This window comes from Lissotriton helveticus, chromosome 10, assembly GCF_964261635.1.
Source record: "Lissotriton helveticus chromosome 10, aLisHel1.1, whole genome shotgun sequence".
Classification (NCBI taxonomy): domain Eukaryota; kingdom Metazoa; phylum Chordata; class Amphibia; order Caudata; family Salamandridae; genus Lissotriton; species Lissotriton helveticus.
The window spans coordinates 198,770,017-199,630,016 of record NC_136071.1 but is presented as its reverse complement, the minus strand read 5'-3'; the positions used below and the strand labels follow the sequence as shown (position 1 = coordinate 199,630,016).

Sequence of the window (860,000 nt, the reverse complement as noted above, 5' to 3'; positions counted from 1 at the left end):
ATCACCTTGGGGATTCCTTCCTTCACACATATGGCATTAAGGAACGCCAGCACTGCGTCCGTGTCAACTGTTTCCTTCACTTCCACCTCTGGCCATTTGGAGTACCTATCTACCATCACAATGGCGTATTTCTGCACTCCTTCTATGTTGAGAATGGGACCTATGATATCTATGGATACCATCTCTCATGGACCGCTGGGCATTGGAAACTTCCCCAACGGGGGCCTTATCAAAGTCTGAGATTTGTCCGCTCTGGAGCATGATTCACAATTTCTTACGTACTTCTCCACTTGGGCATCAATTGCAGGCCACCAGTATGTCTGTTTCGCCAATGCCTTGGTCTTTGTAATCCCTTGATGCCCCTCATGTAGGATTGTTAACAGGTGTTCCACCAGTCCTTGAGGAGGAATGACTTTGTCCCCTCTCAACAGGAAGACGGGATTCTCTCCAATCGACAGTTCGTCTCTCACTTCCCAATACTTCCTCATCTGGCTGTCCAGGTGTCTCTTATCCGGCCATCCGTGCTTCACATACCCTTTGATTGCCTCAATGGTCTCATCTTGGCTGTACGCCTCCGTCCATTCCTGCTCACTGATGACTTGTTCTAAGTCTTGCATGGTCGCCACCATGTACCCTTCCCATCCGGGGGGTTCCTGTTCGTTCACTCCTTCCTTGGCTGCGGCTCTACTTAAGAAGTCCGCAACCCGGTTCCTGGGACCGGGGATGTACCTCCACCTCGTACACCTAATCCAAAAGTCATAGTGTCATCTTTGCTATCCGCGGTGTCGCGCTGGCATGTCCACTGGAGGTGAGTACTTTTATCAAGGGTTTATGGTCAGTGCGCACCAGAAATTTGGCTCCCCATAGGAACTGCCTGAAACGTTCCATTGCCCATACCACAGCTAGCATCTCTTTTTCGATTATGCTAAACTTCTCTTCATTTGGCACCAACGACCTGGATGCGAAGCATACCGTCGAGACCTCTCCGTTGTTAGCCTTCTGCATTAGCACTGCCCCCAGGCCCCTGTCACTGGCGTCAGTAGTTAGTATGGATGCAGCTGCTTGGTCAAAACCCTTCAGCGGTATAGCTTCACTCATTTCCTGTTTTAACGTTTCAAACTCCTCTTGTTCTTCCTTGCCCCATTTGAACCCGTTTCGTTCCTTAAGTAGTTGTCGGAGATGGTGGGTTTTTATTGCAAAGTGGGGTATGAACTTGCTATAAAACTCTGCCATCCCCAAGAATGACCTGACTTCTTCTTTCCAGGACGGGGCTGGTGCATCTCTGATAGCTGCCATGTTGGCTCTCTTTGGCTCTATACCTTTCTCACTGATTTCGTGTCCAAGGTATGTCACTGACGACACGCCAAACTTGCACTTCTCCCACTCTGCGGTGAGTCCATTAATTTTAAGTATTTCCAGCACTGTATGTAACTTGTCGTTGTAATCTGACTTGGATCTTCCCATAATGAGGATGTCGTCCTGGAAATATTGGACGCCTTCCACTTTTTGGAACATCTTGTGCATCAGTTTTTGGAAGACCGCGGCAGCTGATGCCAGCCCAAACGGCATCCTTACGAATTTGTAACACCCGAACCGTGTGATGAAGGATGTGAGGTGGCTGCTTGTGGGGTGCAATGCTATCTGGTGGTAAGCCGATGACAGGTCCACCGTGGAAAACCACTTTATCCCTTTTGTCTTCGTGAGCATCTCGTTGATGCGTGGCAGCGGGAACTTGTCAATCAGTATGTTTTTGTTCAACTCTCTGAGGTCCACGCACAGCCTCACCTTCCCGTTGGGCTTTTGCGCCACCACCAAGGGCGATAGACATTCAGCACTTTCAATGGCCTTTATGATGCCACTCTTTTCAAGTCTGTCCAATTCTTCTTGCACTGCTTCACGGCATCGGAACGGAACGTTCCTGGCTTCATGGCTCACGGGTTTGGCTCCTTCCTTCAAGTGTATCAGGTGCGTGAATTTGGTCAGTTTACCTATTTTCCCACTAAACACTTCTGGGTATGCTCTCCTCCATGCTTCCCCTTCGCAGCCCTGTTCAGTATCCGTTAGCATGACTTTTCCACTCCTCCCGGATTGAGCTTAATGCCCAAGGCTCCTTGGTCTTTCCACTCTAGGACGGAGGGCCCCTTTTCCGACACATACAACTTGCATTCTGCCTTGAGTCCTCTGAACTCGAACGTTAACGGACAATACCCCACCATCGGTATTCTTTGTCCCGTGTAGGTGACTGGTCTCAAATCCATTGCACGTAGCTCTTCTCTAAGTGCTTCTTGGAACTTCTCTTCCCATACCTTTCGCTGCACGATCGTGATGGGAGACCCTGAGTCCGCCACTATGTCGATTGTCACTCCTCCGATGTTTAGTTTTAGCACCGGTTTGCATGAACCCTTGCAGTCTACGTCCTACACTTGGTCCGCTATGTAGAGAACCTCTTCAAGGTATTCTTCTCCTCCTTGCGCCTCTTCTTCGTCCGCGCTGCCCTGGTCGATGTACTTGACTGCTGCTCCTCTGGGTTTTCTCCTGCAGACTTTTTCATAATGGCCGAAGATGCCACAGTACGCGCATTTTGCCCTGAAAGCTGGACACACTTTGTCATTGCCCACGTGTGACATGCTGCCGCACCTGTAACAACTTGTTCTCCTCTCTCCGCTTGGCTTCTGTGGTGCCCCCACATTCTGCTGGGGTCTTTTCGAGTACTGGCTTCTGGGCGGTCCCGATTGTTTGGTTTTATCCCCCTTGCTGTTCACCATCACTCTGCATATCGTCTGTTTGCTCACAGTGTCTTTTCTGGCTGCCTCTGCGCATCTTTTGGATAATTCCACCTTCTTCACTAGAGCCCATACCTCCTTGAGGGGCGCGTCACCATTGACCCACAATTTTTCTTGTACTGCTGAGTTTGACGTGTGCATGATGATTTGATCTCTCACCAGATCATCGTGTAGAGCCCCGAATTTGCAGGTTAAGGCTAATTTTTGTAGTGCTGCGACGTATTCATCGATAGTCTCGTCGCTCTCTTGCTTTCTCTGGAAGAAGTTGCAATGATCTATGGCCACACACACGGCTGGCCTGTAATGCGCATGCAGGTCCTCTATCGCGTGTTGGAAAACATCTGTGTCCGTCGCTGGCCTTGTGACCTTTACTATGTTGTCATACACTCGTATGCCTTCTGGCCCTAAATTGTGAAGGAGTATTTTTTTCTTTCTTGGACTGGTGTATGCCGCCTCACCCTCTTTTTCTAGTGCCGACAAATAATTTAGGAAGTACCTCTTCCAGTCTTCCCATGGCATCGTGGGTTCTCCTCTCTTAGGCAGGAATGGCACCATGCTGGTGAGTGAGGTGGACGGAGTAGCCTTCCTTCCGTTGTCCCGTGGCTGAGCTCGGACTTGCCCGCTGACACTGGGCGGGCTACCTGGTGCTTGCCGTTCGTCTCCTCCTTCCTCCAGGGTCTGGTTGCTGTCGTCGCTGTCCGATGCCTCTCGGGCGTCCAGGATTGCTTCCCTCCTTTCCTTCCTGGCCGGGTTGTCCACTCTCCCACAGACCCGTCTGCCCGTTGGGCACTCTCAGCTTTCTCAGGAGTTGCAGGTGGCCACTGCACGTGTGTCCCCTCGTGACTCCAAGCGTGACGTGTTGCCCTGTGCTGGGTACCTTGCTAGTGTGCTCTTGCCTGCGTGCAGCGCGTGTCCGCCTGCTTCAGCTCGTTGCTGGGCTCCTTCTCCTGTTTGTGCAGTTGAGCCCTGCTCTATGGGTGATTTCCTCTGCGCAGTGCCTGCTCCAGCTTGGCTGTCATGGCTCAGTGCTTGCCCTGGTGTTTGTGCACTGCTCACCCTCTGCGGCGCTCCGAGTTCGTTTGGCTCTCCTTGCTTGCCCTTTTGTTTCGGTTTTCACAGTTTTATTAATGTTCGTATTTTATTATTATTATTTAATTTTTTTCCGCGGGTCTACTGTTGTTCATCCCGCCTCGTCGCCATTGTGGAAGTTGCCCCTTAGCTCTTGAAATAAGGACACGGAGGCTATGTGTAGGAGTAAGTTGCTTTATTCTCGGAGCGCCGGGGAAAAGCGCGCTTTCTACATTGCGCTCGGCCGCTATCTAAAATGGCCGCCCTTCCGGTTCCGGTCTGCCCCTGGCGCGGAACACTAGACCGTCACCACACTCTCCTAAGAAAGGTCTGAAAACAGGAGTAGCAAATGGTGCATTTTAAAGGAAATTTGTAAAAGCAGGTGGTTTATACAGCAATTGTGAACGTATAGCCCTGAAATATTTAAACACAATAAAACATGACCCATATCTTAGAGCATTAAATATGTTCAACATATAGTGTAGTGGGCAAAACAACCAGGATTTAATTTATACTGCTCTTCCACTCTAGTCTGCCTGTATGCAGACAAAACAGTATGCACAACTATGCAAAATCCTTCTTTCACCCATGACATCCATTTAGCCTATCTGTGCCTGGACGGGAAGAAACCCCCTGTAGGCCTTTCACTAGGGTGACCAACCGTCCGTAAAATTCACAGACCGTCCGTAATTTGGTCCGTTGTCCGTGAGGATCCCCTTTACAGACGCCATTTGTCTGTAATTTTGGGCCTTGCAGGAAGCAGAGCTGTTCCCCTGCGAGAGGCCTCAGCCCCCTGATGGGGACGCCTCGTACTCCTACTCGGAGCACAAGAGCAGCCCCACCCTGCCCATTGTCATTCTGTCTGGGTTAGATGGAAGAAATGTACAAAATAAATATACAAAAACGCCCATGCTGCTATGTGCCAGTTCACGAAAAGAAGCTGGCGAGAGAAGTTAAAAAGAAGAGGTTATCTTACACAGTATCATCATTTCAGAGCTGAAGCATTTTTAATATTATATACAACAAAGCCAAAGTTGCTGCTTTTTTATTTATTTTAGGCAACTAACATCCATTGACTAAACCAATAGTCATGGCTTGTTGTAGGTTTAATGTTACTGGATGCAATGATAGAAACAGCAAAATACCAGTTGGGCGGCACATTATGCTCAGCCCATATTTTTAGACTAAGTGTTTCAAACCACGCCCATAATTACATTAGACACGCCCCTTGGAGAAACCCCCAGTTTTTCCATCCCACTTAAAGCCCTGGAAACAATGCCATGTCACAGTCACTCCACGTCCTGGCACTGGGCATAACGCATAACTTATGACTTCCAAGTTTTCAGTTTGCCTATGTGCATGGGCATAGAGAACACTCCTAACACCTTGCTTTAGGAACTACAACGAGGGTGAAGTTCTTAATAGGCATAGTCTGCAACTCAGTAGACAAAGGCTCAGCTCATAATTAATGTGAAAAGGTGGGTTAGTGAATAAGTGAAGGAATGGGTAAATGGCTGGATGGATTAGTGATAGGATGAATGGATGAATGGATGAGTGAAAGGGTAAATGGATGGTAATGAGCGAAAGGATGGATGGATGCATGAGTGGAAGGATGGATGAGGGTAAATAGATGGATAGATGGGTGGATGGATCAGTGAAAGGATGGGTGGATGACTGAAAGGGTGGATGATGTGCGAGTGAATGGGTGGATGGATGAGAGAAAAGATGAATGGATGGATGAATTGATAAGTGAAAGGGTGAATGAATGGATGGATGGATGGATGAGTGAAAGGGTGGGTTTAAGGATGGACGAGTAAGAGAAAGGGAGGATGGATGGAGGGATGGATGAGTGAAAGCCTGGATGAATGATTGGCAGAATAGATGGGCGAATGGGTGCATGGATGAGTGAAAAGAAGAATGTAAATATGGATGAGTGAAAGAATGCATACATGAGTGAAAGGGATGTTGGAGAGCTGGAAGAAAGGATGGATGGATGAGTGGAAGGATGAATGGGTGGATGGATGAGTAAGTGAAAGGATGGCTGGATGGGTGAAAGACTACATGGTTGGATGGATGGATTGGTGGAAGAGTGGTTAGATGAGTGAGTTAAAGGGAGGGTAGATGGACAAAATGATGGCTAGATGAGTGAAAGGGTGGAGAGATGAGTGAAAGGGTGGATGGATGAGAGAAAGGATGGATGGATGAGTGAAAGGATGGATGAGTGAAAGGGTCAATGGATGGATTCATGAGTGGATGAGTAAATATATGAGTGGGTAGATGGGTGAAGGTTGGATGGAGGGATGGGTGGCTAAGTGAAAGGGGAATGGAGAAAGAAAGGGAGGATGAATGGATGGATGAGTGAAAGAATGGATGAATGATTGGCAGAATGAATGGGCGAATGGGTGCCTGGATGAACGAAAAGAAGAATGTTAAGGTGGATGAGTGAAATAATGCATACATGAGTGAAAGGGAGGGTGGAGAGCTGGAAGAAAGGATGGATGGATAAGTGAAAAGTTGAATGGGTGGACAGATGAGTGACTGGGTGGATGGATGAGTAAGCGAAAGGATGGCTGAAAGGGTAAATGATTGGATTGATGAGTGAAAGGATGGATGGGTGGGTGGAAGAGTGGATGGATGAGTAAAAGCATGGCTTGGGTGAAAGGGTAAATGGTTGGATGGATGAGTGAATGGATGGATGTGTGGCACAGTGGATGGATGAGTGAAAGGATGGATTGGGTGAAAGGATGGCTGATGGATGGATAAGTGAAAGGGTGGATGGAGGGGTGGATGTGTAAAATGGTGGATGGAAGGATAGATGATGGATAGGTTTGTAATTGGTTGAAAAGATTTGGATATGGATGGGCACACAGATGGAAGGACCAAATGAATGGTGAAAGACTGAATGATGGATGGAAGAATTAATAGATGTCAGAATGTAAATGTGAAATGGTGGATATCAGGAGTTTGATGGAAGGATGAATGGCTAGATCCTTAGATAAGAGAGCTCTTCTGGGGAGGGTTGTGATGACTTACTTTGCTTTCTTGGTGCCATAAGAGCTTTAGTTCAAAGTGGGAGGTATTTACATTTTCTAACTACTCCCTTGCCTATGTGTTACTATTCTGTATATGCTGTGTGCTTATGTGTAGGATCTATACATCATGTACATGACATTTCGAGTGACACCCAACTGCTACAAATGACACCCAACTGCTACTTGAATGTTACACTAGTAATTGTAAATGTTTGCATGTTTTGTTTTAGGTGTAAGGTTTTAGGGAGAGCCTCATAGTGCCATGAGCTGTGCTTGCGGTGTATATTGTGTTTGTAGCAACAGGCAAGGTGTCAGAAATAATCTATGTAATAGTGTATCGGCAGTGCCTTCTTTAAGAAAGCTGCAGGGAAAAGCACATTTGTGACTTCCGTCAGCTAGTACAACTCTCTGCGAAGCCCCCATAAGCAAAGTCAGAGTCCATATTTTAAGTTCTACTTGCTGAAACACCCATAATGTGTTCCCTATAGTGGGTTCATCACAGCAATCCTCCCTTTAGTTCACCTATGTGTGCCACTTTACATCTCACAATGGCACTCAGATATGAGATGCTAGTAACAAAATCTATCTGAGTAGATCTTCCCGACCACTTCTCTCACCAAACATGCCTGCTCAGGACCATGAGTTGTAAACAAAATATCAGACATGACAACCCAGTGCAGTAACCATATAAATAGATTATTATCATATGAAATACCACAAAAAGACCAGAACAGTTGCTCAAAGCTGCGCGCATACCAAAAAAACTTGAAATGTACAATTGTCTCAACCTAATATAAACTTATTTTGACTTGTACTTAGCTGGTTGTCTATTTAGTTACTTTTATACTATCGCATAACTTCTTCTGATGTCTCTGTAAAACTTACAGTTTGTCCCAAAGTTTTGTCCTGAATTTTGACCTTCTGTCCTGAATTTTTACACTTACCATCCTGAATTTGCACCCATGCCAGTTAGTCACCCTACCTTTCACAGCTAATACATCTTGTTAGGATCTCGCCCAGCCTCTCACTGACACTTTTCACAACACAAAAAGTATTATCTGACCATGTTACGGTTGGGGTCATTCCCCACGAAGGACCTAACCCCAAAATGGAAACAAGCATGGTTAACAAAAGAATGCCGGCTGTGTGGACAAGGAGAAGAGAGCCTCTTACATCTCCTATGCATCTGCCCCACACTTCTAGAAATTCGGAAAAGGGTCCTCCGCAAGTTGCTGATAAAAAAACAGCTACGGACATGCAGAGCTGCAGTCATACAATGTCTTGGAGGCCATTCCATTGAACTATCTTGTAAAGCCATTATGCTGTGGAAAACGGCAGCCAAAGAATTAGACAACAAACAAAATGAACGGGAGCGGTTCAGTTAAGACTGCTTGGACCATTCTTCTTCTCCTGCACCAACATTATTTCTTGTCTCCTTGTTTACAGTACCGCCTCTCACTGTTCAAAATGTAATTTTAATATGAAAGTTTACTTTACGTATAATCCATGGATGATTTTCTTGGTCATGACAGTAGTGTGTTTTCATCTTTTAGCACCTATTTAACCCTTATCTATTTGTCTACTTATGTATTTTTTTTTTTAACATGTTTGTTTTATTGAACTTTTTCCACTCTTTTATGATTTTTAACGAGATCAAATAAAAGTATTTCTGAACTTATGGTCACCATTTTAGTTGTGATGCAGCAACAAATGATGGACGGAATGCTGAATGAATCATTCACCCCCAGTCAAGAGATCTGGGTTATGATGGACGGAATGCTGAATGAATCAAACATTCACCCCCAGTCAAGCGATCTGGGTTAAATCCATCCTTCTTTTGCTCACTACGCCACCCCAGTTCAGACATGGTCATATGCAAATCAGTCTTGACCTTGTTCCTTGTGGGAACAGTCCAGCCCGAATTGCCAAGCCGGGTCCTGGTGACAACCCTATCAACAACATCACAACATATAATCCAAACTTTGATATCCTCTTCTTAACTTTCAACTTGCCCGCCACCTCCCCCCTGCACCTCTCAACCTGAGGCTCAATGTAAGAAATCTTTCCTTGTCATTCTGAAAAACTCTCCAAAACTGCAACCAGAAAATACCCAAAAGTTGTTTTTCTGTCCCCCCCCCAACTAAACTAGAAAACAAATCTCAACAATGTGAACAGGGCTCTTCTCATTTACAGCAAGTACAGTTCCAGCACCACAACAGAGAGATGAACACCATCATCCCTTAACAACTGTTTCTCTTCAAACTTTATATCCAGATGTTGCACTCTAAAAACACTTTCCTCCTTACAGAACGTACACATCTCCCTTTTAACTTCTCCCTTTGCCTGTCAATTGCCCCTGGCTTCTTGGTATCTCTCCACTCTCGCCCGGACAACAATTCTATCCATAACACTGACATTCTGGACTAGGCTCTCCTAATCTCCAAAAAGTCTGCCTTCATAACCTTTACTAGGGCCAGCCTCTCATGTTCACTGTTACACCTCACAACCTTAGGGTGGTCCTCCCCCAACTTTTTGCCTACCTCCCTCGATTTTCTGTAGTCGTTTCTTCTGGCTTTAGGACTCTGCACACTTTACCACTGTTAATCTGTGCTAAAGTGCTTGTGCTCTGTCCCCTAACTGTGGTATTTTTAATGTAAAGTGCACTATTGTACCTCTGGCCTATAAATTAAATTCTACTAGTGGGTCTGCAGCACTGATTGTGCCACCCATATAAGATACCCCTTACCCTGTCTCAGGCTGCCATTGCAAGGCCTGTGTGTGCTGTTTGCTGCCACTTTGACTTAGCATTTAAAACTACATTCCAAGCCTTAAACTCCCTTTTTGTTTTTACATAAGTCACCCCTAGGGAAGGCCCTTGGTAACCCGAAGGGCAGAGTGCTATGTAAGTAAAAAGTAGGACATGTACTTTTATGTTTGACCTGTCCTAGTAGTGACAAACCGGTACATTCGTTTTCACTGCTGTGAGGCCTACTTCTCTAATAGGCTAGAGTTGGGAATGCCTTAAAATACCTTTAAGCTGTAATTCCTGATCAGAAAGGAGTACCTTTTTCATGTTACATATCTTTGGAATGGTTATGATAAATCTGCTGTACTGGTAAAGTCGGAAGTAACATTCCTATTTTAGAAATGCCACTTTTAGAAAGTGGACATTTCTCTGCTCTTACTGCTCTGTGTGCCTTACAGCCTGTCTCTAATACACGTCTTGGCTAAGTGACAGTTCCCTTTGTTCATTCCTTCTAGACAGTCACAGACACAAGAAGGACGGGGTGTCATTAAGCACCTGATTGCATTCATCTGCATTCCAAGGGGTCTTCCTGGGTAGATGGGAGGAAGGGGCTCACCCTGACACTTCAAAGTGTAGTGGCCTGACCCCACAGAAAGGACTGATAACCCCACACTGGTAGTCTGGAGCGAGGGCTGGGTTGAAAGAGATACTCGTGCACTTCAAAACCACTCTTTGAAGTTTCTCTAACATCACAGGCATATTTGGGTATGGGTAAGTATTGGGTCCCTGACCCCGTTAACTCACACACACACTTCTGGTTCTTGAACTGAACCTCTGTCTGTGGATTGCAGTGCTGCTCAACTGACTGAACTGGACTGATTTTCTGGAAGGACTGTTTTCCTGCTGGTTGCCCGGCTGCCTGCTGCTCCCTAACTCTGCTGGAAGGAGAGCTGGACTCTGCCTTCCCTCCAAAGTGATCTCGAAGCGCTTGTTAGCTTGCCTCTTATTTCCGAAGTCTCAGGGACACAAAGGACTTCCTGCAGTTCTGCTGGTGCTGCTGGACTCTGCCTTCTGTGAGTCCTATCCTTGCCTGAGGTGCCCCCTCCAAGTTTTTGCCCTCAGAAGTGGGTTTTGCAGCAGAATTTCTGCCACATCCGATGTCAAGAAAACCAAAGCCTCGCCACACAGTTGACAGTTCTCGGAACCAACGCCGAACGATGCAAAGCCTCACCACACAGCCTCTCAGAACCAACGCTGGACAGCGCAAATCCAAGGTACTGTGTTCAATTGGTCCAAGTGGGTCCCTGTAGCTGGCCTGCGCTCCATTGCGGTCGGCCTGAACTTTGGATTTGCATGGGTCCCTCGCGACCTGAAGTAACCTGATTCTAAGAGCTTCACGCATTTATTTCTACCAAATTAAATATCTCAATTTCTCCTTGATGGGTTTTGATCGTTTTGGTCTTGTTTTACTCACATGAATATTCCCTATTTATCTAAACTGTTGTGGAGTCTTTTTGTTATGTATTTACTGTGTTGTGGTATGGGTTATTGCACAAATACTTTATTAATTGCCTTCTAAGAAGCCTGCCTGCTCTGTGCCCAGCTACCACAGGGTGAGCACAGGATAGTTTGGGATTGTGCTTTCACTTGCCCTGACTAGGATTGTGGTCCCTACTTGGACATGGTGCACACCTCTGCCAACTAGAGACTCAATTTCTAACATTCACCAAATCATTCTCTCCCAGGTGAATTAAAAGTGCATCTAGACAATTTGAACCTTGCGATATCAAGTCCAATTTTGGCAGCAGCTCATGTCAATGCATTCCACCTTTCCCAAACCACTATCTGTACCATGAGGTGGCCAAACCCCAATGCTTTCCAAATTTGAAACTTTCCGCCTGGCGCGCCACCCACTTTACAAATGAGTGTTCAGACCACAAAGGGTTCTCTTCTGGGCCCCGCAACAAAACCTGTAATAAACAAACAAAAACAAAAAAATCCGCAAACTGCACCAACACCCACCTGAGCCTAATATGGTTCTTGTAACAATCAGACTTTTATGTCCCTGCCCTTCATATTTTTTTTAAACTCTTTTTATTTTGCAGATGATAAAGGCATATAAATACCAACACCATAACTTCAGTCGCATAAAACAAAACCATCATTTACAGAATCCAATCTTCCCTAAGTTGCCCTGTTGGGGTTAGCAGATAGTATTTGTATTCTATAAAGACTGTCTTTGCCTCAGACCCCACAAATAAGGGTGACATGTTACGTTCTCTACCACTGTGAGTTTCTGCATGAGGCCGTGTTCTCATCTCCGACTGGGAGCGGTGTGGGCCATGTGCAGTATTCCAGAAATCAAGTCCATAGTATTGTCTCCATGGCTCCCAAACCCTGTGGAATTCTCTGGGGCACCCCCTGCTCAGGTATGTAGTACGTTTGGCTGCCATGTAGAGATCCATCCCCCTGGTCCACTCCTGTACTGTAGGATTTATTTCCACCCTGTGTCGCCTGGCCACGTCACGCTTTGCCACTGCCAGACCCAGGGAGGCAAGGAGCAATTGTGTCCTGATAACATCTACCTCACTCGGGATCCCCAGGAGAATAAATCAGGGGGTATGCTGCAGCGACACCCCCAGCATCTCTCCAAGTACTCCAACTGTGGGTTCCCAATATGCTTGTACGATGGGGCATGTCCATATCGTATGATAAAAATCACATTTGATGTCTCTACAAGTGAGGCAATTTGGTGTCTCTGACCTGCCCATCTTGTTGAGCTTCTCCCTGTTGTAATACACTCTATGTAGAATTTTGTATTGTACAAGGCGTAGCCTTACCTCGATGGCTATCTCTCTAGGATGTATTAGGGCCACCTTTCAATCTATGTCTTCCAAAGGCTTTATGTCCTTCTCCTCCCTTTTCCTCAACCCCTTTGAAATTGTCTGGTTTGTTGTTGTTTATGGGTCTGTACGTGAGGGAGACTGCCTTCTCCACAAGTGCTTCTGGTAGTAGTCGCCCCTCTGATGGAGCATATTTGGGTAGGTCCGTGTATGATATGTCCTCCGTCTGCCATGCACGGCACAGCTGTGCATACTTGATTAACTGGGATCTGTGCAGTCCGTATTCCTGGCTAATTTTGGGCAGGTTTTGAGTGTCCCTCTCTCTAGGACATCCCCTATTGTGGAGATACCCAGGAGATCCCACGTCCCAAATCCCTTTAATTTACGCAGCTATTTGAACCGTCCCCCTTCCTAGAGTGGCATAGGTATTGTGGCCTGGTTTGTCCACCCAATATCTTTAGTTGCTCTATCCTATGCCTCTATGGTGACTCTTGTTGCCAGCAGTATTTGAGAAGTGACCTTCACGCCATAGCGATAGAATAGATGTGTGTGTGGCGACATCAATTCTCTTTCTAGTCGGTATGTAGGGTGGTCCCGTGGCCAATGTACCCATTCATTAATGAGAATGAGATGGGTGGCCCAATAATAGGCCTCTATATCTGGTAGCGCAATCCCACCGTTGTAGACGTTACGCTGTAACGTCTTGAGCACTATTTTGGGGTGCCCTCCCTGGCATAAGAGGGATTTGAGGTTGCTCTCCAACCACCGACTGAGGGAGTGGGTGGTACGTGTTTTGGAGTATGTAGAGCAGTTGTGGAAGGGTAATCATTTTAAAAATAGCTGCTCTTTCGAGCAAAGGTAAAGGGAAGTCTTTCCATCTCTCTGTATCTTGTTTGAAGTTCTGTAGGACCTTTCACAGGTTACAGTGTCTGCATCTCTCTCTGTGTGGGGTAATGAAAATTCCCAGATACTGAAAGCCTTCCTGTACCCCTCTAAGTTCGCCGGGCAGGCAACCAATCCAAGGTTCCGCCTGGGCTGTAAAGCATGGACATATTCCAGTTTATCCTGTATCCTGAGAGTCGTCCATACTCCTCTATAGTGTCGAACAGGACCGGGAGAGTGATGTCGGATTAGTGATATATAGAAGAACGTCAGCAGCATAGAGGGAAATCTTTTCTACCTCTCATGCTTTTCATATGTGTGCACCGCTATCTAACACATTGTCCCCCAGGAAACCTGCAGTTGTCTTTGAACCCAACAGTTTTGCAACCCTGAATGCCCCAAAAAACAGCTAAACCATACTAACTGAAAATAGCACACTCTCTGTAGCTTTACTTCACACTATTGGCAGTACATCAATAAATCTTCTTAATAACTGCAATGCCAGAGGCCTACTCACTTTATCTCCCCCACCGCATTCATATCTCAGTCTTCTGAAATCCTACTGTTTATTTTCCCTGCCAATGGCTCATAACCCCAGTACATCTTCCAAAAAATGCCAATCCTGCTAACTTACCCAAATGGTCACTGCTGACATACCTTTCTCAATTAACAGCTTTATAAAATTTACCACATCTGCCCTCTGTTTTTCAAAACCATTCTCAAGATATCTTCTTCTAGGACCTGATGCCAGAAACTCCAACCATGCCTGACTATACACCCGTGTTTGGGAGTCTGACAATGACCATTTCAATCAATGCCCTCACATGTCCCATCCAACGCTCCATAACTACTCCGGCATCTGTGGTTTCCTCTCATCCACTCCTGGCACGTTTCCATTGAATCTCTTCCCCTGAGAACGAGACAGGGCATCTGTAATGTAATTGTCAACTCCCGTGATGTGCTTCGCCTTGAAAACCACATTACACTGATAACTTTCCAAAACAACAACCATCAAATGCTGTAAATCCTCCACTGCCTATTATCAGTTTTGACTACTGACATATTACCAACGTTAAACACAAATTGTTGACAAAGTACTTTCCCCGTAACAAAATAGCAGACACCAGTGGGAAAAATTCCAAAAAAGGTATGCTGCGACCACCACACCGCCACTCTTCTGGCCAAGTCTTGGTACACCACCTCTGTGCCAAAAAAGCCTAAAGCCTGATCCAGCTGTTACATCTCAGAAAATTTGATTAGGCCACTCTGCTTCCTCCCCATTTCAAATAGAGGCACCCCATTGAAATCCTTCAGAAATGCCTGCCAAATTCTCAGGTCAGCCTTCCTGCCCGCTGTCTACCAGACTCTGTGATGGGTAAGCGTGGCCCCAGACAGTGCCAGCCCCTAATTCCCACTGAAAGTACGACCTGCCCTCACTGAACTACAAATAAAATGTAAATGCCTCAGGAGAGCTTGTATAACCCTCCCTTGCACTTTTTCTTTGGGAAGCATCAATTGCAAAAAGGTTCAGCAATCTGCTCTGTTTCTCAAATGGCAACCACACTTCCATTCTCACTGAATCCAGCTTTCCTCCAAGAAAATCCAGAACTTCACTCAGTCAGTTTGTCTTCTCAGGAGCCAAAGATACACCTACGTTCTGTATTAAGTCCTGAAACCTTTACAACACCTCCAAACACTCTGATGAAGGGGGTGCAACAATGACAAAATCACTTAAGTAGTGTGTCATGCACTCTGTACCAGTTAAAAATAGAAACAAACTCTGCAAAAAGCGACTGAAGCCTAAACAATGCACAAGAAATAGAACAACCTATAGGCAATGCCCTGTCACAAAGAAATAACCTCCAAACTGTGCACCTCAAAGTTAAAAATCCAGGAGGATTTCGTCATCTTTTTGACGGTTCCTCCCCTCGTTCCTTTCCCCACTTTCAAGCCCAATTCCGTTGTCCTGCGTCGTTTGCAAAGAAATACTGCATTCTCATGGACACTGTTCTTGAACGTTATTACTCTCTACCCTCGGATGACATACCCACCTCTCCTTCCTCCCTACTTACCATTCTCTCTACTATCCCTAAAGCCTCCCTTACTTATCGATATTTTTCAGCTCCCGACCCTGATCGCCCTAAATCAAAATTGGAACTTTCTTGGGAAAAAGACTTCAATTGCTCTTGGTCGATCTCTCTTTGGGACAAATTGTGGACTAAAACCTTGAAGACCTCTCGCACGGCCTCTCTTACTCAATCTATATTTTTCTTCTATCACAGACTCTATCTCTCTCCTCTTTCTCTTTCTCGTTTTCTCTCTTCCTCCTCGTCCAACTGTTGGACCTGTGATGCTCCCGAAGCTGATCTCTATCATCTTTTCTTTCTTTGTCCTTCTGTCCGTTGTTTCTGGGCTCAAGTCTGGTCCCGCATTTCTCGTATCTTTCATCTTTCTATCTCTTTCTCTACCTCTCTAATCTTTCTAGGTAGCCTTTCAGAGGTTTTAGACCTCCCCCCACATTCATCTGGTCTCTTTGACCTTTTTTTGGCACTTGCTCTCCAACATATAGCCTCCAATTGGAAATCCCTGAACAAACTTTCTGTAATCTCTTGGTGGAATCTAATATGTCAGTCTCATAGACTTGATGTGGCCTTTGCTTCATCCTGCAAACCCCCCCGAAATGTTGAACTTTACTGGTTATCTCTCACTTTATACTTAGATCATTCTGCCAAAATAACATATACACCATTGACATCTGACAATTTTAAACCTCCTTGAACGTTGTTACTTCTGTCTGGAAGCTTATACTTCAGTCTTTCACTAATGTAAATGATCCCTTTCCTTTGTTTTTCTCTTTATTTTATATCTTACTGACATCTTGAATTCGTGCATTTTTAATTATTGGTGCATTTACTGTTTCTAGTGGCCATTCCTTATTTGCTTCTTTTATATTGTAACCTTAACTGTATTATACATTTTATACTCTTTCCCTTCCCATCCCTTCCTTTCCCTCCCTAAAAAATTCTAAAATGCTTTGTTCCTTCATGGTGCCATCAGCTGACTTGATTTATTCGTATATGTTTGCCATTACTGTTTGCCTTTGCTGTTGTCACCTTATTGTATGCTAATTCTTTATTTCAATAAAGCTTTCAAACAGAAAAAAAAAATCCTGGAGGATAAACAAGCAAACAGCTGACTTTATATCGACTTAGCCGTCAAAGCCTGAATCCACCCTGCTCAACTCTTGTGGAAAAAAGAGATTACCAGACTGAAACTCTGGCCAAGACAAGCATTGATTTAACTGAAATTCTCCCAACTGTTTTTTGGGGTCCACCCCAATTGGTGACATTTTTAGTGTTCCCAAAGACTAATAGTCAAAAGGACCTTCCATTCTACCACCTTGTACCTCGTTCATCAACTTAGCCCATACCAAATCCTCATCACCCTTAATGGAGGGCAAATTCTCAGTGCATCTTCGACCTTGAGGTCCCTCATAACCCAACCTGAAACTAAGCTAAAACAGTTTCACCTGTTTCCTCACATACGGAAATCCAGTGATGCAGCCTACCCAATTTAACTGGTGTAAGAGCCTTTTCTAAAGGGGCCTGGGAACCTACTACCTGCCTCGGTCATTTTGCCCTTGCCAAGATCCCCATTGAACTCCATGACCCAAGGCAGCCTATGATTGCAGACCACACTGTATAACTGTGAGCTTACAGCTGCAATTTGAACATTCATGCCTGATACAGCAAAACCTACTGTTGCAGACACCCTTGTCATATGCCCAACAGGTTCTCGTTGCTTTACCCTGACTTCTTCCCACATTACCCACCCCTCCATGGGTTGGACATCCCTGAAAGGGCATATAAACGTATGGCAACCCATTAACTGTGTAGGTAGTTGGCCCTTGCCTAGCTGGCACCATTGTTTGCAACAACAATTTATTTTCCAATTGAACACAAACTCCTTCTGCCTCCTCTGTTAAATTAGCCTGGAACTCCTCATAATACCATTCCCAGGCCCACCTCCCAAATGTCAACTGGGCCATCCTCACCTCATTAATGTACTAAAAAAAACACATGTTGCGCTCTGGAAATTTTTCACAGTACATGCTGGCATAAATCAGGAAACCATCAGTCCAATTTTACGTGGTAACAGGAACCCTCAGGTTTTGGAAAGCTCATGTTCTTCTTTGGGAACCTCCTTCATCCTCACTTCGCTCTGTAAAAGTTTGAATACTTGATACAGCGTTGTATGGTCCCACTTCCTTACTATTGGCCCTCCAATGGATCAGTTAGGGCCGACAAAGAGGTGCTGGAAGTTAGTCTTTGCATTCAATCAAATTTCAGTTAACAATGCAACTCATTTGGCTACACAATGAGTACCAGGAATCGGTAGACAAGTTCAAAAGGTTTATTACAAATTAATAATCAAGTTCTAATAAACAACTCGTAAAACCATGTTGTAAATATACAGAATACAACTGGCATTCCCAGACGCCTGAAGAAATTGAGGCAAACTAGTATTAAACAAACAAGCAAGTCTGTAACAGCAATACAGAATAGTAGCATTAAGATCTGATGCTCAGAAATTTGTCTTGGACTCTTTCCTATACATTAGTAATCTAGAATTTCAAAGTTCAGAGGATGGTTGGCTAACAAAGACTCCCAGATCAGGGAAATTCCATGAAAGAAGTCAGGACAAGACAAAAAGAAATCAAGTAGGGAAGCGTTAGCATCTCAGAAGCTTGGTCGAGTCTTCTATGGGTCAGGAATATGTGTTAGCCTAAGCCATACTTAGGAAAGAATCTATTTAAGGGGAAGGACTGAGGTCTAAAATCTCTGAAAGTCAAATCAGTTAGTTGTGAATCACGAAAGGTGTCTGCACGGAATGCGCAAGAGAGATCTGCATAAAGTCTGTAGAAAGGGGGGTTCAGCAAGCCAGTCAGGCAAGAGTCAGGAAGGACTTGCAAAAGGGCTCAGGAAAAGGTCTGAAGCCAGAAAGGTATCTCTGAAAAAGTCCAGTGGGAACAGTATATTATAATGTTTCAAGTCCACTTAGGCAACACCCCCTTCATCACACCATCAGGGGTCCATTGCCCTTGTCGAATCACCAAGTTGCAAACTGCAATATTGCTGGATAATGCCACACTGGATATGGGAACAACATTTGTTTCTCAGACACACGTAGATTGTAACATTTGCTAAAGCAAGTCCATTCAGTTAACGCTCTGTTTCTCCATGTACCTTTGTGAAGACCTTTTTCTCAGGTCTTTTACCATATCTCTAGTACAGTAATGTATCTGTTCTACAGTAACAAAGCATGTGAATACCTGCAAGAAATGTCGTGTCAGCAGAAAATGGAAAACAGTAGTTTATGAAATGCAGCATGGTGAAATACAGGCCTAAGCTGTTAAGTCAAGTTAAACATTAATCAATGGTGCACATTTAATATGTATGCGCACATTTAAACATAAATTAATATACATTCTACTACATTACATTAAGTAATACTACATATAGCATGCAATAACCCTTTAGACTTGATCACGTGTTAGTATGACTGAGAACTACATTTAAATGCATATACGTTTAACATTAGTTCACACATTACATACACCTTATAGTTTCACTTTAGATCACACTGTACATACATGAGGATAGTTTTAGTCACATTTTCAAGTCACTAAATGTTATTCACACATTATAGCACACGTTTAGAAAAATTGAATTTCCTCTTTAGAGAAAGTACATTATCTATTAAACGAGGATGGTTTTATTATTCATCAAACTTCATTGAAACATCTGAATTAGCATGGTTAAACACAAACGTATGAGTAGATTCCCTACTTCTACAATAAAGGCACTCTTTAATAGCAAAGTTGAATAAAACAATTCCATTTATCATTAAACCCAGTAAGAAACACGTGCTAAGTGTGTGTTCATGTCACGTATCTGTTGACATTTTCTGCCGTAATTTGTGATGTGTAAAGAGTGGGCAACCTTGCGCTGCACCACACTTCAATATACTCCCCATCACCATCAAATGCCTCCCAGCAGGTTTTATAATGCCCGTGTAAATCAGATTTTTGTGCTTAATCTCTTTACTCTACTTTGACTTACCTATTCCCATCTATATATCCTTTATTGTATCCCCGCCCGTGTCTTTTTTTCTTGGGAGGCTTCCCTTAACAAACAACATCGGGGCTAGTCCCCTGGTTCTGCACATATTTTTCTTTAACCAATCTTAACCCCTAACACAGACACAGAACCACGAACCTGGGTTGTTGCGGGGGAGCTGAGGACCAGCGCTCCCTCTCCATGCTAATCCCGCTGCTCTCTCCGGCCTGCCTGCGCTCCTGACGTTTCCCCCGATAGTCGCCTGGACATCTCGGCTCAGAGGAACGGGGACTACATCCCCCAGCGGCCCCATCGCCACAGGAAGTCGCGCACGCCCTGTCCCGCCCCCGGAGGTGCTCTTAGGAGAGCGAGAGCCCCGGGGGAGCGGGGGACACAGAACCACAAACCTGGGTTGTTGCGGGGGGAGCTGAGGACCAGCGCTCCCTCTCCATGCTAATCCCGCTGCTCTCTCCAGCCTGCCTGCACTCCTGACGTTTCCCCCGATAGCCGCCTGGACATCTCGGCTCGGAGGAACGGGGACTACATCCCCCAGCGGCCCCATCGCCACAGGAAGTCGCGCACGCCCTGTCCCGCCTCCGGAGGTGCTCTTAGGACAGCGAAAGCCCCCGCGTCGCGGGACGCGCGCGGGCGTCGCCGGGCTGAGCCCGGGCAGAGGGCGGGCCGTCTGTGGCCGTCCGGGGCAGGAGGAGGCAGGCCAGGGCAACCCCCGTCATCTCGCCACTCATCATCATGGGTAAGCGAAAAATCATTACTAACACTGAGGACGGGGGTAAAAAAGCTAAAGTAGCGAGACACTCAGAAACAATTATCTCATATCTGACCTCCGCGGTTGGGGCATTGTCAAAAGAAATAGCCACCGCGCAACAGGAACTGGGCCTGTTATCTACTCCATCAAGCGCTGAGCCTAACACTCCACAACCTACTTCCGAGCCTGGCATCCCCTTAGAGCCTGAAGTGATAGTGCTAAAGCCGCCTAACGCCCCCAGTCATACGGAGGTCTGTCCGTCCACACCTTTGCCTCCCAGCCAACCACAGGGACGAAAACCTCAAACCAAACCAGCCATCAAACAGAGAAAAAAGATAATGGGGGACAATGTCACTAAGCAAGTGGACATGGACATTGTTAGTGACTGTTTGGAAGCCCTTTTTGTTGACCGAATTGAACCTCTGTTGGTAGGCATCGCAAAAGACATCGTGGATACTATGAATACGTGCCTTGCTGGCCTGTTAAAAAAATGTGCCCTGATAGATGATATAGCGAAAAAACTTGATTCTGCGCGGGGCCCTAAACATGTGGTTATGTCAGAAGCAGAAACCCCCACATTGATTCCTGCGAAACCCTTGTTACCTACAGTACTACCTAAGGGCCAGATGGCCAACACTAGTAGAGTAGGGGCCCGTGGTAATTCACAAAGTCATCTGACCAGTAGGCAGCAACCGCCAGGGAGCAATGACACCCACCACGAGGACAACACCAAAAGGAGTCTAAATTCTATTTAGACCTTCCCCCAGTAGCCGCGCCTTTTGTTGCTGCTTTCATAGGGGTACCCCCACAAGCACATGGCGAGATTGAATCTACAGCAGCACTATTACATAAGGCAAGCCAATGGTGCACTGATACTAGTAGTGGAGGAACGGTAATTTCCTCCAGAATAATTATGGCTAGAAGGGTTGGATGGATTGGTCACCGCCCTAAATCTGTGAAGGACGATTGCGTTGTAGTCAATTTTGATATCGCTCATCTGGCTGACAGACTGTTTTGGGACGGTTCAGAAATCCAATATTGCGGGATTATGAGAGCAGTCCCTTTGTTTTTTTTTTACCCACCCCCTTTTAGAAGTCCTTCTGTTAAAATTCAATGTAATAAGCCAATGCAACAGGCCTTAACTAGTAATGAATGGAGGACAATACCTAACAGAATCTCACAAGGTGGAACCATCCTTAGTAGGGCTGGCCCTGATATAGAGCTGCATAACAGCTTTGCTCCACTTGTTAATTTGGTGGATAATGATTGACAATCAGCTCCTCCGTTGCCCTCCTTATCTACAATTTTGCAGGAGGGGGACAAAACTTTATGCAAATTTATTAGCTGGAATGTTGTAGGTATGAGAGCCAAAAGGGCAGATCCTTTATGGGTCAATTTTATCTCTACATTTGACGTGATAGCCATCCAAGAAACCTGGGATATCCCAGCTAATTCTTGGCTGGACGGCTTTGCGAGCTTCTTTGTTCCAGCAACACCTAGTATCGCAGGGAGAGCCAAGGGGGATCTAATTTTCTTCTTTTCTCTACAACTTGCTGGGTCATTTAAGCAATTAGATTCAGGCTCCCCATATCTTTTAATTGTGGCATGGATAGTTTCACCGGTTTGTACCCTCTTATTAATTAATTTTTATAATTCCTGGGAGAGGGCTGTGGACACTGATCACATCGCATCCCTAGAGAAATTTTAATATAATTTCAGTCTAAATAAGCACACTACCTTTGAACTCATTCTGTTGGGCGATTTTAACATTCATTTATGTAACTCATCCTGTTATACAGGAGAGTATGAGGGTTCTTCTGGTGCGATTATCCCATTTTTGAACACACAAAATTAGGAGAAGCGCTTGAAGCACTGTTAGCTAGTTTTAATATTTATGAACCTCTTTACACAGGAGGGGGGTAAGAGTTCCCACTTATAAGGGCACGGCACAAGGGTCTGTAATTGATTACATTTTTACCTCACCAGGGCTAAATTCCAAGGTGAAGAACTATAGGGTTATCGCCTCATCTTATAGTGATCCTAACCCTTTGCTATTGGTGATGTGCTGGGGAGATCGCCAGGGTAAGTGCGCAGGCTGCTCCCAGGAGCTGGCGGCATTAGTGCCTACCGACCAGGGTAGGCGGCTTAAGTGGGGCAAGGTGGTCCCAGACGATTTTATGGCAATTTTATTGCCTAAAATTGAGGGCCACATAGCGACCTGCTTAAACCAAGAGGCCCCCAATCATGCAATCATAAAGGCCTTCGAATCTATATGCACACAAATATCGAGGGACCTGACAGCAAACCCTACCCAGAGAATGCCCAGGACATTTAAGTGGTTTGATGCCAACTGCTCACGAATCCACAGATGTCTGAAGCGAACGTAAAAAGCCATCCCGAGGGACAAGGTCCTTATTGCCAACCTCAGTAGGGAACATAAATGTATTTTAAAGGGGAGAAAAGACGCCATCAAAAGCGAAGCTTGGGACAAACTTCTGACTATAGACGTCTTGCGAGATAGCAAGAAATTTTGGGAGATTATAAATCAGCCGTTTTTTGCTGGGGTAGAAAACGCAGCCACTGACTGCGTCATTCCCGATGAGAAGTGGGTTCTCCACTTCAAAGATGTCTATGGTGACAAGAATAGCTCAGCCCCTTGTGGTTTAATGGCAGCCCGGGTGTCCCCACCGGTAGACTTTACGGAGGAGGAGGTGCTGAAGGCCATTCTGGAGACCTCGAAAAATAAGGCGCCGGGTCCCGATGGTGTACCCGCGGACCTATATAGACACTCCCCGACAATTTGGTCGCAGGTGTTAACTAAAGTCTTCCAGGTTGCAAATGACAACGTATTCCCCGATACCTGGGTGACCTCTATCATAGTGCCAATTTTTAAAAAGGGACAACGTGAGAATCCAGGGTGCTACAGACCCATTTCCCTCCTTGACTCTGCCATTAAAATCTTAGGTAGAGTCTTACTGTCCAAACTGAGGGTAAATCTGGAGATCCGTGGGGGGCTTTCGAATATACAATACGGATTCAGAGAGAAATGAGGTACCCTGGACCAATGTTCCAACTTGCACCTGCTAATTTCCAAATATACGGTGGCCGGGGAGGGGTCTCTTTATTTGGCTTTCATGGACCTCTCCTCGGCTTTCGATTTGGTAAATAGGTCCAAACTGTGGTCCACCCTCCTAGAGATGGGGATAGACGCTGGTAACATTTATGGCTTCCTTGCACCAGGAGTTATTCGCTAAAGTACGGGTCACAAAGGAAGGGAGGTGTACGGACAGATTTAGATCAGAGAAAGGGGTGCGCCAAGGGTGCATCCAGGCCCCCCTCCTTTTCACCATCTATATAAACGGGTTGGGAAAACATCTAGAGGAGGGGGTGGCAGATGTTCCGCGTGTAGGAAGAGCCCATATCCCGGCCCTCCTATACGTGGACGATGCTGTCCTGATTGCGCGCACCGGTAATGGCCTACAGGCCTTATTGGACCGTTTTGGCTCCTTCATGGAGAACCTTGACTTAAGAGTCAACGCTAAAAAATCACACTCTATGATAGTAGGGCAACAGAGAAATAAGTTTAGATCTAAAATCTTCACCTGTAAGGGCTAGGTGGTATCAAGGGTCCCAGTATTTCCTTATCTGGGGGTCCTTTTTGACGAGAGGGGGTCTTGGGTCCCCCAGATAAAGGCAAAGAGTCTATCTTTGGCCCGTTCGACATCTTCCCTGTTGGGTTTCTCAAAAAGGTTGGGGGCCAGGCCGATGGAAGCTCTTTTAAAGGTATACAACAGCAAGTGTATTCCCATTGCAACTTATGGGGCTGCCTTGTGGGGCTATGCCACTCATGAGACAATACAAAGGGTAGAAAATGGGCTTATTAGACAATTTTTATCAGTCCCTAAATCCACTCCCACCTTTTCTATCCACGAGGAAGTGGATTTGCCTTACATTACAGACAAGCTGAAACTGGCACCCCTTTTGTTTTGGGCAAAGACATGGCTCAACTTAGAACTAACTCTGAACCATGCTATTCTGGCGGACGTTATTTCCTTGGATCACGCTATGAAAATACTTTGGCTGAATTACCTAAAAGATAGCTTTACATTCCTAGGTAGACCAGAACTTTTTTTATCCCCATCTAACATCAGGAGAGAAGATGTAAAATGGATTAAGCATCATTTCTTAGAGAGAGTACGATTAAACAGAGAGGAGAAGGAAATATGAAACCATCAGTAAGAGCATATTCAATGCTAATTACTACCCCCTCCCTGGAACCGTACCTAAAACTCGTCACGACACCTCTCCATAGATTTTTATTAATCAAATTCAGGCTTAATTTGATCCATTATTCTTTAGGGTGCTACCATTCGTGGGCCAAACCAGAAGACGCCCCCCCCCCTGTGAGTGCGATAAGTTTTCTAACCAAGATTCCATGCATTTTATGATGTTCTGCTGGTTCTATACTGCCGCGAGGGAAAAATATTTCATACCAGTATTGAGGGAGGCTGGCTTTATTCAAGTCAGACCCGCATTAATTTACCTCCAGATGCTGGGCAATACTTACGTTACCTTTAGCGTTGCCAGTTTCCTAGCAGAAGCATTTAGAATCGGGAACAAACGAGTACCACTGAACATCTTACTCTAAACATGGCATTGTTTTAATTGATCCTTAATTCTGTATTTTTATATATGATGCATAACAGCCTAATCAAGACCTAGCACTGATTTTGTACATAAATGAATTGTTGATTTAAATTCTGTATGTATTGTTATGTGCCTTTTATGATTTTTTTAAAATCGAATAAAGTGTACTTTGACTGACTGACCCTTATCTTCCACCAGGTCATCAGAACCAACTCCAATTGAATGCACCAAAACTTTTTCAGCACTTTTTCGTGCCAAGGATCTTGTGTTCTTAACTGGGTTTAAGGTCGGTGCCAACACAAAAGTTTGCCACCCTGATCCCAGTCGAGATTCTGCCACCACACTCCAGTCGCCTTGTCCAAGCACTTCTTCGTGCAAAACCTCTGTTCTTATTAGTTGGCTGGCGCCTGTGACACACATCACTAGGAGCACCCCACCAATTCTTCTCTCTGTTGCCCAAATCACATAGCTCAAGCGGCTCCAACTCTTCTTCATCATAGTCCAGCCTCTCGTCCTCCAAATTTGTGCTCTAAGTCTCGCACATACCACCACTCAAACTCTGAATCTCATCATCCCCCACACCGTTATCCCAAATAAGTCTGCATATGAGTCCTTCTTAGTAGAAGAGTCTGCAAACAATCTTTTTCTCTCTGCTGCACCCTGTTCTAACTTTGTCCCAGCACCGGCTGCATGGCCACATGTTCTGACTGTGGTACCCGAGGCCCACATGACTATCTCAGCTGATGCACGGAACTGTGTCTCCTCTCTTCTGCCATGGATTGCACCAGTCCCTCCCGGCCAGCTACCAGCTTCTGTCCATTTATATTTAAACTCCCCCCAACGCCTTCTGCATCCACACCCAATATCCTTCTTGTTGATCCTGTGCATCATGCACTGCCTTGCTCCCAGGTAACCCCTGTTCCTTCTGGCACTGTTGTCCCTATCGCAGAAGGAGCACCCATATTATGTATGCCCCTCCTGCTGCTCCTATCATTACCACTACTCGAAAAGGAAATACCTTGCCTGATAGCCATAGAACTTTCCTGCCAGGCATCCACTTATATTTTTTGTTTTCTTTATTGATATATTGAGCAACAGCATAATTGACTACAATGAGTACAGTCATTTATTAAAGCAAAGCAGCTGAAAAGAGATATGTACATTCGTAAAAGGCGTTTTAATTTGTACACTGTACATAGATCGCATACAATTGAATTGAATTGAATTGAGCTTTTATATAGCGCAACTGTCACCCTACGGGTATCCTGGCGCTCAGACTTAGAACAATCAGCCTACACGCAACCAAACAGCCGTAGGGGCAGTGTTAAAGGTCAGTCCTAGGGAAGAGCCAGGTTTTCAGGCTCTTTCTGAATTCCGTCAGCGAGTTGGCCTGTCTAATGTTCTGTGGCAGCCCATTCCATAGTTGGGCGGCCACCACGCTAAAGGCCCTCCCCCCCATCCTGGAGCGCCTAAATCTAGTAGTCGCCAACAGGCCTGTACTAGAAGATCGTAGCTGCCTTTTTGGATTATACCACGTAAATTTCTCTCGTAACGGGATAGGACCCAAGTTGTGCGCAGCTCTAAATGCAATGCAAAGTGATTTGAAATGCACCCTTTCCCTGATGGGCAACCAGTGAAGTTCTCTCAGGGCCAGCACTAATGAGGACCTACGTTGTTTATTCAGCACCATCTTTGCCGCCATGGACTGGACCCTCTGCAACCCCTGAAAGATGTATTACGGCGCTCCCAGATACAGGGAGTTGCAGTAGTCCAGCCTACTCAGCACTATGTTCCTCACTACCAAGGCGCGCGTATCTTTAGGGAGTAGTGGAAGGATCTGGCGTAGCATACGCATCAAGGATAGGCATACCCCCACAGTCTTGTTAGCCTGTGATTCCATTTGAAGTTTGCTGTCCACCCAAACTCCCAAGTTTCGCACTGTTTTAGCTGGGGTAAGAGGTTCCTCTTCAGGTGTAAGCCTGAACTCCAGGGGTAACTGTTGGGACAGTCTGGCCGTGGGGCAATAAACCACCTCTGTCTTCCCACCATTAAATTGTAGGGAATTACTCCTGAGCCATCCAGCCGTCTGCCGCATACACTCCTGGAAGAGGTCCATCGGCACTGCATGTCTCTCCTCAAGGGAGAACACCAGTTGAGTGTCGTCGGCATAATTGACCAAGTCAATGCCGAAGGATTTAATTATAGGGAACAGAGGCTGAAGGTAGATGTTAAACAGGACAGGGCTGACCGCAGAGCCCTGCGGTACCCCATATTGCACTGAAGACTTACTAGAGGTGAAAGGTGCCAACTTCACCATCTGCTGTCTTCCTGATAGGTAGGATCTCAGCCATTTTAAAGCCTGACCTGACACCCCTATACTCTCCAGCCTTTCCATCAGTATTACATGGCTCACCGTATCGAATGCGGCCGACATATCGAGTAACACCAAAATGGTGTCACTCCCACTGTCGGCTCGCATCCGCAGATTGTCCAGTACGGTCGCCAAGGCGGTCTCTGTGCCATGACCTGGACGGAATCCAAATTGGTCCTTGTCCAGCAGGTGGTTGTCCTCCAGATAACAAGAGAGGCTTTTGCTGACTATTTTCTCCAGGATTTTAATTGGATAAGGCAAGAGAGAAATAGGTCTAAAATTTGCTGGTGTGTTGGGGTCTAATGATGTTTTTTTTTAGCAGAGGTGTTACTACTGCTAACTTCCATGCCTCTGGAACAACTCCCACTTCCAGAGATTGACTGCAAATCTGTTGTAACCAGGGGAACGTTCCATGGCATACAGTTTTCCAGATTTTATGCGGAAGATCAAGTGGGGAGCCAGAGGACACACTGTTAGCCAAGATTTCAAAAGAGTCAGCAGTAAAAGCGGGAAATATGTCCAGGGAAATATTTGCCCGGACCACTTCAACTGGTCCCCGAGCGGAATTATCCAAATCATTCCTTTTTTAGAGTCAAGGTCTCCGACAATTTTCGCAATTTTATCTTTAAAGTGAGCAGCAATCTCCTCGCAAAGTTCTTGCGAGGCGGCTACCTTCTTACTTGTGCCTATTGGGCATGAGAGTTCCTTGACAATTTGGAACAGAGCTTTTGTACTGTTGGAGGCTTGTAGAATGGAATTCGCATAGGAGTTTGATTTAGACAGGGCAATAGCCTTTTTATAGGTGGCTAATACCAGCTTCAAAGCTATTTTATCTGATACAGAATAGGTCTTCCTCCATTTCCTCTCCGCTTTCTTACAGGTTGAGCGTAATAATCTTAATTCCTCGCTATACCAGGGGGCTGAGGTTTTCTTCCTATTTTTTAAATTCTTTAAAGGAATTATGGGGTCTAAACAATTAGTTATGTGGCTGCAAAAAGCTTCATAATTCTCCTCTACCGTAATGGAAGGGGCGAAATAATTTGCATTAGTGAAAGGCTGTAAATTGTCCCTATCCAGTCTGGCCCACTCTCTACCCCTTCTGTATGTAATAGAGCAGATATTATCGCTCCTAGGGCTGGGAAACTTGATCCTAATGTGGATCAGATGATGATCACTCCAGGTTTGTGGCAATACCTCTGTCACCTCTGTCTCTGTCTCCAGAGCAAACAAAAGATCCAGCATATGCCCCCCTAGATGAGTGGGTTGCTGAACCAGTTGGTGTAGGTTAAGGTTCCGACAGGAGCTTACCAGATCTCGTAGATGGCTGCCCAGACTGCCATTATCCCACAGATTAAAATAGCCCATTATAACCATTCTAGAATGGGTTAGACTCAGATTGGTAATTATATCTAAGAGTGCAGGGAAGTGTGTGTCCTGTCCCGGGGGTCTGTAACAGATCATTCCAGAGAGCAGCCTACCTTTGGCCTCTTGCACGGAAAAACCCAGGATTTCTATTCCTTTAACTTCATCTATCTCTGGCGGCGCAAAGTTCCAATCCTCTTTAAAAATAACCCCTACCCCTCCTCCCCTCCCCACAAGCCTAGGTTTATGAAAGACTTTATATCCCTCTATATTCCTCTTTATATCCCTCTATATCCCTTTATATTCTGCAATATGTATGTGATCAGACCATTACAACAACAAGAATAACTGCATGTTATACAACATATCACTAAACAATCTAGGAATAGTTCATAATGTGTGGGAATATTCATGTGGCTACTGGTAGCATCTGTGTGGTGTGTCGGAGGGGGCAAGAAGGAGGGGAGGCGGGCGATACCTCTGGGTCATTCCAGGGGTGGCTCCTCCACTAGGGTGGAGGAGCGTCGCCCCACTGCTTTCTCACAGTTTTTTAAATTTATTTAATGCGATTTTATATAGCGCGAACTTTACCCGAAGGTGTCAGAGCGCTTTACATAAGAACCAGTTGCAAAACATAAGGACTTAAGATTACATGCGTTACATAAATGATACACACAGAAAAAAATTGCAAATGTACAAGATGTAAAGTCACACAAAGAAGAGACTGGTGATTATAGTTATGTCTATATACATAGGGAAGGGATATGAATGGATATACTCTAAGAGTCACAAAGGAATGGTAGAGAGTACAATGGCCTACTGCATATACTAGTGATTAGAGTTATCTCTATATACATAGGGAAGGGATACAAATGGATATACTCTAAGAGTCACATAGGAATGGTAGAGAGTACAAAGGTCTACTGCATATACTAGTGATTAGAGTTATCTCTATACACATAGGGAAGGGATATGAATGGATATACTCTAAGAGTCACATACGAATGGTAGATACTACAAAGGTCTACTGCATATACTAGTGATTAGAGTTATCTCTATATACATAGGGAAGGGATACGAATGGATATACTCTAAGAGTCACATAGGAATAGTAGAGTACAAAGGTCTACTGCATATACTAGTGATTAGAGTTATCTCTATATACAGAAAAGAAGAGTTCCATTATGTGGGGTCGGAGGGGTATGCAGTCACAGCACAAAGGGAGGGACAGAGAAGGGCAGGAAAGTGAGACAAACGAGAGAGGGAAGCAGATAGTAATGAGTAAGACAGTGAGGAGTGTGTCAGAGGCAACAGGAGAGACAATAGAAAGGTCGAAAGGACAGAGGGGGAGGTCAGAGATTGCTAAAATGGCGGAGGAGAAAGGTAGAAGAAGAAGCGAGTCATAAAAAGAAAATGGTGGGGAGCGCAAAGGTCCAAGTCCGAAAGTCCAGGAAGAGGGCTGACATAGCCAGCAAGTCCAGGGGGAGAAAGGCAGTCCGCAGCAAAGTCGCAGCCTCATCGTTCATGAGGAGCTGGGGCAGAGGATTCCAATCCGGAGACCAGGGGGTCAGGGAAGAACGACCACAGGTGCCAAGGCAGAACGGGAGGCAGCAAAGTCTAAAACAAAGTTTGAAGGGAAGAAGGGGCCTCTCACCAGAGCCCAGTTAAACACGATGTGGGTGGTGGCGTTGTGCGTGCGGGGTGAAGGCCGTGTTGACGCTGTTGGTGCGGTTGCACTGCCGCGCGTTGGCCGTGTGGCGCTGGCACGGCTCCCGGTGCAGCCGGTGAGTTGTGTGTGGGTTCATCTGCCCTGGTAGTTGTGTGGGAATCGGCGGCGGGCCGGCAGGGGGGCAAGCAGGCAGCAGACATGTGGCAGCAATATGTGGGAGCTATGGACGCAGAAGGCACAGGCAGTGCGAGAAGCAGAAACATAAAATGGTAATACCTTCCTGTTTTTACCATTTTATGTTCAGTTGCAGGCAGGCAGTTGGGCAGGGTTGCTCTGCGAGCAGGGGAGGAGTGTTCTGCCCACTCCTGAGGGCGCAATGACTGTTTGGTCAGCCCTCTGGGGCCGCCCAAAGCAGTCATGCGCACTCTGCCCTTTCTCCATGCAGGCTGCAATGCAACCTGCATCGAGAACATAACCTCCCTGTAAGCCCCTGGCTGGGCGGCGTCCCCACCAATCACAATGCTGCCATTGCAGCTTAGGGGAGGGGAGGGAGGCTGCCTGCTTCCTGTTCCTACCGAAAGCAAGAGACAGTAGCAGGAGCCGAGAAAATGCAAGACCCGGCCGGCATGAAGGTACTTTTTTTATTGTTACATTAAAACACCTCCCTGCACGACTCCCGCCCCCCCACCCACGAGTCATGCCAGCTGTGACTGGTTTATTCATTAGTGTATTCTGTCGCTGTATGTAGGGAGGTTTTTACGTGGTGAATCGGGGGGGGGGTGAGAGGGCCAGATATCTTTTCCAGTTTAGGGGGGTGAGGTGGGATGGGATAGGGCAGACTGTCCCTGCAGTGTGTAGCACTTCCTGTTCAGCCATAATGCCTGCACGCAGATTGGAGAGCCACAATCCGATGAGGGGGGGGATACTACAGATTTCCAGCAAATTCTATTCTTCATTTAGCAACACTAGTGCCAGGTGAAGGAATTTGTTGGTGGCTTTACATGCAGACGAGCAGGAGGTTATACCTAGGAGATAATGAAGGCCATTGGTGTAAAATGGAGTTTCTAGGCCATCAAAGAGTACTTCAGTTATCTTATCCCAATAGGTAATCGACTGGGATATGTCCATACCATGTTGATAAAATTGGCCACAGTGCCTAGGCAGCGAGGGCAGGAGTCCGAAGGCTCCTGTTACATACGCACCAATCTTTGAGGAGTGAGGTAGGTATCGTGAATATAGTTAAACTGAGTATATTTGAGTCTGGCATTCATGGAGATTCACTTCGAACCTTTAGACAATGTGCTCATTGCTTGTCTGCGAGTGTAGTGGATAAAAAACGTGTTAAACAAACATCAAGCATCAATATAGTCCTAGAATAAAAAAGGGCTCTTCTTCTAAATTCAGGACGCACTGCTCCACCTAGCTACCAGGAACTACCCGTCCTCCTTAGTACTAGTCCCAAGAACAATACCTCCTGGCACACCTTTACACCCTCAGTGAAAATTACATCTACAGCACTCTTCTTGCGATCAAACCTTCCAACCACTTCAATGACCCTCTACCTCTTCCCATATTCAAAGAAATTAAAGCTGACATCCTTCCCATTTGGTCAAAGATTGTTAACGCTTCACTACTACAAGGCATGATACCGTACTGCCTAAAAGCAGCGCAAGTATCCCCATTCTCAAAAAACCAAACACAAACAGTTCTGATCTGAATAACTTCCGTCCTATTTCCATCATCCCGACACTGGCGAAACGTTTAGAAAAGTGTGTGCAATCTCAACTCTCTGTTCACATTGAGAAATTACAATTGCCGGATCAACGTCAATCAGGATTTCGGAGAGGCCACAGCACAGAATCGGCACCCACTCACATATTGCATGACATTTTAAAGTTGCTAGACCAAAATGAATCTTGCCTCCTCATTCTCCTTGACCTATCTTCTGCCTTCGACACTGTTAACCAGAGCAAATTACTTTCCACGCTAGAACACTGGATGGGTCTATCAGGTGTGGTTTTGCAATGGTTCTCTTTCTTTCTCCACAACAGATCTCAAAGAGTCAAAGTGAATCAATCCCTATCTCAGCCGCCTACAGTCTTGATGGGGGTTCCACAAGGGTCCCACCTTTCTCCCATACTCTTCAATCTATTAATGGAACCTTTAGCTAATGCCCGGAACTCGGCAAACATTCTCCTTCACATGTACGCAGATGACACCTAATTTTATTTGAAAGTCTCCTCCCTGGAAGACTTCATTTCACTCAACTCCATCTTGATGAACAACCAAAACTGGCTCACTGAAAACAACCTCATGCTCAACACCTCCAAAACAGAATTCCTCCTCATTGCTCCCCCTAACCATGCCCCCTAGATTGAACTCTGGATGCATCATCTTTCAGCCTTCAACTGCTTCCCTCACATTATCGAGTCTGCTAAATCTCTAGGAATCCCCCTAGACAGGCACCTGAACATGCAGAAACATATCAGCAATGCAACCAAGGGTGCTAAACACCACATGAGGCTACTAAGGAATCTGAAACCATTTCTCCCACAGGAAGACTTCAAATGGGCTGTTCAAGCTTTAGTATTGCCAAGGCTTGACTACGGCAGTTCCACTCTTTGCGGTCTCCCTAAACAAAGCTTGTTTCCACTTACGGCTTCTATTAATGCTGCTGCCAGATTGATTACTGGTACGAAAAGAAATGATCACATATCCCCAGCCTTAAAATCTCTAAACTTGTTACCTTATGAAGCTAGAATACAACTAAAGATCGCTTGCTTGACTCACAAAGCATTGCATTTCAAGACCCCCATCTACCTGGCTCACAAACTTGAATTATCAGGGGGTGGCCGTCCGTCTCGAAATGCAAATTCACTGCTCCTGAAAACTCAAATGTTACACAAAAACAAACGAGTAACAGAGCATTCTCCGGCATGGCCGGAAGATTTGGAAGTCCCTTCCACCGGAAGTTCGTCGAATCCCATCCACCTCTTCCTTTAAAAAAAGAAGTGAAACAAATCCTAATGTTGAAATTCCTGCCATAAAGTCCTGGTTCAGCTGCCTCAATACTGCTCTCTTCTCTGATGCTATGACTGTCCAGTCCACAGTTACACTTCTGGGTTTAACAGTGTGAACAGGCCACTACACAACTTTGTATGTTGTTTATGGAATTTCTCTTCCCATTACCTGATCGCTATCTTTTACATTTGTGTAATCCGGTGTTTAATAGTTGGCAGGATATAATCCTACTGATACTGTGCACATTGCCTATTCTTCTCTATTATTGGATCTGTCCGGTCTTGTTTTTAAATGCTCTGAATCATGTTGTTGTCATGCTCTCGTCTTGAACCAATTGGTAACGTTCGTCTTGAACCTATTTGTAACGTTTTTGCTTCTCACACTTTGTTATCCTACCTACCTCACCTGTGAAGCGCTCTGATACCCTCCTGGGTCTTGTTTGCGCTATACAAAACTTCATAAATAAATAAAATACATAGTGCCTTGTCCCAGTAGGCGCGGAGAGTAGCAAGGGACGTTCCTCTTTCCACGCATAGGGAATTGTATAATAGTGTGACAGCGTGGCAGCCAACCCTGTGAGTAAGCACTAACTGGAAGAATTTGGATGTGTCTAGTTCATCATGCATTCTATGCCAAACCGTATGTAACTGACAAGTTAGAGAGGCATTGAGGAGGAAAGAACCCGGCGGCACACCATAGTCATTCACCAGATTCTCGAATGTGCAGAGGATTCTGTCAGTAAAGAGGTCTCCCCATGTTGTGAGACCCAAATTTATCCATGAGGTGGCTTCTAGTCTGGAACCCAAGTCTGTACAGCCCAGCATCACCTAGAGATAGTTCAGGGGCATATGCGGGGTGAGGGCGCTTCTTAAGCAGGTAGGTGTTCCAGCACGAGCAGGCTGTGTGCATACTTACCTTCAGTAACGCCTTATCTGGTAGAGACTCTGGCTGCAGATTCCTTACCTTTGAATTTCCCAGGCGTCAGGCTGGATACGGAATCTTTTGCTGAGCAATACCTTTTGCGTGCGACGTCGGATGGCTCCATTTGGCTCTGCGTGACATAGACGGTGTCGGTAGCATCGGTTATGGCGTTGCAGTGCCTATCTAGGCGCCACCAAGGCACGCGGATGTCAGTACTTTTTGTATTTTCCACGCCAGAAGTACTGAGCCATGAAGTAACTGACATAGTCGTGTGGAAAAACTAGGGCCATGAAAAGGGGTAAAACCCTAGATCTACTATATCTGTCCGTAAGGCGGGGAGGCATGGGTGGGGCTGTAAGGAATCTGCAGCTAGATAGAGTCTCTACCAGATAATGCGTTACCAAAGGTAAGTAACTTGTTCATCTGATAGCGACTTTTAGCTGCAGATTCCTTACCTTTGAATCAGGTACCCGACCCAAACCATCCCGGCGGAGGGTTACGGACTCATGATCTAGACTAAGAAGTCTTGCAGGACTGAACGGGCAAAGTGCCCATCCCTGCGCACTTGACCATCAAGGCAATAATGTTTTACGAACGTGTGCAATGATGCCTACGTTGCCGCCTGACAGATGTCTTGGACTGGGACAGCCCGAGCCAAGGCCGTAGTCACAGCCTTTCCCCTGGTAGAGTGGGCCCCTAATCCCTCAGGGGGCTTCTTCTTCGCCAAGGTGTAACAGATTTTAATGCAGAGAACGACCCAGCGAGAGATGGTCCTTTTTTGCACTGCCCTTTCTCTCTTCGCTCCCACATACCCCAAAAAGAGTTGGTCATCCAGCCAGAACTCCTTTGTGCGGTCAAGGTAGAATGACAATGCTCTTTTTGGGTCCTGTCATGTGGAGACGCTCCTCTTCCTTAGCGGGATGTGGAGGAGCGAAGAAGGTGTGCAAAGTGATGGACTGACCCAAATGGAATGGGGTCACAACCTTTGGCAAAAAAGATGCCCTTGTACGAAGTACCACCTTGTCCTGAAAGGACATAGATAAGGAGGCAAGCTGGATAATGCCTGCATATCACTCACCCTCCGGGCTGATGTAATCGCCACCAAGAAGGCTGTTTTGATGGTCAACAGCCGGAGAGGGCAATTATGCAAAGGCTCAAAGGGAACACACATCAGGTAAGTGAGGACCAAATTAAGGTCCCACTGTGGCATAATAAAGGGTGTGGGTGGGAACAAGTGAGCCAGTCCTTTTAGAAATCTATTTACAATAGGAGAATTGAAGAGAGAGGGCTGGTCTGCCAGCTGCAAAAAAGCAGCTAGATCAGAAAGGTAACTCTTGAGAGTTCCCAAGGCAGAGCCCTGCTGGGCAAGGGTTAGAGTGAAGAAAAGGACAGTAGAAAGAGGGTCAATAGACCTTTCTGTACTGTATAAACACATTTCTGCCAACTGCAGGCGTATACCATCTTAGTGGAGGGCTGCCTGGCCGCCAGAATAACATTACAGACTTCGGGAGGAAGGTCAAAAGCTATCAACTGTTGCTGCACAATCTCCACGCATGGAGGCGCAGAGTTGACAGGTTTAGTTGGAGAACCCTCCCCTGCTGCTGCAACAGAAGATCCTCCCGAAGGGACAGCCTGATCGGAGGATTGACACTCATGCTGAGAAGCTCTGAATACCAGACTCTCCTTGCCCAGTCCGGTGCCACAAGAATGACTTGGGCCCGTTCGCTCCTGATCTTCTTCAGAATTCTGGGCATGTGTGGTATGGGAGAAAGGCGTACAACAGGCCTGAGCTCCACTCGCAACGAAACGTGTCACCTTGGAAACTCCAGCGTGCAGTACTGCTGACATTGCACGTTCTCTTCGGAGGTGAACAAATCTAACCAAGGTTCTCCCCACTGCTGAAAGAGACCTTGCGCCACCTCCGGCTGGAGACGCCATTCGGGATCCTGAAGGCATCGATGGCTAAGATCATCCGCCCTGGCATTCAGAGAACCTGCCAGGTGTTGAACCACCAGGGATATGCCCTGCTGTTCCAGCCATGTCCAGAGACGCAGGGCCTCTCGACAAAGGGTCCACAATGCCACTTGTTGCAGTACCAAATGGCGTTGGTGTTGTCCATGAACACATGCTGCAGCTTCCCCTTAACAGAGGGAAGAAAAGCTTTCAATGCCAACTGAATTGCTCAGAGCTCCAACAAGTGTATGTGGAGTCTGTCTCCGCCGGAGACCAATGACCCCTGATCTCCACCTCTCCCATGTGGCCGCCCCATCCCAGAATTGATGCATAATTCATGACTGTGAAATCTGGTTGGGGAAGGGAGCGAGGTCTGCCGTTGACCCAATCGCGGTTCGCTAACCACCACTGCAGATCTTTCGCAGTTCCTTCCGAGATCTGAACCACATTGGAAAAATTTCCGGGATGCTGTGCCCATTGTAACTTCAAGTCTCACTGCAGAGCCCGCATACGCCACCTGGCGTGTCTTACCAACAGAATGCAGGAGGTCATGAGACCCAATAGCCTCAGAGTCAACCTCACCGAAATCCAGGATAGAGGCGGAAATATCCGAAACATAACCTGAATATCTTGGACTCGCTGCCCGGGAGGATAAGCCCGAAACTGCAGTGTGTCCAGAACAGCTCCGATGAAAGGGAGCATCTGAGAAGGAGTCTTTGGCATGTTTATAGATAACCCCAGCGAATGCAGGAGGTTAACTGTAGTCTGAAGGTGGGAGACGACTGCCTGGGGCGAAGACGTCTTCCACAGCCAGTCGTCGAGGTAGGGGAAGACTGACACCCCTAACCTGCGCAGGTGAGCTGCAACCACCACCATCACCTTGAAGAACACCAGAGGGGAACTGGTAAGAGCGAAGGGGAGCACTTTAGTATTAAATCTTTTTATTGAAAAATAAACTCTTTCACAAAGCAAAAAACTCGCATTATACAAAGCATATACTATATTGCCAAAGTCGACAGCAAAACCAACAGGACACAGCCTAGACAGCTCCCGATATGCTCGGTTTGATTGCGGAATCCGGCCCATCATCCCAAGAGCAAAAACTAGAAACAAATCCACCCCCAATCCCCCCCCCCCGTCCCCAACCACCCCCTAGCCTACCCACCCTCCACCCCTGTTCCGGATCCAAAATCCCACACCAGCCATACTGCCATTCATACCAGTCTAACTTAGGCATCTGTCTGTGATAAGCGAAGTAACCGCAAGTATCTGGGGCAAGTCACCTCCCTGAATTCAGTGGCCAGCAGAGTCAAGAAGGGCTGCCACAACTCCGCATACTTAGCCCCTTCCCCCGCCCTAACCAAGGACAGTTTTTCCATGCCCAAGACTGACCAAAGCCGACGCAGCCAGCCTTGAAGAGGAGGGACATGTGAGGTGCGCCACAAAGTCAGTATATCCTGGATGGCGGAGCCCAGTGCTATCGCCATTAGGCGACCCCTACGTGCTCTCAGAGGAAAGGTGATAGCTTAAGGAAGCCTCAAAAGGACATATGCCGGGAATCTCGGACTTTCTGTGTCAAAGTGTGCGTCTATCTCATCAAGTATAGCCTTCCAATAACCCTGAATATGTGTACAATCTCACAGGAGATGTGTCAACGTGCCCCTCTCCCCGCAGCCCCGCCAGCAGGATGCGTCCTTAGTATGATCCATCTCATGCAGCCGTTCAGGCGTGTAGTACCAGTATGTCACCAGCTTAGTGAACGTGTCCGTCAACCCCATATGATATGCAGAGTGCCGCGCACGGTAGCAGATGTCTCCCCATTCCTTATTGCTCAGGTCCCGCCATAGCTCCCTCTCCCACCGGGACCTTCCCGCATTATGAACGTGAGAATACCGCTCTATTAACATACGGTAGAGGTCCGAAATGAGGCGTTTGTCCGCTGTCCGAGTAAGGAGCCAATATTCGTACCGACTACGTTTCCGGTCTGCCCCCTCTCGGACCTGGGGACGGAGTGCCCAATGACGCACCTGTAGGTAGCGAAGCCGCTCCGATTCCCGCAAACCAAAATCCCTCAGCAACCGCTCGAAGGGCATCACCCCCTCTCCAGAGTAGAGGTGAAATAAAACTCTGCAACCCGCAGGACGCCAATGTGCAAAGGCCCGTATATCTCTACCCGGCCCGAAGTCCGGGTTCTCCAACAGGGGCGTGAGTGGAGAGGGGAAAGTCGTGAAGTCGTGTCGGACACTAGTCTGATCCCACACCTCAAGCGGGACTCTCGTGATGTAAGATGCGTACAAATTTGGAGGTCGGTGTTATCTGCGGAGGAAGGGGACTTCCTGTAGCGGACGGCCCGCCACCGCCTGATCCTGGAAAAGCCAGTGCCGTTCCGATTCCCACTTGCTCCATTCCACTAGGGTCCGGAGTTGAGTCGCCTGGTAGTAAAGCAGCAGATCCGGCAGCCCCAGTCCACCCTTCTCAGGAGGGAGCATCACCAGCCGCAGCTTCATCCTGGGCCGTTTCCCATTCCAGACAAACTGCGCTAGTCCCGACTGCGTGTGACGGATCCAGCCCTCGGGGGCGGAGTGGGCTGGCACGGAAGGCATACAGGATCTGGGAAAGAACCGCCATCTTCACCGCCGCCCCAGCCAGGAAAGTGGGAGATGTCGCCATTGCCCCAATTCTGTACGTATGGTTTGTCAGAGGTTGGCGTAGTTGATACGCTCTGTGTCGTGTAAGGTCGGCGCCAACTGTATCCCCAGATAGGGGACCGCCCTGGCCTCCCAGCAGAATGGAAAGCGCCCTTCCAAGGAGGCACAAGTCTGCACCTCCAGGGAAAGATCAAGAGCCAGCGATTTTGCCATATTAACCTTAAAGCCTGAAACCTTCGCGAGTGCATCAAGGATCTCAACGCAAGCAGGCAGGGAATCCTCCGGGAGGCCAAGGAAAGGAGGACTTCGTCAGTATATAGGCTGATTGTATGGACGTACGCCCCGAATTTGATCCCCCTTACTCTCGGGTCTGTCCGCAGAGCCTGCGCTAGTGGGTCCATATACAGCGCGAAGAGCAGGGGGGAAAGAGGGCACCCCTGTCGGGTCCCGCGCTCGATGGGAAAGCTAGGCGATGAGCAGCCATTAACGCGCACCGTCGCCGTGGGGAAGGTGTAACAATTCAAGACCCATGTGTGATATTTGACTCCCAAACCCGCTTTTATCAACACCTGTTCCAGATACAGCCAGTGAACGCGGTCAAACTTCTCGGCGTCTATCGCCAACATCATGTACTCTCCTTGCGACCTCGTGGCCAATTCGACCAGATGGAGCGCCCTTTTTGTGTTGTCGGCCGTCTGCCGCTCCGGAATAAAACCTGCCTTATCGGGGTCGACCAATCCCTGCATGAGCGGCGCCAGACGCGCCGCCAGGATGCTGGTGTAAAGGTCCACATTCAGGAGGGATATGGGCCGGTAGGCTCCACATTGCGCGCAGTCCTTCCCCGGCTTAGGGAAGACCGATACAGTGGCGTCCATCAGATCCCTCGGAATGGCTCCGGGGTCAGAAAATGAGTTAAAAAGAGCGGTCAACAACGGGGATAACTGAGAGCAAATAGTTTTGTAAAAGATGGCGGTGAAACCGTCTGGCCCCGGCGCCTTAGCCAATTTGAGGCGCGAGATCGCCGCTATTACCTCTTCAGGGTGGATCGCACCATCTAGCAACTCCGACTGGGCCGCCGACAGGGCTGGGAGAGTCACAGACCCCAAAAAGGCCTCACTATCCGCGGGGTCGAGTCGGGCCCCAGCATATAAGGAAGTGTAAAAGTCGCTAAAAGCTTTGGCTATCTCCCCGTCCTTGGTCACTCTACGCCCCTCCGTAGTGAGAATATCCTGCACCGTGTGCCGCTGTTGCAGTTCTCGGAGCGCTTGCCCTAACAGGCGCCCGCACCTATCTCCCCCCGTATAGTACATGTGTCGCACCCTCAGGGCCGCATATTCAGCCCGGTCTTGATCTAAGGTCGCCAGCTGTTGGCACGCCAGGCGCAGCTGTCTCCAGACCCGAGGCGCCCCAGTCCACTGATGTATCTGTTCCAATTCTCGGTCTTGGGACGTCAGCTCCTCCCTCTTGCGCGCCCATTCAGCATTTTCCGCCGCCGAAAGAGCTATAAACTCACCCCCAATACTGCCTTGAGGGCCGCCCAGTATGTCGCCGGAGAGGTGTCTGCAGGCTGATTGTGTGCTAGGTAATCCGTTCTGGCCGCTTTGATCCTGTCCACCACATCCTTCCTATGAAGTAGAGTATCGCGCAGCCTCCAACAGCGCGCCGGGCGTGTAATGGGTGGGAAGGAAAACACTACAGTAAGCGGCGCGTGATCTGAGAGTCACATGGCCCCTATTTCTACCTGCGACGCCAGCGCCCTAAGTGAAGCAGAGACCAATAGATAGTCTAGTCGCGCATAGGTCTTGTGGGCGCTAGACTAATATGTGTAGTCCCTGACTCCTGGATTAAAGCTCCGCCAAAGGTCTACCATCCCCAGCTCTTCCAGTGTACGGCACCCTCCCTCCGAGAGAGTGCCTGCTTGCTTGGTGCGCTGCCCCGACCTATCAATAAGGTTATCAAAGACCAAATTGAAGTCGCCCCCGTTAAGATGTGTCTATCAGGTGATGTGGCTGCCTCGCTGAGCTCTTGGTGAAAAAACTTCTCCTGCCCCTCATTTGGCGCGTAAACTGAGATTACTGTGAAGGTGTCTGCCCCTAGTGATAACCTGTAAGAGAGCAGGCGCCCCTTCATTTCGACGCCCTTGTGTAGGACTCTACCCTTAAAGTGCTGGGCCACTAGTATTGCAACCCCTGCTGTCTTCGTGGGGGCAGAAGAAAAAAATTGTGTTGGAAAATGGCGGGATTTCAGCCTGTGCCAATCTTTGGACAATAAGTGCGTCTCCTGGAGAAGACAAATGTCCGCTTTCGAGTTCTCCAGGAGCGACAGAACCGCCCTGCGCTTCCCGGGATTATTAAGGCCACGCACATTCAATGTGAGGAGGCGTAATTCAGTCAGCGGCATGGGCAACCCTCCATCCCCCTCTCTCTGCCACCTCGGTCACCGCCACACCCGCAGGCCGCCCAATTCCTTGTAACTGGCTGGGCCGCCAATGCCAACCCCCCAGATGACCACTGCCAGCCCCCTAGGGCTCTACACACAGACTTCCCCTCAACCACACTCGGATCCGGAACCTCCCTTCCCCCCATCAACACTACCCCTGAGAACATGCTGAACAAAAATAGAAACAGCCCCCCCATCAAAACCCCAAAGTCAATGTCCATTATCCGAGGATGAGTGGTAAAGTGTCACCTCAGGGTAGATCGTCCGCACACCAATCGTGACCTCCCTGCCCCCCGCCGACAGTGGGAGCCATCATCGCAGAAACTGCCCAGCAAGGATAAGACTCAGTCCGACCTTCAGCTGGGATGGGCCACCTCTGGACTGGAGGACACCGCCTCCACTGCTGCACGTTGACCCTCTCTGATTGCTGCCACTGGAGGTTTACGGAACGGGCGTCGCCTGTGTTGTTGCTGCCACCGGGGTTTCCCGTCGTCGCGTTACTGCATGGGATCCGCCGCATCCTACGTCTCCTCGGGTGGGTCGATACCCAGCAAACGGCATGCCTCCGCCAGCGATCACAATTGAAACAGCTTATCGTCCTTCTTAAATATCAGTCGGAAGGGATGACCCCAGCTGTAGGGGATTTTCTGTTGCTGAAGGAAGGTCGTGACCAGCTTGAACAGCCACCGTTTCTGTAGTGTGATAGCCGACAGGTCTTGATACAAGACGGGGGATTGACCCTTGTAGGACAGGGAATGCATTTGGCGAGCCTTTTGTAGGATCTCCTCCTTGGTGCGAAAGTACTGCACACACACAAGGATGTCAGGCGGGGGAGCCGTGAGAGAGCGCGGCAGGCCTACTCTATGAAATCGGTCTATTCGTATCTCTGTTTCCGGAGAGCGTCCTAGGATGTGGTTGAAGAGACTGTTAGTGAAGCCCAAGAGATCTTTAGTGTCGTCGGCCATAGTCACCCCACGGACACAAACATTATGGCGCCGGGAGCGATTTTCCAGGTCTTCCATACGGGCCTGCAGGTTCCACATGCTGATCATGAAGGCGAATGACCTCCTGGCGCAGCCCCTCTATCTCCAAGTCTCTGGAGTCGCTCTTAGTTTCCAAGTCCGCAACCCTCTCCCCAATGCCATCCATGTCTCTGCGGACCTCCTTGATCTCGTCCGCAAACTCCTATTCAGGGCGTGGATATCTTCACGTAAGGCCGAGAAGAGCGACTCCAGGAAGGCCTTAGTGATCACGTCTTTGCCCTCCGCTACCTCCGTCGCTGGTTGTGAGGCCTTAGTCGCCATGTCCTTAGTCTGCTGTCCCGCCTGGGCCAACGCGAAAAGATCCTTGACCGTCTTCTACTTCCTCCCTCTGCCCGCGGACATTGTCGAGTTCCTGACTGGGGCAGGTGTGTGCCAAAGATCCCCTGTCGCGTCACGTCCACCGCTCCCTAAATCTGCGATCCCCTTCGCAGGCCGTACTCGGACCCCGCCTTAGATGCTCAGCAGGTGTCCAGCTCGGTCCCCCTCCGACTCCCCCAACACCCTTCTTCGCTGCCCCCCTGGGGGTACACCCACCACTCCGTGCTACCTCTTAGTGCCGCCACTGCTAGCCAGGACGAGGACCCCACCGCTCCAGGCGGCCAGAAGGACACCGCCGCCGCTCCGCGCCGGCCTCCTCACCTTCCTGCTGGGCTGCCGCTGACGACCACCACACAAAGTCTAGGGGGGATGTCCACTGCGTTGCCCAGGCGTTGGGGGTCAAGCCTCGGGGTCCGACCGGAGGGCCAACCCGCAGCCGCCCAGGGATCAAGCCAGTCGTCAGGGCGGATCACCAATGTCTCTGCCGGGGCCCAGCCGGACCCTTCTCCACCACCACCAGGCCTGCTTCTCTGTGCGTCTGAGGGAGTGTGCCAACGTGACCACTCAAGGCCAATACAAGGTGGGGGCCTCCGCCCTGGGCTCCGCGCTGCAACCAGGCCAACCGCCACGCCCCATCAGACCACCGCTGCTCCTCTGACCTCCGATCGCCGCTAAGGTGTGCCCCACTCCTCCGCTCTGCGGATGTCTTCAGCCCCTAGGACGGGGCCGCTCACTGCCCCGGCACGCCCGTCCCTGTGATCTCCTCTCAAGATGGCGGGTGGCCACAGCGCCCCAAACTCAGCCCGGGCCGGCGGGAGCCGCCGCTTCCTGCACCCCGCGGCACTCTCTGGCGAGCCCGTAGCGCGTCCGCTGCTCCGCTCTCACCTTCAGCCCCCGAGACGAGGGGGCCTTGCCGCCTTTGCTCTCCCGGCACAGCGGCAGCCGCACAAAATGGCGGGCGGGCACCGCATCCCCCTCTCCAGCTGGACCGGCAGGGCCCGCCGCTGTCCGCTCCTCTCCGCAGGCACCGGCGTCCCCGCACCGCCTTCACTGTCCAAAGCGCCTCTCGGCGCCAGCCAACTCCGGGTCGCCCTCCGTCCAGGCTCTCTTCTCCGGGCCCGAAACACGGCTCAGGCGGCCCCCTGCTCCGGCCGCGTCTGTCACCACAGGCGTCCCGCTGCTCTCCTGCAAATCCGACCGGCGCAGCGACCGTACACCGGCTCCCTGAAGGGCTACTCACAAGATCCAACCCTCCACTGGTGCTAATTCGGGTTAGGCCCAGGCTAATTATCGCTGCCGGCGGGAGCTCCAGTAAAGTGGGTCTGATCACGCTGCCATGTTGGCCACGCCCCCAAGGGGGAGCACTTTAAACTAAAAAGTGCTTCCGGCTAACTTGAACCGCAGGTAACGTCTGTGGCCAGGCAGGATGGGGATATGAAAATACGCATCCTACAGGTCCAATGCCACCATCCAGTCTCCCTGGTCTAGGGCAGACAAGACCTGAGCCAAAGTGAGCATTGTGAATTTCTCCTTTTTAAGGAAGAGATTGCCGGTCCGAAGATCCAAAGTGGGCCGAAGGCCCCTTGTTTTCTTCAGAATCAGAAAGTAGCTGGAATAACAGCCACTGCCTATTTCTGAAGCTCGGACCCTTTCTAAAGCTCCTTTGGCCAAAAGAGCTGTAACTTCCTCTTGGAGCAACTTCAAATGATCCTCCGCTAGCCGTTCTTGACTTAGCGGAAGAGGAGGAGGAAAAAGAAAGGAAAGGAAGAGAATAGCCCTCCTGGACAACCTGCAAGACCCACTTGTCTGTTGCTATAAATCTCTAGTGGGGGAGATGATGACGAATTCTCCCACCCACTGGAATTCTGTGGTCCAACAGAAACAGCCTAGGAGTGCTTGGAGGCTGCGGCTGCTGGGGGCTGTGTGGTAGACGACCTCTGGCCTTCATTCCGAGGACGGATTGTACAGCACCCATGTCCACACACGGCTTGGGTAGTCAGAGCAGGATGGTGGCTAGCATAGGGCTGACGCAGCTGGAAACCCCTTCCGTTGCCATGAAAGGGGCGAAAGGGAGACGGGCCACGAGGGGTGGAGGAGAGGCCCAAGGATCTGGCAGTAGCTTGAGAGTCCTCGAAACTTTTCCCCAAAAAGACGGGTTCAATCAAAGGGCATGTCCATCAAATTGGCTTGGACATCCCCTGAGAAGCCAGTTGTACGAAGCCAGGCATGGCGTCTCAAGACCACCCAAGTTGATATCAGTCTGCCTAGGGAATCGGTCGTATCTAATTCACACCGTATGGCGAATTTCACTGCATCTCTCCTGTCCTTGACAGCTTGTGAAAGCACAGGCCGGGCCTCCTCCGGGACAGTATTTATATGTATTTATATTTTATAAAATGTTTTTAACAATTTATAAGTTATTAAAATAATTAGTTATGAATATTATTAAGTATATATATATATATAGATTTCGTTAAGCTCAACTTTTAATAAAATTTCGTGCCTTGATTTATATTGGATTCGTGTGGTTTTCCTTGGTCGTCTTTTCACTGAGCTTTGGGAAGCTGCAGCTGCTGCATATATATATATATATATATATATATATATATATATATATATATATATATATATATATTCAACAGGAATTACGCACCGCCGTCAGCAGCGCAAATAACCGGCCACACCAGCATGTTCCAGGTTCTTTATTTCCAGGCAAGAGATTAATTACAAGCAGGATAGCATAACGCGTTTCGAGGTCAGTTACCTCTTAATCATATGCAATGGTTTCTGGGGTGGGTTCGTTAGTCTTTTCAAACGTGGCTGTGACACTGAAGAGGGACAACAGTCCATTAATTAAAAGAGGCAGTCTTTTTAAATGTTATTTTCAAGTGTTGGTCGAATTCAAGGAAAAAGTCCCGTTTTCATTCTTTTATAGTGCTTTAATGCAAACAGTCACTCAAAATGTTATTTGGTTTACCTTGATTCTTTTAACTCCCAATGTGCTCTTTCATTCGGACTACCTGGTCCACAATGCCTCTTTCTGCACACGCAGTGTAATCATTTCTTCAGTGTCGATTTGGGTAAACAATCCACAGTGTACTCACAGCCAGTTGCTAAACGCTTTGATTCGTTTTTCATCCTTTTCCCCGATGGCCGGAGCAACACTGGAACAGATTACTACCACTCCGTCATTCCAGTTTAACTTGTTTGCCTTCGTGGAGATAATTGCCCGTGCATGCTGTGCTTAAGGAAATCCTTTCGGCAAACTCTAGCTGTCGCAGAAATTATTTCCATGGTGAGGCGGGCCTCTCAACGTGGCCACTCCACTCAGCCTTTTCCATCATTAGTGTTTCAGCCGGCGGGCGCTTTTTTAATTTGTTTCACACAAAACCAAGAATCTGACAAGAAAAGCGCCACAACCTTGCGAGTCGGGGTCGGTCTCGGGATGTGTCAGACAGCCCAGAACATTCAACAGGAATTACGCACCGCCGTCAGCAGCGCAAATAACCGGCCACACCAGCATGTTCCAGGTTCTTTATTTCCAGGCAAGAGATATATATATAATATTTTATATGTATATGTTTCATTAATTTTAACATTATATGTATTAGTTATGATTTTTAACAATGATATTGTAGACATTGATATATTTTTTTTCTTGATATTTTTGTAGCATGATGTAGATAGGATGTTGATATTCTTGCCTTCTAAAATTTTGGTCACAATATTTATGTACCTCGATATTGTGGTACTCGATATTTTGTCAGTGATTCGTTGGCTGAGGAACTTTGGGTCGCCCTGACCTGGGCGAAGGCGGCGTGCAATCGTCCTATTCACAGTGCCGAAGGACGTTCGTAAGTGCCTCATTAAAGGGCAAAAGGCGTTCAGCAGTGGAAGCGCCAGGCTGAAGCACTTTGGTCTGGAGATTAGTCCTGACCTGCACTGAGGGCAGCTCCAGTCCTACGACCTCAGCTGCCCTCTTAACCACCATGGCATAGGACCCCCCCTCCTCTGTAGCCACTGTAGGCGGAGAGAGCATGCCAGTGTTAGTGGAAGTATCCAGACCACTGGCTTCCCTAAGTTCCCCATACTAGTCCATTGTCTCCTCAGAAACATCCTGGTTCTCAAGAGGGTCTACAGACTCCTCCCATTCCTCTCCTGAGCCCAGCACGTCCACCAAGTGCTCAGGCGACAACAAAGAACTCCTGGGTTCTCTAAATGTCGGAATTGGCGTAGCTCGACACCGTTCCGGCTCCGTGTCTTCAGGGATGAGGATAGGGTTTGCGCCACCGATGCGCAACGCCGATGTCGATGGCACTGACTTCGGATTCGACGCTGGGGAAGGTTGCATTGACACAACCGGCGGCGATCGGATCCCCGAGGCCCCACCGGCGCCATGGCCAGAGCCGTCAGTGTTGAACCCAATGGGGCCCCATCCGACCTCGTGGGGCCCGAGGGCTCACCAACGGGGTCGTTCCGCTCAAATATGTAGCACATGGCCTAAAACTCTTTAATTTGAGCAGGAGTCGCACTGGCTCCTGTAAAGGGTGGGTGGCGCGAAGTCGACTCAGGCTCCGCAGAACCATGTCCTTACCTCTCTCAATGACGGACGCCAGTTGAGGTGAAGTCGAAGTCCGCTAGGCCTTCTTCTTCTTCTTGTGCCTCTTCCCGAGTGTCCAGAAGACCTCGAATGGGAGGAAGAGTACTTAGGGCTCCATGAGTGATCCCGCAACCTCCTCTTCTTCGAACGGGATCGTGATCTCCTCGAAGTCTCACTTGACGGTGTCGACTGCCAGGCCACAAGCAACTTCATCGTTCGCTCCCTCAAGGGCTTCGGGGCTATCACCCGACAGTCCCGCATGGTTTGAAACCTGTCTTTCTCGAAGTTGTCCCTCTCACACGAAGTTGAATCCAAAAGCCTGCCAAAAAGCAGCAGAGTGGTAGCTCTTCCCGGCGCGGCGCTTAACTGGCGCGGAAAGGAAAGAACTGACGTCCATGCGCTGGGGTAGAGCCTATACGGCTCCATACAGGGGAGCTGATGTACTCCTATGAAGCTGTGTGCAAGATCATATTAGCCTGTTGTGTCTTGCAAAAAATAGTTTTAAGTCATGGCTTACGCATACCTCTGGACCCTCAGCGGGGTCTGACTCTGGGCAACCAGGCCATTGCACAGAACAGAGGGCAGGGTATGCAAGTCCGTGATCAGCTGGTTGGCACTTCTTTCACCTGTCAAACCTGTTGTGTTACGGACAAAATGTGGTTTGCAGTCTATTGTCAATGATGAAAGCTGGATATTTATGACTCAGTCCACAAATTCCATCCTGAGACTACGTTGCAAGCCACACTCAATATATGTAAACCACAGCTGTTGACAGGGGTCAAAAGATTGGCCATGAAATATGTAATGGCAGATGTAGCAATTAGTGTTGTCAATCCATTGCCTCAGAGGACGAAATGTCTAAGCATGTGTGAGACCTCCCATGACCTTATGACTATGAGTGCCTGATTCACAAAGGGACCTAACTATTGCATTGTGGAATATTTGCCCCCAACTGAAATGACTCCCCCCCTCAACTGAGGGCCCCCCACCGTGAGTGATGATGAGCTTTGTGAATCAGGCCCTATATGTCTGGGTTACCCAGTACTGCTTCCCCCCGAATTTGTCGTAACACTACAGTCAACCTTTGAGCTGAGTGCAAAATATGGACTACATGTACCATAATGCAATGGAGCAAACTTTTCTGGAATGTGATGTTGTGTCTGGCCACACCCTTTTCCCTGGCCAAACATAATTTAATGGTCTGTTCTACCTTTTGTCTCATGTTTCCAATATTCCTTTTATGTGTAAAATCTGTTATTGCTCATTTTCAGAATTTCCGCTCCTCATGCAGCACCTCTGTTCACACTCGGGCCGGAGATTTCGGAAACGACCCTTAACCCAATCTATTCATAAAGGAAATGACATACAGGAAGTGGTAGGCAGGAAATACATCATAGGAAGTTGCTGGCAGCCATTTTCTGTTCATTCTGAGTCATCCTCTGTCACAGATCAGATCCTCTGCCATTCTGCTGCTCTGTATAACCCAACTTCCCCCAACATGGCTGAGGGAATGGAGAAGAAAGCACCCCTTTCACTGGTGCTAGAAAAGTACCCTCAGCTGTATGTGGGGCCCAAGGATCAGCTGAGCAATGCAGCACTGACCAGACTCTGGTCTACCATTGCGGAGCGCTGCAGCTGCAGTGCAGTGTGCGTCTATGGCCCGCAGGGCATGCATCACTGGGAGGACCTAAAACGCTAGGCCAGGATTAAGGCCCAGGAAATCTTGGGCCAGTCCTCCCAGCACTATATGCAGCGGCCCGCCCCTCGCCACTGTACAGGAGGATCCTGAGGGCAGCCCGGTCGACCCTCCATACTCAGCTGGAGGAGCACGAGCAGCAGAGAGATGGTAAGTAAATTAACTGCAATATGTGTCTGAAAGTATGATGTGAGGGATGACAAAGTTGTACCATCAGGTGTCCCTTGCCTCCATTTACCTAATGAACAAGTTACTTACCTTTGGTAACGTTTTTTCTGGTAGATACAGTATCTGCCTGTGGATTCCTCACCTTGTGAATATCCCCCTTGGGTCAGCAACGTTCTGAATTTTTCTTTGTAGCACGCCGGCGTGGGCGACGTCACAGGAACGCGGCAACGCGCGCGACTCTGTCTGACGTCACCGACCCCTTATTAGGCCTACGTCGGCGTGATGACATCAGTTCTGCCCTTTTTTCCGTGCCTTCGAGGCACCCGGACGGACCAATGACAGGAAATATACATATATACAATGTACACAGTACATACAAACCATAATAGCACACATAGTGCGTAGCAAAGGTATCAAAAACCCAAGAAATACACAAATAAATATACAAATAAGACCAGGTATAGCAGAGTGGACAACGGGGAGGCGGGCGGGTCAGTGAGGAATCCACAGGCAGATACTGTATCTACCACAAAAAGCGTTACCGAAGGTAAGTAACTTGTTCTTCTGATAGATACATCTGCCTTGTGGATTCCTCACCTTGTGAATAGAGTCCCACAGCAGTCCCCACTCCCGGAGGAGGGTGTCCACTCTACTACACAAGGAAATCTTGGAGGACAGAACGCGCAAAGTGGCCGTCCCTCCTCACCTCGGTATCCAAGCAGTAGTGCTTCGCAAAAGTGTGGAGGGAGGCCCAAGTCGCGGCTCTGCAAATGTCCTCAACAGGTACACCTCTAGACAATGCAGAAGTAGCAGACCTTGCTCTGGTAGAATGAGCTCTTATACCCTCAGGAGGGTCCTTACCCGCCAGAGAGTAGCAAATCTTGATGCACAGGATTATCCACCTGGAAAGTGTGCGCTTGTGCACCGATCTGCCCTTCCGACAGCCAGCAAAACCAACAAACAGCTGGTCGTCAATCCGGAAGTCTTTAGTTCTATCCAGATAAAAGGACACCGCCCTCTTAGGGTCCAAACGGTGCAGTCTCTCTTCCTCCTTAGAAGGGTGAGGGGGAGGATAGAAGGTAGGAAGGGTAATGGATTGTCCTAGATGGAAGGGAGTTACCACCTTAGGCAGAAAAGCAGCCCTGGTCCTAAGAACCATTCGTTCAGCATGAATGGTCAGGAATGGGGGTTTAGAACTAAGAGCTTGAAGCTCACTCACCCTCCTTGCCGAGGTGATCGCTACTAAGAAGACCGTCTTAAAAGACAAAAACCTCATGGGACACTTGTGTAAGGGTTCGAAGGGAGAACTCATCAAGAAAGTTAAGACAAGATTTAAGTCCCATTGAGGCACTATAAATGGAGAAGGAGGGAACTTATTCGTGAGGCCCTTCAGAAACCTCAAAACCACTGGAGATTTAAAAAGAGACGGCTGATCCGGCAAGCAGAGAAATGCCGATAACGCCGAAAGGTAACCTTTGACTGTCGCAACAGCAAAACCTTGCTGTGCCAAAGAGAGAGCAAACTGCAAAATATCAGACAGATGAGCCCTCAAGGGGTCAACAGCCTTCTCCCTACACCAAACAACAAATTTAGACCATCTATACGAATAGATGGACTTGGTGGAGTCACGCCTGGCCGAAAGAATGACATCCACCACATCGTGAGGGAGAGAAAAAGAGTTCAGGTTGCCCCGTTCAATCTCCAGGCATGAAGGTGTAATGTCTGGAGGTGGGGGTGTAGAACCTGCCCCTCCATCTGAGAGAGGAGGTCTGCCCTGAGAGGGAGACGGAGCGGCGGGTGAGAGGAGAGGTGGAGAAGGTCTGTGTACCACACCCTTCTTGGCCAATCCGGGGCGACCAATATGACTTGGGCCCGGTCCTGGCGAATCTTCCTCAAAACCCGAGGAATTAAGGGTATGGGGGGAAACGCGTAAAGGAGTTGATTTCCCCAACTCAACTGAAACGCGTCCCACAAAGCTCCTTGCATCGGATACTGGAGACTGCAGAATGACAGGCAGTGAGCATTCTCGCGAGTGGCAAACAGGTCCACCCGAGGAGTCCCCCACATCTGAAAGATGTCGTGAACAACCTCCGGGTGAAGCCTCCACTCGTGATCAGCAGAGAACTGCCGACTGAGAACGTCTGCATGAACGTTCAGAACTCCGGCCAGATGATTTGCCATCAGACAAATCTGATGGTCCTGAACCCAGGACCAGAGACGCAGAGCCTCTCTGCAGAGACACTGCGACCCCACTCCTCCCTGCTTGTTGATGTACCACATCGCGGTCGTGTTGTCCGTCAGGACCTGGACCGAACGACCGCGAAGGGAAGGGAGGAAGGCCTTGAGCACCAAACGTATCGCCCGTAACTCTAGAAGGTTGATATGAAGCAACCTTTCCTCTGGAGACCAAAGACCTTTGACCTCCAGATCCCCCAGATGAGCACCCCACCCTAGAGTGGATGCATCCGTTATCACTGTGGCCACCGATGGAGGCAACTGGAAAGGCTTTCCCTGAGAAATATCTCTTTCCACACTCCACCAGGACAAATCCACCGCAGTCTCTCTGGAGATCCTCACTGACTCCCTGAGATCCCCGTTGTGCTGATACCACTGCCTGCGGAGACACCACTGGAGTGCCCTCATGTGCCAGCGTGCATGGTTGACGAACAGAATGCAAGAAGCCATCGTACCTAGCAGACGAAGGACCTTCAGGACTGGAACAACCGCTCCATTGAAACATAAAGGAATAATTTCCTGTATGTCGTGAATCCTTTGAGGTGGAGGGAATGCACGACATACAGTAGTGTCCAGTACCGCACCTATGAACAGGTTGCGCTGGGAGGGCACCAGGTGAGACTTGGGTACATTTATCGAAAAACCCAACCTGTGTAACAACTGAGTTGTCTCTTGCAAATGAAGGAGCACCTTCTCTGGCGACTCTGCTTTGATGAGCCAGTCGTCCAGATACGGAAATACAGGAATCCCCGATCTTCTGAGATGTGCTTGCCACCACTGCCATCACCTTGGTGAAAACTCGAGGCGCAGTAGTAAGTCCAAACGGAAGGACCGCAAACTGGTAGTGTTGCGAACCCACCGTAAAACGGAGATACTTCCTGTGCGACTTCAGGATAGGGATGTGAAAATAAGCATCCTGCAAGTCGATCGACACCATCCAGTCTTCTTCCAACAGCGCTTGAAGAACCTGTGCAAGAGTGAGCATCTTGAACTTTTCTTGTTTCAGATACAAGTTCAAGATCCTGAGATCCAGGATTGGCCGAAGCCTGCCATCCTTCTTGGGGATCAGAAAATACCGGGAGTAGCATCCCTGACCCCTCTCCTGCTCCGGAACCACCTCTATCGCACCCTTTCTGAAAAGTGCCAGGACTTCTTCCTGCAAGAGAAGCAGGTGGTCCTCCGAACAATAACCTTGGCAAGGAGGGTAATTGGGAGGAAATTCCCGAAAGGGAAGGGCATACCCATTTTCTACGAGATTGAGAACCCAAAGATCTGATGTAACCGATTCCCAATCCCGTAGAAAATGAGTAAGCCGAACCCCTACCGGACCTGCATGATCCGGAATGGCGGATCTAGGGCTGCTTTGCTGCTGCAGGTGGAGGGGTGAGTATTAGAGGAGGAAGTAGAGGAGGAAGAGGCTTGACGTCCACGTCCACGACGCTTCTGTCTACCTCTATAAGACTTGTACAGAGGGTTCTGTTGCTGCTGTTGCTGCTGGCCTTGCCTGAAAGGACGAAAGGAAGATCTGCCAAAACCGCTGAACTTTCTGGAATCTGTACCTCTCGACTGTAAACCCAAAGATCTAGCCGTCGCCCGGCTATCTTTGAATCTCTCCAGAGCTGTATCTGCTTTCTTTCCAAAGAGACCAACCCCGTCAAAAGGTAAATCCAAAAGAGTAGCCTGTACATCAGTGGAAAACTCTGAGGATTTTAACCAAGCAGCTCTTCTGGTAGGTACCGAAGAACCCATTATCCTAGCCACGGAGTCAGCAGTGTCCATGCCACTTTGAATAACTTGGCGGGCCGCAGCTTGAGTATCCAAAACAACTTCATTAAAGTATTTTCTGTCCTCTTCTGGAAGTTTAGCAGATAATTGTTTGACTGAGTCCATTAAGGCATGCACATATCTGCCAAGCAAACAAGTAGCATTTGTAGATTTTAAGGCCATGCTACCAGAGGAGAAGACTTTCTTAGTAGCGGCCTGATCCAACTTCTTGGAGTCTTTATCTCCAGGAACTTGAGGAAAGGAGCCAGCTGATCTATTCGCACAAGCAGCCTGAACTACCAGACTCTCTGGCGAAGGGTGAGATGATAAGAACTCAGGATCCCCAGGAGCCACCCTATAACGTCTCGCCACCGATCTTGACACTGCAGGTGCAGACAAAGGCTTTTTCCAAACCTCCAGAATTGGTTCTGTCAGAGCTTCAGTAAAAGGTAGAGTAGGCTCAATGATAGAAGAAGGTGAATGTAAGACTTCTGTGAGGATATTAGGTTTAAACTCAACCGTTGGTAAAGTTAAATTTAATAAATCAGCAGCTTTTCTAATAACCATATGGTATGGAACGACATCCTTGGAGGGTGCATCTGAAACCACAGGTAATCCCCATTCCGGAGAAAGTTCAAGACTGCTAGCAGAATGAAGATCCTCAAAATAATCATCATGCTCCTGAAGTTCCCCTTCCTCCATTTCAGATTCCGCAAACTCTTTTTCCTCAAGTAGACGCTGGGCTCTACGTCTCGACCACTCCACACGGATCGACGTCGACGGATTCGGTAACGACTCCGATTGAGTCGGAGCCGGCGTCGACCGAGGAGCCGGAGCAACCGGAGTCAGAGAAATAGGAACCGGCGTTGAGCCTCGATCTGAATTCCGAGGACGCTCCGGAGTCGGCGAAGCCGTGCGCGGAGTCGAAGACCTCGGCGGCGCTGAACCGATCCAAGGAGGATATGGAGTCGGCATGAAGGGTAGAAAAGGCGCCGGTGCATAAGCTTGGGGGACACCCAAGTTGAAAGACAAAGGACCCATAGGACCCGCAGGTGCTCCAGTGGGGTACATTGCTCTTGCATACACTCCATACATAGCATTTAGGAAATGCGATGGATCTTGACCAGGACCAGGAAAAGAAGGGTAAGAACCCATAGGATTCGTAGGAGGCTGAAGTGGATTCGGCTCCTCTTGGTCCTTTAGGTTTTCCGGTTCATCCTCCGGAATCGGAGATTGAGGGACCTCCACGACGTCCTCATGCTCCGAAGACTGAGCCGAAGCCGGATTCGGATCCAGCTCTGGCTCCGGTGTACACTCTCGAGATCTTACCGGAGTGGTAGCATCAGCAGGAGATGGAGACACAAAGTCCTTGTGATGCTTTCGAGAAGATTTCTTCTTAGAGTCCGAAGATCCCGAATGATGGTGAGAACTATGCTTCTTCCTCTTATGTCTTTTCTTCGAGGAACCCGAAGCATGTCCAGAAGCCGATTTCGATACCGACTCCGATCTGGCCCTCGACCTCGATGACTTCGATCGCGACCTCGATCGTGACTTCGATTTCGACTTCGGTCTCGATCTAGAGTGTCTCGATCTTGATCTCGAAGATCTATCGGCTTCTTTACCTTTTATCTTGGCTAATAAAAGTTTAGCTTCTCTTTCACGCAAAGCCTTCGGATTCATTTTCGAACAGGATCGACAGCCCTTGACGTCGTGATCCGATCCCAAACACCATAAACAATCCTCGTGTGGATCAGTAATTGACATCATCCTGGCACACGAGCCACACTGTTTGAATCCCGTTTTCTTCGACGACATCTTCGACGAAGAACAGAAACAGTAACAACAAAAAGAAACAAAGTCTCTATCTGTAACTACAGAAGATCCCTGAAACTGTTAGCGTCGACGACGTGGAAAAAAGGGAACTGATGTCATCACGCTGACGTAGGCCTAATAAGGGGTCGGTGACGTCAGACGGAGTCGCGCGCGGTGCCGTGTTCCTGTGACGTCGCCCACGCCGGCGTGCTACAAAGAAAAATTCCGAACGTTGCTGACGCATGGGGGATATTCACAAGGTGAGGAATCCACAAGGCAGATGTATCTATCAGAAGTGCCGTTTTATAGAATTTCCATGTTTATTAGCTGTGAAATTCCCATTACATTATTTCTATACCAAAAAAATTTTAAAAGTAAAAAGTGATTAATTGTTCAATATATTCCTATGATTGATTTATGCTTGGTGTGTTTTTTATGTTTTCTCTCATTTCGATTGATCAAGTGCTGGGGTAATTTATTCTTTCCCTCCCCATGAAGTCACAACACCCATTTAGGACTGGGAGATCACACATTTGTTATGTTCAATCTAGGTGTGTGATGTCTGTTCCCATTATATATGTACGACATTATGGTAGAACTTAGTTGTCAATTGATGATGTTTTGTACAGCACAAATCCTAACCTCATATATTATCCTGTCACTTATATATGAGAAGAGGAGGCAAACTGACTTCAACATTTGACTGGGATCACATATTGTGGTAAAGTGTAGTAGCTTGGATGGTTGCTGCCTACACTGGATGTGCGTTGTGCAGTTCAGCTACCGGATATATATATATTTCACTTCCTCTACATCCACCGTAGCAGCCCATACACCCTTCCCAAAACAACACAACCTAACTGGCATCAGTGCGACCCTCATGAAATGAAATGAAAATTGTATTTGTTTAGCACATTCTACCCTAAGGCCTCGTAGCGCTTGTGGATTGCTTGAGGATGGCAGAGTGATTAGGGGACATTGCAGAAGAGGTGGGTCTTGAGGAGCCTGCGAAAAGTCAGAATTTTAGGTTCGCTGTGCAGAGTGGGGGGGGGGAGGGAATTCCATAGATTTGATGCATTCAGAGAGAAGGAGCGGCCACCCCACTTGGCCCGTCGGACTTTCCTGGTGGTAGCAAGAAAGGCTGAGCTAGACCGGAGGTTTCTTGAGGGTTGGTAGGGTGTAATAAGGGACCGTGTGATGGCTGGACCGGTTTTCCACATGGCTCTGTGGACCAGACACAAGGATTTAAACTGAATTGTGGCCCGGATGGGGAGCCAGTGCAGCTTCCTCAGGGCGGGTTTGGCCGATTGTCTCCGGGGGGATTTGGAGCAGAAGGCGGGCTGCGCTATTCTGTGACAAATGGAGTTTTTGAAGGGTGGAATGTGGGGCACCCAGGTACAGTGCGTTCCCATAATCAAGGCGTGACAAAATTAGGGCCTGTACCATGATCCTTCTGGCATTGAAGGGAAGCAGGGGCAGAACTTTCCTGAGCATCCTAAGCAGGCCATAGCAGGTTGCTGCTAGCATGGTGGCCTGGTGGCAGAAACCCAGAGAGCTGTCTAGCCATATGCCAAGGCTCTTAATCTGCTGTTTTGGAATGGGCATTGGGTCCAGACAGGTCGGCCATAGCTGTGATGATAGGGGGGATGGTAGTTTTCCCAAAAACATGAGCTCGGTCTTATCGCTATTAGCTTTAAATGGGAAAGTTTCATCCAGTCGGCTACGGCCTCTAGGCAGCTGCCGAGGGAGCATGATGAGCCCTCAGGGTGGTTCAGGGATACCACCAATTGGGTGTCGTCAGCGTAAGTTATTATTTGTATTCCAAACGGTAAAACTACTTCTGCTAATGGTGCCATATAAGTATTAAAGAGTGTGGGGCTCAAGGAGGAGCCTTGGGGAACCCCACAGCCGAGCGGCCAGCAGTCAGAGACGGCATTACCTTCGAACACCTGAAAGACCCGGTCTTTAAGGAATGATTGTAGCCAGGAGAGAGCTGAGTGGGTGACTCCTAGACTTTTTAGCCGACTCAGCAGGATCTTGTGGTCCACAGTGTCGAAAGCGGCACTGAGGTCCAACATGATGATAGCTGCTGAGCCACTCTGGTCCATAAGTCTGCGAGCCTCTTTGGTTACGGCCAGGAGGGCCATCTCTGTCCCTAGTCGGGGCCGGAAACCTGTTTGAGATATGTGGAGTAAGGTATTAAGTTCTAGGTAATTGAACTAGAACAGAGTTTATGTGTTTCTCGGTTATCTTACTAAGCCAGGGGAGGAGGGATATGGGTCGGTAGTTTGATAGGTTGGTGGGATCCAGGCTAGGTTTTTTCAGCAGGGCCTTTACCTGGGCTCGCTTCAATGCCAGGGGGACCGTGTCAGCAGAAATGGAGGCATTTATAGTGGTCAGGATGACAGGGCTTATGATACTGGCGACTAAAGGAAGGAATCGGGGAGGAGCAGGGTCAAGTGGAGAACCCGAGGTTACTCTGGGTATGATTGCTTTCAAGGAGTCCTCATCTAATAAAGGGAACTCTGCGAGGGAACAGCGGGGAGAGGGGGGAGAGCTCCTATTGTCGGTCTCACCTGAGCCGTCTTGGGATGAAGAGAAGGAGTGGACAATGAGTACAATTTTTTGGTGAAAAAATTCTGCAAGACTGTTGCACCTAGGAAGTGCGTCTTCCTGATTGGGGATTTTTTGGGGTATGGTGATCAGAGATTTGGCTATCCGGAAAATCTCTTTGGGGGAGTTTGTTGCTGGGCAAATCTTTCCCTCATAGAATGAGGCTTGTGCGGTTTTTATTTTTACCTTATATTGCCTTATTGCCTCTCGGTAGCTAGATTTACTTTCTTCTGTAATATTCAATCTCCAGCTCCTTTCAAGCTCCCTACAGTTGTGTTTGAACTCTTTTAGTTTTGTGGAAAACCACGGTGCAGGCCTGCGGTTCGATCTCTTATAGGTAGATCTTATGCGGGCTAGCGTGTCTAAGGAGCTTTGAATCCAGATGTTGAAGTTGGTGTTAGCTCTCTCTGGGTCTAGGCTGGGGGAAGGTAGGGTGTTCTCTAAGAGGTTGGACCACTGGTTAGCGTAGAGGTTAGACCATTTCCTGTCGTGTGTCTTAGAGTTGTTCAAGGGGGAAGTGCTGAATGGGATAGCCCAGGTGAGTGGGATTAGTGCGTGGTCGGTCCATGGGAGGGGGACAGGAGTATCACTCTGGAGGAGCCGTGAGTTACTAAACACAGCGTCCAGAAGATGACCTTTTATGTGAGTAGGAGCGGAGCCTTGCAGGGTGATTTGAAGGGCTGATAGATTGGATACAAGTTGATTGGCCATTTTATCATTATGAATATTAAGATCACCTAGAATGGTGCAGTTGGATGGGGAGAGGGCTAAATTGGCGGCCATAGTGAGGAGGGCGTTCAAAAATTGGCCCGGAGGTCCTGGAGGGCGATAGAGCAGTAGGTCAGAGAACGTGTTAGTGGGCGAGAATTTTAAAGAAAAATTCATATTTTCGCAGTCAGGGAGGTCCTATGTGGAGAATCGGCATTGGAACTGGTCCTTCTAGATTATCGCTAACCCTCCCCCTCTACCTGTTTTGCGATCCGCTCTTAGGATTAGGTAGCCTGGGGGTAGAGTTTGAGTTACAACTGGGTCTGACTCGGCCTGAAGCCAGGTTTCAGTAAGAAATAAAGCATCCGGGCTGAGGTCTTGTAATAACAGTTGGAGTTCAGTTGAATGTTTGGCCATCGAACGGCAATTCAATAGATAACATTTTAGGGGAGGGTCATGGGACTGGGCGGCAACATTTCCTGCGTGGAGCTTGAAATGGCATTGGGAGCAGCCGTTCGAACCGGTTGCGGTGTCTATTGAGTGCATGCATTTTAGGTCCATGGGGCCTGCCAGGCTCCGAAGAGTCAGAGCACTGTAGGTAAGGACATCTCTCGGCAAACTGCTAGGGGTTGTGGCCCCTGGGCCCGGTCGGGCACGGACGGGCGCAGACGGCCTTGCCTTTGGCGCGCCGGCTGCACGCGTCCGCTGCGCAACTTGCAAGGCATCTGTTTTCAAGTGTGTGGGCTGCCAGCTGCGAGTATCTGATTGGTGCTTGGGTCCGGAAGTTGTGATTCACTTCCGGAGCCCGAAATCTGGTCCCGCGTCCCTCCACTCAAACCAAATGATTGGCGGTGGACCGGGGATCAGGGACAGGTAAGAGCAGTGCAAATAGCAAATAGTGCAACAACAATGTTAAAAGATCGAGTTTTAAGTTAGAAGATTTTTTTAAAAGTCAGAGCAAGCCCTACTTCGGCGCTCCTCTTAGGCAATTGATAAGCAGTACCTTCCTCAAGCGCGTCCACTGCGCGACTTGCAAGGCATCTGTTTTCAAGTGTGTGGGCTGCCAGCTGCGAGTATCTGATGGGTGCTTGGTTCCGGAAGTTGTGATTCACTTCCAGGGCCCGAAATCTGGTCCGCGTCCCTCCACTCAAACCAAATGATTGCCGGTGGACCGGGGGTCAGGGACAGGTAAGAGCAGTGCAAATAGCAAATAGTGCAACAACAATGTTAAAAGATCAAGTTTTAAGTTAAAAGATTTTTTTTTAAAGTCAGAGCGAGCCCTACTTCGGCGCTCCTCTTAGGCAATTGATAAGCAGTACCTTCCTCATCCACATCAATTTCCATACATTTTGTGCCCTGCGATTTTGCTTGAGAGTTTTCATATCATTGACTTACAATCCAGTTGTGGCTACTCCACTTCATATGACACAATATAGTCTATAATGTACATACTGCACTCACTTGCCATACATGTAGGGTCATCCTTTCACTTGCCACCATGGTATGATATTGAATGCTGTAAAATGCCATACGTGGGAATATTGAGATGAGAGAAAACAGAGATGTTGAACACATACAACATACTGCAGACATTAAATCTACATTTTATGAGCATGAACATTCAGGTACGTCATTCTTGGGTTTACTTGCCAGGGTCCCACATCTGCCCAGTGTGTGGTTTCTGACCAGATGTCACAGCCAACCAAGTAGGAGATGTCACTGTGGGGACTGAAATCCTGGACGAGACATTTGGGCCTACAAAGATATGTGTTTTTGCTAATTAACATTCCATTTGCCACATGTGATGCACTCAATTTCATAGTTCAGTTCACAGTTCTGGCACTGTTGATGGAATACATGTAATATAGCCATGTGTTGCCTGCTAACAATGTAGGCTTTTGGACCCTCTCCTGACCACTTTTCCTTACCAGTTTGTGATGGTGGTATGGATTGCTGTGGATGATGTCTTTTCCTCCCAGCAGATGCAGGGACCTCTGCTACAGTGGATGACTGTACTCTAGTAAAATGTGTCAATAGAGGAGAACAGAGAAAAGTCAGCAAACCAAAAATGTACATGTGCAACTAGCCAGAAATTTCCTCACTGCATCTCCATGCTAATAGTATGATAAGTGCTGCCGCAGCTGTTGCGCGTAGGAGCAGTGGTGACTGTGTGGCAGTATGGCGGGGTGGGAGGGGTCAATTCGACAGACGATGGAATAGGGAAAATAAATCTATTAAAAAAATAAAACAACTTACCTTGCGCTCGGCGAATCGGTGAGCGCAAGGTAAGTGGTTTTGATTATTTTTGTATTTTATTTTCCGTATTCCGTTGTCTGTCAATTCACCCCCTGCCCCCCCCCACCACTCTTACTTGCCCCGGCTTCAGCTGGCTAAGTGAAAGGAGCACTTTGTCTATTGCTATTTACCAGTGTTAGGTATATACGCTAGCATTGCTGGGCACCTGTTTTTGATGGTAGAAATGGGATTTGCCATTTTTATCACAAAGGATTCTGGGACTTGTAGTGCAACGTACAGAAGGAGACACATGAGGCTCTGACTCACTATACTTTTTACACATACTTGGGACAACTTCCATAGTCACAATTGTGGTGCAACACAGACAGACATTTCATATCTATGTTCTAGTCATCACATTTACCTGGTACCACATTGCGGACATCACTCACAGGCAGCCCATGGAGCATGTGGGGTGTGTGGTGTGGAGGACATCCTCCTCTAGTGGGATGAGATGAAGGCGGACTCTGGGTTGTACACCAGGGAGAACTCTGGCCACCACAATCCTGGCGTACTTCTTCACCCGCCTCTTCTTATCCTGCCACTTCTTCTTTATGTCATTGACAGTGGGGACATCCTCCCCTAATGATGTGACTGCAGTGGTAAATGCTGCCATAGGGCTGCCTTCTGTGTGCTACTGGTGCTGTGAGGGGGGAAACCATGGATCCCTTTGTGGTGTCTCACAATAAACTCCAAGATCATGGTGGTCTCCATATAAGTTTTCTTCCTCCTCTGGTGTAGCATTTTTGGAAGTAAGGCACAGAGCAGGCAAGCAGGAACTTTATGTGGCCAAACCTGAGCCTTGTTTATGTACTGCTTGTATATGGTTTGTAGTGCTTGTCATCTACGGAGGTTTCCTACGTCTCTTCACCCTTATGCACCTGGCTTCCCTGGTGTGGGTAAGCCAGGTTCCTGGGGCATCCACGGGTGGGGTGGCTCTCCTACATTCCGTTTTGTAAGGGGATTCTTCGGGGTCCTCTGGGAATGATCCTTCTGCAAAAATGCAACTGTGACTTCTCCATTGACTTCCATTGGTCACGCAGCTGTGTTCCCTCTCTGTAGCAGCCTCTGTGGGGTTCCTGGGTACTTACCATGGGTGGTTCCTTGTGCCCCCGACTCCTCAGGGTCTTTTGGTCCAAGTCCTATCCTCTTTTGCAGTTCGCATTCCACTTTCTTAGTATATGGTTTGGTCTCCCCCTGGCAACCACTATATTTTGTGCCACTTACCTTATTGCATTTGGAGTATTGTTGTGTATTGTGTTGATATCTCCGGGTAGGAGATATACCAATGTGTTAGTGAGTGTTGTGTAATAAATAGAAGTATTTTTATATAAACACTGTGGGCCCGATTCACAGAATGAACTTAAGACTCAATCCTAAACTTACTACTATTTTGGTATTCACAGAATGCACTTACTACTTTTGGCATTCACAGAATGAACTTACTACTTTTGGTATTCACAGAAGTTAGGATTTTGTCTTAAGTTTGTCTTAAGACAAACTTAAGACAGACTTAAGACAGACTTAAGACAAAATCCTAACTTCTGTGAATACCAAAAGTAGTAAGTTCATTCTGTGAATGCCAAAAGTAGTAAGTGCATTCTGTGAATACCAAAATAGTAGTACGTTTAGGATTGAGTCTTAAGTTCATTCTGTGAATCGGGCCCATTGTGATTATTTTAAATTTAACTCACACACTAAGTTCAAACTGGTAAAACAAGCTGCTTAACATGCCTTCAAGATAAGCCTGAAGGCTGCTCTCCACAACTACCACTTTGAGAGCTTTCAAAGACCTTTAAACTCACCATGACGGGTGCCTGGATCACTGCAAGGCGCATCACTCAAATAAGTGTGCACCATATACTAAGCCAGCCTCCTACAATCCCTTAATAAATTCCCCTTTCATTTTTCCATCTCTCTTTTCCCCATCAGACAGTGTCCCATTCATTCTCTCTCTCGCTCTATCACTTTCATGTTATGTTACAATGTTTTTCTAAACGACAATGTCCCATTATGGTTTATGGCTGTTTGGAATTTATAAACAGGATGTTGATTTGGCACTTCATGGAGAGAGAGTGTACTCTTATGGGGTATTATGTATCCCAACTCAGCCTTAATTTGCGCCAGTGCATTTTGGCTCCCTAGTTTAATTGGGCACCTTTGCTACAAGAGCACTTTTGTGTATCACATATTTAGTATTTTCCGGTCCCACTCTTGTAGAAAGTTGTGTGTTGTCTTGTTTACCATGTGTTCCTTGTGCTCCTGGCTTTAGTGTTCTAGTTGTGGGACATCATTGTACTATCCATGGGAGGGGATGGATCCTGTGACATACTGGCTACTTGTGTGAGTATATGGGTTGGCTTTTTGTTGGGGTGTGTTGTGCAGGTCAGTATCTTCACATTCTTGATAGTACTCTTATTGATGTTGCATAGGGTTAGGCTGTGTATCTTCTATCCCTTCCTGCCTCAAACCATTTGATTATCCCCCTTACTCCCATTTCTTTCCTCTCTTACCACTCCTCGTTTTCTTTCATTTTATTCCTCCCTGATTCCACCACTTTGCTCTTCGAAATGCCCTCTATGACGCATTTCGATCCATCTCTTTTGCTCACTCTCTAATCAAGGCAGACGGAGCCCTGTTGTGTAATGCTGATAAATCACGTGGTTCATTTTACCAAAAGATGAGATCTTCCAAGGAAACTCAAAGGGGTTCCAATTGGCACATCTAGCAATAGCTAGTTAAACAGTTATGATGTTTCTAGGTGGTGGAAGCAAGTTGGTATATTACCACTCAAAGAGGTGAGATGAGTGAGTTACACACAGGCAACCATATATGTTTTGGGTATGCAGGTTAAGACACATAGTATTGGAATGTCACGTTCCGTCCAATTAAAAAATTATAATAGACCCTCTATGCAAATTTTGATTGGAAAATCTGGCTGCTAATTTTTTTCAAAATTCGAAATCTGAAGAGAGAAAAAGATGTTTGTATTATTTTATGAAAATTGTAATGGAACAAACAAGGAATAATTCAGTAAAAAAAAAAGGTCAAGTTGTATAAGACAAGAATGACAGAGGAACTGGGTAGTTTGAAGAAATATAGACAATGTGATATTAAAACATCAAGCATTTAATTACACCAGAAAAAAACAATGATTAGAAAAATATCTTTATTGCCAGCAATTTGAATAGCATCTTTTATTCCAAACATATGTCAAATACTGATGTGTCAAATTCCAAATACAGGACTAAAAAAATACAATGTTTGCTAAAACTACGTCTGCTTCTTTTGAAGAAGCTGCAGTTTGGCAAACAATTTAGTGTGTGCAATCAGTGTCTTGTTTTAAAGTAAGCTCAATACAATTTCACACCTTTCAATATTTTGTCCTCTGCTGGACAGCCAGAAAACAAAAGATTGCATGCAATGTACAAATTCTATATTACAAATTTATTACTAATTAATTACTAAGGACTCCAAAGTTTTAAATTCTTCTTCTGTACAAGTCTTCAGTGCTATAAATATGAGGCTGCCACTACCGCTTGAAATTCATTAGAAGTGGACTGAGTATGCTATAAGTTAGGAAAAAGAATACTTTTCAAAGTTGAAGAAATGAGCAGGTAAGTAACAATACAGTGCAAGAGGCTGACAGAGGAAATTAAATATGTGGCCAAAGAATTAAATACCAGATATGAAGTGGAGAAAGAAGAAAATAGGGCTTATTTCGTAAGAACAAAGTTGGCAAGAACACAGAGTGGAAGGATTGAGACAGAAGGAAGTGAAAACACAATAAGTTATTAAAATGAACGCACCATTTCTCAGTCCGTCATTGTGGAAAGAATTTACTGCTTGTTCGGATACTCAAGAAAAAAACCTGACAACAGTAACTGTGGGGTGTTTGTTAAAATAAATTGAAAAATCACATTGCAAGACACACAAATGCTTTTGGTATAAACTCAGCTTATTTCAGAATTTCCTTTTTTTGAAAAGGATGGAAACAAGGGTTGTAAGTTCATTCTTGCTTAACTTAATGTACGCCGACTCAATGGTCTTAGGATTGACACAATTCTTCTGTATAAAGGAACATGTTGAACATTGTAAGCACTGCATCCAAACGTCTGCTACATATCCAGGATCATTTCATCGAGCAACCAGATTCGCTTGATCTGTTGAAAAAGCCCACATTTTAAGGTAGTTTGTAAATAGGTAACACATTTCAGAAAAACAGTAAAGAATGTAAGAATCTTGGAAAATTAAATTGCCTGTGCATTGTCCCTTCTTTGGGGAATCTTACTGAGATATAGCTGACAAGCACAACCTGTACATGAAGTTTATATATATAAATTAAACACCCTTGTCTCTGAACACAAGGGTGATTCCCTTATATAATTTACTGCATAGCAAACCAATCCTCCAATCAGTCATCACTCAAGAAACAAGTCACCCCAGTCCAGTTCAATAGCTTACCCACTTTCCTAATCAGCCAGCAATCCTCTTTCAAACCTAGTTCATTCCAGGCTGAGTCAGAAATCCAACATATCACTTCCAAGTGCAGCAACCTTGCATAGATCTCACATTCATGTAACTCTGAGCAGCAACAACAACAACAACAACAACAACAACATCTCACACATACATACATAGCTACATCACAAGAACAATTAGGCAGCTTCCTGAGACATCAGGAACACATATAGCAACCCTATTTAGACAGCCTGTAATAGCACTATTATAATCATCTTAACTCAAAGGAATATCTTCTAGGCAGCCACTCACTTGATGCATACAAATATAAAATCTATACACATTTGAAGCATCTCATACCACCAATGGCAAACCGAGACCTGGTACTAGCACTACACCTAAGTCTTTGCACCAGTCAACCGCTTCAATTAAGTAACATCAGGTATATGCTAAAAGTGATATTCAGAATAAAAAATAACTCCTGAAAGCAAAACATATGTCCAACATATCTAATTAAAACTGCAGCCCATTACTATCACCTCACATTTACACTATTAAGAAACACTTAAAACAGACATCATGCCATAATGGAAAAAAGCATCGAAGACCAACCTGTGGTCTGAGGATCCCTGGGGGCCCACAAGACCTACTCAGGGGGTCCATGACTGTTTTTTTTTTTACAAAATTAAATAAAAGTAAAATTAATACATTAAAATTAATAAAGTGTATACAAATGAAGAAGCAACATTAAAAATTAGATTTTTTTATATTTGATTGTGAATTAAAACAAATATCTCCATATTTGAGCATTTATAAGGTGCATACTAGTTTTTGTATTTTTGTGTACTGTTTTGAGGTTCAAATCATAGAAACTGCGTAGGCTGGGGGTCCCTGGCTTCCACTAATGACTCAGTGGGGCTACTCAAATTATAGTAATGATTCATTGGGGGTCAATAGAAGTTTAAAGGTTAAGGATCGCTGCCCTTGACCAACTAGACTGTAGAAAATTCTGACCTGTTTCAAATTCCCTACATAATTGATTTAGGCCCCTACCGAGCACTGAACCTGCCATGTTCACAATGTTGGAAGGTCTCTGTGAAGTCAGAGAGATGGGTTGAGCTTCAGCATTAGTTCTCCTCAATTGATCAGAGGTGCTCAATACTAAAGATTGCCCCCCCCCCCCCCACCCCTACTAAAAAGCCCTATGAGATATATCCAGACATACTACACCAGGCCTAAATTGAGTCTGGGGTTTCCTCTTTGGCACTGATGAACAAGTTTCTTACCTTCATTAATACCTTATCTGGTAGAGATTCTAGCTAGTCACAGATTCCTTACTTTAGAATTATCCCCAGGCGTCAGACTGGATGCTAAATTTTTTTGGTGAGCAGTACCCCTGCGTAATGGTAAAAGGCGTTGTTCGGCTCCGCAGGGCATGGCTGGCGTCGTCCGCGCCAGAAGTGTCATAAGCGGTGCTTATATAGGCGACACCCAGTGTGCTGACATTGGTTCCTTTTAGAGACTTTCCATGCCAGGAGTGCAGAGCCATGAAGAACACTGACCACTGGTGTGGAAAACTAGGGCTCTGAAAGAGGGAACAATCCTATCTCTAGAAACCTGTTCGCAGAGCGGGTAGGATGGGTGGGTCGGTAAGGAATCTGCGCTAGATAGAGTCTATACCTGATGAACAAGTTACTTACCTTCGGTAACGCTTTTTCTGGTAGATACAGTATCTGCCTGTGGATTCCTAACCTTGTAAATATCCCCCTTGCGTCAGCAACGTTCGGAATTTTTCTTTGTAGCACGCCGGCGTGGGCGACGTCACAGGAACGCGGCACCGCGCGCGACTCCGTCTGACGTCACCGACCCCTTATTAGGCCTATGTCGGCGTGATGACATCAGTTCCGCCCTTTTTTCCGTGCCTTCGAGGCATCCGGACGGACCAATGACAGGAAATATACATATATACAATGTACACAGTACATACAAACCATAATAGCACACATAGTGCGTAGCAAAGGTATAAAAAAAAACCAATAAATATACAAATAAATATACAAATAAGGCCAGGTATAGCAGAGTGGACAACGGGGAGGCGGGCGGGTCAGTGAGGAATCCACAGGCAGATACTGTATCTACCAGAAAAAGCGTTACCGAAGGTAAGTAACTTGTTCTTCTGATAGATACATCTGACTTGTGGATTCCTCACCTTGTGAATAGAGTCCCACAGCAGTCCCCACTCCCGGAGGAGGGTGTCCACTCTGCTACACCAGGAAATCTTGGAGGACAGAACGCGTGAAGTGGCCGTCCCTCCTCACCTCGGTATCCAAGCAGTAGTGCTTCGCAAAAGTGTGGAGGGAGGCCCAAGTCGCGGCTCTGCAAATGTCCTCAACAGGTACACCTCTAGACAATGCAGAAGTAGCAGACCTTGCTCTGGTAGAATGAGCTCTTATACCCTCAGGAGGGTCCTTACCCGCCAGAGAGTAGCAAATCTTGATGCACAGGATTATCCACCTGGAAAGTGTGCGCTTGTGCACCGATCTGCTCTTCCGACAGCCAGCAAAACCAACAAACAGCTGGTCGTCAATCTGGAAGTCTTTAGTTCTATCCAGATAAAAGGACACCGCCCTCTTAGGGTCCAAACGGTGCAGTCTCTCTTCCTCCTTAGAAGGGTGAGGGGGAGGATAAAAGGTAGGAAGGGTAATGGATTGTCCTAGATGGAAGGGAGTTACCACCTTAGGCAGAAAAGCAGCCCTGGTCCTAAGAACCATTCGTTCAGCATGAATGGTCAGGAATGGGGGTTTAGAACTAAGAGCTTGAAGCTCACTCACCCTCCTTGCCGAGGTGATCGCTACTAAGAAGACCGTCTTAGGAGCCAAGCTCGCGTCCGAGATGGCCGCGTTTTAGCTCGGCTCCGTTCGCCTGCCTGTTTTTATCATCTATCCTGCCGTTATCCTGCCCCGGGAAGCCCTTTTTGCTGTGCTGTAGTGCTGAGACGCCTTGCAGGCACTCACCTTTTGCTCCGGTGGTCCTGGGTGCCGTGGATCCTGTGCGGCGCTCCCGCTCGCTTCGGGGCCTCCGGGGCGGGCTGGCCTGGACCTTCTCGGCGGCGCCCGGACGGGACGGAGCACGATGATCGGCCCTTGATGGCGCAGTGGACGTGATCCTGGAGGCCGTTGTGCGTGTAGGCCGGCTGTGCTTGCTGGCCGGCTCCGGTGGGCCGGGGGCCTTGGGTGAAGGCGCTGCCTTCCATTGACGGGGCTACTCGTACATCTGGCTTGCTCCCCCTTTGTTCTCCGGTCCGGCCATTTTGATTTCCTCCGCCCGGACTCGGAGAACGGGACCGGCGGCACTGGTGGAACCGGCGATTCCCCATCTTCTGGTGGCCCCCCTTCCTGCCCCGGGGTGCCCTGCCGCCGGTCGGCTGGTCTTCATTTGCCTCGCTGCTGCCCCGACGGAGGTTGACGGCCGCCGCGGCCTCGCCGGGCTTCCAAGATGGCGGCCGACCCTGAGTGTCTCAGCCGGGCCTGGACGAGCGCTGGAGGCCCGCCGCATGGCCCGGGTGCCGGATACTGTAAAGGTTTTCCTACACTTAAGGATATCCTGGACGCCCTGCACTCCTGGCGAGCTTCTGTGGCTGCACCCGTCTTCACCCTGGAGGTGGATCCTCTCTTCGGGCCGTTCGGGCCCCCAAAACCGGGTGTGGCTTCACCGTTGCAGGGTGCGGCTGGAACTATCCTAGGAAATATGGCCCCGGCGACAGCCGCGTCTGTGGGTGTGCGGAGTTCCGTTGCCCTTCATCGTCCTGTGCTGTCTCCTTTGCCGCTGGTCCGGGGGCCGAATTCCGTCTGGCCTGGACTCGATGACTCTTCCTGCCTCTTTTCGCCTCGACTGACCGGCCATGGCTCCTGTGCCAACCCAGCTGGGTCGGCCTCTCTTGAACTGTCCCTGAAACTGTGCCTGCATTGTGTGCGATGTTCCATGACTTTCCTGGATCTTCCGTGTTTTATTCCACGTGTCTTATCTGGACTGCCGTCTGATCTCCCTGTTCTATGCCTTCAGTTCTTCGCGGTCTGGTTCTTAGTGGATCGGACGGCTACAACTTTGGACAAACAAGGACAGGGCTGATACAAATTTGCCTCTGTGTGCGGTAGTCTTGTACTGGTTTGGATGAGCGGCATGTAACGGTATGATTATGTGTGACTTTATGGTGCTCCTGGAGTGTATCCTGATAATTTTTGACTTCCCGAGGGCTCTGCCCTTCTTCTCAGGCGGGTGGGCGGGTGCAGATAATACTGTCCCTTGGCCCTCTCCCATGTGTGTCTTCTTCCCTTTTTCCCTTCCCCTCCCTTCCCCCGTTTTTGTCTTCTGTTTCCGTCTTGTCTTTGCTCTCTATATTTCGGGTTCTAATTAGGGCGACAGGCACGCTGCTGGGGGGTAGGCCATAGCCTTCTGCAGGGGTGCAGGGTGGGCTTGAGGGGTGGGTGGGGGGGTCTGTCACTTTGGGGGGTCTTTTTCCCCCCCCTTTTTTCTCCCCTTTTTTGTTCTATGGCTGTTGAGTATTCGCTTTTTCGGGACTCTGTCTCGTCATGTGTCCCCCTGGGGTGTTTCTGATGCATTGACCTTCCGGTCGTATTGTGATTATGGCTCGCTCTGTGTTTTGTCATCGACCTTTAATGGGTGCCGTGTACCGGTTTCTGTTTTCCTGCTTTGTCGCCGGGGGGCGCGTGGTTGGGTAGGAGTCCCTTCCTTTTTCCTTTTTCTTCCTTCCCCTCCCTCTTCATGGGGGATTTCTTTCCTTTCGTTGGGGTACGTATCGTATTGCTTTCTACGATGTTTTTTTTTTACCTATGTTTGTTAAGTCGGGTTGTTGCTGTGGTGGGTGGGCGCTGGACGGCGAACGCCATTGCCTCTCCTTGTGGTACTCCAATTGTGCTTGTATTTATCGATATGTTTATTTCGTGTTGGCTTTATCCTGTATTTTTATGATCGCCGGATCGCGGCTCACCACGGCCCCTCCCTTGGTGTTTGACTCAATGCCCGTCATGATCCTGTACTCCCCGTTCCCGTAAAAGAAAATCAACCTTCCAATAACCTGTCCCTGCTGATTGCTTTATGGCTTTTGGTGTATCTCCTGTGTTCTTGCTGTCATATCCTGTGGACAAATTTGTATTGCTAATTATGCTTTTGCTATGTGGTGGCCAGCCCGTTGGGTTGTAGGCCCGTATTTGTGAGCACTCTTTGTACAATAAAGGTTTAAAAAAAAAAAAAAAAAAGAAGACCGTCTTAAAAGACAAAAGCCTCATGGGACACTTGTGTAAGGGTTCGAAGGGAGAACCCATCAAGAATGTTAAGACAAGATTCAAGTCCCATTGAGGCACGATAAATGGAGAAGGAGGGAACTTATTCGTGAGGCCCTTCAGAAACCTCAAAACCACTGGAGATTTAAAAAGAGACGGCTGATCCGGCAAGCAGAGAAATGCCGATAACGCCGAAAGGTAACCTTCGACTGTGGCAACAGCAAATCCTTGCTGTGCCAAAGAGAGAGCAAACTGCAAAATATCAGACAGATGAGCCCTCAAGGGGTCAACAGCCTTCTCCCTACACCAAACAACACATTTAGACCATCTATACGAATAGATGGACTTGGTGGAGTCACGCCTGGCCGAAAGAATGACATCCACCACATCGTGAGGGAGAGAAAAAGAGTTCAGGTTGCCCCGTTCAATCTCCAGGCATGAAGGTGTAATGTCTGGAGGTGGGGGTGTAGAACCTGCCCCTCCATCTGAGAGAGGAGGTCTGCCCTGAGAGGGAGACGGAGCGGCGGGTGAGAGGAGAGGTGGAGAAGGTCCGTGTACCACACCCTTCTTGGCCAATCCGGGGCGACCAATATGACTTGGGCCCGGTCCTGGCGAATCTTCCTCAGAACCCGAGGAATTAAGGGTATGGGGGGAACCGCGTAAAGGAGTTGATTTCCCCAACTCAACTGAAACGCGTCCCCCAAAGCTCCTTGCATCGGATACTGGAGACTGCAGAATGACAGGCATTGAGCGTTCTCGCGAGTGGCGAACAGGTCCACCCGAGGAGTCCCCCACATCTGAAAGATGTCGTGAACAACCTCCGGGTGAAGCCTCCACTCGTGATCGGCAGAGAACTGCCGACTGAGAACGTCTGCACGAACGTTCAGAACTCCGGCCAGATGATTTGCCATCAGACAAATCTGATGGTCCTGAACCCAGGACCAGAGACGCAGAGCCTCTCTGCAGAGACACTGCGACCCCACTCCTCCCTGCTTGTTGATGTACCACATCGCGGTCGTGTTGTCCGTCAGGACCTGGACCAAATGACCGCGAAGGGAAGGGAGGAAGGCCTTGAGCGCCAAACGTATCGCCCGTAACTCTAGAAGGTTGATATGAAGCAACCTTTCCTCTGGAGACCAAAGACCTTTGACCTCCAGATCCCCCAGATGAGCACCCCACCCTAGAGTGGATGCATCCGTTATCACTGTGGCCACCGATGGAGGCAACTGGAAAGGCTTTCCCTGAGAAAGATTTCTTTCCACACTCCACCAAGACAGATCCGCCGCTGTCTCTCTGGAGATCCTCACTGACTCCCTGAGATCTCCGTTGTGCTGATACCACTGCCTGCGGAGACACCACTGGAGTGCCCTCATGTGCCAGCGTGTATGGTTGACCAACAGAATGCAAGAAGCCATCAGACCTAGCAGACGAAGGACCTTCAGGACTGGAACAACCGCTCCATTGAAAAATAAAGGAATCATTTCCTGTATGTCGGGAATCCTTAGAGGTGGAGGGAATGCACGACATACAGTAGTGTCCAGTACCGCACCTATGAACAGGTTGCGCTGGGAGGGCACCAAGTGAGACTTGGGTACATTTATCGAAAAACCCAACCTGTGTAACAACTGAGTTGTCTCTTGCAAATGAAGGAGCACCTTCTCTGGCGACTCTGCTTTGATGAGCCAGTCGTCCAGATACGGAAATACAGGAATCCCCGATCTTCTGAGATGTGCTGCCACCACTGCTTGGTGAAAACTCGAGGCGCAGTAGTAAGTCCAAACGGAAGGACCGCAAACTGATAGTGTTGCGAACCCACCGTAAAACGGAGATACTTCCTGTGCGACTTCAGGATAGGGATGTGAAAATAAGCATCCTGCAAGTCGATCGACACCATTCAGTCTTCTTCCAACAGCGCTCGAAGAACCTGCGCAAGAGTGAGCATCTTGAACTTTTCTTGTTTCAGATACAAGTTCAAGATCCTGAGATCCAGGATTGGCCGAAGCCTGCCATCCTTCTTGGGGATCAGAAAATACCGGGAGTAGCATCCCTGACCCCTCTCCTGCTCCGGAACCACCTCTATCGCACCCTTTCTGAACAGTGCCAGGACTTCTTCCTGCAGGAGAAGCAGGTGGTCCTCCGAACAATAACCTTGGCAAGGAGGGTAATTGGGAGGAAATTCCCGACAGGGAAGGGCATACCCATTTTCTACGAGATTGAGAACCCAAAGATCTGATGTAACCGATTCCCAATCCCGTAGAAAATGAGTAAGCCGACCCCTTACCGGACCTGCATGATCCGGAATGGCGGATCTAGGGCTGCTTTGCTGCTGCAGGTGGGGGGTGGGTATTAGAGGAAGAAGTTGAGGAGGAAGAGGTTTGACGTCCACGTCCCTTCTGTCTACCTCTATAAGACTTGTACAGAGGGTTCTGTTGCTGCTGTTGCTGCTGGCCTTGCCTGAAAGGACGAAAGGAAGATCTGCCAAAACCTCTGAACTTTCTGGAAGCTGTACCTCTCGACTGTAAACCCAAAGATCTAGCCGTCGCCCGGCTATCTTTGAATCTCTCCAGAGCTGTATCTGCTTTCTTTCCAAAGAGACCAACCCCGTCAAAAGGTAAATCCAAAGGAGTAGCCTGTACATCAGTGGAAAACTCTGAGTATTTTAACCAAGCAGCTCTTCTGGTAGCTACCGAAGAACCCATTATCCTAGCCACGGAGTCAGCAGTGTCCATGCCACTTTGAATAACTTGGCGGGCCGCAGCCTGAGTATCCAAAACAACTTCATTAAAGTTTTTTCTGTCCTCTTCTGGAAGTTTAGCAGATAATTGTTTGACTGAGTCCATTAAGGCATGCACATATCTGCCAAGCAAACAAGTAGCATTTGTAGATTTTAAGGCCATGCTACCAGAGGAGAAGACTTTCTTAGCGGCCTGATCCAACTTCTTGGAGTCTTTATCTCCAGGAACTTGAGGAAAGGAGCCAGCTGATCTATTCGCACAAGCAGCCTGAACTACCAGACTCTCTGGCGAAGGGTGAGATGATAAGAACTCAGGATCCCCAGGAGCCACTCTATAACGTCTCGCCACCGATCTAGACACTGCAGGTGCAGACAAAGGCTTTTTCCAAACCTCCGGAATTGGTTCTGTCAGAGCTTCAGTAAAAGGTAGAGTAGGTTCAATGATAGAAGAAGGTGAATGTAAGACTTCTGTGAGGATATTAGGTTTAAACTCAACTGTTGGTAAAGTTAAATTTAACAAATCAGCAGCTTTTCTAATAACCATATGGTATTGAACGACATCCTTGGAGGGAGCATCTGAAACCACAGGTAATCCCCATTCTGGAGAAAGTTCAAGACTGCTAGCAGAATGAAGATCCTCAAAATAATCATCATGCTCCTGAAGTTCACCTTCCTCCATTTCAGATTCCACAAACTCTTTTTCCTCAAGTAGACGCTGGGCTCTACGTCTCGACCACTCCATACGGATCGACGTCGACGGATTCGGTAACGACTCCGATGGAGTCGGAGCCGGCGTCGACCGAGGAGCCGGAGCAACCGGAGTCAGAGAAACAGGAACCGGTGTCGAGCCTCGATCCGAATTCCGAGGTCGCTCCGGAGTCGGCGAAGCCGTGCGCGGAGTCGAAGACCTCGGCGGCGCTGAACCGATCCAAGGAGGATATGGAGTCGGCATGAAGGGTAGAAAAGGCGCCGGTGCATAAGCTTGGGGGACACCCAAGTTGAAAGACAAAGGACCCATAGGACCCGCAGGTGCTCCAGTGGGGTACATTGCTCTTGCATACAGTCCATACATAGCATTTAGGAAATGCGATGGATCTTGACCAGGACCAGGAAAAGAAGGGTAAGAAAGAACCCATAGGATTTGTAGGAGGCTGAAGTGGATTCGGCTCCTCTTGGTCCTTTAGGTTTTCCGGTTCATCCTCCGGAATCGGAGATTGAGGGACCTCCACGACGTCCTCATGCTCCGAAGACTGACCCGAAGCCGGATTCGGATCCAGCTCCGGCTCCGGTGTACGCTCTCGAGATCTTACCGGAGTGGTAGCATCAGCAGGAGATGGAGACACAAAGTCCTTGTGATGCTTTCGAGAAGATTTCTTCTTAGAGTCCGAAGATCCCGAATTAAGGTTGAGAACTATGCTGCTTCCTCTTATGTCTTTTCTTCGAGGAACCCGAAGCATGTCCAGAAGCCGATTTCGATACCGACTCCGATCTGGCCCTCGACCTCGATCGCGACCTCGATCGCGACCTCGATCGTGACTTCGATTTCGACTTCGGTCTCGATCTGGAGTGTCTCGATCTTGATCTCGAAGATCTATCGGCTTCTTTACCTTTTATCTTGGCTAATAAAAGCTTAGCTTCTCTTTCACGCAGAGCCTTCGGATTCATTTTCGAACAGGATCGACAGCCCTTGACGTCGTGATCTGATCCCAAACACCATGAACAATCCTCGTGTGGATCAGTAATTGACATCATCCTGGCACACGAGCCACACTGCTTGAAACCCGTTTTCTTCAACGACATCTTCGACGAAGAACAGAAACAGTAACAACAAAAAGAAACAAAGTCTCTATCTGTAACTACAGAGGATCCCATAAACCGTTAGCGTCGACGACGCGGAAAAAAGGGAACTGATGTCATCACGCCGACGTAGGCCTAATAAGGGGTCGGTGACGTCAGACGGAGTCGCGCGCGGTGCCGCGTTCCTGTGACGTCGCCCACGCCGGAGTGCTACAAAGAAAAATTCCGAACGTTGCTGATGCAAGGGGGATATTCACAAGGTGAGGAATCCACAAGGCAGATGTATCTATCAGAAAAGGCATTAACGAAGGTAAGTAACTTGTTCATCTGATAGCAACTTCTAGCCATAGATTCCTTACCTTAGAATAGATACCCAAGCAATACTTCTCAGAGGTGGGTCTACGAAGCAATTTCACACCAAAAAATCCTGACGGACCAGAAGAACAAGTTACTTACCTTCGGTAACGCTTTTTCTGGTAGATACAATATCTGCCTGTGGATTCCTCACCTTGTGAATATCCCCCTGCGTCAGCAACATTCGGAAATTCTTTTTGTAGCCTCGCGCCGACGTGGACTCGGACGTCATAGAGACACGACATCGCTCGCGACTCCGCTGACGTCACCGACGCCTATAACAGGCCCACGCCGGCGTTATGACATCAGTTCCGCCCTTTTTTCCGTGCCATCGAGGCATACGGACGGACCAATGACAGTAGATATATACAAAGTATACACAGTACACAATAGTCAAGGCAAAACACACAGTGTGAAGCAAATGCAGGAAAGCAATTGAAACATTTCACTGACAACAAAATATATATACATTACATTACAGTAACTCTGGTATAGAAGAGTGGACAACGGGGAGGCGGGTGGGTCAGTGAGGAATCCACAGGCAGATATTGTATCTACCAGAAAAAGCGTTACCGAAGGTAAGTAACTTGTTCTTCTGATAGATACATCTGCCGTGTGGATTCCTCACCTTGTGAATAGAGTCCCACAGCAGTCCCCACTCCCGGAGGAGGGTGTCCACTCTTCTAAACAAGAAAATCCTGGAGGACAGAACGCGCGAAGCGGCCGTCCCTCCTCACCTCGGAATCCAAGCAATAATGCTTTGCGAAAGTGTGGAGGGAAGACCAAGTCGCGGCCCTGCAAATATCCTCTACAGGAACACCTCTAGCCAATGCTGAAGTAGAAGATTTAGCTCTTGTAGAGTGAGCCCTTATACCCTCTGGTGGTTCCTTACCGACCAAAGAGTAGCAGATCTTAATGCAGAGGACGATCCATCTCGACAAGGTTCTTTTATGGACCGCTCTTCCTTTCTTGCAGCCAGCAAACCCAATGAAGAGCTGGTCATCCAAACGAAAGTCTTTAGATCTGTCCAAGTAAAAAGACACCGCCCTTTTGGGGTCCAGACGGTGCAGTCTCTCTTCCTCCTTAGAAGGGTGAGGGGGAGGATAGAAGGTAGGTAGGGTAATGGACTGACCAAGGTGGAAGGGAGTCACCACCTTAGGCAGAAAAGCAGCCCTGGTCATAAGAACCATTCGATCAGCATGAATGGTCAAGAAAGGGGGCTTGAGACTAAGAGCTTGAAGCTCACTTACCCTCCTTGCCGAGGTTATTGCAACGAGGAAGACCGTTTTAAGAGTAAGAAACCTCATGGGACATTTGTGAAGAGGCTCAAAGGGAGCACCCATCAGAAAGGTCAAAACAAGATTTAAGTCCCACTGAGGCACAATAAAAGGAGTAGGAGGGAACTTATTTGTGAGGCCCTTCAAAAATCTTAAAACCACAGGAGACTTAAAAAGAGATGGCTGATCAGGCAAGCAGAGAAAAGCCGACAGCGCAGAAAGATAGCCATTAACTGTGGCAACCGCAAGCCCCTGTTGCGCCAGAGAAAGGGCAAACTGGAGAACATCTGACAAATGGGCTCTCAAAGGGTCAATAGACTTTTCCCCACACCACGTGACAAATTCTGACCATCTATAAGAATAGATGGACTTAATGGAGTCACGCCTGGCTGACAAGATGACATTCACAACGTCAGGCGGGAGGGAAAAGGAATTCAGGTTGCCCCGTTCAATCTCCAGGCATGAAGGTGTAATGTCTGGAGGTGGGGGTGTAGAACCTGCCCCTCCATCTGAGAGAGGAGGTCTGCCCTGAGAGGGAGACGGAGCGGCGGGTGAGAGATGAGGTGGAGAAGATCTGTATACCACACCCTTCTTGGCCAGTCCGGGGCGACCAATATGACTTGGGCCCGGTCTTGGCGAATCTTCCTCAGAACCCGAGGAATCAAAGGTATGGGAGGAAACGCGTAAAGGAGTTGATTTCCCCAACTCAACTGAAACGCGTCCCCCAAGGCTCCTTGCATCGGAAACTGGAGACTGCAGAATGACAGGCAGTGAGCATTCTCGCGAGGAGCGAACAGGTCCACCCGAGGAGTCCCCCACATCCGAAAGATGTCGTGAACCACCTCCGGGTGAAGCCTCCACTCGTGGTCGGCAGAGAACTGCCGACTGAGACTGTCTGCACGAACATTCAGAACCCCGGCCAGATGATTTGCCATCAGACAAATCTGATGGTCCTGAACCCAGGACCAGAGACGCAGAGCCTCTCTGCAGAGACACTGCGACCCCACTCCTCCCTGTTTTGTTGATGTACCACATCGCGGTCGTGTTGTCCGTCAGGACCTGGATCGAACAACCGCGAAGGGAAGGGAGGAAGGCCTTAAACGCCAAACGTATCGCCCGCAATTCTAGAAGGTTGATGTGAAGCAACCTTTCCTCTGGAGACCAAAGACCCTTGACCTCCAGATCCCCCAGATGAGCACCCCACCCTAGAGTGGATGCATCCGTTATCACTGTGGCCACCGGGGGAGGCAACTGAAAAGGCTTCCCTTGAGACAGGTTGCCTTCTACGCCCCACCAAGACAGATCCTCCGCAGCTTCTCTGGAGATCCTCACTGACTCCCTGAGATCTCCGTTGTGCTGATACCACTGCCTGCGGAGGCACCACTGGAGTGCCCTCATGTGCCAGCCTGCATGGTTGACCAACAGAATGCAAGAAGCCATCAGACCGAGCAGGCGAAGGACCTTCAGGACTGGAACGACCGCTCCATTGAAAAATAAAGGAATCATCTCCTGTATGTCGCGAATCCTTTGAGGGGGAGGGAATGCACGACATACAGTTGTGTCCAGTACAGCACCTATGAACAGGTTGCGCTGGGAGTGCACCAGGTGAGACTTGGGTACGTTTATCGAAAAACCCAACCTGTACAACAACTGGGTTGTCTCCTGCAGATGATGGAGCACTCTCTCTGACGACTCTGCTTTGATCAGCCAGTCATCCAAATAAGGAAATACAGGAATCCCTGATCTTCTGAGATGCGCCGCCACCACTGCCATCACCTTGGTGAAGACTCGAGGCGCAGTAGTAAGACCAAACGGAAGGACCGCAAACTGATAGTGCTGCGATCCCACCGTAAAATGGAGATACTTCTTGTGTGACTTCAGGATTGGGATATGAAAATACGCATCCTGTAAGTCGAGCGACACCATCCAGTCTTCTTCCAGCAGAGCCTGAAGAACCTGAGCAAGGGTGAGCATCTTGAATTTCTCCTGCTTCAGATAAAAATTCAAGATCCTGAGATCCAGGATTGGACGAAGCCTGCCATCCTTCTTGGGTATCAGGAAATACCGGGAGTAGCATCCCTGACCCCTTTCCTGCTCCGGGACCACCTCTATCGCACCTTTTCTCAATAGAGTTTGAACTTCCTCCTGAAGGAGTAACAGATGTTCCTCTGAGCAATATCCCTGACAAGGAGGGTAATTTGGAGGGAATTCCCGAAAGGGAAGGGCATACCCATTTTCTACGAGATTGAGAACCCAAAGATCTGATGTAACCGATTCCCAATCCCGTAGAAAGTGGGTAAGCCGATCCCCCACCGGACCTACATGATCCTGAATGGCGGATCTAGGGCTGCTTTTCCGTGGCTGGGGGGTTGGAGAAGGTGGAGGAGGAAGAGGCCTGACGTCCTCAAGGACGTGCTCTCTGCTTTCCCCTGTATGACCTATACAAGGTATTTTGCTGCTGCTGCTGTTGTTGTTGCTGCTGACCTTGCCTATATGAACGAAAGGAAGAGCGACCAAACCCTCTGAATTTTCTGGTTGTAGAACCTCTGACCTGAAGGCCAAGAGATCTAGCAGTTGCTCTGCTATCCTTGAATCTCTCTAAGGCCGTGTCTGCTTTCTTTCCAAAGAGTCCTTCACCATCGAAAGGCAAATCCAATAAAGCAGACTGCACATCAGCCGAAAAATCAGATGATTTCAACCCAGCCTAACGCCTTGTGGCAACCGCCGTGCCCATGATTCTTGCCACAGAATCAGCAGTATCGAGGCCGCTTTGGACGACCTGACGGGCTGCCGCTTGAGAGTCAGATAAAACTTCCTCAAAGTCTTTTCTGCTATCCTCTGGAACCTTAGGAATCAATGAACGCATAGAGTCCATAAGTGCATGTACATATCTACCCATAAGGCAAGTGGCATTAGATGATTTTAATGCCATACTAGCAGAAGAAAAAGTCTTTTTGGCGACTTGATCCTGTTTCCTGGCCTCTTTGTCGCTAGGCACCTGCGGAAAAGCACCAACCGACTTCTTAGAACATGCGGCCTGAATCACCAAACTCTCAGGAGAAGGGTGAGATGACAAGAAGGCAGGATCTTCAGGAGCCACTCTATATCTCCTAGCCACACTTTTCGAAACTGCAGGAGCAGAAAAAGGCTTCTTCCATACTTCCATAATGGGTTCCGTTAATGCATCATTAAATGGTAATAAAGGTTCCACCGCTGAGTTCGGAGAATGAAGAACCTCAGTCAGTAAATTCGACTTAAATTCGACAGTAGGTAAAGTTAAACCTAAAGGTCCTGCTGCCTTTTTCATAACAACATGATCTGAAAGAGACACGTTAGTATTAGATTCCGTACCTTAGAATATCCCCAGGCGTCAGACTGGATCCGGAAATTTTTGCGTAGCAGTACCCTTGCGTGTCGGTAGGCGTCGTCTGCGGCTCCGCGTCCGTCGTCGGCGTCGTGGGCGCCGTGATGACGTCGTCGGAGTACTTAGACGCCGCCTCCGCGTGCTGACGTCAGTTCTTCTTTTTTCCGCGCCAGCAAGCGCAGATCTGGAAAAAGCAGTAACCCTAATCACTTTTTGACAAACTTTTTTGATCCTTTTTGATCCTATTTCGAGTCTCTCGACTCCGATACTGTGCCTTTAGGGATGCCCGGCTTCAAACCTTGTGACGATTGCGACCGGCTGATGTCGGTCACGGATCCTCACCGCGTCTGTTTGTCGTGTCTGGGCGTCGACCACGACGACAAGGCCTGCTCCGACTGCCGGGCCCTCTCTTCGAAAGCCAGGCGGGAGCGGTCCCGTAGGAGCCTCGAACGCCGGCGGGGGGCTGCGCCGGGAGAGGTCCCGATCCCATGGGAGGTCGATGGACAGGTCGCGGGCTCGGAGCCATCACAGCTCCGAGAGTAGGCCGCACTCCTCCGGGTCGAAGTCGTCGTCAGGTAAGAGGCACAAGAAGTCCAAGCGGCGTCATCGCTCCTCGGACTCCCCCCGACGCTCGCGCGATGCGGCCGGGGGTTCGGGTGACACCGCCCACGCGGCTCCGTCGGAGTCGCGGGCGCCGCGTGCAGCTCCACACCTTCCGGTCCCTGGGCTGAACGCGACGCAGGAGGAGGTCGAGCGCTTCCTCATGGCCATGAGGAAACTCTCTCCTCCGACGGGCTCCGCGGCGCCTTCGGGCCCAGCGGACCCGTCTGGGGGCCCTAGCGGGTCGGCGGCTCGGGCCCCGATGCCGTCGGGTGCTTTGGCCCCGACGCCGCCGACGCCTTCGGGCCCGGCGCCGCAGGTCCCCGTTATCCCGACACCGCCGGTGCCTTCGGGCCCGGCGCCGAGGGGTCCAGTTGTTCCGACGCCGCCGGCGCCTTCGGGCCCGGCGCCGCAGGATGCTGCTGGTCCTCCTTCGGGATCTGGTTCGTCGCCGGTGGATCTGACGACCTCCCCGGCATCGAACCCTCAGGTGGCGCCTCCGGCGCCGGCCTCGGGCGGCGCCGGCCCCGGTTCCACCTTCGTTCCTGTTCCGGCGTCGGGACAGCCCCGATGAGCGCCGCTCCAGACGCCGGTTGGAGAGTTCTCTCTCTACGAGCAGGCCCCATTGGTTGAGAACCCTGAATTTCAGGAGATGGGTGATGAAGAGGACTGGGAGGGGTCTGAGGACCCTCTGACCAGGGAGTGTCAGTCTCATGAGGACTGGACAGGAGACCTTGGGGAGGCCAGTGGCCTGGACACCTCTCCAGACACTGGTTTTGTCTTCCCTCCTTCCGTGGCATCGGAGGAGGGGGCAACTTATAGTGTGTGTGAGAAGTTGGCCTGATATGCAGTGCTCACTATTCTAGTGATCACTATGTATCAGTCCAAACAACCCTTATTGATGATTGGTTGTAAGTCAACCTTATAGACCAGCTATCCTAGTAGCATGGATACGAGCAGTCTAAGGCTAAGACTCTAGAGGGCGTGTTAAGCCAGCTGTTTTACCATCACATTACCCCTTGAACACCAAGTGAAAGGACACCACACAAGTTGTTATGAAAAATAAAGTATATTTATTTATAACAAGATGTAGGAGAGTAGGGTCTGCAATCCTATGATCACCCAGATTTTTGCTTTTTGCTGCACTGGTTTACGACTTTCCCTGGCTGTGGGCCTGCTAATCAGACCCACAGCCTAGCTGTTCTCTCTATCCAAATTGTACTCAGGTACTGAATTGGCACTGGGCCCTCTCCAAGTCCCTGTACCCAGGGCTGAGGTGCACCCAGAAGTCTCCCAGGGGCTGAAGCATGTATTATGCCACCCCTGGATTGACTAACTAAAACTGACACAACTGGCTGCACGACAGCTGGGGCAAGGTGGTGTACTCACCCTTTGCTTTAGATATAGTATGCCTATATCTAACCCTAAAATGGACACACAGATCTCCTATCAGTCACTCCTATGGCAGGCCTTAACAATCCTGAAGGCAGAGTGCGTGGAATCGTGTGAGATGGTGCTCTGGCATGAGCTGAGCCTGTCTGCGGCTTTCGGGATCTATCCCTTAGCCGTTTCCATGATATCGCATACCATATACTCTTAAGTGCATTATAATCCTCGCGGTTATGTGCCAACTCTGGTATCGCTTTATCAAAACATGTCGAGTAAGGTGTCATACGAATTGGAATACTAACCCCTCGCCAATTCTGGCGACGGGGTTAGCATTCCACCCTTCTAGAGGGACACGACATGCCTGTAACCTATAACCCGGTTAAAAGTCAGACAGAGCCTTAGCATCCACAAAATGGATGCTGCCACCGAGACACAAGTCTGCCCTCCTGCTGCTGGGAGTCCTCCCAGAGCAGGAGATAAGGACAAAGGGTTTCCTGCCAGGGGCGGTGCCAGCACCGTCCCAGACAGGGTTTTGTGTATTGTAGGTAGGCAGGGCTTTAGAGGAAGGTGACTGCACGTGGCACCCCGGTGCTCACTGTGCATAGGCTGGCTGGAACCAGTTCCAGGGTCACTCCAGACCCTGTGCTGGGGAAAAGCCCGCCAAGGAAGTGGGTGTAACCACCCCCCTCCTGGTCCCACCCATAGGGCAGGACCTAGTCGCGTGCCAGCCCCTTTTTCCCAGATAAAGGTAGAGACTGGCCCCCTTCCAAATCAGATCATCTTTGGAATCAAGACACGACTTTCTGCGAAAGGACTTCAAGATTTCCTTCTTCAAGATTCTCCCTTGTGACTAAGGAGTAGTCACCCTGCATCCGCAGGCACCATCTAAGAACACTGCGGTCTGCTGCACGTCCTTCCTCCGGAATCCGACTGCCCAGCTCGACGAGACCCGGCTTCCCTGGCACCTCTGACCTCTACCCACCTCTACAGCCCAGCTGAGAACCGTGGGTGCGACGAGACCTCGAGGGACCGGCCATCGCCAAGACTGCACGACTTCTGCACAGCAAGCCCACCGAGTAATTTCCTGGTGAGTGCTTTGGGGTCCGAGAAGCCCCCACCCTGAGCAGCTCCAGCACCGAAGAGCAGCCCCCCAGCATCTCCACGATCGGCGTGGGGCCCTTCTGCTTTTGCTTTGCTCACCGCGTTGTTTGGCTACTAGCCCGCTGGCTTGTGGCCTTCTGAACGACGCCCGACGACAACACTGCTGCTGGTCTGGTTGCTCCAGACTGGCCCTTGCTCCCTTCCAGAAGAGGAGCACCCTGGACCCTCCTGGTCCACTCAAGACGCCATTTTGAGTCCACCGCGTGGGCTTGAATTAGCCAAGGCTTGTTGCCCAATCCTGGGTAACTTCGACGCCAACGACTTCATCCTTCGTGGGACAGCTCGCACCTCCATCCTGGTCGCCGACAACGCCTCCTGGTCCGAGAGACTGCAGAGCCCAGCAGTGCCCACTCACCTGACTGCGGTGACTTCGCCCGGTGCCATCCTGGTGCCCACTTAATCACTGGCTAGTGATTCAAGAACTTGGTCCCCTCTGCTTTCAGGTTTCTTCTTCCTTGATCCAGGCTTGGATCCATCGAACTTTCCTTCACTGGTCGCCTGCCAGCAACTTCTTCCTTCCAGGCTCCCGGTCCGGCAACGAGACCCCCGACGTCTTTTCAGACCTATGCAGCTGCAGCCCCTGGGCTAGGTAACTTCGGCACCCCGGTGTCCCAGCATAGCCTCACTATCCAAGGGTCAGGATCCACTGTCATTTTCTTCCTACCAGGTCGGGTTCGCCCGTGAACACTAACTTTGTGAATTCTAGCTTCCATAGACTTTGTCCCGCATCCCGCGTGAGAGTGCACACTCTGCACCCGAGTCCCCTAGGCCTCCTAGTAGTAATCTAACGATTCCCTAGTCCAGTCCTAGCGATTCCAAAGCCTATTAGAACTGTTACTTACCTGCTAGTAATTCGCATTCCACTTTTAGTGTATATGGTTTTTCGTGCCCCTCGGGCATTTGTGTAACGTGCTAACTTAAAAGTATTTTCGTAAGAGTTTTGTTGTGTGCTTAGCACCCTGTCCTCATAAAGAGTACAGGGTTGTTGTGATTCTAATAAATACACTGTTTATTTTCATAACACTTGTGTGGTGTCCTTTCACTGGGTGTTCAAGGGGTAATGTGATGGTAAAACAGCTGGCTTAACACGCCCTCTAGAGTCTTAGCCTTAGATTGCTCGTATCCATGCTACTAGGATAGCTGGTCTATAAGGTTGACTTACAACCAATCATCAATAAGGGTTGTTTGGACTGATATATAGTGATCACTAGAATAGTGAACACTGCACATCAGGCCAACTTCTCACATTGGTGAGCAGCGGTTGGGATTTGAGCTTGCTGTTGTTTTACCACACATGCCCTAAGAATATCTTGTGAAAGATCACATAAGTACTAAAGGTACATATAACTTAGCTTAGAATACTCTGAGTTCTACTGAACCAGCTGTTGTAGCTCCTAGGGCCTAGCACACCCTAAACTACAACTCTAGCAAGGGATCAGTAGGCAAACATATAGTGTAGGTAAGTGCACCACTTACACCTCACTAGAAAAGCATGTCGACTCAGGGGGACTCTACTGAGACTCCCCTGGTCAGTGTTGACCCTCCACAGGTCACTTCAAGATATGCAGCTCTCAATTTTCAGGAGATGAGGCAACTCTGTGTCTCCAGGAAACTGAAGCAGGGGTCTAACCCCACCCTTCCCTTTCTGATAGGTCTCTTAGAGACATATGATGCCAGAAAGCTCTCTCAGTTACATGAGAGCATGCCAGCCTTAGAGGGAACCTCTGGGGATCCAGACCTCCCCAACACTGATTCAGCAGTTGAGGAGGAGGATGAGGAGGTACTCTCTGAGGATGAGGTAGACAAGGGTCTTGAGGTAGTCAGAAGGCTAACTAGGACCAACTTAGACTTACTTGGGCTAGGATCTGGGGGCCCCCCAGTACTAACCCGAAGTGGGCCTAACCTTGGAGTTAGGAGAGATAGATCTCTTTCTAGGGACTCCAATAGATCTCTGCACTCTAATGCCTCTTCTCAGGGGAGAAGGAATCCTCCACAGAGGAGATTTACTTCCCCTCAGAGAAGGGAGCATGAGGCTAGGATGAGACAAGCTGAACTGAGGATTGAAAGGGAAGAAATTGCCCTGGCCAAAGAGAAGCTTGCCCTGGCAAGAGAGCAGCAGATGAGTGGGCTAGCTCCCACTGGTGGCAGCAATCTCCCAAGAGATAGAGAGAAGGGTTTAGATACTAAACACCTGACTAAAATAGTGCCCCCCTTTAAGCAAGGGGATGACATCCAGAAATGGATGGCTGCTCTGGAGAGGGCCTGCACTGTGCAGAACATTCCCCAGAGTCAGTGGGCAGCTATACTGTGGCTCTCCTTTGATGGTAAAGGTAGAGATAAGCTCCTCACTACAAGGGTGGAGGATGCTAACAATTACCAGGTCCTGAAGAATACACTGGTTGATGGGTTTGGTTTAACCACTGAGCAGTACAGGTTGCTGTTCAGAGACACCCAGAAAACTCAGTCTCAGGACTGGTCTGATTTTGTGGATTGTGCCACTAAGGCTTTGGAGGGCTGGTTGCTGGGTAGCAAGGTTACAGATTACACAGGATTGTATAATCTAATGATGAGAGAACAAATTTTAAACAATTGTCAGAACCAGTTGCTGCACCAGCACCTTGTTGATTCAGATCTGACCTCTCCCCAAGAATTGGGAAAGAAGGCAGACAAATGGGTCAGGACAAGGATCAAGCAGAACCAGAACCAGAATCAGGGTGGTCAGAAGAAAGCAGACCAGAAGGGTAATGTTAAGAATGAGCAAAATGACCAGAAGTCTTCACCAGGTCCCCAACAAACCAAAGAGGGTGGGGGTCAGGCTTCCCAGAAGAAGAAGACTCAAGAAGGCCAGTCAAAAAGGTGGTGCCAGTACTGCAAAAGTAAATCTCACTGGTTTAGTGAGTGCACCAAAAGAGGAGGACAAACTCCTGCCACTACAGCTCCTAAAGCAACTGCACCCCCTAGTACAGTCAGTAGTGGTAGTGTCACTCCCAAGGCATTAGTTGGGTTAACCTTGGGTACTGAGGGGTCTGACAACTTAGTTGGCACACTCACTCAGGCTGTCCTTGTCTGTACAGGGGATATGGATATGTCCCCTGAAATAAGTCCCAATACTTTGGGCAAATACAGGCAGACACCTTTGATTAATGGCAAAATGGCTCAGGCCTATAGGGACACTTGTGCCAGTGTCACCATGGTGACACCTAACTTTGTGGACCCTGGACAGATCATGCCAGGTACTGATTTCCTGGTGACCAATGCCAGCAATGTCACTACTAGTCATAGTGTGGCAATTGTAGCTTTCTCCTGGGGTGGAGTGAAGGGACAAAAGAAAGTTGTAGTCAGTTCAGACCTCCCAGTTGATTGTTTGTTGGGCAATGATTTGGAGTCATCACAATGGTCAGAAGTGGAGCAGAGGACTCACATGGAGATGTTAGGCTTGCCAGCACATGTGCTTGCTGTGACTAGGTCACAGGCCAGAAAATGCCCCACTGAACAGGTGCTGGATCCTGAAATTATGGACCAGACACCTCCCAAGAAGAAGAGCAGTAAGGGTAAGGCTTTGCCTTCCCCCTTGCCCCAGGTTGAGGATCAAGTCTCTGAGGAGGCTGATCTAGAAGAGCTGAGGGAAACTGAGCCTAAAGAGCTTGAACTTGATCAAGTTGAGTTTCTGGGCTCAGGGGGACCCTCCAGAGCAGACCTGGGGAAAGAACAGTTGAGCTGCCCTTCCCTTGAACCCCTCAGACAGCAGGCTGCTGCTGAGGCTGCAGGGAATGCCACAGGTGCCCACAGGGTATACTGGGAAGATGGACTCCTGTACTCTGAGTCAAGAGACCCCAAGCCTGGTGCAACCAGGAGGCTGGTCATCCCCTTGTCTCTGAGAGGTTTCCTTCTCACCTTGGCCCATGAGATTCCCCTTGCAGGTCATTTAGGTCAGACAAAGACTTGGGACAGGCTTGTCTCACACTTTCACTGGCCACATATGAATGAGAATACCAAGGAGCTTTGTCGCTCATGTGTCACTTGCCAAGCCAGTGGTAAGTCAGGTGGCACAACAAAGGCCCCCCTCATACCACTACCTGTGGTGGGGGTTCCCTTTGAAAGAGTGGGGATTGACATTGTTGGTCCAATGGAACCCCAGACAGCATCAGGACACAAGTTTATACTGGTGGTGGTGGACCATGCCACCAGGTATCCTGAGGCTATTCCCCTTAGGACCACTACAGCCCCTGTAGTGGCAAGAGCCCTAGTTGGAGTGTTCTCCAGAGTGGGTTTCCCTAAGGAGGTCGTTTCTGACAGAGGTACAAACTTCATGTCAGGATATCTGACTGCCATGTGGAAAGAGTGTGGTGTGAACTACAAGTTCACCACACCCTATCATCCACAATGCAATGGGCTTGTTGAGAGATTCAACAGGACCCTGAAAGGGATGATTCATGGACTACCTGAACCTCTTAGGAGAAGATGGGATGTTCTGATCCCCTGCCTCTTGTTTGCTTACAGAGAGGTCCCACAGAAGGGGGTTGGCTACAGCCCTTTTGAGCTTCTGTATGGGCATCCTGTAAGGGGACCCCTGTGTTTGGTGAAGGAAGGATGGGAGAGACCTCTCAAAAAGCCTGCAACCAACATAGTGGACTATGTACTTGGTCTCCGCTCCAGGATGGCTGAGTACATGGAAAAGGCATCTAAAAACCTTGAGGCCAGCCAGGAACTTCAAAAAGCTTGGCATGACCAAAAGGCTGTACTGACTGTGTACCAGCCAGGACAGAAGGTGTGGGTGCTGGAGCCAGTGGCCCCAGCAGCTCTGAAAGACAAATGGTCTGGGCCCCACACCATCATTGAGCAAAAGGGAGAGGTTACCTACTTGGTGGACCTTGGAACTCCCAGGAGCCCTCTCAGAGTGCTCCATGTTAACAGGCTCAAAGCATATGTTGACAGGAAGGACATGAGCTTGCTCATGGCCACAGATGAGGGACAGGAGGAAGAGAGTGACCCTCTCCCAGACCTGCTCACTCAGAATCCTGATGATGGGTCAGTTGATGGTGTTGTCTTTTGTGGCAGCCTCACTGAACATCAGCAACAGGATTGCAGGCAAGTTCTGCAATCCTTTCGACATATGTTCTCTCTGACACCCAGCCAAACTGATTGGTGTACCCATGATGTTGACACTGGAGACAGTCTGCCTGTCAAGAGTAAAATCTACAGACAGCCTGATCATGTTAGAGACTGCATAAAAACTGAAGTGCAGAAAATGTTGGAACTGGGAGTCATTGAGCCCTCAGATAGCCCTTGGGCTAGCCCAGTAGTTCTAGTGCCAAAGCCTCACACCCAGGGTGGTAAGAGAGAGATGAGGTTTTGCGTAGACTACAGAGGCCTCAATGCAGTCACTAAGACTGATGCCCACCCAATACCAAGAGCAGATGAGCTTATAGATAGATTGGCTTCTGCCAACTTCTTAAGCACATTTGATTTGACAGCTGGGTATTGGCAAATCAGGTTAGCTGAGGAAGCCAAACCTAAGACAGCATTTTCTACCCCTGGAGGGCATTATCAATTTGTGGTAATGCCCTTTGGACTGAAAAATGCACCTGCCACCTTCCAAAGGTTGGTGAATCAAGTCCTCACTGGGCTGGATGACTTCTGTGCAGCTTATCTTGACGATATTGCTGTCTTTAGCTCCACCTGGGAGGATCACCTGGTCCACCTGAGGAAAGTGTTAGAGGCCCTGCAAAAGGCAGGCCTCACTATCAAGGCCACCAAGTGCCAGATAGGGCAGTCACAGGTTGTATACCTGGGCCACCTTGTAGGTGGAGGCCAGGTTCAGCCACTGGAGAGTAAGATACAGGCCATCAAGGACTGGACTCCTCCAATCACCCAGACTCAGGTTCGAGCTTTCTTGGGCCTGACTGGGTACTATAGGAAGTTTGTCAGAAATTATGGGTCCATAGTGACCCCCCTTAATGACCTGACAAGCAAAAAGATGCCAAAGAAAGTTCAGTGGACAGCAAGCTGTCAGAAAGCATTCAATGACCTAAAGCAGGCCATGTGCACAGCACCTATCCTCAAGAGTCCAGATTACTCCAAGCCATTCATTGTCCAAACAGATGCTTCTGAGTTGGGTGTGGGAGCTGTTCTGTCTCAACTGAATTTTGATGGTAATGATCAGCCTATTGCTTTCATTAGTAGGAGGTTGACACCCAGAGAGAAAAATTGGTCAGCTATTGAGAGGGAGGCCTTTGCTGTGGTCTGGGCCCTGAAGAAGCTGAGGGCCTACTTGTTTGGCACTCACTTCACCATTCAGACAGACCATAAGCCCCTCTTGTGGCTAAATCAGATGAAGGGTGAAAACCCCAAACTGCTTAGGTGGTCCATTTCCCTACAGGGGATGGATTTTACAGTGGAGCATAGACCTGGGACTGATCACAGCAATGCTGATGGGCTCTCCAGGTATTTCCACTTAGAGCAAGAAGACTCACCTGGTCAAGGTTAGCTTATTGTCCCAAAGTTTGGGGGGGGGTCATGTAGGAGAGTAGGGTCTGCAATCCTATGATCACCCAGATTTTTGCTTTTTGCTGCACTGGTTTACGACTTTCCCTGGCTGTGGGCCTGCTAATCAGACCCACAGCCTAGCTGTTCTCTCTATCCAAATTGTACTCAGGTACTGAATTGGCACTGGGCCCTCTCCAAGTCCCTGTACCCAGGGCTGAGGTGCACCCAGAAGTCTCCCAGGGGCTGAAGCATGTATTATGCCACCCCTGGATTGACTAACTAAAACTGACACAACTGGCTGCACGACAGCTGGGGCAAGGTGGTGTACTCACCCTTTGCTTTAGATATAGTATGCCTATATCTAACCCTAAAATGGACACACAGATCTCCTATCAGTCACTCCTATGGCAGGCCTTAACAATCCTGAAGGCAGAGTGCGTGGAATCGTGTGAGATGGTGCTCTGGCATGAGCTGAGCCTGTCTGCGGCTTTCGGGATCTATCCCTTAGCCGTTTCCATGATATCGCATACCATATACTCTTAAGTGCATTATAATCCTCGCGGTTATGTGCCAACTCTGGTATCGCTTTATCAAAACATGTCGAGTAAGGTGTCATACGAATTGGAATACTAACCCCTCGCCAATTCTGGCGACGGGGTTAGCATTCCACCCTTCTAGAGGGACACGACATGCCTGTAACCTATAACCCGGTTAAAAGTCAGACAGAGCCTTAGCATCCACAAAATGGATGCTGCCACCGAGACACAAGTCTGCCCTCCTGCTGCTGGGAGTCCTCCCAGAGCAGGAGATAAGGACAAAGGGTTTCCTGCCAGGGGCGGTGCCAGCACCGTCCCAGACAGGGTTTTGTGTATTGTAGGTAGGCAGGGCTTTAGAGGAAGGTGACTGCACGTGGCACCCCGGTGCTCACTGTGCATAGGCTGGCTGGAACCAGTTCCAGGGTCACTCCAGACCCTGTGCTGGGGAAAAGCCCGCCAAGGAAGTGGGTGTAACCACCCCCCTCCTGGTCCCACCCATAGGGCAGGACCTAGTCGCGTGCCAGCCCCTTTTTCCCAGATAAAGGTAGAGACTGGCCCCCTTCCAAATCAGATCATCTTTGGAATCAAGACACGACTTTCTGCGAAAGGACTTCAAGATTTCCTTCTTCAAGATTCTCCCTTGTGACTAAGGAGTAGTCACCCTGCATCCGCAGGCACCATCTAAGAACACTGCGGTCTGCTGCACGTCCTTCCTCCGGAATCCGACTGCCCAGCTCGACGAGACCCGGCTTCCCTGGCACCTCTGACCTCTACCCACCTCTACAGCCCAGCTGAGAACCGTGGGTGCGACGAGACCTCGAGGGACCGGCCATCGCCAAGACTGCACGACTTCTGCACAGCAAGCCCACCGAGTAATTTCCTGGTGAGTGCTTTGGGGTCCGAGAAGCCCCCACCCTGAGCAGCTCCAGCACCGAAGAGCAGCCCCCCAGCATCTCCACGATCGGCGTGGGGCCCTTCTGCTTTTGCTTTGCTCACCGCGTTGTTTGGCTACTAGCCCGCTGGCTTGTGGCCTTCTGAACGACGCCCGACGACAACACTGCTGCTGGTCTGGTTGCTCCAGACTGGCCCTTGCTCCCTTCCAGAAGAGGAGCACCCTGGACCCTCCTGGTCCACTCAAGACGCCATTTTGAGTCCACCGCGTGGGCTTGAATTAGCCAAGGCTTGTTGCCCAATCCTGGGTAACTTCGACGCCAACGACTTCATCCTTCGTGGGACAGCTCGCACCTCCATCCTGGTCGCCGACAACGCCTCCTGGTCCGAGAGACTGCAGAGCCCAGCAGTGCCCACTCACCTGACTGCGGTGACTTCGCCCGGTGCCATCCTGGTGCCCACTTAATCACTGGCTAGTGATTCAAGAACTTGGTCCCCTCTGCTTTCAGGTTTCTTCTTCCTTGATCCAGGCTTGGATCCATCGAACTTTCCTTCACTGGTCGCCTGCCAGCAACTTCTTCCTTCCAGGCTCCCGGTCCGGCAACGAGACCCCCGACGTCTTTTCAGACCTATGCAGCTGCAGCCCCTGGGCTAGGTAACTTCGGCACCCCGGTGTCCCAGCATAGCCTCACTATCCAAGGGTCAGGATCCACTGTCATTTTCTTCCTACCAGGTCGGGTTCGCCCGTGAACACTAACTTTGTGAATTCTAGCTTCCATAGACTTTGTCCCGCATCCCGCGTGAGAGTGCACACTCTGCACCCGAGTCCCCTAGGCCTCCTAGTAGTAATCTAACGATTCCCTAGTCCAGTCCTAGCGATTCCAAAGCCTATTAGAACTGTTACTTACCTGCTAGTAATTCGCATTCCACTTTTAGTGTATATGGTTTTTCGTGCCCCTCGGGCATTTGTGTAACGTGCTAACTTAAAAGTATTTTCGTAAGAGTTTTGTTGTGTGCTTAGCACCCTGTCCTCATAAAGAGTACAGGGTTGTTGTGATTCTAATAAATACACTGTTTATTTTCATAACACTTGTGTGGTGTCCTTTCACTGGGTGTTCAAGGGGTAATGTGATGGTAAAACAGCTGGCTTAACACGCCCTCTAGAGTCTTAGCCTTAGATTGCTCGTATCCATGCTACTAGGATAGCTGGTCTATAAGGTTGACTTACAACCAATCATCAATAAGGGTTGTTTGGACTGATATATAGTGATCACTAGAATAGTGAACACTGCACATCAGGCCAACTTCTCACACAAGACTACCCTGGCTCTTTATGAGACAGGGAGCTAAGCACACAACAAAACTCTTAAGAAAATACTTAAAGTCGCACAATTTACACAAATGCCCGAGGGGCACGAAAAACCATATACACAAGAAGTGGAATGCGAAATTACTAGCAGGTAAGTACTACTTTTCTAGACTGTAGAAACGCTAGGCCTACAATGCTGAACCCTTAGATTAGAAGCAGGGGACCTAGGGACGCCGTGTGCAGAGTGGGAACTCTCACGCGTAATGCGGGAACAAGTCTATGGATACTAGCAATCACAAAGTTACTGTTCTCGGGCGAATCCGACTAGGTGGGTCGAAAACAAGAGTGGATCCGAACACTTAGGGTGTTGGACTATGCTGGAGTACCGGAGTACTCAGTTTACCTAGCCCAGGGGCTGCGGCTGCATAGGGTTCAAGTTGCGTCGGAAACCCTCGTTGAAGAACCAGGAGCCTGAAGAAAGAAGTTGCTGGCAGGCGGCCAGTGAAGAAGTTTGTGGTGATCCAAGCCTGGATCAGGGAAGAAGAAGACCTGTAAGCAGAGGGGACCAAGTTCTGAATCACTAGCCAGTGATTTAGGTGGGCACCAGGATGGCACCGGACGAAGTCACCTCCACCAGGTGAGTGGGCGCTGCTGGGCTCTGCAGTCTCTCGGACCAGGAGGCGTTGTCGGCGACCAGGATGGAGGTGCGAGCTGTCCCACGAAGATACTTGCTGTCGACGTCGCTGGACCCAGGATTGGGGCAACAAGTCTTGGCAAATGCAAGTCCACGCGGTGGACTTAAAATGGCGTCTGGAGTGGACCAGGAGGGTCCAGGGTGCTCCTCTGTTGGAGGGGAGCAAGGGCTAGTCTGGAGCAACCAGACCAGCGGTGTTTGTCGTCGAAGTTCGTCGTCAGAGGGCCACTAGCCAACGGCCAAGCGACCTGGACAATGCGGTGAGCAGCAAAGAGCAGAAGGGCCCCACACAGATCTCGTGGATGCAGGGGAGCTGAACTTCGGTGCTGGAGCTGCTCAGGGTCGGGGCTTCTCTTACCCCAAAGCACTCAGTCGAGGGTCACTCGGTGGTCGCGCTGGACAAGCGTCGTGCAGTCTTCAAAGATGGCCGGTCCCTCGAGGTCTCGTCACACCCACGGATCACAGCTGGGCTGATGATGCAGGTTGAGGTCAGAGGTGCCAGGGAAGCCGGTTCTCGTCGTGCTGGGCAGTCTTGATCCGGAGGAGAGACTTACAGCAGACCGCGATGCTTGGGTGGTGCCTGCTGCTGCAGGGTGACTACTCCTTAGTCACAAGGGAGAAATCTTGAGAAGAGTCTTGAGTTCCTTTCGTGGAAAGTTGGTTCAGGATTCAAAGATGATCTGATTTGGAAGGGGTCCAGTTCCTACCTTTATCCTGCAAAAAGGGGCTGGCACGCGACTAAGTCCTGCCCTATGGGTGGGACTAGGAGGCGGGTGGTTACACCCCTCTCCTTTGGCGGGCTTTCCCCAGATCAGGGGCTGGAGTGTCCCTGGAACTGGTTCAAGCCGGCCTATGCACAGTGAGCACCGGGGTGCCACTTGCAGTCACCTTCCTCTAAAGCCCTTCCTACCTAGGATACACAAAATCCTGTCTGGGACGGTGCTGGCACCGCCCCTGGCAGGAAACCCTTTGTCCTTGCCTCCTGCGCTGGGAGGACTCCCAGCAGCAGGGGGGCAGACTTGTGTCTCGGTGGCAGCATCCATCTTGTGGAGCTGAGGCTATGTCTGACTTTAACCGGGGTTACAGGTTACATACATGTCGTGTCCCTCTAGAAGGGTGGAATGCTAACCCCGTCGCCAGAATTGGCGAGGGGTTAGTATTCCAATTCGTATGACACCTTACTCGACATGTTTTGATAAAGCGATACCAGAGTTGGCATATAACCGCGAGGATTATAATGCACTTAAGAGTATATGGTATGCGTTATCATGGAACAGCTATTAGGACTTGGTTCCGCAAGCTGCAAACGGGCTCAGCTCATACCAGAGCACCATTTCACCCTATGCCATGCACTCTGCCTTCAGGATTGTTAAGGCCTGCCATAGGAGTGACTGATAGGAATATAGGTGTCCATTTTAGGTTTAGATATAGGAATACTATATCTAAAGCAAAGGGTATTTACACCACCTTGCCCCAGCTGTCAAGCAGCCAGTTGTGTCTGATTTAGTTAGTCAGCCCAGGGGTGGCATAATACATGCTGCAGCCCCTGGGAGACCTCTGGGTGCACCTCAGCCCTGGGTACAGGGACTTGGAGAGGGCCCAGTGCCAATTCAGTACCTGGGTACAATTTGGAGTAGAGAGAACAGCTAGGCTGTGGGTCTGATTAGCAGGCCCACAGCCAGGGAAAGTCGTAAACCAGTGAAGCAAAAAGCAAAAATCTGGGTGATCATAGGATTGCAGACCCTACTCTCCTACATGACCCCCCCCCAAACTTTGGGACAATAAGCTAACCTTGACCAGGTGAGTCTTCTTGCTCTAAGTGGAAATACCTGGGAGCCCATCAGCATTGCCATGATCAGTACCAGGTCTATGCTCCACTGTAAAATCCATCCCCTGTAGGGAAATGGACCACCTAAGTAGTTTGGGGTTTTCACCCTTCATCTGATTTAGCCATAAGAGGGGCTTGTGGTCGGTCTGAATCTTAAAGTGAGTGCCAAACAAGTATGACCTCAACTTTTTCAGGGCCCACACCACAGCAAAGGCCTCCCTCTCAATAGCTGACCAATTTTTCTCTCTGGGGGTCAGCCTTCTGCTAATAAAAGCAATGGGCTGGTCGTTACCATCAAAATTCAGCTGAGATAGAACAGCTCCCACACCCAACTCAGAAGCATCTGTTTGGACAATGAAGGTCTTGGAGTAATCTGGACTCTTTAGGATAGGTGCTGTGAACATGGCCTGCTTTAGGTCATTGAATGCTTTCTGACAGCTTGCTGTCCACTGAACTTTCTTTGGCATCTTTTTGCTTGTCAGGTCATTAAGTGGAGTCACAATGGACCCATAATTCTTGACAAATTTCCTATAGTACCCAGTCAGGCCCAAGAAAGCTCGAACCTGAGTCTGGGTGGTTGGAGGAGCCCAGTCCTTGATGGCCTGTATCTTGCTCTCCAAGGGTTGAACCTGGCCTCCACCTACAAGGTGGCCCAGGTATACAACCTGTGTCTGCCCTATCTGGCACTTAGTGGCCTTGATAGTGAGACCTGCCTTTTGCAGTGCCTCTAACACTTTCCTCAGGTGGACCAGGTGATCCTCCCAGGTGGAACTAAAGACAGCTATATCATCAAGATATGCTGCACAGAAGTCATCCAACCCAGGGAGAACTTGATTCACCAGCCTTTGGAAGGTGGCAGGTGCATTTTTCAAACCAAAGGGCATTACCACAAACTGATAATGCCCACCAGGGGTAGAAAATGCTGTCTTGGGCTTGGCCTCCTCAGCTAACCTGATTTGCCAATACCCAGCTGTCAGGTCAAATGTACTTAAGTAGTTGGCAGAAGCCAATCTATCTATAAGTTCATCTGCTCTTGGTATTGGGTGGGCATCAGTCTTAGTGACTGCATTGAGTCCTCTGTAGTCTACGCAAAACCTCATCTCTTTCTTACCACCCTGGGTGTGAGGCTTTGGCACTAGAACTACTGGGCTAGCCCAAGGGCTATCTGAGGGCTCAATGACTCCCAGCTCCAACATTTTCTGCACTTCTGTCTTGATGCAGTCTCTGACATGATCAGGCTGTCTGTAGATTTTACTCTTGACAGGCAGACTGTCTCCAGTGTCAACTTCATGGGTACACCAATCAGTTTGACTGGGTGTCAGAGAGAACATATGTCTAAAGGATTGCAGAACTTGTCTACAATCCTGTTGCTGATGTTCAGAGAGGCTGCCACAAAAGACAACACCATCTACTGATCCATCATCAGGATTCTGAGTGAGCAGGTCTGGGAGAGGGTCACTCTCTTCCTCCTGTCCCTCATCTGTGGCCATGAGCAAGCTCATGTCCTTCCTGTCGACATATGCCTTGAGCCTGTTCACATGGAGCACCCTGAGGGGGCTCCTGGGAGTTCCAAGGTCCACCAGGTAGGTGACCTTTCCCTTTTGCTCAATGATGATGTGGGGCCCAGACCACTTGTCTTTGAGTGCTGCTGGCGCCCCTGGCTCCAGCACCCACACCTTCTGTCCAGGCTGGTACACAGTCAGGACAGCCTTCTGGTCATGCCAAGCTTTTTGGAGTTCTTGGCTGGCCTCAAGGTTTTTAGATGCCTTCTCCATGTATTCAGCCATCCTGGAGCGGAGACCAAGTACATAGTCCACTATGTTGGTAGCAGGCTTTTTGAGAGGTCTCTCCCATCCTGCCTTCACCAAACACAGGGGTCCTCTTACAGGATGCCCATACAGAAGTTCAAAAGGGCTGTAGCCAACCCCCTTCTGTGGGACCTCTCTGTAAGCAAACAAGAGGCAGGGTATCAGGACATCCCATCTACGCCTGAGCTTTTCAGGTAGTCCATGAATCATCCCTTTGAGGGTCCTGTTGAATCTCTCAACAAGCCCATTGCACTGTGGATGATAGGGTGTAGTGAACTTGTAGTTGACACCACATTCCTTCCACATTGCAGTCAGATATCCTGACATGAAGTTTGCACCTCTGTCAGAAACAACCTCCTTAGGGAAGCCCACTCTGGAGAACACTCCAACTAGGGCCCTAGCCACTACAGGTGCTGTAGTGGTCCTAAGTGGAATAGCTTCAGGATACCTGGTGGCATGGTCCACCACCACCAGTATAAACGTGTGCCCTGATGCTGTCTGGGGTTCCATTGGACCAACAATGTCAATCCCCACTCTTTCAAAGGGAACCCCCACCACAGGTAGTGGTATGAGGGGGGCCTTTGTTGTGCCACCTGACTTACCACTGGCTTGGCAAGTGACACAGGAGCGACAAAACTCCTTGGTATTCTCATTCATGTGAGGCCAGTGAAAGTGTGAGACAAGTCTGTCCCAAGTCTTTGTCTGACCTAAGTGACCTGCAAGGGGAATCTCATGGGCCAAGGTGAGAAGGAAACCTCTCAGAGACAAGAGGATGACCAGCCTCCTGGTTGCACCAGGCTTGGGGTCTCTTGACTCAGAATACAGGAGTCCATCTTCCCAGTATACCCTGTGGGCACCTGTGGCATTCCCTGCAGCCTCAGCAGCAGCCTGCTGTCTGAGGGGTTCAAGGGAAGGGCAGTCTAACTGTGCCTTCCCCAGGTCTTCTCTGGAGGGTCCCCCTGAGCCCAGAAACTCAACTTGATCAAGTTCAAGCTCTTTAGGCTCAGTTTCCCTCAGCTCTCTCAGATCAGCCTCCTCAGAGACTTGATCCTCAACCTGGGGCAAGGGGGAAGGCAATGCCTTAACCCTACTGCTCTTCTTCTTGGAAGGTGTCTGGTCCATTGTTCAAGGATCCAGCACCTGTTCAGTGGGGCATCTTCTGGCCTGTGACCTAGTCACAGCAAGCACATGTGCTGGCAAGCCTAACATTTCCATGTGAGTCCTCTGCTCCACTTCTGACCATAGTGATGACTACTGCAAATCATTGCCCAACAAACAATCCACTGGGAGGTCTGAACTAACCACAACTTTCTTTTGGCCACTTACCCCTCCCCAGGAGAAAGCAACAATCGCCATACTATGACTGGTAGTGACGTTGCTGGCATTGGTCACCAGGAAATCTGTACCTGGCATGATCTGTCCAGGGTCCACAAAGTTAGGTGTCACCATTGTGACACTGGCACAAGTGTCCCTATAGGCCTGAGCCATTTTGCCATTTATCAAAGGTGTCTGCCTGTATTTGCCCAAAGTATTGGGACTTACATCAGGGGACATATCCATATCCCCTGTACAGACAAGGACAGCCTGAGTGAGTGTGCCAACTAAGTTGTCAGACCCCTCAGTTCCCAAGGTTAACCCAGCTAATGCCTTGGGAGGTGAACTACCACTACTGACTGTACTAGGGGGTGCAGTTGCCTTAGGGGCTGTAGTGGTAGGAGTTTGCCCTCCTCTTTTGGTGCACTCACTAAACCAGTGAGACTTACTTTTACAGTACTGGCACCACCTTTTTGACTGGCCTTCTTGAGTCTTCTTTTTCTGCTGTGAAGCCTGACCCCCACCCTCTTTGGTTTGTTGGGGACCTGTTGAAGACTTCTGGTCATTTTGTTCACTCTTGGTATTACCCTTCTGGTCTGCTTTCTTCTGACCACCCTGGTTCTGGTTCTGGTTCTGCTTGATCCTTGTTCTGACCCATTTGTCTGCCTTCTTTCCCAATTCTTGGGGAGAGGTCAGATCTGAATCAACAAGGTGCTGGTGCAACAACTGGTTCTGACAGTTATTTAAAATCTGTTCTCTCATCATAAGATTATACAATCCTGTGTAATCAGTAACCTTGCTACCCAGCAACCAGCCCTCCAAAGCCTTAGTGGCACAATCCACAAAGTCAGACCAGTCCTGAGACTGAGTTTTCTGGGTGTCTCTGAACAGCAACCTGTACTGCTCAGTGGTTAAACCAAACCCATCAACCAGTGTATTTTTCAGGACCTGGTAATTTTTAGCATCCTCCACTCTTGTAGTGAGGAGCTTATCTCTACCTTTGCCATCAAAGGAGAGCCACAGTATAGCTGCCCACTGACTCTGGGGAATGCACTGCACAGTGCAGGCCCTCTCCAAAGCAGCCATCCATTTCTGGATGTCATCCCCTTGTTTAAAGGGGGGCACTATCTTTGTCAGGTGTTTAGTATCTAAACCCTTTTTTTTTCTCTTGGGAGATTGCTGCCACCAGTGGGAACTATCCCACTCATCTGCTGCTCTCTAGCAAAGGCAAGCTTTTCTTTGGCCAGGGCAAGTTCTTCCCTTTCAATCCTCAGAGTAGCCTGTATCATTCTGGCTTCATGCTCTCTTCTCTGAGGGGAAGTCAATCTCCTCTGGGGAGAGTTCCTTCTCCTCTGAGAAGAGGCATTAGAGTGCAGAGATCTATTGGAGTCCCTAGAAGGAGATCTATTTCTCCTAACTCCAAGGTTAGGCCTAATTAGGGTCAGTACTGGGGGTCCCCCAGATCCTTGCCCAAGTAGGTCTAAGTTGGCCCTAGTGAGTCTGCTGACTAACTCAGGACCCTTGTCTGCCTCATCCCCAGAGAGTTCCTCAAGATCCTCCTCCTCAACTGCATTTTCAGTGTCAAGGAGGTCTGGATCACCAAGGTGTCCCTCTAAGGCTGGCATATTCCCATCTCCCTGAGATGCTTTCCTAGCATCATAAGTCTCTAAGAGACCTAACAGAAAGGGAGTGGTGGGGTTAGACCCCTGTTTCAATTTCCTGGAGGTACACAAGTGTCTCAACTCCTGGAAATTGAGAGCTGCATATCTTGAGATGACCTGTGGAGGGTCAATAACCACAAGGGGGGTCTCAGTAGACTCTCCATGGGTAGACATGCTTTTCTAGTGAGGTGTAAGTGGTGCACTTACCTACACTATATGTTTACCTACTGATCCCTTGCTAGAGTTGTAGTTTAGGGTGTGCTAGGCCCTAGGAGCTACAACAGCTGGTTCAGTAGAACTCAGAGTATTCTAAGCTAAGTTATATGTACCTTAGTACTTATGTGATCTTTCAAATGATATTCTTAGGATATGTGTGGTAAAACAACAGCAAGCTCAAGTCCCAACCGCTGCTCACCAATGTGAGAAGTTGGCCTGATATGCAGTGCTCACTATTCTAGTGATCACTATGTATCAGTCCAAACAACCCTTATTGATGATTGGTTGTAAGTCAACCTTATAGACCAGCTATCCTAGTAGCATGGATACGAGCAGTCTAAGGCTAAGACTCTAGAGGGCGTGTTAAGCCAGCTGTTTTACCATCACATTACCCCTTGAACACCAAGTGAAAGGACACCACACAAGTTGTTATGAAAAATAAAGTATATTTATTTATAACAAGACTACCCTGGCTCTTTATGAGACAGGGAGCTAAGCACACAACAAAACTCTTAAGAAAATACTTAAAGTCGCACAATTTACACAAATGCCCGAGGGGCACGAAAAACCATATACACAAGAAGTGGAATGCGAAATTACTAGCAGGTAAGTACTACTTTTCTAGACTGTAGAAACGCTAGGCCTACAATGCTGAACCCTTAGATTAGAAGCAGGGGACCTAGGGACGCCGTGTGCAGAGTGGGAACTCTCACGCGTAATGCGGGAACAAGTCTATGGATACTAGCAATCACAAAGTTACTGTTCTCGGGCGAACCCGACTAGGTGGGTCGAAAACAAGAGTGGATCCGAACACTTAGTGTGTTGGACTATGCTGGAGCACCGGAGTACTCAGTTTACCTAGCCCAGGGGCTGCGGCTGCATAGGGTTCAAGTTGCGTCGGAAACCCTTGTTGAAGAACCAGGAGCCTGAAGAAAGAAGTTGCTGGCAGGCGGCCAGTGAAGAAGTTCGTGGTGATCCAAGCCTGGATCAGGGAAGAAGAAGACCTGTAAGCAGAGGGGACCAAGTTCTGAATCACTAGCCAGTGATTTAGGTGGGCACCAGGATGGCACCGGACGAAGTCACCTCCACCAGGTGAGTGGGCGCTGCTGGGCTCTGCAGTCTCTCGGACCAGGAGGCGTTGTCGGCGACCAGGATGGAGGTGCGAGCTGTCCCACGAAGATACTTGCTGTCGACGTCGCTGGACCCAGGATTGGGGCAACAAGTCTTGGCAAATGCAAGCCCACGCGGTGGACTTAAAATGGCGTCTGGAGTGGACCAGGAGGGTCCAGGGTGCTCCTCTGTTGGAGGGGAGCAAGGGCTAGTCTGGAGCAACCAGACCAGCGGTGTTTGTCGTCGAAGTTCGTCGTCAGAGGGCCACTAGCCAACGGGCAAGCGACCTGGACAACGCGGTGAGCAGCAAAGAGCAGAAGGGCCCCACGCAGATCTCGTGGATGCAGGGGAGCTGAACTTCGGTGCTGGAGCTGCTCAGGGTCGGGGCTTCTCTTACCCCAGAGCACTCAGTCGAGGGTCACTCGGTGGTCGTGCTGGACAAGCGTCGTGCAGTCTTCAAAGATGGCCGGTCCCTCGAGGTCTCGTCACACCCACGGATCACAGCTGGGCTGATGATGCAGGTTGAGGTCAGAGGTGCCAGGGAAGCTGGTTCTCGTCGTGCTGGGCAGTCTTGATCCGGAGGAGAGACTTACAGCAGACCGCGATGCTTGGGTGGTGCCTGCTGCTGCAGGGTGACTACTCCTTAGTCACAAGGGAGAAATCTTGAGAAGAGTCTTGAGTTCCTTTCGTGGAAAGTTGGTTCAGGATTCAAAGATGATCTGATTTGGAAGGGGGCCAGTTCCTACCTTTATCCTGCAAAAAGGGGCTGGCACGCGACTAAGTCCTGCCCTATGGGTGGGACTAGGAGGGGGGTGGTTACACCCCTCTCCTTTGGCGGGCTTTCCCCAGATCAGGGGCTGGAGTGTCCCTGGAACTGGTTCAAGCCGGCCCATGCACAGTGAGCACCGGGGTGCCACTTGCAGTCACCTTCCTCTAAAGCCCTGCCTACCTAGGATACACAAAATCCTGTCTGGGACGGTGCTGGCACCGCCCCTGGCAGGAAACCCTTTGTCCTTGCCTCCTGCGCTGGGAGGACTCCCAGCAGCAGGGGGGCAGACTTGTGTCTCGGTGGCAGCATCCATCTTGTGGAGCTGAGGCTATGTCTGACTTTAACCGGGGTTACAGGTTACATACATGTCGTGTCCCTCTAGAAGGGTGGAATGCTAACCCCGTCGCCAGAATTGGCGAGGGGTTAGTATTCCAATTCGTATGACACCTTACTCGACATGTTTTGATAAAGCGATACCAGAGTTGGCATATAACCGCGAGGATTATAATGCACTTAAGAGTATATGGTATGCGTTATCATGGAACAGCTATTAGGACTTGGTTCCGCAAGCTGCAAACGGGCTCAGCTCATGCCAGAGCACCATTTCACCCTATCCCATGCACTCTGCCTTCAGGATTGTTAAGGCCTGCCATAGGAGTGACTGATAGGAATATAGGTGTCCATTTTAGGTTTAGATATAGGAATACTATATCTAAAGCAAAGGGTGTTTACACCACCTTGCCCCAGCTGTCAAGCAGCCAGTTGTGTCTGATTTAGTTAGTCAGCCCAGGGGTGGCATAATACATGCTGCTGCCCCTGGGAGACCTCTGGGTGCACCTCAGCCCTGGGTACAGGGACTTGGAGAGGGCCCAGTGCCAATTCAGTACCTGGGTACAATTTGGAGTAGAGAGAACAGCTAGGCTGTGGGTCTGATTAGCAGGCCCACAGCCAGGGAAAGTCGTAAACCAGTGAAGCAAAAAGCAAAAATCTGGGTGATCATAGGATTGCAGACCCTACTCTCCTACAGTGTGGTGCTGATGAGGGCTGCCAAGGCCTTGGGCCTTGAGCTCCCCATCGCGGCCGTGAGGACTAACCTCCTCACTGAGGTCCTTACACCGCAGTCAAGCCCGGCCGAGCCTCTGCTGCCTTTTAATGAGGCCTTGACCGACGTTCTGCTGGGCACTTGGTCCAAGCCCGCTACGGGTTCGCCCGTAGATAGGAACGTGGCCAGACGCCACCGCCCAGCCCCGGGCGACCCATGTTTCCTGTCCTCCCACCCTACCCCCGAGAGCCTGGTCATCCAGGCCTCCAATTCCCAGACCGCATTCCCGTCCGCTCCCCCGGACCGGGAATCCAAGAGGTATGACCAGTATGGGAAGAAGATCTTCTCATCAATTAGCCTCGGCCTGCGGTCTTCTAACACCGCCTGCCTCTTGGGACGTTACACCCACTCTGTGTGGGATAAGGTCGCGGAAGTGCTGCCAGAGTGTCCGTTGGAGGTACAGGCCAAACTCGGCCAAGCCCTTGTGGAGGGCCGGGATGCAGCCAAATATTCCATCCGGTGTGGGCTGGATACCACTGACTCGCTGGGTAGAGCGATGGCAACGACGGTGGCGGTCAGACGCCACGCCTGGCTGAGGTCCGCCAACTTCTCGGCAGATGTCCAGAGCACGCTTATGGACATGCCGTTCGATGGCCGTCGCCTCTTTGGCGACAAGGCAGACCATGCGCTTGAGCGTTTTAAGGACTCCAGGGCTACGGCCAAGTCCTTAGGCCTCTCGGGCCAGCGCCAGCAATCGGCTGCCTATCACTCCTTTCGTGGCCACGGAAGGGGTGCGCCCACACGTGCCGCCAGCCACGCACCGCAGGGCAATACCCAGCGCGGTGGCGGCCGTGGGAACCGCCGTCCAGGTGGTCGGGGGCAGCGGCGAGGTCAGTCCACACCTTCCCCCGCAGCATCCGCCTCTAAACCCTCCTAGTCCGTGCTTTCAGGCCCATGTGACGCCAGTGGGTGGCAGGGTTCGCCATCACCACCTCCACTGGCGCACTGTCACGTCGGACAGGTGGGTGCTGCAAATCGTCCGAAGGGGCTACTCCCTCCCCTTCGAGGCGACTCCTCCAGCCATGCCACCGCAGAACCACCGTGTATCGGGGGATCACTTGCGACTTCTGCAGGAGGAAGTTACGGCCCTCTTGGGCAAAGGGGCCATCAAGCGCGTTCCTGGGCCAGAAGTAGGGTGTGGTTGCTACTCCCACTACTTTCTGGTACCCAAGAAGGGCAAAGGGGGCCTACGCCCTATCTTGGACCTACGGAACGTCAACGGCTTCCTCCGGAAGGAGAAGTTCAAGATGCTGACACTGGCTCAGGTCCTGGCTGCCCTGGACCCAGGAGACTGGATGGTAGCGTTGGACTTGCAGGACGCTTACTTTCATATCCCCGTCCTGCCTGCCCACCGGCGCTACCTGCGGTTCATGGTGGGCCACGAGCACTTTCAGTTTACCGTGCTCCCCTTCGGCCTTACCAGCGCCCCACGGGTGTTCACGAAGGTGATGGCGGTGGTCGCAGCTCATCTGCGCAGGTTAGGGGTTTCAGTCTTCCCCTACCTCGACGACTGGTTGTTGAAGGCGGGCTCGCCCCAGACAGTCGTCAGCCACCTCCAGACGACGGCAGACCTCCTGCACCAGCTGGGGTTCTCCATCAATGTGCCGAAGTCACACCTGTGTCCCTCTCAGAAGCTCCTCTTCATCGGAGCGGTTCTGGACTCGGCGCGGTTTCGGGTTTATCCGCCCGAACAGCGGGTCCGGGATATTCAGGCTCTGATTCCCATCTTTCAGCCGTTATCCCGGGTTTCGGTCAGGTTGACGCTGCGGCTTCTGGGGCTGATGGCCTCCTGCATCCTGCTGGTGCATCACGCCATGTGGCGGATGCGGGCTCTGCAGTGGGACCTGAAGTTTCAGTGGGCCCAGCATCAGGGCAACCTCTCCGACCACGTCCTGATCTCGGAGGGCACTGCGAGACAGCTGCAGTGGTGGCTTACGGACCGCGATTGGGTCAGCGGCAGATCCCTCTCCCTTCCCCAACCGGAGCACATAGTTGTGACGGACGCGTCCCTCCAGGGCTGGGGAGGCCACATGGGAGAGGCGGAGATCAGAGGCCTCTGGTCTCCGGCGGTGGCCCGGCTCCACATCAACCTGTTGGTGCTACGGGCGATTCGTCTAGCACTGAAGGCATTCCTCCCCTCTGTCCGGGGGAGTGTAGTGCAGGTGTTCACGGACAACACCACCGCCATGTGGTACTGCAACAAACAAGGCAGGGTGGGGTCGTGGATCCTTTGTCAAGAGGCTCTTCGCCTTTGGCAATGGCTGGAACGCCAGGGCGTGACCCTGGTGGCTCAACACCTGGCAGGTTCTCTGAACGCCAAGGCGGACGAGCTCAGCCGTCGGTGCATGATGGATCACGAATGGCGTCTGAACTCGGACGTGGCGCAAGACCTCTTTCAGCGATGGGGAGAGCCTTGGTTAGATCTATTCGCCACCGAAGAGAACGCGCAATGTCATCAGTTCTGCGCGTTGGAATTTCCAAGGCGGCACTCGCTCGGAGACGCTTTTCGTCGCGAGTGGAGTTGCGGTCTGTTGTACGCCTTTCCGCCTATACCACTTCTGCCCAGAGTGCTGAAGAAGATCAAGCGCGACCGGGCCCAAGTCATCCTTGTGGCTCCGGACTGGGCGAGAAGGTACTGGTATCCAGAGCTACTCAGTATGTCAGTCGATCCCCCGGTTCGTCTGCCTCTTCAGGAGGACCTTCTGTCGCAGCAGCAGGGGACGGTCCTCCACCCGAACCTGTCCAGTCTCCACCTCCATGCTTGGAGATTGAGCGGCGACAGTTGAGGCCATTTGACTTGCCTCCTGAAGTCTGTAACATCATTCTGGCAGCCAGGCGTCCCTCCACAAAGTCGGTATACGCCTGCAGGTGGAACAGATTTGTGGCTTGGTGCACAGCAAAGGCTGTGGATCCACTTTCTGCCCCTCTTTCTGAGGTTCTTCTCTTCCTTCTTTCTCTTGCCCAGCAGGGCTCTGCTCTGGGCACTATCAAGGGCTACCTTTCTGCCCTTTCAGCCTTTCTCAGGCTACCTGATCAGCCTTCTCTGTTCAAGTCCCCTATTGTTTTTTTTTTTTTTTTTGAAAACCTTTATTTGCATCAACAGGATAGACAAGCGTGGGCCCACAACCAATCCGGCCGGCCACAATTAAAATGAGCAAAAGTCAAAATAAGCAACAGAAGGCCAGCTGGCAGGCAGGCAAACATATTTAAAACAATGTTAAGGAAAGGACAAGCGACATTAACGGCCCAATATCAGGATCAATGAGGTCCATTTTATAATAGGGGACAAGGCTCATGGCAGATTCATAAAATACGGAAAAAACAATAAACAAAAATACACCCTCGCCAAAAATGGGAAGAGGAGGGGGAAGGGAGGGGGGACGTGAAGACACGAGTCAGCCGTAGCACAAAACAAACGCAAAATATAGTAGATAAGCATACAAGTACTACCAGCATCTCACGCCCCCCACCCAATAACACGCTAACGAAGGCAAGGGGAGCAGATAAACTGCACGATCGAAACCTACTCGCCATACGAGCCTGGGGAAAAAAGGGGGGGGGGAGGGAAGGGGAGGGAGGAGGGTAAGGGGAAAAATAGGGGGGAAACAGAGGGGAGGAAACCAATAAGGGCAAGAACAGGGAAAGGGGAAGAAGGAGGAACAGAGAAAAAGAAATATAAAAGGAGAAACACAATCGTGCAAGATGGGCGCCACCCCGGGCCAGGCATCCCGCGGCTAATAATACAGAAGAAAGTAGAGAGCTGGCGAGAAGAAGGGTATGGCAGTCGCGACGGAGCATCGAAACAGATAAAAGTGGCATAGCGACAGACCCCAACCCACTCATGCCAGAGAAGCGAGGACAGAAGCGGCACCGTTATAAAGGGATAGAAAAGGGCCATAGAACCGAAAAAAAATATCTAAAAGACCCCGCCCACCCGTCCCACCCCGCACCCCTGCAGAAGGCTACGGCCTACCCTCCAAACAGCGTGCCTGTCGCCCTAATCCGAAACCCGAAATATAGTAAAGAAAGAAAGTAGAATAAGGAGACAAAAAAAAGGGAGGAAAGGGAATATGAAACAAAAATAAGATGTGAGGGAGGAGCCAGAGGATATGAACAAACACACTCGGCTACGACCCTCCCCCGACCAGCAAATGAATAATTATCAAATCAATGCTACACCTTCACATACAGCAAAAACCCGCAGGGGGGGGGGGCAGGGGGGGAAATTTTAACGTTTCACAATGTCAAGAGTACAAGCATCAGTGCAACAGACAGGTAAACCAGCAGTCTATCAGTGTCTTGCAACTTACCCCCAGCCCTTCCTAATCACGAAACCAACCCAATTAAGGATAACATGAAGCGGACCACCCAGCACAGAATAATCGTAATGTTGACCAGGGTTACGGCAATGATGTAGAGTAGGGAGAGCCACCATACTAATGGAATACAAAAAGTCAATGAAGCAAGTCAATTGTAGCAGCAGCGACAGGGCAAGCAAAAGCAAGCCGGAGTCCAGTTTCGCAGTTCGACAATGCAATGGTACCCCACCAGGACAAAAGCTCGAATCCATCGAAGCGGGAGCAAACAGCGGTCCACCGTAGTTCCAAATTGTCCGGGAAGGAGCAGATCTCCGCGTCGTGTGCAAGTCCTCGAAGTCCGGGCGGTGAGAAAGCGGAGGTTCAAAAGCCACCGGCCCATCAAGCGGCCGAAGAACAGAGACAGCAACTCCTGACGCAGCCGAAGGGGGCAAAGCAATGGAGGCATCAGGACGACAGGGGTGCATGAAAGAGCGACGACCCAAAATGGCGGCGGGCCGCATGCGGTCGGGAGAAGCACCGGGGGCCAAAACAGCGTACAAGGACATCAAGGCGTCCAGGACATCTCGGAGCGTGGGCGCTTGAGCACACGCCCAGGCCTCCGCGCAATCCGGCCAGCAAGGTTCGTCGGTGCAGAGCGGATCACCCTCCACGTTGTTGGTAGCCATTTTGTGAGTTTCGCCGCCCCGCACTCCACCGTGGGCCCCCAAACAGTTCCCAAATGTAGGACTTTACAGACTTCCGGAGCTCAATGGGGGGGGCCCCCTCCGAACAGTGGCGGGCCCCACAAGCGAGAGCCAGGCGCGGGGTCCAGGGCTGCCGGACAGAACAAAGGCGAAGGGACCCCTTCACACAGTCAGCCCCCGACACATCTCGTCCCCCTCCAGCCGCACGGTCCACAAATCGGGGCCGGTTCAGGATCGCCGGGGCATACACACAACGGCTCCCACCAGTGGCCCACTCTCGCGTCCGGGGCTGGCAATCTCAGCACCGCCGGTCGGGTCCCACAGGCGAGGTCCCGGTCTCGAGCGCCCGGAGGCCCCAATCCCACCGAGGGCACAGCTGCGGACCCACAGCACGCAGGAGCCTCCGGACCAGACGGTGAGTAAGAGTGGGTCGTTAAATTCCAAAATCTGTAGTGAAGTATCATCGCAGTACAGGATATATTGCAGGATATTCGAGGGTGGCCGGAGGGCCGATGGAGCCGAGCTAAAAGGCGGCCATTACGCTCTCGAGCTAGGCTCCTCCCCCAAGTCCCCTATTGTTAACAGATTTCTTAAGGGCATCGCTCACACGTTTCCTCCTGTTCCGTTTGTGATGCCTCAGTGGGACTTGAACCTGGTTCTTACATTTCTGATGTGCGCTCCCTTTGAGCCACTTCACAACTGTCCTCTTCGCCTTCTGACTTTGAAGCCTGCTTTCCTGGTTGCCATCACCTCTGCCAGGAGAGTGAGTGAGCTCCAGGCTCTTTCTTGTACTCCACCTTTCCTTTCTGTCCATCCGGACAAAGTGGTGCTTCGTACCAAACCTTCTTTCCTGCCCAAGGTTGTCACGGCCTTTCACATCGGGCAGTCCATCACCTTGCCTACCTTCTTCCCGCCACCGCATCCCTCTAAAGAGGAAGAGCGGCTCCACCGTCTGGACCCAAAACGTGCGCTCTCTTTCTATTTGGATCGCACACGCCAGTTCCGGGTGGATGACCAACTCTTTGTTGGTTACGTGGGCACTAAGAAGGGGAAAGCGGTGCACAAGAGGACCATCTCCCGGTGGATCATCCTGTGTATCCAGGCATGCTACTCCTTGGCTAGGAAGGAGCCCCCGGTTGGACTGCGGGCTCATTCTACCCGAGCGACGGCGACCACCACTGCCCTGGGCAGGGGTGTGCCTTTGCAAGACATCTGTCAGGCAGCTACGTGGGCATCGCTGCACACGTTTGCGAGACACTACTGCCTGGACAGTCAAGTCCGGAGGGATGGCTTCTTTGGCCGTTCCGTCCTCCAGGACTTTCTGGTGTGATTATTGGTTCGCAGACCCACCACCGGGGTTGGTATTGCTGGGGTATCTATTCTAAGGTACGGAATCTAATACTAACGTGTCTCTTTCAGATGCACAAGTTACTACTTGTGTAACGATATATCTGTAAGAGACATTAGTTAGTATTAGATTCCTTACCGACCCACCCATCCTCCCCGTTCTGCGAACCAATATCTAGGGTTAGGGTTGTCCCCTTCAGGGCCCTAGTTTCAATGGCACCAGTGTTGGTTTTTAACATGGCTCTGCGTTTCTGGCGCGGAAAAGCTGTGTCTAAGAACTGACGTCAGCACGCGGAGGCGGCGTCTAAGTACTCCGACGACGTCAGACGACGCCTACCGACGCGCAAGGGTACTGCTACGCAAAAATTTCCGGATCCAGTCTGACGCCTGGGGATATTCTAAGGTACGGAATCTAATACTAACTAATGTCTCTTACAGATATATCGTTACACAAGTAGTAACTTGTGCATATGGGCTGAACATCTCCGAAGGTAAAGCCCATTCTGGAGAAAATTCAAGACCACTCGCCTCCGCCAGGTCCTCGAAATAATTCCCCTCCAGCTCACCTTCTTCCAAGTCTGAATGAGACTCACAAAATCTCTGTTCATCTAGGAGACGCTGAGCCTCTCTCCTAGACCTCAGCTTAACTCGAAGTGCAGCCGGATCCAATGTCGAATCCGACGGTGCCGGAGCCGACGTCGGAATCGAATCCGATGGCTTGGAAGGATGTTCCATAGACTTGCTTGGAGCCGGCGACGCCGGAGCCGGAGTCGTCGACTTCGGTCGAGCCGACGTCGATATCGGCGTCGACCTCGGTGGAGCCTGGTACTGCCACAGCGGGGTCGGGGCTGGCATATACGGCATGAAAGGTGCCGGAGCATATGAGTGAGGTACACCCAAATTAAAAGCCATTGGACCCATGGGACCCGAAGGTGCTCTAGAGGGGTGCCATGATCTTGAGAAAACACCATACATAGCGTTTAGAAACGCAGAAGGGTCCTGACCTGGAGCTGGAAATGGTGGATGCTCAGGGTGACCTCGAGGTAGATTTGAATCTGTTTCATTAACAGGATTCGAAGTCTCCTCCTCAACAGGTACTCCATCGGCGTCCTCCGGAGTCGAAGATGGAGCCGGAGACGGAGCCGGAGTCGGATCCGGAACCGGAGTCGGAGAATGGACTAGCGACTCCGAAGGTGAGGCCTCACCTTCCTGATCCGACACTTGTGGAGGAATTACCTTCATCCTCTTGGGAGATTTCGATCTTGAGCCAGATTTATCATCCGAATGATGTCGGGACTCATGTCTCCTCTTCTTATGTTTTTTACGAGAGCTGGAAGCGTGATCAGATGAAGACTTCGAGACCGACGCCTCACGAGATCTCGACCTGGATCTCGACTTCGATCTCTTCGAGTGTTTTGAAGATCTTCTAACTTTACTCGCCTTCAGCTTAGCCACAAGAAGTTTTGACTCTCTTTCTCGTAGAGCCTTCGGATTCATCTTCTGACACGACGAACACCCATCCACGTCGTGGTCAGAGCTCAGACACCAAATGCAGTCTTGGTGTGAGTCCGTAACGGACATCATCTTCCCACATTCTCTACAAGGCTTAAAACCTGTTTTCTTTGTTGACATGACAATCGAGTAAAAAGGTCAGAGAATGGAGAATCTAAGAAATATAGTAACAAAGTACCAGAAGCTACAGAGTATCCCGAAACCGTTAGCGTCGACGACGCGGAAAAAAGGGAACTGATGTCATCACGCCGGCGTGGGCCTGTTATAGGCGTCGGTGACGTCAGCGGAGTCACGAGCGATGTCGTGTCTCTATGACGTCCGAGTCCACGTCGGCGCGAGGCTACAAAAAGAATTTCCGAATGTTGCTGACGCAGGGGGATATTCACAAGGTGAGGAATCCACACGGCAGATGTATCTATCAGAAGGGCAAAGTACCCATCCCTACAGAATTGACTGTCCAGGCAGTAGTGCTTGGTAAACATGTGCAGAGATGGCCATGTTGCTGCCTGGGAGATGTCCAGGTCCGGAACTCCAAGTGCTAATGCAGTGGTCGCAGCCTTGGCTCTGGGGGAATGAGCAAGCAAACCCTCAGGGAGTTACTTCTTGGCCAGTGCGAAGCAGATTTTGATATAGTGCACGGTCCCTGGAGAGATAGCTTGTTTCAGTAACGCCTTCCCTTTATGATCTCCGACATACCCCATGAAGAGTTGTTCACCCACCTGGAACTCTTTTGTGGAGTCAAGGTAAAAAAAAGGCTCTTTTTGGGTCCAGCCAGTGGAGTCGCTACTCTTCTTTAAAGGGATGAGGCGGAGCCAAAAGGTAGGCAGGGTGATGGACTGGCCTACATGAAAGGGAGTGACCTTGTTTGGAAAGATGTTGAGGCACGAAGGATTAGCCAGATGTCATTGCCACTAGAAAGGCCAACTTGATAGTTAGAAGCCTGAGACGATAGTTATGTAGTGGCTCGAAAGAAGCGCACATCAGGAAAGTCAAAACTAAATTTAGGTCACCCTTAGGCATGGTGAAGGTGGTAACAAGTGTCGGAGGCCTTTTAGAAACCTATTTACAATAAAGGACTTGAAAAGGGATGGCTAAACAGGCAACCACAGAAATGCAGAGATGGCAGAAAGATAGCCTTTTAAGGTGTCCAAAGGAGAGCCCTGCTGGGCAAGAGAGAGAATAAATAGAAGGACCTGAGAAAGTGGGGCAGAAAGGGGTTCAACCTGTTTTTCTGCAAACCATGCCACAAATTTGTAAATGGCAGGCACATACCGTCTTGGTGGAGGGATGCCTGGCAGCCAAGATGACATTACAGACTTCGGGCGGAAGGTCGAAAGCTGCCAACAGTCGCCACACAATTTCCACGCATGAAGGTGAAGCCTTGACAGGTTCAGGTGGAGAACCCTCCCCTGCTGCTGAGACAGAAGATCATCCCAAAGGGGCATCCTAACGGTCATGCTCGATGACTCAGAATATCAGATTCTCCAAGCCCAGTCTAGAGCCACAAGGATGCGTTGGGTCCGGTTAGTCATGATCTTCTTGAGAAATCTGGGCAGGAGTGGTAAGGACAGAAAGGCAGGCAGGAGGCCTGACCTCCACTCAAGATGAAAAGCATCTCCTAGCGAGAGCAGTCTTAGAAACTCCAGCGTGCATAACTGCTGACATTGTGAATTTCTCAGGAGTTATGACATCTCATGTCATAACTCCTGAAATCTCATCAAGGCTCTCCACTCTGCTGAAAGAGACCTTGCACCACATCCAGATGAAGACACCATTCTTGATCCACTAGTCATTTCCGGCTGAGTTTGTCCACCCTGATGTTCAGAGAGTCCGCCAGGTGTTGAACCACCAGTGATATGCCTTGACATTCCAGGCATGCCAAGAGGTGCAGGGCCTCCTGACAAAATGTCCATGATCCCACCCTGCTCTGCTTGTTGCTGTACAACATGGCAGTGTTCTAGCCTTCCCTCTATGAATGGTAGAAAGACTTTCAATGGCAGACGGATCACTTGGAGCTCCAACAGGTTGATGTGGAGTCCGGATTCTACTGGAGACCAGAGGCCTTTGATCTTCAACTCTCCCAGATGGCAACCCCATCTCAGGAGGGACACATCAATCACTTTGCCATACCTAGATGGGGAAGGGAGAGAGGTCTGCCACTGACCCAATCGAGGTTCGTTAACCACCACTCCAGATCTTTTGCAGTGCCCTCCGAGATCTGAACCATGTTGGAGAGATTTTCCTGATGCTGGGCCAATTGGAACTTCAGGTCCTACTGCAGAGACGGCATATGCCAGTAGGTATGTGTCACAAGCAGGATGCAGGAGGCCATGACGCCCACCAGCCTCAGAGTCAGTCTCACCGAAACCCAGGTTAGAGGCTGAAACTTCAGTATCATGGCCTGGACTTGCCATTCAGGAGGATAAGCCCGAAACGGCAATGTGTCCAGAACATCTCTGATGAAAGGGAGAGTCTGAGAAGGTGTCAGGTGTGACTTCCGCACAATTATAGTGAACCCAGTAAGTGCAGGAGGTCTGCTGTAGTCTGGAGGTGGGAGGCGACTGCCTTGGATGAGCCTGCCTTCAACAGCCAGTCATTGAGATAGGGTAAGACTGTCGCCCCTGATCTCTGCAGATGACCTGCAACCATCACTTTGGTGAGCATCCAACAGGCACTAGTAAGGCCAAAGAGCACAGTGAACTAAAAGTGCGCGTTATCCACTGTGAACCACAGGTAACGTCTTTGGGCAGGCAGAACACAAGTGATGGAACAATGCTGCCGTAAATAAGCAATGCAAGTCTAAGAGAAGGAATCTTTAGGGTAGCAGCTAGTAAGATAGGAATTCCATGCATGGGTTGTGAAACATTCATCTTTCCATATTCTTGTTGGGAGAGACAGCTCTGGAGGCATGACATGCAGAGGATTAGGAAGTAGTTGTAGCTGGTAAATGAAGGGCATCAGTTCTAGAACTTCCAAAACCTTACATCAAATACCACGGCAAGACATACACATACGTACATGTGTCATCTGCCAAGATATTGCATGAGGAAGTAAAAAAAGACCGGTCCAATGATTGACTCATTCCTAATTGGGCCGATTCAAAAGGGAGCATGCTTGAAACTAGGCTTGAAAATGCTTCAGGAGGTGAAGTCCTTGACTATTTTCAGTTGTGATACTTCTCTCTTCTTCCTCACATTTTCGCTTAACCACCTATTTTGCTCTCTTGGATTAGAGAGTGGTTTGTGGGTGGTTATATGAGGATTTAGGGTACTAGATAAGGGATATAAAAGGTCTGGCTATACCTAGTGGCTAGATGAATCAGTGTTGATTTAAAGAGTAGACTGATATCTTACGATGTATCACATTAAACAATCAAAAGATTGAAACATAAAATTCCACAACTGACTGAAAGTGTCAAACATGAAACAGGCCCCTTGGCAGCTTTGCATTTAGATGGGAAAATAAAAATCAACAAACATTTCCTCTTTAAGATATTGACAATTTAATATGTTATTGTTTTACTGCTTTACATCTTTTTTGTGTTCCATATTCTGAAAAGTGTCTCATAAGGAGCAATTTCCATCATTTACATTGACTCTTCTCTTTTCAAATGTTTTCATAGCCAGTGTTTACTCTGAAGGCATAAAGGATCACATGAAAATAAACTGTTGTAATGGGAAGCGTCTAGGATAAGTCTTGTACCAGTAACTAATCATTTTCCAGAATTCACCGGTTTCTGTGAAGAATGGATTTCTTTCCAACAGTGCACCATTTAAAACATCATATGCATGGTAAAAGAGATAAACTCCATCCTGAAGCATGACACTCACATATCTTTCTTATTCAGCCAATCGTAAAGTCAGACATTTCACAGAGTGTTCCCAATTCCCTTATTCATATTATGACTCCAAAAGGATTAGGACTGATTTTAAAAGAGCTGACCATCCTCTTGGTCAGGTGAATAACAAATACTGACAAGTCTAGAATGGAGAAAAGTTAAAAAGCCAGGAACGCAAAGGAGAGACGATGTGCTGCGCATTCTCCCATTTGCTCACCTTTTTATTTCTCATAAAGCCACAGTTTCTGGTCCTGACTCTGTGGAAAAAAAGAGGGCCAAATATAGGAGCAATTGAAAATTAAAAGTAAGATGGTTCATCTACACATGACTTTTATTATAAGGAATAATAATCCAGTGTATAAGGATAGTGGATTCATTTGTATACATGTATTGCACATACATGCATTACTGATTGCAGGTAGATGATATTCTTTAAGGTTGAATGCTTTGTTTTGTTTATTTGATAAAATCAATCACATTTATTGAATTGAAAAAATAAATTTTGTACAAAACCTCATTTTGAGATTTTGTACCTGGACTAAAGAGTGCACCTGTGCAAGTCTTAATGAAGATGGCTTAAAGTTTCAAATATTAACTGTATAATTCTGATGTTCAAAATCACCTTCTTACCTCACAGATCACTTGCTTCAAATGAATCATCTTTTTGGTCCAATTCCATCTGTTTGTCTAGCAGTAGCAATCTATAGCAACAAAAAAAAAATTTCAATGAAAGTATGTATCACTACCAGATATGTTCGATGTATTAGTTACTCGTGTATGTAATGATATTTTCAAGATTCAGGAGAACTACTTAATTATAAAACAAATTACAAATGCCTAAATTCATTGAAGCCCTGCAGTCTCTTGTTCCCGATTCTAATACCGATTCACTTTGGATGAAGTCCACATTTATATGAATATCACATAAGAACTTCAACTAAAATATGTACATAATTCAAAAATGAAGTGAATGACCTGAATCTCACACTACATTTAGGTCATTTCAGTTGTTGACATTTGTGTTTGTTTTGAGAGAAGCATGTGGATATATAAAAGATCCAATGCTGGAGAAAATTGCAACATGCTGTTAACAAATGCGGAAATCTGCATACTTTGCAGATTTCTCATGCCCATATTTTCTTATTTATGAGCTCTGCAAGCCGAACTATGCACATCCTGCATTTCTAACTCAGTGAAAAAAATACAGTTTAAATTGGATCTGTGCATAAGGAAGTTACGCTAAGAAAAAGCTTTGTGAATTGGTTGCTAAGAGTTTATTGGAAATAGTAAATGTGTAAAAATAAGCCTTACAAGTTTATTGAGAATACTGATGTAGAAATGGAAACAAAAGTTACTTAACTGTAACTACAGAAGTTACTTAACTGTAACTACAGCTCTTCAGTCTTGGTATCTTTCAAAGATTCACATGCTTAATTTTCAAGAGTACATGTTCAGGACATAGGGAATCCTTTGAGATCTGCTCTTTTCTTAACAGACAAGGATTTTTCTTTTATATTTTCTTATATTCTTGGGATTCATTCAACCTCAACCAGATAAGGTGGGCAGGCTATGATCCTTTTTAGGTCTCGCGCCTAGTGTTGCAGTGCGCAGCACTGCTCACGCAGCGAGAGACTTCTTGTAGGGGGTTTCAAAAGGAACCTAGGAATCACACAAGCGCTTTTTCTTTTGTCCTACGCTATTGGCCTTTGCGTGCGTCTTTTTAACAAAGACAGCACGCAATTGGCCAAAGGCGGGCGCATTGCTCCGCCCATGGCCTATTGGTGTCGGTTACCCGCAGGCTCAACATATGTTTGCAATTATCATGCACAGAGGCGTGCGCGATAATAGGAAACAGATGTCTCGGAGTGGCGCGCGCTCGTGCACCACTCACGGGCTTGCGTCCATTTCTTTTTTTTGGATAGGTCTCTGGTCTCCTGTTCAGTGTAAGCAAGTGTGTTGACTGTCTGATAGCCTTTTGCATACTTAGAGCTGCAGTGTGTTCTCATCCCAACAGAAACCTCAAAATTGGTTAGATAAGAACAAAGCAGTGTTCCAAGCACAATTAGGGTCCTCCAACCGTTCTTTACTTTCTGGTTGATTTTTGGAAAGACGGACAACACATCTTTAAACATTAATGCCGTAAGCTATTTTCCTATGTAGATTGTGCTGGCATTTTGTAGTATACTGGCTTCCGTGTCATTGAGTGAAAAGCCAGGTCTTGTGAATGTAATCTTTGTTCAGAAGAGATTGTAATGTGTGCAAGGTTCAAGGCTTCACAAGCAGCTTGTTATCATACCGGGTGGGTGTTGGCTGTTAAAGGTTTGGAAACCGTTGCTTTGTAGCAGTGAGATCTTCTGAAGGTTTCTGTAAATAGTGCATGCGTACGTAGTTTTCAGTGGTTTTGCTAACGACCCTAACTGGGGCATACGTGTCTGTGTTGTTTCCGCTTCTTCCATGGAAGCGCAAGAGAGTGTAAAGATTCCCATAATTTTTTTAGGTGTCTATGAAGTTCCTTTTTGGTTTTCCTTCTTGGCACTTGTAGGAGAGTAGGGTCTGCAATCCTATGATCACCCAGATTTTTGCTTTTTGCTGCACTGGTTTACGACTTTCCCTGGCTGTGGGCCTGCTAATCAGACCCACAGCCTAGCTGTTCTCTCTATCCAAATTGTACTCAGGTACTGAATTGGCACTGGGCCCTCTCTAAGTCCCTGTACCCAGGGCTGAGGTGCACCCAGAAGTCTCCCAGGGGCTGAAGCATGTATTGTGCCACCCCTGGACTGACTAACTAAACTGACACAACTGGCTGCACAACAGCTGGGGCAAGGTGGTGTACTCACCCTATGCTTTAGATATAGTATACCTATATCTAACCCTAAAATGGACACACAGATCTCCTATCAGTCACTCCTATGGCAGGCCTTAACAATCCTGAAGGCAGAGTGCTTGGAATCGTGTGAGATAGTGCTCTGGCATGAGCTGAGCCTGTCTGCGGCTTTCGGGATCCATCCCTTAGCCGTTTCCATGATATCGCATACCATATACTCTTAAGTGCATTATAATCCTCGCGGTTATATGCCAACTCTGGTATCGCTTTATCAAAACATGTCGAGTAAGGTGTCATACGAATTGGAATACTAACCCCTCGCCAATTCTGGCGACGGGGTTAGCATTCCACCCTTCTAGAGGGACACGACATGGATGTAACCTGTAACCCCGGTTAAAGTCAGACAGAGCCTTAGCATCCACAAAATGGATGCTGCCACCGAGACACAAGTCTGCCCTCCTGCTGCTGGGAGTCCTCCCAGAGCAGGAGGCAAGGACAAAAGGTTTCCTGCCAGGGGCGGTGCCAGCACCGTCCCAGACAGGGTTTTGTGTATTCTAGGTAGGCAGGGCTACAGAGGAAGGTGACTGCAAGTGGCACCCCGGTGCTCACTGTGCATAGGCCGGCCTGAACCAGTTCCAGGGACACTCCAGACCCTGACCTGGGGAAAAGCCCGCCAAGGAAGGGGGTGTAACCGCCCCCCTCCTGGTCCCACCCATAGGGCAGGACTTAGTCGCGTGCCAGCCCCCTTTTCCCAGATAAAGGTAGGAGCAGGCCCCCTTCCAAATTAGATCATCTTTGGAATCAAGACACGACTTTCTACGAAAGGACATCAAGATTTCTTCTTCAAGATTCTCCCTTGTGACTAAGGAGTAGTCACCCTGCATCCGCAGGCACCATCTTAAGAACACTGCGGTCTGCTGCAAGTCCTTCCTCCGGAATCCGACTGCCCAGCTCGACGAGAACCGGCTTCCCTGGCACCTCTGACCTCTACCCACCTCTACAGCAAAGCTGAGAACCGTGGGTGCGACGAGACCTCGAGGGACCGGCGATCTTCAAGACTGCACGACTTCTTTCCAGCACGACCGCCGAGGGATCCTCTGGTGAGTGCTTTGGGGTCCGAGAAGCCCCGACCCTGAGCAGCTCCAGCACCGAAGTTCAGCCTCCCAGCATCTCCACGATCTGCGCGGGGCCCTTCTGCTTTCGGCTGCTCACCGCGTTGTTTGGCTACTAGCCCGTTGGCTTGTAGCCTTCTTAACGACGCCCGACGACATCACTGCTGCCGGTCTGGTTGCTCCAGACTGGCCCTTGCTCCCTTCCAAAAGAGGAGCACCCCGGACCCTCCTGGTCCACTCCAGACGCCATTTTAGGTCCACCGCGTGGGCTTGAATTTGCCAAGACTTGTTGCCCCAATCCTGGGTCCAGCGACGTCGACAGCATCATCCATCGTGGGACAGCTCGTACCTCCATCCTGGTCGCCGACAACGCCTCCTGGTCCGTGAGACTGCAGAGCACAGCGTCACCCACTCACCTAGTCGAGGTGACTACCATCCGGTGCCCTCCTGGTGCCACCTGACTACTGGCTAGTAGTCACGAACTTGGTCCCCTCTGCTTTCAGGTGTCATCCATCTTCGATCCAGGCTTGGATCACTCGAACAATCTTCACTGGTCGCCTGCCAGCAACTCCTTTCCATCAGGCTCCTGGTTCGTCAACGAAGAATCCCGACGTCTTTTCAGACCTATGCAGCTGCAGCCCCTGGGCTAGGTAATTTCGGCATTTCGGTGCCCCAGCATAGCCTCACTATCCAAGGGTCCAGATCCACTTTCGTTTTTGACCTACCTAGTCGGGTTCGCCCGAGAACACTAACTTTGTGAATACTAGCTTCCATAGGCTTTTTCCCGCCTTACGCGTGAGAGTTCCCACTCTGCACGTGGTGTCCCTAGGCCTCCTGCTCCTAACCTGAGTGTTCAGTATAGTAGGCCTAGCGTTCCTAAAGCCTCCGAGAATCGTTACTTACCTGCTAGTAATTCGCATTCCACTTTTGTAGTATATGGTTTTTCGTGCCCCTCGGGCATTTGTGTAAATTGTGCGACTTGAAGTATTTTTATAAGAGTTTTGTTGTGTGCTTAGCTCCCTGTCTCATAAAGAGCCAGGGTAGTCTTGTTATAAATAAATACACTGTTTATTTTCATAACAACTTGTGTGGTGTCCTTTCACTGGGTGTTCAAGGGGTAATGTGATGGTAAAACAGCTGGCTTAACACGCCCTCTAGAGTCTTAGCCTTAGACTGCTCGTATCCATTCTACTAGGATAGCTGGTCTATAAGGTTGACTTACAACCAATCATCAATAAGGGTTGTTTGGACTGATATATAGTGATCACTAGAATAGTGAGCACTGCACATCAGGCCAACTTCTCACATTGGTGAGCAGCGGTTGGGATTTGAGCTTGCTGTTGTTTTACCACACATATCCTAAGAATATCTTGTGAAAGATCTCATAAGTACTAAAGGTACATATAACTTAGCTTAGAATACTCTGAGTTCTACTGAAGCAGCTGTTGTAGCTCCTAGGGCCTAGCACACCCTAAACTACAACTCTAGCAAGGGATCAGTAGGTAAACATATAGTGTAGGTAAGTGCACCACTTACACCTCACTAGAAAAGCATGTCTACCCATGGAGAGTCTTCAGAGACTCCCCTTGTGGTTATTGACCCTCCACAGGTCAACTCAAGATATGCAGCTCTCAATTTCCAGGAGTTGAGACACTTGTGTACCTCCAGGAAATTGAAACAGGGGTCTAACCCCACCACTCCCTTTCTGTTGGGTCTCTTAGAGACTTATGATGCTAGGAAAGCATCTCAGGGAGATGGGAATATGCCAGCCTTAGAAGGGCACCTTGGGGATCCAGACCTCCACAACACTGTAAATTCAGCTGAGGAGGAGGACCCTGAGGAGCTCTCTGGGGATGAGGTAGACAAAGGTCTTGAGGTAGTCAGAAGGCTAACTAGGGCCAACATAGACTTGCTTGGGCTAGGATCTGGGGGACCCCCAGTACTGACCCTAAGTAGGCCTAACCTTGGAGTTAGGAGAGATAGATCTCTTTCTAGGGACTCCAATAGATCTCTGCACTCTAATGCCTCTTCCCAGAGGAGAAGGAACTCTCCCCAGAGGAGATTGACTTCCCCTCAGAGAAGGGAGCATGAAGCTAGGATGAGGCAGGCTACTCTGAGGATTGAAAGGGAAGAACTTGCCCTGGCCAAAGAGAAGCTTGCCTTTGCAAGAGAGCAGCAGATGAGTGGGTTAGCTCCCACTGGTGGCAGCAATCTCCCAAGAGATAGAGAGAAGGGTTTAGACACTAAACACCTGACAAAAATAGTGTCCCCCTTTAAGCAAGGGGATGACATCCAGAAATGGATGGCTGCTTTGGAGAGGGCCTGCACTGTGCAGGGCATTCCCCAAAGTCAGTGGGCAGCTATACTGTGGCTCTCCTTTGATGGTAAAGGTAGAGACAAGCTCCTCACTACAAGAGTGGAGGATGCTAATGATTACCAGGTCCTGAAAAATACACTGGTTGATGGGTTTGGTGTAACCACTGAGCAGTACAGGTTGCTGTTCAGAGACACCCAGAAAACTCAGTCTCAGGACTGGTCTGACTTTGTGGATAGTGCCACTAAGGCTTTGGAGGGCTGGTTGCTGGGTAGCAAAGTTACTGATTACACAGGATTGTATAATCTGATGATGAGAGAACAAATTTTAAATAATTGTCAGAACCAGTTGTTGCACCAGCACCTTGTTGATTCATATCTGACCTCTCCCCAAGAATTGGGAAAGAAGGCAGACAAATGGGTCAGAACAAGGATCAAGCAGAACCAGAACCAGAACCAGGGTGGTCAGAAGAAAGCAGACCAGAAGGGTAATGCTAAGAGTGAACAAAATGACCAGAAGTCTTCACCAGGTCCCCAACAAACCAAAGAGGGTGGGGGTCAGGCTTCCCAGAAGAAGAAGACTCAAGAAGGCCAGTCAAAAAGGTGGTGCCAGTACTGTAAAAGTAAGTCTCACTGGTTTAGTGAGTGCACCAAAAGAGGAGGGCAAACCTCTACCACTACAGCCCCTAAGGCAACTGCACCCCCTAGTACAGTCAGTAGTGGTAGTGCACCTCCCAAGGGATTAGTTGGGTTAACCTTGGGAACTGAGGAGTCTGACAACTTAGTTGGCACACTCACTCAGGCTGTCCTTGTCTGTACAGGGGATATGGATATGTCCCCTGATGTAATTCCCAATACTTTGGGCAAATACAGGCAGACACCTTTAATAAATGGCAAAATGGCTCAGGCCTATAGGGACACTTGTGCCAGTGTCACCATGGTGACACCTAACTTTGTGGACCCTGGACAGATCATGCCAGGTACAGATTTCCTGGTGACCAATGCCAGCAACGTCACTACCAGTCATAGTATGGCGATTGTTGCTTTCTCCTGGGGAGGGGTAAGTGGTCAAAAGAAAGTTGTAGTCAGTTCAGACCTCCCAGTTGATTGTTTGTTGGGCAATGATTTGGAGTCATCACTATGGTCAGAAGTGGAGCAGAGGACTCACATGGAAATGTTAGGCTTGCCAGCACATGTGCTTGCTGTGACTAGGTCACAGGCCAGAAGATGCCCCACTGAACAGGTGCTGGATCCTGGAAGAAAGGACCAGACACCTTCCAAGAAGAAGAGCAGTAAGGGTAAGGCTTTGCCTTCCCCCTTGCCCCAGGTTGAGGATCAAGTCTCTGAGGAGGCTGATCTGAGAGAGCTGAGGGAAACTGAGCCTAAAGAGCTTGAACTTGATCAAGTTGAGTTTCTGGGCTCAGGGGGACCCTCCAGAGAAGACCTGGGGAAGGCACAGTTAGACTGCCCTTCCCTTGAACCCCTCAGACAGCAGGCTGCTGCTGAGGCTGCAGGGAATGCCACAGGTGCCCACAGGGTATACTGGGAAGATGGACTCCTGTACTCTGAGTCAAGAGACCCCAAGCCTGGTGCAACCAGGAGGCTGGTCATCCCCTTGTCTCTGAGAGGTTTCCTTCTCACCTTGGCCCATGAGATTCCCCTTGCAGGTCATTTAGGTCAGACAAAGACGTGGGACAGGCTTGTCTCACACTTTCACTGGCCCCACATGAATGAGAATACCAAGGAGTTTTGTCGCTCCTGTGTCACTTGCCAAGCCAGTGGTAAGTCAGGTGGCACCACAAAGGCCCCCCTCATACCACTACCTGTGGTGGGGGTTCCCTTTGAAAGAGTGGGGATTGACATTGTTGGTCCAATGGAACCCCAGACAGCATCAGGGCACAAGTTTATACTGGTGGTGGTGGACCATGCCACCAGGTATCCTGAAGCTATTCCACTTAGGACCACTACAGCACCTGTAGTGGCAAGGGCCCTAGTTGGAGTGTTCTCCAGAGTGGGCTTCCCTAAGGAGGTTGTTTCTGACAGAGGTACAAACTTCATGTCAGGATATCTGACTGCAATGTGGAAGGAGTGTGGTGTGAACTACAAGTTCACCACACCCTACCACCCACAGTGCAATGGGCTTGTTGAGAGATTCAACAGGACCCTCAAAGGGATGATTCATGGACTACCTGAAACTCTTAGGAGAAAATGGGATGTCCTGATCCCCTGCCTCTTGTTTGCTTACAGAGAGGTCCCACAGAAGGGGGTTGGCTACAGCCCCTTTGAGCTTCTGTATGGGCATCCTGTAAGAGGACCCCTGTGTTTGGTGAAGGAAGGATGGGAGAGACCTCTCAAAAAGCCTGCAACCAACATAGTGGACTATGTACTTGGTCTCCGCTCCAGGATGGCTGAATACATGGAGAAGGCATCCAAAAACCTAGAGGCCAGCCAAGAACTCCAAAAAGCTTGGCATGACCAGAAGGCTGTCCTGACTGTATACCAGCCTGGGCAGAAGGTGTGGGTACTGGAGCCAGTCGCACCAGCAGCCCTCAAAAACAAATGGTCTGGGCCCCACACCATCATTGAGCAAAAGGGAGAGGTCACCTACCTGGTGGACCTTGGAACTCCCAGGAGCCCTCTCAGAGTGCTCCATGTAAACAGGCTCAAGGCATATGTTGACAGGAAGGACATGAGCTTGCTCATGGCCACAGATGAGGGACAGGAGGAAGAGAGTGACCCTCTCCCAGACCTGCTCACTCAGAATCCTGATGATGGATCAGTAGATGGTGTTGTCTTTTGTGGCAGCCTCTCTGAACATCAGCAACAGGATTGCAGGCAAGTTCTGCAATCCTTCAGACATATGTTCTCTCTGACACCCAGCCAAACTGATTGGTGTACCCATGAGGTTGACACTGGAGACAGTCTGCCTGTCAAGAGTAAAATCTACAGACAGCCTGATCATGTCAGAGACTGCATCAAAACAGAAGTGCAGAAAATGTTGGAGTTGGGAGTCATTGAGCCCTCAGATAGCCCTTGGGCTAGCCCAGTAGTTCTAGTGCCAAAGCCTCACAACCAGGGTGGTAAGAGAGAGATGAGGTTTTGCGTAGACTACAGAGGCCTCAATGCAGTCACTAAGACTGATGCCCACCCAATACCAAGGGCAGATGAACTTATAGATAGATTGGCTTCTGCCAACTACTTAAGCACATTTGACCTGACAGCTGGGTATTGGCAAATCAGGTTAGCTGAGGAAGCCAGGCCCAAGACAGCATTTTCTACCCCTGGTGGTCATTATCAGTTTGTGGTAATGCCCTTTGGGTCGAAGAATGCCCCTGCCACCTTCCAAAGGTTGGTGAATCAAGTCCTCACTGGGCTGGATGACTTCTGTGCAGCATATCTTGACGATATTGCTGTCTTTAGCTCCACCTGGGAGGATCACCTGGTCCACCTGAGGAAAGTGTTAGAGGCCCTGCAAAAGGCAGGCCTCACTATCAAGGCCACTAAGTGCCAGATAGGGCAGACACAGGTTGTATACCTGGGCCACCTTGTAGGTGGAGGCCAGGTTCAGCCACTGGAGAGTAAGATACAGGCCATCAAGGACTGGACTCCTCCAATCACCCAGACTCAGGTTCGAGCTTTCTTGGGCCTGACTGGGTACTATAGGAAGTTTGTCAGAAATTATGGGTCCATAGTGACCCCTCTTAATGACCTGACAAGCAAGAAGATGCCAAAGAAAGTTCAGTGGACAGCAAGCTGTCAGAAAGCATTCAATGACGTAAAGCAGGCCATGTGCACAGCACCTATCCTTAAGAGTCGAGATTACTCCAAGCCATTCATTGTCCAAACAGATGCTTCTGAGTTGGGTGTGGGAGCTGTTCTGTCTCAGCTGAATTTTGATGGTAATGACCAGCCTATTGCTTTCATTAGCAGGAGGCTGACCCCCAGAGAGAAAAATTGGTCAGCTATTGAGAGGGAGGCCTTTGCTGTGGTTTGGGCCCTGAAGAAGCTGAGGGCCTACTTGTTTGGTACTCACTTCACCATTCAGACCGACCACAAGCCCCTCTTGTGGCTAAATCAGATGAAGGGTGAAAACCCCAAACTGCTTAGGTGGTCCATTTCCCTACAGGGGATGGATTTTACAGTGGAGCATAGACCTGGTACTGATCACAGCAATGCTGATGGGCTCTCCAGGTATTTCCACTTAGAGCAAGAAGACTCACCTGGTCAAGGTTAGTTTATTGTCCCACAGTTTGGGGGGGGGTCATGTAGGAGAGTAGGGTCTGCAATCCTATGATCACCCAGATTTTTGCTTTTTGCTGCACTGGTTTACGACTTTCCCTGGCTGTGGGCCTGCTAATCAGACCCACAGCCTAGCTGTTCTCTCTATCCAAATTGTACTCAGGTACTGAATTGGCACTGGGCCCTCTCTAAGTCCCTGTACCCAGGGCTGAGGTGCACCCAGAAGTCTCCCAGGGGCTGAAGCATGTATTGTGCCACCCCTGGACTGACTAACTAAACTGACACAACTGGCTGCACGACAGCTGGGGCAAGGTGGTGTACTCACCCTTTGCTTTAGATATAGTATACCTATATCTAACCCTAAAATGGACACACAGATCTCCTATCAGTCACTCCTATGGCAGGCCTTAACAATCCTGAAGGCAGAGTGCTTGGAATCGTGTGAGATAGTGCTCTGGCATGAGCTGAGCCTGTCTGCGGCTTTCGGGATCCATCCCTTAGCCGTTTCCATGATATCGCATACCATATACTCTTAAGTGCATTATAATCCTCGCGGTTATATGCCAACTCTGGTGTCGCTTTATCAAAACATGTCGAGTAAGGTGTCATACGAATTGGAATACTAACCCCTCGCCAATTCTGGCGACGGGGTTAGCATTCCACCCTTCTAGAGGGACACGACATGGATGTAACCTGTAACCCCGGTTAAAGTCAGACAGAGCCTTAGCATCCACAAAATGGATGCTGCCACCGAGACACAAGTCTGCCCTCCTGCTGCTGGGAGTCCTCCCAGAGCAGGAGGCAAGGACAAAGGGTTTCCTGCCAGGGGCGGTGCCAGCACCGTCCCAGACAGGGTTTTGTGTATTCTAGGTAGGCAGGGCTACAGAGGAAGGTGACTGCAAGTGGCACCCCGGTGCTCACTGTGCATAGGCCGGCCTGAACCAGTTCCAGGGACACTCCAGACCCTGAGCTGGGGAAAAGCCCGCCAAGGAAGGGGGTGTAACCACCCCCCTCCTGGTCCCACCCATAGGGCAGGACTTAGTCGCGTGCCAGCTCCCTTTTCCCAGATAAAGGTAGGAGCAGGCCCCCTTCCAAATTAGATCATCTTTGGAATCAAGACACGACTTTCTACGAAAGGACATCAAGATTTCTTCTTCAAGATTCTCCCTTGTGACTAAGGAGTAGTCACCCTGCATCCGCAGGCACCATCTTAAGAACACTGCGGTCTGCTGCAAGTCCTTCCTCCGGAATCCGACTGCCCAGCTCGACGAGAACCGGCTTCCCTGGCACCTCTGACCTCTACCCACCTCTACAGCAAAGCTGAGAACCGTGGGTGCGACGAGACCTCGAGGGACCGGCCATCTTCAAGACTGCACGACTTCTTTCCAGCACGACCGCCGAGGGATCCTCTGGTGAGTGCTTTGGGGTCCGAGAAGCCCCGACCCTGAGCAGCTCCAGCACCGAAGTTCAGCCTCCCAGCATCTCCACGATCTGCGTGGGGCCCTTCTGCTTTCGGCTGCTCACCGCGTTGTTTGGCTACTAGCCCGTTGGCTTGTAGCCTTCTTAACGACGCCCGACGACATCACTGCTGCCGGTCTGGTTGCTCCAGACTGGCCCTTGCTCCCTTCCAAAAGAGGAGCACCCCGGACCCTCCTGGTCCACTCCAGACGCCATTTTAGGTCCACCGCGTGGGCTTGAATTTGCCAAGACTTGTTGCCCCAATCCTGGGTCCAGCGACGTCGACAGCATCATCCATCGTGGGACAGCTCGTACCTCCATCCTGGTCGCCGACAACGCCTCCTGGTCCGTGAGACTGCAGAGCACAGCGTCACCCACTCACCTAGTCGAGGTGACTACCATCCGGTGCCCTCCTGGTGCCACCTGACTACTGGCTAGTAGTCACGAACTTGGTCCCCTCTGCTTTCAGGTGTCATCCATCTTCGATCCAGGCTTGGATCACTCGAACAATCTTCACTGGTCGCCTGCCAGCAACTCCTTTCCATCAGGCTCCTGGTTCGTCAACGAAGAATCCAGACGTCTTTTCAGACCTATGCAGCTGCAGCCCCTGGGCTAGGTAACTTCGGCATTTCGGTGCCCCAGCATAGCCTCACTATCCAAGGGTTCAGATCCACTTTCGTTTTTGACCTACCTAGTCGGGTTCGCCCGAGAACACTAACTTTGTGAATACTAGCTTCCATAGGCTTTTTCCCGCCTTACGCGTGAGAGTTCCCACTCTGCACGTGGTGTCCCTAGGCCTCCTGCTCCTAACCTGAGTGTTCAGTATAGTAGGCCTAGCGTTCCTAAAGCCTCTGAGAATCGTTACTTACCTGCTAGTAATTCGCATTCCACTTTTGTAGTATATGGTTTTTCGTGCCCCTCGGGCATTTGTGTAAATTGTGCGACTTGAAGTATTTTTATAAGAGTTTTGTTGTGTGCTTAGCTCCCTGTCTCATAAAGAGCCAGGGTAGTCTTGTTATAAATAAATACACTGTTTATTTTCATAACAACTTGTGTGGTGTCCTTTCACTGGGTGTTCAAGGGGTAATGTGATGGTAAAACAGCTGGCTTAACACGCCCTCTAGAGTCTTAGCCTTAGACTGCTCGTATCCATGCTACTAGGATAGCTGGTCTATAAGGTTGACTTACAACCAATCATCAATAAGGGTTGTTTGGACTGATATATAGTGATCACTAGAATAGTGAGCACTGCACATCAGGCCAACTTCTCACAGCACTGCTTGTCTAGCTCAGTCTTCAAGGGTTTTCCCATGAGTGCTCTCCGACGTGCTACCTCTGTCCACCTGAGATGCCTTCCTTTAAGCGCATTTTAAAGGCGGGGGGTCGTGTAATAACCATTTAGTCCTTGTGCGCACCACTTGTTCCTTTAATTGTCACAGAACTGTTTGTACGACTTGAAATAGTTTCACTCTCGATTTGCTTTTTATTTACGTATTTCGAAACAACATTTGCTCGTAGGTTGCCTCGCATAATGTGGCTTTTTGTAAGAATGTATTTTTATCTTTCTACAGAACTATCAATTGAGGAATTTGAGCGTGTGAAAGAGTGTAATTAACTTTGCCAACTTCTGATTCCCGTTGTGCCTCTTTTCTTATTTTTAGAAAACAAATTTCTCACTGTGGATTGCAAGCACTTGTATCAATTGAATATTCCAGTTTTTGCTGCAGGAGGGCTTATTAGCTGAAAATGCTCTTCGCAACTGGTTGTAGACATATGTATTTGACTGACGTTGATTATGTTGTTGTAGGCTGGTTGCCACTTGTGAGACAGCCTCTTTTCCATTTCTCCAGTTCTCTTTTCCATGACGTTGTCACAAGGCTCAGGGGACAACAATATCTTTATGAAGGACAGTAACATTCAGATGAACAAGTTACTTACCTTCGGTAACGCTTTTTCTGGTAGATACAATATCTGCCTGTGGATTCCTCACCTTGTGAATATCCCCCCCTGCGTCAGCAACATTCGGAAATTATTTTCGTAGCTTCGCGCCGACGTGGACTCGGACGTCATAGAGGCATGGCATCGCTCGCGACTCCGCTGACGTAACCGACACCTATAATAGGCCCACGCCGGCGTGATGACATCAGTTCCGCCCTTTTTTCCGTGCCTTCGAGGCACACGGACGGACCAATGACAGTAGACATATACACAGTATAGGCAGTACAAATATCAAGGTAACACACACAGTGTGAGGCAAATGCAAAAAAACATTTGACAATAAAATAAATACATAATAGAAACACTTGCATAGAAGAGTGGACAACGGGGAGGCGGGTGGGTCAGTGAGGAATCCACAGGCAGATATTGTATCTACCAGAAGAACAAGTTACTTACCTTCGGTAACGCTTTTTCTGGTAGATACTATATCTGCCTGTGGATTCCTCACCTTGTGAATATCCCCTTGCGTCAGCAACATTCGGAAATTCTTTTGTAGCCTCGCGCCGACGTGGACTCGGACGTCATAGAGGCATGGCATCGCTCGCGACTCCGCTGACGTCACCGACGCCTATAATAGGCCCACGTCGGCGTGATGACATCAGTTCCGCCCTTTTTTACGTGCCATCGAGGCACACGGACGGACCAATGACAGTAGATATATACATAGTATACACAGTACACAATAGTCAAGGCAAAACACACAGTGTAAAGCAAATGCAGGAAAGCAGTTGAAACATCTCCTTGACAATAAAATACATATATTACAGAAACTCAGGTATAGAAGAGTGGACAACGGGGAGGCGGGTGGGTCAGTGAGGAATCCACAGGCAGATATAGTATCTACCAGAAAAAGCGTTACCGAAGGTAAGTAACTTGTTCTTCTGATAGATACATCTGCCGTGTGGATTCCTCACCTTGTGAATAGAGTCCCACAGCAGTCCCCACTCCCGGAGGAGGGTGTCCACTCTTTTAAACCAGGAAATCCTGAAGGACAGAGCGTGCAAAGTGACCATCCCTCCTCACCTCGGAATCCAAGCAGTAATGCTTCGCGAAAGTGTGGAGGGAAGACCAAGTTGCCGCTCTACAAATATCCTCTACAGGCACACCTCTAGCCAATGCAGAGGTCGAAGACTTAGCCCTTGTAGAATGAGCCCTTATACCCTCTGGTGGTTCCTTACCGGCCAAAGAGTAGCAGATCTTTATGCAGAAGACGATCCATCTTGACAAGGTTCTTTTATGGACAGCTCTTCCTTTCTTGCAGCCAGCAAACCCAATGAAGAGCTGGTCTTCCACACGAAAGTCCTTGGATCTATCCAAGTAAAAGGACACCGCCCTCTTAGGGTCCAGACGGTGCAGTCTCTCTTCCTCCTTAGAAGGGTGAGGGGGAGGATAGAAGGTAGGTAAGGTAATGGACTGCCCCAGATGGAAGGGAGTTACCACCTTAGGCAGAAAAGCAGCCCTGGTCCTGAGAACCATTCGATCAGCATTATTGGTCAAGAAAGGGGGCTTATGACTAAGAGCTTGAAGCTCACTTACCCTCCTTGCCGAGGTTATTGCAACGAGGAAGACTGTTTTAAAGGTTAAAAGCCTCATGGGACATTTGTGAAGAGGCTCAAAAGGAGCACCCATCAAGTAGGTCAATACAAGATTTAAGTCCCACTGAGGCACAATAAAAGGAGAAGGAGGGAACTTATTTATGAGGCCCTTCAAAAATCTTAACACCACAGGAGACTTAAAAAGAGATGGCTGGTCAGGCAAGCAGAGAAAAGCTGACAGCGCAGAAAGATAACCCTTCACTGTGGCAACAGCAAGCCCCTGTTGCGCCAGAGAAAGGGCAAACTGGAGAACATCAGACAAATGGGCTCTCACAGGGTCAATAGACTTTTCCCCACACCACGTGACAAATTTCGACCATCTATAAGAATAAATGGACTTAGTGGAGTCACGCCTGGCTAACAAGATGACATCCACAACGTCAGGTGGAAGGGAAAAGGAATTCAGGTTGCCCCGTTCAATCTCCAGGCATGAAGGTGCAATGTCTGGAGGTGGGGGGTGTAGAACCTGCCCCTCCATCTGAGAGAGGAGATCTGCCCTGTGAGGGAGACGGAGCGGCGGGTGAGAGGAGAAGTGGAGAAGGTCTGAGTACCACCCCCTTCTTGGCCAATCCGGGGCGACCAATATGACTTGGGCCCGGTCTTGGCGAATTTTCCTCAGAACCCGAGGAATCAAAGGTATGGGAGGAAACGCGTAAAGGAGTTGCGAGCTCCAACTCAACTGAAACGCGTCCCAAAGGCTCCTTGCATCGGATACTGGAGACTGCAGAATAACGGGCAGTGAGCATTCGCTTGAGTGGCAAAAAGGTCCACCTGAGGAGTCCCCCACGTCCGAAAAACATGACGAACTACCTCCGGATGAAGCCTCCACTCGTGGTCGGCAGAGAACTGCCGACTGAGACTGTCTGCACGAACGTTCTGAACTCCGGCCAGATGATTTGCCATCAGACAAATCTGATGGTCCTGAACCCAGGACCAGAGACGCAGAGCATCTCTGCAGAGACACTGCGACCCCACTCCTCCCTGCTTGTTGATGTACCACATCGCGGTCGTGTTGTCCGTCAGGACTTGTACTGACACACCGCGAAGGGAAGGGAGGAAGGCCTTGAGTGCCAAACGTATCGCCCGCAATTCCAGAAGGTTGATGTGAAGCAACCTTTCCTCTGGAGACCAAAGACCCTTGACCTCCAGATCCCCCAGATGAGCACCCCACCCGAGAGTGGATGCATCCATTATTACCGTGGCCACCGATGGAGGAAGTTGAAAAGGCTTTCCTTGCGACAGATTGCCTTCCACGCTCCACCAAGACAGATCCGCTGCAGTTTCTCTGGAGATCCTCACTGACTCCCTGAGATCTCCGTTGTGCTGATACCACTGCCTGCGGAGGCACCACTGGAGAGCCCTCATGTGCCAGCGTGCATGGTTGACCAACAAAATGCAAGAAGCCATCAGACCGAGCAGGCGAAGAACCTTCAGGACTGGAACGACCGCTTCATTGAAGAACAAAGGAATCATTTCCTGAATGTCGCGAATCCTTTGAGGTGGAGGGAATGCACGACAAACAGTAGTGTCCAGCACTGCACCTATGAACAGGTTGCGCTGGGAGGGCACCAGGTGAGACTTGGGTACATTTATCGAAAAACCCAACTTGTGCAACAACTGAGTTGTCTCTTGCAGATGATGGAGCACCTTCTCTCGCGACTCCGCTTTGATCAGCCAGTCATCCAGATACGGGAATACAGGTATCCCCGACCAACTGAGATGTGCTGCCACCACTGCCATCACCTTGGTGAAGACTCGAGGCGCAGTAGTAAGACCAAACGGAAGAACCGCAAACTGGTAGTGTTGCGACCCAGCCGTAAAACGGAGATACTTTCTGTGTGACTTCAAGATGGGAATATGGAAATACGCATCCTGCAAGTCGATCGACACCATCCAGTCTTCTTCTAGCAGCGCTTGAAGAACCTGTGCAAGAGTGAGCATCTTGAACTTTTCCTGTTTCAGGTAAAGGTTCAAGATCCTGAGATCCAGAATTGGCCGAAGCCTGCCATCTTTTTTGGGGATCAGGAAATACCGGGAGTAGCACCCCTGACCCCTTTCCTGCTCTGGAACCACCTCTATCGCACCTTTTCGAAACAGTGCCAGGACTTCCTCCTGCAGGAGAAGCAGGTGGTCCTCCGAACAATAACCTTGGCAAGGAGGATAGTTTGGGGGAAATTCCCGAAAGGGAAGAGCATACCCATTCCCCACGAGATTGAGAACCCAAAGATCCGATGTAATCAATTCCCAATCTCGTAGGAAATGGGTAAGCCGACCCCCCACTGGACCCACATGAACCGGAATGGCGGATATAGGGCTGCTTTGCTGCGGTGGCTGGGGGCTGGGATGGGGAAGAGGAGGAAGAGGAGGAAGCGTGACGGCCCGAGCTTGGGCCTTTGCTTGCCTCTATAAGCTCTGTATAATGTGTTTTGCTGCTGCTGTGGCTGCTGCTGGGTTGACTTATAGGTTCGAAAAGAAGATCTGCCAAATCCTCTTGAACGTCTTCCAAAAGTGCCCCTGGTCTGAAGGCCCAACGACTTTGCTGTCGCTCTGCTGTCTTTAAAGCGTTCCAAAGCAGCGTCTGCTTTTTTTCCAAACAATCCAGACCCGTCAAATGGAAGATCCATTAATGCCGCCTGGACATCTGTGGAAAACTCACTTGACTTCAGCCATGCAGCTCTTCTTGGGGAAACATCCTTTACAACGCAACTTTTACCACGCAGTGCCTTTATGATGCAACTTTTTTAACGCAAACCATTACAACGCATTGCGCTGGGGGGTGCTCTAGGATAGGGAATAGGTTTAATGTACTATCCAACACCTTCCCTACTATCCACGGGGACTGGAGTTGGAATAGTAAATTAAACAATTCACTATCCAGCGCCCCAAAGCACTATGCGTTGTAAAGGCATGCGTTGTAAAAACCGCGCTGTAAAGGCATGCGATGTAAAAGCATGCGTTGTAATGTCATACATCCCTCTTCTTGTCGCTACGGAAGAACCCATGACCATCGCCACAGAGTCCGCCGTGTCCAACCCACTTTGAATAACCTGCCTTGCTGCGGCTTGAGTATCAGAGATTACCTCTTGGAAGTCTTTTCTATCCTCCTCAGGTATCTTGGGCACCAACTGTTTCACAGTGTCCATAAGTGCGTGGATATAACGCCCCGTCAAGCAGGTTGCGTTTGTGGACTTCAAAGCCATACTGGCAGAGGAGAAAACCTTTTTAGCAGCCTGATCCTGCTTTCTCGACTCCTTTTCTGCTGGGACCTGCGGAAATGCACCCGTAGATCTTTTGGAACAGGCAGCCTGCACCACCAAACTCTCCGGCAGAGGATGAGAGGTTAAAAATACTGGGTCTTCAGGAGCTGCCCTATACCTCCTAGCTACAGCCCTAGATACAGCTGGAGCTAATAGAGGATTTTTCCAAATCTCTAAAATTGGATCTTTTAAGGCATCATTAAAAGGTAGCAACGGTTCAGTCACTGATGAAGGAGAGTGAAGGACCTCTGTGAGCAGATTAGATTTAAATTCTGCAGTTGGTAGAGCAATGTTCAATAAACTTGCAGCCTTCTTTATCACCACATGATAAGGTGCCACATCCTTTGAGGGTTCATTAGAAACTGAAACAAGGTCCCAGTCAGGTGACAGTTCTAGGCCACTAGCTACAGACAGGTCCTCAAAAGGGTCCTCAGATTCATGTAGTTCGCCCTCCTCCAGATTTTCCTCTCGATATCTTTCTTCCTCCATCAATCTCTGGGCTTCACGCCTAGATCTTTGCTTCACATTCGAAGCCGTCGGATCCGCAATCGACTCTGACGGAGCCGGAGCCGGCGTCGAACTCGCCGTCGCCGTCGGATCCGCAATCGACTCCGACGGAGCCAGAGCCGGCGTCGAACTCGATGTCGGACGAGGGAGAGATCCACGACGTCGCTCAGGGTTCGGCATCAAAGTTGATGGAACTGGCGTCGAAGGAATCGGAGTCATCGATCTGGGCGTCGATGGCTTCGGAGTCGAAGGCCTCGCCGGAGTCGGATAATGCCAATGCGGCGTTGGAGCCGGCGTAAAGGGCGTAGGTGCATAGGATTGACGTCCGAGTCCACGTCGGCGCAAAGCTACGAAAAGAATTTCCGAATGTTGCTGACGCAGGGGGGGATATTCACAAGGTGAGGAATCCACACGGCAGATGTATCTACCAGAATGCCTGAGATGGGTTCGTTTGATGGATATTCAGGTTTAAATAGAGAGTTTAGATGAAAGTGTCTGTGTTCTGTTGTAGAGTTAACATGCACTGAGAACCATCTCTGCGAGCATCCCTTGCTACTCTGCATCTGTTTGTTCTCTAAAGTGGGCTCTGATACACCAACAGACCATAAAGGATGTCCTTGTGTTTTTTTCTGATTGTGGTGCAGCAAACCATTGAAAGGCCTTGCACTTTTCAAGATAGTTCCTATTCTTTCTTTCCTAATGTCAGATGATTAGTTTTAATACCTGCATTGCTCGTTTAATGTCTGCTGACGTCTTGCACTTAAAGCCATATTTTTTTTGCAACTGTTCTAATTTGAAAAAATCAAATACAAACCATACAGTGCAACAGTCATAGGTTCGCAAAAGTAAGTCCTCAGGACAACTCCATTGCAGTGCATGCCTTTGTCTTCAGAACGAGTTCCCACTATTTACTTTGGTCCCTCTCCACTTACCCTGATGCTCCATGGCGGTACGCCAGCTGGTGGCCTTGGTGATGCTCTGGATGTTCTTCTTAAACTGTCTCTCTCCTCCCCCTGATGCTCTTCCAACGACGTGCCAGGTGCCGGATTTGCAATGCAATAGGTCTCGCATTTGCAAGAGTTTAAGCTATTGGCATTGTAAACGATAATGCCTTTTATTTATGGTTTAAAAACCAACACGTAAATAAAAGGCATTGTCATTTACAATGCCAACAGCTCAAACTCTCGCAAATGCGAGACCTATTGCATTGCAAAGGCTTTTTTGTGTCTGTGAGGGCTATCCCTTGTTATACTTTTTCATGACAAGACTTTCTAGTTATCGTAGCTGATATTTCAAGCTCTCTTTATTTAAGGGATGTGCCCAGTGTGGGGTCTTGACATGTGTTACAGAAAACACAACAAAAAAATGTATCTAATCCCATCACAAATTTAGGCATGTCCCAAAAGACGGTTCCATCTGTGGACATTCAATTCTAAAACTCAAAACACCCAAGAGGGTTGCCATCTAAGGGCCTTAAATGTTGATTCCCCAACATGGGTTTCAGTTACAGGAGTGACTTCACATACACCTTCAAAGGCGAAGATGCACATATTGGAACTGGCTTGTTTTAAACAACCTGGAAACAGGTTCTGGTGAAGAGTTGCAGATGACTCCTATTAAAGGCCCTCAGTGCTTGCTCTGAAGGGACAAACGTCTAGCTGTGGTGGCGCAGAGATTGAGATACTCAGGGCAAAACAATCTTCCCAGGCAAAACTGTCTTCCACCTCAAGGTAGAAGACAAATTTGCTATCATCGTCGATCCCAACATTGAGGGACAAGGGTAAACAACCTTTGTGAAAATGGCTTGCAAAGACTACTCCGACTACAAACTGTCTTTCGATGAACATTATGTTAATGACAAAAGTGATGCCTAGGATGAAAACCATCCGGTCGAAGACGAAATTTACCATTTTGATGAAGACTAGACAATAGATGACAAAATCTCCCACATCAAGGAAGACCACACTGTCAACAGTGCAGTAGGTCCATCGACAAATTCAACACTCTTGACAGCTAAGTCTATCCTGTCGACAACAGCTCCATCAATAAAGAAGCCCTGTTCATTGACAATAACTTCATCAATGAAGCAGGTCCTATTGAAAACAGTACCATCGACAAAGAAGAATGTTTCTTTTCCGCTGAAGATCACTTAATCAATGGTAGGGTTCTTGGCAACAGTAGCTACTATTTTAACTCTGTCCCTTTCTATAGAAACCTATTTTGTAAATTGTGCCTTTGTTTTCCTTGTCTTATTGACAAGAATTATGCCAGAGTCACCTAACCAGCTGTTAGACGACTCCTCTTCATGCATTAGTGAAGGGGAACAAGCAAGTAATGGAGATGAGCAGATTTACACCAACGATTCCGATAGTTACTCTGATACAGCTTCCCAAGCGGAAGGTCTGCATGAATTAGACAAAGACCTGGATTATCAAGAAGGCTTGGGTTATGATAGAACCCAACCTTAAATAAAATCTCCACTTCACCCTCAGACATCTATAGTTTAGGTGACAAGAAAATGTGGAAAACATGTCTATGAAGAGAGGAGCAGAGATCAAGAAACACCCTGTTTCCTGAAGATGTATAGTAGAAAATCAAGCATGCTGAAGAATGGAAAAACTTTCAATCTTTTCAGAAAGTGCAAAACCTTACGGTGCAAGATCCTCCTCTGTTGGAGATTCTGAAGTGACATTACCATTTATCATACTATCCCTATGGTGGAGGTATAATATCTGTTGTCAGATTCTTATCTGTAAAGTTTACCAATGGAGGATACAGCAATTTCTAGACCAATCAGACAATTCTCCTTTTGCTGCAACCTAAAAATCATGCCCCAAGTATGTAGATGTAAGTCAACTTGCAAAGGAAGTGGTCTCCTATATGCAAGCTGAAAGTAAATACAAATATCAAGGGTTCCTATTGATATTGATATTTTCTTTTTAAACAGTATGGGGTCATAATGATATTTTTACTAGGCCTGATGCAGACATTTGCCATCTCAAGTCTGGTTGTCCACCTAAAAAGCACTTACAGCTGACGTCCAATCTTAATTGAAGCCTGGAAATTACATGCACTTTCTTGTGAATGTATTAAACAATTTATATAAAATTTAAGCTGCAAACAAAAGGTTTAAAAATGGGATTTGTGTTTGAGCTTCCCTAATGATCATATAAGTCAGTATCACCCAATGGAGTTTTTGGCGATATCAAAGCAAAGGCAATAGTATAGGATTTTTTGCCACATACTAAACAATGCAGTAAAACAGTAATATTGCACAAATAGTGATATAAAGAAAATAGTAACACAACAAAACCTTGTTAATGCTGGATAGTCCTGCAAGCCAAATTAAAAGTTAACCAAGTGTAGCTGGCATGATTACTTGGGTAATTTTAAAAGTAGTGGATCTGCTAAGAATTGTGCCATACTATCAGAATATGTCCGACTTTTCTTCTTGCTTCCTACTTTGAAAGGCAAAATGTCAACACATCTATAAAAATCATTAAAGAAGAAAGATGAAGATTCTAGAAATGTACACACCGAAAGGACTGTGCTTGTGTTAAGTCGCGTCGTGCCTTGCCAATTTCATTTGCAAGTTTCTTCAAATCATCGCCTTCAAACAAAGGAAGAACGGGATCCTTTAGAAAAAAAAACAGATCAAAGAATAATATTTTTATTGCAGTTTGATATCAATAAAATCAGAATGTAAAGATTTTCAGAGGATCAGTCACACATCTACACATAAAGCACATTATTTGCTATAACTGTGTGTTCATTGAGATACACGGGAGAGCAGAAAAAAGCAGTTTTTTCAGGATGATCCCCTGCCTGAAAAAGCTGTTCCATCCTGGTTGTTTAAATCTGCCCCACAATGCAAGCTATGAACTACTATGAACCATTACTATGAACTAGCTGTTCAAAGGACTACTTTAAATTATGTAATGGGTAAGATGGGAATCTTATCTGCAGTTCCTTCAGGTAAAAATTCCTTAGAATTGTGTTTCAATAAGCAAGCTGACCCTTCTTAGCACCAAAATGACCTTTCTCGATTCCTTTTTTTAACAGTAAATTATCTCCATGTCGGTTTAGCTTGCTTGCCTTGTTGATCTAAGTCCGCTATCAATATTTATCAGTGATATTCATCGCATTGAATTTTGGATTACAGATGTTTAGCTATCATCAAAGGCAAACACTATATTTCCCTGTACATTGTCAGCAGCTTCCTGGTCAATTTACTTGGTGCACAGCTATTCATGTCTCAGCTAACTTGGCCTTACTCACCATGGCTTTCACCTTCAGAATTCAAAAGTACAATCCCGGACACTCAAACCATTGTCCGTGCCCAAGGATTATCCCTATGGTCCCACTCCCATTGCTCAGCAAGTGCTGTTACTACACTCACTTGGCCACTAGTGGCCACCAATAATAGGCAGAACTCAGTCCATATCCCTTTTCCTCAGAGACAGTTTGTGGTCTCCCTCCTCCCCCACAGGTTAGAAAGTATTGTTCTGTTTTCCCAAGTATGCCTCTGCGTCCTGTGCATATCTTGTATGCTAATTTGGAGTATTGAGTCAATTTAGTTTCCCACTTGTGTTAATGTTTCTTCAACACCATTCTGTACCCTTCTGAACTTATATTAACCAGCAAACAACGTATAACCTCCTCTATCAGAGTTCTCCATAATGTGCCATATACTTAGAACAACAGCCTTAAGGATGTTCCTCATTTCCAGTATAATTCACAAGAATGGAAACCCCTGTCCTACTGGCACTGGTACATATCACGTGGCCAGTGTCTACCATGTTAATTACATCTTTCATTTGGCAAGTTACATCAGTGCCATCTCTATAATTTCCCACTTGATAAGTTCTTGACAATTTCAGTCACTATCTCACCAGCTCACAAGAGAACTGTCCAAAGGCATCACACCCACAATTCTCCTAGAAGGCTTGCTCTCCATCACCATTACCAAGGCCTTCCCACTTTCATCAACAGCTCAATATTTCCCACATCCATATTTTCCCTCAACAATACCACCCAAATACTGGTGGGGACTCTCGCAGTAAGAGCACAAAAAGCACATAAGCACATTCGCGCAAACTCTCAGCCAGACCTTCTACTGTGTAGCCATGGCTGAATGTCAGAATATCGAAGTCACTGATATATCGGCCAATAACAAAACTGACTGTAGAATATCGACTACCAATATATTGTTAAAGTAAGTGTACTTGGGGAAGTGTAGATTTATTATTGCTGCTCCTTATCTATGTACCTTGCTAATATATATTTATCATCAAGATAAGTAAATGTGGATTTAAGAATAGTAAATCTACAAGTATGTTGACAAAACAGTGATAGTTGATATGTAATAGTGCTACAAGTTGATATGAAAAACACAGTTATATGGTATAATACCATTCCCATGCATGTGTCCAAAGAACAGAGGGACAGGAAACCTGCAAGTTGCATCCTAAATATTGATGTTAACTTCAGAGTTTACTTTAACATGACTGTTTGGTCACAGCATAGCCATAGTGCCACCTGCGCTCTTATGCAGCAAGAAGCAAGTTACTTACCTGTAACTTTAGTTCTCCAGTATTGGAAACTTTCATAGATTTCCATGCTTGAATCATTCCCCGTCATCGAGATGGGAGTCCCCGGTATAAATAAAAATAGTAGTACAATTCACTACAAATGAGAAACTAGACCTAGGCCCATCCTAGTTCTGTAACATATCAACCTCTCTTTGTAAAAGAGACCAAATAAAATCAACAACCAATCAGATTAGCCTGTAGAACCTTCCTGAGAGAACCTCAGATTTTTGTAGCCGTAGTGCCACAGTATAACCATAAAATGCAGAAGGTCTAGCTTTCCCAGGGGAGGAGGGTGGGTGGGTCGCATGTTAATCTAAGAAAGTTTCCAATACTGGAGAACGAAAGTTACAGGTAAGTAACTTGTTTTCTTACTCCAGAATTGGAACTTTCATAGATTCCCATGCTTGAATCAGAGTAGCTAGCAGTCATAAGCACATTTATTTGTGTATAACAAATTCAGCTTAAACCATCAATGCATTAATAAGAGGAAATCAAACAAAGAAATATCCAGTAAATATCAGTTTAGACTTTACCGATTCCTTTGTTTTTAAAGAAGTAATCTCAAAATCAGAGTAAATAACATATATCTGTATGCATTCCGAAATAGGTACTCATATTAAAATCCAAAAAAGAATGTGCGAAGAAAGCATAAGGAAAAAGGAAGGAGGGATGAAAAGGAAAGCTCACAGCTATTGAAATAGGTTCCTCAGGACTGCTTGACCCACTGCAGCATCTTTGCGCATCAAAGAATCCAAGCAGTAATGTCTTGGGACGCTATGAGTGCTCTTCCAGGTTGCTACCCTGCCGATGTCCCGGATAGGCACTCCCGCAAAGAGGGCCGTAGAAGAAGAGATCGCTCTCGTGGAGTGAGCACGGACCTTACCTACAAGGGGCTTCCCCGCTGCTTGATGACAATATTTGATAGCGCTTGAAATACAATGTGCAATCCCCTGCTTGGAATGGGAAATTCCTTGCGAGGAGCACTATAAGCCACAAAGAGCTGAGGTTATTTTCTGAAATCCTTAGTTCTTTGAAGATAGAACTTCAGACAACGTTGAATATCCAACGAGTGAAGAGTCGTAGGCTGAGGGAAAAAAGACTTAAGTATAACTGGTTTATTTAAGTGAAAGTCCAAAGGTACCTTTGGGATGAATTTGGGGTTGGTACGTAGTATAACTGTTTCATTCTTGAATTGAAGAAAGGGCTCTTGAATAATGAATGCCTGTAACTCGCTGACCCTTCTAGCTGAAGTCAAAGCTAGAAGAAGAGCCACCTTCCAAGAGAGGAATTCCAAGCCTGATTTATGTATAGGTTCGAATGGATGCTGCATGAGCTAGGTCAAGACCAGATTTAGGTGCCATAGTGGTGGAGGAGGCTTCACTGGAGGGAAAGCTTGAAACAGGCCTTTCATAAACTGCTTTACAATCCTTGCCGACCAGAGCGAAGGCCCTGAGGATTTTCTCCTGAATCGAGAAATGGCTGCGAGATTAACTTTAATAGATGAATGAGCCAGACCTGCTTTCGCCAAAGAAAGAATGTACGGAAGGATTTTCTGAGCTGAGGAAGAGAATGGATGAACTCCCGAGATATGGCACCAGTGGCAAAACCTCTTCCACTTCAGCTTGTAAGTTTTGTTTGTACTTGGAGCACGAGCTTGTGAGAGGATGTCCCTACATTCCGCAGAGAGCCATACATCGAAAAATTCTCTGTGCTGAGGAGCCATGCCGATAATTGCAGGGATCGGGGATCCAGCTGCAACACTTGACCCTGGGACATTGTCAACAGAGATGGGATTGGCTCCAAAGGCACTGGATGCTCCCTGGATAGAAGAAGCTCTGTGAACCAGTACTGGCGAGGCCAAGACAGCGCTATTAGAATCATCTTGCATGGTTCCGTCTTCAACTTCTTGAGAAGTCTTAGGATCAGCGGAATGGGGGGAAAAGCGTAAACAAAGGCGCCTGACCATGCCATCGAAAAAGCATTCCCCCAGGATCCCCGACGGGGATGCCAGCTTGCGTAGAACCTGCATTTCTTGTTCGCCGGAGTAGCAAAAAGATATCGATGGCTGGTTTTCCCCATATACGAAAAAGTTCTACTAGAGTCTGTTGATCCAACTCCCATTCATGGCTGACTGATTTCAGCCTGCTTAGTGAGTCTGCTGTCTTGTTTTTTGTCACTGGGAGATGCTCCACCTTCAGTGCGACTCCATGCAAGATCGCCCATTCCCAAACGGCTTGAGCCTCCCTTGATAGCAGACGAGATCTTGTGCCACCCTGCTTGTTGATGTAATGCATGGCCATAGTATTGTCTGTCCTTATTAAGACCAATGAATTTCTTATCCTTGGGAGGAAAGCCTACAAGGCCAGGTGAATCGCCCTGAGTTCCAGCAAACTGATGGGTAAAAGACGTTGGTCATCCAACCACCGTCCACTTATCTGGAGGTCCTGTAGGACTGCTCCCCAGCCCTCCAGTGATGCATCTGTCGTGATAATTTGAGAAGCTGGGGGGACCATGAAGGAGAGACCTTGGGAAATGTTTTCCTTGGGAGTCCACCATGAGGCAGCTTCTCTCATCGGTGCCGTCACTGTGATCACATCTTCGAAAGATCCGTCCACCTGCCGCCACTGTAAGTCCGATATTGAAAACAGTGGTCCTTGACCTATTCCTTCAAATACACAGAAATCAATCAGTACATAGTCGTTATTCAGAAAACATTTCAGAGCATGTCCAGCAGATCAGCTCTAGCTAACAAATGCACCAGTCAAAGGAAAGGATTGCAACAGCACCAATGGAAAAACCAGAAACAATTTTAATTCATTGTATCTAGATTGAATGCGATAAATCACAGTTTATAAAATTGCTTGAAAAATGTAGGTTGCCCCAAGAAGGCGTGCACAAAGAGAAAGGAGGGTGAATTGGGACAGTGTCATGTGATTGGGAATAAGAAAGGTTCAAGACAGTAGTGACATAAGAATATTTACAATAGTGCTATACAAAAGAACGGTTGAACACTTCACCGTACTCACAAACCTGGCCACAAGAATTAATTATGTACACATTTTTCAAAATATTCTCAAAGAAACACACAGTGTTAATTTCCTATTTGCACATTGTATGGCGAAAATATGATCCAGGTTAGAAAATAACAAGGGCGTCGACGTTTCGACTCGTCTTAGGGCCTGTGGGTTAGTTAGACCTGGGCCATGCGAGTCTTCATCAGGACTAAACACGGGACAACCAAGGGTTATTGATGAGGGGGAGGAACAGCAGACAGAGCCAGGCAGCCGCTATTGGCGCCTAGAGGACTCCTTCCCCTGACGTCCTGCTCTTCCTTGGTTGGTGGATCTTGAGTAAGAAGAGGACTGACCCTGCCGCTGGTTATATTGCGGACTGTAGGACTGCGAGGCAGGCTTATACGAGGAGTACCGGTATTGCTGGTATCCTCCTCTGTATGAGGGAAGACGTCTACCGCTTGCACCCCTAAAGGGGACTTTGCAGTATTGCAGCATCCCTAACGAACATGCAGTGTCTGTGTATTTTTTAATGTCCTGCAGCGCATCGTCAATATGTTTACCGAAGAGCGCCTCACCATCAAAGGGAAGATCTAAAATCTTGCATTGCACCTCCGGTCTGAACGAGGTGGCACGGAGCTATCCATGGTGTCGTAGGACTGCCGCTCCATCCAGGGATCGGAACACAGTTGTTGCAATATCCATTGCACAGTCGATTACCTCCGATGAGGCTCTCTCTCCTTCTTGGAGAATCTTCTGAGCTTCGGCCCGCTGTCTGCAGGCAGTTGATCTAAATAGGGGGAGAGGTCACACCACATCTGGCGGTTGTAGCGCCCTAACATGGCTAAGGCATTAGCTGCTTTGACAAGCAGACTGGACATCGATGAGAACCTCTTGCCAGCATTGTACAAGCATCTGCCTTCTTTATCTGGAGGCGTTGTTAAAGGTGCCACTGGATTTCTGGATTTCCTCTAGGCTGCCTGGGAAATAACTGAGTCCGGCTTTGGTTGGCTCACCAGGCAAGCCAGTCTGTCCTCCGGGGCCTTGTATTTCTTTTCCAAACGAGGAAGCACCGGGACTACCATAGCCGGGGTCTTCATCACCCTGAGCCCCTCTTCCCAAATGTGACCAACAATAGGTATTGTCCTCACTGATCCTCTAAAAGGCTCTTTAAACTCATACAGGAAACACTCCGACTGTACCGATGGCATAGACAAATCGAACCTTTTAGCAGCCGTTTCCAACAAAATATGGAAACCTCCAATGTCCCCAGGTGGAGAATCGACTGGTACCGGAAAAGGGGAAGCAGGAGTAGGGATAATGTAGTCATCCCATTCTCTATCTGGATGGTCAGCCTGACCCTGGTCCTCATCCGAGGTGTCATCCTAGACCGGAGGAACTGAAGGCGGTGGATCCACTATTAATTGCAGTGGAGGTGGTGGTAGCCGAGGCGTGGAAGGGCCCGCTAGTGGAAGAGCGGGAGCTGAAACAAGCTACTGAACCAGAGATGGTGTTGGAAACCTCTTCTTATAGTCAGAAAGCATGAACTGTAGGTCCGAGATCAAGGAGGATGGCATACAGATAATTTCTTCCTGATAACATCTATGATAGTCTTGAGGAAGATCATACTCCTGCTGGTCATCATAACCGTCCTCATAATCCAAGTCCTGGCACTTAACGTGTAGCTCAGAAGGGCTATGAGCATAGCCATACTGCCCTTCATCATCCGAATCTTCCTCCTCTAGAAGGTTGGTAGGCAGAAGAGGAATTGTATCCGTTGTCGTCGAGGTCGTCGACGAGGTTGTCGACAATGTAGATGCCGTCATTGACGGCCCCGTCGACGATACTATAGTCATGACCGTCGAAGCCGGCGTCGGCGGAATCACAGCCGTCGACATCCTCGCCGTATTCGAAGTCGTCAACGATACTGTGGACACCATTTTTGCCATGACTGATGCTGCCCCATCAGACTTCACCACCGTTGCCGATGAAGATAAGGAGACTCTCGTCGATGATCCCGTTGTTGCAGTTAAAGAAGAATGAGATTTTACCTTCTCGCTACGTGTCGACGAAGACGATGATGATTTCTTTGTCAACGCTGTCGTTGGCAGCGCCGTCGCCGGTGGGAATTTTCTTCACATGTTTTTCCTCAGATGGACAGAAGAGGGCTATTTGAAGTCCTTTTTTCTGTGAGGAGGAGAAGATGGAGGAACAGAGCTCAATTTCCTCACTGCAGTTTACTCAGTAGGAAGTCCTTTTTCTCTCCTTTCCACCTCGGTGAGGAGATTTGTCTGTACTTTGTCTGTCAGACCCCAGAGAGGTCTTTTTAGAGACTTTCCAAGGACGGTTTTCAGAAGAAGAAGGGTCTGATCTCACCCCTTTTAGAGATCTTCTAGAAGATGCAGCTGATGACCCATCCCTGTCATCGCTGGAAACAGGCTCCTTCTTGGATTTCAACTTCTGGAGCCAGGTCAGGAGACAACCCTCACGGTCCCTCAGGGTCTTTGTTGAAAAAGGACAGCATATCTTGCAATCCTTGGCCTTATTATCTGGATACAAGAAACAGATGCAGTCCTTGTGAGGGTCATCTACATAAAGCCTCTTTTTAGAGCAGGTGACACAAGCTCTAAAAAGGCCTTTTTTCTCCTTCTCTGACATGTTAATTAAAGATGAAGAACCAAGATGAAGAAAAGCTCTTGAAAAAACTCTAGAAATTGAAGTGATAGGAAAAAACTAAGCAGAGCTCAGTGGAAACCCCCTAGCACAATGTGTGGTAGAAAATCTAAGGGTCTGAGGTTCTCTCAGGAAGGTTTTGCAGGGTGAGGCTAATCTGATTGGTTGTTGATTTTATTTGGTCTCTTTTACAAAAAGAGGTGGCTTTGTTACAAAACTAGGATGGGCCTAGGCCTAGTTTCTGATTTGTAGTGATTTGTACTACTATTTTTATGTATACTGGGGACTCCCATCCTGATGACGGGGAATTGATTCAAGCATGGGACTCTATGAAAGTTCCAATACTGGGTAATGGCAATGACAATGCACAAGTTTCTATTAAGATGGGGTCTGGTTCTGCGAGTTGTGTACATACATTTGCATTGTTTACTAGTTTCCTAAAATAATTTAAATGTGTTCTGTGCTCTCAATAAACGCTGGTATAGGTTCCTACATAGGTTCCCCATATTCTTATTACATTATTTTGTGGGTAGTCCTATTCTGGCTGGGTCAGTTTATGATATGGTTTCTTCATATGTGTGAATCTAACTGTAGTTGTGAGCAGAAGGTGATAGTTTGTTTTGGTTGCTGGCTGGAAGTCTACACTGTCCATGGTGGGCGTTGTCTCCAATAGGCTTAGCCTCCTGTTTGCAATAGCAAAAAGTATAAACAGCAATTTATACTCTCTTGTAATCCTAAATTGCAGAGGAATTTGAGAATTGTATTCACATGTTGAGCCTGGTGGATTGCCCACAACCTTGGCATACAATGACATTAGTTTTCCCTTGAGAGCCTGGTGGATGGCCCGCACCCCTGGCATGCAATTACATAACTTTACCCTTGAGAGCCTGGTGGATGGCCCACAACCCTGGCTTGCAATGACATCAGTTTCCCCTTGAGAGCCTGGTGGATGGCCCACAACCTTGGCATGCAATGATGTCAGTTTTCCCTTGAAAGCCTGGTGGATGGCCCACACCCCTGGCATGCAATGACATCGGTTTTCCCTTGAGAGCCTGGTGGATGGCCCACACCCCTGGCATGCAATGACATCACTTTCCCTTTGAGAGCCTGGTGAATGGCCCACAACCCTGGCATGCAATGACATCAGTTTCCACCTGAGAGCCTGGTGGATGGCCCACAACCCTGGCATGCAATGACATCACTTTCCCCTTGAGAGACTGGTGGATGGCCCACACCCCTGGCATGCAATGATATTAGTTTTCCCTTCAGAGAGCCTGGTGGACAGCCCACAATCCTGACATGCAATGACATCAGTTTCCCCTTGAGAGCCCACATCCCTGGCATGCAATGACATCAGTTTCCCCTTGAACGCCTGGCAGATGGCCCACAACCTTGGCTCGCAATGATGGTCAGTTTTCCCTTGAAAGCCTGGTGGATGGCCCACACCCCTGGCATGCAATTACATCAGTTTTACCATGAGGGCCTGGTGGATAGCCCGCACCCCTGGCATGCAATTACATCAGTTTCCCTTTGATAGCATGGTGGATGGCCCACACCCCAGGCATGCAATGAAATCAGTTTCCCCTTGAAAGCCTGGTGGATGGCCCACACCCCTGGCATGCAATGACAACAGTTTTCCCTTGAGAGCCTGGTGGATGGCCCACACCCCTGGCATGCAATAAGAAAACAAGTTACTTGCCTGTAACTTCAGTTATCCAGTATTGGTATCTTTCATAGATTCACATGCCTGAATCATTCCCCGTCGCCGAGGTGGGAGTCCCACGGTATATAAAAAAGCAGTACCAAAGGTAAATTATAGTAGTAGGCCTAAGAGAAAGGCCTGAGGCCTAAACTGTAGTAGCCTATCTACCTCATTATGCCAAAAGGACCAAAGATTTTGTCCCAACCAATCAGCTTACAGCACCCTCTAGAACCCTCTCTGCAGAGCCAGTTCTCCTCAGATTTTCGTTAGCACAAGTGGGAAATGAGTATTCCAAAATTAGAGAACTGACTCTCCGGGGAGGAGGGTGGGTGCATGTGAATCGATGAAAGATACCAATACTGGATAACTGAAGTTACAGGTAAGTAACTTGTTTTCTTATCCAGTATTGGGGTATCTTTCATAGCTTCACATGCCTGAATGAGAGAAGCAAGCTGTATAACCATATACTGTTGTTTGCGGATGGTGGGAGACACTGGTTCATATACTCCTAAATAGCATCCTCAGTGTTTGAAAAAAATCTTTCTCTCTTTTTTTTTAAAAAGGAGTAGTCTTGAAGAAAGTAAAGCTATATCCAAGTATTATATATATATATATATATATATATATATATATATATATATATATATATATACACACAATTATTTAAAATCTTGCAGACATACAAGTCTGTACAATTGCATGAATATTAGAGAATGGAATAATACATAAAAGGGGCAAAAGCACTCGAATCTGATCTTAATGAAAGAGATGGCGTAGAACAGCCTGTCCAACTGCTGCATCTTCTTGATGCGAAGATTGAAGACAGTAATGCTTAGTAAACGTGTGGACATTTTTTCATGTGGCAGCACAACATATATTTTCCGGAGATACTCCAGCAAACAAAGCTGTCGACGTTGGTACTGTTCTTGTCGAATGAGCTTGGACTTCCCTCTGCAAAGGTTTGTTAGCCTTGCCATAGCAGAAATGAGTAGTAGATGCTAGCCATCTGGCTATTGTTGCCTTTGCTACAGCATTTCTGAGAGTTGCTTGACTATAAGCCATGAACAGCTGGTTAGATCGTCTGGTATCCTTAGTTTTCTGTAGGTAGAATTTTAAACAGCGTTTAACATCCAGAGAGTGTAATGCTCTTTCAGTTGGAGTGGATGGATCTGGAAAGAATGTTTTTAATCTTACCAGTTTGTTCAAGTGAAATTGTGTTGGTACCCTCGGAATGAACCTGGGGTTTGTTCAAAGGGTTACGTACACCCAGGCAAAATGTAAAAAGGGTTCCTTTATTGTGAAAGCTTGGATCTCCTAACCCTTTTTTCTGAGGTAAGAGCCAGTAAATGGGCAACCTTCAAAGTGAGGAATATGAGATCAGTTTATTGTATCGGCTCAAATGGACGTTTCATTAACTGCGCTAGCACTGTGTTGAGTTCCCACTCTGGAGAGGGTGCTCGCACTGGAGGGAAGGCTCGGAAAAGTCCTTTCATAAATTGTTTGACAAGTGAAGAGCAGAGAAAATGAAATTTTGAGCATTTCCTGAATTTGGAAAGAGCAACAAGATGTATTTTGATCGATGAAAAAGTAAGCCCAGACTTGGCTAGAGAAAGCAGATGATCGAGAACTTTTTCTGCAGGAGCTTGAATTTAGTGAATAGTATTCGCCTCAAACCAAACAGAATAGACCCAAGCTTGAAAACTGGGTTAGCCTGTTCCTTTTCCAGCTTCCACTTGTGACAGTCCGACTGAGATGTGCTCAGCGTGCCCGCCAGGGTATTGTGGAGACCCCCGATGTGTTTGGCTCTCAGGGCATCTTGTGGAATGTGACCCCTTCCCACAATTCCTGATCCTCTTGCGAGAGTGTAGCTGATTTTGTTCTTGCTTGTTTGTTGATATAATAGATGCTGATGGTGTTGTCGGTCCGGACTAGCACAGAGGAACCCGCAATCCTCGGGAGGAATGCTTGGAAAGACAGAAAAAAGGTGCTGAGCTCCAGCTTGTTGGTCTGCTGTTGTTTTTGTCTTTGAGACCATCTTCCTTGAATCTGCAAAACCTGCAGATGACCTCCCCATCCTTCCATGGAGGCATCAGTCGTTAAAACGAAATCTGGAATGGTCTGTAGGAACGTGAGACCCTTTGTTAGATTCTCTGTCTGCGATCACTAATGCAGAGAATTTATCATGCGCAGCGTGACCTTGATGGTATCGTCCAAGGAACCCATGGCTTGTTGCCATTGAAGTTGCAGTTCCTCCTGAAGAGGTCTCATTTTGAGCCGTGCCAAGGGTATGAGATGTATCGCTGAAGAGCATATCCACAGGAACGAAGCAAACATTCGGACTGAGACTGACCTTTTTGAAATTAACCTTGCCAATTTTTCAAGACGTAGCTGGCGGCTGTGTGACCAGAGTGCGTTGCACTGGACCGTGTCTCACCTTGCTCCGAGAAAAACATGACTTGGAGAGAACGTAACTGTGATTTACTGTCATTGAGAACCAGTCCCAGAGAAGACAAGAGATGGGTACATTCTGCTGTGGCAATCTTGGCTTCGTATTCTGAAGGACCTTTGAGTAGCCAATCGTCTAGATAAGGGAATACTTGTATTGCTCAAATCTCAATGCTGCTGCCACTGGTGCCAAGCACTTCGTGAAGGTTCTTGGTGCAGATTTGAGCCCAAACAGGAACACTTTGAACTTATAATGGGCGCCAGCCACTTGAAAGCGAAGATATTTACACTTTTTGAGGTGGATAGGTATGTGGAAATACGCATCATCCATATCCAGAGAAGCCATAAAACCTCCTTCGTTTAAACAACTCAAAATCTTGTGAAGACGAGGGGGAGGGGGAACTCTGGGTGGAGTAGGAGATGGCTGTCTGATGAATTCCATGGTGTTGCCATTGGTTACTAGGTCTAGAACCCATTGGTCTGATGTAATTTCCTGCACTTGTGAACAAAAGCTGAAATCTTCGGACCCACGGGTAAGGAATGTAAAATGGTTGGCGCCCTGCGGAGATCACTGCTTCCGGTTAGTGTCTCGGCCTTGATACTGCGATCTCTTTCGACCACCCTGACGGGAGATACTAGTCGTAGACTATTGACGGTATGATGTCTGGCTCTGAGGCTGTACTGGGATTGATACTGCTTATTCTGTTGGTTTTGGTATCCTCCTCTTGATTTAAAACCACGTCCTTTGGCTCCTCTGAAAGATCCGCGCCCGTATTGAAGGGTGCCTAATGATCGTACAGTATCCGTGTCCGTTTTATATAGCTCAGCGGGCTTCATCAATATGTTTACCAAACTAAAAACTCTCCATCATAGGCCATGCCTAGAATCTTGGTTTGCCTCTTAGGTCTGAAAGTAGTGGCTTTAAGCCATCCCTGATGTCTAAGCACTGTAGCTCCTGCTAGCTGACGGAAGTTAGTGTTCACTGTGGAAGGCGCAATCTATAGCTTCCGACGCGGCACGTTCCTTCCTGCCTTCGGGACTCAGGATGAGGTCAATGAAACTCGCCATGTTTGACCACATTTGACGGTCATAACAGCAGATTATGGCTAGAAGATTGGCAGCTCTGTTAGAGGCCGCTGCCAACGTAGAGAATGTATTTATTTATTTAGTTTGTTTTTTGCCTATAAGGTCCAGGCGACGTTCTTCCTTGTTAGGCGGTGTGGTGATAGGTGTTGCAGGATTTTAAGATTGTTGTTGGGCGGCCTGTGAAATTACTGAATCTGGCTGAAGGGTGGCCTATCAGATAGGATGGGCTGTTAGCAGGTGCCCAGTATTTCTTTTCTATGCGCGGAAGCACTGCTGGAATAGACATTGTCTATTATAGGTACCACTCTCGTGATCTTCCTGGATTCTTCCTTGAAATCATGAAGGAAATATTCTGTCTGTTCGACTGTAACTGGCAGTTGAAATCTAGCTGCTGCCCACTTCATTAAATTATGTACAGGATGCTGCCATAGATGAGGCCATCGTAGACGATCTCATCGTGGACTTTGCTGTCGTAGACATGGTTATGTAGGCGAGGTTATTGCAGACGGGAACGTCATCATAGATAACCGTCATGAACAGCCATCATAGATGAGGTTGCCGTAGATGACAGTCATAGACAATGCCATCATAGATGAGGCAATCATAGGTGAGGCCATCCGTAGATGAGGGAATCATAGATGATGCAGTCCTATGATGGCCATCCGTGGATCAGGCCATTTGTGGATAAGGCCATTCATGGATGAGGCCATTCTTGGATGAGGCCATTTTTGGATGAAGCCATTCTTGGATGAGGCCATTCTTGGATGAGGCCATTGGTAGACGAGGTCATACATAGATGATGAGGCTGTCATAGACGACAGTCATAGACAATACCATCATAGATGAGACAATCATAGGTGATGCCATCCGAAGTTGAGGCAATCATAGATGAGGGAATCGTAAAATGGCCATCAGTGGATGAGGCCATTCATAGATGGGGCCATATGTAGTTGAGGCCATTCGTACATGAGGCCATACATAGATGAGGCCATTGTCATAGACGACCGTTATAGATGACCATAATAGATGAGGTTGTCGAGCTGAGGCTGTCCTAGGCAATGCCATTGTAAAAGAGACTATCATAGACGAGACCGTCATCGACGACCGCTGTAGATGAGGCCGTCGTCAACGACCGTCGTAGATGGGGCCTTCGTCGACGACCGTCGCAGATGAGGCCGTCATCGGCGACCGTCGCAGATGAGGCCATCGACGACGACCGTCGTAGATGAGGCCGTCGTCGACGACCGTCGTGGATGAGGCCGTCGTCGACGACCGTCGTAGATGAGGCTGTCGTCGATGCCCGTCGTAGATGAGGCCGTTGTCGATTGGTGAGGCAGTAATAGTAGACATGGAGTTTATAGACTCCTAATGTCAGGTTAAGAGGATTTGTTTGATGAGTTGTAAGATCAGCCTCTGAGGAAGTTTTTTCCATTTGCCTCTTTCTGTGAGAAATGCCTTATAAAGACTCGAGGTGAGTCTTTATGGCTTTATGCGCGCCCTCTGGAGGCTCCTGGCGCGACTTTTCCCTTTGACCTCTCCTATGAGGTGAAGGAATCCTCGTTGTCCTCATCAGAATTGGCAGATAAAAGTCTCTGTAGTCCCAATAATAGCCTCATCTCTCAGAAGGTGAGAGTTATTGAGTAAAAGGTTAGACATATTTTGTAGTCTATTACCTTATTTTCTGCCAATCTGCCATAATACTGCCTTAATAGGGTCAGAGAAATTAAGTAGGATCCAGGTTGATCCAAAAAGAAGTAAAAGCTGAAGAAACTGAGCAGAGCTCAGGGAGACTCCCTTCACACACGACGTGCGGTGAAAATCTGAGGAGAACTGGCTCTGCCGAGAGGGTTCTAGAGGGTGCTGTAAGCTGATTGGTTGGGACAAAATCTTTGGTCTTTTTGGCATAATGAGGTAGATAGGCTACTACAGTTTAGGCCTCAGGCCTGTCTCTTAGGCCTACTACTATAATTTACCTTTGGTACTGCTTTTTTATATACCGTGGGACTCCCGCCTCGGCGACGGGGAATGATTCAGGCATGTGAATCTATGAAAGATACCCCAATACTGGATAACATCAGTTTCCCCTTGAGAGCCGGGTGGATGGCCTACACCCCTGGCATGCAATGAAATCAGTTTCCCCTTGAGAGCCTGGTGGATGGCCCATACCCCTGCCATGCAAGGGCATCAGTTTCGTCTTGAGACCCTGGTGGATGACCCACACCCCTGGCATGCAATGACATCAGCTTCATCTTCAGAGCCTGGTTGATGGCCAACACCCCAGACATGCAATGACATCAGTTTTCCCTTGAGAGCCTGGTGGATGGCCCACACCCTTGGTATTCAATGACATCACTTTCCATCGAGAGCTGGTGGATGGCCCACACCCCTGGTATTCAATTACATTACTTTCCATCGAGAGCCTGGTGGATGGCCCACACCCCTGGCATGCAATGGCATCAACTTCCCCTTGAGAGCCTGGTGGATGGCCCACACCCTAGCATTCAATGACATCAGTTTTCCCTTGAGAGCCTGGTGGATGGCCCATAAGCCTGGCATTCAATGACATCAGTTTCCCCTCAAGAGGCTGGTGGATGGCCCACAACCCTGGCATTCAACGACATCAGTTTCCCCTTGAGATGACTGCCCACCCTATTTGTATATCCCTGTCTGCCTTACTCAGAACTCACTGCCTTCAATTCAACAATCTGGCGGTTGCAGTTAAGGCAGAACAGTTTGCTCAACAAGCGGCAATTGGTTTTGGCCTTGCTTTGCAATGTTTTGTTTATTGTTCATGTTTCTGAAAAACAAAAAAGATGATGACAAGGAAGAGGCTCAATGTCTGATTTTCCTGCCCAGGACTTAGTGATGGACACCCTTCCCTGAACAAAGGAAGTGACTGGCACAATGGTCTTGCAGCCATGTGGCACATGTGCCACCAGGTCAAGAGTTCTCATTGGTGGAGCCAGTTAAGGCTTAGCCAATGGAAGCCACTGTGGTTCCCCCACCCCTAAATATGGCGGGGAACAGTAACTTTGATGAAGAGGGTATAATACCAATTTATTGCAGTTAACAAGCTCTGGACACAATAACTGTCTCCACATGTCTTGCTTAGCAATTATAACTTTGCATTTTGGAATCCTGTCCTTGCTATATTAGAACACAACTGTTTTGTCCACTTTTTTGGTAGAACTTGCAAGATCCAGGAACACTATGCTTCCTAACCAATTGTCTAAATATCATTCTAGTCTATATGTTATCCAGCCTGCTACACATGATTGCAGGTAAATCATCAGTTTGTTCTTCGGTTAACCCGAAGATCAGTACTTTCAGAGTTCACTTCTTTTCTCTTTTTGTGAATCATTGCTGATGCCTAGGAAATTAACAATTATTGCATCAACGTGTGTTTTCTGGGTCCTCAAGTTAGGCCAGTTTATAAAGGAAACTGCCTTTTCCAAGCTTATAAGCAAAAACAAAGAATCTACTGATCTTTCTTAAGAGAAATCTCACCTTTGTGATGAGTGCTGCACCCAAATACAGACTTAACAGTATTGAACACATATAACCATGGAGCCGATTCACAAAAGCATTTATGAGTACTCTAAGTAGTACTACAGGACTCAGGAGTCCTTTTGTATGAACTCTTATGCGTGTCTTTGTGAATCAGCCCGAAACGTCCAAAGCAAAGATCGCATCTTCTTCAATTTGTACTAATTGTATATGACTATTCCCATTTTATTCCCATGCTAGATGTTTTGGGGCTAGTCCATAAAGGCATATAGGTGTACATAAAACAACAAGCACAGGATTACTACTTCCAGGGCCCCAAAAGGCCTTTGTGAGATGGCCCCCATGTCTCTGATGTCAGAAGATCTTTGCACTGGCTCCCAGCGGGCCAGCAGGTTTGCTATGGCCATTGAATACAAATACAATTCTTCTAGGTCCCTTGGCTTATCAATTCCAAAAACTGGTCTCATTGTCCCTCAAAGTTCTTGAGATGGTCAGCTCAAGCGCTACTTACTGTTTTGAGCTCTATCTTATATATACACTAAGATGTGCGTAGCATAGTACACTAATACATTTATAAACTCACTTCAAATAGACAAGGACAAAAATTTCATTCATTGTAACATCTGTAATCTGCTTTAAAAAGTAAGAAACACATACATACATCTTCATCTCTAAACCCCTCTGACAGCATTCTATGTACCACCAAGTGGCCATCAATATCGCCATGACAACAATGATAACGTCCTCCGGTCTGAGAGGCCAGCTTCTTCAGAAAGTCATTGGCTGTTCTATTCGTGAAAACAAAACACATAAACAAAGATTAGGAAAGTTAACATGCAACAGACATACAATCACTTTGATATCAACTTACACAAGAATCTGCATGAACTACGCACAGCATACACATTCCATACCTGATGCACAAAAACATAGTGGTGAGAGATCTTCATTCAGAACTCTAATTCTCCCTTCCTTCTCCTACCAGGTACTGATCCTAGGTGCCATATTTGTGACCAAAGTCAACGATTTTTAATGGACTATCTGTTGGTAGAAATTATTGGTGCTCCAATCCAACAGGTGCAAAATAGATTGTTCTACTGAAAATTGACACCAACAATATTGTTGTCAAAGACTTATAAGAACGGAAAATCGAGTGACAATATATCAAAAGGTAAGCGCATATAGCAAAGTATAAATTTACTATTTCTAACTCCATATCTAAGTACCTTGAAGATATAGGTACACTTATGTGGAGTTAGATATAGAAAATCTAGATTTAGTTACCTGTTGATATTCTGTCCTCCATATTGAGTCCCACTGATATTGTGGTTTCGATATTCAGGTGGCACACCATGCAAAATATATCACAGGGGCTGGATGACAAATATATCAGATTACATAAGGAGCAGGAACCCTAAGAAAACTTGGGGACTATTCAAACACCTTCCAGTGCAGCAGTATTTATGAAGTCTGATCACATGAATCAGCCTGACTTCTAGTCAAGTTAATCAAACAGACCATTCATTTTAGGTTACTGACTTTAAGCACCAAACTTTGTCAAGGGAGGCATAAAAATGAATCATTATTTTTGGGCAAATCATAGTGACATATTTTAAGAAATATTTCTTTATTGATTTGAATTAATCAACTATAACAATAAGACACAAACGCATCATCAGTTGTGTTAATTAATTGTACGTACAGCCTCTGCACGTCTCCCATGAATGAAAAATTAAAAACAAAAAAGGGAGATATATCCCTCTTCACATTCTGTCACAGCGAAGTCAAAAAATAATTGTCATTGCATTATAAAAGTCTAAGAGCATCACATAAATTAATGTGGCAATTGAATTGCATTTGATATATTTATGTGTCAAAAAGTCAATAGCTAACGCACATTTACAGTCTTCTGAGGGAGTGCGCTTAGGACTCGGGCCTCATTTATGAGTTTTTGCCATAGGGCAGCGCTGCAGGGCTTCCTGCTGCGATGCCCTACGGCAAAAGAAAAGGGCAAGACTGCGCTGCATCTATCAGATACGGCGCATTCTGTCCTTTTCCCCTGCGCTGGCACACAATTCAGGCACCTATGTACCATGGAGCAATGGTGCCTCTGTTGAAGGGATGTTTATTTTTGTGCAAGAAGGGAGTACAAATAGGACACACAGGAAAAGGAAAAACAAAGAGAAATAAAGATATTTCTCCATGTTGTGCCTCCTTTATGTCTCCCCTGTGGAGGGTATGTTTTTGACGCTTCCTCAGAGTTAAGATTTCTTGTAAATCTGGGGCAGTGTCAAAAAGCCATGGATGTTGCTGAGAAAGCCTGCAGCAATACCAATTGCATGCCCCTTTAATGCAGAAAACTGCGTTAAAGGGAACGATATTTAGAAGGCAGCATTATGCCCAAAAAAGTGGCTAAGTGCTGCCTCGTACATATGGAGCATGCTCCTGCACCACCAGAGCGTTACAAAAAGTGACGCACCGGCGGTGCAAGCGGATATAAGTCCCTCAATCCACTGACTCCGCCCTAGCTTCATTTGATAGATCATGCGGATGCAAATAATTCCGCAGCGGTTACCATATTGACGTATTAACAGTTACTTTCCCTTTTTAGAGGTAACAATTACGAAGCAAGAATGAGGGATAGCCCAGAGTTCAGTAATTCCAGGCTGCGGTATTAGCCAGTTACATTCAAATGGGGAACAACAATGGGAATTTGTGTGTGCGCATTGTGTTCCCCTGGTTGTGGGTCGCTACTCCCAGGAACATACAGGTCTTTTTGTCTGAAAAAATGTGTGGAGGATTTTTTTTTTTAATGGTTTATGGTGTTTCCGGAAATCTTGTGATCCCAAAACTCATAATGATATATTTATAATGGAATTTCTCTAAACAAAGCACAATTTTAAACGAAGTGGACTCCTACCTGTTTGCACCATTAAAAGAAACGGTGTGAACTGTCACGCCTTTTTCCTTCATGAGTTTCCCAGCTTCCATTAGAACATGGCTGCAGCATGTCTGAGGATTCGCATCAGTCAGAAGATACAGCCCCTGCACATCTCGGAACTGCAAAGCTCTCTGAAATTAGAAAAAGGTGGGAATTATGGCACAAGTCATATTTTATATCCCGCCTTTCCGCTTGAAGGCCCTCTTTTTCCGCTAGCCTATATCTGAGGAAACTGAGCCAGAACGAGTGCGAGTTGTGACGTAGTGTATGCTGCGTACGTATGTGCTTTTATGGATGGCGACTTTGTCTAGCATTGGAAGGTTAACAACTTTGAGGGACAAGAATTGCTAACAGCACTACCTTCTGCTGAACGACCTTGTGTGTTAGGGCCGTCAGCAACATATTTTTGCAGACCTGCCAACTCACAGGTGTGTCACACAATATAGGCTCCCTCCCTTCACACGGTCACCTGGTGGGGAGCCGATATCACAGGATGACATGAAAAGGAGCTGGGAACCACTGCACTGGTGAGAGGTAGTGGTAATGAATGTGCTGGTAATGGTGGGAAAGTGATTGTAATGCTTTTCCACAAACACATCAAAATATGTTGGTAGTGCTTCCACTGATGTGATGATGGTGGTAAGAGCGTTACCATTACATCCACCATTTTCAGCACTATTCGTCATACCCCCACCATCAGCACCACTGACAACTTTACCACCATCACCACAACCACCACCCTTACTAATACCACATTACCATGACAATGATTATCACCACTACCAACATTACCATCTCAAGTACAACCACTGCCACCTTCATTGTCACCAACATTATTACCAAAAATCATTGCCATAACCACCATTACAAACACTACTATTATCATATCAACATTACCATCTCTATCATTACCAATGCCAACAACAAAAACTCCATTCTCACCACCATTACCATTACAATTTCCACCATTACCACCATCACATTACCAACAATATTACACCATTACATTGCCAACACTATAATCCACAATTAGCAACACTGCCATTGCCATCATCACCACTTGCATCATTCCCATTACCGCCAACTCTATCCTCTCCACCATTACCACTATCACCATTACCAACTCAGCCATCACCATTACCCAATCAACACCATTTCCAACATTGCCATTACCATCACCATTACGTCCACCATGATTACCACCAATCCCATTGCCACCACCACTAGCATTACCACCGCTACAGTGTCGCTATCACAATTATCCTCACTGTTAGACCTGTCAGCATTTAGGGTGGTCTTCCCCCAAACATTTTGCTTTCCCCTTCCTGTTTTACTGATTTCATTGTTGTTGGCCGTAGGACTCTGTGTGCTTCACTACTGTTAACCATTCCTAAAGTGCTTGTGCTCACTTTTTAAAGCATGGTAATACTGGCTTACACATGATTGGCATATTTGCCTTACTTATCAGTCCCTAGAAAAGTGGTATACCGTATACCCATGGTTTCTAAACGAAATGCTACTAGTGGGCCTGCGATGGAACGCTCTGGAAATGTTGTGTGGAGCCTATATGGATGCCATTTCCATGCTCTGAGGTCAGTTGTTTTCGAGAATATCTGCACCCCCAGGCACAGAGCCTCATAAACAAATTGGTGTGCCCAGTCTGCAGGTTCTTAGACTTGGGATTTTATTAATGGATGGAGACCACTCACAAAACGGGTAGGTAGGGGGAGTCCATGAGGAATCTGCAGCTAGATAAATTCTCTATCAGAAAGACCGTTACCAAAGGTGGATAACTTGTTCTTCTGATACTCTTCTAGCTACAGATTTTTCACCTTTTGAACAGACACCAAAGGAGTTCCTATTAGGGGGAGGGTCAGTGAATGGACACAAACAAGAAAGTCCATCAGAACGGAGCAGGCAAAATGCCCTCCTTGACAAACCTGACGGAACAGACTATACTGCTTCAAGAACACATGTAGTAGGGACACCCCCTTAACTACCTGGTCGATATCTAGGATAGGGACTTGTGTGCTAACACAATGGTAGCAGCTTTGGCCCTGGTAGAATGAGCGCACAGTCCAACCGGAGGCTGCTTTTTAACCAGTGTTTAGCAGAGATTAACGTAGAACACAATCCAGCAGGATTTGGTTCTCTTCTGCACAGCCTCGCCCTTTTTTGCTGCAGTGAACCCCACAAAGTGCTGATTGTACACCCTGTGTACCTTGGTACACTGTAGAAGCTCAGTGCTCTCTTAGGGTCTAAGAGACGGAGCCTAACCTCCTCCTTGCACGGTGATGTTTTCATCAACGCGTAATGGTGTCACAGCCTTAGGCAAGAAAGATGCCCATGTCCCTAAAACCAGTTTATTGAGGAAGAGAGTGGTATATGATGGGCTAATGCAGAGCGCTTGAAGTGCAGTCACATGTCACGCTGATGTCATAGCGACAAGGAACGCAATCTTAAGGGTGAGGAGCCGTAAGGAACAGCTGTGATCATGCTCGAATGGGGTGCACATCAGGCACCCTATTATAGATAGGGCACACTTTTCCTTCTTGCGCTACGATGCACCTTTAAGCAGGTGCGACAGGTCCAAACAGGAAAAGTGCACCCTATCACATAGAATGCACTGCCCACAGGGCTGCCACGAACACGCGCTGCCCTGGGGGTAACACATGCAAGAGAAATATGGAGCAGCTGTTTAAAAGCTGTTCCGTGTTTCTGTGTGCAGGCGGCAATCCGCCTGCACTTTAAAGAGGGATTTGAGATCCCCTTGCAGGTGGGTGCAGTGAGTGACTGCAGCCGCCTGCATGGAGATGTCTGGGGGCACACAGAACCCCCTTTCTCTCCTCCAGAGGGATATATGACGTTACCACGCGGTCTTTTACCACGCAGACCATTACCACGCATTTTTTACAACGCAGGATCCTTTACCACGCAGACCATTACAACGCTGGTATTTACAACGCAGGTACTATTACAACGCATACCATTACAACGTAATTATAGGTAAGTAAATAATATGGTCAAATAATTTAATTATTAATAATATTTTTTTAATTAATAAATTATTATTTTAATATTTAATATTTTAATTATTTATATTAATATTTATTTATTACTTTTTAAATATATATGTTAAAAATACCCCTGTACCCCAAAACCCAAACCCAGCCCTAAAACCTAAAAATACCCCTGAACCCCAAAACCCAAACCCAGCCCTGAACCCTAAAAATACCCCTGTACCCCAAAAACAGAAAACTGACCCTGAACCCTAAAAATACCCCTGCACCCCAAAAACTGAAAACTGACCCTGAACCCTAAAAATACCCCTGTACCCCAAAAACTGAAAACTGACCCTGAACCCTAAAAATACCCCTGTACCCCAAAAACTGAAAACTGACCCTGAACCCTAAAAATACCCCTGCACCCAAAAACTGAAAACTGACCCTGAACCCTAAAAATACCCCTTTACCCAAAAACTGAAAACTGACCCTGAACCCTAAAAATACCCATTTACCCAAAACCCAAACCTAAAATATTTTAAATAAAATTATATACTTACCAATACTTACGTTGTAATGGTATGCGTTGTAAAAGTACCTGCGTTGTAAATACCAGCGTTGTAATGGTATGCGTGGTAAAGGGTCCTGCGTTGTAAAAGTTGCGTGGTAAAGGTAGGTCGTGGTAAAAGTTGCGTGGTAAAGGTTGTATACCCCTCCAGAGGGCTGCCATCAGGGAGTGCACTGACAGCGCGACACCTTTTAGGTAGCACGCTGTCAGTGCGCCTCCCGACAGCTTCTTTGCCTCTGCACTGTGTCTATAATATGGCGCCAGTGCAGAGGCAAAGGGATTCCCTCATTTGCATGGCCTCTTGAGAAAGTGATGGCGCTATATGTGCGCCAGCGCTTTCAGTATTACAGAAGAGGACGCACAAGTGTCTGCAGCCCCTTTTGAAATACCAATGTGCCACGGGGGCGCGCAAAGCATGCACAAATGCTTGTTGCACCCCTGGTGCACGTTCTGTAATACAGCCCCAGGAAGTGAGGACCAGCTGTAGCAGGAGAATCCAAGGGTCAGTTGGCTATGCGCAGCACAGCGACACAACAGCTGAAGAAGCCTGCTGCGAGTTGGTAGCCCAGATTTCCGAAATGCTGCTCGTCACTGCAGTACAGCCCATTGGGTCAAGACCCGATGCACAAAAGTTGCCCATAAGTCTCCAAGTGAGTCGTCGGAATGAAACTAGGTCACCCAGAAGGCAAGTTACTGCCAAAAGGAGTGAACTGCTGAAACTGCCTTATGGGGTGACTGGACTTCTGCCAAGCTCAAGAAGACTTCAATGGGACGTTTACCCCTGTGGCTAAGATCGCCTCTCCAAGCTCGTGGACCAGGGAGTAGCCTTCGGAAGACACCTGTCAGCCTCACAGCATCTTCAGGATCCTTGAGCATCTTCAGCATCCTGTATCCCTTGCATCAGGACCACTCCATGGAAGTCAATGGTAAGGAGCCACTAACTCTAGAACTTAACTGAAAACTGCTCTTCTGGATGAGGTAACTGTTTCTGTGGACCTTGCTGGTCCCCCTGTCTACCTCCTTTCTAAAGACAGTCGTCTAATGTAACTCTAAGTAACTGCATTGACACTTACCAACATTTTTCTTGAAAAAGTTTCTTTTATCAAAGTTGAGTGTCATATCCGTTGATTTTGCCAAAGCTTGTTCATAGTTAAGTTAAAAGTGCTGATTTACTATACCTTGTCAATTCTATATCTCCGGAATCCTCCAGTGGATCTTTTTCGTTTTGGTGTAAAAACTGTATACAAATCTAAACTATCATTATACATTGGTGTCAAGTATTTCACAATGAGGTCACACAAGCACACCTTTAGAACTGTGAGCCCTTGGGTGGTCTTCCCCCAAATTATTTGCCTTCACACGCTTATTTTTCTGAATTTGATTTTGCTGGCCTTAGGACCCTGTGCCCTTCACCACTACTAACCATTGTTAAAGTGCGTGTGCTCACTCCCCGAAACAGGATAAATTGGATTACACCTGTTTGTCATATTTACTTTACTTGTAAGTCCCTGTTAAAGTGGTATACCATATACCCAGGACCTGTAAATTAAATACTACTACTGGGTCTGCAGCACTTATAGGGCCACCCACATAAGTAGCCTCTTAAAATAAGCCCCAGGTTTGCCATTGCAGCCTGAATGCAGTTTTAAGCTGCCAATTCGATTTGACAAAATAATCCCCTTGCCAAGCATTAAACTCCTCTTTTATCACATATGTCACCCCTAAGGTGGGTCTTAGGCAACCCATAGGCATGTACTTTTAAGTTTCACATGTCCTTGAAGTGAACAACTCACAATTTAGTTTTTCACTACTGTGAAGCCTACCTCTCTCATAGGATAGCATTGTGTTGCCTTATTTCATTTAATACGTGCTAATGTTTGATTGGGAGAAGGTAGAGAATTCATGTTTGGTGTCTGAGACATTGTGATTTAAATTTCTCTTTAATGGTAAAGTTAGATTCTAAGTTACAATTTTGAAAATGCCACTTTGAGAAATTTTGCATTTTCCTGCCCTATTTAGTGCCTGCAGCCTGTTCCTGGGTCACATGACTGGGTGTAGTTGGCAGTTGGACTTTGTAAATTCCTCTCAGAGAGCCACACAATAGAGGGAGTAGGTGTGCCTGGATGGCCCATCACTGGTATGATGGGCGAGGGGCAGAGCTGCACACAGACTTAGAATTCAATAGGCAGTGCCCAGCCATCATACAAAAAACTTCGCAGTACTCCATTGTGCCTGCAGCCAGGCCAACACCAGGGCACGGTAGGCAGGAAATTCCATGCACTTCGAAGAGAATCTCTAGAAACTTCACCTACTTACTTCAAAGAAGGCAACAGGTATAAAAATAGGACCCTCAGTCCCACTCTTCAGTTCACTTTCTGGAGCTGCAAAAGGACTCTCAGAGGACTGCCTGCTGCTGTGGCCAATTGTGTACTTCAGAAGACTACTTACTTTGCTGCACCTAGAAGGACTGCTATGCTGCTTGAAGTCTGCTTTGAACCCCCAGAGGCCTACCATGCTAATTTAGCCCTGTGCCACTACTTGAACCTAGGACTACCAGAGTACCTCCAAAGGGTAATTGGCTGGCATCCTGATCAGATCCTCAGGGACAGAAAAGGCTCCAATCATTTGAACTCGCAAATGGACCCAGCTGAGTGAGCCCTAACCTTCCAATCGGTGCCTCTACAGCCCTGGACCCTTGGAAGTGGTGTTGAAGGTGCACAAATAGCCAAAATCCAAACCTTGGGACTTAAACATTTTTTGGCTAAAATGTTCTCTGAGAACCGAGAAGGGACCAGAACCTACCTGCTCGTTGATCTGCCCAGGGGACATCACCTGTGAACCTGCAGTTTCTACTACATTCTTCTCCACAGCAAAAAATTCTGTTCGGCAGTCCTTCATGGAACCCAAATAGAGTACGGCCTGCAGCTTCGTCCCGGTATAGATTTTTTGACTTCCAAAAGAGAGGCTCAGTCCAAACGTAGAAATCTTCACCACAACTTAATCCAGTGGACCCCCAACAACAACGTCTCCTCTTTGGACACCGCCTGCAGCCTTGCCCCTCTGAACATCACCTTCTCAGACATTTTTCCACAAATTTCTTCTAAGTCTAAAGGTAGGTGCCGACGGGGCCCCATTCCTTTTTTGTATCCGACCAGTGATCCCTTGCGGCCGGGCAAAGTTTCCGACTTGGACCAGGTCTCGTGTGACTATATGCCATGATTAGTGCTTTGATCTTTTAGGTGCTATTTTTTACATTAAACTTTCAAAATTCATACCTCCGCTTCTACTGATTGGATATTTGTTGTTTTGGTGTAAAATAATGTATTGAAATGCACTCAATGTTTCTAAATTGGTGTGAGATGTTTCTTGTGTTGTGTTTTCACTTTATTACTGATTGTGTGCTGCATAAATATTTTACACATTGCCTCCAAGGTAAGCCTGGCTCGTTTTTTGCCAAGGTCCCAGAGGGTTAAGAACAGGTTAATTTAGTGACTTTTGTGGTTCACCCTTACAGGAATTGTGGCTGTTGCTTCAGCAGGGTTAACCCATCCAGCCAACTGATGGAGCAAGGTTTCACACGTACAGAAACTTGCTCGGATTCAGTCCTCTTGAAAAAACATATAATTCATTAACCAACATATTTCGAGATTACTAAAAACTACATTACACGTCATTTCTAGTATCTAGGGGATGCTTTCATATGTGCTTTTACTAACAATAATCTGAGTGTCCAAATACGGCAGCCGAAAAACACGGGAACCCTTCTGCGCATGCGTCTGCTACACCTACGTAGTGTGACGTATCTCTGCTTTTGGTCGGAACCCTTTGCAGCTGCGCACTAGCGCCAAAGATGGCCGCTTCATGCCTCACATACTAATGCACATGCTCCTGCTCGAACTAAAACTTGTGTGTTCTGCTTAACTATTAATGCTATAGTTAAACATAAAGTTATGGGGTTAGAGTAGAATTAAGTGGTACACAGTGCATTCATTTATGTTTATATTTTAATGTGTCTCTCTTTGACTACATTGATAGCTTGTTTTTGGGCCTGAAGGGGATTGCAAACTCCATTTTGAAATCATTTGGGCATGCGCAGATGACATCGAAACCCTCACAGCTTTGACATTGAATTGATGCCAGTTCCCATCTTATTCGTGACGTTCGTGGGAAACTTACCTAGTCACCCGGAGCAAGAGGAAGAAATATGAACTGTATTTAATACATTGTATATGATTTGAAACAAATATTGCTGGGTGGAATAAAAGCATGGGAAAGTAAACTATGGGCGGGAACATTGATCAACTATATTGAATAGAAATGATCTCATACTGGTGATGTGTGATGACCTCTCCTTGTCTTTATGACCAATCAAATGAAGGGAACACATAGAATCTGCAACATTAAGGGGGTGGTACACACACTGAAATGGTATAACTAAGGTAGGCTTAGTCAGTTAGATTGTCCGACTTGTCACAGACCTGTCACTGACCCAACATATGCTGAAGGAGAATCGAGAGCAGAGTGCCGGTCGAGCACTTTGACAGAAGAATCGGGAGTTTGCTGAGGGAGAAGGGGGTCCGAGAGTAGCTGTAGAGAGGGGTGTAACGCTGGCCTTGCACTTAGAGGAGGCTACCTGTCCTGTTCTGCACCTGTCCTGTCCTGTTAGCACCTGATTAGTCGGGAGCTTTTCTCTTGTCCCAGCCCGTGGCCAGCCAGGATTGGTCCTCGCACCATTTTAGGTAAATATAATCGGTGTGGTATGTCCTTGTGCCGTTTTCCCTTTTCACCCTTCCCAGTTACCAATGTCTAAAAGCATTTTCTTAAAGTCCTGCAAGACTTATGCTTTAATAGTTATTTTCTTACTTGCAAAATCTTTAGTCTCACTATTGTGGCCTCTGACTCCCAAAATATTGCATAGCTGAAGTATTTAAAACTTTTTTTGAGTCTGTGGTTATTTTATTAAAGTAAATGTTATATTATTACCTATTATTCTAACTCCCTTTATCCTTAGATTTAGGACTTAGCGCATAGGTGACAAGGATTTGGTAAGTCATGGTGTACAGGTATAAGTCCTAAGGTGAATAAAACTCTGATAGCCAGGAAGCTAAATTGGATTACTGGTTCAAAGTGTGAATGTTTATGGGCCCAGGTGAGTATGATTAACTGAACTGGTAATCCCGCGCCATCACAACCAACAACCTTATTTCTTACACACCATATAATACACTCCATTTACTCACAATAACTTTAATGGTAGTTTTGCTAATGGCGGTAAAGTGCTGGTGATGTAATCTGGTAAGGTTAGTAGTAATAGTGTTGGTGATAATGGTGGGAACAGTGATAGTGGCCTTGATGGTGGTAATTGTGATGTGTTAATATTTGAGGTTGTAACTGTGGTGGTGGTAATGATAATAGTGTAAGTCTTAGCGGTGGTGATGATGTTAGTGGCATAAGTGTTGGTGGTAGAGAAAAACCTGAATCCTTTGGACTCGCTGCAGCTAAATTGTGATGTTCAATCAATAAGCACTAACCATGCCACCTAATACCTATTCACTCATCCATCATATAAACATAAAACGGGATTATACCATGTAATTCCCACAGCTTATAAAAAGTATTTTATAAGCACAGTACATAATACATAATATTGTAGAATTAACAATGATCTAAAAAATGAAATAGACCATCACATATTTAAATACAATTCCTTAAAAAACACAATAGAACAAACTTAAATAGAGTACATAGCACAGACAGACTCAATTTGTCATTAGTTTGCTACACATCTGTTTTCCACCAATACTTTAGGCATGAATCCTGGTATCAGCTACTCATTGACCCACGCCTTTTTGTACAGATTGTGTATTATGAAGAGCATCTACGATTTCATTTTTTAGATCATTGTTAATTCTACAATATTATGTATTATGTACTGTGCTTTTAAAATACAGGGTCTGTGTTACCCCCCTCTTTTTAATACTATCTTTACCTAAAAAGAAAAAAATCTTTTTTAATAAATCGATTCATATTTGTGGTACCTCTATGGTTTATGACTCTCTGTGGGAATTACATGGTATAATCCCCATTTATGTGTACATGATGGATGAGTGAAAAGGTATTAGGTGGCATGGTTAGTGCTTATTGATTGAACATCACAATTTAGCTGCATTGAGTCCAAATGATTCTGGTTTTTCTCTACTGTATAGTGCCCTATTCCTTTGGCTTAAAAGGGGCTCCTCTTTCTTTATATTAATAAGTAGTGGTGGTGATAATGGCAGCAGTTGTGATGTTAGTGCTGCTAACAGTGGTGGTTATAAACAAAAGTGGTAGTAATGATGGCAGTAATTGAACTAGTTGTATTGGTAGTTATAATGGTGCTGGTAGTAACGGTGGTGGTACTGATGGTGATGGAGGTAGTGGCAGTTTTGATGGTGTTTATCATGGAGGAGGCAATAGTGATAATTATATTGATAATGGTAGTGATTGGGTAATGGTGGTACTTGAGTTGGTAATTGTGGTATTGGTAAGGGGGCTAATAATAGTGATGGAATGGTGGTAGAAATAATGATAACACATTGTATAAAGCGTGTAGCTACATCAATGAGGAGTCCCCGCGCTAGGTACAGGTATCCACAAATCCAAATGTAGTAATTAAGCATCCCTAGCTCCCATCCTTATAAAAAAAAGTTTTGAGTTGTTTCCAAAAATAACACTCCTACTGGGTTTGGTGAATCGTCGGAGGCATAGAGTTCCATAGTTTAGGAGTGAGGTTGCCAAAGGAACTCCCACGTGCTCTTGTCTTATAATGTTAGGAACATCTGCCAGTCTTTCTACAGTCTATCGTAGATTTCTAGCAGGGATGTATGGTCTGATCAGGGATTGGAGGTACAGAGGTCCTTTTTTTTGTAAATGCTTTGTGACAATAGCCCAAGGCTTTAAAAGAGGACCTATGCCTAACGGGCAGCCAGTGCAGCTTCTTAAGTGCATCCCCCATCGACGCACACCAAGGAAGGTTCAAAAGAAGACAGGCAGAAGCGTTCTGCACTCTTTGGAGTCTCTTGATTCGACCCTGTGTGATCCCAAAGTACAGCATGTTACAGTAATCAAGTCTTGACACAATCAGAGCCTGGACTACTGTTTTTCTAGCTAACTCTGGCTGGAGGCAGAGAATCGTTTTAAACATCTTAAAAATTCCAAAGCATTTCCCCGCCACTGCAGTGATTTGCTGTCAAAAGACAGCTTACTATCCAGCCAGTTGGCCAAGTTCTTAACCTTAGCTTTAGGTTCAGGTAGCGGACTCTGCTCCACAGGCCACCAAGCTGTAAACCAGATGTTGGATTGCATGCCCAGAGTCAGCACCTCAGTCTTTCCAGCACAGAGCTTAAGGCAGTTCCAGTACATCCACCTTGCAACTTCTGGAAGGCAGAGGAACAAGGAGGAGGCCATGCTGGAAGAGTTTTGTGACAGTATGATGATAAGCTGTATGTCATCCGCATATGAGATGATGGTTGAACCCATAGTGATCTATGACCTGCGCAAGCGGTTGCATGTACACATTAAACAAGGTAGGGCTCAAAGATAAGCCCTGCAGCACTCCTTGGTTCACTTTAAACACTTTCGACTGGTACAGCTTTTGTGCTATCTGAAAAGTGTGCCTCTGCAAAAAGGAGGCAACCCAGTTAAATGCTTATTTGCCCACTCCACAGTTCCAGCATCTCTCCAGCAAGGTGTTATGGGACACAGTATTGAACACGGCACAAAGATCTAATAATAGCAATCCTGCCAAATTCACCTGTGTCCAAAATCTAACGGATCAACTCTGTCACCAGTAACAAGGCAGACTCAGTGCTCTGTGATGGGTGAAAGCCTGATTGCGTCATGTGTAGTAACTTGTGACTTTCTATGAAGGCAGAGAGCTGTCTGTTGACAAACATGTCTGTGAAATTAGAGAAAAACGGTATTAGTGAAATTGGACAGAAATTCTCCGGCTTAGCGGGATTCGGCAGTTTTTTTAATAGTGGGATCACCACAGCATGCTTCCAGTTCCCACAAACCTAGAGATCCATTAATCAATTCTCCTACTACCGATAGAATTACTTGTGCCCCTCTTTACAGAATGGATAGAGAGGCCAGGTCCAGCAGTGACCCTGATTTCACCGCAGGACAGCGCAGGGGTAGCTCCTCAAGCTCAATAGGCCTGAAATTCAATAGCTTAGAACTATCCTCACGGCCGTTGAACCAGGAGCTCAAGCACAGGTCATCTCTAACTTTCTAGGTTATGAGAAATGGAGTTGGTGGAATCAGGAATAATCGTAATGATGGTGAAGGCAATAGCCGAGTTGGTAATAGCGGTGGTGATAATGTAATGGTGGTAGTAATGCTATTGACAGAAATAGTGACTGCAATGATAGTAGTTGTTGTAACAGTGGTGGTACTGCTGGTGATAATGGTGGTGGTGGTGGTAATGATAGTAATAGAGTTGAGGAAGGAGTTCGTGAGAATGGTAATGGTGGGACTGGTAATGGTTGTTGTCTCAAAGATGGTGGTGATAATGGTGGTGACAATAGTGGTGGAAATGGTAGTAATGGAGACAGTTATGTTGGTAGTGGAGGTAATCATGGTGTTGGTAATGTGTTATTAGTAAGAGGGGTGGTGGTAATGGTGATAGTGGTAATGATGATGGTGGTGGTGGTAATATTACTGGTGGTAGTAACAGTGGTGGTAATGTTGAGGATAGTTGTGGTGAGAATGGTGTTGGTGGTAATGGTATTGATGGTTCCGGTAATGGAGAAAAGGGTAATGGTGGGGTTTATAATGGTGGTCGTGGCAATGACAGCAGTGATGATGGTAGTGGTAATGTAATTAGGGTGGTGGTGGTATTGGCAATGGCAGGTATTGGCAAGGTTGTAATGGTGGTGGTGCTGGTAATGGGGATGCTGGTAAGGCTCTTGCAGAAACACATCACAAAATGGTGTGGGTGGTGGTAGTGTTGGCAGTAGTGTAGTGGTGATAGCGGTACTAGGTGTGGTGGTGATGGTGGTAGCAGTGGTGATACAGATAGGTGCAGTAGTGTGATAGTAGTAGCAGTAGCTTCAGTGGAAATGTTGCTGGTGGTAATAGTGTTGGGCTTGGCCTTTCTGGCAGGTTCACCCCTGAACTTTTTGCCTTTTAATGTTACACAATTATAGTGATTTCTGGTCTTGGCGCACTTTGACACTGTGTCCCAGTGTAAAGTGCGTGTACTCCCTGAGTGCGTGTGTGAGATTGGCCTGCCCTCCCATTGGAATGCATGGGGGATGTGTGTGTCCATGGTGGTTCCTGATGTGTGGAGAAGTGCAGGGTCGAGTTTGGTATGTGCGGACTCGTGTGATTAAATGCTGCACAATGATGTGAGTGGATTTATTTTGTTTAGTGTGGAAGTGCCACTTCTGGAAGTTGGCGTGTCTGTGCGGTGAATGTGAATTGACTGTCTGGCTTGTGGTTGGCAGGAGCTGGCTGGTGTGCCTGGCTCCAGGAGTCAGGATGGGTCTGCCCCGGTGGTGAATGGAGAGATCTGCATGTTGATGGGAGGGAGGAGTGCACCTGGGACCTGAATGGGGCTGGGCCTTCCCTCCACAGTGCTGGCTCCGCCCCCTGTGGTGTGTCTGATGTCCCTGACCCATCCTGCGAATGGAGAGAGGGACTGAGCAATGCGAAGTGCTCAAGAACCAGCTGTGTCTGGTTCGCCCCTTGCCTGCACCTTTGACATCAAAGGAAATGTGTGTATAAAGAGAGGCTGTGACCTCATGTGAAAACAAGTTACTTACCTGTAACTTTGGTTCCCCAGTATTGGTAACTTTACAAAATACAAAAGCATGGGAATCTATGAAAGTTCCAATACTGGGGCAAACAATTTTCTTGTTTCCTGACTTGAATCTACCAGGGGCGTGCTGCTGCTGGGGCCCAGGGGAAGGCTTGTCTCCCTGGGCCCTGCTCAGCCCCTGGATTGCTGGAGGACTTCTTTCTGGACACCCTCCTGCCCTCTCACCTATGAGGACTTTGTTGCTGGAACCCTTTTTGGCTTTGGCTCTTCCCAGCACCTCTGGCAGCCTGGAAGCTCTGTATTTTATTTTTAAAATGCTAGCCTGAGAGCGCTTTATTTCAGCTTGGCAGCGCTGAGCTGCCCCTGGCCCTGGGGAAATCCCCGGCGTGGGGATCCCCCCAAAATGGCCCCACTGCGGGTGCCCACCCCGATTATCTAATTATTATTATGAGTGCCCACCCCGTTTTGATGTGCTCTAAAGCGGGTGCCCACCCCGCTGTTTATTTTTTTGATCGAGGGAGCCTACCCTTCACTGTGCCCGAGGATCACCGCCGCAGCCGCGGGCACACAGGAAGTTAGGCACCATAGTGCCTGACGCTGGGTGGGACTTCCGGTTTTGAAGGGAAGTCCCGCCCGCCGCCGCGCTCTGATTGGGGGAGGCTGGAGGAGGAATGAGCCCGGAGCTGCGTGGGCTCCATTACTCAAGTCCCGGTCCCGAGACGGGGGACCGGGTGAAGACTGGCGTATTGTGAGGGCGGGGCTCTCGCGAGGAGAGAGAGCCCCGCCAAGCGCCAGCGCCGCAGCCGATTTCCCTGCGGGCGGGGCGCAAGGCACATTGCCGGTGCCTGCCCCGCCGCGTCTTCCCGGAGGAGCCTTTCCCCCGCCGAGAGCCGGTAAGTGGAGACCGCTGGGGTGGGGGGAAGGCCACATGTGCACCCCAGGCACCTGAGTGGTGCCCTTCTTCCGAGCGGCCCCAGATGGCAGTGAGCCGCTCCACCGATGGCTCTCTTATCGTTCAGGGGCCCCGTGGGGGTCCTGAGGTCCCGGGGGGCCCCTGTTCCCCAGAGCCATGGCGCTCCAACGATGGGGGCATTTTTATTCAAGGAGCTAGATGGCTCCCCCGCCCCACAAGAAGTTGTTGAAAAGCCTGTGGGGGCCAGAGAAGCCTGTGCTGAGCCCCGTGGCTCCAACCTTTTGCGCAGTCTTTTTGTTTGAGGCGCCAGAGTGCTCCAGAGGGCACATGTGTGTTGAGAGCCTAGAGGGCTCCACCATTTGCGCAATATATATTTTCAGAGCCCCATGTGGCTCCAACGTTTTGGCTCATTGTTCTGAAGGGCTAGTGAGAGCCCCTGTCGCAGTTTTGAGTCTACAGCTGCCCAGCAAGTAGTGGGCAGCTGCACCGTTTAGGTTTTTCTTTCTAGGGACATGTGTTTGGACTCAGGAGTGAGTCGCACTCCTTCGCCACTACCTTGGCCTTCCACAGCTGTGCAGCACTTAGTGCCAGCTGCAGCGTTCAGGCCCTGTTCTTGTCCACAGCTGCCCAGCAAGTAGTGGGCAGCTGCAACGTTTAGGTTTTGGCGCAGTGGCGCAACCTGGACCTTAATGTGATTTATGTGCTAATGCTTTGGGTGTTAGGAAATGTACTGTGTGTAGTACGTTTTGCACACCCTGTGTCTTGATACCTCTAGATATGATGTATGCATAGGAGGTTGTTTTACCTGTTTAGGTATGTTAGGGAGATTGTACTTCCCTGTGTGATTTACGCCCCTAGTGTAAGGTTTTACTTAGGTGGTGAGGGTCTAATGTAGTTAGACTGATGGGATATGTGTATGATGGATTTCATGGCACAGACTGTTGCAAGTGCAGTGATTATCAGTGTTTACTGACTGTACGTTCTATGACCTATTTTTACTTGTATGTTTTAGTTCACCTTTACCAAGTTCACTTTGCGATGATCCTGACAGTGGTCCATGTGGCCCTGTCAGGTGTACATAATCCCTTGTAAATATTGCCCGTGCCAGTTGGCACAATGTACACCCTGTGATTCTGATTCTGATGTGTTTTGATAATACATAGGCTACTTTTGATATAACCTTGTGTGGATTCCTTTTGTGGGGGACCTTGGATGTTGTTGCTGGTGGGTGCGTACGCAAATGCTTTACACATTGCCTCCGGGATAAGCCTGTCTGCTCGTGCCAAGCTACCAAGGGGGGTGAGCAGAGATTATCTTTGGCGTGTAACTCCCTTGCCCTGACTAGAGTGGTGGTTTCTGCCTGGCTTTGGTGCAAGCCTCAGCCAACCAGAAATCCCATTTCTAACATTGGTTGTCAGCGGTGGGGATTTGGACTTGTGTTTGCGCAGTACCACAGCGACAACTGGCTCCACTACAAAACTCTGCATTTTAGATAGTCACATGAAAAGGGATTATTGTTTCTAGTTTGTTCTAAATGTCATTTCTTTGGAAATGTATTTCTTGTGCACTGTGAGTTAGGTGTCACCAGCGCGGGAGAGTAGATTATCCCCTAAGTGCAGTGTGAGTTTTCTGGATTCACCAGGAAGGGTGGGATCCAGTGGTGGCAGCATAATTGTGTCCAGTGCATGTGTTCCCCTTCCCTTTCCCAGAGTATGGTACCTGGTTCTCAGTAAGAGGGGTGCAGGTTGAGATTCAGGGGCAGTAGATACTGTCTCACCGGTCTGGGGGGAGTGTGTGTGGATGAATGGTGTGTTGCACTGGACAAGTGAGTGTGAGTTCTCTGAGATAGGGAGCTTGCTGAATACTTTGGTGTGTACTCCTGTTTTAGCTCAGTCACCTAGGTTCCCTGTGTTAAACTTTTCTCAAGAACGTCCGGCAAAATGGAACCTGCTTTTGATTTCTATGTTCTGTTTAGATACAGTATGTTAGAGTTGGTAAGGTTCTGTGAAGAGAGAGACATAGAGGTGGGAGAGGTTCAGAGTAGCCCAGCTAGGTCACGCTGTAGGGGCTCACGTCCTATCTCAGAGGAGAAGGAGTGGATGGGACTGCGTGTCTCCAGGTGCCCGAAACCCAGTCTCAGGGCCTGGATTGTTTCTTCAGGGAACATCAAGTCGGGGGCCTAGGCTGTACTAGGCCATTTGAGGAGGATCTCCCAGTGTCTAGAGGATGTGGAGTGTCTGTAAGTAGAGCTCCAGCAGTTCTGGTGTCTGGCAGTACCGCTCCAGTTGGGAGGGTGCAGAAGTCCAGATGGAGGGGTGCGAGGGGGATAGGCTCCCCAGTGGAAGAACCAGTGGGTCAGGGGCCAGCCAGAAGGGCTGTGTCGCCGGGGAGTGACCATGGTGATGCCACTTCTGTCCTGGGTAACAGGCAGACTTGTGACACGACACATTAGTTATGTGTCACCCTCAGGAAGTCCTGGTGTGCAAGGCATCTGACCAAAGGGGTACGTCCCTAGGTTGGGGAGCCATGTTCAGGTGTTTGCCTGTACTGGACGTAAGGGCAACTCAGTGGTAATAGAAGTAGTAGTTGTATTGCTGTTGCTAGTGATGTTGCTGGTGGAGATAGTGGTGAGGATGGTGGTAGCAGGGGTTAGAATGGAGTTTGTGTCAATGGTAATGGTGAAGATGGTAATGATGGTGGGATAATGGTGGGGGTAATGTACTTATGGTGATGGTGGTAATGGCCGTAATGGTGGCGGTGCTGGTAATGCTGTTGGTGCTGATTATGGTAATGCTCTCACACAAGCACATCAAAAAATTGTGACAATGATGGTAGTTTTGGCGGTAATGTAGTGGTGATGGTGGTAATAGTTGTGGTGAAGATGGTGGTAGTAGTGGTGATACAGGTAGAAGCAGTAGTGGTGATAGTAGTGGTACTTTCAGTGGTAATGTTAATAGTTGTGGTGATATTGGTAGTGGCAGTGATGGTTGTGATACCGATGAGACTATTATAGCAGTGGTGTTGGTTGCAGTTGTGGTATTGGTGGTCATGTTGATAGTGGTGCTAATAATAGGGTAATGGTGGTTGTATTGGTGGTGGTAATGTTGGTGGCAATGGTGGTACTGGTGTGCATAGTGGTGGCAATAGCAATGGTAGTGGTGATGATGGTGGCAGTGGAGGTTGTGATTGTGGAGCTAATAATGTCAATAGTGCTGGGGTTGGGAATGAAGTTGCTGGTAGCAGGAACAGAGTTGGTGATAATGGTAATAATGGTAGAGATAGAGATGCTAGTAATTGTGATAATAGTAACAGTGGTCTTGAAAGTGGTAATGGTAATGATGGTAATGGTGGTTGTAATGGTTTGGGTGTGAACAGTAAGGATTGGTAATGGTGGTGCTGGAAATGGTGAGGGTGCTTATGGTAATGCTGTTACACAAACACATGAGAGGATGGTGGTAGTGCTTGCCATAACGGAGGTGGTGATGGTGGTAGCAGTGGTAATAGAGGGGGACAGCAGTATGGGTGATATTTGTGGTATAAGTAGTGCTGTTGGGGGTGATGTTGGTGGTGGTAGAAGTGTTAGTGGTGAGGATAGTGGTAGTAGGGGTGTTGCCGATAGAGGCAGAATTGGTGATGTTGGCGATGACCTGATGATTTCAGTAACCAAGGATACTTTTAATGTAAAAACTAACCTGCAAAGCCTCAAGAACACTGGCATGTCCATGGGCTTTGACCTTTGATACCCACTGAACGGCATCATGGCAGGCTTCATCTGTAGCTTCCACTAGACAGTCTTGCCAAGCATCTGCATATTCTGCAAAGCTCATCAGGTTAAACCTGTGAAAAACATATGCACATTATTGCAAATAAACTCAGGAGCTGATGTTTACATCTTAATTTGGAAGTTAAATGTCCAAGAGTGCAACACTATCAGTAGTCAGCATTTATTCCATTCACTTTATGTGACGCAAAATATTTTGGGTTAATAATAACTTTTTCTACCCACAGATTTTCCTAACAACATTTTGTCAGTTTCTAAGCTTTGCAACCATACTCGATTTACCTATTCCATGAAGATGGAGCAGAAGATTGATCTGGTCTGGATTCTTGGATGGCTCTGATCAGACTACAGATGCATTGCAGAGCCATGTTAGACATAGGGCACACTGCCCTGCTTGCGCTATGGCAAACCTTTACCTTGGTGCAATAAGAGCAGACCAGGCAAAAAGGAGGTAAACTATAGGCACAGACCAGACAAGAAATTAGGTAAACCTTTACTACCCTGTTGCTGCTAAACCTGTTTTGTTGGCATTAGGACTGTATGCACTTTACCCCTGATAACCAGTGGTTGAGTGCTTATGTTCTCTGCATTAAACATGGTAAACTTGGTATACATGTAACTGGCACATTTAATTTACTTACATGTCATTAGTAAATGGTACTACAAGTACACAGGGCCTATAACCCAAATTCTATAATTGGGCTGCAGCACAAATTGTACTACCCACTAAAGTAGCAATGTAAAACATTTCTCAGGCCTGCTGCAGCCTCTAGTGCAGTTTTTTTTTCTCATAAACTGAATTTTATTATTTTGAGCAAATAACCACAGTGTTACACAGCAAAACACTTTGATGTAATATTGATCTTGGAGTTGTACAGTATAAATATTGCTGGGTAAATACATTTTAAAACATCCCACAATATGTTAACCACTTCCCCCATATCTTTTCACGTTTCCTGGGGAGGCCCCAGGATATGTAGACAGCTTTTTCCTGCATAGCGCACCAGTCCATGCCCTCTTGCAAGGAGCTAGTGGGAGGGGGGGAGGTGGGGGGGGGGGGGAAGCAACCCTCCAGAATCTGGCATGTCTCTTTTGGCTAGTGCAGACCCGATCCCCACCAGGGTTTTGTACCCAACTGTGTTGCTGATCCAGTCTAGTACTCCCAACAGTGCGATTACAGGGGGTCAATCTATCTGCCTTCCAATCTCTCTGGATAGTGTGGTGAAGATTGTTTGCCAGTAATGGGCAATCTAGGGGCACTCCCATACTAGGTGACAGAAATGAGCTTGCAGCTCTGAGCAGATGCAAAACATCGGCGAGGCCAGCACACCAGCATGCCAGAGCCACACTGGTAGAAAGTTTAGTTGATAGAATCTGAGTATAGGGCATGCAGGCGTATCTGGAGTCTAAAGGGCCTACCCATTGTTCTCATCGGGACCTTAAGGGTGTGAACAAGTTTCAGGAGTTAAGTGTGAGATATTTGTAAATCTGAGAAATCCCCTTTCCTTCAATGGGCCCCTTTCCTTTATTTGGGCTGTAGTGGAGTTTTAAAGTGCCATTTTGACCTGGCAAAATATAGGGAAGGGTGCATGGAATTTAAAACATACGACATGTGTACTTAAGTTTTACATTGTCCTGAGTGTGAACAGCTCCTAAAGTATTTTTTCACTGTAGCACAGCTATCTCTCCCATGGACTAACATTTGGTTACCTTATTACACTTAATAAGTGACAACTTCAGTTTGGGAGCAGATAGAGAAACACTTTTTTCCAATCATTTGAATTGTAATTTAAAATCAATTTTAATGGTAAAGTTGGATTTTAAATTACTATTCTGAAAATGCCACTTTTAGAAAGTTGACATTATACTGCCTAAACAAAAATGGCCTTTCTGCCAGTTGTCAGAGTCACATGACTGATAATGACTCTCCTGTGGTATGATGTGTATTCCTTCCAGACAGGGAACCAAAGGGCCCTGCGTTTACGGAAGAGCATTCTTCACCTGAGCAGGATGGCCTCTGGGTTGTACTCAGCCCTTTCTGAGCTTCAAAGGGTAGCCTGAGGGCTGTGCCCCCTTTTCTGACTGCTGATGGAGTCTGCTCTATCTCTGGAAAATGCAGTTGACGCCTGGTCCTAGCTGCCCTTTGTTACCATAAACAGTTTGAAGCCAAACTAAGGGGAAGGGGCGGAACTGACCAGAACCAGCTTGGGAGTATTGCCCCAACACAAGGGCTAGCCCTGGGCATGAAAATGGCATCCTCAGAACAACTCATCAGAACACTCCTGGACCTGTTGAAGATTCTGATGAACTGCTCACTATCTGAAGAAGGAAGACAAGACCTGCTTGCCTTGAACCTAGGAAACCAGAGGTGACGTCATGGGTTTGCTGGCCAACCTCCTATTTGAGCCACAGGGACATAACAAGGCATCTCCTGCGTCCCGGCTGACCAGACCCAACTGGACCTGACCTTCTGTTCTCTGCGGAGTAAGTCCTTACCCTCCAAGTACTGTCATCAAGGTTCTGGACCCTTGGCTGGAGTCAGAGTGTCCGCCTCCCTGTTCAACTGAAGGTTTCACCAGATTCGATGCAACTCAGCGCAGACTGTCGCAGAGCCTTGAATTGCAGCACCTAGCAGCTCTAGCCTGGCGGCTTCACCAGTTCTGGAGCAGGGCGGCGCAGACCAACACAGCATCAACATCACCAGATCCGATACACTGCGGTGCAGGATGATGCAATGAACTTGTGCTGCAGTATCTTGACGATCTCGCCGCAGCACAACGCAGAGTCTTGCATTGTAGCACTGTGCAGCCCAGGCAGCGGGCCATAGTTGGTCCAGTATCTAGCCTACGCTCCATCTTAATTGGTCTGAACTTGTGACTTTGTCCCGGCCTGACGTGATCAGATATTCGCATTTGGCTTTATTTTTACCATAAACTTTAAAAAAAATTCAAAACTCTGATTCTACTTATTTAATGTTTGTCATTTTGGTGTCACTTTATGTATTAAAATTACTCTATTTTTCTAAATTGATTTGGGATTTTTATTGTTTTTACTTTATTGCTGCTTGAGCGCTGCATAAATACTTTACACTTTGCCGCTAAGTTAAGCCTGAATGCTTTTCTGCCAAGCTACCAGAGGGTTAAGCACAGGTTTTTTTGTGACAGTTGTGGTTTATCGTGACACAGATTGTGTTTATTATTTGAATGGGCTCTAGCCCCTCTAAATAAATAACCCAGATTCTTGCAAGTACCGCCTGTGTCTACTTTGTTTAATCTATTAAAGAGAATCTGATGATCTGTATTGCAGAACGATGCAGAGAAGTCTAAAAGGGTCAGTGATGCAATGTCCTTAGTCTAAAGTCGATCTGAGTTCCTCCAACACCAATAGAAAAGTAGATTATGTGCCTTGATTTGGGTAAATTCAAACTGGAAGTCATCAAGGTTTTAATTTTTTCTAAATATTGAGAAATATGCTTACTAACCACTTTTGCGATAGCCTTGCCCCATATTTTTCCCTACAAGGCTTATTACTGTGCACATTTTCCAGGCAGTGGCCACTGAACCTATGAACATTGGTGATGGAATGAAGAATTTCCAAAAATGAATTGGACATGGATCTGAGGGTGAGCATGGTTTTAATACAGGTAGACAAATTCAACGATGGGTTTATCTGGTATAATGACGGAGGTTCAATAAGTGAGTATCTCTAATGAGATATTGCATTCTAGAGGAGGTTAAAAAGTAGATTGAGCTATAGAGATGTCAGCATGACCTGTTGGAATTTTAGATTTTTGCCGCTTTTGCACATGACACTGCATATAGCTGTTTTTGTAAGTTAGGCTTCGTGAAGGTCTACACATGGGAAAAGGTTTGTTTTCGACATATCTAGACTTACATCGTGCCCCTAGTCTGCACAGTGAGTGCTGAAGCCGTCAACGTTATCATAACATGGTAGCTGTTGTTCGACATGACCGAGTAACGCTTTTTGGACACAAAAATTTGGCAACTGTGAGCCAACTGAGATTCTGGCGCCCTTATTATTGCACAGTTGCCATGATTTCACATACTTGGAAGATTTTCCGTTTCCAGGGATGCAGAGAGCTTTCGCTGATCCTGATGTGATTTACTCATACTGAGCGGAAAGGTAATGGGGTCCCCCAAACAAGCCTAAGGAACAAGTTACTTACCTTCGGTAACGCTTTTTCTGGTAGATACAATATCTGCCTGTGGATTCCTCACCTTGTGAATATCCCCTTGCATCAGCAACATTCGGAAATTCTTTTCGTAGCTTCGCGCCGACGTGGACTTGGACGTCATAGAGGCACGGCATCGCTCGCGACTCCGCTGACGTCACCGACGCCTATAATAGGCCCACGCCGGCGTGATGACATCAGTTCCGCCCTTTTTTCTGTGCCTCCGAAGCACACGGATGGACCAATGACAGTAGACATATACACAGTATACGCAGTACAGATATCAAGGTAACACACACAGTGTGAAGCAAATGCAATAAAACATTTGAAATAAACAACTCTTTGACAATAAAATAAATACATTATAGAAACTCTGGCATAAAAGAGTGGACAACGGGGAGGCGGGTGGGTCAGTGAGGAATCCACAGGCAGATATTGTATCTACCAGAAAAAGCGTTACCGAAGGTAAGTAACTTGTTCTTCTGATAGATACATCTGCCGTGTGGATTCCTCACCTTGAGAATAGAGTCCCACAGCAATCCCCACTCCCGGAGGAGGGTGTCCACTCTTCTAGACCAGGAAATCCTTGAGAACAGAGCGTGCAAAGTGACCGTCCTTCCTCACCCCGGAATCCAAGCAGTAATGCTTCGCGAAAGTGTGGAGGGAAGACCAAGTTGCCGCCCTACAAATATCCTCTACAGCAGGGGTGTCAAACTCAAATTCATCGGGGGCCGCATCAGCAGTTTGGTCACCCTCAAAGGGCCGGTTGTATCTGTGGACTATGTGTCCACTCTTTATTATCATAAATTATTGTCACTGCATTCAATTATTACTGTTTTTTGTAATAATAACTAGCTCTTAAAGCAGAAACATAGTCAGAATAATGGCAAGTAGATATTCAAATGTACAATTATTGTACAATTTATTGAAAAATGATTTTTGGTAACAGACAGTAATTTTTTTTTTAAACATACAAATATTGCCAAACACTGTTTATTACACATATGGCAAACACAAGGCATTAACTTTTTTTTAACTTTTCTGACTAGATGGCTGACATCGTTTTCCTGAGGTCAGTCCATCGATGTCTGGCGTTAGGTCTTGTGCTGTAGCAATCCGCAAAACAGCATGGAGGTTATCATCAGTGATGCGTGATCTGAGCTTGGTCTTGTTCAGATTCATGATTGAAAACATCTGTTCACATAGATAGGTGCTCCCAAACATGGACAGAACACGTGCAGCTTGAAGTCGGAGCTGTGGCATCAAAGCAGGGGGGAGGAGACGGTAAAAGTCGTCGACTGTCGCATCCTGGAACTTCGCTTTCAGGCTGCTGTTGCACTGAAGTTCAATTAATTCCATTTGAAGGTGATGTGGTGCACTGTCAACATCGATGTTGAAGGGATTGGCAAAGCTGGTAAAGGTTAAGTGTTGTTGTTTAAAGTCAGAAAAGCGTCGATTGAATTCATCAATCAGCCGATTCACTTTGGTACCCAATCGAGCACATGAAAAAGTACCTGGGAATGAGGTTGAGATGCTCTGGCAGACAGGAAAGTGGGCAAGACTGTCTTTTTCAAGCTGTGACTTCCATAGGCGCAGTTTCTCCTGGAAAGCTGTTATTGCCTCATACATTGAGGTTATGACTTGTTTGCGGCCCTGCAGCCTCAGATTCAGATGGGCGAGATGCTCTGTTATGTCACACAACATGGCAAAATCGCACAGCCAGTTTGGATCTGACAGTTCTGACAAGGGCTTTCCTTTACTTTGCATAAAAAGAGTAATTTCTTCCAAAAGCTCAAAAAATCTCTTGAGAACGGTGCTCCTACTCAGCCACCTTACTTCTGTATGGTATGGCACATCTGTATGTTCCATGCCCACCTCCTTCAAAAATTGTTGGAACTGACGATGATTCAGACCCCGTGCACGCAGAAAATTCACTGTTTTCGTGACTGTGGACATTATGTTATCCAGTTGCAGAACCTTGCCACACAGAGCTTCTTGGTGGATAATGCAGTGATAAGTTATCAGCGGCGTGTGGCAATTACTGTTTTTCATTTTCTCTTTTAACAGTCCAACCAAGCCATTTCTCTCTCCACACATTGCTGGAGCGCCATCAGTAGTAAGTCCCACCAACTTTTCCAAAGGTAATTTCATTTTATTTACGGATTCCTCCACTGCGTTGAAGATGTCCCTCCCAGTTGTTGTCCCATACATGGCGACCACATCCAAGAGCTCCTCACCGACAGACAAGTCTTCCTTCACACCTCTTACAAAAATAGCTAGATGAGCTGTATTAGTATTGTCAGTGCTTTCATCAACAGCTAATGAAAATGCCAGATAACTGCATGCCTCTTCAGCCAACTTTGTTTTAAGATTACAGGCTAGGTCCCTGACTCGGTCTGTGATGGTGTTTCTTGACAAGCTGACATTGTTAAAAGCCTGTCTCTGCTCAGGGCACACCTGTTCACATACCTTCAGCATACACTGCTTCACAAATGCACCTTCTGAAAAGCACTTTGAAGCTCGCGCAATTTCTTCAGCCACAAGATAGCTGGCTTTCACTGCTGCATCATTTTTTGCTGTCATTTTTGCAAAAATATTCCGTTGAGAATGCAGGCTACCTTTTAATTCTTGGGCCTTTTGTTGCTTTTCCTGGTGGCTAAGGTTAGCAAATTTGGCTCCATGTTTGGTCTCAAAGTGCCGGCGTAAATTGTATTCCTTCATCACTGCCACTGCCTCATAGCAAATAAGACATACCGGCTTGTCTCCATTAATCACAAACATGTATTCACTTTCCCATCTCTCCTGAAATTGCCTTCCCTCTGCATCAACTTTTCTTTTCTTGGACATTTTTCGGTTATTTGATTGTAGTTTATGGTCCCTATACCACTGTAAAGTGACACGGGAGTGGTCAGTATATCCAAAGTCTACCGCTCGACTTTTAAGCAGAATAATAAGCAGAACCCCCCTCCCCCCCACATACATCATATGACTGTGTACTTACAGTACAGGAGAGAAGGGTTCAGGCAGCCGTTGGATCTGTCACAGATCACCGGATGGCATGCGCTCAACAAGTGCAGGTTTCCTGAATGCACATGGAAAGTGGAGGCTTCCTGTGTAGAACGGCCGGCGCCAAGTGGAGGCTTCCTGTGTAGAACGGCCGGCGCTGCTAGAGGGCAGACGTTCTCTGGCTTGTAGGCTGCCGCGCATGCGCTGAAGAGGCGGCTTTCTTGTGTCAATAACGCTAGAGGGCAGACGTTCTCTGGCTTGTAGGCTGCCGCGCATGCGCTGAAGAGGCAGCTTTCTTGTCTCAATAAAAAAAAGCGAGAATAAAAGCGAGAATAAAAGGTGAAGGCTGGCGGCCGGCGGCGGCTACACGGGCCACAGGACGAGGTCTGGCGGGCCGGATTCGGCCCGCGGGCCTTGTGTTTGACACCACTGCTCTACAGGAACACCTCTAGCCAATGCAGAGGTTGACGACTTAGCTCTAGTAGAATGAGCCCTTAAACCCTCTGGAGGTTCCTTACCGGCCAAAGAGTAGCAGATCTTTATACAGAGGACGATCCATCTTGATAAAGTTCTTTTATGGACCGCTCTTCCTCTCTTGCAGCCAGCAAAGCCAATGAAGAGCTGGTCATCCAACCGACAGTCTTTAGTTCTGTCCAAGTAAAAAGACACCGCCCTCTTGGGGTCCAGACGGTGTAATCTCTTCTCCTCCTTGGAAGGGTGTGGGGGAGGATAAAAGGTAGGAAGGGTAACAGATTGACCAAGGTGGAAAGGAGTTATCACCTTAGGCAGAAAAGCAGCCCTGGTCCTAAGAACCATTCGATCAGCATGAATGGACAAGAAAGGGGGCTTGGAACTAAGAGCTTGAAGCTCACTTACCCTCCTTGCCGAGGTTATCGCAACGAGGAAAACTGTCTTAAGAGTCAAAAGCCTCATAGGACATTTGTGAAGAGGCTCAAAGGGAGCACCCATCAGAAAGGTCAAAACAAGATTTAAGTCCCACTGAGGCACAATAAAAGGAGTAGGAGGGAACTTATTCGTGAGGCCCTTCAAAAACCTTAAAACCACAGGAGATTTAAAAAGAGAAGGCTGGTCAGGCAAGCAGAGAAATGCCGACAGCGCTGAAAGATAGCCCTTCACTGTGGCAACAGCAAGCCCCTGTTGCGTTAGAGAAAGGGCAAACTGGAGAACATCAGACAAATGGGCTCTCAAAGGGTCTATAGACTTCTCCCCACACCAAGTGACAAATTTAGACCACCTATAGGAATAGATGGACTTAGTGGAGTCACGCCTGGCTGACAACATGACATCCACCACGTCAGGCGGGAGAGAAAAAGAACTCAGGTTGCCCCGTTCAATCTCCAGGCATGAAGGTGTAAGGTCTGAAGGTGGGGGTGTAGAACCTGCCCCTCCATCTGGGAGAGGAGATCTGCCCTGTGAGGGAGACAGAGCGGCGGGTGAGAGGAGAGGTGGAGAAGGTCTGAGTACCACACCCTTCTTGGCCAATCCGGGGCAATCAATATAACTTGGGCCCGGTCTTGGCGAATTTTCCTCAGAACCCGAGGAATCAAAGGTATGGGAGGAAACGCGTAAAGGAGTTGCGAGCTCCAACTCAACTGAAACGCGTCCCCTAAGGCTCCTTGCATCGGAAACTGGAGACTGCAGAATAACAGGCAGTGAGCATTCTCTTGAGTGGCAAAAAGGTCCACCTGAGGAGTTCCCCACGTCCGAAAGACGTAACGAACTACCTCCGGATGAACCCTCCACTCGTGGTCGGCAGAGAACTGCCGACTGAGACTGTCTGCACGAACGTTCTGAACTCCGGCCAGATGATTTGCCATCAGACAAATCTGGTGGTCCTGAACCTAGGACCAGAGACGCAGAGCCTCTCTGCAGAGACACTGCGACCTCACTCCCCCCTGCTTGTTGATGTACCACATCGCGGTCGTGTTGTCCGTCAGGACCTGAACCGACTGATCGTGAAGGTAAGGGAGGAAGGCCTTGAGCGCCAGACATATCGCCCGCAACTCTAGAAGGTTGATATGAAGCAACCTTTCCTCTGGAGACCAAAGACCCTTGACCTCCAGGTCCCCCAGATGAGCACCCCACCCTAGAGTGGATGCATCCGTTATTACCGTGGCCACCGATGGAGGAAGTTGAAAAGGCTTTCCTTGCGACAGATTGCCTTCCACACTCCACCAAGACAGATCCGCCGCAGCTTCTCTGGAGATCCTCACTGACTCCCTGAGATCTCCGTTGTGCTGATACCACTGCCTGCGGAGGCACCACTTGAGTGCCCTCATGTGCCAGCGTGCATGGTTGACCAACAGAATGCAAGAAGCCATCAGACCGAGCAGGCGAAGGACCTTCAGGACTGGAACAACCGCTCCATTGAAGAATAAAGGAATCATTTCCTGTATGTCGCGAATCCTTTGAGGAGGGAATGCACGACATACAGTAGTGTCCAGTATCGCACCTATGAACAGGTTGCGCTGGGAGGGCACCAGGTGAGACTTGGGTACATTTATCGAAAAACCCAACCTGTGCAACAAATGAGTTGTCTCTTGCAGAATATGGAGCACCTTCTCTGGCGACTCCGCGTTGATCAGCCAGTCGTCCAGATATGGGAATATAGGAATCCCCAACCTCCTGAGATGTGCTGCCACTACTGCCATCACCTTGGTGAAGACTCGAGGCACAGTAGTAAGACCAAACGGAAGGACCGCAAACTGGTAGTGTTGCGACCCAACTGTAAAACGGAGATACTTTCTGTGCGACTTCAAGATGGGAATATGAAAATACGCATCCTGCAAGTCGATCGACACCATCCAGTCCTCTTCCAGCAGCGCTTGAAGAACCTGTGCAAGAGTGAGCATCTTGAACTTTTCCTGTTTCAGGTAAAGGTTCAAGATCCTGAGATCCAGGATTGGCCGTAACCTGCCATCCTTCTTGGGGATCAGGAAATACCGGGAGTAGCACCCCTGACCCCTTTCCTGCTCTGGAACCACCTCTATCGCACCTTTTCTGAACAGTGCCAGGACTTCTTCCTGCAGGAGAAGCAGGTGGTCCTCCGAACAATAATGCTGGCAAGGAGGGTAATTTGGGGGAAACTCCCGAAAGGGAAGAGCATACCCATTCCCTATGAGATTGAGAACCCAAAGATCCGATGTTATCAATTCCCAATCTCGTAGGGAATGGGTAAGCCGGCCCCCCACTGGGCCCACATGATCCGGAATGGTGGATCTAGGGCTGCTTTGCTGCGTTGGCAAGGGGGCTGGGAAGGGGAAGAGGAGGAAGAGGAAGAGATTTGACGGCCTCGAGAACGGCCTCTTTGCTTGCCCCTATAAGACCTGTACAGCGTGTTTTGCTGCTGCTGTGGCTGCTGCTGCGTAGATTTGTAGGATCGAAAGGAAGATCTGCTAAATCCTCTAGTACGCCTTCCAAAAGTGCCCCTGGTCTGAAGGCCCAATGACTTGGCTGTCGCTCAGCTGTCCTTAAAGCGTTCTAAAGCAGCGTCTGCTTTCTTGCCAAACAAGCCAGATCCATCGAAGGGGAGATCCAACAACGTAGATTGGACATCTGAAGAAAACTCACTAGACTTCAGCCATGCAGCTCTCCTCGTAGCTACAGAAGAGCCCATGATCCTTGCCACAGAGTCCGCCGTGTCTAACCCACTCTGAATCACCTGCCTTGCTGCAGCCTGAGTATCAGAGATAACTTCTTGGAAGTCTTTTCTATCCTCCTTAGGTAATTTGGGTACCAACTGTTTCACAGTGTCCATAAGGGCGTGAATATAACGACCCATCAGGCAGGTTGCATTTGTGGACTTCAGTGCCATACTAGCAGAGGAGAAAATCTTTTTAGCAGCCTGATCCTGCTTTCTCGACTCCTTTTCAGCTGGAACTTGAGGAAAAGCTCCTGTTGATCATTTGGAACAGGCAGCCTGTACCACCAAACTCTCAGGTAGAGGGTGAGTGGATAAACATTCTGGGTCAACCGGAGCAGTCCTGTACCTTCTGGCAACAGCTCTAGACACAGCTGGAGTTGATAAGGGTTTCTTCCAAACCTCTAAAATAGGATCTCTAAGGGCATCATTAAAGGGCAGCAATGGTTCAGTCACCGATGAGGGAGAGTGAAGAATCTCTGTGAGTAGATTTGATTTGAACTCAGCAGTAGGTAAAGCAATGTTCAACAAATTTGCTGCTTTTTTAATTACAACGTGGTAAGGAGCCACATCTTTGGAGGGTTCGTCTGTTACTGAAACCAAATCCCACTCAGGGGACAGTTCAAGACCACTGGCCACCGAAAGATCCTCATAAGGGTCTTCAGGATCCTGTAGCTCACCCTCCTCCAAATACTCCTCACGATAGCTCTCTTCCTCCATCAGCCTCTGGGCTTCACGCCTCGACCTGTGCTTCACTTTCGAAGCCGTCGGATCCACTGTCGACTCCGCCGAAGCCAGAGCCGGCGCCGAGCCCGACGCCGGACGAGGAAGACTTCCACGACGTCGTTCGGGATTCGGCATCAGAGATGATGGAACCGGCGTCGAAGGATTCAGTGTCGTCGACTTCGGTGTCGATGGCTTCAGAGTCGAAGGCCTCGCCGGTGTCGGAAGATGCCAATGCGGCACCGGAGCCAGCATAAAGGGCATAAAGGGCGCAGGGGCATAGGCTTGGGGGACACCCAGACCAAATGCCATCGGACCCGTGGGACCAACAGGAATCCCAGAGGGGTACATAGCCCTGGAGTAGATACCATACATCGCATTTAGAAAATGCGTCGGATCCTGACCTGGAGTCGGGAAGGCTGGATACGAACCCCCAGGTGGATCTTGAGGGCACGGAGTCGATACGACGTCGACCTCCTCTTCAGGCTGGTGCACCGGAGTCGACAGACCTTCGGGCAATGGAGCCTCTCCCTCTCCAACTATCTCCTCCTCACCTTCATCCTCCCGATCCGGAGAATGGGATGGATCTGGAGATGGATTCGCTGTCTGCTTCTGCGAACCAGGCGAATTCGCATGCGACACCGCACCTCCGGCGTCATGTTCTTCCGAAGCCGAAGACACCACTTCTTTCTCTACCAGCTTCACCTGCGACTTTGGCTTAGAACCCGAGTCTTTCTTTGAACGATGTCGGGATTCATGAGATCTTTTCCTATGCTTCTTTTTTTGAAGATCTCGAAGCATGGGCCGAGGACGAATCCGAACGCGACCTCGAGTGAGATCTTGACCTCGAGCGTCGAGTCCGCGATCTCGATTTCTTCTTCTCCTTACTTCTCTTAAGCTTTGCAACAATAAGCTTAGCTTCTCTCTCCCGGAGGGCCTTAGGAGTCATCTTCTTACAGGATCGACAGTCTTCGACGTCGTGGTCGGAGCTAAGACACCATAAATAGCATTCATGCGGATCCGTAATGGACATGGTCTTGCCGCATTCTCCACAGGCCTTAAAACCCGTCTTCTTCGAAGACATGTTGAAAGAGGAGATAAAGGAATACTAACAATACAAAGTAACAAAGTTACAGTTAAAGCTACGGACGATCCCTAGAAAACCGTTAGCGTCGACGACGCGGAAAAAAGGGAACTGATGTCATCACGCCGGCGTGGGCCTATTATAGGCGTCGGTGACGTCAGCGGAGTCGCGAGCGATGCCGTGCCTCTATGACATCCAAGTCCACGTCGGCGCGAAGCTACGAAAAGAATTTCCGAATGTTGCTGACGCAAGGGGATATTCACAAGGTGAGGAATCCACACGGCAGATGTATCTATCAGAAAGACCTCTTTTAGTTTATAATACATAGTTCCTATATAGGGAGGGTAATAAAACTAGGCGCTATAGGACCTGTTTTCACCATCATTGTAATATGATTTCTCCTTTTGTATTTTATGGAATGGTAACAATGCTGACCATATTATTTCTAATCATATGTCTGCTTATGTTGGCTAAGATACTGCACATGAGATCACGTCGTTAAAATAAATATTTTAACCTTACCCCTGTCTCTAATTTACTCCTGTTGTGGACTGGTATGAGAGTATAACAAAAGATTGTTCTCACTTCCCACCATTCCTGAGATGGTCCTAAGTCGCATGTTCTAGGTTGTCTAATCATTGGTTTCTTTGCTATAGGACGAAGAGCTAATGTGACACTGATGCTAGCTGCTTGGGGGGTTTCTAGGTACTGAGGTGAGTTTCTGGTACACCACAGCTCAAAGATGTCCTAGGTCTCTGTGCACAGTTCTGTGTATGAGAAGGATCCTTGCAACAATCTAGTATATATGAAATAGGTTGTGATGGGCAATCGGGTTAAATAAAACAATTCAAAGCTTCAAATAACTTTTTGGGTGCATTCCTCGCATCAATTGAGCCATAAGAAAGTCAGATTAGAGCTCTATAATTATACTTCTGTAATTTTTTATCTGTCCTTGTAAGTTAAGAGCTCTGCCTTGTGGTACTGTCTACGCCAATGCATTTACACCAGCTTGGTTTTTAATTTCTCAGTGCTGAGTTACTCTGTAAGCCAGCTATTTTTTAAAGATTTGATGTTCACATTTTAAAATGTGTCTGTGGTGCGACAGGATGGAATGTATCCATAATCAATTTAATGAATGTGTCTGCATTGGGACTGAAATCATCAATTGAAATCAAAGTTAAAAGATTTTCCAGACCTAAATCAAATTTTGAATATTAAGCTTATTACATCTATTTTAGGTAGCATTTTGTGAGTGAACAATAGACAGTTTTCTATGTTGGGTATTTTTTTATCTCAAACTGAATTAAATGATGGTACATTCACCCCATTAGAATACATCAGGTATTTTAATGAATCTTAACATAAATTAAATCAATTGCTTGGTTAGCAAAATGAGTGGGGCAGTTAGCCACTTGTCTTGCTCCCAGTGATTCCACAGAGCTTAAAAAATCCAAAACTGTATTGGAATGGGGTCTAAAATATCCTAGTAAATAAATGTCTTTATATTTTAGAGACACTTGAACAGTAGTCTCCATGATAAAATCAGTATTTGCTTTTGTGGCGATAAAACACTAAAGATAGAATGGAATATGACGAGGAAATTTGAATTTTCCAAATCAAAGTGTAATTACAGTCTGTGTCCCAGGAATCATTGTGAGTCACATGTACAATAGCTCTGCAAGCACTATGTCACATCCTCTGCCAGTGCCTCTATTGTGGTTTGTGATCTTAAATTCTAAAGGTAAAGCATTTGCTTAATTCGGGGAAGAAGATTTGGTCAACTATGTTACTGTGAGGACAAGAACACCCTAAACCTTATTAGATAGTAGGTCCTTCCATTGGTGTTTTACAATTGACATGCAAATAAATAATGTGCCAGAGAGGAAGACATTATTCAGAGATTATATCACATGTTTTTGAATTAGTGCTGTTAGCAAACTGATTCCCGATTTTTAGAGGGAGAGAATTATTTGTATCAAATTTAATCTGAAGAGCCTCTAATCTTGGTAAGAAATTTCTCGAGGGCTTGGGAAAATGACAGTTGAGTGAAATAATATAATTTAGAGATAGCAATGTGTTTGTATCATGCACTGTGATCTGAATTTGAGCAGCATCCTTAGGTGAACGCGGGACCTTGATGCAGACGGGCTTGTCTATGATGCATCCACTGTGAGCGCCTGCTGCACGGACATCCTAATAAAGCCCCTAAATTTCTAATAAAGGTTGGCATATGTACTCTGCTACTGAACTACCACATTAACACTACAGTGGGAGAGAGAGGGGAAGAAGCCCTTTTTGGTGGAAAGAGCTATCACAGAACGCACGAGTCACTTCTTACACCCCTCAAAGAGGAAAAGGTGCCTGTAATGTTTAAAAGAAATCTGTTCAGCTAACTTAGTCAGATTAAAGCTATGTCCTATTTTCCTATTTCTGTGCTGACACGCTAAGGGAACCTCTAAATACCTAACTGAGGTTAGGTACAAAATCTCTTCTAGGAACCTAGGATATCAACCCTACAACAGGGAAGAGCAGGAGTAGGAACGTTCTTTGGTGGAGAGCGGATTCCACTGATCAGTGAACCCAATTTGGTAGAACGAAAACCACCACAGAAGAGATTTACTGTACTCGGGAAGGAACAATGACTAACATCACAAAGGAGTAGCCATCATCCTGAGCAAGGGGACAGAAAATGCCTAATTGAGTGGAAACCAATCAGTAGTAGACTCATGACAGCCACGTTAAAAGGTAGGCACATCAATACCACCAATATTCAGTGCTATGCGCTAATAAATTACGCTGAGGAAACAGACAAGGACATGTACTACCAAGAGATGCAAGCTAAACTTGAAGGTGTGCCAAACCACAACTTGAAGATTGCGATGGGGTACTGGAATGCTAAAGTGGGAAACGATAACACCAACCACTACAGAGCTATGGGAAAGGAAGGTAGTGGAACAATGAATGACAACGCAGAAAGACTGTTGACATTTTCTGGTCATAGAAGGGACTCTCTCCCCAATTCGTGACATTCACAAACTTGGTGCTCATCCAGTGGCGGACAGAAGCCAGATTAACCACCTGATGATATCTAGAGAACCTTACTGCAAGATATCAGTGAGGAGGGGAACACACACCAGCAGTGATCACCATCTAGTGACACCCTTTTGTGAAGTTGAAGCAAAAAGAAAAACAGAACTGAAAACATCAGGATGACAACACTTTATGGAAGGAAATAACAGGAACTTAAGACCAACAAGGCATTAGTCTTACCAATCAACAACAGCTTTCAACTCCTGACACAGAAGATTAGTCTGAACCAACTGCCAAAGTGGTCAATACAAAATGGGAACTGGTCTCTTAAATATGTGAGAATGGCAGTGAAAAATATCTGAGGGCCGAGTCAAAGAAAAGAAAGAATGGATAAGACAAGACACATAGCAAGCTATTGAAGACAGGAGGGCAGCAAAAAAGAAATGTATGGGGCCAAATATGAGAGGCTGCGGGAGAAGTACAAGCACCAATACACAGACACAAATAGAGCAGTCTGAAGAATGATGAGAACAGACAATCAGTTATAAAGGAATAACCTTTTTGGCTAAGCATAGGAGGCAGCTAATAGAATAGAACAGGGGAAGGCCTTCAACATCAGGAGGATAGTCCATAATAAATCTTCTGCAACATATAACACTCCTTTCATGGACAAGCAAGGCACACTACTCACAACAGAGAAAAAGCAGGAAGCATGCTGGGCTGAGCACTTTAAACAAGTCTTGAACATACTAGTACCAAAAAAGCGAAGCCGATATTCAAGAAGTGGAAATAGAATTCGTTGTGAACACCTACCATCACAGAAAGAAGAAATTGTCACTGCCATTCTATCTCTCAAAATCGGAAAACCTCTTGGCCAAGACAACCTGAATACAGAAATGTTCAAGGCAGACTCTGAAACATCATCCAAGGTCCTCTAACCACTGTTTACTTCGATGTGGGAGGTACCTAATGACTGGAACCAAGGCTTCATCATCACGATTCCATTGAAGAACAAGTTACTTACCTTCGGTAACGCTTTTTCTGGTGGATACAGTACCTGCCTGTGGATTCCTCACCTTGTGAATATCCCCCTGTGTCAGCAATGTTCTAAAAATTCTTTGCAGCTCGCCGGCGTGGACGACGTCACAGGAACGCACGACATCGCGCTTGGCTCCGCTGACGTCACCGACTCCATAATAGGCCTACGCCGGCGTGATGACATCAGTTCCGCCCTTTTTTCCGTGCCTTCGAGGCACCCGGACGGACCAATGACAGTAGAAATATACATAGTATACACAGTACAAACTAGTCAAGGTAACACACATAGTGTGAATATAACATAGTAAACATGTCCAAGAACACATTCCTTTAACGGATAACATGAATACATTAAAATAACATTACCAAAAATTCAGGTATAGAAGAGTGGACAATGGGGAGGCGGGTGGGCATGTGAGGAATCCACAGGCAGATACTGTATCCACCAGAAAAAGCGTTACCGAAGGTAAGTAACTTGTTCTTCTGATGGATGCATCTGCCAGTGGATTCCTCACCTTGTGAATAGATTCCCACAGCAGTCCCCACTCCCGGAGGAGGGTGTCCACTCCTCTTTAACAGAAAGTCCAGAAGGACAGAACGCGCAAAATGGCCATTCCTCCTCACCTCGGTATCCAAGCAGTAATGCTTCGCGATAGTGTGGAGGGAGGCCCAAGTTGCCGATCTACAAATGTCCTCAACAGGTACACCCCTTGACAAAGCAGATGTTGAAGACTTGGCTCTAGTAGAGTGGGCTCTTATACCCTCTGGAGGTTTCTTACCAGCCAGGGCGAAGCAGATCTCGATGCATAGTTTTTTACATCTTGAAAGTGTGCGCTTGTCCACAGCTCTTCCTTTTCTGCAACCAGCAAATCGAACAAACAGCTGGTAATCCACTCGATAGTCCTTTGTCCTATCAAGATAAAAACTCACTGCCCTCTTAGGGTCCAGACGGTGAAGCCGCTCCTCCTCCTTGGAAGGGTGAGTGGGAGGATAGAAGGTAGGAAGGGTAATAAGACTGTCCTAGATGGAAGAGAGTTACCACCTTAGGCAGAAAAGCAGCCCTGGTCCTAAGAACCATTCGTTCAGCATGAATGGTCAAGAATGGGGGCTTTGAACTAAGAGCTTGAACCTCACTTACCCTCCTTGCTGAGGTAATTGCAACTAGGAAAACCGTCTTAAAAGTCAACAACCTCAAGGGACAATTATGTAAAGGTACGAAAGGGGAACCCATTAGAAAAGTAAGCACCAGATTCAAGTCCCATTGAGGCACAATAAAAGGAGTAGTAGGAAATTTATTTGTAAGGCCCTTCAGAAATCTTAAAACAATAGGAGATTTAAATAAGGACAGCTGATCCGGCAGGCAGAGAAAAGCCGACAAAGCTGAAAGATAACCTTTAACCGTAGCCACAGCAAACCCTTGCTGCGCTAAAGAAAGAGCAAATAGAAGTATATCTGACAAACGAGCTCTCAAAGGGTCAATGGACTTCTCCCCACACCAAGTCACTAATTTAGACCATCTGTATGAATAGATTGCCTTGGTAGAGTCACGCCTGGCCAATAGAATGACATCCACCACATCATGTGGGAGAGAAAAGGAATTCAGGTTGCCCCGTTCAATCTCCAGGCATGAAGGTGTAAGGTCTGGAGGTGGGGGTGTAGAACCTGCCCCTCCATCTGAGAGAGGAGATCTGCCCTGAGAGGGAGATGGAGCGGCGGGCACGAGGAGAGGTGGAGAAGATCTGTGTTCCACACCCTTCTTGGCCAATCCGGGGCGATCAATATTACTTGAGCCCAGGCTTGGCGAATCTTCCTCAGAACCCGAGGAATCAAGGAGTTCCGAGTCCCAACTCAACTGAAACGCGTCCCCCAAGGCTCCCTGCATCGGAAACTGGAGGCTGCAGAATGATGGGCAGTGAGCATTCTCGTGAGTGGCGAACAGGTCCACCTGAGGAGTCCCCCACGTCCGAAAGACGTGACAAACTACCTCTGGATGAAGCCTCCACTCGTGGTCGGCTGAGAACTGCTGACTGAGACTGTCTGCACGCATGTTCAGAACTCCGTCCAGATGATTTGCCATCAGACAAATTTGATGATCCTGAACCCAGGACCAGAGACGCAGAGCCTCTCTGCAGATACACTGCGACCCCACTCCTCCCTGCTTGTTGATATACCACATAGCAGTGGTGTTGTCCGTCAGGACTTGAACCGACTGCCCGCGAAGGGAAGGGAGGAAGGCCTTGAGTGCCAGGCGTATTGCCCGCAATTCTAGAATGTTGATGTGAAGCAACCTTTCCTCTGGAGACCAAAGATCCTTGATCTCCAGATCCCCCAGATGAGCACCCCACCCTAGAGTGGATGCATCTGTTATCACCATGGCAACCGATGGAGGTAGATGGAAAGGCTTACCTTGAGACAGATTGCCTTCCACACCCCACCAAGATACATCCGCCGCAGCTTCTCTGGAGATCCTCACAGACTCCCTGAGATCTCCGTTGTGCTGATACCACTGCCTGCGGAGACACCACTGGAGTGCCCTCATGTGCCAGCGTGCATGGTTGACCAACAGAATGAGGGAAGCAATCAGACCGAGCAGACGAAGGACCTTCAGGACTGGAACGACCACTCCATTGTGAAATAAATGAATCATTCCCTGTATGTCGAGAATCATTTGAGGAGGAGGGAATGCTCGACATACAGTTGTGTCCAGTACTGTACCTATGAACAGGTTGCGCTGGGAGGGCACCAGGTGAGATTTGGGTACATTTATTGAAAAACCCAACCTGTACAACAACTGAGTTGTGACTTGCAGATGATGGAGCACAGTCTCTGGAGATTCTGCTTTGATCAACCAATCGTCCAGATACAGGAATACAGGTATCCCCGACCTTCTGAGATGTGCTGCCACCACAGCCATCACCTTGGGGAAAACTCGAGGTGCAGTAGTAAGACCAAACGGAAGGACCGCAAACTGGTAATGTTGCGATCCCACCGTGAAACGGAGATACTTCCTGTGCGACTTCAGGATGGGAATGTGGAAATACGCATCCTGCAAGTCGATCGACACCATCCAGTCCTCCTCCAGCAGCGCCTGAAGAACCTGAGCAAGGGTGAGTATCTTGAACTTTTCCTGTTTCAGGTAAAGGTTCAAGATCCTGAGGACCAAGATTGGACGAAGTCTGCCATCCTTCTTGGGAATCAGGAAATACCGGGAGTAGCATCCCTGACCCCTTTCCTGCTCCGGAACCACCTCTATTGCACCCTTTCTCAACAATGCCAGGACTTCCTCCTGCAGAAGTTGCAGGTGATCCTCCGAGCAAAAACCTTGGCAAGGAGGGTAATCCGGAGGAAATTCCCGAAAGGGAAGAGCATACCCATTCTCTACGAGACTGAGAACCCAAAGATCTGATGTAACAGATTCCCAAACCCGTAGAAAATGGGTAAGCCGACCCCCCACAGGACCCACCTGATCCGGAATGGCGGATCTAGGGCTGCTTTGCTGATGATGGAGGGGGTTGGGAAGCGGAGGAGGTAGAGGAGGAGGCTTGACGTCCTCGAGGACGAGCTCTTTGTCTGCCCCTGTAGGATTTATATAGTGGATTTTTCTGTTGCTGCTGCTGTTGAACTTGACGGTAGTGTGGTATATAAATAAATAATACCGGATCTAGGTTTGACTAGGCATAGCAATAACAGATAGCTCAATAAATAAGAGTCAAGATTCGAGGTAGTAGGAGTTTGCAGGTTTATTACAGCATAAAGGACAGGAACAGGACAACCTGCATAGGAATAGGATGGCAGGGCCCGGCAGCTGCCGGGGCTGGATCTGGGATGAGCGCGCTAGCATTTAATAACAATACACAAGCATATATAGTAAAACAGTTGCATTACAGTACATATGATAGGCGGAGCAGTGGGTGGAGCAAAGGGTGTGACGCGTAGCAGTCGCGAAAGATAAGGGTGAAAGTGGGTGTAACAGGGCGTATACATAGACATGTGATGCAAACGTAACAGAATATGTCATGAATGGGGCGGAAACATGGAGGGGGCTACCTAAGGAGCCGGGACCTCTAACCTGATGGTGCGCGCAAACTGGCAATGACGTGTTACTAGGAGAAGCTGGGGGCTACGAACTCTGTGCTAGGAGCAGAGACTGAAGTCTGGAGAGTCAGGGCGACATGTACCTAAACAGTATCTAGTATCTGATGTTTAGAGAACATGTTGATATAAACTAGAAGTCAGGAGGGGAAAGGCTAACTTGATTCTAAGACTGGTGCATGCATTATTCTACATGTAGTGCGTGATGAAGAATATTAAATGATCATTAATACAGTATTTCTCTTACATGGAGACGTAGAGGCTAGACAATGATGGAAACTATTGATGCGGTTCAGTAGCTTAGGAATGCAGAGAAGGAGGGCTGGACTGATAACTAGAATCATAACATACTCTTGGCAGACTCAGAGGCAAAGCCAGGCTGAACCGGGCACTGTGAGGCAGGAAGTAAGTGAAGGGTCAGGAACACAGGTGGGGGCTGTATCGCTCCTCAGCGAGGGCTCAGGAGACAGGAGCTGAATCTGGTGTCCGGGCCCTTTTGAGGCCTAGGAACGGGGACTTTACAATGAAATAAAGTGCACACTGAGAAACGTGGCAACGTAGCTTTAAATAGGCCTGATATTCGTAGTATTCACGAAAACTGGAAATAGGCATACTAGAGAGAGACACAACTATAATTGCATCATTAATCGAACATGGGGAATACAAATGCATATTAATCATGCACAGATAACATATGATGGAGGACGCGTAGGGACACAGAACATGGCAAAATTTACTTTTCCACATTCCCTCCTTGTCACTACGTTTCCATCAGGAAACATCAATATTCATGATACCATCTATCATTTCATACAGTATCATTTGCTCGTCTCGAATTTTCTTGGAACGGGATTTAGAACGGGGCTTGAGACTAGGAATACAAGAGGTAGCACAAATGCCGCAAATCGCAGGGCCACATTGTATACAGAGGCAGCAACTGAATATGATCGCTACTGCAATACCTAGAAAGGACAAGACTTTCCATCCCCAAGCGGAAATTATATTCCAGAACCAACCGGACCATGTCCAGGTGCCTGGGTCTTGGTGTAACAGATGGGCAATTTTATGGAGTCTGGTTATAGCTGAATAAACAGACGGCGCGTTCTTTGGAATGAAAATGCAGCAACTAGATCCGATGACTCTACATGCCCCGCCCCTATCGGCCAGTATGACGTCAAGGACGAGACGATTTTGCAAAACGACAAATCTCATAGCAGATTGCTCTTCGGTTAAGTTACCTAGAGCAGAGGCAGTCTCATTTACTACAGCTTCAAGGGTTCTGGTTAACCTACGGATTAGCTTACTGTTCTGAACAGGTCCTATAAAGAAGAAGAAACCTTTATTAAAATCTGTATACTGTTCTAGAGCAGTTTCAGTATAATCAACAATGGGGGACTCGATCTCCCTTCTATGTCTAATGTGTACTAGATGTGTGTTTCTGTGATAATCAGATGGGGCTAGGAAAACTGGTGGCAGTAGGAAGGCAATGTAACAGGTTCCCTCCCAATCGAGGGGCAGACGAACATATGCGGTTTGACCACAAATAAAATAAGAATGACGTGAAGCTTTGAAAATAGATTTCCCACTGTCACTATACTTGACAATAGTAGTACAATCGCTATGTCCTACATGTACGGAACCATTACTTTGGACACATAATTCGCCTTTGACTGGTAATATTGAAATAGCAGGTAAGTCTGGAGTAGTATCGGACTGAACATTCAGGACCATAAAATTCGAAGAATAATTACCTAAGTTGTAAACTTCGTTTTCTAGATCTAACCCTGTTCTGTGGGGAAGACCTTGCTTGTCTGGGAAACATGTACTGTTAAGAAAAGACATATCTGTTGAGGATGACGTTAACCTGGACCATGCTCCACACGAACCATTATGTGAAAATGGATAAGGAAAGAGTGGCAGAACTCCCTTCGGTGTCTGGAAAGGGGGGAGTCGACCACACACCCAACAATTAGTGGCATTGCTGGTCTGGTGTGAATAATGTAACATGCGGATAAAAGAATTGTTACGCATAGCGAGGCGGTAAGAGAGTTCATGAGGAGGCAGATCACTAAACGTGTGCTCTACTGTAACATTAGAAGACTTATTTACATGAGAAACTGGAAAATACAGATAAAATGCATAACTGGTGCAGGAAATCATAATGCTGAGAAATAAAACGAAACTTAGAAAAACGATACATCGGATTGAGTTTTGACTAACTCTCTCACTATGGGGGTCTATTTTATACATGTCAGAAACCGGTCTAACCGTTTCACCTAGGGGAGGACTTAGACAATCAAACTGGCTGACTTATTTTACTAGACCTTAGCTTTTTCTTATACTCCTGCTGCGGAGTTGTCTCTAACAGGGGGGGTGCAATATCATTGTCTTTTGCGGGACAGTCCTTAAGAATAGTACTTTGGCAGTCCTTTAAATGATCTGAAATGTTCTTCGAAACGGGCTTCAGTCCATACATTTTTTTGATGTGTGAAAGATGCACCCAGCCTTTCCGTCCCTCCAACTTCACGGCTGTACGGGTGGCCAGGAGGACCTGTCGGGGCTCCTTCCAGCGAGGCTCCAGCGGACTTGAACGATCAAAATTTCGCACTAGGACCATGGATCCGGGAACGATTTCATGCGGTGCCACCTCGGTATTGTCTGGAAATGCGGCGGCAACCTGTGAACGACAAGAGTTGAGGGCAGACATCAAGGAAGCTAGGTAATCTGTCAGCATATTACTTGAAACATCGGTAATACTTCGGGGTCTAGGAGTACCCCACATGTTAGGGGGGCGGCCGAAAACGACCTCATACGGGGACAGACCTGATCTGGAATGTGCGACCATGCGCATATAGAACAGGGCAACTGGCAGAGCTATTAGCCAGTCCACACCTTTCTCTTGACAAACTTTGGCGATGCGAATTTTCAGAGTCTGATTATGTCTCTCTACGAGACCGGCTGCTTCAGGATGGCGTACACAATGGAACTTCCACTGGTACCCTAACAACAAGGAAACGTGTTTCATCAACTCAGATGAGAATGGCTGGCCGTTATCAGAATATACGACTCTAGGGAGTCCATAACGGGGGAAGAACTCACGAACCAACTGCTTGGCAGTAGTCGTGGCTGTGTAATCTGGGACTGGATATGCTTCTGTCCACCTGGACAAAGCGCATACAACTACAAGGACATACTTGAAACCTCGACATCGCTCCATCTGAATGTAATCCATCTGGAGGACTTCAAAAGGGTGGTCAGGAGGCTGGAATCCACCTTGTTCCACCGGGACACTTTTACCTGGATTAAACTGACAACATATCATACAGGTACGGACTTTCTGCTTGGCTGCAGCTCGTAAGTGTTTGTTGAACCAAATGTTCTGGATACTGTCTAACATAGCTTTTTCCCCTAAATGTGCTGGACTATGTGCGGTATTGATAATGACTTGAACCATAGAGTCGGGGAGAAACCATGTGGCTTTACCCTTCGTTACCCATCCCTGATCTGTCTGGACCCCTCCTTGTTCGGACCATTTCTTGATTTCTTCAGGAGTAGCATGTAACTGTATATCTATGACATCTTGAGTAGGGTCCTTAACTGTCATACAGGTAGTCGGATCTGGAGTAAGTGTCTGTGTTGGCTTAACTGAAATGTCTGGAGCCTGTGCTGTAAGCTTGGCTGTGCGATCTGCTAGATCATTACCTTGGGAAATAGTGTCAGTAACTTTTGTATGTGCTTTGCATTTCATGATAGCAATGGATGTCGGTAAATGTATTGCATCTAACAGAGCTTGAATAAGGAGACCATGCTGAATCTTGGTTCCATGAGAAGTCATGAAACCTCTCTCCTGCCAGAGCACTCCGAAGTCGTGTACAACTCCAAATGCGTAACGTGAATCTGTGTAAACATTAACTTTCAGGTTCTTGGCGTGTATGCAGGCTTGAGTCAGAGCAACTAGCTCTGCTGCTTGAGCAGACAGGGTGTCAATGCGGTGTGTCTCTATAACTTCGGTGTCGGTAGTCACTGCATACGCGGCCACTAGTTCTCCTGTACTTGTTCTCATGCATGAACCATCCACATAAAGTGTCAGGTCGGGATCTGGTAATGGAATATCTGTCAGATCTCGTCTTGGCTTGGTCATGATGTTAACTACTTCCACACAGTCGTGTGTGGCAGGAGTCGAAGTAACTGACGGTAACAGTGTGGCAGGATTTAGGACGTTGCAGCGTCTGATTTCTATGTGTGGCTGGAACAGTGTCAATTCATAACCTGTTAAACGTGCAATTGTCAAGTGCTGAGTTTGTGTTCGGTTTAAAAGAACTTCCACGGAGTGTGGAACTTGTACTGTCAGAGAGTGTCCTAATACTATAGAATCACTTTGTCTGATAGCTAGTGCTGTGGCTGCAACTGACTTGAGGCACGCAGGCAGAGCCTGGGCTACAGGATCTAATGTGCTCGAAAAATAAGCACAAGGCTTGTATTGTCCAGCTTGATCTTGTGTGAGAACAGATAATGCTGTACCTTCACGTTCAGTGACGAAAAGTGTAAAAGGCTTACTGTAGTTCGGTGTAGCTAGAACTGGGGCTTGGCATAGGGCTTTCTTTAACTCATTGAAACTAAGTGTATGTTCAGATGTCCAAGGGAGGACAGTCGATACGGCTGCCTCCTGTGTCGTTAACTGTATCAGTGGTTTAGCTAGAAATGCATACTGAGGAATCCATTGTCTGCAATAAGAAGTAAGGCCGATAAAAGCACGTACCTCCTTCTGGGTCTTGGGCTGAGGAAGACTCGCTATTAACTGGATACGATCTGGTGTCAACTGCCTACCCCTCTTGGACAGTAAGTGGCCTAAGTAGATCACTTGCTGGACACAGAATTGAAGCTTCGAAGGGGACACCTTGTGCCCCATCTCGGCAAGGAAATACAAGACTGTAAGTGAGGCTCGCTCGCAAGCACGTTCAGAACGGGCTGTGATCAGTAGATCGTCGACATACTGGAGCAGAGCAGTGTCAGTTGGCATGTGAATGTTGTCTAGTTGTCTCTTGAGTGCTTGACTATAAATACTAGGACTTTCTGTGAAACCTTGAGGAGCGCGTGTGAACATATAGCTCCTTCCATTTAAACAAAATCCAAAAAGAAACTGGCTGTCTGGATGAATGGGGACACTGAAAAACGCGTTCTTGAGGTCTATGACTGTAAAAAATGTGGCTTCGGAATCAATGGCTGTCAATAGGGAAGAGATATCTGGGACAACTGGGTACTGGGGAATAATACATTTATTAAGTTCTCGAAGGTCAATCACTAAACGATATACTGGAGGTGCATTTGGATCAGTACGTTTCATGACAGGAATGATCGGGGAATTACATACATTGGAGTCAGTTTCTACCACTACTCCTTGAGCCATGAGCTCGTCAATAATTTTGGATAAGGCTGCTACAGCCTCAGGTGGCAATCTGTACTGTCTGATTCGTGGCAGGACTACACCTGGCTTAAGAGTCACACGATGGGGTGTGATTTGCATAAAGCCAACATCAGTTGGACCTTGCGCCCATAGATGCTGCGGAACATTAGACAATCTTGGATCAAAATCTCGTAATACATAGTGACCCTTGAAGTCACGTAGGAACAATCGTATTCCCTCTGGGGAACAGCATATAACTGCACCTAACTCTTTCAGTGTTTTAATGCCTAATAGATTCTCTGGACATGACTTCGTAAGTAACAGATCAGTAGTGCGGGACAATGGACCTACTTCTAGAGTAACTGGCTTTGATATTTCATTTACAATAGGCTTTCCTGAAAATCCAAGGGAAACATTTCTAGAGCCTGAGAGCGGAGCCCCTGGAACTTCGGCGTGACTGATGGTGGTCCTACTTGCCCCTGTATCAATCAGAAACTTTCTGTCTTTCCCTAGTACTTGACTGTGAACATAGGGACCCTCTTGATCTACAGGTATCTCGATGAGAGGCAAGCCTACCTCCCTCTCTAGGCTGTTTCATGAATACAGTTGATACTCTGGATACTCTGACTGAGCATACTGATACATCTGCTGTGTAACATGCTGTGTTGCAGCGATGGGCTGCGGTACAGTAACTGTCTGTGGTGCATTCTGTGGCTGAGGGGTCTGTGTAACTTGTTCTTGTCTAGGCGGACGTGGTCTTTCTTTAGTCTTACTGGTAGCTATGTTGTGTTTCAGAACTGCACACTCGTTTATAAAATGACCTGGCTGTTTACAATAATTGCAGTTCCCTTTAACGGGAGCTGCAGGATGACTGGCTTGATTCGGACCCCTCTTCTGACTGTCTTGAGGAACAGATTGTGCAACTAGTACTTTCATTTTCGTGTCTTTCATACGTTTTCTCTCGTGTTCTTGCTCTTCTCTGATTCTATTCTGGTGATATTGAAGCATCTGTAACATCTGGGACGGAGTATTAGCTTGCCAGGTACTTTCGACTTTCAAAACTCGGTTTTTAATTGGTGGACTTGAATTCTCGACTAATTTAGTAACAAAAAGGTGAGGGTATGACTCGCTACTAGTCTTGAGGCCACTGTTTATGGTAAAACATTTCTCAAATCTGGAATAATAATCACTAATATCTTCGTCTTGTTTCTGTTTACAGGCTGAGATTGCATCCCAGTCTTCTTTTCTAGTTGTTAGTAATCTAGGCAAAACTTGTATTAACAATTCTGGTAATTCTTTACATTTATCTCCAAGACCGGTACCTGGTACTCGTGCCTTGTCTTCAGCTTCTACAACTGCCCAATCGATCTTTTTCTCTCCCACCTCCCAATCTTTTTCTTTGAGTTTCTCATATACCCCTGAGGGCAACAGGACTTTTAGCATTTTAATAATGTCTGGATACGTGTATTCTCCCATACGGAGCATGTCTTTTAGTTCTCGGTGGAACCCTGCTGGATCTTTATCATGACAGGGAATTAATTTCTTCATCTCTAAGAGTTCCATCTTTGTAATCGGGGTGTAAACAAACACTCGTTGCATTTCACCACCCTCTGTCTTAACTGGATGCACTTCTCGTAACGGATTCTGTCTGTCTATGTAAAAGGGTTTACTTTCTGGGGGTGAGACATGAACAAAATGCGGGTTCAAAAACATACTATATTTGTGGCGCTGTTCTAGAATGACACTAATCAAATCGGTACCTAAACCTTTCCATTTATACTGGAGTAACTCGTTCAGGACATCGTGTAACGGACCTGGATCAGAATGTTGACCCTCATACAAAGTAATGAGGTGTTGAATCATATACATACCCACCAGTCGTTGCTCGGCTGGGGGCAATTTCAGAAACATTTGTGCCACTATTTCGTCTGGAAAAGTGGTAGAATCAGTAATCCATCGGACTGCTGATCGGACTAGTTCTTGTTCATGCATAGTACTTAACTCGCTATAACCGATTCGTGATTTCAGAATGTGATCGGTAGCTTGAAATACTTGTTCTAGAGAACCTTGTTCTAGTGCTGGAGGATGAAAAGTTGACTTGTGTTCTAGGCGTAAATGGCGATCTGGAAATCTAGATTTTCCTACATACGCTATCCTGGCGGGATTCTCGTCCTCTACCTCTTCCGCAGAGTCATTTTCTTTCTCGCTTACTTGTGCTGCTTTACGTTGATCATGTAACCTTATTATTTCCTTACAAATTTTCTTGTACATACTCTCTATACTACCTATAGTTCTATGCTTACCGTCGGCTATATTATCACTCCACCTTGTCAGGATTTTCATTTCGGCTTGATCTTTGGTCGGATAATCTTGTTCTCTTATTAGACAATTAATCAGAAACTTTAATAGCATGAGCTGGACTTCAACTTTTCTTTGGCACATGACGTCACTAATACTTTCTGGATCATTCCCTGTACGGATGAAACGATATATTCTGTCTAGATCTTCTTTCATATCTGGTAGGGTGTCCAAATACCCGGTCACCCGTCTTACACGTATAGAATATAGAATCATACTATCATCACCTGTGACTGGATCATAGCGACATTCAGTAAGGACTCGTCGGATATCTGCAGCGGACTGATATTTGGGTGTACGCTGTGACGCACATTCATGTAACTCGGCCAACGTTTTACGTTGGTGCGGTGGCGGGGTACCAGGAGGACCTCCTCCTGCGGCCCCTAAACTGGAATCATCGACTGATGCTCTTCGTACTAGCGCGGCGGGAAATTGAAATGCGGGCTGAACTTGTATGGCGGGCTGAACCTGGGGGACCGTAGCAGGTACTGCAAGGGGTGCCCCGGTGTCTGGAGGAGCAGGAAGTGCCTGATTTACAGGGACTGGCGGAGCGGGATTTGCATATTCCGGGACTGTGTCGTCCAAATAGGACGAGATGAAAATATCAGCTGCGGTCGGTTTGTGACGTAGCTTGAGCGGAACTAATGGTGGCGGGAAATTACTGGATGCCTCCGGGGTCGCTTTTGGCAAGCCCTCGGCAAGAAGAGGATACATACCCTTAATGAGGGCGTTCCTCTGTCTGTCTGACTGTTCGGTTTTAACTCGTTCACCTATCTCGATTAATTCTTTTTCTTGGGCTCGCTCTAAGGATTCTCGACTTCATTCAGACTTTCTGATTTCTTTTTCGGTTCTTTTATGAGATTCCTTGCGCCATAACTCGATGGCATCTTTCTGTGACTGTCTGGCTTTCTTTTTCCATAATGCCTCTTCTACTCTCATGATGCACTCGGCATCCCACGTACCTGATACGGGCCATCTATACTTTTCTTCCAAACCTTTGGTATACTCTACCCATAAATCTAGATACAATATGGCGCTTATGCCATGCTTCTGATACATGAAATGACCTGGACTGTCCCTAGGCGGAACAGGAACTGCTGCTTCTAGCAGACCTTTTCTGGTTTTTAACTGACGCAGTTTTGAAAAGAGCGGCATGACTGAACTATAATCTGGACACAATACAATACACAATAAACACGATAATTACTTCACACTCATACCACGACATTAAAATACATGAAGAACATTGTAAATAACAGTTCGAACAGAATACCACCTGGAATACGGAAAACAGAATACATGAATTTTCTCGAGAACAGAACTGACTAGAACAGGAACTAGATGCACTGCTGAAACAGTACGAAACTTACCGGTCTCATGAAGAGACACGTCAGGACCCGCATCCACCGAAGTGGACACTTCGTTTTGTGGGTCTGTGTACCACCAACCCACGGACCAGAGTCAATTAGATTGACCCTGTCTAGATACTACCCCAGCAACGGTACTCACCGGGCAGCAAGAACGGAAAACCTCGGACTGGACTGGACTGCTTCGACGCTGGACGGACGAACTTCGGACTTCTGTTACGGGTGGGTCTCCGGATACCTCGGACCTTGGACTCTCGGCTTGGGCTCTGGTCGGGACTCGCCGCGTTCCTCCACCGCCTCGTCTGGATGCTGGACCGCCACCTCCGTCTCCTCCGTGGGCCTGAGGGATACTTGAAGCAGAAATATCTGCACGTGCACGGTATGGTTCCGTCACGGCTGCAGAGGGTCAGGGGGCCGGCGTGGCTTCACCGGCGCGTGGGGAAAGGGCAAGTCCCTATTCGGGCGCCATTATGTGGTATATAAATAAATAATACCGGATCTAGGTTTGACTAGGCATAGCAATAACAGATAGCTCAATAAATAAGAGTCAAGATTCGAGGTAGTAGGAGTTTGCAGGTTTATTACAGCATAAAGGACAGGAACAGGACAACCTGCATAGGAATAGGATGGCAGGGCCCGGCAGCTGCCGGGGCTGGATCTGGGATGAGCGCGCTAGCATTTAATAACAATACACAAGCATATATAGTAAAACAGTTGCATTACAGTACATATGATAGGCGGAGCAGTGGGTGGAGCAAAGGGTGTGACGCGTAGCAGTCGCGAAAGATAAGGGTGAAAGTGGGTGTAACAGGGCGTATACATAGACATGTGATGCAAACGTAACAGAATATGTCCTGAATGGGGCGGAAACATGGAGGGGGCTACCTAAGGAGCCGGGACCTCTAACCTGATGGTGCGCGCAAACTGGCAATGACGTGTTACTAGGAGAAGCTGGGGGCTACGAACTCTGTGCTAGGAGCAGAGACTGAAGTCTGGAGAGTCAGGGCGACATGTACCTAAACAGTATCTAGTATCTGATGTTTAGAGAACATGTTGATATAAACTAGAAGTCAGGAGGGGAAAGGCTAACTTGATTCTAAGACTGGTGCATGCATTATTCTACATGTAGTGCGTGATGAAGAATATTAAATGATCATTAATACAGTATTTCTCTTACATGGAGACGTAGAGGCTAGACAATGACGGAAACTATTGATGCGGTTCAGTAGCTTAGGAATGCAGAGAAGGAGGGCTGGACTGATAACTAGAATCATAACATACTCTTGGCAGACTCAGAGGCAAAGCCAGGCTGAACCGGGCACTGTGAGGCAGGAAGTAAGTGAAGGGTCAGGAACACAGGTGGGGGCTGTATCGCTCCTCAGCGAGGGCTCAGGAGACAGGAGCTGAATCTGGTGTCCGGGCCCTTTTGAGGCCTAGGAACGGGGACTTTACAATGAAATAACGTGCACACTGAGAAACGTGGCAACGTAGCTTTAAATAGGCCTGATATTCGTAGTATTCACGAAAACTGGAAATAGGCATACTAGAGAGAGACACAACTATAATTGCATCATTAATCGAACATGGGGAATACAAATGCATATTAATCATGCACAGATAACATATGATGGAGGACGCGTAGGGGCACAGAACATGGCAAAATTTACTTTTTTAATGGCGCCCGAATAGGGACTTGCCCTTTCCCCACGCGCCGGTGAAGCCACGCCGGCCCCCTGACCCTCTGCAGCCGTGACGGAACCATACCGTGCACGTGCAGATATTTCTGCTTCAAGTATCCCTCAGGCCCACGGAGGAGACGGAGGTGGCGGTCCAGCATCCAGACGAGGCGGTGGAGGAATGCGGCGAGTCCCGACCAGAGCCCAAGCCGAGTCGCTATGTCCTACATGTACGGAACCATTACCATGTACGGAATCGTCCAGATACAGGAATACAGGTATCCCCGACCTTCTGAGATGTGCTGCCACCACAGCCATCACCTTGGGGAAAACTCGAGGTGCAGTAGTAAGACCAAACGGAAGGACCGCAACCTGGTAATGTTGCGATCCCACCGTGAAACGGAGATACTTCCTGTGCGACTTCAGGATGGGAATGTGGAAATACGCATCCTGCAAGTCGATCGACACCATCCAGTCCTCCTCCAGCAGCGCCTGAAGAACCTGAGCAAGGGTGAGTATCTTGAACTTTTCCTGTTTCAGGTAAAGGTTCAAGATCCTGAGGACCAAGATTGGACGAAGTCTGCCATCCTTCTTGGGAATCAGGAAATACCGGGAGTAGCATCCCTGACCCCTTTCCTGCTCCGGAACCACCTCTATTGCACCCTTTCTCAACAATGCCAGGACTTCCTCCTGCAGAAGTTGCAGGTGATCCTCCGAGCAAAAACCTTGGCAAGGAGGGTAATCCGGAGGAAATTCCCGAAAGGGAAGAGCATACCCATTCTCTACGAGACTGAGAACCCAAAGATCTGATGTAACAGATTCCCAAACCCGTAGAAAATGGGTAAGCCGACCCCCCACAGGACCCACCTGATCCGGAATGGCGGATCTAGGGCTGCTTTGCTGATGATGGAGGGGGTTGGGAAGCGGAGGAGGTAGAGGAGGAGGCTTGACGTCCTCGAGGACGAGCTCTTTGTCTGCCCCTGTAGGATTTATATAGTGGATTTTTCTGTTGCTGCTGCTGTTGAACTTGACGGTAGGGTCGAAAGGATGAACGCCCAAAACCTCTATACCTCTTAGTCGCAGAGCCTCTGGACTGAAGCCCCAAAGATCTGGCAGTAGCCCTACTGTAATAAATCTTTCTAAAGCTGCATCAGCCTTTTTGCCAAATAATCCAGTACCATCAAATGGCAAATCCAACAAGGCTGCCTGAACGTCCACAGAAATGTCAGATTACTTCTGTCATGCAGCCCTTCTAGAGGCAACAGAAATTCCCTTAATGCGTGCAACTGAATCAGCAGTGTCAATTCCACTTTGAATCACTTGACGTGCAGCCGCCTGTGTATCAGCCAACACCTCATCAAAATCCTTCCTGCTGTCCTCAGGAAGATTTGGAGCCAACTGCTGTACAGAGTCCATCAGAGCATGTATATATCTTCCCAAGAGACATGTGGCATTGGTCGATTTTATTGCCATACTCGCAGAGTATGTCATGTCCAGAGAATCTATTAGGCATTCGCTATGTCCTACATGTACGGAACCATTACCATGTACGGAATCGTCCAGATACAGGAATACAGGTATCCCCGACCTTCTGAGATGTGCTGCCACCACAGCCATCACCTTGGGGAAAACTCGAGGTGCAGTAGTAAGACCAAACGGAAGGACCGCAAACTGGTAATGTTGCGATCCCACCGTGAAACGGAGATACTTCCTGTGCGACTTCAGGATGGGAATGTGGGAATGTGGAAATACGCATCCTGCAAGTCGATCGACACCATCCAGTCCTCCTCCAGCAGCGCCTGAAGAACCTGAGCAAGGGTGAGTATCTTGAACTTTTCCTGTTTCAGGTAAAGGTTCAAGATCCTGAGGACCAAGATTGGACGAAGTCTGCCATCCTTCTTGGGAATCAGGAAATACCGGGAGTAGCATCCCTGACCCCTTTCCTGCTCCGGAACCACCTCTATTGCACCCTTTCTCAACAATGCCAGGACTTCCTCCTGCAGAAGTTGCAGGTGATCCTCCGAGCAAAAACCTTGGCAAGGAGGGTAATCCGGAGGAAATTCCCGAAAGGGAAGAGCATACCCATTCTCTACGAGACTGAGAACCCAAAGATCTGATGTAACAGATTCCCAAACCCGTAGAAAATGGGTAAGCCGACCCCCCACAGGACCCACCTGATCCGGAATGGCGGATCTAGGGCTGCTTTGCTGATGATGGAGGGGGTTGGGAAGCGGAGGAGGTAGAGGAGGAGGCTTGACGTCCTCGAGGACGAGCTCTTTGTCTGCCCCTGTAGGATTTATATAGTGGATTTTTCTGTTGCTGCTGCTGTTGAACTTGACGGTAGGGTCGAAAGGATGAACGCCCAAAACCTCTATACCTCTTAGTCGCAGAGCCTCTGGACTGAAGCCCCAAAGATCTGGCAGTAGCCCTACTGTCCTTAAATCTTTCTAAAGCTGCATCAGCCTTTTTGCCAAATAATCCAGTACCATCAAATGGCAAATCCAACAAGGCTGCCTGAACGTCCACAGAAATGTCAGATTACTTCTGTCATGCAGCCCTTCTAGAGGCAACAGAAATTCCCTTAATGCGTGCAACTGAATCAGCAGTGTCAATTCCACTTTGAATCACTTGACGTGCAGCCGCCTGTGTATCAGCCAACACCTCATCAAAATCCTTCCTGCTGTCCTCAGGAAGATTTGGAGCCAACTGCTGTACAGAGTCCATCAGAGCATGTATATATCTTCCCAAGAGACATGTGGCATTGGTCGATTTTATTGCCATACTCGCAGAAGAGAAAATCTTCTTCGCAGTCTGATCCTGTTTCTTGGACTCCTTATCCCCATGCACTTGAGGGAAAGCCCCAACAGACTTCTTTGAACAGGCTGCCTGTATAACCAGACTTTCAGGCAAAGGATGCGAGGATAGAAACTCAGGATCACCAGGAGCTACCCTATACCTCCTTGCAACACCCTTAGCCACTGCAGGAGCTGTAAGAGGCCTGTTCCAAACCTCCAATATAGGCTCAGTCAAAGCCTCATTAAAAGGAAGCAATGGTTCTACAACCGAAGATGGGGAATGAAGAACCTCAGTCAATATATTAGCCTTGAATTCAGCTGTAGGCAAAGACAAATTTAAAAGAGCTGCAGCCTTTTTAATAACCACATGGTATGGTGCAACGTCCTTTAAAGGAGCATCAGAAACAGAGGACATCTCCTATTCAGGGGAAAGCTCTAAGCCACTAGCTTACCTCAAATCATCAAAGTAGTCCTCATGAAGCCTACCTTCTTCCATCTCAGCCTCAGCCTCTCTATATCTCTGCTCCTCTATAAGACGCTGAGCTTCCCGCCTCGATCTTTCCTTCACGAGCCGCGCCGTCGGATCCGTGACCGACTCCGACGGAGCCGGAGCCGGCGTCGAGATCGGATCCGGAAGCCCAAATTGCTGCTCACGAGGTCGAGTCGGAGCCGGCGTCGATGGAACCGGCGTCGTCGACTTCGGCGGCGCCGAGAAATGCCAAGGCGAAACCTGCGCCGGCATAAATGGCATAAAAGGAGCTGGAGCATAGGAGTGGGGAACTCCTAAACTATATGCCTAAGGGCCCATGGGACCTGAAGGTGCACCAGAGGGGTACAAAGCTCTCGAGTAGACTCCATACTTCGCATTTAAAAACGAAGTAGGGTCTTGACCTGGAGCTGGGAAGGGCGGGTAAGAATCCATAGGATGCCCTTTCGGAGGTTCCGGATTCGCCTCCGCTTCCACAGGCTGATTGACTGGAGTCACCGAACCCTCTTGTAAAGGAGCCTCTTCTTCCTCTCGAGCCGGGGACGGCGCCATAGAGGGAACCAACTCCGGAGCCGGAGAATGCGCCGGCGACTCCAAGGGCGAAGCCTCACCTTCTGGAACACCAATCGAAGGAGACACCTCATCTTTTCTATGCCTCCTCTTAGGCGACTTCGGCCTCGACTCCGAGTCCTTACCGGAGTGATGACGAGATCCATGCCTTCGCTTCTCATGCTTTTTCTTCGCTGACCTCGAAGCATGACCAGAAGACGACTTCGAAGGCGACGCCGTGCGGGACTTCGACCTAGACTTCGACCTCGACTTCGACCTCGCCCTACTCGAACGCGATCTCGAAGTCTTCTTCTCTATTCTACCTTGTAACTTTGCCACCAGAAGTTTTGCTTCCCTCTCTCGAAGTGCCTTCGGATTCATCTTCTTACATGAAGAACAGCCTTTGACATCGTGGTCCGAACTCAGGCACCAGATTCAATCTTCATGCGGGTCCGTAATCGACATCATCTTGCCGCACGCCCCACAAGGCTTGAACCCGGTCTTCTTAGACGACATCCTCAGCGAGAAACAAAGAAGCAAGAAACCAAACAGAGAAAAACAGTAACAAAGTTACCAACAGCTACAGATGTTCCCCAAAACCGTTAGCGTCGACGACGCGGAAAAAAGGGAACTGATGTCATCACGCCGGCGTAGGCCTATTATGGAGTCGGTGACGTCAGCGGAGCCGCGCGCGATGTCATGCGTTCCTGTGACGTTGTCCACGCCGGCGAGCTGCAAAGAATTTTCTGAACATTGCTGACGCAGGGGGATATTCACAAGGTGAGGAATCCACTGGCAGATGTATCCATCAGAAGGGAGCGTTAACCAACTGTAACAAATGGTGTGGAATCACCATGCGGCCAATTTTGAGTAAAGCCCTGGCAAAAGTCAATATACAGCACATTTCTGCTGCAATGGACAAGCAGCTAAGAAAAGAACATGATTGGTTCGGCCATGATAGAGGGTTGTATTGATAATATTTTTACTCAGCATACAAAACATCATAGAGCAGTTCACGCAAGTACAGGGATCCACTTAATTGATTTTGACAGTACTCACTGTAACAGCCCCTAGTGCATACCGAGAACCTATGTCATATCATAGTAGATAGTTATCATTAAGAGCTTCTATGATAATTTTACCTGCAAGGTGGGAGATAGTGAGTATAGATTTGAAATCAAGACTGGTGTGTGACACGGATATGTGATGTCAGCGCCTTGACTATATGGATGATTTACCTTTGCTCTCTTATACACACCAATAAACAACAAAATGCCAATACTGTCTCACTTTTTCCTTTTGAATTGTCAAACCATAAGGATTACACACTATGGTTCATTAACACAACAATGTCTGAATAAATCTTTTGTTTTATTATTAAGTTTTTCAAACAAGGACTATTGGTTGTTATTTCACCAATTCACTATACATTACAAGACCTCCTATACATGTATACATTTACACAATATTTACAAAAAACTTTATATACAATATCAACAATATCAAAACCGATTTATACATTCAAAAACAATCATACCCTCATCCATTCACAGCCATTCATATCATCATACACACACACTGGAATTGAAATATTCACAGTAAGCCATAAACAATAAATTCCTATCAATAATTAAACGTATTTGGCGAAAGTTTTTCGAACTTCCTGGTTGGTCTTTCCAATATAGATAAGTCTGCATGGGCATCTAATACTGTATACGACATACCTTGATCTGCAATTAGTGAATGCAGTGGTTCCCCGCCTCCTGTGAATCCTAATGGGAACAGCAGCCACACATTGACAAGTAAGCATTAGCGGCCAAGCAGCCCGTCTATAGTCTCTTTTGTAACATGAAGTGAGTCTCAAATTATCCACCTTTTCCACAGGGCTGGCTGTACTCGTGATTTCCCCTTCCACCTCCCTGTTTACAAGTAAGTTCATCCACACATAGCAGTAAGTTGGCTTCAGAAGGATGACACTGTACACTGGGTATTGATTGGCTGTAATTTGTTATACAGATTGATGTATCTATTGGATATTTTTTTGCCCCGACGGGTGATTTCGTTAACACCAGTCAGCTCTAGAAACTGTGATGTATTCCTATAGGTTCTGTATCGATCCCCCTATTCCTGACCCTGTTCTGGTTAACAAGTTAACTAGCAGCCATCCCATGATGCAGAAACCGTTATCTGATGAAGCCACACCACGGCACAGGAACGTGTTATCTGATTAGGTCATAACGCTTGCCATCTAATTAGACAAGCAATATTCCTCCAGCCCCTGATAAGGCATACGGAGTTCTCAAAACAAATCAAACCTATGACAACCTGGGAAAAACCCTGCGGCCATTGTTTTGATTTCACCGAGAACTTCAGCAAAAGAATGTGCTAACGACCAGCTCGTATGACATCCTTATTGACGTATCTATGTCCATCCTTATGTCAATCTCGGCACCTTACAGGTATAAATATTACCGGTATTGCCTTAAGCAAACACACGCGGTGGTGACGAGATCGGAGCAGCCAGACTTGCCGAAGCCCAGAGCAGAGCAGACCCCGCTGGCGCAGCCCTGCCTTCCTGACGCGCTGAGACCGAGAAGCTGCTTTCTCCTGCCGAGAAATCCAGCTCCGGCGCTTTCGAGCAGCCCTCGCAGGCAGCTTGGAATATTGAGACCAGAGACGAGAGATACCATCCCTCATTCATCCTAAATTCCAGGTACAGAACTGAATAACCCCTTGCAGAGAATTCTTGAGTCAGTCAGTTGGCAAAACAAACTTAACTTAAACTGCTACTTTCTATTCCCGCCCACGTATTAGGCTTAGGTCAGGTACACTGGGGTAGGCATAGTTAGAAACACCAGTTGAGTACGATTAGTCAAATGTATATGTGTATGTATCTATTTTATCCATTTTAAACCACCTTATGGCTTAGAAACCATATAAATGTTTTTACAGTATTATTTTATACTTCTGCTTTTATTGTATGCACTTTACTTAACCATAAGTATTGCGATAATATCGATCCATTTCTCTTGTATGAGAAAAGAGACTGATCAATAAATACCATCTTTTATTGAACACGCCCGTCTCTTCCTTTTCTCTACAATCTGGTGAGACTAAGAATGCACGTACTGACTGAGTAAAATAAGTTGTCTTTTGTTTTCACACGACTCTAGAGATACACTCTTGATTAGGGGAGAGCAAAGTTGTCATGTTCTATGGTTGTCAGAAACTAAATCCCTTCTTGTCTATCCAGGGAGGTTCAACTCCTCCTTGCCTATTCGAGAAAGTTTCTAGTGAACTCTGAGCTAGCTGGCAAACCCAAAACTTTAAGTCTAATATCGACAATAGAAGACCTAGTTAACGTCTGGTCTAGGCCTATACTATTGAAGGTATTATTCCAATGCGCAGAGCCTATTGGGATAATAGGAACTACACTACATGGCGCCCAAACGTTTGGAAAGGCGATAAAACTAACGCAAGACATTAGAGTAACTCAGTCGTGCTTTTTCACTCAGACCCCTTTTTTCCCATAATACTCCAAAGACGTCTGGAGTGGGTGAAAGGTAATATCCACCAAACCTCGCAGGAGGAAACTCCTATGTATGGTTCTTGGTTTAGTCAACGTTGAAGGATACACTGTTCCAAAATATTGTGCATCTAATCTTTGTTTCCATAAGAAACCTGATCTGCAAACAAACGGAATAACCTTCCTGTCGGTAAAATGGTAGACAGTGATGAAGAAAGAGAGACAGCTAGATTAGCAGCTGAACTAGTAGCAGCTGATAATACTATGCAAGACGCAGACCCGGATATAATACTCATCCCGGTCAACGTAAGAAAATCTATAACTTTAAAACTTATAGAAAATGGACTGACACCTAGTGGTGGCACAGTCATATTCGTAATAGAGGCACACGAATATCGGCAGGAGGTATTCTATTCATGGATACACTTTCCAGCAGCAAACGCTGTAACAAAGCACTTCCACTATTACAAAACAGAGGATCCTCCTAATGAGTACACTCCTTTCGAGGAGGTGGAAGTACCACTCAAATTTCAAGAGCACCTGCTCTTGTTTAAAGGCGCCCTAAAACATAATAATCACATCACCAGGCTCGGTCCATTAGGTAGACCAGGAGCAACGTGGCCGGTCCTAGCCGGATACACACCACATCCAGACATCGAAAGAATGTCTGCAGCAGATCTTTTAATACAACTAAAACAATTAATAAAAGTACATAGACAATTAGTCCAATATGTAATGCGGACTTCAACAATCCAACCAGCAATTAAAATTCCACAGCTGACCCCTCATCAGGGGAACACAAATAAAATTACACCACAGAACATACAATCCTGCCTAGGTAAAGTACCAGCTAAACGGGAACAAATACCATTCTGGTTAGCACAAAAAATCACCCAAATAGAGGCGGTGTTTCCAAACACCACCCCGTTGGAAAAACACAGGATTCTGACTATCTGTCTTCCAATGGGAATCGCACCACACGTGGAGGACTGTGACACTTGGGGTACAGTCTTTGCTTCCATTTACACAAAAACGCATGGGGTTCCATCCATCTCGGTAATACCAGATGTGCTAAAACAAATTCAAGATGAATACGGTCCAGAACCCGCTTTAACTCTTGGTATGAAATTACTGAAAGACTTCAAGCAGGTCTCGGCTATATTACTAGCCAATATAAAGGGAGAAGCAGCAAACGTGGCGATCCGCCAAAGGTTAAAAGAGACAGATATAGCAGACCAACCAGCTGAAATTGCCAGAATTATAGAAAAATCCTATGAGGAACTAGGTAGAGATAGTTTAGGTGGAATACCAGTAAAACCCCGACTGATTGAAAGTCCTGAAAAAGTATTTTTTAATAATAATTTAACATCACAAAAAAAGAGCTGGGATGGAAACAAACAATCCAATCCTAAAGAAAAGAAATTCCAGTCCAGAGGAAGGTCTCCTCGGCGGAGAGAAAGATCTCCAAACCAAGGACACAGGTCTCCCCAAAGTGAGCCCTCTGGGAAAAGATACAACCTTAGAAATAGGGATAATATTAAGAAGCCTGATAGATATCAAGAAATTGATACACGCCCCTCTCAATCTTTTCAGACTTCCTTGCAGAAATCGGAAAGAAGAGGACGATCAGAACAAAGAGAAGAGCACGCCAAGTCCAAAGACAAGGAACCTGCTCATCTAAAAAAGAAATTACAATTTCCAACAAGCATTTACAATGCAACGGTCTCGCCTTTTGAAAAGTTAGAGCTATTGGCATTGTAAATGACAACATTTTTATTTATGTTTTGTTTTTGAAAACAGATAAATAAAAGGCATTGTCATGTACAATGCCAATAGCTTAATCTCTCGCAAATGCGAGAGCTATTGCATTGAAGTAGAGAGAAAAGAGGTGCAGATGAGGTAAAGAGATGAGGCTCATACATAGGAAGAGCGAGGGAGAAGTAGAGAATGGTGAAATAGGGAGAGAGAGACAGAGGTAAGACAGGTGTATTAAACGAGCGAGACATTGGAAGCAGAGAGAGTGAACGGAAACAGTGAAGGGGATAGAAAGAGAGATGAAAGCAAAGGGAGTGATAGATGGAGCAGAAGAGGCAGAGAGAGCATTGTAGAGAGAAAGAAATAAAATAATGGGAAAACGTGAGGGAAAGAGGACATCAATAAATAGAGAGACATAGAAGGCCAATAGGTGAGGTAAGAGAGAGGCTAATGCAAGCAAACACTCAGGATGTGGTAAACCAATGTGTGCTTCCCAAATTATAACACGAGTAGAAAACTCATGGCTGTGCAAACATCATGCTTGACTCAGACAGACTGCCTGTAGCAAGGGTAAGAAACAATGCAGCCACCCTGCATAGGCAATAATGCAGGTGAGCACCAAGCAAGATCAGCAGATATGCCACACCATGAAGGGTTTAAAAACACACTAACCATCCACTGCACATGAATATATCCAATTTTTGTACAACTAAACAATCTGTTGCAGCCGGGCTCATAGATCGGAAGAGTGGACAGGACATCCCTTGCAGGTGAGCACAAGCATTCCCTGGCAGCGAAAACATGCACTAGGAGCATGGACAAACCATTTGTAGCAGGCAAGCACCATAACAGTTCAAACTGAATGACATCACAGAAGATGTGCATTTAAGGCGAGGGGAAGACTGCAGTGAGGGGCCAGAGAACATCTTCCAGGGCTGTGAACATTCTCAGCTTAAAAACGGAACTGCTGTGCACGGAGACTTTATTTGGGCTAGGTGTATAGGGCACACAGAACTCTTCGACCCTGCATCTCCAGCATGAGCACCGTACAAAGAGGGTGAGTGTATGAATGATAGAAGTGGCAGAGACATATCAATCCATCAGGAGTTGGTAAAGCACAACTACGCACCGGTCAGGGTCTGAAGGCACTGGGTCACCCCCTCATATGAGCTAAATGACGGGTACAGACAGGCCATGCCAATGTTAATTGTGAATTTGTGCATCATGTCTGGGGCTTGTGTGGATATGCACATACAGCATGTAACCGATGGATCAAAGTAAGATCGCCCACAAGGATGGGGATGAGAGCAAGCACAATGTAGGTAAAAAATCTTTATCTGAGCAGTTAAGTATAACCATTGGAATTTAGAAAATAGGTTAAGGAGGACGACAAATGTAAGTCAATTCATCAAGGCATTTGTCACAATTATAAAACCAGAAAAGAGCTAGGATTATAAAGTCCATGGCATCGAGGAAATACATTCTTACACAGCTAAAAACTAAAAACACATTCAACAACAATTGGTGCTTACCTCCTCTGAATCCCGCTTGGATCTTCCTTCCCTGATTTTCATTGTAATATTCCAGATGAAAGATTTTCTTCTCGAATGTATGCGACTGTGCAGAGTTTGGGGGACAGACAAGGCACATACACACAGTCCCCAAGCGCAATTTTTGACAGAGGGAGACCGAGACAGAAACAGGCAAAAAAGGTTATGGTTACCCTCTCACTATGAAAACCGATGAGAGAATAGAATCCGCGTGCACCGCACTATCCCCTGTTGAAGATCAGTCCAGGATGATAGAGACGAAAAGAAGCAAGGGAAACACGGCACAACTCCCTAGCTCCTAATAAGCAGCCCAGATACACACGGCAAGCAGACAGACAGACAGACACGAAAAGAGCCCTGAAAGCAGCGAATCTTAATCCAAAACCACCCTAAAAGTAACACAGTGACATACTGCACAGTGCGATCTGTAGACCCGGAATCTGATTTGGGAGTGAGGAAGCATGCTCAGTGATATTTTTGTTCGCAGCCCTCAGAGCCGGCTGATTACCAAGATGCTGTTTATATGTGCATGCTCAGACGAGACATGAGACTGCCTGGGAAAGGTGGATGTAGTGAATACGGTGCAGCGAGTCCCACGTGCGAGGCACAATAAATGTAGCAGAGTGACAGAAACAGGCCTCAAGCCCAAAGGCAATTTGTAGTGGGTCCCTAAAAATTGACCCTGCCACCAAACACAGCACCTCCCCCGCTACCGGCCCACGCTCGCCACAACAGAAATGTAGTCTCCTATACCCCTGCCCCGGCCCCTATCCCCACTCCCACACATAAAATAATGCCTTTACCCCCGTATCCATGGGATCCCTTTTCTCTGACTCCCAAGTCGCAGGGATTTCTAAACTCAAAGTTGAGGTTTTGAAACATGCGCATGGGAAACAGAAGAACTCTTCTACGAACTCAGACTACCCGTCCCCAAGCTCCCACCAGAAAGCAGGACTTTCTCTCTCACTCACCTTTCCTTTTGTTGGCTTGAACGTCATTTGTACTGTCAGAAAGGGCCGGGAACAGAGATATCGCTAGCCCTCAGTTTCAGCTACCGTAAACAGCACTCCACGTCGCGCAGAATGTATGTCAACTTGCCAGCCACGGAGCGTGAAGGGATAAGTAGTTCTAGCGGTCTCCTTCTGTCAGTGTCCGAGAAGGCAAGTAAAAAGCGGGAGTGTAATAAATAACAAGCGTCCTGCAGAATTTCGGGGATCGGGACCTAATTACGCGGCTATTCTAGTCACAAAAATAGTAGAACACAATACATGCATTTAATTATAATAAACAAATCCGGTACAGTCAAAGTTTCTTGTTTTCTGAAACACATTGCGGCGCGTAAATAAAACAATTATAGATGTTTTCTCTACTGAACAAGACAAAGCAGTTTGGGGAGCTTCTTATGCGCTGTGAGTTAAACCCCTAAAGAGGCATCGAAGCGCATTAGTGCTTTGCAATTATAGGGGAATTCATGCGGTCCGATGTTTTGGAATAGATTAGAGAGAGTTTCAGGAAAAAATGCAGGGGAAATTCATTTCCTGATTGACTCGGATTGAAGAAAAACATTGATTCAGCCTGCTCTTTCCTGCAAAATCGGTTGAAAAAATATACTTTCCTGAAGGAGCCTCCTCGGTCACCTGATGCAACAATGAAGAACTCAGTGGGATTTAAAGGAACATTGGGCAAAAAGTCAAAACAGATAAGTTCGTAAGTGTTCGAAAACAATGTGACTCCTCGTTGTAAAACGTCAATTATTATTTAACAGTTTTTATTTTATTTTATTTTACCTTAACAGTGGAGCACAGTGCCCAAGCATCAATCGGTACCAGGGTACTCGCCGTAAAGGAGGAGAGCCAAAGATATGCAAGAGAGTTGTACAAACTAGCGGAGGCGTGTCTGAGAAGCGGGCAAGGTCTGGCTGTCAGCAACACAGAAAAGGGACAAACAGGCAACTTCCAGGCACGCATGAGAATGAAGGCGGTCCTTTCGTGTAACGATCGTCATGAAAGTGGTGCATCTTGTCTTGTGCTCGCCGGTTTAATTCTACGTCAAAACTGAAATGAAGCACTTATATACCCAGGTATTGTAAATGTCCGTGTAATTTTCTAATTATTGATTCTGTTGTTCAATGTAAATTTCAAGCAAACTTACAACATGTAGCAAATGCAACATGTTTTTGTTCTTGCTCATAAATTCACATTAATTGCATTAAACAGATAAACGTCGCAACGTTTGCTTTTTTACCGGTAGATCTGTATTGACTGGGCTTGGTATCTAGTTCTTCCAAGATGGTGGCTTTTGTAGCGTCCTTTCAGTTCCGATGTAAGCCAATCGGAAGGAGCACAAACGAAAGGGGTGTGTGAAAGGGGGTAGACGCACTCTCCAATGAGTGTGCAAACCTTATTTGCATATAGCCGAAGAGCATTTTGGGAATGTAGGAATTCGCTTAAAACGCGATATCTTAATACGAATTATGTGTATATACTTTTATAGGACAATTTCTTTTGTCCATAATTTTAACTCTGCCCAGAAATCATTTATATATCTGATAAGTACTCCCTCTAACATTACTAGTTTCCTAAACATGAGCGATATATACAAAATTGGACATCTCTACATTCGACATCGAAGAGATAGAGGAGCACAGAGCGGAGCATGGAGAGGCAGGTAGGGTAAGGACCCGGAGAGAGCCTTAGCGAGAGGGAGGACAGTAAACTTCAGATGGGGAGGTGAGAGAGGCGGAGGGAACTAGGCATGGCTGCGAGATATTGCAGGTTCATTCATTGAAGGACGTGCACATTCTCTTTGAAGAGAGCGGATGTGTGCGCGCTCACGAGGTCAAATCTCCAGCAGAAGAAGCTCGTAACAGTAACAGTCTGCTGTCCACATTCCCCTACATTCCCAAGAAAGTGGCGACATAAGTTGTCTCCCTAGACAGCAAAAGCTTCGCTTTTGCTTTCGTCTAGGCGAGACCTAAAAAAGAAGGTAGCCAGTATTAAAGTAGTTAACAATGCCGAGAATACTGAGGACACAACTGAAAAACGGAGAATGGGCTCAGACAATGCTAGACAGCGCAGCAGAAGTGAGCATAGCTCGCAAAGTCCTTATGAATCATCTGGAGACAGTGGACACGAATGAATATCTTCAAGTGGAAACTGCAGACACCAGAGTTAGCAAACCTCACAAAATATATGAAATAACATTACGTATAGAGGGGGATAAGACTAGAAAAATAAGGGGACTATTTTGGGATAATCTCTCCAAGGGCTATGACATCCTTCTAGCTGAAAAAGACTGGCCACCAGAGTTTGTCAGGGACTGCCCTCATGGCGAAGAAATAATTATGCCTGCCTTCTCAAATCATATCCCAATTCATAAAAAATACACACTTGCCAGAAAGTGGGCAGTAGCTCATGCTCCTGCTTTATATAAAAATCACGTAGGATGGGATGAGGACTCTCCTCCTCACAAAATCCAGTTAAAAACACAACCTACTGCACAAAGACAGTACCCAATTAAGCAAGAAGCTAAAAAACAGGTAAAAGAAATCCTAGATCAATTAGAATACCAGAGGGTGATTGAAACTTGCACCTCACAAATGAACAACCCTTTGTTTCCGGTTTCCAAACCAGACAATACATATCGTCTAGTTTTGGATTACAGACACCTTAACTCATGTTGCAAAACTTTTGCAGTGCAAAACTCGCATAGTGCTGCACTAATGAATAACATAGTGCGCAAAAAATACAAAACAACATTAGACATCTCTAATGGATTCTGTTGTCAGAATATAGCACCAGAGAGCAGATATTTATCCGCGTTCTCAATAAATGGCGCTCAAAAACAATTCTGTCGGTTACCCCAGGGGTTCAAGAACAGCCCAGGATTATTCTCAGCGAGAGTAACAGAGTTACTACAAACATATGATGACGAAGCATTATCTTATGTCGACGACATATACCTAACAGATGATGACTTGGATACTCACTTGAAGAGAGTGAACACCATAATACTTGGGTTCGCAGCAGAGGGTTACAAATTCAACTTTAAAAAATCTAGAATTGCCCATCTAACAGTCCTGTTCTTAGGATATGAATTATCAAGTGAAGGCAAAAGCCTGGCTGACAATTTCCTAGAGAAATGTGCCGTACTCCAAGCACCTAGAACACTAAAAAACCTACAGTCAATTCTAGGCTTCCTAAATTTCGGAAGAACATACATTGCAAATTACGCAGAAAGGGTCAAGCCCCTTTATGATCTAATAAAACCAGATTTTAAAAGAACCAATTGGACTCAAATACACACAGAAATTCTGAGATCCTTACAAACTGACATGTTAATAAAAACAAAATTAGAAACACGTGATAACACACGCAATCTTGTGATTCGAGTCATCCCAGGAAGATGCGGATTCACATACCTGACCTCTAATGAGGGAGAAAAGGTACCAATTGCATTCAACTCACACTTGTACACAGAAGCTGAAAAGAAGTTCAGCATTAAAGAAAACATTGTTCATGCAGTTCAAACCGCAATAGCTAGAGAAAAAGATAAAGCTGACGGTAGACGTATTACAGTCAGAACAGCAGAATCAGCCTTTGAGGCATTAACAACACCGTGTAATTTACCAACAACAGCATTGAATCCGGAATGGATACAATGGGTGAATTCAATTACAACGGACAAAGTAAAGTACTACTTTGATCCAGAATTAAAAGAATTGAAAAATCTAGAATATGAAAGAACATTCCCTCTGCCAATCGACATTCTGCCCTTACGACAATACGCCTGTGTAATCTATACAGACGGACATGCTCAACCATCCGTTTGGGGAGAACAAGCATACAACCCCACATGTGAGATTACAAAAGAAGTGTGGCGCGGAGGTAAACTAAGACCTCTATTAACAAAAACACCCTCAGTAGAAACTAATTCAGAACAACAGACTGAAATAATAGCATTGAAAATGGCGCTAGATAATGCAGATCGCGAATTCCCGACACTTATAGTGTCCGATTCATATTACTGCGTCAAATCATATAACAACGATTTGCAGACATGGATTCAAAACGGTTACAAAGATGACACAGGTGCAACAATAAAGCAAAAACTGCTTTGGGAACAAATAGTTCTGTTACAAAAAGAACTACCAAAGACTCACGTGATACATACACTGATTCATCAACGTGATGGCGTTCACGTTGCAGGGAATTCATTGGCTGAGACAGCCACAGCGGTAGCAACTAAATCGGCTTCCGTAGCTAGAAAAAAGCGTACAGTGAAATACATTGACGGTGAAACAGTGCTGGCGGTGAAAACGTCATCAAAAGGCGACTGCTCAGCGCTACCGATCAACTATCCACTCAATTATACATACATAATCGATGCAAACTCCGTCACTTTTGCTCGAATCCCTGGAGTGGGGGATAGAGTAATTCCAAACAAGGACAGGAGAACATTGTTAATAGCAGACGCACATATGGGCGAGGGTCTCAGACACCTCAAACTAAAAGATTCTCTGGAAGAATTACAATCAGTGTACTGGTGGCCAGGCATGAGCCTGCAGCATCACATTTTTGTAAAAAAATGCCCGGACTGCAACAGAGATCGCAGTGGCGAGAGAAACGGTATACTACCGTGGCGTTTCACTCCAGAAAGGATCAACAGTAAAAAGCAAAGCGTCCGATTAACATATACAGGCTAGTTTCCACTTATAATGTAGATCCCCAGCATTTCGGCTGACGTCTGGACTGTTATACAAAGATTTGCGAGTCTAAATGGCATATACGCTAGGAGCATGCTACGTTTGACCAATGTTTTCACTTTAGCCCTCAAGCCTGTGGGGAAACATGGCTAAATGAGCATAGCACAGCGGGATTCTTCTCACTTCCTTCCTGAGGGATACGGGATGGTGTAAAGAAAAAACCAAGGCATAAAGCTATCTATAACGGAAAGGATATTAGGTTCGGGAGCTGGGTGGGTCAAACATCTAATAAGTGTCCAACGTAGTCTAAACAACCTGCCAAGAAATTCTCTGAAGGGATTCAGTCCGTACGAATTATTGTTTGGAACTAGGATGTTAGTCTTAGATCTTGACAGTCAGACTTCAGTGGTGAAGGAAAAATGCTTTGATATCAAAGATCGTTTGGCTATTTTGCAGGACTTAAACAAAACAAGAAAAGACCTGAGCAACATAAAGTTGAAACAGCAGCCAACAACCACTGAAGAACCACCACCTGTCCCAGCAAGACCTGTCTGGATTCCAAAAGTCGGGGATCTAGTCAGAGAAAAGATCGCGGTAAAGAAGGAATTTGGGCCTTCTTACAGAAAAGCAGTTCCTGTCTTGTCTATCAACGGGACAAGATCAGTTGTACTACCGCCGCTTGCTGGTAAAAAGGAGAACCGAGTTGTAGCCATCGACCTGGTAAAACCACAATCATGTGGCCGATAACAAACAGTAGGCCAAGAGGACTCCCGATAAGTAGTAGAACACCAAGGTTTGCTACCAATACAGAGGTCCTAACTAAGAGGCTAATCACATTCGAAACGCCTACAGAAGAACAACAAGGACTGTGCAACAATGCAATGGAACTTAAACCTCTGACAACCCAAATAAAAACATTTAGTAAAGACACACGAACCTACAATGAAGTAACAAACGAATATGCAAGAAACAGTAATCCTGAAGCAATTGGAACAATTGACAGAACTGCATCCGGCTACTTCATAAACTTCGATGATTCCTCTGAAGACCTCAGTGAATCAAAAACACAGCCATCAACAAAAACCTTTAAAGATAAAGCTAAAGAACTTTTGAAACAACTGAAAGAAACCTATCTGATTTCTCCATGGATTGAATTTTGGGTGGGCTTTGGTGCATTTATCCTCATACTTTGGCTCATCATGGTACTAACTTTGGGACGCTTCATTGAGGGAAAATATGCTAAAATGGACACAGCAAGTCAGAAAATCAACTTGATCCTCAAACCACACACATCTTCACGCGTCGAGAAAAGAGAACTTTCTTCAGTCAACTTCACAGCCAATCCTATACCGGGTGGGGTAGCATGGGATAATACTGACTACGAAATTTATGGTCCGGTCGAAATCCTGAAATATCCACACCAAATCAAGATCTCATTGAGTGACTTTGTAAAACCAAGCTCATTTGCTGATGATTGGGACTTTGAAAGTATAAATAATATGATGTCTGACTTGGTGATGTCTGCTAAATTTACCAAACATGATTATTTGCAGGGTTCGACTAATTATGATAGTATGTACTGTTACAACCACTATGGTAACCATTTTTTACATAAATCGGCACAACCTAGAAATATTTTAAATTATAATCAATGGGAACATTGTGCAACCCCTCCAAAAGGAAGCTCAAGAACCTTTTATGACAAATATTCATACTTTTCAGGGTTCAACACAAGCAATGCTGAAACATTTTATTTCAAATTGTCAAATAAGATAGGAACAAAAACCATGCTTACAAACACGAAATTGATATATTCAGACTCATTTTTTGAAAAAATGATTACTTTTGGTTTTGATTATTGGGACAAAAATGTTGAAGTAAAAAGTGGTTGGGGTACAAAAGAATGGCAAGTACAAGGTATAGAATCATTGTTTAGAGCCTGCATGATCCCAGAACAAATTATATTTTTGAATGACACTGTTCAACAAACCACCTGTCTTGGCTTAGCCAAAATCAAAGACTTAAATAAACCATCTATTCCAAAGCCAACTATGAACAGCAATAGCTCTACAGATGAAGCGATAGACAGAACACATCCTGATTGGAAACAATGGTTAATCTGGCCCACAGATACTAATACCTGTCAAGACAGATTCCTGAACAAAACATAGGGGTTCACATTGACCAGGCCAGACCCTAGATATTCCCAAAGACAACACCCAGGGATAATAACCACCTACAGTGTGGGCAAACTCTGCCTTCAATGGCTACAAACTTCCACACTGACAGAAATTAAGCAACACCTAACTTTACTTACTGATGGTGCTGACTTGCGTGATTTCATTATGGGACCACGCAAACAGCGTCAAAAACGCTTCATAGCAGCCTCTGTATATGGAGCTTACAAGGAGGCCTGGAAGGTTACTCAAATTGAGACAGCAGAAAGTATACGGGAAATTGACAGTATTAATTTGGAAAAATCACTTTCTGTAGTGGACAATGGGTTAATGACTCTGTCCTCCAGAATTTTTTCTTTGGACAGCATTGTGTCTTCAGCAATCGACATAATATCGCAAGACTTACTGTTGTTACAACACGGTCAGTCTCAATTGCGTTCTATTGTACAGCTTGGCTGGACGTTACAAAATCTGCGTTCAGGCTATGTGCCTTGGCGTTTAATCAACACAACGTCACTATTCAATATCTTTAACCTTACTGATAAACAAATCAGTATGGCACAAAAGGGTGCTGATTATACAATCCTGAGCATTGAGAAACTCGAGAGATTACCAGTGACAATGTCAGAACGACCTGTCAGTGAATGGATAATACATGGGATAATTAATATTCCAATATCAACCTTCAGGTTTCAATACTGCCAAAAATATATACAGGCTGGCATGTATGAAAAATTGGGAAAAGGGTACATTAAGACAACATGGAACTTGCCCTATTCACATGCATGTGTCAGTAATAAAGGACAGAAAGTGTTTCTTAGTGGCAATAATTGTGCGATGTCACTAAGCGGTACACTTCTGTGTAATGGAATTAGTTTGCATGGAGCCTGTGAAGGGAACTCAAATAACCTTTCATGTCACCAGCTAGGCACACCTGCAACAGAGATAGAACCATTTTTTCAAAGACTCTATAATGGGAATTACATTCTAATTGTGGACCGCAGATGTTGTAGTCTTATGCCCGGGACTCCTTATCTCGTAACTACGACTGCGAAGGTCAAGTGCTGTGGACGCTTATTGTTCCCCAGCTCCTTTCCAGACAGGGAGGCAAGGGCTTGGCCTAACTTGAAAATTACTTCTATTCGAATAGATACTTTAAGCAGAATGAAAACAGTGCTTCTTCAGACGCCGACCAGGCTCACGTCATCAAAAGAAACGTATGATCTCCTAGTCGCAAGGACGACTGCAGAGATTCACTCATTGTTATCAACTAATTCCCCCATACATTTCGCAGAAATCCTGAATGAAATCTTAAATATTTCTGATACCAGTGGAGTCTCAAAAGTATTTAAGACAGTATTTTCGATGGCATTAACACCATTCAAAGCCATACTGGGTATTTTTCCAGATTTCGTCCATTCGATTTTTGGCGGACTTCCCCTCATTTTGGGACTAATTGCAGGAATCCTATTCTTAGTCCTTATATTTCGTTATGGCAAACCATGTCACAGACAAAACACCTGCGACAAGGTAAGAAACAATCCGAGCCATTGGATACCGGGACCGGATATCAAAAATCCTGGGACTATCCCGGCTTAGAGACCTGAACATGACTTGGTTTCTTTCATTTCGACCAATGTGGCATCGATGTGTTTTACCTGTATTAAGGTGCTTGCTGTGCGGAGAAGAATGCGTGTTGGACACCTGTCTGACGCTACGATCGGATGCGCCTATGGATGCAGAAACATTGTTGGGTCCGATAAAGGCTCATGCTTTGTGCTGCCCTCAACGGCTACCAATCCTGATGACGGCATTCGTGGAAACTTCACCACTACGATTAAGGGGTAGTGAAGTTCAAGATGAAAGCAGCATCGATCAGGTACGACCTTCTGTCAGCAATACTAATCAAAACGTCAATGGAGACAATCATGCGCACGAATGCATGGTTACACCTTTTTCCGAGTTAGTGGAACTCTCCCAGGAAGCTGTTGACAGCTTTTTCGACAGTCTAAATGATATGATGTTCTCACCGGAGCAGAAATAGAGACTTTTGAGCAAGCTAGCACACGGCGTTCCCAACACCCTGAATTTGGTCTTCAACTTTAATAATAAAGTAACATGAACAATTTTCCCTCCAGTTCACGGAGAGCAATTTTTTCAGCAGCCCCAAAATATTTTTACGATTTTTCGGGACACTTATCTTCTGCTTAAAGTAAGAACTATTCTTAGAGAACAAAAATTTCTACTTTTAGAAACTTTATAGACATTAGCTGCCCGCTGGTATGTTCATAATTATTTTTATTCTGTGATGAAATGGTCTCGAACTTTTCTTCTGTATTAAGAGACATTTCATGTGTAATTCTCATATTCAAATTAGTAATAATGTATACATATGCGTGATTAATTTAGCATTATTCTACAGCTTGAGTGCATATAGTACATGTGACTATTTTTTTCCGTATATTACATAATTTCGAAATGCATTATATGTATTTTGGGGTGGTAAGGTATACACGATACTCTACAGTATGTTTTACTATGCCTAGATTCGTACATATGGCCATAGTTAGCGTGGAGTGGGTGTGATGTATTCCTATAGGTTCTGTATCGATCCCCCTATTTCTGACCCTGTTCTGGTTAACAAGTTAACTAGCAGCCATCCCATGATGCAGAAACCGTTATCTGATGAAGCCACACCACGGCACAGGAACGTGTTATCTGATTAGGTCATTACGCTTGCCATCTAATTAGACAAGCAATATTCCTCCAGCCCCTGATAAGGCATACGGAGTTCTCAAAACAAATCAAACCTATGACAACCTGGGAAAAACCCTGCGGCCATTGTTTTGATTTCACCGAGAACTTCAGCAAAAGAATGTGCTAACGACCAGCTCGTATGACATCCTTATTGACGTATCTATGTCCATCCTTACGTCAATCTCGGCACCTTACAGGTATAAATATTACCGGTATTGCCTTAAGCAAACACACGCGGTGGTGACGAGATCGGAGCAGCCAGACTTGCCGAAGCCCAGAGCAGAGCAGACCCCGCTGGCGCAGCCCCGCCGTCCTGACGCGCTGAGAACGAGAAGCTGCTTTCTCCTGCCGAGAAATCCAGCTCCGGCGCTTTCGAGCAGCCCTCGCAGGCAGCTTGGAATATCGAGACCAGAGACGAGAGATACCATCCCTCATTCATCCTAAATTCCAGGTACAGAACTGAATAACCCCTTGCAGAGAATTCTTGAGTCAGTCACTTGGCAAAACAAACTTAACTTAAACTGCTACTTTCTATTCCCGCCCACGTATTAGGCTTAGGTCAGGTACACTGGGGTAGGCGTAGTTAGAAACACCAGTTGAGTACGATTAGTCAAATGTATATGTGTATGTATCTATTTTATCCATTTTAAACCACCTTATGGCTTAGAAACCATATAAATGTTTTTACAGTATTATTTTATACTTCTGCTTTTATTGTATGCACTTTACTTAACCATAAGTATTGCGATAATATCGATCCATTTCTCTTGTATGAGAAAAGAGACTGATCAATAAATACCATCTTTTATTGAACACGCCCGTCTCTTCCTTTTCTCTACAATCTGGTGAGACTAAGAATGCACGTACTGACTGAGTAAAATAAGTTGTCTTTTGTTTTCACACGACTCTAGAGATACACTCTTGATTAGGGGAGAGCAAAGTTGTCATGTTCTATGGTTGTCAGAAACTAAATCCCTTCTTGTCTATCCAGGGAGGTTCAACTCCTCCTTGCCTATTCGAGAAAGTTTCTAGTGAACTCTGAGCTAGCTGGCAAACCCAAAACTTTAAGTCTAATATCGACAATAGAAGACCTAGTTAACGTCTGGTCTAGGCCTATACTATTGAAGGTATTATTCCAATGCGCAGAGCCTATTGGGATAATAGGAACTACACTACAAAACCTTAGAGGTAAGATAAGGAAGCTTGAGTAATGGAGACTGTGAGCAAGGTTACCATCATTTTCTGTCCTGACCCTAAAAGAAGGTTTTGTTCTCCTTTTTCTTTTACAGCTTTTTGGTCCTGATGAGAACTCCGCGAATGTTGTGAGTTCGAAACGCGTAGACAATTTATGCCATCCAAACAAAGGAGTAATCAAAAAACTTTCGCCAAATAAGTTTAATTATTGATAGGAATTTATTGTTTATGGCTTACTGTGAATATTCCAATTCCAGTGTGTGTGTATGATGATATGAATGGCTGTGAATGGATGAGGGTATGATTGTTTTTGAATTTATAAATCGGTTTTGATATTGTTGATATTGTATATAAAGTTTTTTGTAAATATTGTGTAAATGTATACATGTATAGGAGGTCTTGTAATGTATAGTGAATTGGTGAAATAACAACCAATAATCCTTGTTTGAAAAACTTAATAATAAAACAAAAGATTTATTCAGACATTGTGGTGTTAATGAACCATAGTGCGTAATCCTTATGGTTTGACAATTCAAAAGGAAAAATTGAGACAGTATTGGCATTTTGTTGTTTATTAGTATTTCGTGGCTCTGCCTTGCTGTTGGGGGCCCAGACCCAGTGGTGGTTTTTGCTCTTATACACACCAGCATAGGCAGGAGAAGACGTCTCACCTCATCTTCTATGCATAGTAAGTAGGACTGAAGAGCAACAAAGAACTAGTTACTTACCTGAACACTATGGTTCTCCAGTATTATCTTTCATAGATTCACATGCTTGTATCTTCCCCCGTCGTCATGGTGGGAGTCTCCCGGTAAATGATAACCATAGCAGTAGAAGAAAAAACTGCCTGGAAGCCATAGAGTAGTGAAACCACTAGGCAACCTCTCCTCCTCATTATGTGGCCCAAACTACAGCCAATCAGCTGCCTGCACCAGCCTACACCATTCCCAGCAGAGCCACCATACCTCAGATTTCCAACAGCCCAAGAGTGAGCTATGCAGGAAACCAGAGATAAAAAGGTGGTCTACCTAATAGAAACGGGGAGGTGGGGTGGCGCATGTGAATCTATGAAAGATAATACTGGAGAACCATAGTGTACAGGTAAGTAACTAGTTCTTTCTCCAGTATTCAATCTTTCATAGATTCACATGCTTGTATCAGAGTAGATAGCAGTCCTTGTAGTTAGAGCGTTTCTAGGCTAGACCCCTTTCTTTTCTCGGGGCTGTGGGCCATAAATTCCTTTTAGAACAAAGAACTCAATACGAATCAAAAGGTACAAACAATCAAAATGTGTTATTACAGTTATTAGCGTAAAAAGAAAAACACATTATATAGAAAGAATCAGCAGAATAAAATTCATAAACATGTACATTATTTAAAGAGATGTCGCAGAACTGCCTGTCCCACTGCCGCATCTGCTTTCCATTCCGTGTCCAGACAGTAATGTTTGGTGAATGTATGAACATTTGACCGGGTTGCTGCTCTGCATATGTCTGGAAGGGGTACTCCTGCTAGCAATGCAGAAGACGTCGCCATCTTCCGTGTATCATGGGCACGGACTTTCATGTCGAGAGGCCTTCCTGCTTTCTCTTGACAGAAGACAATGGCGGATGCAATCCATCTGGCGATGGAGGAACGTGAAAGGGTCAGACCTTTTCTGGGCCCGAGTAAGCGACAAACAGTTGGTTTGATTTGCGAAAGTTTTTAGTCTTCTCAATGTAGAACTTTAGGCATCTACCAATGTCTAAAGTATGTAGAGCTTTTTCAGCCGCAGTAGAAGGATTTTTAAAATATGTAGGCAAGATCACCGGTTCATTCAGATGAAAAGAAGAGGGTATTTTAGGCCCTTGCGGAGCAGTAGAAGAATTTCCTGTAAGGACAGCATACGGAAAGAAATTTTCTTTATGTATTTGTTCAGATCTCTGAGGTCCAGCACCTGCCTCCATTTTGATGATTGCCTTTTCCTTATAAGGAAGAAGTGCGAATAAAAACCTGTTCCCCACTGGTCTGATGGGACTTCCTGTATCGCTCCTTTCAGTATGAGTGATAAGAACTCTGCTTTGAGAGCTGTCAGATGCTGGTGAACTCTGCAGAGAGGTGGACGATTTGGAGGCCTTTGTGAGAATTCCAGGGTGTGTCCCTGTGTAATGATGTCTAATACCCATCTGTCTGATGTTATGGACTGCCAATGTGGGAGAAACTGAGAGAGGTAGTGGAACTGGTCGATCTGAAGCGGTATTGGAGGCGCCTGAGGAGGTGTGTATCACTTACAACGCAACTTTTACGTCGTAATGCTGTTACAACGCAGCTATTACAACGCAGGATCCATTACATCGGATGCCATTACAACGCATGGCATTACATCGCAGATGCTATTACAACGCATACCATTACATTGTAAGTATTGGTAAGTATATAATTTTTTTTTATTTTATTTAATATTATATAATTGATTTAATTATTATTAATTATAAATAAAAATAAATAAAAATATTTATTTATGTTTTTAAATATTATAAATTAAATTTATTAATTTAAGTAATTTTTTTAATAAGTATGAGTATAGGAGTATATGTTTTGGTGTACAGAGGTATATGTTTTGGGGTGTTTGGGTATTTTTATGTTTTAGGGCAGGGTTTGGGTTTTGGGGTACAGGGGTGTTTTTAGGTTTCAGGGTAGGGTTTGGGTTTTGGGGTACAGGGGTGTTTTTAGGTTTCAGGGCTAGGTTTGGGTTTTGGGGTACAGGGGTGTTTTTAGGTTTCAGGGTAGGGTTTGGGTTTTGGGGTACAGGGGTGTTTTTAGGTTTCAGGGTAGGGTTTGGGTTTTGGGGTACAGGGGTGTTTTTAGGTTTCAGGGTAGGGTTTGGGTTTTGGGGTACAAGGGTGTTTTTAGGTTTCAGGGTAGGGTTTGGGTTTTGGGGTACAGGGGTGTTTTTAGGTTTCAGGGTAGGGTTTGGGTTTTGGGGTACAGGGGTGTTTTTAGGTTTCAGGGTAGGGTTTGGGTTTTGGGGTACAGGGGTGTTTTTAGGTTTCAGGGTAGGGTTTGGGTTTTGAGGTACAGGGGTGTTTTTAGGTTTCAGGGTAGGGTTTGGGTTTTGGGGTACAGGGGTGTTTTTAGGTTTCAGGATTGGGTTTGTGCTTAGGGCTAATTAAATTATATTTACCATTTATAAATTAATTAAAATATATTTATTAAATTAAATTAAATAAATTATATTAATTACATTTTTAATTAAATTAATTAAATACATTATTTTAATTAATTTAATTTCATTACAATTTTAAACATATTTAAATTAAAATAATTTCATTATATTAATTAATTAAAATTAATTACAATTTTTATTAAAAATAAATTAAATAAATAGATTTAAATTTATTAAATTAAATTAATTACTATTTTAAAATGTATTTTAATTAAATTAAATAAATTAAATTAATTAAATTAACTTAATTACATTTTTTTAAAAGTATACTTACCTATACTTACGATGTAATGCCATGCGTTGTAATAGCATCTGCGATGTAATGCCATGCGTTGTAATGGCATCCGATGTAATGGATCCTGCGTTGTAAAAATTCCGATGTAACGGAATGCGTTGTAAAAATCAGCGTTATAGTGACACCAATCCCCTGAGGAACATCACTGTCTGCGACCAGAGTCTTGCTTCCCTCTGGCGGCGGACTTTCTTCTTCCTTGTTGTTGGAAAGAAGTGTTCAAGGATATTGCTGGTTGGAGGAGTACTGACGGTATCCGTGTTGATTGTAAGGTTGGTACCGATTAGATTGGTAAGAGAAACGTTGCTGTTGAAAGTGTCCTCTGGATCCTCGGCCACGAAAGGACTGATAACGGCTTTGCTGTAATGATCCCAAGGATCTAGCAGTATCAGTATCTGCTTTTATCCCTTGCAACGCCTCATCAATCTGCTTACCAAAGAAGCTTTCGCCATCAAATGGCATGTCCAAGATTTTAGACTGGACCTCCGGTCGAAATGATGTAGCTTTGAGCCATCCTTGCCTCCGTAGGGCTACCGCCCCAGCCATCTGGCGGAAAGCTATAGACGCTATATCCATTGCCACGTCTATGGACTCCGACGCTGCTCTGGCTCCATCCTGTAGGATGGTAGTCGCCTCCTCTTTCTTGTCATCCGGAAGGTGCGACAGGATTGGTGCGATGTCAGACCACATCTGTCTATTAAACCGGCTCAGAAGTGCCATTGCATTGGTTGCTTTGATTGAAGCTGCTGCCATGACTGCAAAGCGTTTACCTATGCCGTCCATTTTCTTGCCCTCCTTATCAGGGGGTGCCACGCATGATGCCATTGGGTTCTTGGAGCGCTTCTGCGCTGCTTGAGTCACGACCGAGTCCGGTCGAGGATGACCAATAAGACATGCTGGAGCCGTCTCTGTAGCGCGGTACTTTTTATCCAGCTTGGGTATAGATGCTGGGACTGAGGCTGGATTCTTCATCAGCTTGAGTCCTTCATCCCAGATATGTTGAATAATTGGAATGGCTCTTACCGACTTCCTGGAGGACTCCTTGAAGTCGTAAAGGAAAAATTCGCTTTCCTTGACTGGCATAGTAAGCTGGAATCTCTTAGCCGCTTTTTCCATCAAATCGTGAGAACTGGCTATGTCCTCTGGTGGAGAGCTTGATTGAGGCAATGGTGACACCGGGGACGTTGGAACAATATATTGGTCCCATTCATCCCCAACCACCTCATCCTGAGGAATTTCCCCTTCCTCCTCTTGGTCGTCCTGATCGGAATCATTTAAGTCATCACAAATTGTAATAACCTTTTGTACCTCCGTCCGAGGAGGAGGAGGTGGCTGAATCAGGGGTGTTTCTTTTGCAGGTTGAGGGACTTTCCCAGTGGCCGCGGAAGCATTATCTTCCGGAAAGCGACGGTAATAGCTGTCAATCATGCTTCTTAGGTCTGATATTAAAGAGACAGGCACTGACATAGCCTCTTCCCGCACAGGCGTATCCACTTCCTCTTCGTCCTCATAGTGAGAAGCCTGGTGAAATGACTCATATCTCATCTGGCCTTTGACCGGCCGATCTGCAAAAGTGAAATGCAACACCATAGGGTCCTTCCTCCTCAGATTCCTGGCAATCCAGAATGGTAGAGGGCAGTAGAGGTGAAATCTTCAGCGTGGAAAACTCTCCTTTTTTGCTCGTCAACGCTCCCGTTGACGGAGCAATCCTCTTTATAGAAATATAGGTTGAAGTTATCTTTGTTGGAGATGGCATCGCCGACGATTTTTTCATTGTCGACGGGGTCGTCGACGGAGCCGTCAACGGAACAATCATCCGCATCGTCGACGGGATGCTCGTCGATGAAGATCTTGCCGTCGACGAAGGTCTGGCACTCACCGTCGACGGAGTCGTCGTCGTCGACGTCGACGCAGCTGTCGTCGTCGAAATTGTCGTCGTCGTCGACGAGATGGTCGTCGTCGAGGTCGTCGACGGCCTCGTCGGTGATCTGACTGGAATTTCAGTAGATTTTGTCGGCGGAAGCAACGACGGAGCCTTCTTTTCTGAGGAAGGCTTGAGAGGAGTTGGAGGGAGAGAAGTAGAAGGTTCACCTTCCTTAGTTTTTCCTGCTTTTTGTTTCCTCACATCTCCCTTTTCCTCAGAGGACCCTCTTTTTTGTTTCTTAGAAGTGTGTCCCTTGGCTTCTCCCTCAGACTCCGAGTCTGGAGATTTCCTTTTCTGAAGCCATAATAAGAGGCGCGCTTCTCTATCCTTCAGTGTTTTGGCAGAGAAGGTCCGGCAATACTTGCAGTCCTTAGGAATATGCTTAGGGTACAGACAGTACAAGCACTCCTTGTGTGGATCCTCAAAAAATATTCTGTACTTGCCACAGGACCTGCAAGCTCTGAAAAGGCTCTTCTTGGAGCTTTCAGACATTCTGAATGAAATAATGCTTGACAAGAAAAGAACAGTACCTGACTTCCAACTGTGAAGGTCAAAAGTTCAGTGAAGACAGAAGAAACTGAGCAGAGCTCAGGGAAATCTGAGGTATGGTGGCTCTGCTGGGAATGGTGTAGGCTGGTGCAGGCAGCTGATTGGCTGTAGTTTGGGCCACATAATGAGGAGGAGAGGTTGCCTAGTGGTTTCACTACTCTATGGCTTCCAGGCAGTTTTTTCTTCTACTGCTATGGTTATCATTTACCGGGAGACTCCCACCATGACGACGGGGAAGATACAAGCATGTGAATCTATGAAAGATTGAATACTGGAGAATAAGAAATCAGACATCATGCCATTCAACATCCCAAACCCTTCGCCAGACAAGGTGGATGGAGAGAATTGAACTGTGAATGAAGAGTTCACCTACCTAGGCAGTACTCTGAGACATGATGGAAAGACAGGCATTGACATCAAGGGCAGAAGGAAACAGGGCAGGAATGCCTTTAGGATGTTGAACAATGTGTGGGGGCCATCTCCGTATAGCACCAACCCCAGGCTGAGGCTTTACCAGAGCTGCATTCGATCCACACTTTTGTATGAACCAGAAAGCTGGTGGATGTTGAAAAGCGGCATCACCAATGTTGCCTTCCACACCAGTAATGTGAGCAGAATCTTGTGTATTTTCTGGCCGCAAACCATCTCCAATCAGGAACTGCTCACCAGATGCAAGCAAGACAGCATGGACACCATCATTATGAGAAGGATATAAATAGGACAGACCATCAGAAAAAAACAAGAGTCCATCAGAAGAACAGGGGTCCACTGGGCCCTGAAAGGTAAACAGAAGCAAAGCAGGCCAACAAGCACTGGGACGCAAACTATGGAAACATAAATAAAGACCCTGAACCACAACTGGGGCACCGTACAGAAACTTCCTCAAGATAAAACTGAGTGGCGGTCCTTCGTTGCTACCCACATGCCAGCTGGCATCGCGAGCAATAGATAGGGATCACTGAAAGCGTGATATACGCATAAATGCTGAAACAGCATTTAATGAAATATTGCATACTGATCATTTGTCCCAGAACATTCACAATGGAGCTCTCTGGACATAAGTTTCAAATACTGTAATTACTGACATACCTTGTGTTGTTATTTCTTAGCTGCTCCCATATCAGTGACGTAAGTTCTTTCTTTACCTCTACCAAAAAGGGTGCCATAGATCCAGATGTGTCAAGCAAGATACAAACATTTTTCTCTAAAATACTGCCAAACAATCGCCGGCTTCCTAAAATAAGACAAATAATTGCTCAATTCCAGTAGTTTACTTACTTTATACAGAATTTTACTATTGTCTTCTGAATTCAACTGTAGTCTTGCAGAATGTTATAAAACGTTTATTAGTAATCATACTGCACTAACACTTGCAAACAGTTCTGTCTGGGCAACTTAGAGATTCTTAAGTAGTCCGTTGGTTGATTGCATTGACAGAGAATAGTAAAATATTATAGGTAACTGATCTATTCTCCAATTTGCTACAATTCATAATAACTGGATCATTATTATTTTGTTATTATCTGTAGTTTATCCAATTGTTTGTTACAAAACTGTATAAACTTTATCTAGGCAACCCATCTCCTTCCAAACCAGGAATTGCTATTAAAATCATTTAAAAATGCAATACACTCTTAAAAATGCAACACACTGTTAATCATTTGTTTTCACAATAAATTCACGTGTGTGTTATCTTATACCTTCATGCTTTTTATTTTTATTCATGTTGGTATTTTTACAGCACAGCTAACCAAGCAGTGACAGACCACAACATACAGCTCAATAATATTAGAAATATATATGCATGATGTTGAGAACAGAATTGGGTATATGGATAAAGCACAGAACAAGACTGAGTCTAATATTAATATATCTACTTCAATAAATGATTTTTAAAAAGCTAGGTTTACAGGAACTGAAGATAAACTTCATTATGTACATAAATAAAGTGCTTATCAATATATTAACTTTGAGTTTGACAAAGGGCCTTCAGTAAAACATGTTATGAATGGCTTCCACATGGAGCCTTTCTGAAGGACAGGCGTTTCGAAGTCCAATTTTCAGGCTATGAAAAATTGAGTTTCACTCTGTCCACTGCTCTGATATTAGGGTAGTGAAAGTATAGGTCCTGAAACCGGTTCTAGAGAAGATTCTGACCCCTCTCCGCCCACTGTCCTACAGAGGTGTGCGGGACGCAGTATTGTGGGGGTTCATTGTCCACCTCCCTCAGATCTCCATAGACCCAAGAGCAGCATAGACCAGTAATGACAGGGAATTCAAGGCCGCGCTAATCAACTGCTCTCAGAGAGCCAATGTCAGCACAGCACTGGAGCACTGGCTCCCCATTCGCCGACTCAGAACTGGGAGCATGTGGGCCGCGTGACGTGTGAGTCCACAGAGGGAGGTGGGGAAGAAGGCAAGATTCCAGATGCTGTTTTCTTGTAACTAATATTGGAAGGGCAGGGTGTTTTCAAGGGTGGTGTGGGAGGGCTGTTAGATGCCTGGTGTATTTTGTGTGTTCAGTGGAGGAGAGACCCCTAACAAAATGGCGGAGGTGATTAGCACAACACTGAAAAATTGTTGTTCTTAGAGTACAGTTAGGGGTAGGGGTCTTAAGGATATGTAATCATGTTGACATGTCTTCTACAGGATTCCTCTTCCCTTTAGCAGCTGCTCCATAGAGTAAACTGCACAGGGGAAGAGGATCAGGGGGAAGGTATACATAACATAAAAAAGTATATGGGTAGTTGTCAATAAGAGGAATTTTCTACCTCAGGGTTCTAGTGACATCACAGACAACTTGAATTGTGCTATTGTCTATTTGATTCCACTTGGTATCCTCAAATAGAAACCAATTCTGTAATTGTCAGCTACCCGTCTGCAGAAAATTACCTCTGCAGGGTCACTCCAAACATGTTGCCTTTCTCCTCTTTTTCTGACCTTGTTTTTTGTTGGCTTTAGGAATCTGGACACTTTACCACTGCTAACCAGTGCTAAAGTGCATGTGCTCTCTCCTCGAAACATAGTAGCATTGACTAATGCCCAATTGGCATATTTGATTTGCTTATAAGTCCCTAGGAAAGTGCCCAAGGCCTGTAAATTAAATGCTACTAGTGGGCCTTGTGAGAAGCTGGCTTAGTATATGGTGCACACTTATGTAAGTGGGCACCCTGCACTAATTCAGACAACCCTTATGGTGATTTTAGGGGTCTTAGACAACATTAGCAAGCTCTCTAAGTAGTAGCTGTGGAGAGAAGCCTTCAGGGCAGAAGGAATGTAAAGCAGCTTGTTTCACCAGAACATAATCTTATTGGTATAGATTAGGTGAAACTACACTAAGGGGCCGATTATGATGGCGGACGGACTTGAGTCCGTCCGCCACCATAGAGTAGGAGGGACCGTCCGCAGGGGCAGCGGCGGTCCCTCCATACAGATTAGGATGTGACCGCCAGGGTGGCCGTCACATCCTCTATTTTTAACATTGCGGCGGGTGGAGCTTCAAGCTGCACCCGCCGCAATGTTAAAAATGCATGCACAGCGTTTGCGTGCACAAAGCGGCAGGCACCGCGCGGTGCCTGCCGCTTTGTGCATGCAAATGCAGGGGGGTACCATAGGTACCCCCCATGTGCACCCCCTCTTCACCCAGGGGGCCCGCAGCGGGCCCCCGAAGTGAAGGTCCGTATGCTTTTCCACGGCGGAAAAGCCGCCGTGGAAAAGCATACTTTTTACTCCATCCTAATATGGCTGGCGGTGTTTGATAGACACCGCCAGCCATGTTACAGCTTATCCGCCGCGGTTGTAAGTCAACCGCGGCGGAAAAGCGGCGGACTGAAACCAGGACCCACCAGCCATCCTAATGTGGCGGTGGGTCTTTGGTGGGTCCGCAGAGGATTTTCCACATCCTCCGGGCCGGCGGTGGCTTCCGCCGGCCCGGAGGATGCGGAAAATCCTCCATCATAATGAGCCCCATTGTATTTATAAAAATATGTATTTATTATAAGACACTCACTAACACATCCAGATGGAGATATACATGATGCACACAATACTTTGTAATAAAAACAGGTAAGTAGCACGAATACACAGTGGTCACTGGGGGAGGCCAAACCATATAAAAATAATGGTATGCGAACCGCAACTCGAGTCAAGACTATACCCAGAAGATGTAGAAGTGCTGGGGACCCAAGGAACCAACCAAGGTGAGTATCTAGGAACCCCACAGAGGTCATGTGCAGTGTGGGAACACAACCGCGTTCTCAATACAAGTCAACGGGTAAGTCGCGGTCGCAATTTTAAAGAAGACAGACCCTTCCCAGTGGACCCTGAAGAAACCCTGTGGAAGACAGAAGGTAGAAGAGCCACCCCACCTGTGGGTACCCTAGGAACCAAGATACGTACACCAGGGAAGCTGGGTACACAGGTGTGAAGTGGTGTCGGAAACCACAGTCAAACTCACTGGGAGACTTCAGGAAGATGCCGCTGCTGGAGAAGGTGAAAGTGTCCGTTGGAACCCAAAGGTGGATTCAAGGTGAGAAGCACCTGCAAGAAGAGGGGACAGAGACTATGCCACTCAGGAATGACCAGGAGGCACGGAAGACGAATGCCCACTGGTGTCGGGTGTTGCAGGAGAGATGACGGTGATCTTGGAGCTGCAGCTGTGAGGACCAGGCGATGCTATGGAAGACCAGGAGCAATTCACAAGCTGTCCCACATCAGATGCCGAGAGTAGAGGGGTCGGTGTCAGTCAGGAGCACCAACAAGCCTTGGCAACTGCAAACAAAGTGGAAAGCGAAGAAGGTGCAGTGTCGGAACCAGCAAGGTCCAGGTGACTCCCCACAAGCAGGGGAGTCAGGGCAGGCCTGGAGCAATCAGGGGAGCTCACAGAAATCAAACAAGACCCTCAAGAGGACCCACAGGCCAGAGGCACTGGAGTCGCAAGAGGACCTCGAGCAGCTCAGCAAAGATGCAGGACCACGGCGCAAGTGATAGTGAGGGTGAAGATCTTGATCACAGAAGATGCGTGAGGTTGGGGCTACCTGGAGCCGCCAAAAGATCTTGGAGGAAGGAAGCCAACAAGCCTTTGCAACAGCTAGTTGATGCGGTGCACAGGGGTTCGGTTCCTGTGGCTTTGACGAGGGATACAGGCCTCAAACTTGGTGAGAGGACAGGGCAGGCATCAAGAGATGTGAAGGACCACCACTTGTGTTGCTGAGCCTTTCGGAGTCCGTGGGAGCTCGGGATCAGCAGATGTCAGCTTCGTTGTGGTGCCTGCAGATGCAGGGAAGTGACTCCTTCACTTCAAGGAAGATTCCTTTAGGTGTCTTGGATGTCCACAGGCCTTGTAAGGTTCCTGTATGGAGCACAGGCATGGATGTTTCAGCAGACGAGCAGGGCGACGAGACCAGGAGCAGCAGGAGTCTTCCTAGTTGCAGTCTTGATGCACAGAGCGAAGTCCAGCAAAGTCCAGAGTGCCCAGATGGTCGAAGAAGAAGTGGTGTCTTGAAGTGAATCTTGTCCCACGACGAATCTAGGGACCCACCAACAGGTAAGCCCTTAAGTACCCTAAGGAAAGGGTTGGGACGAATCAGGGTTCCCTCCCAGGGGAGGAGTCACACATTGGGGATGATACTCCCATGTCAATTGTCCAGTTTCACACCAGAGCGGGAGCCAACAGCTCCCTGAGCTGGACAATGCAAGGAGGGCACCAAATGTGCCCCTCAAGCAGACTGAGTGGCGCTGTCAAGCACTCCCACCCGGTCCCAATACACTAGACCCTGTCTGGGAGGTGGTCACACCTTCATGTGACAGGAAACCTATTGTTCTGCCTTCCCCTGCTCGAGCTTGACTCAGCAGCAGGAGGGTAGAATTGTGTCCCTGGTCGGCAGCAGCCATGTTGTGCTGTCTGGGTCTAGAAGACTGGTACCAGGAGCACTGAGGGCCTCCCGGAGGAGCTTTACAGTGCATAGAATCATACCTCCCACACCCTTTAAGGTGTAGGTGTATGATTCCAACATGTTTGATACCAAACATGACAGGGTTTGTTACAGATAGTTTAGAGATGTCATTGTGCAATGACGCATGGCCACTCTATGTAGCGTAATGGCTGATGCACTTACAACCCGGCAGAATGTATTCCGAAGGTTGTAGGGGTGTCCTGCTCATGCAAGGGCACCCTCACACTTAGAACCGAGTACCCTGCCTTCAGGATTGAAAGGCCTGCTTTAGGGGTGACTTATAGGTTTTAAGTGCACTGACCTCAGATATAGGGAAACCTAGCCAGGAGTCAAGTCAAGTCAGGAACATTTGTATCGCGCACATATCACTTCCTCTTCCGAAGAGTCTCATGGCCTATATCTGTTGTAGGAGGTACTAGCACCAGCTTACACAGGATGCAATGGCAGGCCAGTAGTTATAGTTTAAGAGGTCCCCCATGGGTGGCATAATGCATGCTTCAGCCCAAGGGGGGCCACTGGTGTACCTATGCCCTGGGTACCTCAGTACCATATACTGGGGACTGATAAGGGTACACCAGTGTCCAATCTGTTATGTACCTAAGTACTTACCATACTAATTTAGGGGAGAAAGCAAAGAGACTGGGGTCCCGATTGGGAACAATCCAGACCATGCCACCAAAAATGCATTCCCTCATGATCTATGATCTCCAATGATGATGCCAACTTGCAAAGAACCGGCATTTATGGTTCTGGGGATTGCAAAGAGGTCGACCTCCGGTTTGCCCCACAGAGAGAAGATGTTGTTAAGTATTTCCTGCTTCAGCTCCCACTCGTGCAAGAAGTCCTGAACCTGCTCAGAGTGTCCGCTATCGTGTTCTGCTTTCCCGGTACAGGTTCTGCTTGTAGATGCACTCCATGGCGAATGGACCATTCCCAGATGCTTTGTAGCTCCTGGGAAGGAGATGTGATCTTGTACCGCCCTACTGGTTGTTGTAGTATATTGTGGTTGTATTGTTTGTTCAGATGAGTACAGTGCAGTTTCTTATCCTTGGAAGGAAAGCCTTCAAGAATAGGTGTACCGCTTTGAGCTCGAGCAAATTGATATGGGAATGCCGATGAGACAGTGGCCACCTCACGCTGACCTGCAGATCCTGAAGGTACGCTCCCCTTTCATGTAGTGAGGCATCAGTGGTGATGACTGGCGGAGAAGCTGGACTTAGGAAAGAAAGGCCGAATGACAGATTCGATTGATGCATCCACCAGGATAGGGCTCTGACCATGGACGGAGTGACATTGATGAGGTCGTAGAAATACCCTATTGCCTGAATCCATTATCTGTCAAGTTCTTCCTGGCACATTCTTAGATGGCAGAATGGAAACAGAGGAATGCATGATGGCATCATCCCTACGAGAGACTTATAGAGGTGTACTGAAAGAGACCCTTTTCTTTGTACCACTTTTGCTAATGACATTAGCTTTAATTGCTTGACGTGGGGTACGCTTTGCAGACTGTAGTGTCGAGCGTTGCTCCCAAGAACTTTATGCTTCTTGATGGGTAGAGAACTGACTTTTCCAGATTCAGAGGGAGGCCCAGCTCGTTGAATCAGGTTGTGCACGCTGTTGTGGACTCCTGTGCAGCGTGTTTTGTTTGAAAGGTGCCTTGACTAACCAATCGTTTAAATAGGGATACACCTGGTGCTTGTTTTCCCGCAAGAAGGCTGCCACAGGAGCCAGACACTTTATGACTATTCATGTGGCAGACTTCAGGCCAAAAGGAAGAACCCTGAACTGGTAATAGTTGCTGGCTACTTTGAATCTTAGGAATTTCCTGGACGACGGGTGGATGTGGATGTGAAAATAGGCATCTGGAGGTTGAGGATTGACATATAATCTCCCTTGTTAAGCAGAATATTTTGCAATGTTACCATATGGAATAACTGCTTTTTGAGATAGGTGTTGAGGCTTCTCTGGACTAGAAATGGTCGCCACTCCCTCAACCTTTTGAAGACCAAGAAAAGATGGTAGTAGAATCCCTTTCCCCGTTGTGAAGCAGGAACTCTTTCTATCGCCCCCTTCTTGAGCATGGTTTTGACCTCCAACTTGAGAAGGCATAGATGTTTCGGAATGGAGATTTGATCTGCTGTTATATCTTGCCAGCGTTGGATATAGTTGCATATTCTTTCTCCTAGTCTGAAAAGGGGAATAGCCAGAGCCTGTAGGCGGTCATTGATGTCAGCCAGTGTCCTTTCCCTGATGTCCCGCTCTACCTCTTGGTGCTGGCCTATTGTAGACTGATTGTGGTGGTTGCCGTTATGAGTACTGGGGACGAAACAGCTGAGAGGCAGATGAATGTGAGGGGGTAACGATATCCGATATTGAAGTGTGCCCAATGACTTAGCTGTGTCAGTGTCTGTTTTAATGGCCTGGAGGGCTTCATAAATATGCTTGCCGAAAAGGGCTTTTCCATTGAAGGGTAGATCCAATGTTCTTGTTTTAGACCCAGCCGCGGTTGGTAGTAGGTGCTCCTGCAGGGCGGTGACGTGGGCTGGGGGAGGGGCAGGGTGGGGGGTAGTAATTTATCGATTGTGGAGCTTTACAGGTAAGTAAACACATAAATAAATAAAACGAATTTCGTTGCGCGCACTGCATCGCATTTGGGGATGCAGTGCACGCAACGAAATTCGTTTTATTTATTTATATGTTTATTTACATGTAAAGCTCCGTAATCCATAGATTACTGCTCCCCACCCTGCCCCTCCCCCTCCCCTCTTCACCCCCCGCAGGAACACCTACTACTGACCGCGGCTGTTTAGACCTCCGGTCTAAAAGAGGTAGCTTGGAGCCAGCCGTGGCTCCTTAACACAGCAGCTCCTGCAAGTTGTCTGAATGCAGTAGTGGCAATGTCCATGGCACAATCTATCACCTCCGATGATGGGAACTCACCTTTCTTTAGAACTTTTTTGGCCTCTGCTTTGATGTCCTCTGGGAGCTGGTCCAGATATGGGGTAATATAAGACCACATTTGGTGATCATATATCCCAAAAACCACCAGAGAATTTGCCGCACTTACAGTAAGCACTGACAGGGATGAAAAGCACTTACCAATATTATCAAGGTACCTACCTTCTTTGCCTGGCGGGGCTGAGATTGGCACTGAGGATGTTTTAGATCTGCACTGGGCTGCCTGTGTTAGAACTGAATCAGACCTTGGGTGACCAGTGAGACATGCAGGAGCATCTTCTATAGCTTTGTTTTTTTATCCAAGCATGGTAGAACCTCAGTAACAATAGGCATAGCCCTTATAGTCTTCCAAAAATGCTCCTTGAAATCATACAGAAACCAGTCCGTCTGCATAGTGGGCATGGGCAGATTGAACCTCTTAGCTGCTCTTTCTAGCAGGTTATGCAATCCCCCAATGTCTTCCGTTGGGGAATCCACTGGAGTTGGTGATGGGGATGATGGTGTAGGCAATAGAAAATCATCCCACTCTGTGTGGGGGTCACAGAGCTCCCCCTCTTCTCAAGTGGTTGGGTCCTGGAGGAGAGCTGTTTGAGGAGCATACCGTACCGACGTAGACAATAACAATGGTGTATGCTGTGGAATTGATGGAGATTTTGCAGGTGAGGAAGCTTGTGCAGTAGTAGATGAAGTTGGTGGAAAATGCTTTCTATAATCTGAGAGCATGAATTGCAGATCTGTAACTAATGAAGAAGGCAGACTCACCATTTCCTCTTGGTATTGGTGATGACATTGATTTTGAAGGGCATAAAAATCTTGCTCCTCATGGCACTTGACGTGCAGCTCGGATGGGCTGTGTGCAACCCCAAACAGCCCCTCCTCATCTAAATCTTCTCCATCCAAGAGAAAGGCTGGTAACAATGGTGACACCTTGCTTAGAGAGGTATGTGCAGGAGTTAACTGTTTTATTTTTTCTTGTTTTTTCATTTTTTCTCTCGTTGATGGGGCAACTGATGATGTCATAGACAAGGATAGTAGCAACGACATCGAGAGAGCAGAGTGTTCCTTCAAAGGAAATGACCTCGTCATTATCGACAGGGGGGGGCTGTCGTTGTTGATGAAGGAATCGTCTTCACTGTCGTTGAAGATTAAGTCAGAGTGATCTTCAGTGTCAATGGTCCATGTGTATGAGCCGTTGACGAGGATGTTGTCGAGAAACACGATGCCGTAGTTAGAGTTGAGACTGTGGTTATGGTCGCTGTCATAGATACTGATGTGTATGTCTATTTTCATTGACGGAGAGACGCTCGTTGATGTTCTGTTAGTAGATGGTACAGATGACGGTTTCTTGAAGGAGTGAGAGACTTTAGGTGGTGGTGTAGGCAGCTCAGACCTAGCCTTTTCGGGTATTTGAGAGGAGACAGATGGTTGTTTTTTCTCCTTTTGTATGACAGAGACCTCACCCTCCTGAGGAGATTTTGAAGGACTGCTCCCTCGGTGAGACCCATGAGAGGTCTCTTTTGGGTTACCTACTCCCTCTCACATAGCCCAGGCACTTAACCCCTTCTTACCTATATACAACTCCTGTTAATCTATCAGCCCCAATGACTTGGTGGCCTATTTGTACTTAGCCTTCATCACCAATGTGTTCCTCCTTTTTTATGCGCAGCAAGCTGCATCTCAACTAAGTCCATGTGTGTGATGGACCAAGGACTCGTAGAAAAGAGACTTGCTCGGAAGCAATCCTCTCATTTAACTCCTAACATGTTATTAATTATGTATTGTGTAAAACTAATACACACCACAACAATAGAAGGATCAGAGAAGCTTGCCTATGTGTTTACTAAGATGAATAACTCAAGTGACTTCCTAAAATGGCTGCTAACGGGAAATCTTTAATGCGCATGCGTCAATTGCATCTACGCAGTATGACGAGCTGTCGCTTGGAGGGAAATTCTTGCGCATGAGCAGAAGGTGTTAATATGGCTACCTGAAGACTCACATGCTTTACATCTGCTTGTTTGAAACTAAATGGAGCTAGTTTACTAATGCTAATGCAGGGAAAATATTAATGAGTAAAGGGAATTAGAGTAGAGATGGGTGCCATACAGTGAAACACTTTATTCTTGAAAGTAACGTCTGTTTTTTCTGACTTCGTTATTAGTGTGCATTTGGGCCTTTCGTATGAGTCCAGAGTTTGTTAGACACATGACCTCCGCACATGCCTGGTGAGATTGAGCCGGAAGAATAACGTGCGGATCAAGAAGAGTGGAAGGCCACAGCCTGCCTGAAGCCTGGGAAACTGGACACAACCTGATTGAATAAAACCTCATAATAACATTATACATTTGTATCAAATGCAATGTGAATGCAGGGGGGAAAATAAAGCATGAATACAAATTAAGGGGATGGGTTTATTAACAATGGGCTAACTGAAAAGAGTGATATGTAAGCATTGTGTGATGATTTTTCCCCCTCGCCTGACCAATCAGAGTTAGTATTTTACGACCATCAATGGGTGGTCCATGATGAGAGACAAGGTATAATTGAGGTCGTTTTTAGTTAGTTAGAGAGACGTCGAGGCTGAGATGCTGTGAGCCGTGGGTGCTGTTGGAGAGATGCTGTGAGATGCTGATGAAGAACTGAATGCAAAACCTCCTATCCTAAATATTAGGCTTAGAAAGAAGAACGCTGGAGAATCTCGAGGAGGAAGAGAGAGTCAGAGAGGGGTGCGGCATGATCATCGGTGCTAGAGAGGTCATCTATCCTGTCCTGAATCCTGTCCTGAAGACTTTGTCTCCTGACCTGTCCCACGGGACCCCTACCAGCCCTTTGGCCACGGGTTGGTCTTCACACCATCCTTGGTAATTATCAATTTCTAGAGTTTGCACATGTTCTTCTCTCTCTGTCCTCTCCTTTCTGAGCATAAGTCATTGCAAGTTTAAAGTATATGGTAATGATTTCATTAATTGAATTTTCTCTCCTATGAGTGATGGTGAATGTACTGTACTTTGGAGTGGTTCACATGCAAATAATTTAGATAAAGATTTAAAACTTTCCCTGAGTCTGTGGTTATTTACCTAGAGGGTAAAGTTCGAATAGAATTTTCACCATCAACTAGTTCAACTAATGGTCCATCGACCAGAGGAAAGAACTTTTTGATCTGTGAAAGGTTGGTTAGGAATAAGGAATAATCAATCTTGAGTTATGGAAATTAATAAACTTTCACTCCAACGGTTTACCCAGATTGTGAGTGAGTTTTTATGGGCCCAGGTGAGTATACGGTATTGGAGTATCTGTTGCTAGTACGCCGCTGGATCATGGGCACAAAGCTGCCTGTAACCTATATACATAGATCCCTATATCCCCTTCATGTATTGATTGCTTTAGCACTCGTATGCCCAGCCCCTATACGTGTTTATCTCCAGATACTTCTAACCAAGTTCGCTTTACTGTAGATTATGGAAAAAGGTTTTATTTTAGTCATGTGCAAATTAGCAAAAGGGATTTACACATGTGTAAAATGCAATGTTTGTGCACACAAATTTTACCCCGGCAAAAAACCTGCACTCATACGACGGGCCATGATTGTGGCAATTGCAGAATCTAATGCCTTACTCCACATTTTAATAGAAATGCTCCTTAGCTTTTCATTGTTATACTCCACCTAAATCCCAAAGATCAAAAGCTATCAAAACAAGAAATAAAAAAGCACAACTGGTTTTTCAGTGTTTAGGGAAACGTCACTTTTTAGGAAGTTTAGAAGGGCCTTTAAGAAAGATTAATGTCTAATACTCTTTTAGACTTGTGGCGGCATTAATATGTTTGTGAATTAGGCTGGTTCATGTTCTTACATATACAAATACATTTAAGTTGTCTCTAGGCAAAAGGGCAAATACATTCTGCTCCCAAAGATAAAAATGAACACACTCACATAATTAATTTGGGGTTTTATTCTCCAAGTTTTATAAATACCAAAGTCTATCACTGTAGTGAGAAAAGGCAAGTATGGAGCATTCTGTATAATGCTGAGTATCTAGAATCTAGGCATTTTATTAGCACCGGCAACATTGTCACTACAATAAAATTGCAGTCTCTCCCCACGCTTACCTTCATCACAGTTTGTTTTCTGTCATTTGCTTGTGAAACTGCAGTTAACGATGCAACAGAGCATGCACTGTGAAGGCAGCTGACGCGAAACTGAAACCACAGGCTGCATCGAACCTTCAGAACGGTGCTGTACCGTTTTAATAGTTTTTCCCAGTAATGCAATGCAGTGGGACACTGAAACTAACATCTGGGACTTCCAGTCTCCCTTGGGATTTGCCTCACCCGGCCTTGATGAAGCCAGGGGTCGCACCCACAAGACAGGGGTCGCACGCTGAACACCAGAGGTCGCAGCTGCGACCCCTGGTATAACTCAAATGATGTCCAAATATAAACATTGTGGACAAGAATGCAGGAAAACATCAAACTCGCTGTCAGTTTTCTATGCAGAGTTTCGGGCATTTCCCAAGCATGGTATATATGGGAAAATCTTTGTGGAACTAAGCAAATCATTTTACCACTGGGTATAGGAACACCTTGCTGAAATTTAGTTCTGGTGGGAAGTAAAGGAAATACTATTTGCATCTATGTGAGGAACCTGACACTGAAACCACAGTGGACTTTCTTGGGAAAAGCAAAGGAACAGCAAACAGTAAATACCAAGCAATAACTGTAAAAACAGAAGTGGCAATGGGATGAAGGGAAATGACCAAGAAAACAGAAAACCCTCACAAAATTGAGGGATGGTGCCCATGGGAAATGGAATGCTTCCTTAGCAGCAAAGGTAGTGCACTGCTACACAAGTTTGTAAAAACATTGGGAAACTAGCAACAGAATAATCATTAATTGACAAATACATTTTATATAACACATGGCACAGACACATACATATGTACATTTAAGTGAACAACTTTACCTGTAGAACTAAAGGTCAATAGGAGAAGCAAATGAGAAAATAATGAGAAGGCCTTAAAGGAACTCGCAAATAGTTAATCAATCATGTAAAAGAAATGTGTTACTTACCTGTAACTTCAGTTATCCAGTATTGGTGTCTTTCATAGATTCACATGCCTGAATCATTCCCTGTCATCGGAATGGGAGTCCCCGGTACATAAATAAAGTAATGTCCCATAGACATATAGATAAATAGGCCTAAAGGCAGTGGCGTCACTAGGGTTGGTGGCACCCGGTGCGGGTAACACATGGTGTCACCCCCTCACGACTTACCGCATGGACCTCTTCCGCTCTGAGTCCGCCAGTGGACACAGTTGGCAAATAACGGGACTACAGGACAACACAACACAACACTAGACAACATGGCAGCATACCACCAAGGTCAATACCAGAGATTCACATTATAGCATTGCTTTGGATAACTTAAAACATGGAGCCACAATGCACAACACAACATTGACATTACTCTAGAAAGTATGAAGCCACAGTGGAAAACGTGATGGCACCATATTAAACAACATGGCACAACTTTGTTTAACATGGCATCACAATGAACAGCACAGCATCATACTAGAGAGAAGGACACCACAATAGACAAAACGTCACCACACAAACCGCAATGACCCAGCAATGGATGATATGTCACCAGCTTAGCAACATTACACCACACTAGACAAAATGGCACCACTCTGGATACCCCGATGGCGCAACACTGGTCAATATGGCACCAGACTAAACAGTGTGGTCAAATACTAAGTAATAAGGACCCACAGTAGGCCTCAAGAACCCTCACTAAACCATAACCTACACTGCACCCCATGTTAATGTAATTGATACTTGTATAGCGCACTACTCACCCGCAAGGGTCTCAAGGCGCTTGTACGAATACCACTGTGGAACCCATCCTGGCTTTCCCTGTGAGGTGTCCACTCCTGGGCACCCCCAAGGTGGAGGCTAGGCATCCTTAGCGTTGTGGGGGCTGTTGTGGAGATTAAGCAAGCCATTGCCCAGAGTTGCAGAGTGGGACTCCATGATTGGAATAGGCACCGAGGCAAGAATTATCAGGTCCGTGGAATTTTTGAGCCCAAGACCCGCCGAGGCGGGGAATTGAACCCTGGTCCTGGGTTAGACCTCTGCATTAGGGTCTGCCGCTCTAACCATTGAGCCACACTTCTCCACATGTTATGTGGCACTAGTCAAGAAAAACAGCACCACACTGCACAGGCAGGCATGAGACTAGACTGTAAAACACTGCACTGAACAACTCGGCAGCAACACACTTGACAATATGATTACACTGTCTGGCTTGACAACACGGCACACTCTGGGCGAAACTAACTGCCACGTTAAAATGTTGAGAAAGCTCCTAATACAGTACCTCAAGACTGACAAAGCAAATAGGTACGTAGCTGTTCTTAGTACAGCAGGTGCAGTGGCTCCAGGGCTCTGGGGTGTAAAGTGCCCAATCTCAAGTCAATTGTCACTATTTTTTGCTCTCGCACACGGAGGTGGTGTTCACATTTCCTCCCGCTTGCACTAGGGCCCATAGTGCCCCACGGAAAACAAAAAAAAAACCGGTAAATAGCCATTGCAAAAAAGTCCTGAGTTTCAAAGCACTGCCCTTCCTGCGGGCAGAACACAAACAGCAGGTGCGTTTGCACAGTGCACTAATAATTACACGTAATGTGTGCACTGTGCCGCCGCCTCCCCCAAAATAGTGGGGATGACGGTGACCGCCCCCACTGTCCCCCCCCCTCCCCTCCCCCCCAGCTACGCCGCTGCCTAGGATGGGCGAAGGCTCTAAGCATCCTTTCTGTCCCAATGTCCTCTCCAAGGAAGGCATGACAGTCAGCGCCCCTGCACACACTGCTCAGAAGAGGACTCTTCAGAGTTGGAACAAATGCATTTTGCACTATTTTCATTGTCTCCTCCATGCTAGGGAATCATACAAACTCTGCCCAGAACTAAAGAAATCCTCGAATAGTTAAATTGAGCAAGCTAATGGAGCATGATTTTGGCAGTGTTTAACCAGAAAGGAAGCACTTAAACTTTCCAGTCTTCAAATCTGAAAGACAGACCTACGTTTTTGCAACATCATTTTGTTTAATTTCTTGAAATTGCCAAAAAATATGAACCAGGTAGCTCTACGAACTTCACACAAGTAATGCACTTGATGTGCATTAATTTCATACTCTGTTTCCTCCGTTTTCATTTTTTGCAAAAACAGGCACCGGTACAAAATAACTTGTGCACCTTGACTATTATCAGAACGCATGCAAAACAGATTCGATTTGCTCTTTGCATACACCTTGGCAAAGGGTGCCTAATGGTACAAGGTATAATTTCTTATTCTATGTGCCAACAAGTGTAATTCCGTAATACCTGAAACATCACTGGCATATCTGAGTTGTCAACGCCGTCCATCATAGCTCTAGCAGAGTTCACTTTTGAGCGCTAGGCTGTATAACTTCTCTGTGAGGCCCTGCTAAAGCTCCCGGCTCGAGAAGGGGCGTGCAATCACGTGCTCCAGTTCCCTTCCATTGTTCACCTGTCTGACTGTGCTCCTGGATGTAACTGTTTGTATCGCCTCCTCGTGCCTCGGGGTTCCTTTCCTCTGATTGTAAAGCAGAGCAGAGGCGAGGCTGCAGAGCTGCAGAGCACAGATTGGTGTCACCCCATTTATTGGTGACACCCGGTGCGGTCCGCACCCCCCGCACCCCCCTAGTGACGCCACTGCTAAAGGCCTCACATTAGTAACCTATCTCTAGCCTTTTGTAGAAAGGACCAAACTCTAGAAAAGCCACTCAGCTGTCACCTCCCTCTAGAACCCTCCTGGAAGGAGCCTCAGTCCCTCAGATTTTCGTACGCACTAAGCTAAGTAGGGGTATTACTGAGAGAAGTAGGTGAGCCCTTCCAGGGGAGGCGGGAGGGTTGCATGTGAATCTATGAAAGACACCAATACTGGATAGCTGCAGATACAGGTAAGTAAAACATTTCTTATCCAGTATTAGGGGTGTCTTTCATAGATTCACATGCCTGAGTCAGAGTAGCAAGCAATGAACAAAGCACATTTCGGATGGTATAGGATATGCAGGTCATTAGATAACAACATATCAAACAAGTGATAGAAACATGCATTTGTAAGCGAGAGATACCACCAAATTATACAATAGAGAAATGTGAATACATGAGAAGGATGGAGGGATGAAAAGAAGGCTCACCTCTACTGAAACAGATGACGAAGTACTGCCTGTCCCACCGCAGCATCCTTCATGAGTTCTGTGTCCAGGCAGTAATACCTAGTGAAGGTATGTGGCGACTTCCATGTTACCGCTCTACAAATGTCTATTACCCGCACTCCTGCAAACAGCGCCATGGATGTAGATATTACCCTGGTAGAGAGGGCTCGCACCCTGGATTGCAGGGGCTGCCCTGCCTGTTCATGACAAAACGAAATAGCTGCAGAAATCCAGTGGGAAATACTTTGCTCGGTGAGTGGAAGACCTCTTCTGGGTCTACTGTAAGCTACAAATAGCTGATGAGACTTCCTGAAGGTTTTTGTCTTTTCAATATAGAATTTAAGGCAGCGCTTAAGATCTAGAGAGTGCAACGAATTTTCCGCTGCCGTCGTGGAATTCGGGAAGAAAGAGCGTAAGACCACCGGCTCGTTGAGATGGAAGTCCGACTGGACTTTTGGAATAAACTTAGGGTTTGTCCGCAAGATTACTCTATCCTGCTTGAATTCCAGGAAAGGCTCTTGTATTGATAAAGCTTGAAGCTCACTCACCCGTCTTGCGGAGGTGAGAGCAAGTAGGAGGGCTGTCTTCCAAGAGAGGTATTTCAGGTCAGCCCTGTGTACCGGCTCAAAGGGATGCTTCATGAGCTGGTTAAGGACTGTGTTCAGGTGCCAGGTAGGTGGCACAATTCTCACAGGGGGAAAGGTCCTGTAGAGTCCTTTTAAAAACTGTTTGACCAATCTGTTAGACCAAAGAGAAGGGCCAGTAGGAGATCTTCTGTAACGGGATATCGCTGCCAAATGGACCCTGATGGAAGCATGAGCCAGGCCTGAGTTCGCCAGTTGGAGAAGGTAAGGCAATATTTGTTCCGGAGAGGAAGAGAAAGGATGTATACCTTGACCTTTACACCAGATGCAAAACCTCTTCCATTTCAAAGAGTATGTTTTGTTGGTGCTATCAGCCCGTGCCCGAGCCAAGATTGCTCTACATTCTGGCGGGATAGTCAAGCTTTGAAATTCTCTGAACTCAGGAGCCAAGCGGCTAGTTTGAGTGAGGCCAGATTCGGATGCTGGACTTGCTGGTTGCACATCGTGAGGAGAGATGGGAACTTCTTCAGACGCATCGGCGGTTCCAGAGATTGACGGAGGAGTTCCGTGAACCAATGTTGGTGTGGCCAAGTTGGGGCCTCCAGAATGAGAGTACAAGGCTCCGCCTTCAGCTTTCTGAGGACCCTGGGAGTCATTGGAAATAGTGGAAAGGCGTAAGCAAAGATGTTGCACCATGCGATCGAAAATGCATTCCCTAGGGACCCTTTCTGGGGATGCCAACTTGCGAAGTGTGGGCATTTGGTGTTGGACCTTGTGGCGAACAGGTCGATCTGGAGAGTACCCCATCTCAAAAAATTTGATTGAGGATTCCTTGATCCAGTTCCCACTCGTGAGACGTTGTTCTCTGTCTGCTTAGTAAATCGGCTAGCACATTGTCCATGCCTGGAATATACTCCGCCCGAAGAGATATATTGTGTCTGATTACCCAGTTCCAAATTTTCTGCGACTCGTGAGAAAGTGTCATTGAGCGAGTCCCTCCTTGTTTGTTGAGGTAGTGCATCGTCGTAGTGTTGTCTGTACGGACGAGCACTAGGGAATTTTTGATTCTTGGAAGGAAAGCTTGCAGGGTGAGGAAGACTACCCGTAGTTCCAGGAGATTGATATGGAGCCCCTTGTCTAAGTGGGACCACTTCCCGCTTATCTGTAGCTCTTGGAGGAAAGCTCCCCAACCTTCCAAGGAGGCGTCTGTCGTGATGACATGTGGTGTAGCCGGAACCAGGAAGTGTAAGCCTTGAGAAAGGTTTCGAACCGATATCCACCATTGAAGAGCCTTGACCATTTGAGGAGTGACCTTTATGCGATCGTCGAAAGACCCTGTGCATTGGACCCATTGTTTTGCGAATGCCTCCTGGAGGGGGCGCATGTGTAGCCTGCAGTGAGGTATCAAGAGAATACATAACAACATCATTCCTAGTAGGGATTTGAGAAGTCGGACTGTTAAGGTCTTCTTTGAAGTCACAAGCATAGCCAGTGTCAAAAGCCTGTTCTTTCTCTCTTGAGATGGGAAGGTTTTCTTTAGTCGTGTGTCGAGAGTTGCACCTAGGAAATTGATGCGCTGAGAAGGTTGAAGGACTGATTTCTCCCGATTGAGTGTGAGTCCTAAATGATTGAAAAGTTGCAGACAAGCGTTGGAAGACCTGGACACGCCTTCCAAAGAAGGAGCCTTGATCAGCCAGTCGTCCAGATACGGAAAGACTTGATGATGGCGCTGCCTGAGATATGCAGCAACGAGGTGCAGACTTGAGCCCGAAGGGCGGGACGCAAAATTGAAAATGTCTGCATGCCACTGCAAACCTTAAATATTTTTTGTGATTTCTGTGAATCGGGATATGGAAGTAAGCGTCCTGAAGGTCCAGGGACGTCATGAAATCTTCCTCTTCCAGCAGTTGTAAGACCTCCTGGATCGTCACCATGCGAAATGACTGCTACTTCAGGAATTTGTTGAGGGCCCTGAGGTCCAAAATTGGTCTTCACTTCTTCTCTTTTTACCGAATTAGAAAGAAGCGAGAGTAAAATCGCCTTCCTCGTTGAGACGGAGGTACCTTTTCTATTGCCCCTTTCTGGAGCATAAGAGAGACTTCTCGGAGAAGCAGCCGTAGATTTTTTGTGATTCATTGGGCGGGGAGGAGTTTGGGGTGGAATATGCGTGAATTCCAGAGAATGGCCGAATTGAATCAATTGAAGGACCCAACGGTCTGTGGTAATCTTTCTCCAATTTGTTAAGAAATGGGAAATCCTTCCTCCAATTTTTGATGAGGGAAACGAATCTGGGATTGGCTGAAGAGACATGTCATGGTCTACGCCCATTGTTTATCCGCTGTCCTTTACCACAAAAGGACGACTTGCCATAAGAAGATTGTTGTCCATGTTGCTGGCGTTGCTGATATTGGGGTCGACCTGAAGAGTATGAAGACCTGTATTGATAGTTTCCTCTGTAAAAGGACTGTCCTCTTCCTCTTGACCCACGAAAGGACTGGTTCTTGTACTGGAGAGTACCCAGAGCCCTAGCGGTGTCCGTGTCCTTCTTTATATTCTGTGGCGCTTCATCAATTTTGGAGCCGAAGAGCAATTGGCCATCATAGGGCATATCCAATATTTTCGTTTGCACCTCGGGACAAAAGGAGGTTGCTCTTAGCAACCCTTGCCGTCGCAAAACTGCTGCTCCAGCCAGCTGTCGGAAACCAGTTGTAGTGATATCCATCGCAAGGTCTATTATTTCTGATGCCGAGGTTTCACCCTCTAGTAACATTTTCTTTACCTCCTCTTTGGATGTATCTCGTAATTCCGATAGATATGGGGCTATATCCGCCCATAATTGTCAATTGTAGCATCCCAAGAGCCCTAAGGAATTGGCTGCCTTCCCCGTCATTGGAGACATTGTGGAAAACCGCTTCCCAATGTTGTCTAACCTCCTGCCTTCCTTATCCGGAGGTGCCGATAACGGGGCAGAAGGATTTCTGGAATTCTTTTGTGCCGCCTGTGTCACCACTGAGTCCGGTTTGGGGTGTCCTATTAAACAAGCAGTATCAGGAGCTCTATACTTTTTATCCTATCGAGGTACCACCGGAGGTACAGAGGAAGGGTTCTGCATGACTTTAACACCCTGAGTTCATAAATAATCAATAATGGGTATTGATCTCACTGCTTTTTCGAGAGGTTCTTTAAAATCATACAAGAAACAGTCTTGTTCTTGAGAGACCATTGCTATTTTAAAACATTGAGCGGCTCTCTCAACTACTTTATGGACCCCTCCAATGACGCCTGGTGGAGAATCTGCGGGCGCAGGCACTGGAGACGTGGGAGAGGGAATGACAGTCATCCCAGTCATCATGCATAGATTGGGCATCTTGCAGTTCTCCCTCTTCCTGCTGTTCTTCCTCTTCCTCATCAGAAGTCGGAGAATGTGGCAGATCAAACCGCTCAGGCTAAATATTTAAAGGTGGAGATCGTGGTCTTGGTGAAGGAGATACTGTGGTAGGTGGTGGAGCAGGAGACTCTGGAAACCTCTGCTTGTAGTCTTGAATGAGGTACCTTAAGTCAGTAACTAAAGAGGCTGGAAGGCAAATAATAGGTTGAGATGGCGGATGACATTCCTCCTCCTGATCCTCATCTTCATCTGAACTTTGGCATTTTACATTAAGTTCCGAAGGACTTGTAGCCGTCTGAAACATGTCCCCTTAATCTGAGTCCTCCTCTTGAAGAAGACATGCTGGAGTCAGTGGTTGAACTCTGCTTGGCGATGTCAAAGCCGGCGTGAGTGCCTTTTTCATGATTCTTAGGCGTACACATGTGGTTTGAAGGCCAGAATCCATCATCGTCGACGAGGCCGTCGACGGCACGGTCGACGGGTGTCGTAGAAGGTGAAGTCATCGTCAACGGGGCCGCCGTCGACGTTGGAGACATCCCTGTCGTCGACGATGTCTTCGTCGACGGTATCTTCGTCAACGGTGCCTTCGTCGACGAGCCCTTCGTCGATGATGTTTTCGTCGATGGTGAAGTCTTTCCTGCCATCGACGATGGGGTCGTAGACGTCGACGAGGATAATGACGACGATGCCGTCGATGTAGAAACAGTCGTCATCGACTTAGATACATGTGAAGCAGTAGACACAGCTTTTCTCGACGATGAAGATGTCGTTGACGATGCCGTCATCGACGGTGTCAAAACAGGCTTTTTAAAGGTGTGAACTTCCTGAGAGGAAACCTTCACAGAAGTTGCCTTAGCGAGAACCTCTGAAGACTTCTTTGATGTCTTCTTTTGAGGAGGAGCCGTAGGGCTAGGAGAAGCCACCCTTGATCTCTTTAGAGAAGATCTTGAAGAGACTAAAGAACCTTCACTTTCCTCAGAAGATTCAAGGTGGTCCCTGTCTTTCAGCCTCTGGAGCCAAATTAAAAGGCATCCTTCATGGTCTTTGAGGGTTTTAGTGGAAAAGGTACGACATACCTTGCAGTCTTTAGAGGAAAAGTCCGGATACAAGCAACATAGGCAGCCTTTATGCTGGTCATCAACATGTAGCCTTTTCTTTCCACATGAACCACAGGATGTAAAAAGACCCTTTTTTGGTGTGCCAGCCATGATGGTATCAACAGTCACAGAAGAAACAGGACAAGATATCCAAGAACACTGGAAACCGGTTGTGAAGAAAAATCTGAGCAGAGCTCAGAGGAGACTCCCTTAGCACAATGTGCGGTAGAAAATCTGAGGGACTGAGGCTCCTTCCAGGAGGGATCTAGAGGGAGGTGACAGCTGATTGGCTCTTTCTACAAAAGGCCAGAGATAGGTTACTAATGTGAGGCCTTTAGGCCTATTTATCTATATGTCTATCGGACATTACTTTATTTATGTACCGGGGACTCCCATTCCGTGACGGGGAATGATTCAGGCATGTGAATCTATGAAAGACACCCCTAATACTGGATAAACTGTTAAAGATTAGCAAATGCATGCAATGAAATATTGTACTCTTAGATTTATTTTCATTGCCATTGCTCATATAAAAACATGAACAATGGCAAAACAATAACTTAATATAACATAATACAACATAGCATACCATAACATAACTTAACATAGCATAACATATTTCAGTTTGCATAGCGGCATAGACAGCTGTTCAATATTTGATGCAGAGCGAACCAAACAAAATATTGTTTAACACCTCTTTCATAGGCAGAAGGAATAGGTAAGGTGTAGTATCTCAGTATGAGTCAAAGAGTGTGAACAGATGTGTATACAACAATATAATATTGTGGAAGGGTGTACATTCACAATTTTGATATTAGCACAATCGCATTTAAAAATAAATAATAATCTAAATCGTCTCGGATGAATTCTAAAATTCCCCATCTAACCCTGCCAGCCCTATAATACAGTGGTTGGCACAGGAAGGTACATCTGCGGGAATGCCAAAGAAATACTCAACCAAGTCAACCTGCAGATTGAATAGGAAACATACCTGACAAAAGCCATTGCATCCGTTGTAAATACCTTCGTAACACCTTCTCCACCTGCTCAATGTACTCTTCCAGTTCTTTAGGTTGAAACTGCAGATGTTTCACAACACCCTGCATGATTGGGCATGAGAAACACACATGAAATTAGATACTGAATCCTGAATATTACATGGTTTACAAAATAATATAAAAAGTATTTTAAATGTCATCTCTTACCAGGTAATTGAAAATGTGACAAAACACATGGTGCGCTGTTTTAGATATTGCATTTCTAAACTGGCTTTCTCAAACAGATTTTTTAACAAGTTCATTGTTTAAATGAATGAATTACGGATATTTATTCCACCAGGAGATGACATTGACAGTTCTGCATAAGGTAGAACACACATATGTCCTTGAGTTTTGTGCTACTTAGGCTTCTTTATTTCTGCAAGTTTAATCAGCAAATGAAGATTCATTTTCATGCTTTTGGATTTTTGATTGCACAGAGGGCATTGTACTTGCATGTGTGTAATCAATGCAGCATATAGATTTGAGAAAATCCACTTCAATTTAAATTTAAAACTGTGTAAGCTATACCTTTGGTGATATCCAAAGTTAGGGAGATGCCTTAAAAAATGTGTTTTGGACTTTGTGAGTCTCACTACCTAATTGTTACAAAGTGTGAGACTATGGGCATCATCGTCACCTGAAACCACAACCACCTGAAACCACAAACTGATGCATTCTTGTGAGCAGGAAAGTGATTATGAGTTGTTACCTTTCAGGTGGAGATAAAGCCCAAATCGAGTGATGTCCAGGTAGTGACAGATGAGTGTTTTCCGCTGATAAGGATTGGATAGCACCAATGCCAATAGGTTGGTGAGGACCCAAGCAACTCCAATCACTCCCAAAAGGCAGACAGTTGTACGAATTGTGCCGCCCTACCACCCAAATCCCATTTAAAGCCAGTGCCTACGAGACTGTAATATCGGATGAGTGGTAGAGACACCATCTTGAACATTTCAAGTGACAGTAAGTTCTTGCGTTTAATCACACAAAGTAGAGATCTTATTTTTAATTTTTTAAGAAATATAAGTCAGGATGACTGGAAAACCAGGCTACTAGCTCACTAGCACTGAGTATCCGAAGCATCTGTCCTGAGGAGTTCTAGATAGACATTGAAGAGAAGAAGGGTCATTGTGGGGTGCTCCCAAGATGGAGAGAGTAGGGGGGATATTCCAACATCTTTAGATGCCAGACTAGCATCCATTGTTCGAAACGAGTATCGTAGAAGGTGTTAGTATACAGCTTTTTCTTTGTTGTTCTCTTAGTGTTTTGGATCTTGAACTTTAAAGCATGAAATACCTTGGAATGACACTAGGTTGTCAAGGGGGCTGGAGAAGTGTGAGGAGGTCGATTCACAATGATCTTTAAGGCCCAATCTGTGATGGTGTCAATGTTATAGTGGTTCACAACCATTTTTCAGTGTCATCTGTTTTTCTTCTGTTTCAGAGTCTTTGGGTCCCCATTTTTGGGGTCACAGTTTTTTTCTAAGTTTATCTCTGCCCTTCTGTCTGTATTTCCCTGTTCCTGTATCTTCCTATCTAGGTGTGGTGCTCACTTTCCTCTGTTTCGCTGCCCTTTCTGTGTCATGTGGTCGGTGTCTCCCTGTCCCAAAGGCTCCTTTTCCCAGTGTCCTTATCTCTCTGCCTGTATCAGTTGCTATGTCAGTGGCCAAGATTGTACCCATGTCTCTCTGTCCAGGTGTTGGTATCTCCTTGTCTTGTCATTTCTTGAACATATGTCTGTGTGCTTTTGCCAAATGCCTGCCTTATCAACACTGGCCTCAAAACTGAATAGAGTGGAATAGATTGCGTTGAAGATTGTGTCCTTTGAGGTCTCACTGTTCCAACTTCTCAGATAATTACCACTTTGCACTATATTTGAAACATGTAACTGTGTGAAGGGTTAGATTGTAAATGCACTTGCCTGTAACTAAAGTTCCTCATTAAGGGTATCTTTCATAGATTCAGATGAGATCCGCCCCCTTTCTACATGAGAATTTTCATATATTTGACAATCACCCAGTTCTAGACTCTCAATATTGCTTTTAGGGGCCTAACGTCAGTCTTATGCATTCTTTTCCTAGAACTGAAGAAGCCCGAAAAACATGAATGGGCTATAGAAAATGTCAGAATTAAAACTGCTAGGTGATTAATTTACAAAGAATACCCAGCACGATGACAGGAAATAATGCCATAGGATTCAAGCTACACACTACTGACGAGGACCAAACAGGCCACACCCCAGTCTGGGGTAGCTGGTGTTACCGTTCCATAAAAAAAGCGGCCTGGCAGTTCAGGTTGAGCTATTCCTATTGGAAATGGGCCAGAACTGATTTTCATATGGCTGGTTCCTGCCTAAGGTGGGAAAATGGGCAAGGATGAAGGACAACTGCCTAAAGCTCAACACGGACAAGACAGAGGTACTAATTTTCATAAATAAAAGCTCCCCTTGGGACGAATCCTGGTGGCCCTCAGAGCTTGGTCCTACTCCTACCCCCCACTGACCATGCTAGGAACCTAGGCATCATTCTGGACGACGAGCTAACCATGCCGACTCAAGTCAACTCCGTCTCATCCTCCTGCCTCTTCCTCCACCGCATGCTTCGTAAGATAATCAAATGACTACCCCAAAGCTCAAGATGCACCATCACCCAGGCTCTCATCTCCGGCCGACTGGTCTATGGCAATGCTCTCTACTCAGGGATCGCAGCTCACCTCCTCCAATGACTGCAGACCATACAGAACACCACAGAAAGACTCGTTCTGGATCTCCCTAGATGAACGCACATCACTCTCTACCTCAGGCTCCCTGTACAGAAAATATGGCAGTTCAAGCTCCTAACCCATGCATACAAAGCCCTACACAAATGCAGGTCCACCTATTTAAACCACTGCCTGAACTTCCATCAGCCAACCAGACACCTCAGCTCCGCGTCCCCCGCGTACCTAGCAGTGAAGACATGAAAGGAGCTACCCTTTCGTCTACAAACCTCCCCATCTCTTCCAGCGTTCCAAGAGTCACTGAAGACCTGGCTATTCGGCTAATCAACTAGATCCTGCCAGCGCCTGGATACCGTCGTGGGTGACAAGAAGAGCTCAACAAATCTACTGATTGATTGATTGATGGTCAAAAACTGATGGACTGGATTGTAGCCTGGAGTAATTACCATTGGCTGAGAATAATTCAAGCAACCCACTCATCACTTGTTTGTTATCCTCAGGAAATAATTCACTTATGAATCTATAAAAGATCTAATGGATAGAGAACTAAAAAAAACGATTAAGATCAACTGAAACAACAACTGATTGGACTAATACTCATTAAGTGTTATTTTCATGTCTTCTCTTCCTAATTTCTGTGACATTTCACTATTTTGAGCTTATTCAATGTTGAGACAATCAGAACTACGAGCATTAGATTGTGATTGGAAGTGATTCCCAAATCCGGAATGCGTAAATGCTTTAATTCTTTTGCTCACGCCATTTGCGATGTATGTGCACCAACCTGGATTCATGTTCACACTTGCATGAGGGAAGAGGCTAAACGGATACATCTGCAGCCCCCGCAGTGCGAGTGGCCCCCAGTCTTCTATACATAAAGGGAGGTCCCCTCAGCTTGTCAGCTCGTGTGTATAGGTATTGCCAGGGGTCCCCACACCTTCCCTTGCAGGGAGGCCCCCTAAGGTTTCCTCACACCACTCCAGGGTGTACATTTTCTCAGGAATGTTTCCTTGTCTCCGAGTTCACCAGGCTCAAATGTACTGGCAGAGTGTGGTTTTATTTACAATCATCGAAAATGCAAAAAACATCTTGGAGGGGATCAGAAGTAAAACCTGCTTATTTCTCCAATATAGAGAATTGAAATCTACTGCTGCATAAAGAAAGCAGAGTGTTTAAACTAAAACAAATTCTTATTCTCAATATATCGCATTTGGACTTTCGCTACTGACATAATAGCCTCAGCACAGGTGGGTACGTCTTACTTACATTGACTTCAACACTTGGGAAGATGGTGCAATACTTAGCAGACACTTTCTTGTGCAAAGACTGCACCATTTTTTTCTGATGTGTGCAATCCGGTCCAAACATCAGGATGGACAATTCCAATTTCAGTTTCTTTAATCCGTACTTCTTTAACCACTTTTAAGGATAGAAAAAAAATCCTATGAAATATTTATATACCAATGAATTACATTTGAACCTTTTCTAAAATACAGTAACCTAACGTTGAACATGCTAATATGTTAATATAAATACCGAAAATATATACAAGAAACTGCACATAACCTTAAAACGTATTTAAAAATGTAAATTTCTTAAGGTGCCTCCTAGACATGTCACATTGTAATATAAGGAAATAAGATAGTAGAATTAAATGCTAATGTTTGCTTACTTCTATCATTTTTTTAAGTAACAATTATGTGATGATAACAATAATTTGCTTAGGTCCTGATTACAAATTGGGGGGAGGAGTTATTTCCAATTCCTGCACAAACAGACATTTGTGCAGGGATCGGAATTCTGAGTTGAGGTATTTCAGTTCATTGATACATATGCACTAAGGGCCAGATGTACGACCCTTTCATTTAGCGGCTTACAATTTGCGACACATTGCGAGTCGCAAATTGGGAAGCGCTAAATGAAATGTACAACAGTGTGTTTACAATGTTTTGCGATTCACAATGGGGTTGCAAATTGCGAGGCTCATTAATATTAATGAGCCTCTCACAATTTGCGAGCCCATTATGAATGCCAGCCCTTCCAGGGATGGTGGCCTGCTGGGCTCAGCAGACCACCATGTCTGGGACTGCTTTTTAATAAAGTAGCTTTTTTTTTAAAATGCAGCCCGTTTTCCTTAAAGAAAAATGGGATGCATTTAAAAAAATTAAAAATTAAACGTTTTCGTTTAATTTTATAAGGGCGCATGCAAAAACGGGTCGTACATCTTGCCCAAGAATTACTATTTGGAAGGGGTGCCTAAAACAAGTTCCTTCGAAACAACAATTTGTTAACCATTTTCTAAACCAATTTTAGGGATCTACAAAATTTAAATGACTCCTAAAATTGGTTTAGTACATTTGGAAAAACTGTCGTGCAGCCACAAACTCTGATTATGAGTATTTGTCACTGTAAAAACATTTTCTACACCTGTCCCTTGGTGATCTAAATACAGATTCCGTATGTTACACCACATTTAAAAGTAAAAAACTTGGAAAAGCGTGTGGTTACTTCACCTTCACCTTCACCTGTAAAATTTCTCACCCCTGGATAATGGCATTACCAGAATGTAGTGAACACCTCGCCCCATCTTCCCACATGTAATTGGTAGTTCAGTTCATTAGAGTATCAATGACAGATTTCACAGATACTTTTATTTCTCAGATCCCTTAGAGCCATCTCAGAATTCTTCTCAAGTGGCTTTAAATGGATTTATAAAAACTGACACAGTAAAACAAGTGTCTTTACATTTACTATACATTTCAGAGAAATAAAGGCAATCACAATGTAACACGTGCAGGGTGTGAGCTGCTTAAACTGTGGATCTCTTTCAGCTGTTCTGAATCTTACAGTCCACCACAACAATACCAGCAGCACATATAGGATGCCAGGGTATGAAAATGTTTCTGTGGCTTTTTTTGTGTGCATAATCTGGCATACAGTCCGCAGTCACAGTTTGCAACTAATATTTGCTAGCAGTATGCATGGAAGCATCATATCATTTCACACATTTCCATGTGACAAAGTTGCCAAACATAAAGGGCCCGATTCAAAAAGCTGAAAACCTGCACTTGCAGTGTTAACATCTACGTACACATATAGATTTACGACTTTTGGGAATTTACATTCTGATTGGTCCACCTAGAAAGCTGTGCCTGTCGCATCTTTCTACCAATACAAATGGATTCCCAATCTCACTGTGCGGAGTTCTCCATGGTAGAGAGTTCCACTCAAATGGTACAGGATCCCAATGAGGGTGATCCATTTCTCTTTCCACCAGGGCTCGAGTCGAGGGTAGACACGGGTAGATGCCGTCTACTGATTGCAATGCGCTCAAATGTACTCATGAAAGACCTGCTAAACATATGTGAGGTCTTAAGATCTGATGTCACTTCCTGTGAGGTCATGCGTAGTGATGACACTTTCCGTGATGCCACATGCGACGTCACGCTCCATGATGACACTTGCATACTACCTAACTAGGTTAGTCACCCCACTTCTTTTTGCCCACGAGAGGAAACGTTGATTTGTGCAAGTTGCCAAATATTGGAATTTTTTTATATGACTTTGTGCTATTTTCAGGGTATTGAGCTAGAAAGATTTGATGTCACTTCTTGTGAGGTCATGGATTGTGATGTCACTTCCTGTGATATGCAAAAGAAACAATCAATGGGCGTAATGCTGGACAATACAAATATTCACCCCCAGTCACAAGGATCTGGGTTTAATCCATCATTCTTTTGTTCACCACACTACCCCAGTTTGGACTCAGCCATATACAAATCATTCTTGACCCTGTTCCTTATGGGAACAGTCCAGCCCGAACTGCCAAGCCAGGTCCTCCCAGGACCGGAAACAAGCATCCTGGGACCGGTAAAAGGGCATCAACTTTTATCAGCCAGGCTAGCTTGAAACCAGTGGGGGTAGTGAGCACGGGACCCATGTCTGGGCATACCCTTCCCACTTAGGGCGACATATGCAAAAGAAACAATTGTTGGACGGAATGCTGGACAATGAAAACATTCACCCCCAGTCACAAGGATCTGGGTTTAATCCATTATTCTTTTGCTCACCACACCACCCCAGTTTGGACTCAGCCATATGCAAATCTGTCTTGCCCCTGTTCCTTATGGGAACAGTCCAGCCCGAACTGCCAAGCCAGGTCCTCCCTGGACCGGAAACAGGCATCCTGGGACCGGTTTCAGGGCATCACCCTTCATCAGCCAGGCTAGCTTGAATCCAGTGGTGTAGTGAGCATGAGACCCACGTCTGAGCATAACTTTCCCACTTAGGGCGACATATGCAAAAGAAACTTCCTGTGACGCCACATGCAATGTCATGCGCCATGATGACACTTGCATACTGCCTATCTTGGTTAGTCACCCGCTTCATTTAAAAAATAATTTTTTTAGGACTTGTGCCCAAAAGGAAACGTTGATTTGTGCAGGTTGCCAAACACTGGAATATTTTTTAAATTACTTTCTACTATTTTCAGGGTATTGAGCTAGAAGGTTTAGTTGGTAACTTTCTCAGTCAGCACAGAACCGCCCTCTATGAAGTGTGACTGAAACAGTTAAAAGAGCCGCTTTGTCATGCACGTTTTCACACTAACCCGCCTCCGTTATTTACCTGCATTTGCAGAAGCTTATAAGCACAATTCTCAGGTTAATGATAAACCGTTCACACAGAGCAATAGCATATCGCTACGACCCATTTTAAACTCCTCTACTTTGTTGGCAAAGGAACCCATGATTTGTTATGCATGAAAGTGTTGCTGGTTTAACCCATTGGGCTAGTCATCCATCAGTTTGTTAAATTACATTCACGTTTATTCAGTTTGTGTGAAATACAAATTGAGGTAAAATGCCTCACTGAGATTAAAACAATTGGGAGTCTGGCTCAAGGCTAAATGAAAATCTTGATAGGCAGGCATTTCTCCAAAAGCCAATCCATGTGCCATAACTGGTGCTTCTAAACGCACCAAGCAGTACTGTTACACACGTTTTGCAAGTTTTAAAAGTGAAGGTGAAGTAGAATTTCCTGGAATGAGTGACAGCCTGTTGCCCACCTGATCGTGATTAGGCAATGTGGATAAGAAAGGGGGTACTTCATTGGGCGTACCTGCAATTGGTGCAGCATGTACAGTGGCACCAGAACACAAAGCCCTGAATGCCCTTTGATACTTGATAATTGCTGTATTGTACTATCCAGTCCAAGTGCAATTTCCCTGGCATGCATCATGGCATCCTTGGTATGCTATTTAGTACTGCTCAATTGTCTGGCCCTCACTGCCATAGCTGCCAATGTGCTAGTCTATGCTGATGTGCTGGGTCCAGTCCAGGTTTTGTCTTTGAATTCTGGGACTTGTAGTGCTATTTTATAATGGAATAAACAAGACTACAAGTCCAAGGATCCAAAGAAAAACCTGGACTGGAGCAGCACCACACATGGACCAGGGAAACTTGACAAGGCTACTGCAAGAACTCACTAGAGACATTCTTCGTACCACCACCTCTGTAAGATGATCCAGCAACAATCTTCATTTAATGCCTGCATTTAATGCCTGAATGAGGGTGTCGAAGTCTCTCCTTTAGAGAAGCAATATTGGGCTACTTTTGGTTCGCTTTGGACTAGAGTGTGTTCTAAAAATCTGGCAAACTGAAGGGGAGTTTGTAGTGTTTTGGAGCTGTTTTTAAAGGACTGCCCTAGCTTGCTCTGTAGACACAAATCTTGTTGGTGTCCCATCTCATCAGCCTTGTCTGCATCCCCCCCCCAACCAGGTACCATAATTATTAAGCGTGTGCTGCTCCTTACTTAGCAAAATATAAAAGCGCTTAGAGTGGAGAACTAGTGGGTACCATTAGGGTCAGGGATACTGAAAAAAGAGCAGTCAGAGTGGGGGGGGGGGAGGTTCGGTGTTGTTTTAAAAGTCTGCACTTCCTGCACATAATACTAAATAAGACTGTAAACAAAGTGGTATGTGTTCTCTTGTAACATTTCTGTCTTTGTTTACCTTAATTAGTAACCATGGATCATTACCAAAGCTCTAGAGCACATTTAAAAGTGCTTTACATTTATATTTGCTGGTTGAAGTATTGTAGAGAATGAGCCTCTGTAGGCAGGTCACGTTGGTTTTATGATGGACTTTATTAGGAGATAATAGTCTCTGATACAGGTTACAGATGTCATGTAAATGCCATATCATTTCCCCACCAGGAGTAGCCCTCCTTAGAAATAGTAAACATACATAATGGGTGTCTTTTGACCATAGTCCGAAAAGTAAGCAACAGGTATCTTCCAACCCTCACTAATCCCAACATAGGGCATCTTGTAAACATTTAAAAGGGTCTTTTTCAAAAGCATAACAACAGTAGGCAGAGCGTAGCTCTCACGCCTTGCTCATCCTTACACAGGACACTACATAAAATGGTAAAGTGTGTCTCTCAACCCACACTCATCCCAACTTATGGGATCTTGTGAACATTTAAAAGGGTCTTTTTCAAAAGCATAACAACAGTAGGCAGAGCGTAGCTCTCACCCCTTGCTCATCCTTACACAGGACACTACATAAAATGGTAAAGTGTGTCTCTCAACCCACACTCATCCCAACTTATGGGATCTTGTGAACATGTAAAAGGGTCTTTTTCAACTGCACAAAAATAGTAGGCAGAGGTAAACTACAGCCCTTGCTCATCCTTTCATAACCTCAGAACATGGGTTTTTTACAACCCTCAATTAAAAACTCAAGCAGTAGGCAAAGGGTATATTTCAACCCTTGCTTGTCCCTGAATCACAGGACTCTACATTAACTGAAGATACATTTCAAAACATTCATCAATTCAGAAAGTGGGTCTCTTTCAACCTTCACTCAAACACTCAGGCAGTAGGCAAAGGGTATCTCTCTACTCTCACACGTACCTAAAACCACAGGACACTACATTAACTTAAAATAAATGGCAATACATTCATCACTATTAACTGCAGCAGCATACACACCCTCTCCCGCATACCTTGAAGGACCAAGGACAATTCATAAGTGTCAAACCACTCATCCCAAAATAAAGTACCTTCTTATTATTACAATATTCACCTCATCAGTATAGAATAGTGACATGCCATAGTTCCAAAATATTCTTGAATGCATTAATAAAATACACTTGACATTCACAATTACAACAACAGTTCCTGCACAAAAAAGTCAAGTCCTCCACACCGGTGAGTGATATCTCACCAGAACACATCAACATCGCACTCTGGCTCCAGATATGAAATAAAATCGTTCCATTCCGTTTCTTGCTCTGAGTGAGGCCAAAATAGACGAATCTAACTTGAATGTTCACAGTTCCCAGATCGGTGCGGATATCCAGTATGAAACACTTAGTAATCCTCCAGCGTCGTGCTCTCACACCAGCATGAGCAGCGTGATCATGCACCTTCCAATCAGCACATCCAACCTCTTGGCTGCAATGATGAGCCAAAAGTATTCCTAGTTCCATGTGCCAAAGGAATATGTCACAGCTGCCCTCGCTCAACACTGCAATCTGATCAAGCTGGCCTTGCAGATGAAGTGTCACAAAGAGAAAGCTTTGGCCAAGGAAGATCACAAGGTCAGTCTGCGCACACATTTTGCGCGCAGTACAATTTAAAGAATGCATGCATTACTAGCCAATGTTGCACACACTCTGCAAAGAGACTCTGAACGTGAGCCGATTTAAAAGAATGCAGCCTCAGTGCAGCGTGGACCTCTTCGCATGTAAGAAGGCGCTTGTTTACCGTTCTGAGTTGCACCCACTTATCCAGCGTTTTGGCAGGGTTTTGAGGCACGCACCTCCAAGCCTCAAATGACAGCATATTCAAACAACAGTGGTCCCTTAAGGGAAAATTACGAAATGAATAAATATAGACTCAGTCGTAGCTATATTGTTCGGACTTGTCCAGCCGGACAGAGGTCTAGTATTTACTTGTGGTTAAATATAAGAAATGTTAAACAACAATTCACAAAGTGGGGCACAAGCCTGCACCCTACTTAACACATGTGCAACAGACATATAGTGACAAAACTGGAATAAAAGGGCTTGTAGGCAAAGGGCTTGTAGGCAAAAAGCATGAGGTTTGAAGTACCAGTAGTTGCACAATGTCATGGCACCTCAGAACATAACAAACACTTTTACATTAGTAGTACACATTAGTTTTTGAGCTTGTATAAGGTGTTATGAGAAGTCGACAGCGTTTCGATCCCTTATCTTGATACACGGATCATCATCAGGACATAGATATTATGCCTAACAATTGTAGCCTCAGATGCCTAGCGGGGAGAGAGGGGAGAAAGGCAGTGGGCGAGGGGATTAGGAGTAGTGACAAACAATGATAAAACACATTTTGCGCCGAATACCGGAAGTTAAATGGTTAAATCTGCAATCTACTGAGAATTATGAACTTACAACCACAGCATGCATAGTTGCTCAAAGCTGTCACCATACTATGTATTGTTTCTCCAAGTTGACATCACAATTTTAGATCACCGTCTTGAGCCTTGGCAATAATTTTGACGCCACTCTTAGAAACTGTGTCCTTGCCAATTGAAACACAATAATGCACCGACTGTGCATGAAGTGAATCGTAGCACCAATGTGTTTCGTAGAAATGTGTTTTATCATTGTTTGTCACTACTCCTAATCCCCTCGCCCACTGCCTTTCTCCCCTCTCTCCCCGCTAGGCATCTGAGGCTAGAATTGTTAGGCATAATATCCGTGTATCAAGATAACGTATCGAAACGCCGTCGACTTCTCATAACACCCTATGCAAGCTCAAAAACTAATGTGTATTACTAATGTAAAGGTGTTTGTTATGTTCTGAGGTGCCATGACATTGTGCAACTACTGGTACTTCAAACCTCATACTTTTTGCGTACAAGCTCTTTTGTTCCAGTTTTGTCACTATATGTCTGTTGCACATGTGTTAAGTAGGGTGCAGGCTTGTGCCCCACTTTGTGAATTGTTGTGTAACATTTCTTATATTTAACCACAAGTAAATACTAGACCTCTGTCCGGCTGGACAAGTCCGAACAATATAGCTACGACTGAGTCTATATTTATTCATTTCGTAATTTTCCCTTAAGGGACCACTGTTGTTTGAATAGCATTACCCCCAAGGTCCCCTTCGACTTAATTGGGTCCCCTTGTTGTTTTCAAATATAATTCAAATGACAGCATGTCACATGTACACTATCAAAATGATAATTTAGTGTCTCACAAGTCCCACGGTCTCCACTCCCGCCCAATTGTACCGCAGCAAAATTTAAGATGACTGCCTGTCTGCACATGCTGCCGGTTCACTCCCAAACTGCTAGGATCATCAATTAGCATTAATCTGTAAACATAAGCAGTTCCAATGCCCTTACTTTTCAGTTGACTGCAGGCTCACTCACCACAAAGCTGTATAACGCAGTATAACCCAATTTCAACCTTGTTGGTACCAGAACCACGATACGGAATCAGCATACATTTGAAAGTCCAAAAGGCCCCTCACAAATTGAGTAGACTGCAGGCTGTCTGTTAGAAAAGACACTGTTGGGGCTTCAGTGCGTTTTTTTTGTCTTAAATAATTTTTTTCTTCCTCTTTGTTGCTTGTAGACTTTATCCTCCTTGTTATCCTTTTTGTACTTTGTTTCATGTAGACTTGGTCTCTTCATGCGTTGGTAAGTTCTCCAATTGTTGCCATTGTTCCAATCAAAGAATGATAGGCAAGTCACGTTGGTTTTATGATGGACTTTATTAGAAGATAATGGTCTCTGTTACAGGTTACAGATGTCACGAAAATGCCATATCAATACCCCACCAAGAGCAGCCTCCTGCTGCTCAGCCTGCTCTATCTAACTGATCCCTCAGGCATACATAAACATTCTGTGACATCACACAGAGAGGCTGAGCAACAGGTGTCATGGCAACTAGGGAAGGAATGCATTATCTCTAATACAGAACATAACACAAGTATGAATAGATAAAGGCTAGAAATACTGGCTAAAGATGATTTTGCTTATTTATCGCCCACTTCATTATTATATGTGGAAATATTCTTCATATTTTCTGTTATTACTGTTGCTAACAGCAGTGTAGGGTGTGGGGTTAAAGCTCAAGGAACTGTGGGCCTCATTTACAATATTTTGGCAGAAAGTCCTACTGCTGTGCTGCTGTGCATCAAAAGAAACGGGCAGGACTTTGACCTATCTACAAGATATGGTGCATTTCTGTCCTTTTACCCTGTGCAGGCACACTATAGCCTGCCATGCGCCAATGCAGGACCCCCTATGCCATGGTACAAGAGTGTCTGCGTTGTAGGGGTGATTGTTTTTGTGCAGGAAGGGAAACCTTCCTGCACAAAAACAATTGCAAGAGGTGTTTTCCTCTTTCTATGTGTACTGCAGAATGCAGCACATATAAAAAGGGAAAATCGGGGAGAAATAAAGGGAATGCACCAGGGTTCATGGATGTTGCGTGGGAACACACACAGCAACACTCATGGAACGCCCCTTTAATGCAAAGAAATGCGCAAAAGGGGGCAAATTTACAAGGCCATGAAAAGCATGTAGGGTGGCTTTAAGTGGCCTTGAAATATGGGCAGGCACACTGTGCCGCCGGTGCATCAAAGAAAAGTGATGCACCGGCGGTGCAATGGGCTTGTAAATAAGTCCTTTGTGTACTTAAGGACTTTGCTGCTCAGGTTATGTCTTAATGTATGTCATTCACGTAACATTTAAACTAACAGCTGCAGAAAGAAAACAAGTTACTTACCTGTAACTTTGGTTCCCCAGTATTGGTTACTTTCATAGATTACCATCCTAATAAGTCATTCAAATAAATTCGTAAGAGTAATTTTGAATGTGTATAACTTGCACAAGTTTACAGACAAATGGCACTGAGTGTTTGTTTACTGTCATATGCTTGCCAGTGTCTTGGTGCAGTGGTTGCCAGTGTCTTGGAGGATCGTGACGAAGGAATGCCACTTACATGTATCCTCATTGAGTAAGGAATGGGACGAGGATGAGGATGAGGGTTTAATGGTTTGATTACTTACTGGTAATCATCAGCACTATGATTCTCACTCCTTCGTCCCAGTACCTATATGAAAACCCTTCTACCTGCAACTCTCTCAGGATGTGGTTATGTGCTATGATGATGATATCTCCAATCTATTTTTATTATTCTTTGTACCAGGGACCACAAATTATTCCATGGAACTTGATCTAATTTTCCCTAAAGGCAACATGCTCCTCTTTCAGCAGCCAAACTCACTTCATCTCTTTGGAATATTAATATTTGTGGGTTCCAGCTTGATGGATATTCGCAGAGTGCCCCTGAAGTGTTTCTAAGGAATAAATAACCAGGCCAGTATGATGTCATCTGTCCTTCTACTACCAACATGTTTACAACCTTCTAATATATGTAGCCTACATGTTATGTACCACAGCTTACAGATGATATCCCAGGAGCCACCCAAATAAAACAGAGCTCCCTGCTTACGTTTCTCCTGCAGTCCCATTTCTCTGTCCTGCTCACACCTGCCATGTGGTCCATCCTCCAACACAACATGGCTGCGTCAGGTCTCATGCATACCCAGGAGACAACACATGCTCAGAATATCAAATACAGTGTGCAACTTACATTTTTTCTTATAATGATCAGAGTGTTTGTAATTGTTGGTGTATACAATGGTGCTATTTCGGGTAGATAATTACATTTTATGGCTTACAATTGCAGTTTCTAGCCTTTTTATTGCAATGTGTTAACTGCATTGTTGTTTGTACCAAGTTTAGTATGCCATAGGCTTAAGTACTGATCACCATAATACATGTTAAATCTCTTACCCCTTCGCCGCGGGGGTAATTTCCCCACGGCGCTGGGGTAAAGAGGGGGGCCGCAGCGCAGCGGTGCTCGTGACGAGCCCAGCTCATCATGAGTCACAGTGGGGCTGTGCACGACCCCGCCCACTGAATAATTCTCCCACACAGGCGGGAAATCAATCGGCAGTGGGTGGGCCGCAGCCGTTATGACGAGCCCAGCTTGTCGTGAGCACAGCTCCACTGTGTTTCATGACGAGCTGGGCTCGTCATGAACATAGAAGAGTATATTCTAGTGTACTCATGATCAACCAACTGAACATGCATGTCACTTCCTGTGATGCCACATGCAGTAATGCCATGCACTGTGATGTCACACACATTCTGCCTAACTTGGTGAGTTCCCGCAATACTTTTCTTTGTACTTGTGCCCTGCTTTCCACACTGTAAGGTGAGGTACTCCTACTCCCCCATGCTGGAGTAAATCATCGATACTTTCCAGGGTGGAAAGGGCTAGGAGCGGAGTTTGTCAGTGCCGGCAAACATAAGTCGTCATAGACGCCAACGACCTTCCGAGGCAAACAACGCCGTGAAATATCCACTCCCCTCTGTATGAGTGGAATGTACGGCTACGGAGACCTCCACACTCGTGACGGACATCTCTGCCCTGCAAATGGGCTCCCTCCCCGCCCACCCACCTCTGGGAAGTCCTGGCTGACAAAACAGAGGTAGGTTCAGTTGTAAACTTACCTATATGACCACTTGTACCTTTGAGATTAGGCCCCAAAGTGTTTACCTGTGATGCTCCAGCCCTCCGTCGAGTGTTACTCTTGATTTTCAGTGCTTCGAATAGCAGCAGCAGGACTTATTACATGGTGAGTGACATTATAGTGAAATAGGCCCAAGCAGCCAAGTCGCTCATCACACTATAACCGATCGCTTCATTATTACAGTATTTCAAACAGTTTCAAACAGTAGTGGCCACTACAATGTTTGGGAGGTGGGGTGTGGGGTAAGCGGAGGGGGAATAAAAAATGAAAATAAACAGATTGACATGGGTGCCGCCGGGTGCTGCCGCCTCTGCCCTGTTTCCTCCTCGTCACAACAGGAAGCTCCCAGCCTCCCAGAATCCCCTGTCCAATCACAACACTGCCTTAAACACCATTGTGATTGGTCTGAGCGCCGTGGTTCGGTGCTCAGACAGGGGCTTGGAGGCTTTGTATGTACCTCCTCAGGCTGAGGACAGGCAAAGTGCGCATGAAGGTTTGACCGGCCCCGTTTGATCGTCATGCTCACTTTAGAATGTGCTTTACACTCCTCCCTTGCCCCCTGACTGGCCAGCTCGCCTCACCCGCTCTGCCGTGCACCTGGGCAGGAAGGAAAACTAAAATGATAATAACATTAGTTATTATCATTTTAGTTTTCTAAAGCAGTGGGGAGACGCTCCTCCGTTTTAGTTGAGGAGCAGCCGCTCATTTCTACAAAAACAGGCAGAGGTAAGAGAAACACACAGGCCTGTTGGAAATGTGCTAATTTACAGAGTGCAATGGTAGTGATTTAAGCGGAAGCAATTCATCTGGTTCAGTCACCTACCTGTTAAGAATGTTTTTTTCGCTTTGAATGTGACCATACAATGTAGACACCCCTTGTCTGTGGCTGCTGTGGGAACACACATTCGTGACAAAAGAAATAGATGTGTATGAAGGAACTGTAAACCGCAATATAGTCATTGCCTCTTAGTTCACACAACACCCCCTGATGTAGGTGCATGGAGAAACCGTTTCATTATAGTTGTATAATAAAACACGTTTTGTATCAGGATGGCAGCTAGTTAGCAAAGCTGTGGGAAGGGTCTGAGGTGTCAGAAAGTCAGCAGTCAGAACGCAAAATATAAGCCTGGCCTGTTCACTTTGCTAATGCTTGTGTGTTTTTCTTTTAGCGACTCTTACAGCTCCTTCTTTTTTTTTTTTTTTACTAAATATGAACATTTTCTGTGCTGCAAGACCGACAACTTCGATAACGGTGCAACTATGCCCTCTTGTGGCAGTTTTAGAATTTTAATTTTGGATATAAATTGATACTGCTTTTCTTTCTACAGAATCAACTGTTTTGATTTTTTCAATGACATTTTTAATTCTGATAAGAATGAAGTATATCTTAATCTAAGCATTGATTCTCTTTACTTTTGATTCATGTGTTGCTGGCACCCAAGAAAACTTTTTGGCAAGTTTTCAACCGCTTATTGGCTTTGGAATAAGAAAAATAGGAGTTGCCTAAATTTCAATGGTCATTACATTTCCTCACTATTTCCAGGTAGCCTATTTGCCATGAAGTCTTGGCTCTGGGAATCTTAGGGCCTGACTTAGAGCTTGGTGGACGGGTTACTCGGTCACAACATAACGGATATCATGCCTACCTTATTGCAAGTGCTTCAGAATATAATGATCTTGTAATAGGGCTGACAGGATATCTGTCTCGTTGTTATGGAGTAACCCAGTCCACCAAAAGCTAAATATGAATGAAATGAAAATGGGTTTTCTAAAGCGCAGATAGTTGCCCGGGGGCGTCCTAGCGCTAATTGCTAACAAATAATCTCAGTGGAACTTAAGTTCAGAAAGAAAAAAAAACACACTATTTATTGAACAAAAAAGTCTTCAGTTGCTTCCTGAAAGAGGTAAGGTCAGAGTTGGACCTTAAATAAAAAGGCAAGCTGTTCCACAACTTGGCTGCATTTAGAGAAAAGGACCGACCACCTGATCTGGACCGTTTGATCTTTGGCACAACAGCAAGTAGAGCGTTAGTGGACCTTAGCTGTCTGCTGGGTAAGTAGGGAGTAATTAAAGGGCGACTGATTAATGGGCCGGTTTCCCAAAAAGATTGGTGGGCAAGACAGAGAGATTTGAAACTGATCCTGTCCTTCACCGGAAGCCAGTGTAGTCTTGTCAGTCCAGCTTTTACAGAGGTCCTCCGAGGGATTTGAAGCAATGTCCGAGCCGCACAGTTTTGAATTACTTGTAGCTTTTTTAATGTAGAATCTGGAGCTCCAAGATAGAGCGCATTTCCAAAATCCAACCTCGAGAGGATTAGTCCTTGGACCACAATTTGTCTTGCCTCAAAGGGTAACAACGGAAGGATCTTATTCAACGTTCTAATGAGGCCAAAACATGTTGCAGATAGCACGATAGCCTGGTGGTCGAATGTCAGAGACTTGTCCAGCCAGACACCCAGGCTCTTGATAACATCCTTGGGGGCTGGGGGGGTGCCTAGGCAGGCTGGCCAGATCTGGTCACTTGTAGGTGGAGCTAGATGTCCCAACATCATGACCTCTGTCTTGTCCCCATTAAGTTTGAGACAAGACAGGGTCATCCACCTGTTGACCTCGCTCAGGCATCCCATCAGGTCTGCCGTGCCCACAGGGTCTCCGGCCCGCGTAAGAGAAACCACCAGCTGGGTGTCGTCCGCGTAGGTCACGATCTTAATGCCATACGGACGGACGACCCCAGCCAGCGGTCTCATGTATACGTTAAATAACGTTGGGCTTAATGAAGATCCCTGTGGGACTCCACAGTCCAAGGGCCTACTAGTAGAGATAGTTGCTCCCTCAAAGACCTGGAATTTTCTGCTGGATAGAAATGAACGGATCCATTCCAGCGCTCCTCCTTGTATCCCAATCTCCCGGAGGCGCTGCAACAAGATTGTATGACTTACAGTATCAAAGGCGGCACTTAGATCGAGGAGGATGACTGCCACCGATCCTCCCCGATCCAAGATGCCTCTTGTTTCCTCCAAGACCGCCAACAGAGCCGACTCCGTCCCATGCTTGGGGCGAAAGCCAGTCTGCGAGGGATCAAGGAGATTGTTATCCTCCAAGAAAGTGGTCAGAAGGCTGTTGATATATTTTTCCAGTAACTTACTGGCCCAGGGGAGCAAAGAGATTGGGCGATAGTTACTGAAGTTGTTGGTGCTCATATTAGGCTTCTTAACAAGTGCTTTCACCCTAGCTTCTTTCCACTTAGAGGGGACTATATTGGTGGAAATTGAGGCATTGAGTACCTTCAGCATAACCGGAAGGATAGTCTCACTAACAGTTCTTAAGAAGCGAGGTGGGGCCGGGTCGCCGGGGGAACCCAATTTTACCTGGGTCATAAGAGTGGACAATAGGTCCAACTGTAGCAGAGGAAAGTTCTCCAGCACTGGTGATTTATTATCTATCACATCATATTTGGGGTGGCTAGGGACAGCTATTAAATTCTTTGATTGAATGGCTGGAAAGGAAGAGTAAATACAGTCTATTTTATTAAAAAAATAATCTGCCATCTCATTACAGCGGACTTGTAAGTCGTCGCTGTTTACGGGAGGCTGGGGAAGGACAGTGAGACTTTTTATTATCCTATATATTTCCTTCGAATTGGACCTAGCGTCCTTAATCCGTTGTGTGTAGTGCTGGGATTGAGCTTTCTTAATCGCTAGCTTGTAGTCCCCAATGGATTTCTTATAAGTGGCTTTGTCCAGATCTGTGTAGCCCAAACGCCATTTTCTCTCCAGCCTCTTGCACTTGCGTTTGATCTCCCTAAGTTCCATAGTGTACCAGGGGGCTGATGTTCTGGATCTTTTAGTCCGTGATTTTTTTGCTGGGAGAATAGTGTCAAGTGACTGCGTTATCCAACTCATAACTCATAGGCCTCATTACGAGTTTAGGTGTTCTTTATTGCACTGGACAAATAATGATACCACAGGGTATGTTATTTATTGGGTTCAAGAAGTAACACCTATTACCAGTTTGTTGCGAATAACATGCAGATTTTAGTGTATAACGCACCAAAATCCGCTTGATACGGTAAATACTGCATAACTCGGATGTGTTTAAATACAGCAAAAATCGTAATTCCAAACCATGGATAAACAGGGGTTTGCTCAGAGGTCGGAATAACCCAACCCACTGATAATAAGGCCTATAGTGTTCACCCTTATAGAGCTTTAAATACACAATGTGGGAAGGAGAAGCAGAATAAAACCCCTCCCAAGCTTTATTGCCTTCCAAATTGAAAGATTTTCTTGAAAACGGTATAATTCATTCTAAAGTTTAAATGTTTTATGAGTCAAAATATGATAAACAGGATTTACATTTTTTTAAATATACTGAAAGCTATTGTTTCTTTTTCAGCTCAAAATACTTTTAAAAAACCCTAATGTGAATGTATCATCTGTTAAAAGAGTTAAGAAGGGCCCGCTGACTCCTATCAAACATACACAAGTCCAGGTTTGATATTCTCTTGGGAGAAATCACAGCATTCAAGAAGAAACTAATAAGAGATTGGACATATGTCATGATAAATGGTCCATGATGGAAAGGAGATCAGCAGAAGTTAAACAAAGAGTAAGAGTAAGTCTGAGAATTTACAGATAAAGCATATTTTTTTTCTATTAGAGGGTTTTTATCTTTTTCTCACAATAATCCTCGATGTTATATGCCAATTTTAAAGAATACTTTTAGAATTCTGAACAGAATAATTATTACTAAATTCCTCCAAATAGAAATATATTTTGCTTCCCCTCTTTGGCAACAAGAATGTTAAGTTCAATAATAATATTATATTTGGTGATGGACAGAAAAAATGTCTCAGTTGGGGTTGTCAGTTATTCAATAACGACTGTTATTTTTTAATTTTCTCAGTTTCAAATTCAGTATATTTTACCGTAGGCCTTTCTATGATTAATATCATAAGTTTAAACTTGCCTTGTGAATATTTCTAGATTTAATTTAGTTTTAAAAGACTTGCCTATAATGCAATACATAATTTTGGAATGCATAAAGTCTCAATTCCACTACTAATTCTTGTAAAATTATCTGAAAGGTAAATAAATCGGAAAAAGACCTGGATTGGGAGGTGGATTTGACCATTGTTTAGTCAGTAGATTTGTGAAATATATGGGACAAAAGCTTAGCCACGTCTACAACTAGCGCAACAAAAACTCATAGTGTTTTCCTCAGTAAAAGATTTCTTGCTACTTGTGAACTGCAAAAACTTAATTTTTCCGCACTAGATTCTTGTTGGCTGTGAAGATTTTTCATGTATTATTTGACTGTATTGCAGTGAAATCCTTTTGGTAATTAATCTAGAATAAAGTTAATAATATACATTTAACACTAACATTCAATTTAAATATTTTACCATCTTATTGGTTAGTCTCACTAGACAGTGGCTTAATCCTTCTACTAAGGAACATTTGTGGATCTATTTATTACTTTAGAACTCCAACATACTGCTCTGGATTGAAAAGACAACTGATCTATGATTGAATGGTATATATTTTAAACTCAAAAAGTATATGACCCAAATTGCTACTTTGGGTGCTTTGGTAAAGTGAGAAGTCATCTGTTTTTCATCAATCTATAAAATCCTTCATGCAAGAGGGAACAGGAGTAATAGAGTTTCGCTTGAGGGGTAAAATAAATGCTATTATGGCCTTGAATGGCCGAATAAAAAATCTTTTGACTTGACTATAAACTCTTTTCAAAACCTAATTTAAATGTATATTATATTTCTCATAGATTTGAAGAAGTACCAAAACATAAATGAATCTCATAACTATTTTATATTTATATTGCTGCTCAAACTACTATTTATATCATGTCTGTGATATGTATTACTCCTATTATCCATGAACCATTGTGTTTATATTACATGATAGTTACTTGCAATTGACACCTGATAATATTTTATATAATAGATGTACTTTTATTTTAATTTGCCCTGGTTTCTTTTTTAGGATCATGAGTATATCACAATGATTCAATTTATCAGGAAGTAGTGATAAATCATTTTCATGTTTCACAGAATAGATTAATGTCTTTGTTGGCATACTAATTAGTATATTAAATTTTGTAAGACAGCATGATTTGTTCTTTAAATATTTTCATATAATAAAATCTTTCAAAGAGCTGACCATCCACATTTCCTTCCACACAACTAGAATGGAATGGATCCTTTATGACTCTTTGCTTCTAGTCAGGAGCTCTTTTCAAATCCAAAGTTCTTCTAAAACAATGAAATTTAGGGTTCCCCACTGCTCCTCATTGCCACCCATCTTTTTAGTTTTCATCTGCAGCCCTGTTATACAATATTGAGGTTTTAGGCAACCTCCCAGAGTCCCCTCTTTTTGGGTCATGACCTCGGACAGGTAGCAGCCTAGATGTGGTCCCGTTGTTCGGTCAAGTGATGGTTGTCAGCAAGTGTTCTGAAACTGAATACCAGGAAACCATATTTGGATCATCAGATGTTCAGTACTGCTGCTCTGGGTCAGAAGATGTTACCTTATGCCCATGCACATCAGCCACAAGCTGATGTGTATCTCTCTTTGTAAAGTCAGATAAATATGACAACCCAGAGTTGCCTCCTTCAAACCAAAGCATTATGTTGGTGTATCCGATCTATTTAAGGCAACCTGGCCCAAGTATTCAGTCATCCTAAAGACAACACAAACATTGGATGCAATGCTCACATGTGGGGCTGGGCGACGGCTAATCTCTCTCCTATACAATGCAATGAGGGTTGACTCTAAGGGCCTCCCTCCCAGGTCATTTGCAACATGGAATGCGGACTTGGAGAAGCCCCTCGATGATAGAGCAAGGAAGGCAGTGGGCGTACTCACACATACAGTATCATGCAATGCTCGCTTCAATCTCATACCCTATAACTACTTGCACGGGACCTTTATGACCCCGGTGAAGTTGTACCCCATTGCACTGGACTGTTCAGATGCCTTCCCCGAGTGCAGAGAAGAGGGGACAGACTTCCTACACTTAACCTGGGGATGCCCTGGGGTTAGCCTTTTTTGGGCCAAGGTGGTGGAGAGGGTGCAGAGTGGCACCGGACTCCTTATGGAGCTGACACTGCTACACTGCCTGATTGGACAGGTACGGAAGCCCAAAAACACCACGCAAGATAGCCCATAAACTCTGGCAGTCACTCATAGTGCTAGCATGGCACAGAATAGCGATAACATGGATGGGAATGCGTGCCCCTGAAGTGTGGACGAGGGATATTCGCAAATGGACGTTTGCCGAAGAAGGCCCATATGAAAACTAGTCGTGAAGGTGACAAAATAGATGAGGATTTAAGGCAATGGAGGGAACTATGTAATGTAATGTAAGGAGTACTTATATAGCGCAGCTGCCACCCAACGGGTATCCTGGCACTTCGATTACCAATAAAACACTGCGTCTATCTGATCAGAGTTAGGTACAGAGTTAATCTCTGGGAAAAAGTCTAGATTTCCGAGGCAATGTGTTCCCGAATACTGGAATGAATGCAAGTGTTCAGAATGAATACCGGGTCGGCGAATACACAATGGAGGAAGACTCAAACTAGGTGTACTGATTGAAGACAGTTATGAGGCTGCTTTTACTCTATGTATCGAGAGGTTCTGTATTGCACATGCTAATCAAATGATTATTCCACCATAATGTGCTGTCCATTGCTGAACACCTGAAGTGTTTTTATTAAAATCTATAAAGTTGGAAAAAGATTAGTACAACGCAACATCACATAAGAAGCAATGCAGAATGTCTACTGCTGCAACTATAGTTTCAAATACAGGTCTTGTGGAATAGTTAGCCTAAATATATTGTGTGTATTGTATAAACTTAATTAGGACTAACACAGGAACAATAATTCAGTCTTTCAAAACTTGAATAGGAGAAAAAGCATTTGTTTTTGCATGAAGTCTGGTTAAAATAAAATTAGGAAAATACTTTACACCTCAATGAATAATCGAAAAGGCAAACCAAAAAGAAAATTAAATCTGTATTAAATTATTTCACCCCATATTTAAGGCAGAGTCAGCAGCCAAGATCTGAATTCTCACTGGAAAATGTACCCAGGCATCAAAAGCATCCTAACTGTATAAAACTGAGGAGTACTAAACATGGAAAAATATGGAACGGAAATTAAATCTGTATTAAATGAGTTCACTCCACATTTAAGGCAAAGTCAGCAGCCCGGATCTGAATTCTCACTGGAAAATGTCCCCATGCATCAAAAGCATCCTAACTACCTAACACTGAGGAGTACCAAACAAGGAAAAATGCAACATTGATCTCGGAATATTGATGAGAGATGCCAGTTGATTTTGGCAATTCCACGTTCTGCGGAGAATGCGGAATTGCCAAAAATTCAGTGATCCGCGGCATAGCGGAATTTTTTCCTTGTTCGCGCTTTCAAAATGCGTGATCGCATGCACGGGAGCGACTTACTGGGAACCTTTAATGAGCAGGTCAGAAGAAATTGCAAGCTTCCATCTCATTAATATTAATGGAGAAGGAATCAGCTTACAACTCCTTGTGATCGGTTTTAAATGCTTAGATGGAGCCCTGCATGGAAAGCAGACCTCCATCCCTGAATTCATACTTGCAGAATGGATCCTTTTTAAGTCTAGCCTACCAGAAAACATAATCCATCTGGGTGTGAAAGATATATTGTGGTTTACTAAAGAACATACAGAGACCTGGATTCCACACACTACTTACCATTGGTTGGCTTTCCTGTCACTCTTATTTGTTTTCTTTCTATTGGATAGCTCTCTTTGTTTCAGCCTGTACATCTTCTGTTTGTCACTTACATGAAGAATAACCTTTTCACCATCACTTTGATTTGCTGGCTTCTATGCTTCCTCTACTCACTTTTAGAGAACTACTTTTTTGCTTAAACGCTCAATAAGCGTACCTGTGTTTTCCTTTTATCTCTCTCATGTGCTTCTCTCCCCACTCCACATTGCTACTTATTGCTAAATACTTCTCTCCCTCTGACCGCACTGAAGTTGCTCTCTCTACCCCATGTGATTATTCCCCCATGTTCCATGTTCCTCTCTACCACCCATGTTCTTATCTTCATGTTGCTTCTCCCTATCCCTCGATACTGCTTCTCCCTTGCTCGCTGTGGTATTCACCCCCAACAGTGCTGCTTCTCCCCCACCCTTTCCCCGACCCAATCTCCCTCCCGCAACACGCTCATCCATTACATTTTCGTATTGAACTGTTTTAGTGCTATGTTTTAAAAGAGCACTTTAGTGTTTCTTTTCTTATTTGCTGTTCCATCTCAGCTCGGTAAAAAAACAAAAAAACTCAATTTCTAGGTATGAGCTTGAGTAGTGAAAGTATGAACGCACCCACCTATAAAATGATGCAGAGGCCGTGTCATTGAGTTTTGTATTTTTTTAATTTTTAGCCGTGTTGTACAACAGCCGCAATACAGTACAGCATGGCTAAAAAAACATAGACATACTGAATTTGCCAATGCTTCTTTTAATAACAGGCCTTGTCCCAAGGGGCTGAAATGAAAAAAATAGAATAGGCATTGTATGAATGGCATTGTGTGCGTATGAAGTGGCCCACTGGTTTGCTGCATGTTCCTCTGATGCTTATTTACAACATGGAAGCTGTCCGCTTTGGACAGCTTCCCCTTTATGAATCCAATACTACATCCTTTGAGGAGACATCAATCGGTTGTGACCGAAATTGTGTTTAAAAAGCTATTGCAAAACACTGATAAATGTCAATGAGATTATAAAGAGGGGGTGCCCTTTTCATGCCTCTTCCTCCTTCTGAATCTCAGTATTTCACACAGTGCACTCGATAAGCCAGAAAGACATTTCCTTTGGTACCCTGCAACTTGTGGTTTTGCAGTAGCAAAGCCTGTGATTTTGCAAACCACAGGTTTTGTGACCACAGAACCATTTAGCATAGCAGTGAAAACTTGCAACCCAATACTGTGTTATGATTTTGTAGTGAAACGCCTAAAAAAAGGCTTGCAGGGGTTTTGAAGGGAACGTTTTATGAATTCATCATTCTTTTGAAACCTGTACAGGGCCAGTTCAAAACAAATGAACTGTGGGCCAATCTAGTTTTTCACATCTTAATGTGTCCTGCAACTTGTTGATTTCCGGTGTTTATTATCATAATTCCCAATCTCTGGTTTTGTAACGAATTCAGGACAATAAAATAAGCTTGCATGGATTGAAATACCTCTTTTGTTGAACAGACCTCTTCTTCTTTTGGCAAAACTACAAATGGAACCGACTTTCTCACTGTTTTTGTCTTTGGATACTTCTTGTAAACTGTACCTGTATCAATAAAGCAAAAATATGTTAGGGCTCAAATTCATTTAAACATTTTTTCTAATGAATTTGTTAATGTCTGAATTTGTTTTTTAACAATCATGTCCCAAAATAGCTCCCTCTTGATGGCATCATTGTCAAACATTAAGCTTAACTTAGCAGTGCAGAACTTTTTTTCAGTTCAAAGTAAGATTCAATGTGGTAAGCAAAGAAGGAATCAAATAAGGTTAAAGCATCCTTCTGCACTCAAATGTATCAGAGCACCATATATCTTAAAACTCTTTCAAATAGTGCTTAACTGCTATAAAACTCTCATCCAAAACCCTGAGATACACCTATGTTCACCGTACCAACAGAATCACTAGACCCACATTTACTCATACCACAACAACACCTATTAACCATGCGAAAACGCATGACTCTGTCTTCTGGGTCTAAAATTCTCATTTGGTCACAGCTTGTTTTATCCACTGGCCTTTTTCTCACTCATCACACGATGGTCACAACTTGTTTTATCCACTGGCCTTACTCTAACTCATCACATGATTCATTTTCCTTTTTCTTATTAGCATTCCTTAAACAAACATTGGCAATGCATTTTTACTATCCACATAAAAGACAACCTTTAAAATATCATTTTGATGTACTTAAAGTGGAAGTAAACAGCTCAAAAAAAAATCTCTCCAAATATATATCCAGGAGGATAAAAGTTTAATATATAATGTATAATGTGCTATTTGAAAATATAAAGGAAAAGTGACGAGATTGATTTGCAAAATACACTGTATCTAAATATTATGGAACAATAAAACTGTCATCCAATGTATTACTTATGAAACTCCACAAGATAATACAATATCAACAATGGCATAATTGATGACTTTTTATTAAAATCAACAATGATTTAGGATGCACTGCTGATCACAATGAATGAGATCATTAAATATTTGGATTTAATGATCGATTAGGGAGTACCAGAAATCTGTAGAAGGTCAGAAGTATTAAGTATGTCATACTTGAAGGCTTTAAAACGATTGCTTTTTATGTGCCTTTTCACTTCATAAGCTCCACAGGTGGATTCCAGTTCTATTCATGTGTCAGCTTGGACTTTTCCAAGTGCAATGTGATTTGTTTGATTAATTAATTTGTATTGCAAGTATCATTATTCCAGTTTGATGGTGAAGTGATGCCTTACATTGCACATATTTTCTCATTTTATGAAACTGTAAAACATAGATAGACAAAAACATGTCATACTAGCAACAGTTTTCGAAAAAATCATTGCATTTTTTCAGGAATTTGTATTCTCGAGGAGCACTTTACGGTCATCTGTATTCTTAGTGTTCTGACACAAACCATTGCAAACACCTGTCCAGTTGGTGAGGATTGCTAAGCATGCTTTATAACAAAACATTGATTTTAACATGTTCCATGCCCGTCCCGTGCGTCTGCCACCACCCTGGTCAGCTCACAATACGTTTCGACTCAAGTGGTGTAAGTCTTTTGCACTTGATTAGCTCACTTTTGTTCCTTATACCCCTGTAATCGGTCGCTATAGGTAGAGAACAGCGGACCGATGACAAACCCCAAATTGATTCATACTCCTGAAAATAGTTATCAGGAATTTAATGTACTCTGGGCATGGCAGTTTTCTAAATGTAATTGCCAAAAACGTTATGAATGGCCCCATGTAAAATCATGGGCCCCAAGATTATTGTCTCTGGATAAAGTTAGCTTCTCAATGGCTAGAATGTCACAGAATCACCGGAGCCAAGCTAAGAGAGTAGGTGTCATGTTGTTGCCGCAGAGTGCCAGGACTACTTGCATTGCTGTTAACAATACCATATGCAGCTGTTTGCCCCTGGTAGATTTCGGCAACCTACCACATGGAAATGGTATGCCCTGTAGGATTACCCCTGGCTCCCTTAGAATCTGTGTTCCAAACACTCAATTTAAGATATTAATCACTTCATCCTAGATTCTCCCCAATTTAGGTCATTTCCACACCAGGTGGAGGAGAGTTACACTGCACCACAGCCTCTCCAGCATGGTGTACGCTATTCTGTTTCCCCACTCGCCCCTGCTAAATCGCTTTAGAGAATGTAAGGATGAAACCAGCAGTGAACACAGACCTATTGAGATAGAGACTAAATTAGTAGTTATCTGTGATAAAGTAGGCAATGATTGGTACCTGCAGGTAAAAAATGTGAATGGTGAAGGTGTATCATCAAGCAGGAACTGTTAGGTCAAGACAGGCCAAATAAATAGCAAAAACACGCATTATGTACAATTTTCAGTTCGCCTGAGTTCCTGCATCCAGAGTTTCCGGGTGCATGGAGCACCAGACCTGAATTTAACAGCTGGAGGATCCAGCTCGTAAAATCACTTTGAGAAAGTGCTGCTTTGCAGGTCAGACCCGTTCCCCACCATGTTACACCCTCTACCACAGCACAGGGGGAGCCTGCTATTCCCCCCCACTCTGTGCCACTCTGTTCACACACATTCCCCACCTTGCACAGTAGACATCGAACACATGTCAAACCCGCTCAAAACAGGTAGGAAATGTGCGCATTAAACCCATTAGAATGGGTAAATCTATGAATTCTGCACACATTTATTCCCTATTCTGAGGGGCTTAACTCGTAATAAAATGGTTTCTGTGCAAAGTCTGATCGGAAACAGAGATTCCAGAAACTCAGAATATCCGTACAGAAGAAATTAGTTTCTTACTTTTAACTACAGATCCAGAAAGTGACAGAAAGTGGGGGTCGCCCGGAGCCAGGCGGTGGCGTCGGGCCACGTTCCTATCCACAGGGGGCACTGTGGAGGGCTTGGACCAAGTGCCCAATCAGAACGTCTATGAGGGCTTCATTAAACGGCAGCAGAGGCTCCGCAGAGATTACTGGCGGCTGAAGCACCTCATTGAGGAGATTAGTCCTTACGGCCGCAGCAGGGAGCTCGAGAGCCAAGGCCGTTGCTGCCCTGCGCAACACCACACCATAAGTGGCACCCTCCTCTGTAGCCACGGAGGGAGGAGAGATGAATCCAGTGCCAGGCGATGTGTTCAGACCACTGGCCTCCTCCAACTCATCTGCCCAGTCCTGACTCAACTGGCACTGCTGTGCCAGAGGGTCCTCAGACCTCTCCCAGTCCTCCCCTTCATCCGTGTTCTGATAAACAGGCAGGATTGACGGAGCCGGGTCATATATGTGAATTGCTCACCCATTGATGCCGGAGACGGCGCTGCCGTTCCGGCGCCGGACCCAGGACCGGGGCTGAAACCGGGGACATCGTCGCCCGAAGACAGCGCCGGGAGCGACACCATCGGGGTCGGCGCCAGCGGAGGGGTCGTGAGGTCAACTGGTGTCGACCGGATCCAGGCCTGGATCCCTCGGGGCCCTGCGGCGTCAGGACCAAAGTCGACGACGGTACCGGAGCCGAAGCACCCAACGGCACCGGGGCCGAAGCCACCGGCCTGCCGGGGCCCCTAGTCGGGTCCGCAGGCCTCGACGGAGGGATGCGAGTCCTCATGGCCACGAGGAAATCACGTATCTCCTCCGGTGTCACATGCAGCCCAGGGACCGGAGGGTATGGGGCCGGATGCGACGCCCGCGGCTCTGGTGGAGCTGCACGGGCGGTGTCGCCCGACCCCTCAGCCACGTCGAACGAGGGGAGTCCGAAAAGTGATGATGCTTCTTCGACTTCTTTTTAGAGTGCCTTGACTTACCGGAGGACTTGGAGCCCGATGAGTGGTGATGGCTCGACGAGCGATGACGACTGCGGCTCCGCGACTGGTCCCTCGACTTCCTCCTTCGAGGTCAAGGCCCGGCAGTCGGGGGACACGACTTGTCATCGTAGTCGGTCCGAGGCAGTAGAGACACCGATGCTGGGGGTCGGTCACCGACATCAGGCGGTCGCAGGCATCGCACGGCTTGAAGCCAGGCATCCCTACGGCACCAAGAGTCGAGTCGACTCGAAAAGAGATCCAAAACAGATCAAAAAAAGTTAGTCAAAAAATGGCTAGAAGTACTGCTCTTTCCGGATCTGCGCTTGCTGGCGCGAAAAAAAGAAGAACTGACGTCAGCGCACGAGAGCAGCATCTAAGTACTCCGACGACGACGTCATCCCGGTGATCACGACGCCGACGACGGACGTGGAGCCGCAGACGACGCCTACCGACGCGCAGGGGTACTGCTGACGAAAACCTTCCGGATCCAGTCTGACACCTGGGGAAATTCTAAGGTAAGGAATCTAACACTTACCTGTTTTTTTCAGCTATAGTAAGCTTAGTAACACATCCACCTCATTTAAAAGAACCCAAACTTCAGCCAATGAGATGGAAACTTAAGCACTCTTACTCCCCCTAGAGGCAACAATAGCTCAGATTTCAAAGCACAAGTTTGAGAACAAAATACAATGAGCCTCTGACCGGGGAGGAGGGAAAGTTGCATGTGGATATATAAAAGATACCAATGTTGGAGAACTGGAGTTACAGATAAGCAACTAATTTCTTCTCCAACATTAGATTTTTTACACATTATAAAATACAACAAGGCGGCAAGCAGGCTCACCTTAAGTGAAAGATGTTTTTCAGGACTGCCTGTTCCGCTGCTGCGTCCACGTCTAGGCTATAATGCTTCGTGAACTTATGCCTGCTCCTTTTAGTGGGTGCACAACAGATGTTTTGCAAAGGCACACCAGCATAGTGCTGCAGTTGAAGTCATGGCCCTGGCGGAATGCACCCTCACTCTTCACTGGAGAGAACACTTTGCTTTGGCAACGTGCTATCCCCTATTTGGACAGGGCGTAGCCTTTTTGTGGTTGTGCAAATGATACATATAGCTGGTCTGATGTGCATACGTTCTTTGTTCTGTCTATATGTAATTTGAGTTATCTACTCAGTTTTAAGAATGTAATGATCTTTCTGCTGGTGAAGATGTTATGTTATAGTATTTGTAAAGTGCATGGCTGCCCCAGGAATGGGGCATCTAAGCGCTAGATCTAGCAGAGTGGGTAACAAGGAAGCTTAGTGATTGGAAAGTAGCCATGTCTTCACCATTCTTCTGAAGGTCTAGTGGTCAGACGTACTGTGGGCAGAAAGGGGTAGGGAGTTCCAGAGGGCAGGTGTTATTGCTCTAAACAAGATGTATTGGGAAAGAAAGCTCTAAGAAAGACAGGGTCATTCAAATGGAAGCCAGTAGGCACTTTAGGAATTAATTTAGGACTGGTTCTGATTATCACTTTGTCCTTAGTGAACTGGAGAAAAGGTTATCTGATTATTAATGCCTGAGCCTCTCCTACTCTCCTAGCGGGTGTCAGAGCTGGGAGTAGTGCTGTCTTCCATGAAACAAAAGTTTGCTCTATGTATATGTTCAAAAGAAAAAAACATCAGCTGACTGAGGACTGTATTAAGTTCCTATGGAACTGGAGGATGATGAAGACTTGGATATGCTCTGAAAAACCCTTTTATGAACGGTTTAATGATCCTTTGGGAAAACAAAGTAAATGGCAGTGTTTCTAATTCTTGAAATTACAGCCAGATGGACTTTGACTGAAAAATATTTGGGAACACTTTTGGCCAAACTTAACAAATATGGCGGGATCTAGGAATGCTTTATTTGAAGCAGATGATGACCATTATTCCTGCACTAGACACAGAAATGCTTCCATTAAGCGTTGTAAGTTTTATGGGTCGCTGCATCACAAGCCTGCACCAGAATCTGTTTACACTCTTGCAATAGATCAAAATGGTCCATTCTAGAAGGTCAGATACAATGCTGTCAAGTTCAACAACTTGAGATCATGGTGGAAAACTCTCCATGATGTCTTGACAACACCCTGGAAAGCACCTTCAAAGGAATGGCCGGACGTGCAGCCAACTGCAGCAGCTCACAGTACCAGTATCGGCGAGGTAACGCTTGAGCAATAAGGATCAGAGTGCAATGCTCTACCTTCACCAACACTCTGGGAATCAGGGGAAAAGGTGGCAACGTGTAGGTAAATATCTTGGACCAGCTGATCGAAAGAGCATTGCCCACCCTCCCTGCATATCAGAACCTACTGGCGAAGCACGGGCATTTCTTCTTGTTCAGATTGGCAAACAGATTGATTATAGGGTGACCCCACTGATTGAAAATGTAATCCACCTGTTTTTGTTCGATTTCTCACCCTGACAATCTGTCATTTGCTGGCTGAGCGCATCCACCTGATCGTTGCATTTGCATGAGGCACTGGGTCAGACTGATTTGCATATGGCCATGTCTGAACTGGGGTGGCAGAGTGGGCTAAAGAACAGTGATGGATTAAACCCAGATCTGTTGACTGGGTGTGAGTGTTTGATTGGTTCAGATGCTCCGTCCATCACCACCCCCTTTTGTACCAGATGGAATGGGGTCACAAGCTTTGGCAAAAAGAATGCCCTGGTGCGAAGCACCACCTTGTCAGGAAAGGACATAAGAAAAGGAGGTGAGCTGGATAATGCCTGCAACTCACTCAACCTCCGGGCCGATGTAATCGCCACTAAGAAGGCTGTTTTGATGGTCAACAACCGGGGGGAGGGGGGGCAATTGTGCAAAGGCTCAAAGGGATTACACATCAGGCAAGTGAGGACCAAATTATGGTCCCACTACGGCATAATAAAGGACGTGGGTGGAACTAAGTGATCAGACCCTTTAGAAATCCATTTACAATAGGAGATTGGAAGAGAGAGGGTTGGTCTGGAAGCCGCGGAAAAGCAGACAGAGCAGAAAGGCAGAGCACTGCTGGGCAATGGTTAGAATGAATAAAATGACAGTAGAAAGAGAAGCAGAAAGAGGGTCAATGGACCTTTCTGTACAGTATAATACAAATTCTGCCAACGGCAGCCGTATACCGTCTTAGTGGAGGGCCGTGTGGCTGCCATAATAACGTTACAGACTTTGGAAGGAAGGTCACAGGCTATCAACTGTCGCTGCTCAATCTCCACGCATGGAGGCGCAGAGTTAAGAGGTTCGGGTGGAGAGCCCTCCCCTGCTGCTGTGACAGAAAATCTTCACGAAGGGGCAGCCTGATCAGAGGATCGACACTCATTCTCAGAAGCTCTGGATACCAGACTCTCCTTACCCAGTCCGGAGCCACAAGAATGATTTGGGTCCGGTCACTCCTGATCTCCTTCTAAACCCTGGGCAGGAGTGGTATGGGCGGAAAGGCGTACAGCAGGCCTGAGATCCACTCACGACGAAAACCACCTTGGAAACTCCAGTGCGCAGTACTTCAGACACTGCACATTTTCTTCGGAGGCAAAAAAATCTAACCAAGGTTCTCCCCACTGCTGAAAGAGACCTTGTGCCACCTCCGACTGGAGACTCCACTCGAGATCTGCTAGGCATCGACGGCTGAGTTTGTCCACCCTGCGTTCAGCGAACCTACCAGGTGTTGAACCACCAGGGTTAAGCCCTGCTGTTCCAGCCATGGCCAGAGATGCATGGCCTCTTGACAAAGGGTCCACAACCCCACCCCGCCCTGCTTCTTGCAGTACCAAATGGCGGTGGTGTTGTCCATGATCACCTGCACTAGCTTCCTTTTGCTGGAGGGAAGAAATGCTTTCAATGCCAACCGAATCGCTCAGAGCTCCAATAAATTTATGTGGAGCTCCGACTCAGTGTCCCCTGATCTCCACCTCTCCCAGATGGCCGCCCCATCCCAGAAGTGATGTATCTGTCATGACTGTAAGATCTGGTTGGGGAAGGGAGAGCAGTCTGCCATTGACCAAATCGCAGTTCGTTAACCACCACTGCAGATCTTTCGCAGTTCCTATCGAAGTCTGAACCATGTCGGTGAGATTTCCCCAATGTCGGGCCCATTGCAACTTCAAGTCCCACTGCAGAGCCCGTATATGCCATCCTGCGTGTCTTACCAACAGGCTGCAGGAGGCCAGAAGGCCAAACAGCCTCAGAGTCAGTCTTGCTGAAATCTAGGATAGAGGCTGAAATATCGGTATCATAGCCTGCATATCCTGGATTTGTTGCTGGGGAGGATAATCCCGAAACTGCACTGTGTCCAGAACAGCTTCGATGAAAGGGAGCATCTGAGAAGGAGTCAAGTGTGACTTTGGCACGTTTATAGAGAACCCTACCGAATGCAGGAGGTTCGCCATAGTCTGAAGGTGGGAGACGACTGCCTGGGACAAGGACGCCTTCAACTGCCAGTCGTCGAGGTAGGGGAAGATGGACACCCCTAACCTGCGCAGATGAGCTGCGACCACCGCCATCACCTTGGTGAACCCCAGAGGGGCACTAGTAAAGCAGAAGGGGAGCACAGTAAACTGAAAGTGCTCGTAGCCTACCTTTAACAGCAGGTAATGCCTGTGGCCCGACAGTGGGAGAATGTGAAAATACCCATCCTGCAGGTCCAATGCTACCATACACTCTTCCTGGCCTAGGGCAGACAAGACCTGAGCCAGAGTGAGTATTTTGAATTTCTCCTTTTTCATGAAGAGATTGACGGTCCGAAGATCTAAAATGGGCTGTAGCCCCTTGTTTTTCTTTGGAATTAGAAAGTAGCGGGAATAACAGCCATTGCCTACTTCTGAAACTGGGACCCTTTTTAGAGCTCCCTTGGCCAAAAGAGCCGTAACTTCCTCTTGGAGCAACTTTAAATGATCCTCTGTCAGCCTTTCCTGACTTGGCAGACTAGTGGGAGGAAAAGAAAGGAAAGGTAGAGAACAGCCCTCCTATACGATCTGCAAGACCCACTTGTACGATGTTATGGATCACAAGCGGGGGAGATGAGGACGAATTCTCCAACCAACTAGAGTAGTGTGGTCCCGCAGAGTCAGCCTAGCAGTGCTTGGAGGCTGCGGCTGCTGGGGGCAGTGTGGTAGATAACTTCTGGACTCCATTCCGAGATCGGAAATCACCGCGTCCAGGTTCATGCGCAGCTTGGGCAGTCTGTGCGTGACAGTGGCTGGAGTAGGGCTGACGCGGCTGAAAACCCCTTCCGTTGCCACGAAAGGGGCGAAAGAAAGACTGTCCACGAGGAGTGGAGGAAAGGCTCAAGGATCTCGCCGTAGCACGAGAGTCCTTGAACCTGACCAGGGCAGAGTCTGCCTTTTCCCCAAAAAGGCAGATTCCATCAAAGGGCATGTCCATCAAATTAGCTTGGACATCAGCCGAGAAGCCAATGGTACGAAGTCAGGCGTGGCGTCTCAGGGCCACCGTTCGTGAAGTTGATATGCCCAGCAAATCGGTCATCTCTAACCCATACCGTATGGCGAATATTGCTGCATCCCTCCCATCTTTAAGAGCTTGGGAGATCACAGCCCGGGCTTCCTCCGGGACCTGTGGCAGCACTTGCGCAACCTTCTCGCAAAGGGAATGGGAGAAAAGGCCCAATAAGCAAGCAGTATTCACTGACCGCAATCCAAGGCTGGAGTAAGAAAACATCTTCTTCCCAAGTGAATCCAACCTCTTGGATTCCCCATCTGGAGGGGCGGAAGGGAATGCGCCTTGGGACGTAGAGGCCTGCACCACCAAACTCTCTGGTGTGCGGTGTTGACTGAGGAACTTTGGGTCACGTGGAGCTCGGAGATGGCGGCCTGCAATCATCCTTTTCACAGGAGCCCCAGTGCTAGGTTTGGACCAAGTTCCTAGAAGGATGTCCGTAAGTGCCTCATTAAAGGGCAACAGGGGTTCAGAAGTGGAAGCCCCAGGTTGAAGCACCTCAGACAGGAGATTAATCCTGACTTGCACGGAGGGCAGCTCCAGTCCAAGGACTTCAGATGCCCTCTTTACCACCATGGCATAGGATGCTCCATCCTCCGTAGCCATCCGTAGGAGGTTAGAGCTTTCCAGTATCTGGGGAAGTATCCAGAACACTGGCCTCCCCAAGTTCCCCATACCAGTTCAAATTCTCCTCAGAGACATCCTGGTTCTCAAGAGGGTCACAGACCCCTCCCATTCCTCTCCTGAGTGTAGCACGTCTTCAAAGTGCTCAGGCAACAAATAAGAACCTCTGGGTTCTGTCAACATCAGAATCGACGTCAATTGATGCCGTTCCGGCTCCCTGTCATTGGGGATGAGGATGGGGCTTGCGCCACCGACGGGCTTTGGCGACATCGCAGGCACGACTTTGGGTTCAACACCGGGGAAGGTCGTGTTGGCAGAACCGGCACCGAATCGGATCGGATCCCTGACGCCACACCGGTATCGTGGCCGGAGCCGATGGCGTCAAACCAATGGGGCCCCTTCCGACCCCGCTGGGCCCCAAGGCTCTCCAGCAGGGTTGTTCTGCTCAAATACGCAGTGCATAGCCTCATAAAATTATTTTATTTGAGCAGGAGTCGCTCCAGCTTTCGGAAAGGGGAGGAAGCGAGAAGTCGACTCTGTCTCTGGCTCTGCTGAACAGTGCTTAGAGTGTTGGTGCTCCTTACCTCTCTCGATGATGGACGCTAGTTGAGGTGAAGACGAAGTCCGCTTGGACTTCTTCTTCTTCTTGAGCCTCTTCTCCGAGTGTCCAGAGGACCTCAAATGGGAGGAAGAGGACTAGGGGCTCTGGGAGCGGTCCCGCACCTCCTCTACTTCGAAAGGGACCGTTAGCTCCTCGGAGTCTCGCTTGACGGTGTCGACTGCCAGGCTTGCTCCCTCAAGGTCTTCGAAGCCATCGCCCGACAATCCGAACACAACTTTTTATCATGGTCACACTCGAGACACCGAAGACATACACAGTGGGGATGGGAAACCAACATCATGCCGCAAAAAGTCCTGCATAGTTTGAAACCCGTCTTCTTTGAAGACATACCTTGCACACGAAGTTGATTCCAAAGTTCAACAAAAGTCGAGAAAAAGCCTGCCAAAAAGCATCAGAGGGGTATCTCTTGCCGGATCGGTGCTTAACTGGCGCAGAAAGAAAAGAACTGAAGTCTGCACACCTGGGTGGCGCCTGTATCAGCACCACGATGTCATAACCGATGCTACCGATGCCGCCGGCGTCACACCGAGCTGAATGGAGCCACCCAACGTTGCACGCAAAGGGTATTGCTCAGCAAAACTTTCCGGAATCAGCCTGGCGCCTGGGACATTTAAAAGTATGGAATCTCCAGCTAGAAGTCTCTATCAGATGGGAGTCACATTTGACTGAGCAGCAGTACTGTCTTCTGCTTTCTATGGAGAACTGCTCACTCATTGTCATAATTCCCAGAAGAAGCAACTTGTGCATTCAGTGACCAACTCCAAAACCAGTCTAGAGATTCAACAAATAGGATAAAATGCGGACAATGAGGCTGAGGAACAGAAAACAGCAAACATGATCACTCCTTTATATTCTAAGATCCATCTAGAAGCTAGCATCAAGAAAACTACCCAAATACATTTCAACAGATTAAAAAGAAGCACAATTACAAATGAAGGGAGTGAATTTAGCTGGTAAAGATTTTAAATAAAAAGAAAGTCTTATTTGATAGACACAATTCTTTTAATTTGTTCTTTGAGGCCGAGGAAAATTGATTGAAGACTATAGTCTAGTTTAGTCACTTACCAACATTTTTGCCTTCTTCGGTATAAAATACTGATAGTGAGATTTTTGGCTGTTTCTTCTGTTTAAGTTTTTTGTCAGTGTCTGTTGGAAAGCATTCCTTTATTGGCTGGGCTGTAACAAAGAATGTATTCATTAACACCTTCAAGAAAAAAAATATATATATTAAACTTACTAAATGCAATTTTAGAAGCATCTAGACCAGGTGCAACATTTAAAGAAAGACCACCTCAGTGCTTAATTTGAGCTGATGTTTGCTAGTGGTCGGCACCGAATTTTTAACATCACCTACTTATGACAGTCTACCACATGGTGTCACTGTCTATCTATTTTTGGGGGAGCACACCTGTTTAACAATTAAATGCACATTAAAAAAATAATTCTACAACACACAGGCCATTCTTACTGCTTTGGGTGGCCTGGTATTGTTCAAATTGCCACGTTTATAAAGTGTGACGTTTAATAAGGAGCATTTATACTGGCATGTGGCAGTCATGACAGTTCCAGTTGGTAGTGCTGCAGTGGCCTCTTGAGCAATGCATTTGGCCCTGGCTCATGTTCATTTACAAATGTAAGTACTGCACCAGCTAATTTAGACATGTTGGCTTCATTGCTGACATGTTATCCACGAAACAACCCCGGTATGTACAATACAAGAAAAGTACAATCACTGCTTTCTGACGGATACATATATAAAGTAGCTGTATAAGCAAAATATAAAAGCAAGTATAGTCCAGTTTGCCCTACCTGGTGGTATTTCGGCTTTGGCACTATTCGGCCGCCACATCAGGGGTCTTAAGGGAGGGGTTTTCTCACCATCTGAATCATCTTTAAGATTCTGAAAAAGGTAGAGGAATCAGGATTACACACTGTATGCTTATGTTGTCCACTGAACATTCTGTATAGCATTATCCATCCATACACTAGCAATGTTTCTTCATAGTTTCACCTTTCAATTAAAACATGCTAATCACTATAAACCAATGTTCCTTGTACCTTAATATAAGCATAGTAAAATACAGTATTACATTTTCTACGCTGTCACACTGTGAGATCCCCAAGGAGTCGATGCCATTATGAAAGGCTCAGTTTAATACAAACTACTAAAGACCCTCCATCCATGAAGGAATTCCAGACACGTGGTAACCACAGTTTTCTAGTTCTTTCATTACTATTGTGGCTTGTTTATTTTTGCTTAGCAGCTACACCATGTATTTACAACACATCTTGTCTGCCCCAGTGGATTGTTCTCACCTCTTCTGTCCTAGCTACACAGATCATGATATTTACAATATATTAGAATAACCTACAGAAACCATAAAGGAGTCCACTTTCCAGTGGTGACTATGAAAAGACACAACCTTATTCTGAGCCCATTAGTGTCCTGTGTATCCAGAAGCTGACAGGGCGCGTCAAATGACATTTCATTGGGAGAAGCTCACTGAAGGCATTTTCATTCCACATTCACAGCTTGTGCTTGGAGCTAACTGGGATCATAAGTCATTGTCTATCCAGGGATAGCAGCCATTGGAGAGCGGATATCAAATGTGGAAATCAAATGAGTTAGACACACAGGAGATTTAAATGCACATTGTGCACCGTGGGGTGCCATATATATTTCAGCCATGTGCTAATGCCTTGGTTTCAAGGGAGTATGCATCAGCATCTTCCTCTGCCCACTTAAGCTGTGAAGAAAGGTATAATGGTCATTTCCTATCCAACTGGCCATTCCCACCAGGGCCAGCTTTAAGCGCTGGTGGTGCCTGGTGCGACAAGGACCCTTCCATGACCTCCTCCTCGGATTCCCTAACTACCACTCAGCAAAAATGCCCCTCATCTCTCTATAGCCCCTCGCTCACATACATTAAATTTTTTAAAGCGCTGAGACAGGCTGACTTTACTAATCCACTCATCTATCCACATAAAATACAGATCTGTCCTTTGCAGCAGACCATTTGGGTACCTAGCAACCAAATTCAGCAGTAAGCCTCCCAAACTCTGTGTGAATCATGCCCCCGATACCGGCTTTAAATATTTTTAATAAATGCATCATTTTGTCTGAGATATCAGCTTGATCAGTTTTTGAAAATACAGATATTTTACAATGTAATGCTGATTTTTTATTTTGCATACCTAATTGAGCATAATTCCCACAAAGAGAGATATGTATTTTTCATGAAGGAAAGCAGCATGTGTGTCCCCAAAATATCAGATGATTATGTCTGATCCACAAACAGTTGCTTGCAATTGTAACCAAACCCTCAAATGTACTACTGTCACACATGGACCCTTTCTGCCTTTAATAATATTTCATCATCCTCATCACCAAACAATAGGGATGTCCCTGTATTTGAATGGTAGTAGCCATTATGATTAATAGGTTTTGCTAATTTGTATTATTGTGATTTTGTTTTATAAGACAATATAGACACAGATACACACGCAAGCAAACACATACACACACACACCTGCACAAATCCCCACACACAGGATGTGCTTCCTTTGAGCAATGTTCTTATCTAGAATTTATCAAGGTCTTCTAACAAAATAAAAATTAAAAACCTTGGTTTCAATGTTCATTCAGAAGATTGTGATTATTGAAAGAAACACCATTTCGGATATGTATATGTGATATTTTAAGCAGTTGCGGAAATCATCATCATTGTGCGAAAGTGAGACAAGGATATAGAGCTAGCAGACTAAGGGACAGATTGACAAGCTCCCTGCGCCACAAGTACGTCACTTTTTGTGACTTACTGGTGGCGTATTTTACTGCTCCATATTTGCAAAGACAGGAAAATCCACCCTGTGTGCTTTTTCCTGTCCTTGTAAATATGGCCCATTTACATGCAGCACTTTGCGTGAAAGGGGCGTCCATGGATGTTGTTGTGGGTGTTCCCACGCATCACCCATGGAACAAGACACATTTCCAGATTTACAAAGAATCGTAAAATCTGGAAATGCGTCTGAATGCTAGCGCAACGAGGAGAAATGTTTTAATTTCTCCTCACTTTTTTTCCTTTTTCAATGTGTGCTGCATTCTACAGCACGCATTGAAAGAGGAAAATGCCTGTAGGGATTGTATTTGTGCAGGAAGGTGCCTCTTTCTGCACAAAAACAATCTCTCCATGACGCAAGCATCATTGTACTATGGTGCAAGTGATGCTGTGCCAGAGCATGGCAGCTGTTTGTGTGCCAGCGCAGGGGAAAGCACAGGCATGCAACATATTATCGTAAATATGTCGCATTACTGTGCTTTGGAAGTGCTGCAGCGTGGTGCAGCCAAAGGGCTTGCGTTGCCGCACTGCAGCACTTCCTCGTACTATGTGTACTCTGTATATTTGTGTTGTGGGATCTTGTGATTGATAGTTATATGTTGTGTATGAAAATGTATGATACCAGAAGCAGGCGCCTGAAAAAGTGACTTGTGCATGTAGAAACTTTTAACACACCCACTTCGGCTAAACTTTGCACACTGGCCGTGTGTGATTTAATACTCATCTAGTCCTCCCACCTCACCACACCACACACGCCCAGTGAAGACCCACAACAACTCCCCTGAGCAGCATGCTCTCATCCCTCACATGGTTAATGTTTGGAATATTTCTTGTAATGCGACTTAGGCAAATGTGACATCTGTTTCTAAATGTTTGAACTGACATATATATGGCGAGAGACACTAATCCGCACAAACACTGTACGTCTGTAAACTTTACTTCCGTTAACGAATCAGACTTTATGCTGATACTATGTACCATCGCAAATCCGTGCTGGTTATGAAGTTCTATAGGACTGTCAAAATGTTAATAAAGAAATAAAAAAATTTAAAAAGCATAGGCTCGACCTAGGGCCTGTCTGGCAAGGTTACTGCAATACTAGGGAAACATACATAGTAACAAGCATGAGTATGTGCTTTGAAAAAGAGCAGAACGACGGCTAAAGGTCTCCTAAGCAGCGCATGCACGCTGTGTAGGCGAGACCTAAAAATGTAGCACCACAGGCAAACTGTACCATTCTGGCCAGGGTGAGTGCAGTAGGTTTTGGAAGTGGTATCTTCTGTCGTCTGTTTTTCTCCCTCTGGAAACTAATCATGGCCTCTTCTTCCAAGGAAGGCTGAATGTCCGCCTGACTTCCTGAGCGCTGCTTTAGAGATTCCACAAGAAAGGCGCACTGTAAAGAGACACATGGGAAAACTGTTTAAGAATTTATTTTAGAATAGGGCTCTGATTATAAAAATGTTAAACGTCATCTCTTTCTCAGTTTATTCTGTTTGTGGCACTTTATTATATTCTGTGGAGGTGATTATATATGCTACTGGACTTTCTGATATCCAAGAAGCGATGTCGTCACATCCGTAGTATAAATTCTGTTGGGACAAATATGTCTCTTTACTATGCATGCGATAGATCGAATGCCATGTAATGTGGTCTTTACAACGACCGCGTTGCTACATTGCAAACCATTACATCGCTTGTCGTTACAACGACTAGCTGAAGGGGACACGCCGAATTTAGGAATAGTATCATTTACTATTCCTACTTCAGTTTGTGCAACAGCAGGGAAGGTGTTGGACTGTAATTCCAACACCTTGTGCCCCCATCGCAAGTTGTTGTAACAACTTGCGATGTAATGGTTTGCGATGTTACAACGCAGTTGTTCTAACGACTGCGTTGTAATGGCATGCGATTTATCGCATGCGATCTAAACGCTGTTTCCCCTTTGGGACCAAAACAATGTAAAGATACTGCACCTGCATTCTGTTTAAATTGTATATCAAATCTGCATTGACATTTTTTTCAATGGTACAACATTTCAAAGATGGGATGCACAGCAGTTTGTTAGCAGAGAGCTTGGATGATGTGTATAGATGCTGCATACCCCACACAGCATCATAACCATAGCTTTGGCATCGTGCTTACATTGATGCAGTTTGGGTTCCATTTTAAGGATGATATTTGTGTAGTGTTTACTTTAGGAACCTGAAGGGCGATTGTGATGTTTGGGTAACTTGAATTTTTAGAGATATGCCAGTTGTCTCCATTTTCTTATAGCACATTAGAATTTGATTCAATGCATAATTATATTTTCCATCTTTTGTCAGCATTTTACACATGAAATCTGCTAATCTTTATGCTAGCACCTGGTAGGGCATGCAATTACTAATACAGTCATGGTCTCAGCTATCAAAGGTGCAGCCGGTGCAGTGCCACCGTGCCCCAGAGGGACAAACATGCCCTGCAGGGGAACTTTTCCTGCCTGCAGTTATTTTAGAGCAAAAACAACAAGGTGATGGATGGAATGCTTGAATTACTCTCAGCCACTGGCAATTGCTCTGTCCGAATTCCAGACCCTCGTTTCCACTCACGATGCGATCTTAGACAGCAACCCACCTTATGCAAACCAGTCTAGGCCCTGCTAAAAAAGGAACAGTCCTGCCCTAATGGCAGCCCAGCTCCCCTCCAGAAGGGAACAAGCAACCCGGGTCCCTTTCGACATACTTAGCTCTCAGCAGTAAGGAGTAGCTTGGGTGCAATGGCACAGTGAGCACACGACCAACATCTGGGCATATCCGTCGCACTCAGGGCATCTATTTCAAAAATAACAAGGTGACCGAAGGAATGTTTGAATTAATCTCAACCACTAGCAATCACTTGGTCCGCATTCCATACTATGGTGTTTTGCCTACTGTGGGGACACATCGCGAGCCTGACGCCGCCGTGAGGGAAACGGCTCCAGGTCTTTGCAGCCGCTTGCCGCTTGCCACTCACCACCCAACGCCCACCGCACGCTGTAGTCCCGGCCAGCGGACTACAGCTCCCAGCAGGCTAAGGGAGGAGGTGACGCTCCAGCACGCGCCCGGAGGCGCCATAACACCGAACGCCTCTCGCCCCGCGAGTCACGCGCGGGAGCCGCCTGGGAGAAGCCCGGGACAAGGGCGGAGCAGTCTGTGGCAGTCCGGGGCTGGACGAGGGTGGGCTGGGCCACAGACCCTGGCCCGAGGAAATTGAGGTCTACTACAGCCCTACACTTCAAAGTCACAGTGAGATCTTATTTATTTATGGATGTGATTCACGGTTGTAAACTGTAGCGCTACGTATATCCCCAAAGTGACAGTGGGGGTGCAATACGTCTGAACCAATTTGGGATTGTCTTACAGTAGGCAGCAGTATGTCATCTTTAAACGCTCCTCCTGTCCTAGGTACTTTGGATAACTACTTAGTCAAAGTAGTCAAGAAAATCAATTCTGAAAGACGACAGTCCCTGGGGCTAAGCTGTGAATCTTTGCCACCCATCACGGGTTCCTCTTCTCCGATCGCACTGGGACAAGGTGATTGTAGTATCCGTGATAACAACGATTCCTTTGTTTTGGAATCGCCTGAACCTGTTGAGTTGGACTTGGAGGTTTTATCGGACTCTACAGTACAGCATCCTCCAACCCCTGTACCCAGAGTGGTTAGAGCATGTAGAAAAGGTAGATGATGCACTAGCAGGACCCAGTATAGTTAAATTGGATGATGTACAGCTTAACCAATTAGCGGGCCTTATTGATCTAAAGATAAAGGGCATCATAAAACCTTTAGTGGCCAAGCTGGACCGGATGTCCGCTGAAATAAAAAGATTGGGGGGCCTCCTGGATAAACACAAGGGAGTACCAGGTGCTCCACGGGGGCGTTCCCGTCCTAGTCCAGGACAGTAATGAAAGTTCGGTCACACCTTTAGTGTGTACTGCGGCACCCATAGAGTCTTTGGCTCCCGTAGAGAAATCCCCAAACACAGCTTTAAATATTCCTAACCAGGTCCCAAAAGTGACTGGTGCTACTATAGGGGAGAAATAGGGTCCTAAGGCCCCAAAAGGGAGATCAGGCCCACATACACAGTCCTTCAAGAAGAGAGAGTTGGCTTTAAATCTACCAGTTGAGGCGTGCCCCCACACTATTATTCTTGCTTATGTCCCGCAAATTAAGGAGGGTTAAAATGAACACTGGTCTTCAATAAAAAATAAAACACTCTTCTATCTGTCTAGTAAAACAAATTTGGGAGAATACCTGAAAGATAATATCTTGATGGTTAGAAGGGTCCCATGGGTGGGCAATACCAAAAAAACCCTAGAGGGAGACTGTGTGGTCATAAGAATTAGATCCCCAAGGCTGGTTAAGGATACATTGAGACAGGGGGGGTCATCTAGAATTGAAAAAGATTATGTAAATCTACTCCCCCTGGGCTTCTTTTATCCACCACCTCAGACCAGGCAAGTGAAGGTAACTGAGCAAGAGGTAGCAGAGGCAATCAGGAAGATGACTAGTAATAAGGCTCCTGGTCCCGACGGTGTCCCTATCGACCTCTTTAAATCAGACGTCAAGACCTGGGCTAGAATCTTAGTTTTTAATAGGGTTTGCATGGCAGATATACCGGACACTTGGTCCAAATCTGTCATTGTACCCATTTTTAAGAAAGGAAACAGGAGGGACCCAAGTTGTTACCGCCCTATTTCCCTTATTGACGCCGCAGTGAAGGTGCTAGGGCGAGTGGTCCATGGTAAATTAACAACTTGGCTGGAGGACACAGAAACCCTCTCATGTTTACAATATGGGTTCAGGAAAGGCCGAGGCACAGTAGATCAGTGCCTCAACCTTTACCTGCTGATAGGGAAATACACCATTGCTAAACGGGGTACCTTGTACTTAGCATTCATGGACCTTTCCTCGGCCTTCGACCGAGTGAATAGGTCCAAACTTTGGGAATTGCTTCTCAAGTTAGGAGTTGACAAAAACATTGTGTATTTTCTTGCTGACCTACACAGGGACCTTACAGCCACAGTTAGGTATGACCGCCTGGGAAATAGTACGGGTAAGATCGCGATCATTAATGGTGTTAGGCAGGGCTGCATTTTGGCCCCCCTACTTTTCACTCTTTACATTAATGAACTAGGGGTCGTACTAACTGAGGCATGTAAAGATTTACCAAGGGCCGGTAAACTTCCCATTCCGGCATTATTGTATGCCGATGACGCCGCATTAATAGCACGCACAGCTGTGGGGCTGCAATGTCTTTTAAATTCATTTGCCAGTTTTATGAAGGGGCTGAACCTAAGTGTACATTTTCCTAAATCGCATGTAATGATTGTGGGGAGTAAACCTAAAAGAATTAAGACCATGACTTGCGAAGGTAATGTTCTATCCAGGGTTACAAGATTTCCCTACCTGGGGGTAATTTTCGACGATAACTCAACCTGGTTACCCCAGCTGGTCGCCAAACGAAATGCTTTGGCCAGGTCTATCATGGCAGTACGGGTTTTTGCTCGTAAATTGGGTGTGAAGCCTATGGAGGCGGTGTTGAAAATCTATGATGCTAAATGCACCGCTATAGCAATGTATGGAGCCGACTTGTGGGGCTTAAAAAATGTTAAGGCCTTGCAGGTGACTGAGGACAAGTTTTTGAAATCCCTGCTATGTGTCCCTCAGTCCACTCCGGGATATATTGTTCATCAAGAGTGTGGGGTTGATTACCTGGAGGATCGCATTGCTTTTGCGCCGCTATTGAAGTGGATTTCTATATGGCTGAACCCTGAACTAGAGCTGAATCACGAAATCTTGAGGGACTGTTTATCCCTGGACCATGCTCAATCTATTCCCTGGTTGAATTATATCCAAAAATTGGCAGCTAAATTGGGCCGACCAGAACTGTATTACTTCCTGAACAAATTGTTGAAAGGGGACATCAAATGGGCGAAAGATACATATAAACAGCTGGCATCCCTGGATAGAGAAGAAAAAGTTCTATGTAAACCAACTGTTAGGGCCCACCAAATGTTAATCACTACTGATGGTATAGAACCCTATCTGAGTATCGTCAACAATATGAACCATCGATTTTTATTGACTAAATTCAGACTGAACAAATTCCACCTTCTCATTACTGACCGTCCAGGATGGACTAAAGACTCAGAGTTGGAGATTTGTTCTTGTGACGGTTTCTCAATCAAAGACACTATGCATTTTATCTTTTTTTGTAAGCATTTGTGTCTTATTCGCAAAAAGTTAATTATTCCCCTCATCAAGGACAAGGGCTTCAGACAAGTTAAGCCTGCCCTTTTATATTTACAGTTGTTGTCTACTACATGGGAGATCTTCAATGTAGCAAATTTTTTAACAATTGCTTTAAGACTGAAGAGGAAAATTAACTGGATATATTGTACATAGTGGTATATATAGGCCCTAGGACTCAGCCCCCCATTTTATCTTATCTTTTTTATTGTCTCTTTGCCGGTTTTTATGTTTTTAATGATAATATTTTTAATGTATTTCTCTACATACACATGATTTCGTTGTGATAAAGGCTTGTAATTTAATGTACAATTTTTTAATCAAGGTCTTGACTTCGATGAATTTTGTAGTACACTTTTATGGTTTTTGCAATGAACCGAATAAAGTATCTTTGACTGACTGGCCTACTGTGCCATTCTAGACACTGATCCACCTTACGCAACTCAGTCTTGGTCCTGCTACAGTAATAACAGTCCATCCCATAGTGCTGGGCCAGGTCCCTTCTGATGGGAACACAAGCAAGAAAAACAATGGTTTGTAATGTGGCTCTGAGCGAACGTCAGTGGCTGATAATTATACACTCATTGCTACCATCACCTTGTGGTTTTTGCACTCATTATTTTAGATGCTGCTCACCCATAGGTACCTGGATTTGTGTTTACATTTCGGGAAAGGAAAGTAGAGAATTAGGATGAATTGGAAAGTAAATGGAAAAGTGATTGTGAAAGTGAAAAGATTAAAGAAAAGGGGAGGAGAAGATGAAAACATATGACCAAATGGGAAAAGGTGGAAAAAGAGAAAGGGGATCAAAATGAGGAAAAGGGAAAAAGCAAGAGAAATCGGCAATAAATAAGGACATTAGGGAGAAAAGGGACACATTAGATAAGGATAAGTTTGAGCCAGAACAGAGGAAGAGTATGGCAGATGAAGCAGATAGTGTGCGGAGAGTAACCAGGAGGTAGTAAAGGTGGGAGATGAGCAGAGAGAGGGATGGAGATTGGAAGGCGAGAACGAAAGCTAAAATGAGAATGAAACTATTTTAGTATAGCAAGTGAAGTGACACCAGAGTCCAGATGTATGAAGAGGCCACCTCACCCCAATTAAGTCTGTATTTTAATACTGATCCAGGGGGTGGCTACGTCACTAACTAGTATGTGAGTTCTGAAAAAGCTTAAAAATCACAAGAAAAGAGAAGGGGAGTTTAAGCCACGGCGTAACAACCAGAGACTGGTGGGTTTCCCTGAAGGGATTGAGGGGTCAAGTGTGGCTGACTTCCAGAGGCAGTGGCTCCGCTCTACCTTCATGTAGGATAACTTTTCCACTTGTTTTGTTACTGAACGGGCACACAGAGCGCATGCCAATTGGCCACCGCCTGGTGCCCCTCCACACTCGATAATTGCACGCTTTCTGAATTTTCAAGACCAGGACAGTATCCTTAGGGGGAGAAATGCAGATGGGTGATTATTCCCTGATTACTCCAGTGAGGTACAGAAGCAAAGACACTAGAGGATGCCTGGAGCTGGCTCAAGAAACAGCCCCAGCTCCGGCCGTCAGAGAAGGTTGGGAGGCCCTGCCTGGCCTGGCCAGCCTTCTCCCCCTTCATCAAATTTGGTCTGGGTGTTTTTCACTATCGTTCCATGTTCCAGGTTTTGAAAACAAGGATAGATCCCAATAGGATGTTTATTGAGGTACATGGTCTTAGGGAGAGGACCGATATCACTCTTAGTAGTCTCTATGTGCCCCACAGCCTGCAACAACCCACCCTAGACAAAGTAACAGCCCTGTTGTTAGAAACTGAATCTTCTCTCCCCATCCACATCCACACTCTGTCCATTTTGCTTTCAGATCTTTAGTGCCTTCATTGCTCAGAGGATAGAGGGTACTCATATTTGTCTGGGATTCACAGGGTCTTCTGTAGACTAGACTATGTTTTTGCCCTGGCGGGTGAGATTAGTAGGATCTAACGAGCGGAGTCCCTTACTATGGGTCTGTCTTATCATTCACAGCTTTGGTTTTCCCTGGGCAGGAAGCTGTGACACCTGGATATGGCCTGGAAGTTAAACGCCTGGGAACTGCGAGGTGAGGTATTTTCACAAGAACTGCAAGTGGATACTGAGCTCTATTACATAAAAAATAAAGGGTCTGTAGATTTCACCATAATTCTTTGTGAGGCCTACAAAGCGGTACAGGACGTAATTGTACATAAGAGAAGGAGGAAGACTAGGGAGATTGAGGCTATTGAAGGCAACTGGTGCGCTAGGGACTCCTGGAGTTTTGACTGACCCCCAGATTCTTAGGAAGATTGCAGCTTTACGCACTGAATATCGTGCTCTGGCACAACACAAGGTGAGGAACCATATTCAGGCAACACAACACCGCCTATATGAAACGGGAGACAATGCAGGTAAACTCCTGGCAGGACTTAGTAAGCAGGAGGCCCGCTGGGTGTGGTACATTGTAAATAGCGCTGCTGAATCCCACACGACTGATGGGAATATAGCAGGGGAATTTGCTAGTTACTATGAGGCCCTCTATAGGGCGATTCCCCTCTCGGGGGCCCAGCAGATTGCTGACTACCTTGACACAGTGGCTATGCCGGTCCTCCCTGTGGAGGACTGTGTGGCCCTCGATGAGGAAATCACACTTCCTGAAATACAAGTGGCTATGGTGAGGTTAAATTTGGGAAAAAAACCTGGGCGCATGGTCACCCGGCTGAATTCTTTAAGAGAAATGCCGGGATCCTTGGACTTCACCTTGAGGCCTGCGATGTGGAAGCACTGCCGCCTGACCTGAAGCGTACCACAATTGTGGTTATTAGCAAAAAAGGGAAGCCAGCAACAAGCAGCGGCAACAAGCAGCGGCTCATACCGCCTGATATCATTGCTAACTGTTGAGACTAAAATCTTGGCCATGCTTCTGGCCAGCAGCCTCTTTGAACCCCATGGGATCCATAGGGACCAACTGGGTTTTATGCAATGGAGGTCTACCAGATACAACCTGCGCAGGATCCACAATTGGTAGGCAACGGTTGACCCCCGGCAGGAACCCCATGTGTTCCTTTTGTTCGACGCTGAGAAGGCTTTGATGTCATTCACTGGCTGTTCTTGTTCCAGACCATGGAGAAATTTGGTTTTGGCCCTAAATTACGAGCCTGGATAGCACTGCTATAGCAGGCCTCTATGGTTGCGATGCAGTGTGGGTCAATGGAGTTCTCTCCTCGGAGGTTCCCATTAGGAGGAGGACCAGACAGGGCTGTCCCTTGTCCCCCCTCCTGTTCGCCCTCACCATAGAGACCCTGGCTTGACTTGTCCGTGGTCATACTGATGTTAAGGGTGTCAGATCTACTGAGACTACCATGGAAGAGAAAAAGATTTCACTTCATGCAGATGTTATATTTTTGGTCATCACCCAGCCGGCAGAGACAATTCCAATAGTTTTTCAGGACTTTGAATGCTATGACACCAACTTTGTGTATACTATAAACTGGGATAAATCGGTTGTGTACCCCATGGGCGGGGAACTAGAATTGTCCACCCTTCCGGGGAGCATACAGATGTATAGGGAAGGGTTTCAATATCTTGGGAAATATATGTCCTCTATCCGGGAACGGTCCCTGGTTCGGAATCTGAGGAGGGTGCTGGTGGATTTCCATGTCGATGCAGAACTCTGATGAGCATTACCACTGACACTACTGGGCAAAGCTGCCATAAATAAAATGATTACCTTACCAACATTCTTATATATCCTCCAAAACAGGTATTATAAGATCCCCAATGAGCTTTTCTTAGATTGAAGGAGAGTTCATAAAATTATAATGGAACAATGGGCACCCCAGGATAGTACTGAAGACACTGCAGCACAATCAATACAATGAGGCATTGCCCTCCCTGATATCCAAGCCTGCTACAGGGCAGCTCACTTAATCATTAGCAATGATTGGGATTGTGCATCCCAAAACCATCCAACATATGCCTTAGAGAGGACTCAGTTCCAGACAAGGTCCTATCTGCATCCTCTCCATGGGGGGGGGGGAAGGTGCTGGACGGTTGCTGCAGGCAACACAGATGGCGATCGATGCATGGACCAAAGTAACAAGATGTATTGGGTGAGCGAATAGAGTAACCTGGGAGACTCCGCTTCGGGTAGGGGTGAGATTTCAGGAAACTGGAAAACGCATGGGCTTTGGAGCTTATAGGAATATTTTATAGGAATATCTCAGATCGGGAGGATGGGGGCCTTATGCCGTTTCGCTCCCTTCAATGGGATTATAAATTACAAAATACCCAATGTTTCAAGTATGCACAGCTCAGTCATGCATGGTGTGCAGTGGATCTGGAAGTTCTCCACCTGCCCGACTATGCTCCCTTAGAGGGTAGGCTACTCATGAGGGAGATTGAGGAAATGGTCGTTTCCTTCCTATACACAACGCTCAATAATAATATGCCCAACACTCTGAAGAAGTTGAGGGAAATGTGGGAGAATGAGGTGGGGGAACTTGATGATACGGATTGGCAGGCTGCCTTGATGCACCCTAGGGAGGTGGCTATTAAATCTAGACTGAGGATCATACAGGTGAAAATTCTCCATCGAGTCTACTATGACCACGGTTGCCTACAGAAATTGGGGAGAGCGGAGTCCCCTGATTGTCTACGGTGTAGGAGAGACAGAAGAACCTTCCTCCACACACTCTGGGTTGCCTTACCATGCAACCATATTGGCAAACAATACTGAGTGAATTAGGCAGAGTTTTGGGGCAAATTTCCCAGTGAAGCAGATGTACATTCTCCTTGGCAAACCAACAGAGGTGGCTGTCCCACACGTCAAACTTCTTTTTTGCAACTTGGGTTTGGTCAAACTTCTTTTCTGCAACTTGGGTTTGGTAGTGGCGAAGAGAGATGTGGACAAGCACTGGCTTCAGTGGCGGCTGGCAGAGGACGGTGGTGGCGGAGGGAAGCGGGGACACAAAAAAACACTTACCTTTTGCTGCTGGCCGGCTGGCCATCTCTCCCCTTTGTTCCCTTCAGCCGCCTTCTCCTCTGCTTCCATAGCAGAAGGAAGTAGAAGCACACAGGCTCCCTCCACTATGCCAATCACAACGCTGCAATGTATCGGTGTGATTGGTCTGAGCGCCATGGTTCATCGCTCAGATGAGGACTGTGAGGCTTTGCATGTTCCTCACCAGGCTGTGTAAAGCAAGCCTGGTGGGGAAGATGGAAAGTGCTCAGGACTGTTTAGCCGGTCCAAGAGGGCCGACCAAGCAGTCATGCGCACTTGGAGTTAGCAAACCACTCCTCCCCCGTAACCCCAGCCCCGACCCCCCAACCCAGCCCTAGTGAAAAATAAAATGATAATAACCAGGCTATTATCATTTTATTTTTCCGCTGCACTGCTCTTAAAGCAGTGGGGCGACGCTACTCCGCCTTAGTGGAGGAGCCGCCATTGCTATCCCAGGATATTAGATGTAAATACATTTAGAATTTGGAAGAGTGTGCGCGTGTGCTGTCAGTGACCTGGCCAAAGAGGCCATGAAACAGCTGAAATCGGATCATAAATCCAAAGTTGTTCTGACCAGCCCCCAAAATACGTTTGGCCCAGGGCCCCCGAAATCCTTAAAATATCCCTGGTGGCAACATATGAGAGTGGACGCCAGTGAGAGGGATGGCACTATTCTTAAAAAGTAAACAATATCCTTGCAACTCTTGACATCCGAACGTGTCTTGCATATAAAGATCTTAAGGACAGCTAGCTATCAATAAATAGATTGGTTAATTGAACAGTGCCAAGGAAACAAACAGCTGCAGGAAAACGCTCCAAATGAAGAAGATAGCTAAGGATGTTGAGAGTCTACTGGTATGATGTGCAGAACACTTGTTCCAATGCCAGTAAGGAAGCGTGGTGAGTTAATGCACCTGCTGGTGAGCCAGATTGAAAGATAAAACATTCTGCATGTGTGTGTTCCCAATAATGTTATTATTTCACGTTAGATGTTTGGTCTAGTCTCTAGTGTGAGCCTAACCTAAAATAGCAGTAGTGGCATTTACCAAGATCATTTTCGTTAAAAAGAAATATACATTTTTATTTTGTTTTGCATACAACAAAAACAACAACAGAACAATAAAAAGGAGTGCGAACGTGCACCCATAGCAATAAGATAACCAGAGTGGGAAAGCAGCAGCACAGTATCAGCAAGTGCAAATTTGGCATGTGGAAAAAGAAAATAGGCCAGGTTGGTGACACAAAGTCATACAAATACCAATAGCAATACAGCATGGAAATTAGGAATGGGTAAGTGAAGTCACATTTCCATCATCCATCAAGTCAAGGTCATAATATTTTATCCAGCAACCCCAGATCTAAAAGAACTTGCGTGAGCACCCTCTGCTCTTGCAAGTGACCTTAGTGGTTGTCAACAGGAAGCAGGGAGACCACATGACTGTCTGAAATGATGTTCTTCTCGCCTGCTAGCCTTATGCAGCGCTTATTACAAACTTTGTTGCAAGCTTTTGAATTCAAACTGGTCCGCCCGTTCTTTAGAGAGACTTTGTGGCCCCCAGAGTACCCCCAGCCTCTGTCATCTGGCAACCCTGCTAAAAATCTGGGGATCTGGTTCGGGGAAGATCTTAGATTCACTGCTCAGATAAAGCGACTGGCAGGGGTGTGCTTCGGTATCCTAAAATCTCTCAGGAAGTTCTTCCCCTTGTTACCTAGATCTGCCAGGAAAATGGTCACTCTGGCACTTATCTTGTCCCGCATTGACTATGCCAATGGTTTGTATATTGAACTCCCGGGGTATCAGGCAAAGAAACTGCAAGTAATTCAGAATGCGGCCGCTAGGGTTCTGTTGCAAATCCCTGGGCGTGCTAGCATAAAACAGCACTTACGAGACTTGCACTGGCTGCCTGTTGTCCACCGCATCCAGTTTAAGGCCCTCACGCTGGCTCATAGAGCCTTGCATGGTCTAGGCCCGGTTTATCTCCAGAGGCTTTTCTCCTTCTACACGCCTCGCAGAAATCTCCGCTCTACCACCTTGTGCCTGACTGCAGTTCCCCGCTTCCGCAGGGTTCGGCTAGGGGGTAGCTCCCTCTCTGTCAAGGCTGCGGAGGCCTGGAATTCCCTCCCTCTGGAGCTGCATAGCATCCAGGACACCATGCTATTTAGGAAACAGTTGAAGACCTTCCTTTTTAATCAACCGATTTAAATACGCTGCCCGTTGTTATGGTTCACCACCGCGCCGGGACACTCTTGAGTATCCGTGCGCGATATAAATGTCTATTAACATAACATAACATAACATAACATTAGAGAGACGATGGAAACGCCCAAAAAAGTACTTGTATATATCTTTGTTGAAACATTTTATGTCAGAGCAATTTAGCACCTTCTTGCCCCATGCCCAAGAACCACTGGAAACAGCTTTGCGATCGGTACCCAAAGAACTCAACCATCTTGTGCCAAATGGTGCAGTGAAAAGCAACGAATACAGCATCATAATTGATGAGGAATGATTTAAAAACTGACTAATGTTATCTAAACTGGTGAATCAATCGATCAAATGTCACAAAAAAGAAAAGGCGCAGACCTTCCAGTTTGTAAAGTGCCAAGAGGTAGGGGCCTTATTTATGAAGGCCTTGCGCCGCGGGTGCGCCACTTTTAAAATGGGAAAAAGTGACGCATCGGCGGTGCAAGGCCTTCATAAATAAGGCCCTAGGTGTTTAGCTTTTAGGTCTATGCTCTGCGCTGTTTAAGCTCATGTTGTGTTTACAACCTCCCCAAAATCTGGGAGCCCGGCTCAGATACCTACAGTTACAGAGGGCAGTGGTAGATGAAGACACAGCCATCCAAGATTCTACCCCTCCTGTCCAATCCACCCTCTGAATCCCGCCCCAACTACTCGGCTCTCATGGTGGAAATTATTCTAAGGTAGGCAGGTTTGGGGAATTGGTAGAAACACAAGTGTTAGCACTATATTCCAACTGGATGCCATTATCCTGTAAGTACAGTTTAAAGACACTTTCGGAGGTAGCTTTTTGACAGGAGCAGAAACAAAAAAATGAATCAAGCATTAAGGGACGACAAATCTTGCTCACGATCAGTTGCAGGTTTCCCTCTGAAATGGTAACCAATACAATAAGAATGGATTAATCATTGTTAATAAACATGTATTCTACAAACGGGCAATCGACTACATAGGTGGAGTCGCTCACAGCCATAATTAGATGAAAAAACGTTGCAAAATATGCATGTCTGAATTTTGATGACTGATCCCCTTCTTTCATGCTCTTCGGAGCAATTTTCTGACTCTCCATCAAATATTCTTGACGCCTGGTTGATCTACTGGTTACAGCTGGATTCATAAGCAACAGCATTTTTCACTTGAAGGTTTAGTCAATTAATTTTAAAAAATGCGCAAAGTTGGGGACGAGGGCTCTATGGGTTCTCGACCTGTGTTGGGAAGCTTTGATTCAATCAATCAAAATAACTTTATTTGCATTTGATAGATGCATAAAAGTTCACATATAAGGAAGAACAAAAACAAGCATTTGCAATGCAATAGGTCTCTCATTAGTAAAGTTAGAGGTATTAGTATTGTAAATGACACATTTTTTATTTATGTTTTTTGTTTTGAAAATAGCGAAATTTATAACGTTGTCATTTACAATGCCAATAGTGTTAACTTTTGCAAACGTGACACCTATAGCATTTGTAATGCAATATGTGTTGTATTTACATGACTTAGATGTATTAATATTAAAAATAACAATGGGTTGTATTTTTTTCAATAATTAATACTTAAATAAAAGTTATTGTAATTTATAATGGCAATAGCTTAAACTTTTGCAAATAACTTTTTGGAAGATTATGTTTAGTGTATTTTATTCTGATGAAAATACAAGAACAGAAGTGAAATATTAACATTTTTTGTGACATTTGTAATAAAGTTTGAAAAATTGAGAGAACAAACGACTGGTGGTATAGCAATGGCGAAGACCCAGCCTACGCCCTGGAACGTGCCTTGATGGGCGACAACTCGCTCCACACCATCCTCTATTCACCCCGGTTGCGTCGATCTCTGCCGAGGGTTACACAACTTGTCTTTGCAGTGTGGCGGCAGGCCCTGCGACGCATGGGCTGGTGGGGCAGACTGACCGCGGAGACGCCCTTGTGGCGTAACGGCTTGCTACCGGAACTGTCTAAGCTATCAGGTTTTGATGGCTGGGACGCAATTGGTATTTCGCAATTAGGCCAAGTGATGTCTGGCACAGCCCTCAAATCCTTTCAGGCCCTTCGCACCGAGTTTGACATGCCCCAATCTCAATTTTTTCGATATTTGCAATTCCGGCATGCGCTGCTGCCCAGTCTCACCGGCATTGACTCCCTTCCTGACTTCAGCCCGATTGAAGCTAAGGTATTCATGGGCGATCTGGGAGATAAAAAAGTTTCACGCATTTACCAGACAATGGTCATCCATTGCTCCTCCACCCTCCTTCCACTGAAGGCGGCCTGGGAGATGGACGTGGGTCAGCTGGATGAGGATGATTGGCGTGAGGCCTTGGTATCCCCGAGGGGTGCGGCCATTGCCGTCCGATTCCGATTAATCCAATTCAAAATCCTGCACAGAGCCTACTATACCCGCGAGCGTTTGTGGAAGGCGGGACTGATAGAGTCCCCGGACTGTCTGAGATGCGGGCTGGAGAGGGGTACGTTGCTCCACACGTTGTGGTCGTGTCCTAGATTAGTTGGCTTCTGGAGAGGTGTATGGGACTGCTTGTCGGAAGTGTTGGGATGGACCCTCCCTCGTACCCACCGTCTGGGTCTGCTACATATTCTAGAGGGGGTTGGTGGCAATATGTACAAGAGACACCTGCTCCTCCTGGGGCTGGTGGTGGCCAAGAGAGACCTAGCCCGAGTATGGAAGGATGTGAGACCCCCCCCCCTGTGTGCGTGGAAGGCTGGCATAGACTTCTGCATGGGTCTGGAACGACCGATCTTTGAGGCCCGAGGGTGCCCCCGTAAGCACTTTAAGGTATGGAAGAGATGGGCGGACTACAGGGGCCTGTTGCTGGACCCCCCAGTGGAACCAGAGGAAGATCTTTACCTCCCTGTGGCCGGACGGCCCCGTTCCCCCCCCCCACACACACACTTACCACTTTGAGAATTTTCATCGACACCGTCCATACACACATGCATAGGGTTAGGGTGGGATTCAGGGGAGGGATCCGGGAGTTGGGGATGAGTGGATAATTTAGTGATAAAGACAGAGATGATCGTTTCTTATGACCTTGTGCTGCAATGATTGTTGACTGAATACTCAATTCTATTTTCTTGATTGTATCGGAATGTCTGATGGTGCCTTCCCGATTGTGGGGGTCCGTCTTGTTACATATGCTCATCTTTGTCAATAAACTTGTTGTGAAAAAAAAAAATTTGAGAGAACATATTTGAATCAGTTATTGTTGAATGGTTGCACAGATTGATGCTGTGGTGGCTCTGAATGATGTTGTGGCGGCGACGAGTGATGCTGTGGCGTTCAGTGATGCTGTGGTAGCGCATAGTGATGTTGTGGTGCCCCTGAGTGATGCTGTGGTGATGCGATGGATAGTGAGGACGATAGATAGATAGAGGGAGGGCGAAAGATAGATAGAAGCAGGGTGAGAGATAGAGGCATGGCAAGAGGGCGAGGGATGGAGTGTGGGTGAGGGATGGAGTGTGGGCGAGGAATGGAGTGTGGGGCGGGGGAGGGATGGAGTGGGGGGATGGATGGATGGAGTGGGGGATGGATGGATGGATGGAGCGGGGGGTGGATGGATGGAGTGGGGGGGATGGATGGATGGAGTGGGGGATGGATGGATGGAGTGGGGGGATGGATGGATGGAGTGGGGGGATGGATGGATGGATGGATTGAGTGGGGGGATGGATGCATGGAGTGAGATGGATGGATGAATGGAGTGGGGGGGATGGATGGATGGATGGAGTGGGGGGTGGATGGATGGATGGAGTGGGATGGATGGATGGATGGATGGAGTGGGATGGATGGATGGATGGATGGAGTGGGATGGATGGATGGATGGAGTGGGGAGGAAGGATGGATGGAGTGGGGGATGGATGGATGGATGGAGTGGGGGGGATGGATGGATGGAGTGGGGGGATGGATGGATGGACTGGGGGATGGATGGAGTGGGGGGATGGATGGATGGAGTGGGGGGGTGGATGAGTGGGGGGATGGATGGAGTGGGATGGATGGAGTGGGATGGATGGATGGATGGAGTGGGATGGATGGATGGAGTGGGGGGATGGATGGATGGAGTGGGGGGATGGATGGATGGAGTGGGGGATGGATGGATGGAGTGGGGGATGGACGGATGGAGTGGGGAGATGGATGGAGTGGGGGGGTGGATGGATGGAGTGGGGGGATGGATGGAGTGGGGGGGATGGATGGCTGGATGGAGTGGGATGGATGGATGGATGGAGTGGGGGGGTGGATGGATGGATGGAGTGGGGGGTGGATGTATGGATGGAGTGGGATGGATGGATGGAGTGGGATGGATGGATGGAGTGGGGGGGAAGGATGGATCGAGTGGGGGGATGGATGGATGGAGTGGGGAGATGGGTGGATGGAGTGGGGGATGGATGGATGGAGTGGGGGGATGGATGGAGTGGGGGGATGGAGTGGGATGGATTGATGGATGGATGGAGTGGGATGGATGGAGTGGGGGGGAGGATGGATGGAGTGGGGGGGTGGATGGAGTGGGGGATGGATGGATTGAGTGGGGGGATGGATGGAGTGGGGGATGGATGGATGGAGTGGGGGATGGATGGATGGAGTGGGGGGATGGATGGATGGAGTGGGGGGGATGGATGGATGGATGGAGTGGGGGATGGATGGAGTGGGGGGTGGATGGATGGAGTGGGGGGGATGGATGGAGTGGGGGGAGGGATGGATGGAGTGGGATGGATGGATGGATGGATGGAGTGGGGGGGAAGGATGGATGGAGTGGGGGGAGGGATGGATGGAGTGGGGGGATGGATGTATGGAGTGGGGGGGTGGATGGAGTGGGGGGTGGATGGATGGATGGATGGATGGAGTGGGGGGAATGAATGGATGGATGGATGGAGTGGGGGGATGGATGGATGGATGGAGTGGGGGGGAAGGATGGATAGAGTGGGGGGATGGATGTATGGAGTGGGGGGTGGATGGAGTGGGGGGTGGATGGATGGATGGATGGAGTGGGGGGAATGAATGGATGGATGGATGGAGTGGGGGGATGGATGGATGGATGGAGTGGGTGACCCGAAGGCAAGAAAAAACGAGTACAATCAGGGAAGCAGAAGGCAAGAAAACGAGGGCAATCAGGGGAGCAGAAGGCAAGACAAGAAAAAATGATCAATCAGGGAAGCAGAAGGCAAGAAAACGAGGGAAATCAGGGGAGCAGAAGGCAAGAACAAGCAATCACAAAAGCAACAAAAACACTAGTTATGACAGCAAACAGTTCCATAAAGCTCGAGGCAGTCGTGCTGTGATATAAACAAACACGCTGTAGTCCTAGCAGCAGGCCCTCGGTCCAGTAGCACCCAGGGCAGAAAGATATTTGCCCCCCCTCCCTAGCTACTGCTGATGAATAAAATGTGACAACAGATGCTTTTCACCGGCCAGACTCCAGCTGATTACATCAGATCAGCAACTTGCCTCTAAACACGCTCCTTCCCCTGTTCACTGGGTTAGGGAGGGGGTGTTAATGTGTGTCCACATCGGGTTAGAGATAGATGGATGGGAACAGAAGGTAAAGGGCCGATAGGGTACTAAAACAGCGACTGCAGCACAGCGGGAGAAAGGGGTACGGGGAAGATATGTGAGTGGGGGTAGGGGTGGAGGAAGGCACATGGAAAAGAAAGGCGCACGGCCACTATTTTTGAAAGCGTGCCATGCTGCACAACAAAAACGTTTTATAAAGTTGTTGTGCTTTAATTGCCGAATGAAGAAATACGGAACTGGAGAGGCCGTCGAAGGGACTCGAGGCGAACTATATTACTTACACAAAACCAAAGAAAGCTATGTAAGAGAGCGTCGTATATAACTGAATTCATCCAGTACTGAAGGACATCAAAAACACAAAACAGCACTGAGGGGCGCGCACAGTGGAGGCAAAGTATGTTCTGTGGGCGGTGCCAGTAACGCCATAGTACGGATTGGTGTCACAGTGCCAGTAGTTGCTGCAGAGCAGTGCGATCACACCGCGGGCAGGATAGTTAGAGCAAGCCCGTCACGTGCTTCATCCTTGAATGAGCATAGTTGCAAGTTGGGGAGGCGGGCACTTGGAAAAGGAAAGAGCACGGCCACTATTTTTGAAAGCGTGCCACGCTGCCCAACAAAAACATTTTATAAAGCAAAAGGTGCAAGCAGCGCACTTGGAAAATATCATGCACGGCAACCTTTGCTACTACTACTACTACGCTGGGGGGAGAAAACGTACAATGTTGTAAAAAAAGAAGCAGGCCCGAGGCAGTAAGGCAGGAGGCTCGGGCAAGCGCGTGCACGAGCGCGTGCACTCCATGAAATCCGCCTTTGGTTTCAAAGCTTATTTGATGGCTTTGGTGTGGACGTGCTTCGCGCGCTGGATGGAAAGCGCGTGCAGCAGGGGGCGGAGCGGATCCCTTTGAAGTGACGGTTAGAGTTGCATCAGGAAAGCTAAACCGGCAGGCGGATGCGTGTTCACGATCACATGCACTTGTGGAAATCCGCCGGCTGGTATAGCTTTCCTGATGCAACCCTATAATTCTCCCCTATCCATTCCTTGCGGAATGGAATAGGCGAGACCTAAAAACAGTATACTTATTACCATGCACAGAACAATAAAATAACAACCACAAGACACCCACATGATCAACACCCATGTGTTATCAGCAAGGTAAAGACGAAAGGGCAATTCATTTTCCACAAGTAGAAAGTAATAAAACAGTTTTAAAAAAAAGAAAACAATTAAGAACAGCACCATTCTAAAACAAGCTCGCTGTAAATCCCACAGTGAACTTGGGGTAATGTAAACACATCCTGCAGTAAATTAATAAATAATAAAAACAAAGGCTTTGATTCATATTACCTCTGTTTTCCAAAAATGAGTTGGAGCAATCTGAATCTTTATTGTGGAAAATGCACCTTAAAAAATACCTTGCGCCCTTCATGTTGGTGAGCATTTCAGGCACCTGTAAGGTGAATCTGTGGCTCTGATTACGAGGTGAGGGCACCAGATTAATACTGATACCCTAGGGTACAGAAATTTGGTAAGTACTTATTACAAATTTTGCCTTGGAAAAAAATGAGGATTTCATGCAAGATAGGTGCTTTCCTTACCGATATCCACATCTCTGGCGATCTACCACTTATTTTTCCACTGTTAAGTTCAGCAGGTACGCTAGCCAAAATGTACGGTGGGTCATTATCTGGGATTATGATCCTTGTGCACAGATCTGTTTGCTAGGGATCAGAATTTACCCATACCTCTGGCCTTGTAATCATGGCCAATAAATAAGAGACCGTTTTCGATTTTCGAGGACAAGGAGTTGACGTGCCCATGTGGGGTTTATAAAAATGTGACAGTAAGGGGAGCAACAGTGAGCTTATGTTTTCTTTTCAGGGAGTACCATCAAATTGTTAAACTGTTGATTTGCGGAACGGCATATGTTGGACTCAAGGTGGCCATGCATTGCTACAAAACCTTTTTCACAGTGGCTTTAAAAACTCTCAAGGGCTTGATGAGAAGCAAAAGCATCCCTTTAATTTTTGATACATATATAAAAAAAAATATTTTCTGAATCAATTGAACATAGGCTGAGGTGCAGCTAAAGGAACATAACAGAAGGCAAATGGGCCTGTTGGTTCTTGGAAGTGATACCTGGTCAGAAGTGAGGGTACATTATTAAAGTTGACTGAGTCAAAGTATTATCCTATTGATTGTTGACTCAGAACACAAAGGGCCAGATGTAGGTAACTTCAATTTACCGACTCATAAATACCGAATTTTACCGATTCGGTATTTATGAATCGGTAAATATGAAGGAGGGAGATGTAGGTAAATTTTGTTTTTGAATTACCGAATCCGTAACATTCGGTATTTACCAAATCGGTAAATACCGATTCGGTATTGCCCATTGATTCCTATGGGCCTTGAAGCCCATAGGAATCAATGGGCAATACCGATTCGGTATTTACCGAAACGGTAAATACCGAATCCTGCAAGGGTGCAGGGGGTGTCACTTTGACACCCTCTAGCACCCCAAGTACAGGCATGTGTGACATGTGGCACACATACATGCCCTAAGGGCATGTCTGTGTGTCACATTGCACAGGTGTGCATGCACAGATGTGCATGCACACCTGAATTCGGTATTTTACCACCCAATAGGATTGGGTGGTAAAATACCGACTCTTAAGGGCCTGTCGCACTCTTAGGAGTGTCACCTACATATGGATTTACTGAATCGGTAAAATTACCGATTCGGTATTTTACAGAATCGGTAAATTTACTGATTCGGTAAATTTACAGATTCTGTAAAACAATGGCCCCTACATCTCAATCACCAAATACCGGTTGGTAATGGCCGAATTCGGCCGTTACCAACCGGTAACCCCACCCCAGTCACCTTAGGAGTACCCTTAGGGATCTTCCCTCTCCCCACCACTCTTCAATCTGTTTATGGAATCACTCACACAGCTTCTCAACTTCGTAAATATCCAATATCACATGTACGCTGACGACACACAACTCTACATTAAGGTCCAATCTCTTGAAGACATCAAGTCTCTGAACTCAACGCTCCAAAAACACAGACCTGGCTAGCTAAGAACCTTTTAAAACTAAACACACTAAAAACAGAATTCCTCTTAATCGCTCCCCCCAACCAAACAACCATCATCCGCGAGTGTATGAAGCACCTAACTGCACTCGACGGTCAACCTCTCATCATTGATTCTGCTACATCTCTAGGAATAAGCCTGGATAAAAAGCTAAGCATACAGAAGCATATCAGCACTGCAACAAAAGGAGCACATTTTCAGATAAACAAACTGAGAAAATTCAAACCCTTTATACCCACAAATGACATCAAACAGGCAGTTCAAACTCTAGTGATTCCCAGAGTTGATTATGGGAGTGTCCCTCTCTGTGGTCTTCCCAAATCAACGACGCTCCGCTCAGAGCCTCAATCAATACAGCCGCCAGACTCGTCACAGGCACCAAAAGAAACGGCCACATTTCGCCTGACCTTCATGCCCTCAACTGGCTACCTTTTGAGGCCAGAATCCAGTTAAAAATTGCCTGTATGACACATAATGCGAAAAGGGGAAACAAGGGAACCCTACTCACAGCGGAACCAGGGCAAAGTGTATATCCAAAGAACAATGGTTCCTGTGGCATACGAATATATAGAATATACAATACTCGACAGCTTAAATAAGCAATATTCACTTGTAACAGAGAAGGGTTTGGCAGAAAAAGAAACACACATATGCAAAATTTATAAGAAAGACTTCTTATATTTCAACTCATGAAAAGTAACCATATTTACAACAGCAACACATATACAAAAGGTTGTATGTACAGTGTAAAGTGCAGTGCGTCCCAAGTGATTATGTGAGCAAAAACAAACACAAATAATGAATGATCTATACAGTTTTGCGTTATGGGTATTTACACAGGGAAATGACCAAGCAATCTGATACAATAATTGTTAGCGGTGACTATATGAAATCACAAATCACTGTGCTAATAGGTTCCTTCCCTATAGCGTCGACGGCGTTTCGACCTGCTTGATGGAGGTCTCGTCAGGACTAAGCAGTGAGGGACATCTAGGGAAAAGGGGAGAGTGGTTTTTAATATGTGTGGTTGCTGTACTCTGTAATATTGTGTGGACTTAAAAATGGGGATTAAAATACCTCGTAGTGTCTCGGCTTAACGCAACCCATGCGTGATAAAGTAAATTAAATCGGACTTACAGTGTACCCAGCCGGGCACTGTTGAGAAAAAAGATAGAACAATTGTTAAGATTCACGAACGCTGTGGGGCAACGTTACCGTTGGGTCAGTCATGGTATAGTAAAGTCACTTACCACTGTGGTTGCTCGTGGTAATTGAGTCTGGTGGCACTCAGGTTGTAGTTGAAGAAGCAAGGTAATACCTGATGAAAAAGGGCCATATGGTGAAAATGATGTATCATCACGAGAGAGGGTGGTGTGGGACAGGGTGTCTCAGAGCTTACCTGCTCTTCGGACGCGGAATCGCTCGATCGCACTTTCCCGGTCGGCTGTTTGGTAAACAGTGGAGTTCCGGGTTTCGTGCGTCAATGCGTCTATAACGTGACATGTGCGCGCGCATCTAGATGTCCCTCACTGCTTAGTCCTGACGAGACCTCCATCAAGCAGGTCGAAACGCCGTCGACGCTATAGGGAAGGAACCTATTAGCACAGTGATTTGTGATTTCATATAGTCACTGCTAACAATTATTGTATCAGATTGCTTGGTCATTTCCCTGTGTAAATACCCATAACGCAAAACTGTATAGATCATTCATTATTTGTGTTTGTTTTTGCTCACATAATCACTTGGGACGCACTGCACTTTACACTGTACATACAACCTTTTGTATATGTGTTGCTGTTGTAAATATGGATACTTTTCATGAGTTGAAATATAAGAAGTCTTTCTTATAAATTTTGCATATGTGTGTTTCTTTTTCTGCCAAACCCTTCTCTGTTACAAGTGAATATTACTTATTTAAGCTGTCGAGTATTGTATATTCTATATATTCGTATGCCACAGGAACCATTGTTCTTTGGATATGTATGACACATAAGGCATTACATCACAAAACCCCGAGATTCCTAGCGGAGAAGCAAGTACCATCAGGTGGTAACAGGTCTACCAGGAGTTCTAACAACCTTCTACTTAAACCACAACGTTTCTCCAAGAAGAAAACATACAATCGTACCTTCTCAGGAATGCCCCCCAGGATTTGGAACGCCTTACCCCCAGAAACGAGACTCAATCCATCCGCAGCTTTTTTTTTTTAAAAGAAGTGAAATCGATTCTCATGTCCAAATTCACTTGAACTTGTCCTATACACTCCTGTAGTTATGTGCTAATCTCTAATTGTTACAAAATAAAATAAAATAAATGAGATTAGGGAGAGTGTGAAATACCAGCTGGCGGAGATATTGGGCGTCTGTGTCTGCCTGTACCGAGTGAGATTAGGAAGACAATGCTTATAGCCTGCTAACCCACATGTTGGTAGGAATTAATACTTGGTTGATTGGCCTTTACCCTCATTGTGTACATTTGCCTTTGACTTGATTTATGATTTTGGGCCAGGCAAGTACCATAACTGAATACCCTCAAAAGTGGTTGTTAACGTCCTTAGCACAAGACAGTGTCACTTTTATGATTGCATTTTAGTACAGCTCGTTTCACTCATAATTCTATCAACTGTTTAGTGTTTACTCATGCCATGCGTAGCTTATAATTGCCCATGAATGTATATAGGTTCTTGAATGTAAAATATGACGTATTTCTGATGTCATTATAATAAACTCAAGACATGCCCTAAAACATAAACTTTTGGATGTTACATTGCATGTACTTAACTATAAAACCAACAGATTCATGCAATCATTTTAAACAATATTACGTTAAATCACATGCTTATATTGTATAATTTTCAAAGTACCTTTTTGGAATAATTGACTGCCTTTTCCATTTCCGACAAAAGGCTGCTGATGTCATCACTGTCAATGATGCCTGGAAAACAAAGGCCTCCCAGTGAACTGAGAATTACATTTTAAAGTGCTGGAAATCATGGTATGTATTTTAAGTTAAAACAAGTGGTTCTTAAAGACCAGTCTACGGCTTCTGGCAAGCCTTACTGAACTGCTATGAGCATGTGTTCTTTTTTTTTAGCTAAAAACTGAATTTCTGTTGCATGCACCTCAATCAACAAGCCAAATTTTTAAATCTTTTTGGAAAGTTGGTTTCTACCTGTTTCTTCAAACCAGTGGAACCTTCCATTGGCAGCATGTGCGATTTCCCTCAATGTGCCGGCGGTGTCTTTAGTACTGGCGTAGCGGGCGGGAACGGCGTCATCATCACAACCAAAGCCGCTGATGGTGAAAAGGCAGACATGCAGCTCCACGTCACAACCGCCACAGACCTCAGCCACGTACGCAGTCACCATGTCCTAGAAAGCACACAATGAGGGCGGATAAGAGAGCTCTGGGCAATAATTCAACAGCTCCACAAGCATCTCTTACATGCGAGTCACAGGCTTGAATTCCAGCAAGTGGACTCAAACTTTCATTTTTGCTCGGGAAATAGAATGAGTACCACTGAGTTGAACATCACTGCTGCTGGGGGTAAGAATGAATAGATTATAGACAGGCCACTGGAAGTATGCGATTGTGCACCCGCTGCAATTTTTGCATAATTACAGATTTGCCGCATTTGCCACACAATCCGTCATCTGCTGCATAATCTGCAGATTTTAACAAAAAACTTGTATCTAGCTGAAACAGTTCAAAAGTTGCTAGAAATGCAGCGGCACCTGTTACCGCACAGTGGAAGGCCGTTTGCAAAGGTTGGCTCGTCACCTTTCTGTGTCTTATTACTATATCTGGGTATTAAACTGGTACTAGTGAGGTTCCCCCAATGTAGGGTGACCAGATTCTCAAAACAAAAAACGGGGACAGGTCATAGACATAGAAGTAGGACTACGGTTTGCAGTAACCATCGACATAAAAGTATGATTTGACAGCTGTCATAGACATAGAAAAAGGACTACAATGACCGCTCCTTCCACAGACCGAGATGAAGCATTACAGAAAATAAATCCGAGGTCTTTTATTGGCACCCCTCTCCTTTACACAGTAGCACTAGTACTTCTTATTACATTTACACTTTTAAGGACTATAGCATATATTTGCCAAAAATCAATAAAACATCACAGGCTAGCAAACGCCAGTGCAAAGAGAGCATGCGGGCGCATACTCAACCGGAACAATGAAAAACAGGGACATTTCTGTGTTTAACTGGGACACTGATTGAAAACGGGGACATTTGAGTCACTTGGAGAAAAGTGTCGGGACACGGGGACATTTCTCCAAAAACGGGGACCGTCCTGGGAAAACGGGGACGTCTGGTCACCCTACCCCAATGCCCAGACAGTATAAACTAGTGTAAAAAATATAAAATAATGAATACTATTGCCACATTACGTCTCCTAATTTGCTTTTTCTTGCCACTTTATTTACTGAACCCTTCTACATAATTTGGCCCACTCCTGACATATTATTCCAGCGGCCCTGATTATAGACCATCAGTTCAGTTTTGTACAACGTTTCAGGATTACATTGATTGCACAGGTGCATTTTTTCAACAAAAAAACATTCACTTTAATATCTCATCCTAGTCATTAGGATGGTCCAAACTCCAGCCAATCAGGCAACAGCACCCTCTAGAACCCTCTCCGCAGAGGCTCCAGGCTTTCAGATTTTCGAGCACAAGTGTAGTATAAACCTAATAATAATTCTGGGGAGCCTCTATGGGGAGGAGGGTGGGTCACATGTGAATCTATGAAAGATACCAATACTGGAGAACCACAGTTTACAGGTAATTAACCTATTTTCTTCTCCAGTATTGAGGTATATTTCATGGATTCACATGCTTTAATCTGAATATACAGCAGTTGTAACAGAGGTATGCATGTTTTTACACAATCCCTGGACCGGTTGCCTCGCCCTCTACCGGATGGGTTCTGGCCTTCTTCAATCTTGGGCATAGTGACTGCTGCTGACTCGGCCCGTAATCTTGGCGTCATGTTCGGGCCTAGCCTGCAGCTTGACGCTTTTGTTAATAAAACCATGGCGACCTGTATGTTCCTGCTCCGCACTTTACGGAAGATTCTTCCGTTACTTCCAACTGCGGCCAGGACAGAAGTGGTGCGTAGTACCATTCTCAGTAGGTTATACTACTGCAACGCACTGCTTCTAGGAGCCCCTAAAATCTTGGTTTCTAAGCTGCAGAGGATTCAGAACATGGCTGCCAAGCTGGCCCTCTCTCGTCCACGCTCAGCGTCATCGTCTTTGGCGCTTTCGGACCTTTACTGGCTGCCTGTTCAGCAACGGATTTATTTCAAGGCCTCTTGCCTTGTTTTTAGGGCCTTACATAGGCTGGGGCCAGTGATGTTACAAGATCTCTTCTCCTGGTACTCAGCCGCAAGACCGCTGAGGTCTTCCTCAGCCTTCCTGGTAGTTGTCCCCAGGATTAAAAGGGTGAGGATGGGCGGCCGGTCGTTCAGTTTTGCAGCTGCAAAACTTTGGAACTCCTTATTTCTGCCCCTGCGGAGCTGCCAGGACTTGGCGGCTTTTAAAAAGGGTTTAAAAAGCTATCTCTTCCCAAGAGTAGTGTAATGCGTAACATCTGTCGGTAAAGTTTTGGTCACAGTGCCAGGATACCCTTTTGGGTGACAGCTGCGCTCAATAAATACGTATTAAATATTACATTACAATGTACCGAATCTTGTACATCACTAAGTGTATAGTGAATTTCCCTACCACTTATTCATATACATATATACATATATATATATAAACCTACACATGTATATAAAATATGTATCTACATACATTAGTATCTGACAATGCATATGTATAGAATAACAATAATATCAATTATCATCACAACAATTGTCAACACAAAGGAAGGTGGGAAGAATAGAGGCTCACCTTTTTGAAAAAGATTACGTAGCACCTCCTGTCCCACAGCTGTAACAGCATTACTTGCAGCTTCCAGACAGTAACGCTTGGTGAAAGTGTGCCTGCTTGACCAGGTTGCTGCTCTGCAAATCTGTTGACTAGGCACACCCGTAAAGAAAGCAGTTGAAGAGGAAACTGCTCTCGCAGAGTGAGATTTCAATGTTGAAGGTAGAGGTTTGTCTGCTTGTTGATGGCAAAACTGGATCACAGAAGATATCCAATGTGCTATAGTCTGTTTAGTGACAGAATATCCCTTTCTGATTTTTTCATAAGCCACAAAAAGCTGATCAGCCTTACGTGTGCTGGCTGTTTTCTGTAAGTAGAATTTTATGCACTTTTTTAGATCCATAGGATGCAAAGATCTTTCCGCAGGTGACTGTGCATTTGGGAAGAACGTTTTCAATACGACTGGCTCGTTTAGGTGAAAATCCGATGGGACCTTGGGTATAAAGGGAGCATTTGTACAAAGTATAACAGAGTCTGTAGTGAACTGGAGGAAAGGATGATGAATAGTGAAAGCCTGTTTGTGGCTTACTCATCTGGCTGATGTAAGCGGCAACAGAAGAGAGGTTTTCCATGTAATGTGTTTTAAGTCAGCACCCTATGAATTGGCTCAAATGGGGCCTTTGTAAGCTGCGTTAAAACAATGTTAAGATGCCAAGGCGGAAGCCTCATTAGAGAGAACATTCTAAACAATCCTTAAAGAAACTGTTTTATTATTCTTGATGACCAAAGCGACTGTGACCCATTCTGCCACCAAAACCTGGAAATCGCGGCAAGGAATACCTTAATAGTAAAATGAGAAAGGCCAGATTTGGCCAGTTGCAGGTACAAAGGCAGTAATTGTTCTGGTGAAGACTGAATAGGGTTCACCTCAGAGCTTACACACCAATGACAGAATCTCTTCCACTTGAGTTTGTAAGTCTTAATAGTGGAAGGAGCTCTAGCATTAGCCAGGAATATTACTTTTAACTCCAAAAGGTTTATGTGTAATGTCCGTTGATGAGTGTCCCATTTTCCTTTCACTGTCAGTCCTTCTAGATGTGCTCCCCACCCCTCGAGGGAAGCATCGGTTGTTATTATGTAACAGAGCGAATCCACTAAGAACGATAGGTCTGCGGCTATGCTCGGGATGTGAGTCCACCTGTGGAGAGCTTCTTTCATTTGAGGTGTTATCCTGATAATATCGTCGAAGGAACCTGAAATTTGCAGCCAATAACCGTCCAGTTCTTCTAGCAAGGGCCCATCCAAAAGTGACTGTTGAGAATGAGGGGAATGCAGGAGGAACATTCCCAGAAGCGATTTGTACTTGCGGGCTGAAGTGGATATGTTGTGAGCAGTAAAGTTGCCAGCTTGCGGATCTTTTCCTGTGATGCAAAGGTCTTTGGCTGATGAGTGCCCAGGGTTGCCCCTAAGAATATTTTCACCTTTGAGGGGATTAACTAAGATTTTGGGAAAGTTATGGAAAGACCCAATGATTGGAAGAGAGAGAGACATTTTTGAGTATGAATGTTTGTCACTGTGAAGGATTTTGCCTTTATGAGGCAATCGTCGAGATAAGGAAAGATTTGAATTCCTGCTTGGCAAAGGTGAGCTGGCACCGGTGCTAGGACCTTAGTGAACCCTCGGCCGCTGAAGGAAGGCCAAATGGTAGGACTCAGAATTAGAAATCCCTGCCAGCCACTCTAAAGCGTAAGAATTTCCTGTGCCTGGGGAGGATAGGGATACGAAAATAAGCGTCCTGAAGGTCCAGGGTCGCCATGAAATCCTCCTAATTTATCAATTGAAGCACCTCCTGAAGTGACAACATCCAGAAGGATTGCTTTTTTAGATATTTGTTGAGACAACGAAGGTCCAAGATGGGTCGCCACTCTCCTAATTTCTTTCTAATGAGGAAAAACCTTGAATAGAACCCTGTTCCTCGCTGTACAGCTGGTTCCACTTTGCTCGCTTTCTTAACATTATCTTTATTTGAGACAAAAGCTCTTTCAGGCGAGTAGGAGGGGCACCTCTGGGACGGAAGTTCGGAGGAATATTTAGAAATTCCAAAGTGTGACCATTGGAAACTATGGGCCAAATGTATCAAGTGTATTCCTGTTCGCAAATGGGCCGATTCGCAGAATCACACACACTACGAACACGCCTCCACAAGGATCCAAGAGAAGGCCCTGGACTGGACCACCTCCTTCCTCTCCGGCAGAACACAGAGCGTCCGCCTTCCCCCCTTCCGCTCCGAAGCCACCGAGATCATCTGCGGCGTACCACAGGGCTCATCCCTCAGCCCAACTCTGTTTAACATCTACATGGCACCGCTCGCCAACGTCACCCATCGGCATGACCTCAACATCCTCTCCTATGCCGTTGACACCCAGCTGATACTCTCCCTCACCAAGGACCCCCATACCGCCAAAACCAACCTTCACGAAGGAATGAAGGCCGTTGCTGAATGGATGAGGAACAGCCGACTGAAGCTGAACTCGGACAAGACTGAGGTCCTCATCCTCGGATCCATCCCTTCGGCCTGGGACGACTCCTGGTGGCCGACCGTACTGGGAACCGCTCCAACACCCATCGACCACGCACGCAACCTAGGGGTCATCCTCGACTCCACCCTCTCCATGACTAAACAGGTCAACGCCGTCTCCTCCTCCTGCTTCAACACCCTCTGCATGCTCCGTAGGATCTACAAGTGGATCCCCACTGAAATGAGAAGAACAGTCACCCAGGCCCTTGTCAGCAGCAGGTTGGACTATGGAAACGCCCTCTATGCAGGAGCCTCGGCCAAACTCCTGAGACGGCTTCAACGCATCCAGAACACCTCTGCACGCCTGATCCTGGACATCCCTCGCCGCAGCCACATCATACCCCACCTGAGAGACCTGCACTGGCTCCCGGTCAACAAGAGGATAACCTTCAAGCACGCACGCTCCTCACCCACGCACACAAGGCACTCCACAACACCGGACCAACGTACCTCAACAGACGACTCAGCTTCTACACCCCCACCCGCCAGCTCCGCTCCGCCGACCTCGCCCACGCTACAGTCCCCCGCTTCCGAAGAGCGACCTCAGGTGGCAGATCATTCTCCCACCTCGCCGCCAAGACCTGGAACACCCTCCCCCATCCACCTACGGCAGACCCAAGACCTGCTGACCTTCAGAAAACTACTCAAGACCTGGCTTTTCGAGCAGTAGCAGCATTCCCCACCCCAGCGCCTTGAGACCCTTACGGGTGAGTAGTGCGCTTTACAAATGATATGATTGATTGATTGATGGATTGATTGTCGTGTTTAGTATCAAACACCTTGGAATCATACCTCCACATGGTAACCAGTGTGGGAGGTACAATTCCACCCTTCAGAAGCGAGCTTAGTGGGGTCACTGGTCTTTCTGGTGCTAGCCTTCTCGACCAGGTCAGCACAAAATGGATGCTGCCAACCAGATGGGCATTTCTGCCCTCCTGCTGCTGAGGCAGGCTCGAGCAGACGATGGCAGCACAATAGTCATCCTGTCACAGGGAGGTGTGACCACCTCCCAGACAGGATTTACTGTATTGGGGCTGGGTGGGTGGACTTCCAAAGTGCCTGAAAGTCTGCATCTGGGGCACATTTGGTGTCCCTGTGCATAGTCCAGCTCAAACCAGTTCTGGGAGCCATTGGGTCCTGCTCTGGCCCGAAACTGGACAAAGGACATGGGAGTAACCTCCCCTCTGTCCTGACCCTCCCCTGGGAGGATCCCCATAATCTTTCTAACCCTCTCCCGTGGGTACAAAAGGGCTTACCTGGCTGTAAGACTTTAGATTTTACGTGGGCAAGATTCTACAAGAAGAAACCACTGACCTTTGACCGTCTGGACACCCTGGACTGCGCTGGACCTCGATGGGCCCGACTTTGTCTCCCTCTCCGTCAAAAGCTTTGTCTGTGCTCTTGCTCCATGCAGGCTCCGTGCATGACCTATGGTGCACTAAGGACAACAGAATAATCTCCCTTGGGGTGAAGGAGTCACCCCCCTTCATTCGCAGGCACCGTAATGCATCTGATTGGTCTGCTGGTCCTGAGCTCCTACAGACTCCGAATACTCCAGCAACAACACAGGAGGTGGGTTCCGAATTTCATTGAGGTCGTGCGGCCCTCTCACTGAGTTTGAGGCCAGTATCCCTCGTGGGGACCGAATAACCCGAACCCCTGTGCACTGTGTACTTTTGCACTTGCATATGCCTGTTGGCAATTCCCGAGGTTGTGCATTGAACTCCCTGTAATCCTGACCCTGAGCAAGTATTTCCACCAAAGAACTCTGGCCTCCTCGCACTGAGTCCTCCGTGAGCTGCTACTTTGAGATCTTGCTCGAGGTCCCCTCGCAACTCCTGGTCATTCAGCCTGTGGGTCCTCCTGAGGGTCTTCTTGAATTCTGTTGGGCTTTCCTAGTTACTCCAGACGTGCCCTGACTCCCCATTGCGTGTTGAGTCTCCTGGACCTTGCTGGTCCACACCGTAACCTGCTTGACCTTCCTGCATGGGTTACTTTTGTGAAGGCTTGTTGATACTCCTGCTGGACACCGACCCCATAGCACTCAACATCCTTTGTGGGACAGCTTGTATCTGGCTCCTGGTTGTCGTTGACGTCTCCTGGTACTCGTGGCTGTAGAGTCAAACATCCCTTCTTCGCACCTGAAGCACCCGACATCAGTGGGCATTCGTTTACTGAGCCCTTGGTCACCCTGAAGTGACCCAGACTCTGTCCCCTCTGCTTTCAGGTTTGTCGACTGAGGTTTTGTGAGGTAAAGTTGTCTCTGGAAGAGTCCTTGATGCCTGCTTTATTTTTTAAGAAGATTTAGAAGGCGTTGAGGGCACAGACTGACCCTTAAGAGAGGCTGGTTCTTTTTTAGAAGATGAAGGCTAGTCTTCATGTTTTGAGGTGTGGTGATGCAGTCTCTCACCCGGTGTTCAACATGAAGGCAATAGATACACTTCTTGTGGGGGTCCTCTGAATGAAGTCTTAGTTTTCCACAAGAATCACAATGCCTGAAGAGAGATCTTTTAGAAGAAGATATGTTGGATTGTAGATCTGAAGAAATCCAGAAGGCCAAGAGAAAGTACTGAGCAGAGCTCAGGGAGACTCCCTTCATACTACGTGCGGTAGAAAATCTGAAAGCCTGGAGCCTCTGTGGAGAGGGTTCTAGAGGGTGTTGTCGCCTGGCTGGCTGGAATTTGGACCATCCTAATGACTAGGGCGAGATATTAAAGTGAATGTTTTTTTCTCTATTAACTTTAATGTTAGAGTAATTCTTACTACTTTTTATGTACCGCGGGACTCCCACTTCGACGACGGGGAATGATTCAAGCATGTGAATCTAGGAAAGATACCCCAATACCGGAGAATTAGATCTTCTGCAATAGCCGACCAGTAAAAATGTACGTAAAAAAGTGCATCAATGCAATTTTATTATTTGGCCTGGGATACGTACAGTGCTTTGAAGCTTGCATCAAGTAGCTCCATAAATTACTGGTTGTACCTTAAAATATTTAAAGTAACGCAAACAACACAAGTTTTATTGCCGAAATGACACAATAAAAATAAGGCACAGCATAGCATGACAATGATGAAATAGTTCAAAAATAACATAAATAAAATAGACGATTTATGTAGATGGACATATTGAATTAGCTGGCACCTCAATTGTTCAGAGTACTGTGAGGATCTGCAAACAGTTATTAAAGAATAATAATAGAAAAAAAGTAATAGCATTCTGTAAATCTAGGTGACCGCAGGATTAGGAGCTTCTTGTTCTTCCCTTTTTTATAAACAAGTGCTGGCACAAAGCCAGTAGGTCTCGCCTTTCAAAAGCAAAAGTCGACGTTTAGGCTCAGCCAATGCTTTTTACCGTTATAACATTTCATTCCCAACCCGATATCTCGCCTTTATAAGTTGCACCAGTTACAATTGTGGCTGATGCTTGGCATTGTGAGAGTCAGAGACGGTTCCCCATTAGGTGAGGAACTCTCTGGCTTTAGAGTTCTCTGCCAGTCTAGCCCTGCTAGGTTTTCCCTTTATATTGATATTCATTTGACTCGCAACAAAACTTCTACTTCCGTGTTCAACAACCTTCTGCTATTAAACTTATCCACATGACCATAGTTCACAGCTAATTTACCAGCCACATAATCAGCTAATCCTGTGCAATGCTCAGGTTTCCATGTTTCCCTGTTTATCTCTGCCCTGAGTATTGTCAGGTTCCTATCCACTGCCTTTCATGAAAATGTTTCTATACTTCTGGCCTGGACACAGCTTTAGATTTATAGCCAGGCTTATGTTTTCCCAGCAATCCTTATAAAATTAAAATATCTATATACATGCAGGGACTTTCGGACAGCTTGCTACTGATGACGTAAGAGATATTATGGCTGTAGATAATGCATACAATTGTGAAATCTCTACTGTGAAAATAAACACAATGAGCAGTTTGCAGTATATATATATATATATATAAAGGTTGAATAGGTGTGTCAATATATATATATATATATATAAATATATATATATATATATATATATATATATATATATATAATGACACACCTACTCAACTTTAATAATTTATTACAGTTGTGACATCTTAATATATCCTGCAATGGTGATATATAATGTTCTTATTACAGGTGACTACCAAAGTAGCAACTATACTGCAATTTTTATTTTAAAGTAGAGGTAGGTTTCTATACTGGGTCTAGTAGAGGAGGTGTGACATTTTCTTATTACAGATGACTAGAGGTGTAGCAACTAGACTGCAATAAAACAAAAAGAGATAGGTTTCTACACAGGGTTTGCGGGTTCCCGTGTAATTCATCTTTATTAATATTTAAATTAATCACTGTTCATCAAGTGTTCATCTTTTACTCACAAAGACTTCTTAATCCACTGAAGTAGAATAGGGTTATCTTGTAAAGTGCTATCATGCCCTCAGTCTAAGTTCACGCAACTTAAAACTGCAAAGAAGAAAAGAAAAAAAAAAGTACATACACATACTTTGTTACTCACCGCTTCCTGGTCTGGAACACCACTTGTAAACAGATAAAGGCCTTGGGATTCACTGGTGTCCTTATCAATCAAATTTACCTCTACTGCTCTTCTTAGGGCCCCCATGAAATTTCTGCCACCTTCACACTGCAGGCTTAAAACCCATCTACAACAGGATTATGTTACAATGTTCATATTAAAGTTGCGTAATTAGTACATCACAGTTTGTGTAATTACAAGGCCAGACAAGGGAATGTATTGATACCACAAGCACATATTACAGAGCAGGCAGATGCAACCTGCTCTTTGAGGGAAATGAGACTGATGGCTCTGAGCGGAGACTGACTGACCACCAGTGGCGGCTTGCAGAGGTAACGCTGTGGGGCGGTTAGGCGGGGCGGAGGTGGGGCTGGGTGGGGGGTAGTGGAGTCCGACGTACGACAGAAAAGGTTAGGTAAATTAATAAATAAATATCTGCCGTCGTTTGTCAGACTCCACTCCCCCCCCACACAGCCCTGCCCCCCCACCTCACCGGCCAACAGCATTAGCTCTGGGCCGTACTTGGTATATTGTACAAAATCAATCAAGCAAAACAGATCCTGTTAAAAAAAGTATTATGGCCAAAAACAACATAAATTCGAGTCTAGCGTTGGCTAACAAAGGGTCAAGTTCCAAGAATATTCTGTAAATCACTATGAACGAAAGACGACTTGTAGTACCAGCAATCGTCCACAATGTTTTAAAGAATGGTAAACACTAAAATCCAACAGGGCATAACAAAATTAATACTTAAAAATCAACAAACTGCTACTATTGTGCTTTCCAAGGGTTGGCTGGTCACACAGAGAAAACCTCTGTTGCCAACACCATGAAGGAAGGAGAGCGAAACAACTAAAAGGAGTGTGGGAATGGCAGTGGCAGAGAAAATAACGGTCATGAGGCAGAGAAAATAATGGGAAGTAACGGGGAAAGTAACACAGCCATTCCTCTTTTTGCACGCATTTTAGTCACACAGGGTTGGCCACAGGGGGGTCAATTTCACTAAGGGATATTCAGCTATAAACGTATGTTTAAGGAAAAAATACCTCAATTTATTCTGCCAGACATTTATACTAAGATTTCTGGCAGATGTAAGAAATGCGTTACCTACCTGTAACTGCAGTTATCCAGTATTGGTGTCTTTCATAGATTCACATGCCTGAATCATTCCCCGTCGTCGAGACGGGAGTCTCCGGTACATAGAAAAGTAATGACCTATAGACATATATAGAGAAAAGTAGGCCTAAGGGCCTCACCTTAGTAGCCTATGTATGTCCTTTTGTAAAAAGGACCAAACTCTAGAAGAGAGCCAATCAGCTAACACCTCCCTCTAGAACCTTCCTGTCAGGAGCCTCAGTCCCTCAGATTTTCGTACGCACTAAGCTAAGTAGGTGTGTCACTGAGAGAATCAGGTGAGTCCTTGCAGGGAAGGCGGGAGGGTTGCATGTGAATCTATGAAAGACACCAATACTGGATAACTGCAGTTACAGGTAAGTAACGCATTTCTTATCCAGTATTATGGGTGTCTTTCATAGATTCACATGCCTGAATCAGAGTAGCAAGCAATATATTTTGCACATTTCTGATGGAACAGTATATACAAGTCCTTAGATAATACATATCATGCGACTATGAACCATCAATAGACATCAACAATAAGCATTAGCAAAGAAATGTGCATACCAGAAAAGGATGGAGGGATGGAGGAAGGCTCACCTTACTGGAATAAATGGCGTAGCACTGCCTGTCCCACTGCTGCATCCTTCATCAGCTCTGTATCAAGGCAGTAGTGCCTGGTGAAGGTATGGGGCGACTTCCATGTTGCCGCCCTGCAGATGTCGATAACTGGCACTCCTGCAAATAATGCCATAGATGTAGACATGGCTCTTGTAGAGTGAGCCCTGATTTTAGAGTGTAAAGGCTGTCCGGCTCTGTCGTGACAAAAAGCAATCGCCGAAGAGATCCATCTGGAGATGCTTTGTTTGGTAAGCGGTAGACCCTTCCTAGGTCTACTAAAGGCTATGAAGAGTTGATTAGACTTTCTGAAAGTCTTGGTCTTATCAATATCAATCAATCAATCAATCAAGGCATTTATAGAGCGCACTACTCACCCGGAGGGTCTCAAGGCGCTTGGGGGGGGGGGGGGGGTGCTGCTACTGCTCGAACAGCCAGGTCTTGAGCTTCTTCCTGAAGGGGAGGTGGTCTCGGGTCAGGCGAAGGTTGGGAGGGAGGGTGTTCCAGGTCTTGGCGGCCAGGTAGGAGAAGGACCTTCCTCCTGTTGTCGCTCTTCGGATGCGGGGGACGGTGGCGAGGGCGTGGTTGGTCGATCGGAGGTGGCGTTTGGGAGCGTAGAAGTTGAGGCGGTTGTTGAGGTAGCTCGGGCCTTGGTCGTGTAGGGCTTTGTGTGCGTGGGTGAGGAGACGGAAGGTGATTCTCTTGTTGACGGGGAGCCAGTGCAGGTCTCTCAGATGTCCGGAGATGTGGCTGCGTCGGGGGATGTCGAGGATGAGTCTGGCTGAGGCGTTCTGGATCCGCTGGAGTCTCTTCTGGAGCTTGGCGGTGGTTCCGGCGTAGAGGGCGTTGCCGTAGTCCAGTCGGCTGGTGACGAGGGCCTGGGTGACCGTCTTCCTGGTCTCGGTGGAGATCCACCGGAAGATCTTCCGTAGCATGCGCAGGATGTTGAAACAGGATGCGGAGACGGCGTTGACTTGTCTGGTCATGGAGAGGGAGGAGTCCAGGATGAAGCCCAGGTTGCGTGCGTGGTCTGTTGGTTTGGGTGCGGTGCCCAGGGCGGGGGGCCACCAGGAGTCGTCCCAGGCGGAAGGTGAGGAGCCCAGGATGAGGACTTCCGTCTTGTCTGAGTTCAGTTTCAGGCGGCTGGTCGTCATCCACTCGGCTACGTCTTTCATCCCTTCGTGGAGGTTGGTTCTGGCGGCGGCGGGGTCGTTGGTCAGGGAGAGGATCAGCTGGGTGTCGCCGGCGTAGGAGATGATGTTGAGGTTGTGTTGGCGTGCGATGGCCGCAAGGGGGCTCATGTAGACGTTGAAGAGGGTGGGGCTGAGCGAGGAGCCCTGAGGAACGCCGCAGATGACTTCCGTGGCTGCAGATCTGAATGGTGGTAGGCGGACTCTCTGTGTCCTTCCCGCGAGGAAGGAGATGATCCACTCTAGTGCCTTCTCCTGGATTCCGATGTTGCTGAGGCGCTGCGCTAGGGTGCGGTGGCAAACAGTGTTGAACGCCGCAGAGAGGTCTAGGAGGATGAGGGCCGCTGTTTCACCGTTGTCCAGCAGGGCTCGGATGTCATCGGTGGCAGCGATGAGGGCGGTCTCGGTGCTGTGGTTGGCTCAGAAGCCAGACTGTGAGGGGTCGAGGGATCCATTCGTCTCGAGGAAGGCGGTCAGCTGCTTGTTGACGGTCTTCTCGATGACTTTGGCTGGAAACGGGAGGAGCGAGATGGGACGGTAGTTCTTGAGTTCGGTGGGGTCGGCTGATGGCTTCTTGAGTAGGGCGCTGAGTTCGGCGTGCTTCCAGCTCTCCGGGAAGGTAGCGGTGTCGAAGGAGGTGTTGATGATGTCCCGCAGGTGGGGTGCGATGACAGCGTCGGCCTTGTTGAAGACGTGGTGAGGGCAGGGGTCGGTCGGAGATCCGGAGTGGATGGAGTTCATCATGCGGATGGTGTCTTCGGTGTTGATCGGAGTCCAGGCGCGGAGGGTGGTGGTGGGGGGCGGGTGTTCGGTCGTGGCGTGCGTCGGTTGAGTGCTGAAGCTGTTGTGTATGTCCGCGATCTTGTTGTGGAAGTAGGAGGCGAGGGAGTTGCAGAGGTCTTGCGAAGGGGTGATGTCGTTGTTTCCGGCGTTGGGTTTGGAGAGCTCTTTGACGATGTTGAAGAGTTCCTTGCTGTTGTGTGCGTTGTTGTCCAGTCGTTCCTTGAATGCGGTTTTCTTGGTGGCGCGGATGAGTTGGTGGTGCTTTCGGGTGGCGAGCTTGAGGGCAGCCATGTTGTCCGGAGTTGGGTCTCTGCGCCAGGTTCTCTCGAGGGCTCGGCAGTTCTTCTTGGAGTTCTTGAGTTCGTCGTTGAACCATGGGGCTTTCTTGCTGCCGGGTCTGCTAGGCGGGGTCCTCAGGGGGGCGAGGTCGTCTGTGCAGTTGCTGATCCACTTGGTGAGGTTGGTGGCCGCCTGGCTTGGGTTCGGTGTGCTGGTGGGAGGGTTCATGCTCAGGGAGGTCGCGAGTTGGTCGGCTGTGATCTTGTTCCAGCTTCTGCGTGCAACCTGTTGCTGGTGGTGGTGGATCGTGGTCCTTCTGAAGCTGAAGTGGACGCAGCTGTGATCCGTCCAGTGGAGTCCGGTGGCGTGGCTGAAGGCGATGTCCTTGCCGGATGAGAAGACGGGGTCAAGTGTGTGTCCGGCGTAGTGGGTGGGGGTGGTGACCAGCTGCTTGAGTCCCAGGTTTGCGAGGTTGTCCAGCAGGGTGGTGGTATTGCGGTCGTTGTTGTTCTCCAGGTGGAAGTTGAGGTCCCCGAGGAGGATGTAGTCAGCAGAGCAGAGGGCGTGCGGGCTGATGAAGTCGGCGATGTCTTCGCTGAATTGTGTGCGTGGTCCCGGGGGTCTGTAGATGAGGGTGCCTCTGAGGGTGGTCTTGGGGTTGATGTGGATCTGGAAGTGCAGGTGTTCGGTGGGTGCGAGGGTGTCGTCGGTGTTGGTCGAGATGCGGATGGTGTTCCTGTGGATGATGGCGATGCCTCCTCCTGTGTTGTTGATGCGGTCCCTTCGGATGATCTTGTAGCCGTCTGGGATGGCGATGGCGATGTCGGGCGCTGAAGAGGCGTTCATCCAGGTTTCCGTGAAGAAGGCGACGTCTGGGGCTGTGGAGTCGAGCAGGTTCCAAATCTCGATGGTGTGCCTGTGGACGGAGCGGGTGTTGAGCAGGATGCATTTCAGGTGGCTGTGGCTTTAGACAACTTTAGACATCTTTTAAGGTCCAATGAATGCAGCGATCTCTCAGCTGCAGTGCTGGGATTTGGAAAGAATGTTCTGAGAATCACAGGCTCATTTAAGTGGAAGTCCGACGGGACCTTAGGAATAAACCTAGGACTGGTTCTTAAAATCACCCTGTCGTCCTTAAACTGCAGGAAGGGATCTTGGATGGAAAAAGCCTGCATTTCACTGACCCTCCTTGCTGATGTAAGCGCCAGGAGGAGAGCCGTCTTCCACGAGATGTACTTTAAGTCTGCCCTGTGAATGGGTTCAAAAGGGTGTTTCATCAGTTGGTTAAGAACCACATTGAGATGCCATGTTGGAGGGACCATCCGTACTTGAGGGAAAGATCTATACAGACCTTTAAGGAATTGTTTTATTAGTCTACTAGACCAGAGAGAGGGCCCTTTCGAGGATCTTTTAAATCTTGATATCGCCGCCAGGTGTACCTTAATGGAGGAGTGGGCAAGGCCCGACTGCGCCAGATGTAGCAGGTAGGGTAAAATTTGTTCTGGAGAGGTAGAAAAAGGACGTAGACCCCTGTCCGCACACCAGATGCAAAAGCGTTTCCACTTCAGGGAATAAGTCTTGTTAGTGTTGTTCGCTCTTGCTTTGGCCAGAACATCCTTAAAATCCTGCGGAATGTTTAGACTGCTAAATTCTCTGTACTCAGGAGCCAGGCCGATAACCTGAGAGACTTCAGATCCGGATGTTGAACCTGCTTGTTGCTCATCGTGAGCAGAGATGGATGTTGACGTAGATGGATTGGCGGCTTCAGCGATAGGCGATGCAGTTCTGTGAACCAATGCTGCCTTGGCCAGAATGGGGCTATCAGAATTAAAGTGCAAGGCTCCGCTTTCATCTTTCTGAGGACTCTGGGAAGCATTGGAAATGGCGGAAATGCGTACGCAAAGACGTTGCGCCATGCGATGGAAAATGCATTCCCGAGAGACCCTGACTGGGGATGCCAACTTGCGAAGTTTTGGCATTTGGCGTTCTCCCTGGTCGCAAATAGATCGATTTGCGGCGATCCCCACATGGAAAAGATTCGAGCGATGGACGTCTGGTCCAGCTCCCATTCGTGCGACAGAATCCTTTGCCTGCTCAGCGCGTCTGCGATGACATTGTCCTTGCCTGGGACGTACTCCGCTTTCAACGATACGTTGTGGAGAATGAGCCAATTCCAGATCTTTTGCGATTCATGAGAGAGTGTTAGCGAACGCGTCCCTCCCTGTTTGTTCAGGTAGTGCATCGTCGTAGTGTTGTCGGTCCTGACAAGCACTAGGGAGTTCTTGTTCCTTGGCAAGAAGGACTGCAAGGCCAGGAAAACGGCCCTCAGCTCCAGCAGGTTGATGTGGAGCTGCTTTTCCGGCTCTGACCATCTGCCACTGATCCTTAATTCCTGTAGGACTGCTCCCCAACCCTCCAGGGAGGCGTCCGTTGTAATGACGCGAGGAGCTGCTGTAAGCAGGAACGGCAATCCCGCGAGAGCTTCTTGATGGACCTCCACCACTGCAATGCCTTGGTGATTTGCATTGTTATCGTTATGCGGTCTTCGAACGATCCTGTGCTTTGCGTCCACTGTCTGGACAAAGCCTCCTGAAGCGGACGCATTCGAAGATGACAGTGCGGTATGAGCAGGATGCACGAGGACATCATCCCCAAGAGGGATTTGAAGGTACGGACTGGCAAAGTTCTCTTTGAAGCCACTGATGCGGCCAGAGAGACAAGCTTGAGTTTCCTTTCCTGAGATGGGAATGCTTTTGTCTCTTCTGTATTCAGTGTTGCTCCGAGAAAGGTGATGACCCGAGAGGGATGCAACGTGGATTTTTCTTGGTTGAGTGTAAGACCCAAGTGTTTGAATAGATTCAGACAGGCGTTGGAAGATTTAGTCGCGCCTGCCAAGGATGGCGCCTTCACCAGACAGTCGTCTAAATATGGGAAGACTTGGTGGCCATGCTGCCTGAGGAATGCTGCCACCGGGGAAAGACACTTGGTGAAGATACGGGGCGCAGACTTGAGGCCAAAGGGGAGGACACAGAATTGAAAATGTTGGCCCGCCACTGCAAATCTCAGGAATTTTCTGTGAGCTTTGTGTATTGGGACGTGAAAGTATGCGTCTTGTACGTCCAAAGACGTCATGAAATCCCCCTCCTCTAGGAGACCCAAGATCTCCTGAATCGTGACCATGCGGAACCACTACCTCTTTAAGAAGGCATTCAGCGCCCTGAGGTCTAGAATGGGCCTCCATTTCTTCTCCTTCTTTTGAATCAGGAAGAAGCAGGAGTAAAATCCTCTCCCCATGTGAGCCGACTGTACTCTCTCTATTGCTCCTTTCTTGAGCATAATTGAGATTTCTTGAAGTAGTAGTCGCAAGTTTTTGTGTCGCATTGGGCGAGGAGGAGTTTTTGGAGGGATATTTTCGAATTCTAAGGAATGGCCAAATTGAATCAATTAAAGGACTCACCGGTCCGTTGTAATTCTTCTGCAATTGTTGAGGAAATGGGTCAGTTTTCCTCCAATTTTCAAAGAAGGAGATGAGGGATGGACTGGCTGTAGGAATAGGTCATTGGCGTCTGCCAGTGTTCTTCCGTTGGTTTTTGCCTCTAAAGTTGGACTTCCCATAAGAGGACTGCCGCTCTTGTTGTTGTTGACGTTGCAGGTATTGGGATTTACCTTGGTTGTAAGAATACGAGGATCTGTTCTGAAAATTACTTCTGTAAGAGGATTGTCCTCTGCCCCTGTTCCCTCGAAAGGATTTGTTTTTAAATTGTAGCGTGCCTAGCGCTCTTGCCGTGTCCGTGTCCTTTTTTATTGTTTGAAGTGCTTCATCGATTTTGGCTCCAAACAGGTGGTGCCCATCATATGGCATGTCTAAGACTTTAGATTGCACTCCTGTCGAAATGAGGTAGCCTTGAGCCATCCCTGCCTTCGCAATACCGCTGCCCCTGCCAGCTGTCTGAATCCAGTCATTGCTACATCCATAGCACAGTCAATCAATTCAGATGCCGATGTTTGACCCTCCAGAAGAAGAGATTGAACTTCCTCTTTTGTGGCATCTGGCAGTTCAGATAAATACGGAGCAATATCTGCCCACAACTGCCTATTATACCTTCCTAAGAGCGCAATAGTATTTGCCACTTTCACTGTCATTGCAGACATGGAGGAAAAACGCTTTCCTATATTGTCCAGTTTCCTGCCCTCCTTGTCTGGTGGAGCTGTCAACGGAGAGGAAGGATTCCTTGAATTTGTCTGCGCCGCCTGTGTCATCACAGAGTCCGGTTTGGGGTGTCCTGTAAGGCAGGTTGGTTCCGATGTTGCGGCCTTGTATTTTTTGTCCAGCCTTGGAACAACCGCCGAGACTGAGGCTGGAGTCTGCATCAACTGCACACCCTGATCCCATATATGATCGATTATAGGAATTGATCTTGTTGTTTTCTTAAGCGGCTCCTTAAAGTCATATAGGAAACAGTCTTTTTCCTGAGACTCCATTGTCATGTGGAACCTTTTTGCCGCCCTCTCCACCAGATTGTGGAAACCACCTATGTCCACAGGCGGAGAATCTGAAGTTGCTGGCTCAGGGGATGCAGTAGAAGAAATTATGTAATCATCATCGTCATCATGATTAGATTGGTCATCCTGGACCTCACCCTCTTCTTGTTCTCCCTCATCGTCAGATGATTGAGGTTCTGGCAATGGTTCCCTTTCCCGTTGGAGCACCAAGGATGGTGGTCTAGGCCGTGGAGACGGAACAGTCCTCGCTACTGGAGAAGCTGATGACTCTGGGAACCTTTGTTTATAGTCCTGTATTAGAAATCTCAAATCAGACACTATAGATGCTGGTAGACAGATCATGGGCGTAACCTGCGTCTGAGCCTGCGTCTGAACAGTATGCTCCTGGGCAATTTCCTCATCCGAGCTCTGGCATTTGACTACCAGATCAGATGGGCTATGAGCCTGCATTAAATCCTCCTCATCCGACTCCTCATCTTGCAGGAGACAAGCTGGAGGTAAACCTTGCACTCGGCTTGGGGAAGTCAATTCCGGTGTGACTGCCGTTTTTTAGATCTTTACCCTTAGAGAAGCGGGTTGTGACTCAGCTTCAGTCGTCAATGAAGGCCCCGAAGACGGCAGGATCGTGGACGACATATTGTCCACAGATTGTAGCTCTTGGAACTTTCTCGTCGACGGGGGAATCGTTGTCGACTGTGTCCACTGAGTCGTCGTCGACGACTTCGTCGACGGAGTGGCTGTCGACGGTATGTCCTTCGTCGTCATCGCTTTCGTCGATGATGCCTTCGCCGACGATGCCACTGTCGACGGTGCCTTCTTCGGCATCAATGCCTTCGTCGACGGCATACTCATCGACGATGATGTTCTCGTCGACGATAAGGATGTCGACGTGGTCCTGATGTCGTCGACGAGATCTTGGGCGTCGACGTCGATTTTTTAATAATAATAATTGACGACAAGGGCTTACCCACCGTCGATGATGGTGTAGTCGTCGTCGATGAAGTGAACGTCGACGATGCCGTCGTGGTCGATACTGTCGTCGTCGACGTCGAGACGTAGACGGGAGACATAGCCTTCTTTTGCACCGATGATGGTGTCGACGAGGTTGTCGTCGACAACGGCGCAGGCTTTTTGAAGGTATGAACCTCCTTGTCAGACACTGATGACTGGGCCTCTGAAGACTTTTTTGTAGCCTTCTTTGGAGGAGCGTCTGGAGGGCTACGGGAAGCCACCCTCGGCCTTTTTAAAGACAGCTTAGAGGAAACTGAAGAATTCTTACCTTCTTCTGAAGATTCCAAATTGTCTCTGTCCTTGAGCCTGTTAAGCCAGAGTAAAAGACGTCCTTCTCTGTCTTTAAGCGTTTTTGTAGAAAATGTTCTACAAATTTTGCAATCCTTTGGTGAATGGTCTGGATACAGGTAATATAAGCAGGTCTTATGCTGGTCCTCAACATGTAACCTCTTTTTACCACAAGAACTACATGCTCTGAAAAGACCTTTCTTCTGAGAATCAGCCATATCTACTTTTTCATTAAAGTAATCCAAAATTGTGAAGAGATAAGATTGAAGAAAGAAACCTGAGGGGAACTCAGGTGGAGACTCCCTTAGCACAACGTGCGGTAGAAAATCTGAGGGACTGAGGCTCCTGACAGGAAGGTTCTAGAGGGAGGTGTTAGCTGATTGGCTCTCTTCTAGAGTTTGGTCCTTTTTACAAAAGGACATAGATAGGCTACTAAGGTGAGGCCCTTAGGCCTACTTTTCTCTATATATGTCTATAGGACATTACTTTTCTATGTACCGGAGACTCCCGTCTCGACGACGGGGAATGATTCAGGCATGTGAATCTATGAAAGACCCCCATAATACTGGATAAATGCAATTACTACTTCGAATTTCTCCCCCACGAGTATGGACAGATCCGCAGTAGTAAATCCTGCTCAGGGGTCGAAAGAGGGCGTACCAAGGGAAAGTTTTGGAATGTTCACAGACATGTATATTTTGTGGGTATTCATAAACTTATATTCACCCTTTACCACCTTAGGTATGTTTGGACATTTACTCCATCCAGAGTCTAGACTAACTACCCTTCCAGCCTAGGAAGGTGAACGGATTAGCCTCACATTTGGTGGGGGTGTAGCGGGTATTTCAACATGAGCAAAAAATGTCTCTCTGGGAAGAAAAAGGGAAATAAGTGTATTTGCATTGGGGTCTCCATTCCCCCCTTTGCATTATTCTACATTGAGCACAAAGGCTATAACTGGACTACACAGGATATGTCACATGATATTTCCAGAAGTACAAGTGGAAACCTGCGGCGGGACTAGCTTTCCAGGAATATTTCTAGGAATGTTTGTTAAAAGGAAAAAGGTTAGTGTAATCTGAAGCAGAGAGTATATCGCTACTCCCACTTTTTACAGTTTTTTTCATGAACGTGGCCCGGGGTGCTTTCCCTTTTTTCCACAAAGATACAGTAGAGTGGAGCATTCTGTAAAAAACCCTTTCTGGACTGGATCACAAATTAACTTTAGTACCTTAAGAATGGTGTTTCTTTGGTTGCCTGAGCCTGTGATTTTATGAATCTTTGGGTTTGCCACAGGAAAAGCACTTTACAGATTAGGCCAAACACTTCGAATTTTAGCTTGGCTCTGCCATACCAAAATGTTCACACATATCCATTTTGGTCTTTTTAGTACTGCTTAGTGACTGTCTCCCTGCTAAAGCATAATAATCAGCCCAACACGTTTCTGTCTCATGGACTTCTTCAGGTGGGGAAAGCAAAATATCATCATCTTTAGTTTGTCTGAACTTAACTACATTTAGAGAAGAGAACCAACTATTTGCAAATTATTTTGCTCATGCCAGATAATAAGCATCTGGGCATTAAGTACCAGGCTACATATTTTAATTTATTTATTATTTTATAAGTTTTATATAGCGCTAGCTAGACCCGGGGGTATCAGAGCGCTTTACATACACATACATACATAGTTTTACATACATAATTGCATTACATAGCAGGACATAAGGATGCATAAAGATACAAGCAAAGCATTATAATTAGGCATACGGGGGAGGGAGGGAGGAAGCTCAGGAGGTTGAAACAGTCAAATAACCACCTATTCATACTATCTACAGGGGACTTGTTTGGCATCATCAATGAGATGATGACTGTGTCACCTGTTACAATGAGATTAGTTATACTTGTAGACCCACCAACACCAAGCATTTGCATATATTATAGCAATTGGTAAATCATTCATCAGGACTGTTGATGAGCATAAGAAAAGGGATGAATGAAAAGGGTAGTGTTTCTCAAAACATAAATTGTCAATGAAAGAGCATACATGATCTTCCAGCCCACTCATATAACTCTAAAACTCAACATTTTTTTCATGTGAGCTGTCCACACTAGTCTTTAGTGAAAAACATGGAAATAAACACCTACATTTTCAAATGATGGGCAAATGTGGATAATGATTACACAGATCCTGTGCCAATGTAAACAAAGGGCAGGAAGTCAATATTATCTCTAACGTGTTAAAACAAGAAACCCAGAAAAGACTATTCCACAATGGAGACCCCAGCCACACCATGATTACAATGCGTTATATTTGCATTAATAGGAACTCCAAGGTATACGTAAGTAAGTAAAGTAACTAAGTAAAAAGCTTGAAGGGCGCAGGAATATCGAGGTGTCTTGGCGCTTTGTATAGCAAGAAAGCGAGAGAGGTCAGGTGAGGCGACTTCATTCAATTGAAGGGAAAACCCAGGTCTTAAGCATTTTCCTAAAGCGATGTCTGGAGGGTTGAAATCTAATGGTGTCTGGCAGTTCATTCCAGAGCTTTGAAGCTTGATAGGAAAGGCTTCAGCCTCCCCATCTTATCTTCTTGATTTTGGGGACCTGACCTAGACCTATGTTGGTAGATCTAAGATTCTGATGTGGTAAATACCACTGAAAAAGTTTCTGTAGGTCCCCCGACCCCCCTCCCTTACAAAGCTTTCTGTACGAGGCATAGCGCCTTGAACTTGATGCGCTGTTTGACTGGAAGCCAGTAAAGCTCCCTAATGCTGCTAGAGATATGGTGGTATTTTGGAATATTGAGCAGCACTTGAGCTGCTGCATTTTGCAGTGCTTGAAGTTTTCACAGTTGTCGTTTGTCCACACCCATTGTGCATTACAATAGTCAATTCGGGAGAGAATTAGAGCAAATGTAATTGTTTTTCTGAGGTCTAAAGGGATAAAAGGCAGGATTTCGCGCAGAGTTTTTAATAGGAAAAAGCAGGATGATGTCAACTGATTGATCTGACCTGCAAAGTTTAACTGGACCTCGAACAGGAATCTGAGGTTCCTGACTTTTGCAGAAGGAAACGGACAGTGACCTGCTTCTGCCGGCCACCAGGATTGTTTCCAGAGTGGTGGCCCATTCCTAAACTCCATTACCTCCATTTTTTCAGTGTTTAATTTAAGATAGTTCTGACGCATCCGGCCCATGATTTGCTTCCACAAATTGTGAAATCTTCCCCCCCGCTTTTGACACTCGAGGAGATAGAGATGACAATCTGTGTATCGTCGGCATTTGATACCATCGAGAAACCATGAGGCCTTATCAGCTTGGCCAGAGGCATAACATATATGTTAAATAAAGTTGGTGATAGTGCTGAGCCTTGGGGAACCCCACAACATGTGATGTTTCAATTTGTTGGCTTAAGAAATTGTTTATTGTTGATGGACTATCCTTCATGATGTAAACTGAAGAACAAAAACGAGGATAGAGAGTGACCACTTACAGAACAAGAGAAGGCTGTAAAATGGCTCTGAAACATATTCCCTCATTCCTCTAACATTATAAAATGGGATAGGGAGCTACCTTGAAATCTCTCCTTCTATATGAAAAACATCAAACACCACACAGATGAAGCATGTTGTTCTGTAGGTCCCATTCATATCCTACCCTGTTGAACAACATGCTCAATATGTTACCCACTGTTCAAGACTCAATCAGAATTAAAATATTGCAAGTATACAAATATGTGCTAGCAAATATATTCTGTGATATTATACTTAGTGCTGCTCTGAATGACTACAGCAGACCTTAAATACAATTTATGAGAAACAGCCTTACCAGTCATTTCTTGTCAATAATTACCAAAGAAATACAATTAACAAAAGAATAACACTTAGTTTAACAAAATATAGAAAGCCTACTTTCAGTTAGCACATGTGTACTATGTCTGTCCATATTCAATGTAACATTAAAGAATGTAGCAAAATAGCTCAAGAGAAACATACTTCCAAGCACTTTGTAAATTTTCTGTAGTGGGAGGAGCAACTTCTGGCTTCCAAGAATTAATTTCACCTCCAAATCTACAAAAAAAAACAATGGTTGTAAACTATTTTAGAGAAGTCACAAAATCGCGTCTGACTAACATATTAACTGTGTCATCAAATCAGGAATACAATTACCGGAGAAGGCTCAAACATATATTACATTTATCCTTCTGTTCCCAAGGAATTACCCTTGGCATCCACTCTTGGATATATTACTTAACTGATATTAAATCATGACCAGAATAAAATAATCCAATCCTCTCAGCTGGTATTATATATCTTCTCTATGGGTGCAGTAGAGGAAACAAAGCCACTGGACACTGAGAAACTCTATATTCGCCCACATGCCAACACATATTCAATTTAAGATCCTTCACCTTATGTAAAAGTGTTTGTGTGAGGCTTAGTACCAAAACCCTGCCTAGTGCCTTCCCTGTGAATATTTATTTCAGGCCACATACTGAGTGCAAACCACTGTCTATGGAAACTCCTGCCAGCTACTCTGAGTCTGAGAGCAGTCTCCCACAATGATACTTTTTGGGTGAACTTAAAATATGTTTTCTTCCTTCGAGATTTGGGCCATGATTTACTATGTTTTTGTGTTGGAATTTTGCCACTTTTGTGGTGCAGCCGTAACTCAAAATATATTTTGGGGTTTACAAACCCAAACAAAGCCTGATTAGTGTGTCTTTGTAAAAACAAAAAAGTAGCACAAGGCAGCGCATAACGCTGCCTTGTGTTACCTTGCGTCGAGGAGGCGTTACCTGGGTGGAGCATGGGCATTCCCGTGCATCCACCCATATATTTTAATGCAGATCCAGATTTACTAAAGACAGTAAACATGGGTTTGCACCAAAATGGTACACCTATCCGAGGCTGATGTAACGAGGAGAAATTAACAAGTTACTTCCCTTTGGTAACGCATTATCTGGTAGAGACTCTATCTAGCTGCAGATATCTTACAGCCCCACCCATGCCTCCTGGCTGCTTCTAAGGCCCTATCATATATTGCGAACCAGTTTCATGGTCTGTCAGGAACCTCCCACTAACTAAGGCCGTCCAAAGGGATTGCATCACTGACCATTGTCTCATCTACTTACGCTATGATGTTAAAGTAGTCCTTGTCAGACATCTGCTCCTCAAGTAAAAGCCGCAGGGAATGCTGAATATGAATGATATACATAGAGTTGGTCGCTGATATATCAACAAGAACCACCACCCTAAAAACAAAATTTTATTTTCAGAATTAACCTACATGCAGAATTAACAGGCAGAACTGAAACGTTCATAAACCATTATTTGGAACAATACATGTGTACACGTGCAGACAAACTGGAAGGGGCTGTGAAACAATTAGGTAACAACAAAACCTCAAGAAAGCTGCAATAAGACACATTTCAGTGGAAAGCTCCTGGATGTGAATGAAAAATGTCCTAGGAAAGTTTCAATTCTGTTAAGGACCAGGAGGCGAGGATTATGCATTTCTTTCTTTACTTTATTTCCACAGCAGTATTAAAAGAATTTAAATAAAACCGTATAACATCACACACTACACACCTCATCAACCATAGGGAAGTAGTCTCCATGGTAACCATAGTCCTATCACAGATCAGTCCATTGCATATAATCATTGTACGTCCTTTCTGCTTCCTCTTTCTTTACTGCTCGTCAGTTAAGTGCACTGTTTCAGGGTTTTGTGAAGGTATTGTTATTCCTTGTTCAGTGCAGTGGACTTTTGTCCGAGTGCTTTTACTTCCCGCTCTTCGCTGACCTATCTGTAGCGTGTCTGTGCGCTGTGTGGGCTGTCAGACGTGCTGAGACCCAAAGAGGCAGCTCTGTCGAGCGCTCTTGTCGGTGCTCTGCCCGCACTTGGTGATTAGGACTCACAGAGCCTACGGACTCGGTCCTTTCCCCAACAAACCCTTGCTGCACTGACACCACAACGTGGTGAGATTCCCTATATGGTCAAGTGACAACAGCGCCTCCTGGTGGTGGTTTGGAGCATTTTTTGCCTTATAGTAGTACAGCTTGGAGCTGTTCGAGCACCGACCAGGGGGCTGCCCTCTCTAATTTCTTACAGGCGTTTTTAGGTTTCGTCCTGGCGTTGCAACTGCGTAGCAGTTGCTCCGCCCAGGCGAAATCTAACGTTATCTCTATATTGGGGACTTGGGACCGCCCCTTCTTCCATTGGCTAGCTCCATAAATGGAGGCTAGCCATTGGAAGAGATTGGCCGTCAATCACGTTTTTCCAGAGAAAACGCGATTCGGGGGCGTTTCTGGGTCTTTTTTTAAACCCCGCCCCTTGTTGCCGTGTGTCCCGGGCCGCGCTGTGATTGGCTGCAGGCCCGGGACACCCCAGTGACGTCATTTCCCGGGCCGCGCTGTGATTGGCTGCCGGCCCAGGACACCTCCGTGACGTCAGCCAATCACAGCACGGCCCGGGACCTGACTTGTTTTTATTGTGTAATTTAACGACACAACCTACGTGTCTTACAGAGCATAGTGAAGTGGTGTGGCTCACTGGTTAGAGGCGGCAGACCCGAGAGCAGAGGACGGCCCGGGACCAGGGTTCGATTCCCGACGCGGCAGGCTTCTGGACCAGGGTCAGCGGACTCGATAATTCTCTCGCCTCGGTGTCCACTCTGATCAGCGATCACACTCGGCAACTCTGGGCATTAGCTTGCCTCATCTTCACTAACGGCCCCACCAGACCGCCGGGGATGCCTGGTCTCACCCTGGAGGTACCCATTAAGGGACCATCTCTCAGGGAAGCCAGGAAGGGTTTCGCAGCGGTCGAAGCGCGGAGATACTCCTCCGGGAGTCGATCCTAGCGCTATATAAACTTGCAATTAATTAATTAATTAATTAATATTGCTAATATTTCCAGGCCATCTTCCTGCCCACCTGAAGATTTACATCCGAGGGATCGCAGCCCGTTTGTGAAGGAATGTCATATATGATATATGCTACGCCAATATGGTTCATCCTGGAGGCATAAGGGCGCATATGCCCCTCCTGAGCAGGGCGTGCTATGTATGTCCAGAAAGAAACACTATAGCTCCAGCTTTGTAAACGGTTTTTTATGCACAGGGCAAGAGTTTGGTGCAAGTACAGAGAGCAGGCGACTCTCTTAAAATTGACCGAGTACGACACAGTGTAGATGCTGGAGACACTTGCACGCAGGTGGCGTGTGATCCTGGGCGGATTGGCTCAGCACCTACCCACATCTGGAGAATATCAAACGCAGAATGTACGTTGATAAGCAGTACCCAAAGAGGATAGCGCACTGCACGGCTCTTCTCGACTTGTCTCGTGCTTAATATTACACACTATGGCAGCGGGTGTCTCTTTATCGTCCCGTTACATACAGACAGGCGTGGACCCCCCCCCCCCCCCAGGTGGAACGCCTGCCTGCCACTGGCGCCTATTTCGCGTCAAGGGAGGAGCCATCATTTAAAGATACTAGGTGGGAGGTAGACAGGCTTCCCGGATCACACTTGCTTCACAGACTCACAATCTGACCGTGGCCGCACGTCCCCCCTCCCTCATTCACCTAGCTGTAAATTGGGAGAGGCAGCTAAGTGTGAAATGTGTGAGTAATTCGATTGGGAACATGCTTCCGGGAGTGAGGGGGCGAGGATAAGCAGCACAATGTATGTGTTTTTATTTTGAGCCAAAAACTATTTAGTTTCTGTGAGCACCCGTTGTTTACATTGTGACGAACGGAGACGCTTAAAGTCACCCAGTGTGGGAAAGATGGCAAATATGCCTTTTTGGGCATCCGGTTAATTGATGCTGAGAAGAGGAGAAATAGATACTTGCAGTTGTGTTTTGGACAAATTATTGATATGAAATGATTGGTGTTTTGTTACTGTCAGTTTTACATTGCACAGTGTGTCGTTGCCTTGTCAAGCTTTAGGTGTTCCGGGTTGTCGTTTAGCGCGGCTCCATGGTATTCTTTGATCTGTTGGTGTATGGTTCTGGCATGTGAGGTAGGGGGGTTTTACAAACTGAATTAGTGTCAGTATTAGTTTCGGTTGCATTTTTATTTAAACAGCAGAATTGCCCTCGGGTTTTTTGCACCTCGACACATAGTCCGATACACATAGATGTATTTATGATCGCGCTATAAAACTTTATCAATAAATAAATACTGTAAGCACAATCGATGGAAAACTATTGTACTGGTAAACTCAAATTTACAGCTAGTGCTAAGTCGTCACGTTTTGACGTATCCCGACAAAAAACTAAACAGCCATCCTTCAGAGCGCTCTTCTGTATATGAAGATGTTCTAAATCGATACAGATGCTTTCGGCGTGTGCCATGTTGGGTGATTCCCTTAATGCGTGTCGACCAAAATACTTGTGTACCCTAATACCGAATTGCCATGATCATAGCTGCCGCTGTTAAGAGACCAGAGCGCTTTTTTGTAAAATAGGTACAGTTGTCAGACGTGTAAACAGTCAGTTTAGCATTGCAAACACAATACAGTTAGTTTTATATATTGGAGAGGACTGCGTTTATTCGGAATTATGTCATACCCGTATTTATGAGGGCCTCAAAACACTGTGCAGTGGTAAGATAACTCAAACACGCACACCCCTCGCGTCTCCCAGGTCGGATCTGACAAAAGTGATTTGCCGTGATGACGTTTTGTGGATTTAGCTAACTTTCATCCTTGCACTGTTGACCGTTATCGTACTTTATAAGGCCTAGAGGTTGATACCTGTTGAAACTGTTTTAAACTTTTTGTGTCCGAAATTCAAGCAGGATATGTCATTTTTAGCTGGTACTCAAAAGCGTGTAACTACATTACAGTTTATGTGGTTTAGTAAACGGTATAAATCGGTGTTCGACTTTATTATTTACTGACAATGATAAAGGGGATGCCTCTGGTGAAGGCTGACTATGAACCTGCTTCCAGTCGGAGCCCTGATCCCGTCTCGTCTGCAGACTCCTGTGTAGAGGACAAAGCCGGCCTGGGCAGTTTCCCGGCTTCATTCACAACAAGGCTGGTGGCCGTTTGAACGAAGTCCCTCTGTCGTTAACAACAGATTGTCAAGTTCAGCAGGCCATGGCCAGCCTGAGCCGCTTATTTTGCACACACCCTGTCTGGAGCTGTAACACACCCTTACTTCAGCAGCCCCCCACACCCAACGCAGTATGCATCAAGTCAAGCTTTTATATACAAGTCACTCAATTTTACTGAAATTTAACTTGTCTAAAGCAGACTGTGTTTGAAACAGAGTCATGGCATGAAAGCAGAACATAGTCACGTTTTGTAACCCCATATTGTCTAGCAGGAAATGAGATGGGACACTTAGCACATAAACAAGTTAGATTCTATTTGTAGCTGATACTCTTCACCCACTGCACACAACATGGACAAATGTTGGTTATTTCTTCTCAAACTATCGGGAACAGCCAAGATTCAAAGGTTACGTAAATAACACTGTTAGCTAGCTTTGATGGCTGTAAATATGTTTTTTTCCCTGTAGGCAGATCAAAGGTTAAACCATAGTAGGACCCCTTAGTATAGGCTATGTTTTTCACAGATTATAAATAGGTATTCTGCTTTTTCACCTTTTGAATACTGATTAGCACATATTAATAGTTAAAGATATTTGTCAACAATATGTGTTACATGGCCAAAGTCATCTTTGGTTCTCCTTTATTTGCCCAGGGAATAGACCAAACCAACATGTCAGACCCACACTCCTCAATTCCCTGTAATATATTCATGTGTTTAAGTCGAAAATGTCAATATTATTTGTTTGTCAGAGTGGCTGTGGTGGCAATTTCAACACACAGAATCTCAAGAGCTTCCCTTAGCAGTGTGACACCTCAGTAGATTTCCATGATCTAGAGATGTTCATCCACTCATATACAAGCATTTTACTAGCAAACTAGGCAATTCCCTACTATAAAATAATTTCCTTGCACAAAGGCATTATGTCCACCATTTAGACAGAGGACCAAACAATCAGATTCATGGGTAAGTTACTATGCTACTCTTTATTGCATGTCTCCACTCTCTTACACTGGTTTTGTATTTCTGTCAGAGCTTACCTACTCATGTGCCATCGCTGCTCTACGCTGTCCCGAAAAGTCCTTTGTTCCTCCTACTTCTTGCCTTTACCCTACCCTACATAGGCAGTAGTGTCCAGCTACTAATCCAAATGACTTAAGTTCCTCCAAATATGACATCCTCCCTTTCTTAGAGAAAAGCAACTCCTCTCCAACATGGTATCTTCCCCTTTCTTGAATAAACAGTAAACATTTCCTTCCCCATCTTAGAAGAAAACCCTTTGTTGTATGCCCATGCATTGAGTATTTGTAGGAAAGTGCCCCTTTTTGTCATTGTCACCCTCACTTTTTGCCACTGGTCCAAACCAATCCAAAAATTCTTTATTTCGGCCATTTGAGACCATAAAAGATTTGTTAAAAAGCATTTAAAACACATCAGGCATAGAATAAAAACAAGGCAGGGTACATTACACTAATCACGACAACAATACTGGGGGGTCTAAGGGATGTTTTACAGACCTGCAGGGTGAATATCCCCTATTTACATATATGCTCAATACAGAACACCCTGGGTCTACACAGACAGAGTGAGAGAGAAGTGAGTCAGCCGAATGAAGCAAAAACTAGGGTACCAGTTTGTTGGAGTGGGAGCAAGATATCCTTATACCAAGACCCATCAATCACCCAAAGTGATGTCTCATCATCTGGGTTTAGGTACCATCCTATCAAGGAAAACCGATCTAAATGTTTGATCGGAAAAACCTTGACTAATAGGAAGGCTATAGGATGACTGGTTAACCCACAAAGAGCTTGCTCACATCCATAGACTCACTTGAAAAGGTGAGAGGATCAAAAGAGTGTGAATAAAGTGCAGCGCTAAATAAAAGTGGAAAAAAAGTGTTCTAAAAATGACTAAGGAGTACTTATCACAACTTTATTTATCAAGTCCCCTTGCCATTGTTAAAAAGCAGGATGTTGACGCTCAAGATATTCAAGACGTCAAACAAAATGAAAGGTCGACATGTTTCTGCCCTCGCAAAGATCTAACTGTATCGGGGCATTCTTCAGGACCAGGCTATAAACAAATACAGCTGCTGCTACAAAGGTGTAAATTATAATAGTGCAAAATTATATTATACAGTACATATACTCCACCGGTAATGTCCAACTTGGGTGGTTTTACTGGTACATTAACCGAAACCTGTAAAAAACAAGCATCATGTATATGTCAAAAGAATTACTCCTCAACTGAACTCACTCTCAACCACACTGTACTAGCGTAAAGCAACGCTTATGCATTTCTTATGTTATGTGGTGATACTCATAGTTGGTTTATCACTTACCCATAACAATTGGGTGTAGCCCTCACCTCTACCTGGCTCATTACTCAGGGAAGGGGGCCCCGCTCTAAAATAAGGACAAAAACACACAGTCAGTGATATGCCTGCATCACTACTATGAACGCCTTAAATTTACTAAACTCTCTCATGACTAGGGCCAATGATCAATACAGCCCCGCCGGTCTATTCCTCAAGGGGTACCTATCTTTAAAAGGAATTGAATCTCTGCTTAACAAGAGGACGGTGTCCTCTCCATAATGAAAACCATTTCAAATACATTGCACATCTTAGTATTCCATAGCTCCTCATTGAGGTATCCTGTTGTCTAGTATATATAAGTTAGTGATATCTCAAAGCAGATATCAGGGAAGGTATTAATGCAATCACTGTTAAGCATTCCATTCCCCCAAACTACTTTCAGCGCTTACCTTCCTCATCTATGGATTCCTTGCCTTTGGGACTCACCTATCCGTCGGTACCCCGGGCCGTCAGGAGTAATGTCCGGAGGTACCGACGCTCAATCCCAGAGTGGTTTTTATATCGAATGGCGGGCTCGTCGGTGACGCGGGGTCCTGTTAATGCAGGGCGTCCGTGGCTCAGCCTGCTCTCGTGCAGAAATCAACGCGCATGCGCGTGATTCCACAGACTACTCTACAAACACTCAACCTTCACCGCGCATGTGCAGTGCATAATACACTCCGACGGACTCATTAGACATACACTGCGCATGCGCGGTGCAGAGTACACTAACGGCGGAGGCGCTGAATGGAAGAAAAGGGCATTTCTTTCACTGGGCATGTTCCAAACTCAGTCAGCGCTCTCCATATTACATGCTCTAGGTAACCAATGGCTATTCTCGGCCTCATCTATTCGTAAAGGTCAAGTAGCACTCAATCACAGCAAACATGCCCAAAGACTTAGCTATTTATATCTATTAATACTAAAGCTAGAGTGGTGCTGGTAGTGTGAATTTATTGATGTTAATGTTATTCTGTTAGTCTAATAATAAGTGTCTGCCCTTGTTGGACTATCAGTCTACTGATCATGTGATAGGCACTTTTAAACACAAAAGGTTACTTAGTGTGAATACTACCACAATTCATAGAGTGCGAGTATTGAAGTTGTGTTTCTTGGTACTATGTTATGTGGAATGTTGTTCTGTTAGTCTAGTGCCAGCCACGGGATCTCATCATTAAGCCCGTCAACATCGGTATGTAAGCGGAACACCCAACGTTGTTCACGCTGTAGAAGGAATTTTTTAATATCAGTGATGTGAGTAGGAATGAACGGCTTCTCTAGAATCACCCAGTGTAATTCTGTGTCAGAGTGTCCTGCCTCTACATAATGGTTGGTAAGTTTCGTGGCACTTCTTTTACACCGAATGGTACTGCGGTGTTCAGAAAGAGATATGTAGGGATGACATCCAGGAAGATCAAGGTGAGAATTTCTGAACACCGCAGTACCATTCGGTGTAAAAGAAGTGCCACGAAACTTACCAACCATTATGTACCGATGTTGACGGGCTTAATGATGAGATCCCGTGGCTGGCACTAGACTAACAGAACAACATTCCACATAACATAGTACCAAGAAACACAACTTCAATACTCGCACTCTATGAATTGTGGTAGTATTCACACTAAGTAACCTTTTGTGTTTAAAAGTGCCTATCACATGATCAGTAGACTGATAGTCCAACAAGGGCAGACACTTATTATTAGACTAACAGAATAACATTAACATCAATAAATTCACACTACCAGCACCACTCTAGCTTTAGTATTAATAGATATAAATAGCTAAGTCTTTGGGCATGTTTGCTGTGATTGAGTGCTACTTGACCTTTACGAATAGATGAGGCCGAGAATAGCCATTGGTTACCTAGAGCATGTAATATGGAGAACGCTGACTGAGTTTGGAACATGCCCAGTGAAAGAAATGCCCTTTTCTTCCATTCAGCGCCTCCGCCGTTAGTGTACTCTGCACCGCGCATGCGCAGTGTATGTCTAATGAGTCCGTCGGAGTGTATTATGCACCGCACATGCGCGGTGAAGGTTGAGTGTTTGTACAGTAGTCTGTGGAATCACGCGCATGCGCGTTGATTTCTGCACGAGAGCAGGCTGAGCCACGGACGCCCTGCATTAACAGGACCCCGCGTCACCGACGAGCCCGCCATTCGATATAAAAACCACTCTGGGATTGAGCGTCGGTACCTCCGGACATTACTCCTGACGGCCCGGGGTACCGACTGATAGGTGAGTCCCAAAGGCAAGGAATCCATAGATGAGGAAGGTAAGCGCTGAAAGTAGTTTGGGGGAATGGAATGCTTAACAGTGATTGCATTAATACCTTCCCTGATATCTGCTTTGAGATATCACTAACTTATATATACTAGACAACAGGATACCTCAATGAGGAGCTATGGAATACTAAGATGTGCAATGTATTTGAAATGGTTTTCATTATGGAGAGGACACCGTCCTCTTGTTAAGCAGAGATTCAATTCCTTTTAAAGATAGGTACCCCTTGAGGAATAGACCGGCGGGGCTGTATTGATCATTGGCCCTAGTCATGAGAGAGTTTAGTAAATTTAAGGCGTTCATAGTAGTGATGCAGGCATATCACTGACTGTGTGTTTTTGTCCTTATTTTAGAGCGGGGCCCCCTTCCCTGAGTAATGAGCCAGGTAGAGGTGAGGGCTACACCCAATTGTTATGGGTAAGTGATAAACCAACTATGAGTATCACCACATAACATAAGAAATGCATAAGCGTTGCTTTACGCTAGTACAGTGTGGTTGAGAGTGAGTTCAGTTGAGGAGTAATTCTTTTGACATATACATGATGCTTGTTTTTTACAGGTTTCGGTTAATGTACCAGTAAAACCACCCAAGTTGGACATTACCGGTGGAGTATATGTACTGTATAATATAATTTTGCACTATTATAATTTACACCTTTGTAGCAGCAGCTGTATTTGTTTATAGCCTGGTCCTGAAGAATGCCCCGATACAGTTAGATCTTTGCGAGGGCAGAAACATGTCGACCTTTCATTTTGTTTGACGTCTTGAATATCTTGAGCGTCAACATCCTGCTTTTTAACAATGGCAAGGGGACTTGATAAATAAAGTTGTGATAAGTACTCCTTAGTCATTTTTAGAACACTTTTTTTCCACTTTTATTTAGCGCTGCACTTTATTCACACTCTTTTGATCCTCTCACCTTTTCAAGTGAGTCTATGGATGTGAGCAAGCTCTTTGTGGGTTAACCAGTCATCCTATAGCCTTCCTATTAGTCAAGGTTTTTCCGATCAAACATTTAGATCGGTTTTCCTTGATAGGATGGTACCTAAACCCAGATGATGAGACATCACTTTGGGTGATTGATGGGTCTTGGTATAAGGATATCTTGCTCCCACTCCAACAAACTGGTACCCTAGTTTTTGCTTCATTCGGCTGACTCACTTCTCTCTCACTCTGTCTGTGTAGACCCAGGGTGTTCTGTATTGAGCAGGGTACATTACACAACTAGATCAATTCCCTATAGGAACTAGGCATGAGGAGGCAATTAACTCTATTACGTTACAGTTCATAACATGTTTACCAGAAGATCAATCTTTTAATATTTTTCCCCTTATCTGCCACATGGCCATTAAAAACTTGGCAACTGCAAAAACTATATAGTGCAGGGTACTTGTCTTCAGAATTCTGTATGAGTGTAAATAGTTTCTAGTGCCCAAATTCCTACACAATGGAACTAGCCAATATTTCCTCAGTCTAGTGTAGGTAGGGCAAAAAAACAACACGTGTTTTTCATCCTCCTCATCTTTACTGCACCCAGGACAGATTTTATCGTCCAACGCTGTCCATTTACAAGTAAAAGTTTTAAGGGGCAGGGTGCCTAGCCTCCATTGAATGAAGAGTTTCCTTGCCAGAATAGGAGATATAATATCCATAAAACCTTCAAAATAAAAAGATTTTTTGGTGTCCAAAAATTGTTCAGTTAGGGTGCTGACTTTGGATGCACACACCAGGGAAACTAGACTTTTCTCCTTGAATATTTCAGCGAGCCTTTTGCGTGGCACCCCTTGGCAACCTCTTTCAGGAGCCTCCCACAGCTCTGGAAGTCCCAAGCAATAGAATTCTCGTTTGATGTATGCCAACCACGGAATTCTGTCACGATGGTTCAGGTTCAGGACATGCTGGAGATCTTCTCTGTACTGGGCAAGTTCACCAGTGGACCACAGCCTGTGCCAAAACCGCAGTGGTTTGAGTGCCAGATCATCCCCTATTGAAGGGAGCCCCAGATCTAATCTCAGAGGTAGCAGGGGTGTACCTTGGGGAGGACCCAAGATGCGTCTGAGGAAATTGTTCTCTACCTTTACAAGTTCTGTCCCGGCTTTATGACCCCACAACTCACCACCATAGGATACGGCTGCTTTGGCTTGAGTTTTATACATCTCCAAGGCCGGACTAATGGGTCTAAAGGTTGATGTGTTCGCAACCTTCAGGATTGCCCCCGACATTTGGGCCAACTTTAAACGGGATCTAGCTATCTGCGGACCCCATGATAGGTTTTCGTGTTAAGTTACCCCCAAATACTGGAACGTTCTGACCCTTTCCAGCCTTGCGGAGCCCAGTGTTGGATTAGGCCTGGTTGTAGTGGAGGGGTTAAATACCATGAATTTGGTTTTCTCTGTGTTGATCTCCAGGCCATGCGCCCTACAGAAATCCCCAAACCCATCTAGTATCCGTTGGATCCCCATCGGGGATTTGGAAAGCAGGAGGGTATCATCGGCAAACGTAATAGCCGGAACCCTCCTGCCTGCCAACAAGGGTGCATCGTTGTCCCTGACAGTGTCAAGTTGGGATATGACACCGTTAACAAAGAGGCAAAACAGGGTCGGCGCGAGAACGCAACCCTGTCTTACCCCTCTGAGAACTGGACAACGCTCCATCCCTCCCACACCTAACCTGGGCAAAATTGCCTTCGTGGAGCCTAATTATAGCCTGTAGCAGTTGTGGGGGAACACCCAACTCCTTAAGGACCTCCTATAGTTTCTTTCGGGGAACCAAGTCAAATGCGAACCTCAGGTGCACGAACACCATGTACAGACTCCCCCCCCCTCAATCCTCACTGTTTTCCAGTAAAGAAGGACCAGGCGGAAAATCTGGTCCATGGTGGACGTGTTTTTCCTGAAGCCCGTCTGGAGGGGACTGAGGATCGCATTGTCCTCCATCCAGTCGAGAAGATGGTCCAGGAGAAGGCGGGAAAAAAGTTTTTGGGGTACATCTATGAGACTGATCGGCCGGTAGTTGGCTGGGAGCAGAGGAGAGCCCTTTTTAGGTTTCGCCTAAGTGAAAGCCTGCGCACTGCGCAGGCTTTTCACGCAGGTGAAAACCTAATGAGAATGATAGTTGCTTGGGAATCCGCCCCTCTGTTCCATTGGCTAGCTCCATAAATGGAGGCTAGCCATTGGAACAGAGATCTGTCCGTCATGGCCGGACCAGATTCGTGGGCGTTCCCGCAATTTCTTCCCTATCCGCCCCTCTGTGCGCGTCATCTTGGCCGTGGGCGTTTTTTTTTTTCCTTCTGCATTTTCATTTGTTATACTTTTTAGGTTTCGCCTGGCGTGGTGTGTGTGTGGGGGGGGCTCTGGGTGTGTGTGTGTGGCTCTGGGTGGGTGTGTGTGTGGCTCTGGGTGGGTGTGTGTGTGTGTGTGGCTCTGGGTGTGTGTGTGTGTGTGTGGGGCTCTGGGTGTGTGTGTGTGTGTGGGGCTCTGGGTGGGTGTGTGTGGGGCTCTGGGTGGGTGTGTGTGTGTGGGGGGGGGCTCTGGGTGTGTGTGTGTGTGTGTGGGGCTCTGGGTGGGTGGGTGTGTGTGGGGCTCTGGGTGGGTGGGTGTGTGTGGGGCTCTGTGTGTGTTTGGGGGGGCTCTGGGTGTGTGTGGGGCTCTGGGTGTATGTGTGGCTAGGTGTGTGTGTGTGTGTGTGTGTGGCTCTAGGTGTGTGTGTGGTAGTAATTGCTGTCTGCTGAGCTCGTCCGTAGGGTACAGTAGGTCTCACATTGCAAGAGATTAAGCTAATGGCAATGTAAATGACAAAACCAACACATAAATACAAATTTTGTCATTTACAATGCCAATAGCTCTAACTTATCCAAAGGCGAAACCATTGCATTGTAAATGCTTGTTTTTGCTAAGCTCACACCCTCAAATTAATTTGTCCTCATCTGGGGACCACGTTTACTCCTCATTCCAGGAGGTAGAGGAGGAATTGCCCCCCCCCCAATAGTCATTGCGCACTTAGGGGTGGGCAAACCACTCCTCCCCTGCCCTGCTCCGTGAGCAGAGCAAAGCAGCATTGCCAACCCGCCTGCCCGCCCGCAAAGGAAACATAAAATGATAATAACTTAAAGTTATTAGCATTTTATTTTTCCTTTCCTTTCCACAGCTCGAAAGCAGTGGGGCGACGGTCCTTCGCCATAGCGGAGGAGCCGCCCTTGGCGTGTGAGTTACCGAAACTCTGTAGATAGTAAAGTCAGAAAGGGGTGCCATAATTCATGGAAGGAGGCCCCCTGAGTCAAAAGAGAGAGGGTAAAGCTCTCCATCTCCAGAATATACCAAAGTCGATGTAACCACCCCCTGATATGTAGGGAGCTGTCCGATGCTCCATTGTGACAGGATATTTTGCAGGGCCGCCCCCTGGGCCAACCCAATTTGTCTTCCTCTGCGAGATTTGACGGGGAACATAAGTGCATCGCATAATCCCAATATGATAAAAGCTAGAAAGTGGGAGAGTTGTGTATTAAGATAAGTATCAACATCGTCAAGCAATTGTGTCCAGGAGGAGGTGAGTTTCGAGCATTCCCATAGTAAGTGTAACAATGTGCCTGGGGAGTTGCATTTGCGCCAGCAATCTGGTTTTCAAGCAGGATTGCCTCTGTGTAAACGGGTTGGTGTAAGATACCAATATTTGGCCATCTTGGTATCCATTTCAATACTTGCTGTATTATGGGCCATGTGTCTGGCACGGTAATATGTCCCCCATTCCTTTGGTGTCAACTGGCGGCCTAGCTCCGCTTCCCACCGTTTCTGACCAGTGGTCTTAGGCATTGTAGTGGCAGAGCAGAGGAGGCCCTACAGTTTGGTTATGAGGCGTGTGTTTGATGTTTTGGAGAGCAGCCATTTCTTGATGGAAGCAAGGAATCATTGGGCGTTAGGGCAAATTGAGGGGTGTATCACCCAGTGTCTTATTTGAAGGTAGTGTAATAGCACAGTTTTAGGTAATCTCTTTGTTTTTAACAGGTACTATTGGCACATTTATTGTTCACAGGCCTTAGGAAAAGTCAGTTGCTTGAGAATTAATCGGATACTTAAAAGATGAGGGTGTTACCTCCTGCTCCATAATCAATGCTTTATCAACGTAATCATACGTATCAAACTAAGGCCCTAAAGATACTGGAGGAGTAGATTCTATCATTCTATTACAGGAATCAGTGACCACTTCACCTTCCTCACTGTGGTTATGACTCCCGGGTCAATTGATGCACTTTAAAGCAGGTACCAGCATCATGGAGTGCTTTAAGAAAACCTTAATTAAGATAAAATATAACTGCTAACACTCGAGACTGTGAGTGAGAAGTGGATTTTCTGTCATTGTAGAAAATTCAATAATGGCCCATTATTCAAGCAGTTCTGCACAGGGGGTTTCACAATGAAATCAGGAATTTAAAGCTCCTTTTAAGTTAAGTTGTTGGAAGAGTAAAAAGGTCACCACCATTCATTCAATTTCAAAGTTGTGAGGAAAATATTTAAAGTTAACTTGAAAGAAAATGATACTTTGATTTTCACTGTCAACTACTATAATAGTTGAAATATTGGTAGTTTGAGAGTAAATACTACACAAGGTTGAACCCATAATATATGCACCCATGGGGAATACATGAAGACCATTGGATTTTGTGTGTGGGGGGAAAAGGCTTGCACAGACTAGGGAGCACTCCTCCACCCAGCGCAATCATGTTCTGTGTGCAATGAAACAGTGACGTCATGCTGACACTGTGGTTATTTAATCACCCTACAATGGCTTTTGGCAGTGTGCAGAAAAAAAGGACCTGGAGAAGATGCATAGGGCATGAGAGTGGAGCATCATTTACTGCTCGCCCAGGGAAATCAGGTGTGAGTGAAGAAGTCTGTATTGGGTTAATCCCAGGGGACCAGACAGAAAAAAAGAAATCAACTTTAAAGGAAGGCCTCAGTTCTTAAGGAGGGAGAAAACAAGTTACTTACCTGTAACTATAGTTCTCCAGTATTGGTGTCTTTCATAGATTCCCAAGCTTGAATCATTTCCTGTCATCCCAGGGAGAGTCCCTCCGTAAAACTAGAAATCAGTGCTATGTTAAACTTTGCCTACAAAAGGCTAGCAAACATTCACTTTACTAACTTATCCCTAAGACCCAAACTCAAGCCAAACAGGCTGCAGCACTCTGTGGAACACTCCACTCAGAGGCTTTCTTACTTCAAATTTTCAAGCACCAATGTGAACATGACACAGCATCAGTCATATACACTGGGGAGCCATAGTTACAGGTAAGCAACTTGTTTTTTTCCTCCTTTATAACTGAGCCCTTCCTTCAAAGTTGATCTCTTTCCTCTGTCTGGTCCCCTTGTTTTCTTCTCAGTATTGAATCGTTCATAGATTCACATGCTTCAATCCGGATAGCAGTTAAACATCATCATTTATATCATTATATGTAGTTATGATTCATCATAAAGTCATAGCAGATGGTGGGATATAACTTAAAATGTGAGCTCATCTTTATTGGAATAGATGACATACTACCACTTGTCCCACAGCACCATCCTTTAGCACTGCTGAATCTAGGCAGTAGTGTTACGTAAATGTGGGTCTATTTCTCTATGTTGCCGCTCTGCAGATATCCTCCAAAGACACATCAGAAAACAGAGCCGTAGACGTTGTCACACTTCTGGTGGAATGCGCTCATACTTTACCCTGTAAAGGTCTTACCACTTGTTGGTGACAAGACTGTATGGCTGCAGAGATGGGCTATACTTTGTTTGGAGAGTCGGAAAGCTTTCCTGGGAACACCATACGCCACTAGCAGTTGGTCTGATTAACAAAACTGCTTTGTTGTGTAAAGTCTTTTCTGCTACATCCATTGGATGTTGGGAAACATTTCCTCAAAATAATTGATTCATTTAAGTAAAATTTCGATGGTACTTTCGAAATTAGTTTTGGATGTGTTCTCAAGATTACTCAATGACTTCTAAAATGCAAAAAGGGTTCCTGAATGGTGAAAGCCTGTATTTTGCATATGTTCCTTGCTGTTGTGAGTGCTATCAAAAGCACCACTTTCTATTAAAGGAATTTTATTTCTGCTTTATGAATGGGCTCAAATGGGATATTCATTAACTGTAAGAGTACGGTGTTCAAATGAGAATGTGGAGGAATATGCTTTATTGGGTGATGCACTCTAAAAAGTCCTTTGAGAAACTCTTTGATAAGCCTGTTTGACCATAATGATTGTGCTTCAGAAGATCTTCTGTAAAGGGATATGGCTGCTAAATGCACTCTAATAGATGTATGCTTAAAACCTGCATGTACCAAATGTAACATGTAAAGTAGTATCTCCTCTGGTAATATTATGGGATGAATGCTTCATTTCTTACACCAAAGACAAAAAACCCTTCCATTCAGAACTGTAAGTTTTGTTTGTGTAATCCACCCTGGCTAAACTTTCCTTACATTCTTTTGGAATGTTTAAATGTATGAATTATTTGTGTTCAGGAGCCAAGCTGAGAAGTGTAAAGATTTTAGATCCATGTGAAGTATTTGGCCTTGGTTCATTGTTAATAGATTCGGAACCGGTCGTAGTTCAATGTGATGTTCCTCTGATAGGAGAAGTAGCACTGTGAACCAGTGTTGTCTTGACCACTTTGGAGCTATAAAAATTATCTTGCATGGTTCCTTTTTCATCTTTCTGAGAAATCTTGGTAGCAGAAGTATCAGAGGAGAAGCATAAGCAAGCATTTCTGACCATGCTATCGAAAAAAGCACAACCCTGGCTGTAGTAGCAAGCTTGAATAAAACCGGTATTTTTGATTTTGGAGACGTGCAAAGAGGTACAGGTTTGGTTTGCCCCAGTGAGCAAAAAAGCAGTTCAGGATCTTTTGGTTGATTTCCCATTTGTGGCAGGCACTCCTCATTCTGCTTAATGTATCGGCCAGAACATTGTTTCTTCCAGGTACATGTTCTGCTTTTAGAGCTCTCTAATGCATTATTTTATTTTTTTTGGTCCTCATTTGCCTCTAAAAAAGCTCCATTCCATTTGCACCCGTAAATAGAGTGTCGTGCCCTTTTGTGCTGGAAACAGGGAGACAGAGAATAGGAAACAGGGGATACCGGCTTCATCCTTTTGTGCCCTTGTTTATTTGATAACAAAAGAAGTGCCAATACTGTAAAAGTTTGAAACTGAATAATCTGAAAACATCTGAACTAAACGAGATGTTAGAATCTCACATGAGTGAGCAGAATTAATCCTTTATTTTTTTAAACAAGAAATTTTTTCATAAATTTGGTTTTTGATTTCACCAACTTAACGAATTTTTGAGACCTTATATACACTGCATATACAAAATTACAACCATCATAATTACAAAAACAATTTGCTACATTTATAATCAACAACCATTCAAACCTCAATCACTCGCCCAGTTAAAATGCAATGAAGGCAAGTCCGAGGTTCTGCTTAATGGTTCCTTCCCTGACAATTTTGCCGACCTTCTCTGGCCCACTGATTTGCCCTGTCCAAAATCTATTGGCGGCCCAGCTAAAAATCTAGCCATCGGAAAACAGATGAAAGGCAAAATTGGGCCGCCGACGTATCCAAATTGTCCTTGGGCCAGGTAAACAGAAGTTGGGTATCGTCGGCGTAGGCCATAATTTTTGCCCCAAGCTGTTCTGCTAAGTAAATTAAAGGGGTGAGATAAACGTTAAACAGCAAAGGGCTCAAGGTGGAGCCCTGTGGGACCCCAGTATCAAGTTTCTTAGGGGAGGAGGCAAAGGGAGGCATCCACACTTGTTGAGTCCTTTTATCTAAAAAAGACGTCAACCAGTAGATGTCATGCCAATAGTGGCTAATCGGGTAAGGAGGAGGGAGTGGGGAACCGTGTCGAAGGCAGCAGAGAGGTCTAACAAAATCAGAGCCGCTCTGCCACCTCCGTCCAGACACTCCCGGATAGCTTCAGATATTTCAACTAGGGCTGTTTCAGTACTGTAGGCAGGCCTGAATCCTGACTGTGCTGGGTGTAGTGACTGAGAGGTTTCGACAAAGTTGTCCAGCTGTTTAAAAGCGATCTTCTGGCAAACTTTGGCAAGAGCTGGCAATAAAGACATAGGCCGATAGTTGGAGGAAACGGCAGAATCCAGCCCGGTTTTTTTCAAAAGTGGAAGCAATTTTGCTTGCTTCCAACAGGCCGGGACGGTGCAGTGAGAAAAGAGAGGTTAATGATCTGAGTGACCTCATTTCCAACTGTTTCCGCTAGTCCCCCGAGAACTCTAGCAGGGCAGGGGTCGGAGGGGGACCCCGATTTCAAGGCCGCAAGGACAGCAATGATGTCAGACCTGGAGGACAGAGCAAAATTAGCAAACTGATCTGCAGGTTCCGGCATCGTGGAGGGGGGAAATACAGGGGGTGACGGGAAGTTGTTACAAGCAACAAGCAGGTCATCCTGGATTTTGGTAATTTTGTCAGAAAAAAACAGTGAAAGCTCTTCGCACCATTGCTCAGAAGAGGGCAACAAAGGTTGTGCGGCACATGGTGAAACAAAGCTTTTTACGATTGAAAAAATGTCCTTGCTGTTGTTATTAGCTTTATTAATTCGTCCTGAACAGTAACAACTCTTGGCAGATCTAATCGCCGCATAGTAATTTTTTTGCGCCACCCGAAGATCCTTCTTTGCCTCAGGAAGGTATGCTATTCTCCATGTCCGTTCGAGTTTTTTACAGCCTGATTTAAGTTCGCGTAGATTGTGTGAGAACCAGGGTTTGGAGGGGGTAGTGCGTAATCTACGCACCCCGCCTTTTCTGATGGAGGCAGTTGTCCCGTGTTCAACCCATGTATTGAAAACATTAACTGCCGCCTCAATTTCTGGGGGTAGTAATGGGCGGGTAGCAGCGAGGCATTCTGGCAAAATGTCTAAATTGATCTTCTGTGCGTGAGTAATTAGGGAACCGCTCTTCATGGCATTAGCCAGAGGCCAGGAAAACCTAATCAGCTTAAGGTCTGACCAGGTCACTATCTCAGGACTGGCCATGAGAATATCGAAGTTGGAACAGACCAATTCTAGGACGTGTCCACCCGTGTGAGTGGGTGCCACGACCTACTGTTTAAGCTGAGCCATGGAAAGAACTTCGTTTAGGCGGACAGCCTCCGGAGAATCCAGGCTATCCACATGGATGTTAAAATCCCCCAGAAGGAGATACCTTGAGTATATTAGTGTCCTAGGGATTATAACCTCTTCCAGTGCCCCCACAAAATTCCCAACGTATCCCGGAGGTCGGTACACCAGCGTACCACCTACGGTAAGGTGAGAATTAAATGCCAAGGAGAAGTGGAGCACCTCGGCGTCAGCCAGCGGATCCAGGGGGTCAAGGGAGAGAACCCAATGCTCCCTGTAAACCACAGCAATGCCGCCACCTCTACCAAGCGGGCGGTCAGTTCTTGTGATTTTAAAACCCCGTGGGATGGCAAGCTCGACTGATGGGGCACATGTGTCATTGAGCCAGGTTTCAGTAATGAAAAGTAGGTCCAGCTGATTCTCAAGCAGCAGTTCAAAAATGTCTGCTGCATGCTTGACCAGTGACCTAGCATTAATCAAACCTGCTCTGATGAGTGAGGAGTCTGCATAACCTCGAGCATGGTGATTTATAATAGGTTGAAAGCGGAAGTTACACACATGACATACCCGAGATGCGCTGTCTATGACCGCCCAAGAATCATTGCACCCGCAATTCCTGACATTGAGTGCAATGAGGTGGTTGCGGGAGTACCGGGCGTTAGAGATAGAAGGCATCCGAGGTACGTTAGCAGGAAGGCCGGCACAGGGCACGACCGGGACACGGACGGGCACAGACGGGCCCTCCTTTGGCGCTCCTTCGGCGCGCAGTCGGCGCGCCCGCTGCGCGTGGCCGCTGCGCGTCTTAAAGTGCATAGTTACTTATAGACCAAGCCCCTCCCTCAGCTGGACCGCTAACTCGGGTCCCGCAGGGTCCGGGCCTCACTCAAGATGGCGCCCGACCTAGCCCTCCATAACAATCGGCACCTGGAAGCCGCGGTGGAACGGGGCACAGGGGGACCAGATCACAGAACACAAAGGTTTTTAAAAGATATCAAAGGACACAATTACTACACCACAATTTTTAAAATCAATTGCATGTAATTTTTAAAAAGTACTCAATATTACAGTGGGGTGCAAGTTAGAGCAGAGGAGAGCCCTCGCAATCTGCTCGCCTTCAAAGCGGGATATCAAGGTGCTGCCACCACCCCGAACAAACGCCCAGGCCCCCGAATACAAGATCTACTTATAGACCAAGCCCCTCCCTCAGCTGGACCGCTAACTCGGGTCCCGCAGGGTCCGGGCCTCACTCAAGATGGCGCCCGACCTAGCCCTCCACAACAATCGGCACCTGGAAGCCGCGGTGGAACGGGGCACAGGGGGACAAGATCACAGAACACAAAGGTTTTTAAAAGATATCAAAGGACACAATTACTACACCACAATTTTTAAAATCAATTGCTTGTAATTTTTTAAAAAGTACTCGATATTACAGTGGGGTGCAAGTTAGAGCAGAGGAGAGCCCTCGCAATCTGCTCGCCTTCAAAGCGGGATATCAAGGTGCTGCCACCACCCCGAACAAACGCTTTGAGAGGAGCTTGGGTTTCAGTGCAGACTGTGATCAAGAAATTGAAGTTGAAGATGGATTTGAGGAGGTTGTTGCTGTATTGAGTCCAAAGGTGTAACAGTACCTGAGTAACTGAGATGCTTCTAAGATCCTGCTCCAGTACCACCGTGAAGATTTGGTAATGGTGCTTCCTTGGTGATGTGGGGTAGGAATGCTGAATTTTCAAGGGCATGGTTGAACCAAGTGATTGGTGTGGAATTGTCTACTGTTGAAGTCCACAATGGTGCTGTCGAATTTGGCACATGGTCCTGGGGGTGGTGGATGAGGATGCCAATCAGGGTGTAGTTGGCAGTAATAGAGTTTGAAGGTCAAGTGTTCTATGTTGCTTGAGATGCTTTCCAAGGTGGTCGAGCATTGGATGGGTTCTTTGAAGATGATAGTGATTCTGCCCTCAGTTCTGTTTATCCTATCCTATCTTACAATCCCATATTTGCTAGGGATTGCTATGGCATAAATGAGGGGCAGACGAAGGAGTCAGCCAGGTTTTGGGCACAAAGAGCAGGTCCGGTGAGCAGCTGTGTAATAGATTCCACATTTCGGTGGCGTTTAGTGAGTGAACAGGTTTTGAGGAATACGTAGGACAGGGAGGGGTGGGGTGTAGTGGGGTTTGAGTGCATGTGGTTGTGGGTGTTGAGTGTGTGAATTGCTGGAGGAGTGAGTAAAAAGGAGGGAGAGTGCATGTGAAATGGCAGGTGGTGCATGAGAGCACACCTTCAGCTTTGGGCAGCGAGGAATGGCGATGATGCAACCAGGGTACATGGATTGGAGGGTTGCAGTGGAATAAGTGGGGGAGGAGTTGGATGGTTGCTGAGTGTAGACGAGTACTAACAGAGCCAATGGGTGTGCCTTTAGCGCACAAGCAGCACCCAGAGGCGTATATGCACTGAAGCCTCCATTAAGCGAAGACAGTTTTGGCTGAAACAAGTGATGTCACTTCTTATTTAGATGGAAGATGGGGAATCCGTGATGTCACTTCCTGTGCAGACTAATAATGAGAAATCCAGTGATGTAACTTACTCTGCACATGGATGGTGGGAAATACGTTCTCTTTCTTAGCTTCTTCTCCTAAAGAGAGTTTAGGCAGGAAATCAGACATCACTACCTGAGCAAATGGATGATCAGAAATTCAGTGATGTCACTTCCTGGGCAGATGGATATTGGGAAATGATGGCCTAGTCTTTAGTTCCTATAGTGCAGAGGTCTTCAAACTGTGGGGCGCCCCCCCTGGGTGGGCATTAATGGGTTCCCAGGGGGGCGCAAATGTCTCTGCAAGTACATGTAAATGAAAATGGCCTGGAAGGACTGCAATCTTTATTTGCTGCATTTCCAGGCGGTCTTCATTTACGTGGGGCTGGAGGTCAGCTTGAGCTGCAGTGGGCTTGGCTGGGCAGTGTCTGGAGTCTTATCTCCGGCCCGTCTGAGTTTTTTACAGGTCTTTAAAGACCATTTGCATACCTTTGTAAACTTGTTACAGAGGCTTTGTTTTTTTTTCTAGTTCCAGTACCCCCTGTGCCCCCACTCTGCCTATTCCTTGCATTTGTATTTTACATTTACTGCTGTAGTGTGAGAATGCATTTCATGAAAAGGAATATAAAGTAGGGTTGCCAATAGAAAAAATGCCAGCCATGTATGTTTAAAGTGGCATCAAAAACAATGGTCCAAGACTAACGATCATACACGAAATAAATATATACTTGCAATAATTATTTACATTTTTTAGAGCCTCTAGACAATTGGCTCATGTCGTTTCAATCCAACCCTCTAATATTAGATGTATGCAACAACCGGCCACAAAGAAAAAAGTTTTGGGAAAGTGGAGTTTAATTAGTCACTCCATCATATAACCTCAGTTATATGTTTTACTTTTTAGATTTTTTCAACATATATCGGTACAAAGGAACGTAGTGTGTCCAGGAACGTGCAAGGAAGGAGCATGCTTGGGTGATAAGAAAGGGTGAAGTGAAAGCATCAAAATGGTGACATAGAGGAAATATTTCAATGGCTTATGAAAAAACTGGGCATACAATTCCAGCTCTGTGGGCACCTGGCCGCAAGTGTTTGTAATATCAATTCAATATAATTGATTTACAGCAGTAGAAACTAGAAATTAATTCCTAAGTCACAAGTTGGTAAGTGAAATGAACAAGGTGTGGTCCAGGCGCAAGGTGGAAATGCGTTGACGTTTCGACCCTGTTAGGGCTCAAGGGTGATTGGGACCTCGGCCTGCGGGTCTTCTTCAGGATGGAAAAGAGGGGTAACCTGGGTAGCGGTGATGTGGCTGAGTAACATATCCATATGTCTTCAGTTGGGGACAGAAGGATCCCTGGAACATTGTGGAAGACACAGGTATTACCGGATGGCTTGAAGCGGCATCCTTATCCATGAGTGAAGGGTAGCGCGTTGTAAGATTAAATCATTGCTCGTTCCTCCGTGGGCCAAGATTAAAGCTATTTCGACTTGAATCCGGCGTCAGTGGATTGCGCGTGGTTGCCTTTGTTGACCGCGCATTTTCCGGCAGCATAATTCCAGTGGCCCTGTTTAAAGTGCTATGAGGTCCCAGTTTGTGGCAGAAAGCACTGTGAAGATGTAAGTCATTATTTTAAAACAGTATTTACCTACTCTAAGCTAGGCTGATGCAAAATGAAGCAGTGATTGAGATAAAAACAAGTTCTTACAAAATATACTTTTTAGTAGTAAGTAATCAAACTGCATCTAATGCAGAAAGTTTTGTAAGTGTCTCCACTATTCCAGATCTCAGCTGATAACAACCTTACATTACATCTCAAAAAGAATAAACCTTTGCCACCATGAAGCTTTAAGCAGAGCCCCTGGAATTATTCAGCAGAAGAGAACAACATTATGCAGCAGGTTTGACTAAATTATCCAGGAAGAAAGGTCAATTATGCGGCACAATGCGTCACATTTTGTGGTTAGCATTACTTCATTATGTTGTCATTTTAACTCAAGGTAACACAGTCAGGGGGAATATTTCACCTCTTTAGTACCAGTTTAACACCCAAATACAGCAGTAAGCAACTACAAAATTACCAGTCAATCTGTGCAAAGGGCCTTCCACTGCTCCGGAACACTTTGTCATGCTTTTAGTAACTTTTGTTCTGTTTGACCTAAAATCAAGTTTTTGTTTTCTGCAGATTATGTAGAAAATACAGTAAACTGATAATTATGTGGAAAATGCTGCTGCTGTAGAACCTCATAATTCCAGTGGCCCTGGCTTTCAGTGACTCAATCAATTAATGGCTGGTAAGAAGGCTTGTTTCTTTTTTAACTTTCTGCACTACCACCACACCCTTGGACTTTAGGCAAAGGCATCTCAAAGTTAGTATTAACCATTCAGCGGCACTCTGAAAGCGGAGTCCATGGGGTGGCAGGTAGAAGGCCAGCAGGGTTGCATTCAGATCCAGAGCCCTAATCCTCTCGATCCCTGGGGCCTCACAGTAATGGCCTAGGAGACACAGGAAAGAAGTGAGATTCATAGATATTGTCAAAGAGAAGGCCCAGAATAGGGAGCACTGTATGGGGACTCATTTTTGTGTTTACAAATGGCCAGAGACAGCTTCTTCAGAGAGATACCTCAAAGAAGGGGACAATATATGGTTATCATTAAGAAAGCAGATGCAGCAGGACTGGGGCCCAGGGATTTGAGGGGCCCACTACATCACAGTTATGACTGTCTACCTTTAAAAAGGGGCATCAGAGCATATTTTTTCCTTTCAAGCATTAGGACCGAGGTGATGATCGTCATGGTGGGAAAGAGGTAAAAGATGCAGAGGAGATAGCTTGCTACCCAGGACCCGAGTTATCATTAGTGCAGCAGGTGTAGTTGCATTGGGATCAAAGAGTGTGAGGGGCTCACAACACCTCAATTATGGGGAGTAGCTTGTTTAGGATAATATCTGTTTGATGCATATGCTGTTTTATAAGTCTCATATTTAGTGTGGTTCATAAGCCCCGCTAACTGGGGGGGGGAGCAGAGTAAAAAGGTTTGAACACCTCTGCTATAGTGGAACCCAGAAAGGTAATGTTGGGAAAGAGGAGGGCTATGAGGCAGCAGGCTGGGTTTTTGGGGGGAATTCGTCACCTACCAAGAACAAGAGGGAAATGGGGAAGAGAAAGTGAGGCACAGTATGGAGCAGTGAGGGGTATCACATGGTCATCAGGAAACAGGTAGTATGGGTGCACTGCGTTCAGTTTTTTCTCTGTTTGCAGACACTCCTTTTATTGCAGACATGAGAATGACATAAGTTAAACTCATTTCACTCTATGGCGCCGCCTGTGCTTGCATTCAATTATTTAATTTCCCTGCCTAACGTGTACATGCGAGGGGAATGCATGTCAAGGAAGACCATACAGAACTTCACCAGTAGCCACTTGTTGCAGAGCTAACACCCACTTCATTCCACACCCTGGCTATGGCTGTAAGCACTGCTCAGGAGTGATCATCCACTTTATGCATTATCTACCTTCATTCTGTGGGCCGGAAAACAACACAAACAGACGTGTAGAGCCCCAGCCGAGTATTGCACAGTGACAAATCTCATCTTTAACATCAGGCTAAAATTCTCATGTCAGAAATGGCTCAACATATCATTTATTGTGTTGGACATTTTTCTTTACAGTCATATTAGTTATTTAAGTAACATTCTCATTGACACTACAATCTGATGTGACTATGTACAAGACAAGTGCAACAAAATACAAATAAAAATATTTGTTGATTTTTTTAAAAATTATTATTATTTATATTTATATTTATTTTTATTTTGCTGCACTTGTCTTGTACATAGTCACATCAGTTTGTAGCGTCAACAAGAATGTTGGGTCTATGAAAGAACAAAGTTCATTGTAATTTTGGAATTTCTAAATGAACACAGAAGATCACTCTCCACCTGAGGCGTAAAAGAGACTCATAGTATGCCAAAAACATAATCTATTGGAATAAGATGTCCACATGAGGCGAAATAACTGAAGATCTAAAATAATTGTGTAAGGAAAATCTAGATAATGTGAAATATTCCGTACCAACTAGTATGACTAAAATACTGAGAATACTTATGATGTGAGGAATAAGTTTTGGTATAATGTTATATTTTTAAAACTAATTTCAAATTGTTTGCATAAATTCAAGTTTGCACTACAACTCCCATAATGCTTGTCTATGCGACACAGGAAAGGATGCAATTATGCTTAAAAACATGTGTCCAGAGAGGGGCCGTTACCGTGAGCAAGGTCTCAGTGGAGACTGAATCGCATTGGTTTGTTTCCTTTGCCTAAAGGAGTATTTTGCAACCTGAGAAAATAAAGCATCCAAAACTTTTTGAAAAGAGAAAACGGAGTGCGTCCTGTTATTTCCTCTGGAAAGTGTGTAGTAATTTACGGTGGTCTGGTTCGGTCGCGAGGTGACGCACAGCTAGTAGAAGCGCCGTGCCAGCGAAAGGAGCCAAAGAAGGTTGAATTTGAATATATATATATATATATATATATATATATATATATTCAAAAAAAGTTGCGCTCGCATTGAAGCGCCCACACAGCGTTATATTATTCACCTTTATTTTCGTCAATTTGGCAGCAAGGAGTCCAGCACACAGGTAAGAGCAAGTTTTTCAAAAGCCCAATTGCCGACGCGTTTCTGGAGACAGTGCTCCCTTCCTCATGGCAGGCTCAGGAGGCAGAAACCAGCTGCTGCGTATTTAGTTTTTTAAGGTGTTGCTCAGTTACGCCAACTAGGGCGTGTACACAAGTAGCATTGTGGTTCTTGCAGTTCCTTGACAGTAAAATCCATCGTGATTCATGCAGCAGTTTGTACACCTTCCCAAAATTATTTCTCTTCGGATTGCTTTTCACCACATCGTGCCACACGCACTTGCTTTCTTCCACCAAAGAGACAGGTAGCGCTGTTCCTTTACGATATTCTTCAAGTAGAACATCAGGACCTGTTCCATAGCGGGGGGGCTACTTCGTGACCTGAGCAGGCCACTTAATATTCAAAAAAAGTTGCTCTCACATTGAAGCGCCCACACAACGTTATATTATTCACCTTTATTTTCGTCAATTTGGCAGCAAGGAGTCCAGCACACAGGTAAGAGCAAGTTTTTCAAAAGCCCAATTGCCGACGCGTTTCTGGAGACAGTGCTCACTTCCTCATGGCAGGCTCAGGAGGCAGAAACCAGCTGCTTCGTATTTAGTTTTTTAAGGTGTTGCTCAGTTACGCCTACTAGGGCGTGTACACAAGTAGCATTGTGGTTCTTGCAGTTCCTTGACAGTAAAATCCATTGTGATTCATGCAGCAGTTTGTACACCTTCCCAAAATTATTTCTCTTCGGATTGCTTTTCACCACATCGTGCCATACGCACTTGCTTTCTTCCACCAAAGAGACAGGTAGCGCTGTTCCTTTACGATATTCTTCAAGTAGAACATCAGGACCTGTTCCATAGCGGGGGGGCTACTAGGTGACCTGAGCAGGCCACTTAATATTCAAAAAAAGTTGCTCTCGCATTGAAGCGCCCACACAGCGTTATATTATTCACCTTTATTTTCGTCAATTTGGCAGCAAGGAGTCCAGCACACAGGTAAGAGCAAGTTTTTCAAAAGCCCAATTGCCGACGCGTTTCTGGAGACAGTGCTCCCTTCCTCATGGCAGGCTCAGGAGGCAGAAACCAGCTGCTTCGTATTTAGTTTTTTAAGGTGTTGCTCAGTTACGTCTACTAGGGCGTGTACACAAGTAGCATTGTGGTTCTTGCAGTTCCTTGACAGTAAAATCCATTGTGATTCATGCAGCAGTTTGTACACCTTCCCAAAATTATTTCTCTTCGGATTGCTTTTCACCACATCGTGCCATACGCACTTGCTTTCTTCCACCAAAGAGACAGGTAGCGCTGTTCCTTTACGATATTCTTCAAGTAGAACATCAGGACCTGTTCCATAGCGGGGGGGCTACTTCGTGACCTGAGCAGGCCACTTAATATTCAAAAAAAGTTGCTCTCGCATTGAAGCGCCCACACAGCGTTATATTGGCAGCAAGGAGTCCAGCACACAGGTAAGAGCAAGTTTTTCAAAAGCCCAATTGCCGACGCGTTTCTGGAGACAGTGCTCCCTTCCTCATGGCAGGCTTTGGAGGCAGAAACCAGCTGCTTCGTATTTAGTTTTTTAAGGTGTTGCTCAGTTACGCCTACTAGGGCGTGTACACAAGTAGCATTGTGGTTCTTGCAGTTCCTTGACAGTAAAATCCATCGTGATTCATGCAGCAGTTTGTACACCATCCCAAAATTATTTCTCTTCGGATTGCTTTTCACCACATCATGCCATACGCACTTGCTTTCTTCCACCAAAGAGACAGGTAGCGCTGTTCCTTTACGATATTCTTCAAGTAGAACATCAGGACCTGTTCCATAGCAGGGGGGCTACTTCGTGACCTGAGCAGGCCACTTAATATTCAAAAAAAGTTGCTCTCGCATTGAAGCGCCCACACAGCGTTATATTATTCACCTTTATTTTTGTCAATTTGGCAGCAAGGAGTCCAGCACACAGGTTAGAGCAAGTTTTTCAAAAGCCCAATTGCCGACGCGTTTCTGGAGACAGTGCTCCCTTCCTCATGGCAGGCTCAGGAGGCAGAAACCAGCTGCGTCGTATTTAGTTTTTTAAGGTGTTGCTCAGTTACGCCTACTAGGGTGTGTACACAAGTAGCATTGTGGTTCTTGCAGTTCCTTGACAGGAAAATCCATTGTGATTCATGCAGCAGTTTGTACACCTTCCCAAAATTATTTCTCTTCGGATTGCTTTTCACCACATCGTGCCATACGCACTTGCTTTCTTCCACCAAAGAGACAGGTAGCGCTGTTCCTTTACGATATTCTTCAAGGAGAACATCAGGACCTGTTCCATAGCGGAGGGGCTACTTCGTGACCTGAGCAGGCCACTTAATATTCAAAAAAAGTTGCTCTCGCATTGAAGCGCCCACACAGCGTTATATTATTCACCTTTATTTTCGTCAATTTGGCAGCAAGGAGTCCAGCACACAGGTAAGAGCAAGTTTTTCAAAAGCCCAATTGCCGACGCGTTTCTGGAGACAGTGCTCCCTTCCTCATGGCAGGCTCAGGAGGCAGAAACCAGCTGCTTCGTATTTAGTTTTTTAAGGTGTTGCTCAGTTACGCCTACTAGGGCGTGTACACAAGTAGCATTGTGGTTCTTGCAGTTCCTTGACAGTAAAATCCATTGTGATTCATGCAGCAGTTTGTACACCTTCCCAAAATTATTTCTCTTCGGATTGCTTTTCACCACATCGTGCCATACGCACTTGCTTTCTTCCACCAAAGAGACAGGTAGCGCTGTTCCTTTACGATATTCTTCAAGTAGAACATCAGGACCTGTTCCATAGCGGGGGGGCTACTTCGTGACCTGAGCAGGCCACTTAATATTCAAAAAAAGTTGCTCTCGCATTGAAGCGCCCACACAGCGTTATATTATTCACCTTTATTTTCGTCAATTTGGCAGCAAGGAGTCCAGCACACAGGTAAGAGCAAGTTTTTCAAAAGCCCAATTGCCGACGCGTTTCTGGAGACAGTGCTCCCTTCCTCATGGCAGGCTCAGGAGGCAGAAACCAGCTGCTTCGTATTAAGTTTTTTAAGGTGTTGCTCAGTTACGCCTACTAGGGCGTGTACACAAGTAGCATTGTGGTTCTTGCAGTTCCTTGACAGTAAAATCCATCGTGATTCATGCAGCAGTTTGTACACCTTCCCAAAATTATTTCTCTTCGGATTGCTTTTTTTGAATATATATATATCTATCACACACCTCTTCGAGACGAAGAATTGAGTACGCACTCACAATGTTCGTTCTTTTCCCAAAGATTTATTTCGCAATTATTTCCAGCATTTCAGCAAAAATTCCGACGCGTTTCGCTACAAACATGTAGCTTGTTCATGGTTAATGCAATGATACTTCAAAGACCCTCCTATTTCTACGGAGTCCCCACCAAACATCCTATTCTTCATACATCACTTCCTGTTTCGCAATACCGGAAGTTGCCTGGGAAATGTAGTTTTTTTTACTTTATTTTACTCATCTTTTAACTCTCTATCGATAAATCTGGTATATTTTCAATTTATCCTTGTTTTTTATTTTTTGTGTTTTATATTCCGATCTATATTTAGATATTGTTTGGTGACATCCATATTTCTTTAAGAGAGGCCAATAAGAGGCCACATTTTCGATAACTTATAACGTTCGATAGACCTCCGTGTATATATATATATATATCGTGCACACCGCCGTCTCACCTAGCTCTGGAGTAGCAACCAGCCAAGGTAAAGGACCACTCGGACACGGACCAATAAAGTTTCTTTTCCTTTTTTAGTTTATTTAGTGCAGAAGATGTCCATGTCGTTTCGGTATATATACGCACACACACACAGATTTACATGTTTTATTTATCTGATTAATTTGACATCTGGGAAAGCCTTTCTGTTAGAAAGTGTTGCACTAATAAAACCCCACGCTTTATTCTGAAAACTGTCTCTTGATGTGTCTCATTTGGTGAGTGCGGAGCCCCTCCTCTCTCCTTTTCAAGTTTTTTTTGCTTTTTAGAATGCCTCTGCTGGGGAGTGCTGAATTTCTTTTATTTGGGAATGTAAAGCAAGACAAATCCCTGAACCCAAAAACTGCACAGTAATCCTAAACTCCACATGTTTCATGTAATTTGGATTTTCCTTAAAATTATCTTTCCATTAAAATGTTTCCTTTCATTTTTGATTATTTTGTATTTCCTTAAAACTGTGATTTGTTTCCCTCCAATGTGGTTTTTCAGTTTTCGTTTTTCATTAATTCACACACATCAATGTTTTACAAATAAAGTTGCATGTTTTACAGATGTTCACTGACACTTTTGATGCTTGGTCTTCAGCAGAAGTAAATGGATGGTTGTGGCATAGAAGCTAAGTAAATAATGTGCTTAAGAGGTAAGTGAACAAGATGTGCCTGAAGCATTGGCATAGCAGTGAATTGAAGAGGCCATGGGTGGCTGGTACTAGACGGTCTCTGACATAGCTATAGCATGTACCTAGAGTGGCACACGATGAAGAAAACAATAAGTGGATGACCAAAGATAGCATGGCAACCTGTAAGCAAAGAAAACCATAGTACTTCAAAGGTTCAATATGATACACCACGGACTACCAGCACTACCAGCACTTAAACTGTTTTTGAGGAGTTGCCACCTCAGAGAGGTTTCCATTCCTGGCGAAGTGACATGACCTACAGAATTAAGAGCATTGAGTTTAGATGAGAGTGGTGTCTGTAAGAAATATTAGAACATTGGAACGTTACAAGCTCCATTGAAAACAATGGAGTAGCTCCGGGCTTATAATGGCTAGTATAAGCCCGGAGCTGCAACATTCCAATGTTTCTTTTTTCACAGCTCAGGCTGTGAACAAAGGCTTCAGGCAGCCTGAGGGGATTTAAATCCCCTCGGGCTCCCGGAAGGCTTTATTTTATTTGTTAGAACATTCTGCCCTCTAGTGGCAGAATGTTCTAATAGCCTTATAGCCCTTGGTAGCAAGGCTATACCGGCTTTTAAAGTCCCGCTGCCTTGTTAAAGTCCCTCGCCTTTGGCTCGGGCCTTTAACTCTGCAGCGGGTCTTTAATAGCCGGTATAGCCCGCTACGGCGGGCTATAAGGCTATAATAAGGTAAAACAGGGTGGTTTGTTACAACTAGATGGTGGTTCATTGCTAGCAGGCTGTGGATTGGTTATTACTGTCTCCACATCACTAGAGTACTGTCCTCCTATTTTAGGAGGAGTATGGGAGCCGCAAATGACTATAGGCAGATATAATACATTAGCTAAATGATAACTGTGGTACCGATTCAAGTAGAGCTCTGTTAGTGGAAACTGCCAATTGGCTGACTGCTTACACCAAGGCTCAGCTGGGTTGCTTGAAGCGATACCAGCTCAGCCACCTGGTAGCATCAACCAGCCCTAATACCAAAGTCTCCTGGAGTGGGAAACTTTGGAGTAAATTATAGGTTGTGACTATTGTTGGTGGCTTGTGAGGCGGAGGAGCTAAGGGACCTGCAGTTCAGAGGGGTGTTTGTTCTGTATTCTAAGCCCCAAGGGGGCCCCATGGGGGCGGATATTCCCATGGTTTAAGATGTATACAAACCCCAGTCCTGTAATGTGCTTACCAATTACCCAATGTCAAGATGGTTCATATACTGTGATGCAAATGGAATAGTTTACTACTCCACCAACTAAACAACATAGCGCATAGGTGGTAGAATATATATATATAGTGAAGTAGTGTGGCTCACTGGTTAGAGGCGGCAGACTCGAGAGCAGAGGACGGCCCGGGACCAGGGTTCGATTCCCGGCGCGGCAGGTTTCTGGACCAGGGTCAGCGCACTCGATAATTCTCTCGCCTCGGTGCCCACTCTGATCAGCGTTCACACTCGGCAACTCTGGGCATTAGCTTGCCTCATCTTCACTAACGGCCCCCCCAGACCGCCGGGGATGCCTGGTCTCACCCTGGAGATACCCATTAAGGGACCATCTCTCAGGGAAGCCAGGAAGGGTTTCGCAGCGGTCGAAGCGCCTTGGGACCCTACGGGTAAGTAGTGCGCTATATAAATGCCTATACATTACATTACATTACATATTATATATATATATATATATATATATATATATATATATATATATATACACACACACACACACACACATACATACATACACATACTGAGGCATCTGCCATGCATTCCTGGCTATGGAAAGGGGCATTTGCCCTACATTCTCAGTCCCATCTACAACAGGGATGTTCCTCCAGTTGAAGATGTGTACATACCCTAATACTGCGGCATGCTTACCAGTGATCTGATGGCTAGCTGATTCAAGTAATGTGGTGTCAACTGGGACTGGTTACTCCTTCACCAACTAAACAATTTAGCACTGAAATGGTAGGAAAAATATAGCCTGTTATGGCCAGGATAAACCCATCCTTGTGTCTGGTGCCTTTGTTTGTCCATGCAGAGTTATGCATAAATGGCTGGGTGTGCTTGTTGGTCAGAGACTCAGTGGATGAAGGGACCAACGGTGAGGGGGATCAGGACCTCTTTGGCCCGTCCCACACAAAATAAAGAAACTCTGCTAACTACTGGTTAGCTATGAATTGGAATTTAAGTAAAAATCTTGCATAAAAGATCTTTGCACACCCCTCCAAGAAAACAGAAGTTCTAAATTGGTCCCTTATAATATACTTGTTAAAGCACAATGAAATGGAAATATTAAATAAATGTACCTTTTCTCGCATACAGTTCCCCAAATTCTCCGACTTCCACCTGAAAGCCAGCCGATTCGCTTCTCGTATGTTTTCACAGTCTTCCCCAGTTGTTTCTGTGAAAAAACACAGTGTGGACAATAAGGTTGAGCAACACACAGGTCATGCTCAGCCTTTCTTAATCTGGCACTCCAAATTACATGGTAATGGTGCCAAGATTTACATTAACTCAGATTAACTTGTGGCGCAAAAGAACTGGAGACTGTCTTTACACTTTAATTTCTCTACAGACTAGAGGGGTAGAGGGAAGTGCCACTCCTTCATTTCTTACCCATATTTGCAAAAATCAGGTATAAAGAATGCAGAGAAAAAGCATCTCCAGGGGAAATACTGACTGATTCTAGCAGAGGAAATTGTAAGGGTAAATGTTTCAAGAAGGCGGTTTTAACTCATTGTCCAATGTGCTCGCCAAGCTAGGGGAGCCCAGTGATACTGAATAAATATTTAGGTTGTGGTTGTTACCTGAAGATTATTGTAGAAGAATTTGGGCTTGACCAAATTTATGGAGGGAAGAAAATTCACTTTAAGACAGAGAAAGGCTGGGCATGTGCCACAATGCCATAAAGACACATATGGCCTTGGCAGGCAATGTGGCCTGAATCATTAAAAAATATCCTGGAGCATCACAAATGTGCCTGACTTGATCCACCTTATGACTTGTAAGCGAGCCTGAATCAACTGCTGCATGTCACGTGGGGCACACCTTGAGATTTATGTCTTTACTCTAAGAGAGAACTCTTGCCCCCAGTGTCTAGTAATGAAGATGAGGGCAGAGTGGTTGTGGGGATGCACTCAGCTTAGTGCAAGGCACTTGACGTAGAAATGGATAGATTTGGGTGGTGAAACATTCCAGGTACCCACTTCTGAAGAGTGGTGGACACAGTGGATGGGCAGATGGGTGACACTGGTGTGAGCTGAACATGGGCCGACACTAACCATGCACTGTCCATTTCAGGGAGTGACCACTAACCGCTAACGAGGGCATACAATGGTGTAGTGTAAGTTCACACTTCCTAGTGCATACACAACTGGAAGCAAATGGCCTTTTAGCTTTATAGCAGTCTACTGGAAGACCACAAAATGGCTTGCTTTGTGGCCTCGAGAGGCATCGTCAAATGAAGGGGCCTATACCATGTACCCAGGTGTGCCGGAGATGTGCCTCTAACTGGGATGGACATTGCCACTGAAGAGTGTTCAATGTCCACTCCAATGACAAGCAAAGCAAACAAAATGCTGCTATAAAATAAAATTGATAAATATACTACACCAGACAGGCCTGTATCCTTTCAACTGCTAAATGCCTCTTGGCCTGAGAAGTCAGTGCCAAATGAACCTTTATAAAAGACATCCATCTTGCTACAGGAAAGACCAGATATTCTCAGGCAAATAAGATTGACACTGAAGCCAATGCCCTTAATCAGGTACATGCAGAAAGTATCAAACTACGAGGCGCATGTAGAAATCACGGCAAAAGACCCATCAGAAAAGGTGACCATCTCTGCACAACGAAAGAACACTGGGAAGTGACCAAGTGCCAGGTGTATCAATATTAGCAATATAGATTTTCTCTCCGAATCGCAATTTGGAAATCAGCATTCCTTATGTATGAAACCCTTTTGAGTTTTATTAGAGATTTCTAGAGGGTTGCAAATAGATCTACCTTCTGCATGTTAATGCGGTAGGTCGCAATTTGCGACCCATTAAGAATTGCAACCATCATAGGGACGGTGAACTGCTGAGCTCAGCAGACCTCTATGTATGTGATTGCTTTTTTATAAAGCTTTTTTTTGTGCAGCCCCTTTTCCTAAAAGGACACAGGATTTGTTTGAAAAGAAAAAATGTAACTTTGCAGTTTCATTTTTTAAGAGTAGGCAGTGGTCCGTGAGACTACTGCTTTCTCTCAAAAAATATTTGTTTTCTATTATCAAAGGGGAAGGGGTCCTCTGGGGATCCCTTCCATTTGTGAATGGGTTACCACCTCCTTCAAGAAGTCAGTAAAATATTAATGTTTTGCTACCACAATTAGGTTGCAAAACTTTCATACATCCCATTCAGATTCAGTATTTGGAAGGGACACCCTAAACATGCCCCTTCCAAATACCAAATTGCAAAAACAAACTGCGATTCTGCAACGTGTTACCAACTCACAATTTGTTTTTGTACATATGTTAAATTTTTTTTTTGGTTGGAAACAGCCCGATCGGCTGTTTCTGATCACAAGAATGTTTTGTGCATTTGGCCCTATGTGTCTTCAGGCTTCTGACAAGGTGCAGAGGGAAGATTCACATGTAAAAATGCCTGTATGCAGGGCCAGCCAGATGTGTGAGGGTCCAGGCATGGAATTATTTCTGGACGACTGGATCAAGACAGATCTGGAGCCAAAGCGCCTTCTATATTTCTTCTCTATTGAAAGATCCCATGAGCCTCTACGCTTCACCTGCTCCTCCCAGTGCTCTGTCAAGATAGATATGTCAAACTGCAGGCCACCACATGCAGGGGGTTACTTTGCTTTGAAGGCAAAACCTTATAGGACTGGAACAAACAGTGAGTGCCACTGTTTAATGAGGGGAGTAATGGGCTTCAATAGCAAACTTGTCATTGTGGAGGAGTTTGCAGGACCTTAAAGTCACATTAAAACTTAGGAGGAAGGCACTTTGGTGAGTGTCCCTATTCTTGTTCTCCCAAGTGAAATATCTGAGGAGGTAATGGAGATGGGGTGTCAACTAGCCCAGACTTACCATGCTCAAAAGTGACCTCTCGGGTTCCTACTTGGTTATTGGCATATGCTGGGAATGGGTTGTTGTCCGCTCCTGTAATAGGGACCCACACTGCATTCCCACATTTGCGGTGGGTAATGGGATGGCAAGGATGTTCTATGTTAAGATGCTTCCTTGGCTGCCATGGAGGAAGGGCACACAGAAGTATCAATTACTGTGACCACAATTACATAGCATGGGTCAAAGACACTAGGCTACTGAGGAACCCCTCCCAACCGTGGTCAGGCACAGAAGGGAACTGGCAATGGGACCTAAAATGATGGGGGGGTCATGTGAGGAGGAGGTTTAGCAAAAGCATGCAGGCCTAACCCACCTGTCTAGACAGGGGCACACAAGTTGGTGTCCAATGGGTGGGGTTTCAATATATTCACATAGCCAGTATCAGGCAAGGTTGTGTAGGGGACTGGCGCACCAAGAGAAAGTAGAATCTGTGTTACAGGACATCATAAAAAGATGGCATTAAAGGAGGGTAGCTTACGACCTAACTGACAATGTACAGATGCATTCTTTTCTGAATGTAATGGAAATACCAAAAAATGTCAGAATAAGAGCCCCAATTACTAAGATTGTTAACCCAGAAGAAGTGCCAGCCCTTTCAAAAGTTTGGAAGTATCTCGTGGTTGCTCACATTACTCATATCAAGAGATAGGTGGCTATTCTGGATAATACTCCCAAGTACTGCTTGAATCACAAGACTTCTCTATAGTAATTTTCATACTACCAGCACTGTCCAACTGTCTGTCAACATACCTCCAATTACTCAATACGTGAAATATCGACCCTGGCAGTGGCTTTGAAGATGTGGAATGTGGTGTACTATTTCTACACAAGAAGTAATCTCAGAATCCCCTTTAGGCTAATTTAAATCACAATATGAATCCTTGCACAGACATTAAAGGCCCTCCATATGGCCTGCAGTGTGCACATTCCCAACATATGATTGGGCCATATCCTGAGAAATGGATGCTCTGGGATAGTGTGATGATTCAAATGAGGGAGTGGATCCTATGAATTAATTGTAAGATGTGCTGTGTGTCATATTCGATACAATAGAAGGAAAAGAACATAACTACAGCTCTAGGATTATTGCTGAAATTCTACAAGTAAATTCTTAGGATGTTTTTTTTTTTTTAAATGTCTCTACTTTCTTTTTAAACTGTTATCAAATATTGTATGTATTGATTCAATAAATATTTATTGAGATATACAGTATAGCAATTGTTTTATGTATTTATGCTTTCATTGTTTTTTAATCGAATAAAGCTTGTTGATGAAGATATTGCTAGCTAAAAAAAATCACAACTTTGTGTTCGGCTTCTTTGAGGCCGCTTTAATACTCAATATGGCAATGACACCTGCTACATCAGTTGGTGCCAAGAGAAGCTCAAAGGTTTTTCAAGAAGATATCTGGTCTACACTTATCCCATAGGTGTCTTATCCTTCGGACATTGTGCCTTTATGAGTGTTATGAGTCTGCAGCTGCTGGTATTTGTACCAATGTAGGACTATTTTGCAAAAGTTAATTCCCATTGACTTACAATAAAGGATGATGCTGCTGCCATGAAATAAAAAGCGAATTATACAGACACAGTGATGGTTTCTGTACCGTACATGGTATGTGCTCACTGTACAGGGTCTGACACTTTTGCGCATATTATATATATTTTGTTTCCACTCAGCGGGGAAGGACTACTGTTGTCTTTATTCTTATACTTTTTTAATTTTTAGACTACTAGAAAGAGGTTGTCATTTGACTTCTTTGACAATAAGAAACATTAATTACACACTTAAGCCTACATTCACCAACTGCATTTTGTGGAACATAAAGTAAACCTACTATTACTCACTACAAAATGGAGTCCATAGGGGGCGTGGCTTAGCGGGCGACGATGGCGGTTGCAGCTTGCTAGAGCTCCCGCCGGCCCGATATTACTCCGGCCGATTATCCTGGCCCCCGAACACAAACTACACACCACGTGTGGGGCAAGTGTTGCTGAAGGTGTCGGGAGTCCTCCGGTACAAACAGCGGAGCTCCTGGACTATTTGGTGAGGCTGGGTCGCAGAGAGGGACGTGCGGCCTAGTGCGGGGCGGCGAAGCCGGGGCCTCGATTTTGGCGCCTCCCGGCCGGAGGGCTTCTACGAGGGTCGGCCGACCTGCCGATCGCCCTGGGCCTGGACTACCCTGAAGGCTGAAGGGTGGCTGGCGTTCCCCCAGTTGCCTCGCTGGTGGATGCTGAGGTGCTTGGTGCAGGGAAATCGCCCAGAAAGAAGCAGCGGCCTATTGGATCCGGTGCAGCCGGGGCCTCGAGTTTCGTGGTCCCCGCCCATCGGGATCGACGTCGGCTTTTGACCACAGTCGGAATACAGCGGCGCCTGGGGAGCTGAGACGTTTGGTGTGTGGCCCCGCCCGGAAGACTGGGCTCCCACTACTGGACTTCTACGGGCGGCAGACCGGAGTGTGGCTGAACGGACCTGTGAAGGTCGGGCCAGTGCAGGGGCTGCCATGAGGCGGACAATAAACCGTGAGTGACTCCCCTGGGACCCTGACATTGGAATTATTGGTGGCTGATTCTGGGAGGCAGGCGGCTGTTGCGCAAAAGGTCCACAGCACACGGCGAGGTGGGACAGATCGGTCAGAAGTGAGTGGGCCACGCGGCTGCGGGACCACAGGGCCGCCGACGACGGGGGTGCGGATCCCGGGACCTGATTTGGAAGCCACAAGCCCACGGCCCGGCCGGGGAACGGCGCCAGTTCTGGTGTGGGGGCGCCTGCACCCCGAGGTGGGTAAACCACTGGGTTTGCCTATATTGGACATTACAAACGGAGTAAGGTACCTGCATTGGCACAACTGCTCTTATCATAAGTGGCTCACAAGTGGACTGCTGCCATGACCAGAGGAGGTGGTGGTCCCTCCAAGCAGGGGACCATTGATAAATTTACAGGGCCCAGACGGGGTCCCGGACCCTCGGGAGGAGGACATGGAGTGGGGCCGGATAATGCGGCGCTGATGGCAGCGATCACCCAGTCCAGAGACATGCTAGATGCCAAAATTGGTGCGGTGGGCGCAGATGTAACCCTGTTGCGTCAAGATTTACGGAATGCAGTGGCACGAATTACGGAGGCGGAATCTAGAATTTCGGTGGTGGAGGACGACGTCGGTTCCCTAAAGAAGAAAATGGCGGCAATGGAAAACATTCAAAGGGGCCTGGCGCTCCGCGTGGAAGATGCCGAAGGGCGCGCACGCAGGAATAACCTCTGCTTTATTGGCTTTCCGGAGAGATGTGAGAAGGGGAACATGGAACAGTTTCTCTCACAGTGGCTGGAGTTCTCTCCAACTGTTTTGTCAATGAGCGTGCCCATCGAGCTCTGACACAGAGGCCACCGGAGGGTGAGCGGCCCAGAGGAGTGATAGCTAGACTCTTGAATTATCATGATCGGGACGCCATTTTGAAGGAAGCGAGGACCAGGGATTCTATTTTATTCGAGAATCAAAAGATCATGATATTTCCTGATTATACTAGGCTCGTGCAGCAACAGCGCCACTCCTTCATAGCCACCAAGGCGAAGCTGCGAGGCCTGAAAATCCAATATTCCCTGCTGTATCCGGCCCGCCTGAGGGTGGTATTCCAGTCGCGAACACTCTTCTTCGACACTCCAGAAGATGTGTTTAAATGGACGGACGAAACAGTGGGGATCAGGCCGAATGCCCAGCCGGGACTGAACCCAGGCTCTTCGAGAGGAGTTGGGGTTGGATGGGGTCAAGGTGGGTGGGGGGACTGTTGTTGAGGGGGGGACTTGGGGTAAGTGGGGGAAACAGCACGTGAATTTTTCTGGTATTTTGGTGTCGTTGCTAGGTGTGTGGGTGTGGCGCAAGGGACCTACTTGGGTGGTCCCACTTGATCATGGCTGAAGCGTCCTCAGGGCTCCCCAGTGAGGCTATGCGTGTAGTAACTTGGAATGTCAGGGGGATGCTCGATAAGATCAAACGAGGGGCGATCTTGCGATGGGGGAAGAGGGAAGCTGCGGATGTATTACTATTGCAGGAAACGCACATGATGGGAACAAAAGTGCTCAGTTTACAGAGGTTTGGCTACCAACAAGTCTTTCATGCCGGATTTGCTAGGGGGTCTAGGGGGGTTGCTGTCTTGGTACATCGCAGATTGGCCTATGTCCACGAGAAGCAATGGGCGGACCCGCAGGGTCGTTATATCTTTATCAAAGGTATGGTGGGTACCGAACCAGTGGTTTTTGGTAGTGTCTACGCCCCCCCCCCATGCAGTGGTCCCTGTCTGAGCGGCTGTTTACGGTGTGGGAGGATATTCCAGAGTCCATGGCAGTGGTGGGTGGGGATTGGAACGAGGTGATGGATGTACGCATGGATCGCCTGCGACTGCGGGAGACGATAGCGGCTGCCCCCCCTTCCCGGCTGACTGCGATGGTGGATGGGATGGGCTGGGTAGATGTGTGGCGCCATTTGCATCCTAAGGTACGAGAGTACACGTATGTTTCCGCGGTGCATGGCTCCTTTTCGAGGCTGGACTATTTGTTTGTGCCCAGTGTGTACCTGAACAGAGTGCGGGAGGCCGAGATTTTGTCGAGAGGGCTATCTGACCACTCCCCAGTAGGGGTTAGGGTTGACCTGCTTAAGAAACGACAACCGTTCCGGTGGAGGATGTCCTCGTGGCACCTTCAGCAGCAGGACTACGTCCAGCATTTACGTGGTGCGATTGCCCATTACTGGGAAGAAAACCTAGTGAATGGCACAGACGTGGTGGTGGTTTGGGAGGCAATGAAGCCTACCATACGGGGCGTTGACATTGCATGGTGTGCGGCGGCCCGCAGACGACGCCGATAAACCATTGCTGAGGCGGCCTCACTGGTGGAGTCCTTGGAACAGCGGTGCCAGAGGGGGGGAGATGAGATTGTGGTGAGATTACTCCTGCAGGCGCAACAGGCCTATGCGTCGGTGCTGCTCGATGAGGCTCGACAGGCGTGGCTGGCCACGCGGAGTAGAGTATATCAATGGGGTGATAAGTCCTGTACGATGCTTCATAGGCTGTGTCAGCGTACCTTCCAGCCGCTTACACTACCAGGCCTCACTGCTGAGGGCGGAGTAGTGATTACTGATCCGGGTGAGCTGGCAGCGAGTTTCGCCCACTACTTCGAGGTGCAATATGCTCCGCAGGATAGTCTGTCTGCGGAGGAGGTCGCTAAATTCATCGACGACTTGCCGCCGAGGGCGGTTTCGGATGAGACCAAGGTAGCACTAGATCTTCCTCTTACGGTGGAGGAGCTGGGCGATGCTCTAGGATCTGCCTCATGATCGCAGGGGTACGCCACGTACCCCTGTGATCATGCGGGGTACGTGCCGTACACCCAGCGTACATGGGGGGTACGTGCCGTACACCCAGCGTACATGGGGTACGCTGGGTGTACGGCACGTACCCTCATGATCGCAGGGGTACGCCACGTACCCCTGTGATCATGAGGGGTACGCGGTGTACCCGGGGGGGCCCTTCCGTACCTGTTTCGGGGCGAACTCTGACTGTACGACAGTTTCCAGCTCCCGTAGAAAAAGGGTCGTACGGAGCGTACACAATACGGATCGTACTTGCCGGGTCGTAAAAAGCAGCCGCGAAACGTATGAACGTCGCGTACAGCGACTTCCGAGGGCGATTCGTACGGGAATTTCATTCGTACGGTCCCTGGTACGATTCGTACGGATAGCTGCATCGGGTGTGGATCGTACTACGTCGTTCGTACGGAGACGGTTACGGGTACGATTCGTACGTGAAAAAAATGCTCCGTACGCCGATTCGGAGCGCTTTTTACCGGATCGGAATCGACCCCCTGGTCTGAAAAGAAAGTGTACTTCTGATGCCAAATTGTTAATTTACATTAAATGAAAATAAAGTTTTTAAAAAAACCTTTTAACAAAATTTAACAAACATACATAAACATTAAATGTCACTATGAGTTGGAATTATTTTTAAATATTCTTTGAGAAATATTATTAATACATGTAATAAATCAATATAGATTAATCAATTAATTAATTGGTACACATTTAATTTGGTGAATTAATGTACTCTTAGATTTTATTTTATTAGATCTAGCTTAATTAAAATTATTTAAATTTAATGTACCGTATTTTTTACAATAAATTATTTTAAATATAATGTTTATTATTTTTTCCCTAAGCTTTATCATATAGAGATCCCTGCTCCATCGTGAAGTTAATTGTAGTACTTTTACACCTATGTATCTACCCTCTAAGCTGAGGGGGCAGCAACATATATGTCTAGAGGTCAGATTATGCTACACTGGGGATGCTTTATGGCCCTTGATTCCCACACCTGTCTCTTTCAAGGTAATTGGGATGTTCTTGCTGGCAGCAACAATGTGTGCACGACTTGTGGCTTTATGCTGGGTTTGGGACTTGTTACCTCATTCCAAGATAGCACACCTTCTCATCAACCAATAAGGGCCCCCCCATTGTTGCAGCCTTGATTAATGTCCAATCCCTTAGGAAACATCACACGGGTTTTTGATCTCCTTGATGACGGAGCTTTAGACCTACTGTTCATTACGGAGTCCTGGCTCGATTCTACTTCAGACCCCGTTGTTACCTTTGCCAGGCCGAGGGATACAAGATTGTTAGAGCTGACCGCCCAGAAGGGAGGGGAGCGGCGTGGGGGGCGGCGTGGCCATTTTTTATAAGAGCAAGTGGAATCTACGCAGGGGGGATGTTACCTTCTGGGGTGGCGGTGAGGTCCTCGATTTTAGTATTAGTTTCTCGGACCACTTTACTCTGGGAGGCACTTTGACCTACAGGCCCCCTGGTCTGGTGGGACCTTTCATGGTGGGCAGTCATAATATCGAGTTGTTTATTTCGACTGAACAGAATATCGAGTAAAAAATATAGAATGGACAAAATATCGACTAGACATAATATAGACAACAAAAATATCGACTAGAAAAAATGTATATCGAATAGAATGGACATAATATCGAATCAAAAATATAGAATGGACATAATATCGACTAGACATAATATAGACAACAAAAATATCCAATTTAAGGTAAGTTAATAATATTTTTAATTTTTTGTGTAATATTATTCTGTAGCGGGTTGTGGGTTTATAGGGGAATAGGGTGGGAAGTAATTTAATTATAATTAATTAAATATGTTAATTTATGTATTGATATTTATTTAGAATTAATTGTTAAATAATTATTAATTGGTAATTAATTAAAATATAATTGGTAATTAATTATAATTTATTAATTGATAAATATTTTAATTTTGGTAATTTTATTTTCTGAAGCGGGCTGTGGGTTTATAGGGGAATAGGGTGGGAAGTAATTTAATTATAATTAATTAAATATGTTAATTTATGTATTGATATTTATTTAGAATTAATTGTTAAATAATTATTAATTGGTAATTAATTAACATATAATTGGTAATTAATTATAATTTATTAATTGATAAATATTTTAATTTTGGTAATTTATTTTCTGAAGCGGGCTGTGGGTTTATAGGGGAATAGGGTGGGAAGTAATTTAATTATAATTAATTAAATATGTTAATTTATGTATTTATATTTATTTAGAATTAATTGTTAAATAATTATTAATTGGTAATTAATTAAAATATAATTGGTAATTAATTATAATTTATTAATTGATAAATATTTTAATTTTGGTAATTTATTTTCTGAAGCGGGCTGTGGGTTTATAGGGGAATAGGGTGGGAATTAAGTCTATTTATTTACTGATATTTATTTAGAAATAATTTGTAATTAATTAATAATTGGTTATTAATTAAAATATAATTGGTAATTAATTAAAATTGATTAATTTATAAATATGTTAATTTTATTAAATTATTTTCTGTAGCGGGTGGTGGGTTTATAGGGGAATAGGGTGGGAAGTAATTTAATTATAATTAATTAAATATGTTAATTAATTCATTGTTAATTATTTAGAAGTAATTGTTACTTAAATAATAATTGGTAATTAATTAAAATATAATTGGTAAATAATTTTAATTGATTACTTGATAAATATATTAATTTCATTAATTTATTTTCTGTAGCGGGTTGTTGGTTTATAGGGGAATAGGGTGGGAAGTAATTTAATTCTGATTAATTAAATATGTCATTTAATTTATTGGTATTTATTTTGAATTAATTGTTAATTAATTATTAATAGGAAATAAATTAAAATATAATTTTTAATTAAAATTAATTGATTGGGAGGAGCCAAGCTCGCGATCGTAATGGTCGCTTTGTAGCTCGGCTCCGTCAGCCTTCCGGCCTGACTCGCATATCCTGCTGCACATCCTGCCCCGAGACGACACACTCGAGAAGCAACAGAAACGTAACGTGTTGCTCCTACTCACCGTCTGACCTGGAGGCTCCTGCGTGCCGTGGTTCCGAAGTTGTGCCCCCGGAGGGACCGGGGCCTCCGCGGTGGTGAGACCGGGGCCTCGCCTATTGGACCCAGCCTGGCGTTGATGTAAACGTCGGCCCCGGCCGAGAGAGTGAGCCACTGGCGAGAGGCCATTGTGCGAGCATCCCGGTGGTCCTGATCCGGGCTTGCATTGGCGGCCGTGAGGCTGGTACGGGGCGCGGTGCTCCGAGGACTGATCGTGTGAAGGGGTCCCCCCGCCGCTGCTCCGTCCATCCGCCCTGGAGCCTCGCGCCCGGGCTCTGTTCGTCAGACACGCCAGTGATAGTACAGGCGGACCCCCGACTTTGGCGGCTCTCCTTTCTGCACCAAGGCTGCCATTAGCGGGACCCCCTTAGTACCTGAGGGAGTCCGCATCTGTGGGACTGATCCGAGAGTCGCGGAGGGTGGTGACGAGGCTGAATCTACAAAATGGCGGCCGTCGAACTAGGCCGTGGATATCCTCAAGACGGCGGACTTGGGTTGCTGGACTGCACGGGGGCCTGGACATGTGTGCGTGAGCCTACAATTGGCGACGTTCTTGACGCATTACGATCCTTGCATGCGGCCTTGGCCCCCGGTGCCCCTGGGAGATCGGTGCGGTCCGCCGCCATCTTAGATGGACGGTTCTTCATGGTCCCCTCTCGTCTCAGTGATGCCACTGCCTCGCCCCCCTCGGTCGCGACGAGGGTTACTACCGCTGTCCGTCGACAGGTCTGCAAGCAAGTGGCTTTGGAACTTCCTGCGCTTCAATGTTTGGAGTTCGGGGACTTGGATATCGTACTGGGGCCCGATCCTACCCGAGTGCCCGAAAAGCATGGTGGACTGCTGCATATCTTTGCCTTGATGAGGTCGTGTTTCCGCACTGCAGGGGAACCCCCGCTTTCCCGAACGGCGAGATTGAACTCCTGTCTTTTACTGCCTTTGTTAACATTGTTGGGACACTTGAACTGCATACCCGAACTTTTGTTCTCTTGCCTATGGACTGACCTCCCTGGCCTACGTTTTTATCGGAATTTTTTTCATTCGTGTGATTGCCCCGCACCGAGTTGCTCACTTCCCGCTGTCATGTGGTGGGTGGTAATTGTGGCTAAGAAAGGCCTGGGGTGAGATACATTGCTCCCGGTGGATTGCTGGTGTACAGATCCGTGGCGCAATTGCCCGTATACATAGTGCTGTGGGTGACCCCCTTGTAAGTTTTATGACGCTCGAGATTGTGTCGTTTTCGTTTAAAGGTACTACGATTGTATGGTTGGGCGGAGGGCTGAGGCCGACCGTTTTGTCTCTGCTCCTTTACTCCTCCCTCCTACTTCTTTCTGTCTTCATGTCCTTCTTTTTGTCTCTTTATTCCTCTTCTCTCTCTTGTCTCCACTACATTTCGGGTTCTGATTTAGGGCGACAGGCACGCTGCTGGGGGGGTAGGCCGTAGCCTTCTGCAGGGGTGCTGGGTGGGATGGGTGGGATGGGTCTTATCTGCTGTTTTATTTTCCTTAGTTCTATGGCCCTTTTGTGTCCCTTATAGGAGCGCCGCGTCTGTCCCTGCCTCCCATGGTACGATTGGGGTGGGGTCTGTATCATCGCTGCTCTCCTTCTTGTGGCTATGCTGCATTTCAATTGCGACTCCCATCCCTTCCTCGTTGCTAATAATCCTGCTCTTTTATGTGTCCTTGCTACGGGGTGCTTGTATCGGCGCGGCGTTCTTCTCTTTCAGTCTGTATTTTTCTTTTTCCCCTCTTCCTTCCCCTCCCCTCCTCCCCTTTTTTTTTCTTTCCCAAAGGTTAGTATGACGGGTTAGTTCTAGTGATGTCAATATTCCGGTTCCTTTGTTCTGTTTCCGATGTACTACTGGGTGGTGGTTGTGCATAAGATGAGTCTAATTGAATATTGATTTGTGTTAACCGCATCTGTTTTCATACTGATGTATACTGTAGTGACACTCCTCCGCATTGCTGCCCTTTAGCTTTCTTGTAGCCACTGGTTTGCTTTGGGAACCCGGATTCATTTATGCTGTAACCGAGCCTGTTATACTCCTTATCGTAATATCATAAAAATTAACCTTCTTTGTTCCTGTTTGCGGGCCGTCCAGATCCTCCCCCCCCTCCCCTTTTTTGGGCTGTATTGATTGCGCTCCTTTATGATCGATTCTGTATATTTTCCTTCTGGATTTCTTGACTGCTCTATCGTGTCGTGCCCGGCCGGACTGGTTGTAGGCCCAGATTTGTATATCCTTTCTGTACAAATAAAGGTTTAAAAAAAAAAATAATAATAATTAATTGATTAATTTTTAAATTGTAAATTAATTTATTGTTAATAGGTAATTAATTAGTATGAGTAGGCAATTTTTATAATTAAATAATTTTACTTTGTATTTATAAATAAATATTTAATATATTTTATACACTTGTAAAATATTTTAATTATTTGTAATTGGTATTACTATTTATGTTATTTATATCTATTTGTGAAGTATTTACTTTCCCTACTATTGCACTCTCTGAAGTTGGAATAGTAATTTTAACCCCTACGCTATCCAACACTTTCCCTACTGTTGCACCCACTGGAGTGGGTATGCAACGTTTACAACGCAACTTTTACTATGCACTACCATTACAACGAAACTTTTACAACGCAAAAACTTTTACAACGCATACATTTACAAAGCATGTTTTTACAACGCAGATACCTTTACAACGCATACCATTACAACGTAAGTATTGGTAAGTATATAATTATTTTTAAAATGTTATATGTTTGGGTTTTTGGGTAAAGGGGTACTTTTAGGGTTCAGGGTCAGTTTTCAGTTTTTGGGTAAAGGGGTATTTTTAGGGTTCAGGGTCAGTTTTCAGTTTTTGGGGTAAAGGGGTATTTTTAGGGTTCAGGGTCAGTTTTCAGTTTTTGGGTAAAGGGGTATTTTTAGGGTTCAGGGTCAGTTTTCAGTTTTTGGGGTAAAGGGGTATTTTTAGGGTTCAGGGTCAGTTTTCAGTTTTTGGGGTAAAGGGGTATTTTTAGGGTTCAGGGTCAGTTTTCAGTTTTTGGGTAAAGGGGTATTTTTAGGGTTCAGGGTCAGTTTTCAGTTTTTGGGTAAAGGGGTATTTTTAGGGTTCAGGGTCAGTTTTCAGTTTTTTGGGGTAAAGGGGTATTTTTAGGGTTCAGGGTCAGTTTTCAGTTTTTGGGTAAAGGGGTATTTTTAGGGTTCAGGGTCAGTTTTCAGTTTTTGGGTAAAGGGGTATTTTTAGGGTTCAGGGTCAGTTTTCAGTTTTTTGGGGTAAAGGGGTATTTTTAGGGTTCAGGGTCAGTTTTCAGTTTTTGGGTAAAGGGGTATTTTTAGGGTTCAGGGTCAGTTTTCAGTTTTTGGGTAAAGGGGTATTTTTAGGGTTCAGGGTCAGTTTTGGGTTTTTGGGGTACAGGGGTGCTTTGTAAAAATAAAGTAAAATTACATTTAAATTAAATTTATTAAATAAAACTAAATAAAATTAAATTATATTATAATATTTTTAATTAATTTATATTCAAAAAATTATTATATACTTACCAATACTTACGTTGCAATGGTATGCGTTGTAAAGGTATATGCGTTGTAAAATCTTGCGTTGTAAATGTATGCGTTGTAAAAGTTTTTGCGTTGTAAAAGTTTTGTTGTAATGGTAGGCGTTGTAAAAGTATGCTTTGTAACGTCATACATCCCTGGAGTGGGAATAGTAATTTTAACCCCTACGCTATCCAGCGCTTTCCCTACTGTTGCACCCACTGGAGTGGGAATAGTAAATTTTACCTCTACGCTATCCAACACTTTTGCTAATGTTGAACTCACTATAGTTGTAACAATAAATTTTAACCATTTTCTATGCTACGCTAAAAATGCTATATATGTTTATTTAATAATATGTTTTTATATATATATATATATATATATATATATATATATATTACATTGCAAGTCTGCTTCACAGCAAAAAGGTTGCGCACTCAGGATTCCGTAATACCAGATGGTTTATTGTTTACAGTTTTACACGCTACGCGTTTCGACACTAAGAGTGTCTTGATCACACGTGAGTTGTCCCGGGACAACTCACGTGTGATCAAGACACTCTTAGTGTCGAAACGCGTAGCGTGTAAAACTGTAAACAATAAACCATCTGGTATTACGGAATCCTGAGTGCGCAACCTTTTTGCTGTGAAGCAGACTTGCAATGTAATATTGAATCGGCTTTTTGTGGTCCGCCGATATTTTTTGCGCCACCTGGCTTGGGAGAGAGGATCTCAGCAGGACCCTGTTGTGTTTCGTGATATATATATATATATATATATATGTATTATTTTTGGTGATATAATTTTTTTAATTATATAAATTATTTATTAAAATTACATTTTTTTAATAATTATTTCTAAGTTTATATTAAATATATTTATTACTATATTAGTTTTAACTTAATTTTAAGACATTTAAAAAAATCGATATTTTGACAGTCTATATTTTTGTAAGTCGATATTTTGGAGTCGATATTTTGGTACTTACCTGTTTGAAGATAGGGAGTCGATATTTTGTCAATCGATATTTTTGACTCGATATTTTTGTATCTCGATATTTGTGAGGTCGATATTATGTCAGTGATCCACCTTTCATACAGGCCTGCGGGGACGCCATAGCTACCAGGGCGCTGAGATTCTCCCACTACATTGTCTTAGGGGATCTCAATATTCATCTTGATCAGGCTGAGGCTAAGGACTTGTGTGATTACCTGGATATTCTACATTTGGCCCAACTCGACCAGCAAGTTAGTCTCCCTACCCATCAGGCTGGCCATATACTGGACCCAATTTGCACCAACTTCCCCATTTTGATCAGAGACCCATGCCCGGTTTCTTGGTCTGACCACTTCGTGACATACTTCCTGTGGGAAGTGACGAATGGCGAGCCCTTAGCACGTTCATTTCGCAAACCTGCCTTTGGCAAAATTCCCCCATGAGCGTTCAACCAAGTCCTGGAAACCTTTAGACCTATCCTCTTGGGTGACCTTGAGGACCGACTTGATGGTTTTACTAGCCGGTCTCTAAGCAGTTGAATACTTCCCCGCAGTGCTCTACTAGGCTGTCTAGGGAATCTCCTTCTAAACCTTGGTTCAGCCCTAAGCTTAAAGCACTCAAACACGAATGTAAGATTCTTGAGGGAGCTTGGCGTCGCAGTGATTATTGTCCCGCACCCAAGCTGAAGCTCAGAATCAAACAGAAAGTCTATTATGAGGCCATAACGTTGGCCAAAAGGCAATTCTATTCAAACCGTATTGACTCTACAAAAACGTTAAAGACATTTTTGCGACTGTTCAGAGCTTTACGTCTTCTTCAGCTAAAGCTGGCACGTCATCTTCCTCAGTCATCTGGTGCGACACTTTCTCTAATTTTTTCTTGGATGAGATCCGCACTATTCAGGCGGTTTTCTCGCCCGGTGACAATGGGACCGAGGCAACTGTTTTGCCTTCACCTGTTGGTGTAGAACATCTCTCGGATGCTTTTAAGCCGGTGGACTTGCCTGACTCTCTTAAAATTCTTAAGAGTTTAAAATCTGGCTCACCCTCTGACCCTTGCCCTGCTAGACTGCTAGCAGAAGCAGCAGAGACAATTAACGTAGAAGTGAACAGAATTATCAATCTGTCCCTCCAGACAACCAGTGTCCCAGTGGCCTGGAAGCAGGTCAAGATTCTGCCACATTAAAAAAAGCAGTCACTAGACCCTATCCTTCCAGGGAACTACAGGCCCATTTCCCTCTTACCTGGCCTGGCCAAGGTGTGCAAGAAGGTTGTTAACAAACAACTCACCGCGTTTGTTGAGAGAGAGGGCATTCTGCATCCGGCACAGTCAGGGTTCTGGGCTTCCCACAGCACCGAATCAGTCCTGGTGGAGGTCGAGGAGGCCATCCGGGAGTGTCTGGATGCCGGTGGAAGGGCAGCATTAATTCTGCTTGACCTCTCTGCGGCCTTCGACACGGTCCCGCACTCTCTTCTCCTTTTGCGACTTACCAGGATTGGTGTGTTGGGCACTGCCTGGAATTGGCTTAGGTCCTTCTTAGAAGGACAGGCCCAGCAGATTTGGATTCCTCCGTCCACCTCCTCTCTACAGCCTGTGACTATGGGAGTTAACCAGGGCTCATCCCTTAGTCCCCTTCTCTTTAACATTCATGTGACACCTTTAGTGTAGCTGGCTGAAAGCCTGGGGGTCAAGGTGATAGCCCACGCTGATGACACCCAGCTGCTCTTTACGTGGGACGATAACAATGATTCAGAGTCCTCCGTTCACCACTGTCTCTCTTCCATTTTTAAATGGCTAGCGGCTGCGCAATTAAAGTGTAATGAGGAGAAATCAGAGATTCTCCTCTTTGGAAAATTCCCTCCTAACTTCTGGGAATCTCTTTGGCCTCCTGAGTTCCCCTTCCCCACCTCTGAAGGGAAGCCTGCCAAGAATTTGGGGGTGTGGTTTGACGAAAGCCTCTACTTCTCAATCGATATAAGAACGCTGGCCGGCAATTGTTTTGGTTACCTCAAGACTCTGAGGAAGTTCTTCCCCCTTCTTCCCCAGGCAGCGAGAGAAACGGTCACCTGTGCACTCATTCTGTCCCAGCTAGATTATGCCAATGCTTTCTACATTGGCATTCCGGGCTACTTGCTGAAAAAGCTCCAGGTGGTCCAAAATGCGGCAGCCAGACTTCTTTTGGGTATCTCTGCCAGGAACAGCGAGCAACATCACCTGCACTCCACTGGCTTCCCGTGGTGGAACGGGGGAAGTACAAATCGTTGGTTTTGGCCCACCGCGCTCTTCATGGCCTCGGCCCATTCTATCTACAAAAATGGTTCTCTTTCTATGTTCCATCTAGACAGTTGTGCTCTATGTCCCTTCACCTTGCTCAGGTTCCCTGATTCAAATAGATCAACAATAAGGAGAGAAAAGGTATTCGCCAGTGAAGGCAGGAGAGGGACTCCCTGTCCCCTTAGATATATCAGTAAACAACAATAAGGGAGTTACACCTTGAGGATACAACCAGCCTCAATGGAGGCGAGTCTGTGTGTTAACCACAATCCAGGAAAAGGACGTCCTTTGTCCTTTAGAAGACCCCTCACTCACCAACCTAGTTGGTGACATGCTTCATCATCGGGGTCCCACCCGGACAGCCGAATGCCATCCAGGTGTGCTGCGACACCTGATTACAGTGGAGCTGGTTTTTATTTCTTTTATATGTGCAAAGGAGAGAACTAGGTGTAATTAAAAGTATCCGGTACTGCCCGCTTACGTGATTTATTCTGGGGTGTAACGGATAATATTAAAACAAGGAAGGCACCTGTTGCCCAATTAGGAGAGCTGTCGGTGAAAAAAACTATACAAAGTGTGGGTTAAAAAGGTCTACATGTTTCTACCTATGTGTAAGTTTAACAGGTATTCGTCAGGACCATGGGGTACCTTCGGGAAGGTGTACGCACGCTAAGGCGCACCCTATCCTCGTAGGTAGGCAGAAGGAGAAACTAAAAATTAATGTCCAAAAAGCTGTTTTCTTCTTTAGTTTGTAGAAAAAAGCTAGGAGCGTTACTATTCAATGCTCCATGAGCCACCCCGGGAGTGCTCGCGGTGACGGTTTAGGTGCAAGCGGCGCCCTCTTATCCTCTTACAAATCTTAACGAGGAAAACGCCAGTCCCGGGGTGGCTCATGGAACATTTCCCATAATAAGATGCCATTTGTAGAATGACTCTAGCGATTGAGGAAACCTCTTAAAATTACCACTAAAGAGAAATCTACCCCTTTTTAATGTCCCTATTCTAAAATGACATTCTAAAAGACACCACCTCGAGTCTATGGTAAATGCTCAAACATATAAATTTAAGTAACAACTTTAAATTGAAGTACTTATGTTTTCTAGTATTATTGTCCACTTTCCTCTATTGGGAAGTGTAAAGACCACTCCTCCTTCTGATCTGATAGAGAAATGAAATTGATTGATTTCCATGTATCATAGTGCTGTAAAATGCCCACGACAATAAATTAATTTAGCCACACTACATACACATAGTATATGTTTTTTAAAAAGAGTATTCTATTGTTATTATTACCATGTACGGGAATAAAGTGGAAACTCTATCACTTTTACTGCTAGAAAAATATTAATACTTCTTTGGAAAATTTCTGCAGGATACTGATGTACATCTGTGGTAAATTCTATTCTCACGAGTCTGCATGTTGGAACACATGAGTTCCCACAACAGATGCAAAACAGACAGATGTAAAGGTCATGGGACCTAAAGTAGAAGAAGGATTTGTTTAATTATCAACTGTGCGAGTGTCTTGCAAAATCATTGTCTACATATCTCGCAGGCACTATAAAAGCAAACACAGTGTTGTTTTGAAGAGAGATCATGTATAATAGCTTACAGCCATAGGTTTGGTAAACTTTCTAGCTACTTCCCACTATTTTCTTGCCTTCTACTACACGGTTTCATACTCTAATCCCAATTTTACACTACTATGAGAGGCTCACCACAGAAGCAACATGTACCTCAAGTCTGACCACCCTTCATTAATGTTTCAAGCTGGATGAGAAGGATGCATATGGTAAGAGGCATGCCTCCGAGAGGTAGTGGTTTAAGGAACAAAATAAGAAACAATTAAGTTGGGGCTATGAAAGTAAGGGTGCAACCTAATGCATAAAGGTCCAAATTACAGCTCAGATGCACTGTCTCTATTTTCAGAATGGCGCTCTCTTAACAGGTTGCAAACAGTGCAGAACAGTGTGTCTGATTACAAAAAAATGTGCTGTTCATAGTGCAAGTGCCAACTTGTGCCTGCACTGTGAACAGTACACGAGTGAAAGGAAGACCGGTTGTTTCAAGCTACTTGTCTGCTTTTCACTGCAGATGGAGAGCTGGCCTCAGTTTGACGGGGGAGCAGGGTTCCCCTTGAAGGCGGGTACAGTGTGTGACTGCAGCCACCTTCACGGTGTGCCTGGTGGGTCCCAGGGACCATGTGTCCCGGTCTAAAGGGGCGCACTTAGGGGGCTCAGTGACTGTGTTCCAATTCACATATGGTGCACAATAAGTGTGCTTCCTGGAGGCTACTTGTTTCCGCACCCACATCTCTAGTATGGTGTAGTTGCAAAAGCAAATGGTGCTTTAATTTTTATAGGGCCATGGTGCTCTCATTTTTATAGGGCCTTGCCCAAAGTAAATGAGGAAACGCCCTTTGTAACTGCTCCGGTGCAAGATGTGCACTAACGTGATCTATATTACAGAAAGGACTGCAAACACCTTAGGCTGCGCCTAAATACTGTTGTGCCAAAGGGTGCAAAAAAGAAGGGGTGAATACCCACTGCACTCCCGGGGCACTTTGCATAATACGAACCCTGGAGTACAATCCAGTGCTTGAGTAATTGTCAGACAGATCCTTTCTCTAAAGAGAGAACAGAATTACCAAATTATTGGTTTGAATCATACTGTTGTTCAAATGCTGTTGCACTGCAGTTCTCACTAGCTCTGTGCTGTTGCATTCTGCCAACATGGCATTATTGGGCATCCCTATGCATCAACTCCACATTGTATCAACTTTTGGCAATAGGCGAAGTACAATACTAAAGAATAATAATACAGTTGTAAATAGTTTGAGATGTGTGCTGAATCAGATCTCATAACTACTGTGGGTTTTCTTTCAACATGTTACAGGCAGGAAATGTTTTCCTGTTGTGAAAAGGCTGTCCTACTGCACTGTGTTTTCTCTCAGTGCATATAGAGGATACTGGAATGTGTAAGCTGGACACATACCTTTTTTGTCTGCAAAGCCTCTGCTGGAAACTTGGCAGTGCACATCTTCCACAGAGCTGGTTCTGCTCAACACCCGCTCAATCCACAAGCACGCTGTCAAACTCTGGGACCTGCTCGACTCCCCCGCCCCGGATGTCGCCTTCCTGATGGAGACATTGATGAACACCTCCTCGGCACCGGACATAGCCATTGCCATCCCGGACGACTACAAGATCACACACAGGGACCCAAGCAGCAACAAACAAGGAGGAGGAATCTCCATCATCCACAGGAACACCATCAGAATCTCAACCAACACCGAAGACTCCCTCAGCACCGACAAACACCTACACTTCCAGATCCACGTGGATCACAACACCACCCTCAGAGGAACTCTTGTCTACAGACCCCCGGGACCCCGACCGCATTTCAGTGAATCCATCGCCGACGTCATCAGCACGCACGTCCTCGCCTCCACAGACTACAGCCTCCTTGGAGACCTGAATTTCCACCTCAATAACGCCAACAACAGCGACTCCACAAGACTGATCAACAACCTCGCCAACCTCGGGCTGAAACAACTCGTCACGACACCCACCCACTCCGCTGGACACACGCTCGACCCCATCTTCTCCCAGCGACTACGTCACCTACAGCCACACCACCGAACTCCACTGGACCGACTACCACTGCATCCACTTCTCCTTCGAGAAACACACCGCACACACCCAACTGCAAAGTATCCCACACCGCAACTGGAAAAAAGTCGCCGAAGACCAGCTCATCACCACACTCGCCCAAGACCCTCCACGCGAGCCCTCCGATACCGACGCAGCAGCCCGCAACTTCAGAAAATGGATCGATGGCTGCGCCAATACCCTCGCCCCAATTAGGAAACCCTCCAACAGGTGCACCGACACAAGAGCCATCTGCTTCAACGCCAACCTTCAGAACTCCAAGTACACCTGCAGAAGTCTTGATAAGCAATGGCGCAATGACCAGACACCAGACAACCACGCAGCCCTCATCAACGCCAGACGCAAACACCACCAACTCACCCGGTCCGCGAAAAGAACCTCCTTCAAGGAACGCATCAATAACGCACACAACAGCAAAGAGCTCTTCAACATTGTGAAAGAACTCGCCACCCCTAGCTCCAGCTTCAACGACATACCGCCGTCACAAGAACTCTGCGACTCCCTGGCTACCTTCTTCCACTGCAAGATCGCAGACATCCACAAGAGCTTCGACACCCAGTTGCCGATGACAGATGCCAACACTCCCGACTCAACATCCACCAAACACACCGACCTTCTGCTCTCCTGGAACAACGTCAAAGATGAAGACACCATGGGGGCGTGGCTTGGAGCTCGGCGAAAATGGCCGCACTGTAGTGCAGCTCCGCCAGCCATCGAGGGACACTTGCTAATATCCTTGCCCAATACCCTAAAAAAGTGGGTAATATACGAGCGAAATTGCGGTATTGCTGACCTGCTGCCGCTGAGTCGCTTTCCTGGATCGCTCACAGTGACAGCGCGGCGGTGCACTGACCAACGTAGCGGCTTCACCGTCTCGGCGGAAAATGGCGGCTTGAGACGGGCGGCGGACATCGGGGAAGAGGCGACTGCTGTATAAGGGCACTTTTTGAGGACGCGGCGGCGGAATAACCCTGGGAAGCCCGGACCCCTGCTATAGCACTAGAGAGGGGTACGTGGAGCCGCGGCAGAGCAACCGACGTGAGGGGGCGGAGATTATCGGCGGCGGCGCTGCTGCAAGGACGGCTACTGTGTCACGCGAGGTCCCGGCGCCGAGACTGACGGTAGGCCGCATAACAGCGCAGAGACCCTCGGGGAGGCTGCGGGGCTAACGAGAGCAAGGCGCTGGGTCCCCGCTCCGGCCCCCCCGAGCGCAGCTAAATACACGCAGTGCAGTGGGGTCCCCCCCTTGCCACCAACAGGGAGTGCATCAGGCCGAAGCCCAGGATACCGGGAGACACGAGGGGACAATATATGGACCTCTGGCTCGTGGGGGCCTCTGGAACCTAATCAGTGGTGGGAGCGCTGGCCGGTAACTGAGGAGAGAAGAAGGTAGACACAGTGGGCAGACACCCGCAGAATTCGTGAGGCCCAACCTTGAGCTCAGCTGGGTACAAGAGACTGAGCTGACAGAAACACGCAGCTAGGAGTTGATGACACCGGGGAATAATCGAAACCGTGTGTGCAGACCGCGGCGTAGCGCACGTCTGGAGCCAATACTAGTCCCCCACATTGTGACGTTACAGACTGGTGTCTGAAGGAGCATTAAAGACACTGTTATAGAGAGACCTCGGCGGACAGCGCGGGACTGCAAGGGCAACGCTTAACAGCGGCGAAAGTACACGGAGAGGTGGCCCCGCTGTCGCGGACCTAAGGGTGTGTGTCCTCTGGCTGGTGACAATGGGGAAGCCGGACAAAACGCAGCCGAAACTGAATTTTGAGCTGCGCAAAGGGGGGCGGCAGCGGCGCGACTCGGCACCGGACACGGAGCGCGGAGAAACTGCGACGCATAGCAACGATATTGCAAAAACACTAGTGGCGATACAGCAGAGCTTACAGACTATTGATGGCAAGATAGAAGTGCTCACGGGCAGAATGGATCACTTCTCGTCAAAGTTAGACAAGCACGCAGTGAGATTGAACGAGGCGGAACAGCGAATCTCAGATGCGGAGGATGGCCTTCAACAGGTCGCGGACAAGACTAATGAGTTTGCCAAACTGCTGGAGGTCATACAGGCAAGGAGCGAGGAGAGTGAAGCGCGCTCCCGAAGAAATAATATACGTATTTTGGGGCTGCCGGAGTCCACGAATGTGGGCAAACTGGAGGATTACGTCGAGACCCTGCTGCTGGAAGTATGCGGAAAGGACGAGCTGTCGCCCCTGTTCGCGATTGAACGCGCACACAGATATTTGGTGGCGAGGCCTCCGCCAGGAGCGACCCCAAGGCCGATAATAGCACGGGTGCTGAATTTTCGTGATAGAGACACGGTTCTGAGAATCTCCAGACAGAAGGGATCCGTCACTCATCAGGGAAACGTGCTGTCTTTCTATCCGGACTTCACACCTGCGGTCCAAGTGGCCCGCAAAGAGTACCAAACAGTGAAGAAGTTGCTGCAAAAGGAGCAGATCCCATATGCCATGCTTTACCCGGCGAGATTGCGAATCGGCACGTATGAAAAGGGTAAAATATGTGCGACGCCCAAGCAGGCTATGGAGTATGCTAAGACACTGCAGCGGAATCAAAGACAGGCTAACGCAGAGGGCGCCTCGGACATAGATGAATGATCTGCACGAACGGTATAATATGTGCTATCAGAGACGTTATTTCTCCAATGGCGGAATGAGACCAGGAGTGCCTGTGGGGGCGCTATGGACATAGGCGGGTGAGACACACGTGAAGAGATTGCCACGAGAGGGGTAAGAGGGACTAATTGTGATTCGATGGCTCCCCTCCCTTTATACAATCTGGGAGTGGTAGAAGCGCTCACGACCCCCAATGGGTAATCCCCAAATGGACTGCACTGTTCTTAAGTTACGTTTGGATGGGGTGTTTGAAAGGGGTCATGTCTTTAGCGATTGGGGTGTGCTAAAGTGGGTGGAGGGAGGGGGGGGAAAGTTGTCAGAGTTTGTAGTGTTGGGGCACTTAAATGTACTTCTTCTATAGGGCACGGAAGAGGGGGTGAATGCACAGTGTACAACTATTTGACTAATAATCACCCAGGATGGGGAGCACCACTAACGTGAGGGGTGAGGTGTGCAGGGCAATATCGTGGAATGTACGTGGCCTGAACACGCCACAGAAAATAAGACAGGTACTGGCGCAGCTAGACAGGCAGAATGCTTCAATAGCGCTACTTCAAGAGACACATTTAACGGGGGTAACAGAAGCTAGAGTAGCGAAAAGATGGGCAGCGTACAGATTGGCGTTCTCCTACTCTTCATACGCCAGGGGTGTGCTTATTTTGGTAAAAAAGGGGGTGTTATTTCAGGAACTGGACTCAGCAACTGACAAGGAGGGCAGATGGGCGATGGTGTTGGGACAGCTAGGACATGTCAAAGTCACAATCATAAACTTTTATGGACCAGTAGTGGACGACACAACTGCGTATTTGAATATGTACAGAGTACTACGGACATGGCCAGACACAGCGATATTATGGGGTGGGGATTTGAACACACATTTAGATCCCGCATTGGACAAGTCGAATCCACTAGGGGTTAGAATGGGCAGAGTTGCTAAGTGTGTGAAAGATGGTATGCTGGAGTTTGGGCTACAGGACGCATGGCGCACGAGACATCCACAGACACTGGCAGGCACACACATAACACCCGCGACTAATGGGTGGTCTAGATTAGATTACTGGCTAGTCAGTGATGAAGTAAACTGCTGGGTGGTTGATGTTAATATTGTACCCAGAACGCTTTCTGATCACAACCCCGTACTGATAACGATGAACATCCCCCAAAACCAGAGGCCACCATTCACGTGGAGGTTTCGCGCAGAGGCCTTATTAGACCTTCTATATGCAGACAGGATCAGGAAGGCCATTGAGATGTACTTGGCAGAGAATGAGGGATCAGTGGACAGTGAAGGGACGCTATGGGAGGCATTCAAAGTCACAATTAGGGGGGGGTGTATTGGCACGGCAGCTGGGATTTTGAAGGATATTCGCAATAGATTGCACAAGCTTGAGAGGCGATTAAGGGAGCTTGAAACGCAGTATGATGCCGAGCATGATGCGCAGATGCTGATGGATATGCGAGAGTTGGTGGATGAGTATAATGAACTCGCAGACACGGAGATTAAATACCTATCCAAACGATACATGGCCAGACGATATGGGGAAGGTGGGCGACCGGGCAGATCACTAGCGGCCCAACTGACGCGACGAGCCATGCAGCCTCCTATAGAGCGTATAGTAGATGATCAGGGGGTGGAATACAACACTCCTAAGGAAGTGGGGGATTCGTTTAGGCGATTCTACGAAACACTATACAAGTCCAAGAGCGACACTGAAGTGCTGGCTCTAAGGGACTATTTAGAGGACGTTGCGTGCGCGTGGCTGTCCGATGATCATAGGAAATACCTCAGTTTACCGGTGGACGAAGAAGAGGTCGTGGCGGCCATTAACACACTCCCGAATGGGAAGGCGCCTGGACCAGATGGGCTGACGGCAGAATTTTATAAAGCGCATGCTCAGCTCCTCGCACCCCATCTATTGGCAATGTATGCTGAGGCCTATGAAGAGGGCAAGCTGCCCCCGTCACTTCGACAGGCGTTAATTATAACACTTTTGAAGAAGGACAAGCCACCGGAGAAGTGTGATTCCTATCGCCCTCTATCGCTCATAAACATCGATGCTAAAATTTTAGCAAAGATACTAGCCACCAGGTTGCAGCCACTGATGCCTCTGCTGGTCCTACCAGATCAGGCGGGCTTTATACCAGATCGGTCCACGTCCCTGAATCTACGAACCATATTTGCCATGCTGCATGTGTTAAACCCTGAACTCCAAGCAGTCGCGGTACTATTAGATGACGTAAATTCCACCAGAAAGGTGGTCTGATGGGAATTGTTACAGCTTTTCTGTTACTAACAGCTTTTTGTCTTCAATAACTCTTTGTCACGCATACACCACCACTGGCACACGGTCACTGTTGTGGTTACGCACCTTCTTCAGACCTGGTCTGCTCTTTTGTGTATTGTGTATCTTGCTGCAGGGGAGCGAGCAGACAGGTCAATAAATATTCCCCATGACCCTCCACACACCTGTCTTGTTTTTTAGTATTAAGTGCAACTGTTTAGTTGCGGGTCGATTTAACAAAGATGCAAACGCAGTTTTGTTTGCATCCTTCAGCTCACCCAACTGAAGTGTGTGTTTATTCGTTTGTCTGCCACCACTGAAACACAAAGAAAATAATATTTTTTTCCCCTCTTCCTGTTTTTCAATATTGTGCAATACAATATTTTCATGGGGTTAAGTCACCTTTTTACCACATAGTGACGCATGACAGTGTACATGACCTCGATACTAGAGGTCTTGTTCCTGCCGGTTAGACACCGCCTGCTGTCCCTTTTTAAGACAACTACTTGAGAAATTACTCTATAAAGTATGTTCCATAAAACAATACATATTTAGTCTCACGGCTTTTCCCACCCAGTAATGATGGTCTTTACATCCCACTGACCCGGCGAACCCGGTCTGGTGAGGTCCGCCGGGCGCATGTCAGAGGAGCAGTGTCTCCGTTTGGTAAAGGCTATGAAGAACTGGGGTTTTTTAGAAGTCCAGGGAAATGCTGGGCGCACAGCACACGTTAGTGTAGGAAGTGGTTAGGTCTGGGTGCAAGTAGGCGAAGGGAAAAAGGCCCTAAACCCCTCTAAGGGTGTGCAGAGCACACGCTAAACAATACAAGAACAAAAACCAAATGCACACCAATAAACAGTACAGAGAGAGATGTCTCAATGGGCATAAATGAGTACAAGTAACAGAGTTCAGAACAACAAAGGGGAAGCGATGTAGTGCGATTCCTCTTTAATCGTATGGATGGCCAGCCGACACGTGTTTCGTCGTCAAGCGGTAACAATGCTTGCACGACTCATCAGGGCTGTAGCGCGCAGGAAATGGACCACAGGTCGCTAAGCCGGTGATACTTCCGACCCGGCCCCTGCTCGAGACCAGGTAGACGCTCGTTGGTGGATGTGGCTCCAGAATCCAAGGGTCATGTGGTTTAAGCGATGCTTTACGTTGAAGAAACAGTGCTCCAAGTGACTCCAGTGAATAAATGCCACAAATGAAGTAAAATAAAGCCTCCACTTTCGAGGTGCTGGAGTAACTAAGTCGGACGATCCGTAGTAAGTGTCAAGATTCTTGTGTTCACACACAAATGCGCGTTCAGTGGTTTAGGCAAGATGCTAATGGCAAGACCTGCGAGATGAGTGCCTCCTCGCAGCGGTTCCGGGTGTCTCCGTTTGGGGCAGGCTTAACAAATCTCAGTATACAGTGGGTCTAGTTGAATTAACACTGAACCTGAACTTGTAACCTCATAGAAGTAAAGGATATTTTCCATCTAATGTGTGCAAAAAAAACGGCGATGTGTTTTGCCGTTTTTCTGCGCTCCAATTCTTCCACGCATGCGCAATAGCACAGTGGTCTTGAATTCCAGAGCATTCTCTACGCATGCGCGCAGAAGCAGTGGCTTCCCTCGCGCGACCTTTTGGCAACCTCACAACTTTGCTCAATCTTCACACCATGGCAGACTCATTATCCAATCATGGAAGACTCGTTCTCCAATCACCGGTGTCTATTAAAGGAGGTAAGATGGTAGCACATACACCTCCACTTCCGCTCGTTTCAGGATCGAGGACACCGACGGACAGGTGAGTCGCCTGGTGCTCTTGCTCGACATGACTTTGGACTTATTTAAAGGGACTAGTCCAGTCATTTCCTGTTGTGGTATTAAGTTCATAAGGAGCCAGACTGGCCCCGTTTTCCATCAGATTCTGGTTTTGGGTGTTAACATTGCCGGTTTAACAAATTTTCACAGCCTAAGTTTAGCCTAGGTATCTATGATTTTGAGTGGCCTAGACAGTTACCCATAGACGCCTCTCAGTACCCCCCTTCAATACTAGAGTACTGTGTTCTTCAAGAAGTCCCCTTTTGACCAACACTGCCCAAGTACAAGCCCGAAAGATACCATCTAGAGACATACAGTGTTGTCAGGACAGTGCCCTGATTTATGAATATTGAAAGATGTGCGATATCGATGCACTCTTTGGCTTTCCTTGTGTTCTCCAGTGTTTGGTATGACGGTTGTATTACTATCACACGTCTGTTAGGTTATATGTGTAGAGCCATTGGCTTGGGCACTGTAAAGTGGTGTGCTTACTGTGTCCTCTCTTTTTCTACACTGTAGAGCGGGGCCTCATACTCCCGAGCGGTCGCCGGGTGAGGTGAGGCCATCACCCACACAAAGCTGGGTGAGTATCACCGTGAGGAAATGCCTCAGGGTGATTAAGCTACTATGCTTGTTACAATGCAGAATGTCAATTATTCTTGCAAGTGTCGCCAGATGGTGGCTGTGTGTGTATGTGAGTGTGTGCGTGGTATTTAGTGTTGTTTGACATACCTTTGTTGTTCTTTTGTGTCTTTTGTCTCTTGATAGGAAGAAGACACGTGTCTCTCCCTCCAGTGGACATCTAAGCATTAATGCGTTTGGTATATATGCAACATTTTTTAAGTACATTCCTGTTATTTTTCAATACAGTTGCAGTAGGTGTTCTGATTTTAAGGTCCTGAAGAAAGCCGGGTAAAATGACCCTTCGGCTGAAACATGTCGACCGTACTGCACAGCGCCAAGGGGTAGTCACACTATCTGGCGTGTTTTTAATCCTTTGACACGTGAACTTCTGTTTAAATGTCCTTCGGAGTCTGCGTAGTCAATTCTATCCATTATTATTATTTGAGCACTGCACGTTTTCCACATCACTGTAGGATGTACATGATAACATAAAACTCTTTTTTTACACCTATCTCTGCACCGGCACTACATGGTCGGAATTGGGAAGGTAGAACTAACGATTCCCACATGACGTAAATTCCACCAGAAAGGTGGTCTGATGGGAATTGTTACAGCTTTTCTGTTACTAACAGCTTTTTGTCTTCAATAACTCTTTGTCACGCATACACCACCACTGGCACACGGTCACTGTTGTGGTTACGCACCTTCTTCAGACCTGGTCTGCTCTTTTGTGTATTGTGTATCTTGCTGCAGGGGAGCGAGCAGACAGGTCAATAAATATTCCCCATGACCCTCCACACACCTGTTTTGTTTTTTACTATTAGATGCTGCAAAGGCGTTTAATTCAGTGGAGTGGGGCTACATGATACATGTACTGCATAGAATGGGCTTCCCCGTTATGTTCGTTCGGTGGATACAATTGCTCTACGCGGAACCTACGGCACGGGTCCGCATCGGGGGAGACACGTCTGAACCACTACAAATAGGCAGAGGCACACGACAGGGGTGCCCGCTGTCCCCGTTATTATTTGCTATCGCCCTGGAACCACTAGCGTGTAAGGTGCGTCAGTTACACAGCGCTGTGGCGTTGCAGTTTGATAATAGACCGGTAGGGATATCGCTATACGCTGACGATATGGTTCTGTATGTGCGAGAACCGGCGGTGTACCTTTCCCCACTATTGAGGGAATACATAAAGTTTGGTCTATTTTCTGGATTAAGTATCAATTGGCAAAAATCAGTGGTTATTCCGTTGACTGCAGCTACCACATCCCCGGTGATGGAATACCCCCTCATCTGGTCCACAGACCCGGTGAAATACTTGGGAGTGTGGATACACAGGGATCCAGAAGTGGTGATTACTGAAAATTACGGAGCAGCATACGAGGCGATTACTACACAGGTGGACAGGTGGGTGGGTTTGCCGTTGTCGCTAGCAGATAGGATTGCTGTTATAAAGATGGTGATATTGCCTAAGCTACTGTACCTGTTTTGTAATGTACCGGTCCCACTGACGGCGCATTTTTTTAAGACAATCCAAACGCAACTCCTTAGACTGGTATGGGGCGCGAAGCAGCCACGTATAAGTTGGCGCAAACTGGCGCTTCCATACGCTAAGGGGGGTTTCAAGGCGCCGGACATATACCTGTATTATCTCTGCTGCCAAGCACAATACGCATACTATTGGTTTCAACACCACGCATTTACACCACACGTTGCAGTGGAGCAGGGGGATGCAGATCCCACACCGCTGAAAGGCATACTGACACACGCTCGTCGACATACACCTAAAACAGAAATAAACACAATAGACATTACGGTAGCAGCCTGGCAAGCCATAGGGCAGAGAACACATACACTTCCATTGTATGCACCCGCCTTGCCTATACAGGGACACGTGGCACTGTCGGTGGCGCAAGATAGGGGGTCGATTCAATCCCTACGAGAGGTGGGAATAGTTACCATGGGGGACCACTATCCTGGGGGGACGTATATGACGGAAGACGACCTAACATACATCGCAAACCCGACATTATTGTTCAAGTTTACGTGTCACAGACTGCGACAGGCCATTAGAGCACATTATCCTGATTTTCCGGCAGAACCGGCGCAATCACTCGCGCTGCAGCTGGTTATAACAGCACCCACGAAAAAGAAAATGATAACTAAATTGTATAAAGCGGTTCAGGCGGATACTTCATGCGCAATAGACGGGAGTCTGACACGTTGGAATAATATATTGGACCCCCCGCTAACAGAGGTAGAGTGGGACCAGGTCTGCGCGATAACAGGGAAATTGACCCCCAACAGTAATCTGAGGATCATTCATTTAAAATATATTCACCAGGTGTATCACACTCCACACAAGTTGTGGAAAATAGGATTGAGAGAAGAGGGAAAATGCAGGAGGTGTGTAGTCGAAAATGCGGGATTCATACACCTAGCTTGGGAGTGTTCCCGGGTGCATACATACTGGGATGAAGTGATAACCAGTTTAGCATGGGCGGATCTAGCGGATCTCGCGTACGCGAATTTGCGAATTTACGGATTCGCAATCCGCAAAAATACGCGAACTCTCGCGGATTTGCGGATTTTTACGTTTTTTGTGTTGGCGAGCGTTCGCGAGGATTTGTGGACCATTTCGCAATTGCGAACTTACTTTTCGGCTCGCAACGGCCGCGACTATGTTGTTTCTACGTCTGGTTTATCATCACAGGTTCACAGCACCCTCTGTTTCACCACTGCCACCCTCTGGTACACCCATGCCACCCTCTGGTACATCCTCACTGCCACCCATTAGGTTTGTTTATCACTGTAGATTATGGGGGTGAAAAAAAGCAAGCACACCTGCCCTGCTTCAACTGCCATGAATTAATTTGGGGTTGATTAATGTGTCAGTGATTTAGAAACTTCCAGTCTGGCTGGCAACTGCTTCCTTCCTTATTTGTAATTTGCTTTCTGTTGCAGTGAAAGCAAGCACACCTGCCCTTCTTCAACTGCCATGAATTAATTTGGGGGTGATTAATGTGTCAGTAATTTTGAAACTTCCAGTCTGGCTGGCACCTGCTTCCTTCCATATCTGTAATTTGCTTTCTGTTGCAGTGCAATTTTTTTCACAGGACCTTTATGGTCTACTTGTAGCTATTCTATGAGCCTGCTGTTTGGGTCATAGCAGGGTCATAGAATAGTTGCAAATAGGCAACTGAACTCTGGAGGGGCCCCTCAGGAAGCACTAGAGTGAATGGTTACTAATGTTAAGTTTGAACTTTTGCACCTGGTGATTGCTTTCATTTTAGCAAAAATCGTTTTTCTGCAATTTCGCGCAATTTGCGGGGCGCGAATCCGTGCGAGATCGATTTCGGAAGCCGCGAATGCGTGCGAATACACTATTTTTTTTTTGCGGCGTGTATGTTCGCGTGATTTTTTGCGTGTTCGCAAGGCGCTTGTAGTGATACGTTTGCGAACTTACCCACGCGGTCGTACCAGGGCGCGGCCATCTTGTTTGCGTGACGTAATTCCGTTTCCGGCCGCTATGTGTAATCTCGCAAAGTGTGCTGCTCGCTAGTACAATTTCGCGCGTGATCGCGAGGAAAATCTCGCGCGAACTTACCCACGCGGTCGTGAATGGGCGCGGCCATCTTGTTTCTCATTCATTGCTATGGTTCTGGGCATGCTTTCTGTATCCTCTCTGAATCTCTGCCATCCTTTGCTTGTTTGAAGTTTATTTGATCTATTTTACTTATTATCTATCCCTCTATTTTTCTAGCTCTATATTTTTGTGTTTTCTGCTACTTTTAGTTAATTTTAAACTACTTTTTTAAACTCTTTTCTTTTCTTCTTCCCTATTCTATTTCTTCTTTATCATTTAACTTCATTTCTGCCCAGACCATGGTAAAGGGAGCCGGGAAGCACCCTGAGAAGGGGAAGGGTCCCGCACCCCGTGCCCGGCTCCCGTGCGGGCGTTTGAGGGGGGAGCAAGTGATGCCACGGGAGATCTTTAGCGCGGAGGAGGTGGGCGCACTAATCTTCTACGTCCAGCGCCGCCTCCCCAAGACCATCCTGGGAGGCGGCAAGATCGCAACCGGCTATGGCATCCGGGAGCGCCGGAAGCGGTGGGAGAAGGTGTGCCGGGCCATGTTTAAGCTCTCTGGGGTCCGGCGCACCTATAACCAGGCCACCCACCGCTGGACGGATGTCATGGACCGGGAACGGGACTTGCTGGACGCGCTCGGCGTAGAGGTCCCCGGGCTTGGTGAGTAGTAGTAGCTATTTCTAGCTATTTCATCACTACTCTGTTTTATCTGGCTCTGTTATTTGCAAATCTTTGTTCTTTACCAAGAGCAATAATGCTGCCGATTACATTGTAGGTAAATTATATTTCAAAATCTTCTATGTATTTCAGGTGCACTGCTCTCCTTCTCAGTAGCCTTGCTTGCTACTATGCTTATTTGTTTTGTATTTTGTGTTCATTTCATTGGCCTGAGAAATTATGTATGAGTGTAGTGTAAAGAACTGCGTAATGCTAGACACTAAGGGTCATATTTTCAATTACCGGCGCATCCCTGCAAAGTAGCAGGGATGCGGCAGTAATTGTGCGCCATGCCACCACCACCACCCATGGGCCCAAAACGTCACAGAAGCCTTACGCATCTGTGCCGTAAAGGCGGCGCATTGCTGGAGTTGCGTGCCAACGATGGCGCAGCTCCAGCAATGCTCTGGGGTGCCCTATCTCCCCAATGCTGCATCAAGCCGTACGTCGGCTTCAAGCAGGCGCAGGGTTTCAATCACGCATCATTGTCCTAAAAGTGACTGATTGACATCTTGTAGATTTCCCTCAGCCACTTTTAGGATTCGTTCCTGCGCAGGAACGCCCTCCCTTGCGCCGGAGGAATGGAGGAATGTGAGCCGCAAGGGACTTCTAAATCAGCCCCACCAGACTGAAGTCCAGTACTTCCTTTTAGACACATGGCTATAAGAAGAAATAGTGGTGGTGGTCGGTGGATTGATAGTTTGAGTATTCACTGATCTGCAAGCAGGATGGACTTTGTCGGTCACTTCGCGTGCTGCGGACTGCTGCCTGCCAGGCCTAGGCAAACCTTTTTAGTAGTCTGTTTAGTGAGTTACATAGGAACTTTCAAAGTCAACGGTCCGCAAATCAGGCAATACGAATAACGTAGTATACCACATGAGATAGGTCAATATATCCCGTGGAATAGTTGTCTATCTATTTGCTATTTCTCCAAAATATTTTGTTATTGTTCTTTTGAAATGTTTGATTTGGTTGACAAATCTCATCCATGTTTTCTGGTCTTTCTTTCTTTCATGTTGTACATCAGCTCCCCCCAAGGGCAAGAGGACACAGGAGGAGGAGGAGGAGGCTGCTGTTCAGGAGGATGCAGGCCAGGATCGGGCAGGCGAGGGCTCCTTTGCTGGCCCCAGTAAGTTTTAATTTTAATATAGAGTACCTATTTTTTCCTAGCGTTCCTCATTCGATTTTTTCTAAATCGTCTTTGATCTTCTTGTAGACTGGATCTAAATTCTTATCCTGCCTCGACTATGACTCCCTGTGGTATTACTAGATTATTCTTATTAGTCTGTCTGTGTAGCTAACTAAGATTGAACATTTGGCAATTCCATTGGACTCCCATTCTAGTCAGCAATAGCTCTATGCACTGAGTGCAGTCCTCTGGGATTGTCCATAATGTCTTTTCAAGTCTTCTAAATGTTTATGCTTTGACAATTGCCAACAATAAAAAGGTGATGACCACCAAGAAAGAATAAGATATTACTTTACTTTTGGTTTGGATAGGAGGACAATCCATTCTACTACTGTTGCAGGGACAAATCTGCACAAACCAAACTATGAACACTAAATAGTGCATTGTTTATCAATTATAATAGGCGCAGGTAGACTTTCTTTCCACATACCTCAGTGATATCAGACTTTGAAGAACCCCCAATCTCCTTAATGACTAGATAGTGTGGCAGAGTCATTTAGCTCCCAAAGTCACCGATGATTGATCCCCAATGATCATTAGATTATCCAACGCAGGACAAGAGTACGGAGTCAGAGTCAAGAAGTGCCAGAGGCACTTATGCTTGCAAAAATTCCAAAACCTTTAGCTCATCCACTCTAGTCTGGAGGACCAAAAACCACAGAGTCTATTTAAGTTTAAAAGCTTTATTAAAAGTAAACACATTTATTAAAATCAAATTTGTCATAAAAGTAAAAGTTTAACTGAAAATGGAAAAGTGCTTAGTGCTAACGATTAATTGGACACATTTCTTGTGGAAAAAGGGACATTTTTACTTTAGAGTAGACAGTTACAAATTATTACATTGTATTTCGTTTTTTTAACATTTGTTTATTCCTCCTAGACCAAATATTATATAGTAGTGAGTGGTGTATTCTAACATTCTTAAATGTACTTTGTAGGTGGAAAATCTGGTGGCGGGGCCAGCGCGGAGGTGGTGGTGTTGGGCGAGGACTCTGGGGAGGAGGCGGTGCAAGGCAAGGTGGTGGCGGGAAGAGGTAAGCTATATATTCCTTACTTATTGAGATTGAAGACTGCATAGTGTGCTTTCTGCACAGGTGTATTATAAATCAACCAGGTAGTAGCCTCCTCTAAATGTACTTCGACTTAGCTGTGAAGTTTTTGGTGAGAAGAATCCCAATAAGATCTTAGATGAACTTGATGGATGGGATGAACGAAAAGCGAAAGAAGGGTGTAAGTAAGTGTGGAAGGACGAGAAATTTTATGATGGCTGGCAAAGAAGAATGATATGTGTTTGCTTGGCCCCCGAGGTGGCTGGGAAGGAAAGAATATGGTATGGTGCATGGCTGGGTCAATGATGAAGCAAGGATGGGTGGAAGGACAACAGCCTGGGTGGGTGAAACAGAAACTGTATGTGTGCATATACTTTGAATGGATGGATGCCTGGAGCATGGTATTATCTGACTCTTAGATAGCACATGTGTATCTAGAGAGAGTAGATGGTCACTGGATGAACTAGGTGTTACCTTGAAGAGCATGTAACACCGCACCCGCACGTCCGTTCCAGTGTAGGGAAGGCAAGGAATATAAATTGTAAATTTGTCCAATACTACCATGAATAGTAGCAGTAGTTTGTATTGCAACTGCAAGCACAGCATATATCCGGTTATTACGGTGGACACTCTGTACCTCTCTTAATAACTTAAGTTTAGTAGTAGTACGTCATTCATGTGTGGGTGTATCACTGTTCACTCAATAATAAGCAAAGCACCTAAAGTCATCCCATATGTCAACAAATACATCCCATGTGAAGTGATAGATAATCAAATTATTTAGCTTCTTCATTTTCCTTTTCTAGTACTCATTTGCACTGTAGGGTGAAAGGTAAATTAATTAAGCAGTAGCCCTTGTAACAGAGTATTCTCAGTGCCACCCGTAATAGAAAAGTAATAGCTTCACCACCTGCATGTACTTGACCGGTACAGTAACGCAAGTCTGTCTCACTCATCATGGTGTGCGTCTGTTTTTCTCGGGTGCAAGTTCACTGCGCTGGCATTCTGCCGGCTTGCATAAGATAACGTACCAATTTTCCTAAACAAGAGAGAAGAATAAGAATAAGACTGGTGTACTGTCATAGTCGACTGTAATGGAAGTCCATAGTGGTCGTAGAATTTGTTCATTAAACTCCCACTAATGTTAGAGCAAGGATGCAGAAGTGGGAGGTTAGATAGATACTGTCCTCAATAGTTATGTACTGTGCTTTCAATTTGCTACTTGTACTGTGACACAACTTTCGGCTCAATCACTTTGTGTTATTAATGTTAAGGAGCATTGGTTACAGACTATGTCTTTCTTTCTTCATATAGTTGCTCCTTCCAAATCGACATCACGGAGGGAGCAGGCTCGAATGGCCCGGCAACGGAGGCTGGATGCCACTGTCGCCGAATATCGGCGGCTAGTGGCCCTGGAGGAGGAGGACACGCAGTCAACCGGTGGAACCACAACATCCTCCACTGGGACAGCTGCATCCTCCTCCGTGCCCCCACGGGCTGCCAGCCAGCGCAGTGCTCCAGCGGTACGGAGCCGGGCTAACAAAGCCAACCGCCACCGCCAAGCAGCAAAAAGACCAGCTGCCCCCCACAGGAGTTGCAAGGCACGCCAGCGCCGCCTAGGAGTCAGAATGTCCTACCTGGAGCAGGAGGTCCTTAGGTACAAGAACTTGGTGGAGGGCCTCCGCTTCGACCATGCCACCCTCCGCAAGGAGTATGATGCCCTGGCCGCAAAATTCACCAGCACCCTCCAGTAGTGGAGTGTCCCTTGCCCTTTTTTTTAGAGACTTTTGGGGGGTGGGATTTGGGAGTTGGGTTCTTTTTGGGACTTTTCAAAGACAATCGTTGGGGTTAGGGAGGGTCTTGAGGGAGATTATTTTGTTAGGGCTACATAAATATACTTTTTTAAACTTTATCTGACCATACCTGTTTTTTACTGCTTTTCAGTCTGGTGGGTGGGGGTTTAACAGTAAGTTTGTTTTCCTGAAGAGTCCTAGGACTTTAGTAGTACTACCGTCAATCTCTCGTCTACTCCTAATACTCCATTATACTACCTCCCACCAAACGCTTATCTTACCTGTAATTTGTGTTAGAAATTAGGGCTAGGCCCAGGGCTGGCTCCACGGGAAATGGGGATTAAGGTTGGCAATCCTGGGCGGATGAAATTTCCTCGTTGCGGTGGTACTAGTGGTGTGACGCAGTGGCAGTTGCATGCCTATGGAAAAAAAGAAAACGAAACCTGGTTTGTCCTTACTGTAGCATTACAACGGTTACGGTACGATAGAGAATATAGCAGGTGACAGTACACTAGAACAGTGCCACAATGTAGCCTAACAAATGGTAAAGTATTGCAAGTATAACTAGTACTTGCGTTGAATTTATTTGACATTGGTTCCTACTACTACAAGAAATAGTACTGAAGCTGAGTAAGTCTAGAATATATCCTCGTATTCCTTCACCAGCCTGTTGCTATGACCTTATCCTCCCCAGCAAGTGTGTGGAATTATTGATGTCATTTAGTCAGACATCAAGCAAAACCACACAGCCCGGGGGAAGAGGGTTAGGGTTTGGAAAATGGATGGGAATGGGGGTTTCTTTTTGGGTAGGTTTTGTTGAGAGAAGAAAAAAAAGCACAGCATGGACAAACAATAATTGAAGATAAAGAAATCTTTGGGTACAAACTAAAGCTAACCACATGCAGTCACACTCATAGAAGAAAACAATGGATACTGTATCTGTATTCTGTATGTTGTTGGAGTTGTCCTGTTGAATTTGGTAAGTAAGTTGCATGCAGCAAACAATTCCTCTTATTAGCGGCACTCCTCCATTCCAGCTGACTCTTCGTCCATCAATGTTGGTGACCAGTGACCACTAACAGAAGACACCCTGTCCACTGCCTGCCTGGCGGATGTTGACTGAAACCCGGCCTGTAATTATTGAACGGAAAACAGGAAGTGCTATTACAATACCACTGATAAATAAATATAAGGTATGTACGCTGTGTGGTGCAAAAAGTCACACTTTGATTTTCCTAATAGACAGTACAATATTTTTTAAATTGCGTAATCTGTCTGAGTCACCTTTTTAAGGATAAATAAGTATGGCCAAATTAATTTAGCGGATCTTTCCCCTCAAGCTAGGTGTACTGTAAACTGTGTTTTAGAACAAAATTAGACCTTCCCAGCAATGCTCCCACCAAGACCTTTACTAAAGCCAGTCTCAAAAATGTAGAAGACCCCCAATCAGATCTCAAAAAAACGAGGCCTAGCAGAAAAATGGTGACAAAACGTACTTTGAAAGTAAAAGTAGGCCCAAATACACCCTTACCCACCGTGGATTGTATTCAAACCACTTGCAAGCAAGCAAAAGTATCCATAGCCAGCATCGCTCCAAGAGTGCTCTAAGACCCCAGAACTCAGTTGCAAAAATCTAGAACACCCCGAAACACATGCAATCCTGCTGCTAGGGCTAACCCTAACGAACCCTAAGTTACAAAAAGTGCCAAAAGGCTTTTCCTTATGGATTTTGTCCAAACCACTTCTATCCAGTATTAGACCTTCCCAGGAATGCCCCAAGAGACCCGCCAACCCACCCGCAAAAAAGCACGCGACAACACCCCCAAACAGCCAAAAAGCAAAATCTCATACTTACAATATCTCTCGGCCTTCGGTCCAAACGCGCTGTGCAGCTAGGTCATCATCATAACTCCTGTTTTCCACCACGGATTTCCTGAAACGCAAATGCAATCAAGATTAGACTGTCGCAGCAGTGCTTCGACAGAGACCCCGCAACCCATCCACAAACACCAGGAAGCCCCCCAAACAGGCCCCCGAAAACGCTACATTGAGCAAGATGTCAGAAGAAATAGCAAAAAAAAGGCTTTTCCTTATGGATTTTGTCCAAACCACTTCTATCCGGTATTAGACCTTCCCAGGAATGCCCCAAGAGACCCGCCAACCCACCCGCAAAAAAGCACGCGACAACACCCCCAAACAGCCAAAAAGCAAAATCTCATACTTACAATATCTCTCGCCTTCGGTCCAAACGCGCTGTGCAGCTAGGTCATCATCATAACTCCTGTTTTCCACCACGGATTTCCTGAAAAGCAAATGCAATCACGATTAGACTGTCGCAGCAGTGCTCCCAGACCCCAAAACTCACCCACAAACACCCGGAACCCCGCCAAAGAGCACCTCAAAGGCAAGCAAGTCAGCAAAAACGGCAAGAAATTTCCACCTCATATTTGGTCCAAAACACTTTTATCCGTTATTAGAGCTTCACAGCAATGGGCCCAGAGCCGTCAACTCACCCGCAAAGAAGTAGAACACCCCCACAAGTGCTGAGTCTTTCTTCATTGGGCGTAATCCAGCCCTCTGCTTTGAGGGAAATAGGAGGAGGAGGAGGATAGAGGAGCATGTTCTTCTGAACTTGTGAACCTGAGGAATGTAGACTGCGGCACCTTCAAATCAATAAGCAAACAAGTGAAGACAGTTCTGCTGATGGGCTTGTTTTTGGGATTAGGTGATTAAAGTTTGAATTAAATTAACTGTGCAAAACAAAGAAAGACCGACACACAGGAATAAAAGTGAATAAGGACGAAAAAGAAAGTTATTGATTCATTGTCTCATTTTCAGGGCTCGGTGTCAGGGAATAAGAAGAAGATTTCGTCATCATACTCTGCGAATTCAGACAGGATGAGGTCAGCGTCACCGAACAGAGAACAAATCCCCTCATCTACGTTGCCGTCCTCCTCGTCTTCATGCGGCGTGCTTTCTCGTACTTTGTAATCTGGTGGTATGAGGTGCTGATTCATCTTGATCATTGTTAGCCTCTCCACATTTTTGGGCGAGAGGCGGCTCCGTTTGGGAGTTACAATGCCACCAGCAGCACTGAAAACACGTTCAGAAGACACACTTGAGAGTGGGCAAGACAAATAGTTTATAGCCAGGTTGGAGAGCTGTGGCCACAATTGGTTTTTCCCATGCCAATACTGCAATGGCTCATCATTAAGAAAGACCTCTGTTGAGTCATTCAGATAGTCCTGCACCATCGACTCAAGGTCCTCAACGGTTCCTCCACTTTGCTTACTTTTTGCTGTGCCTGTGACCTTTTTTCGAGAACCATACCCAAGCAAAGTTAGCCAATCCTCTTCAGCAGCCACTGTTACTCTTGTGTGTGGTGCAGATGATCCGGTTGCCGGTGTCTTTAACGGCTGGGAGGTCACTTGTGCCACAGCCACAGGTGCAGAAGTGGATTCTTTTGACTGGGGATGGCCTGCTGATGCTGATGCTGATGTACTGCCTTCTCCTTCAATATCCTGCCGTTCTTTTTCAAACCTCTTGGCTGACCAGGCTAGCCAACGTTTGTACTTTTTAACATCTTCATCAGCAAAAGGAAAGAATGCTTGGCCTGCCAGCGCCTTTTTGTAGCGTGGATCCAGAATAGTAGCACAAATGTAATGCTGTTCTGAGTTGATCTTTTTAAGACGTTCATTACCACGTAGGCGCTCTAATAATTTCTCCGACAAAAGAAAAGGGTCTTTGTTTTTTTCATCTTTTTCTAACTCAGAAGACACCGCCTTCAGTTGGTGCTCCAGCATGCACAACAATGGGATAGCTTTTCCCAAATTACAGTCCTCCTGGCTGACTGCACGCGTGAAGAACTCAAAAGGACGAAGCATGTCTGTCAGGCTTTTAACTATGTCCCATTGCGCCGCACCCATCCGCAGGTCCTTCTGAGCTGTACCCTCTTTTAAGAAATAGTGATCGAGTACCGTATACTGCTCATACAGACGCTCAAGCATGTAGAAGGTTGAGTTCCAACGTGTTGCCACCTCCTGGATGAGTGCTTTCACTGGCATTCGACGTTCAAGTAGCAGGCTCCTCAGATGCTTCCGGGCCTTAAAAGAATGGCTGAAATGGTTGCACATTTTGTGGCAGGTGGCCATTACCTCGCACGCTGGACTGTCTTTATCACTCAAGAATTTTTGAACTACCAGGTTGATACAGTGCGCCAAACACGGCACTCTGAAATAGTCACCCAGCGCCATGGCCTTAACTACATTGGCGCCATTATCCGTGGAAACATAACCAATCTGGCGTTTTTTTGGGGACAGCCAGTGAAAGACCTTTTTGTTAAACTCGTCCAAAATGTTTTGTGATGTGTGACTTTTCTCCAAGCCAAACATGGCTAGTGTTGCATGTTTCCGAGCAGCTTTAAAAACTTGGTCCGGGTCAACACCTGCGTTTAGCTTTGCTTTAACACCTGAAAAAGAGACCCAGTGTGCAGTGATGCACATGTAATCAGCACCTGCGCCACTGGTCCACATGTCTGTTGTCAGATGTATTGTGTGAACAGCACTCTTCTGCAAAGCTGGCCCAATCGCCTCCAGCACATCTTCATGTAGTGCTGGAACCGCAACTCTGGCAAAATAGAACCGGCTAGGAACCTTCCATTTAGGGCAGAGCGTTGCCACTAATTCTAGAAAACCTACCGCTTCTACAAAAGAAAAAGGGAGAAGGTCCACAGCTAGCATTTTAGCCAGCTTAGTGTTATACAGACGCGTCAGTGGGTGGTTGCGTTCATATGGCGCGTCTGAAGAAAACATGGTTCTAATGTTGCCCTGGACCAAGCATTTACGGGATGATAATGACTTCGTTGACCCAATTATGCTCGCTGGTGAACTTTTGCGCGTTGGTGTCTCACTCGCTCCAACACTCTTAGTGTGCCTCACATTGGGTTTGCTGCTGACAGGGGTACTGGGTGTAAGTGAAGTGTTTGACACGTCTTCTTCCTCCTCGTCATCATCAGATGCAACATCAACGTTTTCTTGACTTCCAATTCGGGCTTCCTTGATCGCCTTTAGGTGCGCAAACCATTGGACAGTGTGCTGTCTCCTAAGATGACCTCTCTGGCCTCCGGTACCATAGTTGGTACCTGACTTACCACGACTAACTGCAAGCTTACAAAGGGTACAAATGGCGAACTTTTCCCTTTTTGGGCAAACAGTAAAGAAGTCCCAAACTGAGGACTTGAAGTGTCTGTGGGGCCTGGAGGAGGCGGCGATACTGGTGGTGGTGGTCATGCTGTTAATGCAAGATGAAGTGGAGGATCTGGATTGCCCAACTTTTGTACGTTGTGCACTTTCACCGCCACTAATTAAGGTCGAGGTGGATGGAGGTCCCTTCTTGTGAGAAAGAAATATGGAAGCGGTACGAGTTGGTGTACTTAACTCCAATGATTGTGGTGTTTCCACTGCCTCCTCGTCGACAACATCATCGTCATCACGCTCAGCAGCTTTTCGGGCTAGGGTCAAAATGTCTGTTTGCTGCATGCCCGCTGGGGCTGCAGTGACCTTTATGATGACTGGGTCGTCGTTGTCAGAGTCTTCATCAGCAGCAGTATCCGCCACTTCTTGTTGAGCCTCATCATTAAGCATGGGCGTAAAATCCGCTCCGATCGCGGATTTTTTGGATTTTCGGCAAATTCGCAATCCGCGAACTCTCGCGAATTTGTCGAAAATCCGTGAATCCGCTCGCGGCGGATTTTTTGCTTGGTTGCGGCGCGCGGCGTGGTGCACGGCGTTCACTTTCCGTCATTTTAGCGTTTGCCGAGTTGTTTTTCTTTGCGAGTGACGCGCCATTTTAGATCTTGCTGCGTGTTCCCGCGGGAGTTTGTCGCCCGCGAATACGTACTCGCGGCTTGCCACCTTGCACAGCACACCTCGCGAGAGTTCGCAATTGCGAACACGTAGTTGCGGCGGAAAGGAACAATCTCGCACTTGCGAAATAGAGATTTTGCAATTTCGCACAAGAAAATCACCAGCAAACAGGATAAACCTTCAGAAAATTATGATTTTTATCAGAATCACTCCTCAGGTTGACATTTGCATGGCCTTTTTTTTTGCAAGGAGTCCATTTTGGGGGGGGGGAGGAAGGAAGTGCCCCACAGTCTCCAACTTCCTGTTCCTGTCCAGCAGGCTCCTCCCAGTGCTTTGTCCATCTCCTGGTCACTTTCATTTGGATCTGGAGCTGGAAGGATTACTTTTTGTGGGTGCTGCTGGATATTTGGATTTGAGGCCTTTTTGACTGTCTTTGGATCACTTTTGGATTAGAAATCAACTTTCACAAGTAAGTTTGTTTGGGGCATTACAGTTGCTGCAAGTACAATTTTGGAACTTTTTCAGAAAATTAAATAAATTATATTGTGGGTAGCCACAGTATCCAGTAGGACCAGGGTTGGTTATGGGTGCATGATACAACTGTTTTGTTGAATTTAAACACCATTGAGGCCATGGATGGGCTGGGATTGTGCAGATTTTATTGTTTTTTGTCGTTTTTTTGGGCCTGCTGGTGTGGCCCTTTGCCCAGGGGTGGTGAGTGTTGCATGGGCCTAGTCTTTCTGTGGGGTGTCTTCTTGAATTTAAACATAATTGAGGCCATGGATGGGCTGGGATTGTGCTTATTTTATTGTTTTTTGTCGTTTTTGGGGGGCTGCTGGTGTGGCCTTTTGCTTGCCCAGGGGTGGTGGTGGTGCATGGACTGAGTGTGCCTGTGGTGTTGTCTCACTCTCTTTGATGTAAACATCATGGATGGCATTGGATTGTGGTGATTTCTGGCTGTTTTTCTGTTTTTTGGGGGTGTACTGTTGATGTGGTCTGGCCATGTGGGTGGTGGTGGTGGCCATCTTGAGTGCTGGCTGGTACAGGCAACATGTGCTTGGGGTGTAAGGGGGCCATTTTGAGGAGAGGCAGTGTCTGAGGCCTGCACTTATTTTGCCTACTTTTCATCCCTTATGCCCAGGGGTAGTGAGTGTTGCATGGGCCTAGTGTTTCTGAGGGGTGTCTTCTTGAATTTAAACACCATTGAGGCCATGGATGGGCTGGGATTGTGCAGATTTAATTGTTTTTTGTCGTTTTTTTGGGCCTGCTGGTGTGGCCCTTTGCCCAGGGGTGGTGAGTGTTGCATGGGCCTAGTCTTTCTGTGGGGTGTCTTCTTGAATTTAAACACCATTGAGGCCATGGATGGGCTGGGATTGTGCAGATTTTATTGGTTTTTGTCGTTTTTTTGGGCCTGCTGGTGTGGCCCTTTGCCCAGGGGTGGTGAGTGTTGCATGGGCCTAGTCTTTCTGTGGGGTGTCTTCTTGAATTTAAACATAATTGAGGCCATGGATGGGCTGGGATTGTGCTTATTTTATTGTTTTTTGTCGTTTTTGGGGGGCTGCTGGTGTGGCCTTTTGCTTGCCCAGGGGTGGTGGTGGTGCATGGACTGAGTGTGCCTGTGGTGTGGTCTCACTCTCTTTGATGTAAACATCATGGATGGCATTGGATTGTGGTGATTTCTGGCTGTTTTTCTGTTTTTTGGGGGTGTACTGTTGATGTGGACTGGCCATGTGGGTGGTGGTGGTGGCCATCTTGAGTGCTGGCTGGTACAGGCAACATGTGCTTGGGGTGTAAGGGGGCCATTTTGAGGAGAGGCAGTGTCTGAGGCCTGCACTTATTTTGCCTACTTTTCATCCCTTATGCCCAGGGGTAGTGAGTGTTGCATGGGCCTAGTGTTTCTGAGGGGTGTCTTCTTGAATTTAAACACCATTGAGGCCATGGATGGGCTGGGATTGTGCAGATTTTATTGTTTTTAGTCGTTTTTCTGGGCCTGCTGGTGTGGCCCTTTGCCCAGGGGTGGTGAGTGTTGCATGGGCCTAGTCTTTCTGTGGGGTGTCTTCTTGAATTTAAACATAATTGAGGCCATGGATGGGTTGGGATTGTGCTTATTTTATTGTTTTTTGTCGTTTTTGGGGGGCTGCTGGTGTGGCCTTTTGCTTGCCCAGGGGTGGGGTGCATGGACTGAGTGTGCCTGTGGTGTGGTCTCACTCTCTTTGATGTAAACATCATGGATGGCATTGGATTGTGGTGATTTCTGGCTGTTTTTCTGTTTTTTGGGGGTGTACTGTTGATGTGGACTGGCCATGTGGGTGGTGGTGGTGGCCATCTTGAGTGCTGGCTGGTACAGGCAACATGTGCTTGGGGTGTAAGGGGGCCATTTTGAGGAGAGGCAGTGTCTGAGGCCTGCACTTATTTTGCCTACTTTTCATCCCTTATGCCCAGGGGTAGTGAGTGTTGCATGGGCCTAGTGTTTCTGAGGGGTGTCTTCTTGAATTTATACACCATTGAGGCCATGGATGGGCTGGGATTGTGCAGATTTTATTGTTTTTTTGTCGTTTTTTTGGGCCTGCTGGTGTGGCCCTTTGCCCAGGGGTGGTGAGTGTTGCATGGGCCTAGTCTTTCTGTGGGGTGTCTTCTTGAATTTAAACACCATTGAGGCCATGGATGGGCTGGGATTGTGCAGATTTTATTGGTTTTTGTCGTTTTTTTGGGCCTGCTGGTGTGGCCCTTTGCCCAGGGGTGGTGAGTGTTGCATGGGCCTAGTCTTTCTGTGGGATGTCTTCTTGAATTTAAACATAATTGAGGCCATGGATGGGCTGGGATTGTGCTTATTTTATTGTTTTTTGTCGTTTTTGGGGGGCTGCTGGTGTGGCCTTTTGCTTGCCCAGGGGTGGTGGTGGTGCATGGACTGAGTGTGCCTGTGGTGTTGTCTCACTCTCTTTGATGTAAACATCATGGATGGCATTGGATTGTGGTGATTTCTGGCTGTTTTTCTGTTTTTGGGGGGTGTACTGTTGATGTGGACTGGCCATGTGGGTGGTGGTGGTGGCCATCTTGAGTGCTGGCTGGTACAGGCAACATGTGCTTGGGGTGTAAGGGGGCCATTTTGAGGAGAGGCAGTGTCTGAGGCCTGCACTTATTTTGCCTACTTTTCATCCCTTATGCCCAGGGGTAGTGAGTGTTGCATACTTGCATGTCCCTAGTCTTTCTGTGGGGTGTCTTAAATGTAAACATCATGGATGGCATGGGATTGTGCTCATTTTTCTGTGTTTTGTCGATTTTTTGGGGTGTATAACTGAACTGATGTTCCTCTGTCTTCCATTGCTTTTAGGTGCACAAGAAGACTCAATAGAACCACCAGTGCCAGGAAGAAGTCCTGCAGCGGTGTGTGCAGCATAACGTCACGCGACGTCACGTCTGGACACAGAACCCTCTGCAACTCGTGCAACTGCTGCCTGCTGACCTGCTCTGAAGAAGATGGCCCCAAAAAAAGTAACCCGTAGCTCCTCTAGCAAGAAAGGTGCCAGTAAGGAGCAGAAGAAGCAAGTTACCAAGGACACTGGTGTGCCGCCCGCCCCTTTTTTTGTGAGTAAAAAAAAAAGTATGCCTGCAGCAGCTGCAGCGGGATCTGCTGGGGACCAAGCTGGCAGCAGCACCCCCGCTCCATTGGGCTCAGTGCCACCACCACCACCACGCCAACTTAAGTCCAAGCCCTTGAGTGCTGCAGAGGCAGCCAGTATACTTCTTCAATCACCATCGACCAGTGATGTTGGCTCATCGCAAGAAAGCAGCAGCAATGTTCCTCAATCAACACAGGTTGTTGTAGCTCATCTGACGAGTGTTGAACAACCACAGCGGCAACAACAATCACATGTGCAAGTACAAGCCCAAGTACATGTGGAAGGAGAGGCAGCGCAAGGAGATGCGCAAGCAGAGGTGCATGGAGGGTCACAACAAGTGCCCACAATAGTTGTTCCTCCCGAAGTAGGGGCACATCAGGAAATCGACAATCAAGGCGAGGTATCATTTGAGGAAGCCACTCCTCCTGATGATCCTTCATTGTCTTCCACACCCCTAGCAAGGAAGAGATCAAGGGTGGTGTCTACATCCTCTTCAAGCACACCTCCTTCTGATGATACGGATCAAACTTGGGAACAAACAAAGGTAGTTAAGCGTAAAAGGAAGCTCGTCCAAAGTCTCAGAGTTATGGAGTGTGATGAGTCTCAACAAGAAGTGGCGGATACTGCTGCTGATGAAGACTCTGCCAACGACGACCCAGTCATCATAAAGGTCACTGCAGCCCCAGCGGGCATGCAGCAAACAGACATTTTGACCCTAGCCCGAAGAGCTGCTGAGCGTGATGATGATGTTGTCGATGAGGAGGCAGTGGAAACACCACAATCATTGGAGTTAAGTGGTACACCAACTCGTCCCGCTTCCATATTTCTTTCTGGCAAGAAGAGACCTCCGTCAATCTCGACCTTAATTAGTGGCGGTGAAAGTGCAAAACGTACAAAAGTTGGGCAATCCACATCCTCCACTTCATCTGGCATTAGCTTCATGACCACCACCACCAGTATCGCCGCCTCCTCCATGTCCCACAGACACTTCAAGTCCCCAGTTTGGGACTTCTTTACTGTTTGTCCAAAAAATCCAAAGTTTGCCATTTGTACCATTTGTAATGAAGCAGTTAGTCGTGGTAAGCCAGGTACCAACTATGGTACCGGAGGCCAGAGAGGTCATCTTAGGAGACAGCACACTGTCAAATGGTTTGCGCACCTAGATGCGATCAAGAAAGGCCAAATTCAAGGAAACGTTGATGTTTCATCTGATGATGACGAGCAGGAAGAAGACGTGTCAAACACTTCCCTTACACCCAGTACCCCTGTCAGCAGCACACCCAATGTGAGGCACACTAAGAGTGTTGGAGCGAGTGAGACACCAACGCACAAAAGTTCACCAGCGAGCAAAATTGGGTCAACGAAGTCATTATCAGCCCGTAAATGCTTGGTCCAGGGCAACATTAGAACAATGCTTACTTCAGACGTGCCATATGAACGCAACCACCCACTGACGCGTCTGTATAACACTAAGCTGGCTAAAATGCTAGCTGTGGACCTTCTACCTTTTTCTTTTGTAGAAGCGGTAGGTTTTCTTGAATTAGTGGCAACGCTCTGCCCTAAATGGAAGGTTCCGAGCCGGTTCTATTTTGCCAGAGTTGCGGTTCCAGCACTACATGAAGATGTGCTGCAGGCGATTGGGGCAGCTTTGCAGAAGAGTGCTGTTCACACAATACATCTGACAACAGACATGTGGACCAGTGGCCCAGGCGATGATTACATGTGCATCACTGCACACTGGGTCTCTTTTTCAGGTGTTATAGCAAAGCTAAACGCAGGTGTTGACCCGGACCAAGTTTTCAAAGCTGCTCGGAAACATGCAACACTAGCCATGTTTGGCTTGGAGAAAAGTCACACAGCAGAAAACCTTTTGGAAGAGTTTGACAAAAAGGTCTTGACAATGCTATCCCCCCTAAAACGCAAGATTGGTTATGTTTCCACGGATAATGGCGCCAATGTAGTTAAGGCCATGTCGAAGGGTGACCATGTTAGAGTGCCGTGTTTGGCGCACTGTATCAACCTGGTAGTTCAAAAATTCTTGAGTGATAAAGAGAGTCCAGCGTTCGAGGTAATGGCCACCTGCCGCAAAATGTGCAACCATTTCAGCCATTCTTTTAAGGCCCGGAAGCATCTGCGGAGACTGCTACTTGAACGTGGAATGCCAGTGAAAGCACTCATCCAGGAGGTGGCAACACGTTGGAACTCAACCTTCTACATGCTTGAGCGTCTGTATGAGCAGTATACGGTACTCGATCACTATTTCTTGACAGAGGCTACATCTCAGAAGGAGGACCTGCGGATGAGTAATGCGCAATGGGCCATAGTTAAAAGCCTGACAGACATGCTTCGTCCTTTTGAGTTCTTCACGCGTGCAGTCAGCCAGGAGGACTGTAATTTGGGAAAAGCTATCCCATTGTTGTGCATACTGGAGCACCAACTGATGGCGGTTTCTTCTGAGTTTCAAAAAGATGAAAAAAAAAAACCCATTTCATTTTGTCTGAGAAATTATTACATCGCCTACGTGGTGATGAACGTCTTAAAAACATCAACTCAGATCAGCATTACATTTGTGCTACTATTCTGGATCCACGCTACAAAAAGGCGCTGGCAGACAACGCATTCTTTCCTTTCGCTGATGCAGATGTTCAAAAGTACAAACATTGGTTAGCCTGGTCAGCCAAGAGGTTTGAAAAAGAACGGCAGGTTATTGAAGGAGAAGCCAGTACATCAGCATCAGCATCAGCAGGCCATCCGCAGTCACAAGAATCCACTTCTGCACCTGTGGCTGGGGCACAAGTGACCTCTCAGCCGTTAAAGACACCGGCAACTGGATCATCTGCACCACACACAATGACAACACTAACAGTGGCTGGGGAGGAGGATTGGCTAAGTTTGATGGGGTATGGTTCTCGAAAAAATGTCACAGCCAGCACAGCAAAAAGTAAGCAAAGTGGAGGAACAGTTGATGACCTTGAGTCGATGGTGCAGGACTATCTGAATGACTCAACAGTGGTCTTTCTTAATGAGGAGCCATTGCAGTATTGGCATGGCAAAAAACAATTGTGGTCACAGCTCTACAACCTGGCTATAAACTATTTGTCTTGCCCACTCGCAAGTGTGTCTTCTGAACGTGTTTTCAGTGCTGCTGGTGGCATTGTAACTCCCAAACGGAGCCGCCTCTCGCCCAAAAATGTGGAGCGGCTGACAATGATCAAGATGAATCAGCACCTCATACCACCAGATTACAAAGTACGAGAAAGCACGCCGCATGAAGACGAGGAGGACAGCAACGTAGATGAGGGGATTTTTTCTCTGTTCGGTGCCACTGACCTCCTCCAGCCTGAATTCGCAGAGTATGATGACGAAATCTTGTTCTTATTCCCTGACACCGAGCCCTGAAAATGAGACAATCAATCAAGAACTTTCTTTTTCGTCCTTATTCACTTTTATTCCTGTGTGCTTTGTGTCTCTCTTTCTTTGTTTTGCACAGTTAATTTAATTCAAACTTTAATCACCTAATCCCAAAAACAAGACCATCATCAGAACTGTCTTCACTTGTTTGCTTATTGATTTGAAGGTGCCGCAGTCTACATTCCTCAGGTTCACAAGTTCTGAAGAACATGCTCCTCTATCCTCCTCCTCCAGACTGCGATTTCCCTCCAAGCAGAGTGCTGGATTACGCACAATGAAGAAAGACTCAGCACTTGTGGGGGTGTTGTACTTCTTTGCGGGTGAGTTGACGGTTTTGGGCCCATTGCTGTGAAGCTCTAATAATGGACAAAAGTGTTTTGGACCAAATATGAGGTGGAAATTTCTTGCCGTTTTTGCTGACTTGCTTGCCTTTGAGGTGCTCTTTGGCGGGGTTCCGGGGGTTTGTGTGTAATTTTTGGTGTCTGTCGAAGCACTGCTGCGACAGTCTAATCTTGATTGCATTTGCTTTTCAGGAAATCCGTGGTGGAAAACAGGAGTTATGATGATTGATGATGATGACGACCTAGCTGCACAGCGCCGCGTTTGGACCGAAGGCCGAGAGACATTGTAAGTATGAGATTTAGCTTTTCCGCTGTTTGGGGGTGTTGTGTCTGGTGTTTTTTTGCGGGTGGGTTGGCGGGTCTTGCCTGGGGCATTCCTGGGAAGGTCTAATACCGGATACAAGTGTTTTGGACAAAATCCATAAGGAACAGCCTTTTTTTTGCCATTTCTTCAGACATCTTGCTCAATGTAGCGTTTTGGGGGGCTTCCTGCTGTTCGTGGGTGGGTTGCGGCCGGGGTCTCTGTCGAAGCACTGCTGCGACAGTCTAATCTTGATTGCATTTGCTTTTCAGGAAATCCGTGGTGGAAAACAGGAGTTATGATGATTGATGATGACCTAGCTGCACAGCGCGTTACTTTGGACCGAAGGCCGAGAGATATTGTAAGTATGAGATTTAGCTTTTTCGCTGTTTGGGGGTGTTGTCGCGTGTTTTTTTGCGGGTGGGTTGGCGGGTCTTGGCTGGGGCATTCCTGGGAAGGTCTAATGCCGGATAGAAGTGTTTTGGACAAAATCCTTAAGGAAAAGCCTTTTTTTTGCCATTTCTTCAGACATCTTGCTCAATGTAGCGTTTTGGGGGGCTTCCTGCTGTTCGTGGGTGGGTTGCGGCCGGGGTCTCTGTCGAAGCACTGCTGCGACAGTCTAATCTTGATTGCATTTGCTTTTCAGGAAATCCGTGGTGGAAAACAGGAGTTATGATGATTGATGATGAACTAGCTGCACAGCGCGTTACTTTGGACCGAAGGCCGAGAGATATTGTAAGTATGAGATTTAGCTTTTTCGCTGTTTGGGGGTGTTGTCGCGTGTTTTTTTGCGTGTGGGTTGGCGGGTCTTGCCTGGGGCATTCCTGGGAAGGTCTAATACCGGCTAGAAGTTTGTTGGACAAAATCCATAAGGAAACACCAGTTTTGGCACTTTTTGTAAGTTAGGGTTCGTTAGGGTTAGCCCTAGCAGCAGGATTGCATGTGTTTAGGGGGGTTCTATTGCAACGCGGTTCTGTTGTTGTAGAGCACTGTTGGAGCGATGCTGGCTATGGATACTTTTGCTTGCAGGCAAGTGGTTTGAATACAATCCACGGTCTGTATTTGGGTCTACTGTTACTTTCAAAGTACGTTTTGTAACCATTTTTCTGCTAGGCATCGTTTTTGGAGATATGATTGGGTTCTTCTACATTTTTGCGACTGGCTTTAGTAAGGGTCTTGGTGGGAGCATTGCTGGGAAGGTCAAATTTTGTTCTAAAACACAGTAGTACACCCACCTTGAGGGGAAAGATCCGCTATAATATTTTGGCCATACTTATTGATCCTTAAAAAGGTGACTCAGACAGAGCACGCAATTTCAAAAATATTGTACTGTCTATTAGGGAAATCAAAGTGTCACTTTTTGAACCACACAGCGTACATACCTTTTATTTATTTATCAGTGGTATTGTAATAGCACTTCCTGTTTTCCGTTCAATAATTACAGGCCGGGTTTCAGTCAACATCCGCCAGGCAGGCAGTGGACAGGGTGTCTCTTCTGTCAGTGGTCACCACCACATTGATGGACGAAGCGTCAGCTGGAATGGAGGAGTGCCGCCAATAAGAGGAATTGTTTGCTGCATGCAACTTACTTACCAATTTCAACAGGACAACTCCAACAACATACGCAATACAGATACAGTATCCATTGTTGTCTTTTATTCTATGAGTGTGACTGCATGTGCTTACCTTTAGTTTGTAACCAAAGATTGTCTGTAAACTCTGTATCTTCAATTATTGTTTGTCCATGCTCTGCTTTTTTTTTCTTCTCTCAACAAAACCTACCCAAAAAGAAACCCCCATTCCCATCCATTTTACAAACCCTAACCCTCTTCCCCCGGGCTGTGTTGTTTTGCTTGATGTCTGACTAAAATGACATCAATAATTCCACACACTTGCTGGGGAGGATAAGGTGATAGCAGCAACAGGCTGGTGAAGGAATACGAGGATATCTTCTAGACTTACTCAGCTTCAGTACTATATCTTCTAGTAGTAGTAGCCAATGTCAAATAAATTCAACGCAAGTACTAGTTATACTTGCAATACTTTACCATTTGTTAGGCTACATTATGGCACTGTTCTAGAGTACTGTCACCTGCTATTTTCTCGATCGTACCGTAACCGTTGTAATGCTACAGTAAGGAGTACAAACAAGGTTTCGTTTTCTTTTTTTCCATAGGCATGCAACTGCCACTGTGTCACACCACTAGTACCACCGCAATGAGGAAATGTCACCCGCCCAGGAATGACAACGTTAATCCCCATTTCACCTGGAGCCAGCCCTGGGCCTAGCCCTAATTTCTAACACAAATTACAGGTAAGATAAGCGTTTGGTGGGAGGTAGTATAATGGAGTATTATTTCGGAGTAGACAAGAGATTGACGGTTGTACTACTAAAGTCCTACGACTGTTCAGGAAAACAAAGTTACTGTTACACCCCCGCCCCCCACCCACCAGACTGAAAAGCAGTAAAAAACAGGTATGGTCAGATAAAGTTGAAAAATATATTTATTTATCCCTAACAAAATAATCTCCCTCACCCACCCTAACCCCAACGATTGTCTCTGAAACGTCCCAAAACGATCCCAACTCCCAAATCCCACCCCCCAAAAGTCTATAAAAAAAGGGCAAGGGACACTCCACTACTGGAGGGTGCTGGTGCTGGTGCATGATGCGGCATGGGCATCATACTCCTTGCGGAGGGTGGCAAGCTCGGAGCGGAGGCCCTTAACCAAGGTCTTATACCTCAGGACCTCCTGCTCCAGGTTGGACATGCGGACTCGTAGGCGGCGTTGGCGTTCCTTGCAGCTCCTGTGGGGGGCAGCTGGTATTTCGGTTGCTTGGCGGTGGCGGTCGGCTTTCTTAGCCCGGCTCGGTCCCGCTGGCTTAGTCACGGAGGAGGATGCAGTGGTCACAGTCGAAGATGTTGCCCCGCTCGACTGCGTGTCCTCCTCCTCCTCCAGGGCCACCAGCCGCCGATACTCGGCGACTGTGGCCTCCAGCCTCCGTTGCCGGGCCAATCTAGCCTGCTCCCTCCTTGTTGTTGATTTGGAAGGAGCAACTATATGAAGAAAGAAAGACATAGTCTGTAACCAATGCTCCTTATTAATAACACAAAGTGATTGAGCCGAAAGTTGGGTCACAGAGTACAAGTAGCAAATTGAAAGCACAGTACATAACTATTGAGGACAGTATCTATGTAACCTCCCACTTCTGCATCCTTGCTCTAACAGTAGTGGTAGTTTAATGAACTAATTCTACGACCACTATGGACTTCCATTACAGTCGACTATGACAGTACACCAGTCTTATTCTTCTTCTTCTCTCTTGTTTAGGGAAATGGGTACGTTATCTTATGCAAGCCGGCAGAATGACATGGACACAGCACAGTGAAGTTGCACCCGAGAAAAAAAGTTGCACACCATGATGATGGAGACAGACTTGCGTTACTGTACCGGTCCAGTACATGCAGGTGGTGAAGCTATTACTTTTCTATTACGGGTGGCACTGAGAATACTCTGTTACAAGGGCTACTGCTTAATTAATTTACCTTTCACCCTACAGTGCAAATGAGTACTAGAAAAGGAAACTGAAGAAGCTAACTAATTTGATTATCTATCACTTCACATGGGACGTATTTAATGACAGATGAGATGACTTTAGGTGCTTTGCTTAATATTGAGTGAACAGTGATACACCCACACATGAATGACGTACTACAAGTAAACTAAAGTTATTAAGAGAGGTACGGAGTTTCCACCGTAATAACCAGATATATGCTGTGAATGCAAACGCAATACAAAGTACTGCTACTATTCATGGTAGTATTGGACACATTTACAATTTCTTTTCCTTGCCTTCCCTGCACTGGGACGGACGTGCGGGTGCGGTGGTACATGCTCTTCAAGGTAACACTTACTTCACCTGGCGACCATCTACTCTCTCTAGATACACATGTGCTATGTAAGAGTCAGAGAATACCATGCTCCAGGCATCCATTCAGTCAAAGTATACGCACACATACAGTTTCTGTTTCACCCACCCAGGCTGCTGTCCTTCCACCCATCCTTGCTTCATCATTGACCCAGCCATGCACCATACCATATTCTTTCCTTCCCAGCCACCTCTGGGTCCAAGCAAACACATATCGTTCTTCTTTGCCAGCCATCATACAAGTTCGCGTCCCACTTACTTACACCCTTCTTTCGCTTTTCGTTCATCCCATCCATCACGTTCATCTAAGAACTTATTGGGATTCTTCTCACCAAAAACTTCACAGCTAAGTCGAAGTACATTTCGAGGAGGCTACTACCTGGTTGATTTGTAATTGTAATACACCCGTGCAGAAAGCACACTATGCAGTCTTCAATCTCAATAAGTAAGGAATATATAGCTTACCTGTTTCCGCCACCACCGTTTGATCCCCCACAGGAACGGCCACCAGCTCTTCTAACGCCGCCTCCTCCCCAGAGGCCTCCGAGTCCAAGTCCAACACAGCCACCTCCGCGCTGGCCCCGTCACCAGATGTTACACCTACAAAGTACATTTAAGAATGTTAGAATACACCACTCACTACTATATAATATTTGGTCTAGGAGAAATGTTAAAAAAACAGAATACAATGTAATAATTTGTGACTGTCTACTCCATAGTAAAAATGTCCCATTTTCCAGGGAAGGCTGTTGTCTTGCTGCACTTTTATGCACAACTGATGAATGCTTGCTTTTGATTTTTAACACGCACCACTTTTTCTCCTAACAGACAGAAGCTTGACTCCTGAGTCCTAAGAACACGACCAGGATCAAGTTCAAACTAGGTGAGAGTTCGGCTCGACCACAAGAAATGTGTCCAATTAATCGTCAGCACTAACCACTTTTCCGTTTACAGTTAAATAGTTTTATGACAAAGTAGATTTTAATAAATGTGTTTACTTTTAATAAAGCTTTTACACTTAAATAGACTCTGTGGTTTTTGTTCCTCTAGACTAGAGTGGATGAGCTAAAGGTTTTGGAATTTTTGCAAGCATGAGTGCCTCTGACACTTCTTGACTGTGCTGTGACTCCGTACTACTCTCTTGTCCTGCGTACGATAATCTAGAGATCATTGGGGATCTATAATCGGTGACTTCGGGAGCTGAATGACTCTGCCACACTATCTAGTCAGTAAGGAGACAGTGCATAGAGGTATTGCTGAATATAATGGGAGTCCAATGGAATTGCCAAATGTCCAATCTTAGTTAGCTACACAGACAGACTAATAAGAATAGTCTAGTAATACCACAGGGAGTCATATTCGAGGCAGGATAAGAATTTATATCCAGTCTACAAGAAGATCAAAGACGATTTAGAAAAAATCGAATGAGGAACGCTAGGAAAAAATAGGTACTGTTTATTAAAATGTAAACTTACTGGGGCCAGCAAAGGAGCCCTCGCCTGCCCGATCCTGGCCTGCATCCTCAGCACCCTCCTCCTGTGTCCTCTTGCCCTTGGGGGGAGCTGATGTACAACATGAAAGAAAGAAAAACCAGAAAACATGGATGAGATTTTTCAACCAAATCAAACATTTCAAAAGAACAATAACAACATATTTTGGAAAAATAGCAAATAGATAGACAACTATTCCACGGGATCTATCTCATGTGGTATACTACGTTATTCGTATTGCCTGATTTGCGGAACGTTGACTTAGAAAGTTCCTATGTAACTCAATAAACAGACTACTAAAGAGGTTTGCCTAGGCCTGGCACTGCAGGCAGCAGTGCGCAACACGTGACAGACAAAGTCCATCCTGCTTGCAGATCAGTGAATACTCAAACTATCAATCCACCCGCCACCACCGCCACTATTTCTTCTGATAGCCATGTGACTGTCTAAAGGAAGGACTGGACTTCAGTCTGTTGGGGCTGATTTATAAGTCCCTTGCGGAAGTTGCGGCTGATTTTCCTCCATTGTTGCGTGCCTTTTCTGACGCAGCGGCAGAACAAAAGACTCGCCATGGTGTTGGTGCGGCGTATATATTAAAAAAAAAAACACATATGGGCATATGGGCGATGCATCACGTTGTAAAGCCCTGCGCCATCAGGGGGCGTTCCGGCGCAAGGGAGGGCGTACCTGCGCAGGAACGAATCCTAAAAGTGGCTGAGGGAAATCTACAAGATGTCAATCAGTCATTTTTAGGACAATGATGCATGACTCAAACCCTGCGCGCTTGAAGCAGACGTACGGCTTGATGCAGCATTGGGGAGATAGGGTACCCCAGAGCATTGCTGGAGCTGCGCCATCGTTGGCACGCAACTCCAGCAATGCGCTGCCTTTACGGCACAGATGCGTAAGGCTTCTGTGACGTTTTGGGCCAATGGGTGGTGGTGGCATGGCACACAATTACTGCCGCATCCCTGCTACTTTGCAGGGATGCGCCGGTAATTGAAAATATGACCCTTACTGTCTAGCATTACGCAGTTCTTTTCTTTACAGTACACTCATACATAATTTCTCAGGCCAATGAAATGCTTCTGAACACAACATACAAAACAAAGAAGCATAGTAGCAAGCAAGGCTACTGAGAAGGAGAGCAGTGCACCTGAAAATGAAATGCATAGAAGATTTTGAAATATAATTTACCTCAATGTAATCGGCAGCATTATTGCTCTTGGTAAAGAACAAAGATTTGCAAATAACAGAGCAGGATAAAACAGAGTAGTAAATGTACTACTACTACTACTCACCAAGCCCGGGGACCTCTACGCCGAGCGCGTCCAGCAAGTCCCGCTCCCGGTCCATGACATCGGTCCAGCGGTGGGTGGCCTGGTTATATGTGCGCCGGACCCCAGAGATCTTGTACATGGCCCGGCACACCTTCTCCCACCGCTGGCGGCGCTCCCGGATGCCATAGCCGGTCGCGATCTTGCCGCCTCCCAGGATCGTCTTGGGGAGGCGGCGCTGGACGTGGAAGATCAGTGCCGCCACTTCCTCCGCGCTGAAGATCTCCCTCGGGACCACTTGCTCCCCCCTTAAACGCCCGCACGGGAGCCGGGCACGGGGTGCGGGACCCTTCCCCTTCTCAGGGTGCTTCCCGGCTCCCTTTACCATGGTCTGGGCAGAAATAAACTTAAATGATAAAGAAGAAATAGAATAGTGAAGAAGAAAAGAAAAGAGTTTAAAAAAGTAGTTTAAAAGTAAATAAAAGCTGCAGAAAACACAAAAATATAGAGCTAGAAAAATAGAGGGTTAGATAATAAGTAAAATTAGATCAAAAAAACTTCAAACAAGCAAAGGATGGCAGAGATTGAGAGAGGATACAGAAAGCATGCCCAGAACCATAGCAATGAATGAGAAACAAGATGGCCGCGCCCGTTCACGACCGCGTGGGTAAGTTCGCGCGAGATTTTCCTTGCGAGTACGCGCGAAATTGTACTAGCGAGCAGCACACTTTGCGAGATTACACATAGCGGGCGGAAACGGAATTACGTCACGCCAACAAGATGGCCGCGCCCGTGTACGACCGATAGGGTAACTTGGCAAACGAATAGCTAGAAGCGCCTCGCGAACACGCGCAAGATCACGCGAACATACACGTCGCAACAAAAACAATTTTGTATTCGCACGTATTCGCGGCTTCCGAAATCGATCTCGCACGGATTCGCGCCCCAAATAACGCGCGAAATTGCAAAAAAAACGATTTTAGCTAAAATGAAAGCAATGAGCAGGTGCAAAAGTTCAAACTTAACATTAGTAACATTCAAGATAGTGCTTCCTGATGGGCCCCTCCAGAGTTTGCAACAATTCTATGACCCTGCTATGACCCAAACAGCAGGCTCATAGAATAGCACCATAAAGGTCCTGTAAAAAAAAAAAAAAAACTGCAACAAAAAGCAAATTACAGATAAGGAAGGAAGCAGGTGCCAGCCAGACTGGAACTTTCAAAATTACTGACACATTAATGAAACACAAATTAATTGATGGCAGTTGAAGAAGGGCAGGTGTGCTTGCTTTTTTCAACCACCATAATCTACAGTGATAAATAAACCTAATAGGTGCCAGTGAGGATGTACTAGAGGGTGGCATGGGTGTCCCAGAGGGTGGCAGTGGTGAAACAGAGGGTGCTGTGAACCTGTGATGATAAACCAGACGTAGAAACAACATAGTCGCGGCCGTTGCAAGCCGAAAAGTAAGTTCGCAATTGCGAACTTGTCCCAAAATCGGCGCGAACACGCGCCAACACAAACACGCGCCAACACAAAAAACGGAAAAATCCGCAAATCCGCTAGAGTTCGCGGATCTTCGCGGATTGCGAATCCGTAAATCCGCAATTTCGCGTACGCGAGATCCGCTAGATCCGCCCATGCTTACTCATCATCACACTCCATAACTCTGAGACTTTGGACGAGCTTCCTTTTACGCTTAACTACCTTTGTCAGATCATGTGCCTCACTCTCAGACGGCAGTGGTGCTGGTTCCCAATTTTGATCCGTATCATCAGAAGGAGGTGTGCTTGAAGAAGATGTAGACACCACCCTTGATCTCTTCCTTGCTAGGGGTGTGGAAGACAATGAATGATCATCAGGAGGAGTGTCTTCCTCAAATGATACCTCGCCTTGATTGTCGATTTCCTGATGTGCCCCTACTTCGGGAGGAGCAACTATTGTAAATGTAAATGTATAGGCATTTATATAGCGCACTACTTACCCGTAGGGTCCCAAGGCGCTTCGACCGCTGCGAAACCCTTCCTGGCTTCCCTGAGAGATGGTCCCTTAATGGGTATCTCCAGGGTGAGACCAGGCATCCCCGGCGGTCTGGTGGGGCCGTTAGTGAAGATGAGGCAAGCTAATGCCCAGAGTTGCCGAGTGTGATCGCTGATCAGAGTGGGCACCGAGGCGAGAGAATTATCGAGTCCTCTGACCCTGGTCCAGAAACCTGCCACGCCGGGAATCGAACCCTGGTCCCGGGCCGTCCTCTGCTCTCGGGTTTGCCGCCTTTAACCAGTGAGCCACACTGTGGGCACTTGTGACCCTCCATGCACCTCTGCTTGCGCATCTCCTTGCGCTGCCTCTCCTTCCACATGTACTTGGGCTTGTACTTGCACATGTGGTTTTTGTTGCGGCTGTGGTTGTTCAACACTCGTCAGATGAGTTACAACAACCTGTGTTGATTGAGGGACATTGCTGCTACTTTCTTGCGATGAGCCAATATCACTGGTCGATGGTGATTGAACAACTAACTAAGTGCCTCTGCAGCACTGAAGGGCTTGGACTTAAGTTGGCGTGGTGGTGGTGGTGGCACTGAGCCCAATGGAGCGGGGGTGCTGCTCCCAGCTTGGTCCCCAGCAGATCCCGCTGCTGCTGCAGGCATACTTTTTTTTTTACTCCCAAAAAAAGGGGCGGCCGGCACACCAGTCTCCTTGGTAACTTGCTTCTTCTGCTCCTTACTGGCAACTTTCTTGCTAGAGGAGCTACGGGTAACTTTTTTTTGGGACATCTTCTTCAGAACAGCAGGCAGCAGTTGCACGAGTTGCAGAGTTGTCTGTGTCCAGACGTGACGTCGCGTGACGTTATGCTGCACACACACACCGCTGCAGGACTTCTTCCTGGCACTGGTGGTTCTCTAGAGTCTTGTGCACCTAAAAGCAATGGAAGACAGAGGAACATCAGTTCAGTTATACACCCCAAAAAATGGGAAAACACAGAAAAATAAGCACAATCCCATGCCATCCATGATGTTTACATTCAAGACACCACACAGAAAGACTAGGCCCATGCAACACTCACTACCCCTGGGGATAATGGATGAAAAGTAGGCAAAATAGGTGCAGGCCTCAGACACTGCCTCTCTTCAAAATGGCCCCTTCACTACCCCTGGGGATAATGGATGAAAAGTAGGCAAAATAAGTGCAGGCCTCAGACACTGCCTCTCTTCAAAATGGCCCCTTGCACCCCAAGCACATGTTGCCTGTACCAGCCAGCACTCAAGATGGCCACCACCACCACCCACATGGCCAGTCCACATCAACAGTACACCCCAAAAAAACAGAAAAACACCCAAAAATCACCACAATCCAATGCCATCCAGGATGTTTACATTAAAGAGGGTGAGACCACACCACAGGCACACTCAGTTCAAGCACCACTGCCCCTGGGCAAAAGGCCACACCAGCAGCCCCAAAAAAACGACAAAAACACAAAAATCAGCACAATCCCAGCCCATCCATGGCCTCAATGGTGTTTAAATTCAAGAGGACACCCCACAGAAAGACTGGGCCCATGCAACACTCACCACCCCTGGGCAAAGGGCCCCACCAGCAGCCCCAAAAAACGACAAAAACAACAAAAATCAGCACAATCCCAGCCCATCCATGCCCTCAATGGTGTTTAAATTCAAGAAAACACCCCACAGAAAGACTAGGCCCATGCAACACTCACTACCCCTGGGGATAATGGATGAAAAGTAGGCTAAATAAGTGCAGGCCTCAGACACTGCCTCTCTTCAAAATGGCCCCTTGCACCCCAAGCACATGTTGCCTGTACCAGCCAGCACTCAAGATGGCCACCACCACCACCCACATGGCCAGTCCACATCAACAGTACACCCCAAAAAAACAGAAAAACACCCAAAAATCACCACAATCCAATGCCATCCAGGATGTTTACCTTAAAGAGAGTGAGACCCCACAGGCACACTCAGTCCATGCACCACTACCCCTGGGCAAAAGGCCACACCAGCAGCCCCAAAAAAACGACAAAAAACACAAAAAACAGCACAATCCCAGCCCATCCATGGCCTCAATGGTGTTTAAATTCAAGAGGACACCCCACAGAAAGACTGGGCCCATGCAACACTCACCACCCCTGGGCAAAGGGCCCCACCAGCAGCCCCAAAAAACGACAAAAACCACAAAATTCAGCACAATCCTAGCCCATCCATGCCCTCAATGGTGTTTAAATTCAAGAAGACACCCCACAGAAAGACTAGGCCCATGCAACACTCACTACCCCTGGGGATAATGGATGAAAAGTAGGCAAAATAAGTGCAGGCCTCAGACACTGCCTCTCTTCAAAATGGCCCCTTGCACCCCAAGCACATGTTGCCTGTACCAGCCAGCACTCAAGATGGCCACCACCACCACCCACATGGCCAGTCCACATCAACAGTACACCCCAAAAAAACAGAAAAACACCCAAAAATCACCACAATCCAATGCCATCCAGGATGTTTACATTAAAGAGAGTGAGACCACACCACAGCCCCAAAAAAACGACAAAAACACAAAAATCAGCACAATCCCAGCCCATCCATGGCCTCAATGGTGTTTACATTCAAGAAGACACCCCACAGAAAGACTAGGCCCATGCAACACTCACCACCCCTGGGCAAAGGGCCCCACCAGCAGCCCCAAAAAAACGACAAAAACAACAAAAATCAGCACAATCCCAGCCCATCCATGGCCTCAATGGTGTTTAAATTCAACAAAACAGTTGTATCATGCACCCATAACCAACACTGGTCCTACTGGATACTGTGGCTACCCACAATATATTTTATTTAATGTTCTGAAAAAGTTCCAAAATTGTAGTTGCAGCAACTGTAATGCCCCAAACAAACTTACTTGTGAAAGTTGATTTCTAATCCAAAAGTGATCCAAAGAAAGTCAAAAAGGCCTCAAATCCAAATATCCAGCAGCACCCACAAAAAGTAATCCTTTCAGGTCAAGGTCCAAATGAAAGTGACCAGCACATGAAGAAAGCACTGGGAGGAGCCTGCTGGACAGGAACAGGAAGTTGGAGACTGTGGGGCACTTCCTTCCTCCCCCCCCCCAAAATGGACTCCTCGCAAAAAAAAAGGCCATGCAAATGTCAACCTGAGGAGTGATTCTGATAAAAATCATCATTTTCTGAAGGTTTATCCTGTTTGCTGGTGGATTTCTTGTGCAGAATCTTTAAATCTCTATTTCGCGAGTGCGAGATTGTTCCTTTCCCCCGCAACTACGTGTTCGCAATTGCGAACTCTCACGAGGCGTGCTGTGCAAGGTGGCAAGCCGCGATTACGTATTCGCGGGCGCCAAACTCCCGCGGGATCCCGCAGCAAGATCCAAAATGGCGCAGCACTCGCAAAATATGATCGAGAAAAACAACTCGGCAAACGCTGAATGACGGAAAGTGAACGCCGTGCACCACGCCGCGCGCCGCAATATTGTATCACCAAGCAAAAAAATCCGCCGCGAGCGAATTCACGGATTTACGACAAATTCGCGAGAGTTCGCGGATTGCAAATTTGCCAAAAATCCGCGAGCGGAGCGGATTTTACGCCCATGCTTATAACCAGTGTGGCAAAGATGACAGGCATTGAGATGCAGAACGACCCAGCGCTGTGTTTGTTAGGGCACGGGTCTGTAGCAAAAGGTGCACTGGACAAATTGATTCAGGTGGCGTTGCTACTGACAAGGCGGCGTGTGTTGTTCACTTGGGACAGCAAACTCTCTCCTAAAGTATTGGGTTGGCTAAAAGATATGGTGTTCTGCAGAGACCAGCTTGAGACATATGCGGAAGAGCTGCCTGTGAAGCCGAAAGCTAAAGACATGTGGGCCCCGCTGCGCGAATACCTACAGGCCAGCTGCACGGAACAGTCAGGGGACGATGAGTAAATGATTGAGAGAAAGAGATGAGAGAGGTGGTCTGATCTGGGGAAGTGTGGATTAGAACTAATACCAGAAAAGGAGGTAGAGAGATGAGGTGCGATGGGTGACAGTCTGTACGTATGTGTGATGTTCCCCCGAATGCAACTAGAAAGTGACAGGAAAGTACGAGGAGAGTACGGTAATGTGCCCTGTTGAGTTTGTTATACGGTTACACGGTTGATGTGTGCACACTGGCTAATGTTTGCTATACATGGTCAACAGTTATTTAAGTCGAAAAGGTTGAAAACGACAGATGAGTCTCGCACATGTCTACAGACCATAGGTTGCACTGTGCCCTCTCTCCCTGTAAGATGCACTGACGACATACTGAAATGTGAAGGATGGGAGTTAAAGCGATGGGGAAGGGGGAGGATGTGCGGATATGGTGCAAGACACCAGGAGGGCACTGTACACGCTGATTTCAAACGTGGCCGGCCCTATGTGGTTGTAGGCGGCATGCTGTGTTAAGCAACGGCTCGGGAGCCAATACACCGTGCTAGAATGCAAAGATCGCATTGTGAGCTGCCGGCCACGAAGTGGATGTAGGCGCACAGCTGTGTCACCTGCTAACTATAAAAAAAGTTTTAAAAAAAAAAAGACGAAGACACCATCAAAATCATGACCACCATCCACTCCCGCTCAGTTACACCCCTGTCCCCACCACATCTTCAACAAGGCAAGCTCCATCATCGCACTCCAACTCGGAAAGATCATCAAAAGCTCCTTTGAGACTGCCACCTTCCCAGAGAGCTGGAAAAACGCCGAGATCAACGCCCTTCTCAAGAAACCCAAGGCGGACCCAAAGGACCCTAAGAACTTCCGACCCATCTCCCTGCTCCCATTCCCGGCAAAGGTAATTGAGAAGACCGCCAACAGACAACTGAGCCACTTCCTGGAGAAGAACAATGTCCTGGACTCCTCACAATCCGGCTTCCGCGGTAACCATAGCACCGAAACCACCCTCATCGCCGCAACTGACGACATCAGTACCATACTGGACAAGGGCGAAACCGCGGCCCTCATCCTCCTGGACCTCTTGGCCGCTTTCCACACTGTCTGCCACCACTCCCTGCGCACACGCCTCTACAACGCAGGATTTCAAGGCAAAACCCTGGACTGGATCACTTCCTTCCTCACCGGCAGAACCCAGAGAGTCCGCCTCCCCGTTCCGATCCAAAGCCACCACGATCACCTGCGGCCTACCCCAAGGATCATCCCTCAGCCCGACCCTTTTCAACATCTACATGGCACCACTCGCCAACATCGTACGAGCACACCACCTCAACGTCTTCTCATAAGCTGACGACACACAGCTGATCCCCTCCCTCACCAAAGACCCGGCCACCGCCAAATCCAACCTCCACGAGGGAATGAAGGACGTTGCAGATTGGATGAAGACCAGCCGGCTGAAACTGAACTCAGACAAAACGAAGGTCCTCATCCTCGGCTCCAACCCCTCCGCATGGGACGACTCCTGGTGGCCGACCACGCTGTGCGCTGCCCAAACACCCACACACCACGCACACAATCTTGGGTTCATCCTGGACTCAACGCAGGAACCACCACTACACTCCAAAGAGACTTCAAAGCATTCAAAATGCCTCAGCACACCTCATCCTCGGACTCCCTCGCCACAGCCACATCACCACCCATCTAAGAGATCTGCACTGGCTCCCGGTCAAAAAGAGGATCACTTACAAACTCCTCACCAACACTCACAAAGCACTCCACAACGACGGACCAGCATACCTCAATGAACGACTGCTGTCCTTCTACACCCCGAACCGCCAGCTTCGCTCCACCGACCTCGCCCTCGCCACCGTCCCATGCATCCGCCGAATGACCACCGGCGGCAGATCATTCTCCTACCTCACCGCAAAGACATGGAACACCCTTCCCACCCACCTGCGGCGAACCCAGGACCTGCTGACCTTCAGGAGACTCCTAAAGACCTGGCTGTTCGACCAGTAGCTGCCTCCCCCCTCCCCTAGCGCCTTGAGACCCACACAGGTGAATAGTGCGCTCTACAAATGATTGATTGATTGCTCCCTAATGCATCACTTATCACCGATATCTTTGAGTAATCTGTATTTCACACGCTTGAATTGTCATAACAGAGCTCAAATTATAAATGTTGTATTCAAATGTAAGGCAATCTCGGTGTCCCCTGGGGAATCTCGGTTGACTAATGCATTACTTAATCAACTACTTTTGAAAAGTTCAAACTGAAAAGATGCCAATTGAAAGATTTTAGAAAAAATTATTTACAAATTATTTGATTGAAAACAGTAAAAGGTTAAGACACAAAAATGAAGTAAATAGAATGCAGCAATCCTGAGTTAGTAAAAAGCAAAACTCATTCCATCTGAAACAAAAACAGATGTTGTTATTTTTGGTGGGGTAGTCCAGGCACTACACACCCTCTCTGGTCGACCAGAAATGAAGTTGGTGGCTCACCCTGTTCAAACGTTGGGGGACAGGAATCTAAGCGGTCTTTGAGGTTGAGGGAAAGGTTGTTGGTTTGCCCCGATAAAACGTTTAACCTACCAATTTCAAAACCTCAGGAACTCAAAAATCTTCAGCCCAGCAAAACTAGAAGCTGTGGCCAAACAGAGCTCCACAGGACACAGGAAACTCCAAATGTCTCTGTCAAACTGCTGCAATGTAGAAAGTCTCATTTCTGTATTCCTTACTCTCAAGAGATGAAGTCCAGACTTTTACGAAGACGTTAAATGAATGGGAGTGCACGTCACATAGCAGCATGTTACGCACCCACAAAACAATGTTCTGCTCTTTGCTGAAGAATGCGTAAAAGCATGAAACATGTCCATGGCTATACCAATATTACATGGAGACTACATATGATTGAGAATACAGATACTGGTGTAAAATGTAATACACCTTGTTTCTGAGTTTACAAAGTAGCAGCTCACACTACCTGAGCCTGCAGAGCATTCCTACCTCTCCAGACACAAGAGAAAACTTTTGCATGTGCAGGCTGAAGAAAAAATCCAGTTGTAACTGATTTACATGATCATGCCATTGGGGTCAGCAAGAGGGCATGATTCCAGTCCCAAAGATTAAAGACTAAGTTGAAGACAATTCTATCAACCATTTTACCCGCAGCAACAGACAAACTGTCTTTTCTTATTCAGTACTAGGTAGCTCCAGTGGTCACATGGGTTTTTTCAAAATGTTGAACCTTTTGGTGATAACATCTAAGTGATTCACACAAAAGATGTTTCTATACTTCATATTAGCAACGGTGTGACAGTGCTACTACTTCAGAAATATGATTTGAAACACCATCTACCAAGGAGTCTCTTTCACTCAAGTGATCCAATATGTCAAAAGCCTAATTTACTTCTGTAACACCCCCTTTCACCTCTCCTCCCAAACGTCTGTCAAGTCTAGCCCAGTACTGCCTACCAAACTTGAAATTAAATATTCACCCCCTCAGGCCCTATCTGCTTGTCTAAGGATGCCCCCTCTATACAGAGACCAAGGGCCCCATTATGAGTTGGCCAGTAAAACAGAGTAGTAATAATGGACCAGATATTACAGTACTGGATAATATTACCCCATATTTGCAGCTCATTAGAAAATTGAGGTATGGAATAAGGAATACCAGCTTGACCTGTTATTAGAAGCTGTTTACTGGATTTTCCTCCTCTAAACAGGTGATTAAATTTGGGGCCAGAAAGGCAAATGGTAATACCAGGTGCAGCACTAATAGGTGCATTATTAGTGCCACACCTGGTAATACGACATCTGGTAATACTCGTAGTCATGCAGAGTGGTAACACCACTCAAAATAATGAAGAAATATCATACGCATTACTTGTAATGCGGGACCAAGTATGGTGCCTTTTATTTTAAGTGGAAATGTGCTCTGCATGTGTGGAGCAAGTTTGCTCTCATTTCTGTAGCCCATTCTTTTAGCAGGCCCTTGAAGACAGTCATTTATTTGTCCACTGAAGCCCCATGGAACATTAGATATCAAAATAAGCGTAAACTACGTGGGCTTCAGACAGAGAAAAAACATTAACCTTATGCTAACTCTATTGATAAAAGCAAGACAGGAAATATGATATGGGCAAAGAAAGTAGATAATTAAAATGTAATGTTTCCATTGAGGTTCCCAGGATTTTTACCTACATGCTGCAAATAAATTTGATGTTTGCATTTTTTTTTTAACAAAGTTTAGGAATCTAGAGTTTCAAATTCGTCTACATAATGTGATAATATGATATAATATAATATAAATTATCATATATAATGTAGTAGTAGTAGTTTATTGCGTGATTATTAAAAATCATTACAAAATTGCATACAAGTTTCACAATAAAGGCGTGGTATCACATTAAAAAGCATCATTGGTACATGATAAAAAATTTAAATACAAGGTGATTTAACTAAGGTCAAAAAATGTCTTTTTGTATTCCACTAACATAAAAAAAAGTTATTATCACAAACCGCAACTTACTCATAGTTGGGGATTTGCTGCAAGCGCTGACAGATAAAAAAACTTCCAATTTAAACCAACCAACCGGTTAAAATGGCTTCAAAGTGCCTAGTGCTTTATAACCTTAAATGTCCGAACAGCTTATAATCATGTTTTTTTGTGTGTTTTTTTTTCAACCAGTGTTCATATTCGCTTGGCCTGCTTGTCGGAGTATTTTCCTGATTTGGGCAAGATATTTTACACCTCGACTAGAAAGAATGATTGATGAGCTCTCCATCCATCTGATCACAGCTTGTCTGCATGTGCGAATATTTAGCTCGTTAAAAATCGATTTTAAAGAGTATTTCCTTAGTTCCTTTACAGCTGGGCAAACACAACAGATGTATTAATGTTTCGTCCGAATAACCACTTTGTCGACAATTCTCAAATTGATAGTTACATTTCGAAGATGGCATTAAGTCCTTCGAGTCATGGATTCCCAGAATATATAATATAATGATAGTAGTAATATACTTTATTTCGGTCAAAGACCATAAAAGCAGTATGCAATCAACCACATCATCACAAAAAACCTCAATAAAACCTATAAAATTACAGAATAAATTGTAACATAAACCCAGAAAAAAGAAAACTAAATAAAATACAATAACACAAGCATCAGCAAGTGTTTTCTGCACAAAGCAGTACCACCATCTTCCCCGGGCAATTGAGAGCATGCACAAAACAACCGAGGTTCCACAGATGAACCAGTTGAGTCGGGGAACAAATACAACAGGAGATATATAGTGCAGAGAGAAAATAAATATGCAACATAGGAGGGGATATATATCATACAAATAATAAAGATCATAATGACATTATGAATCATAATCACATTATAAAATTGTGAGGTCGATGTGGAATTAAAGTGAGCAGTGCATAACAATAAGGAACAATCTCCCATTCAGTAGTCCAAACCCCCAACGCGGGGGAGCCAGTTGCAAATTAATTGGGTGCCCCAAAACACAGAACATACCCAATGCAAACAAAAATCTGCTCATACAAAAGACCGTTGTCCTACTCAAATCCAACCTAAGGATTCTGAAAGCAGGTATAAAATTCCAGAACCCCAGATTCCGACAATAGGGTTTCAGCCATATTGCTCTGGCATGTGAGTACAACAGACAACTAGACATAACGTTTTCAATGGACTCCACCCAATAAGGGCAAAAGGAGCAAACATTTTTATCCGGGCACACCTTATTCCACTTACAAGTACAAATGTTCAGTGCCAGTGTGCCAATCCTAAACTTAATAAAAAGTGTTTTGGCCCAATGTGGAGTAATCCCCTCAAGGTATATTTCTAACTTGAAGGTGGATTTTTGGGGGAAAAACCTTCCAGTAAGGCTATCACTATTGGCATTCCTGACATACTCAACTTTTATATGCTGCCAGAAAGCTTTCTTTACTGTGACTTTGGATGTGCAGCTGACTGAGAGTGGTTCAGTCCACATAGCTTCCAGTCTCAAGGCACAAAGCCATTTCTTAATGTGTGACCGCCATGTACTAGCCAGGGTCCTGTCCATCCAAATTCACTCCTCTAAACCTTGCCTGTAAGACTTTAATTCAAGAGTAGACCAGATCCTAACCCAGAATTCCAAGGGCCTCCGAACTGCCAGATCACCAATCCGTTTTAGAGCCAGATCAAAATAAACGGGGACAATGGGATTGCTGAGGGGTAGGCTTAATAATGATCTTATGAAATAATGTTCTCTTGTTTTAACAGGATTTAATAAAGCCATGCCCCACACCTCTGCCCCTTGTAGTGCAGCCAATTGTACAACAGTCTTATACACTTCTAACGCCAATGAAAATGCCCTCAAAGAGGTAGCCATGTAGATTTTCCCAAAGGCTGCTGATTTATGCAGGATAGTAACCTTACTCTTTTCGATATTTTCAGACAGTGATAAGGATCTGCATATTCTTACTGTTAGATAATCAAAGTGATTGACTTCCTCCAATAGTGTGGCCCAAGTCTTAATTCCTTGCAGAAAGATCGATCCATCTTAAGGTCATAGCTTTTGCTTTCTGAGCATTAATTTCTAGGCCCCTTGAATTATAAAAGTTGTGGAATTAATCAAATACATTTTAGATTCCAACAGGGGTCCTTGAGATGAGCAGGGTATCGTCAGCAAACATCAAACCAGGGGCTGGAACACCGCCAAGTTTGGGGACATCATGAATGCAATCAATAAGGTATTGAAATTTGTCATGTATGTATAGTTAGAATAATGTTGATGCAAGGACACACCCCTGCGGGAAGCTGCAAGTAACGCTAATCTGCTCTTTAAGAGCCCAGTCTGTGCCCCACCTATTTGGGCATAGTTATTCTCATGGAGCCTCAGCATAACCCCTACCAAAGAGGGTGGGGCCCCACTCAATGTCAAACATTCCCAAAAGACAAGCTCTGGGGACCAAATTAAAGGCGGCTCTCATGTCGATGAAGGCTACACAAAGATAGTCCTTTTAGCCTATGATTATTTTTAAATCAAGATTTTTTATCTCTTTTTAACAAATGTTGTCTTAATACATGTTATTCTAAATTTTAATTATAGTTGATATTGATGTATATGTGTTTGTAGAATATTTTTTATGCTGACGTTGTGTTGGCGAAAATGAAGTTATTTCTGACTGACTGATGATCTTCAATATCATGATGCATTTCCAAAAAATCATCATGAACCTAAAAACTTGGTCTTTTGTTCCTACCTTATCTCTAAACCTGGAAAGCAGAAAATAATATAATACAATATAACATAATATAAAATTATATAATATAATTTAATTATATTTAATACAAATATTATTTGACCAAACATATAAATGTTTTCAAATTATTTTCTGAATGAGTTTGTATCTTTGATTGAACCTGCTCCCCTGAAGTATCTCTAGGGTTGTGTCTTGTGGTGTTATACTTCATATGTTATGGTGATAAACATCACACTGACAATAATCAGCAGGGCATCTTAGTGCTCTATTTATCTTAATATTAACATATGCAGAACAAACACAGCAGTACACAGGTGAGAGAGTTCAAGTTTACCACTGATGGCCAGGTAACCAGAAACAAAGCACTTTAACAACTTTTACAAAGCACTTGTGCCCCAAAGTGTAAATGTATTCCATTTTGGGGTATGTTATTTTAAATAATATCAGATTCACATTTTACCTGGTATTGATATAAGATGGGCAGATCCACATGAAGATTTTTCACACTACCATCATGCCATTCAAACTGCATCATGGCTCTCTGCAAATGGGAACAATAAGAGTTATTTCTTGGGGCTGCAGCTGAGCTTTTAAGAAAAATACAACACATTCACCACAGCAATACTAAGCGCCGTTCCAAAGACCTCGTTCTTCTAGGTGCTGGTCATCCTTCGAGGCATGGCTGAACTTTTACATAGCAAAGACAAATAAATGGCATCCTGAGCAATTGGCCATTGTATCTGCTCTTGCGACCACGTCCCATTTTCAGCCTACCACACCAAGCTCACATCTGAATAAACCAAGCTTAAGGTCGGTGTGTTTTGCAAGTGCTGGAGCCTGTGCAGAAGGTAGGGTGGAAACAGTTTGACTAGTTTAGATGAAAAATAAGCAAGGTAACGCTTGCTGGGAGTATCAGCAATATTGTTTGGTATGGAATGGTTCTTCTCTGGGTCTGCATCTTAGAGAACGGGCTCTCAGTTGATTTGTGGAGTAAGGGTAAAGTTTACATACATTAATATTCAGTCATTACACTGTGAACATGGGGGATTTTGTCCAGAGGTGCGTGGCAGCAGAAGGGCAGGCAACTGCAGGAGAAGTTGCTACAAAGTATTATCTCAAGGTGCCCTTGCGATGGCTAAGGAATGGTAGAGGAGTAATGGAACACTCATTTCTCATGGGCAGGGATACATTCATTTTGTCAGATGCCTCATGGCAAATGCATCACAGTTATTATTTCCTACGAAAAAAGGCCCATTTGGAGCTTGAGGCCCAACTGTTACCCTTGGAACTGGCAAGATTGCATTGGATCCTCATCATGTCTTTTGGGGAAAATTGTATGATTTTGGACAAATCACTTTAGCTCCCTTTGGCTCAAACTGTAACCATGTACTAGGTTCAAATGCATAAGAGAGTATCTCGCGATACTATGGCAATAGGGTATCTCTTTTTCATTTGGTTTTTTATCTACTGTGTGCTGCTCATGTACAGGATCCTTATGTCCAGTGTTTAACTTGGATTTTCCTAAGAACCTCTTCTGAGATTCTCAGATTCTGATTCACATTTTTGATTTTCAAATAGTCTTCATCAAGTTTCAACAAAATGAAAGGACAAATCAAAATCTTGTTCAGCAGTATGATCTCAGATGTACAAACACAATGCCAGTAGAGTGAATTATTTCTATCTCCATTTTAATATCACCAAAAGGAGATTGGTCAGGAAGACTGCAATGTGTAACATTCATTTAAAAGATAAGCAAGGAAAAGGACACTTCAAACCAAATAAAAAACATGTAGTGCAAGACATATCCTTGCTCAGTATAACAAGTATCAGACATCTTAAGTTGCACAGCTCTGCCATAACAGTCGCCTACAATGTTATTACAACCTTAAATGCAGAACTGTCTCACCTACATCACAAAACCAATTTACTGTTATATGTAGGCGGACAAAGTTTGGAGTCGTAGTCGCCAACATCACATATAAATCTACTCAGATAAAATGAGTGTCCAGTTCCAATAGGTGAGCTACCGTTCTTGGTAGACCATGGCATCTGAAGCGCTTTCGCTCAAGTGTGCAGAATCGAGACACAATCCTTTATTGCTTTCCTTGTGATAACTACCTACTTTTTCCTTATTGATTATTCAGGGTGTGTTAAGTTTAAGGCTGAGCTTGGCATCTGCTTTCTGGTTGGAACTCTATAATGAGTTTCCCAACAAAAAATTTATATTTGGAACAACAAACTTGACACTCATGGCAGCAAGCAAAATTACCATTGGTCATCCACTTCACAACTAAGAATAGTCACCCAGCAGTTCAAATAATTATCAAAATAAATAAATAAATCACATTTATTTCTCTGACCCTTTCAAGTTGCATCTAATAATCTGCACTTGGCGTTAGTTAGTGTTAACTGACAACCATGTGCAAAACTGAAAACATGAGTTCAAGTACCTCATGGAGTGTTGAGGACACAGTTTTTTGAAGAATAGGTACAAATTCTTCCACAGGAGAATATGCATTAGGTGCTAACACCTGATAAAGGCTTAGCTTCTTGCCTGTAAAGAAAAAAATATAAACATATTAATGGCTTGCCACTAGTTACAGTAGTGACATACATTGACTGTATTGCTTACAAAGACAGTGGATTCGTTTTTTTTTTGTCTGTGGGACAATATACAGTGTTTTAACTGGTTTAAATGATGCAGTATACAGACTCATTTCTCAAAGTAAAACCAGTAGTTTTCTGCCTAAAATTGCTGTAAATTTTCAACTGTTTTGAAATAATTCACAGAGAATTGCAGGATTACTCTTGGGAAGCTGCAATATGTGCAGATTCTCAGGAGTAGCTCTGGAATTCTTTGTGAGTTTAAAGTTACTTGCATGCAAAAACATTTTGATATGAGAAAATGAAGCACATTTCTAATTGTGGTGCAGTTGCACTTCCTACATGTTCTTCTCTACAGGGGAAACACTTTTTCCTTGCAAAATACCCACCCATTATAGATCCACCAATTTTGGGGACGTTCCCTCTCCATTCCTATCCTGCATAGGAATTTATTTCTGCCCTTCACAATGATTTAGGAGAGTGTTTAGGGAGGGAATGTGCGGGTCAGTAGTTAGTGAATACCCACATACTCACAAGTTCAACACTTAACTTGAAAATCCACTTTGAACTTCTGCGGGAATGCAATTGGTTTGGGAAATGGCCTCATATGTTGCTGTGATTAGAGATGAGGGGACAATACAAGTGATGGCAGACCGCAGACCTTGCAAGTCAATGTAGTTGATGGAGAGTGATGTGTCGACAAAGACATTGTAATGTTGCGTCCGTTTTCTGTTTTTCTCGATTACTACATCTATACATCCCAATTGTAAGGTGAAGGCATGCTTGCACATTTTGGCTTTTGAAGGTTTCCTAAAGAACTGATAATTAGGTCGCACTCTAAGGGTTGGGTGGAACTTGATTCTGATTCTAGGGCTCTGTTCTGCACTTCAAGACACACATCTCTGTTTACCCTTTTGCAATCTCGCCGCCAGTCAGCCTCAGTTGTCTGCAGCAAAAAAACTATTTTAGCCAATATAGACTTGGAGTGTGCTTTGTGTCAGCCACATGCTTGTGATTTGATGACTGTGTTGTCTATTTCTGTTCCCTGCTCCTGATTAAATGGCTTTTACCCCTATTCCTGTGTTTGTTGTACCTAAGGATCATTTTGGTCTCACTGTCTTTTTATTTGGATGAATTGTATCATTCCACTACTGCATCAGTGGGTAAGCTGCTTAAAATGTTTTTTAACTATCCCAAGTAAGCTGTACATGTGTGCCCATTTGAGCATATGCAAGGCGGCCATCTTGCATTGATTTGCCCTTTACTTTAACAAAAATAATTTCAAGATGGCTGCCATGTCTGTGTGTGAACATAGGTGGGGAGGCCATCTTGGGATTATTTTTCTTAAAGAAAAGGAAAAACCATTTCAAGATGGCTGCTGTTGGCCATCTTACACCGATTTTTCTTTCACTTCCTTAAAATAAATTATTTCCAAGATGACCACAGTACATGCATGTGCTCCTAAGGTAGCCACCTTGGACTTTTACTTTTCTGGTACTTGCTTACTTTTGCTGTTTAACAGATTGGAAGATTAAATGACATTAGTCCAAACACGTCATGTCAAGAGATCTTTTGTGCACCACTCAGGATTTCATATGTAGGAACAGAGACTGGCATCCTTGGTCACTTGGATTCTTTTTTAGGGTGGGTTTATGCTTTTTAGCTACACATTTTTACTTTCTGAGACCTGTGGGAAGGGATGAAGCTGGGCAAAGGGTCCATAACAATGGTGTACCCTCCTACTTCTTGCCACCGACACAAGTATCTCCAATTTATCACTGTTAAGAAAGAGGAACCTCTGTTGCAATCACAAAGAGGTCAAATCATTTATAATGATGGTTTTGCTAGCTTTCATTTTCAAACATACCATTAAATGGTGTTAGTTCACCAGGGCTAATGGATTCAAATACACGTTGAAGCTCGGATGGCCAAGTTGAATGCTGGCGGGCACTACAAGTGGTCTTTCAGTTTGGAGGAATCTACAGAATTTTGTAAACAAAAGTCATGGTCAACAGTATTGTGGGTAAATCCATGAGTATCTGTTCTATCTGGTGACTTTCATCTGGTGGCCTTTAGTGTAACTGACAGTCATGGGGAAGGTGCGTGGTTCCTGTACCTTACAAGGCCTGATACCTGCCTGGTGGCCATGGAGGAGGCATGCATTTCTTTTCAATTAATTGTCCTGATGCAAATTGGTAGTCATGGGGTAGTTGTGCACTTTGCTGTCCATCTCAGCACCCATTGCCTGACTAACAGTCATTGGGTAGGTATGCGGTTTCTGATGATCGTAAGAATTGTACATCACAAGGAAATAACAGTTCGCCTCCACTCGCTGAACACAGCTTCTGCCCCAATTGTTCATGATGCTAAGAATCAAGGACAGGCCTTTGAAAGTGTACAGCTTTCTGCTGCATTTTACTTTGGTTCCAGCTATACAAGCACCACAAACATAAATACGTACTAATGGGTCTGAGGCCTAACTGACTGCCACAAGGGATGTGTACAATTCGATCCTTCTCATAGGTCTGATGCCTGACTGGCAGTGACAGAGTTGGTGTACAGTTAGTGCCAATCTCATGGGCTGAGACCTGACTGACAACGATGGATAATTTTTGAAGCTCATATACTCCTGAAGCAGTCTGCATCTTTACCTGGGTATGAGAGATCTGAAACAAGTCTCTATTAGTTACTAAACCCATTCCATTAGTTTCACCAGAAATGATTTAAAGACTCCTGCTTCAAAGATGTTAGGATTAATATTTTATTTGTAGTAGTTTCATATAGCATTCACATAACCCAGAGGTGTCAGAGTACTAAAAAAAAGTTCACATATTGCTACTTATGTTAAGCATAATGAAATGGGCAAAGTGAGGAAATATTACAGAAAGAAAAATAATTGGCCATGTAATTTTCATCATGATCAAGTTAAGCATTGCAGGCGGCTGCTGAGAGCAACAAAGTCTATTAAATTCTGGCTTTTGTAATTGTGGAGCTGAGCTGCAGGTGAGTGCCCATAGGGGGAGGGAGGTAAGTGAAAGCTGTTGGTTCGCCAGCAACAAGGCAATCAGCATCAGCATGCCCTTCACAGCACTTCATAAACAGACCACCTGAGGTTCAGGAGCAGTGTCAAATAGCCCATCCCCAGGCTCGAAATCTACTATAATTTGAAGGACTGCTGAATACCATGGCTACCCAGGTTTGATTCCGTCTCATGCCTCTTTCTTTCACTGCCTTATGCTTCCTACCTCTCTATCTCTTGTAGGCTCATTTTCATTCCTACGTTATACCTTTGCCATTCATTTCTTACATTTCTCTTCCTCCATCCCCTGTCTTTCTCTTACTTTGGGGCAAAACCTGAAGATCAAAGATAAGTCCCTGCCCCCCCGAAAAAGGAGTGGCGGTGCCCATTACCTGCAAACACTGGCACAAATTAAGCATAGTACACAGGAAGCTGCACAGCCGCATAATCCACTCCCAACACACCCACCATCAAAGTGAAAAATGCACTAGTGGTTTGCTTTAAAAACACTAAACCAGAGTATCCCATACCTTTGAGTCCGTTCTTCTTCAGCCACTCAAGCGATGTTTTAGGCAGGAAATGCGGCTTTTCTATAATAAGTGGACCATCGTGATTCACGGGCCGGGGTAGAAACCTGTTTGGTGGCATCTTGGCAACCTCTGTGGAAATCTAAAAGCACCCAGTACACATGATCACAAAAAACACAAGCCATTTACAAACAAAAAAGTACACTAGCCTACAAAAAAGGAAGCGATTAATTATAAAACACAGCTCCCATTTTCACTACTATTTGATTTAATCATAAGGCGAATAAGGGCATACCTTCCACCCAATCTTTTCAAATGTCTGCAATATATTTTAGGACATCCTTGTACCTTGTCCAAAGCATTGCTATTTAAAACGGATACGTTTCTGCCTTACACTGGTCGTAGAGATGTGTACGTTTGAAACCTTTGCACTGCGGCAACTGGAAGGTTCTGCTACGTCCTAAACAGCCCGATCATGGCCTTTTGGCATTTTGTGCGCCACCAGCATAGAAATCTTAATACAAGGCATTACCAGCCCAACATATGTGTGTGTATATATATATATATATATATACATACACACACACACACACCCACATACACACATATATATATATATATACACACACATATATATGTATATATATATATATATACATATATATATATATTCACTGAAAAAAACATAGGTTTCAGGCCTTATTTAGTTAGGAATTAGCTTTTGAAAAACCTTTGAAATTCATTCAAAAAACTATAAGTTTTAGGGGTGTTATAGTTAGCTGGACATTTCACTCATACAAAACCATTCAAATTGCTCCTATATAGTTAGTTGTACTAACTATATTTCGCGCACCTGCAATCCACTGCTGATGATGTCACATATTCGATCATTCATGACATGGTCAGTGACATCACTGATGACATCTCAAATGACATCACTGATGACATCATCCAGTGAATGTGGTTTGCTTCGTTATTTAAATATGCATTATATATATAGCAATTTGCATTGAAGAATGAGTGGATATATATAAATAAATATTTGGATGGAGGATTTAGTAGCAGTGTAATTGACTGTTTGCTTGACCAATTTATAATGTCTCACTAAATATAGTGGATAGTGACTAAACTGTGTGAATATCTGTATCACTTTGTCAGTTGTTGTGTAAACTGATTCTACAGTTGTTTACTAGCTATGTGAAAGTCTATATTAGTTATTGATTAGTTAACTGAGTATTTGTATGGGAGTGTGAAAGGGTGTGTGGTTTGGTTGGGGGGTGTGACTGTCCAAAGATGTGTGAATAGTTGATTCAGTAGATATATGAAGTTAAAACTACATGTTCTAACAGTTTGGGTGAGTGAATCTCTTTATGGGCGTGGTGATGAGCAAATATATTTCTCACTGGTACCGTTCCCACAAACTAGAAAAATAAAAGGCAGTGTATGTGTCAGTTGTTGTATATAAATAAGTATACATAAGACTCAATGATTGTGTGAGTGACTGTATGGATAACTGTATACTTGTAATAATGATTTTATAATTCACTAAGTATGACTTACTATCTAAATGAATAGATGAAGTGGTGTTTGTATAAGTGTTTTGCTAAGTAAATATGTAAGTATGATCCATTGTTTGCATAAGTGAGTAGGATGACTTCATATGTGAATAGGATGTGTGCTGTTGTTTAATGTCGATATAGGTGTATAAGTATTTTTGATAGTGTTCTATTGTTCATTGACAGCATGTATGAGTGAATCTACAGGTAAGTGATTAGATGTGTGTATACATCTATGAATCACTGAGTGGATTTTTAGATACTTGTATTGCTGTGACAATGGATTCAAATATGATACTCTGTATTTTACAAAGAGTGATGAAAAATTGTAATAGTGTATGAAAAGGTGTATGTGATTGTCACGTGGATGATGTCATCAGTGATGTCATTTGAGATGTCATCAGTGATGTCACTGACCATGTCATGAATGATCTAATATGTGACATCATCAGCAGTGGATTGCGGGTGCGCGAAATATAGTTAGTACAACTAACTATATAGGACCAATTTCAATGGTTTTGTATGAGTGAAATGTCCAGCTAACTATAACACCCCTAAAACTTATAGTTTTTTGAGTGAATTTCAAAGGTTTTTTTAAAAGCTAATTCCTAACTATATAAGGCCTGAAACCTATGGTTTTTTCAGTGAATTTCAAAGGTTTTTTAAATGCTAATTCCTAACTATATAAGGCCTGAAACCTATGGTTTTTTCAGTGAATTTGCAAGGTTTTTTAAATGCTAATTCCTAACTATATAAGGCCTGAAACCTATGGTTTTTTCAGTGAATTTGCAAGGTTTTTTAAATGCTAATTCCTAACTATATATGGCCTGAAACCTATGTTTTTTTCATTGAATTTCGAAGATTTTTAAATGACAATTTTTAAATGTATTAATTGTGATTTTTTTTATACTGATTTAGCTACATTTTTGCAGGCAGGTGTTTAGAGGGCACACCCCCTTTTTACAACGTTCTGCAGCGCAACCCCTGGCGCGTTTGCAGAGGAGGAACTAATTCCCCTAGCATACTGGGGGTCCCTGGGGGGCAACTAGCCCACCAGGAGACTCCAGTATAAGCCAGGGAGTTGCATTACAGAGAGGTGTAATGAGGCCACACCCTTCTTTACACCTCTCTGCAACGCAGCCCCCGGGCGTGTTTGCAGAGGGGGAACTAATTCCCCTTGCATACTGCGGGTCCCTGGGGGCCAGCTAGCCCACCTGGAACCTGCAGTATGCGCCAGGGGGCCGCATTGCAGAGGGGAGTAATGAGGCCACACCCTTTTTACACCTCTCTGCAGCGCAACCCCTGGCGTGTTTGCAGAATAGGAACTAATTCCCCTTGCATACTAGGGGTCCCTGGGGGCCAAGTAGCCCACCAGGAGCCTGCAGTATGCGCCAAGGGGCTGCGTTGCTTTGCCCCGGGGGCGGCGGTCCCCGGGGCAGTGTGGGGGGGATTGTGGACCCCCCACACTTCTTTATCACTATGCCGCCGTGATTTGGACCCCCCAGGGGGTAATTTAAAAATAAACAGACCAGGTTTAAAAAAAAAAAAAATGTGGGCCTTTTTGTCCTTGTGGGACAACCTGGGCAGGCCTAGGGGGTCAGGGTGTATCTACCCTGCCCCCTTTTTGTCTTCTTCACGTTTGTTTTTCTGCTTTCTTGTGCCTCGGTCTATCTACACGCACACATATACACATATATATATATGCATATATATGCATTTATATATATGTATGTGTATATATATATATTCACTGAAAAAACCATAGGTTATACACCATATATAGTTAGGAATTAGCATTTAAAAAACCTTATTTTACTCACACAAAACCAATGAAATTCCATATATAGTTAGTTGTACTAACTATATATCACGCACCCGCAATCCACTGCTGATCATGTCACATATGACATCATTCATGACATGGTCAGTGACATCACTGATGACATCACTGATGACATCTCAAATGACATCACTGATGACATCACTGATGACATCTCAAATGACATCACTGATGACATCACTGATGATAACATCCAGTGACTGTATTTTTCTGTAAAGTTAAAATATGTCTTACATATTTAAGAATGAGTGGATGTATAAGTGTCTGGATGAAGGATTTAGTAGGTGCATGACTGACTGTATGAGTGAGTGGTTAAATGTGTCTCACTGAGTGCATGGGTTAGTGACTAAACTGTCTTAATTTGTGCATCATTATGTCTGTTGTTCTGTAAACTGCTGCATGTGTTGATCAGTAGCTATATGAGTAACTATATGGGTTATTGATTGGTTGCCCAAGCATTTGTATGGGAGACTGAGAGTGTGTGTGGGTGGCTGGGAGGTGTATGACTCTGTGCATAGATGTATGGGTTCAAAAGTGCATGTGGAAACAGCTGTATGGGTGGTTGACTGTGTGCATGACTGTATTGGTGAGTGAATAGATATCTCAGTGCTACATGTCAAAGTAAGTACATATGTAAAATACAGTACATGTGAGAGTTGACATATATAAATAACTGTGCATAAGAGCCAGTGAATGTGTGAGTGGCTGTATGGATCATTGTGCTCTTGTATCCAGGATTGTATAAGTGAGTAAATATGTTTTAGTATATGTTTGAATAAGTAAGGTGTGTATAACTGTATAGTTGTGAAAATGGAGCTGTGATTGATTCTTTGCATGACTGACTAGGTGTGTAAGTAACTCCATGGATGAGTGACAGTCTGTGAGTGTCTGTTTACACTGAGTGTATCTAAGGTTATATTAGAGTCTGAAGAGGTTCATCGTATTATCGCATGAATGATGTCATCAGTGATGTGATCATTAATGTCAAATGAGATTTTATCAGTGATGTCATCAGTGATGTCATTTGAGATGTCATCAGTGATGTCATCAGTGATGTCATTTGAGATGTCATCAGTGATGTCATCAGTGATGTCACTGACCATGTCATGAATGATGTCATATGTGACATGATCAGCAGTGGATTGCGGGTGCGTGATATATAGTTAGTACAACTAACTATATATGGAATTTCATTGGTTTTGTGTGAGTAAAATAAGGTTTTTTAAATGCTAATTCCTAACTATATATGGTGTATAACCTATGGTTTTTTCAGTGAATTTTCAAGGTTTTGTAAATGCAAATTCCTAACTATATATGGTCTATAACCTATGGTTTTTTCAATGAATTTCATTGTTTTTTTAAAAGCTAATATCTATATCTGTAAAATGTATTCTTCTTTAAATACAAAAATATATTTTATATGTTTATTAATAATTTTTTTTAAATATTTTTTTTGTTTCGCTCCCGGTCCGCGAACCGGGAAGCTTTCCGTTAGCTCAAATAGATGCCGCGACCCGGTCCGCGAATCGATAAGAAATCAACATAGTGACGGTATCGCGTTGCCGCGTAATGCGTCTTATGACGTACTGCGTTAGCGCACCCGGAAGTGTCCCGGGGCGCGGACCGGGGCGCGAAGCTTAGCGACCCGGAAGCTAACCGGGGCGCGTTCCGCAGCACGTAACATGAGCGTGAGAGGTCATGTGACTTGGTAATAAAACTTTTCATTGGTTCATTTCACTTTTGGTTTCATAATGATGGAAGGCTAGGTCAGGTGACCTAAAAATAACACTTTTCATTGGTTGAGAACTTTTGCTTTTCCCAAATGATGAAAACCCCTCCTTCTTTCCTCACTCTGACTTTCATCTTGGTGAGAGAAAGACCCTTTTACATTCTAGAGAAATGGCTTCCATTGTTGCTTCAGCTAGTGTTCCCCCACCACCACCCCCACCTCCTCAAGGGAAGAAAGGACCACCTGCTCAAGCAATCATAGAAGAAGAGGAAGATCAAGAAGAGGAGCAAGAGGAGGAAGAGCCTGAGTTTTTGCGAGAGGAGCCCAGAAGATACAATAGAAAAGAAAACTACATCTGGCAATTTTTTAAATTTCCAGCAGGGCAAAAAAAAGTCAATGCCAGATATGTGTTTTGCCGTATTTGCGACGATCGACTTTCAAGGGGCACTGACAAGAAATACAGCTTCGGAAATTATACGATGCACAGGCATATGAGTAGGTGGCACCCAAATAATTATAGTGCTGCCCAGCTTCGTGATGAACAGCAAAATCCCCCGGCAATGGCGAGAAGATCTGTTGTCAAAGAAGTATCGGGACCAGAGGCGAGGGAGGTGATCCCGAACATTCAAATGGACATGGGGGAAGTAAAGCAAGTGTGCGTGTGGTGCAACCAAACACTTTGCTACCGAGAAAGTAGCATTACTCTTATAATGAGAGCTATCAATAATCATGTTTGCCCGAAACGCCCCAAAAAATAAATTCTTCTTTTTTTCGTTGCTCCTGTTGAGCCCTTTTCAATGAATCATTTTTGTTTCCCCCCTCCCCCCCAAAAAACAAAAAAATTACAAAATGTTCAGAAAAAACAAAAAAATATAAAAAATGTTCAGAAAAATAATAAAAAAAATTTAAAACAACAAAACCCAAAAAAAAAAGTTCTTTTCATAACTACCTCCCCATTATAAAAAAAATTGGTAGAATTTTTGAAACTCTGCCAACCTCTATTTCTTTTAGTTCGCTTCCAGTTCGCACTCCGGTACGCGAACCAGGAGCGAACCCAAAATTTTTTTTTTAAAAAAGAACAGTAAGTATAAGGGAAGGAAACAGACAGTTATGTTACAAGAAAGACAGCTACAGGGAGTAAAGAAAACATACTGTTACCCGCAATCCACTTCTGATCATGTCACATATTATATCATTCTTGACATTGTCAGTGACATCATCAGCAGTGGATTGCGAGTAACAGTATCTTTTGTTTACTTCCTATAGCTGTCTTTCTTGTAACATAAATGTCTGTTTCCTATCCTTATACTTACTGTTCTTGTTTTAAAATTTTTTGGAGATCATTCAGAAACAGTAACATTAATAGAGACAGAATGAGTGAATAATAATGAAGAAGTATGAGAAGAGAGGGACTGAGAAAAATACTGGAAGGAGTAGAATAATTAAGTAATAGAGAAAGGAATGAGAGAAGTAGCAAACGCAGGAAAGTAAGGATTAAAGAAATGAAGCAGTAGAACTAATAGATGTTAAATGTGATAGATTAAATGATTGATTCAGGATGACGATAAGGTGTGTCCTCTCCAAAAGTTTGTTTAAGATGAGGCCTACTCAGGGTTGCATATCAAATTTATGCTTGTTGAAGAATACAGAGGAGATAATACATGTGAAGGCCTACCATTGAAGTAAAACATGTCCACTTCACTCTTGAACAACGGCCAGACCTCTTCTGTGTCCATAGACAGACCTAAAGTTCATCTGCACAATGTCATCCGTAAACTTAGAAAACACAAGTAATGTAATTGAAAAACGTGGAGTTTCTTTTCCTCATTTCACAATCACATCACCTGTGTTTCCTTTGCTTAGGTATCTCATAGTGCAGATGGACTCTAGCATATCAAACAGTACACATAAGTTGAGCAGTGTATACAACAATTTTTACATTTACAGAAGATTCAGCTTCTTATCTTGTTGGAGATGAAATGAGGCCTGTCTTGCAACATGGTGCATGTTTTACATCACTGCTGCATCGGTTTCATGTGGCACGGGACTTTACAGCATGACACATCTGCCTAGATGCATCAATTTTTAAATATGTCGCCACATAGCAAATCTTTTGCACCGCCGCTGCGTCACAAAAGTGACGCACAGTGACGCAAAAGAGGCATACACCTATCATAAATCTGTCCCTAGCATTTTAAATGATTAATCCAGGATGACGATAAGGTGTGGCCTATCCAGAGGTTTGTTTAAGGTGAGGCCTACTCAGGATTGCAGATTAAAGTTACGCTTGATGAAGAATACAGAGGAGATAATACATGTAAAGGCCTACCAATGAAGTAAGTAATGTGCACTTTATTGCGCCAGTCATCATAAATGTATCCCTAAGCTTCTTATCTTGTTACAGATGAACCACCATATGTACCATCAAACTATTTTGCATTTCCTAAATAGCAAATTTTAAGGAATAAATAGCAATTTTTTACCATTCCTAATTTGCAATGAGCAAATTGCTAATTGCAAATTAGCACCGCCGCTGCATCATAAAAGTGACGCACAGTGGCACAAAAGAGGCATACACCTATCATAAATCTGTCCCTAGCATTTTAAATGATTAATCCAGGATGACAATAAGGTGTGGCCTATCCAAAGGTTTGTTTAAGGTGAGGCCTACTCAGGATTGCAGATTAAAGTTACGCTTGATGAAGAATACAGAGGAGATAATACATGTAAAGGCCTACCAATGAAGTAAGTAATGTCCACTTTATTGCGCCAGTCATCATAATTGTATCCCTAAGCTTCTTATCTTGTTACAGATGAACCACCATATGTACCATCAAACTATTTTGCATTTCCTAAATAGCAAATTTTAAGGAATAAATAGCAATTCTTTACCATTCCTAATTTGCAATGAGCAAATTGCTAATTGCAAGTTACCCATTCATTTCCATGGGCTAGAAGGCTCATAGGAATGAAGGTTGCAATTTGCGATTAGCAATTAGCTCATCACAAAATAGGAATTTTTTCAAGCGTGCAGGGGTATCTCAAGAACACCCTGCTACACCCCTGAAAAAGAAATTTGGGGGCATATGGCACACATACATGCCCTAAGGACATGTATAGGCGTCATATGGCACCTTTTGTTTTTTGGAAAAAAATGCTTTTTGAAAAGAATTCGCAAATTACCACAAACTAGAAGTTGGTGGTAGTTTCCAAATCCTTAATATAATTTTTTACATATTTTTTGTTGATACATTGCATTTAAGGAATCGCAAAATTTGCAAATCCTTCAGTGCAATCGCAAAATAAGGAATAGCAAATTTTGAATTAAGGACATTTTAAGTAATTTCCACATGTGCAGTGTTTTCAAATTATGATTTGAAAATCGTTTTTGGGGAAAAGTAATGGTTTGCAAATTTATGACAAGGACATAATGGTGTATGCTTCTCTATAAGGCATTTCAGTGTCTCTGATGTCATTTTTCCCATATTACATTATAAGACCTTTCCCCATAGAGCACATTCCTTGTAAATATGCTCCCACCTGTGCATGGTGAATTTAGATTTTGACTGTTTGAGTCACATAGCCATGTTAAAAGTCACCCCAAAAAATTGCAAACGCTTTAAAAAAACACATTCATGTGTCTTAAGGACATTTTAAGTCATTTCCCCGTGGACAGTGTTTTGTAAGTGGCGCAAAAGAGGCATACACCTATCATAAATCTGTCCCTAGCATTTTAAATGATTAATTCAGGATGACGATAAGGTGTGGCCTATCCAGAGGTTTGTTTAAGGTGAGGCCTACTCAGGATTGCAGATTAAAGTTACGCTTGATGAAGAATACAGAGGACATAATACATGTAAAGCTCTACCAATGAAGTAAGTGATGTCCACTTCATTGCGCCAGTCATCATAAATGTATCCCTAAGCTTCTTATCTTGTTAGACATCAACCGCCATATGTATCATATAACTATTTTGCATTTCCAAAATAGCGAATTTTAAGGAATAAATAGCGATTCTTTACCATTCCTAATTTGCGATGAGCAAATTGCTAATTGCAAATTACCCATTCATTTCCATGGAGCAGGAGGCCCATAGGAATGAAGGTGCAATTTGCGATTAGCAATTAGCTCATCGCAAATTAGGAATTTTTCCAAAGGTGCAGGGGTGTCTCAAGAACACCCTGCTGCACCCCTGAAAACGAAATTTGGGGGCATATGGCGCACATAAATTTTAACAACATTCCTTTACCTCAAAAACGATTTTCAATTCATAATTTGAAAACACTGCCCACAGGGAAATTACTTAAAATGTCCTTAAGACACATGAAAGTGTTTTTTTATTGCCTTTCCAGCATGGTTGGGTCACTTTTAACATGGCTATGTAACACAAACATTTAAAATCTAAATTTCCCATGGACAGGTCGGAGCATATTTACAAGCAACTTGCGCCACAGAGAAAGGTCTTACATTAAAATGGGAAAAATAACATCAGGGACAGTCAATTGCCGTATAAAGAAGCATACACCATTATGTCCTTGTCATAAATTTAAAAACAATTCCTTTTCCCCAAAAACGATTTTCAAATCATAATTTCAAAACACTGCACATGGGAAAATTACTTAAAATGTCCTTAAGACACATAAAAGCGTTTTTTGATTGCCTTTGCAGCATGTTTGTATCACTTTTAACATGGCTATGTAACACAAACATTCAAAATCTAAATTTTCCATGCACATGTGGGAGCATATTTACAAGCAATTTGCGCCACATAATTCATAATTTTCTCCTTAAAGCACACTATTCTCTATCTAAATTAAAGAAATATTTTCTCACCTTAGCAAATACTTTGAGTTTGAAAACAGTCTCAGAAACACACCAATTTGTCTTCAGCAGAGCAAAAGGTATGCACTCCAGAGTCTGCAGCTATCAAAAGCACAGAAATGCTGTAATTCTTCACACATATCTCTCATGTCACCCAATCAAAACTCTTCCCTCACTTTTTTTCAAATGAAAACCCTTCCCCCCTCTGCCCTTTCTGCCTTTTCTGCATGGCAACCACCTCTTGGAAGACTTCTGGTGTTTGCAAGTTCACACAACAATGTTGCAATTGAACTCTGAACTCTCAGTGCACCTGCATATCCAGTGCATTCTTTCATTTAATGATTTTTTATTGACCATTCAAAATACATCTTTCAAAGAACACATCCGTGCACCCTAACTTTCTGTTTTCAGCAATCAAAATCCACCAATCACTGTTACTGCTTCATGAACACAGAAACTCCACAGTTTTTTTCATTTTAAACTCTCATTTTTTCAACTGCCATTTCATTGCCACACTTCATCTGACTGCAGGAGAACCTTCTCTCACCATGTTTTCTGTCTGGATTGTTGGACATAGTTATATTCACTGGGCTCAAAGGTACGTTGAAAACAGGAAATTACCTAACCTCAATTTACAAGATGTGGAAATTAAGTGGTTTGGCCACAGAGGATTAAAATGTCACCAATTGATACCATTGGTGAAAACCTTTATGCATTTGCCCAAACCTGACCTGTTAATTGTGCACTGTGGAGGTAATGACTTGGGCACTTTGACTGGTGTAGGTCTGGAAATGCTTTTAAAGGACACCTTTGAGCAATTGATGGCACTTTTTCCTCAGACTGCCTTGGTATATTCAAATATATGCCAAAGACAGAAATGGAGGTGGTCAAACCAATTTTGTCCACAAATTGAGAAGTCGAGGAAGCATGTAAACAAATCTGTTTCAGCTTACATGAGAGACCATGGAATGGGCTCCCTGTACAACAATAACTTGCGTTACTACATGCAAGATATCTACAGAGGAGATGGAGTTCACTTCTCAGATGAGGGCAACAGAGTTTTCACTCTGAATTTAAGAATGTGCATTGGTACCTACTTATAAGTACCTAAATGTACCATAAACCCAAAAGCTCTTCTCAGAGCTACCCTACATCTGATCACTCACAATTATTATTTTACTCTAACATTTTTCACTAATTTCCAACAAAGTACGCTCCCTGGGGCGCTACCCGGTACGCGAACCGGGAGCTAACCTCGCGAAATTTTTTTTAAAAATGTTTTTTTTTCGCACATATGGGCCTCCTCAGCCACCCTCACAAAACCTAGGGGGTCAAGATAAGTCTACCGTGCCCCCTTCTACCCATTCTGAACATTATTTGCCCTCCATCTTGTATCTTAATTCGACCGAAACACAAAATGGTGGACTCCCGGAACGCTTAAGGTTCGCGAACCGGGGCGCTCAACGGTTCGCGTACCGGGTCGCTCCCTGGGAAGCGCACCATCAAAAAAGGTGGGAAAGTAGTTCACAGAAAAGCCACTGGAGACAATTTCACCAAATATAGATTAGCTCATACTACATACCAATCCCTACCATTTTCACAAATTTGATTGGAATTCCATTTAGTCATTTAGCCTGTAGACCTCTCTAAATACCCTGAGGTAAATTACTTCACAAAACACATCTGAAGTGTTGGAATTGACAACCAATGAAAATGTTACTTTCATTTTCTATTTTTTTTACCTGACATTTCATTGGTTATATACCTGAATATATATAAAGGAAGAGAAGAAAACACAGCCATTTTGACTACTACTTCTTGCTGTACATTTCAATAGTATTTTCACTAATTCCTTCAACTTCTTTCTAAAGGTAAGTTTTTATTTTTAAAACTGAAGTATATTGTGCACTATAAGTTAATATGGTAAAGTTTTTCTGATAGATATATACTATCCCTCTGTAGTAGTTATAGATTTAGAGAGACTTCTCTGTTATAGTTATGGATGGAGTTAGGCTTCTCTTGTATAATTATGAATTTACTTACGTTAAATCACATACACATTTTTATATTCCTACTTCCACTCTGATACTATACACTGCCCAAAGATAAATTCACTGATAAAAAATGCCTATCTAAAATTATTCCCAACATTGCCCTATCTCTACTAATATATATTTTTTTAATTCAAATTTCAGGCAAAATGGAAGGCGAAAACCAAGTTTCTTTTGAAATGGACCTGCAAGACAGCAGCCAAGAATTGATTGATACAATTGATCAAATTGACATTGAATTTTTCGATGAAACTTGGGACAATGAACTACTGCAATGTGTACAAGCAGTAGATAACCTCCTTGCAAATGAGGACATTTTACACCCTCAGAGACTACAATGTATATTCCATGATAATTATGAAATTTCTGACAATGAAATGTTAGAAAGTTTAATAAATTATGAAACACAATCACATTAAAAAAAATGCTTAAAAAATAAAGAAAATAAAAAATAATCAACAAAAACAACAATCAATTAACATACAGCATTTGAAAAGTCTATCATTCATTTTTCATTGCAGTACGCTGCCCAGAACGCTTCCCGGTTCGCGGACCGGGCGCTCCCCACGCAAAAAAAATAATTTTTTTTTTGTTTTTTTTGCCCCGCGGGGCCCTTTTAAAACCTCCACATTAAACCTAGGGGGTCAGGGAGGATCTAGTATGCCCCCTTATGGTCATTTTCGCCTTTGTTTTGGCCTCCTCTTGTCTCTCAATCCTACCGAGAGACAAGATGGCGGCCGCTCCGGACTGTTTAGAATGTTGACAGACACCGGAGAGCCAATCAGCTTAGCTACGCGAAGTTCCGGTACGCTTAAAGTCCGCGGACCGGAGCGCTGCCCGGAGCGCGCTTACAGATATATATCTTTTTTTAAACGTTAATTTCTCAAAATCCACTGGAGCACATATATTGAGACCTAGAAAAGGCACATCGGGCTACCAGTCCCTACAATTTTGCCAAGTTTCGTGCAAATCCATTCAGCCGTTCGGGCTAAAAGTGAGGCCAACCGCCCTATGGAAAACTCAATGTTAAAAACACGTTTTGGGACCCCCCTTTTTTCTCGGCCCCCCCTGGACGAACCTCCCCCAAATTTTCAGGGGCTGCTCAGAAACAAGATGTTCCATTTTCCAGAAAATTTCAGCCAATTCCGTCCTCAAACGCCAAAGTTATTAGACATAGAATTTTCAAAAATCCCATAGGGAAAAAATCCTAACTATATATACCTACTGGCGACCGCCAGTAGGTAATATACATACATATATAAACATATATAATCTGCATATCTATATAAATACAAATATAAATGCATGCATACATATACATATATGCATACATATGCATGTTATTTACATGAAAGTTTGAAAAACACTATTAAAAGAAAAGCTAAAAAGCCACCTCATTACAAACAGAAGGGCTTTAACTTAAACGAGGGCGAGATCTATTGCCTTTTCAATGCTTGTTTACTTTGGTTCCATCAAGAAGGCATTCTGATGTGTCACACATTTGCCATAAATTCTGAATGTTAGCACTCTAGTTGCTCATTATATCACTGTAGTAAAGCTACTGCTCACCAGGGAAGTCTGCTGCTGGTATTCAAAGTGCATGTTTCAGTCTGCATGTCAGAATTTTTTTAATGAAATAAAAGAGGATTTGAGAAGTCACTCAAAATGTGCCCTAATTTTTCTTTCTGAAGCACTAATCATACTTTCTATGGCAAAATGAACCCCCTCATTTTGTTCCTTTTTAAATTAAATGTTTTCAGACTTACCACTTCATTACAATCAAAATGGCTTCTGGTGTGCCATACTTTTGTCATAAGTAAGACTGTTAGCGCTCTAGTTGTTCTTTAGAACACTCTGGGACATTCTGTCATTGGGCTATACTTGGGCTACATCTGGGTGATATTTGGGCTACATTTGGGCTCTTTTGTCTCTGGTGGCCATCTTGGGAGACTGCATGTCAGAATTTTTTAATGAAATGGAAGAGGCTTTGAGAAGTCACTCAAAATGTGCCCTAATTTTTCTTTCTGAAGCACTAATCATACTTTCTATGGCACAATGAACCCCCTCATTTTGTTCCTTTTTAAATTAAATGTTTTCAGACTTACCACTTCATTCCAATCAAGATGGCTTCTGGTGTGCCATACTTTTGTCATAAGTAAGACTGTTAGCGCTCTAGTTGTTCTTTAGAACACTCTGGGAAGCTGCAGTAGAACACAAAGGAATCATCTGACAGTCGCTGCCCTTGTTGGATGTACATGTTTTACTGAGAATGTCAGACTTCATTCTCACATGACTGAGAAAGATAATGTGAATTTACAGAACTAAATATGCTTTCAGTTTAGCTTATAGATCCCCTTCCAAACCACTGTGGGAAAAGCATGAGATAATAGTTTTCTTTCAAACATGATTCATGATATCCCAGCAGAAGGCTTTTTCACATGGTAAAATCACCTTAGAACACACCACAATTCCTAAAATGAGTATGGTACCATCAACAAATGATTTATAATGTAACTAAAGTCCTAAACCCTTCTATTAACTGCAATGCTTTTTAATGAGGTGCTATCATGTATATTGGTCCCAAGATGGCTGCCAACACTTCCTGGATGAAGAATTTGTGTTTTGAAAACAATTATTTTGCCTTGGGGGTCCTTGTGGGACCCCCTGAGCATGCCTAGGGGGTCAGGGTGCTTCTACCCTGCCCCCTTTTTGAGTTCTACATGTTTGTTTTTCTGCTTTCCTGTGCCTCATTCTACCGAGGCACAAGATGGCTGCCAACACTTTCTGGTTTAGAGTGTTGACAGACATTGGCAGCCAATCAGAATGCAGCTCGTGCTCGAAAGGTAAGCTTACAGTTAGCTTACACGTAAGCTGCTATAGATATATATATTTTTTCTCTTTTGATTTTCTCAGGAACTACTGGAGGGATTTTCACCAAATATAGCAAAGGCACATTTGCGTACCAGTCCCTACAATTTTGCAAAGTTTGGCGTAATTCCATTCAGCGGTTCGGGCTGTAGACTTGTCAGAACGTCCTATGGAAATTAACATGGGGAAAACACGTTTTGGGTCCCCCTTTTTTCTCGGCCCCCACTTCACGAATCCCCCCGAAACTTTCAGGGAAGGAGCGCAGTGGAGCTGGCCAATATTTTGGAAAATTACACGCAAATTCCTCAATCGGCGCCAAAGTTATTCTCAATAGAATGTTGCTGATTTCCTATGGTAGCCAATCCTAACTATATATACCTACTGGCTATCGCCAGTAGGTAATATATATATATATATATATATCCAAGAAAGAAGTGACTCAAACAGATAGATTCATCTTCAAGTATATATATATAATCTTAAAACTGCAAAAAAAGTGAATATACAATTTTTCCTTTGTAAAACTTGCATAGAAATGTAAATAACAATGCATAATGAATGCCAAACTGCATGTCCCACAATGCACCAAGCATTATAAGCTATATAATTGTAAGTGAAGTAGGACAACTGTTAACACTGCCGTGAGAATGAACCATCTGGTTCGAAACGCGTAGGCTTTCACAGTGTCTGAATAAAACTTTAATTCCAAAGCGCAGGAGTGCTGGTTTTCCTTTCGTGAACAATTATTCACGGGACCCGGTCCTGGTCCCGAACCAAGCACCAACTTGCTAAGCTGTTCCCTCTGCGACAGGATCGCTCGTGGAAATATATATATATATATATATTCACTTTTTTTGCAGTTTTAAGATTCGCAAACTCAACCCGCAGGTATTAGAGCAATTTACGTGAGGACCAGTTGCATTACAGATTTGCTCAGCATCACAGGATATTTGAGCCTTCCGCCAGACTCGAACCTGGCCCTAGACGTTTAGCCACACCCTCCCCCCCATATTTACATTCACGCACCAGCGCTGAAGCTGGTGCGGTACAAAATAAGGGGCACCTCAGAACTAGTGCGAGTGGGAGGTGGATGCGAGGTAGCTAGGGGAAACAGTCAATGTAAGGTGTAGTAAAAAGGGAAACGCCTGATGAGTAGCTATACGCCACACTGCCACTTACACAAGCTTGTATCAAGAGAGGTAAATCGTAAAAACCAAGCAGCGGGTATAGGTATGCACATTTAAAATGTGACATTTTGCAGGCACACACACTTTATTGATTTAAGGATTCAAAACAAAATCTGAACATATCAATCTAAAAACAAACATCTCTCAACGACGTTTCACCTTCACAGACATGTTCTGGTACGTTATCAGCGAGTGCAAGGTAAATAGTTTTATTTATTTACTTACTTACTTTACTCCTGGCCGTCGTATGTCGATTCCACTACCCCCGATCCTGCCCCTCCCCACCACTCCCTCTTGCGAGCTGCCACTGGCACATAGGGTATGTCACGTGTTACTAGTGAGTCAGAAAAAGCTTTCTCTCATCTAGCAACAAATGTGATTGTGTGATGTTGACCTACTTTCCGGCTTCCTGGTCCAGGAGATATGGATTAATGTATTTTCTGAATACATCTGGAATCTCATCTTGCAGGTGATGAGTAGTTGGGCTCTGGTAAGCATGTAGATGTTGGAGAGGAGGGAAGACAATGGTGACGGTTAAGGTACAATAAGTAGAACGCTAATGTTCGAGGACTCAATTGACCCCATCCTGATCTTAACATTGTGATTGTTGAGGAATAATTGGATCCATTCCAAAGCAAAAACCCTTTTTGTTGTACACAGTGCCATAATCCTTGAAGAGCCCAAGACGGATTAGGATTTCATAGATCCCAACATCCAAGTGTCTGCAGAGTTCCTCCTAAATAGTTGCTATAACAGTAAACTCTCACGACCCAAACTCTGACTCATGGCCATCAAGATGGTAATGTTCATCTATGTATACTGGAACTTATCTTATGACTTACCTTACCAATATTTTACTTGCGTAAGTTAAGTATGAGATCAGTGTGTGAGGTGGCTAGAAATGCTGTAAGTTTCTTCAGCAGTGGAGTGCGTACTGTTAATGGGGTTGCAAGAACAATATTTGTGATGTCCGGGGCTGCAGTTGGGCATTTATCTTTTTTGTAATGCTGCTGGGAAAGGTTGAACTAGCAAATTAGAGGTCTTGGTTTACAAGTAAATTGTGTCCAATCTTCATTTGCCATAACTTGGAAGACTGGTAGGATCAGAAGGGTTTGATGAGTAAGCAAAAGCGGGGGAAATATCCACTGCATGTGCCATTTTTAAGTCAAGATAAATGAAAATATCCTCACATTGTTGCCAGGATGTGTTTGGAACATTCTTTATGGCTTTGGATTTTGTTATGTTTGTGGAAAATGCTGAATATTTCATCTAATTGGTTGGTTGCCTCATTGACAAGGTTGCATAGTATGTCCAATTTGCTTTCCTGGTGGCTCTCTGATCCCCTCTGTCACATTCTCTCAGATTTTTATTGGTATCAAGGTCGGAATGCTGATATTGGCATTCTGGGTTACAGTTCACATTGGCAAATTCTCAGATGCAGTTTTTATTATTTAATTGTTTGCCTTTGCTAAAACTCCTAGAAGGACTGCAGGGTCTATGCATTCTGGCTGTGCTTACTGTACTTTGATGTGTGTGTTCTGGAACTGACTTTGTTTACTTTTTTGCCTGCCTCTTCAGCACAATTGCATGTTTCCTGTTCTGAGGATGCATTCTCTGCAGCAATCTGATCGGTGGCTACTGTGATTGCACTAGTGGATTATCTCATTCTCTTTTTCTCTATACTCCCTTTCTTTCTCTTTCTAGCTACCCCCTCTCTCCCTCTCTTTCTTCCCCTCTCTATCAGCCACTGGCCTATCCCCTTTCTTTCACTGTCGCATCCCAGATTCCCCAAGCCATGCCTTTAACCCCTTCACTGCGGGATATATTCCCCCGCTGTGCTGGGGGGGAGGGGGGCGCGCACAGCGCTCACATGCTCATGACGAGCTCAGCTCGTCATGAGGCACGGCGCTCCTGTGCTCATGACGAGCTCAGCTCGCCACGATCACACCCGTTCCCGTGGAACGCTCAGCACAGCAGGGGAATTATCCCCGCATGCGAGCGTTCCACGGCTCATGACGAGCTGAGTCATGAGCACCGGAGCGCCGTGGCTCATGACGAGCTCAGCTCATCATGAGCATTCAAGGGGTTAAAAAGTGGAGTCAGTTCTGAGAGCGCACGTAGACAATACATATTTAACCTGCGTATTTCAAGAATGTAAAAAAATATATATAATTGTAAACATTATAATTGATTCCCATAACATATATAATATATATATATATATATATATATATATATAATTATTCATGTTTTAATAAACAGCAATACGACTGCAATACATGATTATTTTGCTTGCCTATTTAGATCATAATGCATCATATGCAACTCCTATTGGCTGGCGTAAGTCAAGTGGCGTTAGCAGTCACGTGACAAGTTGATTTGCTTACTACACCCATAAGTAAGACCGAAACGCGTCGGGGAGACATTCTTTGTGTTGTGTTCTGGTGAAAATAAAATAGATTGGATGCTTGTATATATGAATGTTTTCAATTATATTGTATAGATTAGCTGTCTAAAGCAGCACAGGAAGCATTTGCGGAATAGATGTATTTTTACTTGTTTCTGCCTCAAGCTTTTTGCACATAGGGTTTAGTTTCACTGCACCCATACTCTTTGCCCAGTTCTTTTTTGCTTGCTTAGTTTCACTTCAACAGTATTATTTGTCACTTGTTCAATTCAACTTGTACATTGGACATAACACACAGGTCTGTGCCAAAGGCAAGACTAAATAAAATACAAACCAATCATCAATATTACCTCCTGCATTATACTGATTAGGGCATTACCCAGCATGCCCTGCCGCATTTCTTTGATCTTGTTGAGAACATCCCTTGCTCGCTGATATTCACAAACCAACATCTGAACATCACTGCTGGTATAGATCTGTTCCTGCAATAACCAGATAGGAGGCACGATGAAAATACAACTGGAACATATATTTACCCATGAATTAGATACATCTATGCCGCTGCTGGCATGAATTGTACTACTTAAAAAGAACAATTGTAGTTTAAAGGCACATATAGTAAATGCACTCAGGTTTAACTATGGATCAACTCATAGAAGGATGCTTATATGATCTAAAGTTGATTCAAACAAAATAGGCTGTCCTTGATTCTTAGCATTATGAACAAACCGTGCCACGTAAACATAAATAAATATATGCATTTGCAATATTTGCATACCTATTATAAAAGGAAGCGCATACTTTTATGTATGAAAAAAGATACCACTGCATTTCCCAAATGTGTTGCACCTGAAACCATGTGAATGCAAAACGATGGATTGAGTGATGGCTGCACAACAAGAGATCATTCGGCATTTTTGGCGGTTTTTCCAGTGCTAACGTTTGTCAACCACAGTAAGATTAGAAGATTTATAAAGTGCAAAGAAGCATTCTTTTTTAACAGTCTCACCTCATTTTTGGAAGAATAACAGTGATATCGCCCTCCAACACGTTCCGCTAGAGCTTTTAGAGAATCCTACGTTCAGGAATAGAAAAGGTTAACGTTTATTATTTCTTGAGCTTTTTATTTCTATTCGGACAATAATTTTAATCTGTGCATTTTTTTAGTTAAATATTTCAACGCAATTTTTTACACTGCACATCTTTTGTTATGCATAAATTTCCAGTCAACATGTTTATGTAAGTATATTTTGTCCCTTTCTCGCTTTAAATGATCTTAATTACATCGTTTTTGGGATTGGTGAGCATCTAGATTCTAGAGTTAATTCAATTAAGAACTGTTTAACTCTAATAGCACTTTTGGGGTCCAAAGTTTCAGAACATTTTCCATTTTTTGACTGCTTTTCTGAGATGACATGATTAACAGGGCTTTTATCTTCTTGAAGCTGTTGTCATAGTTTACCATCAATGATGGGGTAAATTCCAATGTCATTTTTAGGCATTTCTCCAATGGACTATGTCCTACAGGTTTAATGCCTCTGTGGATGGCCAAACTCCTTTCATGGGCATTCACTCTCCTTTCCGTTTAATTTACCTCGTACATTTAAAATGTTGTTATTCAGAATACTTTTGCAGCACCATGCAAGATAATTCTATTTCTTTGGTACTGAATTCAACCAGTAGATTTCCACAAAGGATCTTCTAGTATAGTCACACGGTTCTGAGAAAAATCCGCTAAGTAAACAAAAGAAATCCAATATGACCCATGTACCAAGCAAGTTTGCAAAGGAATTGTCAAGGGCACACAGCAACCCAGCCAGGGATAGTCAGAGACCCATCAGTTTAAGTGCTGTTTCCAAAAAAGCACTACATTTGATCTTTTTTCCCAAAAATCCAAGTTCTCATTAGGGGTTACTTGGTCTTTCTCTTTCAATGTCCTACTTGGCATGACACTGCAACATGGTCAGGTATCTATGATGAAGATTTCTGGAAGACAGTCCAGATTATTTAAGTGTCCACTTGCCACTACCACACTGGTACCACATTTAGCACGCCCACCATGACTGTGATTCCAAATGACCTTGCCTACAGGAATGCTGGTCTTCAACTGTAATATCCACTACATGAATATACTGTGTAAAAAATACTTTAGAGAATGCTTCATATTGAACAAGAAAATACCATAAACTGCGAGTCATTTTTAAAAAAGAAACTTCAATTTAAGTGTAAGAAATTGTATTATTATTTGGGGTGGGTAACTATTTAGTTCAAGAAATAATCCCAACCCTTGTCAGGGTGAACCTTCAAAGTCACTAAATTAACCTGGGCTCAGTCCTGTGATAGCAGTAGTAATGAGCAGACACGTCTGACTTAGGGCAATGTGCAAAGTATGTATGCAGTACCGAAACAGTAATAAAGTCAAAATGTAAAAAATAAAAATCCCAAGCCGAGTAAGAAATTAAGGACAATTTAGAAGTTTTAAGTACAAGTAGCATCAAAAAAAGCCAACGAGCCAATGAAAGTCAATGGTCACGGCAGACCGGGCCCAAGCTCAATTTGACCGCAACTTTCCGGTACACCAACCAGGTTCATCCTGGTCAGAGATTTTACCTTCTGACTTTAGTCTTTTAAGTCCCAAACAACCACAATTCTATGGACCCCAGGAACTAAGGAGAGGCACTCAGAGACTCACAGAGTGCTAGACAGAGGCCAACAGCAGGGTCCAGCCCAACAGCTACTGGTCACTTTAACGGCAGCAGTACTTCTTCGCAGCCCTCCATTGAGAATGGCAGCGGTTTCCGACACCACTCCAGACCTATGCATCCGGCTCCTCTGGGATAGATAGCTCTGGTACTACATTATCCACGGGTGGGGTGGCTCTCCAACCTCTTAAGTTCCAAAGGGTTTGCTCGGAGTCCACCGAGTAGAATCCTTAAACTGTAAAATTGCAAACGTGACTTCCCCATAGAATTGTACAGAGCCCACGGCCGTGTTAGCACACTGCACCCGTCCTCCGTGGGGTCCATCTCCTCACCTGGGGTGGTTTCCAGCGATTCTACGTCTCCAGACCTTGTCCTGATCCGAGTTGTGGTTGTTATACCACTATTTTAGTATATGGTTTGGTCTCTCCCTGGACCCCACTGTGTATTGTGTTACTTACAACTGTTCTATTGAGCTCGTATTGTGTGCTTTGTGTTCTATCCTCATGTAGAGTAAATAGAGAGTGTTATATTAATAAATACATATTTTTATATAACTACTATGTGGTACTCCTTTCATTTGATTAATTCAGGAGGTGATAGTCTAGTAAAACAAGCTGCTTTACATTCCTTCAAGATTAAACATGAAGGCTGCTCTCCACAGCTACCACTAGGATAGATGTCTAAAGATATCTTTGACCTCATACATCATAAGGGTCGTTTGGACTGGTGTAAGTTGCTCACTTTAATTAGTGGACATCATTTAGCAGGCCAACTTCTCACACTAATTATTAGAAATAGTTGTTCAATTATTTCTATAGCTGGTACCATTTTCTGGGGTGTGGTATTAGTACTTGATATCACTTTCTGGTGTTTCCGTATGGGCTAACCAGCCTTCCTACAGTGAAAATAGCTTTTAGGTGCAAGTCACTGTAAGAACATGTTAACTTGAACTTCTACAGGTCCTACTTTTAAAAACCACTCATCCTACCTTGTGAGCTACAAGGCCTACATAGTGGTGTCTTGTTAATATTTAAAGGAAAGGTTTTGACCGGTCAAAAGGTTTTTTTGACTGGCTGAATTGTAGTTTTTACATTGCTACAGTCAGGCTCATATGGTAGGCCTGAAGCCATGTTTGCACTGCTACTGTAATGGATAGCAAAATATGTGCTCCAATCCACAAGTGGCATTTACCTAAGCCCTGAGTACACGTTGTACTATATACTAAGGACTTATAGGCAAGTTAGATATACTAATTAGGAGTGTGTCAATTCAACCATGATTAAATGAGGACCACAGGCACTTTACTACTGGTTAACAGAGGATAAAGTGCACACAGTTCTAAAGAAAGCAACAAAAATAAGGTTCAACAAATGTGAGAAATCTAGGGTGATCATGCAGAAAAGGCAGATTTTCAACAGCCACTACATGTTCAACATATGAAAGTGATTTTGATGAAAAACAATGTTCCAATGGAAAATCAACAGCTAACACTTGTAGCTAACTAGAATTCCGAAGAGTTTGAAAAAAGAACAGCAATGGACATAGCATGATAAGGTGAAGAAGGCAAAGGACTGCTAAGTAAAGAGAGGGAAGGCGAACAGGACAGAAATTTAGGGAGGAGAAAACAACCACTAACCTGAGCTCGGTGACTGCAACATTCAAATGCAACTGTATGGATGGGAAGGGGTTTTGCAATAGTACTTTGTTCAATGAAATCAGACAGAATCTCTGCAGGTTGATCTGGACTGATGAAAAATTAAGGAACATTTAATCTCTACTCTAGCACACACATTCAATATATAAAATATTATTTTAAGTATAAAGTCCATTGAAACAGGACAACAACCAGGCTGAATAGTGTGATCAGTTCAACATCTAACTCTTTGCCCTGTTATAACATTGTATTTGAATCACAAAATTAGTAGTAAAAGGCCCAATATCTGCATTTTTTGTTTGCTTGTACATTATCATTATATTCTCTTTACTAAGAAATTAAATCTACTATGATAGTAGACATTATTGTTGTCAAGGTTCCTTGATTCTCTTTATAGTTTGTCACTTGGGCCCTGTTCTTTACAACCTGGTGTGCTGTGTGTGGTTCCTGTTGGGCAGAGATGTTCTGGCTGGTCTGTTCTAAATATTTTGACGCCTCTGCAGGCACGGCCAGTGAAAGGATATGACTTGCCATACGCAAAAGGCAGCTTTTATGCCTCATAGCCATTCTCAAGTATACCCTGTTGCTACTAGTCTCCACAATCTGTATGTAGGTAATCACTAAAAAGTATCAGAGAAGCATGCAACCAGCTGACAACACATACAGCAGCTATATGCAAACTGACATCCAGCAGACACACATGGGTGCCCAACTAGCATTCTTACCTGCAGACATATCCAGCAGACAGGCACACATACACAAGTATACTCACACATCATGCACCTGCACACCACATCACACGCACAGCTCTGTTCACACATCCTGCACACAGACACACAAACACCATCCTGAAGACACATTATGAGGCAAATACACACACAAACACACACACACACATACCTGTTCACACATTACATACATGCAGTCGTAGATTATGCCATGACAGTGAGAGCAGCATGATTTTCATAGCTGGTCACAGTCATGACAAGACGGAATATATGAGACATCTGCATGTGACACAACTGACACACAACAGTAACTGCAGATTTCAAAATACACAAACCTTTTATTTGCCAAAGTTTAACCTCATATACTGCAGCATAGTATAACCTAAGTCCACGCCACCTTACCTTCCTGGTCATGTGGTGGAAGACTTGCACTTGCCATCTATGACCAACGTAGGTTGCCCAACAGGTATTCGGTAAACTTTCCAAGTTAGGCTTTGAAATACTGTTTGGAGCCTCTGTCATTGTTGACCGTTTGCATTGATATTAATGTGGCTGTAATTGGCTGGGATGCAGAAAGGGAAAGTTGTAAATTTATGGTCCAGTAGGTGTTCTGTGTTAGTTTTGAAATGTTATGGTATGAAGGCAACTGTCTTAGAACAGGTATGTTTCTTGTGTCATATGAAGCAGAGGAGCTACTGGATCATGGAATTCATGGTATAAAAAGTAAAAATGCTGTACAAGATGAAGGACCTAACCGAAGGATTTCAATCTTCGAACCACTTGAGGATAACCAAAGTTCACTTTGTCAGGGAGACAATCATGCATTCAATCTGTTCTAACAACTCCTTTATCCAACTGCACACAAAGCAGATTGACATTGATACATATCTGTTAAATCAGCGTGTATGCCTTGAGAAACTCAGCCAGTGGAAGCAGATTGTCATTGAAAAGGAGATGGCACAAGGTAAGGCAGAGCCCTGTGGAGCTCTGAAGCACAGAGTTCTGGCTCAGAGGAGGAATGGAACAGCTTGATTGCTGAGATTAACTCACTAAGAAAGAGGCCAGACTAGTTTCAATTATTCATTGTAAACTCTGACCAGACTTTATGGCCTACATGTCTAAAGCATCTACTAGAATAATTAAATCAGGACTTCCAGCCCTCAAATGCCAATGAACAGAAGTACAAAATGTCCCTTTACACAGTCTACACCTGTCTGTGCCCATCAGTGGACTTCTGCATCTTTCATGATCATTAGTTTGCACACAATGTTTCTGGCCTTCTATCTTCCCCAACTTCTCCTGGCCTTTTTCTATGTTCATGCTCTCATCTTGGATATCGGACCCCCATTCCCCTCAGCACCAACTTTTTATTGCGCTTTACTGATTTTCTACATATCAAATCAGGGACATGTACGTTCTTATCCCAAAACATTTTTTCATAGTTGAGTAATCTGAGTAACCAGTCCTTTGTATCCTTCTTGACAGTTCTTCAGATCAATACATTTTTCATAGCAACAGCAAACATTTTTAAACAATTTCTAGGCTGTTTTCACATTCATCCCTTTACTGGGGATGGTTATGTCAGGGGACTAAACTGTAGTCTTGGGTGTCCTATCATTTTAGTCAGGGCGTCTCGCCTTACCCCTAAACATTATCTTATTGTTCTCAGTGCCCTGAGTGAATGGCACCAGGCATGTACTGCTCATGGACCTCCTGCTGGCTCAAGAGCTAGGTTTAACAAATTACTCAGTTCATATGAGCAGTTCTATGAGGAAATGAGAATAGAGCAACTTACGTCTGGACATAAAAAGTGATTTAGCGGTCGCAAACCCTGAATTACAGGGTTTGCGACCACTTCACAAAAATCTGAATTGCATGGTTTGTGACCACTAAATCACTTTAGATGTACTAACCCTCCCAATACCCTCGCCCAGTTTTGTGCATGATTATTTCACTAACAGTGTTTGCCTTTGCATGTAAGGACAGTAAAACATTTGCTTTCTTTCAGTTTTGTCTCTGTCTTTACAGTTCTATTCATTTGCATCCTTCTTCAGTGTCTCATTCCTTCTTATGTTTTACCCTCCATTTTTAGGTCGAGCCTGTCCCATTCCGCAGGAATGGATAGGATCGAATTTTAGTGTTGCATCAGGAAAGCTAAACCAGCCGGCGTTTTCAACAAGTGCATGTGATCGTGAACGCGCATCCGCCTGCTGGTTTAGCTTTCCTGATGCAACTCTAGGGATCTGCCCCCTACTGCACGCGCTTTCCATCTGCCTGCCTCGAGCGCGTCCACTTTAAAGCATCTGTTGCTCGGCCTCAGTTCTCCACTTCTCCTCCCCCCTCCTCCCCTCTAATTACATCCCTGTTCACGACCGCAAGGCCGTGCTTCAAAGGGATCCGCAGTCCCGCCCCTAAAAGCTTCTTTCCTGACTCCACTCTCTTCCCCTCCTCTTTACTTTCCTGCTTTTCTTTCGGTTCTCTGTTCGCATCACCCCCTCACCCCCTCCTCTCTCTTTCTCTCTCTCTCTCGCTCTTTCTTCCTCATTTCTCTCCAACTCTAGCCCTTCGTATCCCTTTCTCCCTCTATTTCTCTCCCCACTCTACTGGTAGATTGAGGCCACAGGCACACGGGCAGAAGTGCTCGAAATCGCACCCCTGCTCTTCAAGACCCTGTGCTCAGCGCTCAGTTCACCCCTCCAGGCACCAGCAGTTTCACCGGTCAGTTTAGCACCTTCAATTACCCTCGCACAACGCGGGACATCGCAGATATTATTATTATTATTTTTTTTAGCACTCTAGTCACGCAAGTTGCCATCTCGGTACAAATGTACCTTTCTATTTTCTCCTTCTGCTGATAACTTACAACACAAATGAAGCTCCCAAATCGGCCCTTCTCTACTATGCTGTGCGTGTTTTCCCGGCCGCCTGCAGGCATGTGTGGACAGATGGCGATATTTACTTTCCTGTCATTTTTGGTGACTCCAGATACAGAGAGAACAGATAAGATCGTTTGCTTTTAGCGAGCCTCCCTCACTGGCCCTTAAAACGAGTGAAATTCTCACTTGAATCATTTCACCCTGCAGTTGTGTTTTCAGTGTGCTTCAAGATACAAACCACAAAGCAAAAACATTTCCCAATACCCATGAATTATTATAACGTGCTTTACATTTGTGACCTGAACACGACAATATGTAAATTACAGTGGAATTATTAATATTTACTTGTATTGCATGTATACAGCGTTTACCACTTACCTACATCTTTGCTAAATCGTTTTTTATTTAACACTTGACAGTGTCCCTTCCGCTGCTACCCAGTTAGTCATCACTTTTTACTTTAATAATTTACTCCATTCTGTTTATTAAATGTTTGCCTCTAGCTTGTCTTCGGTGCAGGGGTTATCTTAACTTCGTGTGCTAAGGCACATATTTTTTTCATTACTCTTTTCCCAACCGTACGTTCACAACACAACTTCACACGAACATGAAAGTAAGCCTTCTCAACCACCATCTAAATCATGAGGATGGACTTCTACAGTTCTGGACATTTAACAAAACAAACAAGCATTTGCAATGCAATAGGTCTCGCAGTTGTGAGAGTTTGAGTTATTGGCATTGTAAATGGCAACGCCTTTTATTTACGTGTTGGTTTTTAAAACATAAATGAAAGGCATTGTCATTTACAATGCCAATAGCTTAAACTCTCGCAAATGCGAGACCTATTGCATTGCAAATGCTTGTTGCCTTTGTTTCTTTGCCAGCTATGTTTATTGTAACCTAGTTAAGTCACACCTTCTTCCATTTATCTGTTTATGTACCCTGCCCTGCTGTGTTCCAGTTCCCTACTTGCCTGTCATTATTTTTGTTCTTTTTGTCCTAGATCCATCTAATTAATTTCCAGTTGTGTTTATGTGCAACTTTCTAGCTGTATGCCAAATTATTTGCCATTACATTTGCAGCGGCGGCTTCTCCGCTAAGGCAGAGGAACGTCGCCCCACAGCTCTACGAGCAGTGTAAAAACGGAAAAATAAAATGATAACACAATGTTATTATCATTTTATTTTTAGTAGGGGCAACGCGGGCAGGTTAGGGTGGGTCACCGGGAGGAGGAGTGGCTGGTGCACATTAAGTGCACATGACAGTTTGGCCAGCCGTCTTAGGACGGCCAAACGACATGCGCACTTAGTACTTACTCACCTGGCTGTATTGCACAGCCGAGTGGAGAACTGTCCTAGGCTCCCATGCACTGCCTAAGTGATCAAACAGGCCGTTCAGACCTATCACGATGTTGCTGTCATGCTGGTGACAGCAGCGTTGTGATTGGGTTAGGAGAGTCTGGGAGCCTGTGTGCTACCACAGCAGTCAGGAAGACAAGAGGACGGAGAAGAGGTGGCGGCCGTTCACAGGTAAGTGACCTTTTTTAATTTTTTCAATACCCCGCCAGCCCCGCCCCACCACCCCCCTTCCGCAGCAGTCACCACTGGACATTTGTACACAATGAAAATTGGGATGGCGGCCGTTTCGCACTTGGATTGATTTACTGAAGAACTGGAGCCAACAAAGCAGAATAAGCAAATTTCGATCTACTAGAACAATGGTAACAAAACCTGTGTGGTAGCAGAAGACCAACACTGTCACCAGTGCTCACCAACATACGTGTGCACCCATAAACACACATAAACCAATGCCACCAGTAAAAACAGGTACATAGATGAAACTCAAACCCTGAGTTACCTCAGTGGTAAGCAGTGAGTGGTGCCCGCAAACAGTGTATCTCCCACGTCAATGGCAAAGAAAATTCTGTGTCCGATATCTGGCAGAAGACAATATTTCAATTGGAAGAAAGGCTTTGGAATGTGGACTAGTGGCTAAGCTACTGCCTTTAGAACGTGTGGATATGCATTTAATTCTGCCATCAGCATGTGAATGAAAATTGTTTGAATCCAGTTAAATAAAGTAACCTCCCTATGCCTAAAATATAAGTTTGTAATTGTGAAATGTAATGTACTTGTGTAATCCAAATATGTAAATCCTGCTGTCACGTATAACATCTTGTACCTTCTTCCCCAACAGCCTCAGCACCCCATCTAGATTTCCACTTTTAAATACATAGATACATTTAGAAATGCCTGCTGTTATAAAATTGTTAAAGTAGCCACATGCATCTTACTAAAACTATCGTAGGGAGATTAAATACTTATCCAATGGGTACACAAATTGGTTTGTATTTTTTATTTCTTCCCCGAAACTTTTTCGTACAGTTTTCAGCCTTAATCGGGCTAACAGGGTGCAGACTATATAATACTGGAAACTAGGATTGACGGAAAGGTGATTGGAGCTCCCTGTACCAGGTAAACGGTGATCTTACAGTCCTTCAGCCCCAGAAGCCATTTAGATCTCACTTTGTGCAAGTGGTGGAGACCAGCCCCTCCCTCTGGGGACCTGGACTTATTCTTCAACATCAGATTTTGACCTGGAGCAAGAGAGAGAGAAAGGCAGAAAAGGGAGAAAGTAGCAGGAAGTGGAAGATAGGAAACAGTGAAAAGGGAAAAGGCAGGGAAGAAAAAGAGCCTTCATGAGTGAGATAAATCGACAGGAAGAGTAAAGTGGTGGAAGTAAGAGGCAAGAGTTCGAATCAAAAGAACAGATCGATATTAGACAGCCTTAGCATTCAATTCCTCGGTTTCTAAACAAGGGGTTGGGCCACTCCAATTACTTTTTGTTTTGTTTTTATTAGAACTCCTACTTAAAGATGGAAAATCATAACAGGTTTCAACATTTAAAGGCTTTTATTTTAAAACCGTGGATCACGTTACTTTTATTACCCTGCTTTGAATTTTTACGTAAGTGGACCTTTGGTCTTTTTCTTGTGGCTAATTAAGGAAATCAAGATTTTATTAAAGACCAGGTAAGTTCAAATTATTTCCCTTCTCCCCCATCTTGGGGTCGGTCGTCATGAGTAATCTACACTGTTTCCTTCAATTATAATGTGCTGTTACCTGTTTCACGCAGCTGTCACTTCAGGCTTTGGGAGTTATTTCTTGGTCTTTTTGATGTAGGAGCATCTTGGAGTAATATTCCTTGCCTGTGATTTAATACGCCACCCTGTGGTCTATCCTTGGTGAAGCTTGTCTTCCTCTTTCGTTCAGAAGTGGCCCTCAAGTTCTCCTCTCTACAGTATAACTGTCAATAAAAGGAGGATTGCATGCAGCATTCATGGACCTAGCTTTGTCTGTCAAACATTCCAGCTGCCTAGCAACAGGTGTTTGACATTATTGCATCACCCTGCTGAGTGTGTGGAATTAAAGCAATATTTCAAATAATGCAAGCCCCCTTAGTCTTTATTATTGCTTTTGTTACTGGGGGGCGATATTGCAACAAAAACAAACTGCCCCCCCACTGCTTCAAAACCACCGCCCACCCGATGCCCAGTCCGGCCGGGGTTTTGGAAATAGCAGAGGAATAAGCATGTTTGGTTAACTTATTGTATTCATGTCTTTATACTAATTTAAGGAATGCATCTATAAAAAGCATTTCAGAGGTTGACAATTTGGGTGTCTTACTTCGTTATTCTGTAGCAACTTGCAACAAAATAACACTTGCAACAGAATAACGAAGTAAGGCACCCAAATTGTCAACCTCCGAAATGCTTTTTAAAGATGCATTTATTAAACTAGTATAAAGACATGAATACAATACAATACAATTTTATAAAGATATGAATACAATAAGTTAGCCAAACATGTTTTTTCCTCTGCTATATCCAAAACCCCGGCCGGACTGGGCATAGGGCATTTCCCAGGGTGGCTGGAAGGGTGGGAGGTGGTTTTGCACCAGTGGGCGCCAGTTTTGTTTTTGTTGCAATATCGCCCCCCATTAACAAAAGCAGCAAGTGTTTCCAGCAGTGCTTCATTTGTAAAAAAATAAATAAAAAAAAAACGTGCCATGCTCTCACCAGGAAGCCATTGCAGCTTGCGTCACACATTGCCCCAGCCATGCTGCCACTCATAACAGCACAACTACTCACCATCACTTCTATCAGTATGACAATTCAGACTATTTCAGGCCCCTAGAGCTATAGAAATGGCTTTGGCTGCAGGTGATAGTCATTTGTAATGCATATTAAATTAATAATTAACTGTTGTTGTGGTCATCTCTAAATTAGTTAGATAGCGCCACCTTGTGGCAGACTGTCACAAGCGCAGGTGTTGAAAATTAAGTGGTGGTGCTGAGCACTGAAAACCACCGGCTCCAATTAAGCACTGGTTTCCAGCTTCCCGGGGATAGGGCTGCTTTGGGTTCCCAGTCCAGCCCTGTCCAAAACAAAGGCAATGGACCCATACAGGGATCTGGCAAATTAACATGGACTTATCACACAAATGGGCCACACCTTCTTGAGTAACCAGTTTGCATTGTCCATGCCTCCTTTCTCCTTCAGTGCAAGAAAATAAACATCTGTGATGTTTTCCAGGATTCTGTCTTATTTCCTACTTATTTTAACATACACCTGTACCCTCAGTTTATGCTCATTTGGGTTGTTTGTCAGTGACGCTGATGACATTCATGTCAAAAGCCTAGCTCTAGGAAACCAAAAAGATGTGCCACCTGTGTATTGCCGATTAATAAATGGACGGGGCAGAACTGTCTCGAATTACGGTTGGCCAGGATTTTAGCATGGAGCTTAATTTCGATGTTGATCAAGGAGAAGGGCCTGTATAAAGAGCACTTCTCGGGGATGTCTTAGTTTGAGGAGAACTACTGTTGAGGGGAGATCTAATTTGGGGAGAAAGCACCCTGCTTGGCAACTTCTGCATTGAATGTAAGCAGAAAGGGGATCAACTCAGTATGGATCCACCAGTACTCGACAAGGAAGCAATCAGGTCCAGGCATCTTGCCGGCCAGCATATCTGAAAGAGCAGAGGAGCTCTCCTCTTCAGTGATGGGCTTGTCAAACTCATAGATGAGGGAGGGAGGATAGTAGGCAGCGGAATGTAACGTAATAGGGGATGTTTAACCTCCTGGGGGGATGGAGTCTGCGAGTGTTAAGATCCCGATAGAAGGTAGCAAAGGTCTGCAGAGTATTAGGGGTCCGAGACATGTGGCAACTGACCCCATCCGTCAATTGGCGTACGAAGGAAAACACGGTGTCATGGGTGGTGAGCCAGTAAAGAAGTTTACCCGACTTACCCCCGTGCTCGTAAATATTACACATTTTAGCCCTCCAGCGCTGGCGGGCATCTTCAAGGGCAATTATTTTTATTAAACAGTTGTGAATCGACATTCCAAGTTAGAAAAAAAGGGCAGTGCAGAATTGGATACATAAATACAGTTGTTAATGATAGGGCATACAAATGGTACATAGTGAGTTACAACAGTTTCGGCATCGACGGTTCTTCAAATGTGGGGATAGTTGGTGGGACACATGTATTACCCCGATAGACACACCATTTGCTCCATATAGAGGACCATTTTTGGGGCACCCACGTGCAACGCACACAGTTTTTTCTCTGGCCATACACCAGTCTATGTCTGACTTCCAGGCCTTGTTTAGCCACCATTACACCCAGCGTGACCCAAGTTTTGTCTTTTCTATTCAAATCAGTGGGTTCCCAGATATTTAAAAGGCATCTTTTAGCTTCAGGTCTAACTGGACCTCAATGGAGGTAGAAAAAACAAAACAAGGAAAGACTGAAATCACTGTGCCGGAGAAAGTCATGGCAGGTGCAGCATACAGTACCAAGGAACAGCACCAGCCTCCGAGGGACACAGTCACAAACTAATTTAGTCCCAGGACCATAAAAGTAGGCCTAAACAGGGTCCAGTTCGGAGGCCTCTCTCTCAGGGGTATATGTTGGCGAGGCCCCACTCAGTCAGCTGCCAGTCCCTGCTGTCCTGGCTGTAGGGCCATCATCGCAGTTACAGGATTTTTAAGAAAGGGTCCGCCGCCTCCTCCGAGGCTCAGAAGGCAATCGGTAGTGCCTCGGAACAATCTGCCACTGGGTACTGTTTGATCTGAAGAAGCACGTGAGTCTCTTTTCTCCTCAACCCACTCCCAAGCCTGCTTAAGGATCTCAAAGAAAAAGGACTTAAGTTGAAGAAAGATTTGAGTTTTCCCAGGATGAGTAGTATATATATTGGAGGTTCAATGCCCAAAGCTTTTGCTTGACCTCCGTGAAGGAGCAGCAGCGCTGCTGGAGAGCTCTAGTATAGTCAGGAAATAGCATAATATGTGTTTTCTGGAAAAAAGAGCTTGGAATGTCCTCAGGCCTCTCTGAGGATCGCATCCCTATCCCAAAAGTGTAAGATCCAGGCAATCAAGGGCCGTTGCAGGGGCCCGAAAAGGGGGGTGGGGGGGGGGGGAGGGGGCGCTGGGCCAGGGATTGCTGGGCCCGCTCCACCAAAAACCAAGGCATTAGGGCAAACTCCAGGACCCATGAGCAAAACCAGTCCTCCAGGAACTTAACAGCGTCAGGCATCTCTGTACCCTCCAGGAAGCCCACTATTCACAGATTATTGCAGCTGCAGAGGTCAAAAGGCCGCCACCTGCCGCTTCAGGGTGGTCACATCGACTTCCCCAGAGGACACCCTGCACTTGGCCTCGCTGAATGTGGTAACAACATTACGGAGATCCGGGTGATGAGACGCCTGGAGGGTGGCGATTGTCGAGTACTGTGGTGGCAGGCACGAGTTTACACCCAAATTCCACCATGAGGTCTGCAGTTCTCGGTCCAACAGCGTTTCTTCATTCGATCTTCTTCCTGTGTATATGGAATCTAGTTTCAGGGTCTGGGGATGCCACCCAAATACTAAATTTAGGGGCGTTTACAAGGGAGTGACAGGTAGGGGCCAATGGGCCCCTTACTTGGGGGTGTCTACAAGCTCTATTATGCCCACCTGCTGTCGGAGGGGGACATAGCCCTATCCTTGATTGGAGAAGTCACACCATCTGCAAGATGGTGGGCACTGACAAATATACTTCACCTCACCTCCAGCGCCTGAGGACCAACACCTCCTACTCTTTCTCCGTTTTTACACCTGTCTTCCCACCAAAAGGGGTGAGGACAGGAGGGGGGCCTGCTCCTTCTATCAGGAGAGACTGGGGTTCTGTTTCAAATGCAGCGAGGTCTTTGAAGCTTCCAGCCACAGATGGCTCCTCCTGACCAGGGGGAATTGTGAACACCTTCGCCCATGACAGGCATTGTTCTCGATCTCCGAGCGCACTGGCGCTCACCCCATTAGGTCAGAATTCTGTCTGATGGTGACAGGCTGGCTTCGACCAGTCGGTGACCACACTAAGGGTTGGTAGGTTTCAGGGGACCCCTCTGTAGGAGAGTAGGATCTGCTTCCTATGGTCATCCCCACTTTTTTGCTGTGATTTTCTGGTTTTTCGACTTTAGTGAGCTGTGGGCCTGCTAATCAGACTCACCGCCCAGCTGTTCTCTCTCTAAATTGATACCATGTACTTTAGGTACATACTTGATTGGGTATTGGGTCACCTTTGTGAGCCCCTGTATAGTGTACCATAGGTACCCAGGGCATAGGTGCATCCAAGGCCTACCAGGGGCTGCAGCATGTATTATGCCACCCCTGGCTGGCCATACGGCTGGCCATACAAACTGACACCACAGGCTGATCACTCAGCTTGGGTAAGGTGGTGTAATCACCCCTTACTTAGATATAGTATACCTATATCTACCCATATATATATAGACACATATGCACCTATAAGTCACTCCTATGGTAGGCCTCGACAATCCTGGAGGCAAAGTGCTTGGTTTTATGTGAGAGCGTGCCCTAGCATGAGCTGAGCCACTCTGCAGCTTTTGGAACCATCTCCTTATAGCTGTTCTATGATATAGCCATACCATATACTCTTAAGTGCATTATAATCCTCGCGGTTAATGCTAACTTTGGTTTGGCTTTATCAAAACATGTTGTGTGAGGTGTCAAACACTTTGGAATACTACCCCCCCCCCACCACCAATTCTGGCGACGGGGGTAGCATTCCACCCTTCTAGAGGGAAAAGATATGTATGTTACTGCTTTACCCGGTTAAAGTTCAACAGAACCCCAGCATCACAAAATGGATGCTGCTGCCACAGACACAAGTCTGACCTCCTGCTGCTGGACGAAACTCCGGCAGAGGAGGCCTGGACAATAGTTTCCTGTCCAGGGAGGTGCCAGCACCTCCCCAGACAGGCAGATGTGTATTGGGACAGGGAGGGCTGCATCAGCAGATGCTTTTTGAGACACTGCCTGGGGCACACAAGGTGCTCCATGCATAGCCCGATTCAAACTAGTTGCTGGGGCACTCCAGCCCCGCTCTGGCACTAAACTGGATAAAGGGAAAGGGGTGTAACCACCCCCTTCCCAGGTCCACCCATAGGAGGGACCTAGCAGGTAATCCAGCCCCTTAGCTTAGTATAAGTATAGGAGCTGTGTCCCCAGGACTTTAGATTATCCTGGAACGAAACCTTGATACAGAACTCTTGGACCTTCGACGTTCTATTTTGACTAGAAGACTGAAGACATCTCCCTTGTGGTCAAGGAGTGACCACCCTGTGCAAATAGGCACCATCAGTAACTTGCCAGTCTGCTTTGTCGATGCTTCCGCCGGAACCCGAAGACTCAGCGACACAGGAACTAGACTTCTAGACTTCTCCAACTCCGACCCACATCCACAGCAAAGATGAGACCCGTGGCGGACACGAGAGATGTGGGACCGGACACCCTGGACATCCTGCATTTTGCTAACTGCATCGACTCCTGAGGTAACTCGAAGTTGTGCATTGGGGTATGAGAAGCCCCAGACCCGAGCACCATTTGCACCGAAGCTCAGCCCTCCACACTCCACAAGCGCCGCGTGGGGCCCGCTCTTGCATTTCAGCTCGACGCATCTTCCCGGTTGCTAGCGCGTTGGCTAGTGAGCCTCCTGAAGACAAACCTTTGAAACCAAACTGCTTTCCTGGTTGCTCCAGGTTTGCTCCAGCTTCCCTGCAAAGGAGAAGCTCCTCAGACCTTGCTGGTCTGACCCGAAGCCCATCTTCACTTCCTGCGTGGATTGCATTTGCCAAGGCTTGTTGGGTCCAGTCCAGATACTGACACTGCAGTCAACTAGATCCTTTATGGGACAGCTCGAATCTTGCTCCTGGTCATCATGGACACCTCCTAGTCCTCGTGGCTGCAGAGACAAGCTTCACCTCTTCACCTGAGATCATCGCGACATCGCCTGGTTCCTTCCTGATTCCTTCCTGGTCACTGACTAGTGACCCAGACTCTGTCCCCTCTGCTTTCAGGTTCTTCACATCTTCGATTCACCCTTGGATCAACCCGGACACTCTTCCTCTGGCCGCCTGCAGCACTTCTTTGCAGATCTCCATTGAAAGCATCAACGAAACCAGACACCAAAAGGCACCTATGCACCCGGCTTCCCTGGGTGAGGTAACACGAGTACTCCGGTGCTCCCATGGGTCTTGACTCTCGAAGTGTCCTAGTCTAAAGGGGTTTTGTCGTAGTCCATCTGGAAGTGCCCTTAAACAGTAACTTTGTAACTTTTACGTTCTCCATTATAAGTCACTGGTAACTCGCGACTGTGTTTAGACACTGCATGCGTCTTCCATGGGCCTCCTACTTACTAACCTTTGGTTGTTTAGTGTAGCCCCAGCGATTCCCTGGGGCCTAGGCCTACTCACTGTTTCTGTTGTGGTTCTTATACCACTTACTTAGTATATGGTTTGTGAGGCCCCTAGGGCATAACTGTATTTGTGCAACTTATCGTATGCTAATTGAGTAACTTCTGATGTACTTTTACCTCTGACCTCATAAAGAGTGCAGAGGGGTTGTGTTAGAAATAAATACATCTATATTTGATATATACCTTGTGTGGTGTCCTTTTATTTATTATTCAAGGAATTATAATTGATAAAACAGCTTGCTTCACATGCTCTATGAAGTCTTAGCCTATGACTGCTGGTCCATGCTACCACTAGGATAGCTTGTCTATAAGGTTGACTTTACAACCACCATCAATAAGGGTTGTTTAGACTGGTGCAAGGTGCCCACTAGAATAGTGGACATCATACGCCAGGCTAACTTCTCACACCCTCTATGGGGGTCCTCTATGTGCAATTATCAATAAATCTGACACTGGAATTAGTGCAGGTATATTAAGAACAGCTGTTTGATACCAAACATCCCTTAATACAGTAAAGCCATCATGGGGCTGGGGAACTCATAATGACGAGTGTCCACAACCCATGTACTCCTTATGGCTTCCCTGTTCCCTTACAATATCCAAGAATAGAAATGGATACTGCAGGGGCATATCTGCTCATGCAAATATGTCCTCACAGGAGATATAGTGCACCCTTCCTTAGGACTATATGGCCTGTTATAAGAGGATCTTACCTATTTTCGACAGTGTCTGTGGGCATGGCACACAGGGATGTGTGCCATGTTGACTCTTCAGTTTTGTAAGCACCAAGGCACGCAGTTTGCAATGGCAGTGTGCATGGCCTTGGTGAGGGGACCTTAGGGTTGCACAATTTGTGCTGCTCCCTTGGGGTACCTCTTCAGTGCCAATGCCCTAGGTACCAGGGGTACCATTCACTAGGGGCCTACAAGGGGTACTGAAGTTGTACCAACTGTACAAAAGGTACAGTTTAGGGAAAGAGCTTATGGCACAGGTGACCTGGTTGGCAGGAACCCTGTGCACTTACAGTTGAAATTACTTAATTTTGCAGGAAAAATATAGGGGCTAACCATATCCAAAAGAGGCACTTTCCTACACCATGTTTTCCAAAGCCACTTTCAAATCATGTATCGCCTTGAGTATAGTGGCCAGATCAGGTTGGGCGTGTCCCAAAGAGTCTGCCACTCCGGAGGATTCCCCAGAGCCCTCAGGCCCCATCTACATCGTAGTGAAGTGGTCCGTTTTGGTTTGGGCTGGGGTAGGCCAAGTCTAGAGGGCCGTGGAGATGACCGGCCCACTAACCTGTAGGCATTATGAGCTGCTGGGGTGCTACAAGCGTCGGAACACGTGGGGTACAGTTGCTGGTGGAGTAAGGATTAAGTGCAGGGATGTCCACCCCAGCCTGCTCGCATCTCCGCAGCATGAGCACCCAAGTCACCTCCAGGAATGGGGTAGCTTCAGAATGGGCCAGTTGCCAGGGTCAACAAGCCGGGTAAAACAAGGCCTCCAGTCTGAGTATAAGCCTCATGATGGTGCAGAAGACTCGTGGCCAAGGTCACTGCTATCCGTGAGGCCCCATGTAATCAGGCTATGAGAGGGCCCCTCTTGCCGGGTTACCTGTGTACCCACCACTACCCCACTGGTTGGGTCAGTCAGACAGGCCCCTGGAGGTGCAGAAGGGTCCAGGGTGCGCCCCAGGGAGAATCAGGGGCCGCAAAGGCGAGGGACACACTTTGCTTTCCCTAGTTCCTGGGAGTAAGTAGGCACGGCACCCCACAGGACAGGAGGAAATGAGGGGAGCACCCCTCAATGGTGGCCCTGCCCCTCTAGCAAGCAGCAGGATGCATATTCAGGATGGAGGGACCCCTAGCATGCCAGCATCCAAATGAATGTGGGGGAGGAGCAAAGGTGCCCCTCAGCGGTTCCTACTAGGCCAACAGCAGGCGGAGTTCCCCCAGTGCCGACTGGAGCCCCTCAAAGGAGAGGGCTCTGTGGAGCGCCGGAGAACAGCTCCAGTCCAAGGATCGAGGAGGGCCCACCAGCCTCAAGTGGAACCCCCCCTGAGCCGGATCGATGACTAACCCTCCAGGGTCCGAGCACAACAAAGTGGCCCTCGGTCCTCTGCCGTGCGGCCACATCTGAACATCAGGTCGGCCTGCCTCTTCATCTCCCATCCAGCCTGGGCCCATCCTCTGCAGGCCAAAATGTCTGCAGCTGCACCCAAGGCCGCAATAGGGGACCCATGGCGCCGCTGCCTCCCTAGTTTTACCGATTCCAGCCAACACAACAGCTACAAGGTCAGCCGGGATGCACAGAAAAGCAGTGGGTCCTTGAGAGCCCTTTTTCAGGCAAGGATCAGGGCAGATAACAAAAGGGGGTTGGCAGCAACTTCAAGCTGCCACCGCCATATAGTCCATGCCCCCATAGAAGTGCTTTAATGCATGTCAACTGTGTTTTTTGTTAATGCACGCACTGTGACATCAGTATTATGCTGCAATGACTCTTTACAAACTATATAAAATTCTATTATAACACTCACTACTGCTTACAGTTTACCTTAAAAGATCCTATGCGCCAAGAACAAAAACCAAACTCACCAACTTCCAGCAATGATCACAAGGGAATCCAGTTCCTTAACCAGAAGCACTTTCTTCACAGCGCCAAGCAAGTTGCATCCACCACTAGGCTGCAGTTGCTGAACCCATTGTCTTGCTTCATGTAGTCTACAGTAGCAAAAATAAAAAATAATATAACATTTAAGGCCATTACACTGAAGACTAGGCTGGAGAGCATGGTGCTGGGTGAATATAGAATATTGACCATCACTATATCATCCAAACAGGCAGATAGATAGATAGAGAGATAGATAGATAGAGAGAGAGAGATAGAGAGAGAGAGAGAGAGAGAGAGATAGATAGATAGATAGATAGATAGATAGATAGATAGATAGATAGATAGATAGATAGATAGATAGATAGATAGATAGATAGATTTGTAGTTATTAATTCCACAAGGCTGATAATACCCAAGCAGAAAAAATGCAACCCACAGCAGTAAGCTACCCTGTCTGTGTACAATGGCATTAAGACATGCATGTTGTGCACAAGTGCTCATGCAAGGATGCTTTTACTAGTTCAAGGGGAGACCACATTCCTGCTGGTCATTGTTCCAGTTAGTGTAAGGGAGCCTCATGGGTGCCATGCCTACATCCATGTTGGGGCTACTGAATAATGCAACCCTTCCTCTTTTTAAAGGTGATTGGCTGAGTACCTCCAAGTAACTGTTATGCTGAGAAGCATATATGATTGTTTTTCTATATTTTACACCTTGATAAAAGTCCTATTTTGGATTCACAAAAACATATAAAAGAGCTAGTTATAATAATTGAAAGGTTTAGTGAGAAAATCTATGGGAAAGCAATCACTATCTTATGACTTTCAAAAAAGGTTTTCTACAGGCCCATGAAACTGGATGCACAAGATGTGCCTGCAAAAACTGTTGAGAAAATTTTTACATCAAGTATCTCAGCCCAATATGTGATGCTCAGCACTCACAAAAAGAGAGGCTTACACTAAAAAATGGGCACAGGGTCACTGAAAACACACTTGAAAATAGCACGTGTAATAAATATAGTTTAGTGCAAACCTCTACACTAGAAATAAATATCTTTTGGGACAAACCTTTAAACAAGATATAACTAAACCGCTTAAGTAAATATAAATATCACTTGGGATAGTCCCCTAAACTAGAAGGCCTAGATTAGGATGATTAGATTCATTTATTTACTTTACGATTACTTAAAATCATTACAAAAATTGCACTTTATGAAAAAAATCTCAACAGTAAAATGTTTCAATACATATTAAGGATGCACTAACAAATTCAATAAAATCCCACAATATATCAAAATTAGGTTATCCTGTTTTAGGCTTAAACATATAGTAACTGAGAAAACCCCACTGAAAGGAAAATAGGCCTCACCAGTGTAAACATATAAACACTGAAAAAACACCTTTGTCACTATAAACGAAATGGCATTCAAAGAAAGGAAAAGGTGAGTGAAAGAGTCATTTTTATTTCTTCCAGAAGGGGCCAATACAATGTAACTTTGTTATACAAGACAGCAGCAAGAAAGACTGGGCTAACATTATTCTGCTTGTGTTTTGTTGTTTAAAGATGTCACTAAAATATTGTTTCTTCTTCCTTTTGCTTTTTTTCAGTTTTGCGGTCTTTTATTTAAAGATGCAGGGTTTAGAAGCATGTTTAAGGTCTTACTTAATTATTTTATAAACTGTAGAGAATCAGGAAATATCAAAACCATATTTGATATTTTGTCTACGTTCTTTCACTGATAGGTAAAACGGCTGGTTTCATAAGAATCTTTCCCAATATGTACCATCACATTTACCCACAGACAGAGAATGGGTGAAACACTTTGATACATCAGCCTCCTTTTCTAGTGAGTCAGTATTGATAGTATGCGAATTGCTAAAACACCCCAGGCTTCAAACTTTCAGTGCAAGGTGTAGTGGCAGGTATATGTGAAAAGAGTGCTGTCACCAAGCCTTTGAGATAGTGATGAAAACATGACATTAGAAGTTTGGAAAACATGGAACGCAGTGTCACTTGGAATGCTGCTGCAGAAAGTTCTTACCAAGTTCAACATCAATACCTGTGGTGAAGTGCTTCCCTGTAAGAGATCATTGCCATTTGCTAGATGATAAGTTGAAAGCATCTTTACAATCTTCAGAGTTAATGAAGAATACTATTGACTTTGTAGCCCATTTTGGTGCACTGTTCATTATGGGCGGTAAACTAAAACGTAAATATTTCTCATTTTGTGCTTTGTGTGGCATCAAAGAATCATCCCAAATGTGCCATTTAGCCTGTGGTTCTCTCAATCATAGAGGCCATGAATGCTATGTTATCCATGAGGCGACCGTTTACTGAATTTTTGCTTAGTTATGATGCCAAAGCCCAAAAATATGAGGATCCTTGGTCGCATATTGATAGTGATGTGAAAGAAAAGTACACCACAAAGAGGAATTTTCTCTGTACTTTGAAAAGTACTGTTTTATTTTTGACCACTTCAATAACTGAGGGCATATAAGCCCAGTACAATGCAATAGTTGCAGAACCGCTCTTACAGAATCACAATCTTAAGGTGTACCAGTATTGGCATGGAAAGCTATGTCAGTGGCCAGAGTTAGCAAATTGTGTACTGGCTGTTTTGGTATTGCCCATCTCAAGTGCCAATGTTGAGGGGGCCTTTTCATAGATAAATGTTTACATGGGAAGTAAAGAGTAAGCACCCATGACCAGACTCACTAAAGAAGTATTGTATGGTGTACTACAATAAGTTTGATTTGTAAATATGTATTTATCCTGTACGCACATGGTCTATACACATGCACTATCAGTGCTGAAAGTAAATAATAATAAAAGCAAAACATTCCATAAACACCGGAAAACAGTGTTTTTGTTGTTTTTAATGGCGTGGAATGTGTAACCACTGATAACCACTGTTTCTTTAAAGTATTGAAAACACTGAAAAAAAACCACCAGAATTTACCAACAATAGAAACTGAAACCATGAAAGCCCAATTAGATTCAATTTTTCAATCAAAGGTCCATACAGAGGCGTGTTGTTTTTACCCCCATGCTTGGTCAGCATGCTAAAAGGAAAGGCAGGTAGTGCATTAGGGTATTCTTCAGTGGCTGATTCTGCTTTGTGCACCAAACTTGTACTGTCACAATTGTCACTCAGACGTTAAAGTTATTGAAGCCTTCATAAATTTCATGAGGTGAGCGTCTAGTTGCGCAGATTCCCCTCTCAAGCATGTCTCTATAGTTTCAGGTAAGCCAGAGTATTCAAAATGTGCAAAATTGAAAGAAGCCGAATTGTCCCTAGTGGGGCCAACTCTTCGCAAATAAATAGCACATGGGTCAATGATTCATCTGCATTGGCACATAGACCTCCACGTTCCTCCATCCATATCCATAAGACTTCGGGGGACTAGAGCAAAACACAGGCCCATTAAATCGTTTCGTTGTAAGGTTATGGGACAGGGAAAGGTAGGATGGCAGAGACCCTAGTTCATAAAGCCTTGAGGTTAAACTACCATGACGAAGATTTTTGGCTGCTTGTGCGTCCAGGTCTGCTGATATTAGCTTAGCTTGTTTCATCAGTAGCTTAGCCCCATAGGAGTTGATAGCCCGCTTGCCCATATTGGTCGTGTTTGAAGCCCTCCAAAGCATGCAGTAAGACCTTGTGGCAGTTTGTTGCCGGATTGCTTATTAGCTTCCAGGTGTAATTTTTTAGAGTGTGCTGCTGGGACTACTTTGCTTTCAGATAATGAGCTGTGTACCTGGCTTTTAATAGCCATTGTTGGTAGGTTAGCTCACACTCTAGCCGGATTGGAGCATGCAAGGTGCAGTTCGGAAGCTAAAATAGTCTGTGGTAGCAAGATGACTCTTCTCTGTTCAGCCAACGGGCCATTCTGTCTCTGAATGTGAGTGCCCCATAAGCCACTGTAGGCAGCAATGTGCATCCTGTTACCTTCGGGAGGGCAGTTAGGTCTCGAGTATTCATTGATTTTTTTCACTTAATGGAATATCCCCACAAGTGAATTTGCTACCCTTTGTTGGAACGTAATATGTGCTGTTGAACGGCCACTGTGGTCTAACCAAACTCACAGATATTTGTAAGTGGTCACCACCTCTATGGCCTTTCCCTTGAAAAACAATGACCCCTTGTTTACTTGCCTGCCGGGAGATTTTACTCAGGTGTCCGAATAAAGGGTAGAAGGCACGGAGAGAAAAATAAGTAATTATCACATATCATATGGTTCCAAAGGCTTCGCTGTTCTTTCTGCCTCCCCTTGTTTCTAGATCTGACTTGACAGCTCAGCTGCCTCCAAGCTGTATTACTATCAATTGTGTAAAATATATATAGTCTGCTTAGGCTCTGGCCAAAAGAATATTACTCTCTCACATCACGCTATTGGCTATTCAGTGTATCAGTCCCCCTTCCAGGAAGTGCTTCCATTAGAATGCCTGAGGGATGATTTTACATCTGAAAACTACACTTAATCATCACTCTTACACATTCAAGTATTTATCAGCCATATGCATTCTATAAAGAAAACAATATATATTCTATGTTCTCACTACTTCTTTCTGAGAATTGTCTAGGGCAATAGGGAAGGCTTTTAACGTGATGACAGCATTTGCGAATACCTTTGTTTACATGTGTGGGCAAATTAAACCCAGGCCTACTGCCTTTGCCTGTGCTTGTTTCCCATTTGTTACATATCCAAGATTACATTTTCGGTAGCTGTACTATCAGTCATTTTTTTTAAATGATGGCATTCATGTTGTCAAAAAATCATATGGAACGTATTCACATGTATTAAAATGTGACATTACTATTTTTCAGAGGAGCTTAGTAACTCCTTTTGAAGAAGAACAAACAATTTCAAAAGTGAGGCAACTAGAAACTGGGGAAAACATCCAATGCAAGGTATAGTTGGAAATACATTCCAAAATTTCCATACAACAGAACACAATGTCACCTTTTTAATGTGGATTCATATTAAAAATAGAGGTGGAACCAGGAAGCAAATATTATATTTGTCTCTGATTAGAGCCATGTCTGAAGAAAGACTCCATTTGACATTAGTCAGATCTTTTGCTTTGGGTCTATGTGATGACTAGGTGAACAGTGTTTCCTACATTTAAAAAAAACAACAGTCTGCGACTACCGGATAACATGTAACCGAATCATTGCTAGAACATGAATATAATGTTTATGCTGTTCTGGCCTACCTGTTCTTTCAGAAAATCTAAAATAACTAGCTGGGAAGACGTGTTTTTTTCAAATCTGCATCATGTAATAAAATGTGCTCTACTAGCCAATCAAATTGTGATTCTAGCACCCTTCTTCCTGTTGAATGTTTTCACCAAACCCAGCCTGCCAATCGATAATACTTAAAAGGTACATTGGGTGACAGCTCACAATGTATGTCAGCTTTTTTTAAATAAAGGAAGAAAACAAGTTACTTACCTGTAACTTTGATTCCCCAGTATTGGTAACTTTCATAGATTCCCATGCTTTGTATCATTCCCCCGTCGTCGATATGGGAGCCTCAGTAAATAAAAAATACCATAGCAGTAAGTACAAAAGAGAAAACTAGGCTTAGGCCTCATCTCATTTTGTAGCTTATCCACCTGTTTTTGTAAAAGATACCAACATTCTGCAATAAGCAATCAGAACAGCCTCACCCCATAGAACCCTCCTGAGAGAGCCTCAGAGCCTCAGATTTTCGTAGCCGTTGTGTAACAGCAACTATCTCAGTAAAGAAAAAGGCCGAGCTTTCCCAGGGGAGGAGGGTGGGCGCATGGAAATCTATGAAAATTACCAATACTGGGGAACCAAAGTTACAGGTAAGTAACTTGTTTTCTTGCCCCAGTATTGGAACTTTCATAGATTTCCATGCTTTGTATCAGAGTAACTAGCAGTAAGACATAAAAGCACATTTTGTTACATGAATATCCTTACATGTCAACATAGTTAGACTCATAGGAAACAAATCATAAAAAATGTTAACACAGAGAAGAATACACTAATCAATACAAAATGTGCAATACAGGAAGGAGGGATTGTAGGAAAAGCTCACCTCTCATTGAAAAAGATTTCTCAGGACTGCTTGCCCCACCGCTGCATCGTCCTTCATGGAAGAGTCCAAGCAGTAGTGCTTTGTGAAGGTGTGGCTACAGCTCCACGTAGCTGCTCTACAGATGTCCTTGATAGGGACTCCTGAGAATAGAGCCACTGATGAAGCAACAGATCTCGTTGAATGAGCACGAACTCGTCTTTCAAGCGGTTTGCCCGCTTCTTGATGACAAAATTGAATTGTATTAGAGATCCAACGTGAAATACTGTGCTTTGAAAGTGGAAATCCCTTCCGCGGAGCACTATAAGAGACCAAAAGTTGAGAAGACTTCCTGAATGGTTTTGTTCGTTCCAGATAAAATTTCAGAAACCTCTGAACATCCGAAGAATGCAAAGACCTCTCCGCTGGTGTAGTAGGTCATGGGAAAAACGATTTCAAAATCACCGGCTCATCCAGATGGAATTCGGATGGGACCTTCGGGATAAATTTTGGATTTGTCCTTAGAATCAGAATATCCTTTTTAAACTGAAGAAAGGGTTCCTCAATCGTGAGCGCTTGGAGCTCACTAATCCTCCTAGCTGATGTTAAGGCTAATAGAAGAGCCAGTTTCCACGATACAAATTTTAGATCTGCTCTGTGAATGGGCTCAAACGGAGCTCTCATCAGATGAGCCAAAACTAAATTAAGCTGCCAGACAGGTGGTGGAGGCCGGACTGGAGGGAAAACTCTGAACAGGCCCTTCAGGAAATGTTTAATAATCCGTGCGGACCAAAGTGAAGGACCTGAATCTAGAGATGGCTGCTAGATGTACTTTGACAGAAGAATGAGCCAAACCTGACTTAGCCAGAGAAAGAATATATGGCAAAAGCTGATGCGGAGCTGAAGTGTATGGATGAATATCCTGCCTCTGACACCAGAGACAGAACCTCTTCCATTTCGCCCGATCCCGATAAGTCTTGTTTGTACTCGAAGCCCGGGCCTGAGACAGAATAACCTTACACTCTTCTGTGAGGTTCAAGGCCTGGAATTCTCTGTACTCAGGAGCCACGCTGTCAATTGGAGTGAGCTCGGGTCTGGATGGAGCACTTGACCCTGAGACATTGTCAAAAGAGACGGAATCAGCTGCAGGTGAATCGGTTGATCCTGAGACAGCAGGAGGAGTTCCATGTACCAGAACTGTCGGGGCCACGCTGGTGCAATTAAAATAATTTTGCAAGGTTCCGCCTTGAGTTTCCTGATCAGCCTCGGGATTAGTGGAATTGGAGGAAAGGCGTAGACAAATGCGCCGCACCAAGCTATCAAAAGTGCATTCCCCAAGGACCTCCGTTGGTGATCCCTGCTTGCGTAGAACTGGCATTTGGTGTTCTCCGGGGTTGCAAACAGGTCTATGGTCAAGGTTCCCCAAACTGAAAAGACCTTGAGAATGGTCTGGTTTAATTCCCACTCGTGACTGATCGATCTTTGGCGACTCAACGCATCTGCTGTTGAATTGAGCGAACCTGCGAGGTTCTCTGCCGTAAGAGCAATGTTGTGGAGAATTGCCCAGTTCCAAATTCCCTGAGCTTCTTTTCAAAGAGCCCGGGATCTTGTCCCGCCCTGTTTGTTTATATAGTGCATGTCCGTTGTGTGTGTTGTCCGTGCGAACCAGCACTGTGTGATTCTGAATCCTCGGAAGAAAGGCCTGTAGGGCCAAGCGAATAGCTTTGAGTTCCAATAGATTGATGCGGAACTTGCGTTGGTCTGGATCCCAATGACCGCTCACCTTCAACTCTTGTAGCACCGCTCCGCAGCCTTACAGTGAGGCGTCCGTGGTTAGAACCATGGGAGATGGAGGAAGCGTGAAGGTTAGACCTCTTGAGATGTTGTCTTTTACCAACCACCAGCTGCTTGTTTTTTTCATTGCTTATGTCACCGTGAGTCTGTCGTCGAACGAGCCTTCCGCTTGGCACCATTGCCTGTCCAGTTGCTCTTGTAGTGGACGCATTCGAAGCCTGCAGTGCGGAATCAATGGTATGCAGGATGATATCGATCCAAGCAGGGACTTGTAGAGACGGACCAACAGTGATTTCCTCTTTTGCAAGAGACGAGCTGACAGAAAAAGTTTGTTCTGACGTTCCTCCGATGGATAGGCCTTGCAGCGATTTGTGTCCAGGATAGAGCCTAGAAAATTTGCTGACCTGGATGGAAGAAGGATCGATTTCTCCTTGTTGAGTTGAAGGCCCAGTTGGTTGAAAAGTTGAATGCAGCTTGTGACCGCCCTGGAAGCTGTCTGGAAAGATGGAGCTTTTATCAGTCAATCATCTAGGTAGGGAAAGACCTCTAGAGATTGTTTTCTGAGAAACGCCGCCACCGGAGCCAGTACTTTTGTAAATATCCTTGGAGCGGACCTGAGACCAAAAGGAAGCACTTTGAACTGAAAGTGGCTCTTGCCTACTGTGAAGCGTAGGTATTGCCTGTGAGCTGAGTGGATCGGCACATGGAAGCATGCATCCTCTAAATACAGAGTCGCCATGTAGTCTCCTGGATTCAGTAGCCGTAGAATATCCTGAAGGGTGACCATCCTGAAGGATAGCTTTATGAGATAGGTGTTGAGCTCCCTTAGATCTATTATTGGACGCCATTTTTCTTTTGTCTTGTGAACCAGGAAGAACCTGGAATAAAACCCTTTCCCCCTTTGGGAGTGAGGGACAGGTTCTATTGCCCCCTTGATGAAAAGTTGGTGAGCTTTGAGATGTAAAAGTCCTAGATGTTTCGATTCGTTGGCGCCCAAGGCTCTGGTTGGAGGAAGCTGTTGAAACTCCAAAGTGTGGCCACTCTGAATGATATTCAGAACCCACTGGTCTGATGTAATAACCTTCCAGCTGCGTAGACAATGAGAAATCCTGCCCCCCACTGATGTTATCGGAGGGTTAGGAACAGTAGAAAGAGCCATGAAGCCGCTATTGCCGCTTAGAATTGTCTCTCCCTTGACGCCCTTGACGCCCTCTTGGTGGCTGGCAAGAGAAAGACGCCAACTGGCCTTGGCGCTGTGTGTATTGTGGCTTGCAAGAGAGCGAGGATTGCGAGTACGAAGAGTTGCGCTGTTGATTGCCACCTCTGTACGAGGAAAAACCTCTCCCTCTCGCACCTCTGAAAGGAACTTTGCAGTAATTCAATGATCCCAAGGACCTTGCCGTGTCCATGTCCTTCTTGATGCCTTGAAGGGTATCATCTACATGCTTACCAAAAAGCATCTCTCCGTTGTAAGGTAAGTCCAAGATCTTATTTTGAACTTCCTGGCGAAACCAAGTTGCCCGTAACCAGCCTTGACGCCTTAAAACTGCTGAACCCGCTAGTGCACGGAAAGCTGTAGTTGCTATGTCCATAGCACAATCTATCACCTCTGAAGAGGAACGCTCCCCTTCCACCAGTATCTTCCTGGCCTCATCTTTCGATCCATCCGGAAGTTGGTCCACAAACGGGGATAAATCGCACTGCATCTGGCGATCATATCTGCCCAAGATAGCAAGAGCATTAGCAGCTCGAACCAAGAGGCTGGCCATAGTAGAGAATCTTTTTCCCACATTGTCCAGACGTCTCCCTTCCTTGTCTGGCGTTGTTGTAAGTGGTGTCGATGGACCCTTTGAATCATCGATGACGTCGTCGACGGACTCGTCGTCGACGGAAACGTCAGCGAAATCGTCGTCGACGGAACCGTCAACGGTATCGTCAACGGAAGATTGATCGTCGGCGGAGGATTGATCGTCGACGGTGTCGTCGACGAGCTCGTCGTCATCATCATGGCTGCCGCCGTCGTCGACATTGTCCTCGTCGTCGTCGTTGCCGTTGACACTACCTTCGTCGTCATTATCGTCGACGTCGAAAATGTAGACACCATCATCAACGAGCAGGAAACAGGTACCTTAAACGTCGACGAAGACATCAACGCCACCACCGTCGACGAAGCTGTACCTGAACCCAAGTCTTTTTTGGAAGTTGTCGTCGATGTACCAGCTGTTTTTGTCATCGACGGACGTAGTTTCTTGTCCGATATTCCTTCCTGAGGGACAGTAGAAGGTTTCTTGCCTCCCTTCTCCTTTTCCAGGTACAAGCAGTAGATACAGTCCTCATGCTTGTCCTCCACAAACAGCCTCTTCTTAGAACAGGTAGCACAAGCTCTAAATAACGCCTTCTTCTCCTTGTCAGACATATATCAAAGTTGAAGAAATGGAAAAAGAATCCAATCTGAAGAGAAAACTGAGCAGAGCTCAGTGGAGACTCCCCAGCACAACGTGCGGTAGAAAATCTGAGGCTCTGAGGCTCTCAGGAGGGTTCTATGGGGTGAGGCTGTTCTGATTGGTTGTTGCAGAATTTTGGTCTCTTTTACAAAAAGAAGTGGATGAGCTACAAAATGAGATGAGGCCTAAGCCTAGTTTTCTCTTTTGTACTTACTGCTATGGTATTTTTTATTTACCGAGGCTCCGATTCCGACGACGGGGGAATGATACAAAGCATGGGAATCTATGAAAGTTCCAATACTGGGGCAAGTGTTGATGACTTGTATTCAGAGACCAACACAACAAATTCGTTTGGCTGAAAAGTCAAGTAAAATATTCCCCCAGAAAATCAAACAAAGCTTGAAATGGGCCACATAGGCATCACCTTCTATCCAGGAGAATTTTGGCAACGCTCCTTTAAGGAATCCAGTAGGTACCGATTTCACCAAACAAAATGTATTTTTTAGAGGTACTGGATATATAGTATATTAGTATTGTACTTGCATTCACATTTCTTGTGATAGAAATGTATTACTTAGCAATAGAGACAGTATGTACATAAGTATATAATTAATGATGTGTGAATAACCAAGGGGGTGCAGACACTGACAAAACTGTTGTTCACAAAACGAAAGACAGCAAGACATTATGGCTAAGAAATAAATACAGAGAGATATACTTTTCTACATTGAGGGACACGTTAGGGTTGAATATCACTTGATAGCATGTCAAGATCAAAGAGGTGGGGTTTGGGTGCCAACTTGAATACTTGGATGGACGTCACTAACTTGAACTGAGTGGGAAAGGTTTTCCAAATAGAAGGTCAAGGAGTTCAAAGGAACCCAATCCTGAGGTATGCCAGGGGTTCTTGGGAGATCAGAGAGAACTGGTTCACTGAACACAGCATGCAGGGCGGGGTATGGCAAAAAATCACTTGTGAAATCTGGGAAGGTGAAGTGGCATGTATATTTTTGAACGCCAAGCTCAGTAGTTGGTGCTATGTCATGATTTTAGATAACTGTTGTCATTATTGGTGATGGATTTAGAGTACTCGGGTGCACGGTTGATTATCAAGCCAAATGGAGAAAAAAGAATATTCTGTAGTATGATTATAACCAAGGGATTTATGAGAAACGCAGATGTTTGAAAGAGGATGGGGTAAATTCTTACTATGTTAAACAGCTGATCTTGCGCAACTCTGGCTGTTACCAGCTTGCGTAGACCCGGCATTTCTGCTTCTGGAAGGTTGCGAACAGGTCCAGATTCGGCTTGCCCCATTGGTGGAAAATTACCTCCAGGACTTCCTGATTTATTTTCCACTCATGGCAGGTGCTTCCCATTCTGATCAGTATGTCTGCAATGGCATTTTACTTTAACAACACATATTCCGCTTTTAGATTCAGCTGGAAGACTGATGGACCACTCCCATAACTTTTGCCCCTCTTGTGCCCCCTTCCTTGTTGATATAATGCATGGTTGTGGTGTTGTCTGTGCGAATGAGCACTGTGGACTTTTATATTCTGGGAAAGAAGGCTTGAAAGGTTAGGTGTACTGCCTTGAGTTCCAGCAGGTTTATATGTAGAAGTATCTGCGATGGTTCCCATTTGACACACTTGCAAATCTTGGGGATGAGCTCCCCAACCCTCTCAGAAAGCGTTTGTTGTTGTGACCAATAGGGAAACTTGGGCTATGAATGTTAAGCCTGTGGCGAGATTCGACTATCGGTTCCACCAGGAAACAGCTGTGCGGATTTTCGAGGTGAAATGGATGCTATTGTCGAAAGAGGATTGTGTTTGGAGTCATGGAATTTTTTGATATTGCAGGGTACCCAGAGACTTAGCTGTATCAGTATCCGTCTTAATTGATTGGAGGATGTTGTCAATTTGTTTCCCAAAGAGGGCTCATATGGGAGGTCTAGAATTTTGCTATAAACCTCCGGTCTGAAGGTAGTGACTGTCAGCCACCCTTGTCTTCGTAGGGCTGCTGCTTCTGCTATCTGTCGGAAACCTGTCGATTCATTGTCTATGGCACAGTCGAATATTTCAGAGGAGGCACGCTCCCCTTCATGGAGAATTTTCTTGCTTCACCTTTGGCATCCTTCGGAAGATGGTCAAGATATGTCTTTATGGATGAAATCTTCTAATAGAATTTTAAAACAATTCAGGCAACAACTATTACAGTTGTTATACGCCCTTATATTGGTTACAAGATACGGAGAACGAATGCTGTGACTGCTAAAGTCCACGGTGTTATGGATGTAATGCCTTATCTAAAGCTCAAATCCCATGTCCTAAATGGAAGTACACACACACTTTAAAACTGCATGACAGAACCAACATAACGGATACACTTACAGGCGTACATTGACGTCTTTTGCTGTCTCCCATGGACATGAGATATCTGTACTGAATGAGATGAAGTACAGTTGCTTCTTGTAACACAGCTGTTCATCTATGAGGTACTTCATGCAAAAAAAAAACAACATGTTATTACAAATACACACTTTATCTCCAAAATAAGAGTTCTGACTATTAATTGAACTTAATTGTAAATGTATTTAAAGTACAGCAGAACAACTTTAAACAATAGTAAATATCAAGAAAGAATCACTTTGGGCATAACACAAAAGCATTTTTTTGTACTAAGCAAAGTAGTACTCCTGTATTACTCTTTTACATACTCTCACATGTTTTTGTGTAATGGACCCAAAACATAAAAAGTTAAACACAGTAAGCGGCTCACTTTTCAACTTCTTCACTTTAAAGTGAAGTTCTCAAATATAACATGATGTTGTAATTGCATTAATTTCCATCACAACATTAATGTAACTATAATTCACATGGGACTGGCGGCTAGGGCTATCTGTGAAGTACACACGGCGATCCTTCCACAACAAGCAGCACTGGTGCATGATAAGCACCCATCAGGAGCAAGAAATAAGCCATAGCCCAAAAGAAGATGGCAACAAGGAGGGTGCTGTGAAAACCAAGGAGTACCATTTTAGGTTGTTTCATACCGGGATGGTTACGAAATACAGTCTAGGTGGTTCTCGTCACACAGGAGATCCAAAGAAGCTTTCTCATCACCATCCATGAGCAGGAGGCTGCAGCACAGTCAGTGATGCTACAGAGGAGGACGTAAAGCTTTGATGAACACACGCTGGTGGCGATTTTGGCTGATGCTTGGTATACTAAGCAATATATCTCACATAGCAATTATTGGCAGCCATCTTCTATCGACTGATATGGAGACGAAAGCAAAGTATGGCCTGAATGGCTCTTGGTACTCAAGACTTCCAAAGAAGCCATGTCCACCGCCATTTGTGTACAAATGGGCATCAGGAAAGTAATGGTGGTGGCTGAGTGAATTCTGTCCCTCAGTTATACGTAGGTGATATGTGTGGGGCTTAGAAGGTGTCGCTGCCTCAACACCTTCGCTGGTATAACACAGTAGCTCAACAGAGGTGAGGCCAGAGAAGGACTCTTTCCAATGTGGACTCATGTGTCAACAGTCTAAATGATGTCGCTCTAAATGCCTGCCCTGGAAGCACCCAATGTATATCCCCGTAGGCTCGCACTCAAAATGTGAATGATACTGCCAACCAACCTCATAGATGTCAATAGCTGAAGGGGGCTGACCTAGTGCTGCATTTATGTATGTTGTCCTGGGGGCTGCCCCAAATTGTGAATGAAATGTCAGCAATGGATGAAGATTGCTGGCCTAAAGCCTCTCTGCGGATAGATTATATATGTTTAGATTACTATATGTTTACCATGAAAGACATAAGTGCCATTCCAGGTCAAAACTAAAAAGGACCTATTCAGAGAGAAGTTCTGCCTCCGTTTCACGTCTAGTGCTATTCTGTCAATTTTTTCTGCAGTTGGGATGACACAGCGGGACTTACAGCAGGGAAACCTATACAGCCTCTGCAATTAACTCTTAACAGACTCCCTGTATGCATTCCTTTTACTGAAGAGCTGTAACTCATGCATCCTAAAGCCAGCTGAGAAGGGACAGGTGTAGCTACAATGGCTTTATCAAGAAAGAGGTGCTCTAGGGAACAGCCGACAGAAAACACCTAATAAACCCTCTACATTGGGTTGTCTGTTCATCGGTCTCAGCATGTGTAAAGCCCTGAAGCGTTTGAGCTGAATTATCATTCTTATGGTACAACATTCAATGGATAGTGTGATCTCAGTTGAGTGGCAGATAATCACTCTTAACAAATTTTGTAGGAAAAATCTTTAATAGTAGTTACCAAAAGTCCTCTCTGGAAATCAAGTAATCCAGGGTCACAATTTGCATCTGATGAATCAACAAGAACTCCAACTCTGTTTCCTTTAACAAGTCCAAACATCTAAGCAGTAAAATACAAAGTTAATGACTACACATTTTACAATACCTAAAAATATATCATTAACAAAATTTGATATACAACAAGTACTCACCACAGCGATTACCACAATTTACACTTAATTCAACAAGGATTCAAACTTACATTGTAGTAAGTGTCCAAAGGTCAGTAAAGATCTGAGTTGGTAAACGCTTAGGCAAAACAGGTTGGTGGAAAGATTAACTATTCCTTTCACTGTCAATATCTGTAGCGCACATGCCCAGAACACATGTCAAAACAAGGAATGCACCATTACAAAGCTGCATTCTTGCTGAAATTAGACACTGGGCCTGATTCACAAAGGTAAATTTACACTTTTGTGTAAGTTTACACTTGCTTTAGTAACGTCACTACTTTTTGATATGCACTAACTATAAGAGCAATTTTACTACTAGTAATATTGCTAGTAGTAAAATTGCACTCAGAGCATTCACAAAGGTAAACTTAAATGTACACTTGCTGGGGTAACTTTACAACTGTTTTGGTATTCACAAACTGCAAGAGTAATTTTACTACTAGTAATTTTACAAGTGTAATTTTACCACTAGTAATTTGTCTGTAGCAAAATTAAACTTGTAGTTTGTCAATACAAAAAAGTAGTAGAGGTACTACAGGAAGTGGAAACGTACACAAAAGTGTGCGTATACTTTTGCGAATCAGGCTCATTGTTGGTACAAAATCTTGTCTGCTCACTACAATTTGGCCTTAGTGATGATTGTGTGAACGAGGAAGTCAATGGGTGAACATGACAAAAGACGAATATACCTTCTCTGTGTTAATTACAAAGCACAAAGTACTTCATTGGAAAAATTATCATTTTGAATGTATGCCCCCCGCTGGCACTCAACGGCTCTCAGCTTCAACAATAAACAATCATGCAGCATAGATACCAGAAAGTGGAAATCACAACTGGAAATTGATGTAGCAATAATAGTCACACCTCTTTAAAAAGGCTGTTGTTTTATTTATTTCTTTATGTCCACAAACTAATAAGCAAGATCATATTGAGGAGATATAAGTATCTATAAACTGAGGGTGTCAGATGAAGGACCACAGGAGAGGAGTCCAATCCAGGTTTTCCTATTATCCACATAAACTAAATGTAAATACATTGAATATAAATTAAATGAATTTAGTCATAGGCTATTTAAAAAAATCTGGCATGACTCTAGGTATCTTGAACACCCCTGTGATTAACGTACCAATTTTAGAGAAATATTACCTGGGGCACCACCTTTAGAGTCCCTATAACATTGACGGCTGAATGAGTCTAACAAGAATACACTACAGGGTCAGATTGTATTTGTCAGGGAGAGCGGGTGGATATAAACATAGGTGTAACTAGCTGGGGGATTCTGGGAATAATGTATCAGGCAAACCGAAAGATTGAGTAGAAAGGATCCACAATCACCCTCAACATATGACCATTTCAAAATACATAACCCAATTCTAACACCAGACCAATAGTATGTGTCATTGGTTTCAGTCATGGATCAAGGGCAGGCATAGCAAACACAGGGACATCAACCTGCTGATCTTAACACAGCTTTCAGCAAGCAGCCTACAGTTATTCCTACACACCAGGAACAATGAGACGGTAAACAATTATTCAAACACTTTTTCATCAAAGTGACTGGAAAACTACACTTTGTGCCCACTTCTCTAGACTCAACAAATCCAACTATAAATGAGCTATTAAGTGTCAAGGGATCAAGTGATTATAGAGGGTGTTTTTAGGAAAGAGAATTGATAGACCTTCCTAATACATTTCCATAAATATGTATCTCCATATCACATCTCATTCAGGGTCACAAGAAATATGAACAAATCACCCACAACCTGATGGAGCTCCACTGGCTCTTCTTGCCAGCCCACAACATCTTCAAAACCAACTGCATCATTTACAAAGCCACCACAACCTGATCTCTTGTGTATCTGGCTGGCTGAGAAATGCACAGTCAGCATTTCTGGTGGCTCTAGGCAAACTGGCAGCCAGGACACTGCAGACAAAGAAGTGCAAACAAGAAACAATACGAGGACAAGCCTTTTTTTTATCTCTGCATCCAAGATCGGGTACACCATCTCCGTTTAAATCAGGACCAAGTCAAGAAAGAGTTTAAAATGCACCTTTTTAAAGAACACTAGATATGGATACAACAGCAGTACATTTTGGTCCCAGAAATGATCTAACCCTCTACTCAGCTGTTGATCGAAATCTTGCCATTGACCCTGTACAGCACTTTTGGTTAGTTTCGAGCTATATAAGTAACATATACATGCATGCACACATATATACATGAATAACAGAGCGAGCTATTTTTAAAAAGATTGTAGGGAAGATTCTTATCTTATCATTAATGTATTTATTAATGGACATTAAAGCAAGAATGGATATCCATACCTTTCTGCTGTCTTCCAGGAGCCAATCAATCCTCTGGTGGTAAAGTTCCAAGGCTCTAACAAAACAAAATATGATTTCATGAATATAGTACTTTAGTTTTGTATTAATTGGCAGTACAACAGAAGACCTTCCAAAGACCGTCCATGTACACACTGAGGTCCCACCCCCTCGACATGCCTAGCAAGGACTTACACACACACGCAAGCACACACAAACTCACTCATGGACGCCTACCTAGTCGGTCTTTAGACAGACTTCCTTTCGTCTCTCCTTGTTGTCTCTTCCCTTATCCTCCCTTTCTCACCTCCCCTTCCCCCCTCCACTACTTTTCTCTCTTCCTTCTCTCCTCTTCTAATGTATTGCCTATTTTTTTATGTAATGTGTAATTGTTGATCTTTTTCTGTTACATTGTTGAATCTCATGTAAAGCGCTCTGATACCTCCGGGTCTACCCAGCGCTATATAAAACTCTTTAAATAAATAAATAAATTATACATGCCCACACTCATGACACAAGAAGGAGTGGCTGGTCGGCCCATTTTCACTTAGCAATGCTAACTTTTAGCTGCAATGCCGCTTTACATGTAGCTTTTTCAGGAAATGAAAATCAAATGTAAAAAATGTACAACAACACATACATTTTACTGGCTAATGTACACAGGTGTGATACCGTAGCTATAATTAAATGTAAAGGGCAAGGATAACGCCATTGTGTGTTTAAAAGCATGTCATTGATCTTTCTACTTCTACAAAACTACACCGCATTAGCACATATCGCTTTGATTTTCGAAACCGGGAAAGCTCAACGTACAATTAATACAACTCAAAACGAGAAAACACATTATTTTTGGTGGTATGTGATGGAACAGCCTAATTATTCCTTTCACTGTCAGTATGAATAGTGCATCCTAAGCAGCTTGACTTTAATGAAGATTTAATCACATAACACTTTCTGCCACAGAGGGAAGCCCGTACTACCACCAAGGCTAAGCCCCTCATACTCTAGCCTTCTGCCATAAAAGCTCGTTTGAAGTGACCTTTCACCACTCACCACCCACAAAGTAACTCCAGAGTTGCCCCATATGGCTGTACTTGTCATTGAGTAACATGAGGACAATCACTGCTCAACTCACTTTATTGCTAGAAAACATGTTTAAGGTGGCCTGGCACTCACTGCTCAAAAGGCCCTGATACATCCAGGGTTATCCCAGAAGGAAGTACAGGGTGCTTGGTGATGTAAACTCAGTCCTCGCTAAGCTCCATGAACTTAATTGCTCGCCCTCGCCTTCCAGCCAGAATAAACTTGTTTAAAATACCTAATCACCATTCTAATATCAAGAACTTTGTCAGAGCATCCCAGGCCAATCTTCTACAGCTTACGGTGGACACAGTCTTCTCCTGTCTGGTCCTTTTAGAGTATATTCAGGCCCCAGGGCCAGTAGCACAGGGTAAGCCCAACACCTCCTTATAGCCTCCCCATATGCTTTTCATCCACTGCTGCCAACAACATCTCCATCATCACAATTCCTCACAACTTATGCAAGCCCACACACCAAAAGTGCACACTCAATAAAAATAACCTTACCAGACATCCTATGCATCACCTGCCACAACAGACACACCCAGTAAATGCCTCATTTCCTGCCAATTAACAGACCAGGAATTGCTGCCATCATCACATAATAGCTTTGGTACCATTTGTATGAAACCTGGCTCATTTTCCACTGCATCCTTGATATTCTGGTGCCACAAAACTACAGCACAAAGACTGCCCGAGCAGAGCAGGGGGTGAGTTGCCTTCATTTCCTGCACTTTCTGGTCCGGCACTCTCCTGAAGCATTCAGCCTTCAACACCTTCGAAATCCAATCCTGTCATTTTCTGCTATCAGCTAGGAACGTAATTTCATTATACCTCATCTAGCAACCTGGTGGCAGCAACCCATCTTCCATCTCTGAAATACCCAACCTCGTCACAATAGTGCCAACCAGTTTAAAAAACACAACTTCTTCTGATACTTCTACCAGTCAGATGATGCACACAGACTAACAAAAATGCATTCCACGATCTGCTGGTCAGTGCTGATATCTTCCAACTCATATCACTTTTTATCAACAGCTGCAGGAACATCCTAGGCCACATTTGCACCAGTCTGCCACTCCTTCAACTTGACGACTGGATAGAGCACACCAGTATTATATTCAACTCCTCTAAAGGTTACCCACTTACAGAGCTCAACCAAACCCAAACCCCAAAAAACAATGGGCAGAGTCTTCAGAAACATCCCAACATATGTATTTTATTCTGAGGTCTGACAATGGTAACCCTTGTCATCTTGCCCTTCTACACGGTTGATCATCCAGTGCAACTTAACACCATTTAATGTTGAAGGAACTTTAAAGGAATCATCCTGCAGTGGTTTACTTCTTATTTGAGGCTAGATCCCAGGAAATCTAAATGGATTCCAGTAGAACTTAACTCATTACAATCTCCTGTGACATCTCCCATGGTCCCAAGCCCTGGGAGACCTGCTAACCAGCAGGAAAACAAGTATACATTAACTGCACCTAGAAGTCTCATCTGGCCAGGACATTGACTGATTACAGGGCAGCTGCACGAAAATTCAAGTATGGATGTCCAAAACCATCCTCAAATTGAACTTCAACAAGACTGAATTAATGGTCATTGCTAAAGAAAGCAACACAAAAACAATAGTACTAGGTTGACTCCTAGTGAAAAAACCTGGAGAGTTTCATTCCACAACTAGTCAAATTTGCAAAGTCCCTAGTTTTACAAATAAACACTAACCACAGCTTCAACACCCATAACACACACAAAACAAAGTCCTTCAGGCACCAATTGACCCTATTCTGTAAAAAGAAGCCTTTCCTCCCAGATGCTGACTTCAAGACAGCTGTGCCAGCATGTGTCTTATCCCATATCTCAACAGAGGAATGGCTTGTTGGCTGGAGCCCCCAAGAACAATTTGATGCCACAGAAAAGTGTCATACAACATCCTGTCTCACAAAAGGTCTTCACATATTATGAGGCAATTACTCCAGTGCTCAAATAACTACACTTGTCCTGGAGCTGCATGAACGTAGCCCCACTAAGTACATCAGAGAATGCATTTTTAAGATCATTATTTATGTTTCGACCAGCACCCCAAATTTACCCTCAAGTATCGATTTAGTTATATACAGGGTTAATCATTGCTAATCTCAGACCGCTAGTGCACTGGGTTCAAATTTGGGTGGTGAAAGAATTGGAGCACTACCGCATGTCCTTAAAGGAATTGAAAGAGATTGATCGTGTTTGCACTATGCTGTGGCTAAACTACATTAAAACTTGGTTTAGGATGCTGAAGATGAAAGATCTTTGGGTAAAGCCTGGTCTAATTCATGTCCAAACACGCCACAGACTGAAATAGCCATAGTGGGCTTTTACTGGGCATCCATTTATCATGGATCAGACTACTGGGAGAATAATTGAAACATTTTAACTTCACAAATCAGTTTCTAAACTTGAACCTTTAATATACAGAATTTTATCTTGAATGATCAAGAATTTGTACATATGTTTTAGAATTTGTTTTGTTTCAGTAAATACTTTTACTTCTATATGGTCCCTGGTCACACCGAGAATCAATTGCTGTCCTGTTTGAACACTGTAATGGAAAACTTGTGCAGCTTACCCAGGAAGAAATGGGTAATTTCAATATGCCAGTTGATGGGAGTGAGACATTATTGGCAAGCACTGAGGATATTTAAGTCAAATACTTCAGAATCAATTTTGCTTTGTCTAGGTTTTTCTCTTGGGCTTGGTCTTTAAGGAAACGTTTACATTCAAGTACACTAACAATGGATTAACTTGTAGCATACATATTTTAGCATTGTTTTAAACTAATAATGTGGCTTTCAAATTCAAATAATCGTATTTCTATTGACTGCCATTGTTTGAAGAACACTGTTGTAAAACTAGCCTATTTATTGGATTTTACGGAGAAGTCCCTGAAATAAGGAAAATGTTACTTACCCCATATGCATCTGTTCGTGGCATGTAGTGCTGTAGATGCACATGCTTAGCATAATCCTGCCATCTAGTGTTGGGTTCAGATGTGTTCAAGTTGCTTTGCTTCTAAGAAAGTCTTTCAAGTCATGAGGTAGTGTGACTCCTCCTCTTGCTGGCAATGTGCATGGTCATCAACACCATTATTAGACTGGTTTCCCACAAGGGGGAGGATGGAATGAGAAGCAAAGCATAGTATAGTGAGAGCCCATGCTAAAGGAGTTTGTGCAAACTTAAAAAATAAGTGTAACAAACGAACTTCGGTAACGCTTTTTCTGGTAGATACAGTATCTGCCTGTGGATTCCTCACATTGTGACTATCCCCCTTGCGACAGCAACGTTCGGAATTTTTCTTCGTAGCACGCCGGCGTGGACGACGTCATAGGAGCACGGCATCGCGCGCGACTCCGTCTGACGTCACCGACTCCTTATTAGACCCACGTCGGCATGATGACATCAGTTCCGCCCTTTTTTCCGTGCCTTCGAGGCACCCGGACGGACCAACGACAGTAAATATACATATATACAATGTACACAGTACATACCAATCAAAACCACACACAAAGTGCATAGCAAAAGAATCAAAATCAGAAAATATAAATACATAAAACCAGGTATAGCAGAGTGGACAACGGGGAGGTGGGTGGGCATGTGAGGAATCCACAGACAGATACTGTATCTACCAGAAAAAGCGTTACCGAAGGTAAGTAACTTGTTCTTCTGATAGATACATCTGCCGTGTGGATTCCTCACCTTGTGAATAGAGTCCCACAGCAGTCCCCACTCCCGGAGGAGGGTGTCCACTCCGCTATACCAGGAAATCATGGAGGACAGAACGCGCGAAGTGGCCGTCCCTCCTCACCTCAGTATCCAAGCAGTAGTGCTTCGCGAAAGTGTGGAGGGAGGCCCAAGTCGCGGCTCTGCAAATGTCCTCAACAGGAACATCTCTAGACAAAGCAGATGTTGCAGACTTTGCTCTAGTTGAATGTGCTCTAATACCCTCAGGAGGGTCCTTACCCGCCAGGGAGTAGCAAATCTTGATGCACAGGATTATCCACCTGGAAAGTGTGCGCTTGTGCACCGCTCTGCCCTTCTTACAGCCAGCAAAACCCACGAAGAGCTGATCATCAACACGATAGTCTTTAGTTCTATCGAGATAGAAACTGACTGCTCTCTTTGGGTCCAAGCGATGAAGTCTCTCCTCCTCCTTGGAAGGGTGAGGGGGAGGATAAAAAGTAGGAAGGGTAATGGATTGTCCTAAATGGAAGGGAGTTACCACCTTAGGGAGAAAAGCAGCCCTGGTCCTGAGAACCATTCTTGCAGCATGAATGGACAAGAATGGGGGCTTGGAACTAAGAGCCTGAAGCTCACTTACCCTCCTTGCCGAGGTAATTGCAACCAAGAAGACCGTTTTAAAAGAAAGAAGCCTTATGGGACACTTGTGCAAGGGTTCGAAAGGAGAACCATCAAATAGGTTAACACAAGATTCAAATCCCAATGAGGAACAACAAACGGAGAAGGAGGGAACTTATTAGTGGGACCCTTCAAAAATCTTAAAACCACAGGAGACTTAAAAAGAGAGGGCTGATCCGGCAAACAGAGAAATGCCGATAAGGCTGAAAGGTACCCCTTGACCGTGGCAACAGCAAATCCTTGCTGCGCCAGAGAAAGAGCAAACTGCAAAATATCAGACAAATGAGCCTTCAAAGGGTCAACATCCCTCTCCCTACACCAAGAAACAAATTTAGACCACCTATACGAATAGATGGACTTAGTGGAGTCACGCCTGGCAGAAAGAATGACATCCACCACATCGTGAGGGAGAGAAAAAGAATTCAAGTTGCCCCGTTCAATCTCCAGGCATGAAGGTGTAATGTCTGGAGGTGGGGGTGTAGAACCTGCCCCTCCATCTGAGAGAGGAGGACTGCCCTGTGAGGGAGACGGAGCGGCGGGTGAGAGGAGAGATGGAGAAGGTCCGTGTACCACACCCTTCTTGGCCAATCCGGGGCGATCAATATGACTTGGGCCCGGTCTTGGCGAATCTTCCTCAGAACCAGAGGAATCAAGGGTATGGGAGGAAACGCGTAAAGGAGTTGCGAGTTCCAACTCAACTGAGACACGTCCCCCAAGGCTCCTTGCATCGGATACTGGAGACTGCAGAATGACAGGTAGTGAGGATTCTCGCAAGTGGTGAACAGGTCCACCTGAGGAGTCCCCCACATCTGAAAGATGTCGTGAACTACCTCCGGGTGAAGCCTCCACTCGTGCACGAACATTCAGGACTCTGGCCAGATGATTTGCCATCAGACAAATCTGATGGTCCTGAACCCAGGACCAGAGACGCAGAGCCTCTCTGCAGAGACACTGCGACCCTACCCCTCCCTGCTTGTTGATGTACCACATAGCGGTCGTGTTGTCCGTCAGGACCTGAACCGACTGACCGCAAAGGGAAGGGAGGAAGGCCTTGAGTGCCAGACGTATCGCCCGCAATTCCAAAAGGTTGATGTGAAGCAACCTTTCCTCTGGAGACCAAAGACCCTTGACCTCCAGGTCCCCCAGATGAGCACCCCACCCGAGAGTGGATGCATCCGTTATTACCGTGGCCACCGATGGAGGAAGTTGAAAAGGCTTTCCTTGCGACAGATTGCCTTCCACATTCCACCAAGACAGATCCGCTGCAGCTTCTCTGGAGATCCTCACAGACTCCCTGAGATCTCCGTTGTGCTGATACCACTGCCTGCGGAGGCACCACTGGAGTGCCCTCATGTGCCAGCGTGCATGGTTGACCAACAGAATACAAGAAGCCATCAGACCGAGCAGGCGAAGAACCTTCAGGACTGGAACGACCGCTCCATTGTAAAATAAAGGAATCATTTCCTGTATGTCGTGAATCCTTTGAGGTGGAGAGAATGCACGACATACAGTAGTGTCCAGTACCGCACCTATGAACAGGTTGCGCTGGGAGGGCACCAGGTGAGACTTGGGTAGATTTATCGAAAAACCCAACCTGTGCTACAAATGAGTTGTCTCTTGCAGATGATGGAGCACCTTCTCTGGCGACTCCGCTTTGATCAGCCAGTCGTCCAGATACGGGAATACAGGTATCCCCGACCTCCTGAGATGCGCAGCCACCACTGCCATCACCTTGGTGAAAACTCGAGGCGCAGTAGTAAGCCCAAAAGGAAGGACCGCAAACTGATAGTGTTGCGATCCCACCGTAAAACGGAGATACTTTCTGTGCGACTTCAGAATGGGGATGTGAAAATACGCATCCTGCAAGTCGATCGACACCATCCAGTCTTCTTCCATCAGCATTTGAAGAACCTGTGCAAGTGTGAGCATTTTGAACTTCTCCTGTTTGAGATAGAGGTTCAAAATCCTGAGGTCCAGGATTGGCCGAAGCCTGCCATCCTTCTTGGGTATCAGGAAATACCGGGAGTAGCACCCCTGACCCCTCTCCTGCTCCGGAACCACCTCTATCGCACCCTTTCTGAACAGTGCCAGGACTTCTTCCTGCAGGAGAAGCAGGTGGTCCTCCGAACAATAACCTTGACAAGGAGGGTAATTGGGAGGGAACTCCTGGAAAGGAAGTGCATACCCATTTTCTACGAGATTGAGAACCCAAAGATCTGATGTAACCGATTCCCAATCCCGTAGAAAATGAGTAAGCCGACCCCCTACTGGACCCGCATGATCCAGAATGGCGGATCTAGGGCTGCTTTGCTGTTGTAGGTGGGGGGTGGACATTAGATGAGGAAGTTGAGGAGGAGGAAGCTTGGCGTCCACGAGCACGTCCCCTTTGTTTGCCTCTGTAAGATTTATACAAAGGGTTCTGCTGTTGCTGTTGTTGTTGCTGGCCTTGCTTAAAGGAACGAAAAGTGGATCTACCAAATCCTCTAAACTTCCTAGTGGCAGAACCTCTATCTTGAAGACCCAAAGATCTCGCTGTAGCCCGGCTATCTTTGAATCTCTCCAAAGCCACATCCGCCTTCTTCCCAAAGAGGCCTGTCCCATCAAAAGGTAAGTCCATTCAAGTGGATTGAACGTCCGCTGAAAATTCAGAAGATTTTAGCCATGCAGCCCTTCTGGTGGCAACAGTAGAACCCATAATTCTGGCAACAGAGTCTGCCGTGTCCATGCCACTCTGAATGACTAAGCGGGCTGCAGCTTGAGTGTCGGACACCACTTCATTAAAGTTTTTCCTATCATCCTCAGGAAGCTTAGATGAGTTGCTTGACAGAGTCCATCAAAGCATGTACATATCTCCCTAATAGACAAGTAGCATTAGTAGATTTTAGAGCCATGCTACTTGATGAGAAAATCTTTTTAGCAGATTGGTCCAATTTCTTTGAGTCCTTGTCCGCCGGTACCTGAGGAAATGAACCTGCCGATCTGTTGGAACAAGCGGCCTGTACCACCAAGCTCTCAGGAGAAGGATGTGAAGAGAGGAACTCGGGGTCACCAGGTGCCACTCTGTAACGTCTCGCCACAGATCTGGAAACCGCAGGAGCAGTCAAAGGTTTCTTCCAAACTTCCATTATTGGCTCAGTTAAAGCCTCAGTGAATGGAAGTGTAGGCTCTATAATGGATGAGGGTGAATGTAAAACCTCTGTAAGAATATTAGGTTTGTATTCAACAGTAGGTAATGTCAGATTAAGTAGATCTGCAGCCTTTCTGATCACGGTGTGGTAAGGTGCCACGTCCTTTGACGGTGCATCAGAAACTGATGGCAAACCCCATTCCGGAGAAAGTTCTAGGCCACTGGCACTATGAAGGTCTTCAAAACAATCTCCTTGATCCAGAAGTTCACCTTCCTCCACTTCAGGATCTTCGAACTCCTTTTCTTCCAAGAGGCGTTGAGCTCTGCGCCTCGACCATTCTATACGAATCGAAGTCGATGGATCCGGTAACGACTCCGACGGAGTCGGATCCGGCGTCGAGCGAGGAGCCGGGGCAGCAGGAGGACGAGATTCACGAATCGGCGTGGAACCTCGATTAGACTCACGAGGTCGATACGGAGTCGGCAAAGCCGTATGCGGAGTCGACGATCTCGGTGGAGCCGTACCGAGCCAAGGTGTAAAAGGCGTCGGCATAAACGGCATAAAAGGAGCCGGGGCGTAAGATTGAAGAATGCCCAAGACAATGGACCCACGGGACCAACTGGTGCACCAGTGGGATACATTGCTCTAGTATAGACTCCAAACATCGCATTAAGAAAATGCGAGGGGTCTTGTCCCGGACCAGGAAAGGGAGGATACGAACCAGTTGGTTGTTCCGAAGGAGGTTGCTCCGACATCGGTTCATCCTGGTTTACAGGGACTTCCGGAGTCGGAGTCTGAGGAACTTCTTCTTCTACCTCATGATCCCAAGAATGGTGCGATTCCGGATCAGGTTCTTGTTCCAGCGTCGGGGAACCTCGAAGAGATTACAAAGGAGAAGGAGATACAAAGTCCTTATGATGTCTTCGAGACTTTGAATCTGAAGAATCTTTACCAGAGTGATGTCTCGAGCTATGTTTTCTTCTCTTGTGCTTCTTTTTTGAAGAGCCAGAAGCATGACCTGAAGCCGATTTGGATCCGGATCTTGACCTTTCCCTGGACCTCGACCTCGCTCCGGACCTCGACCTCGAAGCCGACCACGACTTAGATCGCGACTTCTGTCTCGACTTCGAGCGTCTGGACGTCGACCTCGAAGATCTATCAGCTTCTCTTCCTTTTACCTTCGCTAGAAGAAGTTTAGCTTCACGTTCACGTAAAGCCTTAGGGTTCATTTTGAAGCAGGATCGACAGTTCTTAACGTCGTGGTCTGATCCAAGACACCATAAACAATCACCATGTGGATCGGTGATCGACATCATGCGAGCGCATGACCCACACTGTTTGAACCCTGTCTTCCTCGACGACATTTTCGACGAAGAAGGAACACTCAACAGATGAAATAATAACACTAAACAGAAGAAGATACTAAGTATCGCAGAAGATCCCAGAAACCGTTAGCGTCGACGACGTGGAAAAAAGGGAACTGACGTCATCACGCTGACGTGGGTCTAATAAGGAGTCGGTGACGTCAGACGGAGTCGCGCGCGATGCCGAGCTCCTATGACGTCGTCCACGCCGGCGTGCTACGAAGAAAAATTCCGAACGTTGCTGTCGCAAGGGGGATATTCACAAGGTGAGGAATCCACACGGCAGATGTATCTATCAGAAACAGGTGTCCAGGGAGAAGGGTTGGTGCATGTGAATCTACACATGCTTCAAACAGATGCTTACTGGGTAAGTAACATTTTGTGTTCGAGGCATGTGTGGCTGCAGATACGCATGCTTAGCTTAGACTGTAATGCAGTCCTCTTTCTTAAGCGATGGCTAACCTGTGGGGGTTACTGTTGCTAGAAATAATGTACTTAGAACTGCTTGGCCCATATTAGCTTGTTGACAGGCTAGCGCATCTACACAGTAATGTTCTGTAAATGTATGCGGTGTAGACCATGTAGCTGCTTTGTATATATCAGCTATAAGTAAATTTTCTAGAAAGGCCATTGAAGCTCCTTTTTTACAAGTAGAGTGAGCTCTGGGAGGTACAGGTAAAGTTATTTTAGCTTTAGCATTGCACGTCTGTATGCATTTGACAATCCAATGTCCAAGGCCTGACTTAGAGATGGCCCTTCCTTTGTGCAGTTTAGAAAATGCAACAAAGAATTGTTGTGTTTCCGAAATAATTTGGTTCTGTCAATTTAGTACATTGGAGCTCATTTTATGTCTAAGGTATGTAGATCTCTTTCCGCAACTGAGTCAGGTTGGGGAAAAAGGCAGGCAATTCAATAGACTGATTAAGGTGGAATTGAGCAACCACTTTTGGAAGAAATTTAGGATTGGTACGAAGTACTATCTTGTCTTCATGCAATTGGAAGAAAGGTTTTTCTAAAATTAATGCCTGAAGCTCACTGCCACATCTTGGTGAAGTGATAGCAACTAGGAATATTACCTTCCAGGATAAAAGAGGAGGGGGCAGGAGTAGAGGGGATGAAATGGAGGGCCCGTTAATCTTGTTAATACAATTTTTAAGTTCCATGTAGGCTAACCAAGTCCAAGTCCTAATCGAGACAAATGAGCAAAGCATTATCCAACACTCCTCCTCCTCTGCAGACATACATGAATCAACAAAAATAACCCTGAATTCCTCCAGGAAAGGGTGGGGAGTACGAGTGTTACCTAAGCTCCACTTGGCTTGGATTAGTGGTAATATTTGGCATTTTACGGCTTATGTTCATTGTAGCTGGGAAGCTTATTATAGACTCCCTGAAGTATTGATCCACGACAGATTGTCAATACAACATGCTCATGTTCTGGGAATTGACTCAAAAAATTTGGTATTTACTTGTTATGTATTGATTTCTTATATGTTAGACGCACTAAGTCAAACTTCACTTTTTTTTTTCACTGGTTGTATTTGATTTTGATCACTTTGGTTTCTTTGTATACTGGACATCGTCAGAGACACGCTGACTCTCTTATGTGCTCATAACAGATTGAATAGTTTTAAAATTAGAGGTGACTAGTATATAATTTTGCTATGCATGAAATGTCTTCACGTATTACTGTTTGCTTCATGAGGGCAATACTTTGCTCCCTTCTGGTTACAGTTTCTAAGCGTTCTCTATGGGATGATTCAGGGATTACTGTGAACATTCTTTTGGACAAGATTTAATCTTGGTTCTTTTTATGGTAGAAAATAGCGCGGCAACTTATTTGCTTCCTTTGGAACCTAATTTGGGAATTAGGAGTGTGAACTTTACTCTGAAGTAAGTGGAGAGCAATTATTAGCACTATCACGCACATGTACTGGGTAATCTCTGTCCTAAATAGGGGATGTTTTTATTTAGCTATTTACTTTCAATGTTTCCAAAGTTTTTGGAAGAGCGAAGTAGCTCCAGTTTACACCTATGGGCATTTGTGACTACTAAAACAACGCGAGAAGAGCATTAAGATCTAGACTACTAGATTGGTGGGTGTTTAGTTACACTATTACATCCATCACTTTTGGGTGCGGTCACCTTACAATTTCGGTCAATACTTTTGGTGAGGGCTTGAATTTAGAATCACAAATCTCTCAAACTAATTTCTAGATTATGGCACATCTTTTCCTTTTCCTTTTTCTCTCATCTTCCATATAATTTCACTGCTGTTCATCCATTTTTCTCTCTTTACATCAAATTGGTACAAGAGTTTTAACTTTGTATGTTAAAATATGTAACAAACAGTAAACTGTACAGTAGTTACAATGTGTTTATAAACATCAACAATATGTACTATATCTGTATTTCCAGCCTTTAAAAAATGTCTTAAAAGACAAAACACGTGTTGGCTGATCTTTTGCTGGAAGTGTTCTTGCACGGAATAAACCAACAGTGAAAATTCATTGGATTATATTATTGGCGTCCGTGGAAAAAGTATCTGTTTGTCCCTTCAAGAGGACAGCTGAATTGAATGAAATCTGTGTTCTTATTAATGAATACACATTACAGATGAGGGTGCTGAGGATGCAGTTCTATAAATGTTGACTTGTTTTACATTAGGTTTCTAATGTATAGGGGCCACCTCTGGTAGTAGGGTGAAAGAACTGTGTAGGCACCTCAGCATATATACGATTCTATTGTACATCGTTCTCACTGACAATTTGATATACTTAAGTCTCTGTACAAGGTGTGGTAATTTTCCCATTTACTACCGCCTCTATTTTGCAGTTCCATAGTTAAGCATGTAAAATGAATTAGTCCAGGAGTAGAGTCCCCCATAGATTACGGAGGAACTGGAAGAGGGTTAGAGGAAGGGCCACCAAGTGAAGAACCAGGAGGTGGCAGACAACCATCCACAAATGATTCAGTTTCATGACCTGAAGGGCGGAGTGAAATCGAAAGCTATGTTGATCAGCTTCCACTTTATTTAATGTTGGCTACAGGGCTTGAGGAGAGCATGTACTGGTCCTTCATACTGTTGCATTTTCTCCCAAATGCCCTTCACCTTCTGTCACTTTTTTTAAATGCAGCCCCTGTTCCTTTAAGAGACAGTGGTTGGCTGAATTTGCAGCAAATTGTGAATGACAATGCAGGATGTAGAGCTACTGTGCTTCACACGTCCCCATCCCTGCATTCACAATCATTTGCAAGGACTCACATAGGCAGTTGTACACAATTAATATCCAAGAGACACATTTCTGCCAATCCTTAGGGTTGCCTCACATCGCTATGCAGAAACAGCAGCTGCTCTGTGACGCGGTCATTCACACATTAAGCAAAAGGTAACTGTGTTTCAAAGACTTACCATTGATTTTTATCTTCCTAATTTCTGAAATTCTGTATCGTTTTGCACAAAATTGTCACACCGATCAGATTTTCACACCTACCACTGAGGTTTAGGCTTTTCCTCCTTGTAAAAGCATTGGGGCCAATCTTACTTTTAAAAACACCAGAGCACAGTCTGGCCCGTCTAGATGAACAATAATTAACAACAAGGGGTGGTGATGGACAGAGTCTCTGAATTAAGCAGAAAACTCTCACCCAGTCAAGAGATCAGGGCTAGATCCAACACCGTTTTTTAGCTCACTGCATCATCCCAGTTTCAGAACCTGGCTGTATGCAAATTAGTCTGTTCCTGTCCCAGTGCATGATGGGAACAGGGCAAACCAAACTACAAAGCCAATTCTTACACTGGAAAGGAAACAAGCTACCGGGGACCGGTTTCTGGCATTTCAGCCTCTTCGGCCCGGCTTGCTTGAATCCTGATGGTGCAGTGAGCAAGGGACTCATGTCTGAGCATACCCTTCCACGCTTAGGGTGGACAAAATAATTAACAACAAGGGGTGGTGATGGACAGAGTCTCTGAATTAAGCAGAAAACTCTCACCCAGTCAAGAGATCAGGGCTAGATCCAACACCGTTTTTTAGCTCACTGCATCATCCCAGTTTCAGAACCTGGCTGTATGCAAATTAGTCTGTTCCTGTCCCAGTGCATGATGGGAACAGGGCAAACCAAACTACAAAGCCAATTCTTACACTGGAAAGGAAACAAGCTACCGGGGACCGGTTTCTGGCATTTCAGCCTCTTCGGCCCGGCTTGCTTGAATCCTGATGGTGCAGTGAGCAAGGGACTCATGTCTGAGCATACCCTTCCACGCTTAGGGCGGACAAAATAATTAACAACAAGGGGTGGTGATGGACAGAGTCTCTGAATTAAGCAGAAAACTCTCACCCAGTCAAGAGATCAGGGCTAGATCCAACACCGTTTTTTAGCTCACTGCATCATCCCAGTTTCAGAACCTGGCTGTATGCAAATTAGTCTGTTCCTGTCCCAGTGCATGATGGGAACAGGGCAAACCAAACTACAAAGCCAATTCTTACACTGGAAAGGAAACAAGCTACCGGGGACCGGTTTCTGGCATTTCAGCCTCTTCGGCCCGGCTTGCTTGAATCCTGATGGTGCAGTGAGCAAGGGACTCATGTCTGAGCATACCCTTCCACGCTTAGGGTGGACAAAATAATTAACAACAAGGGGTGGTGATGGACAGAGTCTCTGAATTAAGCAGAAAACTCTCACCCAGTCAAGAGATCAGGGCTAGATCCAACACCGTTTTTTAGCTCACTGCATCATCCCAGTTTCAGAACCTGGCTGTATGCAAATTAGTCTGTTCCTGTCCCAGTGCATGATGGGAACAGGGCAAACCAAACTACAAAGCCAATTCTTACACTGGAAAGGAAACAAGCTACCGGGGACCGGTTTCTGGCATTTCAGCCTCTTCGGCCCGGCTTGCTTGAATCCTGATGGTGCAGTGAGCAAGGGACTCATGTCTGAGCATACCCTTCCACGCTTAGGGTGGACAAAATAATTAACAACAAGGGGTGGTGATGGACAGAGTCTCTGAATTAAGCAGAAAACTCTCACCCAGTCAAGAGATCAGGGCTAGATCCAACACCGTTTTTTAGCTCACTGCATCATCCCAGTTTCAGAACCTGGCTGTATGCAAATTAGTCTGTTCCTGTCCCAGTGCATGATGGGAACAGGGCAAACCAAACTACAAAGCCAATTCTTACACTGGAAAGGAAACAAGCTACCGGGGACCGGTTTCTGGCATTTCAGCCTCTTCGGCCCGGCTTGCTTGAATCCTGATGGTGCAGTGAGCAAGGGACTCATGTCTGAGCATACCCTTCCACGCTTAGGGTGGACAAAATAATTAACAACAAGGGGTGGTGACGGGGACCGGTTTCTGGCATTTCAGGCGGTCCCCGGAAGCTTGTTTCCTTCCCAGTGTAAGAATTGGCTTTTGTAGTCTGGTCTGCCCTGTTCCCATGATGCACTGGGCCAGGGACAGACTAATTTGCATACAGCCAGGTTCTGAAACTGGGATGGTGCAATGAGCTAAAAAACGGTGTTGGATCTAGCCCTGATCTCTTGACTGGGTGAGAGTACTCTGCTTAATTCAGAGACTCTGTCCATCACCACCCCTTGTTGTAAATTATTTTGTCCACCCTAAGCGTGGAAGGGTATACTCAGATGTGAGTCCCTTGCTCATTGCACCATCAGGATTCAAGCAAGCCGGGCCGAAGACGCCTGAAATGGCAGAAACCGGTCCCCGGAAGCTTGTTTCCTTCCCAGTGTAAGAATTGGCTTTTGTAGTCTGGTCTGCCCTGTTCCCATGATGCACTGGGCCAGGGACAGACCAATTTGCATACAGCCAGGTTCTGAAACTGGGATGGTGCAATGAGCTAAAAAACGGTGTTGGATCTAGCCCTGATCTCTTGACTGGGTGAGAGTACTCTGCTTAATTCAGAGACTCTGTCCATCACCACCCCTTGTTGTAAATTATTTTGTCCACCCTAAGCGTGGAAGGGTATACTCAGATGTGAGTCCCTTGCTCATTGCACCATCAGGATTCAAGCAAGCCGGGCCGAAGACGCCTGAAATGGCAGAAACCGGTCCCCGGAAGCTTGTTTCCTTCCCAGTGTAAGAATTGGCTTTTGTAGTCTGGTCTGCCCTGTTCCCATGATGCACTGGGCCAGGGACAGACTAATTTGCATACAGCCAGGTTCTGAAACTGGGATGGTGCAATGAGCTAAAAAACGGTGTTGGATCTAGCCCTGATCTCTTGACTGGGTGAGAGTACTCTGCTTAATTCAGAGACTCTGTCCATCACCACCCCTTGTTGTAAATTATTTTGTCCACCCTAAGCGTGGAAGGGTATACTCAGATGTGAGTCCCTTGCTCATTGCACCATCAGGATTCAAGCAAGCCGGGCCGAAGATGCCTGAAATGGCAGAAACCGGTCCCCGGAAGCTTGTTTCCTTCCCAGTGTAAGAATTGGCTTTTGTAGTCTGGTCTGCCCTGTTCCCATGATGCACTGGGCCAGGGACAGACTAATTTGCATACAGCCAGGTTCTGAAACTGGGATGGTGCAATGAGCTAAAAAACGGTGTTGGATCTAGCCCTGATCTCTTGACTGGGTGAGAGTACTCTGCTTAATTCAGAGACTCTGTCCATCACCACCCCTTGTTGTAAATTATTTTGTCCACCCTAAGCGTGGAAGGGTATACTCAGATGTGAGTCCCTTGCTCATTGCACCATCAGGATTCAAGCAAGCCGGGCCGAAGACGCCTGAAATGGCAGAAACCGGTCCCCGGAAGCTTGTTTCCTTCCCAGTGTAAGAATTGGCTTTTGTAGTCTGGTCTGCCCTGTTCCCATGATGCACTGGGCCAGGGACAGACTAATTTGCATACAGCCAGGTTCTGAAACTGGGATGGTGCAATGAGCTAAAAAACGGTGTTGGATCTAGCCCTGATCTCTTGACTGGGTGAGAGTACTCTGCTTAATTCAGAGACTCTGTCCATCACCACCCCTTGTTGTAAATTATTTTGTCCACCCTAAGCGTGGAAGGGTATACTCAGATGTGAGTCCCTTGCTCATTGCACCATCAGGATTCAAGCAAGCCGGGCCGAAGACGCCTGAAATGGCAGAAACCGGTCCCCGGAAGCTTGTTTCCTTCCCAGTGTAAGAATTGGCTTTTGTAGTCTGGTCTGCCCTGTTCCCATGATGCACTGGGCCAGGGACAGACTAATTTGCATACAGCCAGGTTCTGAAACTGGGATGGTGCAATGAGCTAAAAAACGGTGTTGGATCTAGCCCTGATCTCTTGACTGGGTGAGAGTACTCTGCTTAATTCAGAGACTCTGTCCATCACCACCCCTTGTTGTAAATTATTTTGTCCACCCTAAGCGTGGAAGGGTATACTCAGATGTGAGTCCCTTGCTCATTGCACCATCAGGATTCAAGCAAGCTGGGCCGAAGACGCCTGAAATGGCAGAAACCGGTCCCCGGAAGCTTGTTTCCTTCCCAGTGTAAGAATTGGCTTTTGTAGTCTGGTCTGCCCTGTTCCCATGATGCACTGGGCCAGGGACAGACCAATTTGCATACAGCCAGGTTCTGAAACTGGGATGGTGCAATGAGCTAAAAAACGGTGTTGGATCTAGCCCTGATCTCTTGACTGGGTGAGAGTACTCTGCTTAATTCAGAGACTCTGTCCATCACCACCCCTTGTTGTAAATTATTTTGTCCACCCTAAGCGTGGAAGGGTATACTCAGATGTGAGTCCCTTGCTCATTGCACCATCAGGATTCAAGCAAGCCGGGCCGAAGACGCCTGAAATGGCAGAAACCAGTCCCCGGAAGCTTGTTTCCTTCCCAGTGTAAGAATTGGCTTTTGTAGTCTGGTCTGCCCTGTTCCCATGATGCACTGGGCCAGGGACAGACTAATTTGCATACAGTCAGGTTCTGAAACTGGGATGGTGCAATGAGCTAAAAAACGGTGTTGGATCTAGCCCTGATCTCTTGACTGGGTGAGAGTACTCTGCTTAATTCAGAGACTCTGTCCATCACCACCCCTTGTTGTAAATTATTTTCCGTCTAGATGAACAGCGGTGTCCGGGAGAGGGAACACCCGAAGGCACCGCCCCCCGTGACCCAGAGTGAAACTGTTTGGTGGAAGCCTTGCATCAGATGTCCACCCCAACAGATCCTGGTGGAATGCCTCATCCTGGTCCCTCTCCTGGACCAGGCCCTTCTCATGGCCCTATTTTAGGGCCTAGCCCGGGACCTGGACCATCACCCGGTTCTGTACACAGCATGATGGGGCCAAGCCCTGGTCCACCCTGCGTACCACATCCAATGGCAACCCTGAAACCATCAGATTATCCACAAGAGGGCATGCATCAAATGCATACGTCAATTGATAGAATGCATGAGAAAGCAATGGCAGAAGAAATGCACTGTGCCTCCATGAAGAGTACAAGCAAGAGGCCGCCTCACCCTGGGATGGGTCCACCTCAAATCCCAATGGACCAGCACAGCCAAGGTTATATGGCTCCTCGCCCATCTCCTTTAGGAGCACCTGAACATGTTTCCAGTCCAATGTCTGCAGGCGGTCCAACTCCTCCTCAAATTCCTCCTGGCCAACAGGCACCCATGATGCCAGGAGATTCACAGGTTATCAGTCAACCAAACCATGGTCCGCCTCCTTTCAGTCCTGTTCAGCTTCATCAGCTTCGAGCTCAAATTGTGGCATACAAAATGCTGGCTCGTGGTCAGACTTTACCGGAAAGCCTTCAGCTTGCCGTTCAAGGGAAGAGGACTTTACCTGCAATTCAACAGCAGCCACCCCCACCCCAACCTCCAGCTAACTACAACCGACCACCTGGTAGGTCAAGATTAGGACTCGCATAGTGAGTAGTAGTATGACCATAAAATGTTTAAACTGATTTTTACCAATTGCTAAAATGACAATTTAACCATTTTGCTTCCTTCCAGCTGTAATTCTTTCCCAGGTAACATGCCTGTCCTGCCATACCTCAAGAGACCATTTGAAAGATTATAAAATCCTAAAACTCACAGCAGCTTCATGGAAATATTACTGCAGGGTTTTATCAATTTAGAGCTCTCGCTAATCAAGCTAGTGTTTTTCAAGATCCTATGTTCCCTCTGTGGCTCTGTACATCTTTGTATGGGTTTTTTATATATTTTCTTTGTTAAACTACTTATTTTTCACAGGACTATCACATTTTTTTAAACTTAATGTATTAATTGGAATTTTCTGAATTTTCAATAAAATATACTTCACTTGTCCAAAAAAAAAACACCACCAGAGAACTGGTAGATAATTATGCCTTTGCTCACGCTTGAAAATTATTTAATAGAAATGTTACTTCTAATGAAAAACTACGCGAAAGAGGTGAAGAGAATTTGAGAGTTTACAAAGGTCATTATTTGATCATTTGTAAGGAGACATTGCCTGGAACTATATGTAAAACACAATTTTGCTTCAACTATTTGCTTGTTTATAAAAATGATTTAATAGTAAAGATTAAGGTAGCTATTGCACGAAAAATATATCTATGCTCAAGGAAAAATTTTACACTTGGAATTAAATGTCCCAGAAGCACAGGGAAATGTACTGGTCCACATTTTCATTCAAATGCATAGAATCTATATGTTTCGTGTGAGGGATATTACTCATAGCTAGAGGATACATTGTTGCTTTGCACGATTCGTGGAATTTTTCATGAAAGTGTGTAATTACCTTTTGTTCTTATTTAAGCAATCGCCTCATCCTTCTTGCACAGTCACAAAATCTCTCAAACTAAGAATGGCGATGATGTTTCAGATGTTGATGTTCATTCATTTTTAAATTGTCTTTGCTATTTAGAATTTAAAGCACAATAATATGAAATCTATACAAACCATTTTGTGAGTTTAATTTACCTCTGATCTAGAATCCATAAATTGCCTCATTACACATAGCACATATTTGTGTTACAAAATGTCATATACGTACTGGCAAACCCTTGATGCAAAATGATTAACTGTGTCCGCAGTAAACTCGATGTGCTTCGTGGAACTATCAGCTCTGCTTCTAATAAAGATGACAAAGCAAGATTTAGTCTATGAAAGATATTTCCAGAAAGCTAAGCACTCATGTACATTTTGAACTTACAACACAACATTTCCCTCTCTGATTAGATTCTCAATTGTAAGTTTCATGTGTTCCAGACTGTGGTTTTTAAGCCATTCTTCTGAGGTTTGAAAGTCCACTGGATGGGCTTCTTTTCCTTGAACATTCTGTGAAGCACAAAAAGAAGAAATCATGAAGGGAATAGAGAATATGGTATTAATGTACTACCACATTAGAGCTTGTACATCCTCTCTGTCCATTGGGTTGTCAAAAGAAACAAATTACTCACCTGTAACTATAGTTCTCCAGCATTGGTATCTTTCACAGATTCAGATCCTTGAATTATTCCCCATTGTTAGGCTGGGAATCTCGGTAGCATAAATTAGCAATAAACTTTGTTAGAATGGTCATAGGTCCAAACACAGAGTTAATTTATTAGCAAATTCATCTCATGTAAAAGTGTCCATATTTTAGCCAATCAGATGAATGAACCAAGCACTCCATTGCCCCTGGAGGCCTCCAAAGCACGGATTTTCAAAGCACATGAGTAAAAAGGAACAATTAGTGTGTTTCCAAACGGGTAGAAGGGTGGGTCTCAGGTGAAACTATGAAAGGTATCAACTTTGAGAAGTATAATTACAGAAGAGTATTCGCTTTTTTTCTGCATTGGATCGTTCATAGATTTACATGCCTGAAATAATAAATAGTATACCATACATTAACAGTATTAAGCAGACATATCTTATTAAAAGGGGTTGCGGTGAACTGCCTAACCCACTGAAGTTTCTGCTGCTGCACCTTCGTCTAGGCACTAGTGATTGGTAAATGTGTGCCTGTTCATGCATGTAAAAGCACAAAAGGTGGCTTGTTGAGACACGAGTGTAGAGGGCTGTTATGAAAAAACACTTCTGGTGGAGTGAGCCGTGATTCTTCCCAGCAGGAGTCATTTCATTTTTGTCACAAAAGACAATGTATAGCAAATGCCACCAAATAGGTTTTACTTAGACAGAGAACAATTCTTCCAAAGATGTCCAAGGGCCACAAACATCTGATGAGTGGTTTTAATGTCCTAAGTCTTTTCTAGATAAAAAAAGTCACCTGTGTATCTCTAGAGCAGATGTCTCCAACCAGTGAATTGCAAGTTACAATTAGCTCGAATACACCTTCCGAGCAGCTCACACCCTTGAGTTCATTTTTTAAATAAGCACAGGGTCACATTTTCTTTTTAAATTTACCAGAAGGCTGTATTTATATTATTGTCAGCAGACTGCAGATAGTAGGGCCTGATAATAGCAGTGCTCAGTCAGCTTTATGATCCAGACTGGGGCAAAAAGGTGAAGAACTGAAGCACAGAGGTATTTAACTCTTAAATAAAAGTTCTTGTCAAATCAATATTGGAGCACAAGAACAAAATTATGTTTCTGAATGCTTTTAAACAGGAGAAAATGAAAATGAAAAGAGACCTTCAAGAATGAGGGCCTGATTTAGATCTCGGTGGACAGGTTACTCCGTCACAACGGTAATGGATATCCCATCCGCCAAACTATAAATTTCATAGGCTACAATGGGATTTAGATTTTGGAGGACAGGATATCCTTCACTGTTGTGATGGAGTAGCCCGTCTGCCTAGATCTAAATCAGGCCATAAGTTAACTCTTCATTTTACATTTCTCCCATTTGGAAGTGTTGCATTTATAAACAGCAGGCCCCTTGCTCCCAGTAGGCAGGAGACACTGTGCCTTATTTATAAATGAACAAAAATATTCTATGAAACAATAAGTCTTAAGGTTCTTCTCCACTTTCACTTAAAACAATTACGTCTTAATGTTTTATGAAAAACAGTTCTTCCCTTTAAATTCCTACCATTTAAACAAATGGCTGTTTCAGGTATAAATATGTTACAATGTCTACAGGCATTGGAAGACAGATACCTGATGTTTGGAAATGGGCGAAAATGTAAATGATGAGTTTTATGGAATGCATATAAACAGAACCTTAACTCTTCAGTTGAACTTTTCTACCATTTCAAAGTGTCTCCTTTACACACAGCAGGCATCTTGCTCCCAGTGGCTGGTCGACACAGTGCACCATTATTTTAAGTGGGAGAAAGTTAAAATGCAGAAACATTTCCAATATTATGAACATTTTTGCAGAACATTTTTCTTCACGTAAACTTTCTCCCATTTAAAAAAAAAAAAAGGTTGTGTGTTTGTGTTATATATGTAATGGTTCCACATATGGTGAATGGTATGTCCTGTGCCAGTGCCACAAGTATTTACGACACTGGATCCCAGTCAACCATACACATATATTCCATTCATATGCTCACATGTTCATACTTCCCCAAAGACCATGCTCTCACTGACACACATGGCAGCCCCATCATAGTACCCCTAGCCAATGAAGCTGGGCGAGGGGGTGTCTGGTAACAATGTATGGGTTGCTTAGCCTTCAGTAACTCACAATGATTTTCATTGACCCGAAGTAGATCTGACTACAGAAAAGGTTGGAGAGCTCTAATCTAGAGAATGCAAGGATCTCTCTGCATTGAAGTAGGGTTGGGAAAGAATGAACAAAGAACAACTGACTCATCACGGTTAGTAGTTCAATGGTACGTTGGCAATAAATATTGGATTAAGTCCTAGGACACCTTTATCCTTTGAGAACTGGAGAAATAGTTGCTTGATTGTTAACATATGTTATTTACTTACTCTTCTGGAAGTGGTCAATGTAAAAAGCTATCTTGTTTTCCAAGAGAGCAATTTCCACTCTGGCTTGTAGTTCAGTCCAAATAGAGGTGCAATGAGCTGTCTTAGAACTGTATTCAGTTCCTAGGAAACAAAGGTCTGCCTCACTAGAAGGGGGTGTGGCGTTCATAAGTTGTTTGACCATCTTTGTTGGAGAAGATCATCTGTATCTTGAGATAGCCACTAGATTCACCTACACCAAGGTGTGTTTGAGGCTGTACATGGACTGGAGTAACATATATGACAGTATCTAATGAAGTTCCACAGAGAGTGAGTTTAAGCTCCTACTTGCACACCAGATACAGAATCACTTCAATTTAGTGTTGAAACCTTTGAAACCTTTGGAGGTAAATGGTGCACATGTTTGCAGAACAACATCTCTGCAGTCCTTTGGGGTATCCAAATGTTCACGTTTTACGTAAACTGAAGCCAGACCATGAGGTTGAAGGATTTTAGATCAGGATGCAGAATTCATTCCTGCTGTCTGTTAAACCATTCCAGGTGCACTTTGAAGGTGGACTGTGGACCTCTAGACAGCTGTAGTGGTTTGGCATTCCAATACTTCCTTAGCAATGCAGAAGAAATCAATCCCATTTTGCATAGTTCTCTCCTTGCTTTGGTGAGGACTTGCAAGACCAGAGGAAACTATGGGGAAGCCTATGCAAAGATGTTGAAATGTAAAACTCTTCCTCAAGTACCCTGCTGATACTGCCTCCTGGCATACAGAAGACATTTTTGCTTCTCTCGAGTTGCTGGACTTGATCATGATGAAGCCCGCACTTGTGACACTATGAGAACGTTCAACTCAAGGCATATAACTTATTGCATCAATGTTGTGCTGTTCCTCTGAACTAGGACTGAAGTGGTTTGTAGATGCAGAGGAAAGGCCTGGACACCTAAGTAAATAACACTGAGATTTAAGACTTCTCCGCTTCCAATCACTTGCCTCTTGAGGTCATGTCATATGTCTGGGCCTCCCATATGTCCATTGATACATCTGTAGTCACTATCATCTGATATGGAGGCCGTTGAAAAGTCTGGCCAATTGAAACATACTTTGGCATGCTCCATCACAACAGCGCCTGTTTCAGTTGGTAAGTAACAATTGCTTTGCTTACCCTTAAATCCTCTGCTCGCTGCCTAGTTGATGCTGGATGGGCCTCATCTGAAGTCTGCAATGATGAATCAGGGAAAAGCTCAAGGTCATTCGCCCAAGTAACAACATGTACTGTCTGACTGGAATGGAAGTGTAGTTGAAAATAGTCTTGGCTAGGTTCTCCAATGTCTTCTCTTCTCTTGTGCAGGGTCAAGGTATGCTCATAGGAAGGTCAGGGTAGTGTTGATGGAAGAGCACCAGGAATTTCATTATTGAATATTCTGATTTCCTTCACTACTGAACTTTTTATAAGCCAATGGTCCAAGTACAAGAATACCTGGCAGCCCTTCTCTCAAAGGTGCACAACTAGTGCTGCCCGACATTTGGTTTAGACTCATGGGGCTAACTTGAGGCTGCACAGGAGGGCTTTGAACTCTAATAGATGTTGCACTCTGAACCTCCAGTCAAGACCCCCATGCCAACCCACTTTACATATGGGTACTGACTTCTTTCAGTGTCCATTGTAGTTGCCATCAGACTTGTGAGTGCTCTGTGAAAAGAAAATCTAGATCGAAACTGGTGAGCTCTGAGATACAGGCCATATAATACAGGATATCGGAAGCAGATGGTGAAGTGTAGCAATTGCGAAAAAAGGCACAATCATATAACTTAGCCCTACTTGACAGTGATCTTTGGCATCTAAAGAAAGTTTGAAGCAGATGGTGACACTGAATGGTGTCTGCTAAGCTACATCACCTTAGCGTTGAAAGCACCAGCCTCACATACTCAATCGCGATTTCATGAAACTTCAGTGTGAGACTTCCAAATGGCAGCCATCATTGGCAGTGGTCCTATGTAAACCTCACCCTTCCAAGTCAGCTCGCATCCCAACTTTAACAACTAGTGCAGAGATACAAGCACACATTAATGAAGATGGAACTTCAGTTTGAACACAGAGTATAATGTTTCTTATATAGTCACACCACACTGTAGAAGAACAACCTTAATGGAGGACACGAACAAGACAGCTGGACAAGAACAGAGAAACCTTGTGTGAATGAGACATTAAAGAAATCCCCTTGAGACATTGAAAGAACAAGGTGAGAAATAACACCATGGAGACATCGAGTTAACAGGTAACTGGGGTGTGAAGTAACATACATTGGGGGAACTCCTTACTTATCTTTATTCTTGGCCCATAGCAGCAGCAGCGGTCACAGCCTGTAAACCAGGGGCTGCAACATCGGGACAGCGAGAGTGAGGGCTTCTTTGCCGACACCGCCAAGAGTCATTACTGCTAAACTACTTGCGCCGCCGCCCCGGGACTAAATTTCCGGGCAGGCTAAGCGGCGGTTCGCCCTTTGAACTCCAGAACGGCGCCAGGAGGTGCATTTAATCAACGCGCTCCCCGGCAAGAGCGGGGAACTCCTTACTTGTCTTTATTCTTGGCCAGAGCAGCGGCAGCGGTCACAGCCTGTAAACCAGGGGCTGCAACATCGGGACAGCGAGAGTGAGGGCTTCTTTGCCGACACCGCCAAGAGTCATTACTGCTAAACTACTCGCGCCGCCGCCCCGGGACTACATTTCCCGGCAGGCTAAGCGGCGGAGCGCCCTTTGAACTCCAGAACGGCGCCAGGAGGCGCATTTAATCAACGCGCTCCCCGCATCGCTGGACGCCGTGCCCGTTTAAGCCCGTTCAAGCGCGGACAAGAACGGGACGGGCCACCCTAGTAACACCTGGAGCTCTAGAAAAACAAGGTTAGTGCTCCAAATATATCATTGGGCAGATATATATAATCGATTGTGCAGCAACACTAGCCTTCCACCTGTTGTAACTAAACATGGCTGTCATGCACGAAGAGGGGACAATTGGAAGTAAATCCACTGGGGGCACATTAATGGGCACTTTAGATAATTTTCTGATTAGAGTGTCATCAGCCTTGGCAAAGGACATAGAGCTCACTGAGAAAAGGCTCTCCCTGGACTGGACATTGCCTTTGATAAAAGATCTTCCCTGGGCACCCTGGCGAGGAACAGATCGCCACGGAGTCATCATGCTGACATAGAGGGGACACTTCTGCCATCGGGAGTGGAGGCAAGATCCTTATCGCCCCAGCCAGTAATCATCCTTCATACATGTGAAGCATCGTTTAATAGTAACGTCTCCGAAGGGGACGTAAATAGAGCCCCAACACCTAATATAAGAACACGCTCAGCATCCCAAGCAAAACAAGGAACGGCACGACAGACTGGGGGTGCACCAGCAAAAAGAAAGCGACCAGGGGCACAACCTCATACAGGGGGAAGGAAGGCAAATAGTGCAAAAAACTCTGTTACTAAAGAGGACCTGGTGGTAATTCCAAAACAAAGCCCTATGCAGCCTGGACCTCATGGTAAAGATGGCCATAATAAAAATCCGATCTCTGTGGGGGTGGATCTCCATCCAGATTTGGGCCCTCTGTTTTGGAAAAAACTCGAGGGCACTATTAAGAAGATATGCCATCCAATCCATGACCGGTTGGACTCAATAGAAAATAGACTGGTATGTCTTGAACTGTCACTCTCACAAGCTCAAAAGAAGGCAGGACTAAGGAACAGTACTACTGCTGCTCGCCCGATAACATCATCTGTGCATAACACAACTGATCTTAGTTCTAGTGGTATAACGATTGAGGGGGACAAAGTAAGCCAGTCTAGTAAAGGGGTGCCCCCTGTTATTTCTCAGCCTCCGGTGCCGGCAGGGGACGGGAGTATAGCGCATTCTAATAGATGTCCCCAGGCTAAGAATGTAACTAAAGCCTTACCTCCGGCTCCAAATACAGTAGGGGCTGAGTCATCATTGGTAGGGAATACCGGAACTACTCAGGGCAATGGCAGAAGGAGGGAAGTTAGACAACAAAATCCGCCCCACCTACCCCCAGTATATGATGACGTCCAATTACTCTACATTGATCTACCTCCCCAATCAGCCCCTTATGTAGTAGTATTGGTTGGGGTCCCACCAGTAGCTCAGGGGAAGCAGGAATCTTATCTGGATCTCAAGCATAAGTGTATTTTTTGGCTTAATAAGTTTCGCCCATTACCAACTAATATGCGAGCAGAGATCATGGGTGTTAGAAGAGTCAATTGGATTGGAAGAAGATGTAAGACTGTCGCAGGGGACTGTATTATTATTAATTTTAGAAATTGCGGATGTGTTAATCACATCTGTAATTGGCCTTACAATGAACATTACCCTGGAATTCAGGCTCTTCCACTTGCTTACTTCTATGGCCCTCCAGTTTCTTCTGAGAGAGATATTTTTCAGCAGGGTACCACACCAAACTACTGCCCGTTGGGGAATGTAAGGCTGTTCAATAGATTTGAGGCTCTCTCTGGGCTGGCGGATTGCGACTGACATCATGCAAATTTAAGTCCTGCCTTATGTAGTACAGTAGAGAGGAACAGGGACGAGGGAGAACTGTATCTGAGCCTAAACTTATTACCTACCATGGGGAACAACGTAGTGAGGGAGGGCAATGCTGGATATAATGCTACAGCCATGGCTAATACTGTGGGGGAGGGTAATGCTGGTTATAATGTTACAGCCACTGCTAATATTGTGTTACACAATGTATCTTGTTCTTTGGAATCCCAGAACATTGTATATCATAGGTCAAGTGATGATCCTACCGGGGGTGACTTGATTCTAGTCTCCAAAGAGCCAGCATACTATACCTCCTTCATCTCATGGAATGTGGCAGGAATAGGGACTAAACTTATTTCGCCTGATTGGCAGGAATTTATTGATTATTTTGACATATGCCTGTTCCAGGAGGTGTGGGCAACTGAGGCTATATATAAAGTGGGATATTTGAATTTCTTTATCCCAGCAGTCAAAAAAAGTCAGGGTCGCCCTATGGGGGGTTTGGTCATATGGGTTAGACAGAGTCTCAAATGTCAAATTCAGCAGCTTCCTGTGTTGAATAGTGACATCTTAGTTATTAGACTTAGATTCCCAAATGACTTAACAATTGATATTTATAATGTATATGCAAGGGGACTTCCAGGCGGCAAGAAATCTGATGTGGTTACAAAGTTAGAAGCATTGTTACAGGCTACTCCCCCTAACATACTGCCTTTAATCGCGGGGGATTTTAATACTAGGTTTGAGCCCCTCGGTTTGGATGATACTAACTTAACAGAGGAGGAGGACCGCAGGTGGGGAATTCCACAACTGGGTATTAATCCCATAAAAAAATGAACAGAGGCCGCAATACAGATGAAGGCCCTCTGTATGGGGAATCAGCAAAGGGCTGCTAATGGGCGCACATTGTCAGACAAAATGGGGAAGGAAACGTTTGACAATGGTGTAAGGGCAAGCAATATTGATTATTTGCTTGTCCCGCTTCAGTTGTGGAGCACTCTCCTAGATATGGAGGTGGTTGCTCGTGTTGAGAGTGACCACAACCCTCTTTCGGCATTGTTTAATTTGGGACTTCAGAAAAAGAATGAGGTACCGGGAGGATCAATTTTGCCTGATTTGGTATTGTCAAACGATGAGCGCCACCTTAAGTGGTGCCAGGTTGTGGGGCATCAGGAAATTATTTCTGATATTAGCGAGGACCTGGAAGGAGCACTAGCAGCTATTGAGGAGGCCACTTTGTCTGGTCCTTCTCATCAACCCCTGGTGGGATTCATAATAGCCTGTTTGCTAAATTAAAAAAATACTTTTGCAAATCTAACTTTTGCAAACCTAATTCAGGCAGCAGATCCCAGACTAGAAAAGAAGAAAGCTTGTACAATGATCTCTGCCGCCAAGCTAGGGGAGATCTAGGCCTTGCTTTAAAAACTAAAGACATAGGGAAAATAAAGTTGGCCCGCAGAAATTATAGACAAACTCAATACGTAGCAAAAAAGGAATGGGAATATAACTGGTGGCAAGATCTAAAAACGGCATGTAAGTTTATAAAACCCCCAAATTCTTTTGGAATATTTTTAAATGGGACAGGGGAGGGCATAGAGAGAGCCCTCAAAATAACGTTGACCAAAACTCATGGGTTGAGTATTTTAGCCCACAATATGCTAGCAGTGTAGCTGACAGTAGCAAGGGGGTGTTCGTCCACGCCTTTTATAAAGAAGCCACTTTCACCTTACGAGAAGTGGACAGGGCACTAGACCTAGTTAATGAGGGTCGTGCCACGGCATGGACTGTGTGCACGCAGACGTATTTTTTAATAACAGAGCCCGTTGGAGGATGTATATCCTGTATATGGCAAATACCATAGCACAAGGGATGGAGGTACCCCAATCATGGAAAGGTGCAGAGATAGTGCCAGTGGAGTGGTGTGGCTCACTGGTTAGAGGCGGCAGACCCGGAAGCAGAGAACGTCCCGGGACCAGGGTTCAATTCCCGACGCGGAAGGGTCATGGACCAGGGTCAGCGGACTCGATAATTCTCGCCTCGGTGCCTACTCTAACCAGGGACCACACTCGGCAACTCTGGGCATTAGCTTGCCTCATCTCTACAACGGCCCCCCACATTCGCCGGGGATGCCTGGTTTCACCTTGGAGGTACCCAGTAAGGACCATCTCACAGGGATAGCCAGGACGGGTTCCCCAGCGGTCTACAGCGCCACGACGCCTCAGGGCAGCAGTGCGCTTTACAAGACACATACATTTACATTTACATTTACAGTGTATAAAAAAGGGGATAAGTCGTCAGCAGCTAATTATAGACCGATAAGTCTGATCGACTCGATCCAAAAGATTGTGGGCCGACTTGTATTAGGCAAAATCCAGTCCTGGATGGATGATGATAACATCCTTAGTCACCTCCAGGCTGGCTTTCGTCCGAAAACAAGCACTATAGATCAGGTCTTTCGGTTTATCATGCTATACTGGCATACGGTGATCCTGGAGAAAGGCACCCTGTACGCGGCCTTTGTTGACCTAAGGGCGGCTTTCGACCTTGTTCCGCGAAAAATTCTGTGGCAAGTCCTTGCGGGGATGGGGATGACGCCTGAGCTGCTGAGCCTAATCGTCCGCCTACATGAGGATACATTCGCCAGGGTTACGTGGGGTTGTCAGGGAGAGGTAACGGAAACCTTCCCGGTTGAGCGGGGAGTGAGACAAGGTTGTGTCATGGCACCGACCTTGTTCTCGCTCTTAGTGAACGGGGTGGCTGAGTTCCTCTCCCTGATCCCGACTGATGCACCGGCTATGTGTGGTGAACGGGTCCCGATCCTCATGTTCGCCGACGATACATTGATTATGTCAAAAACGCCAAGTGGGCTCCAGCGTGCTTTAAAGCGCTTTGAAATTTTTGTCTGAAGAGAGGTCTTGAAATAAACACGGCAAAAACAAAGTTTATGGCCATAGACCATCTGGGTCTGCTAAAGCTTTCAGAGGAGCGATGTATATGAATGGCGCCCCGCTAGAGCGGGTTGATGCCTTCACCTATCTGGGGGTCACACTCCAGAGAGATCTGGGGTGGACCAGCCAATTAGATATCGCAGTATTAAAACATCACCAAAAGGCTGGCATCCTTCTGAAAAAGTTCAGCTCATCAACAACAAAGCCCATTAGCCCACTATTGGAAATTTATAGGATGAAGGTGTTAAGCTCGACATTGTACGGAGCTGAGCTATGGGGATTTCAGAATTTGAAAAATTTGACGCTGCCAGAAAACGAATTTTTGCGTAAAGCAATTAGCGTCCCTATAAGCACTCCTCTAACACCTCTATTGTGGGATCTTGGACAAAAAGCGGTCCAGGACCTTGCCTCTCTACGGCCCTTGTTGTATTGGCGTCGACTGTGGACCACAGAGGAACTTCAACACTACACACAGGGCTTAAGGGAGATTATGACAAAAGATGGCTGCCAAAAAATCCATTGGCTGAAGTCCAATCGGTCCCTGCTAATTAGGCTGGGACTGAGAGAGCTATGGGACGATCCGATAAATGCTGCATTCCCTTCCAAGAAAACTCTGAAAGTAAGCTATTGGGAGATGGTAAATGCAGAAGCATGCATAAAGGGTTTTTCCTCACACCTAACAGGCCGTTTCTTAGAGTTTAAGGCCCAACCGAAACTGGAATTGTATTGGGATGTCATAGAGAAAAATCAGGATCGCAAACTCTATTTCCAATTTAGAGTAGGCCCCCTTCCAGTTAGGTCCTTTACAGCCAATTGGGCGGGGGAAAATGGTAAGGATAAATGTCCTAAGTGTGGTGAAGAACGAGAAACAATAAGTCATTTCCTCTTCTTCTGCCCTATATGTTCTACACCTAGAGCTATGTGGGTCAAGCCTATCTGCAGAGTGATTGGCACACGCAGGCATGCAGAGGCCCTAAGAATTTTAAGTACTGACCCCAGCCCTTTAATTGCTATCGCTATGGCTAAATTTCTGAAATGGGCTTGGGTAATTTGTATGCGCCTTATTGCGGAAGGACTCTGATTATTGATTATTGATTAATTACTACTGCTGATTGTGTGTGTAAATATGTGGGCCTACTCAACTTATGTAATGTATGTGCAATATCCCCTGTTCTGTTAAAAATTATGGATTTTATTTTATGATTTTAGATTTTATCCATTTAAAATAATTGATATTCGGCAATTGTCTATAGTAGTTTAATCTATTCTTAGATATTTATTGAATTGTTTTTACTGAATTTTATATTGAAAAACTGTGGTTTTATGTACGCTTTTATGACTTAATTGTCGAATAAAGTATGATGAGTAACATATCGGGAGCAAGCAGGTGAAGCAGAGGGTGTGACACAACAACTCATGAGAGAAGGAAATGCATGTTGAATAGCCTTTTAACTGACTCAAAGTTAGCAAGGTCAGCCTTTGCGGGAGAATAGTGATTGACTTTAGATGGAGGAGTAGAATGCATGAATAAACACACTTGTTTTGCTTTTATAGGTAGGATTCTTGCTGCCTTGTTACTTGCCACAAACATAATATATGAGAATAAGAGGAGAGTGAAGAATCACATCAAGGTATCAGGGATGAAGAAATCTCAACACATCAGCCATATAGCAGTTGCATGTAGGGTTTTTGAAGCTTAGAAATCTTTTGTTTTGTTCTTGTGCTTTGTTACTGTTTTATGCTGGGCATCTCTAATCAGAGGTATACAACCAGGTATATGCAACCATTCACCAAGCTTAGAAAACAGCGATCAACCTACGGCTGCATAGTGGCCAATTGGTTAAATTCACGTTTTGAAGCACATATTATTCCGCCCCTTACCTTTTCCCCTTAGAGCATCGGATTACCCACTAATATCCCTGGATGGCCAATGGAGGCCGAGACGTAGAGCTGGAGTAGTCTTTGTATCCCTTGCATCCCTGTGAAGGCACCGAAAAATCTTGACAACAAAAAAGGTCTCACATTGGTGAGCAAGTGTTTAGGATCTTCAGACTCTGATCTCAGCAAACTCTGATCTCATGAGACACTGGTGCGAGCTGATAAGCCCAGCATTTACAAGTCAACTACACCTAAAATGGTGGTTGCACGATGGGAAGAACCTGAGCTGCAGAGTATGACTGTAGAGAAGCAGAGGAAAATGTGTACTGCCTGGGGTTAAATTCTCATGGCACAAATAAAGAGCAGTTAATCACTTATATGTCAAAATCGCACCTCTTTAAGTGGGTATCGCTGAGAAAAATGTAGAACTGAAAATGCCCCATGACAGAGGATTGCAGATGCTCGAGAATAGGAACCCATATTCCATGGCCCCCAAAAGACCTCCCCTGACTTCTCTTTACCCAGGGTCACCTTCTCCCACATCCCTGGAATTGCTGCTTTATGTTGGATAAGCGTAGCACAGTCTCTAAGGGTCAGACAGATGGATCTATATTTTCAGATGTTTAAGGACTTGACAGGTGAGGAAGTTAGGAATTTTGATCTAGTAAGGGTGAACTAATAAAGCCAGAAAGATTATCAAAACACAGCGATGAGGAATAGGAATCAGTCACAAAAAGTAAATGAGCTGTAAGAAGCAGCCCAAGAATGTTATATGGACTCTGGAGTATCAGAAGGTGATTGGTGTCCTGAAGGATGCACTATGCCATGCACGAGTCCTAAAAGCTCCTAACAACAGTCCATCTTTCATCGCCAAAGTGGATGCTCAGCAAACGTAGCTCAGGCAGTTGTTGGTATGAGAAAAGGAAAGAGTATCCAAAAGCCTTTACTACCTGAACACTGCCTCCCTAACCTTAGGGAGCAGAACAGGGCTGCTATTGCGAAAATCATGTGGTCCCTTCGGAGATTCAGGCCTCACTTGTTCAGAAACAAGTGTATTGTCCAGATGGATCACCAACTGCTAAAGTGGCTGATGTCAATAAAGTATGAAAACCCCAAGTTGCTCCAGTTTACATATTCCTACAGAAAGTAGACTTCACTCTCAGGCACAAGGCGTGAATGTCAGAGGAGAATGAAGATTGCTTTTTTAGGATGACATGACTGACTCTCCCCAAATGGGTAGTAGCTCTTGACATTTGAAGAGGGAGGAACATGCTACTGGAACAAAACTCCTGTGCATGACTTTGAGAAGCTGTGTCTTGTATCTGCTTACCTGAAACCATTCTCTCTGTAGCCACACTTGCCAGTCAGGGTGAAATTGAAATTGATCCCTCCCCTCATTCTTAGAATGAGATCTATATCTGTATCTAGAATCGCTCCACATCACTATCTGAGCCAACAAAAAACTGACTCAGGATGGGCAGCTGATCTGCATGATCTATACCCAAGCGGATCACTCCAGCGCCATGTTCCCCAGAATTAGAGGGGGATCCTCAAGATTTTTAAGTTACACATCACCTGATTGGCCAGGCTTGCAATGTTGGAAAATAAGTACTGGGCCCTGCAAACAGTAGTGTTAAATATATCTCTTTGGCATCAAAAGAAGACCTGCTTACAAGAGAGAAGACAATAGAGCCCAAGAAAAGCACCTACTTGGGTTGCTACTCTCCTTTAGGACTGGGTTGAAGTCTGAACCAATCTGTGGAGAAGTTGCTGTTGCTGAACAAAGTGAAGAAGAAAACCTGCGTGCCTGTGCAAAGAGCTGGGCTTCCAATACAAGAGGGGGTGACTAAATGGAAATGGTAAACAGAGTCCACTGACGGGCAGAAGATGTGTGGAACAGTTGAGCAGACAACTGCCTAACAAGCAAGAGGTTGTCCCTGAAAGCAACACCTACAGCATACCATCTGATCAAGGGGAGGCCTTGTCACCTGCCAGACCGTGAAATAGGTGACCTAGCTAAACATGGCTCTCCGTTTGCCTGTGGGGGGGGGGGTTGCTGTTGTGTCCCTCCTAGTCATCCAAAATCCTAACTTCACCTCGCATGTGGAAACTCATCTGGTGGCCAGAATAAATTCCAGAACCATTGGAATAGACCCTTTAGCCGAAGTGGTTCCAGAGATATGGCAATTAGAACTCTGGTCAGAAGCTCAGTGTCAATCTATTTCCACAATCAGTTCTACCTCTTTCTATGGTAGTTGTGGGAATTTCTGGAAGTGTCAGTGCCCAATTACCACAAACTCTTGATTGCAACAGGTAGGGTTGGGTATACAAGCGCCTAAGAGATATCACGGGTAAATTAGCATGCTTGCAAGCCACTATCCATAATGAATAGTCCCATGGCTACAGGACTCTAGACTCCAGCTGATTTTGCTTCAGGACCAGTGACCAGATTCTCTGTCACCATGCCCAGGACCAGAATTAAATTAAATAAACGAATTTCGTTGCGCGCCCTGCATCGCAAAATGCGATGCAGGGTGCGCTACAAAATTCGATTTATTAATGTAATTGTTTACTTACCTGCAATCATCCATATTCCGGTGTTCACCACCCCCCACCCTGCCCCTCCTCTGCCCCGCCTGTCTGCCCCACGGAACTACCTCCACGGGCCGCGGCTGGTGGAAGTGAAGCCGGTGATTGAGGTATGGAGTTCCCGGTGTTGTGTAGTGACACTTGGTCCCTAATTTTCTTGTGCCTGAAAATAAAAGAATGCGTTGTGCTGTAATGTAACTGTTGTTCATGTGAAGCACTTGACTCCAATTCCTTTGCGTCTATATAAAATTGTTAAACAATCTGACGTTTTAAAAAACCAGTACAGAAAGTCAAATGACAGACCATTATCTTGAATCCAGAACTCTCCTTCACACCACAAAAATGGTAGTGGGCACATTTCCAAACTTTGAGCTCATTTTACTGAAAAACACCCTACTTTTTTCAGAAGAGCAACCACTGAATAGAGCTAAAGGAGCCTGAGGCATGGATTGACTTAACTATGGCAATATTGTCAACCCACATATTACCCAAAATACTCAAGTTAGTAGAAAACCAGGTGGCTAGACTTCCCTCTGTCTTATAATACGTGACCGCACCGTGAATGCTCTAAAGAATATCACTCTATTGGCTTATTACCCTGTGCGCCATGCACAAACACTGTTGGAGGAGAGGCCCAGGCTACCTTCATAAACTGGCATTCACCTCATGTCCACACAAGCCCTATCTGCTCACTCCCACTCGACCATCAAGCCAAAATTCAAATGACAGGCAGATCACCAGAAGTTCAACAAACGTGCCTAACAAAAAAAAAATGAATGTGTCCTCTTGTAATGCAACTGGTGCCATGTAAAGCGCTCTGATACCCGATTCGGGTCAAGTTTGTGCTATATAAAACTCTGTAAAATAAAAAAATAAAAAAATAATAAATAATGTCACCACACTTTTTACTGAACCTGAAAACAGTGTTAAACAACCTCCGGTTCAGGAACATTTGGAAACACAGTATTTTTCAGGGATACATTTGAGTAATTTCCATAGCAAGTTAGCCTGGAAATGAACTAGCTCGGTATGAACTTCATCATTGACTTCTAATTTACTAACTAATCAGTAACCAGGCCCACTGAAGTGTCTGGCAATAAATTAGTGTGACAAAAAAATAAATACACTAGTAACTACATACAAACATGCATACATACAAATGAGCCTTTCGGTTGGCAAGGGAGAGGCTGAGGAAATATGCTTCCCACAAAATTAGGGTATTCACAAATATTCTGCAATGAATTTGCCGTGCATAGAGTGCCCACAGATAGGTTAGGGAAACATGTGCATGCCAGCAATGTACACAAATACCATATATGTTTTGCTTGTAAAGCACAGCATGTACAATGGATGCACTAATTCTCTAAGTGATGTAGGTTTAATGCTATCCAAAACTGGAAATTCTATTTAGCATATAATCACACCATTTGTGAATCGCCAACTGTTTTGAAGATCAATGTTAAACACATTTCCCAATAAAAGAGCTTTTACCACATATATTGACACAAGCATAAAGGACAGTGATCAGCCTCTAATCAATGCCATGTCAAATTAGTGCTAATTAGAAATTATACAGTTTAATATGAAAGAGTATTCGAGTACCCTTCTGCAATCTAATTGTAAATTACATGTTGACTTTGATGTTGCTCTGACTATAATTTTGATTATGCATTAATCTCCAGTAATTGCTTTATTCTTGACTGTATGGCTAGCTTCATTTTCAGTCTGTTTGTGGCAAACCTATAGATACATAAATGCATAAATAATGGGTATAGATGACATCAGTAGGTAAAGTAGGCCTGTGCTGAGTTTGGTTACTCCTCTACGTGTTGAAATTAGCCTGTCTTTGTATCAGTATCTACTCACCAACAGATCCCTGGTCTGGTTGACATGTGTAACCAGTAAACCATGATCAGGGTCTTTCTCGATAATTTCGACATTCTGCCAGGTAGGGCGTCCTCTCGCTAAAACTGGGTGCGATTCGGGGTCTGGACTGAAAAAAGAAAGGGATTTTACAGCTGTTGAATAAAAACATCCTAAGATTATCCTACTCCCTACCTACAAAACAATCTAAGTGAACAACTCAGGAAGTACAGTAAATTACTATTATAGAAGAGGTGCTGTCAATTTAATGTAAATGTTTAGGAGCACAGAGGCCTATTCACAAAGCCATTTTGGAGTATTTAAAGTGGTGAACCCCCTAAATATCGATTCAGAAATATCGACTGCCCAGAATATCGAGAAAAAAAGATAGAGAATGGACAGAATATCGACTGACCAAAATATAGTTGGTCAGAATATCGAAATTAAGGTAAGAAATATCGATTCCCATAATATCGAATTTAAAATATTGTTTTCCATAATGTCGAAAAAAAATTAGTGTTATGTATGGTAGTATATGAGTTAAAAATACATATTATATTTGTAATTTATGTTTAATTTTTTTTAAATAATGAATGTTTTGTTATTTAATTTTTGCGTAATTTAATTCCGTAGCGGGTTGTGGGTTTATAGGGGAATAGGGTGGGAAGTAATTTAATTATAGTAAATTAAATATGAGTTTTTATGAATGAATAATTATTTTTAATTTCATTTTGCATTTTAGTACTGTAGCGGGTTGTGGGTTTATAGGGGAATAGGGTGGGAAGTAATTTAATTGTAATTAAGTACATTTGTATTGTTGTATGTATTGATAATTAATTAATTGTTAATTAATTATTAATTGGTAATTATTTTTTTATTAATTGGTAATTAAGTTTTAATTAATTGATTAATTGATAATTAAGTTAATTGTTTTAATTTATTATTCAGAGTGGGTTGTGGGTTATAGGGGAATAGGATGGGAAATAATGTAATTGTAATTAAGTAAATATGTATTTATATTTATACGTATTGATAATTAATTAATTGTTAATTAATTATTAATTGGTGATTAATTTTTATTAATTGGTATTTTTTATCTTATTACCTTTTTTGGTATTGAAAAGTAATTAGTTGTTAATTATTATTAGGTGATTAATTTTTGATAAATAACATTTATTGGTATTTATAATTAATTAATTATTACATATTTTGAAATTGGTAATTAATTTTAAATTGGTATTGATAATTTATTTTTATTTAAATATTAAATCATTACTTTCCCTACTGTTGCACTCTATGGAGTGGGAATATTCATTTTTACCCTCCCGCTATCCAACGCTTGCCCTACTGTTGCACTCTCTGGAGTGGGAATAGTAATTTTTACCCCTACGCTATTCAATGATTTCCCTACTGTTGCACTCTCTGGAGTGGGAATAGTAATTTTTACCCTCCCGCTATCCAAGGCTTTCCCTACTGTTGAACTCTCTGGAGTGGGAATAGTAATTTTTACCCTCCCGCTATCCAACGCTTTCCCTACTGTTGCACTCTCTGGAGTGGGAATAGTAATTTCTACCCTCCCGCTATCTGCTTTCCCTACTGTTGCACTCTCTGGAGTGGGAATGGTAATTTTTACCTTCCCGCTATCAAATGTTTTACCGTAGTGTTGCGCTCACTGAAGTGGGAATAGTAATTTTTACCACTACGCTATCCCACGGTTTCCCTACTGTTGCACTCACTAGAGTGGGAATAGTAATTTTTACCCCTATGCTATCCAACGTTTTCCCTACTGTTGCACTCTCTGGAGTGGGAATAGTAATTTCTACCCTCCCGCTATCCGCTTTCCCTACTGTTGCACTCTCTGGAGTGGGAATAGTCATTTTTACCCTCCCACTATCAAATGTTTTACCGTACTGTTGCGCTCACTGAAGTGGGAATACAAATTTTTACCACTACGCTATCCAACGGTTTCCCTACTGTTGCACTCACTGGAGTGGGAATAGTAATTTTTACCCCTACGCTATCCAACGTTTTCCCTACTGTTGCACTCTCTGCAGTGGGAATAGTAATTTTTACCCCTCCGCTATCCAACACTTTCCCTACTGTTGCACTCTCAGGAGTGGGAATAGTGATTTTTACCCTCATGCTATCCAACACTTTCCCTACTGTTGCACTCATTGGAGTGGGAATAGTAATTTTTACCCCTGCGCTATCAAATGCTTCCCCTACTGTTGCACTCACTGGAGTGGGAATAGTAATTTTTACCACTATGCTATCCAACGCTTTCCCTACTGTTGCACTCACTGGAGTGGGAATAGTAATTTTTACCCCTACGCTATCCAACGTTTTCCCTACTGTTGCACTCTCTGGAGTGGGAATAGTAATTTTTACCCCTCCGCTATCCAACACTTTCCCCACTGTTGCACTCCCTGGAGTGGGAATAGTAAGTTTTACCCTCCCGCTATCCAAAGCTTTCCCTACTGTTGCACTCATTGGAGTGGAAATAGTAATTTTTAACCCCTACGCTATCCAACGCTTTCCCTACTGTTGCACTCACTGGAGTGGGAATAGTAAATCTTACCCCTACGCTAGTCAACGCTTTCACTACTGTTGCACTCATTATTAATTAACATAAAAAATAGTACTTTAATTATTATATTTAATTTATTTTTTATATTTAAATAATATGTGTATTTATATATTTATGTTAATATATTTTTTAATGTTCTAAATATTTTATAATTAAGATTAATAATTATTTGATAATAATATTAAGTAAATATATAATAAAACATGTTTTTTTACATTTCATTTATTTTTTCATTTGAAGCTTTTTTACATTATTTTAATTAAGTTTTATTTAATTGAGTTTATTATTTAATTACTTTTATAGCATTTTAAATACATTTAAAAAAATTCGATATTTTAGTTAACTATATTTTAACTTTCTATATTTTTTAATCGAAATGTTAGTACTTATCGGTTTGTAGATAGGCATTCTATATTCTGTTCCTCGATATTTTGGCATCGATATTTTGGTAAGTCGATATTCGGTCCCTCGATATTTAGATACTGATCCATTTAAAGTAGTACTTGTGTAGAACCCTTTAAGCACTCTTGCGTGCATTTGTGAAATGCCCTTGAACCATCTAAAATTGGATTATAATTAAAACATTCAGGTAATATTCATACACAAACAGAAAGGGCTGTGCCCTCTTTACACTTTTACTAATAGGGAGTTGGAATTTCCTAGTCGATTCCCAAAGGCATATAAGCGTATATAGTACTACTTCCCATACTCATAAATGCTTTTCTGATTTAGCCTCAGTCTCTTTCCCTATTTATCGTGATTACTGCTTATTGCTTAAACCACCGCCATAGCAAAAATGCACTCGCATCCAGTTGGTAAAACATCAAACCAAACTAAAATACACCAAGAGCAATAGGCTTAATAGACACAATAAGAATTTGTGGTTTACAAAGAAAAATCTCTCAGTAAGTGAACAACTGCATTTTAATCTAGCAATGCATAAACATCGTCTTCACTCCTTCTAAATATACACTTGAAAATGCCATTATGAGTGGGAGAGATTACAAATATTAATTATTACTATGTGGAATGAACTTTCATATAGACCTGAAAGATGGGCCTTACCTGGCTGTTTTGAAGAACTGGTCATTGTCCAGTATCTGGGCCATCTTAACGCTCTCTAGGCTCATTGAAGTGGTCATAAATATCCAAGTCCAATTACAGTAAAAGTGATCAAACACAATGAAACCATCCCTTCATAGGAAGAACCTGTGAGGTACAGAAAAACATAAAATGAGGCAAACGTGCCTGGCATAAAGCTTGCAAAAAATAATGAATAAAGCTGCTTCGTGGAAAGGTAAGTAGTTACACATCGGTAGCAAGGTGAAAGCATGCCTTGGGCATGGGCGAGCTGGGCCAAGGCCCAAGGCGCCAATATTCCGAGGGGCGCAGCAAGGAGCACCCTGACTTAATTTTAAGCAAACAGCAACTCGTCCATGTCACTTGGTCTCAATCAGGCCCTGTTAAAGACTTTGTAATCAGCTCCCAATGTACCTCAGAGTAATTGCTAGCACCCCATCAACCCTGTGCCCTCCTCCCATTTTCCTCACACCTCCTGCCGTCACAGCGCACCAACCCCCACACCCGCAACAAACACCACATTTTCTGTCTGTCCAGGGCGCCGTCCAAGTCAATCCAATTTAGGGCCAGCCCTGAGTAAAAGACAATGTCAGTTTGATCAATCAAGTTCACTTATTTGCAATGAGTATAACATTATCATTTTAGAGTCATACACACATAAAAACACCTATTAGTCTTTCCATTTTTTTCTAATATACTTGGAATTCATAGATACTATACAGCACCCTACACCAGGATCTCGCTCTATAAAACTACTATAAATGAGTAAAATAAATAATTAAACAAGTTACAGCTAGTTTATGATAAGAGTTCTTTCTTTTTGGATTAGGTCAGAGTTAGGAGTTAGAGTATGGTTAATGGTTAAAGGTTCACTCTATAGTTACATACAGTGATACAATTGGGGTTAGAGTGAATTTAGGAACGCATAGAAGAAACATTTCATTTTGTTTTAGAAGCAAAGATTATTATTTTTTTTTTAATATTTGTATCGACATTTTCGTGTAAAAAAAACATAACAGTGTTACGATACATGTAATTTGACTTAATTTCATGCATTTTGCACCATTGGACATTGCTGTCCTTGCATTGGGTGGACATGTATCCTATGTTTATACAGTCCTGTCAATAAACAATTCCTATGTAGAACTTGGATGTAAAATGGGACCCAGGGTATATGTAATGGACCGGGTATTAGGCTTGGTACGAGACTCGCTTGTTGGTATGTCTGATTGCTGCTAGGGGGAGAGTGGTGGTCCAGCCATTATGGGCTATCTGCGCGTCCTGTGAGGCTCATGGTGGTATTGTCGAGCAGCGTTGCGTATTTGCTATAACAGTAGAGTTGGCGTGTGTGCTCCTGGCCGGGGTTTGTGATTGTGGGTCCTCTGAGGCGTGTGGGGAACCGTCCGGGTCGTCGTGTGTTGGTGGCTGTTTGAATTGGTGTAGCAATAGGGCCCACTTCATAGAAATGGGGTGCTTGCGTATCCCCTTCACCTCTTCCTCCCTGAGTGTTTCCTCCTCCGCTGCCACCCATTTGTGTACTGCTCCCACCCATGCCGCAATCAGACGCCCGTGGGGGATCGCCAGTGCATCACTATACCTCTCTTGGCCAGCAATATTGCCAGTGAGACAAAGCGGAGTGACACTTTGTGTTGCTTCTGCTTCCAAAATGCACAGGCTTCCCAGGTGTTCATACGTGAAAGCCCTGTGAAATCCCTGAGTGTCTTGTGAACATTGCTCCAATATTGCTGTAATGTAGGGCAACTCCAGAACATGTGGTGGAAATCTGATTCCTGTGATCGGCATCTGGGGCAGAGGAACTGGGTGTCTGGGTAGAATCGTTGGCGGCGCGCTGGCATTTGATACGCTCTGTGTAGGATGTAGAATCGTATATTTTTAAAGCGTGCATTCCTGGACACCTTCTTGGGGTATTCGAGGGCCATCTCCCATTCTTTCTTGTGTATTTGGTGCCCTAGTTCCTCCTCCCAGGTGGCCCGCAGGGCCTCCAGCGGTTTGTTTATGAGCTCCCGAATAGCTTTAGAGAGCCACGTGGTCAGGAGTCCTCCCACCCCCATGTGTGCATGATCATGTGGATGACCGGATGAGTTGCTGGCTCTCCCGTCGATAGGTCGTGGTGCGATCGATAGTTGTCTATGAGTTGTCGGTGGATTAGAAAATGGCCAGGAGGGAGGTCATAGTCTTCCATAAGCTGGTGATATGGTCTAAGCTGTCCGTCCTCAAACAGAGACTCTATTTCGGTTAGGCCGTGGTCTGTCCATATGTAGAGCGTGCTAGTTGTGTAGTATTTCTCGTGTTTGGGCCAAACAACTAGCGGCAGCAAAGGGGAGTACAGAGGTGTCCCTGCTGACATGCGGTGGATCCGTTGCATGCATTTGCGTGCCACCACTACTTGTACGGGGTATGTGCGTTGCGGTTTGGTACCTGGCAGTAGCAAGCGGTGGAGTTCTGGGATGGGTACCTGGCCGGTCGCCGAGTGCGTCCCGCCTATGTGTCTGCCTGCCGTTCAGTAGGACAGCCACTGTAATAGTGCTGCCAAGAAGTATGATTCAAAGGACCGTGCGCCCAGTCCTCCATGTGTGATGGGTAGTTGTAACTTCACTAGTGCTATCCTACTTCTGCTTGTTACCCATATGAGCGAGCTGGGGGGTGAGTCTAAGTCCCGGAAAAATGCTCTGGGCGGGATTACCGGCAGATTCGTGAAGTGTTACAATAGCTGCGGGACTATTATCATTTTGGCTAAGGTCACACGGCCTATCGGGAGGATCTTCCAGAACCGACTGCCGATCTGATGCTGGCCAGCGCTCTGCAGTGGTTGCCTTCAAATATGTCGGCAGGAGAGTGGTAGAGGCGGATCCTGAGGTAACGGGGGGCACCTGCACTCCAGGTCAATTTCTGGTGACCTACCCATACATCCCGGGGGCGAAGTTTGGGTGCAGTGAGTAAACTGTTTATTTGTCCCAGTTCACTCTGAGCCCAGAGGCTCCCGCAAATTCAGTCAGTGTGGCACAAATGGGTGTTAGATCCGCAGTAATGTCCCGGATATATAGTAAGAGGTCGTCAGCGTACATGGAGACCCTATGTATGGTATCCATGATGGGAATGCCCCAGTGTACCCCCTCCCGCCTCAGCTGTATAGCCAGAGGTTCTACAGCGAGGGGGAAGAGCAGAGGCGAAAGTGGGCAGTCCTGCCGCGTGCCCCTCTGCACCGTGAACTCTTTGTCCTATGCAGATGCGTAAGGTTAGTTTGGTGTACAGGAGTTGAGTATATACCAAGAGGGTGGGACCGATTCCTGTTCGTTCTAGGACCGAGAACAGTTATTGCCAAGTGAGGGTATCAAAGGCCTTCTCGAGGATGAGACAGGTTGCTCTGGGGAGCGCGGCATCCACTTGATCCTGGATATGGAATAGGCGGCGTATATTTTGGGACGCTTCTGTCTGGAACAAAGCCACATTGGTCTGGGGGAACCTGGGGTCGTAGGATTTGTGTATACCTGTTCGCTAATATCTTCCCTAATATTTTACAGTCGGCGAAAAGAAGCGTGATGGGACGAATGATGCCAGCTGTTGTGGGTCGCGATTCAGCTTGGGGAAGGCTACAATGACTGATTCTGAGGGATCGTGGTAGTTCTCCTTTCTCTAACGCGGCCGCGAACATCTCTACAAGGCGGGGGACCAACAGGTGGGAGAATGTTGTGTAGTATTCCAGGGGAAAACCGTCCTGCCTCTGTGCTTTGTTGCGAGCCAGTGCACGCAGTGCTTGGGTGATATCGGCAGATTGTATCTCTGCATCTAGTGCAGTTCTCTCTGCCTTTGTGATTTTGGGGATCATCAACGGGTTGAGAAAGTGGTCTAACATGTCCTGCCAGGTCAGAGCTGGGCTACGGTACACCTCAGAGTAGTATTGGTGAAATGCAAAGAGGATTTCCGCTTGGGACCGCACCAGATTTCCGGGGGGGTCGAACACTTCAGTGATGGGTTTCACGTCTGTGTCTTGTTTGGCTAGCCATGCCAATAGTGTGCCAGTTTTGTCCGCTCCTTATGCATCCGGGTTGCATAGGCCCTAAAGTTGTACCGACGGAGGGCGGTGTTGACGGCCAGGTACTCTGTCTTTGCTTTTGCTACTTGAGCAGCTGTCGCCTCTGATGCGTCGTCTCGTTTGGTGAGGGTGGCTAGCTGCGTTTCAGCTTTAGTTAGTGCTTGCCCCAGTGCCCGTTTTACCCCTACTATTTGTTTGATACATTCTACCTGGGCTACTACTTTAAATGCGCCCCATTCCACTAATGTAGATGTCGCCGTTCCTGCGTTATTAGTGAAGTAGTCCTGTATGCTTTGCCCCTGTTCGTGTTTAAAGACTTGCTAGCCGCCAAGTGGGTACTGGGGGATGGGGGGGTCTCCAGTGTAATCGCAGAAAATGAGCATCATGGTCAGAAATGACCCGGCCTAAGTAGTCCGTGTGTTGAATTTTGGGTATGAGCGGCGCTGAACATAAATGTCTATCTAGTCGGACCCGCAAGTTAGGTGGTATGAAGTGAAACGAATACAGTTGAGTCTGTGGATGACGCATTCTCCATGCATCTATGAGTGCCCATTGTGTGACCCAGGCTTTAAACCGTTCCGTTTGCGTGTGGGCTGGAGAGTGTGTGGGTGGGGGGGTGGGATCGATCTAAGGTAAGATTTAGTGTACAATTATCCATGGTATGGAAGAAAATTGGGCTAAAACACCTGAGAGGCGGTCCCAGAACCTGTCTTGCTCGACATTTGGGGTGTATATACTGCCCAAAAGTACTGTTGCCCATCCAAGAGTCCCTCTATTAAGGCATACCTCCCTCCTTGTCTACCACTCGTCTGAGTTCCTGGAATGGGGTTCCTGGTCGGACCCAAATCAGCGCCCCACGTGCGTATGCTGAGTATGACGTGGCACATTTGGTTCCGCGCCATTTGGTCTGTAGTTTACCTATTTCCGATGTGGTGAGGTGTGTCTCCTGCAAGAACGCGATTTGTGCGTTCTGGCGTTTCGTATATGAGTATACGGCGTAAGGTTTGCTCGGTGTATGAAGGCCCCTAGTGTTTAGTGCTAAGATACTGATGTCTTCGCTCTGCATTGTCATAGCCATTTGGTGTTGCCAGTGCGTGCTAATGCATGTGTATCGGCTGGAACATAGCGCCCGGTGATACCCTAGCAGTGTGATAAACATATGTGAGGTGCGATGTCGTCTGTTCACGTGATGAGGTCACCCTGTTATGTGTAGGTCCATGAGGGGAAGGGACTATACTGAACGGGGCGATGAACAGTTAACTGGTGTTGGGAAACAGTCCCAATACCAAGGACCTATCACTGGCGGCGATACGTCCAAACCAACTCTCATAGAAGAGGCGAGTGCAACAGTATTATGTGGGGGTGGCAGTGCATGTCTGCGAGGTGGGCCACCGACCGGGCATTTGCAAGATCAGTGGTCGTCATCTGACCTGTGCTTGATTAGGCATGTGTTGCGTGTGCCTATAGGGTAAGTCTTGGTAGCGCAGGCCGTTAAGGGATCGCCAGCCAGTTCACCTTATTCCGAGAGGGTATTAGTTTGTCCATCAAACATGGTATCAGCCATCTGAGGGGGTAACCAGGAGGGGTATGATTGAGTCCACCCCAGGAAGCGTTCCGTTGCTGTCATCCTCTCCCTCCGAAGAGAAGAGGTGTCTTCTGCAGGTTGGAAGGCCTGTAGTTCAGTCACTGCTCGCAGAACCTCTCATCGCTCCTTCAGAATTTGCTCCAGGTCTGGAGATTCTTGAGTTTGGGTCCCTGCCATCATGTTTTCATCGTTGCGTTGCTGTTTCGGGTTGCATCACCTGGATCGCGGCACCTTGAAACTTGGACCTCGCGTGGTCGCCACCCTGGGCTGTTGTGCGCAGTGCTGTTGTGCGCAGAGGTGATTCGCTCAATCGTGTGCCTCTTCGGCGTTTGCGAAGAAGATGGCAGAGCTGTTATGAATAACTTTGAGTCGGGCTGGGAAGAGCAGGGAATATTGTACATTGTTCACCCGCAGTCGTCGTTTCACTTCTAGGGACAATGATCTTTGTTGCTGCACCGCCCGTACGTAGTCAGGGAAGATCATATTCTGTTTATGTTCTACATGCAGGGGCCCGATTGTCTGGCGGCTTCAAGCACCGCGTCGCAGTCTTGAAAGTGCAGAGATTTCGCCAACATTGGTCTGTGGGCGGCTCTCGGCGGGGGTTTGCGAGCTGGAACCCTGTGAGCGCGTTCAATGGAGAAGAATGCCGTGCGGTCAGCCGTAGGAGTGAAAGATTTTACCCATGCTTCCATGTATTCCACTGGATTCGCACCCTCGATTCCCTCTGGGAGTCCCAGCACGCGGATGTTACAGTGCCTTGAGCGCCCTTCCAAATCATCCACTCGCTCTTCCATGGTGGTCAGGCGGCCCAGGACGGTTTGGAGTGTTGTCTGATGTGTCTTGACAGTGGGCTGCAGGTCGGCCATAATCTTCTCTCCATCCTTTACTTTGTCGGCCAGTTTACGATGATCATCCCGGATGAGGATAACGTCCATCGTCAGGGTGCCGAGTCGCTCCTCCATAGACACCCTGGAGAGCTCAATGGCTGCCAATACTTGGTCAAGCTTGTCCGAGATAGATTGATCCGACTGAGTCACGGTTGTTTTGGTCAATGCCCGGGTATTCAGCAGGTTCTCCGGTGCAGTCTCCAGTACTGTTGTGTGTTGCGCGGTCCTCGGTTTTCCCATTACGCTGTCTGGGAGGGCCCCTCGCACGGTGGGCGCTGTTGGTGGCTGTGAAGCGAGTGGCAGGGCCTCCGTTTATAAGGTGCCCCAGTGCTGTTTTTAGTTGTTTCGCTGGTCGTGAGAAGTGCGCCGGGCCAGGAGACGAGGATACGCTGGCACAGTAAGGGGTGGGAGGGGGGGGCTCTGCTCTGAACGCCCCAACGGCCCGGTCCACCTCCCGCGGTTTTGACGCTGCACCAGAAACGTTCGGGTGTTGCCGGGGGCGGGGGAGGGAGGTTTGCAGGTCGCTGTGTATGCTGCTTGGGGAAGGATTCCAGACAGGTATTGTGGCAGTTCGGGCTGCCGAGATCAGCACCTCACTGGGGATGCAGTCCACAGGCCAATGCAGGCCTAGTGTGGAGCCCTAGGCCTCCATGTTAAGGTCAGGCGTTGTCTGTTCTGGGCACGTTCAAATTGGCCCATGCAGCAGTAGGGAGGCCCACTCTCTAAGCACCAATCGATCTGAGGGGGTCAGCCGCTCACCTCTTCTTCATCGCAGTGGCGCGCTCACCGTGGGTTCAGGGTCTTGTCATCGTTCGTGCCAGCCGCTGCGACTCTCGGGTGCTATTTTGTGGTCAGGCGGTCCCGGCGGAGAGCAGTCCCCTGGATCGTGGTAGGTCGGAGGTGGGAACCATCTCACCGCCCCGGGGGCCACCGATGTCAGGGCCGTCCTTCTCGGCACCACTCAACTGCACGCCAAGCTCAGACCGTCCCCCAGCTTATGTCCATAGCGGCAGAAATGGAAGGCCGCCTCCGGTCGCCGCCGTCGATGTCCGGCCTCTTTCACACCCCGGAGAGGGTTGCTGACGGTAACCGATGCCGAATCGTCCTCCCACCGTTTCCGTGGTATTGGCCTCCTGATCTTCGGCTCGCGCTCTTGGTGTGCACTCCTCGGCACAGGCCCGGTCGTTCAGGAGCTAAATTTGAGTGCGGGCGGGCGCCATCTTGCCGCCGAGAGTCGGGATCATTTAAATCACAATTTGCACCGTGGATCCACTCGACTGCTGGGTTGGCTGTTCACTGTTCAATGCGTCTCATATTTCGATACCAGGGTATTGGTTCGGCAGCCAGTTTCGACCCTGGGAAGTGGGCAATATGGCAGCCCGATCATGGAGCCTCAGCAGAACACATCTGCCATCGCAGCCTGCTTGGCCACGGCCCCGAAGTCAAGATGATAATAAAACAGTACTGATTTTCTTCTGTAACGGTTTCTTTGTAAAGGTATTTCACTGGAATGATTTTCCTCTGTAATGGTCTCTCAGTACTGTATTACTCAATGAAAGTATTCTTTGTAATGATAATCATCTTCAAAGAGATAAAGCCAGGGAGAGGCATGAGATGTCATGGTGTGAACTAGTGATGGATGAAACATCTTCCCAACACTTCACCCAGATGAGATCTTTTTATCAAAGTTGGCCAGAGAGTGAAATCTGGGTTTGAAATTCATTCTGCATGCAGTTTGCAGAAAATGTGAATTTGGCATTAAGATTCTTGTATTACAACTTGTGACACAATAAACTTAATGTCACATCCATTCCTCAGGGGCCACAGCTAAATCATTTTGGAGACTTATTCCAGAATTCGCTGGGAAAGTGGTTTGCTACCAGGGCCAGACGGGTGAACCAAAAGCAGCCCTGGCAGAAAAGTTTGCACCAGCCAGCTCCCTTAGTTTCCTCATGCTCTCCTTCCATCGGTCCATTCTCTCTCTCTCCTCTCCCTCTCTGATCACTTTTACCATCCAGTCCCCTCCCTCGAACCCTCCCCGTGCCTGCTGAAAATATCCTCAGGAAGCTGGGGATAGTGGAAGATGCACCAGGAGCTAGGCTTTTAAAACAGGCCTACAAGGGCTCCAGCCTACTGGGGAAATTACCAGTAGAATAAAAGGCCTGTCCAGCCGTGTTTGCTACAGTCTGTTATTTAAAGTGCTGTGAGGGGGGACAGAGGATTGGGCATTGTTTCAAAGTAAAACGATTGCATCAAACAAGACCGACAAAGAAGAATCAGATAAAGAGGATGGTATGGCATCCCTATGCATAATTTGAAGGGTGAAGAGAAGGGAAGAGGTTAGAGGGTGCAAAAGGCTTTACCATGAGGGATGTGCTGCATATGAGGCTGATTTGTGACAGAGCGTGCGCTCTAAGAATCAATTTTTCCATTCACAATGAGAGACTGTTTGGATGGTGGTCGTGATATAACGCGCATTTGTAAAGAGCATGCAGACCCCAAAGGGTATTATGGCACTCAATAATATATGCTTAGTGCTACCCAACTCAATGGTACTCATTTTATTGACCTCAGAATGATAGGAGGCTGAGTGGACCTGCAGGGATTTGAACCTGTGACCATGAGGTCAAACAGATTCCGGCAGTGGAAGCATTAGTGCACTGAAGCTTCAGACACAGAGTAATGTTTTGGGGTCAGCTTGGAGCTGAGTTGGAGAAATGAGGTTTCTAGTGGGGTTTGTCTGGGCATCTCCGCTGCACCAAGCGCATTCTTAAGAAATAGTTGGCACTGGGAAGAATATCCTTCATGGATAATCAGCTGTAACATTCTGTCTCGGTTGGTGCACTTTGTGGTTTTTGGCAGTGGTTCTGATCCCATGGACCACAGGAAGATGCCCAAATGTTTCTGTATTGCACCCTGTCACCCCAGCACTATGCTCTCCCGACACCTAGGGGTCGATTCCGATCCGGTAAAAAGCTCTCCGAATCATCGTACGGAGCGTTTATTCCCCGTACGAATCGTACCTGTAAACGTCCCGTACGTACGACGAAGTACGATTCGTACCAGGAGCCATACTCCGTACGAGTCGTACAGGACACCGTACGACTCTAATCTCCGTACGATTCTCCCTCGGAACCCGCTGTACGCGACATCTGTACGGTTCGCGGCTCGTTTTTACGACCCAGCAAGTATGATACGTGTCGGGTACGCACCGTACAACCCTTTTTCTACGGGAGCTGAAAACAGCCGTAAAAGCAGAGTTCGCGCCGAAACAGGTACGGAACGGCCCCACCGGGTACGGTGCGTACCCCCCATGATCGCAGGGGTACGCACCGTACCCCAGCGATCATGGGGTGTACGAGCCATACCCCCATTGTACGATCGGTGTACGAGCCATACCCCCATTGTACGATCGGTGTACGAGCCGTACCCCCATTGTACGATCGGTGTACGAGCCGTACCCCCATTGTACGATCGGTGTACGGCTCGTACACTGATCGTACATGGGGTACGGCTCGGGGTATGGATCATACACCGATCGTACAATGGGGGTACGGCTCGTACACCGATCGTACAATGGGGGTACGGCTCGTACACCGATCGTACAATGGGGGTACGGCTCGTACACTGATCGTACAATGGGGGTACGGCTCGTACACCCCATGATCGCAGGGGTACGGTGCGTACCCCTGCGATTATGGGGGGTACGGACCGTACGGTGTGTATGTGTTTGTGTGCTTTTCCGTACGACTCACCCTTACCTGACGTGGACCGTACGAATCGCGTCCTCATACCCCGGTCCGGATCGTACTCGTCGGGTCGTACGGCATGTGTACGAGTCGTATGGTATGTGTACGAGTCGTACGGTTCACGGTTTCAGCCTTGCAATACGTACGGATCGCGACGATTGGGACGGATTCACGAAATACGGATCGTACTTCGTGACTCGGACGAACGGGTACAATTAGTACGGAGAGGGCTCCGGATACAAATCGTACGGACGTTTTTTTTCCCGAATCGGAATCGACCCCCTAGTGTGTAGATGCGTGCTGGTCACTCACAAAGCGTTCGAGAGAAGTAGGGAAGAGGAGTTGGCCTAACAGATACAGATGTTGACCTAAAATATGGGGATCTGGTTCGAGTCTCGGCAAGGACGCGCAACATCCTGTGATTCTGGGCAAACCACTTAAGCTCCCAGTGCCTAACAAAAATGGAAGTGTCCTCCTGTAACTCAACTGGTGCTTGTGTAAAGCGCTCAGATACACGATACCTTCTGGTCAAGTTCGCGCTATATAAAGCCCCGTAAAAAAAAAAGAGGTAGGTAGTAGAATTAATATGCAGGGGAATTGTTTTTATGTAGATCTTTATAAGAGGTGTCCAATGACCCTCTTCTTAAAGTCCATCATCTCCCATAACTTGTGGTTGAGTTATCACAACACTGTTCTACACTCAAACAGTTCACTTACAACTTCCTGGTTGAGTTGATTTTTCTCAAGCAAACAGATTTTATTGAACGTTTCATAGGTTCTTAGGGAAGGAACGATAGTTAAAATATTAACGCATTTGACAGATTTTGTCTGCGCAAAGATTGATACAGTTTGAAATCAATAACAAATCTTTGCTAATCAACCTACTGGGGCGTGACCAGGAAATTAGGCGTATGCTCTCAGAGACATTCTCATTAAATAAGACTGATGATCAGACTAGGCTTAAAAGAAACCTATTTTACAATTTCAATTAATCAACTACGGCAATCATTTTACTTATCCTAGAGGCCTTCTGTTAGCATAATATATTACAAAAAGCCCCAAAGGTGACAGTAGGTGTTCCATAACCTAATGGAAGTCAGAATCCCCAATTATTTAGAAGTCACATTCTTGTGCCCAAGATTTTCGCAAAGAGTTCCTATCCTTAGAGAGCAAATCAACTTGAGAGTCATGAACCTTCCTAAATGCAAAAAATGAAGTGTAATTGCAAATTGATCAAATGGAAGTAATATGTTTGAAAAGAAATACGCAATTCTTTAAAACTCCACCGACTTTCTCAAAATCATAACTCTCAGAAGAGGGATTCAGACATTCACTCCCAAAAATCCTATAGCTCTAAAATGTCTAGAAATATTGTGTCACACTTTTGAGACATATTTCCATGCCTTTTCTATAATAAAGCTTTGAGCACAACGTAAGTTCAACCTCATAGCACAACTGTCTGGGGCATTATTTTTGTAGTTATTATCACAGATGTGAAAACAGACTTGCTGTGGAGGTTCACATGGAAAGCACTACATGGAAAAGCTACACTGGGAACATATCCCCTGCTACTGTAAGGGATGTAACCTGGTTCTGGGACACTCTAGACGGGCTCAGAGTAATGGAGACATAGGTTACAGTAAGGGGGAGCAGAATAAGCAGGTTGGCAAGCTTAGAGCGTGCCTGATCAACTGTAGATCTCTTCCTAAACATGCAGAAGATATTTGGCTATTGTTGTCGGATAACAAATGGGATGTAATGTGTTTGACGGAAACGTGGCTAAAAGATGAAGCCTTATCAGCGGCAGTTCTGGCCACTCCCCCGGGCTTTAAAATCTGCTGTGCAAATAGGGAGGGGGAGAAATGAGGAGGGGGGTAGCAATTGTTGTGAAGGACTCCTGGGAGATCTCCACTTCAGTGCTGGGCGAGATAGAAGGTATGAACTTCTGTATTAACCCCTTGCATGCTCATGACGGGCCCCGGCTGTCATGCGTCACAGTGGGCGTGTGCGGAGGAAGGCCGAGGGCCGTCCGAATCCAGCCCACTTTTAAAAACGCCCACACAGCACGAAAATTTGCTGCGCATGCAAGGGGTTAAGATCGGCCCCTTGATTTCTTTTCAGGACTTTTGTTATACAGGCCTCCAGACTGTCCACCAGGCATAATCCCTAATCTCTGTTACTTTGTTGCCCAAAAATCACTGCAGTACTCTAATTTTATGGCGCTAGGTAATTTCAACCTGCATTTTAATGATCCGGCCAGCATGTATGCATCTCAGCTCTCCTTGTCTCTTAATGGGGCAAATTTGATGCAGCATGTAAAACCACCCATAGGGCAGGTCATATCGTAGATCTCCTGTTTTCCAATATTCTGTCCCTGGTAGCTGAGACCCCATATCATCTGGTCTGGACAGACCATTGCCTGAGTCCGTTTTCTTTCAGTCTGAAACAATGATATCAAGGCGGGGAAACTCGCGATCTGCCAAAAAGAAATTAGAAGAAGCTAACAGCTGAGTCCCTTGAGCCAGTTTTGCAGGAGAGTCAACCACTATTAACAAGCAATCTAAATGTAGGCACGCCCGCACTAAATAGGTGAATCTCCACCGCTGTGGAGACCATCGTCCCAGCCAGAGTAGCAGAAAACTGTGAGAAAAACTCCCTCTGCCCCGTGGTTCTTAGAGACTCTCAGACAAAAAAAAAAGTAGCTGTAAAAAAGTCAACCTTATAGACCTGCTATCCTAGTGGTAGCATGGACAGAGCAGTCTTAGGCTAAAAGACTCTTGAGGGCGTGTAAAGCCAGCTGTTTTGCCATATGTAACCCCTTGAATATCAAATTAAAGGACACCACACAGGATATATATAAAATATATATGTATTTATTTACTAACACACTCCTCTGAACTCTTTATGAGATCAGAGGCCAAAGCACATAACAAGATACTTAGTCAGAATACGTTAAGTTGCACAATTTACGGTTAGGCCCTAGGGGCGAAGCAAACCATATATTAATAAAGTGGTATAAGTACCACGTCACGAGAAAAGGAAAGGCCTAGGGCCTAGGGAATCGCTGGGGCTACACTATCTGAACAATAGTTTAGGAGTAGGAGGCCCACAGGCGGCGCGTGCAGTGTCTTTACACACACGCGTGAGTCAATGCAAAGTCTATGGGAACTTAGAAGTTAGATTTAGAAGGATTTAGGACACTTCCGGTTTAGCTAGGAGGAAACAACTAGAGACTTAGACACTTGGCTAGTCAATACCCTTGGGAGCACCGAAGTACTCGCGTTACCTCACCCACGGACGGCGGGTGCATAGGTGTGAAGATGTGTCGGGTTTAGTCGTTGAGTCCTATGGAGCCTTGAAGAAAAGATGTTGCAGGGGACCAGGAGGAAGATGTCGGGTGGATCGAAGGGTGGATCGAGGATGAAGAGGACCTGAAAGCAGAGGGGACAGAGTCTGGGTCACTAGCCAGTGCAGGAAGGAACCAGACGACGTCGAGGAGCAATCACGTGCTGTCTTGAAGCTTGTCTTGGCAGCCATGTGGACCAGGAGGCGTCGACAATGACCAGGTGCTGGAGACGGACTGTCCCACGAAGGATCTCGCAGATGGAGGGGTCGACTTCCGGATTGGAGTCAACGAGCCTTGGCAAAGGCAACCCACGCAGGATACAACAAAGGCTTATGGTGCAGACCAGCAAGGTATGAGGTGCTTCACCTTTGCAAGGAAGCAAGGGCCAGTCTGGAGCAACCAGACCAGTGATGTGGTTCAAAAGGATTGTCGTCACATAGGCTACTAGCCAATGGGCCAGCAACCGGACAACGCGTCAAGCAGAACAAAAGCAGAAGGTTCCCACGCAGAACTCGTGGAGTGTGGGGGGCTGATATTCGTCGCAGATGGAGCTCGGGATCGGGGCTTCTCAATCCCCAGTGCACAGCTTCGAGGGTACCTCAGGAGCTGCACAGGTAGCAAGTTGCAGGCTTTCCAAGATGTCCGGTCCCACGTGTCTCGTCGCCTCCACGGATCTCAGCTATGCTACAGTCGTGAAGAGAGGGTTAGAGAGGTCTGGAAGTCTGGGTCTTGTCAGGCTCTGTGCTCGGGTTCCGGCGGGAACGTCGACAAAGCAAGCCGTTGATTTGCTGGATGGTGCCTGGTTGCCCAGGGTGGTCACTCCTTGGCCACAAGGGAGATTCTTCAGTCTTCAGCTTCAGCAGAATGTCGAAGGTCCAGAGTTTTGTTTCAAGTTTACAGTTCAGGATTAATCTAAAGTCTCAGGACTCAGCTCCTACCTTTATACAACTAAAAGGGACTGGATTACTTTCTAGGTCCCTCCTATGGGTGGGACCAGGAAGGGGGGTGGTTACACCCCCTTTCCTTTGTCCAGTTTCGCGCCAGAGCTGGGGCTGGAGTGCCCCAGCAACCGGTTTGAACTGGGGTATGCATGGAGCACCTAGTGTGCTCCAGGCAGTGTCTAATTCTATTCAGCCCTCCCTGTCCCAATACACAAAGTCCTGTCTGGGGTGGTGCTCGCACCTCCCCATACAAGAAACCTATTGTCCAAACCTCCGTGACTGGAAGGACTCCCAGCAGCAGGAGGTCAGACTTGTGTCGGTGGCAGCAGCGTCCATTTTGTGACACTGGGGCTCTGGTTAACTTTTAACCGGGATAGTCAGCAACAACATGTCTTCTCCCTCTAGAAGGGTGGAATGCTACCCCCATCATCAGAACTGGTGAAGGGGTAGTATTCCAAAGCGTATAACACCTTACACGACATGTTTTGATAAAGCCAAACCAGAGTTAGCATTTAACCGCGAGGTTCATAATGCACTTAAGAGTATATGGTATGGCAATATCATAGAACAGCTATAAGGACATGGTTCCGAAAGCTGCAGACAGGCTCATCTCATGCTAGAGCACCATCTCACACATAACCAAGCACTCTGCCTCCAGAATTGTTAAGGCCTGCCATAGGAGTGACTTATAGGTTACTGTGTGTCTATATATAAGGGTAGATATAGGAATACTATACCTAAGCAAGGGGTGATTACACAACCTTGCCCCAGCTGTGTGATCAGCCAGTTGTGTCAGTTTGGATGGCCAGCCAGGGGTGGCATAATACATGCTGCAGCCCCTGGTAGGCCTTGGTTGCACCTATGCCCTGGGCACCTATGGCACACTTGTACAGGGGCTGATAAGGTGAACCAATTCCCAATTGTGGATGTACCTAGAGTACATGGTGTAAATTTAGAGAGAGTGCATCTGGGCTATGGGTCTGATCAGCAGGCCCACAGCCACATCTAAGTCGAAAACCAGAGAAGCAAAAGCAAAAAGTGTGGGTGACCATAGGAAGCAGACCCTACTCTCCTACATTGTGGAAATCAGATTATAGCGAAATGGCCAAATAGGCATATAAGAAATCCCTGAAAGAGCTCCACAAAATGATGAGGATGGCAAGGAGGGACTATTTGGTGAAGAGCATTAATAATGCGCAAAACTCAAGCAAGGAAATATTTAGAATCGTCAGCTCCTTCACCAATCCGATGGAGCTGGAAAATTAAATACAACTGTCCCCCTCTCTGTGAGCAAAGTTATTGGACTTTTTCGACAGTACAATTCGGAATGTCTACAACACCTCACGACAGCACTAGAGACAGAAAAAACAGAAGAGTGGTAGTCGTGTGTCTGAATATTCCTTCTCGGAGTTCCTTCCTATCCCCCTTCAGAAATCTCTGACAGAGATCCTGAGATGTAGGTCAGGATCCCCTGAGGGCCCGTGCCCCCCCAAGCTGTGGAAGGTACTGGCGCACTCGGTAAACCATGCCCTGAATCATTTATGGAACACATCACTTGGTTCAGGTATCTTCCCCGATACATGGAAACATGCAGTGTTACTCCCCATCAGTAAAAAACCCAATGTGGATCCAGGGGAGTTAAACAACTATTGCCCAATCTCACTATTACCAGCACCAGTAAAAATGCTGGAAAAAAGGGTACAGCGACAGTTAGCTAACTTTATTGAGGGCCATGAGATTTTACATGATATGCAGTCCGGTTTTCGGACTGGTTTCAGTAACGAAACCGCACTGTTGGAAGTGGCAGAGTCAGTAAGAATGACTGTGGATGCTGGAGCATCAGCTATGCTGGTGCTGTTGGACCTATCTGCAGCGTTCGACACGGTGGACCACTTAATCCTGGAACAGAGACTCCAAGCAACAGGAATTGGAGGTGTGGTACTCACCTGGCTGAAGTCCTTTCTTAAAAATCGCAAGCAGAAGGTCGCCCTCCAACCCTACCAGTCGAAACCCAAACAACTATGATGTGGGGTACCATAGGGGTCGGCCTTGAGCCCGCTTCTTTATAACATATATCTGGCTCCTCTGTTCGCACTCATAGCAACCTGGGGTGTGAAAGTAATATCATACGATAACGACACCCAGCTGGTGTCTTCTTTTAAGGACGAGTCTGTGGGCTCCTTTACTAGGTTTAAGGGATGCCTGAGAGACATTGCCCAGTGGATGAATATTAATAAACCTAAACTTAATGTAGAGACGACAGAAGTGTTGTTCTTTGGCAAGGCTCTTCCGCTGGCAGCCGGCATCTGGTGGTCGGCTGAAATGGGCCTGCCACCTACGCCAAAAACGTAGGCATGAACTGGGAAGTAGATCTCTCTTTCACAGGTAAAATTCCGCAGGTGACAGCCTCATGCTTTAGTAAATTTAGGAGCCTGAGGAAACATGTACGTCTACTGCCGGAGGACTGTCGCTGAGTCATTATCCATGCTACAGTGACATCTAGGCTGGACTATGCTAACTGCCTGTACCTGGATCTGCCTGCCTATCTCGTTAGGAGACAGCAAATGGTACAGAATGCGGCTGCGAGATTGATTAGACAAGTGCTGTTTCGACATCACATCTCTCTGTATATAAGACAGCTACACTGGCTTCCGGTGGCGAAAAGGATTGAGTTTAAGGCCTTAACTCTGGCCTTTCGGGTTATGCATGGCAAATGTCCTAGTTACCTTAATCACCGGCTATGCCGTTACCAACAAAACCGCTCCCTGATGTCCAACTCTCAGAACCGGCTTTGCACATCTCACTTAGCTAAAGCTTGCGTAGAAGGCAAATCCTTTTCAATGTTGGCGGCTAAGCTCTGGAACTCTTTACCGAATAATATCCATCTAATTCAATTGGAGCCAATATTCAGAAAGTCCCTTAAGACCTAGCTCTTTAGCCCATGTTAGATCTCTTTGACCTTTGCTTGTTGCATGCATCCTACCGCTATAGTGCCGGAACACCTCTGTTTGAGGTAGCTGTTGCGCTTTATAAATGCCTGTATTATTATATTATTATTATTATATCACGTAGTTACTGTCTAATAATGAAGCAATGTATTCTCGATGTAACAAACACTCAACTAGAGTGAAATGGTCTGTACAGGAGAAAGAAAGACCTAACAATATGTAGTTTAGGGAAGATGCTTGTAATAAAAAGTATGGTCAAAGGCAAGGACAGCTATTGTCAGATTGTGGATCTCCTGATTCTCATTGTATGGCAGATCATGCACATTTATTTCAATATTTTCCTGTTAAATGTATTTATTTGCAACCTAAATCTTTACAGTGTTTACACAAGTCGTGGATGAGAAATTTAGACATCTGGATGTTGGGCAATTGATATTTTTAGATGCTTCAACCTTCTTCAGTGAAGTGTAAATGGATTTCTTTCCATGTCTTAGGGCTCAAGTTTCCCTATTTTAAGTTGGAAGCAATATCCTAAACATAGTGAGCTGCTGAATCACCACCACACAAAGTGTCCCGTTGAATATCTGACCGAGACATAGGGAGATTTCTCCTTATCTTATTACTCAGACGGTGGTCCTCGGCGAACAACCCTAGCAAACTTTAACAAGCTTCTAACTGCTGGCAGCACCACACACCCTTGATTCTTAAACTGAGATTACATTGAATAAGTACAGCTGCTGAATGCTGTACAGTTCGGCAGATCTCTTCTGCAAAAAAACACCCCAAAAATAAACCATGATCAAGCTCAATAGGCATAGCCGACTCTCACAGAAATGGTTGTGCTAATGACATAACTAAGAGTGGGTCCGTTAAAATTCACTGCAAGCCTGGATCAGTTCCGAACTCCAAAGAGCTGCAGGGGTCCAAGTAGAGGTGCAAAGTGACAGTAGAGGACACAAAACTGCGAATTTAGGCAAAATGTCTAGTTAAGCTGGCATCAGAACACCAGTAAACATTTAAAAATGAAAGCACAGGATGCTAAATTATTCATGGTCTTGCAAATGGTTGTCCTAGCTTTACAGATAGGATCTTGTAATATAAAATCCAGAAGTAAGATCATATCCTCCCCAATAAGATAAACCCCACGCATGTCTGTCCAAACCTTCTCTAGTCTTCACCGGTAACTGTAACCAACGGGAGGCCGTCATACATCAAGCTAAATCCACAAAGCTGATAACACTGGATGGCTGATAAATTTTCTTACAAGCTAAAATTAGCAAACAGATGATAGAACGCAGTTGGATACCCTGGAGCTATAGCCTCCATAATTATTTATTTATTTATAAAGTGCAACATTCATCCAACAGGATATCACGGCGCTAAAGTAGCGGGATCTCATGGTGAAGGTAAGGGGGTGCGGCTAGAATGTCCAACATCAGGCTTTGGGGAACAGATGAGTTTTAAGTTTCTTTCTAAATGCCATGTAGTCAGCAGTGAGACGTAGATCCTCTGGAAGCTTGTTCCAATGCATAGCCGCAAGATATGAAAAAGTGCGACCACCTGCCCTAGTCTTTTTTATATGTTTTGTCTCAGCTTGCGCCTGATAGCGTGACCTCAGGCACTTGGTTGCGATATAGAATTGAATTTTATTCCAAAGAACTATGGGACCGCATTGGTGTAGTGCCTTCTGTGCATGGCCCAGAAGCTTAAATCTCCCTCTATGCCTTATGGGCAGCCAGTGAAGTTGTCTCAAGCATTTAGTGGCTGTATTGTATCTGCCTTTATTCCACACCAGTTTAGCCGCATCGTTTGTATCACCTGCAGGCGTGCGAAAAGGTAGTCTGCCATGCCGACAAACAGTGCGTTTCCGTAATCTAATTTACTAAAAAGTAGGGCTTGTGTGATTGTTCCCCTGCATTCCAGTGGAATCCAGCGGAAGAGCTTGAGAGTGGCAAAGATTCTTCCATACAGGGTCTGCACATGATCCTGCATGGATAAGGTGTTATCAATAAGGACACCCAAGTTATTTGCACACTGCTTGGGTGCCAGGGCATCCCCCAATGATGGGGGCCACCGTGAAGCATCCCAGATTAAATTGGCTCCTCCAAAGAGCAGGATTTCAGATTTTCCAGCGTTTAGCTTTAAGCAGTGTTCTGACATCCAGGTCGCTATCTCAGAGAGGCAGTTGTTTAGTTTTACCCTGGTGTACTCATGCCTCTCATCAATGGCTATCATTAGTTTTGTGTCATCTGCATAGGAACACCATTTCGTGCTAATTTTTGCCAGATGAGATACGTAGGCATTAAAGAGCATAGGGCTCAGGGAGGCTCCCTGCATGACACCATTACTCATGATTTTTGGGCTTGAGGAAAACGCACCCATTTGTACAGTTAGCGTTCTATTGCTCAAGAAAGAACTGAACCACTGAAGGGCTTTGGCGTGTATATCTTTTTCATCAAGGTTTTTCAACAGAAGACAGTGTCGAACGCTGCCGACAGGTCTAACAAGATCAAGGCTACCGCCTTCCACTGATCCAGCAACGATCTTATATTGTCTAGGACAGCCAGGAGGGTTGCCTCCGTACTATTGGTGGATCTGAAGCCGGTTTGGGAGGGGTCCAGTAGTTCATTGGTCTCAAGATACCTGGACAGTTGTCTATTAACCAACTTCTCCACCACTTTAGAGAGATATTCTCCACCTTCATAAGTTTGGGGCAGTAGGTTTCCGATAGGGTTCATCCAAACTTAAGCAAATGACAGTCAACAGAACACACTTCTGTTCTATATGCAAGAAAATCAGTTTCCTTCAGTAGCCCATCAACCCGAGTCCCTTGAAAGAGAGTACTCATCAAGAACTTGTCAAGTCATAACCCTGAATTCCATAATTATACCATTCTCTCCTTTACAGAAATGTTTTCAGGGGCTGTGGAAAAGAACCGATTATGGTCTACTCTAGTCTAATGTGAAGATTGAGATTTATATTTATTTCCCTGTCTCTTACTACTATCTTCTTATTTTACCTTCACCCATGTTACTCTTATTTCTTTTCCTATTTCCCTCTTTTCTTTCTGGTTTTCTATTGTCTCATCGCATTTCTGTGGGCTTTGCTTACAGATTGGGGAGAGGATTGGATAGGATGCAGATGACCACCACAGCTGCCAAGGGCAGCCAAACAGGAAGAGGATTTCATAGAGTAGGGAGTGGTGCGACTAATGTAGGTGAAATAAAAGTGGAACTAAACTGCACAACAATGTATTTACAAACAGAAGAATGGTAATGTTATTGTTTTTTTGCTAGAACTACATCATTGTAATAAAAAAGTGTGGTGTGTAAGGGGTGATGTTTGTGAGGTTTGGGTTATCTGTCAGGAATTGCTTTTCTCCGAGTACAGGTACAACCTGTAAAACCATTCCTGGAGTGTTAGAAGGTCAGGATATTTTAGGAAAAGAAGTTAAGTTATGGAACATTTGATTCATGGAAAAAAAATCTCAAATATTATGTTGAACTGAGAACTAAGTAGAAATGGCTATGAGCTCTTTCAGTACCAGAAATAGAGGAGTGCCAATAATATTCTAAAAAGACAGTAAATTAATCATGGAGAAAAAAAACTAAACAATGGAATGTGAACAAAGGCAGAATTTAAAGCCCCATAATCTAGTCATGTTACAGTTAGATAATATTTCGGCCCTAACAATGGATATGATTAAGCTCCCCAAAATTGCTCTTTGTCATTCTCAGGTCCCTCAACAATTTTTCTTCTGAGGTAATGTCAATGTTCCATAAGTCCAGAGTTTGGAAAAAAAACTTGAAAAGCGATAGTCATTCATGTGAAACGTCAAAAAACAATGTGCAAGTTGTGATGAAGATGAATCACTTACAAGCTAAGTTGAGTGGTATCCTTCCATGGACTCAGGCCGCTGTTTCCTATCATGCGGGTACAAAGCTGGTCACAAATTGGTACTAATTTAAAAGAAGATGCTTAGAATGGTGGCTGTTTCAATTTCTGCAACAATCTTCTCTGGTCATTTCGCCCTTGCAACATGAAGAATGTTACTGAGAAGACAGATCCCGGTATCATGGGCCAGATGTAGGTAATCTCAATGTACCTATTCTTAAATACCGAATGTTACCGATTCGGTATTTAAGAATAGGTAAATGGGATGTAGATGATTTTCGGTAAAAATTACTGAATCGGTAAGATTCGGTAATTAAGAATCGGTATTTACCGAATCGGTAAATATCGATTCAGTAATTCCCATTCATTTCTATGGGCCTGGAGACCCATAGGAATGAATGGGAATTATAGATTCGGTAAATACCGATTCGGTAAATTACCGAATCCTGAAATGTGGCCTCCTACATCTGAAAAGCCTAATACCGGTCGGTAACGGCCGAAATTCGGTCATTACGGCCATTACCGACCGGTATTAGGCTTCCTACATCTGGCCCCATATCTTGAGGAGTAGATTCAGCAGTAAGTTACCATTTTTGGACATTTCACTAATGACTTATCAGACTGAGCAGTAACCTGGGATTCCTTTAGGGCAAAATATCCTAGAAGCTTGATGTCAGGTAAAGCCCATGAAGTCAAGGGTTACCCAGTACAAATCTAGTAACAATAATTGTAAATAGTTGATAATTTGGTCAAACAGAATGTACTCACAAACCAAAATGCAAAGTTTAACAACCAATTGCTGTAATATATGGGGAAGCTCTTGCAAACAGTTTAGAGGAATCTTATAAAAAAATATTACAGAGAAATTGCCCAAAAACTTGTAGATATCAAGGTTTTGGGGACTCCTTAAATTTGACACAAAGTTCTTAAAACAGAAATATCCGAATCAGACGTCCAGCATACAATTATACATCTAAATAATGCATCAGTAGCAGGAACTGGTGGTTCCCAAAATAATTCCAGTAATTTTTTCATTGAAGAAACTACATCTATACTGCTCTAAGGATTTCACAGAATTGCCACTACAGATGTAGTAAGTGACAGAGAGGTGGATGGAACCACCCAAAAGCAAAGTTATCCCATGAACTGACATCTTGAGGCAATTCCCACTAGTCCTTGCATTGAATGTAGGATGGCAGACACAATGCAGAGTAGAACACCAGACGCAGAGCATGTCTGGTGTGGATGGTGAGCACCAAGCAGCTAGGTACGGAAGGACTGCTGCTGGTGTATGCAAGAGACTAAGACCCATTCAGCGTCCAAAGTCAGAAGTTGATTTTACAGGAATCAGCTCACTTATAGGAAGCTGAACTGCACAACAGGAAGGGCCAGGGGGGCAACTCCTTCAGCTACAGCGGCCACGGCATGAGTCCAAATCAAAGGCTGGGCCACTGTCTGAAAGCAGAAAAGTGGTAGGTGGATCCAGCACAATGGCAGACCATAATACCAAAAGAGATAAACTGGACTTCTATGTGACACGCATGAGGTGGAGAAAGGGGATAGAAGAGAGGTGAAATGGAGACATGATTAAGAAGAAGCTGGAGGGAAATGAAATAATGAAGGATCAGCCTGATGGATGGTATCAGAGAGTCCAATTGTGACATGAAAGCACTTCCAGGCTGATCCTTCATTATTGCTGAGACGCGGCGGGTATATCGTATATTCACACACTCCTTATCCAGTTCGAGTGACTCGACACACTGCACATTTGCAGTTTAGACTCACTGAATTCTTGCAACTGCCAGTCTGCATCCCTCACATTTTGACGCATTACTCTGAGGGTCGGAGGTGACTTGCTTCACTTTCACAAGCTCCTCCTTAATAACTCTCTTTGGGCAAGATGTTCGACCCTTTTTTGCGCTTGCAAACGGGAGATCGTCCTGTTTGCGACCGCAAAAAGGGTAATAGCATGTACAAACGCTATTAGGAAGGGGCATCCCTTCATAATAGCGAGACTCACTGCCTTGTACAATTGTCTTGCGACCGCATATGCAGCCACAAAACACCCGCAGTTTACCACCTACTTCGAGTAGGTGGTAAACCACTCGCAAACGGGAAGGGGTCCCCAGGCATGACACAGAGTGGACAAGCTTAAAGTAAGAAATGTGCAAAGCATTTAAAAGTACCAAAACAGTTAGAAGGTCAGAAACACACTCCAATAAAAATTCTACACCAATTTATATAAATAGAGAATATTTTAATGAACAAATAGACAGCAAAACAACAAAGATCCAATAAGGGGAACCAGAGACAAAAATGGTTCAAATTTTAGATGCAAATAGCGTCAATAATGCAAAGTGCCAATCGCGAGAAACTGGTTGCACTAGAGCACACCACGGGTAAAGTGTAAGGCCGATTAGGCACTAGTCGGATACAAAGACCAGGTTGGAAGTTTTACCTGATGACTTAATTTCTGAAATGGAAGTCTAAAATCCTCAGGGGGGCAAGGCAGCAGACTGTGGCCAAGGTGGCTTCCAAGACGCCAGATAGCCATCAGATGAAGTCTTGGTGAAGCTGCTGACTTTTGGTGGGAAATATCCAAATGGTAGAAATTCAAATTCACATTTGTACCCAATGAAGGTCCCTCGCTGGCAAGATACTTTAGTGCCTTTGCCTGGTGGAGATTTCTATGTTCGGACTTACTCACTTTTTTTTAGCTCTGATACTTCCAGCAGGGCAAGGCTTCAAGTTGTGGCCAAGTAGGCCTCCATGAGGCAGGGTACCCTCTTCACGACCTCCCGCTGAAACAGATTTGATGCTGCAGAAAAGCTTCAAGCGGGAGCAACCTGAATATTTGGCCCAGCAGCAAAACACTGTTGTCAAATTGACTCAGCAGGTTTGTCCAGGTCCTCCAGAGGTTTTTGGAGTTAATAGGTTATAAGTCCTATGTTTCTAAGGATGCTAGGAGGAGTATATTTTGATGCTGTCAAGGGTCCAAGGACAGCCCTCGGCAGTCAAAACTCACTACAGCAGAATCCAGCAGCAGGGTCCAAGGCAGGTCGAGCTCTAATTGTTCAGCTAGGATCTTCAGGGCGAGAGCTTCTTGCAACTTGTGTGTCTCTGTAGCTTAACAGTAAGTCAGCCAATTGACCCTTGGAGTCACTTTGTGCTGGGGACACATGGGAGAAGGTCCAGCTCTTCTGGTCTTCTCACAGGTATAAACAGCAAGTGCAGTCTTTCTTCTGTCTTTGGCAAGTCCAGCAGTGTTCTGAAGAAGGTACCCGGGGTGCCACATTTATGCTTGACGGGAAACATCCTAAACAACAAAGTCAGAACAACGACTAACCGAAACAACGAAGCTTGAACAACGAAGACTCTCATTCAACGAATTCTAGAACAACGAAGGTCAGAACAACGACTTTTCAGAATGGAATGGAATGGAATGAGGATTTGTAAAGCGCGATGGCTACCCAAAGGCGTCCCAGCGCTGTAGAAAAACTGGGGGGTTGTGCTATAGGGAAGGGAGTGTGGGAGGCAGAGGAGCAGGTTAAGTGTGGGATTTATTAAAGAGCCAAGTTTTTAAGAGTTTTCGAAAGGTGAGCAGGTTGGGTTCTGACCTAATTGCGAGGGGAAGAGAGTTCCAGATCCTGGCCAGGTTGTATGCAAGCGAGCGGCCTCCGCATCTGGCTCTTCTGATGCGTGGTACGGAGGTTAGGTAGGAGGTCGCGGATCTGAGGACCCGGGAAGGACGATAGGCTTCCACCAAGCGGTGATTTATGGCGGGGCCTGTTCCCCAGTAGGAGCGTGTGCGCGACGCACATGCTCTTGAATTTTATTCTGGCTTTCACAGGGAGCCAGTGAAGGTCCTTCAATCTGGCTGTGACTGGGGATCGGCGAGGAAGGTTCAAGAGGATTCTTGCCGCGCAGTTTTGGATGACTTGTAGTTTGGACAGTGTGGACTGTGGAGCGCCTAGATATAGGGCGTTACCGAAGTCGAGGCGCAACAGGATTAGTCCTTGGACCATGATCCGTCTAGAGTGAAATGGGAGAAGGGGAAGAATCTTGCGGAGCAATCTCATCAGTCCAAACCAGATAGCGGCTAGTTTGGTGGCTTGGTAGTTGAAGGTGAGATTGTGATTGAGCCAGATCTCAAGGCTCTTAATTTGATCCTTAGGTTGTGGGGGGATACCTAAACAGAGGGGCCAGATGGTGTCGATGGATTTCGAGATGTTATTTCCAAGGAGCATTACCTCTGTTTTGTCCCCGTTAAGTTTTAGATGGGAGGCCGACATCCAGGACGCAACAGCTTTCAGGCAATTGTGTAAGCTGTGGTTAGGGTTGAGAGGAGGGTCCAGAGCTACCACCAGCTGAGTGTCATCCGCGTAGGTGACAATTTTCACCCCAAAAGGGCGGACGACATCAGCTAGGGGGCTAAGGTAAACATTAAAAAGGGTAGGACTCAGGGAGGAGCCCTGAGGCACTCCACAGTTAAGAGGTTTACTAGAGGAGGTAAACTCCTTTTCGAATACCTGGAAGGATCTGTCTGTAAGTAATGATTCCATCCAGGTGAGTGCTATGCCAGACACTCCAATCATACTAAGGCGATGAAGTAAGATGCTGTGATTTACGGTGTCGAAGGCGGCACTCAGGTCAAGTAGGACGATGGCCGTAGAACCGCCACCGTCCAAGATCCTTCTTGCCTCCTCCGTCACTGCAATCAGAGCAGTCTCAGTTCCGTGACGGGGCCTAAAACCAGTCTGGGTGGGGTCCAGTGTGTTATTGGATTCTAGAAAGTCTGTCAGAACTGAGTTGACATGTTTTTCCAGAATTTTACTGAGCCAGAACACCGAAGAATTTCAGTGTTGAAAACTGGCTGTTAAAGTCCAGCACAGAAGTTAATTGTCAAAGCTATGGGCAGGATTGCAGTCGGGTCGCGGACAGTAAAAGTAGCATCAATGATAGAGATAAGCTCCTATTTCACTCACCGCAGTAGTGGCGAAACCATTATCTGTGATATTGTTTGGGCTTGTGTTGAAAAAAGGCTACTAAAGTACCATAAAGAGGAAAAGGATACTTGTTAACGCTGAGGGCAGAATTGCATTTAGCTCGCGGCCCACATAACGTAAATGTTATTTCAATCACCGCTGAAAAAACCGTGCCCTCCTGGAAGGAAGTTTAACAGGGCTGTGTGCTGGGCCGAGAATATAAAGAAGGAACGCGCTGCGTGAAGCGTGCACAGCAGTGACAGCGTGTTGCTCCTCGTTAAACAGCAGATAAATGCCTTGCATGAGTAAAAAAAAAAGAGTCAAAACTACGTGAAAAACCTCAATGAGTAGAGAGCTCATCTTTTATGAAAAACAAACATGAAAGAAAGTCAAAGGGGATCAAGTCAACCATAACAAATAATATTTATACGGTCAAACAAACATTACTTGCATAGTAAGTAAATAGGTCAAACAAGGTCACAGTTAATAAACATTAACACGGTCGTGTGTGAAAAAAAAAGACTATACATTATAATATACTTTGGATAAAATATTGAAACAAGCATTTGCAATTCAATAGGTCTCGCATTAGGAAAGTTTGAGCTATTGGTCTTGTAAATTACAAATTTTTTATTTATGTGTTGGTTTTGAAAATAGCGAAATTAATAGCTTTGTCATTTACAATGCCAATACGTTTATCTTTTGCAAATGTGACACCTATAGCATTTGTAATGCAACATGTTTTGTATTTACGTGACTTAGATGTATTGATATTACAAATAACAATGGCTTTTAATTTTTTTAAATAATTAATACTTAAATAAAAGTTATTGGAATTTATAATGGCAATAGCTTAAACTTTTGTAAATAACTTTTGTGAAGATTATGTTCAGTGTATTTTATTGTGATGAAAATCCAAGAACAGAAGTGAAATAATAACATCTTTTTGTGACATTTGTAATAAAGCTTGAAACATTGAGAGAAAATATTTGAACCAGTTATTGTTGAATGGTTGCACAGATTGATACTGTGGTGGCGCTGAGTGATGTTGTGGTGGCGACGAGTGATGCTGTGGCGTTCAGTGATGCTGTGGTAGCGCATAGTGATGTTGGGTGCCCCTGAGTGATGCTGAGGTGCCCCTGAGTGATGCTGTGGTACCCCTGAGGGATGCTGTGGTGGTGCGATAGATAGCTAGAGGGAGGGCGAAAGATAGCTAGAGTGAGGGCGATAGATAGATAGAGTGAGGGCGATAGATAGCTAGAGGGAGGGCGAAAGATAGCTAGCGGGAGGGCGAAAGATAGCTATAGGGAGGGCAAAAGATAGCTAGAGGGAGGGCGAAAGATAGCTAGAGGGAGGGCGATAGATAGCTAGAGGGAGGGCGATAGATAGCTAGAGGGAGGCGATAGATAGCTAGAGGGAGGGCGGAAGATAGCTAGAGGGAGGGCGATAGATAGAGTGAGGGCGAAAGATAGATAGATAGAGTGAGGGCGAAAGATAGATAGATAGAGTGAGGGCGAAAGATAGATAGATAGATAGAGTGAGGGCGAAAGATAGCTAGAGGGAGGGCGAAAGATAGCTAGCGGGAGGGCGAAAGATAGCTATAGGGAGGGCGAAAGATACCTAGAGGGAGGGCGAAAGATAGCTAGAGGGAGGGCGATAGATAGCTAGAGGGAGGGCGATAGATAGCTAGAGGGAGGGCGATAGATAGCTAGAGGGAGGGCGAAAGATAGCTAAAGGGAGGGCGATAGATAGCTAAAGGGAGGGCGATAGATAGCTAAAGGGAGGGCGATAGATAGAGTGAGGGCGAAAGATAGATAGATAGAGTGAGGGCAAAAGATAGATAGATAGAGTGAGGGCGAAAGATAGCTAGAGGAAGGGCGAAAGATAGCTAGAGGGAGGGCGAAAGATAGCTAGAGGGAGGGCGAAAGATAGCTAGAGGGAGGGCGAAAGATCGCTAGAGGGAGGGAGAAAGATGGCTAGAGGGAGGGCGAAAGATAGCTAGAGGGAGGGCGAAAGATAGCTAGAGGGAGGGCGATAGATAGCTAGAGGGAGGGCGAAAGATAGCTAGAGTGAGGGCGATAGATAGATAGAGTGAGGGCGATAGATAGAGTGAGGGCGAAAGATAGATAGAGTGAGGGCGAAAGATAGATAGATAGAGTGAGGGCGAAAGATAGCTAGAGGGAGGGCGAAAGATAGCTAGCGGGAGGGCGAAAGATAGCTATAGGGAGGGCGAAAGATAGCTAGAGGGAGGGCGAAAGATAGCTAGAGGGAGGGCGATAGATAGCTAGAGGGAGGGCGATAGATAGCTAGAGGGAGGGCGATAGATAGCTAGAGGGAGGGCGATAGATAGCTAGAGGGAGGGCGAAAGATAGCTAGAGGGAGGGCGATAGATAGAGTGAGGGCGAAAGATAGATAGATAGAGTGAGGGCGAAAGATAGATAGATAGAGTGAGGGCGAAAGATAGATAGATAGAGTGAGGGCGAAAGATAGCTAGAGGGAGGGCGAAAGATAGCTAGCGGGACGGCGAAAGATAGCTATAGGGAGGGCGAAAGATAGCTATAGGGAGGGCGATAGATAGATAGAGTGAGGGCGATAGATAGCTAGAGGGAGGGCAATAGATAGCTAGAGGGAGGGTGAAAGATAGATAAAGGGAGGGCGATAGATAGAGTGAGGGCGAAAGATAGATAGATAGAGTGAGGGCGAAAGATAGATAGATAGAGTGAGGGCGAAAGATAGCTAGAGGAAGGGCAAAAGATAGCTAGAGGGAGGGCGAAAGATAGCTAGAGGGAGGGCGAAAGATAGCTAGAGGGAGGGCGAAAGATAGCTAGAGGGAGGGCGAAAGATAGCTAGAGGGAGGGCGAAAGATAGCTAGAGGGAGGGCGAAAGATAGCTAGAGGGAGGGCGATAGATAGCTAGAGGGAGGGCGAAAGATAGCTAGAGGGAGGGCGAAAGATAGCAAGAGGGAGGGTGAAAGATAGCTAGAGTGAGGGCGATAGATAGATAGAGTGAGGGCGAAAGATAGAGCGATAGAGTGAGGGTCTCTAGCACCTGCCCTGACCCACCTACCCCTCAACACAAATTGCTTAACTCACTTGTCTATTGTGCCTATTCTGTAATCTTTTACTTCAACCCAGGAAGATGTATGCCTCCAAGCTAATTGCAGGTAGGGTACTTGATGGATCCAAATCAACAAGCAAGCAATGCTAGAATACTGGGCTTATACTTAACAATTGATTTCAAATGTGTTAATTCAATTGGATCAACTGAAGTGAAAAAGGACTAAATCTCCTCGAATGCTTTAAGATGTTAAACAGATACCCAGTATTGTAGCACTGCTTCCTTGGTGACATGGAGTTATGCGTTAACATTACCAGCAAGACAGAGAAAATTTGGCACACCCGATTAACCCGATACGTATGTGCAACCTTCTCAACAGCCCGAAAGAACACACGGCTGACAAGTAAAAACTGGTTTTAGGTATACCGCATTCATCTTGGAGCTAAACGGACCAGCACAGGTAAACATTTCAACAATATAAAGAAAAAAAGTCCCCCCATCCACGGAATATGATGCAAATATCAGTAAGACTGCCCCTGTGCTGTTGTGCTTCACACAAGATATTTGTATTCACAATGTTCATCACCCAAATGAAATGAACATTCTTTCTGTCAACCGGACAAGGAAAAAGACTGGATAGGCATTTCCAGGAAGATGATGCAACCTTCAGATCAGGGAGACATCCTAGCAGAGCATGCTTAAATGTCTGACAATCTTACTGGTCTTACATCTTGATCTCAAATGGCTTAGCCCATGTATTAGTGCTGCTCTAATTGTCAGCAGCATTCAATGCAATAAAACACAGAACCCCCTACAAATACCCCTTTCAAGAACGGAAGTAAAGGACACAGTGCTGAAATAGATCCAATCCTTGATCACTTCCGTATCATAGCTGGTGAAAATTGACACATTCAGATCCCGTTCTCTTCCAGTTTTTTCCAGTGTACATCAAGGATATATCCTGTGATCACTTCTATTTGACCTCTGCATGGAAAGCCTTGGTACTATGCTTCACACGCAGAGAATTTCTATTCAATACACCAACAACTCCCAAATATACTTTAGTAACTAGATTTTCGAACCCTCCAGACATCTCCACTCTCAAACTGCTCATGGAAAACCTAACAAAATGGATGAGCACTTTGTCACTTCTACCTAACCACCTCTTCAACCTAATTCCTTCTGCTACACATGGAACACTGGTTTCAGAACCAAACTGAGATGGCTTCACACCAACACCAGTACTCTGTGCTAAATCTTTAGGATTCACCCTTAACAATAGCAGTTTCATTGCAAAACACATATCCAATCCAACTTCACCACCTCAGGCAAATTAAGCACTCCATCCCTCCGAATAGCTCAGAGCCATGGCTCATGCCCCAGTATCATCTCATCTTGATAATGGCAGTGATCTACTTGCAGACACCTGAAAGGCTATTCTCACCCCTCCCTGGAACATCCTATACATCGCTGCTTGCCTCGTTAAAGGTGCAAACAAATCTAGACACATCAATTAAATTCTGAAAGACTGCCATTGGTGGTCCTTAGATGCTGGAATTCACTTTAAAAGTGCCTGCACCACCCATAAGGTCCTGCACCAAAAGGCACACACCTACATGAATAACAAACACAGGCCTCCAGAGGTAGGAGAAATACCAGGAACCAAGTTCAAATGATAGTAGAAATTCTGAAACAAAACAAAAATCCAAGACTATGAACCAGGCCCTCTCATGTTGGCCCCTAGAATTTGGAACAACCTGTTTGAAGACCGGAGGACCTTATCCACTTCAGGTGGAAAACCACCTATACAGAGATCATCTATACTTTCTTGCTCTTTGTACTCTTTTCTCTCTAAACCCATGCTGACCATGTTTTCCCCGTTAATCTACCTTCTTCGTTCAATATATGGTTACCAGTAAGCATGGGCGTAAAATCCGTTCCGCTCGCGGATTTTGCGGATTTTCGGTAAATTCGCAATCCGCGAACTCTAGCGAACTTGCCGAAAATTCGTAAAATCCGTGCGAAGCGGATTTTTTGCTTGCCAACTAGAATACTATACAATTTCGCGGGAGTAAATACTTGCGAACACGTAGATGCGGCGGGCAGCGACAATCTCGCAATTGCGAGATTGCAAAATTTGCAATTTCGCACAAGAAATCCACCAGCAGGCAGCATAAACCTTGAAAATTATGATTTTTATCAGAATAACTCCTCAGGTTGACATTTGCCTGCACTTTTTCTTTGCAAGGAGTCCATTTTGGGGGGTGGGGGTGGGAGGAAGGAAGTGCCCCACAGTCTCCAACTTCCTGTTCCTGTCCACCAGGCTCCTCCCAGTGCTTTCTTCATGTGCTGGTCACTTTGATTTGGATCTTGACCTGGAAGGATTACTTTTGTGGATGCTGCTGGATATTTGGATTTTTGCAATACTGAAAGCACTCAGCAGGTGCAAAAGTTCAATCTTATCATTAGTAACCATTCCCTGTAGTGCTTCCTGAGGGGCCGCTTCAGAGTTCATTTGCCTACTTGCAACTATTCTATGACCCTGCTCTGACCCTCACAGCAGGCTCAGAGAATAGCTACAAGTATACAACAAAGGTCCTGTTAAAAAAATTACACTGCAACAGAAAGCAATTACAGACAATACTGAAAGCACTCAGCAGGTGCAAAAGTTCAATCTTATCATTAGTAACCATTCCTTGTAGTGCTTCCTGAGGGGCCCCTTCAGAGTTCAGCAAATTACAGATAAGGAAGCAGGTGCCAGCCAGACTGGAAGTTTAAATTCAGTGACACATTAATCAACCCCAAATTAATTCATGTCAGTTGAAGCAGGGCAGGTGTGCTTGCTTTTTTTCACCCCCATAATCTACAGTGATAAACCAACCAGAGGGTGGCAGTGATGTACTAGAGGGTGGCATGGGTGTACCAGAGGGTGGCAGTGGTGAAACAGAGGGTGCTGTGAACCTGTGATGATGAACCAGATGTAGAAACAACATAGTCGCGGCCGTTGCGAGCCGACAAGTAAGTTCGCAATTGCGAACTGGTACAGAACCCTCGCGAACTGGCAGAAATCCTTGCGAACATAAAAAAAAATCCGCAAATTCGCGAGAGTTCGCGGATTTTGCGGATTGCGAATCCGTAAATACGCAAGTTCCGCCCATGCTTAGTTACCAGGTATTCTGTAAAGCACCCCACTGTCCATGCTGCCAGGTGCTTGCGATATAAATAAATAAGTAAATAAATAAGGTTTGAATGAATGGTATATACTGTCCCACACCTCATTGTACCGATCCACGATCTTGCTATTTTAAAACGGTTATTGGACGTACTTCGGAGGCTGTGCTTTCGATGTTGTAGGATTTAGTTATACATTGTTTCTGCCAGGTGTAATAATCGGCATGTTACACAGACACCTGGCCTGATTTGCGTGCTCCAAACTCACCCACTCTGCCACTGCAGTGAATATACGGCAACCTGTTTCGTCGTTGTTGGACCAATAAATATATTTACAAAATAATAAATACATTTAAAATTCAAACTACGGTGACTTTGTAATCAAGACGGTTACCAACAAATTTCTCTACGATAAATGTTGTGAAGTACTACACACATCTCATCGTGCCGATCATACCTCAATGAGTAAGATGTTTCTAAAGAAATACAGAGCAATAGCTCATCTGGTACAGGAGTGTGGCGAGCATGCGTGCGAAACGTCTATAAAAACATATGCACGAACACTAAACTGAGACGAGCCTTATTATCTTGGGTTTAACAGAAGGGTGCGCCCAAGCAGAAGTGCAAAGTTCAGGGAAGAAGCGGGATGGACACTTCTGCTGCTAGAGTTGGCAGGGTGGACAAGAATGTGTTGCACAGGGTGTGCACCGTCAGGCTTTAGCAGCGCACAGTAACATACACTTAAGAATCCCTTGTCTGCGTCCTCTCCTTACAGGTCTGCCGATAAGACACTACAAAGTGATTGCTCCTTCTAAATGACGCACTGTCTATGAATGCCTGTTACTAGCAATCGGAAAAGAGAATCATCAAAAGTAGGCATAATACACTAAACAAGTACGTAAATGAAATAAATAAAACTGTGGAGCACGCAGTTGAGGTTCTGTTGTTTTACTGTATTTGGCGCACGTCGGCCTGGAGCGCAGAAGAGACGCGAGAGGGCAGGAGCGTGACGCCGTGAGCGTGCACGTTGGCGTTCCCTGCGGCTCGTGACAGTGGCGGCGCCTGCAGTCTTCGCCCACTGTACTTGAGGAGTGCTGTGAGGCTGTGGGACGGGGAAGAGTATAGCAGACCCGGTGAGGGGGGGCCTCGGGGCACATTGACGGTGCCCGCCCCCCCCCCCCCAGTGATGGAAGCCCTGCATGTGCCCGGTGAGTGGGGTTGGGAGTTTGTGTGTGCGCGTTTGTGTGTGTATGTAAGCGGGGGGCGGCGGGCGGCGGCGGGGGCGGGTGCGCTTGTATGTGCCTGCGTGTGTTGTACCTGTGTGTGTGCCTGCCTGTGTGTACGTGTGCCTGTGTGCAGGGGTGTGGGGGCTGGCTGTATGCGCACGGGAATGTAAGGCACGAGAGGGGCACGGCGCCGTGCGCGCTCACGAGGTCAAATCTGAGCAAATCTGCGCTCGTGCACCCTCTCGTGTCCACATTCCCAAATACGGGTAACATTAGTTGTCTTGCTGACAGCATTCAATGCTTTCGCATTGAATGCTAGGTCAGCTCGACCTAAAAATGGGTAAAGAGCAATTTAAAAATATATGGAAGTATTGTTATTACAATACTGCCATCTAATGGCCAGTCACGAGGTGAACCTTTTAGTGGTTTAGGAAGTCGTAAAAAAAGTTGTGGTTTAGCATAGCTCGATGTAAAGCTTTCGTGGATAATGATGTCGTGGTTAAGGCAGTAGTTGTTTAGACATACAACCATAAACAACAAGTGCAGTCTTTCTTCTGTCTTCGGCAAGTCCAGCAGTGTTCTGAAGAAGGTAACCGGGTTGCCACATTTATGCTTGACACTAGTTTGTAGGTGGTGGAAACTCCTGGCTCTTCCCTGACCAATAGGGAAACGTTCCCAGGCGTAACCTTACGCACTTTTGCAGCAGTTCCTGTTTGCCTTTTAGTAAACAATCCCACACTGTGCCTCCCTACCTAAATCCAACATAGCAAACCCCTTCTTCCTCTGAGTGGAGCCTGTGTGCCCATCTCAGAGGTGTGGCCAAGCATATCAGCAACCTCCTTTTGGGTCACTTCAAACCAGTTCTGGGGCAGCTCATTTCCCACTGGGATTGGTGCAGGTCTGATCGGGGGATCAAAGAAAGGCTCTGCCCAGGTGTCAGCTAGTTTTTGTCTGTGACATTTGCCTCTTTACAGTTACGCAAGTTCCTGGGCTCAGCCAGAAGGTTATCCTTCCAGAGGAAAAGAAAGACCTCCCCACACCCAAGGCTTTTGAACTGCTTTAAGAGCCGCTTTAACACCTCATCAAGGGGGCTATTCACCTGGAGTGGGAGCTCATGCAAATGGGCCTCCAGGTGCTTTAAGCAGGGAAAATGAAACTTTCTAAAAGTACCTTAACCCTAAAAAATGTAATTTCTGATTAAATTGGATTTTGAATAACTATTAAAATAGAGTCTTCGAATTATATGTATAGCTGTTTTCTAGATGAAATTAGCATTATTAAATGTAATAATGAAACCCAGTATTTTTTTATGGAGCAGCCAGCCCTACTATAGATTTTAGGGCTTTTTCACTCTAAGGGCATGTTTAACATTAAACATTTACATACTATATTTTTAAATACCATGCTCCTTGCCTTATGGGTAGTAAGGCCTACTTAAGGGTGGCTGATTAATACTTAAAAGAACGGTTTAGGCCTGTGAAAAGGAGTCTTTTGACAGGGTGAATTTGCAATATAAAACTGCTAAAGCCAGGCTACAATGGTAAGCCTGCAGTCATGTTCTCACTATCACTGTAGAGGATGGCACAATGGGTACTGCAGTCCACCAATGGCATTTAACTTACAGTAAACTTTGTACCATATACTAGGGACTTATAGGTAGGTCAACCATATAACATTATGCACCAGTTCTTGGACGTCCAGGAGGCAAGGATCAGGAAAGGAGCAGAGAAGCAAGGTGGCATCCGGCAGTGGCAGGTCAGTGTTGTTTTTTTTCCCATTATTTTCTCCGTGTTTTATTTTTTAGATATTTCCTCTGTGCTGCCCCACCACTTGGGATTGAGAGGAGCTGCCACTGTGAGGTACTCTACAGGAAAATTTACTGTGCAGCCTAATACTTTTGATTTGATATTGACTCTAAATGTACCTTAATAAAAATATATTTTTAAAAAGCTACAGTTAACTGAAGGAAGACAGGCAGGTGGAGTACACATGTGCATAAATAAAATCTCAAGAAATGCTACTGTGCTTCAGCTTTTTCCAAATAAATTGAAATTAAACACTATCTATAGCCTCAAGCTAAGCTGCATTTCACAGATGTGTCCTAATCAAGTCATGTAACCTGAGAGCAAACTCTGTCGGATCTCTATGACTTAACTGCTTGTGTGTTTAGTTTCCTCCAAATTACTCAGATTCCCGCAACTTATTTTGCAGTTCTGTCAGGGCAAATAATAAACAGACTGCTCTTCCTTCCACCCACATTGCTTTATACTGTGGAAAATAGCATTAACAAATGTTAATTTACTTTATTCTCAATCGTGCTTTTGACACTTGAGTTTAAATCACACTGTCTATTGCCTAGGGAAAATCTATAAAACGCCAGATTGAATTTACCTGTGATGTCTGTATTTTGCAAGTCATTTCTATTGAACAGTATACTTAATAGCTCCTGAAGGACAAATAAACAAAATACATTGTATTTGTGTGTTGAAATGGATACAGAAGAAGAAATTGTCCATTGCTGAACTACAGAAAGTTTGACTGATGAAACGTAGGCTCAAATAGTGATGCCCTCTCTACCAAATTGTATAAGATTATGCAAATCAACCTACTTCACTGTGTCTCATTGCCTTGACTGTCAACGTTAGAAGTACCTGAAAATAATTAAATTCAGATTGTGTGGTATAGAAAAACCTGACTCGTGTATGGTTTACCAAACTACAATATTGATCAAGATATTATTAAAATGTTGACCATATGAGTAGTACTGGCACCAAAATAAATGCTTTGAGATGCACCCATGGCAAAGGTACAATTATTGAATCTGTCTGTGTCCATGCTTAGAAATTATACAATTTGATAAATACCCCTTATTTCAGTGATATTATCTAATAGACTTAAAAACACAATTGGTGAGGAAGTTCTTTAAAATGCTACTTTTGTCATGTTTTATAGTTTCCGATTACTGATTTACATGACAATTCTGCTAACTTGCCCACTTCCAAGCTTTATTTCCCCTTACAGTTATTCTCTCACTGTTCCACCCTGGACTTTTGTCAGACTTTCAGCTCTTGAGAAGCTGTTTCAATAGAGGATATCTCGAATTCTAACAGGATATGATTCTCTTTGGACTCTTCCCCTAAGGGGAGAAGGAGAATGGGGTAGGTCAACGGAGGTCACTAGCTACAGGTTCATAGGATTGGGACTTTGGCTAAGAAGAGTAGGATTTAACTGGGATGATCACTAATGCATCTACTTCAAGGATCTGTGTTCGACTCCATTATCCCAAATTCAAATCCTCAGGCTTCACTTCGCTTTTCATCTTTCCAATGCAGACAAAATGAATACAAAGGAGGTGGAAAACGATGGAAACGTGCGTGAAAATGGGCAGTTAAAACAGGTTGAGCCAGATTTCCTAAAGTTGTGCGTCGGAACAAAGTTCTGCAAAGGGGCGCAAACTTCTGCAGGGTATTTTGCGCCGAAAAGGTGCCTTTTTACCAGCGCAAGTAGCATTTTGCACTACTTTGCTCCAATGCAGCGTTACTTGGGTGTAACTCGAGCAAATTAGCACAAGAACCATAGACTCTGAGACAAAGCCTGATCTACTAGGGTAGCTAGACCTTTGGTCAAACAATAATGTCTCCTTGAAGGTGGCGCCAACAAGGACAAATGATTTAATTTCTCCAAACATTCCACACTTTGTAGTGTTCTGTACAGTGCACCACATACGAAATTTGTGGAATGTTTCAGAATTTTTCTCAGCATAGGATTGCCATTTTTTATTGGAAATATAGACTTCCAGTACACATACTATTCTACACATCAAGCGCACAACTCTGCACCACGGTGCAAAAGTTGTGCATGGTCCTGGCAAGTATGTTCATGCACCAGCACAGGAATAGTGAGCAAATTAAAACATTTGAATCTCTTCTACTTTCTCCCCCTTGCGCAAAGCAGAGCCGCAACTTTAGATACTGTGCGGAATTAAAAAATATTAAATCTGCCCCATTATGTTGTGGCACATTATTCGGAGTGTGTCAGAAACACTAGAATTTTTTTTGTTGTTGCAAATTTATACAGCGCGAACTCGATCCAAAGGAATTGGAGCGCTTTAAATGAGCACCAGTTAAGTTACACAAGCACACGTTCATTTTAGGTAGGCACGGGAAGATTAAGTGATTTGCCCCGAATCAAAGGATGCTGAGCCGACACCGAGGCTCAAATCCCGTTCTCCATCTTCAAGGTCGGCAGCTCTAGCATTAAGGCTACATCCTCTCCCCTAGAATGATGTAGAAAGTGACATCACTAAATAACATATAAGTCAAATAAATGGCGTTGGGAAGATCAAGGACGTGTGGCATACCAGCACTTTAATTCTAGAACTTTTTCAAAGTTTTACTATTACGTCAGTCACAGGTTTTGAACTTGTTTACACGATTCATATTTTAAAACATATGAATGAGATATTACACGGTTTTCTACATATCGTATAGCATATTTCTCTCTAGAATGGAAACCTTTGAATTTAAATAGTACGGCGGGTAAGGAAGTGAGCCAGAAAAAAGAAGTGAAAGGCACAGGTCTCACACAGACAGACGATCGTAGTGTGCACTCACCGGGGGCTCCTCTGTCCAAATGGGGTTTTTAATCTTCTTTGAAGACGCACAGGCGACAATTAGGCATAACTCAAGGATCGTCTGTCTGTTAAACCTGCGTCTGACAATGGGAAAGCCATCATCAATCAGCAAGTCTGTTACTATCGTAACCCTTGGCGACGGAAGCAACCACCCAACATGCCATAAGCAGAAACAGAATTTTAAAGACAACGTCTAACACGGGTATTTTTAATATCTCTGTATACATCTGCACACTTCTTTTGTTTTGAAACGGAGGTTGTCTCTTCTTGTACATTCATCATCCAGTCACGAGTCACCTTCAACTGCACGCGATGGTTCAGTCCATTTTGGCGCATACGTTTTTGTTGCTTTATGGAAAAAGAAGAAGGACTATCGAGTGGCCGGTTCGTGCCCTATCAGCAGCCGCTCGGGAGACTTCATGTATCGTTCATCGTAATCTGGATTTCGGTAACACGGAGCAGATCCAGGCGCGCGCAACGCCCATTGGGCTCAAAAGACTTCAGCCGACCCCCCCCCCCCCCACTATAGCCCGGCTGAGACAGCTTCCCAGGCAAGCACAGTCACAGCCTCACCCGAGGACTCCAAAGGTCTTTAAAGACAATTTGCTTGCTAATGAGGCTTTGTCGTTTTTTCACCACATTTTAGAGCTCCTGCATCCCCACTCTGCATATTGCTTGAAGAATCAACCACCCCCCTCGAAATTTTTAATAGCCCCCCCCCCCCCCCACACACACATTTGGCTGTAGTTGCGCCTCTGGGCAGATCCAACCACTTAATTGAATATATTCTTCAATCGAGATTATGTTCCTGCTCCGTAATAGTGTGCCGGTGTTGATTTAAGGAGAAATAAAACATGTTATTAAATATATTTTATTTGGAATTTTCAGTTTCATCAGAACGTATTTTTCTGCAATCACCGATGTTAAGATTTTGGTTTTCATGGAATCTTAAAGGTGCAGGACTTATGTGGCCTTACTGTCGTTCCTTTTCTCAGCAGTTAGTTGACCATTGAATGATCCTTCATTTAGAGAAGGGGTTGGTGCCCAAGTCTAGCATGTCATGCCACAGCATCACGTTTTCCTGCTATGTTGTTTCAGTTATAGTTGTGTTACAAAACCCCAGGAATGCAAGTGGGTTATTTTAAAGACTTACGTAGGAAAGTAGGATCTGCTTCTTATGGTTACCCCCACTTTTTGCTGATGTCTCACTGTTTTTGGACTAGTCTTGACTGGGGGATGTAGTGTCCTAGCATGGACACGTTCTAGTGTTCAAGTGTCTGTATTACACTTTACACCCACCCACCACAGACGTCATGGTGTCACATGACGCTGGCAATAAAAGGGGCCGAGCGCACGTGCTCGTGGCCATTCCCACTACCCTCATCTGGTGTCTGTGTCAGGTCATTTGCTGCGCCTAACATGAGGGCCTAGGGCCCACCACATCAACTCTACAATGGCGACGAGGCCGGTAGTGCAGCCCCTGCGTGCCACTACCCTCGGCTAAGGAAAAGGGGAAGAGAGCTGCCCATCTAGAGGGCATCCCCTGTGGCGAGGCGCGACGCGCCGAGAAGACCGGTGGGCACGTCGGAGCCCCGCAGTGACCGGGAGCCCCTCAGCAAGCCGACCGGAGCCCACCCGCGTCGACCGCCACCACCGAGTGCCACCAAGCAACAGCGGACCGCCCAGAGCCCACCTGCGACGGCCGCGAGGCTGAGGACCCCCACCGGAGAGGTACCCGGGCCGGGCGGAGCCCACCCGCCGCGACCGCGACGGAGCATCTGGCCCGCCGGCCGAAGGTGAGCCCCACGGGCGAAGTGCCCGCCATGAACTGTGCCCAGCAATAAGCAGCGCCAGCGGAGCCTACCCGCGGCCTGCCCGAGTCGTCCCCCGCCCCCGCCGCTTGTGAGCTTGGAAGCGGCAGGGGCACAGAGACTGAAGACCGCGTGAAAACAAGTGCGGCCGGACCCGCAATCACCGAAGACTACGAGGGGGAGGGAGCGGAGTAGCTAACCGCCTCCCAACCCCCCTCGCAACGTCATCCGGGCCAGCGGAGCCCACCCGTGGCCCGCCGGTAGTGCCCACCCCGAAGGAAGACTCTGCGGCGCCGGCGGAGCCCACCCGCGGCCTGCCGCGGCACCCACAACAAAGGAGAGACACTGCAGCGCCGGCGGAGCCCACCCGCGGCCTGCGACAAGCAAGGCAGGTCTCCGCCGCGCAGCGTGTGCATAGTGAAGCTGCTGCGGCGGGAGACCGAAGAGTGGAGCACCATAGGCGTTTAAAACAGCAGGGCCGGCGGAGCCTACCCGCGGCCTGCTTCAAGCGCCCCCGCCCGAGGAGAAGTGACCGGAGCGACGCGCTCCCCAGCCTGAGTAAGAATCACCCCCCCCCCCCCCCCGCGAGGACTGCCGAGGCTGCAGCGGGCGGGGAGGGGAAAGCAGGAGGTGCACACACGCGGCCAGCGCCGCCGCCGGTCTGATGAGCCTCCACCTCGTGGGCTCCCTAGAACGAATGAAGTGCCTGTGAGCGGCCAGCGCCGCCAACCATACACTGTGCCTTTCAACGAGGAAAACGTTAAAGTCTGGTACCCTGTGCACAGCAACGGAGCAGTACCTCACCACTCACGCCCATACTCTCCTGCATATCAGGAAACACACATGGAAGTACCGGCACACACAACAAACATGTGAGCATTGACCCCTGATAACTGTGCCTCACTCAGCATGTGCCCAAACAATGCGCCTGTGCCTTTCTGTCCCCAAAAGTGAAGAACAAAAGAAACTCACCAGCTCCCAGCAGCAGCAGCTCCAGCCCCCTGTGCACTGTGACCATAGAGTGCACATCAGGGGAAGACAAGACAGGCTGCTAACAATTCCAGCAACACTGCCACCCAGTGGCCAAATGCAAAAGTGCACCTAAATTCACATGAACTAAAACAAGCATTGCACAACGCAAGACATCTCACGCAGCAAGTAAGTTCTCCACAGCGCAAGTGACAGCGAAAGCGTCTAAACTCCCGCAGCACGAAAGCATCCAACCTCTCACTCAGCAAGTAACTGCGCAACAGCGCCCGTGACACCCACACACACCAGCAAGGAGTCGGCGACTGCCACTTCCAACGCGACGTGGGAAAAGGCACCACTGCCTCACAAAGCATCCAAGCACTGACGTCTGGAGGAAACGGCTGCCAAGCACTAAAAGAACGTCCAGGGAAACGACTGCCGCGATCAAAGGACGGAGAGAGCAGCGACGCCTTGTGGCCACAGGCGCTCACCGCATCATCAACTACTCCCGTCAACGGTCCAAAGCATCAAGTACCCGACGACAGCCAAAGCAGCAAGTACCCAACGTCACGCCGCAGGCGTCCCAGAACCCTGAACAGTAAGTGCGCAAACAACGCGCCACGTGGCGACGCACAGCCACCGCCAGCAGAAAGAAGAATGCATGCAGCGCCATCGCGCAGAACAATCTTCGCGAACGATCGCCCATCAAGTGCCGACCCGCGACAGATCCATGGCGCCTCCCAGGAGCCGATCCCCCGAATGATCGCCCATCAAGTGCTGACCCACAACGGGTCCCCCAGGAACTGTTGTAGCGCAAAGTCCGACAGGACGACCGAAAGCAACCTGCCAGGCATCGGCAGAAGTGGACCACCAACCGGTCCAGGACGTTCAACCATGAACAGGTCTACAAACATGGACCCCCGAACGTCACCAACAACCATCAAGAAAAGAAAGCATCAAGAAAAGAAGGTTCGCGACACCAACTCTGGCTGATGAGGAAGAAGGAGAAAGTGTCCCCGACGAGGACAAGACCAGGGGTACACATGCAGGGTGCGCGCACTGCATGGAGGACCCAGGTCAGAAGAGAAGACACAAGTTTGGTCCAAGTGATGTCGCGATGCAGAAGGAAGAAAAGGAGAGGTCTGAGTGGCACGTTTGCCACTGCGAAAAGGAAGGAAGAAAAGGAGAGATCTGAGTGGCACGTTTGCCACCGTGAAAAGGAAGGATGAAAAGGAGAGATCTGAGTGGCACGTTTGCCACCGTGAAAAGGAAGGATGAAAAGGAGAGATCTGAGTGGCACGTTTGCCACTGCGAAAAGGAAGGAAGAAAAGGAGAGATCTGAGTGGCACGTTTGCCACCGTGAAAAGGAAGGATGAAAAGGAGAGATCTGAGTGGCACGTTTGCCACCGTGAAAAGGAAGGATGAAAAGGAGAGATCTGAGTGGCACGTTTGCCACCGTGAAAAGGAAGGAAGCATATCCATGTGGCCTGTTGCCACAATTAAGAGTAGAAGGAGAAGTCAGTGCGAAGCAACGTCCTCACAGTGAAACAACTAAGGAAAGACAGAGAGGAGTGCAGGAAGACGAAGACGCTCACTCCCGAAGAGAAGTAAGGTGACAGGTGCCAGGACAACAGTGAGAGGAACACGAGGCCGGAAGAAAACCAGTGGCAAAGAAGACCAGCTGACAGACGATGTTTCCGCACACCCAGGATCTGCGGAGAGGAGCAAGCGAGACCGTTAGTGACATCCACCTTTGGGGTCACACGGACACTGGACACATGCCAGCCGTGGTGACCCAGGGGCAGAGGCCTCCGGGACGCAGTCCCCGCGACGAGAGACGGTCCTCCGACGCCCGTCCGAAAGGTCCGGGGAGGGCGAAGACATCGCAAGCAAAGACAGAAACCAACAGCTACCTTGGGACGAGGCTGCGGAATCTGAGGTGAGACACATCGTCTCTTCCATACCCCCACTGACGGCGGCGCAGGAACAACTGATGTGGACACATCCAGCCCAGCGCGAATCCGAGAAGAGGACCTCAAGGATATCCCGTGGCAGGGGAACACCGACGAGAGGGGTCATCCTAGTGAGAGGGATGCCTTGCAACGGATCTGCGTTTTGCCAAGTAGGACACAGACTACAAATAAAGCTAAGGCCAAGGCCGGAAATCGTGCATCATTCCCCGGCGAACCACAAGAACTCTAACTGCACCCGTCGCCATGGAAGTGAGCAAAAGAAGGACTGAGAGGACAATCTCGTAGCAGAGTCATCAACAGACTGTTTCCATCGAGCACCACAAACCGGTGCCACTGTGAACTGATGTTACCCGCAACAGGTTGAACACCATCTGTGATTCCAAGCAGCGGCGGATTGAAAGACACTGCGGAAGCTGAACACTTTACTGCATCCTGATACATGTTATTTTCCCCACAGGTTGATTTCTGAATGTGGGTCTTTGCAATTAAAAAATGGGAGGGATGTAGTGTCCTAGCATGGACACGTTCTAGTGTTCAAGTGTCTGTATTACACTTTACACCCACCCACCACAGACGTCATGGTGTCACATGACGCTGGCAATAAAAGGGGCCGAGCGCACGTGCTCGTGGCCATTCCCACTACCCTCATCTGGTGTCTGTGTCAGGTCATTTGCTGCGCCTAACATGAGGGCCTAGGGCCCACCACATCAACTCTACAGGGGGGAGCCTGCTATCCAGGACCCAGTCTATCTGCTTTCTCCCTGAAATTGCTATGAATGTACTTTAGGTACACTCCAGATAGGATACTGGGGTACCCTTATAAGGCCCTAGTATATGGTACACCTTGTACCCAGGGCATATGTGTAGGAGAGTAGGATCAGCTTCTTATAGTAACCCCCATTTTTTGCTGATGTTTCACTGTTTTTGACTTAGTCTGGCAGAGATCCTGCTATTCAGGACCCCAGCCTAGCTGCTTTCTCTTATAAACTGATTACATGTACTTTAGGTACTCTCCAGATTGGATTCTGGGGTCCCCTTATAAGTCCCTAGTATATGGTATACTATTTACCTAGGCCATAGGTACCGCAGAGGCCTCCCAGGGGTTGCAACATGTATTATGCCACCCCTGAAAGGCCTCTCAAATTGACACCACAGGTCTGCTACTGTAACCTGTGTAAGGTGGTGCATGCACCCCTTACTTAGATATAGGTTCACTATATCTACCTTATCACTGCACATATACACCCATCAGTCAGCCCTATGGCAGGCCTTATCAATCCTGAATGCAGGGTGCTGGGTTTTATGCGAGTGGGTGCCCATGCATGAGCAGGGCCCCTCTGCAGTCTTCGGAATCTTTTCTCCGGGGTTGTTCTGTGATGCAAAAACAACAATTGATGGACAGAATGCAGATCAATGTCATACATTCACCCCAGTACAGAGATCTGGGCCTAAATCCATCGTTTTTTTGCACTCCACACCACCCCAGTTCAGACATGGCCATATGCAAATCAGCCTTGACCCTGTGCCTCATGGGAACAGTCCAGCCCGAACTGCCAAGCCATGTCTTTCCTGGACCAGAATCAAGCATCCCAGGACCGGTTTCTGGCTATCAGCCGTCTTCAGCCAGGATAGCTTGACTCCAGTGGTGTGGAGAGCACGGGACTCACGTCTAAGCATACCCATCCCACTCGAGGTGACAAATACAAAAACAACAATTGATGGACAGAATGCAACCATACCATATACTTTAAGTGCATTGTAACCTTGCGGTAAATGCTAACTTTAAAACGGCTGCACAGAAAACTGTCGTGTTTGGTGTCAAACACCTTGGAATCATACCTCCACACCAGTAACTGGTGTGGGAGGTATGATTCCACCCTCCTAGAGGGAGAATTATGACATCATGGTACACCGGGTACCAGCTTTCTCGACCCTGGCATGACAAGATGGATGCTGCCAGCCACAGTCATGCGTCTGCCTTCCTGCTGCTGGACGAAACTCCGCCAGGGGAGGCTGAACAATAGGTTTCCTGTCACAGGGAGGTGAGATCACCTCCCAGACAGACTTTAGCGTATTGTGGCTTGGTGAGTGCACTCCAAGAGTGCTTTGATGTCTGCACTGGGGGCACATTTGGTGTCCCTGTGCATAGTCCAGCTCAATCCGGTTGCGGGGGCTATCAGCCCCTGATCTGGCGCAAAACTGGAAAAGGATATGGGTGTAGCCACCCCTCTGTCCTGACCGTCCCATAGGTGGGTCCCCGGAGTTTGTCCCACCCCTTCCTTGGGTATAAAGTAGGAACCCCTGACTACCGGAATGTAGATTCACCTGGATGAAACTCTGCTACAGAAACCAAGTACTTTGACGATCTACACTGTGCTAGATGACTGAAGAATCTCTCTTGGAGTAAAGGAGTTACTCCCCTGCTAAGCAGGCACCAAAGACACCTCTGACCGGTTTGCAATTCCGAAGCTCCTGAGCACTCCGAAGACTTTTGCGATACAGGAGGTGGGTTTCCAAGTGTCCCGAGGTCGACTAGTGTGCTCAGCAAACCTGAGACCCGTATCCCTCGTGGGGACCGTGAACCTGTACCCCTGGACACTGTGTCCATTTGCAGAAGCATCTGCTTTCCGGCAACTCCTGAAGCTGTGCTTTGGGCTACTTGTAGTCCAGACCCGAGCAGTGATTCCACCGAAGATTACCGGCCTACACTCCACGAGTGTTCCGTGGGCTGGTATTTTGTGATTTTATCTCGATGTCCCTTCGCAATCCCTTGTCCGTTGGCCTGTGGGTCCCTGTGAAGGCAACTTTAACTTTCAGTGGGCTTACCTGGTTGCTCCAGACGTGCCCTGACTCTCCATCTCTTGGGGAGTCCCTAGCGCACAGCTTTCTAAACTTTTCATGTTGGTGACACACTTTTTGGAGATGCATCATTTTGGGACACACTAAGGCAGTGTAGCGAGCGACCACAAACCTCCTAAGGGGGATTGGGGGGGGTCCCCCCTCCGGAAGAAATTTTTTGAAATAAAAGTGGGCAAATGATGCATTTTCAAGCACATTAGAGAAAGCAGGAAGGTTACTAAAGCAATTGTGAATCTGTTCTAACAAAGACAGTGACTGGCAAAACTGGGTGTAAGGTTAGGGTTGTGCCTGAAGAAGAATATAATCGTGCACATTTTGACACATGCCCCAGTAATTTATGGCACAAAGAGGGCATGGGTACTCACAAACTTTCTCTCGGGCCAAATTTACAATGTGGTTTGTGGTCGAGGGCTGCACCGGTAGGGGCGGGGTCAGTGGGGGAGGGGGCGGGACTAGAGCAAAAAACCTGTGACCATGAGTCCCTGTCCCTGTCTCTATCTGTCTGTCTGTCCCTGTCTCTGTCCCTGACTCCCTCCACCTGTCTCCCTCTCCGTCTCTCTGTCTCTATCTGTCTGCCCATGTCTCTGTATCTGTCTCTGTCTGTCTCTCTCCCTCTCTCTCTGTCTCCTTCTGTCTCACTCACTCTGTCTGTCTCCCTCTCTCTCCATCTGTCTCCCTCCCTCTGTCTCCGTCTTGTCTGTCTCCCTCCCTCTGTCTCCCTCCATCAGTCTACCTCCATCAGTCTCCCTCTATCTGCCCCCTCCCTCTGTCTCCCTCCCTCTGTCTCCCTCCCTCTGCCTCCCTCCCTCTGTCTCCCTCCCTCTATCTCCCTCCCTCTGTCCCCCTCTCTCTCTGTCCCCCTCTCTCTGTCCCCCTCTCTCTGCCCCCCCCTCTCTCTCTCTCTCTCTCCCTCTCTCCCTCTATCTCCCTCCCTCTGTCTCCCTCCCTCTGTCTCCCTCCCTCTGTCTCCCCCCTCTGTCTCCTCCCTCTGTCTCCCTCTCTGTCTCCGCCTCTCTCTGTCTCCCTCCCTCTGTCTCCCTCCCTCTACTTCCTCCCTCTGTCTCCCTCTGCCTCCCTCCCTCTGTCTCCCTCTCTGTCTCCCTCCCTCTCTCTGTCTCCCTCCCTCTCCCCCTGTCACCCTCTGTCTCCCTCTCTCTCTATCTCCCGACCTCTCCCTCCCTCTGTCACCCTATGTCTCCCTCTCTCTCTCCCTCAGTCTCCGTCTCCCTCTCCTTCTCCCTCTCTGTCCCCGTCTCCTTCTCCCTCTCTGTCTCTGTCTGTCACAGTCTCTGCCTCTATTTGTCTGTCCCTGTCTCTGCCTCTATCTGTCTGTCTGTCCCTGTCTCTGTCTGTCACTGTCTCCCTCCCTCTGTCTCCCTCTCCCTCTCTGTCTCTGCTCTATCTGTCTGCCCCTGTCCCTGTCTCTGTCTCTATCTGTCTCTGTCTGTCTTGGTCTCTATCTCTGTCTGTCTCTTTCTCCCTCCCTCTCTCTGTCTCTGTCTCCCTCCCTCTCTCTGTCTCTGTCACCCTCCCTCTCTCTGTCTCCCTCCCTCTCCGTCTCCCTCTGTCACCCTCCCTCTGTCTGTCTCTCTCCCTCTCCCTCCCTCCCTCTCCCTCCCACTATCTGTCCCCCACTATCTGTCTCCCTCCCTCTGTCTCCCTCCGTCTGTCTCCCTCCTTCTGTATGTCTCCCTCTGTCTGTCACCCTCTGTCTCCCTCTCTCTGTCTCCGTCCCTCTGTGTCCTTCCCTCTGTCTGTCTCCCTCTCTCTCTGTCTCCCTCTCTCTCTGTCTCCCTCTCTCTCTGTCTCCCTCTCTCTCTCTCTGTCTCCCTCTCTCTCTGTCCCCCTCTTTCTCTGTCTCCCTCTCTCTCTCTGTCTCCCTCCCCCTCCCTCTGTCTACCCCGGACTCCCTCCCTCTGTCTTCCTCTCTCTGTCTCCCACGGTTTCCCTCTCTCTCTTTCTCCCTCCCTCTGTCTGTCTCCGTCTGTCTCCCTCTGACTGTCTCTGTCCCTCTGTCTCCCTCCCTCTGTCTCTCTCCCTCCCTCTGCCGCCCTCCTCCCTCTGTCTGTCACCCTTTGCCTCCCTCTGTCTCTCTCCCTCTGTCTCCGTCCCTCTGTCTCCCTCCCTTTCTCCCCCTCCCTCTCTGTCTCCCTCTCTCTGTCTGTCTCCCTCTCTCTGTCTGTCTGTCTCTGTCTGTCTGTTTCCCTCCCTCTGTTTCCTCCCTCTGTCACCCTCCTCCCTCTGTCACCCTCCTCCCTCTGTCTCTCTCCCTCCCTCTGTCTCCCTCCCTCTGTCTCCCTCCATCTGTCTTCCTCCCTCCGTTTCCCTCTGTCTGTCACCCTCTGTCACCTCACCTCAGCTTCCCGGGCACACACACTCGAGCACTTCACAGGTCTTTAAAAGACCATTTACTTGTTAATGAGGCTTTGTTGTGAATCGCCCGGCCCCCATAGAGCAGAGTGTCTAGAAATGCCTCTTAATTAGCAGCAGTTATGTGCTAAGTGCCCGCGACACACCCACCATTTGCAGGTGACACAGTACTGTGTCAGGACACACAGTTTGGAAAGCTGTGCCCTAGCACCTTGCTGGTCCTCACCGAAGCAACTTTTCTCTGACTACGTGGGTTGCAGTTGCCAAGGCTTGTTGGTGTTCAATCCGAACACTGACCCCCCCAGCACTCGACATCCTTTGTGGGACAGCTTGCCTGCGGACTTTGGTCATCATCGACGTCTCCTGGTCCCTGTGGCTGCAGAGTCAAGCTTCATCTCTTCTCACCTGATGCAACCGACATCGGTGGGTATTCGTCTACCGAGCCCCTGGTCACTGGCAAGTGACCCAGACTCCGTCCCCTCTGCTTTCAGGTTCTTCTCAGCATCGATCCAGTCTTGGACCACACCTTACACTTTTCCTCTTCACGGCAGCAGCACTTTGCAGCATCACACCCTTGAAAACGACGAAGATTCCCGACACCATTTGACACCTATGCACCCGGCTTCCCTGGGTTAGGTAACATGAGTACTCTGGTGCTCACATGGGTGCTGGCCTTAGAACCTTCTAAGTCTGAAAGGGTTTGCTCAAAGTCCACTCCTAAGTGTCCTTAAACTTTAAAATTCCAACCGCGAAATTCCTATAGGATTGTACGGAGCTTGCGGCTGTGTTCTCACACTGCATGCGTCCCCCGTGGGTCCCCTGTGTCACTACCATGGGTGTTTCCTAGGGGTCCCAGCGATTCTACATGCTCTAGGCACTGTGTCTAGTCAAGTCGTGGTTTTACCACTTTCTTAGTATATGGTTCGGTCTCCCCCTGGAACCCGCTGTGTATTGTGCTATTTACTGTTCTAGTACTGTAATATTGTGTGCTTTGTTCTCTAATCTCATAAAGAGGTTAGTAGAGAGTGTTTAGTAATAAATACATATTATATATATATATATATATATATATATATATATATATATATATATATATATATATATATATATATATTCACTGAAAAAACCATAGGTTATAGACCATATATAGTTAGGAATTAGCATTTACAAAACCTTATTTTACTCACACAAAACCACTGAAATTCGCATATATAGTTAGTTGCACTAACTATATATCGCGCACCCGCAATCCACTGCTGATCATGTCGCATATTACATCATTCATGACATGGTCAGTGACATCACTGATGACATCACTGATGACATCTCAAATGACATCACTGATGACATCACTGATGACATCTCAAATGACATCACTGATGACATCTCAAATGACATCACTGATGACATCACTGATGGCATCTCAAATGACATCACTGATGACATCACTGATGACATCACTCATGTGATAATACAATGAACCTCTTCAGACTCTAATATAACCTTAGATACACTCAGTGTAAACAGACACTCACAGACTGTCACTCATCCATGGAGTTACTCACACACCTAGTCAGTCATGCAAAGAATCAATCACACCTCCATTTCCTCAACTATACAGTTATACACACCTTACTTATTCAAACATATACTAACACATATTTACTCTCTTATACAATCCCTGATACAAGTTCACAATGATCCATACAGCCACACACACACTCTTCCATACATCCACTCATTCTTCAATATGTAAAACATATTTAAACTTTACAAAAACACACAGACACTAGATGATGTCATCAGTGATGTCATCAGTGATGTCATTTGAGATGTCATCAGTGATGTCATCAGTGATGTCATTTGAGATGTCATCAGTGATGTCATCAGTGATGTCACTGACCATGTCATGAATGATGTAATATGTGACATCATCAGCAGTGGATTGCGGGTGCGCGATATATAGTTAGTGCAACTAACAATATATGGAATTTCATTTGTTTTATGTCACTAAAATGTCCAGCTAACTATATATGGTCTCTAACCTATAGTTTTTTCAGTGAATTTTCAAGGTTTTGTAAATGCAAATTCCTAACTATATATGGTCTATAACCTATGGTTTTTTCAGTGAATTTCATTGGTTTTTTAAAAGCTAATATCTATAGCTGTAAAATATATTCTTTATTACGTGACGTATCACGTAGCCACGTGAGACGCCTCATGACGCGTCGCATAACCGTGACGTATCGGCTCTGCAGCGCAAACAAAACCCGTAACGTAAGCGTGCCGTAGCACGCTTACAGATATATATATTTTTTTTAACCTTAATTAGACAAAATCCACACGTGCACATATCTTGAGGCCTTGCAAAGGCACATCAAACAAACAGTCCCTACAATTTTGCCAAGTTTGCTGGAAATCTATTCCCTTAATTTTTTTTTTACTGTTTCTCTTGGTTTTCCCCTTGTTACGCTTACCGGGACGCTACCCGGTACGCGAACCGGACGCTCCAAAAACACAAGATGGCGGACTCCCGTTACGCTGCCGGTTAGCTGCCCGGTTCGCGTACCGGGAAGCGCCTCTACCGCGAAAAATCGCGGGGGACTTTAATATCCCCCTCATCAATCCTAGGGGGTCAGGAGGGGTTTACCTTGCCCCCTTTCCTTCATTTCCCCCTTCTTTTTTCACCACATCTTGTCTCTCGAACCTACCGAGAGACAAGATGGCGGCCGCTCCGGACTGTTTACAATGTTGACAGCTACGCTGCCGGTTACCTGCCCGGTTAGCTGCCCGGTGAGCTGCCCGGTGAGCTGCCCGGTTCGCGTACCGGGACGCGCCTCTACGGCGTAAAATCGCAAAAAAAAAATAAATTATTTTTTGCCCCGTGGGGCACTTTAATATCCCCCTCATCAATCCTAGGGGGTCAGGAGTGGTCTACCTTGCCCCCTTTCCTTCATTTCCCCCTTCGTTTTTCACCACATCTTGTCTCTCGATCGTACCGAGAGACAAGATGGCGGCCGCTCCGGACTGTTTAGAATGTTGACAGACACCGGAGAGCCAATCAGCTTCGCTTCGCGAAGTTCCGTTACGCGTCAGGTACGCGAACCGGGGCGCTAACCGGAGCGCTGTCACAGATATATATATTTTTTTAAACGTTAATTTCTCAAAATCCACTGGAGCACATATATTGAGACATAGCAAAGGCACGACGGGCAAACCATATCTACAATTTTGCCAAGTTTCATGTAAATCTATTCAGCCGTTCGAGCTAAAAGTGAGTCCAACCGCCCTATGGAAAAATGAATGGGAAAAACGCGTTTTGGGACCCCCCTTTTTTCTCGGCCCCCCCTTGACGAAACCCCCCCAAATTTTCAGGGGCTGCTCAGAAACAAAATGTGCCATTTTCCTGAAAATATCAGCCAATTCCGTCCACAAACGCCAAAGTTATTAGACATAGAATTTTCAGAAATCCCATAGAGAAAAAATCCTAACTATATATACCCACTGGCTATCGCCAGTAGGTAATATACATATATAAACATATATAATCTGCATATCTATATAAATATAAATGCATGCATACATATACATATATGCATACATATGCATGTTATTTACATGAAAGTTTTAAAAACACTAATAAAAGCAAAGCTAAAAAGCCACCTCATTACAAACAGAATGGCTTTAACTTAAACGAGGGCGAGATCTATTGCATTTTCAATGCTTGTTTACTTTGGTTCTATCAAGAAGGCATTCAGATGTGTCACACATTTGCCATAAATTCTGAATGTTAGCACTCTAGTTGCTCATTAGATCACTGTAGTAAAGCTAGTGCTCACCAGGGAAGTCTGCTGCTAATCATGGTTTGCAGCCATTTTCCCGCATTTTTTATCCCGCAGACTTTCAGTCCGCATACCATTATCCCGCAAGGTCATTGACCTCGCATACCATTATCCCGCATTTTTTCAAAACGCATGTGCATTTATCGCGCATGCCTTTACAAAGAATTACGTTTTAAAGGAATGTATGGTAAATGCATTTGCGTTGTGAAAACCACGATGACGAGAGAGGTAAGTGGGTTTGTGTTAATTTTTTCGTGGGTTAGTGATTGTGTAGTGTAGTGTAGTGTTGTGTAGTGTAGTGTTGTGTTAGAGTAGAGTTGTGGTGGTTGTTTAGTGTAGGGTCATGCTGGGGGTAGTGTTTTAGGGTTTAGGGTTGTGTTGTAGTGTTTGCGTAGTGTAGGGTCATGCTGGGGGTAGTGTTTTAGGGTTTAGGGTAGTGTTGTAGTGTTTGCGTAGTGTAGGGTCATGCTGGGGGTAGTGTTTTAGGGTTTAGGGTTGTGTTGTAGTGTTTGCGTAGTGTAGGGTCATGCTGGGGCTAGTGTTTTAGGGTTTAGGGTAGTGTTGTAGTGTTTGCGTAGTGTAGGGTCATGCTGGGCGTAGTGTTTTAGGGTTTAGGATAGTGTTGTAGTGTTTGCGTAGTGTAGGGTCATGCTCGGGGTAGTGTTTTAGGGTTTTGGGTAGTGTTGTAGTGTTTGCGTAGTGTAGGGTCATGCTGGGGTGTAGTATTTTAGGGTTTAGGGTAGTTTGCGTAGTGTAGGGTCATGCTGGGGGTAGTGTTTTAGGGTTTTGGGTAGTGTTGTAGTGTTTGCGTAGTGTAGGGTCATGCTGGGGGTAGTGTTTTAGGGTTTTGGGTAGTGTTGTAGTGTTTGCGTAGTGTAGGGTCATGCTGGGGTGTAGTGTTTTAGGGTTTTGGGTAGTGTTGTAGTGTTTGCGTAGTGTAGGGTCATGCTGGGGTGTAGTGTTTTAGGGTTTTGGGTAGTGTTGTAGTGTTTGCGTAGTGTAGGGTCATGCTGGGGGTAGTGTTTTAGGGTTTTGGGTAGTGTTGTAGTGTTTGCGTAGTGTAGGGTCATGCTGGGGGTAGTGTTTTAGGGTTTTGGGTAGTGTTGTAGTGTTTGCGTAGTGTAGGGTCATGCTGGGGGGTAGTGTTTTAGGGTTTTGGGTAGTGTTGTAGTGTTTGCGTAGTGTAGGGTCATGCTGGGGGTAGTGTTTTAGGGTTTTGGGTAGTGTTGTAGTGTTTGCGTAGTGTAGGGTCATGCTGGGGGTAGTGTTTTAGGGTTTAGGGTAGTGTTGTAGTGTTTGCGTAGTGTAGGGTCATGCTGGGGGTAGTGTTTTAGGGTTTAGGGTAGTGTTGTAGTGTTTGCGTAGTGTAGGGTCATGCTGGGGGTAGTGTTTTAGGGTTTAGGGTAGTGTTGTAGTGTTTGCGTAGTGTAGGGTCATGCTGGGGGTAGTGTTTTAGGGTTTAGGGTAGTGTTGTAGTGTTTGCGTAGTGTAGGGTCATGCTGGGGGTAGTGTTTTAGGGTTTAGGGTAGTGTTGTAGTGTTTGCGTAGTGTAGGGTCATGCTGGGGTGTAGTGTTTTAGGGTTTTGGGTAGTATTGTAGTGTTTGCGTAGTGTAGGGTCTTGCTGGGGGTAGTGTTTTAGGGTTTAGGGTAGTGTTGTAGTGTTTGCGTAGTGTAGGGTCATGCTGGGGTGTAGTGTTTTAGGGTTTTGGGTAGTGTTGTAGTGTTTGCGTAGTGTAGGGTCATGCTGGGGGTAGTGTTTTAGGGTTTAGGGTAGTGTTGTAGTGTTTGCGTAGTGTAGGGTCATGCTGGGGGTAGTGTTTTAGGGTTGTGTTGTAGTGTTTGCGTAGTGTAGGGTCATGCTGGGGGTAGTGTTTTAGGGTTTAGGGTTGTGTTGTAGTGTTTGTGTAGTGTAGGGTCATGCTGGGGGTAGTGTTTTAGGGTTTAGGGTAGTGTTGTAGTGTTTGCGTAGTGTAGGGTCATGCTGGGGTGTAGTGTTTTAGGGTTTTGGGTAGTGTTGTAGTGTTTGCGTAGTGTAGGGTCATGCTGGGGGTAGTGTTTTAGGGTTTAGGGTAGTGTTGTAGTGTTTGTGTAGTGTAGGGTCATGCTGGGGGTAGTGTTTTAGGGTTTAGGGTAGTGTTGTACTGTTTGTGTAGTGTAGGGTCATGCTGGGGGTAGTGTTTTAGGGTTTAGGGTAGTTTAGTTGTTTAGTGTATGCTAAAGGCATATTCGTTCTAAAAGTTTTCGTTATTTTAATTTGCGGCCTAATAGTACATGCGGGATTTTTTTGCGGACTGATGGTATGCGGGATTTCGTCATATATTCGCTAATCATACTTTCTATGGCAAAATGAACCCCCTCATTTTGTTCCTTTTTAAATTAAATGTTTTAAGAGTTACCACTTTATTCCAATCAAGATGGCTTCAGGTGTGCCATACCTTTGTAATAAGTAGGACTGTTAGCGCTCTAGTTGTTCTTTAGAACACTCTGGGACATTCTGTCATTGGGCTATAGTTGGGCTACATCTGGCTGATATTTGGGCTACATTTGTTTTTTTTGTCTCTGGTGGCCATCTTTGGGCTACATTGGGCTACATTTGGGCTCCAACATATATATAGCCCAATGTAGCCCAATATATATTTTTCAAAGTTAATTTTCGTAAAAACCACTGGAGCCTATATCTTGAGACATAGCAAAGGCACATCGGGCTACCAGTCCCTACAATTTTGCCAAGTTTGGTGTAAATCCATTCAGCCGTTCAGGCTAAAAGTGAGGCCAACCGCCCTATGGAAAATTGCATAGGAAAAACACGTTTTGGGACCCCCCTTTTTTCTCGGCCTCCCCCTTGACGAAACCCCCCCAAATTTTCAGGGGCTGCTCAGAAACAAAATGTTCCATTTTCCTGAAAATTTCAGCCAATTCTGTCCTCAAACGCCAAAGTTATTTGACATAGAATTTTCAAAAATCCCATAGGAAAAAAATCCTAACTATATATACCTACTGGCTATCGCCAGTAGGTAATGTCAACTCTCACATGTACTGTGTTTTACATATGTACTTACTTTGACATGTAGCACTGAGATATCCATTCACTCACCAATACACTCATGCACACAGTCAACCGCACATACAGCTGTTTCCACATGCACTTTTGAACCCATACATCTAGTGAATCAACTGCTCACACATCTATGCACAGAGTCATACACCTCCCAGCCACCCCCACACACACTCAGTCTCCCATACAAATACTTGGGCAACCAATCAATAACCCATATAGTTACTCATATAGCTACTGATCAACACATGCAGCAGTTTACAGAACAACAGACATAATGATGCACAAATTAAGACAGTTTAGTCACTAACCCATGCACTCGGTGAGACACATTTAATCACTCACTCATACAGTCAGTCATGCACCTACTAAATCCTTCATCCAGACACTTATACATCCACTCATTCTTCAATATGTAAGACATATTTTAACTTTACAGAAACATACAGTCACTGGATATTGTCATCAGTGATGTCATTTGAGATGTCATCAGTGATGTCATCAGTGATGTCACTGACCATGTCATGAATGATGTAATATGCGACATGATCAGCAGTGGATTGCGGGTGCGCGATATATAGTTAGTGCAACTAACTATATATGCGAATTTCAATGGTTTTGTGTGAGTAAAATAAGGTTTTGTAAATGCTAATTCCTAACTATATATGGTCTATAACCTATGGTTTTTTCAGTAAATTTTCAAGGTTTTGTAAATGCTAATTCCTAACTATATATGGTCTATAACCTATGGTTTTTTTCAGTGAATTTCAATGGTTTTTTAATAGCAAATATCAAAAGCTGTAAAATGTATTCTTCTTTTAAAGGAAAAATATATTTTATATGTATTTAATATAATTTTTGTATGTATATACATTTTTTGAGGGAACGAATTTATCAACTATCATGCTGAAGAAGAGTGTGGGGAAAAAAAACAAAGAGGAGGACTAAGAGGAAAGAACAATCAGTTCAAAAATACAATTGCTTTAAAGCATGAAGTGCTTTTCCACACATTTACATTTAAATAACCCATATTAGAACATACAAAATATCTACAGAGGAGACGGTGTACATTGAATTTTAGACTCTTCATTGGTACCTACATGTTGGTACTTACATCACCCACACAACACAACAGCTCTATTCACTCTAAAATATTATTTTAATATTTCCCTTGGTTTTCCCCTTGTTACGCTTTCCGGAACGCTACCCGGTGCGCGGATCGGGCGCTAACCGTGCGAAAATTTGAAAAAGAAAGGTTTTTTTTTTTATATATATGGGCCTCCTCAGCCACCCTCAGAAAACCTAGGGGGTCAGGATATGTCTCCCGTGCCCCCTTATACCCATTCCCAACATTGTTTATCCTCCATCTTGTGACTAAATTCGTCCGAAACACAAGATGGCGGACTCCCGTTACGCTACCGGTGAGCTACCCGGTTCGCGTACCGGGTAGCGCTTCCACCGCGAAAAATCGAAAAAATTTGTTTTTGATTTTTTTGCCCCGCGGGGCCCTTTAATAGCCCCCACATCAATCCTAGGGGGTCAGGAGGGGTTTACCTTGCCCCCTTTCATTCATTTCCCCCTTCGTTTATTTCCACCTCTTGTCTCTCGATCCTACCGAGAGACAAGATGGCGGCCGCTCCGGACTGTTTAGAATGTTGACAGTCACCGGAGAGCCAATCCGCTTCTCCTCGCGAAGTTCCGTTACGCGTCTGGTACACGAACCGGGGCGCTAACCGGGACGCTGTCACAGATATATATTTTTTTTAACGTTAATTTCTCAAAATCCACTGGAGCACATATCTTGAGACCTAGCAAAGGCACATCGGGCAAACAGTCTCTACAATTTTGCCAAGTTTCATAGAAATCCATTCAGCCGTTCGAGCTAAAAGTGAGTCCAACCGCCCTATGGAAAACTCAATGTTAAAAACACGTTTTGGGACCCCCCTTTTTTCTCGGCCCCCGCTTGATGAAACCACCCCCAAACTTTCAGGGGACGCTCAGAAACAAAATGTGCCATTTTCCTGAAAATTTCAGCCAATTCCGTCCATCAACGCCAAAGTTATTCAACTAGAATTTTCAGAAATCCCTATTCAAAAAAATCCTAACTATATATACCTACTGGCGACCGCCAGTAGGTAATATATATATATATATATATATATATATATATATATATATATATATATATATATATATATATATATATATATATATATATATAACATTTCTATGGCAAAATGAAACCCCTCATTATGTTCCTTTTCAAATTAAATGTATTAAGTGTTACCACTTTATTCCAATCAAGATGACTTCAGGTGTGCCATACTTTTGTCATAAGTAAGACTGTTAGCGTTCTAGTTGTTCCTTAGAACACTCTGGGACATTCTATCATTGGGCTATAGTTGGGCTACATCTGGCTGATATTTGGGCTACATTTGTTTTTTTTTGTCTCTGGTGGCCATCTTTGGGCTACATTGGGCTGCATTGGGCTACATTTGGGCTCTAACATATATATAGCCCAATGTAGCCCAATATATATTTTTCAAAGTTAATTTTCGTAAAAACCACTGGAGCATATATCTTGAGACATAGCAAAGGCACATCGGGCTACCAGTCCCTACAATTTTGCCAAGTTTTGTGGAAATCCATTCAGCCGTTCGAGCTAAAAGTGAGTCCAACCGCCCTATGGAAAACTCAATGTTAAAAACACGTTTTGGGATCCCCCTTTTTTCTCGGCCCCCGCTTGACGAAACCCCCCCAAACTTTCTGGGGACGCTCAGAAACAAAATGTGCCATTTTCCTGACAATTTCAGCCAATTCCGTTCATCAAGGCCAAAGTTATTCAACATAGAATTTTCAGAAATCCCTATGAAAGGATGAAAGGAGAACCACACAAGGAATATATATATATATATATATATATATATATATATATATATATATATATATATATATATATATATATATATATATATATATATATATATATATATATATATATATATATATTCCTTGTGTGGTTCTCCTTTCATTTGGTCATACAGGAGGTTATAGACTGGTAAAACAAGCTGCTGTACATTCCTTCGAGACTTAGCCTGAAGGCTGCCCTCCATAGCTACCACCAGGATAGCTTTCAATTAAAGTTGTCTTAAACCTAATAATCAATAAGGGTTGTTTGGACTGATACAAGGTGCCCACTTTAATTAGTGGACAGCATGTACCCCAGAGGCCTCCCATGGGCTGAAGGATTTAGTATGCCACTCATGAGAGGCCATTCAAAATGACACAACAGGTCTGCTACAGCAGCCTGTGTAAGCTGGTGCTTGCACCACCTACTTAGATTTAGGTTCACTATATCTATCTAAATCAGTCACCCCTATGGCAGGCCTTATCAATCCTGAAGGCAGGGTGCTGGGTTTTATGTGAGAGGGTGCACCTGCATGAGCAGAGCCCCTCTGTAGCATTCGGAGACCATTCTCCGGGGTTGTCTGTGATGCAGCCAGACATATATGTTAAGTTGCATTATAACCTCGCAGTAAATGCTAACTTTAAAACGGCTGCTTAGAAACATGTCGTATTTGGTGTCAAACACCTTAGAATCATACCTCTACATCAGTAACTGGTGTGAGAGGTATGATTCCACCCTTCTGAAACCACTACTGTGGGTCACCGGTCTACCCGAACCAGCTTTCCCGACCCGGGCAGCACAAAATGGACACTGCCAGCCACAGACACGATTCTGTTCTCCTGCTGCTGAGCCAAGCTCAAGCAGAGGAAGGTATGACAATAGGCATCCTGTCACAGGGAGGTGTGACCACCTCCCAGACAGGATTTAGTGTATTGGGCCTGGGTGGGTGCACGGTTACAAGGCCAGAAAGTCTGGCTCAGGGGGCACATTTGGTGTCCCTGTGCATAGTCCAGCTCAAACCAGTTCTGGAAACCATTGGCTCCTGCTCTGGTGTGAAACTGGACAAAGGACATGGGTGTAGCCACCCCTCTGCCCTGCTTCTCCCCCCGGAGGGCCCCCTGAATCTGTCCAACCCTTTCCCGTGGGTATAAAGTGGGTTACCTGGCTACAGGACTTTAGATTTTACCTGGACAATATTCTACTAAGAAGAAACCAAGTACTTCAACTGCCAGCACAATGCTGGACGACTGAAGAATCTCCCTTGGAGCAAAGGAGTTACTCCCCTGCACTAGCAGGCACCTAAGCGCATCTGACCGGCTTGCATCTACTGAGCTCCTGAGGATTCAGAACATTTCAGCAACACAGGAGGTGGATTTCTGAAGGTCTCGGAGGTCAATCTGCCCTCTCAGCGATTCTGAGACCAGTATCCCCCGTGGGGACTGCGTGACCCGAACCCCTGTGCACGCGTACATTTGTAAGTGCATATGCTTGTTGGCGACCCCTGAGCTCGTGCATTGGACTCCGAGTAGTCCTGACTCAACATCCTTTGTGGGACAGTTTGCCTGCGGACTTTGGTCATCATCGACGTCTCCTGGTCCCTGTGGCTGCAGAGTCAAGCATCCCTTCTTCGCACCTGAAGCACCTGACATCGGTGGGAATTCGACTACCGAGCCCCTGATCACCTGAAGTGACCCAGACTCTGTCTCCTCTGCTTTCAGGTTCCTCTCACCCAGAATCCAGGTTGGATTCCACCGGACACTCTTCGCCTTCCTAGCAGCAGTCCTTCTTTGCAGCTCTCCATTGAAAACGACAAAGGTTTCCGACACCACTTAACCTCTATGCACCCGGCTCCTCTGGATAAGTAACACGGGTACCTTGGTACTCACTGGTGGGTTATCTCTAGAACCTCATATGTTCCAAAGGGTTTGCTCGAAGTACTTATAGATGTGTCCTTAAGCTATAACTTTGCAACAGCGACTTTCCCTTAGAGTTCTACAGAGCACACAGTCGTGTTTCCTCACTGGACCCGTCCTCTGTGGGCTACCTGTGTCACTGCCTTAGGTGGTTCCTTAGGGTCCCAGCTATTGTATGAGCTCTAGGTACTGTGTCCAGTCGAGTCGTGATTGTTATACCGTTTTTTTAGTATATGGTTCAGTCTCTCCCTGAAGCCTGCTGTGTATTGTGCTACTTACAAATGTTCTATTGATTCAGTATTGTGTGCTTGGTGCTCTAATCTCGTGTAGAGACTAGTAGAGAGTGGTATATTAATAAATACATATTTTTATATAACAACTGTGTAATTCTCCTTTTGTTTAGTCATTCAGGAGGTAATATTCTGGTAAAACAAGCTGCTTTACATTCTTTCAAGAATTAGCCAGAAGGCTGCTCTCCACAGCTACCACTAGGGTAGCTTTCTAAAAGTTATCTTTGACCTCATACAGCATAAGGGTCATGTGGACTGGTACAGGGTGCCCACTTTAATTAGTGGACAGCATATACCAGGGCACCTTCTCACAACGTATCTTTCATCTGAGTTGAATTTAGAAAAACGAATAAAAAAAAAACGACAAATACATAAATTAATACTCAGTTGGTGGGACTTGAACCCTTATCTAAAACGTGTTTATGCTTTGTACTTACCACTACACAAGCCCCGGGTGGTCCATTGGGGATGAGGGTCCACTCCCCCCTTTTGCCTCTTATGAATAGTGTCTGTCAGGCTGAACAAAGATCAGCCTCACAGACACTGTTCATTTTCAGGTCAGATAGCTAGGAGCCAGACTTGCTTTAAATGTGCAGGCTCCTGGCTGCCGGAGCGGAACTTTGCTGGGTTGAGGTAGTCACAGCTTATGTGGGCGTGAACTCCTCAGCTCAGCAAAGGTTCCTGAGGCCCTCCCATCTGTGACGAGGAGTAGCGTCACTGATTGCCTTGCACCTGGATGCTTCTGTTTTAAGCCCTGAAGCGCCCGGGGTCGAGTGTCAATCAGTGACACTTTATCACAGAGTGGGGTTTGGTCAGCAGTCTCACTAAACCCATTCCACTCTGTGATGATGTTGGGACTACTGCCTTCCCTTATTGGCTGACCTTAGGGGGAAGGCAGCAGTTCCAAGCCTCCTGGGAGCTATGAGGCAGAGCTGCAGGTAAGTGTGTGTGTGTGTGTTTTTAGTTAATGTTTGGTGTGTGCATGGGTGTATGTATGAATGTTTGATAATTCGTGTTGTGAATGGATGTGTTTGTGTGATACCTCCGAAACGCGTTGTTTCTTGGTCTTGTTATAATAATAATTTCTGTGTATATCAATTGGTGTTCTTCACAATACAATAATACAATGGCAATATTTGGATGTTGTATGCATCATCAATGTTGATTTATACAGTTGATTTGTATTTTGCCTTATATTTTGTAATAATTGCAGATGAAATTGTGGTGTTAATAATCAGAGTTGATTAACTCGTTTTAATTATTTTTAACAAATTGCATTTACTTAATGAATAAACATTCATATATTTGATTTGTTGGCTACTGTTATACTCTCTGGGTGATTGGTTTTGTAAATGATGAGTGATTAGTTGAAAATGCTATTGCTGTTTCCTAATGGGAATTCTTTTCAGACCTAGTGTCAATTTTGTGTCCTGTCCCTTTGGAGAGTGGTACCGCTCTCTTTTTTGGAGTAAACATTTAACGAGCCTGTGCACAATACAGAAGTCTGTCTTCTATTTCCATGCCATTTTACTTTACATGCCACAAATCCACACTTGATTTTCATGCTTTATAAACAAATAACACAAACCCCATGCATTTATTTTTCCTATACAATCATCCTCAGTAACTGATGTGGGAGGTATGATTCTGCCCCTCAGAACCGAGGTTCCAGGGGCTACCTAAGTCTACCGGTACGAACTTTCTCGAGCCTTTCAGCACAAAACAGATGCTGCTAGTCACAGACATGAGTCTGCCCTCCTGCTGCTGAGCTAAGCTTGAGCAGGGGAAGGCAGCACAATCAGCATTCTGGCACGGGGAGGTGTGACCACCTCCCAGACAGGATTCAGTATATTGGGGCTGGGTGGGTGCACTGTTACAGTGCCAGAAAGTCTGGCTCGGAGGCACATTTGGTGCCCCTGTGCATAATCCAGCTCAAATCAGTTCTGGGAGCCATTTGCTCTTGCTCTGGCGCGAAACTGGACAAAGGACATGGGTGTAGCCTCCTGTCTGTCCTGCCCCTCCCCTCGGAGAGTCCCTAGAATCTGTCCAACACTTTCCTGTGGATATAAAATGGGTTACCTGGCTACAGGACATTAGATTTCACTTGGACAAGATTCTGCAAGAAGATACCACTACACTTCGACCGTCTGGACAAGCTGGACTTTGCTGGTTCTCTCTTGAGCTCGACTTCATATTCCCGTACCGTCCCCAGTCTCGCCACCATCCGTGATACATACAGACTCTGTGCCAGACCCTGTGGACCTCAAAGACAACAGAAAAATCTCCCTTGGAGTGAAGGAGTCACTCCCCTGCAAAGGCAGGCACCGTAACGCATCTGACCGGTTTGCTGATCCTGAGCTCGTGCAGACTCTGAAGGCTCCAGCAACACAGCAGGTGGGTCACTGAAGGCCTCTGAGGTTAAGCTGCCATCTTACCAAGTTTGAGGTGGATTTCCCTCATGGGGACCGTATACCCATACTACTGTGCACCATGTTTAGTGTCAGCTGCACATGTTTGTTGTCGTGCAACAATTCTGTGCATTGGCCATTTGTAGCCCTGACCCCAGCACATCTTTTCTGAGTAGGACTCCAGCATCCTCGCACTCTGTGCCCTACTATCTGGTATCCTGTGAAACCGTCTGAGGTCCCTCAGCGACTCCTGTGCCTTTGGCTCCACTTGAGGGTCAACTTTGCTTATTTTGGGCTCCCCTGGTTGCACCAGGACTGCCCTGACTCCCCTTGCTGTGGTGAGTCCCCTGGTCCTTGCTGGGCCAGATCGACACCAAATTTGACCATCCACGTTGTTTGTCACTGCCAAGGCTTGTTGTTGCTCCAGCCTGACACCGACCCCTCAGCACTCGACATCCTTCGTGAGACAGCTTGCCTCCAGCTCCTGGTTTTCCTAGACATCTGGTCCTCGCAGCTGAAGAGTCAAGATTACTGTCATCACACCTGCAGCACCCGACATCAGTGGGCATTCGTCTGCCGAGCCCCTGGTCACTCCAAAGTGACCCAGACTCTGTCCCCTCAGCTTTCAGGTTCTTCTCATCTAGAATCCACATTTGGATTCCAACGGACACCTTTCTAACAGTCCAGCAGCAGCATTTCTTTGTTGACATCCATAGAGAACGACAAGGGTTTCAGACGCCACTTTGTACCTATGCTCCCAGCTCCTCTGGGATAGGTAACTCTGGTACACAGGTATCCATGGGTGGGGTGGCTCTTCAAACTCTTAAATTCCAAGGGTTATCTTTGTAATCTGCTGGGAAGGGTCCTTAATCTCAAATTGTCCAACCGCGACTTTCTGACTGAATTGTACGGAGCACGCAGTCGTGTTCTCACTCTGTACCCGTCCTCTTTGGGGTCCCTACTCACTTACTTTGAGTGGTTCCTTGGGGTCCCAGCAATTGTACACCTTCTATACTAGGTCTAGTCCTGAGTTGTGGTTCTTATACCACTTATTTAGTATATGGTTTGGTCTCCCCCGGGAGCCCACTGTGTATTGTGCTACTTACGTTTGATTCTTTGCAACTGTATTATTTGATCGTGTTCTATCCTTGTGTAGAGGATACTAAAGAGTGTTATAGATAATAAATCCATATTTATATAACTACTGCGTGGTTTCCCTTTCATCTAACCAATACTATAAGGTTGCATTCTGGTAAAACAAGTTTGCCTGACCCTGCCCCTCTCTACCCCGCCTCAGTCAGCCTAGGGCTGCAGAGGTCAGGGATGTCAGTGGACCCCAAAGGGTCCACTGTCCAGAGGAGCCCCCTCATCAAGAGATTAGGTACACCTAGTCTAGTAGAGCTAGCCAGGTGAAAATTCCTGAACACACCGACGTCCCCCAGATGGACTCTGTTTAGCACATGCAAACCTGGGACCAGCTGGTTCCAAACCTACCCTGTCTGTCCAGTTTTCCAACCAAAGGGACTCAACCCCCAGCTGTAGGCAGCCAGAGGTTGACCCCTAGGGCCAGATATAACTCAGTCATGGAAAGAAAGGCATCCATAGTGACCAGTGCTCCGAGGAAGCTGAGACCAACTTTATTAGGGCTTCACTTCTCTACTCAGACACCCCACCAGCCTTTTACTTTGCCTAAACACACTACAGGTAGTAATCCCAAATTTTGGAGAAAATCCAATACCCTTAAGGGTAGGGACTACTTAGTGGACCATAAGACAGGGGGTATCCATGGCAGTGCAGGATATTCCTTATATGGCCACTTAGTCAATAAAGTCTCAACTGGGCAAGGTTAGCCTTATTTCTTTTCATTTGGAGGGGGGTTACGTAGGAGGGTAGGATCTGACTGCATGATTACCCCCACTTTTATTCCTGGTGTTTTGCTGGTTTTTGAGTAATCTGGCTGGGATACTGCTATTCAGGACCCTAACTTATCTGCTTTCTCCCTTACATTGACATGTATGTACTTTGGTACAACTCCAGATTGGATACTGGAATACCCTTATCAGTCCCTAGTATATGGTACACATGTACCCAGGGCATAGGTACCCCAGAGGCCACCCATGGGCTGAAGCATGTATTATGCCAACCCTGAGAGGCCATGCAAAATGGAACCCTAGGTCTGCTACGACAGCCTGTGTAAGATGGTGCTTGCACCACTTACCTTAGATATAGATTCACCATATCTATATATATATCACTACACTTAAAACTTTATAAGTCACCCCTACAGCAGGCCTTAACAATCCTGAAGGCATGGTGCTGGGTTTTATGTGAGAGGGTGTTCCTGCATTAGCAGGGCCTCTTCTGCAGTCTTCGGAGGCCATTCTCCTGGGCTGTACGTGATACTACCAGACATAAAGGTAGAGGTGCATTATAACCTCACGGTAAATGCTATCTCTAAAACAACTGCAACAAAGTATGTCATGTTTGGTGTCAAACACCTTGGAATCATACCTCCACACCAGTAACTGGTGTGGGAGGTATGATTCCTCCCCTCAGAACCGAGGGTCCGGGGATACGTAAGTCTACCGGTACCAACTTTATCGAGCCTTACAGCACAAAATGGATGCTGCCAGCCGCAGACACAAGTCTGCCCTCGTGCTGCTGAGTCAAGCTCGAGCAGGGGAAGGCTGCACAATAGGCATCCTGTCACGGGGAGGTGTGAGCACCTCCCAGACATAATTTAGTGTATTGGGGCTGGGTGGATGCACTGTTACAGTGCCAGAAAAGAAAGTCTGGCTCGGGGGCACATTTGGTGTCCTTGTGCATGGTCCAGCTCAAACCAGTTCTGGGAGCCAATGGCTCCTGCTCCGGCGCGAAACTGGACGCACGACATGGGTGTAGCCACCCCTCTGTCCTGCCCCTCCCCTAGGAGGGTCCCTAGAATCTGTCCAACCCTTTCCCTTAGGTATAAAATGGGTTACCTGACTACAGGACATTAGACTTTACATGGACAAGATTCTGCAAGAAGATACCACTACACTTCGACCGTCTGGACACTCTGGAGTTCGCAGGACCTCCCGTAGGCTCGACCTCATCTTCCCTTGCTGTCCCCAGTCTCACCACTGTCTGTGATCCATACAGGCTCTGTGCCAGACCCTGTGGACCTCAAAGACACCAGAAGAATCTCCCTTGGAGTGAAGGAGTCACTCCCCTGCAAACGCAGGCACCATAACGCATCTGACTGGTTTGCTAATCCTGAGCTCCAGCGGACTCCGAAGGCTCCAGCAACACAGGAGGTGTGTCTCTGAAGGTCACCGAGGTTGAGCTGCCCTCTTACCATGTTTGAGGTGGATATCCCTCATGGGGACCGTATACCCGTACTACTGTGCACCGCATTTATTTGCAGCTGCACATGCTTGTTGTCGTGGAACAATTTCATGCATTGGGTCATTTGTAGCCCTGACCCCAGCGCATCTTTTCTGAGAAGGACTCTGGCATCCTCGCACTCTGTGCCCTGCTCGCTGGTATCCTGTGAAACTGCCTGAGTTCCCCTCACAACGCTGTTACAACACAAGAGTTCAACCCCTCTCCAGAAGCTCCTTCGACCTTCAGTCCCAGGATGATACCTACACAGGTTTCGAACCTCAGAGGCTTCTGCTCTAGGGGATATAGGAATAAAGGAGACCAATGTTCAGGTAAGTCTTTCGAATTTTGGCCTACCTCCCATAGGAGGCAGATCAGCGACTTGTGTAAACGCTTGGTTGTCTCTAACTTTAGATCCCTGGGTGATCCAGATGGTGCAAGGCTATCTTATAGAGCTCTATAAAAAAAAATCCAATCCCATCTTCCCCTTTCTCTTCTTTTTTTCTCAACAAGAATTGCTTTTAATTCAGGACGAGATTGCTTCTCTACTAACCAAGCAGGCTATAGATTTCGATCCGTTAGGTTTTGTCACAACCATCTTTTTAGTGGAATAGAAAAACAAAAAAAAATCACCTTGTCTTAAATGTAAAGGTTTCAACAAATTTATTGTCTATCATCATTTCAAAATGGAGGCCATTCTTCATTTCACAAATAACTTCCTCCAGCACGACTGGATGGTCAGGCTAGATCTGCAAAACGCTTACCTTTCTATTCCAATTCATCCTTCTTGCAGGAAGTTTCTTCAGTTTCAATGGAGAACTTCATTCTTCCACTTCAAAGCTCTCTCCTTCGATCTTTCATTAGTCCTTTGGTGTTTCACCAAGACCCTCAACACTGTAGTATGCTACCTCAGAATGCAAGGGATCCGAGTCATAGACTATCTCAATGACTTTTTGATCATAGCTCAAAACAAGGAAATTTTATGAACTCATTTACAGTTTTGTCAGGACTTGCTTCTTTGACTAGGCTTTCTCATCAATGTTCCAAAATCGGAATTAACTCCTACGTGTCAACTGGAGTTTCTCAGTTTTCTAATAGATCCTCTCGATCTGTTCTGCAATTGCCTCTCCAAAAGGTGAATCTTATCAAAAAAGAGATGTGACAAACTCTCTCTCTCTTTTCTCTTTCATATCATTAGCCAGTCTGGTGGGCTTGTTGGCTTCCTCAGTTCAACCAATCTTTTCGAGTCCTCTATACTATTTTGCCCTTCAGAGATTAAAGATTTGTCATCTTCACAGAGGTCTTGCCTATTCAGACCCCATTTCGTTAGATCCACAGTCCAGGGAAGAACCTCTCTGGTGGCTGACCCAATTAGACATTTGGAATGGGAGAACAATTTTCTCTGCCACCCAAGATCTTGTCCTAGAATCCAATGCAAGTCAGACAGGTTGGGACGCAAGATGAAGTCAGTTCTTGCCTGGAGGTACATGGTCTCTTCTGGAGCCATTCTTGCACATAAACAGTTTAAAGATGCTTGCAGGTTCCTTTGCCATCCATTTCATTACAAAATACAAAGCAAAATATGCGATTCTATTACGCATGAACAATCTGGCAGCGGTCCGATACATAAATCATCCGGGTGGAACAAGAGTAAAGATTTTAGCAGATCTCACCAAACTTCTTTGGGACTATTGTCTTCAATGTCAATTACCAGTCAGAACTGTCTGTCTCCAAAAAAATATCTGAATCTTGTGGCAGATTGTTACTTCAGATATCTGCACGACTCGAGTAATTGGCAACTTCATCCTTCAGTATTCAGTCATCTTACTTCCATCTTTGGCACCATGCCAATAGATCTTTTTGCTTCCCGACTCAACTCCCAACTCCCAGTCTTTTTCAGTTGGAGACCAGATGCTCAAGCTCTTGCAACAGATGCCTTTCTTGAATCTTGGCCTTTTTTGCTTCTCTATGCCTTCCCTCCCTTTCTTCTAATTGCACGAGAAAAGATTTGAGAGAAGAAATCGAGGAAGTTAATGTCTCCACTGACTTGCATTAGGGGAAAGAAAGCTAACATAAAATTTTTTCCTTTAAATAATTATTTCCTGCCTAAAACAGAAGTTTTGGCACATTATTTTGCCTGGCCACTTGTTGATATGCTTATGCCCACCCAGTTGTGCTGAGGCTCATAGATTAGAGCATAGTTTCTCTATACTCCAATAGGGAAACACAAGGTGTGCAAGGCAGTGCAACCTGAGCTGCTCCCTCAAAGCTCAAACATTTCCTAGGACCACCTGTAAGCAGGGCCGGACTGGGAACCAAAACCGGCCCTGGCAAAGTGCCTGGCCGGCCCCCCCTCAACCCCTCCGGGGGGTTGTGGATGCCGCCCGGAGGGGTTGAGGGGGGTTTTCGGCCTATTTTGTTACAGGGCCGATTGCTGCAAAAACAGCCCCCATGGGCCCAAAACCGGCCCCCACCCTTGCGGCGCACCGGGGGATTGTCCGGTGCCTGCAACGGCCAGTCCGGGCCTGCCTGTAAGTAACTCACCAATCTTTTTTTTTTTTTGTTTTGTTTGTTTTACATTCTGAAACTTGTTAGGCTCACTTATTCCATTATAACACTACAATTCCCAGAATGCAAATAAAAAAGAAAACTTAACAGGATGAGCTACTAACACGTGTACCAGGAACACTTGAGAGCTCTGTGCATTCTGTTTAATATGAGAGAGTCCGTCATGCATGCGCAATGGAAGATAAGGTAGTGTGTGCACCTCAGCTTTCATTTAGCGCCTCACCTAGATTTTTACAATCCAGAAGCTGCTTCATTCATGGACTACATCTCCTCCAGTTCCATGTATTTTATTCAGGGTACACAAACTCTGCATGTATCTCTCATATAAGAACAAATGAATGGCGATGTCTTTTGGGAGGATGAGGTCAATGTAGAGGTTCCAGTAGCAGTTTTGCTACTCACATGTATGCAGTTGCACAGGAAGACAAACACCCATCAGGCCCTAGGGCATCATCAGTTGTATTACAAACAAAGGTACGAAGTTCCTCTGGTTGAGTGGGATCTAAGGGTACTGAGCAAGAAACGATAGTAGGGTAAATGAGGAACCACTAATGTGTGTATAAAGGAGAGGGAGTTTTCCTTGTTGGAACTAGGGCTCTCACACACCCAGCAAGCTAGGTGTCATGCTTCACCATTTGAGCCTGCCCCTCGTCAGGTCGGCACTGCAATACCTGACGGACACCCGAAACCGGGCCTCTTTATCGGGGATCTTTTGTTCCTGCCAGTGGGGTGAGAGGCCAAGTATGTGTAGTCGGAGGGGGTTGGAAATTAAATTAAAATAGGTCAGTTAGTCCTAACCAAACTTTATTATAAAGATAAACTGCCAAATTAAAATTACGTAGAGAGGGCCCAAACCTAGTCGTGAGGTGTCTAATGGTAGGGGTTCTACTCTCCAATGATCAACATGTTTTGTGTCTCAATAGTCAAGGGTGATCAGTACACTTCTTCAGGATCAATGCTATGCTATCTACACTAGTAGGTAAGTGTGAAACTACATACCCTGTCTTGTCATGGTAGACCTAAACTATCCGCACAACATGTGTGCTACAGAGGTCGGCGGTTCAAGGACACCGAGTGGGTCCAGCGTGCATTGCACGTCCGTCTGTTGCACCTACCCAGCCGCCGACACCGGGATGGTGTCGGCGGTTGTGCATTACGGAGAGTGAATCCATGACCTACCTTTGACAATCAAAATATGGACTGTAGAAACTCCTACACAAAGGTCCTATCTAGGCTCTCTGTTGAGTGCTGCTGGTTTAAGAGCTCATCACTATGTACGGTTTTGCTCTATGCCCAGAGAAATCCACAGGTGTGTAGGTCTATTGTGGTGATTGTTCATGCCTGCCACTCTTTATCTGGCATCCGTGACCCCAGTTGCGGCTAAACAACTGCTTACTTGGGAGGGGCGGGAGACTACGTCACCCCAGAAGAACACCTGACTGGTGATCAGGATAGATCAAGGAGCAGATTCATGCAGCGCAGCAAGCCACTGTGGTCCGTAAAAGGGACAGGGCAGGAATGCACCATATTTAACAAATGGCACATTCCTGTCGTTTCCTTGCGCTGGGTCAAAAAGTGCTGCCTACCACTAATGCAGGCACCCTTGTGCCGTATTGCAAGAGTGCCTGCGTTGCAGACAGGATTATTTTTGTACAGGAAGAAACACCTTCCTGCACAAAAACAATCATCTGATGCATTTTCCTCTTTCTATGTGTGCTGCAGAATGGTAAATCTGGGAATGCGCAAAAATCCATGGGTGGCTGCATGGGAACAAGGACTCTCCACAAATGGAACGTCTCCCAGGGGCAGAGTAACACATGGCAGCATATTGCGCTTCATTACATTATTCTAGATTTATGAAACCATGCAGGGCCACGCAAGTAGGCCATGAGTGGCTTGATAAATCTAACTTAGTAGTTGCGTCGCCCTTGCTCCCCCTTGCGTGGTGCAAGGACGGCACAGCTCAATGATAAATTTGGTCCCAAGTATCAATCTGTATGGTTTTTATGGTATACCAGGGACCTATCCTACATCAGAGGACGCTTTACACAAGCCACTCACCCTCATAAAAACATCCCTGGGCAGTAATAAAGCACCAGTTTCCCTGGATGTTTCTTTTTTCCATAGGCACTATGTAAACTCACTGGGTCACACCAGAACATTCCATCAGCCTGCCCAATCACACTAACCTAGTGCACACTGGCATCCATGCTCTGCACTTACAATTCATCAAGTCAAACTAACATTTATACTGCTCCCAACAGGGCAAATGTAGTATGCCCTGATCATGCATGGTACAGTACTTCCCCACTTACACTTTCTTCACCCAAGAAACATGTACTGTCTCCATTTGCACTGCATGAACAGAGTGCTACACAAGACACAAGGACTGTGTGAACGATCTACAGTCCTGTTATGAGCCCCAATGTATCCCAATATAGGCCAAGATAGATGCACAACCTTTCCGCTACATTTGTCCTACTTTGTTCTACATACCGGTACTCGTGCTGGCCTTTTACCTAGTTATGTGCCGCATAAAGGTTGTGTGGTTTTCTTTGAAAACTAGCTTCATTTATTATGCATGTGGATTCTTAGTATCACAGCAGGATTATCATCTTCAGTATAATAACTCTGTACAAAAGTCACTGCTATTGTCATCCTTGTATGACAGGCCCACAGTATCATCACACATCTAGATAGACCCCCTTAGGGTACCTTTTGGGTATATAAGCACCACATTTTCACTGGGCAAACCAGAGGAGGAGCTTCCATGCTGACACAAGACACTGAAGTCCCTTCACACAGAAACTCCAGCACGCCGTGGCCTGACATCCCTTGCGGGGTGTCCAACTCAAAACCAAGACGAGGTACTTCGCTCTTTCTCATCAGGTAATGGGATTGGCTCTTTCCTAGGGTGATTCTTGGCTTCACACCTACATACTTGCTAGATACACTTGGGTACACTTAGCTAGAGTTCACATCTTTGGAGTACACTTGGTTATTGCTATATATCTACATGCCTGCCTATATTAACTGTTTTAGCACCATGGTAGAATTCTACCTTTTATTTATGCTGTTGGTGCTTATAATCGTATATCTCTGTTTCTGTCTATTGGTTGTTGCAGCACACATATTTTATACTAGAATGAAGCTGGTTCAATAAATACTTATTGAAAATGTCCCCATTGTTTATTCTGTATCTCTCTCTGAGAAGAAGTAAGCACGAGTGACTGAGCGAAAAGTACTGTACTGTTTACACGATCCCTGAGGGGTTCATGAGTTGTCATGTTCAGTGGTTGCCAGAAACTATTCTCGTCATGGACTTGCATATTAGAGACCCACTCTTTCATGTGTTGCGCCAGCTTGATGGATTGTGCCCCGGAGGGGAGGGGGGGGGGTGTCCAAGTCGAGATCACACACCCCATTAAAGTCTCCACCCCAATACTCAGGGATCTTAGGATCCACAAGTAGGGACAGTGTGAGAGTTTATAGGAATAAGGATTGCCCCAAGTTTGGGGCATATAAAGATACCAATGCCAGTGGAGGTCCATTCAATTGGCTCTCCATGACAACATAGCGGCCCTGTGTGTCCACTCGGGAGCATGTGACCTGAAGCGGGGTTCCCAGAGCCGCCCATATTAGAGAACCCCTAGTATACCCTGAGTATGTGGTTGTGGAAAATGGATATTTTTCGTTATTTATGTCCCATTATACACCCTCTCTTTCACGTCCCGAGCTCACCATGACGGTAACTAGAAAACCATAGCACATCAACGTAAGATTGCACGCAAACACATCTCTTCCTCAAACTGCAACTGTACATTCTTATGGTCAAGCCGATTCCGAGAAACGAGCCCCCGTTGTAACCACCCCCGCTTATGGTCAAGGCAATTCCGAGAAATAAGCCCCCGCTTGCCAAGACACGACAACCAATTCCGAGAAACCAGCACCTGTTTGCTAAACGCATGACACCAGACATCCTGTCACGACCATTTCTCCTTTTCTTATCCAAGGAACCAGCCTAGGGTTATTTCTTAACTCTCTGCCTCTGTCTCTGCCATGACTTCCTCTTTATTGTGACACAGTTTCATCTCAACTGCCATGATCTCTGTCTGATCGCCATTCTTTGTAACTGACATTACTCAATGGAAGCTCCTTCCTCTTTTTTATGTATAATTGCCATGTTTTCTGTGATTAAAGTAGAGACTATTCCCGAGCCTCCTTAGGTGACGGAGCTCTCCCTTAACTCGAGTTACTGAATAAAGACCCTGAATTCTAACCACCACGAACTCTGCTCTTCATGCTTGACCTTATTGATATTATAGAAATTCCGATCAAGGTAAATTACTAAAATATTTACCACAGTTAATTGGCGCCCGAACAGGCACTTCCCTTTCTCCCCACACGCTGGTGATGCCGACCCGAACCTGTCTCTCCAGACATCGACGGACTTCCAAGTGCACACTGCAGGGTGTTCCTGCATGAGCTCCTTCGTGTCGAAGAGGGACCGAGCCGTGGCCTAGCCATCCACACGAGGCGGTGAGGACGACAGCGGAAGTCTCGACCCTGAGCCCGAACATTGTGAAGTTGCCGAGTCCGAGGTCTTCAGAAGCCCGACAAGTCCCTGATCAAGAGCGCAGCGCGACTAGTCCAGTGACCAGATCTTCCAGATTTTCAAGGTCTTCAAGTTCTCTGTACCTCGGTGAGTACTGCTGGGAGTGAATTAAGACGGGTTCTGATCTTTTTCAGAAAACGGTCAAGACGGGTTCTGATCTTTCAGAGCACGGTCAAGACGGGTTCTAGGTTTCTAGAAAACGGTATGTTTGTATTCTGATACTCAGGGTATATCAAGTTATCAGGTGTAAATTTGTGTTTTATTTATCGACGAAAAAGCCTTTGTTTTCTAAATTGTGCAAACTGGGTATCCGGAAGGGGTTACTGGAACAATCTGTACCAGTCCCCCCAAAGGATACTCCTGGTTACTTCATGTATACGAAATATGGAATTGATGCCATCTTGTATTTGGATCTTTGGGAAGGTTACACTAAAGATTTAGAAATTGCGATCAGATGGCCAAAGAGTGGCACATGGGATTTGAATTGTATCATGGCGGTTGAAAAGAAATGTTGGGAAGAGAAAGCAAGACCCTCGATGTTAGAGAGTGTCGAAATTTGGCGAAAGGAAGCACATCGAAGGGAACTAAAAGAGCAAGGGAAAGTAGAGAAAGCAAAGAGAATGTCGGAAGAAAGTAGAATGAGAAAGTTACAGGAACAGAATGATGATATTAATTTCGAACAAATGAAAAGGGAGGCCTCGGCCTCTGTGATGGGTATATATCCCGTCCTCTCGCAAAAGCCAGGGTCCGAGGATAGTTCAGACCCTAATATCCCCACGGCACCTCCACGTCCTAAGGTTCCTTCCGTGCCCGAAGACTTCATTACCACCTATTTAATGGAACCACCTCCTGCTTATACAAATCAAATAACAGCCAGACGAGTAGTTACCCAGACGGAACTCATCCCTGACACTACGGGTGGCGTTCCACCTATGTTAGAATGTGAGTACGACCCCATTCCATGGGAAGGATCACAAGCAAATGTCTCCTATCGCTTACGAGAAGCTCTAGAAGGCATACGGGAGGTACCAAATATGACGAATTGTCTGAATAAAATTTACGAGGCTCTCCGAACAGGAGAAAATTTAGAAGCCCTACAGGAGTCTATTAAAAATAGACCTATCGCTCATAGAAAATGCCTCTCACGATTTATGCTTACCTGTTTTATCCGCATGATCTCAAGTGCTGGAAAAAAGATTCCCGACGATCTACTTCAGCTAGATCAAGCAGTGGTAACGGGAAGTTATAATAAAATAAAAGAAATAATCTCTTTATCCCTTTCTTTACTAGTAAGGTTTCCGACTCTCACCAAAAAGATGCCCCTACCCAGGAGACCGAGAATGAGGGTACAGACGAAGACAGAGAAGAAGGAACTGCTTTTCACGGAGCAGTACGTCCCCGTATCCCTCGCTCCCTAGGTAGCGGACAATTCAGAAATAAGACAAAAAAATTGTCAGCTTCTTCAGATACATTATTCCAACAAACACAAGAAGCTCTGGATGATTGGATGGACGACGAACCTCCACTCACCACACAAGAAAAAGAACTTGCTCGATCAAGCACCCATTGGGTATCTCAATACTCCATATACGGCCCTGACATAGTCGCTCAAATGTTTTTATCGCTCCCTATGACATCTCAAAGACTAGCCAGTATATATATGGTTCAGCACCTCATTACCTTGTACGAAGACACTGGCTACCCGCCCAAAATGTTACGTTCTCTCTTACGGGATTGTCTAGAAGGAAGGTGGGTGGCAAGGGGACAAGAATTCCTCAATATTTTCCTGGATCAGCGACAACGCTATGTCCAATGCTTTTCTGATATAAATGACTCAAATCCCCCACAGTACGGCCAAGGTCAATTTCCCCTTCGAGAAGTACACCCTGTCGTGGATTCTGCAGGAAAGCTACAACAGACATTTGTCTACACTCCCTTGACAAAATTAGAAATTTTAGAAATGAAGAAAATGGTCCCTTCACACGAAAAAGATCCGGGTTTCCATAGGGAACTCAAGGATATTCTTCAAATGGGTTCCTTTACTTATAAAGATCTCAACATTCTCCTAAAAGTCTTGCTACCTCAAGGAACATACGACAAACTAAAAGGAAAGGATTGGGAGGTTGAAGGGAAAAAGTGTCACATTTTAGGTGCATCAGCCATTGACTCAGTATCCCAGTATGCCTGTTTTGTTAGTCTGTCCTTTGTGTTTGTTATTCTTTTACCTCTTCCGTTTTCTATATCTGTCTCACCTGCATTGCACTCGGTGCTTGTCACTGATGTGTTTGCCTTCCGAGACCTTGATATCCTGTAACCAAGGGATTTTTGATTTGTGTTTGAGTTCACGGACTTTGGAATTGAACACCGCGCTGAGACACTTTGTGTAGAACAGAGCTGAACGCCGAGAGAGACGCTTTCGGTGGTGCGGGGTCATTGACCTTTGAACTTGGGAGCCGCGCTGAGACGCGCTGTGCAAAATGGAGCTGAACGCCGAGAGAGATGTCTGCTGCAAATCTCGGTGTTGGAACATTTAACTTGGAAGATTAATGCGGCAATCTGTACCGAGTCTTTGGTGCTGCTAGAGGAGTAACGGTACAGTTTATTTTTGTTTATCGTTGCTCGGTAACTTTGCTGGGAACCAAACGCTATTAAGCAGCTTGGATTTTTGTGCTGCAGAGTTCGTCTAGGAGGCAAGATTGATTGTTTTCCAACTGCGCTCTGGAACACGGGGATGTATTGAACTTCACAGGAAGAGCCTGACTCGTATGAGCTAAGTAGCTTTCTTCTATGATGACTTGTGATACAGCTACTAAGACTAGTGCTCTTCAAAAACTGTGAATCACTGGTGGCTTACTTTTCTTTTCCTTTTACTTTATTTTTTCTCTTTTTTGGATGTCCTATTTTGATAGGCTGAGAGTGGCAGCTTCTACCAGTGAGTGACTCCTCTTACATATATATAGTCTTATATGTGTAATATCTGTTGGGACAGGACAGGGGGGGTGTATTCATAGTGTTCCTTATATCTTTCTGCAGGCCAACAGAATACAGACCTAATGTGAGGTCTTCACCTGTCATCCAGTGCTGTAGATGATTTCTGGCTGCCCGATCTTTATATTTTATTTCTCCATTTTTCCCCTTCCCTGGGTGAGGTCCTCTCAGGGGAGCGTTATCTATATTGCTCACTGGGGGTGCCGCTCCTAGGGGAGAGTGAAACTAGCACCTGCATCGCTCCTGCTGTGTCTGGATCTAGAGGTGGGTCAATCTGTTTTGAATTGTGACAAAAAGGTAGCCTGGGCAGATTTAGAGGAAGAAGAAACTTCTCGTGATCCTGGACAAGGCCTGGGATCTCTAGTTCTGGAACTCCCTCGCCTTATCCCAAAAATACTCTCTCAGTTACTGGCCACTAAGAAAGAAGATTGGGATGCTATCTCTGCATGCAAACAAAAACCAGATGAGGATGTAGGGGACTATTATACCAGACTAGAGAAATGTTTTCTTATCAATAGCGGTCTCTCCTCAGGTGGAGACGCCTATAGTCGATTGTTTGTCTCAAAATTTGTAGAAAATGCCTTACCTATGATCAAAAATAGAGTATTAAAAGTTGAAAGCACTTGGCAAGCTAGTTCCCCTTCACAAGCACTTCAGATGCTCCAGTATCATCAAAACAGAATTAGGGAAGAACAAGAACAAGAGAAAGGAAGGACAAAAGATACTAAGATGAAGGTATTGGTAGCACAGACCAATACAATTACTCAAACCCAAAAGCAACCTCCAGTACCACAAGAAAGGGTTACCTGTAATTATTGCAAAAAGCCTGGCCACTTTGTACGTGACTGTCCAGTATTACAACACAATATTGCCACTGGAAAGACACAACCTCGCACCTATACCCCTCGACCCTCTGCTCCCACATCAGTTTCCCCAGCTGATACTAAACAAGCCACACAACTCTATCAGTACCCAGTGTCGTCCTATCCTGAATTCCCCACAATTTCCTGAGACAGCTGGGAGGAAAACGACAGTCGTCCACTGATCCCGGTCCTGGTCGACCAAAAGGGTCCTTATGTACATGCTAAGCTCTTAGGTAAAGAAACAAAATTTCTGATAGATACCGGGGCCAGTAGGACGACAGTGCAACACAACGAAGTTCCCAAGGTACCCCTCTCTGGCTCAAATAGTATTTCCTTGGGTTTTTCAGGTACACCAGTCATCAACAAAGTTTCTGAACCAGTATCACTTCAGGTTGGCCCTCTTACAACTTCCACCGATTTGGTACTTACGAAGTCCTGTCCCGAAAATGTACTTGGCATCCAGACACTAAAAGAACTGGGTGCTGTGATATGCTGTTCCCCGGAAGGAATACGACTATTCCTCCGAGATTTCAAAGGTCATTTTACCACCCGAGAGTTAGATGTCAGATTAAGGGACATTCCTGCTACATTATGGGCTACTGATTCAACAGACGTAGGATTCATGGATATTACACCACACATAGTCACGTTAAAGGAAGGTGTTGTCCTACCTCGTGTCCGACAGTACAAGTTACCTCCAGATGCGGAACAAGCCCTTATTCAGATCATCAATGACTTGATACAAAAAGGAGTAGTCAGAGAAGTACCTTCCAACATATGTAATTCGCCAGTTTTACCAGTACAAAAGAAAACAGATGACGGTGCACCACCAGTTTACAGACTCGTGGTTGACTTACGTGAACTCAATAAATGTGTGGTACCACAATACCCTGTGGTCTCTGACATCAGTACTCTACTAACAGCTATAGATCCTGATGCCACACATTTTACAGTTATTGACCTTAAAAATGCGTTCTTTAGTATACCCATTCACCCAGACAGTCAGTACCTATTTGAATTCTCACTACAAGGTCGTAGTTTCTGTTTCACAAGAGCTCCTCAAGGATACACAGAAAGTCCAAGTATTTACAGTCAGGCACTTAAAAGACAGTTAGACGACATTGTTCTGCCCTCCAATACGACATTGTTACAATATGTCGATGACTTGCTGATCACCGCACGTTCCGAACCAGAATGTGAACAGGCCTCACGAATTGTCCTAATGTTTCTTGCACAACATGGCCACAAGGTTTCATCCTCTAAACTGCAATTGTGTTTACAGCATGTGGCATACTTAGGACACCTGCTGTCAAAGGAGGGTAGGGCACTCACACCTGAAAGAATCCAACTAATTTTTAACATTCCTGTCCCTAAGACACAGAAAGAAGGGGGCGCTAGAGGGCGCACTAGCAGTATGGCCGCACTGATGTGAGGCTCCTGCAGCCTGGAGTTCACATCCGATATTTATCCTGCATAACCACCACCTTTGCTCGTCCTGACCACGGCAATCGACTGAGCCTACCTTAGCGCAGCCTCGGTGAAAGTTTCGTTGCTCAACTGTCTCTCTTCCAGAAGATACAGCTGCCGGAAGATCTGACCGGAGCGCGGCTTGGAGGCGGCTGGAGCCACTGGTGGGACTGGCAATCTACGGGAAACCGCGGCGCACCACGAGGCGAGTGGGCCTCACAACATACACTCGTGCGGAGCCTCCCCAGTCGGCGCCAGCCACAGGTCAGTCCTCAGCGCAGCATCGGAAGCGTCCGGTAGAGAGACTGCTTCTGACCGATGGGCAGCTGCTGTTATAATCCGCCGCTGATGCCGCCGTGGCAGAGACGCTGCAATAGCTAGGCGCCGACGGCCAGAGGGATGGCGGCCATTTCGAGCGGCGATTAAAACTGGGATACAGCTGCATGGAACCCTGGCCGGCCTCACTCCTCGGCCAAGCTTCGTGGAGCTTGACTGCACTGCACACGATCATTGAACTTGGGGACACCTTTTACTGACTGTTATATCGGCTGCTCCCTGCGCCCACGCGGAGATACATAGCGCACCGGCCCGGCTGCTGTTCGCTGTCTGCGCGGGACCTGTGGAGCTGCCGACCGAGGGCGGTGACATTGTCCCTGAACCCGCTACCGTTGCAGTGGATACTCCGAACAACTAGTGGGTTCTTTCTTTCCTTTCTTTTGTTGGACCTTGCTGTCAAGCGGTGTTGAAACAACGGCGACGCGAGGCACTATCTATGCCCACTTTGAGTACTGTGGCGTCGTTTGTGGCCTGATCCCGGTGTTTTTACCCTCCCCTGTAGATACCACGAGAGGTGCCTGCTAACGAGTGGGAGACACTAGTGACATCGGCCCAGCTTACTGTCTACAGCACTGTCATTCTGCCTCCTTACCTCGGGGAGCTAGGCGATAGAGGAACAGCCGCTGATATTGATCACCCTGCTTCCTGCTGGCTATCCCCTGATTTGTACTACGTCCTGTGTGCTTAACTACTGGAGTGGGGCTGCCTGCATGCCGCATGACCAATCATCATCTCTGCATGTAGGGGTACTTGCGGTGAGTGGCGCTTGTGAATCATCTCAATCACCTGCCGCTTCTTGCCTACTGCGGCAAGCGTCTACTTTCGCCTGCTTAGACTATCTGCTGACGAGTGACCATGGGCAAACCGGACAATAAGCAACCCAAGTTATCGTTTGACTCAGTGACGGCCAAAAAGGGGCTGCGAAACGCGCAGGAGGCGGGAAGCTCGCAAGCACTTGTTGTGTCAGAAACTGACTCCCACCCCGCCGCTTCCGACTTCCAACAGATGATGCAAGAAATGAGGCAGGGGTTCGCCACTATAGTTGACAAGGTGGACAGGATGTCATCGAGAATGGACGCCGTGGTACACAAAATGGATGTCCATGAGGAGCGTATTACGGCGGCCGAGCAACGCATATCCGAAAATGATGATACGACGGCCACTCACACGACGCAACTTGCGAGAATGGACAATGTGCTCAGGATCATAGCCGCAAAGAATGAAGAATTGGAAGCCAGAAGTCGTCGCAATAATATACGCGTGGTAGGAGGGCCGGAATCGACCAATACGGGGCGCATGGAGACCTACGTGGAGAAGATACTGATCGCGGCGATCGGCCCCGAGGCATTCTCCAAGCAATTTATAGTTGAAAGAGCGCACCGGTCACTGGGACCGAGGCCCAATGCTGTGGCTCCGCCCCGACCCATCATCGCCCGACTCCTGAATTATCGTGATCGCGACGCAGCTCTGAGGGCGGCTCGCACCAACCACACACTATCCTGTGAAGGGGTCCACTTCTCCATTTATCCTGACTTCACCCCGGTGGTGCAGGAGTAGAGGCGGAAGTTCATAGACGTCAAAAAGAAGCTTAGGACACTACAGGTCGACTATGCACTGTTATACCCAGCTAAACTGAGAGTGACACATCAAGCAAAACAGCATTTCTTTACCAATCCGCAACAGGTGGAGGATTTTGTAAAACAACTTAAGCGAGAACGTGCAGAGCTCCGGCGTAATGGTGAAGACAGACAAGAAGACTTCCACTCAGCCAACGAAGACGAATAGCGCTGGACACTACAGGCATAGATTTGGTTCTGGCGCTTGAGTGGCCTCTTTGGGTCCGCTGGGGGCCTAAATGCTGTACATTTCGTATGCTAACAGAGGTCACCGGACGAACACTGGACTATGGTGGTAAAGTATTCCAGGCACCCCCCCCTCTACCTGGGCCGCGCCTAGTGTGAGAGGTCGAGATAAAAGGCGAGGTGTGGGGGGTGGCTTTGTGCGCTTCTAGGATGCACCCAGAAGGGTAAACCCCATTGCACTTGTTGCCACTGATGCAAATGTTGGGATGTTTGGGTATTGTTAAGGGTGGGGGGATGGGGTTACTGGCAAGTTGGGGCTGCTTCAGTGGGTGGAGGGTGGGAGCACTCGTATTGGAGTGCAATGGAGCCTTAGAACTAATTTCCTCTGCTTTTTTGGCCTCTTGACTGCTATATCTACAGTTATCTGTTTGTGTTGCGAAGTCTGGCAAATCTATACCGTGACAGGTACTGTTTGCTTAGCTTTAACCTTTGGTGGCCGTGGGCCTCGCCTTATGATACATGTCTGCATAGGCTGGATGGCAGGACCCTGTTGGGTGATTGGTTGTTGGAATACTGTGAAATTTTATGTCGGACGCCCTGTATTGCTTGTACTATTCTTGTTTACAGACCTACGAGATGGGATGGAGTGGTGGCGATACGACACACAAGGTTTAATAGAATATATTGTATTACGAGTACTTGATGCCTTACCAGTTCTTAGAGCCAAATTGCTGAAGTTCTTCTATAATGGGGAAGGGAGGGGGGGACTGTTTGGTTGCAATGTTCTGTACTAACGTTATTCACGAAACCTACTGAAGAGTCGCTACATATTGCTACGATTGGATTTTGTGGTAATATGCAAGAGTTTGATCTCGCGGTGCAGGTTACACACACAAACAACGGACTACTTCTAGAGACTGCTGTGCATAGCATGCTTCACTTCACGGCTATCAGTCATGACCCATTGGCGACCGGCGACCTGGGAGATGAGGATACACACCACTCATGGGAGACAATGACCTAAATATTTTAAATTGGAATGTCAGGGGACTTGGGGATCCTAGGAAGCGACGACAGGTTTTATCGTACCTAGATCGCCACTCCGTACACATTGATCTTTTACAAGAAACGCACTTCAAGGCGCAAACCACTCACACCTTCGCTAATAGATGGGCGGCTCATGCTGTGTTCTCCTCTTACTCCACGTATGCTAGGGGTACGGCAATTTTGGTAAAAAGAGGCACACCCTTTGTTATGGCTGGTTCCAAAATTGATTCTCAGGGGCGATACTGCATGCTGTGGGGGAGGCTGGGGCACATGGCGGTCACATTGGTGTGCTGCTACGGTCCCAACATTGATGACCTGGGGTTTTTTGCCGAGCTATGGGCGGCAATTGTGGGGACGGGACCACACCAACTTATTTGGGGAGGAGATTTCACCACGACGCTAGACCCTACAATGGACAGGTCACACCCAGCCCCACAACACTACACTAAAGCACGTGCTGAATTGCGCGCTGTCCTTACGGACTTCAGCCTAGTGGACGCCTGGAGACGACTCCACGTTGATGTCAAAGAGGGCACCCACTTTACCGCGCAGGCACGCTCGTGGGCCAGACTTGATTATATATTCCTGACATCTCAACTCTACACTTCACTTACTCGTGCACAGCACCTCCCGCAAACCTATTCTGATCACTCCCCTGTAACAATCACACTGCGCTCAGCGGACCTAGGCCCCCCCACCACCGCTTGGCGGATGCAACCCTCACTACTACTAGACGTCACCTTTCAAGAGGAGCTTCGTGATGAATGTTTAGATTTTTTCAGGAGGAATAAGGATTCTGTTAGGGATGTGGAAACTATTTGGGACGCATTCAAGGTGACGCTAAGGGGGATTTGCATTGCCAAGGGAGCTGGGATTTTGAAGGACATTGTTACCCGACTACTGGCCCTAGAAAGAGAACTTAAAAGATTGGAAACAGTATTGGCCACTACCCCCTCTGATTCCACACTCTTGCAGATACGAGAGAAGGTCTCTGAATACACTGCTGAAGCCACGAGAGAAGGAAAATTTAGAGGCAAATACTGGACTGCTCGCCGCTATGGCGAAGGCGAACGACCGTTGAAAGCCCTGGCCTCCACAATTAAAATGATACGTACACCCAACATAATCTTAGAACTAGAAGGTCCAGATGGTGTGGTGGTTCGTAACACGACACAAATCCTCAATTCCTTTGTTACCCATTACAGCGCGCTATACACTTCCTCCAGAGTAGGAGCATTGCAGCTACAAGATTACTTAGCTGACGTTTCATTGGGCTGGCTTAGTGATGCCCAAAGGGCCTTTCTTAGTGCGCCCTTTGAACTAGATGAAGTGAGAGACGCAATTATGGGTATGCAGTCAGGGAAAGCTACAGGTCTGGACGGTATCCCAATCTAATTTTATAAGACTTATATTGACTTTATGGCTCCGGTGTTACGGGAGGTCTATGAGGATGCCCTTGAGGTTGGCCATCTACCTCCCTCTATGAGGATTGCACTCATTACATCACTACCTAAGCCTGGCAAACCTCCAAACAAATGTGACTCTTACCGCCCGCTCTCATTGCTGAATTGTGATGTCAAGGTGCTGGCCAAGCTCATTGCTAATCGCATCAGCCTTCTGCTTCCCAATCTGATACTCCCTGATCAATCTGGGTTTGTGCCTGGCAGAGCCACCTCTCACAATTTGCGTACCTTTTTTTCAGTCCTTAACTCAGTGCATGAGGACCTACCTATGGCAGCCATTTTCCTCGATGCTACCAAAGCATTTGATTCCCTGGAAAGGGATTATGTGTTTTGCATCTTGGACAGAATGGGCTTTCCGGCAATTTTCATCTCTTGGATCAAACTCCTTTACGAACGCCCTACGGCCAAAGTCCTTATTAATGGCAGATTGTCTGAAGCATTCCCAATCACCAATGGGACCAGGCAGGGATGCCCCCTCTCACCTCTCCTTTTCGCGATAGCTACAGAACCCTTGGCCGCTAAATTGCGACAATATCATAGAGACAGTGCACTTCGTTGCTTTCAACGGCAAATACTAATATCAATGTATGCTGATGACATAACTTTGTACATACGTGATCCCTGTGTCAATCTGAACCCCATTCTTAGAGAATTTATACAGTTTGGTAGGCTCTCAGGAGTCCAGATTAACTGGAGTAAGTCCTGCTTCTTTCCACTTACCTCTTCTACATCTCACTTTGATCTGGATTTTCCGCTGACCTGGAGCGACGGTGATTTTAAATACTTGGGGATCCACGTAGAAAGGGACAGGGGCGAACTTATGCGCGCCAATTATGGCACTACCATGAATCGCATTATTGATAATGTTGCACGTTGGATTACCTTGCCTCTTTCTATGGCGGGTAGAACCTCCTTGATTAAAATGGTGATTCTCCCGCAACTTCTATACCTTTTTTTGAACATCCCGTTCTATCCTGGCAGGTCTTTTTTCCAACAGCTCCGATCAGAACTCATTAAACTTGTCTGGGGCGGCAAATCACCTTGTCTCAAATGGGACGCCCTGATTCGGCCCTACTCCCAAGGCGGTTTTGGTGTACCGGATTTTGAATTATATTATCTGGCGGCTCAAGCTCATTATGCCTATTTCTGGATTCATCAGCCCAGATATATTCCTCAGCTGGCCGCCGAGCACTGGCTAGCCCACCCTATCCCAATAGAAGGTGCACTATACGCGATGGTATCTGGCAGAGACAAAACACCCATGATAGTGCTGAGCACGGTCACCGCCTGGACCCGACTGGCGACGAAGCTCGAAATGGCGATGCTGTATGCCCCGTTATTGCCGCTGGTTTACCATCCTGATATGCCCTTATTGCAGGAACCCGGATTTCGCAAGCTACTTGGCAAAATACATGTAATGACCTGGGGAGATCTCTACCACGACGGTACATTTCGCTCCATGGAGCACCTGTTAGAGGGGATACGTCCAACTCCGCTTGAGGTATTCCTCTATATTAGGCTCCGTCAAGGTGTGAAAACACTTACACCGGACTTTACAAATGAACCTGAGGCCTTAGCCCCTTTGCAGATGATACTCCAAACTGACACCCCTAGCAGATTGGTGTCGACAATTTATAAGACAGTACAAGCAAATATAGATTACCCATCTTTACCGGCTAAACTGAAATGGGATCTAGAACTCGATAGACCCCTCACAGACAAACAATGGGGATTCTGTCTTCAGCAGACGGAACGCATCGCGGCTAGTAGTAGGCATAGAATCATACATTATAAGTTTATACATCGACTATACTATACACCAGCCCGCATGTGTAGACTTCAACTTCGCACTACAGACAACTGTAACAGATGTCATGCTCCAGGGGCTGACTTCTTACACCTTGCCTGGTCGTGTGACACAATTCAACACTATTGGGTTCAGGTCATAGCTGCACTCTCCGAAATGACTCACATTGACATAACTCCCTCCCCAATTCTGGCACTATTGGGATACGTGGAGCCCATACAGGCAACATACCGTAAGTTTGTTGCGCTGGCTCTTCTAGTGGCAAAGAGGAGGGTGGCGTGTCGATGGGGCAGGGGCAGGGCCCCCAAATTTAAGGACTGGCTCCATGACCTAACATATTGCCAAGATCAATTAAGCACATATTCTGAATTATTACCGAGTTCTTCACGGCCCTGTGATGTCTGGGCCCCTTTGAGGGGTTACCTTGCCCGAGATGATACCAACCCCGGAGAGAGATCACCGGTCCCAGATCCCCCCCCCCCTTCCTATCTCCTCCCCACACCCCATGATTTAGATACCAATGTGTAGGGTCCTCCTATGGTCTTAGATATCATGGTTACCACCTTGCGCTTGTTGTTTGGGAAGCACTTTATGTTCTAACGTATGTTACTGTGATGATGTAACTTCTTGTGGACTACATCTCGATGTGATAAGGGTTTACTATGCTAAATAGTACACAGGATTGTATTATCTCCTTGTCTGCTGTGGATGTTACGTTGCCGTGTTGTGAAGTATGTACCACTGTACCATTTATCACATGTATTATGCATGAGTCTATAATATGTACCACTACTGCACTCTCTTATGTTGGTTCTCGATGAAAACTTCAAAATAAAGGTTTAAAAAAAAAAGACACAGAAAGAAGTCCGTGCTTTTATTGGCCTCACTTCCTATTGTAGGCAGTGGATTCCCCAGTTTGCCTACTTGGCCAAACCCCTGATACAACTAACGACCTCCGATTTTGCCACCTCTTCTCCATTACCATGGACACCTGACCATACCTTTGCTTTTGACACCCTTAAACAAGCATTATGCTCTGCACCTGTCCTAGCTACACCCGATTATGCCAAACCTTTTGTCCTCTTTGTCACGGAACGTGAAGGTACAGCCTTGTCAGTACTCACACAAACACAGGCCAATAAACATCGCCCCTGTGCTTATTTCTCCAGTACTCTCGACCCTGTTGCACAAGGTTTGCCTGCCTGTTTAAAATCCGTTGCAGCTACGGCTCTGGCAATCCGACAAAGTGATTCCATAGTGCTAGGACATCCTCTTGAAGTGCAAGTCCCACATGCAGTAGAATTTCTTTTGAATAGGACACAGACACAACACTTGACCATAGCTCGCCTCACAGGTTATGAAGTCACACTATTCCAACCCCACATTATCATCAAACGATGCAATAACCTCAATCCAGCTACACTACTACCCACTGTTCCAGTAGACAACCAAACTCATGACTGCCTAGAGATAGTCGAACTAGTCACAAAGCCTCGGTCTGATCTTGTGGATGTCCCTTTAAATGTACCAGAACACACACTGTTTGTAGATGGTTCCTGTATGCGCCTCCAAACAGGCGAACTTTCTGCAGCTTATGCTGTCACTACAGAAAATACAGTCCTTCTGGCAGCTAGAATACAATGGCATTCAGCCCAAGCAGCAGAACTCATAGCTCTTACACAAGCATGTGAATGGTCAAAAGGGAAACGAGTGAATATCTACACCGATTCGCAATACGCGTTCGGGGTAGTCCATAACTTTGGTACGTTATGGAAGGAAAGAGGTTTCCTAACCTCTCATGGAACTAAGATACAGCACGGAGATCTTATCCTTCAGCTACTAGAATCAATACACAGACCCACAGAAGTAGCTATACTGAAATGCAAAGTACACACAAAGGTCATAGACTCTATCACTAGAGGTAATGCTCTGGCGGACGCCACAGCTAAACATGCTGCTCAGACAGGAACAGTAAATACTGGAACTATTGTTAGGACTGTTTGCCCAGTTATCGATCCTACCAAAGATGTAGTAGACATCCAAAACCAAGCTACAGAGACCGAAAAGAGTAAATGGGAAGAAGAGGGAGCTTCTCACACAGATCAGGGTTGGGTAACAAAAGACAAGTCCAAATGATTTCTCCCTGACATAATGGTTCCTGTAATCATAGAAACTGCCCATGGTCCCGCACATCTAGGAGAAAAAGGAATGTTTGACAGTCTAAATTTGATATGGCACAACAAGCATCTACGCTCAGTGGCCAAACAAAAGGTACGAACCTGTATGATTTGCTGTCAGTTCAATCCCGGGAAAAGTGTCTCAGTTGAACAAGGAGGGTTCCATCCTCCAAATTACCCCTTTGAAGTCCCCCAAATGGACTACATACAAATGGAGAGATGTCGGGGACACAAGTATGTCCTCGTAGTAGTCTGTATCTTAACCCGATGGACTGAAGCATACCCCGTCCCAGACTATTGTGCCCAGATGACAGCTAAGCAATTGGTGAGGGAATTTTTCCCTCGGTATGGGTTGCCAAGAGTCATATACTCATGACCACACCAACACCCCCCACCACCACCATCCGCGCCTGGACCCCGATCAGCACCAAAGACACCATCTGCACGATGAACACCATCCACTCCGGATCACCAACCGACCCCTGCCCTCACCACGTCTTCAACAAGGCCGACTCCATCATCGCACCCCACCTCCGAGACATCATCAACACCTCCTTCGACACCGCCACCTTCCCAGAGAGCTGGAAGCACGCCGAACTCAGTGCCCTACTGAAGAAACCATCAGCGGACCCCACCGACCTCAAAAACTACCGTCCCATCTCGCTCCTTCCTTTCCCTGCCAAAGTCATCGAGAAGACAGTCAACAGACAGCTGGCCGCCTTCCTCGAGACGAATGGATCCCTCGACCACTCACAGTCCGGTTTCAGAGCCAACCACAGCACCGAGACCGCCCTCATCGCAGCCACTGACGACATCCGAGCCCTGCTCGACAACGGGGAAACAGCGGCACTCATCCTCCTGGACCTCTCCGCAGCGTTCGACACTGTCGGCCACCGCGCCCTAGTTCAACGTCTACATGAGCCCCCTCGCGGCCATCGCACGCCAACACAACCTCAACATCATCTCCTACGCCGACGACACTCAGCTGATCCTCTCCCTCACCAACGACCCTGCCACCGCCAGAACCAACCTACACGAAGGGATGAAAGACGTACCCGAGTGGATGACGAACAGCCGCCTGAAACTGAACTCAGATAAGATGGAAGTCCTCATCCTGGGATCATCTCCCTCCGCCTGGGACGACTCCTGGTGGCCCCCTGCCCTGGGCAGCGCACCCAAACCAACGGACCACGCACGCAACCTGGGCTTCATCCTAGACTCCTCCCTCTTGATGACCAGACAAGTCAACGCCGTCTCCTCGTCATGCTTCAACATCCTACGCATGCTACGCAAGATCTTCCGGTGGCTCCCCACAGAAACCAGGAAGACGGTCACCCAGGCACTAGTCACCAGCTGCCTGGACTATGGAAACACCCTCTACGCCGGAACCACAACCAAACTTCAGAAAAGGCTCCAGCGCATTCAGAACGCCTCAGCACGACTCATCCTGGACATCCCCCGACACAGCCACATCTCCGGACACCTGAGAGACCTGCACTGGCTCCCCGTCAACAAGAGAATCACGTTCCGACTCCTCACCCATGCACACAAAGCTCTCCACAACCAAGGCCCCAGATACCTCAACGACCGCCTGACCTTCTACACTCCCACCCGCCAGCTACGCTCTACCAGCCACGCCCTCGCCGCCGTTACCCGTATCCGAAGAGCCACCATGGGAGAAAGATCCTTCTCCTACCTGGCTGCCAAGACGTGGAACTCCCTCCCCGTCCACCTCCGCCTGACCCAAGACCACCTCTCCTTCAGGAAGCAACTCAAGACCTGGCTGTTCGAGCAGTAGCAGACCCCCCTCCCCCAAGCGCCTTGAGACCCTCCGGGTGAGTAGCGCGCTATACAAATGCCATGATTGATTGATATACTCTGACAACGGACAACCATTCTCCTCCAAACTGATGGAGGCTGTTTCCTTACTGTTAGGATACACCTGGAAATTCCACTGTGTTCGACACCCCCAAGCGACAGGCCTAGTCGAACGACATAATCAGACCCTAAAGACCAAACTAGTTAAGGTATGCGCTGACAAACAAATAGACTGGGTTACAGCCCTTCCGGTTGCTCTCTTCTACATGCGAATGGTGGCACATTCCCGGACGGGTCTGTCGCCCTATGAGGTCACATATGGGAGACCTCCGAATATCTGGGGTGTCCCATCCCCTAAAAAGCTAACTGATATTGATTTAAACGTACTGACAGATTACCTAGCTTCTTTGATGTCTGCACTACGTTCTTGCCGTTCACAGGTGGCCGCAGCCTTTCCAGACAAGACAAGGCCCGAGGAACACGCCATACAACCTGGGAACTGGGTCCTAGTCCGGAATTTCGACCGCACCAGTCCTCTGGAAAGAAGGTGGACGTCTCCCAAGCTGGTACTACTCACGACGAGGACTGCAGTCAAAGTGGAAGGACGAAAAGGGTGGCTCCACGCAAGCCACTGTAAGAAATTCTTCAGACCAACTCCTACTGACATTGTTGCTAACCCCAAAGACATTGAGACAACAGACTTTATTTCACCCCTTCCTGAACTTTCCCCTCAAGAAGAGTACAAATCGCGGCTGCGATCCCATCAGAAACAAGCTAGAGACATTGCATCTGACCTCGACCTACCGGTGGCTATTTAAGTCCAAGACGTAGTTTTGGTGAAGCGGTTGCTGGGAAGTGTCGGGTCACGTATGCAAAATTGACTCAGACTAGCCTCCCAAAACATGGAAAATACATTTTGTATAAAATTATTACGTAACAAAATTTCTATCTTCAATACGGCACGCACTACTGACAGCGATTGAGGCGGGTACGGAAGTCCCGGCATCATCCCCGCTGGAAGATCGCCTATTGACGGACTACATGCAGACAAGCGCCACCTCCCTCACGTATCGGAAATTATTGAATAATCTACCGGACCCATTACAAAAACTGAAGGATAAATGGGAGAGTGAGATAGCAGAGATGGATGAGACAGAATGGAATGCGGCGATGGCCTCCCCGAGGGAGGCCGGCATCTCAGCGCGATTTAGGCTTGTGCAATTTAAGATACTACACCGGGTGTATTATACGAGGACCACACTGCACAAAATTCACAGGGCTGATCATCCATACTGTCTCAGGGGATGTGGTGGGGAAGGTACACTATTACACACACTTTGGGAATGCCCGATAATTGCGGAATACTGGAGGCAGATAATGCGTACGATTTCACAGACTTTAAAAGTCTCAATTACACCTGATCTACGAGTTTGCTTGTTGAATGTATGGGGGCCCAATGATCTGACGCGCCAGGGACAGCAATGGGCTAATATAGGTTTTATGGTGGCCAAGCGAGATATAGCACAGAAATGGGGGGCGGCAGAGGTCCCGACCCGAGCACAGTGGTGTAGGAATATGGATATGCTCATGGTGATAGAGCGGGCAGTGTATAAACAAAGGGCTAATCCTCGAAAGTGGAATGCGGTATGGCTTCCGTGGAATAGCTATCGGGGGGATATATGTGAACCACTATCAGAGGAGGACACGGACGACTCGGAGGAAGAGGAAGATGTGGTATGAGATCCGAGCGGAGGGATAACAGTCAGGGTAGGATAGTAACAGGGAGAGTGGCGGGAGGTTAGACTGACCTTGGGGAACCCTGGGCGGAGGGAAGTGTAGAAGTGCCAGGCAGGGCTTGCTATTACAAATCTTAGAACATGAGGTATAGTGTTATCAATTGCGTATTTGATCTATCGAGTCACAAGTTGAGTTAAGTTTATAAAACTATAAAAGTAAGACGTAATCTAATGATTTCGATACATAATGTTTGGTTTCTGATAAATGATTAGTAAATTGCTGCTGAACTACAAATCGTCCGATGGAAGGATACGTCCTTGTGTATGTAACTACTAAACGAGTAGCAGCCGATCTCCGGGTTGTAGGCAAATGCTGTGTACATTGTACAGACGTAAATAAAGTCTTACGTTTAAAAAAAAAAGAAAAATTCTATCTTCCTACTCTTTATGATTTCTATCTTTTGTATCACGGCTTGCCTAGGTTGGTTCCTTCATCTAGCTTTTCCACCGTCTTCCCCCACGCCTTTGAACAACACAGCTAGGCATTCACATTTAGATCTCCCCCCGCATCTCGAAAATAGAAGAAAAGAATTCTTCAATAACACGTTCATCTCCACGCTCCACCAACACCAAATGGTCATTAACAAAACCAACTGTTGGGTCTGTGGTTTAATGCCACATTCCGTACACGGAGGAATGCCTTTTATCCCTCTCCCTTTCGGCTATGCTGGATCTACCTATGCCCTCGCTATGATATTCTCCGCTTCTGTTAGGAACATTCCTGAGACCAAGGCCAAAAACGCTAGTACCTGGAACGAGACAAAAACAAAGACAGTACGAGCTGTTCAAAAGATGGTAGATTTCACCGCGACCTGGGGACGAGCAGATAATAATGAAAATACCAGTTATTCCCTCTTTAACGACACTACCTTCTTCAGGGAAACATTCTCAGTGCAAAAGAGACAGACAGAACAGGGAGGATGGGCTGTGCCTCATAAGGGCCTATTCTGTGTAAGAGGAAAGGGCAAGGGTCAGAAAATGGGAGACAGTGAGTGTAATAAGACATACACTCTACCTGATCTGAACTTCCCAACGATGGCCACTGCCCCCAACACCTATTTCATCTGTGGACCTCACGCACGTACTTGGCTACCCCAAGGCTGGTCCGGGAAGTGCTACATTGCATTTCTCCTCCCCCCTACCTACACCGCCCCAGCAGATTACCATCTAAGTGACCCTCCAACTGTAATTAATAGACGGCGAAGGGGGGCCATAGATGCTGAAGATACAGCGGACCAAGAGGCTGGCGATTTCTTTAAAGGAGTCATCCCTTTCTGGGGGCCCATGATCAACAGCCGCCACATAAGGCAACTGACTCGTGTAGTCCAGGGAGCCATAAACGAGACAGCTGGTGCATTAAGCAACATCACCGCTGGGATGGCTGCCGACAGACTCATGACGTTGCAGAACCGCATGGTTCTAGACATCATATTGGCCGACCGTGGTGGCGTATGTGAACTGTTCGGGTCCAGCTGCTGTATATTTATTCCAGATAATGCACCCTCGGTGTATTCCGCTATTTCCCACCTTCATGTACTTTCCAGAAAACTAGATACAGACACTGATTCCTGGTCCCTGACGGGTTGGCTCTGGGGCCTCCTGTCCTCATGGGGACGGAAGGCGCTTACAGTCATAGGTCTTGCTCTAGCCATTCTCTTCACCTGCTGCCTCTGTATTCAGTGTGGTCCAGCACTCTGTAGTTTCTGTATCACTACCTGCATTCCCAGATCCCAAACTAGAAAGAAAAACAAGGAAAAGATTATGTTACAGGAACAAGTGGACAACCTAATGCACATAGAGGTAGATTAAGAGAAACAATCTTAAAAGGGTATATTATGGGACAAGGAGGGAATGTGGAAAATTGATATTTTTCGTTATTTATGTCCATTTATACACCCTCTCTTTCACGTCCCGAGCTCACCATGACGGTAACTAGAAAACCCGAGCACATCAACGTAAGATTGCATGCAAACACATCTCTTCCTCAAACTGCAACTGTACATTCTTATGGTCAAGCCGATTCCGAGAAACGAGCCCCCGTTGTAACCAACCCCACTTATGGTCAAGGCAATTCCGAGAAATAAGCCCCGTTTGCCAAGACACGACAACCAATTCCGAGAAACCAGCTCCTGTTTGCTAAACGCATGACACCAGACATCCTGTCACAACCATTTCTCCTTTTCTTATCCAAGGAACCAGCCTAGGGTTATTTCTTAACTCTCTGCCTCTGCCTCTGCCATGACTTCCTCTTTATTGTGACACAGTTTCATCTCAACTGCCATGATCTCTGTCTGATCGCCATTCTTTGTAACTGACATTACTCAAGGGAAGCTCCTTCCTCTTTTTTATGTATAATTGCCATGTTTTCTGTGATTAAAGTAGAGACTATTCCCGAGCCTCCTTAGGTGACGGAGCTCTCCCTTAACTCAAGTTACTGAATAAAGACCCCGAATTCTAACCACCACGGACTCTGCTCTTCATGCTTGACCTTATTGATATTATAGAAATTCCGATCAAGGTAAATTACTAAAATATTTACCACATGTGGCCAAGACCGTGCCCCTCCACCACTTACAAAGTGACGCAACTGTTTGTGTGGTGAAGTGTGTTTCCTGTGACTTTGCAGGTATTGGTACACTTTGTGTTGCTTGGCGCAGCCCACCAGGCCCCTCACGTTCCACGTCAGCAATTTATAATCCTCCATCATCATTAATCAAAAGTGAGAGAAGTTTCTGATACACTGTAATTCCCCATCAACCAGCCCTCCTGTCCCCCCTGCACTCCACCCCCGCACATGACCCAAAATTACAGTAGCAGCCCACGTTTTCTGTAATGTACAGACAATGGAAGAGATCGACTTATTAAACATATAAGTCAAGTCAAGTCAAAACCACTTTATTCGATTATTTAAAATCATAAAAGTATGCTATACAAATACAAAAACATTTAAAATATCTGTTAAAAATGTAGTATACAGGATAAAAATGCAATTCAAAATCAATAAAATACATAATCATTCAATCCCATGTTTAAGCAATTGATAGGAATACATTGACTGGATATTAAGAGGATTCAAGTTCTTGGATAGCTTTCTGTCTATCCCTCTTATTTCTGACAGACGCGGCAAGAAAGCTGGCGACACAGAACATAGTTACCGTTTAAACATATAGAAAAAAGAGAAAATCCCCACAATCCCACCCTAGGCTGGCTTGCCAATGGGTCATTGGTCATTCGCACTAGAATTGCAGTGCAATTAGAACAAAAAAAAAATCGTGCTATATCAGCTACTTATCGCTCGCTAAAGAGGGGGGCCACTTCAGTGTGCCGCCTCTCGTGGCCTGTCGTGGTAGCTTGCGCAGGTGCCTGTAGCGTAAAGTCCAAGCAGAGAGAGCCTCAATAAGGTCCAGAATGATCATCCCAGGGCATCCGCAGTCTGTGGGGTGGGGGCCGGTCCACCCCCGACAGTGCTTCCAGTTGTGAGGCCGTGAGAGGCATTGTTTTATCCATTATCGCATCTGAGTCAGAGTCTAATCTCTGGGAGAATGAGGGGCTGCCTATACGTTCTGCTGTCTTGATGGCTTGAGCGCACTCCTGCGCTAGCTGGGCTTTTGTTGGTCGGTGATTCCGAGCTGCACCACGGCCTCTTTGGGGTTCAACAAATTTCCAGGCCTGATTGGAGTACGTTGGTGATCAGGGTAGCTCGTGTACTAGCCCTGCTGTTCTATCCATGCCCACACCTCCTCAGGTGTGTTGCAAAACACCATGCCCTCCTTATGATGGATGCGCAGGTGCTCCGGGTATTAAAGTGAATACTGTATGTCGTTGTCTCTCAAGCACTTCTTAACCTTCAAATAGGAGTAGCGACGGTGTTGTACCAGCAGAGTATAGTCCGGATAGATATGGATTGTAGAAATGTAGACTTCCCATGGGCCTCGAGCCCGGGTGACCTGCAATATATGGTTCCTATCTCGATAGTTAAACAGTCTCACCACTACCGGTCTGGAGAAAGCGCCAGGACGCGGGGGCCCCGGTACCCTGTGCACGTGCTCTATGAAGAAAAACTTTGAGATCTTGCTCTGCGGGATATCTCGTGAGAGCCATTCTTCCAGGTAGAGTTCCATGTTGGGGCTCTCTGCTTGTTTGGGAAGACCCACGATGCGTATGTTATTCCGGTGTGAGCACCCCTCCTGGTCCTCCACACGCTCTCTCAGGTAATCCACCTCCTGTTGAAGAGCCTGCAGCTGAGTAGTCGTCAAGGTCACTGTGGGGCGCAGTGTCACCAGCGCAGATTCGGATTCCTCCACCCTGCCCTTCAATTTCTTATGGTCTTCCCAAAGATAACCCATGTCGATACTCAGGGAGTCAATCTTCATACCAAGGGTGGTTATTATGTTAAGGATCGCCGCCAGTAGCTCGTCAAATCTATGCGAGTGATTGTCATGGTCTACCGATGTGGAGGGCCCCAATTGCTCCGCAGTCTTCTCACACGGAGGCACCAGTTCCACCTCTGGGGGCTGCGCCAGGGACTTCTCCGTTCCGGGTTTGCCCATTGTGTCGCCGGCAGGAGGCAGCAGCCCAAGTGCAAAGAGCCAACAGTGGCAGAGGAAACTGTGCTAGGGTCCGGGCCTCAGGCTCTTGGGGCTCCAAGGGTGCATCTGAAGGTTTTTATGCAAGCCCAAGCAGAAAGGGCGTGCCCCCGCCCTTAGCTACTAGAATGAAAAGAGTGCGAGTGCGAAATGCCATGCCAGGCCGGGTTACAGGCACCCCTCTGGTATGATGAGCCTGTCAGGGGAACACACTCCCAGGAAGTGTAACCAGTGAAGCGAGAGCTTCGCAGCCCTATGAGTCGGTAAACAGACAATCCAGTGTCCTATCTCCATCACCGGGGGTGTGACCGGGGGCCAAATGGGGGTCTTACCAGTGCTGTTGGCAGTTCCATGAAGGTGCCAGCCAAGGAGTCGGTGTTGGTAAAATGTGTAGGCCAAGGGCAGCATGCATGTGCCCCCAATGTACGCAGGAGGCTAGGCTTGGACACACTGCACAGTCAGGGGAGGGAGAGGGCTGAGGGGACAGAGCCAAGTTCCATGCGTTGCCTCCTCTGCCCCCACAGGGGGTGGTCCCAGAGCCTCCCCACTCACGTGATGATCCCAGTTCTTAGTTGTCTCTGGGCTGCCAATCTTTTCCATTCTCGAGGCACAGGGCCCAGCGCACCAGCAGCAGCGAGGCTCGTCGGGGTAAGAGCTGCGGGGGGCACACCACTCCCATGGTGGCAGGATTATAAATGGCGGCATCTGATCTTCCAGCAGGTGAAGGGTAGAGTCGAGCCCAGCCACTGCCACAAGGCGCTGTCCCAGGGAGCAGTGACAGTGCGTGTCCTGTGAATGTCAGCCGACTCCGAGTCCCTCCGTCTCCGGCCTGGGCCCCAGGCTATGTAGGCAGCACGCCGGCTCAAACCGTGCGCCAAGCACCCGCTGCCTCACTGAACACTCGTCGGCACTGGGAAATGGGGGGAAGTGTACAGGGGCACTTCCGCCGCCAAAACAGCAAGAATTTCTCCACCAGGACATGGGATTTGGGGATTCTTCCGGCTGGCTCGATGCGGAGCTTAGTACAGTGCGTCCGCTCTAGACATCATCTTGGTCACACCCCTAACCCTGTAATATTGTTAAACCCTGGGAGTACAGCATTCTTCTGAATGTTATATCCAAAATATGTAGTACAAAAGGGGGGTGGTGATGGACGGAGCATCTGAACCAATCAAACACTCACACCCAGTCAAAAGATCTGGGTTTGATCCATCACCATTCTTTAGCCCACCCTGCCACCCCAGTTCAGACATGGCTATATGCAAATCAGTCTGACCCTGTGCCTCATGGGAACAGTCCAGCCCGAACTGCCAAGCCATGCCTTCCCTGGACCGGAAACAAGCTTCCGAGGACCGGTTTCTGGCATTACAGCCGTATTCAGCCCGGCTTGCTTGAATCCAGTGGCAAAGTGAGCAAGGGACTCACGTCTGAGCATACCCTGCCACACTTATGGCGGCCAAAGCAGTACAAAAGGGGGTGGTGATGGACGGAGCATCTGAACCAATCAAACACTCACACCCAGTCAAAAGATCTGGGTTTGATCCATCACCGTTCTTTAGCCCACCCTGCCACCCCAGTTCAGACATGGCTATATGCAAATCAGTCTGACCCTGTGCCTCATGGGAACAGTCCAGCCCGAACTGCCAAGCCATGCCTTCCCTGGACCGGAAACAAGCTTACGAGGACCGGTTTCTGGCATTACAGCCGTCTTCAGCCCGGCTTGCTTGAATCCAGTGGCAAAGTGAGCAAGGGACTCACGTCTGAGCATACCCTGCCACACTTATGGTGGCCAAAGCAGTACAAAAGGGGGTGGTGATGGACGGAGCATCTGAACCAATCAAACACTCACACCCAGTCAAAAGATCTGGGTTTGATCCATCACCGTTCTTTAGCCCACCCTGCCACCCCAGTTCAGACATGGCTATATGCAAATCAGTCTGACCCTGTGCCTCATGGGAACAGTCCAGCCCGAACTGCCAAGCCATGCCTTCCCTGGACCGGAAACAAGCTTCCGAGGACCGGTTTCTGGCATTACAGCCGTCTTCAGCCCGGCTTGCTTGAATCCAGTGGCAAAGTGAGCAGAGACTCACGTCTGAGCATACCCTGCCACACTTATGGCGGCCAAAGCAGTAAAAAAGGGGATTACCATATCCAAAATATGGACACTACTTTTCAAAAGTGAAAACCTAATAGGTAACTGTAACCCGAAAAGTAGCATGGCAAATGAGACCTACCTTGCCGGTCATGACAGCTTGTGGTATTTTGGAAGGGGGAGGGATCACGGAGTGGGATCTGGGGAAGTTGAGGCAGTTGAGGGAAGGAAGATATTTTGAGAGGGTGGCATGAAGGAAGGGCAAAGGTTAAAAGGGCATGTGTGATTAGAAGAGAAAGAAGAGCAGAGTTAGCAGGCTGTCAAGTCTAATAATCACTAGTAAACCACACAGGAGCAAAACAACACTAATTTCCAATGCCCCTCTTAGAACATTCCTGCTAGGTATTTTTAGTAGTCCATCACAGGTAAGTACCAAGGAGGGAAAGGGGATTGGGACAGAGAAGAGACAGCTCAAAAATACTCTGCCTGTTCTGCTTCGTCTTCTTCTTATTTCTTACAGTGCTGTAAACATATACATATCTTTAGCAAGTATTCTCATTAACCTTTTTTTAACTTACTTCCTCAATGTTGTAGGATAACTTATATTACCAGGGCAGTTTATGAGCCTACTTCTCTTCTTTTACTTCTCTTCTTGTCGATTAATTCTCTGAAGAGAAGATGCCAATCAGTTCTTTATTCCTTTTCTTTCTCTTGCAGGTTGTTCGTGCTCTATTCTGCCTCTTCTGGATACACAGAGAAAAGGGGATGGTAAGTTATACTCTTTCTGCCTCTCAACGTGGGTTCTTGCTCATGAACTCTACTGTCGAGTCTACACTCACAAGGTTTCGAACTGTAGTGAGTTTTCTGTGGGGTTCTGATTGTTTTGGTATGTTCACGCTGCCTTCCTACTCGAGCACTAAATATGTTTCTGGGTTCACAGGAGTGTAAGGAGCTTAATAGTTATTTAATTGTTATTCAGTAATTTAGATTGAATGCAATAGCTAGGAATTAACGCTGCGTTTTGTGGGAGGGAAATAGCGTACGCATTAAACCCAGCTCGGTTCTTTTAGCTGACTGAATTTCTGAATGCTACTCTACGTATTACTGAAGTGCGAGAGGCAGACCAACCAGTAGTTATTTTTGGTTCCGCTTGCTCACAGTTCCGAATACTCCACCCAGAAGGAACTGTGAAAGGCTACACCCTGTGAATTCACTAATTTTATCTCGGCTAGAGTTCACAAGTGAGCACTCAAAACTCTAAATACGAGTATATTTTATCTATGGCAACTGAACCTTCTTTTGAAGGGAAAGCTCTGGAATTTTACTTTAGACTGCAATAAGTATGCGCCAAACAATGACACTGACCTTAACTTGCAGAGTTTATTCTTTTAACCGTCAGAAAACTAACCACGAGTTTCTTCACGCAACTACCCTGACTAAATTTCCACAACGCTCAGGAAAAGCTGCTTCTCAGGTAGAGTCTTCGGTGAAGTGCGCAGTGGAACGTTAGAGCGAGCTTCACCAAAAATAACTAGACCGCTGAACAGCGGTGTGTTGATGTCTGTTCAGGATATTGTCTGCCATGTTGGAATTCTTTTGGTGCCAACATACTCGCCAGCTCAAGGGACAAACTGCTTTTAGGTTAGTTTGATGGGGTTGAAGGGGGGAAATCATTGCCACCGTCAAGTTAGAAGGAGGAAACCTCCCGTGAGCCCTGACACAGGCAGAAAGCGAGATGAGAATTTGGGGCAGGGGGCACAACAAGCACCCCCATGGTAGAAGGGCGTGGATGAGAACCATAAAGGGAGTGATTATTACCAGATTCCAAGGGAGGGGGAGAATAGAGACAACGTTGGAAGGAAGATAGGTTGAGGTTAATATGCTAGAATGAGCAGATTGCTTTGCCCAAGTAAAGGAAACAAAGTCAGCCTGGGTTAATCATGAAACCATCGCTAGTTGTGGGATATTGCGCCGTTATTCCAGGCCAGCGACATACATCTAACCACCCATTCCATTCTGGGAGATGTGACCTTGCCTTACCTCGATGTAACCAATCCCACCAAGGCAGCTGATTACAGGCAACTTGTAAAGGAAAGCTCGGGGATGGAAATGGGATGTGCTGGTGACATACAGCCATCTGGTCACCACATCTGTGCTTTAACTCTGGCAATTATCTAGGACTTTACCTAGAATCTGGAATATAGTTGAATTAGTCAATGTCCCTTTCTGTGCTACCCATGCCGTGGGGTAATGAAGCTTATGAAGTTGGAATTTTGTTACCCAACTGGGACAGAGAACGGCTCTTAAAGACCTCATAAAAAGCTCATACTCATACTCCTGTCCATCAAAAGAGCTAGAATGTGTTTTCAGTAGTATGAAACATGATGTAAATGCATTTGCAATTATTTTCAGGCTTGTGAGATTTCATTTGACTTATTTGGTGCATTCTGGGAGTTGTATTCTGACTAATTGACGCAGTTGGGCTCACAATCGGCGATTTGGAAAGGAAACCCAAACCAATGGATTGGAAGACCAACTCCCCACTGACACATCTGGCAACCCAGGCTGTGCTCGAAGTAGGTGTTATCATTATCTGAGATCTCAAGTTTCCCTGATGATAATCTGGAATAGCAAAAACAGTCCTGATGAAGCCGACCTTTCATTCTAATTTTTTAAAGCAGACAAACTTGCACTTTAGAAGCTGTAATTGTTCGCTTCTAAACAAGGATAGGGGAATCAACCACGCCACGCAGGCTGCAGTGGACAACAGAGCCCTAGAAGCAGGAGGGAGGAGGAGGTAGCTGTAGCCCAAGAGGAAGTGAAGAGCAGCTGTTCCCAAATAAAGCAAGCTGCGAGGGTCTAGAGGTGTTGTTCTGGGGAGAAACGGGAGATTAGGTGAACTGGCAGCAGGAGTGAAGTCTGAGCGAAGGACAAAGTAGTGCACTGAAGCAAAACATACGGCCCATAGTGAAGGGATCCATGTAACAGGGTTAGCTTGCAGGGTGGAACAAAACAACCCAAAGGCGGGACAAATGTAGAAAACTGACCAACGAAAACAAAGGAATAGACTTAATACCACATGTCCCGAAGAGACAGCACACGCTCTGCCTAGACGAGAACTAAAACTGAAGTTCTGGGTCTGGCAAAAGGCTTATTTTGCCATGTCAAAATGACAGTAACACTGCACCCACAAGCTGCAATGGCAAGCTTGAGGCATGTTTAAAAGCTACTTTAGTGGGCAGCACAATGAATGCTGCAGACCCACAAGTAGCATTTAATTTACAGGCTCTACTAGGGACTTACAAATAAATTACATATGGTGATTGGGTATTCGCTAAGGTTACAATGTTTTAAGCATCACTTTAGCACTGGTTAGCAGTGGTAAAGAGTCCTAAGGCCAACAAAAATGAATTCATCAAAAATAGAAGGAGTGAAGACAAAAGGTTTGGGTGTGGCCCTGCAGAGAGGGCCATGTCCAACACGTGTAATGCTTCACATTACAGAAAACATTCTTTTAAAGCCAGACCTATTGGCATCACCAATGCTTGTTAGTCATTGTGGCGGGTTCACTGTATATGTGTCCCTGAATGAGTATATGCCTGACATAATTCTGTGTTCTGAAAATGTAAGGGAGAACTTTACCCTCCTCATAAGGATCTCTTCATTGTGCTCCCAGCTGGACTGTCATGTAGTTCCTACAAATCTGCAGGCTCTGTGCATTGTTTGGACAACATAAACTAAGGGATTTGTGTAGGACTTGGCCTTTTTGTCTAAAGTTTCCTAAACATTTTGCTTACCCACAGACTGTTTTCCTGACATAGAGTTGCCAATTTAGATGCTTTGGGTACTTTGCCACTGCTGATCAGTGTCAAAGTACATGTGTTCCCTGTGTAAATTGAAATGGGAATTAGTTGGCCATGATTGGTATGTTTGCCTTACTGGTAAAGTCCCTAGTGACGTGCACTGTGTGTGCCAGGGCTAGTAATGCAAAGGTGCGTGGAGAAGGAAACTCAGACCTGCAGTGTAGGGCCTGCGCACGGTTTGCTAAGTTAGCATGTTGTCCTGACAAGTGCAACCACTTGTCAGGCCTTATGTTCCCTTTTGCATACACAGTGGGAACCCCTGTGGTAGGTCCTGGGTAACCCCTGGGCAGGGTGCAGTGTAAGTAAAAGGCAGGACATATATTGAGGTGTGTGCTATGTCCTGACAGTGAAAAACACACCATTTCGTTTTTCACTGGTAAAAGGCCATCCTGCCCATAGGACAGAATGGGGGAGGCTGGGTATTGAGTTTTGGTAGCCCAGTTTCCTGTAAGTTTAAAATTGAGAGGTGAAGTTTAGTATTTATGAACTCAGTGTCGTAACACATCTTTCTATGAAAGTGGTTTTGTCACTGTGTGTTCAGAAACCACTCTTTTTTTAAAAGTGGCTGAGTTTTGTGCTTTACGCATTTCTGTGAGTCTGCTGAATGTGGATTGACTGTCTGGATCTTAGAGGTGAGAGGAGCTGGGGGAGGGGTTGAGATGGCACCAGGCTGACCTGCATCTGGAGAGTAGGCGAGGAGAAGCCCCGGGAGGTGAAGAGGCCTGAGTTGCCGCTATAAAACAATTGATTCGTGTCCTGCTGAGTGATTAAGGATCCAGACCCCACTATCAAGGGGAGAAAGGTGACACTGGGAGGGAGACACCGAGAACTGATTTAGGCAGGTGTCAGGGACCCCTGAGCACAGCGAACTTCAAAGACATTTAGGGGTATAACTATGAGAGCTGATACCCCTGAACATTGGAATGGAACAGAAATAGATTGAGACTGAAAAGGCTTGGACCTATTTTGTGGTCAAGAGGAACCTCTGCTAAGGAATGATCAAATTAAGAGACTGCTGGGGAAGGACCAACCCTTGCTTTGTGATCGGGGGCTGGTCTGCAGTTTTCTGTTTTAACCAAGGAAGAGGCTGTTGGGACTGTGCTTGGTACGCTGGGTCCCCCTGCTTGACAAAGACTGTGCTTTGTGCTGTGTCTTGCTACCCCAAGGGCCTGAGGTTAGCTGGCTCCCTGTTTGGAAACACAGGAACATAAAAGTTTCCGGATAAGTTTCAAGCGACTCGGTGGGCACGTGTTGTGGCAGCTGGGGACCCTCAGAAGGTGTGCCCTGTGATCTTGGACACACAGAGGAGAAGAGAGATTCAGACATGCTGGGTGCGTGTCGTGGTGCACAGGAGGCATTGGTGAGGAGTGCCTGATCAATGTGTGCATCGAAGGTGGAGTGAGTCTCGGACGCGCAGGGTGCGTGTCGTGGTGCACAGGAGGCATTGGTGAAGAGCGCCTGGTCATCGAGTGCACCGGAGGAGAAGTGAGGCTCGGACACGGTGAACAGTAAGCCTGAAGCACACAGGGCAATCCGGCCCTTTGGAAGCACATATTTGGACCAGTTACCTCTATCCACCATCATCAATATGTTGCCATGTTGTTTCTGGGTCAGTGTAGTAATTTGCGACATCCATTCCAGTGTTGTCGGAGGATCCCAGGATATGGCTCCGTGGCCAATTCAGTAAGATTACTCTTACCTAGCCATCGTATTGGCCATTGCAACTGTGCTGTGGCATAATCAGGCTTGTAGTTTGGAGCGTCCAGACCGCCTTCGGATAATGGAAGATACAATTTATATCATGTCAACCTGGCCCTGGAGTTTCCCAAATGAGGGAGACCAAAGGAGATTCCAGGTCTTTAAAGAGTTTCCATGGCAGGTGATAGGGGAGTGTGTAAAATAAGTATAGGAGACTTGGAAGGACCACATCTTAGAGATCTCCACTCATCCCATGGGAGAGAAGGGAAGGCTTAACCAGAACGGAGTTGATTGGGCTTTAGTAATAGCGCACCCCACCCCAAGTTACCGTCTATGGTGTCCACCCCCGAGTGGTAGACCTGTATCCCCAAATATTTAAAAGTATCAAATGCCCATTCCATTGCCGTTTGTGGTGTAGACTGCCTTTGGGCTAATGACATAGGTGTCATCAGGAACACCACCGATTTTGTCCAATTAACTTGCAGTCCGAAACCAGCGCATGGTCGTTTAACAGGTCCATTATCTGTTGAAGTTCCTCGGTTAGGCCACGCAGGTAAATTAAGGTGTTTTCTTCATATAATGACACCACATACCATCGGCGATCTGCGTGTAGTCCCCACTACATTGCCTGCTGTCGTAATCTACACCCCAGTGGCTCCATAGCCAGGGTAAAAAGTATCGGTGACAGTGGCCAACCTTGACGTGTGCCTCGTGCTATCATGAAAAGTGAGGACCGGTCTTTACCCTAGCTGCTGTATAACAATCGTACCCATCTCAAGAACTTTGGGCCATTGCCAAGCCCTGCCAACACCGCCAGCAAGTAGTCCCAACTCAACGTATTGAATGCCTTTTTGATATCTAGGGATGCTATCCAGGGCATTTCCGCCTTCCCTCGTGCCCACTCCAGCAGTGTAAATAAACGTTGTAGGTTCAACCCAGTTGAAACCCGCTGACCTGCCGTGAGGACCCGATGACATGAGGAGAGCTCCACTTTAATCATTTCATTTTAGAATACGGGACATTTAGAGCTGTATGCGGAAGTCCCTGGTGACTCTCTCTATCATGGGCCTGAAATTGCGGCTATCCTCCGTGTTGATCAACCTACGACATACGTACACGGGGCCGTTTGAAACATGAGGTCTCGATCTTTGTGAAAATCTACGAAAGACTCCTGGTGTAATAAACCTCCTTATTGGGTTTCCACCAGATTAGTGTGGTGTCTACGTCATCTTGGCTGAGCTGTGACAATCCAGCTGCGTTTTTTCGATCCTTGAACCGGTGTCAGAGATTGGCCATGGGTGTATCACTTATATGCTGTGTCTTCCCTACTCCCTCGGCTTGAAAGCCCTGATGAAGGTGCGTCGTAGATCGGGGCCTTGCACCGAAACGCGCGTTGGCGTTACGTGCTTCTTGGATCCTGCCCCATTGATCTGGACTCTCTGGCAGTGTGCTACGAAGACTCTGCAGGATCCAATTCTTGTGTCACTCTGGGGATTACGTAGAGGAATGTGTGTTAGTGGGTGTTTGCGTGGGACTGAATGAGAAGAGAGTGTATGTATGTTGAGAGGTTGATGTGGGGTTTTCATATTATGTGTATTTATTTATGTATGTTTTATTTATCTATCAATTGAAGTATCATGTTATCTAATGTTTTTGATAAAATGTGTGCAAACAAAAATATGAAAAAAATAAAATAAAGATTTTGTACATTTATATGTGATATTCTTTTCACCCCGTGACCCATTTTCCGCCCCTTGGTGAGTTCCATGTTGTGCATTGAGAATATTGGACTCTTTATGAGCCATTGTTTGATCCGCGTGGGTGGACTGTTTCCCTTGCAGTAGTGTCAACCCAGTATTTCTTCCTCGTATAAAACCATTCTGGTCTTCTTGGACCAGCAAAGGGACCTCCGCAATTAATCTATTTGCTGGTAGCTTCAGAGGATCTTATAGTCTATGTTTAGCACTGATAGATGACAATTAGAGGCCATTAACAGAGGGTTTCTGCTTGGTTTTGGTACAGCCAGCAGTGTCAGCTCTCTCAGAGTGGGCGGGTGTTCACCAGTCTCAAAGGCTTTGGCGTACATGCTAGCCAACCGTGGCGTTAGTTGCTTAGAATATGTGGCATAAAACTCAGATGGCCAACCGTCCATTCCCGTCGTCTTTGCGGTTGCTGATTGCCCGATCCCCTCCGCTATCTCACCTACCGTAATAGGGTCTTTCAGGGTGTCGTAATGCGCTGCAATAATTTGTGGGAGTTGAATCCCGGCGAGAAAGCCCTATGAGGTGGCAGGGTCCTGGAGGACTAGAGTCGCATGCAGTGCTGTGTAGTAGGCTAGGAAGGACTGATTAATCCCCTCACCAGCAGCTTGCCTGCTTTGTCTCCCTCCTTACGCTCTAGGTATTAAAAGAGACAACAGAATAAGTTTTGTATGTACTGTGGAGGAAGTGGACATTTTGTCAAGACGTGCTTGAAAAGACCTACAATATCAGTCAAGTAGAAGGAAAACTAGCAGCACCACCGGTAAGCGGAGTTGTACTGGTGGATGCGAATAGAGAAACAACTCCAATGAGTCACCAATTAGCAAACACCTTGCAAGTCTCCTCACCCCATTTGGTTATGTCGGTGACGTTAGAATTCAGGGAGGGGGTTTTGGCAGCAATTATCATCATGGTAGATTCTGGAGCGACTGGGAATTTCTGCAACCACAAATTCGCCAGTCATATTGGACTGCAAGCAATTAAAAAAGAGAAAATTGAGAAGGTCAGGTCGGTAGATGGGACTGAATTAACTTCTGGACCCATCACTAGCCATACAGAATTAGTACAAATGACAACCGCTGAGGGACATCAAGAAACCTTACAATTCGATCTAATAAGACATCAAGAAACCTTACAATTCGATCTAATAGATGCCCCTCAGTTTCAATTGATTCTCAGCCTATCTTGGCTAACCGATCACAATCCGCTTTTTTATTGTTTCATTTTTTTACTGTAAATAACTAATGCATGAGAATGATCACTTTTGGAACTAAAATAAGTGTGTTTAGAGTCATTTTCCTCCCAGAAATCGGTCAAAATAGAACCTTATGAGTAGGAGGAAAAGTGTTTAAAAATTGTAATTTTGGTCACAGTGAAGCTTTAAAAAGTGGTTATTCAATATGAGACACGATACAATTGACATTTTGAATACATTTTTGTACAGTCCAAAAAAATCAATTTTCTGATGAAAAATGATGAACCCGGACCTGTCGAACTTCCTCCAGATGGTCAGAAATGGTCATTTTTTAATGTTTAATCTTTTGACTGTAAATATGTGAATGATCACTTTTGGAACTAAAATAAGTATGTTTAGTCATTTTTCTGCCCAAAATTGGTCAAAATAGAAGCTTCTGAGTAGAAGGAAAAGTCTGTAAAAATGGCAAAGTTGGTCACTGTGAGGCTCCAAAAAGTGGTGAGGTACGATCCATTTGACATGTTGAATTATTTTGTGTACATTTCAAAAAATCAAATTTCTGATGAATAACGATGACCCCAGACCTGTCAAACTGTCCAAAATAGTAATGGTGATTTTTTAATGTTTAATATTTTGACTGTAAATAACTATTGTATGTGATTTATCACATTTGGAACTAAAATAAGTGTGTTTAGAGTCATTTTCCAGCCCGAAATCGGTCAAAATAGAAGCTTCTGCGTAGGAGGAAAGGTGTTTAAAAATTGCAATTTTGGTCACTGTGAAGCTTTAAAAGTGGTTATTCAACATGAGGCACGATCAATTTGACATTTTGAATAATTTTTTGTACAGTCCAAAATATCAATTTTCTGATGAAAAACGATGACCCCGGACCTGTCAAACTTCCACCAGATTGTCACGAATAGTGATTTTTTATTGTTTAATCCTTTGACTGTAAATAACTATTGCATGTGAATTATCACTTTTGGAACTAAAATAAGTGTGTTTAGTGTCATATCCCTCCCCGAAATCGGAAAGGTGTTTCAAAATCGCAATTATGGTCACTGACATTTTGAATCATGTTTTGTACAGTCAAAAAAATCAATTTTCTGATGAAAAACGATGACCTCGGACCTGTCTAACTTTCTCCAGATGGGGAAAAATGGTCATTTTTAAATTTTTTATCTGTTGACTGTAAATGACTATTTCTTGTGAATTATTACTTATGGAACTAAAATAAGTGTGTTTAGAGTCATTTCCCTGCCCGAAATTGGTTAAAATAGAAGCTTCTGAGTAGGAGGAAATGTCTGTAAAAATGGCAATTTTGGTCACTGTGAGGCTTTAAAAATTGGTTATTTATCATGAGGCACAATTCAAATGATATTTTTAGTCATTTTTTGTACAGTCAAAAAAGTAAATTTTCTGATGAAAAACGATGACCCCGGACCTGTCGGATTTTCTCCAGATGGTTAGATATGGTCATTTTTTAATGTTTAATCTCTCGACTGTAAAGGACTATTACATGTGGATTATCACTTTTGGAACTATAATAAGTGTGTTTAGAGTCATTTCCCTGCCCGAAATTGATCAAAATAGAAGCTTCTGAGTAGGAGGAAATGTCTGTAAAAATGGCAATTTTGGTCACTGCGAGGCTTTAAAAATTTGTTATTTATCATGAGGCACAATTCAAATGACATTTTTAATCATTTTTTGTACAGTCAAAAAAGTAAATTTTCAGATGAAAAACAATGACCCCAGACCTGTCGAATTTTCGCCAGATGGTCTGAAATGGTCATTTTTTAAATATTTAATCTATCGACTGTAAATGACTATTACATGTGGATTATCACTTTTGGAACTATAATAAGTGTGTTTAGAGTCATTTTCCTGCCCAAAATTGGTCAAAATAGAAGCTTCTGAGTAGGAGGAAAAGTCTATAAAAATAGCAATTTTGGGCACTGTGAAGCTTTAAAAAGTGGTTCTTCAACATAAGGCACGATCCATTTGACATTTAGAATTATTTTGAGTACAGTCCAAAAAATTAATTTTCTAATGAATAATGATGACCCCGGACCTGTCAATCTTTCTCCAGATGGTCAGTAATAGCGATTTCTTAATGTTTAATATTTTGACTGTAAATAACTATTGCATGTTATTTATCACTTTTGGAACTAACATAAGTGTATTTAGAGTCATTTCCTGCCCCACATCGGTTAAAATAGAAGCTACTGTGTAGGAGGAAAGATGTTTAAAAGTCACAATTTTGGTCACTGTGAAGCTTTAAAAAGTGGTTATTCAATATGAGACACAATACAATTGACATTTTGAATCAATTTTTGTACAGTCCAAAAAAAAAAATTTCTGATGAAAAACGATGAACTTCCTCCAGATGGTCAGAAATGGTCATTTTTTAATGTTTAATCTTTTGAATGTAAATATGTTAATGATCATTTTTGGAACTAAAATAAGTGTGTTTAGAGTCATTTCTTTGCCCGAAATTGGTCAAAATAGAAGCTTCTGAGTGGAAGGAAATGTCTGTAAAACTGGCAATTATGGTCACTGTGAAGCTTTAAAAAGTGTTTATTCAATACACTGTACAATTGACATTTTGAATCAATTTTTGTACAGTCCAAAATATCAATTTTCTGATGAAAAAAAATGAACCCGGACCTGTCGGAACTTCCACCAGATGGTCAGGAAAGGTGATTTTTTTAATGTCTAATCTATTGACTGTAAATCACTATTGCATATGAAATATCACTTTTGGAACTTAAATAAGTGTGTATAGTGTCATATCACTCCCCGAAATTGGCCAAATTAGAAGCTTCTGAGTTGGAAGTAAGGTGTTTAATACTCGCAATTTTGGGCACTGTGAAGCTTTAAAAGTGATTATTCAACATGAGGCACAATCCATTTGACATTTTGAATTACGTTGAGTACAGTCCAAAAAATCTGTTTTCTGATGAAAAACTATGACCCCGGACCTGTCAAACATTCTCTAGATGGTCAGTAACAGCGATTTTTTAATGTTTAATATTTTCACTGTAAATAACTATTGCATGTGATTTATCACTTTTGGAACTAAAATAAGTGTGTTTAGAGTCCTTTTTCTGCCCGAAATGGGTCAAAATAGAAGCTTCTGAGTAGGAGGAAAGGTGTTTAAAAAACACAATTTTGGTCACTGTGAAGCTTTAAAAAGTGGTTATTCAATATGAGACACGATACAATTGACATTGTGAATCAATATTTGTACAGTCCAAAAACATCCCAATTTTGGTCACTGTCAAACTTCAAAAAGTGGTTATTTATCATGAGGCACAATTCAAATGATATTTCGAATCATTTTTTGTAAAGTCAAACAGGAAATTTTGTGATGAAAAACCATGACCCCCGACCTGTTGAACTTTTTCCAGATGGTCAGAAATGGCCATTTCTTAATTTTTAATCTGTTGACTGTAAATGACTATTGCATGTGAATTGTCACTTTTAGAACTAAATTTAGTGTGTTTAGAGTCATTTCCTTGCTCGAAATTGGTCGAAATAGAAGCTTTTGAGTAGAAGGAAAAGTCTGTAAAAATGGCAAATTTGGTCACTGTGAGGGTTCAAAACGTGGTTATTTACCATGAGGCTCAATTCAAATGGCATTTTGAATCAGTTTTTTGTACAGTCAAAAAAGTCGATTTTCTGATGAAAAACGATGACCCCGAACCTGTCGACCTTTCTCCAGATGGTCGGAAATGGTCATTTTTTATGTTTAATCTTTTGACTGTAAATGACTAATACATGTGAATTATCACTTTTAGGAACTAAAATAAGTGTATTTAGAGTCATTTCCTTGCCCGAAATTAGTCAAAATAGAAGCTTCTGAGTAGAAGGAAAAGTCTGTAAAAATGGCAAATTTGGTCACTGTGAGGGTTCAAAAAGTGGTTATTTACCATGAGGCTCAATTCAAATGGCATTTTGAATCAGTTTTTTGTACAGTCAAAAAAGTCGATTTTCTGATGAAAAACGATGACCCCGAACCTGTCGACCTTTCTCCAGATGGTCGGAAATGGTCATTTTTTTATGTTTAATCTTTTAAATGTAAATGACTAATACATGTGAATTATCACTTTTAGGAACTAAAATAAGTGTATTTAGAGTCATTTCCTTGCCCGAAATTAGTCAAAATAGAAGCTTCTGAGTAGAAGGAAAAGTCTGTAAAAATGGCAAATTTGGTCACTGTGAGGGTTCAAAAAGTGGGTATTTACCATGAGGCACAATTCAAATGACATTTTGAATCATTTTTTGTACCGTCAAAAAAGTCGATTTTCTGATGAAAAACGATGACCCCGAACCTGTCGACCTTTCTCCAGATGGTCAGAAGTGGTCATTTTTAATGTTTAATCTTTTGACTGTAAATGACTATTACATGTGGATTATCACTTTTGGAACTATGTTAAGAATGTTTAGAGTCATTTTCCTGCCCGAAATTGGTAAAAATAGAAGCTTCTGAGTTGGAGGAAAAGTCTATAAAAATCACAATTTCTGTGCGCTGTGAAGTTTTAAATAGTGGTATTTCAACATGCGGCACAATCCATTTGACATTTTGAAATAATTTGAGTACAGTCCAAAACATCTATTTTCCGATGAAAAACTATGACCCCGGACCTGTCAAACATTCTCCAGATGGTCAGTAACAGCGATTTTTTAATGTTTAATATTTTCACTGTAAATAACTATTGCATGTGATTTATCACTTTTGGAACTAAAATAAGTGTGTTTAGAGTCCTTTTTCTGCCGAAATGGGTCAAAATAGAAGCTTCTGAGTAGGAGGAAAGGTGTTTAAAAATCACAATTTTGGTCACTGTGAAGCTTTAAAAAGTGGTTATTCAATATGAGACACGATACAATTGACATTGTGAATCAATATTTGTACAGTCCAAAAACATCCCAATTTTGGTCACTGTCAAACTTCAAAAAGTGGTTATTTATCATGAGGCACAATTCAAATGATATTTCGAATCATTTTTTGTAAAGTCAAACAGGCAATTTTGTGATGAAAAACCATGACCCCTGACCTGTTGAACTTTTTCCAGATGGTCAGAAATGGCCATTTCTTAATTTTTAATCTGTTGACTGTAAATGACTATTGCATGTGAATTGTCACTTTTAGAACTAAAATAAGTGTGTTTAGAGTCATTTCCTTGCTCGAAATTGGTCGAAATAGAAGCTTCTGAGTAGAAGGAAAAGTCTGTAAAAATGGCAAATTTGGTCACTGTGAGGGTTCAAAAAGTGGTTATTTACCATGAGGCACAATTCAAATGGCATTTTGAATCAGTTTTTTGTACAGTCAAAAAAGTTGATTTTCTGATGAAAAACGATGACCCCGAACCTGTTGACCTTTCTCCAGATGGTCGGAAATGGTCATTTTTTTATGTTTAATCTTTTGACTGTAAATGACTAATACATGTGAATTATCACTTTTAGGAACTAAAATAAGTGTATTTAGAGTCATTTCCTTGCCCGAAATTAGTCAAAATAGAAGCTTCTGAGTAGAAGGAAAAGTCTGTAAAAATGGCAAATTTGGTCACTGTGAGGGTTCAAAAAGTGGGTATTTACCATGAGGCACAATTCAAATGACATTTTGAATCATTTTTCGTACCGTCAAAAAAGTCGATTTTCTGATGAAAAACGATGACCCCGAACCTGTCGACCTTTCTCCAGATGGTCAGAAATGGTCATTTTTAATGTTTAATCTTTTGACTGTAAATGACTATTACATGTGGATTATCACTTTTGGAACTATGATAAGTATGTTTAGAGTCATTTTCCTGCCCAAAATTGGTCAAAATAGAAGCTTCTGAGTTGGAGGAAAAGTCTATAAAAATCACAATTTCTGTGCACTGTGAAGCTTTAAATAGTGGTTATTCAACATGCGGCACAATCCATTTGACATTTTGTAATAATTTGAGTACAGTCCAAAACATCTATTTTCCGATGAAAAACTATGACCCCGGACCTGTCAAACATTCTCCAGATGGTCAGTAACAGCGATTTTTTAATGTTTAATATTTTCACTGTAAATAACTATTGCATGTGATTTATCCCTTTTGGAACTAAAATAAGTGTGTTTAGAGTCCTTTTTCTGCCCGAAATGGGTCAAAATAGAATCTTCTGAGTAGGAGGAAAGGTGTTTAAAAATCACAATTTTGGTCACTGTGAAGTTTTAAAAAGTGGTTATTCAATATGAGACACGATACAATTGACATTGTGAATCAATATTTGTACAGTCCAAAAACATCCCAATGTTGGTCACTGTCAAACTTCAAAAAGTGGTTATTTATCATGAGGCACAATTCAAATGATATTTCAAATCATTTTTTGTAAAGTCAAACAGGCAATTTTGTGATGAAAAACCATGACCCCCGACCTGTTGAACTTTTTCCAGATGGTCAGAAATGGCCATTTCTTAATTTTTAATCTGTTGACTGTAAATGACTATTGCATGTGAATTGTCACTTTTAGAACTAAAATAAGTGTGTTTAGAGTAATTTCCTTGCTCGAAATTGGTCGAAATAGAAGCTTCTGAGTAGAAGGAAAAGTCTGTAAAAATGGCAAATTTGGTCACTGTGAGGGTTTGTAGGAGAGTAGGGTCTGCAATCCTATGATCACCCAGATTTTTGCTTTTTGCTGCACTGGTTTACGACTTTCCCTGGCTGTGGGCCTGCTAATCAGACCCACAGCCTAGCTGTTCTCTCTATCCAAATTGTACTCAGGTACTGAATTGGCACTGGGCCCTCTCTAAGTCCCTGTACCCAGGGCTGAGGTGCACCCAGAAGTCTCCCAGGGGCTGAAGCATGTATTGTGCCACCCCTGGACTGACTAACTAAACTGACACAACTGGCTGCACGACAGCTGGGGCAAGGTGGTGTACTCACCCTTTGCTTTAGATATAGTATACCTATATCTAACCCTAAAATGGACACACAGATCTCCTCTCAGTCACTCCTATGGCAGGCCTTAACAATCCTGAAGGCAGAGTGCTTGGAATCGTGTGAGATAGTGCTCTGGCATGAGCTGAGCCTGTCTGCGGCTTTCGGGATCCATCCCTTAGCCGTTTCCATGATATCGCATACCATATACTCTTAAAGTGCATTATAATCCTCGCGGTTATATGCCAACTCTGGTATCGCTTTATCAAAACATGTCGAGTAAGGTGCCATATACTCTTAAAGTGCATTATAATCCTCGCGGTTATATGCCAACTCTGGTATCGCTTTATCAAAACATGTCGAGTAAGGTGTCATACGAATTGGAATACTAACCCCTCGCCAATTCTGGCGACGGGGTTAGCATTCCACCCTTCTAGAGGGACACGACATGGATGTAACCTGTAACCCCGGTTAAAGTCAGACAGAGCCTTAGCATCCACAAAATGGATGCTGCCACCGAGACACAAGTCTGCCCTCCTGCTGCTGGGAGTCCTCCCAGATCAGGAGGCAAGGACAAAGGGTTTCCTGCCAGGGGCGGTGCCAGCACCGTCCCAGACAGGGTTTTGTGTATTCTAGGTAGGCAGGGCTACAGAGGAAGGTGACTGCAAGTGGCACCCCGGTGCTCACTGTGCATAGGCCGGCCTGAACCAGTTCCAGGGGCACACCAGCCCCTGAGCTGGGGAAAGCCCGCCAAAGGAGAGGGGTGTAACCACCCCCCTCCTGGTCCCACCCATAGGGCAGGACTTAGTCGCGTGCCAGCCCCCTTTTCCCAGATAAAGGTAGGAGCAGGCCCCCTTCCAAATTAGATCATCTTTGGAATCAAGACACGACTTTCTACGAAAGGACATCAAGATTTCTTCTTCAAGATTCTCCCTTGTGACTAAGGAGTAGTCACCCTGCATCCGCAGGCACCATCTTAAGAACACTGCGGTCTGCTGCAAGTCCTTCCTCCGGAATCCGACTGCCCAGCTCGACGAGAACCGGCTTCCCTGGCACCTCTGACCTCTACCCACCTCTACAGCAAAGCTGAGAACCGTGGGTGCGACGAGACCTCGAGGGACCGGCCATCTTCAAGACTGCACGACTTCTTTCCAGCATGACCGCCGAGGGATCCTCTGGTGAGTGCTTTGGGGTCCGAGAAGCCCCGACCCTGAGCAGCTCCAGCACCGAAGTTCAGCCTCCCAGCATCTCCACGATCTGCGTGGGGCCCTTCTGCTTTCGGCTGCTCACCGCGTTGTTTGGCTACTAGCCCGTTGGCTTGTGGCCTTCTTAACGACGCCCGACGACATCACTGCTGCTGGTCTGGTTGCTCCAGACTGGCCCTTGCTCCCTTCCAAAAGAGGAGCACCCCGGACCCTCCTGGTCCACTCCAGACGCCATTTTAGGTCCACCGCGTGGGCTTGAATTTGCCAAGACTTGTTGCCCCAATCCTGGGTCCAGCGACGTCGACAGCATCATCCATCGTGGGACAGCTCGTACCTCCATCCTGGTCGCCGACAACGCCTCCTGGTCCGTGAGACTGCAGAGCACAGCGTCGCCCACTCACCTAGTCGAGGTGACTACCATCCGGTGCCCTCCTGGTGCCACCTGACTGCTGGCTAGTAGTCACAAACTTGGTCCCCTCTGCTTTCAGGTGTCATCTATCTTCGATCCAGGCTTGGATCACCCGAACAATCTTCACTGGTCGCCTGCCAGCAACTCCTTTCCTTCAGGCTCCTGGTTCGTCAACGGAGAATCCCGACGTCTTTTCAGACCTATGCAGCTGCAGCCCCTGGGCTAGGTAACTTCGGCATTTCGGTGCCTCAGCATAGCCTCACTATCCAAGGGTCCAGATCCACTTTCGTTTTTGACCTACCTAGTCGGGTTCGCCCGAGAACACTAACTTTGTGAATACTAGCTTCCATAGGCTTTTTCCCGCCTTACGCGTGAGAGTTCCCACTCTGCACGTGGTGTCCCTAGGCCTCCTGCTCCTAACCTGAGTGTTCAGTATTGTAGGCCTAGCGTTCCTAAAGCCTCTGAGAATCGTTACTTACCTGCTAGTAATTCGCATTCCACTTTTGTAGTATATGGTTTTTCGTGCCCCTCGGGCATTTGTGTAAATTGTGCGACTTGAAGTATTTTTATAAGAGTTTTGTTGTGTGCTTAGCTCCCTGTCTCATAAAGAGCCAGGGTAGTCTTGTTATAAATAAATACACTGTTTATTTCTATAACAACTTGTGTGGTGTCCTTTCACTGGGTGTTCAAGGGGTAATGTGATGGTAAAACAGCTGGCTTAACACGCCCTCTAGAGTCTTAGCCTTAGACTGCTCGTATCCATGCTACTAGGATAGCTGGTCTATAAGGTTGACTTACAACCAATCATCAATAAGGGTTGTTTGGACTGATACATAGTGATCACTAGAATAGTGAGCACTGCATATCAGGCCAACTTCTCACAGGGTTCAAAAAGTGGTTATTTACCATGAGGTACAATTCAAAAAGTCGATTTTCTGATGAAAAACGATGACCCCGAACCTCTCGACCTTTCTCCAGATGGTCAGAAATGGTCATTTTTTTATGTTTAATCTTTTGACTGTAAATGACTAATACATGTGAATTATCACTTTTAGGAACTAAAATAAGTGTATTTAGAGTCATTTCCTTGCCCGAAATTAGTCAAAATAGAAGCTTCTGAGTAGAAGGAAAAGTCTGTAAAAATGGCAAATTTGGTCACTGTGAGGGTTCAAAACGTGGTTATTTACCATGAGGCTCAATTCAAATGGCATTTTGAATCAGTTTTTTGTACAGTCAAAAAAGTCGATTTTCTGATGAAAAACGATGACCCCGAACCTGTCGACCTTTCTCCAGATGGTCGGAAATGGTCATTTTTTATGTTTAATCTTTTGACTGTAAATGACTAATACATGTGAATTATCACTTTTAGGAACTAAAATAAGTGTATTTAGAGTCATTTCCTTGCCCGAAATTAGTCAAAATAGAAGCTTCTGAGTAGAAGGAAAAGTCTGTAAAAATGGCAAATTTGGTCACTGTGAGGGTTCAAAAAGTGGTTATTTACCATGAGGCTCAATTCAAATGGCATTTTGAATCAGTTTTTTGTACAGTCAAAAAAGTCGATTTTCTGATGAAAAACGATGACCCCGAACCTGTCGACCTTTCTCCAGATGGTAGGAAATGGTCATTTTTTATGTTTAATCTTTTGACTGTAAATGACCAATACATGTGAATTATCACTTTTAGGAACTAAAATAAGTTTATTTAGAGTCATTTCCTTGCCCGAAATTAGTCAAAATAGAAGCTTCTGAGTAGAAGGAAAAGTCTGTAAAAATGGCAAATTTGGTCACTGTGAGGGTTCAAAAAGTGGGTATTTACCATGAGGCACAAATCAAATGACATTTTGAATCATTTTTTGTACCGTCAAAAAAGTCGATTTTCTGATGAAAAACGATGACCCCGAACCTGTTGACCTTTCTCCAGATGGTCAGAAATGGTCATTTTTAATGTTTAATCTTTTGACTGTAAATGACTATTACATGTGGATTATCACTTTTGGAACTATGATAAGTATGTTTAGAGTCATTTTCCTACCCGAAATTGGTCAAAATAGAAGCTTCTGAGTTGGAGGAAAAGTCTATAAAAATCACAATTTCTGTGCGCTGTGAAGTTTTAAATAGTGGTTATTCAACATGCGGCACAATCCATTTGACATTTTGAAATAATTTGAGTACAGTCCAAAACATCTATTTTCCGATGAAAAACTATGACCCCGGACCTGTCAAACATTCTCCAGATGGTCAGTAACAGGAATTTTTTAATGTTTAATATTTTCACTGTAAATAACTATTGTATGTGATTTATCACTTTTGGAACTAAAATAAGTGTGCTTAGAGTCCTTTTTCTGCCCGAAATGGGTCAAAATAGAATCTTCTGAGTAGGAGGAAAGGTGTTTAAAAATCACAATTTTGGTCACTGTGAAGTTTTAAAAAGTGGTTATTCAATATGAGACACGATACAATTGACATTGTGAATCAATATTTGTACAGTCCAAAAACATCCCAATGTTGGTCACTGTCAAACTTCAAAAAGTGGTTATTTATCATGAGGCACAATTCAAATGATATTTCAAATCATTTTTTGTAAAGTCAAACAGGCAATTTTGTGATGAAAAACCATGACCCCCGACCTGTTGAACTTTTTCCAGATGGTCAGAAATGGCCATTTCTTAATTTTTAATCTGTTGACTGTAAATGACTATTGCATGTGAATTGTCACTTTTAGAACTAAAATAAGTGTGTTTAGAGTAATTTCCTTGCTCGAAATTGGTCGAAATAGAAGCTTCTGAGTAGAAGGAAAAGTCTGTAAAAATGGCAAATTTGGTCACTGTGAGGGTTTGTAGGAGAGTAGGGTCTGCAATCCTATGATCACCCAGATTTTTGCTTTTTGCTGCACTGGTTTACGACTTTCCCTGGCTGTGGGCCTGCTAATCAGACCCACAGCCTAGCTGTTCTCTCTATCCAAATTGTACTCAGGTACTGAATTGGCACTGGGCCCTCTCTAAGTCCCTGTACCCAGGGCTGAGGTGCACCCAGAAGTCTCCCAGGGGCTGAAGCATGTATTGTGCCACCCCTGGACTGACTAACTAAACTGACACAACTGGCTGCACGACAGCTGGGGCAAGGTGGTGTACTCACCCTTTGCTTTAGATATAGTATACCTATATCTAACCCTAAAATGGACACACAGATCTCCTCTCAGTCACTCCTATGGCAGGCCTTAACAATCCTGAAGGCAGAGTGCTTGGAATCGTGTGAGATAGTGCTCTGGCATGAGCTGAGCCTGTCTGCGGCTTTCGGGATCCATCCCTTAGCCGTTTCCATGATATCGCATACCATATACTCTTAAAGTGCATTATAATCCTCGCGGTTATATGCCAACTCTGGTATCGCTTTATCAAAACATGTCGAGTAAGGTGCCATATACTCTTAAAGTGCATTATAATCCTCGCGGTTATATGCCAACTCTGGTATCGCTTTATCAAAACATGTCGAGTAAGGTGTCATACGAATTGGAATACTAACCCCTCGCCAATTCTGGCGACGGGGTTAGCATTCCACCCTTCTAGAGGGACACGACATGGATGTAACCTGTAACCCCGGTTAAAGTCAGACAGAGCCTTAGCATCCACAAAATGGATGCTGCCACCGAGACACAAGTCTGCCCTCCTGCTGCTGGGAGTCCTCCCAGATCAGGAGGCAAGGACAAAGGGTTTCCTGCCAGGGGCGGTGCCAGCACCGTCCCAGACAGGGTTTTGTGTATTCTAGGTAGGCAGGGCTACAGAGGAAGGTGACTGCAAGTGGCACCCCGGTGCTCACTGTGCATAGGCCGGCCTGAACCAGTTCCAGGGGCACACCAGCCCCTGAGCTGGGGAAAGCCCGCCAAAGGAGAGGGGTGTAACCACCCCCCTCCTGGTCCCACCCATAGGGCAGGACTTAGTCGCGTGCCAGCCCCCTTTTCCCAGATAAAGGTAGGAGCAGGCCCCCTTCCAAATTAGATCATCTTTGGAATCAAGACACGACTTTCTACGAAAGGACATCAAGATTTCTTCTTCAAGATTCTCCCTTGTGACTAAGGAGTAGTCACCCTGCATCCGCAGGCACCATCTTAAGAACACTGCGGTCTGCTGCAAGTCCTTCCTCCGGAATCCGACTGCCCAGCTCGACGAGAACCGGCTTCCCTGGCACCTCTGACCTCTACCCACCTCTACAGCAAAGCTGAGAACCGTGGGTGCGACGAGACCTCGAGGGACCGGCCATCTTCAAGACTGCACGACTTCTTTCCAGCATGACCGCCGAGGGATCCTCTGGTGAGTGCTTTGGGGTCCGAGAAGCCCCGACCCTGAGCAGCTCCAGCACCGAAGTTCAGCCTCCCAGCATCTCCACGATCTGCGTGGGGCCCTTCTGCTTTCGGCTGCTCACCGCGTTGTTTGGCTACTAGCCCGTTGGCTTGTGGCCTTCTTAACGACGCCCGACGACATCACTGCTGCTGGTCTGGTTGCTCCAGACTGGCCCTTGCTCCCTTCCAAAAGAGGAGCACCCCGGACCCTCCTGGTCCACTCCAGACGCCATTTTAGGTCCACCGCGTGGGCTTGAATTTGCCAAGACTTGTTGCCCCAATCCTGGGTCCAGCGACGTCGACAGCATCATCCATCGTGGGACAGCTCGTACCTCCATCCTGGTCGCCGACAACGCCTCCTGGTCCGTGAGACTGCAGAGCACAGCGTCGCCCACTCACCTAGTCGAGGTGACTACCATCCGGTGCCCTCCTGGTGCCACCTGACTGCTGGCTAGTAGTCACAAACTTGGTCCCCTCTGCTTTCAGGTGTCATCTATCTTCGATCCAGGCTTGGATCACCCGAACAATCTTCACTGGTCGCCTGCCAGCAACTCCTTTCCTTCAGGCTCCTGGTTCGTCAACGGAGAATCCCGACGTCTTTTCAGACCTATGCAGCTGCAGCCCCTGGGCTAGGTAACTTCGGCATTTCGGTGCCTCAGCATAGCCTCACTATCCAAGGGTCCAGATCCACTTTCGTTTTTGACCTACCTAGTCGGGTTCGCCCGAGAACACTAACTTTGTGAATACTAGCTTCCATAGGCTTTTTCCCGCCTTACGCGTGAGAGTTCCCACTCTGCACGTGGTGTCCCTAGGCCTCCTGCTCCTAACCTGAGTGTTCAGTATTGTAGGCCTAGCGTTCCTAAAGCCTCTGAGAATCGTTACTTACCTGCTAGTAATTCGCATTCCACTTTTGTAGTATATGGTTTTTCGTGCCCCTCGGGCATTTGTGTAAATTGTGCGACTTGAAGTATTTTTATAAGAGTTTTGTTGTGTGCTTAGCTCCCTGTCTCATAAAGAGCCAGGGTAGTCTTGTTATAAATAAATACACTGTTTATTTCTATAACAACTTGTGTGGTGTCCTTTCACTGGGTGTTCAAGGGGTAATGTGATGGTAAAACAGCTGGCTTAACACGCCCTCTAGAGTCTTAGCCTTAGACTGCTCGTATCCATGCTACTAGGATAGCTGGTCTATAAGGTTGACTTACAACCAATCATCAATAAGGGTTGTTTGGACTGATACATAGTGATCACTAGAATAGTGAGCACTGCATATCAGGCCAACTTCTCACAGGGTTCAAAAAGTGGTTATTTACCATGAGGTACAATTCAAAAAGTCGATTTTCTGATGAAAAACGATGACCCCGAACCTCTCGACCTTTCTCCAGATGGTCAGAAATGGTCATTTTTTTATGTTTAATCTTTTGACTGTAAATGACTAATACATGTGAATTATCACTTTTAGGAACTAAAATAAGTGTATTTAGAGTCATTTCCTTGCCCGAAATTAGTCAAAATAGAAGCTTCTGAGTAGAAGGAAAAGTCTGTAAAAATGGCAAATTTGGTCACTGTGAGGGTTCAAAACGTGGTTATTTACCATGAGGCTCAATTCAAATGGCATTTTGAATCAGTTTTTTGTACAGTCAAAAAAGTCGATTTTCTGATGAAAAACGATGACCCCGAACCTGTCGACCTTTCTCCAGATGGTCGGAAATGGTCATTTTTTATGTTTAATCTTTTGACTGTAAATGACTAATACATGTGAATTATCACTTTTAGGAACTAAAATAAGTGTATTTAGAGTCATTTCCTTGCCCGAAATTAGTCAAAATAGAAGCTTCTGAGTAGAAGGAAAAGTCTGTAAAAATGGCAAATTTGGTCACTGTGAGGGTTCAAAAAGTGGTTATTTACCATGAGGCTCAATTCAAATGGCATTTTGAATCAGTTTTTTGTACAGTCAAAAAAGTCGATTTTCTGATGAAAAACGATGACCCCGAACCTGTCGACCTTTCTCCAGATGGTAGGAAATGGTCATTTTTTATGTTTAATCTTTTGACTGTAAATGACCAATACATGTGAATTATCACTTTTAGGAACTAAAATAAGTTTATTTAGAGTCATTTCCTTGCCCGAAATTAGTCAAAATAGAAGCTTCTGAGTAGAAGGAAAAGTCTGTAAAAATGGCAAATTTGGTCACTGTGAGGGTTCAAAAAGTGGGTATTTACCATGAGGCACAAATCAAATGACATTTTGAATCATTTTTTGTACCGTCAAAAAAGTCGATTTTCTGATGAAAAACGATGACCCCGAACCTGTTGACCTTTCTCCAGATGGTCAGAAATGGTCATTTTTAATGTTTAATCTTTTGACTGTAAATGACTATTACATGTGGATTATCACTTTTGGAACTATGATAAGTATGTTTAGAGTCATTTTCCTACCCGAAATTGGTCAAAATAGAAGCTTCTGAGTTGGAGGAAAAGTCTATAAAAATCACAATTTCTGTGCGCTGTGAAGTTTTAAATAGTGGTTATTCAACATGCGGCACAATCCATTTGACATTTTGAAATAATTTGAGTACAGTCCAAAACATCTATTTTCCGATGAAAAACTATGACCCCGGACCTGTCAAACATTCTCCAGATGGTCAGTAACAGGAATTTTTTAATGTTTAATATTTTCACTGTAAATAACTATTGTATGTGATTTATCACTTTTGGAACTAAAATAAGTGTGCTTAGAGTCCTTTTTCTGCCCGAAATGGGTCAAAATAGAAGCTTCTGAGTAGGAGGAAAGGTGTTTAAAAATCACAATTTTGGTCACTGTGAAGCTTTAAAAAGTGGTTATTCAATATGAGACACGATACAATTGACATTGTGAATCAATATTTGTACAGTCCAAAAACATCCCAATTTTGGTCACTGTCAAACTTAAAAAGTGGTTATTTATCATGAGGCACAATTCAAATGATATTTCGAAACCATGACCCCTGACTTGTTGAACTTTTTCCAGATGGTCGGAAATGGCCATTTCTTAATTTTTCATCTGTTGACTTAAATTACTATTGCATGTGAATTGTCACTTTTAGAACTAAAATAAGTGTGTTTAGAGTCATTTCCTTGCCCGAAATTAGTCAAAATAGAAGCTTCTGAGTAGAAGGAAAAGTCTATAAAAATGGCAAATTTGGTCACTGTGAGGGTTCAAAACGTGGTTATTTACCATGAGGCTCAATTCAAATGGCATTTTGAATCAGTTTTTTGTACAGTCAAAAAAGTCGATTTTCTGATGAAAAACGATGACCCCGAACCTGTCGACCTTTCTCCAGATGGTCGGAAATGGTCATTTTTTATGTTTAATCTTTTGACTGTAAATGACTAATACATGTGAATTATCACTTTTAGGAACTAAAATAAGTGTATTTAGAGTCATTTCCTTGCCCGAAATTAGTCAAAATAGAAGCTTCTGAGTAGAAGGAAAAGTCTGTAAAAATGGCAAATTTGGTCACTGTGAGGGTTCAAAAAGTGGTTATTTACCATGAGGCTCAATTCAAATGGCATTTTGAATCAGTTTTTTGTACAGTCAAAAAAGTCGATTTTCTGATGAAAAACGATGACCCCGAACCTGTCGACCTTTCTCCAGATGGTAGGAAATGGTCATTTTTTATGTTTAATCTTTTGACTGTAAATGACTAATACATGTGAATTATCACTTTTAGGAACTAAAATAAGTTTATTTAGAGTCATTTCCTTGCCCGAAATTAGTCAAAATAGAAGCTTCTGAGTAGAAGGAAAAGTCTGTAAAAATGGCAAATTTGGTCACTGTGAGGGTTCAAAAAGTGGGTATTTACCATGAGGCACAAATCAAATGACATTTTGAATCATTTTTTGTACCGTCAAAAAAGTCGATTTTCTGATGAAAAACGATGACCCCGAACCTGTTGACCTTTCTCCAGATGGTCAGAAATGGTCATTTTTAATGTTTAATCTTTTGACTGTAAATGACTATTACATGTGGATTATCACTTTTGGAACTATGATAAGTATGTTTAGAGTCATTTTCCTACCCGAAATTGGTCAAAATAGAAGCTTCTGAGTTGGAGGAAAAGTCTATAAAAATCACAATTTCTGTGCGCTGTGAAGTTTTAAATAGTGGTTATTCAACATGCGGCACAATCCATTTGACATTTTGAAATAATTTGAGTACAGTCCAAAACATCTATTTTCCGATGAAAAACTATGACCCCGGACCTGTCAAACATTCTCCAGATGGTCAGTAACAGGAATTTTTTAATGTTTAATATTTTCACTGTAAATAACTATTGTATGTGATTTATCACTTTTGGAACTAAAATAAGTGTGCTTAGAGTCCTTTTTCTGCCCGAAATGGGTCAAAATAGAAGCTTCTGAGTAGGAGGAAACGTGTTTAAAAATCACAATTTTGGTCACTGTGAAGCTTTAAAAAGTGGTTATTCAATATGAGACACGATACAATTGACATTGTGAATCAATATTTGTACAGTCCAAAAACATCCCAATTTTGGTCACTGTCAAACTTAAAAAGTGGTTATTTATCATGAGGCACAATTCAAATGATATTTCGAAACCATGACCCCTGACTTGTTGAACTTTTTCCAGATGGTCGGAAATGGCCATTTCTTAATTTTTCATCTGTTGACTTAAATTACTATTGCATGTGAATTGTCACTTTTAGAACTAAAATAAGTGTGTTTAGAGTCATTTCCTTGCTCGAAATTGGTCGAAATAGAAGCTTCTGAGTAGAAGGAAAAGTCTGTAAAAATGGCAAATTTGGTCACTGTGAGGGTTCAAAACGTGGTTATTTACCATGAGGCTCAATTCAAATGGCATTTTGAATCAGTTTTTTGTACAGTCAAAAAAGTCGATTTTCTGATGAAAAACGATGACCCCGAACCTGTCGACCTTTCTCCAGATGGTCGGAAATGGTCATTTTTTATGTTTAATCTTTTGACTGTAAATGACTAATACATGTGAATTATCACTTTTAGGAACTAAAATAAGTGTATTTAGAGTCATTTCCTTGCCCGAAATTAGTCAAAATAGAAGCTTCTGAGTAGAAGGAAAAGTCTGTAAAAATGGCAAATTTGGTCACTGTGAGGGTTCAAAAAGTGGTTATTTACCATGAGGCTCAATTCAAATGGCATTTTGAATCAGTTTTTTGTACAGTCAAAAAAGTCGATTTTCTGATGAAAAACGATGACCCCGAACCTGTCGACCTTTCTCCAGATGGTAGGAAATGGTCATTTTTTATGTTGAATCTTTTGACTGTAAATGACCAATACATGTGAATTATCACTTTTAGGAACTAAAATAAGTTTATTTAGAGTCATTTCCTTGCCCGAAATTAGTCAAAATAGAAGCTTCTGAGTAGAAGGAAAAGTCTGTAAAAATGGCAAATTTGGTCACTGTGAGGGTTCAAAAAGTGGGTATTTACCATGAGGCACAAATCAAATGACATTTTGAATCATTTTTTGTACCGTCAAAAAAGTCGATTTTCTGATGAAAAACGATGACCCCGAACCTGTTGACCTTTCTCCAGATGGTCAGAAATGGTCATTTTTAATGTTTAATCTTTTGACTGTAAATGACTATTACATGTGGATTATCACTTTTGGAACTATGATAAGTATGTTTAGAGTCATTTTCCTACCCGAAATTGGTCAAAATAGAAGCTTCTGAGTTGGAGGAAAAGTCTATAAAAATCACAATTTCTGTGCGCTGTGAAGTTTTAAATAGTGGTTATTCAACATGCGGCACAATCCATTTGACATTTTGAAATAATTTGAGTACAGTCCAAAACATCTATTTTCCGATGAAAAACTATGACCCCGGACCTGTCAAACATTCTCCAGATGGTCAGTAACAGGAATTTTTTAATGTTTAATATTTTCACTGTAAATAACTATTGTATGTGATTTATCACTTTTGGAACTAAAATAAGTGTGCTTAGAGTCCTTTTTCTGCCCGAAATGGGTCAAAATAGAAGCTTCTGAGTAGGAGGAAAGGTGTTTAAAAATCACAATTTTGGTCACTGTGAAGCTTTAAAAAGTGGTTATTCAATATGAGACACGATACAATTGACATTGTGAATCAATATTTGTACAGTCCAAAAACATCCCAATTTTGGTCACTGTCAAACTTAAAAAGTGGTTATTTATCATGAGGCACAATTCAAATGATATTTCGAAACCATGACCCCTGACTTGTTGAACTTTTTCCAGATGGTCGGAAATGGCCATTTCTTAATTTTTCATCTGTTGACTTAAATTACTATTGCATGTGAATTGTCACTTTTAGAACTAAAATAAGTGTGTTTAGAGTCATTTCCTTGCCCGAAATTAGTCAAAATAGAAGCTTCTGAGTAGAAGGAAAAGTCTATAAAAATGGCAAATTTGGTCACTGTGAGGGTTCAAAACGTGGTTATTTACCATGAGGCTCAATTCAAATGGCATTTTGAATCAGTTTTTTGTACAGTCAAAAAAGTCGATTTTCTGATGAAAAACGATGACCCCGAACCTGTCGACCTTTCTCCAGATGGTCGGAAATGGTCATTTTTTATGTTTAATCTTTTGACTGTAAATGACTAATACATGTGAATTATCACTTTTAGGAACTAAAATAAGTGTATTTAGAGTCATTTCCTTGCCCGAAATTAGTCAAAATAGAAGCTTCTGAGTAGAAGGAAAAGTCTGTAAAAATGGCAAATTTGGTCACTGTGAGGGTTCAAAAAGTGGTTATTTACCATGAGGCTCAATTCAAATGGCATTTTGAATCAGTTTTTTGTACAGTCAAAAAAGTCGATTTTCTGATGAAAAACGATGACCCCGAACCTGTCGACCTTTCTCCAGATGGTAGGAAATGGTCATTTTTTATGGTTAATCTTTTGACTGTAAATGACTAATACATGTGAATTATCACTTTTAGGAACTAAAATAAGTTTATTTAGAGTCATTTCCTTGCCCGAAATTAGTCAAAATAGAAGCTTCTGAGTAGAAGGAAAAGTCTGTAAAAATGGCAAATTTGGTCACTGTGAGGGTTCAAAAAGTGGGTATTTACCATGAGGCACAAATCAAATGACATTTTGAATCATTTTTTGTACCGTCAAAAAAGTCGATTTTCTGATGAAAAACGATGACCCCGAACCTGTTGACCTTTCTCCAGATGGTCAGAAATGGTCATTTTTAATGTTTAATCTTTTGACTGTAAATGACTATTACATGTGGATTATCACTTTTGGAACTATGATAAGTATGTTTAGAGTCATTTTCCTACCCGAAATTGGTCAAAATAGAAGCTTCTGAGTTGGAGGAAAAGTCTATAAAAATCACAATTTCTGTGCGCTGTGAAGTTTTAAATAGTGGTTATTCAACATGCGGCACAATCCATTTGACATTTTGAAATAATTTGAGTACAGTCCAAAACATCTATTTTCCGATGAAAAACTATGACCCCGGACCTGTCAAACATTCTCCAGATGGTCAGTAACAGGAATTTTTTAATGTTTAATATTTTCACTGTAAATAACTATTGTATGTGATTTATCACTTTTGGAACTAAAATAAGTGTGCTTAGAGTCCTTTTTCTGCCCGAAATGGGTCAAAATAGAAGCTTCTGAGTAGGAGGAAACGTGTTTAAAAATCACAATTTTGGTCACTGTGAAGCTTTAAAAAGTGGTTATTCAATATGAGACACGATACAATTGACATTGTGAATCAATATTTGTACAGTCCAAAAACATCCCAATTTTGGTCACTGTCAAACTTAAAAAGTGGTTATTTATCATGAGGCACAATTCAAATGATATTTCGAAACCATGACCCCTGACTTGTTGAACTTTTTCCAGATGGTCGGAAATGGCCATTTCTTAATTTTTCATCTGTTGACTTAAATTACTATTGCATGTGAATTGTCACTTTTAGAACTAAAATAAGTGTGTTTAGAGTCATTTCCTTGCTCGAAATTGGTCGAAATAGAAGCTTCTGAGTAGAAGGAAAAGTCTGTAAAAATGGCAAATTTGGTCACTGTGAGGGTTCAAAAAGTGGTTATTTACCATGAGGCACAATTCAAATGGCATTTTGAATCAGTTTTTTGTACAGTCAAAAAAGTCGGTTTTCTGATGAAAAACGATGACCCCGAACCTGTCGACCTTTCTCCAGATGGTCGGAAATGGTCATTTTTTATGTTTAATCTTTTGACTGTAAATGACTAATACATGTGAATTATCACTTTTAGGAACTAAAATAAGTGTATTTAGAGTCATTTCCTTGCCCGAAATTAGTCAAAATAGAAGCTTCTGAGTAGAAGGAAAAGTCTGTAAAAATGGCAAATTTGGTCACTGTGAGGGTTCAAAAAGTGGTTATTTACCATGAGGCTCAATTCAAATGGCATTTTGAATCAGTTTTTTGTACAGTCAAAAAAGTCGATTTTCTGATGAAAAACGATGACCCCGAACCTGTCGACCTTTCTCCAGATGGTAGGAAATGGTCATTTTTTATGTTTAATCTTTTGACTGTAAATGACCAATACATGTGAATTATCACTTTTAGGAACTAAAATAAGTTTATTTAGAGTCATTTCCTTGCCCGAAATTAGTCAAAATAGAAGCTTCTGAGTAGAAGGAAAAGTCTGTAAAAATGGCAAATTTGGTCACTGTGAGGGTTCAAAAAGTGGGTATTTACCATGAGGCACAAATCAAATGACATTTTGAATCATTTTTTGTACCGTCAAAAAAGTCGATTTTCTGATGAAAAACGATGACCCCGAACCTGTTGACCTTTCTCCAGATGGTCAGAAATGGTCATTTTTAATGTTTAATCTTTTGACTGTAAATGACTATTACATGTGGATTATCACTTTTGGAACTATGATAAGTATGTTTAGAGTCATTTTCCTACCCGAAATTGGTCAAAATAGAAGCTTCTGAGTTGGAGGAAAAGTCTATAAAAATCACAATTTCTGTGCGCTGTGAAGTTTTAAATAGTGGTTATTCAACATGCGGCACAATCCATTTGACATTTTGAAATAATTTGAGTACAGTCCAAAACATCTATTTTCCGATGAAAAACTATGACCCCGGACCTGTCAAACATTCTCCAGATGGTCAGTAACAGGAATTTTTTAATGTTTAATATTTTCACTGTAAATAACTATTGTATGTGATTTATCACTTTTGGAACTAAAATAAGTGTGCTTAGAGTCCTTTTTCTGCCCGAAATGGGTCAAAATAGAAGCTTCTGAGTAGGAGGAAAGGTGTTTAAAAATCACAATTTTGGTCACTGTGAAGCTTTAAAAAGTGGTTATTCAATATGAGACACGATACAATTGACATTGTGAATCAATATTTGTACAGTCCAAAAACATCCCAATTTTGGTCACTGTCAAACTTAAAAAGTGGTTATTTATCATGAGGCACAATTCAAATGATATTTCGAAACCATGACCCCTGACTTGTTGAACTTTTTCCAGATGGTCGGAAATGGCCATTTCTTAATTTTTCATCTGTTGACTTAAATTACTATTGCATGTGAATTGTCACTTTTAGAACTAAAATAAGTGTGTTTAGAGTCATTTCCTTGCTCGAAATTGGTCGAAATAGAAGCTTCTGAGTAGAAGGAAAAGTCTGTAAAAATGGCAAATTTGGTCACTGTGAGGGTTCAAAAAGTGGTTATTTACCATGAGGCACAATTCAAATGGCATTTTGAATCAGTTTTTTGTACAGTCAAAAAAGTCGGTTTTCTGATGAAAAACGATGACCCCGAACCTGTCGACCTTTCTCCAGATGGTCAGAAATGGTCATTTTTTATGTTTAATCTTTTGACTGTAAATGACTAATACATGTGAATTATCACTTTTAGGAACTAAAATAAGTTTATTTAGAGTCATTTCCTTGCCCGAAATTAGTCAAAATAGAAGCTTCTGAGTAGAAGGAAAAGTCTGTAAAAATGGCAAATTTGGTCACTGTGAGGGTTCAAAAAGTGGGTATTTACCATGAGGTACAATTCAAATGACATTTTGAATCATTTTTTGTACCGTCAAAAAAGTCGATTTTCTGATGAAAAACGATGACCCCGAACCTGTCGACCTTTCTCCAGATGGTCAGAAATGGTCATTTTTAATGTTTAATCTTTTGACTGTAAATGACTATTACATGTGGATTATCACTTTTGGAACTATGATAAGTATGTTTAGAGTCATTTTCCTGCCCAAAATTGGTCAAAATAGAAGCTTCTGAGTTGGAGGAAAAGTCTATAAAAATCACAATTTCTGTGCACTGTGAAGCTTTAAATAGTGGTTATTCAACATGCGGCACAATCCATTTGACATTTTGAAATAATTTGAGTACAGTCCAAAACATCTATTTTCCGATGAAAAACTATGACCCCGGACCTGTCAAACATTCTCCAGATGGTCAGTAACAGCGATTTTTTAATGTTTAATATTTTCACTGTAAATAACTATTGCATGTGATTTATCACTTTTGGAACTAAAATAAGTGTGTTTAGAGTCCTTTTTCTGCCCGAAATGGGTCAAAATAGAAGCTTCTGAGTAGGAGGAAAGGTGTTTAAAAATCACAATTTTGGTCACTGTGAAGCTTTAAAAAGTGGTTATTCAATATGAGACACGATACAATTGACATTGTGAATCAATATTTGTACAGTCCAAAAACATCCCAATTTTGGTCACTGTCAAACTTCAAAAAGTGGTTATTTATCATGAGGCACAATTCAACTGACTACATACCATCAGGCTTGTATCCAGGCTGGTATCACATGAACGCTTAGTTGTGGAGCAGGGATAGACCCGTCACCCTTACATTTCCGGAGTCAGACCCCTCCCCCCCCCTGTTGTTTCCCCCCCCCCCACCCCCCCACCCCGACATGCCTCTCTCCCCCCCGGCCGCTGGGGCAACGCCCGACAAAGTCTGTTTGCTATTATTCCCCCCTACCGCCACATGGCCGCAGCGATCCTCAATCCACAACCATTCCCGTCCCCACACTGTCCACATACAGCGTTACATAAAACATTAGTGTCACCGATACACTGCTGTACACGCAAACACTAGTCCGATTGTTGTTGATGTGTTTCCCCTCCTACTTTCGTTATTTCCCTATTATTTATTTATTTATTTATTTTTCTCCTTTATTTTCTTGATTGGCAGTTGGCATTGTTTCTGCTGCGCTCATGATGATGTTGATTTCTCCCGTTCCATTTCAATTTTCTTCAATGTTTATTCAATATTGCCATGATCATGCGTCTATAGCCCTGTATCCCATATGGTAATGTGGGATGTGATTCCTGTCTCTGACATCGTCCGTGCCACCCAGAGAACACAGCCTGGAACAACTGCTGTTGACTATCATGAACACTTTGGCCCTTCTGCAGTGACATACGCTGCAGGCACTGCAACCTAAGATTTCTCCTGAGACTGAGAATTGCGGATTAAAGCATCTTCCCTGGCTACTGTTTATTTTCACCTATATGCGACCGAAATGTCTAAAATGTTACCGACTGGGTAATGATTGTCGTTTATATGACATTGTATGATCTACTGGCTTGTTTTACGTTTTGATTTGTGAAATTAAATAAAATCTAGGACCGTTGGTCTAAAAAAAAAAATAAAAAAAAAAAAAAAATGAGGCACAATTCAAATGATATTTCGAATAATTTTTTGTAAAGTCAAACAGGCAATTTTGTGATGAAAAACCATGACCCCTGACCTGTTGAACTTTTTCCAGATGGTCAGAAATGGCCATTTCTTAATTTTTAATCTGTTGACTGTAAATGACTATTGCATGTGAATTGTCACTTTTAGAACTAAAATAAGTGTGTTTAGAGTCATTTCCTTGCTCGAAATTGGTCGAAATAGAAGCTTCTGAGTAGAAGGAAAAGTCTGTAAAAATGGCAAATTTGGTCACTGTGAAGGTTCAAAAAGTGGTTATTTACCATGAGGCACAATTCAAATGGCATTTTGAATCAGTTTTTTGTACAGTCAAAAAAGTCAATTTTCTGATGAAAAACGATGACCCTGAACCTGTCGACCTTTCTCCAGATGGTCAGAAATGGTCATTTTTTTATGTTTAATCTTTTGACTGTAAATGACTAATACATGTGAATTATCACTTTTAGGAACTAAAATAAGTGTATTTAGAGTCATTTCCTTGCCCGAAATTAGTCAAAATAGAAGCTTCTGAGTAGAAGGAAAAGTCTGTAAAAATGGCAAATTTGGTCACTGTGAGGGTTCAAAAAGTGGGCATTTACCATGAGGCACAATTCAAATGACATTTTGAATCATTTTTTGTACTGTCAAAAAAGTCGATTTTCTGATGAAAAACGATGACCCCGAACCTGTCGACCTTTCTCCAGATGGTCAGAAATGGTCATTTTTAATGTTTAATCTTTTGACTGTAAATGACTATTACATGTGGATTATCACTTTTGGAACTATGATAAGTATGTTTAGAGTCATTTTCCTGCCCAAAATTGGTCAAAATAGAAGCTTCTGAGTTGGAGGAAAAGTCTATAAAAATCACAATTTCTGTGCACCTTGAAGCTTTAAATAGTGGTTATTCAACATGCGGCACAATCCATTTGACATTTTGAAATAATTTGAGTACTGTCCAAAACATCTATTTTCCGATGAAAAACTATGACCCCGGACCTGTCAAACATTCTCCAGATGGTCAGTAACAGCGATTTTTTAATGTTTAATATTTTCACTGTAAATAACTATTGCATGTGATTTATCACTTTTGGAACTAAAATAAGTGTGTTTAGAGTCCTTTTTCTGCCCGAAATGGGTCAAAATAGGAGCTTCTGAGTAGGAGGAAAGGTGTTTAAAAATCACAATTTTGGTCACTGTGAAGCTTTAAAAAGTGGTTATTCAATATGAGACACGATACAATTGACATTGTGAATCAATATTTGTACAGTCCAAAAACATCCCAATTTTGGTCACTGTCAAACCTCAAAAAGTGGTTATTTATCATGAGGCACAATTCAAATGATATTTCGAATCATTTTTTGTAAAGTCAAACAGGCAATTTTGTGTTGTTGTTGTGGGGGGAGGAGCCAAGATGGCAACCGCGATGGCTGCGTAACAGCTTGGCTCCGTGAGCCATCTCACCCCGCGCACACATCCTGGCAACTATCCTGTGCCATAACGGCGTATTTATGTAGGCGAAGGATAACTTGCACTTACCGTTCGCTCCCGAGGTTCCTGCTTGCTGCAGACCCGTTGAAATGTCCCCGAATGTTTTGCGGCCTTCACGGTGCTGAGACCGGGGTCTTGAGTGCGAAGAGCGGCCGGCCGCAACTGCAACAACAGCGGCCTCTGGTGATGGTGAGGAGTCGGCCGGAGGGAACTGCAGTCCTGATGGCCGATGGTGACGGTGCCGACCCAGCCCAACCAGCGGAGGACCATGTGGGGAGTGCAACACAGCTGAGTTGAGGGGAGTGCATGAAACTTGGCCCCCGTTCCGGTGTTGTATCCGGGCACACTAACGACTTTTCCCGGAGTCAGCGTGCGGCCCCCGGGGAGAGGCGGAGTTTTTAGCCTTTTGGTGACTCTCCGCTGAGAACCCTGCCTTGCCTTTTGAGATTCCCGCTGTGGATCCTGTCCCTCCCTGGTGTGGGGCCCGATCCCGAGGTGTGGTGGAGAATGGACGAGGCCGGATCAGCTAAGATGGCGGATGGCACCCTCTTCCGCACACCTCATCCGGGCAGAGAAGCCGTTGTGCGGGAGAGTCCTGCGATCTGGCGGCACGAGAAAGAGCCCACGTCCAGAGATATATTGGCTGCGTTAACAACTCTGCATATGACCCTGGTCCGGGACGCTCGGGATCTGGGAAGAAGGATGGCCGCCATTGTTGTCCCGCCGCTCCACATGGGCATGGTTCAGTCTCAAGGAAGCGCCGATGTTCCCGCTTCTGCGTCAAGGATGAATGTTCCAGCTGTGCCTCCGTTCGTGGAGACGCCGGTAGCTCCGATCCTTGATGCCGCTTTGGATTGCCCTGTTGTATCTGTGAGTGACTCGTCGGGGCCCTTCTCTGTACGGCGGCTGCAGAAACACCATCGATCCATAGTTTTGGTTGCCCCAGCGACATTTCAACGACTACCGGATTGTGTGACCTTCTCTTCCTGGCTGGTGAGACTGTATTCGGACTGGGAGATGTTTCCGGTATCGATACCGACACAGTCGGATTTCCGCCAACCGTATTCGGCTGGGTGTTGGGGGCTACAGTCCCATGGAGTAATGGCGCTGCCCGGTCCGCCCGGATCGGTTGAACTCACCACACTGCCTTGTATGCCGACTGCTGACTGGCCGCATGTGGGTACTATTGATAGGAAAGGCCAGGGGTGAGACCGTACAGGACATGGTGGGACGCATTGTTGACTGATGGTGACTAGAGGGACACTCAACGGGGATGTTATTAATTGTTTTGATGATTATTGCTTACTGTGGCTATATCGACCATGCTTTTATGATGGTAATTGTGCGCGATGGGTGAGGGGGGGACCGGGTGGTTTGATTGAGGGCCCTTCTCCGCCTTTCCTTCTTTTTCCTTTTTCTATTCTTCTATATTTCGGGTTTTAATTTAGGGCGATAGGCACGCTGCTGGGGGGGGTAGGCCGTAGCCTTCTGCAGGGGTGCAGGGTGGGGGGTAGGGGGAAGGGGGTTGTTTATTTGTTCTTTCTTTGTCTCTATGGCCCCTTGTCTTTTCTTCTTTTCGGTGTCGTCGTTTTTCATGTTTCCTACAGTCTGTTTTGTTTTAAGGGCTGGGGTGCTGTTTGACATGACCTGTATGTGTTGTTTACATTTATCCTGACTCGTATGCCTTGCCCCCATGTCTTTCAGTGTTTTCGCACTCTTTGCAGATTTCTATTTCATGTTGCTATTGTAGGACCATGTATGACCGTTTGGCAATTATTTTGATGTTTTTCCTTTTTTTCTTTTTTAATTTTTCTTTAATGTAAATTGAACCCTTTCGAATCCTGCTTATCACGCTGTACGCTTGAATACGAGTTATGTTCTGGGTGCTTCTCTGACCCCGAATTATAGGCTGCTGTACCCTTTTTTATGGCTTTGCTGAACTTCCGAATTGACTAGCGGCCGGCCGGGATGGTTGTAGGCCCATGCTTGTATTTATGTGAAGTGATAATAAAGGTTCTCAAAAAAAAAAAAACAGGCAATTTTGTGATGAAAAACCATGATCCCTGACTTGTTGAACTTTTTCCAGATGGTCAGAAAAGGCCATTTCTTAATTTTTCATCTGTTGACTGTAAATGACTATTGCATGTGAATTGTCACTTTTAGAACTAAAATAAATGTGTTTAGAGTCATTTCCTTGCTCGAAATTGGTCGAAATAGAAGCTTCTGAGTAGAAGGAAAAGTCTGTAAAAATGGCAAATTTGGTCACTGTGAGGGTTCAAAAGGTGGTTATTTACCATGAGGCACAATTCAAATGGCATTTTGAATCAGTTTTTTGCACAGTCAAAAAAGTCGATTTTCTGATGAACAACGATGACCCCGAACCTGTCGACCTTTCTCCAGATGGTCAGAAATGGTCATTTTTTTATGTTTAATCTTTTGACTGTAAATGACTAATACATGTGAATTATCACTTTTAGGAACTAAAATAAGTGTATTTAGAGTCATTTCTTGCCCGAAATTAATCAAAATGGAAGCTTCTGAGTAGAAGGAAAAGTCTGTAAAAATGGCAAATTTGGTCACTGTGAGGGTTCAAAAAGTGGGTATTTACCATGAGGCACAATTCAAATGACATTTTGAATAATTTTTTGTACCGTCAAAAAAGTCGATTTTCTGATGAAAAACGATGACCCCGAACCTGTCGACCTTTCTCCAGATGGTCAGAAATGGTCATTTTTAATGTTTAATCTTTTGACTGTAAATGACTATTACATGTGGATTATCACTTTTGGAACTATGATAAGTATGTTTAGAGTCATTTTCCAGCCCAAAATTGGTCAAAATAGAAGCTTCTGAGTTGGAGGAAAAGTCTATAAAAATCACAATTTCTGTGCACTGTGAAGCTTTAAATAGTGGTTATTCAACATGCGGCACAATCCATTTGACATTTTGAAATAATTTGAGTACAGTCCAAAACATCTATTTTCCGATGAAAAACTATGACCCCGGACCTGTCAAACATTCTCCAGATGGTCAGTAACAGCGATTTTTTAATGTTTAATATTTTCACTGTAAATAACTATTGCATGTGATTTATCACTTTTGGAACTAAAATAAGTGTGTTTAGAGTCCTTTTTCTGCCCGAAATGGGTCAAAATAGAAGCTTCTGAGTAGGAGGAAAGGTGTTTAAAAATCACAATTTTGGTCACTGTAAAGCTTTAAAAAGTGGTTATTCAATATGAGACACGATACAATTGACATTGTGAATCAATATTTGTACAGTCCAAAAACATCCCAATTTTTGGTCACTGTCAAACTTCAAAAAGTGGTTATTTATTATGAGGCACAATTCAACTGACTACATACCATCAGGCTTGTATCCAGGCTGGTATCACATGAACGCTTAGTTGTGGAGCGGGGATAGACCCGTCACCCTTACATTTCCGGAGTCAGAGCCCTCCCCCCCTGTTGTTCCCCCCCCCCCACCCCGACATGCCTCTCTCCCCCCCGGCCGCTGGGGCAACGCCCGACAAAGTCTGTTTGCTATTATTCCCCCCTACCGCCACATGGCCGCAGCGATCCTCAATCCACGACCATTCCCGTCCCCACACTGTCCACATACAGCGTTACATAAAACATTAGTGTCACCGTTACACTGCTGTACACGCAAACACTAGTCCGATTGTTGTTGATGTGTTTCCCCTCCTACTTTCGTTATTTCCCTATTATTTATTTATTTATTTATTTTTCTCCTTTATTTTCTTGATTGGCAGTTGGCATTGTTTCTGCTGCGCTCATGATGATGTTGATTTCTCCCGTTCCATTTCACTTTTCTTCAATGTTTATTCAATATTGCCATGATCATGCGTCCATAGCCCTGTATCCCATATGGTAATGTGGGATGTGATTCCTGTCTCTGACATCGTCCGTGCCACCCAGGGAACACAGCCTGCAACAACTGCTGTTGACTATCATGAACACTTTGGCCCTTCTGCAGTGACATACGCTGCAGGCACTGCAACCTAAGATTTCTCCTGAGACTGAGAATTGCGGATTAAAGCATCTTCCCTGGCTACTGTTTATTTCCACCTATATGCGACCGAAATGTCGAAAATGTTACCGACTGGGTAATGATTGTCGTTTATATGACATTATATGATCTACTGGCTTGTTTTACGTTTTGATTTGTGAAATTAAATAAAATCTGGGACCGTTGGTCTCAAAAAAAAAAAAAAAAAATGAGGCACAATTCAAATGATATTTCGAATAATTTTTTGTAAAGTCAAACAGGCAATTTTGTGATGAAAAACCATGACCCCTGACCTGTTGAACTTTTTCCAGATGGTCAGAAATGGCCATTTCTTAATTTTTAATCTGTTGACTGTAAATGACTATTGCATGTAAATTGTCACTTTTAGAACTAAAATAAGTGTGTTTAGAGTCATTTCCTTGTTCGAAATTGGTCGAAATAGAAGCTTCTGAGTAGAAGGAAAAGTCTGTAAAAATGGCAAATTTGGTCACTGTGAGGGTTCAAAAAGTGGTTATTTACCATGAGGCACAATTCAAATGGCATTTTGAATCAGTTTTTTGTACAGTCAAAAAAGTCGATTTTCTGATGAAAAACGATGACCCCGAACCTGTCGACCTTTCTCCAGATGGTCAGAAATGGTCATTTTTTTATGTTTAATCTTTTGACTGTAAATGACTAATACATGTGAATTATCACTTTGTGGTATATAAATAAATAATACCGGATCTAGGTTTTACTGGACATAGCAATAACAGATAGCTCAATAAATAAGAGTCAAGATTCGAGGTAGTAGGAGTTTGCAGGTTTAATATAGCATAAAGGACAGGAACAGGACAACCTGCATAGGAATAGGACGGCAGGGCCCGGCAGGGGGGCCCCGACAGCTGTCGGGCAGGATCTGGAATGAGCGCGCTAAACTTTAATAACAGTACACAAGCATATATACTAAAACAGTTGCATTACAATGAATACAGTAGGCGGAGCAGTGGGTGTGGTCAATAGCAGTCGCGAAAGATAAGGGTGAAAGTAGGTGTAACAAGAGGCGTATACATAGACATGTGATGTAAACGTAACAGAATATGTCATAAATGGGGCGGAAACATGGAGGGGGCTACCTAAGGAGCCGGGACCTCTAAACTAATGGTGCGCGCAAACTGACAATGACGTGTTACTAGGAGAAGCTGGGGGCTATGAACTCTGTGCTAGGAGCAGAGACTGGAGTCTGGAGAGTCAGGGCGACATGTACCTAAACCCTATCTAGTATCTAATGTTTAGAGAACATGTTGATATAAACTAAGAGTCAGGAGGGGAGAGGCAAACAGACTCTAAGACTGGAGCATGCATTATTCTACATGTAGTGCGTGATGAAGAATATTAAATGACCATTAAATGCAGTATTTCTCTTACATGGAGACGTAAAGGCTAGACGATGACGGAAACTATTGATGCGATTCAGTAGCTTAGGAATGCAGAGAAGGAGGGCTGGACTGATAACTAGAATCATAACATACTCTTGGCAGACTGAGAGGCAGAGCCAGGCTGAGCCGGGCACTGTGAGGCAGGAAGTAAGTGAAGGGTCGAGGATACAGGTGGGGGCTGTATCGCTCCTCAGCGAGGGTTCAGGAGACAGGAGCTGAATCTGGTGTCCGGGCCCTTTTGAGGCCTAGAAACGGGGACTTTACAATGAAATAACGTGCACACTGAGAAACGTGGCAACGTAGCTTTACATAGGCCTAATATTCGTAGTATTCACGAGAACTGGAAACTGGCATACTAGAGATGGACACAACTATAATTGCGTCTTTAATCAAACATGGGGAATACATATGCATATTAATCATGCACACATAACATAAGATGGGGAACACGTAGGGACACAGAACATGGCAAAATTTACTTTTCCACATTCCCTCCTTGTCACTACGTTTCCATCAGGAAACATCAATATTCATGATACCATCTATCATTTCATACAGTATCATTTGCTCGTCTCGAATTTTCTTGGAACTGGATTTAGAACGGGACCTGGGACTAGGAATACAAGAGGTAGCACAAATGCCGCAAATCGCAGGGCCACATTGTATACAGAGGCAGCAACTGAATATGATCGCTACTGCAATACCCAGAAATGACAATACTTTCCATCCCCAGGCGGAAATCATATTCCAGAACCAACCAGACCATGTCCAGGTGCCTGGATCTTGGTGTAACATATGGGCCATTTTATGGAGTCTGGTTATGGCTGAATAAACAGACGGCGCGTTATTAGGAATGAAAATGCAGCAACTAGATCCGATGACTCTACAGGCCCCGCCCCTATCGGCCAGTATGACGTCAAGGACGAGACGGTTCTGGAGCACGACAATTCTCATAAAGGATTGTTCTTCGGTTAAATTACTTAGAGCAGAAGTAGTCTCAGTCACTACTGCTTCAAGGGTTCTCGTTAATCTACGTATCAGTTTACTATTTACAACAGTACCTAAATAGGGGAAGACACCTTTATTGATATCTATGTATTGCTCTAGAGCAGTTTCAGTATAATCGACAATCGGGAGATTTCTCTTGTGTCTAGTATGTACTAGGTGGGAATTCCTATGATAGTCAGGTGGGGCTAGAAAAACTGGTGGCAGTAGGAAGGCAATGTAACAGGTTCCCTCCCACTCGAGGGGCAGACGAACATATGCGGTCTGACCACAAACAAAATAAGAATGACGTGAAGCTCTGAAAATAGATTTCCTACTATCACTATACTTGACAATAGTAGTACAATCACTATGGCCTACATGTACGGAACCATTATTTCGGACACATAATTCACCTTTGACTGGTAATACTGATATAGCAGGGTAGTCTGGAGTAGAATCAGACTGAACATTCAGGACCATGAAATTCGAAGAATAATTACCTAAATTATAAACTTCATTTTCTAGATCTAACCCTGTTCTGTGGGGAAGACCTTGCTTGTCTGGAAAACATGTACTGTTAAGAAAAGACATATCTGTTGAGGATGACGTTAACGTGGACCATGCTCCACATGAACCGTTATGTGAAAATGGATAAGGAAAGAGTGGCAGAACTCCCTTCGGTGTCTGGAAAGGGGGGAGTCGACCACACACCCAACAATTAGTGGCATTGCTGGTCTGGTGTGAATAATGTAACATGCGGATAAAGGAATTATTACGCATAGCAAGACGATAAGATAGTTCATGAGGAGGCAGATCACTAAACGTGTGCTCTACTGTAACAATAGAAGACTTATTTACATGAGGAACTGGAAAATACAAATAAAATGCATAACTTGTGCAGGTAAACATAAGGCTGAAAAACAATATGAAACTTAGAAAAACGATACATCGGATTGAGTTTTGACTAACTCTCTCACTATGGGGGTCTATTTTATACATGTCAGAAACCGGTCTAACCGTTTCACCTAGGGGAGGACTTAGACAATCAAACTGGCTGACTTATTTTACTAGACCTTAATTTCTTCTTATACTCCTGCTGCGGAGTTGTCTCTAACAGGGAGGGATTCGTATCATAGTCTTTTGCGGGACAGTCCTTAAGAATAGTACTTTGGCAGTCTTTCAAATCCTCGGAAATGTTCTTAGTAACAGACTTCAATCCAAAAAATCTTTTCACATGTGACAAATGGACCCAGCCCTTCCTGCCTTCCAGCTTGACGGCAGTACGGGTGGCCAGGAGGACCTGTTTGGGTTCTTTCCAGCGGGGCTCCAGCGGACTTGAACGATCAAAGTTCCTCACAAGAACCATGCATCCGGGAACGATTTCATGCGGTGCCACCTCGGTATTGTCTGGAAATGCGGCAGCAACCTGTGAACGACAAGAGTGTAGGGCAGACATCAAGGAAGCTAGGTAATCTGTCAGCATATTACTTGAAACATCTGTAATACTTTGAGGTCTAGGTGTACCCCACATGTTAGGGGGGCGGCCGAATACGACCTCATACGGGGACAGACCTGATCTGGAGTGTGCGACCATGCGCATATAAAATAAAGCGACTGGCAGAGCTACTAGCCAGTCTACACCTTTCTCTTTACATACTTTTGCAATTCGAATTTTCAGGGTCTGATTATGTCTCTCTACGAGACCGGCTGCTTCAGGATGGCGTACACAATGGAACTTCCACTGGTACCCTAACAAAAGGGAAACATGTTTCATAAGCTCAGATGAGAATGGCTGGCCGTTGTCAGAATATACGACCCTAGGGAGTCCGTAACGGGGGAAGAATTCACGAACCAACTGCTTGGCAGTGGTCGCGGCTGTGTAATCTGGGACTGGATATGCTTCTGTCCACCTGGACAAAGCGCATACAACTACAAGGACATACTTGAAACCTCGACATCGCTCCATCTGAATATAATCCATTTGGAGGACTTCAAAAGGGTGGTCAGGGGGCTGGAATCCACCTTGTTCCACCGGGACACTTTTACCTGGATTAAACTGGCAACATATCATACAGGTACGGACTTTCTGCTTGGCTGCAGCTCGTAAATGCTTGTTGAACCAAATGTTCTGGATACTATCCAACATAGCTTTTTCTCCTAAATGTGCTGGACTATGTGCGGTATTGATAATGACTTGAACCATTGAGTCGGGGAGAAACCATGTGGCTTTTCCCTTCGTTACCCATCCCTGATCTGTCTGGACCCCTCCTTGTTCGGACCATTTCTTGATTTCATCGGGAGTAGCATGTGACTGGATATCTATGACATCTTGAGTAGGGTCCTTAACTGTCATACATGTAGTCGGATCTGGAATATGTGTCTGTGTCGGGTTAACTGAAATGTCTGGAGTCTGTGCTGTAAGCTTGGCTGTGCGATCTGCTAGATCATTACCTTGGGAAATAATGTCAGTAACTTTCGTATGTGCTTTGCACTTCATGATAGCAATAGATGTCGGTAAATGTATGGCATCTAACAGAGCCTGAATAAGGAGACCATGCTGAATCTTGGTTCCATGAGAAGTCATGAATCCTCTCTCCTGCCAGAGCACTCCAAAGTCGTGTACGACTCCAAATGCGTAGCGTGAATCTGTGTAAACATTGACTTTCAGGTTCTTGGCGTGAATGCAGGCTTGTGTCAGAGCAACCAGCTCTGCGGCTTGAGCAGACAGAGTGTCAATACGATGTGTTTCAATAACTTCAGTGTCAGTAGTCACTGCATACGCGGCTACTAGTTCTCCTGTACTTGTTCTCATACATGAACCATCCACATAAAGTGTCAGGTCGGGATCTGGTAATGGAATATCTGTCAGATCTTGTCTTGGCTTTGTCATAATGTTAACTACTTCCACACAGTCGTGTGTGGCAGGATTTGAATTAACTGATGGTAACAGTGTAGCAGGATTTAAAACGTTGCAGCGTCTGATTTCTATGTGTGGCTGGAACAGTGTCAATTCATAACCTGTTAAACGTGCAATTGTCAAGTGCTGAGTCTGTGTTCGGTTTAAAAGAACTTCCACGGAGTGTGGAACTTGTACTGTCAAGGAGTGTCCTAACACTATGGAATCACTTTGTCTGATAGCTAGTGCTGTGGCTGCAACTGACTTGAGGCACGCAGGCAGAGCCTGGGCTACAGGATCTAGTGTGCTCGAAAAATAAGCACAAGGCTTGTATTGTCCTGCTTGATCTTGTGTGAGAACAGATAATGCTGTACCTTCACGTTCTGTGACAAAAAGTGTAAAAGGCTTACTGTAGTTCGGTGTAGCTAGAACTGGAGCTTGGCATAAAGCTTTCTTTAACTCATTGAAACTAAGTGTATGTTCAGATGTCCAAGGGAGGACAGTCGATACGGCTGCCTCCTGTGTCGTTAACTGTATCAGTGGCTTGGCTAGAAATGCATACTGAGGAATCCATTGTCTGCAGTAAGAAGTAAGGCCGATAAAAGCACGTACCTCCTTCTGTGTCTTGGGCTGAGGAAGACTTGCTATTAACTGGATACGGTCTGGTGTCAACTGCCTACCCCACTTGGACAGTAAGTGGCCTAAGTAGATCACTTGCTGTACACAGAATTGAAGCTTCGAAGGGGACACCTTGTGCCCCATTTCGGCAAGGAAATACAAGACTGTAAGCGATGCTCGCTCGCAAGCACGTTCAGAACGGGCTGTGATCAGTAGATCATCAACATACTGGAGCAGGGCAGTGTCAGTTGGCATGTGAATATTGTCTAGTTGTCTCTTAAGTGCTTGACTGTAAATACTTGGACTGTCTGTGAAACCTTGAGGAGCTCGTGTGAACATATAGCTTCTTCCATTTAAACAAAATCCGAAAAGAAACTGGCTGTCTGGATGAATGGGGACACTGAAAAACGCGTTCTTGAGGTCTATGACTGTAAAAAATGAGGCTTCGGAATCAATGGCTGTCAATAGGGAAGAGATATCTGGGACAACTGGGTACTGGGGAATAATACATTTATTGAGTTCTCGAAGGTCAATCACTAATCGATATACTGGAGGGGCATTTGGATCAGTACGTTTCATGACGGGAATGATCGGAGAATTACATACATTGGAGTCAGTTTCTACAACTACTCCTTGAGCCATGAGCTCGTCAATAATTTTGGATAAGGCTGCTACAGCCTCAGGTGGCAATCTGTACTGTCTGATTCGTGGCAGGACTACACCTGGTTTGAGAGTCACACGATGGGGTGTGATTTGCATATAACCTACATCAGTTGGGCCTTGCGCCCATAGATGCTGCGGAACATTGGACAATCTCGGATCAAAATCTCGTAATACATAGTGACCCTTGAAGTCACGTAGAAACAATCGTATTCCTTCTGGGGAGCAGCAAATAACTGCACCTAATTCTTTCAATGTTTTAATACCTAACAGATTTTCTGGACACGACTTCGTAAGTAACAGATCAGTAGTGCGGGACAATGGACCTACTTCTAGAGTAACTGGCTTTGATATCTCGCTTACAATAGGCTTTCCTGAAAATCCAAGGGAAACATTTCTAGAGCCTGAGAGCGGAGCCCCTGGAACCTCGGCGTGACTGATGGTCGTCCTACTTGCCCCTGTATCAATCAGAAACTTTCTGTCTTTCCCTAATACTTGACTATGAACATAGGGACCTTCTTGATCTACAGGTATCTCGATGAGAGGCAAGCCTACCTCCCTCTCTAGGCTGTTTCATGAATATGGCTGATACTCTGGATACTCGGACTGTGCATACTGGTACATCTGCTGTGTAACATGCTGTGTTGCAGCAATGGGCTGCGGTGCTGGAACTGTCTGTTGTGCATTCTGTGGCTGAGAAGTCTGTGAAACTTGTTCTTGTCTAGGCGGACGTGGTCTTTCTTTAGTCTTACCGGTGGCTATGTTGTGTTTCAGAACTGCACACTCGTTTATAAAATGACCTGGCTGTTTACAATAATTACAGGTCCCTTTAACGGGAACTGCAGGATGACTGGCTTGATTCGTACCCCTCTTCTGACTGTCTTGAGGAATAGATTGTGCAACTAGTACTTTCATTTTCGTGTCTTTCATACGTTTTCTTTCATGATCTTGCTCTTCTCTGATTCTACTCTGGTGGTACTGGAGCATCTGTAACATTTGGGACGGGGTATTAGCTTGCCAGGTACTTTCGACTTTCAAAACTCGATTCTTTACTTGTGGACTTGAATTCTCGACTAATTTAGTAACAAAAAGATGAGGGTATGACTCGCTACTCGTCTTGAGGCCACTGTTAATACTAAAGCATTTCTCAAATCTAGAATAAAAATCACTAGTGTCTTCGTCTTGTTTCTGTTTACAGGCTGAGATTGCATCCCAGTCTTCCTTTCTAGTTGCTAATAATCTTGGCAAAACTTGTATCAATAATTCAGGTAATTCTTTACATTTCTCTCCAAGACCGGTACCTGGTACTCGTATCTTATCTTCAGCTTCTAGAACTGCCCAATCGATCTTTTTCTCTCCCACCTCCCAATCTTTTTCCTTGAGTTTCTCGTATACCCCTGCGGGCAACAGGACTTTTAACATTTTAATTATATCTGGATACGTGTATTCTCCCATACGGAGCATGTCCTTTAATTCTCGGTGGAACCCTGCTGGATCTTTGTCATGACAGGGAATTAATTTCTTCATCTCTAAGAGTTCCATCTTTGTAATCGGGGTGTAAACAAACACTCGTTGCATTTCACCATCTGTTGTCCTGACTGGGTGTACTTCTCGTAACGGATTCTGTCTATCTATGTAAAACGGTTTACTTTCTGGAGGTGAGACATGAACAAAATGCGGGTTCAGGAACGTTCTATATTTGTGGCGCTGTTCTAGGATGACACTAATTAAATCGGTACCTAGACCTTTCCATTTATACTGGAGTAACTCGTTCAGGACATCGTGTAACGGACCTGGATCAGAATGTTGACCCTCATACAGAGTAATGAGGTGCTGGATCATATACATACCCACCAGTCGTTGCTCGGCTGGGGGCAGTTTCAGAAACATTTGTGCCACTATTTCATCCGGGAAAGTGGTAGAATCAGTAATCCATCGGACTGCTGATCGGGCTAGTTCTTGTTCATGCATAGTACTTAACTCACTGTAACCGATTCGTGATTTCAGAATATGATCGGTAGCTTGAAATACTTGTTCTAGAGAACCTTGCTCTGGTGCTGGATGATGAAAGATTTTCTTGTAGTCTAGACGTGAATGTCGGTCGGAAAGTCTAGTTCTACCTACATACGCTATTCTGACGGGATTCTCGTCCTCTACCTCTTCTGTAGAAGAGTCATTTTCTTTCTCGCTTACTTGTGCTGCTTTACGTTGTTCGTGTAACTTTATTATTTCCTTACGGATTCTCTTGTACATACTCTCTATACTACTGATGGTTCTGTGCTTACCCTCGGCTATATTATCACTCCACCTTGTCAGGATTCTCATTTCGGCTGGATCTTTGGTCGGATAATCTTGTTCTCTTATTAAACAATTAATTAGAAACTTTAATAACATGAGCTGGATCTCAGCTTTCCTTTGAGACATGGCTTCGCCAATACTTTCTGGATCATCCCCTGTACGGATGAAACGATATATTCTGTCTAGATCTTCTTTCATATTCGGTAGGGTGTCCAAATACCCGGTCACCCGTCTTACACGGATGGAATATATAACTGTACTATCATCACCTGCAACTGGATCATAGCGGCATTCAGTAAGAGCTCGTCGGATATCTGCAACGGACTTATATTTGGGCGTACGCTGTAACGCACATTCATGTAACTCGACTAACGTTAAACGTTGGTGTGGCGGCGGGGTACCAGGAGGACCTCCTCCTGCGGCCCCTAAACTAGAATCGTCGACTGATACTCTCCGTACTGGCGCGGCGGGAAATTGTAACGTGGGCTGGACCGGGGGTACCGTAGCAGGTACTCCGGTGACTGGAGGAGCAGGATTTACATTATTTACAGGAGCTGGCGGATTTGCATATTCTGGGACTGTGTCGTCCAAATAGGACGAAATAAAAATATCAGCTGCGGTCGGTTTGTGACGTAGCTTGATCGGAACTAATGGTGGCGGAAAATTACTGGATGCCTCCGGGGTCGCTTTTGGCAAGCCCTCGGCAAGAAGAGGGTACATACCCTTAATGAGGGCATTCCTCTGTCTGTCGGACTGTTCGGTTTTAACTCGTTCACCTATCTCGATTAGTTCCCTTTCTTGGGCTCGTTCTGAGGATTCTCTACTTAATTCTGACTTTCTGATTTCTTTTTCGGTTCTCTTATGAGATTCTTTGCGCCATAACTCGATGGCATCTTTCTGTGACTGTCTGGCTTTCTTTTTCCATAATGCTTCTTCTACTCGCATGATGCACTCGGCATCCCATGTGCCTGATACAGGCCATCTATACTTTTCTTCTAACTCTTTGGTATACTCTACCCATAAATCTAGATACAATATGGCACTTATGCCATGCTTTTGATACATAAAATGACCTGGACTGTCCCTAGGCGGGACAGGAACTGCTGCTTCTAACAGACCTTTTCTGGTTTTTAACTGACGTAGTTTAGAAAATAAGGGCATGACTGAACTGTAACCTAGACACAATACGTAATTACAATACACAATGAACACGATAATTACTCCACATTCATACCACGACATTAAAATACATGAAGAACGTTTAAAAATAACAGTTCGAACAGAGTACCACCTGGAATACGGAAAACAGAATACATGAATTTCCTCGAGAACAGAACTGACTAGAACAGAAACTAGATGCACTGCTAAAACAGTACGAAACTTACCGGTCTCATAAAGAGACACGTCAGGACCCGCATCCACCGAAGTGGACACTTCGTTTTGGGATCTGTGTACCACCAAACCCCACGGACCAGAGTCAATTAGATTGACCCTGTCTAGATACTACCCCAGCAACGGTACTCACCGGGCAGCAAGAACGGAAGGCCTCGGACTGGACTGGACTGCTTCGACGCCGGACGGACGAACTTCGGACTTCAGTTACGGGTGGGCCTCCGGATACCTCGGACCTTGGACTCTCGGCTTGGGCTCTGGTCGGGACTCGCCGCGTTCCTCCACCGCCTCGTCTGGATGCTGGACCGCCACCTCCGTCTCCTCCGTGGGCCTGAGGGATACTTGAAGCAGAAATATCTGCACGTGCACGGTATGGTTCCGTCACGGCTGCAGAGGGTCAGGGGGCCGGCGTGGCTTCACCGGCGCGTGGGGAAAGGGCAAGTCCCTGTTCGGGCGCCATTATGTGGTATATAAATAAATAATACCGGATCTAGGTTTTACTGGACATAGCAATAACAGATAGCTCAATAAATAAGAGTCAAGATTCGAGGTAGTAGGAGTTTGCAGGTTTAATATAGCATAAAGGACAGGAACAGGACAACCTGCATAGGAATAGGACGGCAGGGCCCGGCAGGGGGGCCCCGACAGCTGTCGGGCAGGATCTGGAATGAGCGCGCTAAACTTTAATAACAGTACACAAGCATATATACTAAAACAGTTGCATTACAATGAATACAGTAGGCGGAGCAGTGGGTGTGGTCAATAGCAGTCGCGAAAGATAAGGGTGAAAGTAGGTGTAACAAGAGGCGTATACATAGACATGTGATGTAAACGTAACAGAATATGTCATAAATGGGGCGGAAACATGGAGGGGGCTACCTAAGGAGCCGGGACCTCTAAACTAATGGTGCGCGCAAACTGACAATGACGTGTTACTAGGAGAAGCTGGGGGCTATGAACTCTGTGCTAGGAGCAGAGACTGGAGTCTGGAGAGTCAGGGCGACATGTACCTAAACCCTATCTAGTATCTAATGTTTAGAGAACATGTTGATATAAACTAAGAGTCAGGAGGGGAGAGGCTAACAGACTCTAAGACTGGAGCATGCATTATTCTACATGTAGTGCGTGATGAAGAATATTAAATGACCATTAAATGCAGTATTTCTCTTACATGGAGACGTAAAGGCTAGACGATGACGGAAACTATTGATGCGATTCAGTAGCTTAGGAATGCAGAGAAGGAGGGCTGGACTGATAACTAGAATCATAACATACTCTTGGCAGACTCAGAGGTAGAGCCAGGCTGAGCCGGGCACTGTGAGGCAGGAAGTAAGTGAAGGGTCGAGGATACAGGTGGGGGCTGTATCGCTCCTCAGCGAGGGTTCAGGAGACAGGAGCTGAATCTGGTGTCCGGGCCCTTTTGAGGCCTAGAAACGGGGACTTTACAATGAAATAACGTGCACACTGAGAAACGTGGCAACGTAGCTTTACATAGGCCTAATATTCGTAGTATTCACGAGAACTGGAAACTGGCATACTAGAGATGGACACAACTATAATTGCGTCTTTAATCAAACATGGGGAATACATATGCATATTAATCATGCACACATAACATAAGATGGGGAACACGTAGGGACACAGAACATGGCAAAATTTACTTTTCCACAACTTTTAGGAACTAAAATAAGTGTATTTAGAGTCATTTCCTTGCCCGAAATTAGTCAAAATAGAAGCTTCTGAGTAGAAGGAAAAGTCTGTAAAAATGGCAAATTTGGTCACTGTGAGGGTTCAAAAAGTGGGTATTTACCATGAGGCACAATTCAAATGACATTTTGAATCATTTTTTGTACCGTCAAAAAAGTCGATTTTCTGATGAAAAACGATGACCCCGAACCTGTCGACCTTTCTCCAGATGGTCAGAAATGGTCATTTTTAATGTTTAATCTTTTGACTGTAAATGACTATTACATGTGGATTATCACTTTTGGAACTATGATAAGTATGTTTAGAGTCATTTTCCTGCCCAAAATTGGTCAAAATAGAAGCTTCTGAGTTGGAGGAAAAGTCTATAAAAATCACAATTTCTGTGCACTGTGAAGCTTTAAATAGTGGTTATTCAACATGCGGCACAATCCATTTGACATTTTGAAATAATTTGAGTACTGTCCAAAACATCTATTTTCCGATGAAAAACTATGACCCCGGACCTGTCAAACATTCTCCAGATGGTCAGTAACAGCGATTTTTTAATGTTTAATATTTTCACTGTAAATAACTATTGCATGTGATTTATCACTTTTGGAACTAAAATAAGTGTGTTTAGAGTCCTTTTTCTGCCCGAAATGGGTCAAAATAGAAGCTTCTGAGTAGGAGGAAAGGTGTTTAAAAATCACAATTTTGGTCACTGTGAAGCTTTAAAAAGTGGTTATTCAATATGAGACACAATACAATTGACATTGTGAATCAATATTTGTACAGTCCAAAAACATCCCAATTTTGGTCACTGTCAAACCTCAAAAAGTGGTTATGTATCATGAGGCACAATTCAAATGATATTTCGAATCATTTTTTGTAAAGTCAAACAGGCAATTTTGTGTTGTTGTTGTTGTGGGGGGAGGAGCCAAGATGGAAAACTGCGATGGCTGCGTAACAGCTTGGCTCCGTGAGCCCTCTCACCCCGGGCATACATCCTGGCAACTATCCTGTGCCGTAACGGCGTATTTATGTAGGCGAAGGATAACTTGCACTTACCGTTCGCTCCCGAGGTTCCTGCTTGCTGCAGACCCGTTGAAATGTCCCCGAATGTTTTGCGGCCTTCACGGTGCTGAGACCGGGGTCTTGAGTGTGAAGAGCGGCCGGCCGCAACTGCAACAACAGCGGCCTCTGGTGATGGTGAGGAGTCGGCCGGAGGGAACTGCAGTCCTGATGGCCGATGGCGACGGTGCCGACCCAGCCCAACCAGCGGAGGACCATGTGGGGAGTGCGACACAGCTGAGTTGAGGGGAGTGCATGAAACTTGGCCCCCGTTCCGGTGTTGTATCCGGGCACACTAACGACTTTTCCCGGAGTCAGCGTGCGGCCCCCGGGGAGAGGCGGAGTTTTTAGCCTTTTGGTGACTCTCCGCTGAGAACCCTGCCTTGCCTTTTGAGATTCCCGCTGTGGATCCTGTCCCTCCCTGGTGTGGGGCCCGATCCCGAGGTGTGGTGGAGAATGGACGAGGCCGGATCAGCTAAGATGGCGGATGGCACCCTCTTCCGCACACCTCATCCGGGCAGAGAAGCCGTTGTGCGGGAGAGTCCTGCGATCTGGCGGCATGAGAAAGAGCCCACGTCCAGAGATATATTGGCTGCGTTAACAACTCTGCATATGACCCTGGTCCGGGACGCTCGGGATCTGGGAAGAAGGATGGCCGCCATTGTTGTCCCGCCGCTCCACATGGGCATGGTTCAATCTCAAGGAAGCGCCGATGTTCCCGCTTCTGCGTCAAGGATGAATGTTCCAGCTGTGCCTCCGTTCGTGGAGACGCCGGTAGCTCCGATCCTTGATGCCGCTTTGGATTGCCCTGTTGTATCTGTGAGTGACTCGTCGGGGCCCTTCTCTGTACGGCGGCTGCAGAAACACCATCGATCCATAGTTTGGGTTGCCCCAGCGACATTTCAACGACTACCGGATTGTGTGACCTTCTCTTCCTGGCTGGTGAGACTGTATTCGGACTGGGAGATGTTTCCGGTATCGATACCGACACAGTCGGATTTCCGCCAACCGTATTAGGCTGGGTTTTGGGGGCTACAGTCCCATGGAGTAATGGCGCTGCCCGGTCTGCCCGGATCGGTTGAACTCACCACACTGCCTTGTATGCCGACTGCTGACTGGCCGCATGTGGGTACTATTGATAGGAAAGGCCAGGGGTGAGACCGTACAGGACATGGTGGGACGCATTGTTGACTGATGGTGACTAGAGGGACACTCAACGGGGATGTTATTAATTGTTTTGATGATTATTGCTTACTGTGGCTATATCGACCATGCTTTTATGATGGTAATTGTGCGCGATGGGTGAGGGGGGGACCGGGTGGTTTGATTGAGGGTCCTTCTCCGCCTTTCCTTCTTTTTCCTTTTTCTATTCTTCTATATTTCGGGTTTTAATTTAGGGCGATAGGCACGCTGCTGGGGGGGGTAGGCCGTAGCCTTTTGCAGGGGTGCAGGGTGGGGGGTAGGGGGAAGGGGGTTGTTTATTTGTTCTTTCTTTGTCTCTATGGCCCCTTGTCTTTTCAACTTTTCGGTGTCGTCGTTTTTCATGTTTCCTACAGTCTGTTTTGTTTTAAGGGCTGGGGTGCTGTTTGACATGACCTGTATGTGTTGTTTACATTTATCCTGACTCGTATGCCTTGCCCCCATGTCTTTCAGTGTTTTCGCACTCTTTGCAGATTTCTATTTCATGTTGCTATTGTAGGACCATGTATGACCGTTTGGCAATTATTTTGATGTTTTTCCTTTTTTTCTTTTTTAATTTTTCTTTAATGTAAATTGAACCCTTTCGAATCCTGCTTATCACGCTGTACGCTTGAATACGAGTTATGTCCTGGGTGCTTCTCTGACCCCGAATTATAGGCTGCTGTACCCTTTTTTATGGCTTTGCTGAACTTCCGAATTGACTAGCGGCCGGCCGGGATGGTTGTAGGCCCATGCTTGTATTTATGTGAAGTGATAATAAAGGTTCTAAAAAAAAAAAAAAAACAGGCAATTTTGTGATGAAAAACCATGACCCCTGACCTGTTGAACTTTTTCCAGATGGTCAGAAATGGCCATTTCTTAATTTTTAATCTGTTGACTGTAAATGACTATTGCATGTGAATTGTCACTTTTAGAACTAAAATAAGTGTGTTTAGAGTCATTTCCTTGCTCGAAATTGGTCGAAATAGAAGCTTCTGAGTAGAAGGAAAAGTCTGTAAAAATGGCAAATTTGGTCACTGTGAGGGTTCAAAAAGTGGGTATTTACCATGAGGCACAATTCAAATGACATTTTGAATCATTTTTTGTACCGTCAAAAAAGTCGATTTTCTGATGAAAAACGATGACCCCGAACCTGTTGACCTTTCTCCAGATGGTCAGAAATGGTCATTTTTAATGTTTAATCTTTTGACTGTAAATGACTATTACATGTGGATTATCACTTTTGGAACTATGATAAGTATGTTTAGAGTCATTTTCCTGCCCGAAATTGGTCAAAATAGAAGCTTCTGAGTTGGAGGAAAAGTCTATAAAAATCACAATTTCTGTGCACTGTGAAGCTTTAAATAGTGGTTATTCAACATGCGGCACAATCCATTTGACATTTTGAAATAATTTGAGTACAGTCCAAAACATCTATTTTCCGATGAAAAACTATGACCCCGGACCTGTCAAACATTCTCCAGATGGTCAGTAACAGCGATTTTTTAATGTTTAATATTTTCACTGTAAATAACTATTGCATGTGATTTATCACTTTTGGAACTAAAATAAGTGTGTTTAGAGTCCTTTTTCTGCCCGAAATGGGTCAAAATAGAATCTTCTGAGTAGGAGGAAAGGTGTTTAAAAATCACAATTTTGGTCACTGTGAAGCTTTAAAAAGTGGTTATTCAATATGAGACACGATACAATTGACATTGTGAATCAATATTTGTACAGTCCAAAAACATCCCAATTTTGGTCACTGTCAAACTTCAAAAAGTGGTTATTTATCATGAGGCACAATTCAAATGATATTTCGAATCATTTTTTGTAAAGTCAAACAGGCAATTTTGTGATGAAAAACCATGACCCCTGACCTGTTGAACTTTTTCCAGATGGTCAGAAATAGCCATTTCTTAATTTTTAATCTGTTGACTGTAAATGACTATTGCATGTGAATTGTCACTTTTAGAACTAAAATAAGAGTGTTTAGAGTCATTTCCTTGCTCGAAATTGGTCGAAATAGAAGCTTCTGAGTAGAAGGAAAAGTCTGTAAAAATGGCAAATTTGGTCACTGTGAGGGTTCAAAAAGTGGATATTTACCATGAGGCACAATTCAAATGGCATTTTGAATCAGTCTTGTGTACAGTCAAAAAAGTCGATTTTCTGATGAAAAACGATGACCCCGAACCTGTCGACCTTTCTCCAGATGGTCAGAAATGGTCATTTTTTTATGTTTAATCTTTTGACTGTAAATGACTAATACATGTGAATTATCACTTTTAGGAACTAAAATAAGTGTATTTAGAGTCATTTCCTTGCCCGAAATTAGTCAAAATAGAAGCTTCTGAGTAGAAGGAAAAGTCTGTAAAAATGGCAAATTTGGTCACTGTGAGGGTTCAAAAAGTGGGTATTTACCATGAGGCACAATTCAAATGACATTTTGAATCATTTTTTGTACCGTCAAAAAAGTCGATTTTCTGATGAAAAACGATGACCCCGAACCTGTTGACCTTTCTCCAGATGGTCAGAAATGGTCATTTTTAATGTTTAATCTTTTGACTGTAAATGACTATTACATGTGGATTATCACTATTGGAACTATGATAAGTATGTTTAGAGTCATTTTCCTGCCCGAAATTGGTCAAAATAGAAGCTTCTGAGTTGGAGGAAAAGTCTATAAAAATCACAATTTCTGTGCACTGTGAAGCTTTAAATAGTGGTTATTCAACATGCGGCACAATCCATTTGACATTTTGAAATAATTTGAGTACAGTCCAAAACATCTATTTTCCGATGAAAAACTATGACCCCGGACCTGTGAAACATTCTCCAGATGGTCAGTAACAGCAATTTTTTAATGTTTAATATTTTCACTGTAAATAACTATTGTATGTGATTTATCACTTTTGGAACTAAAATGAGTGTGTTTAGAGTCCTTTTTCTGCCCGAAATGGGTCAAAATAGAAGCTTCTGAGTAGGAGGAAAGGTGTTTAAAAATCACAATTTTGGTCACTGTGAAGCTTTAAAAAGTGGTTATTCAATATGAGACACGATACAATTGACATTGTGAAGCAATACTTGTACAGTCCAAAAACATCCCAATTTTGGTCACTGGCAAACTTCAAAAAGTGGTTATTTATCATGAGGCACAATTCAAATGATATTTCGCATCATTTTTTGTAAAGTCAAACAGGCAATTTTGTGATGAAAAACCGTGACCCCTGACCTGTTGAACTTTTTCCAGATGGTCAGAAATGGCCATTTCTTCATTTTTAATCTTTTGACTGTAAAGGACTATTACATGTGGATTATCACTTTTGGAACTAAAATAAGTATGTTTAGAGTCATTTTCCTGCCCGAAATTGGTCAAAATAGAAGCTTCTGAGTTGGAGGAAAAGTCTATAAAAATCACAATTTCTGTGCACTGTGAAGCTTTAAATAGTGGTTATTCAACATGCGGCACAATCCATTTGACATTTTGAAATAATTTGAGTACAGTCCAAAACATCTATTTTCCGATGAAAAACTATGACCCCGGACCTGTCAAACATTCTCCAGATGGTCAGTAACAGCGAATTTTTTTAATGTTTAATATTTTCACTGTAAATAACTATTGCATGTGATTTATCACTTTTGGAACTAAAAAAGGTGTGTTTAGAGTCCTTTTTCTGCCCGAAATGGGTCAAAATAGAAGATTCTGAGTAGGAGGAAAGGTGTTTAAAAATCACAATTTTGGTCACTGTGAAGCTTTAAAAAGTGGTTATTCAATATGAGACACGATACAATTGACATTGTGTATCAATATTTGAACAGTCCAAAAACATCCCAATTTTGGTCACTGTCAAACTTCAAAAAGTGGTTATTTATCATGAGGCACAATTCAAATGATATTTCGAATCATTTTTTGTAAAGTCAAACAGGCAATTTTGTGATGAAAAACCTTGACCCCTGACCTGTTAAACTTTTTCCAGATGGTCAGAAATGGCCATTTCTTAATTTTTAATCTGTTGACTGTAAATGACTATTGCATGTGAATTGTCACTTTTAGAACTATGATAAGTATGTTTAGAGTCATTTTCCTGCCCGAAATTGGTCAAAATAGAAGCTTCTGAGTTGGGGGCGTGGCCAAGAGCCGAGCCCGGCGGACGCTTGTTGAATTAGCTCCGTCCTCTGCCCGGTTAAACAAGCATAATATCCTGCTATCCCGACGGCCCCAGGGACCCGCCCGGGTCTGCATAAGGAGGAGCAATCGGTGAGAAGGCCGGTCGGAGTCTAGAGCCCGGCACCACAAATCGCATGACGGCGAGGCGTCTGAGGCGGGAGAGGCCTGTTGCCAGTTCGGGAGCCGCGACCTTGAGTGCAGTGTGGGCCCACAGAGAGATCGACCTGCCGGGGGACGCCGAGCTGTGGAGAGACGGAGTCTCTGGAGGATCGACTACGGAGGTAGAGGAGAGTCGTCGCTGACCCCCCCTCCCCCCTCCCCCCCGAACACTGCCGGAACACCAGGTGTGCACCACCGGCGCATGTAATCAGCCGGATAGACACTGGGCTGCCCTGCCGAGCGGAGGTGGCGGCCTTGTCTAAAGCGAAGTGGAGTAAGGAGAGCCTGGCCGGGTCCGCTTGAATTAGAGTGCCGGAGCACAGCGAAGGCCGACCCTATGTGTCCCACGCTATAACTGATCCCCCGATGCTCCACGGCGGCCCAGGTGGTGAGGACTGAGGGCCGTTGCAGCGGCTCGCATTCACGCAGGGGATACCGAGGCGCGGGTGGCCGGCCGACACTGCAGGAGAGCCGCGACGGCGCAATGAGGCAGCTGCCGGGACGGGTGGGGCCACAACCTTGCTGATCACCCGAGGGGAGCAGAGTGAATATTTTTTTTTTGTTTAAATTTGTTTATTGGGTTTTAGGTTGCTTTTACATGAATAATACGACAGTGTGCATTCGATGCTAAATGATCATTACAAACATTGGGCTGATAGAAGTACAATAGGGCTGCGGGTCTTGTTAGGCATTTCACAGTGCAGGGTCGTTGTCATTCTTCCGTCCTTGTCTGTGTGCCTTGGTGGCACGCATCCCGTGGATTCCCAGCTCGTCGACAGAGTTCACCACCAGCAGGATCGCTCTGTATATGTTATACTATCTGCTACACCCGTAAGGGGGCTAGCACTTGTCACGTCGGGTATTGTGCGGGTGGCGCCACGGGAATCTAAGGCTTGTGGGTGATACATGATATTATGTGCCCCCGCGGTGATTGTGTGTGTAATCAGTTGGTTGGTAACGTGTACAAGTAGCATTCTGTCTGATTCAAGCTTGCCTACTTTCCCAGTAACTATGGGGGTGAACTAGTAAACTCGGGGGTGGGGAGAGAGTGAGGAGGGGGGCGGGAGGGGGGAGTTTTCTAGGTCAATGCGCGGAAGTACAGTATGTGTGTTTGTAAGTCGCTGGGTATAGGTCTTTGGCTAGCACCAGAGGTTCGCGATTGGATTTCGGGGGGTCAATGTTCGTGGTCACCTCATGCCGGCGTGTAAAGTCCATGATATGTTTATGGAGACAAGGGGGTCGGTGCCGTCAGCCGTGGTTGGGACTGAGTGGCAGTGGGGGACTCCTGAGGGCATGTCGTCTGTGTGAAGGTGTATAGTAGGTGGGCCCACTCCTGGGATATGGGATTTTTACGATGTCCCCGCACCTCCTCTTCCCGTAGTATCTCCTCTTCCACTTTACCCCATTTAAGTACTGCACCTATCCATGCCGCCTCTGGTGGCCCCGCTGGGGCTCTCCAGTGCATGGCGATACTGCGTTTTGCTAAGAGAATTGCTAGTGAGAGGAATCGGTATTTTGTTTTCTCAGTTTTCCGTTTACGGAAAATTCCGAGTGCGCATGCCTCCCATGTGTTCATGACTGTAATGGTTGTGGTCTCTTCTAGGGTTCGGTGGATTGTGTCCCAATACTGGCGGAGGGAGGGGCAATCCCAAAACATATGCTTGAAATCTGCGCCTGGGGTTCGGCATCGGGGGCATTCGAACTGTGTGTCTGGAAAAAATCGTTGAAGGCGACCCGGTGTGAGATAGGCCCTGTGGAGGACATTGAACTGTATATTGCGGAACCTTGCGTTCCTGGAGACTTTTTTGGGATATTCCAGGGCAGACTTCCATTCCCCGTCGTGGACCACTCTGCCCAATTCCGTCTCCCACTTCTGGCGTAGGGGCTGGAGGGACGGGAGGATTAACGAGCGCACCGCCCTGTAGAGCCAAGTTACCAAGTGCCTCCCCACCCCCATGTGTAGGATCGAATGAATCACCGGATGTGTCGCTGGTTCGTTGGTCCCAAGGTTCCATTGTGTCTCGCTGCTGTCCAGTAATTGCCTGTGTAGCAAAAACTGTCCAGGGGGTATGTCGTATCGGTCCATCAGTTGCTCAAACGTCAGCAGCTGTCCATCCTCGTACAAAGACCCGATCTCTGTGACCCCTAGGTCCGTCCATACTCGAAGTGTGCCCGGGGAGTAATACGATTTCCTGCGAGGGAAACCCACCAGCGGTAGCAAAGGCGAGTATGGTGGTTGTGCTTTAGACATGCGGTGTATCCGCATCATGCACGTTCGGGCGACAGACACCAGCAGGGGGCGAGTCCGCTGGGGCTTAGTGCCCGGTAACAAGAGTCTGGCGATCGCTGCCTGCGAGAGAGGGCCGGTATTTGTGTTGGTCTCTCCTGTGTGGCGTCCCGCCGTCCAGTATGATAGCCACTGGAGTTGGGCCGCTAGAAAATACGCCTCAAAGGCTGGTGCTCCCAGTCCCCCCTCCGTGGTAGGCAGGTAGAGTGTGGTGAGCGCCACTCGTTTCCGGCCCCCTCCCCATATCAGGTCTATCAGAAGAGTGTTCAGTTCACCGAAAAATGATCGGGGTGGAATCACTGGGAGATTCGTGAAGCTGTATAGCAGGCGGGGGAGCATGATCATTTTCGCCAATGCCACTCGGCCTATGGGCGCCAGTGGGAGTGTCTTCCAGAAGGTAGCCGCTGACCTTAGGCCGGCTAGCGTCCTGCGGTGATTTCCTGTGTATAGGTCTTCCGGGGCATGGTACAGTCGTATTCCCAGGTATCGAGGGGCGTCGGCATTCCAGGCGAGAGATTGAGTACCCATTCGGATCTCGAATGGGGCCATATGGGGGCTTAGTGGGTATATGGACGATTTCCCCCAGTTGACTCTTAGGCCTGAGACCGTTGCAAACTCCTCCAACGTTGTCCAGATGCCCGTCAGGTCGCTCGTGGCATCTCTAACGTAGATCAGGAGGTCATCCGCGTACAGTGATATGCAGTGTCGCATATGCGCTAGGGGGATACCCCAGTCTTCCCCCTCCTGTCTCAGGCGTATCGCCAAAGGTTCCACCGCTAGGGCGAATAAGAGGGGTGACAACGGGCACCCTTGTCTGGTCCCTCTGTTTACGGTGAATTCCGGGGAGATATAAGTGCCTATCCGGACCCTGGATCTGAGTTGGGTGTACAAGAGTTTAGTGTAAGAGATGAGGCGGAGGCCAAAGTTGTTCTTGGTGATGACTGCGAACAGATATGGCCATAGGAGGGTGTCAAATGCCTTCTCAAGGTCTAGTATGAGGCAAGCCGCATTTGGGAACTGGGCTCGGGCCATGTCCTGGACATGGAAGAGTCTACGGAGATTTTGAGACGTATTGCGGTTTGGTACGAATCCGTTTTGGTCGGGGTGGACCAATTGGGACACGACTTGGGCATATCTGGTCGCCAACAGTTTCCCTAGGATCTTACAGTCCGAGTTGAGTAACGTGATCGGTCTGTAGGATGATGGGAGTCGGGGGTCCCTATGTGGTTTTAAGAACGATACTATTAAGGATTCTCTGAGGGAACGCGGGAGGATTCCCGACTTGGAAGCGTCGTCGAGCATGGTCGTTAGTCGCGGGGCAAGGTGAGTCACGAACGTCTGATAGTACTCGAGGGGGAAGCCGTCCATTCCTGGGGCTTTGTTTCTGGCAAGCATCCCTATCGCTGCTTTAATCTCCGTTTGCGTTATTTTTTTGTCCAGGTCCTTGCGGAGTGCTGGCAAGATCTGGGGAATTGGTAGAGGGAGTAGGAAGTTGGACACCTCTAGGGCATCGACCTGGCTGGAGGTTTGGTATATGTGCGAGTAATATGTGTAAAAAACCTGCATAATCGCTACCTGGGAGGTCTGGAGGTGACCATTGTGGTCAGTGATTTCCGTGATAGGTTTCAGGTCCGGGTCTTGTCGGACCGACCATGCCAACAGCGTGCCGCTCCTGTTGCCCTCCCAGTGTACCCTACTGGCATATTTTCTGAAATTATATTTTCGTAGGTCCCGCAACGTCTCGGCATATTTCGTCTTAGCTGCTGCTATTTGCAACTGGGTCACCTCGCCGCGGTCATCTGCTTGCGATATGGCTGCCAGTTCCTGTTCTATGGTTTGTAGTGCGCCTTCTAGTACTTTTCGAACTCCTACCACTTGTTGAATGCAGTGCCCCCTCGCCACCACTTTGTGTGCGTCCCACTCAATAAGACTGGAGGACGATGAGCCCGCATTGAGTCTGAAGTGTTCCTGCAGGTGTTCCCCGTGGTCGTGCGTGAATGCCGGGTCTGTGAGGCACTCCCGAGGGAGCTTCCAGGTCGGTACCGGGGGGTGGGGCGGTTTCCATCGGAGGGTCAGGACATGGGCGTCATGATCTGACAGTACTTTGCCTAGGTAGTCCGTGTGTCTGGCCTTGGCGTGTACAGTAGGGGAGCAGAGAAATCGGTCAAGTCGCACCCGGAGATCGTGTGGGACAGAGTGAAACGAATACAGTTTCGTTGTGGGGTTCAGTGATCTCCATGTTTCCGTCAGTGTCCAGTGTTGTACCCACTCATTGAATATTTCCGTCTGTCTGTGGATTGGTGACCGTGGTGGCGGGGGGCGGGACCTGTCGAGGGCCGTGTCTAGGACACTGTTATAGTCCCCCCCTAGCAGCCAGGGGGTGTGTGTGTGATGTGCCAGTGTAGTCGTGAGACGAGGCCAGAAGGTGTTTTGTTCCACATTAGGGGCATATATACTGCCTATCAGAATAGACTGTCCATCTAATTGACCCTCCAGTAATACATAGCGTCCTTCCTTATCCACCACCCTGGATTGTTCCCTGAAGGGGACTCCCGGCCTGATCCATATAAGTGTTCCTCTAGCAAATGCGGAGTACCCTGCGGCACAGATCGTACCCCTCCATTTCCTCTGCAGCTTGCCGGCTTCAGTTGTCGTCAAGTGGGTCTCTTGGAGGAGGGCTATATGAGCCTGTTGTCTCTTTAGGTATGCATAGACTGCATATCTTTTGCTTGCTGTGTGTAGTCCTCTGACATTCAGCGTGATAAAAGTAAAGTCCGAGTTAGGAGGTTTAGTCATGTAGGAATGTCTATTGTGTTAGTTGATGTATTCTCCCCCTCACAATTATACCCATTGACCCTCTCGCTCGCGTGACCTCCCTCTGTATGCGATAGCGCCGTGACCAAAGTACCACCTCCCGTGCGGGTATCAGGGTTGAAAGGGAAAGGATGTAACTTGGAAACAATATAAGGGAAACAGTCCCAACTGAAGGGGCTCTCTGCGAAGCACGTTGAGCCCAAACTGTACATCTCGTACTGTCTCTAGTTCGTTTGGTGTGAGGGGGTGCTGAAGTGGTGGGACCCTGATCTCGGGTCGAGGCCACCCACCTTATTGTGTCTCTGCGTGTGTGTATGCCACCACCCGTACCTTAGGTGTGTCTTCTCGACGTCCCCCGTCGGTAGGTTGCTCCACCAGTTCATTCTTACCGCCGGTTGCAGTAGTTGCTATCAAATGAGCGTATCCGCCGTTTGCGGGGTCACCAGCGGTGGGGAGGCTGAACCATCTCTGGAGGTGCGGAAGTCGCTCTGGCCCTCGTCATCGGACGTGAAGATGTGTGGACCTCTGATCATCTCCTGCCCGTCATTCTGTTCGCTGACCTCTGTCGCTGCTTGGATGGCTTTCCGTCGATCTGCTATTATTTGCTCCAGGTCCGGGACCCGCGTGGTTTTGGGCGACAGTGGTCGAGTCATCTGCGTGAGAGTGACCTTCCTGGCTCGCAGTCGTCGTCGTTTGGGGGACTCAGAGCTTGACGGCGTATCCTCACGGTCTGATCGGGGTTGACTGCGATGGTCTAACCAGTGTCTTGCCTCCTCGGGATCCGTGAAAAAATGCGTTGTCTCTTCGTAGATGATTTTGAGGCGGGCTGGGAACAGGAGGGCATATTGAATCTTATGTTGTCGCAAGGCTTGCTTTACTGCCAGAAACGTGGCGCGTTGGCGTTGCACTGCTTGTGAATAGTCCGGGAACACCATCACATTCTTGTCTTCCACTCTGAGGACTTGCGCTTGTCTGGCCGCCCGTAGAATCGTGTCTCTGTCCTGATAGTGTAGAAGTTTCAGGATGAATGGTCTGGGCGGGAAGCCAGTGCGAGGGCGACCTGTCGGGATCCTGTGCGCCCTTTCTACTGAAAAGAATGGCGTTAGATCCTGAGTCCGGGTGAACGTTTTGATCCAGGTCTCTATGAATCGGATAGGGTCTTCCTTCTCCACTCCCTCCGGCAGATTGATCAGACGTATGTTACTCCGTCTAGAGCGTCCTTCTAAGTCGTCCGTCTTGCGTTCGAGAGAGGCGACCTTCTCTTGCAGATCCTTGATGGCTTTCTGATTGAGATGGACTTGGGGTTTCAGTTCTTGGATCGTGTGGCTCTCTTGTTTCACCTTATCCGCCAGCTTCCTGTGGTCGTCACGTAGTAGGGTGATGTCCAAGGCCAGTTCCCCAAATTTAGTTTCCATGGAGACCCGTGAGTGTTCGATGGCCGCCAGGACTTTATCTAGTTTTGTAGACATGGTCGATTCTTGTGGAGGGCCTCCGGTCTTTGGTCCACGTGAGGGGCCCGGGGAAGGTGATCTTCTCTGAACCGGCGCCGGTGTCGCAGGCACCGTCCGTTGTGGTCGTCCCATGATTATCGTTGGTGACCCGCCGGTCCGGACCGACCGTTAGTTGTGGTTCAGGTTCTTGCCCTCTGTAACGCTGTGTGAGCTGGGTCTCCGGGGTCTTCTCTTTCCGGCGTGAATCTTTCAGGCTCCTCGATTTTGGGGGTCTTATGGTGTGTCTGCGAATGGGGGAGCAGACTCTTCTCGCCTACACTGTAGTGGCCACCCGATGGGTACAGTCACCGGGGGTCTCCAGTCAGGTATCAGGGCTCGTCGCTGGAATTCACATGGTAGTGGTGGCGCGCAGTCTCCAAATGGTATTCATCGGTCAGGGCTCCGGTGTCTCCCTCAGTCAGCTCGCTCCGGTGGCGCCATTTTGGGTTGGGGTCTTCCCAGGATCCTCCGCAGTGATCCTCCCCGGTGTCCAGCGTCGTTCGGTGGTGTCAGTGTCGGTTTCCCCGAGTATTCACTGCGATGGGTCCCCGGGGATAGTGTCTGTCTGGGTTCCCCCGCCTCAGAGGGAATGCAATCGGCGCTCTGACTGCCGTGCGTCTGCTCCGAGTCTGTGGCCCACAGCCCACCATCGGAATCCGCTGAATCTTGCGAGCGGAAGTCTTCACCGGGTGTCTCCGCCTACCGGTAAGGTACGTTGGTCACTCCCGGGTCCGATGTCTGAGGGGACCGCTCCGAGCTCTCGGGGCCTCCCGTGTTAGTTCCTGGGCGCCGCCATTTTGGAGGAGGATCCGCCGGGGGCTTTAGGAGCTGGTTCGGGTACTCCTCGGGCTCGCCGTGTCTCGCCGAGACCTCCCAGGCTGTCTCGGGAGTTTCCCGTTGCCGATGGTGGGGTTATTTCAGCTGGATGGTGGCTTTCATTGTCGGTGTGGTGGGTAGCCCTCCGGAGCTCTAAGGGAACCCGTCCACCATCTTGGCTAGGTTAGCCACGCCCCTCGGGAGCAGAGTGAATATAGCCGAGAAATCACTGTTTGTCTGGCGAGGGATTGGAGGTGTCGGGCGGCGAGACGGCCATACTATATTCTGTCCGGAGGCTGGCATCTAGGGGGGCCCCCTGGAGATACCAACGGTGCCAGGGACCGTGTGACTGACGCTGGGAATACTGCCGGACATTGGTCTGAGGGGGTCGGAGTGGCTCTGGACCCCATTGAGGTGCGGAGGGCCCGCACGGCAACAAGCATAGAGGTAACAGCGAGGGTACGCGGGGCCGACCGAGCCCGCCCCGGGCGGCGCCTGACCAAGGGACAGGAAGTAAAATATCGAGTTTGACTGGGTGCGGTGTGGCTGACCACTGCTAGGACTCAGGCCGGAGTTGCTGAAACGAGCTCAGTATCGCCATAGGAGCGCCAAGAGAGCGACTTGAGGATACCACGCCACTCCGCCCACGCACGGAACATAAGCGGTGGGGGTGTCGGGATCGACGCAAATGGGATAGCTGTGGCACGACCTACTACACACTGAAACGTGGTCCCCTCGGGGGCAAAGGCACCGCCATCCTGTCTTCAAGAACCATGGGCAGGAACAGGGCCAAGATGCCTGAAAGGGGCACTGAACAGACGCAGCAATCTACGGGATCGGAAGACCCGCTGGCCTCTTCCAATGTTGAGATGGTGCCTCCAACGGGCCTGACCTCACAAGAGGCTAAATTGGACCTTATCCTGACAGAGATACGTGCATCAAGGGAAGCGATGGAAACGCGCATGGACCAGATGGCGACTGGTATGTCTCTACTGCGCGCGGATCATAACAAGCTGGCGGAGAGGGTCACGGAACATAAATTGGCCCTGGACGATCTGATTCCGCAGCAGACAGAACAATCCACAAAAATGGAAAACATGGAGAAGCAGCTGAAACTCATATGGGAGAGGATGGACGATGCGGAAGGGCGGGCGCGCCGCAATAATGTGCGAATTCTAGGCATTCCGGAGCGAAGTGAGGGGAGGAATCCGACGCAGTTCGTGGAGGATTGGCTGAAGAACCTAGCAGGACCGCAGGAACTTACGCCCCTCTACAGCGTGGAGAGGGCACACAGGATACCAGGCAGGCCGCCTAGGCCGGGAGCGGCACCCCGTCCTCTCATAGCTCGCCTGCTCAACTACAAAGATAGGGATATAGTCCTGAGAGTGGCGCGGGAGAAGGCGCCCATACGCTTTGAGAACAAAACAATATCGATCTACCCAGACTTCACCCCGACGGTGCAAAGAGCCAGGTCTACGTTCCCGAATGTAAAGAAACGCTTACGGGACAGGAACCTGAAATATGCTTTGCTGTTCCCAGCCCGCCTGAAAATTATTCACAACAACAAATCCCTTTTCTTTGACACAGCCGAAGAGGCGGCGGAATGGATGGAGGTGACGTTGACGCCTCCCGACTCGCAGGATCCCCTTGTGGAGGGACGGCTGAGGAACAGTTCACCGCACAGGGAGGAAGAGCGGCCAACAGGGGGTGCAGCGCACGAGGACGTGGAGGAAACGGGCGGACCCGACGCCCTGGCTGGGCTGCGGGTATCACAGGAGAGGGCTCGGCTGACGGAGGCCGCTCTGGCAGTACACACGCGGACGGTGCGGTGGTCCTGGATATCGCCTCTGATGCCAGGACGGAGGTGTCTGGTTCTGCGGACAGCCTGCAACTTTTCCCCAAAATAACAGCACAAGAGGCGAACAAACTTTAATGGGGCCTCAGAAGACTCCGACTGGTAACGTACGGAATGCATGAAGGACTTTGGGCGGGATGCATGGGGCCGGGGATACGGACACTTGCCAGGGCACGCCGCTGGGACTCTGGCGGGGCCCAGGCGGGAGGAAGCGGGTCCACTCCCCCAGAGCGTAGCAATGGTACTGTTTGATTGCCACCCCAGTTGGGTGCGAGTGTTTGGACCTCATAGTTCTTTAAATGGGGACCTTGATGTTTTGGGGTTGTTTGCAGCTGGGGCACTTATGGTAACATGTGCAGGACTACTGGTAACGTGGTGGGGTATACTGGCTCTGATTGTCGCAAACTGCCATGGGGTCACTTAGTGAATACAAAATGTGCACCTGGAATGTGAGAGGTATGAGCTCAATACATAAACGGCATAGGGTACTAGCGCAACTGAATAGGAGACGTGTTGCGGTGGCATACTTACAGGAAACACATTTGAATAGGGATGAAGGTGTGAAACTGCTCAAGAAATGGAAGGGGCAACTGTTTGCTACTACTTACTCTGTGTTCTCTCGGGGGGCGGCAATATGGATCAGGAACTCAGTCCCCTTTAAGGTGTTGGAGGAGAGGCTGGACCCAGAGGGCAGGTATGTGCTTATCCGGGGAGTGTTGGATGGCTCCCCTGTTTTGCTTGGATGTGTGTATGCGCCAAATGTGGGCCAGGGTTCTTTTTTAACTACGCTTAACAGAGCAATGGCTGACTGGTCGGGGTATGAATGGATTATAGGCGGGGACTTTAATGCAGTCCTGGACGTGCCACTGGACAGATCACACCCACCACTGCAGGCTACAGAAAGCAGGAGGCAGGCAGAAACGCTTTCTCAATGGGCAGCGGGTTGGGGGTTAGCGGATGTATGGAGATGCATGCATTTGACGGACAGGGAATATACCTTCTTTTCCCCTCCCCATGGTTTACACACGAGAATTGATCACATGTTTTGCAATACAGCCTTGATGGGGGAGATGGTAGTCTCGGAACACATGGGTAAGACCTTTTCGGATCACAATCCAGTCGAGGTCACACTGAGATGGGGCAGGATACCCACGCCGATACCGACATGGCGTATGTCCCCGGAACTGCTGGAGGATACTGTTTTCAAGGCCACTATGGCGGACCACATTGCACAACACTTCCGCATAAATGATGGCACGGCTAGCTCGCGCCAAATTGAGTGGGATGCCTTTAAGGTGTATATAAGGGGGGAAGCAATGAACACGCGTTCGGGTATGAGGCGTATGGTTATGGAGAAGCTTAGCGATGTAGAGGGCCGATTGGCCATGCTAGAGAGAGAGGCTGCGGGAACGAACTTGCCTTTTACACCATTGCAGGAGGCGCATATTCAGCATGCTGAGCTGTTGGAAGAACTGCGTGTCCTGGATTACAGGGAATATACCTGTAGACAACATACCCACGCGGACAAATCCGGGCCACTCCTAGCTCGTTTGCTGCGAGACGCCCCGGCCCCTACTCCGGTGTTAGAGGTCATGGATCAAGCGGGGAAGCTACAGACGACGCAGTTCGATATTAACAACGCCTTTCGTGACTACTATGAGTCGCTGTACGGCCCACATCGAAGTATGTCTGATGTGGCATTTGAGGAGTTCATGGCGGGACTCGAGCTGCCGCGCCTGGAGAGAACTCAGAGTGATGACTTGGCGCGACCCATATCGGTTGCGGAGATACGGCAGGCAATACGGGCACTCCCGAGGAACAAGACCCCGGGGACCGATGGCCTTCCAGCGTACGTAGATTTGTTGGCCCCGCGACTACGTGTGCTGTTCAACGAAGCGAGAAAGGCGGACGGGTTACCGCAGGCCACACTGCAGGCTCTGATTGTTTCGTTGCCTAGGCCGGGTAGGGATTGTTTAAATTTAGCTAATTACAGACCGTTGTCATTGTTGAACACCGATCACAAGGTGTTGAGCAAGGTGTTGGCGACGAGGCTGGCACAGTATATTCCGGGCCTCATCCACCCGGACCAATGTGGTTTTGTGCCGGGCAGAAGTACGGCAATGAATCTGAGGAGGCTTAGCCAACTCATGCTTTACGAGCGTTCACCCTTGGCAACCGAGGGCTGTGTCTCATTGGACCTGCGGCAGGCATTCGACTCCCTCCGGTGGGATTATATGTTTGCGGCGCTGGAACGGTTTGGGATCCCGGTTGATTTTATTGCTTGGATCCGATTATTGTACACCCGCCCTACTGCTAGGGTCCGCACGAATAGATGTATATCGCCTCAACTGGACATAGCGAGGGGCACGAGGCAAGGCTGCCCGCTCTCCCCGCTTTTGTTCATTTTAGCGCTGGAACCACTGCTGTGTAGACTCAGGCTTCAGGCGCAGCACAGAGGCATCAAGAGGGGAGGTGTAACACATGTGGTATCGGCGTATGCCGATGACATCATCCTTTATTTAAGGGACTTAATAGGGGGACTGGACCCCATTCCTGAGCTTTTTGAGGGCTTCGGTGCGCTATCGGGCCTTACGATCAACGAGTCTAAGTCATATGGGTACTGTTTTGCTGCCCTTGAGGCGAGTGCCCCCTTGCGCTTCCCACCCTATAGGTTCGAAATGGCGGAGACTACCTTTCGCTACCTGGGGATACAGATTTATAGAAGGGCGACAGACATGTTAGACGGCAATCTGGGTCGGGCTGTAGCAGCACTGAGGCCACAGGTACAATTTTGGACCGCACTGCCACTGTCGGTTGCGGGCAGGGTGGCCGTCTCTAAGATGGTGGTACTACCGAGACTCATTTACTACTTTACGAACTTGCCCTTTATGGTTCCAGCTGCTGTATTTAGAGCCTTGAATACTATACTGACGGAGCTGATATGGGGACAAGGTAGGCGCCGCATAAGTTTGGCGAAACTACAGCTACCCACGAAGGCGGGTGGGTTGGGAGTTCCGGACCTATTGGCGTATTACTATGCGTGTCAATTACAGTGGCTGGCATATTGGCTAGCGGGACGCAACCTGCACGAAATAGGCAGGACCGATGAGGACAGGGGACGGGGTGCTATACACACTTTGCTACTGCCTAATACGGCGATCCCTGGGCAATCTCCTCCTTTGCTCAAGATGGCCCTTGCCTGCTGGAGGAGAGCTGTGAGATACACGTCCCCCACCTCTTCCTACGCTCCCACGATACCATTGCTGGGGATCCCCCTGGGGACGGGGATATTGTCCACACGGGCGCTCACCGCGTGGTCGGATGCTGGGGTGTCACAGGTGGGCGATCTATTCAATGATGGTCACACGATGACCTTTGAAGACTTCTGCACAACACACCACGTGCCTAGGGGGACGTTCTTGCTACATGGTGGGGTGCGCGGCTACATCACACGGACTTGGGCGCCGGAAGGTAACGAACCAATGGTAAACCCACTACATACGATGCTGCACCTGATGGGCTTAGGGAGCAATTTAACAAAATGGATTACGAGTGGTATTCGCGCAGGGAGGGCGATATCACTGCAGCCTCTGCGAGAAGCGTGGGAGGGGGAGGCGGGCCGGGTGTTTCGGGATAGGGACTGGGAGCGTGTTCTTAAATGTCCTAAGTGAGTTTCGAGGAACCCTAAGTTTAAATTCATCCAACTCATGATACTACATCGCGCATACCTCACGCCTCACCGACTACATGTAATGTTCCCTGCCACGCCAGACTCCTGCCCCCGGTGTGGAATGGAGGACGCGAGGTTAATACACATGCTGTGGGACTGCCCGAAATTGGGATTTTTTTGGGCTACCATACACACCGCATTACACAGAGTGTCCCCTAATAGACAATACGACACTATAGCCTCTAGCCTGCTGGGACTGGGACCCACCGAACGTAGGAGAAGTGTGGCCACGAGGTTCATCGACCTGGCGTTGCTATTGGCCAAGCGTACTATTACTATGAGGTGGAAATCCAGCAGGCCACCTGACCCAGACGTGTGGCATGCAGACGTAGTGCGGTGGGGTAGGGCTGAAGGTATGGCACTACAGACTGAAGAGCGAAAAGGTTTGAGAAGAGTTCCCCTATCGCTTGAATGGAACGCTGTATTGATATCCTTTGAAATGGCTGATGCGGATACTACCGCCGGGAGCGCGTCACTGGATGATTGAAATGGGTTGAATGCTTTGGGAATACCGCTCATTCGGATTCCGTTGTGCCCCCTTTGTGCTACCGAATGACAAGGGACAGCAGCTCACGCACGGACACAGGTGCACTGCATAGGACGACATTCAGCCTAGGCTGCCTTGAGGATTATGGGACCTAGGGGGCTTTGTGACAGGGACATGGAGACATTAAGGGAAGGTTGGAGACTGTACTGCCATGTATAGAGAACACACTGTATCTAGATAGAAGTGCCCGGGGAGGGAAGTTGGGCGGGGGAGTTGGGTGGGAAAAGTTGGGGGTTGAGAGCTATTATGAAAAAGAGAAAAGTAACTCGAGCAAATACAGTATTACTGCAATGTGCTACTAGTCAATATACTGAACTGAGCTGAACTGTAATGTAATATCTGTGCAATGTTATCCTGATAATAAAAAGATGGTAAAAAAAAAAATAGAAGCTTCTGAGTTGGAGGAAAAGTCTATAAAAATCACAATTTCTGTGCACTGTGAAGCTTTAAATAGTGGTTATTCAACATGCGGCACAATCCATTTGACATTTTGAAATAATTTGAGTACAGTCCAAAACATCTATTTTCCGATGAAAAACTATGACCCCGGACCTGTCAAACATTCTCCAGATGGTCAGTAACAGCGATTTTTTAATGTTTAATATTTTCACTGTAAATAACTATTGCATGTGATTTATCACTTTTGGAACTAAAATAAGTGTGTTTAGAGTCCTTTTTCTGCTCGAAATGGGTCAAAATAGAAGCTTCTGAGTAGGAGGAAAGGTGTTTAAAAATCACAATTTTGGTCACTGGGAAGCTTTAAAAAGTGGTTATTCAATATGAGACACGATACAATTGACATTGTGAATCAATATTTGTACAGTCCAAAAACATCCCAATTTTGGTCACTGTCAAACTTCAAAAAGTGGTTATTTATCATGAGGCACAATTAAAATGATATTTCGAATAATTTTTGTAGAGTCAAACAGGCAATTGTGTGATGAAAAACCATGACCCCTGACCTGTTGAACTTTTTCCAGATGGTCAGAAATGGCCAAATTTTTAATTTTTAATCTGTTGACTGTAAATGACTATTGCATGTGAATTGTCACTTTTAGAACTAAAATAAGTGTGTTTAGAGTCATTTCCTTGCTCGAAATTGGTCGAAAAAGAAGCTTCTGAGTAGAAGGAAAAGTCTGTAAAAATGGCAAATTTGGTCACTGTGAGGGTTCAAAAAGTGGTTATTTACCATGAGGCACAATTCAAATGGCATTTTTAATCAGTTTTTTGTACAGTCAAAAAAGACGATTTTCTGATGAAAAACGATGACCCCGAACCTGTCGACCTTTCTCCAGATGGTCAGAAATGGTCATTTTTAATGTTTAATCTTTTGACTGTAAATGACTATTACATGTGGATTATCACTTTTGGAACTATGATAAGTATGTTTAGAGTCATTTTCCTGCCCGAAATTGGTCAAAATAGAAGCTTCTGAGTTGGAGGAAAAGTCTATAAAAATCACAATTTCTGTGCACTGTGAAGCTTTAAATAGTGGTTATTCAACATGCGGCACAATCCATTTGACATTTTGAAATAATTTGAGTACAGTCCAAAACATCTATTTTCCGATGAAAAACTATGACCCCGGACCTGTCAAACATTCTCCAGATGGTCAGTAACAGCGATTTTTTAATGTTTAATATTTTCACTGTAAATAACTATTGCATGTGATTTATCACTTTTGGAACTAAAATAAGTGTGTTTAGAGTCCTTTTTCTGCCCGAAATGGGTCAAAATAGAAGCTTCTGAGTAGGAGGAAAGGTGTTTAAAAATCACAATTTTGGTCACTGTGAAGCTTTAAAAAGTGGTTATTCAATATGAGACACGATACAATTGACATTGTGAATCAATATTTGTACAGTCCAAAAACATCCCAATTTTGATCACTGTCAAACTTCAAAAAGTGGTTATTTATCATGAGGCACAATTCAAATGATATTTTGAATAATTTTTGTAGAGTCAAACAGGCAATTTTGTGATGAAAAACCATGACCCCTGACCTGTTGAACTTTTTCCAGATGGTCAGAAATGGCCATTTCTTAATTTTTAATCTGTTGACTGTAAATGACTATTGCATGTGAATTGTCACTTTTAGAACTAAAATAAGTGTGTTTAGAGTCATTTCCTTGCTCGAAATTGGTCGAAAAAGAAGCTTCTGAGTAGAAGGAAAAGTCTGTAAAAATGGCAAATGTGGTCACTGTGAGGGTTCAAAAAGTGGTTATTTACCATGAGGCACAATTCAAATGGCATTTTGAATCAGTTTTTTGTACAGTCAAAAAAGTCGATTTTCTGATGAAAAACGATGACCCCGAACCTGTCGACCTTTCTCCAGATGGTCAGAAATGGTCATTTTTTTATGTTTAATCTTTTGACTGTAAATGACTAATACATGTGAATTATCACTTTTAGGAACTAAAATAAGTGTATTTAGAGTCATTTCCTTGCCCGAAATTAGTCAAAATAGATGCTTCTGAGTAGAAGGAAAAGTCTGTAAAAATGGCAAATTTGGTCACTGTGAGGGTTCAAAAAGTGGTTATTTACCATGAGGCACAATTCAAATGGCATTTTGAATCAGTTTTTTGTACAGTCAAAAAAGTCGATTTTCTGATGAAAAACGATGACCCCGAACCTGTCGACCTTTCTCCAGATGGTCAGAAATGGTCATTTTTAATGTTTAATCTTTTGACTGTAAATGACTATTACATGTGGATTATCACTTTTGGAACTATGATAAGTATGTTTAGAGTCATTTTCCTGCCCGAAATTGGTCAAAATAGAAGCTTCTGAGTTGGAGGAAAAGTCTATAAAAATCACAATTTCTGTGCACTGTGAAGCTTTAAATAGTGGTTATTCAACATGCAGCACAATCCATTTGACATTTTGAAATAATTTGAGTACAGTCCAAAACATCTATTTTCCGATGAAAAACTATGACCTGTCAAACATTCTCCAGATGGTCAGTAACAGCGATTTTTTAATGTTTAATATTTTCACTGTAAATAACTATTGCATGTGATTTATCACTTTTGGAACTAAAATAAGTGTGTTTAGAGTCCTTTTTCTGCCCAAAATGGGTCAAAATAGAAGCTTCTGAGTAGGAGGAAAGGTGTTTAAAAATCACAATTTTGGTCACTGTGAAGCTTTAAAAAGTGGTTATTCAATATGAGACACGATACAATTGACATTGTGAATCAATATTTGTACAGTCCAAAAACATCCCAATTTTGGTCACTGTGAAGCTTCAAAAAGTGGTAATTGATCATGAGGCACAATTCAAATGACATTTTGAATCATTTTTTGTACAGTCAAACAGGCAATTTTGTGATGAAAAACCATGACCCCTGACCTCTGGAACTTTTTCCAGATGGTCAGAAATGGCCATTTCCTAATTTTTAATCTATTGACTGTAAATAACTATTGCATGTGAATTCTCACTTTTAAAACTATAATAAGTATGTTTAGAGTCATTTTCCTGCCCGAAGTTGGTCAAAATAGAAGCTACTGTGTAGGAGGAAAGGCGTTTAAACACCGCAATTTTGGTCACTGTGAAGCTTTAATTAGTGGTTATTCAATATGAGACACGATACAATCGACATTTTGAATCAATTTTAGTACAGTCAAAAAAATCAATTTTCTGGTGAAAAACGATGAACCCGGACCTGTCAAACTTCCTACAGATGGTCAGGAAAGGTAAATTTTGTGATGAAAAACTAGGACCCCGGACCTGTCAAACATTTTCCAGATGGTAAGTAACACCGATTTTTTAATGTTTAATATTTTGACTGTAAATAACTATTGCATGTGAATTATCACTTTTGGAACTAAAATAAGTGTGTTTAGAGTCATTTTTCTCCCCCAAATCTGTCAAAATATAAGCTAATGCGTAGGAGGAAAGGTGTTTAAAATCACAATTTTGGTCACTGTGAAGCTTTAAAAAGTGGTTATTCAATATGAGACACGATACAATTGACATTTTGAATCAATTTTTGTACAGTCCAAAAAATCAATTTTCTGGTGAAAAAACGATGAAACCAGACCTGTCGAACTTCCTACAGATGGTCAGGAAAGGTGACTTTTTTAATGTTTAATATTTTGAGTGTAAACAACTATTGCATTGATTTATCACTTTTCGAACTAAAATAAGTGTGTTTAGAGTCATTTTCCTGCCCGAAATCGGTCAAAATAGAAGCTTATGCGTATGAGGAAAGCTGTTTCCTCAAAAAAGTCAATTTTGTGATGAAAAACTACGACCCCGGACCTGTCACACATTCTCGAGATGGTAAGTAACACCAATTTGTAAATGTTTAATATTTTGACTGTAAATAACTATTGCATGTGAATTGTCACTTTTGGAACTAAAATAAGTGTGTTTAGAGTCATTTTCCTCCCCCAAATCGGTCAAAATATAAGCTAATGCGTAGGAGGAAAGGTGTTTAAAAATTGCAATTTTGATCACTGTGAAGCTTTAATAAGTGGTTATTCAATGAGACAAGATACAATTGACATTTTGAATCAATTTTTGTACAGTCCAAAAAATCAATTTTCTGGTGAAAAAACGATGAACCCGGACCTGTCGAACTTCCTACAGATGGTCAGGAAAGGTGACTTTTTTAATGTTTAATATTTTGAGTGTAAACAACTATTGCATTGATTTATCACTTTTCGAACTAAAATAAGTGTGTTTAGAGTCATTTTCCTGCCCGAAATCGGTCAAAATAGAAGCTTCTGCGTATGAGGAAAGGTGTTTAAAATCACAATTTTGGTCACTGTGAAGCTTTAAAAAGTGGTTATTCAATATGAGACATGATACAATTGACATTGTGAATCAATATTTGTACAGTGCAAAAAAAATCCCAATTTTAGTGTGAACGTGGGCGGTCAGCGGGCTGGAAATGCAGGCAAGGAGGCCGGATATAGTTGGCAATAGTGTTCTTTTATTGCACACGAGGTAGTTCTTACAACAAAACAGGGGAAACGAATATATGGCTCCAAAAACGGGGTGTACAGTCTTTGTCCGCCTCCGGGTTTTGTAGGGGCTCGGTGGGGTCCAGGTCTTGGGTGTAGTCATCTTCTGCAGGGTCGGGAAGGCTCCTCGGAGGGCAGTAAGAGAAAAACAAGGAGAAGGAGCCGTTAGTCCCACTGGGCTAGAGGTCTTGTACCGTAACCGTCACCAGGGTGTGGGGAAGTAGAAAGGAACGTGAGGAAAGGGTGGGGAGGACGAGGGAAGGTAAAGTACAAAGGGTGTTCGATGAGGTTCGTGTGGGGGCAGTCTTTATACAGTGCAAGGTGCTATACAATATATACAGGGTGCCAAACTACTACTAATGATGTGTCCAGGATAGAGGGAGTAATTATACAGGGGGCCGTAGTATTTACACAGAGCACCTAGCGTGCTTCAAAGAGGGCAGCTGGTACTCACGTGCTCCGCTGCAACTCTCTGTCGAGTTGTGGCCGCTCTTCAGCCACCTCTGGGGGACTCCACCAGTCTTCGGACCACTCCTCTGCTTCTCCACTCCCGTCCTCTCCTTCCGCAGCTCCAGTCGAAATCTCCTGCCACGATACTCCGACTTCTTCTGCCTCTCGTCTTCCGTCTTTTCTGTTTCCTGACGTCGGCCAAGAGGCGGGTCTTCCGGGGTCAGGATGAAGTCCTTCCGGTCCGTTGTCTCTCCGGATTGGGTCCCGTAATAGAGAGAGGGGCGGGGTTCCCGTTGTCATGGACGCTTTGGTGGTTGTCTCTGACCGCGGTCCCTGGAAGGGAGAGCATCGAAGGGGCGGCAATCCGGGCGGGGTGAGTAAGGGACTCACGACCCGTGGGGCAATATCACATCTAGTCACTGTGAAGCTTCAAAAAGTGGTTATTTATCATTAGGCACAATTCAAATGACATTTTGTACAGTCAAAAAAGTCAATTTTGTGATGATAAAACGATGATCCCTGACCTGTCGAACTTCCTCCAGAGGGTCAGGAAAGGTTATTTTTACATTTTTAATCTGTTGACTGTAAATGACTATTGCATGTGACGAATCACTTTTGGAAATGAAATATGTGTGTTTAGAGTCATTTTTCTGCCCGAAATTGGTCAAAATAGAAGCTTCTGAGTAGAAGGAAAAGTCTGTAAAAATGGCAAATTTAGTCACTGTGAGGCTTCGAAAAGTGGTTATTTACCATGAGGAAACAGTTAATCAACAAGGAGGGATGAGGATTTTGTGTGTCCGTTTCTTTCCCCAAAGTAATGAATTTTTAATCAACAAAATTGGACACTTGTAACACTGCTCATCCTTTGGTTCAGTGTAAATAAGGAAACCCTCAGAGAAGTCAATGTTTGAATGGAAATTGCGGTATATTGTTTCATCCGCCCCACATTGACAATCACGCAGTTATCATAGGGTTATTCCTATTAGTGTGTACTGCTTGCCTCATCCAGAGGCACCTCCAGTCTCGAGTGCAGTGTCCAGAGACAAAAGGACTTTCCCACAAAAAATTGTTAAAAATGAAAATGTACGCCAAAAAAGGTTTATTGCAGGGCAAATTTCCATTAGTTAGAAAAGTAGTAAATACTTAGTTTAGGCCGAGTTACTAGGCCGTATAGTATTGCAGGGATAAGGTTGTCGACATGTTTCAGCTCTATTGGGCCAGGAGGTCTGTAGAGCTTTCGTCAGGACTTACATAACAAGATAAACAAACATGAAATTGTATACACATATAAAACTACTCACACATACTTGTGCGGTAATCCCATACTCATAGCATTATATGAGGGTTGTGTTCCTCACGATCTATGGAAGAATGTACATTAAGGCGTTTTAGCTGGTAACATTGACTTTTATAATTTTTCAGGTGGGTTAGTGCAGAGCCACAGGTAATAATTTTATTAACACTGGGATTACTCATGAAGGAAGGAAAAATTAGGAGGCTATCGATACATCTTAGTTGAATGTGGGCGCTAAGTAATCTCATTAGCTGATATCTAAATTAATTTCAAAGTTATGGGTACCGGCTAAGAGATCTCAGGTTACATACTGTCGGCACCGTACGGGTGCATTTCTGTATTGTATTCATTTGGCGCAGCAGGGTATACCTGTTGTTTATCTTGTAAAACCGCCATTTTACAAATTTGTGACCGTTAGCTCTTATTGCTGTTAAAAAGCCTACCCTGGCTGTGTTAGTGCTGGGGAAGTTGGGGACGGTCAAATTTTGCTTAAAGAGCATTGGTTTTATTTCAGAAACATTGGTCAAAGGTGGTTCTAGTCGTGTACTCGTTCCAATACATGCCCTCTCATTTTAGTCACTAAAGAAGCCGTGTTAGCTTTTAAAACACGCAGTTAGATCTTACCTGTCGTGTAGGAAAACTCTGCTCCCAACGGGGGACAACTTCTTGTAATGCAGAGCTGCAGTAGAGCAGAGACCTCAATGAGTATGGGAGGAAAAGGAATCATACATCTTACCCAGGTTCAGGATCGGAGATATCTTTCGCCATTACCCGCGTGGAGGCTACACTCTAGCCTTGTGCTGACTCTGCCCCCGGAGTGCGGAAGTCGTGTTGTAGTTCCATTTTTAAAGGCGGTAGGGCGTTTTGGATTTAAAGGCACATTGACAAATCATTTTCACTAGTAGACATGATGGTGAAGAAAGGGGGTTCGGAAAATCTCCGTAGGCGGTCACAACTTAAATTACAATATGTAATCCCTTGGGGGACATTAATTCGAAACGATAGTTATTCATATGCGAAATGTTATAGTCAAGGATTGATTACATCTTTTAGTTGGAATCTAGTGAAGGCACACAGAGAAAGCAACGGGCAGAATTTCGCATCTTATCAAGTGAAGGTACTCATGTTTACTTTGCAAAGTGATGCCAGGCGATATTGTCATTTAAACCGAATTCAAAAGTACGCAAGCGGTCCACCCATCTTTGCTCCTTTTCGTATAGCACCTTTTCCACATTACCGGATTTGTTGGTCAGCATCTCAATGACTGTCCACTGCATTTCTTCATGGGTGTGGTTCATTTCCAAATAATGTGAGCACAACTTGGTAGTATTCTTTTTTAACCTGATGTTACTCTTGTGCTCTCCTATCCTGAGCTTAACTTTACGGCAGGTCATTCCAATATATTGCTTCTGACATGGGCACTCAATCATGTAGATAACATGAGATGAATTACAGTTTGTGAACTGCTTCTGTGTCCATACAAAGTCATTCTTCAGTTGTAAAGTTTTTGTGGCTGTTGTTGTTTTGCAAGCAACACAGGTTCCGCAAGGAAAGTGTCCTGACAGGGGGGTCATGTTGACACTGTTAGTTATTGGCAGTCGAGTATTGGGCCTAGGGCGGCTATGCACCAAAGTGTCCTTAAGGTTTTTGGTCCTTCTATTCGCGAACCTTGGTCTTGGCCAATTGAACTGTCCAGTGTTCACTATATGCCAGTTCTTTTTTATCAACTTCTGGATGGTGTAGGTAGCTGGATTAAAGGTGGTCACACACGTAGTTAAGTCTTTTACTGGTTCTTTTTGATATGTTTGGAGGAGGCACTCACGAGGTTGGTTGTCAGCTCTTTTTTTACATTTCTTGATGACTCTTTCAGTGTAGTCCCTCTTTCTTAATTTTTCGCATAGGCCCATTGCTTGTTCTTGATAATCACTATTCTTGCTACAATTTCTTTTGAGGCGCAAGAATTGACTAAAGGGCAAATTGTCTCTGAGAGGCTTGGGGTGATGGCTTTTGTGTGACAACAAGCTGTTTTTCGCCGTCGGTTTTGTATATGTTATCGTCTGTAGGATACTCCTTTCATTGAAAATTGTCAGGTCCAGAAAATCAAGTTGGTTATTACTGGAAGTGTGTGTGAATTTTAACCATGGATCCAGGGTGTTGAGCCATAACATAAACTCTGTCAGGTCTTGATCAATGTTCCAAATAAGGAAAATGTCATCGATGTATCTCTTCCAGTATATGATACTGGAAGAGAACATGTTGGTTTTGTTAAGGACAAATTGTGTTTCAAATTGGCTCACATAGAGTCCTGCCACCGAAGGCGCGAAGGCGCTGCCCATGGAGGTACCATGGGTTTGGAGGTACAGCTTGTCATTATATTTGAAAAAAATTTCTTTGAGTGCCAGCTTACAACATTCCAGGATAAAGTGTCTTGGTGTGTTATACTGCCAGGTCTCTGAGTAAAGGACATCCTCTGGCATCTGTAGTGTTGTATCTTGAGGGAGGCTTGTGAATAGGGATTCCACATCTAGACCTACTAGAAGCATCGTTTCGGGATCAAAAGGCATGTTTGAAATCTGTAGTAAAAGATCTCTTGTATCCTTTAGGTAAGTTTGTGTTTTTTGAACAAGAGGTTTCAAGAATTCGTCTGCGAATTTTGAAAGGGGCTCGAGCACGGATCCAATTCCGGACACTATCGGGCGCCCCGGTGGTGGTGTCCTATTTTTATGGGTTTTCGGGAGGGAGTAGAAATAAGGAGTAACTGGCTCCCTTACCATTAAGAAAACTGCTTCTTTTTTGGATATCCACCCTTTAGTTTCAGCCTCATGTACCATGATGGATATGGTATTTTGGAGTCTCTCAGTGGGGTCCACTATGATTCTCTGGTAAAATCTGGTGTCTGAGAGGAGAGCTAGACATTGTTGGTTATAGCCTGCCTTATTGAGGATTACTGTGCCTCCCCCCTTATCCGCAGGTTTTATCACCAGGTCTTCGTTTTTGCTCAGATCTTCCATTGCCAAACGTTCCTTCTTTGTCAGGTTTTGAAAAACTTTGGTCCTGCTCGTGTCCATATTATCTATTCCTTTTAGGAGAGCTTGCTCGAAGGTGTGAAGTTCCGGCGGAATGCAGGATGATGGGGGGTTGAAAGTTGATTTCTTCCGAAGGGTTGTGTCACCCTCTTGTTGTTTGGTAGTAGTATTGGAGAAGAAAGCTTTTAGTTTGAGAGTTCTGCAGAATTCAGCCAGTTCACTTTTGATTTTAAAAGTGTCTATTTTTGGGGTAGGGACAAAGCCTAGTCCTTTATTTAGGACAGATATTTGGTCGCTATTGAGCTCTACATCTGAAAGGTTGACGATTAGTGATTGTTCTTGCTGGTAGAGGGTTGTGCTGCTGCCATGCTCCGAGTTTGGACATTCCTTTGCTGGTCTTGCCAGGTCAATGACTTTCTTTTTCCTCGGGGCTGTGGGCGGCCTCGGGATAAAAAAGAAGGTTGTTCTTGTTGGTGCTGATTATGCTGTCCTGGCAGTTGTTGGTCCATCATGTGGGGCATCTGTTGCATCCCTTGCATTCCTTGCTGGAATGGATCGGCCCAGCCTCCGTAGTGTGGAACAAATGGTTGGTAATATGGCATGTTGAAGGTGGGGTGGTATGGGCGTTGCCATCTGTTTCCTCTTCTTGGGCGTTGGTGTCGAAAATTATTTCGGCCTCTAGAGGGGTTGTAATCATCTGAACTATTAAAAGAATTATTAGATGAATTTTTACCAGTGGATTCATTGTCTGAATTTGCTTCTGAGAAAACATAATCCTCCTTGATGTATGGGTGCATTTTTTCTTGGCTGAATTTCTTGATATCCTTTGCAAGTTTCTGTAATTTGTTCTGCATCAGAAACTCTCGTGTTTCTTCCATTTCCTTTGTCATTTCATCCAGTCTTTTTTTATAGACTTGTGTGTTAATGCCCTTTTTCAACTCATTTTCACAGGCTTCTATTTCCAAGAGTAGTGCTTCTGAGAGTCGTCTTGCTGTCTTGATAATCAGGACTAAGTAGTCTAAGGTGCATTTCCATGAGATGGAAGACCAGTCTTTGCGGAATGCCAAATCATGGAGAAAAATTCGGGGAGCATTTCCTACCCATAGGCCTCTAGGGGCTATTTTGGACCTTAAATACTCTGTCATTATGATTCCGTGAATCGCAGTTCTTATTTGATTCTTCTTCTTCTCTGATAGAGTATCCCAGTCATCTGTTTGGGATAGGGCTTCTGTTAAGTCTGTATTATTGATGAGTGGTTGCGCCGCTAGTAGTTCATCAATATCACTTGCATCATAGCTTAATCCCACAATTCCTTCCATGATTAAAGTTTTGTCTAGAAAACTTATTTATAACTTTCAGATCCCGCAGCTGTGCGCTGCTTATATAAACAGTTAATCAACAAGGAGGGATGAGGATTTTGTGTGTCCGTTTCTTTCCCCAAAGGAATGAATTTTTAATCAACAAAATTGGACACTTGTAACACTGCTCAACCTTTGGTTCAGTGTAAATAAGGAAACCCTTTTTTGGCGTACATTTTCATTTTTAACAATTTTTTGTGGGAAAGTCCTTTTGTCTCTGGACACTGCACTCGAGACTGGAGGTGCCTCTGGATGAGGCAAGCAGTACACACTAATAGGAATAACCCTATGATAACTGCGTGATTGTCAATGTGGGGCGGATGAAACAATATACCGCAATTTCCATTCAAACATTGACTTCTCTGAGGGTTTCCTTATTTACACTGAACCAAAGGTTGAGCAGTGTTACAAGTGTCCAATTTTGTTGATTAAAATTTTTTTTACCATGAGGCACAATTCAAATGACATTTTGAATCATTTTTTGTACAATCAAAAAAGTCGATTTTCTGATGAAAAATTATGATCCCGGACCTGTCGACCTTTCTCCAGATGGTCAGAAATGGTCATTTTTTAATGTTTAATCTTTTGACTGTAAATGACTATTACATGTGGATTATCACTTTTGGAACTATAATAAGTATGTTTAGAGTCATTTTCCTGCCCGAAATTGGTCAAAATAGAAGCTACTGCATAGGAGGAAAGGTGTTTAAACATCGCAATTTTGGTCACTGTGAAGCTTTAATTAGTGGTTATTCAATATGAGACACGATACAATCGACATTTTGAATCAATTTTAGTACAGTCAAGAAAATCAATTTTCTGGTGAAAAACGATGAACCTGTCAAACTTCCTACAGATGGTCAGGAAAGGTGATTTTTTTAATGTTTAATCTTTTGACTGTAAATAACTATAACTATTGCATGTGATTTATCACGTTTGGAACTAAAATAAGTGTGTTTAGAGTCATTTTCCTGCCCGAAATCGGTCAAAATAGAAGCGTATGCGTATGAGGAAAGCTGTTTACTCAAAAAAGTAAATTTTGTGACGAAAAATTAGGACCCCGGACCTGTCAAACATTCTCCAGATGGTAAAAAACACCGATTTTTTAATGTTTAATATTTTGACTGTAAATAACAATTGCATGTGAATTATCTCTTTTGGAACTAAAATAAGTATGTTTAGAGTCATTTTTCTCCCCCAAATCGGTCAAAATATAAGCTAATGCGTAGGAGGAAAGGTGTTTAAAATCACAATTTTGGTCACTGTGAAGCTTTAAAAAGTGGTTATCCAATATGAGACACGATACAATTGACATTTTGAATCAATTTTTGTACAGTCCAAAAAATCAATTTTCTGGTGAAAAAACGATGAACCCGGACTTGTCGAACTTCCTACAGATGGTCAGGAAAGGTGACTTTTTTAATGTTTAATATTTTGAGTGTAAACAACTATTGCATTGATTTGTCACTTTTCAAACTAAAATAAGTGTGTTTAGAGTCATTTTCCTGCCCGAAATTGGTCAAAATAGAAGCCTCTGCGAAGGAGGAAAGTTGTTTAAAATCACAATTTTGGTCACTGTGAAGCTTTAAAAAGTGGTTATTCAATATGAGACACAATACAATTGACATTGTGAATCAATATTTGTACAGTGCAAAAAAATCCCAATTTAAGTCACTGTGAAGATTCAAAAAGTGGTTATTTATCATTAGGCACAATTCAAATGACATTTTTTTTTTGATCAAATATATTTTTATTGAGTTCCACAAAGCAATGTTATACATACAGTATATGAAGAAACAAAAAGCTATGTCTAGGCGCCCGTCCCCGACCCAGCAGCGCACCCCTCTGAGTGTCCATAAAGCGAGGCAAGTCCGGGCGCCCTAGTATGCTTGCTTGGCGGAGGGACATGCCCCCCTGCGGCCATCCGAACTCTTTTCCACCACCAACTCCCCAACAGGCCCCCCCTCCCGCCCAACCCCAACGGTATCCCACCCCCTCACCAACCCCCCCAACCTCCCTCCTCCCGCCCGGTGTGTTCCCTGTAGCGCCTAAGGTCGGTTGTACTGTGTAGAGGCTAGACTTTATGTTCCGCTCTGGTCTTTTCATCTCTAAACCCCTCCGCCAATTTCAGGACCCGGAGATACCTCGGGCAGGTGAGCTCCGTGAATTCTTGGGAGAGTAGAGAGATAAGTGGTTGCCATGTTGCCCTGAAGGTGTCGGAGGACTGAGTAAGCGAGGCCTGTATCCTCTCCATCCCCATGATGTACCATAACCGATGTAACCACCCCGTGTGTGTGGGCTGCCTGGTGGACCCCCAGAGTGATAAGATGTGCTGCGTCGCTGCCCCCATTGCCAGTCCCATCTGTTTTCCCCTCATGGACTTGAGGGGGAACGTCAGGTCGTTCGGCAGTCCGAGAACAGCATAAGCTGGGAATCGTGGAATGTCGGTGTCAAAGTGAGTGTCTATGTCCTTAAGTACCGCTGTCCAATATTCCTGTACCTCGGTACAGTCCCACAAGATGTGTAGCATGGTCCCCGTGTGCCCGCACCCTCTCCAACATTTAGGGTCTTTGCTCGGATTCCCCTGATGCAGACGCTCAGGGGTCAAGTGCCAGTAGTAGGCGATCTTGACCGCCGCCTCCCTGCTAGCGGTATTCCTGGCCGTGTGATGAGCACGGTGGTATACGGCTCGCCATTCTTTAGCTGAAAGAGCGCGTCCCAGTTCCCTCTCCCAGCGCCTCTGCCCAGCAGATTTCTCCGAAGGGGGGGGCGGGGACAGCATCTGATACAGCTCTGTGATAGACCTTGTGTCCGATGTCTTGGTCACAATCCAACGCTCATAGGGGGTGAGGGGGCGTCCAACCAAAGGCGCCACGTCAGCGTGCGCTAGCCAGTGCCTAAGCTGGAAGTACTGGTAGCGGAGTGGCTTATCCAATGAGTAGTGTGCTGTCACGGCGTCCCATGTCATGAAGCCCTCCGTGTCGAAGAGGTGGCCCGCGGAGCGACATTCGGATTGTCGCCATTGTGGGAATGAGCTCGGGGAGCTGCCAGGGGGGAACGCCGGATTGTCCAGCAGAGGCGTCATGGGGGAGGGATAGGTCGTCAGGCCCCTAGGGACCGCGGTAGCATCCCACACTTGTAAAAGGGTCCTGGTGATAGGGGATCTTTTGCGGTACTGTGGTCTGTCTGGGCGCGCCAAATAGGGAACCTTCCAGAGGGGCAGGCCTGCCATGGCTCTGTCCTGGAACAACCAGTGTTTCTCCGAAGTCGGTCGGGACCACTCCAGTAGGAATCTAAGCTGAGCCGCGTGGAAGTAGCGCTTGAGGTCCGGAACCCCCAGACCCCCCTCCGCTGTCGTCCTCGTGGCCAGGTCGCGCCGCAGTCTGGACCTTTTATTCGCCCATATATAGTGATGCAGGGCATCCTGTAGTTTCTTCAGCATCCCCAGGATCTTAGGCAACAGGGACATTTTTATGGCCGCCACCCGGCCCAGCCACGAAAGCGGCTGTTGCTTCCACCTCGCAATGTCCCCCTGAACTCGCGACAGCAGCCTGGTGTAGTTAAGGTCGACCGTTTGAACGGTTGACGGCGTCAGGTCTATCCCCAGGTACTGCACGGTGGTGCTGACCTCCAGCCCTCCTATGTGCAACGAAGCCCTGTTAGCCGGTCGGGTGTTGCTACCGAGCGGCAGGACGACGGACTTCTGGATATTCATTGTGAAGCCCGACACTGCCCCGAACGCGGTCATTTCCGAGAGGAAGGCCGGCAGAGAGACCCGAGGGTTATCCACCGCCACCAGAATGTCGTCCGCGTAGAGGCTGATGGTTTGCTCCACTCCTCCAAACCTGATCCCGGTTATGGCACGGTTGTCCCGAACCCGCTGGGCAAATGGCTCGATATAAAGGGCGAACAGGAGCGGCGAGAGTGGGCAGCCCTGCCGCGTGCCTCTCTGGATGTCGAATGGCTTAGAGCTGACCCCGTTGACTTTGATTGTCGCCTTCGGGGACGTGTAGCATCCCGCCACCCAGGAGCGGAATCGCGGACCCACTCCGAATTTGGCCAGCGTCTGTTCCAGGAACCCCCAATCCACCCTGTCGAACGCCTTCTCGGCGTCCACCGAGAGCAGTGCTGCGTCCGAGGCGTTGGCGTACGCTTTGTCTATGACATGCATGATGCGCTTTGTGTTATCCGCGCATTGCCTGGAGGGGACGAAGCCCGCTTGGTCAGGGTCGATAACGCCTGGCAGGCACGGGCCCAGCCGGGAGGCCAGGATGCCCGTGAAGAGCTTAAGGTCCACGTTGAGGAGCGAAATCGGCCTATACGCAGCACAGCGTGAGGGGTCTTTGCCCGGTTTCGGAAGGACCACGACCTCAGCCTCCAACATCCCCCTCGGGATTGAGCCCTGGCCCTCGAATGAGTTGAATAGCTTTGTAAGGACCGGCGCCAGGAGGGGGCAGAAGGTTTTGTAAAAGCCCGAGGAGAAGCCGTCCGGGCCCGGAGCCTTCAGGGGTTTAAGACGGGCAATGGCCGCTATGACCTCTTCCAGGCGGAAGGGAGCATCTAGCGCGGCGGAGTTCACGTCATTAAGGGCGGTGACCTCCATGGACTCCAGGTAGGTCTTCCCCGCCTCCTCCCCCACGGTCCGATTGGCGGCATATAGCTGCTCATAGAAAGTCCGGAATGCCTCCGCTATGCCGTCATCCTCTCGGACCTCGCCGCCACCGTCTCCGCGTATCACAGGGATCTGGGAGCGGACGGTTTTGGCCTTGAGTTTGCTAGCCAGCAGGCGGCCCGTCTTGTCTCCCCCCACGTAGTACGTGTGGCGGAGGCGGAGCGCCGCGTATTCCGCCCTATCTAGGTCTAGACTCGCCAGTTGCGCCCTGACCGCTTTCAGCTTGCGCCAAATCCGGGGGGCTCCCGTCCGGCTGTGAACCCGCTCCAGTTCTAACACCTGCGTCTCCAGGTCCCGTCTCCGATCTTTTCGCTCCTTATTTTCTGCCGCGGCGATCGCTATGATTTCGCCCCTAATGACCGCCTTGAGTGCCCCCCATAGTGTCGCCTGGGTTACCTCTCCCGTGTCGTTCTGGTCCAAATAAGTGGTGATGCTTTGGGACAGTTGCTGCACAACTCCCTTGCGGGCCAGTAAACTTTCCCTGAGTCGCCACTTGCCCCTACGTGGAGGAGTGCGCGGGACGGTTAGTTGAAGGGTCACCGCGTCGTGGTCTGAAAGTGCCGCCGGTGTAATGTCAATGTCCCGAACCATGGGTATTATGTCAGTCGAACCCAGGAAGTGGTCTATTCTAGCATATGTGTGGTGCACATGAGAGTAAAAGGTGTATCCCGGGGCAGTGTGATGTTTGTCCCGCCAGATGTCAGTCAGCCCCCTGTCCCCTAACCACTGCTTCCCTGTCACCGACAGCGCTCCGGAGTCCCCAAACCTCTTCCCGGACCTATCCTTCTCATTATCCATGACCAGGTTCAAGTCCCCTCCCACCAGTACCAGCCTCATATCGCCCGAAAGCGCTTCAGACAGCGCACCTTTCAGGAAAACCTCCTGTTTGGTGTTGGGTGCATAAATGGAGCCTAACGTGAAGGAAGAGGTACCTACGTGTATCGTGTGTGCCAGGAGCCTGCCCTTGATTTCAGCCACCTTACTCCCAACCCGCCCTTTGAAGTGTCTGGCCACTAGTATAGCTACACCCGCTTTCTTTTCGCTGGTCGCGGAGTAGAATTGGTGGGGGAAGGCCCTAGCTTTCATACGGTGCCAATCTTTCGCCAACAGATGCGTTTCCTGTAACAGACATAATTCAGCCCCAGAACGCTCAAGGAAAGAGATGACTGCCCTTCTTTTGATGGGGTTATTGAGTCCCTTGACATTGAGTGAGAGGATACTTATGCTGTCAGCAGCCATAAGTATGCGTGCGTCCCTCCCGCCGTGACCCAATCCTCCAGCCAGCCCAACCTCTGGTGCCAGATGCCAATCGATAGTGAACACACCGAGCTCCCCCCCTCCCATCCTCCCAAGCCCCAACTCCCCCCCCAACATTCCCCCTCATCCCTCCCCCCCCAACTGGTGAACGTAGTCCCAGGCCAATCATGAGACAGTCTAGGCCTGTGGTAGATGAGTCAATGAGTGGGTGTGTGGCAGTGGCGGCTCGTGGCCCCCCGACCCCCCCCCAACCAGGAGCCAAAACTTAGCTGATGTCGACCTTCACCAGGATCCACTTAGGAGGCTGCGCCTGTGTCTTTGGATACTTCATGGATTGCTGCAGCCTGTTCCAGGGCCACCGTGTCTGGATCGGGCTTGAGAGGCTTCTTCCGCTGTCTGTCCCGCCGCACTGTCCGCCATCCGTCCCTCGACGTCCCGGGGGAGCCTGTCCCGGCCCCGGAGGACTGCCGGTCCGCCATGTCGTCCCGGAGCGGGTCCTCGTGGGGGATGCCTAGCACCGTGCATGTGTCTCGTAGGGAAAGCAGCTGGTGGAGGGCGCCATTCCACCTAAAGACCAGGCGAAACGGGTGTCCCCAGGAATACGGGACCCCCTCTTTACGCAGGAAAGTTGTGGCAACCCTAAACTCCCTCCGCTTTTGTAGGGTGGACGCAGCCAGGTCCTGAAAAAGTTCCACATTGTGGTCCTGGAAGCGGAGGGGTTGCTTGTGACGAGCCTCCCTCAAGATGCGCTCCTTTAAAGGGTAGTCCGGCAGAAAGGCCAGAATGTCCGGCGGGGGGCCCTGGGTCCGGCGGGCCGGGCCCACTCGGTGGGCTCTGTCAATACGGACCGCGAAGTCCTCTCCTTCCCCCAGCACCATTCGGAAGAGCGATTGCAGGTATCCCGCCATGTCGTCCCCCTCCGCCTTAAGCGGCACATTCCGGACTCGGATGTTATTGCGCCTGGAGCGGTTCTCCAGGTCCTCCGCATGGGTCTGGAGATCTATTTGCTGGTCATGAAGGCGGACGATCTCCTGCCGAAGGAGTTCTATTTCCTCGCTACGTGCCTGGCCCGAGAGCTCGTTGGCCGCTACTCTCTCCCCCAGTTCGTCGACGTCCCGTCGGAGTTCCTTGTGCTCCCCGGTCATTTCCTGCCGGAAGGTTTGGATATCTTCTTTCAGGGAGGCGAAGAGGGTTTCCATAAACTCCTTGGTGGCTGGTGTCTCGCCAACTGGGATGTCTTTCCCCTTAGGGGGGGGCGTTGGCGCTGGCTTGTCCGGGCTTTTGTCAGGCTTGGGGGGTCCCTTGCCCAGCATCTCCGAGATGTTGCGGTTCCCCTTGCGGTTCGCCATGGTGAACCCAACCGCAGGCCTCAGCCCGGCCGATGCTCCAGGTACGTCCGCAGGGGGTCCCTGTGTGCTCCGGCCGTAAACCAGAGGGGCCGATAGCTTGTCCCTGGGGCCGATCCCCAAGTCCTCTATACTGCTGCTTCTCCCAGCTCGCGATGAAGGGCCTGATGCCCGCTTGGTAACTCTGGGCCACAGTCCGCCTGCTCGGATCACCACCTCCTAGGGCCTGCCGCCCCCACGGGCCGTCCCCAAGGCGCAGTTGTGCCGCCGCCTCGTGTGTGTCTCTGTGAGTCGCTGGCCTCCCCCTGAGCACCTCTCGCCTCTTCCCTGTGGGCGCCGACCGGCTTCACCGGCCCGTGGCGCAGCAGGGCCGCGCACCCTCCACCGGGCCCACGCCGGGGCCTCCCCCAGCACCGAGGGCTGGCCGGCCCGGTACCTCACTGTCCGTAGGGCCGCAGTTGGATGCTGCTGGATTGCGTTCCCCGGCTCCCACAGACACCGCCTGGTCCCCCACCGGCTCCCGCCTCGTGCTGCGCTACTCGGGGTCCACCGCCCTCACTAGCAGTTCCAGGGGCCTAGTCTCGCCGTAGTTTCTGGGCCTCCTGTGTCTCTGAGTCACGGCCCCCTCTTCATATGGGTCCGATGGATGTCCGTGCCTCCATGTGTGCGCCGCGGCGCTGCTCTCGCCGGGAGGGGGGGAGGGGGAGGTCCGCAGCCGCTCCCCCGCTTCCCCCGGTCTGCGCACTGTTCTCTCTTCGCCCCTGCCCCCGGGCCCCGTGGATTCTCGCTGCCTCGCAGGGGGGGGGGGTCCGCACTCCCTACCTCCGGTGCTGGGGTCGCTCGTGCTCTCGGTCGCCTCCTGGGCCTCGCTCCTTGTTGCCGCCGGCCGTTTACTTGCTCCGGCCGTGCCTTCCACCACCAGGCCCACGCCGGGGCCTTGCGTAGATCTGGGGGCCGGGAGCCTGGCACCGCCCTCCTCTCCGCCAGACCCTGGGACGCCTCGCTCGGAGCTTCGCTGTCCGGACCCCGCGAATGTCACCGGGGGTCCTGATTTCGCCTTCCCCGTTCCCGCGATGCTGTGGAGCGGCCCCGCCGGGCCTCCAGGTGCCGGGGTGCGGGACGGGGCCGTTCGCGCCTTTCGGCGGCGGCCAGGTTTCACTGCCTCTCGGCGCCGCACTCGGGATCGAGGTCCAATCTGCGGCTCCCCGGCTGCAGAGGACTGCCGGGTGTCTGTCTGCTCGCTGTGGCCGGCTCAGTCAAGGCTGTGGTCCGCTACTGTCCCTGGTGGGGGATCGGGCCTGGGGAGCCTCCGCGGGACACGTCCTACCAAGCCGCCATCTTGGCCACGCCCCTCAAATGACATTTTGAATAATTTTTTGTACAGTAAAAAAAGTCAATTTTGTGATGAAAAACGATGACCCCTGACATGTCGAACTACCTCCAGAGGGTCAGGAAAGGTGATTTTTTAAATGTTTAATCTTTCAACTGTAAATAACTATTGCATGTATATTATCACTTTTGGAACTAAAATAAGTGTGGTAAGAGTCATTTTCCTGCCCAAAATTGGTCAAAATAGAAGCTTCTGAGTAGAAGGAAAAGTCTGAAAAAATTGCACTTTTGGTCACTGTGTGGCTTCAAAAAGTGGTTATTTATCATGAGGCACAATTCAAATGACATTTTGAATTATTTTTTGTACGGTCAAAAAAGTCGATTTTCTGATGAAAAACGATGACCCCGAACCTGTCGACCTTTCTCCAGATGGTCAGAAATGGTCATTTTTAATGTTTAATCTTTTGACTGTAAATGACTATTACATGTGGATTATCACTTTTGGAACTATGATAAGTATGTTAAGAGTCATTTTCCTGCCCGAAATTGGTCAAAATAGAAGCTTCTGAGTTGGAGGAATAGTCTATAAAAATCGCAATTTTTGTGCACTGTGAAGGTTTAAAAAGTGGTTATTCAACATGAGGCACAATCCATTTAACATTTTGAAATATTTTGAGTACAGTCCAAAACATCTATTTTCTGATGAAAAACTATGACCCCGGACCTGTCAAACATTCTCCAGATGGTCAGTTACAGCGATTTTTTAATGTTTAATATTTTCACTGTAAATACCTATTGCATGTGATTTATCACTTTTCGAACTAAAATAAGTGTGTTTTGAGTCATTTTTCTGCCCGAAATGGGTCAAAATAGAAGCTTCTGCGTAGGAGGAAAGGTGTTTAAAAATCACAATTTTAGTCACTGTGAAGCTTTAAAAAGTGGTTATTCAATATGAGACACGATACAATTGAAATTGTGAATCAATATTTGTACAGTCCAAAAACATTACAATTTTGGTCACTGTGAAACTTCAAAAAGTGGTTATTTATCATGAGGCACAATTCAAATGACATTTTGAATCATTTTTTGTAGAGTCAAAAAGTCAATTTTGTGATGAAATACGATGACCCCGGACCTGTCGAATTTTTTCCAGATGGTCAGAAATGGTCATTTCCTAATGTTCAATCTTTTGACTGTAAATGACTATTGCATGTGAATTATCCCTTTTGGAACTACAATAAGTATGTTTAAAGTCATTTTCCTGTCTGAAATTGGTACAAATAAAAGCTTCTGAGTAGGAGGAAAAGTCTGTAAAAATGGAAATTTTGGTCACTGAGAATCTTTAAAAATTGGTTATGTATCAAGAGGCACTATTCAAATGACATTTTGAATAATTTATTGTACAGTCAAAAAAGTAAATTTTCTGATGAAAAATGATGACCGAACTTTTTCCAGATGGTCAGAAATGGTCATTTTTAATGTTTAATCTCTTGACTGTAAATGACTATTGCATGTGAATGATCACTTTTGAATATTGTTCTAATGCAGGAAAACCATTTGGAAGAGAAGGAGTGTTTAAATATGTTTATAAAATGGTCTTGGGTCCAGGACATTGTCAGTTCAAAACAGAGAGGTAGCACAAGAGGAGTTGCTATTATTATAAGATCTAATTGTAGTATTAAATTAGAAGGTTATTCTAAGGACTCATCTGGGAGGTGGGTCATCGCTGATATAAAATTCAGAATAGGGCTAGGGTATGTGAGAGCTATTACGGACCAAATCAGGATAACCCAGACTCTTTGATTCAATTGGAGGCTGCCCTCCTGTTAGTTAATGTTTGTTAGACCTGTCAGCCCTAGGGTGGTCTTTCCCTATTTTTTTCGCCCTTGCCTCATTTTTCCCACCTTCTTTTTGCTGGCCCTTAGGTCTTCGGGCACCTTTTCATGGCTAATCCATGTTAGGGTGCAGGTGCTCTCTACTCCAAACATGGCTGCCACTGGCCCCTGCTACTGCAGCATGGTATTTTAGTGTAGCACCCTAGTTGTCAGGAGCTGGCTGGGTCCCCATACATTGTTGCAATGCCAGCCTGCCACCCCCTGTCCATAGGTAGAGTGGGGAAGCTCCTGGAACCCTCCAGAAGAAAGGCGGAGCTTATTTTTTCCGCCTTAGAGAGTAGTCACCTGACCCGGGCATACTTAAGCAAGGGAGGGAACTTTTTTTAGTCAGTTGGGGCATCACTGGCCTGAGGAACCCACGTAGGAGATTTAGGCGGGAGGGCCTAGTCAGGGACTTATGCCACTGGGAGTGACAGGATTTAGGTGCTGCCTCTTAAGCTGAGTGAGGTATACTAGACTAGCCCCCTGATCTGGTCAGCGGTAGGGGACCCCAGGGTCCATCATCAGTGAACTGAGGAAACTTATCCAGCCTCCAACTCAAGCCCCCCCCCCCCCTTCTCCAAGTAACCACCTCATAAGGGCGCAGAACCATCCAAGCGCCGAGAAGACTACTTGCCCTTCAACCAGAGACTACTGGGGGATTGACTAGGTACTGGACTGGGCTGCCCTGCACACTCCCTGTCTCCATCTGGGCCTATTCTGCCCTGCCTGTCTTCCCCTGACTGAATTGCTCTGACCTCCATCCTGCCTGCACTGCTTGCTGCACAGCTTGAAAAAGCGCTGTAACTTGTCCCTTTGTCAAGCGCTGTATCAGAGACTGCCTGCCCTGTCAAGAACTGCTGTAAAGTGCCCCTCAAGCGCTTGACTGCCCTCACGCTGATGCCCCGTGGGAGCACTGACTGAAACTGGCCCGGTAGCGCTTTGACAACCCCTGACGCTAGACCCCGTGGGAGAGCGCTGTAATGCCCACCTCGAGCGCTCACCTGACTGGGCACAGTGGGTGCGGTACTTTGCCCCCGGGTGGCCCCCAGTGCCAGGAGAGGGCCGCCACTGCATCCGGAGGAGTGAGGACGAGAAGGCGCCATTTTGCGGCGTACCCTGGGCCTCCGGCGCCCCGGTGAAGCCTACGCCGTCATCTTGCCCCCCTCGGCGGCCCCCGTATGCCAGGAGAGGGCCGCCGCACCGAGTACATCAGGCCGCGCTAGGCCTGAAGCCTGCCAGGCCCGCATCACGTGACGGGGAGCGCCGCCGCGTCACCGGCCACGCCTCCGCCAAAGGCGGCCCATTGGCCGCCCACACCGGGCCTTCTGCATCGAGGCCCGGCACCCGGGGAAGCCCCGACTCGTCGCGGAGGGGGCCGCAGAGCACGAGAGCCCCCTCGGATCTGCCCCCAAACGCTGGTCCTGCCTCGCCCCTGGCGCCGGTGCTCTACAGCTGTCCCTGCACCGCGCTGGGCCGAGTGAGGCCCCAGGAGGGCTGGAGCCCCTCCCCCCACCCCAGAGTCCACACAAGGGCCCCGGAGGGCCGAAGACAGCAGGTAACCCCCGGGGAGGAGGGCGGAAGGCCGGACAAGGCCCCAAGTTCGCCCCTTCCCCGGGGAGAACTGAGACTGGGCCCCGTTGGCCCCAATGTGCCTCTCATGACTGTGAGGCCTCGGTTAAACCTCAAGGTTACTCAATGCAGATTGACTGGGCATGCCTGAAGTCAGGCTCATTCTAGATTAACTGTGCCGGTCTGTTTACCTGTTTTAAGCCTGCTAATTGAGCTGTGGATTATTGCCCTGTACTGAATTTCTTGCAGGGGCGGGCTTCTGTGAGTTTCTATGGGGATGTGCTATGATACTGATTGGTTTACCCCTTCGCTATTTTCAATGAAATGGTTACCGGTACAGAACTGTTTATATTTACAAGATGAAATGTTCCTGACTGCTTCCTGAAATGCCAGTTCATGATTCATAAAAGTACCCCCCTTTAGCCTGCTGAATGGTTTATTGCCGCAGGCTGTGTTATTTGATGATTTGCTACGGTTGCTCACATGATGAAAATGCTTTAATGAAATATTCTAGGAAATGTTGATGAATTGATTACCCTGACTTGAATTCTATATAAAAGATATTGATTTTTAATCAAAAGTAATGGTGTGGTCTCCATTATTGCGCCCACTTATTGTCTCAGTGGATGAGTGTGTTGTGTAGCTACTTTACACGTAAGCCCCTGGTTGCCTACCTGCTCGAGCCAAGCTACCCCCCGGAGAACTGGCGGTCCCAGTTCTTACAATGTTCCAGTAGTTATCGGAGGGGATTTTAATTTAGTTCAAAGCTCAGAGCTAGACAAGACCTCTAGGACAATTTATAAGACCCCTTTAAACTCTATGAATGCACAAAAAATCTTGAAGCATGAATTAAATTTGATTGATGTTTGGAGAGCTAAAAAAGGGAACGAGAAGGGATATACTTTTTACAGCAAAAAATACGGTCACCATTCCCGTATAGATTACTTTTTGATTGATCAAGGCCTATATGGAGAAGTTGATAGGGTTGACCATTTGCCTGCTATCCTCTCTGATCACTCTGCTGTTATATTATCTATTATTACAAAAGACAAAGGTCCTATGCTCATTTAAGAATTTTCATCAGAACAATAATATTATATAGACCACAATAAGTACTATATATGTTTTACCAGTGTCCAGCCGGACAAAGGATTTTAATTCAATTGGTTGTCAGGAATAAATACAAGGAATATATACACACACAGTAATACAAGGGCACAATCCTGTAGCACACAAAGGAAGAAGGTGGGAGGAAAAGACAAAAGACTACTGTATAAAGCAAGATTTTGAAATAGTCAGGCAAACACTTTGGAGCAGAAATAGGCTTGCCTATAGAATATAGTAACACAAGCTCTATAAAACAATAATCCACAACAATTTCATTCAATGGTTAATATGTGGTATTGTTTCAAAAACAGTCGACGTTTTGATCCCTGGCTCCTAGGTGAGTGGGATCATCATCAGGACTAATTTAAATAACAATTGCCTGGTTAAACACGTTGATGCCTGTTGGAATGAAGGGATAGAAGAACAGGGGAGAAGGGTGGGAAAAATGTAACAAAAGTATTTACATAAAACGGTCAAGGTTATTTTCATATCCATATGTGCGACTTACACCACAATAATAAAAACGACTGTGATAAAAAATGACTTTAGGTTGACATTTTCACAGTAAAGCAAGACCACCTCTAGCATTTTATCTCGTATTAGCTGTAATTTTATCAACCAAGTAGGGTGTCACGATTCTAACATGTCTAGGTGCATAGTCAGTGACACGGCTTGATTTAAAGCTTATGTGAAGCTAAACACCCGCGTTCAAAAGAGCCCACAAACAGAAATTACGGTATTGTGGTGAGTGAGGTTGGTGCCTAGTGAGGGCTAGGGGTGAGAAAGTGAAGGTGGTAATTACTAATTTGGCAAAAAGGTCATGCCTTACCAATGTTCCGGTGTTGGGAATTTCATTAGCGGGTCTACCCGAGCGGCGATACCGCAGATTTTAGAATTATCTGTTGTAAATGAAGAAGGTATTGGGTAATTTCAATCATGAAAAACGGGTAACGGCAACCGTAGGCTGTTATGACCCACAAATGACCTGTTTCTTAGTCTTGGTGGACCACACGGGGTTTCAAGGACAGGGGTGAAATGGTACTTGGCGGAGGGGTGATCCAAATGGCCAAGCGGGTTGGGACGGCACCGCTGAATGGCGGGAGTAAGGCCGTTTAGGAGCTGGGAAAAAACATAAACCTTATTCAATAATTCGGCCTTAAATGGAGGTTAAAACCGGGGGTGATGCGAGTGGTTACGCTTACCTCCACAGAGTCACCTGTACACACAATCAGAAAGATGTCCAAGGCACGATGGCAGGAACCTGAATACTTGGGTCCCGGCGTGTTTATTGAGACTCAGTTGTGAGTCATCGAGATCAATAACGGACAAGAGTAACACCGAAACAGTGTCGGCCATTTCGGATTGGTGAGATGCTTACATGCAATGATGTGCAAGGTTAGTTACAGTGGCGCCATCTTAAAACGGGTCATTTAGGCTACTCGTACTCTGTCTCAGTGAAAACAGTGAAACCTCTAACAGTGATCGGTCCAGGCAGTTGCGAGTGGAGGGGGTGATATTTCATATTTAGACTGGTGCAGGTGAAATGAAACGAATAACAAGTGAGATCGACCTGCCTATGAGAATATACGGTTGTATTTGAAAACCATACTGACAGGTGGGCATAAAATAAGCAGTACCAGGTTTAGAAACATTCGGTTATTTCCGTGTTGCATTTACATGGATGGCGTGCATCCATAATTCACAGAGTATTCACAAAAGCCCGAGGTTAGACAAGAGGTATACAGAGTGTCATAATTGCAAGGCTACCTATAAGAAAGAAAATTGCTGGTACATTTGGGGCCAATTATCATAGTAAAGTAGTCCAATCCTCCATTCTGTTCAATCCATTTTTTATTGTGTCAAATTGAAATATTGATTTTAGTTCTTCTTTATTGAGGAGTTGTGCCATATTGCCACCCCTCAGCGGAAGCTTCAATACTTTCAAAATAGTCCAACGGATGTCGTCTTCATCATGATTTGCTTGGGTGAAGTGGTCCACCAGCAGGGCATTCTGTGTCCTACATCTGATCCGGCTTCTATGCTGGCCAATCCTTGTTTTCACCCTTTGTGATGTCTGGCCAATGTACAGTTTCTTGCATGGGCATTGTATTAGGTAGATAACGTTGCAGGTGTTACAGTTTAACAAAGTACGGCAATGGATAGTGATATTGTTAAAGGTCAAACTTTTTCCTTCAATAGTAAAAATGCATACATTACAACAACCACATTTCACATGCCCCACAGGTGGGGTTATACCCCATGCTGAGTCAAGAGTGGCAGATTGGACATTGGGAGGTAGAGAGTCTCTGACCAAATGATCTTTAAGATTTTTACTTTTGCGAAATGCAAAGAGTGGACGTTCTATTTTCAACACTCCTGCATTTATGATCGGCCAGTGTTTTATTATAGTTTTTCGTATGTGGTTAGAAACTGGAGAAAAAGTGGTGACACAAGGTACCCTCTCTAGTTCTTTCTTAGGTTTAGGTGTTAAGAGGACCTCCCTTGGGCAATACCATGCTCTTTTTGAGGCATTTTTGACAATTCTCCTAGGGTATCCGCGATATTTTAGTTTGGACGCTAATGTATTAGCTTCCTTGAAATAGTCCTCTTTGCAGGAACAGTTCCTTCTAATCCTCAAAAATTGAGAATAAGGTAGTGAGTCTCTTAGGGCTCTGGGATGGTTACTCGTGTAGCTAAGAAGTGTGTTTTGTTCTGTTGGTTTTCTGAACAGACGTGTCAAGAGTTCACCCTCTCAGTGGAAGATTGTGAGGTCAAGGAAGTCAATTGAGCTTGTGTCAGTGGTTTTAGTGAAGGAAAGGCCTGAGCAATTTTGATTTAGCCAATTGAGGAACTGGTCTAAAATTGATGTTCTATATTTCCAGATAAGGAAAATATCATCGATGTATCTTCTCCAGACACTAATGCCTGAGAAGAATGGGTTAGCATCGGTGAGAATGGTGCCTGTCTCTAGGCAGTCCATAAACAAAATGGCTAAGTTGGGGGCAAAAATAGCCCCCATAGATGTCCCCTTGACCTGTTGGTAGAAGCGATCATTGAAAGAAAAGAAGTTCTTAGTTCGGCATAGTTCAAGAAGCTGTAGGATAAACACTGTCGGGACTGTGTGGGGACGTGGTCTTGAGTCTAGTGTTTTCTGAATCACTCTTAGAGCTGTAATTTGGGGTATATTCGTGTACAAGGACTCGACGTCCATTGTACAAAGTGTGTCAGTGGGAGGATTGAACGGGTGATGCTCAATTAAGTTGATCATTGCCATGGAGTCTCTCACATAGCAAAGAGTTCCCGGGACAAAGTCCTTAATAAAGAAGTCCACGTAGGCTCCCAGGGGTTCTAGAATGGAGACACACGCTGACACAATGGGACGACTTGGGGGATGGGTTGTGTTTTTGTGGATCTTGGGGAGGGTATAAATCACCGGAGTCCGGGGGCATTTGACATTGAGGAAATTGAATTCCTTCTTACTAAGATATCCATCATTAAGACCTTGTGTAGTTGTTTTCAGAATCAGACCCTGTATTTTCTTAGTAGGATTAGAGGCTAGTCTAAGGTAATGGTCTGTGTTATCAAGTTGCCTTTGAATTTCATCAATATAGGCATCTTTTTCGTGCAGTACTATCCCACCGCCCTTGTCTGCACTCTTGATCACAAACGTCTCATTGCTTTTAAGTAGATTGATGGCTTGTTTCTCTTTCAGAGTGATAAGGGATAGATCTTCTACTACTTTGTAGGTTTGATAGATCTTTAAGAACCATTTTTTCAAAAGTAATGATTTCTGTGGGGATCATACCAGCAGATGGTAAGAAGGATGAGGGAGGGCGGAAGGGAGTGCGAGCAGTTGTTTCTGAAAAAAGGCCTTGAGGCGTATTCGCCGAAAAAATCTAAGAAGTTCTGTTTGGAGCTCCATAAAGTCTGGTGGTACCGTGGGAACAAAAGAGAGACCCTTTTTGAGTAATGTGAGTTCATTTTCTGATAATCTAGGTTTAGATAGATTGAAGATGGGTATCATGTCTGTTTATAGTACCGGTGAGTTATTGGATTCTACCATTGGTAGTAGTTGTTGCGAGTCCTCCGCTCCCCTGGTGGATTGTACCATCTCTGGGTTTTCTTTACTCGTCCTCTCTGTGGTGTTTCTTGATGGCCCCTGGGTAAAAAAGTGTTTTGATTGGCACCTCCTCTTCTAGAGGTGCTAGCAACCTCCTCAGGGTCTGAACCGTCTGAAGAGTCCGCCGAGGTATTGGAAAAGCCTACCAAAGTCTGACGTTTGTTAAATCTACCCCAAGGTTTGTTATTTTGCAGATTAGAATAGGACCTATTTAAATAGAAGTCCTTGTGTAGATAAGGGTAAGTGCTTTGTATGTTATACGTTTTAATGTCCTTTTTTATTTTATTAGCCTTTTTGTTTTGTTCAATTCTGTGAAAGTCAGCTACAGTCTTCTCTAATTGTTCAAGTAATTTCTTGGTGTCAGCTGAAGGATTCGAATCTTGGAGTTGTTTCTCAATGTCGGATATTTCTATTTCAAGTGACTTCAGTGTTTCTGTAGCTATATCAATACCAAGAACCAACCAATGGCGGGAACAGGTAGTCCCGATATAACTAAAGTTGGAAATATACTTGGGTTTGTCCGTGAAAATGCCAGGGATGTTTCGTACCTGTAGGGCAAGGGGAATTACTTCTGCCTTTAAATAGTCCGTGAGCATTAAAACCATTAGTTGCAAACAAACCTGTTTCTTCCTTAGGCCTTACTCCCGCCATTCAGCGGTGCCGTCCCAACCCGCTTGGACATTTGGATCACCCCTCCGCCAAGTACCGTTTCACCCCTGTCCTTGAAACCCCGTGTGGTCCACCAAGACTAAGGAACAGGTAATTGGGGCGGAAGTAGGGAGGCTGAATTGTATAATGAGGAAATTAACTTTGGGGTAGAAAAAATTAAGGAATTTTTGGAAAGCGTGGAGCTTCCATCTCTTAGTGATGACCAGATCTCTTCTTTAGCTTCTGGAATAGAGGAGGAAGAAATTCGGACACAGCTGAGAAGGATGGCAAGAGGAAAGGCAGCGGGCCCAGATGGCCTTCCGATAGAGTTATATTTAATATTAGAGGAGAACCTAATATCAGTATTTAAAGAACTCTCCGATAGTATATTGAGGGACAGAAATGATCCCCCGGCATCATGGAATGAGGCAACGATAGGTTTAGTTTTAAAACCAAATAAGGACCCGCTTGTAGCCAAATCTTACAGGTCTATATCCCTTTCGAACACGGACTACAAGGTGTTCATGGGGATATTGGCGGCCAGTGTGGCCAAAATTATAAAAAACATTATCCATACAGATCAGAGGGGATTCATTCCTGGAAGACAGATCAATGACCTCACTGCTATAATGTTGGGACTAATAGATTTGGCAGAATGCTATAAACTTCCAGTAACTATGGTGGCAATAGACGCTGCCAAAGCGTTTGATCAAATCCATTGGTCATACTTATGGGCATCCTTGGAAAAGTTTGGTTTCCCTAAGAATTTTATAAAGTCCCTACAGGTAATCTATAGAGCTCCTACAGCTGCAGCATTAGTTAATGGGGAACTAACCGACTTGTTTAAGATTATGCGAGGGACTAGGCAGGGGTGTCCGATGTCTCCACTGGTATTTATTATTTACATTGAACCATTCGCGGCATCAATTAGACAAGATCTTACTATTTCCCCGTTTAAATATAATAATTTTAAGGCTAAATTGGAATTATATGCAGATTATCTAATTTTATACACAAACAATTCTGCAGACTCTATTCCTAAGCTCCTCGCTAGAGCAGAGATTTTTGGGAACGTCTCTGGTTACAGTGTGAACAGAGATAAAACAGAAGTAATGGAGTGAAATCAAACATCTAAGACCCCGGGGGCTAAATCCCAGATGCGATACTTGGGTATTCAAATTACTCAAAAATTAGTAGATGTTCCTATCGTAAACTGGAGAAAGACCAGTAATGAGGTTGGGAAACTACTGAATAGGTGGGCAAACCGCCCTCTGAATATATATGGTCGGGTGAATTTGATCAAAATGATCATCCTTCCAAAGATAATGTTTATTTTCAATAATATACCTCTTCCATTTGAAAAGAATGAACTTGTCAAGATGCAGGGTAAGATCGGTAGTTTTATATGGGCATCAAAGGGTGCTCGCTGCTCTTGGAAAAGGCTGAGAAGGAGGTTGGAGAAGGGGGGCCTGGCGTTACCGGATCTATGGGTCTACGTACATGTTTTTTACTTTAAATATTTTGGATGTTATTAAGAAAGCCAGAAGATTCTGTATTGGGTTCTATTTATGGAGTAATGTTGAGTGAACTTGGGTATGATCAGGGTCAATTTTTGTTTAAATTTGGGGATCCAAAATATTTCAGAAATGGTCATTTTTTAATGTTTCATCTTTAGACTGTAAATGACTATTGCACGTGAATTATCACTTTTGGAACTAAAATAAGTATTGTTAAAGTCATTTTCCTGTCTGAAATTGGTCAAAATTAAAGCTTCTGAGTAGGAGAAAAAGTCTGTAAAAATGGAAATATTGGTCACTGTGAATCTTTAAAAATTGGTTATGTATCATGAGGCACAATTCAAATGACATTTTGAATTATTTTTTGTACAGTCATAAAAGTCGATTTTCTGATGAAACATTATGACCAAACTTTTTCCAGATGGTCAGAAATTGTCATTTTTTAATGTTTAATCTCTTGACTGTAAATGACTATTTCATGTGAATTATCACTTTTTGAACTAAAATAAGTGTGTTTAGAGTCATTTTCCTGCCCGAAATCGGTCAAAATAGAAGCTTCTGAGTAGGAGGAAAAGTCTGTAAAAATGGCAATTTTGGTCACTGTGAGGCTACAAAAAGTGGTTAGTCAACATGAGCCGCAATCCAATTGACATTTTGAATCATTTTTTGTACAGTCAAAAAAATCTAGCTTTTTGATGAAAAACGATGACCCCAGACATGCCGAACTTTCTCCGAATGGTCAGAAATAGTCAGTTTTTCAATGTTTCTTCTTTTTTTTTAAAACAATTTTTATTGACAGATTGCACACAAGGCGCAGCACTCCGTCCTCCGGAGTAACTGCAAGCAGGAAAGCATCATTTAGTGGGAAGCAATCTATACAATAGTTTAAACAAAACATTCACCCCACCCCCCATTCACCCCACCCCCCCACCACCAACTCCCCCCACCCGGATCCCACCCTAACCCCTTGCACAAAGTCATCACGTTCCTGAAAAAGGAGAAGTTCACACATAGCATCCAATGTACACACTCCCTCACCCATGGCCCCATCACACCAGTCCCGTAGCATCGTCTTGTTGCACTGGTGGCTCCAACCACAGCCCCCTATAATCTGCCCATCGCTTCCATATTTTATAGTGTTTCCTAGGGCAGCCCCTGGCCTCAAAAACAGGACGCTCCAGAACCATACAGAAGTCGAGGCCCTTCTTCCACACCACTACCCTGGGATCCTTCCAGGCCCGAGCCACGTCCCTCTTAGCAACAGTAAGGCCTAGAAGCAACAGATGTCTTTTATAGATGTTGCCGCCCACTTGTTCCAAGACATGTAAGAGGCCCAATTGTGGAGTACGAGGAAGGTCCCATCCCAACACTTCAGATAGGCAATCCCATACCCCTGTCCAGAACCCCGCCAAAGCTCCACAAGCCCACACTGTGTGCAGAAAGGTGCCCATCTCCTGGCCACACCTCAAGCATTCGGGGGATTCAATCAAACCTGCCCGCCGCAGTCTCTCCCTAGTGTAATAGGCTCTATGTAGGTATTTAAATTGGATGAATCGTAGGCGTATGGCAATAGCCGCACCTCTTGGGGCTTCCAGAGCTTCCCTCCAATCTTCCTCCTCTAGTGTACCCACATCCCCTTCCCAAGAGTCCCGCAGCTTGTCAAGAGAGGGGGAGCTATGTGTAACCAGCGTCTGATAGATGCGGGATATTTTCTTGTCTTCCAAATCCCCCATAAATACCTTAGCTTCTAGTGGGCTAAATTCGGGCAAGGAGTCTAGGCCTTCTAAGCTAGGTGTAATGGCATGACGGAACTGCAAGTATTTAAAGACCTGGGTTCGAGGCATGCCATACTCTTCACTAAGCTCTTGAAACGATTTAAGACTCGGGCCTTTCAGAACATGACCCAACGCCGACATTCCGATCAAATCCCACCCGCGAAATCCCTGCAAGGACGCCAGAGCCGGTAACCGACCATTCTGCCAGAGTGGGGTTTCCCCAGTTAACTTGTTCCGCCATCCCATACTGCGCAGCACCTGCCGCCAAATCCGAAAGACCACCTGGGTGGTCACGGGCAACCTCTTCCTCAACCTAGCCGAGTATAGGATTCTGTGTAGGGTGTCAGGTTCCATTAAATACCTCTCAAGGGCATACGCCGGGTCCCCCCGTCCCCATACCACCACTCGTTCAATATCAAAAGATGAGATGCTTGGTAATAGGATAAAATATCGGACGTCGCCAATCCTCTGCAATATGTCGATAGGAAACAGGTGCGCAGCGCCACTCTCACAGCACCCCCCGCCCAAAGGAATTGCCCCAGCGCCGAGTTAACCTGCCGAAACCACTGTGGTGAAATAGGGTAAGGGTGGTTCTGCAATTGGTACAGCAGGCGTGAAAGGGCAACCATCTTGAAAATGGCCGAACGGCCGTAAATATTAAGGGGCATACGGGACCACGTTTTCATCTCAGACCGGACCCGGTCCTAGTCTGGCACTACATTGCGCTCCCAGGAGACCGCAGGCAGATCCGTCAAAAACACACCCAAATACTTAAGGCCCCCCGCTGCTACCTGCAACGTGGACGCCCAGGATCCTAGACCTGTGCGGTCTCCCAGGACCCATAGTGTGGATTTACGTAAGTTTAAATGGAGCCCCGACACTTCCCCAAAAATCCGCATTATCTCCAAAACTCTTGGTCCCGACCTATTCAGATCTGTAAGGAAGAACAGGACGTCATCCGCATAAAGCACGATTCTATCCGACGGTCCTGTCTCCCACTCAAAGCCTCGCATCTGTGCGTCTATGCGTATCCACGCCGCTAGTGGCTCCATAGCAAGGGCGAACAGATACGGCAAGAGGGGGCACCCCTGTCGAGTGCCCCGTCCAATGGGAAAGGCGGTGGACGTCGCCCCTGCTACTCTCACCGAAGCCGTCAAGTCAGTATACAACAGCTTCAGGTACGATAGAAAGTGGGGCCCAAAATTAAGGTGGGAGAGGAGTGCAAGTAGATAGACCCAACTTAAAGAGTCGAAAGCTCTGTCTATATCGGCCAGCAGAAGCGCCGCCTGAGTCCCAGCGCCCCGAATCGCCTCCACCGCTACATGTGCGTGCCTAATATTGTGTCTCGTCGCTCTACGGGGCATAAACCCAGCCTGAACTGGGTGGATCAGCTCCAATATATAGGGGAGGAGTCGATTGGCGAGCGCCTTAGCCAATATCTTTGCTTCAACATTTAGGAGAGATATGGGTCAATATGACTCATGTCTTTCCGGGGGCCTCCCAGGCTTGCAGAACACCACTATTTCCGCATGCCTCCAATCCGCCGGTAAGCGGCCGCATTCCCTGGCAGCTTCCAATGCCCCTTTATAATGCGTACCTAATTGACGGTGGTATTTCCTGAAGAATTCACTCGGGAACCCATTAGGCCCGGGGGCCTTTCCGGTGTTGAGCTCCCCGAGAGCCGTGCCCAACTCTTCAGCTGACAGGGGAAGGTCGAGACGTTCCCACACCTCGTCCGACAGCGCCCGTGGTCGGAGGTCCGTGATAAATTTATCAACCGCTGCTGCAGGGAGAGACTCCCTCGGGGCATACTGAGCAGCATAGTATCGCGCAAAACTGTCCGCTAGCTCCCCAGGGGCCGAGATTGAGTCTCCAGCCTCATCCCTGAGTCCCGGCAATGCCTGCGCCTGGAAAGCTCCCCGACAGAGCCTATACAACATCGTACTGGACTTGTCGCCCCATTGATATATCCTGCTCTGCGTTGCCAACCACACCTGCCGAGCCTCATCCAGTAGTAAGGACGCATAAGACTGCTGTGCCAGTAATAATTGTCCCACTTCTCTGTCCTCCCTAGTCGCACTGCATCGCTCCTCTAGCTCCTGTACTTGCGCCGCGGCTTCCCCCAGGTTCTCCCTTCGCTTCCTACGGGCCACCGCACACCAGGCGATGTCCACCCCACGTAGCGTGGGCTTCAGAGCCTCCCAGAGTGTCACGATGTCCGTTACCGATCCAACATTGTCTTCCCAATAATGGGCTATGGCCTCTCCCATGTGCCTCTGGTAGTCGTCCTGCTGTAGATGCCATGTGGATAGGCGCCATCGGAAAGGCTGCCGCCCCTTGTCTAGCGAAAGGTCAACGGTGACAGGGGATTGGTCCGAAAGACCCCGTGGCAATATGGATGCTGAGTCCACTCTCCCTACCATTCCTTGGGGGACGAATATGTAGTCAAGTCTAGAGAACGATTTATGTACCGCCGAAACATATGTATATTCCCGACTATGTGTATGGTGATAGCTCCACGTGTCCACCCAGCCCATCCCCCGCACCATATCTCCCAGTTTAGTGGGCGTGTCTGCAACTTGTCCACCCCGGGCCTACAACGATCTATCCGGCAATCCATGACATCATTCCAGTCGCCCCCGACCACTGCCATTACCTCAGGAATTTTGGCCCATACTGTAAACAGCTTTTCTACCAGCGACCACTGCAGTGGGGGAGGGGCATACACACTTCCAAACACCATGGATTCCTCACCAACCATTCCTTCGATAAACACATAGCGACCTTGTGGATCAACCCACTGCGTCAAGTGGACATAGGACACCCTGAGGTGCACCAAGATAGCCACCCCTCTAGAGCCCCTCGCGAACCCAGCATGGTAAACCTGCTGGTACCCGTATCGCTGCAGGCTAAGTGTTTTGTTACCCAGCAGATGCGTCTCCTGCAGTAACAGGACATCTGCTCTTTCCTTTTTCCCCAACCTCAGAACTGCACCCCTCTTCAGCTTATCAAGCATACCCCTTACATTCCAGCTCATGATCCGTACAGACGCCCTGGGAGCTACCGGCCTCTGATCATCAACCGCCATCCAGGTGCATGTAAATCAAGGGCCTAGATGTCGGGCATTGCGGACGTGTACATATCAATTGTGAAGAACTTAGAGACATTGTGCATTGTGGACCAAACCCCAACCCCACCCCCACACCGCCCCCTCCCCCCCAAACACCCAGCCCCCAACCCACTCCCACAAACGCTCCCCCCTCCCTCCAAACCCCCTACCTCAGCAACGTTGAAGTACCTGTCGCGGTATGGATCGTCGCCCGCCCCCAACGGGAGGCCGGCAACCATCCATCCCAATGGATCTCCATGAACTACCCACTCAAAATCCCAACCCCCCCCCCTGAAGAACTAACTTCCTGAACCTGGGGAATGCGTCCACCCAGAACACTGCCCCCCCACCCACATTCGTCCCATGTCAACCAAAGTACTGTTACTTGAAAAATTGTCTTGATGGACGTTCCATGCGGCCTCGTATATTCACCCGGGACTCTCCCGTCTTCTTAAGCCCCACAGACGTAGATATGCGCCAAGGTGTGTTCCATACAGGACCAGTGTTCAAGGATCTTCCGCCGGAGGGTCGGAGGCCGCCGCCCCCCGTCCAGCTTCTCTCTGGAATTAGAGCATCGTTTAGGCCTGGATCTCCAGTTGCTTTTGCTCCGCGATCGGCGGGGGGGTGTGCGTCGGCGCAGCACTGGACGAAGAGTCCGAGTCTCGGCCTGGCGGCGTATGCACTCTCACCTTCACAGTCTCGTCCGTCCAATTAAATACTTCCTCCGGGGAGTTAAAGAAAAGAGTACGGGATTGATAGACCACTCGCAGGCGGGCCGGGTACAATAAGGCGTAGGGGAGCTTAGGACCCTGAACACTATCATCGGCTGGGACCGGGAGACCCAAAATGCACAGACCTTCTTCAACACCTGTGATGTGTCTTGATTTATTATTGAATTCAAAAGCAAGGCCAAAGGTGGAGGTCCATTTATAACGGATATTGTCTTCTTGCAGCTTCGTTGTTATTGGTCGCAGTTGCTGTCTGTGTGCCAATGTGGAGGGGGCCAAATTCTGGTAAAGCGTACATTTATATCCTTGAAAGGAGGACTCCTCTGTTTTTTCCTGCCGCCTGTAGGATCACTTCCATATTCGTGAAAGAGTGCAGCTTGAATAGGACGTCCTTTGTGCGCCTCCAATCTCCCATTTGTTGGTTTCCAACACAATGCACCCTGTCAATCTTGATCTTCAGCTGGCCTGGGCTCTATATCTCAGTGAAGAGGCCCTCTACAAAGGCTCCCAAGTATGGCCCCTCCGCTCCTCCCTCCAAATCGCTACTTCGAATGTTCTCCCGAAGGGATCTATTTTCTAAGTCCTCCGTCTTCATGAGAACTTGCTGGAGTTGCAACTGGAGATCATGTGTTTCCTGCAGCTTGGCCGTGCTTTGTGGCTGGAGATGTCCAACTTCAATTGGTCCAGAGAGGCCTGTATATCCTGCTTTATCTCTGCAAACACGGTTCTGTTTCAAAATCATTTGGATAGATTGCTCCCCTTTGTCGTGTGCTGGGCCTTTTTCATCTGACACAAAGTAGTTGAAGACCTTGATTGATAATTTTTTTGGTGGCATAGGGCCTGCGACACGGATCAGTCCTGCGAAGTGTGCAGCTTTCCTTCCAACTCGTGGGCCCCTCGTGTAAAATGGAGGCAGGCAGAGACTTGCTGTTGGGTTGCTGTGCACTCTGCAGCAAAACCTCCAGGAGTCAGGCCAGGACAGCCATCTTAAGGTCAGGCAGGCAGAATGTGCAGGTCCAGGGCTGTGGGATCCCCCGCTGTTTCAACATGCAAATCTCTTGATGTGGGTGAGGCTGTAGCAGGGCTGAGTAAAAAAACATTCCCATTACCCGTCTTTTGCGCTGTTGAAATCCTTATATGAGCACTGAAACCTTGCTCCAGGCGCCATTTTAGGGTCAGACATTGCCTTTGTCTGGCCCACCTGTAAGCATCTCAGCCACAATCTTCCCCCAGGATGGGTCACTGATTGTGGGGAACCCCTGGCTTACCCAGCTGACCAGAATGATGTGCCCCAGGGCCTCGCTCACCTCCCGATCTTGTCGTCAGCATCGAGGAGATTCTCCACTGTGGCGTCAATCATCACACACCTTCTACCCTGTCAACACCAGGGTACTCGGCACGAGCTCAGGAGACTAGCTTAGCCTCTCCAACTGCCGCTATGGAGGTCAGAAAACTGCTCCTGTTACTGCCGCTGCCAGTGCAGCCTCCGCTGGTGTATGCCATTCCGGAATCCTGCTTGAGAAATGGATGCGGTGCCATCTTGTCCCCGCTGCAGCCTCCAGCCTCGGACGGTGAAGTGGAGCGGGTAGTAACGGCGGTACTCCCCTCACGTAACTAAGTGACGCGCAAGCTCCATTTCGGGCAGCGATCTGATTTTGGTGTGTAAGGCGATATAGGTGAAGATCGTTTGACTTCATCTACATTAGGACATTGGAGTTCCAAGTCTTACGACTTCCGGCTGGAGGTCTTTGATTAATATGTGCAACGTATGGTCCTGAAGATGGTCCTATAGATTGTTTAAACTGACGGGGGACCGAAACGTCGACGCTTGACATCGTTTTGCTTATGGATGTATCATCATTTGAATTCTCAATGATTGTATTATGAAAAGCACTTTCCCGAGCATGGCATTTGGTTTTTCCTTGTGATCAGCAAAAGTTGTCATATACTACTGAGAATTGAGTCTGCCAATGTAGTAGTATTTTTGTTGCCATATCTTACATTTTTTGGAAAAAGAAAATAATTTATAGAATAATAAAGAACAGTTTAACTCTGTTTCTTCCTTGCTTCTGTTAAACAATTGATCACTGTGGTGGCAAACTAATAATTTAGATAATATTGGTTAAATAATTCCTACGGGGACGTTTTGTATTTTGTTAGAGATCCTTATATGAGCTCTGAAACCTTGTTCCAGGCGCCATTTTAGGGTCAGACATTGCCTTTGCCTGGCCCACTTGTAAGCATCTCAGCCACAATCTTCCCCCAGGATGGGTCACTGATTGTGGGGAACCCCTGGCTTACCCCAGCTGACCAGAATGAGGTGCCCTAGGGCCTCGCTCACCTCCCGATCTTGTCGTCAGCATTGAGGAGATTCTCCACTGTGGCGTCAATCATCACACACCCTTTACCTTGTCAACACCAGGGTACTCGGCATGAGCTCAGGAGACTAGCTGAGCCTCTCCCAACTGCCGTTATGGAGGTCAGAAAACTGCTCCTGTTACTGCCGCTGCCAGTGCAGCCTCCGCTGGTCTATGTCATTCCGGAATCCTGCTTGAGAAATGGACGCGGTGCCATTTTGTCCCCGCTGCAGCCTCCAGCCAGGTGACTCAAAGGCTGAAAATGGTAGATGCGCTGCAGCAAAGGTTTGCCCCAGGCTTCCCCCTGCCTCACGCCGTCCTCAGGATGCGTTTCCTGCAATTATAGATCCTCCACATAGAGGAATCTGTGTCTGGCAGATCTGTGTCCCCGGAGCTGAGGTGGATCACGTCCACTCAGCCATCTTGCCAGGCCACGCCCCCATAACCACTTTTTATGGCCTCAGAGTGACAAAATTTGCCATTTTTATAGACTTTTCCTCCTACTCAGAAGCTTTTGTTTTGACCAATTTCGAGTATGAAAACGACTCTAAACACGCTTATTTTACTTCCAAAAGTGATGATTCACATACAACAATTATATACAGTCAAAATATTATACATTCAAAAAATCATTATTTATGAACATTTTGAGAAAGGTCCTAGGGTCAGATATGATGAATTTTCATCAAAAAATGTAACTTTCGTATGGGCAAAACATTATTCCAAATGTGATTTATATCGCACCTCATGCTGAATAAGTAATTTTTACAGTCTCAGAGTGACCAAATATGCCATTTTTATACACCTTTCCTCCTCCTCAAAACCCTGGGCACCGATTTTGAGAATGGAAATGACTCTAAACACATTTTTTTAGTTCCAAAATTGATAATTCACATCCAGTGACGAAATGCAGTCAAAATATTAAATGCTTGAAAAATCACCATTGCTGACTGTTTTGAGAAAGTTCCTGAGGTCTGGTGTCATCGATTTTCATCAAAAAATTGATTGTTTTGGCATGTGCAAACAACATGATTGCAAATGTCATTTGTATCACACTTCATGTTGAATAACCATTTTTTAAAACCTTAGAGTGACGAATTATGCAATTTCTATAGACTTTTCTTCTTATTCCTTATGTTGTAACCAATTTTGAGCATGAAATTAACCCATAACAAACTTATTTTAATTTCAAAAGTGATCATTCATATCCAACAGTCGTATAGAGTAAAAAAATTAAACATTCAAAAAATCACAATTTCTTACCATTTTAAGAAAGTGTGTAACATCAGGGGTCATCAATTTTTATAAGAAAAACATTTTTTGGGTGTGTAGAAAAAATGATCTAAATGTCATTTTTATCTCCCCTCATGTTGAATAACCACTTTTTAATGCCTCGGAGTGACAAATTGTACTGTTTTTATGGACTTTTTATCCTATGCAGAATTTTGCATTTTGACCGATTTTGAGCATGAAAATGATTCTAAACACACGTATTTTAGTTACTAAAGTGATGATTCACATCCAACAGTCATAAACAGTGAACATATCTAACAGATGAAGAATCCACATTTCTAACCATTTTGAGAAATTTCCATAGATCTGAGGTCATTGATTTTCTCAACAAAAATGTATAGGCATGTACAAAAAAATATTACAAATATCATTTGGATCGCGCCTCATGGCGAATAACCACTTTTTAAAAGTTCAGATTGACCAAATAGGCTTTTTTGTCGACTTTTCCTCCCACTCAAAAGCTTCTGTTTTGGCCATTTTCCAGCATGAAACTGACTCGAAACAAACTTATTTTAGTTCCAAATCAAATTCATATCCAACAGTCATTGACAGTCAAAAGATTAAGCATGAAAAATCGATAGATGCATGGGAGCTGTGATAGCTGTCTTCCAGGCTCGGGGATATTCGGGGAATTAGCCCAAGCCTCTTTCTACCAGCTTGAGATATCAAAAGCCGCTAACTCCCCTAGGGAAATGTACAAAATCTTCAAGTCTCTGGTAACTCCGCCTAGTCCCTGGAATGAAGTTGCTGATCCCCTAAAACGGTGCGAGGAGTTAGCCAATTTTTTTAGCTTAAAAGTTGCTACCATCTACTCCTCCTTCTGTGCGAAGGAAGCTATAAATGATCTAGGACTCTCCATTGAGCTCACTACTCGATTGGTCTCTTCACCTTCTCTGGATGTTCTGCCCTTGATAGATCATTCAACAGTAGAAAAACTTCTGCAGAATCTGAAATCAGGCTCTCCTACGGACATTGCCCCACCCTCTGCCCTAAAACAAGTCTCTGAGGTGGTAGTACCAATTATAAAGGACGTAATCAACTCTTCCCTTTCCACTGGAGTGGTTTCCCCACAGTGGAAACAGGCCAGAGTCAAAGCTCTTTTAAAAAAAGCTAATCTCGACCCTGATGACTGGTCAAACTATCGCCCCATCTCCCTGTTGCCAGGGATGAGTAAAATCACAGAAAAGCATGTCAATCTTGCCTTATCCGCCTTTATAGAGAACGAGGCAGTACTTCACCCTACTCAAACTAGCTTCAGAACAAAACAGGGCACTGAGACCGCCCTGGTGGTGGTAGTCGAGGAAGCGAGGAAGATTGTAGATGCCGGAGGCTGCGCTGCGGTGGTCCTCTTGGACCTCAGCGCAGCCTTCGATACGGTCAACCACTCCCTGCTGATCAGCCGCCTTGGCGAGGCTGGCGTCTCTGGAGTTGCCCTTAAATGGCTTCAATCTTTCCTAGCTGAAAGAACATTCTCTGTCTTTGAAGGGGAGTATACTTCAAGACAGTTCCCCCTTCATTACGGCGTTCCCCAGGGATCCTCATTAAGCCCTACCTTATTTAATATCTATATGAGGCCCTTGGCTGAGGTGGTGCTTCCCTGGGGAATAAAATTGGTCACCTACGCCGATGACACCCAGTTGGTGGTTTCACTCACTAGGTCTGAAGACGGGACCTCTGGACCAAACAATCTGTCCCCCTGTCTCACTAAGGTCTGCGAATGGATGGAAGCCTCATTTTTTAAACTAAATGGGACTAAAACCGAGATCATGATCATGGGTCACAAGGCTCCTCTGAACCTTAATCCATGGTGGCCGAGCTGCCTGGGACCCCCTCCGACCCCAAAGAAACAAATCAAGAGTTTGGGAGTCTGGCTTGATCCCTCTCTCGGCTTTCAAGTGCAGGCAAAGAAGGTAGCCGCAACATGCTTTGGCCTGATTAGGACTTTAAGGAAGGTTCTCAACCTCCTTCCTAGTGATTCCAGACGACTCCTGGTACAGTCATTGATCATCTCCAGATTGGATTACTCCAATGCACTCTACCTTGGCGCCCCGTTAGGCACTGTCAAAATTCTGCAGTCAGTCCAGAACTGCGCTGCTCGACTTCTGGTCAAAGTTCCTAGACACAGCTCGGTTAAGCCTGCTCTGCGTGCTCTTCACTGGCTTCCGATTCAGGAGAGGATAGGTTTTAAGGCCATGTGTATGGTCCACAAATCCATCACAAACAACGGCCCAGATATTCTTCGCCCTCTCTTTTGCCCTTACCGACCCCTCAGAACCCTTAGGTCCAGTGAACTCAACCTTCTGACAGTCCCGAGGATCAAGAGATCCCATACGGGGGGTCGGCGGTTTTCCTTGCAAGCGGCCAAATTCTGGAATAATCTTCCTGAGAGCGTCCGACTCCTACCGAACCATCTCATGTTCCGGAAACAATTAAAAACTTTTCTTTTCCGATGAGTGCTGATGATGTTGCCTGGGTCAAAGCGCTGGGATGCCCTAGGGTAGCCATGCGCTATACCAAGTATATTTTCATTCATTCATTTCATTCATTCATTCAGGCTCGGGGATATCCCCAGAAACACAGAAAAATATGGTCCAGATGGGCGACTTATCGAGGAATAGAGTTACCTCCCTTACCGCAAACGGACCCCTTATAGAATGGTCCCCACATACGATTCCGGTCCCTGAGCTGTCCAGTCACTATTATACTGACACTTGTGATCGTCTACATCCAGACTTAATCTATTTTGTGGGGTTTAAAATGCTCAGTGCCATGTTTGCATTGTTTTGCCTGCATGTTTCACAGGGGTTACAGTTTCTCATATATGTGGGCATCTTGGATTTATCTGAAGTTCAGCATGTATACAGCATGCAACGGCCCTTTATGTACCTTCAAAACCTAATAAAATATGTTTTTTAAATAAAACATTAAAAAAATCTATATTTCTGACCACTTTGAGAAAGTTCCTAAGGTCCGGGCCACGATTTACATCAAAGAATTGATTTTTGGCATGTACAAAATATTATTCCAAATGCCATTTGTATTGCGCCTCATGTTGAATAACCACTTTTAAAGGTCTCAGAGTGACCTAATATGCCATTTGTATATACTTTTCCTCCTTCAGAAGCTTCTGCTTTGACCAATTTTGAGCATTAAAATGACTCTGAACACACTTATTTTAGTTACTAAAGTGATGATTCACGTCCAATGGTCATATACAGTCAAAAGAAGAAACATTACAAAAAAATTACCATTTCAAACCATTTTGTGAAAGTTCCTATGTTCAGGGGTCCTCTATTTTCATATAAAATTGATTTTTTGGCATGTAAAAAAAAGAATTCAAAATGTCATTTTTATCTCGCCTCATGTTCAACAACCCCTTTTTAAGGCCTCAGTTTGACCAAATATGCCATTTCTATACACTTTTCCTCCTAATCAGAAGCTTGTGTTTTGACCCATTTCGAAAATGAATTTGAATCTAAACACACTTATTTTCATTCTGAAATTAATGATTCAAATGCAAAAGTCATATACAGTCAAAAGATTAAACATTAGAAAAATCACCATTACTGACCATTTTGGGAAAGTTCCAAGTTCTTGGGTCATCGATTTTCATTAAAAAAACTGAGGTTTTCGGGACGTACAAAATATTATTCCAAATTTTATTTGTATCTCACCTCATGTTGAATAATCCCGTTTTAAGGCGTCAGAGGCTTGTGTTGTCCCAGATTTTGAGCACAAAAATTACTCTAAAAACACATTTTAGTTTCACATCCAACACTCATGTACAGCCAAAAGATTAAACCTTCAAAAACTCACCATTTCTGACAATTTTCAGAAAGTTCCTAAATTCCGGTGTCATCGATTTTCATTAAAAAATTATTTTTGGCATATACAAAAAATTATTTCAAAATGTCATTTGTATCGTGGCTCATGTTGAATAACCACTTTTTAAGGCCTCAGAGTGACAAAAACTGCTATTTTAATTGACTTTTCCTCCTACTTGGAAGCTTCTATTTTGGCCGATTTCGAGCATGAAACTGACTCTAAACAAACTGATTTTAATTCCAAATTCAATGATACACATCCAACAGTCATAGACAGTCTAAATAATAAATATTTAAAAAATCACAATTTCTGACCATTTTGAGAAAGTTTCTAAGGTCTGGGGTCATCAAAAAAGTTGATTTACAGAAAATTACTTCAAATGTCATTTGTATCGCTCCTAATGTTGAATAACCACTTTTTAAGGTTTTAGAGTGACCAAATATGCAATTTTTATTAACTTTTTCTCATACTCGGAAGCTTCTGTTTTGATCTATTTTGAGCATGCATAAGACTCAAAACACACTTACTTTAGTTCCAAAAGTGATGATTAACATCAAACAATTATATACAGTCAAGAGATTAACCCTTTTCATACCTTGGACAGCCGGCAGCCGCAGTGGATGTGTGCATCGGAAGGCTCCTGACTGCCCTGGCACCCACCCATGTGGGAAGCGCTGGCACTCCCCCGTGGGACACCCTTATGAACACCCCCACCAGGTATGGCAGTGGAAGCACTTCTGTAGCCCCCCTGCCCCTCATGGCATCTAATGATATCAGCATGTGCTGGCATCAGTAGAGGTTGCCAGATATGCTGGAAGTCTTTCTGTAACAGAGAAGTATCCGGGGAAAGGTAAGAATTTCACTTTCCTCTAATGTCTTTTTGGAGCATTCCTGCTGCATGACCATGCATGGGGCTGCGATCATGCAGCCTGAATCTCCACTAGACATCAGGGATTTTAAAATGTAGTCAATGTTGGGGAGCGGCCCCTTGGGGAAGGGTTGCTCCCCTACGGAAGGCAAGTATTTTGGGTGTGTCTGCCCCGCCCCCGGGAGCATATCGGCCTCATGCTTTAAGGCTGTAGTGCTAGAGGCACTCTTGTGAACTGACACCCTTTGATGACCTTTGACTACCATTATTTTAATTGACTCTATGTGTTATTATATCGTAGCCTGAATGTACAATGTCCTGCATGTGCCTTGTGTCCCTTAAAGGTTTATTTCATGTAATCTTGACGTCTTTCAGTGGGAGCTGTCATGGAGTAGGACAGCCTTGCCCACAACAGAACGTGTGGGATGTGCATTTGAAAGCATGAGAGAGAGGTGTGGAATGTACTTTTTGGTTTCGAAGTGAGGTGTTATGAGCAGTGGTGCACAAATGCATACTGTGTTGTACATTGAGAGATGAAGTATGTGATGCTATAAGCAGTGGTGCAAAAATGTGCACTGTGTTGTATCCTGGGAAGAATTATTAATTTCCTATTATTGGCTTTGACATGGCCTCATGTCAGCCTGAATTCTGACTCTGCCTTGTTTGACCTATTTTCTGTGGCTCGCAAGTTGTTTTGGTTAATCACTTTCAAGGATTGCTTTTGTGAGAGATTGTTTAATGTACGCTGCAAGGCTTTTGTGAGCTTTGTCAAGATAAAGGCTGGAACATGCGAGAATGTAGAGGTAACGTGGGAACTCCTTTCTGACATGTAATGCTTTCTTGGAAGCTGGCCAGTCCTAGTAAGTTTCCTTGGGCAGGGAGGAAGATTCTTGAATCTTCTAGTGTGTGTTTTGAGATTATAAAGCTGAGGGTTATTGACTTAGAAACCATGATTTTGATATCCGAATCAGGACGGACGTGTCTACTTCGGTACAGCGGAACACTGGTTGCTGAGGCTCTTATCCTCGTCTGTTTAATCCCCCGGTCAGGAGTGGGCTAAGATGCAGTGTTTGCACCATGTGAACTGTTGAGTTTTGATTATTTCCATTGTGATGCGTGGGTCCAGTGGCTGTGGTCATCTGAGGTGTTTGAGTTTTGACTATTACCATTGTAATGTGTGGCCAGTGGCTTTGTTCATTTGAGGTGTTTTCTTTGTGATTCAGTGTATATGTCTTTCTGATCTCTTGCAGGACGTCCATTATATTCACTTGAGTATTATCTCATATTATTTGCTGCTTGTTTATTCATTAGTATTATTCATGGATTTACCTGCTGCATCCATCAAGTGTATCAATATTGCTTGCATATAAATATATATCTCTATGTGTATTTGAATGTGATTCATTTTGGCATCTGGGAAAGCCTTTCTGTTCGAGAGCATTTCATAAATAAATCCCAAGCCTTATTCTACGAAGAGTCTTTGCATTTTGTAAAATAAAACCTTTTCTAGGTGTTTTTGTGTTTTATGTCTCCTGCTTCGCCATGTTTGAGCCACTGTGTGGGACATTCTGTATTATCTGAAAGGCGAAGCAAGGCTTTTGGCATCATTCGAGGATTTGAAAAAGTGCAAATTCAAAAGGGGAAGATGCTCTCTAAAATGCCTATGTTTTCAGTTGCAGATTCCCAGATGTCAACTGAGGTATTTGAGTGGGAGATTGCCTCTAATGCATGTTTAACAGATGAGCGGCAAATGCAGATATTTTAATTATACAAGATTTTTCTCTCAAAGAAGTAAAACAACTTGGTATTTCAGACATAAATAGTGGTGTCATTTTGAATGCATTGCTTAGCATGTATCAAAAATGTGAACAATTGGAAAAAGAAAGTAATGATCTGTAAAGAGAGTTAGCTGACGCTCAGTTTAAAAATACATTTTTGAAAAGAAAGTTGAAAATGTACCAAGCTCCAAAGCCTTTTATTTTGCCCGGCTGGTCAGATAGCCAGAGTGATTCATTCATGAAAAATGTGAATATAAATATGCTGTTAATCTGCAGGCTTCTCTGAAGGTTTTAATTCATTCTTTTGAGGACGTTCCACAGCCATTAATGAATTTGAACCAAGAAATTGTAAACGTGCAGATAAACAAACCAGCTTGTTAAAATCGCGATCGTTGGTTGCAGTTATAAATCAGACATGTCAGTGAATGACAAACCTTGCTTTACATGGAGACATACTATTTTGAAAAAAGAAATGCAGCAATGTGCTTTCTGCATAATAGATTGTGCACTGTGTTTGAAACGTGTGGCCAATACAGAAAGGTGACAGTGAGTTACACGAGACAGTGTAGGTGCAATGCACTACTTTGAGTATGTTTTTAGATTTGTGGACTGAAACATTTTCAAATAACGGAGAATATTTTGCTTGCACTGTGACAGATACAGGGCAAACCCAGCTGAATTTAACTTGTGCTCTAATAGATATACAATAGACCTTGTTGATTTTGAGTTGTGTTCTGACAGACACTATGCAGACACAATTATATGTGTGTTTTTGTGCTGTTCAATTACAGGACAGATATAGATGCTTTTGTACGCTGAAAGACACCTGGCAGGTGACAATAAGAGATAATGTGATGTTGACTTTTGAATTTTCTCAAATGGCAAGAAGCAAATGTGATCAAGTGGTATATACAGACAGAAACTACAGTTTTGCATGAACAGTTGGTGCAGGTTCCAATAGAAAGTCCAGGGGTGGTGCTTGAGGTGCCTGAGATACAGGATTCCCCAGTGAAGTGGCAAATTTTACTGCAAAGCGCAGCTACTGTGTATGCTCATGGTCCTATACATTCACTAGACAGAACCTCTAATTCCCTTACAGATGAAAAGGCTACAATCTTGGAGATAGAGGTGGTGACACACGATTCTGATTTGATGTGCATGACTAAGTAGGAGCACCTAGGAGAGAAAGACCATATAAACAAGTGGGCAGAGAACGAAGGATGCATAGTGCCCTAGACTTACTTGGCCTATGTGTCAGTATGCACAGTGCAGACCAGTCCCACAGAAGGTGAAGGGCCAGTTGAGGAAATGAAAATTACCAGAGCAGATGGATTGCTTTGGGCTCGTGCCAAGTGATAAAGGGTGCACGTATTCAACAGTGAGTAGAGAAATAGTCAGGAAGGAGACTGCCTCAGCACTTATTACTGTGCAGGGAGAAGTAGAGTTTCACTCCAATACCAGGAATTCAGAGGCCATAGTGTGGGAAGAATTCTCAGATAATTCCCCATAGCCAACAGAGAATCGTGCAGACAGGAATGAAAATATTTTGCCATTAGACCCAAAACAGAGAAAGGAAAATGTGTGCTTTTTGAAAAATATTTTTTGCAAGAAGAGTGATGCTTGTTTCTTTTTCAGATCATACAGCAACGTGTTGGCATACCTGATGTCCCTGTCCTGCAAATGGGTGCCTTTGAGAGGGCCGTGAGTGTGTGGGACCCCCTCCCCCCAACCCATGAGTGTTCACCGGACGATGCAGGCTGACATCCTTTGGCTGAACAAAGCAGACAAACTTAACAAGTGACTGATAATGGACTGATTGCATAAACATAAAGTAAGATGTTCACAGTTAAAATTTTAAATGCAAGAAGGCTGTGTGTCTTTCACACAGAAGGACATTATTTGCTCTGCAAATGCTGTTCAGTTTGAAGAAAAAGAATTGTGCAATTGAAATTGAAGACGTTTTTCAGTTTAAAGATGAAAAGATGTTGTTGCCTTTATTTTTTAAGCACACCATATATATGTTTGGCTGCTTCAATAGTAAAAGTTCCAGAATTAGCCATTTGTGACATTAGGAGCATTACTGAGGTCATATGCTTGATTCTATTTGTGCATTCATTTTGTGCATCCATCATTAATTTATTATTCAGACATGCATGGGATTTTTAAAATGATTGTTACATGCTTTTATGATTTCACTGTTTTAGTGTGTGCTTCAATTATATTTGTGCTTTCAGTTAAACACATGCGTTTATAATGTTACTATTTTAACATGTGCTTCAATCATAGTTGTGCTTTCAGTTAAGAAGTTCAGTTTTGTGATATATGTATGTTATGATAGTCAAAGGTCATGGGTCAGAATGTAGTGCTAGAGGGAATCTTGTGGTCTGACACCCTGTGATGATCTTTGACTACCATTATTTTAATTGACTCTGGTGTGTTATTATATCCTAGTCTGAATGTACAACGTCCTGCATATGCCTTGTTTCTCTTAAAGGTTTCTTTCCTGTTATCTTGCAGCCTTTCAGTGGGAGCTGCCATGGAGTAGGTAAGGCTTGCCCAGAACAGAACATGTGGCATGTGCATCTGAAAGCATGAGAGAGAGACAGAGAGACTGAGAGAGAGCGAGAGCGAGAGCGAGAGAGAGAGAGAGCGCGAGAGAGCGAGAGAGCGAGAGAGCGAGAGAGCGAGGTGTGGAATGTACTTTTTGGTTTTGAAGTGCAGTGTTATGAGCAGTGGTGCACAAGTGTGCACTGTGTTGTACATTGAAGGATGAAGTATGTGATGCTATAAGCAGTGGTGCACAAAAGTGCAATGTGTTGAATCCTGGGAAGAAAGAATAATTTCTTACTATTATTGTCTTTGACATGGCCTCATGGCATCCTAAATTCTGACTCTGCCTTGTTTGAGGTATTTTCTGTGCGCACAGCCAGGCTCGCAAGTTGTTTGAGTTAATCAAGATCAAGGATTGTTTTTGTGAGAGATTGTTTAATGTACCCTGGTAGGCTTTCATGAGCTTCGTCAAGATAAAGGCTGAAACATGCGAGTATGTAGAGGTAATGCCATGGAATGCTTGCTTGGAAGCTTGCCAGGCCTAGCGAGTTTCCTTGTGCAGGGAGGAAGATTCTCCAATCTTCTAGTATGTGTTTTGAGATTATTAAGCTGAGGGTTGTTGACTTAGAAACCGTGATTTTGGAATCCGAATGAGGATGGACATGTCTACTTCAGTACAGCGGAACCCTGGTTGCTGAGGCTCTTATCCCCAGCTGTTTAATCCCCCGGTCAGGAGTGGGCTAAGATGCAGTGTTTGAGTTTTGATTATTGCCATTGTGATGAGTGGCCAGTGGCTTTGATCATTTGAGGTGTTTTCTTTGTGATTCAGTGTATGTATCGTTCTGATCTCTTGTATTATTTGCTGCTTGTTTATTCATTAGTATTATTCATGCATTTAAATGTTGCATCTAACAAGTGTATTAATATTGCTTGCATATAAACATATATCTCTATGTGTATTTGAATGTGATTCATTTAGGCATCTGGGAAAGCCTTTCTGTTAGAGAGCATTGCCTAAATAAACCCCAAGCTTTATTCTAAGAAGAGAGTCTTTGCATTTTATAAAATAAAACCCTTTTCTAGGTGTTGTTGCTTTTTATGTCTCCTGCTTCGCCGTGTTTGAGCCACCGTGTGGGAGATTCTGTATTATCTGAAAGGCAAAACAAGACATACGCCCCCCTGCCCCCAAGGGGGGTGCAGAAGCCACTAGACACCAGGGATGTTACATTCACTATGTTGTTGCAGGGAGCAGCTCCGTGGGAAAGGGTCACTCCCCATTAGGGGCTGATTATTTTGGCCATTTCTGTCTCCCTTGGGGAGCAGACCGGCCATATGATTTTAGGCCCAGAAGCCTCAAGACACCAGGGATGTCTCATTCAGTATGTTGTTGTTGTTGTGGGGAGCATCCCCTTGGGCAAGGGTTGCTCCCACTTTGGGGGGGTGAGTATTTTTAAAGTTTTGGCCTCCAGTGGGGGCAGATCGGCCTCATGATTTTAGGCCCATCTGCCCCCAAGGGGGGCAGAGACCACTAGACACCAGGGATGTTTAATTCACCATGTAGTTATGGGGGTGGCTCCTTGGGCAAAGGTCGCTCCCCTTTAGGTACTGATTATTTTGGCCATTTCTGCATTGACCTTATGCTTTTACGCCCATCTGCTCCCAAGGGGGCAGAAGCCACTGGACTTCAAGGATTTTATTTTTGGGCAATATTGCTGTTGTGGGAAGCAGCCTCTTGGGCAAGGGTTGCTCCCATTTTGGCAGTGAATGCTTGGCCACATTTCTAGGGCTATCTGCCACCTCAGCTTGGCAGGCGGAGTGTGTGGACTGGCACATTATTTGCATATGTGATTGTAATGTTTTATTCATGTGCAAATCTTTTGATTCCGTTGATGTGATTTCGGTTTGTGGTTTCTGCAGTGGTAAATCTGCAGTTTACGTGTAGCATGTGTTTGGTAGGAACTTGTTTTTGCACAGTTTACTCCAAATGAGTCATGCATGAATTTGTTTTTTGTGAATGGATTCATAATAGCAGTATCATTAGCTTATATTTAATTGTGTTTGAAATTCTCCTTGGATTTGTGCACAATGTGTATTGTGTTGTCTTTATGTAATTTTATTTTGTTTTCTTTTTAGTGGGATATATCGATGGTCCTTGCTGTATCTGTGCAGAGTAGGTGGTTCATGAGTCTAGCTGTCTCTGGCAAGTGATGGTACCATTTTAGAGTGTATAGGTCTTTGTGATGAAGCCATGTTTTTGAATTACTTATTTTACAAAGTGTTGGTTGTTGTTGACTTGTTTGTCAAGTTACCTTTATTAGTAAGGATTATGGCTAGCTGCAGTATTACAGCTCAACCAGTTGTTGGTATGCTCTTTTAATCTTCCTTCGACCATGATAATGAAAATGAACCAGCATCTGAGGCAGAGAAGGAAGTGCAAAATTCTGGCAGTGAATTTTCTGTCTGAGAGGAATCATCTGATGATGAAGCTATTCTCAGTGCGGATGAAGTGCCTGTTTTAGCGGAGGACACTGATATGCAGATAGTGCAGCAAGTGGCATCTGGATTGCAGCCTGAGGCTGCAAGGCTTCCCATTGGAAGTGCTGGGCTCTGGGTTGACCCAAACATGGTGCAGCAAGTGTTGCCTGCCTCTATTGATGTGGCAGGGTGTAGAGTGAATACGGAAAACCTTTTGCCTATACATTTTTTCAGTTGTTTATGGAAAATGTATTTTTGGATGAGATTGTTGAGCAGACTAATTTGTTTGCTGAACAGTAGTGCCAAACTTATACCTCACACTAGAGCTACCCGGTGGACTCACACAAATCTGGATGAGATTAAGAAGTTTTTGGGTTGAACTTTTTTGATGGGCTTGATCCGGAAGCCATCCCTGTCTTCCTATGGATCTACCAGTCTCTTGATGGCTAAGGCTATATTTCCTGCAATAATGGGTCGTGAACTGTATTTGCTTATGCTTCGGATGCTGCATTTTCTTGATAATGCACAGCGTTGCAGCAAGATAACCTTGATTGTGACTGTCTTTTTATGATTCGGCCTGTCCTTGATCACTTTGTAGCTTGAGTTGCAGAGATCTATGCTCCAGGGAAGGAAATAGCTGTAGATGAGTCTTTGGTCCTGTTCAAGGGCCATTTAATATGTTGGAAAGTGGATTATTAGTAGGGATAACTATGCATCTACCCCTGGCATTAATCCCACTACCACAATATGGGACTCAGAATAGGTCTTAGAAAATTATTCCCATGCTCAACCCTTGGTAGCTTGGCTGCAAGTAGGCATGCTTAACTTCAAAGGCATACCAAAGGGGGTGGTGATGGACGGAGCATCTGAACCAATCAAACACTCACACCCAGTCAACAGATCTGGGTTTAATCCATCACCGTTCTTTAGCCCACTCTGCCACCCCAGTTCAGACATGGCCATATGCAAATCAGTCTGACCCTGTGCCTCATGGGAACATTCCAGCCCGAATTGCCAAAACATGCCTTCCCTGGACCCGAAACAAGCTTCCGAGGAGCGGTTTCTGGCATTTCAGCCGTCTTCAGCCTGGCTTGCTTGAATCCAGTGGCAAAGTGAGCAAGGGACTCACGTCTAAGCATACCCTGCCAACTTATGGCGAACAAAGTGGTACAAAAGGGGGTGGTGATGGACGGAGCATCTGAACCAATCAAACACTCACACCCAGTCAACAGATCTGGGTTTAATCCATCACCGTTCTTTAGCCCACTCTGCCACCCCAGTTCAGACATGGCCATATGCAAATCAGTCTGACCCTGTGCCTCATGGGAACAGTCCAGCCCGAACTGCCAAGCCATGCCTTCCCTGGACCGAAAACAAGCTTCCGAGGACCGGTTTCTGGCATTTCAGCCGTCTTCCGCCCGGCTTGCTTGAATCCAGTGGCAAAGTGAGCAAGGGACTCACGCCTGAGCATACCCTGCCAACTTATGGCGAACAAAGTGGTACAAAAGGGGGTGGTGATGGACGGAGCATCTGAACCAATCAAACACTCACACCCAGTCAACAGATCTGGGTTTAATCCATCACCATTCTTTAGCCCACTCTGCCAACCCAGTTCAGACATGGCCATATGCAAATCATTCTGACCCTGTGCCTCATGGGAACAGTCCAGCCCGAACTGCCAAGCCATGCCTTCCCTGGACCGGAAACAAGCTTCCGAGGACCGGTTTCTGGCATTTCAGCCGTCTTCAGCCCGGCTTGCTTGAATCCAGTGGCAAAGTGAGCAAGGGACTCACGTCTGAGCATACCCTGCCAACTTATGGCGAACAAAGTGGTACAAAAGGGGGTGGTGATGGACGGAGCATCTGAACCAATCAAACACTCACACCCAGTCAACATATCTGGGTTTAATCCATCACTGTTCTTTAGCCCACTCTGCCACCCCAGTTCAGACATGGCCATATGCAAATCAGTCTGATCCTGTGCCTCATGGGAACAGTCCAGCCCGAACTGCCAAGCCATGCCTTCCCTGGACCGGAAACAAGCTTCCGAGGACCGGTTTCTGGCATTTCAGCCATCTTCAGCCCGGCTTGCTTGAATCCAGTGGCAAAGTGAGCAAGGGACTCACGTCTGAGCATACCGTGCCAACTTATGGCAAACAAAGTGGTACAAAAGGGGGTGGTGATGGACGGAGCATCTAAACCAATCAAACACTCACACCCAGTCAACAGATCTGGGTTTAATCCATCACCGTTCTTTAGCCCACTCTGCCACTCCAGTTCAGACATGGCCATATGCAAATCAGTCTGACCCTGTGCCTCATGGGATGGGCTGATGGCAAACTCTTACAGGACCTATGCCTCAGAGATCAGTCCTCATCTAACTGCCATCTTTAATGCTATGGCAGAGAGGCCAATGGTAGAAGCCATGATAACGGTGATTCAAAAGGCAGGGAAGAACCCAAAGAACTGTGCCTCTTACAGGCCAATTGGTCTGGTAAACCAGGGTGCCAAACTATAATTGGTAATATTGGCAGCTAGACTGGAGATCCTAATGCCAGATCTAATCCACCCGGATCAATCGGGCTTTATAAAGGGAGGCAAACCGTTGACAATACCCTTAGGATGCCACATCTGATAGAAAAAGTCTCTAAACACAAAACTCCAGCTATCCTGGTGGGGTTAGAAGTGAAAAAAACATTGACAGGATGGATTGGTCATTTCTTTTTCGCACACTGGAAAGCTTTGGAATTGGGTGACCCTTTATTAATATGATTACGGCTAACTACACACAACCCCATTCAAGAGTGCAGGTTAATGGGGTAAGCTCACTGGCGTTCCCTCTAGGCAGGGGTGCCCGATGTCCCCCCTGTTATTTACTCTAAGCAACACAAATTTGTGCAACTCCAAAGATCCAGGGGATAAGATTGGGTCGGTGAGGAACACAAGCTGTCGCTGTCTGCGGATGACATTCTGATGACACTTACCTCTTCCCGATCCTCACTGCAGGCTCTTCAGGATGAATTGAAGAAGTTTAAAAGTGTCACAGGTTTCTGAGTAAACTAAGCCAAATCATCCATTTTGAATCTCACTGTGCCAGATAGGGAGATGACTCTTTTTCAAGGGGAAACTCCATTCCACTGGGCCAAGCACACTCAAGTATTTGTAGATCCAGATCATACCACAACTGGAGGGATTATTCAGGGCAAATTAGCCCCGGTCCCACTTCTGCTACAACAGGACCTCAAATGCTGGAAACCACTACATATCTCTTGGCTAGGGAGTATACACGAGATAAAAATGACAGTATTACCCAAACTTCTCTATTTGTTCTAGGCCCTTCCGATTGACCTAGAAAGTGACTTCCAAAAAGGTAGGGCACGTCTCTCTTTTCACATATTAAGTGCCCAAAGGGAGAGGGACGGTTGGCTCGCCCGTACTTTGGCCTCTATTATAAAGCCAAGATATGTAGGTGATTAACCCAATATACCCTTGCGGGCTCGGGCAATACTTGTTATAAGAAAAAGGCCAGCAAGGGATTTTGTTCTATTACTATTTGTCAGCGTTGTTAGGGCCTGTTATGAAAATCAAGGTTCCTAAAACTGTTCTTAGTCAGTAGCTGTAGTGAATCATTAACTTCAGGCAAAGAGTCACAAAAGATCAATAAATACAGTGTTACCACACTAACACAGTAAATAAATGCAAAGACCAGGGTTTTATATTGTCTGAAGATTATTATTTGTTTTCAAGACAAAGAATCTTTTTATAAAAAAGAAGAAAACATTCTTATAAAATAGGGTACATACATAGGTATTAGTTAGATATTCAAGGTGTAGGTTATTTCCTCCTTTGATATATCTAAGCAAAAAGTCCAGAATGCTAACACAAAATAACACAATGATTTCAACTAAAAATCAGAAGAAAATCAAAGATGATACAATGGATCACATGCAGAATTGGACTGGATAGTCGACGTTTCGGTCTTTTAAGGAATTTTTCATAAGACCATCATCAGGACAAAGAAATTCTACATACAGTAGATGGCCCTCTGTGAAAAAAACAACATTATATTACAATATATTCAGACCTGGTTAAAAACTATGCAAAATTCAGTTCGAACAATCTATACTTTTATATTAATTAGAGCCTTTTACTAAATTCTTGTTCAGTCGGTGTGGCGGCTGCAAAAGGTAGGCAAAACAGATTATTTATCTATCTTTCAATCAAAAATCAAATGTCATTGAATTTAACAACAATGAAGACTCACTTTTACTCAAGTAGAGATAAATCCTCTCTCTATTCAAAAAGACAACAGCAATTCCAATGGTTTTGGTGATGAGAAGCAAAGAAATTAATCCTTTTGTGCCAGAATTACTGCAAAAAAAGGGGGGGGGGCAACCGATAAGACATCAACCCAATACAGTTTTGAAACAGGCAATGCCATTGATTGTCAAAAAGAAGGGGCAGTTTATTCATTTACCTCATATTATAAGTTGAAGTGATTTCAAATGTTCAACAAAGTATCCAATACTTGCTGATCGGTGAGAGGACGGCCGTTAGGTTCTAGTTAAATAAAGAAATAAGCATTTTAGGCTTTCAATGTATTATGCTTATTCAAACTGCAGCTTTATAATTTTATGCATGTTTTACATGAAGCTCTCATTTTTTGAGTCCGATTTGTTAAGGTTTGTCAAATCACGAAGCCATTCGATTTACATAAACGTTTATATCGGGTTGACAAATCGATTTTTAAACACGAGCAACCTGAAGGTTTATTTTCAATAGCTACTTCAAGTGTTGTGCTAGTTGGTTTGAATCGTACTAGATCGTATCGACAGGTTGTTATGGCTTGTCAAATCTATAGCCAGTCAAATTGCAAGCACGTTTGTTTCAAGTTAACACACCCGTTTTTTGGCAGATATAACATAAGGGTTTATTTTTTGTTATTTGTTAGGGGACATATTCACAACAGTATAATCGAGTGTTAAATAGGTTCGTTTAAATTATATCACCTGATAGCTGTTACAGTTACTTGCACATTTTGAACGCCATCTTAACTTAGTCAGTTAAATACATGCCGGTATATACATGCTGCAAACAACTCTAAAAATCGCTAGCTTACTAGCGTGACACTAGTTCGATACATGTAGTTGTATATTCTCATAGAGCCCTAGGCCTCTCTATATTGTGGCCTCAATAAAGAGCATATTCTTTTTAGTCCCGATTGTAAGGAAAACAAGACTCAATGAGTTAAGAGGTGAAAGAAAAATCTTTCAAAATAATTCCTCTAAGTTACTTACTTCACGAAGATGAAAGAAGGAATCTCAGTCATAGACGCGCCGGACCGCAAACAAATTGGGTTAAGGCTTGCAACAATGTTACCATAGTGGGGCTTGTTTTTAAATGCGTAGGTGCACGCCAAGTTATTGTGTAATTTCGCGAGATTACGCCATGGAAAAAGTCGCCACGAAGTTCGAGATAAACGAGGCGGCCATCTTAGCCTGTGCAACTTATTTAGAATAATTGCACAAATCATCGTATTTCTGTATAAAATTTGGTTTAACGATGGACAAAAACCATCAGAAAGGCCTCTTAGTAGTTTGTAACGATATGTAAATCGATATTACACATTCGTTGTTGCATTCGGAAATGAGGCAAGTGCATTTACAACAAGGTTGGATTTTAGTGTCACATTCCTAGTCACAGTAGGGTTCGCTCGAAATCAGATGTCTATTTATGGCCCCATATATAACTCAGTTTGTATTGGTTTGGTTTTCAATGATGTTTTTTTTTTTTTTAAATAGCCAGTTTTATATCATATAGGGAGGCTCTGTCGCCTGGGAAAAGGCGCTCACAGTCTAAACAATTCCTATACATGAAGTGATATATTTACATCAGAGTCACAGCTTACAAAAGATCTACTTGTTAATCACATGTCATTAAAACATCATCTTGACTGGTACACGTCATTTGATTCTATATGTATGTACATTTGGTGGTTCAAATATATCACTATCATGGCTTACTTAGGAATTAACAAACAGTCAACACAAATGTCAAGGAAAGCAGAAAATCGGAAAAACTCAGTGAAAACCTGAACAGTTACAAATCAATAGCTTTCAAGTCAGACATGCTAAGGTATGCCATTCTGTACAGGAATTCATTCCGTTTTTAACACTATCTGCAATTTCAATCCAGCGGTTTTCCTTAATGGTCAGAATTGTATCGCCATTTTTCTGTCTAATAGAGGATTTTACTACATCAATCACCCACCAGGTCATTTCTCTTTCAGAATGTTTGGCAAGAGAGTAGTGATCTACTAATGGGGCATTCTCAACTGTGCGACGAATGCGAGACTGGTGTTGGAGAATTCTCTGCTTGATCATCTGGGTGGTTTTACCGATGTAGAGTTGTCCACATGGACACTGAATACAGTAAATTACGTTACTGGTTCTGCAGTTGGAAAAGTGCTTGATGGTAATTTTACGACCATTAATATCAAAACTTTTGATGTTAATGGTAGTGTTGCAGGCCATACAGTTGTTGCATTTGTAATGGCCTTGTACTGGGGACAGCTGTTTCATGTTGTCCACAATATTTAAATCCTGACAGTCATAGGCATGTACCAGACGGTCTCTCAGATTAGGACCACGCTTGAACGCGAACATTGGTTTCTCTTTTAATTCGGGTAGTTCTTTCAACAGGGGCCAACTTTTTGTTATAATTCTTTTTACTTGTTGGCTGAATGTGCCAAATGTCGTTACACATACCAGTGGTGCCTGGTTGTTCTTAGGTTTAGTCTGGAGCAGTGCTTCTCGATTGTTGTACCATGCGCGCTTCATAGAATTCTTGAGGAGCTTGTTTGGGTAACCTCTGTCAAGCAGCTTTACTTTCAGAATTTTTGCCTCATGGAAATAGTCAGTCCGTTTGAAACAATTTCTGCGCAGCCTCAGAAACTGTCCAAAGGGTAAACCGTCACGTAGAGATTTAGGGTGGTGACTGTTATATTTCAACAGAGTATTGCGTGTAGTTGGTTTTGTATACAAAGTTGTGTAGATAGTATTGTCGTCATTCGCTTTGATGGTTAAATCCAAAAAGTTAATTTCATGTGCATTATAGTCAAGAGTAAATTGTAAATGTGGATTTCTTTTATTCAGCCACTTATGGAATTGTATCAGTAATTCCTTGTTTCCCTTCCATATGAGGAAGACATCATCTATATATCTTAGCCAACATGATATGTTTGCCAAGAATGGATTTAAACTGTCATAGATGAATTTTCTTTCAAAGTTGGTAACATAAATGTTAGCTATGTTGGGGGCATAAACTGCCCCCATTGCGACACCCTTCAGTTGTTGATAGAACTTCTTCTCGAAGAGAAAGAAGTTCTGGCACATAGAGATTTTGATACAGTTCACTATGAATTCGCTGGGGACAGTGTGTGGTCTTTCACGACTGTCTAAAAGATCTTTAATAAGCAAGAGGACCTCATCTTGCGGAATATTAGTATACAGACTGGTGATGTCCATAGTTACTAAGTATTCCTGATCTGGATTGTAGTCGTGGTTTTCTAGTCTGGTTATCACAGAGGTGGTATCCCTGATGTATGTATCTACCTCAATTACAAACGGTCTTATAAAGAAATCCGAATATTGCGCAAGTGGCTTCAGAATTGAATTGCAGCCAGCAACAATCGGTCTCCCTGGTGGTTCAGTGGCATGTTTATGTATTTTTGGGAGGATGTATATGGCTGGTACTGTTGGAGATTTATTAATTAGAAAGGCAGCCTCTTTAGTACTCAGCCAACCTCCTTTAAGTCCTTGATCGCTTAAGGTCTTTATTTCTATTTCTAGTTTCGGGGTGGGATCTAATCTTAGTGGTTTGTAATTGTCTGCTACAGATAGTTGTTTCAGCATTTCTTGTCTGTAGGCTTCACGGTCCCATAGTACTAAGCCACCGCCCTTGTCGGCAGGTTTAATTACCGTTTCTTTCAAAGATTCAAGATTTTTTAGTGCAAGATGTTCTTCTTTGTTCAGATTATTCCTACAGAAAATCTGTTGTTTAAACAGTGTTTCAATTTCAATAAGAACAGCATTTTCAAAGGTTAGGATATTTTTTGAAACCATGTTATTTTGGGGGAAAAATGTCGAGGGTGGATGAAGACCCGTCAGATTTCTTTCTTGTGTATCAACTTTAGAGGCAAAAAAGTTTTTTAACCTTATTGATCGGAAAAATTTGTATAATTCGCATTTAGTTTGAAATTGGTTATTCCTATAAGTTGGAACAAATGATAAACCAGAAGTCAAAACAGATATTTCTGCTTGGGTCAAAGTATGTTTGGATAAGTTAAAAATCGGAATAGTGAACATGTTATTTACCATTGGTAAAATTGATTGCGGGTCTGCCGTTGGCCTGGGGTATACTGATTTCTGTACCAACCTCGTCTCCCTCCCCTGGGTTTCTGCGGGGGGCCTCCACCCCTCCTGTTGTCCTGGCCTAAAAAAACCTGACGTGAGGTTGACGGCTGTTGGTCAAAGGACGATCTGAAATGTCCTGTTGGTAATTGTTCACCGTCAGATTCAGAGCCTGTCTCAGAAAATGTTGTTTGTTTATATTGTTGATGGTTAGGAATAGGTCCTCTAGGATTGTTTTGAGCCTGATAAAAATCTTTGTGTAAGTATGGATATGTTATCTCTTTATTGTATTTACGGATATCTTTCTGAAGTTTGTCCGTTTTTTTTGAAGAGTTAAATTCTTCAAATTCTTTTACCGTTTGTGCTATTTTGTCTAAAAGAGTTTTCGCGTTGGTGATACTTGAGTCACTGTTGATTTTATTTTCCAGTGTCTCAATCTCTTTTAGTAGCAATTTAATTTGTTTGGCAGCAGTCTCTATGCTCAGCACCATCCAGGTGCGTGAGCATTTATTAGCTGCGTGGCTGAATCCAACTTTAAAGTCACTGTCTTCAATAAAAATGATAGGGATGTTACGAATTTGCAAACCAGTGGGGATGATATTGGCACTGAGACAGTCTGTCATGAACTTTGCATGAAGTTCAGTTCTGACAAGTTTTTTTCTCAGGCGTTCTAATTGATTTAAGTCAGATTCTACTGGTAGATTCACTGCTACACTTCTATTACCTAGCAGAGATGGTCCAGATGCTATTTTAAGAATGTAGTCATCAGTATAAGACAGAGTCTCTGCTTCAGACATACAAGCAGAGCTATGGATCAAAAGAATAATAATCAAAAAGATCAAATTAACCAAAACGAACTGTTAGCTAACAGTTTTACCACTCAAAAATGGCTCACAGCAGAGATTATCTGCGCAAAATAGACAAGATATGTAGGTGAGCAACCCAATATACCCTTGCGGGCTCGGGCAATACTTGTTATAAGAAAAAGGCCAGCAAGGGATTTTGTTCTATTACTATTTGTCAGCGTTGTTAGGGCCTGTTATGAAAATCAAGGTTCCTAAAACTGTTCTTAGTCAGTAGCTGTAGTGAATCATTAACTTCAGGCAAAGAGTCACAAAAGATCAATAAATACAGTGTTACCACACTAACAAAGACCAGGGTTTTATATTGTCTGAAGATTATTATTTGTTTTCAAGACAAAGAATCTTTTTATAAAAAAGAAGAAAACATTCTTATAAAATAGGGTACATACATAGGTATTAGTTAGATATTCAAGGTGTAGGTTATTTCCTCCTTTCATATATCTAAGCAAAAAGTCCAGACACAAAATAACACAATGATTTCAACTAAAAATCAGAAGAAAATCAAAGCTGGCGTTCAAAATGTGCAAGTAACTGTAACAGCTATCAGGTGATATAATTTAAACGAACCTATTTAACACTCGATTATGCTGTTGTGAATATGTCCCCTAACAAATAACAAAAAATAAACCCTTATGTTATATCTGCCAAAAAAGGGTGTGTTAACTTGAAACAAACGTGCTTGCAATTTGACTGGCTATAGATTTGACAAGCCATAACAACCTGTCGATACGATCTAGTACGATTCAAACCAACTAGCACAACACTTGAAATAGCTATTGAAAATAAACCTTCAGGTTGCTCGTGTTTAAAAATCGATTTGTCAACCCGATATAAACGTTTATGTAAATCGAATGGCTTCGTGATTTGACAAACCTTAACAAATCGGACTCAAAAAATGAGAGCTTCATGTAAAACATGCATACAATTATAAAGCTGCAGTTTGAATAAGCATAATACATTGAAAGCCTAAAATGCTTATTTCTTTATTTAACTAGAACCTAACGGTCGTCCTCTCACCGATCAGCAAGTATTGGATACTTTGTTGAACATTTGAAATCACTTCAACTTATAATACGAGGTAAATGAATAAACTGCCCCTTCTTTTTGACAATCAATGGCATTGCCTGTTTCAAAACTGTAATGGGTTGATGTCTTATCGGTTGCCCCCCCCCTTTTTTTGCAGTAATTCTGGCACAAAAGGATTCATTTCTTTACTTCTCATCACCAAAACCATTGGAATTGCTGTTGTCTTTTTGAATAGAGAGAGGATTTATCTCTACTTGAGTAAAAGTGAGTCTTCATTGTTGTTAAATTCAATGACATTTGATTTTTGATTGAAAGATAGATAAATAATCTGTTTTGCCTACCTTTTGCAGCCGCCACACCGACTGCACAAGAATTTAGTAAAAGGCTCTAATTAATATAAAAGTATAGATTGGTCGAACTGAATTTTGCATAGTTTTTAACCAGGTCTGAATATATTGTAATATAATGTTGTTTTTTTCACAGAGGGTCATCTACTGTATGTAGAATTTCTTTGTCCTGATGATGGTCTTATGAAAAATTCCTTAAAAGACCGAAACGTCGACTATCCAGTCCAATTCTGCATGTGATCCATTGTATCATCTTTGATTTTCTTCTGATTTTTAGTTGAAATCATTGTGTTATTTTGTGTTAGCAGTCTGGACTTTTTGCTTAGATATATCAAAGGAGGAAATAACCTACACCTTGAATATCTAACTAATACCTATGTATGTACCCTATTTTATAAGAATGTTTTCTTCTTTTTTATAAAAAGATTCTTTGTCTTGAAAACAAATAATAATCTTCAGACAATATAAAACCCTGGTCTTTGCATTTATTTACTGTGTTAGTGTGGTAACACTGTATTTATTGATCTTTTGTGACTCTTTGCCTGAAGTTAATGATTCACTACAGCTACTGACTAAGAACAGTTTTAGGAACCTTGATTTCCTATTATAAAGCAGCGCAACTGAGGGTAATTGCAGAATGGTCAATGAGGGATTCAGAAAAACATTGGTTGCACATAGATCGGACAATAGTAGGGAAGACTATTCGGGATGTGCCCTGGAAGCATAGACCTCTGAATGCTTACTTAAGCACTACTACACGACCCACTCTCAAGGTATGGGACGATGTTACTAAAGGGCTGGGCCGGACGTTTCCTTCTCCCTACACCCATTTCATTTTAACCCGGAGTTCTCCCCAGCATTGCGGGTGGGACCATTTGATGCCTGGAGGGAGGGGGGCTGCCTGATGCTTTCGGATCTTTTTCATAATTACAATATACTTACATTCGAACACTGCCAGTGGAAGTTTCACTTCACACCCAGAAAGCACTTACATTATCTCCAGCTTAAACACTGGGTCCTTTACCCACAAGTCAGGGAGGCAGCCACGCAAGACCTAACACCGGTAGAGACCTTCATATGGAGGTTGGGTTCCATAAAAGGGGTGATCTCCTTCCTGTATGGCCTCCTGCTAGCTATGCTACAAGCCCAGAGACCTTGCAACACCAACATTTGGGAAAACGGTGGGGAGGGGATTTTCCAAGGGAGAATGGAAACACTTATGGTCAGACATTGGCAAGAACAATCACTCACTAGATCTAAGGGAAGCCCACTATAAGACCCTCTTCGATTGGTAGCTTTATCCCACCAAACTCAAAAAGATATTTCCAGAGACCTCTGATCCATGCTGGAGGGGATACGGCATACTCGGGGACTTCCACAACATCTGGTGGGATTGCCCTACTATTAAACCATTTTGGGGGGAGATCCTAGCACAAATTAAGGATATGTTAGGGCACCCCATGCCGACTACAGCAGAGGCAGTGCTTTTGGGCCTCAGAGACCCGGAGCTGGAATTCCAATCAAAGGCAGACAGGGCTATCATGTGGGCATGCCTGGGGGCCGCTAAAATGGCAATCACAGCTGCCTGGAAGAAGAAAGCAGCTCTGGTGCTGGCACAGTGGCACTCCTGTCTATGGAAAACACTCACTATGGAAAGGCTTGCAGATATATTTAGAAATCAGTACAAAAACATTTAATACAAATGTGGTCCGTTAGTGTCATATCATACCCAGGGTGTTCCTCTGGTAGTGTGCCCACCCACGATGAGAGCTTTGCACCCATTCCAGTTCTAGACCACCACGGGGCCTGCCCACGGGTCTCCCGATACTGAGTAAAGCTAGCTGACCTATCACCACACCTACCTATCTTTTAGGACTTACAACTCACTTCCCGAGCTGCACAATATACTCGAAGGGACATAGCGGTTGCTACTGCTTCACTACCACCGTTGTTAGGGGGAAAGTAACAGGGGAGGGGAGAACAGTTGGGGTTATACATTTTTTTTTTTAAATGTACAAAATACCAATTTGGAGGGGAGGAATTGGAATTGACAAACTGTTTGTGTTAGATATACACAGGCAGTAAGAATCTGTGTTCTCATTAGATTTTGATGGGATCACGGGGAATGACTATATGATATCAGGCCTCTACTCACTCTGCTGAATTTCAATAAAGAGTTTTGACAAAAAAAGGTGATAGCTTACTAATCTACACCCTGGTTGTCCTCATCAGCTAAGTGGAAATAAGTGGAAAGTCTATCAGCATGTGCAAGGGCAACCACAGGTCTGTGTTCCACTGTAAAGTAAATTCCCTGCAGAGAAATTGATCACCTTAATAGCTTGAGACTCTTCCCTCTCATCTGTATGGGCTATCTGAGAGGCCTGTGGTCAGTTTGAACATAAAAGTGAGTCCTAAACAAATATGGTATTAAATTTTTCAGGGACCAAACCACAGCAAAAGCCCTCTTAAGAGAAGCCTACATCTGCTCTCTGGTAAGAAGTCATCTGCTAATAAAGGCAACTGGCTGATCAAGGCCTTCTTCATTTAACTGTGAAAAATCTGCACCAATCCACTTTTCTGAAGCATCTGTCTGAACCACAAATTATTTTGTGTAATCAGGGGCCAGCAGCACTGATGCTAAACACATAGCCACTTTCAAAGTGTCAAAAGCCTTCTGACACTCTGGAGTCCAATTCACCTTTTTAGGACTCTTCTTATAAGTCAGTTCTGTTAGGTGCCCCACAATGGTCCCATAATTTTGAACAAACTTTCTATATTACCAAGTCAGTCCAAGGAATGTTCTGACTAGTGCATCCGCTAACTATTCGAAGGGCAAGGTAAGACACCAGTGGGATCTCTAACTGACGAAAGTGTGACAACAGGAAAAACCCACCCCAAACAGACACTGCAGCAATTAGCGAAGCAGTACTAGGTTTTCCACCTAATGATGCCAGTGGAGAGCTAGGTTCTCTCTTCATTTGTTATATCTATGAATACTCTGTACTTACTACTTGCAGTGTAGGGATACATAGACACAGCCCTAATGAAAGCCTTAGACCAATGGCTAGTAAGAGGCAGGAGCATGTTGGCATGAAATGTATTCATATGCGGTAACGCATATAGGTCAATATACAAGTTATGCCCCCTGTATTTACCTGTTGGTAATTTTTTATTAAACCTAGGATACCACCAGAATAAAGTACACTTTAGTGGTTAATCTTAAGGTTTTTAACTAACAAACTACACCTAATCACTGCCCAGAGAAGAAAAGAAATATCTTGGAACTCCATCAGGTCAGCCCCAATCTGAAGTCGAGTCTGCCCTGGTAGTACCAGCTTACGAGCTGGAAAAGGATGAAGCATGTGAAGAATTCTTGGAATTGCCTAGAGATTGGGTATATTGTAGGTAGCATGAGATAGGAACAAATCCAGGCCCTTCATAAAGACTCGCTTAATAGCCAAGCAGGCAGATAGTGGGGCCCAGAGGGTATTCCACCAATTTGTATGTGTATACTTAGAAAATTATTCCCAAGCTCAACCCTTGGTAGCTTGGCTGCGAGCAGGCAGGCTTAACTTCAATCTTGAATTGCTGGAGCATTCAGCATACCGTCGGGAGGCCTGGCTTAGGAGTACATTAATCTAAACAACGAACGCTTTACCATCTCCTATATGGTGTAAACCGATACTTGAGAATCAAATACTCAACAGGGAACCGTCTATCTTGTTAAGGAAATAGGAATACTACTACATATGTCAAGTGAATTTGCCGGCCTCCCCTAATTCCCTGGAGTGGTTTTGCCACCCTCTTGTTCAACCAAAAGAACTAGCTGTAGTATCGATTTTTGGGCACAGCTTTCGACTGCATTTCTACTTACTACCTTGATTGAAGATTGGAATCTCCTTCTCTTGTTTTTTATATCAGCACCAAGGAAAACGAATTGTCGCCATATCCGATTAAAACCATCTAGAGAGAAAATAGATGTGGTCTCCATAGAAAATTCCATTGCTATCATCAAACTCGATATAATAAAAATCTGTTGTCCTGTTGAGTCTATATGCGAATGACGGTCACCTGATGAAGGCAGAATGCCGAAACGCGCGTAGTCAAAACTCACCGCTTTTGCCTACTACAATAGAACATTGACCGATCAATTGTGACTTTTCGTGATATATGTCTATGTTTCATGTTATTTTTTGTATTCTTATAAATTGTTTACAATTGATTTTTGCACTGAAATTATTATCTGTATAAAAACTGAATATATTGGACAGAAAAAGAAACTAAGCAACTATCTATTTATAATAAAAAGTTTTTGTATATCATTACATATTGTGTTACCCTATATATATATACGGTCGTATGATTGTTTGTAGCTGTATTCACATGTGTGGTTGAGAGTTCTGGCACATATTAATTTATTGTTTGCTATAAGTAGTTTTTCAAAAAGGCTTAACTTCAATGACAGGTATGTAAAGCATTTAAAAACACCAATTAAGACACAACTCACAATAAAAATCCAACACCAATTTATAAAAATAGAAAATATTTTTATCTTTAAAATGACACCCAAAAGGAAGCAATTCAATGTAGGGAACCGAAAATATGAATTTAAAAACATTTAGCACTATATAGCACTTAGGAACCTATAGCGCCTATTGGGATATCAGGTCATGCTAGACCGGGACAAAGTCAAAGTTTCAGGCTGTTCATGATGGAGCCCTGCACGGCTACCCCTCACGGTAGTTCTTGTTCCAAGTTTTTACCTTCTGCCTTACAAACATTTCTGGAGCTTTTCTTCCCAGGGTCCCTCGGAACACTCAGCCAGTCCAGATTCGGTGAGGGTTCGCTGGCTTGACTTGCGACGAGCTCCCGGTCAAACTTATGAAAGTCAAACCTCTGGAGCTTTCAAGCAGGACGAACCAGAGATCCAGGCCAGATCACGGTTGAAGGTGGGCTGCTTGACTATCGGGGTTGATCTCAGTCACATCCTCTATGTTCGGACTTAGAACATTTTAGGGAGCTTTTTCTCACATGGTCCCTTGATGCTCTTCACTAGGCCGAATTTTGTGAGGGTTTACATGCTTGGGTTTCAATGAGCTCCAGGTCAAACACTGGAAGTTGGACCACCAGAGCTTTTCAGTGGGATAACCCTGGACGGCTGACCGGCTCAGCATTGAGGGTCGCCAACTTGCCTGGCCAGGCTGAGTCGGTCCATGAATGGAGCTTTTTCCAAAGTTGCTCCAAAGATCTTCAAACTTCTGGAGCTTCTTACTGAAGTTCCTTTGAGGACCCCAAAGTGTCCAAAACTTATTTCAAGGGCCTGGAAGCTCCAAAATGGTCCTTGAAAGTTTGGGACTTCAATTACCACAATCCTCTTGGCCAAAACCCTTACAGATCCACTGGTAGTACTCCAGGCTAGGGATTCTTGGTGGTGATGGTCCAGGGGAGCTCTGTTAACCCGTAGCTTGCAGGGAGTCCACTCTTTAGCCCTTTTGAACGAAATCCACAGGGATGTAGTTCCAGATTATGTAGCAGGCGTAGTCAGAAAGAGTGCAGGGCATGGTTGGTGCAAATCAACCATTCAGCATGGACCCTTCTTCTGTGGTTTCAAGCAGCAGATCTGAGTGGCACTGGCCCTCTTAGATACTTATTCAGTGTTTTCGTTGGGGGTCACACATGTGGGCACTACTGTCCAATGAGGTGTAAGACATCCCAGAGCATGAACATTTCCTGCAAAGTGTGGCACTATGATCTGCTAGAAAGCACTATTTTTCCAAAATTCAATATAGCAGAATTCTCAGCAGAGAGGTAAGAGCTAACTAAACCAACCTCCCATGATAACTCATCTCCCTCCCCCTAGATCTGCACATGCCTTCCTTAAGCCTGCCATCTGGCTGGTTCAAAGAGCAGGGATGTAACTTAAACTGGTTTCTCCTGCTTGTCTCCTCTTTCTATTCAAGCTTTTGTTTACAACCCCTACCCTTGGTTCTGGCATTTCTATGTAGCAGAAACCTGCCTTCACAGAATGGCTCCTTCACCCCAGGGGTTACTTATCACCTCATCAAAGCAGCCTGGCTAATCCACTTAACTCTGACCAATCAGGACAGAGCACTAGAAGGCTGAATATTGGCTTACTGACAAGAAAGTCATATAACTTCTTGTCTGTACATTTTAGAATAACTTTAACAGTAGTATATTGTTGGATTTATCAATACCATTCTAGTGAGTCCTTGAATGATCTTTTTCGGATTCTTCTGGAGGGAATTATTGAAGAATAATTTACCATGTTAACCTATGTGAATGGGGTTTGCAATTGGGAAAATGACTTGTGACAAATTTTCCATCACCAGCGCTTACAAACCACCTTTCACAAGGATCTTGCCTATATCTACAGCACCCCACAGCCCTGGGATACATAGGGAAGACTTTAGGGGCTCTGAATATGTAAAAATATTGCAGATTCTCACTCCAAAGTGCTTCTAGCACAAAAGTTGATTTTGGGAGGCACTTTACTAAAATGTGGGAAGTGAAATATGCAATTTCACTAAACCAAGGGATATAAAACGTATTTTCTAAGTGTCCTCCTCATACCTGGTGGTACCTAATATGCCAAAACATTGTGGTTTATTAATTTGGAAGTGCCTCAAACACCAAAGTCGAGCTTGAGTACAATTTACATTTTAAAAGCAGACCTGCAACACAGTGCTGATTTTAAACTGATCTCAGGCCTCAGCAGTGCACAAATGCAAGTGCAGAAAAGGCTGCTGGCCTCTAAACTGCCATGCCCTATTATATTTTAGGGACTTAAAGGTAGTTTTGATCTCTGTGCCCGATTATGTTTCAGGGTCTTATAGAGGAAGTCATGCCAATCATAGGGGTACCCTAACACACAGTGTACCCTAGAGTATGTAAGTGTTTTCACTGTATTCTGTATGTCTTCAGCATAGCACTGGCCCTGGTTAAGCAGAGCCTAGCCACAGTCAGTTACCACCAGTACCAATCAGCAAAAAAATGGGGATGCCCAGGGCACAAGGATGACTTTGCAACAATCCTGTTTAAGGGCCATTTGGTTTTTAGGCACTACATTCCTAGCAAGAGGGCACATTATGGAATTAACATGTACATGTTGTCTGAAAGTAGTACATAATATGTCTATAATTTCCAGGTGTACACTGGTAGGGATTCCTCTATTGACCCCCCCCCCCCCCGGTTGTCCGTCTACTTTCGGAGTTAGTGAGAAAATTGTGTGGGAACTTGGAAGAGGGCAGTTTAACAAAGGTCACCATTTGCACCTAGATAACTTCTACACTGGTGTGCAATTGTTTAGGGAATTCTTCAAAGTGGACACTGTTGCTCATGACAGAATTCGCTCTAACCGTAAAGGTTATGCAAAGGATCTGGTTTGTAAAATAAAAAAGCTTGAGGGGACAGTGCAGTGCCTTGCGTAGTGATGAACGGCGTAGTGATGAACGGCTAGCTGTAAAATTAGTAGACAGAGGGATATCTGCATGCTGACTGTAATCCATAATGAAAGTACTTCTCCTGTGACTGTTTGGGGTCAGGTTGCTCAAGTGTGCAAACCTGTGTGCATTTTAGACTACAATAAGCATGTGTGGTGTAGATAGAGTAGATCAGAGGTTGGAACCTTACACTGCTGTTCGTAGGGCTTACATTTGGTATAAGAATTTGGCTATCCATTTTTTCAATTTAGCAACCTTCAAAGCATTTGTTGTGTTCAAGGATTGTTCTGCAGAGTCAAACATTACTATTGTTCAGTTTTAGGTGCCTTGGGTTCTTGGTGATTTTAAAAGTCCTATATATTCCTAGAAGGGTCCAGTGGACATAATGGTATATTACTTTAAAAAATCTGGCATCCTTAAAAGAAATTACAATTTAAAACATAGGCACAAATGGCAGTTTTGTTGACCCCTGGTCAGTGTTCTAGCTATTGCTTTGCGATCTCCCTCCCGCCCACATAAAAGACCCCGATGACTCAGCCGCGCAGCAGACGTGCCGGAGGCAAGCCCGTCTGCGCCCGTCAGCGTCCGGCAATGGGCATACTGCTGGCAAGATGATTTCTGGGTCCCACAGATGTTACAGCTGCGTCTCGCTCTAGATATCGGAAGGAAAGTGAGTAATTGTACCCCTCTACCCGCATCTGAATTTGCGCAGCCAACACTAAACCGTTGTGCACAATGTGGCTGGGGATCTTTGTCAAATAAACTGGGCAGCTCTCAATGAAGCAGGCAGGGTGTAATTCAAGCCAGGGTGATGCTTCTCTTACTCAGAGTAATGCGCAACTGCAAGCCCTACGTCTCAACCCACATTCCCTCAAATCACACTCTCTTAACATGTATAATTTATTAGTGGATAAGAAAACAAGTTACTTACCTGTAACTACAGTTATCCAGTATTGGTATCTTTCATAGATTCACATGCCTGAATCATTCCCCGTCGTCGAGGTGGGAGTCCCACGGTAAAAAATATATACAATAGCAGTGCCTAAAAACCATTAGTAGTAGGCTGGAAAGGGACATAGGCCCAACTAGGCCCAAAACTTAGCAGCCTATCTACCTCATTATGTGAAAAGAACTGAAACTGTAGCCTCAGCCAATCAGCTGACCTCACCCTCTAGAACCTTCCCAGCTCAGGCAGTTCTCCTCAGATTTTCCTAGCACAAGTGAGAAGTAGTATCCATAATAAAGAACTGCCCTGCCGGGGAGGAGGGTGGGTGCATGTGAATCTATGAAAGATACCAATACTGGATAACTGTAGTTACAGGTAAGTAACTTGTTTTCTTATCCAGTATTGGGGTATCTTTCATAGATTCACATGCCTGAATCGGAATAGCAAGCAGTAATAAACATGTCTGTCGGTAGAGGGAGGTGGGAGACAATCCAAAACCATATATCCCCACACAACCTGGAAGGTACTAGAGCAAGAACATGTTTCAGAACATATGCATAATCATGACAATACCTTCATATAATATACAGTGTATTAAAAACAGTATGCAAAACCAGTTTAACACTATAGAAAAATAAGAATCTTTAAAATTGTAATAAACAGTGAAAAAAACACCATTAAACTCTAACCTCAGTGAAGAAGATGCTGCAACACTGCTTCTCCAACTGATGTATCTTCATTTATAACCGACTGCAGGCAGTAATGCTTGGTAAAAGTGTGTACACTTTTCCATGTAGCAGCACGGCAAATGTTCTCCAGGGTCACTCCTGCAAAGAGGGCTGTTGACGCTGACATCATCCTGGTGGAATGCGCCTTAACCTTTCTCGTCAGAGGTTTGTTCGCCTTCTCATGACAGAAGATAATGACAGAGGAAAGCCATCTGGCTATAGTTGCCTTCGTCACGGCCTGACCACGGGTAGCTTGGCCATAAGCCACAAACAGTTGGTTAGATTTGCGCAAATCTTTTGTCTTTTGCAAATAAAATTTGAGGCATCTTTGGACATCCAAGGAATGTAACACCCTTTCAGCTGGAGTTTTGGGGTCCGGAAAGAAAGTTCTGAGTTTTACCGGTTGATTGATGTGAAACTGAGTCGGAACTTTGGGAATGAACTTAGGATGAGTTCTAAGTGTCACACAATCCTTGGAAAAATGTAGGAAAGGTTCCGAGATTGTGAAAGCCTGTATCTCGCTTACTCTACGGGCTGAAGTGAGAGCCAATAAAATAGCCACCTTCCAAGTCAAGAACTTCAGTTCTGCTTTATGAATGGGTTCAAAGGGTCTTTTTAGTAATTGAGATAACACAATATTGAGATCCCACTCTGGAGGAGGAGGTCGTACTGGAGGGAAAACTCGAAATAAACCTTTAAGGAACTGTTTTATTAAAGAGGAAGAGCACAACGATGGTTTGCTATAACCCTTTCTGAATCTTGATATAGCCGCTAGGTGAACCTTAATAGAAGAGAAAACGAGACCTGATCTAGCAAGAGACAGCAGATAAGGTAGAATCTGCTCCGGTGGAGCCTGTAGTGGATGGACATCATGTTCTCCGCACCACGAACAGAATCTCTTCCATTTAAAGCGATAAGTTCTGATGGTACTCTGGGCACGAGCCTGAGAAAGAACAGCTCTACAATCTGGAGAGATCTCAAGGTCCTTAAACTCTAGGAAATCAGGAGCCAGGCGTGCAAGTGCAGCGATTGAGGGTCCGGATGTAGTATTTGACCCTCCTCCCGTGTTAGCATTGAAAGTGTTGGCTTGAGGCGCAGTGGAGGCTGATGAGAGAGCAGGAGAAGCTCTTGGAACCAATACTGTCTCGGCCAGCGAGGAGCAATTAGGATTAGAGAGCAACGCTCTCTCTTCATTTTCTGTAGAACCCTTGGGATGAGAGGGATCGGTGGGAAGGCATACGCAAAGATTCCGGACCACCTCATCAACAGGGCATTTCCTCTTGACCCTTGTTGGTGGAACCTGCTGGCAAAATATAGGCATTTGCTGTTCTGTTGTGTGGCGAACAGATCCAGCGTTGGTGTGCCCCAGATCCGGAAAATTCTGTCTACTTGGCGTTGTTCGAGTTCCCACTCGTGACATCCTGTGAAAGTCCTGCTGAGATCGTCGGCCAGAGAGTTCTGAATTCCCTGTACATGCTCCGCTCTGAGGGAAATTCTGTGATGGATCAGCCATTCCCACATTTCCTGTGCTTGCAGTGACAGGGACAGAGATCTTGTGCCCCCTTGCTTGTTTACGTAAAACATGCTGGTGGTGTTGTCCGTGCGCACCAGCACTGCAGAGCCTGCAATTCTTGGTAGGAAGGCTTGCAAGGACAGAAAAATGGCCCTCAACTCGAGGCTGTTGATGTGTCTTTGTTTGTACTGATGAGACCATCGTCCCTGTACTTGAAGGTCTTGTAGATGGCCTCCCCAACCCTCCATGGAGGCATCTGTTGTCAGAGTAAACTCCGGTATGGTCTGAAGAAATGTGAGTCCTGGAGACAAATTGTTCTTTGACGCCCACCAGAGAAGAGCCTGTTTCATTTTGGGTGTGACCTTGATGCGGTCTTCGAATGAGCCGTCTATCTGCCGCCACTGCCGATGCAACTCCTCCTGGAGAGGCCTCATTCTGAGCCGAGCCAGTGGGACTAGATTGAGTGCAGAGGAACACATCCCTAGCAGGGAAACAAATTGTCGGACCGAAAGAGACTTTCTTGTCCTTATTTGACTTGCCAGCTTTGTGATCCTGTCCTGACGAATTTGGGTCAAAAAAGCTTTGCACTGAGAAGTGTCCAATACTGCTCCCAAAAATGTTAGAATTTGTTTGGGTGGCAGTTGAGATTTGGTCACGTTGAGGGTCAGGCCCAGATTTGAGAACATTGATAGAGCACTCTTGACCGATTGCCTCGTCGAATTTCTTGTTGGACTTTTTATTAACCAATCGTCGAGGTACGGGAACACTTCTATTCCCTGTGACCTCAACGCAGCTGCCACCGGAGCTAGAGTCTTGGTAAAGATCCTCGGTGCAGATTTCAGGCCGAAAGGGAGCACTTTGAATTGAAAATGGACACCAGCCACTGTGAATCTCAGATATTTGCGGTGGTTTGGGTGTATGGGAATGTGGAAATAAGCGTCTTCCATATCCAGGGAAGCCATGAAGTCCCCTTCGATGAGGCAATTGAGGACATCCGTGAGCGTCACCATGCGAAAACTCTGTTTTTTCAGATATTTGTTTAGTTTTCGCAGATCCAAAATTGGACGCCACTCTCCTGAAGCCTTTTCCACAAGGAAGAAGCGAGAATAAAATCCCTGATTTTTCTGGGATGTTGGAACTCTTTCTATCGCATTCTTGTGCAGCATCTTCATAGCCTCCATGAATAACAAATGAAGACGAGGGGGAGGTGGACCCCTGGGCGGTGATGTTGGGGGTTTCTGTAAGAACTCCAGAGTGTGTCCGTTCTTGACAAGGTACAGAACCCACTGATCTGAAGTTATCTTCCGCCACTGTTGATAAAAGACGGAGATCTTGGCGCCCACAGGGAGGGAAGGGAGGATGGATGGTGTCCGGCAAAGCTCACTGGCGCTTATCTGAATCGCGCCCCTGGTTGTTAGAACGTCGTTTTCCTCCTTGACGAGAGAAACCCGCGGACGATGATTGCCTATAGGACTGTTGGTAGTACGGCTTGTACCGTAGTTATGATCTTCCCATCTGGATGATCTTCCCCGTACAGTCTGCGCATGCGTATTTCACCACGCACGCGCATATGCTGCAAGACTACTTTTGCCTGTCTGTATGATCTCCCCGTAGCATCGGTAAAATTGCAAACAAAAAACCTGTATGCGAGTATGCCCCACTTCTTAAATAACGTGTGCTACTTTGAACCTCTTCAGAAACAAGTGGATAATTACAACGCATGCGATGTTAATGGCAAAATGCTGACTGTCACATGCCAATACAACGCACAGTTATTCCCTTCTAAAATATGAAGACTGCAAATAATCACGTCACGGAAACGGGCTTTTTCCAAAATGCAACTTCTAAAGACTGCACATAATCACGTCACGGAAACGGGCTTTTTCCAAAATGCAACAGTTGGTCCCTTGTAAGACTGCAAATATTCAAAGCCTATCACTAATGGCTCGCTCAGGTGTCAATATTTATCGGTGGTTGGGTGGATGGATGTGTGTGTGGTGAGTGGGTGGGTGGGTGGATGCATGGATGAATGGATGGCGGATGGATTAATGGATAGCTGTCTGGATGGATGGATGGGTGCTTGGGTGGATGAATGGATGGCGGATGATGGGTGGATGGATGCATGGATGTATTTATGGGTGTTGGGTGGACGGATGTGTGTCTGGTGAGTGGGTGGGTGGATGCATGGATGAATGGATGGTGGATGGATAAATGGATGGCTGTCTGGATGGATGGATGGATTCATGTATGGATGGATGCATGTATGGGTGCTGGGTGGACGGATGTGTGTGTGGTGAGTGGGTGGGTGGATGCATGGATGAATGAATGGATTGTGGATGATGGGTCGTTGTATGGGTGGATGGATGCATAGATGCATGTATGGGTGCTGGGTGGGCAGATGTGTGTGTGGTGAGTGGGTGGGTGGGTGGATGCATGGATGAATGGATGGTGGATGGATAAATGGATGGCTGTCTGGATGGATGGATGGCTGGATGGATGGATGGATGGATGGGTGCTTGGGTGGATGAATGGATGGCAGATGATGGGTCGGTGTATGGGTGGATGGATGCATGGATGTATTTATGGGTGCTGGGTGGACGGATGTGTGTCTGGTGAGTGGGTGGGTGGATGCATGGATGAATGGATGGCGGATGGATAAATGGATGGCTGTCTGGATGGATGGATGGATGGATTCATGTATGGATGGATGCATGGATGCATGTATGGGTGATGGGTGGACGGATGTGTGTGTGGTGAGTGGGTGGGTGGATGCATGGATGAATGAATGGATGGCAGATGATGGGTCAGTGTATGGGTGGATGGATGCATGTATGGGTGCTGGGTGGGCAGATGTATGTGTGGTGAGTGGGTGGGTGGATGCATGGATGAATGGATGGGGATGATGGGTCGGTGTATGGGTGGATGAATGCATGGATGCATGTATGGGTGCTGGGTGGGTGGATGTCTGTGTGGTGAGTGGGTGGGTGATGCATGGATGAATGGATGGCGGATGGATTAATGGATGGCTGTCTGGATGGATGGATGGCTGGATGGATGGATGGATGCTTGGGTGGATGAATGGATGGCAGATGATGGGTCGGTGTATGCGTGGATGGATGCATGGATGTATTTATGGGTGCTGGGTGGACGGATGTGTGTCTGGTGAGTGGGTGGGTGGATGCATGGATGAATGGATGGCGGATGGATAAATGGATGGCTGTCTGGATGTATGGATGGATGGATTCATGGATGCATGTATGGGTGATGGGTGGACGGATGTGTGTGTGGTGAGTGGGTGGGTGGATGCATGGATGAATGAATGGATGGTGAATGATGGGTCGGTGTATGGGTGGATGGATGCATGGATGCATGTATGGGTGCTGGGTGGGCGGATGTGTGTGTGGTGAGTGGGTGGGTGGATGCATGGATGAATGGATGGCGGATGTATTAATGGATGGCTGTCTGGATGGATGGATGGCTGGATGGATGAATGGATGGATGGATGAATGGATGGATGGATGAATGAATGCTCAGCCTCGCAGATGGGGACGGGGGAGGGGGAGCAGGCAAACGGGGTGTGAGCGTGCGCGCATGGCCATACAACATGCATTGTGAGAAATACAAGATAACTAGCATCAAGAACCATTACTGCCTGCTGCGCTTCCTTAATGGACCCTGTTTCTAGCCTCAAGGGCTAGTGTGTGTGAGGCACGTCACCACGCATAGATTTTTCTATTAGTCAGCATTCTCAAGAGGTGTGAGCTAGTATTGTGTTTTTGCACCAGCCCTTTTATTGTATCACAAGTCTCAGCTGACTCTTTGATGCAAAGCTGGGAAACAGAATTTAATGTCCACAAATACAAAGAGGCATGCGCTTAGGAAGATATACTTCTTCAGTGAATACTTTACATAGGTTGCCACATGGATTACACCAACCTGTACTGCAGTATCATGAACTGCAGACTGACATGCTCTTTGACCTATGGAGGAATTGTGAAGCAGTTTGTCAATTCATGCTGCATACTACACTTTGTAGTATAGTAACAGTGTACCTGCTAATGCTACGATGCCTACAGCAATGATAATATGACTTAACACCCTCTGAAACTTAGTTAAGTTTGGTGTAACTTAGGGATACATTGGAGCGTTAAAAAAACGAAAAGGAAAGAATCCCGTCGCTGGGACAAACAAGCTTTTTCATTATCCACAAAGCAGGCGCCCTATAGGTGCAACAAACTTGGCATTTAGCAACATTTTTGCGTTGGACAAAACGAAAGCAGGGTGGTGATCTCTTACACATGTTTTATGATTGTCAACTTGCTCACTCTATAAGGCTTGAGCTATCCCACTGCTATATGCTTGCGAGTCCACATATTCACTCATTTGCATAAACTTGAGAAAAACTATATTGCATTCTTGGGCCATTTTGTAGTTTGGTTGTCAAACCCATTCTCCCAGAATGGAAATCAACTCATACCTTATCAGTTCATACTTAGTGGGCCTGGCTGTGTTTCATATGCACTCAGCACTTCATTAATCAAAGAAACTGGCCAACAAGGCTGGACTGGGAAACCAAATGCACCTCTGCCAAAAATACTCACCTTAAACACCCCTCCTCGTGGTATCTCTCCCTATCCTATCATCCACTCTCTCTCACTCTCCTTCACTCCTCAAACCCTGATCGCTTTCTTTCTGCCTTCTTCCTCCCACCCACCCTCCCTTTCTCTCTCTGACTTGAAGCCTCCCTGTGCCAGCGACGGTTAACCTCGAAGAGCCGCAGAAAGTCCTAAACGTCTCAGGGGCGACCATGGGCCTTCAAATCAGACTCCAAAGCATGCAGCCCTATGACACTGGGGAAATGCCCGGTGGATTAAAAGGTCGGGGTGGCCCAGACAGACAAAACTAGTTAAATTTTGAACATATTAGATTACCTAAAAGAGATAAAACCTCAGTGAAATTGTGGTAAATAAAAAACTAATTATTTACGCTGTCGGAATTTCTAAAATTACCCAAGAAATGGTAATACATAAAATGAGGAGCAGAGTCCGTGGTCTTCGAGTTGAAAGGGTTTTATTCCAGAACTCGAGTTAAGGGAGAGCTCCTTCACCAAGCGGGTTCAGGAGTAGTCTGCTTTACTTGGAACATAACAGCACTTATATACATTATGAGTACAATCAAAAGAAGGAGTTCCCCCGGACTTGATTCAATCATTCATGATGTAATCATACGGAAGACATAGCATGCTTGTTCTCGTTTAAAGAATAACTTGGATTACATTTACACATAGACAAACATATTGCATTGGAGTGATTGTGGTGACAAGTTACAGAGTTACTAGTGTCTGGGGACAGAGAATCGAGGCATTGTTACAGAGTCGTTTCTGTCGGAAAGGTAAAGAGGACGAGGCATTGTGCGTTCTTTACTTCTTACACAAGGGCGGTGATGTCTCACAATGGTATATGTGTGCAGCTGGGAGGAAGGAGAATGGGCTGTGGTTAACTATTCTTCTTCATGGCTGTCTCGTGTGCTTGATCAGGTTTTCCCTTGATTGTTGACCCAACCCGTGGCTGCCCCCGCAAGCTGAGAGATCATTGACGAGCGAGAGCCGCTCGTTCTGTGAGTTGGAGAGGGGGGTTTTGGTGAGCCAACCATCTTAACTGACTCCGTTCTGGTCTAAGGGAAAATATCGAACGGGACGGAAACCCGTAAGATACACGATGGCTGGCCATTATTTTCTTTGCATGTGCCAGTACAACGAAGAGAAAAATAGGCAAGAGGGGGTATAACAGGATCTGTGCTTGAAGTAGGAAAATCGGCTTGCCTGGTCGGTGTTAGGGTGAATAGGGTGCATGATGGGACAACGGGCGGAAAAGGGAGTTTTTAGTCAACTTCCACAAAATTCCAACACTGTCTTACTAAATTCACACCTCTAATTATAGTCCCAGCTGTACTTTTGGAACCTAAGAAAATAAAACATAACTTACTTTATAATGATTGACCAATATTTCAATTCAATCGATCTCGGTCCTTGCAACAAAAATTCCTCTTCATTTGTACAATCTTATCAAACACATCCGTGTCATAAATCTCACACTTTGATTGTAAGTAGTTATATGCAGATCTCCTCGTGATCTACTTGTCCCACGCAACACCTGGTTATTAAATAATTCCAGCAGATTCCCGTACTTTCTGCATACAGGCTATCATGGCTGAAATGTAATAGGAAGGCATTAAACATCGCGTTGTTATGTCGTGCGATGTAATGTCGGCGATGTAACACGTGATCCAATTAAAAGTCCGCATTAGCGGCGCAACAACGCGTGATGTTTAAATTGCCGATGTCATCGCCGTTGCGATTTAAAAGCCGCAATGTAAATGCGCGTGATATCTATGTCCGCGATATCGCGTCATACAACCCTTGTAATTAAAGCCATTGGCACTTAGGCCACAGTAGGTAACTGCCTTCCATCGCTAGGCTGTCAGGCGAGGTGACCAGCATCCCTGACAGTGAAAACTAAGAGGAAGGCCCAGGTGATTTAAGACCTGCCTGGCAAACACCTCAGTGAGATGAGACACACTTGATAAGGAGGATTTTGCAGCCCAGCCGGCCACTTTCGAACAGAAGGACATTCATGCATCCAGAAAGACATGGTGTGTAAGAGATACCCATGACTTTGCATAAAGCGGGCATGGGACTACTACTCCTTGGAAACATCAAACACGTGCACCTCAAAAGACTCAACACAATAGTGACCAAACCAAAATGTGATGATGGATACAGACTGGAAACATAAATGTTAGAAATTTAGTTTTTGTTTGGCAGAGGTATGCACCCTGTCCAAGCAGGAACCACAATCCTAGTCAGGGAACGTCAGTAAAACACTTTAAATTAATCCGTGCTCACCTTCGGGTAGCTTGGCACAGAGAAGTCAGTCTTAACTTAAGAGGCAATGTGTAAAATATTTGCACTACACTTTAAACAGTAACACAGTGAAAACAACACAAAAAGACTCAACACCAGTTTAGAACAATAGTTTCTATTTTTATCAACAAAACAAGAGCAAAACAACAAAAATTCAATAAGTAGAAGTCAAGATATGAATTTTTAAAGAATAAATGTGTTTTTGTGCTTAGAAACAGATAGCCCCAACTGGGGCTAACTGGTTGCGCTTGACCGGGGCAGATCCAAAAGTTCAGGATGACTGCGGTGGAGTGCAGGTCGGATAAAGGGACCAGCCTTGGCCTGCTGAACAATACTTTGGATGTGCCTATGTCGTGGGCAATGCGTGTGGGCAAAGGAGGCAATGCGTCGCTGTCAAGCCTGCAGATGTAGGCGATGCGTCGGTTTCCAAGCTGCGCAAAATCGAAGATGTGTTTAGACTCAACGTGTGATGAACATCGGGGCGATGCATCACCGTCGAACTGCAAGGCTGTAGGCCATGTGAGTAGCACAAAGCAATGAGTTGACAGCGAGCCACACACTTTTTTGGAGATGCATCATAAACAGGGGACGATGCGTTGCACAATCGGCGATGGGGTGCCTGCGGTTGGTGCAGCAGCGGCGATGCGTCAGTGGCAAGGTAAATGCACCAATTCCGATCAGTGCAACGTTGTCAATGCATGGATTTTCTTGTGGCAGCATTTGATACACACTTCCAAAGGCCCAGGACTTCATTGGCACCACTTGGCAGAGCAGGACTCACAGCAGAGAGTCCAGGTGCTGGTTGTATCACTGAGACCTCAAAAACAGGAGACAAGCCAACAAGCCATGGACATACTTTGGTTCTGGGATGTAGAGATGCAGGTGTAGTCCCTCTTACTCCCAGGCAAGAGGTTGCTGGCCAACCAGCAAAGCAGTTCAGTCAAGATGCAGTGCCTCCAGAAGCTCAGCAGTCCTTCTTCGTGGTAGAATGTACTCAATGCCAGAAGTGTTCTGATTTGGTGGTGTCAGAGGTCCAGTACTTTTCCAAAGATGGGCCTTCAAAGTGGGGGAGACTTTAAAGAGATGGTTTGACGTGCACAGAGTCCCTGTCTTTCCTGCCCTGGCTCCAGACTCACTACAGGGGGGTAGGCAACCCTTTGTGTTGGGACAAGACACAGCCATTTCAGGTGTTGGTGTCAGCTCCTACCTCCCACCCTGCTTAGGATAATCCATCAGCATGCATATGGCCACTCAGTCACACCTACCCTTACTTTGTGTTTAGGTTGTTTTTTTAAATTTGCCATTTCATATACACCAAATTTGGGGGTCCCATCTCTTCCCAATTGGAAATGACCCCTATAAGCTGTAATAAGGCAATCCCAATGTTACCCTATGGATTAGATAGGCCTTGCCGCAGTGAAACACAAATGTAAGAGTATTTCACTACAAGCAGTGCTTTAAATGGGGAAAAATAAGTGCAGGTACTCATTAAAATAGAGGTGTGGCAAGTGGGCGGGGCTAGGGGTGGGGCTAAGGTCAAAATCTCATCATACTTAGAGACTTCTGTACCAGTTGCAGCACAGACTGCAACACACGAGAAATGTGTTCATGTCAAAAAACACAGATTAACTCATAACACAAAGTGAAAGTCATTATGGCACTTTCACCAGAATGGTCGCTGCACATCTGCTTGACAATGCAGGGTCTGTCTAAGGACCCTGCCCTGTTATTCACAGCGAGACCCAAGCCCTCTCACCTACCTACAGTTGGGGACATTCAAATGCGCGCTGCTGGAATCTTCACCAGCTACTCTAGAAAAGGATACTTCAGCCGAGTAAATTACAAGCTCATGGGAGCAGAGTGGCCTCTACCCTGCACTGGAGCAGAAACCCAACCTGAGCCTGCCATGCCGAGGATCAGGGTACCGGTACTCTCCCTGGCTACAGAAAAGTGCCGGTACTGAAGGAAAAAAAAATCGGAAGTGCCAGTACTCAGTACCGGTGAGTACCGGCCCATTTAAACACTGACTACAAGGAAATCTAAAAACCTAAAAGTACATGTCCTAATATTTAAATATACTGCACCCTGCCCATGGGCTGTCCAGGGCCTATCTTAGGGGTGACATATATGTATTAGGAAGAATGGTTTGGGCCTGGCAAGTAGGTTAACTTGCAAGGTTGACATGGCAGTTTAAAACATATCACTGTAAAGCACTGGCAGGCCTGAGTAAAGGGCTACATAAGTGTGTGGCACAATCAGTGCTGCAAGCCCACTAGTATCATGTGATTTACAGGCCCTGTGCAAATGTAGTGCACTTTACTAACAACGTATAAGTAAATGGAATATGCCAGTTGTGGATAAATCAATGTTACAATTTTGTTAAGTAAAGACCACATGCACTTTAGCACTGGTCAGCAGTGGTAAAGTGTCCAGGTTCCTAAAGACAGCAAAAACAAAGACAGCAGAAACAGTAAAAAACAGGAGGTTAGAAGGCAAAAAGTCAGGGAAAACTGTGTCAATGATACCAGATCTAACAATGGACATATGTTGTATTTTTCTAATGGATGCCTAAATTGTACCCACACCAGGATGTTATGTAACTTCTATCCTAGAAAAACCTCAAGGCGAACAAGCCATCATTTCAAGTCTAATTCCACATAAAACCCATTCCATAACGCACCTGATATGACCCTTTCTTCATGTTCTTACAAAAGAAATACAATGTAGAGTGCAAGGATTATATTATTACTTTCCTTTCAGTGTACCTCTATGGGACAACCCTGGCTGACCACTGTGAATGTCTTTCATCAGATAGGGCTTGGCCAAAGTAAAATCACAATCTCTAGTACTTTAATCTCCGGTTTTCGCAGTGAAAGAATAAAATATGGTTCTCAGTATCTGAAGTCTTTTTTGGCTGCCTGACAACCATGATTTGTGTCTTAAGGGCATGGGAACTTGCAACCCTGTTGCTTTCTCAATCAATCAATTTTAGCGCTTGGCCTGGTGTACAAGTCCAACCATGACGCAATTTCACCATTAGCCACCCAATACAACCCCCGCCTAACTTCCCAAGGTATTCGCTCCATGTCATCCATCCAGAGGCCAAATATCAGCCTTGTTCCTTTATCTTGCACTGCTCCAGTCTAAACTGAAACCGCTTGGGGAACTTGGCACCATTGAAGCTTATCCCCAAGAACTCTCTCCCATTGCCTCTACACAACGACCCACCAACCACATATTTTCAAAAATATCCAAAAACCCACCTCTTACTCCCAGCATGTATCCCCTAATATCAAGCATCCTAAGGGGAGACATCCGTTACATTGCGGTCTTCACACCGCAATACGTTTACAACGCAGGCATTACAACGACTTGCGCTGGATAGCGCTATACACTGAGCAATAGTATGATATACTATTCCAACACCTTCCCTACTGTTACGTGGGCTGGAGTTTGAATAGTAAATCATACTATTTTTAAGTCCAGCGCCATCCAGCGCAAGTCGTTGTAACGACTTGCGTTGTAATGCCTGCGTTGTTAATGTATCGCGGAGTGAAGACCGCAATGTAACGTCACATATTCATCCTGAGACTACTGCTTTCCTTGAAACTCCTGTCACTTTGTCACACCCTCTTATTGCCTGAGCACATTAAGAAACCATTACATAAATAATTTTAAAAAACAGGCAATCTGGCCCAGGAGCCTTATCAGGGTTAAGAGTGTCACTAACCGCAACAATCTCCTGAAGAACTATTGGAAGGCCAAAGCTGTAGCTTCCACCTGATCCACTTACATGATCAGCGTCACTGAGGTTGTGTCTCAACACGCCTGAGATACAGAGTGTCTGACTGTAAAACACCTAATAGACATAGAATAACAACTCATTCATTGCCCATCTGCTATTCTACTCTGGTGTGCTATTTGCCCTTCACATATTTAAAACTGCTCTTGAATCACATTATTGCCTTGTCCGATCTATCTATCCTGTTCTTCTGGCTAAGACATTCTGTTCGATGATCTCTTGTTCTGACAATAATTGTGTGGTCCCCAGGGGCATCTTAAACTAATCCAAGTTGCACTCTGTCCTTCCCTATCACCTTAAGAATGCCATTTTCAAGGGTTCAGATAGATCTCTAATGTACACCTTACATTTTCCCCACACAATGACATGTCTAAGGATACAGTGTACATTTTTATAAAGCCTTATAATTTCATCCGGTAATTTAAATGAGTATATCAGGTAGAACAATGCGTCTAGCATGAATTTCTAGGCTTTTCAGTTTTTATAAAGCCCTATATATGCTCATATTTAGAGAGCGTTGGTCTAGAGTCTGAAAGTTTGCAAAATAGGAAATAACAAACCTTTACATTTCTGTCCACACTACGCAACTACAAAAAATAGTTGCTCCAGGACACAGATGTTCAAAAAGTGGAATAATATGTGTACTCATGGACACTAGAATGAGCATGTCTGAAAGTATTAGCCACAGTGTGAAAACTTAATGTCTTCCACACCTGAACTAAGCAAAACCAAAGGGATGATGAACGGAGTGTTGAACATAGCAAAGACTCACCCCCAGTCAACTGCTCTGGGTTTAATCCATTATCATTCTTTAGCTCACTCCACCACCCCAGTTCAGACATGGCCATATGCAAATCAGTCCGACCCTGTGCCTCTTGGTAACAGTCCAGCCCAAACTGCCAAGCCATGTCTTCCCTGGACTGGAAACAAGCATCCTGGGACCGGTTTCTGGCTAATCAGCCTTCATCAGCCAGGCTAGCTTGAATCCAGTGGCAAAGTGAGCAAGGGACCCACGTCTGGGCATACCCTGCCAACTTTGGGCAAACAAAGCAAAATCAAAGGGATGATGGACGGAGTGTTGAACATAGCAAGCACTCACCCCCAGTCAACTGATATGGGTTTAATCCATCATCATTCTTCAGCTCACTTCACCACCCCAGTTTAGACATGGCGATATGCACCTCCTGTTTCCCTCCCGCTGCTACCGACCTCCGGTCCTATGGTCTTTTCCTCTCTGCGTCCCGCCCTATACTGTGCCGCCGCTGCTCTGAGTGGTTCCCTGGGCACGGGTATGTCTCTGTGACTCCCTGCCTTCTTGTAGGCCCTTTATCCACTTCGGATTTTTTTTCTCTGCTCTGTGCCTCCGAATGCTGCTGCTGTGAAAGCTTCTGAGTGTGCAGAGTGCGGACTGGTCTTGGACATGCCCCCACAAAGAGCTGTTTATTGGCACGAAGTGAACTGAACTACTCAATGCGCACACAGCAGCGTGTAGTGTTCGCAGCGCACCAGGAGAGGATTCAACACAGCAGCAGGAGTCTGTAAGCCCCGTCCTTTTTCAGACTGGGGGCCTGTTGAGACATCACAGAGTGAAAGAACCTAAAAAAAAAAAAAAAAATCCGAAAAAGACGGGGCTTAATTGGAAAGACAAACCTCTTCTCCAATGACTGGCCAGCATTTAGGAGGCCAGCCAATGGAGAAGAGTGGCGGGTTCAAGCCCCACTACTAGAAAACATAAAATCTCGCCAGCGAGACTGCGCAAGTGCAGCCTACTCTAGACGATACCTAAAAATAAGTACATGGTCCCCTGCCTCTCACCCTCACTGCCCTTTGCGCCATCCCACACCCTCCCAGCCCCATGTATTTCTCTTACATTGGCTGCACTTGCATGCTCGGATTTTCCATACAAAGCAGTAAACTGGCATGCCAAAAATAAAAAAAATCTAATTTCGTGTTCCAGGTTCAGCAGGGATCACTGAAACAATATCGAGAGACCGAATATCGACTACAAAAAATATCGACGTAATTATATTGAGTACAAAAATATCGACTACCATTACTTAAACATAAAAGTACACAAATATCGAGTCAAAAATATCGCAACAAAAAAACATTGAAAACAACATTATGGACCCTAAATCATATCGCAAATAAAATATATCGACTTTCAATACACATAAAGACATAATCAAAAATATCAAAAACAAATATATAGACACTAAAATATCGATAAATCACATTATTGACTTCACAATACATATTAAACATACAAATATATCTGTAAAATAAAACATTAATCGTAACATAAATCAGCATACTTATATAAAATATAACATACTACAATTAAACAATAAATAAACAGCAACATTTATAACATATAAAACATTTTTATAATACAATAAGTTCACATAATATAATCATATAAAACATTATACAGCTCACATTACAAAACAATATTTAAAAAATAAAATGAAAAATAAACGCACCACAATATAAAATCATTACCTACCATCTACAAAAACAATCACTGAACTACCAAAAAAATTCAAAAAATCTCAAACAACCAACAAAAAACACCAAACAATTAAATCGACCAATCAAATCAACCAACACATAATTCAAACACTATATAAAGAAAGAAAACACACAATTAGATACCACTTGGTGCTACAAAACGTCAAGAAGGGGAAACTCTGCCAAATTTTCTACAGAAGAGAAAACTGCTACCATCAAAAAAAGGATAAAGAAAACCAAAGTAAGTACCTGACATTAACTACCAGGCTTAGCACTACAAAGTACAAATTATAAATTAAACAATAAACTAATCATTTTCTTTCATGTTTACCATTTATTGCAGATATACCACAATTAAAGAAAAAAAGACCAACATTTACAAACCTATCAACTCTAAAAACAAAGTAAGTATACAAACTGAAATAACAGAGACAACTTATAAAACTAAACTTAGAAAGAAAACGCCCAAAGGAAAAGGAATTCAATAATTGTAAACAAAACATATACAATAAATTATTTTTCTTTTACCAACAGACCATCAACAAAAGAAACAGAGAAGAAAACCATCGAAACACAGAGCACAGCCTTCCAAACAACTTAAAAACTGGTAAATATACTGTGAAAATGTGATAAATGTAATGATAAAAGTAAAACAAATCTAAATTTCTCTATGTAACATTTATTTACTATAGAAAGAAACCAGAACAATGACAGAAGAAGCTAAATTTGTAACTTCACAGAAAGGCAAAATGCTTCTTTGTTATATGGGCTATACATATACCCAAGAAAAACAACATAAATTGAAAGTGTTTTGGAAATGCAGCAAATATTACAGTAATAAATGTTATGGTCGTGCTATAACTCAGGAAACAACTGTTACTAACACAACAGAACATAACCACCCTCCCAACGTTACAGAAATAGAAATTAGACAAATGCTTGACTCCCTAAAAGAAGCAAGCACTAACACAGACCATCCATCTACAACTATTCTTAAAGACCATCTAAGAACTCTCCCCCAACATGCATCAAGTCAAGTCCCTTCTATAGATTCTCTAAAAAGGACAACAGCTAGGCAAAAAAGGCTTACTACAGCTACACCACCTGCCCCAAAAACATTTGAGGAGTCCAAATACCCCTGAACTATCAATAACCCATAATAACGAACCTTTCATCATATATGACAATGCATGTAAAGAAAAAAGAATTATAATGTTTGCTACAGCTGACAATATGGTGAAATTACACCAATGCGAAACATGGATGATGGACGGCACATTCTCAGTGTGCCCAAAACCATTCTACCAATTATACACCATCCATGGACACTATCAAAACTGCAATATCCCCTTCATATATGCCCTACCACCCAACAAACAGCAAACTACCTATACTGAGGTACTATATAAAATAAAAGACTTAACAAATAATTACTTCCCCCCAAAAATTATCATTGACTTTGAGAAAGCAATGATAAATACAATTCTATAAACTTACGCTCACAGAGATATCCAAGGTTGCTACTACCACTTTAACAAATGTATATGGAAACATATACAATAATCTGCCCTAAGCACCCAATACTGCACTGACAGTACTTTTGCCTACCAGGTAAAAAAATTAATAGCACTGGCCTACGTTCCAGTTACAGACATAGCGGAACATTACAACCTATTAATAGACAGCCCCTATTTAAAAAAAAATGAAACTAAACTAAGCCCTCTCTTAGATTATTTCGAAGATACATGGGTAGGGAGACTACAAAGATCCGGACACAGAAGGCAATCAAAATTCCAAATCCCCTGGTCGAACGTCTACCTAAGTACACTATAAACAAGCTAAAAGCAACAACGCTGTCGAAAGATGGCACAATGCTTTCCAAGCAGGTACAGGCAGAGGTTCTCTAACCCTACATAAACTCCTTCAAGCATTACAAAAGGAGCAAAGCTACCAAGAACTCCGAATGGAGCAACCTATAACACAAATAGGCCCTAAACTAACTAAAGAAATGAAAAAAATGTACAACACCTTACAAAATATATCTGAATAATTTCCTTCCAATTTCTAACATATACCATAAAATTACACAAAAAATAACATAACAATCCCACCCAAAAAAATAAATGAAAAATACTTACTCACTTTGTTGCTGAAGAGAAACCTTTGTAACCAAATAAGTCATTCCTTCGAAGTAATCGACCCAAACAATCCAAACGAGATCATCCAAAAATAAGACGAAATCAAAAAAATCCTCCTCCAAAACAATCCACTAGGAAACACTTAAAAACCCGAAAATAGTTCACAAAAACAGAAAAAACGCTCCATGAAAATGCAATATAAATAAAAAAAATTAAAAAATCCATAACGATTCTTCTCCATAATGCATCCAACGATAAGCCATTAAAGACCCGAAAATAGTGTAAAACATAAAAAACGCTCCTGGAAAACCGAAAATGTTAGAAAATGTGTCTCTAATATATAAAAAAATAATAGAGACGCTTCTTACGAGAAAAAAACGCAATCTTCTCCCAAAAACGACATCCACATGAAGTACCTGTAACATCGAAAATATACATACCCACCCGCACACAATACACCCCAACATACAATATAAATCATTATTAAACATAATAGAAAACATTACGTTACATTTCTAACCCTATTCCTACCTCATCAACATACGAACCCAAAAGTAGTAAACTGGAACCAAAAGGATAACCGTAACTACCGCCTAAAACACACACATCCTACAACTACCAAACAATAGAAAACTTACTCACTGTTTTGGAGGAGGGGGGATGCGAGCAGGCCCCCATTGTAGCCGCCACCGCCAGGAGTCAACTTGTGCAGTCCACAGCACCGCCGCCCCGGGACTACATCTCCCGGCAGCCTTAGCGGCGGCGCTGCTTCCTGACACCACCACGGAAGCGCCAGGAGGCGCCTAAAAGCAGCGCTCTGCTCGGCGGAGCGCGGGGGATATTGATACTCACTGTTTTGGAGGAGGGAGGAGGCGAGCAGGCCCCCATTGTAGCCGCCACCGCCAGGAGTCAACTTGTGCAGTCCACAGCGCCGCCGCCCCGGGACTACATCTCCCGGCAGCCTTAGCGGCGGCGCTGCTTCCTGACACCACCACGGAAGCGCCAGGAGGCACCTAAAAGCAGCGCTCTGCTCCGCTCTGCGGGACGCCAGGCGAAGCCCGGGCAAAGGGCGGGCGCTCTGTGGCCCTCAGAGGACCCGAGGAGGACGGGACGGGCCACCCCACTTGGCGCCATCGAAGGAGGAGGTACAGAGACTCTAAATCTTTCTATCTTTTCCGCTTTGAATTGCCTATTATCGTTTCCGGATTTCTGCTGTCCAATAATTATGTCCTTCTGGGAGGAGCTGAATGCCCTGTGTGGCACAAACTATTTACCGGAGGTATCAACTCCCCCTATAGTGGGCAGAGACACTGACCAAATAAACTGCACTCCCCAGGATGTACCTTTATCCCCCGAAAAAATCCTTCCTCAAGCTAACATACTGTCCCGGGGCTCAACCAGTAAAAGGAACCATGATGAGGCTAATAACGATCAAATGTGCTGTAGCCCCTCATTATCCCCCTCCAACCCAACTTTATTAATGACGGATAAGGCTGGGACTAGAACAAATGACTCTGTGTCGCCCCTCCAATTGACCCTACTGGCTCAAATCGAGCGATTGTTAAACTCTGCATTATTACCTCTGGTCACTAAAATCAACGATCTGGGGGACAGGTTGTCCAGTATTGAAAAAACAGTAAAAAGGATTTATCCATTACCTGAAAATACTGCTATACCTATATGTCCTACTCTCTCTACCAACCTCGAAAAGGCTAAGTCCGTTGTAAGCAGGAAAGTTCAAACTCTTGATTCCCCTCTTACCACACCCACTCCAAGTGGCCGCAATGTTACTTCTAATCCTGTATATGTCCCTCACACAGCTCCTAGAATTATTCAAGAAAGAAGGCATCAAATTAATCTACCCCCTGAAGCCGCCCCATACGTGACTGTTCTCTCTGGGGTCCCTGCAGTTAATCAGGGCAAACTTGAAACACACCAGGACCTGCTGAACAAAGCCATCTTTTGGCTCCAAAACAACAGACCGTTACCACCTGCTCTAGATGGCGGAATTTTGAGCGTCAGGAGGGTGGGGTGGCTAGGTATGTTGCCCAAAGATATTCCGGGGGACTTGATATTAATTAAATTCAAACACAGGAACATTGTCCCCTACCTACTATCTTCCCAGCCCAAAATTGGAGATGGTCCCATCTGTATCTGGGACTTGTATGACTTTTATCCTAGCCCCCAACCACTGAATTATAATACTTGGTGAAAGGGGACTGTGTGCACTTTGTGTTATTACTTTGATTAGTTGACTCGTTTTTAGTTTGTTTTAAATAGTCGATTTTCTTTTAACTTTGTAATGAATTGTCGAGTTATTTATGTATGTATGTATTTCTTTCTGTTGCTTTTATGGTTTTAAACTTAAAAACCGAATAAAGCTTATTTGACACGATAGAAAACTTACACACACTCCACAAACACTCAAACTAAACATTTAACTTAAATAAAGTAGTTAAATAAATCTTACCCTTCCACACGCGAAGCAGGCTCCAACCGCGAGCTCTTCCAAATCCAAATGACCCAAAATAACATGGCGCGGTTACAAAATAGGCCCAAACAAACAAAAGTCCCATTTATATTAACATTAAATAACATTGTAAAATTATTTTACACATGTTACAATATACATTATGTAACTTTTATATTTTTTTCAACTAAACAAAAATGTTACATTGTTATAAAAATTATTCAAATATACTATATGTTATTTTCAATGACTTTACATTAAATAAACAAACATTTATCTTATTAACAATTACTTACATGACTGTATGAATATACAATACTGTTATTAATATGACTATTATTTACTGTTTGTATAAACCAATTTTTGACCTACAAACATTAGCAATGTATCTGTAAAATTTATTATTATTAATATTTTATATATTAATAATAAACATTTATTTCAAAAACCACAAATGTAAATATTATAAAAATGTTAACAAAACCTACCTTTTGGTATTAATGTTTATAAATATGTGTACTACAAAAATGTTTAAAAATACTACCACAGTGTTAAAATATTTATTTAAAAAGTTGTTCTATATGACTTGTCAAATAAAGTTTAAAATAAACAAAAAAAATTACACTTAATAAATATTACTTTACTTCAAAATAATTGTTATAAATTATGTTTGCAATATTAATTTCTTCAGAGATTTATACAACTGTGATAAAAATGTAAATATTTTTAATTTATTTCATGAAAACAAAAATGTACAGATAACATTGTAAAATGTCAATACAATTTTTTTCTGATTTCTTATTTTATTACCTAATTTTTGAAAATAATAAAATATTTAAAACATGCTGTGACTCAAATTAATTTATTTTTAATTACTAACAATTACAATAATGAATTAATATTGTTATAATAATGTTACCATACAACATAAGTTCAACATAGTTAATATCTTTATATATACTCTAACAATATACTAAACATTCATATATTATAATTTACTATTCCCACTGCATCAACTAGATATTGTACCAAAATGCTGAACAGTCAACCAAAATAATTTATCATTCCCACTCCACCAAGTATAATCTCAGAGAAGATGCAAAACCCTTAACCTCAAGTAAGATGCTAGACACAAAACCCATATAATTTACTATTCCCACTCCACCAAGTACAGACTCAGAGAAGGTGCTGGACACTCAAACAATATAATTTACTATTCCCACTCCACCAAGTACAAAGTCAGGGAAGGTGCTGGACACAAAACCCATATAATTTACTATTCCCACTCCACCAAGTACAAACACAGAGAAGGTGCTGGATACAAAACCCATATAATTTACTATTCCCACTCCGCCAAGTACTAACTCAGAGAAGGTGCTGGACACAAAAACAATATAATTTACTATTCCCACTCCAGCAAATACTAACTCAGGGAAGGTGCTGGACACAAAACCCATATAATGTACTATTCCCACTCCACCAAGGTGCTGGATACCAAAACCATATAATTTACTATTACCACTCCACCAAGTACTAACTCAGGAACAGTACTAGACAATCAACCTATATAATTGACTATTCCCACTCCACCAAGTATAAAGTCAGGGAAGATACTGAACAATCAAACAATACTATTAACTAATCCCACTCCACCAATGACAAAATCAGGGAATGTACTGTACAGAAAACCAATATAAATTACTAATAATTGTATTTATTTTTATTTTATTTTTATTGTAACTTTTTTTAAATGAATTGTAAAAATTAACATTTTTTAGACACTCCACACACTATACCCATAAACAGCCACATCCCACTCTTACATTTTATTATTAATTTTTAATTTATTTTTAAACAAATTTAAAAATGTTAATTTTATAAAAATTGAAAATTTTTATTACAAATTTAAAAAAAAACTACCCTCCCTATTCCCATAAAAACACACATCCCATTCCTAAATGTAAGTATCATTTTTTAAACTTTAAAATTAGAATTTTTTTTACATTTTAAATTTAAAAAAGTATTAGTAATTTAAAATTTAAAAACAATACCCACCCTATTCCCCTAAAAACCCAACTCCCACTAATACATTTTTTTCAAATTTTTTTGAAAAAAATTTTCTTTAAAATTTAAAAAATAATTCAAATTTTACTTTTTGAAAACACTCCCCACCCTATTCCCCTAAAAACCCACATCCCACTCCTAAATTTTATTATGAATTTATTTAAATTTTTTTATAAATTTTTTATTTTTTCTGAAAATTAAAAAAATCAAAATCAAAATTCACTTTTTGAAAACACTCCCCACCCTATTCCCCTAAAAACCCACATCCCGCTCCTAAATTTTATTATATATCTATTTAAATATTTTTTATTAATTTTTTTTAGTTTTTACAAATTTTTTTTTACTAAATTCAAAATTCACTTTTTTAAAACACTCCCCACCCTATTCCCCTAAAAACCCACATCCCGCTCCTAAATTTTATTATACTTTTTTTTTTTAAATAAAAATTTTTTTTTAATTATTTATTAAAAATTATATAATAATATATATATTTTTTAATAAATTAATTAACATATTTAACAATATAAAAACAAAAAAATTAATATTCTTACACTCTATATTTAAAATATCGATATTTTAACTTTCTATATCTTTACATTCGATATTCTAACACTCTATATTTTTACATTCGATATTCTAAAACTCTATATTTTTACATTCAATATTCTAACAATCTATATTTTTACATTCAATATTATGACACTCTATATTTTTACTTTCGATATTAATTAATAACTAACATAAACCATATTTTACACACTCGATGTTAACAACTCAATATTACTACCTTTGATATTTTTTTTTACTATTAAAATCGATAATACTTACCTCGATATTACTTACATCGATATTATTGCAGACTCGATATTCCTGACTCGATATTATGGCCATTCGATAAAAAAGACTCGATATTTAGACTGCATACCATTCAGCAGTAGCAGGGGCGTGGCTTGGCGCGCGGCAACATGGCAGCGCTGTAGTGCTGCTCCGCCGGCCACCGTGAAATATCCTTCAGTATCCTCCCCTTACCTGTGACCACTGCCCGTATATCGATACGGAGCGGACTGCTGATACCAAGGGCTGCCGGCTGAGGGGCTGACTGGAGCTGTGTTGACCCGCGGCGACATAGTAGAGGCGTGGGCTGGATCCAACTCCGGGGCCTTGCGGGGCTGAGGACTGGTGGACTGCGGCCAGGACACTGCCCGAGGCTCCGGACGATAGTAGGTGCAGATACACGCAAGTGTGAAGCTGTCCGTGTAGATTGAGCCTGGTGAGAGAACTCTGACTGCGTAATGAGGGGGCTGGCTGCGAGCGGTCCTAGAGTTTCGCGACGCCGGGAGGTGAGGATTCTTGATGGGCTGGAGTTTAATACTGACGATCGGATCCTGCTCCGGGCCTGAGTGAAGGCCCCGAACGTCTCCTCTGCCCAAATACCTTATCCAACACTGAGCACACAGCGGGGGAAATTTGCATTCCCTATAAGTGTTAACTTTTTCCCGGATGTTGTTACTTTATTTTTTGTAGGCCGCATATTGCTCTTGTCTAGTGCTTATTTTTAATTGAGCCGCAACCAGGTGCTTATAGCGGGCAACAATTGGGTTGTAGTTCAAGACAGTGGGAGTTTGAGTGTTTCTCAGTGGGGCAGTACGGTGTTCAGTGGGGGAGAGGATGTTGCACTATGGTCAGAGCTGCTGAATTTGGAACTGGGAACCTGGTTCAGCCTTAATAACGAGTCCACCAGACCACTCTCCGGCGAGAGCACAATCACATGCTAGATCTTTGAAGGCTTCACAACACCTTAGAAGTCCTGGTGTGTTCGCACCAGCAGGTGGACCCTAGCATGACAAGTGTAGGTTAATCTTCAAGGCTTGTCCACCACTATTCATACTGAAGTTCAACTCCAGTCTTAAGGGCAGGCCTATGAAGCAGCACACCCTAGAACAACAGTCACTGACATCACAGGACCCTTGAGAAGGGCCAGCTCTAGGGCGCTGCAACCAGTGTGACCACACCGGATGCTGACTTTAGGTGGAGGCATCATGTTAGCAAGTATATTATGGTTTTGAAAACGATTGCTGCCTCCTTCCTGGCCTCCACCAATTTTCGGCAACAATAAAAATGTCTTGATGACTCTGGTGATTAATGTTCTTCCTAGAGAGAGATCAGAAATTTGTCTATTGGAAAATATTTAAGCCACGATCCGTAACCCGCGACAAGAGTTGGTAATGATTGTCCATGTGAAATGCTGCTGATAGTTCCAACAGCATCAGGGCACTGTGCTTCTTCTTCTTTCCGGCCCTCACTCTTATTCTTCCAGCACAGACAGCATGTCTAACTCTGCTCTATAGTGGGCCTTAATCCCGCCAGATTAAATTGTAGGAGGATGTTGTCCTCTAGATGTTGTGACAGAGAGCTTAATACGTGCTGTTCCACCACCTTTGCCTGGAATGGGCTCTGCGAAATTTGGCTGAAGTTTTTTTGAATGTTCGTGTCTTCCCTGGGTTTTTTCAGGAGTGGGATGACACGGGCCCCCTTTGAAATTAGTGGTGACTTGCCCTACTTCCATTGAATGATTGCGAAGCAAGAGAACTTTGCTGTTTATCCCAGGGAGTGCCATCTCAAAGATCCTTGGTGGACAGGCATCTCACGGTACCCTCTCTATTAAAAGAGACAGAGAATCATGGTTGATCCTGGGGAAGGCACTTAGGGGGACATTACCATGTCGGGCGGATCGCCACCGCCATGGTGTCGGTGGCGATCCGCCCGACAGAAATGCCCGTCCGCCACCCTTTTCCCCCCCGCCACATTACAATGGCGGGGGGGACCGCAGCGGAGGCAAACACCGCCCGCCACTTTTCCGCCCTGGTCGCCTTGCGGCCGGGGCGGAAAAGGGTTCATATGGTGGCGGTGTCTATCAGACACCGCCAGCCATATTTGAATGCTTGTGAATAGGTGCCTTTCTGCGGCGGCGATGCCGCCATGGAAAGGCATGCGGTCTTTGCTTTGGGGGGCCCCTGCGGGCCCCCCTGGTGAAGGCCGAGGTGGGGGTGCACGGGGGGGTACCTATGGTACCCCCCTTCATTTGCATGTATAAAGCGGCAGGCATCGCGCGGTGCCTGCCACTTTGCATATGCAAATGCGTACAAGCATTTTTAGCATTGTGGCGGGCGGTGCAGAGTGCACCGCCCGCCACAATGCTAAAACTACAGGATGTGCACATCGCGCGGTGCCTGCCGCTTTGTGCACGCAAATGCGATGCATGCATTTTTAACATTGCGGCGGGTGCAGCTTGAAGCTGCTCCCGCCGCAATGTTAAAGATAGAGGATGTGACCGCCACCCTGTCGGTCACATCCTAATCTGCACGGAGGGTACGCCGCAGCACCTGCGGACGTACCCTCCTCCTCAGGGGTCACGGACGGACTCAAGTCCGTCCGCAATCCTAATGACCCCCCTAGTGTGGGAGCTAATGTTAAGTGTTAACGTGAATTTTGTCATGCGCTAAATTTCCAGCAGGTCATCCTTCACTTTCGTTGTGAAGAAGGACTGGAACTTATTACAGATCTCCTTACAAAATTAATACTTCAATTTCTTCTCTTGTTTCAGCTCTTTCAGGATTCGAAAGTTCTCTTTTTTTTTATCAGCAGCCACAATTTTAGCTTAATCAAAATCTCTATTTTTTGTCCTGTTGGCTTTTTTATAGCTGGTGAATGTTTGACACGTAATCTGCCCTGGCCTTTGGGTCGTACGCGTTCTGCCCGTCTCTCTCTTGCAGTGGCGAAGGGTTTGATTTATGTTTCTTAAAATGTCGCTGACCCAGGTAGCACCCTCTCCCTTTATCCCTTATTCTTTTTCTTATTTTCGGGGCCACCATATCAATGGCGTTCCTCAATGTAGATAACAGAGAAATGCTTTAACATCAATATCACACTGTGTAGATATGTCAGAGATATCTAGGGGGGTCACCAAGTCATCGTCTCTCTTTTTATTTAGCGAGAGACAACCAATAATTACATAGTGTTCAGACCAAGAGCAAGGAATGGTGACTATAGGGCTTGTAAGTGTATGAGATCTCCACACTAGATTGAGTGTATTTCCCTTGCCATGAGTGGGAACATTTACTAGCTGGGAAAGTCATAGAGCCATCAGTGCCTCCTCCAACTGTTTTGCCTGACAGTCATTGTGTATGTGATCCTAGTGGAAAGTGAAATCCCCATCACCAAAATACATTTGTACCGTGATTGGATTTTAGATAGTAGTTCTGTAAAGAGCTCAATGAGTCTGTGCGACTTTTGTGGGGGGCAGTGCACTATCTGGAAGACTCGACAGATGCCCCCAGAACTTTAGCCCCTTTGATGATTTCTGCTCAACGAATCTCAGCCTTCAGTTGGTCTTTATAAAATCTTTCGATAAACGGCCGCATAGTTCAGCGCTAGTGCGTCTACCAGGTCCGGGGAAGAATATTTGTGACCGCCTGTGCAGCCACGATGTTGAGAGGGACGACAAGGACCATGGATGAGTTCTAGTGACTCCTTTATTGGAGATACAATTGTTCAAAAACACCAGTCTCTATTGTGTGGTGTCCAATCAGTTCCAAGCACCTAAGCAGTCGGGGATCCCCTCCCTCTCGGTCCTCCGTTGCTGCTGCTATGAGGGTCTTTTGAGACTTCTCTCGTTCTTTCATCCGACGGGTAAGGGTAGCAAACAAAGAGCGATGATGGGGTCAGTATCGGGAACTTAAACTGTAAGGCAGTGCAACCGTCACCAAGGTGGGAAGTGTTCAGGTAAAGGTGCGTGTTGGGATCTGAAAATGAAACAACACCAAATTTTCAACTCCCGTGTACCCAGCCGCCCTACTTTCACTGACCTCTCCACCACCCCCACCTAAAAGATCCCCCAAGCGGTACTTTCCTTGACCCTCGACGCCTCATCATGGCCGTGGCGTCTGGAGCCAGGTCGTCTTTCACCTCCTTCTGCCGACCGGGTGTGCACAGTGTACGGTGGGTCCTACAGCCGTTACGCTGCATTGGATCTGCCACACCTCCTGCTCCGCACTCCGCTCCTCACCCGGCTCATCTCCTCCTCTGATGGTCGCTTCCTCTCTCCTACTACGCTCCTCACACGCCTCCGACTCTCGTTCTCCTGCTCCTCTGATCGCTCTCTCACTCATCTCCTCCGTTATTGCGGGCTGTCCCAAGTACCGTGAGGATTGAGGGCTGGCAAAGTCCGCCCGCCATCCTAATGAGGGCCTTTGTGTTCACTAAATACACCAACGACACAAAACTTGCTGTGTGCCTAAGATCACACTGTCTGCCATCTGGCTGAGTGTGATTTATGTTTAGGGTGGTGGAGGTGGTCAGCAGCTGTGAGCATTTCTTATCTGATATTTTGAATTGCAAGTTGTCTATTTTCTTTCTTCAACCTTTGTTGCATTGGGGGACTTAGAGTTCATCCCAATTACTGGCTTCGAGGTAGGAGAATCATCTTCCCCTTGGTCTTTTCCTGTGGTAACGAGGGACGGTTGCTACTTCCAGGTCATTTGAGGGGATGTTTTTATGTGAGGGGTTGATGGAGGTCCGGTCATGTAGCTATTGTGGTCCGTTCTTATAGAGGGCTTTGTATGCATGTGTCAGCACCTTGAATGTTATTCTTCTTTCAGTGTGTACCCAGTGTATGTAGTGTAGTTGTTTGGTAATGTGGTTGTGTTGTGAATTTTTGATGATGACTCAAGCTTTGGCGTTTTAGACAGTCTGTCGTTTCTGGAAGAGTTTTCACTTTATTACTGGCATACACAGTGTTGCTGTAGTCCATTCAATTAGTGATGAGTGCATGGGTTAGTTTTTTTTATGAGTTACTTGGATCCACTTTAATGTTTTGAAAATTATGCTGATGTGTTTGAAGCATTTCGATGATATGGTGTTGATCTAGCTATTTATTGTAATTGAGGAGTGTAGTATGATGCATTTCTTTCTTGTTTTTGTGCTCTGCTGGGGTATTTTTTGTTTTAAAGGCAGAAGGCCACCAGGTTGTTTCCCATGTGTATGAGGTGCAGCAGAGTATGGCGAGTTTTGTTTTCTAGGCGTTGACTGTCAGCCACCTGTTGCTCATCCAGGTTAAAATATCTTTCATCCCGGTGGCCAGCAGCATGGAGAAGTAGGATGTGCGTCGGCTCGGCTCCCGGTGCATTGCAGTAATCCGCCGATATATCCTAGCCAAACCATCCTGCCCAACACCGAGAAACGAGCTGGGAACGTCCTCCGACCATCCTGCTGCCAAAAATCTGCGCTGCTCGGGCGCACACGGCCGATATTTGACGGGGAGAGAATCGCACGCCGGGACGGGGTTGCTTCCCCAAGATGGCGACCGGGCACACACCGGCGGGCCGAGTCTGACCTCATTCCGGCTCTGGGGCATACTGCGGACGGAGCAGCACCACCAACAGAATCGGAAGGTGCCCCTGCCTGACGACGGGGGGCTCCGGCGCCTTGCACCCTCCCCCTCCGCTCCGTCCTCGGTGAGTGGCCCCGGAGGGGATACGGCGAGCAGTACCGGCAGCGGAGAGGAGAGACGCCCGGTGGGGCTGACCGTCGGGGGAGGAGACCGCCGCGGAGATCCGAGGAGCCCCGGGAGAGTCATTGCGGGGCGAGCCTAGGAGCGGCCGGATTGGGAGGCTGCCGGGGGCCGGTGCTGCCCGGGAGACGCGGGGGGAAGGCCCCTCCCGCATCAGGTGACGAGCGTGTCTGCTCTACCGCGCCAGGCCTTGGGAGACAGCGCCGACTCCATGGTCGAGGGCTGGCCGATGTCAAGAACTTTATAGGGGAATCACTGCAGCCGAGTGAATGTGCATGTGCCCCCTCCCCCCACCCGCGAGTGAAACCCGGGTCTGGGTCCACGCCGAGGACGTACTGTGAGCCTGAGAATTGAGATGGGGCACTGCGAGGAGGAACGCCCACATTACATGCAGCGCTCCGGTCCCATCGGACTGCCGCTATAACTTCTGCCCCGTTGCCAGAGGGCCCACACCCCAGACCCTCACCCTCTGAGAGACTGCCCACCGCCATTCGCCCCTCTGCCCACCGCCATTCGCCCCGGAGGGGGAGATCTGATCCGCGGCTCACGGACGACCTGCACGGGTGGAGTGGGCCTTGACAGCCATTGTGAGAGTGGAGGCCTCAGTCTTCCTGGATTGCCCCAACGATTTACCACCTTGCGGCTGGGATTGGTCCCCACGAGACTTTTTGGGCTGCTCCAAGAGACCCCTGCCCTAGACCAAGCCTTGATATGGGGAAAAGAGATCCTCCGCCGAGGCCGGCCAGACAAGAAAATATGGATAACTATGCTACGACGCGGTCGCAGAGAGAGACCCCTCCTGCGACACTCGACACACGCATGGACACGGCCATTATTATGGAAGCGATCCAGGCCTCCAGGGCGGATATTCAGAGCTCCAGGACGGCACTTGAGACGAAAATAGGTGAGGTGGGCTCGGAGGTCCTTCTACTGCGCCAAGACTTCCGGAATTTAACGGAGAGGGTGACGACCACTGAGACCAGGATTGGCGAGGCGGAAGATTCACTTACAGCTCTCCGGAAGGATATGGCGGAACTGCAGGCATCCCACAGACAACTGGAGAGTGGATGATGCCGAAAATAGGGCGAGGCGCAACAACCTCCGCTTCGTGGGCTTTAGGGAAGGGATTGAACAGTCTGACGTGGCAGCTTTCCTCCGTGACTGGCTAACTTCGACATTTCCACAGGCCCATTTTTCGAACTGCTTTATAATAGAGAGGGCGCACAGGGCTCTGCTCATAAAACCGCCGGAGGGGGCTCGACCACGACCGATCATCGCCCGCTTCCTTAACTTTGCGGACAGAGATCTCATTCTGAGAGAGGCAAGAAAAAAGGGGGAGCTCAGGCTGGAAAATACCACTATTATGATCTTCCCGGATTATAGCCAGGATGTGCAGAAACAAAGACGTTCCTATGACTCAGTTAAGGCGAAACTACGTGACCTACATATATCCTATATGCTGCTCTTTCCGGCTAAACTAAAGGTGCTGTATAAAGGCAGATCACTCTTTTTCAATCGCCCTGAGGAGGCCTGGCAGTGGCTAGAGGAACGTCCGCTGCTCCGAGAGGCTGAGGAGGAGGGCCACAGGATCCGTTCTGAAATGGCAGCAGCCACCTTCCGGAGAAGCCCGCCGACGGCCCAGAGATCTCACATTCCGAGAATGACACGTCACTCACTCTCGCCGACAAACCCAAGGCCACCTGCGACACACAGGGGTGACCGTGACCAAAATACGACCTCGAGTGGGAATCCGGCGCCGGGATCCAGATTCAGCAGTCTGGCTCATTCTATCATCGAGGGGACGGAGGACACTGACAATGACCATTTATCGGACATAGAGGATGCAACGGACGGATCTCTGCATCCGCTGGTGGCCGCGATCCGTGAGATGGAACAAGGAGCGACTGGAGGTGCAGATGACCATGGCATGGACACGCAGGATTCCCATTCGTGACAAACTATGGCACGGATATCCGGAGTGGCAGTGCACCGATGCCGAGGACACGCAAGTTGCACACACTACCCTCTACTTATACACTGACATTATTGTTGCTTGTTTGCCTAGTTATCGCCCCTAGGGGCCCTTTAGGGCTTGGGTTCCCCCGTACTATCGTTAAGTCGACAATCAAGTCGGGGACAACTACGGCTGAAGCCCTGGTGTTAGGTTAATTGGGAGGGTAAGAGGGTGGGCGATAGACCTTTACCGCCTGGAAGTCCTGTGCTTTGCTGGTTATGAGTATGGGATGGACGGGAGGAGAAGGTGGGGAGGGGGTGGGGGGGGTTTTGGGTCGTTCAAACTGTTGGGTGGGGAAGTTGTTGGGAGAGGGGGGGGACAGTTGCTCGTATACAGTCATGCATTTGGTTACGCCCCTCTACACACATGCCTCAGGAACCTCTCACACTACTGCGCTGATACCTCAGAATGGCAAGTACACTAGGACCACACTCTACTGACCACCATAACCTCAGCATCCTATCTTGGAATGTGAACGGCCTAGGCAGCAAGATTAAAAGAGGGTTGGTCAACGCCTATTTCAAGAGGATAGGACCAGATGTAATTTTTTTACAGGAAACACACCTGAAGGGATCTCATTGCGCCTTCTTAGCCAGGGGGCGTTATAGAGTATTGGCTCACGCGGGATACACCACGGATTCCAGGGGGGTGGCCATAATCCTAAAGAACACCACACCATTCTGCATCACTCGCACTTGGGACGATCCACAAGGGACCTGTATAGTGGTTCAGGGAACATGGCGCAGACGCAAGTACACGCTCATATCGGTTTCTGCACCCCCCAAACTCCAGGCTAACGCACTTAAAACACTAGCCAACATACTCCTCGAATCAGCAGACACCATCCAATTGGTGGGCGGCGACTTCAACGATGTCATGGATAGGGCGAAAGACCGTTCTGGGTCACCACCTCCCAAAGTTACTCAGACCCCACTGGCCCAGCTGATTCACACTATAGGCCTTACTGATGTTTGGAGATGGTTACACCCGGGCCAACAGGCGTACTCCTTCTACTCACACAAGGTATTCTCCCGGCTGGATTACATCTTCATGTCCAGACAGGACTTGACCCCAGACACTACTGCAGACTACAAGGCGAGAGGGATCTCGGACCACTCGCCGCTATTGGTGCAAGTGGGACCAAAACGACGGCAGGCAGGGACCACTTGGCGGTTTGACGCATGGAACCTTAAAACCCCAACCGTTTTAAAGGGAATCCGTGCTGATGTACGGGTCTATCTAGCCGACAACGAAGGGTCGGTGGACTCGGGAGTCACCCTCTGGGAAGCCTTGAAACCGGTCATGAGAGACAAGATAATGAGCAGACTAAACGAGGAACGGAAGAAACTCCAGGGAACAGTAGCAGAGGTGGAAAAGACTATACTAGGCCTAGAGAGGGAACACCTAACTGTTAAATCCCCCACTGTATTGCGGAAACTGATAGACGCGCAGCGCCATTATAGGGACCTGGTGACGGACGAGGCCAAGACTCAGAACTTGGCCACCCTCCATCGTCTCTATGACGTGGGGGATAAATCGGGTAGGCTACTTGCATGGCTCAGCATGAAGGAACGGGCGGCACGCTGGATAGAGCGGGTTAGGGCAGCGGACGGCAAACTCGTCGACACCGATACTTGCTGACGCCTTTGCTACCCACTATGAGAACTTCTACACCGCCAGAGACCTGGGGTCCTGCGACGTTGCTCTTCTTTATATGGGCCAGACTGAGGTGCCCTCGCTGGACCCAGATGCTATAGAGACACTGGAGGCCGACATAACGGTTGAAGATATCTCTTTGGCCGTTGCTAGGCTGCGATCGGGGAAGACTCCGGGGCCTAATGGCTTCCCGGCAGAATTCTTCAAGTGCACAGTGGACATCCTTGCTCCACATCTGAGAAATCTTTTCTTGCGAGCATTTCAGGATGGCAAGCTCCCCACTGACCTGTCCACGACAATCATCGTTCCAATTTATAAGGAGGGTAAGCCGCGAGAGGATTGTGCGTCATACAGACCCATTTCCCTCCTGAACACCGAGGTGAAACTCCTCGCGACAGTCCTGGCAATGCGACTACGGTCGGTGATACTAGACCTGTTACATTTAGACCAGACCGGCTTTCTACCTGACAGGGCCACTAAATTCAACCTTAGACGCACACACAATTGGCTGCAAGAGGTAAAAGACAGAGAATCCCCACACTGGTTTCTCTCCCTCGATGCGGAGAAGGCCTTTGATGCGGTTCACTGGCCATTTTTGGAAGAGGTACTGAAAAAATTTGGCTTTGGCCCTAAATTTCAAAACTGGGTTCGACTTCTCTACACCGCACCACAAGCCAGAGTACGGGCTAATGGTAGCCTGTTTCGGGAATTCCAGATCCAGAGAGGAACTCATCAGGGCTGCCCCCTGTCGCCTCTCTTATTTACACTTACCATCGAAATCCTGGCGACCCGGATTCGACAAAACCCCACAATTAGTGGATTTAAACTATCCGACACAGATCTAGCCCAGGAAAAGTTGTCCCTTTACGCGGATGACGTACTTCTGTACATCACTGAACCAGTGACAACCATCCCAGAACTCTTTCTAGAACTGGAAGCGTATGGCCAACACTCTGGATACGCAATAAACTGGAATAAATCCATTCTTTACAACCCAGGGGGAGGTTGCCACAGGTCACCATTGCCACGACAATTAATTACTACTTCTGAAGGCTTCCAATACTTAGGGATCTATATCACCCTGGACAAGACACTCTCACTGCAGAAAAATATAGAAAGGGTCTCGTCAAACACTGCTGCTGACATGGAGAGATGGAAAAGCTTGCCACTCACACTCTTAGGTCGAGCGGCCATGTATAAAATGATTGTCCTTCCCAAGTACTTATACGCCCTACAAAACATGTATAAAATTATTGTCCTTCCCAAGTACTTATACGCCCTACAAAACGAGTACTATCCCCTCCCGGCGCCGCTACTAAGTAAACTCCACTCGGACCTCCGGACCTTTCTCTGGTTGGGAAAACACCCTAGAATAGCACTGACTACACTTCAAAGACACCAGTACAGTGGCGGAATCTCGCTACCAAATCTAGAGGCCTACTATTGGGCAGAACACTTGGTCCCTATTAATGAATGGCTACATACGTCGGCGGATCATCCCACGTACATGTTGGAACGACATAAATTGTCCTCTCACAGTATCTATCACTATCTGTATGGGGGCCCTGCAAATCGCTCACTTCTTCCGGCAACTCTGATAACGCTTCGGGCCTGGAATGCTGCCATGAAAAGAACGGGATGGGCTAGGACTCCAACCCGACAGACACCGCTGTGGCATTGTGTGTGGCTTCATGAACTACACAAGCTGAGGGGTTTCAAAAGGTGGGACGACATCGGCATCTCTACTGTTGGCGATGTAATAGCCAAGGGAGACCTGAAGTCCTTCCAGGCTCTGAGAGCTGACTTTGGACTCCAACACTCACAGTTTTTTAATAATACCCAGTTCCGCCATGCCTGGAAGGCGCAAAATGTACACCTGTCAGAACTATCGGAATATGCACCATTGGAGGGGAGACTCTTGCAGGAAAAAATCCAGGGAAAAGCTGTCTCACTCACCTACAAAACGTTAACTAACAACATGCTGGGGGACCTAGCGAAGCTTAGAAGTACATGGGAGAGTGAGATAGGGGTCTTTGAGGACTTAGATTGGGAAATGGTGTTAATGCACCCCAGAGAAGTGGCGATAAAATCCAGACTCCGCCTCATCCAATACAATATACTGCACAGAACCTATTATGACAGGGTTCGTCTCTACAAAATGGGGAAAATAGAGGATGACAGATGTCTTAGATGTCGCAGGGCGGGTGGTGATTTCTATCATGTATTATGGTCATGTGAGGTGATTCAAACTTATTGGGCACGCATTTTGTCAGAACTATAGGAGATACTGGAGATACCAATTACACAGGAGCCCAAGCTAGCTTTACTGGGAATGTCTAATGACGTGGATCTCCCAACGCCCCCTCACGATCTTTTTGGTTTTAGCCTTGGTAGTGGCCAAAAGGGACATAGCGAAACGGTGGGGGTCTCCGGTCCCCCCGGACTTGCAAGACTGGAGAACTGGACTAGATCTGTACATGGCAGCTGAAAGGGTGACCTACAAGTCCAGAGGATGCCCTAAGAAGTTCCGAAGGATTTGGTCCAGATGGAGACAGTATCATGGCCTAGATGGAGGGCTGGGGGATGGCTGAATCTCTTTTTGCTTTATTGGTTCCAATGGGTGCTGCCGGGAGGGGCGGGGAGGTGCACTTGAGAGCACTTACTCTTCGATCAACCTTCTTATTCAACTGTGTAAGATACTTCATACCAACTGTTCAATATTGTGGGGAGGAGGGTCAGGGAATAGAGGGGTGAACGTTACAGAATGTATGACTGTACTGTTGAGCTTTACTCAGAATGCAAATAAAAATGTTTATAAAAAAAATATATATATCTTTCATCCCTTCTTGTCCATTGCTCCTACTTATGTTGTCTTCCTTGGTCAATTTTGTTATGACCTTTTTGTTATTTTTGTACCAGACATTTTAAATTTTTTGTTTTTTGCGACCATGCTTGTGAGGTTTGGCTATGTAGACGTTGATGAGCGTGGTGGTGATGGAGGCTCATTCTTGTACTCTTCATCTGATATCTGTTGTTTCTGAGACAAAGGGCAGGTGTCAGATTCTCTGTGTTCTGCATGGGAGGAAAGATCTTATCCAGTCTAATGCTATTTCTCACATGCCGACGTAATGGAGCCTGTTGACGATGGTGTTGTCCGAGATGGTCTTTAAGCCTGCTGATAGCTCCAGAATGATGAGGGCTGCCGTGTGGCTTTTGTCAAGGAGTCTGCGTATGTTATTTGCATCAGTGATCAGTCTGTTCTCGTTGCTGTGGTTTTTGCCGAATCTGATTTGAGTCGTGTCTGTTCTTTTTTCTATATAATTTGCTATCTCGGAGTCGAAGTCATGTTCGATTAGTTTTGTGGCGAAAAGGAAGCATAAACACTGTCATCATTTTTGGGTGATTTATTTTTTTCTGTGGTGGACATCTTTTAGTAAGGTGTTTACTTTGTCGTTCTTCCTGTTGTCAGTGAATTTTTGGCGGTCTTCTTGAATAAGTTCATATTTCTGGAAAGTTCTGGTTTGAAGGCATTGTGGGCTCTGTGTAAAATGTGCATCTTGCAGGGCTCAATAGGTGCTATGGACTGAATTATCTTTATACAGTTTAAGGGGTTTTCTGGTGTGACAACTCTTCAGGTTAGAAGGGTTTGTTGGATGGCTTTGTTGTTCATGTTGGTTTAGTAGGTGTTCTCTTTTTTGTTCTCAATATTGTATTAGAGCATTTTTATATTGTTGTGAATTAAATTAATTTTTTTACACCAGTCATGGTATGGTTTGACCTGTGATCGTTCGATACTTTTTTTTTGTAGTCATTTACGATGCCGAACATTTACTTTGATTACTTGGCGTTTTCAAACTATTACATCTTGGATGTCTTTTTTTTGGTGCTTTCTGATGAGTAATGTTTTGGTGGTGGGCTGTGATAGCTTATTTTTAGGCATGGTGTCACTCTGGTGTTTTTCCGTTTCTGATCTTTTTCTCCATTGTTTGGCATGAGTTCTTGGGTTCCTCTAGATCCATTGTGAACCATAATGCTTGCATGGTGTGTTGTCTCTTGTTCTTCTTGATTTTTGGTGATTTTTTTGCGCATTTGGCGATTCATTGTTAGACTTTGCTTGCCACTGTATTGCACTCTGTTGTATTTGGTGAAGGAGTGCATACTTTGTTATTTGTTCTGCATGGTGGTACAGCGTGCTTTTTTACATCACATAGATATCTGATGCACTGTTCATAACTCTTGTAATTTATAAAATAGTCTCTTACACATGATTTCATTTACACAACTCTATTATTTATGTCATGAAATTGCAATATAATTTCAAAGACCTAAAAATGTTACTATGTTTTGCATTGACATTTGCTATTCTGTATACTATTGTGTTCTACAATTTCTTATTTTCGTAAACTGTTCTAATACCTCTTTTTGTAGTGAGCTTTTGTCCATTTTTTTTTTAAAACAACAAGATTGGAACTTTACTGGCCTGTATCCTTCATGGGGTTTTGCTGGGCAGTTATTAAGTTACTATCCCCTGCACTCTTTTGTGTTTTGCTAGATGTTATTTTGTATTTTAAATACTTTACTAGTCAATATAAACCATACATCTACCAAAGAATATACATAACCAGTCATATAAATTTTAAACAAATTCTAAGAATTTATTGCCATCAATCTCGAATCATATACTTTGTTTCTACAAAACAAAAATTAATTTTTAATTCCACTCCTTTTTTTTAAAATTAGCAGTATGTTATGTTTTGTTAATATTCCCATAAATCATCAAAATTACATTCTAACAGCTAACAGCACCACCCGCCGCAATCTTATTAATGTCTGATGCTACAGCCACTTTTGTGTGTTCATCCGAATGGGATGTACAAGAACGCCACATCCTTACCGGTCGGTAGTATTTCCGACAGGTATGGCTGGCGGTTAGACAAAGTCCCTCTTACATATTAATGTTCCCCTAAACATGTATATAGTTTAAAAAATATTTTGTTTTATAAGTTACTATTCATACAATTATTTAAAATGATCTTTGTTACTTTATCAAAATTATTATTAAAAATGTTTGTATAATATTTACTAGCATTATTCTTTTTTTTCCAATAATATTTTGATTAGTTAACAGTGTTTTTCATTTTTGTGTTTAGAAGGCTGACATGTTAGTTCCTTTATATATATGTTTTCAGTATTAATTCATGTTTATATTTAATCTTAAATTATCCTTGATAATACTTAAGTTTAATTTATCATTTCCTCTCTTTTATATAGTTGTTTTTAGGACCCTGTTGGGATTTGGCTGGTTTAAATGTGTGAAGTACTTTGAATACAATTACATTATATTCATACTGTAAATTAATATTATGGGCATTAGTACAATGTCAGGTGTTAAGCCTCTGAATGCTACTTGAAAATTTGCTGACCAACATGTCAGCTTTACAGTTTGACTTTTGAATTGGGATATTTATTTATTTATTTATTATAACACTTATAAAGCGCGCTGTTACCAGTCGGTGTCCTGGCGCTGAAGTGATAATCCATAGGGGAAAGCTACAGGACCTAAGAGGAAAAGAGCCATGTTTTTAGATCCCTTCTGAATGCCAGCAGATTATCATTCTGTTTAAGGGAAAGAGGGAGGGAATTCCATGCCACCTCTGCTCCCTTAAAGAAACTCCTTCCGCCCCAACGCATCTTCCTGATCCGGGTCGTTTTGACCAGCCCTAGGGTGGCCGACCTAAGTTGTCTCCCTGGTCTGTACCATTGATATTGGCTCTTTTATTGAGAAATACTTGATTGTTCCCGCTTGCTTTCAATGTGACTAAGGAGCCCATTGGCCAGTTGGAAACTAAATTCAAACCTTAAGGGTATTGTTTTAATTATCAGCATTACAATGTTTGTCATTTTTTGCATTCATTTTTTTATGAATTTCAAGGGCTGTCATAAACATCCATATTTTTTTGTCCTGTATCAGGGCCCCCTTTACTTGGAGGCCTGCTGGTTTTGGCAATGTTTCCCCGCCTTGAAATCCATGCACCGTGTGTTTTGTACTCGATGCTCCTACTCACACGTAGCTTATATTATCACAATTTAGCAGTTCTCTAAGAGAAATTTTTTTACGACCTCTTTTTGATCACTACACAATCTTCCTTAGGGGTATATGTTTTTGCATCCACACTATGGGGCCCATTAGGATGTCGGGCATTTTCATACACAATGCGGCACACACCGCGCGTTGACTGCGGCTTTGTGTATGCAAATGCATACATGAATGTTTAGCATGATGGCGGGCGGTGCTGAGAGCACCGGCCGCCACATCGTTAAAAATGCATGATGCGCACCCCCCTCTGTGGCTACTGCATCCTAATATTCAGAGCGTTCGTGCGGTTCCGTTTTCCGCGAGGGTGCCATCCTAATGACCCCCCTATGCTTTTTCGCTATCTTCTCTGGAGATCAGTTCTGTGCATCTACGGTTGCCCGGTTCACGCACTACACCTTTTTCAGTCAACGGCAACTATGGCCCACATTGGAATAGGGACACATATATTTCAAGGATACACATTTTTTTTTTTAGATTTAAAACTTTTTTGGGGTGTTTACGTTTCTATCAACTCTTATTTCTATCTGTATGTGTATGGCGTAATGCATAAAATATGAATTTTTATTTTATTTAATTGAATATATTTTTTGTTTCATTGTGATTTCTGTCTTGTTTGTTAATATTTTACAACTGTTAAACACTGTTTATTTATGTACTACTATAAATTATTTTAAATTTAAAAAAATAATATTTTTAATGGCAATAATATTTAATTTTTTTAATGTAATAAGTGTCCCTTGTCCCATTTGCTATAGAAAATTCTGCACATGGATTTAAATACACTATCTTTGTCATTTGTAATTTTAAAATCATCATATAAAGTTCAAGTTTGAAAAAAAAATTTGCATAAATTTTGTTTTTCTTTTTTTTGGGGGGGATGTGAAGGTCTTGTTGAACATTACATTACATTACATTATTATAGTTAAAATCCACAATTGTTACTTTTATTAGTAATATTTATTTCAGTTACGTGCACAGACATTTTCTTTTGGTGTGGGTGAAATGTGTTATTTTTTCTTTTTGCTTAAAAGTATGGAATAAAAGTTTTTACAAAAGAAAACATACAACTGCATATTTCATTTCATATAAATTATTTTTTAGAATGCAATTATACTCTTTATTATTTTACATGTTAAAAAGATTGCACTTATTGGTCGGTTTCTATATTCAGATTTCTGATTACAATATATTTCTAATTATATCTTAGAATTAATTTGTTTAATTTTTTACACTTGTCATTTCTGTGCAGACAGACTAACCAGTATTAAATGTCGAAAATAATATATATCGAGTGCTAAGTGTACCAATATAATGTTTGGCTGACTAAGTCTGCACCCCACTGTAACAGGAAGCGGTACTCTCCACCAGGTGTGCAGAGGTCCAGCAATTGTAATTTTGATGGCATCCTCCATTCCCAAGAGTTTGACTGATGTTGCTCACAGCGCCGGATGCCACAATGCTGTGAATGCATGTTGTTCAATGACATTTCACAACTTGACATGCACTGCTTGTATGCCTGCCACCTTTTCAATGCTAATGTCGGCGGGTACCACAGGTAACCCCCAAGTGCACCCACTGAAGTGAACGCCCCAGATATTCTCAACTTGCGTCGGTCAAACAATGCAGGATGTCTTTTGGATCCCCCTGGCTTTGCTGGTGGTGGCTACCACAGACCCGGTGGGGGGGATCCACCCACCATACTAATTGCCCCGATATGTTGGGAGTCAGAAATCTCTACATTAAGAATATTATTTTTATAGACATCAATTTTAAATTTTAATTTTTTTTTTTTAAATTAGAAATATACAATGTTAATTAGATAAAATGTTTGTTACATATTTAAATAGTGTTATGTATTTTGGTATATATTTTACAACTCAGGCATTTGTTTTTAAATAATAATTACGTATTCTGTTGAAGAAGTGTTTTAATTGTATTACTATATTAATTAGAATTTTACTTTTGTTTTTCTATTTCATAATGATGGTGTAATATGCTGATAATTTTTAGATTTTAAATTTTTTGTTGATTGAATACTTTTTTCATTATGTTTTCACTTTTTTAATGTAGGTAATTAATTTTGAAATGATGAAATGAATGGTTCACTACTTTAAAGTTTGTTAATATTATTTGACTACTTGTTATTCCTAACGGTAATAACAAAATACTTGTTCATTTATTGTTAATTAATTAACTCTAAAAGCATTTTTACATTGTGCAATTCATTTTATTTGCATGTTAAGTGTTTTATAGTTTGAAACGGTGTAAATTAAATATTTTCAGCAATTTATTTTTCTTACAAAATAATAATTTATGTGAATATTATAACTGCAAAATATTACATTTTTTGTTACATTTGTGAAGTTTTGTGTATATACCTTAAGTAAAGATAGTCAATAAAGTTTAATATTAAAAAAATTCAGTCTTCTTCATATTAACTTCTTTTGTATATTTCGTAGTGGTAATTATTTTTATTGTGTTGTGTGTGTTGCATTACTATGTCTACAAGTGCGTTGATTAACTTGAATTGACTGCCTTTTATTTTAATTTCATATACGTTTAAAAAAAAAAGAAATTGTAATGTTTTTTTTTTCTTTTACAGAAATTTACTTTTCTATGACGTTATCTTTTTAGGTAGGGTTTACGTTAATCATTTCAAAGACTTTGGATTATTACTAATTCGTGAAATAATAATTACATCCTAATTATGTGTTATTCTTACATTTTTAAATTACTGTTATGAATATTTTCTAGTCTTACACTTCAGGACATATCTAACAATAACATAGTAATGTATAACATTTATTTTCAAAATAATTTCAAATTAAATATATTTACTTTAAAAATCAATTTTTATTGTCCTGTTGTACCTCCTTTCCCATTGTTTCAAAAATTATACATACTCTTGCTAATAGACCTGGTTTATTTTTCATTTTTACCCCCCCTTCCCCACACTCCCTTCTTCCCGCTACCCCAAGAATCCCTCCCCAGAACCCCCCCCCCAAGAGCTTTCCCCTTTACCCCTCTCCCCCTTGTGTAGGCATTCAGACTCCACCAGAGTCTGTGTGATGAAGTTGCTGCACCTCTACTTAGCTACCGCTTCGTGAACAACAAGTCAATATTAAGCATAATAATAAAAAAAGAAAGAAAAAAATCATAGATCATGTCCATGTCCATTGGCTGATTAGCTTCTATAAACTTCTATAAACTGTCAGACATCAATGTAGTTCTCAGCAAACCAACCAATTATTACAGAAATATCAACAAATACATAATACAGACCAATCATGATAAACTGTTATTCTATCTTAAGCATATACAGATTGTTGCTGGGAGTGTCTATGGATTTATCTAAAATTTATCTAGGATATTTCATCGAGATAAGATTTTGCTTTTATTTCAGACTGAAAAAACTTTGTCTGACCACCATGAATAATTTTTAGTCTAGCGGGATTGTTCAAGAATGCCAAGGCTCCCTTTTCTTGGAATGGTTTGATCAGTAGGCGCAGCCGCCACCATCTTTCCACGGTTGCGTGGCAAAAACCGGGACTTGAAAAGAGTGAAAAGTCACTGAAAGATAATTTACGATCAGGTCTCGCTTTCTCTGCTACCACCTGCCGTAACAAGAAATTGCCGAAATATACTAAGATAGCATGGGGGTACACCCCTGGCTTAGGTGGTAGGTTGAACGGGACTCGATGGGCCCGTTGAATTTCCATGTCCCAGTTCCAGTTTTGAATTTCAGGCATAGACTCACTAAGAAGTTTAATAATGAAAGCTCGCACGTTCTCCCCTTCCAATTTCACCGGCACACCTAAAATGCGCAAATTATTGCGCCGCTGCCTGTTTTTATAATCCTCAAGCTTCCACTTAATATCCATCAACTCTGCCTCTTGAAGCTTGATTTTCTCAGAGTTCTCGGAGGAGTCTTTTTCAGCCGACATCACCCTTACTTCCATTTCTGTGACTCTTTCGCCTATATGGTTACAGGTTTTGGAGAGCTTCTTGACAACCCCTTGCATTTTACGCAAAGCTGCCTGGGACCTTTTGCTGTCAAGCGCAGTCTCTTCGCTGTGAGCTGCTATCGCTTGCAAAATAGTCTCAACCGCCGTGGGAGGTATCTCCGCGGTACCGGGGCTAGCAGTGTGACGGGTATCAGGATGTCCTGGATTACTTTGCGTGACTCTGGACCCTGCTTTAGACTTGGACTTAGCTTTAACGGTGTTAACATTCTGTCTTCCTTCCCCGTAGCTATCTTCTGAAGAGTAAGGGTGAGGTTCAGATTCCTCGTCTTCCTCCTCTTCCTCCGTAGATTCGTAGCTCTCTGACCATTCTCCTACAGCATCAGCTCCAACCTCTCCGGTCTCGTCAGAGAAGGAGTAGAACTCGCTAAGATCTTTTTCGCCCTCCAGGATCTGAGCGTTTTGTACCAGGGTTGCATTCGGTATTAGCTCAGAAATACCTTCATTTACTACAATCTGCTCGGGATAAATGTGTGGAGATCTAGCCATTAGCTCTTCAGTAGAGGCTGAGTGCAGGGTCGGTGTTTTAGATATAGTCTAGTTTATAGTTAATGCTGTCTCCACAGTCAGTTTTGCCTGTTCAGTTTGTACTCCTAAAATATTTCCACCTGGGCCTGTGAATGACATAGCGCGCCCCTCCTCTACTTGATTCACATTCATTTCTAGCTCCTCTACAAACTCAATGTTTTGTAAGGGTTCGGGAGTCCCGGAGGTCTCACTGACAGGCAGGTTAGTAGGTGTATCCTCAGTTATGGGCTGGAAAATGGCGGGAGTATTTTGGGGGTCAGGTACTCCATTGTTTGAACTCAAAACATCATTTGACTGAGACATGGCAAGGGCTGAGGGGCTTTCATCCAATATGGAGTTCTGACCCTCATTCAAAGATGTGGATGTTGGTGACTCAGTCTCAGCCTGTGAGCTAGCATGACCCGATTGTTTCTTTAACAATAAATCAAGTACCGACCTCCCCCAAGCAGTACTTAGCTTTCTTCTTGAGGCGAGGACTTCTTGTCTTGGAGTGTTGATCGCAGGCAGTGTTGTTTGTTGTTTCTTTGCCTTGGATCTCACCGCTTTGGCTGGTATACTGTCAGAGTCTCCCCCATCCAATGAGCCTTCTTGTTGTTGCCTCTCCGCTTCCTTACGAAGTACCTTAGCTGCCTTCGCAACCCGCGCTCTAGCTGCGGCGGCTGAGGCATTTTTCGGCGGCGGCATCGCTGCTCTCGATGTCCTCCGCGTCCTCCTCCGCAAACGCGGCCGCACCCGGCAGGCGAAACCACAGACCACAAACTCGACTCTCTGCTGTGGCGGCTGCACCACCTGACATGCCCACCGAAGCACGGTCAGTAGAATAGGTTGGAATCCCCTTAATGTGCTGTGCGGGAGAGCCACGGATCTCCGTAAGAATCCAGGAAGGTTTGAGTGTGTATCGAGGTTTCCCTTGAAATTGCTACATTGTAATACTCCTTGCAGCATAGCGTCCCGTTAGAAGTAGCAAAAAAAAGCAGGAATGCACTTAAGGCGTAACTCAGGCTTCAATAGACAATTTCACTCGGTTTCCGTAATTTTCCTTTTCAATAGCCAACGAACAGCCATCAGTCTTTAGTTCAAGTCATCTGAATCGCCATAGTGAAAACGGAGCTCAGCGAGGTGCTGCAAACCGGTCTAACGCTAGACCGCCATCTTGCCTGACCATCCCGATTAGGACAAGGATTATTATTGAAACAAAATTATCAAGCAATCTTACTACATTAACAATGGGTAAACTTACTATTCAGTCCTGGAATGTAGGAGGGATCTTATCCAGAGACAAGCGTCTTAGACTGGGGGAATTAATGAAACTAAATCCTGTAGATATTCTGTGCATTCAGGAGACACACATTCCTTGGAGTAAAAGAGCCGTATTAAACCTCAAGGGATACAACCTGTTGATAACAACATCCCAATCCTCAACTATAAGGGGTGTCGCAATTTTTGCAAAATCCAGTCTTGGCCAGGGAATAAGTCATTTATCTGACGCACATGGAAGGTGGGCAATTGTTAAATTGGCTAACGGAATTACTATATGCTCCATTTATGGATCAAATCATGATGACCCCGCAATATTCCAAACCTTGGAAATAGAATTAGCTACGTGGCAAGGCCCGTTAATTTTCTGTGGCGATTTCAACATTTCACTTATGCCTTTAGTCCCAGCTCAAATGCCAAAACAGAAATATATGGGTAGGAAACCAAAGGTATATCGCGCTGTTAAAAGTCTGGTTTATAGCTTGGTCCTAACTGATATATGGTTACAAAACCATCCCGATGACCATGGCTATACATACTTTTCCCACCCCCATCAAAAGCATGTCCGGATAGATTACATCTTTACTTCCCAGGACTTAGCACCTTATTCACATATAAACAAACCACCTAAAATAATCTCGGATCACAATCCTTTAGTACTGCTAACTACTTACGATATTAATCCTGCTCAAAAGAGCTCTTGGTCCTTCGATAGGAAGCTACTTTCTAACAATGAATACATCAATCACATTAAAACCTGGACTGATGAATTTTTTAGTATGATTCGCTTTAGTGCGTCAAGAAATATTGTATGGGATACCTATAAATCTGCACTAAGGGGCGAGACTATCAGCTTCCAAAACAAAAATGGAAAAATCCTTAAAAAAGAATATGAACTGAAAATTGTAGCCCTAGCTAAAGCCGAGGAAGAACATACTGCCAAGATCATACAAAAACAAGAAGCCAGGCACTTGATGATACAGGTAGCAGTGTTGAAATCTGAATTAAATACTAAACTTAGCCAGAAAGCTGCCCAAACATATCAAACGCATAGGAAACATGTTTATGAAAGCGGGGAGAAAGTGGGTAGACAATTGGCACTTTCTACACGTCAGAAAAATGTTAGGAATAATATCTCCTCAATAGTAGATAATGGACAGACTTTTACCCACGCGATAGATATTAATTATCAATTTCAAAGGTACTATCAAAATCTCTACTCGGAGGAAACTCCAGCTACTGAAAAGGATAAAATAGATTATTTGGATAATTTTCTTACTAACTCTGAGGCTATGAAGTTATTAGACGATGCCACCAAGGAAGAACTTGAAAAAGAAATTACACTAGCAGAGGTTGGCGCTGCTTTATCATTATTATCATCTGGTAAAGCAGCAGGCCCTGACAAATTACCGATTGATTTGTTTAAGGTTCTTAGCCACCAACTATGTCCTATTTTATATGATTTATTCCTTGGGATCCAATATAATGGTGTTCCACCAGCCTCTTGGGATGAGGCTACTATAATCGTTTTTCCAAAAAAGGGAAAATCCCCCGAACAGCTAACCTTGTACCGTCCTATATCCCTGATTAATTCGGACTCCAAATTGTATGCAAAGGTCTTGGCACTCAGACTCAGCAGGGTCATTGAACATCTTGTCTCCCCGTGGCAACATGGCTTTATACCTGGCAAAGAACCACGGAACACACCCGTAGGGCAATCGCCTTATTTGATGCCAAAGTTGCCACGGGGGGACAAATGTCGATGATCCTGCTTGACGCTGAGAAAGCCTTTGACCTCGTTTCATGGGACTTTCTTTGGGAAATTATGAAACGTAATAATTTCGGCCATAATTTATCCAATCTATTAAATCAATGTATTTCCGCCACAAAGCAAAAATTCTAGCAGCAGGGTCATTATCGGGACATATTAACATCGCTAGGGGCACTAGGCAGGGGTGTCCTTGCTCACCCCTGCTTTTAGCTCTATATATTAACCCCCTTATTTTGAAATTATTCGAAAGTAACAATATTAAACCTGTTATTAGTCATCGCTTTGAAACTAAAGTATTGGCCTAGGCCGATGATATTGCGGTCACTACATCTAACCCGATTGAGGCTATTTGTGAAATAGAGAAAGTGACTACTGAATTCGGACGCTGCTCGGGTTATTCTCTCAACAAAGGAAAAACGATTATTCTGTGTACTGATAATACCATCTGTCTGGATCAACGAAGAGCTGAAAAGGCCACGTATTCGGGTGTTGTTCTTTGTACAAATATTAAGTTATTACCAAAAGCTAATTTTGATCCGCTAGTGGCTAAGATTAAGAATGATTTTGAAAGGGTTAACAGCCTCCATCTCTCTATCATAGGAAGAGCCAACTATGTAAAAAAGAATACGTTACCCAGATGCCTCTATTTATTCCGAGCGATCCCATTAGCCATTGATCAGGAAACGCTAGTATTGATTAATTCACTTATATCGAAATTCATGTGGCAAAATGGGAAGACTCGGAGATCACTTGCACTTTTATCACTCCCGTTTGATAGAGGCGGCCTTACTATACCTAATATAATTTTATATCACTGGGCAGCATTTTTAAAACAGCTTACTCCCATGATTAGTGGTTATAGTTTAGAGAGCCCAGAAGGCTTTGAAGAAATACCTTCAATATATGAGCTCCTTTTAGGTCAGGAGGCTAAGGGCTTACTCCTACGGAAGACCGAGGCAAGAAATTATAAGGACTTTAAGGGATAAGTAATGGCTAGTGCACGGAGAATTTGGAACAAAGTGGCCAAATATATTCATATCGGGAAGATCAACCGATATACGCCGCTCCGGCGTTCTAATTCTATTCAAGGTCAGGATTTTGCTTCGGTTGCAAAGAAATGGGACAAGTTAGGAATCAGAACAATTGGTGAGTTTTTAGTAAATGGTTTTGATACTACCTTTTTTGATCTGAAAGTTAAATTTAATTTACCAAATGGAGACTTCTTAAAATTTGCACAGATATTTGCTACACTAAAAGCTAAAGAGTCCCTAATTTCTCTTCATAATATTGAAATTTTGGCTGCAATACCTAGAATAAACACCAGGATTGGAACTTTGTATAATATTCTCCTGAGTAAGCAAAAAGATGATCTTGATAAAACTGAAAATAAATGGGCTATAAAATTAAATAATTCTAATGTAGACATCGATAGAGTGTTAGAAATGAGCCAGAAGTTACTTATGGCTAGTAATCTTAAAGCGCAACTGTATAAAACTGTATTTGATCTTTATTTTACTCCCGCTAAACAATTTTCGTGGGGTAAACGGGAGAATGATTTATGCCCTAGATGTACTCAAGGACCGGCAACCCTTATTCATATGTTTTATAATTGTCCTGAATTGATGCTGATTAAAAATATGTTATTATCCTTTTGGGAAGAAATATTTAGTCATAAAATATCAGAATCAGAAACCTTGTTTCTACTAGGGCATGATCACTCTTTAAATTTAACTAAATCTGAAGAAAGATTAATCTTTATAGGTACAGCAGTATTAAGACTAATTCTGTCCGCCCGCTGGAAAGAAGCAGATCCACCTAGTTTTCAGATGTGGCTAGCGTGTTTCCTAGCGGTTTATAGATTTGAATCCGCTATATTTGAAACCAGAGGAGTCAAGGCTAGGGCGCGCGGAGAAGCTCTCTGGCGTCCAATTGCTAATTGGAAAGCGGGCATTATTCCCAGTGGTATTGGTTGATTCAAAATTTATGTACTTATATTTTATGTCTTATGCACCTAGTGATGTATCCGGGTTTTATTTTGTTTAATTTTATGCTTCATTAACCGTTCAGCTTGTATAAGCTTGTATCACCTCCTGTACGATTTATTTATATTATGTTATTCTCTGTTATTTCTGTAAAGTGACTCTTGCTTTTCCTGGTAAAAAAAAAAAAAATCAATTTTTATTATCCAACATCTATAAGTTTGCGTCAACGGCTTTAGACATTATACTATTTTGTATTTACATTTTAAAAATCATATATACATATGTAAATGTATTGGATATAATTTTATTAAATTAAAATTTCCTTTTTTAAGCTATATATATATTTTGGATTACCTTTTTATTTTTTTATTGCTATGTAGCTCCCCTTAGTCATCATATTAATTGCTAACCCTCTCCAACGTTATATTTGCACTACTGTAGCTTTACTTACTGTATGACTAGTATTTTTTAAACCTTCACTATCCTTAAAATTCAAAAATGTTGGTCTTACTAAATTTGGAATATTATTTTTTAGTCCACTGTATATAACGCTGTCATTAATGTGGCAAAGGATGTAGTTTTACTACTTAACTGTACTTACTCAGGTTGGAAACACTTTTACTACTGATATACTAATTGTATTTTAAAAATTACATTTGAACCCTCTGAAATTGATCATTTTCATTATAGTTTCACTCGCTATAGTGGGAAGAATATATTTTAATTGTACGCTAGCTAACACTATCCATAATGTGGAAATTAATGCACTTCATATAGTACATTTTATCCCTCCACTACACTTTACTTTTACTACTGTTGCACTCCCTGTATTGTGAACAATACTTTGGACCTGTCCGCTATCCAATATTTTCCCTATTGTTGCACTCACTTTAGTGCAAACAGTTTGACCCCTCAGCTCTCCAACAGTTTTCCGACTCCCGCACTAATTGCAGTTTTATAAAATATGTATTCTAACATACAATACAAAACTATTACATAAAGTTAAACACACTTTAGTGTTACTACTATATTTTATCCCGAATATATTACATTTTTTCCATTTGTTCTACATTTTGGATGTTGATTATTAAATTTTGCACGTCCGCAATCAACACATTATTAAATACACTGTAGTGGGAATGCTACTTTTTTGAACTTCCGCAATACTACACTTTCAACATTGTTGCACTCAATGTAGTTAGAACAAGAATTTTTAGCCATCTATTTTTCAAAACTTTCCATATTGTTATATTTTGCGACTTGACATTTTGAATCCATCTACTATAGAACTTTTTTCCTACTGTTGCACTCTTTGGAGTTTTCAATGCCATTTGAAACATTGTCTACATTACTTTAGGGTTGCATTAACGGTAATAAAACGTACATTTCTTTTTATGTTCCTTGAGTGCCTAGATTAAAAATGAATATATATTTTGATATACAGTTAGTTACATTCAAAAAGTAACAGAATTTGTAAATTTTTTTACATGTATATTAAATCACTCTTTTTTTATTATTACATTTTACGTATTAAAGTAATTTAATATTACTTTATAATTTTGTAAATGTTACATATATTAAAAGTATATTTATTTTTTACCAGGAAAATTAAATGGAGTCTTTCCTTTTTCTTTTGAAATTTTTGCATCTATATTTATAAGATATACATTTTTTACACACATATTAAGTTATTTCACGATTTAAGGCTATGTTCTATTTAAATTGAATTCATGATAATGTTTCACAAATTAACCATTCGATATATAATTTTTGAATACACTATCGATTTATTTTTTTCAAAAATTAATACTTTATTAATCATTTAATAAATACCATTTCAATTGTTGCAAAAATATTACAGAGTCACATTACGCATCTAAAACTTTTATATTCCATTGGCCTCTCCTTTGTGTCAATACAAATTATTAACTCTTTTACGGATCTAAACTTTATCATAACCGGGTGCATACTTTAGTTCTTAATTTACCCCTACCAATCCAACATTTACTCTATCGTGCCATTAAAATTGATTTCTGTGAGTTAATTTGAGCAAACTGCAATACAATACTTCACATTGAGCATCATTTTAATATACATTACATTTGCCTTTCAAGAAGACTTTCTATGGTTATTGTCACTGGATTATTATGTAACCACCGTCAACCCGTCAGGACCTCAACCACTTCCATGTGACCTTTCATTATTTCAATAATGATTAGCATGGTCTGCCGACATAGCGCAGGCAGATACACCGACCTCCATGCATCATACAGGATTAATGAGGTAGTACGATTGACTGGAATCCTTACAACAGTGGCATTGAATGAAAACTCAATACTACTCACATTATAGTTACATTTTCTGCTTGCTCTGTAATGGCAGTTTAACAGCCACGAAGTGGCAGTCACAATGGGGTTACAAATTGCCCATCCTACACCCATTCCCCGTTCTCTCTCTAAGAAGGTACATGTGGGCCACCTATGGTTCTCCCCTAAATATCCCTGCACTGCTGTGCCTGACTCATACTACATGGATTGGTGAGATCATATTTTAAAAATTTTGCGGCATGTCATGCATGCCACATCACATGCTGCAATACAAACAATACACATTGCATTTCTTCTGAATGTGCATGAAACATAATGATAGAATGGGAACCTACACATCTTATTAGGCCAGTACTTATTTCACATCGTTTATTAAGACGTAACTTCAACAGAACTCTTATTAAAAAATATGGTGCAGTCTAAAACTCAAGGTTGTCTATGGCTGTTTGTCTTGTGGTGAGGCAACAGCCCGCAGCGCAATCACCATATTTAAAAATGTTTGCTATGTAAATCCATGCAGTGTGTGACAGGCACCTTATTGCTGATGCAAGATAGTGCATTTATTTTTAAGATGGTACCATACGTACACTCAAACCCAAAGCCGTACCCCCTCTAAGTATGGTGGACCGGCCATGGACACCAAAGACACTTTCTATGTGCATCAACTGCTCTGTGGCAGTGTCATCATAATTCTGATGTTGTAAAAACTGACTGCTAAGGATTCGTACGCCATTCCAAATCTTCCACGCCCTCATTGATCAAGTCTTAACCGAGTCATCTTTCATAACTACTTTGGAGTCTCTCTTCCTTCTTTGCGATATGGTTGATGGACTCCAAACAACCCATGACAGCATGAAAGTCTAAGATTATCGATAGTAGCTTTCCTCATCCAAAAATTAAATAAGGCTGATCATTTTGTAATGAAGATGGAGAGCATTAAACATTTTAAGCACTCACTCCGTTTACACTGAACATACTGTTCCATTCAATGACTGGATCATTGTGATTTCATTGTAGAAATAAAAACATTATAGTTTTTATTATGTCATTTTTTACTGATATACAAATACTTTATTTATCCACTCAGCAATAAAAAGAGGGTACCATTAATCTAGCACTTTGTTACGATATATATGTACTTTTAAGTGCTTTTTAGCTACACCCTTTTTAGCGATTTATTTCTATTTTTTAAGTAAATATGCTACTCTAACATTTCTACAATGTTTACATTTAGCCTTGTTTTCTGCATATCCTTTTTTACATTAAGATACATTATTCACATTACCAATAACCTTTTGTATATATTCTATTTATTTCTTGTTAATTTTTAATTCTTTGATCAATAATTAAAATAATAATTATTACTTTTAATTTTACGTTTATTTTGTCTTGCTAAGTAAACCGATTTGTTTATGATATTTGTTCCTTTTTAGTAACTCATTAACATAATAAAAAATTTATTTATTAATATTTTACTTTATTGTGACCTAGGTGATATGTTTCACAATAATTGCAGATATAAATATGTATTAATTTCTGTAGTAAAACTCAATAATTTATATAATTTACATTTAAAAATATTAAATACCTATATAATATCTAAATATATGACTGATATAATACACACTGTTTCGGTTATACAATATACAATACGTTATTGAGTACAACTAATGGCAATACTTAGAGGCCCATTATGATCGCGGACGGACTTGAGTCCATCCGCGATCACCGAGGAGAAGGGAACCTCCGCATGGGCATGCGGAGTTCCCTCCTGTCCAATTAGGATGTGACCGCCACCCTGGCGGTCACATCCTCTATTTGTAAAATTGCGGCGGGTGCTGCTTGAAACAGCACCCGCCGCAAGGTCAAATATGCATAATTCGCATTTGCATGCACAAAGCGGCAGGCGCGGTGCCTGCCACTTTGTGCATGCAAATGCAGGGGGGTACTATAGGTACCCCCCATGTGTACCCCCCACCCCCCCTTCACCCTAGGGGCCCGCAACGGGCCCCCAAAGAAAACACCGTATGCCTTTCCACGGCAGAGAAGCCGCCGCGGAAAGGCATGTGTTCTGCCCTATTCTGATATGGCTGGCGGTGTCTGTTAGACACCGCCACCATATTAGAGCTTTTCCGCTGCGGTCGTAAGGCGACCGCGGCGGAAAAGCGGCGGACGGTCTTCCTGACCCCCAGCCATCCTAATCTAGCGGGGGGTCTTTGAAGGCTCCGCAGCGGTTTTTCCGCATCCTCCGGGCCGGCGGACACTTCCACCGGCCCGGAGGATGCGGAAAAACCGCAATCCTAATCGGCCCCTAAGTTTCTATTAAAGGAACATATACAAGTTGCACAATGTCAACTTGTGCAGCAGTGCATGTAATGCCTTAATCCTAAAATTCACTTCAATAACCTTTCTTTTTTTGAACATATCCAGAATATTGGTACATTACTTTTTGTTTACAGGCATCAATACCAATGTAAAATAAATATATATTACAAATCTGTAATTTCACGTTCATCCTCAGAAAACAATTGATTTTATTTTCTAAATCAAACTAAAGGTAACAATCAAATTATCTATTGCAATATGATTAGCGTCAAAAAACTCATTAGTAAGTAAGCATTCTGGTTGGTTTTTTGAATGATCTTGTGGCTTAATCTTCGCCTATGCATCATGAAAAGAATGTTATGTTATGTTATGTTACTTTAATTCTTTTATAGCGCACGGCAACTCCAGAGGAGCATCCCGGCGCTTTAGCAAAGAAAGGAACAGCAAAAAGCAACCACACAACTAAAGGAAAAGAGAAAGGAACTGTTACCTAAAAAGCCATGTCTTCAGGTCCTTTCTGAAAGCAAGGAGACAAGGGGCCGATCTCAAGGACAATGGTAATTCGTTCCATGCCTTGGATGTCAGATAGCGGAAGGATCGACCTCCCAGACGAGCACGGCGAATTACAGGGACAGTCAACAAGGACAGACCCGATGACCTGAGAGTCCTGCTTGGCACATACCTGGAAAAACGTTTCCCAAGATATTTGGGGCCAATACCATGAAGGGCCTTAAAGGCCACCGTCAGGCATTTAAAAAGGACTCTCTTGGAGATAGGTAGCCAATGAAGGGTGTTCAGTAAGGCAGTGGCACCAGCTCTCCTCGGGAGTCCAAAGATGGCACGGGCTGCCGAATTTTGGACCACTTGCAAGCGGGTCATAAGATATTTCGGTAGACCCACAAAGAGAACGTTTGCGTAGTCCAGTCGCGACCCGATTAGTGCCTGAACGACTGTCTTCCTGTGGTTGAGTGATAATAGAGGAAGAAATTTCCTCAACATCCGTAAGATTTCCCAACAGTGGACAAGATGTGAGGTCCAAAGGATAAGTCACAATCTACTATCACCCCCAGATTTTTGGCCTTAACAGCGACTTTGTCAGGAGGAGACATATCCAGTGGCCACCAGGATTTCCAGTCAAGTTCCGGTGCGCAACCGAAAAAAAGCAACTCTGACTTGTCAGAGTTGCATTTCAAGCCATGACCTCTGAACCACTCAAACACCGCACCAAGGCAATCCCTGATCTTTGTGCCGTCGAATGACCCAGCCCTGTCACAAGTGAACAGGAGTTGGGTGTCATCGGCATAAGACACGATCTGGGCGCCAAAGGATTCCGCGACTTCCGCCAGAGGGGCCATAAAGATGTTAAACAGCATAGGGCTGAGAATGGAGCCCTGCGGAACTCCCACCTCTAGCGGAGCCATATCAGCGGAAAAAGGAGGCGCCCAGACCGTTTGTCGGCGGTCGGCCAGAAATGATTTTAGCCACTTCCACACCGTTCCACGAAGGCCACACTCCCAGAGTCTTACAAGGAGGGCATCATGGGGAACGGTGTCGAAAGCCGCCGACAAGTCAAGCATGACTAACACGGCCTTTCCCCCCAGATCGAGTACTTCCCTGATGGCGTCCGTGACCTCCAGCAGAGCCGACTCCGTGCTAAAATTAGTACGGAAGCCGGACTGCGAGGTGTGCAACAGGTCGTTTCCTTCGATGAAACTGGAAATTATCCTGTGCACATAACGCTCGGCCACTTTTGCCATCGCAGGGAGCAGGGAGATTGGCCGATAATTAGCATGTATCAGGGGGTCCAAGGTGGGTTTTTTGAGCAGCGGTAGAATCATGGCTCGCTTCCAGGCCTGAGGCACCTTCCCTGTCGACAAAGATGTATTCAGCAGGGGGTTCACCAAGATGTTAATGGCGGAAGCCACTTTCCCTAAGCATTTAGCCGGACATGGATCTAATGGAGAGCCAGATTTCAGGCTAGACAAAAGCTCCAAAGATGTACTAAGATCCATAGAGGGAAATACAGAGAGGAAAGGGCCATGGTCTTCCACAGGACATGGTAGCGTTAGGTGGCATGGATCAGATTGCACACTGGAGAGAGAGGCCTGTAAAATGTCTTTACAAGAAACATCTTTTGGTGAATCAGGAATTGATTTTTTTTACTCTTTTAAAAGCTTGTACAACACCAAAGAATAAAGTTTTAAAATACAGGAAGTAAATACAATTTAATAAAACTTGGCACCCAATGTTATAATTATTGTAGTTTTTTAGTGACAATGAGTACTTCTTTTATTTATGTAGCAAATTATATTTTTTAATATTATGTTTGTTATTGTAGTGTAATACTAATGGGAAAAATATTGAAAGTATATTTCAATTTTTTAATGTATTCCATATAATTATTTACTTTTTAGGTTATGTAATTGGTTTAAGTTTAGATGTATATGTAATTGGTATTTTTTTTTAACGAAATTAAAGGGTTATAAAAATAATTGCTAAAACCTATGCTGAAGCAAGTATATATTCTATATTTTATGTATATGTTTAAGTAATGTTATAATATTGTATGTGTTTCAATTTCTATTTTTAAATCATATTGAATATTTTTAAGTATGTTGATTTGTTTTAAATATTTTTAATTTATTTATCCTTTTTAGTAATTTAAAAAAAAAATTTAATTGAGATATATTAATAACATCATTATTTTATTTGATTTTTTTGTAGTTAACATGATGTAGATTGGATGTCGATATTCTTGCCTTCAATATTCCAGCATTGATTTTTATGTAGTTATTATTTATGTAGACATTGTATTAGTGATTCATTGGAGGGTTGTGCGTGCACTGTGCACCCTACATGTACCTGTACAAGGTGGCAGGGACTGTGCAGTGCCTGCATACTCAGTGTATGGAAATGCAGGACATGGTGTTTTTGACATTGCAACGGTGCTGCTTGCAGCACTACCCGCTGCAATGTTAATGGCTATGATCATACGACCGTGGTCCCGTTTGGAATGCGGAAAATAAGTTATTGAAACAGCAGTTATGCCGTGGCTCTTGTAAGTGATCTTTTCCCGCTAACATGTTAATAGGAATAGTTATGATACCGCCAACGGAATGAGGCCAATATTGGCAAAATTGTACTATAAAATTGACTTGCTTATTTCTAAAATAAAAGAGTAATAATAGTAAGCAGAAATTAAAATATAATTAAAATTCAGTAATTAACGTAAAAATTTAAACACCCACAAAACATATGCTGCTGCATAACCTTACATCCAAAAATACTGCGAGTTATAGAAGCAACAATTATTACTTTTATTTGGAATATATTTGATTAAAATTGCATGTTGCAAAATTTTCGTGTATTTTATTAACACCATAAATGCTTATGGAAAGCAAAAATTACCGGATTATTTTAACACCTTTTTTAAATCTTAATTGTAAATAATGAATAACATTTTAAAAACAAGAATAATAATGATCAAAAGTAAGAAAACATGTTATAACATATAAAATACAATCACTTTTTTTAAACGAAAAAAGCAATAAAAGTTTATAATATTATTCACTTTGAAATTTCATTAAAATATAATAAAAAATACAACAATAATAAGAACTGTATTATTTACTGGCCCAAAAAAAAACCTTGATTCTGATAATCTTGCAGACCTTACTTTTAATTGAAATTATTGCATAAACAATATTTATGCATGGGAAAATATACTGTAACAACGTTATTATGAAAAAACAGATCTACTGACAGCCTAAATTGGGCTGTAATATTTACAACAAATGGGCCAGCAAGGGAATTTATTTCAAAATTGTCAATTTAGGTCACCATGGGAAATAAATGAATCAGTTACCCACATTAAAGTCAATAGGTGACTAGATTTGAATTATTGATACACTAATGTTATTACCACACTAATAACAAAAAGAAGAAAAAGAAATACACAAACCAGGGTTTTTTGTCAAAGAGTTATTATTTTCTTTATAGTGAATTAAGAAAGGGTACTGAAAAAATGCATTTGGGACAAACGAAGAGCAGCTGCTTTCAGACCGCTGTCGCATAGATGCTGCTGGTGTAACTCGTGGCGCTTCAAAAAACCATCCAAATCGTGTCAAAATTAAAAGCATCATTTGGATTTGAATTCACAACTTGCAATTGAATTTCAAATAGCATTCGTTCAAGTTAAATTCTTTTCCAGTGACTATACGTAACATTGAAGGCCTGGATTCCACTGTTCTTATTGACAGATCCTGATCAGCATCACTGACCGTTAGGCGGTGTATTCTGCATCTTTTCCGAGGGTCATCACCCTAAATGCACAACAAAGAAGTCCTGATGATGGTCTTATGAAATCGAACATAAAAGACCGAAACGTCGACTATAAAGTCTAAATTCTGCTTGATTTGTATCTATTATATTGATTTTCATTTACTCTGTTGGTTTGAAATCACTATAACAACATTGTTTAGCAGTTTTGACTTTTGTTTGTGATGGATAGTAGGAGCATATAATCTGCTCTTCGTTTGTCCCAAATGCATTTTTTCAGTACCCTTTCTTAATTCACTATAAAGAAAATAATAACTCTTTGACAAAAAACCCTGGTTTGTGTATTTCTTTTTCTTCTTTTTGTTATTAGTGTGGTAATAACATTAGTGTATCAATAATTCAAATCTAGTCACCTATTGACTTTAATGTGGGTAACTGATTCATTTATTTCCCATGGTGACCTAAATTGACAATTTTTAAATAAATTCCCTTGCTGGCCCATTTGTTGTAAATATTACTTGCCCAAGCCCGCAAGGGTTTATTGGGTCGCTCACCCGCTTTAAACATAAATTGGGCTGTAGCATAGATCTAAGAAAGTCTGTGTGTCGCTGTACCTTTACCATTAATTGATGCTAGCCAAACAGGAGAACTAACTTATAAGAACATCAGAGTACAAGGACAGTAATGAGAAGCATCTATTGTGCCACTAACTGGGATGCAATTTGGTATGAGAATGCTGTATCAGTTTGATGTGTATTGGTACTGTGGACACACCGAAAGTAATCCGTGAGAGGACATTTGATGAGAAACTCCTGACCCTTAAAACACAGTTAGGTCAGACAATGCAAGTGTTTAACGTGCGTGATCGTTTGCCTGACTATAGCACATAACACTTGACCAACAACCCCTGAACATATATAACTTCTTCTCACCATGACAAATGTAATGACTATAAGAAGGAGAAATTATAGAAAATGTTTCTTTTAATTAAAGCAAAGACATTTAAAGAAAGGATAGAGGCAGTATGCTGATTTGATGCACAGTTGATTCATGCACAGTCACAGGGCATGTTAAAGACAATGACATGCACAAGTGATGGTCGACTCACAGGCCAGCACGATATATTGCAAATAATGGAAGTTTTACCAAGGCACTTGACTCCTTAAATATGCTGTAACATTGATCCAACAGACAGGGGACATTTACTGTATGTCAAATGCAATGGGCACGTAAGACAAGAGTTTTACAATAGTATTTACCTAAATATATTAGCATCATAATGTCTGCTTAAATGAACCTGATACTGTGTATATTAATAATCACAGCTCCTCCACTGTTATTAAGCAGGGGCCTTATTTCATTATTATCATGACTGTCAAAGTATTGAATTAACATAAAATAATGTAATAAAATAGATAAAAATATTTTGAATTCAAAGTTCTAAATAAACCATAATTCAAGAGGTGCATACCACAAAAATAAGAATGAAAGTAATGGAAGTGAAAAGAACATCTATATAATACAAATATATATATATATAAATATATCTATATAAATCTATATATATATATATATTTTTTTATATGTGAATTAAAATAAATATATATATATAATTGAAGGTGAATGTGTAAAATTGTGTCCAACTTGTAAATAATAAAATAACGTTTGATGTAAAAATACATTTGATAAGAAAAAATGTGTACACTAAACAACCAAAGTGAAGATGTAAATATCACATCCATATTTAAAACAAATATAGATAATAATTTATATAAATATGTAAAAATATTGGTTTGATGTATTTAAAATTGTATAACAATATAAAAATGGACATATGTATGTGTGTGTATATATATATATATATATATATATATATATATATATATATATATATATATATATGTATATAGCATGTATATATATATATATATATATATAGCATGTATATATATATCTATATATATATATATATATGCTTATATTTGAAGATAAGCATAACAAAATCTGAAATAAATAAAAAATGTATCATACAGAAAAAACTTTAAACAGATCTAAAATCAATACAGTACAATATAGTACTGCAGTTAGTGGAAGGGTAGTGAAAATGTGGAAAATAATAGTAATTTAAATTAATATTGTCAATTGAGTGAGTGTACCAATAGTAAAAGTGTTGTATAGCGAAGGAGTATTAATTCATGTTCATAATACAATAAGTGTAACAATAGTTAAGTTGTAGGATAGCGTATGGGTAATGAAAAAGGTATTCACAAAACAAAGAGTTAACAAAATTTAAAATGGAAGGATATTGGATAACAAAAAGTTAGTATTCACACTAAAGTTAGTGCAATAGTGGTGGAAGTGTTGGATAGTGTTGGGGTAAAATGTAGAATTGAACACTACAATGAGTGTAACACTAGTGTAAATGTTGCCTGCCTCTGGTTAACATAGACTATGCAAACTCAAATATTTGTAACTGTAGTGAAAATGTTGTCTAGCGGAGGTGTGAAAATGAATCTTAACACTGCAATAAGTGTAACAGTAAAGAAAGTGTTGTGTAGCCGAGGTCTAGAAATGTATTTAACAAATTCAATGTGGGAAACAGATGGGAAAGTTTTGGATAGTGTACAGGTAAAAAAGAGAATGATAACACTGAAATTAATGAAAAAATTGGAAAAATGTTGGTTAGCTGAGGAGGAAAAAATAGTATTCTGAATACAGTGAGTGCAACAGTGGAGAAAAAGTGTTTGAAAGTAGCGTGGTAAAATGTACTTTTACAAAAAAGAAATAACGATAATTAATATTGAGACTCCTTTGAGTGCCAAAAAGAAAGAGAATTAAAAATATAAAGAACATGAAAGTGAATAAAAAATGAATGTATAAATATTAAAAATATGATCCAAATTCCATTGAAAGTATATGTAGCAGAACATATGGAACAAAAAAATCTCCTTACGATAAATGCGTATAACCCATACATAGAAACAAAAATATGATATTATGTTTTGGTGAATTTTGCTGTATAATGTTCTTCAAATAAAAAAAATACATTAATTATGAAGTATTTTTACTTATTCATATTTCCTACCCTATAACAATATGTAATTGAAACCCTACACGTAAATTAAATAAAAGATGTTCATAACTAATGCCATAACAAATTTACAATGAAAAAGAAAATGAAAACTCACAAAATAATATAACTTGGGGAAAATACCACACTATACTAAACACTTATTAGCTTGAAAAAATGTAAGCACATTTTGAAAAGTAAGAAAGAAAAATTGACAATTTAAAACTATTGTGATTAATAAAGAAAATAGAATGCAAATAGTAATTGTACAAGAAGTAAAATTAATATTATTGTAAAAAGTAACACATAAAAATAATATTAAATGTACAAAATTATACACAGTGAAACTAAATAAATATAATGTATTAATTAATAATAATAATAAAAAGAACAATATTAATTCACTATACTTAAATTAATTAATACACTTTAGCCAATATTAACCCCACAGTCGACGCCTAAACAAAATGGAAACAATTTACAAGTTTAGGGGTTGATCCTGATTCGGGAAAAGAATCTGTAAGACGATCCCTATTCATAGCCGTTTCAATACGAATTGTACACAAATGTACGAATGGCATTGTACAAGCCAGAGGAAAAGAATACGTACGAATGTCTGCGAACCATACGACAAACAAGGTTAAATCCATACGCCATAGAGCCACACAGTGAACCGTTCCATTCGTAAACATGCCGCACGACCCGCAAAGTACGATCCGGACCAGGGATCATGAACGCGATTCATACAAAAAGCAGCAAATGAGCAATTCGTACAGAGAACCACACATAAACATACGCACCGTAACATTGCGATCATGGGGGTACCCAGCGTACCCCTATGATCTGCACCCCTAGGCAACATACACATAAACACCGTACAACTACACTACGTACACCCATGCACCGTACAACAAAAAAATGTACACCAAGGCTACGTACACACATGCACCGTACCCCGATGTACCATAACCCAATGCACCGTTCCCCTACGCTCCGTACCCCGACGCAGCGTACTAGTTTGCACCGTACCCCTGAGATCATGGGTTGCACTCGCGTACCCAGGGTGAGTCCGTTTCACACGCGTTTAGAGTTGAACAGTGCTTTTACGGATGTTTCAAAGTACCGTAGATAAATAGTGTTACGGAGTGTCGTACTGACGAATCGTACTTGGTGGTTCATAAAAAGCTGCCTGGATGCGTACGAACATTGTGTACTGCGTGTTAGGAGTGCGATCTGTATGGTTTCTTGAATCGTACGGTCTTTGTACGATTTGTACGGAGAACTGCATTGATTACACATCGTACTACATCGTACGTACAGGTATGGTACTGCGTACGAATCGTATTAGAAAAACGCTCCATACGGCGATTCGGACTGGATGTTACCGAATCGGACGCTTCATTCATTATTTAATATTAATTAAGAACAACTTAGTTTTGAATTTAAAAATGATTGCTTCAGTAAATTGATCACTATAAAGAAATGAATCATACATCACAAAATAGTAAACAGTTAAAAAAATTTTTTTAATAATAGTAGTTTTAGTAACTGTGTAAATAACATCAATCATTCGGAGTATCTTATTTTCAAAAATGTTTTAATAGAAGATTATATAGACAACAAAAAGGGTTATGGCTGCTATCACAATAGTCTGGGATTGTCTAAAAGGATGCATTAAAGGCTCCACGCTACAATGTGTTATTGATTAAAATAAACAGGACTCTTCAAACTTGGAGAAAAAGGTAAGAGGTCAATAGATCGTGACTGTTTACATGCGACAGCCATAGCCTCTAAAAAAACACGCAGAATAAGTCATGTGGCAGCATGGTTATATAGGAGAAAAAAATTATTTTGAGAAGGCTACAGGACAAAGCAGCACAAATATATCGCAAATTGCAAACAAATCAGTCCAAATATGGTGAGATAGTGGGTAGAGTACTGGATAATCAAAAAACGGATCTAAGGGCTACATCATTTACCCAAAAAATGAAAGGGGTAGATGGTCTGACTTACAAAAGATGCACAGTTAGTATAACGCTAACGTCAAAGGTGATTGTGGTCACTTCAATAACCAAGCCACTTCAACCTATAATCAGTAGTGTGCTATGCCGGTTCGGGATCCTCTTTATCTAGGGCTTCTCCAAAATTACATTCGGGTTTGGGAAGTCGAGGATGCAATTGCAGCTCTGCCTGCTGGCAAGGCAGTATTTGAGGATAAGATCGTACGCGAATACTACAAAAAAATTAAAAAGTACATTAGGCCCCTTATACATAGAGCTCTAAAAAGATATTATGGAAGGTGGCGAAATGGCCCGCCTCTTGAAATGGTAGTAGTATTGTGATGTTTCCGAAAAAGGGGAAGCCTATTGATAAAATGTGTTATTATTGGCAAATATCATTGATAAATGCAGATGAAAAACTTTATTGCAAAATTCTTAAAACACACAACTGGCTCACATTATCCATAAATCGGATTCTGACCAACAAAATTGTTTCATCCCCGAAAAACATACAGCGTAACATATTAATACTGCAATTAGGGATTTAGACATCTCGGGTAAGTTAAGCCAGAAGCTGGGGATGCTGAAGTTAGATGCCGAGAAGACCTTTGACGAATTAAGCTGGGGAGCTTTGAGTACAAAAATTACTTTCATTGTACAAGGTAAATGATTTTTCTCGGATATACAAAAAGTTGACATTAGCCAAAAAGACTGGAATCAAACTTAACGGCAATTCGAAAGCATGGTTTGCAATACACCAGTACAAGTGGCAGGGCTGTCGGCTGTCCACACTGCCTTTTGTAATTTTCATCGAGCATTTTAATACACATCAACTATACAGTATGGGTATTAAACCAGTTACTTCAAATGGGAAAGATCTCAAAGTAACAAGATAAGCAGATGACATTCGCAGAGGCGAGCCCCTGAAGGGGCTCAGAAGCCGGCGCCATAACCTGGCGGCGCCCCGGGAAGAAAAGGGGAGGGGGACACGGATTGGTGCAAAAAGGCCGGCGCCGGGCAAGCCCCCCCCGCCCCCCTGGCGGGGCAATGACCAATCGGGAGGGCGGGTGGGGTTCAAACCCCACAATCATCAAGGTGGCGCAAACCCCGAACTACAGTTGGGGGGGCTTAAAAACGCGACTCCCCCTGGTAAGCTCCTAGCATCCAGGAGCGGGGGAGCAGCGCGACGGAAGTCCGAAGAGCTTTGGACGACGTGGGCCTCGACGGAGCACCTGGCGGGAGCCTATCTGTGGACAACTCTACCCCCGGGACAACGCCGCCGCGCTGCCAGCTGCATCGACCGAAGCACACCCGGCGATCACAGGACCTGAACCTTGCTGACCGGCCCAGTGCCCACCCGGGGAAACGTGCCAACCTGTGGCGAGGGCCCAGCGGAACCGGAGCCCACCTGACCGGCGCGGGGTTTGGAAGTGAAACATTGTGGTCTTCTCAAGTCAGCGGATACCTGGTGTGGCTGCCATAATCAAGGAGGCACAGCCATTAGGCTCCTTCTCTGGGTATAAGCTTAATGTGAATAAAACACAGACATTACTCAATTTTGAACACAATACTCTACAAACAGCTTTATGCATGAAAAACAAGTACTGTATACTTAAGAGTTACTTTAAGTACTGAAGTTATGGCCATCATATCTTTTAAGTATGAACATCTTTTTACGAAAGTAGTCCTTAACCTACGCTGTTGGCAGCAACTCAAATTGAGTATATATAATAGATGTAACATTGTCAAAATGAATATTCTTAAAAGAATGTTAGTATTTTTTGCGTTCTGTTCCACTGAAGCTTCCTCAAACATTTTTTAAACGCCTGGATGGTGCTGTAGGCAGTTTTATTTGGGGTTATCTGCATTTCAGGAGAGCTTTACGATATATAAAAATACAATTTAAGCAGGCGGATTTAAAAAAACAACACTTTAATTTATACATTGTGGCCGTGTTTACTAGACAAATCTAGAGATTAGTAAAAGGACTTTAAATCAGTCCAACTTGGCTTTCATACCAGGTAGCCTCTGCATTTTCTTCAGGGTATTTACTGTATAAAACATACAATCCGAATTATTTCAAGAGTGCGATTCAAGACAGTTAGGGACATAGGTAATATATTGTGGAAAATCTCAAAGGCAAACTAATTACATAAGATGCATTGTTAGACTGTATTATGGGTGAATGCTCTACTGCTGAGTATTTTTCATTAATGTTTTATTGAAGGATGGGAATGTAAGGGTGTTAACCAGTTGGCTCATTTATGCAATGTGCATGGTTTTCGATCTTTTCAGAATCGTAGAGAGTAAATCACCGTACACTACAGATTTATTTTTAAAGTAGCTGTAAATGAGGACTAGCCATGTCAGACATAGAGTAAAATAGTATAACATAGAGTGCTTTCTTTGTGGCAGCCAGACAAGGGCCCATTGGCTAAAGGTATCACAAAGTAATCGGACAGGTAGCGATAATGGCATACAATTGGTGGACAAGTTCACTTGGATAATTAAGTGTAATAGTACTAAGGAGGAGATTAACGAATCTCTGGAAAAAAATAGATGCGGGAGTAACCTCAGTTAATCTGCAACGCAATAAAACAAGATTAGTTTTGTTGCTGAATTATACAGAGGAGCGATTATCTAAATAGGAAAGCAACTCAAACAACCGGAAATCAAATTGACAAAAATGCTGTGAATTTGCTGCTAATTTAGGTTATATAATTATTTATTGTACTCATTGAAAGGAATTCTGTGCTAGTATCAGTATCGCACTTGGAGTCGGGAATAATCAATGTGAAAGCGTTTCCTCTAGAATGTTATCAAATTTAGGTTGTCTTAGTAAACCCTTTGTCTCTATTGGGTCTCCTTGTACTCGCCTATGTGTTGGACGTTCTTGGATTCAGAGCAAGGGCCCAAGTGTTACCAAATTGTGAGGTTTGTTAAGAGACAGCAACGAAATGAAGATGGCAGTAGCTAAAGCTAGAGGTCCTCGGACTTGGCACAAATTTGAAAGGATATGGCCTTTCATTGTATCCGGATGAGAGCATACTTTATAAATGATTTTACATTAGAATGTGGCAAGTGCCTTGTTCTCTAAAGTTTTTTAGCGTTATCTTTTATTTTTTTACAGTTTTTCTTTCTCTCTTTTTTTGGGCTATTTTTTTCTGCCTTTGCTTTGTATAACTTAACTGTTCATGATTGCTATTGTTAAGCTGGTATATTCTGTACAACATTTTTCTGTATATGTTACATGTTGATTTTTTTTTAACTGTGAGTTTAAAAAAATAAAATAAAAAATAAAAATATTTCATAATAAAAAAATAACAATTCAATATATTCTTTTCTAATACTACACACAATTAACAATGGAAAATGAATATTAAATAAATCTTTAAAAAATAAAAATACATGAATTTATTACAAGAGTTAAATGATTCCAAAAGAAACCATAAAAAATACACAATACACGCTATGGATATATAAAATGCAAAATGAAAAATAAAAACAATTGATAACATCACACACAAATGTTAGAAAACGTGAACAATTTATTATCTAAATCACAAAAATCACATACATTATAAATATATAGTTAAAAACAAAACAAAATATATATATATATTAAAAAAGATATTTCAGGTTTTAAAAAAGTTAATCGTAAATAAAATATTAATAGCATCTTATTCTGACTCACAATATTTAGAAATTAATATTGCTGTAGGGCGAAATTGAAAAAAAAAGACTGACAAAAATTCAGTTAATTTAACAAAAGTGGTTGCAACACACTTCAATTTGCAAAGAACAAACCAATATCAAACTAAAATGCAGATATAAAGATCAGGGTAGAGGGTTTGCACAATAAACTGAAGGTCTACAATGCAAAATTATTACACATGAACAAAAAAAAAGAATCATGATAGGACACATAACCATCCACAGTTGGAGATGCAGAAGGATGAGGATGAGAAGGTGGTTGTCTCTCTTGAAAGAAAGAAGGGCTACAAACATATGAAGAGGACATAGATTTATGGATGACAGGGGTCATGGAGGTAAGGAACGCTTATTTTGCTAACAGTATATTGATTATAACATGCTACTATGGTATGAGTGACCTGTGGGTGCTTCTCATCCACATTTTTTGCTGTCCTTTGGAGCACAATGCAGGGGCGCCAAAATATTTATCCTGTGATTGTATTCTGTTATGTGCCCTAATAAATGGTAAATACAACTGAGAAAAAATGAAAGCGAAATATCTATTCATCCATAGCATATAAACATTAAAAAAGAAATAGAAATGTTTTCTAAAAAAAAATGCTTCATGAAAACATAAAAAAACAAGAACATTAAAATATTATAATAATTTAAAAAAATATATATATATTAAAAAATTGAAACAACATCGACCATGGAAGTGAAGATGTGGAAAAAGTTATTAAACAGTTAAATATGAAAAACTTCCTACAGAGAAATATTGTAATAACATTACAAGACTTATAATGGTGTATGACACCATAGCGGAAACATGACCGAGCACCCTCCAAACAGCGGTCCAGACAAACTGATTTCAAAAAGACCAAACATGGTGCGCTGCAGTCGCATTCTCAAATTCCACGATAAGAACATGTGCTAAAGAAGTAAAATGGCCGGAGATCAAGCGGACACAGGAAAAAAGGAGGTGGAGTTCATCCATGCACCGTGTAACAGGGAATGCTAGGTTCTTGCCACATGGTGCAGGGATCAAAAACTGGGCATCGTAGATATCAAAATTAAACACAAACCGTAGGCTGAAGGGTGAAGTATGTTTCAAAAATGATTTCAGTGTGTGAAAGCAGGATATTAAAAAACTGTAACGGAAAAAATGAATCATACTCCAGACTGTTTAAATCGCAATTCATATAAATTACATACCAGTAGATATGAATCAACAAGTTCAGTAAGCACGTCGGAATCCAGAGTGAATAACCAGCAGGTTTAACTTCAGACAGGCAGTATTATAATCAGCCCGTCATAAGGGAAACAGACAGTTTAAGTCAGAAAGCCTCCGAAATAAAGTGATAGACTTTCAAAAAAAGATCATAATGAAGGCCGATATTTTACACATAAAACAAAATAAAAAAAATCTACACATACTTATTAAGGGGCAGATTATGAGGAAAGGAGGCTTTTGTCCACCAGCCACTATAAAGGTGATTGGTAGTGCCCGCCAGATGCAGCGGTCCCCCAACTGCCATCAGGATGCACCTGCGAATAAGGGCGAACGCATCCTGGGCCATTAACAAAGCAGGCAGTGCTTGGACCTCATTTAACTGTACCAAGCCTCCCACCGAGAGGAGCCAAGGTCCCCTCGCAGGCCCTTGGCCCCTTCTCTTCCAGGCCACCCTGCCAAGCGAGAAGGGCCACTTCCCGGTCGCCCGGAACCCGGGCGGGCCGGGACTCGGGCGTCGGAGGGCCCAGCCAGCGCCAGGGCCTTTTCGAGGGAGGGGGTGGTACCAGTCCG

General features: G+C 45.2%; 1 protein-coding gene across 3 annotated transcripts; it reads right to left on the bottom strand.

The window, feature by feature from the left end:
* Positions 1-63,673: 63,673 nt before the first annotated feature.
* On the bottom strand, positions 63,674-592,388 carry VWA3A (von Willebrand factor A domain containing 3A). Of its 3 annotated transcripts, XM_078665117.1 has the most exons (35): positions 592,256-592,388; positions 553,785-553,928; positions 550,136-550,262; positions 533,648-533,772; positions 533,489-533,566; positions 513,556-513,610; positions 511,020-511,118; positions 509,116-509,222; positions 496,428-496,553; positions 480,395-480,503; positions 477,066-477,131; positions 476,407-476,538; positions 457,601-457,739; positions 453,898-454,001; positions 451,908-451,988; positions 380,600-380,694; positions 348,041-348,160; positions 346,902-346,976; positions 333,106-333,250; positions 323,302-323,500; positions 322,994-323,064; positions 299,248-299,406; positions 295,984-296,074; positions 295,240-295,350; positions 283,637-283,734; positions 262,047-262,199; positions 258,015-258,123; positions 235,892-236,036; positions 174,619-174,763; positions 156,621-156,772; positions 154,362-154,488; positions 137,223-137,320; positions 115,013-115,083; positions 114,600-114,639; positions 63,674-64,685 (listed from the first exon to the last, which is right to left on the bottom strand). In XM_078665117.1, the coding sequence occupies exons 2-33, from the start codon at positions 553,859-553,861 to the stop codon at positions 115,014-115,016; spliced, it is 3,588 nt and encodes a 1,195-aa protein (XP_078521243.1). In that variant the 5' UTR covers positions 553,862-553,928; positions 592,256-592,388; the 3' UTR covers positions 63,674-64,685; positions 114,600-114,639; position 115,013. The 3 variants fall into 3 exon arrangements, with proteins under 3 accessions (XP_078521243.1, XP_078521242.1, XP_078521244.1); XM_078665116.1 differs by lacking the exon at positions 114,600-114,639; XM_078665118.1 differs by lacking the exons at positions 114,600-114,639; positions 451,908-451,988; positions 453,898-454,001; positions 457,601-457,739.
* Positions 592,389-860,000: the final 267,612 nt, after the last annotated feature.

What these genes read in the sequence shown, in the direction of transcription:
- VWA3A (XM_078665117.1), bottom strand. Translation starts at nt 553,861, where the DNA reads ATGACCACTTCAATGAGCCTAGAGAGCGTTAAGATGGCCCAGATACTG. An exon ending in TAATCAGTATAATGCAGGAG is followed by an intron (nt 457,740 to 476,406) that starts GTAATATTGATG and finishes GGGTGCTTTTAG; the next exon opens with ATTTCCACAGAGGTTGCCAA. An exon ending in CGAAGAAGGCAAAAATGTTG is followed by an intron (nt 283,735 to 295,239) that starts GTAAGTGACTAA and finishes TTATTGATACAG; the next exon opens with GTACAGTTTACAAGAAGTAT.